The 1153433-nt window shown below is 35.9% G+C and overlaps 3 pseudogenes; 1 reads left to right on the top strand and 2 right to left on the bottom strand.

Annotated features, from left to right (window-relative positions):
- Positions 1-437721: 437721 nt before the first annotated feature.
- Positions 437722-438137, bottom strand: LOC116758702 (annotated as a pseudogene).
- A 110795-nt stretch (positions 438138-548932) lies between these two features.
- Positions 548933-550172, bottom strand: LOC116758641 (annotated as a pseudogene).
- Positions 550173-1121024: 570852 nt separating this feature from the next.
- LOC116758574 lies at positions 1121025-1121496 on the top strand (annotated as a pseudogene).
- Positions 1121497-1153433: the final 31937 nt, after the last annotated feature.

Here is a 1153433-nt window from a genome sequence, read left to right as displayed (position 1 = left end):
ATCCTAGAAATGGAAGTTACCTTAAACATCTCCATGTAGAGGACTACCTGCATTGTTGTTAAACTGGGAGTTTCTAGATATGGTCTCTCATTCAGAGATTTATGATGTATAACATCTATATTATGACATTTATTTAGCATACTTCTCAAAAGGAATATCAACCTCCATTTCCTAGACCACAACCCATACAAGTAAAAGACCTAATATTGACTCTGGTTACTCATTCCAATGACAAACACAACTGTATGAAGAATGACATTTTAAAACTGAAGTTGGGACCAGTAATGCCTTCATGAGAAGGTATTGTCAATGTTGCTGAATAAGAAATGAGGTGCATCTCAGATTAGATATTAATTTACTTAAAGATAACTGTCAAAAATAAATCAAATGTTTTATCATATACATAGGAAACATATAAGTAATCAATTTTTCAAGAAAATTGTATTTATATAGTTAGACACTTCCCCTGTGATTTCCAGGTACTTGTGGTTTTCATACAATGCATCTTTGCATGTCCTCTACCTGGAATGCTCTTCATGAACAATGAACCATGTTTACTTGGTGATATCTACTAATTATTAAAGATTCAGTTTACCTATCTATCTCTGAAGTTTTTTTTTTTTTTTTCTTACAATCCCATGCAGTCATTATGAATCGCTTTCTTCTCTGTGTCATCACTGTGCCTTGATCAACACTTTCTTATTGTCTGAGCCACAGAGTATTTATTTTAATTATTTCTTTATGTTCCTCCCCTCTCTGACTATGATATCCTTGTGGGAGGGACAATGTCAGATTCATTTTTTATTGTATTCTCAGCATAAAGCTGAGTACCTTGTACATTATGGTGACTCAATAAATACATAGAAAACTAATGAATATGGCCTAAACACCACACATATTAAATCAGTTTCAGTCTAAAATTCTACCCAGATAAACATAATAGACAAATTAAATGAATTTAGGCAGAGACAGAACATTTATAGATACCCTAGGACTGTAGAGGTATAGAGAGAAGAAAATGATAATACTCTATTCATAGACTAAAATAGTTTCTTAAATTGTCTCAATTATTTGTGCCCTCAGAAAGCTTTTCAGAATTTGGAGACTTAGTGTATGTTCTTTTTCGATCACTCTCCAGTAAGCAAGGCAATCACTGAGAAATTTCTTGAATCTATGACTGGTTAGGGATGCTCTTGAACTGAAAGAATTTGATTCACAAAAAGATTTGGTACCATGCATGGAATGCATATTCTAATCACTACCTGCTGTTTAAAAAAAAAAAAGTGGGCACTGATTATTTCAGAAAAAAGCACATTGACATTATGATAGTGAAATTAGAGTGGAATTATGGGTTTCTCTGCTTGGAAGTTTTTTTATTGCTTTTCTGAGAGGGGTGCACATACATATGCAGATCTTAACATATTCTTGATCTATAAGAACATGAGAAAATATCTTAATTATTAATCTGGGGTATAGTTTACCTTACTATGTCATATATTTTACAAATTTTACAAATATATGTTAAAATATGAAGAACAGTCATCCTTTCATTTGTTCACTTGATAAATATTTCTTTGAGTTAACTATAAGACATTGTGTTGGGTACTGTGGAAAATACAAAGATTTCCTAGATATACGCAACTTAGAAATACAAATAAAGTAAAATGGTAAGTAAAAAGAAAAAAGATTCCTATGATACAGTATTCTCCTTTGGCAACTGAGATATTTTATAATCTGTAGTCATGCTTAAGGCAGGGTATACAGTTTATCAATGATCCTTTTAGCTTTGTGAACATATGATAACTTAAATCAAAGTTGGACATCCTTCTTTCCCTCTTCAAAAAGCAAGACTATATTAAACAACATTTATGCATCAAATTTATTTGCCATACTTGAAAAATATCTGTAAATCTGAAAGTATATATACAGAAAGTACCATGAGAATAGAGAGCCAATTCTTAAAGATCATATTCTTTTCCATTATCATGCTTCTAAACTTGACTTTTAACAATTAGTATGGCCAGTAAATACCTGAGCCCCACAAATGGAAAGCTTAAACAGCAAGACCAAATGGCCAAATGCTCACCACCTGCTCATGCCCTCTTGCAATCAATCAAGCCTAACCTAACAAAATGAACAAATACAGTGATCCGTGATTAGTTAAGAATTGGACCAGTGTACGATTACCAGATGACATGGAGGTAATTCTGCCATCAATACTTGAAGAATGTTTAAGCAGACTGTAATTCTTTTTTTTCTCCTATGCTTCATCACGTTTAAGTAATACTTATCTGGTAGGTATTCAATATTATATCCAGAGGATGAGAAGATATGCAGTGGGGAGTGGGGATGGGTAGAGAGGCACAATCCTGTTGTTTTCAATCCATTGGACCAGAGTATGGTGAATATCTAGAGTGACCACATAATTTATTTCTAAAACTTGGTGCTTTTTGAGTAAAACAGGATGCTATTTTTAATTATACCAGACAATTGGTATAAACTGGGACTATCCAGGCGAACTGAGATGTATGATCAACCTATGACTATTCAGACATAACTAGACAATTTAAAATGAGTTAAGACAGATCAGAAAAGTTAGTTGTTGTACTTTCCTAGGGAGGGCTTATGGAAATGCTTTAAATACTTAAAATATTTAAGTTTAAATATTTTACTTTCAAAATCTTTGTAACAATAAAGAAGGTAAAAGAAGGGGCGTGAAGAGTCTTAGAACTCATAGAATTAAACATAGTGTTTAAAATAGTACAAAGAAAAGTACATTTAAGTAAAATAAAAGAAAAATGAATCTTTCTGTCTGGAAAACTTTCAGCCCTTGATGATTTGCTAACATTTTCAGAAAGTCTCCCAAGAATCCTGTAACTTTACTCTGAACTCCCCTATAAACTTAATTGTTATTGTTTATCTGTATTTTTACTAGACTGTGTTCCTTGAAAGACCCAATTTTGTTTTATCCATCATTAAACTTCACAGTTTCTGACCCAAAGTAGATATTCAATAAATATTTTTTACCAAACTTATTAATATTGATGACAAACTTAGAGAAACAGAATAAAACTTCTCTATTTGAATATTAAAACTCTCTATTAGGTCTTTGCCAGATTCTCTTTTCTTTTGAGTCTTATGTTTGTCTATTTTCAAAGATCCCTTTTCCACTAAAACCTGGAAAAAGAAGTTTATAAGAACTAAAAGTTCTATAAATGTTCACCACAGGATGCCTCTCCACTGTGACACAGGAAGAACTGGTTTGGAAATTGAATGTGGATGTGGCTCTGTGTAAAGCACCTATTTACTTTCAGAGGTGTTAGCTCAGTTGGTGAGAAGACAGCACTAATAAGGGTAAGGGTGCACGTTTTATTAGCTCTACACAGAGGAAAACTGCCCCAGAGTCACAGATGGTAGCTACAAGCTCAGGGAGTTCTCTTGGGTCACAGAATGCAGATTACTCAGTGCAACTTATTAACAGTTTGGAAAACAAGCAGCTGATGGTAGATCTAATATACAAAAGACAGCACGTTATTACTTTGCAGAGCGCTAAAACAAATCGAACCCATCAAACAACTGGAAACTTAGGAAGTGTACTTTTGTCATCTGTCCCTTTAGACCACAACTCTAAAATGGCCATACTTAGGGGAGGAAACTTAAATGCAAATTCTTAAAATATATCCAATTCATTACTGGAATCTCTGAGAGGGAGGAAGAGAGTATGGCCAGGTGGTATTGGTAATAGATTGTCAAAGGGGCAAAAATCAATCTGAAAATCATCGGTAGTGATCACATTAGGCTTTGTGGAGTGATAGATTCTGAAAATATTTGTGTATTGAAATAATGGTTTTCTTTGCAGAAGCGTGCTTTCCCACGCACAAACAGCATTCTATTGTATGTGGAGCTCTGCTTTTCCAATAAACATTGATTCATGGCTCACTACATAAATTAATGCCAGAAAAAGAAAGTAATTTAGAAATATTTTTGATACATTCTGTTAGATTCAGTTATGAGACATTCGATTAGAATGTTGTAAAACAGTCAAATGCACTGAAAGAAAATGTAATGAAGAAGGTAATGATGATATGTAATGACCATCTACAAGTCATTTGGCAATCATGAAATGATCATTATTAAGAGTGCTTCCACACATGGCAATGTTCTAATGTCATAGATGTTGCACATCTTGTGGTAAACCCATTTTTTAAATGAATGTACTCTGGGTAGGTTGATAAAAGAAGCCAATTATTTTGACTGTGGTCTCATAGAAGAATGGAATTCAGATCTCAGAAAGAGAAAACCTAGACAGGAAAAAAACTTTATACTAAACTCCTTTACAGAATAGTTCCCTTCTGGGTTCAGGTTTACTTCCTTCATCATTGGTATGTTATTTTGGGGACAGGTGCAACAAATATTTATCACGGCCTTCTCAAAAATGGAACTAGCAGGCATTCAATAAAGCAAGTTTCATATTAGAAGCCAGCATTCAAAAACAAAATGTTTATGTATTCAACTAAATAATGACATGATTAAACACCAATGAATATACTCTATGTTGTAAAACTCAGTGAGCCTATCAAGAACATTCTTCCAGGTATAGATAGGCTTGTTGACTTGCCATTCTTTCTATTTTTATGCTTTATAAATAACTTACCTGTCCTCATAACAGTGAAATAAGTACATGGACACACACACACACAGCCCTCTCACGATTGACTCTGCTTCTCCCGCAGGAGAATTCAGAGTTGGAGACTTAGGGGCTTAGTGGGAAGGGAGCAGAAGTGCTACTTCTCTTAGGATATTTTAGCCATGAGGAGATTCCTTTAGCAGACCAGGTCAAAGAGACCTAATGCTGTGCTATAAAACAGAACTTGCTATATCGCTGGTTCATATTGGAGTCTTGAATTTCTGTCTTTCCCGGATAGAACCAGCATGGCTCTCTGAACATTTTAAAATCACATAGGATATGTGGCAAAATGTCCCAGAATGCTGCTCTTTAGTACCTGTTTCCGAAGAAGATTCAGAGGTTAATATACCTAGAGTTTCCTCAGGAAATGTTGTCGTAGAGAGTGTAGTCAAAAGAAGAGCAGCCGATTTTAGTTGAAAGTCAGACATCTGGCGCACAGAATCGAACGAATCCTAGGAACACTGTTTAGAGATATGGCTATGCCCACTATAAAGATGAGATTCAGAAAGATTAAATATCTTGCGAAGACCACAGAGCTAGTTAGAGATGGAGAGGGATTTGAATCTCAGTCCATCCAAATCCAGAGTCTGAGCCAGAGAGATCTAGGTTAGAACTCTCCTATCACTCATTAGCTGTGTAAACTTGGACAGATTTCTTAACTTCAGTGAGGTAGGTCTCCATTCACATATCTTTAAAATGGAGAGAATGCTTACCTCCCAGGATTGTCCAAAGATTAAATAATTGAGACAGGATATGTTAAAATGCTGAGCACAGGGAGTCTTCCCTCTGTGATCTGCCTTGAAATAAGCACTCTGTTAAGGGCCTGAGTCCATAAGACTCCCTCCTCCCCCAGTGTTGGAGATATAGTGGGAGACAGAAGACAATAACTTATTATAGGATGGTTTTAGACATTTACCCCAATATGTGAAACAAATAAAAAGGGGATACTCTGTTTGACCGGTGTGGGTGTTTGTAAAGAGGGAACTGATCCACCCACTCAGCCTTTCCCAGCTGCCCCTGGGGGTCCTAGACCGGCTCCTTTGACCCTGGGGCCCTGAAAACAGTCATTAGGTGAGATGGTATCTGGGGGACTTTCAAACTAAAAACCTAGTTTCTACTGTAGGTACACAAATATCTGTAATAATAGGTACAAATATGATGACAACCATAATATATACGTCCATTCAGACAGGGAGAGATCACAGTTGCTTTTTTCATGGAAGAGGAAAGAAGAGGGTCAGTAATGGTGGTATCACAAAAAGGTGGCCTTTCACAGAATGGGTAAGATTTTAAGAGGCTGAGATCACCACTGAAGAGGAAGGAGAGGAATGACATGCATTTTAATGGGTATGTATCAGGAGGAAAGGCAAAATACGATAAGACAAAAGAAAAGGAAAAAAAAATACAGAGCATCTTTGAGACTTGTGAGTCATTCTGACTTAACTGGAGCTTCAAGTACAGATGGGTAGGAAGTAGGGGAGGTGAGACTGGAAACTGGAGGCAATAAAAGACATGGCTTTTGGAGTCAGACAGATGCGGGTCTGAGTTCCTGTTCTGACAAACACTAGTTGCGTGAACAGGGAAACTCATTTAACTTCTACAACCTCGGCGTCCTATTCTGGAAAATGGAGCTATTAATGCTACTACTACTACTGGGACTTCTCTGGCGGTCCAGTGGTTAAGACTTTGCCTTCCAATGCAGGGGGCTGTGGGTTCGATCCCTAGTCGGGGACCTAAGATCCCACACGCCTCGAGGCCAGAAAGCCAAAACAGAAAACAGAAGCAGTATTGTAACGAATTCAATAAAGACTTTAAAAATGGTCCACATCAAAAAAGATCTTAAAAAAAAAATACTACTACTACTAATAAAGGAGAATAGTAACACTTACTGAGCATTCACTCTGTGCCAAGCATGTTTCTAAGCACTTTAAAGGTGTTAACACAGTCTTCACAACAACCCTGTGATGTAGATCCAGTCATTGCCACAATTTTGCATATGAGGAGGCTGAGGTAAGAGAGGGTAACAAACCTGTCTAGCAAGTCACTTGTCACACAGTTAATAAGAAGGAGATTGGAATCCAGGCATTCTTGTTCTGGAATCTATCTCATTATTAGAAGTTTAGCCATCCACCACACAGAGTATGGTGAGAATTAAATGAGATAACTCTCATAATATGCCTGTGATGGGGTTTAGGACATGCTACCCCGAAATGTGACACCTTGGCATATTGAATGGATTAAGTAAGCTAAAGGAGCTTGAAAAAATGGCAGAAGCAGAGAGGTCAGAGTCCCCTCCCCCATGTCCTGTTCCTTTGAATAGGTCGAAAACCTTCATGTGAGAGGTGTCCTCCCTATGCCTAGAGGAAAGGCGCATCTTTATCACAGAAGACAAAGAGACACCAAGAAGAACCCTGCATTTAGGTTTTGCTAGGCTTCCCCTAGTTTACTACACTTATCTTAGTCTCATTAAACTATCACATTTTTACAGGACTACTCACTCTTCAAACTTAGGATAAATATACTCAGGTCTAACTGTTTCTTCGGGTCTTCATTTCTTTATGAAGGCTCCCATGTCATATAAAACTTATATTAAATAAACCTGTATGCTTTTCTTCTGTATCTGTCAGGTTAATATTCAGACCCAGCCAGGAACCTCAAGAAGGTCGAGGAAAATTTCTACCTCTGCTACACTCACGAAGTGTCAGGCACAGAGTAAGAGTATAACTGTATAAATCTTAGCCTGGAAAAGGAGAGAAAGAGAGTTTGAAGCCCAGACCCATGAAGGTTCTTGAATACCATACTTTGGAGTAGTTTTTGATGTTTCCTAGTTGGCAATTTTTAATTATATGTGGGGTTGCAATAGGCTTGTGGTGTGATCAGAAATGTGATTTAGAAAGCTTCAGCTTTTAGGATATACCAGCTTATAAACAGAATTGTGGACCGATTAGATTTTTATTTTAATAGTCATTAAATGGGCCCCCAAAAGGTGGTGGCAGTGGAGATGGAAAGGAGGAGACATAGAGGTAAAAGCTATTACAGACACTGAGATGGAGGGTGGAGCAAGCAAAAGATGACTCAAGGTTTCGGAGGCTGGGTGACTGGGAGAACGCTGCTGATGCCATTAATAGAAACACAGAAAGCAGGGAGAGAAGCTGGACTTTGAGGGAAAAAAATGATGATTGCATTCTTTACAGATTGAGTTTGAAGTGATGACACATCATGTAGGTGGAGATACACAGTAGACAATCAGCTTTGCAGGAACTCAGCTCCATATAACAAACAGTAGCATCTAAACTTTTATTCTTAGGATATCCTTTTTGATTAGACATGTTCAGCACATTCTCATTTTGTATATAAAAGTAAATATATATATGTGTGTTTATTTAGAAATTGCACACATGTCTGTACAGTATAAAAGATGCACATAGGGGCTTCCCTGGTGGCGCAGTGGTTGAGAGTCCGCCTGCCGATGCAGGGGACACGGGTTTGTGCCCCGATCTGGGAAGATCCCACGTGCCGCGGAGCGGCTGGGCCCGTGAGCCATGACCGCTGCGCCTGCGCGTCCGGAGCCTGTGCTCTGCAACGGGAGAGGCCACAGCAGTGAGAGGCCCACGTACCGAAAAAAAAAAAAAGATGCACATAGAAAATAATAATAGAAATATAGATTCCGGTTTTTTCCTATGCCCCCATGGATACTTTTGAGTACCCTCTGGTAGGCATGTATCCTATTTTGGAGACCACTGAAATATCTTAGATATTTCCTTCTCCAGTGTTGGGAAGGAACCTAAATGCATTTGCACTGAACAAAATGACCTTCTATTGCCTCTTTTCCTATGAATGAAAATCTCCCCTTTTCGGGAGTTCTTAACAGTGTGCACAGGAGGGAAAGGACTAAAGACTTCATTGTCCTACAAGTTCTCACATGTGTGCATAAAAGTCTGTGTATAAGGATGTTCAATGTAGCATTGTTGATAAAGGTGAAAATAACCTAAAAGTCCATAAGAAAAGAGAAAATAACACAAATTATGATACATCATTTTATGAAATAAAGAATTCAGTTAAACGTACACGTACTGAGGGGGGGAGGGACCTCCAAAACATATTGTCAAGTCAAAATATAAGTTGCAGTAGAGACAATGTCTTATGAGGGATTCCCCACGACCTATGAAGTAGTTTGAATAAACATATATATATATATATATATTTTTTTTTTTTTTTTTTTCTTTTCATTGAATGACACTGAATCTGAAGAAGCTATAGATCAAGCACTACTTTATAGGAATTACAGAGAACTAAGGAATATGCTGGATAACACCAAGGGAATGCAATCAATAAAATCCAAACTGAGGGGATTTATTTAGGACAAATGATTAAGTGATTCACTTTATTCAACAAATGAAAATAATTTAAAAAGTGAGAAAGAGCTGGAAGGGAACTATGATTAAAGAGACAAAATTTTCAAAACTGGCAAAACTAAGCTATTTAAGGATGTCCACTTGAGTAACAAATTATGCCCTCTGTATTGTTTATTCTTTCTATAGTGACGTGTTCATTTGTGTCATTAAATATAACATTAAAGAGAAAAAACAGAAACTATATATAGTGTGATTTGTTGGAATGGAAATTCTAGGTGTATGTTAGAATGAGAATCCCATTTATTAACAAAGCTAAAGATGGACTTACATTTATAAGGATATTATGTTCAGAGATACATAATTATATATCTTCAACTAGGAAACCATACAAATGTAGTTTATTTGCAGAATGAATAAAATGAGTTAGCCTTTAACTGCATTTTCTTTTTTTAATTTCATTTAATTTTATTTATTTATTATTTTTGGCTGCATTGGGTCTTAGTTGCAGCACGCGTGATCTCTGTTGCGGTGCACGGGCTTCTCTCTAGTTGTGGCATGTGGGTTTTCTCTCTCTGGTTGTAGTGCACAGGCTCCAGAGCGCATGGGCTCTGTAGTTGTGGCACACAGGCTCCAGAGCACATGGGCTCTGTAGTTTGGGGCATGTGGGCTCAGTAGTTGTGGCACGTGGGCTTAGTTGCCCTACGGCATGTGGGATCTTAGTTTCCCAACCAGGGATCGAACCCCTGTGCCCTGCATTGGAAGGTGGATTCTTTAGCACTAGACCACCAGGGAAGCCCCTAAATGTTTTTTCTCTAAGATTGCTAAACATTCTTGCCTTTTTTTCTGTTGGATTCTCAAATAGAAAAAGTAGTCTTTTGTTAATTGATATCTCTGATCTTTGGGCCTACATCTTAAGATACTTTAAGAAAATGGGTATTAGACATGTACAGGAAAGTTATTAACCACTGAGATGAAAATCTTCTGATTGATGGTAGGAGCATTCTGTTATTCAGACTGATGCCAAAATACGACAAACTGATGCCAAAATATAATGGACCTCTAGTTCTAAAAGCTGATTGAGCTCAAGAGTGGTGGAAACTTACAATTAAGGGAAAAATTAGTACTGTTTTTGTATTACTTATCCTCCGTATTTGCTTCAGATCTTTTTTTTTCCCACAGAATCACATGTTTATTTGGTTGCTTTGTGTAAGTTTGCAGAAAATTTTGCTACTGAAAGACCATTATAAACAAGAGCCATTGTTTTATTAAGCTTATCTGCCTGAAGATTATTTGATGTGTGGGTAAGAATTTGTGAATCTATTATCAAGGCTCTGTCCCAATCCACTTTTAGAAGCTCTTTTCAACATATTCTTGGTTTCATATTTAGATGCTAATAGAGATTATAGGAATTGTGTACATTTTTTTCTTCTAATTCTTGTAACCAGTAGAGAACTCTAAACTGAAATGAAGAAAACCCAGTGTACATCTTTCTTTTTCCACTACCAACAATTTCCAATCTATTTTGCAAATATAGGACAGCTGCTTTATTGAGCTAAAAAAAATACTACAAAATGTAATGATAGCACTTTGGACTCTATTCTGATCTCCCTTAAACTCCACACAGCTTGGATTTTTCTGTAATTTTAATGAAAATGTGGCATGGCACATCTCTCTCATTTAAATTATGCACCGTCAGTATTTCCTTCTTTGCAACTGAAGCACTTCTTGGGAAACTTGCCAGGTACAAGAGGGGAGGGTGAAAGCTGAAAATAGAAAATGGAGGTGGGGGAGGGGAAAGGAACTGGACTAAACAAACACACTCTTCATGCAGCCCTGTTTTTAAAGACTTGCAAATCACTGGGAAATAGGGTACAGAAGTTCAAGTAGGATTAAGGTAGCTTTAGCAAGCTTAAATGGGGCTAAACAGAGGTCAGAATAGGGCTACAAGTCAAACTTTAAAAACTCGTTTGATTTGTTAAAACCTAACACAAGAATTCATTCATTTTAATAGGGTATCAGAGTACCTCTTATTACTATTTAGCTACTTATGGCTTGATAGTCATGTGGAAAAGTCAATAATGTTTCTTCATACCAGTGACAATTTCTCAGTTAACGAAGCCCTCTTCCTTCACCTGCCATGCTCTTCTTTTGTTTTCCAAGCAAAGATCAATCATTCATTTATTTAACAAGTATTTGTTGAGAGCCAGAGTGAAGAACAAGACAGCTTACTATCGTCTATGTTACAACTCCATCTTTTGTAGAATTCACATATACACAGAAATGAAATTCCCTTGGGAAGAGGTGATTTAAAAAAAAAAAAAGAATAGGCACCATATTTATATAAGCGAGAAATAGCCATATAAATTTGGTACCATTTTATAAATCACTTTCACATTTAGTTCTCACTTTAGCCTGGCATGACAAGTATTACTATCTCCCTATTTTATGGATGAGGAAGGAGTTTCAGAAAGGTTAAGGAAATTGGTGCTCATCATCTTTCGGTTGCAGAGCTATGACTCAGAGTTGGGCCTTCTGACTGGGAATCAGTACTTTTCTCATTATGGTGCAGAGGTTGGGAATGCTAGCTCTGGAATCCAAACAATTTGGGTTTGACTCACAATCTGCTCCTTACCATGACCTTAGGCAAGTTGTGTTCTAAGCCTGTTTTATCTAAAATGGAAATCATGATAAAACCTCCCTCCAAGGGTTGTGGGAAGGTGTAAATATTATAAGACTTGTGCTTAGCACAAAGTCCAGACACAGAAAGGGTTAAGTAGGATAGATTAACCCATTCTTCAAGCAGGATCAGGAATCCCCTGTTACTTTTCTAACGGAACTCTTTAAAAACAAAGAAGTTCCAGTTGGTGGAGTAAAAAAAAGATGTTCTGGGAGAATAGAATGGAAATTAAACCTTAGTGCATCTTACTGTCAGGGCTAGTGCTGTGAGTAGGGAGTGTCAAAGGAAATCTAGGTCCTCAGCTCAAAAACACTTGTTTTGACATAATAAGATTCCTTTAGGATAAGTCAACAGATGTTTTAAAATGCAAATCTTTGGGGGTAGGAGGAACAAAGTGATAGCTTTCTGTGATAACCTGTTATAAATTCTTTTCCTCAAGTAATATCCTATTTGAGATCTTCTGCACAGCAAGAAGGAAGAAGGGGATTTTGGTGCACTTTAGGGTAGGGTGGGTCTAGAAGAGATAGGATTAGGTGAGAAGTAGAATACCTTTGGCCAGAATGGTGGAAGCCTGAGGGTGCTTGGGTGAGGAGAGGCAGAGCATTCTAAAAGAAGAGTCCGGAAAATGTGGGAAAATTCCAAAATCCCCTTCCTTTATTTTGTGATGTTGTTTGGAATTGATAACTGCCTGATGTCAATAAAAATCATCTCCCAGCTTGCCTTTGGCACTGCTGGCATGGTGCTGATGCCTGAACTGGTATACTTGGTTGGGGCAAACCCTGTAGTGTAGCACAGCAATCTGTTTCCAAGTGTCCAAAGGGTTGTGCAGGCAGATACTTGTCCAGTAGGCTGAGTCAGAACCCCTGGGAGGGCACAGCTTGTTTTCTCTCTGGAACCTGCTTGCATTCATTATTTAAATTGTACCTTTAAAGGTCTTCTCTGAAATATTTCCAGCTAGGGAAATCAGGAATGCCTCTTCCCCAGCAGCATACTGGGGCAGAGATCCCTGAACTGAGTCCAGAGTTCTGGGTTTGAATCCCAGCTGTGTCTCCTGTCTGGATTTCAGTTTCCTGATCTATAAAATGGAGGAGTCAGATTTGTTGGTCTGCGATTGTCATCCCCTGAGTTGGCATGATTCAGTCATTCTTTTTTTTTTTTTAATTTTTGAATTTTATTTATTTTTTTATATACAGCAGGTTCTTACTAGTCATTCTTGATATAAAGGTGGTTTTTAGTTCGGCTCTAATTTAGCAGCCACAGCCCCTCCGTTCTTATCTCACTGCTGGCTCTAGGATATAACAAACATTTGCTGTGAAATCTCTCTCTTTCAGTCTCTGTTTAGCAGCAGAAATCCCAAAATACTAACTTATTGACTGCTCCTATCATCTCTACATTAGGTTTCCTTTGCATTTCGCCATCCAGTGACCCACATCTAAACAGGTGGAGGTTGCATAAAAAGAAAAAAGGCAGAAAGTTAAGTCAGAGCTGAACTGTAGATCAATTGCCGCAATTTTACCCCAAAGCAGGGCTGTGCTTCTGGAAGGACTAAGATTTACTGGTTTCAACACATGAAGATGTAAAATGTGCTGTTATCACATCTCCACAGAATGTGTACTGGCACCAACCTGCGGAAACTGCATGGAATAGCAACTTCCTAGTTGCTTTGTCAGTCCTACTCTCCATTTTGTGAGTCCAGATTCCAGTGTGTTACCCAGGGATAGATGCTGTCTTGTTGGGAGCGAACCTTGAACCGTAGTCCATTATGACTGATATCGATATGACTGTATGGCTTAGATACCTGTATATTTAAATGAAATGGAACCTCATGATACTCAGAATTCTGCATTTAAACACAATGTAAACTTTCATTTATATATTCACTTAAGATACAGTCAGTAAGTACCTGCTAGGTGTGGTATACTGTAAAATGATCAAAGCAGATTACTTGCTGGAAGGAATCTGAATTTTAGACTCAGAAAGATTTTGTCTGAATTTAGCTGCTGGTACTAAGTTTACTTTGAACGTGATATTCAACTTCTCTGTGCTTCTACTTTCTCTTGGGAATAACAATGTATCTCAGAAGATCTTTGTGAGTATGAGTCTCAGGTATGTGTGGGTATTCAAAAATATTGTTTTATTAGTCTAGTTACTGAATAATAATTACAGCCCCCACTTTAGAACTGATGAAAGTGCTTTCACATATAGCACAGCATTTTAATCTCATACCACCCTCTGAGGCTGGTATGACATTTTACCTTCGTTTAGGAGATAAGAAAGCTGAAGTCCAGAGTGGTTGGACTCAGATATTTCTTCAAACTGATTCCTCGACCCAAAGTCCCTCCTCAGAGGAAGCATATTTACTAACCAATAAATAAATAAAGGAAGAGTCCTATCCATCCAAGAAAGGCCCTGCTGAACGCTCAATAAGTCTGTCTCCTTTCATAAGCGGGGAGGAAAATATTTCTGATTTGCAAATATACAACCATGCCTAGATGGGATGCCTGTAATACAAGTGAATTTCATTGCAGATTTTTAGTATCTCATCTTCCCTCCTCAGCCAACCACACTATCTTTCAAAAGAGTTTATTAATTTGCTACTTGAAGAATTCTCTGATGCTGAGATGATCTGCGAAGCAGTCAGCATAAACAAGGGTTTTCTAACCAGAATATCATGATTTTCCACACATCAATACTGTAAGTCATTCTTAGTGGATCGTGGCCAGAGTCTTTAATAATGTGATTTCTGGAGCTATGAAAGGCCCCTAGGCCGAGACATAATTCTCCTCCTATATAACTCTTTAAATTTCTCTGCAGTCTTTTATTCTGCAGTTAGAGATGAGGCTTGAAGTGTAAATATCCATAAAAATAGTAGTTAATTGACTTACTTTTGTACTAAGGCAAGCGATACCAGATTCTTTTCTAAGGTAACATTTACTGAAAAGGAAGGAAGGACACTGGCCAAACCACCATCAGGGTGTTGGGTGGGATAGAGACCAGAAACTGTGATGAGAAGGCCTAGCACAGAAAAGAATAAGTGAAGTCAAGGATGACATAACATTTTCACCCCTTAGATTGATTTAAGTTGTTTGGTAACATCAAATATTAGCTAGGTATGAGGTTTTTTCATGCTCTGCTGGTAGGAAGGATAAATTGGTACTGTGTCTTTGGAAAAATATGTTGGCAGTATATTAAAACTCAATATCTAATCAATGGGACATTGTACATACGACCAAAGAAACACGTTAGGTTGTCCAAAACATCATTCTCTATTAAAGGGGGAAAAACTGTCTAAATGCCCAGCTAAGAAAGAATAATTTCACAGGCTAGAGTACATTCATATCATGACATACTAGGTAGAAGCTGTAGAAAATGAAAACAATCAATGTATACCCATATGGAAAGATAGTTAATATGTGATGTGAAGTTAAAAAAAAATTATACCTCTTTCCCTTACTATGTATTTATATATCTTCATATATGTATGGAAATGCATCGAAAAATTCTGGAAGACATACTCAAAATGGATAATAGTGATGGCCTGAGATTGTGAGGTAGTAGATGAAAGAGATTTTAGAACTGTAATGTTGGAATTTTTTTCATTGGATGTATTAATGTATTTCAAAGGAGAAAGAATGCACTGCACATGTATTAATACCTAACTGACAAATACTCTGAAAATCAAAAGTGAATTATTGAATGTGAGAACTATTGTAAAATGTTTTAAACATAAGCTACCCCTTTCTTCTTTTTTTCAAATTAATTTATTTTATTTATTCATTATTTTTGGCTGTGTTGGGTCTTCCTTACCTTCCGCGGGCTTTCTCTAATAGCGGCGAGCCGGGGCTACTCTTCACTGTGGTGCACGGGCTTAGTTGCTCCACGGCACGTGGGATCTTCCCGGACCAGGGCTCGAACCCCTGTCCCCTGAATTGGCAGGTGGATTCTTAACCACTGCACCACCAGGGAAAGCCCCTACCCCTTTCTTCTTAAGCATGAAGAATTTCCTGAAGGTCACATTGCTCAGTAGAGTTTCAAATGGACTGCCATCTTTGACCTCCTGACTTCAGCTCTAGCACCCCTTCCACAGTTTTGAGCTTAGTCTCAGGACACCAGTGCATCTTTAGCAGCAGTGCTAAAAATCCTTGCTATGCAAAAATAAGGTGATAGTACTCTGACGAATATGGGATAAAGGGTTAGGGCAGGGACAACTGGTTGACTTTACCTGATTCAAAAGGACAAAAGACTGACTTTACCTGGTTCATATCCTACTTTGGTTCTGGTTAGAAGAGTCTATTTTATATCTTCCTTTTAAATTTTCAACTAGAAGTGTTGGAACTACTGGGAAGTATGGGAGAATAAGCCAAGAGAATGGCTCTCAAATGTGCTTTTTATGATTTTTTACACTTATAATAATACCAACTGAAGCTCTGATAGTGATAAAAGGAAAATGGCTTTGCAAACAAAATGTATTAAATTTTGTTTAATTATACAACTAAAGGACATTCAATTGTAGTTAATTGGCCAGATTAGGAGATCTGGGTTCTATCCCAGTTTGCCCCATGAAAGATGTGTGGAAAATCTGAATATATTATGGAAAGAATGATAACTTCTTACCTAGGTTGCTGGTAAAAATAAATATGATAAAATGTTTGATAATAGCTGCTGCACTGATAAAAGTACACAATAAATTCTTGTTGAACTGAACTCTATTGTACTATTCTTCAGTACTCTTATTTCAGAACTTTTGCAAATTAAAAGCAAAGAGGAAGATAAGATGCAGAGAGGGTAACAGAGAAGATGTAGCATACTTTGGAGAACTGATCTTAGAATTTTGGAACTTGTAGGAACTTAGATATATTTTTAGTTATCCCAACAGTCTCATTTTATAAATAAGGAAATTGAGAACCTGAGAGGTTAAATGACTTGTCTAAAATCACTCAGTAGGATAGAGTCAGGTCTTCACAGTTTCACTCAGCTAACTTTATTTTTCAGAAAGTTCAGTGATGGTTTCTTTTGAAGGGAAGAACACAGCCATTCTATCTGCTTCCCTAAAGGATGCCAGAAAACAATCAACTGTGGAACACTATGTAAAGGGAAGCTCAGTGAGTGAGAGAATTGTATTGTTTACCTCAACTATATGCTATCAACCTCTCAACCATTTGGTCATCAAATTGACCTGCTGCTATTGATACCAAGTTTGGGAGAGGGGTGTGTACCTGCCTCAAAGTCTCCTGGTGCAAAATATGGAAGAAGAAAAGTAAAAAACTAGGAAATAGGACTTTGGGCTGGTTAAGTGATGTCACCTAGCTTATTCTACCAACAGAAAACTGCTGTTTAGCTAAAAGAAAACATTTTCCAATTTTTCTCAGTAGGGTTGCCAGATGTTCTGTAACTGGAATGATGCAGTCCTATATTTTAGATGTCTGGTAAAACAAAGAATTAAATAAGAGAGAGCATGTAAAGGTTTAAAAAATTATTTAGACTTTATAAAAATTTGAATTAAAGATAGAGCATTGTTAGGCTTCCTCAGCCAACAAACTAGATATTCACTGGTTATACTGTATGTTGAATTTTAAATTAATATTTTTATAATTACTTCAGAAATGTGCATGATTCCTCTCTTAAATGCTGCCATAGAAAATATTTTCAATTTTCAGTATGTTGAATTATGTGTGGACTGACTATATAAAACGAATTCGAACTGAAATTTTGTTTTCTTCAAAATTCCAAGCAATTGTTTAAAAATAGTTGTTTCTAAGAAGGATATAAAATAAATCAACATTTCACAACCAATAAATACAAAATACCAGATGATATAAGCAATCATTTTTAAATATTAAATCTTTGTTCCCAATCCCCTTTGCCAAGTCCCCTATTTTTGAGGAGTACCTCTGGAATTCTATTTTTTAACATCAGTAGAAGCTCTTTCCAGTTTTTTTTTTTTTTCCCCAGCTGTGTTAAGTAGAAGAAAGGGTCCTTCGAACCAGACCAATTTGGTTTCAAATTCTTTCTCCACTACTTTCTAGCTTACTAGCTGTGGAACCCGGGTCAAATTATTTTACTTCTCAACTTTCTCTTCAGAAATTGAAAATTATAATTCCTACCTTGAAGGTTTTTTGAAGGTTAAAGGAAACAATCACTCCTTTACCATATAAGTATACAAACCCGTATGAAAAGCACTTAGCATGATGAACTGACTTGGAATGTGCTCAGGTTTTGGAATACCACCCTCTTCCTCGTGAGTCTGCACGGTGCTTCCCAATCTGTTTTTAAAAACTCCCAAAAGGATTTCAGGGTCAAGTAAGTTTGGGGGAGCTATATAAGTAGTCCCTCTCTTTGGTCTAAGAGAATGCACATTTGCATATTAAAGGTTCTAAGGAGGCATAATCTGATGTTTTTCAATTTTATTTGAGCACAGATTCTCTAAAGAACATAAATTAATGGTTCTAGGGAACACAGTTTGGGGAAAATTGGGCCAGAAAATGGGGAAGTATGGGTAATGGCTTTAAGGCTCCTGAGAACAGGGAAAAAGCTTCGAAGGAAAAAACAGGGACAGCTTGTGTAGCTGTCCATTCCCATTAGACTTTCCTCCCTTTTTCCAATTAGAGTATGGGTCCCTTAGAGGAAGGCTTTCAGACTTTCCCATCAAAGTACCCCTAAAGCAAGGGACACTGAACACTTATTTTATCATGAAATCCCATGAGAGTCTCCCATGTTACACCATAAGATACCTGTTTGTTTAAATATAAAAATTTTAATTACTGAGAAGTAAATGACAATAATTTCTTACACACACACACACACACACACACACACACACTTCTCTGATCAATTTTATGTTCTTGTAAGATGTATCAAATTTCATGCTTATTTGGTATACAAATGCAAACTCCCTGCCATAATACTGAGCAGGCATGGGAGGAGTACATATACTCCAGTATGAGAGGCAGGGCCTTGAGTCAGCCAGTCTACAAATATTGACTGTGTTCTCTAGAATGGGAACTGCTTTAGGGGCTGAGCAAGGAGGCAGAGAGGTTTTGTGCTTTTAAGGAATTCTCATAAGTTGTGTCCCATGAATGAGAAATTATTATTATTATTTTTTTTTGGTGGTATGCGGGCCTCTCACTGCCGTGGCCTCCCCTGCTGCAGAGCACAGGCTCCAGACGCGCAGGCCCAGCGTCCATGGCTCACAGGCCCAGTCGCTCCACGGCACGTGGGACCCTCCTTGACCGGGGCACAAAACCGCGTCCCCTGCATCGGCAGGCGGACTCCCAACCACTGCGCCACCAGGGAAGCCTCATGAGAAATTCTTACAGTCTGTGTCCCATGAAAGTGCGTGGGGGTCGGAGTGCTGACCATGAGGAGGGAAGCAGTGAGACAGCCAGTAAACTCATGCAATGATAATAAGGTCACTTTTAGCACTAACTGATGCTCTGAAGAAGCTGCAATAGTGATAGAGTGACTGGTGGAAGCTACTTGAACTAGAGGGTCAGGGAGGTTCTTTGAGGATGAAAATTCTGGCTGAAGCTCACTCCTAAGAAGGATGCCATACAAAGGGTTGTGCGAAGAACTTTCTAAGTTGAAGGCAGAACACTTACAAAAGCCCAGGGATGGGAAATGGCTTGGCAAGTGTCTTAGGATGGGTATTTCACAATAGACCCTGAAATAAGGGACAGGTACAGGTAGTTTATTTGGGAGGTCATCTCAGGAAACACCAGAGAGGAAATGGAGAAAGTGGACAAGGAGAGAGAAAAACCAAGAAAGGGTGTGTTATGAGAGGGCAACTGCTATAGATAAGAGGGACTTATTTCCCCTGGGGTGGAGCTGCTGAAAGAAACCACCTGGATCTCACCTCACAGTCATCCTAAACAGAGGGCTGGGAGGGGGCCATGTATCTGCCTTCTCCCAGAGCTCACTGGCTATTATCCTCAGGGTATTAACGCTCCTGCACTTTCAGGTTGTACCTGTGGAGGTCAAGCAAATTCCTGAAGAACTAAGAAAATCCTCAGGCAAATAAGAAGAGAAACCCAGATGCTAAAGACAGGAAAATGTCAGTATGCTGAAAACTCTTCAGGGGCAGGGAGGATAATGGCAGGGTATCAACAGTGCCTGTCTTCCATAGAATAGAAACTCAAAGCTAACTTGGTTGAAGCATAATAGGGGAAAAATGAAAAGATGAGTTCAGGGAGGTTGGCAGAAGCCAGATGATGTGTAACTTTGCCTATTTTAAGTCCATTTGCAGTGAGTAGCCACTGGAGGGTTTTAAGTGGGAAATGATCTGATCTGATCAAGCTTTAGAAAGATAGCTATGTGGATTTTCTTTTCTTTTTTTTTTTTTTTTGGTTGTTGTTATTTTGGGGTTTTGTTTGTTTGCTTTTTTTTTGTTTGTTTGTGGACAATTGCCTGCAAGAAGACAAGAGGCAGAAAGAGGGATAAAAAGGCTATTGCATAATAATAAAGAGATCATAGTCAATTAAGTTTAGTGGTAGATTATTAGTCTTCATCTTAATCTATAAGCAGTATTTGAGAAATACTGATCACTTTTTTTTTTGTTGTTTTGCGTCACGCGGGCCTCTCGCTGTTGTGGCCTCTCCCGTTGCGGAGCACAGGCTCCGGACGCACATGCTCAGCGGCCATGGCTCACGGGCCCAGCCGCTTCGCGGCATGTGGGATCTTCCCGGACCGGGGCACAAACCCGCGTCCCCTGAATCGGCAGGCGGACTCTCAACCACTGCGCCACCAGGGAAGCCCCTGATCACTTCTTTTTTGAAACACTTTCTTGGCTTGGCTTCAGAAGACCACTTCCTCTTGATGCTCCTATTACCTCTTTGGGACTCTTAGTCTCTGTTCTTGGAGTGCTCCAGAGCTCAGTTCTGGAACATTTTTCTCTCTTTACATACTTCTTAGGTGATCTCATGTAGTCTTACAGCTTTAAATAGGCACCCATTAGTCTTTCAGATGTGTATCTGTAGCCCAGACCTTTCTCTTGAACTCGAGTCATTTATGTCACTACAAGCTTCATTGTCTTTTGGGGGTCTGATTGACCTCTCAAAACTAAGATGTCAAAAACTGAACCCTTGGTTCCCCTGACCTCTGCAAATGGTGGTGGGGATTAAAAGGGTAGCAGTGGAGGTGATGAAAGTGATTGGTTCATGAAACATTTGGGAGGTAGAGCCAACAAGTCTTAATGATGCATTAGATGTGAGGATGAGTAGGAACCTAAGATGGCAAGTCAGTTTTGACCTGAATAACTGGAAAGGTGATAGTGATATATACTGAAACGGAAGGTATAGATTTGACAGAGAAAATCAGCGGTTCTGCTCTGACTATATTAAGTTTGATACGTGTGTTAGGCATTCAAATAGGGTATGTGAGGTAACTGAGCACTCCATCTAAAGCAGAGATTCCCTCACTCGCATCCATATTGAAAATGAGGATTTTACATAGATGTAGCCCAAATAAAAGCTCTCTGTTTCTCTCTGCATATTGGGACTACAGAGTTGAAGAACAGTGTCTAACCATTAAACACTTAGGAAAGAGTAGATGAGGATATGGACTGATAAACATACCTCTGCAGTGGATCCTAAAATATTCACAGGCAGGTTTAGCAGCTGAAAAACGTTAGGCAATCATTATCAAATAGATTTGGATATAAAAAACTGAAAACTATTATAGCCAAGTCCGTCCTTTTAAAATTCTCTGCTCAAATCCCTCCAGAGACTTCCATTTCACTTAGAATAAACGTCCTGACTATGTCTGACCTGGCTGTTTTTTTTTTTGGAGGTACGCAGGCCTCTCGCTGTTGTGGCCTTCTCCCGTTGCGGAGCACAGCTCCGGACGCGCAGGCTCAGCGGCCATGGCTCACAGGTCCAGCCGCTCCATGGCATGTGGGATCTTCCCGGGACCGGGGCACGAACCCTTGTCCCCTGCATCGGCAGGCAGACTCTCAACCACTGCACCACCAGGGAAGCCCGACCTGTGTTGTCTTTAACCTCTAGTCTCCTGAGCACCTACCCTCCTCTTCCCTTAACACATCACACTTGCACACTCAGCCCCGCCCACAGTGGCCTCTTTGCTCTACCTTAAACACCCCCAACTGTCCACTGGTAGCCTTTGCCCTTGTTCCTTCCCTCTGCCTGGAGCTTTCTTCCTCCCAGCTATGTGTTAGGCTTCTTTCCTAGCCTCATTCTGACCTTGCTCAAATGTTTCCTACACAAGGGACCCCTCCTTAGACCTCTTATGTGAATACCAGACTCTGTTGCTGTTTATCCTTTATTCTGTTTATACTTCTTCACAGTTTTTATCACTATTTCAGCTTAGTTTAAGTATTTATTTGCTTATTATCTGTCTCTCTTATTAGCATGTAGGTGTCAATAGGCCAGGAGCTTTACTTAGTCTGTTTTATTTAATGCTATATCCCTAGATCCTAGAACATTACCTGACATATAAGAGGTTCTTGGTAAGAATGTAATTGAATAAATGAACAAGTCCTTCTTTTTAAAATGTATATCATCAAATGTTTCTTATGTGGAAATTGAATGTGATAGAATGCCAGGTAAGAATATCTGATAGGCAGGAGAAACCTGTGATAAGCTATCTCAGAGGGAACAGTCTCAGAGCCTAGATTTAAAAATCTAGGCCCTCATTAGAGAACACAAATCAAAACTACAATGAGATATCATCTCACACCAGTCGGATGGCCACCATCAAAAAATCTAGAAACAATAAATGCTGGAGAGGGTGTGGAGAAAAGTGAACACTCTTGCACTGCTGGTGGGAATGTGAATTGTACAGCCACTATGGAGAACAGTATGGAGGTTCCTTAAAAAACTACAAATAGAACTACCATATGACCCGGCAATCCCACTACTGGGCATAAACCCTGAGAAAACCATAATTCAAAAAGAGTCATGTACCAAAATGTTTCATTGCATCTCTATTTACAACAGCCCAGAGATGGAAACAACCTAAGTGTCCATCATCGGATGAATGGATAAAGAAGATGTGGCACATATATACAATGGAATATTATTCAGCCATAAAAAAGAAACGAAATTGAGCTATTTGTAATGAGGTGGATGGACCTAGAGTCTGTCATACAGAGTGAAGTAAGTCAGAAAGAGAAAGACAAATACTGTATGCTAACACATATTTATGGAATTTAAGAAAAAAAATGTCATGAAGAACCTAGGGGTAAGACAGGAATAAAGACACAGACCTACTAGAGAATGGACTTGAGGATATGGGGAGGGGAAAGGGTGAGCTGTGACAAAGCGAGAGAGTGGCATGGACTATATACACTACCAAACGTAAGGTAGATAGCTAGTGGGAAGCAGCCGCATAGCACAGGGAGATCAGCTTGGTGCTTTGTGACCGCCTGGAGGGGTGGGATAGGGAGGGTGGGAGGGAGGGAGACGCAAGAGGGAAGAGATATGGGAACATATGTATATGTATAACTGATTCACTTTGTTATAAAGCAGAAACTAACACACCATTGTAAAGCAATTATACTCTAATAAAGATGTAAAAAAAAAAATCTAGGCCGACAGGCCCTACAATCAGCATCAAGGAAATCTCTCAAAATTTAGCATGTCCCCAGATATAGTGGGGAAAGAGCCATTTCCCAGTCATTCAGGGAAGAGCTCCAGTGTCCTGATTCAGGGCCGGGGGTTGGGAAGGAGGAAGTTAGAATGACAATAATCATATGGTATAAACTACTGAGACTGGATCTCAGGTAAAGTGGAACAATCAAGGACATAATGACAGAACTAGAGTATATATTAGACTAGTGTTTCTCAAACTTTTTATATATTAGAATTAACTGCGGGGGGCGCTTTTAAAAACTCTCTGTGATGAGGTTGTACCCTATACCAATGAAGTGACTCCAAGGTACAGACAAATTTGAGACTCAGTGTACTAGACATTGCTCTTCAAAGAGTGGTCCCCAGACTGGCAGCTCTGGCATTACCCACAACTTGTTAGAAATGCAGAATTACAGGCTCCATGACTACCTACCAATCAGAATCTGCATTTTAACGAGATCTGGGTGATATGTACACACACTGAAATTTGAGAAGCACTAATGTAGACTCCGAGGTAAGAGCTAGGCAGGAAGTAAAGTCATTAATCCTTAATTCCCTGAAGTGAATTAGAGAACCATAAATCCCCCTATGTTCACTATACTTTCTGATTTGGGTCAGAGTTAGATCAGAGCCTGGGAGCAGGGGTGGGTGTAGAGGGCATTGAAATGACGTACAGATGGCCTTACCTCTTGGGAGAGGTCCTTTAATGGAATAGGGAACCAGACAGGGTTTAAATCCAGTTTATGACAACTGGTAGGAGATAGGATTGGAATGGTAGGTTGGTTTCAACTGTAAATGAGCCACAAATAGTGATGGTGTTGGAGCAGGTGAATAACGTAATAAAATCTATATTTTGGATGCAGATTGACCAGGTAGAAATTCTTGATGCACTCCTGAGTAAAACAATAATGAGTTGAGAATAGTACAAGAATGAGAATAAGTGGAATTTTTTTCACTGTTCTTCAATATTAATGTTTGTCCACAAGTCAAAATTAGGTTGTATAGCTTATTATTTTAATCATCCAGACACTAAAAACATCACCTAAAATTAGGAGAACATGTAGAGTCCAACAGTAGATTAGAAATTGCTTTGCTTGGTTAGTTTTGTGAAGATCCTGCTAAATTCTTTTCTTCAGAAATGTAACTTTTTATTTCCACATCAATAGCATAGTTGACATTTTATTTTTTGCCATTTTTATCATTATTCTTACAATTGCAAACTTTAAAGTTGTAATACATTTTATGTATTGTAAGAAAGTATTAGTATATATGAAAATTTCTCTAGGCTGTTAATCAAGCCCACTATAGGCCTTTGCATTTATGTCACCTCATTTTAAATGCATGAGCTTGTTTCCTTGTGAAGAGTTAGGGAAATGTAGGAAAACTAAGAAGTGAAAGAAATTTGAGGACCATCCAAGGAATCTGATTTATGGTGGAAATGGCTCTCTTACCTATTACATAGTATTCTATCACATGTATTTTATGTTTTTAAAAATTGCAACTGGCCTTTGACCTACTAAACTACAATCTCTATGAGGTAAGGTGAAATCCCAGACACTGTTCCTGGCATGGAGTGGGTGATCAATAAGTATGTTTTGAATAAATGAATGTATGATCATCAGCTTTTAGTCTGGGAGGAATCTGGCTTGTCACTGCCCCTTTCTCTGGAGGGGGTTGCCCTTATCTGATGGGAGCTGCCTTTCCTGGAGAAAGCTGGGAGGTTAGGCTTCTGGAATCGCAGCTTTGCCTGCTTTCTCTGCACTGCTTATCCTGCTCATCTCCCTCCCTTATAGGTATCTCCCTAAAGCATTTTCAATATGTAATTTGCACAAGAAATCCTGTCTCAGACTCTACTCCTAGGAAATCTTACCTAAGATGTTATATTTGTATGTATAATTGTTAAATATTATATAAACGTACATGTGTATGTATATACATGTGTATGTATGTGTGTATGTACACGTGTATATACACACAAAAATTTCAAAAATTTTTATCCTGTCCTGTATTAAGAAGTACATTTTACCTTTTGATCTAGTATAAAATGTTAATAAAAATATATATACTTACACACATACCCATATTTATTTATTTAACAACAAGTGTCTGTCTATTGCCTATTATGTGCCAAGCACTGTTGTTCTCTGTTGTATTGGATGGGGAAACAGCAGTGATATAGAGCTTACGTTCATAATACAAAACTTAACTTTACCATGCGCTATGCAGTCTGATACATGGTATTCTATTCTAATATTTTCCTTTTACAATCTATTGTAGTCTATTTCTTTAAAAAAAATGCTGTTCATGACTCACTAAAATTGATTTAACAATCTGCATGAGAGTTGTAACCATCAGTTTGAAAATAGTGCCTTAGATAGTGTCAGATCTCATTTTATAAGGTATAGGGATTTTTTGTTAATACCTTCAGGCATTTAATATGATACAATATTTAATATCAAGGAAAAATATATAACTGGCATATGCATGGTAATATTATCTTATTCCTTGAAGGCTTATATGATTCAACCTTTATTTTTTATTAATATTTCTTTTCAAAATACCCTTTTCATCTTCTTCAACTAGAAGTCAGTAGATGAAGCTTTTGCCCTATGTCTAAACTGTCAAGGTCTCTAAGAGAAAATGTGCTTTAAAAGAAGTAGGAGTTAATGGCCATCTCTGCACTATAAATTCTATGTGGCAGATACTCTACTAGCTGGTAGATAAAAGGATGACTTTCTCCTTGGAAAACTCTAATGAGACTTGGGAATAATATACAATCTGTGATTCATGTACTATACTCTAAATGTAAGAGCTTTTAACAATCTTAAAACCTTATCTAAAAATAATCATATTATTTCTTGTTATTTCTTAGAGAAGTAAAGATATCTAATACAATTATACTCCAATAAAGATGTAAAAAAAAAAAAGGAAAAAAAACAAGTTATAAATATTTGTGAAGTAAACAACTTTAGTTTTTGAGCCTAAAAATCTTCATTTTCTTCTTGAGAAAAGGTTATGACATATGTTTGCCATTTGATTGACTTAGAAGTGAGGAAGTACTGTATTATCTACAAATATATTCTTTCTGGAGAGAAGCTTAGAAAGGTCAGGGCTGAAGCAGTTGCAAATGGTGGAAGGAAAGCATTCCACCCAAGCGTGACCTGGATTTAAATACTAATTCTACTGAAGGAATAGGTGGCATAGGGCTTGCTTATGAATTGCAACTTTCTTTCTGTAAAATATGGGGATAGTAATCCTAAACTTCTCAGACTTGTTGTGAGAAAAAAATGTCATAATACACTGAATATCTGACTTAATTATCACTCAGTAGACACTTAATAAATGCTCATTTATTTCAGTTAGACTTCATCAGGAGGGAACATTTAGTCTAGCCCGGTGAGAGAAGTCCATGAGGAAAATTGTCTGATTGTTTAATACAACCCATGGGACTTACACCGTTCAAACAAGAGCTCTGAGAGGGCTACATGTAGAGGCCAGTGATGATGTACTTACTCCCAGCATCTTCAAAACTCCACTTTGGAATTGCCCTCAGAATATATCTTACCTTATAGTCACATTTTATGATTGAGATTATTCAGTATTTACTCAGCTGGATCTCTAACCTGTCTCATCAGGCTTACACCTCCAAATGTAGTGGTTTAAAAGTCCAATTCGAACTTTGAAAGTTAAGCTATTTAAAAAACATGATTGCAGGACTTGAAAGCAACATTGAAAGAAAAACTCCCAAAGTGCTGTGATTCACAGCAACTAACATGATTGTTAAACTACTGGCCCGACTCGCCAAGAAGCCAATAAGATTACAAACTACTGACGGTGATTCTCACTGACCAGCCAAGGATAGCTTCCAGTTGCTCAGGATCAAACCACAGCTGTGGGCCAGATGCCAGGACTGTGGAATCTTGTGGTGCACTGAGACTGCAAGCTTAGAGTTTGAGGCTTGGGAGCTTGTGAAAATCTAGAGCTTCAAGGGATCTCCCAAGGCTCCGTTCCTTAGCTAAGATATACCTGATCTTATAGTTCTGATCTGGTTCAATGTTTCTGTCTTACTGTTTTAAGTATGCTGTTACGGGACTTCCTTGGTGGTCCAGTGGTAAGAAATCCACCTTCCAATGCAGGGGACGTGGGTTCAATCCCTGGTTGGGGAACTAAGATCCCACGTGCCATGGGACAGCTAAGCTTGAGCACCACAACCACTGAGTCACTCACCCCAATGACAGAGCCCGCGTGCCACAAACTACAGAGCCCACGCGCTCTGGAGCCCTTGCACCACAAACTGGAAGAGAGATAGAACCCCGTACGCCACTAACTAGAGAGGAGCCCGTGTCGCAACGAAAAATCCTGCACGCCTCAATGAAGACCCCGCGTCCCGCAACTAAGACCGGACGCAGCCAATAAAACAAATATTTTTTAAAAACAATAAATAAATAAATAGAATATGCCATTACTTCCCAGTGTCCTGCTTTACTCAGAAATGAGACAGTTCCACAATGATCACAGGAAAAGTTGTTTAACCTTTCTGATCCTCAGATTCCTCATATGGAAAATGGAAGTAATACAAGTACATTCCCAGTAAGGTTTGTTGTGAGATTATATAAGATAATGAAAAATAAAGTGTTAATGGGGCACTTGGCACACAAGTAAACTCTCAGTAATAATAATAATTTATTATTATTATTCATAATATCTGAATAATAGTGCAATCTACCTCTGTGCCCAGCTCAATGGCTAGGAAACCCAGCTGAATTAAAGCCTATCTCTCTTGGGTATACTTAAACGGGGGATGCTAGACAACTATTACCTGGGATAGGGAACCTTTTACAGGGTTCTAAAGTTCAGATTATGGGGTGAAGAGAAAAGCCACTGACGGCTCTGTGCTAGTTAGGATAGAATTTGATTTACCATTCAAGTGTGTTATTTTTTGTTAATGGTCATGTGCCTTTATAGTCACATTTGCTATGGATATATGGATTCCAGTTTTCATGACTTTCTGAACCCATTGCCCATTTCTATAATATAATAATAATAGTAATGAAGCACAACTAACATTTACTGAAAATTATTAAGGGTGCTGACAAAAAACCCATTTGATGTGGGCTGTGTATCTGATTTGACATCACTGTAATGAATAAAGTATCAAAGCAGAAAGAGCAGAGCTAGTCCTCGCCCCCCATCTTTAAACTCACTCTCTCCCACATACCCACCCGCCCAAGCCCTTCATTCTGTATTCGGAGTGTTTTAAGGCAGTCGTTAACTGTATAACTGCCATTTTCTCTTCCTACTGTAAGGTATAGGTATGAATGCTTTCACTTGCACCTCAGCAAATATTTATTAAATGCTTGCTCTGAAGCACTGGTCCAAAGGACTGAAGTAGAACAAACCTTCAGAGACCCGCTAGTCCAGAGGCCTTGTAATGTCTCACGGGTCCACTCCCCTGACCAGTTTCATTCTGTTACACGTTGAAGAATCTTTTTAACTAAATTTTCCATGTGTCAGTTTTTACATTTTTTTTTTTTTTTTGCTGTACGCGGGCCTCTCACTGTTGTGGCCTCTCCCGTTGCGGAGCACAGGCTCCGGATGCGCAGGCTCAGCGGCCATGGCTCACGGGCCCAGCCACTCCATGGCATGTGGGACTCCTCCTGGACTGGGGCACGACCTGTGTCCCCCTGCATCGGCAGGTGGACTTCTCAACCACTGAGCCACCAGGGAAGCCCAGTTTTTACATGTTTTAAATGATGATAACATTTGTCCTACTTATAGCTTATATGAAAAGTGTAGTAGGTCATTAAAGCAATGCCTTGGTCTTTGGTGATGTTAGTTGGGTCTTTAGTATTTACCAGTCAAGAGGTGACAAAGAGTGGAACACTTCTAGGGGAATACCACTAGAAAACCATACAAGAAGCCACTCATCATCACAGATGGGGCTTTGTGACAGAATGTTTAAGTCACTGTGTTTTTGAGTTCCTGTAGCCTAAACCCAATTTCAATCATTCAGGGGGTATGTCACTTGGGATAGTTATTGTGTCATAGTGGAAAAAATATAGCTGAGGATTGCTGCAGGGCTAGGCACTCTTCAAAGGCAAATGAAAGAATGAAAAACTACTCTCTGACACCTTTTTAAAACAAAGAACTTTTAACTATATATAGTCCACGGTTCAACTCAACGCAAGGCATGCCAATGTTTTCAAGTACGATTTGCTCTTAAGACGGTTACTGCCAGTTGGAAGTTATGGTTGCTGGTGAAGTCTGTGTTTTAATACACACTATTTATGTTGGTTGCTGTTTTTCAACTTTTTAGGTAACATACACCCCAAAAGAACGCAACTATAAAATAAAAAAGGGCCAAATTTTAAGACTTTGCTGGAAGCACATTGGGAATGTCTCTTATGAAGGGGTAAGACAGGTTAAGAATTGGCTTTTTGTAAAGAATAAAATGAGGCTCATCTTTCATGACATAGAATTGGCAGCTCTGTAGTTTCTTTCCGTAAATAAAATACCATTGATAGCTCTTCCAGTTCTTAAAGACTGGAGAAAACAGACAGCTTTACAGAAATGACAGAGTATCTAACACAGCCGTTCTTTATTCATTAACTCTAAGAAGGAAAACACTTGAAATAACCAGGAAGAAAAATACCTATTTTCCTCATCACCCAACATGTCAATTATTTCTCTTTTGTCAAATATTCTGTAACCAAGATCTATTTTTACAAATAGGTGCAAGATAATTTAGAGGAGAGGGAGGGAGGAGGAGGAGAGAGTGAGGAGGAAAAAAAGGAGGAAGGAAGGGAGGGAGGACTGCAAGAATGTGATGGGTCTCCCACCAGTATTTCTAGGCTCCTTTATATTGTCATTAGTTTTTCTCCTGATAAGCATCCTGCCTCATTCAGGCAATATATTACACTGAAAGAATCTTTTTCATTTAACTCTCCTCTGTCTCGATTTCTTTATCCTTTAAATTGATGATAATGTTTGTTCTGTCTCATAGTGAAGGTGTTAGGATTAATAGTATATTATAGATAAAAATGTTTTGACTCCCCAGAAGACATTCCTATTGTCGTCATTATCATCAAAAAAATACTCTGCATTTTCTTCTTATTGCTTCTTAGCTTCCCAACATCTAGCCAAAGTAGTAGCTTAATGATGGATATAAAATAATAGAGCTGCAAAAGAACTCAAGATTGTTGAATTCAACCTTCTTTTCTTTTATACAGAATTGGATATTGGGGCTTAGAGACATTAAATGACTTTTTAAGGTTACCATAATTCCCTGCTCAGTTTCCTCAACTATGAATGATTTTCAAGACTATGTTGTCAACTCTTCTCTTTATATGCTTATTTTCTTAGCAGCTTGAACTATTTAAACTTGAACTACAGTCTCTACTCTAAAATTTCTAAAATTGGCACCTCTATGTTTGGCAGGCATGTTCTTCAATCTCATACATTTATTTGTTTTTACAACGTGAACAATTAGATAACTGTACTAGTTTCCCAGAGCTGGCCTAACAAATATCACAAATTGCATGATCAAGTGCTTAAAACAACAGACATTTATTCTCTCATGGTTCTGTGTGAGAAGTCTGAAATCAAGATGTCAATGAGGGGGCCTTACTCTGAAGTCTCTGGGAAATAATCTTTCTTCTTCCTCTTAATAGAGTCTGGTTGCTGCTGGCAATCTTTGGCATTCCTTGGCTTGCAGCTCTGTTACTCCAATCTTTGATTCTGTCATCACATGGTCTACTCTCTCCGTGTAATTTCCATGTCTTCAAATCTCCCTCTCCATAGAAAGATACCAGTCACTGGAGTTAGGCCCACTCTAATCCAGTATGATGGGCCTCTCAACTTGATTAATCAATCTGCAAAGACCCTATTTCCAAATAAGACAGATCTCTTCACAGGTACCTGGGGTTAGAACCTCAACGTATCTTTTTAAAGGACACAAAACAACCACAACAAATAACCTACTCTCACAACAAAATCAAGATGGCTAAAATCAACCTCATTGGAGTCTTTGGAAATTGACTTCATTTCTGTCAATAGTATCACTAATCTGGAAGTGTTTAGGAAACAGATAATTTTAATTCTTCTATCACACTTATGCTCTAGATTCAATCTGCCATGAGGTTCTACTGTTTGTTCTTTTGAAGTATCTATCAACTTTCTTTATTGTCCATTGCCTCTGTGTCTGCCCTGGGCCAGGCCTTTAATTCCCAAGTTAGTTCTGTTGATTCCAGTCTCGCTCTTATATAGTCCCTTACTTCTCAAAATGTAGTCCAAGGAACAGGAGCATCAGTATAAGCTACAAGCTTGGTAGAAATAAGAATTTTGGCCCCATCCCAGACCTGATTGTGATTCTGAATTACAATCTGCATTTTAACATGATCACCAAGTGATACTCATTAAAGTCTGACAACCCTGAGGTGGTTCAGAGCAAAACTGATGCCCTTTCAAGGTATCCCAAAGCCTAACTTGTTGGAAAAAATTTTAAATCCCTTCCAATTCTAGCTTTATCCAGACCAATTAAATAAATTAAATCAAATATGTACAATGGGGTATTATATCAGAGATATTATAAAACTAATAATGATATCCAATATCATTAAATCGCTTGGGAAAAATGCTTGGTATATTGTTAATTCAAAAATGCTGGTTCTGAGACTTCCCTGGCAGTCCAGGGGTTAAGATTCCATGCTTCCATTGCAAGGGCCACAGGTTCGATCCCTGGTTGGGGGACTAAGATCCCACATGCTACGTGGAACAGCCAAAAAAAAAAAAAAAAAAAATGCTGGTTCTAAAAGATACATGGTGCCATATTTTGAGTATATATGTATATAAAAAGATCAGTGGAATGTTGGACAGTATTAACAGTGGTCATTTTTCGTGCTGTTGTTTTCGATGACTCTTCTCCAGTTATTATTTACTTCTTGTGATGAACATGTTACTAGTTCTGTAATAATAATAAAAAGTTATAATTAAAATTTTTTATCTATCTAAATTTGTGTCCCTCTACTTTATAAGATTCATTTGCATATTGGGAATGGGATGAGATTTAAAATGGTACTTGAAGAGGGAGAGGCTTTTGATTATGGTAGAACTACTCATTCTTGGAACTTACCAGCAAAAAATGTAAATGCACAGTAAACTACAATTAGTTGCAGAGGAAGAAGTGAGGGAGTCAAGCTGTGTCTTTGATCCAGATACCAGTGTAATTTTGTCCCTTCATTTGTTTAGGCTAAAGTCAGATTATTAATTTCCTATTGCTGCATAACAAATTATTGTAAACTTTGAGGCTTAAAACAGTACTGACATCGATTATCTCCCATGTCTGTAGATTATCTGTTGATTAAGTGTCCAGGTATGGCTTACTGGGGTCCTCTTCTTAGAGTCTCACAAGGCTGTAACCTGAGTGTTTGCTAGGCTGTGTTCTCATTTGGGGGCTCAACTAAAGAAGAATCTCCTTCCAACCTCACTTAGGTTATTGGAAACATTCATTTCCTTGCAGCTGTAAGACTAAGGGCCCTGGCCTCTCAGTAGCTGTTAGTGTGGTATCCTCAGACCTTAGATGCCACCTGCAGTTCCCTGCCACATGGCTTTTTCCATAGGGAGTTTATACCATGGCTGTTAGCTTCTTCCATGTTAGCAGGAAAATCTTTTTCTAGTCTGCTAAAACAGAATCTTTGGTAGGAGTGGCATGACATCAAGTTTACATATTCTATTTGCTAGTTGCTTTTCAGAACCCTGTGCACACGCAAGGGCAGAGACAGTTCATCAAATCAGGGCATGGAGATCCTAGAAAACCATCTTGGAATTCTGCTTACCACACAAATCAGAGCACACTGAGAATTCTCCAAGAAACAGTCAGACAAGAGCAAGAAACATGGGCTTTACCAGTGTCCCCTTCCTCTTCAGGCCTTGTAGGTAATAGCTACTCTACTAGATGGCGATAGAGAGGAAAGCTCTCTGGCCTTCAGAAAGCAGGGATACCCACAAAGGACACATCTATCTATGTATACAACAAAATCTACAGGACATAGGGTAAAAAGACATAGCGCCCTGCCCCACTTCTTTGGAGAATCTGATGTAAAAGTCTGCAGTACAACCTTGATATTTTTATTTTTTCAAACTTCCATTGTGGATTCTGATGAACTTCTCAGTACTTCCAAACATGTAGAAGGCTTCTCCCTTTCCGTTCACAGATTTTAAAGCCTATATAAGCCCTGCTCTGCTTCCATGTTCACATGAAACCTTTTCCAATTACCCCAGTGCACACTAATTTCTTCTTACCTTGAACTTATATACTTGAATATCTGCTTATAAAGTTCCACAGAGGTTAGTGAGTTTTTGAGTTCTCTTTCATATCTTTTGGATTTTTCTCCACAATGAAATTATTTCTACTTCAAAGACAGAGTTCTTGTCTCATATTAATGTAAAGCAGATTTCTGGGTATATCATAGGTATATAATTTTAGTTTCATTAATTGGTTAAACTCAGAAAATAGAGATGGGGCACAGGTACTTCATTTTCATAGCAGTACTTAACTTGGATTCAGAAAACTATTGTTTCCAAGGAACATAGACTAAGGAGGCAGTATATTATAGTAGGATGTGCCCAAACTTTAGATATTCACGTACAAACTACTTAATTTTGGGGGCCATGTTTGTGTATTTTTTGTACTAAAATTTACATGATATTTTTCTTTTAATTGAACCTTACTTGACTTCAACCTAAGCAATAATATCCATGAAACTATGTATTTCATATGGTAGTTATACATGTTACATTTTTCACTTTTGCATGAAAATACATTATAATAAAATAAAGTACTGTCCATGTACCACCCACAATTATTTCCTGTACTACCAAAATGGTGCTTATACAACTTGTTGGGAATTACTTCCATAGTGCAAAACATTTCTAGTCTCAGAAGCTGGCTCTACCTCTTTCAGACTTTGGTTTCTGAATCTTAGAGTACAGGACAAGGGTAAGAATAGTAACAGCTAATGTTTATTGTTAAGTACTACCTACCTGGTAAGTTCTAAGCATTTTATACATATTCGTTAATTAAATCTCCAAAACAATCCTATGTTATTATCTCCTTTTTTTCAGACAAAGAAGCTAAGGCATAGAGAAGCTATGTAACTTGCTTAAGGTCATACACCTGGTTAACTGAGGAGCAGGGATGCGCACCCAGAGAGTCTGACTTTAAAGTCAGTTTCCTTAACTACTTTCATACACTGCTACTGTGGTTTAATCTCATACGATGAAGATTAAATGCAAAAACAACAACCACCAAAAAGCCACAACACACACACACTCACCCCTCACCTAGCACCAGACCTAATTTATAGAAAGAATTCAATATAATTTAATGATCTTTCTATAAGATATATTGTATATTTTATTTAATCTTTTCATAGGGGTCACAAAATGGTGTTATATCAGTCTTTAAACCTCAGACTGGATAAGTATGAAGCTTTCTCATTGAGGCAACTAATAAAACTTCAGACAACTTTTCAGTGGGATTAGAGAGCAGAAGTGCATCTGATTTGAGGAATTTTACATTGATCCCTGACACAACAAAGGTGGTTTAAATTGACCTTCCTGAAAGTTTGCAGGTCATGAAGACCAATTAGTTGCTATGGTGTCAATAAGTGCAAATTGCTTTAGATTCTTGGTGAATAGGGAAATCTCCACTGGGTCAGTGCCCAGGGCAATGAGGTACTAAAGGCACTGCAGGTGGTTTGAAGGCAGACATTAAAAAAAAAAAAAGTCCACAACTGTGCTGGGCTTTGGCGGTCCACTCATAAATGGTGATGTGCTCGGGCAGCTTCTTTAGCCTGTAGAAGAAAATCAAGGTGCTGATCTCAGCCTACACATCACCGTGTGGTCTAGATTAATTTATTTTAGGGGATAATTGTTTCTTTAGACATGGTACAGCAAAAAGAAAAAAAAAGATTAGACAGAATTGCTTATTTTGTGGGACTTTTGATTTTTAGTAAAACATCAAGATATAACTAATTAATAATCCTTCTCTCCAGTCTTCATTTTAAAGGTCTTCATTTAAAGTTAACAGAAAAGAAAATATATAAATAAATGTCTAAGTTGAAATGTGGAAACCAAATATTCAACCTTCTTAAAAAACTAATTCAGAACTCAACTTAGACATGCCATTACGTTACAGTAATCATTAAAAAAAATTCTCCAAATTAATGATGTATATACTGTCACAATAAACAGAGTTAACTGAGATAATTAAAAGTATTTTTATTCAGTTAATAATATAAAGTGTCAGTCGAGAATGAATACTGTGAACTTCTGCAGATAGCGTAGAGCAGAACACCTTGTCTTTGTAAAAACATAACTATATCCAACAATTGCAACATGTTTTATTCATATGGTGTTTATGTCTGGATATGTCCAAGCTATTTGCTAGGTGAACAGTCACACTTGATAGATCCAGGAGGGAATTTCTTGGTACAATGACAAAAAGAGTTATTTTGTTTCTTGTGCTCCAACCTCAGACCAAGGGAAAAAAAAAAAAAAAAAACTGTCATAAAGATATGGTCACCTTTCTGCCTCTAAAAACTGTGCTTGTGCCTGGGGAAGGATTCTCAGAATGAAAAAAAAAAAAAAAATTGGTGACATTACAGGGGACACTTTCTGTTCTTCCCTTTGTAATAGTCAATCTTGTTTAGACAGTAGCCTCTGAGTGGACTGCGAACAGTGTATTAGGACTGATGGCAAGGGATTCAGGGGCAAGGGATGCACGAATCTGTTATATAGTGACCAAGATCTGATTTTTTCTACTAAAACTTCACTATTTAAGCTTTGTTTCTGGATGCTCTAATATAGTCAAATTTCTGTATGTCAAGTGCCATAATCCAAAATACTGATAATAAAAATAAAACACTTAATATACCTATTTAATGCTCTTTTACTCTCCCCTTCCCTATGCTGCAAAGACAAAGGTATACTCGTTATAATTAAAAGTGAAAACAATCAACATGGTGTTTAACAATAAAGCTTTTTGTTATGTAGCTGTAAAAATTCAGCAATTGAAAATAAAAGAGGACTCTAACCAAGGGGAAGCTCCATAACCAACTAAGGTTATGCCCTGGGGTTTTGCTCCTTCCACATTTCAAGGGTAACATTAGGTCACCATCAGAAATAAGAGTAGGTAGAATTTTTTTTGTTGTTCATTTTAGTTCCAATGACCCTGGCAAAGGGCTACGTACTGAAGTGTGTTTGTTTGTGGAGGTAACTCCATGGGGAATTTTTTAGCTTATGCTACAGGAATGGGGCTTGTAGTGAAAAATGCCACTTAAAGAAACATTGACAAAGCATCTGAGATCGGTTACCTTCCTTGTACAACTAAGAAGCCAAGTTTTCTTTTCTTGAAAAAGAAAAGGTTCTTGGTGTGAATTGTGTTCCCTCCATGGTTGTTCCCAGCTGGAGATCAAGTACTCAAAAGCAAAACAGGAAGTGAAAAACTAGGACTGTTACCAAAAGCCAAGGAAGAAAAGCTGCTCTGTTGGCAATCTGGGGTATTTGCAGTAGATAGCCCAAGTGGAGGATGTCTGTGAGTGGTGCTGCCTGCTCTTTCTAATAGTCACATAGACGGATGTTCAATGAACTTGCCCACAGAAGACAGTGCCTGACCTCTTTGAAAACTCAAATTGGATACTGAGTACATGGCCTCAGATGAAAGTGAAAGAGCCCACAGTGCCGAAGACTTGGAATTAGTAGCGTTATAAAATAGAGCACTTGAGGCAAATTGGCCTTACGGAGTAACCAGAAAAGAATAATTTGTCTGAAAACTCTATCCTCACAGAGCTGAACGTGAAGGGACAGGACCTGAAATGAGAAATTGAGCCCAAATAGGTAACCAGTAACCAGAAATAGCCAGACTTTGCAAAATTCCAAATACAGTAGATGAACTCAGATGACTGGTCCTGACTCTTGTTTCGGGCAACTGAGGCAGCTTCCCTGGGTCCTGTGTTTGCTGTCTGATGGAAAGGAGAGGGCAGCATCATGCTTTATTCTTCTTTTCCATAGCTCATTAAAACTCAGTTCCAAAAGTTTCTGGCAGAGAGCCTGTAGAAGTTGTCAACAGTGTGGCTGCCTCATATTTGGTGGTTTGGGATACGCCTGCAGCGGGTAGAAGGCCCCGGCTCCAAACGCTTCTAGGGAGGCCTCTGCAGGCATGGCACCAGTAAATAATGCTGACTCTGTTTTAGGCCTTGACTTTGGGCGGAAGTGGGGAAGTGTGAGCTATGGGTATGAAGTGAGATGATCTGCATATGCAAATCTGAAGCTGTCTGCTTTGAAAACTCTCAACTTCATCGGGTGAAGGCATGTTTACAATAGAACCACTCTCCGAGGTGCCATTTTGGATATGGGGAAAAAAATTAAGGTGCAAGAAACATAAGCTCTGGATTACTCCCCCCTAGTCATTCGTTCCAACTGGATTTTAGCTTCGTAAAGAGAGGGACCGGGGCTTCCCTGGTGGCACAGTGGTTGAGAGTCCGCCTGCCGATGCAGGGAACGCGGGTTCGTGCCCCGGTCTGGGAGGATCTCACGTGCCGCGGAGCGGCTGGGCCTGTGAGCCATGGCCGCTGGGCCTGCGCGTCCGGAGCCTGTGCTCCGCAACGGGAGAGGCCACAACAGTGAGAGGCCCAAGTACCGCAAAAAAAAAAAAAAAAAAAAAAAAAAAAAAGAGGGATCATTTATTTTTCAATCTTGATTTTTCAATTTTTTTTTGCAATCCCTAGAGAGCCAAACACTTAGATGGGGCCTCAAACAATGTTTGTTGAAGCGATGAATGGAAAGGCAAAACCTAAGAACCAAGATAAGATTTTACGTTTACTGTTTTTTGATTTACTGGTATCTGCTTTTAGAGTTGCCTCCTGCAATGGGAACAGCCTCTCCTCTTTTCTTACACATGCCATTCCAGTGTGCCCAGGAACCGAGCTTGAGTTCCTGAAGAACTGGAATGTAGGAGTAGAACTGGAGGTGGAATGGCAGGGGTGACCTGAATTCTTAAGAAAACATCTGTGACTAATTTATGCATTCCCAGATTTACATGGAAAATCTCTGGACTACTGGGGAGAGATCTGGCTTCTCTGTAAAGAAGAGAAGATTTTGATGCCATGAAATCTGGCTTCAGAAGTCCATCACCCTGCCATACTCACACACACACACACACACACACACACACACACACACACACACACTCCCCAATCACTATACTATAGAATGAAGAGATTCATTAGGTCTAACCATTAGAACATTTGCATTGAAGAGCACACTGAGAAAGAACCCATTGATTTACATGTACCTCATCAAGTAACATCTTTTTCGGACTCCATATATATGCTCTTGTTTGGAATTAAATCAAGATGGGCAAAGCTCACAGGCACAAGCTAGAGGGACCCTGCCTTGCCTAGTTTAAAATAAAATATTTTTCTATTTATCTTCTTCACAGATATGGACTAGAGTATACTAAGTAAGTTTCAAGGAGTTTAGAGGTGTTATGCCAGTAACAAACAGCATATTGAACTAGGTACAAGTGTTCAGGGAGGGAAGTGCCAGAGGCAGTGATGGGTCTGGTTTTATTTAGCGCATTTAATAATGATCTAGAAGAGGGAGAAAACACATTAAAATCACAGATTATACTAAATTGGCAGGTGGTGTAAACACAAATGAGGGCAAACAAAAGGATATAAAGAATTTAGCACAGAAATGAGATTCCGTCAGGAAAAAAATGCGCTTTCACATCTGTGCAAAGTATCTTAAATCAGCGATGGAAATTGTTTTAAAAGTCATTTAGCTCAGAAAATGTTCATAGACATTGCTCACATTATAAGTGCTAACCCCTCCCCACTCCTAGCTTGGTTTTATTCCTAGATTATACTGTTTATTCTTATCTTTTAAAACTACAAATCTGGTCAAGTCACATCTCTGCTTAAAATCTGAAAGGTTCTGAGTTTCCTACAGGATGCAGTCTAAGCTCCTTAGCCCTATATAGCAGACCCTTCCTTCACATTTTTTTGTCCGTCCTTTTTTGTCCCTTCCTTCACATATTTTTGTCCGTCTTCCCAGCCCCTTTCACACGTCTGTCTGTTCTGCGCTCCTCATGGCATCCAGGCAGAATTATTCGTAGCTCCGTGATTGCATCTCACCTTACTACTAACTGTACCATCTGCTCAGGGCTCCAGTCCTTTCTCTCCTCTGGGTTATCTCCATATGACCTTCAAGATTCAGTTCGGGCCTTGCCTCCATCACAAGCTTTCATGCACAGAAACCATCACCACCCCAGAGTTTGGTTTGGTGCCTTCCTTGGTACTGCCAGCCACCCACTACCCACTTCTAATATAACAAGTTGACAAAGAACTAGATTTATTGAGCACTTAACTATGTTCCAGACTCCGTGCTATGTGTTTTCATGCAATGCCTTTATGATTATCACAACAACCTTAGGAGGCAAGTATAATGATCTCAGTTCTATATATAAGGAAATTTCGTATTAGGTTAAGTAACTTGCCCAAGAGTACACAGTCAGTAAGTGGCAGAGCTGGATTCAAACTGCTCCCAGAGTCCATACTTTTAAAATGACACTATTATAGTAATGTGTTTCCCTATCTCCCTTACTTATATAAATTTCTTGAGGACAGGGACCATGTCTTCATCACCTAGCATTGACAGTACCTCACATGGTACACACAGCTGAATAATAATAAGTATAATTAATTTTTAATGAGTGCTAATTATGTGCTAGGCAATTTACATGTATTTTTGTATGCATTACTCACAAAACATTACAGAGTGGATAAAATCACTTTTAGTTTATAAAATCACTTTTAGTTCAAGAGTTGAGAAACATTTTCAAGATTATGTAGATCTGTCTCCAAAGCCTCGTTATTTTGTGACACCAGTCTCATCCCATCTGACAGAATATATGCATAAAGTATGTATAGGATTCCACAAAAAACAATTGCCAATGAAGCCCCACCCAAATACAGGAGAGACACTAAGTATATGCATAAATGTAAGCTCTCTGTTTATTTTTGTTAGGCCTGTTGATCTCTGCTTGAGCCCATTCCGATTCACTTTAAGCTGTAGTCTCATGAGTACTTTACTTTTGTGGTTAAATTGAACATATAGATCCATGTACTATTTTTGGCATCAAAGAGACTCGGCTTTTACTATTGTTACCTCTCAAGGTTTTCTTATTTAGAAGAATCAGCAAGACCCAGGCCCTGGATGATGCCCATGAGATACAAAGGAAGAAGTCATGTTGATCTAGATTGGAAAAGAAAACTCTCAATCCAGGGTCAGTCACTCTATTCCTCTGCATTTCAGTTTTCTCATGTAAACCAGATTCCCAAGTATTAGACTGTGGGCCAGCTGCATCACCAGGGAAGTATTTGATAAATATTGATTTCTGGGTCCCATTCACAGGGATTCAGATTCTGTAGGTTTTGGGCAAGTGTTTGTGAAAGTTCCCCAGGTGATTTTACTGCAGTGAATCTTTGTATAGCACTGGACTAAATGATTTGTAGCTAAGAGATAATGCCATTTATTATCCAGGCTCACTTCTTGGAGGCTCAGGAAAAAATATTTTGTTAAAATTGGTAATTTTTACATACCAAAGTCTTTTAAAATGAGGGCCTTGCATGTAGCAGGCTCAGTGAGTTGGCTTCATGTTTATTACATTCACAAATGAGGCCTGTGTTATTTGGAATGGGTTTTTTTTTAATAGTAATAAAAGGAATGGCTAACACCTCATAGTAGTTTTACTAAGCTTAATTTTTTTTTCACATATTGTATTCAGTATTCACTTTTACACATGAGAGAACTGAGGCTTCCAGATTGTCCAAAGTCATAGCCAGGAGCATAGCCAGAATTTGTTCTTATATCTTCTAAATCTGAAGGCCATGATATATTCAATTCCTCAATAACTATCTTGTAGCCTATGACTGGTACAGTAGGGCTTCTAGTCTTTATATGAAATGGAACTACATTTTTTTTCCACAAAGCTTTTCGATTCTTAAGATAAGAAGGATAGGATTTTCTACTGTAAGACAGTTGAAAGGAATGGATAGGGTAATGCTGCTGAAGACTTTAGTACGCCTCTAGCAATTTACACAAACTTTAAAATAATGTGCTAGGCTTGGTGGAAGAAACTGACTTGAAAATCACTGGTTTAAAATTTGTGGCCTTACAGGTAGATCCTGATCTACATGTTGAGGATCTCATTGTATGATATTGATTCCACTTCCCCATGCACTCCCCCAAAAGATCATATTTCCCCGAGTCCTCCCTATTTTAAAAAATGGTATCACAAGCAACCTAGTTGCACTAGCCCCAAGCTAAGGATTTGATTCCTTTTACCCTCAGTCTGCTTCTTAATTCTTATTCATCACTAGGTCCAATTGGCTCTATGTCCAAATATAGCCTAAAATTTTCCATTTTTCTCCTCCTTCCTCTCTCCATCTTCCCTAATCCACCTTAAATTAGACCCCTTATAATCTCTTTTATAAACTGCAATAGCCTACTAAGTGGTCTCACAGATTCTTCTCTTGCCCCCCTCTCCCCCTGTAATCCTTTCTCCTCACTCAGCAGAGAGATCTGTTTTAAAATGTAAATCCCATGTCACTCTCCTACTTAAAGCTCTGCAATGAATTCCCATTTCATTTGGAATAAAATCCAAACTCCATAAAGCCTTTGGCGATCGAGTTTCTCCTTGTCTCTCTCACCTCATCTCCTCTCATTCTGAATGATGTCTCACCACACTAGCCACACTGGACTTGTGTTGGCTCCTTGAAACTTAAACTTACTTATGCATCAGAACCTTTGCGACTTCTTTTTACCTCTGCAGGGAACGCACTGCCCAACATGTTCTCTTTTAAAATAAATAAATAAATAAATAAATTTATTTTTGGCTGTGTTGGGTCTTCGTTGCTGCACATGGGCTTTCCCTAGTTGCGGCGAGCAGGGTCTACTCTTCGTTGCGGTGCGCCAGCTTCTCACTGCAGTGGCTTCTCTTGTTGCACAGCGCAGGCACTAGGCACACGGGCTTCAGTAGTTGTGGCACGCGGGGCTCTAGAGCCAGGCTCAGTAGTTGTGGTGTACGGGCTTAGTTGCTACATGGCATGTGGGATTTTCCCGGACCAGGGACAGAACCCACGTCTCTGCATTGGCAGGCAGATTCTTAAACCACTGTGTCACCAGGGAAGTCCCACCCATGTTCTTAAGTCTAGGCTGCTCTCTTTCACTCAGATATTAGTTTGAATATCTTTAGATATCACCTGTCTTCCTCCTAGAGACCTTCTCAAATAAACTCCAAGTCACTAACCTGTTTGTTTTCTTTGTAGTACTCAGAGGGACTACACTGTAATTTACATAAAATGTATTAGAGTAGATTTTGAGATCCAAGGATAAGTTAGTTGAAGTTGCACCCCAGGTGCAGATAGCATTCTAATCAAGAATTCACTGTCCCTGAGGAGGGTGGGAGGCTGTTGTACAGAAAGGCCGCACTCCAGAGGGGGCTACTACTTCAGCTATCTTTATCTCTGATAAAGATGTTGTGCTAATTAGCATGGTAAGTGTCAAAAGTGGATTTTTATCAGTGAAATTGGCACCTCAGTAATTAGCACAATTAATGCTAGAAATGGACTCTCACTGGTAAAATTAAAGATGAATATGTCAAAAACATTTTGGTTGTGTCCCCCAATCTTGGCATGAACAAGGTTTAGAAAACTAGAAAACATTTTCTTCTTAGGATCGGAATACAAAGCTTGATCTTGAAATCTCCCAGGTCTAGCCACTGATTTTTTTTTTTTTTTTACCATCTTTTTTGGAGTATAATTGCTTTACAATGGTGTGTTAGTTTCTGCTTTATAACAAAGTGAATCAGTTATACATATACATATGTTCCCATATCTCTTCCCTCTTGCATCTCCCTCCCTCCCACCCTCCCTATCCCACTCCTCTAGGTGGTCACAAAGCATCGAGCTGATCTGCCTGTGTTATGCGGCTGCTTCCCACTAGCTATCTATTTTACGTTTGGTAGTGTATATATGTCCATGCCACTCTCTCACTTTGTCACAGCTTACCCTTCCCCCTCCCCATATCCTCAAGTCCATTCTCTAGTAGGTCTGTGTCTTTATTCCTGTCTTACCCCTAGGTTCTTCATGACATTTTTTTTCCCTTAAATTCCATATATATGTGTTAGCATACGGTATTTGTCTTTCTCTTTCTGACTTACTTCACTCTGTATGACAGACTCTAGGTCCATCCACCTCATTACAAATAGCTCAATTTCGTTTCTTTTTATGGCTGAGTAATATTCCATTGTATATATGTGCCACATCTTCTTTATCCATTCATCCGATGATGGACACATAGGTTGTTTCCATCTCTGGGCTACTGTAAATAGAGCTGCAATGAACATTGTGGTACATGACTCTTTTTGAATTATGGTTTTCTCAGGGTATATGCCCAGTAGTGGGATTGCTGGGTCATATGGTAGTTCTATTTGTAGTTCTTTAAGGAACCTCCATACTGTTCTCCATAGTGGCTGTACCAATTCACATTCCCACCAGCAGTGCAAGAGGGTTCGCTTTTCTCCACACCCTCTCCAGCATTTATTATTTCTAGATTTTTTGATGATGGCCATTCTGACTGGTGTGAGATGATAGCTCATTGTAGTTTTGAGTTGCATTTCCCTAATGATTAATGATGTTGAGCATTCTTTCATGTGTTTGTTGGCAGTCTGCATATCTTCTTTGGATAAATGTCTATTTAGGTCTTCTGCCCATTTTTGGATTGGGTTGTTTGTTTTTTTGTTATTGAGCTGCATGAGCTGCTTGTAAATTTTGGAGATTAATCCTTTGTCAGTTGCTTCATTTGCGAATATTTTTCTCCCATTCTGAGGGTTGTCTTTTGGTCTTGTTTATGGTTTTCCTTTGCTGTGCAAAAGCTTTGAAGTTTCATTAGGTCCCATTTGTTTATTTTTGTTTTTATTTCCATTTCTCTAGGAGGTGGGTCAAAAAGGATCTTGCTGTGATTTATGTCATAGAGTGTTCTGCCTATGTTTTCCTCTAACAGTTTGATAGTTCTGGCCTTACATTTAGGTCTTTAATCCATTTTGAGCTTATTTTTGTGTATGGTGTTAGGGAGTGATCTAATCTCATACTTTTACATGTATGTGTCCAGTTTTCCCAGCACCACTTATTGAAGTCGCTGTCCTTTCTCCGCTGTACATTCCTGCCTCCTTTATCAAAGATAAGGTGACCATATGTGCGTGGGTTTATCTCTGGGCTTTCTATCTTGTTCCATTGATCTATATTTCTATTTTTGTGCCAGTACCATACTGTCTTGATTACTGTAGCTTTGTAGTATAGTCTGAAGTCAGGGAGCCTGATTCCTCCAGCTCCATTTTTCGTTCTCAAGATTGCTTTAGCCACTGGTTTTGAAGACTTCTGATTGCCTAATGCTGACCATGAGGGCAGCAGAATCCTGACTCTGGAATACTGTCATATCCGTCTTGAGGGAAACATCATGTAAGATGTTGGTGGGAATATGTAACAGGAAAGAGAGGTGGCATGCCATCAAGCCACAGAACAGGTTTTATTAACTGTGGTATGCCTGTTTGCTAATAAATTTTATTTAGTAAAGACTTTATGTGTGGAATTAAGTACGAGACTTGCTTTCATTTATAACTTAACAGCAGAGTTGGAGAGGGAATAGCTCACCCTCACATATCTCAAAGCTTGTTATAGTAACTTATTTACAAAAAACAACCCACGACCTGTGCATACCAAATGAAGTTTGGTTTAGAAGAATTAGTAGATATAATTCACTTGCATATGTATTTGTTTACCTGTTTAGTACCCATCCCCCTACCCCCCATCCCATGTAAATCTCCCAAGAACAGGGGTCTTAGGTGATCTCTTCCCAGAGCCTTGACCAGAGCCTGGGACCAAGGAGGCACTATTTCAGTCATTCAATAGCTATTTTATTTTTCTGAAAAGAGAATAAAGGGAGGGGAAGAAAAAAAGGTAAAAATAATAGAACAGAGAAACAGGAATAAGGGAACTTGGAGAGAAGAATGAAGAATAGGTATATGGAGAGGAAGTCAACAGAGGAGTCCTTAGTCTTAAACAGGCAATGGCAAAAAGTAGTAGAGTTATGCTCTTTCTTGGAATACTGGCCCTGTGAGATGCTATGAAGAAAAACATATTTAGTGGTTAAATAAGATTGGTAAGGACTACAGAAACCTCTCCCTCACATACCCACAATGCACATGAGCATATTAAAGGCTCTGAGAGGCATTTTAGGGAACACCCCCCCCCCCAAATTCCTTGTTAATTTTGCTTTACCCAGAATTTCCCAAACTTATTTGAGCACGGGGCCCTTTTTTCTCTGTGACATTTATTAACAAGCTTTGAGAAAGGCTTTAGAAAAGCATAAGGGATGGTTAGGAAACTGACAAAGAAAATACCAGTGCTTTCGTTATCCTGTGAAGCTAGTTCTGGGGCAAGAGTCTAACCTTCCCTTCCTGTGCACCTCATGCATGGCAAGCATCTGCAACTGGGTTCCGAAGCAACCAGGGAAACAATGTTCCATCTACTTCTACCTTCTGACTCACCCTTCACCTAGAGAAGGAAGGTTGACTGAATGGCTGAACCTTCCTGAAGCAGGAATATTGAGAGATAACTAGGAGCAATCATGCACTGAAAATCGGATATGAACGAGCTACCCAGTGTAGCAGAAAAAAGTGAACCCATGAGAGTTGCCAGTACAATGAAACCCACTTACTACATCCTTTTAAAGATCAGCCTAATGCTCACACATGCTCAGTGCTTCCTTTCCTTGGCCCTAGGAGGAATATTAAGAAGGTGTTTCACTTTAGTAAGGTTCATGAGTTTATGGCCTTGAGAATGCCCTTGAGAATAAACTCTAGGGACTGAGAGAAAGGAAAAGAAAAGCTGCTTTTAATGGATTTTGTCTCTAACTCTTTTCAATAATACTGCAACTAAAACATTTGAATTAGTTAAATTTTCTAAACTCAGTAACTGCCAGAGAGAGACGACTATTTTCCTTTTATTATCTTTAGTTAACTAAAAATCAAATCATGTCAGAGAGTTAGGCAAATACATTTTGGGAGAGATTCCTAAAATATAAACACTCCAAAACGCATACAACTATATTGTTAATTGTTTGACTAACAGAAGGGATATATGAACCTTTGCAAAGGTAAAAAATAACAAAGGGAGCATGCTCTTTTTTACCCCTTGAACTTCACATGTGCTTTCTTTCAACTCAGAGTTCTTTGATCTCAGTTTTGCCATTTATCCTTCAGTCTTCAGTTTAGATGACATTTACTTTGGAAAGTGTTCCCTGAGCCACCTACTAGTCTAAAAGAACCTGATCAGGTGTTCTCATTGCAACTTCCTTTATCACCCTTGGTCATGTATTTAATTGCCCATTTACCACTAGATTATAAACTCTAAGATGACAGGGGTCACATGTATCTCATTTTGTTCATTGGTTAGTCCACAGAGTTTAATGAATTGTCTGGAAGGAAACAGATGCTTAATAATTGGTTGGTTAATACTGTTTCTTTTTCTTTTTTTCTTCTTTTTTTTTTTCTTTTGGCTGTGCGGCTTGTGGGGTCTTAGTTCCCCGACCAAAGATTGAACCCAGGCTCTTGACAGTGAAAGCCCGGATTCCTAACAACTGGACAGCTGGGGAATTCCCCAGTTAATATAGTTTTGGTTTAACTAGAATATAACCTACATTTTGATATGCAAAATTGCATTCAGGGAAACCTACATCAGCATAAATATTAACACCATGTTCACATATATTAGCAATCATAGTCACTCAGAGAAAGATATATTCCTGGGATTGGCTCTAGAGTAATTCAACCAGAATACAAAGAGAAGCTCAGCTTAAGAATTATGGACATTAGAAATTAAAGACTCAAGAGATGAAGTTTCTGAAGTAATTTTGAGTTTTGGAAGTTCATAGAAATGATTCACTTCACGAAAGGATTGCTTTTGGTTATTAAGTCAAAATTAGATGATTGAGAGACATTCCATTGTTTAAGATGTCTGATTCATCAAAATGTACCAGAGTTTGCTTTGAGGTTTTCTACACATGATTGTAGAGGTCAAGTACTTATGTGAAAGCCGCAGATGAATAAGCAAGTAGATGAAAGATAGGTTATACACACACAAAAACACACATACCCCCTGTCCCCCTTCCCCTCTGAAGCTGTGTTTCTTTAGACTTTCATTCGCATGTGTGTTTGCATGGCTATATTAGTGTATATGTGTGTGAGGGACAGGGATAAAAAGAAAGAAAGAGAGAGAGAAGGAAATAAAAAGAAAGAAAGAAAGAAAGAAAAAGAAAAAAGAAAGGAAGGAAGGAAGAAAATAAAGACATAGGATGAGAGCAAAGAATCAAGTTCATAGCCAAATTCTTGTGTTCCTGGTATAAATAAATTAATGAAACAGAAACAAACAGATCTTGGATTGATATAAGCTAAATTGAAGCCTGTGTGTGTGTATGTGCTTACGTGTGTGTGTGTTTGCGTGTGCTTATGTACGGGTCATTTCCTGGTAGTCTACTGTGTTCATTGGCCTTTATATGTTACATCAGGTGTCTATAATCTCCTCTCTACAAATAAAATAACACTAAAGCAATTTGCTGATGACCAATACTTGGTCACACATTACAGAAAGATAAAATGAAATGAAATAATTTGGAATTTTGAGTGTAATTGGTTGCAATGTGGCAAATAAATCTTTACTGGCCAATCATAATTATACAGAAAGGTTTCGACATAGCAAAAAACATAAAAATCAAAACCAAGGATGCACAGGGTAAGAATTTTGAAAGAGGAGTAGTCTCATATAGAATATGGATGACACTGGGACAGGAGAGGAGCAAAACTATATGTGGGAGAGAACAGAATCAAGGGAATAGGGGAGAATACAAATTTTTGAAAGTCAAGTCTCCGAATGCTCAGTTTGATTTCAGTACAAACTATCTTCACTTTATTCTAAATAAAGCTGCTTGAGCATGTGGAGAGGTACAAAAGAAGGAAGAGAAAGATAGAGGAGCTCACGACAAGCTATAAATCTTGATGCTTAAATTGAGTGGGGGGAGTTGAGACAGTACAGTACAGAACTTGTTAAAAAAAAAGTGACAAATGGTGTTTCCATTTGTGAAAGTCATTTACAATTGGCCATTAATAAAGGAGTTGGAAGAAGGGGAGCCTCTTGCAGAATTTCCAAAATTTCACTCATCAGATTTAGCCTATTTCATTTAATTCCACTTAACAGCTTAGAGTTGATGTTATTCAAATATGTATAAGGTCTCAAATGGAAAACATTTTGGTAATTTGCATGGCTATTTTCAAGACTGCAAAATCTAATCGTCACAGACAATAGAACCAGACTGTTGGCAATGGAAATAAGGGACAAAAATGACTGATGTAAATCAGCCCTTGAGAAGTTAGGTTTCTCCCAAGGTAATCCAAATCAGTGCAATGCCCTTGCTCACAAAGTTGATGTTCACAGAAGTAGCTAGAGAAACTCCAAGTCCCGCCTGGGGCCGTGGTCCACGCATCACGCACTCTCCCTATGGTGTTGTCCTTCCACAGTGAGGAAATAAACCTTTTCATCTTGATGAAGAATAGTCTCAACTTGTTTTATTACTTGGGGCTTAGTTTAAACTCCTTTTCCTTTAACTGTCTTTGGGGTGACTGTTAGATTCCTTGCTCTCTTGATAACCTGGAGATCCACTGGGTACTATAATTATTATAATTGTGGGCCATAACTGTCTTGTTTTGGGGCCAACTGCTCTTCTCACTTGAATAATAGAGTTTGTCAATGGGCACACATAAATCACAGACAGGATGGTTTTCCCTCTTCCTGACTTGACAAACAACAAGCACATTTAGAATTCAGCCTTGTAATTAAGCAGGGTCCAATCTCCACAGGCAGGGCTGATACAAAAGGATTTGCAGCCTGGGGGAAGGGCTCTTTGTGTTGACCTTGGATGGCAGGCATTATAGCATCTGAGGGAATTGCTGCCCCTACGCTGTCCTCATCTGTGACCCTAAATCATACACAAGGTTTATGTGGTTAGTAGGACACTGGGCACTAAATTTGGAGTGAAAAGACCTGAGGCTCAGTTTTATCTGTAAAATTTCCTATCTTGGCGGTTGAAATGAGGTTATATGCAAGTGCTTTGTTATCTACTTTAAGGAAGAACCAATTGGTGATAAAAATGAATACACTTTAGGGACCTCCCTGGTAGCACAGTGGTTAAGACTCTGCACACCCAATACAGGGGGCCTGGGTTCCATCTAGATCCCACATGCATACCTCAACTAAGAGTTCGCCTGCTGCGACTAAGGATCCCACCTGCTGCAACTAAGGAGCCTGCCTGCCGCAACTAAGACCCGGTGCAACCAAATAAATAAACAAGTAAATATTAGAAAAAAAAAAAAAGAAAACACTTTAAGTCTTCTTCAAAGTATGTGGGTGTGCGTTTATGTACTTGCCCTCTGTGTTGTGGATTATAACAGGGGTACTTTTTCATTGTTTCTCCCTCTTTCCCCTATCAAAGAACCTGGAGCTCTCCAATGCCCACTACACATGGCTCAGCTGACTCCTAATAAGCTATGTTCTCTACCTGAAGATGTTGCTGCCGCCACTCTCTCAGCATTGAAAGATGTGATTTGACTCATCACCTGGACCCTCAGAGAGGATCCCGTCAATAGGGTGATCAACTGTCTTGATTTGCCCAGGACTGTCCCAGTTTTAATGAAAAATTTCCATCCCCAACTCCCTTAGTCCTGGGCTTCATTGCTTTTCAGTTCTTCGTACTCACTCGGGAAAACTCAACTATGTGAGATGGTTTGCTCACAGTTGGCACTGTTACCTGTTGCTCTGACAATTTGCTTTGACCTTAGCTATTTATTTAATTCTGTTGGGATGCAACTTGTTCTTACCTTTGTGCTATGCTCTAAACCAGGAGTTTTCAAGCTGTATCTCACTGAACTCCACAAATAGTCCTGCATGGGAAGTGGAGCACAGAGAGCTTCAGTTCTCTTCCCACCATTACAACCAAAGTAGCTCCTCCACATTCTGTTTAAATATTGGGTTCTATGTAAGACTGACCACTAAAAAGATGAGCCATAGCCCTACCAAGTAACTAACTTTATTTAGACTTCAAGAAATGTCATACTGCATTTAAGAAAAGGGGAGGAGTAGGAATTGCCTTTGATAGAATAGCTTTTGCTTTTTCCTTTTCTTCTGTTGGGGATAAAAGTTGCTGTTTGTAGTAGTAGACTACTGACTAGTAGTCAAATACTGATAAATATAAAATATTTTCCCCAACTATCCTTTCTTCCTGAGCATCTTTCCCATTCTCTGATAGCACAAATTACCATATGTCCACATGCGAGCATTACTCAGAATGCTGGAGGTTGATTAATGGATGGGATTGTGAAATACAAGCAAACAATTGAAAAAGCATGCAGTTTCAATTTTTTTTCAGTATGTCAGACATGTATGGTGTCCCGTGGGTTGGCCTGGGCATTCACGTATAGACCTGGTGCTATTATAGGTTGTAGCCACAGTTTTTCGAAAACAAGTAATTATGTATTATAATGCACATATCATCACAGACACATTGTCTTTGGAAAGGACCAAACCTTGAGCTAGAACCTGTAAGGGAAGCAGGACAAAGTGCTGAGGTTAAAGAACATGGCCAATTGAGATTGATGAGAATTTCTTGGGTTTGGGTTATGAGAGGCCTAAATTTAGGTGAGGTTTGGAGAGAGGACATAAATATTTCAGGTAATAGGAAAATTGTTTTAATGAAAATTCAGAGAAGTAGGAATAGTCATTTGCAACATGAAAGAGCAAGAGTGATCTAGGGTTAAGTCTTTGATTCTATTTATTTTTCTACTCATTTATTAACCTCCAACCATCATGTGCTAATATGTTAATATCAGCCTTCCTCACTTTACCACCAACTATTCCTGCACTCTCTCATTCTGCTGGTTTCTGTCTGTTGGTCATTTTATTTTTAATCTCTCGAATTTACTGTTTTTTTAACTAAAAAAATTCACAAACTATATATTGAGAGATATTGGTTTGAAGCACACAAAAAAGGTAGGTCTTATTTAAATGTGTGGATTCTACATTAAAGTTAAAATTTAGGAAAAATGCCTTGCTGATGCTCTCAGCCTCTTCAGTCTTGTCACCCAGGCACTCTCTTTTCTCATAGCATCATCTCTTCAACTGTTTCCTCTTCCCTTTTCTCTCATTCTTCCTCTTTTTTTTTTTTTAAACCTAAATATAAATATAAATATAAATCTGGCCCTGATGCTCACTAAAGTGTTATATGGCTTTTTCCTTCCAGAGTGGAAACATAAACAGGACAGTGAGAAATAATTTCTAATATACGAGAGGGTCACTATTGTCATACACATTTGTGGAATGATGAGACACATCTGAGGGAATCTGTGAAGGACATTATTAACTGGCAGAGATTGGCCACATTCCCAGACGAAACTAGAATATTTTGGTGCCTTTCCTGGTGCTGCATTCTGTTAGTTCTTAAATTTTCTCTTTCATCTATTTTTTTTTCCCCTAGCAAACCTGAGGAGTTGTCCTGGACAGAAATAAAACGGCCTTTGTCAGGTTACCTTTCCCACAAGGACATGGGGAAAAAGGGTTGTATGTGAATGTGCTAATATGATTCTAAGTGCTTTCAAACCGTTCTGCTTAATTCTTTCTGTGGCATGTAATTCCTGAGGGACATGCACCAAATTGATAAGCTCAGTGCTAAAGTGAACTGTCTCATCTAATCCCCAGGAGCCTCTGACTGAAGTGTCAAAATACAATTGTGCACCAGCGGTATTGCTGTCCCGTAGAAGAAACACTTCAGCACACTATTGACACCATAAGCAAATTAAAAGACTCACTAAAGTTACTATTCTCGTATTATAACAACATCTCCTATAAATTATTAAAGCCCACACAATTTATTACCCATGTTAGGGGGGAGAAAAAAAGCAAGTTGAATCATAAGCCATGCTACTTAATGATTTATTTTTTTTGGTCTTCAATGTTTTGAGGTTTATAAATCATCCTGCTCAACTCTACACTGCACCAAGGAAAAAAGCAGTTGTTAGTCATGCCCTTCTCTCACCAATGATCACTTACGCACAAGGTGGAAGCATACTCATTATTTTAGCATCTATCAGCAGCCTCTGTGTTTCAGACTGGCTGTTCTTTTCATTACTATAATGCTTAAGCACGGCACTGAATGGTTATGATTTAAGGCATGAGATGACAGATCTAAGCCTTTTCAGAAATAAATATTAACCTCATTATTTAAGCAGGGAGACCAAACTGACTTGTTTTCTGTCTCAAGGCTTCTAAGAAAATCAAGATTTACTTAGAAATCTTGGGCTGTAAAGTCGGTCCACCAAGCTCCCCACTAGTCTATCTTGATTATATTTCATGATTTTAAACACTTATTTGTAAACAAACATATTTATTTGTAAACAAATAAACATATTTATTTGTAAACAAATAAACATATTTATTTGTAAACAAATAAACATATTTATTTGTTTAAACATTGTATTCTACTCCGAGTGGTATGTTTTATCTCTAGCTTTGCAATTGTGTGGGCTTTAATAATTTATAGGAGATGTTGTTATAATATGAGAATATTAACTTAATGAGTCTTTTAATTTGCTTGTGATGTCAGGTGTGTGCTGAAGTGTTTCTTCTACAGGACAGCAATACCGCTGGTGCACAATTGTATTTTGACACTTCAGTCAGAGGCTCCTGGGGACTAGATGAGACAGTTCACTTTAGCACTGACTTTTACCTCTAGCTTTGAATGACTGTTTCCTAATCTATTCAATGAGTATACTGTATTAAATAATCTCTAAATTATCTTCCAGATTTAAATTCTGGTAGTCATAGCATATAATTGCAAATCAGCAGTGATTTCCACTGCTCAGGTGGAGTTCTTGAGAACCCTGTGAATATTTGCCTAGGGCATCTCTCTGCCTTTGCCTTAAATTAGTTCTAAGAGGCCTGGGGTTGCTGGGCCTTTCTGCCCCTTTCTGTTTGTGCTGGCCATAGAGAAGGAGAAAGATTTCAAGAGGAGATTAGCTACTCTTAGAAAGAATAAGAAGTTAGCGATGGGTTAGAACCACCGAGAGTCTTTTAGAAATGATGGGCGAATGTTGTTAAAATTCTAAAAATATCTTCTGGGTTTAGTTTGTAACTCAAGGTCTCTGGTGACGATTTGGTCTGACTTCTTTGCTTGTTTATCCATGAACCTTAATGAGAAGCCTCTAGTTTTGGTACATTCCCACCCCAGACTGGAGTTCCCTGGAGTACAAACACTGATCTGTGCTCTGGAACAGTCACCAGCATGTCAGATTTTGAAAACAGTTTCACATTATATCACTGTCCTAAAGTTAGTGGTAAAATAAACACTCAAAAGTAAACTAAAATGGCATGTAAATACAAGTTGTTTTAATACAGTTTCTCTTGTAAAGGCATTTGATACTCATACTTCTTAGGAATTAAAATAATAGACATCAACAATGCATGGACTACACATTTAATTTGCTTTGCAGAAGTAAACAAACATGCCTGCATGTTTTATATGAAGTCACAAAACTTGGGAAATGTAGTTTGAACTTTTAAAATGTATTATTCTAGATCACATTTGATAAATTTGCATCAGTATCCCAGTCTCTGATGTCACCTGGATAGAATTCTGTTTTTTCTTTCACTGATATAAAACTTTAAGGACATCACTTAAACTTACTCAGTTTTCTCATCTGAAAAATGGAGACAGAAATCCTTAGTCATTTCATAGGGCTGATGTGTGACTAAAAAGAGATAATGTATTTGTGAAAGTTCATTTTTAAACAATCTATATAGGAAAAAAAGTTATTGTTTTGATTTTAACTAATCTGAATAATGACTAAACCCAATGGAACTGTCCATTTCTAATCTAAGTATAAATGTGGAGTTTCACTCATCTGCTATAAACACCTTTCTGAGATAACATTTACACTTTCCTCTCCCTGTTTGAAGAGATTATGTAGTTGGGGGGGGGGATGTAGGGTATAACTTTTACTTTCTACCTTCCAGAAACTATACCATGTTCCAGAAATCTTACAACACAGAGTGGCCAAGGCTGATAGTTTTACAACTTGCTTTCTGATTGAATTCTGCAAGCATTTATTGGGCTCCAACTATGTGCCAGGCCCTTGTACTAAGGATTTACTACACATAGGAAATGATTTTCCTGTGTAGGTATCTTTTCCCCCAAGTTTTTGAGTGTTGGGATGTGGTAAGGATGGGGTATACTTGGGAAAGTTAAGTTCAAGCATTTGGTGCCTGAGATTTTTGTACAATCAGACATTTGACTTATTGTAGAGTTGCAGGATAATACCCCATTGTGGAACAAAGGCTTCAGCAGGCTTTGCTAAAATGTAAGGTCCACTCTGCTGATTTGATAGAATCATTGAACCTTATGCTACCCAATATATACAATGGAATCCATAAGCACCCTCCTAAGAGGGGAGGCATTTAGATGAGATCTTTAAGACTTAGGTATTGTGTACCATGAATGAACATGAAAGGCTGGTTGGCATAAATAGCCATTCATTCTGTCCACAGCATTAATTGAAAACTCAGGGGTGCATAAAGCCCCATTCTCATTTATTGAGTAAGCCAAAAGAATACCTTCACATCTGTATGCAAATGTTTCACAACTGTGAAAACCCACTACTACTGATGAGTGAGTGACGCTGATGTGAAGAGGCTGTGAAGTGGTGATACATACACGTTGGCTGTGACTTTTCCACATAATCTTTGCTTAACCACTTGTGTATCATAATTTTCTGCAATATACATGTCCTTTAAATGTATTATGGCACTTGTAAATACTAAAGCTTGTTCCGGTGTCCTTGCCAAAATGTCTCCAATTGGACTGAAAACCTTGGCAATGTATCTTGGCAGGCTATTAGTATGTTTGCTACATAAAGGATCATGTGTTGATATTTCTTTGCATTCTATAAAAGCTTCAGGTTTTGAATAATTTTATTATATGTATAGGGTGAATAAATCTTCAGTTGCTGCTAAGACCTTTTCAAAGAATACTTTTTCGTGTTTTAGTACATTCTCTCCTCTCCCTCCTAACCTATACTTTGAGCACAAGTAATGCCATCGATTTTACTGTATCAGGCAATCTATGGAACCCTCAAGGGCCCAGTTACCTTCCTGGCCTTGCCTAGACTAGCTGTATGGCATTGGACTGATAAATCGCTAACCTTGCTGAGCTGTCCTGCCCCACCCACGTTCCCATAGCATTCGCCCCTGCACCCTCAACACCACCGATGCTGAACACCTGTGACTCTGGGACTTAGAACTTTTATTCTGGCTCCGATAATATGCTCAGTTTACAGATAAAGCAAGGGGGAAATATCCTAGAGTTGTTATCTCTAGAGGCCAACTTTAACCAAAGATGGATGGGGAGTTGGTAGATGAACACTCTTTTTTTGCCCCTTGGTTGGGCTAATACTAAGTTGTGTTCTACACCATCCTTCAGAGCTCCCCAGCAGGACTGAGTTCCTCTTGCCAAACTGGAAACTGTCTTGAAAATGCACTTTTTATTGGCTTTCTTCCATTCCCTGTCTCATTCTTCACTCCCTGACAGTGTTTCCTGGGATCAGCTCCCAAATAAATTACTTGCACTTGAATCCTTGTCTTAGAGTAAACTTCTGGGGGAACCCAATCAAAGCAGTTAAGTTTCTCATGTGTAAAATGGAAATGATAATACCTGCCTACCTCCCCACATGGCTACTGTAAGGATCAAAGGAGATATTGTATGTACAAATGCTTTGAAAATTCACAGGTTTTAACTATTGTTACTGCTGTTGCTTTTTTTTTTTCCGGTACGCGGGCCTCTCACTATTGTGGCCTCTCCCGTCGCGGAGCACAGGCTCCGGACGCGCAGGCTCAGTGGCCATGGCTCACAGGCCCAGCCGCTCTGCGGCATGTGGGATCTTCCTGGACCGGGGCACGAACCCGTGTCCCCTGCATTGGCAGGCGGACTCTCAACCACTGCACCACCAGGGAAGCCCGCTATTGTGTTTTTCAAACTTTAATTTATGTGTACAAAATATCTGCAAATATAATTCTTACCTGTGAGCTAAGGAGAAATATATCTGAAAGTTAGAATGTAAGATAGGAAGTTACCGACAAAGGGTAGAGAATTAGCACCACAGGATGAAGAGAACTTTTCAACTACTACTGTAATACCACCCAACACCCACATAACCCTCTCCCCAAAATGACACGTGTCAAAGACAAAGGATTAGAAAAGAGACAACTGGCTTTCTCTATTGTCATTTACATTTCTAGGGAAGAATATCTGTCCATCTTTTCTTTGGAAGGTGCCTTTTCATTATATTAAATTCACAGGGCAGGGACTGAATTTAAATTCTTGTTTTGTGGAGTGCTTTAAAACATTAATCATGTTATTCAAATATTCAGAAAGATAAGGCAAAACTATCTTACTGACCAAAAACAGCCAGGTGGGTCACAGACAGAAGGAAGAATTTAAATAGCAGCAGTTTTACATACAGTGTCTGCTCACCATCTAAAATGCAAGTTGCATATCGAGGCAGAGAATTAAACCTGTCTCTTACCCCCTAAATAAAAGCAGATGTGTGTGAAATTTTTCAGGAAAAAAAAAACCTGTCAAGCCAGAGGTTTTTGTTGTTTAATATACTTTTACCACCTAACTCAGAAAACTGTCTAAAAAAAAAAAAGAAGAGTAAAAATCTACGCATTCTGGAAGCAAAATGGGGGAGAAGATGAAAACTCAGATAAAGAACTGTGGTTGGTGATATATTTAATGGTCTAAAGAGATATGAAAGCAAGTGCCAAAGCAATACATTCATATCTCAGGTTCATGTAATTTTTTTTTTTTTTTTTTTGCGGTACGTGGGCCTCACACTGTTGTGGCCTCTCCCGTTGCAGAGCACAGCTCCGGACGCGCAGGCTCAGCAGCCATGGCTCACAGGCCCAGCCGCTCCACGGCATGTGGGATCTTCCCGGACCGGGGAACGAACCCGTGTCCCCTGCATCGGCAGGTGGACTCTCAACCACTGTGCCACCAGGGAAGCCCCTCATGTAATTTTATATTGTCAACTCAACAGGTTTTATTAACTGAATGAAGAGCTGAACACTTCACTTCAGTTTTTGTCACACTGCAATTTTCTTAGATATTAATCAATTGTGACCGCATTTGCCCCAGAACTGAATATACCACAGTGCATATTTAGTTTTAGCATGTGGTTGATTGCCATGTTGAAATTATGATATTTTGTAATTGTTAACAATTTTTGTGAAATTTTTTTTTCTATTTTTTTGTTTTTTTTTATACTGCAGGTTCTTATAGTCATCAATTTTATACACATCAGTGTATAAATGTCAATCCCCATTGCCCAATTCAGCACACCACCATCCCCAGCCCATCGCGGTTTTCCTCGCTTGGTGTCCATACGTTTGTGCTAATTTTTGTGAAATTTACCACACTTATAGCAGTTAGAGGGGTACGACTGCACAGACTGAGGTCTGTCATTAGAGTCTGTCATTAGGCCCTATCAAAATATTCTTGAGATGTTAAAAAAGGGATATTTTTTGAAATCTTACAGCTATCCAAATGCTTTTACTCCCATTTTTCCTGGGAGGTTACAGTTAAGAATTTTTCTCTGTATTTTTTCCCACAGAAGCTGTTGCTAATCTTCATTCATATACTGACTGACTCTCTTTGCGATCCTTGGTTCTTAAAAAGTTCTTATTACATTTCTCACTTTTAAACCACATTTGGGCAATCACTTTTTTTTTTTTCCTGCTCTCATAATGTAGCTGATGCTGCTAGGACAGCACTTGTCATCCTGGATTATAGATAGTCGCTGAAGTGGCTATCCCCTGCATTAGACTATGGGTTCCCTGAAGGCAGTAGCCACCATTTCATTTTTGCATTCTTAGCACCTGTCACTGTCCTTGGCATTTAGTCGGTGCTCAAAAAGTGTTTGGTGATTGAATCAAATAGACACAGTGCAGTGTTGATATTTAATGTGTTTGCTGGTTCATATGACACCAGTTGTTCCTTACTATATTCTACTTAAGTCCTATTAAAAGAATGAGTTGATTTATTTGTTTGTTTGTTTTAGAATGAGTTTTTAAACCAGAAAGGCATAATCATATTTGGGTTGAAAATAATTTAGTTCTCCGATTTATCTTTCAAAAGCTGTTTGTTGTTCAATGGCTTATTGATTTTAAATATTTTCTCTCTGAAGAGCAGGATTTCAAAAGATTTCCTTTTTTTTTTAAACAGATTTTTACATTGCCAAGGAAAAGGCATAGGAGGTAAGACAAATCTTTTACCGGGTAAGTGTGAAAATTCCTACTACTTTGTGATTTGTTCAATTCAAGCCACTGATTTTAAGTAGTAAAAGGAATTGAATACATGTTTTTAAAAATCCCAACTGTTGAAAATTTCTATAATATAATCTAAAATAAATATACCAACTTAGCTTTTCCTTATAAAAAGGAAACTGGTAGGTTTAAAAACCATCTGCAGAATAAATATTTATGGAGCAGAATGACAACTTGACTTATCCAAAGCAGTGGCATACATTTTCTTAGTTAATGTTTGATGAAGCACTTCCACTTACAATTCTTCTATGAACTAAAGAAGAGTTTCATTAACTATTTTTGAAAGATAATGAGGCCATGATCCCTTTCCAGATGTTTTACTCATAAAATAATTGTGCTCTTTCTTCCAAATCTCCCTAGTTGCTTGGTTCCTGTTTCCTTGTTTATTGAGCAGTGAGTTATAAAGGTGAAGAGAAGAAGCAGACTATGCGGATCAGCTATATCTCATGTGGGTCCAAGGTACAAATTCTTATTCCCTGAGCATTATTATAAATTCAAAAGTATTTTTATAAATCTAGAAGTTGGAAACTTGTAATTTCCTGGAGCACTGTGCATAAATATACAATAAACAATATTCTTTATGTGTGTCTATATACATAGTTGCAAATCTATGTATGGAAATATGTACAATATTATTATTATTTTTTTTTTTGCAGTACGCGGGTCTCTCACTGCTGTGGCCTCTCCCGCTGCGGAGCACAGGTTCCGGACGCGCAGGCCCAGCGGCCACGGCCCACGGGCCAAGCCGCTCCGCGGCATGTGGGATCTTCCCGGACCGGGGCACGAACCCGTGTCCCCTGCATCGGCAGGCGGACTCTCAACCACTGCGCCACCAGGGGAGCCCTGTACAATATTTTTGAACTCTCTAAAGGTTCTTGTTTATAGTCGGCCAAGCCAACAACATTCACAAAATTAAGGCACAATTTTACTTACCAAAGATTGGAGGCTCTTGAAGTTTTATTACTAAAAGATAATTATCTCAGATGTGGATAGAGAAAAAAAATTTTTTCACGGCTTTGCTTATAAGCATAGGTACACTTCCAACTCTTTTTCTACAGAAGGGACTCAAGAATATGGCTCTTTGCGGAATTTCCCTTGAGGTCTAGGAAAGAGGCTTGCATTTTTACTTGAAAGCAGACTAACCTAATTCTAGTTTCTAGCATTCTGAGATGCAGGACTAAGAGGAAATAGAATTCATAACACACAATACAATTAAGTGTATATTTAGAAAGGTGCGTTTAAATGTACCAGTAGATAAATGCAACAGCAACAATAATAATAATAAAGCTAACATTTACTAAGTGTATGTTATGTACTAAGTCCTGTTGTAAATACTTCTATGTATTAGTTCTTTTTCTTTCCCCACAGTGACCTTATGAGGTAGATGGTGGTATTAGCTCCATTTTACAGATAGGAAACTAAGACACAAAATTTTAGGTGACCTGCTGAAGTTCACACAGCTAATATGGGATAGAGTGGTATAGAATCTGAAGCAGTTGGGCTCTGTGATGACTGTTATTATACTATGTAATAGTGAGCACCAGATATGAGAACTTAGAACTATTTGTTTTTCCTCTTGGTACTGCCCATATTTTCCCAAACTGACATTCAGTTTCATCCACTTTGACCATGTTGGTTCTAGTTATGACAAATGGGCTAAGGAAAGTGATAATCAGCAACACCTATAAAGTACATAACAAAAACTAACAAATTATTTTGCATCCTTTTAGACATCATTAATATTCTTTGTATTTTAATGACCCCATTTCTACCCCTTAGAAATGAATGAAAATGCTTCCAGGCTACTAATAAAGGTTTAATTGGGGTAAAAGGGCTGCCCTAAGGGAGGAATAAGGAATAAGGAAGTACCCCTACCCCAGCTGCTGTGAGGGGTGGTCACTCACAGCTCACAGCTGCGCTCTTCTTCTGAGAAGAGAAGATGCTTTGCTTGGAATGTTCCCCCACCAGGGCAGCCAGCAGCCAATGGTTAACTGATACATAAGGAGAATAAAAGGTTGTGCTTCCAGCCCGCCCTTGTTCCAAGGGTGGACTGAACTATGGTGCTCCAGAGCTTCCCTTGGGACAGGCTCTCATAGTTTTCAGCTGAACATACATCTTTGCTTAACTTCTTCCCTTGCCCTTTTCAGTCTCCTTACTTCTACTTCTTCTAAGAGCATTCCCTCAATAAATCACGTTTATAAGAATCTTCTTCTTCTTAGGTTCTGTTTTTAGGAAACTCAGGCCAAGATGCATGGTCCTGGACGTGGTCCTAGGAAGCAGAGTCTAAGATGAGATTCTGGAGGTAGATGGCAATGAGGTCCCTGTGTCACTGGTGGTAGATATGGTATTGGTGTATTTCCAGCCCCTGGCATTCTGTAGCAGTGTGATTATTATGATCAGAGTTCAACAAAGGATGACCTGTGGGTCAAATCCAGTTCATTCCTTTTTGTAAATAAAATTTTATTGGAGCACGTTCATTTATGCATTGTGAGACAGAGCTGAGTATTTGAGACAGACACCGCATGACCTGCAAAGCCTAAAATATTTACTCTTAGGTCCTCTCCAGTAAATGTTTGCCAACTCTAGGCTAAAATTTTCATCCATGGTGGTAAACTGGCTTGACATATAGGTAGGAGGCAATGCCATAGTTAGTGCAATGTCTCCAGCTTTGAGAGGTATGGAGAAATTGGAACAATAAGAACTATGGATTTGGGTGACTGTTACTAAGTATCATTGATGCATTGAAGAGAGAAAAAGAGATGCTCTATTAGTTACTACTTCTGTGTAACAAATGATCACAAATTTAGCATCTTAAAACAAGACACATTATCTCCCTATTTCTATGGGTCAGGAGTTCAGGGATGGCTTACTGGGTCCTCTGCTATAGGGTCTTTTAAAAGGCTGTAATCAAGATGTCATCCAGGGCTGGAGTCTCACCCAAAGGCTTGACTGGGAAGATATCCACTTTCAAGTTCATGTGATTGTTAATAGGATTCAGTTCCTTGTGACCAGTTGGCTGCAGGCCATCCTCAGCTCCTTGCCACACAGGCCTCTCCAATATGGCAGACTAATTCATCCAAACTAGCAAGAGAGGGATTCTGCTATCAAGAATGAAGTGAAAACCTTATGTAGCTTAATCACAGAATGACATCCCATCACTTTTGCCATCTTCTGTTGGTTAAAAGCAAGTCAAAAGGCTGGCTCATACTCAAGAAAGTGGATGATACAATGGTATATATGCTACGAGGCAGGGCTTCCCGGGAGCCTTCTAAGAGCCTATCTGCCACACAGGCTCAGATCTATTACTCAGCATTTAAAGCAAACTGTGGGAGTCAGAAAGACTCATTAGCAGCATTTAAGGAGACACTCATCTCTTTTAGCTAGAAGGCAAACAGATTTGAAGATCCGTCTCCCATCATCATCGTAAAAGGGGCAGAACTTTAAAGAAGGCTAAATTCTCACCCTAGGCAAGTCTCCTAGGCCAAAGTCAGGGCCCTGGAAGAAAAAGAGTAGGATCCTGAGGATAGGAATATAGATAGATAGGAATATCTGGGTAGCTGAGAACCTTAAATCTGTATCTTCTCCCCAACACTTTTGGCTTGCAACGGTGGCTAGTAAGCCCCTTCCCTCTTACTGAAAAGGAGAGCCTCCTTGAAAACTATAAAGGAGTCTCAGATGAGGCAGGTTCATTACAAGACAATCCTCAGGATCTGTCTGTACTTTCCATTATGGGAGTCAGACTGATAATTGTGCTGTATCTCAGCATATCCTAACTAGGAAAGTAATGGCCTCTCCAGAGAGGAGATGAGTTTATATACTAATGAGTGCCAGGTGTTGGCTGATATGTATGTCCAAAGAGTATGACTGGGAGTGGACCCTGAGGGTCCTGGACCAAGGTGGCAGAATGTAAAGCTCTATGAACTGTTTACCAATATGGGGTTACTCTGTTGTGACAGAATTTAACACCCTAGCAAAGCCCTGGGTGATAGGTCTAACATAAGACTGGCATAGCTCCTGGTTGCTTGGAAAAGGCGATGGCCCACATGAAATGGAGTAGAGATCCCAGTCCTGTAGTAATGTAGTAAATGACTCACCCAGTGGTCATTTACCTAGTCCTTGAATGTATAATTGATTGGACCTATTAGAAGTTGGTAGACTTCTATCATTGTTTTCTTGATTGGCTATCGTATTAGCAAAAGCCAAGTGGAAGTCCTTGAAACTGTCTCCTCTGCCAAGTTAGTACATCAAAATCAAAGAAAAACTGCACAGAGTGGATGCACTCTCAGAGATTTAAAGGATGCAGGGGTGACGATCTCCATCATATCCCCATGTAAATTCACCAGTCTAGATGATACACAAACTAGATGAATCGACATGGATGACAATGGACTACTGTCAGTTTAACCACGTTGTAGTTTGAATAGCGGCTGCTGTGCTGTATTCGATATATGCACTAGGCAAGTGACCTGGATACAAGGTTTTGGTTATTATTCTGGCAAACGTGTTATTTTTAATACCCATTGAGAAGGAGGTTCAGAAGCAGTTTATATTCATATGGATGAACAACAGTGGTCATGTTCTTTTCTCAGTGTTATGTTAATTCTCCAGCTCAGGCAAAATATAGTCTGAAGGGACTGAGACTGTCTGGACATTCTGCAGAGCATCACACTTATATAGTCTATGAGTAACATCATGTTAATTGGACCAAGGAGCTCACTTTATGGCAAAGGAAGTATGTCAGTGGGCACATGACCATAGAGTTTACTGGTCCAACCACACTGACACAACTAAGGCACCAGCTTAGAGATGATAGTCTGTGAGGATGGGTACCATCTTTCAGGGCATTGTATTCACTCTCAACCACAGATACATGGTGCTCTGTCCCCAACAGGTAGAATACATGAGTTTAGGAATTAAGTGGTGGACATAAGACAGACTCTGCTCACCATCACTTCCAGTGATCCATCCTTGTAACTTTAGGTTTTGTGAGTCTAGAGGTCCTAGGTCCAATGAAGGGAAACTTCCACCAGGGGAGATAGTAAGGGTCTCAGTAAACTTAAAAGCTATTGCCAGATTACTTTGGGCTCCTTGTGCCAGCAGACTAGCTGGCACACACAAAAATATTACTCTATTGGTAGGGAAATTGACCTTATTATTGATGAAGGGGCAGCAGTGATGCTACATATCAGAGGGAGGGAGCAGTGTGCCATTCAGGTGATCTTTGGGACATATTTTGGTATTACCATGGCTTGTTTAACTGTAATGGGCAAGTACAGCAACCACAACCTGATTAGGGCATGGTAACCCGGTGCTCAGACACCTTAGAGAGGTTAATTTGGTTTACCCCTCCCCGCCCCCAGGCAATCTATTTAGACCTGCCGAAGTACTAGCTCATAAGGAGGAGCATCTAGAAGGATGCTGAAGGAAAGAGACGGTGACTATGTTATGGCCTAGGGACAAACCGCTGCAGGAGAAGCTGTAGTTTGTTCTGCTATCCTTTCTCTTATGCATTAGTCCAGAAAACACTATACTATACTAAAATACTATACTAACCAGAATCCTGAAGCAGCTGTGTCTGGAAAGAGAAAACTTAATGTAAGAAGCAAGTGGGTCTGAGCAGTGTAAGGGGTGGACTGCTGTGTTTCTCCCATCCACTGGTTGCTGTGAATATTTGGCTGCTAACAGCTCATGGCTACACCCTTCTCAAAGATTTGCCCTCAGTTGAATAGCGCCAACTCAGCAGAAAATTTCTCTCCCCGGAAATAAGAGATGTTAATCCTATGGTACAATTTATGTTCAAGATTTCCCCAAGGCACCGGGCTAAGCTAAAGCTAGTTTTCATCCAAGACTACATCCTTCTTGGCTGTCTTCTTCTGCCTACTATGCTTTTCTTGCTCTCCTTCTCCTAAGAGCATTCCCTTAATAAATCATTTTCGGAAGAACTGCAATCCTGGGCCCTGCTTCCAGGAATTCCGATTTAAGATACCATCTTCTACTATTAACTATACTGGAAAAATCTTTTATCTACCCGTACCATTCTGACCCAAACTTGATAGTATGCACATGAAAAGTTGCATAGATTGAGGTTTGCAATTAAAAAAAAAAAGTCCTAAAATTTCTCCTCAATTTATTACTATGGCAAAGGCTCTCATTCATTTTCAGTTCTTAACTTTACTATAACTGATGACCATTATTGTATTCTTGTTATTCTCCAAACCTTCTTCTCTACTGATGTCAACTATCTTTTAAAACAATTCTGATCATGTTACTCCCCTGCTTTAAACATTTTGGTGACCTTCCACTGTTTCCTGGATGAAGTCTCAACTAATTAGCATAACATACAAGGCTTTGTTTATTGGCCTGCAATTTGGAACTGAATTCTAGAAGACTTTTCCCCTTACATACAGCCTGCACACCATGTGCTACAGCCAGACTCAACAACTTATTCCCTGAATAAGACGTGCTCTGCTTTGAATCCACGCTATTCCTTCTGCCTGGGATTGCTCTTCCTCTATTTCGCTTGTAAATACCTGCTTATACTTTAAGACACAGTTTATTTATCAACTTTTCTGTGAAACTGTTATTGACCAACCCAGCACTTCTTTCCAAACTCCAGGAAGAATTAATAACTTCCTTCTCTGCGCTCTTCTACACCTGTGTTATGATGACTGTCATTTTTTTTTTTTTTTTGGTAATTGTTTATTAACATGTCTTTCTCCCTCACACAAATTTGAATTTTTCAAGGGTCCTGAGATTTGTTTTTGTATCCATAATAATTATCACATGGCGTAGCATAGTATTCTTAAAAAATGTATATATATATTTATATAAAAGTAAACATATATACACATTTTTAAAAAGAATACTATGCTAGGCCATGTGATAATTATTGTCACATGTATATATATATGTAATTGAGTGAAGAACTTGGCTTGTTCTTAGAGAGCTTCTCAGCCTGACATGTTGGCCTGTTCTATTCTAGTTCCTGCCTTCAATCCTTTTCCTCTTGTTGGAGACTTGTAAACGGAAGACAGTCTTTGGATAACTGTCTGCTCACCTAAATCAATTGACTGTCCACACCTTCATTCCATCATTGCATGAGTCTATATAACTTTACTTCCTATTCATCACACCAGTTCATGCTCCCTGTGATTTGTAACAAATAGGGGCAAAGAAATAAACGTCCAAGTGGCAATAGCAAGCCTGACATTTAGCTAGGAGACCTAAATGCAAGCCTACATTCTGTCTCTCCTTGAAAGTGAAAGTAAGCCAGGGAGAACTGAGAGAGAACTGCTTTAAAAGTAGCCAACTCGCACCTCCTTCATAACTACTCTGCATTGTAGTCACTCTGGAGGCCAGTTTAATTGGCCTCTGTTTCTGATTCATCTAGACATTCATATAAGCAGAAAGTAATGCTAAGTTTTCAGTTTTTCTTAAAAAAATATTTCTTTATATTTTTGAGAGTCTGGGTTGTGGATATAGCCTTAAGAATTTCAAATAAATATACTTTAAAAAATCCCCAGTATATTATTAGAACTTGTATTAGATCTTGGAATAAATCTGAAGGTAAAAATGATAATAAAAGACCCTTCATTCCAGGAAACTCAGTGGTTAATGTGGCATAAAGCCTGGTTATGAGAATCTGACCTGATAATATTCATTCCTTTCCTCCAGCCACATTTTCGGCCTCAGATCCTCCAGCACCCTCTAACTTCAAAGGAAACTCTGCATGAAGAGGGAGGGCATACAATAGAAGAACTTGTCCGATTATCCCCCTCTGTTTGGAAATGAGTAAAGATTATAGACATGTTTTCTTCTTTCTGTGCTTTGGATATATAATGTCAATTACCTGAAGCGAAACCCCCTACCCAGGCTAATGCATAGATTTGGATTATACCAAAATTGCATAAAATTGGAAACAAGATATTAATAATAATCCATAATGGTGTGACACAATGGAATACATGTTTATTTTCATTGGCTTTAGCTGGTACCACAGAAAAAGTAAATTAGTTTAGCAATTTAAATTTTATATTTATTATATTATACCCTGACCTTTCTTGCTCTTCCCTCACCACTTTATATTATGAATGAGGTAATTAAAAGGAGTCTACTTCTTTCCTGTTCTACTACAGCATGTTTACCCCTTTAAATGTGTTTGTGTGTTTGTGAATGTGTATGTGAGTGTGCATTGTTTATTTTAACCAATGTTTGAAAATAAAGTTGGAATGCTAAAGGCCAAAGGAATGAATTAGTCTGACTTGGTAATTAAAAGAACATACATGAAGTATTAACCAGGAACCACTGTTAGACTTTTCATTCTCAACCCAAAATGAAAAGGCAAGCATAATAATCCCGCGTCACCTCTGAAAATGATATCAGGAAATGTGTTCTCAGAGTCAGCTACTGGTCAAGACTTACATCAAGTTAAACAAAACAATGAAGGATCAGGGAATCTGGAAGGGCCAAAAGTTCAAAAAGGAGACCTTTAGCCCTTCTGCCTGCAATGCATAATAATACCTCCTGTTTGTATGATAGGTGCTTACCATTCCCTGAAAGCAAAAGCATTTATGACTTACATGCTAAGGACTAAGTGCTCTGGTCCCACTCTTCCTGTTCAGGATTATTTTCTACAGAAGTTAATACAATTTGAACTACCAAGTGAAAACAACAACAACAAACAATAATCCCCAGTGGACCAATCTACTTAAAGCTGTGTCTTACCAAGCTTCCAGAGTATTTGGGATTGTCTAAACTACAAAAGAATTAATGTCAACTATGGGTGAATCTTATCAAGGGTTGGCTTGCTCTTTTTTTCTTTTTTTTTTTGGCCGTGTTGTGCGGCTTATGGAATTTTAGTTCCCTGACCAGGGATTGAACCCAGGCCCACCGCAGCCAAAGTGCTGAGTCCTAACCACTGGATCTCCAGGGAATTCCCTGGCTTGCTGTTTAAATGTCTTTAATGAAGACTCCATTTCCCTTGTGAGAGTCTGTATTAGCCAACCAAAGCTGATAGCAATAACAATAGCTGGAGATTTGACTTCAAAAATGCTTTGGTTTGAGCTGTTTCTGCACACAAATATAGAAGATTGTAGATAAATAACATGAACATAGTTTTGTTATTACTAAAAATAGTTTAGAAATATATAAAAATGTAAAAAAGATTTTTATGAATTGAATGACATAGTAAGCCCCTAGCTTTAGTGGTTTGTCACTTTTTACCCAGCTTTTAGGCATGAGTTACCACTGCCCCAACAAAACAAAGCAAGAAACTTGAACGCAAACCTTTCAGCCAGGTGACTCCATAGTTTATAAGTGGCAATGAATGACATTTCCTCAGGAAAATCTTGGAAATGACCAATGTTGCACATTTTATTAACCTATGTTTAACCTGAAGCCTAGAGACTAGCTCCCCTCTCTTCCTGTCTTCAAAATTTCTGTTACCAACTGTACTATGTTGAAGTTTACATGACAGGCCATGTCAACACTTTTGTTTAGTTAGATGGAAGTGCATCATTTTTAAAGAAAAGCTCTATGGCCAAAAAATATAAACAGCTCTAACTTTGATTAATATAAATATTTAAAAAACAGAACATTCTGTTACAACTTACAAAAACAGTTCTGATGTAGCTGATGGGAAAGAAAAAGTGCTTTCATACATTAGACAAATCCAACAAAATGCAGCTGCAGAACAAAATTTTAAGTAAATATGAATTGTTTGTCTTTTCACAGGGCTACAGTATTTACTTAAATGGAGTTATTTTAGAACACTTTATGTTTCATTAGAAAAACAAAGTGTTTTTTTTTTTCCGTTTTATTTCTAAAGTATTTAAATTTCAAAGTCCCCTAATTTAAAGACACCATTAAAATTATTCCTCCTGCTCAGTTTAGGGTTTGCTAATAAGCCACTGGACAAGAGATGTGCGAAATGAATAGATGAAGAAAAACGTTGACAGCAAAAGCGAGGCCTGAAGGGTGAAGTTAGTTTATTTGGCCCTGTTTGTCACGAATGGCCCTGCAGCACATATAAAAGCAAATCCCTCTACCTTAGAAGATTAATTCTGAAGGAGGCACTCTTGGGTCAAAGTATACATAAGCGTGTGCCTAATCTCAGAGAAATCAGGCTATTTTTTCACAGCAATTAAGCAGAGGTCTGGGGTTTCACCCACAGCGTATTTAAACACAGGATACAATTAAATCCCAAAGTATTAATATCTTTGCTCTGCAAAATTGCCCAGGAAATAGATTTTGTCCTCTTTCAAATGAAAAGCAAGGCAAATTAAGAGAATAACTTGATTCTTAGCTTAGTTGCTTGAAATGAGAGCGTCATATTTTCTTCCAGTTGCAAATGTCGTATATACATAAAGACAGTTCTTACTTTACAATAGGGTAAGAGTTATATGCCTTCTGACTCCTTTAATCTAAATAAAGAATCTTAGAAGTTTGCATGAAAATGTATTGTTTTAAACTATAATTAAATTTCTTATTCAGCTTATGTGAAAAATCAACTCCTTATAAAAATCGAAGAACTATTGTTTACCACAAATAAAATGTCACAACTGAGCTTTGCAACATTATGTAAAGAAGTAAATGTAAATCTTAAGCAAGCAAGTGTGTGCAGAGGGATTGCTTTCTGTAGAGATTTTTCTTGAAATTATTTTATTCATATAACCATCTCAAGTCAAAATCTAATCTTCTAGAGAATATTACTGCTAGTTTAAAACACCGCTTCAAAAATGCTAAATATAAAAACAACAAAATAACTTTTATTTGTGCATCAATTCCCTAAAGGCAAAATGTTCATACTAAAAATTATATTTAATAAACCACCACCTTTATTCAGATCTTGGGAAAAAACCTTTCTCTATTAAAAAAAATCTGCCCATATTACAATTCTCTTTTGTTCACATATCAGATTAATATTCCGACTGATAAACCAAATTCTTTTTGGCTTTTGGGAGGAAAAGCAGTGGAGGGAAGTTGGTCTTGGAATAAGAAAGGTTAGAAATAGTTTTTCACTTACACAGCTGAATCAATAGTTATTTCATTCCTATAAGTGTTTCTAGAAAGATAGTTTTGGTATATGATCCAGTGAGAAATCTTATAACCTATGACACGTGGGCATGTTCTTAGAAATGAATAAAACTAAAAGAATGAAGCAAAGTAGAATGAATCAGATGTGGGATGGTATGCACGTGTATACTAACGTATTTTCCTCCCTAAAGCTCGACTGTTGCTTTTAGGAGGAGCTGAATACTTAACCACACTATAAATGGTCTGGGCACTTTTTGATGTGTGCTGGGCTTATGTGAGAAGGCATGCAATCCGAATTTTACGAAGGATTGTTTTACTAGGACCAATGACTTTAATAGTACTTCTTGCTGACATCACTGGCAAATTGGTCTACTCTGTAACCTTTAAAAGTGCAGCATATCCCAAAATGAGTTACTTATTAAACAAATGTTCTTTTTTTGAGTGCAACTGACCTTTAAATGACTATTTCTCAGCAACTGCAACAAAGAGAATCTCACCTGTCACCTTTACACTTTTGATGCTACAGTGAGTAGACCCATAACCTTTTCACAACACTTAACGTGCTGCACAACATGGAATTACAAACGCTAATGAATACTCTTTCTTTTAAAGGGAAGTCCTATTACTTTATTAAATTGTTGCAGTACACAGAAGCCATGGAAAAGTATAACAATAAATCATTATTTTGATCAATCTGCAACCATTTTAGAAAATATAACTCCAAAGCACCAGAGAGTAATTTACTGCTAAGGACAGTTTCTCCTGAAGTTTTCTCCCCTCAGCTTCCAAGGGGTGTACGTGTGTGTGTGTAGGGGGGGCATCACTTAAACAACTGTATTTGATTAGAAAAACACTGTCTTTAGGTTCAGGCACTTATAGAATATTTGTAGGCAATTTGAATTAAACCTACATGCAACCAGCATGCTACCCCTTTTCACTACCTGGAAGGAAGGCTTTTGAAACTCCAGAAGTATTGATGGAATATGTACATATATCCTGTCATGTTAGAGATTCTAAGATTCTGCTTTCCTCAGAAATAGACACATTTGTAAAGATGTAATGGGTATAATCAAGTCATGGTTTTCTTTAACTAAGTGAAGATGATAATTACAAATTTATTCTTCAGGAATCAAATCAAATCTCCACAAATCTGCAAGAGCTAATGTTCTCTGGGATCTCTTTATTAGTGCAAGGAGATCCATGTTACAAGTCCCAATGACTTTTCTTTTTTTTTTTTTTTTTTTTTTTTTCCAATGACTTTTCTTGAGCAAAGAAACTATTTACACCTTAATAGAGCTGCTGAATCTGATGAAGGTTTCATTAGTTAAATATTTTCCCTTTTACAGAAAAGCAATATTCCAATTTTGATAATTTTCAAGAAAAATTTCTTGATCTGAAGGATTCAAGCACTGGAGAAAGGTAGTATGTTCATAGTTACATGTGTTTTACTGTAACAATAAGATACAGGTACTGCTCATGTTTGAGAATAAACTTTTTTCTTGCCAATTTGACCTTATTTATAAAGTACTGTTTTGGAAAAGTGTTGAACTCTTAACATTGTAAAATATCAACTCTCCACAGAATAAAAAGGCATTTTTCACTTGTGTGTTCTCTCTTTCCTCTATTCCCACATCTCTTATAAAGTGAACATATTAGAATGAATTACAGAGAAATCTGAGAAATTTTTCCTAAACAATGAAAAATAACTGTTTTGAAATAATGTTCACTTACTGTTTTCTTTTCAGCTCTGACTTGGTAATATTTTGTAAAGCATGAGGGGCAGCCACAAGCCTTCACCAGAGAAATCAAAATTAATGTCCTTTGGAAATATTGGACTCTAAAAGAAAAGAATAGCAGAGATATGACTGATTTGGCTTCCTTTAGTTTAATTTACACAAAGGTAAATCAGTTATTTTATTGGCATGTAATCACAAAGAAAAATACACAGACTTAAGACTAAACTGACCCATTGTCAAGACTTCCAGGGTCTTATTCATTAATTATGGTGGCTACCCACAAACAACAGAAGAAAATCAACAATGCTAGATAAAATAATTACCAAGGGCTTCTATGTCTGTAAACTATTTAAATTCTTGAAATTGAATACTTATGATGAGTGATGCTCCTTTAATGTATACCATATTTCTGCCCGTTCTCATCTCTGACTGCATTCAAAAACCCCAGATGCTCCTGTCCTTTTTTCACACCCACCTTTCACTTGGCTTCATCACAACCCTCTCTGCTGACATAGTGCCTATTAGAAAACTGAACACCTAGTGTCACTTGCAGTTTCTCAAGTGCCCGCTCATCTTGTGATACCCATTTCCGTTCTTAACAATAGTTCAGTTTCAATATCCTTTCTGCCCTTTCACAGGCAGCCCCCATGAAACAGTTGTGAAGTTTACTTTGCACTTATCAATACAATGTAAACCAGCATGGGCTTACCTCCTTGGGGTTAGTGAACCCACGTTGTCTGTGAGCACAGACAACACTTTGGCCACAGATGTGACTGGTTAACTGTACAAGCAAGGAGGATAAATCCACATAACAATACTTCATTCACCAAGGAAATCTGCAGTGGATTACAGCTTCTCTATGGTTAAGTCTGGTCTTAATTTACTGCTTTTATTCAGTTTTCAACCACAAACGAGCCCCTTATGAGGCATTCACTATGCAGAATTGACAACTCTTTTTATCTACTTGAAAAATATTTTTGGATAATAATTTATGGTTACAAAATATTTTAAGCAGTTTGAATGGTTATATTATATTCTTTCAATGCTTAATGATGCAGTATCCCCTGTAAAAATGGAATGCCAGGCAATTTGGTAATTTTACATACAGTATTTATAACAACAGAACAATTTGGCCATATAGAAACACAAATTACAAAAAAAAACCCTCTACATTTCATAGGAATTTTTTAAAAGACATTTTTTTTAAAGCTCTTAAATTGTATCTTAGGAGAAAATCAGAGTTCAGAGCAGCATCTAAAGGCCACATATAAATGGGTGAAAACATAATTTTGGCAAGCACTATATTTTATTTATGGACTATTATGGACTATTTAAAATATCATATTTTGAACACCCTTCAGAAAGAAAAAAGCTGCAGCTCTCTCTGAGGACACAAGGGTGAGTTCATATCCTATTTATATTTTTATAAATAAAAAATTTCCTTTTTTATTTCCTTGTTGACCCATTGGTCTTTCAGTAGCATGTATATTCTGTAATGTATATTCTGAATTAATGCCATCTTTTAAAAAAATCCATCTGAAGGTGCTCATTATTATTAGACATAGAGTCTTTTCAAAAACTGATTGCTAGTAACTGGAAGTACTCTGAAAACACCAAGTAGGCTGAAAAACATCATATAACTTTAATAAGTGGCAAGTGCCTGTATCAGTTTGTCATTTAAATGCTCATGTTCTACTATTGCCAACCAGTGACCCTATAACTGGAAATGGGACCCATGTAAATGGAATGCATTTTATAAATGAAGACAATGGAAGCAGTGTGGTTGATGTTCTTTGAGATGATAGAGCTCCTTTTGCTTTGCTTTAGATTAATTTAAACCATCGGTACACAAAGCTTTATAACTTTCCTCTTGGCAGAACTTGAGCACTTTTAGACTCATTGATCCTAAGGGATTCTTCCCATTGCAGGATGAACTCCCTGAAGATAAACAAAAGAAAACATTCAGCTGAGATATTTGTCGTGTTTTCCTCATTAGTGGCTACACAATCTTGAGCAGGGAATGAGTGCTTAGGGAAAAGCAGCTATGGCATTAAGAAGAAAGGACATTGTTTTTACAAGGAGGAACACCTTATGGTTTTCTAAAACATCTCTCCTCAAGTGCCAAATGTAAATCATATTTTTAGAAAACCCAAATTATGTGTGCGCTTCAGGGGGAAAAACTACATAAACGTGTGATAGAAAAATAATGAACTGTATCACTTTGGTTAATTAAGCAATTATTGCTTCTTTATAGACTCAAACGCTGTTTGGTTTTCATCACAAAAACAGGTGGGGTTTGCTTTTTTGTTTATTGTTGTTGTTGGTTTGTAATTTTGCTTAAAAGAATTCTTTATGTTATCATTCTTGTCATTTTAGAACTTGCTATGTTCTGCCTCTAATCTGATAGCTAGGTTTCATTACCTTCCTAGATGTTCTAATGAAGGTGTAAAAGAAAAGGTTAGAAAGGTGATAAATTAGACAACACCAGCATCAGATTCAAACGCTACTTTACATAATTCTCAAATCATTTATATTAGAATAGTTTCATTAACATTATTACAGCTACTTTCTGTTGTTTATTGCGAACATATTAACATATAGATAAGAGCAACTTCTGTAATAGAATGTATAAGTTTGGAATTATGACAACAGCAGTGAACTAGCCTTGTTAGCACAGGCAAAAGTAGTTTCTAATCACCAGCTGTGGGTCAAGGAGCACAAGATTCCTAGGAAGATTCGGTGCATTCTTTCCAATCCACTTGGCACGTAGACGCCTAATGATTGTACATCACGTACATTACACCTTGTGTGCCCAGATGCTCGTGTTGCTTCTCCTTCCTCTTCCTGCCAAGCATTATATGTGAAGTTAGAGTGGGAGAGTCATTTAACAATGAATTTCCCCATGGTATAACCATTACAAAGCTATCCATGCTAAATAACTTGTTTTTTAAGTCACTGTGCAATTTCAAGGTTTTAATGGTCCTTCCTTAAAATATAATACCCTGTGTCATTTATTTCCGGAAGTGAAAGCTGGTGCCAGCCTTTGGAATTCATGTGAAACAAGTGGTTCAATATGTTTTGAAGAGAGAATGAAAACTTGATAAGCAATTAATCTACCCTGAATGCTTTCCTAATGGTTTGTGCCTTTTCTTACTGATTTTTTTAAAATCCGGATTTATTCAAAAGAAAATCAAAGAAAACATACATTCAAATCTTTCTATAGTGCATTTGTTAGAGAAACCCACACACAGTGAGGCAGGAAAGATTGAACACGTAAATAATTTTAAAATAATTTAAAAATAAAGGTGTTTTTGGTTGAATAGTAGCAACTTGAATTTTTTTCCCCTGTGCTTTGAAACTATGTGAGAAGGGAAAGATTTGAAACAGGAAACTGGGTGAATGAGCATAGAGAACAGGCTATTTTCCTAACGGGATAATCTTGCAAGTGACAACTGGCTGGGGAAGTGAAGTTGTCTTAGTCTGACTGATGATTCCCAGAGGCCCAGGCTTAAGAGTTAACACAGGCCAGAGACATCACTGAGACTCAAGACTCAGCCAGTGCATCCCCAGGGAGCCTGGCGAGAACACAGAGAAGACTTGCCAATAAAGTTATATTGTATGGGAGACACTGTATGGGCTAAGGAGACCCTTATTAGAGGACCACATGGAACATCCAGATTGAAGACCTGGGAGTCCAAGAGTAGAAGACACTGCATTTCAGTGGTTAGTGGCGTCAAGAGAACTAGAGCCTGGCACAAATTTATGCAGGACGCTAATAGCTACAGATGAAAACATCATGACTTTTCCAACTCAACAGAGATTATGTGTCTCTCCCTTGGTAGAGGGGTGCAGAACAGAAATTGCAAATCGGAAGATAAAGAAATCAATGAAAAGTTGGACTTACAAGAGTAGAATTAACAGGGCCAATAAAAAAGTCAGAGAGCTTTCTCTTGAGTAAATGCCAAGTGAGTCTTAGGAGCTTTTGCATGCTAGGATACTTCAAGAGACATTCCTTGTCGGGAAATGATAACCATGGCAGAAAGGAAAAGCATGGGATCCAACAAGATGATGTGTATGTCCAAGACTGGGACTGAGACTGAGATCATGCCTTCCTATTTCTTAGTGAGGAGGTTAAAGTACTTTATAGTATCATACTTATTACAAAGGAATGATAATTGCATATGTATACATATACTTATATGTATATACCTCAATTAATTCCTTGGTAGAACATATATTGCCTTCACCCAAATCGTTAAGAACAAAAACTCTAGTTGCCAAAGTCCCAAAGTGTAGAACACTGTCAGGTGCCAAGTAGAAACACTTGAAATGCGGGTGTGTCAAACTGAGGCACCCGGCAAAGAATGGCCTCAACTGAATCTGCTGTACATCTGTAACCCGGATGAGTACTACATGCCTATCATCTGAATGGGGTTAGTCTCTGATTGGCATATTGCCAAGTAACCCAATTTTAGAATAGCACAAATTTTAATTATATGTTTCATTTAACTGACACCTGTCCTTGGAGGCTGTCATTAAAATGTTACAAGCTATAATGTGGGAACTATTATTACCTATGATCTATAGACAGGCAAAAATAAATAAGAGAGAGAGAAAGAAAGGCTGAGAGCTTTAGAACAATGATAGATTTGGAAGACTAGAGATTACACTGGCGAAAGAGAGGGCTGTATCGCTTACCTAGAAAATTTGTAGAAAATGAAAACCCATATCACTGAATTTCTAGGGTGTTAAGTACGATTTTACTAAATATCCACCTCATCCATCATTTCATGTTGTGGGTATAGTATATCACTCTTTTCCTGAGTAAAGTGGGAAAAATGCCTCCTAAGTAAAATGCTTGACCTTGAAAAGGCACTAGTTTTAAAAATAAATTCTTTCGGGACTTCCCTGGTGGCGCAGTGGTTAAGAATCCGCCTGCTAATGCAGGGAACACGGGTTCAAGCCCTGGTACGGGAAGATCCCACATGCCGCGGAGCAACTAAGCTCATGCACCACAACTACTGAGCCTGCGCTCTAGAGCCTGCGAGCCACAGCTACTGAAGCCCATGCGCCTAGAGCCTGTGCTGTGCAACAAGAGAAAGCCCGTGCACAACAGTTAAGACCCAATGCAGCCAAAAATAAATAAATTAATTAATTTTAAAAAAATTCTTTCAATTTAAAAATCTCGTACTGGAGGAGCTTCAAGATGGCGGAAGGGTAACACGAGGAGATCACCTTCCTCCCCACCAATACATGAGAAATACAACTACATGTGGAACAACTCCTACAGAACACCTACTGAACGCTGTCAGAAGACCTCAGACCTCCCCAAAGTCAAGAAAATCCCCATGTACCCGGGTAGGGTAAAAGAAAAAACAGAGACAAAAGAATAGGGACGGGAGCTGCACCAGTGGGAGGGAGCTGTGAAGGAGGAAAGGATTCCACACACTAGGAAGCCCCTTCGCGGGCGGAGACTGCGGGTGGCAGAGCGTGGGAAATTTCGGAGCTATGGAGGAGAGCGCAGCCACAGGGGTGCGGAGGGCAAAGCGGAGAGATTCCCGCAAAGAGGATTGGTGCCGACTGGCACTCACCAGCCCGATAGGCTTGTCTGCTCACCCTCCGGTACGGCGGGGGCTGGGAGCTGAGGCGTGGGCTTAGGTCGGATCCCAGGGAGAGGACTGGGGTTGTCGGCGCGAACATAGCCTGAAGGGGTTAGTGCGCCACGGCTAGCCGGGAGGGAGTCCGGCAGAAAGTCTGGAGCTGCTGAAGACACAAGAGACTTTTTCTTGCCTCTTTGTTTCCTGGTGTGCGACGAGAGGGGATTCAGAGCGCCACTTAAAGGAGCTCCAGGGACGGGCGTGAGCCGCGGCAATCAGCGCGGACCCCAGAGACGGGCATGAGACGCTAGGCCTGTTGCTGCCACCACCAAGAAGCCTGTGTGTGAGCACAGGTCACTCTCCACACCTCCCCTCCCGGGAGCCAGTGCAGCCCGCCACTGCCACGGTCCTGCCATCCAGGGACAACTTACCCAGGAGAACACATGGCGCGCCTCAGGCTGGTGCAACGTCATGCCGGCCTCTGCCGCCGCAGGCCCGCCCCGCACTCCGTGCCCCTCTCTCCCCCCCCACCCCCGGCCTGAGTGAGCCAGAGCCCCCGCATCAGCGGCTGCTTTAACCCCGTCCTGTATGAGCGAAGAACAGACGCCCTCCGGCGACCTACATGCAGAGGCGGGTCCAAATCCAAAGCTGAACCCCGGGAGCTGTGCGAACAAAGAGAAAGGGAATCTCTCCCAGCAGCCTCAGAAGCAGCAGATTAAAGCTCCACAATCAACTTGATGTACCCCTGCATCTGAGGAATACCTGAATAGACAAAGAGTCATCCCAAATTGAGGAGGTGGACTTTGGGAGCAATGATATATTTTTCCCCCTTTTTCTCTTTTTGTGAGTGTGTGTGTGTGTATACTTCTGTGTGTGATTTTGTCTGTATAGCTTTGCTTTTACCATATCCTAGGGTTCTGTGTGTCTGTTTTTTTGGTTTTTTTTTTTTAGTATAGTTTTTAGCACTTGTTATCATTGGTGGATTTGTGGTTTTGGTTTGGTTGCTCTCTTCTTTCTTTTTTTTATTACTTAAAACAATTTTAATAATTATTTTTCATTTTAATAACTTTTTAATTTACTTTAATTTTATCTTCTTCTTTCTTTCCTTCTATTTTTTCTCTCTTGTATTCTGAGCCGTGTGGATGACAGGATCTTGGTGCTCCAGCCACACATCAGGGCTGTGCCACTGAGGTGGGAGAGCCAACTTCAGGACACTGGTCCACAAGAGACCTCCCAGCTCCACGTAATATCAAACGGCAAAAATCTCCCAGAGAGGGCTTCCCTGGTGGCGCAGTGGTTGAAAGTCCGCCTGCCGATGCAGGGGACACGGGTTCGTGCCCTGGTCCAGGAACATCCCACATGCCGGGGAGTGGCTGGGCCTGTGAGCCATGGCCACTGGGCCTGCGCATCCGGAGCCTGTGCTCCACAACGGGAGACACCACAACAGTGAGAGGCCCACATGCTGCAAAAAAAAAAAAAAAAAAAAAAAAATCTTCCAGAGATCTCCATCTCAACACAAAGACCCAGCTCCACTCAATGACCAGCAAGCTACAGTGCTGGACACCCTATGCCAAACAACTAGCAAGACAGGAACACAACCCCATGCATTAGCAAAGAGGCTGCCTAAAATCATAATAGGGCCACAGACACCCCAAAACACACCACCAGACGTGGACCTTCCCTCCAGAAAGACAAGATCCATCCTCATCCACCAGAACACAGGCACTGGTCCCCTCCACCAGGACACCTACACAACCCGCTGAACCAACCTTAGCCACAGGGGACAGACACCAAAAACAACGGGCACTACGAACCTGCAGCCTGTGAAAAGGAGACCCCAAACACAGTAAGTTAAGCAAAATGAGAAGACAGAGAAACACACAGCAGATGAAGGAGAAAGGCAAAAACCCACCAGACCTAACAAATGAAGAGGAAATAGGCAGTCTACCTGAAAAAGAATTCAGAATAATTATAGTAAAGATGATTCAAAATCTTGGAAATAGAACAGAGAAAATACAAGAAACATGTAACAAGGACCTAGAAGGACTAAAGAGCAAACAAACAGTGATGACCAACACAATAAATGAAATTAAAAATGCTCTAGAAGGGATCAATAGCAGAATAACTGAGGCAGAAGAACGTATAAGTGACCTGGAAGATAAAATAGTGGAAATAACTACCACAGAGCAGAATAAAGATAAAAGAATGAAAAGAATAGAGGACAGTCTCAGAGACCTCTGGGACAACATTAAACGCACCAACATTCGAATTATAGGGGTCTCAGAAGAAGAAGAGAAAAAGAAAGGGACTGAGAAAATATTTGAAGAGATTATAGTTGAAAACTTCCCTAATATGGGAAAGGAAATAGATAATCAAGTCCAGGAAGCACTGAGAGTCCGATACAGCATAAATCCAAGGAGAAACATGCCAAGACACATATTAGTCAAAATATCAAAAATGAAATACAAAGAAAAAATATTAAAAGCAGCAAGGGAAAAACAACAAATAACACACAAGAGAATCCCCATAAGGTCAAAAGCTGATCTTTCAGCAGAAACTCTACAAGCCAGAAGGAGTGGCAGGACATATTTAACGTGATGAAGGAGAAAAACCTACAACCAAGATTACTCTACCCAACAAGGATCTCATTCAGCTTTGACAGAGAAATTAAAACCTTTACAGACAAGCAAAAGCTAAAAGAATTCAGCACCACCAAACCAGCATTACAACAAGTGCTAGAGGAACTTCTCTAGGCAGGAAACACAAGAGAAGGAAAAGACCTACAATAACAAATGCAAAACAATTTAAAAAATGGTAATGGAAACATACATATCGATAATTACCTTAAATGTAAATGGATTAAATACTCCAACCAAAACACATAGACTGACTGAATGGATACAAAAACAAGACCCATATATATGCTGTCTACAAGAGACCCACTTCAGACCTAGGGACACATAGAGACTGAAAGCGAGGGGATGGAAAAAGATATTCCATGCAAATGGAAATCAAAAGAATGCTGGAGTAGCAATTCTCATATCAGACAAAATAGACTTTAAAAGAAAGACTATTACAAGAGATAAAGAAGGACACTACAAAATGATCAAGGGATCAATCCAAGAAGAAGATATAACAATTGTAAATATTTATGCACCCAACATAGGAGCACCTCAATATATAAGGCAAATACTAACAGCCATAAGAGGAGAAATCGACAGTAACACAATCATAGTAGGGGACTATAACACCCCACTTTCACCAATGGACAGATCATCCAAAATGAAAATAAATAAGGAAACACAAGCTTTAAATAATACATTAAACAAGATGGACTTAATTGATATTTTTAGGACATTCCATCCAAAAACAACAGAATACACATTCTTCTCAAGTGCTAATGGAACATTCTCCGGGATAGATCATATCTTGGGTCACAAACCAAGCCTTGGTAAATTTAAGAAAATTGAAATCGTATCAAGTATCTTTTCCAACCACAATGTTATGAGACTAGATATCAATTACAGGAAAAAATCTGTAAAATATACAAACACATGGAGGCTAAACAACACACTACTTAATAACCAAGAGATAACTGAGGAAACCAAAGAGGAAATAAAAAAATACCTAGAAACAAAGGACAATGAAAACACGATGACCCAAAACCTATGGGATGCAGCAAAAGCAGTTTAAGAGTGAAGTCTATAGCAATACAATCCTACGTTAAGAAACAGGAAACATCTTGAATAAAGAACCTAACCTTGCACCTAAAGCAATTAGAGAAAGAAGAACAAAAACCCCCAAAGTTAGCAGAAGGAAAGAAATCATAAAGATCAGATCAGAAATAAATGAAAAAGAAACGAAGGAAATGATAGCAAAGATCAATAAAATTAAAAGCTGGTTCTTTGAGAAGATAAACAAAATTGATAAACCATTAGTCAGACTCATCAAGAAAAAAAGGGCGAAGACTCAAATCAATAGAATTAGAAATGAAAAAAGAGAAGTAACAACTGACACTGCAGAAATACAAAAGATCATGAGAGATTACTACAAGCAACTCTATGCCAATAAAATGGACAACCTGGAAAAATGGACTAATTCTTAGAAATGCACAACCTTCTGAGACTGGACCAGGAAGAAATAGAAAATATGAACAGACCAATCACAAGCACTGAAATTGAAACTGTGATTAAAAATCTTCCAACAAACAAAAGCCCAGGACCAGATGGCTTCACAGGTGATTTCTATCAAACATTTAGAGAAGAGCTAACACCTATCCTTCTCAAACTCTTCCAAAATATAGCAGAGGGAGGAACACTCCCAAACTCATTCTACGAGGCCACCATCACCCTCATACCAAAACCAGACAAGGATGTCACAAAGAAAGAAAACTACAGGCCAATATCACTAATGAACATAGATGCAAAAATCCTCAACAAAATACTAGCAAACAGAATCCAACAGCACATTAAAAGGATTACACACCATGATCAAGTGGGGTTTCTTCCAGGAATGCAAGGATTCTTCAATATACGCAAATCAATCAATGTGATACACCATATTAACCAACTGAAGGAGAAAACCCATATAATCATCTCAATAGATGCAGAGAAAGCTTTCGACAAAATTCGCCACCCATTTCTGATAAAAACCCTCCAGAAAGTAGGCATAGAGGGAACTTTCCTCAACATAACGAAGGCCATATATGACAAACCCACAGCCAACGTCATCCTCAATGGTGAAAAACTGAAAGCATTTCCACTAAGATCAGGAACAAGAAAAGGTTGCCCACTCTCACCACTATTATTCAACATAGTTTTGGAAGTTTTAGCGACAGCAATCAGAGAAGAAAAAGAAATAAAAGGAATCCAAATCAGAACGGAAGAAGTAAAGCTGTCACTTTTCCACAGGACATGATACAATACATAGAGAATCCTAAAGAATCTACCAGAAAACTACTAGAGCTAATCAATGAATTTGGTAAAGTAGCAGTATACAAAATTAATGCACATAAATCTCTTGCATTCCTATTCACTAATGATGAAAAATCTGAAAGAGAAATTAAGAAAATTCCCATTTACCATTTCAACAAAAAGAATAAAATACCTAGGACTAAACCTACCTAAGGAGACAAAAGACCTGTATGCAGTAAATTATAAGACAATAATGAAAGAAATTAAAGATGATACAAATAGATGGAGATATATACCATGTTCTTGGATTGGAAGAATCAACATTGTGAAAGTGACTGTACTACCCAAAGCAATCTACAGACTCAGTGCAATCCCTATCAAACTACCACTGGTATTTTTCACAGAACTAGAACGAAAAATTTCACAATTTGTAGGGAAACACAAAAGACCCCGAATAGCCAAAGCAATCTTGAGAACAAAAAACGGAGCTGCAGGAATCAGGCTCCCTGACTTCAGACTATACTACAAAGCTACAGTAATCAAGACAGTATGGTACTGGCACAAAAACAGAAATATAGATCAATGGAATAGGATAGAAAGCCCAGAGGTAAACCCATGCACATATGGTCACCTTATCTTTGATAAAGGAGGCAAGAATATACAGTGGAGCAAAGACAGCCTCTTCAGTAAGTGGGGCTGAGAAAACAGGACAGCTAAATGTGAAAGAATAAAATTAGAACACTCCCTAACACCATACACAAAAATAAGCTCAAAGTGGATTAAAGACCTAAATGTAAGGCCAGAACTATCAAACTGTTAGAGGAAAACATAGGCAGAACACTCTATGACATAAATCACAGCAAGATCCTTTTTGACCCACCTCCTAGAGAAATGGAAATAAAAACAAAAATAAACAAATGGGACCTAATGAAACTTCAAAGCTTTTGCACAGCAAAGGAAACCATAAACAAGACCAAAAGACAACCCTCAGAATGGGAGAAAATATTCGCAAATGAAGCAACTGACAAAGGATTAATCTCCAAAATTTACAAGCAGCTCATGCAGCTCAATATTAAAAAAACAAACCACCCAATCCAAAAATGGGCAGAAGACCTAAATAGACATTTCTCCAAAGAAGATATACAGATTGCCAACAAACACATGAAAGGATGCTCAACATCACTAATCATTAGAGAAATGCAAATCAAAACCACAATGAGGTATCACCACACACTGGTCAGAATCACCATCATCAGAAGTCTACAAACAATAAATGCTGGAGAGGGTATGGAGAAAAGGGAACCCTCTTGCACTGTTAGTGGGCATGTAAACTGATACAGCCACTATGGAGAACAGTATGGAGGTTCCTTAAAAAACTACAAATAGAACTACCATACAACCACCCAGCAATCCCACTACTGGGCATATACCCTGAGAAAACAAGAATTCAAAAAGAGTCATGTAGGACTTCCCTGGTGGTGCAGTGGTTAAGAATCTGCCTGCCAATGCAGGGGACATGGGTTTGAGCCCTGGCCCGGGAAGATACCACATGCCGCGGAGCAACTAAGCCCGTGTGCTATAGCTACCGAGCCTGCGCTCTGGAGCCCGTAAGCCACAACTACTGAGCCCACGTGCCCCAACTACTGAAGCCCGCGTGCCTAGAGCCTGTGCTCCACAAGAAGAGATGTCACTGCAATGAGAAGCCTGCGCACCGCAACAAAGAGTAGCCCCCGCTCACTGCAACTAGAGAAAGCCTGTGAAGACCCAAGGCAGCCAAAAAAAAAAAAAAAAAAAAAAAAAAGCGTCATGTACCAAATTATTCATTGCAGCTCTATTTACAATAGCCAGGACATGGAAGCAACCTAAGTGTCCATCAACAGATGAATGGATAAAGAAGATTTGGCACATAATATACAATGGAATATTACTCAGCCATAAAAAGGAACAAAACTGAGTTATTTGTAGTGAGGTTGGATGGACCTAGAGACTGTCATACAGAATGAAGTAAGTCAGAAAGAGAAAAACAAATACCATATGCTAACATATATATATGGAATCTAAGGGGAAAAAAAGGTCATGAAGAACCTAGGGGCAAGATGAGAATAAAGACACAGACCTACTAGAGAATGGACTTGAGGATATGGGGAGGTGGAAGGGTAAGCTGGGACAAAGTGAGAGAGTGGCATGGACATATATACACTACCAAATGTAAACCAGACAGCTATTGGGAAGCAGCCACATAGCACAGGGAGATTAGCTCGGTGCTTTGTGACCACCTAGAGGGGTGGGATAGGGAGGGTAGGAGGGAGACGCAAGAGGGAGGGTATATGGGGATATAAGTATATGTATAACTGATTCACTTTGTTATAAAGCAGAAACTAACACACCATTGTAAAGCAATTATACTCCAATAAAGATGTTAAAAAAATAAAGAAAAAATAAAATAAAAATTCACACTATTTTAATAAAAATAAAAGTAAAATTTCACACTATTTGTCTACATTTAGTCTGCCCAAGAGGAAATGTGTGATGAGGTTAGGGGTTCACGTATAGATGAAGCAGGATCGATAATGGGTTGATCATCATTGAATCTGGATGGTGGGTATATGGGGGTTTCTTATACTATTGTTTATTTTAGTGTAAATTCAGAATTTTCCATAACAAGAAGTTAAAAGAAATTCAATTTAGAGAAGTCTTTAGATACTTGTACAAATTTATTTGGGCAAGTTAATTCGTTTTATACTGCACAATTGGGCCATAAACAGGAGAATGGAACATCTTACATTAATCACATTATATTACTATACTTATGTGAATAATCCCACTGTAACCACACCAAGTTCTCCTAAAAATGGAAAACCGAAAAATTTGTATATATTTTTCTAGTCCCTGCCTTCACAAGCAGTGTTTTGGGTTTTTTTTCGGTACGCGGGCCTCTCACTGTTGTGGCCTCTCCCGTTGCGGAGCACAGGCTTCAGACGCGCAGGCTCAGCGGCCATGGCTCACAGGCCCAGCCGCTCCGCGGCATGTGGGATCTTCCCGGACCGGGGCACGAACCCGTGTCCCCTGCATCGGCAGGCGGACTCAACCACTGCGTCACCAGGGAGGCCCCCACAAGCAGTGTTTTTATAAGAGCCCCAGCTTTCTATACTGAATGCCAAATATGCTTTCCGTTTAGATCAAATTTAGATTTAACTAAAATAATTAGCCCTCCATTCTAATTCTAATGGAAATGTAAGACTCTTTACTATTCGGTGATAGTAGCACTATTAGATACTGCCGCTAACAGTGTTTTTTATGAAATAATTAGAAGACTTTCTGTTGTAGATACATGCAGAATTTGTCCTAAACCAAAGCCAAAACAATAAAAACTACTGCCTTTTAACCTTTCCTTGAATTTAAATTAAAAATGTGTACTGGAACTGCACATTAATAAAGCCTGTTAAGCTTGGAAGAATATTTTACATTCATCTGTAGTTCATCAGACAGGTTCATGACCTCGGTAGAATTGCTCTAGCTCCTGCAGTTCTTAAGCTGGCAAGGGGGAGGACACAAAATATTATTTTATGATTAGAAAATTTTACTAGAATTGACAGAAACAAGGAAACACTCTGATATTGAGCATAGGCTCTGAAATTAGCACATATAAAACTAAAGATATTGAATGAATTGACTTTTATTCCTCTAGGTACCTTAAAAAGAAGTAACTAAGGAGAGCTAAATATAACACGGTGCTTTTAACTTTAATGTAGGGAATTTAAGGGTCAGACTCTACTTTGTGTCTGGAGGTACACACAAAGGGGGACCACATCATTGTTTCATAATTTTCTGAGTTATATAGTAATGAAAAATGTATATAATGATTTTCATTTAAAATATTTTTTTTTCTCACGAAATTCTATCTGTTTTGGAAGTATCTTAGTGATCATTTTTTTATCCAACCTTTCCCCAAATTTCCTGTTGAATGACACTGTATGAGAGTCATTAGCATTCAGGGTATTGCTGCTAGCCGAGGTCCCACTAAAGTGGTAAAGCAAGTTCAGTTGCATCTCCATCACTTGGTCTGAGAACATTCCATCCACAGAGCTGATTCATGCTACTTCTTTGGATCTGCTACTGGCAGCACAGTAAGGGATGCATGAAATAAGCACTCAGCAGTTGAATGCCCTTAAAGACCACTTGGGAACTTTATCTGGTGCCAAATAAAGTGACCTGGCAATGTCAGCTGTGGGAAGTATATTGTATTGGGCTCTGCAGTCTGTCCTGGTTGTCTATTCATTTCTGAGGAAATTTTCAGGTATTGAATTTTAATCCATGATGCCCAATTATAATTTGGGACCCTTTTACATTACAGACTGCGCTTCACCCCATTTGGCAATTAAGTCAGAGCTGCCTAATACATGATTTTAATTTCCAGAAAGCAGGTGCTTCCTTTGGTAAGTCACCAATCTCTGATTTTCCTTCCTTCTTTTGCTTAAACCATTTTCATTTTTATTTTCATACCTCTCCCTCCCCCCATCCCGCTTCTACAAGTATTCACTGCATGTTAGATGATTTTCCTACCTAAGCCCATATAAGGCTTCTTTTAAAAGTGCTTATACAGCTTCCCTGGTGGCGCAGTGGTTGAGAGTCCGCCAGCCGATGCAGGAGACACGAGTTCGTGTCTCAGTCCGGGATAAGCACTTTTTTTTTTTTTTTTTTGCGGTACGCGGGCCTCTCACTGTTGTGGCCTCTCCCATTGCGGAGCACAGCCTCCGGACGCGCAGGCTCAGCGGCCATGGCTCACGGGCCCAGCCGCTCCGTGGCATGTGGGATCTTCCCGGACCGGGGCACGAACCCGTGTCCCCTGCAACGGCAGGTGGACTCTCAACCACTGTGCCACCAGGGAAGCCCTACATTGCTTTTTAAAGTAATCTGAATAAAGGCTTGTTTACATTATCTAACACTTGCAATTATGAAGGGAGACTCCCCAGAAATAATTATTGTCTGCATTAACTTTGTCTCCTATTTTCATCAATTCGATGGAAGACTTCTCTAACAATGAAAAAATATATATTGTTGTTTGAATTTCTTTAAGGCTGTGTGTCTTCTCCAAACAGTACTTTGTTTTTTAAAATAAGTATTTGAGAGGGCACATTTGAAAAGCTCAAATATAAGGTGCCTGATTTGGAGACGAATATTGTGTAAGTCAAATCCTACCTAAAAAGAAGTTCCCTTCCATACACATGCACTAAGATGGTGGGGTTTTATCTTCGAAAACTACTTTGTGCAAGACTGAGCCATTACCAGAAGAGCCAGTAGGAAGAGACTGGGAAAGGAAATGTCAGTCTGTGCTGATGATGACAGCTTCTTTATCACTTCCATCACTGTGGATGAGCTGTCTACTTCACTTTTGCCATTCCCACACATGGATTATATAAAATACTGTTGAAATACTGTTATTATGATGGTCACAAGTATGGTTAAATTTAAACCTTTGGTCATAGACAGACCTAAGTCATTGGAAAGGGAAGTATTGGAGGGATGGAAGGAAAAAGGGGTGCTTAAGTTGGGGACCCAATTGAGCACTACCATCAATTGGCTTAATCCCTTCAGCCTTTTGCTGCTCTCTGCAGGCTGAGACCACAGATGACTGTTACCTAGCTGGACTCCCTGGAATACTGCTGCGTAATTAGCTGAGGATTAACAAAACCTCGTGGTCTTTAATGGGACCATGAGCAAATGTTTATTTTAAAAAGAGCAAAGCAACCAAACTCTGGATTTGAAAGATGCAAAATTGGAGAGCTTTGCAGAAACACTGTTGTCTAAGAAAAATTATTTAATATTTCACTTAAAGCATTAGCTCTCCTATAATATAATTCATATGATTTGATTAAAAAGTGCAAAATTGTATGTGGTAGTATTTCCCAAAATATGTTCCAAGAAACATCCATGTCCTGTTTCCTTAAAAAAAGCATACCCTCATCAAATACATTTCAAGACACTAAATCATATTTGCCCTCTGGGTGAGTTGCAATGCTTATTACTATATTATAGGCACTGAGAAGTCCTGCAATGAAAAAACAAACAAAAAAAAAGCTGTTTATGTTGAACCTAGCATTTTACAAAAAATTTGGCTATGAAACTTTTCCCTTTAAAACACTATTAATAATTTTCATTTTCTGGAACACAGTTATAAAGCAGTGTATTCCAGTATTAGTATTTATGATTTTGCTGTTGTTGCTTTTGTTTTGAAAAGTAGAAATAGCTGAAATGTACCGTAGGTATTGTCTTTGGGACCAGAATATTAACGTTTACTACAACTGATTAATGTGCAGTTTATTAAGTTGGATATGAACCTTATACCTTATGACACTGTTCATTTTTACCATGCCTGTTTGTTTATTTTTGTATTCCTCATCAGCCTCTAAGCAGATTAAGGGCAGGATCCATGCTTTGTTTTTCATTGTACCTCTGAGAGCTTGCATAGTGCATGGCACATTGTAAGCACTCAATAAATATTTGTTTGAATGAATGAATGAACACTTTAGTAGATATCTTTTTAAGATGTAGATATAGCCACACTATAACGTGGGTTTCAAAAAAACAACTTTTGACCTCAAAGTAAAAATAACAGAAATGAAGGTAAGAAAGACTAAATTGAACTGGTCTTTAATACCTTTGTCAGAGGCCAATAAATTCCTCATCGATTACTCTGTTGTCTGATGTGTCATTGCTCTTGTTTTCTGCTCTATTTAAAGTCAATGTTCATTCTATTCTATAATTTTCCAATTTGTTTTTAAGTCTTTATATCTTCAATTATCTTCCAGTAGCTATTTCTTACATGCCCTTTACTTTTTGTAGAATGACTTCTTAAAAGCAAAACTAACAGTGAATTTCATATATCACAGTATGTTCTGACAAACTTATTGAAGAGACAAGAAAAGGCAGTGAAGGCCTGCGGGTGAGAAGATTGTGATACAGAAGAGGTAAGATGTTTAATTCATTCAACAAATATTTATTGAGAACCTATTCTATGCTGGCCTAAGTGCATAAAGTCTAGATAATTCAAGGTCAGCTGAAAATATGAAATATTCATCAGACAGATATCAACAGAATTAAGAATTCTCAAAATTTCATCCCCCTTAAATCAGTTTATACTCTAGAATGACTTGATATTTTTAGAGCAATGATTTGATGGGTAATTTGTTTGTCTTATCTATTATGCTCTGTTTTTACAAAGGTTCATCTTTTCTATCTTGACAGTGCTGCCAACTTTCCCAAAATTGAACAATATTTTATAGGCCAGGACAAAACCACTTAATATGATTCTGTCACATAAAATTTAAAGTAATTTTAGTTACCTTAAATCAAAGTGATAACTGTTCAAAAGTCTACCCAAAGAATGGTTTTGACCAAGCGTTGATAAACTATGCCCTGTGGGCCAAATCTGATCTATCACATGTTTCTGTAAATAAAGTTTTATTGTAAGACAGATATGTCTATTCACTCACATATTGTCTGTGACTGCTTTCATGCTCCAACAGCAAAGTTGAACAGTTGCAACAGGGATTGTATGGCCTGCAAAGCTGAAAATACATTTACTACCTGGCTCTTTATAGAAGTAGCATAGATAACCTTTAGTAATTTGGATTAGAGCAAAATGGTAATTTGGGTGAGACAAAATGATGGATTACTAAAAAACCATTCAGCATCCCCTTTTGGATATAATTTTGTTCCAATATGATATGAGTATTATTCTGGAAATTCTTATGCAATACAATGTCCTCTGCATTAAAGATCTAAATCAGTAGCAGAAGGTATTCAGTTTCAGTGCTGTTCTTTTGTTCAATATCTGTAAGTATAGACCTGAAAAGCTGGAATGCCTAAGTTTTGTAGTTAACACACTCTAGTAGTTAACACACACTAACATGTGTAGTTAACACATGCTGGGAATATAGAGCTTGTCTTGGGCGGTAGTGTACTATAGCAGATATCATAGGCAGGCTCCAAGATGGTCTATTTCCTGATATTCACTTCCTTGTGTAATTCCATCCTACGCAGAATAGGGTTGACTTAGGATATAGCAGAAATTATGCAGTGTGACTTCTATAGGATATTGCAGAAATTATGCAGTGTGACTTCTGAGTCTAGGCCACAAAAGACATTGTGATTTCTGTTTTATTTTGAAAGAACCAGCTACTATATCAAGAGAACACTCAAGCAGCTCTTTGGAGAGGTCCAAGTAGCAAGGAACTGAGCCATCTGTCAACAGCTGAAGAGGAAATGAGGCATCCCACCAACACTTATGTGAGTGAGCCATCTTAGAAGCATACCCTCAAGCCCCAGTCAAGCCTTGAGATGACTGCAGCTCTTGCTGACATCCTGACTACAACCTCCTAAAAGACATGCATCTAGAACCACCCGGCTAAGTCACTTTTGAATTCCTGACCCTCAGAATCTATGAGATTATAAATGTTTACTGTTTTAGGCCACTACTTTTAGGGTTATTTGTTATGCAACAATAAATAATTGAACTGGTGTATGAGAGCATGGGATCTGAAGACATACAACTTGTGTTTAAACTTGTATCTACCACTTGCTAGATGTATGACCTTGGGGAGATTACTTAACTATGTTATTTAATTTTCTCATCTGCAAAAATGGGGATATAATTGCTCCAATCTCATAGAACTGTTGTGAGGAGTTCAATGAGATAATGAATGAAGACTTCCTGGCATGTAGTAATTGCTAAGTAAAGGTTAACAACTATTTGCTTTTAATTATTATGAGAACTAACTGCAAGTATCCACCTAAGAATTATTTCAAACCTTCTTTCTTTGGACAATTAAGTGAATACATCGTAGAATTAAAAAAAAAAAACAGAAAACTTTTATCCCATGTCCTAGAGTTTATATAATTTAGAACACCTAAAGTAAATGTGGTAGATCAGTACAGCAAGCAATTAAGAGAAGAGGCTATTGTTAAGACACCTGAAAACAAAATACATTACTACTGCATAACATTACATACAAACAGTAGAGGATAAAGACAAGGCTGCTAGCCCAAAACATGAGTAAAACAATACAAGCCACAAATTTTTTTTTTTTTTTTTTTTTTTTTTTTTTTTTAATTTATTTATTTATTGGCTGTCTTGGGTCTTCGTTGCGGTGCGCAGGCTTCTCATTGCGGTGGCCTCTCCCGTTGCGAAGCACGGTCTCTAGGCACTTGGGCTCCGTAGTTGTGGCTCGCGGGCTCCAGAGCGCAGGCTCAGCAGTTGTGGCGCACGGGCTCAGTTGCTCCGCGGCATGTGGGATCCTCCCGGACCAGGGCTCGAACCCGTGTGCCCTGCGTTGGCAGGCGGATTCCCAACCACTGCGCCACCAAGGAAGCCCCCAAGCCACAAATTTTAAAAAACGAAATGACAAATGCAATTTTTGGCCTAATTTGCTAAAGCCAAAACTATACATATCATTTTTTTGGTAAAAGATAAATAGCAAAATAATACTATTCTTTGCAGATTGTTTGAGTTATCTAACCCTTCTTTAATCCAAGGGATTATTGAACAAAACCAATGTTCATTCAAAAACACTTACGAAATCTGTTGTGGATTACCAATATCATCAGTTAAACCTGTTTCAAATTTATTGCTTTCATTCAGGTTAAATAATAAAAGGGTCCATTTGTCCCACCACATGTATATACACGAATTTAGCTTTCATCATTCTCTACAAGTTTAATCCAGTGATTTATGTTTTTTAACGCATATTTGGGGAATCTGTTGAAGAAACTCATCCAGACAGAAGAGCTAGGTGGGATTAATAGGATGTGTGCAGGATTTAAAGCTGGTTGATTCAGTTCAGAGAAAGTTAAAAAGAGAAAAAGATCATAACACTGTAACCCTCCTTGAGGTTCAAATCATTTTAATGACTTTAGCAAAAGGGAACAGGCCAAGGTCAAGAAAGTTCAGAGACAATGATCCCTGTTTCTAGAAATATATTACATGGAAGAAAAGCCATTGCTTCAACTTTTCTTTGTTAACAGTGGGATACACTACTATATTTTTCTTAGAGAAAAATCTGCCTTCTATTTAAGTCATCATATTAATGGTTAAACCTGAGGTTTCAGAATTCTTGATTTTCTTTGTGAAGGCTTGTATTTCACTTAACACCACAACCAGCAACAAAAACTAGGAAGAAATTGGACAGGCTGACTTTTTAATTTCTTTTAATGTTTTACAGCAAGGCAATATATTACTTTGAGATTTTGAGATAGCAAGTTCTCAGGTACAAAAGAATACTATGACTTATTATTGATGACTGCACACTTTTAAAAAAAATTTAGTTATTTAGATATTTATTTTTGGCTGTGTTGGGTCTTCGTTGCTGCGTGCAGGCTTTCTCTAGTTGCGGTGAGCGGGGGCTGCTCTTCATTGTGGTGCGCGGGCTTCTCGTTGCGGTGGCTTCTCTTGTTGCAGGGCACAGGCTCTTGGCGCACGGGCTTCAGTAGTTGTAGCTCGCAGCCTCGGTAGTTGTGGTTTGTGGGCTCTAGAGCGCAGGCTCACTAGTTGTGGTGCACGGGTTTAGTTGCTCCGTGGCATGTGGGATCTTCCCGGACCAGGACTTGAACCCGTGTCCCCTGCACTGGCTGGCAGATTCTTAACCACTGCGCCACCAGGGAAGTCCCGACTTTGCACACTTAAACATGTCCAGTTTAAGTCTCACAAGAACGAAATATTGGAATATGGAGAGGAAAAATCTTTTTTCCCTGCAGAGAGAAGCCCATTCCACTCTATCAGGTATTTTGTTTCAATGACATTCTAATCTTTACACACATTAAGAACTTCCTTTCATAATATTGTTTTGTTTAGTGTAAAGAGCATTTTAACAAATATGCTCTTTTCCATTAACTTCTTTCCAAACACAGAGGACAAATGGAGACTTGATAAGCATATCTTAGTGCTTCATTGAACCCAATATGTAATTCTAAGTATTTCTAAGCCTCATTTTGTTATAACTTCTATAATTTAATGGAACACATTGGGCCATGATGTATTTTATGTTCATTAACTTTTAAAGAAGAAGAGAAATGCTATCTAATTGTCAGCATTTTGAAAAGAATATCAAGTGCTCTACATATTTTCCTGATTATACTGGTGACATAGACCATACATAGGGACATGGCGAATGGGAAGTAGAATTCAATGCTGTCCAGTAGAACTTTGTGTGATGATGGGAAATGTATTATACCCGTGCTGTCCATAGCACAGCTACATGTGGCTACATATGGCTATTGAACACTTGAAATGTAGTTAATGCAACTGAGGTACTGAATTTTTAATTTTACTTATTTTAACTTGTTTACATTTAAATAGCCACATGTTGCTAGTGGCTATCATATTAACAGTGCAGAACTGGATAATATATAACAAGATTTTTAAAAAAGGACAACTAATTCTACAACAACTAATTACCCTAATTTTTAGCTCCTGACACTCTTATTCCCACATTGATAATGTCTAAAATGATCAATCTTTGGGTTATTTTTAAATGCTATAAACTTAAATTTGCTAGAGAATGTCTGCCCTTTGAAGTATTTTGCATATACAGACACAATGAGATTTATTTAACTCTTTTGAATAAAGTTGAGCTGCTCAGATGAAATTTAATTTAAATTTAGCTGTTTCAAATTTATGATTTATTAATATAACTGAATTTCTTCTTTGTTTCAACACCATGAATAGTTTGAAATTTCTTCAAACAAGTATCAAGAACTATTTTTAGAATAAATAAAATGCTATCAGATCATAATTTTCTACTTATATGAAAAAGTAAAGTATTTGCCTCAGGCAAAATATATCTGCAGATACTTAATATCATATTATTTTAAATGTTGTTTACATGATGACTTGAGTTCAAGTAAATTTGTGGAGTGAAAGAGCATAACAAATATATAAAATTTTCAATAGACTCCTGCATTTTCATAAGTGGCTGGGGTTTGACTTATTATGTTAATATACATTTTATCTTTATTAGTCCAGTTGTGAAATTCTTAAATCATCATTTTATCCTTTTCTAGGCTCTACCATGATTACTACAAGATTATGGGCTAGCCATTCAGATTTGGGATTTTTGTTTGTTTGATTCCACTTAAATGGGTAATGCCATTATTATCTGCTGTAAGTTATTTTAAATTTTTTTTTTTTTTTTTTTTTTTTTTGCGGTACGCGGGCCTCTCACTGTTGTGGCCTCTCCCGTTGCGGAGCACAGGCTATGGATGCGCAGGCTCAGCGTCCATAGCTCACGGGCCCAGCCGCTCCGCGGCATGTGGGATCTTCCCGGACTGGGGCACGAACCCGTGTCTCCTGCATCGGCAGGTGGACTCTCAACCACTGCGCCACCAGGGAAGCCCTGCTGTAAGTTATTTTAAAACTATTGATTGAACAAATCTAATTAGGATAACCTTATGACAACCAGTACATATTTGTGGGGATAGGAATATTTCCAAATTTCATGGAAGCACCCTGGAATTCCTTTTCCTCTCTAATTCTCTGTATGTAATATTCTTGTTTTGTTTTGTTTTGTTTGAATTTATATATGCTACCACGACCATGGAGCATGTAGTACTTCAGTACTCTAAATTCCTTATTCTTCTTTCTTAAATTTTGTTTTCCACAGATTAGCTCTACCCATGTACCTTATAAAGAACTGCAATATCTTAACTATTCCAGCCCCAAATCTATTCCGCACTGCCTGTCAATCACATCACCTTCCAAGGTACTTCACTGGACACAAATCAAGTTTGACTCAAGTCTACTTCTAATCAATAGATCCTTATAGATTGCTTTAGTATACCTAAATCACTTCCCAGAAAATATCTCGCCATCTCATTTCTAATGGGAAAACATTAGATGAGATTTCAATCTGGGCCACTAAAGAAGAAAGGCTAATGTACTCTTCTGGTCCACGGGGGGCCTAAACTCCACGTACTTCTTACATGAAATGGCAAAATGTTTTCTCTCAAGTCAGACACACACAATGGGAACATTTTAACTGGGAGCTGTGTGGAATGAAGGAAAACGGCTGAAGGAAGTGCACACTGCCAGATGGTTTCAACACCGCAGAAAGCTTATGCCTTTCAGTGTGGACAGGCAAGCAAGTTCTGAAATCACAAGTGCCTCTTTGAAATAAAACTGCCAGGAGATCTTTTTTTTTGTTCCCCCTTTCTTTAGTAAGTAAACAGCAAATGTGGCTACTAATGGTACTCTGAATGCCATAAAAACACAGTCCATTTATTACCCATAATCCAAAGATATTTATTCCTCCAATAAGACAGTTAAATAGTATGCTAAGCAGCTGTTCTTAACAATCTATCCTGTTATGTAGCTAAAGGGAGGACTGACAAAATTTGTAATTATATGTTGCACTTTGCAGTTAAAATACTCTCGATACAGGTCATCTTATTTAATCTGCATAGCTGCCCTGTGAGAGTTAGTGTGTCCTTGAACCACAGTCAGGAAACTGAGGTTCTGATCGGTGAGGAAGTTGCCTGTGTTCAAACAGCTGGCATCTCTAAGATGTATCTTTAAACATGGCCAGAAGATTCCAGAAGCTGCCTTCTTTCCATTATATTATACAAAAAAAAGTATTACTTAGGTCTACCATTTTATCAGAAGTTTTCTGATATTTTAAATGAAAATATAATTCTGAAAAGTAATGAATTTTGTTTTAGGTGACTCCCAGGCAGAATTGCACTGTTTCACAGGCCATGCTGCAGGTTGACCTGCTATACTCTGCCTAATGTTAAACTCTGCCTGAATAAGGATGGAGGCTACTGCAGGACATTCACTTCAGGGGTTTTGCTAAAACTAGATGTAGACTAGAGTCAACTGAGCTTGTAGTCCTCAATATCTTCGGAGAATACTTTCTTTTTTTTTTTTTGTGGTACGCGGGCCTCTTACTGTTGTGGCCTCTACCGTTGTGGAGCACAGGCTCTGGACGCGCAGGCTCAGTGGCCATGGCTCACAGGCCCAGCTGCTCCATGGCATGTGGGATCTTCCCGGACCGGGGCACGAACCCGTGTCTCCTGCATTGGCAGGCGTACTCTCAACCACTGTGCCACCAGGGAAGCCCAAGAATACTTTCTTGACTGTGATGGATACCTTCTAAGATGGCTCTTAGTGATTCCCCTCCTCCTGGCATTCATGTACAGTCCCCTTCCCTGGAGTATGGGATGAACCTAGTGACTTGCTTCATATGAATGAAATATGGCAAATGAGATGGTGTGTCACTTCTGAGATCAGGTTACAAAAAGCCTCTGGCTTCTGTCTTGCCCACCCTCTGTTGCTCTCTTGCTTGTTCATCCTGATGGATGCCCAGCTGCCATTCTCTGGGCTGCCCTGTAGAGAGGCCCACGTGGCAAGGAACAGAGGAAGTTTCCAGCCAATAGCTGGTGAGAAACTGAGGCCTTTAGTCCAACAACCCGCGAGGAACTGAATCTTGTCAATAGCCAGCTGAGTGAACTTGGGAGTGGCTCCTCTTCTAGTCTAACCTTGAGGTGACTGTGGCTCTGGTGGTCACCTTGACTGCAGTCCTGGGAGGACCTGATCCAGAGGACCCAGTTAAGCTGTGCCCCAATTCCTGACCCACAGAAACTGTGAGGTAAAATATTTGTTGCCTTAAACTGCTAAGTTTTGGGAGTAATTTGTTACACTGCATTATATAACTAATACATTGACTTAACAGAATTCCTTTTTCCTACTCTTTATGTATGCAATACCCCTCTCATATTCCAGAATTAATTCTGGAAAAGGATTTGACATCAGTAACTATGAAAACTGTACAGTGGATAAATTCATTGCTTTGGAGTTAGAAACATCTGGGCTGTGTCTGGATATGCCATTTACTAGGTCTGATACAATGAGGAAGTTATTTAATGTCTCTGATTCTCCCTTTATTCATCTGTGAAATGATCTACCTCATAGGTTTTTTTTTTTCTTTTTAGTGAGATCATGAAAACAAAACAAAAATGTTTAGTATCTAGTAGGCACTCAGAGAGTGTTAGCTATTTTTATGACAATTATTCCTTAATTTGAATTTTAGTCTATTAACTACATCTACCCATTTTGGTTTTACATTTCTAACATCCTTATTCTTATGGAAAGAATTAATAATCAGTCACATTTTGTAAATATCAATGAACGAATATAAGCCATCCCTTTGGATAGCAGGAGCCTAGGGAACACAAAGTGGGTGGGTGACTGCTTCCCTTATTTTGTTATTGCTTACTGACAATACATGGTCAGGTTAGGTGGTGGTGAAAAACTATATTATTTCCCATAGCTTAAACTCTGTGTTCTGCATTATAACTATGCATGTTTGGGTGTAACTGCAATATTTTTGCATATACAAATACTTGTACAGGAAGAAGAAATTTGGTACTAATATGTGATGTTCCTTTTTTGAGATTAAGCTTCTCATAGGCAGGATGGAGATTTATTAAATGAAATAGAGGGAATGTTAGCATTAGAGTTAGAAGACTTGAATTTTATTTTCTCTTTAGGTAGTAGATTCCTCATTGGAAAAAATAAAAGGGGGGTTTTAGCTGTAAAATTCTGTTATAGTTTCTCTGCACTGGAAGGCACCCCAGTATGTATAAAATAATGCCATGTATGTCACTAATAAGACAAACAAAACAAGTCAATTGTATATTGACCATTCTTTGAGCTTCTCTTTTCTTTATCTCCTCTCTTTCTTCCTCTTTTAGATAATGCTTTCCAAAAAAAAAAAAAAAAAGAGGCTGGTAATTAACTCCAAGTGATATTATTCTATTCCCTAAGTAATCAAAGAACTCCCATTAAAAATGGAAATAATAGTGAGCTGAATACAAGGAGAATGTCAAGGAAGAGCAATAAAAGCCATTCTAAAATATTTTGCAAGACACAAAAATAATCTAAGTGCATGATAATAAGTGGTGTGTAACGTCTTAAAGCAGAAGCCAAGTTACAATGATCTTCATTAGATGCCTCTCAAATCCTATGGGTGACATGAGCCCATTTCCTCTGTCACATTTCTGAAGAGATAATTGCAGGAAACACTGTAAACAGTTTAACATTCACAGGTCATATTGAGAAATGTTTATAGATATTGACAAATAAATACAGCGTATCACAGTGGAATCCACCTAACAATGAGTTCTGCAAATCAAAGGCAAAAAGTCAAGCTTTGCTATGGTAATGAAGGAATATAGAAATATTCAGGGCTTCCCTGGTGGCGCAGTGGTTGAGAGTCCGCCTGCCGATGCAGGGGACACGGGTTCGTGTCCCGGTCCGGGAAGATCCCACATGCCGCGGAGCGGCTGGGCCCGTGAGCCATGGCCGCTGAGCCTGCGCGTCCATAGCCTGTGCTCCGCAACGGGAGAGGCCACAACAGTGAGAGGCCCGCGTACCGCAAAAAAAAAAAAAAAAAAAAAAAAGAAATATTCATTAAATGAGCGAATGAGTGAATGAGTGAGTGAATGAATGAATAAATAAAATGCTTTCCAGAATTAGAGGTTTGTATGACATATTATATAAATATTATTAATGAAACAATTTTTCTTTTATAATATTTAAGTTAGAAACTCCTTGGATTTAGAAATTAAATAACAATCAACCCAAAATAGGAAAAGCAATTCTCTAAAGACTTTACTGGACAGACAGTAAATATAAAAAAATTTCCTACTATTCACAGAATGTTATCAAATGTTTTTATAAAAACTGAAAAATTCATGGAGTTTACAAAAAAAAATAGAATTAAATTTGCTAAAATCTTAAATAATAGAAATATCTACTAGGAAATAGCAACAAATAAACCAAGTCTCTATATAAATTATATTTCCCAGCTGACAATGTATAATTTAATATTTAGGGCTAAGTGGAAATCAATAAAATGTATTTACATTGATTGGACATAAGAAAAATTTAAATGTGGATATAAATAAAAGTTTGCATTAGAAAAGAAGGGTTGGGGCTTCCCTGCTGGCGCAGTGGTTAAGAATCTGCCTGCCAATGCAGGGGACATGGGTTCGAGCCCTGGTCTGGGAAGATCCCATATGCCGCGGAGCAACTGGGCCCGTGAGCCACAACTACTGAGCCTGCACGTCTGGAGCCTGTGCTCTGCAACGGGAGAGGCCGCGACAGTGAGAGGCCCGCGCACCGCGATGAAGAGTGGCCCCCGCTCGCCGCAACTGGATAAAGCCCTCGCAAAGAAACGAAGACCCAACACAGCCAAAAATAAATAAATAAATAAATAAATAAATAAATAATTTATCTCTTAAAAAAAAAGAAAAGAAGGGTTAATTTTTCAATATTTGTTAGTTACACTGAACACGTACATTAAACATACAGAGTCTGGGTGTAATTGTTTCCTAGTCTTTAAATGAAAATATGTGTGGGTGGAATAGATATATTTATATACACACACTTGAGAAATTATATACAGAACAAAGTTGCTAGTGTTTCTAATTGAATTACCTTTCCTATCTACTTAAGAGCCGCAAAAATTGTTTTAACTACTGTATATTTTATCTATGCACTTCCCTCCTAAATGGCCTCTTTTTTGTACAATTTGGTTTCCCCTTTCTACTCTTATTTCCCCATCTTCTATTTATTATTTATTAAATTGTACTTTACAGCTAAAAATACATATTGGTGATTGTGAATGATGATTAGATTCCTTAGAAAGCCATTTATGCACTTGTTCTTGTACCTTAAAAATTACGATGTTTAAATATTTTACCTTCTTAAAGAAAGATTTGAATCGGTTGTCTTTTTACATAAGAAATGCAAACTTATGTATTTTGTGATTTGCCCAAAAAGGCATAAAGTTTGGGCTGAACATAACAAAACAAAACAAAGCAAAATCTTGCTTTTCTAAGCTCAGGATGGTCTTTGCTCATATTAGAACTAGGCCAGGATAGAGAATGTTAATTGTTTCATGGAAATCCTATAACTAATGTAATATCCATGTAAAATGAAAAATTTTATTGGATTTAAACAGAAAGAAAAAAACAATGGCAAGCGAGAAGAGGATTAAAAAATGAGAAATCTTACAACCAATATTTATTTAGCACCTATTATGGGTCAGGTTCTGTTCCAGGTCCTTGGGTTATATTAGTGAAAAAAATGAACAGAAATCTCCGCTCTCTTGAGGCTTACTTTCTTGTGGGGGGAGGGGCACTTGGGTGAAGGGAGAGACAGTAAATAACAAACATAATAAATAAACTATAATATGTTAGAAGGTGATATGTGTGAAAGATAAGAGAAAATGTAGAGCAGGGTAAGGGAAGTTGACAGTGTGTAGAGGCAGGTGAGGGAAGGGGTGATGCAAGTGGTATTATATAGGGGAGAAATGATAGGTAAGTCTTGCTGAGAAAGTGACATTTGAGCAAACACTTGAAGAAACTAAGGAAATTATCCCAACAAATATCTGAAGAAAAAGCATTTGAGGGATAGGAAATAACTTCAATGAAAACCCTAAGGTTGCAGTGGGTCTGGTAAAATCAAGGGACATCAGGCAGGTAAATGTTGCTGGAGCAGAGGTAGCAAAGGGGAGTGAAGGGAGGTGGGTTGAAGGGGAATGGGCTTGGGAGTGGGGTGGTGGTGCAGTTCATTTACGGACTTGTAAGCCGTTGTGAAGACTCTGACTCCGACTCTGACTCCTGATTGGCCAATCCTTTGTCCTTGCCAGCACCTCCTCCCTCTCCTTCTTCACCACTGTCACCTTCATGTCCAAGGTATTTATTGAACACTTATCTTAATTTGAACGATAATAAGATTCTAAAGCTTTAGGAGTATATTTCCACAGTTTCCTTATTCTCATCAACTCTGTTCAACCCAAAGATATGTGTTGAATTCCTAACATGTGCAAAACTGTGTATTAGGCATATTTTAAAAAATAGAGACTATAGCAGTCTATTGGACGCTTACCGTAGAATATGATTCTCTAGACTTCTATTGAAGAGGTCAATACTAAGTGTTTTATATGTACTAAGTCGGTCCTCCCAGCAGCCCTGTAAAATGGATGTTATTATTTTTCCATTTTAAAGATAAGGAAAATGATGCACAGAAAGGTTAAATAACTCATCCAAAATACACAGACAGCAATAGAACTAAAACTTGAGCTCAGGTATTTTTGACTCCAGAGTCTGTGTTCTTGACCATTCACAATACTGCCTTCTCTTGCTATAATCCTCTACAATACTCATACTCTTTGAAATATTTTGTTTAGTCACTTGTTCATTCACCAAGTGTTTGTTAACATTCTACTATTTGCTCAGCCTTGTTAGGCATTGTAGAGATAGGGCAGCTGCAAGCCTCACACAAGTGTCTTTGTGTGAATTAGAAAAAGTTGTGTCTTCCTCATGGCACTTGACTTCCTTCTGTCTAAAAAGTACCGTAATATTCTGATCTTTGAGGAGCAAGATATTTAACTGCCATTGTTGCAAAACTGTCATAATAAATACACAAAATTGTATATAAGTCCAAAGGTAGAATAAATATGAAAGCCAAAATATTAAAGGTGTTTATGATATAAATAATGCCCCTAGATGTGATGCCTCTGTGAAATGCACAACCTGAAGTGATGTACATGATGCCCCTATATGAGCCAAATAAAAGACATAAACATTGCTCCTAGAGATGAAAAATTAACCACTCGTAGTAGGTTAGGAAACTCATTTCTTTTCTACAAGACCTTTTGGGGCTTTACTGATAGACTCTTTCAAGATCTTTTCGTATGAACTCAGATAACTCAGCAATGTTGAAAATTATTTGAACAGTAATAAGACACTAAAGTTTTGGAGTGTATTTCTGCCATGCTTTTGGGATTGTCTCTTATTCTTGTCAGTTCTGTTCAGTTAAAAAATACATGTTGAATTCTAAACAAGTGAAAAACGGTGACATAGTCATATTTAAAAAACATGGGCCATAGCCTACTGGGCACAGACCACATAACTGTGATGCACTAGAGCACTACTGAATTGTACATGGTACCAATTCTTCATAGTATTTATATCCTTCATGACTGACATTAATCAGTTATCTGCTTAAGAGAGTTTTTTTCTCTCATGAAGATCAGAGCATACCTATGCCATTAATTTTATATTAATTAGCACTTATCCTCAAGAGGTTTTAAAGTATGACTGGTTATTAATTCCAACTTCACAAATTACAAAAAAAAAGCAGGTTCACGGCTGCTAATGGTAGGGCCAGTTTCAAACGCAGGAATTTCTGACCCCAAAGTCCATCAGGCTAGGTTGCCTCTCCGCGTATGGTGGGAGGATGACTAAGCCCCCATACCTCTTGCAGGCTGATAGAAAAATTTGAGGTGAAGATTATAGAAGTAAGAGAGAGCACACGGCCAGAATGACAGCCTGGGAAGATCCCGCCCCAGCCAGATTCCAGCTTGCTTACGCCTACCCAGACTAGGCAAAACACCTATTGTTTAGCAGCCAACTCAATGGCTGAACGCTGAACTATAATTTTAAATGCATGGAATGGTCCCAGAAGTTGCTGCAAGGTTCATTATATCACTCTTCTTCTCCATCTGTACTTGCTTTTAGGCTTAGTTATAGTGCTTCTGAAAGGGTAATTTGAAGATATCAGGGGGGTATGAAATAATAACAACAAACACATATTTGTAGTTAATCAGGTGCCAGGTACTATTATAAGCACTTTATTATATTAACTCATTTAGGAAGTGAGAATCAGGCCTTTTTTTCCCCCTAAGAACAAATTTTAAGAGCCTAGGCCAAACTTGGAAATATACTGGAGTTGAAAGGCTGGGTAAAGTAATGAATATAAAGGAATCTTTGCATCTCAAACTCTCCAATGTGGCAATGTGACCCTGAAGGCATTGTCAATAAACCAGTGGGTGAGATGTTTCAGTCATAGGAATAAGTGAAACCATACTGATGAAAGGTGTTATAACTTCATATAATTCCTTCATTCAAATGGTCATTTATTTTTTACTTTTTCATGTAGTCTATAAATGACTAATTTGAGAAATAATCCATTGGGGGTGTTATCACAAAGAAAGTAAGACTTTCTTGTAGCTGATGAAAATATTTTTTTAAATTTATTTACTTTTTTTAGTTCTTTTCCTTCTTCTTAAAAAACAAAAAACAAAAAGAAAAAATACTGTCTATACTGTTTTACCTACCTTATTGTAAGCCTTAAGACAAGAGCTAAGATTAATAACTGAGTTTTTAGCGTTTACCCTTCTACTTTGCACATGGAAGATTTCATTCATTTATGGTTGATGATTCACTGATGGTTTTTGAGCACCGGTTTTTTGAGCACCTACTATGTGCCAGGCATTGGGTTAGGCAAGGAGGTATGATGGCAACTAACACACAGTCCCTACTGAAATTGTCATTGTACAGAGGAGCCAGACAATAAATAGGCAGTTTCACTAAATATAAAGACAATGAAGGGCAATATAAGGGTGTTCACTAAAACAGAAGTACTGAACTCAGACTAAGGTGATAAGCGAGGACTTCTCAGAGAAGGTGACAAATATTCTGAGATCATAAAGAAAATAATAGTTAAGAGGAGAAAGGGCAGGACAGGTAAAGGGAACCACAGGATCAAGGTCTTGGACCCAACAGCAAGAGCTCAGTCTGTTCTGGGTACTTTACATATTCCTTGTGTTTAGAAGGAGAGTGAGGTTTTGACTGGTGAGACTAGAGAAGTAAGCAGGAGACAGCTCAAAAAGGGAACTCTGACAACATTTGTTTTTGATGCTGATGAGGCCCTTGGTAAGTTCATGATTCCAGCTAGAATTCCTGTAGGTGTGGTTGAAAAGGTGTCCACACAGACAAGTCATTATGACAATCACCAACTGCCTCTCACAGAGGACAGAACAAAAGGCATCAGGGTGTTCTCATTACAAGTTAATCCAGGGAGCAGTGTAAAATGGGTGAAGAATTCAGGAGTCATCAGTGTCTGAATCTGTCTGCTATAATTGTCAGAGTATTAGAAGAAAGGTGGAATCTGGTCAGTAGGTGGGTATTTTTCATATTTTCCAAACTTGTTTGGATATCATCTATGTGACCTTTAGATAAATATAACCTGAATTTTATAAACTACCTACCCAGACCTAAGCAAAATAGCTTTTGTTCTATTTGCATTTTTGCAAATTAAGCATCATCTGAAGGTATATATCTCATTGCAAGCAGCTTTTGCTTCTCTCAACATTTCCTGGCTCTAAAAACATTTCTCCAATATGAGCTAGGTACTGAACTTTGAAGAAGGGTCCACTGTAATAACAGTAAAGTTTAATGGTGCATAACTTTGAGAGACTGACAAATTTCCAGCCAAAGTATTGATTCTTACAGAATTTATGAAGCACATGCTGTATTCTGTGTCATTATGGTCCATTTTTGGCTGAAAGAATCATGTAAAATAGATTTTTAAATGAGTGGTAATAGCCAGACGTAAAGAATGTATTGACGTGTGTCACGAAGTGTGAAATAGCATGCCGGATTAACGCATATAACAAATCAAAAACAACAGTACCCTCTACTACTGCAAATATAAATTTGCTTTTGCTTTTAATCATCCCTCCTATTTACTACTTTGCACATTTACAATTTCCTTTCTTATAGACCTCTTTTGAAGAACATTAAATATGTGTAAAATTTTTGCATAGTTGCATAGACTGCTTTGGGGAATACTAACAGTTCAGAAACTGGTTGCTTAAATTTGGCAAAGTAATTTGCTCTTATATGTAAATAATGTCCTTTGTAAATAATGCTAAAAGCTTATAATCTAATCTTTATTACATGCATATAAATGACATATTTAGTGGATTAATATTTAAATCTTTTTATGAAGTCAACAATTTTAAAGTACTACTGGAAATTGTTTGTTTTTCAGAAGCATAAAAATGTATTTTTCCTTTATGACTTCCAGCTAAGCTTTTTCTTTCTGTCCCCAAATGCTCTCATGGAAGACATCCTTGCATCTAACTTGTTTTGAAAAAGTATAGAATCTACGGCCAAACCACCCTGAACGCGCCCAATCTTGTTTGAAAAAGTATAGGATTTATTCCTCTGGTCCTCTGCTGCCTATTTTTGCCCTGTTCATCTTAATGCCTGCTATGAATTAGTTTCTCAAGAAACAATTGAAATGTAAGTCTTTTTTTCTCCCAGTCGACATTTTGTTTTGACACACTGGGGAAAAAGTGGCTTTCAAAAATAATAATTTAAACTTGGATTTTACTCTTCACTTTGGAATACATGTTTATTAAATGTATATCTCCCCCACAGAGTAATCAATACAGATTGTGTAGTACATTACAAGGAAACCATGTCTGAGGTTATTAGAAAAATTAAATGCCTTTAGTTTTGCTTACTTGAGCAATATGTGAAAATTAACAGTTTAAACCCTTCCAGGCATCTGACCAGACTTAGCCTTAGTCAGAACTCATGGTGTGACTAGGCTTTGTTTCTTCTTTCTTTTCCTCTTCTCCTCTTCCCTCCCCTCCCCTTTCCTTCTCTTCCCTTCCCTTCTCTTTTCTTCTCTTATTTTTTAACTTATCTGGTTGGTTAGCATTTACCTAGTGCACATCAAATTACCTGAAATCCTAATTTTATAGACTAACATTTATAGAGAGATATCCACATTGAGAGGGGAGACAGAGGGAAAAGGAAAATGAGTGGCTATGGCTTTCTCTGAAAAGTAGTTCAGTGTTTCCATCACATTCCAGAAACCTTTTTAGAGCTAGAAAGAGAGGTCACCCAGGTCTAACTGTGCTAGGGACCAACGAATCCCAGGCACAGATACATCCAGAAACCCTCACATCCAGAAACCCCAAGAGAATGTTAAATCCTTTTCAAACAACTGCTTTTCAACAATTTAGGAGTTTATCAGCCTAACAAACAAAAAGAACTTGGCAGGAAGAAAAAGGCTGAGACTCTCAATAGACTCTTCTAGGGCCTGGTAGAGCCTGAAGAACTCTTCAAGGTCTTAGTCAACAGTGAACAGAGGAGTTTAAACTAGCGCATTCATCTATACCACAAGCGAGAGACATTGGTCTTTACATAAATGTTTTTCCCAGGCTGAATGCAGACAAATTCAAATAAAATAGGCCAAGTCCTGGATGGAAGATTAGAACAACAGATCAGGGAACAGGAAAGTGAATCCCCCCCTCCAGTGCAGTATCTCATGAGCAGTCCCATTTACACCCTACTGTTCACCTGGGGGTGTTTCAATTCACGGTGTCTGTGTTCAGAGGTTTTACAACTTGAGATTTTTTTTTTAAGAACTTTCTTTTCTTTTTTTTAGATAGAGAATTTTAATTAAATTGACATATTTAAGACCAAAAAGACAAAGTGGACATTGTCAGTGTATCTTCAGCCCTTGCCTTAACAGGTGAATGAACACAACTTGAAACACAGGTGAATCTTGCCTGACCCGTCTTTCGTCCAAACAGAATATGGAGATTTGGCCCAGTCTTGTGCTTGCCTCCCTTTTCCACAGCATGGCACTGGGCACACTTCTGAACAAAAATCTTCTTGCCCTTCTCATCACCCATTTTTAAATCGTTCTTTCTCCGTGTACGACTAAGACGTTCCCGCTCGCAAGCCGAACGTCCCGGTCTCTAATCTAAGAACTTATAATTCACTGATGTGTTAGAAGAATGAAAGTTTTAGAAAGGTATGAATTTCAGAAGATTTTTTTTTAAAAAAAACATAGCTACACTCAAAGATATTTGAAATGCAGAGGCTGTTATTCAATTTGGACCTTCATTTCCTGATTTTTTTCAAATCAGACCCAGCTTTCTTTAGACACTATAGGCAGACTATACACATAGAACGTGTACGTAAATGTACATAATTGTAGCATTTGGTTGTGACAATCTAGTTTTACTAACACGGAGGATTTAATAGACGAAATGAGGAAATATGTCAATGTAATAGCATATTAGATTTTGCAAATGAGCTATTCCTAAGGCAACATGAATTGCTTGCTTTTATATTTCCACAATTGTTCGTTCATTTGACAACTAACATTCAGAATCCATCTTTGATCTTGGAGGATTCGTACAAATCAAAGTATAATAAATCCTTAGGAACTTAAAGTGACACTCAGACAAAAGATGTCTTCTGACAGTCTTTGGCCTGTTGCATATGCAGACCCACAATAAGACCTGAAGTCAGGCCTCGCTGCAGGCAGGCTTGGGAAGAGGGCAAACTTGTCTTCAGGGCTTTCAACATTGCTCTGGGCCACATTTCTCACCAAGCCTCAGGGACCCCAAATTCTAGTTACCATTTACTGAGGATTTATTTTGTGCCACACATTTACATGTATTATTTCTGATCCTTACATCAACTTTCAAGATCAGTATTTTATCCCTATTTCACAAATATGAAAATAAGGCTCAATAAGTCTAAGTACTTCTAAGGGGCAGGGCTGGGTTTCCACCCTGTGTCTGAATTCAAAGCCCCTCTCGAGCTCATGACATCACTGCGTCTCATCATGAGACCTGAGGCTTCCCTCTGGAGTTCACACCCAAACCTGTTCTTCCTGTTTTGACTCCAGATTCCCTTTGGCTTTCAGGCTTTGAAATATATGAAATAAATGAACTTTTTAAAAGGGGAAGGGCCAGGTGGAGGGAAGGCATGAATGGTTCTACTTCTATTAACTTTTATTATTAGAATTCTATTTACTTTCTGACAGGGACCTCTTGGAAATGATACTTTCACCCAGAGGAGTTGTAACAAGATAAATTGCAAGCAGCATGGGATACTGTTGATCAGGCAGACAGCATGACTGCCAATTTAGCGTGCTGTTAAGATTAGCCATTTGTGTTGGCTCGACAATGTTGTGAAAACTCCTGTTAGCTTCTTGGAACTACAAAGCGTGTGATGAGAAATTTTCCTTCTTTTGCTTTGTGACTATCTGCCATTTGATTTTCACTTTAAAATATAAATTGACAGCTCTTGGACTGGTAACAGAATTTTCCCATTGTGAATAAGTCCCTCCAAACACAATTAAAGACCCCTCTCTGAAATGTACTGTGTGACTTAGGCAAACCAGTTAACCTCCATAAACCTTCGAATATAAAATGGTCATCAAGGGGCTTCCCTGGTAGCGCAGTGGTTGAGAGTGCGCCTGCCGATGCAGAGGACACAGGTTCGTACCCCGGTCCGGGAAGATCCCACATGCCGCGGAGAGGCTGAGCCTGCGCGTCCGGAGCCTGTGCTATGCAATGGGAGAGGCCACAGCAGTGAGAGGCCCGCGTACCGCAAAGAAAAAAAAAAGGTCATCAAGAGGAGCAAACTGGGTTTTACAAAAGGGCTTTACACACTGTTAAATTTATACAAATGTAAGGGCATTCCTGGGCATCATTCTTCTTTTTTTTTTTTTTGCGGTACGCGGGCCTCTCACTGTTGTGGCCTCTCCTGTTGCAGAGCACAGGCTCCGGACACGCAGGCTCAGCGGCCATGGCTCACAGGCCCAGCCGCTCCGCGGCATGTGGGATCTTCCCGGACTGGGGCACAAACCCGCGTCTCCTGCATCGGCAGGTGTACTCTCAACCACTGCGCCACCAGCGAAGGGAAGCCCCTGGGTATCATTCTTAATCCAATTCATTCCTTCCTGAGAAGCAATCCTGCAAAATAAGGCATTGACCTGAGCCTTCCATCTGTGATCTCCTTTTGACCCCACCGTATAAAGGAAGAACTAAGACTCCTTTCAGTAATTTACCGCTGCTCTGCCAATTATCAATATGTCATGAGCTCTGAACATTTCTCCTTGGATTTCCTAATCCTGACTAAATGGTAAATCCTGGAGTTATTAGTTGGCAATGGCTCATTTATCAAATCCGTAGAAAGAAGCTTCTTTTTTGGAATATTTTTTCCTCTCCTATCATTTAGTAGTTTATCTTTTATAATCACTGATTGCTGTCTAGGCTGCCTACTTGAGAAAGAAAGCAGCAAGTAGCAGAACCATATGAGGAATGATAAATGAAGACATCTACTACTTTCTTCCCATTTGCCTCCTTACATTTGGGATAACAGGTACCTTTCATGCCCATTCATCTGATTCTTTCTCTAAAAGTACCTTAGTGCCCCCTGCAGGTTATATGAGTTTCTCCTTCCACAAACTTGTTTATACTTTTTTTTTTAACCCTCTCCTGAAACCCCCAGTGCTAGTTTCTTCTCAATGGCGCTAGTATCTAGAAAAAAGATTATGACCTTGAAATTCTTGAACACTTTCTGAACCTTCTGTTTCCTGAAATGTCACTCATTCATTCCAAAATGATTAATTGGCGTTATCAATCCTAGGTTTATCTTGCTTATTCTAAGTGCAGAATGTCCACTGACAAATCCTTTATCATCCAAGAATTTTGAGCTCAGGAAAGCCTTTCTCTTTTGAAACTATTTAGAGATTTGGAATAAAATTTTGAAGGAACTAATGCTGTATTTTAATCTAAATCCTTGGGGAAAAAAATTAAAATCCTGAGATATAATTAAGTCCGCAGATCAAAATGGAGGGTGAAAATATCTAGATATAAGTTCTGAGAGGCCAAATTTAAAAAGATGACTTTGTGAAATGGTAAGTGTTTAAACTACAAATCTATGTTTATTCAGCATCTGCATTTCTTCTTGCTAAGTAGTCTTAAAGCTACTTAGTATTTAATTGACATTTTACTCACTATTTTACTTGCTTCAAGTCTTTCATACTCAAGCTCTCCCAATTACAGCTTGTACACAAAAAATTACCTTAGCCTGATTTCCAAATGGCTAAATAGTTTGATGTAATTTCTATTAGAATTCAGTAATACTGATACTGCAGGTGCTGGAGAAGCTTTTTTCAATTGTCAATTATGACCCTTTAGTAGGTTGTAAAGTCAATTTAGTAGGTTGTGACAGCATTAAAAAAAAAAAAGAAAGAAAGGAATAGATTGCATGAAATATAAGAAAATGAGTGGAAATTAAATATTGTTATATGAAACTCTTGCTTTGTTATGTGCATATCTGGATTGTGACATAAATTGTATTTCTTCTGTGAGTTGTAGTCAAACTGAAAAAAACTATTCTAGCCTGCAGTAGATAAGAGCAAGAACTCCTTACCAGCTGTGTGAACCATTCTGAGCCTTGGTTTTCTTCTCTGAAAATAGGTGTAATAAGACTTTCATAATAGAGTTATTGTAAGAGTTAAGTAAAAAAAAATAAAATAATGTTGGTGCACAGAATCTGACGTAGTCAGAGACTAATGTTGTTATCTTAGTGGGAGTTATAATGAGAATTATTTGAAATCATATTTGAAATCATATTTGAATCATTTGAAATAATAAGTCAAAGTACTTACACTTCTCCTTTAAATTGAGTTCCCTTGCAAATCAAGTTTCCTTCTACCTCTTGAGCATATAGCCCCAGGGAAGAAGGTGTGCATTCCCAGGGTTAGAACAAAGAAGCCATTGATCAGTTTTGGATCTCATAAACTGACTCTTTTGAGACAGTAGTCATGAAATTTGGGTCGTTGGAAAGAAAAGGATTTTCTAAATTCCTTTATTTCTTCTTTAACGTATTGAGAAGCTGGCCAAAAAATACTAGAGTCTTAAAGGAGAGGAGAGTGGGACAGGTTAGGAAGAAGGCAGGACATGCCTGGCTTCTCAGCTCCTATTGGATTCTGGGTAGAAGAAGGTAGAAAGGTAAGTGAGCACTGCTCCAGTTTTTCTTCTCTACACTAATTCCTGGGGTAGGGAGGTGTTCAGTGGGAGAAGAGAATTGAAGAGATGTTCTAGAGAGGTTGGGGGGAATGCTGAGGAGAGTGGCTTTTGCCCTCCACAAGGATATTGGAAGCTATTGCCTTAGAACCTTCTGCTTAAACATGGAGGATGTTACAGCAAATTAAATTTAATGGCTTAACGGTTTTGCACACAGAGGTCTGAGTTTAAGCCCTTTAGAGTCTCCCTCAGCTCGTGTATGATATGACAGCTATCCAGAAGTTTTGGAGCATCCTGGTTCGGAATGAACCAGAAAGATCTGACTGAAAGTAGTTGAAGGACCTGCCTAGCAACTTTGCCAAAGGAGGTTGCCTAAGGGGAATGAAGCCACCCACTGTAGGCTAAATTCCCATTGAGGTCACAGTAACATGCCACGGAATACATTTTGTCATCAAAAGTAGAGATGAGGGCTTCCCTGGTGGCGCAGTGGTTGAGAGTCCGCCTGCCGATGCAGGGGACATGGGTTCGTGCCCCGGTCTGGGAAGATCCCACATGCCGTGGAGCGGCTGGGCCCGTGAGCCATGGCCGCTGAGCCTGTGTGTCTGAAGCCTGTGCTCCGCAACGGGAGAGGCCGCAACGGGAGAGGCTGCAACAGTGAGAGGCCCACCTACCGCAAAAAAAAAAAAAAGTGGAGATGAGGGCCCAATCAGTAAGTGTAAATGGTGCCCCAGAGCATTGTCAGAGTTAAGTAAAGATGAATGATTATCACCAAAGGCAGTTTCTAGCAATGGGGGCATCAGATTGCCCAGGGTAGGGACAAGTCACTGTAGGATGTCACCAGCTCTGGGAACAGACCAAACCAGGAGAGCTTAGAAAATATGTCATATACTCAAGAAGTCTACCTCCTATAAGATTACATACGCCTTATTCATCGTGTGTATATCCAGGTGGAGAGGGCAGAACTCTGGACAAGCATTTCCCTGACTCATCTAGGCAGAAACTGGGTTACATAAAGAGATGGACTGAATTACCAAATAACATTGAACCAACAATTTAAATTTAACTAAAATATGTTTTCTAAACTACCTGGTGGGTATGGGATTGTGAAGGAAGCCCAATTCTTAAATAAAGTAACCCCATTTCTTTCACATCTGAGCACAGTGTAAATACATTTGTGATGCTTCTGATTTTTCTTTATTATTGTGTCATATCATCACATCTATGGGAATTAAATTTTCCTAAGCCTTTATTTGTGCCAATCGTTGTATCATAGAGTATTTTGGGTAATAACTCCTTTGATACAAATTAACAGCTATCTAATTTAGATGCCTCTACCCCAAACCTCAACTATAGAAAACCAACCGCAAATGAATATGAAAGAAAAAAGGGAGAAGCCAGTCTCTGGGTTTCCAAATGAAATGCTGCCAAGCCCCCATGCAACCCACAGTCCTGAGCAGAAAAGTAAAGGTAAACATTTAAAATTTATATGGGACTTTTTTGATTAGATAGTTGAAATTTAACTGTAATTTTGTATCTTAACCTTGAGAGTTTTGTCCCTTCCCCACAGTTGTAGGGGAAGGTGGTAGATGGTGGTGGAGGGGATATAAATCGTTAAAATGAAACAGGAAAAGACATGGTAAAAAGGACCTTCTATTTTCAGGGGACTGATCTGTCCAGAGTGGTTTCTTCTCCCCACAAAACACTGGCAGGATAAATGGCTGCTGCCAGCATGTTGACAGAGGAGTGTAGAGGGCTCACCTATATCAAGGCCTACAAACCAGCATGTAGTGATGGTCAGGGCTGGGCCAGAAATGTGTCCTTGTCCATGCCACACGAAGTAAGATGGCATAGTGGAAAACATTGAAGTTAATTGATAACATGGGGGCTGGGACCTCTCACGTCAGTTAGATAAAATGGGCTCTACTCCTAGAATCATCATTTCTGAGAAGCGTGAACTTAGACAAATTACTTAATCTTTCTAACTTTAGGCTCCTGATCTGTAAAATAGGGATAAGAAATGCAGCTTCTCATAAAGTTGTTGGAATTTAAATGCGATAATTCATGTAAAACATACACCTCACTCTCTAGAATGGGTTCAGTGAAAGTCAGCCAGTTTTATTCTCTTATCCTTTTGGGAAGCTTTAGGCTTGAACCTCACTTCCTACGTGAAATTCAGTAAAATACTTAATCTTTTCTCTCTCTCGCTTTTTTTTTTTTTTTGGCCGCGCTGCATGGCTTGCAGGATCTTATTTCTCCAACCAGGGATTGAACCTGGGCTCCTGGCAGTGAAAGTGCCGAGTTCTAACCACTGGACTGCCAGGGAGTTCCCAAATACTTAATCTTTTGAACTGAAGTTCCCTCATTTGTAAAGTGGGATTAATTTACATTATATCAGAATATTTGGAGATCATAATCAGAATTATACGTCAAGCTTCTCTCTTTATCCTCTTCCTCCCTTTGACCCTTTTCTTGTGGTCAGTCTATGCATGGAGGCCAAAAAGATCTCAGAGGAGATGGGACAGGGATATCATTGAGCCTGTGTCTTTGCTGCATATGCAGACTCTTGGAGAACTAGTAGGTCTGAGATGTGAGTAGGTGACCAAAGAGAGAATAGATGAGAAATCGATGGAAAGAGCATCACAAGAAGGGAAATTAAGAGTTATTGCAGAATTAGAAATGAGAATCACACTGATGTCTGGGCCATTTGATACATCACTGTCAGAGATAACTTTCTTCAAATTCTAATTTTGCTTAAACCAATACAGTGGCTCACTACTGCTTCTCACAGAAAGTCTAATTGTATCGAAGGCCACCTCTGATAAGGTTCTGGCCTCCTCCCTGCATTATTGCCAGCCGTCCCCCCTACCATGTGCCCTTCCTAGTGGGAAAGGAGGCAAGGACATTAATGAGGAAGTTATTATTGAGATGGAGTTGGCATGGCTTGGCAACTTGGCAAGAAATTAATTTCAGGTGGAGGAAGGGGAGTGATAAAAATTAGAGAAAGGAAAGTCATAAATGACATTAAACTCTTTTTTTCTTAACACATGCTAAATTAATTCTGGCAGCAGTGAGTTCCAAAAGAATGCAAGTGTCCCCTGATAATATTTCCTAGATTCTAAGACATAACTGACTGTAACATACATCATTAACAGGAGAAAAGGAAACATATCATTTACAAGACACATCTTGACTTTTAAAAACATGTGAAAAACATTCCCTTTTTTTTCTTCATTCAACAAATATTTACTGAGAACCTAATATAAGCTAGGCCCTGTTCTAACAACTGGAGATGCAGCAAAGTAAAATAAAAGTTCCTGCCTTCCTGAAGCTCTCTTTCTAATGGAAGGAGTCAGAATATAAACATAATAAATTACATAATTATGTAGATGATAAATGCAATGGATAAAAGGTGACGCAAGATAAGGCGAACCAGGATTGCCAAACGGGTAAGGGTAGAGGTTGGCATTTTAAACAAGTTAGTGAGAGTAGGCACCACCGAGAAGTTGCCATTTGAGCAAATGACTTGAGGGAAGTGAGAGAACGAGACCCTTAAGGCAAGCAGAGAGGATAATCAGTGTAACTACATACCATGTACAGTAACACATGTTCCAGGGTTCTATAGTCACATGAAATGGGAAAATATAGTTCCACATACTGTATCCTTTTCTTGGAGGTCAAAATAAGAATTAGCATATTATTAAGGCATTGTGAAAACAAAATAAAATGTTTTTAACTTTATTCAACCCAGCATATCCCAAACTTGTTAGATAACATAAACTGCTGTTGATGGACATCTGCTAAGATCTTCAAGGACACCAGTTTTCTGTGAAACAATGGAAGAAATGTTGGATTAGGGGAATATGATTTCTTTAACCAGTATTATTTGCTGACATATCTACTGTAAAATTTGAATAATCCATTGCTGAATTACGAATATCCTTTATATTTCTTTTGAGCTTTGAGTGTTATCGTGTGGTTATTAACTAGGCACCCAACAGCAATAATGCCATGACTCTATTTATTGAATTGATAATCAAAAGAGTAGACCACTGTATTCTTGGATTTTATGCCTTTCCTAGGATTAGAAATGTTATACAAGTGTTATTGACCCTACTATTCAGAAAATGTATTGCAAATTAGGGCTGTTTACTTATTTTATTTTTTTATTGCTGTATAATTGACATACAACATTATATTAATTTCAGGTGTATAACATAATGACTTGATATTTGTACACTTGCAAAATGATCACCACAACAAGTCTAGTTAACATCTGTCCCCATATAAAGTTTCAGAATTTTTTTCTTGGGTACTTTTAGGATTTTCTCTCTTAGTAACTTTCAATTATTCAATACAGTGTTAGTAACTATGGTTGCCACACTGTACATTATAAATGTTTAAATTATATCCTTACTCTTGCACAGGTTTGAAAAGTTGGTGCTAGATGAGAACACTCTTTTACTCATGAGAACACCCCTTTATTCACCACGGAAGCAATGCATGCCGGCTGTAAAATGCCTCACCTAACAGCGAAAGAATGTTCAGAAGCATGCCCAGCTAATTGAAACTACAGGGGGCATTTAAGTAGGCAAAGTGTTATTACTCAGTTTAAATTGTGTCCAGGATATCAGAACTACCATTCCCTACTCTTGCAAAAGGCACTATGGGAATGGGAATGGCCACAAATGTTAGGCCTCTGACTTTTAAAAATTTTCCTTATCCCAGTTGCTCTTGACAAACTCAGAGGGCCAACCACATTACCATCCACAAGAACTGGGGTTATTGTTACAAATGTGAGAGTCAGGTAGTTTTTGAACTTGTGGTATTGAGTGCAAACCCTATGCCATGGGGCTATCACAAGAAGTTCTCCAATGTCAATATGTTTTGAAAATTTGCCTCAAAGTATATATATATATATTTAAATTTTATTTTATTTATTTATTTTTGGCTGCATTGGGTCTTTGTTGCTGCACACGGGCTTTCTCTAGTTGTGGTGAGTGGGGGCTACTCTTTGTTGTGGTGCGTGGGCTTCTCATTGCAGTGGCTTCTCTTGTTGTGGAGCATGGGCTTCGGTAGCTGTGGTACGAGGGCTTAGTTGCTCTGCGGCATGTGGAATCTTCCCAGACCAGGGCTCGAACCCGTGTCCCCTGCACTGGCAGGCAGATTCTTAACCACTGCGCCACTAGGGAAGCCCCTCAAAGTATAATTTAAGTAGCAAAAGTGTAGTTCTTCATCTAGGACTTTTAAGTCTGAGGCAAGTTACTCTCAGTTTATTCCAAGATATTTCTTTGAAAAGATATTCCTAATACAGTGCACTGGTTATTTTAAATGAGACAATTTGCTATATTTGGTCTAATTTTCTTATTTGAAATTAAATCAGTTTCTTATAATTTCTAGAAAGCAAATAGCCTATGTTGGCCATCTATGAGTTTGTCTATTATTTAGGCGGAAGTGTTCACAAAAGTGGATGTGTGAAGAGCTAGAACAAATAATCCTAAAATTGATATGGAACCACAGAAGACCTAGAATTGCTAAAGCAATCCTGAGGAAAAAGAACAAATCTGGAGGCATAATCCTTCCAGACTTTAGATAGTACTTCAAAGCTACAGTAATCAAAAAGTATGGTATTGACACAGAAACAGACAAGTGGATCAGTGGAACAGAATAGAGAGCCCAGAAATAAACCCACACCCCTCGGTTAATTAACCTTCAACAAAGGAGGCAAGAATATATAGTGGAGAAAAGACAGTCTCTTAGGCACGTGGTGTTGGGAAAGCTGGAAAGTCTCATGTAAATCAATGAAGTTAGAACACTCCCTCACACCATACACAAAAATAAACTCAGAATGGCTTAAAGGCTTAAATATAGTACAACCATAAAACTCCTTAGAAGAGAACATAAGCAAAACATTCTTGGACATAAATCCTAGTAATATTTTCTTAGATCAGTCTCTCAAGGCAAAATAAATAAAAGCAAAAATAAACAAATTGGACCTAATCAAACTTATAAGCTTTTGCACAGCAAAGGAATCCATAAACAAAATGAAAAGGCAACCTGTAAACTGGGAGAAACTATTTGCAAACTATGTGACTGACAAGGGCTTAATTTCCAAAATATATGGACAGCTCATACAACTCAATATCAAAAAAACAAACAACCCAATCACAAAATGGGCAGAAGACCTAAATAGACATTTCTCCAAAGAAGGCGTACAGATGGCCAACAGGCACATGGAAAGATGTTCAATGTTGCTAATTATTAGAGAAATGCAAATCAAAACTACAATGAGATATCACCTCACACTGGTCAGAATGGCCATCATCAAAATGTCTACAAATAATATATGCTAAAGAGAGTGTGGAGAAAAGGGAACCCTTCTACACTGTTGGTGGGAATGTAAGTTGGTGCAGCCACTATGGAAAACAGTATGGAAGTTCCTTAAAAAATTAAAAATAGAGTTACCATATGATCCAGCAATCCCATTCCTGGGCATATATCTGGAAGAGACAAGAACTCAATTCAAAAAGATACATGCACCCCAGCGTTCACAGCAGCACAATTTACAATAGCCAAGACATGGAAGCAACTTAAGTGTCCATTGACAGATGAATGAATAAAGAAGATGTGGTATATACATACAATGGAATATTACTCAGCCATAGAAAATAATGAAATATTGCCATTTACAGCAACATGGATGGACATAGAGATTATCATACTAAGTGAAATAAGTCAAACAGAGAAAGACAAATATTATATAATATCACTTATATGTGGAACCTAAAAAAATAATTCAAATCAACTTATGTACAAAAACGAAAACAGACTCACAGACATAGAAAACAAATTTATGGTTACCAAAGGGGAAAGGGGAGGGGGAGGGATAAATTAGGAGTATGGGATTAACAGATACACACCATATAAATAAAATAAATAAAAGTATTTACTGTAAAGCACAGGGAACTGTATTCAATATCTTATAATAACCTATAATGGAAAAGGATCTGAAGCTGAACATCTGAAACTAATACAATATTGTAAATCAACTACAGTTAAATTAAAAAAAAAAAAGTGAATCTGTGAAGAGGCCAGAGTTCAGGATCTTTGTTGGCAGTTGTGCGTGAGAGCTTAGATATGCTGGTAATGTCTAAATTGAGTGTTCTTTTAACCTTCCCACCAACTGCTACAATCTGGAATCTACCCCATGTCTAAGACCTGGCCTAAATTTTTCCTAAAGAAAAAGTATGTATGTGGAAAAGAATGAAATACCTATTTGAACGTTTTTCACATTCTGGTTACTGGCACAGGAAAATCAGGCTATGAATACAATAAGCACCAGCAATGATATAACGTAAAAATATTTTTATATTTCTACATATTTTCCCTGTTAACACAAAAAAATGACTTTTTATAAGGTGTCAGGGGAGGTTCTATGAAATTACTGATATGATTTTTTATTTGTTAATTGTTCCCCTAATAAATTATCAGTTCGCAGTGGGCAGGGACAATCATGTGTCTGCCATACGGGACATATGGTAGGACCTCAAAATGTGATTGGTTCTTGGTTCTGCAATATGACGTATAATTAATTAAACCTTTTAAACTGCACTTTGTAGATTTTTCTCTCTCTCTCTCTCTTATTGCCACCCCTCTGTCTTAATTGCTATCATTTCTCCATGGATTATTTTTCTCCTCTCTCTTTTATTTCCTTTCACCAAAAGCAGATATGACACTAAACTGAAAATTGATTCACATAATTCCCGCTTGAACCCCTTCAATGTCTTTTTTAAAATTTATTTATTTTTGGCTGCATTGGGTCTTTGTTGCTGCACGCAGGCTTTCTCTATTTGCGGTGAGCAAGGGCTACTCTTTGTTGCGGTGCACGGGCTTCTCATTGCGGTGGCTTCTCTTGTTGCAGAGCATGGGCTCTAGGCACGCGGGCTTCTGTAGCTGTAGCACGTGGGCTCAGTAATTGTGGCTCACAGGCTCTAAAGCACAGGCTCAGTAATTGTGGCACATGGGCTTAGCTGCTCTGCAGCATGTGGGATCTTCCTGGACCAGGGCTCGAACCAGTGTCCCCTGTATTGGCAGAAGGATTCTTAACTACTGCGCCACCAGGAAGGTCCCCCACTTCAGTGTCTTAACCTGTCCCTGAAAATAAACTGGTATACATCCAAATTCATTATCAGGGCCTATTAGTATCTGTATGATCTCGTCCCTGTTTATTTTTACACTCTCTTCTTGGGTCACTTTCCTTCTCCCTCGTCCCTCACTATTCTGCAGCCACCCTGGTCATGCCATCCACCCCATCCCACCCCCTCCCCGTCGTACAGCCTTTGCACAGGTTGTTCCCTCTGTCTGGAATGTTCTCCCCATCCCCACGATTTGCATAGCCAGCTCATTCTCCCCTAAAGGTCTCTGTTTAGGCTTTTGTGATCACCCTATCTAAACTTGGTCACCTCTGTTAGGCTCTTGTTTAGCCATGTATACATTTCTTTCATAGCACTTGCTATAAACTACAATTATTTTCTGTCTATTTATCTGTATAAGGGAAGAAATTGTGCCTATCTTGTTCACCATTAAATCTCCAGTGTCTAATTCAGTGTCTAGCATGTGATAAGTGCTCAATATGTATTTGTCTAAAAAAATTATGGCAAAGACATAAGTTTTTTTTCATTAAATTCTATGTTCTTAATGTACTTTGTAACACTGGAAGGACTTCTGAAAATAAAAATCAATCACAATGAATAGACTGAATAGACTGGGTAATTGTTAGGGAAAAAAAAGGCTTAAGGATTGAGTTTAGTCATAAGATCGACTTTATAGTATAATCTGGATTTTGGAAATTTGAAATAACCTATTAAGTTCTCCTTTTCTTGTTTTGCAGATGGAGAAACAGAATCATAGAAGTTAAATGACCTGCCTGGGATCTAGCAGCTCGTTAGCAGCACAGCCAGAATTAGAATTTCTAGTTTGGGGTTCATTTCACTATGCCACTTGTCTGGTAGAACGATATCTAATAGATGTTTGGAATTACCAACAATCTGTAGGTTTAGAATCTCAAAAATAAAAATATTAAATTCTGGAGAAAGAGATATAAGCAGAAGTTGTCTGTGTAGCTTTTGAGATTTTCCTTTAAAGGGAAAGATTATGCCTTTAAAAAATATCTTTTCCCTTTTCACTGTTGGAATATAGATATAGTAGCTAGAGCTAGAGCAGCCACGTTAGATGCATGAAATGAAAATATATTTGAGAATGGCAGAGCAAAAAGAAAGATGTACCCAAGGTCCCCAAATTATCAATCTGTACATATCAGTCCTGGAATGCTGAGGAAACCTTTTACATAAGAAGGAAATAAACATCTGGCCAATTTAGGGTTCCTTTATATAGCAGCTTAAACTCATAACAAGTACAAGATCTGGTACTGGTAAGTGGCATGTTGTCCTAAAAGAATCCTTGAATTATATCATTGAATCCTTGAATTATATCAGCACTGGGTGATGGGTGGCAATGATATAAATATTAATGGTTAGAAATCTGATGATCCTTCATTACACCATTGCAAACTATATGTTAAAATTGTTATCTGTGTTATGTTGGAAGTTAGACCAGGTGTCAACATACCTTGTAGCTCTAGAGCTATCTATATGAGTTGTACTGTCCCTGGGGGACATTTTGGAAATTTGTGGAGCTGTTTTGGTTGTTACAGTAACTAGAGGAGGGAATTGCATGGTCAGGGCCAGGGATGATAAATGTACCATAAAGTATAGGAAAGTCCCACACAACAAGAATTGATCCACATCCCATGACTTTCAAACATTCTGCTAGACATTTCTGTAGGTGAAAAACTTGCTTATAATTATCCAAGCCTAGAACCTAATTCTATTTCACATCCAACACAAAGTTTTTTAGGTTTATTTTGCACTGTTTTAACACACTTTCTTTCAGAAATGCAAAAGCTATATATATTGAGGGAAGCTTTTCTGTTGTTTTATTCCAAATTTTACTAAGAGTTGTATGTATACCATTTTAGAACATCACCCAAAATAATGCTGCCTCAACATAAACCAGGATCCTGGTATGAAGCTGTATTTGTGGCTATTATATTCACAGCGATTCTATGCGTAGGTGCAAGAATCTCACTACTTCATTATATCTTCTGGTATGGTTGTACCTGAACAAATACTACGAATCATTTCAGAAATGATGTGCAAAAATTTCAGATTATGCCCTCAAAAGAAAGAAGCATGCATTCCTCTACGCTTTTCTCTTTTCCTGCTAGGTAAAGGCAGAGATGATGGCTGGAGCTGGAGCAGCCACATTAGGTCAGGGGATGGAAGCCACAGTTGAAGATGGCAGAGCAATTAAATGGAGGGAACCTGCATCCCTGACACTGTGCAGCTGCCATACACAAGTGGTCCCATCATATAAACCCTATGTGAAAGAGTAAACTTTTATCTTGTTTGAGCCTCTGTGTTTCAGAATTTCTTTTTTATGATAGCTTAGTTAGATTCCTATATAATATAGATGTGAAGAGCAAAATATAAATAAAATCTAGCATAAGTCACAGAACTTCTTGTTAAATATCCAATCCTAAAAAACATTTTCAATGATAAATGAAAAAAGAAACAGCATGAATACAAAACCAACAATTTGAAAATGACATTTTATGTATTTAAAAAAAATCTTTCACTGTAACCAAGACTGAACTGGCATAAAACTGGCATAAAAAACTTGAGGATAGAATGAATAGTAGGTTCATTCCTAATAGGGATAAAATAATTTTAATTAGAAATAGTGTTCCTCAAAGACCCAAAACCTATGGGATATAGCAAAAGCAGTTCTAAGAGGGAAGTTTATAGCAATACAATCCTACCTCAAGAAACAGGAAACATCTCAAATAAACAACCTAACCTTACACCTAAAGCAATTAGAAAAAGAAGAACAAAAGAACTCCAAAGTTAGCAGAAGGAAAGAAATCATAAAGATCAGATCAGAAAAAATGAAAAAAAGGAGGAAATGATAGCAAAGATCAATAAAACTAAAAACTGGTTCTTTGAAAAGATAAATAAAATTGATAAACCATTAGTCAGACTCATCAAGAAAAAAGGGAGAAGACTCAAATCAATAGAATTAGAAATGAAAAAGGAGAAGTAACAACTGACTGCAGAAATACAAAGGATCATGAGAGACTACTACAAGCAACTCTATGCCAATAAAATGGACAACCTGGAAGAAATGGACAAATTCTTAGAAAAGTACAACCTTCCAAGACTGAATGAGGAACAAATAGAAAATTTGAACAGACCAATCACAAGCACTGAAATTGAAACTGTGATTAAAAATCTTCCAAAAATCAAAAGCCCAGGACCAGATGGCTTCACAGGTGAATTCCATCAAACATTTAGAGAAGAGCTAACACCTATCTTTCTCAAACTCTTCCAAAGTATAGCAGAGGGAGGAACACTCTCAAACTCATTCTACGAGGCCACCATCACCCTGATATCAAAACCAGACAAAGACATCACAAAAAAAGAAAACTATAGGCCAATATCACTGATGAACATAGATGCAAAAATCCTCAACAAAATAATAGCAAACAGAATCCAGCAGCATATTAAAAGGATCATACACCATGATCAAGCAGGGTTTATCCCAAGTGGAGAAAAGGCAGTCTCTTCAATAAGTGGTGCTGGGGAAACTGGACAGCTACATGTAAAAAGATTGAAATTAGAAGACTCCCTAACACCATACACAAAAATAAACTCAAAATGGATTAGAGACCTAAATGTAAGACTGGACACTATAAAACTCTTAGAGGAGAACACAGGAAGAACACTCTTTGACATAAATCACAGCAAGATCTTTATTGACCCACCTCCTAGAATAATGGAAATAAAAACAAAAATAAACAAATGGGACCTAATGAAACTTAAAAGCTTTTGCACAGCAAAGGAAACCATAAACAAGCCAAAAAGACAACCCTCAGAATGGGACAAAATATTTGCAAACGAATCAATGGACAAAGGATTAATCTCCAAAATATATAAACAGCTCATGTAGCTCAATATTAAAAAAAACAAACCACCCAATCCAAAAGTGGGCAGAAGACCTAAATAGACATTTCTCCAAAGAAGATATACAGATTGCCAACAAACACATGAAAGGATGCTCAACATCACTAATCATTAGAGAAATGCAAATCAAAACCATAATGAGATATCACCGCACACTGGTCAGAATGACCATCATCAAAAAATCTACAAACAATAAATGCTGGAGAGGGTGTGGAGAAAAGGGAACCCTCTTGCACTGTTGGTGGGGATGTATATTGATACAGCCACTATGGAGAACAGTATGGAGGTTCCTTAAAAAACTAAAAATAGAACTACCATATGCCCCAGCAATCCCACTACTGGGCATATACCCTGAGAAAACCATAATTCAAAAAGAGTCATGTACCACAATGTTCATTGCAGCACTATTTACAATAGCCAGGACATGGAAGCAACCTAAGTGTCCATCGACAGATGAATGGATAAAGAAGATGTGGCACATATATACGATGGAATATTAGCCATAAAAAGAAATGAAACTGAACTATTTGTAGTGAGGTGGATGGACCTAGAGTCTGTCATACAGAGTGAAGTCAGAAAGAGAAAAGCAAATACCGTATGCTAACACTCATATATGGAATCTAAAAAAAAAATTAAAAAAAAATGGTTCTGAAGAACCTAGGGGCAGGACAGGAATAAAGATCCAGACGTAGAGAATGGATTTTAGGACATGGGGAGGGGGAAGGGTAAGCTGGGACGAAGTGAGAGAGTAGCACTGACATATATACACTACCAAACGTAAAATAGATAGGTAGTGGGAAGCAGCTGCATAGCACAGGGAGATCAGCTCGGTGTTTTGTGACCACCTAGAAGGGTGGGATGGGGAGGGTGGGAGGGAGATGCAAGAGGGAGGGGATATGGGTGTATATGTGTACGTACAGCTGATTCACTTTGTTATAAAGCAGAAACTAACACACCATTGTAAAGCAATTATATATACTCCAATAAAGATGTTAAAAAGAAAATACATGAAGGACAAAAAAATAAAAGAAATAGTGTTACTGTGAGTTCCAGTTAAAATATGTAGTAAGGCACAGATATATGTATTCAAGGGAGATTCTCCACAAATTTAAAAACAGTAATTTGAAAACAGAATAAAAACAGTTCAAGAGATTTGATATTTTTTGTGTTTAACAAGTATTTTTCAAAAATAAAGGAGTTCTTTGTATTTAAAATGCACAGTGATCTTTTTATGGATAATTATCCTTCATTCATACAGTATTAGACTGTTGGAAAGTTTATGTTTTCACAGAATGACAGTTTCACAAGTATATTTTGATTTAAGGACCAAATGTATTTATGCAGTGCCTAGCTCAGTGTCTAGCATACAGTATGCTCTCACTAAACATTTGGCTATAATGGTGAATGATTATATTCCTGAATGGTGTATGATCGTATTGGCTCCCGTTTTATCAGTATATTGTGTTTATAGACCAGACCAATTAAAATATTCTAATGAGAGAACTCAAATAATTTTATCTATAAGTCTGATTGTGTCCATTATAAAAAGAAAGCAACAACCACAAGAAACAAAGGAAGAACTGAAAAAACTGGGATCACGGTAATCAAGTGAGTTTCTAAGAGTCAGAGACAATTCTGAAGATAAAGATGAGAATAGAAGTTAAGGCTGATGATTCCCCATTTCAATGCTTTGTTTTACCTGACCACACTTCCTCCCTCCTTAGAGAAAATCGATGCACAATGAAATTATCTGTACTCATCTCTGGTAAATAAATAGCAGAAATCTTTCTTGTTTCAAGACATCAATGTGAAACAATTGTTCATATGAAGAATTTGGTTTGTTTTTCTCCACGGCTCTTCAATTTTTCATTTTGCCAATTAAAAAAAAGTAAAATGTTTTCATAATGTGAGCAAACAGCAACTACAGGGAGGATGTACAAAATTTAAAAATTATTTAGAGGGAATTTCACTCAAATATATATTTGACACACATTATTCAGAAACAAAAAATGTTTGTACGTTTAGTCAAACTTGCAATTTCAAAAGGAATTGGAAGGAATTTAAAATGTAAAGGAGATGAGCAGAAAAGATAGCAATTTTCAGGTGGATATCTGTATTTAGCAGCTAAATGTATCAGCCTTAAATTGCATGTCTGAGATCCACATTTTTACATCTGTGCACATATCAAATTTGGGTAAATATATGTGCAGTTCAGAAATTTTACAAATTATGTCTGAAAGTACACTTAGAATACCCACGATGACATTTTTACATGTATAGAATGTTAGGCTTTTTCAGGGTGTTTTATACCCTGCCTCTCTAATTTGTATTTAGATTTCAAACCTGCTTTGCAGGAACCGTATCTAATTCAGTGTTCTCTGCACCACCGGGCATACTACTTGTACTAAATAACTGTTTATCATCATTGAGTGCCTGAAAGTAAACACAACACAATTTCATCTTCCAAAATTCTGCTATGCATTTATATGTTGCTTTTAAAATCACATAACCCCAAGTAAATCACTTAAACATGGTCTACTGTACAATTTTGGTCTCCTGTCCGTTTCTTCTCTCATTATTCTTCCAATGTTACTTTTATTTCTATATCCCCTTCATTTTTATTTTTAGATCAAACTATTTTTACTATAAATTCAATTCTTTGAAAAGATAAGAAGTTTTTGGTCTCTGATAAACCTTTACCATTCAGAGAAAATGCTGAAAGAAAGAAAGAGAAAAGAAAAAAGAAAGGAACTCACACACACACTCAACATACGCACAATAAAGAAGGGTCATATCATTCCAGAGCAAAATTCCAAAGATAGAGGCTTTCGGGGGGTTAGGGGAAGGTGGGTAAAAAAAAAAAAAAAAAAGGTAGAGGCTTTCAATTACGGAATGGTTAACAGAACTGTAATCTGAAAAAGATTGGAAAACAAAAGAGATATTTAAAATATTTTAAAATCACTCTCACATCTTCCTGTGTTGATTTCTTTCACTTCTTTCAAAGAAACTTGACAGCTCTTGGAAAACAAAACCCTTCAAATCTTCTTGAAGCTTACAGTCTCAGTCCTCAGAAAAGAATCCTTTCTACGTTGTACACACTTAGAGCAGACATGGACTAAAGTACTAAACAACAGTTCAGTAGCAGCCATCTCAAATCACTGAGATTCATCCAGAAATGCCAAAAAGCACAGAACCAGCAAGCCCACAATCAATGGGATAAAGAAAGAAGGGTGAGATGAAAAGGAAAGCTTCATAAATATATGCTTTTGTCATCAAAATTAAAAAAATCACAATTTTCAGCCAGTATCTGAATTAATAAAGACTTTTAAAAAATAACTTGCGTTTATTTCTGTAACCTTTGAAAAAACTTTAAAGAATTAGCTGTGTTTTTCTGCTTTTACCAGACACTGAAGATTCTCAGGCATAAGCCATGTAAAGTGTCTCCAAGATGGGACATGATTCTTAGAATCTTAGATTTACAGAAGTGGGGCCAGTGGGGTATGGTCAGAAACTCACTAAGTCAAGAATTAAAAGACTTTGCTAAGCATCTGCCTCAAACACTAATTAAGTTTAATTTGGATAAAGTATTTAGTCTCTAAGCCTCAGTTCCCTTATCTGAAAAATGGGAATAGTATTATTTGTCTTAGCTCAAAGTTGCTGTGTAGATCAAATGAGATAATGTATGTGAAAGTGCTTTGATGATGGTAAAGTGTGCTGCAGCTAAAAAGTATTATCTTCTAATACAGTTCTAATGGGCAGATAAGGTAAATGAAGCCCATTGTAATGTCCAGCAGGACCAGAAGTAGAACTTTGGTTTACCATAGTCTGTAAAAGGAGATTCTCTTCAGATTTTCGTGGTGAGGTTTTGCATGAAACACGCATAATCTGAAAGTAGCCCCATGTGTACCCCCTCTTTTCTGAATTCACGTGATGATTTTCTCTTATGCTAGGAAGGAGTCAAGAATCGAATGAGCAGTAATATTCTGCCTACTGACTGTGAAATTCCTGAAACAATAATTCCCAGCTGGTGTTCCTTAGACTCCGAGGATGAAATTAGGGTGGGAGGAGGGATTGGACATGGAGTTGTTCCCAGAAGAATGCACACCAACCTCTGTACTAAAATATTCTATACACATTTGTATTGCTTTGCTTCCAATGTATGTAGCTGCTATTAAGATTATTCAGATAAAATCCATCTGAAAGCATTATGGAATTCAGAGTTGCTTTCGGTATTTTGTAATTTTTAAAATGAAAAGATATTTAAGCATACATACAACTACTAGAAAAAGGACTTCTCAGACTTTAAAAATTTGGGAAATTTTGCCTAATCCATTTCTTCCAATTGTGAAGTGATATAATGAGTAGGTAAGGTGGGAAACAAATTCAGTATAACATATTTAATGGCAAAAGTATGTAAGAGCCCCTTTCCCCTCAAAAATATGTAAGAGTTAACTTTTCTTTAAAAGATAATTATGGGGCTTCCCTGGTGGCGCAGTGGTTGAGAGTCCACCTGCCGATGCAGGGGACACGGGTTCGTGCCCCGGTCCGGGAAGATCCCACATGCCACGGAGCGGCTGGGCCCATGAGCCATGGCCACTGAGCCTGCGCGTCTGGAGCCTGTGCTCCGCAACGGGAGAGGCCACAAAAGTGAGAGGTCTGCTTACCGCAGAAAAAAAAAAAAAAAAAAAAAAAAATTATGAAAATAATAAAATTCGAATCACACTTTACTTGGTGATTGTTACAATACAAATTATGCTTTTATTTATTGATTTTCATTGCTTTTTGGGGGTTTCCAGATAATAAGGATGACCACTAACTTGTTTTCTGAATTTGGTTTTTTGTTTAGCCAGAAAAATTTCCTTGGAATAATTTGGTGAGAAGGTAATCTCTTCAGGAAAAATCGTTATTCATAAAACTTTAGTACTCAGTTTTAGACTTATACTCAATAGATGCTGAGATTGTAGAAATTTTTAAAAAGAAAAGGTATGTTCTGAATTTGGTATGTAACTCTTGCAAATCAGTACCTCCAGGAATTCTAGCATGATAACTTGAAAAGTAAAAGTTATGACAGCCTTATTTAATGGGCTTCTGAATACTTATAACAAAATATCAGTTGTATATAATATTTTAAATATAAAAAGGGAAAAATGAGTACCAGAATCACTGCACTAATTAGTGATAATAATGCACATTTAAGCTTTTAATAATCCTGAAGTATAGTTATTATTATTTCCATTTGTAGATGAGGAAGTTGAAAATAGTGGACCAAAGCCATGGAGCTTGTAAGCGTCATAACTGGAATTCAATTCTAACTCAACCCGAAGTCTAGGATACAAACTTCAGTTATCTGGCATGATGAAATGGCAACAGGAAAATTCAAATATTTTTTTTTGTTCCAGCTGGAGCTAATGTACGGCTAGTGCTTCAGAGGTGTGTCCAGGTTTTGTGGGGTCTGAAACATAAAAATTTAAGAAATTAAAAAAAAAAATTGATAATAAGGCCCATGCAGGTGAGGGGTCCATTGACCTTCCAGGTAAATAAATCCATCTTGGATGTGGTTTCAGGAATCCAGCCAATACCTATCCCAGGTCCTCCACTGTAAACATGATTCTAGCCCTAACCTTAAATCAAGAATACCACTAGGCATTTGTGCTAGTATGTGCGCGTTTCCCGCTCTAACTTATTAAAAGATATTACAAAATCCCTTCCATAAAAATTGTTCATTAAGACATGGATTCCTAGCGGTAAATGTCATTGCTCTGAGCTGAGACCCATAGCTTCAGGATATGAGAGTTTGATTTTCTTCTTAAAATGAACACATTAGTTATTCAACGCTCTAATTATTTATTGCCTGCCTACTATTTGTTTAGTATGCTGCTAGTTTCTGGAGTATAGCAGAGAACCAGAGAAATAATTCCTAGCGTAACAAAGCTTCTAATTCTTGGAATTTCTATCAGTTACGTCACCTCTGTCAAATGCACAGCTTCAAAAACTTGGTGTAGGGCATGACTTTTTTCTCTGCCTCTCCACATATCCAATCTATTATGTTGATATTTTCCTGTGACATGTCTTTTGATTCATTTATAATTCCCCTTTTCTATTAACATGAGTCCTTTCTGCCTCAAACTTGAATTATTAGGATACCTTCTTTAAAGTTTCTTTCTTCTTTCAACAAATATTTATTGCATAACAGGTATGCATCAGATAGAGTGCTAGGTACTTATCTTTCTAAACTCTGTTCTTTTTCCTCTCCAGTCTATCACGTATACTAAAAATATTACTTTCCTCATGTCACACAGAGCCTCTAGGGGTTTTGTGCCAGAGTAATAAGATGGAACACGATGAAACTGAGTGTGATGAAGAAGATCACAGATACGTTTTGAGTCGATGCCCTCCTGAGAAAAGAGCAGTTTGCATTGCTCTGGAATAATGTGCTTCAGGGAACTCTACTCAATACTCTGTATTGGCCTCTATGGGAAAAGAATCTAAAAAAGAGTGGCTATATGTATAACTGATTCACTTTGCTGTACAACTGAAACTAACACAACATTGTAAATCGACTATACTCCAATAAAAATTTTTTAAAAAAATGAGGTGCTTGCCTGGATAGACTGCATTCTAGGTCTGTACTGGTATGAGGACTGAGCTGACACCTGGTAAATGGGAGAGGAGGGTTCATTCATCCTGAATTCCAGGGCTTGCCACTACTGGAAAATGATTGGTGATCAATAAATATTTATTAACTGATTGATTCCAGTATGTATTGAGTCACAACTCTGTTTCAGGCGTTCAGCCCTGTAGCCATCATCAGGCCCAGATTACACCTTCAGTGCTTTCCCCTTCATCACTCACTCTCATGCAATAGTCAAGCTGACCTCTCCAATGTCCTGGGCACATTATATCATTCCTTTCTGTGTAGTTGCTTATACAACTTCTCTTGTAAGCCCTATCTCTCTTCTTCATGCTCTAAAACAAAATTCATGATACCACAGGTGTTGTTCCTCAATAACATTTAGTCTTATGTCATCCATTAGTGACTTCCATATATGTAAGTCATGTATGGTCTAGTGGTGAAACTGCAGGCTTTGGGATCAGACTGGTGGGATTTTATTCCTGAATCTATTCACTGTCCTTGTTACACTGGGTCAGTTAGTTAACCAACATAACACCAAAGTTTCTGTGTAAGTAAATTGGACACAAACTGTAGTACTGGCCTCATAAATTTGTTGTGAGGATTAAGTAAGACAGTCTGTTTAATGTACCTGGGACATTCTGTGTGCTCAATACACATTGCTCTTAATATTCATCTTAATCAGTATCTTGAGGGTATCTATGTTATTGACTTACTTCCTCTCTATTTCCCATAGCACCTAGAGCAGACTGGACAAAGATAAGGATTCAATGCATACTTAATTGTGCCCAATATATATTGGACAGTTCATTGTAACAAACAATGCAATTATTCTCAGAAGAATGCCACAAGGCCCATCTGAAACATGCTGTTTATTCTTGTAACAATCCATTATTAGCACCAACTTTATCCCATTCTCCTGACCCCTCATCTTCATTCTTCATATTAAAAGTCACTAAATGCTCTGGATTCTTACTTTAGCATCTCTCCCAAATCTGTTCCTCCCTTGTTTCCACTGCCTTTCACCTCTACACCAGCTGCTTTGCTGCATATTGACCTCCCCTTGTGGGGCTGCAGCTCAAACTTCCTTCCTTGGAATGTATCCCCCCCCTTCACTGCCAGGTTAACTCCCTGATACAGCATTTTTCATCATGCCTTTCCTCCACTGCTCATTTACTTACCTAATAAAGTCCACACTCCTCCACTTGGTTTTTAAGGCTCATCATAAATCTCTTTTCACCTTTCCTGGTAACATTTAGATTTTACTTTTGGCTTTATGTGCTCTTAGTTTTGGTCTGGAAACCTTATTGACTGTCCTCTTAAAACACTCTTCTCATTTCCTCTCCAGAGTTTGGCTTCTGCTATTTTTTCCACTTACTATATCTTTTCCTATTCTCCTTGTCAATACAAATCCTGCCCATTCTTCAAGATGCTGTTAAAATTCTATTTTATTCATAAGGTTTTCCTTCTAGATCAGCTAACAATAAACGACTGAGCCTCTAATTCCGCAACAGACATTGACTGAGTGCTCACTTTATACCAGGCACTATACTAGGTGTTTAGATTTCCAGTATGAATAAGGGTTGGTTTCTATTCCAAAGAATTTAATTTGTCCCCTTTCTAATTCCTATAGCACTCATTGGATCACTTATTGTGGCACCCAACACATATTGCTTATTATATCCAACTAACACCACCTTGAGACGAGGAAACTGAGATTTAGGGAAGCTAATATGACTTGCTCAAGTTCATACAGCTGATAAATGATCTGCATTGTTTCTGAAGTTGCTAAATGGAGATAGATTCATGTAGGTACTTTTTTTTTTTTTTTGGTGATGTCAACAGTACTCAACAGATTAAATGCTCAATCTGAATTTACTGAATAAAGATATTCTGATTTTCATATATTGATTTTATTTTTTGCTTTTGCAATTTTTATAGCTAGAGGTGATTTAAAAAGGTCATTGGCTTTTGCATTTTTTTTTTTTTTTTCTGGTATGCGGGCCTCTCACTGTTGTGGCCTCTCCCGTTGCGGAGCACAGGCTCCGGATGCGCAGCCTCAGCGGCCATGGCTCACTGGCCCAGCCCCACCGCGGCATGTGGGATGTTCCCGGACCGGGGCACGAACCCGTGTCCCGTGCATCGGCAGGCGGACTCTCAACCACTGTGCCACCAGGGAAGCCCGGCCTTTGATCTTTAATACCACCAAAATATATCCATTAACCTGATAGCCAGAGAAATGTCGAAGCCAGAGGTGTCTCAAAATGGTCAATACAACACTTTCAAATAAAGTAAATATGTGCATTACAATGATACAAGTAGGTGTGCCTGTGTTAGCTCTGCCCTTGGGCAAACTTAAGCTAGAATTTTAATAACAAATAGACAAAAATATATGATTTAATTTTTATTTCCCAAATATGGAGACTTTGTATATTTGAAATAGACTTCCCTTTGGGCAATACTGACACAGGTAATGTCAAGGAGAGTGTATTTACATAAGCAGGAGCTGTTTTTGAAGGAAGGAAAATACAAACACTCCAGAAAAAAAAATCTTGAACATATACTCACTTTAGAGAAAAACCTCTATAGAAGGGAGGCTAACTGGGGCTTATAAAAGTTTAACGCAGAACGTTAAAAATTACATTTTTTTGCGCAAAGTAATTTTCCTTTGAAGATGCATATAACATTCTGTTTTTTCTTTCATCATATTTATTAATAAAAGCTTAAATTTATATAATGGCCATACATGTATATATAAGAAGTTTGCTACTTATAAAGCTATTATACCTAGATGAACTTGTTGTGCAACTTCCATGTGAAGGGCAGTACACCTATAAGGAAACAATCTACAGAACATAGTTAAAGTGCAAAATAGCTGACCAGGATTTTTATTATCATAACTTGTATCATTTCTGGACCACTGTAACTAGACATTAATTCCCGTAGGGTCAAAAGTTATTCTGCATTCCTGTGTGTTGCAAAGTTGTTCTCAATTATTAATAAAACAAGCAAATATTAAATGAGATGCACTAAATGATACAAAGAAACAAAATAAGCTTGCAAATCTGCTTAATTCTATTTATCCAGCTTTTCTGTAACTGTCTAAAAATGAGACAGAAAATTCTCTGTACTTTTAAACTGGGAAGATAACAGTGAGTGGCATCTCCATGGTCTCCTTCCTTTCAATAGGTGCCACTGATTGTGCATCAAGATGAGGATATATTTTTAATTGTTAGCACTCCACCTGCATTATGCTTATCCTCCTTTACCGTGCACCTCTCATCAACTTCACTGTCATTTAATGTCAACCCATGTTTTAGGAAAAAAATGTCAAGTAATTTGAAAGTCTCAAAGAAAATCATGGTAAGAGTTAGAATATCTGAGCCAGTGCTGTGCTGCGGAATGTCTAACCACTGGCTCTCCTCCTCCCCAACTCTAATTAAACCCTGATTTGTAGTGTTTGCGAATTTCCTTGGGGTAAATACTCCCACCAGTATTTCAAGCTACCAATGCAATGTCACTGAATGTAGAGTTGGGAAGATATTTTACAAACTATATCAGAAAGTACATTCAGGTTGTCCATTTTGACATTTTTACATGTGTAGAATGTTAGGCTCTTCTTGGGTGGTTTTTTTCACCCTGCCTCTCTGATTTGTATTTAGATTTCAAGCCTGCTTGTTTAAAGGGAGCTGGTTTCAACATGCCACTGAGCCACTCTCCCTTTAATTAGAAAGTAGGTGTCTGAAACTAATCATGCTTATAGGATACCACTGTTATTTACAAACTAAGATGCTTAAAGTTTGTTGTATTTCAATTTATTCTTTGAATATTAATACACTCAAAATATTCTAATTTAAAAGATACAAAAGGTGTGAGAAGTTTCTATCACCCCTGTATCCTAGCCACCAAGTTTTCTTCCCTGGAGATAAACAACTTTGTCAGTTTCCTGTGTATACATACAAAAATATTCTATGCAAATGTGTATATCCCATCCTCTCCTTTTAAAAACATAAATGGTAGCATACTTTACAAACTGTATTACGTCTTGTTTTTTGTTTGTCTTAAAATATATTGACAAATGTTTTATAGTGTTGATGTGGATCTATTTAGGTTATTTTCTGTCTTTTGCTTTTACATACACAGACACACACAAAGCTCCTATTATGGCATTACATGTAGGTGTGGTTTTGCACATGTATATGTATAGTCCTAGAAGTGTAATTTCTTTTTCAAAAGTTTTTTATGTTTGTATGCTTTCTTTGCTTTGCTTTGCTTTTGCCAAACTGTCTTCCATCGAAGTGGAGAGACTCAGTTTCTTCACTTTCATCAGTGCAGTGTATTATCACCTTTCAGATCTTTGTCAATCATACACATGAAAACAAAAATCTCTAGATGATACTGATTTATATTTCCCAGATTATGAGTGAGACTGACCACCTTTTGTTTATTTAAAAGTATTTACTTTTCTTTGAGATTTTTGTAGATTTCCTTCACCCGTGTTTTATTGGATAATTTTTTATCTTGATATATGTTGTGGATAGTTTATGGATCCAAATTATTTTTTTCCACATGATCATCTTACGTTTTCAATGTTTTTTATTAACTAATTAATGTCTTTTCTACATATTTGCTATGTCGTCTTCACATACTGAATTCTTCTATACTTTTGGAATTTCTGGACTTTTAAAACTATTCTTTTTATGTTTGTGCATGTTTGTGTGTATGTATGTACATACATGCATGCCGATATTATATGGTTTTAAATACTGAAGCTTTATAAGATGTTTTAATAACTGGAAGGTCTAGTTTACCCCTCATGACTTTTCTCATTAAGGTTTCCATGGCTCTATTTGATTGTTTATTTTTTCGTATGAATTTTAGCATCAGCTTATCTGTTTCCAAATATACTTGGATTGATATTTTACATAGGATCACACAATTTTTATAGGTGAACTTAGGATAACGGACAACTTTATGACGTGTGTCTTCTTGTTCAAGAACATTGTTTCTATCTATTCAAGTTATTTCTGTTCTATAGTAGCTTTTCAGATTTCTTCATATAGTGTTTGTTCACTTTTTTGGTTAAATTTATTTCCAGATTTTTTTTTCTGTTGGTATTAGAAAGCCAAACTTTTATTGTACTTCAATTTCTACTGAACCTTTGAATGTAAATAAATTACTAGAAATGAGCCATAGACTTCTTGTTGAATAAGAATAAGGTTTGTATATTGGACTGGAAAATGGATACAAACCAAACCAGAGTTAGTTTTATCATTCTTTTATATGATAAAGATAGCTCTCTATCAATTAAGAGGTAAAATATAGATTTTATCTATTTTAGCATAATTACATATTAGTTCACTGGCTTAAATCATTTCAAATGTTAAGTTTTTGTTCTTTTTTCCCTTAAAAAGTCAGCAAACAAACAAACAAAAAAAAAGTCAGCAAACAAGTAAATATAAAAACTGGCAATAAGTACAGCTTAAACTACATACACCTATAATTTTTGAAGATATACATCACAGGACAATCCTAGGATTCTATTCCTCCTTGACATGTGCTACTGGCCACTCCTTCTACCACTTAAGCAACCTCTGCACATGCCCTTACTGAACGGTGATGAAGCTCTCTTGAACTGACATCTTATATTCATAATGTTCCTCCAATAACATTTCTTCCTACCTCCTATCTCAACATACAACTTAATCACAATGAACCAGCAACACTTTTCCCAGATTTCTTGGTCCTTACCATTTCACCAGTTCTTAGCACTGATTTTATTAAATCAGTACATAATTTATTTTAAACAAAGTATGTATCTCGTTTAAATGACAGTGATAATGTCTTCTCAACACTGCCCACAGCAGACAGAGGTTAATACACACAGGGGAAGGACTACTAAATCATGCTGTGTGTTTTGTACACTCAGCCAAAAGAAAAGCAGAATTTAATTCCTCCACATCATTTTTTCCCATGTCTCAGTAGAATGACACCTTCCTCAATCACCTAACTAATGTGCGGAAAGAATGAAAACTCTTTGAGAAATCAGTGACTCAGAAAGTTACAAACCAAAAATTATGAAGCATCAAATGACATGCTATTTATCATTTTTCTTCTTCATAAAATCCACCACTTATAGACTCTGCTAGTGGCTATATATAAAAAGCTTCTCTGACTGCGTGGTTTAAAAATAGTAGATATATATGTGTAAGATATTTTTATCATAAAATTATTATTTGCTTATTCAAAAAGCCTTTAAAAATAGAGAAATGTAGGAACAAATCCCTGATTCATTCATGTTCCTAAATTCAATTACATCCTCTCGTTCAAATCTTTTGAAAGCATAATTTTACCCATACCTATCTATATACAATTTTATCCTGTATAACATAGTAAAAGCATTTTACTTTTTACAGTATATTTAAATTGTGAAAGAGTTTAAAGATAAAGTATAGAAAATAACACAACAGATTTCTCCCATCATTATATAATTTAATTAACTACTAGAGACAGTGGAATACAGCAGGAAGTACACGCCTTTGGAGTCAGACAGATGTGGGTTCATCTACTCTCTGTGTCTTCCTCTATATGTTCTTCACTTTTTCCCTACCAACTGAATTGCCGATTTTCAGCTCAGTGGATGACCTCCCAGAATGAAAGTAACATTTCCTTGCCTTCTTGCAGCTAGCAGTTCTATCCAATGTGACGTGGGTGAAATGGTGTATGAAACCTCCTAGCCTGAACTTAAAAGTGGAGGAATATTCTCTTCCTCACCCCTTTCTCTTTTCTGCTAGCTGGAATGCATGTATGAAGGCTGGAGTTCAAGCAACCATCTTGATCTCAGTAACAAGAGCACATTTCTGGAGCAATGGAAACCTGAAAAAGTTTTGGTCTCTGAGGACTTTGTGGAATGCCGTATTTGCTCCAGACTACCTATCATGGGCTTTTACGAGACAGACTTTTATCCGTGTTTAAGTCTTAGTTATGTTGGAGAAATTCTAAATCGCTCACAGCTTTATCTAATTCCAATTAATACAATTGCTTTCAGTACCAAATAATAGATGAACAGTGGTTTACACCAAAAGGATGTGTACTGTTTCCATAAAAAAACAAACAAACAGGGCTTCCCGGTGGCGCAGTGGTTGGGAGTCCGCCTGCCAATGCAGCGGACACGGGTTCGTGCCCCGGTCTGGGAAGATCCCACATGCTGCAGAGCGGCTGGGCCCGTGAGCCATGGCCGCTGGGCCTGCGCGTCAGGAGCCTGTGCTCCGCGGCGGGAGAGGCCACAACGGTGAGAGGCCCGTGTGCCGCATAAACAAAACAAAACAAACAAACAAACAAAAACCTTCAAAGGCTGGCAATCCCAGGGTGGCTTGGCAGCTTGCTGCAATTTTCATGTACCTAGATTATTTTTCTTGTTTACTTCATCATTCTCATTATTTTACTCTTATACCTTCATGATCCCCAAATGGCTGCTTCAGCCTCCAGCATCATCTACTTACATAAAAATGTTCAAAGGCAAGAAGAAAGGTTGCCGAAAAAGAAAAGAAAAGGAAAAAAAAAAGGTTGGAGGAATCTATTTAAAGAAGCCCCCAGCAAGTTATTCTTAAGTCTTGTTGACCAGAATTATACTGCATGCCCATCCATGGATTTAACTACTTACAAAGGAGATTGGGACTACTCTAATCAGTTTAGACTATTCTCAGTTCATCTCTTGGGGCTATGTACTTTTCTTCTCAAGCAAAATCAGGGCTCCATTAGCAATAAAGATTCAAGAATGGCCAAAGGATGAATCATGTGGTTACACCAGCCATATGACCTTGGTTTTGTGTCATTACTTATGTAATGGGGTGAAAATGGTGCCCAACTCTTTGGAAATCAAAAGAGATGTTATTTGAAAGGGGCTAATAAATGTAGTGTTTATACCGAATGCTCAATATATGGAAGTTATTATGACTATCATTATTTCTTTGAATTGATGTATCTTAGTTTACATAACTGATCCCATCTCAAAGATATTAGGTTATTTTTTGCTTTTTTTTTGGCTATTGTATATAACTCTAAAGTTAATATCCTTCTCTATACAACTTTTTTTTTCCCTCTCTCTGTTTAGGATTCTTTTCTTGGGTATACTCTTAAAAGTATAATTACTGGGTCATTCAATATTATTGGAATAGATTGTGGCCCTTCTGGGATAGTATGAAATTACATAGAAATCAGGAAGTCAAACACTCCTTATACCTTCCTAGGAAAGTATACTGGGCTGCACATAAAGGAAGACACAACTTTGGGGGATCATGAATATAAACAAACAGAATTAATCCTGAGATATGTTCATTTTGCCATGGTTCCAAACGTTTCTCTTCCGAATAGAAATCAGTGTGGCCTAATAGAAAGTTCATTAAACTTGTCTTCAGATTTCTGGGTTGAAATTTCTGCCTTGTCACTCTCTGTGTGACCTTGGGTATGACTCTCTGACTCCATTCCCTCATCTGTAAAATGGGGATTATAAACATGGCCTACCTACCTGAAACAAGTAAATAGATAGGGGAACACTTTGGAAATTGTAAAAGACTGTAGAGATATAGATGATTATTAGTATCTAATGAAAAGATCTGAGATAGAAAAAAAGGGAATGCTTTCAGTTCAATATAACAAATATTTCTGTGTTCCAGGCATAGTTCTTAGAACTTAAATTATATTACCTCATTTAATCTGCCTGGTAAACTGAGGAGATAAATACCATTAGTATGGCCATTTTACAGATGAAAAAACTGAGGCACAGAGAAGTTAAATACCTTGCCCACAGTCATTGTGGATTTGAACCCAGAAGTTTGGTTCCAAAATGCTGAGGCTGAACCACAATGCTATATAGTTTGTGTTGTGTTAAAAATGTTCAGATGAATGCCCCTTTCCTAAGACTTTAACGATAAAGCAGAAGACTTCCACCTGAGTGGCAGCCTGTGTAGTCAACATTCCCTATTCCTCTGCATAGTGAGTCCTCAGTGTAGCCACACTGGGCTTCACACAGTGTGAAACTTGAAGCAGGATCTAAAAGACATAGGTTGGGCTTTTTTTGTGGTTTCATGTGTTGAGATGTGTATCAATATAAAGGTCTATGTGTGATCAGACATTTTCGCTAGTATTGAGCTCTAAAGAGAACGTAGCAAGCAAGCTATTCCTAGGACAAATTGTGAAGAAGGTGATACCGTTTCTGATCTGCTTACCTACTGCTTTACAACAGCTCCTACCCCCTCTCAGTGTCTTCATGTTGCCCTTCCGCTCTTCATTTCCTCTCAGCCATTTCTATCCCTGCCTGGTTAGTACCTGTTGCTCAGGATTAAGCTCTCTATCCTCCCTAGCTAAAAACCTACTTTCAATTAACTTTCCCTTTAAAGGGACCTAATCAACGAACTTATTATTTAAGGTGTTAATAACAGAAATGAAGCAATGTGCTAGCTTTCTCTCCAAAGATAAATGCATTTTAACACAAAGGGGGTGGTGGCTTAGTTTGCTGATGATAAAATTTTAGGCATTAACAGAAACTGGTGGTGAGGAAGAATATTGGGGTGGGATTTGCAGCACTCTTCAACTCATGCCAACTGAGTCTAGTCTGTCTCAGACAGGAAGCAAGGAGGAGAAAGAGGTATGGTAAGAGAAGGGAAAAGGCATCTTTGGCAGGTAGACAATTATTCTGGTTTTCTTTAGGAAAGCAAGTGCCAGCTCTCCCAACCTCCCTTGCAGTGAGAAGTGGCAATGACCAATGAGATAGTCACTGTCTACGCTGAATTCCTCACGTGGGTGCTTTACCTCTCTCCTGGTCACTTTCTCCTTCTTTTCTGAAATGAAGACAAAGACTGAGGCAGCAACAGCAGCTGTATGTTGATGGGTGGAGGGAAAAGGCTAGGTTAATCCCAAGCAGCTTGATTCTGACATCTTTATGCCACTCATCAACACCAAAAAGGCACACCTCTGGGTGTGCCATTATGTAGGGATAAAAAATGTCCCTTATTTGTTTAAATTACTCTGTTTTGGTTACTTGTAGCAGAACACAATTCTTAATCAATATGACCTCTGGCTGGAATGGACTAAAGGCATTTAAAATGGCCTTCAATGAGTACCTTGAAACTTTCTTATCTAAATATGTCTGAAGTATTTACTATTTATTAAGCACCCACTGCACCACTGGCTATTTATACAATCGCATGACGATGATTATTATCAGTGTCTGACAGAGGACACTGAAGCTCAGACAGTCTGAGCCATTTGCTTAAAGTCGCACAGTGAATGAATGAAGGATTTGGTATAAACACTGGGTCTTTTGCTGAAGGGTATATATACATATATATTTCCACTCAGTTCTCCTGTCTTGTCTCCTAAGCAAGAACAGAGATTATGCTCCACATGGAAGTTGGTCAATGTTGAATTTATAAGAATTTTCATTTACTGAAAATATTTCTTAAATATTATTTTATCAAACTATTAGGGTTTATTATAAAAATGATCTGTATACATGGAAAATACATGGGGCTCATGGGTAGTCTTAAAATAGACCTTAAAATTCAGGTAATACTTTAGAGGGGTGATAAGGGTCTTGAATAAGATGCAGAAAAATAACAATGCAGGAAGAAAATAGAGGAATCTAAATATCAAGAAGAAGTGTTGGAATAACACGTGGGCTTAACCCCTTTGGACACTTCAGCCTACTTTTCTTTCATGGTCACTACCACATATATATCCCTAACCTTTCAGCCCTTTTGCAAAGGTGGGTGATTGGTCCTGACAAGGATCAGATAAGTCATGGAGACAGAGCCATACATCCATTGTCATTTTGAAAGGAAAAAAAAAAATGTAAAGTGCACGCTATTTTTGTAAATATGATTCAAAAGCCTAACGTTTTGACTAATCATTTCAGTTCTGGACACTTACCCTAAGGAAATAATTATTGACATGGGCAAAGAATTAAAGGAAAGATAATATTTGCAGTACTGTTTATGTAGACAATATACTGGGAACAACCTGAAAATTAAAAGTTTGAATTTATAAATTTGAATGGTTATATTGGAGCATTTGGATGATTAAATACTTCATTCCAACAGTAGAACGCCATGCAGCCATTTAAAATATAGCATAATCTTCTGTTGCTCTGTACTGCCAGTGAATAAGGTAGTATGTGCTGCATGATATCATTTTTTTGTAAAAAATATAATGCATGCATTTTTTTTTTTTTTTTTGCGGTACGCGGGCCTCTCACTGTTGTGGCCTCTCCTGTTGCGGAGCACAGGCTCCGGACGCGCAGGCTCAGCGGCCATGGCCCACGGGCCCAGCTGCTCCGCTCCATGTGGGATCTTCCCGGACCGGGGCACGAACCCGTGTCCCCTGCATGGGCAGGCGGACTTTCAACCACTGCGCCACCAGGGAAGCCCTGCATGCATTTTTATGTATAGAAAATACAATGGAGGGACATAGATATGACAAATGTAAATGACAGTTATGTTTGGGAAGAGGGGTTTCGGGAATTTTTTATTTTCTCCCGGTTACATACATTTTCTTATTTTACTACATTGAAATATTATTTTTCTACATATCATTTTTGTTCTAAAGAAGAAACATTGAAAGTAAAAATAGTGAAAACTATAAAAGAGGCTACATGTGCAAATCATACAACAAAGTAAATGGCCCACTCCTACACTGTCTGTAGACATTGCCATAAACAAATGCCAGAAGATTGTTAGTTATTTTGTGCTAACAGAAAACATTTTTTTTTTTTTTCTTGAGGTGCTTGGCTCCTTAGAAATACAATGCCTCTGTCTGAACAGATTCTGGTTGGAAGGCACCATTGTGTTCTAAGCAGAGGCAGAACCATATTATTAGCCATGAAAAAAGGGAAGTATTCATTTTATAGCCCCTTAAAATAGCATTAACAGTAACAAATGAAGATTCTCTTATACTACCTTCCCTAAGACACTAATGCTGCAATTTAAATTACTTATTTTCGCTCTTTCCTGTCCTTCTCTTGGTGTTATCTGTTTGCACACGGGCAGGAGATGAAGAGCTCAAGTGCCAATCAGAGACTGAACTGAGATTGTTGAAAGATGGAAAAAAATTAGATATAGGCTGTCACTGAACATATCTTTTGCATTAAATTATAAACAATATACTGTTAACATTTATATCAGTAAGGAGTACCAGAATTAAAAAAAAAAATGACCCTGCTTCTTTTCACTGTCCCATTTTCTCTTCACCATGTAAATGTCAAAAGTACATATCTAAGTATTCCATATTGCCAGGAATACGCATATATGCATGTACACAACATTGAAGAGATGGCAAGACAAATGCTTTATTAAATTTTATGCCTGATGCAGAATTTTAAGTTTATTGTTTTCAACCCAAATTTAATATCTTGGAGTTCTGGTACATATAAGCTTGACAAATCAACTTTCTGTTCTTGAGTTAAAGGAAAATAAAAAGCATTCAGAAAATTTCATAAACTTCAAATGTCAGTTGCAACACAAGATTCTCATACAACTCTAAGTAAATCTGAAACATGTGGATTGAAGTTTCCTAGCAATATTCTAGTGTTTGGAAGGAAAATCTGTGCAAAAATGTGTTGCGGGTTTTCTGAAACCCCAAAGTTGAAAAAACATTTTGATTTATTTAGATTTAGAAATGGGATAACCATTTTGCACCCCGGGAAACCTAATTAAGTACCAAATTAAGTTCAGCACTGCATACACAGGGACCTGAATGAGTGAATCCCCCTTTTTAGTTATATTAAAATGTTTGAATACATTGTAAGTATGGAATCTAATCAGTTAAGGAGCCAAGAGGTTTCTAACTACCCTATATAATCTCCATCAGCTTCCCCTCAAGTCACCTCTGATAAACATGCAATAAATAAACAGTAAGCAAACATAATATGTAAACCCAAACAACCATACCACCTAAGTAAAAATTGTGAGGTTGCTATACAAAATAAACCTCCAGACAAGTTTTCCCATCCTCCAGAAATTCTTGTGTTTCTACTAGTTAAGTATATGTAGAAACACTGATGGACCTCCCTGATCTTGTTTTGTTATTTTTGGCTCTTATTGCACACCTTTGTCCTTTAGTTTGATTTGACTGGACTACTTCCCAACCCTCATTCAATTTCCATTCAGGAACCCCTTGTTCCAGCAGTTCACACCTGTCTTTTACTCTGCTGGATTGGAGATTTACAGAAGATGACAGGAAGGAGGAGAAAATGGGCTAAAATACCTTTAGAGGAAGATTTCATTGCTATGGGCTACTATACCCTTATCAGACTATGGTTGCTATCTATTGGGTTGTCCCTCAAAAAACACTGATTTGCAACTGCATTTTAGGAACATTTCCTCTTCCAGGTTAGGAGTCTCTTCCAAATTAGAGATTAAATAAATGGAATTGGTTTAGTACTTCCTCTTCTTGCCTTTCTAAAAATGTAAAATCATTATATAGAAACACAGAAATAAAAAAGTGTAAGCTTTCTATTCAGGCAGTCTTTGAATTACTTTTTGGTTACTGGTTGTAAAAACTGGAGTAAGTACTTTAAATTCTGGAACTCATTTTCCTCTTTTGTAAATGTGGAGATACTAGTACCTCCCTCATTGTGCCATTTTAAGAATTAGTGAAACAGAATAAACAGTTTAACTGGCAAAGTGTTTTGTACATACTAAGAATTCAATTAATGTTACTTTCTCCTCCTCATTTCTTCTAATATCCTAATAACTACACTGCTTGGTATTTTGGTTCAAATCATCAAAGTATCAAAAACAAATAAAATAAAAATAAAATTTCAAAACCAGAACCCATTGTCTGTTATAAAATTCTCTAATTTTTGATGTCCAGGAATACAGAGATATTACGAAGCATCCCCTCCAAAACCATGACCAATTGTTTACGTTCATCCTCAACAAATTAAGAAAGTGTCAGGGAATATTTAGAAAATGAACAATCTCTCTCTTTTCCTTTCTAAAATCAGTAAGTATTAAAAAGAGAAAAAACATATAAATACAATTAGAAAACATTAAGGAACAAGATATCTTAATTTTTCACTCACTATATATAAAGAGTACATTTTTTCCAAGACCACAAAGACATTACAAAATTTAAAGATTCATGCTTTTTTCTCTATCAGGTATTAAACACTGATTTGAAAGATATATGCTATTAGCAGGCATTGGGGACTAGGTAAAAAAAAAAAATTAGCCAAGAGAAAGCAATGATTCTGATTAAGTAAATTCCATTGAACTCTTTCTAGTAAGCATTATTCAGGTCATGAATGCTAATTTGTCCTGCAGGGGGCTGTGGGTAATTACCCAGAAAAACTATCAGCTTTATTGAGTTGCTACGAAACAGATTTACTGAATGGTACACTGTAAAGGAAGACAACCTTGATATGTACTCACAGAAGAGTGTATTTTTTTCCCTACTGGGAAGATTTTAGAGCCTAGATAGAAATGATAATAAATGGCATTTTGCTTAGAAAAATAAAGCCACATTGGTGTCATTTCCTACTTAATAGTCAAATAAAATTCCTGACATGCAAAGACATGTATCTGAGTAGTGCCACCAAAATACTCGAACAATTTTAGCTTTCTGCATATTTAAAGTTGTGTAGAGTCAGAACCATCTCAAAAAATGAAGCAAATATGGCACATTGGCTGCATTCCAGCAACTACACAGAACTGCTGATGTTACTAAAATCTAGACAATTTAGTCCCATATGGGAATCCATACCACAATTATATTGTCCCTGCTCTGACACAGCCCTGATTTTGCCCTTCTTTAAGCCTGGCTTTTTATAATTTTAATTCCCTTCACCAATAAAGCAATTTGCATTCACATAGTCTGCCTGGCTAAGAAAGAAAGAAGAAGAAATCTGTTACATGACCTTGGTCTCTTTACAGTTGATTACAAGGAAACAAACTCTTCAACTCACCCATTCTCTCATCTTTTTTTAATTGATGTGGAAACATCACACTATAAACCATTGAAGACTACAAACAGCAGGCTGGAGGCTCACAAATTATAATGTAGATGTTTTTAAAATCACTTGGTTCCCTCATTTAGCATGATGAGGTAAAACCCATACTAAGTTCACACAGACATACATCATGAACAAACACCTACATATTAAAGAGATAGCATTCTCCTTTTAAAAAATGGAAAAAAGCTATTACAAAACGTTGAGATCTAAAAAGTGGTTTTTACAACTCCCCTTCCTTTCCTGAACTAACCTGAAAAATGTGCTTGCTTGATTCATTAAGGCCTATCCTGACACTTCATAAGTTTAACAAAAAGTAATCATTTCTAGGACATAGTTTTCTCTATAATTTGGCCCAAATAGTGTCAAATATTCACCTGAAATATATTTTCTTTTTGACTCACCTTGCCTGTCTGAGAACACAAAGTAGTACAGAAGAAACATGTAGAAAGTATAATCATATCATACAATTAAACTTGATGGAAAAAGTGAGATTATTAATTTAAAAAAAATCCTATATCATCTCCTTTTCCCTAAAAGAAAATAAAGGTGCAAGTTACCTGTAATTATTAACAGCAATACTTTTAGAGAACTGAAATATTAAAGAAGCAACCCTGAAGCTCCTTAATCATCTGTGTATTGAAAAGTCTGTGGTCTTCTTTAGTTGTGGTCTTATTTGAAAAGGGAGACAACATCCCTCATGTTACCAGTAGCATTTTGATTGCCTATGATTGCTTATTTCAGAAGGGTTTTATTCCAGGTTCAAAATGGTCTGGTGACAGTATCTGGCTGTAGCTGAGATATTTCATATTGTTTTAGATACAATATAAATTTTACCTTGAGGGGTAGGGAAGATTTTATTTATTAAAAAATTTTGTCCAAGATCAAGAAATATCTCCAGATAGTCTTTGTATACCATTCACATTTAGCACTAAGATACAGTTAAAATTTGAAGCTCTGATTGTATTCAGAGTTAATATGATTAAGCTTGCAGGGCATGCTCTTCATTTCCTTTCTTCTGAAAACTTGTGCGAACTTGTATATACTCACATATCAAACCAAGAAAGCTATTTTTTCCTTGTCAAATAGTTTTTTTAAAGGAGCCTGAAAAAGGCACTGACTATGAAAAAAGACAACCCAATAATGGAGAGTTCAAACTGTTCATGTGTACTAATAACGAAATACACCAAAGTATTTTTCATTCTTTCTACACCTTGACAATGACAAAAAGGAGCCAACATAAATTTCCCCCGCCAGGGGGTTAAAAGCAGCTCTCAGGTTCACTGTAACTGTAACCTATGTCTAATAACAGCCTTTCAGTAGAATTTTTTTAAAAAATCAATATTATTACCAATGCATATCTTCTCTTGTTCTAGCCTTGAGAATATAAAATTGTGTTATATCATGGCTCATTTTGAGGGAAAATGAGTACCATATGTATTTCATACATAGTATTAAAGAGTTTGGATGTGTTTGTCAGGTTAACACTTCTGGTTCTAGTAGGGAATTTTGTTTTTCAGCCCTCTTTTCATTACTCACCTAGGACCTAATTTACCATCATTACTCTGAAAAAATTCCCTCCAGTATTCAAAATTGGGCTGCTGGGGTACTTGCACGTTTCTGTCGAATCTGCTTTAAATGGGAGTATATGCACCTGAGAAATATTATTATATTCAGCTCTCACATGATCATTATCACTCCTAACACAACTAACACGAATGTTAGTTCAGTCTAATTTAGTTCATTAGCAGGATAACTCCTTTGATTTCTAAAGAGGCATCATGACACTTTAATCAGTGGGTAGTAACAGCCTGTTTATTACCATCATTCATTTAACTTTTTCTCCTAACAGTGGTGTTTGCTGGGTGAGAAGAAACTGAATATAGAACAAAGCTCCACAAACTTTTTTTTTTCTGGACTTGACTGTGTGCAGTGAAAAGACTCGAGGCTTCCTTCATCTGTTGCCCTGGAATTTCCTCTGTTGGGCAGAATTGCAAGGATTAAGAAAGCTGTCCTGAGCATGTATTTCACTAAATCCTCACATGCCATTCAGAGTGGCTGCTGCCTGAACAAGTTCCTCCTGTTTGCACACAAGAAATGGCTGGTGCCGACAATTCAATAGAGAGCTTGCTTGGCACAGCGATTCAGGGTGTTCGTTCAGCTTCGTGCCAGTTGTTAATCCATTTGCTTTACATAAAAGATGGAAAATAGGGCTTTGTTACTTGAACTAGTTCTTCAGGCTCTGTGTAAACGGGTTTTTTATCATTCACGTTTTCTTTTTTCTTTTTTTTTTTTTTAACAATTTCTAGCATCCTAATGCTTCTTGTTAGGAATTTGGTAATATGATTTCTACTACAAGGCAGGCAGGCACCAGGTTTACAGTACATTTATATGAACTGTCTGTCAAAATGCTGCATATTCCACCTCAGTTACAAAGCACGTATCTGAATAGGGCAGGTCAATACAATAGGTAGAGTGGTAAAAGGAATGTGCCAGAAGCAGTTTTTATGTCTGTACTACTATAGGCAGCATCATTTTTGCCATGTCACTTACATATTTTTTTTTCTAAGTGATTTTGCACGAAAGGAAGACAATACACCTTGAGCAGAACGAGGATTATATTGTCCCCAAGAGAATATGTGAAGGCAACCAGACCCTAAGATATGGTTAATGGGGTGTCAGAATTACTAGCAGACTTGTTGGCTTTGTGTGTTTTGTGCATTAATTTCCAATTCATTTTGGCAGTCAGGGTACTCCGTTACTCTAGATTTTAATTTTTCTGAAAGACAGGGATTTGATTCACAAAGAATGTGGCAGTGGTTGAAAGAAAGAAGGAAGCAAAGGGTGACTTGAAATGTGATTTCAGCATGAGAAGGGGGAAGAGGAGCTATGATACTGCATACATTAAAAGATGGATGGACTGCTCCATTAGTGGATCAGAAGTTTCTAGAATTGAGCCTAAAGAAAAAGGGCACAAGGATTGGGAGCATTTTGAGCTTAGTTGTTCAAACTAAGTCCTGAAAAATATTTAATATATATTCTTGGTGCGTATTTCACCTGCTAAAGGTTATGTCAGAGGTACATCTGGAAAATAAATGAAAGAACAGCATTTGTAACACTCTTTGTGAGATGGCAATACCCTCATTTGTGTTTTCCACTTTGCCTCTTGGTGTGCTCTGTATAAAGTTGTCGTGGGTGTACAACTCATGCACAGAGCCTCAGAGCAGTAGGGCCTGGCACTTGCTTTAATGCTCTACTGTCACAGGATTGAAATCCCTTTTTTTCCTCATAGGGCATGCTTTTCATGTATAGTGTAATCAGATTGATAGAATATGGCATCAGCCAGTGAATGTCTTGATCTTAAACAACTTACAAAAATAGATTTTTATTCCTTTCTTTAAACCTAATTTGATGCTATTAACCAATTCCATGATTTAAGTTGACTATTAATATCGGAATCGCTGATTTATCAGAATGTATTTCCTAATAATAAGATTTTCTTTTTAGTCTCTTTTGAACTTCATTTTTTCCCAGTTTTTTTTGAGATATAATTGACATAGAACACCGTATAAATTTAAGATGTACAATGTGGTCATTTGATACACACATATATTGGAAAATGATTACCACAAGAAGGTTAGTTAACACAACCATCACCTCATAATTACACTTTTTTTGTGGTGAGAAAATTTAAGACCTACTCTCTTAGCAATCTCTTTCAAGTATATAAAACAGTATTGTTAACTGTAGTCATCATGCTGAATATTAGATACCTACTGGGTTGGCCAAAAGGTTCGTTTGTTTTTTTTGGTAAGATGGCTCTAGTAGCACTTAGTTGTCTTTAACTTCATTCGAAACAATTTGTTAGGTTGTATGTGACGGCTGTCATATCAACGTGCATTTTAAAAAAGACATCAAAATTGGTGAATTTTTGTGTAGCCATTTTAATATTGAAGATGGAAGAAAAGAAGCAACATTTTCGGCCTACTATGCTCTATTATTTCAAGAAAGGTATAAACGCAACTGAAACACACACACACACAAAAAAAAAGATTTGTGCAGTGTATGGAGAAGGTGCTGTGACTGATTAAACATGTCAAAAGTGGTTTGCGAAGTTTGGTGCTGGAGATTTCTTGCTAGACAGTGCTCCACGGTCGGGTAGACCAGTTGAAGTTGATAGCAATAAGATCAAGACATTAACTGAGAACAGTCAACGCGTTATACCACACGGAAGATAGCCGACATACTCAACATATCCACATCAAGTGCTGAAAATCATTTGCACCAGCTTGGTTATGTTAATCGCCTTGATGTTTGGGTTCCACGTAAATTATGCGAAAAAAACTCCTTGACCGTATTTCCGCACGCGATTTTCTACTTAAATGTAATGAAAACATTCCATTTTTAAAACAAATTGTGGCGGGCCATGAATAGTGGATACTGTACAATAACATGGAACGTGGAGAAGAGAAAGTGGGGCAAGCGAAATGAACCACCACTAACCACACCAAAGGCTGGCCTTCATCCAAAGAAGATGATGTTGTGTATATGGTGGGATTGGAAGGGAATCCTCTATTATGAGCTCCTTCTGGAAAACCAAATTATTAATTTCAAGAAGTACTGCTCCCAACTAGACCAACTGAAAGCAGTACTCAACGAAAAGCATCCACAATGAGTCAACAGAAAACACATGATCTTCCACCAGGATAACACAAGACCGCATGTTTATTTGACCAGGCAAAAACTGTCACAGCTTGGCAGGGAAGTTCTGATTCATCCACCGTATTCACCAGACATTGCACCTTCGGATTTCCATTTATTTAGGTCTTTACAAAATTCTCTTAATGGAAAAAATTCAATTCCCTGGAAGACTATAAAAGGCACCTGGAACAGTTCTTTGCTCAAAAAGATAAAAAAAAGTTTTGGGAAGATGGAATTATGAAGTTGTCTGAAAAATGGCAGAAGGTAGTGGAACAAAAGGGTGAATACGTTGTTCAATAAAGTTCTTGGTGAAAATGAAAAATGTGTCTTTTATTTTTACTTCAAAACGGAAGGCAATTTTTGGCCAACGCAATATAACTTATTCATCTTATAAGTGGAAGTTTATACCCTTTGACCATCATTTCCCCATTTCCTCCACCTCCAGGCTCTGACAACAACCATTCTACTCTTTGTTACTATGGGTTTGGCTTTTGTTTTTAGATTCCACATATAAGTGAGATCACATAGTATATTCCTTTCTTTGCCTGACTTATTTCACTTAGCAAAACACCCTCAAGGTCCATCTATGTTGTAACAAATGACAGGGTTTCCTTTTTTTTCTTTTTTTTATGGCTGAGTAATATTCTATTATTCTTTATCCATGGACACTTAGGTCGTTTCCATGTCTTGGCTGTTATCAATAACACTGCAATGAATACAGGGGTGCAGAAATCACCTTGAGATAGTGATTTCCTTTTCTTTGGATATATACCCAGATGTAGAATTGCTGAGTCATATGGTAGCTCTATCTTTAATTTTTTGAGGAACCTCCTTACTGTTTTCTATAATGGCTGTACCAACTTACATTTCCGCCAACAGTACACAAGGGTTTCCTTTTTCCACATCCTTGTTAGCACTTGTTATCCCTTGTCTTTTTGATGATAGCCATTCTAACAAATGTGAGATAATATCTCATTGTGGTTTTACTTTGTATTTCCCTGATCATTAGTGATGTTGAGCATCTTTTCATGTACCTGTTGGCCATTTGTATATCTGCTTTGGAAGAATGTCTAGTCAGGTCCTCTGCCCATTCTTTAAATCAGATGATGATGATGATGATGATGATGATGATGATGATTTGCTATTGAGTTATATGAGTTCCTTATATATTTTGGATATTAACCCCTTCTCTGATATATGGTTTGCAAATATTTTCTCCCATTCTGCAAGTTGCCTCCTCATTCTGTGAATTGTTTCTTTTGCTGTGCAGAAGGTTTTTAGTTTGATGTATGAAATTCTTAATAATTTTATCTTTGAACTTGTATAAATAAGTCTGTGGGGACAATGGAATATGCACATACATGCAATGTACGTGTCTATTGTTTCTTGTGTCCTCGTTCACATAGAACTTTGGTGATGCCTCATGAGCACACAATTTTGATGGACCCATAATGTGTGGGAGTTCAGTGAGTCTCAAAGTGAGTACAACATAAGAATGTTATGTCTGTTATGAGGTGGTGGCGATGATTAAGACATAGAAGGAAACTAAAATATAGGGCAACACATAGCCTTTTTTCCTTTCATTCCTTCCTTACTCTTTAGTGAGGTAGAGAGTGATGATAGAATGTACATGTATCAAGAAGTGAAATGAGGGCTTCCCTGGTGGTGCAGTGGTAGGGAGTCCGCCTGCTGATGCAGGGGACACGGGTTCGTGCCCCGGTCCGGGAGGATCCCACATGCCGCGGAGCATCTGGGCCTGTGAGCCATGGCCGCTGAGCCTGCGCGTCCGGAGCCTGTGCTCCACAACGGGAGAGGCCACAACAGTGTGAGGCCCGCGCACCGCAAAAAAAAGTGAAATGAAAATAGTTGAGTTAGTTTCGTGTAGCATTTCCACTGTTCTGGTAAGAATAAAAAGCAAATACATATCCAAGTTATGGAATATGAATTGTGTAATTTCAGTGATTCTATGTGACTTAAATGTTCTTATATTTGCATTTCAAATGGGCATTGCGCAATATAAAATTGAATAAAATCCATGCTAATAATTAAAAATTTACTCTACTTAGGAATGACATTAAGTAGCAAATAAACACCAACACAAGTCAAGAGAAAGAGACCTTGGAAGAAAGGAAAAGAAAGCTGTATATTTCAGTACCATTATTTTGAACAACAGTCTCCATATTTTAATTTTGTATTGAACCCCACAAATATGTAGCTGGCTCTAAATGTAGGAAATATTTCTACCAGGGAAATAGAAAATGTGCTGTGTCTCCAGGTAGCATAAGGTAAACTTTCATGTTTCTAAATTATGTTATCTTTGAAGGAGTGTTATTCAATCTTGATTACAATAGTAAATGGAGCCCTTTCCTGTGGTATCAAGAATCAACTCAGGCAAACATGTCAGTCCCCTGTCATTGTTCTACTCAGCACAGCTCAGCAACATGATGGCTACCTCTCTGGTTATGAAAAATGATGTATTACCAGTTGCTTCCACGTGCTGCCTGCCTCCTGAGGAAGAAGATAAATGGCTGCCATATAATGTGCAATGGAGGACTTGAGAGTAACACACTTTCATAATATGTGGTCAACAAGGAGAGTGTCGTTTTATATTCTCACCAGCAATGTGCCAAGGGTTCTAATTTTTCCACATCCTCAACACCAATTTTTTTTTTTTGATAATAGCTATCCTAGTGGGAAAACTTACTTTATCTTTTATGTTTCATTAATATTTTTTCCTCTTTGTTCTGTGTAAAACTCTGGTGATATGATTACTAAGTGACATACTGAATTGAGATTATTTTCAGTCCCAGAATATATTATTCTTTCTTTCTCACCAGATCTATTAGGTTTTTCAAGAGAGCATAGTAATACTCTGTGTTTGTAATTGCAGATTATGTGTATATGAATGTATATGTATGTTACTATCATTCTATTTGTTTTTGGTATATTATCGATACGTACTGCCATAAGAATACTGAAAAAGGTAGGCTAAATATTCCTTTTGACATCTTATTTTTTACCGAAGTGATAGGCTTTTGTTTTGGGATTTGCTAGTGATGGAATCAATATATCTCTTTTTAACTTTTTGCACCGAGGTTCACATCATGTTGTACCGGCAATATGCTCCTATTAAATAAGACAAACAGGTGGCTCTATGTTTTGTGGTAATTTTAACAATTGGGTTCAAGTCCCATTCCCTCTTCTAAATTAAGTGCAAGGAGATCCATCACCCCGGCCAATAACTTCCATGGCAGGTTGTGTGGACCTCAACATATAGGCTCCAGTGATCATGTGCGTGAATCATAGCATTTATGCTGCCTCAGGCACTGGCATATGAAAGCACAGCCTAGACCCAGATGATTAAGCTGTAGCATAAAACAACACTTCAGTAGTCAGGAACATGACAGCCCACAATGGTTTATTGGACCGAAGAGTATAACATTGTAATTTACTTCTCTAATACATGTCATATTTTCTCTTATTGTTTCCCCTTATGGAATGAAATATGTAGGTAAGAGATTGCTGTACAAGCTTCATGTGTTATATCCCTCCAAAATTAGAGGATAACAAACTGTCTTTATTATCCTGTGCCTTTGGTCAGCTACCACAAATCACAGAAACCACTGCAGGTGAGCATCTAGTGGTTTAAAAAGTCAAGGCAAACTAAAAGACTTCATGTCTCTGCCTGAAGCTATTTTTGAACTACAGTACAGCTAGACACAATTATTATACTTCCTGGCCCTTCCTTCTTATTGTACCTTCCTAACCATTTTTTCTTTCTTATTGACAGGAAACCAGGATTTATAAAGTCTGGCTCAATGCAAATATTTAAAGACTTAATTTTTTCCCTCCCCCAAAACATAACAATATAAGTTGAATCGTGTTTTGGTGAGTTTATTTTTCTTTTTAAACTGGAATTCATGGCTGTTCTCCAACTGAAAACAGCACTAGTCACAGATAATTTAAAGAGAATAGCTTGCTTGTTTGTCAAGCAAACATGTGTAATCTGATGAAATTATTAATGTCACAGTGTTAACTCTCTTCTCATAAATACAGTTAACATTGCTGACACTGCAATTATGCTCAAATGTTCCGGCTCTTTGCTTATTCGCTCAATCTGTCAGTCCAGTACGGGGGAGACAAATTGCGGTGGGCACTTGACAATGCACAAAAGAGGTATAAACCTCTTCTGATTAAACCTTGATGAAAGATTAAATGGTTCTGAATGCTTGCCAGATTCTTATGATATGACATTTTTAACCAGTGGTAATAAAAAGTTCTATTCAATAGAGGTTTTTTTAGAAAAGCTGATAAAGATGACATATATACACATATATAAGATGTGCACAGGCATGTGCTAGAGTAAGAAAGAGCACGGTCACCTCTTAACCTTGGATTTAAACTTTGTAAACAATATCAATCATACTACTGACTAGATTTTTTTTAACATCTTTATTGGAGTATAATTGATTTACTACATTGCGTTAGTGTCTGCTGTATAATAAAGTGAATCAGCTATACACATACATATATCCCTATATATCCTTCCTCTTGCGTCTCCCTCCCACTCTCCCTATTCCACCCCTTTAGGTGGTCACAAAGCACCGAGCTGATCTCCCTGTGCTATGCAGCTGCTTCCCACTAGCTATTTTACATTTGGTAGTATTTATAAGTTCATGCCACTGTCTCACTTCGTCCCAGTCCCAGCTTACCCTTCCCTCTCCCCGTGTCCTCAAGTCCATTCTCTACATCTGCGTCTTTATTCCTGTCCTGCTCCTAGGTTCCTCAGAATATTTTTCTTTTTTTTTAATATTCCATATATATGTGTTAGCATACAGTATTTGTTTTTCTCTTTCTGACTTACTTCACTCTGTATGACAGACTCTAGGTCCATCCACCTCACTACAAATAGTTCAGTTTCATTTCTTTTTATGGCTGAGTAATATTCCATTGTATATATGTGCCACATCTTCTTTATCCATTCATCTGTCAATGGACACCTAGGTTGCTTCCATGCCCTGGCTATTGTAAATAGAGCTGCAATGAACATTGTGGTACATGACTCTTTTTGAATTATGGTTTTCTCAGGGTATATGCCCAGTAGTGGGATTGCTGGGTCGTATGGTAGTTCTAGTTTTAGTTTCTGGCTAGATTTCTGTAGTCGTTTTTTCTGAGAGGAAACAACACGTATTGAACATTACCAATATTATTGTCTTCTCTTGACTTCAATCTCCTAGTGAAAAAGCTGCTCACAGTATCCCATTCATAATGAGTGGTCCCTACTTTCATTTTGTAGAATTCTTATTAGAATTTTTGCCATATCTATTCTGTCAGCAGTCAAGGAGGAGTAAAGATTTAGTGTATGCATTAATCTTTTGATTGTTAAGCTTATTTCGCAGCTTTTCATTTTTGGCTTTAGAGCAAATAAAAATAGACCAGTTTATAATAATGGTTAACAATTACTTTAGTACTTACTATGCTCCAGTAGTGTTTCAGGCATTTTTAAATATACTTTAAATCGCTTAATTCTTATATGAAGTAACTCCTAGTATTTTTCTCCTTTTGTAGATGAGGAAACTGAGGCACAGAAAGGTTAAACGACCTTCTTAGAGTCACACAGCTAATAACAAGTGGAGTTAAAATTTGAATCTAGATATACTACAACACAAACTCATAATAAACTTGTAGATTAAGAACTTATAACTATTCTTACCTTCTTAGATTTACAGATTATCATAGAGTTGTTTTGTTCCTTAAGATTAGACCTATTCCTTCTCCTCAAATTTCCCACCTTGCATAGATAAAGAAATCCTTGACTAAACTTCATGAAATAATTAGAACATATATTTAAAAGTCTATAGTATGATGGACTGGTAATTATTTGTATTCATATTAAGAAGTACACTAAATTGAAAAGTTTCTTTAAATAAAAAACAAAGAATGCTCTTGCATTGCAGCACTCGAGTGCCTGGAGCAAATGCACCCATTAAACGTGAGAAATGGGGAACGCAGATGAGGGGACCCTGGCTACCCAGACCATTTTGTTGACTTAGTTGGAGCAGATAAATAGAAATAATAAAGAAAACTGCAGCTTTCTACACAGTGTTACTGCTAAAACCTTGCTGAAAATTCAGAAGGAACCTATACAATCGCTCCTGGCCCCAGCCCTTTTGTTCTCTTTACATTTGGTGAAAAAAATTGTGTAGTTGTGCTTTTCCTTTTCTACTATGTACAACACACTGAAAAACTTGTGTGAGGAAACATCATGCTAAGAGAATGCAGAGGGTTTTAAAAATAGTTAATAGAAGAAAAAAAACAATTACCAGGTAGAAAGGTGAGGACAAACAAAGCAAATTTGCCAAAGGAAAAAATAATGTTTTCTTTTTTAATTGTGTTAGTTGTTTCCTACTCTGAAAGTTCATTATATTTATTTGTCATCAGGGTAATTGATCTACACTTGTTGCTAAGTCTGTTGCTTGCCTTCTGATGAATGGATTCATTAAATTCATTTCTAATCTCTGTCTTCTAAATTCAATAAGCACTATAAAATTTCTTTCCTTGTATGGGAATTCTAAGGTCTTTTTTTTTCCTCAACAGCTTGAATTCCTGTATTCTGATTAAGATAGATGAAGTATTTGCATTCTATCCATATTCATAATCCTCTTTCAAAGTCAACCTAAAATAACACATTTGTTGCCCAGGCAGTCACAGGCAATGTGTTCGTATTGCTCTGTAGCTTTTTGTTTAGATGGATAAGGACCTATCCCTTTTCAAATTCAACAGAAGAGGTGGTCACTAGGTGAATTCAGGCTGTTAAGAAACCAGAGCAATCATTGTCTTTTGTCTGTGACAGAAACTGTAGTTAATGACCCCCCCTTTTTTGCTAAAGAAAAAAGAGATGTGCAGTTAACAGACATTTTATTAATAGTTTCTACCAACTTGCCACGCATAAAAGGCTTTATTGGTTGCAATGCCAGTGTAAGGAAAAAAGTTCTTTTTGATGAAATGTTCAAGATGGTTGTTTTATGGATGAAAAATGGAGGCAATCTGTCTACTGCCACTGAAAGTTTGGGTTTCAACAATAAAACTATTGTGACATTTCCCATTGTGTTATTTAACCATCTGCCTCCTACTGGTCCAATCAATGATAACCTTACCTAGGTCTTCTCTACTTAACAAGAAAACCGCCAATATTGTGTCTCATGGTTAATTTACTAGAGAGATTTATTATTTTTTTTTTGAGAGATTTATTATTGATAAAGGTGTTTGCATATTTGGTGACTGCTGTTCTTTCTATAAAAGGGAAATTCTTTATTCTCATATTTGAGGGTTAAATATGCAGCTTGACAAACAACAGTGGATGCTTGTATCCCCTCAATAACTAGAAATCTAGAAACTGTTCAAGGAAGCAATGAGAAATGTATGCAATGACAAAGTCTCATCAAAAGTGTAACACATGACTTTAAGTAAGCATCTGTTATGTTCCTGCTTAGCATTTAATGAAAAGCACATTTTCCAAAATGTTTTCTCAAAATGGGCATATTAAATCCATAGTTATCTGAATTAGAATTTTTCCCCTATTAAATGCAATTTTTTCTTTAAAGTAGATGCGTTGTTTCAATGATCTCTGCTCATCAGTTAAGAAGGGAAAAACACATTTTACCACATGGATTCACGATAAAGCAATGAAGGTGCTTTCTCATAGCTTACTTAATCCTCCATTACAAAGGGGTGAGAAGAAAAGGGATAGTCAATATTTTAATAAGTCTTCAGACTTTCTTGCAGCCCAAATGGAGTCTAAGAAATGTGAAACATGAGATACTAAAGAATTCTAATCATTGACAAACTTGCAAATATACCTGCTTTATTTTGCTTAGAGTAATCATCATTATTAATTTAAACAGCCCTCAGTATTTGCCTATATCTTTCACAAAGTTCAATCTTTAGAAGTCTCAAATAGCTCACATTTTGGAAGAAGGCAGGCAGCTGGAAATGTGCTCTTTGCACATTGATCTTCAAGCAGTCATTCATTTTCTCTGGGAATTTTTATGTAAGCTCCCTTATTGGGAATATGCTAATGACATCCGCCATGATTACTGATTTTCTTTGAATCATTATTCCTCTGTGGGCAAAGCAATCAGAAAGGGAGAACAGGAGATTTCCTTCTTGCTTGTGTGCCTTCTTCAACCATCTGCTCTCTCCTGATTTATTTGAATAAGATCTGTAGTTTTTAGATTCTTTACTACGACACTCTAAGGCATTTGATAGCTCAAAAGTAGTTAATCGTTATCTATGTCACAAATGTGGTTCTTGGTACATTCTAGCTGTAAACTTACCTACCCAGGGTTTACATGGGCAAATTAATTTTTTAAGTAAAAAATGGTAATGTGGGTTAGCTGCTTCATTATATGGAATGTGTCAGTTCTGAACACTTTTGCTATTAATGGCCTTGGGCACAGACGTTGCAAAAAAAAAAAAAAGTAACCAATGTATTAAAACAAAGTATTCCAAGAAAAGAATTGTGGATTCTCAATCTCCCAAGGTGAAGAAAAAAGTAAAACCGCAGAATGAGAGAGACAGAGAGAGAGACAGAGAGAGGCTATGTGTAAAAGGAAGTGTTGACATACCCTTTTTAGAGTAACATTTGTAGGCATTTTGACAAGCATCTTGGACTAAGAATCAAGACTTCTGAGTGCCAGCCCATACCCTGCCACCAAAATATGGTGTACTCTTAGAAAAGTTACTTGATTTCTCCCAGCTCCTGTTTCCTCTGTGGTGACAGGAAATGAATGTCATAGGTGATATTTAAGGTTTGCTCCACCAGCAAGATTGTGTGACTGTATTATTTATTCCACAAAACACATTGTAGATGATGGGAAAGTTACTTTATGGTTTGGTTTTAGCATGTGCATTTGATCTTGCCCAGGGAAAAGCCATTTCAAAATAACTATCTACCTTCAGAAAAGGGACTCAGAGCCTTCTGATTACACTTTTAAAAATGATGAGTACAGTCGAAATTTTAAAAATGGGACACCACATCTTGCTTCAGTTTACATGGAACAGATAAATTGCTAAGAATGTTGCTGATTGATAGAAGCAAGTCTTCCACTTCAGTGGGTAAGAATCAGCAAGATTCTGACACTCCTAGCAAGGCAGAGCTAACTTAATATGCAGAATTGGCATTTAGGCAAGAGAGTTTGCAAAACTTGAGGCTATTAGGTCAGTGAACATTGTCAAAACATGAAGGAGATGTGAGTTTGGGAATGTTGACACTCTTGGTATTCAGCTCATTTAAAAGTGAATAGACCTGTTAATGTAAAATTATTTCAGAGAGTGCCTGGATCTTGTCCTGCTCACCCAACAACTTCTCTTATTTCCTCCACGTTAAGAATCAGACTGAGAACAACCCAGCTGCCCCCATGTTTTAAAGAGTTATGGGATTTTTCAATAAGTATATAGCATCCACTGACCCAAACTTCTGATGATGAAACTGCTGGCTTGTGCTGTGAATGACCAGTGACCACTCCCTTCACCTTATAAATGTAATTCTTCTGATTCTGTGCATTTTCTCTGGCAACCATTACTGATTTGTGTCCTGGTTTCTGTTTGACAGTTCTGGCTTATTACAAACTGAGTGGCAAAGCCAAGACTTAAATAGAAATTACTTCACTGATGTGTTTCAGCTGACCAGAGACAAACTCACACCCAAAATAACCTCCACTCCCTTCCTTCCACATATCCCAACAAAGGGAAGAAACATACAGGCACTGTCTTCCTTTCTGATGTACTATACAAACAGAACACTTTTGAGAAAAAGGACTAAAAATAGGAGAGCACAAGTATATCTTAATATTTCATGAGCTAACTTTCAAGGGCCTGAAATTGAAGATAGGCAGGTAGCCAATGATATAGGAGAGAAATATTTATTGCAATCATTGGCCTATATTTGAAGAACAACAAATATTCTTTCACTAGGAGTTCAGCTTTTGTCTATTGTAATACACTGTCTTGTAATTGTGATGTGCTGGGCAACCTGATATTGCATCTGCTCAGCTGTCACGCTATTGCATTTCGTTTTTTAGGATTTTGTTTGTTTGCTCCATACATATATATTTCACAGATCTCCTTAAGATTGAACGACTCTGCCTCTTGTGATAGTTAGAGGTGTACAGCATTTAGATGAGGGTATTTCTCAATAGTACTAGGATTCTATATTTTTTTAAAAAAGGATTTTTTAGCTCCTTTTTTTCAGGTTTTATCTATTACTTACATATACTTTTTTTTTTCTAGATTAAAAAATATACATTATGTACTTGGTGTCAGAAGAGGTCATAATTCAAGTCATTTTATATTACTCACATACTCTTCTATTCCCTGAACATATGACTTTCCCGTTCTGTTTCTGGATGAGGAAAAAATCCAGAATGGAAGTATATTCATCAGTCCCTACATCAGCACATTTCCAATCGACGTCAGTAGTACACCCTGCATCAGCACATCAGAACAGTATCTGGACGGCAATATTAAATGCCTTACTGTTTAAAATGTTTTTCTGAGCTGAGAATATTGAACAGTATATCCAATTTTGAGGATGATTTTATTCATATGAAATCAGTTTTTCAAAGTTTAGAAATGAAGCATTTTTAGTTTAGGTTTAAATATTGCACAGTGATGATTTTCAAAGATTAGAAACACGTTTGTACTATAGCACATCTAGGCCCAAGTATTTCTCATTTACAATCCATTTTTTTTCCTAGCAATAATCTAAGTATTTCTAGGTTTTATTATATTTCTTATTCCCATGTGATATTGGTCAATAGACTGTCATTATCACAGTAAAGTTCTCTACATTTAACTGAATTTTGAACTTATGAAATATACACAAATCTACTTAAAAATTGATATTAAAAAAGTTAATAGAATTTAAAGTGGTCTTCACTTCTTTGGTCATTTTACAAAAATAGTTATGTAAAAATAACTTCTCATTTGTATGTTTAACATTTACCATTTGCTTTTCTTCTTTTATTTATTCAAACTATATATGCAAAGTCACAAGAGTTTTAAATATATTAGGTAAAGATAATCAAAATATTAGATTGGAAAAAGGATGAAAGAAATATCCCTGAAGATTGGCAGTTTTATTTTCTATTAGAAACAGACAAAACAGTTATAATTAATGCACACTCTTTACTAAAATATTTCACTGAATTGAATGCATTTTGTAAGTATTTGTAAGGCAAATGTACTTTAGACTGACATATATGTATATTTTTCTACATCTCCTCTTCAGCCTCCCCATTTTTCAAGTAAGTAAGAGGTTATCTGAATACTCGGATAACCTCTGCTTCAAACTTTAGAGTATAACCTTGAAATGGTTATGTGAGTTGACAGTATTATTGAATATACAACTTTAGCTCCTTTATACTTCATCAATATTGCCCATTTTCTAATATATCTTTAAATGTGTTTATATTGCTTGAAATTCAGGCATGACTAGGCCCTTTTTATATTTCTTTGTTTTCAGTTCATGCAATTAGCCTGTCTGGTACTTGTGTCTGGTCATCTCAACACTTCCTACTACATTTCTAAAGTCTTAGACACTTTCAAACAGGTACACATTTTGTTGAAGTTACTTTTTCCCTGTTGAATCAACAGTCACAAAATAGAACTAGAAATTAAAGTATTCAGACATTTAGAAATCTGCCAAACATGAGACAGATTTTCTAACTCGTATATCCAAAGCATGAGAAATGCATCTCCATGTACAGTCCGAATGAAAAAAAGGACAAGGGGGAAGACTTCTATAACTCTGGAAGCAAAAGATAAATTCAGAATCTGTGAGTTTTCTGGGAGAAAAAAAGACATAATGATTATAACTTGATATTCATTTTAAATAATTCACTTCTATTCATTAGCAGTATACATTTTATTTAAGTTTTATCCCTTTGTAGTAAATGTTCCTCATTAATCTATCAATAATTGGATTTGGCTTTTAAAATCTCAGAATGTGTATTTTTTTTTTTTTTTTTTTTTTTTTGTGATATGCGGGCCTCTCACTGCTGTGGCCTCTCCCGTTGCAGAGCACAGGCTCCAGATGCGCAGGCTCAGCGGCCATGGCTCACAGGCCCAGCCACTCCACGGCATGTGGGATCCTCCCGGACCGGGGCACGAACCCCTGTCCCCTGCATTGGCAGGCAGAGTCCCAACCACTGCGCCACCAGGGAAGTCCCCAGAATGTGTATATTTTTCTCTCGAATAGTTAATACTTATGACAAAAATGTTGATTTTTTTATGATTCCTTTTTGGACTGCCTTCAAAGACAACTTTTGAATCACACAAAAACATCAGATCTTTTCAACCAATGGGCAGTGTGTCAGGGGTTGAAATAGAAAGATGACAATAACTTGGTTCCTGATCTTGAAAATCAGCCTTATAAACAGATGATGTAGATAAGGTTCAGGAGGGTCAATGAGAAGGATGCACACACATGGGTTTTTGACCACGTGTACACTGTCTGACTTAATCCAACTCACTAAACATGGCTACAACTACCTTTTGCCTGGTTTCAAAACCAAACTCCTCTCAGAAATTACAATCTCCTCTTGCTGAGGATGTTCAAAGGAAAGATTTAGGCATGTTTTCACAAGAAAGTTAGCACTGTGGCTTGTATGTGGAAGGCATCAAAAAAATTGTTGAAGCCGTACATGCACACAAAGCATGAGGAAAGCGTTGTACATAAGGCGGAGGTGTTGGCTCCGTTGATGTCTAATCTCTTGTGGAGGTTAACTCTTGAGTCTTTACTTTTACGTGCTGATTGTCTTTGATCTTCAGTCCTTCACTTGATTCATCATTTATACATGATTCATTGATAGGTGAATCAGGCTGGACTGCTAATCAATGTTTACTTGAGTAGATCTGGTTCTCTCTTTCCCAAATGCTTGTTTAGTCTTCGTGGAGTCAGGGGCAGTGTTCATCAGCAAACTTCCTAATGCAGAAAGGTTCCACCACTCTTACCTGTTGATACTTTTGTGTACTCTACAGCAGTGCTAAGAGATTATTATTTCACTAGGATACTTGTGCTCATTGCTCTTGAGGCATCTTAGAAACACCTCTTTAAAAATAAAATATTGCATTTAAACCAAGCCACACAAGTACCATTTAAACATATAAAGGAACATTTTGATGTATATATTCTGCTTCAATAACAAATATACTTCAAAGTATACCATTTTAATATGTGACAGAAAACTTTTGTCACAAACATATTCCTAAAATCATCTGAAATCTTAAAACAGGAGAGACATGGAAACTCTAGGCTTTTAATTTGAGTTATTTTCCTTTTCAGACAACCTCTCTTATAGACCTTTACATTTTTCCCTCTGAATTCTTCTGATCTTGAAAATCCCCTTATGATTTTGAGTTCTTTTCTCAGTTTCTAACTATTGTACTCCACTGTAAACTTATTTTCATTCTTCAAGCGCTTAAAAAAAAAATGCCTTGCTTTTCTTCATTAGACTCAATTTCCCAGTCTAGCTGAACTAACAATGTTCTATCTAGGGGCATTTGAATATCATAGCTTGTCAGAGCACTCAAGGCATATATGGTATATTTATCATCCTATAAAGTTTTTAGTTTTTCTTCTGAATTGCCCTCTGAATCTGCTTTCTGGCTTAACTAATAAAATAAGACAAAAAAGGAGTAAAATGAAGACAAAACTAGATTTTCCAGATATTTTATGCACAGAATCCTTCATTTGCTTATACTAGCTTCACTCAGATTTCACTTACGGGAAGGGTATGTGAGATATGCAAACCTCCTAGTTTTTTTTTTTTAGTACAATGCATGGAAAGATGAAAAATTATTGTAACAATACATTTTCCTTTATAAAATGACGCTTTTTTTCCTTTTAAGAGGCTGTGCTTTATGCCAAGTCGTCCTGTTCATGAAGCAAAAAACTAAAATCCTACTTCCATTGTGTACAAGATAACCTGCTATACACTACTTGTAACTGAATCAAGACGGAACCGAATCATAGTTTAGAGAAGAAAACTAAAGGTGGCTCTTCCTGCTACTGGTTTTACTCAGCAGTAAAGAGAAATCCTTGCAAGTGTTGTTTACACAGTACAAAATCCTTGTAAAGTCGTAGTGGAACAAGTCTGGTATCTGACCCAGACTTTAGGGCTCCTTAAACACCTGTGGATTTATGGAGTTCAGATGTCTGCAAGGGTCTGTGTGGAAGTTCATTCAGAAACCTGGAGCCCAAATAAAATGATCTGTTGACATGGGCAAGCTGTTTTGTTTCTCTGTAGTCCAATCAGCCTTTTGAACTTTTAGGAAAGAAATTAAGATTTAAGAATGTACTCTTTAAATAATTAGATTTAACAACAAAAAATGTGGAAGTATTTTTTATTTCATTGTGTGATTTTGATCAATTGATCTTTGAATTTTATTCTTAAATTTAAATTTATAAAAGCCAGATCAATAGGGGATTTATTCCCCTACATTATGTGTGTATAAGTAGCCCCTAGCAGGTATACACACACATCTGGTGAGGGGAGCTGGCCCTTTTATACTGAAGACTTACACAATTTAAAACATGAAAATCTATACTCTTTGGAAACCTATACCCTTTAAAAATGATCAAATATAGCCACAAAGTTGTCTTAATTAACTCCATTACAATCGCTTTCATTTGGGGATTTGATTTAACCTTTTGAAAATCAAGACACCATGATTTAAAGAACATTTCAGTCTTATTTCAGAGAGCTTGAAATGAGCTTATTTTATAATTGTTAAACATGTGTCTTCCATTTCCATACGTCTATTAAAAGCTTTATGAAAGGAAATATGGTTGAAAACACCTTGTTTAAACTCAAACATCAAGTCACATCCAATGTAAAAAATACTCTTGTCAACATATCTCCTATTTTTATTCTCTAATCATTCTGTGACTGACAATATGTGTGGAGATGTGGGCAAGACTTCACAGTGTCTGGCTTCTTGATTCTGTTTACACATTGCTTTTTTTTTTTCTTTTGCTTCTGAAAAAGAATATATATTCCCATGCAGTTTTGGGTTTATGTAGTGTTATCACTGAAAGAATAAATTACCCTGAAGTACAAATAGCTGTTTATCAGATAATAATTTGGCTCATTTATGTACTCTTCTGCTCCCTCTTAAAAATTTACCCCAGGAATATTCTGTAATTTGTCAGTACACTTCTATGCTTCTAAAGGCACCAAGGTGCTTGAGCATTCATCTTGGCTGCTTCATATTCTTGACTGATTCGTCTATCTTGTTAGGATACACCAACCACGAATCTTTTTTTAAATGGGTTAAAAAAGATTCAATATGAAAGGCACTTATCACTCCTAACTTGAACTTAAAGGTCTAAAGAGTGTCTCATAGGAGGCTACATAAGACAGACATAGTTTTAGAAATGATCCTGTGATGTTCACGTTAGGTTTGGGTTTAGGTTTCCTAAAACAGCTCATGGAGAATTATTTTATTAGTGAGTCCACGTTTTGAGGATTATAGTTTTTTACCCCTTGTGATGTCACATGGTGGTCAACTTTGTAGAGTAAGTTTGAAGACAAACCAAATAAGAAAAATAACTCCCAAGGCTTGGGTATATTCATACATAAACATATTAGAGAAAGCAAGAGGAGTCAAGGAGGAACTCGTGACCAATTTAAATAAAAGTAGAGTGGTGTATAATAAGTCTCTGCATGCTTAATGTAAAATGTAAGGATGTGTATCATGCAGGTGTAAGGCTTAAATGATAATGTATAAGAAGGAATTATCTATATCACATCTATAAACAGAATCCTACCTAAGGTCTGCTCTGTTCATAAATACGAAGTAATGTTATATTCCTGCTGTGATATATTTGATCAATTTTATACTTATTATTATCCTACTAGCATAAAGCACTGATAGTGATAGAAACACAAGTTAAAAGCAAAGGGAAAAAACTCAGTGAATTCTTTCAATGTAAAGTGGACACAAGGCAATTAGTATATGTGGCTAATTCAGATATTTTGGCTTCGGCATCAGAATCATACAGACAAAACAAGGTACAAATGGCTATTTGCCTAATTTCTGTATAATAAATTATATGTGTGAGTTCAGGTAAAAAAGATAGTAATTATATATTTTTGAATTAAAAAATTTTCTCTAATGCACATGTTTTACTTGGGTAGCAAAAAAATAATACACATTTTTAAAGTGGATACTGAAATGAAGCCTCCACTAGCACTTTTCCAAGGGAAAACAATGCAGAAAGATACAATGCTTTATTTAAACTTTTTTGAGGCCACAAACTACATTCTATGTCAGAAATAACCAGTATGTTTCTACTAAAGACCAAATAATTGCTTAGTGCAGTCATAGCAGTGCTAAAATATCAAACACGTTGATATTTTAAAATAATATAAGCAGTTGGTATGTTGGATTTTTATTTTTCAAGGGAATATTTAACCTTGTATAGATAGAGACTTTTCAGGCTGAAACAGGGATTAGTGAGGTCTGTTAGGAGAAAAAGAGCTGTAGAAAGCAGAATTTGTGGACACAGTGTGTCTGGAAACATCAATGGAACACATAGATATGGGTGGAAAGGTCCCAAAGATTTGCTGGTAATTGGCTTGAAAAGATGCGAAGTGAATCTGGGTGAGATGGAGGGGAAGAAACAGGGAAGGACTAAATATTTAGGGAGGGTGGAAATAAGGAGTAGAAAAACAAGGAATCTACATAGGTGTAGCTACAAAGTAGTTGGATGTACTCTGCCGTTTTCAAAGTGTTTTCTGACCCTCTTTGAAAATAAGCCCATACCGTAAACGGGGCCAAAAGTGGGTTAGGGAACATTGTAATCTCATTTCACCTTATTTTGCTATGTGCCAGAGATCTCAGCAGGTAGGTCAATTAACTCCCATTAGTTAACTGAGAAGAAAATGAGGTTACCCAGATTAACAAAACACAACTCTTGGTTCTCCTCCAAAACAAGGGGAGGAAGGCTTCTGGCTGCCCATAGCTGGTCCAGCCCCAGGCAACTGTCCACTTGCCCAGGAGCTTCTGAGCTAAGGACCATAGCTCCTCCCTGCAATCTCACCAGAGACAGTGGAAACAACCTCAGAAGGATGACTAAAGCATTAAAAGTGATGTTGAATATTGCATTCTTCTAATTTCTTTTTCTTTTTATGGAATTAATGCATAAGCTTCATGGGGAAAAAATTTCCCATGTGATTTTACATCTGAGATAATTTGAAAAGGAACATTATTTTTCCTAAAGCTTGAATTCTGTGGAATTATTTCCCTGTTGACAGTTTATTGGGTTCCCTATTTCAAAAACTGCAATTAGCTCCTCTATTATTTTCACAAATAATTTCCCAATATCTACAGTTGTTTTTTTTTGTTTTTTTTTTCGGTACGCGGGCCTCTCACTGTCGTGGCTGCTCCCATTGCGGAGCACAGGCTCTGGACGCGCAGGCTCAGTGGCCATGGCTCACGGGCCCAGAGCTCTGTGGCACGTGGGATCTTCCCGGACTGGGGCACAAACCCGTGTCCCCTGCATTGGCAGGCGGACTCTCAACCACTGCACCACCAGGGAAGCCCTACAGTTATTTTTAATATGTTTAAAATAATTGTCAGTAGACACTGATAGAAATAACTGGGAAACATTTAATGAACAAATATTTTTAGTGTTACCCGAAGTTCAAATTAAATTTCTTTAGTTTGTATCTATTGTCAACATTATTGAGTAGTTTTACTGACAATGACTGGTTTTAACAAAAAGTAACACAGGGCTTCCCTGGTGGCACAGTGGTTGAGAGTCCGCCTGCCCATGCTAGGGACACGGGTTCGTGCCCCGGTCCGTGGCCGCTAAGCCTGCGCGTCCGGAGCCTGTGCTCCGCAACGGGAGAGGCCACAACAGTGAGAGGCCCGCGTACCGCCAAAAACAAACAAACAAACAAACAAAAACAACCACCACTAGATTAAGGTCTATCTTAAAAAAATAAAAACAAACGGAAACCCAAGCTGCATATAACACAGATGTACTACACCTATGGGAAACAAGCAAAAATCACACCCAAACATACAAGAAATGTTCTCTTCAATTCTGCAACACAGCATCAGATTTGTTCCATCATATTTTTCATACCTCTTCCTATTGAAACCACACAAGACAATGTTATAGCCAGAACTACATTATAGTGACAGATCATTTAGAAATGTTTGCAGCAGCCCTGGTAACTGCTTTTCAAAACAGAACACGTGACATGACCTAAAGCAGCTGAACCACTAAAATAAAGAAAACACACGTTTTTTTTTCCTATATCTAAAATGATAACTTTACCAAAGTTTTCCTGATGTTAGACTGTTTAATACACAGCACACTGATTATCCAATCTGCAGTATATTTATTCAATGTTCCTGTGCATCTCTTCAGTTTTTCACATGATTAGTAAGTAGACTACTGAATCTATTATCCAAATGAGGCAGTGCCGGGGAATATTATCCTGTCGCGAACTTTAGTAGTTTGTGTAGTCTAAATTTCTTCTCTACCCAAAGACTTCTACAACAGTTGTGAGTCTGAAGCCATTACTTTTCCAGGAAGCTTGTTTCTTTGCTCTATAACGCCACCTTTAAAGAAGTTCTTTTTTTTTTTTTTTTTTTTTTTTTTTTTTTTTTTTTTTTGCCGTACGTGGGCCTCTCACTGTTGTGGCCTCTCCCGCTGCGGAGCACAGGCTCTGGACGCGCAGGCTCAGTGGCCATGGCTCACGTGCCTAGCCGCTCCGCGGCATGTGGGATCTTCCCAGACCGGGGCACGAACCCGTGTCCCCTGCATCGGCAGGCAGACTCCCAACCTCTGCGCCACCAGGGAAGCCCTAAAGAAGTTCTTTAATAGACTGACTGAAATCTTATATTCACATAATCTCAATGCATTGTTCCAGTTCCACCCTCTGTAGAAACAGAATAAATCCACCTCTTCTTATACACCTCTCCTTCAGGTTGACATGAAAATGTTATTTTCTGTCAAAACAGTCAGATATCAGTAGTAATCCTCGCTCCATGACTTATTAGCCTAGTGTCCTTTTGGTCAAGTTACTTAACCTCTTAGTGCCTCCATTCCTCATTTGTAAAATGGGCATAATAATCCATCGTGGAGGGTTGTTGTGCTCATTATATGATATGACACATGTAAACTGTAGCGAAGTGCATGGTGGGTAGAGAGTATTGGTTCAAAAGTAGGTTGCCAGGAACTGTCAACCGATCTGGAAAACAGAAGGGAAAGTGGGTCTATAAACAGAGTAGATAAATTTTATTTTAGACAAGTTGAACTAAGGTATGTGTAGGACAACCATGGGTATTTCTACTGGGCAGCTTGAACACAAGGCCAACATTTAGGCAGTCTAGGTTAGGCAGGTAGATTTGGGCATCAGTCATATAAAAATACAGTTTGATCCATGGTTGTCATGAACATTTCTGAGGTCGAACATTTCTGAGGTCAAACATTTCGAATGAGAAAGCTGAGGACAGAATCTAAGAAAATATTGTCAGCGTAGGAGGGGCCAGATGAGGGGCTGGAGAAAGACGTAATATGACTACCAAAAATCCACAGGGTCTCTTACGTTAAAATAACATAATGTTACCTGAAAGATGTAATGAAAGATGTGTAATGATGCACTGCAAACTGGACGTTTAGCAAATCTTTAAGTAGGAACTTAGTGAGATTCCAATGGAATGGAATGGCATCCATTGTACGGAGTTGAGAGGTCAATGGAAGAAGAAAAACGGAAGGTTGCTGGGCACGCTATTCTTTCAATAAATTTGTCACACAAGAGAAGGAGGAAGGATCTTGGCATGAGGGGAGGGAGCATAGGCGGAGGCTTTCACTTTGGAAAGAAGGAAGGCTGTTGTTTCCATAGTAAATCCAATCCATCTTTTTCTCCTCTTTTTGAGCACTGGAAAAATATTTGCCTCATACCTAGATTCCTAGAATTTTGGGCACTCTCTACAATTCTTTTTTTTACTTAGAGTAGCCCATCAATCATGTATTCAAGTTCTCTCAGTGGTTTAAGGAATAATATGAAGACGTCAAAGATGTGAATTAGTCTGAAAGAGTCAAATGATCTTATTCTCCTCCTTTTCTTTTTCTTTTTTTGGGTATATGTTCTTTCCAAACCATGAATTTGTTTTAAATTTAAATATCTAGTGGGAAGAATATTCTACCAGTGGAAAAAATAAATTCAGAACTAGTTCCTCAATTTTGGCATAACTAGGATTCTCTGACATTGATGGTGACTCTTCGTCCTCTGAACACTCACTGGTTTTCTTGTTGTGGCAGAGAACTTTACCTTCTAGAATAGAAATGGAAATACATGGCTTCTGTGACCCTACTACCCCATTCCTGCACTATGATCATAACACTCTTTCCTACACAGATTGTAGTAGCCTTAAAATTTTTTTAAAGAACCTGCTCCAAATTTATTTTAAAGAAACTGCCACTATTAACTGAAGTTGACACTTGAATTGACGACAATTTCATATTCCTACACTTTGTTCCTTTTCTATCTATTTGATCTACTTGTCCCAATGTTTACCCTACTGCTTCCTTGTCTTTCGTACTTCTCTGCCCATCTCCCATAGATTGCTGTTTTTCTCCTTAAGGAAGATGAAATCATTTACAAAATTATTACTGGTTGCAGCATTCTTTTTTCACCATCCATGAAATGATGGAAATTAGATTAAAACTGGCCCCATTTTTATTTCAAGAAATGGAAAAACAGAGATTCCTAGTTCCCTTTCATAAAATATTCTAAAATATGCATAAATGTTTAAAAACTTTTTGAGAAAGATCTCATCTATTTAGCTTAAAGGCGAGTTGATACCTTTGAACAAAGATGTCAGGCAGCGAAGAAAGAGAAAGAGCTACTGGGACTTGGACCAAAGTAATGGAAACTGTGATGGTCAACCTGGGCTCAGGGGAGGGGCTGATTATCCACACTTCTTTTCAGCTAAGTTCACATGCCCAGATAAAAGAACCACTGCCATCTTATACTTTGAAATACAATAATCATGAATATGCTACGGGTATATTTTTATGCCTATGAGTATATTTTTCAAAAATGTTCAGGCATGAACTTTTTTTAACTATAAGTTTAACATTTTATTACATTTGTTGACTTTGAAGTACAAAAACTGATGTCAGTGACTTCTAGAACAGAAATAGAACACTGAAGCCTTATAAACCTAAAGAACTAATCATGTTGACTTTTAGGCCCTGAGTCCTCAGTGCAGAGATCACAAACCACCTAACAAGGTGTTTTGCTAGAGAAGGTTAGACTCCAAACTGGTGGCAACATATATCTCTGTCAAAGTTACAATCTTTCTCACTTTTACTCGAATCTACATAAAATAATGAAAAGTGTTCATCATACTCAAAACCCAATCTCCAACAAAATGACCAGTAATTGAAAAAACAAAGGTAATTGGCCATGAATGATGGAAGAAATTTTACTAAGGATCTTACTAACTGAACGATTTTCAATAACTCTAGAACACTGGAAATATTTGAAGCACCACAAGCTTTAACATGAGACTATTGGTAGGGAAAATTTAAAAGAGCTCTGGATAGTATAGAATCATGCAGTGATTTGACTATACTCTATAATTTCTAAAATGGACTGCATTTGCTGAACTGACCAGCAATCCCTCCCCTTGTCTACCAGCCACTTCATGCTTGTTAAATGACATAGGCATTGCTTTTCCTAACAGAAGAATCAAGTTTATTGAACATGCTAGACTCCATAGGTACAAAAGGAAGCACTTTCTCCTCCAATTACTGCTGCCTTCAATCTTACAGTGTCAGATTCATTTATTCATCCATTCAACCAATATTTATTGCATACCTACTATGTGCCAAGTACTGTTTTAGGCCCATTGGAGTATGCAAGTGGAAACAAAACAAAAACAGACAAAATGACTCTGGCTTCCTGGAGCTTAAGTTCTAATGGAGGAGGGCTTCCCTAGTGGCGCAGTGGTTGAGAGTCTGCCTGCCAATGCAGGGGACACAGGTTCATGCCCCAGTCTGGGAAGATCCCACATGCCGCGGAACGGCTGGGCCTGTGAGCCATGGACGCTGAGTCTGTGCGTCCGGAGCCTGTGCTCCACAGTGGGAGAGGCCACAACAGTGAGAGGCCCGTGTACCGCAAAAAAAAAAAAAAAAAAAAAATTCGAATGGAGGAGACAGACAATAAATGTAATAGATCTTTTAACGCCTCTGAACTTGGAAATATTCCATATATTTTCTGGTCTTTTTCATGTATTAGAAGTATCACTTTCAGCTATTAAAAAGTCCAGTTCTAGCCAAACCAGAATGTTCATGTTGCATACTATTCAAATCTTTCTTTTCTCCAGCTCAAGCCTGCTCACATTAGGAAACCTCCAATAGGGTGAGGGGAAGCGGTCTCTTCCTTCTGCCTCCTTGCTCTCCCTTCTCTTCTCCTCTAACTATAGCCTCTGACTTTCTCCATTTGCAAGAAACCCAGGTTAAGTTTTTCTAAGAGCTTTCTTCCAACTTCAGCTCCATGTACCAGGAGAGAAAGTTGCCTAAGTGTTTCTGCAACCCTACAAACATCTATATAGTGTGAGATGTCAGTCTCTCCTTTGGAGCTACACCTCAATCTGAACAAAGGGTTCTCTTTTGAAGTTCTTCTTTGCTTGGCTTGAGGTGGGGAGAAAGCACCATCCCTTGTTCAATGGAAGGAAGATGCCACAGTGCTACACTTGGCAGGCCTATATTTTTCCTTTACAAAGCATTCTTCACTCTCCAATTAGTTTGACAATATTAAGCTAGAAGTGGGTGATGGGATGAGGGTCATAGAACCATTTCTACTATCTGTTAGCAAGGGTCTCCTGGATAGTACAGTACTGTGCTGTCCAACAGAAATATAAAGCAAGCTGCCTACATAATTTAAAAGCTTCTTTTAGTCACATTTAAAAAGTCAAAAGAAAGAAGTAATATTTCATTCATCCAAATTAATCCAAAATTTTATTATTTCAATGCATAGTCAACACAAAATATTAATAAGATATTTTATATTCTTTTTTCATACCATGTCTTTGAAAACTGGTACACACTTACTGCACATCTCAGTTCAACTAGACACATTCCAAGTGCTCAACAGACTCATGTACCTGGTATCTACTCTAGAATGCACAGGGCTAGTCCCTCTCTTGAAAGTAAGGTAATGGTCACTTTTTATTCTCACTTTTTGGATCTTTACTGAAACTAGGGCAATTGGATAACTCAATTCAAAATTCTAAACCTACACAAATCTTTCTTGCATATCTCACCATTCCCTCTGCCACTTCTATCACCATTATCCCCTACCCTCCATGTCTGATTTGCTTACACTGATCCATCTAGGTCACATAACAGGCTCTGGAGTCCTAATCGTGAAGAGAATTTCCATAAAATAGTTGGGAAATTAATAAATGGGTCTTCAAATAGACCTTCCTGCTCTCAGTTTCCTTCCTACTCCCGCCAACTGTTTTTACTTTCTCTTTCTTCCTAAAGTATTTAATATGTTAAATCATAATCTTACGTAAAATATTGCCAACTTGAAGTGTGGATAGAGAATCAGGCAAAGAAAAACAGAATCTTCCTTTTTTTGTCGTAAAACTTCATTTTCTTTCCTAAAATTTCATTACAGTGCCATTTTGTTTAGAGTTGGGGGTTAGCAATGTAGGGTACTACCAGCGCACATAATGAGAGATATTTAGACTAAAGATTTCTTTTAGGCTAGTGGATTTTCCAAGTTCTCTTGTTAATGTTTTTGGCTAAAATGCATATATAGGCTATCTGACACATATTCAGAGAAAAAACATGTAAAGTTGGGATTGGGAAAAAATATATCCAATAACTCCCTCAGATATAGATAACATTTTTTTTATTTGATTTTTATTTGTTTTCTTTGAACTTCTATTTATATGTAGGTCATGATATGTCAAAGGAAAGGAGATTTAAATTATATTTCTTCATATCAGTATGGAGCTTCAAAAAGGAAGTTATTTGGTATTTCAGGGAAAAGTAATTTGAGGGTAAAATATTGAAGAATGAATGCTCAAGCCTTCTAACGCTAAGTTTTGACAAAAATTTACATTATCTTTAGCCAATAGCCAATATCCTGAAGTAAATGATTCCAGAAATACCTTAGATTATTTATTCTCTCAGAATTCCTATTCTAACAATGGGTAAGATGCTTAAAATTTTAAATTTGGTTTTATCCAGTTATGAATAATAAAGATCTCACTTATTAAATGAAATTTAAAATTTAGATTTTGTCCAGTTATGGATAATAAAGATCTCATTGTGCTTCTGCAAGTAAAATATGTGGAAAAATCCAATAAGGGCATTATATTAGGCCTATATAAACTTTTCTTAGCAATTTTAATTTGATTCTGGCTTAAAACTCTGTTTCTATTCAACAGCTGTTTACTGTTACATGAGGCGAATCATTTCAGTTTCTAGTGGCGTGAATTCCATAAATACTACAGTAAAACGCTCTGAAACCCTTAAATATTAAACTACCTTGCAAAGGGTATACATTACTTAATCATTAAATAGGATACTAATGAGTCTTTATTAAACCTTCTAGATAAACATTGTATTGACATCTAGTGGCTATAGAGGCTGATAACAGATATCCTATTTTGAAAGCACATGGAGCATTTTAATATGTTTTCCATTTAAAATTCACTTGAATGAAAAATGGGCAAAGTATACATATTATTGAATAATGCTAATTATTGATAAGAAAGTATAAAATCTCTTTGTATTGGTATGTTAAATGCTAGGGATGGATTTGGGGTGGTCTGAAAACAGAATCGTATCAGAATGCACGTAGCAGAATGCCCAAGGATTATAGGGAAAATACCTAGATACTTGGTAAAGGTTTACTAAGACATGTCGATAGCAATAGTGTCAACTGCCATTTACACAGTTCCTCCTACGTCCCAGCATTGCAATGTGCTTAACAGGTCTTATCTCATTTAGACCTCAAAATTTTCCTCCAGATGAGTTATGATTTACACCTGTATGTTACCAATGAAGAAAGAGACGATGAGAGGGTCAGTTACTTGCTGAGGGTTACACAACTAGCAAAAGTGAAGTCAGGATATGAAACAGGTCTGTCCTGTTCTTAAGTCCAAAGGCAGAGAAACCACTCTTCTCTCTATAATATACAAGTAACTCTATATGTTAATGACTTCATCTAAAATTAACAAATTAAAAATAATATGTCATTTCATTTTTCCAAAACTCACTTTGTGACATTTTTAAGTTTCCCTGTGATAACTGAATCTTGCTTTTTGATTCTTGAGCAATTATTCTTCTTGTATGCAATTATGAGCTTGTTTCTACATCTAAAACTTGACGTACATAATCATGTGACACATGTGTATTAAATAGTTTAGAAATATAATGCAGAAAGAAGTTGGGGTTCTTTCACTGGTGTGTGTGTGTGTGTGTGTGTATATATATATATATTCCTCCCCCCCACTGGTATATATTTGACTTTAAAAATGTGGGGTTATTTTTTTGTTTGTTTCTTTTCCTTTGAAAAGAAAAAAGACTTTGAAAAAAGTCTTACTTGAAAAATTACCATAGACAAGTGTCAATGGCAAGAAGTAAATTTACAAGGTAGAGTTGAGAAAGTACAAAGTGGTGACTTGGTAAATGAGAATGTAGAACTTGAAAGTAGGAGATGGAGACAAAAAAAAGAATAGGGAAGACAAGAAGTAGTTGAGTGTAAAATCTGATGAGAAGGGAAATAGTGAGTGGGAACACCAGTGGGCAGAAACAGGGATAATGATGGATTTTACAAAGCTCAGTTTATGTAGGAAACAGGCCTTTGAGGTGGAAGGCAAAAGGACATTCATTTCTTTTATAAAAATTTTCAAATAAGTCTGCAATTTGCATCATCTGAAAAAGAATAGAACACATACATAGATGTTTATAACTCTCAGTTCTGTGTCTTCCTTCCTGGCTCTATGGATGATCCTGACTCAGTGTTAGCTGTGTGAATCTGAATAAAATGAGTTAAGGAAAGGAGAAAGAAATAGGGTAAGGAACAAATGTGTTTCTAAGGCTTACAGTAATTCCTTGACATCTAAAGAGGCTCTTGGTCATCCATGTTGTGGAACAGCTCTACAAATAGCATCCCTTTGGTGCAAAAGCATTACCTATTGCTATCAATCCCAAGGCAGACTCTCATCCAGACCTATAATTCTGGGGTTATCTTGGGACTGAAGGAGCCCCTGGGAAAAGAGAATAGGGAGACAAATTGGATGGGATGCATTTAAGAAACACACTGTTGAGATGTTCATAACGAGCAAGGGAAATGACAAGAAGTCTGACAGTAGCATTTTGCACAGGAAAGCGATGAGCCTATTGGGAGGAGACAGATAGAAAACTAGAGTCTGAAACAGAGAAGTCCACTATAATAAGATAAAAAATTGCTAAGAGTCTTAACTTAGCTCTAGGATGAAGATTGAAGAAAGGAATAGAGCCAGCCTGTGGGTTTTTGGATAAAGGGAAAGAAGTAGCTAACACTGAAAAGGAAACTTTTTCATGCTTAAACTGGCAATAAGATACCAAAGATAGCTAAAGACAGGAAAGTGAATAAGAGCTGAAAACTCAGAGGGATAACAGTTCATCTGTAGTAATTTAGGGGATGAAAGAGTATAAAAGGAAAAATAAGAAAGAAGCTGAGAGTATATGAGAGGCTGTGAGTCTGGCAGAGGCACTGAGTATGGTGATGTGATCCTTCTCAGAAAAGATAGCAGATCAAGGAGCCTTGTGCCTGATATCAACTGTAAGATGGAGAAGCATTTCTTTTTTTCTTTTTTTTTTTTTTGCGGTACGCGGGCCTCTCACTGTTGTGGCCTCTCCTGTTGCGGAGCACAGGCTCCGGACGTGCAGGCTCAGCGGCCATGGCTCATGGGCCTAGCCGGTCCGCAGCATGTGGGATCTTCCTGGACAGGGGCACGAACCCGCGTCCCCTGCATCCTGCATCGGCAGGCGGACTCTCAACCACTGTGCCACCAGGGAAGCCCCCGGAGAAGCATTTCTTGTAACTATGTACAGGAGAGGACACTGGTGTCTTTTTAGACAAAGTTAGAGAAAACTGAGGGAGAAGGCATATACAGCCCTGTTTCCCAAATTTTGCTACACATTAGAATCTCTTGGAGGGCTTAGAAAAATCTCTTGATGCCTGAGTTACACCCCATACCAAGAAATCAGAATGTGTATGGTGGGAGCCAAGCCTGGGACTTTTTAAAAGATCCCCAGGTGATTCCAATTTGCTGTAAAGTGTGAGAACCGCTTACAGAGCATGCCTTGAAAATTTGAAGGGAAACTGAAGAGCAGATGGTGGGTCAAATGGTCAAAAAAGTAGGACAGAAATTGTCTCATGATATGGAAGCGTGGATTATTAATGACCCACATAAATCCTAACACTAGCCACTCACTGGATTGTACTTGTTTTCTTGACCTCTGACTTCCATGGAGGCTCCCTGACAGTCTATTTTTGTTATTGTGATACATTGGATTTTCTCTTACTATCTCAGTATATTAACATACTGAGCACACAAATTACAGAACTTTGTACATCAATTGAAAAATGAAAAATGCTCGGTTGATGAAAACTTGGCATAAATTAGTCACAACATATTCAAAAAATGCAGCTTGAAAGCTGAGCTACACACAGGATATGCATGAAAATCTGATGTGATTATTTCGTGCACAGGGTATTGGATTTATGCTGTCATCCTTTAAATATTAACAACTTACGAGTTATCGAAAATGCTTCTATTCAAGTTTGGGAGGTGGTTTCAGTCACATATTTTGCTCTGCTTTGGGTTTTTTTTTTTTAAAACACAGTTTGTGTGCATTGTTGTCACAGAAAACTTCTTTTCCCACAAGAAACCAACTCTTATCAAAGTACCGTGACAAATGATGGCATGCATCTTATTTTTATCCTTTGATTAGGCTTGTTTAATTCTGTATTATCTGCCTTAACTTTAACGCCAAACAAAAGTAAATTTTCAAGTATAATATGCTAAATTTATAATGGTGAATTTAAAACAAAATTACTTATAAGAAACCAACCTCAGCACCTAGGGACAAGGATGAACTATTAGCATAATTTATACCAGTAAAGATATTCTACCTTAATTATTTGTGGCCAATTATCAATTACTGGTCAATGCTAGAATCACTCACCATAATTATTTCCCTAAGGAATCTTCTCTGGATATAATGGAGAGCTTCATCATATTTCTTTTCTTACAAAAACAACACATCTTTTTTTTTCTTCAAGATTTTTAATCTAAGAGAAAAACAAATCTAAGCTTTTACTACCGAGGATTTCCCTAAGACTTTAAACCTTCGGGTCTTAAATATCTAAAGCAAAGAGCTGAATGTATGTATCCATGACCAGCTTGAGAAATTTCTAGAAAAGACACCTAAAATATTGCTATTTCGTCCTCTTATTTTTTTTGGTTAATTTCAGTTCTGAAAAAAACATTTTGAAATTGGAAAGATTAATTTATACTTCATAAGTTGACATTTTAAACATTAATTCCTTTCCTTACATATATAGTTCCTTTCTATTAAAATAGTTCTCAAAGCCTGCAAACACTATCCTTACATTTGAATTCCTAATGACTCCTCCTATTGTCTCACTTCTGTTTGAACCTGTCAATCAATGGTGAAAAGTGTTCATCACTCCCAGAAACCCCAATCTTGCTCACAAAAGTACCAGTCACTGAAAAAATAATACCGATTGGTCATGGATGGGCAGGAAATCTCACTAGGGATCTGAGTGCACAATGGAGTTTATTAAGTCCATTTTGCTCAAGTCCAGCTCTCCCTGCATGCAGGGTTTGGAACTTTAATTTCGAAGTCAGCTAAAACCAGCTAAGGTAACTTATATTCATTAGCCCAGCTCTGACTGAAGTGCTGTGAAATCTCTTGGCTAGTGCTTTTGGCTCTTGATAATAGCAGCAGCATTTATTTTTACTATTTTTCTCCCCTTCTTTCTAAAGAGCAGAAAGAGACTTAGTTGGATGCTAGTTGTTTTAAATTCTTAATTGGTCCATGTTCTTTTTCATCTGCTTATTATTTTCAAACTTCATTCTTTTAAATGACTAAACAGCCACATGAAAGATATTTCCCATTAATTCTCCCTATGCAGCAGTGCCCCCTCTCAAAGCCATGGCTGCATTTATTACGGAAAAGCAGTTATGATGTGTATATACAGCATGGGTCATAAAGTATTATAGCCTCAGGTCACAGAAAGGTATGAAGTTCAGCAGTCTGATTGTCCACATATGCAGAACACCAACAACTTTCTTCCAGTCTTGTTTTTTTAACTGCAGCTTATTTGCTTTCTGAGAGGTGGCAGCTGCAAAGGGCTGGTGTGAAGGAAAAAGAGGAAGACGGTACTATCATTAAAGAATAAACAGTAATTACCTTGTAGAAATCTCTAGAGTGATTGATTACCTCTGCAGCTTATAAGCACAGGCCTGGGAATATACAATAATTGATTTCTATTAGTCATGTGTGTTTTCCCTTTAACTTTCTGAAGAAGCAATGTAGTTTAATTGACTTTAATTTCAGATTATGTATTTTTACGACTTTTTCTAGAGTTGGCTAGGAATTAGAATGAACAGAGTTGCTGGCCCCATGAGCCATATTATCAATAGAAAGTAGGAAGATAAGGTGTGTTTGTGAGATATACATTATATGTACCTATCATTGGGTTGCTTTTGTCTTTTAATATAAGTAGTTATTAGATTTAGATGGGTTTAGAGGAATTCCAGGGTTTATCAAATTTGAGAGTGAGCAGTGTAGTTTTAGCAAGGTCTGGCAAAGACATAGTGGGGATGAAACCTCTTCAAGGCAAGCCTGACAGATAAGTGTGGGACAGTCCCTTGAATAGGGTCAAGCTGGGCACCATCAGACATCAAATTGTGCTGGCCCTGCTGTGATGCCACGGGTTCAGTCACATTCCTATGAAATTGCAGGGAACTGAATTTATTTAACCGACACCTTCAACTTATATTGATACTTTGGCATCGTGAAAATCAGACATGTTTTGGAATAACAGTATGCCTTTTGCTGCCTGGGAAATTGAGGCATGGATTGTCACATAGTGCATCCAGGAGAAAAAGAATCAAATTATATATAACCAGACCCTTGCCCTTGACAACACTGACAGTGGCTTAGGCTAGATAATATTTTGCCATTACGTGAAGCAGAGAAGATGGTATTCTCTGAAGCATCGTGCCTCTTGGCTTCCTGCAAATTACTTCTGGAATGCTTCTCTGACATTTTACACATTTTTGTACACTGTACTTTCATACATATAGGTATATGTCTATACCTATATATAGTACCTTTCCACATCAAGCCATAAATATTGGTTAATGGACCATTTTGCTTCTTTTTGAAAATGATTGCTGCCTTTTCAAATTCTTATTTCCATTGCTTAGCCCAGTCTGTGGCACAGTTTACATGACTGAAAATATGTGTTAGGAGTCTATAATGACTGATCTCTGAGATACTGATTATATCATTCATGCAGATGCTATGTCCATTCTGCTTTGTTTGGACAAAAGTGATTAGGATGCTATTTATTCTTTGGTACTATAAACAAAGCAATGTTACAAAATAACAGGAGACAGCAGAGCTAAAGGATACCTACAACATTTCTCTAATTTCAATATACTAAGGAAATGAAGATGGCTATAAAGAAATCTAAAACTCCCTAGGAACTGGTGTACCCATAATTGGGGGACCTAGAAAAGATTTTTAAGTTCTTAATATTACTGTGAACTATGATTCCGTGAAAAAAGCTACTAGATTAGCAAAAATCATGTTATTAGCATCTGCAGCTTAAAAGATTTAGGAGTTTTCCAAATGGAGAACCTATTTTCCTCCTTCTAAACATGGAGCACGATTATTTTAATGTAACAGGTATAAAAAAAGTGAGTTAATTTCTGTTATTTATATATTACCTTATACAAATAAAATCAAGTGCCAAATATCCAAATTATTAATTTCTGATATCTAATTTATACATTTCTCTAAAAATAATAGACTTTTTCAAAATTCAAACCTAAAGATCTTAGCTCAGTAAATTCTCAACAAGTTGACATTGCCGAATAGCTTTCTGTGGAAAGAATTATTGCTTTTATGTTGTGTAAAATATTTGTAACTCTAGGAAATCAGATTGCAGTATTTGAAGCTGTCACTTTAATAGTGAAGGATTTCACAAACAATACAGTGGATCTAAACAATGTAGCTGAAATATGTGACCACAGACATCAGGGTATCACTTGGACAATGCCACCAATAGCATGAGTGACACTTGACGGTGAAACAGTGGGCGACTGGTACTTAGTGGTCTTGCGCTTTGTCAAGTATTCCTTTTTCTTTTCTTTTCTCTCCCCAGTGGCTACTTGTCATTCTCGGAAGACTACAGACTTCCCTTCCCCTGGACCTTTTTGAACTCTGCTGTCTTTGAACATCATGGATATTGCAAAAGAAACTATTTACTAGGCAGTAATTATATGCCACCCCTCATGTAAAGGTAAATGATAATGAGGTATGTGCGAAGAATAGGCAGCTCTGTCAAAGGGGAAAAGAGCGGCTTTTAAAACTTAGAGCCATGCAAAATGCCTTATAGACTTGTTCTGGAGTAACTGTATCAATTAACCCTGCTAAAAGCTCTAACTCAGATGGGCACTGCACACAGCATGTCTACTAGTGTTTTATTATCAAGTCCATTATGATGAGTTCTTGTCCTAGACAAAGGGAGAACAGAAAAAGAATTCAGGCTGACAAATTAGACTTGAAATCAGTTTCATTTACATAACGACTGGAAGTTCATTAATAACAGAGTTTTAATTATTCATGCTCTTGTTTCACTAGATACAGCAGTTTTCCCCCTGCTGTGCGGGATGTCTGGATTAGCTAAAATGAACCTTAGCAAACTGATAGGCTGCCCAGATCCTCAGATGCTTTTCTATTTTCACACCACTAGAGATGGGGGTGGGGTAGGGGAGGATGGAGTGTGTGTACAGATTGGGGCTGGGTAAAGAGGAGAGGTAGGAAGGCGAAGAGGAAGGCATTAGAGAAAAAGAAAGGTAGCTGGCAGGATTCTTTTGGATTTACATTTTGCCTTTGCGGAAAAGAAAGAGAAGGAAAAAAGTCAACTGTTGTAAATTTATACTTCATGGGAGCTTCCACTTGAGATGATAATACTTTAAATATCAATCATTTCAAGATTTCCTGATGGGGCGTACTACTAATATGATGGTGTGCATGAGCAATTCTTTTCTTTCAGATATAGGAGCACTAATAGGGTTTATTTTGGTTTGTTTGCATTTTGAAAAAAAAAAAGGAAGGGAGAAGGAGAGAAGAAAAGAAACTTTTTTCCCTCTTTTGCATTATGTGGACAAATCTGAGAGACAGGTTTAAAGCCGGCTTCCTTACAACTCTCTTTAATAAGAGCAGTGGTGATATTTTCATTCTAACTAGTAATAAATAATGGCACTAAGAATACTTTGCTGCAAAGAATTTGAACTGTTTTCACACACATCAGTCTTCTCACTCAGCCTCAGCACTACCTCATGAAGTAAGTAGTTCAGGACCAATTGGACAGGGGATTATTGCATTTCTGGTTCATTTATTGTCTATATATTTTCCTGACTAATTTAGGTGACTGTCTCAAAAAAAGAGAATCCATGACAAATAAAAACAAGACTCAATTGTTCCCAACACCTTTAGAGTTCAGCCAGAGAGGGAACGAGGCCAGAGGAGAACCTCTCTTCATTTTGAAATCAGACAACAGCTGCAGGTTTGGGTTTCCAGGGCTGTCTTTGGAACAGCTTTGTAACAAAAATTCTTAGTTTGGGGAACCATCATTTACAACAAATAGTAGAAATATTTTAAAGAAAAAAAACTTAGTACAGAGAAATTATATTTAACAAAACCTGACCGAGTACCAAACACTTTGTCTAAGTCCTCCTGCTTGATTTAAATGACACAAAAATTATTATATCCATTTTACTGAGGAAGAAATTGAGCCTCAGAGAGACCAAGAGTTTAGCTAGTAAAGAAGGGGGTAAGATTCAAAATCTTGTCTGTCTGACACCAACTCTCCCCCTGCTATATACACATTTGAAGACAATGATTATTTATATTTTTTAGATAAAGTCTGTACAACTTGCTTTATTTTTCTATGTCAATTTTCTTTACCCTCCCACTGATAAATGATTTTCTACAAAATAAATACAACAGCCTGTTTTTTCAGAATGTGGATAGCTTTCTTAGATCTGGACTAACCAGAAAGTCATAAAAGTCAAATATTTAAACAGGTAATAATACAGGAGCAAGGTGCTAATATGAGCAAGTCCTATTTTGCGTAAGAGATAATTGAGTGAAAATTAGACAGACTACCTGATAACTTTAAGTCAAATGCCACATTTGTAGCTCACATACGAAAAAAATTAATCACCAGAAGCTGCCATCTCTCATTACTTTAAGTTTGCTTCTAAGTGGGCATTTTGTCAATGTACTGTGAAGAGCAATCACGGACTAATTAAGCTAACTTTTCTTCCCTTCCTTCATTCCTTCCTTTCTCCCTCCCTCCCTCCCTCCTTTCCTTTCTCTCTTTCTCTCTCTCTCTCTCTCTCTCTCTCTCTCTCTGTCTCTCTCTCTCTCGCTCCTTCCTCCCTCTCTCCCATTTTTCTTCCTTTTTGCTCTTTATTTTCTTTTTTTGTAGGGCTACCAGCTATTCATTTCTGCTTTGAGGAATTCATGTTTACTTGCTACTTTTAATTTTTATTTCATTCCTTCACTCGTGGGCAGATCCCTCTCCCAACCCTGTTTTGGCTTGTTTTATAAAGCTATCCTCATATGGGAAATTTGAATAATTAATTACTGCTTCATTGTGATCAGAAGCTCTCAACATGTTTACAATATTTTATCTTTTTACCTCTTTGAAGTATATATATAGATATTAAAGTACAAAGAGGTTACATGACAAGCCTAAAAACAAAGTGTTTTGAAAAGATAAAACAAGATAACTTTACTAGAGAGCTACTCCAAGCAACACACTGGATTTCATAGTAAAATGCAATAAATGGAAATAAATGGACAGTTAGAACTATGTACTGATGAAAATCAGAATCAGTGCAGGTGGCTGGGACATTATTGATACTCAGACATCTGAGATAGTACTTTCTCAAAAATTGTCTTAGCCAATCTAAAAATTAAGCCAAGAAGGACACTCTTCTAAATCTCTGACCAACGATTACTACAAAAATCTGCTATGTTTTTGAAAAAGATAATGAAAACCAAACTTTTTAAAAGACTGAAACAAGCTAATTTTTCAAAAAAGCTTTAACTGATCAATGGGTGATGTGTTTGTTCTGCTTTAAAAACATATTTTGTTCTATTTTCTGGGCTCCTTTAAAAACTTAGAAATATTGCCAAAGGACAAAGAAAACAATGGAAGGTTGTATGGGGAAAAGGAGGAGACAGAGGAGACATCTGGATTGCGTTTGATCTGGCAGCTCTCTCCCTGTCCGGTTAGGTGGATGCTGCCCTGGGCAAGCAGGAGGGGTCTGCCAGGGCTGATATTTGATTTCCAGGTGCAAGTATTCACTCATCTAAATCCTGACCATATGCTGTCATACATCTGCATAAGTACTGCTGTTTCCTTTTGAACTGGATATGAAACTGAGACATACAAGATAGATGGTCCTGAAGCGGTGAAAACTCCAGCAATTTTGCAGGGAAGATTTAGGCCATGAAAATGTTTCTTATAGCTTGAGTTCTGACATGTCTTTTGCCTAGTTAGAAGTGGCATCCAGAGGCAAATTGAGAGGAGTAAGGAGATCAAAATTTTCTAGTCTTGTTTCTGACCATTTTGCTTGTCACGTATAAAGTAAAAGGGGTAACTCTTCAAACTCTAGGGAGAGGCATATCCAATCTGTGGGGGGAGACATGTTAAATGCACAAATTCTGCTAAGTTTCAGTTATACAAGATAAAGAAGTTCTAGGAATCTACTGCGCAACAGTGCCTATAATTGACCATATTGTATTGTACACTTGCAAACATATTTTAAGGCTAGATCTCATGTAAATGTTCTTAGTACAATAAATAAAAACAAAATGAAACAAAAACATTTACTAACCATTGGTAAACTGCTATTTCGCAGGATGTTGCTATTTGCCAAACAGAACAGAAAGTCTATGTAGAATAATTATTGATTTAGTGCATTTGAGCATCATTGGTTTACTCATCTGATCTTGTTATTATATTGGGTCTTTGTAAGAATTCAAGATAATACAAGTAAAAGCATCATAGCTGCTTAAAGCATGGGAGTAATCGTTATTATCTGACTGAAAGTTAGGATGCCAGTTTTACCTATTAGGCTTTCAATTTGTAATTTGAAGTTACATAAATTCTGTAGTGGCAAATTAAAAGGCATGTGTGATTTACTCTCAAGAGTGGGACCAATGATTGCAAAGGTGACTCCAGCTATGGAATGATGCGGGGCCTCCATCTGGAGAATGCAGCAGGTATTCAAAGAGAATACTTTGAAAATATCAAAACTTTCATATTTCATCTCTGGGCCATTTTATATATAAACCCATTACTTAAAAAAATCTATTTGGCTGGAAATTTCTGTTAACTCTCACTTTTGTAGATTTTTGGTAGTTTTTATAATTATTAAAGAGAAATTTAAGGGAAAAAATTAAAATATATTTTTGTTAGTGGCATTTTACTATATTCCCATCCTTTGATTGTTAGTTATCATATATATTATGTTAATAAGTTAAAACTTAATTCCCTGACAGTGGTAAAGGATAGATAATACTATTAAAAAAAAAAGGAAAGAAAGAAAAAAAATTTTTTTAAAATAAAAATAAAAAAAGGAAAGAAACATTTTCAGAAATAATAGCTAGTTAGTATTGAATGTCTAACTTTTCTTCTAATGCATTAAGAGTAGAGACCTATTTTTTCTTTTAGCATTATTTTAACATTTTAAAAATAGAAAATGGAATTAACGTTCTTGTTCCATACTAACTGACTATTGAGGAAAAGTATTTTTTTCTATATTGAGGACTACAGAGACCTTTAATAGTTTCTGTTAGCAGGGAAAAAATAAAAGTAAAGGTTAAGAAAAAAAAAATGTCTCAGCACTTGGAAAATTATCCTTACTACAATATGTGGCATCTGAATTTGGTAGAATTTTTGTTCTCTTTCATGCCATAAGTTTTTCTTTTAACAGTTGGAAAATGAATTTAGCACTACATTGGGTGACTCCTTTGGTTGCTATTTAAAATATCCAAAGGGTAAATAAAATCTGAATCAGACTTACAATTCTGTGTGCTGCGTTTCAGTTTAGGTAATAGCATTATTAGGGAAAGAGGAAGAAAGGAAGGGAGAAGAGACAGGGGAGTGAAGTGGAGAAAAAGCTGTAGAAACTTAGAAAAAAGGCCAAAGATAGCAAGGAGGGAAAGATGAGGAAGAAAACAAAGGAGAATGAAAATAAAAGGCAAAAGGAAGAGGCCTGGAAGTGGGACGGTGGATCCTTTGAGAAAATGTAAAATCACATACTTAGTGGGAGGGCAACTCGAAAGGCAGATACACAGCAATGGAATAAAAACATCTGTGATGAAGCCACTTGAAAATGTTTTGCTCTCCTAGTTTTAAAGCTGTAACCTGTTTAGGAAAGAGGATGCAATAACACTACAAACTGAATTTCATCAATAAATGGGTAATTATGGGCCAGATACATGACTAAGTTCTGTGAAGCAACTAAATATGCAACAAGAATAATGATGAATAGAAAAAAATAATTTGTATAAGCATTTGCTGTTTCTTTAAATATCATATTCTAGGTAAATTATTTTAAATCCATACATATTGTAAATGTAACACTTTGAAGATAATCTCAGCAATAAATTCTAACAGTGCATTGATACTTAAATTAATTGCACAGATCCTTACATATTTATTTATTGCTTTGTTTATGAGATTATTACACCTCATTTTTTTTAAATGAGAAGCTTTGAAATTTGCATCTATAATTTCTGATAATTTTAAAATTATTTGAATCCAAAGATTCAAGTACCTAAATGCTAAACATCAAAAACTCACCATGACCTTTATAATATCTCACTATGGCCTCCATCCTTGATTCATCCCTTTGTCTTTACATTCTTTCTAAAGTCTTCATTTTAATTCCAAGTGTCTTAAAAATTCCAAATTCCCTTTAGTGTTTGATGCTACATCTAAAATGCTGAACTAGCATGTATGTTTAGGTCTTTGTTAAAAATAATTTGCCAAAAAGCTAGGATACATAAAAATTTTTTAAAAATTGTTCTCCCTTTTCCACTTTCTCTTAAATGACTTTTTCAAATACTACAAGGAGGGGAAAAAAAAACCCAAAAATACATGGCTTCCTCCTTTATCATCTTCTAATAGGTAACACACCTTTGGGGTACATGGATAATATACCCAATACTCAGCATTGCATGCACTGCCACATTTTATTCTTATAAGGAAAAAACTTTTAACTGTTGCCATTTTTCAGAGAGGCAGAAATCTACCAAGTGTCACGCAGCACAGTGTTGAAGATAGAATAGAATTCAGGTCTGGCCAATTCCAAAGCCCACATTCTGGGACTTCCCTCGGTGGTCCAGTGGTTAAGACTCCATGCTTCCACTGCAGGGGGCATGGGTTTGATCCCTGATCAGGGAACTAGAATCCCGCATGTCACGTGGTGTGGCCAAAGAATAAAAAAAAGAAAAACAGGAAAACCCCAAAACAACAACAACAACAACAACAAAAACAGAGCCCACATCCTTGCACATCCTGCCTTCTAGTTAGTTATCTACTTTCCACCTTCCATGCGTAGGCTTCTGCAAGTTAGGTTCTCTAGGGCAGGTACCAGGTTATACTCATCTGTGCTTTGATAGAGTGACTGGCCCAGAGTAGGTTCAAAAAAGTTTTGGAAAAGGATGAAGTCCAAGTTTCAACTTTATAATTAAATTACTCTTAAGCTTTGGAGAAAGTGACTGCTTCTCCTTTTTGGTTAGGTTTCTGATTACCTAAAACAGATCTGGATGTTCTGTGAATGGGGTTCTGGAAGGAAGGAAATTACAGTGTGATATACCTGATCATGTACTGGGCCTCCAGACTTGCTGGTCCTACACCAGCAGTCCTCAATTTGTTGTTTAATGTTATTTATACAAACAAGATGTTCACTCTGAGTTTCTGCAGAGGAATCCCTTCTACTGTTAAAATGAGAAATCATCAAATCCTAGGGTAGTACATGCTTTAAAATTATGGGGCCTTTCCCCCCCCCACCCCCAGTTTTGGTTCTAAAACATATTAAGCAAACCTGGCTTGGTGGGACCAAAAGTGATAGAAAAGGAAAGCAAGGAGCATTCCAGAGATGGAGGTCCCAGATGAAAGCTTTGCTCTTACTTTATGAATGTTTGTTAAGCAGTATTTTCAAGTTTGTAGTCCATTTATTGCGATGTTTTTGCATACTCTCACCAGGTGTTTTTCAACGAAGCACTAAACTTCCCCTTGTAGACTCAAAGAGGATACCTTCAGGTAGGTTTAATGTAGAAGATTAAGACTGCATTAAGAACAAGTCTTAAATGCTCTGCTACCAATTAGCCCTCTAGTATTTCTGTAAGCCTTGAATTTTTGATGCGATCAATGACACCAGTGGAGCCATCTTCTGTGGAGTGGTTATTAAAGATATAAAAATCAATACAAAGATGATACTTGGAAATCTATATCACAAGATAATGAATCACCATGAGAGCCAACTAAGAATGTCAGCAAACCAAACAGAAGTTTTGTGCATAACAAAGTGTTTCATGCTGGTAGAATTTAAGCTAAATTTTGCACGAGACAGAAGTCTTCAGTTTACACTTATGATATATTTGCATGACAGGGTTTTAATAAGATGAAGACACAAGTCCAACTATGCAAAGGGTTTCTAGTGCATTTGAAAAAAAAGTAAAAGAGAAAAAATGGAGAGTGAAGATAGAGATGTTCACAACTGAGCAAATAATAGCATGATTTAACTTTAATGACAAAATATCATCAAAACTTTCCCTGTCAGTAATCCTCATTCAATTTCTTTTAAATGAAATATTACTTGCCTGCACCTTAAGTCTGTTAAGTACTGATTGTTATTGGAGCTGTGTATTGGAGCTTCACAGAATAGTCCAAATTTAATTTGAACTGGGGATTGATTTCATTTCCTTCAAAGGAAGATTTTTTTTTCCTTTCAAAATTGAGCTGGTGCATGACTTTGCAAGTTCATTTTGGTTTTCTCCTTGACCCAATTGTAAGTGACAGGAGAACATTTATGTGTTTTGTCCTTAAGGGATATCACGATATTGCTAATGATGCCACAAATGACTAGGAGCTATTCTTTGGCTTTAGAGATATGGATTCCCTATGATCCCACATCATTCACTGCCAGAAAAAGCAAAAATAAGCAGGCTTGCTACAGTCGTCAGTCGGCTACACCACTGTATATTTATTAGATATTGAGTTTTATGCCTGAGATTTCCCAATTTACAACTACATAAATAAAGTTTTATAGTCAGAGATTAGATGAGGGTGTGTTTTTGTATATGCTGGGTGGTGCAAAAGTCATAAATGTTTCTATTTCCTACTTTCTCTAGGCACATATATGAGTCTCTCCTTGGAACTCTTAAGTGGAAGGTGTTCTGGAGGGACATGCTCATAATCACTTCACATCAAGTCCTTAATGGCAAAGTCTGGCTCTTCATTAATCAGTAAACTTACTGATTTAGAGATAGATGTCTTTGTTTTTCTTGGAATGTTTTTCATCTACTTCTCATCCTGGTGCCAACACATTTTTTTTAGAAAATGAAACAATGATTAGTTTATTTTATTGAATACTAAGTTTGGTTTTCTTGGTGTTTTCATTATATGTTTCAAAAGTTGACTTAATCACCTGTGAGTTGTTATGAAGTCAGTCAGGGTGGAATTCCCAGAGATTTTTTTTCTCCCAACATATCACATAACAATAAGAGAGCTACACACACCTTGTGTAGTTTTAACAAGTCTTTGCAGTTTCGACTTAATTTGTTTCCCTCTCCTTTATCCCCCAGGCTCCCAAAGCAAATGAACCATTCAGTAGCATAAAACAAGGGGAATTAGTTTAGACTTCAATAAAACACAGACCTCTAGCTGGCAGTATCTGCCCTGATGCAGTGCCTGCAGTTTAAAATATTGCGGTGTCTTGATTGTCCTGACACCTCACAATTGTCCTCTTGAACCCTCATTGCCTGGGGAACCTCAACACTCACAGCTGTTCAGTTCTCAGGCTCATCCTCAATGGTGCTGATATTTCATCTCCTTTATATTTATCTGTAAAATCTACACTACAGATGCATGAATATACTTAGCAGTTTTCCAATAGTTCTAGACTCAGGGGTTACCTTGGATAGTCTCTTTTAAGTAGTATGACAAAAAAAATTTGAGAGATGCTATTCTCATAGGCAAGAGGTTCATAGATAGCATTTGAGGAAACATATTTTTTTGTGGAAGAAAAGGTTTTTGCATCTCATCCAAGCTATGAAAACCTTTAGTCCTCATAAGTCAGTAGTCCTGTTTGCTTGGGAAATAGGTTTTGATGTCTTAAAAGATATTATTGATTCATTTACAAATAACTAATGATGATATGCTATGTGCTCAGTGCTGGGGATACATTTTGTATCAGGGAAACTGTGAGAAGGGTGTTTAGCAAGACTGTGAAGCTGTCCCTCTTAAGAGATCACGTTTTACAGTTTTTGGGGGAACAGTTGGTTAGTGTCTTTAAAAGTTTGGTTAGCAAACAAATTTAAACTGGGTAAGTGTCTAAACCTGTAGGAAATAATCAAACATTATTCTTAATAGGTGAAAGAAATGAGATGTATAGCAATTATCTAAGAGCAAATCCTTCCTAATGGGCTAAATGATAAAAAGCTGACCCCAGAATTGGGCAGGTAAATCATATGGAGAACGTTAAGGTTTCGGACAATGTATGTTTACCAGATAAAAACTGGTGGGGATTAAATAAGCTGGGGGGATAAAAAGGGTCGATATCTAAAAAAGGGCAAGCTGAACAAGAAAACTCCACCTTCCATACAGTTAAGATGGGCTCTTACAAAGGGGAGAAAACCCACAGAGGGCATTTATAATACCATGTGAACACAAATAGTTTTTAAAATCTATAATTTAATTTAGAAATCAAGAAGACAGATGTATTATTTTATAATGCCATGTCTTACATAATCTAGTATTAATGTATTTTTCTAGCTTCTATGAAATGAAAGAGTGGTTTTAATTAACAGGAAATTAACACAAGATGGAAGCCAAGAGAACAATTACCCAGGAGTTGCACATCAGACCATTATGGAGATTTATCTTTGCAAACAAGCCCAGAAATAGGAATACTTCTAAACTTTGATGAGTCAATGCTTCACCAGACCTCTAAATGGTCAACCTTCCTACTGGCTAGTTGACTCCTATGAATCAAGGGAATTGGGGGAATCCAAATCTTAGTGGGTCTGGTTTCAGGAGAAACAAAGCAGGATAAAAATATAGTAAGGCAGGGAGAGTTTAAGTTATAACAAAACTCAATATGTTTAAAAAAAGAATAGAAAGAAATATAACAAAATGTTAACAATGCTTTTCTCAGGGTGTTGGCATAAACAATTACTTTTTTTTCTTCTTTGCATGTTTTGATATTTATAAATTTTCTACAATAGCATTTCTACTTTAACCAGAAAAAAATAGATCAATGAAAAGTATAATCTAACAGTTAAAATTACTATTATTATATACAGAAGAATACATTTTACCACTGGTAATGCCTTTGGCTATAGAGGAATGATGATTCACACAGAAAGATGTTTTATACCTAGTTAACTGGAAAAGCTTTGGGCAAAATCAGAACTACGGATCCTAGAAGCTGAAAACAGTGAAGATTTGATTGACATGAGGAAGAAAAGGTAAGATGAATAGAAGGTCTTCCAGACAGTGAGAACAGTCTCTTAGAGTGTGTGAGAACATGATGAATGTGAAAACAAGGCAAAGTGAGCTTTATATGAAAGTGAATAATAAATAAGAGATTAGGAAGTAAACTGGCCTTGAATCTGAAAGTAAGAGCAATGACAAAATTCTGTATTTTTGACATCAAAATTAAGAAACTCTGTTGGGAAATAAGTTTATGGAATGAGTAAAATGAACCTTAGAGTCAGAATGATTTCTACTTTGGGGGCGGGGCTCTAAGTCATTAGCATTGGGTCTGTTTTATTAACACTATACTCTTCCTTTACTTCCAAGAAAAAGCACATTTAATGCTTTTACTCTTCATAATTCTCTTGCTTAGTGAAATATTCATTGATTTTTCTGAATCTGTAGCCCATCTGCTTGCAAAACACTCATTGACTTCATGGGACTAAATAATAAGTATTGGCTGATGTTAATGTACATACATGCAATAAAACTGTCAACTCAGTCATCTTCCTGGTATACCTGAGTATATAAGAAAACCATCATTAGTCAGGGAGGCTGCACTGTCTGAAAGGTGATGTACCTAATGGAAAGAGCATGGCCTTTGGCTTCAGAAAGTCAACAGTTCAAATCCTGGCCCTGTCACTTGTTACTTGTTAAATTTGATCAAATTAAAATTTTGAGCCTTATTTCCTTTTTTTAAGAATTTATTTATTTACTTTTGGCTGCATTGGGTCTTCATTGCTGCACGTGGGCTTTCTCTAGTTGCGGTGAGCAGGGGGCTACTCTTCATTGCAGTACGCGGGCTTCCCCTTGTGGTGGCTTCTTTTGTTGAGAAGCACGGGGTCTAGGTGTGCGGGCTTCTGTAGTTGTGGCACGCAGGCTCAGTAGTTGTGGCTCGTGGGCTCTAGAGCACAGGCTCAGTAGTTGTGGCGCATGGACTTAGTTGCTCTGTGGCATGTGAGATCTTCCCGGACCAGGGCTTGAACCCGTGTCCCCTGCATTGGCAGGCAGATTCTTAACCACTGCATCACCAGGGAAGCCTTGAGACTTATTTCTTTGACTTTAAACTGGGAACAATACATTTTCCTAATAAAAATTTTGTGAGGATTAAATGAAATATATGTTAGTTAAAGCATAAAGTGCCAGGCATACAACAAACTCTGAATAAATGGCAGCTATGATTAGCATTGTCTTCAGCTTACTCATGGTTTACTTTCCCAGCACAATGCAACTTAGAGTTCCAAGAACAAGATCTAATTTTAGTTTTCTTTGAATGAGTCAAGCTTTGGATTATTAATATGAGAATTATCTCATTTTTTGCTTAGATAGCAAATGGTTAGTTTACAGAACTAGATATGAAATAGACTCATCTTTTACATTCTCAAATCTTTCTCTGTCCAGGTCAATGATACTAGCTTTCTCTTTCACGTTGGGGCTGGTCAGAAACCCAAAGAAAGCAGTTGATGAACCTCAGAGACGCTGGATTTCTATTTCAGATAGATGGGATTACTCAGTAAGCTTTATACCCATGACCAACATTTGGGTCTTAAAGGCTTGAACTTAGCTACAATAGCTGTAGTTCTCCCTGAGGGAGATGAATTCTTTCCATCCAATCTGGAATCTTCACTGCTGCAATCTGAGGGGAGAGCCTCATATTCCAGCTAAGCTTGGGATTTTTGTGGTAGGTCTATTTGCACTTTCACTGGGCATAGAAGAGTGAAAGACTTGTTTGCTGGCAGTTACCCAGCTTTCATGGTGAGTTAACCAGTCCCATAAACTCCTCCTTGGCTTTGCTTTTAGTGGTCAAACAGCTTATTACATAGACCCTAGATAATATAAATATAGGACCACTGGTTATTTAGCCCAGAGAAGTACTACATATCCAAGCTGTATTCATTATTAAAACCCTATCTTGGATCCCACCTCTTCCATCATATCGTCTACAAAATTCATAATTTATAATACTGAGATGAGTACATGCATGTACTTTTTTTTCTGATGTTAATATTTATTTTGTATGTGTTGATTTTACCTCTATAAATAAACTTCAGAGAGTAGGGGCCATACTTTACACTCTCTTTATACTTTGTTGTGAACAGTTTTGGACATATTATAGACCCCCAATAAAATAAGTTAAATGATTTTTTTTTTTTTTTTTTTTTTGATTTTTTTTAAAAAGTTCTCCAAGGGCTTCCCTGGAGGTGCAGTGGTTGAGAATCTGCTTGCCAATGCAGAGGACATGGGTTCCAGCCCTGGTCTGGGAAGATCCCACATGCTGCGGAGCAACTGGGCCCGTGAGCCACAACTACTAAGCCTGCGCATCTGGAGCCTGTGCTCTGCAACGAGAGGCCATGACAGTGAGAGGCCCGCGCACCACAATGAAGAGTGGCCCCCGCTCACCGCAACTAGAGAAAGCCCTCGCACAGAAACAAAGACTCAACACAGCCAATAAATAAATAAATAAATTTATTAAAAAAAGAAAAAAAAAAGTTCTCCAAACATCTAGTTGGTGAGACTAAAAAGTAAATTTAGCGTATATTTTTCTGTGATTTTAAAGTTTCCAGTGAACGTGAAAAGGTTCCATTTTAAATTAAATTTTCATTCTTGAAATGATGGGATCAGTGGGGTAGAGTAGGCAGGTAGGTGTATGAAAAGACTGACAGCAGAATGTAGATTTGATGCATGTTAAGATTTGCTAAATATTTTTGTTACTTGAAAGTTTTTCCTAAAAATCAGCCTTTATTTTTGAGTCTTATTTATTTCTTCAAATTATATATCAAAAATTTTACTCAGATACATGTTAATTGATCAACCTCACTCAGAACATTCAGATGCAGATTTGGGGCTAGAACTCAAAACTGGGATACCAGCGATGTGTTTTTAACAATGATACTTTCCTGAAATGCTGGTTACAGAGAACAGACATTATCCATTCATGTTTCTTACATTACCACAGCAATCAAAGTTTATTTATAGCATAGAGACCCCAGAAAAATTAAACTGGAATATTTTAACATAAAACAATTTAAAATTTCTAAACTATTACACTGAAGCAACTGTCTTAATAGCTAATATTATCCCTTCAAACTATTACTTGTCTTACTTTCAATATTATAATTATGATATTATTCAGGATTATATTAAGATCTACTATATTTACTAGATATATTTTGAAAACAGGAACATGAAAGAAATGCACTGAAATTTGAGTAAGAATCATTATGGGGACTTGTATCTATTTTATTTATTTTTAAATTTGAAGATCTAATTAGCTTTATTAGGCAATTCATGAATCGGGCAATATCCCATGTAGCAACTAGAAGGGCACCCCCTAGTATCTATTGTTTTTATGAAAAATTTTCTCTTCCAATAAATAATCTACTGTTAATACCTACGCTTTAGAAGACACATCACTATGTCAACTTTGCCAAATTTTGCCTCTTTAAATGACTTTAACACTAAGTATCATTGTTGACTAAACATTATAATAGTGTGGTTAATTAAAACAAAATTCTAACTTCAGTTTAGGTCTTCTTATTAAAATTAATAGTCTCTAAATGGTTCAGCAGATAACTTGCTTAAACCTTATAATAGCATTTTCTTCATTTGGGTTATTAAAGTAAAAATATAGCCATAATCAATGATAATATTAGTAACAAATAACTAAATTAAGTAAAATAAACCATATCCCTATATATTTTTATCTTTAAAGTTATCTTTGGAAATAGGATAGTCATCAATTACATTTTGGAGGTGAGAAAACTAGGTCAGACAGCAGTTAAGGGCCACTTTTGGATTGAACCCAGGTTTTTGAGGGTTCTATAAACCATGCACTGGTGGTGTTTTCTTTTCTCTAATCTGTTACTTTTGGTCATGAAAGGAAAGAAGGGGATGGTAGATTTGAGAAATTGCTTTTGGTAATGGAGGAGGGGGAAATCCAGTGACTTGTTCTGACCAACAAGCACTATGGTTATGCTTCTTAGAAGGATGGATGCGAGTGGAAACGGACTATCGGCAAATCTACTGGAGAGATGAAGTCATTAGCCATATGTAGGCTCATTAAGCTCTAATGGTGATCATAATCTTCAGTGATTTGGAAGAATGGTGTCTCCATTCCCTTGAAAGGCTTTTTGTTTTGTAGGTTCCTTTTTATTCTGCTTCCTGAAACTCTATGCCAATTGATGTTTGCATGTTTCTGAAATGGCGATGAACCTTCTAATTGATTCTCCCACTACACGGTGCACTGAGCTGGCAGGCGCCCCGCTGTCAGGTCACTTTCACGTCACACCACCTAGGGCTGGCCAGGGAGCCATTCAAAGAGCAATGGGATGCCAATTATTCTCCTTCCTGGCATTTACATGAAAGGTATAATATATCTCCTTTAGGAGAAGGGCTGCTAAAAGGGAATTGGGAGTTTGGTTCCCTTAATAATTCCCATAACCACTGAGTTCCTGGACTAAAGGAAAATTGAGAAACTGAAACAAATAAAATGAGGAGGTAGAATAAAAGCATTTTAGTTAATCAGTAAACCTAGTGTTTAGTAGGTGTCACGCAATATTTTAAGTGCTTTACATCAACTCATTTGTTTATACCATGCCATAGCTTTTGGGAGTGAATACTATTATTTTTCCCACTTTGTAGATGAAAAAACTGAAGACCACAGTGTCATAGCTAATAAATGGCAGAACCACAATTTGAGTTTAGGTTTGATCTAAAGCCTAGGTTTTTAGTCATTCTGCTATAGATGATAACAAAGATCCTCTTGAGTCTACCTTAGTATAGAATCGATAGCTTCTAGGTCTATACAATTATTTAACAAGCAGCAAAGCAAATGATGGTTGTGATTCATAGAAACAGAAATATGAGGCCATCCTCTATAAATCCTTTTCTCCCACACATCCTCATTCGACACTACCTATGGTAGAAACAGCCTTCATGGGATGTTTTGTACATCTTCCTACTTCTATAGAGGAATGCATCCTAATAATTTCAAGTTTCATTTATGAAAATGACAGATCTAATTGCTCTCCAGTTGACTATGTGACTTGTGATGTCCTGGCATACTCCAGGGTAGGAGTGTCCTAAAATCATAAGGATACTGTTGAATGAAATTGAGGTAGGTAGCCAGCCTTAAGCAATATACAACAAATAGCCTGCCTCTGAAGAGAGGGAACTCACAGATGTACTGTATTCATCCCTCAGCACTCCCCAGGATTATGAGTCTACCCTCTACTAAAAGATTACACAGGATCATAACTTAGAAACTCACCACAGAGTAATAAAGGATAACACATTTACACAATGCTGGAATTCACACTATAATTAAATCCATTATGTCTTATTTTGAAATTAATCATTTACCTTATGAATCTATGTAGGCTCCATACTCTTCAGAACTAGTTGTGAGGTTCAGAGTAAGTGGTCTGTGACCTAGAAGGAAGACAAACAAATTCACGGTTCAAATTCAGCATGAAAAGAACATCAGTAGGATTGAAGAGGATCCACATGTGTGTTAAATACTGTTTTGAGTCGGATTCAAATTATAAAGACATTTACCAATTTGGAGGTTCAGAGAAGACAGAATTTAGATAACACAGAATATCAGTGTTTGTGCCCCTGTGCTTTAAATATCAGTTTAGACAAAAAAGTTAAAGAGTCTAAAATGATTCCTGGAACTGAACAGTGTAACTGAACCCAGGAGAGAGGAGCAGCCTGCCACCCACCTGGGGAAACGGGTTAATAAAAAGATCAATTGCACTCTTATCTTGTTAGTCATTAGACAGCCCATTGATACCACCTGCTTACTTTAAAAGTACAGGACCGCCATTGCAAAGCTGCCACATCACTTCGGAACCCCCTTTCTTTCTGCTCTAGTGATAGGAGGGAGAAGGCCAAACTCTGACCCTTAGAAGCTAAGCATCTGTTCCTCTGTTAAACGCAGATGTGATGGCAAATCAGAAAGCAAGTCTTTTCCCAGGGGAAGGGATAGTGCGTGGTTTCCTCTTCGACAAATATACCAGAATATGAGGAGTTTGTAAAGTTAATACTATTGTGAACTCAAGAAACATTTTTAATGTAAGAAATAAAATGGCAAAAAAAAAAAAAGGCTCAGAGGATTTTCTTTCTTCTTCTGTCTTGAGGTAATTATATCTCTCAGATCTGAACTGGCTATATATTTAAAATACACAGATTATACAAATTTTTACTTGCTTTAATGGTCTGGGAGAACCACTGCCTGTTTTTCAGTTGTCAATATTCTTTTCCAAAAGCATAAGGAAAGGTTTACCTGTTTTACTTTAGTATCAGTTGCCAATGATTAATGGTTCAAAAGAAACATTATACATTTCCTAAAGCAAAATAAGCACCTGCTTACCATGGTGGACAGGGAAGAAACTTTTTTTTTTTTCCGTTGGTAATAGGATCTTTTCCCCCAGCAGTTATTGTCTGGTTCTCTTAGCTTCTGCAAACTCCAGCTATAAATAGGCCTCCCAACTTTTTTTTTTTTACCCCCGATACTACACTTAGCTAGGCATCAGAGTGCCATGGGAGGAATCCAGACCATCTAACCTTTGTAATGCTTAAGGGTTTGTCTTGCCAATTTTTAAAATTCCTGGTTAACTAATAGACATGAGATTAACATAGAAATGGTGGACATTTGATTTTGTGAAATTTTGTGAAAGATGGATATTTTCATCTGTAATAAAAAGAAATTTCTTAGGATGGATTAACATTGGCTATCAAACTATGCCATCTTAAGAGGACAAAGGTAATTGAGTAATTGTTAATATTTGTAGTAATGAACATAGCTATTGGACTAATAACGAGGTCTCTACTTTTCTGACAGACATTTATATTTGAAAATGCAGGGTTTGAGGAATTTTCAATATTTTCTTGAGAGTTCAGGTACATGGTAAAAGTTTCAATGAATATCAAATATGACAATTTAGATGTTATAGAAATACAAATGAGTTCCTGTATGTGTCTTTTACAAACAGAACATACACATTAACTTTGTGAATAAACCTAATAAGGTCAGCATTAACCAAGTGTAGTCAAATGTACAAAAGAAGTTATTTTTGCTAAAGTTCGAGAATGCCTTATCAGAATGTGACTTGATAGTCACCTTTGAATACTTTTTCTTACTGTTGAATAAAAATTCCTCTCCTCTTTGAAGACAGTTACTCTTAGAGGAATATCTTCAAATTTTGAAGTCAGTTTCTCTGGTGAAATTTCCAAGTTCAAAATAATAGAATCTAAATAAACAAGTCAGATATTTGAGTAACTCATTCCTTATGCAGTGGTGGTATTGTCACCAGCAAAGCCCACTGGGGTCCCCGGGGAAAATATGATGGGAACTTCTTGATAAGGTCTAACCTCTCCTTTGGGCTTAGTCTAGTTTCACTTGCCTGTAGGGGTCCTTGCACAGAGGCCTTGCACCAAACACGTCGGATTAGAGTTCCCAGAGCAGAACTGCAGTGTGCAGCTCAGTGGTCCTCCCGCAGAAGCGCCAAGCACAACACTGTAACTGAAGATGGCGGCGGCAGGCCGTGCGCAGAGACGCTGCGCCTGGCCCTGCCCTCTGGAGCCTGAGAAACACAGCTCCGCCTGCCCCGCCCGTCCTACCAGAGCTCCGCCCCCTCCCGAGGATAGACCCGTATACAGCAGCCCGGCCCACGGCCTGTTAGAAAGAGTGTGTATCTAGAGCAGCAAGTTCGCACCTCTCCATTTTTTGATCAAAGCTAAAGCTTTCTTTGCTTCCAAATCGAACTCAGTCTTGGTCTATTGGCAGGAGCGACACCAGGCAGGAGGACTCTTGTTGGCCCTGACTGGATAGGGTGGGTAACAGTATCAGTATTAAGAAATGAAAGGTCAGAGGGCTTCCCTGGTGGTGCAGTGGTTGAGAGTCCGCCTGACGACGCAGGGGAACGGGGGTTGGTGCCCCGGTCCGGGAGGATCCCACATGCCGTGGAGCGGCTGGGCCCGTGAGCCATGGCCGCTGGGCCTGTGCGTCCGGAGCCTGTGCTCCGCAACGGGAGGGGCCCCAACAGTGAGAGGCCTGCGTACCGCAAAAAAAACAAAACAAAACACAAAAAAACTCTCACGGAGATGAAAGTAAGTAGCTGGAAATGTAAAATTAAAAATTAGGGGAGATACTAGAGCTAGAGATTTGGGTGTCCTTCCAATGGATGAGATAATTAAAGCTGTGGGATTGTCTATAATCATCAAAGGTAAGGGAGGAGGCGAGTCTCCATAGAAGTGGGCATCTAGGGAAGTGACATAATTAGGGGAACTGTAGCTAGAGTTAAAGCAAGTAGGAATAACATCAAACCGTTAAATACTGATGACTTTGTGATCAACACTGTTCTAAGCACTTTGCAGCGGGTAACTTACTTCATTTTCACAACCCCTAGAAAGTAGATTTTGTTATTAACCCTACTTCATAAAGAATGGAATTAGAGAGAGGTTGGTAAGGCCACACAGCTCATAGGTGGTAAAGATTCAAATCTAGAGAGCTTAGTTTCAGAGTCCCCTTCCTTAAACACTGTCTTGTAGCACCTCTCAGGTAGAATGAGTGATTTTGAAAAGAGGGTTGCTCTTATTAAAACAGAAACCCTACAGATTAAATTTAAGTGGTTAGGTTAGCAAAGAGGACATCTACAGGCATAGGGCCAAACTTGAGAATGATAGCAACATGCAGGTGAAAGGGGGTTTTGGTACTAAACAAATGACTACACGCAAAATAATGTTGTTACACTTTTGACAAGTGATTGGAAGGAAAGTTACAGGATTCAGTGGGAGTCTACAGCATGGGGTCCTAACCTATTTTATGCGAGGTACGGGGGTTGCTCTCAGGGAAGTCTACCTTGAGAAAGGGACATTTAAACTGAGACCTAAATCTGGGGTAGGAGTTAGCAGCACAAAGAAGGAAAAGGAAGGCACTCCAAATTCAAGGGCGCTTCAGCAGGAGGAACTTACAGGATTCCAGGAGTAAAGAAATTCAGGGCAAAGATAAGGAAAAAAAGGCCTTAAAGATTTTGAACTTTATCCTAAGAGTAATGGGAAGATATTGAAAGGTATTAAGCAGGAGAGAGATAAATTAAGGCACAGAGAGTTCAAGTAAACTGCCCAGTATCACAGCTACTAGTTGACTGAGCCAAGAAGAAATCCAGCTCATCCCAGTTCCAAGGTTCTTCCTCTCTCAAAACTATATCACTGTCCAGACTGGTCTGCAAAATGTTTATCAACCAGCTCTCTGGGGAAAATTGATGATTTGCAGCATTTTCTGATGTAAATGGTATAAATACCATTGCCGATTTCCAACTACTAACAGGAAGTTATGGAAGCAGAGTTGGGGAGGAATGCTCCATATCATACCATTTTATGGTATTTCTAAACATTCAGAGACAACAGACCAAAATATCCTCAAGAACACAAAAAAATAATACAATGTACTACAATAATTAGGAAGTGATGAGTTCTGTGCATTTATTACCTTTGTTTCTAATATAATGTATTTAATTCAAAATTTATACAATTAATTATTAATAGTGGCTTTCTGGGGAGACAAACAGCTTGCCAAATACCTGAAAATTTAATAATAAGATCTCCTGACTAGGTACAAGCTGACGCCAGCACACCACAGTTACCACCTCGAAGAGCCATTTGAGCCATTTCTTGGTATATTTTTTTTATTTTCCTGCTTTTGTTTTGGGAGATGATTCCTGGCATCTTAGATAAAAGCTCACTCATGTCTTTGCACTTATCTCATTGTGTGGATCATTGTGCATATCCAGTGAAAATAATTTTTTTTTTTTCCCAAACAGGCCAAGAGTAGAGGGAGAGTTTAGCTCCTGGGAGGCAGGGCTGTGCAATATCCTTCAAGGGGACACCTGGTGACAAATAGCAAACATTTCTGGCTGTCTGGCTGACCCCTCACCTTTGCTTCCAAATAGTTAGGAGAGCAAGTTTCTGATTTCAAATACAAATTTATAACTGTTAAACTGAAGCTAAACTTACAGTCCCTGTATCTATTACCATTCAGTCCTGTTATTGTCGTACAGCCCCCTCTTTAGGAAAACCATTGGGCCCTAAAATAAAATGTTCAGAAACATGTAGATGAAAAGCTCTCAGACTTTGGCAGTGTTACTTGAGTTGCTCTGGCCTCAGAAGGGACAATCATAATATTTTTCTGACTGTCTTCTCTTGATTTATGATTTGAATCTCCATAAATGATAATAGAGAGGGCAATTATCAAAGAGATGGAAAGGGCAATTATCATTAAATTGAAAACACGTCACACATTCAGCAGGATGAATGACGGAGCTAAAAACAGATTTTGTGGATCTTGCAACTGTTCCAAAAGAACTTAATGGAAGCAACCTCATCTCTCCCCACCTCCTCCAATTAACCAGATGACTTTGGGTATATTTTCCTTTTTTTTCCTTGGATGTTAACACAAGGCCTGTTAATCTAATCTGCCTGAATACTGACACTACTTATGATATGTAAATTTATGAGACTAAACCAGTTGCTGTTTGCCTAGTGTGAAAAAAAGTTTTTCTTTTTTTGTAAAAACAGTAGAGAAAAATTAGTTCTCTTGTTTGTACATTTGTGATTCCAGGAGACTGTAGATACCCGTCTCATCTGTTCTTAACCCTTGCAATGAATTTTTTAAAGTGAGGCAACATGGTATTTTCATTCATGAGGTTAAATAATAGACTGGACATTGAAATTCCCATAAAGGGCTTTGGTTTGGTTGGATAAATTGAACACATTATGATCCAATCTCTAGGCATTAGTTATCACTCCTACAAATATAGAAGTAACAGGTAAATGTTTATGATCCTTTCATGGAGAATTCTTACCATTTGGATTTACAATTTTAAGGAGTGAAATTATAGACATTCTTTGGAAGGGATAAGATGTGAAAGGAGAAAAAGAATTACTTTTATCAGCACATCTGAATAATAAAAATTACTGACATGAATGTCAATATCTGTCTATATGACGCTTTATATAATCTGATCAAATCATATTCTGATAGGAAACACAAAGGGTTTCCCCCTTTTACATTAAGTGCGGTCCACAGAGCAGATAAGCTCTTTGTAATATACAGATCATGAAGAAACTAAATATGGAGTGATGGAAATGCTCCAATGAATTTAATTTATATTTATTTCAACTGGCTTCTGCTTTCCCCATGCTGGTTCTTGACAGAGCCAATCACCTACCATTGGTTAATTCTTAATCAAATTAGGTTTGTTTACTTGAGAACAAAGAACCATGAGATGATCCCAGCACAAGTGGCTATACTCTTAGTAACAGTTCAGACATTATGGTAATAGACAAAAATGTAAGGAAACACAGTTCAAAAGAAAGAAGGAAACAACACTAATATTTACTAAACACCTATTATTTGTCAGATACATTAAATACATGTAACTTTAATGTTGCCACTGTCTGACATCAAACCTGTTAGTGAGTCTGGTATTCATATGTCCTCCCCAGCCCAAAGACAAATGAATTCAATTTTACTATGCTATACTCTGTGACTTCCACAGATACATTCTCCTTCACGCTGGAGCCCCGAGCTGTGTCTGCCATGTGCCCATTCTGGTGCTTTGTTGCTTGGAGAACAGAATATATGCTGTACTGTCTAGCTGCCAGGAATATACAACATTAGTGCTGAATATTTTCCTTTTAAAGACATATGATTCTCTATTGCATCATTCTTTTCTCTAGCTTTCAGCTTCCACATGTCCTAGAGCAGTCTTTCAATGTAAGAAATATTTGACAACTCCTAAACAAGAAAACAGACAAAATTTCTGTCCAATTTACCCAGTATGAATTTATATAAGTATGTGTGTGTGTAAGTATATGTGTGTATACCTATAAATTGCCCATCTTGAATTGATTACACATACAAATATCTGTGTTGAGGAAGTAAATTCTTAGGTTTATCATAATTCATCTTGGTCAATAAATTTATTTTGAAATACTAAGAGCTCTATAAAACAAGGTGAAATGTTTTTTCTTTAAAATTCCCCAAAGTTCTGAGTGCTCTGAATTTGTTGAACTCTCAGCAATCATCATCTGTTGATTAAGTAATTTACTTTTGGGTATCCTCAAGGAGGGGGTTGGAGCTGGGGGAATTCCCCTTGAATTCTAGGAAGTTGCTCTTTGGACATGATGTTTACTTCCTTTGATGTCACAATTTCTCTTGATAAATGTAAACATGTATTTTTAACATGGTTGTTAAAACTTATTCAATATTGTGTTTCAGTTCCTGTGCCAAATACTGGTGGAGTAGAAAGGTCAATTTATGGATCAATATGCTCACAGTTTGAATGTTGAGTTAGTAGAAAGTGAACTTAATATTATTTTAATATTTTTAATGTGCTTGAAACATAAGAAGTGTTTTTGGAAAATAAAAATCACAAAGCTATCCACTCTAGTATAAAGTATAACAAAATTCATGTCAATAAAGTTTCTGTATCATTATTATTTTTGGGGATTGGTAACTTTTTATCAATTATACCTAGTCTTTTTGTTGAAACCCTTTGTCAGCTATATATAATTTTCACAGAAATCCCATGAAGTATGCCTTGTTGTCTGATTTTACAACTCAGAGAAGTTAAAAAACTTTTCATGTCAGGCAGCAAGCAAACAGCAGAGTGGGGAGTTAGAGCCAGAGCTCTCAGGTTCTAAGGCCTGCGGATGGAAAAATGCAGTTTTCTAATTGTGCCAATTGTGGACAGCTATTCTAGAGGCAAAGTTGTCCTTGTTTGTGTATTTTGTACTTCCTAGGACAGTTTTAGTTAAGAACTGCTACAGATAAGAGATGATATTGATCTTAATTTTTAAAAATAAATCAGAATGTCAAACTCTGCTCATAATTCTTCCCCAGCCCCAAGTGAACTCCCGTTTGTCACAACCAAACACCTTAAATGTTTGTTTCCTCCAATTGTATATCCACTAGGCGTTCATTCACTTTTCATTCTTTCACTCAACAAATATTTATGGTACTTTCATTATATACCAGACATTTTTCTAGGCCCTGAAAAAACATGAAGTCCCTATGGTTGTGAAGTTTATACTTGGATGGGAGAGAGAGAAACTAAGCACATACATGCAAACGTAATTACAAGTAAGGTCAAATAATGATATATGCAATGAAGAAAAATAAAATGGGATAGGACTTAGAAAATAATAATAATTAACTTTTATTGAAAACAGTGTCAGACACTGGTCTAAGCACATTACGTGGATTAATTCATTTAATACTCACAAAACTCTAATTCATTTAATTCTCACAATTAATTGGTAGATATTGTATTTGTGGTGGATTGGAGTTGGAAGCAAATTATTAACTATTCCTCGAACTGAGAGGTGGACTTGAAGTCCTCTCCCTTTGAATCTGATCTGGCCTTAGTGACTTGCTTGATGAATAGAAAGAGGCAGAAGAGACAATAGCCTGGGTCTGAGCCTAGCAACTTCTGCCTTGTTCTCTCAGAGCCCTGCTCTGCCATGTAAGAAGTCAGACTAAGGCTTCCATGCTGTGACAAAGCCCAAGCCGCAAGGAGAGGCCAGGTGTAAATTGAGACCCATGAGAGTTCCCAGCCTGCGATCAGCATGGGGATGAAACAGCCCCTGAATCCTTCAAATGACTCCAGTTGCTATCTGATTGCACCAGGATGACAATCCCCAAGTGAGAACCACCTAATGGAGCCTAGTCCATCCACGGAAAAGTGAGATATAATAATAAATAGTTGTTTTGAACTACCGAGTTTTGGGGTGCTTTGTTATGCAGCAATGAATAATTGGAAAAATTATAATCTTCCTTTTATAGAAGAGTAACCAAGGGAAAGAAGTGTTAAGCAATTTTTTGGCCAAATGGTAGAATCTGAATTCAAACCCAGGAAGACTGACCCCCCAAGCACCATTTAAAATTCTACCCTTCACAGCCCTACCCTTAGACTGAGATCTGCATTCCCAGGGTACCCCGATGAAATTTGGTAGTTGCCCATTAGTTGACATTTCATTTTCTCCACTGAACCACAGTGGTTAAAACTCAGGGCACACTGCCATTGGAATATGATTGCCCAGCTGGTGTGCTTGTGCAAAGGAACTTTGTGGTGTCCTTTGCCCCAGAAGTATTATGTCGTCTGTGACCTTTTGTGGATTGGAATCTTAAGAAAATATAAGGAGGATATGGAGAAGATTGACCTTGTGCTAATCTATAATCCTTTCATTGTGCTGTAAAATTATGAGAATTATTCAAGTAAAAATAAGAAATTGCATGGTATTTTGATTAAAGAAAAGGAGCATGAGGTAATTTGGTTAAATTAAAGGGCAAATAATGGTCACCAAATCAAATTTCTTGGCATACAAATATGTCACATCCCTTGTCCAATACACAGAACTGATATTTGGATGGGAAAGGAATAAACGGATGTCTGTAGCACGATAGCATTAACCAGCTAGTCGCTAAGCCAGATGTTCCTTCCTCAGCAAGGAAGGACAGATAAAAGTACAATGTGCCAAGCATGTCCACACTACAAGTTTCCAAAGACGTTTTTCCTTAGGGTATTTACAGTTTAGTTTAGCTGTTTCCATTCTGAAGACTTTGTATACACAACAATAGAACAGCTCTTAATAGCTCAAAGGAAAGAACTTTATAGATGCTGCTGCAAATGTTCCCCCCTCAAGTGTTCCAGGGGAAACTCCTGGTACTCTTGAAACTTTCCTGTCAGACTATGACACAATCCAGTGCCTTTTCCAAGCAGGAAATATGATGTTCCAAAGACAACTTGACTTCCTGTTTGAAAATGGGGGTGGGAGGGTGAGGTGAGGGGACAAAACAGTCACGGTCTAAGTATACTTGATTCATAGACCCACTCACAAATACAAACAAGTTAATTTTGTTAAGAACACATGCTAACATTTCACTTCAGACAAAATCCCAATCATTTATTCTCCTCTGGAGTACTTCTTATGCATCCTTGAGTTTTTAGAAGTTCAAGTGCTGCATAAAAAATCAACATAATTACAGAAAGCAGTCCTCAAACAAGAATATCCTGTTTTGTTTCCTGCATACTCACTGGGGTGGCTCATCTGAATCCTTGACAACATCCAACTCCAAGAAGAAAACATCAAGACTGCTTACTGATCTTGATTTTTACATACAGCTCGTCAGCAGTAGGGCTGCTGTAAGCCAATGTGTAAGCTGACAATCACCCTATTGTTTACTTCCCCGTCAGAAAAGCGATGCTGCTCTTCTTTACCATGTATGGTCTCTATAATCCTAACAGTCATGTTCACTCAGTAGTAAGCCCAAATATATGTTTCCCAGAGGAGTTTAAAATACATAAGATAGATTAGCATCTCTGTGGCTTGATGCAATCTGTGACAGATTCAACAGTAATAAACATCTTCGAGTGTGGTCAGTATTAAATTATTTGCTGAAGACCAATTTTGTTCCTGAGGTAGAAAAGAAATTAGCAATAACTTTTGGGTAGTAAATACACTGGCTGAGAGAATATTACAACAGTCCTGAACCTCTTGCCCTCTCGGCATTTCATTCTGTGTTAAGAGAGGAAAAAAGCCCAATTGTGTGCTGATGAATTAGAAAACTTCATGGACATTCAAGAAATACACATGCCACTACAAATTAACCATTAACACCACAAGGTATTCATCCTTTCTGTCAGATTCTGTGGGAAGTATGCCTTATTAGCACTGAAGCCCAAAGAAGTAATATATCAGTCCACATTCACTTATCCTAAAAAAAAAAAAAAAAGGCAATCTCAGTTCTGGAAAAATAGTGTTTTTCTTCCCCTCCCGATTTCATTCCTAAAGCTGAAAATCACCAAATGAAGTCCCATTTCTTCTCGGCTTCCACTTTGCCTCTGTGTTTACCATGGGATGCGGTTTTGCATTTTAAATCAGTTCCATCATAACCCTTAAAGTGATCACAAGGCTGCTAATTCTTGGTCTCCAGTTTCCAGCCCTCCCCGACTTTGCAACTGAATTTGAATAGGACCAGAAGCCTCTCTGGGGGCCACATTTGTGGCCCTTGAGAAGCAGCCTCTCTACTGCTTTCAGCTGGGTTCCTGGCATGTTTCATGGGGATTTGTGGTGAGTGGCAGCTCTGGAATCACTTTTCATTCTGTCAGGTTGTGGTTAGGCTTAGTGTAGTTTCTTTGTTATACTGGCCACTACTAGTCAATTCCCTTGAAAATATCTGGTTTTCTCTTTTTCCCTTAAAGAAAAAAAAAAAAAAAGGCAGCTCCAGACTCCCTACCATTTCCCCCAAACAGAAACACATAACAAACACGATATCCCTTGGAAATTCTAGGGGGAGACCGAGAAGGGGGAGAGGACCAGATTGTTCTCAACATCCCAATTTAATTTTGATGTCAGACTATAAAAGATCTTGGGAGGGCCCAACTTCCCGTACCTGTTCTGCGGGGAATGCTGTTTTATTAAAGAATCAGGGACACATTTTACTACCACTTTTTCATGTTAAAACAAAATAAAATCAACAAACATAGCACAGTGTTTCTTTTCCTTTCCGAATAAACCTGGGAAATAAGAAGTAAGTACCAAAACTAGTAAAACAAATCAAACAAATGCTTAGAAGCGGGTTAAGGTGGGGTTCTCCACAGACACAGGGGGATTGGCACTTTCAGCACATATCCTCTTAAGCCAGGGCTGAACCACTTTATATTTCATGAATTAGTTTGGGGGGGAAAAAAGAGAACAACATAAGGGGGCCAACGTCTTATATTGCCAAGTTACGCTACTAAAAAAAAAAAATCCCAACTAACATTGAAATCTGAAATCATGTTAACATCAGTAGGGGGTAGGAGGAAGGAGGAAAGCCATAATCTTAGAATACAAGACAGGTTTTTCAAGAATGAAGAACTGGCAACTTGTACACCGACATGCCACAAAGGCCTTCAGAAACAGCCAGTTCCTGAAACAGGCCAAACCCCTTCCCACTGTACTGCCTTCACACCAACCGTTCCTCTGATTGGAAGTCTATTCCCTGGGACACTGGCAGAGCTCTCCACTCAGAGCCAACCATGAGGCGCAGGGTTTCTCTAACCACAGGGTTGAAAGTCCCTTTCCTAGACCCCATGCTGGCAAACCCTCTCTTTTCCCACTTGCATTCCTCTCCATTCCCATTCCTCTCCATTCCCTTACCAGTCTGTAATTTCTGTCCAGTACTCCTTACTACCTGACTATATGCTATTTGTTTGCTTGCTATTTATCTTCCCCATTAAAATATAAAATCTATGAGGTCATGGGTTTCATATCCTTTGTTCACTTCTTTTTCTCCACTACCCCAAACATTGCCTGGTACATGTGAGGTAGTCAATACAGGTTTGCTCCATTTGTATTTGTGTGTAATTGCATAGTCCTTATTTTTTTCATTTTATTGTGGACAAGGAAAAACGTCCACAGTGCCTGCGCTGTTTGGTATACGGAAACCACTGTTTTAAGAAAGAGACTGAAGAATCCCTCAGGCATAGATCAGGGCACAACCTAAAGAAGAAGACATTTGGTGCAGGCATTCTTTACTGCGTCCAATTTTGAATAGCAGGAGTGAGAGTTCCATTTCTTAGGACTGGCAACAAACTGATAACAGGCTGAGGTCTGGCCAGACTGCGTACTGATTTAAGAATAAGGAATATTTCTAATAACACAGACTTAGGCTGCATTTGTACCCTCTTCCTCCCTCCCGAAATTACTGTTATGTAGATTAGGTATGGCTCCTTAGTACCTCTTAAATTGTACATGCATTTTTTTAAAAAACAAGAGAATGTTTACCTACTATAAGAGTGCAAATACCTATTAGATTAAAAAAAGAAAAGAAAGTAAAGAAGCAGCAGCCTTCAGGTGAAAGCACAATTAACTATAATCTCTCACAATTATTCACTGCGAAGTAGTGGAACCGAGAAGTTAGGTCGCAGACAGATCTTAAAGCTGTATTTTTTTTTTTTTTTTTTTTTTTTTGCGGTACTCGGGCCTCTCACTGTTGGGGCGGAGCACAGGCTCCGGACGCGCAGGCTCAGCGGCCGTGGCTCACGGGCCCAGCCGCTCCGCGGCATGTGGGATCCTCCCGGACCGGGCACGAGCCCGCGTCCCCTGCATCAGCAGGCGGACTCTCAACCACTGCGCCACCAGGGAAGCCCCTTACACCTGGTTTTGAAATGCATTATGGATAGTTCACAAATACAGATAGTAGGTTTCAAAAGTGTGTTCCAAATTTTTGTGCCATTTGTGGTCCTGGGTAGGTGGCTCAGATTTTTTTCTGAAAAATATCTCTTAGAGGCGTGTGGTGCTCATTTTGGCACCGATTTTTTTCCTCTTAAAAAATAGAGAATGGGCTTCCCTGGTGGCGCAGTGGTTAAGGGTCCGTCTGCAAATGCAGGGGACATGGGTTCGTGCCCCAGTCCGGGAAGATCCCACATGCCATGGAGCGGCTGGGCCCGTGAGCCATGGCCGCTGAGCCTGCGCGTCCGTAGCCTGTGCTCTGCAACGGGAGAGGCCACAACAGTGAGAGGCCACAACAGTGAGAGGCCCACTTACCGCAAAAAAAAAAGAAAAGAAAATAGAGAATGAGCCCAAATGTACCTAATGCAAGTTTGCACAGACTTTTCTTTTTTAATTTGGGTCCGATATCTGCTCTAGCTGCAACACTTCTGAGTAGGAGTAACAGGTAGTATAAGACGGTATACAAATACGTGAGATCTGGCAGTTGGTGAAGAAAATGACAGTTTAGAGTACTTGTGTGTGTTTGTGTGATGTACATATATGGTAGGGTCCATGTATATTGGTTATTATAATGATGATGAAATTAATGGAAACTGTAAAAATGTAGATCACTTGAAGTTCCCTTCGTTTTCTCTTTCTGTCTTTCTCTCTCCCTCTGTCATTCTTTTATGCTACAGAATGGAATGGAGCTGGGGGAATCTAGAAAGCCTCTGCTGATTAATCCATCATACTTTGACAACTGAATTCCCAGAAACAGAGTATTAGACTTTCACACAAAGTGACGTTTTGACTGGAATCTTTCAAGGTCGAGCCTGTGAGGTTCGGAGAGGAGGACCACCCCATGGTGGGTCCTCAACTAATGGTAGCTTCTAGGGTAGTTTCTATTTATTGCCCTCATTAAGAAACCAAGGATTTCAATTTCCGACCAGCCAGTTCTACCATCTCAATACTATCTCAACCGTTATGTCAGAGAATGTTTCATAAGAAATAAAGACTGACAGCCGTCGTGTAGACTTTCACACTGAAGGGGCAGAATAAAAATGTTAAGTGGTTTTAAAAAAATCAGGAAAGTGAGATTTTGGGGCCATCACCCAGCCAATAAACTTGTCTTATTTTAGATTGTACATCATAAAGATTAAAAATAAAACCCAAGCTTAACTACATTGATATTTGAAATAAGAACATTCACTTACTTTTCGAAACTGCCCCAGCACAATGACAGAGGCAGTTATTTTTGGGAAAAGTGGATTGTGGACAGAGTAGCTGGCGAAAATGCTTGTAAGTATTCATGTTAGGACAAAAACCTTCCTGGCACTGAGAAATCTCAATTGGTTTTTCAGCTGCACTGTGGTTTATTGTGTGCTTTAAATCAGCTCTAAGACTACACTACATACCATTGTGTCTGTTAGAAAATCATTATGGTGCAATTAAAAGCAATGTTGTTTCACAGACAAACATGGAATTTTCCTCCGTGTCTGATGGCTGCGCACTTCCTTTGTGCCTCTTGTGATTTGTACACTTGTGATGGTCAAGAGATACAGCTGTCGGGAAAACACTCAACAGATGGCAGTTGCGAGGTGATGCTTCATCCTTTTTTGGATGCTCTCTGAAACCTGAGCGCGGGACTTCCTTAAATGCTGGTGTGCAACTGACTGTTTTGAAGAAACATGGGTCTGGAATGTTCAGTGACAAAATTCATCTTGCCCCAAGAATGAAGGGAAATTGAAATGTCCTTATGATATGAAATGTGCAATATAATAGAAAAATGTATTGTCCTTGGAAACTTTTTAACTATTCCAATTAAGAACGGCTATGACGAGAGCCTGAAGCATCGGTAGGTAGATAGATCTCTTTCTTCAGGAGGAGAGTGAGGCAAGATCAATCAGTTCTTTCATTTTTGTAAAGCTCTTTAAATATTGGCTTTATATATTTTTAAAAAAGAGCAATTTAACCTCGGCTTCAGTAATGACATGACTTGTTGAATGACATAGTCGCAGATGCAATTAATCTAAGTGGTTTAAGAATTAATTAAGTGGATTCTTTTTACATTTTAGGTAGCATTTTAACATGAAGCACTTAAGCTTCTATCTTTACTACTTATACAATACGTATGAGTGTATAACATTATTATGAGAATAAGAAAATAAGAGGAAGTTGATCGACAAAGATGCAGAACTATGTGCCGCACAATGCTTGTAGTTGTGCTAGATCGTTCAGTATTCAGAATCTGAGTTACTGATTCTGTATGACTGACATGTTTCTTCCTCTCAAGTTTATACAAACCCTTTCAGGTTCTAGAGTCTTATTTCTGCCCAGTGAACATTCTGAGCTATCTGGATGTATACATTTTAACACGATGACAAGACAGTGTTGAATAATAGGCATGTGTTCTGCTTCTGTGTTCTAGACAGTATTCTGAGCATACCTGCCTGCCGGCTCAATCCTCCCTCCAATGCTGCTAAATAATATCTGGCTATCTTTAGTTTGACCTGAATATGAGTATAGGCCTATAAAATCTCAAAAGCAGCCAACATGGGGATAACCATGTCCTATAGCATTAAGTTTAATTTTGTCAAAATTGTTGTCTTTTCTTTTTGCGTTACAAAATCATGTCCAGCAGTTCACAAAGACTTATATTTCTTCTCAAACATGACACTCTGACATTTTCTGTTTGTCTATTCATGTCCCAGAAGAGGTAACCACATGCTATATATGTTTTCTGTTAATATATTTGCAAGTTGGTCTTGCTGGTTGGTCTCAGAAAGATTTCTAGTGGATAAAACATGTGGAATGAAAAGCTGTAAAAAGAAGTCTTTTTAGTAAATGCATAGCAGGTCAGGGAACAGGGGCAGAGGTTGTAGGAAACATGATAAACTACATAGTATAGCTTTGAAACACATTGTATGTGTTTTGCAACAAAAACAACATTTCACTTATTCTAAAACTTTAATATATGCCAGGTATTATCATAAATATTTTACATCTTTTATTTTATTCTCACACATATGTGAAATCGGCGTTATTATTCCCATTATACTAATGAGAAAACTGTGGCACAGAGCTGATAAATAATTTGCATAAGGTCCTGCAATAAGATGGTCTTTCAGGTCCTTATAATTTCTTACAAGAGTATACTTGTTTCTTCCCTAAACAAAATACAATTCTGTGCACGTAAGATATTCCATGATATTCCTACTGGATGTAGGTGCTAATTAATAAAGCAATGAAAAAATAGATCTATTTTTATAATAAAATGTATCTATATAGCTTTTAATACGGTTTCTATAAAAAATTTTGATGGATATAAAAATGTGTGTTCTTTTGAAGGATTCAGACTTTTTTTTTCTTTGGCCACATCACACTACTTGCGGGATCTTAGCTCCCCAACCAGGGACTAAACTCTGGCCAGCGCAGTGAAAGCGTCGAGTCCTAACCACTAGATCACCAGGGAATGCCCAGATATTTTTATAAGTTGAGTATTGGTAATTTTCCCTCAAAATTTAATTTGTTTTCTGATTGATATAAAGACAATTTCATGACATCCTTCGATAGAAATTAAAATATAGTCCTTCCTTTCATCTGTTGAGTGAAATAAGTCTGTAAGTAAGATTACTGTACTAAGTAAATTTTAGAGACCCTCTTTCTATTGTCTGTAGAAGGTAATATGTTCCCAGTTGAACCAAGTGTGGGAATGACCTGACAGGACACATTTTCAAAATAAGTGTACCATAAAAATGATCGATAGAACATATTCTATGCAATTAAACTTTATGTTTTCTCCCCAGATTTTGAAAGTAGCAACCTCTGTTGTCTTACACCAAAGATAGATGTCTAATTGTATACCTAAAAGTGAATCCTAGATTTTCATTTGTCTTTTATTCCAGTACTATATAATCAGGGGAGGGGAAAAATATGTTAGTTGAGTTGCTCTACCGTTACCTCCAGTATCTTGCCACAATACTGGCTTCTAGTGTGACACTGGAATGAAAGCTCAAATACTTATGTGGACAAGACAAACCCACAGTGGAGCAAAGCACCATGAAAGCACATGCAGCAATGAAGACAAAGAAAGACCATTGTCTTATAGTAACTGTTTAAAGTTGTGAATATATTACTATGAATCTAAGCCATGATGAGAGTGGGATATTACAGTTATAATTGCTATTTGAGATTCTTCTCCTGCCTACTTCAAATAGATAAGAAGAGTCTAACTTTTTCAACAGTTCTGAAGCCTTATTTTATGGTATCCGTTATTGTACAATTTTAGATTTGAACCAGTATGAGCTTTATCTCTAGTTATGATGTTCACATCCCCATAAGTAAGAGGAGAATCAATAGTAAAAGGAAACCAGCAAATTGTAGTCTTTGCAATAAATCTAAGGTATTAGGCGGGCATAATTTAAACAGCTGTTTTTCTTTTCCTGAAGAATAAACACATAATAGGAGGGAAAATGAGGCTCTAAAGGGATTACACATTCCTAAATATTTTATAGCTGGGTTAAATGCAATGTTGTGCTTTAGTTCCACCACTGAATATTTGCTGATGATCATTTACTCACCAACTGAAAACCCAAAAGATGTCATTTGAGGTTTTTGGTGTGGTTTCAGCTTCAGATCTTCTGTCAGGGTTTCACTGTGTGATTGGAAAGAGCAACTCTTTGCATGTAAGAATACAGATGCGGATGATTTAAGCAGGGAAACGTACCATCGTGTTTTGACTCAGCTGATACTTAATGATTTACCATTTAATGTAGTTCATCTTTCATAACCCTGAGTTCAAACAGAAGCACCTGCTATTAGGGATGCAATAGTACTGAACTTCCCACCAATGACCTAGGAGAGCTTTTTTGTAGTTTTAGATACTGGACCCACCTGGCCTTTCCCTTAACCACGACAACTGAAGGAGAGAAACAGTTTACTTCCCATCAGTGGAGACCTGGACAGAATGTATAATTATGCCAGATAAAGATTTTCAAATCAAAACTCCTTGGGTTAACATCACTCTGCTGCATTGGAAGACAAAACAATGCACTTTATCTCATTGCCAAAACAACAATGAGAAAACTCAGAAAGCATATGAAAAATCATGCTGAGCTGAAATCAGTTATAAGGGTAGGTGTGTCCCTGGTTTCAAACTTGGAAGATAAACTCATTTTCTTATAATTTCAATTTGCTTTTATTAGTGTGGAAGCTTTTTGGTAAGGCATCTGAAAAGGCCTCCTCTCCCTGATTTTAGAAAATATCTAGGTAGGTAGAGATATAGATATTTAGATAGGTGGATGGATTGTTAGATAGAAAGATGATAGATAGATAGATAGATAAAGTATTTTTTAAAAAAAGCCTTTCAAAAAACTAATGCATGAGAGATAGACATCTAATGAGACTGAAGCCTTTTGGAAGAAGATCCAATATGCTGATGAGAATTATGGTATTAATATTATCAAATAGAATGGTTTAAATACATTTTTTCTCTCCAAAGCATTGTTTGATTTAATAATCTGTTTTCACTTTGGCATCATTGGTAAGCAGTTGAAAAAGCAGATTACAGGCTAGGTAGCTTCTCTTTTCTGTCTTTTTCCCCGCCTTGTTTGGGTAAAATTCAAACATCTGTAAATTAGGATTTACAAGGAAGGAAGAGGATTATAAACTTTCATTACAATTACAGGTTCACCAGACAAACTGTTGTCTAGTTATAACTGTATCTAATCCCCTGACTTACAGTAGAGAAAGAATATTTTTCTTTTCCAACAATATTCATAAAAGATAGTGAAGGCAATTAGACCTTCACTGTGAGATGTTTTCACTGTGAGAAACATACTTCAATGGTGTCCCCTCTGATGGAATTTCATGGACTCAGACTACTGTATGGGTCCCTTCTATCTCACTGAAGAATTTTTTGCTCATAAGTGAGAGTCAGGTCTTTCCTCTAGAGGTTTTCCTATTTAAAGTTGTTTTTTTTTTTCTTTTTTTAAGCTTTGCCCATGGTTCAAGAGCATTTGTATTTACCTCTATGCATTATTTGAAAATACTGTCCTAGAGATATTTATGCATTTTCCAAAGTTTGATGATGCTGATAATTTTGGGTTTGTCATTCAGCAAGTAAATACAGAATTTGCATAACATTTATAATTATGCCATTTAAAAAGATAAAAGAGATTTTCTGTATGAGGAAAAGGCTTTGCTGAAAAGGAAGCAGTCAAAAGTATAAAAGTGCGTTACGTTACACTTTACCATCATTGTAAAGTTGTTGATAGAAAGTTCCTTTGTCCTCTTTTGAGGTGAGTTCCACTGCCTGATCTGCTACTGGTGCAGTGCATAGGATTCCTGGATTCTCAGACTCATCATTATTTGTGGAGAAAACCTTTCAGTTTTTCATTTATTTGTAGCATTTAACAGACTCCATGTGAAGGAGTGGATACATTAATGTAGGGAATTGGGCCAAATTATCATGATTTCATTTAAAAAGGAATGATCAAAGTGTACATTTTATTTTCACTTGGAACTGTTTAGATAAGTTGCCATGAATTGGAAAGCAAGTGTAAATGTATCAGCCTCAACAAGTTAGAAAGTTTGATTTGGAATACTACCTAAATTCATCCTTTCAACCTGAATACAGACAGGTGTTTTATGAGATTTTTATTTCCCTATTTGCTCAATTCCAAGATTTATGAGAGTTCTAATTTGAACCATGGCAGAAATGCCACCACAGAAACAGTGGGGGGCTTTCTCCACAACATTTTATTATAATTGTTTCCAGGCCCCAGGGCATACTATCATGTGGAAGTATGTATTTTAAAATGGTGTTTCAAATTTATTTAGCCTTTTAAATTTTTAAAGTAAAAATCTATTCTTTTTTAGTTTGTTTTTAGAGGGGGAGTTATTCTGGTTCATTCTCTTTTGATTAGCTTTGGCATATTTCTTGGTTAGCTCTTGCTGGACACTACATTTTCACAAACAGCCAGAATAGATTTCAGTGTTCAGTGAGCTAGATTATTCATATTATATGAATGTGGTTAGAGCACTCAATGAAACTAAACATTTCACAATTGTCTATTATTATGAGCTGTTTCCAAGTGAGCTTCTTAAAATACATTTTAAAGGGGAAAAATAAAAGTAAATGTGATATTGTCATACAAAGAAAGTCTCTAAATAATGCCACATTTGACTCGAGGTGGATGTTAGGGTTAATATCAATGGAAATTTCCTAATGTAGCTTAGGGACCATTGACTTCTTAAAAAAAAAAAAAAATCACCAGATCACACAATGACAATATTCAAATTAGAAAAGGTTAAAAATGTATCGAATCTTTTTAAAGAAATGACCTATCAACCTTAGAAGTAAGAAAACTATGTCTGTAACTCAAATTATGAAATAACAAGCCAACATTTCTGTGAGAGAATGGTAGACTCTAACGCAACAAGTAGGGGCTAGTCACAGTTTTTCTATCTACCCTGTGACCTTAAATAATGTCACTGTTCACATCCCATGGCGTGATACCATAATACTAAAGGTCTTGTAGAGAAAAATAATCCACTCAAAGAGGTTGAAGTAAGGTATTATTGATATAGGAAGGAAAATAGATTCACTTCTCTTACTTACACGATTCTAAATCACAGGAAAAAGTCATACTGGGACCTAATGGAATATTTTAAGGGAAAACTAGATAAAAATAATAATAATAATAAAATTAAAGAAAAGCACCAAGTGGAAACTTCTGAATAATTTTGTAAAATAATAGTCAAAGTTAATGACTAAAAATCCATGGCTTTCATCTTAATGAATCACCATTTTAGAATCAAATAGTGGCAATTAAAGCATTTTTTTCTTATCATCAAAATGTGAGTTTTTAAAAAATCACATTTAACACTCCTCATTTATCCCTACACCTTTTAGAGGAACAACAACAACAAAAAATCCTACAATATTCCTCATGGTCACAACATGTAATGCACAACATGTAATGATAAAATGAAATTCAGGACAATTTAAATTGTATTTTATAGGAAAAAGAATAAGGAAATAAAAGAAGATGTTTGTTATACCTAGAATAAAACATGGCATGAAAAGAAAAATCTCTTTAATTCTTAAGGCAGTGATCCTTAGTGCATGTTCTGAGAACCACCTCCCTGAGAATTACCTGTGAAGCTTGTTAGAAATGCTGCTGATTCCTGGGCTCTCTGCCAGATCTACTGAGCCTGAATCCAGGGAAATGAAATTCAGAACCTGTTTTACTACATACATAGTCACAGATGCATCTTTAGTGTGGACAACTTTCAGAATTACCCTCTTAAAGGCAAATCTTTAGCCTATATGATGACTTAGAATTACTGGCCAAATCAGAGTAAACCAGTGGGGTGAGATTAACTCTGAAACACATGGAATAAAGAGAAGTTAAATATTTTCTGTTGCATTCTTGGGTTTGTAGATTATCTTCTACATGGTAGCTTTCATCCAATGTATATTAAATGAATAGATAAATGGAATTTCATCCATAACAGAGACAAATATCATTTAGATACAAAATATACATGTTAGAATAGGAGGTCACAATGAGGACTTTTCAAAGGAAACATTATTTTATCTACTATATGTATATGGTACTTGGAACATAGAAGATAAACAATTTAAGTTACAGAGAAGGTAACAAGGAAGGGGCAAGCTTAAAGATAATCATAAACTCTTTAGCAAGTCCCTAATATAAGAGAGAGAGATGAATTTGCTAGCCATTACTTTTATAAACTTTATATATATATATATATATATATATATATATATATTTTTTTTTTTTTTTTGCAGTATGAGGGCCTCTTACCGTTGTGGCCTCTCCCGTTGTGGAGCACAGGCTCTGGACGCGCAGGCCCAGCGGCCATGGCTCACTGGCCCAGCCGCTCCGCAGCACGTGGGATCTTCCCGGACCGGGGCACGAACCCGTGTCCCCTGCATCGGCACGCGGACTCTCAACCACTGCGCCAACAGGGAAGCCCCAAACTTTTGATATTTTTAAGTAGAACGATTGTTTAGGTTAAGCACATTACAGTTCTGTATTTAGGGATAAAATTATAACACTTAAAATCAAGAATATGAATGTTCTTACCCTTACATATTTGCTGAAGGTAAGATTACTTCCGTTTTAGCAACGAGAACAATGAGAAACTCATTTTTACATGTTTATGCATGTACTCACTCATTTGGCAAATATTTACTCATTGACCACTCTGTTTACAGTTAAATATAGGTATGGTATAGTTAAAATAAATATAGGTATAGGTATAGTTAAATATAGGTAAATAAGGTATGGTCCCTGACCATGGAAGCTGATAATTCAAAATATTGAGAGAAATGGCCTAATTATATTACAAACGGATAAGGGCAAATCTAGATCTATAAACACGTCGTGTCATATTTTGTGGATGATCAGTAGTATATCAGAGACTATATTTTTCTTTCATAAACCTCTCTCATGAGTCTGCATGGAGACCACATAATTTAACAGGTAAATACGTACTTGAAGGTGAAGGTCAAGGACTAGTTGCAGGAAAGATGCCTCCGTTGGTATTTCAGCGCAAGCCCAGAAGGAAGCATTTTCCTTTTAATCACAGATGGTTACCTACCAAAGTCAGATGCTCTGAGTTGGGTTATACTCATTGGGAGTATTTGTGAGCAAAAGGCATTAGCACTTACATCTAATTCTCTCTTTGTTGAAGCAAGCTGTCATAGGCTTAATAAACATGTACTCTATTGTTTATAGACCATCATTAAGAGCAGCGGTAATATTTCCCTTTCCCCTTCTATCTTTGTTAGGGACACCTCCTTCCCCATTATTGTTAAACTGGGTGTGTCTATATCCTGCTCCTTTTGTAATAATCTGTTTAACCTCTTTAATAGTTTTGTCTGTTTAATTAATGGACTAGCCCCTAACTACTGAGGCCACTTTTGTGTAATTTTAACAAAGAGATTATATAAACACACACACTGGTGTCTCTTAATTAGAAATATGATGGGTAGATGAAGGTATTTGGCAATAACTGAAATCAGCGAGTCATTAAAAATTCTTCCATGATACTACAAATTTGTTTGTAATAGCCTTCTAATTGCAGCATATAAACAAAGACAAATGTGGGTTAGACTATATATAAAAAGTATCCATCTTGTGTTTTCTGCTTAAGACAACTATAATTTCTACTGTTGGTACAGTTGAAATAAGGATAGAAAGCTATATCCCATGCCTTTGGCTGGCAAGCTTCTAATGTTCACGTGCCTTTTATGAAAGGTGGTCTTCCTTTATAAAATGTTTGTTGTCAGTTGGTAGCATTGTGTAGTCTAGGAGAAATCACAAGAGATGCAGGTGCCTTATGAATAACCAGATGGGAAACAGAAGATGATCAAACTTCCTCCTAGACCCTTTGAGTCAAGTAGGAATGACAAAAGATTTTCCTTTGAAATGGTGAGGAGAGTGAAACTGAATTTTAAAATGTCTTGTATACAAATGACGATGATGCCTTACATAAGCCTCTTTCTTAAAGACACAAAACCTGTTTTCTTGAGTTATCCCATCACCAAAATACAGCCGGAGTCTGCGATTAGACTCAGCAGCTGTTTAACAGGGCCAGAACCACTTATGAACTTCCAAAACTTTTCTTTCAAGCAAAATAATATCCTCCAAAATCACACTCTGAATTCATTCACCGCTGACTTAGAGGGAAGAGTGCCATCTATTGAATCCTGTCCTCTGTATTCACAGCACCTGATGGGTCCTTCCCAGGCACCCTTCCACCCACCTACCGGCACATCCTGTTTCCCTCAGAGAGCTGGATATAATAATGCTCTGAGGTGGTCTGAGGTTCACGTGTAAGTGTGCTCATATCACGCTCTATAATTTGAGGAAAACACATGAATTTTAATCAGTTTTTAAAACAACCAGGCCTCTCTTCTCATTTACTAGAATGGAAAAAATTCACTTTTATTACCTTAAAGATGCCAAACAGTGCCATTTTATTACTGTGGGAAGCTGGAAGTCATTTCCGAACTCTTTTGGCAAGGGTGCTATGTAGAGCATCCAATTCAGTCCTTTAAGTATCTTCTGAGAACCACCACACAATCTGTGATTTACTGTCTCCAGGAGTTAAAGGGACCCTTTCTACCCTGAAACTGAAGAAAGAAAGGTGAAATGTGTTTAAGAAGCGTCCCATGGGATTTGCAAGAATATGAGACAGTACAGAGTGAGCCAGATCTAAAGAATATTTTGATAACCCACAAACACTTTCCAACTTGTAATTTTCAATTTGGTTTTTAAAAGTTGTGTTGGTAGCCTTTAAAAATTGCGTTTTGTATATTGATAGGTCTTCAGGCCACTTTCACAAACTTCTTACATTTTGTGGCTTAGAGGCTCCATTCCCCCCGCCCCCTTGCTAAATAGGTTTGGTACACTTTTGCAGCAAACACAACATCATAGTTAAATATATGTATACTATGTTAATTTTTATACACATATATACATAAATATATACACATATACATAGTCCCATAATGTGCAGCACTTAAATTTTATAAACACGTATTTGACTAAGACAAATTAAAACAAGAGTCAAATGGAGAATTTGCATGTTTTCTATTTAACATACCAGAAGATGGCATGCCATTCAGTAGCAACCAACAACAATTTGAATTTACATATTCTTTAGCTGACTCAAATCTCTAGTATTTAGCACTATGTAAGCTGAGAGACTGCTATGGTTGTCAGTTAAAATATACTCACACATGTATATTTTGCTCCCAATTTTATTTTGTTTGGATATTTTGCCTGGCTAGTTTATATTGGAGGCAGAAACCCAGTAAGAGAGAAAAAAGATATTTAACCGCTAGTCAGAAAATATATTACACGTAGTGCCTGACAAATGGTGGGCTCTCTATAAATACATGATAGAATAATGAATGGATAAATTATACCACTGTGGAAAATAGTCTATTACATCACAAATGAGAAGCTGTCTGATAGTGTAAAAAAGTCTAGCGTGTGATTTTTCTTGACAAAAATCAGTGAACTACTGACTTTAAGTAAAAGGCCAATGTTTACTTGCTTTTATATTTTTAAGCTTTGACTAGTAATTGTCTAATGCAACTCTCAAAGGAGTGGATAATTTTTCTCTGGTTATAAACAACCCAAAATCTTTTATGGCAAAACGTCTCTTCAGTAATTACATTCTTAACAGAGTATTATATTCATAAATGGTATCACAAAAGCATCCATGATGGTAGCATGCAGTTTCCATGTCTTTTTTTAGGTGAAATTAATGTTTTCTTACAACGTTGTGGTTATTAATGAGGAAACCATTATTTTTCTTGTTCTGCCAGGTAGGTAAATATAATTTGATGTTTGGAGTAGCATACTATTAAGGTATTGGGAATATTATGTGTTCTGTTCCTTGTTAGGACCAGGATGATATATCTGTTCTGAAGTAGAAGATTCACACTTGGCAGTAAGTTTAAGATTTCATGCTGCTTTCATTGCTAAAACTAGTAGGGGTAACAGAGGCCAAATCTTCAAGTAGCACCTGCCAGGCAAACGGTGGACGGAAAGGAGGGCTTCAGCTGGGGAGTGTAATACAGTGCCTCTATCCAAAGGTATCCAGGATATACAATTTAGAGGAGTAAAATCAAAGCTTTGATGTATATATAACAAAAAAGTAGAGAAAATTTCCAAGAGCAAATTTATCACTAACTTGCGAGTCACCATCAATGTCTATTAAAGGGAAACAATAGAAGAAAGAATGGTATTTAAAGATAAAGTAGGAAAATGAGTCAGTTAAAAAAAGTATCTTTTTTTTTTTTTTTAATAAATATGTCCAAGAAGCTCTGTCCATTTAAAGCTAGCACATACACTGGACTGACTCATACATTTCCTATACGTATATGTCACTTAAATTCTTATATTTCCATCTTTCCACCCATCAACCAACCTTCATCCAGTCATCCATCTATACCAACAAAGTATTTACAAATAATTTTATTTTTTCATCCATTCATAAATCCAACCTGTTTTGGGTACCGGCTGCATGACAAGCACCATTACTAGTGATATAAAGACATAGAAAACAGAGTCCCTTCCCTTAGAGTTCAGTTGAAGAGAAAGTTAAGTATATCAATACTACACATTGTGATAGATGCTAGGATAGCACTACCCAATGAGGATAGAAGGGCTTCTAAATCAGACTGGTGGGTCTGGGAAGGCTAACATTAAAGTTGAATTTTAAAAGATAAGTAAGAAAAATTAGGTAGATGATGAAGAGGAAAGGAATTTTAGATAAAAGGCATGATGTATGCAGAATGTGTCCTTAATAACTGGTATTCTTTTATGTTCACAATATAGTCATTTAACAAAATTCTATCCCTTTACACATAACAGGACACAATGACTCAATTAAAAATGACCTGGGAAGGCAATAGAGTTTAGTGATTACATGTACTGGCTCTAGAACCAGACTTCTAAACCCTGGCTCTTCTCCTTTAGAGCAGATAACTTGGAGGAAATTACTCAACATCTCTCTGACTCAATTTTCCTTTATTCAAATTGGGGATAATATTATATCTCTTTTTTTAAAATTAAAATGTTATAGCTTACTTTCCATGTACAGTTATTACAAAATATTGGCTATATTCCCCATGTTGTGCAATATATCTTTGAGCCTATCTTGCACCCAATGGTTTGTATCTCTCCCTCCCACACTCCTATATTGTCCCTCACCCCCACTGGTAACCACTAGTTTGTTCTCTATATCTGTGAGTCTGCTTCTTTTTTGTTATATTCACTAGTTTGTTGTATTTTTTAAGATTCACATATGAGTCATATCACAGAGTATTTGTCTTTCTCTTTCTGACTTATTTCACTTAGCATAATGCCCTCCAGTCCATCCATGTTGCTGTAAATGGCCATTTTTTTTTTTATGGCTCAGTAGTATTCCATTGTAGATACATACCACATCTTTATCCGCTCATTTTTTGATAGTCACTTAGGTTGTTTCCATATCTTGGCAATTGTAAATAATGCTGCTATAAACATTGGCACGTATGTATCTTTTCAGATTAATTTTTTTTTTCATATATATACCCAGGAGTGGAATTGTTGGGTCATATGGTAGTTCTATTTTTAGGTTTTTGAGAAACTTCCATATTGTTTTCCACAGTGGTTGCACCAATTTACATTCCCACCAACAGTGTACAAGTATCCCCTTTTTTCTACATCATTGCCAACATTTGTTATTTGTGTTCTTTCTGAAGATAGCAAGAACAAATAATTTTAAAATTTGTATGGAAACACAAAAGATCCCAAATAGCCTAAACAATCTTGAGGAAGAAGAACAGAACTGGAGGAATCACAGTCCCTGACTTCAGACTATACTACAAAGCTACAGTAATCAAAACAGTATGGTACTGGCACAAAAATAGACACAGATCAATGGAACAGGATAGGGAGTTCAGAAATAAACCCACACACTTATGGTCAATTAATCTATGACTAAGGAGGCAAGAATGTACAATGGAGAAAAGACAGCCCCTTCAATAAGTGGTGCTGGGAAAACTGGACAGCTACATATAAAAGAATGAAATTAGAACATTCTCTAACACCAATAAACAAACAGAACCTAATTAAACTTAGAAGCTTTTGCACATCAAAGGAAACCACTGACAAAAGGAAAAGATAACCCCCTACTGAATGGGAGAAAATATTTGCAAATAATATTATATCTCATAGTGACTATTAAATTAATTTATACATGAAACAGTTATGTATATCTGGCATAAAATAATTTTTTAATATATGCTAGCTAGGATAATATATTTTCCTTTGTTAAAATTTACTTATTGATAAGAATAGTGATGATAATAATAAACAGGTTTAAGGGATGTATAAGAGCTATCAGAAACTGAGATTTACTACATTCAGAAGCTAAAGAGATTTAACCTTTTTTGAAACTTAAAACTGCTTGCCACAAGATAGAGAAGTCACTAGCGCTTCAGTTAGATGTCCTGAGCTCAGATTTTGTTGCTGTTACCTTCCAACTCTGAAGTCTTGGTCATGTAGCTTAATGCATGTGCCTCGGTTTTTTATCACTCATGGTGCTACTAATGACACCAACATATCCATCACGGGTGTCTGGGAGGATTAAATGGGATGACATGTATAAATTTGTTCCATCATCCAAAAAAAACCCTTTAAAATGCTTAGAAAATATGTAATGACTAATCTAAGGACTGTGAAAAATATCTTTCCCAAAATACTTCCTACACTTTGAGAGATAACATATAAATATTCTCATCTGCATTCACTACCTCTGGAAAACACTCTTGAATGTTATTGCTGACTCTGAACGGCTGCCTTTGTGTCTTTGCCAGAACTTGCTCTGGGTTGCAGATATTCATAGAATGCCCTTGGATAATGTGATAGGTTGAATTCGAATTACTCCTCCAATCGTTTTGGATGCAGTAGTAATGCTAACTAGAATGGTCATCTGGAGAATAAACTAAGCATGGCATTTTTAATAAAATCTTTCTTTTTTTACATTTATTTTATTATTTTATTTTTCTGCTGCATTGGATCTTTGTTGCTGCGCGCAGGCTTTTCTCTGGTTGTGGTGAGCGGGGGCCACTCTTCGTTATGGTGCACGGACTTCTCATTGCAGTGGCTTCTCTTGTTGTGGGGCATGGGCTCTAGGTGCAGTGGCTTCAGTAGTTGTGGCTCGCGGGCTCTAGAGCACAGGCTCAGCAGTTGTGGTGCATGGGCTCAGTTGCTCCGCGGCATGTAGGATCTTCCCAGACCAGGGCTCGAACCCGTATCCCCTGCACTGGCAGGAAGATTCTCAACAAGCGCACCACCAGGGAAGCTCAAAATCTCTTTCTTTTTTTTTTTCTTTAGAATAACACAAAAGCAGATCATATAATGAATGCTATTTGAGTAAATAAGCATTAAACATGCTAACATGTTAATGAATTTCCTGTAGATAGATATTATAGGCTTTAAAATACCACTAATCTCAGGTGGAATACAAATACAAAACAGCTTTTTAAAAAATCATAAATTATAGGAAGACAGATATTGCACTAGATCTTTTCTGGAATTACTTTTAATTGCAAATATTGCTTTAAGATTGAGAACCGAGCCTACCCAAGCATATACAGGTTAGCTTTAAATAAATTCAGCTTATACATCATGTTGCTAATACTATTAAGATCTTTGGTCTCACAAACATCTTTTCTGCTTTTTTCCACACATATCAATTACTTAATACTGTTACTTTTAAGGCCAGGGCACCTTAGTCTGCCTGAAGGAGTATGGAAGTTCCAGGCTACCATAGCTTCTATTTTATTAAATTTTTTCTTTCTTGCCTTCAACCTGATTTTTTCTGGGTCTGACCTAATTCCTTTGATGACTGGGGCTTGGAGGCCCGTGCTAATCTGCATCATGGATATGTGGAGGAAAAGTGGGACAAATGAAAGAAAAGTAAAGGAAGGAAAGATGGCACCTAGGCAAGAGTGCTCTTCAAAATCAAATAAGCATTTTGAAAGCAGGCCATTTTTGTTCTACCCCATCCTTTAAAGAGAACCCCAAATTCAATGCTTGGTCTCAAATACAAATCTCCCCTCCGCTCTAATTCTTTACTTTTTTTTTTTAAGCTACCTAGTAAAACATTTTATGGCGAGGACAAAAAAGACAATGGCAGAATGCTAATTATTAGCATCATGTGATAAATCCAATGTAAGAAAAATATCTGTTTGTGAAAAAAATAAGTCATGTTCTAAAAGTCATAATGAAAGAATATGTTTGTGCTGACTTTGATGTAGAGATCCTGCAATAGCCTAAGCTTTGTCACTAAGCTTTGGGACGTGCTGATGTTCAGAGCTTTTTAGACCTGTCCACTAACTTATTGTTCCTCTGAGTCTGTTCCCAGTTTTTTTCCCTTTGGGAAGCAGGTTCTTCTTACTGCTCAAATATGCATTCAACATCTTGTAGTCATTAATATCCCAGAGGCAGGGGGTAAAGGGGCAGCTTTTCAAAGTGTCTCTGCTCACTTGATTTTGGATTACTACTACAAATCCTGGAGAAGTGGGAAGGTGAAATTTATCCTTCCTCGGTAACAAATTACAGGTTTTCTTCTCTGAGATGTTAAGGAGTTGTGATTTTGTGTGGATTTACCAAAAAAGGGGTGTATTTGTCCATCTGTGATTTGATGAATGACGATTCACAAAGCCATCAGTACACCTGCTCCCATGAGAAGAGATATACTTTATCTAAAGCAAGAAAATGATCAGTAACAGTAATTGTTTTCAGCACAGTAGCATGTATTGGTTCAGGCATATTTTCACTTCACAGATGTTTAAAGTCACTCGGCACTCAGCCTTCAGACTTGTTATTCATTTGGCATCCAAATTCATGTTTCATAGCCATGCGGCTACCTAATGTGCCATAAATAGAAACAATCCTCTGAATTTCAGAGCTATACCCTGGGCCTGCCCTAACCTATGCAGCTGCCTAACCTACGCAACTCCTGTTTTTCAGGATATGTTTGCAGATTCAAAATACTTATTTTGGTCAGTTGCGTAAAACCATTTATTCCTCAGATATCTAGACCTGCTAGTCAATATAAATATGTGTTCTTTTGTATTTCTCTCCAGGGTGGTGGGTGTCTTCTTTATAATCTCCTTTTATTTGTACTTGTATTTGAATTGTGGATACACCAGTGAGCAGGAGAATGATCCTACCCTGGTACTTAGGAGAAAAGAAAAAGAACAGAGATTTGTAATCCAGATAATTCACAACCTGGAAAACTAACGGAGCCACAGTCCATAATGAATAGAATTTTAGAGAATATTAATTTAAGTCATTAGGAATGATCACTTTGTGTGTGTGTGCACGCATGTACGTATATTTAAACACAAGCCCATGGAATCAGCATTTTTTATACTGATGAACATTTTTTGCAGTTCAATCTGAACATTGTTCCTGGCAGAGCTGGGAATGCCATTTCAAAATAGCGTTAAGCCTCCCCATCATTTGCTACTTGATTCAAAGAAATAGAAAGTCATATAATGGTACAAGATGTTGCTACTTTATTTCATTGGCCCCTTCCACATAAACTAATGAATGTCTAAGGGCAGAAAATCCAGCTATAATTTAGGGCCTCAAACCATTCATTTTAGTTTTCCTTTAGCAGGGCTAGCTAAAACAATCTCATATTTAGTGGTTTATATTGTTCAATTTTGAACTACATTATAGTTTGAGTATTGGGCAGGTAAGAGATTAATTTGCCTTTGTAAAATTGCACACCCTTGGGGGCAGTAGTATTTTATGCACAGGTAAACAGGAATTTTTTATCAGCAAATCTATGGAGCTGACATTTTTATGCATTCTACTTTTTTTTTAAAGCATGAGTTTAAGCCCATGAACCGCAGATTCCCAGTTTTAAATTGCTTGTTGAACTCATCTTTCTGTTTAATGTTTATGTGGGTCATAAACCAACATTAGGTGTAAACTTTACATATATTTATGTATGTATATATATATATATATATGTGCTTTCCTCAGAGACAAAAAATTTTATTATCAAGTTGAGTAAGTGAATAATTTTTTTCTACTTTAATACATATGACCCATTTCATAAAGGATGAAATATATATAAATATACATATATAAATTTATATATATTATAAATATATATATATATATGTATCTTATTTTACTATAATAGTGAAATATATTTCACTATTGTGGCGAAATAAGAAGAAAACTATAAAAATGAACATTGTCATCATACAGTATATCTAGGACAGATTGCCTATTTTTTTTGCTATATTTTTGCAAAAATCAAAAATTATGATGAATATTGATTACACTGGCTTTGTATAAGGTTTACTCTATCCAAATTCCTTTACAAACAATTTTATTTTTATAAATTCTGATGAGCAGTATGTAGTGCTGAATTCCTCAAGCAAGCTACGCTGACCGCCTATGATAATGATCACAGCAATTACGAACACAATAGATGTACCTCGCCCCAAATGAGGTCTGAAGTCCTGATAAAAAGAAGACTGCGCCTCTTCCTTTTTCCTGTGTGTGACTTGTGTAGCAGCTTCTTTATCTATAACTAACAGGTCAAAATGCAAAGAGGCGATTTTGTAATATAATATAAAGAGAAACAGAAACCAAACCTCTTGCATTTCTACTGCTATGCTCACCCTTTTCTCAGATAATCTTGGCAGCTTTGCCTCTCTCTAATTTTGCTAACATCTCATAGATATAAAACTGTGCACCACCAACTCTCTGGCTCCTTCCCCTCCCATCTCTTTTCCTTCCCACTGTTTCATTACATTTTTTTATGTGCATACCATCAAGTCCTCTTGGACACATAATAAGATTTGTGCCAGACTATGTTTCTTGGCTTTAATGGTTAGTTAGCTTTCCAGAATACACATGCTGCTTTATACATGCTTTTATTACTGACATCATGAGAATGCATCTCTCCTATGTTTACAATTGGGTGTTCACCCTTAAATAAAAACAATGAGATCAGGTTGTTTAAGAGAATCTTTGAAAAGCAGAATAAAAACAGCTGTTATCTGCTTGAATCATTTCATTTTCTTTCATGATCTGAATGATAATTATGTGTAGCAGTGGGCAGTCTCCAGCTCTCATTATATGCCATACATCAGAGCCTCTTTCAGGTTGGAATTGGGACTCTGTCCTCCAGTTCCAACAGGATCGTTTCAACCTCATTTCTAACAGGTGTTGGTATTTGTGGGAGGGGTAAGGGGAGATAAAACACCTTTGCTTGTTCCAACTGAGCTCCAGATTCAGGAGGCTGCTTTTCATTGGCAATGTGGGTTTGAAAGTCAAACCAGGTCCTTTCTGAAATCTCTCTCACCAGGAATGAATTACAAATATTTCCACATGTCAAACCAGTGTACAATAGGGTGGTCCTTATTAATCAAAGCTCTCTTAAACCAAGTACAGATGGTAGCAATGAACTTCTCTTCCATGAAGATTTCTTGAAAAGGGAGGAAAATACATCTCACAGAAGTGCACATTTCTTCACGTGACACCAGACGAGGAATAAGGAGCTTACACCAAATGTAACCAAAACCAAACCCAACAAAACAATAATAAATAAATAAAAATGTAAAAATCCCAGTGTTTGGATCTCAACAATCCAAACCAGAAGGTAGATTGAGCTGATTTCCATTTCACACAGCCCTCATCACAAGCCATTTCTCAAGATTCCACAACATTTGCCTAGAGACTGACAAGCTTAAATTGGTCTTAACCTCTAGAGTCCCCTTTTCATATCACAGATGTTGCTGATTGGGGAGCAGAGTTTCTTTCCCCAAAGTCAGTGATTTTCAAGCTCTGGTGTCATCTGCCATGGAGAGTGTAACTCCTCTCAGACAACAATGTCATTTGTTATTTTTAATTAACAGAAAAATGTAGATAGGAATGGTTGAAATTGCATTGTATTCAAAACTTGAGAGTAAGGAGAGTCAGAGAAGCAATTCTATTTAAAGAACAGCCCAGAGGCTGGACCCATGGCTGCGTTTCTCTGACCCCAGCTGTATTATCTAAGCCTCTCGGGTAGCAAAAAACTGGGTTGGGGAATCTCCTGGGAACAAAGACTCCTTGGGATGTTCTGTATGACCAGGTGTTACTATTTAGGAAGAGTATATTTCAGATGTTTTAGCAAAATTGGCTCCACTTCTCCACTCAAGATTGGTGCTATTATGGTCTCCGGCAGTCCTTCAAGGTGAGGGATCAAAAGACACTAGGGTGTCACTCAGTTCACACCTTATCTCAAAACAGTGTTAAACCTAAATTGTATTTGAAAGGTGAAAATTCTGTTGTGAAGCCCTTAACACAGAAGGTCTGTGATTTCCACTGATAAAAAAAAATTCCATGATGTAAAAACTACCAGAGGCCTTTTCTCTCTAGCCTAAATCTTTTATACTGCAGCTGAGAGTGTATTTCCTTCTGGTCTGTGCTCTGTAAAAGTGAGCAATATTCAAAATTGTTTAATGTATGGGTAAAAATTTTTTAAAGTCTCATCTCAAACTTTTTCAAGATAATTACAGTAAAGATGGAAAATTTTTCTACTAATAGATTAAATGTGTTTATAACCTCAGATTAATTATAATCTTTTTCAAGATGACAAAAGTTTTATAGCATTTCATGAGGTAACAGTTGATTGGATTTTAAAAAGAAGTGAAATAAAAGTGTTATATATAGGGCTTCCCTGATGGCGCAGTGGTTGAGAGTCTGCCTGCCGATGCAGGGGACACAGGTTTGTGCCCTGGTCCGGGAAGATCCTACAGGCCGCGGAGCGGCTGGGCCCATAAGCCAGGGCTGCTGAGCCTGCGCGTCCGGAGCCTGTGCTCCACAATGGGAGAGGCCACAACAGTGAGAGGCCCGCATACCGCAAAAAAAAAAAAAAAAAAAAAAGTGTTATATATAAGAACAATTCCCTTATTGCCATAATCATGATTCCACAATGACTTTTTTTGGTGAGGGGAGGAGACTACCCAACTGATTTTTTTTAACTTATTGGAAAGTTGCAAAAGGCCTTGTGAAAACAGCCTCTAGTATTATTTTGAGAATGTGAGATATTTTGTTAAAGGTATATATATTACTTTACTTCAATACCTTGTACTATATTTCCGTATCCCAAAGAGTGTACTGAATGTGTAGAAATAGATTTGAATCCAGGTCTTGTCTTATTCAAAATAGATCATCCAATTCTAAGTTGACACAAAATCATGAGCAAGGACTTCCCTGGTGGCGCAGTGGTTGAGAGTCCGCCTGCCGATGCAGGGGACACAGGTTCATGCCCCGGTCCGGAAAGATCCCGCTTGTCGCGGAGCAGCTGGGCCCGTGAGCCATGGCCGCTGAGCCTGCACGTCCGGAGCCTGTGTTCTGCGACGGGAGAGGCCACAACCGTGAGAGGCCCGCGTACCGCAAAACAAAACAAAACATGGGCAAATGCCAAAAGAAGACTTCAGTCTTCCAATTTTCTTGTGGTGTTAAGTGATAATATCTCAGTGAAATTTAGTTTTGACTGTGCATGCTCCCCATCACAGACTGGGCATTCCTTAGAAAATATTTGTATATGCTTTTAGGCTTGTTACTGAACCATCATAAAGTTCAGGGCTATTTGTGTACTCTGTGGTATAAACTAACAAAGTAATGTCTATGCTGAGAAGACAGTGAATGATTTAGAACATGTATTGAAGTCTCAACACTATTGAAGAATGTCTGAAAATTGTCGTAGAATATTAACATGGACTTTTAGAATCTTTGCTAAAAGCCATGTTTACCTTCAATTCAGATATTACACAAGTCTATAAGTATTTTGTAGTAATCTTGGTTTGTCTACTAGTCTATTAGAATAAAATTAAAATAGGAAGATGTCACATATCTGTCCATTAGAGGGAATTAGTGAGAGTGCCCATGAGTGAGAAGAGAGAGTAGAGAGAGGATGATATTTTAGTGGAAGAGTCAGAGGAAGAAATGAAGGAAAAGGAAGAAGAGGTTTAATTCTCCACCTAGATAATAGTAGGTCCCAAAAGTTGCTTTAATTTGTGTAAAATCATAGATCTAGTAGGTGGTGGTAAAAGGGTTGATATTCTGTTGTCTGATTCTGGGGGCCATAAGCTTCACTGTGCTCTAGTGAGCTAACAGGACATGAGGTCTATCCATCAATTATTAACTACCAAATAAGATACTTTAATCAGATCTCCTGATAAAAACCAAAGACCTGGACTTCCTCTATCTACAATCTCTGTCATCTTAGGAAGGAGCCATAGATAAGTTACCAAAATACAAAAAGACATAAACTTCAAACATATATGTAAACTTTTTTTTTTTCTGGAAACATTTAATTTTAAGTCCAGTTTTTCTTTTCAAGAGTACCACTTATTGAACTCCTTGATGATAACATCACTTTTGATATGAGAACAGGAGGTATTATCATTAAAGAAAAGTGTCATGCAAATTCCATTAGATTCTTTATTTTCTATTGCTATTATTCTGGAATTAATTGCTTGTTACCAAGAACATCTCTTCCCAGATTCCTCTGAACAGATGAGACCTGTTGTTTAGATTTTCCCTCAACTGAATGAACCTTCTTATCTTATACACGTCACAATTTTTATTACACATTTTAAAAAATGGTTGAAAAATGAGTGCCACCTAGAAATGTATTCAGCATAGAGTGGGATAGTTAGTAAATATTTTTCAAATGAATACATGAAAGTCACTGGCCTTTGACAAGACTCTTTGGGGGTAGAGGTGATGACTAGATCACATAAAGACCGGTTGCATTCTGGGGACATGGTACAAGCTGTGTGAGTAGTCATGCTCTATGGACAACACCATTTCATGGAAAGATATGAAGAACAATACTGAGCAGCCTGAAGAAAATGGAGAAAACAAGAGCGACTTAAAAGAAAAAAAACTGAGTTATCATTTTGTTTCAAAGTGAGATAGGGAGTTTAAGAGGAAATATTTTACTTTTTACAGTAGTTTTTGTAGTTTCAGAGTCCCTTTCCGCAGTCTTATTAAAACAAGTTGGCTGTGGTTAGAACCTGTAGATTAGAACAATGTACACCAGAGGGTTGATGGCAGCAGTAATATCACCTTTATATGGTGGATTCTCTTGCTGTGTACCAAGGAATCATCACCCATTGACCCTTGAGTGCAGGAACCCGTATGTGATTAATCAAGGAAGCACTATCTTTGTTGAACTCTGGAGAAAAAATTCTGGACCCAGCAGGTGAATAACATATTAGGGAGCCTGGCAGGCAGAGTGGCATATTCCCTCCTGACCTCAATTTCCCAAAGACTCTGTGTAGTCTTGTTTGTGGATGACACACTCAATGGGAAAAGCACCAGGCTAAGAAAAACAGCGAGGATCCTACCATAACCCTATGGTATAGGGAGACAGTTGCCTTCTCATTTAGTTAAAAAAGGAGGCTAGATTTCACTGGTATTTGAGAAAGAAGAAGGATAGACTAATTTGATTACCTGTTTTGAAAAGAACTGTGTCATGTACTAAGTCTTTTGTTACGTGTTTGTATCTGTTTAGTTTACTACTATTGGAATTGCAACAACAACAACAAAAAAATCTGTTCTTAATCCTTTAGGGAGAAAGCCTGGTTATTTTATTATTTCTTCTCTATGGTTGAATGAGTGGTTATTTTCGAGGGGGGGATGTTTATAGAGATTTAAGCATAATATATATTTGAGTTTATTTTTATTTTAAATTTAAAAGTTAAAACTGGGACAAAATTATGTGGGTTTTATTCCCCTAAACAGACAATTCACTAATGCACAGTCAGTTTGAGCAGGTAGCTGAAAATGATGCTACTTAATTACTTCATGGACAACTAAGATGTTTCCTGAAGCTGGTTAAAAAAAAATTCTCAGAAATCACTCTCATAGGGCTTCCCTGGTGGCGCTGTGGTTGAGAGTCCGCCTGCCGATGCAGGGGACACGGGTTCGTGCCCCGGTCCAGGAATATCCCACATGCCGCGGAGCGGCTGGGCCCGTGAGCCATGGCCGCTGAGCCTGCGCGTCCGGAGCCTGTGCTCCCCAACAGGAGAGGCCACAACAGTGAGAGGCCCGCGTACCGAGAAATCACTCTCATAAAGACTCTCAAAATGAACAGGACAGTGGTATAAGCATAATAGGTGTTCAATTATTAACTGGCCAATTGATATATATCTATTAAAAGGGGTAGAATCGCTATTTATTGTCCTTATGCATCCAGTGGGTACAGGCTTCTTCAATTTTAAACTTTGGCTGAGTGATTGTATAAGCATTTTAAATGCTGGAGGCAGGTAACAGCATCGTCCTACCTCTTGAATCATATAGGCCTCCAATTGGTGTTTCCTCCTTACTGCTAAATTAAAACAGACGATAATTCTCAAGTAATTAAAAAAGTAGAAGCAACTTGCAGAATTCTCTTTTCTTACAAAACTTAAGCTGGAATAAGATTTCATTTAGAGAGCAATAAGAACAGAGACTAGTTAGCTAACAGGGGCTCACCTATGAAATCATTGGTGCTTAGTTTATGAATGTTCTTAAATTTCAAGAGAATGTCTTCCGTGAAATTCTACATATGTACAATGACTTTCCTGGGGCATGAAATTTTGTGTTGTATCTGAACTTTCAGCATATCCAGGGTTTTTTTTTTTTTTTTTTGCGGGGGGTACACGGGCTTCTCACTGTTGTGGCCTCTCCCGTTGCGGAGCAGTCTCCAGACGCGCACGCTCAGCGGCCATGGCTCACGGGCCCAGCCGCTCCGCGGCATGTGGGATCTTCCCAGACCGGGGCACGAACCCGTGTCCCCTGAATCGGCAGGTGGACTCTCAACCACTGTGCCACCACAGAAGCCCTGCATATCCAGATTTTAATCACTGATCTCCTTCCCACCCCAAAATGATAAAGATAACTAAAACTATTTAAATATTACTTGCTGAGAATTTCTGATTCATTAAAAATGTAACTGTTAATAGCATTTTAACCAATTTATCTCCTCTGTAATGAGAGACTAGGGAACTAGTTATATATATATATTTTTTTTTCTTCCTCTTTTCCTCTGTAATGTTAGATCTCCACTGGAAAGAAAAGGACAACAGCTGGAACTTATAACTATTTGGAAACATCAACATTGTTGAAATTTACACTCCCATGTGCAAATGTTATCAGACAATCAAAAAAATGTGTACAAACAATAAAAGAGGAAAGCAATGTTATCAAAGGAGCATGATTCAGTTGGATGGGGCACAAAAAGTTATACTTGTTCATTTTCAGAATAATATTATGAATCAATAAAATGAGATAGATTTGATTATAGCAAGATTTTGCAAAACAGTTTCTAACTCAGGGATATGCATGGTCTATACTAGATGGCTGACTTTATGAAACATAAGTGGTTTTCCCCCACCATATTGTATAAGCAAGAGAGGCTGAACTATAACATGAAACTGTGCCACTTGGCATACTTTCCCAGTGGATTTCAAGATTGTAGTCTAACATGTATCTCCTGAATACTTGGGCCTGGTCTCTTACTAATATGCTTCCAGCAGAGAGGTTGCACCAAGTCTTCCACTGCTAATTTATATCCTGCTTATCTAAGAGAGATTGGTTAATCCAAGTATGGCACTTTGGGATTTGGGATTAGACTCCTCTAATATAGATAGCATTTTTTTTCTTTTTTTGCGGTATGCGGGCCTCTCACTGTTGTGGCCTCTCCCGTTGCGGAGCACAGGCTCCGGTTGCACAGGGTCAGCGGCCGTGACTCACGGGCCTAGCCGCTCCGCGGCATGTGGGATCTTCCCGGACCAGGGCACGAACCCGTGTCTGCTGCATCGGCAGGCGGACTCTCAACCACTGCGCCACCAGGGAGGCCCTAGATAGATATATTTATTTGTCTAGATTTTTCCTCCCTGGGGCTTTATCTGCCAAGCTAGCTTCTTTGTTAGCATTAGCTTGCTCCTCCAGCATAATCTAGTAGACATTGGTAAAAATGGATGAGACTTTAGTATCCATAAAGACCCTAAGGCTACAAAATATCACGGGAGGGTAGGTATAAAACTTAAATATCTCAAATATCTTCAAAACCTCCTTCCTAAAATAAACTTTATTTTTATTCATTGCATCCAGGCAGGAAGTTTGTTTTTAAGTCCAGGGAATGTTTTTTTTTTTTTTTTGTCTAGGGGTGGGTTGTTGTGAAGGGCAAGATGTGTGTATTTTGTGCTTTAACACGTGGTTTAGAAATATCAGTACTCTCCAGATTTGAAAACAACCTCTAATTGTAGAGGTGTTGTGTAATGGTTGAAAGTATGCACAGTAGAATCAGACAGACCTGAATTCAAGGCTTGGCTCTGTATTTTGCAGGTATATGATTTTATGAGTTACCTCCTCCCCTGCATCATGCTTCTCATGAATATATTGGGGATAATGAGTGCTATGGAAATTAAATAAGATGATATATGTAAAGTGATTAGTATAGTAAAGAAAGCACTTATCTCAGTGGTCAGAATTTAGTAAATGGTAGCCATTATTTATATTATTATTATGTTAGATGCATCCCCAAACTTCACTGACAACAGTAAAATACTTGTTTCTCGATAGTCTCTATTTCTCCTTTCCAGAGAAAGTATCCAAACAGGCATCTTCTGGTCAGAGAGAAGTCACTAAATAGCATTCAGCGTGGATAGAAAGTGAAGTATGTGGTGAAACTGTCAAGCGTTAGTCTGACTTTTCCATAGACAGACTTCTGCAAGGATAAACCCTGATGCATTCAAAGGGCACATAAAGATAAATAAAGGAGCAGAGGATTTGATAGAGAAGTAAGAGTAGAAAGATAAATCCTCTTTTATTTTAGAAGAAAAGTTATGTGAGCCACAGATAGGAAATTATTGCAAAGTGCATGAAAACTGAAGCTTGTTTGCCAAATTCTCTGTTTTTTGTTGTTGCTTTTTTTTTCTTCTGCAGAAAACATTGAAGTTACTGAAAATGCCTGAAGAATGACTGCATACATTGGTAGAGAGAGCAGTGGCTCTAGTTCATCATTTTCAGTGTTTACATTAAAACAGCAAAATCACAGGGCAGCTCTTCTGTGATAGCGCTTGCTACATTGTACTGCAATTTATGTTAACATGACTGTCTCTCACGAGTGCTACAAGCACAGGACCAGATCTTACTCATGTATCACCAATTCTGAGCACAGAATCAGTGCTCAAACAACCAGTTTGCTGCATTAATGAATCAATTTCGGTGAGTCCCAGATAAGGGCATTCATTTATCTCATTTGTTAACAAATTTGATTGCCTGTTGGATACTTCAAAACAGCATATGCTAAACTAAAGCTTAAAAAAAATTCTAACTCAGTAGTTACCAAATGATGTTAACATGAGGATCTCCTTTAAGTGTCAAGAATTTTCATGAGCATTTGTACTCGAATTATCTTCTGATAGAGAAAATGCATGACCCAGCAGCTGCCAAAGCAGCTTCCACATCTATTCAAAACTGGTAGTATAACGGCTGTTTGTGGCAGCACCTCTGTTATAGCAGAACAACTGAAGGAAGGTTACGAAAACATAATAAATGTCCACCCATAGTGGATTGGTTAAATAAATTATTCTACACTCACATAATGAAATACTTCACAATACTAAAAAAGAAGCTGGTCGATCAATATGTACTGATATAGAAAAATGTCCAAGCTATATTAAGAGAGAACATCAGATTGCACCATGGAACATAAAGTATAATTCCCTTTGTGTACAAAAAGCTACACAAAAAATCTATTGGGAAGAATGTGGAAAAATTCTGGAAAAATGTACAATACCTTGAAATGACTGTGATAGGAAGGGGGCATTTATTTTTTCACATTAACACCTATTGTATTGTTTGAATTTTCCCCAGAAGAGCATGAATTATTTGTATTTTTTTTTTTTTTTTTTGCTGTACGCGGGCCTCTCACTGTTGTGGCCTCTCCTGTTGCGGAGCACAGGCTCCGGACGCGCAGGCTCAGCGGCCATGGCTCACGGGCCCAGCCGCTCCGTGGCATATGGGATCTTCCCGGACCGGGGCACGAACCCGTGTCCCCTGCATCGGCAGGCGGACTCTCAACCACTGCGCCACCAGGGAAGCCCGAATTATTTGTATTTTAAAAATCAAAATAGTGTATATATGTCAATCCCAATCTCCCAGTTCATACCACCTCCCCCTTTCCCCCCCTGGTATCCATACATTTATTTCTACTTTGTAATTAAGGTTGTCTATACCAATTTTTCAGATTCCACATATATGTTTGTTTTTTTCTTTCTGACTTACTTCACTCTGTATGACTGTCTCTAGGATTGACATATATACAATGTTGATACTATGTATAAAATAGATAACTAACTAGATGGAACCTACTGTATGGCACAGGGAACCCTACTCAATGCTCTGTAGTGACCTAAATGGGAAGGAAATCCCAAAAAGAGGGGATATATGAATACATATAGCTGATTCACTTTGCTGTACAGTAGAAACTAACACAACATTGTAAAGCAACTATACGCCAATAAAAATTAAAAAAAATAAAAATAGCATGTCTTTATATGAATTATCTGTCTTTCTATTATATATGCATACACACATGTGTGTGCATGTGTGTTTTTGTGTATGTGGTGTGTGTGTGATATTTTCCCCCCCTTTGCTTAACACCTATATGCTCTGCCAATGGCTGTTTGGTACATGCCTCCAGGTGAAAATCCTTTGCAATAATTCTGCAGTTCCCCCATCATTCTTTCATCACCATAATGAAAACCAGTCTTACAGTTTCATAAACCTTTTACTATTTTTCAGAAAACAAACAAACCAGCAGGTTTTCAACTGTTTGCTAGCTGCACTATTCATTACGATCAGGAAACATTACAGGAATCCCACTATTAGAATGGATAAAAGAAGAAATCTTCTGATTGATTTCAGAATGAAGTCTCAAAACTCCCCTCCTCCCTTGTTCTGTGACAGCCTAAAGTAGGAGTGAGGGGTAGAAGTGTGGAAGGGAAAAGCCACAGAACACTTAATGTTCCAGGGAGCCCAGTGCCACTACCTCAATCTGCGCTATTGGATCATTTGGTTGACTCAAGGTCAAACAAGCTACAGAAGTGAGATTAGAATTCAGTTTAGCAGACATGAAATTTTATGCATACAGTTTCTTTTTAACCTTATAGTAGCTCCATGTTGCAGAAAGTGCAGGAACCACACTTTGCCTGCCTTCACACTCACTTTCCCTGACAACTTCCATCCAGTACCAGGCAGAGTGCCTTGTATTTATAGATAACCAAAAACTATGCAGTTAATTAGTGATTGAATTAAATTGAATAGGTTAGATGACTTTCCCAAGATGACTCAGCAGGTAAAATGACACGTGGGATCAATCCCTGAAACCCCATTCCCAATTCAGACCTCCTACTATTATACCCTAATCATACTTTGCTTAAGTCATTTGTCACAAGGCATTTAACTTTAAATTCTATGTAATTTTAAATTCCTTTGTAGGTTATTGTTGATTTTTAAATTTCCTTTAAATTTAAGAAAAATAATAAGCTATTAGACAATGTCCCCCTTCATCTGCATCCCTACACTAATATCTATCTCAGCTCATTGTCTATTTTCTTCATAGTTCTTACCACAACTCAGAATGGCTTTGTCTTTTTACTTACTTCTTTTGAGTATGATTCTCTGACTAGAATGCAATCTCTATTAGGAAAAAAACCTTGTCCCTGTTATTTATAGGGTCTCTATTTTCAATAATGGCTACATTATTGAATGTTGAATGGTTCAAAAAAGGTTACATTATTCAGAGAAGTCTTGCTGAAAACAACAACAAAAATTCATATTAAAAAGCTTTTCTTAAAAGCATCTAAGAGGCGATCTAAGGTAGTAAGATCTACAGAATAAAATTGCAGAAAAACTGGCATTCTAGAAAAGCAAGTACAGTGTAGAGTACTTAAGTTGCCTTTGACCGAAGGGTATTTTGTATTCCATCAAATTAGACCTATAGCTTTGGTAGACTCGTCAAAGGTCTCCAACTAAGGGAGTGTAAAAGGACATCATATTTAAATTAAGCTGGATCCTCAAAAGGTCCCAATCCTCAATGGACAAGTGAATCAATAGTAACTATGAGTTTACCCTTCCATCTTGTGACATCACATCACAGAGCAGGTGAGAAAAGGAAGGAGAAAAACAACCTGTTTTAGAAAAGTTGTTGCTGATATTTTTTAGGGATTTGCAGCCTATACCATACACTACTTTGGGGGTACTGGGTTCTTCAATCTATGATCTTGATCTGTGATGGTTCTAGACAGTGCCACTAGGGGTCTGGCAGAAATTAACATGTATTCACCTGGAAGAAGGCACCTCCATGCTAGACGTCAAGGAATCCCCATGACTAAGTATATGAGGAAACAAAGAACTGTGAGTGAATACCAGGAGAAACATTCTTCAGAAAGGATAAGTCTACAGACCTCAGATACTGGAATTATCTGTCAGAGAGACGGAAACTACTACTGCCGCAATTAAGCAATTAAAAGGCAAGTTTGAAAATAGCTGCAGAGAACAAGAGCTATAAAAAGTGACATAGTAGGTTTGAAAAAATGCCACTTGAAAATTTTTTCAGAAAACTTCAAAAATCGAGATTAAAATCCAACAGACAGATTTAACGGGACATAAAACACCACTGATGTAGATCAGAAAAATTATTCAGAACAAAGCATAGAGAAATGAAGGAAAATACAGAGGAAAAGGTAAAGATATGTATCATAGAATGAACGATTTTAGTATATGTTAGATTTCCAGAGGGGAGTTGAGAGAGGATGAGACAGACATTACTTGGAGAGAAAAGAGCTGAGAAGTTTTCTCAATTGAATAAAGGTACTGATCCAAAGGCTTGAGACACCCCCTATTCCCAGGCAGGATAAATAAAGAAAGGCATACTACCTACATCACTGTGAAACTGCAGACTGCAAAAATCACAGTGCCTGGAATACAGCAGTTGGTTAACAAGTAACTTTGGATAAATGAACTAATTTGTACTTAACACTGAAGCCTTTGAGGTTAGATTGCCTTATTCAATCATATGACATAGGCTAGCTTACTTCAATTCTCCAAGCTTTAGGCTCCTCTTGTGTAAAAGAGGATAATAATAGTATTTACTTTATGATTGTAGAAAGGATTAAATAAGTACTTAAAGCATGTGACATAGTGCCTCACATGGAAAACATGTAATAAATGTAATCTTCCTTAAAGTTGTTATAATACAAAAAACAAAGTAACTATTTGCATGATTTAGCATTTATAAAAGAAAATTTTCTTTATTTTCTAAGTTTGTCTCTACAACAGACACACTTTGCTGGTATAATCTTCTTGTCTGTGATTTTGAATTATTTTAGAAAAAATATTGGTGACTAAAATATTCTACAGTGTTTGACACAGACTCAAAAAATGAATAATGATAACAATTAACATTGGTATATTATTTTACAAGTTCAAAGTGCTTTAATATACACCATTTCACGACTGACTTTCAACACTATCAGCTTCTGAAGAATGAGTAATTTCCTGTGGAATCTTAAATCACAAGCAAAACTAGCTGAAGTTAATTCTAAAAATAAGGATCAACTTCCATTAAAGTCAGAACCCTATTAAAATCAATTCAAAAAAAGCCATGACTGTCTAATATTGTGACACATTGCCTAACCACTCCTCAAGATAATGATAGAACATTGGTCTCAGTGGTCCTCATGCAATATAGATTGAATATTGATGGACAGCAGAGTCGAAAAGACAATATCAAGGACAGTAGAGATGAGAGGAGATTTAACAGGGTGCAATTTAAAAGTGTGCTTCTACTCATGAGAGTGGTAGCAACAGCCACATTTCCATAATGACCATTGATTCAACAAACATTTATTTAGCACCAACTGTTTGCACCATATTGGTCAAGGGTTTTTTAAACCTAGTATATACACAGCACACCATTTATTTTAATGTGCTTTTATTAGTTCAGTATAAATTATTTTGTAAGACCTGGTGACCGAAAGCAAAATGTACTAGCACAAAGACAATGTAAACTTCTAGGTTATTGCAGAGAAAATCATGGCCAATAACAGTACATTCATTTGGTCTTTGCTGGGGATTTGTTATCATGTGGTTACCAAATAGGAGAGGAAAAAGAAATAACCTGAGGATATTTTGGTGTACAATATGAAAAACACTGTGAGAGAAGACATTATGGAGACTAGCAAATAGAAGCAGTTCAGTTACCACCTTGCCACCCACCAAGGACTGCTTGTCACCTTTGAAATCAAGGCCAGAACAACTAAGCTAAATGAAATGGTTTCCTGCTTACTAGGTTTATTATATTAGGTCCCTTATAAAAGAGCCTGTGTCTGTTTTATTTCATTTAGATAGAAGAATAGTCAGACATGTCATTAGATTACCTTTGAATTTGACCTTGTACTTGTCATATTTTATGGTAAAGAATAGGACTTTTTTCAGGAAAAAAAAATAAAATTCTTTCAAGTCAGACATTGAAACCTAATAGATTGTACTATTTAAACAGAAAACAAATTAAGATCGCTCTGGAGCCGTTTTTTTTTTTTTTTTTTTTGTAATTAGCCACCAGTTCCTAAAGGACATTAGATAATTATAGAAACATACTGAGCTATGTGGTCTCAGACTTCAAGTTAACACTTCTTTTCCTGGTTTCTGATGACCCTTCATTTTCTTTAGCAATAATTTTGGGGACCATTCCCTTTTGCTTCTGAGTAAATCTTTGTATTTACTTAGCAGCAGCTCTAGATTAGAAAAGTAGAATTGTCTTCTTAGTTTTCTTCAACAGAACTGTCTTAACATAAATGTTGCAAGCCCTCTTTAGTTTTATCTTAGTTATTAATTAAATATAGAATGTTTTTCATTATTAACACATTATTAACTCATTTTCTAGTTATCCTAGTTAACAAACTTTCTCTAATACTAGAGCAGGCATTCCAGTATCATTGAATCACATCTAAGGATTTTTCCTTGCCACCCTTTCCAAAATAGTGTTTGATAGCCTTATGCATCAGGAAATATTTCTATGTGTTTTCTCTAAATCACTCTTGTGTTTATTCTTTCTCATTGACACTTCATCTTCCTTTTCCCTTCTATTTAATTTACTTATCAACCAACTGTTATGAATAGAGCAAATTTTCACCTTTCACAGATGTAGTACTACGACATCTTTTGAGCTCTCATTTCTATTTCAATTCAGGAAAATAAAGTCAGTTTAAAAACTATATTTTTATTCTAGGCTTATATTCACATGGCTTTATGATTTTCCAGTACTCACCCAAGCCCCCAAAGCTGTACCTCACTAAAGAAAAATAGTGGGTTTTAAATAAATTTATAAGACCATCACTTTTATATGGCCATATAATAAAAGAATATATGAAAATAGTATTGATAAAATTTAATACTGCTCTTCAGGTGTAGCAGAAGAACAAAGGGATGGAACACTATATCCCCCGTTTATATATTTATCACAAGATACCCAACTATAGGCAACATATGTAGAATTGACCACAACTTATTATCCTGTTGGACAACTGTAGAGATTATGGTAGCAATTGGGTTATGATGTTTAAAATAAATAGGAAAAAGATAAAGTCATGTTTATAATAAGCATTAGCAACTGATAGAGAAGATAATACATATCTGAAAATTATTTTAAAAACATCCTGTCCTTAAAGTGAGTGGATGTAATTAATAACTTGGTTGCTCCTTTTACCCTAATCTATTATGAGTTATATTATGAAGTAGCCTTTCTAAGTCACATTTTCAAACATGTTAGTTATCATTGACACATGGTCACATAATATTCTAAATGTTCAGCAGGTATGTGGACTGAATTATGTCCCCCTCAAATTCATATGTTGAAGCCCTAATCCTCAATGTAACTGTATTTGGAGATAGGGCCTTTGAAGAAGTAATTAATGTTAAATGAAGTCGTAAAGGTGAGGTCTTACTCCATTAGGACTGGTGTCCTTATAAGAAGAGGAACAGGGGGCTTCCCTGGTGGCGCAGTGGTTGAGAGTCCGCCTGCCGATGCAGGGGACACAGGTTCGTGCCCCGGTCCGGGAAGATCACACATGCCGCAGAGCAGCTAGGCCCGTGAGCCATGGCCGCTGAGCCTGCGCATCCGGAGCCTGTGCTCCGCAACGGGAGAGGCCACAACAGTGAGAGGCCCGCGTAACACAAGAAAAAAAAAAAAGAAAAGAAGAGGAACAGGCACCAGAGATCTCTCTCTTCCTACCACACAGAGGAAAAGCCGTGTGAGGAAACAGCCATCTGCAAGCCAGGAAAAGATGTCTCTCCAGAAACCAACCCTAGTGGTACTTTGATATTGGATTTTTAACTTTCAGAACTGTGAGAAAACAAATGTCTGTTGTTTAAGCCACCCAGTCTGTGGCATTTGTTATGACAACCCAAACAGGTTAATACAGAAGACATTCAAATATTTCAGATCACATATCAGTAAAATTAAAAAAAAACACGAAATGTATAGAATTATAGTGACAGTGATGGAAACAGTACATTCTGATTTCACAACTGTTATAAACTTGTTATTATATACTACTCAAACCAAGAAATGATTCATTATTTAAAGATTAATTTAAAATGCAAAAAATGATTAAACAGTAGGAAGAGGCACAGAGTGAAAAGTAAAAGTCTCCTTTCTTACCTCTTCAAACCTCCCCACACATTCTAGCCAGGAAGCTAATTTTAAGAGTTTCTTAAATATCTTTCTGGTAATATTCTAGTCATACACACACACACACACACACACACACACACACACACACGCCTCTACCATTTTTATGCAAAAAAGATTGTACTATACTTCAGCAACCTATTTTTTTTTTTTTTGGCCACACTGCGCAGCATGTGGGATCTTAGTTCCCCGACTGGGATTGAACCCATGCCCCCTGCAGTGGAAGCATGGAGTCTTAACCACTGGACCACCAGGGAAGTCCCCAGCAACCTACTTTTAATCAGCTAAAAACATATTTCCCAACATATAGACCTTTCCCATTTTTAAGGGCCACGTAACATTCCACTGTATGAGTATGAGTATACCCTAATTTATCTAACCAGTTCCCAACTGATAGGCATTTTGATAGTTTCTGTTTTCTGTGATAAACAAAGGTACAATGTATATTCTTGCATATATCTTTGCACATTTATAAAATAATTTTCACAGAAAAAAATCTTAGAAATAAAATTACTCAGTGAAAGAGTTTGTGCATTTTTGGTTTATTTTTAGTTTTGATAGACATTGTTATATTTCCCTTCAAAGATGTACCAAAGTACCTTCTCACAACAGAGTTTGCAAAGAGTCTGATTTCCTATGCTTTGGTTAAGACTAGGTGATATAAAGCCTTTAGATTTTTATAGAGTATACCTTATAGTTGTTTTAATTTGCATTTTTTTAATTATCAGAGAAGTTGATCACCTCTGACAAACTCTTCTCTGGAGCACTTGTTGTTAGATAATGAAGAACATATCACTTGTGGTTGTTCAAATAACTACACACACACACACACACACACACATACACACATTACCCCTCTCTCTTTATCTCTCTCTCCCATACTGCTATGGAACACTCAGAACCTCAAAACCTTTTTTTAGCAGCTGTGTCTTCACGTGAGATATTTCAATGGTACAGGATCAGGTCAATCACTTTGATCTACTACTGAAATCAAACCCTCTTGCACTGTTGGTGGGAATGTAAATTGATACAGCCACTGTGGAGAACAGTATGAAGGTTCCTTTAAAAAACTAAAACTAGAACTACCGTATGACCCAGCAATCCCACTATCCTGAGAAGACCATAATTTAATGACACATGCTCCCCCTTTTCATTGCTGTACTATTTACAATAGCCAGGACATGGAAGCAAACTAAGTATCCATCAGCAGACGAATGGATAAAGATGTGGTACATTTATACAATGGAATATTACTTAGCCATAAAAAGGAACTAAATTGGGTCATTTGTAGAGAAGTGGATGGACCTAGAGTCTGTCATACAGAGTGAAGTAAGTCAGAAAGAGAAAAACAAATATCGTACTTCAAAGCATATATGTGGAATCTAGAAAAATGGTACAGAGAAACCTATCTGCAGGGCAGGAATAGAGATGCAGATGTAGAGAACAGACGTGTGGATGCAGGGGCCAAGGGGGCTGGGATGAATTGGGAGACTGGGATTGGCATATATACATTACCATGTGTAAAACAGATAGCTAGTGGGAACCTGCTGTATAGCACAGGGAGCTCAGCTCGGTGCTCTGTGGTGACCTAGATGGGTGGGATGGGTGGAGGGAGGCCCAAGAGGGAGGGGAGGGCTTCCCTGGTGGCGCAGTGGTTGAGAGTCCGCCTGCCGATGCAGGGGACACGGGTTCGTGCCCCGGTCTGGGAAGATCCCACATGCCGCGGAGCGGCTGGGCCCGTGAGCCATGGCCGCTGGGCCTGCGCATCCGGAGCCTGTGCTCCACGACGGGAGAGGCCACAACAGTGAGAGGCCCGCGTACCGCAAAAAAAAAAAAAAAAAAAAAGAGGGAGGGGATATATGTACACATATAGCCGATTCACTTTGTTGTGCAGCAAAAACTAACACAACATTGTAAAGCAACTATACCCCAATTAAAAAAAAATCAAATCAAATCAAACTAAAAGAAATATTAAGAGTTGAGTTTTCAGTTTAAAATAACTCCAGAGGAATAAGCTCTTTCTAAGTATCTAAGCTTTTCTCCATTATGGTTCAATAGAGACAGCTGGAGTGATGGATGGAAAGAGCAGATGTTGTGTGAATGAGAAAAATATTGGAAACTTGAGGACTTGTCTTCACTGCTGTATGCGCAAAGCTTAGGACAGTGCCTGATTTGTTTTACATGCCCAAGACAGACAGGCTAAATGAATACATGAACAACTGTAAATGCTAAACATGTAAGTAAAGTAATTAAAAAGTTATCTTGAAGAAAGAATCCTGGAAATTTTCCTTGATAAATAGAAACATCCCTGAACATACATTAGTTAGGTTTCCTATGGAAACGTTCAAGTTTTGTAATCACCAGACTAACAGAATGGGATCTCCCAACACATTTAATAAAATTTTTCATATTTCCCATTACTCCCAGAAATTCTGGGATCTTAAGGTAAGAAGAGTTATATCAATCCAGTTGTTTCTTGATTTTTTTTAACCGTTTATTTTTGGCAGATTTCCAGCTCAGAAAATGGAATGATAGCCTTTAAATGAAATTTTATCTTTGATCAAAGTTATTTCCTGGTTTACCTCCTTTATTCACCTCTGCTTTTTTCCCAGTGCCTCATAATGTCTTTCAATCTTAAATAAAGTTGCTTTTTAAAGAGCAAATCATGTAGACAATGGCATGCAATTGAAAATAATTCACTTCTATCTCAGGCATGTGTGGGTCATCAGGCACACAATATGTCTAACAAGTGGTTAGCTCATAACAGCTACCCCTATTGTGTGTTAGTCTCTAACGGACATTCAGATTGTTATTATTTTAAGCTTAAATAGCAATAGAAGTCTTGATAATGATGGGATATTGAAAAATCACACACGCTGAGTCTGGGCAATTTTCAAATTTCAATCAGACAAAACCTGCATTATAGCTATGAATGCTGATGTGATTTGGTGTGAGAACTGAGGGATTGATAACTGTTGGCGAACAGCAGAATAACTCACCTGGGAAAATACCATATAATGATGACTATATATCATGGTATGCCATGGTATGCTGAGACTTATTTAGAACCTTAAAGCACAGAAGGGCTCAATTAGGCCAATACATGAGAAGAATATCTACAAAATTCTTTTATGTCAATAATTAGTGAAACACAGGAACAAATACTAAGGGAAAAAAACTAAACCACTGTTGGACAAAGAAATCATGACCAATGAAGGTCATGACCTTCCTTAGCACAAATCAGGCCAGACAACTTAATTGTTGTTTTTTATAGGATTACCAAATTGGTGGATAAAGGGACGTAAGTGGGGTTATAAGAGCAGGACTGTAGGGAAATGTTTGATGCAACCATCATTATTTGTTTACATTATTGGGTTATAAGTCCATTGTTGGAGCGTTTTGAAAAATAATTTACCACAACCACATGAGGTTTAATCTCAGGAAAGGAAGCATTTTTCAGTATTATAAAATTTATTCATAGAGAATAGCAAATTGATATATTTAAAGGAAATGATATGTTTATGTCAAAAGTTTCTGAAAAGGAGACAAAATTTCTGCAGACGTTCTTCATGAAAACACTAAAAGGAATAGAAGACTATTTCTGGGACATGATAAAGAGGCACTACTGTAAACCAAAAGCCTGTATTTAATGGTGAAACCTAGGAATAAGGTAAGGATCCTCATTACCATCATTAATTTTGTTTTTATTTGGGGATTTCTGATTACGCAATATATTATGAAACAAAATATAAGGTTTAATTACTGGGCAGTCATAATCCCCCCAAAGTTATATAAAATAAAAGTTTATGCATATGACTTATAATTGTGTTTATTATAAAGCTAGAAATATAACTAAAAGAAGAAAGCCTAGTCAAAACATCAATAAAAGATATCAGTAACCCAAGGTATTTGTAAAATGAAATCTCTAAATCTTATATAAAGTTACAAATATAGCTGCAATCTATTTAAGTAAAATATATAAAGAAAATTAAGAACCGTATTGAGATCTTTAAGGATAAAGCATGATTCTGGAAGAGATGATTGAACCTCATTTATTAAATGTGTAATATAATTCCCACACTTATTTATATGTTCAGGTAAATGAAACAAAATAGGAGTTTTAGGGAAAGTTAAAACTTTTTTTTCTAACATAACACTCAATAGGAAAGAAGGCAAGACTCAAAGTAAATTTGAAACAACTATACCATCACCACCACCACCACTACAGGACACGTTGTAAACTTATCATAAGTAAATCCATGAATTTGGTATAAAAATAGATAGCTGAATCAAAAAGAATAAATAGTCCAGAAATAATTGTCATTATTTATAAAAATGTATAATAAAGGCAGTGTAAATCATTACAATGGGGAAGAGGTGGCTTAGTCGAAAGGGGTATAGTTTAAAGACTTAGCCAATTGGAAAAGGCCATGTATTCCTCACCTTACATTTTATTGCAAACATTAAAATGAAAAAAGAAATACATTGTTAAGGTAGCAAAAATAGAAGTAAATAAAATAGATTTTTGGGGCTTCCCTGGTGGCACAATGGTTAAAAATCCGCCTGCCAATGCAGGGGGCACTGGTTCAATCCCTGGTCTGGGAAGATCCCACGTGCTGTGGAGCAACTAAGCCCGTGCACCACAACTACTGAGCCTGTGCTCTAGAGCCCGTGAGCCACAACTACTGAAGCCCACGAGCCACAACTACTGAGTCCGCATGTCACAACTACTGAAGCCTGCACGCTTAGAGCCGGTGCTCTGCAACAAGAGAAGCCGCTGAAATGAGAAGCCCATGCACCACAACGAAGAGCAGTCCCTGCTCGCTGCAACTAGAAGAAAGCCTTCACACAGCAACGAAGACCCAATGCAGCCAAAAAAAAAAAAAGTTTAAAATAGAGTTTTGGATAGAAAATAAATATGAATTCACAATTAAAAGGTAATCATAAAAATTCAGTACATTTAGTTTTATAAACATAAAAATACTTATAAAGGATACCTCACTATATTTAATAAAGGGTTAATATCTTTGTTATTAAAAAAACTTACAAATTCATAAGTACTGGGCACAGAACACGAACAGACAATTCACCAAAGAGGAAATACAACTAGTAAACAAACATATGGGAAAATGTTCAACTCATTAGTAGTCAAAGAAATGCAAATTCAACTTAGACTGGTGAAAAAAAAGTTATAGTTTGTTTTCATAGCTCAGTCTTCTGAAAAAAGGAGGGAGTAGAAGCAGTTTGAGTCTTGGGATTTCTGTTTGTTAGGGAACGTGTGAGATGTGAATTAGCAGGAGAAAACCATGTCACAGTGACCTGGGAGAAAGCTCTCCCCCAAGTTTTCCTGGGAACAAGTGGCTGGGTGGTAGTGGGGGTGTGTGAAAGGAGAGAAGCGTGGATGGAAGATTCTGGGAAAGATGATATTTTCTTTAGCTAAGTTGAAGTAAATTTTAATAAATAGGTAAGAGTGGTGTTAACAAATATGAAATACGGCATCATCTTTCAAAGATTACATCAGCAAAACACTGAAAAATTAAATAAAATATTGTAGTGGTGTGAACCTGGAATTTTACTACCTAAAATAACATTTATAATATTGCATTTAGGATGTTAACAAGCAGTTAGAGATGGTTAAAAGATTAGAGACTAATCTCAACCATTAAAATGCGTAAGGTTTAGTGAGTACTGTGTTTTGAGCATTGCAGAAAGCACTTTACATGGATTCTTTAATTTAGTTCTCACAATGAGGTATATGTTGTTATTGTTCTTATTATTACCTCACTTTTACGTAAGGAAAAATTGAGTCTCAGGGAGGTTAAGAGACTTGTAAAGCTTACATTGCTAATATACATTGTAGGGAGCTACAATTTGGACCTGGACATTCTGATGAGAAAATCTGCTCACAATGACTGCGTTATACATAACGTGAAACACCATGCCATGAGATTGTATGCACATTATAATTTTGACTCTAAAAAGTGCACAAAAATTCAAAACATTAAAATGCTGAGAGGTGGTGTTAAGGTGGTGGGATAGCTAATTCATCATTTTTCTCTTTTTGAAGTTTTTAAAAAGTAGGGCATGGCACTTTAAAGTAAGATATTTTTAAAATGAACTGTCAGGCAATTAAAAATATTTTAAAATAACATCACAAATTTGTATCACAAACAGGAAGTGCTAATGATCAACATGGACTTAGGATGATGGTGAGTGTCACAAAGTCCCCTTCAGGAATCTCAGAGGTTGTAAAAGACTCTGAGAATTTTCTAACCTAAACTGCTTCTGGGATAATACCTTTCCTGCTGTCTTAGTATAAGTACACACCAAACAGCATTCAGACAATATCAGGATATGACATGATTTTACTAAAATAGGTGCTAATATAAGATTTCACAACTTTTGATACTGACAAGAGCTAGAGCATGAGGAAAGTGCTGATGATAATAGCACCATTTACTGAGCATTTATGGCATGCCAGACAACATACTGAATACTTTTCTTGCATGTCAGTTCTCAGAGTAAACTTACAATATTATTATTATCTCTGTTTCATATATTTGCTGATGATTGATTTTTTCCTGAAGGCGTTATTTATCCCTTGGCTCCAGTTCGTTGTTTTTGATAAATGTAAGAAGTCATGAATTTATCTTCTTGACCAAACACTGTGCTACGGGTGTTGGCAACCCCTGCCTGAATGCACTGTGCCTCCAAAAGTCACAGCTCATGTTCAGTCTGGTTGGGTCTCATGAAGTGGCCAGCTAATTCCTGGGGTGTTCATCCTCTTCTGTCATGTAGGAGTAAAGTAAACCTCACACAAAATCACAAAGTATTGGGGGGTTGGGTAATTGATAGGAGATAGTGAAAGGAGAGAATGAGAGAAGGAGGTGGGAAAGGTAGGGAGGGAAGGGAGGAAAGGAGATAGAGTGGGGGAAGGAAGGGAGGGAGGGAGGGAGAGAGGAAGAAAAGGTGTGACTCTTATTAACAAAGTTATAACATACAATTCCATGAAATCACTACAAGCTTAGTCAACCAAGTCAGGCATTTTGGGAACAGTATAGTGTTTGGTCTGCCTCCATGAAGCAGGTTGGAAAAAATCCCAGAATTTCAGGCCATGAGGCAGTTTTTTCTTGGTTGGCAGTATTCTGCTGTTCCCGTTCTCAGCGCTGAAAAAGTGTGAAAGTAAAATTTACCCCACAGGCAGCTGGGAAAATGCCTAATGGTTCTCTGGAATAGGTTAGCAATAACCTAGTGTGTCCAGCTTTGGACTTCACAGTTTTGAACTGAACAAAATGGGATTTTCAAAACTTTGTAAACTGACTTCTGAAGGAAGGTTAAGGATATCTATATTATTCAGCCTAAGAAAAGGAAGAGAGAACAGGGCCAATGACAGTAATGGCAGGGGTCAATCCACTGAAAAGTGAAAGCTGGTATTTACCGCTGTCTTGGTAATGATGTTGTTGTTGTAGCATTAAAAATTGAATTAATTTATTTTATTGAACACAGTGAGCATAGGACCTAATACGGGTCTCTTTGTTCTAATTATCAGAGAGTCAAAGGATGTATTTTCTTGCTTTTAAAAATAGCATCAAGGATAGCATTTTGAAAAAAAAAGATCATTAAGTCCAAGTGATGAAGCAGAGCTGAAGTTATCCCTGAGGCCACCATTACATTATAGCATGAATCTAGTGCAAGCCTTCACAGAAGGAGGGGTCCCAAAATTTCATTTACTAAGGGATTGTTTTAAACAGTCAAGGAGTCCTCCAAGATAGGACACTTAGTAAATAATGTGAAACCATTTCAAGTACTGATATTCTTTTTTTTTTTTTTTTTTTGCAGTACACGGGCCTCTCACTTTTATGGCCTCTCCCGTTGCAGAGCACAGGCTCCGGACCTGCAGGCTCAGCGGCCATGGCTCACGGGCCCAGCCGCTCAGCGGCATGTGGGATCCTCTCGGACTGGGGCACGAACCCGCGTGCCCTGCATCGGCAGGCGGACTCTCAACCACTGCGCCACCAGGGAAGCCCCCTGATACTCTTGCAACATTCCACTTTAATATTCTCTAATCTCAGAACCAGTGGTAGAATGTTAGAAGCACCTAAAGGTGATCATATTTTCAATGTTTGTAAGCAGTGTCATGTTCTTTCCATTTGTATAAATTTCTGAAAACACAAATGTTCAGCTGATACTTGTTGCTACAGTTAGTTCATTTACAGCCTCTTAATTGATAAAATTCCTCTTTACACACATATATTATTATAGATGATCAGTTCTTGCTGCTGTTTGTTATCTCAAATACCTTTGAATAAAATCCAAAGCCCTTCATAATTTGGACCTGCTTAACCACTAGCTTCATCTTTTGGCCTTTCAATGGTAAACTCTGATAATTTATCTTCTAGCAAACACCTATTCATCCTTTAATTTTGAGCTTGAATGATCTCCTATATAAACACTTCTTTGATTCCCTGAGCCAGACTTAAGTGGTCGATGCTGTTGCCATTATATTTTGTATATACTTGTAAAGACAGATATCAAACTGAATCTGCTCACAGGTACTCACATCTCAATTGACTACAAGCCTCCTGAGGACAGAGATAATATCTTGTTATCTTTGTGGGCTGGGGACCTAGCATTATATCTGGAACAAAAACTCTATGATAACTGACCTCCCATGGAAATCCTAAAGCAGACAGACCACGACTGGTGGGCACGGTCTTCCACCCACCCCTGCTCTCAAGTGAAGGCTGACTAGAAAAAGGAGTATTCTCCACTCAGGAAGGGGGAGGCAAATGATGGGTCTCTATGTCTTCAGTACTCTCTCATATCATTTTTCTGCCTAAGGACCAATGAAATTGGTGCTGACTAATCAGGAAATGCCTGCTGTGCTGGAATTCTCAATAAATCCCAGGATCCTAAATAGATATGTTAGTCAGTATGTATGTAAGCTAGAATGGGCCATTACTATCACAGCTGGGACCTGCGCATGTGTGAACTGCATGCCAGGATCCCCAGGATTGGAGTGGATTAGGTGGGCAGGTTTGTCTGAGTCATTTCATTAGTATCCCAGCAAGGCAACTTTGCATTTTATGGGATTAAACATTTTTACCCTACTAACTGTGTTATGTTGGGGCTTTGTTGTGTGTTTTAATAAGTGTTTTTGAATCAAGAACTGGATAAAAGGATGGGATTAAGTACTCTGAATAGTTTCATTAATCTCAGTACCTTAAGGAATGGACCTATCATCCTACTTTTTCTGATACTATACTTCCTTTCTCCCTCTCTATGTATGTAGTATGTATATGTATATTATATATGTCTACTTATATGTATGACTATATATATTTGTATGTATATTCATGTATATTTAAAGGTGGTCATTGATGACTACTGCTGAATCTTTCTCATGCATGGTGTTACTGAATCTTAGGTTTATGTGATTAATCTTCGGACCTACTACGTTTTCACATTATCAAATTTATTAAGTATAATCTTTGCTTCAGTTTATTGCTTCAGATTATCTGGATATATCCAGATTCACATTCTGTCTCCTAAATCACTTGCTTTTTTTCCCCCCAGTTTTGAATCTTCTATGATTTTGATGGCCCACCCTCCATGTCACCATCCAAACTCTTGATGAAAACAAGCATTTGGGCTTCCCTGGTGGCGCAGTGGTTGAGAGTCTGCCTGCCGAGGTAGGGGACACGGGTTCGTGCCCCGGTCCAGGAAGGTCCCACATGCTGAGGAGCAGCTGGGCCCGTGAGCCATGGCCGCTGAGCCTGTGCGTCCGGAGCCTGTGTTCCTCAACGGGAGAGGCCACAACAGTGAGAGGCCCACGTACAGCAAAAAAGCAAACAAAAAAATCCCCCAAGCATTTGAAGTTAAGTAATGAGGTACCACATCTATGCCACACCACTAGAAATCGTCTTCAAGGCTGACATCAGTATATTCACTAGGTCTTCATTAATTAATCTATCTAATCTTTTAGACATGTAACTTATCTTTTTCGATGCTGTGCATGAGAAGCAAGGCCTTTCTGTGGTCCCACATACCTTATGCCTATTGTAGTTCCCTGACGTACTTTCTAATGACATTGCTAAGAAAAAATGCTGCAGTTTGTTTGTTCTTCATGAACCCCTAGGATTCTCTTGACTGCTGCTTTCCTTTCTACATTTTCACAACCCAACTCTTTAAGAATATGTTTGGAATCTTGCCAAGGATTTCTGTGGAGCCCATTTGTCTATCACTGAGGAAACTGAAGATCGAAACACTGTTTGCCATTTCCAGTTATAGGTTTTCAGCTCTCTCTATGGTCTTGCCTCCAGGCTCATCCTACTTAGGATTTTCAGAGGCCAGCATTTTGAGAAGTGGGATCAGGAGCAATTTATTCTTTCCTTCTTGAAAAACTAAACCAGGTACAATTATTTATTCATTTATTCAATGTTTTCAATATTTACTGAGCATTTTCTAAAAGGTTCTGTACAGAGGTAAGAGTCGGTTACTACCACTTAGGTATTTATCAGGTATTGGATATGACAGTGGTTCTCAAAGTTTGATCTCCTAATTAGCAGCATCAGTATCAAGTGGAAATTGTTAGAAAGGTAAATTTTGGGGGCTGCACCTCAGACTTACAGAGTCAGTAACTCTTGGAAGTTACGTTTCAGTAAGCCCCGTCCCCTTTTGTAATTATAGTGATGCACATTAAAGCTTGATAACTATTGGAATAAGACACATATGTAAGGAAATAACTATAGTGTTATATTACCCTTGCTGTCAACATACTTCTGGAGAATAGAGGAGTGACCAACCAAACTAATATGGAAGTACATCATAAATCTGTGTGCCTTAGTCATATGTACAGGTGGACAGGCATAGTTTGGTTTCACAGGTTCCCTGATGGAAAGAAAATATCTCTTTATGTGCTTGTTGATGTACATTATTTTAACAGAGGGCAAAATTTATTACTAAACCATCAGAAAATTTGTTACCGCTAAAATGTCTTTGAAATGAGATGGGGTAACAAACAACAAACCAATCAATTAATTAATTAATCAAAGAACCATAAGCATAGGAAGCTAAAAGCTGTTGTGGTAACATACTGAAATCTATGCAAAGTAAATCATAATCAGTGAGTCCAGCAACAGATAAGCTTTCCAGGTTGTACAGGTGCTTGTAAATGGAGGTGAATAGGGTACAAATGAGAAAAGCACAATTGGCTGCACTGATACTCCTCTCTTGTATCTGCCCTCTTTGAGCTCCTTACATAAGGTGAGTCTTTGGCCTTGCCCAACACCTCTATATCTTACAGGGACATAGTTCTGAGCTCTATGATGCACTAGCGTTCTTTGAATAGTTTATGAAGACTTTTGCTCACTTTTTATTCTAAACAGAGTTTGACTTTATTTATCTTTATTCTCAAATGATTCATTAATCGAAGTATTGTTGTAATGGATTTTCAGTTTTTTTTTTTTTTTTTAATTGATTGATGCAGAGAGTATAAGGTCTTACTGACATTGCAGATTTAAGGATGACCTACCATTTCACATGAACAACGAACAGGTTATTTGTTTCACACTGGTGTGTTATCTAAGGTCTTTATGCCACAGCTTACTACTGGGGGAAAAAAGAGACCTCAGTGTTCTAGGCCTCCTATGCTGACCCTTCTCACATGACTGCCCTTTAGCTATACATACACCAGATCTCCATTTCAGTACTTATTCCATTGTTCTTTGTTTATCTGTTTATATATGTGTAACCTCCATTAGAATTTGAGTATGCTGGGTTCTCTGTCCATTTCTATGTGTCCAGCAGTTAATACAATGCTTGAGAGATGATTTGTTCCATAAGTATTTAATGAATAAATGAATGAATGGTTGGATGATGTAGTGCATGATTTTTCTTGTTCAAAATCAAGTCATACTTTCTGAAAAATAACCTCTATATTTCCTAGTAAGCAATTGCAGTAGAAACTATCACAGAAACTTAAGGCTATACCTTTATACCATATTTCAGGTTACTTCTTGCTTTTGATAGAACATTTCACTTATAAAGAACAAAAGTGATTAATTATAGAATACATATTCTATTCTGTGCTAAATGCTTTACATTTCATCTCTCACTTTATATTCAAAACAAGCAAGTGTTTATAAGTGATAATATTGGTAGACATGTTTAATATATTTGATGGAAATATTAGTTTTGGAAATCTAGGTTTCATTCCGCAAACTCATCCTTTCCATTTATACTTTTCCTTCCCCATTGTCCTACTCACCAACTTTTAATCGTCTTTCTCCAGCTCTAGATTATTTTTCTGCCTTATGTTATTTTAACCTAACTTGGTATATAAAAGTAGAATTTGAGGAAATAGCTACCCCAATTTATGCAGAATACTAAGGTTTTAGCCCCCATAGTTGTGGTCCAAACAAACATAAAAGGGAGAGGTGGCTGGTTTTAGTGTCCTTGTTTAATGGTTCTGTGGGTGGTGGAGACCCTAAAGATGCTGCTTTTCCACTCAAGGCCAATATTAATGAAGTACAGAAAATGAAAACTTATTCTGCTTTTCGGTAACATCTGCTTCACTTGGCTACATATGGCCCAAATAGATCAATTTTTTAAAGCACTTTATTAGCATACTGAAAATTCCCATTAAACACTAGACTAGAGCTCACTAAGTCACGCACTATATTAAAAACTATCCTTATGAGACTTCATAGGATAGGCCTGATACATTTTTCTCATCTCTAACATCAATGATTCTATTATACTTAATATAACTCAATTCTTTTGGTAGTTCCAAATGAAAATTTACTTCATAATGTCAATTTTTTTTTAAAAGCACAAAGGGATAAAATCATATTTGATGAGGGATGAGATGATTTTAAGTGCTATAGGGTGTTCCTAAAAGAATTGGAAACATTCAAAATTTCTGAAGTACACTGCCCTTAGCATTCTAAGATAAATTTTAACTATCTTCAGAGCTTAATACCTGAAAATTTATTGAAGGGCAGAGCCTTCTGAGAATGAAACACACAAATATCTTTAGGATACCTATATTTAATTGTACAAATAATGTTGTGAATATAATAATTTTCATGTGGAAACAATAGCAATTATTTCAGTTTCTTTGATACACGATATGGTTTTAATGTATCACCTTGTTTAAATTTTTTTCTCAGATAAAGCAGACAAAAGCATTACGTCAGATAAAATTAAGATTATTTTCTGTCAACAACAAGCATTGTGCAATTTTGTGAAAGGCAAAAAAAAAAAAAAAAAAATCCCTCCATCAATGATTTAATAATTTTGGATTTTATAAAGTTTTATATATTTCCTTTAAAATTCTGGGTCAATGCCAAAGTTCAATTTCTACTATATCAGTTGTATTCCATAAAAAAGGTAAAAATCAATTAAAGTCATATATTATAGAAAAGCATGTAAATGTATGGAAACATTATTAAGTTAAAGCGTTTTTTTGTTTTTTCTGGCAGTTCTCCTCCAAACTGTGTCCAAATCATTTTGTTTCACTGTAGAATAAAGGAAGCTGTGTGTTTTCTTTTTTTGGCAGGTGGAGGCACAACTAATACAGAGAGGAACTTCTTTGGTAGTGTATGGGGTACTACAGAAACTGGCTAACTGATGACATCACCCTGTAAGGAAGAAACTCTCAAGGCCATTCCACTGGCTCTGTAAATCAGTACAAGCTGCTGTCCAGTTTGCAATACCTTGGAACCAAAAAGCTTAGAGATAATAAAAAATTAATAAATAAAAAATATCCAATCCCAATACCAAAGGTAGTCCTAGTGCTTCCTATAAGATTACAAGTGCTACATGAAAATTAATCCTCAAGTTCAATGATGCCTTGTTTTATGTGACTAGTTTTTCTGCCATGGCTTTTCTGAGCCAAAGGGTTTTTTTCATGTCCATAGGAAATATTAATTGGTTTAGTTTAGCTTTCCTTTGCTCATAGAAAAAAAAGTATACATGCCCTTTCAAATGAGCCAATCACTTCAGAATAAGGTCATCCATTCAGATGAAGCAAGATTGCTTTTAGAAGCAGAACAATAGCCCTGTATAGAGAGGCATGCATATTGCCAGAAGTAGACTGTATCTGAACGCTTTGTACAAAATCCTTTAACTCTAATTCAAACAAAAAACAACCCTGGTAATGTACATTGTGCCAAGTGGCTACTAGTCTCAGAAAACTAGTATGTGTGTGTGAGTGTGTGTGTGTGTACTTATACACACACATATATGTATTTTTAGGTATATGCAAATGTATAAGTATATATGTATATATATACAATATGTACACACACATTCTTTTTTGTCTCTGATATGTCTAATTTGACAGAAAAATAAACCTACCTTTCTATCACCATATTTTAGCTGTCATTTGTCAAAAATGCATGCAGTTAAACATATTGTAGCATCTGTTTAAAGGGGAAAATTTAGGAATTTTCCTTTGGTGAATCCTCAGAGAGTATTGTTTCAAGGTGAAAAAAATAGCCAAAATTGCAAATATATTAATGATAATTTTAATTCTGTTGCCAAATATTTTATATATTGAATCCCCAAATATATACTTATGCATTCTCTCTCTCTCTCTTTCTCTCCCCATTTCTTTTTTTCTCTCTATGTATCACTATCTCTATCTGTCTGTCTCTCTTTCACAAACACACACACACTCCTACAATATTAATTTCCTTCTATTACTCCTTTTCACTTTATTCAGATCACAGGCCAACCATTTATTATATATCTATATATGTATATAAGTGTGTGTGTGTATATATATATATATATATATATATAGTGTAACAATGAAAATATAGTGTAATATATATATAGTGTAATAATGAAAATATATGAGTCGGATTTTCTCAGAGGGAGGAGGGCATTTGTCTTGCAAGATATTTTATGGTGATAGGGAAAATTTTGTAAAAGAGTTATGCCTGAAAGGGGTAGAAAAGTGAGAATGAGCTTCCCAAGTTGGGCCTGTGATGTTCATGCATCAGGAAAGTGTATTCAGTGGGGTAAAGGGATGCAAAATAATGGTTGGGGGGAAAGTGGAGGCATAGAGATAGTGAACAGACTGCCAGCAGTTCAGTATACAGGAATGTAAAGTGTGAAGAAGAGACATTAAAAACAGATGTTGAAATCATTAGGGATCTAATGCTAAAGGTCTTTGTATGCCATTGATGTAATTTTGGCTTTATTTATACATGGCAGAGAGTCATTAAAAGATATTAAACAATGGGTTGACATCTCCAGATGTTCATTTAGATCAATCTCTCCAGCAGATGTACGGTGAATAGAAAGAAAGGGGGCAAGGAGAAATATTAAGGCCCTAACTATGGAAGTGGGCAACTGAGGTGGAGATAGCTAACCTTTTTGAGAGTTATTAAGGACACAAAACTACTAAGACTTGGTAAATGACAAGATACGGGAAAGGAAAAACAAGCTAAAGATTATTATCTGGCTTGTTCAAGTATATGGGAATTGGTGACGCCAAGATAAGAGATATATGAGGAAAAACAAGGTTGGCAAGAAGGATCGCTAGACATTTGAATTTGACTGTAAGATAATCAGTTGACATCATATGGCCCTAGAACTCAGGAGAAAATTAATGGTAGGAGAATGTATAAGTCGTAAGCATTCAGAAGGTGGTTAAGATCATCTCAGGAAAACATGTAGCATAGAAAGAGAATAGAGCTTAAGATAAACCACTTGGGGGTGAAACAACACATAAAGGTAGATAGGAGAAGAGGAGAGCTAGAAATAATCAAAGAAATAGAAGGAAGAAGAGAGTCTTATAGAATGCAATGGGTAGGAGGCTTTGAAAAATGATAGATTTGAAAAGAAGTAACTAAAGTTCATTAGAGAGTCTAAAAATATACATAAAGCTCAACTTTAAACATTAAGGCATTTTATATTATTTTATTTTAAAGGAAGGTTAGTTGAATCTACAGTCCAAGTGTGAAATTCAGGTTAATACAAAATATTTCTATGTTAAATCAGAGGCTAGAGAGTTTAAGAGACTGACAGAGAAATATTTTCTTGGTGTTTATTAAAGAGTATGTGATCCTGGGCTAGTGAAAAGCATAGTGACAGCAACAGTTAAGCAAGAAAACTAGTAGAAAACCTAGTATCTGTATAAAATAAGTTCTGCATTTAATTTTACAATCTTTTGTTTTATTACTCTCTGGCGACAGTGGTTTTGTAGGATTTCTGGTATGTTCCTATGAATATTTGTTCACTGAACCTGCTTCTTGAATAAATGTGATTTAAAAAAGAACAGATCCTGCAGAATTAGATTTATGGTTTCTTTGTCTGGAGCCATATTTATCATGTCCAGGTGAGTTCCCTAGTAAAGAGCTTATGAAGAGATGCGGATGTATGAGATTCCTTCTAACTGCATGACTTACTCTTAAACATTATTGTAGTAATCAGTTCATTTGTTTTTCAAAAGTGGGGAAACACAGGAAGTTTATGATTACTAAAAGAGCCAGTCTCTAAAGATTTTCATAAGAAAGGTGTGAGAATACCTGTTGAGAAGCAAAATAGGACCACTATTCAGAAGAGAAGGAAATTCACTGGAGTAGTAGAGAATGGAAAGAAACTATGCTGTGACAAAGCGCGAGAGAGGCATGGACATATATACACTACCAAACGTAAGGTAGATAGCTAGTGGGAAGCAGCTGCATAGCACAGGGAGATCAGCTCGGTGCTTTGTGACCACCTGGAGGGGTGGGATAGGGATGGTGGGAGGGAGGGAGACGCAAGAGGGAAGAGATATGGGAACATATGTTTATGTATAACTGATTCACTTTGTTATAAAGCAGAAACTAACACACCATTGTAAAGCAACTATACTCCAATAAAGATGTAAAAAAGTAAGGCAAATACTAACAGCCATAAAAGGGGAAATTGACAGTAACACATTCATAGTAGGGGACTTTAACACCCCACTTTCACCCATGGACAGATCATCCAAAATGAAAATAAATAAGGAAACACAAGCTTTAAATGATACATTAAACAAGATGGACTTAATTGATATTTATAGGACACTCCATCCAAAAACAACAGAATACACATTTTTCTCAAGTGCTCATGGAACATTCTCCAGGATAGATCATATCTTGGGTCACAAATCAAGCCTTGGTAAATTTAAGAAAATTGAAATTGTATCAAGTATCTTTTCTGACCACAACGCCATGAGACTAGATATCAATTACAGGAAAAGATCTGTAAAATATACAAACACATGGAGGCTAAACAATACACTACTTAATAATGAAGTGATCACTGAAGAAATCAAAGAGGAAATAAAAAAATACCTAGAAACAAATGACAATGGAGACACAACGACCCAAAACCTATGGGATGCAGCAAAAGCAGTTCTAAGGGGGAAGTTTATAGCAATACAAGCCCACCTTAAGAAGCAGGAAACATCTCGAATAAACAACCTAACCTTGCACCTCAAGCAATTAGAGAAAGAAGAACAAAAAAGCCCCAAAGCTAGCAGAAGGAAAGAAATCATAAAAATCAGATCAGAAATAAATGAAAAAGAAACGAAGGAAACGATAGCAAAGATCAATAAAACTAAAAGCTGGTTCTTTGAGAAGATAAACAAAATAGATAAACCACTAGCCAGACTCATCAAGAAAAAAAGGGAGAAGACTCAAATCAATAGAATTAGAAATGAGAAAGGAGAAATAACAACTGACACTGCAGAAATAAAAAAAATCATGAGAGATTACTACAAGCAACTCTATGCCAATAAAATGGACAATCTGGAAGAAATGGACAAATTCTTAGAAATGCACAACCTGCCAAGACTGAATCAGGAAGAAATAGAAAATATGAACAGACCAATCACAAGCACTGAAATTGAAACTGTGATTAAAAATCTTCCAACAAACAAAAGCCCAGGACCAGATGGCTTCACAGGTGAATTCTATCAAACGTTTAGAGAAGAGCTAACACCTATCCTTCTCGAACTCTTCCAAAATATAGCAGAGGGAGGAACACTCCCAAATTCCTTCTATGAGGCCACCATCACCTTGATACCAAAACCAGACAAGGATGTCACAAAGAAAGAAAACTACAGGTCAATATCACTGATGAACATAGATGCAAAAATCCTCAACAAAATACTAGCAAACAGAATCCAACAGCACATTAAAAGGATCATACACCATGATCAAGTGGGGTTTATTCCAGGAATGCAAGGATTCTTCAGTATACGCAAATCTATCAATGTGATAAACCATATTAACAAATTGAAGGAGAAAAACCATATGATCATTTCAATTGATGCAGAGAAAGCTTTCGACAAAATTCAACACCCATTTATGATAAAAACCCTCCAGAAAGTAGGCATAGAGGGAACTTTCCTCAACATAATAAAGACCATATATGACAAGCCCACAGCAAACATCATCCTCAATGGTGAAAAACTGAAAGCATTTCCACTAAGATCAGGAACAAGACAAGGTTGCCCACTCTCACCACTCTTATTCAACATAGTTTTGGAAGTTTTAGCCACAGCAATCAGAGAAGAAAAGGAAATAAAAGGAATCCAAATCGGAAAAGAAGAAGTAAAGCTGTCACTGTTTGCAGATGACATGATACTATACATAGAGAATCCTAAAGATGCTACCAGAAAACTACTAGAGCTAATCAATAAATTTGGTAAAGTAGCAGGATACAAAATTAATGCACAGAAATCTCTGGCATTCCTATATACTAATGATGAAAAATCTGAAAGTGAAATCAAGAAAACACTCCCATTTACCATTGCAACAAAAAGAATAAAATATCTAGGAATAAACCTACCTAAGGATACGAAAGACCTGTATGCAGAAAATTATAAGACACTGATGAAAGAAATTAAAGATGATACAAATAGATGGAGAGATATACCATGTTCTTGGATGGGAATAATCAACATTGTGAAAATGACTCTACTACCCAAAGCAATCTACAGATTCAATGCAATCCCTATCAAACTACCACTGGCATTTTTCACAGAACTAGAACAAAAAATTTCGCAATTTGTATGGAAACACAAAAGACCCCGAATAGCCAAAGCAATCTTGAGAACGAAAAAAGGAGCTGGAGGAATCAGGCTCCCTGACTTCAGACTATACTACAAAGCTACAGTAATCAAGACAGTATGGTACTGGCACAAAAACAGAAAGATAGATCAGTGGAACAGGATAGAAAGCCCAGAGATAAACCCACGCGCATATGGACACCTTATCTTTGATAAAGGAGGCAGGAATGTACAGTGGAGAAAGGACAGCCTCTTCAATAAATGGTGCTGGGAAAACTGGACAGGTACATGTAAAAGTATGAGATTAGATCACTCCCTAACACCATACACAAAAATAAGCTCAAAATGGATTAAAGACCTAAATGTAAGGCCAGAAACTACCAAACTCTTAGAGGGAAACATAGGAAGAACACTCTATGACATAAATCACAGCAAGATCCTTTCTGACCCACCTCCTAGAGTAATGGAAATAAAAACAAAAATAAACAAATGGGACCTAATGAAACTTCAAAGCTTTTGCACAGCAAAGGAAACCATAATCAAGACCAAAAGACAACCCTCAGAATGGGAGAAAACATTTGCAACTGAAGCAACTGACAAAGGATTAATCTCCAAAATTTACAAGCAGCTCATGCAGCTCAATAACAAAAAAACAAACAACCCCATCCAAAAATGGGCAGAAGACCTAAATAGACATTTCTCCAAAGAAGATATACAGAATGCCAACAAACACATGAAAGAATGCTCAACATCATTAATCATTAGAGAAATGCAAATCAAAACTACAATGAGATATCATCTCACACCAGTCAGAATGGCCATCATTAAAAAATCTAGAAACAATAAATGCTGGAGAGGGTGTGGAGAAAAGGGGACACTCTTGCACTGCTGGTGGGAATGTGAATTGGTTCAGCCACTATGGAGAACAGTATGGAGGTTCCTTAAAAAACTACAAATAGAATTACCACATGACACAGCAATCCCACTACTGGGCATATACCCTGAGAAAACCAAAATTCAAAAAGAGTCATGTACCAAAATGTTCATTGCAGCTCTATTTACAATAGCCCGGAGATGGAAAGAACCTAAGCGCCCATCATCGGACGAATGGATAAAGAAGATGTGGCACATATACACAATGGAATATTACTCAGCCTTAAAAAGAAATGAAATTGAGTTATTTGTAATGAGATGGATAGACCTAGAGTCTGTCATACAGAGTGAAGTAAGTCAGAAAGAAAAAGACAAATACCGTATGCTAACACATATATATGGAATTTAAGGAAAAAAAATGTCATGAAGAACCTAGGGATAAGACAGGAATAGAGGCGCAGACCTACTGGAGAACGGACTTGAGGATATGGGGAGGGGGAAGGGTGAGTTTTGACAGGGCGAGAGAGAGTCATGGACATATACACACTAACAAACGTAGTAAGGTAGATAGCTAGGGGGAAGCAGCCGCAAGGCACAGGGATATTAGCTCGGGGCTTTGGGACAGCCTGGAGGGGTGGGATGGGGAGAGTGGGAGGGAGGGAGATGCAAGAGGGAAGACACATGGGAGCATATGTATATGTATAGCTGATTCACTTTGTTATAAAGCAGAAACTAACACACTATTGTAAAGCAATTATACCCCAATAAAGATGTTAAAAAAAAAAAAAAAAAAGATGTAAAAAAAAAAAAGAAATAAATTATGATTCTTCAAGAACTGTGGGGAGTCACTTTCATATACATTAATAGACACAGTTAGCTTTTAAAACAATTCTTTGAGATAGTTTACCCCATTTGCCAATGAAGAAACCAAACCTTGGGAAAATCAGGCGATGTGTTGGAAATCAGATGATAATCAGTTAATCAGTGATAGAAGTGTCATTCAAAGTTAAAGGACCCAATGTCAGTGGTATGATTTAAAATCAAGCAGATTTCAAGTAAGGTTGAATTAAGTGCAAAAATTGAATCAGGGCAGTAAAATGTAGATGTTGTAATCATGCTATAGATATTACGGTCATCAAATGAAGATTCTCCATTATTGTTCCCAACCAATATTACTAGATAATTCAGTGTCATGAAGAGATTTGTTTTATGTCACAGAGCTGGATTCTCTCACTTCCTTTGACTTTCTTTAGTCTTGATAGAAATAAACATAACAGAAGTGGAGATAACCACTGTGATGTAAAGAGGGAGGGTGGCATATATAACAAATTGTTTATATCCAGTTTGAAGGTAGTGTAAGTTATTTATTATATATGGAAGGAAGTGCAAATAAAAATAGTGTTCATAAATTCCATTAATTACTTTTCCTATACTTGTTAACAACTTTTCACCTGTCTACTTTCTATGTCACCAGTCTGCTTTGGTTGCCATCTTGGTTCAGTGTGACTCACTGTCTAAACCACCACTTTATCTTCCAATTCATGATTTGCTGCCTCCCTCTGGCTTGACCCTGTTTGACTGAGCTCACACAGATGGACTTTCTGTTGAAATTTTTTACCCTTCTTGGTAGAATGTCTCAGTGGGAAGCCCAGTTAGTCTTGGTCCAGTGTACTTCCACCTGAGCTCCAGCATCAGGTGGATCAGTTGCCAGGTAGAATGGAGAAAAAAATAGAAGCAGATAAATGCAGGGAATAATTGGTTATCTCAATCCAAGTCTTAGATGAGTTACAGATGTAAAATATTTATTACCAGCATTCTATTGTTCCTAACTCTTCAAAGATATTACTGGTTGTGAAGAATTCTGGTGACTGATTACAAAACTACTGCTTAGAATTTATTTTAACCTTTTGAGAACTCAATTTTTTTTTTGCCACTTTTCATGTTAAAAAGTATTGGCTCTGAACAGCAGAGTTAAACATCCATATCTGCCAGTTTATTGTCCTGCACTTGGATCCATCACATTAAAAATGATCAATTTTCTATCTTTAGCATGTTTTGTATCTTTATTCTTTTGTGTCTCCACTTAGAGAGTGAATAAGTTCAATTTTGGTTTCAGAGAAGACCCATGAAGAACAACACTTGGAAAATGGAAATAGGTCAAAATACAAATGATGGGCTTCCGCTCTAGTTTAAATAAAAGAAGGCATGATCCTGGACCAAGGCAAAACCATAAAAAAATAAAAAGAGAAAATTTCAAGTCTCATTCTTTCTTTGTCCTACAGTCTGGCTTTCTGTTGGTTTTTAGAGTGGTGAGAGGTAAGGGGAAGAGTGAGAGGAAAAAGAAAGCTGAAATAAATAGATGATTTAAAACAAAAACAGAGCAGAAAAAAATAAAACAAAAACTTAGCAGAGATAATTGCTGAGGAATGACTTATGTCCTCTACAGATACAGAATGTAGAGATTATTCACCCTCATAAAGAAACAGAAGTCTGTCAATGACATTGAATGCTCTTAAGAAAGTCATTTGTAATGCAATTTAATTGAAGTTTATAATTTCATATTAGAATAGGAATGCATAATAAGGAGATATTTATAGAGGAGTCTGAGGAAAATAACATGGTATAAGTATTTGTAGGCTTCCATTATTAAACTTTTATTTCCTCAGTACGATATACAGGCATTAATATATCTTCCAATATGTATTTCAAAAAATCTCTTAACTTGGAAAGTAAAAGTTACTTCTCTGAAATGGGAAAAATAAAATGCAATTCTTCTACAACATGGTTGCTACACAGAGATAACATTTAAATGAGTTGTTAACTGGTTAGCAGTGTACCAGATGACTTTGTCATTTATTTCACCAAATGAACCAAAGGTTTAGGTCTAGGTTAACATAGCTTTGAGGTCTCTCTGGTGACTGCTCCTTAGTGAGAATTCTACCTCGTTGGTAGTCCTGCACTACACCCAGAGGGAGGGTAATTCTGCATTAGAACACATTTTTTTTTAATTGTCAAACTTTATGGAAAATTTGTTATGTATAGACATCTCTAGAGACAAAAATTATTCAGCTAGATTATCATAGGATTGACTCATTAATAGCCTAATTTGAATAATGACCAAATTACCCTTTAGCATGCTTGACTGTAGCAAGGGGATTATTGAAATATCACAGAGAGCCTCTTTTTCTAAGATTAAATCAAAGTTTCCTACTCTTGATATTTATGGCTGTCAGGAATACTATACATTATTAAATTTTGTCTTCTTATGTATATTTTTCTTCATGTCAATAATTATATCCAAATACTTAAATGATTTAGGACATTTATTTTGCTTAATAAATCTTTACTGGGACTTCCCTGATGGTGCAGTGGTTAAGAATCTGCCTGCCAATGCAGGGGACACGGGTTCAATCCCTCGTCTGGGAAGATCCCACATGCCGTGGAGCAACGAAGCCCATGCACCAAAACTATTGAGCCTGCGCTCTAGAGTCCGTGAGCCACAACTATTGAGCCTGCGTGTCACAACTACTGAAGCCCAGGCGCCTAGATCCCGTGCTCTGCAACAAGAGAAGCCACCACAATGAGAAGCCCACGCACCGCAACAAAGAGCAGCCCCCGCTTGCCGCAATGGAAAAAGGCCCATGCGCAGCAACGAAGATCCAATGCAGACAAAAATAAATAAATACATTTATTTAAAAAATATATTAAAAAAACTTTACCAATATATAAATACATACAGGAAGTATATACATGCTGATAAATGAAAGAAGAATTAATTACAATAAATACAATAAAGTAATATATATGTGTATTTGGAATAACCTAATAGGAAAAGTGGTGGGAAAGTCCTATAGGTTGATAATCCCATAACATAACAGGGTTACAATGATTAAAAAGCAGGAAACAACCTATATATTTAAGATGTTAGGATAGGTTAAGTAAATTTGGTATATCCACTTAAAGGAATATTACTTGATAATTTGAGAAGAGATTTTTAGTAACATGGAAAAGGTTTTATATTTCAATAAATTATAAGGAGATGTAACAAAATATTAGCCATATGTGATTTTTTTGAGTGATCAAAGGATACGCATTTTTCTCTCTCTTCTTTTAGTTAAAAAATAGTATGGACAAATGCAAGGAATATAAATTCTATGAGGGCAGGTACTTTTTAACCTCTACTGATCGCTATTTTATTCCCTGCAAAAAATGAAAAATATATTTTATATAATTTGAAATTAGTTTCCACTTAAAAAAATTTACAGCATAAATTTGGAGACCCTTATTTTCTGGGTTTGTGAAGAAGTTAGCATAATGATAAGAGGAAAATGTAATCTTATTTGATGGCTAAAGTTTGGTTGCATTCCTGATTCTAAGCTTCCTGATAGTCAAAAAAGCAAAATCAAAAAGGCAGCTGCAAAACTTATAAGATTATTCTTGAACATAATGAAAATAATTATTTGGGAAAAGCAAGGATTTACTCAGTTCTTAGTTTTGAAAAATCTTCTCATGTGATACTTCATAGAGAGAGGGGACACAAAGTGACATAATGAAAAAAATCATGCTCAAAAACGTTTCCTATATTAAATGTCAAGGTAAGATTCCTATGGCATTTTACTATAGGAATACTTAACGAAAACCTAGGACACCATACCAAAGTACTCTGGAGAAAGCAGTCCTGTGGAGGGCCGAAACAGTACCACTTAATGTTTAGCTTCTTGGGCTTCCTCAATCCAGACATAGTGTCTATTAAACCTTGAAGGAAGAATAGACTCTACATCATTAACTAAACAGAAACCAGGAGGACCGTGGGCTTTCCAGGAATGGAGGGCAGCAGTAATAGGGAATTTGGTTCTGAAAAAAAACCCCTGTGAACTCTACTAGAGCAGGGAATTATTGTAGGGGAGGCAGGAAAAAGTTCTAAAGCTAGGTAGAGGTCTTCATGGGGTTGTCTCTTAATAGGTGTCCTTTGAGGGCAGAAAAATCCTCAATTGCTTTGTGTTCATTCCAATGCCTTGCATGTAATAGGTGATTAATAAATGTTGATTCCATAAAAAATCAGGGAATAGAAAGTGTTTATACCTTTTGAACTTCTAAAGGAAGTTTCTATTTTACTCTCAGGTTCATGAAGTAGAAAATCAGATTGACAGGGCAGATTGCTCATTTTTCTTACTAAGAAAGTAGAAATTAATACTGATTTATTTATTCACTCAACAAACATTTATTGAGTGTCTCTAATGTACCAGTCTTTTTTGTGATACAATGATTTATAACATAGAGTCTTTGTCCTTAGGGAGCACATAACCACAGACTTCTTCAAGGCTTTGGGCCACCCTGTGTAGAATCAACGAAGTCCTTGGCAAGAACTCTGATATGATTTGCAATTTTAAAGTACTGAAAATAAGCCAAAAGTGCTAGCAGAGCCATCTTTTCTCAGCAAGAGTGTAGTCCAAACCCCAATCAGGCTAAATTTGCATATTACTGAGAGACTACTTTTGTAAAAAGCACATCAGAGTATCCCAAATGGCATCATAATATTTGCACTCAGCAGTCTTCAAAATGGCAGCTTAGAGACTTTGAAATCAATGGAGCTCCACTTAAAGGGAACAATACACACTCTGAAAACATAGCCCAGTGCATCATCTAATGAATGATCCCCCACAGAATAAAGATGCATTTGAGTTGTCATTGTGGTTTGTTGTCTTTCTTTCCTTTTACTATTTTTTTTTTAATAAAACTAAAGGGAAAACAAGATAAGGCAACTAACATTGTTTAACAGTGAAAAATTAGATCTTCCTTTTTTTTTTTTTTCTCTTTCTCTTGTCATTTGCATTCCTCTTTTATCCATACATTTACTATTCAATTTTTCCTTGTAGATATTAAGTAAGTTGACTTTCTCCTCAGGGTGCATTAAAATGTTTTTGGAATGCTTTGGGCAAAATATTTTTTCCTTACATTATATCTAGATTGAAGAGTGAATATGAAATATAAGGGATGCTAACTTGTTTTATTGGACACACTAGCTGTGTATTTTCTTTTTTGCCTTATTTGTTCCTTTGTTCCTTCCCTCTTTCCTTTCTTCTTTTCTTCTTCTTTCCTTTCCTTTTTTTTCTCTAATTAATTTTTATTGGAGTATAGTTGCTTTACAATGTTGTATTAGTTTTTACTGTACAGCAAAGTGTTTCCTTCCTTTTAATAAATACTTATAGATCACTTTCCTAGGTACTGGAAGTATAGTCATAAAAAAGATAGATATGATTTCTGTTCTCATGAAATTTGCATTTAACTTGGAATAGACAGAAAGTAAGCACATTTACAAAAAAATAGTAAGAATAATGCAGAAAATAAAACTGGATAAAATTATAAAGAATGATTTAGATGAGCAAGATACTACATCATATTTGTGGTTGGGAAAATTCTCTTTGATGAAATAATACTAAAACTGACAACTGTATGACACCTGAAAAGAAAACAAAGTTCCAAGCACAAGAAATAGCCAGTTCAAAGGCCCTGTTTGATTTGTTCAAGGAATAGTAAAATAGCTTTTGTGAGGGAAGCTAATAGAACAAAAGGAAATCATGGAAGGAGGGAAAGTGGGAGAACTAGAAAAAGAGTAGATGATACATAGTCTTGGAGGCCTTGTTGAATGTCAAGTTTTTATTCAAATAGAAAGTAATTAGAGAGTTTTTAAGTTAAGATGTGACACAATTTGATCATTACTATCAAATAATTACACTGGAAGCTGTGTTGAGAAAGGATTGTTACCCACTGTAGTAGTGAGGGATGGCTGTGAAGATAAATTCTGGATAAATTATTGAAGTAGAGCTAAAAGGACTTGCTGATGGATTTGGATGTTGGAAGGGTGAGGGAAACAGAGGAATATAGCAAGACATACATTTTTGGTTGGAGAAATTGAAGGCGCTTTCTCTCACTGAGTGTGGAAGACTATGAGAGAAACAGGTTGGGAGTAAGGGGATTTAGTGGGTAGATGAAAAGTTCTGCTTAGTATGTTCAGTCTGAGATTCCTATTAGATATTTAGGTAGAGATGACAAGTATGCAGTTGGATATACAATGCTGGAGCTCAGGGGCAAGATAAAGGCTGAAAATAAAAACCTTAATGACAAGCTCCATGAGGTGTGTTCTCATCCTTCCTCCCGTACACCACTTGGGGTGGTGATATACTTGCACTCTTTCTCATCTTCTTCCTCTTATGGTTAGTGTCAGAGGATTGCAGAAAACATTGGGAATACAGCTTAAAGCTTCATAACCAAACAAAGTAATTTGTACCTTCTAAAGACCATGACTTGATGAGTGTCATGTTTATTAGTGACTAGATTTAGCTATTCACACAGCAGAAATCACTTGTGAATTCCCCAAAGAGTTCCTTCTACACCTCCTGGGAACTTATACCCAGATCTCTGAGACATCCGTAATGTAGTGGAAAAAGAACGGGCAGAGCAATTATGAGTCTTCAGTAAACACTTAAACAAGATCCGGGAACAAATTTAGTCTAAAAGATGTAACTTCCTAACTCACCCTTTCTCCCACGTACACACATCTTATAAAAATACCTTCAGTTTATTAGGAATTTCATTTATGAATTAGTTCATATAGTAGAATAATCTGTATATAGAAATGGTATACGGAGCTCCTCTTTGAAAGTGTAACCAGAAATGTATTTTATTTTCTAAAGGTTCATCATTTTTCCCAGAGTGGAGGACACAAAATGAATAAATGAACGAATAAAATGTAAGATAGAAATGGCTATTATTGAAATATAGGATTTGAATCAAAACTTGAAGTTCCTTCTCATTTGAAGAACATAGATAACAAAAGATGGACTGGAACTATAGACTGTAAGCTCTCTGTGGACAGAGCCTTTCCTGTCTTGTTTATTGCTCTATCTCTAGTCAACCTTCTAGCACAGTGCATTACAATCACAAATGCTCAATAAATATATCAGGAATAAAGAAATCAAGAGTAAGTATTAAGCTAATACAACCTTTTTTTTTTTTAAAAAAAGATGTTGGGGGGGTAGGAAGTAATTAATTTATTTTTGGGTGTGTTGGGTCTTCGTTTCTGTGTGAGGGCTTTCTCTAGTTGTGGCAAGCAGGGGCCACTCTTCATCGTGGTGCGCGGGCCTCTCACTATCGCGGCCTCTCTTGTTGCGGAGCACAGGCTCCAGACGCGCAGGCTCAGTAGTTGTGGCTCACAGGCCCAGTTGCTCCGCGGCATGTGGGATCCTCCCAGACCAGGGCTCGAACCCGTGTCCCCTGGCAGACAGATTCTCAACCACTGCGCCACCAGGGAAGCCCAATACGCTATTTTTAAAGCCTACTTATTTGTTGTTTGTAGTTAAGAAACTATGCTTAAGCATGATCTGGCCTCCATTTGTATGTGTCGACTTCCCCCTGCCTCCCCACCCTTCCAGTTTGTTTTTCATCTTTTTGGGAGAACCAAAGGCCCCTCCACATCAGGGCTTTTAAATACACTATTTTCCTTTCCTTGAATTCTTTTCTCTCTTCCTGCTCCTCCATCCTCTTCCTCTAATTAATTCCTGCCCATTTTTCAGATTTCAGTATCACTTCTTCTGGGGCCTCTTCTTTTTTTTTTTCGGTATGCGGGCCTCTCACTGTTGTGGCCTCTCCCGTTGCGGAGCACAGGCTCCGGACGCGCAGGCTCAGCGGCCATGGTTCACGGGCCCAGCTGCTCCGCGGCATGTGGGATCTTCCCGGACCGGGGCATGAACCCATGTCCCCTGCATCGGCAGGTGTACTCTCAACCACTGCGCCACCAGGGAAGCCCTGTGATTATTATTTTTTTAATTATGTTGACAAGGGAATTAGAGATCTAATTTCCACACTTGGGATCTTCATTCTTCTCAGTAAAAATGGCTAATATTAAGTGACTTTTAGTTTAATATGTGTAATAACTTACAGGAAAATAATTGTTACCCAGCATTTGCTAATTTACTTTATTATTACCCATATTTCTATAATATTTTAATGTTTATCAAGCACTTTCCCTTATTTGATTTTCACAAGAGCATTCCGAGCTACCCAGTGATCAATACCCTCCTTTTGTAAATGAATGAATGAAGGCTTAAGGAGTTTAACTTCAGAGGCATAATAGTTTAGTGAAAAGGGCATGCATATTAGAGTTAGGCGAGCTGAGTTTGTATATGGATTTTATTAGTTACTAACTATAGGACCTTAGACAACTTACTCATTAACCCTCTGACACCGGCCCTCCACCATCCGCACCCACTTTCTCCTCCCAGCTTCATTTATTTCACCTGTAAAATCATGGTGGTATTATTGTTTGTCTCATACCATTGCCATACAGATTAAATAACAAGACATTTCTAAAATTAAAAAAAATTAATCAAAATGGTGCTAAGATTTTTTTAGCGAGTCCAGTAATTTTTAAAAATAACATCATGCTACATAAAAATAATTAAAGGGGTAAAATAAATTGAGTTATTTCATAACAAATTTGCTGGAAACTTTGAAAGAAACAGCTAGTAAAAGAGTAAAGATGGATGACTTTAGTAGACCTAGGGTTTAGCAAAACAGTCAACTGGATGTAAAGGAGCCTAGAATAAAAACTTAGGGGTTGGGGAGCCAGATGCTGTATTTTCAAGTGTAGGATGTTTACAACCTAAAAACTGAAGGGAGAGGGAATCTGGGAGCCTGATCACAAAATATTAGTCTTTCATTGCCTATGAATATAAATCAGGAGATAAATGATAAAGCAAAGCATGAACAATGACCAAAGACTCAGTGATCTTCCTTCAGAGTTTGTCTCTCCAGGCTGAAGAGAGGACAACCCAGGAAGGCAAGTCTTGCTTTGTTTCTGCTCTTTCTCATATGGTCTTTGGATGTGAGTAGCCATTATGTAGCATCTCTTGGACAGATGAGCTTTAAGTACTTAGTACCTTAGATGAAAGGAAATCTGTGACTCTTAATGGGCTTCAAAACAAACAAACAACAAAACCAAAAAACACCTCCTTAATGCTCCCTGAAGATAGACTGAAGTATCCCACTGAGAAGATGTTTAGAAGGCTTCTGTCAGAAGAGACTCCACCAACACTGAGAAAATAACCAGGCATTCCTTCACAAAGAATTGGATGTAACCTCTTACTTCTTTCTCCTTATTCTTTTTTGCTTGCTAAGTTTTGAAGCCCCGCTGCCTCAAAAAATCAGTCTCAAACTTAGTAATGTGCCCAAGGTCATAGAGTAAACAAAGGAGACAGAAGGTGAAAGCATGCCTAGCAAAATCCCATATTGTTTTCATTGATTCACACCCTTTTCTGATGTGATTTGAGAATATTTTCTTTTCCTCTTAAAAGGAGCTAGCATTTTGCAAGGTAGAACTTAAGCCTCAGTGAAATTTTAGGTTGAATTTAGCATGCTTAATTTTTAACACTCCTGTTAGAGATGACACCATTTCCCTTAGTTCATTTTAAATCTAATTGAGGAGAGCAATTGTATAAATATCAGGGGTGGGAATGAGGGAGGCATTTGAGAATTGTCCTTGAGTGCTATCTCAGGTCCTTTTTTTTCTACCCACTGGCAAATCATTACCCAATAGAATAATTGCCTGTCAGTGGTAAGCATTTGGCTAGGGTTCCTAAGCAAACAACGTGCGTATCCTACCCAAGATAAAAAGAATAATACCAGGAGGGGGAAAATATGTAAAGGTGGCAATAAGAAAATAATTTTGCACATGATGAGGGTCTCAGGTTGTTGTCGGTGTTGTCTGTATAAATGCAGAACAAAGGTCTAATCTAAGGGTTACAAACAGAGAGAGACAAGGTCGGGCCAAGAGGGAGTAGGTTGCCATTCATTGGGTAATGGCAGATAAAAAGCAGTCCTTGTTGCCCACAAAACACCTGTGAGAATTCAGAAGCTGCTGTGTGAGTGAGAGCAGGCAAAGCTGCCTGTCCAGAGTGAACCTGCTTCTAGTCACCTCTCTTCTCCCCGTGAAAGGTTCTACATGTTGCTGCCTGCAGTACACTTTCTGAGACAGGAATGCTTTCTTTCCCAAATGCCAGCCAACATTACACGTTCCTTTTATGGACAACTATACCCCTTCACTTCTATCTTATCCAACTAGGCACCTGAAGTATTACTTGGTAATTTACTTTTTGGGCCATACATCCAAACAAGTCTATAGATTACAAATATATATATATATATGGAAATATATAGCATCCCAAGTTTCAATTGAATAAAATTTGAAATGCATAAGACATGAAAGCTATGAAAATTGGGATTTATTAAAGCATAGAAAAGGTCTGTCTGCTGTAACAGTATGTAGCAAAGTACCTTACAGAGAGTCACTGTGAATGTCTGGCATGTATTTTTTTCCCTATACAGTTGTTCTTACTAAAATCTATATTTTATATCCTTTAGAATCTTTCTGAAAAAGATGAAGGGACAGTTCAGATATCTGCAATACAGTCATGGATTAAATGTTATTTAATATTGTTATTTTAACCAATTAAATCAGTCAGCAAACAATTACTAAGACCTGTCTGCTAAAAGGCATGAAGCTAGTTGACCTGAGGAATACAGAAGTACACACATGTCCCTGCAAAGCTTGCAGCCTGCTTTTAAAGTAAGAAGTAAGAATCCAGAAAGGGAATTGATTATATAAGGCAAAATAGAATAAATTCTAGGAAAGTGGCAGAGACAAATGTTGAATGAGTACAGGAGAAGGAGGTCTGTCTCTGGATGAGACTGATGAGGAAGGCTTTAAGTGTAAACGTAAGACCAGTGATGTGTTGGTTTCAAATAAGATTAGTGGGGAGGCCTTCTGGTAGAAGACGAGGTGATGAGAGGAAAGACAACAGTTATACTTCAACCCTTGTTCTTTCTTTCACTCAATCAGTGTTTATTGAGAACCTACTCTTTTTCTGGTAGTGTGTTAGGTGCAAAGAAATGCAACGGTTAAAAATATATGCAACTCTGGGCTTCCCTGTTGGCGCAGTGGTTGAGAGTCCACCTGCCGATGCAGGGGACACTGGTTCGTGCTCTGGTCCGGGAAGATCCCACATGCCACAGAGCGGCTGGGCCCATGAGCCATGGCAGCTGAGCCTGCGCGTCCGGAGCCTGTGCTCTGCAATGGGAGAGGCCACAACAGTGAGAGGCCTGCGTACCGCAAAAAAAAAAAAAAAAAAAATATATATATATATGCATCTCCTTGCATTTGAAGTATGGTAGGTTAGCATATGATTATGAGTTTAGCTCTGGGGGAAGAAGTGGAAACCTAATTTCATCATTGACTAACTAGTTAAGTGACCTTGAGCAAGTTCCTCTCTAAGATTTTTGTCCCCTATCAGTGAGATGAAACTTGTAATTGGAGTTTCCTTGTAGGATTATTTGGGGATGATTAAATGAAATAATGCATATAGAGCACTCACACAGTGCCTGGTTTATAGTAATTACCCAATAAATTTGAATCTAGTTCTGCCGCACTACAAAGTCTATGCTCTTCACCACTATGTTATTTTATGCCCACAATCCCACATTCTTCCATTCTATTACTCTCCCTTTCCAACCTTACAACTTTCCCAACACTCTTCAGATTCCTCATTCGATACCCATTAAATGCTACAATTCCCAGGGGTTCGTGTTAGACTCTCTTACTCCACATGTTTTATTCTGGGACATCCTCTCCTTTTTACTTGGTTTCAACTACCATCAGTTCACTGCTGGTTACCAACTACTAATCTGTAACTTTATCCAAGGCTTCTCTCAAGAGCTCCAGAGCGCAGCATCCTAGACATGTCCACACTATCATCCCAGAGCCACTTGAAATACATTATATTCACTCTTTTCTCTCTCTTGGGTTCTCTAATTTTCTGAAGACATTGCTCTCCAATGAGCCTCCAGGCATCAACGTTGGAATCAGTCTCGACTTTTCCTCATCTTTCCTTCTCCAATCAATCATCATATATTGTAAAATCTTCTTTACACATTTCTCTTCAAATTAATCCCCTCTCTCTACTATTCTTGCTGTTTCACTGATTAAAACTCCCATTATCTCAAAATTCTTTGCAGATGTGATGTGGAGCCCCCAAAATCTGCATCTTTATAGGCTCAGAGGCGATTGGAGGCCCAGTCGTCACAACCTGTATCCTAATCTTTGGTCCCTCTCCTTCCAAGCTTGACCCTCCACAATCTGTCCTTGATTTAGGTAACAAGCAAGTCTGACTGTGACATTCATCTGTTCAAAAACCTTCAAAGGCTCCCTAACATCTACAGAATAAAAAAACCCTGTTCGAACTGTTCATCATGCCATGCAAGACTCTTGGTGTTTTCATTTTTCCCTGGCAGTCCAGTCTCATTACTGCTTCTGGCAGTATAGATGATACCTAAGTGCAAGGGTCTGGCAGAGAGACTGCCCGGGTACAAATCCTGTCAAGTAAAGTGAAGTTAATAATAACACCCAGTTATCAGGTTCTTATGATGATTAATTGACTAACGTATATAAACATGTGGAATATTGCCCACTATGTAGTAAGCATTCATTACATGTTGGCTACCAACACTTCTAGCCTTCTTTGGAGCCCCAGCACTCGATCCATGTCCCATCCCTACTATCTCTGAGTATTTCTTTAATATTTGTTTTGTTTTTCTATCCCACTCCCTAACCTGACTTGTTTACCTGGCTAAATCCTTCATTTCCTATTTCTTAAACACTAATTTAAATGTTATCTCATTTTTGAAGCCTTTCTTGACTCCATCAATCAGATTTAAACACTCTTTCCTTTTACTTCCATTGCTACTGCTTTAATTCTACTAAGTTGTTTATACGTAGTATTTCTCCTTTTTACACTGAATGTGTCTAGAATATTAAAAGAAATGGCTATAAACTCAACAGGTGCATAAGATTCACCAAAAGAATTATATATATATATATATATATATATATGTATATATATATATATAACTTTCCTTTCTCACATGGCACATCTTAAACTGGGAGGAAGGACATGTGATACTAACATACAACACTATTTAACCACTATTGGCTTTAAGAATTTAAGGGAGAACTTTGAGGTATAACAAAATTTTCCAAAATTTCCAAGACTGTCTTGTTTGTCCAACCCCCACTGAGAGTTCTAGAATTCCCTAGAACCTCCAGAACTTGCACACTGACTAACCTATGGCTTAAACTATTCTTTACACCATCTCAGGCTGTTCAAACTCAAGTTTTCATAGCTAGAGTTTAAGCTTGTTGTGTAAAGTTATATTTCAACTAGAAGGGGTGGGGAAGAGATATAGAATATTACTTGCATGTATTTTGTTAGAATTTTGTATGATTCTAATTGATATGTTGCAGGTAAATAAACTGCAAGAAGATTTCAGAAGTTCAAATTCAGGTATAGTCCATCAGAATGTCCACTGGCATCTTGAGACTTTGTCAGATATTTGGGATGATGAAAATTCTGCTCTACTGCTAGCAACTTCGCACTGGCATCCAGGCATCCACGATGTGTCATCCTTCACATTGATAGCCAGGCTCAGTTAAGGAATGGAGATCAGTGTGGGTGATTGAAGGCAGCCAGAACCAAGTACCGATGGGTGCACCTAGTGAAGATATTTACTGTGACTCTTTGGTCTATGCAATCTATTGAGGCTGTGCCTTTGAGGTCAGAAGCCTTTGGAAAACATGTATGTATGCCTGTATGACATCTCTGCTGCCATTCTCTGGCTTTTGTGTTTTGGCTACCTGCCACTGAAATGAATGGCTTTCAAATTGCTTGAAAAGAGCAACGGCACTTTTGTATAATTTTAGAACAAGAGAGCCACTCTTAATCTTTTTAAACTGACTTAGACACTTGTCAGTTATTTGAAGGGATTTATAACTTTCTCACCTATGTAGTCATTCATGTTCTTAAAAAGCAAGTACAGTCAGCAACAGGAATATTTTTGGGGGCAGAAAATGTAAGCACTAAAAACACTGTTTAATTTGAACTTGATTGTGAGCACTGAGCACCTTCCCTCTAGGACTCAAACCTCCTTCCATCTACTTGTAGGTTCTACATTGCTGAGTAAAGGACATCAAGGACTTTTCCACAATTAATCTGAAATCATTTTTTTTTTTTTGGCTTTTGGTACATTTGCCAAATACTTTGTCCATTCAGTAGGATTTTTTCATTTGGTTTAATATATTCTGATTGCAATTTCTCATTGGAATTTAAAATTCATTTTTATTTATTATCCTCATAATACATATAAATGATTCAGGAATCAGGTGGACTTATTATCATCATAGGGCAGGGAGGAACTCCCTACATATTATCATATTTTTAAATGACAATATTTATAGCTCTGATACAGAAAAATAAAAAGCTTAAAGTTTTTAGTTTTTGTGTACTTTGGAAGTTACCAGCTGTTTTAGAAACATTTTTAGTGAAACAGAAAAGAAAGGAAAGGGTAAAAAAAAAAAAAAAACTCACACAAATAAATAAGAAACATCTGTTCTGGCAACTTGTATAAGTTCCAGACTCCTGCAAATTTAAACTACCAAGCATTAAACTTCTGAAAGTCGAGATTTGTAATGGAAATGCTAAGTGACCCTTAAAAGGCTTAAAGCGACGCTGTCAAATAATTTAGGGTCAAGTTTTGACCAAGTTTTAAATTGCCATAATCTGGTGGGAAATATGTTCCAGGTTTTAAATATTTTTATTTTTGTAACTTTCCATTGATTCATGAAAATTAATAAAAACATAACAGGCATTGCTTATTTAGAATCATCCCTTTGAATTTTAAGTCAATAAAAATGAGCAAGATTTTTCTTTTCATGATGAGAGATATGCTGATAGAAAAATCCACATTTTACTACAAAATCAACATGTAAGTCACATTGTCTAGTGCACATGTGCAAAAAAAATGCCTGCGTGTAAAAAAAAAAAAAACTAAGGTTTTTAAATTGCAATATGAAACAAAAAATTGTTAAATAACCTAACTTCGTTTTATTGTCATTAAATTTTGTCACTGAAAGATCTTACTCTGGTAGATTTTGCTTCTGTGCTTTCTTTATATTTCCATGCAATCTGGCCCTAAAATTCTGTTAATGTAGTTCAAACTATTCTATAGTTATGAAAGAAATTCATATTCAAATATTTTCATTTAGTTTCTCTTCAATATTTCATGTTATTACTCTGGCTTCTTCACCAACTTTCTTTAGATTCAAATCTTGGCAATTCTTTTTAAATTGCCTCCAAAATAATTTTGGGTACTTTGCACAGAAATCCTTGAGGATTCAGTTTAATCTTTGTTTACAGGACAAGAATATTTTACAAATATTTATTTGAGTCAGTCTCAAGCCTCTGCTTACTTTGTTCTTTGCAAATTTCTGGTAGTGATAAGCACATGTGTTATTGTTAGGACATTCTCAGGTAAGTGAATCACTGCCTCACTCAATACAACACAAACTGTGAGAAAGTGGTGTGTGGGATAGTTATGAATATGCACTAATGAAATCAAAGAGAATTCTTTGTTATTTAGTTCGGGTTTTTTTCCCTTAAAATTTTTCAACAGAGGTAAATGAACTTTTCAACAGAGGTAAATCTCAAAATAAGAGGAATGAAAGAAAGGTACATAATAAATTGTAAGGTTGCCAAAATATTTCACAGAATACCCAAATGGCATTTGTCGTAATTATTTTAAGTTTGATATGGGATAGGAAGGTGCAGGGGGAAAAGAAAAAGATAAAAGAGCATGAAAATAGAAGATTGTAAAGTGCTATCCTGACTAGGGAATGAGTATCTAAAGCATGTTTGAAGAAAATATATTTTGTTTGATTTTTTTCCACACCTTCCTATGAAGCATTATAAACTGGTCACTCTCAGAGGCAAGGTACAGAAATAGATAAATTTGTGGTCTGATCTGATATGGCAAATTGGCAATTCCTATTTTTTTTTTTTATATCTGTTTCCAGTCAAGCATGGACATGCTGAGAAAGAATGCTTGGATTTACTGAATGAATGAATGCTGATGTATGTGTGTACAACTCTTGCAATACACTTTTTTAAAAGGTCTTTTTTTTAAAAAAAAATCTATTTCTTTGGATTTTTGGAGAGATTGGTGCAAGGAATGTGTGTGTGAGAGAGAAAGAATAAGAGAAAGAAGGAAGCTTTTAAAGAGTTCTAAATCGACAGCACTAATACTGTTCCTACGTTCCTGCCACTCTTGTCATCACTTATTCTTAGCTCCTATCTTTCCTTCTCAGGTTAGCTTGTGTGCTAAGGTTCCCTGGCTCCTAGGCTAAAAAGAAATGAAAACAAACAAGGAAGTTTACACCACAAGACATGAATAGAAAGATCAGCTTGAGACTGAACACCATATAAACAAAGAAATTCCCTGATAAGAACAAGCACCCATCACTTAGCATTTGTTCAGCAGCACCTGACTACAAGCAGACATCTCTTTAGTGGCTGTGGAGTGAGGCCCTTAGAGGGTTCTGGTGCCAACATCTCTACCATGGTTAATGGCTTTGCTTGCATTGACTTAAGCCTGACCCTAGCTCTTGGGAGGCAATTTTGCTCAGGTGCCATGATTCTTTCCAAAAGAATCAATAGTTATGAATACACAATAAAACTTTTTCAATGAAGAAAAAAATATGGTTTAAAGTGTAATCAAAAATCAGTGTGACTGTTAGAATCTCAGAGTATTACTGCAGATTACTTCCACTGGTGCAGCAAAAGGTCATGCAGTTATATACTGTCTCTTAAAATCAGTGAGTGCATAATAGTTTTTGCTACTCTGAACAAGAATCATTAAACAAATTCATAAATCAATGAAGCATACAGATGCATTAGTTTAATTATCATTTTTGCTCAGTTGGTTTATATAATGTAATTGTTTACTGTTTCCCAGTATTACACTGGAAAGGCTTGGCTGAGCCACCTCATGTTTCATATTGTCCTAATTTTAAAACTTTTTTTTATTTTTTGATGACAGCAAGAAAGAGTAGTCTTTGAAAACAATTCAGTGTGAAGTTTTGTTGTTTTTGTCCTTGGGTATTTTTTTCCTTTTATTTTTTGCCATTTCTAAAATCTGGGTCTCAAACTCAAGAATGTGCATCTCAATTTATGTTTCTTTTAGTAGGGGTCAAGGAAATCATCTCAAGTTTTCAATAAAGTTGTCTTTGCTCTTCTCTCATCCCCATCCCAGTTGTAGACCTAACATCCTAATTGTATCTTTTATGGTCAGAAAAGTGGAACAGATATAAAAGGAAGGGGTGACTTTTAAGAAGTTAGATTCTGCATAGCACTAAAAACACTGCAATCGCAGGGAATGCTTTTGTCATGATCCTGTTTTAAAACATCAGGAGTAGCTGAATTAAATTAGTGATGTGTGTGTTTCATAGTGGTGGTAACACACATAGTGGAGAGTGTGTTTTAGAATCTTAGCTACGGGAGAAGCTAAGATCCATTAGTTCTTAGGACAATAATCCTCTTTGGTTCTGTGCTCTGCTCTCCAGGCCCACAGTGGAGGCGCCATCACCTCTATGGCTCTGCAGGGCAAGCTCATCCCTTAGTCTCTAGGATAAGAGTAGCAGCCTGGGTGATCTCTGAATGCTTTGGGGTAATTTTTCCCTTTTCTTAAAAAGTAGCACATGTTTGCAGCTGAAGAGTTCTATGGTCTGGTCCTATGTAATTCAAGATGTCCAACAGCTTCCCTTCCCTCTGTCCTGCTTTCTCTGTCACCTTTATTTGAAACCGGCAGTGACTCTGCTGGTATAATCTCTCCATTCCTGGCTTCTGCTGAGATGGCTGGCAAGTCCATGAGCTATACCCATGATCTCTTTATCAAATGGCTGTTCAGTCCTACACTTAGTGTTCTCTTCAACACTAAGTGAGAACATGAGAACAAATCAGAAAAGTGAGAAAAAGGAGAAAAGCTTTCTCATTTTTTTGCGGTATGGATAACGTGAGAATTTTCTAAATCTCCCAAGTTCTGGTTCCTTTTTTCTTAACAAGATCTTCTTCAATTCAACTTTTTTTTTTTTGCATTTTACTATAAGCAGTGAGAAGGATCCAGGCAGTATCTTAGAAATGTCCTCTGCTAAATATCCAATTTAATCGCTCTCAAGTTCTACCTTCCATAGAACATTAACACTCAATTCAGTCAATTTCTTTGCCACTTTATAACAAAGGTCAGCTTCCCAATAATCAATAATCTAGTTTCCAAAACTATTCCTCATTTCCATCTGAGACTTCACCAGAATGACCCTTAATGTCCCTTCTTCTACCAGAATTCTGTCACGATTATGTGTGTGTTCTCTAAGAAAATGGAGGCTTTCTCTTCAGGTACTAGCCAATTGGGTTTCTGGTGAGACCTCTTTTTCTGGCTTATAGATGACTGCCTTCTTCCAGTTTGCTCACAAATGGGGAATGAGAGACACACACACACACACACACACACACACACACACACACACACACACAGCTATCTCTTCCTCTTTTTTTTTTCTTCCTCTTATTAATGGCCACAGTTGTATTGGATTAGAACCTCTTATGACCTCATTCAACCTTAATTATCTCCATATATAATCACATTGGAGATCAGGGCTTCAACATATGAATTTAGGAGAACAAAATTCAGTCCATAACCGTTTCTGATGCTTCTGTAATTGAATCTGGAATGCGGAGTATGTAGAGTTTGAATAAAGATCCATCTTTGAGGTAAAGACGGTTTGCCAAATTGTTCCTTCTGATTATGAGATTATAATGCCACAAACGTGGAGTGAGTGTTTACATTAGTCAAAAGAATTATAACAATTGCAAAAAAATGTGACTATGACCTATTTATACATAAGTATGATGGATAACTTTCATTCTGCAAATATTTTGCAAGCCTGTGAAGGAAGAATTTTATTCCCAGGTAAGTATCCCTCACTCCATTCCCTTTTTCTTCCCTCCCCCACCCCAAGTATCTGTCATATTTCTCAGCATACAATTTAGCTTTGGATTAACAGACAATACTTTTATAAACTTGCTGTGGAAACTGTTATAGAAGAGCAAACTATTACTGTTGCTGTATTATATCTTGTCACAGAAAGTCAAATGTGAAACAATAGAGACTAGAAATATAAAACATTATTTATTCATAAAATTCAGAATCTAAGAGCAGATCCAACAAAAGCTTAAATCTTTTGAAATGGTACTTATGTAAGTGAATAGAATATATAATGAATATTCCAAACTTCATAATCTCAACTGAATATCTAGATTTTTACTAACAAAGTTTAGACTATGATTAAAAATTTTCCTAAGCATTATATTTTAAATCATTATATATAGAGTTTCTTCCTTTTTATCTTTTTCTCTCTCTTTCTCTCTCTTCCTTTCATTAAATAGTTCTAAATCTAGAATAGTTATGGCCAGTAGGCCAAAAGTAGTCCACCTAAATTTTCTAGGCACTGTACAGATTCTGTGGCATTAATATTTATAAAGAGAAAATTTTTCTCTCTATATATATTTCATTCTGGCATTAATAGATAATTTACTTATCACTTCTCTTTCTAATATATTGCAAAAATACTATTAGTCTTCCGATTACTTCCGGGAAATCATTTTGTGGGGATAGGAACAGACGGAACAATGTAATAGGCTGCATGGCTTTCAAAACATATTTGACCAGTGTGGTTCCTTTAAAACTATTGATAGAATACTGGCAGCTGTTATTGAGATGAAATAAACCACCTTGGATAAGAGCAGGAGAGATAGAGATAGAGAGAGAGAGGGAGAGAGAGAGAGATGGATGTCTCCTTTCCTTGGATGTGGCCTGGGTTCAGTGACTGACTTAGTCTGAACTACTGTAACAAAAACACCATAGACTGGGTGGCTTGTAAACAACAGAAATTCTGTTTTTCACCGTTCTGGAGGTTGAGAAGTCCAAGATCAAGGCACAGGGAGATTCAGTGTCTAATGAGGCAGAATTTCCTGGTTCATAGATGGCCATCTTCTCAACATAACCTCATGTGGTAGAAGGGACAAGGGAATTTCTTTTCTAAGGCTCTAGACTCCACTCTCTTGACCTAAGTACCTCCAAGGGCCTCACCTCCTAATACCGTTACACTGGGGGTTAAGGCTTCAGCATATGAATTTGGGGCCAACACAAACATTCAGTCAATCAATAGCAATGACCTACATCTAACCATTTTTTGAGAACAATGCTAGATTTAGATTTGTTTCTATAGAGAGAAGATGCTGTATGAGTTTTAAGGCTAGGTATGAAAAAGGTACAATTTCTTATCTGGTTCTTCCTCCTTTGGTCTGTTTACTCAGGACGAAGCCTGATGTCATGTTGAGCAGCCCCGTGGAGAGGCCTGCATGGCCAGGAACTGAGTCCTCTCGTCAGCAACCGGCACCAACTTCCCAGCCGTGTGAGTGAGCCATGTTGGAAGTTCAGCTCAATACTATGCTGGCAAATGTTTTTCTATTCTCTGAAAAAGTTTGTGTTTCTCTGTATCTACCTATGCACACACAAACACACACACACACACACACACACACACTAGTTTATTACAAAGAATTTATAGCATAAAATTTGCCAATAATAATAAAATATATAATATTCTTTATTATAAATTCCATATACCTATACTTCAGTGTGGCATCTTATTGCAAAATTCATTTCCAGTTTTTGTAATTTAAAACCAAAAATAGTGTCATAAAATCAGATTTTGAATAAATGCTTTAATACTAGTCAATTCAGCAAAGAATTCACTCATATTATTGATGTACAAGTGTAGTTTTGAGACGAGTACTGGTTGATAGCTTCGTTTACATTAACAAACAAGTGGAAAAACAATGTTGGAACTTCACTTATTCATCAACAGCATGAATAACTTCTCTAACAAATTGAAAAATACTTCCAAATACTAGAAATATATTTCCTCAGTTTTTTATGCTGCTAACAATGAGATAGCTACGGACACAACACACTTTTAAATATACACTGCATTATTAACATTTTCTGTATCACTTTCCTAAGTTTAGGCAATTAACAAAACAATAAATCAAGCCTCGATTTATAGGGTTTGCCCATATCTATTGTATAAATCTTCACACCATGACCAGTTTCAACCTAACAATTTAGGTCAGAGGATGTGGAGTTGGGAAGAGATATAGCACACAGTAGCACACAGCTCTAGAGTGTTTCCGCTACACAGACAAAAAGAGAAGTAATTAACCTCAAAAACATTAACTATAGTAAAACAGTAAAATTACTGAAAGTGACTAGTTTTCAGTATTACCTTTGATTTTAATACAATTTATGTATAGATAATTTAAAAAATAAGTTACTAAATATAATGTTTATATACTTGAATTTTTAATATACCTTTATTTAGCAGCTAGCTTGTAAAATTCCTGAAAATTTAAGAATCCTCTCTTGTCAGCCAGGTGAGCCAGCTCTCGCTCACCACTGTTGATGACTCTACCTGATATCTTGACTGCAACCTCATGAGAGACCCTGAGCCAACCACCTAGCTAAGCCACTCTCAGATTCCTGACCCATAAACACTGTGAGAGGTAAAAATGTTTATTGTTGTTTTAAGCCACTAAGTCTGGAGATAATTTATTATGCAGCAAATAGATAGATAATACACGTACAAACTTTATATTAGCCCCAAACTCTCAGTAAAAAATGAAAAACTAAATCATTTTTTCTTAAGAATAAAACAACAAGTCTTATAGGATAAAATAAAACATAAAACATAGTTTCATATTTTTGGGAAAATTTGACATGCAAGAAAAAATGATCTTTTTTAAACGAGAAAATGATTACAAATATCATTTAGCTGTCTGATGAGTACAGAGTGTTAAGGGAAAGAAAATCACTAATTACATGATCTGCACAGTGAATTAGGATGCTTAAAAAATAACGTTTTGTGTACAACAATTGCTTTATGATTTTTGAGGACTTAAAGGCTATTTGCTTATCTTTATTTTGAATTGTTCCAATTTTGCTTATTTGATTCAAATACTCTTTTTGTTTAAAATGTTCTATCAACCACAAATTCAAGGAGAAAATTTATGCTGTGTGACTAATATAGGCTAAAAATAGCAATCAAAAATATCAATACTTATTAAAGTTATAAGACAAAACATGTAACATAGTCCAGAAATTAATGTGGAGGTTACTTGGTAAATGCTGCCAATGAGGATTGAACAGCATTCTTTTGTGAATCAGACGATGCCTTATTTGAATATCTGGGTTTCTCAATATGGCAAACAGTTTCTTTTTCTCCCCTCTCCTGCAAGCTTCCACATCTCAAGCACACAAAATTGGATCAATCATAAATCACACAAATTGTAACTCGTGACTCATCCTCATTGTTGATTCACCTCTGACCCTCATTTTTAAATTTTTTTTTCTTTGTAAAGACCTCATCAACCTACCACCAAACCCCTACAACTAGACTATTGATAACAATTTACATTTTCTTATGCTTTTCTCCCCTACACTATCACATAACTATTTCCCACCTGAGGTGTTATGGACTGAATGTTTGTTTATTCATACCCTCAAAATTCATATGCTGAAGCCCTAACCTCCAGTGTGCAGGTTTTAGGAGGTGAGGCCTTTAGGAGGTAATTAGGTTTAAGTGAGTTCATGAGAATGGAGCCTCCGTGGTGGGATTAGTTCCTAATAAGAAGAGAAAGAGATACCAGAGCGCACTCTCTCCACCACATGAGGATACAGTGAGAAGGTGACGGTGTGGAAGCCAGAAAGAGGGCCTTTACCAAGACCCCAAACTGCCAGCCCCTTCATCTTTGACTTTCCAGCCTCCAGAACTGTATGAAATAAATGTCTGTTGTTTAAGCTACCAATTCTATGCTATTTTGTTATAGCAAACTGAGCTGGCTAAGACATGAGGAAACTCCAGTTCTGAATTTTATGTTAATCTTTAACTGGCTTTTAAAAAATATTTTATTATACACACTTATAAATAGATAATTTATTGTTATACAGATTGTATAATAATAATTATATAAGTGCACTTATTATTTGCTTTACATGTACACTAAAATTTTTATTAAAAAACATGACTTGCTTTTTCTTCTTTTTCTACTAAAATATCTATTAACATCTCTAGAAAAACACAGAGAACAATTTGAAAAACTCTGATGTGATAAAGAGCTGAGCTCAAATCTAATTTCCATAACTTACTAGCTGTCTGTCAGAAGAAAACCTGGCTAACATTTGTGGGCTTTGAATTTTTCATTTATAAGGTAGGGGACAATAATACTGACCTCACTAGGCTGTTATACAGATAAAATAATACGCTAAATGTAAAGAACTTAATACACAAATTAAGAACTGAATTTTTTTTTTAAGTTACTTAATGGAAAGTTAAAATTTGTTAGATTGCTTTATTATTATTATTTTTTTTACCCTGCTCAAGTGGTTGATCCAAGTAGATTTGAATTCCAGTGACATCAATTTAAAATTGTATCCAAATTGCCATATGGAAACTTTTTCCAGCTATCATTTATTGTAAAATGGTGAATTGACCTACAAAGTACAGTAAAGGCATAGCTTGATATCATTTAGTAGCATAGCTAAATTCAGACAAGGCCAATCAATTTCTTCCAAAATTATCATAAAATGAACATAAAATTGTCAAAGGCCATGTGATAAAATTGGAATACAGATCTAATTTGGTTTGATCAATCCCAGTGTAACTAATTTTTCAATATTTGTTGTAATTTCTGTGGGTTCTTAACATAAGATCTGAAACACATGGACATTTAAGTAACATTTTAAAATAGATTAACTAGAGTATTTATAATAAGGATATTACTAAGGGGAAAAATTCCTGCAGGAAATTTTGGTCGTTATTAAATGGTTGTCTATTCTTAAATACTTATACTCAGTTTATTCTAATTCCAGACCTGTAGCTGGGTCCAAAACAATCTTTGTTTTGTAAGCTTGATGTCCAGGAGCTCTGACTGTCACTAACTCAGAAAGTCCTGTTCCACTTACAGAGATAGCAACACACAACATTCACCACTACTTATCTCCTATTCTTTTCTCAGGAAATAACTGGTTTTCATGAGGTTTACTCTTCTTAAAGGAAAATTTAAAAAACTTAAAACTTGAATTTATATTTGTTTTAGTTCAAAAGTTGACCTAAAATAGATATAATTACTGACATTTACTGTAGGCATTGGTATAATTCTCCCTTAGTGTTGATGGGTTTTAGCAGATAGGTACATGATGGATACATAAACGTATAAAACTCTCAGTGAGCTACACAAACATGTTTTTATGGAAATGCAAAATCATCTAATAGTGTTATCACATGCAAGTAACATTAAGTATCATTCCCATTAAAATGCTTAAGAGGGCTTCCCTGGTGGCGCAGTGGTTGGGAGTCCGCCTGCCGATGCAGGGGACACGGGTTTGTGCCCCGGTCCGGGAGGATCCCGCATGCCGCGGAGTGGCTGGGCCCGTGAGCCATGGCCGCTCAGCCTGTGTGTCCAGAGCCTGTGCTCCGCAACGGGAGAGGCCCAAGTACAGCAAAAAAAAAAAAAAAAAAGCTTAAGAATCAGAATAAAGTAAACAGTAAACTGTTACTTCAACTTTGAAAATAAGGTGAGAAAACTGACTCTTAAGTGTTTAAATGCCAGGCGATAAAATAAAAGCATAAAAATAGGCCTATGTAAGAAACAAATCACAGTTTTCTACAAGGTAAATAGCCCAGCTGATAAATCATTTTTGTCCTGTCTGCCCTGTGTGAAGAGGCCAAAGAGATGACATATCTTTTTAAAAAAATTTAGAAGCTTTTCTCATTTAAACTATCTTTGCTGCTATATTTATTCTAGAAACTAAAATAGTTCCATGACCTTTCAAAACAACGTTTTTACTCCTAACAATCAATTTGAGTTTCCTTTTCAATATAACAGTTTAGTTTCATTTCCTCTACAGGCATAGGATTCAGCACAGTTTTAAGCCAGGCTGTATAATTTTGAAATGTCTTAAAGATTGCATTTTACCTCAACTCCATGTAATTTCAGGAATACATTATCAAAAAATTATTATCTTTTTCTCCACACATCGTAACCACCCATTACTTTAGAAAATGCAAACAGGTTTCAAATATATGACTGGGATGATGGTAAAAATAAAATTAAGCAGAACAGTATATGCTATGGACAACATGAAAAATGATCTTGTTTTAGAAGAGGTATCTCTATTAAGACCCTTAGGGTTTCATTTGAAAAGACTTTTGCTCTTTAAAAACTTCCCATGAGAGATGCTTGGGTGACTTGAATTTATTGGACTTCAACCTAAATAAGATTTGTTCTAGAATGAAGTTTGTATAGACCATCTCACACTAGAGCACACATTTCCTCTCCTTGTCTCCCTAGATAGGCCTCTAAACTCTAAAACACCACTGAGCAAACCACTTTCTTATCTGGCATGCCACAGACTTTTACCATCGATTTAATTTGGTCCTCACATTTTTATTGTCACAGAAGTGCTGCCAAACTGCCTCTTTTTTCTTACTTTTAATTTTAATCATAAATGAGTGTCAGAGATGGTTTTGGCCATAGATAATATGTGAATGCTTCTTGGAATGAGTAATTTCCTTTGACACTGCAATTTAATTCCCTTCCTATTCAGCCAGGACCATGGAAAGTCCAATCAGATGACCCTGCTACCCTAGTAGAGAGAAAAAATTGCTTCTGTACCAGAGCATTGATGTGGACTCATGACCCCGGACAAGCACAAGTTGGGTAAAGGATTTTGACTCTTCAAAAAGCAGAGGCTTAGATATTAGTGATAAGGTTAATGTGTCCTTCCATTGTTAATTATAATACATTGAAAAAGCATGAAAAAGGCAGAATAAAATATCAATCTTCTCACATTAGATCTATATTTTGAAATAAAAGAGTTACTAACATACTATTTGTTTGTGACAATGTCTTAAGATTACTTTCATTACAAAATGACAGAACACTAACACATAACTTCCCAGTAAAAAGCATCTTCTTATACAGTACTATTCAAAATATTTTCTTTGGATTTCTCATTTATTCATTTACTAAATGATTTTTTGAGCACATTTAATGGGATAACACTCTTCCAGGCATTGGGATACTGAAATGAATATAGCATAGTTCTTTTTGATAGACTCCTGGGGGAAGAGATACAGGTAAACGTAATTGTAACATGATGCAAATCACATGTCCTGCTCTCATACAGACTTGGATAAAACAATACAGAAGAAAGAACACATGAACCCAAAGCTGAATCAGAAGAATAACTTGGAGTTTGCAAATAAGAGAAAGGAAACAAAGGCATTCCAGACAGAATAATCTTTGTGTGTACAAAGATAAGGAGAAGGCAAACTCTAGGAGACATCAGTGCTGGTACTTTGTACTAGGAAATTGTGAGTACACAGGTGGGTCTCACCTAGAGTGGGAAGAATAGTAATTGAAACCCTGGGAACCACCATGAAATAAGTATTAGGTGAAGGACTAAAGGAACAAAAAAAAAGGAAAAAAAAGAAAAAATTCTTCAATATGGAAGAATCAGGAATACAGCAATTAAAATTTCAAGCTATATTTCTTTGCTAGGTACTGCAGTAGGAACTGGGACTCTGACTCTCAAGTTTTTTCAATAAAATAAGGACAAAAATACAAATATTATGATTATAATAAACATGTATATGGATATGGTACTTAAGAGCAAGGTATTTGGAATCAGATTGCCTGAGTTTGAATCCTGGCTTTCTCAGTTACCACTAACTAATGAATTCCAACCTTGAATTCCTCAATTATTGTTATGCTGCAATATTTTTTTTTTTTTTTTTAAGAATGTTTGCTGCTTGGTCAACTGTGCTTGAAGCCAAACAGTCAACATCTTCCCTGCTCTGAGGAGAGCCAAATTTGCAGAGAAATGAGCTCAGAGCTGGAGGGGCAGTTGGGCCTTCTGTTATGCTGCAACATTCTTTCTATGAAATAGAGGGCCTTCTCTATAGGGTTTCTGCAAAGATGGAACAAAATAATCCATGAAAAGGCACTAATGCTTGGCACATATTAATGCTCAACAAATATTAGTTATTATATACACACATATACATATACACAGGGAACATTGGGAACACCGAGTAGGGTACCTCTAAACCAGACTAAAGATTCAAGGGACTGAGTAAACCATGAACTGAGTTTTGTAGGATGAGTAGGAGTTAGTGCCACAGAGAAAATGGGGGAAGAGCATTCCATGCATTAAAATAGTGTAATGGGGTGGGAGAATAAGAAAAGAGTAAAACTCTCAAAACAAGGGGAAGAGGAGGGCATTATAATACCCAGAGTCCCAGAGGTCAAAAGCAGAGTTCAGTGAGCAGTGTGCCATATGGTTGTTAGAAACTTGGGCACTGGAGTCAAACTGTTTGGGTTCAATTTTTAGTTCTGCCATTTGGAGGTTGTCTGAATTTACTCAAGTGACATAATCTCTCTGTACCTCAATTTCCTCATCTGTATAAGAGAGATACCAATATTTGCTATAGGTGGAATAAAGAATTACTTAGGACATTATCTGGTACGTGGTGAATGCTATGAAATTGTTAACTATTGTTATTAAATTTCCAGGTTTATGGTAGAGTTAGCCTAAAGTAACATCTGCAGTTGTGAAGGAGCTTCTTGGTCCCCTGAGCATTCTTTACCCCTTCTTAGTTAAGAAGTCATTTAATTTCTATCACTGTGAACTCAAAGTTAGCCTTGACCCTTTACTATCAGTTAATATGCTAGTGCCTGGTCTACCTATACACTAGGAAAACATTATGCTAAGAGAAGTGTTAACTGTAATAAGTCAACACCACCTTCAGGGTAGATAATTTTTAAAATAATCATATCAATAAATATGTATATTATTTTTTCTAAAGAAGTTTATTGGAAAAAATGAAGAACTGAAATTTGAGAGTAAGATTTCACAGACCTGGGAACTCTGGCCCTATTTGGATATCCATCTACAAGTTATGTGACTGAAAACTTCAGCAGACTCACAAAATTCATCGTGCACATAATGGAATCCCAGATGACTAAGCCTGACCATTTGATACAGTCCAATGTTCTAAGAATCACCTTGAACAAAAGAAAACTCCAGTGTAGAAAATATATGGTAACTCTCATTAGCAATTTTTTGTTTGTTTGTTTTCTAGTTAATCCTGTAGACTAATGGAGATCTTAAAAGAAAGTACATCTGGACAGTGGAATAACTTGGTGATGAACTTGAAAGAAGACATAATTAGCAACCATAGAAACACAAGGACAACTCAGTTTCCTCCTGTTTAAAGCAAATGGTATTCTCTGAGGGATTTCAGAGTGCTAGAACGATACATGCGATGTTTATGAACTCTTTCCAGAGGAAGATCAGATCATCAAGATATCCCAAGTGTGGATGAATCGTCTCCTCACTCATGTGGGATTATGATATTAACAGAATAAACTTGTGCATTGATAGCCATAGATGTATAGACCCTCTGCACGTCACATTAACAGCCCTCAGTGACCTGGGCAGTGAGCACAAGAAAATTAACAAGGCAATGATCAGGTATTTCCAACTTGATCTTCAGATGGAAGATCAAGGAGATGGACACAATTAAATGGCTCTATCAAGATTTAGTCTCAACTTGTTCTATGTATGGCTATTATTCGAAGGTAGAAAACTTTCTAATCAGCATAAAGAGTGAAATGAGGGATTATAATGAGCTACTATGGAACTATTCCCTTTCCTAATACTTGATTATTATCAGTATATTTATAAAAAACAGCATGATTATGGCTTACACAAACAATTTTCAGAAATCCTGTCCTGAATGTTACAGGCCAAAAAGGGAGGTAAGGGACTTCCCTGGTGGTCCAGTAGTAAAGAATTCACCTTCTTAATGCAGGAGACGTGGGTTCGATCCGTGGTTGGAGAACTAGATCCCACATGCCATAGGGCAAATAAGCCCGTGCACCACAAATACTGAGCTCGTGTGGCTCACCAAGAGAGCCCACGTGCTGCAAACTACAGATCCCAGGTGCTCTAGAGCCTGAGCACCACAATTAGAGAGAGAAAACCTGCACACCACAACTAGAGAGGAGCCCACGTGCCACAACAAAGAACCTGAGCGACAACAAAAGATCCTGCATGCCACAACTAATACCTGATGCAGCCAAAAAAATAAAGAAAATAAATAAATAAACAAACAAATAAATAAAAGGGAGGTATAACAGGTCTGGAAGCAGCAGATTGGCATAACAGAGGAGAAACTCAGACAAGGCCACTGAACATTAATCAGGAGCAAAAGAAATGATAAAGTGAAGGTCATCACAATGGGACTATGATAATAATCTCTCCTTTCTCACAAACAGCCACATTTAAAGCAGCCTTGCGCTTAAAACAGGGACTTGCTGAGGAGAAGGAAGTGTTAGGAAATTTTAGGGTCTAGACTTCATTAATTTTACCATAAATGGAACTAAAAGTTTTCCACTAAACATTGTAAGAATTGATAAACCCCCTGAGGGAAAGGTGATATCTTGTTTTAAGATTACAGACCCATACAATCCTACCTCAAGAGACTTTTTCTTCCCTCTTCGTTTCCTGGTGCGCAAGGAGAGGGGATTAAGAGCGCTGCTTAAAGGAGCTCCAGAGATGGGCGCGAGCCGCGGCTAACAGCGCGGACCCCAGAGACTGGCATGAGACTCTAAGGCTGCTGCCGCCGCCACCAAGAAGCCTGTTTGCAAGCACAGGTCACTATCCACACCTCCCTCGCAGGAGCCTGTGCAGCCCGCCACTGCCAGGGTCCCGGGATCCAGTGACAACTTCCCCCGGAGAACGCACGGCGCGCCTCAGGCTGGTGCAACGTGATGCCGGCCTCTGCCGCCGCAGGCTCGCCCCGCACTCTGTGCCCCTCCCTCCTGCCGGCCTGAGTGAGCCAGAGTCACCGAATCAGCGGCTCCTTTAACCCCGTCCTGTCTGAGCGAAGAACAGACGCCCTCCTGTGACGTACACGCAGAGGCGGGGCCAAATCCAAAGCTGAGCCCCTGGGAGCTGTGAGAACAAAGAAGAGAAAGGGAAATCTCTCCCAGCAGCCTCAGAAGCAGCGATTAAAGCTCCACAATCAACTTGATGTACCCTGCATCTGTGGAATACATGAATAGACAACGAATCATCCCAAATTGAGGAGGTGGACTTTGAGAGCAAGATTTATGATTTTTTCCCCTTTTCCTCTTTTTGTGAGTGTGTATGTGTATGCTTCTGTGTGTGATTTTGTCTGTATAGCTTTGCTTCCACCATTTGTCCTAGGGTTCTATCCGTCCTTTTTTGTTGTTTGTTTGTTTTTTAATTTGTTTTTATTAATAATTACTTTTTATTTTAATAACTTTATTATATTTTATCTTACTTTATTTTATTTTACTTTATCTGCTTTCCTTTCTCTCCTTCCTTCCCTCCTTCCTCCCTCCCTCCCTCTTTTCTTTCTTTCCTTCTTTCCTTCTTTCTTTCTTTCTTTCTTTCTTTCTTTCTACTTCTACTAATTCCTTCTTTCTACTTTTTCTCCCTTTTATTCTGAGTGTGTGGATGAAAGGCTCTTGGTCCACAAGAAACCTCCCAGCTCCACATAATATCAAACGGCGAAAATCTCCCAGAGATCTCCATCTCAACACCAGCACCCAGCTTCACTAAACGACCACCAAGCTACAGTGCTGGACACCCTATGCCAAACAACTAGCAAGACAGGAACACAACCCCACCCATTAGCAGAGAGGCTGCCTAAAATCATACTAAGTCCACAGACACCCTCCACAGACACCCCAAAACACACCACCAGACGTGGACCTGCCCACCAGGAAGACAAGATCCAGCCTGATCCACCAGAACACAGACACTAGTCCCCTCCACCAGGAAGCCTACACAACCCACTGAACCAACCTTAGCCACTGGGGACAGACACCAAAAACAACGGGAACTACGAACCTGCAGCCTGCAAAAAGGAGACCCCAAACACAGTAAGATAAGCAAAATGAGAAGACAGAAAAACACACAGCAGATGAAGCAGCAAGATATAAACCCACCAGAGCTAACAAATGAAGAGGAAATAGGCAGACTACCAGAAAAAGAATTCAGAATAATGATAGTAAAGATGACCCAAAATCTTGGAAATAGAATAGACAAAATGCAAGATACATTTACTAAGGACCTAGAAAAACTAAAGATGAAACAAACAATGATGAACAACTCAATAAATGAAATTTAAAATACTCTGGGGGCTTCCCTGGTGGCGCAGTGGTTGAGAGTCCACCTGACGATGCAGGGGACACGGGTTCGTGCCCCAGTCCAGAAAGATCCCACATGCCGCGGAGCGGCTGGGCCCGTGAGCCATGGCCGCTGAGCCTGCGCGTCCGGAGCCTGTGCTCTGCAACGGGAAAGGCCACAAGAGTGAGAGGCCCGCGTATCGCCAAAAAAAAAAAAAAATACTCTAGATGGGATCAATAGCAGAATAACTGAGGCAGAAGAATGGATAAGTGACCTGGAAGATAAAATAGTGGAAATAACTACTGCAGAGCAGAATAAAGAAAAGAGAATGAAAAGAATTGAGGACAGTCTCAGAGACCTCTGGGACAACATTAAACGCAACAACATTCACATTATAGGGGTTCGAGAAGAAGATGAGAAAAAGAAAGGGACTGAAAATATTTGAAGAGATTATAGTTGAAAACTTCCCTAATATGGGAAAGGAAATAGTTAATCAAGTCCAGGAAGCACAGAGAGTTCCATACAGGATCAATCCAAGGAGAAATATGCCAAGACACATATTAATCAAGCTGTCAAAAATTAAATACAAGGAAAACGTATTAAAAGGAGCAAGGGAAAAACAACAACACACAAGGGAATCCCTATAAGGTTAACAGCTGATCTTTCAGCAGAAACTCTGCAAGCCAGAAGGGAGTGGCAGGACATATTTAAAGTGATAAAGGAGAAAAACCTGCAACCAAGACTACTCTACCCAGCAAGGATCTCATTCAGGTTTGAGGGAGAAATTAAAACCTTTACAGACAAGCGAAAGCTGAGAGAGTTCAGCATCACCAAACCAGCTTTACAACAAATACTAAAGGAACTTCTCTAGGCAAGAAACACAACAGAAGGAAAAGACCTACAATAACGAACCCAAAACAATTAAGAAAATGGGAATGGGAATAGGAACATACATATCGATAATTACCTTAAATGTAAATGGACTAAATGCTCCCACCAAAAGACACACATTGGCTGAATGGATACAAAAACAAGACCCATACATATGCTGTCTACAAGAGACCCACTTCAGACCTAGAGACACATACAGACTGAAAGTAAGGGGATGGAAAAAGATATTCCATGCAAGTGGAAACCAAAAGAAGCTGGAGTAGCAATTCTCATATCAGACAAAATAAACTTTAAAATAAAGACTATTACAAGAGACAAAGAAGGACACTACATAATAATCAAGGGATCAATCCAAGAAGAAGCTATAACAATTGTAAATATTTATGCACCCAACATAGGAACACCTCAATACATAAGGCAAATACTAACAGCCATAAAAGGGGAAATTGACAGTAACACATTCATTGTAGGGGACTTTAACACCCCACTTTCACCAATGGACAGATCATCCAAAATGAAAATAAATAAGGAAACACAAGCTTTAAATGATACATTAAACAAGATGGACTTAATTGACATTTTTAGGACATTCCATCCAAAAACAACAGAATACACATTTTTCTCAAGTGCTCATGGAACATTCTCCGGGATAGGTCATATCTTGGGTCACAAATCAAGCCTTGGTAAATTTTAGAAAATTGAAATTGTTTCAAGTATCTTTTCTGACCACCATGCTATGAGACTAGATATCAATTACAGGAAAAGGTCTGTAAAAAATACAAACACATGGAGGCTAAACAATACACTACTTAATAATGAAGTGATAACTGAAGAAATCAAAGAGGAAATATAAAAATACCTAGAAACAAATGACAATGGAGACACAACGACCCAAAACCTATGGGATGCAGCAAAAGCAGTCTCTAAGAGAGAAGTTTATAGCAATACAATCCTACCTTAAGAAACAGGAAACATCTCGAATAAACAACCTAACCTTGCACCTAAAGCAATTAGAGAAAGAAGAACAAAAAAACCCCAAAGTTAGCAGAAGGTAAGAAATCATACAGATCAGATCAGAAATAAATGAAAAAGAAATGAAGGAAACGACAGCAAAGATCAATAAAACTAAAAGTTGGTTCTTTGAGAAGATAAACAAAATTGATAAATCACTAGCCAGACTCATCAAGAAAAAAAGGGAGAGGACTCAAATCAATAGAATTAGAAATGAAAAAGGAGAAGTAACAACTGACACTGCAGAAATACAAAAGGTCATGCGAAATTAGTACAAGCAACTCTATGCCAGTAAAATGGACAACCTGGAAGAAATGGACAAATTCCTAGATATGTGCAACCTGCCAAGACTGAATCAGGAAGAAATAGAAAACATGAACAGACCAATCACAAGCACTGAAATTGAAACTGTGATTAAAAATCTTCCAACAAACAATAGCCCAGGACCAGATGGCTTCACAGGTGAATTCTACAAAACATGTAGAGAAGAGCTAACACCTATACTTCTCAAACTCTTCCAAAATACAACAGAGGGAGGAACACTCCCAAACTCATTCTACGATGCCACCATCACCTTGATAGCAAAACCAGACAAGGACGTCACAAAGAAAGAAAACTACAGGTCAATATCACTGATGAACATATATGCAAAAATCCTCAACAAAATACTAGCAAACAGAATCCAACAGCACATTAAAAGGATCATACACCATGATCAAGTGGGGTTTATTCCAGGAATGCAAGGATTCTTCAATATACGCAAATCAATCAACGTGATACACCATATTAACAAATTGAAGGAGAAAAACCATATGATCATCTCAATAGATGCAGAGAAAGCTTTCGACAAAATTCAACACCCATTTATGATAAAAACCCTCCAGAAAGTAGGCATAGAGGGAACTTTCCTCAACATAATAAAGGCCATATATGAGAAACCCGCAGCCAACATCGTCCTCAATGGTGAAAAACTGAAAGCATTTCCATTAAGATGAGGAACAAGACAAGATTGCCTACTCTCACCACTCTTATTCAACATAGTTTTGGAAGTTTTAGCCATAGCAATAAGAGAAGAAGAGGAAATAAAAGGATCCAAATCGGAAAAGAAGAAGTAAAGTCACTGTTTGCAGATGACATGATACTGTACATAGAGAATCCTAAAGATGCTACCAGAAAACTACTAGAGCTAATCAATGAATTTGGTAAAGTAGCAGGATACAAAATTAATGCACAGAAATCTCTGGCATTCCTATATACTAATGATGAAAAATCTGAAAGTGAAATCAAGAAAACACTCCCATTTACCATTGCAACAAAAAGAATAAAATATCTAGGAATAAACCTACCTAAGGAGAGAAAAGACCTGTATGCAGAAAATTATAAGACACTGATGAAAGAAATTAAAGATGATACAAATAGATGGAGAGATATACCATGTTCTTGGATTGGAAGAATCAACATTGTGAAAGTGACTCTACTACCCAAAGCAATCTACAGATTCAGTGCAATCCCTATCAGACTACCAGTGGCATTTTTCACAGAACTAGAACAAAAAATTTCACAATTTGTATGGAAACACAAAAGAACCCGAATAGCCAAAGCAATCTTGAGAAAGGAAAACTGAGTTGGAAGAATCAGACTCTCGGACTTCAGACTATACTACAAAGCTAAAGTAATCAAGGCAGTATGGTACTGGCACAAAAACTGAAATATAGAACAGTGGAGCAGGATAGAAAGCCCAGAGATAAACCCACGCACATGTGGTCACCTTATCTTTGACAAAGGAGGCAAGCATATACAATGGAGGGAAAACAGCCTCTTCAATAAGTGGTGCCTGGAAAGTTGGCCAGCTACATGTAAAAGAATGAAATTAGAACACTCCCTAACACCATACACAGAAATAAACTCAAGATGGATTAAAGACCTAAATGTAAGGCCAGACACCATAAAACTCTTAGAGGAAATCATAGGCAGAACACTTTTCAACATAAATCACAGCAAGATCCTTTTTGACCCTCCTCTTAGAGAAATGGAAATAAAAATAAGCAAATGGGATCTAATGAAACTTCATAGGTTTTTACAGCAAAGGAAACCATAAACAAGAGAAAAAGACAACTCTCAGAATGAGAGAAAATATTTGCACATGAAGCAACTGACAAAGGATTAATCTCTAAAATATACAAGCAGCTCATGCACCTCAATATCAAAAAAACAAAAAACCCAATGCAAAAATGGGCAGAAGACCTAGAAGGACATTTCTCCAAAGAAGATATATAGATTGCCAACAAACACATGAAAGGATGCTCAACATCACTAACCATTAGAGAAATGCAAATCAAAACTACCATGAGGTATCACCTCACACCAGTCAGAATGGCCATCATCAAAAAATCTAGAAACAATAAATGTTGGAGAAGGTGTGGAGAAAAGGGAACCCTCTTGCACTGTTGGTGGGAATGTAAATTGATACAGCCACTATGGAGAACAGTATGGAGGTTCCTTAAAATCTAAAACTAGAACTACCATATGACTCAGCAATCCCACTACTGGGAATATACCCTGAGAAAACCATAGTTCAAAAAGTGTCATGTACCACAGTGTTCATTGCAGCTCTATTTACAATAGCCAGGAAATGGAAATAACCTAAGTGTCCTTCAACAGATGAATGGATAAAAAAGATGTGGCATTATGTGCAATGGGATATTACTCATCCATAAAAAGAAACGAAATTGAGTTATTTGTAGTGAGGTGGATGGACTTAGAGTCTGTCATACAGAGTGAAGTAAGTCAGAAAGAGAAAAACAAATACCATATGCTAACACATATATATGGAATCTTAAAAAAAAATAAAAAAGGTTCTGAAGAACCTAGGGGCAGGACAGGAATAAAGATACAGATGTAGAGAATGGACTTGAGGATATGGGGAGGGTGAAGGGTAAGCTGGGACAAAGTGAGAGAGTGACACCGACATATATATACTACCAAATGTAGAAGAGATAGGTAGTGGGACGCAGCTGCATATCACAGGGAGATCATCTCAGTGCTTTGTGACCACCTAGAGGGGTGGGATAGAGAGGGTGGGAGGGAGACACAAGAAGGAGGGGATATGGGGATATATACATACGTATAGCTGATTCACTTTGTTATACAGTGGAAACTAACACAACATTGTAAAACAACTATACTCCAATAAAGATGCTAAATATATATATATATATATATATATAGTGGACCCAATGCTTGGTAAAGGAGTCTGGTTATTAGTAGGAGTTCATAAATGTAGAATAAAAGAAGGAAGGAAGGAATCTCAGATTCATTAAAACTGGGACAAATGGTGGAAGAAATGCACACATTGTATTTCTCCTTCCAAAACATGTTTTGAATGGGGGGAAATGGAGGTGGGAGGAATGTTTAGGAGCATTTGGGTTCATACATGCAAATTATGTTTAATCCTATATTTGTTTATGTGTACTACAGAAGGGTTGTTTAAGGTCTTTTGTGTATACAGATTTTATTTCTCACAGTAAATTGCTTTTTTTTTTTTTTCTGTCAACAAGACTCAGAGCTTTTGGCTTAGGGGTGCGGACTTGCTTATGTAGACTGCATTTTGATATTTTATGTGTGCAATCAGTTAGTGAATGAATACAATGTGGTGTACTGGAGCGACATTAGACTAAGAGAAATTGTGGGTTCAAGATCCAGCATGGCTTTATGATTTGAAATTACTTTCACATTCTGAGCTTTGCAATTTCATCCGCAAAATGGAGCAGGTTTTTCTGGGGTTTTGTGTGTGTGTAAGGATCAGGTGAAATGATTAACAAAAAGTTGTGTTTTTTTTTTTAATGCAAAAACATGTAAATGCTTAAGAAAACATATCTTTATCTTACTGTTATCACAGCATTCATCAGGCTTTGGATTCAAACCAATTTGGTTTCATATTTTGGCTCTTCCATATATGGGACATTGGGCAAATTATTTATTCTCCTCATTTCTAAAAGGAGGAATTTGTGATGGTTAGTCACAGGTGAGGAAGGCTCATCAGGGGTAATAGAATGCACTGTGGCCAAGGAATACGCTAAGCCCTTGGCATACTCCATTTAATCATCACTATAGAAGTCTTTCTTTTCCTTTTTCCTCGAAAACTTTCCCCTGCCCCTCAGCTTCCACTGTCTTCCACACAACTATCCTGTGAGAATTCTTACTGTCTCTGGCTGGCAACTAATCCCACTAAGGTGCTGACTGATAATCAATGTGTGATAATGACTGGAGACAGGTGAGCATCCATTTTTTTACAAGTGCCAATTCTGGGAAAATAAATGCGTTAATAGGCCATAAAAAAAAGAATACTGTAAAAATCACCTGAAATCCTAATACCTATTGATGGCCCCATTTAAATATTAACAAACTATTTTCTTTTTGTTTGTTTGTTTCTTTTATTAAGGTTTTTGGAGAAAAATATATACATGTAACTTCTCAGTGTATTGGCCAGAAAATCACAGTTGTAAAACTGGCATTTCTTTTATGCCACAAAAATAGTAATATCTGCATTATATTTGAGGAGGTTGCAACATGGAAATCATTTTCTAACCTTTCATCCTAAAATTAGAAATGTACTGAAAAGGAATAAAACCTGTATGGCAGAAAGACTGGTCATAATAATAGTAATATCTAATATTTTTGAGAATTTATGTTATAAACTGTAATTAGCACTTTATATGCATTATCTAATTGATGCTCACAAGGTTGCCAAGATCTGGGTATTGTTTGAAGAGATGAGGAAACCAAGACACAAGGAGGATGAACAACTTGCACAGGCTCATGCCGACAAGTGGTGGAGCCAGATCAAAACCTAGGCTGGCTGGCTTCAGAGCCTGTTCCATTAACCATATGATCCTCTGGGATTATTGCGAAAGGTCGCATACCTGCTGCTCCTTCAATCCTATCATGAAAACTGGATCTGGAAGCTGGGATTGTAAGCAAACTCATATCTAGGCCAAATTGGATGGGGTTATTAATAATATATTGGGTATCCTTCTAGTGACCTAAATCTAGTATAAGGGATTTACTTTTCATATTTTCATGTATAAGTAGAGATAGTGAAATCATGCTGTCATTTGGTTAAGTTGCCATAAAAATTTTACTTTATATTACTAAAAGGTATCTTTTACTGATATACTTTTATGAATATAAACCGATCTGACACCATAAGGTATTTACCCAAATTGATTGGCACAAAGACTATGAAAACTCTATATACTTATGGTTTTCCCCCAACTTCTACAAAAAATATGTCTTTCACTGATTAAATATACTGATAATAAAATGGGAGACTCTAGAATTGAAGGCAGAAATTATGTTGTCTAACAGGAAAAAAAATAAAGCCGTGAGGGTAAATATTCTAGAACCTTGAATGCATATATTTATTTTGACTTCTCCCATCTTAGTTCTAAATATAAAACCTACATTGTGATTTTGCACTTAAATGAAAGGCGTGAAGTTTGACAATTGTTTTCTTCTCATTTCAGCTGGAAAGCTACTACCATGACATCTCTAGCAATAAGCACCCTTGGGAATTGCAGAGTCCATTTGTCCCATCAGAACATCAGGTAGAACTTGGGCTCGTGGCAAGTATGTGTTGGTGTGTGCATGTGGCTGTAATATGGATTTACCTTGTGCCTAGGTCAACAGATATAACTCAACTGACATAAGTGACTTGACTAATTTTTTGTGTGTATTATTTTTTTTTTTTTTGCGGTACGCGGGCCTCTCACTGTTGTGGCCTCTCCCGTTGCGGAGCACAGGCTCCAGACGCGCAGGCTCAGCAGCCATGGCTCACGGGCCCAGCCGCTCGGGGGCATGTGGGATCCTCCCGGACGGGGGCGCGAACCAGTGTCCCCTGCATCGGCAGGCGGACTCTCAACCACTGTGCCACCAGGGAAGCCCTGTGTGTATTTTTTAAAGTTAAATACCCTGATTAACTTATATTCCAATCTGATGTCCAATCAATTGGTGAATTTACCTTAATTAAAATGTTCTCATATAATCTTCAGGGAAGTGATATGAGGTTTTTCATCATAATGCATACTAAGGACTCACAGTTTCAATATTTTTTATATTTAGTAAATGTCAATAAATCTATGGCATGTAAAAGGGCACTGCTAACATGGCAGCTATTTGAGTTCTATACTTTGTCAAATATATGTACCTCTTAATTCAATAATCCTTAAAGGCAATGCTCATTGTGGTTTCCCATTCAGGATACCTGACCTTTCCTTAATGTCAGACATCATTTTCCGCTAGCAAGGGAATAAAGTATATTATTTATATAAAGCTAATAATTATTTGGGGAAAATAAATATCACATGGAGGTAATAATGGTAAAAAGATGAGCACTTATTCATCTTTCTATCATGCCTGTGAACTTATATATCATTGTCCATATTTCTTCTGCTTGGATATCATGGTCCAAAATATTAAAAAAAATAACATACACACAAAGGGTCAAAATTTACCTAATCATTATTTCAGAGCCTAACTATTAGCACCAGTTAATTCCAGAACCATCCATTTTACTTGCAAATGTGAATTATCTCTTCAAGATCTATTGTCTTTAGCATTCCTGCATATTTCTTATTATTCAGGGCAGTTCCATACTATGTGATTTTTTTTTTTTAAGAAATTAAATGAGGTATGAGTATATGGAAAGTAAAGAGGTTTAAATGTCAAAAATCCTCCCCTTTTCAAATTGATGCTTGGTTTGACTTAGATGTAAAGTAAAATACTCATTATAATCAAATATTTATTGAGAGCATACAAGTTACCAGGCATTGTGCCAGGTGGTGTGGGGCTTGAAAGTAAGTTTAAGAAATGGTTCTCCCAATAAAGATGTTTAAAAAAAAGAAATGGTTCTAGCACTCATGAAGTGTATGGTTCAGTAAGGTATGTACTTATCAAACCAAATTAATCTATGTTGTTAGACTTTAAAATGTTAGTATCAACAGTTATTAATATGTGTTCTGAGTTCCTCAAAAACATCCTCTGAGCAACCCTTATGTGTTTTCTCGAATGCACGCAGCAGGTAACAATAATGCAGAACTTAAACACGTTTTTGCACTTCTACAAGGTGCAGATGTTACCCTCCGAAGGTGTGAAAGGGTTCTTTCCAGGACATGATTAGCATACACTTGTTGACTGATACATCTGCTGGCAGCTGGTAGTGGTGAGGATCAAGTATGCCATGTGCTAACAGCTTTTTTTTTTTTTTTTGCGTTACGCAGGCCTCTCACTATTGTGGCCTCTCCCGTTGGAGAGCACAGGCTCCGGACGCACAGGCTCAGCGGCCATGGCTCACGGGCCCAGCTGCTCCGCGGCATGTGCGATCTTCCCGGACTGGGGCACGAACCCGTGTCCCCTGCATCGGCAGATGAACTCTCAACCACTGCGCCACCAGGGAAGCCCTGCTAACAGCTTTTATGTGTTTAGATGATAATGGCATGGTATAATAGGAAAGATCCATTAATTTGACTAAATTTGAAAGATATCCCAGTTTAAAATTATAGTTTCTGACTTAAGGATATCTAAATTCTCTAGATAACTAACCCCTGGAGTGTACTTTAACTCTGATCAAGGAAAATATCTTAAATAGTTTTGGGTTGAATTTAGATAAATTAGAGTTGGAATTCTCTGCTTGTTCCCCTGCAGTAGAATATTTTCCAAGGAAAAGTGCACACTTGTTAATATAAAAATGCATGACCTCTCTTTTCCTTAATCGACTGTGACCTACAGATGTCACGAGCCAGGCAGTGTATCCCATGTATTTCACTCAGTGGCCTGTGACAATTTGAGAAATCTGTTTGAATTAATCCCCACTGGGTCAGTATTTGAGATTATCTTCTGACTCTATTTTTCTGTAAAACATCAGCATATTTCAGATATTTTTGTCATCCTCATCATGATGATGAGATGCTAAACATGGTCAGAAAAATTCATATTTTAATACTCTTTAATATTATGATGTTCTAGTTTATTAGCTTAGAAACTAAAAAGCTTCTTGGATGAGCAAAAATATCGTCATTTATTTAAGAGCAATTTAATCAAAATAACAATTTTCTATTTTACTTTGACTCAGATTAAAAACTGATCATCAGGAACATGAAGAGCAAAAGAAGAGAATTTGCCCTAGCACAGTTGTCAGATAACAAATAATCTGTAAAGATCAGAATTTCTAGAGCAATGTAATAATGTGCTGGTAACTACAATGTCTCAGGCGAAAAAGAATAGGAACATTTTACAGTGTGAACCTGACAATTTTTCTCTCTGATTCTCTTCAGCTTGGAAAAATAACAGTTGCTTAAACCACAAACGCCTATCACCTCAAAGTTTCAAAGTGGAAAATAAATAGGCACCTAAAAAACGGTTCGTGGTTTGGGCAGGTTTGATTAAATCAAATTACTTTAAAGTTGCCTTTTATATTTAGAACTTTCACTTCCAAAATATGATGCTGCTGAAGCAGGCATATGGGGCTAAAATATCTTAGCTAACAGAATCTCCATCTAGCTTTCGGAGGAGTATTTTGCATTAAATTTGAGGTTACAGGTCCTCCAAATAAGCCACCTTGGAAGCATATTTAAGGAGCAAATTTAAAGATTGTATAACAGAGACTATTAACTGCCCAGCTAATACACAGTATCCTCCTCTTCCTAAGTAACAGAATCCCTACATTATTGGGCACAGTGATGTGTCTATCTACAGATTACCTATCAGCGCCTTTTCAAACTAGGAGATACAAATATGAATCTTTTGGTGTGTGGTGGTGGTGGTGAGGTTCTGAGAAGAAGGCAATAGGATGATTCCACAGGCCCTTTTCCTCTTTCCTTCTCTAGTGCTTGGAAAAAGAACATAATGGTTAGAGCTTCAGTGCTATCTTGCAAACATAAGGCAACCTTAAAGAAGAGAAGCTAACATTCAGGTGGCAGAGCAGAAAGACAGCAGGAACTCATGGATGACTCATGACTATGCTGCTGCCATTCTGCTCCTGGGCAGACCACCTCCAGGCTGCTTCTGCATGAAAAAAGACATTAGCTGGTTTAAGCCACTGTTTACTGGGTTTTACACTGTAAGTAACCAAACCCTATCCTAATATAGATTGATAGATTCTCTATAGATCATGTAAAATATTCTTTACTAGCAAATAACAAAGGAAATGTAAATTTTATTTAAATAGTCCACCTAAAGGGCAGAAATATAAAATGATAATTAAGTACATCTGCACTTTCTGATGTTTTGAGTCAGTGCAGTGTCTAATAGTGTGTGTATGGGAAGGGAGGTTGTATTGTGTGGATATAGATATTGGAATAGAGGTGATTCTTACTCCTGGGTAGTTAGCCATGTTAAAGTATTAGAATATTGTTCTCTCCACTCTATCCAAGTGGAAAGATGTGATGTTTACCTTGGCTAACTACTAAATCATCTTTTTAAGGTATGCCTAACCAGTACAGTTTCAATATTATGAATTCATTTTACAATAGGTTTTCCAGGATATTATGAAAACATTTTTGCATAGAAATTATAGTTCACGGAAGTAGACATTATGAGGGGGAAGTAGAGATAGAAAAAAAGGAGACTTATTTATTGCTTTCAGTAAACTTCCAATCTAGTTCTGAGGCTTAATTTTTAGCTTTCTGTTAGGGATGATAGGTTGGCTTGACTTTTACATTTACAAAGGCCTGAGATTTAAGATAAAACCAGGTTTCATTTTCAGGGGGTAACAAAATTTGATGTTTCCTTTGTTTTTTACTGCTTGAATTTTTCTTAACATTTGAGTTCTGACTGCCTTCCAATGAAAAGTGTCAATTTACCCTTCTTTGGATTAAAATGATAGCCACCTAACACGAAGCCATTTCGGGTACGGTCTTCCCCTCTAAAGCTTACTGTGAGGATGTGTTGGTACTGAGTCTCTTCTGAAAAGGAAAAGGTTGGAAATTTGTGGTTTCCTATAAATGCTCCTTACTCTACTTTCAGTAAGAAGTAGTAGTCTTGTTCTTATCTGGGACACAACTTTCTAAAAGCCTTTTTGTTTTTTTTTTTATAGAGTCTGTAGATTGTTTCCCAAAAGTGATTTAGCCACCAAGGTACAGGGTCAGGTGGGGGCCATCAAACTGCTTCCCTGGGTTGTTCAAATCTAACACTGAGCACGATAATAGCTCAAGAAGCAGCTAATGGCCCTTGTCCACAGTCCTGAGGGCATGTACCAGGCTGACCCATACATTTTAACCAGTCTTTGTATCGATTCACAACTCTTTCAAAGTTTAAAACTGGGCTAAGTTGTATACAAGAGCAAAGTCATAGAACAATGATCATTTAACATACAGAGGGCATGACATTTGATTATATCTAAGCTTCTTCAAATGCCAGGAAGAATCTGAAGAAAGATATTTGATATTGACTTTTAAATGGTCCACATAGATAAAATTAATAAATCTTATTAAAGTTTATTTTAAGGATATTGATTTTAAAGGTGAAATGCACCCACAAAGAAAGTCCCACAATAAAGGCTAATGTGTAAATTCCTTTAAAATCCTAGTTACTGTAATTATATGGAGCATTTTACAAGCAACTTGGGACTTCTTTGGATAGATGGCTGAAATTTAATCATTTTCTGGCACAGACTGCTTTTCTTTCCCACCTCACATTTCCAAAGCATTATTTCTAGGGCAGACCTGTTCAGATAGTGAACCTTTATTATCACATTTGATCTGTCTTTGAGCACTTTCCAAAAGAAAGGCTTCCACAGATCTCCTAGAAGATAAAGGAACAGGATGATTTTTCTCAATAGCACATGTTCATCCTCCTGCCCCATTCCATTCTCAGCAAACTTAATTCAGCTCTACAGTCTGGATTTTATAATCATACGGAGTATTATGTATGAAATGCATAAAACATCGATGTGCTAATGCTGCCACCAGAGACTATCTGATAAAGAAGTAAGCATATCCCTTTGTACTCTTAGGGCATAAGTGTTTGCCCTGAACCTCTTTATAAAAACAACTCATTTCATTTCTAAGCATTTTGGGTTTTATTTGTATTAAGTAGCCTAGGTCTGCCAGTCTGCTGAAGGGAAATCTGAGTTTGATGTAGTTTTTTAGGCAAGGGTAACTGGAAAAATAATCACAAATGATGAATGTGAAAATTAAGCTACCTCTAGAGTTTATGTTTTACAAGTATGAAATCGATCAGTTAATCTCCCAGCTGATTTAAAACATATCTGATTATTTCTGATGGTTCAACATGTAATGGTCTGAAAGTCTTAATAGAATTCTTAGACTTACCTTTATTAAAACCTGAGGATCTGAAGATATAACTGTCTGGATTGATTACTATATTTCTGCTGTGGAGAAAAATAACAGCCCTGAGTGACTGCTTGCTGTTCACATCTTCATTAATGTGCTTAATATATTTCTGTCCCTAGAGAAAATTAATTTTTTACTTCTTTTGTATTGTAGTTTCACTTAAACTTAGATTCTTTGAACATAGTTGGATGGCAGTGTGACATCTGAGTCCCAGAGATCAATTGATAGTTGTTAAAGATCATGAAGAATGGTCCATTAAAACAGTTAGTATATGACAAATAACAACGTTTGTGTTTAGTGTAGAAATTTATCAACTAGACAGAGCACTTATTCCTGAGACCCGAATGAAAGTCTACTTGAACCAACTTATTAATCAGTCAGTGCCGTAGTCTTAACAGACTGTCTTATTAAAGAGCTCTAGATATATTAAAATTGAACTCTAATGTGATAGATACTGTCCCTGAACCAAAATCACAAAGCCCACAATTATTACTGAAGACTAAAATCTATGAAAAAGAAAAGTAAGCTTTTTTCTCCCTAGGACTGAGATGTTTTGCCTCAAATCTTTGCCCCTGATTACTTACAGTATAGTGCCTACCATGAAATGTCTGCCTATGTGGCCCATTCTTCTCCCACTCTCTGTTTAAGGCAGGATCATACACCAAGGTATCATGACAAACTTAAGGACACAGTGATCTCTCCACCTGCATGTATTTATATAGACCACACCGCAGAATCTTTAATTTATAAAGATTTTCAGGGAAAAAAATGAAGCACTACCAAGGGAAAAAAAAAGGAAAGATTGTTCTGGCTGGCAAGTGGTATTAATTCTCAGCAAGATGCTCTGAGCTTGGAAGGAATCATCACAGCTTTCCACACTCCCTGTGGAGTCTGTGAGGGTAGACATCCTTAAGAGCTGTGAGTCATGGGGTTGAGCACTCATGACAACTGCGTTGAATATCATCTCAAACGACAATGTCAACCAGTGAGTATTGATTGTCTGGAAGTGCTGGGTAGAGAAGGATGCTTGAGGCTAAGTTTAAGCACAGCAAGAAAGAAAGCCATAATAAATTAGTGACATCTGCACGAGGAGAGTTTAGGGTCATAATGGAAGAGAAGTCTCAGCTTTTAACCTCGGCAGCCCACTTCTGGCATGATGTTGACCTTTGCTTACCTGAGAGGGAAAGTGTGCACATTTCAGTAAACAACCAATAGTTGCTTGATGTGATCAGTAGCCCTTCTGGTAGAAAAGTGCCAGGTAATCAGCAATTAAATGGTTTACCAAATACCTGCGGTGACCTAGGTGAGAATCTTTTTTGATTTCTTCTTAAGGTTTTAACACTTGATATCTGGAATTAAGCACAATAGTACTGAAAGAGACCCAATTCCAGTCTTCCACAAAGTGCAGAAATCTTTTAAAAAACACCTGTAGACTTTGGTCTCTGCCAATATAGCTACTGTAAAGGGAAACATTCCCTTCTAAGGCAGTCTTCTTTTTCTTGGATAGTCTATTTCTTAAAAAGAGTTCTTTTGTGGACTGAGTTGAAATTGACCTGGTAAATTTGACATTGTGGTTGTGGATCTATTCTGTTGAAGAAAACAAAACAATTCTGCGCTCATTTCCGCCTGAAAATTCACCAAATATTCACCCAAATAATATAAAAACTCTCTTTACAGTTTTTGTTGTTGCTATTGTTGTTTAAACAACTCATCCTGCTTCTTAAACTTCTTGTGGCCAAAACAAGTCATTTGAACTTTTGCTTTAAAGTTTCTTCACCTCTTTCTCAGAATTCATCTAGTTATATCAGAAAATGGGGGTCTTGTTTGGCAACATATTTCATTCTCCAAAGCTACATTCAATCTATTATCAAATTCTCTTGATATTTCCTCTGAAATGCCTTTGAACCTCTTTTTTATTCAATCTCTACCCTCTCCACTTGAAGCCAAATGACCTTTAATCTCTTGCCTCTTCTACTGCAATTGCCTCTGAAGTAGATCCCCCATCACCTCTAGCCCCTTTCTAATACATGATCCAAACAATTTGTAAAAAAGCAAATCTACTTACCTTACTCTGTGCTTAAATTCTTCTGTAGCTTTTCCTGGCACTTAGAATAGGAGACTTAATGTTACTCTAAAGGGGCTACAACAATCTGGCTCCATTTTTTTTTCACACCGTTCTTTCTTATTCATATATATGCCCTAATCACCCTTTCTTCTTTCCATTCTTCAGTTTTACCAAGCTCTTTTCCACCTTAGGGGCCTTGATTATGAGACTGCATTTGCTATTATCACTACTTGGAATGAAGCCTGCCACCCCCCAACCTTTATTTGATTTAAAGGTTGCTTCTTCAGAGAGCCTCCCTTGACAATATGCTTCATCCCAATTAGATCAGATCTGTTTATTTTTTTTTATTGTAGTGTTCCCTTTCTTATCACTACTTATTATTAAACGTTTGTTTGTGTGATTATTTAAAGTCTTGTCTCCTCTTCTTGACTTTAAAGTCCATTAACAAAGGGATAAAAGATTAGTTTACTTTTCATTTTCTCTGTTTATCTAATACTAAGCACAGTGCTTGCCACTGGGTGTCAATAAATATTGGTTGAAAGATATCCATATCCATTACTGATTATATCTCCCCTTAGTCTTCTCTTTGTTAGGCCAAACACTTTGGTTCCTATACTATTGCTCATAGGACATAGTTTTTAAATCCCTCTCCAACTTGGCCACATATTTTTTGACACATTGTGGTTTTCAATGGTCTCCTTTAAATATAGAAGACTAATTGCAATATGCTAGATGTGACCTAATAATTAGAGAATTTAATGGGACTAGTCTTTTTTTTTTTTTTTTTTTGCAGTACACGGGCTTCTCACTGCTGTGGCCTCTCCCGTTGCGGAGCACAGGCTCCGGACGCGCAGGCTCAGCGGCCATGGCTCACAGGCCCAGCCGCTCTGCGGCATGTGGTATCTTCCCGGACCGGGGCACGAACCCGTGTTGCCTGCATCGGCATGCGGACTCTCAACCACTACGCCACCAGGGAAGCCCCGGGACTATTCTTTTCAATGTCTTTCTTACAATGTCTATTAATTTAGCCTAAGGTGGTGAGTATGTTTTTTTAGCAGCCGGATCTCACCATTGGTGCATATTAAATTTATGATTAACTAAAATCTATAAATCTTTTTCTTTCTAAGTTTCTTAGCTAGAGAGTTCCACTTAAAGTTGTGCATTTCATTTTTTTAATGATTTACAGAATTATCACTTATCTTGTATCAAGTTATATTTCTTATTGTCATATACGGTATTGATTATCATTTTCAGGTTTGTTTCATGTGTAATCTGGATAAGCATGTTTTCTTTGATCATGTGCAACAGAAAAAAGACAAGTACCAAAGACAGAATTCTGTGTTTTACCCCTTCCTCATCCTCAGGTAGGGGTCAGGATCCACACTACTTTGTTCATAATTATACATGTATATATACATATATATACACACTATATTACATTATACATATTATATATAATTATACATATTGTATAATATAATGCATATATAATATAATTCATATATGTTTTAATAAGCTTACTTAATAAGCTTTTAAACTATGTTGATAAAAAGGTAGTAGTCCGTCCAAATATAAAGTCAAAAGCATTTTATTTCCTTAGTTTTGAAACGAGTGTTGTGCTTCAATTATTTTAGTGTTAATTAAAAACAAAAAAGTTAAAATTGTTAAAGTCTAATAATAACCGTATCTTATGAACTTTAGCTATATATATTTACATAAAGATGAAAAGAATAATTCTGAAAACTTTGACCTAGAAGGCCTAGAAGACAAAATGGTAACTGGATCTTACTTTCCTCTTTAGTTATTGACTTATTCTAAGAAATAAAATTAATGGATGGAATACCAAAAAAACTTGTGATAATTTGACTCATGATTATTTTAGTCTTTATAGAACCATTCACTAGGAACATTCATTATTTAAATTCCATTCAGAAAAGCATTTGCTGGGCTCCATTTCTGTGACCAGCCTGGTAGAAATGTTACTCTCAAAGGCAGGTTGATACATTGGCCTGTTGGGATCTGTGGAGGAGAAATGGATGGAATTCTTCTAGCTTGATGAGAAATTTGCATATTTCACAGCTTCTTATCTATGAAGCACCCTATTTAAAAAATCTTGTTTCGTATTTATAATTATGTTGTTCTGGTGAGCCATGGCAGGATGTGGAGACGTAAAAAACATGCTGTTGGGTTTACCAAAGAAATTTAAGTCTGGAAACTGCTCTCAAAAGCTTTTTCAAACAAACTTGCAAACAACTTTATAAACTGGTGGGAGATAAAATGAATGTTATATGCAACAGAAGGATGGAAGTAGGAGAAAAAAAGAGAAGGTTAGAATAGTTAAGTACCTGAGTTATGCTCAATATTACGACTGCAGTAAAAAGAAAACGTGTCAGAGAATTTCTTTTGTAATTTTTTTTCTAATATAAATCTAATTTTATGTTATAGAAATGTTATTAGGTATATTTCCCAGATAATAAAAGAAACCCTGGATTGATAGTGCCCTACTACTGCTATCATTACTAAAATGGTTACCTCTGCAACTACTACTATGTTAGAATAGACACCATTTATTGAACTAACTTATGTGTCTATGGATACACAAAAATTATTTTTTAATATCATTTATTTTATCTATACAAAAACCATATGAAGGGCTTCCCTGGTGGCACAGTGGTTGAGAGTCTGCCTGCTGATGCAGGGGACACGGGTTCGTGCCCCGGTCTGGGAAGATCCCACATGCCGCGGAGCGGCTGGGCCCGTGAGCCATGGCCGCTGAGCCTGCGCTCCGCAACAGGAGAGGCCCAGCAGTGAGAGGCCCCATACCGCAAAAAACAACAACTACAACAACATATGAAGTAGGAATTAGTAAATGTCAGTATTCTGCCCATTTTACAGATGAACATGAGGCTTGGGGGGTTAAAAAACTTGCTTAAAGTCTCACAGCTTATAAATAGCAGAACCAGAAATGGAGTGTAAATCTTTCTGGTTCTAAAGATGCATTCTTAATTTTTAAACTCTATTGAAGTGAACTTTTTGTTTACCCAAATTAGCTTCTTACAATAACATTTATTAATCAAAGACTTGCCAGATTTTGACTTCATTCTTTCTCTTCGTGGAATAATAAAGGGTCATAGTATTGCCAAGATGCAGAGTAATCAATATTACTGTTGAAAGATGTAATAATTGATGTAAAAGGTAGTTCTGGACTCTCATGATTAATATCAATAAGTTAACTCATCACTTATTATATGTATAATTATATATATATATTAGATATATTTTCATAATTTGATACTATTGACCGTATTCATAACCCAAAACACAAATATCAAGAAACATAAAAGTAACAGTGATTTCATTAAAGGCATCCATGTTCTTTAGAGGTGGAGAGTGCAAATTTTATTGCAAATATGATTTTGGCAAATTAACTATAAACAGTCATTAGAGTCTGGAAAATTTAATGATGTAAATGTGAAAATATACTTCATTTAGGTATGTGTATATATTCATGATACTATCTTGGAGTGTCTTCATTAAAATGTATACCTTATTGAAAAAAAAATATATGTGTACATGCAATCATGCCATGTTTCATAAACACATGATTATATTTTAAACACATCCAGCTATACATATATAAATAAATATGCAAGCAGACCCCCTACTTACAAATGGTTGTGTTTCAAATTTTTTAAAAACAGTTACGCTTTTAAGTCAGTAACTACAATTTATATATTTAAACCATAATGCCTGAAGTAGTATCTTAAGTGCTATTTAAGCTAAAACCAAACACCCTGTACAGTATTGTTTCTAGAGGTAAACTTAATTTCATTTAACAACAAGTCTTAATAGGATAGTTATTGTCCCACAGACTATGCTAGATGTTAGCAATACAAAGTTCAATTCTCAGGAGATTAATAGTCTAGTACGGGATAGAGAAAAGCAAATCAATCATCTGAGTTCAGAGGGATACAGTGGTGTGGTAACACAAAGGTGTGCCATCATAATCAGATGAAAAACCAGTAGAACTTCCAGAAATGAGGTGATCAGTGCCCTGAGGGTTCTGAGGGATGAAGAGAAGTTAGCCAGACACAGATGAGAATGATGTGGAGTTGGGGTGTGGGGAGAAATGTACTATAGAGTTGAGACACATAATGAAGAATCTTCTCCCTTTTTCCTTTAAGAGAAGGTTTTTCATCCTTGGGGGCTATTGACAATCTTGGCAGGATAATTATTTGTTGTGGAAGCTGTTCTGTGCATTTAGCATCATTGCCTGACTTCTACCCACTAGATGTCAGTAGTACCAATACCTGCCCCCCTCTACCCGAACCCAAAATGTCTCCATATATTACCAATGTCCCCTGGAAAGCAAAATCATCTCTGAGAACTATTTCTGTAAGCAAAAAGAGAGAGAGAGAGAGAGCTACCTTTGGGTACTAGATTAATTTGCTAACTTCATGTTGAAAAAAAAAGGGCAAATCATATTTGCCTTCTCCCAAGTTGCTCCCTGGATGTCCTAAATTGGGGTAGATAAAAGATAGTTATGTGGATTTCTTATGTACTACCCAACTATCTGGGATCTAGTACTTACAATTTAGGGATTGCCTATTTATGTATATGAGTATAGGTACATACACACACACACACACACACACACACATTGCAGAGACATAAGTCAGAATACCTCTGATTTGGCCATGTTCACGATACTTAATGGTTATCTACCTTTCATTCCTATGTCTTGTCAGAAAAAACTTCATGAACTTATCAGGATAAAATATATGTCTTGTGGTAGAAATGAGTTGAATCAACTTTACAAACACCACGATACTGAATTCCAAGTCTCCTTAAAGGGGGAATATCTGGTTAGTGAAGTTTCATTATATTCCTCTTTAAAGAAAGAATAAGCTATGAAAATGGTAAAATATGGTTGACTTAAAATAAAATATATCCAACTTCAATCATTTTCTAAATCCAAAGATATTTTTAGATGAAAGCAAAGGAGGTCATTTCCAAATCATTTTGTGAAACTTAAGCCTACCCAGAGGAAAGGTAATTTTGTTTGATCCTGAACATCAAGTGAATTTGTTCACCAAACCATTTATTCCAAAAGCTAATTAAAATAATGTAAAATTGATCCAGTATAGGTTTAACAAAATTAACTAATTATAATCTGCTTAAACCATTTAACCTTTATAGTTCCCACAAAAAATGTTTGATTTTCTTTGGAAAAGTAAACAATGTGCTTTAAAAAGGAGGTGCCTCTTCATCTATCTTTCTTTTTCTTTTTTTCCTTGGTGGGCTATCCTATGCTAAGATGTCAGTATAGCAAATAGAGTTGATAAGCGATTAAGGGAAAAAAGTAAGATTTTCCCCTTAAGTCAAGAGCACATGTGAAAAGGAGGAGAAATATTATAAGATGAGGAAATCAGACTCTTTACTTTTTGGTAGTAACAGTGAGTTCTGTTACAGTAAGCATTGATATTAACACCTCAGTACTTAAACCTCTAAACAAAAATGAAAGGTATATCAATTATTCCTTCAGTATTCAGATTGATCTGTGGACAAAATAAATATATACTGCAACTTAGCATTTGTTTGTTTTCAACTTCTTTCCACTTATTCAAGTCGTTGTCAAGCATACCCTAAAAAGTTCAACAAATTGAAAAAGTCTAATTGTCTGCCACTGACTACATTTATTTTATACTTATCCATTCTAATCACAGACAGAAATACCGAGTAGATAGAGGTCAAGACTTGGAAAGGTTTTTAGGGGCTCTTAAGTGTCCGTGAGAGGTATAAAATGGTATGTAAAAGAAGAAACTTGCTGTGACAGCTCCATCCTTTAAAAAGAGTGGAAAAACTAGGAAACACCTTAGGGAAAAAATGGTAGAAGTAACCATGAGAGTTACTTCTAAGTAACGCTCATGAGAGTCCCCAGAGACTTTCTAATCCACATCTGTCTATTATTGATTCATTATAATTACTACTTTATTTTGGAGATAAAATTGTTATTTATGTCACTCCTAAAACCAAATGACATGATGAAAGACTCTTCCTGGTAAAAATATTAACAGAATTGACTGTCATTGCTACATAGAGACAAACAAGTTATACATTGGGGAAAACAAGATCTGTGAATTTTTTGGTAACAGTGAAGCAAGTCACCCATTATACCGAGGTTAATTTGTTAGCTCATGATTTCCACTTATCCAATGATATCGAATCATACGAACAAAACTCTACATCTAATCAGATTTTTTATTGAATTGTGACCTTTAATCCACCTTCTTCTTGATTATGAATGACAGTGACCTTTATCTAATTTAAAGCAGACACTCTGATGCAAAAATATGCAAACTACACATGTAAATTCTGAATCAAACTGAAGATGAGCATAATCTATTGGGGAGAAATTATTTCAGAAGACATTTATTTTAAGGCCGAATGAGGTATTTGAAAGTAAGTGAATTAGTCAGCATGTGAATTGTTGGTCGGGAGAGTTGCAAAGACCAAATGCTGTTTATATTTTCTCAGCTTCTATTTAGAAAAACGGAAATGTCAATATACATATCAATTTTTATTATTCTACTCAGCATTTTAGGGCATTCAGGAAATGATCACAATGTAATAAAGTCAGACAAAATTATTTTTCAGAGAGATTGGCAAACTGTGCCTGAGTATTTAATTCATTTTCATTTCGATTCATTTTCTGCTGCACGAAAATCTGGTAAAATTCAGCCATGGCATGTGTGGCATGTTGACTTCCTGATGATGTTTTATCTCATTAAGAGGAACTTCGTGCCCAACAGCAGCTGGCAGTCAGCAGTGTTTCTAGGATATATTTAGAAACTACTATCTCAAGGAAAAAAGTTAGAATAATAAAAGAAGCACGTTTGCATTGAGAATCGGATGAACATCCTATACCAGACCTCCCTTTCTTGATTCCCCTTCTTTGTACTGGCTCTTTCCTTTTTCTGTGGATTAATACAAATGGTTCTGAGCTGACATTACTGAGGGCAAATCCTGCTCTGGGCACAAACTAAAGCAGCCTACTCCTGTAATCCACTCTCCCCTTTCTCAAGCCGTTCCATTCTACACAGGGCTGTTAATGCAGACTGGACGTTGGTGCTTCTCAAAATATATTTTGTTTTCTATACGTGCAAAAACACCAAAGTATAGGTGTACCACATATGCCTAAAACACATGATCCACACATATGCCTAAATCACATGATCCACGTCTGCATTTTATTACATAGATACACATGCATATGGGTTTATATATGATGAAGATTATGTCACAGCAGGAGGCCATTGAGAGCATTTTGCTGTCAGAAACCCACCAATCTCTACCTGGCACGAGCACGTACTTTCTCGATTAACACCAGGGGGTTGTCAGATTGCTATATCTGAAATAAACAGATTTATCCTGACAGTTAATCAGCATTTTGCGCTGCCTAATACATGTTTATCTTCCACTATTGATATAATTACACTAAAAGTGCACTTAATATAATCTTTCATAGGAAATTAAACAGATTTTAATGATATACTTATAATGGATTGGGGACAGAGTTGAGGGAGAGAAATATCGATACTAGATGTTTTGGGAGAACACGTATATGAAGCAATGACGAGGCAATCAATGAACATTGGAAAAAATCAATGACAGTCTGTGTTTAAGAAATGCATTTACATAGCTTCCAAAGAAATCAGAAAAATCTTGCAAAGCTGTGAAATACCCTCCTGATTTTCTCATGCTTCTTTTCTTCTGATATGTACTCTGTGCTCACTTCACACATTAGAAAAAACTAAAAGAACTAAAAAAAAAAATTCTCTTGAATGGATTTTATGTTGGACTAATTCATAGACAACACTTCTAAAAGTTCTCATTCTGGCTTTTGAACTTGGGTATTGGGAACTCTCACAGTGGCCTGCACAAATCTTACTCGGAAGGAAATTCAACAAGGTCTGTAGTTAGCTCCTGTCACTAAAGTGCCTGGGAGTACAGACAGACATGCCATTTTAAGAGCCATAGAAATTAACACATGTTGGTCTTTAGGCATCAAGACTTAAGGATATTAAATCAGGATCTGGGAAGCAGAGGTAGTTGAAAATATTAATTTTAATCAAAATTATAAATATAACCCCTAGCATAAGAAACATCTTTCCTAAGAATTTGCTATTCACGGCTATAATCAGGCTCACTGCCACATGAGAAGACCTAAGAATTTTAAGTCTGACTATCCTCAAATACTAAGCTAACAGTTAGGATCAGTGCCCTGTTGTCCCTCAAATCTCTTTTCTTTTCTTAGCTACAAATTAAAATTAAGCCACGAAACATCTAAATACATATGTCTCTGAGCGGGATCCAGAGTTATGGAAATTTGATTTTGGACAGAAAACAAAATGATATGAGGAAATACTGTTAAATGTCTTCCATGATCTCAGCATTGTTTGGAGCATATAGGAGATATCATTTCCTTTTTTACTATAAAACTGAGAAGTGGGTATTTTTATTTCCAGAAACTCAGAGAGACTAAATAATATTCCCGTTAGCTGGGATTCCAGCCCAGGTCTGTCTAGCTGAAGCCAGTGTTCTTTCTGTTTCTTTACACTTCCTCTGTAAACTCAGTTCACGTGATTTTAAATGCCTTTGATTTTTGTCTTCCAATTAAGGATGCAGACTTTAAACCATGTCCTATATCTCTTGCATCAATTAGAAATAATGCCTCCATAGTCATCTGCAGGCTGCTCTGTCCCTCTCTGAATCCAACAAAATCTCAGTAGCCAGTATGCAATGGCTTTTCACTTGCTAATCAGGAGAATTTCACAAATCGTCTTTAACATCCCCGTGGCTAAGGACCAGAAATGAAGTGACTGTGAGCTGAGACAACAAAATATCTCTAGCAGAGGCCAGAGTACCCCAATGCGGAGGGGCAGCCGTAATTTTAGTGCCTTTACCCTGAATCCTCCGAGGAACTAAGAGATTTTTGTTTCTCCTGGATCTTGGCACCCAGAAGGGGATAGATGGGGAGCCCTGCTTCCTATGAAGGTGGTGAACCCCAAACTGCTTCTTCTGTTTTACTTCTGCCAGAAATGCTTCCTGAAGCCTATGTCTTATTCCACGCATCCCAGCCTTTTTCCAGGAGTGCGTTGGTTGACAATCGTACCTTTCAAGCTGCCTTCAAACCCACTCCTCCTACAGGCTCCATCTCTTTCCTGCTTAGGTGTCGATGTCTGCTGGGTAAGATTGGATTTACCAAACTCCTTTTAGAATTTGATTCATGGCTGTAAACTTCCTCTGTGGGATTTCTTACTGGACTGACTACTGTATAGTTTGCATTAAAAGCCACCTTATATCCTCTTTGCTTTCATCCTTATTTAGGATCCCAACCGCATTTAGTGTGTTCATTCCCAGGGATCCAAAGCTTTAGGCCAAAAAATAATTTCTCTTTGAAATTAATTACACTTTCTATTCCATTTATAGTGTATGAAGATTTAACGATAGAAGTTAAAAAGCTGTAAACTGTGGTTAATGAGAAATGCCAAGGTTTGAATTCTTTAACATCTTCTAAAACCCTCTCTCATCTCTCAAGATCTCTCTCCCTTCCCCATTCCTCCATCACCTGCCTTCTAAATTGCCCTATTTTCTCTATCTTTTTCATTCTCCTCCTGCTTAGATCTTTCACCTTAGTTCCTTCACTAGTTGCCTCTCTCTTTAACTTCTAAACATGAGAAATTATATATATATAATCTTATCTATTGAAATAATCTCTTTTTCTGTTGCTATTTTTAAAATTGAGCATGTATAAACTTTCATATTCTGTCCCAGCATAGGTCCAGTGTCCAGAATATAGCTAGGTCTTAAATGGATGTATGTCCCTCTCTTTGCCCTTGAAACAAATTTTTTTAAATATATAAACTAAGCTAACTAGATTTTTAAAAAATTCAATGAGTCATTCAAATATGAATCAAGAATACTCTCTGACCTTCACACTGAGTCAAGGTCTGTTAAGGACACAAACTAAGTATGATTTTTTACCTTTAGTTTACAAGCTACTTGAAATATAAGAATATAATCCATAAAACAAACAGGGAAATATAAGAAAACAACACGGTTAGAGGCTGACTTGTGTGGTGTAAACTGTAAGTGCTGTGAATATGCAGGGAAGAGGTCTCCATGACTGTGGGAAAGACACTTGATTAATATTTCTGGGAGAGGATTGATAGGAAAGTAACATATATAACAACATCCATAAACAAACAGACCAGACTTTCCAACCCTGGTTTAAGGGTTCTTACAAATTTTGGCTTTGCTTTCCAAACTTGGCTCTTAAAAGCTAGGGAAGATTTATTTTTGAGCCCAGATGTGTGAATAACTGTTCAGTCCAAACTGATTGCCAATATATTTAAGAATTGAGTTATCTGAATATTTTTTGCCTTTCTCACAAGCTTCCCAGAATGAGAACAATCTTTCGATTTTATTTTTAATTTCAGGAAATTAACATCTTTTAGATAGAAAATTCAGTTACACAGCTGACGCATTTAGCAATGAGGGACATGGCCTTCAATGGTTTTAGGTCATTTTTAAACTCCTTTGCATTTTTACATCAACACATAACTTATAACCACCATGTCCTGTTCTCTTCCCACCCCCCGTCCGACCTTTCCTTTTTTTCCAAGGTAAGTATATCAACCAAGTAATAGAGAAATCAAATCTGAAAGGAATGTCTCACAGGCTAAGGAACTCACTCAGCAAGAGATGATGGAAGGGTAAGCTCAAATTTAAATTAATTCCCAACCTTTCCTGTACCAATGGTCTATGTCTAACTTAGCTAATCCAGGCAAAACTGATATTTTAAAATAACTTTAAAGATAGGTTCGCAGGCTTTCTGCCTGCCAGCAGATAGAGGATCTGGATATATAGGGCAGTCCATCTGCTTGATACTTCAAATAAGATCTAAAAAGCATGCTGGTATCACAGAAAGGCATCATTTTTTTTTTTTTTTCATTTGTTACTGGAGAAATGTGTAACTTGCTCGGTTGCTACTGACCCCTGTTTCCCACATTTCTGCCACTTGATTATGTGTTAGTCCTGTTCAGATTTTTGTTTACACTGCATATTTGATAGTTGAAGGTCAAAGGAACACAGTCTCTAAATTAGGTTTCTATGAGTTCTGTGTATAATAGTTCATCTTCTTTCACAGGAGGGGTGGGGTGAGGAACAGCAGGAGAGAGTCCAAGTTATTCAGAATAAACGGACAGAACTAAAGCCACAAATGCTTCCCGGTATGGACCTGTTCTTGTTCATTTCTCCCTAGCGAGACAATACCTTCCGACACAAGAACAGATAGTTATCAGTTCAGTGTTTCAGAGTCTCACCATTTAAAAATGCATTTTCACTTCATTTGTGTTCTTTATCTGCTTTTGGAATGCGCTGGTATATTTCAACTGGGGAAATTTTCATTCATATGTGCCCATGGAAAGAAAGACAAGGAAAAGGGCTTCTTTTCACTACCCAGGAGATTTTGAAGAAAGATGACAAGACAGAAGAAGATATTTTTTCTGAAGGGAACAGTTGTTTGTATGAAAATTTTAATTGTTACCAGAACTTCAATGCAGTTGCAAGGAAAGGTAGTTAGATAAAGCCTCAGGTTAATTTCCATCATTACCAAGGACTTTACACCAGTGAAAAATTCCAAACATATAAAGAGATGTCAATCTTGTTCTTTAGACAGGGGGAAAAAAAAGAAGGTGTTGGGTGGGGGGATGGGGGGGTTAATGCTTCAAAGGCTGTCAGTAGACAAGCTAGTCAATTACAGATCTGATTTAGTTCTTAACTCCTTGAGGTAAAAGACTAATATTCTGCAAGAGTAACCATTTCTGGCATGTATTAAATGACAATACTTTTAAAAACTCTGCTCTGATGGTAATACAGATAGGAGTGAAGAGCTGTGAAGAGTTGAAAAATCAGAATCAGATATTTGAACCAAGAGTACAAATGGGTAAATAGTAATGTTTTTGCTGTGAGGTGGAGGGATGTCCTTATGTGTTTAGTTATCTGAGCTAATTAGCCAGGAAGGCATTATTGTGTGATGTTTCAAAGCCAGTTTCAAAGCAGATGGGTTCAAATCTCAGTTTTACTACAACTCTGTGGCCTTGGCTAAGTTATTTAACTTCTCTGTACCTCAGTGCCTTTATCTATGAAATGCGGGTGATGGTTCCATCGACCTCGTAGTGTTATACAGATTAAATTAAGACAGATGAGACAATTAGTATCTGCTGAGTTTTCACTTAATATTACATTTAATTCATACACAGCAATGAGTTTCAAGATTTAGAAAATAAATACGGTATGATACAATCCTTCCTGAGAAAATTTTCAAGTCTACAGATGATATAAGCATTGAATGTCTGCTGATGAAACACATTATTTTCCCTCAGGCAGGGTTGCAAGTTTCTTTGGCCCGACTGAACACTTCTGAAGTTACAGAGAACTTATTAACGCCCTCTATAGCATCCTTTTAAGATGATAATTTATCTTTTTAACTGTACTCAGTAACACCAGCAGAAAAGAGCCAGGTGGGAATAACAACATGGTGTTATATACAGCTACAAGGTTTACCAGTTCTATAGATTCTGCTGCAAGGCACACTAAAATGGAATAAAATGTAACTTATCTTGAACAGTTGCTTGAATGAGTTACTAGAGGAAGGGCAAGTTTACAGAGGAAGCAAAAGAAACCCAGGGGAGTTGAAGGCTGTGACAATTTTATTTAGGATGCACAGTAAAACCTAACTTAAGGCATACAAGTTAGGTCTTTGGAGAGTTTCCTAGGAGGTTTGCAAACAAATGTGAAAGTCTATAAAATATGTGCTTTTGAAATAACTCTGTGAAATGATGGTTGGAGACTCCATGGGGGAATGCCGTCATACCTATCAAATACTAGTAATTTGGTTGAAAAGAGAATGCCTCCTTGTTTGCATTTTCTCTGTCCCCAAAAGATCTCCCTAGCCACTTTTTATATCTATACTCAGCTTGACTGCTGACAGAGTATTACATGGCGTTCCTTTGTTCTGAAAGGGCATCCTTTAGTTTCACCCTAGTCTCAAGTTCACACAGCCAGGCAATCCCACGCACCTTTCCATCTGGTAAGGTTTTCCTGTGTCTGTTGCTTCTCTCAAAGTCATTTTAATTATGAAAGAATCACCCTCTACCATTAGTGGCCAATCCTTTTTCTTCTCCCCTGTAACTCTGAAGATGTGAATGGAATCCTCCAGTGACAGTGTCTGGGAAGAAGATATTCATGGGCAACTACATGATTAGAATAGATAAATTCAATTAGCCTTTCTTGGGAAGGCTCAGTTTACTTTATCACTCAATATTTCAAAGAGTTCTAAAGAAATTCTAATTACTGTATAAGAAATAAGTCAAATTCCTTTTCTCTCACTGTGAAGGGCTTTTATTACCCACTGCTGTAAAACATATATCTTTTTTTTTTTTCTGTTGCTACCCTAGCAGAGTAGCCTGCATACCAATAGGATCACTAAAATGCCACGAAGCAGAACATATTTATCTGTTAAATTCTATGTACAGTAACCTAACAAATTCCAAAGACAGAAAGATTGCCCTCTGTACAGTAACACTTGTGTAGATGTCTTCTTTATGCTAACAATGACAGGGCTTCATACCTTGTACTGTACTCAAAAATCAGAGTGCATTTTTTTTAAAACAGAAGACTCTGCATCAAAAAGAAAACTGCACATTTTTGGCACTGAGATATTTTATGTGGATAATAAATTTTTTCCCTTGAACTCCACTAACTACAAGTATCTACCTAGAAGATGAAATCTAAGATTTATGTCATCAGAACTATTCAGTATACCAGAGGATCTTTTTCTGTTCTTTTCAGGACTGTCAACTTTGTTTACTGTTTATGTTCAATTCTATACTATACAAGAGATTAAATAGTCTTGTCATAGCCACATGTCAAACCTTGTCAGAAAAATAAGGTAATAAATGTAAAATGATATTAATAAGGGGTGCTTTCAAAGACATATTAGGTTTATTGAAATCTAAATTGTAACTGGAATATAATTATATTTGTACTAATCAAAAAGAGATTTTTGCATAGACATTTAGTATGTTTTAAAATTGAAATGACTGAAAAATGATTAAAAAGTCATTACAAGTAACTTCAAGGAAACACATATGAAGTAATGTAAGCCCAGGAATTGCCTTCATAAATCAACATGTATATCGTCAAATCTTGTTAGCCTCTTACATGCATTTTTAATCCAAAGGTAAGCATTTGGCTATTGAAATCGGTCTTAAAAAATGATATCAAAAGGTGTTATACAAACATAAGATTTTTTTTGGCCTTGTTACATTAAACTTTTTTATAAAGCAATTTCAATCTCAAAACAATAAATAATAGCATATATAATGACAGTAACTGAATCCTAACTTCCACATAGCCTAGTAACAATCTATGAATTGTGAAGAATAAATCTATCTGACAAGCTTGTTAGCAATAAGGCCTTCAGCTTCTTGCTTTGCAGCAGAATGAAGTAAAATCTATCTTTTTCTTGCTGTTGTTAAAAACATTTCAACAGTTAGTTTTTTCACAGAAAATGCTGCAGGAAGGTTCCAGGTTAAAAAAAAAAAAAAAAAAAAGCACGGTTGAATTGTACACTTGGCTATTACTGGCCAGGATACATGATAAGTTAAAACATACTAAAATTATTTCTTTTAAGAAGGAAAACTTGATAGAGGTTTGTATTTCTATATTAGAGAGTGGACACTATCATCTTTCTGGCGTTGTAAAACTGAAACTGGCTGCAGGGAAAATAAACATTACAATTCCCCGGCACTTAAACAATTGTACCTATACGGTTAAGTAACAAAAGCGTGAGGCACCTGGAATCACAGCATTTGTGCCTAATGCCAGCAACAATATAAAGCATTCAAGTGACATTTGATAATGAGCAGACAGTGGAGGCATCACACACGTCTTTAGAAGAATCAGACTTCCTACCTTGAAAAGACAGATGGAGGTAAGTTCCTTTATAAAAAAAAAGTTGTAAGTAAAGCCAGGCAGCAGTTGCAGTAAATTGAGTCCTTTCAGTCACTGTATACATACAGCAATTCTGCAATAAGGGGAAAAATATAATGGGAGGAGCGGCTGTGAACGAGTGACCTCCTCAAGCTGAGTCCTCTCTGTGAACCAGGCATTGAAAGCCACTGCTCCTGATTTGCATGGATTATCTCCACTTGAACAGATACAGAGCAGATACATTTAAATTGAGCTGGCACAATGGCAAAGATATGGAAGAGTGAATGAATGAGGGGCAGCGCAAGAGAGGGAGAGAGAAAGAGAAACAGACACGCGATCGGAAAGCGTGCATGAGCTGGCGCCGGCAGAACTGCGTCTCCGAAGAGCTACAGCTCCCTCTTCATGTCACAGCTGTAAGATAAAAAAGGCTGTCATTAAGAACTGGTTAATCATAGGGAAAAATTTACTCAGATCAGCGGACGCTCCACCTGATCCGATTTTTATGAACATTTTATGACTGTTTTATCATCAGGATTTTAGACACTGAAAATCTTTTGATTAGTAGACAGGTAAACAAATTTGGATAAAACGCTGAGTTTTGAATGAGATCAGAGCTTTGACTCGACTGGAATATGTGTCAGTAAAGAAACCTAGATTTGGTTGTTAAACAGAATATTTATTTTGAAAGAAAATTAATACCTGTTAACTTTTAAAGAGCTAGTGGTATATACTGCAATATAAAAAGAAAATGGTATGTAAATATTTATTAATGATTAATTATCTGAAAGGATCCAAATGTACAACTAAGAAAAGAGGATTTTTTAAAATTTAAGTTGCTAATTGTTTCTTTTTTTTCCCCTTCATATTGTCTCTTGCTGGCATTTCAGAACAGAAGAAATCCGTTTTTTTATACAATACAGATGTACCTTAAAGTATACAATTGTTTGATTTCCCATTTAGCATCTTCAGAGCTTTATACATTCATATTCTCATTTTGGAACGAGAAAGAGGAGAAGGGAGCATATGATTGTAATTCTTGCCACTGGTCACTCAATAAGTCCGTGGCCTATCTCAGAAGAAAAGAATAACCCTCATTTAGCAAGTTAACATGAAGCCTGCCTTCTCTTTGTGTAAAGGTGTCTGTGGATACCCAAACAGCGAGGGAATTAGGTCAAATTCAAAGGAAAAATCAGTCAAACCAGCTGGTTGACTGAATTGATCATAGCTTTGGGGAAGCCAGTATTAACTTGGCATAAACCAAATGACATCAGTTAAATGTGTTTCAACAAATGACACTAAAACTCTCAGCAAAACCATGTGCGTGATATTTGCAGAAAGTAGTAAGGAGACCAGTTAGATTTTTGCTGCCGCTGGGAACCCACATCTTTCCTGTCAGGAAAGATAAAGAATTTAAACACAGGATACTTACAGGAACTTTGATTTGATGGACAGATACTTTAAAAGAAATCTCCAGGAATATGCCAACATATATTTCCATGCGATTTAGTGAAGATATGGAATTTCTGAAGTCTGCAGACTTAGTGACTATAACTGTGTTTAGGAAACAATTGCTTGAAAGTAAAAGGGTGAAGACAGTAGTTATTTTATGATTCTGACATCCAATAGTCTGATTGCTCTCTGAGTGGATGGGTGAGTTCTAAGGTTTCTGATATCAGTTTGGAAACAGCTTGTACACAGGTCAGATTTGGAATGTTACTGAGGTCTTAATGGTACTTTTCAGGTTGTAAACTCTTTGGAGTCAGGGACCATGTAATATTCTTTAAACTGTTTCCTCAAACATTTTGAAAGTGTTCTTTACATATTTTAGATGTTTCCTAAATGTTTGTAGAAAAGATATTGGAAATAATGGCAAAGCACATATTCTATCTACCAGTCGTTTCATGTAAAAATTAGATTCAGAAATTACAATCTCTTCTGTACCCACATGAAATAAAAGGAATGAAATATAATTTAAATGTCTTGTCGTATATAGGATCGTAATAACAATAGCAGCAGTGCTGGATTGTATATTGACATGTAAGCTTAATTAGGTACCTTCTTCATTATACCAGGGGGTACCTTCCAGAGATAAAAAGGTATGTTTAGGATTTGAGTAACAATTTTTCTGAGCACCAGTGCTGACTCGGACAATTACCAGCTTTGTGACCATGGGCAAATTACTTGTTTGTAAAATGGGGATAATAAAATAACCTTTATTATATTGTTGGTGTAAGGAATAAAGGAAAGGGCTTAGCATAGCACCTTGGTAAACACTTAATCAGTGTAACCTCTTGCTACAATTATTATAAATCTGTTTCCATTGAACTTGATTGCCTCTCTTTGAACTGGAAAGTGTTATTACAGTGTCTATTGGATGTAGAAAAAGGTGGACTTCTTTGTCTGTTCTTGGATTTTTCTGACCATTGTATGAGGAGGGCTTCTTCCTGGTCCCTGACAGCCAGAAGGGCTGGTGCCTCTACCTATTTATAAAAGACAGAGATAGAAATACTATTCTCAGGAGGGTTAGACAGTGTTGTAGCAGCAGATCCACCTGATGTACGGGAATAGGAAATGGCTTGTGTGGTATGACGTGAAGGGCACCCAGAAGCTCCTGGTCCAGAAATATCTTCCCATCTGTCCCTTCTTATTTCCTGAAATGCCACCATTAGGGGTTCATTTCTATGTTTTACTGGCTTCCCATTCTCTTTTTCAATGCACATACTACTGGCAGTATTAACACATCAACAAGTTTACACTTAGAGTAACACATGGATTCATAGTTGTTTTAATTATTCTATTAGAGACGCTTGCTTCTAGTAACTTGCTGAAGATCAGCAATGCCAAGGAAAAGCCAGATTTCAATGAAGATGCATAAGAGCCCACTTGGTATATAGGAGTGTGTGGGGATGAAATCCTAACGAGGATGGTGCTCTACCTGTGCTCGTGTGCACTTGGATGTGCCAGTATGTGAGAGACTCTGCACCAGGCACTCAGAGAGTAACGTGGAGGTGCTGGCCCCTGGTGCACTGGGATGAGGAACAAGGACTCATTTATTGGTTCAACAAAGTGGATTGAGTTTTGTTAGCAAAAACCTGGACTACATATATGAAAATAGACGGGGACTTCCCAGGTGGCACAGTGAATAAGACTCCGCGCCCCAATGAAGAGGGCCTGGGTTTGATCCTTGGTCAGGGAACCAGATCCCACATGCATGCTGCAACTAAGAGTTCGCATGCCACAACAAAGGAGCCCGTGAGACGCAACTAAGGAGCCCACCTGCTGCAACTAAGACCCAGTGCAACCAAATAAATATTAAAAAAAAAAAGAAAGAAAACAGATGATGCTTGATCTCATTTCTAGGGGAGATGATGGAAACAGGTATGTGAACAGGTTGATCCTAATATTAGATATCTGTACAAAGGAAAAGAACACAGAGGAAAAGCACAGTTGGAGTAATTAAGAAAGCCTTTATGAACTGGACAATGCTTGATATGACTCATGAAGGCACAGTGAGAGCTGTTCAGACAAGTAAGAGGTGCAAGAGGAGAGGTTACAGGTGTGTTCCAGGTTGAGTAAACATGGTACAGAGGCAGGGAGGCTTGAGAGAGACAACCAGCTGGGACAGCCTGCTCAGAGAACAGAGTGGAAGGATGAGGGGAAACGTGAGGGAAGAGCTGAGGACCAGGTCACAGAAAGGAGGCACAGACACAAGCACTACAGAGCCTTTGTACCTCTGGGCCTTAGTCTTGGACTTTCGTCCTTCCTCTTACTCTGTACACCTGGTACATGTGTTCACCTGGGTTCCCCAGCCCTGCAAACACACACATAAACAAATATTTAAGTGACAAGGAGAGCTGTCCTCAGTGAGAAAAGGGGGATATATTGCCAATTAGATTAGAGATTTAAGTCTTTGGGGAGTTGAAATATCCCCAAATTGTTTGTGAGAATCTGCCACCCCATTCCCTAACCTAAAGTGCTGTATGGCATACTGATATATGAATTAAACTTAATTGTGTTTGGAGACTTTGTGATGAAGCAAATCAGGGTAGAAATCACTGCTGGAGCCCTGGAACTCATTTAGCATATAAAAAATACAGCACTTTGAAATCCTTAGTGAGACAGATTACCAGCATTAATGCCATTAATACTAATGATGGTTAATAATTGGAAAATCATATTTATAAAAGCAATAACAATAACAGAGTCAAACCAGGTAGCAAACCTCCCAACTCTAATATAAAATGCTGTATTATAAGTTTCCCATTTTCTTCTATTGCTTGAATCTTGGCTATTTTGACATACTTATCCAGAAAATATTGAAGTTTCTATACTTAACCCAGGAATGACAAATTGCTTCTTGTAAATATTACACTTACAGTAAAATTCACTGTAAGGTAAATGGTTACATAGATATTGGACCCAGTAGTGGGAAATATATTTGAATTCTAATAAGGACTGGTTCAAGTCTAAAAACAGTTAATAACTGTCAATTTCCCATAAACACAATGACAAGTAAAACCTCCAAAAAGGGCACCCAAACCACAAATGATTACCAAATTATGCTGATTAACAAAATGACTGAATACAATAGGATTCTTTTAAATTATCTTTTGATTGTAGCACCCTCCCCGACCCCCATGGAGGTGGAAAGAGTGCAGTTTAGTTCAACGTTCAGCTCTTCCCCGAATATTTTAAAACTACTTAAACTTCTGTGGCAGTCAAGGAGGTGTGTCACGTAGATGTCTCTTCAAGAAAAATCTTGTGGTTCTGTAGCAAGGAGTGAAGTTAGCTGTCAGCCTCCAGCTATTAACACGTTTCATCGTTCACCTCCTTGGGCAGCCCTTAGACCATTAATAAGCATAATGGGGCTCTTAAGACTTTTCCACTTCTGCCCAGTGCAGGACTCCTTTGAGGCTTTCCCTGCCCAACCCAGCCTCCTCCATCCTTCGACTTTCATAGGCTTAGGTCCCTGATAAAACTCATAGATAAAACTTAGCAGACACAAGTTTCTAACCGTCAACAATACTTGACTCGGAAGCAACTTCTCTTTCTCCTTCAGTTTCCAAAAAACTGAACTCTTATTCTTCCTATATTCATAGCTCTTCACTATGCTTCTACTTTCCAGATATGCTTGTTCTTGGAACAGTAAAACATTCTTCAGAGACCTAACTTTCTCCAGGAGTTGCTCTCACTGAATTGCTTCTCAGATTACTACTTTGTTTCCACACCTCTAGTGTACTGAAAACATAGGCACACTACCAAACACAGAACTGAGTAGTCCAATAGACTTATTACACTAACTGCAACAGACAGACAAGCAGCACAAACAACATGTTGATGTACTTAGATCAATAAGGCTCTGGAAGACATTCAGGTTCAGTGTCGAAGGAGGTTCACATTAAAGAGAGTCTGAAGGATGTAAGAGACTCGAAAAGGAGCTTGCTGATAGGTAGTGTAAATTCTTTGTGATATATGGAGTAACAGAGAAAAATGAATGGGGCTTTAGGAATGAAGTCATTAGTAAAAATGATTCAGCACTGGGATTTTAAATTCAATTCTTACCTCTATCTCCAAGGTACTTATATGTTTTCACTGCAAAAAGGATAACAGCTTGCTGCTGTTTCCATTTATAAAACACTGGGAGTCTCCCAGACAATGGCATTGTTTAACAGTAGAGGCATATTGCCGTTAATGAATCCTTTGCATTTTAGATTCTGAAATGAAAATCAGTAAGGAAGAAAGGAATCTTTTTGAAAAGCTCTTGTTTCTGTAAGGCATTCCTAAATAAACTCATGTGACCTATGCAAAGAAGAAACTTACCTGAACTCTGAACCTTAAAGAAAAATGGGTCAACATAATACCTGGTATAACTAAAGAAGTAAGTGTATTGTTAACTTGTACATACAAAAATAACTGTTCCAAAAAATAACCTTAAAATAATTCATTGTTCTAGTTTTATATAAAGCCAATTATATAAAAATTGGCTATATATAGGCAATTAAACCTCTTAAAAAGTTATTTCAAGCATTTATAATGTTTAATTTTGGAAGTAATGCTTATCTTGACCATTTATTGTATATGGCCACATTAATTCAGATCTTTAATTTGAAACAATAATTTACTGCACCTGCAAACACAGGTCATAGATAACTGTGTGTATAAAGATTCTGATGCAGACTCAAGGGAGTGGAAGTAGACTAAGTGATCATGACATTTATAGAGAGTTGCATTATAGTTTGTCTACCAATTGACTCTCTCCTTCATTCATTCATACCTTCATTTCTTTAAAAGTATGTATTCAAAGTCTACTTTGGGATTAATAGTGAAGAAAGAGAGAGTTGTTTCCCTGCTTGTGGGGTAGCTAACAAGGAAGAGAAACACCCAAGTAGTCAATTATATTAAGTGATGCAACAGATTGCAAAAATTGCCACAATACTAAGTTCTCCAGTAGATGAATGGAGTCTATTTCCTCATCCCTTGATTCTGGACTGGTTTTATGACTTGTTTTGACCAATAGAGTTTAATGGAAGTGAATCTGTGCCTGTTCTGAACCTAGACTTAAGGAGACCTTGCAGCTTCTGCTCTCATACTCTTGGAACCCCTTGACTGCTATGTAAACAAGCTTAGGCCAGCCTGTGGAGATGAGAGACCCCATCGGAGAGACCCCAGTCATCTAATCCATTTCACCTGATGTCATTATGAACCAACCAGCCACTACTAACTCACTAGATAATTGCAGATGCATAAGCAAGTCCAGCCAAGATACACAGTCCATAGTCCAGAACAGTCAAGCTAAGCCAATTGTCATTCTGCAAAACCATGAGCTAAATACATCTTTTTAGATGTTTTATATCACTAACTTTTGAGGGGGTTTGCAAAAGCAAACTAAGACAAATGACAAAAAAATAAAACTATCATAGAGATAAACTTAGGGTACAGAGCATAGAGCCATGTTAATCCAATCTATTGAAGTTGAGGAAGACTTCTGGAAGGAAATGACGTCCTACCTGAGACCTGATGGAAGAGGAGTAACAACTAGCTAACGACCCTGATCCCAGCAGTATAGAAGCTTTAGAGGAAAGGAGACATTCCTACCATATATATCAATACTAGCTCACAGATATCAGGCCCCAAACCTTGGATTTATCCTTGACTCGACTCTTTCTTTTATACCTCACATAAAATCTTCTGTAAATTTTGTCATCTTTAAAGTATCTCTAGAATCTAACACTTCTCACCACCTCCATTTTTAATGTTTAGGTACTCAATTGAATTATTGCTCTGTGTCCTGTGGTCTCTTAGATTCTGCTGTGCAGTCTTTCTGTTTTTCTTATGGACTATTTTCACCACAGGAAATAGAATGAACCTGTGAAAATATAAGTCAGATCTTGCCACTCTACTCAAAACTCTATGTAATAGACTGAATAATAGCCGCCACAGAAAAATAGGTATACATGTTAACCTCCTAAAAGTGACTTTATTTGGAAAAAAAAAAAAGTCTTTGTAGATGTAATTAAGTTAAGGACTGCAAGGTGAGACCACTCTAGATTATGGGGATGGGCTGTAAATGCAATAACAGGTGTCCATATAAGAGATAGAGGAGGAGAAGACAGAGTGACAACAGAGGAGAAGGCCATGTGTACATGGAGACTAGAGTGATGTTGTCTGAAGCCAAGGAATGCCTAGAGCCACCCAAAGCAGGAAGAGGCAAGGAAAAATCTCCCTTAGAATCTCTGGAGGCAGCATAGCACTGCCCACACGTTTATTTTGGATTTTTGACCTCCAGAACTAAGGGAGAATAAATATCTGTTGTTTTAAGCCACTTAGTTTGTGGTAATTTGTTAAGACAGTCCTAGGAAGCAGTATACCTCCAATGCCTTCTTATCTCATTCAGAATAAAGCTTAACTGCAAAAGCCCTCACATGGACTTCAAGGTCCTACCTGGACTTCCCCCTACTCCTGACCCTTCTGACGTCATATTCTACACCTGCTCCCTTACTCTCTCCCCTTGAACCTCTGAGGTTTTCTCATTGTTCCTCCAACACAAAAGGCATGCACCCTCTTTAGGGCATTTGCATTTACCATTCCCTCTGCCTAGTGTGCCCTTCCCCTAAACATCCTACCTATGTGACTCTTTCACAATTTTTTCAAAATGTCTTTCAAGTAGAGTAGTGAAGACTTCTCTGATCACTATTAAAATTTCATACACTGCCCAACATCCCCCACCAGCCCAGCCCTATTCTCCTTCTCTGACTTACTTCTTTCTATGGCACTTAACCATCCTCTGACCTAACAGACATTGTATTTTTTCATTTATTTGTTAACTGTCTTCCCAACCAGAATGCAAACTTCATGACAGAGAGAGTTTCTACTTTTCCTTGTTTTTTTATACCCAGCATTTAGGAGAGATTCCCAGTAAATAATTGTTCAGTTTAATAAATGGTATGTTTATGACATAAGGAAAGTATTTATATGGAGAGTCTAGGAACTCCCAACTTCTGCTACTTCTAAGTAATGTTTCCAAATCTCTCCAGAATTCCCATTAGCTGTCGAATAGAATTCATGCTGCTAATTCTCTGGAGTAGAAGAGCATAGATCCTCTAATTTAATAGGACAATGACACTGTTATGTTATGGCAAGAAGATCATATACAATTTGTACTTTGAAGCCCCTTGGTTCTCACCTGTCACTTTACATTTGACTTCATACTAGGCTCTAGAACTCTGAGTGAAATAGTAATGAGGGAATAGCAGCAGTGCTAACAACAGGTAATGCAAGTTGAAATTTAGGGATTTAAAGAAGGTTTGGGGGGACCTTGAAGATGGCGGAAGAGTAAGACGCGGAGATCGCCTTCCTCCCCACGGATACACCAGAAATACATCCACACGTGGAACAACTCCTACAGAACTCCTACTGAAGGCTGGCAGAAGACCTCAGACCTCCCAAAAGGCAAGAAACTCCCCACGTAACTGGGTAGGGCAAAAGAAAAAACAGAGACAAAAGAATAAGGACGGCACCTGCACCAGTGGGAGGGAGCTGTGAAGGAGGAAAAGTTTCCACACACTAGGAAGCCCCTCCGCGGGCGGAGACTGCGGGAGGCAGAGGGGGGAGTATCGGGACCGCGGAGTAGTGCACAGCGACGGGTGCGGAGGGCAAAGCGGGGAGATTCCTGCACAGACGATCGGTGCTGACCGGCACTCACCAGCCCGAGTGGCTTGTCTGCTCACCCGCCGGGGCGGGCGGGGCTGCGAGCTGAGGCTCGGGTTTTGGTTTTGGACGGAGCTCAGGGAGAGGACTGGGGTTGGCGGCTTGAACATAGCCTGAAGGGGTTAGTGCACCACGACTAGCCGGGAGGGAGTTCGGGGAAAAGCCTGCACCGGCCGAAGAGGCAAGAGACTTTTTCTTCCCTCTTTGTTTCCTGGTGCGCGAGGAGAGGGGTTTAAGAGCGCTGCTTAAAGGAACTCCAGAGACGGGCGCGAGCCGCGGCTAAAAGCGCGAACCCCAGAGACGGGCGCGAGCCGCGGCTGAGGGCGCGAGCCCCCCGAGACGGGCGCGAGCCGCGGCTGAAAGCGCAAACCCCAGAGACGGGAGCGAGCCGCGGCTAAAACCGCGGACCCCAGAGACAGGCGGGAGACGCTAAGGCTGCTGCTGCCGCCACCAAGGGGCCTGTGTGCGAGCACAGGTCACTCTCCACACCCCTCTTCCGCGGAGCCTGTGCAGCCCGCCACTGCCAGGTTCCCGGGATCCAGGGACAACTTCCCCGGGAGTACGCACGGCGGGTCTCAGGCTGGTGCAACATCACGCCGGCCTCTGCCGCAACGTCACGCTGCCTCTGCAGCCGCAGGCCCTACCCGCACGTAGTGCCCCTCCTACCCCCATCCCCCAACCCCCGGCCTGAGTGAGCCGGAGGCCCCGAATCAGCGGCTCCTTTAACCCCGTCCTGTCTGAGCGAAAAAACAGACGCCCTCCAGCGACCTACACGCAGAGACAGGGCCAAATCCAAAGCTGAGCTCCTGTGAGCTGTGAGAACAAAGAAGAGAAAGGGAAATCTCTCCCAGCAGCCACAGAAGCAGCGGATTAAAGCTCCACAATCAACTTGATATACCCTGCATCTGTGGAATACCTGAATAGACAAGGAATGATCCCAAATTGAAGAGGTGGAATTTAGGAGCGAGATCTATGATTTTTTTCCCTTTTCCTCTTTTTGTGAATGTGTACGTGTATGCTTCTGTGTGAGATTCTGTCTGTATACTCTTGCTTCCACCATTTGTCCTAGGGCTCTATCCGTCCATGACTTTTTTTTAAAAATTCTTTTTCTTAATAATTAAGTTTAATTGTAATAACTTTATTATACTTTACCTTCGTTCTTTCTTTCCTTCCTTCCTTCCCTCCTTTAGACAACGAATCACCCCAAATTGAGGAGGTGGTCTCAGGGAGCAGGATTTATGATTTTTCCCCCTTTACCTCTTTTTGTGAAGGTGTATGTGTATGCTTCTGTGTAAGATTTTTTCTGTATAGCTTTGCTTCCAACATTTGTCCTAAGGTTCTATCCGTCCCTTTTTTTTTTTTTTCTAAATATTTTTTAATTCAATAACTATATTATACTTTATTTTATTTTTACTGTATCATCTTTCTTTCTGTCTTTTTTCCTTCTTTCCCTCTTTCCTTCCTTCCTCCCTCCCTCCCTCCCTCCCTCCTTTCTTTCCTTCTTTGCTTCTTTCTTCCTTCCTTCCTTTCCTCCTTTTCTTCTTTCTTTACTCATACTTCTACTAATTCTCCCTACTTTTTCTCCCTTTTATTCTGAGCTGTGTGGATGAAAGGCTCTTGGTGCTCCAGCCAGGAGTCAGGGCTCTGCCTCTGAGGTAGGAGAGCCAACTTCAGGACACTGGTCAACAAGAGACCTCCCAGCTCCACATAATATTAAACGGTGGAAATATCCCAGAGACCTCCATCTTAACACCAGCACCCAGCTTCACTCAACGACCAGCAAGCCACAGTGCTGGACAACCTATGCCAAACAACTAGCAAAAGAGGAACACAACCCCACCCATTAGCAGAGAGGCTGCCTAAAATCATAATAAGGCCACAGACACCCCAAAACACACCACCAGACGTGAACCTGCCCACTAGAGAGACAAGATCCAGCCTCATCCAGCACAACACAGGCACTAGTCCCCTCCACCAGGAAGCCTACACAACCCACTGAAACAACCTTAGCCACTGGAGACAGACATCAAAAACAATGGGAACTACGAAAGTGCAGCCTGCAAGAAGGAGACCCCAAACACAGTAAGATAAGCAAAATGAGAAGACAGAAAAACACACAGCAGATGAAGGAGCAAGATAAAAACCCACCAGACCTAACAAATGAAGAGGAAATAGGCAATCTACCTGAAAAAGAATTCAGAATAATGATAGTAAGGATGATCCGAAATCTTGGAAGTAGAATGGACAAAATGCAAGAAACAGTTAACAAGGACCTACAAGAACTAAAGATGAAACAAGCAACGATGAACAATGCAATAAATGAAATTAAAATCACTCTAGATAGGATCAATAGCAGAATAACTGAGGCAGAAGAACGGATAAGTGACCTGGAAGATAAAGTAGTGGAAATAACTACTGCAGAGCAGAATAAAGAAAAAAGAATGAAAAGAACTGAGGACAGTCTCAGAGACCTCTGGGACAACATGAAACGCACCAACATTCGAATTATAGGGGTTCCAGAAGAAGAAGAAAGAAAGAAAGGGACTGAGAAAATATTTGAAGAGATTATAGTTGAAAACTTCCCTAATATGGGAAAGGAAATAGTTAATCAAGTCCAGGAAGCACAGAGGGTCCCATACAGGATAAATACAAGGAGAAACACGCCAAGACACATATTAATCAAACTGTCAAAAATTAAATACAAAGAAAGCATATTAAAAGCAGCAAGGGAAAAACAACAAATAACACACAAGGGAATCCCCATAAGGTTAACAGCTGATCTCTCAGCAGAAACCCTACAAGCCAGAAGGGAGTGGCAGGACATACTGAAAGTGATGAAGGAGAATAGCCTGCAACCAAGACTACTCTACCCAGCAAGGATCTCATTCACATTTGATGGAGAAATTAAAACCTTTACAGACAAGCAAAAGCTGAGAGAGTTCAGCACCACCAAACCAGCTTTACAACAAATGCTAAAGGAACTTCTCTAGACACGAAACACAAGAGAAGGAAATGACCTATAGTAGCGAACCCAAAACAATATATAAAATGGAAATAGGAACATCCATATCGATAATTACCTTAAATGTAAATGGACTAAATGCTCCCACCAAAAGACACAGATTGGCTGAATGGATACAAAAACAAGACCCTTATATATGCTGTCTACAAGAGACCCACTTCAGAACTAGAGACACATACAGACTGAAAGTAAGGGGATGGAAAAAGATATTCCATGCAAATGGAAACCAAAAGAAAGCTGGAGTAGCAATTCTCATATCAGACAAAATAGACTTTAAAATAAGGACTATTAAAAGGGACAAAGAAGGACACTACATAATGATCAAGGGATCGATCCAAGAAGAAGATATAACAATTGTAAATATTTATGCACCCAACATAGGAGCACCTCAATACATAAGGCAAATACTAACAACCATAAAAGGGGAGATCAACAGTAACACATTCATAGTAGGGGACTTTAACACCCCACTTTCACCCATGGACAGATCATCCAAAATGAAAATAAATAAGGAAACACAAGCTTTAAATGATACATTAAACAAGATGGACTTAATTGATATTTATAGGACACTCCATCCAAAAACAACAGAATACACATTTTTCTCAAGTGCTCATGGAACATTCTCCAGGATAGATCATATCTTGGGTCACAAATCAAGCCTTGGTAAATTTAAGAAAACTGAAATTGTATCAAGTATCTTTTCCGACCACAACGCCATGAGACTAGATATCAATTACAGGAAAAGATCTTTAAAAAATACAAACACATGGAGGCTAAACAATACACTACTTAATAATGAAGTGATCACTGAAGAAATCAAAGAGGAAATAAAAAAATACCTAGAAACAAATGACAATGGAGACACAACGACCCAAAACCTATGGGATGCAGCAAAAGCAGTTCTAAGGGGGAAGTTTATAGCAATACAAGCCCACCTTAAGAAGCAGGAAACATCTCGAATAAACAACCTAACCTTGCACCTCAAGCAATTAGAGAAAGAAGAACAAAAAAACCCCAAAGCTAGCAGAAGGAAAGAAATCATAAAAGTCAGATCAGAAATAAATGAAAAAGAAATGAAGGAAGCAATAGCAAAGATCAATAAAACTAAAAGCTGGTTCTTTGAGAAGATAAACAAAATAGATAAACCACTAGCCAGACTCATCAAGAAAAAAAGGGAGAAGACTCAAATCAATAGAATTAGAAATGAAAAAGGAGAAGTAACAACTGACACTGCAGAAATAAAAAAAATCATGAGAGATTACTACAAGCAACTCTATGCCAATAAAATGGACAATCTGGAAGAAATGGACAAATTCTTAGAAATGCACAACCTGCCAAGACTGAATCAGGAAGAAATAGAAAATATGAACAGACCAATCACAAGCACTGAAATTGAAACTGTGATTAAAAACCTTCCAACAAACAAAAGCCCAGGACCAGATGGCTTCACAGGTGAATTCTATCAAACGTTTAGAGAAGAGCTAACACCTATCCTTCTCAAACTCTTCCAAAATATAGCAGAGGGAGGAACACTCCCAAATTCCTTCTACGAAGCCACCATCACCTTGATACCAAAACCAGACAAGGATGTCACAAAGAAAGAAAACTACAGGCCAATATCACTGATGAACATAGATGCAAAAATCCTCAACAAAATACTAGCAAACAGAATCCAACAGCACATTAAAAGGATCATACACCATGATCAAGTGGGGTTTATTCCAGGAATGCAAGGATTCTTCAATATACGCAAATCTATCAATGTGATAAACCATATTAACAAATTGAAGGAGAAAAACCATATGATCATCTCAATAGATGCAGAGAAAGCTTTCGACAAAATTCAACACCCATTTATGATAAAAACCCTCCAGAAAGTAGGCATAGAGGGAACTTTCCTAAACATAATAAAAGCCATATATGACAAGCCCACAGCAAACATCATCCTCAATGGTGAAAAACTGAAAGCATTTCCACTAAGATCAGGAACAAGACAAGGTTGCCCACTCTCACCACTCTTATTCAACATAGTTTTGGAAGTTTTAGCCACAGCAATCAGAGAAGAAAAGGAAATAAAAGGAATCCAAATCGGAAAAGAAGGAGTAAAGCTGTCACTGTTTGCAGATGACATGATACTATACATAGAGAATCCTAAAGATGCTACCAGAAAACTACTAGAGCTAATCAATGAATTTGGTAAAGTAGCAGGATACAAAATTAATGCACAGAAATCTCTGGCATTCCTATATACTAATGATGAAAAATCTGAAAGTGAAATCAAGAAAACACTCCCATTTACCATTGCAACAAAAAGAATAAAATATCTAGGAATAAACCTACCTAAGGATACGAAAGACCTGTATGCAGAAAATTATAAGACACTGATGAAAGAAATTAAAGATGATACAAATAGATGGAGAGATATACCATGTTCTTGGATGGGAAGAATCAGCATTGTGAAAATGACTCTACTACCCAAAGCAATCTACAGATTCAATGCAATCCCTATCAAACTACCACTGGCATTTTTCACAGAACTAGAACAAAAAATTTTGCAATTTGTATGGAAACACAAAAGACCCCGAATAGCCAAAGCAATCTTGAGAACGAAAAAAGGAGCTGGAGGAATAAGGCTCCCTGACTTCAGACTATATTACAAAGCAACAGTAATCAAGACAGTATGGTACTGGCACAAAAACAGAAAGATAGATCAGTGGAACAGGATAGGAAGCCCAGAGATAAACCCACGCACATATGGACACCTTATCTTTGATAAAGGAGGCAGGAATGTACAGTGGAGAAAGGACAGCCTCTTCAATAAATGGTGCTGGGAAAACTGGACAGGTACATGTAAAAGTATGAGATTAGATCACTCCCTAACACCATACACAAAAATAAGCTCAAAATGGATTAAAGACCTAAATGTAAGGCCAGAAACTATCAAACTCTTAGAAGAAAACATAGGAAGAACACTCTATGACATAAATCACAGCAAGATCCTTTCTGACCCACCTCCTAGAGTAATGGAAATAAAAACAAAAATAAACAAATGGGACCTAATGAAACTTCAAAGCTTTTGCACAGCAAAGGAAACCATAATCAAGACCAAAAGACAACCCTCAGAATGGGAGAAAACATTTGCAAATGAAGCAACTGACAAAGGATTAATCTCCAAAATTTACAAGCAGCTCATGCAGCTCAATAACAAAAAAACAAACAACCCCATCCAAAAATGGGCAGAAGACCTAAATAGACATTTCTCCAAAGAAGATATACAGAATGCCAACAAACTCATGAAAGAATGCTCAACATCATTAATCATTAGAGAAATGCAAATCAAAACTACAATGAGATATCATCTCACACCAGTCAGAATGGCCATCATTAAAAAATCTAGAAACAATAAATGCTGGAGAGGGTGTGGAGAAAAGGGGACACTCTTGCACTGCTGGTGGGAATGTGAATTGGTTCAGCCACTGTGGAGAACAGTATGGAGGTTCCTTAAAAAACTACAGATAGAATTACCATATGACCCAGCAATCCCACTACTTGGCATATACCCTGAGAAAACCAAAATTCAAAAAGAGTCATGTACCAAAATGTTCATTGCAGCTCTATTTACAATAGCCAGGACATGGAAACAACCTAAGCGCCCATCATCGGATGAATGGATAAAGAAGATGTGGCACATATACACAATGGAATATTACTCAGCCTTAAAAAGAAATGAAATTGAGCTATTTGTAATGAGATGGATAGACCTAGAGTCTGTCATACAGAGTGAAGTAAGTCAGAAAGAAAAAGACAAATACCGTATGCTAACACATATATATGGAATTTAAGGGAAAAAAAATGTCATGAAGAACCTAGGGGTAAGATAGGAATAAAGACGCAGACCTACTGGAGAACGGACTTGAGGGTATGGGGAGGGGGAGGGGTGAGTTTTGATAGGGCGAGAGAGAGTCATGGACATATACACACTAACAAACGTAGTAAGGTAGATAGCTGGGGGGAAGCAGCCGCAAGGCACAGGGATATTAGCTCGGTGCTTTGTGACAGCCTGGAAGGGTGGGATGGGGAGAGTGGGAGGGAGGGAGACGCAAGAGGGAAGACATATGGGAACATATGTATATGTATAGCTGATTCACTTTGTTATAAAGCAGAAACTAACACACCATTGTAAAGCAATTATACCCCAATAAAGATGTTTAAAAAAAAAAAAAAAAAAAAAAAAAAAAAAGACGCAGACCTACTGGAGAACGGACTTGAGGGTATGGGGAGGGGGAGGGGTGAGTTTTGACAGGGCGAGAGAGAGTCATGGACATATACACACTAACAAACGTAGTAAGGTAGATAGCTGGGGGGAAGCAGCCGCAAGGCACAGGGATATTAGCTCGGTGCTTTGTGACAGCCTGGAAGGGTGGGATGGGGAGAGTGGGAGGGAGGGAGACGCAAGAGGGAAGACATATGGGAACATGTGTGTATGTATAGCTGATTCACTTTGTTATAAAGCAGAAACTAACACACCATTGTAAAGCAATTATACCCCAATAAAGATGTTTAAAAAAAAAAAAGAAAAAAAAAAAAAAAAAAGAAGGTTTGAAGGCAACAGTATCAAAAGGTGTATACACATGTAAAGCAGTCTTGGGATGAGGGACAGAGAATATATGTCCTTTGCTGAATTTCTTTGATGGAATTTCAAAGAATCTAGGGCATATTTTTACAGATGGATAGCTTCTAAGCATCAATTACATATATACTTGGTCATATAAACACATATAGAATTTGCACTAATCTTGCCAGTCCATGCTTTCTACATAGGGGACTATGAACTTAAGTCCAATATATATATAAATGTATCAAGCAATATAAATAAAGTAATAAAGTGTCACATCTTTTGCACCATCCTTAGTCATCAGAGAGGGAAAAATGGATAAAACAGAAAGCTCCAGAATTTCCTGTTACCATATCTATGTTATCTGACTTTAGTAATTTTGCTTTCTTTGTGTTAACTCCAGATATGTTTGCCTAGCAACAAAAAGTGGGACAATACTTCTATCCTTTGAAAAGCAGTGGGAGAGCTGAAACGAAAATATAAGCAATCAGCAAGAACATAAATGAGAGGCAGTATTCCAGAGGTGGAATTAGTTGAACTAAACCAATGTCTAACATAGTCAAGGAGTTAACAATGTTGCAGTATGTTAATCAGGGTTGGAGTTTGGGTTTAATTCAGATAAAAATCCTCAACTTCTTATTCCTAGCATACCAGGACTGCCTAAACATCTTGGTCTGCAAAATTAGGCTGGGAATAGCACCCAAACAGGATTTCTGAAAAAATTTTGGGGACTTTCTTCTTTGACTAAGCCTTGAAATTCTGCAAGGATTGCAAGAACAGTCTTTTTTTTTTTTTTTTTTTTTTTTCTTTTTTCAATGTTTTGGCTAGAAGCTGGGAGTGAAATAACACGAGAAATGTTTATGTGTACTTGCAAAGTTACCTACACTGCTTCTTATATTAAAACAAGATTTGAATGGATTTTTAGCATTTTGCTCAAGACACAAACAATACAGAAGCAGACTTAACCATCTGCTTCATTTTGACGATAGAAGATAATAAATGGATAAGCATTTAAATGAAAATTCCAATATATCTAGAAATTGGTCATATATGGCAATATAAGAAATTCAGTGGTCAATAGGAGTAAAAAATGCATTTTAGCATTAAAAAAAATTCTGAAAAATTGCTTTCTTAGTACTTTGCACTAGCTGGATTTTATGTTATCTCTTCTATTCTTTTTTGTACCTACTAGAAAGCTGTCAGGGGACAGAATTTTTGTGTACCTAAATGAAATAATTTAGAAATATATGCAAATTAGTTATATAAGCTCAATGAAAAGTGATGAAAAAAGAGAAAAGTATATTTTATTTATTCAGGAACAATTTATTGAGCACTTTGATGCTGAGGGTACAGTAGACAAAACAGACCACGGAAGTTCCACTGTAATGGTCAAATGGGAGAGGCAAATGTTAAATAAGTAAACAAAGGCCACCTTTCTGTATCTCTCTCTCTCTCTCTCTCTCTCTCCCTCTATCTCAATTTATTACCGTTATCTATCTAATTGTGGGCCACATATGTTTTATGAGGGATACAAATTAGATAAATATAATGAGTGGAGGACCAGAAAATATTATAGAGAAAGGTCAAGGGAGATTTCAGATTTATGAAGAAAATAGAAGAGTATGAAAAAGTTACCATATGAGGAATGGGGAAAAACATTGCAGGGAGAGAAAGCATCATGTGCGATGCTTTTGCGTAGGAAAAATATTTGGCACATTTAGGAACAAAAGGAAAGCCGGGACTAGAACTTACGAGGTATAAATGGAGAGGTAAGAAAGCCAGAGCATTTGGGGACTCCAAGCAATGATAAGCATTCTGACTTTCTCCTAAGTATAATATGGAGACCTTGGAGGAGTTTGCATGTTGTCTCAGCATGGGGAAGAGGTAAGGTAGGGTGACTTCATCTAGTCTCCATATTGAGATCACTCCTGTCTGCTGTGGAGGTTGGCCTGGAGCAAGACCAAGAACAAGTGGCGAAACTAAGGGGGAGATCATTGACATAGTAGAGATGTAGCCTAAGGATGGCTTGGACTAAGATGGTAGTAATGGAAGTAAATAGGAATGGACGGATCTAAAATACAACCTGGATGTAGAAAAATAAAAGGACTTGGTGATGGGGATGAGAAAAAAGAAAGACTGGAGAAAGATTTCTAAGTTTCTGGCTTTAGTGGTAGGTAGATGGTCATGCCACTCACTGTCAGAGATGGCAAAGTTTAGGGGAAGAACTAGATTGGAAGGAAATGAAGAATTTGAACATGCTATGTTTGTGAGCCCATGATACCTCCAAGTGGAGATGATGGAAAGAGCATAGGCTGTTGGATATGTGTATAATGTGCTCAGAAAAGAGGCCTGGTCTAGGGATTTAAAAGAGGAAATGTTAAAATCAGGTATCTCCTCTGCTTAAACCCCCTCATTGGATTCTCATTGCTACAACATGTTATAGTTCGATGCCTTTAAGATGTTGTTAAAGCCCATCTACTACCTTACCTTTACAACATTACAGGCTTTGTGATACATGAGATTATTGTTTCCTGGATAGTAGTATGAGTTAAAATGTAAAGTGACAAGTGAAAAGTTAGAGGCTCAATTCAGCAAGATGGTTTCCACTTTGTATTCACACTTTATTTTTACCTTAATAATAACACAATAGATGAATCATCATTTATCTATCTATGGTGCTGTTTACTCTAGTAGAACATGCATTCATCAAGGACAAAATAATTCTTATTAATCTTGTTATACCCAAGGCCTAATATCCAGGGCCCAGAGTGTTTGACAGATACTATATGCTTAATAAGTCTAACTGCTAATGAATATTAAACAGAACGAATAAGAATTAAATTTGCTTGGGGAATTTTATAGATTCTATGAGTTCAATCCTGGAGTACTGTTGAGCCAGTGCTGACAATTCCATAAGAGGGTGAACTAAATGCGAAAATATGACAAATCTGATCTTCTTTGCAATGTTAAATTGGAGTATCTAGTATGTTCTTTGCTTGGTTATGAGTGTTCTGAACTCCCCTGCCATGCTTGATACCCAAGGAGGAAGCTGAAAGGAGGGGATGTTGTAAGGAAAAGAAACCTGAGGTCCTTTTTCTCTTGCATAACTTGACACTTATGCATGCCATTACCAGAACAAGTGGGTACCATCTTCTCTCCACTTCTACACATATTTGGGTTGCTCCTTGAAGAATATTTTCCTTCTTCAGTTCTGCCTTGGAAGTGAATTTTCAACTGATTTTATTTTTATAACAGTACATTTGGAGTCAGGGAGTACATTTTATCTTGTGCTGTGATTGGCCTCCCCATTCCCTAGGGATGGCCTTGTCTAGGCACAAGTTCCAGTTCCAGTTCTGCCTGGTTCTTCTTCAAGAGAACTTACAATGATCTCTAGAACCAACCTGGTCTCCAGGTGGCAACCAGACCAAGACTTCTGGAGGATCTAGTTTCCTAGGCCTCAACTAGTCTGATTGCTATAGCAAGTCCCAGAAGACTCAGAAGTTTTAGAACTGCTTTATAATTGAGAATGTGAACATGGTTATATCTGGGGAAAACAGGTGCATTGAAATAAAAAATGAAACATGAGAGTAGCAGCTTGAGCTTAAGTCTTAAGAGTGGTTTCTCATTGTGTAGTAAGAAGCAGAAATTCTAAGAGCCTGGAATGAGGGTCACAAATTCAAGTGCTGTCATGGGCCAAGTAAGTAAAGTGAATGAGTGAAGCAGGCCTGGTATTAGACAATAGAGCAAGTATAGTAAACCCCAGTCAGCTGGACAGCGCATGCCCTGCCTGACCCTACAACACACACAGTAATTAAAAAAGCAAAACATGAGAGAGTGAGCCTTTAGGAATGTACATTAGATCATGTTACTCCTTTGCTTAGGCCCTCCAATAGCTTTCCCTCTCTCCCAGAGTAGAATGCAAAGTTCTTTCATTGCCTGCTGAGGCCCTTCTTGACCTGGTACCTCCCTGACCATACCTCTTACCACCCTCTTCTGTTTCTAGCCATCCCAGCCCCTAGGCGCCCTCATGGTCCTTGAACACAACTAGCAGGTCCAAGTCTCAGGCCTTTGTACGTGTTGCATCCTGTGTTTGAAATGATCTTCCCTCTAACTGAACAGGCACTCCATCAGTTTGGCAGATCTCTACTCAAATGACACCTTGTTACAGATGCCGTCTCTGATAGCATGACAGCATTCTGCCTCCATCACTCCCTAACCCTCTTACTCTGTCTTATCTTTATAATATTTTTCACAAGAACACATTTTAATATTTCTGAAAACATTTAAAGTGAATATGCAGTATTACTTCAGTAGATTTTGTGTGTTTATTTATTATTATTATTATTTTTTAACCAGTGTATCTTAGTTTAATACTGCTTAGACATTTCAATGTATGTGTATAGTGAAGGAACTGAACTTTGTAGCGTTTAACACACAATTTTATTCTTTTTCTTAATTTCTCTTTCAGCATACTCTGTCGATTGTTTTCCCTGACACAATATAAACTTGTGAGCTTTTCTCCTTACATTCCAGGTCACTCTCTTTAAATAACACAAAATCTTGTTCCAGATTATAAAAGCTAGTTCAGTCTCATTCTCTGCTCTCATTTAAAAATGCAGAAGCACCAGTTTGGGCCTGACTCAGCTGAGTGAACTGCAATGAGGAAGAGGGTCATGGCTGGCTTCCTTAGTCTTTTCCTGTCTTACCATTTCATATCTCTCCTGCTCTTCCCCAAGTCAGAGTGAGGTAAGAAGTGATAGAGGTAATATTTGAAGGTGCCACTGCAAACTGGAGCAGGTACCTTCTGGGTGTGATAGATACCCAAATATTGACTATTTCATTTAGGGGGGAAGTTTCATGGATTCTTCAGAAACCCTCCTGCGGAAGGTCTCCTGCTGGACTATTCCTTAACTCTGACTGCATGCCTAAAATCACCCATCAGCTTTTGCTTTCAGTGACACAACTCCACTTTCTCCTTAGATCCCTCTCAAACTGACTCAAGACCAGCTACCCTCTGTGGGTCTACTTGACCCAAAGGAAAATTCCTTTATTCTTGCCCTTCACCACCCCTCCCCTACCTTGTCTGGTGGAAGAGCAGCTGTCTCTCTCTGAAGGCACTGCTCCTCTCCCTGCTGTGCTTAGCCAACCTCTTTCTTTGGACTTCTCCCTGTGCCGACTCTCAAACTCCAGGAGATATATGTAAGGCATTTTGAATAGCTGTCAAGAAGTTCCTTCATTTGATCCCACATACAACTATCTTCAAAGAAACCCTTTTTCTATCAATCTCCTGGCTTACTTTTATATACCCTCAAGGTATAGTTGCTAAACTAGTTTCACAACCTTTTAACATATCCTACATAGATGTTGTAGCATCTGTTGATCTTAGCCTTTGGAATCTTGGACAAAACTCTAAGAAAAAAGGGAATGCTATACTTAATATTCTACTACAAATATATTCAATGTATAATTTATATATTATATTTGCATAATATTAAAAAGGTAGGCTTTTTTTTGGTGTAGCAAAAGCCCTACAACTCAAAGAAATGCAAAATGGATCATTAATCCTTAAAAATATGCTATTAAATGAGTAGAATTATGTAAAATATAAATGTATATATATTTAAATGATGTTTATATATTTTATTTATATATTATTAAATACAACATATAGATTTAATAGTTTTTTTAACATGATGAAAGATCAATGGCAGTATCTGCTAATATATTTGAAACTTCATTATAGTGGGGGGCATTATTTTAGGGAAATAGTACAGTGGAATGAGTTTAAGGCAACTGAGACAAGATTAACTACAAATTGGCTCAACAATTTTGTCTATAATGGCACAGAATTTGAGAACAATATCAAAAAGAATAAAGAAGTCTTTACATTTTTGCAATAAATAACCTTTGCTTCCATCACCCATCCCCTTTAAAGATAAAGAGAAACAATTTTAGAAAGAATGATGGTGAAGCATTATGAAAGTAATGGAAAATGCTAGGGAACTATTTCTGTGTCTCCTTATACATCTTAACTTGCTGTTCCGGTGTCCTATATTTGCTTAAACAGTTAACTACTGCCAAACATAGTAGTAGTTGATTCTCTGGAAAAGAAAAACCTGATTGTACTGTGTGCTTGTGGAACATGGAACAAACAAATGCTGATGGACTCCCAGACAGTACGAAGGCCCTGCCCAGACTGAGCCACACGACTAGTGATGGAACCCTTGGAGAATGTTGCCTTTGAACAGTTAAAACTTGAATTTGCCCAACTTGGCAATGGAATTAAAATCCCTACCCTCAAATAAAACATAAGATAATAAAGTCTAAAAAACTGAAATGCACAAATAATATAAGCTGTAAGATAATACAGAATCAGAATTCTTCAGAAATTTCAGACTATCTGAATTTTATTCAGACTTTCTTCTTTTGCACATTTATGCAGACTTTCAGAAGAGGAGGTTGGGCATAAATTCCCCAATTTCTCATCCTTAGAGTAACAGTTTATCTAGCTGCTGAAGAGTGGGAAAAGGGACAAGCTCTGCTATCCAATAATTGGGGTTTTGTTTAAGGGACTGAAATATTATAATGGGCTGAAGCCATCAGTGACCTGTTCATTTGGAACAGATTTAAAATCTCACAATATGAAAATGATTCTAGAGGGAAGAAAAAGCACATGTATATTCACATATTATATAGATTATTAATAATAAGTAAATAAACCTTTTCCTATTGATCTTCAGTGTTCCTTGTAAATTGAAAAGTTGGAAATTACTGAAAAAAATGGAAATTTCACATTTACTTAGTTACTAAATAGTTAAATATCCTCTATTCAGAAAAACAAGTTTCTGAAATCAAAGTGAATTATCAAGCATTGAAATTAATATCTGAAGAAATGAAGACAAATATTACCTTTACTATAGTTCTCTCAATAGTTCTAACCAAAGTATTGTGTACTGTAAACCCATCTAGAGACACAGTGGGTGTTCATGAGAACCCAAAGACAGAGATCAATGAACCTTTAGACCTATGGGAATGGCAGCTCAGAGGTTGTAAGGAGAGAAGACCACTATCTCAGGACTACATAGTGAGGTCATTTCTGCTTCTATCTGCTTTATCTTTCTCTCTCTCTCTTTCTCCACCTCCCCACTCCCCATAGATTCCCAGAAGAGTCCAACAGAATTAAATTTTGGTCTGTCTTCATTTTACATATATGTGATAGGGGGAATTTAATTAGTCTCTCCAAATTTCAGACTTTTCATCATCATATGGGATAATAACACCATCTACCAACAGGTTTAATAGTGATCTGAGGTTTAAAATAGATAGTGGATGATGAACATTTAGCAGAGGTTCTGATGTAGAATAAATATTTAACATTTGTTAGCCATTACTACTTTTCCTTTTCCACCACTGACTTTGGCTATAACAGTTTATCCAGCCTTAGAGATTATATAACTTTTAAGCTTAATTCTCCACATCTAACCAATTCAGTGTCTTAGATGCTTAATTACAAATTCCCAAAAGAGGAAATTGATTGACTTAGGCCATAAAGTCACTACCATGCTTATGAACTGTCTTCCTGTCCATTGGTGCCCACCCATGGTTGAATCAGCTATGCCTGGGGGATAAAAAGAGAAAATATGGAATCTAGCGGTTTACTGTTCATATAGCAGGAGTTGTTGGTAAGGCCATTTACTTTAGGATACATGTGCAGGTTGAGGCAGTAATGGTAAAAGTCCCTAGCAAACTATGGTTCCCCATTTTACTGATATACTATAGATGTACTCTCAGTTTTGCCATATCATGTAGTTTAGGTCTACAAATCTAGTTTAAGGATTTTCAGAATTTTCATATTTCCACTATTCATATTTCCACTATTGGATGATTTCCATCTCTTCCCTTCCCTCTGATGACATGTATATAAACAGAGAAATAACTTGTCACTGTGACCAAATTGGTCAGTATTGTTTGTCACAGCAGGTCCTCACAATCAATCCAGAAGTGCCACAGTCCTGCTGCAATCAGGATTGATTATTATGAAAGCCAGCTGTGGCTCATCTATCTCATTGCAGATGGCCACAGCCTTTGATTCCATTGAGAAAAGTAATTTGTCACCAAAACCTCAAATGCCGCCTTCACAGTGTTTTATTTTCAAAGACATAGGGAGGATAAATGACCATATGGAACTAAATGTGGATTTGTCAAACCTGTTACTGAGAGTCTTTTCTGTGTTTCAAGTGGTGAAATGGTGGCTGTGAGTTCCCAGTTCTAAAGTTCCTTTGCATAAACAAATTTCAATGAACTCAACTGGACATAATTTGTGGTCCTTTGCCTTGTGCAGACCTGGCATGTCTGGTTTCAGCTTTAGAAATCCATGTAACTCCTTATGAAAAGACAAATGTATCACTCCAGCCATAATAATATAATCTAATAACATGTAGAACTTTTAACAAATGGTTTTATTGTTGTACTTATTGCTTCCCAGTTTTGATAAGCATTTAAGTTTCCATACAAAATTACTTTATTCATTTCAGTAATAAAGAAAGAAATAGATGAAATAGAAGTTTGATTTAAAAGTCTCTGTTTTGCTCCAGATAAGCTGGTAAAAAGACATTTGTTGAAGCTACTAAGGACCAATTTTCAAAAGCTCCCCGCTAATTTGAACCCCATCAAAGGAACACACATATGTGCACATATTTTTCAGTATAACTCAGGAAATATGAATAATTGAAGTGCTTTTATGCTCTAGATTTTCATTAAATATAAATTAAATACTCATCCCAGGCCTCAGTCTTGTTTCAGGTTTACTTTAGCAAAATAAATTAGAGAAATAATGGACCAAATAAAGTGTTTTATCAGGAAATCCTCTCAAACTGAGTAAAAAAAAAAAAAAAGTTTAGGAAAGGTAATGGATTTCTTAGATTCTTCTAAATGTATCTTTTAAATTATTTTTAAGGGTATATTATTTTAGTCATTCAAAGAAATGATCTTCACTACCTAAATGAAATCAGATTGCTATCTAGTGTAAGGAACTCCCAAAAGAACAAAAAGACATGTTTCCAGGGAAGAATTCAGGAAATCTTGCTTCATAAATTGCTGCTAAAACTTGAAAAAGAAAATATAAAAGAAAATAAATGGCAGTAGATGTTTGTGAAACAAACCAAGTACATTTTCAGCATGTCATTTGATAATTTATAAAGCGTATGTAAGTCACAAGTCATAATGCTAGGCAAAGTATATATGTTATGTTACTGTACTCATTCTACATTCTTATTTAAAAGAGCATATTATCAGCTTGGATTTTATGGATAAGCTGGAATGTAAGCCTTTAGGAAAGCTTAAGGAATTTATGTGGTTAGACACCCTTGGATTCTGAATACTTCTCTGACAATGTGCAGTCATCAGATACCTAGAGATTTGCTTTATTGTTTTGTCCTTCACCTACAAATAAAGAAGTGATGATGTTTGTCAGAAATTATAGCAGATGGAAGAGCAGCAAAGATCAATAGGTTAATATTTATAAACCACAAGTCAAATGATACAATGTCTGCAGAGGCATAAAATAAACATTATACTAATGATAGACTATTGATTATAAAAAAAATTACCTTGCTCCACGGTAAAAACTTTTATTTGTTCTGTAGGTTGTATGTATGTTAGTCCCAGATAGATATTAAGTAACAGTAATAATTATTGTTTAATAACCCCAAGACTGGTTTAAAGAGCAGAGGTTTCAATATACTTTCTACAGGGATTTTTCTTTTAATTACTGAAGTTATATACCTGAGACATGAAAAAATTAAAACCTTCCATAATGTTCTGTCAGATAAAGCAAAGCATATACTAAGATGGCATGATACACTCTTTTGTTTTAGTTTTTCATTTAGAAATCTTATAAATAAAAAATCACTTTGAAAATAATTTGTATTTTATCTAATATTTTTAACTTTTTCAAATGATTTCTGTTTCCTATATTTATATTTTATTTACTGCTTATGATAACCAAAGGAAACATGTGAATATATAGGAAGATCAGAGAGAAATTACTATTCCCCATTCTAATTGATGATATTAACATTCTTCTAGTCATTCAGATCATTACCTTCATTTTAATCTCCATTTTTTCTTCTTGCTCACTACCTTGAACAGATTGTCAGTCCTATATATCCCTACATCAAAATATCTTGTGCCCATCTGTTTCTTTATTCCCATAACAGCCTAGCTTAGGTCTCATTTCTTTTCATCTGTATCATTGTCATAATCTTCAAATTGGCCTTCCCGTCACTGGCTCTGCCCTTCTTAATCCAGTCTTCACTTTAAAGATCCACGTTTCTATTATCTCTGCTCAGAACCTTCCATGGTTCCTTACTGCACCTACACTGATTACAAATGTAGTAATATGATTTCCTTTTACAGTCCTAAATACTGGTTAAGTACACAAATTCTGGAATTGGATTGAACTGAGTTTTAATCCTACTTCTAACTCTTGCTCTTTGTATAACCTAGCAAATGTTACTTACGATCTTGGAGCTCATCATAGGGTTCGTGTGAGCTATAAATACCACAAATAATTGATTGATTAATTAGACAAATATTTATCAAAAGTCCGTTTTGTGCCAGGTATTGTTCTAAGACTGGTAATAAAGCAGTGAACAAGAGTTTCTAGGGAGATGGAAAATAAACAAATAGTAGACACACACAAACACAAAAATATTTTTAAAATAAACTTTTTATTTTAGATTTGTTTTAGATTTATAGAAAAATTATAAAGATAGTTCAGAGAACTTCCTCATACCCAGGTTTTTCTATTATTAATATCTTACATTAATATAAAATTATTAACCAAGTTCATAGTTTATTAAGATTTGCTTAGTTTTTACCTAATGTCGCAAGAAGATCCCATCCAATATACCGCATTACATGTCTCTTTAGGCAACTCTTGGCTGTGACATTTTTTCAGACATTCCTTATTTTTGATGACTTTGACAGTTATCTTTATGTTAGGTATAGAGAAGTATTATGAAGAGAAATATCCTAGATAAATGATTAAAGAATAAAGGGAGATATTATTTCAGATAGCATGGGCAGGCAAGTCATCTTTTTTTGCGGTACGCGGGCCTCTCACTGTTGTGGCCTCTCCTGTTGCGGAGCACAGGCTCCGGACGCGCAGGCTCAGCGGCCATGGCTCACGGGCCCAGCAGCTCCGTGGCATGTGGGATCTTCCCAGACAGGGGCGCGAGCCCGTGTCCCCTGCATCGGCAGGCAGACTCCCAACCACTGCACCACCAGGGAAGCCCTCAAGTCATCTTTTGGGGAGTGACAGTTGAACTGAAATTGCAATGTGTTAAGTGTTCAAGTGACAGAACTATCTATGGAAAGAAATTTCTAGACACAGGAAATGCCATTGTAGACACCCTGAAGTGGGGCTTTGGTAGATTGTATACATATATGTGTATCATACCCTGTCTTCAACAAAGGACTGAATGGAAGAAGAAGAAACATGAAGAAAATGGGTTGAGAGTAGAAGGAATCATTTTCAAGATTCCAAAAGCACAACACTGGTTTTAGGATCTGTGCTACTGTCAAAGATATCCTGGAACAACCATCTGTTCCTTGCACAATTCCTTGACTGTAGTGGGTGCTCAATAAACGCTAGTTGAAATAGATTCCTAATTTTATAGATGAGGACACAGGCACTGGTTAAGTGGCATTCTCAAGCTCATGGTGCCACTTGGAAGAGCTTGAGCTAGAAAAGAGCAGTGCTGATGCTTGGCCTGTGCTCTGTACTCAGAGCCATGCTGTCAGGAAGGTAAAGGGTTCCCTGTAGTCACAAATTTTCTTAGAAGATTCCTTTAGCAGAAACTTACTTGGGACCCTGTGGACCTTAGGAATTTCTTCATAAGTAAGTGACATAAAAAATAAAGATTATATTTGGCTATGAGAAAACTGAGATTAGGTCTGAATATACAGTTTGACCTGGAGAAGTAAGCCAATTATTTTCCTAAATTTCAATACACAATGTAAAAAGGACACATTGTAAGTGTATTTGGTAATGACCTGACTTTACACCAACTGAGAATGTCCCCCAAATTTCTGGCCTAATCTCCATGAACATCAACTAGTCATTGAGTGAGTGCCTGTGCTTAGTACCCTTCTAATACTAGGTGCTTCCTTCTAAAGCACTTTTAGTACTTAAATCAATTATTTAGATTATGATGGCTTTTTTTTTTTTTTTACCTGCCTCAGATAAATTATTTACAAGTAGAAGCCCATAACCTTATCAATAAATGCCTTGACAAAGTTCTTTACTGAGCATGGCCTGTCACAGCTAATCATAGGGCTGGTTATCACCTACACCTACAAATTGCTTTTGGATTGATTTCTTAATTTGTTCCTCACAACAGCTCTGAGGCAGCTTTTCCTATTACCTTTAGTTGTGGAGATGAGGAAACTGGGACAGCTTGTCTTACAAGTGGTTTACACAGGATTTGAACCCAGATATTCTGATGCCAAATTTTATCCTCTATAAAAAAATACTAAAATGAAATAACATATATTGGCACTTGGCAAATAGAATATATGTTTATTTATCAACAAACAAGCATATATAAACACACACACATATTGTGAGTCAACCCTGATCATCTTGGGGTTAAAAAAGAGAGGACTTGTGATACCTACTGCCTACAATAATATCTGGTCAAGGAACTTAGAAAAAAATGTCTACAAGGACATTACTCCTATTGGTTTTGTTTTCTAAAATCAGAGCGTGGTGGCTTATGTATAAGGGTTCTGGGATGGCACAAATGCAGCCCTCATTGGTGGAGGGATGTGGTGAAATAGCAAACAAGACAAAGTTTGGCTTCGACAGTATTATTTTACTCCCCACATCCCTCATTTATGACTCTTTATCTTTTTTTTTTGAATGTTCTTTGATTTTTAATTTATTTTTACTTTATTGATTTTTGGCTGCATTGGGTCTTTGTTGCTGTGTGCAGGCTTTCTCTAGTTGCAGTGAGCAGGGGCTACTCTTCGTTGCGGTGTGTGGGCTTCTCAATGCGGTGGCTTCTCTTGTTGCAGAGCACGGGCTCTAGGCATGTGGGCTTCAGTAGTTGTGGCTCATGGGCTCTAGAGCGCAGGCTCAGTAGTTGTGGCACACGGGCTTAGTTGCTCCGTGGCATGTGGGATCTTCCCAGACCAGGGCTCGAACCCACGTCCCCTGCATTGGCAGGCAGATTCTTAACCACTGCGCCACCAGGGAAGTCCCATAACTCTTTATCTTATCTTTAACCTCAGAGGCTCAAGGTCCTCAGATTCTTTTCCAGATGACTGATCTCATGAATCTTTCACTCAGCTCTACCCTGTAACCAGAATGCTTGAAATAGTTTGATCCTTTTATTTCCTCATTTCTCATCCCCCTTGGTGCTGCTGATCCTGGCAAAGTCTTAGGAAGAAAGTAAGCTCATGGACCAATCTAGGAATGACTGTTAATTTCCATTCTTTACCAAGTGACTTTCATTCTGAAGGGGATTCTTCTCTTCATTCATCCTTTCATTCACTCAATAATTATTTATTTATCAACCAGTTATGTACCAGGCATGGTGCTAATTTTTGTAGATAAACAGTGAAAAAGAAGACCTAGATCTAGGATTCATGATTTTTTTTTTCTACCAGCAACTACTTCTGTGACAAATTAAGTATAATTGTAATTAATGCAATGTTAAGCAAGATGGCAAGATGTTAATACCAATAACCTTTCTGAGTCTGGGGTGTTAGGAGAGGTTTCTTTTTTTTTTTTTTTTTTTTTTTTTTAAACATCTTTATTGGGGTATAATTGCTTTACAATGGTGTGTTAGTTTCTGATTTACAACAAAGTGAATCAGCTATACATATACATATGTTCCCATATGTCTTCCCTCTTGCGTCTCCCTCCCTCCCACTCTCCCCATCCCACCCTTCCAGGCTGTCACAAAGCACCGAGCTAATATCCCTGTGCCTTGCGGCTGCTTCCCCCCAGCTATCTACCTTACTACGTTTGTTAGTGTGTATATGTCCATGACTCTAGGAGAGGTTTCTTGACAAAACGATTTGTAAACTGAGATCTGAAGATACATAGAAGTTTGCAAGGTAAAACAAATATTGATTACACAATGAGAAAGTAGAGAAATAGACTAAAGATAAATCAGACCAAAGAAATTTCAAATATAAAACTGAGATTAATCTATAAATATAGTAGAAGATAGAAAGTGTCATAAGAAATATATAGCAAAGTTCAGTGATGGTTCAGAGGAAAAATGAAAATATTCCTAGTATGGAGGAATAAGAATAGAATTTGATGTGGGCTTTCAGAGATGGTATAGTGAATGCTGTGTTGTAGCACCCAAATCTTTCTTCATAATCAAGATACTCATTCCACAAGATCTTGTGAATATTGGGTGCTAAGAGCTAAGAGCTGTGTTCCTCTCCAGTGATTGTTTTTGACTGAAAGGAACATGTCTCTCCCAAACTTACACCTCCTTCCAGGGGAAGCCTTTAACCAGGAACTAGTTAGTGTGGCATCACAAAGATTTGGCTCCTTTGCCTTGATTGCCTTGATTGAGCTAAACTCCCAAGTATCATCTCAGTATCATAGCTTTCAGGTCATCACCGGCAATTATGTCGCATTTCGACTTCCCCCTTCTGCCCACTGCAGCTTTCCTTTCTCTGCCTTCACAATTGTTCTCAATAGCACTGCCCAAAAAACCTCTGCACACAAGTCTCTGATTTTCAGTGTCTGTTTCCAGGGAAACTAATTTGCATCAGTTGGTACTGAGAATGGTGCTAGGAAGCAGACCATAAAATGGAATTTTGGAGCTGGGCAGACCAGCTGGCCATGAGGATTCCATCACTGATGGTGACTGGAGCATGGATAGCTCTTGACATGCTATAGTAGAGCAATTGTTAAAACTTTCCTTTTTTAGCAGTGGTGAGTTGGATATAGTATAGGATATTGGTGCAAGGGACTGCACTAATAGGTGCAATCTCTCAAGTTTTGAGAGATTTGAGGGAAATTGTAATTATAAGTGTCATGGCTTGGATGGCTGCGTTGAGGGAATCTACACATTGGAGAAAGCCAGTGGAAGGCTGAGAGTAATCACGAATTACAAGCTAAGTGTGAAAGCCAGGGGGCCTCCTCATACAGTGTGAAAAATACTCTCATCTCCCGTGGTTTGAAGGCAGAAGAGTCTGAAGTCCAGTCCAGGGCTTAGTTATAAGAGTAACAAATCTCCAGAGGAAGTTGAATTCTCCATGTTAGCAAACTTGCTATGCCAAGAAGAAAAATGGGTTAAGGTTTTATGCTCTAAAATTCTTGAATATTTAGACTCTCTGAATTGTCTGGGACTACAGAAGTGGGCCACTGCTCCCAGTTAAAGGTTACTGCTTGATACTGAGCTCTCTGCTTTGCAAGACAGTATACATAACCTCTACATCTAACCCTACCTTATCTCCTGGTGCCGGACCAATAAATAAGTTCAAATCACAATAATAAATCCAGCAGATAAATGCTGAGCCTGCTAATTTGGGAAAATAACTATTACCCTGATAACAATGGGAATGGCAGGATCCCAAAAATAATAGGCACAATAGAAGCAAGAGAAGTTGTGATGCAAGATTGGAGTGGTAACTAGGATGTAGGGAGATGTTGACTTGCTGAGAGCAATGGAGATGATTAATAGAACATGTTTTTCTCTAGGTAAATGGGCATATATCAAGGATATTGTTTACATATGCCATTTTTATTTTTTATAAATTTATTTATTTTTTATTGATTTATTTTTGGCTGCGTTGGGTCTTCGTTGCTACATGCCGGCTTTCTCTAGTTGTGGCAAGCGAGGGCTACTCTTCATTGCGGTGCACGGGCTTCTCATTTTGGTGGCTTCTCTTGTTGTGGAGCATGAGCTCTAGGCGCGTGGGCTTCCGTAGTTGTGGCATGCAGGCTCAGTAGTTGTGGCTCACGGGCTTAGTTGCTCCGTGGCATGTGGGATCTTCCTGGACCAGAGATTTAACCGGTGTCTCCTGTACTGGCAGGAGGATTCTTAACCATTGCACCACCAGGGAAGTCCCTATGTCATTTTTTTAGAAAAAGAATTGATAACTAGGAGGACAAGGGAAACTGCCATAAATAAATCATATCCCTTGCTCAGTTTCTATAATTAAGCCTGTTTAAAGGTCTAGACTCATCACTGACTGAAGAAAAGGTCTCAGGAAGACCCTATAACACTACAGCAAGTAAATATAATAACTAACACACTAATTTTTTAAGTAAAGAACTCATGTCCTTGTACACTAGTAAAAGAAGATTACTCAGACATTTTGAGGACTGTTGGATAAAGTGTCTCAGTTAATCTTGCTATCCAGGGTACCTGTTAGAGTGGAGTATATGAGGCCCAAGAGGAGACATACTTGATATTTGGCAAAACCAACTACTGCACTGATTCCTTCACTCTATGGAATAAGAGCCATCACAGGAAAGGCCAAGCAGAAGTCTCTGAAACCTGTCCCTCAATGGCCTAACCCAAATTAGTTAATCAAAATAATTCTGGAAATAATGGCAGATACTGCTGCAACTATTAAAGACTTCAAGGATGCAAGGATGGTGGTCCCCATAATATCCTCCATTGAATTCTCCAGTCTAGTTTCTATGGAAACACAGACGAAGCCTAGAAGATGACAACAGACTTCTACAGAATCAACCAAGTAGTAACACCGATTGAAGCTGTTATGCCAAATGTGCTAGAAAGATCAACACGGCCTCAGGCACATGGTATATTACCGGTGAATTGGAGCGTGTACTCTTTTTCATCTCCATCAACAAGATGGACCAGAAGCAAATTGAATTCTCACAAGGTGAACAGAAGTATTTATTTACTATGTTGTTTCGTATCTTGTGCTCTCTATCAAAATATAATCAGAAGAGATCTAGACCACCTATACCTGCCAAATAATTTCACATTGGACTACTACACTGATGACATTATGTTCATCAGAGCAAGTGAGCAAAAAGCGGCAAGTACATTGAGGGCCGTAGTAAGTATGTGCGCTCTGAAGGATTAGAAATGAACCCTACAAAGATTCAGGAAACTGACTCATTGGTGACATTTTAGGGGTCCAGTGCATGCCAGCACATCTTTTCCAAAGTTAAGACAAATGGTTGCATCTCATATTCCTACCACTAAGAAATAAATATGGTATGTGGTAAGCTTCTTCAGGTCCTGGAGGCAGCATATTCCACGTTTAGAATTATTGCTCCAATCCATTTACTGAGTTACATGTAAAGCTGCCACATGCAAGGAATATGTTCCAGGCTGCATTTCAAGCAGTCTTGCCACTTAGGCTATACAATCTGGCCTTCCCTCTGGTATTAGGTATCTTGGTGGGTAAAACTCCAAAAGAGAATCATAATATAGACATGCAGCGATCTGGAGTCAGTCATGCCATCTGCAGCATAGAGTTATACACTATTCAGATAAACAACTCCTTGTGTGCTACTGACTGCTGGCAGACATGGAGAATGGGACCATGAAACATCAAATGTTCATGTGACCAGAGATTCCCATTGTGAGCTGGGTGCTGGCAGACTCGCTGAATTATAAGTTCAGGCAGGCCCAGGTATACTTCATATGATGGAAATAACTCATTTGGGATGGGGTATGAATAGAGCCATGGGGTACAACAGGCTTGAACAGGTTGCCCAGAACCACATGCCATCTATCATAGTTGCACTGTCACCTTTTCCTTAGGCTTACACGTATGACCACACGAGGGGGTGGCCTTTAGACCAGGTGATAGAAAAGAAAAATGGCTGATTCTGTTTCACAGTTGGGTTGGCTTGGAATGAGGGTACAAATGAAGGAGAGTTCCACTCAGAGATGATCCCAACAGTGTGTTAAAGGGAAATTCTCTCGTTTGGCACAGCTTTGGTCAGTGTCCCTAGTCAAGCACTCCATGCGGAAAGAACCCCAGCTAAGAATATATATTTGGGCTTGTGGACAGTGTCAAATGGCTCAGCTCATTGGTTAGGTGGCTTGAAAAGAGAAATGAGTATTCAGAATAGAGAAGAGAAATATGAATAGTCCTATGTGAGTGGCATAAAGTGAGGTGATCTCTGAAATGCATGTTAATTTCCACCAGAGAGCATTCACTATGGGAAAAGTTACTAATCAACCAAGTAGGCAGCATCAATCAGCTGGTTGACATCAGTCAGCCTTTTGTTAACAGCCACCCAAGTGCTGACAAAATGGGTTTATGAACAGAGTAGCCATGGTAGAAAAGATGGAGCTCCAGAATAGGTGCACCTACTTACCAAGACCAATCTAACTACTCTTGCTACTTAGAGTTCAGTATGTTGGCAACAGAAACCAATGATGATCCATTGATATGGCACCAGCCCTCGAGGGGATCAGCCACCAAATTAATGGCAAGCTGATTTCACAGAGTTCTTTTTACTCTGGAAGGGGCTGTGATGGATATTGTCTGAGATCATGATAGGCTCTTGGTATGGGTTTTCACTTCCAGCATCTGTGCCTCAGCCAGCACCAATACCTGAGAGTGTTTGATCCACCAACATAGAATCTTGCTTAACATTTTCTTGGCTCAATGAACCTACTTTACAGCAATAGAGGTGTGACAGTGGGCACATTGTTATGAGATACAATACACCTGTCCTATCATATACTGTACCATCCAGTGGTTGCTGGTTGAATAGTCTCTTGAAGGTACAACTGAGGTGGTAATTTGTTGATAATACCCAGTGTTGATAAGTATCATTCCATGGGATGCACTAGTCAATAAAATAAATGACCATTATAGGGTGCTATGTCCCCCAAAGATGAAATGCATGTCTGCGAAAGAGGGTGTAGAAATATAAGTGGCCTCACTTCATATTTTTTGCAGTGACCTACTTGGGAAGTTTGTACTTCCCACATCTGTAACTAGTCTCCATACGCCTAGAAATACTAAATCTTACAGGGGGATCAGGGGATATATCATGAGTTCCATTAAACTTTACGTGATGGATCCCACCCAGTCACATTTGATTATTTTTGCCAAGAGACCAACAGGCAAGGAGAACAATAGTGACCTTTGTAGGTTAACTCATTCTTATAATCAGGAGGAGGTAGGGCTGCTGTCACAGAGTGGGAGCAAAGAAGAATAGATTAGGCACCCAGGTGATCCACTGAAGCATTTCTTAGTACTCTCCTATACAACTTGGTGGTAAAAGGAAAAGGGAGCAACCATCGTCTGATAAATTTGTGGTGACCAGGGAACCAGACACCTCAAATATTAGGATCTAGTTCACTTACATGGTGACCTACTTAAACTAACAGAAGTACTGGACTGGGGGAGGATAATTTACAGCAGATTTTGGAAGAAGGAAAATGAGTATCAAATGTAGCCATGAGCTCTACTTTGTCACACTAACCTTCCTCTTGTAAGTTGTCCCAGTAAAAGAGCCCATCCAGAATTCTGGAGTTTTTCCTGGATAGGGTGAACCTGCTCTATGAAGCAAGTAGGTCTGAGTGGCACAAGGGGTCAGCTGAAGTGGATGTGTTGTGGTGCACTGGTCTGCTTTTAGGACCTGTTTGAGTCTTGGCTATTTACAGCTAGTTACATCCTTCTCTCTTACCTCTAGTTTAAGAAATCTTCCTTGCCAAAGGCTATGTCCAATTTGCAGGGCAGCCTGCATCCAGTGACTGGTATATACAGAGATACAAAGGCCTATCTGCTTTATCTAGGCTGGGGACCTCTCTAAAAGACCTTCCCAGTTTCCGAGTTCTCCGTAGGGTCAGTTGAGTCCACTGATCCAAGTGCAACTTCAACCTCTGCCTGTTTCCCTTGCTCTTTTTCAGGTATCATTCCAGAGAGCACACCCCAGTGAAACCCCTGTGTATACATTTCACAGTCCCAGAGTCAGTTTCTTAGGGAGCCCATCCTATGACAGGAGAAAAAGTATAAAGAGAGGATGTTTCCTTTAAGGAAACAGCTTGTATAAATTCACAGAGTTGATAAAATGATAGGTATGAGCACTAACTTACTGTTGTTAAAGTTTAAGAAGTATTGGGGAACACACATGGGAAGAGGGATAAAGCCAAATCATAAAAGACTTTGAATGTCAGGATGATTGTCTGAATGCCTAATTTAATGTACAATGTGGAATATTCATGGATTTTAGAGAAGGCAACGAAAATGATCTGAATTTGCTGTGGGAATATTGAACAGTGTGTAAAAGGCATTGACGTGGAGGGAGAGTTCACACTGAAGAACCATTTGAGGAATTACCTTCAGTGTCCTAAGGGAGAAATCATTGTTTTGGCAATGGTAGTGACAATGGAAATAGTGGGGAAAACTCTGATGCAAGACAGTGTGAAGGTAAGCAGACTTGGTATTTGATTTGATGTGAGGACAAGTGAGAATTGGCAAAATGCAATATTTCTGGAAGTTTGAGTAAAACGTTTTGAGGCCTTTATAGAACTCTTTAGAAGAACCAGGAAGTGCCAGTTGCCTGGGTTTCCCTGGAGATAATATTCTAAAAATCTTCAAAGGGCATGTGGAAGCTTTTTGTTCAGCAGTTCCCTACTATAATCCTCCCAGCTGACTACAGAAATGTTTCCTAATCTCTGTGCCCATTTTCTCCCTAGGTTCAGCCTGCTCCATTCATCCTATGGTTTTGTTCTTTTGGGGATTAGCTGGGACAAACTGTGACCAGGCCAAATAGCTGCTTCTCTATTCCACAAACTAGGGCATTATTGTATAGGTCCCCTTTAAGAGCAAAGTTTCTTAATGACCCTAAGCTTTGACTTAATTATTCTTATTATAGTATTACTTAAACACCTTTAAACATAAAAATACATATAAACTCTGTGTGCTTATCAGCTTTATAAAACCATGTATAAGAAAAAGCATTTTACAAGTAGAAGTCAATAAAAACTACAAAACTCATAAAATTTAAATTAAGATCATTAATTTAATGGACAGATGAAGTGACTTTGTGGAAATTAAATTGCTGCTCACAACCTAAATGACAATCAGGCTCCTTTGAGCTTGGAGCGCCAGTGCTATCTTGTCACTTATTATGACTTAATTCTCTCACCAGTTTCTATATCAAACTATAGAAAAATCTTTATCAGGATTTCAAATGACATTAGTTGGCCTTTATTGAGCAGGTACACTTCATTTATCTATGAAGCACACTTCTCATTAGCCTTAGACAATTATAGGGGTGCAGATTGATCCAGTGATATCCTGAACACAAATGTGTATCTGGGAGTCAAAAGTGAGTTATAGTACATGGTTAAAGAGTTGTCATCCAATGTCCACAGTATGATTCCTGACAAAATTTTAGACTATCAAACTAAACGTACATCTACTTTTTTAGGAGCTCAGGACTCAAGCAGAATTTTTTTTTTAATTAAGTTCCTTGGTCTACTGATGGACTGTAAACTGCTGCAGTGGTGTTAGGGTCTTCCTTTGTTCTTTTGGATCAGTGACAAGCAATTCTATAGGATTTCATCTCAATGTACAAAGCCCTGTTATAGGCAAAATACTATGTAATTTATTCAAGGTTCCATGATTTGGTGTTTATAAGCCAAAATTTGTATAGTCTTAGATTTGCTGGATTTCTTTCTTTACTAAATAGTCTCTGAAACACAGTGCCTGATGATTCTGAGAAGCTTCTAGAGATAAGTGGCACTTTCACCATCCTTAGGAAGGTTGCTTGCATGAATGTTGTGAAGCCTGTCTTGGGTTGGTGATGACTTTTTAACTATTATTCTTAGCTTTTAATTATAAGTTCCTTCTAGTTTAACTTCATCGTTATCCACTTTTTTGTGTATTGCTTATTTAATTCTATAGTGGGTAGCAAGGCACAATTTTATCACTAATTCTTTTGTCTTCTAATCTTATAACTTGACTCTAAGATAGGTATTGTGAATTATATATGAATCATCTAACCCTAACCTCTTCCAAATTTAATGGTACAGTGAATGACATTTCATTCCTATCATGGAGTAATATTTCCAGTGGGAATTAAGAACAGGAAATGTAAATGAGTTTCAGGGTCATTTGCCATGTTGAAATGAGAACTGCTCAAAATAGTTTGAGAGTTACCATTCTAATTAGCAGGAGAAAACAAACCAGATTGTTTGTCTTTGTTCCTGGTTCTCGGCTAGGAAAGTCACACCTAAAAATGTGTTGTTTAACTAAATTATCTTTATGTAAACTAGTTTTCATAGTTTACTGCTTAAAATCCTAAGAAAGAATGTGGAAAGGATCCTTAGTGTAATTCTAGCCATAATAGGTCAGGTTTGGTATAAAACTAGTACATGTTGGATCAAATCCAGATGGGTTTATTACCAAATGAACCAGAAGGATCTAATTATAACACTTGCACATAGAATATGTTCCATACAATGGATTTTAAGGATAACATAGTGAGAATGTAGTACAAATGAGAATGAGATGGATAGTTCTTTTGATGGATAAGGGATGTAGGTAGAATAGGTGATAGAACAAATGGTTTAGAGAACACAGATGAAGATGATATAGGGAACCTGAGTCTGGAGTTATTTTAGCACTGGCCTTTGGGTATAAAAGGCAAATGAAACAAAAACTAAAGTCTATGAAATTTAGGTGAATGTCAGAGTAGTTCCTGGTTGAAAACATTTGAAACTGTTATATTAAAATCTGTTCAATATGTTCAGCATTATTATTATTTTTATAACTAATTTTTTTTATACTGTTGAGTACTATAATAAACTAAACTTCTCAGAATTTTTTTCTGGCAGCTTTCTAGAATAGGGCCTTACATATTTTCTGTTATCTGGGTTGTTTAAGGCATTCAATTGTCTACTAATTTCCCTAGGTGTCTTAAGTACAAAAATATAAATTTAAGACAATAAGAAAAAGGCTTTTTTTTTTTTTTTTTCCGGTACGCGGGCCTCTCACTGTTGTGGCCTCTCCCGTTGGAGAGCACAGGCTCCGGACACGCAGGCTCAGCGGCCATGGCTCACGGGCCCAGCCACTCCGTGGCGTGTGGGATCTTCCCAGACCGGGGCGCGAGCCCGTGTCCCCTGCATCAGCAGGTGGACTCTCAACCACTGCGCCACCAGGGAAGCCCAAGGCTTATTTTTTAAAAATAAAGTTGCTAAGGGTTATGGGTAACCAAATAGAACTTTTTCATATAGTATTTCATTTCATATTTTCACTGCATTTCTTTATTATTTGCATAAAGGTCTTGCCTTTGGGATATATTGATATAATAGACTTTGTTAAGTACAAATCGATGGCAGTACTTTTGGAAGAAAGATTGGTGGTTAGTTGATGGTGGCAGTTCTAAAACCAGAAGCTCTGGTTTTTAAAATATGAATTTTAGTGCTCAGCTTTTTCTACAGAGTGAAAAAGGATGTGGATAGTACATATATAAATCTAACACTCTTCTTTGGGAAAACAGAAATTACCAAGATAGTCTGTTTATACAAATCTATTTCTGAGTCTAATTTCTTAAATTCTCTTAAAGTCACAACGGATGGGCTTCTCTTTCTCTAGTTGCTTATTTTTCTATCTAAATCTACATGTGCATAAAAATTACAAAGTGACTAGCTGGAGTTGCATTAAAATAGTTTTTTAACTTTGTGGCATCTTAAGCAAAACTTTACTTTTTTACTTTTGCCTCTACCTAAGAATATGCATCTGAAATGATGTTTTCTTAAATTTGTAATGGTTGTTATTTAGGCAAAAGCTTTCTGATAAATTCAGTGAATGAAACTCATACTCTGCTTTACCTCTCTGTGCTTTTTTCAAAGCAGCGCGGTAACAGCTATGTCTAGAATACTGAAATTCCAGGACAGCAGGACAAGTGAACGTGTAGATTTTAGATCTGGGAGCTGGACATGGTCTGGTTTCAGTACAGTTCTGTCTTCTCCAAGTTTGTATAATCCCCACATACTCCTTCATCCATGACTAGCTGTTCCCACACTCTTTTTGTCTCTGGAATTTTTTTCTGTTTATGCCCTGCCAACCATCTCTTCTATTGCTTGCCAACTATGTCCTCCCTTTGGTCTATTTTTCCACTAGGAGACATTTTCTGGTCTCTTTTAGTGGCTACATTAAAGGAGAGGAGACAATTTTGAACAAAAATGTATTTATACACTTTTTTTCCTGAAAATTAGAAAAATTTTAATCTCCCCCAGACTGAAATTTGTTCAGATAATGTCACATGTAGTATAACAAAGTCATATAGAACTCCATTATATTTGTGCATGTAAATAATTTTCCAGAACTTATCCAGGTCTTTTTTTTTTTTTTCTTTTTTTATGGTACGCAGGACTCTCCAGTTGTGGAGCACAAGCTCAGCGGCCATGGCTCATGGGCCCAGCCACTCCGCGGCATGTGGGATCTTCCCGGACTGGGGCACGAACCCGTGTCCCTGCATTGGCAGGCGGACTCTCAACCACTGCACCACCAGGGAAGACTTATCCAGGTCTTTTAAGAGTACAGTAATTCATTGATTGTGTCTACATAATGCCCAAACATCATCCTGGAAAATTCAGCCAAATCATTCAGTTGTTTGTTCCACAAGACACCAAACATTTGGATATTTGTTTAATTAGAAGATATCGAAGAACTGTTTCTTAATATCTGTATGAACGGGTATCACTAAATAATGATACAGTTTTTTTTAAGCTACTCTGGTTTCCAGTAGAGACAACTTTGTGGATGCTCTTTTAACACCTAGAGAGTAATCTATGTACTGTGAGCTCACTGCTGATATTTTTTCTATAATCAGGCTTATTCTAAGAAAAATGTTGGTTTCAGTTCATCACACAGGTTCATCTTTATTACATATGTCACACAATCAATAGGTCTTTATATATACATATATTATAAATTAACACAATTCATAGAATTCAGTTCTAACACAGAAATTTATTTTATCATGCAGTAATATATCAAAATAGTAACTGAAAATTTATTTTTATACTCATAAGATGTGCAAAATAAAGAATTTATACAGGAAGGGGCAGGGATAAAAGAAATATTTACCTAATATTATATTGGTGTGAATATAAGAACTCTTTATCAAGAAAAGTTACTATTTATCAACTATTTTTGTCAAATGAATATTTATTTATTGGTTTAATCAATTTTTAAATTTCATTTCTTCCTTCCTAACTTCCTAAGTATTTACACAATTCTTAACGTGAACAGGCATTTTGTACTAAATTTACATGGAAACATCTCCATGTTGCATTGTAAATGTTGTTTTTCTTTTGAATTTCTTTTTGATACTGTTTAAAAAATTTTCTAAACTTGTGTCTACACACACACACACACACACACACACAGAATTACACAGAATTTAAATCATGACCAACTCAACAATACTTTGGGGTAATTTAACTAGATTAATCTGCTATAATAATGGAATTTCTTGGTCACAATAAGTTAAATAATTTATTGTTTTTTTTCCCCTTAATCTATTTTAGCAAGTGTTTATTAAGCACCCATTTTGTACTTGAAACAATATGTGTACATAATAGCTGTTTGGGTTAACTACAAGGTTCAGTGCAGTCAAAGCAGTGATTTAAAAATACAGAAATGGCATTTATACTTTTTGTTTTTGTGATGTGGTTGTATTTCTTCACTCAACCTTATCCCTATGCTTTCTAAGGTAAAGTTTTATTTGTTGAATGTAATATAAAAATAATTATTGATTCATAGCTCTTATATGGATAACTCAAACACTATAATTGTGATTTAATAAAATTTCAAATAATTTGATAAACTAAAGTTCAGAAAACCTCAGACATAAAATTTCCATTCTTTACATAAAAGAAAATTATTTTGCTTGCATATAACATAACTAAATAGTTTAGAAATTTATATTACTTCCTTTACATACTTTTTTCTCTTTAGTTTCTATTCGTTGCCTGTATATGCATATCATAATATTTGATAGTCACTTTATTAAAATCTATACTAAATTGTTATAATGACTTCTATGTGAATTTATATTGCTTATTTCTTTAAAGAGTCAAACAATATTTATTAATTACCAGAAATAGAACTTTTGTAACTGTGTATAGTTTCTGCAATGTAATCAGATGTAACTATGACAAGTCTTTGAAAATAGAAGAAAACATTACATGGAATCTAGAATAGTAAAGATTGATTCACCAAACATTTATTCAAGTGCTAGATCTCTTTCTCCCTAGCACTAGACATCAAAATGTTTATAAATATTTATAAGTTTATAAATTTATACACACACGTATAAACACAAATACGGCCACATATGAGTACTTAAGATTTCAATTGTTTTTTCAATTGTTATTTCAATTGTTTAAAAAACAACAAAAACAAAATGGAAAAAGATCGTTCCAAAATGGTTGGATATTTACCTGAGGTAATTATTCTCATGCAAAATTTCTAGAAGAATATCACTAACAAAAAAGTTACTGGGGCCAATAACACTGAAAATGTTCCACTTTTTGTAGCAAAAATAAAGACACACATTTCTTAATGAAATAAGAAGGAGACAAGTAGTCTGAAACATCTAACCAAAGCAAATGGCTTAAATGAGCACATATTAATTAATAAAAATGAAATTAAGAATTTAAACACACACACACAAAATCACTATTAGTGATAAAGAAGAATATTACATGACTTTCTTTAGGACTTCAGTCAGAAAGAGTTTGAGCTTAGCTTCCCACTGTCACTGCTAAAGAGATTAGTGATGTAATTGTCATCTAATCTGATGTCCTTCTAAAAAAAAAAAAAAAGAGTGGAATTTGAAATGCAAATCAGAATTTATTGAATCTTTTATGACACAGTGGAAGAATGAAAGAACTCTGGTTTATAATGAGAAGAAAAGAATGATAGCTAGGTGAGACCAATGTTTTTTAGCAAAGTAACAAAACAATATAAGCCTTATGACCAGATTTTGGGTGGTTTCATTGTAATAGGTAAGCAGATCTTTTTAAACTATTATAAGACAATTACAAAATTAAAAAAATTATCTTCTAGGCATTTAAGCATTCAAATGGCTACCTTCCCTTCATCTAAGCCACTTACTTAATGGGTTCAAATGAAATTCACAGAGGAATCTTAAATACTTGAAAGTCCCATTGTTGACAATGAGAATTGCCTGTATACACATACTATGCCCAATAGTTGCAGCCCTTAACTGTGTCAATAATAGTGGACATATTTGTTTTAGCTTCAGGGACTTAAAGGAACCTGACAGACATATCCAAGAATTTATATTTATATTCTGTAATGTAACATCAAGTAATATTGCTTATTTCATAACCTGCATTATAGAGGGAAACTCTATATAATCCTGGGTCTAGTTGAACTCAATCCAAAGAATTTTAGTGTGCGAGAATGTGTTTTATAATGCAAAGGCAGATACGGAGCCACTGTTAAAGAAACATGAGTTATTGGTTTTAAACAAAAGAAAACAAAAATGACCAAGTTCCCTGTTGAAAGAACACGGTCACTGACTTGACCAGGAAAAATAAAGGATGTCATAAACAGTGGCTAGTTAACTCCTTGGAGTCTGTGCAGCATTAATTGTGATGTTTGTAAAGCATATATTACTTGTTAAATCTAGGCACAAGAAATACAGGAAGTGACTCCTTAAAACAACTGTCCTTTTTTTGTTTTGTGGATATAAAAGAGATCACCTTGGACTGGTGCTCAACTGACTCATGAAGAAAATATTAAATTTATAAAGATAAGACAGAAAGTGGAGATCATTTTGGGCAAGGGGTATAACACACGAAAAGTGAAAAGCTTGAATAACAATATTAGGTTACGATAATAATAATAACTGTAGCAAACATTTATTGATTACTTGCATGAGACTCTGTTCTAAGCACTTTACATCTACTACCTCAATTCATCATCAATCTTTCTTATAAATGAAGAAATGAGAGTCATAGAGAAGCATGTGACTTGCCAAGGGAGGAGCTGAAATCCAGACCCAAGTAATTTTGGAGCCAGTTTACTTTCTTGGTTGAAATGATCAGATGTAAAACTTGATGGTTATGGGAAAGAATCCACTTAGTGCTGATGACATATGGACATCTTACTTGGTTTTGCTAACTAGTGTCAGGTATGACATATTCTATTTTTATTTTTAATTTTTTTGTGGTACGCGGGCCTCTCACTGCCGTGGCCTCTCCCGTTGCGGAGCACAGGCTCCGAACGCGCAGGCTCAGCAACCATGGCTCACCGGCCCAGCCGCTCCGCGGCATGTGGGATCTTCCCAGACCGGGGCATGAACCCGTGTCCTCTAGCATCGGCAGGCGGACCTTCAACCACTGTGCCACCAGGAAAGCCCTGACATATTCTATTTTAAAATCAGATTATTGGGTTTCTCTATTTTCAACCATAGGAAATTTCAATTTCAGTGTTTGTAAAAATAAGTTACTGGTCTTATCCAAATGTGAACAGTACATGGCCAAAATGAAACATTAGTTTTTAGTAACTTTTAGTTTAATTGTCCTTTTTACTGATTTTCTTTACTGCCCCAAAGCAAATTCAATCGGTTAACTCAGAAAAAAAAAAAAAAAATCATGAAAGATAACGTTTAAAATGACCGATTGTTTGACTAGAAAAATGAAAAAAATCTCAATCTGTGAACACAGTCTAAATATGGAAAAACCATTAAACACTAAAACTTGGGGCAAACTTACAAGTTCTTTCTAAATTAACATCAAAATTAATATTACAAAGTCATTACAATATAGAGCTGGATATAAATGTAATTAATTGACATTAGAAATATCATACAATTTAATAGAATTATTTTGCCAATAGATTTTGAATTGAGACTTTGAAATATAAAATAAGTCATTTTGATAGATTTTTTCTGAGAATCCCAATAGACACTGTTAATATACATTATTTATGCTCAGCAATGTTTTTTATTATGTACATGTGCCCAAAGGCTTACACAATGGGCGAGGATTTTTTAAAATAAATGGAAAGAAAAAATAAATTAAATAAAATTAAAGCCATATGTTACTATTTTGGGGGGGGGGGTGGGAAGCCATATTTATGTGACTGTTGGCTACTCCATATGTTAAGCTTGGCTCTGGCTTCAAGTAATCTTATGAGTAAAGGCCTATTCCCTAAATAGTCTAGGGCAGTCTGTAGTGACATACAGAGAAGGCAATGGAAGGATATTCAAGTTCAGCAGTTCCTCAAGAATCTTAAACACAATGCATAGAGCCTTTGACATAGCTGTGAGGCATCCTGGTAATTTAAAGGGATGATTTCTCCTAAGTAGGTAAATTTAGAGGTGTTCAGTACAATATTAGACAGTTTAGATCATCAGACATGGGCTTTCTTGAGGCTTTTCACAACCCCAAACCTGAAAAAAATATGAACCAACCAGAATTCTCATCTTTTCCAAGAGACAGTCTGGAAACAGATCAGAAGAAACAATATATTTCTCTATCTACTTTTTCTCTTCATCATCAAATGTAAGGGAAGAAGGGAGATAAAAATGTCGGGAAAGCAATATGAAATTTGTTAAAAAAAATCTGCTATTATGGATTTACTTCCAATCATTCCTTGACTATATGATTATGTATTATGACAGTGTCATAATACCAATTTTTTGATGGAATGTCAGAAACATTTTACAAGTCTGTGGTTCCCTGAAAACTCAAGTGCTTTTATAACTCCATAAAGTTACTATAATAGGCTTTATTCTTTCTTTTAAATGACTGTCAGAGGGACCTACCATTATCTTGACACTTATATTTGAGAAACTTTTGCTGGAGCTCTTATATACCTTCATGGCAACATTCAATTTCTAAGCCCTTTTGCAGCTTCCTCTGTCTGCTTCTCATTATGTCTAACCAGCTGAACATTTTGTCTGTTTTGATCAGCAAGGTTAGAAGTGAGCTGAATTCTGAACATTTTTTGCACTGTTTTTCAGTTCTGCTTAAGAAATATTTACTGAAGCTCTGGACCCATAAAAATAAAGTGGATTTTGAGATTTTACTGTTGTAATTGAAGAGGAACTATTGCCCATTGTTACTATATCCAAAACATTTTAGAAGTACAAGCAGAGAAATATGTCTCTATCATCAGAATTTAATATGAAATCATGTTCTTCTGTCATACAGAAAATTTGTCATAGATTTTTATCTGCAATAAAAGCTATGTCAGTGGTGCCACATAATACATTTGTAAAGGTTGGAGATATTTTAACCCTCATCTGTGACCAGAATTATAATAGTAAGTAACCCACTGAAACACCAACGACAGATTGTTAAGAATCTAGAAATTTCCTGCAGACATAAATGCAAAAAGGAATCCACACATTGTAACACAGTGGGACCATTTTGAATAATGTTCTTGAAATGATACATTTATTACACAAGTAAAAAATATGTGATTACAAATTCCATCAATCTCATGTCCTTGTCATGGATTTGTGTTTTTAAAGTCCATAGAGATTATGCTGTTGTATTGGTTAAATTCTCACAAAAGCCTGTGAAAACATAACAGCCACATTACTTTAATGACTTCCTTTTTGAAATGTGTATTGTCTCAAAAATATAGGTTTTACTTCTCTAGATTTCAATTTCCAAAATTTATATAATTCTCTGTTTTTAATTCTGATAATTAGGGAAACAAATATAGAAGTAAATATTTGTAGCTGGATGGATTCCTTGGAAAATTAAAGCTGCTGCCATTCACTTTTGTAAAATTGTAATATCTCTTGTTTCCTTCCTATTTATATTTCCTGGTTTGACTTTACAGGCAGAATTTACTTTCTCCTTAATTGAACATTATATTTTTAAATTTAGAGCTGAATTTCAGAAGCTACGACTTTTCTATCAGGCAGTTCAGCAATTGCTGAGCAGCCACAAGACATACATTTCAGTCACGATAACCAAAATTGAATTATAAGAGAACTGCAATTCAGAACAAGCTAGAAAAATAAAGTACATTCTTAGATTTTCTTTTTCACTGCATGTACATAAGAAACAAATACTATTTGTACTTAAGAAAATCCAAATAAAACTTTTTTTTTTTTTTTTAAAAATAGCCCAGACAGTGGAATTGTCCCAGCAACTGGGTGCTTTGCTTAAGGTTCAGTCTGGCTACTGGTCATTTCATTCCGACGTTCAGAATATATTTTGAATACAAGATGATTTAATTTAGTTGGTTTAATCCACAGTTTCAACTTTTGCCTTTTCTTCTAAAACAAGTTTCATAAAAGCATCTGCAGAAGCCTTGTTTTGATTACCCTTTATCCTTCAGCCTTAGATCAGTATCAGTCTTTTCCCCTTGCTCATAATCCATTATAGAACATACTATAGATTTCTACAGCATGACCAAAACTCCACATTATGTTTGCAATTTTCCGTAAGATTTGTATAGTATAAAGTAAAAATGTTTGCTTTAAGAGACATCTGCTATAAATAAAAAGACAGTGTAAACTTTCAAGAGAGCTGCACAATTGCTGTAAAGTCTCAAAACATGAGCCTCCTAGAGCGGGTTCCAGCACTTTGTGATTTTCCAATGAGTTAATAGTGTTCACCTCAAGGTTCTTGAACTGCCTCCTACCCCAACTGCTGGTTCTCTCAACCTCCTTCCCAGCCCCTGAAATTGCAATGAAATTAGCCTGTAATGCTTTCAACGCCCCGGCAGATCAGCTTTCATTCTCTGGGAAACATGTGAATGGCATTAGAATACCCTTCCCACTCTCACAAAATATTTCCTCAGAATACTTTAGAAACTCAAACCAGTTACTTCAGATTCTGATAGTATGTTTCCTGAATAGCATCAGCCAGCTTGAAAGGGTCAGCCATCCTGGTCAGTGGTGCATATTGTTTAAGAAGTTCCCAGACCTACACATTAAAGCTCTGCCTCAGGAGAAATTTGTTAGGGAGAAGAAAGACAGACTGGCATTTCTTCTTCCAAATCTTCCTGTTAGCATTCTTTAAAAACAAGTAACAAAATTCTCATAATATGCTCTTTTTGAATGACAGAATTTTTTTTATGTTTCCTCAAGTGAAGATCTCCATAGTGGTCGTGGTCAGAAACTGAGTTGAAAAATCAGTGATAAGAATGACAATGATAGCCCCAATATCCACTGAATTTCAGAGGATAGCAGAGCCGCTTTATTAAAAACGGCCATTGAAGAATATTAAAAAAAAATTCATTTAAAAACTCTTCATGAATGCCATTTATATTTTTCAATACAGAAGGTGAAATCAGAGCATCAAATAGTACTTCACAATTTGAAATATAAAATTCTGTAGAATAACAGATATATTATATTCAAGCTTTGACCTTAATAAAGGCTTCAGGGTTTGATGAAGAAATATGTAAATTAAGACTCATTATTTTCCAGATAACAAGAAAGGCAGTAGCAACTCGTGTGAATATTTCTTCATTTATTTACTGCATATCTAGTATGAAAGTATTTTTCAGTATTTATAGAAATATATTTTAAATTGCTTTTTCATTATAATACCCCAAAGGCAAATTAGTTTATTGGAAAATCGATTTGCTATCAAATAAAATAGAGATAAGAGTTTAAAACATCTAAACCACTCAAATGGTAGAAATTTAGCTCACAAACACTACTGAATGTGTTACAATAGATTTGTATATGTATATATTTTAAACCTTCCCCTATTTTTTGTCCTCAAAATTGACTTTTTGTAGCAATGGAGGAAATGCTAGGCTGCCACTTTTTCAGACAGCAAGTGCTTAATGCACACAGAAATTACATAAATGGTTCTGACTATCAAAACCAATTGCCACATTTTTTTTTAACAAAATACTTCCCCCCTTATAAATGGTTTAATTTCCCCCTATCTCTTTGAGTCTTTTATCTTCTCCAATGTCCTACCCTGCAGTATGTGTGAAATTTTTTCAAAAGCTTTCTGATATTACCATAAATTACTGTGTAAGCAGAGCTATTGCTTATCTGTCAAGGGGGCTTTTTCCCCCCTTTCTTTAGCAATTTTCTCCATTTCTATATGTGTGAAAGGTTTTCCCTGCTCTTTCTTACCAAGGACTATACCTTAAAGTCTCTGACTTTTAGTAAGGGGATGTAGTAGAAACTTGTCCATAGAATAACCTCATGACACCACAAAAGGGCAAGAAAAGCATTTTAGTTCATCTGTTCTTCCTTTAACAAGTATTTGGGAAGAATAATTCCTATATGGTGGGACATATTCTTATGTTAAATATAGAAAATGTATTTCTTTACTGTGTTTAATGTATTTTTTTTACCCTTTTGTAGTTCATTTTGGTTGTTTATTTTTCATGCAATGACTATTTACTATTTTTCCAGTTATTTATTTTTAAATCTCTTACAATATGTTTCATTAGTGCAACACAGTAAATGTTAATCTTTTGATAGGAATTATTTTACGGGGCTTTATTGTACCTGGTTAGTCATAATTTTTGACAACCATGCAATTATCTTTTCTATTGTGAGTTTTCTTAAAAAATATTCAAGGTTAATTGGATGAATATTATACTTTGGAAAGAAGTTATGATGATATCTTATTATGGACTGTATAATCTGGAAAGAGGCTGAATATTAGGGTTGTTTTATTACTGCCACAGGCAGAGATGGAGTGAAAATTCTATTTTGGGCAGCACAGGGAAAAGGGCACTTTGAAGATCCAGACTTTAAGAAGAATTGCCATGATAACAGAATATCTAAAAATTACTTTAAAGAAGAAAACCGTAAAGCCCTAGATGATGTGCCTGGGGTCTCATCAGTCAGCTGGAATTCCCTGTTTTGCACGCAATGACTTGTCCTGCCATATCTCTAATTTTACGTAAATGCCACCTCAGGCATATTTCAAAAGCCTTTACAAAAATTAGACAACCCATCCTTCCCTTTTTAGCACACATCATGTATTAGCCTCACAAGTGGATTGAAAAGCAAAATAGGAAAATGTGTCTCTGAATCTATCCATAATGAGATCTATACAGTAGCAATAGAAAATGTTCATATTTACCAAAAGACTATGTATGTCAACAGTGGTCAGACTGCTTTCAAAGGCAACAGGAAAGTTAATAAACAATGACACAAGCAAACGCCTCAAACTATCAGGCTTCCTTCTTCAATGGTAATTTTCTTCCCAGCACAGCTACTACAAACAGATGCCTTCACTCTTTGACCACAAGGCATGGCCACCTCTGCACACTTGATAGGAAATATACTTAGGCCAGCATGTCTTGTTATACCTGTTCTTTAATCACTGTATTCCCCTTGTATATTTAATGCCTTTGGTGAGGGTAAAATTGAGAGTGCTTCTTCTGGAGATGATACATTCTGGGTTCCACCACTGATGCTCCCAAGAACTAGATGTATGAGCTATTATGAGCTTGGACAAGAGTCACATAACCTGGGTCAGTTTCCCCATCTTCAAGATGGAGATAATCATGGAAACTACATCAAAGTGATTTCATAAGGTTTTTAAAAATTTATATATTTATCTATTACCAAGTTACCAATGACATGTATTTATTTATTTAACTTAATAGACTTCATTGTGGGGGACATTTTTAGGTTTACAGAAAAATTTCACAGGAAGTATAGAGAATTTGAAGGTACTCCCTGCCCTGAAACTCCCTGATTATTAACATCTTGCATTAGTGTGGTATATATGTTATGATTGATAAACCAATATTGATACATTATTATTAACTAAAGTCCATGCTTTACAGTAGGATTCACTCTTTGTGTCATACAGTTCTATGGGTTTTGACAAATGCATAATGTCATTCATTCACCAGTAGAGTATCGTACAGAATAGCTTCACTGCTCTAAACTGTTCCCTGTGCTCCACCTATTTATCCCTCCCTCCCTCCCGCAAAGCCTTGATCCTTTTACTGTTCCCATAATTTTGCCTTTACCAGAAGGTCACATAGTTGGAATCATACATTATGTAGCCTTTTTAGACTTCCTTCTTTCCCTTAGCAACATATATTTAATAATTCTCCATGACTTTTCATGACTTGATAACTCATTTCTTTTTATTACTGAGTAATATTCCCTTTCATGGTTGTACTACAGTTTGTTTATTCATTCACCTATTGAAAGACATCTTGGTTGCTTCCAGTTTTTAGTTACTCTGACTAAAGCTGCTATAAACATTTGTGGGCAGGTTTTTGTGTGGATATGTTTTAAACTCATTTGGGTAAAAGCGCAATTGCTGGATCATATGGTAAGATTAGTTTTTTAAGAAAGTGCCAAACTGTCTTCCAAAGTGTCTGTACCTTTTTGCATTCCCACCAGCAATGAGTGGCAGTTCCTGTTGCTTCACATCCTTGCCAACATTTGCTGTTGTCATGTCAATGTTTTGGATTTTATCCATTCTTTTTTTTTTTTTTTTTTTTCGGTACGCGGGCCTCTCACTGCTGCGGCCTCTCCCGTTGCGGAGCACAGGCTCCGGACGCGCAGGCCCAGCGGCCATGGCTCACGAGCCCAGACGCTCCGCGGCACGTGGGACCCTCCCGGACTGGGGCACGAACCCGTGTCCCCTGCATCGGCAGGCGGGCTCCCAACCACTGCGCCAACAGGGAAGCCCTATCCATTCTTATAGATAGGTAAAAGTATCTCATTGTTGTTTAATATACTTATTTTTAAAACAAACATTTGTTAACTTTTATGTACCTGGCACTGTTCTAAGGACTGGGGCTACAGGAATGAATAAAACAGACAAAAAAGCCTTCTGTGGAACTTGTATTCTAGTGGGTAGAGGCTGGAAACAAGAAAAATAGTGGGTAAATGTATATAATATGTAGGATGCTGATAAGTATAGGGGGTGGGGACTACAGTTTTAAATTGTATGGTCAGAGGAGGTGTCACCCAGAAGATGACATTTTAACAAAGACCTAAAAGAGGAAAAGTAAGCAGTTTTGCAAACATCTGGGGGAAATGTTCCAGGCAGAGGGAATATCAAGTTCAAGGCTCAGGGGAAGAAGCATGCCTGGAAGGTTTAAGAAGTGGCACAGAAGCCAGTGTGAGCAAGGAGGAGATGATATCAGGGAAGTCCTGGGGGGTCACATTATGTAGGACCTAGTAGGACAGGGTAAGGGCTTTGACTGTTACACTAGGAGAGGTGGAAAGCCATCGAAGGGTTTTGAGCAGGAAAATGATATGGTACTATTTATTCTTTAAAGCATCATTGGGCAAGATATACTGAAAATAGGTTGTAGGGGTCAAGGGAAAGTAGCAGATAGACAAGGTTGGAAGCTACTGCAATAATCCTCAGGAGAGATGCTGCTGCTTGCATCAGGTTTGAAGAGAGTGGTTCCAAAGTGCTTGTAACATTGCCTGTCCCATGGTATTATAGCTATTATTATTTTTCTTATTATTTTTATCACTAACATAAAAATATAAAATATCTCTTTTTCCTACAACATGTTTCCAATTACTATGATATCATATTCTGATGTTAATTATTCAACTATTTTGGTAAAATTATTGTAACTATAGTTATGAATCAAAAAAAAAATCTAACCTCTTCTACTTTGAAGAGTTGAAAAAGTTCTTATTGGATTACAGTTTCATGATATTGCTAGGATATATCTTTTAAATATATTTCCCCTATTGGAATATATTTAGCTCATTTAAAATATAATTCAGTTTCAATTTGCAATCCTTTTAGCTAGCAAGTCAAAGTGTCACATGAAATAAAGGCAGAGGCTTGTTAAAGTTTCAGGCTCTTAAACTTTTTTTTTCTTCCCCAGGAGCAGCAAAATTAGGGGGAGGAGTGTGGTTACAATACTTGTCATTCAGAATTATGAATAGGGGCACTTTTGTTGGAGGTTCAGATCACTGAGAGTGGAACTGGGGAGATTGTAGGGAGATAGCTATTTTTTTTTAAACAAAAGATTAAATCTGGAATGCTAAACGTCCAGCTAGCTGTGAATGGGAGAAACTGAAATCAACCCTGCTATCCTTCTTCTTTCACCCTAGATTGGAATACGGTCACTGGGTCTCAGGCAGCCTACAGAACCATCAATTATACTACAAATGAGTAAGAATTCTAGAGAAACTCTCCAGCAATTTGCTACCTGAATGTGGCATTAGGCAGTTATCTAAATTCAGTCCAACAATGACCTAAGTGTAGATATAAATATAGATGTTCGGTCATTTAACAAATATTTACTGACATGCTCTATATATGAGGAACTCTTTTAGGAACTAGGTTTACAGAGATAAATAAAACAAAATGTCCCTGCCTCATAGAATTTACATTATAGTAGGGGAGACAGCTGATAAACATTTAAGCAATTGCATATATAATATCATGTTACATTGTGATAAAGACTAAGCAAAAAAACATGAAGCAGGGTAAAGGAGAGACAGACTGTGCATTTTGGATAGACTTTTTAGGGAAGAAATCTCTGAAGAAATGACATAAGGATGAGATACAAATGCAGCGAACATGCAAGCCATGTACCTATTCCTGGGGAAAGCATTCCAGGCAGAGAAAATTCCACGTGTGAAGTCTCTGAGGTGGGAAAATTTCTGGTTTGATGTAGGAAGGAGGCCACATCACTACCTACCCTGAGGGACAGAGGAGAGGAGGGGTAGGAGATGAGGCTGATTGGGAAGGATGCTGGGTTTCCACATCATGGGAAGCCACGGGTGGTTGAGAACATCAGAGTATTATGCTTTGATTCTCATTTTGAAAAGATCACTCTGTAGAGCAGGAAGAGTAGGGAAGAAGAGACAGAAAGAGAAGGTGTAATCAAGCACCCAGGGAAGACCAGGGCTTGGACTAACTTAGCAGTGATAAAATTTGAGATACATTTGTAGGTAGAGGTGACAGTATTTGCTCATGTGAGAGAAAAAAAGAAAAGAGATTTGGTGTGAATGGTGCTATTTTACCAAATGAAGAGTTGCGAGAGAGAAGTTGGGGTGCAAGGAAAAATTTTTCAAAGTGAGGAAAATACGCCACTTTCTTATGTTCTCCATAAAGCCCACAACACATCTGAGACACAAAAAACAATTTCCGTTGTTTAAAAAAGAGTATAACTTGAGACAAAAAAGGAGATGAACTATTTACCTTTACTCCCTTTGAGATGAACATAAATATTTTCTAAAACAGTGATTCTCAAAGAATATTCTGTGGCCCATTGGTGGTCTTTAAGCGACCTCCCAAAGAGCTCAAATGTACAGGTGATCCTTTACATCATTAATGAAAAATCAGGCTTTATTCCATAGACCTATCTTATCTTTATTTACAACTAAGAGGCTTTTGTTTTGTTTTATTTTACTAGTAACATATGATATTAACACTTGGTATTTATATACCAAAAATATCAAGTTGCTAGAGCTTCCTGCAGACTAATTCAGCTTTATACTCAGAAGTGTTGACAATGCTTGACAATGTTCCCTCAGTTTTAAGGGAGGACAATTTGTTATCGGTGAACCAGAAATGTCTAGATTTGGCCATTATTTTAATTGTTGTTATCTGTGTTTTTTAATTATAAATTAATTGTTGGTTTAGTTTAATCATTATCATTTTAGTTTCTTATGGGATGTTTCACTAAGCTTGCAGTGGGTAGTCATGTGCATTTGATCGAATAGTATTTTTAGATTGTAATATCCCCAAAGCATTGAATTCTAAAGTATTGCAATTTGAATATGAATCATCCATACCCTCTGTTGCTAAAACAGATGTCTACATAATTTCCCTCCTTCATCCCTTAACTTGCTTAGGCAATGACACATTATTGTTATCACTGAATTCATTTTCCACTGGAGGAAGTGATCAGGTAGGGTATGTGAATTATGGAGTCTTTGCTATGATCAAATACTTTAGTTGACAGTTTAGATCAAATAGTGCTACCTGTTGGTATACCCACAAATCTTTGTTTCTTCTAATTTCTCCTCTCTATCATGAAACACTTTAGTGATGAGTTTTATATTTTTTGTTCTCTTTTAAGTTTTCAGATATACAAGGAAAAGTGAATAGAAAGGACATTCAAAATTTGGGGAATTTTCCCTATGCTTCATTTAGAGTCAGACACGTCTGTAATTAAGTTCTGGCTGTACTAATAACTAGCTGTTTGATCCCTGACAAGTTACCTAACTTTATAGCCTCAGTTTTTTCAGTGTAAATTGGGATAATATTTTCTTGAGATGGAATATATGAGTTTTATTACAGGTCAGGCACTAAAGTGATTTCAAAAATATCAATAAGAAGGTGATAATAAAAATATTAGCCAATATTTAGAGAACCATTACTGGAATAATACATGATTTTAAAAATCATTCTGGTCAACTGTTAATAGAATGATTTCAGTGAGTTTGACAGATTTGACTTTGTTATCAAAAGTATGGCTTTTAGATGTAAAGATTGAGTGAAGAATTAATCTGATGTAAAAAAACACATTGTAGAATATCTTTCCATTATATAGGATAAACTAATTACAGAGACTCTTTTCATATGAGTGAATGTATTTATGGCTAAAGATGAAACTTTGCATCAAGAATATATCTAAGTGGAGGTCACCTTCAAGATGGCGGAAGAGTAAGACTTGGAGATCACCTTCCTCCCCACAAATACATCAGAAATACATCTACACATGGAACAACTCCTATATAACACCTACTGAATAATGGCAGAAGACCTCAGACCTCCTAAAAGGCAAGAAACTCCCCACATACCCAGGTAGGGCAAAAGAAAAAAGAATAAACAGAGACAAAAGGGTAGGGACGGGCCTGCACCAGTGGGAGGGAGCTGTGAAGGAGGAAAGGTTTCCACACACTAGGAAGCCCCTTAGTGGGCGGAGACTGTGGGTGGCGGAGGCGGGAAGCTTCGGAGCCACGGAGGAGAGCGCAGCAACTGGGATGCGGAGGGCAAAGCAGAGAGATTCCTGCACAGAAGATCGGTGCCGACCAGCACTCACCAGCCCGAGAGGCTTGTCTGCTCACCTGCCGGGGCAGGCGGGGCTGGAAGCTGAGGCTCGGATTTGGAGGTCGGATCCCAGGGAGAGGACTGAGGTTGATGGTGTGAACACAGTCTGAAGGGGCTAGTGTGCCACAGCTAGCTGGGAGGTAGTCTGGGAGAAAGTCTGGAGCTGCTGAGGAGACAAGAGATGACTTTTTCTTGCCTCTTTGTTTCCTGGTGAGCGAGGAGAGGAGATTCAGTGCACCACCTAAATGAGCTCCAGAGACAGGTGCGAGACGTGGCTATCAGCGCGGACCCCAGAGACGGGCATGAGATGCTAAGGCTGCTGGTCGCCACCAAGAAGCCTGTGTGCAAGCACAGGTCACTATCCACACCCCTCTCCTGGGAGCCTGTGCAGTCCGCCACTGCCAGGGTCCTGTGATCCAGGGACAACTTCCCCTGGAGAATACAAGGCACGCCTCAGGCTGGTGCAACATCACGCCGGCCTCTGCCACAACACGCTCGCCCCGCATCCGTACCCCTCCCTCCCCCCGGCCTGAGTGAGCCAGAGCCCCCGAATCAGCTGCTCTTTAACCCCGTCATGTCTGAGCGAAGAACAGATGCCCTCAGGTGACCTACATGCAGAGGAGGGGGCTAATCCAAAGCTGAACCCCAGGAGCTGTGAGAACAAAGAAGAGAAAGGGGAATTTCTCCCAGCAGCTTCAGGAGCAGTGGATTAAATATCCACAATCAATTTCATGCACCCTGCATCTCTGGAATACCTGAATAGACAACGAATCATCCCAAAATTGAGAGAGTGGACTTTGGAAGCAACGATATAAATTTTTCCTTTTTCTCTTTTTGTGACTGTGTATGTTTCTGTGTGTGATTGTGTCTGTATAGCTTTGCTTTTACCATTTGTCCTAGGGTTCTGTATCTCTGTTTGTTTGTTTTTTTTTTTAGTATAGTTTTTAGTGCTTGTTATCATTGGTGGATTTGTTCTTTGGTTTGGTTGCTGCCTTCTTTCTTTCTTATTTTTTATTATTTTTTTATAATTTTTAATAATTAAAAAAAATTTATTTTAATAACTTTATTTTATTTAATTTATTTTTCTTTCTGTCTTTTTTCTTTCTCCCTTTTATTCTGGGCCATGTGGATGACAAAGTCTTGGAGCTCCAGCCAGGTGTCAGGCGTGTGACTCTGAGGTGGGAGAGACAAGCCCAGGACCTTGGTCCACCAGAGACCTCCCAGCTCCACGTAATAACAAACGGCAAAAATCTCCCAGAAATCTCCATCTCAATGCCAAGACCCAGCTCCACTCAACGACCAGCAAGCTACAGTGCTGGACACCCTATGCCAAACAACCAGCAAGAAAGTAACACAACCTCACCCAATAGCAGAGAGGCTGCCTAAAATCATAATAAGGTCACAGACACCCCAAAACACACCTCCTGATGCGGACGTGCCACCCAGAAAGATAAGATCCAGCCTCATCCACCAAAACACAGGCAGCAGTCCCCTCCACCAGGAAGCCTACACAACCCACTGAACTAACCTTAGCCACTGGGGACAGACACCCAAAACAACAGGAACTACAAACCTGTAGCCTGCGAAAAGGAGACCCCAAACACAGTAAGTTAAGCAAAATGAGAAGACAGAGAAACACACAGCAGATGAAGGAGCAAGGTAAAAACCCACCAGACCAAACAAATGAAGAGGAAACAAGCAGTCTACCTAAAAAAAGAGTTCAGAGTAATGATAGTAAAAATGATCCAAAATCATGGAAATAGAATGGAGAAAGTATATTTTAAAAAAAGTTTAACAAGGACCTAGGAGAAAAAAAGACCAAACAAACAATAATGAACAACACAATAAATTAATTAAAAATTTTCTAGAAGGAATCAATAGCAGAATGACTGAGGCAGAAGAAAAGATAAGTGACCTAGAAGATAAAATAGTGGAAATAACTACTTGAGAGCAGAATAAAGAAAAAAACAATGAAAAGAATTAAGGACAGTCTCAGAGATTTCTGGGACAACATTAACCTCACCAACATTCAAATTATAGGGTCCCAGAAGAAGAAGAGAAAAAAAAAGGGACTGAGAAAATATTTGAAGACATTATAGTTGAAACCTTCCCTAATATGGGAAAGGAAATAGTTAATCAAGTCCAGGAAGCACAGAGAGTCTCATACAGGATAAATCCAAGGAGAAACATTCCAAGACACATTTTAATCAAACTATCAAAAATTAAATACAAAGAAAAAATATTAAAAGCAGCAGGGGAAAAACAACAAATAACATACAAGGGAATCCTCATAATGTTAACAGATGATATTTCAGCAGAAACTTTGCAAGCCAGAAGGGAGTGGAGGGACACATTTAAAGTGAAGAAAGGGAAAAACCTACAACCAAGATTACTCTACCCAGCAAGGATATCATTCAGATTTGATGGAGAAATTAAAAACTTTACAGAAAAGCAAAAGCTAACAGAATTCAGCACCACCAATCCAGCTTTACAACAAATGCTAAAGGAACTTCTCTAGGCAGGAAACACAAGAGAAGGAAAAAACCTACAATAACAAAACCAAAATATTAAGAAAATGGTAGTAGGAACATATATATCAATAATTACCTTAAATGTAAATGGATTAAATGCTCCAATTAAAAGAAATAGACTGGCTAAAAGGAAACAAAAACAAGACCCGTATATATGCTGTCTACAAGAGACCCACTTCACAACCAGGGACACATACAGACCGAAAGTGAGGGGATGGAAAAAGATATTTCGTGCAAATGGAAATCAAAAGAAAGCTTCAGTTGCAATTCTCATAACAGATAAAATAGACTTTAAAACAAAGAATATTACAAAAGACAAAGAAGGGCACTACCTCATGATCAAGGGATCAATCCAAGAAGAATATATAACTATTGTAAATATTTTTGCACACAAAATAGGAGCACCTCAATACATAAGGCAAATGCTAAGAGCCAAAAAAGGGGAAATCGACAGTAACACAATCATAGTAAGGGACTTTAACACCCCACTTTCACCAATGGACAGATCATCCACAATGAAAATAAATAAGTAGACACAAGCTTTAAATGATACATTAAACAAGATGGACTTAATTGATATTTATAGTACATTCCATCCAAAAACAAAGGTATACACTTTTTTCTCAAGTGCTCATGGAATATTGTCCAGGATAGTTTGTAATTTGGGTCACATATCAAGCCTTGGTAAATTTTAGAAAATTGAAATCACACCAAGTATCTTTTCTGACCACAACACTATGAGATTAGATATCAATCACAGGAAAAAAAATGTGTAAAAAATACAAACATATAGAGGCTAAACTATGCACTATGTAATAAACAAGAGATCACTGAAGAAATCAAAGAGGAAATCAAAAAATACCTAGAAACAAATGACAATGAAAACACGATGACCCAAAACCTATAGGATGCAGCAAAAGCAGTTCTAAGAGGGAATTGTATAGCAATACAATCCTACCTTAAGAAACAAAAAACATCTCAAATGAACAAGCTAACCTTACACTTAAAGCAATTAGTGAAAGTAGAACAAAAAAAAATCCCAAAGTTAGCAGAAGGAAAGAAATCATAAAATCAGATCAGAAATAAATGAAAAAGAAATGAAAGAAACAATAGCAAAGATCAATAAAACGAATTGCTAGTTCTTTGAGAAGATAAACAAAATTGATAAACCATTAGCCAGACTCATCAAGAAAAAAAGGGAGAAGACTCAAATCAATAGAATTAAAAATAAAAACGAAGTAACAATTGACACTGCAGAAATACAAAAGATCATATGAGATTACTACAAGCAAATATATGCTAATAAAATGGACAACCGGGAAGAAATGGACAAATTCTTAGAAAAGCACAACCTGGGCTTCCCTGGTGGCGCAGTGGTTGAGAGTCTGCCTGCCAATGCAGGGGACATGGGTTCAAGCCCTGGTCTGGGAAGATCCCACGTGCCACGGAGCAGCTGGGCCCGTGAGCTACAAATACTGAGCTCTGCGCGTCTGGAGCCTGTGCTCTGCAGCAAGAGAGGCCGCGACAGTGAGAGGCCCGCGCACCGCGATGAAGAGTGGCCCCCGCTTGCCACAACTAGAGAAGGCCCTCGCACAGAAACGAAGACCCAACACAGCCAAAAATAAATAAATGAATAAATAAATTTAAAAAAAAAAAAAAAAAAAGAAAGGCACAACCTTTGAGACTGAACCAGGAAGAAATAGAAAATATAAACAGACCAATCACAAGCACTGAAATTGAAACTGATAAAAATCTTCCAACAAACAAAAGCCAAGGACCAGATGGCTTCACAGGCAAATTCTATCAAACATTTAGAGAAGAGCTAACCCCTATCCTTCTTAAACTCTTCCAAAACATAGCAGAGGAAGGAACACTCCCAAACTCATTCTACGAGGCCACCATCACCCTGATACCAAACCAGACAAAGATGTCACAAAGAAAGAAAAATACAGGCCAATATCACTGATGAACATAGATGCAAAAATCCTCAACAAAATACTAGCAAACAGAATCCAACAGCACACTAAAAGGATCATACAACATGATCAAGTGGGGTTTATCCCTGGAATGCAAGGATTTTTCAATAAACGCAAATCAATCAATGTGATACACCATATTAACAATCTGAAGAATAAAAACCATATGATCATTTCAATAGATGCAGAAAAAGCATTTGAAAAAATTCAACACCATTTATGATAAAAACCCTTCAGAAAGTAGGCATAGAGGGAACTTACCTCAACATAATAAAGGCCATATATGACAAACCCACAGCCAACATCGTCCTCAATGGTGAAAAACTGAAACCATTTCCACTAAGATCAGGAACAAGACAAGGTTGCCCACTCTCACCACTATTATTCAACATAGTTTTGGAAGTTTTAGCCATAGCCATCAGAGAAGAAAAAGAAATAAAAAAATCCACATCGGAAAATAAGAAGTAAAGCTGTCAGTGTTTGCAGATAACATGATACTATACATAGAGAATCCTAAAGATGCTACCAGAAAACTACGAGAGCTAATCAATGAATTTGGTAAACTACCAGGATACAAAATTAATGCACAGAAATCTCTTGCATTCCTGTACACTAATTTTGAAAAATCTGAAAGAGAAATTAAGGAAACACTCCCATTTAGCTTTGCAACAACAAAAAAAAATAAGACACGTAGGAATAAACCTACCTAAAGAGACAAACGACCTGTATGCAGAAGACTGTAAGACACTGATGAAAGAAATTAAAGATGATAAAACAGATGGAGAGATATACCATATTCTTGGATTGGAAGAATCAACATTGTGTAAATGACTATACTACCCAAAGCAATTTACAAATTGAATGCAATCCTTATCAAACTACCAATGGCATTTTTCACAGAACTAGAACAAAAAAATTCACAATTTGTATGGAAATACAAAAGACCCCGAAGAACCAAAGCAATCTTGAGAAAGAAAAACGGAGCTGGAGGAATCAGGCTCCCTAACTTCAGACTATACTACAAATCTACCCTGATCAAGACAGTATGGTACTGGCACACACAGAAATATAGATTAATGGAATAGGATAGAAAACCCAGAGATAAACCAATGCACATGTGGTCACCTTATCTTTGACAAAAGAGGCAAGCATATACAATGGAGAAAAGAGAGCCTCTTCAATAACTGGTGCTGGGAAAGCTGGACAGTTACCTGTAAAAGAATGAAAGTAGAACACTCCCTAACACTATACACAAAAATAAACTCAAAGTGGATTAAAGACCTAAATGTAGTAAGGCCAGACACTATAAAACTCTTAGAGGAAAACATAGGCAGAACACTCTATGACACACAGGCAGAACACTCTATGACATAAATCACAGCAAGATCCTTTTTGCCCCACCTCCTAGAGAAAGGGAAATAAAAACATAAATAAACAAATATGACCTAATGAAACTCAAAAGGTTTTGCACAGTAAAGGAAAACATAAACAAGATGAAAAGACAACCCTCAGAATGGGAGAAAATATTTGCAAATGAAGCAGCTGACAAAGGATTAATCTCCAAAATTTACATGTGGCACATGCAGCTCAATATCAAAAAAACAAACAACCCAATCCAAAAATGGGCAGAAGACCTAAATAGACATTTCTCCAAAGAAGATATACAGATTGCCAACAAACACATGAAAGAATGCTCAACATCATTAATCATTAGAGAAATGCAATTCAAAACTGTAGTGAGATATCAGCTCACACCAGTCAGAATGGCCATCATCAAAAAATCTACAAACAATAAATGCTGGAGAGGGTGTGGAGAAAAGGGAACCCTCTTGCACTGTTGGTGGGAATGTAAATTGATAAAGCCACTATGGAGAGCAGTATGGAGGTTCCTTAAAAAACTAAAAATAGAACTACTGTATGACCCAGCAATCTCACTACTGGGCATTTACCCTGAGAAAACCATAATTCAAAAAGAGTCATGTTCATTGCAGCTCTATTTACAATAGCCAGGACATGGAAGCAACCTAACACCCTAAGTGCCCTTTGACAGATGAATGGATAAAGAAGATGTGGCACATATATACAATGGAATATTACTCAGCCATAAAAAGAAACGAAATTGAATTATTTGTAGTGAGATGGATGGACCTAGAGACTGTCATACAGAGTGAAGTAAGTCAGAAAGAGAAAAACAAATACCGTATGCTAACACATATATATGCAATCTCAAAAAAAAAATAAAAATAAAAAAGGTCATGAAGAACCTAAGGGCAGGACGGGAATAAAGACACAGAGGTAGAGAATGGACTTGAGGACACGGGGAGGGGGAAGGGTAAGCTGGGATGAAGTGAGAGAGTGGCATGGACATATATACACTACCAAACGTAAAACAGATAGCTAGTGGGAAGCAGTCGCATAGCACAGGGAGATCAGCTTGGTGCTTTCTGACCATCTAGAAGGGTGGGATAGGGAGAGTGGGAGGGAGACCCAATAGGGAGAGGATATGGGGATATATGTGTACATATAGCTGATTCACTTTGTTATAAAGCAGAAACTAACACACCATTGTAAAGCAATTATACTCCAATAAAGATGTTAAAAAAGATATATCTAAGTGGAGTAAAATCCATTCTCTTCTGGAGCTATAAATGGTTATGATTAAATGAATCTGTTAATATATCCTAAGTAGACATTGACTCAAATGGTTCTTTTCCCCTTAAGAAAAGAGACTAAAGTTAATTTTGACAGATCTGGCAATTATCTGATAACTGTCAGCTTATTTTGTTAAAAACTACCCAATAGCAAGAAACTTTGATTATCAGAAATCTTATCTGTAAAAAGCCATATAGTGGCACACTAAAGGGACAGTGATGATAACCTGAGAACCAAATTTTGCTCCAAGAAGAGAAGGACCGTCACCAGCAAAGCCCATTAACTATTCCCTGGGATTAAAAATAGAGAATCTGTGTAATAAAATAAAGTTTAACCTTTTTTTTTTCCCTTTGTGTTTAGTCTAGTTTGACTTGCACATAGTGTATATCATGCAGAGGCCTTGCACTTGGCCCTTCAGACCAGAGTCCCTTGTGTGAAACGGTGCGGACACCTCAGATTGGTGGGCTGTGGCAGCAGCATCGCGAGTGACCTCCTCAATCCAAGATGGTGGTGGCAGGCTGTGTGCAGAGATGCTGCACCCGTGCCGGGCACTGCCATCTGGAACCTGAGCAGTACGCCTGCGCCTGACCCACAAGAACTCCGCCTCCTCCTCGCGGAAAAGAACCCTACACAGCATCCCTGCCCACAGCCTGTCAGGGAGAGTATACTTTAGAGCGCGAGCTCGCACCTCTCCATTTTTGATGAAAGAATAAATCTCTCCTTTGCTTCTGAACCAAACTCCGTCTTGTTCTATTGGCACAAGTGATAGCGGGCAGAAGGAGCCTTGTTGGGGACTGACTCGGGAGGGTCCTTAATAGGTCAGTGAAGAAATTCAGGGCCAAAGTGAAAACATTCCCTGGCCAGATAGGTGGTGGTCTGCTAACCCTCATAACTAAGAAATGAGAATGGAGATTGTTTTCCCCTAAGTCTTGGTGTAGAAGACTGATTATTATTAACATTTGCACAAGACTTTTCACATTTTGTTAGGTGCTTATAACACAACAATGAATTTTAAAGCGGGACCAGGAGAGAAAAATGAGGTAAGAGGTCAAAGAAGGAAATGTCATTTCAGCGCTTTGACTCTTATTGCCAGGTACAGTTTTTCCCAACTCTCAGAGTCCTGTTAAGTCCTCTTGAGAAGGAAATTGGACCATGGCTTTCTCCTAACATCATTTATTCTTATTCTGTGCCTTAGATTGTCAAATACCCCAACTGCCTCCCCTCCCCCCATCCCCACCCCTGCCCAAATGGCTTAGTCACTAAGGTCAGTTTATAAGTAGTAATGGAATGGTGATAGGAAAGACCAGTGGTTGAAACTATACAGTTGTTTTACTAACTAGAAAGGCTGAAAATATGGGGAAGGTTTTTAATAAGACCCACAGTGCGAACTCAAATTTGTGCACAAGGGAATAAGCCTGTGTCAATGGTTGTCACTGTATCACATAGTGCTGTTCTTGTGTAAGGGCTCACATACTGTTAAGACATCACTCTCTGATGGTGAAAATTGGACAGCTATATAAAGTTAACATCCTATTTTAATGAGTCTAAAAGGTGCTCAAGGCGTTATAGAATTTCAATGAAAAAGGGAAGTCTTGGGGTTTTGAGAAATGATTCTATCAGGATCCAAGTCTAGGAGTTATGAGGCTAGTTGTAAAACACATTCCAAAAATCGTAAGCTGGAAGTTGTAGATGAAACCCAGCCCAAAGACAAAGAGATTGGGCTCTGATGGTAAGTTTTAAGACACGTGATCCCCAATGTGAAAGAGCCATTTTCTTTCTTCTGGCCCTTTGCTTCAGATCAGAAAACACGCAAGAGACTGCGGAGATTTGGTCCCCATAGCTGTGAGAAATGTAGTCACATTTATGGAAAGTCAGAGCAGTACTCGAATTGGTTGGTTTCATGATGCTCCCTGAACCCAAGTCTTAGCAGGTAAAGAGTTAGAAGATGGCCTTTATCCTGACTGTGGTGTTCCTGTGGAGTAAGAAAGGGTGTATCTAGAGCCCTGACAGTACATTCCTGAAATTCTGCCTGATTTCTGATCCCCCGATTCCTAACCTAGGGGATGCAAAATGTCTAGAAGGACACTGAGAGGATACTTAGGAAGCAGTTGAGTTTATATAGTTCCTTTTTGCTTGCTTTAATGAAAGTTTATTTTCTTTGACTTTTTCATAGAAAGTACTTTCATTACCCTTCATAGTCATGTTTTTGTATTCAGTATACCACTTGTTTCCTATGGTTTCTCTCTTGAAGAGACAACATAGCAGATAGCCTAAAATTATTTCCCTTACCTAGAGGCAGCTACCCCAGAACTAAACTCTGAATGAAGCACAAACATTTTTCCCAAATGAAGCGCAAAATTTTTCCCCAAAGTCATGAGATCATGAAGTCCTGAAAATGTGAAGGGTCTCATGATAATAAAGTCCCTCATTGAAAGAGGGGAGGGATGTCACCATTCTTATTGTGGATGGGAATCCCAATAAACGACAATAGAGAGGGCAAGATAGCAAAAAGGAGCCTGTGACATCTAATGTTTTCTTTTTTTGCGGTACGCGGGCCTCCCACTGTTGTGGCCTCTTCTGTTGCGGAGCACAGGCTCCGGACGCGCAGGCTCAGCAGTCATGGCTCACAGGCCCAGCCGCTCTGCGGCATGTGGGATCTTCCCGGACCGGGGCACGAACCTGTGTCCCCTGCATCGGCAGGCGGACTCTCAACCACTGTGCCACCAGGGAAGCCCTCTAATGTTTTTAAATATTTATAAATTAAGACTTTGAGGATTATCAGAATCAGATCAGTTTTGAACCATTTAAGCTAATGAAATTTCATCTAAGCCAAAGACGTGGTTAAGACACCCTTCAGAGCTAGAATGGCTACATTTAAATTCTTTATGCCATTTACTAGTTATGTGACCTCTGGCAAGTTATTTAATCACTCAGTTTCCTTATCAATAAAATGGAGACCACAATTGAATTAACCAAATTAGGTAGATTATATGAATCAATATATAGAAAGTTCTTAGAAAAGTGCCCGGTGTTTCACATTAGTGAATACTATGTAAGAGTTAACTTTATTATAATTGACTAGTTTCTAAGACCAGATCTTAAGTTCTACTAGGTCAGTTATCACCTGAATTACTAAAATGCCTCCCTGTCTAAGGTCAGCCTTCTGCAAAGTATGAGGAAATAGGGTCTAAATTGTAGGCTTAGTATGATGGTCTTATATATATATATATATGTATGTATATATAAAAATCCAAATAGGTACCCGTTACTATTTTTATCATTATTATTTTTTTGTAATCTCAATGCATGCTACTTAGTTTTTTTTTTTTTTTTTCTTTTAGCGATTTAAAAAGAATGACTAATTCTTCAGTACCATTTAATGAATTCACACATTTGCTTACTCTGGAAAGTATGCAATTGTGTTTACTAAAACATATGGATGTTTACTATAAATGCTTCATTCCTAGGATCTGCTTTCCCATGTGCATATCAGGCATAATGATAATATTTTAACCCTAGTAAAGTAATGCATGTTATATCAATGTGTATAATGTGCTTCACAAGATCATTTTCATCCTCACGTTAATTATTGGAGTAAAATGCAAATATTTAATTGAATGTAAAAATTGATCCTTTACATATTTATCTGCTTTCTCTACTCTCAGTATATTTAGTATGATTACTATGAGCATAATTTCAACTGACTTCTATGAAAAAGTTTTCACAGTTACCTGAAGTAAGAGCCTGCAGTCGTCATTATGGAAAGCCCCCAAAAGGAACTTGCAAAATCTTGGGAGGATTTCCTAAATCTTATGAAAAAAAGAAAGAAAGAAAGTAAAAGCAGATTTCTCCTCAAAAAGAAATTTGAAAATGCAGTAGTAAAAACCAAGGAGTTCTTAATCTACTGACATTTTAAACTCTTACTATACCTAGATTTTTCTTTCATTGTTCACTTTACGTTATTATGTATCTCATTTCAATAGTACTTAAAAATTGCTGCATATTCTTAAGCCACAAAAACAGATGAAAATTGAGATGTAAAATTTTTGTACTTTAAAAGTACTTGCAAAATGGTTTCTTTGAAGGGTCACACACCAACAAAGGATAAAATTAGTGCATTAAGAGAAGCTGGAATACAATATGGTGTGGCTCACCACTAGAAAATATGATTTTATTTCTATCAAAATGTATCTTGAAAACTTCACGGATTATACATCTCTTTTCAATGTATTGTTTAGAGGATAAAGGACAGAAATACTGATGAAAAATTAATGGGCCAAGACAGGTTTTGTGAAACCCAGATCTTGCTGTTAATATGTTCATAAATAATATGTGAATGTTACAGCCCAACAATCTTTTGCCCTATTCAGGATACTGTAAGCCAAAATATTTTACATAAAATGAATGTTTTTTTTTCTTGCCTTCTTTTTCTGTTTTGTTATCTTCAGGTTATACTGTGTTTTTGATATTATAGCAATTGGACTTTGCACCACTAAATGTAACTCTATAAAAGGGCCTCTGATACTGTACTTTGTTATATTTATGTTTTTAAAATATAAAAACAATATACCCTTGAGGGTAAACATAAACTCAGAATTGCATGATTTCAACTCATTTGCAATGTGACTTGTTTGACATTACATATAGTATAATTATATCACTCGTAAAACAGAATATTTACAATCCTTGTACTACCTCTACAATCTCAAGAATTTTAACGCTTGAATTTCATGACATCTTAAGAAAATATGTTGGCTTAATGGCCACCTAGCCTAACCTGGGATTTTCATGTAATTTTAAAAGTTCTGGGCAAAGACAAGAGAACAAAATTACTTAACTAGGAGTCATTAACATGTAATAACCTTATTGTTTTTTGATTTTGGAAGAGTGCCCTATGAAAACTTACCTATATATGAGAATGATCAGAGATGATCCTATAATATTATTTATAAACTTTATTACAATAATCTATATTAGCAATTTTCACCAAAAATATCTTTCACCAAAAAATTTTATCCTTGTATCCTCTTTTGGACCTCCTTCAATGGGTCATAGTTATTCTTGCATCCAATATCAAATTATACAGACACTTTCACACAAACACATTCATAAACAAAGCAAATTGAGAAATATGTCAAAGTTAATGTGGGTTATTGTATATTTTAAAAATGCCTGGGAATTCACTGGTGGTCCAGTGATTATGACTCAGAACTTTCACTGCTGAGGGCGTGGGTTCAATCCCTGGTCAGGAACTAAGATCCCACAAGCTGCAAGGTGCAGCCAAAAAAAAAAAAAAGCCTGAAAGATAAAACTAAAAAAAGAATTACTAATACAACTGTGGAAGATCTCACCGTGTTTTCCATGGACTCTCCTATCCATCAATATTCAGCGAAAGCTGAAAACAATCATTCCATAAAATCTTCTCAAAATCCAAAATATTCTGTTTCTTTCATGTGAACCTTAATAGTACTTACTGTCTCTTTTTTGTCTTCAGAAGATGAGTTCTACTTGTGTTGCTACCTAACTTGCTGCGTAGTTTTAGGCAAGCCACTTAACGTCTCTGAATTACTATTCCTTAATGTGAAAATTTGGATAAAAATATTGGTCTCTGTCTATCTCACAGGATTGTTGTGAAGACCAAATGAAGATTATATACACTAAAACATGTATATATAGTTTATATACACAGTATTTAGCTAGACACATAGCATTAGATGCAAATAATTTTTCATTCGTAGAAAGTAACCTATGACTCCTCACCTTTTTTTTTTTTTTCACGGGCCTCTCACTGTTGTGGCCTCTCCCGTTGCGGAGCACAGTCTCCGGGCGCGCAGGCTCAGCGGCCATGGCTCACGGGCCCAGCCGCTCTGTGGCATGTGGGATCTTCCTGGACCGGGGCACGAACCCGTATCCCCTGCATTGGCAGGCGGACTCTCAACCACTGCGCCACCAGGGAAGCCCGACTCCTCATCTTTTATAGACACTTACTTCTGTTTTATTTATTTATTCTGCAAACCTTTATTGAATATTCTCATTCTGAGTGATGAGTGTATGGTAGAGCTGTCCATAGGGAATGCTGCAGGTGAGATGTCTGGAAAGTAGAGGTATCTGGGTCTTACTTTCTGTGCCAGTCCTTGCTGTTGAACTGCCTGAGATTTAATCAGGTGCTGTAACAAGAGGCTGTGCAAGGTCCATACTAGGTGCTTGGGGGTGGGAGGGATGAAATTCAACCTCCTCTCTGTTGTGCCTCAGGCCATATGTTCTGGCAAGCAAGAGAGGTTCTGTATCTGCTTGGAGCTCGGGGTTCCTTTTTTCATTCTTCAAAAGCCAGAGCGTGAGATAACCCTGTGTCTCTTTCCTTGGGATCATCTCTATTGTCTTCAGGTGAAATAGGATTATTCTTAGCCCTGTAAGAAGTGCCAGATCCTTTTTTTAAAAAAAATAAATGTATTTATTTATTTTTGGCTGCGTTGGGTGTTTGTTGCTGGCTTTCTCTAGTTGTGGCTAGTGGGGGCTACTCTTCGTTGTAGTGCGCAGGCTTCTCATTGTGGTGGCTTCTCTTATTGCGGAGCATGGGCTTCAGTAGTTGTGGAATGTGGGCTCAGTAGTTGTGACTCACGGGCTCTAGGGCTCAGGCTCAGTAGTTGTGGCCCACGGGCTTAGTTGCTCCATGGCATGTGGCATCCTCCCGGACTAGGGCTTGAACCCATGTCCCCTGCATTGGCAGGCAGACTCCCAACCACTGCACAACCAGGGAAGCCCAGAAAACCCAGATTCTTCAAGACATGTTTTAGAGAGTCTTTCTCTAGGTCCTAACCATTTCTCAGACCACAATATAGGAAATTTGCCTGACCATATATTTCTAACATCCCCACAGATTCCACACATCTGAGAACTGCACCAGAGTCAAAACTCTGTCAACAGGGCATAGCACAGCACCTGGAGATGAGGTGACATGTCCTTCATCCTTTTGTGGACACTGACTTTCAGCTCTCGGGCTCAAAATATCACCCACATTTCAGAAACTTTCCTAACCCCATTTTTTCAGTTTCACTGTAAAATATTTGGGTTGAACTTCTCTGCCATTTATGCAAACTTCAACACAGAGTTCTGAAAGTGTGCTATTGATATGGCTTGGAAAGTTTTACATCTTGGATTGTACACAGAGAAAAGTTAAAATTCTAAATATGAATGTCCAGTTAAGCTACAAAGGATCTTTAACTATTGCCATATATTCTGTCCTTGAAAATCCTTATTTCCCATTCGTGCAAAATCATTACATAATCTAAGAATATAGAATTATTAAAGCATATAAATTCTAAAACTTGTGGCTTGTTTCTGGAAATAATTACATTGATTGAGGCACCGTGAATTTGAAGTAGAATGCTTTTGTGACTTGCTGCAGGAGAAAACTCTTAGGCTTCATAAATCTAAATTGAGTGACTGAGAAAAAAGAAAAGGTCTATAAAGCTATGAATACCTATTCTAGTAAAGGATGCAAAAATTTCAGTAAAGAAATAATTGGTAATCTTGAATTCAGTGACAGAAAATTATAATATGTCTCTTTTATGAAGTCTTTTGTGTGAAATATGGATGTGTTGAGGTTATAAAAAAACATGTTTACCAGCAGGAGCCTAAATCAACAGCTTTGAACATGATAGTTCAGAAATCAGCAGGGAGCCACTGTTCCTGAGATGGGCAACACTGACATTTATTTAATTTTTTACTTTCCCACTGTATCCATTTCATCTCTTGTCATGCACCTCTCTACCTTTGTCCTTGGTTAAGACAAACAGTCATAGCGTTAAATCTGTCTACTACAGTTAATTACTTCAGTTCTGGGCTGAAGCGTTTAGTTGCAGCCCCTTCTCTCTATGGGTTTTAAAAACACAGTTTAACATTAGTTTGTATGGTGGTTGATGTACATCTTCAAACCATATCAAGTGCTCCAAGGAATAATGAAATATTAATTTCGAGACAAAAAAGTAAGTGGCTTAAAGAAAAAGCTGTTGTCTATCCCATGAGTGGCTTTTAAGACACTGATATCTGTGCTTTGAACGTAAAAATTCTTAGCCATTCAAACCACAGGTAATGAGCCCTAAGTAACTGTCTACCCTCAACTGTGTAGCACACAGATCGAAACCACCAATCCTTTCTTTCTGTCAGAGCACAAATATGAAAAAAGCTTCCCTTTTCTTATCCACAGTCTTTTATTTTTTGACAATACTATGCCAATATAAAAGACCAGTTATTGTCTTATAAACAAGAAAACTGGAGAAAAGAGATACATCTAATGCTTAAAGAAATAGTAACAACCAAATATTCTGTGGTATGTATACATGTGGATTTGGTAATGCTTTTCCATACTTATTTCATTAAATACTTTACTTGTGAAAAGAAAACCCCAAATGCCAAATGGAAATCTTTTTCTCATTCATTCATACAATAAATATTTATAGAGCATTCTTTGTGAGTAAGGGTTGATACACAAATGATTTGCTCATCCAAAAATTTTAAAAAAAAATCATTAAAATAAAAATGGATAGAAATAAATTTTTGTTATAAGAAGTGACTTAAATACCACTGGTTCTCAATAAATATTGAGCAAGATAATAATTTCAAAAAGTAAAAAAGAAAAAAAATACCTTTTTTTTGGCTGTATGTTATTGGCCTTGAAATTAAAAGCTACATTCATAAGTGTTATACTAATTTGATGATGGCATCAGCTTTTTTTTTTAAGTATTTTTTTAAATAGATCTTTATTGGAGTATAATTGCTTCAGAATACTGTGGTAGTTTCTGTTGTACAACAAAGTGAATCAGCCATATGCATACATATGTCCCCATATCCCCTCCCTCTTGAGCCTCCCTCCCATCTTCCCCATGTAGGAGGATGGGAGGGAGGCTTAAGGTCGTTGCAAAGCACGGAGCTGATCTCCCTGTGCTATGCTGCTGCTTCCCACAAGCTAACTATTTTACATTTGGTAGTGTATATACTACTCTCGCTTCACCCCAGCCTCACCCTCCCCTCCCGTGTCCTCAAGACGATTCTCTATGTCTAGGTCTTTATTCCTGCCCTGCCATTATGTTCATCAGTCCCCCTTTTTTTTTTTTTTTTAGACTCCATATATATGTGTTAGCATACGGTATTTGTTTTTCTCTTTCTGACTTACTTCACTCTGTATGACAGACTCTAGGTCCATCCACCTCACTACAAATAACTCAATTTTGTTTCTTTTTATGGCTGAGTAATATTCCATTGTATATATGTACTACATCTCCTTTATCCATTCATCTGTCAATGGACATTTAGGTTGCTTCCATGTCCTGGCTATTATAAATAGTGCTGCAATGAACATTGTGGTACATGTCTCTTTTTAAATTATGGTTTTCTCAGGGTATATGCCCAGTAGTGGGATTGCTGGGTCATACAGTAGTTCTATTTTTAGTTTTTTAAGGAACCTCCATACTGTTCTTCATAGTGGCTGTATCAATTTACATTCCCACCAACAGTGCAGGAGGGTTCCCTTTTCACCACACCCTCTCCAGCATTTATCATTTCTAGATTTCTTGATAATGGCCATTCTGACCAGTGTGAGGTGATACATCATTGTAGTTTTGATCTGCATTTCTCTAATCATTAGTGATGTTGAGCATCTTTTCATGTGCCTCTTGGCCCTCTGTATGTCTTCTTTGGTGAAATGTCTACTTAGGTCTTCTGCCCACTTTTCAATTGAATTGTTTGTTTTTTTGATACTGAGCTTCATGAGCTGTTTGTATATTTTGGAGATTAATCCTTTGTCCATTGTTTCATTTGCAAATATTTTCTCCCATTCTGAGGGTTGCATAACAAAGGAAACCATAAACAAGGTATCAGCTTTTTTTTTTTTTTTTTTTTTTTTTTTTGTGGTATGCAGGCCTCTCACTGCTGTGGCCTCTCCCGCTGCGGAGCACAGGCTCCGGACGCGCAGGCTCAGCGGCCATGGCTCACGGGCCCAGCTGCTCCGCGGCATGTGGGATCTTCCCGGACCGGGGCACGAACCCGTGTCCCCTGCATCGGCAGGCGGACTCTCAACCACTGTGCCACCAGGGAAGCCCAAGGTATCAGTTTTTAATTTCACTACCAATTTTCCTGCAAAGTAGTAACTCTGAATGCTTAATTAACTCAAACAATAATTATTTGTAAATGGTTTGTGGAACTAGGGTAAGATGCGAAGGGGTATAGAGACAATGTATTGGGGGCAATTCTGATAAGGACTGACTGCAAGCTTTAGGACAATTCTTGAAGCCGAGAGATGCTGGTGGAAAAGCTGAGTAGGTACATGAACCAGCAACCTCTTAGAAAATCCTCAACACAACACTATAAGAACATGGTGGAGAAACATCATTTAAAGAGTAAGAGCTTAAAGGGATCCCTTTTCTCATCAATAATTTTATAAAATGTACATGGACCACATGGATTATATGCACACATTATGTTGAGGGACATGATGTCATGAGAATCTCTTCTGTTAACGTTCCCAGAACTCTGACAGAATCAATATTCATTGTCCTGGTTCATTAAAAAATACATTTGTCTCCAATATAATGAAAGCTTACAGAACCAAGGTTTTTAAGCCTCTCCTACTTAATATTAAAGACCTGGATGGCCAAATAAGATAGATATCTTACTGATTGATTCATGGGTTTATCAAGTACCTTCAGCAAACTGTACTTAATGCTCAGGATTGGTATGTTATTCATAACTAGAATTACTATTAGAAAGATCCACCGTTTGACTTCACAGACAAAGCATGTTTATAATATTATATAGCCTGAGAAAACCCAGGCTATTCACGAATATATGATTTCTCATCACCATCTCTTTCAGATGGTTTAGTCTGCTCTTAAGTCTATGCTCTTATTTTGTTGCTCTTCTACACTGGGGTTTGTTTAGCTTAAATGTTTATTTATTCTTAAGATGTTATGACAACCACGATTTTAATTTCTCTGTAGAGTTTCAATTTTTTTTTTTTTTTTTTTTTTTGCGGTACGTGGGCCTCTCACTGTTGTAGCCTCTCCCGTTGCAGAGCACAGGCTCTTGACACGCAGGCTCAGCAGCCATGGCTCACGGGCCCAGCCGCTCCGCGGCATGTGGGATCCTCCCGGACCGGGGCACGATCCCGCATCCCCTGCATCGGCAGGTGGACTCTCGACCGCTGCACCACCAGGGAAGTCCTAGAGTTTCAATCTTAATAGTCCCACTAGGAAGCCGATTGAGGAAGCAGGGCTTGAGTGTTGAATGATTACATCTGGAATTTTGTCCCACTACAGGTAGAAGCAACTGCAAATAGCAAAAGGAGGCGAAGTCTCAAAGAGAGCTGTACTGCATCCTCAGTATTAATCTCTGGTGAGACATTTGTCAATTTACATCTACAAACCAACTAGTGCTTCTATCGACACCTTCTCCAAGTTGCTACTTTTAGCATCCCTTCCTTCTGTGTCATGCACTGAACACAATATGTCCTCAGATACATTTAGTACCATGAATGTAGCAGCGCTCAAAATATTATTAGTCTCTTGGAATAATGCACCTCAGCAACACTTGAAACTGAGCTAAAAATGGGATTTCTTTTTTTATCCAGAGTGTCAATGATTTCAACACCTGAGAGTTGTCTCTTTTCATTAACAAATATAAAAGTAAATGGAAAGAAATGTACCAATCTGGTGTGCGACGTTGACATTGGAGGAAGCTGTGACTGTGTGAGGGTAGGAGGTCTAAAGGAACTCTCTGTATTTTCTGCTCAATTTTACTGTGATGCTAAAACTGCTCTAAAAATAGTCTTTAAAAAGGGGGAGGGAGTAATACTTCATTTATATAAATAAAGGTGACACATTTAATATATTATTTTAGAGATTTGGTTTCATGTTTCAGATTGATTTTATATTTGCCATCACTTACTGTTTAAGGTGCACTTATTAGTGAATTTAAGTCTTAAGCCAATCTTTTTCACCATTGTTTGCTGAATGCAGCTTTCTCTGAAGTTGTAATCACCATGCCGAAAATTGTAAGGATTTTATACATTATTTTTCAGCCTACACAGCTGAATGAATGAATGTAATAGGCAAGATTTTGAATTATAAAGATGTCAATGTAGAAATATAAGATTCTCGCTTTTGATATTTTTCTATATGTACTGTAATATGAAAAGGAAATGAATGGAAGAGAAAAAGTGTATGAGGAAGAAGGATACTAGAATAACTGAGAGATCAACCTTGTTGAAAAACATACTCAACATTGAAGACTGTGTTATTTTTCTGTTTCTTACATGTTCATAAATCTATCCTTATGTTTTATTCACTACTCAGTTAAAGACCTAATCTTTTTTTTCATATAGTGATCTAGAGGACACTAAATTTAAATCAGAAATGAGATGCAGTGGTAGAGCCTTAGAGTGTGTATAATGTTGAAAGCATATATGTAAATCAAACAATCTAACTCACTCATCAGAAAAAAAAAAAGGATCATGGGTATACTTGCGTTGCACTCACCAAATAAAGCACCTGCTTTGGTAGGAGTAAAAACTTGTACAGACAGAATCTTTCTAATCTCCATCTCACATATATTTTGCACGGAACACTCAGGATTTAGAAACCAGAAAACCAATTCACAATGCGAGACTTGGTGTTCAGAATGTTGAACAAAGAATTTGAACTGTTCATTACTCCACAAACAGAATTTTCAGAAGCCCAGACAGCCAAAGCCTGGCACTCTGTGCAGAATGATGTGCTTGGATCTGAGAGAAGAAATTCAACAGCACTGACACAGTCTGTCTTCATGTGATAGAGTCCTACATGACAAATGGATTTTTTTTTTCCCCAAAAAAAGGTTTAATTTATTTTCCCAAAATATAGACTTCTTTTACATCCTCTTAAAATATATAGCTTTTTTTTTTTACATCAGGTTTGTTTTTGTAGGGTAAGTGATTCAATCACTCAGGGACTCTGTCAGCAAAGGCTGTTTGAGGGATTCCTAAGTGCTAGAAGGTGCTAAGTTGCCTCTTCTGTAGCCCGGATTCACAGAGAAAATTAGATTCCCTGGCAAAGATATTAGCTCTACACAACTAAAGTGTAGGGCAATTCTCTCTTCTCCCTGGCTCCTTTTCAAATAGGTTAGCAATAAAAGTTGTGTACATGAAGAGAAAATTAAATGCCATCTAATTCAGACTGCACTGGGGTATTCAATAGATTGTGGGAGGGGCCAGATTTCCTTAATATTCACAATAATAGTGGAATGTTAGGAATAATTTAAAATATATATTAAGAAATAGACTTCTATAGATTTGAAACTGGCTGCCCATCACCAGGGAAGAGAACAAAGCATGGGGATGTTGATACACACACAAACTGAAATAGGAGACCCTAGTCAAAGACAGCAAACAAAACCACAAAGAAACAGGAAAAGGGATAAAGCGGGAATCAATATGTAACCATGCAAAAAGAAAAGTTTGGATTTAAGTCTAAGCTGCTAAACACTGGATGAGCAGGTTTATTGTTCTCTTGAAAAAGAAATCGCTACTTCAGCATTTAAAGTGAGAATATACTCAAGAAGGCCCCTTTAGGCTTTGGCTATTTTCACAGTATCCTATTAAAACGTACCATTGCATACTAATGAAAGTAAACATAGAGGAGGTGAAAGGGAAGTTGGGGAGATTGAGAGTGACAGAGAGAAGTAGAGAGAAGGAAAGAAGGATCAAGCCTCTCTTTCAAAAAGAATTTAGAGTTTCTAAAAAGCAGAGTTCTCAAACCACTGAAGAATTCACTGTTGGTTTTTTTTTTCCCTAATTTTTCTAAGAGTAGAATAGCCCTAGAAGAAATCTCCTAGTGACAGTTTAAATAGGAACTGAGATAGAAGTTTGGAGGAAAAGAGAATGGAAAACAACAAATGTAAAACAAAACCAAAATAAATATGCTAACTTAGTCAATCAAGGTGAGTTTGCGTGAATTATTCTAGCTTCTCTACAACAGTCAGTTTGTACCACTGCAGCTGCTTTTCTCAACTGCCGGTGGCATTAACTTTTAAAACTTTAATTTTCCAGTCAGATGCCAAGCATACCTGAGTTCACTTATGATGGGCATGATTAGCCATGCTTGTTAGGCATAGTAACCATGGGGTCTTTACTGCAATGAGGAATTAAACTTTAAAAAGTCATTCTGATTTACAACTATACAAATTCTCACAACGTGGTAATAAAGAGGCTACATGATGAAACCTGACAGGATGTTAAGCTTATTGCACAAGTGTGGACAGCTGAAGAGGCAAGAAATAATACAGTTGTCACTGGGCTGTTTCACCTCAACACGGAGCAAACAAAAAGAGCGTTGTTAATCAGTTCAACTCTTTGGCTGGATAATCCTAAACCAGTAATTGATAAATGGAAAAACCATACGACCTCAACTCTGTGATTCATAAAACACATGAATATTCATACCATCTCCTTTGGTCAAGAGGCATTCTACATGCTTCTGGGCAGGCTTTGAAAGAGGAATACAAATAGTTTCTTGCTCAGCAGTAAAATACTGCCTCCCCTTTCAGGCCTATTTTCTCCTATTAAAAGTGAAGTTTAGCAATATACAGAGGACAGTAAACACAGTAAATGAAGGTAAATGACAAATGGTTCCGTAGGAAGTGCTGTACTTTAGCTTTTTCATACTGCTGCATTTGGAAAAATATTAAATCCTTAAAGGAAACTGAAGACTTACACTACCAGAGAAATCGTGCTGGCAATATAACATATTCATCCTGGAAAAATGTACTCAAGCCCTGCATTTATGAGAATCATTTCTTTGCCACCCCACCAAATCTTAATATCTGAATTATTGATACTCTTTATACAAATAGTAGATTTTGGACAATATATAAAAATAATTTTCAGTATAATGTTAATATAAAATATTCTGCTTATTCTTAATAAAATCCGTTTTAAAAGTACATAAAAATAAAGTTTATGGTATTTGTATCAATTAATTTTATCTTTAAAAATGTATCTAAATTATAGTGAAATAAACTCAAGGCACATATCAACAGAAATTTGTGCACTAAGGCATATAATTTAATATGTTATAAATATGAGTATACTTTAAGCACATTTGTAGTTTTAGACATTGTGGGAAACCATTCATATAAAATGAAGAATTTGTTCACAGTTTTCTCTCTTGTAGAAACTGATTTTAATATGTGACTTTCCTTAAATCAGAGCACCTGTTGCTATACCTCATTTATGATATAAATATCATGGATTATTCCAGACTTCAAAGATAAAAGCAGAGGAAGAACCAAAATTTAAGGAAAATAGTGGTGTATTTTGTTATACAAAAATATCAAATAGTCAATATAAGGATACTCTTCAACATTATTTAGAATACTAGTAAAGGCTAACCAAAATGACCATTGCAAAATAAGGACTGATAAGATATACTCATGAATGGAATTCCAGGCAGCAATTAAAAGTCATAGCTTGAAGAGTAAGTAATGATATGTGCAAGGTCTCATGTTATAATATATTTATAAAAATGGGTTGGGGCTTCCCTGGTGGCGCAGTGGTTGAGAGTCTGCCTGCCAATGCAGGGGACACGGGTTTGGGCCCTGGTCTGGGAAGATCCCACATGCCGCGGAGCGGCTGGGCCCGTGAGCCACAATTACTGAGCCTGCGCGTCTGGAGCCTGTGCTCCGCAACGAGAGGCCGCGATAGTGAGAGGCCTGCGCACCGCGATGAAGGGTGGCCCCCGCTTGCCACAACTAGAGAAAGCCCACTCACAGAAACGAAGACCCAACACAGCCATAAATAAATAAGTAAATTAAAAAAAAAAAAAAAAAGGGTTAAAATGACTTATGCAGTGTGATCCTGATATATGTGTACGTATGTGTAATTAATCTATATTATCTATATATATAATTAATCTACATGTTTGGGGGGATTTTTCAATCCCCAGACTCTCCCCTGTAGTTTTTCTCAAACATATTAATTCTGCCAGATCACTCTGCTCCAGTCCTTAATTTCTGTTTAATAAGAGTTTGATTTTAAATTGTCCTTTTTTGTGTTAGTTTTGTTTCTCCAACTAAATCATATGCAATTTGAAGATAGGGAAAATTTATATATATAGTGTGTATGTGTGATTCTAACAATGTACTGCATGTAACAGAGTGTCAACATACTCTATTTGTGATTGTTCTTTGAATTTTCTATTATTTGGATTTTAATAAAATTTAAAAAGTAATTCTTCTGGCACAACCCATGGGGAGAAAAAATTTCTCCATCATGAATGACATCCTTTTTGTCTTCACACTCCATCAAAAAATAGAAAATTTTAAAGCAGTACAGTGATCCATTTTTTGTTTCACTGATAACTTTTCTACAAATTTTATTTTACATACAAAATGGAAATAACTTTTCCTAATAGGTAATTTAAGCTTTTGCATAAAATATAACCAACTTCGAGGAAGTAAAGTCTCTATTAATTCCTACTCTTCACACCATTATTTTGCTGTGTAATTTCTAGACTCTACTTAATTGTATGTAAACCTCCGCCACCCAACATTTTAATATGAAATTTTCAAACATACAGAAACGTTGAAAGTATACTACAGTAAACCACCCAAATACACATTACTTAGTTTCTACAATTAAATTTTACTATATTGTATCTTAAGCTTTTTAACATGTAAGAAAATCATGTGTCTTATTTCTTAATCATTAAATGACTTTCATTTTACTGGCATGCAAAGTATGTAATGAAAGGAATCTTAACACAAGAAGAGAAGTGTCATTTATATTTTTTCCTGGTTCTCTGAGGTCTTCAGACTAGGAGTGAGAAAGAGGCTTGAACTGGAACAGATTGAAAGCTTGACAGAAAGTGAAACGTGTGTCCTGTCTACTTAAGAAACCCCAAACCAAAAACAAAGAAGCAGAAAAACTTCATGTGTGTTAAATTTAAAATAGGTGGCAGCTGATTACTTTCCCGAGTTTGTTTCCATAAACGTTGCCAGCATCTACTGTTATCTTGCAGGTGCAGCCTGAGAGGATGGCTTGTAAGTGTTGCAAACTTTACATCCAGTTCTATCACCATCAGACCAAGAAGGAGTTAACAGTTTCTACAATTGCTTACTTACGCATTTGCTGCCACAGGTTTGTCTACAAATTGCATAACAAATCTCCAGACTCTAGGACAAACATTCTAGAATTCTGGAGTAAAGATTTATAGCCCCTAGTAAAGTCAATGACAGATAGTGTAAATATAGTGAGCAAAGAAATGGCAAACTTTAAAAAAGTCTTCCTATTTTAACACAGCACAGTGCTTTAAGTTTAAAATATCCATTCGATCCATTTTAATCAATAAAATGACGTTAATACAATACCCATCACAAACATATCTTGAGGTCAAAATGATATAACATTTAAAGCCTGTAATCTACTGACTGACTGTCATATAATAAATAGTCAATATATCACAGTATTTGCTACCTAGTGCTATTCTCCTTATTTTCAGAATTAAAGTGACAATTTGCTCTAATTATACTGTATTTCTAAAAAAATAGGTAACTATATGGATTATATATACAAATATAAACATATGTTTAAATTGTTTTATCAAAATATATAGGTATCCCTTCCAGTTAGACTATAAATATTCCATGAACTCTAAACTGTGTTTAGAAATAGTGTATATATTAGGATGGAATGTCACAAATTAGTTGTGCTTTGGGGAGAGAGAGAGGAAGGGAGACTCACATAGAAACACTTTATTCCTTCATTCAGCAATGAAAGTGGTTCAAATTCTAGCTACGAAGGCACTACATGTGGCAGGCTTATGAACAGTGTAAGATGCCACAGATGCAAGAATTTACCATGTTATCGTGAGAATTATATTCTACCTTTCAGAGTTACCAGGACCTAGTGAATTTAGGACAAGATCTTTAGAAGAAATTATATATATATGAAATACAAGAAATTATATATAAAAAATATATATATTTTCACACACTTTCAAGATCATAGTTCATTTATTACTTCAGATAAAAAGATAGTATATATATACATATTAGGGAACCCCATATATATATATATATATATATATATATATATGGGCTTACTTATGACTATGCACTTTAGTCCTATTTCACATTTTGATTCAAATACAGTCTTTTAACAATAACATTATTTTCTCTTTAACCAATTTCCCCTTTAACCATCACTCTGAATGATTGTTTTTAAATTAATAGTAATAAAGTATTTAAGAGGAAGCTTTAAATATTTTTGGTTTTAATTCTTTAACTTTTGTTAAGTTTGAAATTTCCTTATTCTTTCTGATTTAATTTGTTTAGGAGTGAACATGACCCCCTGGAGTTTGAGAAAATTACAAGGACTGTCCCAGAAATGCTTATGAACCAACTGAGATTGGTGTTTAACTTTTAGTGATGAGGATTTAAATATTTGCCCAAAGATTTAGGTACATAACTGGGAGAAAGCTATAATACTGAACTTTCAGACATTTACTTACTAAAATTATAAAAGACATTATTAACTGACATTTAATGTGAACAGCTCTGGGCAGATCCAGACTCAATCTATTTTTGTCCGTCAACACTTTGCTGACAGGTTTAATGGACACCTTTGTAAATTATTTTAACTGGTATTAACAATACCGATCCTTAAGCCCCCTCAAACCTTATCCCACAGATTGACTTCCAATGGATTAACTGAATTTAGCAGACAAGAGCTGCCAAATCATTAGCATTTCTTTACATTTCAGTTTTGGCTTTATGCTAATATGTCAATGTTTACTTTAAAACTAAACCCGATCTCTGCAAAATATTTTTAGTCCATGTGCCAATAACGTCTCACGCTATGGCACAGGTAATTATAAGTAATGGAAATCGGCAGTGATAAACTTGCTTTATAATAATCTCAGAGATGCTAGCAGTACGTGGAACACATGCTTTTTCAATCCATTATTAAAAACATCTGATACATCTGTGAGAACTGGCGTTCCCCCCCCCGCCCCCTCTAGTGTTCTGAGTACTCGGAACAGTTACAACTACAACATTTTGAGAGGCAGATTTTTTTTCTTTAAACACAAAACCATGAAGGAAGCTTTTACAGGAAGTAACAAATACTCCTAAATGACATTTCATTAAAAATGTGTTCCCTTGGAAAGTGGACAGAACTAAAAGCCATGATTTTACTTGGCAGAGAAAGTGGTACAGCAGGCAATGTGTGAAACTAAGGAGCATCAAAATCTACTTTGCCATGGATGTGAGCAGCATTCTAACCTAGAAAATAAAAAGGCAAAGGAATTTTACATGCGCTTTGATATCTTCTAAACTAAAATTTCAGTGGAATTCCCGTTTCAAGCAAAGAACAAACAGGAAATGCAGACAATTGTATAAACTATGTTAGTATAAAACTACCAGATACATTCTTGGTTTCATTTTTTAAATATCTTATGTCATAACAATAAAAACTAAGTGTTTCTTTTCTTTTTTTTAAGAAAAGTAAATTTGGTTATGCTGTATGCTAAATATGTCAATTTTCAACTCTGGATAAATCAATGACAGTATGTCAGTTTTTTCCTCGTATACCTTTTCCTTCATATTTCCCCCTTTCCTTTTCTTTTTATTTTCTTTTTTTCTGTTTTTTTTTTTGTGTTTTTTTTTTGCCAAATCAGATTTAGCTAAAGCGCCAGTGCATGTTAATTGTTCTGTGATTAATTGAAAAATAATAAGAAAATTTTAAAAGTTGTAAGCACAGTGGCCAAAATAATACTTTAGGTCATTCTTACCTAAGACATCTGCTTTTAGCTATTCTTACCCAAAGGACAAATGATTAATGAGTCGTTTCCTTCTCTTCTAGATAGAAGCATACGCAAATCATCTTTCCTCTTGCCCCCTTCTAGGTCCTAAAAAAGGAGATTAAAATTGTCATTGAAAAATCTTATGCCTGTGACAAGTTTTAACATATTCAATAAGAGTTTGCAAAGCAGAGTTAAAACTCTACTGGGAATGGCATTGCCAATTTGTTTTTCAAGGTTACTTTCTCTTCATCAAAAACTGTAAAATAATAATGAAGAAGAAACTGCTTCCCATTAAGGAAAGAATAAGATCACTCATCAGTTTTACTGCTCCCCTACTTGAACTTTCTCTTGGTTTGAAGGTAATGCTGCTGGCTCCTGTTTCTGTAAAAATTCTTTGCTTCACATTCCCTATAAACAGAAAAGAGCCATAATTATACCACATTTGATCCATATCAAAGCAAATGACCCATGTATCGATTTACATAAAGTAAAGCATATAAAACATTTTTGCTTTTCACCCTTACTTCACCACTTTCTAAGGAAAGTTTCCTTTTACATACTTCATTTGAATACAAAACGCTCCCGTTGAAATTTGTGATGTTAAACAAACCATACCAATCATTCAACTTTTTAATTAAGGATTCAGTGTTCCAACCCTTTGCTGACATTAAAATTCAGGTGCAGTCATTAATCTTTCTAAACGAATTCACCTGTGGCTAATACTGATGTATTTTCTATGAGGCTTGTCATGGGCTGCATGCTGCATGCATAGCCACTCCACAGTTAATTACACAGGGGATTATCGTTAGCGTCATAAAGATAAAGCCTTGCTAGCAGCATTCTAGAGAAGTTTCTTTTTCTTTCTCCCTCTTCCCCCTTTTTTTGGAGCAATGCCCTATTTCATTTTAACATCCAAATGGGTGTTTAAGAATAAACACATCGTGTTTACCTCAATGGCAGGCTGAAGATAGAAGTCAAGGAAAAAGAAGGTAGGCATGAAGGGATACCTAGTTTAGAGTTTTGTTATGACAAACTAATTTGTAAGATACAGCCCAAACCATAAAACGCTGAGAATAATATAAATAAAATGTACTTTTTCAGTTTTAGGCACCTTGGTTAAATATATAAAATAGATTTTTTCCCCTGAATTCGTGACTTGAATGGTAGCTCATATACCTACATTCAGAAAACCAAAAGAAAAAGATTTGCCAGTTTTAGTAAAAGACCATTTGAGATATGTAATGAGTAAAACTTACAGAAGAGTTCTTTTCAAAAAATATAAAGTAACTTTACAGTCTGAATTAACAACAATAAAAAAATAATCAAAAACAAAAGATAAACAAAAACCAGGACAGCAAGTTACATGTGTTTTACTTCAGCAATTTAGACCAATCATATATAGCAATTCTATGTACTTATACTTTGTTAGAAATAAAATCAGAATGATTTTTTATAGTCACACATTGAACTTTAAATACATACATTCTAGTTGCAATTGACTGATAATTTTCTTTGAACTTGTTATCCACAGTATAGTACTGAGTATAGTACATTCTCAGAAAATAGAGAAAAATGTGTAAATATAAAATACAGGGGAAATTAAGTGAAAATATAAGAGGTACATAAGCTTCAGTTAAAGACAACTTAAGATTACTTTAACCAACAACAATCTTAGTTAAAGAGTCTGAAATGCCATCCGATACATTACAGTAAGGGAGAAATTAGGACAAAAGAAACTTTAAAAAAGCCTAGCTGCCATCAAAAGAACAGAAAATGTAGGGTTTTTTTTTTTCCAATTTCTTTAATGTGGATTAAACATTTTAATTTTTAACAAAATATGGAAGAATAGAATTTTTATTATACCTTTTGATACCATTATATTTAGAAATATGAAGGAATTGTTCCTGTCAGAAATTTAGGTATTTCCAAAATCTAGGCAATTGCCTGTATTTAAAATTTTTATCTATGGTTGGCAGCAAGTAGATGCAGCCACATTGTTTTTTTTGTTTTGGATAATGAAATGAAATCTATTTTTAATCCACTAGGAGATGATCAATTTGACTGTTTTGCTTCACCAAAAAGCAGCTTCTTTTGTTTTGAGTAGACATGAACTGATTGCTAAACTTAAAAGATTAATTAATGATATTTCTCACAAAGTTTTCAATTTCTTCATATTAAAAATTTAAAATGCAAACACATGACATTCCTGGTTTTTTGATTTATCTACCCACTTGAAAACTATGATTATACTTTGCTTTTTTGTTTCTTAAGTTCTTATGTTTTTAAAGACATGTTTCTGTAAAAAATAGATCATGAGATTTAGGCATATGATTCGATTTAAATTGATTATAACAATAATGGAGTAATGCTGTGGTAGACACTGAGCCTCACAGTGGACAATCTTTTACTAGCATCACTGCCTTTGTCGTGAATGATCTGAAATGGAACAAAATATCTTTCATGGGCCAGATAGTTTGCATTTAAGAGTTTGGTCGCTAAAGTCCATCAGCAGAGTTTTCTCCCCCATGCCAATGTGATTGTGAACAACCAGGCCCTAGGACGTGATTGTGTTCCTTGTTCTTTTGATTAGGTGCATGGTGATAACTTAAATGGATTCTCTTCTATGACTTCCTTATGTTTCCTAATGTTTTACATTCATGTGTTCTGAAGAATGTCTGATGTTTTCTTTCTTAGTGCATAAAATGCTAACAAAGTTAAATTAATAATACAACCACTATGAAATACAAAAACTTTTTTAAGTAAGAATAAAATTATTTTTACCCGCTCAACTTTTCTTTAAAGCTTTCAAACTTGATGGGAAATTTTTTTGAGATTTCTGTTTAAGTTATATAAGTATATTCCAAAATATACTTTTAAAATCATGACTTTTCATATCATTCCTAATGTGGTAGGCATTTATACCTTTCAGATATTACTTCATACCAACTGCTTTTATCATTTTTTTTCATAAAAAGTTATCCTCAAAGCAATCTTCACAAAAAAGTCTTGCTTTTCATCCTCACAATTTAATATAAAAATTATTACTCTCTTGATGGACATTAAATTTGAATTAATCTGCAAAAGGAAATAGAGGGAGTATAAGAAGATAAGTGTGCTTGGATAATGAGGTTTTCAAATTTTGTGGTATTTACTATTTTCTTACCCCTGTTAGATTTAGTGCTGATTGTAACTATACCTTTAAAAACTTGGTTTTCTTCTTGCTTCAACTTAAGTGATTTAGAGTTATACAAACTTTATAATACCATGTATTATTTAAAAACATTTTTTTATTACTTTCAATACTTCCTACCCCCACGCTGTCTATTCAAAACTGCTTTCTGTGATCCTTTCTATGTACATTCTTCCCATCCCTCAAAACTAAAATACTGACTAAAAAGCAAGTTAGAATGTATAGCTGACAATTCTTTCATTTTTAATGTACTATTCTATACAAGATACATTGCAGCTCAACTAGTGTAAATATTATCCAGGAATGCATATGTAGGTTTCTGAAATTCTTAGGTAAAGCAGAATTAATAATTGGACTAATCAGGCTTAAACATATATTGACTTTTTTTATGTGTGTTATAATAATTGGAGCGTAAGATGGTGCTAAATTTTATGTGTTAGATGCAGTAGTAGTATCTTGGCAATTTAAAAAACTACATCTGTGGTCTCTGTCAGTTTAACAGATGATTGGAAAGACCTAAATCTGTGAACAGTTAACATGGTATTTTCTTGCCATAGATCTAGGTCAGTATATGTCATATTGGTCTATAATATTGCAAATCATCATACAGCTTTAAATAATCTCCTATGCATAAGATGGTCAATTTGACGCTCCTATGATTTGCTTGGAAATGTTGACAAATATCTGCTATAATGACAAAACTAACATTTTTAAAAACATTAGATTGCAATATTTATTCAAGTTTGGTTTGCATTTATTGTCAACAACTTTAACCTAAAGACCAGTAATATTAAATATACGTATATGTCAGAGTGTAGAAATGTGCTGTATGAATTCAGAACAAAGAAAAAATAAATGAGGTAAAATCTGTGTAACTAATACTTGAGGAGACTCAAATTTTTACTTCAATGTTTTAGAAAGTAAAATATTGATTTAAATATTCTTTTTTAGCAGAAATCATCTTATTTCTCAGTGTTCTTGATTAAATTAATAACAGGTAACTGAAACAACATGTGCCAGAAGAGAAATTGTGTATATTCACAATTTTTCATTTAAACCTCACGCCAATTACCTTAACTGAAGAAATAGAGAAGCTTCTTATTTTAAAAATCTCTTCCATTCATTGGGTTAGAATCAAGAATTACAATACCAAGTATAAATTCCAGGAACCTATTTTCAAGCAATATTTTAAGATGATTTTCAGGCCATGACCTTCCTTCCTCCCTCTCTCCCTTCCTTCCGTCCTTCCTTCCTTCCTTCCTTCCTCCCTCCCTCCTTCCCTCCCTCCCTCCCTCCCTCCTTCCTTCCCTCTCTCTTTCTTTTTCTTTCTTTCTTCTTCTTTTTTTTTTTTTTTTACAATTTCAGAAACTATACAAATCTCTAGTTTGAATTGGCTGCCAGTTATTAAAGTCAAAAACATTTAATACAAATTCAAACTCAGGTAGTGAAAACAATATCCTAACAGACAAAGACAAAGTTCAGCATTGTGAGTTAAGATTACCACTGATCTCACAGTATTTTCCTTAATCATAATGATCCTTTCTAGTTTTTGCTTGCTGTGCATACTCCTAATCTAATTCAGGATCTTGAATTTCCTTGTTCATCAATATCTCTACTCAAATGGAAAACATATTTCTTAGCCTCACTTTTGTACCTATGGAAGAAAAAGAACATTCCATCTACCTTTCATGCTGGTTGTGCACAGTAGACATATGCTGCACCCCTAATAGTCCCAGACCATGACTTTGGCTTTACTGCAGACAGCTTGCAAACCTACTGACAGGATACAGTATAAACACACCAGGCTTTATGGAATTAGTTGGTGCACTTGCAAGGTTAATGTAGCATCTGTGATGCAAATATGTGACCATTCTAATAGCTTTATTGGTAGACTGATGCCATTTCTCAGATCTGCTCTTGAGTTCCATTAAGCAGTTTCCTAGTCACCATTAACTTCAAGTATCATTTACGTAATAAATATATGAATCTATGGAAAGGAATACCAGAAGTGTAGCCCATTTACACACCACAGGATACTGTTGAATCACAGAAGCACCAATCACATTTAGAATATCCTGAACTGACAGCACATTCCAAAGCCTCACTTTGCATTTCTGGACACATGTTCAATTTCTGCTTACGAGTAAGCTGGTCACTGGGCTGATACATTTGTTATGAAAGGCTTCATTTTCCTCATTTAGGAGTTCAGCAACATGTCTTGCTGAGGATATTTATGTCATATGCTAACAAGCATGGAATAGACTCTGGAGTCAGGAACAAATTTCACACAGGACAAGCTTTCTTTTTTATCTGAGAGCACTAAGGCTGAGAGCCCAGCAGGATTCATCTAGTCCACAAAAGCTCTTCCATCTTGCACACAGTGTGTGCTTAGCCAGAACACCCACACATCGTGTTTTCTTACCAAATGACATTTTCTGGTTGCTCACTTCATATTTGTCACTTGTATACAAAGTGTAATGTCTAAAGAAAGCATGATCAGCTTGTGCATCACTAATCTCATTTGTGTAATAGATCTGAAGACATGCAACAAAAAAGTAACTGGTAAGCCACTACACATACACATGCCATGCTCAGCATGCACTCATTGAAATGTGAAATTCACTGGCTGCTAAGAAAGGCAGTGGTCAGCAGTGCCAATCTGACTTCTCACTCCCTGTTGCAAATGAAGAATAACTCCTCAGACCTAAATGAAAAGTGTGCTGACAGGCCTATCCACCTTAACACGCTGTCAAGCACAAGGGGGCAGGGTAATACCCACCAACCTTTCAAATCTGATTGAATATTTCTCTTTTTGGAGACAGGAGCAAAGGAGCTCTGTCTGTCCATTTAAAGTTTTCTTATTGTCATTTATTCTCCCTTTCATTAGACTATGACTCCTTAGACTTCAATTTGAGGTCTATGGAGACCCAGATTACATCATTACTGTTATGTGGTATGTTACACACTAATCATAACCATTACCACTTACAAGTCAACAGCTTCATTCAATTAGCTGCCTGACATGGATTTTTAAGTTAATTCATGGTGAAGGTCAGCAGTGGTCAGAGTGGCAGGTGCATTCTGCTACTCTTTGAATGCCAATTATCAGTCTTGGATAATTAGAGTGATTCTTAAATTCAAGTTAATTAGAGAGATCAAAACCTAAGATATGGAACTTATGTAACTGTCCAGTACTATAAAAAATCATATAGGATAGTCTATGTATTTAAATAAATACATATCCCTTAATTTATTCAAAATTAAAATCTATATCTTTACACTTAACTCTTTATTCTTATTACAAAAGAAAATGTGTATACCATGGATATAAGGGTATATATAATATCCTTAATATATATAATTGACTTCAATTGATAGGCAATAGTAATAAATCATAATATATGTTTTTGAAAGTACTGTTAATTATAATTTCAGATATTTTTCTGCATAAAGTTTGTAAACTAAATCACATTTATAGTTTAAGCTTCCCCCCACCCTTTCCAAAATTGTCTTTCTTGAAAAACTAGAGTCTATTTCTGATAATTAGAATTATATATAATATGCACTCCTCTGTGTTGTGCTTATCAGGAAGCTTGGTGCTAATTATGGTGTTCCTTTAAAGTATCTATATTAGCCATATCCTTAACATATTGCTTTCTTTCCTGATTCATTTACTTTGATTATTTTAGATCTTTTAGGTAAGTGATATCAATATATATTATATACCTAATAATTTCATGTTATAGATTATATATCTTTAACAATTATATGTATTTTTGAGACAGCTTACCTCCTGTCTCAAAAGCATATGTGTTTGTATTTGACTGAGCACACACACACACACACACACACACACACAGGCACACACATAGACATATATACTTAAATCATTTTAAGTGGATAAATACTATAAATCAGTCACTAACTTAAAACTGGTTACTTGGTGGACCCTCAAGATGGCAGAGGATTAAGACATGGAGACCACCTTCCTCCCCACAAATACATCAAAAATACATCTACACGTGGAACAACTCCTACAGAACACCTACTGAATGCTGGCAGAAGACCTCAGACTTCTCAAAAGGCAAGAAACTCCCCACGTACCTGGGTAGGGCAAAAGAGAAAAGAAAAAACAGAGACAAAAGAATAGGGACGGGACCTGCACAACTGGGAGAGAGCCGTGAAGGAGGAAAAGATTCCACACACTCCGAAGCCCCTTCACTGGTGGAGAAGTGGGGGGTGGTCGCGGTGGGGGAGCTTCAGAGCCACGGAGGAGAGCGCAGCAACAGGGGTGCAGAGGGCAAAGCAGAGAGATTCCCGCACAGAGGATCGGTGCCAACCAGCCCTCACCAGCCTGAGAAACTTCTCTGTTCACCCACTGGGGCAGGCGGGGGCTGGGAGCTGAGGCTCAGACTTCGGAGGACAGATCCCAGGGAGAGGACAGGGGTTGGCTGTGTGAACATAGCCTGAAGGGGCTAATGCTCCACAGCTAGTCGGGAGGGAGTCCGGGAAAAATTCTGGACCTGCCTAATAGGCAAGAGACCATTGTTTCGGGGTGTGTGAGGAGAGGGGATTCCTTCCCTGTCTGCCCACAGAAGGCAGAGCACTGCCTAAATGAGCTCCAGAGGCAGGCATGAGCCTCAGCTATCAGCTCGGATCCCAGGGACGGGCATGGAAAGCTAAAGCTGCTGCTGCAGCCAACAAGAATTCTGTGTGCAAGCGAGGTCACTATCCACAACCCCCCTGGGAGACTGTGAGCCTGCCACTGCCAGGGTCCCATGATCCAGGGACAACTACACCAGGAGAACACGCAGCATGCCTCAGGCTGTTGCAACATCATGCAGGCCTCTGCCGCCACAGGCTCACCCTGCATTCCAATTATAACTACCGTACCCCTCCCTCCCCCTGGCCTGAGTGACCCAGAGTACCCTAATCAGCCGCTGCTTTAATCCCATTCTGTCTGGGAAGGAACAGAAGCCTGAGGGCGACCTACATGCAGAGGTGGGGCCAAAACCAAAGCTGAACCCCAGGAGCTGTGCAAAAAGAAGAGAAAGGGATATTTCTCCATGCAGCCTCAGGAGCAGTGGATTAAATCCCCACAATCAACCTGAGGTACTCTGCATCTGTGGAACACATGAATAGACAACAAATCAACCCCAAATTGAGGTGGTGGCCCTTGGGAGCAACTGTAGACTTGGGGTTTGCTGTCTGCGACAGACTTGTTTCTGATTTTTATGTTTATCTTAGTGTAGTTTTTAGCACTTGTATCATTGGTGGATTTGTTTATTGGTTTGGCTACTCTCAGTTTTATTATTACTTTTTTATTTTAATAATTGTTATTTTCTTAAAAATTATTTATTTATTTATTTATCTTTCTCTTTTTCTCACTTTTCTTCTGAGACGTGTGGCTGACAGGGGTTTGGTTCTCCGGCCTGGTGTCAGACCTGAGCCTCTGAGGTGGGAGAGCCGACTTCAGGACATTGGACCACCAGAGACCTACCAACCCCACATAATATCAATCAGCAAGAGCTCTCCCATAGATCTTTGTCTCAATGCTAAGACTTAGCTCCACCCAACAGCCAGCAAGCTCCAGTGCTGGATGCCCCTTGACAAAATCTAACAAGACAGGAACATAACCCCACCAATTAGCAGAGAGCCTGCCTAAAATCATAGTAAGTTCACAGAAAACCCTGAAAAACATCACCAGATGCAACCATGCCCACCAGTCAGAAAAGATCCAGTCTCATCCACCAGAACACAGGCACCAGTCCCCTCCACCAGGAAGCCTACACAAGCCACTGAACCAACATTACCAACTGGGGGCAGATACCAAAAACAAAGGGAACTATGAACCGGAAGCCCGTGAAAGGAGACCACAAACAGAGTAAGTTAAGCAAAATGAGAAGACAGAGGAATACACAGCAGATGAAGGAGCAAGGTAAAATACCTCCAGACAAAAAAATGAAGAAGAAATAAGGAGTCTACCTAAAAAAGAATTCAGAGTAATGATACTAACGATGATCCAAAATCTTGGAAATAGAATGGAGAAAATACACGAAACGTGTAACAAGGATTAGAAGAACTTAAGAGCAAACAAACAATGATGAATAACACAATAAATGAAATGAAAATTCTCCAGAAGGAATCAATAGTAGAATAACTGAGGCAGAAGAACGGATAAGTGACCTGGAAGGTAAAATAGTGGAAATATCTGCCACAGAGCAGAATAAAGAATGAAAAGAATTGAGGACAGTCTCAGAGACTTCTGGGACAACATTAAACACACCAACAGTCGAATTATAGGGGTCCCAGAAGAAGAAGAGAAAAAGAAAGGGACTAAGAAAATATTTGAAGAGATTATATTTAAAAACTTTGCTAACATGGGAAAAGAAAGAGTCAATGAAGTGCAGGAAGCACAGACAGTCCTATACAGGATAAATCCAAGGAGAAACATGCCAAGACACATATTAATCAAGCTGTCAAAAATTAAATACAAAGAAAAAATATTAAAAGCAGCAAGGGAAAAACAACAGATAACAGACAAGGGAATCCCCATAAGGTTATCAGATGATCTTTCAGCAGAAACTCTGCAAGCCAGAAGGGAGTGGTAGGACATATGTAAAGTGATGAAAGGGAAAAACCTACAGCCAAGATTACTCTACCCAGCAAGGATGTCATTCAGATTCAATGGAGAAATTAAAAAATTTACAGAAAAGCGAAAGCTAAGAGAATTCAGCACCACAAATCCAGCTTTACAACAAATGCTAAAGAAACTTCTCTAGGCAGGAAACACAAGAGAAGGAAAAGACCTACAATAACAAACCCAAAGCAGTTAAGAAAATGGTAATAGGAACATACATATCAATAATTACCTTAAATGTAAATAGATTAAATGCTCCAACCAAAAGAAATAGACTGGCTGAATGGAAACAAAAACAAGATCCGTATATATGCTGTCTACAAGAGACCTACTTCAGACCTAGGGACACATACAGACTGAAAGTGAGGGCATGGAAAAAGATATTCCATGCAAATGTAAATCAAGAAAAGCTGGTGTTGCAATTTTCATAACAGACAAAATAGACTTTAACATAAAGAATATTACAAGAGACAAAGAAGGACACTACATAATGATCAAGGGATCAATCCAAGAAGAAGATATAACTATTGTAAATACTTATGCACCCAAAATAGGAACACCTCAATAGATAAGGTGCTACATAATGCTAACAGCCATAAAAGGGGAAATCGACAGTAACACAATCATAGTGAGGGACTTTAACACACCACTTTCACCAATGGACAGATCATACAAAATGAAAATAAATAAGGAAACACAAGCTTTAAATGATACATTAAACAAGATGGACTTAATTGATATTTATAGGACATTCCATCCCAAAACAAAAGAATACACTTTTTCCTCAAGTGTGCATAGAACATTGTCCAGGATAGATCATATCTTGGGTCACATATCAAGCCTTGGTAAATTTAAGAAAATTGAAATCATACCAAGTATCTTTTCTGACCACAATGCTATGAGACTAGATATCAATTACAGGAAAAAAATGTGTAAAAAATACAAACATACGGAGGCTAAACTATGCACTGTGTAATAAACAAGAAAGTGATTCAGTGATTTCTTCTCACTGAAGAAATCAAAGAGGAAATAAAAAAATACCTAGGAACAAATGACAATGAAAACACAATGACCCAAAGCCTATGGGATGCAGCAAAAGCAGTTCTAGGAGGGAATTTTATAGCAATACAATCCTACCTTAAGAAACAAGAAACATCTCAAATGAACAAGCTAACCTTACACTTAAAGCAATTAGTGAAAGTGGCACAAAAAAATACCAAAGTAAGCAGAAGGAAAGAAAACATAAAATCAGATCAGAAATAAATGAAAAAGAAATGAAGGAAATAATAGCAAAGATCAATAAAACTGAAAGCTCTTTCTTTGAGAAGATAAAGAACATTGATAAACCATTAACCAGACTCATCAAGAAAAAAAGAGAGAACACTCAAATTAATAGAATTAGAAATGAAAAAGGAGAAGTAACAACTGATAATGCAGAAATATAAAGGATCATGCGAGATCACTACAAGCAAATATATGCCAATAAAATGGACAACCTGGAAGAAATGGACAAATTCTTAGAAAAGCACAACCTTTGAGACTGAACCAGGAAGAAATAGAAAATGTAAACAGACCAGTCACTGGCACTGAAATTGAAACTGTGATTAAAAATCTTCCAACAAACAAAAGCCCAGGACCAGATTGCTTCACAGACGAATTCTATCAAACAATAGAGAAGAGCTAACACCTACCCCTCTTAAACTCTTCCAAAATATAGCAGAGAGAGGAATACTCCCAACCTCATTCTACAAGGCCACCATCACCCTGATACCAAAACCAGGCAAAGATGTCCCAAAACTAAAATTACAGGCTAAGATCACTGATGAACATAGGTGTAAAAATCTTCAACAACATACTAGCAAACGGAATCCAACAGCACATTAAAAAGATCATGATCATGATCTTGTGGGGTTTTTCAAGTGGGGTTTATCCCAGGAATGCAAGGATTCTTCAATGTACACAAATCAATAAATGTGATACACTATATTAACAAACTGAAGAATAAAAAGCATATTATCATCTGAATAGATGCAGAAAACACTTTCAAAAAAATTCAACAGCCATTTATGATAAAAAAAACCTCAGAAAGCAGGCATAGAGGGAACTTACATCAACATAATAAAGGCCATATATGACAAACCCACAGCCAACATTGTTCTGAATGGGGAAAAACTGAAACCATTTCCTCTAAAACCAGGAACAAGACAAGGCTGCCCACTCTCACCACTACTATTTAACATAGTTTTGGAAGTTTTATCCACAGCAATCAGAGAATTAAAAAAAATAAAATAAAATGATCCAAATCGAAAAATAAGTAAAACTGTCACTGTTTGCAGATGACATGATACTATACATAGAGAATCCTAAAGATGCTACCAGAAAACTACTAGAGCTAATCAATGAATTTGGTAAAGTAGCATGATACAAAATTAGTGCATAGAAATCTCTGGCATTCCTATACACTAATGATGAAATATCTGATAGAGAAATTAAGGAAACACTCCCTTTTATCATTGCAACAAATAGAATAAAATACCTAAGAATAAGCCTACCTAAGGATACAAAAGGCCTGTATACAGAAAACTATAAGACACTGATGAAAGAAATTAAAGATGATACAAACAGATGGAGAGATATACCATGTTCTTGGATTGGAAGAATCAACATTGTGAAAATAACTATACTATCCAAAGAAATCTACAGATTCAATGCAATCCATATGAAACCACCACTGGCATTTTTCACAGAACTAGGACAAAAAATTTTCCAATATGTATGGAAACACAAAAGACCCTAAATAGCCAAAGCAATCTTGAGAAAGAAAACGGAGCTGGGGGAATCAGGCTCCCTGACTTCAGACTATACTACAAAGCTACAGTAATCAAGACAGTATGGTACTGGCACAAAAGCAGAAATATAGATTAATCGATCTGGATTGAAAGCCCAGAGATAAAACCACGCTCATATGGTCACCTTATCTTTGACAACAGAGGCAAGAATATACAATGGAGAAAAGACAGCCTCTTCAATAAGTGGTGCTGGGAAAACTGGACAGCTACATGGAAAAGAATGAAATTAGAATACTCCCTAACACCATACACAAAAATAAACTCAAAATGGTTTAAAGACCTAAATATAAGGCCAGGCACCATAAAACTCCTAGAGGAGAACAAAGGAAGAACACACTTTTACATAAACCACAGCAAGATCCTTTTTGATCTACCTCTTAGAGAAATGGAAATAAAAACAAAAATAAACAAATGGGACCTAATGAAATTTAAAAGCTTTGGCACAGCAAAGGAAACCATAAACAAGGCAAAAAGACAACTCTCAGAATGGAAGAAAATATTTGCAAACGAAGCAACAGACAAAAGATTAATCTCCAAAATGTACAAGCAGCTCCTGCAGCTCAATATCAAAAAAACAAGCTACCCAATCCAAAAATGGGCAGAAGACGTAAATAGACATTTCTCCAAGAAGATATACCAATTGCTAATAAACACATGAAAGTATGCTCAGCATTACTAATCCTTAGAGAAATGAAAATCAAAACTACAATGAGCTATCACCACACACTGATCAGAATGGCCATCATCAAAAAATTTGCAAACATTAAATGCTGGAGAGGGTGTGGAGAAAAAGGAACCCTCTTGCACTGTTGGTGGGAATGTAAATTGATATAGCCACTATGGAGAACAGTGTGGAGGTTCCTTAAAAAACTAAAAGTAGAAGTATCATATGACCCAGCAATCCTACTACTGGGCATATATCCTGAGAAAACTATAATTCCAAAAAATCACATAACGTAATGTTCATTGCAGCACTATTTACCATTTTCAGGACATGCAAGCAACCTAAGTGTCCATTGACAGATGAATGGATTAATGAGATGTGGCACATATATTCAATGGAATATTGCCCAGTCATAAAAAGAAACAAAACTGGTGGTTGGACTAGAGTCTGTCAGAGAGAGTGAAGTAAGTCAGAAAGAGAAAAACAAATACCGTATGCTAACACATATATATGGAGTCTAAAAAAAGTGGTTCTGATGAACCTAGGGGCAGGACAGTAATAAAGATGCAGACGTAGAGAATGGACTTGAGGACACAGGGAGGGGGAAATATAAGCTGGGACGAATTGAGAGAGTAGCATTAACATATATACACTACTAAATGTAAAATAGATAGCTAGTGGGAAGCAGGTGCATTGCACAGGGAGATCAGCTTGGTGCTTTGTGACCACCTAGAGGGGTGGGATAGGGAGTGTGGGAGGGAGACACAAGAGGGAGGGCATATATGTTTACATATAGCTGATTCACTTTGTTACAGCAGAAACTGACACAACATTGTAAAGCAGTTATAATCCAATAAAGTTGTTTAAAAAAACTGTTTAGGGCTTCCCTGGTGGCGCAGTGGTTGAGAGTCCGCCTGCTGATGCAGGGGACACGGGTTCGTGCCCCGGTCTGGGAAGATCCCACATGCCGCGGAGCGGCTGGGCCCGTGAGCCATGGCCGCTGAGCCTGCGCGTCCGGAGCCTGTCCTCCGCAACGGGAGAGGCCACAACAGTGAGAGGCCCGCGTAACGCATAAAAAAAAAAAAAAAAAAAAAAAAAAAAAAAAAAAAAAAAAACTGTTTACTCACTGTAAATTTTTTGAATATTAATTATATCAACAGTATATTCTGTAGGCTGTTCCTATTGAGACTGTAAGACTCTGAATTCATAATTTAGAAAACATGCCTTGTGTCAGACAGTGGGCTGGCTAGGCAGTAGGCATAAATAGTGAATCAGACAGACTTGGTTCTACTCACCGTTGAAGTTAGAGTCAGGTGTGATGCCCAATATACCATCAATTCAAATAGAGTGTGATAAAAAATATGCTATGAAGGATGGCAGAATGATAACTGTATATTTAGTTGAGTTACATGTGCTCATGATATCATTCTCTCTATATTGATATATTTGGAGCAGATTAAGCTCAATTTTTTAAGGTAATGTCCTTCTTGTGGAGAAAGTGACTTATCAGCTTAGATGGAGCTTGGTAGATTCAGCCAAGAGAAGACACCTGTGAAGAAATGATTGTGGTGGGATACAGTAAACGGCCTCCTCAAACACTGCAAGTACTTGAGTATTTTCCCAACAATAACAGAATGTAGTTCAAGACAAAGTCATGAGACATGAGCCTGAAGAGGAAAGCAAAACCCAAATCACCAAGGCTTTTCAAAGTAAGTTTCTATTTTATTCTGAAAATACCTTGTCTAAGGCCAAAGTTTGTAAAGAACTCTGTTATAAGTAGTAATGTATTTTAGTAATAACATTTACATTTTCAAGGAGTTGAATCAATGCTTTGGGGACAATGTTTTATTTTTTTGTATGTGAATAAATAATTAGAGACTTTGAAAACATGATACATGAATATAAGAAGTTGAAGACACTTTATAAGAAGTCTGGACAGAGTTTCAACTGATTTTTCTAAATAGACATTTATACAATATTGTAGCCCTTAGTTTAGTAGAAAGAGTCATTGTACACTATAAAGTCATATCTCAGAGAAGTTTATGGAACTGTGGAGGTGGCATGAATGCTGACTGGGATAGTCAGTTTGTTGATAATTGAAAAGCCATATAAATGGTGTGAAAGTGCCTGTTCTGGAACAGTCTTCTATAGAGACAACTATAGCCTGACACATAGCCAACTGTTCAATAGGTCTTATTTGCTTGAATTTATACTAGACATAAATTAATACAGTCATGAAAGAACCAGATAAAAGGAATAAGCTATTAAGCTGACCAATACTTAGTTTGAGGAGTCCTTCAAGATTTTAGAATTTTATTTGTTGTTTATATCAGTCATTCCTACATTTTATTGATTCTTACATTTCCTTTGATTTATATTAACATTCTACAATCCTAAATCTCCTAAAACAGTTCATCTAAACAATGGTAATGAAAATCTAATGACATTAGTTAAAGGCATTAACTTTACAATTGTTACTTTACAGCCTCATTCCCAAAAGTTATGAAAAATACCTAGACATTTGGAGAAGTAAATTTGTATGCAACTCTTTTTTTTTTTTCCTAAGATCATTACTATCTGTAAGCACAGAACACTTCAGAAAATAACTGTAACAACTTGTAGAAGGTAATGATATACCGGGGAAACTATTGATTTTTAAAATTTATTTAGAAAGTAAGAGAAAAAAAATCTACTGTCTGGATTAAGTCAAAGACTCAGCATGAAAAGTTGGTAATCAGTCCTGATTTTCATGTCTTTTTCAATAAGAAAATAACATCCTATGTGTAATGGGACAGACACAAACACAGACATTTAGGTTCATAAATACCAGATGACTGCAGAAATGTGACTCTGAATGGATCACCTGGATTTACTTTTTCTTCTGAAAAGTAATGCTCTTTATTTATATTAATTGGATATCTCCTTCATTTGAAAGTATAAATTACCCATCAGATGTCAAGGACAATATGTCACTACTGTAGTATGGTGGGTGATTTTAAATAATTTGTTAGAGAACTTTTATCTTTTTACTTCTCTTGGAAGAAGTAGCATATAGTTTAATAATAATAGTTTGGAAATTATTCTTGTCTTTAGTTTTGAATGTAATGTGTTATTTTACCTAATTTTTAAAAGCTCATTGAAGTGTTAAATATTAGTATATTTAAAACACTATAACATACCATTTGAATAAAAGACAATATGCTCTAAGACACTGTGAAAGAAGATAAGTTATACTATCTTTGAGAAATAATATAGAAAAAGAAGATCTGAAGCAAAACTAGCGACTACTGTCTATAAAGGGAAGAACTTTTAACTCCTTCATTAATTAGCATCCTATTTTTGTGAGGTAATTTGTGGGCTTGTGATTGGCAATTTATGAGTGGAATTTGGGATCCAACTACAAAATATAAGATGCACAAAATTTAAATACAGTTTTGTTATATAGAAACTATGATAAATACAATAATTTATTCTAAGATACATGAAGAGAATATATTTGACCACAATAAAGGAAAAAAAAGAGATGAATAGAGTTTGCAATACAAACAGAATTCTAGTTAAATGTATTATTTTTCCCCTACTCAAAACACCAGCCCCTTTTGATTTTTACCAATAGTACATAATGTCTAGATTAAGTGAAAGACTTAACATGAAACCTAGATAATTATTCCTGGCTTTCATATCTTTGTCAATAAAAAAAGAGTGTCCTATATGGCAATGGGACATACACAAGTACAGATATTTAAGTTACAAATGTCTAATGGATGAAGACATTTGACTCTAAAGGATTGTATTGATTCTAAATATATGTTGATTTTTATTATGGAATGAAAGAAGAATTTATGGAAATGCAGAATTGACTTTTGGCTTTTCTAGAGAAAATATTATACACAGTAAAGTAATAGTGAATAACATTTCATAGATTTAAGAAAGGAAAAAATGTGTGTGTTAGTGGAATATATTACTCAGAATTATGATTTTAAATTTCATGGATAGTGATTTTCTTGGGAATTATTTTTTGATGTGTTTCATGGAAAGCAATTGTATTTAAACTTAGCTGCAAGAGGTCTGAATAACTTGAAATATTAGCACTGTTTCTAATTGATTTATTAAGAATTTTATGTTTTTAATAAGAAGCTTACTAAGAAATGTTAGTTGCTTGCTGCACTTCTAATACTTTTCTTTTTCAAGCCATATTTAAAGTTATATTGTATACAATCATGACATTCTACCTACAGATTTTTCTTTGCATATAGGTTCCAATGAAATTAAATATCCACATAAAATATTTATTCAATATGTACTTATTATATACTTACTACAAATGAGTTTCTGTGCTAGGTACTAGGATACAAGAATAAAGGTTTATAACTGATAAAGATTTTTTTATAACACATGTGACAATTCCCAAATAAAAAGGTATTTATTTAACTTTTTATTCACTTTTACAATTTTTTAATATGGCAAAAGTATATACAGCACTTAGAAATGAAAATCAGAAGATTCACTTATGATTTAATCCTATCTTTGAAATTCACCAGTGAAGGACACTAAATTAAAAAGTTAAGTGGAAGTTAAAAGAAGCTGTAATATTTTATGATGGCTAGGTATTAACTGAACAAACTTAATTCTGCAAACTATAACAGTGACATAAGGGTTACCAAAAGTAATCCCACAAAGATTAAATTTGCAGTGTTATGGAAAAGATCTTTCTCTTTTCCCACCAAACTGAAGATAATCTAAATGCACTTTGATTATTTTGCAAAGTATTCTAAAAATCTTTCTCTGACACTTGGAGATAAATATTGCCAGTATAGATGCCAAATGGCCAATTGTTTATTGTAATTAAAAAATTATAAGTGATAAAATCTTTTAAATTATGACCATTATATATAACTTTTTTTGAATTATGATACCTATATGTGATATTTATTATACATATACAAAAAGAATAAAAAGGTAACTCACAATTTAACAAAATGTGTATTTATTTTATTCTATATGCATTTATTATATAGTTAAAATATATAAATCAAACTATCTAGTGATAATATGTATTTATGCAAAGTATATATTTATTTGTATCATAAATAAATAACATGTATAGTATGAAATAACAGGAATGTGTATGTGTATGTTATGAAAGCAGCAATATACTTTTCAGAAATATAACAAATGATTTCATGAATTGCTTTGCACTGGTGTGTATGCTACATAACTAATTTACACTAATAATCCAGAACAATAAATGTGTTTAATATGATTCTTCAAATTTTATTTAATAAACTTAGATATAAAATTTGTTCTATATAGATACCAATGCATTAAATTTTAATATTTTTTAGCTACATGGAACATAATGTCTTCTACCATAATTATCTATGTATGTTTCACTTTTTTTTTTTGCATTTTTACTTTCAATTTTTTTTTAACATATTTATTGGAATATAATTCCTTTACAATGTTGTGTTAGTTTCTGTGTATAACAAAGTGAATCAGCTATACGTATACATATATCCCCATATACCCTCCCTCTTGCGTATCCCTCCCACCCTCCCTATCCTACCCTTCTAAGTAGTCACAAAGCACCAAACTGATCTCCCTGTGCTATGTAGCTGCTTCCCACTATCTATTTTACATTTGATATTGTATATATGTCCATCACACTCACTCACTTAGTCCCAGCTTACCATTCCCACCCACCTATGTCCTCAAGTCCATTCTCTATGTCTGCATCTTTATTCCTGTCCTGCCCCTAGGTTCATTAGAACAATTTATTTTTTTTAGATTCCATATATATGTGTTAGCATACAGTATTTGTTTTTCTCTTTCTGACTTATTTCACTCTGTATGAAAGACTCTAGGTCCATTCTCCTGAATACAAATGACTCATTTTCGTTTATTTTTATGGCTGAGTAATATTCTATTGTATATATGTGCCACCTCTTTATCTATTTATCTGTCAATGGACACTTAGGTTGCTTCCATATTCTGGCTATTGTAAATGGTGCTGCAATGAACACTGTGGTATGTAACTTTGAAATATGGTTTTCTCAGGATATATGCCCAGTTGTGGGATTGCTGGGTCATATGGTAGTTCTACTTTTAGTTGTTTAAGGACCCTCCATACTGTTCTCCACAGTGGCTGTATCAATTTACATTCCCACCAACAGTGCAAGAGGGTTCCCTTTTCTCCACACCATCTCCAGCATTTATTGTTTGTAGATATTTTGATGATGGCCACTCTGACTGGTGTGAGGTGATACCTCATTGTAGTTTCGATTTGCATTTCTCTAATGATTAGTGATGTTCAGCACACTTTCATGTGTTTGTTGGCAATCTGTATATCTTCTTTGGAGAAATGTCTTTTTCGGTCTTCTGCCAATTTTTGGATTGGGTTCTTTGGATTTTTGATATTGAGTTGCATGAGCCGCTTGTATAGTTTGGAGATTATCCTTTGTCAGTTGCTTCATTTGCAAATATTTTCTCTCATTCTGAGGGTTGTCTTTTTATTTTATTTATCGTTTCCTTTGCTGTGCAAAAGTTTTTAAGTTTCATTAGGTCCCATTTGTCTATTTTTGTTTTTACTTCCATTTCTCTAAGAGGTGGGTCAAAAATGATCTTGCTGTGATTTATGTCATACGGTTTTCTGCCTACATTTTCCTCTAAGAGTTTTATAGTGTCTGGCCTTACATTTAGGTCTTTCATCCATCTTGAGTTTATTTCTGTGTATGGTGTTAGGGAGTGTTTTAATTTCATTCTTTTCCATGTAGCTTCCCAGTTTTCCCAGCACCACTTATTGAAGAGGCTGTCTTTTCTCCATTGTATATTCTTGCCTCTGTTGTCAAAGATAAGGTGACCATATGTTTGTGGGTTTATCTCTGGGCTTTCTATCCTGTTCCATTGATCTATATTTCTGTTTTTGTACCAGTACCATACTGTCTTGATTACTGTACCTTTGTAGTATAGTCTGAAGTCAGGGAGTCTGATTCCTCCAGCTCCCTTTTTCTTTCTCAAGATTGCTTTGGCTATTTAGGGTCTTTTGTGTTTCCATACATATTGGATAATTTTTTTGTCCTAGTTCTGTGAAAAATGCCAGTGGTAGTTTCATGGGGATTGCATTGAATCTGTAAATTGCTTTGGGTAATATAGTCATTTTCACAATGTTGATTCTTCCAATCCAAGAACATGGTATATCTCTCCATCTGTTTGTATCATCTTTAATTTCTTTCATCAGTGTCTTATAGTTTTCTGCATACAGGCCTTTTGTCTCCTTAGGTAGGTTTATTCCTAGGTATTTTATTCTTTTTGTGGCAATGGTAAATGGGAGTGTTTCCTTAATTTGTCTTTCATATTTTTTGTTGCTAGTGTATAGGAATGCCAGAGATTTCTGTACATTAATTTTGTATCCTGCTAATTTATCAAATTCATTAATTAGCTCTAGTAGTTTTCTGGTAGCATCTTTAGGATTCTCTATGTATAGTATCATGTCATCTGCAGACAGTGACAGTTCTACTTCTTCCTTTCCAATTTAGATTCCTTTTATTTCTTCTTCTTCTCTGATTGCTGTGGCTAAAACTTCCAAAACTATGTTGAATAATAGTGGTGAGAGTGGACATCCTTGTCTCGTTCCTGATCTTAATGGAAATGGTTTCAATTTTTCTCCACTGAGAATGATGTTGGCTGTGGGTTTGTCATATATGACCTTTATTATGTTGAGGTAAGTTCCCTCTATGCCTACTTTCTGAGTTTTTTAATCACAAATGGTGTTGAATTTTGTTGAAAGTGTTTTCTGCATCTATTGAGAAGATCATATGGTTTTTACCCTTCAATTTGCGAATATGATGTATCACATTGATTGATTTAAATATATTAAAGAATCCTTGCATTCCTGGGATAAACCCCACTTGACCGTGGTGTATGATCCTTTTAATGTGCTGTTGGATTCCGTTTGCTAGTATTCTGTTGAAGATTTTTACATCTATATTCATCTTAGCCTATAGTTTTCTTTTTTTGTGACATCTTTCTCTGGTGTTGGTATCAGGGTGATGGTGGCCTCGTAGAATGAGTTTGGGAGTGTTCCTCCCTCTGTTATATATGTAAGAGTTTGAGAAGGATAGGTGTTGGTTCTTCTCTAAATGTTTGACAGAATTTGCCTGTGAAGGAACCTGGTCCTGGGCTTTTGTTTGTTGGAAGGGTTTTAATCACAGTTTCAATTTCATAGCTTGTGATTGGTCTGTTTATATTTTCTATTTCTTCCTGATTCAGATTCGGAAGGTTGTGCTTCTCTGAGAATTTGTCCATTTCTTCCAGATTGTGCACTTATTGGCATGTAGTTGCTTGTAGTAATCCCTCTATATTCTTTTCATTTCTGCAGTGTCCAGTTACTTTTCCTCTTTCATTTCTAATTCTGTTGATTTGAGTGTTCTCCCTTTTTTTCTTGATGAGTCTGGTTAATGGTTTATCAATTTTGTTTATCTTCTCAAGAAGCAGCTTTTAGTTTTATTGATCTTTGCTATTGTTTCCTTCATTTCTTTTTCATTTATTTCTGAGCTGATCATTATGATTTCTTTCCTTCTGCTAATTTTGGGGTGTTTTTGTTCTTCTTTCTCTAATTACTTTTGGTGTAAGGTTAAGTGGTTTGAAATTTCCTTGTTTCTTGAGGTAAGATTGTACTCCTATAAACTTCCCTCTTAGAACTGCTTTTGTTGCATCCTGTAGGTTTTTGGCTGTTGTGTTTTCATTGTCATCTGTTTCTAGATCTTTTTGATTTCCTCTTTGATTTCTTCAGTGATTTTTGGTTATTTAGTAGCGTATTGTTTAGCTACCATATGTTTGTTTCTTTTTTTTTTTTGGTATGCGGGCTTCTCACTGTTGTGGCCTTTCCCGTTGCGGAGCACAGGCTCTGGATGCGCAGGCTCAGCAGCCATGGCTCACGGGCCCAGCCACTCCGTGGCATGTGGGATCTTCCCAGACCGGGGCATGAACCCGTGTCCCCTGCATCAGCAGGCGGACTCTCAACCACTGCACCACCAGGGAAGCCCCCGTTTGTATTTTTTACACAGCGTTGTGGTCAGAAATGATACTTGGTACGATTTCAATTTTCTTAAATTTACCAAGGCTTGATTTGTGACCCAGGATATGATCTATCTTGGAGAATGTTCCATGAGTACTTGAGAAGAAATTATATTCTGTTGTTTTTGGATGAAATGTCTATAAATATCAATTAAGTCCATCTTGTTTAATGTGTCACTTAAAGCTTGTTTTTCCTTATTTATTTTCATTTTGCGTGATCTGTCCATTGGTAAAAGTGAGGAGTTAAAGTCCCCTAATATTATTGTGTTGCTGTGATTTCCCATTTTATGGCTGTTAGCATTTGCCTTATGTACTGAGGTGCTCCTATGTTGGGTGCATAAATATTTACAATTTTTATATCTTCTTCTTGGATTGATCCCTTGATCATTATGTAGTGTCCTTTTTGTCTCTTGTAATAGTCTTTATTTTAAAGTCTATTTTGTCTGATACGAGAATTGCTACTCCAGCTTTCTTTTGATTTTCATTTGCATGGAATATCTTTTTCCAACCCCTCACTTTCAGTCTGTATGTGTCCCTAGGTCTGAAGTGGGTCTCTTGTAGACAGCATATATACGGGTCTTGTTTTAGTATCCATTCAGCCAGTCTATGTCTTTTGGTTGGAGCATTTAATCTATTTACATTTAAGATAATTATTGATATGTATGTTCCTATTGCCATTTTTTTAATTGTTTTGTGTTTGTAGGTCTTTTCCTTCTCTTGTGTTTTCTGCCTAAAGTAGTTCCTTTTGCATTTGTTGTAAAGCTGGATTGATTGTGCTGGATTCTCTTAGCTTTTGCTTGTCTGTAGAGGTTTTTATTTCTCTGTCAAATCTGAATGAGCTCCTTGCTGGGTAGAGTAATTTTGTTGTAGCTTTTTCTCTTTCATCGCTTTAAATATGTCCTACCTTCCCTTCTGACTTTCAGAGTTTCTGCTGAAAGGTCAGCTGGTAACCTTATGGGGATTTCCTTGTATGTTTCTTGTTGCTTTTCCATTGCTGCTTTCAATATTTTTTCTTTGTATTTAAATTTTGATTGTTTCATTAATATGTGTCTTGGCATGTTTCTCCTTGGATTTATCCTGTATGGGCCTCTCTGTGCTTCTGGGACTTCATTGATTATATCCTTTCCCTTATTAGGGAATTTTTCAACTACAATATCTTCAAATATTTTCTCAGTCCCTTTCTTTTTCTTTCTTTCTTTCTTTTTTTTTTGGTGTTTTAAAACGTTTCAGTTTGTATTCCTAAGTATATTTTGTTGTCAATGGTCACATATATCAATGTGTCCATTTGGGTAATTTAACAATAAACCTGCAGATCACAATAACAACAGAAATATAGCTAACAAACATTTTTTAAAAAGCATTTTCGGGCTTCCCTGGTGGTGCAGTGGTTGAGAGTCCGCCTGCCGATGCAGGGGACACGGGTTCGTGTCCTGGTCCGGGAAGATCCCACATACCGTGGAGCGACTGGACCTGTGAGACATGGCCACTGAGCCTGCTAGTCCGGAGCCTGTGCTCTGCAACGGGGGTGGCCACAACAGTGAGAGGCCCGTGTACCGCAGAAAAAAAAAAAAAAAAAAAAAAAAGCATTTTCAAAGATATAATTTACATACCATAATATACCCCCATTTAAAATGCAAAATTCAGTGGATTTTGTACATTCACAAAGTTGTGCAACCATTGCCACTACCTAATTCTAGAACATTCCATCCCCCAAAAGGAAACCCTGTACTCAATGGCTACCCATCTCTCTCTGGCCTAGATAATGACTAACCTACTTTCAGTCTCTATGGATCTGCCCACTCTGGACAATTCCTGTAAGTGGAACTGTACAATATGGGGCCTTTCGTGACTGGCTTCTTTTACTTGGCAGTGTCCTCAAGGTTCAACCGCGTTGTAGTATCAGGATGGACCACATTTTGTTTATCCGTTCATGAGCTGATGGACACTGGGGTTGTTTCCACATAGTCACGTAGCTGTTGTGTCTATGCTGCTAGTATGAGTCTTTGCGTGGCTTACGCCTTCGTTTCTCTTGGATAGACACCCAAGAGGGGAGTGGCCAGCTCAGAGAGCAGCTCCGTCCATCACACTGAGCAGGCTGTGCCCAGGGCAGCCACACCGGTTCACGTTCCCACCAGCTGGATATGAGGTTCCATTTCCCCACATCCTCCCCAAACACGAAAAACTTCATTTTATTTTTAAAGTGACCCTCTTGCTACTGGAGAAAACTGAAATGCATTCATCTCAATTCAACACCAATCTTACAAACTGCAGGTAAGCAAAAACATTTACATCCAAAACCTTTCTCATAACTAAGAAAAAGCAGGATATGTTCCAGAACACCCATTTCCTTCTGTACTCTATCTCATTATTCTGTAGAATAAACAAACAGTATGGGGGAAAGGTGACTAAATATTTAAAAAATACATTCCTGAAACAAGTTATGGATCAGGCCCAATTAAACTGCAAAAAAGACCACTTCCCACTAGCTTCAGAGTTTTCCACTGCGAAATGCCTGACCCACTGGTCTCACTCCCCAAAACCCCAACTGGGCGCTCAGTGTGACCTGGAGGCACCTCCCCTCCTACTGTGACGTGACCCCCAGACGTCCCTGGAGAGGGCACACTGTCCTCGTCTGTCCAGGCACCTCCCGATGATGCTGACCTGCAGTACCACCACCAACTTTACTTCATGGTGTGTGTGCTTCTGGGGCTAAATTCTGGGAAGTACTTCAGCAGTGGGACCCCAAGCACCTGGACCCGAGCCTCTGTGGCCTCAACAGTGGATGCTGCTGCCTCCTGCCCTTGCTGCCATGGGGGCCTCTGGCTGGTCTTGACCGATGGCCAGGTTTCTGAACCACACGGTTTGTGGACAGTGCTAACTGGAAATGACTGCAGTACATATATGTGTATGCATGCGTGTTTGTCTCCATCATTTTACTCCAGAAATTCCAGAGATGGGCTGACGTCATTATGAAAAAGAAGTCTGCGGCTTAAGTTTAAATTTTCTGAAATAATGACACTTAAAATACCAAAGCCTTGGAAGACCTGTAACAATTTACTTTCTACAAGGTACTACACACGTATCTGCAACCCGAGGGCGGCTACGCTCCCGTTCCACTGGCACAGCACACACGGAGCCATTGCATGGCTGTCTAATTCAGACGAGCCGGACTCCCCCACTCGGCAGAAACCAGCAGCACAGAATTAGCACGGCCCAGAGGACACGCCCCCAGCACTCGCTGACCAGGGCCCCGAGTGTTCCTGTGCACCCTCTACCTTGGGTCACCTCAGGACAAGGGACAGGCTTGTTTGAGGCCACTTGTAGGATGGGGCTCCACCGCCCCCATGCCCCCACCCCCCGTGCAGGCAGCACGCAGCTCCTGTGAGCCTTGTCATGGCCGCTCTCTGCCCTCAGAGTCTCCCCCTTCCCCTGGCTTCACAGCAGTATTCTGGATCCAGGAGAAAGGAGTCTGGCCTCTGGAGCAGGGGGACTGTGAGTTACTAAAGAGATGAATATCGTATATTTTGTACCTTTAACCTGGACTCTGAATGGTATGGAATTTGATATTGGTGAAGGAGGAGTGGACAATGGTGTCACAACATCTTTCATGAAGAATCGGCAGGTGGGATGAGCCCTCACCTTCCTGTCACTGGGGTCCTTCACTTCACCCTCCTCCAGGTCATCATCATCGATCTCTCCATCGTCGATCTCTCCGTCGTTGTCCTCTTTTCTCGTTGGCGGCCTCCACGGGCTCCCTGTCCTCCATGCCGCAGACGCCCGCCTTCCCGTCCTTCCCCGGAGCCCCTTCTCTCCTCTCCTCATCATCCTCAGGCCCGGCCTTCTAGGTGTCGTCCTCCTGCATGGCGGGGGCGGGCTCCTTGGGGACCTCCTCATCGTAGTCTAACTCATGCTTGTCCAGGTCCCTGGTGACCGACGAGGCCTCGTCCCTCAGGTCGCTGGTGCAGTCTTCCTTCCCCAGGTACCCCTCAGCCTGCGGGGGCCTGGCCGGGCCTCCGCTTGGCTCCTGAGCCTCAGAGTCCCGGTCCTCCTCATCGGAGCGACTCTCCTCTTCCTCCTGGCTCAGTCCCGGGGCGACGTTCTCCTTGTCCTCCACATCAGAAGCCCTCCCCCCGCCCCATCCAGATCCTGCTCAGACCCACTTTCCCTCAGGATGTCATTGTCGGAGAGCCCCTGCTGCTCCCCTTCTTCATTCTCTGGAGAGCAAGGGTTCCAGTCAGGGCTCTCGGCCACATCCATCAGTATCCACGGTTCTCAGCACAAGGGCAGAGAAGGGGCCACGGCTTCGCAGGTGTCAGGGCAGAACAGAAAAGACATCCCTCAGCCCTTCCACTCCTCACAGGCTCCAGCCTGAGGCGCGATGCAGGCAGAACAAACGGGCTCCACTTCCCGAGGGGGCCGGCCATTGTGCGACGTCATCAGGCCGCAACGGTTGTCTGCGGGCCGGCGGGCTTCCCTCGCTTGCCACACCCTCTGTCCGCTTCCTTTGAGCCTCCGCGCAGCCGCCTCTGTGTGGCGGCGCCCCCACGGCGCACCTCTTTTTCTCTTCTTCTTCTGGGACTCTTATAATTCGAATGTTGGTGTGTTTAATGTTGTCTCAGAGGTCTCTGAGACTGTCCTCAATTCTTTACATTCTTTTTCCTTTATTCTGCTCTGAGTAGTTATTTCCACTATTTTATCTTCCAGGCCACTTATCCATTTTCCTGCCTCAGTTATTCTGCTAATGATTTCTTCTAGAGAATTTTTAATTTCATTTATTATATTGTTCATCATTGTTTGTTTGCTCTTTAGTTCTTCTAGGTCCTTGTTAAACGTTTCTTGTATCTTCTCCATTCTATTTCCAAGATTTTGTATCATCTTTACTATCATTACTCTGAATTCTTTTTCAGGAGACTGTCTATTTCCTCTTCATTTGTTTGGTCTGGTGTGTTTTTACTTTGCTCCTTCATCTGCTGGATATTTCTCTGTCTTCTCATTTTCCTTAACTTACTGTGTTTGCGGTCTCTGTTTTGCAGGCTGCATGTTTGTAGTTCCCGTTGTTTTTGGTGTCTGCTCCCAGTAGGTAAGGTTGGTTCAGTGGGTTGTGTAGGCTTCCTGGTGGAGGGGACTGTTGCCTGTGTTCTGGTGGATGAGGCTGGATTTTGTCTTTCTGGGTGGCAGGACCGCATCCGATGATGTGCTTTGGGATGTCTGTGAACTTATTAGGATTTTAGGCAGCCTCTCTGCTATTGGGTGGGTTGTGTTCCTGTCTTGCTAGTTGTGTGGCATGGGGTGTCCAGCACTAGAGCTTGCTGGTCTTTGAGTGGAGCTGGGTCTTAGCATTGAGATGGAAATCTCTGGGAGAGCCTTCACTGATTTATAGTACTTGGGACCGGGAGGTCTTTGGTGGTCCAATGTCCTGAACTCAGAGACTCAGGCCTGACTCCAGGCCGGAGCACCAAGACACTGTCAGCCACGTTGCATTAGTTGTGCCACCTGCATCTTCTCACTGAGCTTTAGCCGAGTCTGCAGGAAAAGCTTTGATAATTTTCTGGACCTGCCAGCCTTTCGTCCTGGAGTATTCAAGGTTCTCTCAGCCCATGGGTGCACTGCTGGGGAAGAGGGAGGCAGCCACTGACCGGATGCGGCATGGAGCCTGGAGCCAGGCAGGGAACGCACTCAAGCCCTGAACCCCTGGCTGTTTCACCTTTAGTAACAGTTTTCAACTTTGTAATATGTATTGTGCTTTCAGTTAAATTTTATAAAATATATTCATCTGACATTTGGGCCAGATTGTGTGACAAAAAGCAAATGCCATGCATTATAGAGAACACCTTCAATTTACTTTATAATAGTCTAATAGTTCGTTTACTATTATTTTTGATGTTCAAATAACTGTAGCAGAAAACCAGAAACATTGAAAAAGAAGTCTAATTTTTATTTGTTTAAATCTCAAAGGATCACATTTCACAAAAGAAAGTAAAGTCAAGTCCAGGGGCCTGGTATAAGGCTCTTAGCTCTAGCAATTACTTGTGTCCTCTTGGAAAAATGACTTCTTGCTGCCTCTTTTTTTCTCATTTGTAAAGTGGGAAGATTGTAATAGAACCCACTCAAAAGAATACAAAGAGGAGAAATTAAGTAATCCACAGCAAATGCTGGTAATTAGGAAACAATTGGTAAACATCAGCATTATTATCTGATGTTACGATTTTGAGTACACATACATGCTTTTCATTGTCATAGTTTCCTGTATGTGATTTTTTCCCTTCACCATGGTAATATTTTGTTCAAAGGCAAGAGGATGAACAATAGATATTCATTAGCCCACAGTTTGTCTGAAAATGATCATCTTGCATTTTTGGTACGAGTTGCTGAACTTGAATAGTACTAAAGATTAAAAAAATGATAAAATTGAGCATCCCTGGTGGCGCAGTGGTTGAGAGTCCGCCTGCCGATGCAGGGGACATGGGTTCGTGCCCCGGTCTGGGAAGATCCCACTTGCCGCGGAGCGGCTGGGCCGTGAGCCATGGCCACTGAGCTTGCACGTCTGGAGCCTGTGCTCCGCAACGGGAGAGGCCACAACTGTGAGAGGCCCGCGTACAGAAAAAAAAAAAAAAAAGATAAAATCCAATGAATATGCAGATTATACTAGATACTAGATGGACCAAAACATATTAGAAGGACAGAGCAACAAATTTGTTTTTCTCTTCTTTTAATTGTGCCCTATGAAGTTAAAATGTGTAACAAAGTAATTTTTTAATCTCTGAAAAGAATTATTTTATTCGCTGTTTATGACATACCAAAATTATTTAATTAACATGGAATTAGATAATTAAACATTTAATCTACATTTGGGAAATATAAGCAGAAAATGCCACTATAATTAAAAAACGTATTATGCATTTATATAAAATATTCTATATTCTTGATATATTACTAGGTAATTTTTGTTGTAAAATTAAACTATTGGTCCTTATCTTTAAAAGCATAGAAGCTCAGAGTGATACTGATGATACAAATATGTATGAACTTAGAAACAACTGAAAAAATAAGGCACTAATACCAGTGAAACAAAGTTCTTATTTGAAGTACACTCTGGTGGGATTAGACTTTATTTACTCTGAGAACTGTGATTGTATTACCTGCAGAACTGGGTGGGTGGGTATTATTGTACGCTTTGTATACTGGCAGGGTTCAAAAGTTCACAACTCTCTTTTTGCCAAGGGTTATGTCTGCCTGTTTGGATTTTCCTCTAACCTCCCTCTCCCCTCACCCTGCGCGTGCGTGCACCCACACACATACACATACCCCTCACTTGTAGTTTCTGTATAGCCCATTCTTTACTCATCTTCCCAGATCTGAACTTGGATCTTAACTTCTGGCACATAAATTAGCTGTGAACTCAGTCCAGTTATTGAAGCTCCATGAGCCTCAGTTAACTGGGTTCATTCACTCATTATGATAGTAACCAACTCACACAATTTTTTTGTCAAAGATATGAGTAGGTAAAATATTTAAGCTGATTTTATGAGTTTCACATCCTTGCTTTAAAATACTTCCATTAATCCAATGAACCTGTATATTCCTATAGAAAATGTTCAGGGAAAAAGGATTTCTGTGAAATCCCCCAAATGTGAGACTTTAAAATAATGTGTTTTATAAATGCATGTGTGTTATAAAATGCCTCCACCAGTGAAAAAATATTGCTTTGAAAGAAAACTCTGAAGCCAGTAAAGATTTGATTAGAGGCAACTTCTTTGGGAAACTACCTGGTTTGTAAAGGTGACATTAATTCTCTTCTTACTCTCAGGAATTTGACAATACTTAAATATCTTATTTCCTTTCTATTGCTCAGAACTCTCTTGACTCATCCTCTATATTTTTTCTTTGTCCTGTTATCCCACTAGACAACAAAGCCCCTTGCACCTGAAAATCCTTTCCCTTTGGATCTGCCAAATCAAGGCCTTCTGCAAATTCCCTTTTCATGTTGCTTCTCTGAAGTTTGCAATATGCACTAGACAGAACACTAGTTGAACAACAATAGGCACCCCAGGAATAGACTGATAAATAATAGATGGACAGATAGAGAGATGGTAAAAGCTATTGACTCTTTCCTTCCATAGTTAAAAAAGAGAAAAATGAGCAGGAAAGATGAACAGGGAATTGAATCAAAATTAGCCAAACTTTAAACCATTGAGCCTTTTCTTAAAATTCATTAATGCCCTTATAATAGCCAAGAAATATTTTTTGTTATTTGTAATAAATATATTAAATGAGGCTAACATTATTAAATGGATTAAGTTTCAACTGCTAAGCACAAAGAGCAACTTAATTAGATGTTAGTATTGAGTAGTAACTTAATTAGATGTTAGTATTTATCATATGTAAAGATCAATACCTCCAGATAAAATAGCTAATGTTTATATAGTGTTTACTATGTCCTAGGCAAACTAACAAACTCTACCTAGATTAACTTATTTAATTCCTACAGAAAAAACTATAAGCAATATACTGTTACTGAGGTTAAGGGAGGTTAGAGAGATTTGTAATAGGGTAAAGAACTGTCTGAATTTATTCAGTTTAGAGGTAGAAGGGTCCAGGTATGGTTGCTGATCACTTGATGCTTCCAGAGCCAATGCTCTAAGCCTTTATGCTCAAAGACCTAAACAACAAACAAAGCTGGAATAAACAGCAAAACATACTTTACAAAATAACTTCTGACTTGAGTGGCATTTTTTATGTTAGAACATGATTAGCCAAATATAATATTGTATTAAACTATTCCTGAATCAGATATTTTTTCCATGTCTAGCAAAGGTTTTAATACAAGATATTATCCTACTGGTATGCAGAAAATTTACAAAATCAATATATTTTGTATAGCCTGTTAATAGATATTTCAGCAGAGCATTTTGTCTCATGTATGTCCAGCAAAATTATTATACCTCTGAAAAAGAAGGCAAAGGTTTAAAAACATTTAATTAAGAAATATTGTTTAAAAATTGCCCTTAATTCCATGTATTTTCCTATTCATATGTTCATCTGAAAAATATTTACTTCTAGATTGTCAGTGCAAAAAGAGAAAGTGTTTTTTCACATTCATCTCTATATCTTTCTCCAGTACATTGTATTCTTATATAATTCAGATATGAAATAATTATTTTGTGGTTTCAATGTTTTAAAATATAGACATATCTACATTCATCCATGAAAAGTGACTTGTTTTTCTTTACATGTATGTAATTGGGGTAAAATTAAGTAGTGTTTTTATTTTACCTAAAGAACTTATTCAAGAAGTCATCTTTTGACAGATTATATGCTCATTTATTTATCCTCAAATTTCAGACTGTGTTTTGCAAACTGATTTTTTAAATAACACGTATTATTTTCTTTTCCTATACCACTAGGGAAAGCCATTCTTAACAAATAGAATTAGGATTGGTATTGCACCTACATATATATACACATATTACATTTAAGACTTTAATAATATTATAAGCCTAGGTTAAGACAAATTTCAATAGATGCTAACTATTAAAACTGAACTGCTCTGAGTTCAAATTTTCTATCAGGTGGAAGGAAAGTAAGAAGCTCAAAACAACATGTTCTAAGGAAGAATTTTGGAAATTTATCCTAAGGAAAAATAAATTTTATTTCTGTGACATGTACTCAGAAATTATTAGTACTATTGTGAAGATTTGAAAATAGTTTATCTAAAAGAACCAGAAAAGGAAGAACAAACTAAGCTGAAATTTAGCTGAAGGAAGTAATGAGATCAGACCAGAAACAAATGAGAGACCAAAATGACAACAGAAAAGGTCAATGAAACTGAATTGGTTTTTAGAAAAGAAAAACAAAATTGACAAATCTTTAGCAAAACTAACTCAGAAAAAATGAGTGATGACATAAACTAATAAAATAATTAACAAACAATGAGACATTACAACTGATACCACAGAGATACAGAGAATAATGAAACTACTATGAACAATTATGTGCCAACAAATCAGATAAATTAGGATAAATAGATAAATTTTTAGAAACACACAACTTACTAAGACTGAATCATGAAGTAATGGAAAATCTAAGCAGTCCAATAACAAGCCAGGAGATTGAACTGTAGTCAGAAATTCCCCAACAAATAAAAGCACAGGACCAGATGGCTTCACAGGTAAAATCTACAAAATATTCAAAGAAGAATTAATACCAGTCCTTCTCAAATTCTTCCAAAGAATTGAAGAGGAAGGAACACTTCCAAATTCATTTTACCAGGCCACCATTACCCTGATACAAAACCAGACAAGGACATTACAAGAAAGGAAAATTACAGGCCATGTCCTTGAAGAACATAGATGTAAAAATCCTGAACAAATATTTGCAAACCGAATTCAAGAGCACATTAAAAGAATTATACAACATGATCAAGTAGGATTCATTCCTGGGATGCCAGGATGATTCAACATATGTAAGTCAGTAAATGTAATACACCACATTCACAGAATGAAGAATAAAAATCATAAGATCATTTCAATAGGTGCAGAAAAAGCATTTAACAAAGAGCAACAACTTTTCATAATAAAAATTCTCAAATTATTGCATAACTTTAATATGTTGAGGGAATGTTCCTCAACATATTAAAGACCATATTTGACAAGTCCACAGTTAACATCATACTCTGATAAAAAGTTAAAGACTCCTATAAGAACAGGAACAACACAAGGAAGCCCAGTTCTTCTGTTTCTATAGCACTGTCTTTCCATTAACATAGCACTGAAATTTCTAGCCAGAGCAATTAGGCAAGTAAAAGAAACCAGCCATACAAATCAAAAAGGAAGAAGTACAGTTGTATCTGTTTGCAGATGATGTAATCTTATATTTATAAAGCCCTGAAGACTCCACCAAAAAACTGTTAGAATTAATAAATGAGTTCAGTAAATTTGCAGGATATAAAATCAACTACAGAAATCAGTTGTATTTCTATACACAAATAACAAATTATCTAAAAAAAAAATTAAGAAATTTCATTTACAATAATATCAAAAAACAATAAAATACTTAGGAATAAATTTAGTCAAGGAGGTGAAGACCTGCATACTGCAAACTATAAGGCATTGATGACAGAGATTGAAGAAAACACAAATAAATGGAAAGATATCTCATGTTCTTGGATTGGAAGAATTAATATTGTGAAAATGTTCATATCATCCAAAGCAAACTACAGATTGAACGCAATCCCTGTTAAAATTCCATGGCATTTTTCACAGAAATAGGAACATTATCTTAAAATATGTATGAAACCACAAAAATCCCTGAATAGCCAAAACAATCCTGAGAAAAAACAAAGCTGGAGTCATCAAGCTTCCTTATTACATGCTATATTACAAAGCTTTTATAATCAAAACAGTAGGGCAGCAGTTCCCCAACTTTTCTGACACCAGAGACCGGTTTCGTGGAAGAAAATTTTTCCACGGACTAGGGGAAGGAGATGGTTTCGGTATGATTCAAACACATTACATTTATTGTACACTTTATTTCTATTAATATTACATTGTAATATATAATGAAATAATTATACAGCTCACCATAAAGCAGAATCATTGGGAGGCCTGAGCTTGTTTTTCTGCAACTAAATGGTCCCATCTGGAGGTGGTAGGAGACAGTGACACTGACGTGTGCTGCTTATGTCTAGTCTACTCTGTAATCTCGTTTTGGTTGCTGTCACTGCAGAAAACTCTGCTTCACAAAGATAGGATATTGGAAATGGAAGTAGTCTTTTCATTGCTTTTGTGGCAATCTCAGGATATCCCACCTTGACTTTAATCCAGAACATATGGAGATTTGAAGTTGTCTCAAACATACTTTTTTTCTTTGCAGTATGTGGGCCTCTCACTGTTGTGGCCTCTCCCGTTGTGGAGCACAGGCTCCGGAGGCGCAGGCTCAACGGCCATGGGTGGGATCTTCCCGGACTGGGGCACGAACTCGTGTCTCCTGCATCGGCAGGTGGACTCTCAACCACTGCACCACCAGGGAAGTCCTCAAACACACTTTTAAGGCCACCATCACTTGCAGGCTCAAGCAGTTGATCCTCTTCTAGAATGGACAAAGTCTATTCACCTGGCTTATTCACAAATGGGTCATGGATCCATTCCTTCCCAGTTCGGAGGTCTTTGGTGGTTGGGAAGTAATGCTCAAACTCTTTTGAAAGTTGAGATCAGTGATCGTGCACCAGCTGGGAGAAAGAAGGCCCTGGCTCAGTCTCTTTCAAAATCTCTGCTAATGTTTGAAACATGTCAGAAATCCCAATGTTCACTCGTTGTCCCCATAATTCTAGTTTGGCTTTGATGCAGCCACTTCATATGCCAACTTGAACACAGTTGTTGTTCTCCCCTGATATGACAGATTAAGTTCACTGAGCAGGTTGAATATGTCACAAAAGTAAGCAAGTTTTGCAACCCATTCTGTGTCACTGAAATGTGCTGCCAGTCGTGACTGTTCTTCTAAAAGAAATCTCTGGAGCAGCTCTCATAACTCAGAAACTCTGGCCAGTGATCTACCTTTAGAAAGCCATCTCACTTCTGTGTCTAAGAGAAGACGTGTGTGCTCTGCGTCTGTCTCCTTAGAGAGCTGTGCAAACAGATGCGAGTTAAGGGCATGTACTTTAATGTGGTTGATAATTTTAATCACATCCTGCAAAACGTTGTTAAGTTCAGGTGACATTTCTTGGCTAGCCAGCATTTTCTATGGGTGACACAGCACATAGACTCACATTCAGAAGCAACCTCTTTGACCCCAGTAGTGAAACCAGAAAGCCATCCAGTCATGGCAGCCGTCCCGTCTGTGTGTATACCGACACAAAATGACCAATTCAGTTTTCCTGATATGTAATCATCCAAAGACTTGAATAGTTCTGCAGCTGTGGTGTTGGTTGGCAACAAAAGTGCACATAACATATCCTCACGCGCATCCTCCCGAAAAATATATCATACAAAAGCAAGCATTGTTGCCTTGTTGTCAACATCGGTAGACTTGTCAACCTGGATTGCGTACCATGGTGACTCATTAGTTCTCTCTAACAATTGTGTCTTAATATCCTCTGCTATTTCATCAGTTTGTCTAGTTATGGTGCTAGCCGAAAGAGGAACATGTGCCACCTTTTGAACTGCAGCCTTTCCTAAAAGTTCATGACAGATGTCCTTAGCAGCAGGCAGGATCAAACCTTCACCAATAGTAAAGGGCTTCTTAGCTTTAGCAATGCAGTTAGCTACCAAGAATGATGATCTCAGTGCAGACACATTTGATGAAGTGGTGACCTTCAGTAATTGCTTCTGTTCTTCATGTTCACAATTTTTTCTTTTGAAAAACTCCAAAGGCTTGTTTTGTAATGCAGGATGCTTGGTCTCCATGTGGTGAAGCAGTTTTGAAGATTTCATGGCTTCATTGGATAGCTAGTCATCACATATTATACAAAGAGGGCTTGGAGAATGTGAATCACCTGTTGTAATGAACCTGTAGTTTAAGTAGGACTCCTGGTATTTTCTTTTAAATGCAGCTTTCTTTTTGTTGGCAGTCTTAGAGTCTTCTGCTGTCTCATCATTGGGTCTTTCCCCCTTTTCAAAGAAGCTCTCCAGTGACGTTTGCTTTTTACTCATTTTGGCTAGAGTTAGCTTGTGAGCTTACCAAAACCGTGACTGAGACAAGTACGCAGTGCAGGAAAGAGGCACAGATGGAAGTGGTAAATAAAATAATGGGTGGGCCTCATTTGAACTAAAATAAGTGTCCAATTCTGACTTAAAGCCTGTGACCAGATGCAGCTTAATTGTCACTTGCCACTTGCTGATGGGTTTTGATATGAGTCTGCAAGCAATTGATTTATTATGGTCTTTGTGCAGTCAAACCTCTCTGCTAATGATAATCTGTATTTGCAGCCTCTCCCCAGCGCTAGCATCACCGCCTCCGCTCCACCTCAGATCATCAGGCATTAAGTTCTCATAAGGAGCGTGCAACATAGATCCCTCACATGTGCAGTTCACAGTAGGGTTTGAGCTGTGAGAATCCAATGCCACCGCTGATCTGACAGGAGGCAGAGCTCAGGCGGTAATGCCAGTGATGAGGAGCAGTTGCAAATACAGATGAAACTTCGCTCACTTGCCTGCCGCTCACTTCCTGCTGTGTGGCCTGGTTCTTAACAGATCACAGACCGATACCGGGGGTTGGGGACCCCTGCAGTATGGCACTGACATAAAAACAGGTGCATAGACCAGTGGAACAGAATAGACAGCCCAGACATAAACCCACACATATATGTTTAATTTTTGACAAGGATGTCAAGAATATAGAGTAGGGAAAGGATAGCCTCTTCAATAAATGTGTTCAGATAAATTGGATATCCACAATATCCAGAAGAATGAAAGTAGACCTCTATCTTACACCACTCAGAAAAATTAACTCAAAAAGAACCAAACACTTATATGTATGACCTGAAACTGAAACTCCTCAAAGAAAACACAGAAAAAAAGATCTTTGACCTTCATCTTGGCAATGATTTCTTGGATAAGACACAAAATCTTAGGCAACAAAAGCTAAAATAAACAGGTAGGACCACATCAAACTAAAGAGAAAGGAAGATCAAAGGAAAAAATCAAACTGCACATCAAAGGAAATAATCAGTAAACCGAAAAAGGGGGAAATATTTGCCAATTGATAATATAAAAAGAACTCATAAAATTCAACAGCAATAAAACAAGTAATCCAATTAAAATGCAGACAAAGAACATAAATAGACATTTTTCTAAAGAAGACATACAAATGACCAATAGGTACATGAAAAGGTACTCAACATCACTTATCATCAAGGAAATGCAAATCAAAACCATAATGAGATTTCACCTCACACCTGTTAGAATAGCTATTATAAAAAAGAGAAGAGATAAATGTTGGCATGGATGTGACACTTTATACACTTTGGATGGGAATGCAAACTGATACAGCCACTATGGAAAACAATATAGCAGTTTCTCAAAAAACTAAAAATTGAACTACCATATCATCCAGTATTCCTACTCCTGAGTATATATCCAAAGGAATTGAAATCAGTATTTTGAAGAGATATCCACACATCCATGTTCATTGACTCAGTACTCACAAAGTAAGATATAAAACAACCTAAATGTCCTTCAACCAATGAATGAGTGAATAAAGAATATGTGATATATATGCATATAATGTTATATATATATATATACATATATATATATACACACACACATGATGGAGTATATCTATCATCTCTCTCTATATGTGTGTGTATATATATATATATATATATATATATATATATATATATATATGATGAAATTTTATTCAGCCATAAAAAAGGAACTCCTGCTTTTCTGACATGGAAAGACCTGGATTGTGCTCAGTGAAGTAAGCCAGAGAAAGACAAATATGTATATCACTTACATGTAGAATCAAAGAAGAGAAAAAAGCCAGTTTTAGAGAAACAGAGAGTAAAATGTTGGTTGTCAGACGCTGGGAGGAGGAAGAATGGGGTGATTTAAGTCAATATGTACAGCATGATGACTGTAGTTAATAATATGCTTTTGTATACTTGAAAGTATACGAGTAGTTCCTAGGTATTCTCAACACACACACACACTCACTCACAGACACACACACACAAACACAAAGTTAACTATGTGAGGTGATGGATGTGTTAATTATCTTAGTCTTGGTAATTATTCCACAATGTATATGTACATCAAAACACCACACTGTACATTTCAAATACATACAATTATATTTGTCAATTTTTCTTCAATTAAGTTAAAAGAAATAATTCAATTAACTATTCATATCTGATTTGGGGAAAAAAGAGGAAGGCTTCACTGCTTTCTGTTTTCAAATTTTTCAATTGGTAATACAACTCCCCTACCTGACATACACACACACACATGCATACTTCAAAACATATTCCAAGTTGAAATCTGAAGATAATTGTGTATTGTAAAATAACTTATAATTTAGCAAAAAAACACAAGCAACTAGGATTCTCTCATGAATCTACCTGGCATGGGTGATATGCAAGAAATGTTATGCTTGTCAAATTCCACTGCAAAAGCACGCAGGTTCCCAATCTCTAAAGTCTCTTTTGGAGTCCTTAACCAAAGCTGAATTTCAGATATGAAGAATATTAGTTTCCAAAGGATATGCCCTGCTGATTCTTTCTCTGTTAATAGTATTAAATCATCTTTGAACAGAAACCCTTTAGAGTTTATCATAGGCTGGTAGCCCAAAGATACAGGTGACTTCTATTTGTGGTCATTCAGGTGGGGCACCTGAAGTCATTGATATACATATATTCCTATAATGCAATTTTGAAAGAAACAGTTATCTCTTTCCTTTTTTGTTCTTAATGTAAATATATCCTCTCCTTTTTTTTCTCCCCAGCCACTCTCTCCAATTCGGGGAGAAATCTTACGTACCCTGAAAACCAAAAAAAAAAAAAAAAAAAAAAAAAACCCAATCCCCCAAAACAAAAATAGGAAGCCAAAACCTAACCATTTTAAGGAAAAGAAATGCAAATTGAAGAAGAGCTTCTGAATGCTTTAACTTTCTTCCCGCCTTTCACAACCTCTATCATCAAACTGGATTGTCTGTGATGTAAAGAACTATTCGTGTTAGGCAGGTAGTTAATGTAATATGCTGTGATGGCGATGACTTCTACAGGAGCAGGAAGACACAGTCTAGCACTTCTATTTTGTAGTTAAGCAAGGCAGCCTTTGTATGTTGTTTGTTAAATACCTCCACTGCATACACCATTAGGTCAGTTGTTTACTTCCAAGTTATTTCAAGCTTCAAACCAGACTCAACCAAGAAAATATGTCAATCACTTGTATTTGTTTCCTTGAAAAAGGGAAAGAATCCAGACAAAAATGGCAATTTTACAAATTTGGTGACTAACCAATCATCAGATAGCTACAAAACCATTGGAGAAAATAAAATATAAAATTTGTATTCTTACTGGGAAAATACTTTAGCTTAAAGATAACTAAAATTAAAAGAAAATAATTTTTGAAATGTGGGATAATTAGCCAATGGCATTTTACGTGTGACTTTCTTAAACAGAAAATTTTAATTATTTTTGCTTCAGTCCATCAGGTACAGATAAAATAGGTAGACCAAAAAAAAAAAAAATTATTTTGGGTATCGAAGAGGGGGGTAAAGAAAATAAAAAATAGTTTTTCAACGTAACAAAAAAGGATGCATATGATATAAATTTAATTTAAAAAGTCTAAATTAAAAAATGTAGAATATTTTGCTCATTATTTTTCTAATTTATTTTACATTTCAAAATCAGCAACAATGAAATAATCTAGAATATTCTTTTTGTCAATAGTTGAAAGGAATTTTTTTTTTTTTTTTTTTGCCGTAAGCGGGCCTCTCACTGCCGCGACCTCTCCCATTGCGGAGCACAGGCTCCGGACACGCAGGCTCAGCGGTCATGGTTCACGGGCCCAGCCGCTCCACGGCATGTGGGATCTTCCCGGACCGGGGCATGAACCCATGTCCCCTGCATCGGCAGGCGGACTCTCAACCACTGTGCCACCAGGGAAGCCCCGAAAGGAATTTTTTAGTGGAGGAGAGTTTTCATATTTGAAGTGAGTAAAGCAAAAACAATATTGTTTCTTATTTTGGTTGAAAATGTTACAGAAGAAATTCATTGCCTCTTGGATTTAAGGAATCATCTGTATTGTAAGCAGAAAATAACTATTTTTTATTAACATCTTTATTGAGGTATAGTTGCTTTATACTGTTGTGTTAGTTGCTGCTGTATGACAAAGTGAATCAGCTATACGTATACGTATATCCGCATATACCCTCCCTCTTGCGTCTCCCTCCCACCCTCCCTATCCCACCCCTCTAGGTGGTCACAAAGCACCGAGCTGATCTCCCTGTGCTATATGGCTGCTCCACACTAGCTATTTTGCATTTGGTAGTGTATATATATTAGTGCCACTCTCTCACTTCATCCCAGCTTACCTTTCCCCCTCCCTGTGTCCTCAAGTCCATTCTCTACGTCTGCGTCTTTATTCCTGTCCTGCCGCTAAGTTCTTCAGAACTTTTTTTTTTTGTTAGTATATGGTATTTGTTTTACTCTTTCTGACCTACTTCACTCTGTATGACAGACTCAAGGTCCATCCACCTCACTAAAATAACTCAATTTCATTTCTTTTTATGACTGATTAATATTCCATTGTATATATGTGCCACATGTTCTTTATCCATTTGTTGATGGACACTTAGGTTCTTCCATGTCCTGGCTATTGTAAATAGTGCTGCAGTGAACTCTTACATGACTCTTTTTGAATTATGGTTTTCTCAGTGTGTATGCCCAAGAGTGGGATTCCTGGGTCACAAGGTAGTTCTATTTTTTTTTAAGGAACCTCCATACTGTTCTCCATAGTGGCTGTATCAATTTACACTCCCACCAACAGTGCAAGAAAGTTCTCTTCTCCACCTCCTCTCCAACATTTATTGTTTGTAGATGTTTTGATGATGGCGATTCTGACTGGTGTGAGGTGATACCTCATTGTAGTTTTGATTTGCATTTCTCTAAGGATTAGTGATGTTGAGCACACTTTCATGTGTTTGTTGGCAATCTGTATATCTTCTTTGGAGAAATGTCTATTTAGGTCTTCTGCTCAATTTTGGATTGGGTTGTTTCTTTTTTCTTTTTTTTTTTTTGATATTGAGCTCCATGAGCTGCTTGTATAGTTTGGAGAGTAATCCTTTGTCAGGTGCTTCATTTGCAAATATTTTCTCCCATTCTGAGGGTTGTCTTTTCATCTTGTTTATGGTTTCCTTTGTTGTGCAAAAGACCTTAAGTTTCATTAGGTCCCATTTGTTTATTTATGTTATTATTTCCATTTTTATAGGAGGTGGGTCAAAATGTATCTTGCTGTGATTTATGTCACATAATATTCTGCCTATATTTTCCTCTAAGAGTTTTATAGTGTCTGGTATTACATTTAGGTTTTTAATCCATTTTCAGTTTATTTTTGTGTATGGTGTTAGGGAGTGTTTTAATTTCATTCTTTTCCAGGTAGCTGTCCAGTTTTCCCAGCACCACTTATTGAAGAGGCTGTCTTTTCTTCATTGTATATTCTTGTCTCCTTTGTCAAAGATAAGGTGACCATATGTGCATGGGTTTATCTCTGGAATTTCTCTCCTGTTCTATAGACATATATTTCTGTTTTTGTGCCAGTACCATACTCTCTTGATTATTGTAGCTTTGTAGTATAGTCAGAAGTTAGGGAGCCTGATTCCTCCAGCTCCGTTTTTCTTTCTCAAGATTGCCTTGGCTATTCGGGGTCTTTTGTTTTTCCATACAAATTGTGAAAATTTTTGTTCTAGTTCTGGAAAAATGCCAGTGGTAGTTTGGTAGGGATTACATTGAATCTGTAGATTTCTTTGGGTAGTATAGTCATTTTCACAATGTTGATTCTTCCAAACCAAGAACATGGTATATGTCTCCATCTGTTTGTATCATCTTTAATTTCTTTCATCAGTGTCCTATAGTTTTTTGCATGCAGGTCTTTTGTCTCCTTAGGTAGGTTTATTCCTAGGTATTTTATTCTTTTTGTTGCAATGGTAAATGGGAGTGTTTCCTTAATTTCTCTTTCAGATTTTTCATCATTAGTGTATAAGAATGCAAGAGATTTCTGTGCATTAATTTTTTATCCTGCTATTTTACCAAATTCGTTGATTACCTCTAGTACTTTTCTGGTAGCATATTTCGGATTCTCTATGTATAGTATCATGTTATCTGCAAAGAGTTACAGTTTTAATTATTCTTTTCCAATTTGGATTCCTTTTACTTCTTTTTTGTCTCTGATTGCTGTGGCTAAAACCTCCAAATCTATGTTGAATAATAGTGGTGAGAGTGGCATCCTTCTCTTGTTCCTTATCATAGTGGAAATGGTTTCAGTTTTTCACCATTGAGAACAATGTTGTCTGTGTTTTTGTCATATATGGCCTTTATTATGTTGAGGTAAGTTCCCTCTATGCCTACTTTCTGGAGAGTTTTTATCATAAATGGGTGTTGAATTTTGTCAAAAACTTTTTCTGCATCTATTGAGAGGATCATATGTTTTTTCTCCTTCAATTTGTTAATATGGTGTATCACATTGATTGATTTGTTTATATTGAAGAATCCTTCCATTCCTGGAATAAATGCCACTTGATCATGGTGTACAATCCTCTTAATGTGCTCCTGGATTCTGTTTGCTTGTATTTTTTTGAGGCTTTCTGCACCTATGTTCATCAGTGATATTGGCTGTAGTTTTCCTTTTTTGTAATATCTTTATCTGGTTTTGGTATCAGGATGATGGAGGCCTCGTAGAATGAATTTGGGAATGTTTCTCCCTCTGCTGTATTTTGGAAGAGTTTGAAAAAGATAGGTGTTAGGTATTCTCTATTGTTTGTTAAAATTCTCCTGTGAAGCCATCTGGTCCTGGGCTTTATTTGTTGGAAGATTTTTAATCACAGTCTTAATTTCAGTGCTTGTGATTGGTCTATTTATATTTTCTATTTCTTCCTGGTTCAGTCTCAGAAGCTTGTGCTTTTTTAAGAATGTGTCCATTTCTTCCAGGTTGTCCACTCTATTGGCATAGAGTTGCTTCTAGTAATCTCTCATGATCCTTTGTATTTCTGCAGTGTCAGTTGTTACTTCTCCTTTTTCATTTCTAATTCTATTGATTTGAGTTTTCTCCCTTTTTTTCTTGATGAGTCTGGCTAATGGTTTATCAAGTTTGTTTATCTTCTCAGAGCACCACCTTTTAGTTTTATTGATCTTTGCTATAATTTCCTTCATTTTTAAAAAAGATATTTCTAATCTGATCTTTATGATTTCTTTTCTCTGCTAACTTTGGGAGTTTTTGCTCTTCTTTCTCTAATTGCTTTAAGTGGAAGGAAAGGTTGTTTGTTTGAGATTTTTCTTGTTTCTAGAGGTAGGATTGTGTTGCTAAAACTTTCATCTCAGAACTGCTTTTTCTGCATCCCATAAATTTTTGGTCATCGTGATTTCATCGTCATTTGTTTCTAGGTATTTTCTGATTTCCTCTTTGATTTCTTCAGTGATCTCTTGGTTTTTTAGTAGTGTATTGTTTAGCCTCCATGTCTTTGTATTTTTTTCCACTTTTTTCCTGTAATTGATATCTAGTCTCATTGCATTGTGGTTGGAAAAGTTACTTGATATGATTTTAGTTTTCTTAAATTTACCAATGCTTGATTTTTGACCCAAGATATGATCTATCTTAGAGAACGTTCCATAAGCACCTGAGAAGAAAGTGTATTCTGATATTTTTGGATGGAATGTCCTATTAATATCAGTTAAGTCCATCTTGTTTAAAGTGTCATTTAAGCTTGTGTTTCCTTATTTATTTTCATTTTCGATGATCTGTCCATTGGTGAAAGTGAGTTGTTAAAATCCCCTAATACTTTGTGTTACTGTTGATTTCACCTTTTATAGCTGTTAGAATTTACCTTATTCATTGAGGTGCTCCTATTTTGGGTGCATACATATTTACAATTTTTATATCTTCTTGGATTGATCCCTTGATCATTATGTGATGTCCTTTTTTGTCTGTTATAATAGTCTTTGTTTTAAAGTCTATTTTGTCTGATATGAGAACTGCTACTCCAGCTTTCTTTTGATCTCCATTTGCATGGATATATTTTACCATCCCCTCACTCACTCTCAGTCTGTATGTGTCCCTAGGTTGTAAGTGGGTCTCTTTAGACAGCATATATACAGGTCTGTTTTTTGTATCCATTCAGCCAGTCTATGTCTTTTTTTTTTTTTTGCGGTACGCTGGCCTCTCACTGTTGTGGCCTCTCCCATAGTGGAGCACAGGCTCCGGACGCGCAGGCTCAGCGGCCATGGCTCACAGGCCCAGCCACTCCGCGGCATGTGGGATCTTCCCGGACCGGGGCACGAACCCGTGTCCCTGCATCGGCAGGCGGACTCTCAACCACTGCACCACCAGGGAAGCACAGTCTATGTCTTTTGATTGGAGCATTTAATCCATTTATCTATTAAGGTAATTATCAATATGTATGTTTCTATTACCATTTCTTAATTGTTTTGAGTTTGTTATTGTAGGTCTTTTCCTTCTCTTATGTTTCTGCCTAGAGAAGTTCCTTTAGCATTTTTTTTTTTTTTTTTTTTTTTTTTTGCTGTACGCGGGCCTCTCACTGTTGTGGCCTCTCCCGTTGCAGAGCACAGGCTCTGGACACGCAGGCTCAGCGGCCATAGCTCACAGGACCAGCCACTCCGTGACATGTGGGATCTTCCTGGACCGGGGCACGAACCCGTGTCCCCTGCATCGGCAGGTGGACTCTCAACAACTGCGCCACCAGGGAAGCCCTAGCATTTGTTTTAAAGCTGGTTTGTTGGTGCTTAATTCTGTTAGCTTTTGCTTGTCTGTAAAGGTTTTAATTTCTCCATCGAATCTGAATGAGATCCTTGGTGGATAGACTTATCTTGGTTATAGGTTTTTCCCTTTCATCACTTTAGATATGTCCTGTCACTCCCTTCTGGCTTGCAGAATTTCTGCTGAAAGATCAGCTTGTAACATTATGGGGGATTCCTTTGTATATTATTTGTTGCTTTTCCTTGCTGCTTTTAATATTTTTTCTTTGTATTTAATTTTTGATAGTTTGATTAGTATGTGTCTTGGTGTGTTTCTCCTTGGATTTATCCTGTATGAGACTCTGCACTTCCTGCACTTGATTGACTATTTCCTTTCCCCTTTAGGGAAGTTTTTAACTACAATCTCTTCAAATATTTTCTTAGTCCCTTTCTTTTTCTCTTCTTCTTCTGGACCCCTATAATTCGAATGTTGGTGTGTTTAATGTTGTCCCAGAGGTCTCTGAGACTGTCTTCAATTCTTTTCATTCTTTAATCTTTATTCTGCTCTGCAGTAGTTATTTCCACTATTTTATCTTCCAGATCACTTATCTATTCTTCTGGCTCAGTTATTTTGCTATTGCTTCCTTCTAGATAATTTTTAATTTCATTTATTGTGCTTTTCATCATTGTTTGCTCTTTTGTTCTTCTAGGTCCTTGTTAAACATTTCTTGTATTTTCTCCATTTTACTTCATGATTTTGGATCATCTTTACTATCATTATTCTGAATTCTTTTTCAGGTAGACTCCCTATTTCCTCTTCATTTGTTAGGTCTGGTGAGTTTTTACTTTGCTCCTTCATCTGCTGTGTATTCTCTCTGTCTTCCTATTTTGCTTAACTTACTGTGTTTGAGGTGTCGTTTTCACAGGCTGCACGTTTGTAGTTCCCGTTGTTTTTGGTATCTGCCCCCAGTGGCTAAGGTTGTTTCAGTGCATTGTGTAGGCTTACTGGTGTAGGGGACTTGTGCCTGTGTTCTGGGGGATGAGGCTGGATCTTGTCTTTCTGGTTGGCAGGACTGCATACAATAATGTGTTTTGAGGTGTCTGTGAAGTTATTATGATTTTAGGCAGCCTCTCTGCTAATGGGTGGGTTTGTGTTCCTGTCTTGGTAGTTGTGTGACATGGGGTGTCCAGCACTAGAGCTTGCTGGTCTTTGAGTGGAGCTGGGTCTTAGCGTTTCAATGGAGATCTCTGAGAGAGCTCTTGCTGACTGATATTATGTGGGTCCAGGAGGCCTCCAGTGGTCTAATGTCCTGAACTCGACTCTCCCACCTCAGAGGCTTAGGCCTGACTTCCGGCTGGAGCACCAAGATCCTGTCAGCCACTTGGCATAAACAATTGACTGGTATCTTGGATTTTTCTTTGCTGGGTGATTTATCCAAGCCAGGCTCCCTTTGTCAGAAACATAGCAAACCAAAAACACTGAAGCATCCAAGGTTTGCAGCAAAGACATGGCTTATTCACAAGGCAGCCAAGGAGTAGACAGGAGAACAAATCTCAAATCTGGCTCCTCAAAGAGAAAGGACTGGGGTATTTATGGGATAAAGAATAACGTAACAGGGCTGTCTGAGGTGTAGGGAGCATGGAGATCATGGGCAAAAGTGATTGGGGAAAGGTGTGGTAGGTGTGCTAATCACCCGTTCAGCACAGGTGTCAAAATAACAATTTTGAAATGAAAATTTCTGCTGCTGTTCATATTATATCCTTAAATACACGATTTTTTAAAAAAAATTACTTTAGCCACTTAGACTAGCAAAAAATATATTAAGTGAAAATATAAATTAAGATTGAAAAAATCATATATGCATAAATAACTGGAGTTTAAATTCTGTCTGAGCTTTTTCTAGGTTTGTGTGACTCTGTGAATCTCAGTTTCATCTTTAACATGGAGAAAATATCCATTCTACAGGATAGTTGTATAGATTAAATGAGATTATTTTTATGTAAATGACCTAATTTGTTATCTGAGACATCTATAAATAGTAGCAATAGTAGTATATAAACAGGAAAGAACATCAGAATTACACAAATAATTCAGGTACACAGTTTACACCTGCAAGGGAAAAGAAAAGCAGCAAGATATAAAATAGCATAAGATTCTCCTCTTACTTTTCAGTCCTCCCCCTTCTTTTCTTCCTCTGTTTCCTCTTCTTTGTTTTTTATTTTGAATTTTATTTTATTTGTTTACTTTTTTTAAACAACAGGCTCTTATTAGTTATCTATTTTATACATATTAGTGTATATATGTCAATCCAAATGTCCCAATTCATCCCACCACCATCCTCTTCCTTGTTGAAAAAAAAAAAATTTCAAGGCAAATTTTTCTTAATGAACTTATTCTAGAAAGATTTGAATCAAGACATATACATTAAGACACTGGGAAAAGTATTTGTAAAATATTGTGTATTAAATTTCTATCTATGTGGAGTATGAGAAATGTTTAAGATGGTAGAATGTGGTACTACCTTGTCCCACTAGGAGTCAAAATGTTTTTGGAAGAGAAAATACCAGAAACAAGTTATACTCATTACAAGTAATAAACCTGAGAGATTAAAATAATTGATGAATAATTCCATATTATGAAGCCTTGCTAAGATGAAGTCATTATTTCTACAATTTTTGATTTTCAATTTCTACTTGACCTTTTGTTATATATGTGTTTTATTATATATGTACTCTTGTGTAATGAATCTCAAAAGAAACTTTGGTGCTAGTAGGGTAGAAATTACATGTAAAACCACACAAGTTATTTTGATTCATTTTTCCATCAATTACAGGCAAATCTTTGATTCATTACTGGTATTTAAAGATAGAGAGCTCTATGGTTTCTTTTTTAAAATTGGTTTAACAGATTTCTCAATATCTGATTTAAAAATAAGAAATAAAACCACATATTAATGTTATGATTTTTATATAGGTAGAGACTGTAAACCAAGTTTGAAAGTAATGTAAGTTTAACTTTGGGTCAGTTTAAAATTTTCCACTTATAGCTTATATCTGCAAAACTTTAAATAAAAGAGGTAATACACTTCACCTAAATAGAGATTATAAATAAATTATATAAATTATAAATAAAGTAATTTGGTTCTGAAATACATATTTGTCTCTTCTAATAAAATAAAAGGACTTCTTCCATCTCTTCTCTTCATTTTCTGTTTTGTACTCACAAAACAATATCTCTCATCTGAAAGCCTCAAGCTCCAATTATCAGTAATGAAACTGCAATCATTAGCAAACACATAAATATGGAACTATATTTCCATTTCTACCTTATGTCCAATCACATCAAAAATTAAATAATCTAAGACTTTTAGAGAGTGTGCAATGGTACTCAAAGAGTGAGTTATAGTCCACTTTCCCCATTTCTAATCTTAGCATTGGTAGTACTAACAAGACATCCATCCAGGTTCGCTGAACATTCTAAACAATGCACGTTGAGGCTTCAGTAAGTCAGCAAAGTTTCAAAGGTTGTACCATGTAAAAGTCAAGTAATTAAACACTGATTACTTACTGTTTTTTTAAAAAAGAAAAAAGGACGGCTGGGAAAAGTTGGATTTGGAAGGTCTAATTTCGCAGGGAAGATTTCAGTGAAAATTAAGCCTTTAACTATATTCTGCTTGCATTGATTTGAAAGAAAAGGATTAAAAGAAAGATTATAAAAGGCATTCAGTACTGTCTTTCTGCAGCAGAGCTTTGGGAGGTGACAAACAGCCACTGATAATTCATTCAGTCATCTTTTCCCCAAACAGCATTTAGATTCTCCTTCAAAATTTGGCTGCAACTCTTCTGTTTCATTATTCTTTCAAAACAAAAAACCTCCTCCCTTCTGCGCTCTTGGCTCCAGCTGAAATGTTTTAGCTTCCTAAAAACAGCTAATTTCTAATAAAGTTTGCAAACATGGCAAAGTCCATTTCACCTGATGCTGTTTTATTTCTCACACATAAAAAAAAGAGAGAGAGAACCAGTTATCAAGTTCTAAATTTGACCTATTTTCAACCCTACTGGTATTTAATGGTAGAAAACTTTATGATTACCTTTTTTAAATTGGCTTAATTTATTTCTTGATATTTGATTATAAAATAAGAAATAAACCACATTTTAGTATTGTGATTCTTACACAGGCAGAGACTGTTAAACAATTTTGAAAGTAGTATATGTTTAAATCTTTTCATTCAGGACAATTAGAATTCATATGCCATATATAAGACAGGTGCCAAAATTCTTTCTCTTGCTGAAAGTCATCTCAATTTTTATCATTCTTATGCCACTCTTCCTGTTACAGGAGGGCATTTATTTCCATTAAATGGATGAGATTAGGAATATTTAATCAAAATAGTTATGCTTCCTGTTAAAATTTACTTAATTTTTTTCTTGGAAATATCACCAACGATCTGTTTATAAGAACATATAAGATTATTTATTTTCTTATTGGTCTTAAATTGCCTGTGCTGAATTTATCAAATATTTTCTTGTTCAATTTTTCCTAAAAAAGCAGGTCTATTTTTACTGACAGAGAAAATCAGTTTGGATTATTATGCGTACTGAAACAAACATAAATATGTGAGCCTATTCATACCTACCTTGGAATAAATATTTCAGTAGGTTAGACACACTGCAGGAACTTTTTGTAGCAAGGATGAAGGAGCAAAGGAGAGTTGCAAATCATGTATGAGCTACTTAATAATTAAACATCTTTGAAGATGCTATTGATGAAAATGTTGTAGTTGAAAGGAAAAATTTGGTACATAAATAGGTAATAATAAAATGTGAAGCATTTTTATTTCAGACACCTTCACTGATAGTATTGCTTTATTTAAATTAGCTCTATTTTTATATGAGAAATGTTAAAAATAGTAGTGGAGTTAAAGAGGATTTTCATAGATATTGGCAGTCAAACTGAAATTTTTATAATTAAAAATAAGATCATAAATATGTATTTGGAAAATAGTATTTTTAAGTGCTAACATTTTTAATGACAAAAATATTTAAAATACTGTGCAGTGTAACTATTTTCATAAATCCAGCATTCACCCAATATTTCCATTTTCTTCCCTTGTGATAATCTTTTCTCATCCAGGTAAAGGAACTACTGTTCACTGGTGAAATCCTACCTGGGAGACAAATGGTTTTCCAGGAACATTTGTTGAGTGAGAAGAAAACCATGTTCTTTCGTAAAGAAAAAAGATGGTGTGAAAAGTGTATTAAAATGGTTTTTACAAAGAACCTGTACCAACAGGCCTTTTACTCTTTTATGGAGAACATTTGAGTCTAATTTCTGAACATTTCCAAAGATTGCGGATTTCACCATGGTCATGCAAAAGCGGAGTAAGATGTTGCTTCTGTGATGCACAGGAGTAGGAAAGTGAACATTAATATCCCTTATGAAGAAAGATAGCCATTGGATTTTACCAAGAAAAACAGTATGGTTGTAGGTGGATTCCTATTAAATAAAATTGCATTGGAAATTCTTTGCCTGAATGACTTTCAGAAAAATACTAAGATGAGCAATGTGGGTGGTATCTTTGCCACTTCTCTGGCAGAAATAATGGAATAACTACTAGGAGTCAGAAACACTTCACTTACGATCAGATCCTACTCTTATCTCCATTTTGACAGCCTCTCCTTCTACTTGTTAAAATAAAAATAGCAATCTCCAAATTTTTATACAGTTCAAAAAGACTGTGTCAAAATGAGGATATTTTCTTGGTTTATGTTCTCTAATACTTTTGATTCATCTATGAAAGCACAAAATCTCTTATTTTATTCTTGAAATTAACATTAACTAACTCGATAACATGACCCAATAATCCATAAGACACATGTATTTTGGAGGAACTTTTGCAATGTAAATAATAATAGTTTATTGAGTTACTAAAGTTTCTTTTAGAAAGCATACTTGCTGATAATTTCAGTCTTGCTAACTTGGTAAATATTAATCAAAAGCTAGAAAAACTCAAAAGCAAGCAACTTTGTCTTGATAAATTACAACTGCATTTTGCCAAGCCTGTTTCTTTGAATATGTAAAACTGTCACATACAGGAAAAACACAATCATTGACTTGATATTCATGTATACTATGTTTTCATCATCAAAATCTTTGTGAGAGCTAATTCATATCTAATGACACTAATATTTTCAATTGAAAATGTTTACATTCCTTTAAGTTTTTTTTTTTTTTTAACAACCAGCAAATAATATAACCTTAATAAATTTAAACACAAAGGTGTTCAAGTTACTCTGTAATCCAGGAATTTGGGAAGCAGAATAAATTTCTTAAAAGGTTTTTCATATTGAGATACAAAGGTATCAAACTCATAGTGATATTGAAATTGTATGTGCCATATTAGATCAAAGAGAAATTATTTTGTCTGAAAGAAACAGAAAATCTGGGCAGTAGTAGCTGAAACAAATACAGGTTTATTTTTCTCTCATGTCAAGAATCTCAAAATTGCTGCTATTGGTGAAGTAGCTAAATGTTATCAAAACCAACATTGGACTTTCTGTAGTGGTTCTTAGATAGAGGATCAAGTGTAGACATTAAGACTCTGTTAAAGGCTGGAAAAATAGGTGAGTGAGTAGGGGATAAAGGACTAGCAAATAGCCATCTGTCATTTTTAGCAGGAAAGCACATGTTTTCTGGGATGTCTGCTTATATCTCAGCATCCAGACTCCATTGTATTATTATCACTCTCTGTTGAGGAAGTTGGGGAAGGGTTTGGTTGTATTTTGCCTCTTTTAGCCTATAAAGTGAAGGCAAACAAGAGAGGAAAAGTTGAAATGGGTGTTGGGTTAGCTTCATATAGTACTTGCCCCATCTTTTTATTCTTTCCTTTTTTTAAAAAAAAAAATTATAAAATAGTGAAACATTGTGAAAACTTGGCAAATGGAATATGAAAAAAAATCTTGTTTCAATATCGTAACAGGGCCAATATCATTTTATTCTGTTTCTATATGCACATGTTTTAAAATCTGTTCTTGCTACAATGTGATGGACTCCTTTTCTTTTACAACGTTTCATAAGGCTTTTCAACATTTGAAAATAGTCTTTTTAATCAATATTTTTAGAGGTTCTTTAGTATGTAGATTTACCTGTTTTCCTAGTAATCTCATATTGCCAATACATGGTTTCTTTACATTTTTCATTTTCTGGTTGCTGTTGTTAACAACATTTCAATTTAAAGCATATTAGAGACTTTCTGAGGATTATTTTATAGACGTCAGTAGGCAAATATAGCACAGAGCCAGGGGAGGTGTAGTAGAACTGATGATGCAGGATGCACCTCAGTTAAAAACTGGGAAGGATTTCTGAAAAATAAAGGTTGTAAAACTTTGAAATATATTATCATGGAAGATAGAAATGTCATCTTTACAGAATATTCTCTAGAAAAGGGTCATATTGGATGATTTAATTTCTGTTCAGACTAAATTTGGAAGAATAAACTAGATGACCTCTCAAAGTTTCGTTAAAGCCTGTGGATCTATGCTCATGGTTCATTTATTTATGACTCTTGTTCATAAGTTATGAGTACCTTTTAGAGAAAGTGATTCCCTTATATCTGAGTTCTTAGAAGTCAATAATATAATGATTTAATACAGATTTTATGTTAAAAAATTGAGTTTTTTGATAATTCCTTTTGAGTTTTAAGTTAGAAAATAAACTATCATCTGTGTTTAAGCTTATAAAGCATTTATAAATGGAGAAGTAATAAAATATTATTAAGAATACATATTGAAATTAAACACAGTTCTTCCAAAATTACACACCAAAGGATTTCACTAACTTGAGAGTTACAAAAGAGAGGTCATGAATAGAATGTAACAACTTGATAGTATTTAAAATAATTCCTACTCTAAATAATAGGCTAGATGAAACCGTCAAATGGTATTAAGTGTAACCCAGTGGGAAGGTTTTCTATAATTCAGCTCTAAGATTAGATATAAATGGAGCTATTACCATGGAAACTATTTTTGAGGCTAATGAAAGTGTAACAAATATGGACTAAAAAATACTTACAAAACCTCTACCCAGACAGTAGATGTTCCCTTCTTAGTAAAAAAAGAAAAAGCCTTCAGACATATAGACTCCTTTGTTTAGAGAATAGTTGTTTTCAGCTGGTTTCTTCTTTTTTATTGGAATGTAAAGCTTCCCTTCAGGGTAAAAGTGAGATTGTTCTGATGCATAAAGGGGGGAAAGGGTTTAGAGATAGTGAAATTTGTGGAAAGCACACACTTTAAAATATAGTTTCTTTCCTACCTTAAGTGTAAACCATAGTTTATAAACAAGATCTATTGTTCCCTCCTTTCTTTTAAAACAGGCATGACTATAATACAGTACAGGTAATTTATAACTGCCCAGGAAAAAAAATCTTTTGTAGTTTTTTTTTTTTTTTTTTTTTTTCCCTGAAAGCCTCTCTGAAAATATTTTATATCATTTTTACTTTTGGAGTAAAATATATTTTATTTATGATGCCATTTAAAAAGCAGTGTTAATTTTAAAATACAGTTGTAAAAGGAGTCTAGGTGAGGATTTGCAATGGAAGGCATTTTTACAAGTACTTTGCAAAAACGTTGAACCTCAGTCCACTGGAATAATAATTCATACGTCTTCAGAAATGATACTAATCAAATATTGTTTTACAAAATGGAATGTAATATTCTGGCTAAGCAAGAGGAATAAAGGCAAAATATAATATAATTCGTTTCTGATTCATTAATAGACCATTTCTAAAAAGATAAGTGAATAGTCCACTGAGCAGTAGAAGTTTCTATCCTTCAATATTGCTGGTCTATTGGCAGGGTCACAGATATTAACATCCAGTCTCTCAAGCATTTTCATCAGCATCCCAGTATTTCTCTACTTTGATGTAAAAGTTTCCCAGCACCAAGCAGGTGGTGCCTGACCAGGCTAATTAAAGAAATATGCAGTATAGTTCATATTAAAACAATCCACTGGGCTGGCTTTTGTGGAGTATGAATGATCTCTGGGTTATCCAAGCACAATGGGTATAAGATACACAAAGATACTGACAGCACAACTTCAAGCCCTTTGACATTTGTACAAGCTGCCTTAAAATGATATCAGGTTGGTCAATCTGATGTACATACAATAAACAAAGATATGGAACTACTCATTTTTAGGTGATGATAATAGAGCAATGGGCCTGTATAGTGGCAGAAGCTACGTAATAATAAAAAAATTCTGGAAAGGAAGAAGACCTCAGGCTCTGGGTCATGTTTTCATACTACTTGCAAAAAATGCTAGAATCAGTGGCATCACATTCATTCACAGTTATTTATTTAGCACCTAGTATTCAGGTACTGTTCATTGGGAATGCAGTGGTGAGTAATATAAAATCTCTGCCTTCATGGGGCATACAATCTTCTGAAAGGAGATATAGTTAAGTGAAAATACATTATGTACTTTATACATTGGGAATTGAATAAAGACGTTATTATTTACTATTTTATTTAATCATAACAAACTTATAAGATTGTATTAGTTTGGTTGGTGTGCTCTAACAATGTACCAGAGACTGGTTCTTATAAACAACAGAAAGTTCTCAGAGTTCTGGAGGCTTCTAGGAGTCTTAGATCAATGTGCTGGCATGGTTGAGTTCTGGTGAGGCCCTCTTCCAGGTTACAGGCTGCCAACTTCTCTTTGAATTCTCACATGGCCAAAAGCAAAGAGCAGCAAGTTCTCTCCTGACTTTTATAAAGGCACTAATTCCATGTATGAGGGTTCCAGCCTCATGACCTCATCTAATCCAAGTCACCTGTCAAAGCCCCTCCCTCCTAATACCATTACATTGTGGGTAGGATTTCAACATATGAATTTTGGGGTACACAAACATTAAGTCCATAACAAAGATAACATTAATATTCATATTTTATAAATGGGTAAAATGAGACAGAGAGAATGGTTGCATAGTCAAAAATCTATGTAAAATACAGTTAGAATTTGAACTTGACTTTACATAACACTATAAGCACAACCAACCTCTATAGACTACCCCATCTACCTATCTATTTATCTATCTATCATCTATCTAATATTTTTGTCAATATTTTTTAAGAATATTTCTTTTTTTTTTTTTCTTTTGTGGTACACGGGCCTCTCACTGCTGTGGCCTCTCCTGTTGCGGAGCACAGGTTCTGGACGCGCAGGCTCAGCCACCATGGCTCATGGGCCCAGCCGCTCCGCGGCATGTGGGATCCTCCCAGACCGGAGCTGGAACCTGCGTCCCCTGCATCGGCAGGCAGACTCTCAACCACTGCACCACCAAGGAAGCCCCAAGAATATTTCTTTGCCTCTAATCGGAAAACATATAAACAGAAAATCACCATGTGATTAATAATTGCTACATTAATAACTTGAAGTATAAGTTGTTATACTTCTGATATAAAAGATGTATTCAGGAAGGGACCTTGACAATTACATGGATGAAAAATAAACTTCAATCTTTTAAAAGTAATTGCCAAATCAGATCTTCTATATAAAGATACTCTCCTATCTCATCTATTCAAGTATGTAGGTTTAGCAATCCTTCTCTAGCAACAAGTTTTCACTCTCGCTCGAATTTACCCATCATTATACAAACATAATGTTATTCCTACTATCTTAAAAAAAAAAAAAACTTTTCGTGACCTTCCTTGCTCCTCCAACTGTCATTTCTCTGCTGTTCTTCATAGATAAAATCCTTGTTATCTCTATTCCATGTCTTCATTCCAATCAGGATTCTCTTACCACTCCACCATAATTGTTCTCGCCAAGGTTGCCAATGACTGCCATGTTGCTAAATCCACGAGTCAATTCATGCTTCTGCTTGAGGACATCTGCTTTTGACTTTTCTTCCAACTTTGAACTGCCCCCCTCACTAGATATTAATACAGCTCACCACTTACTCCTTTTAGTCTTTCCTCCAATGTCACTTTCCCCATTAAGGTTTCCTTAACTGCCTTATTTAGTCTTCAACCCACCACAAACTCTATTCTTGCTCACTGTCTTACTTCTCTCTACAGCATTTATTACCGTCTATTGCTTAGTTTACATATATATTTTATTACTTAATCCAATCCTTAACAAAAAAAATAAGCTTCATGAGAACAAACATTTTATCTATCATGTTCACTGTTGTATCCCTAAGCCCTAGAACACTGCCTGCCATATACTAGTTGTTGAATGATTGAATAGAAAAGCAGATAATTACTAAGAATAGGTTAGGTGTTGTTCACTTTGCTAGGTGCTGCAATTACAAAGTCAACAAGATAGATGGGGTCTTCCTCTTCAAAATACCAATGATCTAGATTGGAAGAGAGGCATTAATTCACTCAATTTCTATACAACATAAAAAACGCTCTTAGAGATGTATAATAGGAACATGCAGGAGAAATACTGATCCAAAATTTGAGGCATCAAGGAAGGCAGTGATATCAAACCAAGGGAGAGACTGATATCAATTTGGGGACCTTAAAGACAAATAGAAGTTATCCCTTAGAAGTGAGTGGGGGAAAGGGTATAATTCAGGCAAAAAATGGGTTCAAATGAGAATGGTACATTTGAAGAACTTTAAAATTGAACCTTCCTGCACTGTTGGTGGATATGTAAATTGATACAATCACTACGGAAAACAGTATGGAGGTTCCTTAAAAAAATAAAAATAGAACTACCATATGACCCAGCTATCCCACTACTAGGCATATACCCTGAGAAAACCATAATTTAAAAAAAGACATGTACTACAATGTTCATTGCAGCACTATCTACAATAGCCAGGACATGGAACCAACCTAAATGTCCATTGACAGATGAATGGATAAAGAAGATGTAGCACATATATACAATGGAATATTACTCAGCCATAAAAAGAAACGAAACTGAGTTAATTGTAGTGAGGTGGATGGATCTAGAGTCTGTCATACAGAGTGAAATAAGTCAGAAAGAGAAAAACAAATACCAGTATGCTAACACATATATATGGAACCTAAAAAAATAAAAATAAAAATAAATGGTACTGATGAACTTAGTTGCAGGGCAAGAATAAAGAGGTAGGCATAGAGAATGGACTTGAGGATATGGGGTAGGAAGTCGAATCTGGGGTGAAGTGAGAGTAGCATCGACATATACACACTACCGCATGTAAAATAGTTGCCTGGTGGGAAGCAGCGGCATAGCACAGGGAGATCCGCTCTGTGCTTTGCGATGACCTAGAGGGGTGGGATAGGGAGGATGGGAGGGAGGCTCAAGAGGGAGGGGATATGGGGACACGTGCATGTATATGGCTGATTCACTTTGTTGTGCAACAGAAACTAACACAATATTGTGAAGCAATTATACTCCAATAAAGATCTATTAAAAAATAAAATTCAATTAAATCAAAGGAAAAAACAGTTCAGTATCCACTGGAGCACAGAGTATGAAATAAAAGCGATGAGAGATGAGTTGGAGATATACACTCATTAAGATTGGAGTCTCAAAAAATAGACTCCTTGAATTTGAAGGTGCACTGTGCCATTTACTCCTTATTACACTGAGGCAAGTTATTTGGTCTCTCTGGGCTTCAGTTTACTTATATGTGAAAGGGAGAAATCGTCTCTCAATTGGTGTTTTGAGCATTCAATGAGGTATGAATCTAAGGAATTTAACATAGAACCTAAATTGTTTATTGATAAACAATAAGTCATCAATAAATGCTAGCTGCTGCTGTCATTGTTGTTACTGTTCCACTTGTGAAATAAGCTGGGAAGAGCCCACTGTGATTCTTGCAGGGCAACTAGATACCTCATCCACTTCCTAAAACCTTTGAGACGTTATGTATTGCCAGTGTAATCATTTTATTTATTTTTTATCATTATTATTACAAGTGAATACTTTTCCTGTTTCCCAGAATTGTTTCTGTGACATTGAATAGAAAACTGATGTGCTAGCTTTGTGTCAGTTTAAGTAGAATTAAGGGGGGGGGGTGAGGAATTGTGCACTCTCTTAATTAAAGCACTTGCTGAAAACACAATTCATTTGATCTACAGAGACATATTTTTGGAGTATGTTTGTGATAAAACATACAACAAAACTCAGTAAATCACAGCTAATTAAAACAATACAAGCAATGAATATAATTGTAAATAAACGTATTTTATTCTTATATTTGAACATAATATTTTATTGAAATATGTATACTTTAAGTGGTTATCTGATGTTTGTTAAAATGAAGTTCTGAAATGGTATTACAATGGACCTCCCCCGCTTCCCCACCTACTAGCCTTTACCTGTTCTAGAAAAGAGACGATCTAAGTTTCAGTACATTTGAGAGCCTGAATCATTGGAATAATTACCTTAATTCTCTAGCAAAAGAAAAATATCTTAAAAGAAATCTTCTTTGATAGACATATGTCTGCATTTTTAAAAAGATATTCAGAAGAGATATTTAGTGTAACTATTGACTTTCACTGCATGACACAATATAGAGTGTTAAAGGCCCAAATCCTGGAGATGTAGGAACCTTATTGCACACTCTTTTCTGGTCACCTAGAAGGCAATCCTCACTTACTATTAATTAAATGCCAACTGTGTAAGTAATCAGCAATGAAAGTAAGCATCTATTTCTAAGAGGGTGAGAAGGGTTATTTTTAAGCTTCATTAAATCCATTGTGCTTTCTCTTGTTCATTTGTTGCATTGTCTGCTTTTGGCACAAAATTGTCAACAGGTGTAACAAAGTTTAAATGGATGCATACTGCCAACTGCTTCTAACTCTGGCATGAGAAAGGACCTCCTGGAAGAAGAGCTGCCTCCTGAAGCATTTTGTTAGCTCTCATTGGCTGCAACTCATGTCTAGTATAAGAGGCCAGCCAACCCATGAGTAGGCAACCTGCCATCTAAACAGATGGGCATGGGTTTGGCAGTCAAGAGGCCAAGAATATACAACAAATATAGGTATCAAGGCTTCATTTCCAACTGATATTGCTAAGAAGTCTGTTAGTCCTGATCTCATATAAGTTGTTGCGATGGGTTTAATTAGTTTTTTAAGACATAAATGACATTACTTATTCTAACAAGCATTTCAATACTTTTGATTTGATTGATCATTAAGACCTTATTAAGAAAAATGGAGAATTAAACAGGACAAAAAGCATTTTAAATAGAAACTAAATCTATAAAAATTATGTTCATATATTTTCATATGAGGAAGGTAAAAGTTTTATGACATCTTTATATTGTCCCTTTGGAGCACAACTATTCTGAGGTCAAGAAGAATTTTCAAGGTATTTTTGTGATGAAACATACAACAAAACTCAGTATATTATTGGCGATTAAAACAATAGAAATATTGCATAGTACTCTCTAAATAAAACTATGATGTAAGGGGCCTTGAAATTCTTACTCTTGTTACTTTTCTCTATGCTTAGTAAGTGCTCAGTAAATGCTTGTAGAATGAATGTGTAGTCAGTTTAATTCTTTAGTAATGTAACATTTGCTTATTTTGTTTCAAATAAGTTCAATGTAATACAATACTTAAGACATTAGACAAGAGTGAACTTGATTATAACTCTGACTACTCCGAGAGGGCTTTTAAAAAACTCACAGTCTAAATGTATGGATATTTGAATGAAATCTGTGCTGACTTAATAGTTGCATTTGGAAATTTTGTCAGTCTCAAAGATATCAGATTGACCTCATGTTTATTTCAAATATATGCAGATAGATACAGATATAATTATATCCATAGGTGAGTATACACATATATACATATGCTCTAGCTCTGTCCCCTGAGGTATACCCTAAGCAGTGACACCTACTAGTAATAAGCACAATGAAAGCCCAGATCTTGGTTTCTAAATACCATTTTCCAATAAAAAGAGATAGTATTCCTTGGACAAATGACTTAGTCTAGGGCTGGGGAAGGAAATAAATATGATCCTGGAGTAGTAAAGAAGAGCTTAAGGGAAAAAAAAGAATGGGATTATGTCAAAAAGGATATTAGAGCCAACCTAAAAGAGACTCCAATGGCCAAAACTGCAACATTTTGAGCAATAAAATGAATAATGATAGTATTGAGTTATAACATGAGGATAAAATTATATACTCATGAATTCATACTGATATAAATAAATGATTAATAAGTGAATAAAAAGTGGGAAAGGACTATCTCTTTTTCACAGAATTTCAAGTAATAAATGTATAAGGAATGAGGGAAATAGAAAATCACAATTTGAATACCAAATCTACTGATGAATACTAAAATTAGTGGGTAAAACTTTAAGGAGAAACAGGACATTTGCATAGACTCAAAGTATCTGCCCCAAATACTTATTAATTATTACAAATCGTTGATACTCCTTCCTTCAGGGGCCATGTGTGTATGTGTGTTTGTGGGAGGGGCTTAATTCCCCAGCCTTTGAGTATAGGCTGGACTTAGTAACTTGCTTCCGAAGAATAGAGTACGGAAAGTCAAAAATAACAGAGAAACCTGGCAGACACCATCTTAACCAAGTGACAAAGATTAACATCACCAGGAATAAGTCATGTTCATACATATATCCTGATACGGTGTGATGAAAAGGCCACTTCACATCTGTGATGCTCTCCTCCAAATCAATAAGCTCAGTTTAATCATGGGAAGACATCAGACAAACCAAAATAGAAGGATATTCTACAAGATTCCTGACCAGCACACTTTAGAAGTATCAAGCTAATGAAAAACAACAAAAGACTGAGAATTATCACTGATTCGGGGTTCCTTAGGAGGCATGATAGCAAAATACAGCATGGAATTTTGAATAGACCAGGACAGTAGTGGAAAAACTGGTGAAGCCTGAATAAAGTCTCTGGCTCTGATAACCATATTGTACTACTGTTAATTTTGTAGCTTCCAAAAGTGTCCCATGGTTATGTTAAGGTGTGAACATTAGTGGAAGGTGGGTAAAGGGTATACAGGGACTTTATTATCTTTGAACCTTTTTTGTAAATCTAAATTTATTTTAAAATTTAAAATGTTAGATTTTTAAAAATTAATAACAATTCACTCATTATTTGAGTAATCTGTTTCTTGGATTTAGAAACAGAATTAAATGTAATTACAAATTTATTTATATGATTTGTTGTTTTAAAACAAGAATTTTCTGTATTGTTAATTACATCATGGAATAAATTTAGAACACCTTGTTCTTGAATTCAAGTATTTATTTAAAGACATTATAATTAGGATTATCATATTCAGATCAAACTGTAATAATATAAATATGGTTGCTATATATTTTTTCATTCTTCAAGAACAACCAATTTTGCAGGCTTTGGTTTTACCCACAAATGGTTGCAAATTGTCATGTAAGGGTCCCTACTTACTTCCCTGAGTATAAATCCACAAAACCTGAAATGGATATCAAAAACTACTCTTGTAAAGTACTTACAAAATTAACCACAGAATACCTAACTAAAGTGGCATATCGTCTTACAGCTAATGAAAATTGCCTGATTTAAAAATATATATATATTTAAAATAGCATTCATGGTAAAATCATAAAATCCTCTCCAGGTCCCATCTGTGAGCTTACCTGGAACAGAACATCTAAAGAATGAGACATTGCTACAGATCACTTAAGAACTCACCTCTGACAAACCACTTCAGAAAACTCAACTTTCTTATATTCATTTAGAAATGAAAATTTATACTAGGTTTCTTGAATAGAGTGGGTTTGGCAATGATCACAAAAAATCTAGATATACTCTTAGTTCAAGTTTCTTTATTTCTATGCATCTTGGAAATTACAGAAAATGCTCAACAAAATTCCCCAATTCAAACTGCATTCAGAAAAAGCAAAACCACAAAAAGATTTGCTATAAGCTTTTAAACTAAGTTTTCTCCATTTCACTGCACTTCACCAAACTAGAAATATGGGGCAAGTGGGAGATTCAGCATACATTTGAATTCTGGGAATTGGGTTGACTAAGAGAGGAAGATCTAGAAGAAGGAAATTTCAGTGGTCTGATTTCAAACATCTTAGCTTAATATTTGGAGTCTTTCTTGTCCGACCCAAGTTTAGCTTTTAAGTCATTCAGGTCAGAAAGTATTTGATTGCAAGGAAAACAGGGCTGCTCAAACTAGCTCAAGCAAGGCTTTTTTTGGAGAGGTGAATTAATTTTAAGAACATAAGGACTCATGTGTGGGGAATATAGGCAGGATTGGAAAATAATGATTTAATAATAGTAATAGTTGACATTGCTTACCATGTTCCTGGTACTGTTCTAAGAACTTTCTGTGTATTATCTCATTTAATTCTCATAATAGCCCAAGGTAATTACTGTTTCTATTTCATCCTACTTTACAGGAAGGTTTAGTAACTTTCCCAATATCAACATGCTTTTTAGAGGAAAAGCTGGGATTGACTCCTCGTGGTCTAATCCCAGAAATCACATATTTAGACATTCTACCATATATTTCTCTATGTGTTTGGCTCCATTTAGATCTCTTCTGCTACTCCATAATAACTACAGTTTGTAGTTTGCCACAGAACTTATTTGCCACAGAACTTATTCTGATTTCATGATCTTGCTGTTTTTCTTCCTCGAGCTAAGTGACTCAGGTTCACAATGTTTCTGTTCCAAATTCTGGAGGAGATAATCTGGTTCATCCAGCCTGAATCAGGTATCTAGTGCTGGCCCAATTAGGTGAAGGAGGGAGAGGAAAGAATGGAAAAGGGCAGGTTTGGGTGACTTTATGCAAACATGCTAGACCTATCCTTTTAGATTCTAGATTCTTAGAAGAGGTACAAGAATTCAGATGCAATGGTAGCATCTTTCTTCACCTACCTTCTTATCCTTTCTTTTTATACCTGTTCTACAAATCCTTTGCAGTAATCAACCAGATACATTCATTAGTCTCTAAACACATTTAAGGCATTCTTCTATCAGTGCTTTTACTTGTCCTATATTTCTGGCCTAGAATTTAATCTGTCCTTATGATTCAACTCCTCTGATTATTATCAGTGCTTCAAGGTAAAAACCATGTAGTACTTCCCATCTCTGAACTCCTACAGACTTAGTCTTATCACATGCTTGGAGCTTTATCAGAGTCTCTCTTGCATTGTTATTTATGCTTTTATTAGTATGTCTTTTCTCCCCATCTATATCAGTTAATCAAGACATGTTTCTTGATATCACAATCTATGTATTTAAATTTGTATTATAACCACAACTGTAGCAATGTTGTACACTGACTGATGTACCTACTGATGAAAGAAAGAAAGAAAGAAAGAAAGAAAGAAAGAAAGAAAGAAAGAAAGAAAGAAAGAAAGAAAGATTTTAAAAGAATGATTGAAACAGAAATTGAAAGCTGTTGGACTGAGAGGAATATGGAGATATTTAAATGTTAAGTTTTCATTTTATTTTACAAGATTTTTATAATTCTTTATAGGAATTAGAATATAATTTAAATTCCTGATGAATAAAGGCTTTTTCCCTTTATTTCTCAAGCCTCATCTAGTTTCAGGTAAATGTTGGCTGTTGGTTAATATTTCAATGTCTGACCAACTCATGAATAAGCTTAAGTATTAATTTATTTTAAATGTTCTAATGCCAATTATAAACCTAGAAAAATTTTAACTTGAAATTATAATTTAAAACACAAGATATATCAATGATACATTTAAACTGGAATTATGTTCTAAACTATGGCTCTATTAGGTCAAAATTTCTTTAAAATTATAAACATTTAAAATATCATATTGACTTCATTATTTCCATTTTTGTTTGATATACCTCATTACTTCACTGGGTTAGAATACACTTATTGACTAATTTTTTAAAAAGCCATTTCAAATAGCTTGGATTTGTTTCCCTAATTCAATTTCTGGAAATTATTCTCTGTTGGTGACTGTCACCTGTCCCTGTATTGTATTTGCAGTAACTGTAGAGGTTTGAGGCAAAATATAGTTTTCCAGAGTTACAGCCATTTTGTTATTCAACAAAGATAAAAGCACCTGCTTTGTGTCATCCTTCCAGGTTTGGACCAGAACAAAACTGTCAAGTAAATGGTGTTTGACATTGCCAACCTTTGCACTTCTCTCTTTGTTATGAATTCACTACTCAGATCTCCAGTGTTTTGTCCCGATGTCCTTAACTCCACAATGCAGCACCTTCCCTCAACCATCTCTCCTTAAGAAGTGCTCTGGAGTTATTCTTCTTGGTTAGGCAACATATTTATTTTTTTCACAAGAAATTTCCAAAGATATAATACCTTATCCTAGTAAGGGTTTTCAGACTCTACACACCTCTACAAAGAGGAAGAAATGTATTTTACTTGGTGACCTAATAAGTATATGTGTGTATCTGAAATGAATGTTTTATGCAACAATTCTTACCCCTAAAACTGAAACAAAAATCACAGCTAATATTGAATATAATTTTATTAATAATGAAGGACAACGTTGTATTCTATTTCATTTTGTTAAACCACCAGTCAGAATCTACTAAATTTATTGTAAGACCTACTAAAAGGTCACAAATAGGAGTGACTTTATTGGAGGTTTTTTCTGGTACGGAAGTGGCTTTTACGCATTCTTCAAAGGATTTAAAGTAGGGGCCTGTGGCTCCGTAACATTCACCCACATTTCCTGGCATTTCTACTTTGTTGTAAGAGACGGTCTTCTGAGTATAACAGAGTTTGGACAAAAGTGAAATTGTCAGATGAGGGAAACATACATCCTTAAGGAGTCCTTTCATTCTTTTTCTATCATTTATACTCCACAGGATTCTTGGGGATTGCTTCACTGAGAAAGTCATCTGTATATCCAAATTTGGAAAAGTGATGAATATGCAATTTTGCCTCCAGATTCAGCTCTAGTCTCCCCCTTCTTCCAGTCAGATGAATATATGCTTACTGAGTGTCTCCCACCGGGTTTTCAAGTTAAGTAGGCATCATGACATTAAAGTTATTTTTTTCCATGCTCAAGAGGGTTGTATAACATCTAATGTGATCAGACTCCTTACTGAGTAATGAATATGGAAATTAGATAATCGAACTACAGTAAAAGGTTAAAATGAACTCTAAGAATTTAAATAAATGAAGCTGAAGGATGTGGATACATTTGTGTGCCTGTGAGTGAAAGTATGTGGTAATACTTGTTGCAGGTGACACATTTTCTTTTTTTGATCCAATAATTCTTAGAACAATTGTTTTGGCTGCTTGCAATTGAATACCTTTATGAATAGCTTCTCACATAACCACCCAATAAGTACTCTGGATTTGATGAAAAACATTTCTGCATTTCACTTAAAAATCTTAAGTAGTTATATTACTAATTTGGGGGAGAGGTTTGAGGGAATGTTTATTAAAACCAGGGAATAAAACAGGGGGCCCACTGAGATACTACATGCTCTATGATCAGGTTCTTTCAGTCTCAAATTCACTGAACCAAAAAGCCAGGTTTAGCCAAGTAGAAAGTGAATAACATTTATTGTCCTGCTGTGGGAACTTATCTCATCCTCTCCTTCTGTTCTTTAATTTTCAAGGCTTCTTGATTCCTTTTTATTTTGATTTTGTGCATATGGTCACCTCAGGTTATGGTTATATAAGTGAGAGACAGCTAGGTCAATATATAATATACTTGTCTTTTTTCATTACACAGTAACTTTCTTAAGGAGAAGAATTAAATCTTCTACTTCCTTCACAGTGATCTACAGCCCCTAGGGTTCTGTTCATAAATATGCTCAATAAATGCTGTTTATGTGTTGATCTGCTGCTCATAAATGGAATATTTTACAGATTCTCCCAAGAATAAGGGTTCAAGGAGGTCAAAACTGAATTAACCTTTCTATAAAACCATTCTAATAAACCCAACCTTGAACTCCAATTCAAATCAGATACTCAGGAGTGGAAGTCTCCTTGAAGTCATTATGCAAGACAACTAATCAAAGCTACTGTACTTAGACATCAAATATTTAATTCAGTATTTGTATCTAGTTGATAAGTTCAGAAAACTTAGACAATATTGATACATCACATTTAGGGACAGATTCAGAATTGTTTCCAAGTTGGCAGAAGGTATGGCATAGAAATTTCCATGCTCTGTATGTGCGTGTGTAAAGATTCTCACACACACACACACACACACACACACACGATGTGAGAGAGAGAGAGAGAGGAAGGGAGAGAGACCAGATTAATAGAATAGTTTAAAAAAAACCTATAAGCTATGCTTAGGGACACATTTTAACAGACTTCTAGATCATAGGACCTAAGCTCAATTTCTTATTTCTAGTGGAATAAAAATAAAATTTTATATCTCTCTGTCTCTAATATATTCTGCTCATGAGGAATATAAAAATTGTTAAATAAAACTTGAGACATTTTTTGGCATCCTCTTAATAACTAGGCTAAGCTCTCTTCTTCATTTAATTTATTTTTTTCTTTTCTTTTTCTTCTTTTGGTAACTGGGTAGCTATAAGACAGCCTTGCTAAGTTTAAAAGAAATAAAGAAAATAAAAAAAGAAGCATGCTATATCTTTTTACCTGAAAATACAGTAGACCCTCCCAGTATCTTACCTGGCAGGCAGTTGTGCTCTAAGGGCCTGGGCTAGAGGAATAGGAAGAGAACTCTGTCAGTGCTTCCTGAGGACAAAGGAGAAAGTCTCCAAGAAAAAGGCTTGGCTGCTCTCTTTATGTGAGTTCACTAGGGAAAGGGTGTCTCATTCTTTCAGTAAAAAATGAGAGAAATAGTTGTTCAGTTTACTCAGCAAAACAATAAAAATTTAAATAAAAATAATTGAATTAGAATACAAGCATGAAAATGGTGCTGATTCTCTTTATATTAATTCTATCTACCCATGGATTCGAGCCTGGAAATTGTTCCTTTAACCCATGTTTTTCTCTGTAGTTATGGTACATTACTGAGCTCTGCTTATTTTACCTTCAAAATGAATGTCTAATCTATAGCTTTTCTTTCCATTTCTACTGCCACTCTCCCTCCTAAGCTAAGCCATCACTATTCCTCATTTGAAATATAGCTGAATTGTATATCTTTCTACTTCCATTCTTGCTCTCTTTTAATCTATTATTAACATTAACAACCAGAGTGACCTTTGAAGAACCTCCACCAAATTGTGCCACATTCTTGTTTTCTCTTGCATTTGGAAGCAAGCAAATTAAAAGGCCGACAAGTCTTAATAAGACCTTTCATGATCTAGCTCCTATTCTCAAATTCATCTCATTCCACCTGTTGTTTCCTTCCAGCCACACCCATTATTTTCAGTTCCTTGGTTTCACCATGTCCTTAGTCCTTGCATGGGCTGGACTAACAGCATGCATTTCTTTCCTCTCCCTACAACTTTTCATTTGACTGAATCTTTATTTTTCAGATTTCAGCCTAATTTTTGCCTTCACAGAGAAATCTTTCTACATTACCCAGTCTAAACTAGGTCTTCCTTATGATTCTCTCCCACTGGGTTTTAGTCTTTTCTTCCTTCCACTTACAGAATTTGCAATTACGCATGTTTATTTGTTTACTTGCCTGCTTTATCAAACTGAATTCCACGAGCACCCAGATCTTGTCCCAGCATTATATCCAACAACCAGCTCAGGGTCTGAAGCCCAGTAGATACTTATACAATATCTGTTGAGTGAATTAACTAATTAGTTGCTGTATTAATAAACAATTCATTGAGTCATAAATTATAGCATATGGTCCAGATATAAATTTTTAAATCTCTTCAATTAAGAAATGTGAAAAGGACCTTAACCACTTTTATGAGATTGTTTAGATTACTTTCCTTCCAAGTATTAAAAATTGTCTTGTGGTCTTACTTATTAACCCTAAAATGATTTTTTGTCTTTCAAATACCAGTGCTCTGTCTTGCCTGATTTACAATGATCAGCAGTCTCCCCTTTATCATAATTGCAGGGAGGGTATTTTAAACTGCTTTTGAAGGGAAATCTCTTTCTGAAGATACTAAAGAGAAAAGCCATCCATTGTTGAGAGAGATGACTAGGCAACTGCCAATACAAAAATATTAAACTTCAATTCCTTCAGCCTCAGCAGCTTAGAACGTTGAGAGTAATCCAGTTTAACTCTATCATTCTCAGGATCCTACCTGGCTAGAGCTTGATAGAAGCAACTGTTTGGGCAATTTATTCATATTCTATCCAATTAGTGAGGCCTAGTATAAAATGTTAAATTCAAACTGACTGAATGATTCCCGAACCAGCATCTTTTCAATCTATGTAGTGGGAATCATTTAACAGCCAATTGTTGGCTGTTGATTTTCCCATCTTTCTGAACATATCCTTCCCCATTGTTTTGTCAGTTAATGGGACTTTCATTTACCAAATTGCTCAGGTCCAAATCTCAGGAGCTGTTTGTGATTCCTCTCTTTCTCTCATGGCTTACACACAATCCATCAGCAAGCACTTTGGGCTCAATATCAAAGCATTTCCTGAACTACACTACTTCTGATTTTTACTCTTAAACACTCAAATTCAAGTTACTATCATCTTTTATATGGACTATTGTAGTAGTTTTTTGACCTCCGTTTTAGTCTCATTTCCCTAAGGTCCATTTCCACAGAGCAACAAATGCATATTTAAAATACATAAACCCTACCATAGCACTCCTTTGCTTAAAACCATACAAAGACTTTCGATTCTTTGTTAGAATAAAATCCAATCTTCTTACCATGGTCTTCAAGGCCCTCCTAATCTGGCCTCCAACTAGCTCTTTGGCATCATTTCCTCCATGTATTGCACTTGCTCAATTTTCTTACAATCTCTCTTTTTCTCACACATGACAATTTTTCATTACATCTAAGCCTTTGCACCTGTGGTTCCCTACGTCGGGAACACATTTTTCCTAGATCTTTGCCTTCTAATTCATTCTCATTATTCAGATGTCAGACAATATTATCTCTTCAGGTTTGCCTTCCCTACTACCCTTTCTTAAGGATTCCCCCCTACCCAGTCACTTTCAAGCCCAATCTCACAATCTATTTTCTCTATGACAATGGTCACTATCTGAAATAATTTTATTTTCCATCTCACCTCCCCATTCCCACTCAAATAGGCACTCAACAATCTCAAGAATCCTCATTCCCCATTGTATCCCTAATCTGTAGAACAATAAAGGCACATGGTAGAACCTTAAATATTTGTTACAGCTTACTCAATGAATGAGATTTGTGAGTTTGTACTTCTTTGCTCTGTTAACTGGTGCTGGAAAATATGTTAAAAAGGAAAGCATGAAAAGAAGAGTTCATTCTTCAAATGACTCTTTCTACCTTTTCAACAATTAGAACCACAAAAAATGACAGGTCTTATAGACCTGACCCTTTTAAGGTTCACCTACAGCTAAAAGGGCATACTTCATTTTGTTTCTACCACATCTACATACTTAAACAACAGTTGGCAACAAGAGCAGAACTTCAAAAACAAAAGACAAGAATAGTTCCTTTTACATTTATTTCTCAACTTTTAGAATTGTTGATGATCTGTGTTTCTTTTCTTTGGAGAACAAATTCTTAAAGAGGATTTAATAATTAAAAAAAAACCATGAAGATAGATGCTAGTACTAAATACAATCACAGATCCTCTTCTAATCTCTGTCCTAAGGTTTATATTTCAAATTAATTACATATATGCTCAATGAAGGAAGACTGTTTGGTTTTTCTAGTTTAGATATATTCCCCTCCTCCAACCCCATCACCCCAGGAAAGGAACCAGTTCACACAACTGTTCTATGTTACTATAACTAAAGAGTTTGTATTTACCATAAAGAAGGAAGTCACTTTTGGTCAGTAAAGGAACTGTGAACAATGGTATATAGTTAAGCCTCACATCAAGATATGCTGTCCCCAAGGTTCTGAAAAGTTCATTTTTGAATGTTAAGGATCAAGGACACTATTGATCACAAACAAGACTGAAGAGTGCATACAAATATGACAGTTAACTTTTGTAAATATAAGAGATTAGGCTCGGGTAGACAAAACAGAGCAGAAAATTGATACTGACTAATGAATGCAGACAATATGGACATTGCAGTTTTTCTTAGAACATTTGATATCTTCAAAATCAAATTTTTCAAACTTCTTTGGCTAGGTTTTTGTCTTTGTGTCCAGAAAAGCATAACAATAATAGAATAATAAAAATAATTTTATTATCTGTTTGGAAGATAGTATATTTTCACATGCCTTTACTACCTTGGAGTAACAAAGCAAAGATACAGGAAAAGATGTATAGAACAAAACTTAAAATCCCCCAAAGAAGAAAAACTGAGGTGGATGATAGATTCATTTATTAAAATTGACTTCTTTTTTTTTAAGATTCCACACATAAGTGACATCATGCAGTATTTGTTCTCCGTCTGGATTATGCACTTAGCATAGTGCCCTCTGGGTTTGTTCACGTTATCATAAATGGCACAACTTCCAGAATTTTATTTGTCAATTATACCACAATAAAGCTGAAAAAAAAATTTTTTTAAAGACGGAAATAGACCTTACATTGCATTTTAAGGAAAAGGCTTTTAGTTAATAAGTAAACTCATGCTCACAAATCTGTTTTTTTATACATAACTGTTAATGTGTGTTTTTGCATATGAATCACAATATGCACATAGATAGATGGTCCTCATTGTAGAGCAACACAAAAGTTGAAAGCACAAATTACTGACCAGTACTCACTTCCCAACCGAATGACTAAAAGGCAGTGGAATTGTGAAGAGAAGCTTGTGAATTTTAGGTAAAATTTTTGAAATTGTTTAGGCCCTGGGTATGTGCTGATTCTCCTAGCTACCTAAATATCTTTAATGAATTCCACATGCCCTAGTCCCATTCCTGTGTAGAAAGCATATGGGATAGTTTCAAAGATGGTGAGGTGCAGCATCATTGAGGACACAGGTGAGTGATTCCTGAAAGCTGATCTATGGTTGAATGGAGACTGAGAAAGGAAGAAAATTTCAAAAGAATAAAAGAGTTTTAAAGTAGCTTTGTGGAGTCATTGAAGGAACAGCATCTGGAAGTGCCTCATTCCAAGGCTTTTGGCCTCTTCCATAAGCCTCACTTTCAGATAGTGACCATTGTCATAGAGAAAATAGATTGTGAGATTGGGCTTGTAGGAGGGAGATGCAAGAAGGAGGGGATATGGGGATATATGTATACGTATAGCTGATTCACTTTGTTTTAAAGCAGAAACTAACACACCATTGTAAAGTAATTATATTCCAATAAAGTTGTTTAAAAAATAATGCAGCATTATTCCAATAAAGTTGTTAAAAAATAATGTAGCATTGTGAAGACTGATGAGGATAACCAAATACATTAAATAATAAGTGTATTAGAATATGACCATAGAAACATAGTTGTTGAAAAGGCACTTGATCTGTAATCTGGATGCTGAGAGAATAACAGTCAAACTGAAACATCTTTAAATCTCCAAATTGAAGAGTCTGGACTCTATAGCTTGTTTGTCTACTATAATAAAAGTCCCATAAGTACTGACATAGGAAGTATGAAATCTTTTAAAAATATATATATAATGTGAATAACTTTTGCTATTTAGTTCTCATTTAATATAATATTTTAGAATATTAAAACTAATCCCTGTAGAAAGAGATTAGAGGTCAATTCAATGACCTGTGTACTATGTGACTTAGGCAGTAAGGGGAAAATCACAAAGTTCTAAAATATATACCAAAGAACTCAAGATCAAAATAGTATTTTGGACTTCTTTAATATATGATCACTCAGCCTGATATATTTCCTTACAAATAAATATAAGCATCTTTTAAAACACCAGTTCTATTCCACACATTTTAAGTTCCTTGAGGCAAGGACTGAGTCTTCACAGTTATATACCCAGTGGGAGAACAGTAGCTGGCACATAAAAGGAGGCTAATAAAAGTTGTGCTATTGAATGACTGAGTGTCTCTGAAACTCTAGGGAGAATATATTTTCTTTGTCTGTATATCTTTTGAGCTAACATTTGATTCCCTTATACCTGGAAGACTTCAGTGGATGCCTTTATGTTGATCATAGTCATTAGTAATGACGTATATTGCTAATAAGATATAATATGGCCAATTCTCTAAACAGTACCTTCTGAAAGAGGAACACTGTGTGACCTTGGACAATTCATTTAACCTCTCAATGACACAGAGTCTCCATCTGTGAAATGAGAATAATAGTACCTATCTTCTGCCTACTTCACAGGGATATTAAGTCCACACCTGAGATAATGGCTATATATCATTTAGAGCTCACTGGAGAAAAGAACTGTTTAATTACAATTGTTATTATTTCCTAGAGAGTGTTAATGATGATGGGAGAAGAAGAGATGTTATCCAAATTATATTCAAATGCATCTAGATAGGGGCAAAAAAAAAAAAGAAAAAAAAAAAAGAAAAAAGAAGCATAACTAAAATTCTTGCCAAGTAAAGCCAACTGAATTATTTCTGTTTTGGATTACAAAAATTATAACATTTTCTTCTGAAGAGGTAAAAAAAAGCTAACATAAAAAGGTGAGACTAAGAAATAGTTTTTTGTGTGATTTTTATCTGAACAGGATAAAGAATTAAAAAAAAGAAAAACAATCAGCAAAAAAGAAAAGTGTTAAGTTTTCTAGTTCACTTTTTAGAGACAAGTGCCTCTTGGTTTTATGTTTGTGGCTTATCCACTTTCTGTACTATCTAGGTTAAATCTGCACCCCTGGGCAGACCCCTTGTCTGCATCTTTCTGGGTCAAGTCCCTCTTTCTGTGCCCTCTCCCCGAGGGAGTTTTTATGTCAAGGAATGCAAACCAATTTTAATATTAGCCTAAGGTAAACATAATTAGAAGGGTACATTTTCTGCCAAAAGGGGGGAAGTCTACAATGCATTTCAAACTCAGATGTAATTATTTTAAAAACTTATGTCTTACGCTTCTCCAAAATATCATATCAAAGAAGCCCAGTGTTAGATATCATCCCTAAATGATTACCACTTGTCCAATGAGGAGAGTATCTTTGAAACAATATTTTAAAAGTAACTAAACCTGCATTTTTTTGCAAAATAGTCAACAAATCCCCTCCAAATTATCAACAAATTGCAACACCACAAATAAACATATAGAACTCCATAAATATTTAATATCAATAAAATGCATTCCAGGTAAATGAAGAAAATAAAGTAAAATAAAGATATATGGGGAAAAGGTAAATAGGGAGAATAATAATGGGGTAGTTTAATGAATAAGAATAGAATATTGGGCACTGAGAGTATAGGTGTGAGCTACTTGGAGCCAGGAACTGATTGCCTTTTTCATCATTATATTCCTCCAGCAAATAGAGGAAAGGCTCAGTAAATCACTGGAGAATGAAAAGTAGAATAGGATAGGCAAGGAACAGAGCAAGCCTGAAATCTAGACATTAAAAAAAAGTAAAAAGCTGACAGAAGGTAAAAGTTTTATGAGTAATGAAAACAAATTTAATTTTTGTAAAAATGTTTTCTTTTTCTTTGTTTGTTTTTAGTCCTATAGATAAACTTCAGGTCATTGCTATTTTTATGGTTATTTTCTAGATTTTTTTCTATTTTCTGGTGTTTTCTAGTCAAATTAGTTCTGTTGTGCTCTTCTGCAATTCACATTCTTGTATATGTTTTCAGTCTTGAAGTTTATGCCTAGGAAGGATGAACAATTTTCTAATTGGCAACAAAAGGGTCACCAATCCAGATGACAGTTGGGTTCCTAATAAGTGTCCTGCCAAAAAAGGGCAACTGGAGTCTTCACTTCCAGGCTAAGTGCCCTCCTCTGCCCACAGCCTTTTTGTGCCAGAGGATGTTAGACTGGCGGGTCATGAGAAGATGGGTATTCCCAAACAGAAAACCCACCGGACAACAAGAGTGAACAAACACCACACACATCTTAAAATGTTTCCATCCCATATTTTCTCCCATTGGTGTTGGTCTTCTCTTGTATGTAGCTTTCAAACATGGATCCCACTTATACCACTGGTTAATCTTAAAATACTTATAGTACAGATTTGACTTATTTCCCTTCACCCAAATTTGAGGAGCTCTCCTCTCACTTTCTCTACTGGCTTAGTGCCAAAGAACTTTCTAAGGCAACCTGAGAACAAAGAGAATACTAAGGAATAGTTTTATATTTTACTTTCAGAGCTCACAATTCACCTGTTTTCTAGACAAACTTGAGTGATTTAGAAATAATTTGGCCTAGTGCTCTTTTAAATCAATAGTTTTGATTAGGCGGGAAGATGGCGGAAGAGTAAGACGTGGAGATCGCCTTCCTCCTCACGGATACACCAGAAATACATCTACACGTGGAACAACTCCTACAGAACACCTACTGAAGGCTGGCAGAAGACCTCAGAGCTCCCAAAAGGCAAGAAACTCCCCACGTACCTGGGTAGGGCAAAAGAAAAAAGAAAAAACAGAGACAAAAGAATAAGGACGGCACCTGCACCAGTGGGAGGGAGCTGTGAAGGAGGAAAAGTTTCCACACACTAGGAAGCCCCTCCGCGGGCGGAGACTGCGGGAGGCAGAGGGGGGAGCTTCGGAACCGCGGAGTGGTGCACAGCGACGGGTGTGGAGGGCAAAGCGGGGAGATTCCTGCACAGACGATCGGTGCCGACCGGCACTCACCAACCCGAGAGGCTTGTCTGCTCACCCGCCGGGGCGGGCGGGGCTGCGAGCTGAGGCTCGGGTTTCGGTTTTGGACGGAGCGCAGGGAGAGGACTGGGGTTGTCGGCTTGAGCATAGCCTGAAGGGGTTGGTGTGCCACGACTAGCCGGGAGGGAGTTCGGGGAAAAGCCTGCACCGGCCGAAGAGGCAAGAGACTTCTTCTTCCCTCTTTGTTTCCTGGTGCGCGAGGAGAGGGGTTTAAGAGCGCTGCTTAAAGGAACTCCAGAGACGGGCGCGAGCCGCGGCTAAAAGCGCGAACCCCAGAGACGGGCGCGAGCCGCGGCTGAAACCGCGGAGCCCAGAGACGGGCGGGAGACGCTGGGGCTGCTGCTGCCGCCACCAGGCGGGCTGTGTGCGAGCACAGGTCACTCTCCGTGCCCCTCTTCCGCGGAGCCTGTGCAGGCCGCCACTGCCGGGTTCCCGGGATCCGGGGACAGCTTCCCCGGGAGTACGCATGGCGGGTCTCAGGCTGGTGCAGCGTCACGCCGGCCTCTGCCGCAGCGTCATGCCGCCTCTGCCGCCGCAGGCCCGCCCCGCACGCAGTGCCCCTCCTTCCCCCATCCCCCAACCCCCGGCCTGAGTGAGCCGGAGCTCCCGAATCAGCGGCTCCTTTAACCCCGTCCTGTCTGAGCAAAAAACAGACGCCCTCCAGCGATCTGCGTGCAGGGGCAGGGCCGGGTACAAAGCTGAGCTCCTGTGAGCTGTGAGAGCAGGGAGGTCTCTCCCGGCAGCCGCGGAGGCGGCGGATTGAAGCTCCACAATCAACTTGATGTGCCCTGCATTGTGGAATACCTGAATAGACAGGGAGTGATCCCAAATTGAAGAGGGGGAATTTAGGAGCGAGATCTGTGATTTTTTTCCCTTTTCCTCTTTTTGTGAATGTGTGCATGTATGCTTCTGTGTGAGATCTTGTCTGTATACTCTTGCTTCCACCATTTGTCCTAGGGCTCTATCCGTCCATGGTTTTTTTTTTAAAAAAAAAAAAAATTTTTTTTTAATAATTAATTTTAATTGTAATAACTTTATTGAACTTTACCTTCGTTCTTTCTTTCTTTCTTTCCTTCCCTCCTTCCCTCCTTTAGACAGCGAATCACCCCAGGTTGAGGGGGTGGTCTCTGGGAGCAGGATTTATGATTTTTCCCCCTTTGCCTCTCTTTGTGAACGTGTATGTGTATGCTTCTGTGTAAGATTTTCTCTGTATAGCTTTGCTCCCAACAGTTGTCCTAGGGCTCTATCCGTCCATGGTTTTTTAAAAAAAAATTTTTTTTCTTAATAATTAATTTTAATTGTAATAACTTTATTGTACTTTACCTTCGTTCTTTCTTTCTTTCTTTCCTTCCTTCCTTCCCTCCTTTAGACAGCGAATCACCCCAGGTTGAGGAGGTGGTCTCTGGGAGCAGGATTTATGATTTTTCCCCCTTTGCCTCTCTTTGTGAACGTGTATGTGTATGCTTCTGTGTAAGATTTTCTCTGTATAGCTTTGCTTCCAACATTTGTCCTAGGGCTCTATCCGTCCATGGTTTTTTTTTAAAAAAAATTTTTTTTTCTTAATAATTAATTTTAATTGTAATAACTTTATTGTACTTTACCTTCGTTCTTTCTTTCTTTCCTTCCTTCCTTCCCTCCTTTAGACAGCGAATCACCCCAGGTTGAGGAGGTGGTCTCTGGGAGCAGGATTTATGATTTTTCCCCCTTTGCCTCTCTTTGTGAACACGTATGTGTATGCTTCTGTGTAAGATTTTCTCTGTATAGCTTTGTTTCCAACATTTGTCCTAGGGTTCTATCTGTTCTTTTTTTTTTTTTTTTTTCTTTTCTTTCTTTCTAAATATTTTTTAGTACAATAACTATATTATACTTTATTTTATTTTTACTGTATCTTCTTGCTTTCTGTCTTTTTTCCTTCTTTCCCTCCTTCCTTCCTCCCTTCCTCCCTCCCTCCCTCCCTCCTTTCTTTCCTTCTTTGCTTCTTTCTTCCTTCCTTCCTTTCCTCCTTTCCTCCTTTCCTTCTTTCTTTCCTCAAACTTCTACTAATTCTCTACATTTTCTCCTTCTTTCCCTCCTACCTTCCTTCCTTCCTCCCTCCCTCCCTCCTTTCTTTCCTTCTTTGCTTCTTTCTTCCTTCCTTCCTTTCCTCCTTTCCTTCTCTCTTTCCTCAAACTTCTACTAATTCTCTCTACATTTTCTCCTTCTTTCCCTCCTTCTTTCCTTCCTTCCTCCCTCCCTCCCTCCCTCCCTCCTTTCTTTCCTTCTTTGCTTCTTTCATCCTTCCTTCCTTTCCTCCTTTCCCTCTTTCTTTCCTCATACTTCTACTAATTCTCTCTACATTTTCTCCTTCTTTCCCTCCTTCCTTCCTTCCTCCCTCCCTCCCTCCTTTCTTTCCTTCATTGCTTCTTTCTTCCTTCCTTTCCTCCTTTCCTTCTTTCTTTCCTCATACTTCTAATAATTCTCTCTACTTTTCCTCCCTTTTATTCTGAGCCGTGTGGATGAAAGGCTCTTGGTGCTCCAGCCCAGGAGGCAGGGCTCTGCCTCTGAGGTAGGAGAGCCAACTTCAGGACACTGATCAACAAGAGACCTCCCAGCTCCAAATAATATTAAACGGTGGAAATCTCCCAGAGACCTCCATCTTAACACCAGCACCCAGCTTCACTCAACGACCAGCAAGCCACAGTGCTGGAAAACCTATGCCAAACAACTAGCAAAACAGGAACACAACCCCACCCATTAGCAGAGAGGCTGCCTAAAATCATAGCAAGGCCACAGACACCCCAAAACACACCACCAGACGTGAACCTGCCCACTAGAGAGACAAGATCCAGCCTCATCCAGCACAACACAGGCACTAGTCCCCTCCACCAGGAAGCCTACACAACCCGCTGAAACAACCTTAGCCACTGGAGACAGACATCAAAAACAACGGGAACTACGAACGTGCAGCCTGCAAAAAGGAGACCCCAAACACAGTAAGATAAGCAAAATGAGAAGACAGAAAAACACACAGCAGATGAAGGAGCAAGATAAAAACCCACCAGACCTAACAAATGAAGAGGAAATAGGCAATCTACCTGAAAAAGAATTCAGAATAATGATAGTAAGGATGATCCGAAATCTTGGAAGTAGAATGGACAAAATGCAAGAAACAGTTAACAAGGACCTACAAGAACTAAAGATGAAACAAGCAACGATGAACAATGCAATAAATGAAATTAAAATCACTCTAGATAGGATCAATAGCAGAATAACTGAGGCAGAAGAACGGATAAGTGACCTGGAAGATAAAGTAGTGGAAATAACTACTGCAGAGCAGAATAAAGAAAAAAGAATGAAAAGAACTGAGGACAGTCTCAGAGACCTCTGGGACAACATGAAACGCACGAACATTCGAATTATAGGGGTTCCAGAAGAAGAAGAAAAAAAGAAAGGGACTGAGAAAATATTTGAAGAGATTATAGTTGAAAACTTCCCTAATATGGGAAAGGAAATAGTTAATCAAGTCCAGGAAGCACAGAGAGTCCGATACAGGATAAATACAAGGAGAAATACGCCAAGACACATATTAATCAAACTATCAAAAATTAAATACAAAGAAAGCATATTAAAAGCAGCAAGGGAAAAACAACAAATAACACACAAGGGAATCCCCATAAGGTTAACAGCTGATCTCTCAGCAGAAACCCTACAAGCCAGAAGGGAGTGGCAGGACATACTGAAAGTGATGAAGGAGAAAAACCTGCAACCAAGACTACTCTACCCAGCAAGGATCTCATTCAGATTTGATGGAGAAATTAAAACCTTTACAGACAAGCAAAAGCTGAGAGAGTTCAGCACCACCAAACCAGCTTTACAACAAATGCTAAAGGAACTTCTCTAGATAAGAAATGCAAAAGAAGGAAACGACCTATAATAACGAACCCAAAACAATATAGAAAATGGGAATAGGAACATACATATCGATAATTACCTTAAATGTAAATGGACTAAATGCTCCCACCAAAAGACACAGATTGGCTGAATGGATACAAAAACAAGACCCTTATATATGCTGTCTACAAGAGACCCACCTCAGACCTAGAGACACATACAGACTGAAAGTAAGGGGATGGAAAAAGATATTCCACGCAAATGGAAACCAAAAGAAAGCTGGAGTAGCAATTCTCATATCAGACAAAATAGACTTTAAAATAAGGACTATTAAAAGGGATAAAGAAGGACACTACATAATGATCAAGGGATCGATCCAAGAAGAAGATATAACAATTGTAAATATTTATGCACCCAACATAGGAGCACCTCAATACGTAAGGCAAATACTAACAGCCATAAAAGGGGAAATTGACCGTAACACATTCATAGTAGGGGACTTTAACACCCCACTTTCACCCATGGACAGATCATCCAAAATGAAAATAAATAAGGAAACACAAGCTTTAAATGATACATTAAACAAGATGGACTTAATTGATATTTATAGGACACTCCATCCAAAAACAACAGAATACACATTTTTCTCAAGTGCTCATGGAACATTCTCCAGGATAGATCATATCTTGGGTCACAAATCAAGCCTTGGTAAATTTAAGAAAATTGAAATTGTATCAAGTATCTTTTCTGACCACAACGCCATGAGACTAGATATCAATTACAGGAAAAGATCTTTAAAAAATACAAACACATGGAGGCTAAACAATACACTACTTAATAATGAAGTGATCACTGAAGAAATCAAAGAGGAAATAAAAAAATACCTAGAAACAAATGACAATGGAGACACAACGACCCAAAACCTATGGGATGCAGCAAAAGCAGTTCTAAGGGGGAAGTTTATAGCAATACAAGCCCACCTTAAGAAGCAGGAAACATCTCGAATAAACAACCTAACCTTGCACCTCAAGCAATTAGAGAAAGAAGAACAAAAAAGCCCCAAAGCTAGCAGAAGGAAAGAAATCATAAAAATCAGATCAGAAATAAATGAAAAAGAAACGAAGGAAACGATAGCAAAGATCAATAAAACTAAAAGCTGGTTCTTTGAGAAGAGAAACAAAATAGATAAACCACTAGCCAGACTCATCAAGAAAAAAAGGGAGAAGACTCAAATCAATAGAATTAGAAATGAGAAAGGAGAAATAACAACTGACACTGCAGAAATAAAAAAAATCATGAGAGATTACTACAAGCAACTCTATGCCAATAAAATGGACAATCTGGAAGAAATGGACAAATTCTTAGAAGTGCACAACCTGCCAAGACTGAATCAGGAAGAAATAGAAAATATGAACAGACCAATCACAAGCACTGAAATTGAAACTGTGATTAAAAATCTTCCAACAAACAAAAGCCCAGGACCAGATGGCTTCACAGGTGAATTCTATCAAACGTTTAGAGAAGAGCTAACACCTATCCTTCTCGAACTCTTCCAAAATATAGCAGAGGGAGGAACACTCCCAAATTCCTTCTACGAGGCCACCATCACCTTGATACCAAAACCAGACAAGGATGTCACAAAGAAAGAAAACTACAGGCCAATATCACTGATGAACATAGATGCAAAAATCCTCAACAAAATACTAGCAAACAGAATCCAACAGCACATTAAAAGGATCATACACCATGATCAAGTGGGGTTTATTCCAGGAATGCAAGGATTCTTCAATATACGCAAATCTATCAATGTGATAAACCATATTAACAAATTGAAGGAGAAAAACCATATGATCATCTCAATAGATGCAGAGAAAGCTTTTGACAAAATTCAACACCCATTTATGATAAAAACCCTCCAGAAAGTAGGCATAGAGGGAACTTTCCTCAACATAATAAAGGCCATATATGACAAGCCCACAGCAAACATCATCCTCAATGGTGAAAAACTGAAAGCATTTCCACTAAGATCAGGAACAAGACAAGGTTGCCCACTCTCACCACTCTTATTCAACATAGTTTTGGAAGTTTTAGCCACAGCAATCAGAGAAGAAAAGGAAATAAAAGGAATCCAAATCGGAAAAGAAGAAGTAAAGCTGTCTCTGTTTGCAGATGACATGATACTATACATAGAGAATCCTAATGATGCTACCAGAAAACTACTAGAGCTAATCAATGAATTTGGTAAAGTAGCAGGATACAAAATTAATGCACAGAAATCTCTGGCATTCCTATATACTAATGATGAAAAATCTGAAAGTGAAATCAAGAAAACACTCCCATTTACCATTGCAACAAAAAGAATAAAATATCTAGGAATAAACCTACCTAAGGATACGAAAGACCTGTATGCAGAAAATTATAAGACACTGATGAAAGAAATTAAAGATGATACAAATAGATGGAGAGATATACCATGTTCTTGGATGGGAATAATCAACATTGTGAAAATGACTCTACTACCCAAAGCAATCTACAGATTCAATGCAATCTCTATCAAACTACCACTGGCATTTTTCACAGAACTAGAACAAAAAATTTCGCAATTTGTATGGAAACACAAAAGACCCCGAATAGCCAAAGCAATCTTGAGAACGAAAAAAGGAGCTGGAGGAATCAGGCTCCCTGACTTCAGACTATACTACAAAGCAACAGTAATCAAGACAGTATGGTACTGGCACAAAAACAGAAAGATAGATCAGTGGAACAGGATAGAAAGCCCAGAGATAAACCCACGCACATATGGACACCTTATCTTTGATAAAGGAGGCAGGAATGTACAGTGGAGAAAGGAGGGCCTCTTCAATAAATGGTGCTGGGAAAACTGGACAGGTACATGTAAAAGTATGAGATTAGATCACTCCCTAACACCATACACAAAAATAAGCTCAAAATGGATTAAAGACCTAAATGTAAGGCCAGAAACTATCAAATCTTAGAGGAAAACATAGGAAGAACACTCTATGACATAAATCACAGCAAGGTCCTTTCTGACCCACCTCCTAGAGTAATGGAAATAAAAACAAAAATAAACAAATGGGACCTAATGAAACTTCAAAGCTTTTGCACAGCAAAGGAAACCATAATCAAGACCAAAAGACAACCCTCAGAATGGGAGAAAACATTTGCAAATGAAGCAACTGACAAAGGATTAATCTCCAAAATTTACAAGCAGCTCGTGCAGCTCAATAACAAAAAAACAAACAACCCCATCCAAAAATGGGCAGAAGACCTAAACAGACATTTCTCCAAAGAAGATATACAGAATGCCAACAAACACATGAAAGAATGCTCAACATCATTAATCATTAGAGAAATGCAAATCAAAACTACAATGAGATATCATCTCACACCAGTCAGAATGGCCATCATCAAAAAATCTAGAAACAATAAATGCTGGAGAGGGTGTGGAGAAAAGGGGACGCTCTTGCACTGCTGGTGGGAATGTGAATTGGTTCAGCCACTATGGAGAACAGTATGGAGGTTCCTTAAAAAACTACAAATAGAATTACCATATGACCCAGCAATCCCACTACTGGGCATATACCCTGAGAAAACCAAAATTCAAAAAGAGTCATGTACCAAAATGTTCATTGCAGCTCTATTTACAATAGCCCGGAGATGTAAAGAACCTAAGCGCCCATCATCGGACGAATGGATAAAGAAGATGTGGCACATATACACAATGGAATATTACTCAGCCTTAAAAAGAAATGAAATTGAGATATTTGTAATGAGATGGATAGACCTAGAGTCTGTCATACAGAGTGAAGTAAGTCAGAAAGAAAAAGACAAATACCGTATGCTAACACATATATGGAATTTAAGGGGAAAAAATGTCATGAAGAACCTAGGGATAAGACAGGAATAGAGGCGCAGACCTACTGGAGAACGGACTTGAGGATATGGGGAGGGGGAAGGGTGAGTTTTGACAGGGCGAGAGAGAGTCATGGACATATACACACTAACAAACGTAGTAAGGTAGATAGCTAGGGGGAAGCAGCCGCAAGGCACAGGGATATTAGCTCGGGGCTTTGGGACAGCCTGGAGGGGTGGGAGGGGGAGAGTGGGAGGGAGGGAGACGCAAGAGGGAAGACACAAGGGAGCACATGTATATGTATAGCTGATTCACTTTGTTATAAATCAGAAACTAACACACCATTGTAAAGCAATTATACCCCAATAAAGATGTTAAAAAATAAATAAAAAAAAATAGTTTTGATTAAAAAGAAAATCACCCATTTAAGAGAAGGGTTCGGGTATTTCAGTGACTTGAAGTAGTGAAGCTGGGATCTACAGTATCTCACGTTACAACTTTCTGAGAAATGAGCCCCCATGGGAAGCAGCACAGCTGCACTGCAGCTCTGGATCTCTGGGTGCTTCTTTGGGGACAGAGAGTAAATTGCATAAGCAATTTCTTGGGGGAACAAATGATCTCCACAACAAAAAAGTTAAAAAAACCCAGCAACTAAAAATAGGCATAGTCTCCAGTGTGAGAATTCGGTACTGGACCCTTTGACCTTACTCCTCTTACACAAATGGATCTGCGATATTAATGCGGGTTTTATGGATATTAGTCATGGAAAAGAAACCAAGCTACACAGTGAATTCAGGGAATAAGTTGCATATTTCTGTAAGCTTTGAAGACGAGCAAAGTTTGTCAGCAGGCAGATCTTGCCCATCTATGATTATTAATGGCTTTCAAGGTTTCAGAGGTCGAGAGTATATTGTCCCCAACACTTTATATTATTCTGTCTTTGTTTATATCTCCCAGGTAGACACACACTCCACTTTAAATGAGGAGCTCTTTCTAAGAGACAGCTGTAAAGGATTCTATTTATGCACACAGACTTGAAATAAGACATATCCTAACCTTTAATTATGAATTACTACATAAGTTTCAAGGAGTGTGAAAAGGGGTGGAAAAGCAATGAGAAAATCAGGGAGATTTTTTTTAAGATGACAAAATCTCGAGGTTGATTTAATAGGGACTCTTTGACTTTAAAAGTCGTATGCTGAAAGCTCTTGTAAAAAAAGATCGCACAGGTCACCCTGCCAAGGATAAACAATCATTCTTAAGTCCTTTGTTTCAGGCCACACTGAAACTTAATCCCCTAGGCGTTCCTGTCTGTCCATGCCTGCATGTGGTCTCACTGTTCCTCTAGTCCTGGTGCTTGCTTCCAAGCACAGAGCTCCTGACTGCAAGGCATTTGATTTCTGGTAATTAATCAGCTCATCATACACACTGTGTTTCTCCCCCAGGCCCAGCTCAAGTGAGTGATCCAAATCTGGCTTCAGGAAAAAAGAAAGCATTTATGCTCTGAGTGCACAGAATGAAACATTGATAAACAGTTCTTGGTAAAACATTGAATTCTAATGGTATTATTTTTCTTTTCAAGACATAAGTTGTCTCTAAAAAATACACATAGAAAAAACCAAAACAAAAAAACAAAAAATAAAAGTCAAACAAAAATATGTTTGATGCCCTATAAACAGAAAGCATTTTGTCCTGATAAAAAGAGCTATCAAGATTTGGTGGTGTTTGTGAGCTTGGTGCTGCAGCATTTTAAAGTGTTCGCTTAGAATATTAACGTGCGTTTTTTAAACACCTCGCCGTTTGAATCTTTATCCAGAGCACTTTATCTCAGAATATCTTGTTTGGCTTGTCTCTATAATGACCTAGTTACTACTAATTTTATCAGTTGTTGTGAACAATCTGAACTTGTATTAATAATTCTTCATGCCTAGAGATTTGGCAATTTTCATTCTTTTCAGTTACTTACTTGTCTGCCTCAACAGCCATTTGTAAAGAAACATTTTGTTATTAGAACTGGGAATACCCTCATATATTTGTCTTGCAGGTAATTTTGAGTCCTCTTGTTTTCTATAAATAAAGTAGTCCTGTAATGGGTTCCCTTTTCTTGTCAATTATTCTGCTTAAAACTGAGATTAATCAACCAATCAGTTGTCAAAAGCATTTCTGAATTGTCTGTATTTGATTTATAGAAGCTACGCATGAACTTTAAGCAGGGAAACATGGTGTATCAAAACTATAATAAACTTTAATGGTTTTGAAGGCAGCATGAATTTCAAGTAAAGCCAACCCACATAAGTTACTCCAAGTCTGATAATGTTACTCGTTGCCATGATGTAATAATCTTATTTTAAGGAATTATCTCTTCTAGACAGCATTACAATGATAGGTTTCATTACAGATTCTCAAGATTTTGTTTCCCAGGAAACTTGGCAAATCTGGAGACATTTTTGATTGTCACAACTGGGGAGGGGAAATACTACTGGCATCTAATAGGGAGAGGTCAGAAATACTTGTAAATATTCTACACTGCACAGGACAACACCCTAGAACAAACACCGCAGAACAAAGAATTATGAGGTCCAATATGTCAGTAGTGCTAAGATTAAGAAATTCTGGGTTACATATATATGTACATATTTATTTTTAATTTAAGTACAGGGATACAGAAAGTGTACACATCATAAATACACAACTTAAACAAATTTCACAAATTTAATACAACCATTTAAGTAACAGCAAGATCAAGTAAAACAAAATGACCAACACCCAGAAGCCCCTTCATGCTCCCTTCCAGCCCATAACCCCTCCAAAGGGGTTATCCTGATTTCTAAAGACATCCAAATGGAATCACAGAGTAAGTTACATATATATGTTACATAAACTCTATAGACACACTTCTCTCTTTCTATTTGATCCTAAGGGCCATTGAATCCTACAAATTGGAGATAGGATTTATTCTGACTCAGGGAAAATTTGAGTTTACAATGCATTTATTGAGGGTTGCTATTTATTATAACTTAAGTAGTGAAAGTAGTTACTTCCAATGTGTATCTGTTTACACACCTTCACCTTATCTCAATTAATGTTTGTTGGAATGATGGAAAGACCTACTCTCTGATCAGAGTCAGAACCTTTACCATGATGGAAAAGGGAGACGGAGATTCATAAAAGAAAGCAGACAGGGCTGGTAAATAAAATAAAATGAATAAATGTTCTTTGAGCTTTTGTTTTGTTTTACTTCAAACACACTTACCTACAAAGACAACCCTTGAAGCCACTAGTAAATGATGCAGACCCTTAGCCCCAACGGGAAAGTGCCTTTTACGTCATGTCTTGTGCCCTTGGGCTGTTTCCAATTTTTCCTGCTTTTTAGTTCTAAGCATACCATCCATATAAGTGAAATAACCACACTGGGCTAAAGCTTAAGTTAAATATCAAAATCACTGCATGCTGACCGTGAAAACTTACCCTTGCTGAACATTTGTGGGTTATCAGGATCAAAGAAGACCTCGATATTTATCAAAAAATTTAGCCCACCACGGTTTAGCCTTCATTAACCTGGTATGTATTTGAAGAATTCAATAGAGTTAATGCAGGCCAAGCCTGAACTGAAAGTTTTTTAACTTAGGAAAACACTTATGCTCTTAAAGGGATAGGTATCGGTTTTTAAATATTGAGAAAGGGCAGAATAACATAAGGTTCACACATGCTATTTGGTTGTCTGAACGTAATGAGTTCTCGGCAGGACGGAGTTATGCTTTGTACATGAAGAGACACAAGAACAAATCTGTCTTTTATATAATGCTTCTAATAATGATTTGAGGCACTATGGGAAATCATACTGAGTCTAGACAACACAATTTTTCTGGTTTAGACACAAAAAAAATTTAAATGAGGACAAGCTCAGTTGCAAAATCATGAGCTGTTATAGATATCAGGATAAGCAGAGAGACTCCTCCAATAAATTTCATGTACAAATATGTTTTCTACAGAGAAATCTGGATGATAGGGTGGTCTCTCCTCAGTTAGAGACAAAGAGAAGTTTATCTTAAAACAAAAAACCTACTCTTTTATAGCATCATTGCCTTGCTGCATGCAAAGTGGTTAGAAAGTCCATCATTTTATTTAAAAATTTCAATATTATGATCACTGGTGTGTTTATTGCCACTTACCATTTCAATGTATTTCTTACTTGGAAGCAGGGACATTTCATTCATTGTACCTGCTGGAGGACAGTGCTATTGGATTTAGGGGGGAAGTGGAGAAAGATCAAAAAGAAAAAAAAAAAATTGTTTGCATCAAAATGCTAAAGAGATTTTCCAGATGATTTCCTGGTTTAAGGAAAGTGCTCTGAATCAGAAAAGGACAGACAGAGACAGAGGAAGAAACTCACAAATTTAAATCAAGACTCTAAAACTTTCCAGGAAAATAATTAGCATAGCACCTGTTATTACATGATTTTACATATGCCATCTTACATAACATAGAGATAAAACATAATAAAATTTTTTTAAGAAAGCGTGTTTAGGAAAAATTCATTTGTTTTTGCAGACTTCATGTCTTTTATTAAATGTCCTTTATTTAGACAATTAAAATAGTGATTTGTCATTTTCCCCCTAGATATAGTTATAATTCAGTGCTGCATTGCTTTCAAGGTCAGTTTTCTCCTCTCTACCTCTAAGAAACCCTGCTTTGGTAATAGAGTTGCCCATGCATAATAAGTATGCAATGCTACAATTATTTGAAAATATCATAATTTCTGTAACTATAGAATCAAAGATCAAGGCACAGTTTTAATGTCTTCATACAAGTTACTCCTGTGTCTTTTCCATTGTGCGAGGTATTCCTTGCAAACTAAGGTATACATAGCTGCAAACATTCACAGGAATCCACTGGTGAGAGTTTGCATTTGTCTTAAAACAATGTTACTCTAAGTGTGGTCTGGGGATCACCTGCTTCAAATTCCTTAGGAAGCAATGGCTGTTTGTCAAGACACAGATCCATGGCCCCCACTGTAGTTCTATTAAATCAGAATATCTGAGGTTTGTGACTAACAAGATGCATTTGAATATATTTGTGAGTAATTCTTAGGTAAAACTTGAGCCTCACTGCTCTAGACAATGCTGATATGCTTATATCATCCTCAAAATTACAGTTTCTCCCAGGAAATGAGAAGCATTTAAAAAAAAATCTGTTTGGAAGGCATTCAGAGAGAAACAAATAGCTATGGTGTAAAATATCTAGGTGTGAAATCATTTCAGAAGTAAAATTTTGATGTTTTTTATGTTGTTGAAATTTTACTCTTAATGCATAAACAGATACCTGGATTTAAAAAAATAACTTTTTGTGCATATAGCTAAGCTGTCAATATCCATATAGTTAAGCTAACCTTGAAGTAGGGACTATCATTATCCATTTTACATTTGAGGAAACCTAGGCTCAGAGATGTTGTGACTTAGTCAAGCTTACACAGATACTAAATTGTGGAGCTGTCATTTACTCTAGTCAGTTTGATGCTACTTTACATAGTGTCTCATGTATTTTTAAAATTTAAATATTATAGGATATTAAAGCTGATTTTTACGTCAAAGTCAAAGCTGAAAAGGAAAGATGCTAGATAACTTGTCATTTCAACTCAGCTAGCATTACCAAAGTCTGATTGGCAAGAGTACTGGTATTTGAATTTCCTTTGAGTCTGGAACCATGGAAGGTTAACTGAGCTAAAGTAACGTTGCTGATATCTCACTTAAGATAGGTCACCTGCATTTTGGATGTGGATAGCCCATAGGAGTTTAGGAGTTGAAGAGTTGAACTTGAGCCTGAATCCGAGCCCAGTATTGAGGAAACTTCATGGGCTGCCCAAAGAGCACATTTGCTGCCCACGAAGGTCCACATTCAGACAGTGATGATACAGAAGGCATCAGTGCCAGCCAAAGAAAAAACAACACTCTTGCCCTGTTGCAAAACAAGATGTTTCCCTTCTTCCCCTCATCTTTCTCCCCTAACCCAACATCCAAAATGGAAGTGGAAGAGAGATGTGTAAAATAAAATGGATGCTTCTAGCTCTACTCACATTCCTCATGCCTGGAAGCTGTCTCTGTGGGGAGAGGAAGAATTCTACAAAGCTCTACAAAGATATATGACTGAAGTTTTAAACTAACTTGAACTGTGTTTTAATTGTCAAAAAGCACCCAGAGATCCGAGGACTGTCCTACTCTCATTAGGGGTTGAGGCATTGAAATTTAATACAGCATGACTAATAGCACTGATTGAGGAAAAAATATATTTATACTAATTAAGACCTCTCAATAAGCCGTTTATGTATACTACATATTGCAAGTAGAATTTCTTCATCAGAGTCCTCAAATTTATACTGAGAGTTCATGGTAAGGTCTAGTAAGGACCTCCAGATATTTCCTAAGGGCTAGAATACAGGAACGAGAGCTTGAGTGTATATGTGGGCATATTTAGGAACTCACAGTGGTGTGAAGAACCTGAAGACAGTACTTTGGCTTTAAAACTGGAACAAATATTTACAGATTTTCAAAAAATTAGACCATTTTTATTCCAGTCATCTTCTATCACATACACGTAGGCTTGCAAATAATTATTTACCTCAGAAGATGGGTCCTGGAACCAAAGCCTCTCTCTGGCAGAATTATTTCTTTTAGTCCAGCAATAAACTCTTTATTCCAAGCTAAGGGGTCAAGATCATAATCCATTTTGTGTTGTACAGCTAATAATCTTTATTCACTGGTAAGGTGAATGCAGAATTGACCACACAGAAGAGAAACCTGGCACCAATAGTTTGATTAATAACCAGAAATGAAGGCATCATAGCTTCAGAACCATCTGTTCTGCATGCTTCTCACATAACTCCTCTGTACTTCTGTCTATACCTGCTTGGCTCTCTAGAAGCTTTCTCCAAAAGCATAGGGTTGTTACAGTAAGAACATGAAGATGGGTGTACAAGTGGTGCCACATGAAACGGAAAACATAAAAAGAACACAGTGAATCATTTAGGCTTGGAGTGTGAACAGAGTACAGTTTATCTGTGTATTAATTCTGCTGCTTAATTCAGCTGCTAGTGAGAAGGTTTGTAACATACATGATGGTAGCCAACTAAAGTTTTAATACTCTAGGAAAAAATGATGGACTACTCTGTGAAAGGTGTAGAAAATAGAATGCTTGGTACAAAACCAGTTGAAGAGGCTCTGATTTATGTCACAGTGAATACTTTATATACATGTATGGCTAAACTGCAGTTTACATTGTATTCACAGCACAGAGCAGAGTTCCGGTATGAAGAATCAGCAGGCCACCTGTCTTTATTGAAAATGACACATTGGAATGTATCTGCAGTTGTTTGAATTGGGAGAGTGAGCCAAATTATTTTACCAGAAATTCTCTCTTGGGGACGGAATGTTTGCACGTGTATATTGTTACAGCACTCAGGGATTGATAGAACACTTCCCTATTGTTGGGGACCTGTCTCATCATTCAAGGAATGTGTCTGGCCAGCCATCCGGGACATCTCATCACTTCATGGAGGACTTATTCCAAAATGAAACAACAGGTCTGAGCGAGATCTTTACTCACCTCATTTCTTGCTATCTTAGTTTTCTTTGGTATTTTTCATCTAAGAAGTCAGTAGACAGAGTTGTTTACTGTAAGCTTTGATGGGAGAAAAGTTTTGACCTGAAGGCTGTTGGTCATCCACAATGTACTATCAAGATGCAAGTGCCAGGAGATAGAGCACAAGTGAGTCATGTACCGTCAAGAGACTCAGAATCATTCATCTATTAATTGGGGAGAAATGTAAATATTAATGGAGGTTTTTTGTGAGGTTATCATATAATTAAATACTGTGCACTTATTAAATATGAGGGCATAGGTCAAAAACAATTGCATAGAGATACATCATTATTTATGTATTCAGTAAACTTGGCAAGAGGTAGTGATGACCTTTGTAGACATTTTGGTGTGGCATATTTTTCTGAACATTTTCTGATGCAAGATGCAAAATTTTACTTCATTATAAAATGCATTTGATATTCTGTCGTTTTAAGAAATACTTCCTTCTACCAAGGGATCTACTAGGCTAGATTTCCATGGGCATATTTATTTAAAAGCAGTTATTCAACATAATCATAGAAGGTCACATGTGTCATACTTGGTGAAACAAGTTATCATCTAGCCAGTCTATGATTTGGTCTCTGATGCTCATCAAGGTATATTTGAGGCTCTTAGAGATGCTTGGCACAATTCACACTCCAAAAAGAATCCCAAGCATTCCTCATTTGCTTAAAATGCTCTTTTATAATTTAGTTACACCACAAATATATTTAAAATGGTTTTGAACTTGTTTATTTATAAACTCTTTATCTTTTAAAGGTGATGAAATTTTCAATGTCAGGAAGCCTGAAGTTTTCTACAGAACCTCCACAGAGCCCATCTCATACTGGACTCTTCTTTTCTTTCTTGCTGCAAGCTGGCAAGATTCCTTTTAGTCCATTTTCCTGTCTTTTCAATACTGCTGTAGCCACTCTATCTTCTGGGGTTTTGTTATCTACCAAGAAGGAAGGCAGAGGCTTGTGAAGTCTGGCCAGTTTTGACCCTTTATTTACTTACCTTTGACAGAATCACACAGATTTCTTTTGTTTTAAGGATTTTACTGCTAATTCCTCTGGTAAAAATATTGAAGAGATAAAAATAACAAATGTGGGAATGTGATGAAGGTTACAGACACTTAACAACGTTCTTACAGACTTATTCCCTTGGTGGTGGCTTCTTGACTCTCTTCTGAAGACAGGAATTGGAAACTTCCCTTTGAATCCAGTCCTGTAGTTTTATTTATAAGAGTGGGGTTAATCCAAATGTCACTTCTCCTCTGACCCATCTATGGAGCAGGTGTTGTGCAATCTTTTCTCCTTGAGGGTTCCTGGTTCACCATGGGAAAGACTTGAGGCAGATGCAAACTTTCAGGCGTTCCCCAATTAATCTGGCCTTTATTCACACAGGAGTTACACCTTTCAGACATTTTCTCACAATATGTTACATTTTACTGTCTAAAATCTTGATTCCTACCCATGCCACATAATGCAAGTTTGTTTTTTTTCAAACTTCCAGGTATGTTTCCTTGTTCTAGTGTTTCATATTTCAATCACAGTGTCTCTCAGTCTTAACTATTTTCATTTTTTCACATATAACTAAATCTATCTTCGTAATTTTTATTCTTCTTTTAAGAATAAGGCTTTCTTGGAGTGAGACTTCTAGAAATACAAAATGATTCAGTTTTAGTACAAGGTCAGATTTTTACATTTAGCAAGCCTGTACTTATCAGCCAATAAGTGCCAGGGACTCTTGTAGGCATTGGGGACACAGCTGTGAACGAAACAAAAGACCTTTGCCCTCATGAAGGTTACATTCTAGCGGGTGCAGACAGACAAAGAAATATAGCATATAGTGTGTTTAATGGGGACAAAAGCTATAGAGAATTTAAAGCATGGAACAAGTAGAAATTGCTGGCTTGTAAGGGAGTGTTTACAATTTTAAGTGGATAGCAGGGGAAACTTCACAGAAAAGAGATACTTGAATAAAGACTTAAAAAACGTTAGGGAGACAATTATGTGACTATCCAGAGGAACAAAAATTAAGAGCATCAGCAATCCAGCTGTCTAACAGATAGAAGGAAGAGTCACTGCAAAAATCCAGGAATGGGAACATGCCTGGCATATTGAGGAAGACCAAGAGGTTTAGTGAAGGTGGGTAGAGCAAGTGAGGGGGAGGAAAGCTGAATAAGTCAGAAGAATTAGAGAAATAATTCTCCCCTCACTCTGCTTACTGTTCTTCCTCATATACCCAGTGTTTTGTAGGATATTTTGACAATAGCAGATATAGTGCCATATTTTCAGATATATCTTCAAAGACATCTGTCCAGAGACTTCTTATTATTCAGTCTCTAGCTATCAAAAGTGTTATTTCTGGTTGAACCACTACAACAAGTTATAAAAATACTTAGACATTTGTCTAGTTCTTGAATTCTTTCTGGGAAGTCATACCATAAAACAACAACATAATAAAACAAACACAATAAAACAAAGAAAAAGGGCTTCCCTGGTGGCGCAGTGGTTGAGAGTCCGCCTGCCGATGCAGGGGACACGGGTTCGTGCCCCGGTCCGGGAGGATCCCACATGCCGCGGAGCGGCTGGGCCCGTGAGCCATGGCCGCTGAGCCTGCGCGTCCGGAGCCTGTGCTCCGCAACGGGAGAGGCCACAACAGTGAGAGGCCCGCGTACAGCAAAAATAAAAATAAAATAAAATAAAAAAAAAAAACAAAGAAAAAAAAAACCCACCTAAACCAAAAATGTTGGCAAATCAGCTAACAGACCTTTTGTGGAGAAGTAACTGTGTAGCAATAAGCTCCAGGGAGCTTAAAATATATGACACAGACACCTGGTACTAACAGCAACTCACCATGCTAGTGCATTCTCAGGGCTATAAAAGACAAAAACTTTAGTTCACATTCACCTTAGGAAGTTATTGCGATCAGAAATCTATTATTTCTAAGAAATAAAATCCAAATTCAACTGGCTTAAATAATAAAAAGGAATTTATTGGTTCACATACAGCTGAAAGGACTGGTGGATGGACTTCCAGGGGTGGCTTAATACAGACATTCATTGATAGCATCAAGTATTTTTTTTTGTTATAACTTTTTTTCCATCTGAACACTCAATACACTGGCATGTATTGTGTTGGTTTCATTCTAAGGTGAGCTGTCCTCAAGATAGAAATTTTTTTTCTGGAAGCTTTGAGGACTTCATATTCACATGATACCACCTAGTGTAAGAGAAACAATGTCTTTGTCCCAAAACTCTTAGCAAACTCCTGAGAATCAGTTTGATTGGTAGGATTAATTTATCTACCAATCTCTAAACAGTCATTGTAGCCAGAGGAATGCCATGTGAAGGAAGCCAGGAAATGATACCAAGTTGTCCTGAAGCTCATAAGCTAAGAGTTGAGGAGTAGGACATGGTTTTCCCAAACTAAACTGAGGGAATCGTGCCCGAAGGAAAATGAAGATTCCAGGAAGTAAGAAATACAAATGTCCCCATAGTGATGAAATACAGATAAATTGTGTTCTCGGGGCTTTGTACTGTCTGGTATATGGTAAGTGCTTATGTTGATTCACCTAATGAAGAAATGTTTACTGAATGAATAAACATTGCTGATTAAGAATATAAGTGACAAAAAAGGCATAATAATCCTTGCCTTTGTAAACTTTGTGGAAAATCAATGCTAAAATATGTATATTTCAGCTACACTATTTCCAAAGAGTGAACTTACCTCTCATTTTACCTTTAAAACTCTTAATAGAATAATCTGGAAGATAAAACATGAACCTGGTTTGGAATAGAATTAAAGGACTCTAAGAAGGAAGAAGAATTTCACATCCAGAGAAATGTGGTAAAGTTTAGCTAAATGTTCTTTGCATCTTAAAAAAAAAAGAACAACTTTTTATTGTCTTTTCCTCTAAGTCATAAGTCCAGTTAGTTACACTTTCAAGTAAAGTTTTCTCTTTTTATGCTTTGCACATTTCTAGATAGCTTATGCATGTTATATCATCTATTCTCACAAAAGTCTCACAAAGCAGTGTAGAGTAGAGGTTAAGAACCCAGACGTTGGAATCAGACTGCCTGGGTTCAAATCCTTGCCTCTTCACTTGCTAGCTTTGTGACCTGGGGCAGGCTATTTTATCCTCTGTGTCTAAAGGCCATCATCTGTACAATGGGGAGATAATGTTTACTTCTCAAATTTATTATAAGGAGTAACTGAGTTAAAATATGCACAGTACTAAAGAGCATGCCTGGAACATGGGAAGCATTCAATAAGCATTATCTCTTGTGATAATGCTGCTGCTTTTTTTCATATGTGGGAAATTGAGGCTGTTAACTCTTCTGCAGTCCCAAAGTTGGAATGTCCTAAAGCCATATTCGAATGCAGCTGTGTTGGATTTTGACTTCACAGCCTTTTGTATTATACCCTGACCCCTCTAACACTTGTGTTTTTACTGGCATGTACATACAACTCTATTAATATTAAATTCTCATCTAGGTCAAATCAGGACTTTGAGAAGTACCACAGGATCTTTGCACAGGGTTTAACACCCTATAAATACTGCTAATGTGTTCAGGAATATCCTGCAGGGAACCTTTGTTCCCGATTGGCTTTAGAAAAGCCACCAGCACTGGAAGGCCTACTTGAAAACGCACATCTTCACCTTAGGAGGACCAGGCACATTAGCCTTCCTCATAAATAACATGAGGCACATAGCTTTCTCATAAATAACATGCCACGAAGCAGTTTATCAGATCAATTGCTTGTTAAGGTAGGCAAATTGGAGGAGCATAGAGAATCAGATTAACAGGGCTTAAATAATAAAAGGAAATTTATTTTATTGGTTCACATATGACTAAAAGGACTGGAGAATTCAAGTTTTAGAGGTAGCTTAATACAGCAATTCAATTACGGCATCAAGGATCGTTTTTGTTGTAATTTTTTTTTCCAACTGAACACTTAACAGGGCAAGACTAGAAAAGGTATGGCATTGTATGTGACCAGAGACCATAATGGTCACCAGTTCTGGTTAAAGATGGTGCAGAGATAAGGGACAGTTTACATACAGGGCACCAAAACTTCTGCTGAGAGACCTCGAACTTCCTATAAAAGTGGGGATTCTTGCTCTTCTATCTATTGTGTGCACGAATAGTTGCAGATAAGGTCATAAAGAAAACTGTTTGTTTTAGAATGCAATGGCTGGAAGAAAACACACCAAAAAATGTCAACAGTGATGGGGTGGAATATTAGCTATTTAAAATTTTTCTCTCTTTTACATATTTTCTTTTGTAGTATAATTATTAAAACAAATTTGTGTTTAAGAAATACAGTAACATTGAACTTTCTACCCAACTTGAATTGGCTAGAATAAGTTTTAAAAATTTCAATTTAAGAATTCATGTGTATCTTTGTCTATGCTAAGTTGATGGTTTCTGGGGAGTTACATTGGCATGAAACTGCATGAAAAATGATGATATACACCAAGTAGAAACAGTTAAGAAACATAAGATGTATATTCAGTGGGGAGAGAGGACACACACACCAAAAGCACCAAACACATCACAAACATAAAAAAACAAAAATTCAACAACTCAGATACCTATGCACTTGCCAAAGCAACTAATTATGTCAATATACTGTGCCTATTATATAGAAAAAAAAATTTAGGGCAAGTTGAGTCATCTAACAGATAAAATGTAGCATATTAAAAACATTATTATACTTTCAGCCTTTTTTTTTTAACATCTTAATTGGAGTATAATTGCTTTACAATGGTGTGTTAGTTTCTGCTTTATAACAAAGTGAATCAGTTATACATATACATATGTTCCCATATCTCTTCCCTCTTGCATCTCCCTCCCTCCCACCCTCCCTATCCCACCCCTCTAGGTGGTCACAAACCACCGAGCTGATCTCCCTGTGCTATGCGGCTGCTTCCCACTAGCTATCTTTTTTACGTTTGGTAGTATATATATGTCCATGCCACTCTGTCACTTTGTCCCAGCTTATCCTTCCCCCTCCCAGTGTCCTCAAGTCCATTCTCTAGTAGGTCTGTGTCTTTATTCCTATCTTACCCCTAGCTTCTTCATGACCTTTTTTTTTTTTTCTTAGATTTCATATATATGTGTTAGCATACGGTATTTGTGTCTCTCTTTCTGACTTACTTCACTCTGTATGACAGACTCTAGGTCCATCCACCTCACTACAAATAACTCAATTTTGTTTCTTTTTATGGCTGAGTAATATTCCATTGTATATATGTGCCACATCTTCTTTATCCATTCATCTGTCGATGGACACTTAGGTTGCTTCCATGTCCTGGCTATTGTAAATAGAGCTGCAATGAACATTGTGGTACATGACTCTTTTTGAATTATGTTTTTCTCAGGGGATATGCCCAGTAGTGGGATTGCTGGTCTTAAGAGGGTTTTTTTTTGTTTGTTTTTTTGTTTTTTTTTACCAGAAGAAAAGGTTATTCTGTGTGTGTGTGTATACACCTGTGTTATCCAAAGCATATTTAACAACATGTCAGGAAACTGAGAGCTAATTATGTCATAGAGAACAATAGATTTCCCAATACTTGTGTTCTCACTCTCCAATAGTTATAAGGAAGTTTAAAGACAAAGACATGTTAAAAGATGCTTCTTGTGTGTACAATTGTCAGAGGAATTCTGCAATTTGTAAGATCTAGAACATTTTGCGGTAAATGATCCAAAAGGCGAAAATCATATTAGCCCGAACTCTCACTGTGCTAAGTGTGATCAAATTAAGCTGCATAACTAACCCAAAATAGCTAGCCAGGGAGATGAGCAACAGGGCAAAAAGTTAGAAAAGAATAAAGAATTTCCAGGACAAAAAAATATGACCTTTTGTCTTTGGAAGTAGGGCTCCTGCCAAAAAGGAGACTGCTTTTGAGTAGAATCTCATTCAGAGCACTGAGCCCCCTAAAATCCTTTTGTCAGCACTTTAGAGCTTTATACATTTTGTCTATAAAGAAAGAGCGGATGGAACATCTGAATGCTTTTCCAACACTATTCCAATATGTAAGAATTATTTTTACTTATTTTTATTTCGGAAATAATTAACATACTGGATAAAAATAATTTTAAAAAATGCTAAAGCAGATCACAATTTGGTTTAAACCTATTTTCCTTTGTCTTCGGCATTCAAAGATTTACAGTAATTCTATTTTTAATCCTCAGGAACTTTGGTCCTTGGAGCATTACTCTTGTACTTCTCATGCTCTAATGTCTCTTCAGTTTGTATAAATAAATCTTTCTCTAATGCAACTGAAAACAATGAAATCTAATGATATTTATAAATGCTGAGTATTTAGCCAGAGGATATGAAAAACCACAGAGGTTTATAAGAGGAGAAGTCTCACAGGTGCAGCTATGTATCCCAGGCCTTCTTATGGCCATTAGCACAAAATCTCAGGAGCTACTCTGGTTCTTTAGTTGCTGGCGCTCTCAGGAAATGGGGATCTCAGAACTTGCACAGAGGAAATGGGTTCCAGTCTGTGTCAACTCTAGCTCAGGTCTTACACTGAAGAAATTTTGGAAAACACGACTATAGATCTTATTTTGAGCCAAATTCCACTTTCTGTTTTATTCTTCAGATTAAATCAGAAGCATGAAACACCTTGAAATGGACTCTCTAAAACCTGAGCCACCTAAGCTGCCTTGGAACTGTACCAAACTATGAATGTTTTCTGCCACAGAGTAATATGAAAAAAACTCAGGTCTGAACTAGAGCCCTACAAGCTGTAAAACTGGTTTGGAATTTAGAGATATAGAACCCATTTTGTCTTGTCTGTATTGAAATGGTCTAGAAACTCTCCTTTGTCTTTTGCCCTGAGCCTGGGTTGTCATCATCACGCAACAAGGGTTGCTAGAATGACATGGGAGATAAATGCACTAAAATACACTAAAATGATAATGATATTCATGTCATTTAAAAATTTTGTTTTGTTTTCAGCCTGGTTAAAACTATGAAGCAAACAAGTAAGACAGGCAGATACACTTACTGTGAACTTGAGTCCTGAATCAATATTAAAAGCTTGCAACTCTCCTATCTATTCAATTCTCAGCTTTGTGTCTCTCCTTTGCATTGTTATAGCTTTATTTATTTAGTTAGTTGTTTACAGCTACTTTATCTTCAGATTTTTCTTATTCAAGACAAATTGTATTTAAATGTACTCAGCTAATCACTAAGTACACTTTATAGAAAAGAAAGCCCAGGCAGGCACATATGAGGTACTGACAGCAGAATAATCCAATCATTTATTGAAATGAATTAACCTAAATGTTTTTATGCATAAAAAGTTCAATAAGTTATAAATCTCAGAAGTTAGCCTGTGTTTATTAGAATTTTAAAAACCTTTTATCCCCTGCAAAATATTTCTATCTAAATCATGGTCATGACATTCCATTTAAAATAAAAGTCTGAAAAATCCCCACAATTTCCCCATTTGTAATCAGGAATACTGATTAACACAAGTTCAGTTTTCCATTACAGAGTAATACAGTGATAAGATAAAACTTCAATTTCAAGGTTGAAATAATACTGCTTAATTCTACTGTGTTTTCACCTTGAATTTTTGTTTTTAACTGGAGTAGTTATGTTCCAAGTAATTAAGATGCCGCAAGTCTCTTTGAAGCCCAGAGAAATCTAATCACTTGTACAAAAAAGGTTTTATTCCCATAAGTTAGCTGCTGGCAATTGCAGATGTTTTTGAACAACCTTATACTCCAGAGTTCCTCCAGACCTCTTGACTAAAGAACAGGATGAACTTTGCTTCTTAGTGTCATCCACAATTTTGTAAAAGAAAATTGATTCACTTTTAATTTCAACTAGATTTTAGACCCTTTCACCAAAGCACTACACAATACAGTGATTTTTATTGATTTTTCCATAGAAAGGCAAAGCTTTCTAAACATCAAGTTCCATTTCCTGTGCAAGAAAACAATCAAAATTTATAGTCATCACCACTTAGGCCTGTTGGCATAGCTAATTCTCCATTTACACTTTTCTTTCAAATCCTTCAGAAGACAAGTTGCAAAGCAGAGGTCCATGAGCAATTTTTCTTCTAACATTCTGCAGTGCCTACTTAATTTTTTTATTCAAGAATTAGGTTTCTTTATTTATTTTGGGCATAAAGCCAATATTTTGACCTTCTTGAATTTGTACAATGGAAGGATTTTCATCTGTGGCAAATTGATTGTACGAGTTACAAACCAAAAAGAGCAGAGAATGATTAGAAAGCAGTTTTACAGTTGGCACCTGAGGTGAGTTGAAACCAAGATGACAGTCAAATTTTACAGTATCTATGAGTATTTCTCACACCTTCCAGAAATAACTGAGGGATACTTTGAGGCAGATCTTGAAGACTGTCTTTTTTTGCAGGAGAGAATTGCCAGAGTCAACAGATTGTGAAACATAATCTTATATCAAAACAGATATTATTCTTATAAGCATTATTTACATTGTATTTATAGTCATGCTGTGACATTTGTCCTCTGGCCATGGCTTGATGCTATAGAGTTTGAAGAAATTTTGCTACTACCATTCAAAAACATGTACTAGTACATAGATTTGTATTTGACAGCTCAAGCAAATGGGAGGAGATCTGAAACCAAAGTATCTGAAACCTTGTGTGTATGAATATTTAATGTGCTATTGCAATGAATACATGACAAAATACTATCAGTAATTTAAAGATCTGATAAAACACTGATGAGCTCAAAAGTGAAATAGTTTGTTTTTGTGTTGTTTACGTACAATAACCCTCCGATGTGTCATTACAGTGATAAGCAAAAAAAAAAAAAAAAAAAAAAAAGTCAAGTCAAATTAAAAGCAGTTCTTTGATAAAAAGCAGTTCTTCTAAGCCCATAAAAAATTATAAAATTTTTAAAAATTGCAATATTTTTTATAGGTTAACTCTGATTATCTAAAATCTAAGGTAGCAGACAAAAGAAAAAACATAAGCTTGTCATGAAAATTCAGTCTCCTTTTGGAATGAAAGACTCTTCTGTTATCAGAATAGATCAATATGTAATGTATTTGTTGAATGCAAATATATGTGTTGATTGAATGCATGAGTGACTGAATGAATTAGATAACTTACTCATATTCCTATGAACATAATCTACACTATTCAAGCAAGGACAATTTTATTATTCTCAAATGGAAAATCAGAACAATGTTGTCCTGAAACTCCAAGTGGCTAGTCCCCTATGAAATGACTACTTATATAATATTGTGTTTATTCAACTTAATTGAACCCTACAGAAGCCTGTGGAAGCTTTCCTGATTTCTACATAAAGAATGTTGAAAGATTAAATTTGATGATTATTCTTTACTACTTCTATAGCGATAACCAAGGTGAAAATAAACCCCAGAATTCACCAACCCTAGAATCTGCAACATTTGACTATCCTTTGGCCTTCATTCTTACATGGATAGTTCAATTGGCTGCAGATTGAGTTCAGTTCAGTTCACAGGGCAGAAGGCAGAAGGGCCAACAACTGGCTGCTTGAACACTGTCTTGGAGACTTTCAGTAAATATTATCTTATAAAAGCGAATGAAGTAGAACACCAGCAAGAAAATAGAGGAGATGGTTGAAATTTACTTTAAAATTCTTAGTTCTTCTGATACCACAACAAAACTAAATCCACATTTTATCAGAAGAGCTTTGAGAATAACACTGAGAAAAAAAAAATTATTTTCAACTCTGATCTGTGCAAATGTTTGAAAACAATATTTCAAAGTATATTAGAACTATTAATTGCTCACCATACTATTGATCATTGGCTCTATAATTTTGGATTTGCTGGAAGGACAGATGAGCTGGCTATTTTGGATATGAGTCTGCTTTAGAGAACGGCCTTCACGAGAAGAGGAAGTATAGAGACTGCTTCTGTTGTTTTCTCCATGAATAGCTTTGCTTTGACGCTGGGAGGATGAAGAACAATCCTCAGACTATTGTTCTTCTGTATAATTAGAAATATCTTCCAGACTTTGACCATCATGACCATTAGGTTGTTGAGAGCAGCTGATTTACCAAATACCTCCTGAGTTGGCAAGGAAAGACTCACCCTGAGGTGAAGGTAAGTTAAGCGTAAATATTTAGCCTTTAAAATTTTGAACTGATTCCCTTCCAGGCTCAGGGTACATTATAGACATTGTGTCATTAACCCTAATATACCCCCCAATACAGCTCCAGTCAAAAAGAAACAGGGAAAAACTTCTTTCCTTCATTTATTATGTTCAAATTCTAATATCTCTGTCAGCTGGCCTACATAATTTTGATCATAAGTGCCAGAGAATAATTAACTGGATAGGTGGAAAATAGATTAAGTTAAGGGTTCACCAAGTTCCATGTCTATTATTGTTGAGGATTCCTTAACCACCAGTTTTCTACTTAAGCATTTTCATTGTGTTAAAAGCCTCCATGCTTTTTTAGTGGATAGCTATCATCTTCCAGGCCCGAGACATCACTATTTCAACCAGAAGAGAGTAAAACATTTCTGAACCAAAGAAACAGTGGAGACTCCCATGTAATGGATCCCTATTTATTTTTAAAGTAATCAATAATTGTTTGCAAGTAATTGCACAGTATAATCTGTAAGTAAGGTAAGGCTGAAAACACACATCTGAGTTAAGAGATGGTCTAATCTGTTCAAATTAGGGAACAAATTACAGATGATCCCTAGACGTCTAGTTTTGGTAAATCATCCTTGGCTGGCTTTGTACTATATATTTCAAAGGAAGAGTAAACTTCCTTGAACTACTGAATTACAATACTGATTGAAGTTAAGTACTGCATTTCTATAGAAATCAATGAAGCTAATCACACAAGTACAGTTAGTTCAGTGTTTCCCATTCAGCAATCTTGAAAATACTTGAATATCATAATTGGTCTGCAGCTGAGCACATTTTGGTTTTCAGATCTAAGGGGGATGAAGTATCCTCCTCAATTCATCAGGCACATGCGAATAATGAAAGATTTAAACCACAGAGTGTTGTTGTTTTTTGTTAAAGAGACTACTCTTGAAATGGTTGCAGAGGGCTAAATTCTCTTCTTCCTACTCTTTCTAAAATGAATAGTACTGAGCCCTACAAACATGCTAAGTATTTCCAAGCAAACAGTGCATGAAAAACTAAAGCCTTATCTTTCACAGAAAAAGAAATGTCTTTTATCAGTAAAAGGAATTTGGGAATAATAAGTAATGGTTTCAGAGGACATCATAGGTCAAGACGTAATGCTAAACAACCCAGCGTGTTCTCTGAAAGTAATAGTTATCTTATGAAGAAGGTATTATTGTTGTCTCTGTTTTGCAGGTGAGAAAACTGAGACTTAAGCCACCTATCTAACTGTACAGTCAGGGATGTCTCGATCCTATAAACTTGAGTTTAGATTTGTAATGCCTACTCTAATCTAGCCAAACCGAATTACCAGTTTGATAAGTGTTTTGTTTATAGGAGGGCAGGAAAGGTATATCTTTTCTGCAGCACTGCTTACGTGCAAAGCGTGGGCATAAAGTGTGGGACCCTGTTTGTTTTCTATTCCTATGCTATCGCTCTATGTACTGTGTAAATGTGGGAATTATAAAGAAATTATTACAGTTCTCAGAAAACACTTCCTTACAAGTTCTCAGTAGATTCTTCTTCTCATCCCATTTGTAATATACCTCTTTGACCACTTTCCATCTCCACGAACCCAATACAATTGAGCATGTGAGTTTTCTTTAAGACATCGCTGTTTCCATGAAGCTTTCCTCAACTTCCCCAACTGAGGTAGTTCTTCCTTCCTCTGAATGTCAATATCTCTACTTATGTCATGGTGGTTTTGTTTTCCTACTTGTAATAAACTATGCAATTTAACTTACTATTGGCTTTTAAGATTCTTACAGGAAATTTCTGTGGAGTCCCAGAGAATATAGTCTACAGACTCATAGGAATTTAATGAATATTTTAAAATTATTTCCATTTAACAATGCTTTATTAAAATTGAAAAGAAAGTAAAATTTCACTAATATATAAATGATTTAAAAAATGGTAGTCTTTACGGTAGTGCTTGCATTTTAAAGGAAAACTACAGTGGACATTTCTTCTTTGGCTTCGAAGTATGTATTTTTCTCTCTTGTGATCATGGCATCCAAATTTCCTTGGAGAAATCCCAATTTTCATTGATTATTCCTTTTGAGTGGAGCTCATTCCTATTGTTTTGGTCCCAAGGGTAGTGCATAATGCACAAATATGGTAATTGAGACTTTTTTTAAAATCCCTTTTGTCCTAATGATTAGATCAGAGATGAGCATGTGAAAAAACCAACGCCAATAGCACCCACTGAAACTTTTACTGTGGTTGCTAAAGCGGCAGATGGTCTTTAACCACTGGACTCAAATGTGGGAAGATGAGAAGCTGGGTTTTAACAGCCATCTTCCACCACACTTGAGAATTCAGCCAAGATATAAAATGGCAAAGCAGAGAGCTGCACTGAGTTATGTTGACATTGATGTGCTCCTGGATCTATCCTGTCTAAGGTCATACTTATGCCTGGGTGTTTTGGTTATGTCATCCAAGTTCTCTTTACAGCTCAGTGTAGCATAAGCCAATATATTGATTAAGGTTCGTTGCAGGAAATGGAAACCACAAGATATTTTAAGCAGAAAAAAATTTAAATAGTGAATTAAATGCTTATAAAATGATTGGAAATCCTAGAGAATTGATCCTCTAGGAAAAAAGACTTTCAGAACACAGAAGAATTGTCCTGACAGGGAATCTATAACCTAAGCTATAACCAGAGTTGGAGTTGAGAAGGGTTTCATTCACTTAAAGTCAAAAGATTCTTGATTAATATAGAAGACTCTGGTTAACTTAGGTGAATTTCTAAATGATGGAATTTCAAACAGTGTAACCCAGTGCAAACAATTCTGCAAAATAGAAAAAAAAATTCAGGAATTATCTGGCATTAGTATCCTAAAATACAGTATCAGACACATCATAAGTCCTTGAATAAATATTTGTTGAGATTGTTCATTGAAAGAGGATGTTCTTATTTCTATGAAATTTTCTTTTTCTCCAGTTATAAATTCAGATATTTCAAAGTTCTGAGTTTTTTTTACCAAATCTCCTAAGGCAAGAAATGTGATGTGTAGGTTAAACATCTAGTGTCATTTTTAAAGGTGTTGATTGGTCTATATCATTTTTGTCATACCTTTCCCAATATAACACCTTTTATACCTTAAAAAATTATAATTAGTATTGTTAAAATGTCCATACTACCCAAGGAAATCTATGGATTTAACGCAATCCCTCTCAAAGTACCCATGACATATTTCACAGAACTAGAATGAATAATCCTAAAAGTTATATACAGCCATGAAAGACCCTGAATAGCCAAAACAATGCTGAGAAAAAAGAACAAAGCTGGAGATATCATGCTCCCCGACTTAAGACTATACCACCAAGCTACTGTAAGCAAAACAGTATGGTATTGGCACAAAAATAGACACATAGATGAATGGAACAGAGTAGAGAGCTCAGAAATAAACCCTCACACCTATGGTCAATTAATCTATGACAAAAGAGGAAAGAACATACAATGGAAAAAAGGCAGTCTCTTCAATAAGTGGGAAAAATGACAGTCTCTTCAATAAGTGGGAAAACTGGACAGCTACATGTAAAAGAATGAAATTAATACATTTACAAAAATAAACTCAAAATGGACTAAAGACCTAAATTTAAGACCAGAAACCATAAAACTCCTAAAAGAAAACATAGGCAGGACACTCTTTGACATAAATTGTAGCTATATATATATGATCTGTCTCCTAAGGCAAAGGAAACTAAAGCAAAAATAAACAGATGGGACCTCATAAAACTTAAAAGCTTTTGCAGAGCAAAGGAAACCATCAACAAAACAATAGACAACTTAACCTACTGAATGGAAGAAAATATTTGCAAATGATATGATGGATAAGGGGTTAATATCCAAGATATATAAACAGCTCATACAACGCAATATCAAAAAGCAAACAACTTGATTAAAACATGAGCAGAAGGGCTTCCCTGGTGGCACAGTGGTTGAGAGTCTGCCTGCCGATGCAAGGACACATGTTCGTGCCCCGGTCCAGGAAGATCCCACATGCCACGGAGCGGCTGGGCCCGTGAGCCATGGCCGCTGAGCCTGTGCGTCCGGAGCCTGTGCTCTGCAACGGGAGAAGCCACAACAGTGAGAGGCCACATACAGCAAAAAAAAAAAAAAAAAAAAAAAAAAAAATGAACAGAAGACCTGAATAGACATTTTTCCAAAGGAGATGTAAACATCAGTGAGTCAGCAGAGAAATGCAAATCAAAACCACAGTGAGATATCACCTCACACCTGTCAGATGGCTATCATCAAAAAGTATACAAATAACAAATGTTGGTGAGGATGTGGAGAAAAGAATCCTAGTATACTGTTGGTGGGAAAGTAAACTGGTGAAGCCACTATGGGTAACAGTCGGGAAGTTCCTCAAGAAACTAAAAATAGAATTACCATATGATCCAGCAACTTCACTGCTGGGTATACAACCCAAGAAAATGAAAACACTAATTCAAAAAGATACATGCACACGAATAGTCATAGCAGCATTAGTTACAATAGCCAAGATATGGAAGCTACCTGAGTGTCCATCAACAAATGAATGGATAAAAAAGTTTTAAAAATAAAGATGGTTTTATTACATATATATTACTATGTATATATATATATATATATATATATGACTATTACTCAGCTATAAGAAAGAATGAAATTCTGCCATTTGCAAAAACATAGATGGACCTAGAGGGTATTATGCTTAGTGAAATATGTCAGACAGAGAAAGACAAATACTGTATGTTATCCTTTATATGTGGAATCTGAAAAATAAAACAAACAAATGAATATAATAAAACAGAAACAGACTCCCAGATATAAGGAATAAACTTGTGGTTACCAGTGAGGAGAGGTAAAGGGGGAGAGGCAAGATAGAGGTAGGGGATTAAGAGACACCAACTACTATGTATAAAATAAATAAGCTACAAGGATATATTGTACAGCACAGGGAATATAGCCAAAATTTTATAATAACTTTAACTGAAGTATAATCTATAAAAATATTGAATCACTATGTTGTATATCTGAAACTAATATAAATCGACTCTACCTCAATTTAAAAAACTTAGATGCCCATATGATTGCTGTACTTTTAGTAACATTAGGTTGAGAATGTACTATAATAAATACAAAGATAAGTGCAATAACCTTTTTATTCAAGTTTTAAAAAATAAGACATAACCAAAAAAAACCCCACAATAGATGATGTATACATTTTGTATGTAGAAACATACATAGAGAGAAAGAGTGTGAGCAAGAGAGAGATGTTTGAGACATTTTATTCAGTACAAGGACATCGTCTGGTACACACACAGCATGAAGGATAGAAATCATTAATATATTACTGATTACTGTAAAGGTGTCTCTACAGTATCTTACTTAACTGGATGAGTTAATAAAGTTTTTGAGGGTGTTGAGAAAATTTGGATGGAATCTAAATATTTGGTTCTTGGTACATGGTATTTCACAGAATATAAGACAATACCTTGTAGAAATATCACCCAATATATTTTGAGTAATTCTATATGCTCTACATTTACAAATATTTCACCAGTTGCATTATCTGCTCTAGATTTAAGACAAAAATAATTTATATATGAGATATTAATGGATATCTGTAAAAATGTTGAACTAACAAGCCTCACGAGTGAAAAATATTTTAGTTGAATGTAAAAGACTAAAGAAATGAGTAATAATGTGTCATTTATGGTTGGCTCATGCTTTTCCAGATAAAATTAACTGAAAAGCAACAGAAATACAGGAACCAGCTAAGAAAATGTAAACTGCCAAATAAAAGTTGATACCCTGGGATATTTCCTTAGTGAAATCTTAGAACTGCAATTAGATACCAATGAGGAACTATTTTCCCCACTCTCCTTGAAAATATATCTTAATATGACTGTAATTTGTTTAACCTCTTATTTTTCATACTATTATAATGTTATAAAATGAAAATACAAACCACTTCTGTCACTTATAATCATGTTTGATTAGTGAATAGACACAATCTGATATGACACTTCAACTTAAAGCTGCTTTTCACTGTTAATATTTTACTTTATAAAGTGGAAACAAACAACATTTTATTCATTAGAGGCTTATTTTCAATGGAAAGTAGAATAAGTGGAGCCATGAAACATGCATAAATATGAAAGTCACACTAGATAAATAGCATGCTAGAATCTGTGGAAATAAAATTTATGAGCAAGAGATTGCCTGAAGAATCTGAAGATTCCAGTAAGGTACCACTTAAGTGACTAAGTCTTTTACTTCTTCTCTCCTACAAATTATTTGAGTACCTCCACAGTGATGTTCATTGGTGGGGGAGATCATATTTCCCCTTGATATCACAGCAGATTGAAAAGGTTTATTTATTTATTCATTTTTCATAATCATAGTGAACATCTTCCATGTACAGACTCTTATATACACCCAAGATTCTTTGAGATACACGATTCAGTGTTACAGGCATGATAATTATGATGGGAAAAACATTTTTATTTATGTCATAGTGCAAACATAATTAAATTTGAAAAATGTGTGGGGTTTCAAGCATCTGTTAATAAGACTAATTGTTCCAACCTCAATTCTAAACCAATTGAAAAAAAAATAAGACAAAAGAGGAAGGAAAGTGGGAAACAAAAATATCTGCTTTATTATTAATATTACTTTTATTGGCCACTGTGGCTTCTAACGGGATATAGACCAGCTTCCTCATGTTAAACCTCAAAGCTCGGTAGAATTTCGAGCAGTCAAAAACTTCCACCATGAAAACAGGATCTTCACGGCTAAGTTGACTATTTGATCATAGCAATTGAGAACCCGTACTCTTTGTGGGTAGGTCTGCTCTTGAAAGAGAAGGAACAGGGCTTGGCTTAGCAGAACCAGTTTTCATTCCAAATGCTTCCATCTGATTAAGAACTCACATGTGAGGAGGAATAAAAGATAAAGTGGAGAGGCAAGGAATTTGCATAAGTAGGACTTGTTTCACATAAAACAAACAAACAAACAAAAACCACAGGCACACACAGAAAAACATTAGGATGAGGGGGAATGTTTCCTCTTAACAAAGGATACTAAAAAAATAGCCTACTAAAAATCTAAATAATCGTTTAATCTTCAAATAAGTAGGGTAAAAGTAGATGTATTTCCAGGATTGAATCTCACTTAAAAACAAACATAAACTTAAACCATTAATTCATGTAGTTAATACACCTTTATTGAGTGATAACTATGTGTTAGGCACTGTTGATACAAAAGCGAAATTCATGCTTTCTGCTTTCAAGGTATTTATAATCCAGTAGGAAGACAGACTTTCGAGCAAACCATGGAGTATAATGTTTTCAAAGTCAAAATATGTACAATATGAAGTTGAGACTTCAGAGGGGTAATTCCTTAGCCTGAATTGCAAAGTCATGGAAGACTTCTTATTGAAAGCAGTCCTGAGTTGAGATCTGAAAGGTAAGAAGAAATTTGCCAGTTGGATAAGTTAAGAAAAAGTATTTTACACATAAGAATCTGATGTTCAAAGCATTAATGCATGAGAGAGTCTCTTTGGGGGTGGTTGGGTAACTGCAAGTAGTTGGATTGTAAACTAAAGTTAATTAATATGAATATCAATAATATGAACCTTACTTTTGCTGGATAGTTTGCTAAGTGTTTTGTGTGGATCATTTCATTTCTCTCCATCACAACTCTAGGAATTAGTTAATATTTACTATCCTCATTTCACTGATGGGGAACTTGAAGCTTAAAGAAATTAGGTGTCCAAGGTTGGTGGTGGACCTGGGATTCATTCCCAAGTAGCTTGCCTCCAGAGCTGGGAAAGAAGCTATTGGGTTATTCTGCCTGTGAAATGGGGAATTATAAGAAGTGAGAGAAGACATGTAGATGGAGACTATACCCTAGAACTTTTAGGTCATGATTAGGGATTTAGACTTTATCCTGTAATCAACCTAGATATATTTGCTGTTATAATGGGCAAAATCTTTACAGAAGTTAGAAGCTTATCCTATGCAGGCATTTTTCTCTTACTAAACATTTATTTATAAATTAAAACAAAATAGAAACTTGCTCAAGTTAAAAAAGAAAAATAAACTGCAATTCTTACATGCTGCATTAATTGCACCTCTTAATGCAAATGACACCATCCAAGGATTCATTTAAAGATAATGCTATAATATTAGGCATTGTCTACATTCTTATTCTACGTAAACAAATACAAATTTTAATAGTCTTTAGTTAAAAAAACTCCCAAGTCACTTGATCAACCACATATTGTGCTAAATAATTAATTAATTATTAGTATTTATTGGGTAGCTAATATGTTTCAGACTGTTCTCGACAGGAGCTCTTTGTGGAGCTTACATTCTAGTGGAGCAATACAATACAATACATAAATACATAAAGCATGTAAGATGTCAAATGATAAGTGATATGGAGAAAATAAAGTGAATGGGGTAGATTGAGAAGGCTGGAGGGTTATCATTTTAAATATGGTGATCAGAGAATTCCTCATCAAGAAGGTATGATTTGAGCAAAGATCTGAAAGAAATGAGGGAGTGAACAATGTGAGGAACATTCTAGGCAAAAGGAACAGTCAGTGTGAAGGTCATATGGAAGATATGAGGAAGAGGAGCTGGGGTAATTGGTGTCAAGGAGTTCATAAAATCAATGCATGTTAATAATTAATTACAAGGTAGCATAAGAGGAAGTAAAATGTAGTAATCAACGCAGGGTCTGGTGTCCAGTTACCTTGGTTTGAATCCCAGTTCTTCTTCTTATCCATTGTTTTAGCTTAGACAAATCATTTAGCCTTTCTGCTTTATTATCTATAAAATGTGAGTAATAATACTACCAACCATGGTGTTGTTATGGGTTAGGCAGAACAGTGCCTGGCATATTATAAGTAGCCAGGAAATGCTAGTAGTTTAGAAGATAAAACTGCCATCATATGTTATAGTCAAAGAGGACTTTATTATGTCCAAAGTACTTTTTCAGACATGTTTTTATAGGATTTTGAAATTGAGTTATTGAAAGCAGTTAGTAAGCCCACTGTATGAATGAAGAAAAGGAGGACCAGGGGATTTAGTGACTCATTCAAGGTCATATTATTGCTATGTCTCGGACCTGGAACTAAAACCCAGTCCTTCATCCTAGCTTCCTAGATTTCTCTGTTTTCCACTCAAACACCCTCTCGCCAGTGGACTCCACTATCCTCAAGAGCTATGTGGATGTGGAAGAATTCTTTCAGAGCAAGTGGAATTTGGAAAGAATTAAGGCAGATGGAGAGGAAAGAGGAGGTCATTTCAAGCAAGGAGAAAGAAATTTGTATTCAAATAACTCATGAGATTTTTACTGGGGGCTGTGGAAATAGGGTCATGAGCTAACAGTGATTAGACCACTTTGAAGCCGAATTATATATAGATGTACAGGGAACCAGGCAAAAACCATAGGCAAGTTGAAGCCAGATGGTAGAGAACTTTAAGTGTCAAGCTAAGGCATTTGAACTTTATTTTTGGCATCGAGGAAACCGTTGATGGTTTTTGAAATAGAGGAGTGATATGGAAAAATGTGCATTTTTAGGAAGAAATCTGATAGAATAGGTAGGAGATAAGAAAGAAATAGAGAAATGGAGATCAATTCAGAGAATATTAGAAGTAGTCCACAGGAAAGATAAAATATTCGGAAAGTGCCATATAAGAATAAATTAATACAGCTAAAATTAAATTCATTTCAAAACAGAAGCCTATTCTGTTAAAGCAAAGCTACACTGTGTTTGGAAGTTTAGTTATTTCCAGGGGCCTCAGGTGGGATGCAAACACGCACTAGGCTCTTACTGGAACATTTTGCCTATGTGCTGTTCTGTGTTTCAGATGGTGACAGTTTGAGTGTGATATGTTGCACATGCTGCTTTGTAAACATATGAAGAAACATCAAATGCACGTGTCAGGCACTGCGTAGCTTAGAAGACAACTTCTTCCTTCTGCTTAGCAGCTGCAGTTAACACTGTGGAGTTTGGAATGCCCCCGGTATTTCTACCGTTTGCTGTAGTAGCAGCCGCAGGAAAGCACCATAGCAGCTGTTGTGTAATTCCCAAGGTGCATCTAAGGAATGTAAAGTTAGTTGATGGAAAGGGGGAAATGGTCTATTGGGAAGCAACGCATAGGTTAAGAGAGAACCAATAACAGAAGGCAATAATACCTGTGACATCCAAGACTTACCCATATCCCTCTCTCCCTCTGTTTTTTTTTTTAGTTTGCTAATAGTTTATAACAAAACAAACAAGCAAACAAAAAACAAAAGAATTACATATTTATGGCCAAGTTAGTAGACTCACCAGCTATTCCTGATAATTTTTTGGTACATGTGTCCTAGCACCAAATAATCAAATGAGGCATTGTTTATAACAGCAACTAGAGAAATAAATTATTACTGTACTCATTTTAAAAATACCTGTTAATTAGCTTGGAAAAAAAATGTATTTTTCAAGCCTGGAGCTATTCCTTGTCACGTTGGAATCTCATTAGTTCTCCTGAGCTAAGTGGGGTCTGACCTCCCAGAGCAGCCCGGGAGAACTCAGAGGCTTCTTCACGGTGTATGGGTGACCAGGTGCAGTCCTTGAGCTCTGTAACCATGAAGGACTCTGAATTGCTGAAGATACTGGCGTGGGCTCTTTCATTGTGAGATTCATTCTGAGGCAAATATCAGCCACAATTCTCTGTGCATGTTGTTTGTTACTTCCTAACACAATACGATCATTCCAATAGAGGCAGATAAATATTTTCTGTCTTGTCTGAGTTTCTTTTGAAGACAAAACTTGACTCAGGTTCATGGCAAGATATTCAGTTTCACCAGAAAGTGGATAGAGAGATTTTTTCCCATAATCAACTGATGAAATTTCAAAAGCTCAGGAGCCACTTCGCTCTCAGATTGAGAGTAAATGGTAGGGCAATGGAGGAATTATCTGGAACATGATTGTTGGATAATCCAATGGACAGATGTGAATTTTTCTGATAGGCTTTTGATATTTTAGGCAGTAAATTCATTTTTTGGAGTAGGGAGACTAAGAAAGAAGAGAGCATCTAGTGGACAGGAAGAAGAAGAGAGAGGGGAGATATAGCCAAAGAAAGAGATAAAGAGGAAACAAGTCCAGGAGACAAGAGGAGGTGAAAGAATAGAGGAGAGGAGGAGAGGAAAGGATTATTTCAGGTGGAAACACTGCTTAGTATCCTAGGTGAGCTGACACCTACCATTTCCTGTTCTCATAGTTTAAGTAGCCTCATGGCTTTCCTCTTATGATAATTAGTGAACAACAAACAGTCATCAAGGTTTATGCATTCTGGATAGCAGAAGTCATTTGGCACTTCCACTGGAGATGATTCAGAACTAGTGGAAAATGGCAGGTTAGAATGTTTTCAGTTACTTTGATGAATTATTTATAAATAAGGTAGAACACACAAGTCAAATGAAACTCTGCAGTATTTACTTCCATTCCTCTCATAAGTCTCTTCAGCGATTTCATGGGTATAAGACCTCTCCAAGTCATTAGAACATAACATCAAGATGCCTAAAAGAGAGCTCTGTAGGTGAAATGGTACTTCAGTCCAGTCCAGTCATTCATGGAGTTGCTGCAGTCAATGGAATTGTCCTCAGGATGACAGCCAGAGAACTTGCCTAGGTGAAGATAAATGCATTAGAAAACAAAAGAGGAATGCAGCTCAATGGGCAGTGAAAATCAATGAGAGCAAATTGGCCCATTTTTGCCTCACTGACTTGTACTGTCCATTAAGCCCTATTTGCTGGTTCATGGTTGTTCACTTCATTTACTTTCTAATCCTTCTTTTGCCAGCCTGGCACATCTCCAGGTTAGTGCAATCCTATTAATTGCCATCGCCTGCTACTGACTAACTGTGACACAGGCCTTATCACCTTGTTACAGGGATTGCGCATGAAATTTACACATGAAACCCAGCATGAGGCTGGCTTCTTTAGGATTGGTACTTAAATCATACATTATCTCACAGCTTCTTGGGAATGGAGATTTTCCATGTCCTCATACCTCCAAAGGAGCTGGGATTTGCTTTGGCTTGCTTGACTTTAACAATCTCATTACCACTGTGATCACTGCAGTACTTTAGACAAGAAAGTTGGAAAAGTGGAATATTCTATGATGGGACAGTTCTTAGAATTTTCTTTGCCTGTAGAATCCAGGCCACCTAAGCACTTGGTAAGGGCTTAGGGCTAAAGGCTGTGTTAGTGAATTTATTACACTGTGTTATAACCACTGGTTTGTATGTTTTTTGCTAAAGTGGGCCCTGCAGGGACAAGGAAGTTATGTATTTTTACATTTTGTTCCCAGGAGATAGCCCAGTGATAATTTGTTGATTCAGTACACCAAACAGCATTAATGGAGCAACTACCACAACCTGGCTCATTCTCAAGATAATACTACGGGGCTAAGTACTATTATTTCAATACTCTTGATAATGGAACTAAAGGTCAAAGAGGTTAAACTGCTTATCTGTGATTGGCAAAGCTAGAACGCAAGCTCAGGATGCCTGACCCTAAAGCACTTAGGTTTTTTTTCCTATGTCATACTAAAATGACTTAACAGACTTGATTTCGAAATGAGAACATGAGAAGTGAATCCCATACATCAAAACATCTTCTGGTAAACTGAAGAAAAATTACAAAGTTTTTGTCTTCATAAAATTGCTGAATATGTTGAAAAACACATATAAATCTTATTTTATATTTCATTTTTAATGAAGTATCTAACAATGCAAAATTGAAAAAAAAATCTGCTCTTTTGAGAACATTTTATTTTAATCCTTCTGTTTTTCCCCTTATATGATCTGACTGCTTATTCAAAGAGAAATCAGCTTGAGGCTGAACTTGGTATTTAGTAAGAAAATTTGATCTCTCAAAAAATATCTGGTGACTTTTATGAGAGAGTCAATGTATAACTTTAGTGCAAATGTATAATTTTGGTGTGCAAAATCTGTCCAAACATGAAAAAAAAATGTACTGGCTGTCTTTTTTTCAGTTCAAAACTTCACACATTATGAAAGGAACAAAGTGAGTATTTTGATTATTTAAGCTAAGAAATAAAGTCTTATTTTATAAGGGGCAGTCACTATTAGATGACTCTTTAGTTACTGAATAGTGATTGGGACTATTATTGCTGATCTTTTAGCTTCTGAGTCAAAATATAATTGACTGCAACATCACCTCCTCTTAAGGAATTACACAAAATGTTGGCTTTTCCTAAGCACTTATACATGTGTGTTTCACTCCGTGATCCCACACGTAGGCTCTGTATATATCTTCTCCAAACTCCACGTGATGAACTCCACATGGCTTCTTTTCCAGCCTTAGTATTTTTGATAGACTTCAATTTGTATAATTATTTTCTATCACCTCAGTTCCCCCTAAAGTTTCAACTGAATACATTCCTCTTCTTCACTTTGTGTCTCAAATTCCTGCGTAGTGTTGTTTCAGTGTTTGATAACTATTTTTATGTGACTTTATTTCTTAGCTTAAATAATCAAAACACTCACTTTGTTCCTTTCATAGTAAGTGTGAAGTTTTGAACTGAAAAAAAGACTCAGCCAGTACATTTTTTTCATGTTTGCCTAGATTTTGTGCTCCAAATTTATACACTTATAAATATATCCTTTTCTTTTGGTTTTCACCTTCCTGCAAACTCACTTTCTAACATATTGTCTTATTCATCATTCAACTCCACAGCAAATTCCCAACTGTTTTTGGGTTTTTTTGCATTTTTGAAAATGCAATTATTCTTCGTTTTAATTCTGTTTCTGGCTGCCTTGAGCTGGTTGTGCAAAGTTATGTAAGATGTCTCCACCTTTTTCTTTTTTTTTTTTTGGTGTCATGGTAAATATCAAACTTCCCAGAGGCAAGGTAACAGTTGGCAATGTTTATCCTGTCACCCACGATTTTCTGTCAGACTTCAACAATCATTTTCATTTTTGTAGCATGGAATTCAATTGAGAATTTTTGAACAACTTTCTTTTGCCTTTACAAAAATATCAGTTTTAGGTACTGAACCTGCACATACAAATCTCTGGTAATCTTTAGCACCTCTGCCTTTGAACAATTAGGAGCTTTGTGAGTCTGTGACTTCTCTCTTTGCTACATTTATCCACCTCTGGGTACTACATCCTTCCAACAGTGAGGGTATGAAGAGAGAGTAGGGACAAGTACCCTGTATAAATCAAACTTTACCTGCTTTGACCCTGAGTATTTATTTGCCCCTTTATTCAACAGAAAAATGTTGAGCACCTACTAATACAGCCTGTCCCCTGGGATTTCTTGGTAAACATTACTTTTTCAGATCACTGATATCTGATTTTTGGTAACTCATTATTTGGTCTAACCTCAGTTACCTCTGAACCAAACCTGAATTTGTGAAGGCTCTTTTCCTGATCTCAATTTTCCCTTAAGACTCTGGTTCTTATGTTCACATGGAAGAATGATTTTCATCTGAATATAATACAAAGGAAAAAATTTAATGATCTACATTATCTGATATACTGGTCTTAGTTTAGATAGCCCACTTTTGCAAGCACTATTGTAATCTGAAGTCACAATACATATATAATGTTTAAGCTAGATCAGGCATTATGAAATGAAATGGAAGCAGGTTCTGTTGCTAAGCAAATGCTGTACTATAGACCACAAAAACTTTCCCAATAAAATAAAATGAAAAGTTTGAATTCTACTAATTAAATTGTACATTAAGCTATAGTAATTCAGGCCTAAGTTCTGAATATATGATTTTGTGCTGTTTTAAACAAAAATATTCTAGTTAAGTGAGCAACTGGTAAACTGTGATATCAATATACAATAATAAGTATATTTAAATGGCCTAAGAAGAGATATAGGCATGATTTAAGTCTTTAAAATATAATATTTATAAGCAAACGCTTATAATTGTAATCTTTATATGCAGGATGGTCTCTAGAGATATATATGAGAAAATCATTATGAAAAGTAGATGCAGAGTCCGGGGGAAAGAGGAGGGTGGGATGAACTGGGAGATTGGGATTGACACATATACACTACTATATATAAAACAGGTAACTAACGAGAACCTATTCAATGCTCTGTGGTGACCTAAATGGGAAGGAAATCTAAAAAATGTGGGTATATTTATATGTATAACTGATTCACTTTGCTGTACAGCAGAAACTAACACAGCATTGTAAAGGAACTATACTCCAATAACAATTAATTAAAAAAAAATAGATGTAGAAAGTTCCTCAAAGGAAATATTATTATTCCCAGTATGTTTTAGTTCTCAAACATATGTTAAAATGAGAATAATGTTGTGGGAGTTGATTACAAAATAATTTATAAAAATCAATAATATTTAATTTTGATGTTGTAGCTAGAAGAATACTTACTGTTTATTTGATTTCATTTCAGATGACGTAGACACACAGAATATTAGAAAGAGAAATACAAAATAAGGGAATCTAATAAATTATATTCCTCTTATTGTTTTTGAGCAAATTAAGAAAATGGTGTTGGTGTGACCAGACCTGGATATTTTCACACACAAATTCCACTGTTTACTTAATTTTAATGTCAACATCAGAAATCTAATAGTTTAAGTAAGTGTATGACATCTAAACTTAGGGAGTTAAGAAGGTCTCACCCATATGGAAACTTGTGCAATAAGAAAATCTTGATATCACTTAACCAAAAATATTCTTACGTAAATACAAGGAAATGAAAGATAAAATTAAAATATAAAGACACTGCACTTTCAAGAGTTATTTACTTTTTGCAACTTTAAGATTAACAAAATTAAAAATTCTAAACACATGCCATTATAATTTTTATAAATGTGCTTATGAATACATTTACAGCTTTAATTACAACATACATAACACATAAACAGGTTGCTAAAAATTTTCTTGAGTTCAGTAAATTCAAGAATTAAAATTAAAGCTTAGATCTGTTACATAGTAATTAGTTTGGTTGAATTTAGATATTTTGTACATTGTAATCTTCAAGTAAGGAGTTTATATGTTTTAAAATTACTTTTTCAATAGTTGTTAATTGTATTTAGTGAATTTGTTGATTAAGGTTTTTTGGTATTTTTTTTTAAATGTGTGCATAAAAGAAACCATTTATGTAAAAACCCACAGTTCAGTATGCATGAGGAAGTTAGGACTAATGAACCATGATATTTTGTGACATTTCATTAATAAGATTTTTTTCTCTGTTCTTATATAGTTTTGGTATACTTAGCAATTTTCTGCCAAGTTATGATCAACTAGTGACTAATTTTCCCTATCATTTCTTTACTCAAGAAATGTGAAATGTCTTCGAGTTATAATCAGAAATGGACTTTGGGTGAGTTCCTTAACTATACTCTTAGTTTTTACATTATTGGGGGAGAAGCAGGACAAAAATATCCTGGACAAATTGGTCTAAATATTTTGAAACAATATCTTGTGGGATGACACTAAAATCTAAGGAGCCAAATACATACAATCTCCAATCAATCAAGAGGATTATAATCTACACTGTTTAAGAACCTACTTGACAATGTTGTAGCTAAAAAAAAATGATCTTAAGAACTTAAGTTCTTCAAATCTTGGAGATGTTAGTCAAAATTTGGATAATCTGTACTTAAAGTTATTGGGAACCATTAACAGCTATTTCATTTCATGAAATTACCTCTCAATCTTAATTTGTAGATGCTAACATTTCTTATTTTACTACAGTAGAATCAAACTACTGATTCTGAGGGTTCTTTTTTTCCACTTGTTTTCATATTTTCTAGTAGTGAATTTTATAATGCCTTGTTCAATATAAGCACTTGATGAAAATTTCACTAGTTCATCATGGTTGCATTGAAGAAGCAATTTTTCCTGTTTACTTCTCATTTTTAAAAGGAAATAATATGTTAAAAGTTGGTGTTGAGGAATGTATCAAGTACAGGATAATGCTAAAAGTTGAAATTCGTGTTTCCAGTGAATTTTTAGACAAACCCAAATTGAATAATGCAGGTTGCTGCACTTCTGACTGTGAGAATCAAATAATCTGGACCAGCCTTAATAATCCACCAGAACACACCTGTCTAGGTCCTGCAGATGGTTAGAGCACCCTAATAATGAAGCAGAGACCTGTTTTGATTGATCACTTCTGGTGCTCTATTAAATGTAAATGTGTTTTGAAGATCAGTTCTGCGTGTAATGGACTAGATGAACAAGAAAGACATTAAAGGTCTGTAGGTGGGAAGAGAAATGGTTAGAGGCAGAAAGGGAAAATAAAATGACATTTTCCTAGTACCTACTATGTGTCCATTCCTGCTCAGGACTTTTTTACATCTTCACATAATCTCCATTATAAAGAGAGGATATTGAAGCTCAGGGTTCAAGATGAAATAAAATAACAGAAGTAAAATGCCTAGATCATCCCTTCTGCTACTCATAATCATTCAAAAATTTTTACAGATTCATAAACCTGTGCTTCCTGAAGTGGAATCTGTTTAAGCCTTTAAGTCATTTTTTGCTAAATGCCAGTGATTTACACATATGTACTGTGTATTGCAATCAAAGAGTGACTTTCTAGAGGGCAGTATAGATTGTTAGAGTGGGAACTTGGCTTTTTGATTACATAGTGTAACCTTTTGTCTTTCGAGAAGCCATGAAGTCATGCAACAGGAAATTGCATGACTTTCTCAATCCTGGTATTAGCAAAGTCAGAATTACAAATTTGAACGTACCAATATCTATTCCTGTGACTTTACACTGGTCCACATTGCTACTAAATTGGAAGAGTGTAAGCTACTAGAAATTGAGAGCACATTTTCCTGGCATTAATTCTTTACTGTCAAAATATGCTCAATGCAAATGCGACATTTGATTACTATTTGGTTGACTCATTCATTCAATAAATATTTTTAAAACTCTTTTTATATAATAGATACTGTGTTGGAAAAATGGAAATTTAAAAAATGATGCCTGGTATTGGGGTTATATAATATTAGGTGAAATAGACAAGGAGAGAAATACTTATTAGAACGTGTGGGAAGAATGGCAGTGAAAGAGGATGTGTGAGCTAACGCAGAGAGACTGGGTTTAAATTTTAGTTCTGTGCATGTAACTGTATTCTTTGCACAAGTTACTCAGAAGACCTGGCTGGACTAGGATTAGTCATGTCACACTATGGGGAAGGTAATATAATCATCTCTACTTTATTGAGTAAGAATATGAAACATGGGCCATTAAATAACTTGCCCAAAGTCACAGCTAGTAAGTGGAAGAATCACGCTCTAGAAGGCACATTCTTAACTACCACATAGCATAAGTTCAGTTTGCAGCACATTGCATTTGATATCTTGTTATAGATATCCAGATATACTGAGATATAGAGAGCTAGAAATCTGTCTCTTAGGATAGATATATTATCTGGATATAGATTTGGAAGCATGAGTGTGGATGAGCTCTCACAAAAAACTGTCTAGAAGGTTACACTTTTGACTGAAATAAGACACACCAGAGGAAAAAAAATGGTGTCTTTAGTATTACAGATGACACCCATGGTAGGAGATGGAACAGCTCAGGGCGATAACCAAATGCAGAAGAATTGAACTTTAGCAATCAGGTTGAGATGGAAATGAAAAGGATGAAAAAAGTTAAATGGAACAATTTGAGAGGTAGGAAGAAAACCAGAAAAATGAATGTTTTAGAAGTCAATTCAGGAAAGAATATTGAGGAGTATACGGTGGTTGACTTGTTCAATATAGCCAAAAGCAATGAGGTCTAATATGAGGCCATTGGAATTTAATAATTAGTTGTCATTGGTAAGCTTTGGTGGAGTGGAAAAGACTGAAGTCAGATTGGTTGAAGAGTGAAAGGAAGTAAGTAGAGATATTAAATTGTGGTTCCCTGGAGGTCCAGTGGTTATAGGACTCGGCACTTTCACTGACTTGGGCCCGGGCTCGATCCCTGGTTGGGGAACTGAGACCCGCAAGTCACGAGGCACGGCCAAAAAAAAAGATATTAAATAAAAACACACTTGATTCACCTGTCTGGTACTTGTAACGTCACCCAGCAATGTTTTCATTGCTTATTTCGATATTAAGACAAAAACCTCATGTCAGCCTGGTAATGACCCCCAATGGGCATCGGCCTATTGTTGCTTATAGGTTCTAAGACTTGGGAAAGAGCCACCTGAGGTGGTTTAGAGTAGAAACCAAGATGGTCCACAGTTCTCTCATCTCAGTCCCTCTAAATATCCCAACAGAGAGTCGATGGAGATTGCTTTACTGGGTGGAGGGAGGTGCAGGCAACTCTGAGTTTGAATCTAGCCTTGTGACTTAAAACCTCTGTGGTCTTGGGGATGTTTCTTAAGCTAAGTCTCAGGCTTCTGACCTATAAAATGGAGGTAGTGATAGTGCTTATTTCACAAGTTGTTCAGATAATCAAACGAGCTATTGCAAGCAAAGTATTTATCATTGTGTCTCACATCATTAAGTGCTTAATTAATAGCAGCTGCTCTAATTATTTATTATTATTATCATCTGTACTTTCACTTAATTCCTTATGATTATGCATAGTGACTTGTCATCTGGGAAACTGACTGATTTCCTTCATGGATGTACAATAATTTAGCCGTAAATAGAGATCACTGTTGTCATCCAGCATAGACATACACACACACAGAGTTGCAGTAATGGAAAGAGCATGGGATTTGGAGTACGACAGATAAAATCTTGAGTCTGGTTACATTGCTTTCTAGCTGTTTCATCCCTGGAAAATGTCTTATCCTCCCTGGTATGTAATTTCCACATCTGTATAATTGGAAAAATAACACTCTTCTTATAGGACCATTATAAAAATTGTATGAAGCAACGTTTATTTGAAGGGTTTTGTACTGGCACTTATTAAGTTCAATACAAAGATACGTTTGCATTCATTTATCTTCAGGATTAAACATGAAAAATGGGATCTTAAGTCATTTCCTTTTTTTTTTTTTTCAGTTGACACTTTTTTGGTTGAAGATATTTTGTCCTTTCTATATATATATTTTTCCCTGTGAAAAGTCTCTCACTAGACCCAGGGGTCAATATCTGTAGAGAGCCAGACTGTCTCACGAAAATATATAAGTGCAAACAACAAAATCACTTTCAAGAAGCTTTTATGTTGGGCGTGGGAAAAGATAACAGCTCTAAATAGATGAGCCATGTGCTTACCATCAGTGTTGGCACTGCTACTGGGATCTCCTGGGATCTGGTGGATTCAACATGTTGTTACATATTGCTCTTATTCTCACACTGTTTAAACCAGAACAAAATTTCCACTTCGGTCTTTTAATAATCTCATTTACCTAGGGGAACAACTGCTGTATACCCAATGTGCTAGGTTCCCGTCAATAGTCTCATTTTATTGCTCTGGAACTTGATAGAATTTTAGTTTTAAATAAAATGGTTAGTAATTCCTCTGGTGTATTTGAGATTTTTAAAAGTATTTTTTTCAATCTAGTTTAATCTGTGTTTAATTTAATATATTAAGTCTTAATTTAATATTTTATAATTTGAACTAATATATTTTAAATGCATTACATCTTAATTTTATATATTCAATCACAGTTTAATAAAGTTTCCTTTTAACATCTTGATTAAAAGGACTGTTGCACAGTAGTCATTCTTTTCAATTAAACTCCAAGCACTGTTGTCTCAGTGGGCTTCAGTATTCCATCAAGAGCTAGAAGCTGAAGTCCAGACAAGGAGGAAGAACATCAGTAGAAAAATGTAGAAATATTATTGGCATATCTTTCTGACCCTAATGACATCTGTATTATTAAGAGCAATGCTAGTTGCTGTAACAGGCACATTCCGAAATTTCAGTGTCTTAAAACAATGGACATTATTTGCCTAATCTACCAAAATAGTGTTCCTGGTGCATATGTGGTTCTCCTCCAAATGGTGATTCCAGTACCCAATATTCCATCTTGTTGAGCTACCATTTTCAATATTTGTCACAAGATCTTCCAGAAGGTGAAGGAATGCTGAGGATCTCATGGGATGGGTTTTTATGAGCCAGATCTACAAATGGTACGTGTTATGTTTCTTCCTATTCAGCTGATCAGACATGACCACGCCTAACTCCAAGGGGTGACTGGGAGTGTAGTTGAGCTGTGTGCAAGGGAGAGAAAAGAAACAGGAAGTTCATATTTAAGATGCTATTATTTGTATCCCAAAGTACATATAATATTAATTAGATATTTTATTTCTAGAATCATTTCTTTGCACCTAGCATGAAATTTAATATCTCTGCAGAAGTTAAAAATCCCTGACTAAAAAAAAAAAAAAACACACTGTTTGAGAAATAAAGCCAACAAAGTACATGTGAAATGTTGTTATTACTTCTGTGTGTCTGAGAAACATAGCTGCTTCCCATCAGTAATCTCTGAGCACCAAGGTAAACAAACAGAAACAAGATGTAACCACCATACAAAATACTTTGAGGGAAATGTTCAAGGTTTTCTATGTTTGAATAACTATACTTTTGAAGGAATCAAACAGAAAGGTGTTCCAGCTTTTCAACCATTCAGTAGAGAGGCAAGTACTGATGGTTTGAAACAGAAAATACAGACATCTTAACCCACCCATCCCCCAAAAGATAGGGTATTGTGACACAGAACTATAGATTTTCATTATGAAAGGAGCATTGAAATTTTGCTAACGAGAATATTTTGAGTGATTTGTTAAGAGCTCATGATATATAGATGACAAGCGTGTGAAAAACTCTCAACATTATTAGTCACTAGTGAATTGCAAACTGAAACCACAATAAGATATCACTACACACCGTTTAGAATGGATAAAATTAAAAAGTCTGACCCTACTAAGTTCTGGTGAGGAAATGAACAAACTGGACATCTCATCCAATGCTAGTGAATGTAAAATGGCACAACCACTTTGGAAAAATATTGGGGAATTTATTAAAGAGTACACCTACCATATGATTCAGTTATCTTGTGCCAAAGTATTTTCTCAAGTGAAATAAAAGCATATGTCCACACAAAGACATGTGCATGAATGTTCACAGCAGCTTTATTTGTAATAGTCAAAAAATAGAAACAACCCAAATGTCCATCAACAGTGCCAACAACTGTGGTATACCATGCAATAGAATACTCCTTAAAAATAAAAAAGGAATAAATATTGATACATGCTACAACGTGGATGAATCTCAAAATAATTATGCCAAGTGAAAGAAGCCAGGCAAAAATAATGCATACTGTATGATTCCATTTATATACAATGAAAATACAAACTAATTTACAGTGACAGAAAGCAAATCACTTGTTGTCTGGGGATGGGAGAGGAAGGTTAGAATAAAGCATGACAAAAGGCTTCAGGATTCTTTTGGGAAAGTTACAGATATGTTTATCTTGATTGCGGTAACGGTGTATACATAAGTCAAATCTTATCAAATTGTATACTTTAAATATGAACAGTTTATTGCTTGTCAATTATACCTCAATAAAGATGTTTTTTTAAAAAGTAATATTTGATGTAAAGAATTCATCATATTCAGATATTCCTGTCAAAACTCATAACCAGAATTTAGGCCTAAATTGAAGGGCATTCTACAAAATAACAGATCTGTAATCTTTAAGAGTGTCAAAGTCCTAAAAGTCTAAGAAAGAGTGAAGAAATGTTGCTGAATGAAGGAGAGTAAAGAGAAATGACAATTATTTGCAACATAGATTCTGAACTGGATTTTTATAAGGCTTTATAAGTCATTATTGGAACAATTGGCAAAAGTTGACTGGGTCTGACTATTAAATCATAATAATGTATAAATATTAATTTCTTGATTTGATGGTGGTATTGTGGATGCATAGGATAATACCATGTTTGTAGGATATGAGGGAAGTAAAGAGAACATAGTAGGAGGTGATGGGACGTCAGGATGACAAATTACTCTCAAATGGTTGAGAATAACCATGTCTTTGTATATTTCTTTAAAGTTTGTTTAAATTTGTAATTATTTCAACAATAAAACATTTAAAACCATCTTTCAATAATAAGAAAACAAAACATTCAAATAAAAAAGGGCAAAAGACTTGGACAGATGCTTCACCAAAAATAATATATAGGTAGCAAATAGGCATACGACCAGATATTCAACATCATTAGTCATTAGGTAAATGGAAAGAAAATCCACATGGAAATATCAGAAAACACATATTAAAATGGAATCTGACAATGTCAAGTGTTTAGTGAGAAAGTACAGAAAGTAGAACTCCCATACAGTGCTTTTGAGAATATGATATAGTAAAACCACTTTGGAAAACAGTTTTGCAGTTTCTTAAAGAGTTAAGTATATACCCACCATATGATCTAGTCATTCCAATTGTAGGTATTTATACAAAATCAATGAAAATGTGTTCATACAAAGACTTGTACACAAAATCCATAGAAGATTTATTAGTAATATAAAAAACTGGAAACAATTCACATGTTCATCAACAGGTGATTGCATATGTGTATATGTATATATATATGTGTACATAGGATGTATTCAATTAATGGAATACTATTCAGCAATAAAAAGGAATCAACCACTGATACACACAATAACATGGATAAATCTCAAAATAATTATGCTTAGTGAAAGAAGTCAGACAAAAAAATGTACATACTTTTGTTTCTCTTTATGTAAAATTCTAGACAATGTGAACAAATCTATAGTGACAGAAATCATTCATTGTCTGAGGATGGGAGAGGGGAGAGCCAGAGGGAGGGATGAAAAAGGGGCACCAGGAAACTTTTGGGGATGATGGATACGTTCATTCTGTGATTGCGCTCATGGTTTCACTGGTGTTTATGTAAGTCAAGTTACATCAAATTGGACATTTTCAATATGTACATTTATTGTATGTAAATTTCACATCTCAGAAAAGCTGGTAAAGAAGGGAAGTCAGAAGAAAAAAGGCTTAGCTGGATGCTTGATAACTTTAAGAAGCAGTGAGCTCAAGCCAATATTCCTGGTGAGTGCCTGCCCTGTCCAGCTCACCGTTACCAGTTGAAGGTAGACATATCCGCCTAATAGAGAGTGAAGCTGAGATTATGGTTAATATTTTTTGGTGAAATCTGAGGAAGCTAACAGAATGCTTGGGAGTGGGCCAGTTGGATTCCCTTGAGCAAAGCCAAGGCACAACTCAGAAATATTTTTTCAATGTGCCCCACCTTCTAAATGAATGTGTATGTATAGTTTTGGATTCCTGGTGTGGAAGTATTTCATGAAGAAACAGAAGTCCAAGGATACCAGGAAAGTGCCAGATAAATGCAGTTCAGGAAATCTTAGAGACATGGCGAAACTAAATGCTTGGACTCTACTGGAATTAGGATATATGCTGGGGCAAGTCAGTTCATAGAGTTGCTGTTGTGCAAGTGTCCGCAAGGAGACTAATACCAGCACCAGCTTGTCTTCTAACTAATCAGAGTCAAAGGCAGAAATGCAATGTGCTGCTTTCCCTCTCTTTCCTCAGCTCAGCGGCCTTTTGTCTTCTAACCTTCCCTCAAGGACTGATTCCTCAGGCTGAGTTGATAGAAGAAACGGAATATCGGAAGCTCAATGGAGCAGTCCATAAAAAAACTTAAGGAAGGCCAGTTGTGAAGTGATGGTAACCATTCTGATGTTTATCAACACATTTCTGATTCCTCTTCCTTTAGGAGACTTGTAGAATTGTATTTCCTGCACCTGGCACAAACCCTCCCTCCCTGCCCTTTAGGGCCATGTGATTCCTTCTGACCAGTAAGTTGTGAGTGTGTCATTTCTGAGCTAGAACACTTTAATTGCCCCTTGCAAAGCTCTTTTCCCGTTAGCTCAGGAACTGACAGCGAGGGAAATGGTGGCTTCTCATTCAGTCTGATCCTATAATGATTAACGAGCAGGATACCCCTTGCCTGCTTTCAGTGGACATACAGCATTAGCAAGAATGAAGCTTATCTTGCTTGGAGACACTGAGATTTTAGAGTTTTTTGTTACCACTGCACAATCCTAGCTATCCTGGCTCATTGTTTCAAAAGAACTTGAATTTGGTAAGTTACAGACACTGATTTTCTTGCTTTAAGGTCCTCTGTGGTAAGACATGGACTGAAGTAGAAGTAATTGTTGCTAGAAGCAAATTGATCCCAAGTCCACAGTCAGCGTCTAGGATTTTCCCCATTAATTGGCTTAGAATATGGAAAATGACTTCCTTAATACAGGAAATGGTCCACAATTTTTCCAATATAATATTTGCATTGAATTCTACATATTCAGCCACAGAAATAATAAATCACTTTCTTCTATACCTAAAATTTGGTCAAGAAACATGTAGCAACAACGATGACGTGGGCTGCTAAACATTAAATGTGCAAAGTTTCCATGAACTGACATGAACTGAATTACCTGTGGCTAAATTTAAAACAAAGGTGGTACCTCCTAAAGAAGATAAAGTGAATGCTTGGTTATTTGGACTCAGTCTTAAGAATAAGGTAGCTGTCTTAAGATAAGAAGAAGACTGCTATGACAGTTGCCCAAGCAAATCACAGCACATCTTTTAAATTTTAGCAACACATCTTTTAAATTTTTGGCTCACCCAAATGTAGTAGTTAATTCTAAATACATGGAATATTTCATAAAGATACCCGAATTTTTTGATTTTATCCCTCACTGAGGCATGATATTACAAATGTTCCTTTCAATAATTTGATAGACTCAAGCTTTGAGCCAGAGAGAGCATCTGTTGGAAAACATGGTAATATTTTTCCTATTTATGGCTCTTTTCAGTCTAAACCACAACCTCATTTCTGTTGTGAACACCCATCCTTTGAAAGCACAGAAATCACAATAATGATATTTTGGAAAAAAGGAATTGTGGAAATCACTCAACACTTCCCAGCAATGGGAAATATTTCCCTCTATCCACTAAATCCAGAAACTTTTTTCATAAACAGTTCTATGGATTTGGCCCCCACCACGGCTCCTCCAAAGGAGGAGACTGAGACACCAAGCCAGAAATGAACTTAAAGAACACACATGAGTCACTGCATTTAGAGAGCATTTTAATACCAGGGAAGTTATTGACTGAACCAAAACCACTAAGTGTTCCACCTCAGAAAGATTAATAACTGACAACAAAAGTGATGTTCCAGAAATTAGACTAGACATGTATGATAAGGACAGAAAACTAAATAGAAGACCATGCATGTTTCTAATCCTCTTAATGTTGCTCAGCTACCAGCATCCAATAACTTGGGGAAAAAAAAATCAGAAAAAAATAGATTTTTTGCTTTTTCATAGCTTGAAAGAATTTCCACGTTTATGAAGTTCTCATCACTTACAGTTTAAGAACTTATAATAACTAAGCCAGAAAGAGACAAAACAAAATACTTCTGCCTATTATCTAAAATTATGGGATCATAGATATGCTTATGAATATCATTCATCTGGATATCAGGGTCTGGTAACTCTGAGTGCAATGACTACATGTCATGGTATCTTCACCAGAGGAGAATTCTGTACATTCCTCTACATAGGGGGTCAGAAGTGGAGCTCTGAATGTTTGCAGGAAGTATAAGTGACTTCATATCTTAGATAAAGGGGAAGAGAGACAAAGAAATAAGGGAGATACAAATTGTGAATGGCTAAGAAGAAGAGTGAGTGGCCAAAGAGTTTAGATGATGTCATATTTTTTCTATATGGAAATGTCTAAAGTCAGTGATCCAGGCTGTAAACTATTATGGTCTCTTAATTGATTCCCTGCTTTCACTCTTTTCTACCCTATCATCCACTACTTCATACCCTGACCCAAAATACTGACACCTTCTACAATCAACAACCAAAGTAATCTCCTAAAATTATATGTTATATCACATTATTTTTTAGCTGAAAACCGTCCAGTGACTCCCTACTAAAAATAAAACAGAACTGACCTTATAATACTCTAGGATACTGAAATTAATTTGACCCCTGGATATTGGGCCTTCCTCAATTTCTATTACTCTTTCCTTTGTTCATTAAGCTCCCATTACAATGACTTCTTTCCAATCCTGGAACACACCAAACTGGTCCTTTTTATGGACTGTTGTCCTTGATGGTTACTTGTAGCTGAGTTTTCCTCCAAATGTTCACAGTCATTATTTCGTCTTTCTCATAAAGGAGTTCTCAGTTCAAATCTTATCTCTTCAGAAAGAGCTCTCTACATGTTATATTCCCCCTAATCATTCTCTGTCACAGAAACATTTCTATATTTTTTTGTCATAATTATCACTATTTTAATTCTTATTTGTTTTGTTTTTTTTTTTTGCCTGTTTTAATCTGTCCTCACTCCAGGTCTAAAATAAATGCTCCATGACAGTACAAATCTGGATTGTCTTTTACCATTACCCAGCTCATAGGAAAGTGCCTCTCACACCATAGATACACAATAATTTTTTTGAATTAATCTAAACATCTTTTGTTCAAGTTGTGTTCAGGGAAAACTACTGAAATCTAGCTCAACATAAAATGAGTTGAGAAATTAATGAAACAGCAAACTAAGGAAATAGAACATTTCATTAGGGAAAAGTAATTGTCTTTCTTGTTTCAGCTTGGTTACATGTAGGAATTTCTGTTGCATGTTTTCCCCATTTGAGAATCAAAAAAATTAAATACACATACAATAAAACAAATTGGCAATTTTTTAAAACACTGCCTTTGTAGAGAGTGACAAGCTGAAAAAAAGGGTATTCTTATACTCACGCAGAATTATAACTCACATTTGTGAAGAGTTTTCACTCTGTGTTTTTCTAAGAAAGACTTACCAGCCTCATCATAAATGCCACTGATTCATTTAAGCCAATTGTATGTAATGATCATACTGGAAGCAGAAAACTTGAAGTTTGGGTATTAGTGAGGCCACAGTTGGAGTCTCATTTAATTTCATCTACAGCAAAACCTATTTGTCTGACCATTGGCGTGGCTCTTGAATTTTGGCCAACTGTGTATGAAAGGCATCTCCTTTCTCACAGAAAAGGGATCATGCCAAGGAAGGCAGACAAGTTTCTAGTGATCCATAACACTGACATAGACATCCTGCTGATAAATTAGTATGTTCTTGGACAAAAGTCAGAATTTGTGTTATTGTAAAGGCAAACACCTGTTACTTTACATAGTAGATATAGAGGTCTTAGAATACACATTTTGGAAATAATGCTGTCTTTTAAAAATATTAAAGAAGACAATTACTTACAAGAAAATTTTAGGGAATTCTTTCCTAAAAGAAATAGGTATTTTGTAAAATGGACAGGGTTGTTTAAATGATCCTTGACTGGATCAGGTTTGCTCAGAAATTAGGTGAGGTTGATTATACTGGAATCAGCGCCTGCAGCTTAACAAAAATGAGAAGAGCAGATAGCCTTAAAACATGATCTGTTAGAATCTTTTTAATGAGTAGATTCTATTACTGACATACATAAGTATGTGAAAATACACTTTGTTATAGATGTAATTTATGCTTATACATTCTAAAGTTTATTTTGACTTAGCATCGTGAGAGAGGGATAGAGAGGGTACCCAATCCCATGCCATATATTCAAAGGGCCCCACTTTGGCCCTCATCTGGCTATGTTCCTCCCCATAGGTGAGGGGTCCTAGGTTCCAAAGGTATGTGCTCATCCATAACCCACGTACTCCCTTCTAGATCATTCTACACATTCTGGGGTCCCTAAATTTCCAGCCCAAATGTCACTGAGATTGTTTCCAAGGCCTGTGTGAGTCTTCTTCCAAAGTCTGCCTTCCTAAAGGCAGAACAAGTGATTGCTGGTGAATTCCACCCTAGATATTGAGGATGTAGATAAACATGGAATGGCTGGCTGGAATATCCTGATGTATGGGTGTAAGATCTCTTTGAGTGTGACAGACAGCTGGAGGTGAAAAGAAAAAGCCCATCAAAGTGGGCCTGGATCCTGGGATTGGGCAGATTCATTCTACTCTGTCATGTTCTGATGAGGAACTAGCCTTCCCAGTTTTAATAAAGATTTGTTTGTCAAGGTGGAATGCTAGAGCATATTTTATACAATAGTTTCATAACATGTCATAACTTTTAAATACTTAGACATATGATATGGGAGCCTCCATGTGTATTCTTGGCTCAGGGCTTGCAAATGTTAGGAGGAGGTCTGTCAGAGTATTTACTATGTTCAGAACTGTATTAGAAACTGAGCTTTAAGAGTATTTGTATATCTGACATTAGGTTGCTGTGTATCTCCTCCCAGAGCTGGAAGTCTGCACTCTGGTGTATCTAGGCTGATGTAACTGAGGGCAGACTTAGTGTTCTGCTCACCTTTCCTTGGTATAGAGATACTTGTGGAAAGTGCATGTGGCTGCCTGAGAGGGAAATGGATATGCCAGAGAGTGACCTGGGGGCCCCAAAGAAGCCTGTGTGTTGGGATAGATTCCATTATTTAAAAATATTTACTGTTCCTCCTTGGTAGAACACTGTAGTTCTGCAACCATTGAAATCAGACTTGGCCCTGTGACTTCCTCTGGTCAATATGGAAGTAATATGAGCACTGCAGAATCTTTATGATCCATTATGTGGCTCCACGATCTCTCTACTACAAGATCAACTAAGTCCTTGATAGGAGCCACTCCTTCAGACTATCCTGTAATAAAGACTGACACTGAGTGGAACTGCTATGACCTTCAATGAATGTGCAACCCAAAGAAGAAATAAATCTTTGTTGTTATAAGTTATTGTGACTTGGGTATTATCTGTGACTGTTGCATAACTCAGCCAGCAATAAAGGTGGGTATAATGAAGACACACTATGTGAACTTCTTAACTGGAGGCCACAAGGATCACGGGTGTCAGCAGCAGACGCCAGTGCACAATGATGGGTATGAGATTAACATGTTATACAACAGCGGAGAACAGCAAGAAAAGAGGACAACATGTGGGCATGTGAACCAGACACCCCTGACCTGATTCCTGGACTATAATTGAGCATCAGAGATGAGCAACTGCAAAAGAAACAGGTGTAAAAACTTTAACTTTAACTGAGTCAAAATTCTGAACTGAATTCATTTTAAAACCAGATGTGACTGTTACCTTGAACTGGTAAGAAATTTGCCAATAGCTTGCTTAAAGGCTGCAGAGCTATGTAACTTTAATTTTTTAAGGAAATAAATACATTTTTGCAAATCCAACTTTGAGACTGCAAATTTGAACCCATTACAATAATAGTTTATAGGTAACCTTTCTGAGCTCTTAGAAGTCGCAACACCTAACGAAGAGGTTCTATCATCATCTCAGTTTTATCGAGGAGTAAAATGAGGTGCATGTGACTGTTCCTTTGCCCAGTCTCACAGCCCAAGCCCACAAGCCCAATAATATCATGTCTCCTACCTACCCATCATGTCTATGTCCTAATCTACTGAACTCTGAGCATAGCCTGTGCGAGGTCTAGCAGGAGGCATATAATGTCACTGCCATCCAGTTGGCTGAATTTTTCATGTGGGGATGCAAGATAGAGGTGGAGAGAGAACATAATAATCACCCCTTACATTTGTGTAATGCTTTCATCTTGTCTCATTTATAATAATGCACATTTATGAGGTAAGCAAGGTAGAGGTTACTGCTTACATTTGATAAATTAGGAAATACATTAAATAGCCTATTCAGAACCAACTACTTCTGCTAGGGGCTGAGGACCGGAGAACAGAACATGTTCCTAAGAATCACATAATTACCAAAGCTCCCAGTGATTTGAGAAAAGGGTCGTATTTTCTCTATTTTAAGATCACAAACAAAGATATTACAAGATTCACAGAACTAAGAGAGATTATGTAATTTCCATTTTATATAACAGTTAAAAATCCTATGAGGAAAGTGTGTGAACAACTCTGTAATAAATGTTTGACTGAAAAAATTTTATGAAATACTGAATCAAGGCTTGGAAGTAAGTAGGTTGGTATAGATTGAACAGGACCATTCTTGAGATGACTCCTGAATCTAACTGCTAGCCACCGCTCTCTAGAGCTTCAGATCTGCATTTCCAAAAGTTTTCCCCGTAATTCTACCTGGATACCTTGTCAGCCCTTCAAATAAATTCATCCCATCTTCTTCCCACAACCTGCTCCTGGTCCCGACTTCCTCGGTTCTGTAATATTAGCAGAATTCTCTCAGCTACACATTACAAGTGCCTCAGGGTTATCTTTAAATCTTCACAGCATTTAGGTACTTGTCTTTAGATTCTATCATTTCCATTTGTACAAAAAGCCATTTCTTTCTTTCCAATCTTACTGACACCAGACTAGTTCAAGCCTTCATTAATTCTCTTCTGGATCATTAAAATAATCTCTTGGCAGATCTGGACAGCTATAACTCCTTACTTTAGAAATGCATATTTATTATTACTGGGCTAATTATGTTTCTTACTACAACTGTAACACTACCATGCTCTTTTTCAAACCTAATCAGATTTCCATTGTTTGTGGAATTAAATATCAATTTTTGTTTCCAAATTTAAATTCAAGAATGGGAATAATACTTCTTTAACATAATGGTAAAGTCTCTTTTTCTGCACTGCATGTATTATCATCTCTAGTAAAAGTGAACTACTTAGTTTATAAGATGCCCTATACTTTCCACTTCTACTCCTTTTGTTCTTGCTTCTATAATTGGAAATCCTTTTTCCATGTCTACCATAAATTATTCCACCTTCATGAAGGTATCCCTGCTCGTCTCAGGAAGACTTAATATTATCTTCTGGTAATATGAGAGATTTACCTTCATAAGTCATTGCTGATACAATCACAATTGATATTATCCTCATATAATCATGATTGACACATAAGAAGTTTACTTTTAAATCAATCATGTGAAATTTAGCTATAAGCATAAATAGCATGCATTCTAACTTTGCTTTATCATTTAGGCCTAAAGCCCACATAATACTGTTAGGTCCTAGAGAAGAGAGGTTTTTTTTTCACCATTTTATTCTATGTAATATTTTATACCTAGATTTTATGTGAGAGACACTTAAAAACTATTTATTGAGGTGAATTAAAAAACATTAACCTAAAATTGTGGTATGATTTCTAACTGCCCCAGATATAATTGAAGCTATTATGTTACCCACTGCCAATAAAAACATGAAGTAAAGAGACTGGGACTACTGAGAAATAAAACTGCACTACTTCATTATTTTTAAAATATATATTCTGCATTAATAATGAAAAGACAATATTGATTTTGGATATAATCTTATAAGGAGGATGATTAAGAATTACAGAAACCTTTTGTTCTTGTTGGTTTCCTATGACTCTCATGAAAATTTGAAACTGTGTTTTATTATCCTCAAATCATTTATAGAGGCTTACATAAATTTTAAGGCTGGAGCCCTGCCCAGCATAGCACCAAGATCAAAGACTTATTTTCTAGTAAATTAGAATCCAAATCTTTATATCACAAGTTTACAAATTTATGGAAGTATTAGCCATGAAATAATCTGTCATCTAGTCATTAGGTTTCAACACTGAAAAACTTAAACTGGGTAAAAAATAAAGTTAATTAGGGTATCAGAAAATAGATCTATGAGTGACATTCCCATTACATTTAGACTTTGGGTATGTTTATAGAGTGAACTGTAACTGTCCACAGAGCTCTGTTTAAGAAAGCAGTGTATTCCTTAGGTTATATCTTAGTTCAAAAGTCACAATATTTAGTGAATATTTGTCAAAATTGATCAACGTTTAAAATGCACTTATACTACAACTGAAAGTAAAAAGATACTATGGGTATAAGTCAGCCATCAGAAGGATATAACTGATTGGGGATGAGAAGTAAGAGGCCTATGTAACACGGAGCTCCTGTAGGAAGAAAGATCAAAATTCAATGGCTGCACTGAGTACATAAAAGAGCAGGCAGGTCAGGGACAGTTCAAATAAGGACATGAGCTGAAGTCCATCCTGGGGAAGTGCTCTGTACAACACAGCACCAGTTACTGTACAGTGATTGTGGTGATTGTACTACGTGATAATCAGTGTTGCCTTCTGTAGTATTTAAATATTTTAATTCCTTCAAGAAATCCACTGAAAATTCTACAATTAGAAAATGTTCCATTAACACAAAACAGCCAAGAAACACTGCCTTAGTCACTTATGTAACTGCCGATAAAATATTTTATAATCAGATTTTAAATCATTGCAGAAAGAAGAGCCTGTAGACCTTATCTGGTTGGTTTTTCCGGTTTGCCTTTGGACATAAACTGCTAAGTATGCTTAAAGAAAAATTTGGTATAGACATAAAATCTTTAGATGTTCTTACTATTTGCTGAAATATTAAAATATTACAGTAAAATATTTTATTTTATTAGAAAAGGTGGTTTTGTGGAAATTGTAATTTTCAAATGCTTGCTCTATAATAAGAAATAAATGTGTTATTTAGCATTGTGCTAATTAGGATACACAAATTTTTTAACTGTTGAGATTATTAAAAAATAGTTGAGTGCTTCTTAGTGAAAACTATCTTAAAATTGTTTTCTGGTGTTAATAATTGTCTGTCAATAGAGAGTAAGACTTTGGAGATGCTGAGAGATAAGATACAGGGAACAGAGAGGGGGAGGTATATTTGGCTATTTGTATGTGGCAAAAATAAACATCGGTATATTTTTCTGTGAGGTATTTGTCCTCATCAGAAGAGTTAAAGCTGTTTCTAGGCTATGTTGATAAAAACACTAATTTAATTCAATACAGTACAATCTTGAATACAGAACTATATAACCACTTTAGTATAGGATCTTGGTGAAACTGAATACAAGTTGTTTTAATGCTCCTGAGGCAAACAACAGAATTCAAGGAGAATGATTCATTTACGTAAAAGTCCATAGTAACATAAAAATATAATGTCATTTAAAAGTTGAATACCAATGATACACATCCTTCAAACCCCATCTTCTCAGTAAAGACTTCCACCACTATATGGGTCCTCAAAGACTATATGAGATGAAAAATATTATTCTAAACCAAGATGTCAATAGTTGCAAGTAACTTCTTACTAATAACAAAAATCAGGAAAGCTTAAAAATGATATACTTTAAGAAGAAAAAAAATATTTGGGGAGATTCAAATTTATTTTTGTACTCATAATGCTCTCATTCACTAATATGTGGAGAACTTTATACATTTATGTATATATACATATATATATATACACACACACATATATATAAACTTAATGAATGTGAAAGTTTTAGTGAGTGAATTAGGAATTGTGTATCATCCACAATATTTACTCATTGGAATGTCCAGCCTGGTGAAATCACTGTGTTTCATGAAAAGAAGCTGAGAAATGTTGGTATAGACAGTTTTTGTTTATGAAGGTAAGCTATCTATTTTTCAACTAAACTGTAAATTCTTCCAGGGAAAGATCAATGACTTTGATTTATTTCAATATCAAGTATAATGTTAAGCACATAGCAGTCTTTTAAGAAACACAATAGAACCAGATCAGCTAATACAGTTACTTGTTAATTACTACTAGAATTACTACTTGTTAATTCTACTACTACTACTACTAGAAAAGCTGAATTACAAATAACTTATTTTACAAGCCTGAAGGGGAAAACATGGTTATATAAATACTGGAAAATAACAGGAGGTGCTAAAATCTGAGAAAAGTTTCTGGGACCTTATGAAAAAATTAGAAATGTAAATCTGATGAATAATTATAAAATGAAATTGGTAAATGTAAGTTGCCTGAAAAAAAGTTCCCAGAGAACATTTAGACTAAAAATTAGGCTTTATAAGTTGAGAGTAATGGTGATTATTTGCAATTATATATATACTTATCCAATATAATTAAAAAATACCTATTCATGTGATAAAACAGAAATTGATGGGCTGAAACTATATGAAGCAGCAGAGTATAGTCGTTAAGGACACAAATTCTAAAGCCCAATAGCCAGGGTGTGAAAACCAGTGCCACTTCCTATCTCTGTGACTATAGGGTAAGCTATGCTAAAACACTCCATCTCTTTGTGACTCATTTCTCCTCATTAGTAAAGTGGTGGTAGCAATCGTATTTAGCTCACTGATGTGTTGTGAGGTTCACATTAGTTGATAAATAGGAAAGCATATAGAAGAGAGCTAGGCACATAAGCTCTGTATAATGTTTGCTGTTATGAATACCATTTTGCGTCATTCTTCACTTAGCATTATACCAGTGACTGAAAGAAGTACTTAACAATTGGATACACATATGTGCACACACACACACACATTAACTATAGTGTTTTAATTAGGAGAAATGACATTATCAATGTAAAGTATACATTTTAAGATCTTATCTAAAAAGTCAATCCTAATAAGATATATATAGAGAGCATTGAGTTTTCTTTCACTTGATGCATAGTATGTGTGTCAAAATTTTGTAAGAAAATAAAATATTCATCTAGTGAATATCATTTGATTATTATTTTGACTATACATTTTTTAAAATTTTAGAGATATACTCTTCCTTAAAATGTGTTTTTGAAAATAACATTGGTCTATTTTCTTTTTACCTTAACAATCACCTTTTTTAATCAGTATGTGGTCTAACACATATATCTTTCTTTTTTTTAATTGATTTTTATTGGAGTATGGTCATGTTAGTTTCTGCTATGCAGCAAAGTGAATCAGTTATACGTATACATATATACACTCTTTCTTAGATTTCCTTTCCATTTAGGTCACCACAGAGCATTGAGTAGAGTTCCCTGTGCTATACAGTAGGTTCTCATTAGTTATCTATTTTATACACAGTAGTGTATATAACATACATCTTTCTTTTATTCCAAATCATCTCTGAGGGAAATTGATAATTGTTAACATATGTGTATGTGTGTTTATATTTACTTGAAAATATGCATTTTTACACATGTTACCTTAGGACAAACACCAAAATATTAGCATAGGTTAACTCTGAAAGAAGAGATTAAACATGATTTTTCCTGTTTTGGAGTTCTTTTGTGTTTTTCTTACATTCCAAAATACGTATTATAATCTTGGATTTCTTTCATAATATAAAAAAATGTTATGTTTTAGAAAATAGTAGTTGTCAAATCCATAGTTCATTCAGTCTAAGGTTTTCAGAAAACAGATATGGCTGCAAAGCTTGATCAACATCAAAGAGGAATACTTTCTCAAAGTCTTAATTTCATTTATTATGTTTTCTTTTATCATACACTTATTTAAACATATGGGAAATGATATATTTTTTGAGCCTTACTTCAAATTATTGGCAATGTCAATCTATGAAAAAGACAGGTATTTTTTTTCCCCCATGAAGTGAGATCGTTTTCAATCTGCCATAACATGTGCCCACACATATTCACTCTGAAAATGTAGTATTCAAGTTAAATCAGGGCAGATTATTCCTTTTTGACTTTTACAACTGTTATGCTGCTGCCAGAAGTCTTCTCAGCATTTGCTTTGAATTCTGTCTTCAGTGCATCTCTCACTGCTTTTGCACAGATCTGGGAGCACTCGAGGTAGCTGAGTCCAACCTGTCACCAATATGCCACCGTGATGTTGTGAGTGGAGTCCCTCCCACCGAATCGCAAAGATGAGGTCAGTGCCGGCTCAATGTGCAGCCTACCTTGGGAAATGATATTGTTAGCTTGCAGTAATACTTGAATATATAAAATAAAGGCTATAAAGCACTTGGGGAAATTTAATATGTTAATTTCATGTTATACTTTTTTATTGTTTAATATTAGTAATGAATTCCATTAGTTTCATAAGTATGCTGCCGATTGGGTCAAGAGATCTAGTTTGCTTGAAACTTAACTCACATTTTTACCCTTTATGTTTTCATATTCCAAGATTTGGTGATGTTACAGAAGATAGGTATTAGCCCCTCATAGACAATTTCCTTTTAGATGGAGAGTGCCCAATCCGTTTATTAATTGGCCCACTTGGCTGTTAATTCTCAGGGGGGCTGGAACTATGTTTTGTTCACTCTTATATACCTGTCAGTTGGTCCTGTGCAAGGCATTTAGCACTGACTTGATAGAATGGAAGTTTCTATGTGTTGGCTTTCTTGATGTTTGCCCACCAAAACCTGATCCGTCCAAAGTCATCCACATCTCAATTAATAACATCTCTATCCTGCTGTACTCTCTTGGGTTATAACCTGTGGATTTATCCTTAATTCCAATCTTTCCCCATATCCTATCCATCTCTATATCCAAAGTGTATTCAGAATCCAACTTCTCATTGCATTCACTATGATCTCAGACTTCTCCACTCATTTGGATTATTACAATAGCCTCATGACTTCCTGCTTCCATTCCTCTACACTTGAATTCTATTTACTCTAGTGCAGCCAGAATCATTTTCTTAAAATGGAAATTAGTCCACATCCTCCTTTTTCAAAATAATTAACAGCTCCTATTTCACTGAGTAAAAAGTCACTGGCACACAAAGTTCTACCCAATCTTGCCCTGAACCTCTCTGACTTTTCCAACTACTATTCTCCCCAACTCCCTACTCTCCAGCCATCTGGTCTCTTTGCTCTCAGTGAAGGCTGCAGGAGCCTTAGAAACTTTGCACTCTATCTAATATCCATAAGACTGAATCCCTCACCTCAAGATTTTACTCACCTGTCATTTTCTCATTGGGGCTTACCTTACCATCCTATTCAAAATTTCAACCTCCAACTCCTTGCTTGCCCCCTTGGCTCCCTTTTACTTGTTCAATTTTTTTTCCCTACAGAATTTATGACCTTCTAGAATACTGTATCTCTATATCTACCTATCTCTCATCTACCTATCTATCTCATTTAGTTAGCCTCAGTCTATTAAAATATAAACTTCAAATCAGGTTTTTCTTCCCCCCACCCCTCTGATTTATCTCAAGTGTCTAGTACAGTGACTGAAATATATTTGATGAATGAATGAATGAATTGTATTGTCTTGTGTAAAAGTATAAAGTGTTTGTTTCTGTTATTAAGGTGTAATTGCCACCTTATTTCATATATGCCAGTATTTTATTTTAGTGCAAGATGTCATTGACCTTATTTGTTTATTGAATATTTATGCAACCACACTGACTGTATCCTTTGCTTCATAATAAGGAATACACTGGTTAGGAGAATCAGAAGGATATGAATGTTGAGGCAAAGCTCATATAGTGGAAGCAGTAGTTGAATATATTATAAAATAGTTCTGATAGCAATGTGTTTAATAATCTAGTGACTGTCTAACTGATAAAATGTGATTCTAGGTTCTTAACACTTCATTGAAGGAAACTACTTTTAAGGTTAACAAATAGGACAAGAATTAGTGAAACTATTTAAAATTCATTTTTTGCAGGCTTGAAACACATAGTCTCTCACAAAAATAAACTGTTTTATCATTAAAGTTAATTTAATTTATAAATATAACCCTAAACAAGGTAAATATTCATAATGGTTGACCTGTATAAACAAGTAGACAAGTACATAAAATAATAAATGTATGTTTTTATATAAAGGGCACATTCATGTTAGATGGTGCTAACACATGCTTTTCCTGATTATAATGTAACAGAGATGTTAAATAGTCATGTTAACTAACTTTAACAAAAAGTATAGTGTAGGTATTATTCCATTTTCAGGTGAGGAAATTAAGGATTTCAGTCAATTCCCTAATGAACGAACAGGTGAAATCCGCATGCCCTTTGTTCCCTCTTTATTCTTTCACCAATATTTTTCAACAACTATCTTCTATTATCCATACCTTCCTCTTACAAGATCGTTTATTTCCATTTTCCATATTTTCTGATTTTTCAGCTGTAATTCCACTTCACCTGATGACTTCTGTCTTCACAGGACTTCAAAAAACGTATTTGTCTTCTTTGGTCCAAACCTTATCATGCTCTCTACAAATATAGCATTTAAAGCTAATAATTAACTGACACTGTGAATATAGAGTTTCTTTTTAAATTATAGTTTTACTGAAGTATAATTGATATGCATTAAAATGCACATATATAAAGCATTAGCATTAGCTGATAAATTTTGACATATGTGTATACATGTAAAACCACCACCACAATCACCATAATAACATATTCATCAACCTCAAAAATTTCTTTGTGCCCTCTGTTTCCTTTGTGCGTCCCCTTCCCTGTCCCCCTACCTAAGACAACCATTGATCTGTGACTGTAGAGTAATTTGCATTTTCTAGAACTTTATATAAATTGAATCAGGCAGTACTTATTCTCTTTTTTATTTTGGCCTCGTTCTTTATCTCAACATAATTACTGTGAGATTCATCTGGGCTGTCTCACATATCAATAGTTAATTCTATTTTATTGCTGAGTGTTGTTTCAGTGTACAGATACATGACAATTTGTTTTCCATTCACCTGTTGATGGACATTTAGTTGGTTTCAGTTTTTGGCTATTATAAATGAAGCTGCAGTGAACATTTATGTATAAGTCTTTGTGTAGACATATGTTTTCACTTTTCCAGTGAATACAGAGCCTGGGTCAGACCATTGGGTAGGTTTCAAGTTTTAAGAAACTGCTAAATTGTTTCCCCAAGTGTTTGTGCCATTTCATATTCCAACTATCAGTTCATGAAATTTCCAGTTGCATCACTTTTATGATCAGACTTTTTAATGTTAGCCATGCTAGTGGATGTACAGTGACATCTAAACGGTTTGCATTTACATTTCCCTAATGACAATGAGACTGATCATCTTTTCATGTGTTATTTACCAATTGTACATATTTTTTTTGTGAAGTTTCTGCTAACAATTTTGCTCATTGTGTTATTTTTATTGAAGAGTAGCATTCTTTATATATTCTAGTTGGAAATCTTACGTTGGGTATGTGTTTTGCAAACATTTTCTAGTCTTTGGCTTGTCTTTTCCTTTGGTTAAGAAGAAGAAGAAAAAAGATTAGAATGGAGAAAAATAAAGTACAGAATAGAAAAGCAATAGAGAAAAATCACCAAAGTAAAGTTTGGTTCTTCAAGCAATAAAATTGACAACATTTTAGCTAGGCTGACAATGAAAAATAGAAACAATGTAAACTAACTTAAATAAGAAATGAATGCAGGGACATTAGTACTGACCTTACAGAAATAAAAGGATTATGAGATAATACAATGAACAATTGTACACAAACAAATTAGTTAAACGAGGTGAAATGGACAAATTCCTAGATTATGCAAATTGAGGCTGAAATGCTAGAATTCTCTTGGTCTACTGCAGAGCAGGGTCAGTAAACTATGGCTCATGTGCTAAATTCAGCCCTCAGCCAGTTTCCAGTTTTTTCTTTTCGTTTTCTTTTATTTATTTTTTTTCAGCCATCAAGATAAGAATAGTTTTTAAACGTTTAGAGAATTTTAAAATAAATAAATAAGAATGCAAGACAGGCACTGTACTGGCCTGCAAAGCCCAACATATTTGCTCTCTGGCTCCTTACAGAAGATTTCATATCCAGCTATAGAGGAAACAGTCCGAAGGCTTTGGGATATATGAACTTTGGAGTGGACTTATTATGTGAATATTTTCATCTACCCCAAACCATGTTTTGCCAGGAGGAACCGGAGAACACTCCCTTACCAGAGTTTAAAAAAATAAAAAAGGAATTGGAGAAGGAAGCACCAGCATCCTTTAATAACCTTTGGGGGCTGTCTCCTAGAGGCCAGCTATAATGGTGGGAGATGCATCCTAAAGGGGAGGGACCATATGGTGGCCCTTATTTGGCAGAGACAAGAAGACAGAGGGATACAATAAGAACCTGGGTTTCTGACCCCCAGGATCTGTGGTGGTATCTAATTGATCACAGAGTTTATAGGAGTTAAGTGTGTGCCACATACTGTCTATTTTTGGTAGGCTGAAATATCTTTTGTTTTGTTGCTTTGAAAATGTTTCCAATTATTCTGAACCTTCACAAACACTGTCATCATATTATAAAATATTTGTCAATTTGATAGATACGAAATGGTTCTTCATTATTATTTTACTTTGCCTATTCCTAATTAGCAGTGTGATTGATGTTCTGTTTATTGACCATTAAATTTTCTGTTTCTGTGAATTGCCTGTTCATATTTTGAAGCTATTTTTTAAATGAACATTTTTCTTACCAATATACAGAAGTTTAAAAATTTATTTTGAGCAATGATATTCTATTTATTTGACAGGATCCAAATATTTCTCCCATTCCATTGCTCACCTCTTATTTTTGTGAAATTTTGTTCTTTTGAAATGTAGTCAAGTTTACTATTCTTCCCGTTTATTTACTTTTTTACCTCATTTTACTCATTTTATATTTTTGTATTGAAGAAGAAATTCTTCCATACATTCATGGCACAGAGATATTCTAGATTTCTTCTCATGTGTTTAATATTTCTTTCCCACATTTAATACTTTAATGTACTTGAAGTTATTTTTGTTTCTGTTTTGAGGGGAATAATTTCATTATTTTTAAATATGAAAAAAATTGCCCAACCATCTTTCCCTCAAAGATTTTTGATTGCCCATATAAGGTTCTATATATATTTGGCTCTGTTTCTTGACTCGATTTTGCCTCGTTTATTGTTTCTCTAACTCTATATAAATGTGACATTGTCTTAATTATTATAGCTTTATAAAAATATTCATATCAAGTAATGACAATCCTCCCTTTTGCATGTTTTACATATTCTTCATGGATATTCTTCACACTATATTGTATATGATTTTTAGGATCCATTTTTTAAGTTCCACAAAAAAACTTTTAGTAGATTTCTATTAGAACTACAGGGAATTTATAGATTAGTTTGGTAAAATTTAACATATCTTCAATATTATGTCTTCCCTTTCATAAATTAATATCTGGCATCTTTCTCTGTTCCAGATCTTAATAGAAATTCTACTAGAGTTTTCTATTAAATATGACATAGTCTGGTTTTGTGGTTAGAATAAACTCCTTTTATTCCTGTTTTTTTAACAGTTATTTTTCCCTCATTAATTAGTTAATATTTAAAATTTTTATGTAGATAAATTCTATGTTCTGTTTCTTTAAGGTAAATTGCATGAATACATTTATGAAGTTTAAATATTCTTTCATTTCTGGGATAAACCCCAGTGGTCAAGATTCAGTATTAACACTACTATTCTTTTTTAATTTATGACTTTATTTCCTATAAATCTAATCTAGGATTTTAGGCCTATATACATATGAGTGATTGGTTTATAATTTTAATATTTTTGTCCAGTTGAGTTTCAAGTTTATCATCACTTCCTTAAGTGGATTGATTTTCCTATTTTCTCTTTCTTTTGAAACACTTCTTATTCCTTGGAATTTGACAAAACTTTTTTTCAGGGCAATTTAAACTTTACTGTTGTTGAAAGTTAACTATTGATGTTTGATTACTAATATACTATCTTTAATGATTAATGATTTATACTGGTTTTCTAATTATTCTCTGTCAATTCTCAAATTCATGTCTCATACAAAATTTCTAGTTCATCCCTGTTTTCATTTTTAGCATAATTTAAATGCAATTTTTCTATGATACTGTATGTTTGTGGTTGTGTTTCTTCCTATATTCCTAATAGCATTATTTGTGCCTTCTCTCTATTTCATAAAATCAATTTTGCTAGCAGTTAATCTATTTTATGGTTCTTCCAAGAAACAAATTTGGTTTTATTCATAATCTCTATTTATCTCTGTTTTCTATTTTATTTAATTTCTGATGTTAGCTTTATTACTTATTCTTTCACCTTTCCATGGGTCAAATATATTGTATTTTTCCTAGACTTTGGAGTTGACCATATTTATTTTTAGGCTTTATTTTGGGGGGGGGGGATAGCAAACTAAATTTCCAATTTTCTTATATCATCTTAGCTTCACCTCATGAGTTTTAGTATATAATACACTCTGTGTTGCCCAGGTCTGAATATTTTACAATTTCCAGACATATGGCTTCTTTGTATTATCTTTTGATTATTGATTTCAAATGTAATTTTACTGTGGTCAGAAGATTCAAATGTAATTTTATTGTGGTCAGAAGATGTGGTGTTTATAATATTGATCTTGGAACTTTTTGAGACTTGTTTTGTGACCTACTAAGTGGTCAAATTTTGTAAATTTTTTTTTTTTTTTTTTTTTTTTTTGCAGTATGTGGGCCTCTCACTGTTGTTGCCTCTCCTGCTGCGGAGCACAGGCTCCGGACGCACAGGCTCAGCGGCCATGTTTCACGGGCCCAGCCGCTCTGCAGCATGTGGGATCTTCCCAGACCGGGGCATGAACTCGCGTCTCCTGCATCGGCAGGTGGACTCTCAACCACTGCGCCACCAGGGAAACCCTGTAAATATTTTATTAATGATTAAAATATCTGCTTGATGCATCAGTTTCTGATATAGGTTTGTTAAAATCTCCAAGTGTAGTGATGGATTTGTCAATATTTACTTTAAAATCACTAAGTTGTTATATTGTGTCTTTAAAGAATATCTTTTAATGAATATTCACATTCATGCTTGTTATTTGTCGCTGATGGATTGCTGTGGTTTTTAATATTTAACATCTCACTTTGTTTCTGATAGTGCCTTTACCCTAAAATTATGTTTTGTCTGATATGAACACTGCAGTGTAGACTAGCTTTTCTTTGATTAATATTTCCACCAGGAAGTTTTCCATCTCTTTATTTTCTGTGCTGCTGTGATGTAGGATATAACTTGATTAAACACACATGCACACAAACTAATCTCTGCATTTTTGTGTATAAATTTACTCTATATACATTTATTGTGGTTACTTAGTTCTATCATCTTAGTTCTTTTTAATTTGCTTCAGTGGGCTTTGTTTTCTCCTTTCTTTCCTTTGATTCTATTGCTAATACTTATTTTATTCTCATTTCCTTCTACTTTTTTAGAAAAATAATGACTCATTTTTAACATACATATTTATCTATATACAATTTTCATAAAATTGAAAACAGAAATGATTCTTCTCTTAACTTCCTTGTTATTATAATCTAGAAGAATATTCAAATAATTTTTGAATAAACTAAATTCATTTATTCCTATCAGTCAATGATATATTTAACAAAATATTTTACTGATAACTGAGCTCACTACTGTTTCATACATCCTAATTTTTTTTTTTTTTTTTTTTTTGCAGTACGCGGGCCCCTCACTGCTGTGGCCTCTCCTGTTGTGGAGCACAGGCTCCGGACGCGCAGGCTCAGCAGCCATGGCTCACGGGCCCAGCCGCTCCACGGCATGTGGGATCTTCCCAGACCGGGGCACGAACCCGTGTCCCCTGCATCGGCAGGCGGACTCTCAACCACTGCGCCACCAGGGAAGCCCCCATCCTAATTTTTAAAATCTAGATTTACTCTTTTTTTCCTTACTGCTTATATACAGTGGAGTAATATATTTTGTCAGCTATTAGAATTCTTCCATTAGTACTACTATTATTTATTTGGAGAAAATATGTATTATTTTTGATAGCTTTGAATTTATTTTTATTTACTAGTCAAAATTTGTCATGCCCTTTAATTTGAATCTGTTTTTCTATAGGTCTAAAAACATTTCAACCTTCATATTTCAAATATGACTCGTCTGTTATTCTATTTATTTTCTACTTCTAAACTTGCCATAAAATAATATCTACTGTTATTGGATGTTTAATATTTGCCAAATTTTTTCTAAGCATTTAAAATATTTCAACTCATTTAATCTCATGATAATAACCCTTTAAAATTTGAGCTATTATTTTCATTATTTTACACATAAAGAACCTGAGATAGTGATGCCTAAAACAGCTGAGACAACAGGAAGCAGAACTTAGCTCCTGATCTCTCATCTTAACTGTGAGTCTATTAGACTCATTGTAGAGTGTGTTACATTACTTTCTGTTGATTTCTACTTACTTTTCATATTTTTTAACTCTGCTACATTCTGTGTTTATTCCTTCATATTACCTTCCATTAACTTTCTCCTTAGCTGCATATATGTAGATTTTATTGAATTTTCTTTTAAATGTTTTTTAAATTCTTTTTCTCTCTAGATACAGTACGGATAATCTTGACCTATTTTAAAGTACACCGATCCTTCTACAATGTTTTACAACACACATGATGCCACATTGGAAGGAAATTTCTATGTGGTCTCACTGCACTTCTATTTTCTGTTTACCTCTGTTATTTTTTATCTCAACTATAAATATTCTAAATGACCTCTAAATGACCAAATATGAAAACATTAAAACATTAATCTTTCTGATGAATAGTTTATTTCATGCCACTTCCTTGTCCAAAACCTTCTAGTGATTTTCTATTATCCACCAAATTATTTATCAACTTTTTAGCCTTGTGTTAAATGTCCTGCACAGTCTGGTCCCAATTTATAGTATTCTGGATTATCTCCTATTATATATATTCATCATATGTTCCTTGAGCACTTACAAAATGTCAAGCATTATGCTAGGTACTGAGGAGGAAATGACACATAAGGTCAAATATAGTTTCTTCTCAAAAATGACATAAATTCTGGTGGTTGAACCACATATTAATATAATGATCACAATAAAAAAATTATAAAATTACAACTGTAATTTTAACAGAAGAGTTTCATGGTGCAATGAAATAATATATTATTTAATTATTATTATCTTGCAAATTGAAACTTTACTCATTAAAGAATAACTCTCCACTTACCTCTTCCTCGTCCCCTGACAACTATCATTCTACTTTCTGTCTCTATGAAGTTAACTACTCTAGGTATCTCATAAAAGTGGAATCATACCATATTTGTCCTTTTGACTGGCTTATTTCACTTAGCTAAATGTCTTCAAGATTCATCCATGTTGTTGCATGTTTCAGCATTTTCTTCCTTTTTAAAAATAAATAATATTCCATTATATCTATATTTTATGTACTCATTCATCTGTTGATGAACACTTGGGTTGCTTCCACTTTTTGACTATTGTGAATAATGCTGCTATGAACATGGGTGTATAAATATCTGTTATGGTCTCGGCTTTCAGTTCTTCAGGGTATAAACCCAGAAGTAAAATTGCTGGATCATGTGGTGATTTTATTTTTAATTTGTTGAAGAATTACCATATTGTTTACCATGGAAGTTGCACCATTTTACATTCTCACCAGCAATGCAAAAAGTCCCAATTTTTCTGCATCCTTGCTGCCATTGTTATTTTCTGTTTTTGTTTCATTTTGGTTTTTATAGAACAGTCATGCTAGTTTTGTAAAGTGACATCTCACCGTAGTTTTCATTTGCATTTTCCTGAGGATTAGTGATGTTGAACATCTTTTCATATGTTTACTGGCCATTAGTATATCTTCTTGGAGAAATAGCTATTTTAAGTTCTTTGCCCATTCTTAATCAGGTTGTTTGGTTTTCTTTGTTACTGAGTTGTAGTAATTTTTTTATGTATTAGAGATATTAACCCCTTTTCAGATATATTAGCTTCAAAGACTTTTCAAGTAACTTTCAAGGATAAAAAAATGTGTTTGGAGGATACCTTCAAGATGGCGGAGGAGTGAGATATGGAGATCACCTTCCCCCCTACAAAATATATCAGAAATACATCTACATGTGAAACAACTCCTAAAGGACACCTACTGAATGCTAGCAGAAGACCTCAGACTTCCCAAAAGGCAAGAAGCTCTCCACGTACCTGGGTAGGGCAAAAGAAGAAAGAAAAAAACAGAGACAAAAAAATAGGGATGAGACCTCTGAGAGGGAGATGTGAAGGAGAAAACATTTCTACACACTAGGAAACCACTTTGCGGGTGGAGACGAGGTTGGCAGGGGGGAAGCTTTGGAGCCAAGGAGGAGAGTGCAACAACAGGGGTACAGAGGGCAAAGCAGAGAGATTCCCACACAGAGGATCAGTGCAGACACCAAAAAAAATGGGAACTACGAACATGCAGCCTGTAAAACGGAGACTCCAAACACAGTAAGTTAAGCAAAATTAGAAGACAGAGAAACACACAGCATATGAAATAGCAAGCTAAAAACCCACCAGACAAAACAAATGAAGAAGACATAGGCAGGCTACCTGAAAAAGAATTCAGAGTAATGATAGTAAAGATGATCCAAAATCTTGGAAATAGAATGGAGAAAATACAAGAAACATTTAACAATGACCTAGAAGAACTAAAGAACAAACAAACAATGATGAAAAACACAATAAATGAAATTAAAAATTCTCTAGAAAGAATCAATAGAAGAATAACTGAGGCAGAAGAACGGATAAGTGACCAGGAAGATAAAATAGTGGAAATAACTACCACAGAGCAGAATAAAGAAAAAAAGAAAGAAAAGAGCTGAGGACAGTCTTAGAGACCTCTGACACAACATTAAATGCACCAACATTCGAATTATAGGGTCCCAGAAGAAGAAGAGGAAAGGAAAGGAATAAGAAAATATTTGAAAAGATTATAGTTAAATAGTTCCTTAAAATGGGAAAGGAAATAGTCAATCAAGTCCAGGAAGCACAGAGAGTCCCATGCAGCATAAGTCCAAGGAGAAACATGCCAAGATACATATAAATCAAACTAGCAAAAATAAAATAAAAAGAAAAAATATTTAAAGCAGCAAGGGAAAAACAACAAATAAAATAAAAAACCCATAAGGTTAAAAGCTGATCTTTCAGCAGAAACTCTGCAAGCCAGAAAGGAGTGACAGGACATATTTAAAGTGATGAAAGGAAAAAACCTACAAAGAAGATTACTCTATCCAGCAAGGATCTCATTCAGATTCGATGGAGAAATTAAAACCTTCACAGACAAGCAAAAGCTAAGAGAAATCAGCACCACCAAGCTAGCTTTACAACAAATGTTAAAGGAACTTCTTGAGGCAGGAAACACAAGAGAAGGAAAAGAACTACAATAGCAAACCCAGAACAATTAAGAAAATGGTAATAGGAACATACATATCAATAACTACCTTAAATGTAAATGGCTTAAATGCTCCAACCAAAAGACATAGCCTGGCTGAATGGATACATAAACAAGACCCATATATATGCTGCCTATGAGAGACTCACTTCAGAGCTAGGGACACATACAGACTGAAAGCAAGGGGATGGAAAAAATATTCCATGCAAATGGAAATCAAAAGCAAGCTGGAGTAGCAATTCTCATATAAGACAAAATAGACTTTAAAATAAAGACTATTAAAAGAGATGAAGGAAGACACTACATAATGATCAAGGGATGAATCCAAGAGGAGGTATAAAAATTGTAAATACTTATGTACCCAACATAAGAACACCTCAATACATAAGGCAAGTGCTAACAACCACAAAAGGGGAAACCAACCGTACTAAAATCATAGTAGGGGACTTTAACACCCCACTTTCACCAATGGACAGATCATCCAAAATGAAAATAAATAAGGAAACACAACTTTAAATAATACATTAAAGAAGATGGACTTAATTGATATTGATAGGACATTCCATCCAAAAACAACAGAATACACTTTCTTCTCAAGTGCTCATGGAACATTCTCCAGAATAGATCATATCTTGTGTCACAAATCAAGCCTTGATAAATATAAGAAAATTGAAATCATATCAAGTATCTTTTCTGACCAAAAAACTATGATACTACATATCAACTACAGGAAAAAATGTGTAAAAAATGCAAACACATGGAGGCTGAACAATACACTGCTAAATAACCAAGAGATCACTGATGAAATCAAAGAGGAAATTAAAAAAATACCTAGAAACAAATGACAATGAAAACACGATGACCCAAAACCTATGAGATGCAGCAAAAGCAGTTCTAAGAGGAAAGTTTATAGCAATAAAATCCTACCTCAAGAAGCAAGAAACATCTCCAATAAACAACCTAGCCTTACACCTAAAGCAATTAGAGAAAGAAGAACAAAAAACCCCCAAAGTTCACAGAAGGAAAGAAATCATAAAAATCAGACCAGAAATAAATGAAAAAGAAATGAAGGAAACAATAGCAAAGATCAATAAATTAAAAGGTGGTTCTTTGAGAAGATAAACAAAATTGATAAACCATTAGCCAGACTCATCAAGAAATAAAGGGAGAAGACTCAAATCAATAGAATTAGAAATGCAAAAGAAGAAGTAACAACTGACACTGCAGAAATACAAAGGATCATGAGAGATTACTACAAGCAAGTATATGCCAATAAAATGGACAATTTGGAAGAAATGCACATATTCCTAGAAAAGCAAAACCTTCCAAGACTGAACCAGGAAGAAACAGAAAATATAAACAGACCAATCACAAGCACTGAAATTGAAACTGTGATTAAAAATTATCCAACAAACAAAAACACAGGATAAGATGGCTTCACATGTGAATTCTATCAAACACTTAAGAGAAGAGATAACACCTACCCTTTTCAAACTCTTCCAAAATATAGCAGAGGGAAGAACACTCCCAAGCTCATTATATGAGGCCACCATCACCCTGATACCAAAACCAGACAAAGATGTCACAAAGAAAGAAAACTACAGGACAGCATCCCTGATGAACATAGATGCAAAAATCCTAAACAAAATACTAGCAAACAATCCAAGAGCACATTAAAAGGACCAGAAACCATGACCAAGTGAGGTTTATCCCAGAAGTGCAAGGATTCTTCAATACATGCAAATCAATCAATGTGATAAACCAAATTAACAAACTGAAGGAGAAAACCAAATGATCATCTCAATAGATGCAGAAAAATCTTTTGACAAAATTCAACACCATTTATGATTAAAAACCCTCCAGAATGTAGGCATAGAGGGAATATACCTCAACATAATAAAGGCCATATATGACAAACCCACAGCCAAGATTGTTCTCAATGGTGAAAAGCAGAAACTATTTTGTCTAAGATCAGGAAAAAGACGAGGTTGTCTACTCTCACCACTATTACTCAACATAGATTTGGAAGTTTTAACCACAGCCATCAGAGAAGAAAAAGAAATAAAAAAATCCAAATTGGAAAAGGAGAAGTAGAACTGTCACTGTTTGCAGATGACATGATTCTGTACATAGAGAGTCCTAAAGATGCTACCAGAAAACTATCAGAGTTAATCAATGAATTTGGTAAAGTAACATGATCCAAAATTAATGAACAGAAATCTCTTTCATTCCTATACACTAATGATGAAAACTCTGAAAGAGAAATTAAGGAAACACTCCCATTTACCATTGCAAGGAAAAGAATGAAATATCTAGGAATAAACCTACCTAAGGAAACAAAAGACCTGTATGCAGAAAACTATAAGACACTGATAAAAGTAATGAAAGATGATGCAAACAGATGGAGAGATAAACCATGTTATTGGATTGGAAGAATCAACATTGTGAAAATGACCATACTACCCAAAGCAACCTACAGATTCAATGCAATCCCTATGAAATTACTAATGACATTTTTCACAGGACTAGAAAAAAAAAAAATTCACAATTTGTATAGGAACACAAAAGACCCCAAATAGCTAAAGTAATCTTGACAAAGAAAAACGGAGCTGGAGGAATCAGGCTCCTGGACTTCAGACTATACTACAAAGCTAAAGTAATCAAGACAGTATGGTACTGGCACAAAAACAGAAATATCGATCAATGGAACAGGATAGAAATCACAGAGATAAACCCAACACATATAGTCACCTTATTTTTGATAAGGGAGGAAAGAATATACAATGGAGGAAAGACAGCCTCTTCAATATATGATGCTGGGAAAACTGGACAACTACATGTAAAAGATTGAAATTAGAACACTCCCTAACACCATACACAAAAATAAACTCAATATGGATGAAAGAGCTAAATGTAAGGCCAGACACTATAAACCTCTTATTGGAAAACATAGGCAGAACACTATATGACATAAATCACAGCAAGGTCCTTTTGGACCCTCTTCCTAGAGAAATGGCAATAAAAACAAAAATAAACAAATGGGACCTAATGAAACATAAAAGCTTTTGCACAGCAAAGGAAACCATAAATAAAACAAAAAGACAACCCTCAGAATGGGAGAAATTATTTGCAAATGAAGTAACTGGCAAAGGATTAATCTCAAAAATTTACAAGCAGCTCATGAAGCTCAATATCAATAAAACAAACAACCCAATCCAAAAATGGGCAGAAGACCTAAATAGACATTTCTCCAAAGAAGATATACAGATTGACAACAAATACATGAAAGACTGCTCAACTTCACTAATCATTAGAGAAATGCAAATCAAAACTACAATGAGGTATCACCTCCTACCTGTCAGAATGGCAATCCTCAAAAAATCTATAAATAATAAATGCTGGAGAGGGTGTGGAGAAAAGGGAACCCTCTTGCACTGTTGGTGGGAATGTAAATTGATACAGCCACTATAGAGAACAGTATGGAGGGTCCTTAAAATCTAAAAATAGCACTACCATAGGACTCAGCAATCCCACTACTGGGCATATACCCTGAGAAAACCATAATTCAAAAAGAGTCATGTACCACAATGTTCATTGCAGCTCTATTTACAATAGCCAGGACATAGACGCAACCTAAGTGTCCATCAACAGATGAATGGATAAAGAAGATGTGACACATATATACAATGGAATATTACTCAGCCATAAAAAGAAATGCAACTGAGTTATTTGTAGTGAGATGGATGGACCTAGAGACTGTCATACAGAGTGAAGTAAGTTAGAAAGAGAGAAACAAATACGATATGCTAACACATATATATATGGAATCAAAAAACAATGGTTTGAAGAACCTAGGGGCAGGACAGGAAGAAAGATGCAGATGTTGACAATGAACTTGAGGACATGGGGAGGGGGAAGGGTAAGCTGGAAGTGAGAGAGTGGCATTACATATATACAATACCTAATGTAAAATAGATAGCTAATGGTTAGCAGCTGCCTAGCACAGGGAGCTCAGCTCGGTGTTTTGTGACGACCTAGAGGGGTGGGATAGGTAGGGTAGGAGGGATATTCAAGAGGGAGGACATATGGGGATATATGTATACATATAGCTGATTCACTTTGTTATGAAGCAGTAACTAACACACCATTGTAAAGCAATTATACTCCAATAAAGATGTTAAAAAAATTATGTTTGTCTAATTCTACAGACACTTAATACACTAGAAAATCAAGTAAAATACCCAAGACACTCTAGGAAAGAAAGTGTCAGCCAAGGATTTTTAACCTGTCAAGATGCCTTCAAATACATAAGTATAGAAAAACCAGTACTAAATGTGAGAGAATTCAGAAAATATTGTTTCCACAAAAATGTCTTTAAGAATCTACCAATGTATTCGCCTCAGCCAGCCAAAGTATGTGGTGAGCACCGATTATGTTTGCTTGTACAATCAAGGTTAAAACAAATGTGAACATAGAATAAAAGAGAGAGGTAATGCTACCGGTTATTTCAAAGCAGAAATGATATATCTTATAAAAAATTTAAAATTAGTGGTAAAAATGGTAGGAAAGATGTTATACCGACGACATCATTTGTAAGACTCAGTAGTCATAGGACATAATTGCAAGCTGACAAATCATGTTCAAAAAAGTATAATTATATTTAATTGTAAAAAATTTTAAAAAATGTGAGTTAATACTTTCAGAGGAGTGCTATAAATTAATTAACACTTTTTTTTTTTTTTTTTATAAATTTATTTATTTTATTATTTATTTATTTATTTAGGCTGTGTTGGGTCTTTTGTTGCTGTGCACGGGCTTTCTCTAGTTGCGGTGAGCGGGGGCTACTCTTCGTTGCAGTGCACGGGCTTCTCATTGCGATGGCCTCTCTCGTTGCAGAGCACGGGCTCTAGGCACATGGGCTTCAGTAGCTGTGGCACACGGGCTCTAGAGCACAGGCTCAGTAGTTGTTGCGTACTGGCTTAGCTGCTCCGCAGCATGTGGGATCCTCCCAGACCAGGGCTTGAACCCGTGTCTCCTGGATCGGCAGGCGGACTCTCAACCACTGCGCCACCAGGGAAGCCCTAATTAACACTTTAATGTCCATTGTATGCTTATTTATATGGAAATCCAAAGACTGTGTTAATACTAGGAATACAGAGATTACAAGAAAAGAGAAAAAAATGTAGGCATTTAAGTAAAAACAACAAAATGTCATTTAGAATGTAAGTGGATTTAGTGGTAAAGCATAGTGAGGGAGAGAAAATAATCCTGAGGGCTTTCAATGGGGAGTTGGTAAAAGAATGGTGATGCTTTCTGAGTTAAGGAAGATTAACATAAAGGGAGAATTGAGAAGAAAAGTGAATATTTCTGCTTTTCTATGTTGATGTTGATTTAGCTGAATTAGCACCTGATCTTCTGGCTATGCCAATTCTGATTCCAAGTGACTCAGAGTAAGAATGCAGTACTCAATTGAAAGGACAAATTCAAGGGACAGATATCGATCAACTTTGTCTTCTGTTTACTCATGGAAAGAAACATCATAGAAAATTCTCAGGAAAATAAAGACAACTACAGGAAATCCAGAACAATGGGGTGCATGGTAGGTGTGGATAGAGTTAACAGATGTCAGAAGGGTAAAGCAAGGCTAATTAGGTGGAACTGAGTCTTTATACTTGTAATTCTGAAAAGTCTGTAGGAGGTTGGAGCTGCAAGGGGACTTCACATATCTATTAAGAAGTATAGATTCTCTCTTTTTTCAACACTAAAATAAAGAGTATATTCCAAAGGAGATATATCACAACACAGCAAGAAATGTTTTTAAGTTATGAGAATGAAATTAACCAAACTAATAATGTGTTGTAAAATAAGTATGAAGTAATATAAGGAAATATGGTTGAGGAAGGTAGAAATGAGAGTTGCGATTAACATTTACTCAAAATGAAGTGTGTATGACAAAACATTAAACAGGAATATGTATACATATAATTCTCAATATATAATATCAACTAAAACATGATGAGGAAGAACAGGGATATAATCTGCTTGCAGTGTTTTTATTAAATAAAAAAAGTGCATCCAGACTTACATGTGCATTTTGGGGGCTATTATAAAGGTAGACAAATTTAAAGAAGGTAAGTAGCTCTTTTATAAGACTAGGATAAAAAGGATTTTGAGAAAAGAGGAATAACAGAAGGATATAAACTACTGGCACAACAATGAGTAGCTATTCTTCCTATCTACTGAAAAAAAAAACAAAAGAAAATATGCTTACATTGTAGCGTAAGGGATTTAAATGTTGCATAAGGTAAAACTCCCTAACTAAAAAAGTTTTGAGATACTGGTTGGATATCTTTTTTAGTTTTGTTTTGAAAACTATTAAGTCAGATTCCCATTTGTGTTTTTAGTAATGTCAAAATTACGTAAGGTTGAACACTGTATAGGCTTGCTTGTCACATAACTAATATAAAGACTTCTTATGCCAAGAATGCTTACCAGCTTATCTATATCAATTTTACACAAGGGAGCAAATGATCTTTAATTGTATGAGGAGATTTTGGTTAACTACAGAGAATTTCCTGCTGGAGAGGAATGTTAAACCTCAAAATGAAATCCTATGGGACCAGGTAATAATGAGTAGAACACAGGGAGATGAAGTACAGCTGGACAATGATTTAGTAGGAATTTCACTGCTGAGCTTGTCAGCCAGGTGTGCCCAGAGAGTCTGGTTTGAACTCCAAGTACCACTGGAGCGGAGGGCCAAAGAGAGAGTGGAGCCTTGTGGTATTGAGGCTATTAGAGGAATGGTTTGGGGATCACTTCGAATCTTTCAAGCCCAGCTAGATTATCTTGAACCAGTCAAGGGCTAAAATGCTATTGTGCTCACTTTGTACAAATCTCCCTCCAAACCAGAAAGAACTTCTAGAATAGTGAGTGTGGAGTGAAAGATCCTCATGATTGACCTCACTATTACTTAAATGCTAGGTGCTTTTTTTAAAAAACAACTTTCATGTATTACCTTATTTAGTCATTATAAGGAATCCGATAAGGAAAGTGAAAAAGGTATTATTTCAATTTGCATTTTACAGAAGTTATTAAGACTTTGGATATTAGACCTTTACCCAAAATCTTGTAGCAAGTGAAGCAGGTCAGTCTTACTCTAGAGACCATATTTTTACAGATTCCCAATCATTATTCTATATATTGATTCAATTGCACTTTGAAAATGCAGCAGGCTTCAGTAAATATGGATTTAAACAAGACTAATCTCTTATACTATGTTAATTTACTTACTGAGTTGTTGATTTATTTAGAAAATTATAAATGTTTAGAAAAATGTGCTTTGTCATTAATAATTATATTTAGTTACTGATAAAATGTTTAATTTCTTTTTTATGTTATGCTAATTTCAGATTTTTAAAAACCTTATTAAAATGCATCTGTTATTTTCTGGAGTTGAAAGATAGTCATTCCCCCTTATGCGTGAGAAAATGGACTAATCCTCCTTTCTGATAATTTTTGAAGAAACTGTGCTCTGGTGGAAAAATAAATTTCAATCATATAAGATTTGCCTTTCAGTAACACATTTATGTCCTTTATTTGGCCTCCAGTAAAATATGATTACATTAGATCATATTGCTTTAGATATATACAAATTAGGCATATTGCACAATGGTTAGGAATTATTTTCCTAATGTTTAACAATAGCTTGAATTAATTGAAATCCTTTAGGGTATATGAGGCCAGAAGTATGTCATGTTCATGATATAGTAGGAAATAATTAGATCTGTAGTGAAGAGACATTCTCAATTAAATCTTTATGGGAAAATGATTCTGAAATTAGCTTTAAGGAAATTGAATGGAAGCATATCATAGGCAAAATATAATACTCATGCATAGTATTAACAAGAATATTTTTTATCTGAGCATGGAACTATGTTATCTCCCTTAGAGTTGGGATATAATTTGTGTGACATATTAGAGAAAGTTTGGTCTATATAAGATGAACTAAAACGAGCATGGAAAACATATTTTTGTCACAATAGGAAGTAACGTTTATAGCAACAGCCAAAGTCTTACAAAATCATATGTAAATCTTAATAGGAGAAACTACGAATGCAAGCTAGCTAATACCATAGAGTTCATATAAGACACAGACTGATACAGACAAAAATATTGAGGTATAATTGACGTACAGCAGTGTATAAGTTTACATGTACAGCAAAATGACTTTACTTACATATATTGTGAAATAAGTACCATAATCAACTTAGTTTACATCAGAAAAATCTTAATTGTTATATTCTAGACCTGTTTCCAAATCTCTCTGTTATTAAATTTATTTAGTTGATATACTGTTTGCTGGACCACATGGAAAATACTATATAAGATCTTATATTTCTAAATTGATAAAATTTATATAATAAATCTGCCTTGAATTCAACTGAAACAGGATAATTTTTTTTTTTTTTTTTTGCGGTATGCGGGCCTCTCACTGTTGTGGCCTCTCCCATTGCAGAGCACAGGCTCCGGACGCGCAGGCTCAGCGGCCATGGCTCACGGGCCTAGCCACTCCCTGGATCGGGGCACGAAGCCGCGTCGCCTGCATCGGCAGGCAGACTCTCAACCACTGCGCCACCAGGGAAGCCCAGGATAAATTTTTTTTAAGTCTGAAGGAAAGATATGTGTTTGAATACCCCAATTCTTGTTTTATTGCCTTATCTTGGAAGTTTTAATACAAAAAAATTTTTTTTCTTTTATTTCCAACAACGTTTAAATAATATTGTTTCAGAGTATAAAATGTTTATATAATTCTTGGTGTAATTGAAGCATTCTAGATTGGGTGATGGGGAAGGGTTTTTTTCCAATTTTATAAAAAAGGAAAAGATTCAGAGAGGCTAAATAACTGGCCAAATTCAAAAAGTCTGGTTGCTAGTTAGTGACACCTTTGCAACTAGAATTGAATTCCATACTTTTAATGTTAAGTTTCTAGTTTGTACATGGAACCAAAATGCTTCTAATGGGTAGCTGCTTACTTGTAATCATCCATCCTTGGACAAGTGTTCAGTGTACGATGAATAGAAACACCTTTTAAAAGTTAAATTTGAGGACATTTATTCTCATGTTGAGGTGCGGCTTTAAATGTTTTCCTGGATCATTATTGACATTCAATTATCTTGTGGAACGTTTGTGGCCTCCAGGTTTTTGTCATAATATTCCAATTATAATTTACATAGTGCTTCCAGTGGTTGGCAAGGAGACTTCAGTGTTATTCATATGTAGAATTTTAGTCCTCCATGAGTAAGCTATTATGTATAAAAAAAGCATTTTAAGCAAATTGAGTTTTTTGTGTAGAGCTTTAGCCCAAAAGGACTTCTCTGTACAAAAATCAAGGTCAATAGTTCTAAACAAAGATAAACTGAATCATGTCACTGCTTCAATTTTATAATAGCTTTAATGTAAGATAAATAATAAATGTGTTTTGGAATCTTTCTTGTTGGTTGTCCTAATTTCAATAACAATCAGTGTATATTTCATTACACCTCTTGCTGTTGACACCAGAACCTTAAGAAGAATTTACAATGGGGGAAGCACATGTCACCAAAGGCAATATACCTGACATGCCTTGTCATCTATTTAACCAAAACACTGGTAAAACTCAACTCTATTATGATAACTAAACTCTGATTTTATGGATGTCATGTGAAAGAATGAAAATGAACGAAGTAATTCCTGCTCCTATGGAGCAGTTGAGGACAATGTTTGGGTAGCTCTATGTTAATGCATTAAATTATGACTAATAGTATTTTTAATGTAGAAGTTGTACGATTTCCAAAGAGAAAGGGCTATTAGGGAATTTAAATGATCATTCTGACAATTCAAGCTTAAAATGCATATTTTTTCCAATAACAGAAACATTTGGGGAGAGAGTGACTGTTGTAAATAATTAGCTGGAAGAAGGAAAGGGAAGTAGCACTTGCTGGGTACCCTCTGTGACAAGACAGTGTACACCTATTATCCTGCACATTTATCAGACTAAGAAAACAAGTATTTTTAAACTCCTACTCTGCTAGATATTGGAGATTTAATGATGGGCAAGAAAGATATAGTTTATGCTACCATGGAGCTTACAGTTACCTTGCAATGGACATCTCAGTAGCCCAGTTTATGATTAAGAAAACAACGGCTCAGAGAAGTGAAATAGCAAGTTCAAAGTCACCCTTTTAGGAAGTGGCAACAGTAGGATACAAACCGAGTTCTGTCTTCAAAGCCTGACATGTTTCACGCCGTAGGGTCATGAACAAATTCATGTGACTAGCAAGTATGTGCTCAAGTATATAATAACAAACATGCCCATGTCTATTTACTTGGCAGATTCCTAGTCTTCTGGATTTCTAGGGGTTAAAAAAAAGCGTGGTTCATTTTTCAAATCTTGGCAGGTGCTTATGTCTGGGCCTGAGTACATTTCATTACATTTCACTGTCACATATAAAAGCTTTTTATAAAACTATAATTTGCACATATTTTTGAAAATTAATTTAATAAAGTATGCACTGAAAACAAAGATTAATTACTCCAGGTTTGTCAGCCAACACAACCGAAAGATGACTGTGGTTTTCTTTTTTAAAACAGTTGTTACTCAGACACAAATTATTATGAGTTTTTGGAAGCAGATAATTCCTAAATTCATATTAACTGCTTCATAAATCATAGGCCAACTGAAAAAATTAATGAAAACGCTCTGACATGTAGGTGTGTGTAAAAGTAGGCAAATCTGAGGCTAAAAATCTAATACAACTCTCAAGCTTTTTATTTCTTCAAAAATTAGTCAACTCTACCATTTATTCCATTAGGAAATAAATTTTTAGTAAGAAATAACTGAAATATTTAGTATTATTGCTCATAGAAAATTGTATAACTAACTCTCCCTTTTTTAAACTACTTTAAAAATATTTTTAGCATGTAGGTTATGTTGAATTTAGGTTTGAAAAATGAATGTTTTAAGGGTATTTGAGTGACACAATCTATACATATAGTCCCTGATCACTTCAACTGCAAAGATTAATTTCTTCCCTGCAGTACTTGATCCTGATCAACAAATTTGCACAGCTATTTATTGGCCTTTGTACCAGGAATTATTTCAAGCGCTTGGGACATATTAATGAACAAAACAGGAAAAAAAATACCTGCCCTCATAATACTTACTTACTCCTATTCTTCCCAGGTTTCTGAAAATTTACTATTTCCTGATTCCTTTCAATTACTCCTTAAATGCTTATGTTCTCTGAGGCTTTATGAACTTTCTTCCCTCCATATACTATTTCCTTGTGTAACATCCCTGGCTTCAACTATCTCCTATATGTTGCTCCAAAATCTGTACGTTCCTACCTTTGACCTTGCTCTTGTGTTCCAGTTCCATGAGTCCAAGTGCTTACACAAGTCCATCTGGAAATCTCATAGTCATTTCACACATAACCTGTCCTGAATGAAAGCACTACTTCCCTCAACTTCCCTTCAAAGGAAACTTTTTCTTTCCTTAGTGCCCCCTTTCTCCTCTATTAAGATCATCACTGACCAGGAACTCACCCAATGCAAATGTCTATAGCCTAAGTGATTAATAGCTCAGATTTCTAGACTCAGGCAGCCTGTGTTGCTACCCCAACTTTGTCAGTTACTAGCTTAGTAATACTGGCAATTGACTTAACCTATTGGAACCCTACTTTGCTTATCTGCAACTTGGGAATTAAGGGTGATTGGAAGATTGACGGAGGTGATGTGCGTACAGGTCCAGCACCTAGTAAGACCTAAATAAAAAGTAGCTTTTGGTATTAGTTTTCTTTTCAGTATCATACATTTATAACTACCACTACTCAGTCATTTCAGAGTGTGCTTGTGAAGTCCTTGGATGTTACAAAGCTTTGTGGGGCTTCTTTTGCTTGAATGGGTCTGAGCACGTGCTTCCAATTGCCCTCTCTGGTAACTTCAGCCAGAGCCCCCCGGATGTTGGGTGATTTATTTAATGTAGTTAAGTTTTGCATTTTGATTGAAATGGATTCTATTACTGAATACAGTTTTACAAACCAATGATGTGCTCCTAGGGATGCTCCTTTGTTATTCTATTCAAATCTACTTTTACAAATCATACACTTGAAGAGCCAAACTTTCCACTTGTCCCTGAAAGTTTCCTTAGTTCAATCCTTTAAGTATGTGATTTGGCTCAGAACCCTTATCCTGAAGGATGAATTCTCCTGAGAAAATGTCGTGAAAGATAGACATGCCATGGGATATAAAAGTGGTGACATTGATGGCTCTCCCTGGTACTGATCTTGTTAGATCAAGTTAGAGCCACGCCATTAATTATAAGGAGTCTTCCTTCATCTTTAATGCATTACACACATTTGCAAAGCAACTGGTCTTCAACTGCAAAACACACTAAAAAAAAAAACAAATAAAATTAAATTTAAAAAATAAAAATAAAACCGCCTGTGTGAAGAACCAGCCAAGAATAATAATTAGCTTTTTGACATATCAGTTTCTAATGAATGTGTTATTTATTTAGAAATGCTAGTGGCATGTCTATTAAATTAAAACCTCCAACTTTGTTTCTAGTATGCTTGTACTATCTCTCTTTGCAAAAATAGTATATACAAAGCCAAAACTTACATAGCATATTGAACATGAATTCATAGATAAGTTTAATAGTTGAAATGCCTTATAGACAATGAGTAACTGATGTCATATAAATATCAGGTACAAATTTCAATAGTAAAAATGTAAATGTGCAAAATTGAACTTTCATTGTTTTTCTATTACTCAACATAATTTATAACTTGAGCCCCTATTTTCAACTCATTCAAGTTTCCACCAAGTAAACCTAAAATTAGTGTTACTTAGTCACTTCTGGTTTTTACTTTCTCACTCTTCCTCAGATTACATCTATATTAGAAGGTCTGGGTGTAATCCACATGGTTCAGATGGGTTATGGATGGTGAAAATGCAGGTACTTTCCTGATGATGAGCAACTTTTGGCTTGTTCTAGACTTTGCAGAGATGTAAATTATGATGTCAGGTCTTTTTTTTTTTTTTTTTTTTTTTTGCGGTACGCGGGCCTCTCACTGTTGTGGCTTCTCCCGTTGCAGAGCACAGGCTCTGGACGCGCAGGCTCAGCGTCCATGGCTCACGGGCCCAGCCGCTCCGCGGCATGTGGGATCTTCCCGGACCGGGGCACGAACCCGTGTCCCCTGCATCGGCAGGCGGACTCTCAATCACTGCGCCACCAGGGAAGCCCTGATGTCAGGTCTTTGATCACTGGTTTCTTTTCCTAGAGCATCAACTTACTTCCATTCACAGTTGACTTTGGCTCTGGCTTCTATAATCCATACACTGACTGTGTCCCCCAGTCACCACAAAGAGGCTTTGTCTTGTCTGGCATCCCTCTCTCAGCTACTTTGGTCTCAGCTGGCTCTCTAACAGGCTTGTAAAACAGAAAAATTATAGATATTTTTCTGGAACGTGGAAAAATGTTTCAGGTCCTTTTTTCCTAGACATATTCCCTCTCATTTTCCATTTTTTCCAACAAATCATGATGGTACAGGGACTTTCTCTCTCTCTCTGACTCTCTTGCTTTTATTATTCCTCAGGTACAGAGAATTGAGTTTATTGTACCCTAGTCTGTGACATATGATCATTATTGGTCCATGCAAAACTTTTCTGTGTATTATTGATTTTTCTCTCTTATTTCTGATCCTCACTCCTATTTCTTCCCTTAGCAGTAACCCCATTAACTATTTGGCATGTATCCTTATTTATACATCTATCCTGGTAAGATATGTACTATATCCTTATGTATGTGTTTTTAATTAATATATATGGCATTATGCTATAAATCTCCTCCTGTATATATATATAATATATATATATATATATAAACTTTAAGTTTTAAGGTAAATCCATGTTGTTGTAGGAAAATCTAGTTTTCATTTCTATCTACCTCATAGGATATACCCACAACATTGTATTAGGCAGAACAAACTGATATTATAGTCAAAAATGGTCAAATATTAGCAATTTCATGTGTTTCAACTTAAACTTATCCATTCCCCTAGTGACAGACAACTAGGTTGTGGGCAATTTCCTGCAACCACAAGCAGCACATTGATTATCATGCCTCTGTATCTGGTATACATGCCCAGGAGTGAGACTGCTGGGTAGTGCTCACTTAATTGCACTAAGAGCTGCCAGATTGTTCTCCAACATGGCCGTAATACCAGGTGCCTTCTCTGGAAGTTGTAGTGCTATCTCAGACATCACCAGGATGGTAAGAAATAAATCCCCATTGCTTTTAGACCTCTCCAAACCCATTTGGTGTGTTTTCCCTTTCATCTAAACCAGGGCTCAGCCAAAAAGGAGGGTGCTTTGTTCTCTGTTGATGGAGGGAGGCATGTGGATTGGCAGCAATAACACAAAAAAGACCCTGGTTAATATTCCTAGATTATACCCCATTACATGGGCCTTCATTTAGAAGTCCTTCAGTTCTAATTGTCAAAATCCTTACTTGAATTATTTTAGTCAAAAAAAAAAAAAAAAAGGTTGAATGTCTAGACCAAAGAGAGCGTGGATGCATTTGGAACCAAAAACATTAGAGTCACAAAAGATAACAAGACTTTTCCTTCTCTAGTCCTTGTTATTTTCTGCCTGTCAGTTTAATTCTTTTACTGTAGACCAGCTTTTTCCATATACGGAAAAACACAGTGGTTGACAGTTTCTGAGTTTTATGCCACAAAATTTTTGCCACCTGAGAGAGATTACCTCTGTCACTCAGATTTATTTTGAAAAATCCTATGGGAATTCCCTGATATTCCTGGCTTGGATCAGCATTCATTTCTGGATCACTCAACTTTACAGGGTAGGTGTAGGGTTATGCACAAACATGTTAGTTTTGAGGGGGTCATGTGAATGGGGTAAGAAGTTCCAGGAGACAGGATAGGCAGGTTATTTGGCTCAATTAGATGCTTATGAGGAAGCAGCAGTGTAAGGGGTATGTCATGTGCCCTCCCATTGCTGGAGAAACACACACTAGCCATCATTCCTGGAATAACGATTCTGCCAATACATTTCTTTTGGTCTATGCTTCTCTTATTTCCCTTAACACAACTGTGGAGCTTCTTGGAGAAAGTTTTCTGTAATCTCTCCTAACACAGTATCAAAACCACTTCTGGCCAAAAAATGGACCTCTGTTTCTCTTGACCTTGCTGTTACACAAACCATTGTTAACAAGGAGATCTGTGGAAGCAGTTTATATCCCTGAGCTTTCCAGACAGTTAATACAATGGCTGTGCATGTCAGAAATGGTTCTGTTTAGGATATCAGAGGAGTATTCATTTTATAATCAACAGACGAACTTTTAAACGGGATAAAGCCTGTTAAGGCTGATGTAAAATGTACTTATCCCTAAGACAGATTTGGGAGGGACAGTGACTAGGAAGGTAAGGCAGGCATTGACTACACAGGTTTAACCCCTGCCTATAGTTAATAGCACAGGTGTAGAAAAGAATTGTATATTTTTCTGTATGTCTTTTTTTTCACTCTCTCAGGTTCTCTTTTTATGTGGCTCAGAATAACCTCCTGTGGCCAATTGTGGGTTGAAGATAATTAGCCTTTAATTATCACCAGTTACATTTTCACCTGTTCCACTTGCAAATTCCCAGAACTTCCAGTTTTCCAATTAGCGTGTACATCCTCCAACAAGCTAGTGTGGGAAACAGCCTTTCCCTTTGGGAAGTAACCCCTTCCCCAGTAACCTTTCAAGTTATATTTTACCTAGTATAAGCACACCCTTGAGAGGATCGACTTATTTTTATTTGCAGTATCTATCTGCAGAATCTCGGATCAAATGTGTGCTCTCAGTGCAGGAGCTGAATCCAGGTAGACTTTGGGAATACCATCTCTGGGGAGATCAGAATAATGAATATTACTCGAGAGAAGAACAGAAGAATTAAAATTCGCTCAAATGGGCAAAACCTTATTTGCAATCTAAAGAAGAATTTCTGTTTCTGTTTTCTTTCTTTTTTATTTTTGGTTGCATACGGATAAAAGTCAAATGCAAAACATTGGAGTGGGAAAAGAATTCTGACAGAATATTTTTTAATCTTCTATCAGGGGACTGAGACTTTATGTCGTTTGAGCAAGAGATAGAAAGGACTGAGGAAGGTGACTGTGACATAAGCTTGGAAGAAGTAAAATAAATATATATATCGGTGAAAAATCCCATAGAGTTAACAAGAACTTGTTAGAAATAAGCTGGCAAATTTAAAATAAAACATTCACTAATCCTCCAAAAGCATATTGCAAGGGAAAAAAGGAATAATTTACTTCACAGATCTTTTGAGGTTCTACATCTTTGTATCACATGGTGTCATATATCCAGATAGGAAAACTATAGAGAAACCTTTTGAAATGCTGTTCTGGGAATACAACCCCATTAGCATGCAAATCATTTATCAGGATGCAAATAATTTAACGATAATATGGCCGAGGTCCCCAGAGTGAATAATTTCCATTTCCATTACTGTGTATGATAAAAATACCCATAATATTTTCCTTGAAAATTACAGTCCTTATTTAGTACACTTTGATCTGTCTACAGATTTTGTTTCATTAATCTTCACTTTCAAGCAGGTAAATGAAAAGGTTATTTCACCAACTCACAAATGGAGAAATAGAAGACAAAGGGTCAGCCTGATCATAGAATGTGTTTAATATATATGGGTGTCCATGGTTTCTAAACTACTGTTTCAACTTGCTGTTCACTAGCTCTTCTTCATGTGAATTTTAATCAACTTGTCACACTTCGGTCCAACTGTAAGAAATTAAAACACATAGTTAATGTGTTATTTGGCCCAGTAGCAAATAATGTAGTTTTAAATTTTAATATAAATACAAAAACAAAGCTCACACCTTGCAGTATGCAAGTCATTGAGACAAGTATCTTGAGAAACTTTGCCTTAGGTGTTACATTCCTTTCGAAATGGCAGAATTTGCAAGTTGCGCAAAGCAAATTCAGTGACATGGTAGAATCCTCCAGTTTTCAGCATTTTTATTCCTAAATTATTATGAAGGAATGATATTAAAGAAAGAAGCAAGGGATGGGGGAATGAAAAGAACTAAAAGATAAGAATTGAATAACACCATTTTTTGCCAACTTGAGTTACTTGTTATGCTCATATCACCTATCAATCTCAAATGAGAGTAATTTGCCTGTGGAAGGCAATTAGGAAGTGAAGATAATGAGTTAATATAGACTTTTATTCCTTACATTTGAAAATACTGCAAAGGAGATTGCATTTTGCAGGTCTGATATATCTGTTTTCTATAGCACTTCCTACATGGATTATATGTATAGTTGATTCTTGAGCCCTGGGGTTAGGGGCTCTGACCTTCTTCACAGTGAAAAATCTGCCTATAATTTATAGCTGGCCCTCTGTATCCATGGTTCTTCCATATCCTTGGATTCAACTGATCATAGATCATGTAATATTGTAGTATTTATTATTGAAAAACAAATCACATATAAGTAAACCCATGTAGTTCCCTGTTGTTCAAGGGTCAACTGTACTTCATACAAGTACAAGTGAGAGTAGGTTTGCAGTTTACAATCACCCTGCATCATCGGTTGCTACTTTGGGCTTCATTAGATATAATACTTTCTCACAAACAGAACTAATCTTTTTCATATTGCTTCATATCCCATTGGTTGGGCTTCCTGAGGCATTTGCTTCCCAGAAGCTAATGACTTTGTTGCCCGGCACAATCTTTCTAGCCAGTCTTCAAAGGACTTGTTTCTGGGACTTCTTTGGAAAGGGTCCCATTTATCTCCTACTGATTCAGGAAATGCCTTGAAGTTCTGCAAGCAAACAGTGACCTTGGCAAGTACAGTCTTGTGTTTCTCTACATCTCCTGCTCCAAAGAAATTGACCTTCAGTTCATATTAAGTAACCAGTATGTAAACTTGAATGCTTCTGTGACAGACAGACTGTTATTTCCTGGAGTCATTAACTTGAGTGAGAGCAGGTTTGCAATTTACCATCACCCTGCATCATTGATTGCTACTTTGGATTTTATTACTTATCTAATACTTTTTCACAAACAGGACCAATCTTTCTCTGTTTCAGCTGGATAACTGGGTCATCTTATCCAGTTAACAGCAGCAAGAATTTAGCTTGGAAAAACAAAAAGACTTGGCTTCCGGCTTCTGATGTTGGCATAGGTCCATCTTCAAGAAAGAGGTTGGTCATTAAGCTTAAGTACAACAAACCAACATTGAAGGAACACCATTCACGTTGAATGGAGAGAGGATAGGGCCCCTGAGGTTGTACTGTATTAAGGTGACCCACACTGAAATTTAGCTGTGAAGGACAATGCTGGGTGTCCTGAAAGCTTTGCCCAGCCTTGAGATCAAAGAAAGAGCCCAGAGACAGTGACAGAGACATCAACTGTTTATTGGATAGAGGATCTTACATGTCTGAAGGAAAAGGTCCTGGAGGAACACCTCACCCTGTACAGAAGATGGCAGGCAGACCATAGCAGGAATCTTTGCTACCTGGCGGAGAAGGAGGCTACAATATATAGGGGAAATTGACATCAGGTTGCCTCATCAATTACCAGGGAAAGCAGCAGCTGAGACAGATCCCTCACAGCCCCTCAGGTTAATGACCATCACGAGGGTAGATGTTTTCCTATAATAAACTAACAGGTGGAGCCATTCTGGCCTAAGGAAAAGAAGAATCATTAGCTGGGGCAAGGGGCAAGAATGTTTACGTGAGTAGGGTGTAGGTGAAGCTGGAACTGGTCGGGCAGGAGATGCACAAAGAGCAAGAGAACAGCCATCTTCAGTGCCCTGACTATACAGACACAAACAGGGTAAGTAAGATTTATAGCACCTTTTGGAACTCTGTTGTTTTAATGAGAGAGTAATCCAGGAGGGAAATTAAGGAGAAGAAAAGACAGCAAAGTGAAAGAATAATTTCAGAATGGCAAATCCAACCATGAGATAGTAAATCCTTGAATGTGGGCTCATAGAAGACAAGAAATATTCTTTATATTTATACATTTCTGATCTGAAGCCTCTCCTGTGTGTCAGGTAAGCAAGAGATACTCATGAATATAATGTTATGATGAAATTCTAACCAGTGAATTAGCTTAGGGTAATAGTATATTTATAGTATTGTATTTTGATTTGCTATACTGGATCCCTGTCTCCCAGCAGCTGCTTTCACTTTTACATAGATGTGTATCTGTATGTATTTGTGTGAAATCCATCAAATACGAAGCTCCTCATTTGTTGTGATATATTGTTCATGTACAGAATAACAAGGAACAGTGTATTTTCTATTCTCATAGATTGAAATTGTTGGTTTATAGGGAGAGACGCATGAAAATGTGTCCAAAAATTGATAAGAACTATACTATAAATGATAGCAGCTACACTTTATTGCTCAACTATTATATGCCAGCTAGTGCACTTATTATTTACATTTATTATCTCTCTTTTCATCACAGCACTTGTAAAAGTTAGGGCTGTAGTTCCCAAATGGGGCATCAAGGCAAACTCACAAAAGTAATGGAGGTAATTCTTGAAGGAAATACAGTGACATCAGTTGGTCCCTGTACCAACCAGTATCTCAAGACAGTTCACAGTTTTGAATTAGATTGCTATAATGACATCATATGGTTCACTGACATCATATCATTGTGAAGCTAGATTCTCAGTTGTTACTATAATAAAAATAAAATACCACACAAAATTCCACATGGAACAGGAAATGATGGTGGCCATATTTATTATCTTTGCAATCAAACTTTTGATTACAAAGTTTGAGACGTTGTGCTACCCGCAATAGGTACTAAGTTGTTAGGATGTAAATATGCATTAAGTTTCGGTACTTAACTAGTTAAAAAACAGAACCTGTTAGATGTTGTTTTTGGCCTAAGGGTGCTGTGAAAAAATTAATAGGACACAAAGTGTGCCATGAATGAAGAGTATTTGTGTTATTATGTCAGTTAGGAATGCGTTGGCTACAAGTAACTGGATCTGAATTATGGTCATTAAACAATAAGAAGTTTTTTTGTCACATAACTTGAAGTCTGGGGGTAAGCAGTTCAGTGCTGTTGTAGCAGTTCGATAAATAATAAATGTCTCTTTCTGTCATTCCATTTCACCGTCTTCCTTAGCATGCCATCTCATGATCTCATGGTCAAAATATATCTGCTTCTGCCCAGGTATTGCATCCATGTTCAAGGCAAGAATGAAGGGGAGACTGGTGACATCTATCTCTAGGATAAGGGAAACAAAAGCTTTCCATGAGCTGCCAAGCAGATTTCCATTTGTATCTTATTGGCTAGGACTGTTTGCATAGCCACCCCTTGGGAAAAAATGGTCTGGGAAAAGGAGTAGTTAGCATTTCTAGCATCCTATAATGAAGACAGGTGAAAGGATTGGAAGGGATGTTTACTTAGCAACAGTGCCTGCCTAATTTAGATATTGTCAGCTCTAGGGTTATGGTGTCTTCTTTAGAAGGGGTTAATCTTACTAACTGGTTGAACTGGGGTTAAGTTCAAATTTCCCTGTTTCCTAAGTGTATGCTTTTCCAGTTATGGTTAGGTACCGCATCTACCTTCTTTTTAATTTCCCTTCCATATTGATCTCCTCTGCCTAAAATTCATAACCTGTTTTGGGGACACTCAAGAGTTCCATGGGGGTGAAGAAAGGGCTACTTTAGGTAAGAGCATAGGAGCTCTGAAAGCCAAGCAGAAGAATTTCAGTTTTCTAGAATGGTAAAGAGGAAGAGGTGATATTTTATGAAGTGAAGATTGGGGTGACAAAGTCAGCATACCAGAAAAGTCAGGCTGGCAACAGTTTGAATGTCGTCATAAATATGTGGACACCATTACACCATTTCTTAGAAACTCTCTCATGGCACACCCAATGTGCCTGGATTCCTCAAGTGCTTTGTTACTCTGCTGGCAGAAAAATAAGATTAATAGGATGAATTTTTCTTTCCTTTTCTCTGTCATTAGGCTACACAACATTTCTTGAAATGTCTTCTATGAATTAAAACCACATCGATAAAATGTTTCAGAGCTTGGGGCTTTTTCTTAATAGATACTTCTAACCTGGTTGCTCACAGACAAAGACGAGGTGGAAATGGAAAATGATTCTCTTCAGGTTCTTCCCATAAGAATCTGAGGCATAGTATTTGCAAGAAATGAGGGAGAAGAGAAACAGTTGAGACCTGTTAAAAGTGAAAACATTTATGCTCCTAACTTCTGAGCAATGTTTCATTCCAAATATAGTGACATTAGACTCGCATCAAGAGTAGGATGTGGAATTGTACTTGTTCAAGTATTTCATTTGACACAGCACCGAAGAGAATAATTTGCCAAGAAATGCTTCACTCTGTCTCTCTTGGTAAATGGAGAATTCATTATCAAAAAACAGCTGTACAAGAGATCTATTCACTTGGTTCCTGTTAGGAGTCTGCCCCAATTTTCTTTACATGTACCTCTTGCTCCAGGTTTGAAATTTAGTCATGAAAATTGGATAAACTATAAAAATTAGAAAAACAAAGATGCTTTTGTATCATATCCACAACTTGAAATGGCCGACATTTTTCCAGCAAAGAATTAAGGGTCTTGTGGCTTACGATTCTTGCTGCTCTAAGGAAAAACATTCAGACATCATGTGATAATGTAACATTATGTAAGTTTCCTATGCAGAGGAGAAATCCATTACTGTTAACCCTTCTGACTGATTAATAAATTATTGTTTATTAAATATTCCCCATGATTTTAGGTGGTGCTGTACAGTGATTGGTCAATTGATTACACTTATAAGATTGGTGAAACACTTATAAAAAAATACATTAAAGACAATGATATTTTAAAATGCACAACGTAGTGATTATACACATCCATGTTGCTTTGGAAAATGCAAATTCATTGCTTTCAAATTTATAATTGCTGACATTTTCTCTCACAGCATCATATTGCCCAGCAGCACCTAGCAGAACAGTTAATCACTCTTTTGTGTACACAAAAGCCCTATATACACACCTTGACAAAGAGCGGAGGATCTATGAGTAAAGATATTTCTTCTGTAAGAGACACAGGCCAATACTGCTTATACTCAGAATTGGTCATTTTGATAAGTGGCACAAGATGACACATGCTTCCTTCTATTTTAAGGACTGAAGGCAAGAACTGAAATAAAGACTATTCATAATATTAAATTATTTAAGTACTCACTACCTGGTTCAGAAAGCATATTAGGTATGAATGATTCTCCAAATTCATAAAACTTACAATTCATTAATTCAATTATTGTGTGTTTAGGTTAAGCCAAATATTGTGCAACTTGTTGAAAAGACTATATTGAAGAAGGTTGACACAATCTCTGTCCTGGGATTAGAGTACAGTAAAGGGAATGAAATGTGAAAATTATGAAAAGGTGAAGCATGGAGAAGTTGAGGAACATAAAAAGAGACAGCAACATAGTCTAGAAGGATTTGTGGAGGCAGTGAAATCTTTGAAAATGAAAATAGAAGTCTGAGTCAGGAATTAGCCAACTGAAGTGTGTGTGTCTAAGGTAGGAGAATGTGGGTAGAAGTGAGGAGAAAAGAGAGTGTATGCTGAGTAATGAACATGCTGATTGACAAGTTGAAAAGATTGGACAGAGAGGACATTAGTTGGCTTGTGAAATAATCCATTCTAGAGATGGATATGATCTACAGTATCGTGATAACTAGAAACATACTCTGATGAATTAGATATAAAAAGCAAGAGGAGGTCATTATTAGACCTTAGTTTATGACTCAACTAATTGAGTGGGGCTCATTAGTGAGACCAAAGACAAACAAAGAAAAGGTTGGAGAGTGGGTCAGATGGATCTGTTGATTTTTAGAAGCCTATAAGATATCTAAGTAGAAGGACATGTGTAGTAAGTTATATGTTTCTGGATCTCCGAAGAGATGTTTGGGCTGGATATGCACATTTGGGAGTTGTCAGCATATAGACCAGCTAGTATATGATGATCCCATATTACAGATGGCATCTTTCAGAGAGACTGTGTAGATTTACAAAAAGACAGGGCCTACTGGATAACTGTGATAAATGTGAACATTTAAAAGATCTAATAAGAAAGTGAAACATAGTAAGGAGACCAAGTTGCAGTAGTTAAAGAGATCCTTTTTCAGTGTCGTGAAATATAGCAGATAACTTTTTTTACAAAGGCCAGATTGTAAATATTTTAGGCTTTGTGAACCATCTGTCCTCTGTCCCAACTACTCAATTCTGCCACAGATTCTGAAAGCAGTCACGGACAATACATAGACAAATGAGTATTGCTCTGTTCCAATCAACCTTTATTTGCAAAAACAGGTGATGGACTAAATTTGACCTGTGGGCCATAGTTTGCCAACCCCTAGAATAAAGTGTCAGGCAGACAAAGAGAAGCGGTTATTTGAAGAAGAAGGGATTAGTCTATGTGCCAAATGATGTGGAGGGTTGAAGCAGGAGGAGGACTGAGGGGTGTCTGTAAAATGTAACATAAACTCGTCAGTGGTGATTTGGGTGAGAGTATACATTGTGTGGAGTTTTGGGGATGTTGCAGTTTCTGGAGGAGTGAATGGGGACGAGGAAGAGGAGGCAGCATGTAGATGAGAAATATATGAAGACATTTACAAGAGAGAAGTAGAATTGTAACTAGGGAAACCTGAAGTAGAGGAAGATTTTTATTTGTTTACTTTTTGTTTTTTAAGGTGAAAGAGGAGTTAGTATATTTAAATGCCATAGGGTAGAAGTCAGTAAAATGGGAAAGGGGATTCAGTTTTCTGATAAGACAGGAAGGGTGGGTATCTGATGCAGATATAGACAGATTATCTTTCAGCTCAAGTGAGGACACATCCTCATTTGTAATAGGAGGGATGGGAGAAAGGAAAGTTTGCATTTTCGTGATGAGATGTAGAGAGAGTTCCCTAGTACTGATTTCTATGGAGTACAAATCTATTCATCTGTCAAAGTCAGGGGGAAAATGATGGGCCCAAACATTTGAGGAGAGTAGAGAAGATTTAAATTGAAAAAGAAAGTGTGAAAGGAAAGTTTACAAGAGTCTGGAGACAATTGAATTAGAATTGGCATCAAACAGGTGGATTGTGTGATTCCCCACCTCCACATCCCTCAATCCTCAGCATCCCAGATACAGTTATGGATAAAAGGGACAGTTGGATTGAAATAGGGAGGGTTTTCTTCAAGCAGATGTGATAAAAAGTCCTGAGATGAGATGGAAGGGATGAAAGATATAGAAAAAGAATTTAAAAACGTTAAAGAGGTGGAACAAGGAATCTAGACAGCTAGATAGAGAAGAAGAAAGGATTGGTGGGTCATAAATTAGACACAACACACAGGCATATGTATTAGTAAGGTTATCATGGGAGGAGTACCTCACATCTAAGGTTTCAAAATAAATATATATACAATAGTTAAAACCAATAAAATTCTCTCTTAAATCTTTATCCAGAATGCTGACTCTATCTGCAATGGCTTTTCAAGACCATCCTTCACCAGTACTGTCCTATAAATGGTTGTGTGCATAATAGTTCATCAATTATATCATGAATACTAAGAATATGTCCTTGTTGGAATTTCTGCACATCAGGAGCAGAATTATTGAATTATTGGAGCAACAGGAGCCATGATAAGTAAAGGGAAAAATGGAAAGCCACATAATACGTTATTGAAGAAATAGGTAGAAAATATTCAGAAGTAGTTGTCACTACCTGTATGAATGCTGCAAAGCAATTGTTTATATTTTTGAAAGAGATAACATACCAACAATATAGTTATAAAGAATATATATAATACAAAAGACAAATATGTGTTTTGGGGGTAATCTGAGGGACTTTGGTCACTACTAGACAAAATTTATGAAAAATCAATATCTGAAATTTCAGAAAATTAAGCAATTTAGGTAAAAACACAAACAGATATAAATGTAAAAATATAGAAGAATATTTTTAAAGAAACTAATATTAAATCATTTGCTATATTTTTCCTAATAATGTCTACTTGAATTGTTCCCTTCCTTTATGGCAGTAACTGAGTCCTTTTTCTCATTTTAATTCACAGTATTGCATTGCCTTCTTGACTGTTTTAATGCCACATCTTGTAATTATTTGATTCCCAAGCCCTGAAAAAGTATTAGCACAGGGTTGAGAATGTCACTTCAAAGTGTTTAAAAGTCATTAACATTTGTGGCATTTCAGATTAAGAAAACTTTACACCAAATTAACTCTCTTCGAATCACACAAACAGGGAATTAACAAATTATATTCAATATGTATTTGCTATATATATATTTTTTCAAATTTTAAGAATGTTTTTCCTCTAGCCAGGAGAGAATTATGCTTTTATTGAATCCTCAGTTCACCTTAGCTCACTTTTTTTCTTTTCTTTTCACTCCTTTAAAATATTTAAGGTACAATTTAATTCTAAGTCACAAGAATTAAGAATAAGTTAATGGAAATTATTTGAGAACAGATAACCGAATCCTTTTAAAAATAGTTGATATGAACCCAAAACATTTAAATATGCAACATGAGTTTCCAGAAAGAATATCATTTCCATCAGGCATTTCACTTTTGAAACAATGTCAGGGGGAGCTTTAACAGTCCTGGTCATTTCTATGTAGATGATTGATATGGTGACTTAGTTCAGAACACAGGAAAGACAATTTACTGGCTGACAAAATGTCGAGTTATATATTTATATTTCCTCAGTATGAAAAGCAGCCCCATAGCACTTAGGGTTTCAGTTTATAGTTTATTAACCTGCTGTATTTCACATGAAAATATTTTCAATTACTGATTATTTGTGATAACACAGAGTCTTCTTTTAAGAACAAAGTTTAATTGCTTTTAACACAACTTCGTCACCTAGATGTTATTTAAAATACGAGCTTGTGTGTTAATTTGGAATATGGTCTGGTTTTTTTAATTATTTAAAGGACGATTGCAACCCCATGTTAACAGTTTACTTCTTTCCAACAAACCCTAAAAGCATAGTTATTTTCAATGAGTGCATGAGAAAGGCACATTAATGTTGAAAGTAATAATTAAACTGCCTTTAGTCTATCTACAAGCTCAGCCTCATTATAAATAAAGACAAACAAGTGCAACATAAAGAACATTTATTCCTTTTTAATGGACTTTTAAGTTAGTTTCTCAAATTGTTGATGAATGTAATAAAATTAAATTAAAAGAAATGTCAAGAAGAAAACGAATTTAAAAATTAACAAAGCCCACAATAAATTTGCAATTACATGTCCATTAAAGATTTTAAAGGGTGTTAATCTTGTCAAAAAGGAAAAAAAACCTGACACTATTGGAGCTTTAGCAGGAACAATTATTATCATTGCAAATTGCTTAAATTATTAAGCTGAGAATAATTCAGAAATATCATTAGCAGTCAAATTACTGAAAAAGCTTGTTTTCTTTCCCCCTTTGCTTAATTTAAACTTAATGTCTGCTTATTCTCACACAAGCAGAAAATGCTGATAAATAATTCCAGAGCATGCCTAAACATCTCCCTTCACAGCTAGCTTCTAATTTGATCTCTGGAGACCCTTCTTGGTAGCTGAATAAAATATTTTCATTTATTCTAGGAGAGCCTCCACCACCATACGTTTCTAATCTCGAGCTGCTTGATAATACCTCTAGATGAGGTCCTCAGCAAATCGTTAAAGTTGTTCAATAACGACGTTACAAAACACAGGAGACTTGCCGTTAGTGAAACAAAGAAGTTTTTCAAACGGGGGGAAAAAAACTTTAATAAGCCAACTTGAGTTTCTAGGGCAAGTTGAAGAGATTATTTAACATTTTTAACTTTCTGGCAGTCACAGTACAAGGACACTTGAAATTTATAGTGTCAGAATGTTTCACCAGTGCCATACTTTCAAGCTGCAGAGTTCCAGCCTGTGAGATCACTTTGCTGATAGAGCTTAGCATCTGCCAGGGTCCCCTCGCCGCGTCCACACCTCAGAATGTGCACAGAACCTCAGCTCTGGAAATATAAACCACTGAATTAAAAAGCTCTTTGTTTTTAATACAAATAAGTGTTTTCATGATCAGGTAATGGAAATTACTCAAACTGTCTGGATCCGTCAAGATGCAATTTGGTGAAAGGAAAGCAATTCATGATAAGCACTGATAATTTATGCCATATAAGACACATTGCCAATTATGAAGAAATGTTAGTAGAATGAAGCAACTTTCTAATATATTACGGGATCAGATTCCACACCAGGATGGGGATGGAATCTGACTGCCTGGGTGGGAGCAGACGCTGGGGAAGTTAATGGTTTTCAGTCTCAGGAGTGAGGGAAGAGGAGTGATTTGTGTCCATTGACAGTTTATCAATCTTGTTGTGTTATTGGATTATTGTATTTTTATATTAAAAAGAAAATCTTACTCTGTAAAAAGTTTGTAGAGGCCATTGTTCAGTGTCAAAGTTTTCTTGTACAGAGGCAAGTAGGAATAAACAAAAGTATACAGATAGAAACAGAGAAGGTATTCCCTATAAATCTTCAACTTTTCTACCCAAACTACTGGGGATATGCATTTTTCTTTAAAACAGTTTACACAATGGCAAAAAAAGTTTTAGTTAATTTTATTATAGTCCTTTCATGTTCACATGATTTCCTCTGCTACCAGAGTATGCTGTGCTCTTGAATTGCAGAATTAATTATATGTTTTTTTCCTTCACCAACTCTCTTATCATCATCTTAACCTTCACCTTCTTTTCTTAGTCTTGTCCCCTAACAACTTCCTTACTCTCCTTCTTCATGTGGAATACAATTTTCAGAGCATCGTAAAACATATTAGCAACAACGAGGTATAGAGAGGACCCTATTCCATGGCCAGCTCCTCTCACCACTGCAGTACATCCTTAGGAAGGCAAGAGGAGTGAACATAGCTCTATTCTCATGTGTGTACTCTGAAGTAATGTGGCAATGAGGCATTTAGAGCTATTGTTAGAACTACAGTAAGAGTTGCATTTACAGAGTATTCAAAACAACATATATTTAGACTAAAAAATGAGTCATGTGTAAGTATAAATGGGGAATTTGCACATTACCTTTAATAAACCTCAATCAAGTATATCTTTTCCTTTGTTCTACATGTGTATATTCTACAAGTACTTTCTATATGTTCTACATGTATACATGTATATATACATGTACTCTGTGTGTGTATGTATATAATATGCTAATTAATACCAATGGTACAGTTAATATTTGGAAAATATCTTTTAATACAAAAGAACTATGATTCCACAGCCCTTTAGGACCCAGAAGAGATGCAAATATTATGCTAGTTAATATTTGAATTACAAAGTGTTACTTTCTTTATGATTATTTTCTGGAGGTTCAATTATAAACCAGAAAATGATCACGGTTTCATTCGCATTATATATAAATTTTCTTTTCCCTACTGGTAAAGGTGTTTTCATGTATTTTGATTAAAAAATACCATGGAGAATCATTTGTAGGAACAGACATTAATTAAAAGAAAGTCTGTGTGTATGGAGGTGAGAGGAGGTGTGGACTGGCTTCGTGGATTTGTTGCATAGAGACAAGGGCCTCAAACACGTTGGGGGATCACGATCATGGCCATACTGCAAGTTAGGGGTTTAGAGATGTCGGCTCAGGAGTCACATTGCCTGGGGTTATGTGCAAATCTACCAACTACTACTAGCTGTGTGACCTTGGGAAAATTACTTAATCTCCCTTTATCTAAATTTCTTTATCTGGAAAATAGTGAGAGTTGTACTACTGCAATTTGTTGTATGAATTTACTTGAGGAAAAACACAAAAATACTTCCAGAGTACCTAAAGCATTGTAAACATGCAATCATAATTCATTGTTACAGTTATAATTATGGCATGAACATCAAGGTACAGAAAGATGGAGTCTATTTGTGATTGTATAATTTAAAAACACAATGTCACAGAATATTTTGTCATTTACCTACCAAAGTGTTCCAATCATACATCTAAAGCAATGTTTTCATACTTCTTTGATAGTCTTTGTATTTGTAGACTTTTGAAACTAAGGAATGACAAAATCTTAGTTTTTCAGAGCCTCTGCCCTGGGGTCAGACTGAGGCAAATGTGCATTCCAGCTCCATTACCTACCAGGCAGCATAACACAGTGGTTGAGTGCATGAGTCCTGACCCTACCACCTGCTGGAAATGTCTCTGTAAACTTGGGATAACAATACTTACCTCATAATCCTGCTACAAGGGTTATTACTTGGTATTTGTGAAGAGCTTAGAATAGCATCTAATACACAGTATGTTATGGGTTTGTTTTAAAAAGTTCCTATCAGTGTGACCGTGAGACTCTCTGAGCCTCAGCTTCCTGATCAGAATAATAATTCCTCTCTCATTGGTTTATGGGGAGGAATAAATGAAATAATATTCATACAACACTTGGCATATAGTGAGTGTATACTAAAAAAAAGGCCATCATTATTATTAATTCTCCCAATTCTCTATCATGATTTTTTCACCACTCCTCACACAAATCCTGTGAAGGGAGTCTCCTAACATGTTCTTCTGTTAAAGGTTTTTCCATTTCCAGAAATGTCTTCTTCTCTCTCCTCTGTGGAGAATCTATCCTTGCAGGACTAGCTTCGTTTCCATTCCCTTAAGATCCACCCTGACATAGTATCCCATCCTTAATATACTGCTCAAAAGGGCTGCACCTAACATTGGTGTTTGTCCATACTGACTCCCCCTGAGACACGGGAGTACAGTGGGGAGAACATAAGCTAGACCATCAGAAAACCTAAGCTTTAAGTCATCATGTACTAGGTGAACCACCCAGTTGGGAAAGATTCTTCTTATCTCTAAATCTCAGATTCGTCAAGCATAAAACCTATGTTCTTGGTTATCTGGGGCAATTGTCTATCCAATATATCACGTCTCAGGGCTGGTAACAAATTGGTTTGACCAAAGATGGAAGCAAGGTCCAAACAAAACCCAAATCAGTGGGTAGGGCCCAGGCTGCCTACGTCAAACATCAAAGTCTGTCAGACTTACAATAACACCACATGTTTGTACATTTGAGTTTACACATGACTTTAAAGAGATATGTAATATTCGTTTCCACATGGAAAACTGTGGCTCTGGAATGTTCAAAACGTCTACAAGATTACTCATCTGTTTATCAATCATTACTAGTTTTACTTTACCTTGCCACCTTACAACAGGCAAAAACCAATGTGACGGAGGGAGAAAGGCTGTCCTGGTATTTGGTCTAGGACAAAACAGGGCAAGTGCTAGGAATTAGATTTATTCCAGCATAAACTAAGCCACTTAATTTTGTTCTAAGTTTCGACTTGAACATGTTGTGTCACGTTTATCTTGAGCAGTAGAAGACCACTACATTGATTTACTGTACCCCAGGGGACAGCTTTGGGCATCATAAATAAGGTCTATTTTTTTTCTTAATGTTACCCTCCAACCTCCTCTGACCACTCTATGAAATGTTTGCCTGCCCTCCTCTTCTGTCATGTAACTGAGATTTTGTTTTCCTATCTGTCGACTAGCATTCTCATCAGCAATTCCATTCACTAGTCTCTAAGCATTATGGTAATTATTCAAAAAGATCTTTACAATTCTCTCCTTTGTTTTACTGCTGGAGGTACAGATGTCTGCCCCCACCCCCTCCCTGTTTGCTCCATAGTGCCAGATTCTAGACATTTCTACAGTAAGACTAAGCCGTAACATGTTGCAATGTATCACCGAGTTTAGATAATGGCAATCACGCTTTATTTTTCTTCAATAATCTATTATCCTTAATGTCATTGGTGATATTTACTATCGCTGAAAGACAGTAAGAATGATCACCTCTTGCCATGTGAGCAAATCAAAGCCACATCTTCCCTTTGTTTATTACCTGTAGTGACTCTATTTCTTCCCTTGCTGTGTGAATCATTTATATCTTTTTCCTTAGGTCTGGTGAGAAAACTCTGAATAAATCTCTATTAGGCTTTAGGCATTCAAAATTGTTTTAAAACGTTTCCCTAAGCTTGTCCTGTGGAATTTTAGCAAGTTTTAGAAAAATCATAAGCATTTATCTTTACTGTAAGACATATCAGTCTTATTATGCAAAAGCTCATCGTGATTCTTCCATCATTGTTGAGTATACAGTTTTTTCCCCAATGTTTACTACTATGTTTTCCTTTTTTTTTCACAGAAGCATCATAGGGCCCAATAGTCCAAACAGTATTAAACATATATATATATTATATACTTTTTAGCAAGAAACAAGCTCTTTAAAATTAAAGTTGACTGAAAATAGTAATCAATTTTATTCAACTATTAAATATTTGATAGATACTTTCTAAACAATACTCTGTGTCTAATTATCTTTATTTTGAATTCAGAAAATTGAGTAAATTGTTAAAGTCAATTAAATTTGTGATGCTAAAATTTGAAGCCAGCTCAATCTGGCTCCCATTTCATAGGTTCTCACTATGTCTGAGATTTGTAGCTGCTCTCCAGAGATTTGGGAGGCTCATTCCATAAGTTTTGGTCACAAGTCCATGGAGCACAAAAAAAATAAGCTCATAAGAACAAGGTATAGATAGGGGTGGCAAGGGAGACCAGCAGGGAAGTTATATTAGGAAAAGTTTCCTTACCAAATGAGAATCATGAGATCAGAGAGAGAGACTGAGAGAGGGAGAGAGATTCTGCTGACTTTTCAAATCTGTTACCTAAATTAGAGAATGTGTCACTTACTTTCCTTTGATTCAATTTTCCGGAGAATGTTAGTGTGAGTATAACTCTTGAGACCTTAGTATGGAGGGGAAAAATAGAAACCAGGGTTTCTAGCCCTGGTTCAGAGTATTCTGTAATTTGCCTATGCAAAAGAAAACTAATAGAAAATGGATATACAAATAAATATATCTATGTTCATTAGCCAACTTATGTTCACTCATATTAGCATTTTACTATATCTTTTAAATGATGATTTTAGCCTTTCACAATTTTTAAAATAATAGTTTAACATAAAATTATGATCTCTGTGGGAGATTTTTTGGAGTCCCTGGTAACTATTATGAATAATTATGTATATGGTTATCAGTGTCCCATAAGAAATCAGCAATACCATCTAAATATAACTAGAATGCAAACCCTCAGCCACCTTCATTATCCCACTTGCTAGATTAATCAACACTTTCCCCTAGCTCTGTAAATCAAACTAACTCACGTTCATAGACACTGTGGTGGGCACAATTCTGAGATGACCCTCAGATTCTGATCCCTTGGTGTACATGGCCTGTACAATCCCTTCCCCTTTTCTATGGGTAGGACTGTGACTATGATGGATTCCACTCCAGTGACTAGGTTGCAATATGGACAAAAGTAAAGTAATTTTGCAAATGGAATTGAGGTCTCAAATCACTGACTGTTAGTTAATCAAAATGGAAATTATGTGGGGTGGGCCTTACCTAATCAGGCGAGCCCTTGAAAGGAGCTGGACCTTCTTGAAAGGGGAGATTTAAAGCATGAGAGAGTCTCCTGCTGGCTTTGGAGAAGCAAAGAGCCATGGTTTGAACTGTGTATGGAGACAGCCAGGTGACAAGGGACAGTGTATGGCCTCTGGTTGTTGAGAGCAATACCTGGCTGACAACTAGCAGAGAAACGGTGACCTCAGTCGTATAATCACAAGAAAATGAGTTCTGTCAATCTCAGTGAGCTTGGAATCAGAGCCCTCTCTTGTAGGTACTGCAAATGAGAATGTAGTTGGCTAATGTCTTGACTTCAACTCTGTGAAACCCTAAGCAGAGGACCAAGTTGACCTGTCCCAGATTCTTGACCCATGAAACCTGTGAGATAACAAGTATATGGTGTTCTAATCTGCTAAATTTGTGGTAATTTCTTACACAGCAATGGAAAACTACAGCTACCAAACACTAGTGACTGGACTACATGATAGCAAATTTACACTATTGTTATCTCACCAATAGAACTGTATGAGTGAGAAGGGTCAGTTACAATTGTTTCTAAAGCCTTTCATCCTTTTCGTATTTTGTGTAAAAATCAATGAAATATTGGAGTATAAGTTAGAGAAGAGTGGTTTCTATTAAAACTATATAGACGATTTGGAACAAAACCTTGATTTTAGGAAAAACAACTTAAGGTAAAATCTTAGGTAAAAACTTTGAGGTAAAATTTAGGTTAAAATAAAATAATTTCTGTCAATTAGTTATAGGTAAGTCAGCTGTAAAGATTAGAATGGGAGAAAATACCCCAAATCTAAAAGAAATCTATAATAAGATTAGTTTCTGTATACCTTTGTCCCCTTTGCATTTTAAAGAGCTATAAGATAGACATAGATATTTAGATATGTAAACATATAAAAGATATATATTTTTATGTATCCCCATTTCAATCAATTTTATTTAATTAGCTGTATGAGTATAAGGGATTTTCCATATTTATTGAAATACAAGTAAGACAGTTGTTTTGTATTTGAAACTGGAGTTTCAGGACAGATATGCTCAGCTTCTAAAACTGGATAATCCACTTCAGGATAGCCATACAGTAGTGAATTGTGTAGTACTTATTACTAATAATAAACTAAGAAGTTTTTTAAATGACATGCTGTTTTGCATATTAGAATAGGTCACACATAAAATAACAATATATTTTTAAAAATTCAGTATACTCTCTTTAGTAGGAAAGAAAGTTTTTCCTTGCATATAACCCAAATGTGTGTCTTAATTTCAACAAAAGGACTCTATTAAATATGGGGATTTTACAAGCAAAATATATATTTCCCTATTTCTATCTATCTATCTATCTATCATCTATCATTTATCCATCTGTCTGTCCATCTATATAAAAAGATATATATGATCACCACACTCAAAAGAAAAAGTTTGAACAATTCAATCCTACATAAAATTACACCAATACATATACATACAATTCCCTCATTATATTCCAACTCATTTGTGTATTCTGAATTTGAGAATTTCTTCAAATCCTGGCTACAACCATAAATGGAAGGACAAAAGAAAATTATAAGATGACAGTCAGTACTAATTCTTAGAACTTCATTGAGTACTTATAATGAGGGAAGCATTTTACACACAATGGTTCTCAAAGTGTGGTCTGTAGACCAGCTTCACCTGATCACCTGGGAACTTATTAGAAATGCAAAATTTGGGAGCTCCACTTTAAACCTAATGAATCAGAAGCTCTGAGGGTAAGGCCTTGAAATCAGCTCCATAACAAGCTGTTTAGGTGATTCTGGGGCAACCTGAATCTTGAGAACAACTGCATTAATAATTCTCAAAATTACTCTGTAGGCTCCTTATTATTATTAATTTAATAGATGGGGACATGAAGCAGTGGTATGTAGCTATAACTGTCAGGGTCCAATCAGGGAAATAGGAATCTCTCCATGTATTTCAAAAAGAGGGAATTTAATAAAGGAAATTGATTACATAAATAATGGGAGAAGAAGCTACCCCCAACTCCGGAGTGATGCAGAGAGATGGTACCTTTATCTGGATCTGGGGCTGCCTTGCAGAACAAAAATAGGTCTGCACCTATGGGTGCCCAGTGAGTGACTGGCTGTCCAAATGGAGCCTTGAGGCATAAAATCTACCAGAGTCCACAAGAAGCAGAGAAATATCAGGCTCTTTCCTCTCAATTTGTCCTCTAGTCGTCCACAGTTCCTCCCACTGGCTGCACTTGCCCAGAAATCAGAAAGTAGAGGAGCCTAGGAAATGTAGTTTCCTGCTATAGAAAAGCAGAATAAGAGCAGAGCAGGAAATAGATCTGAGGGCCAATAGGCAAATGGCTCACACAAATGGTTATTTAATTCAGTTTTCCAAAGTGAGTTAGTAGATGGCCGAGTTGAAACTTTAAGCAGGGAGCCTACTCACCAGATTCTGGCTCTCTACCACCCTAAATGAAAACAGAAACTACTACCAATTCAGCAACAATGGAAAATACTCCAGAAGAATTCGTGGAAAGAACATGTTACACAGTTCAAATATTGAGATCCGGCTGGCATCGAGAAATACATAATTAATAGTTTTTACTAGATAAAGCCTGTATTTTAGATTTCCTTTATGTTTGGTCCAGTCATCTTGGTGTGTTTACAAAGAGGCAAGTAAGATAGAATTCCTGGGGTGGCCATAATTAACAGGAAAATGATCTGATCCTATGACAGTGGATGGTATGTGATGATAAATAGGGCATAGTCACCAAGATCTATATTTCTTCCACTTTGATTGATGCAATGTCTAGAGAAACATTTGTGGGTGTTAATTCTGATGAATGTGTGTTGCACTGTTAGCACACCTTTTAATTGTTAAGCTAATTAGCCTTGCTCTTCCTGAATTACTTTGTAAATGTGATTATCTGAGACCATGTTGAAACAGTTTGGGCCTGCAAGAGAACTGTTTTCTTGTACCGCTTAAAATAAACCTGGCTTGTTGAGCTATTGTTTTACCCATCCCTCTTGCTCTTTTTCAATTTAGAGAGAACTCTCAGAGGTAAACCACAGGAAGGCTCACACATGAAAATTCCCTGAGGTCAAAGCTAGTAGCTGTGCCAACTTGAAGACTCTAGGCATATGACAGCTCTTTGGTAGTTAGTTTTCACATTGCCTGCCAAATGGGAATTTGAGATAAGCAAGGCAAACATTGGGCTTCTTGCGGCTTTACTTGTGAAGGTGAAAAAATGAAGACGCTTCTAATTAACAACAAATGGTTTGTAACAACAGTTTGAATTCCAAGTCCTGTGGTTGGTAAAGCATACATATGGAAGTATAGTTAGGCTCAGTTGCCAACATTTACAATCCATTTCCTTTCTGCAATATTGGAATCCATATGGGTATTAGGGAGATACAATTATTGTCAAAGCAACTTCCATATTTATAGGACGAGATAGTTAAGCTTGGGCACCTTTTTAAGATGTATTCAGGCTTAGTTTCAAAGCCCATAATCCACTTAGTTAAGGCAGAATATTAATAGGTGAATGCCTCGAGGTGATTTATTTTCTCTCTTAAAATACGATAAAATTTACATGTTAAAATATCTTAAAGCAACTCAAGAATAAAAATTTTAGGTGTTCAAGGGAAGCAAATTTTAACATTAAAATAAAATTTTGGTAACAGTTTGACCAAAGGGAAAGAAACAATCCAGAGAAATGGAGATTTGCCTTTACGTCTCTATTACAATAAACACAGCACATGGATTTAAGTTAGCATGTAGCAACAGTAATTAAATTTATGAGTGTCCTTAGAGGTGAAGGTTTAAACTGTGAAATTCAGTTCTAAAAATTATTATAACTTTATATATATATGAAGTATGGGATGAACAGTAGTAACATTTTTGAAAAAAGCAGTATAAACAGGCCTTAATTTTTTTAGGGTTTTTTGGTGATATATATTTTTAAAATTTGTACTGTTTCATTACCCACTATAATTTTCAATACAACATATTATTTTCAAAAAGGCAAGATATTTCACAATAGGTAGATATTACTGAAATAATCTATATGGTTCTGCATTCATGTTAGTAAACATAACAAATGAACATACCTGTATTTATTTATCTTTGCTTTTCAAAAACTTCAGTCAGTAAGAATTTACAGTAGCCTCCATAATATGAATAAGCAAAAAAATACACTTAGTGGTTTGCACATGTTTTACAACTGAATTAAAATTTTTAAGTTTAAATTGTTATATTTGCAGAGATTTGTATTTTCTAATACTACTCAATTGCTAATAATTGAGAACAAAGGAAGACATCATAAACAATTATAACTTTATGGTTTTATTTGTTAAAATCTAATTTACTACTTTTGGTATACTACAATGAACATTAGCTATGTTATCCTTATCTCTGCAGTTAAATTTGGGGTAGAATATATAAAGACAAACTTTGATAACTATTACACTTTTATAATTGCTTCTTCTAGCCCATTGGGAATCATATTCTTTTGAGCCAGTTCAGAGTTTTGTGAATTCATTGCCATATTTAAAGTATATATTGAAATTTTGAATGGTAAACTCACAATTGATAATTAAGGAAAAAAATGGTGTGCCTATACCACAGGTAAGTTTCTCTGGGAGTGTATTCTGAGTTAAATATTGATGTGCAGGAGGTTTATTAGGATATGTTCTTGGAGTCCCCACCTATGGAAGTGTAGGGCGCGGCCGGATAGCCATTACGCATGCACTAAGTATGCCGCTAGGGCGTATGCACCTAATATGCTAATCAGGTTTTGAAGCAGTGGCCTATCCAAAGTCCGGCTTGCGAAATGCGATAAACCATACGGACGAATCAGGGACTTACACGAGTCCTTAAGCCCTTATATAAGCAGACAGGCTCGAGCGTACGGGGTCTTCCTTCCATCCGCCCGAAACCAAGCTGTACTCCAATAAAGTGTGATGCGAGAAGAATCTAGCGTGTGGTGATTCGTCATTCTGCTGGTCAGAAGCGGCTCGCCGCGGGAAGGAAAGGGAAGGAAGTAGGATTGGGCAGTAAGGAAGCTGGGCTGCAGTCTCAACAAAGGCCTCAGCTGACCCCATGCTGAGCTCTGAGATTAAGAGAGTTGGGGGAGGAACTGAGCCTTTATCTCCTCATATTGATTAGTCACTGGATATGGGCTGCCTAGGAAAGAGGGCATCATCTTCTGTGAGGCAACTTTCTTTAGACAAGGCAATAACAAAATGCCTACCGTTGAGGGCTGTCTGCTCAAAGCACTACATACAACTCAGGAAAACCATCTATTAGTCTTGAAGGGGAATTTGCCTGATGTATCATGCTGTCCACCACAGGCTTCTGTAAACTCTCTGTAGAGAAATTAAGGAAACAATCCCATTTACCATCACACCAAAAAGTATAAAATAAGTAGGAATAAACCTACCTAAGGAAGCAAAAGACTTGTACTCCAAAAACTGTAAGATGCTGATGAAAGAAATTGAAGATGGCACAAACAGATGGAAAGATATACCATGTTCTTGGATCAGAAGAATCAATACTGTTAAAATGATCATACTATCCAAGGCAATCTACAGGTTCAATGCAATCCCTATCAAATTACCAATAGCATTTTTCACAGAACTAGACCAAATTTTTTTTTTTTTTTAATTTGTGTAGAAACACAAAAGATCCTGAATAGCCAAAACAACCTTGGGAAAGAAGAACAGAGCTGGAGGAATCACTCCCTAACTTCAGACTATACTACAAAGTTGCAGTAATCAAAAGAGTATGGTACTGGCACAAAAACAGTTATATAGATCAATGCATCAGGATAGAAATCCCAGAAATCAACCTATGTACTTTTGGTCAATTAATCTATGACAAAGGAGGCAAGAATATATAATAAAGAAAGTCTCTTCAACAAGTAGTGCTGGGAAAAATGGGCAGCTACATGTAAAAGAATGAAATTAGAGCGTTTTCTCATACCATATACAAAAATAAACTCAAAATAGATTACAGACCTAAATATAAGACTGTATACTATAAAACTCTTAGAGGAAAACATAGGCAGAACACGTTTTGACATAAATCACAGCAATATTTTTTTGAATACATCTCCTAGAGTAATGAAAATAAAAACAAAAATAAACAAATGGGACCTAATTAGACTTAAAAGTTTTTGCACAGCAAAGGAAACCATAAACAAAACAAAAGACAGCTTACAGTCTTGGAGAAAATATTTGCAACCAATGTTTCCAACAAGAGATTAATTTCCATATTATACAAATAGCTCATACAGCTTAATATAAAAAATAAAAAAAAACTTATCAAAAAATGGGCAGAAGGGCTTCCCTGGTGGCGCAGTGGTTGAGAGTCCGCCTGCCGATGCAGGGGACATGGGTTCGTGCCCCAGTCCTGGAAGATCCCACATGCTGTGGAGTGTCTGGGCCCGTGAGCCATGGCCGCTGAGCCTGCGTGTCTGGAGCCTGTGCTCCACAACGGGAGAGGCCACAACAGTGAGAGGTCCACGTACAGCAAAAAAATAAAAAAAATTAAAAAATGGACAGAAGACCTAACCACTCATGTCTCCAAAGAAGACATGAAAAGATTCTCAATTTCACTAATTATTAGAGGTTCCTTATAAAACCAAAAATAGAGTTACTGTATGATCCTGCAATTGCATTCCTGGGCATATATCCAGAGAAAACTTTAATTTGAAAAGAAACATGCACCCAGTATTCATAAAAGCATTATTTAGTATAATAGCCAAGACATGGAAGCAACCCAAATGTACATTGACAGATGAATGGATAAAGAAGGTGTGGCACATATATACAATGGAATATTACTCAGCCACAAAAAAGAATGAAATAATACCATTTGCAGCAACATGGACAGACCTAGAGATTATCATACTAAGTGAAGTGAATCAGACAGAAAGACAAATGTAATAATGATATCACTTATATGTGGAATCTAAAAAAATGATATGTATGACCTTATTTACAAAACAGAAATATACTCACAGACATAGAAAACAAACTTATGGTTATCAAAGAAGGTAGCAGAAGGGCAGGGGGGAAAGATAATTTAGGAGTTTGAGATTAACATATACATACTACTATATGTAAAGTAGATAAACAGCAAGGACATACTGTACAGCACAGGGAAATATACTCAGCACCTTGTAATAACCTATAATGGAAAAGAATCTGAAAAAGAATATATATATATATATATATATATATATATATAAAACTGAATCACTTTGCTGTACACTTGAATCTAATATAACACTGTAAATTAGCTATACTTCAATAAAAAAAGCTTTCTGTAGGATTCATAAACAAAATGTAAAAGTATTGAAAGTCAACCTACAATTTTTTCACTACTTTTTTCATTCACCAAAAATTTATTGCTATATTTTCCATTCCTTAACTCAATACTTGGCACAGTAAGAACTCAATAAATATTTATTGAACGAATGTATGAATACGTAACGGTCACTTTGAAGGAGAGGAAGCACTTGTGCTGAGACTTGCTCAAAGAGGTATTAAGTGCTGTTTTCATTGCAACTAAAGTTTGTTTAAGAATTTATCTCAACCAATTTGCTTATTTCTACTCCTGTCTCCTCATTTGACTATGTACTTTAAGAAGGAAATAACTGTCTTTTCATGTTCATAATCACAGAATTTAGCAGTTTCTTGCTTACAGAAAACATGGAATAATATTTTTTGTATCAATGGAACGTTTAGGATGGTCCATGAATGTTGTGGCAAGTGATGTGAATTTTCTGTTAAAGACAGTGAAGGGATTGCCATTTAAAAAATAAATAACATGAAGAGTTTGAAGTTTGAGGAAATAGTATGGAAGATGGATTGGAAGACTGAATTACACTGAGCACAACTGGTAGGTTATTGCAAGAATTCAGACAGGAATGGGAAGTCTGAGATAAAGCAGGAGAAGTGAGGGTGGTGTGGGGTGGTCTTTGTCATTTCTTGGCAAAAGACTGGATATGTGTGTGAAGGAGGAGGATGTGGAACTAAAAATGGAGAGTGAATTATTAGTATGTGGTAGAATTAAACATCTTCATAAGAAAGGGGGAAACAGCACTTGATTAAAAAAATTTGGTGTTCATTACTTGGAACTGAAAGTGTTGTAACTTCTTGCCCCACTTTGCTCATCCACCAGTTCTTCAACCATAATTTGATAGGACACTTCCGGTCAAGCATTCTATTAGGCCAGAGTTTAAGAGCATTTTCAGTAAGGTTTAATGATCTAGCATTTTTGTTACGTTTTGACAAGAAGTAATTAACATTTATTTAATTATTGTTTTCTAAAATTTTAAAATACAAGAGTCACCACATTAGTGCCTCTGCTTTATAAGGCAGGTTGTTTCAGAGAATGATGTGATCAGCTTCCTACACAAACAAAAGTAGGTTATTTTGCTGTTCTTCTACCCTCCCTGCCACCCTTATTTCATTCTCTTTTTCTTCTAACCCTTCTTTCCTTCTGTTCCTACTTTTCTACTCCTTTCACCAAACAAGGAATTTGGGATTTGATATTCTTCTTTCCCTTCTCATTTGATATACAAATAGCATCATATTTTAGAGTAGATGAAGAAATGATGGTCTAGCAAGCAATGCTTGACAATGTATATTCACTTAGACATAATATGAGAAAACAGTGTATGATAACCAATACTAATAATGAGGAGGAGGAGGAGAAATCAAAATTTAACTTTCCATTTAAATCAAGCCTACATTTGTGTTATCCTAATTATTTGGTGCATTGCTATATATACCAATTTTTGGTGTACTAAGTTTTAGACTTTATTTCTACTAGTAAACGTAAATATACTCATGGAAAATGGGTTTAGGGTAAATTCAATGTTCACTGCTTTTGGCCCACTAATTCCTATATGAAAATATGGTTGTAAATAAAATATCTCACATTATATTCATTTGTATGTAACAAATGTATGTAAGTATGATGTTTCTGTGGTAGAAATCATTGAGCTAAAAATGACCCCTCTCAAATATTCATGAACTATTAAGCTGGGACTGAAATTTTGGCTCACAGGACATTCCAGATGTGATGAAGTAGTCATGTAGTGGAGTAAAAAATAAATACAAAAAAAAAATACAAAGTGGTATGTCAGGCTGGTTTGCTTGTTTGCTTAACCATCAAATTTTGAATACCCTTGAGTTGTTAAAATTATTTCACATGTCCTAGAAAATAAGACTTTAAATTCCCTCACTGTGTGTGTGTGTGTGTGTGTGTGTGTGTGTGTGATAACAAGGGTATGCAACAGCTCAGTGGTCTCAGTTACAGGCACTGAATAACACTGGGGTAGCCAAAAGGAGCTAGCAAATGGACACCGAATTGAAGTTACATGTTATCTGGATCTGAAATACGGTTTCACACGCACTGCTATAAATGCTAAAAATATGTTCTTTTTTTAAACTAAGCAACTTTCTTTTTTTTTTTTTTTTTTTTTTTTTTTTTTTTTTTCGGTACGCGGGCCTCCCACTGCTGTGGCCTCACCCGCTGTGGAGCACAGGCTCCGGACGCGCAGGCTCAGCGGCCATGGTTCACGGGCCCAGCCGCTCCGTGGCATGTGGGATCCTCCCAGACTGGGGCACGAACCAGCGTCCCCTGCATCGGCAGGCGGACTCTCAACCACTGCGCCACTAGGGAAGCCCTAAGCAACTTTCTAGTTTGTTTCTTCACCCATGGCTATATGGCTATACTTGAGCAAGGTATGACAAGTTGTAGGCCTTCTTATTTTTATTTTGTTTATTTTAAGCAAGATATTTTCTGAAGTAACAGTTTGTAGAAAACAAAATGTTATTTGCATGTACTTCTCATCTCTTTAAAGTCAAGTTATCAGAAGGCATTTCATGAAAGGGAAAGTTATACCATATTCAATCTGTCCATTTTCATATATGTCTTCTCTCTGATTTAGGATCAAAGAATCAGAAGCATAAGAATTCACATCACTGCAATCAATCATCTCTACCCACTTTAATTTAAAAAGTGAAAGAATTCTAAAACTTACCTATATTTGGTGTTTTAAATATAAATTTGATACATCCTGCCTAGCATTTAATTTTAAATATTGTTCAAATTACAAAAGTTAATATGAAAAATACATATGAAAAATTAAACTATTATTCAAATGTTCTTATAACAGTCATCTATAAATGGCTTGGCACACCTTTTTACTTTTATTATTACAGAAATGTTTTAGTAATAGTTTTCTAAAATAATATTTTAGCCAATAAGTGTAATGTTCAATATACTTATTGAATATTTTTATTAAAATAAACTTTTTGTAAATTCAGACATTGACAATCCTGATATCCATCTCTAAGAGTATTTAAAGGCAGGATAGTAATCTATATGTACATATACCATGAACATTTCAATATTTGTTTTTTTTTAAATTTTACTGAAGTATAGTTGATTTACAATGTTGTGTTAATTGCTGCTGTACTGCAAAGTGATTCAGTTATACACATGTATATACTTTTTCATATTCTTTTCCATTATGGTTTATCACAGGATATTAAATATAGTTCCCTGTGTTATAGAGTAGGACCTTCTTGTTTATCCATCCTATATATAATAGTTTGCACCTACTAATCCCAAACTCCCAATCCTTCCCTACCCCCATGCCCTTGGCAACCACAAATCTGTTCTCTATGTCTGTGACTCTGTTTCTGTTTTGTAGATATGTTCATTTGTGTAGTATTTTAGATTCCACATATAAGTGATATCATATGGTATTTGTCTTTTTCGTTCTGATTTACATCACTTGGTATGATAATCTGTAGGTCCATCCATGTTACTGCAAATGGCATTATTTCATTCTTTTTTATGGCTGAGTAATAGTCCATAGTGTGTATATACCACATCTTCTTTACCATTTCAACTGTTGATGGACATTTAGGTTGTTTCCATGTCTTAGCTATTGTATATAGTGCTGCTATGAACATAGGGGTGCATGTATCTTTTTGATTTGTAGTTTTGTCTGGATATATGCCCAGGAGAGGGATTGCTGGATCATATGGCAACTCTATTTAGTCCTTTGAGGAATCTCCATACTGTTTTCCATAGTGACTATACCAATTTACAATCCTGTCAACAGTGTGGGAGAGTTCGTTTTTCTCCAGACCCCCTTTAGCATTTGTTATTTGTAGACGTTTTAATAATGGCCATTCTGACTGGTGTGAGGTGGTACCTCACTGTAGTTTTGACTTGCATTTCTCTAATAATTAGCGATGATAAACACATTTTCATGTGCCTATTGGCCATCTATATGTCTTCTTTGGAGAAATATGTATTTAGGTCTTCTGTTGTATGAGCTATTTGTATATTTTGGACATTAATCCCTTGTTGATAGCATCATTTGCAAATATCTTCTCCCAGATCATAGGTTGTCTTTTTGTTTTGTTTTTGGCTTCCTTTGCTGTGTAAAACTTATAAGTTTGATTAGGTCCCATTTATTTTTGCTTTTATTTCTATTGCCATGGGAGACTGACCTAAGAAAACATTGCTACGATTTATGTCAGAGAATGTTTTGCCTATGTTTTCTTCTAGGAGTTTTATGGCGTTGTGACTTATATTTCAGTCTTTAAGCCATTTTGAGTTTATTTTTGTGTATGGTGTGAATGTGTACTCTTACTTCATTGATTTGGGTGAATATTTGTTTCTTTGTTCAAGTTGCTCCACTTATTCTTCTAACAGTTCATATTTACTTCCGATTTAAAATCTACTCTGTTCTCGCTGCTCCACTTTTCCATCCAAAGACTACCAATAATTTAAAAGTCAGCTCAAGTGCCACCTGAGCTTCCTTCCCCATTGTTTCAGGTTACATTTTATTTCCCATATCTAATTTTCAATACAGTTAGTATACATAACTTATTTTGGCCCTTAAAATTTATTACCTTAAGGTGCAATGATAATAATAATAGCTATAGCATACTCAGGTGCCACTATGGGTCACAAATTGAACTAGTTGCTCTCAAAAATGAATTCTAACAGCCCTGCAAAGTAAGAATTATTGTTCTCTGTTTTACAGATGAGAAAACTAAGTTTCAGAGAGTTAAGTGATTCTCCAAAGCTCACGTAATTAGTGAGAGTTAGAGCTGGTACTCATCACTGGCTCCAAAACCCATGTTCTTTCTATTAAAAGCTTAAAAAATCATGCATTTATCAACTTAAATAGACTGTAAGATACTGAAGTCCAGAAATCAGGTTTTAATTTAAAAAGTCTTTTAACTTCCTGGTACACAGCTATATTTACTTTAAGCTTAGAAATACTTGACTTTAAATGAACACAGTTAATTCTATCATTTTGCACAATTCAATTCATTATTAGTAGAAAAGTACTCAGAATGAAGTAGACGTAGTTTTATGGTTTCCCTTCATTAGCCCAATGATAACAATTTGGTGGTAGATTTTAAGATTCATGTTTCAAATTTTCCTTTGTGCTTTCAAGTGCTTTTTGATGTATAATGAATTCTTAATTATCTGCACCCATGGGAAAAAGTTCAGGTGAAAATAGTGGTGGACACATATAAAATAATTTATACTCATACTCTATTTTAATGGTATACATATGAATAAATACATTTAATATTCTGGTGATTTGCACTAGAACATAAGGCTGAATAAAACAACAAAATTAAAATGATAGGAAGCCTTCTTAGTTTTCTGTTTTTGATCTCAGGCTATGATGAAAATTAAAGATTCTCTTTGTTATATGCCTGCAGAACCAGTGTGGAGGTTCCATCTCAGTTCTTCTTGTAGCAGAGAATGGTTACATGTTTGGGAAAGACTTGCCCCCCCAATATCTGTGTCTATCTCTTCTTCCTTGGCACTTTGCTCAATTACATTTCATGCAGGTGAGGCCAAATGCCTACTTTTGGCCACTTCCAGTTCTGGTCTTTAAAACCTCCTACAAATTTTCACACTCTCTTTTCCTTGTCTTTAGGACTTAATGAATGGCCGATACACTAGATAGAAAAGAATAGACCCCTGAATGACTGTGTGAAGCAGAACACTTCCCAGCACTCCAACCTGCATTCATTGTCCACTAAGAAGTGAGCAACCAAAAGCTCAAAAACAAAACCCTTGTTATTAAGGGTTAGTTAGTCTTATTAATAAGACTAATAACTATTAAGACTAATAACCCTTGTTATTAAGTCTTAGGTTAATGAAACTTAAGGGATATTTGTTATTATAGTTAGTATACCTTGACTAATGAAAACTGAATGCAAAGTCACAGTAAACTGCATCTATGGATTAACAACAAATGTGTAAATAACATATTTTAGATACTAATTTTCAGTGAACAAAACATATTTATTACAAGTAGGTCAATGTTTACTGTCTGGAAATAATTACTATACATTTTACTAGCTAAGGGAAACTAAATAAAAAATTGATTTTACTTAATCCAAAAAGGAATTGGACTATGTAGGTACTAATGTAAGTACTGTCCAGTTTATCATTTCCATTTATCTATTTAAGAAATATTTCTTGAGAATCTACTATGTGCTACACATAGTTCTAAAGTACAGAGGGATGTCAGTAAGCCACATGGGTGACTATCCTTATCCTCATGGAGTTTACCTTTTAGTGGAGAGAGACAGGCCATAAACAACATAAAAAACAGTCAGTTCCTATTATAAGTGATTAAGTGCTATAGGGAAAAATGGATCCTTCTATAGGATTAAGAGCGTGGGGTGTGGCAGGGTGGAGGGGATGCACTTTTAATGGAGGTGGTTAGGGGCAGCTACAGTGAGAAGAAAACATTTTGAGTAAGACTTCAAGGAACTAAGGAGTGAGCACAGAACATTTAAGGAAACAGAGCAAAGAACCTAAGGGGGGAACATGTCTATTTGTTCAAGGCAAGCAAGAGAGTGTTACTTTTTAGATGATAGAGTTAGGGAGTGCTTTAGTTTGCTAGGGCTGCCATAACAAAATGCCACAGACTGGGTGGCTTTAAAAGCACACATTTATTTTCTCATATTTTGGACTCCAGAAGTCCAAAATCAAGGTGTGGGCTGGTTTAGATTCTTCTGAGAACTCTCTCCTTGGCTTGCACATGGCCCCCTTCTCACTGTGCCCTCCTGTGGTCATCTCTCAGTCTGAACTGTCTGTATCCTAATCTCCTCTTCTTACAAGGATACCAGTCATATTGGATTAGGGCCCACCCTAAGAACTCCACTTTAAGTTAATTACCTCTTTAAAGGTCCTATCTCCAAATGCAGTCACATTCTGAAGATATAGGAGTTAGGGCTTCAACATATGAGTTTGAGGGGGACACAGTTCAGACCACAACAGAGAAGTATTGTGTCCTGGCTCATGTAGGTCTCTAAAAAATTGGGCTTTTACTCACTGGAGTAAATTGAAGAGGCATTGGAGGCTTTGAGCAGAGGAGTGACATAACCTGATTTATGTCTTAACTCTCGCATGTGTTCAGGGCAGGGATAGAGAGAGGGACATGACTTAGGAAGCTATTGATGTAATCTGAGCAAGAGATTAGGCAGTTTTGACTCACCTATAAACTGCTCAGTATTGGTATATCTGAGCTAGGTACTAGTAAATAATTTTTCAAATTAAAAATCTTAATATTTGGCAAAAAAACAGAAAATGTATTTATTTTACAAATGGGGAAACTGAGACCTAGATTAAAATAGTTTTCTAAGTTTTCACAACTTCTTAATGGTAAAGTGACTCTTAGGTCAGTGATCTTTTCATTATCCTTCACATCAGTCTCAAATTCAAACATTTTGCAGAAAATTTTATGTTCAAGAATATTTGTCTCTTCTCCCAGATTCATGCGTGACTCATTCATTCCCTTCAGGTATCAATTCAAAGGCACCTTTATTTATTTATTTTTGTTTGTTTTTTGCGGTACGTGGGCCTCTCACTGCTGTGGCCTCTCCTGTTGGGGAGCACAGGCTCCGGACGCGCAGGCTCAGCGGCCATGGCTCACGGGCCCAGCCACTCCGCGGCACGTGGGATCTTCCCAGATTGGGGCACGAACCTGTGTCCCCTGCATCGGCAGGCGGACTCTCAACCACTGCGCCACCAGGGAAGCCCCAAAGGCACCTTTAGAGAAAAATTATCTGACCACTCCACATAAAACAGTAAACAATTCCCTCATCCCTGCCTGTCCTCATCCCCTTAACCTGCTATATTTTTCTCTGTACTGCTGAGATCATACATAATTTTAATTTTATTTCCTTGTTTATTGTCTAAATATCTCCTCTAGAATATAAGCTCTACAAAGTCAAGGACATTTTTAGTGATATATATGTGTGTATGTATATAAATGTATATATATATGTAAACATGCAATATACACATTTATACCTACATACATACACATTTTGTATATAATATATATTTAGTTATATATATATATATTTATATATATGTATGTGTATATATAAATGTGTATATATATATATACTATGTATATAAAATAATAACCAACATAAATATTTTATTTCGGTAGTACCGTCCAAGTTTAATTGTTCTCTTATTGAAGATGTAGATTTTTAGAGATAAAGTGCAGTATAGTTGAGTTTTGGAGTAGTGTTTTAAATTTCAAGTAATGTTTTGAGTGAAATTTTTAACACAATTATTTGACCAGCAGCTCTTTCTCTTCTTTTGGAAACAGACTCTTCTCATCCTTTTCTCCTTCCTACCCCAACTCCTCTGGGGAACTGCTATCATTCCCACCCTCCAGTCTAACCATTTGGTTCAAGGGGATCAGCCATATTCATACACTTTCCTCATCCCCTAGCTTCTTGGTTAAGAGATGACAGATCCAAGTTGGACTAGTCAGAGTCTTTCCAGTTTTTTAAAACTGAATATGAGAATTATTTTTTTTCCTATGATGAAAATAAAGGACACTACTTGGAAGAAGTTGGTTTGCATTAAGAAAAATGAGGCAGACGCTTAGAGATTCTGATATGAGAGTATCCTGGTGAGATTCAACTCCGTGACTCCAGTTGTATCCATATCCATGTCTTTTCTGCAGTTTGGTTGTTCTAACTGTCCTTGTATTCTGGAGCTAATAAAGTTTCCTCTTGCACCTTATTTTGCTTTAGGTTTTTATTATTAGCAAATACATGATTTCAGATTAATACACTATGGTAAATATCTATCAAAGTCCTAAGGAAGTTGTTATAATTCCTTGTTAATACAATTTGTAACATTCCTCATCATATCTAATAAGGAGATGTGGAAATACACATGAAAAAAATCATCCAGATTTACTTTTTTTTTCTTACTCTTAACACTTCTAGAAAGGATGTTGCTAATATCTTCTTCAAAGGACAGGAAAACAAAATATCCTTTTGGCATGAACCATCACACCTGTGTGCTCCTGGTAAGGATCAGGTGCTTGTCACCTTGGCTTACAACACATATTTGAACGAGAGTCCTAAAGAAGGGCTCAATTGGTAGAGATAGAACCTTTTTATGAATCTGACCTTTAAACTAGCATAGTGGGCAATAACCACTAACAGATCAAATATGAGAAATGTTACGTGTGGAATAAGCCCTGACAGGAAATATTTCATCAGCCTAAGCCCTTGAACAATCACAGACAGACCTTGGAGGCCATTCTGTAGGCACCCTTCTCCTTACACTCTGTGATAAGGATGATGGGTTGCTTCTTTTACCACCGCCCTCCTTAGCTCAATGTTCAGCCAAAAGGAGATCAAATTGACTCGTGTACCATAATTCTGAGAAAATTACCATTGCGAGGTGTCCCAGTTTCTTCATTATTGCTGTAGAGAAGGAGTCCTGATAGAGAAATAAACTTAATATCTTTAAGTACTCAGTCCTATATTTTTCTAGGCTATGTGTAGTGTTGTAATGGCATTGCATATTCTTTTAGCCAGAGGCATCTTCAGCCAGGTTCCCCAAACCTATTTTTCTACTTGTTAAGTACATCTCATAGCTTCAGGTTTAAGGTCACTGTAGAGCTGGCAACTGGAAGGCAGATAAAAATAGTTATTGGTGTGGTATGCACAGTTACTATTTTAATACTTTTCACTGACCACATTTTGACTTACAGCTCTGTTGCTTTCTTTTGATACAGCTTCCAATTAACCATTCTGGTTATGAAAGAATAGTGGTACGCCTACTAATATAATTTAACAAATGACACACTATATATGCAAAGACCCTTACTATTGGCAAAGTAGTTCCTCCAAATGTGTTTATTTCCTGACTCGTGACTGTAGCAGCTATAGATCTTGTTGTTGCTGAAATTAGAGATCCCATTATTGACACGTTCGGAAATGCCTTTAATATGGACCTTGTTTCTGAATTGTGGGAGGAAAATCATTGGATATTGCTCTGTCTGGGGCAATGATCCCTGAGCTCTTTTAGTGAACAATCCATCAGCATCCATGGTTCGGAGAGAAACATAAATCGTGTGCATCATATAGCACCCAATAAACGCTAACAAGTAATGATAAGAAACGTTGAAGTACAGGTTTGTAACTACAGGGAAATAAGACTGGGTACTAAAAGTGAAGAAAACATTTGAGTTTTCTTTGTAACAACTACTTCTGTCTTCTTACTTGAGAAGTTTTATTTCCTTTGCACTCTTGTACTTTCATCCTGATGACATGGCTATTATTTTATAGCAGTTAATTAATGAACTGCACACAAGTGACATGACACCACCTTGCCCAATTATCTCTAGCATCTATTTTTACAGTACAAAGCACTGCCGCTTTGTGAATTGTCTCCATTCATAAATTGGCTCAGGAGGCAGTTACTTTAATAGCCAAAACAATGCAACAGTAGTGCCCCACTGGTGACATAGAGTAATTGTAAATCACCATATGAGATATCATAAAGCTCACCATAAAAGCCTGGTGATATCATGTAATAAAAGAGCTCTTTTCTACTTAGTTAAGCAGCTATTGCTCAATTTACCATGTAATCTCATGGGCCCAAGGCTCATTAGCTCATCTCATCTAGGACGGGGTGTGGCATGAGGGTATGATGACCACCTAGAACCAATGAATCACCAAGGATTTCTTTTTTCTCTTTTTTAAATTTCCTTGGTGTGCTTTATTAAAAAAAAAAAAAAAAGGAAAGAAAAAATATGTTGCCAGGTTGTTTTATTTCAAATTCGTTCAATCAGCTTTATCTTCACACTGTTTTTTCTCTCTAATCCACCCTCTTCATTCTGGTCACCAGTATTCTTGGACTTCTAACACACTCACACCCACCATCTGTCTGTTAAATTTGAATGTCCACGTGACTACTTTGGTTTTCTTTGAGTTTGTCACAGTGGTCTCTGTTTAATTAAAACTCATCTTAAGTGTAAAATACTACCAATCTTGTGTCCAGAAGCAAAAATGTTAGTTTTGAGAAAACCATGGGTAAATTTTACAATTTATTTTTTGCATAAATAAAACTCACCATGGTGACAATATACTTTCCTGACATAAATACTGCAAAAATACAGGTATGCTCTGTCATTGATATATTTAATAGAATAGGTTAGAGTGTTCTTAAGGATGCTCATTCTGTAATTAGTAGTGCTAAGATTCCCAAATTTTGTCACCAAAAAGTATACAACCAGTAGTATTTAGTACAGTCTTTGTCATTTTTAACACAATTTTCAACTACATTTATATTTCTCCAGTAAAGTCATTTGTATAGGACTAAAATATTTCATATAAATCAGTAACATTATTCTTTATGAAGCAAAATCGTTTACAAAATAGGAAGTCTGGGATAAAATTTCATGCTATCTACCAGACTACTGATAAAAAAAAAAAATGCTACACATGTCCTATTGAGTTCAAAATGTGTATGTTCTCTGTTATTTACTCTTTTCTTATCATTTGTGAATATTTCCTCTACTATAGTTTTTTAAAATTTTGTTTATAATAGTTATTTGATGGATACTTATTAAGTAAGAGTCTTTTTCAAGCAAAAGTACCAAAATTTGCTTTTCTAAATACTATTTGCATTTACAAGCAGTCACTTTAGGAAACCATATATTCCAAAAATATTGCTGTGAATTTTTGAAACTCCTCTCTTGAACTTATCTTTAAAACAATTTTTAGGACACATAGGAAAGCCATGTCTCACTTTTATTTTAATTTTAAATCAAAACAAATATTAACGCTTAAATCCTTCAGATATTCATTAACTCCCAAGGGATTCTGGCTAATTCTAAAATCTAATCTATGGGCAAAAAACATCTGAAGATATATATGTAATGAGCCAAGGATTCTGATGGTCAATAAAAAGTGGCATTAAAATGACAACCACATTGGAATAAACTGATGGCTTTGTAAGATAAGATCTTTGAGGGATATAACAATTCTCTATTTCACTTCTAATACTTTAGTTAAAATTACTCAGAACCATTACTTTATGGCAATATCTTTAGTAACGATTTCACCGTGAATCACCGTTATATTTAAATTACTTGATTAAAGGAAACAAGTAAATGTGATACTACATTTGTATACGTTATATGCAAAATATCAAATACACCAAATATTAAAAAATATTCACACTTAAAATGTTATGGAATGTGTTTTATTTTCCGATATGACTTTAGGAACAAAAAGGCAAAACATGCACTACATGCTACATAATTTAACAAATAATTCTGAATCGATTGTATTGCACAAAAATATGATATTTTCTTACATACTAAATATGAGGTACCAAAAGTTTGTTCTTATGGTATAAGTTATTTAATTATAACATAAGTGGATATAGATGTGTGTATTTTAACTTGGTTGACCTTTAGTATCTAAACTTTTACATTAGATATACTAGAATGAACTGCTGGTGTTTTATGTGTTTCCCAGGAAATTTTTGGTGGCAGCAGATTCTAGCTTAAATTGCAATAATTTGCTGATTTATTATGCCAAAGCCACATCTAGTATTAATCTACTTGGCCAATACAAATGTCAGGAAAGATAAACACCTAATTTGATTAAACAAATTGACAACTGACTATTTATTGAAGGAGGATGGATTGAAGAAATAGGATCCATAAACACAGACATCATGTTCTGAATCTGATATAGATAAAATTCTGTGCCATGGTGTATTTTTATATAGCTCTTGGAAAAAATATTACAATGATTTGGCTATGGAATGTTGAGTGAAAGTCTTATAGCTATCAAGGATGGTGCAAATTATCTGTGATTTACACACTACTTGAGGTAGGATTAATATATTTGCTACTATCAGTCATACAAACAAAAGTGGGGTCACAAAGTAGGTCCTTATATCAGAATATCCATGTGAGTATATAGTTGTCAGAGTCTGAGACATTATTGGAGGTTTCAGCATATAGGTGATGAGCCCAGGCAGATTACAATTTTTAACACGTGTAGTAGAGATCTCCCATTTGCAGCAACATGGATGGACCTAGAGATTATCATACTAAGTGAAGTAAGTCAGACAGAGAGAGACAAATATCATATGATATCACTTATATGTGGAATCTTAAAAAATGGTACAAATGAACTTATTTACAAAACAGAAATAGACTCACAGACATAGAAAATAAACTTATAGTTACCAAAGGGGAAAAGGCAGGAGGGATAAACTAGGAATTTGGGATTAACAGATACACACTACTATATATAAAATAGATAAACAACAAAGATCTACTGTATAGCACAGGGAACTATATGTAATATCTTATAATAACCTATAATGGAAAAAATCTGAAAAAGAATATATATATACATTTTTTATATATGTACACACAATATATATATTACTGAATCACTTTGCTGTACACCTCAAACTAACACAACATTGTAAATCAACTATACTTCAGTTAAAAAAAAAAAGCCATCTCCACTAAGAATGCAGGATAGGAATACAGTAGAGGGAGCAAACTCACACTTATACAGCCCTGCTAGGTGGTTTATGTGCCTATCCTGTTGACTCCTCTCAAGAGCCCTCTGATTAGATTCATTCAACAGATATTTTCAAGAGGCATGCCAGGCAATATTCTAGCTCTTGGGAATTTAATAAGAACTTAAGCAGTCATTGTTCTCATGAGTTTATGTAAGGGTTTCTCAACCTTGGCACTATTGACATTTTGGGTCCAATAATTCTTTGTTACAGGATCTATCTTATGCATTTCTAGGTTGTTGAACAGCATCCTTGACCTCTACCCACTAGATGAAAGTAACGCGCCTGCAAGTTGGGACAACCAAAAAATGTCTTCGGATATTGCCAAATGTCTCCTAGGAGACCAAATTGCCCCCAAATTGAGAACCACTGATTTACATAATAGTGGAAGGAAGACAAGCAGGGAATCATTCAACAAATAAGTAATGCACTTTCAAATAGTGAGAAACACAATATTGGGCAGAGAGTCGCTGAGGATAGTGGTAGAGAGGATAAGAGGATTTGTACAGCATTTGCAACTTACTGGAAAGGTCTCTCAAAGTGGGAAGTCTTAAGAAAATACTGAATGATGTAAATATCTAAGAAAAGAAGTTAGAGCAGAAGAACAGCAAATGCAAAGGCCGTGGATATGCAAAACATTGGCCTAGAGAGGTTACTTCATTTGCCCAAGGTCATGTAAAACCAGGACATAAGGCAAATATGTCTGTCTCCTGATCCTGTGTTCTTTGCATGACCTTCTATCACTTCACTTTAAATCAAGACAACTGCAATTCAAATATCCTAGAGTAGAAATGTGGTGAGTTCTTCAGGTGGAGGAATGATCTGAATGCATAGCCAAAACACACTAGTGGCTGCATATGTTTAGAGGGTCTGGGAAGGGGAAAACGTTGTTGATATTAACAGAAGGATACAGTCAGAAAACATAAAATTTTCACAATAATAATAAGAACATTAATATGCAAAATATTAATATGATTATCCATGTCCCTTCCGCCCCTTCCTTCCTTCTTCACAATGTAAGCTATCAGAGACATAGTTTTTCCAAAGAATAAGTTTTACAAGAAACCACATTGGGTGGCATACCAATGAAAAATTAGAAAGAAAGTCTTTTTTTTTTCAGAAGATGTTGGGGGGTAGGAGTTTATTAATTAATTAATTTATTTTTGCTGTGTTGGGTCTTCGTTTCTGTGTGAGGGCTTTCTCTAGTTGTGGCAAGCGAGGACCATTCTTCATCGTGGTGCGTGGGCCTCTCACTATGGCGGCCTCTCACTGCAGAGCACAAGCTTCAGACGCGCAGGCTCAGTAGTTGTGGCTCACGGGCCTAGTTGCTCCGTGGCATGTGGGATCCTCCCAGACCAGGGCTCGAACCTGTGTCCCCTGCATTAGGAGGCAGATTCTCAACCACTGCGCCACCAGGGAAGCCCAGAAAGTCTTTTTATCTGATAATAATTCATCCTAAAATATAGTGTATCTCTGATACCATGAATTATAATTCATGCCAAAGAGATGCCAAAGAGATATTGCCTTTTATATTAGGTAATACTTGTTATGGATTTATGGTTTGTACATAATATTAAGTGGCCTGGACAGAGAGATTTCATTGAACTCTTGGGAAAGATTGTAACTTATATTTCCTGCTGACTTCTGTTTTCCATGGTTCCTTATTAAGATTTATGGAATATTTAGTCCTTGATTTTTTGATTATAATTGGCAGGTGTCCCTGAAGTTGTAAAGCAATTAGGAAGCCTGTAGTTATTTTCTTATAACAGCAGTGCTGGTGAACCTGATTTTTCTAGGGGGTTTATCATGCCCTATTTCTTCTTATTTATCATTCCAGATTGAATCCCTCAAGGATAGCATCCTAGCTGTGACCAGTACCTCAGGGCATAGATGAAGATAAGGAGCCTGAAGAATATACAAATAAGTTTATTGCACCTGAGATTTGACCATCAGTGGTAATGTCTAACACCTTTCAATATGAGCTTGTCTACATATTGTCACTAAAAGTAGAGGCCTCCTTGTTTTTAAAAGCATGACGAATTTCAACTCTGTTAATACTTGAGACCTTTATTTACACAGAGACCATAAAATGTTCCACAATTTAAAAGACTTTAAATTGTTTTTCCTAATTTATAGAGTAGAATTTTTCCTAATTTATAGAATAGAATTTTTAGACATCTGAAAGACAAAAAAAAAAAAATGTATTTCCATAACTAACTACAGAGTCCCTTTAAATCTTATTTTAATTCAGGAAGGCTTTTATATTTCTCAGGAAGATTATATACTTTTTAGGAGGGAAAAAGAGCTCAATTCATCTTTTACAGTATTTGTTATTTATATCAATATTTTAAACTGGGTAATAATATAATACATGCTAAGTATTCTTAATGATGCATTCATTTATTTTGTAAAAATATTTACTTCTCTGCCTCTGTATACCAGATACTGGATATATACTGCTGAAAAAAAACATATAGTCCCTTCTCTCAATCAGTTTATAGTCTAGGAGGGAACACTTTATTTATTTATTTATTTATTGAATAAATATTTGTTGTATCAGGCTAGCTTCTGTGTACAATGATAAAGAAGACACTCAAAGTCCTGAATTCAAAAAGTATATATTTAGTTGAGATGCATTAAAAAGTAAACAAATACATATGTAATATAATGAAGACAGATAAATCAAAGTAAGCAGATTATGACATGTGGCTTGAATTCTTCTACAGTTACTACCTTTTTGTAAGCTTAAATATTATAGAATAACTTTCATTCTAAAGAATAAATGGGAAGTATGGGAGTTAAAATAATTAGTCATGAATATTTTTTACTGCTAGACTGTGAAGAAATCAAAGTGATAGAGAAAATACAGGAGGCAGATATATGGGGTCAGATGAAACATTTTAAAGATGGAAGATTCTCTCAAACATGTTTGAATATAAATAAGGAGACAGGAAGGAGAGGAAAGCTGAAAATAAAACAGACAGAGGGTATTCCTAGAGGAGCCAGTCCTTGAGAATGCAAGAACTGACAGAGATCTCACACATGGGAAATTTTTTTCATCTGTTTATTCATTCATTTATTCATTTATTTAATTATTATACATTTTGCTCAACTATGTATTTGAAAGATATGAAAAAAAACCACGATCTCTACCAATGAAGAATTTATAATCTAAGATATATGACTAGAAAATAACTAATAATACATGAAAATATAAATTGTAATCACTATAGGAATTCAGAAGAAAACTCTCCATAGGCTGAAGTTTAATCCATATAAAGTGTTCCATATCTAAAGTCCCTGGCTTTTCACAGGCACTTGGTGAATGAGGAATATAGTTGTTTTTCTTGGAAGAAGCTGTACTTGATTTAGTCCTTGAAGAAGGTGAAGTTATAGAAATAAGAGGAAAGGGCAAAGGGTTTGCAGCATAGGATGAAATGCATGAGCACATGCAGAAGCAGCAATGGCATCTTCTATATTACATGTTACATGTTAAGTGTGTCCCTGAAAAAGATATGGTGGAGTCCTAACCCCTACATCAGACTGTGATCTGTTTGGAAACAGAGTCATTGCAGATGCAATTAGTTAAGAGCAAGTCATACTAGAGTGGGCCCTTAATCAAATATGACTGGTGTCCTTAAAATAAAAGGAGAAAAATATACACAGGGAGATGATATAGGCAGAGATTACAGTGATGCATCTCTAAGGCAAGAAACACCAAATATTGCCAGCAAACATGAGAATCTACAAAGGGGAAGAAAGGCTTCTTCTCTACAGGTTTCAGAGGGTTCATGAATGACCCTGCCATCACTTTCATTTCAGATTTTTAGCTTCCAGAACTCTGAGATAGTAATTTTTTGTTGTTTCCGCTACCCGGTTTGTGATACTTTGCTATGGCAGCCATAGGAAAATAATATACATGACAATTACTATAAATATAAGTATTACTTTAGTTGCATTTAAATTATGGTAGCTTTGTCTTTTAATATTTTTTGCATTTTATATTTCATATGGAAATATATTCTATTTAAATAACAGGAAGAAATTTTTGAAACTCTGTTAATTATGTCACATTTTATCCTAATTTTAAAAAGTATCCTTAAATTCAGTAATATTATTATGATAGGCTATATGATAGACTTTTAAAGCTATATTTATAATAAATATATTAAAATATTAAGAACCACTTACAACATAATAGTAAATGATAAGGGCATATATAAAAGTGTACATAACAATAGTATTTAATATATACACTCATACCTACATATATATACTTAATAGAAATGAGTGAATAGGGAGAACATGACTAGAAGAATCTATAGCAAAATAATGATAGCAATTATAGGTAAGTTTGTCTTTTATTCTTGAAAATAAATCTAGAATGATTTACACATTCTTGGGAATAAAAATCTTCTCATCCATTTAAAAACAAAAAGTTAGCTCTTATTTGTTTACTACCGTGATTGATGTTTGTATGCTAAAATTGAGCTGATTTAGTAAAGATGGTTAAATGTGCTTATTGCTTTTGACCTCGTGTATATCACACCCAGTAATACCTCACTTAGCATTAGCCTTCTGAGAAAAAGCAACAAAAACTCCTTTTTACTAAGTCAGTCTGAGTTCAGAAGTGTGGAAAGTATGGTGGGGATTCTGTATCCTCAGATGGATTCTGGGTCACCCAGCTACAGGGAGAGATGCAAGACAAGGCCATGGTCTGCTGAGATACCCAGGAGACAGCAATTTGCTATCTTATCCCTAGACATAGGGCTGTAGCTATATGCAAGTTGAGAAAGGTATGGGTGGTAGAACCCAACTCACATTGCAATGACTATGAAAGGCTCTTGCTTACTATATATATGGTGCTTTTCTATGTTATTTTTCCTACTTTTCTATGTTATCTCTTTTTCTGTTAATGAAGTTTCTGAGAATAGCATTGAACTGAAATGTGTGGTAAAACTCTAGATACAGCAAGGATAGACATTAAACAGTTAATTCCAGAATAAACAACATATTATTCCAGAATAAACAACATTTTAGCAAATTTCAGGTGAGGCCTCTCGATACCTAGATGGCTTAGTAACAGATTTTGGTTTAAATAATAAGTTACTACAACTTTAAAAGCAAACCAGAGTTAAAATGATTACAGCTCTGTGTTAAATTTAAAATGCATTCAAAGAATAATTGGGTTTTAGAACATGAAGGGACTGGAACTTTGAATTATCTAGTGAACTCTATTTTATATATAATATACTGGAGGCACAGAGAGGTAAAATAACTCCTTAAATTTCCTTAGAAAGTTTGTGTCAGATCCAGGATGGAACAAAGACCTTCTGACTCTCAGATGACGGGCTCTTTCCATTATATCATGCTCTGCTGTGATGAACTGTCAGAGATATTCAAGCACAGGCACAATGACTGTCAGTCAACCTGAACATAATCCACTAAGTTATGCTAATTCCCATAAAAACTAAGATGACACACAGCTGAAGGAATCCCCACTAGGATTTTGTTCATATAAATTTGCCCATTTATGGCAAATTTATCCTACTCTTTGGAATCATTTTGTTCTCTTATGCAATTCCTATTGTCATGAACCCAGAAATCTCTAGGATTAGAAGAAGACAAAATGAGGAAAAATGAAACAGAAATGAAAGGAGTGCTCTTTCCCACGTAAGCTAATATTTCTGCGATGAGTACCTATAATAAAGGAAACGGGAAGACAGGTGATGACATGCTCCGGCATCCAGTTAAGTTTCATCAATACTGGGTACTGAATGGAGAAAGGGCCTATTCGTTAACAGGTCAGAGGAAGAGGAAATTTGCATGTAGTGCTACAATTCTGGTAACAAGAGTTTTAGTATTCTCAAATAATTTAGCAAATGCAAGAAGATCATGGACCCAGTGAGGCTTTAAATGTAATCAAAACGTGAAAATAATCCACTGTTTTGAATATTCAATAACTTATTACTATTACTTTCAGTTTCAATTTGTTAAAAATGCTTTAAAATACTCAAAGAAGACAAAAATACTTGGTTCCTTGAGAAAAACGGGTTTTTTGCTTAATGAATGAAATGCCAAGGAAAGCTATTTGAAGGGGAGAAGCAGCTATCAAATTGCAGGCTGGAATGCCTGGATCTGTAAGGACTTTTGTTTAATAATCAGAAGGCCAAATTTAGGAGTGAAAGAAGAGAAGCAATTTGGGTAATCCCTTACAAAAAATGTTTTTTAGAGTTTTTTTCCCTCTTGGACAGGAGACTAAACGGGTTGTAGGAGCATATACTTCAAAGCCATCCTCCGAATTTCTGCCAGGGTTACTTTTTTCCTGAATATGTAAATTTCATTATCTCATGTCACCATTAAAATTCTTCTGTGACTCTCCATTCAAATTCAAAATAAAATTTAAAATAAGCAAGTCAAAAGGTACAAACTTCCAGTTATAGGATAAGTAAGTACTAGGGACATGATGTACAACATGATTAATATAATTAATATTTGTAATGTACATGTGTTATATATGAAAGTTGTTAACAGAGTAAATCCTAAAAGTTCTCATCACAAGGGAAACATTTTTTTTTCATTTTCTTTTCTTTTTGTATCTCTATGAGATGATGGGTGTTTAGTAAACTTATTGTGCTAATCATTTCATGATGTATGTTAAGTCAAATCAGTATACTGCACTCAAACTTATACAGTGCTGTATGTCAATTAGATCTCAATAAAATTGGAAGGAAAAAACTAAATTAAAAACATTTAAAATTTTAGAACTGCCTGACTCTATCCACCATCCAAGATTTCTCTCCCACGGCTAGAAGCCATTTGGGTTTTATACACATTAGACTTTCTGTCACCCTTATAGGCAAAACACTCTCATACTTCAGTGCCTGGACTCACACAGCTTTCCTCTGCCAGGCATCTCCAGCTGTCTTTTTCTGCCTAGTGGCCTTTCTTTCTTTCTTTCTTTGGCCACACCACTCAGCTTGCAGGATTTTAGTTCTCAGACCAGGGATTGAACCCAGGCCCTGGCAGTGAAAGCGCTAAGTCCTAGCCACTGGACCACTAGGGAATTCCCCCTTGACCCTCTTTTAAAGCCCAATTCAGTTGTCTACTGTGGAACCTTCCCTAAGTCTCTCTGAAAAGTTTTGCTTACTCTGTGCATATGTAGCATTTATACATGACACTATGGATAGATCCTATGACAACGGACTTCAGTTATATGCATGTGAGCATAGAGTTTATGTGTTAGTCATCTTTCTATCTCCAGCACCAACTCAAGTGCTTGACACATAATATGTGATCAATGGATGCTTTAAGAATGTATAGGTTAAAGAATGCACACGCTTGTTGAAGCCCAACCCAAACACAGGAAAATATGTGTTTGGGTTGGGCTTCAACACATCTTTGTGTTGTGTGTTTATCTCACAGACCTTTGTAGATAGATGAGTGCTATTAATCTAAAAGCAACACCAAAGGGAACTTTAAAAGCAAAAAGAAATCACACCTGAAGGGAATACAATAAAAATAGAAACAGCTTCCTAACATCTTTGTCTTAAGCGTTATTCCATGTATAGAGTAGGATTATGGGCTGACAGTATGCATTTGAGCCTCAGGACTTTTAAAAATAAGGATATTTCCAAAGGCAATTGTCATTGCCTTTTGGCCCTTATGCTTCTCTTTCACCCCAACAGGGCTCTGACCTTCCCTAGATTAACTGGTCCACATCACTGTTTTCTAAAGATGCTCTACTTGTGGGGAAAAGTAGGTAACTCAAGTGAAGTGATCCTTCAGAAATGGATAGCATGATTAGACCCAATATCCAAAAGTCTTTCTACCACACAGCAAATAGAATTGTTTTGCTCTGGTGAGTACCTAAAATGCTGCAATTAAGTGAAATGCAGTCATTTATATACATTTTGCTTCAAGTAACAGAATATCCATCTAAAATCTCTTTAAGAAATAGCAATTTATTTATCTCATATATGAAAGAGCTCAAAAGTAAGAAAACATTGGTTTAGCTATTCAAAGATGCCAAAGGCCAAGGCTGTCCTCTACTTTCTCTTTTCTGTCTCCTGAGCGTTGGCTTTTCACCTTGGTCTGTTTGCTTTATTATCTTAAGAAGCTCTTTCAGGTATTATGACTTTGAAAAGCAGAAAACTGGAATCATCATTTGTCTATGATGGAAATAAAGTCCGATTACTGTTCCCAGCCACATTAACAAACAGCATTGCCCTCGTCAACTGGCAGCTTCCACTATTACAGACATAAACTTTGACAGACATATGGAATATTTTACAAATTTAATTAATTTCCATTATGGCTGTTGAAGCAAAACAAGACACAGAAATCTGAACTTTTCATACACCATCTAATTTGAGGCCTTAAAAAGATGATGATAAATAATTTTTCATAAGTTAATTTTTCAAACATGAAAGACAATGGGGATAATTATAGGGACTGGAGAGGATTTAAATTTTTAAAAGAAGCTGAAATTATTGTATGGACAGACATTTACAAAACAAAAGCTAGGTCTCAACTGCTTCTGTTATTATGATAAAAGTAAAAGTAACTTTGCTTTAATAAGATTTTCTAAAAATTGATTAATCACTTTGTTTAAAATTTTCCAAAATATTCTCAAGATGAAAATCTAAAGCCACGAATTATAGTGAATTAAAATAAATCCACAAAAGATATTCAATGAATTGTCCTTAAATTTTTAAAATTTGTTTTCTTTGCCTATTTTTAAGGGAAGTGTCTGGGAAGACTAACCCAGACTGGAGAAAAGATCTTTTAAATACCCTCAGTGTAATTATAAGACCTCACTTTTCTCCTTCCTCTTTACTCTAAGAAGGCATGTTTGTTTTTTTCTTCCTACAGAGACAAGACTTAAAGTAACTGCTGTTCACAGCTTGAAAGCACAAGACCTTTACTACTTAATTCTTTCCTCCCTCGAGGTGGCCTCTTGCTTTAATAAATTGAGGGTTTAACCCTAATGTTTTTTTTTAAACTTTTTTTATTTTATTTGGTTCAAGGGTAAAGGGTAGAAAGGCAAAACGCAACAGGCTATATTATTTCATCGTTATGTACTAAATTTACCATCATAAACATATAATGCACTAATAAGTTATTCTATTTCTCATAAGCAAAATCATAAAAAGGAGATAATAGTAAATATCTTGGAGTATATGTTAGTTCTAAACATTTTTAACATTACTCATTAAGAAAGTGAAAAAGTATATTTTTATAATGGTAAATCCTCAGGCATTTTAAAATCAAAACATGAAGTCTATGACCCTTCACTTGCATCTGGAATGGGCTTAGTAATTTGTTTGTAACTCTAGGAATGCTACAGAAATGATGCTGGATGGTTTTCAGGGCAAGATTGGGGAAAAGTCATGCAACCTCTGCTTGGTCCTCTTGGGTTGCTCACTCTGGGTAAAGCCAGCTACCATATAAGAAGTTCAACTACCTAGAAACTACCATGCTAGAGTGGTAGCATGGGGGCACTGTGGCCAGCATCAACTGTAGCCAGGTGAGTCTGCCATCTCTACCTCCAGCACAGTCAAGCCTTCAGATGACTGTAGCCCCAAACAAGAGCTGACTTGTCAATGCATAAGGGACTTGAAGCAAGAACTATCTGGCCAATTCCTTCATGAATTTCTGACTCATATCTCAGGAACCCATTCAAATACCTGCCATAAGCCACTACTTTTAGAGTAATTCAGCAACAATGCTATTAGGAATTTTAGTTAAAATTATTTGAAATCAGTTTTATAAGAAGGAAAAATTGTAGAGCAAATTTGTTCAAAATACATGCCTTTCAGGAAACAGAGACAGTTTACACAGGCTCTAATTTAGTCTTTACTTTTACTTTGGCTTATGTTTTTTGGGGGAAGAAGTATCTACACCTGATTTGTTCTTTTTGATGTACGGGGGGATTTAAGTTATCAAAGTCATTGTAATCTAGTCATAAGAAAGGATATTTTCTGCTTTCTTGACTATTTTCTATGTGAGGTAAGACAGGGCCAAACATTAATATGAACTCCCATTAAGAGATTCTTCTATTATTTTAAAGTAAATTTATATAACTTATTTTTGAAATTTCTAATAATTTTTCTAACTTCAGATGCAGTTAGACAAGACACAAAATTGAGACTAAGTATCAGCAAACAAATGAAAGTGATGAAACTTCTTCTCAGAACTTAAAAGATTATGAAAAGCTTTAGTCACTGGTCATAGGAAGAAAGGAAAGGAAAGATTTGTAGGTAGTTGGAAAGGGAGAGATCAGAATTAAGGATCTCCAGTTAGAGCCACCATATTCTCCAGGAAATAAATGGGAATATATAGAGAAAGGTACATTATGATCAATAAACATATATACATGTAGGCATTCAATAAATATTAGTTTAAGTTGTCAGTGATTGAAGAGATCTCTGAAAAGGAGAGAAACATTTGGAAATATCTTTTTTTTTTTCCTTCTAAGCATCACTCTTTTCTTGCTTTCTCTTTGTCTCTCTGAACCCCCTTGTGAATCTTTGTGAATTCTTTTTTCTACCTGCTCTTTCCAGTTTTTTCCTCCCTCTTCTCCCTATGTGTTTTTGTTTAATTCTTTTTCTCTCATATAACAAAAAGTCTGGGTCTTAAGACTGGAGCAACATTTCTGTAATATCTTCAGAAATGACTCAGGCTCCTTCCATCTTCCTGTTCTACCATCCTTAGCATTTGACTTTCAGCCTCATGGTCATAAGATGGCACTTCACTTAGAGACTTGATTGTATCACTGTTTCTATTAGGAGGAAGGTGGAAGGTGAAATATGTGAAGAAAGCTGTCTGCTCAGTTAAATCTCTTGCAAAAGCATTCTTAAATCCCATCCAGAAGACTCTTGTTTATAGAATTTGGCCATAAGGATAACCACAGCTACAAGAGAGTCTTAGCAAGTAAGTAATAGCATCTGGACACAAAATCATCCTTTCCAAATTAGAGCTGTAGAGGTTAAGAAAAAGATGAAAAAAAAAATATAGGCAGGAAAAGAACAGCTTCTCCTTTATCCTCCAAGATGGAAATCTGAGTCATCTGCAAAATTTCAATCTCCTTTAAATTACTCTTTGGAACTCTTCTTCAGAACACCAATTACTCAACAGTTTTTATCAATCCCCCATCAAATCTGCCATTCTCTATTTTTTTTTCATTGTACTGCTATAGTAGATTGAATGGTAGCCTCCCAAAAGATATGTCCACATTCTAATTCCTGAAACCTATTAATTTTGCCATATTTGAAAAAAGAGTTTGCAGATGTAATTAAGTTAAGGATGCTGAGATGAAGAGATCATCCTGGATTATCCAGGTAAGTCCTAAATCCAACAATCCAGGTATCTTTATAAGAGATACACAGGGGAAATTTGAAAGATGGAAGAGTAGAAGGTCATGTGGAGATGAAGGCAGAGACTGGAGTGATGTGGCCACAGCCAAGGAAAGCCAGCAGCTACAAGAAGGTGGAAGAGGCAAGGAACAAAATCTCCTGCAGAATCTCTAGAGGGAGCAGCCCTGCCAATACCTCTGGTCTTTAACTTCTGGCCTCCAGAATTGTGAGATAATAAATTTCTGTCATTTTAAGCCACCAAGTCTATGGTAATTTATTACAGAAGCTTCAGGAAATTAATATAACTACCCTAATTTGTATCATTTTTTTTGGCCTAGATTGTAGCAACATTGCAAAATTGTCTCCCTCCCCCCATTCTTGCCCTAGTCCCATCATTGCAGTCACTAGGTTAGTCTTCTTATAATACACATTTGATTATTACTTCGTGTTAAAACCTTTAAATTGCTTCCTATTGACTACAGGCTAACATTTAAATTCCTTTATAGGTCATACAAGTACCTTTACAATGAAGTCCCTCTCTATCCATACAAATTTAGCTCCTTACACTGTTAACTTGAAACATACATAGTTTCCTGCAGTACTATGAATTCCCCTGCTATATACCATGATTTAATTTCTCTGTATGCATCCTTTCATCTGCCCAGAACACTAGATTTCCCTATTCAGTAAGATTCTTCTTTTTGTGTGCCAATAAGTGCTTATTCTATGATCCCATGGTACATAATGTCATAATTTTTTAAGCTCAGTTTAAACATGAGAAGTCTTTGTAATTTTCACTTTAGGGAGTAGCAGCTGTATAATAAGTACTTAACAAAAATTTTGTCAAATAATAAAGAAGTGATGTATATTGTGGTCATTAGAATTGGGGGTTACTGAGAATGCGGATCCATGGAAAAGCGAGGAAAGGCCATTGGCTTCAGCTAAAAGTAAATGACTAGACACCTTAGGGATAGTGATTTTGGTAAAGATTTAAGTGCTGATGGCTGATTGCTGGAAATTAAAAAAATAGGTGTTTAGGAAGTAAATAGAGTAACTATAGATTCTGAGTTCCAGAAATCTGGCCACAGAAAAAAGGAAAGTTATATGTGTCTAGCATTTTAATTAGCTTCTGATATTATATTCATTTTTAAAAAGAGTTTGCATTGTGATTTATGGTTCTGGACATGTGTTGTTACTGCTGCTGTTTTTTTCTGCCTGATTATCTATTCCTCCTACCTTTGCTAAGAGCATCCTGCTTTTGTTTAGAAGAATTGCCTCTCCCTCATTTTATAGAGTCTTAATGAGACTGGAAATCAAGCTGTCTTTCTTCTTCTTCTTCTTTTTTTTTGCAGTACGTGGGCCTCTCACTGTTGTGGCCTCTCCCGTTGCGGAGCACAGGCTCTGGATGTGCAGGCTCAGCGGCCATGGCTCACGGGTCCAGCTGCTCTGCGGCACGTGGAATCTTCCCGGACCGGGGCACGAACCAGTGTCCCCTGCATCGTCAGGCGGACTCTCAACCACTGCGCCACCAGGGAAGCCCCAAGCTGTCTTGACTTATACTAATTGAGGTATGGTACGTGGCCCAATCTTGGCCAATAGATTCTCATTGTTGGTACTTTGACTCCTGAAACAATCAATAGAGAAAATGGCCTAAGTATATTCATATCAATGGAGAGCCTAGATGAGATAGCTGAGTGGTTCCTGACACATACACCCTCACAGTTGACCTTTTTCCTGACTTTTTTTCACAACCTGGTTTATCTTTCCATTGATTCTTGGAACTACCTGTTATTCTTCCAACAAGTTTTCCTGCTTATGCCAGCCATAGTCAATTTCTATAACTTGCATCCAAAGAACCAAACTGCCCTAACTTATTTAGCCAAAATTTGTATTGATATTAATGGATGGGAAACAACCTTAAAGAAGGAAGAAAGGAAATTCTTTAGTGGAGAGAAAAGCTAGCATTTGCATGATGGCTACTATTCTTATCATACTACTCAATGGCTCATCTTAAGAAAGAAAAATTTTCCCTTTTCTTGGAGAAATTTAAAGAGTGAGTTTAAAAAATCATTTCAGACGTCTTTGTAAAAAGTTAAAATGTCACAGATTCAAGATTATTCAAATTTACACAGAGAAGTACTTAGAGGAGATCAACTAGATAAAAACTGTGATGTTTGTCATTTCTAATTCCAGTAATTAAGTGCTGCTCTTGTTCTACTTGAAAAGGCCTCTGTGGAATTATATTAATGGCATAATGGAGAGTCAAAGAAAAAAATCAAAACTATTATGAAAAAGAATGGTATTAAAAAATTCATGAGCTGGAAACTTCAGAAAAGGAGAGTGTTTATGGTGATAGATGATCAGGATTACTGGAATCATACGTGGTCTTTTGTCCAGAATGACATGCCACCTCCTATATTCCTAAAATCTATAAAATGCATTAGAAACATTCTCATCAGGAAGATGACAGTTGAGTGCTTTAATTTAAGTTCTTCCATTACAATCCCACCATTTAATTCTTATTTCTTCCCCAAAAGATGATTGCTTAATCTCAGTTATAAGATGATTAGTTTTGAGACAGTTAATGTGAGCATTATGGCTAAATAGTGTTAATACTTTATCATTTTTTGAAATGAGAAAAGTATCCTGCTTAGGCTTTAGAGATGTGATCCTAAGAATGGCAGTTATTATTTGTCTGTATTACCCTGATTTGTCTGTGTTCTGCTCAGATATCAACATTCTGACTAGCGACTCTGTTCAGTCCTTTGTGACAGAGACATGTAGAAATGGAAGGCAGGAAAGTCTAGAGGGATTCAAAGAAAGAGAATTTGGAAGAACTGAATTAGAGCCCTAGGAAATCAAGTAATTGTATGACCTTAATCAAAATACTTACCTTTGTTATTTCTCAGTTTCTTTATCTCTGAAATGGAGATTATTTTACCTAATCTTCTTATCTCATAGAATTGCTGGGAGGAAAAGAAATAAAGTATGAGAAAAATTTTAACGAAAAAAAAAAATTCTGTGTAAACGTAAAATACAGTATTAATTGAGTCACATATCACACTATTATAATAACTTAGGTTAGTGTGCTCCTCCACAAATAATAAAGCACGTGAATTTGTTAGAAATCATAAATTAGATAAAAATTAAAAACAAAAATGTATTCAAAAGCAATCAATGTGATACTTATAGAACTTGAAAAGCTATTATGTACACATACCCTCAAAGAAAAGTGAAACGCATCCATCTTGCACATCCTGGCTAATTCTTTTTTAAAAGAAATTTTAAATTTTAAAAACAAAATTAAAGAAAAAGAATTTCTAGAAATATTGGTAACAATATGTAATAAGATGTTTATCCTTTTTAGATTTTACTATGAAATTTTCCTTGTGTCTATAGCCCATGTTACCATTGGCTTTTACTCCTTCCACATACAATCCATTTCTCATAGTCATAGTGCAGATGCTCTCGTGTGAAACCCAGAGTCATCCAACCCAGCTATGTGGCATTTTCTATTCCTGTTCTATAGCAAGTTGTAATACAGAAGGTGCCATATGATCTTTTTTTAAGTGTATATTTATTAAGATATACCAATGCATTAAAAAAATTCATGTGGTAGGTTAAGTTGGCTGATACTGACTGTTTACAAAATATGGTCTGTTTTTTAATAATTAAATTTTAATTGAGCCATGTAGAGCATAAAAGATAACTGTGTATGTGTTGTCTACTTGAATAATATTTCAAGGTACATCTTTTCATTTTACTGCTTTTATTGATACTGTTACAGTTTGTGATTTCCCCACAGCTGTTTTTATTTCGTGAAAATCATTCATCCCATGAGCATGACTATAGCTCTAAGCATTTTATAATAAATTGTTATGATCATTAAACACATGTAGTTAAGGACTTCTTCGCATCTATTTCCTTGTTCTTCATTTTAATTTTTCATCATCTTTATTAATTTTATATATCAAATATAATTTTTAACCCCCCCAATTAACAAGCTACATATGGTCTGTCTGTGCACTGAGAACTATCTTCCCACATTGTTTCCACACACCGTGCACATCCCCTCCTGGTACAGATTTCCCAGCAGCACACGGCTCGCTTTCTGCTCATGTTGCTGATTGCCTCCCATTCCTGCCATATACTGTGGTCCGTGGTGATTTCCCATCCTCCTGTTACATCTTCTTTTCTGGTCTCCCAAATAGTGTTCCAATTACTTCTCCTCCTCTGTAACTCCCCTGATCATCTCTTCACCTTGCTTCTGCTGTCTTTTTGATGTAATGCCTGTGATTGTCATAAGATGCTCACTTTCACAATTGGCCCTGGTTATTATTCATTCATTCATTATTCACTCAATCCACAAGCATCTCTTTAGGGCCTACTCACTATCAACATGGTACTAGGGACTGAGGTTACAAAGATGAACATGACGGGCTTCCCTGGTGGCGCAGTGGTTGAAAGTCCGCCTGCCGATGCAGGGGACACGGGTTCGTGCCCCGGTCCGGGAAGATCCCACATGCTGCGGAGAGGCTGGGCCCGTGAGCCATGGCCGCTGAGCCTGCGCGTCCGGAGCCTGTGCTCCACAACGGGAGAGGCCACAGCAGTGAGAGGCCCGCATACCGCAAAAAAAAAAAAAAAAAGATGAACATGACACAGTCACTTCCTTCAAGGAATTTCCAGTTGTGCTCTAGAAGGGAAACATCAGAATTTTAAAGCCTGAAACAATGGTCTTCATTTAAAATATTCTGAACCCCAAACAAAATTTGCTTTGGAAAATATCTCTTATGAGATTCATCTTCATTTCATGAATTCCTAAGTGACATACAGCTTGCTCTGGTGAGAGGCAAAACTTCATGAAACTTCAGTTCAAGGCTATTGACTGCTTATATGTAACAATCTGTGAGTACATACTAACTTCTTTCACTTTTGCGTTGTATGTTGAACCTCTGGAAAAATCAGTTCTTCATAAATAATGCAAATGATAATCAAATTTTTACAGGAAATAAACCACTATAGTGTGTACTATATTTGTGTCAGTAATTTGCAAAATTAATTCTTGGCTTTATCTGACACAAGATTGTGAAGCTGCATAAGATTCAGATATTTTTTTAAAAAAGCTTACACAATTTCTTGTGCCAGGTGTCCCACAGGACAGCATTTCTGAGGTAATTACAGAAGAAGCTAGACCCCAGGAATTATAAAGGTGTGTAGACTCAGCCCAATATAAACAAAATATAAAATCTAGACTAAACAACAAAATCCACAAACAATAACAATAGCAAATTTGCTGTGAATTTTCAGAAGGTTTTGGGGGAATTTTCCCTTTTTCTGAATCAATTTACCTTTATAAAAATAAAATTTTAATAGAAAAAATTAAAATTCTATTTCATAGATTGTATTTTACATGCAGTGATCCCAGAGACCCTATAAAGTATACACATAGAGCCAGTATTCAGTAAGTGGAACAATGTCACTCAAAGTCTGAGTAAGATTCCTACTTATAATTGTTTCTTAAAAAGGTCAGATGGGAAACATTTTCCATGATATTAATGAGGAAATTCTATCCTTGTTGGGACAAGAGGGTGGAAGGGTGAGGGGAGAGGAATTCTGTATATTGTAAATGGCTAATTAAGCTGGAGAGAAGTCAAATTATAAAGATCTGACAGAAATGCCACTGCAATAGACCTCATAATATAACAAGGAGCTAAAAAATTACTGCAAATGTAGACAGCAGTAATAGAAACAAAGTGTCCAAAACAAGGAGACTAAGAATACCCATGAACTGTGCTGTATGTTATTAAGTTTTGGCTGCCACAATTTTCTGATAGACTTTGAGTAACTAAATGCATCCAGGGAAAGAAAGCCAGAATGGCATAGTCTGAGAAACTCATCTCTTAAAGGAGCAAAGAATTGTTAGCTTGGTAAAGAAAACATCATAAGAGGATTTCAAGAGCTGTCTTAAAATATTTAAAGGAGTATAATCTGTAAGAGGGCAGACCTATGATTTTTTTTTTTTCCCCCAAAGGGTAAAAAAAATGAAGCCCATTGAAAGTTTTACTGAGGCAGATTTCAGTTCACTATTTTTTTTTCAATTAAAAAAAGAAAAAGAAAAAAAAAGATATTTATTATGTGAATATCTTTCTCTCTCATGAAAGTCAGAAGTTTTTTTAAAATTTTCGATTACATATACACAAATACGGTTTTCTATAAATGAATCGATGTGATCATACTAGAGTTGTTTCTAGTGCAGTGTTTTCAATTTTTCTTTCTCTATATTGCTTGGTTTTCTCCTTTTCCCTCCTTCTCTCATTGTTATCCATGTTAAACACCTAGGATATTTATCTTTCTTCATTTCTCTTCATGCTTATACAATTATATGTAAACATCTCTCCATATATAAACATGCGGCAGGGAATGCATTTTTGTTTTATAAGGGTAAGATCATATTTTACAAACTTTTCTGAACCCTCCTTTTCTCATGCAACAATAACTCATGGAAATCCCTTTCTTTTTTGTTTACTGGAAACATTATATTACATGGGATGAATGTTCCATAATTTATTCACCATTGCCCTATTGACACACATTCATTTTCTTCCAGATTTTACCCAGTTACTGGTGTTAGAAATATCCTTGAGCATATATTCTTAAATCCTGATGCTTTTCCTTTGAACAGTCTCAGAAGTAACATTTGTTAAGTCAAGGGATATATGTATTTTTAATTTTTAATAGCTATTTCTAGTTTATTTAAAAAAAGAAACTATAACAATCCACATTTCCATCAGCAAAGTATGAGAATATTCTTTTCCCCATATGCCCGGCAGGAGTGGATGTCACTCATAAAGTTCTGACATTCTGTTACTTATAAGGCTATCTATCACCTTGTTGCTTTAATTTGCATTTCCTCAGGCTCTAGTGAGTTTGAGCATCTCCATTCTTTCACAAATTGCCTCTGAATATCCTTTGTCCATTTTTCCATGGAGTGTTTATCTCCTTGTCAATCCGTAACAGTTCTTTTTGTGTTAACCCTTTGCTCATCCTTTACGTTACGTGTAGTTTTCCAAATCTATTTTTCATTTATAGACTTTTTTTTTGAACATCTGTATTGGAGTATAATTGATTTACAATGGTGTGTTAGTTTCTGCTTTATAACAAAGTGAATCAGCTGTACGTACATATATATCCCCATATACCCTCCCTCTTGTGTCTCCCTCCCACCCTCCCCATCCCACCCTTCTAGGTGGTCACAAAGCACCGAGCTGATGTCCCTGTGCCATGCAGCTGCTTCCCACTAGCTATCTATTTTACAGTTGGTAGTGTATATATGTCCATGCCACTCTCTCATTTCGTCCCAGCTTACCCTTCCCTCTCCTTGTGTCCTTAACTCCACTCTCTATGTCTGTACCTTTACTCCTGTCCTGCCCCTAGGTTCTTCTGAACGATTTTTCTTTTTGTTTTTCTTTAGATTCCATATATATGTGTTAGCATACAGTATTTGTTTTTCTCTTTCTGACTTACTTCACTCTGTATGACAGACACTAGGTCCATCCACTTCACTACAAATAACTCAATTTCGTTTCTTTTTAAGGCTGGATAATATTCCATTGTATATATGTGCCACATATTCTTTATCCATTCATCTGTCAATGGACACTTAGGTTGCTTCCATGTCCTGGCTATTGTAAATAGAGATGCAATGAACATAGTGGTACATGACTCTTTTTGAATTACGGTTTTCTCAGGGTCTATGCCCAGTAGTGGGATTGCTGGGTCATATAGTAGTTCTATTTTTAGTTTTTTAAGGAACCTCTATATTGTTCTCCATAGTGGCTGTATCAATTTACATACCCACCAACTGTGCAAGAGGGTTCCCTTTTCTCCACACCCTCTCCAGCATTTATTGTTTATAGATATTTTGATGATGGCCATTCTGACTGGTGTGAGGTGATACCTCATTGTAGCTTTGATTTGCATTTCTCTAATGATTAGAGATGTGGAGCATCCTTTCCTTTCATGTGTTTGTTGGCCATCTGTATATCTTCTTTGGAGAAATGTCGATTTAGGTCTTCTGCCCAATTTTGGATTGGGTTGTTTTTTTGATATAGAGCTGCATGAGCTGCTTTTAAATTTTGGAGATTAATCCTTTGCCAGTTGCTTCATTTGCAAATATTTTCTCCCATTTGGAGAGTTGTCTTTTCATCTTGTTTATGGTTTCCTTTGCTGTGTGAAAGCTTTGAAGTTTCATTAGGTCCAATTTATTTATTTTTGTTTTTATTTCCATTTCTCTAGGAGGTGGGTCAAAAAGGACCTTGCTGTGATTTATGTCATGGAGTGTTCTGCCTATATTTTCTTCTAAAAGTTTTATAGTGTCTGGCCTTACATTTAGGTCTCTAATCCATTTTGAGTTTACTTTTGTGTATGGTGTTAGGGAGTGTTCTAATTTCATTCTTTTCCATATAGCTATCCAGTTTTCCCAGCACCACTTACTGAAGAGGTTGTCTTTTCTCCATTGTATATGCTTGCCTCCTTTGTCAAATATAAGGTGACCATATGTGTTGGGCTTATCTCTGGGCTTCTATCCTGCTCCACTGATCTATATTTCTATTTTTCTGTCAGTACCATACTATCTTGATTGCTGTAGCTTTGTAGTATAGTCTGAAGTCCAGGAGCCTGATTCCTCCAGCTCCCTTTTTCTTTCTCAAGATTGCTTTGGCTATTTGGGGTCTTCTGTGTTTCCATACAGATTGTGAAATTTTTTGTTCTAGTTCCTATGAAAAATGCCATTGGTAATTTGATACGGATTGCAGTGAATCTGTAGATTGCTTTGTGTAGTATAGTCATTTTCACACTGTTGATTCATCCAATCCAGGAACATGGTATATCTCTCCATCTTTTCTATCATCTTTAATTTCTTTCATCAGTTTCTTATAGTTTTCTGCATACATGTCTTTTGTCTCCTTAGGTAGGTTTATTCCTAGGTATTTCATTCTTTTTCTTGCAGTGGTAAATGGGAGTGTTTCCTTAATTTCTCTTTTAGATTTTTCATCATTGGTGTAGAGAAATGCAAGAGATTTCTGTGCATTAGTTTTGTATGCTGCTACTTTACAAAATTCATTGATTGGATCTAGTAGTTTTCTGGTAGCATCTTTAGGATTCTCTATGTATAGTATCATGTCATCTGCAAACAAACAGTGACAGCTTTACTTCTTCTTTTCTGATTTGGATTCTTTTTATTTCATTTTTGCTCTGATTGCTGTGGCTATAACTTCCAAAACTATGTTGAATAATAGTGGTGAGAGTGGACAACCTTGTCCTGTTCCTGGTCTTAGAAGAAATGGTTTCAGTTTTTCACCATTGAGAATGATGTTGGCTGTGGGATTTTCATATATGACCTTTATTAAGTTGAGATACATTCCCTCTATGCCTATTTTCTTTCTCTGATTGCTGTGGCTAAACTTCCAAAACTATGTTGAATAATAGTGGTGAGGGCTTCCCTGATGTGCAGTGGTTGAGAGTCCACCTGCCAATGCAGGGGACATGGGTTTGTGCCCTGAACCAGGAAGATCCCACATGCCGCAGAGCAGCTGAGCCCATGAGCCATGGCCACTGAGCTTGTGCTTCCGGAGCCTGTGCTCCGCAACAGGAGAGGCCACAACAGTGAGAGAGGCCTGCGTACTGAAAAAAAAAAAAAAAAAAAATAGTGACGGGAATGGACAACTTTGTCCTGTTCCTGGTCTTAGAGGAAATGGTTTCAATTTTTCACCATTGAGAACAATGTTGGCTGTGGGATTTTCACATATATCCTCTATTAAGTTGAGGTACATTCCCTCTATGCCTACTTTCTGGAGGCTTTTTATCATAAATAGGTGGTGAATTTTGTCAAAAGATGTTCTGCATCTATTGAGATGATCATATGTTTTTTATCCTTCAGTTGGTTAATATGGTTTATTACACTGATTGATTTGCATATTTTGAAGAATCCTTGCATTCCTGGGATAAACCCCACTTGGTCGTGGTGTATGATCCTTTTAATATGCTGTTGGATTCTGTTTGCTAGTATATTGTTGAGGATTTTTGCATCTATGTTCATCAGTGATATTGGTCTGTCATTTTGCTTCTTTGTGACACCTTTGTCTGGTTTTGGTATCAGGGTGATGGTGGCCTTGTAGAATGTGTTTGGGAGCATTCTTCACTCTGTTATATTTTGGAAGAGTTAGAGAAGGATAGGTGCTAGCTCTTCTCTAAATGTTTGATAGAATTCACCTGTGAAGCCATCTGGTCCTGGGCTTTTGTTTGATGGAAGATTTTTAATCACAGTCTCAATTTCAGTGCTTGTGATTGGTATGTTTATATTTCCTATTTCTTCCTGGTTCAGTCTCAGAAGGTTGTGCTTTTCTAGGAATTTGTCCATTTCTTCCAGGTTGTCCATTTTATTGGCATATAGTTGCTTGTAGTAATCTCGCATGATCCTTTGTATTTCTACAGTGTCAGTTGTTACTTCTCCTTTTTCATCTTTAATTCTATTGATTTGAGTCTACTCCCTTTTTTTCTTGATGAGTCTGGCTAATGGTTTATCAATTTTGTTTATCTTCTCAAAGAACCAGCTTTTAGTTCTATTGATCTTTGCTACTGTCTCCTTCATTTCTTTTTCAATTACTTCTGATCTGAGATTTATGATCTCTTTCCTTCTGCTAACTTTGGGGATTTTTGTTCTTCTTTCTCTAATTTCTTTAGGTGTAAGCTTAGGTTGTTTACTGGAGATGTTTCTTGTTTCTTGAAGTAGGAATGCATTGCTAAAAACTTTCCTCATAGAACTGCTTTTGCTGCATCCCATAGGTATTGGGTCACCATGTTTTCATTGTCATTTTTTTCTAGGTATTTTTTGATTTCCTCTTTGATTTCTTCAGTGATCTCTTGGTTATATAGTAGTGTATTATTTAGCCTCCATGTGTTTGTATATTTCACAGATTTTTTCCTGTAATTGATATCTAGTCTCATAGTGTTGGGGTCAGAAAAGATACTTGATACAATCTCAATTTTATTAAATTTATCAAGGCTTGACTTGTGACCCAAGATATGATCTAACCTGGAGAATCTTCCATGAGCACTTAAGAATAAAGTGTATTGTGTTGTTTTTGGATGGAATATCCTATCAATATCAATTAAGTCCATCTTCTTTAATGTATCATTTAAAGTTTCTGTTTCCTTATTTATTTTCAGTTTGGATGATCTGTCCATTGGTGAAAGTGGGGTGTTAAGTCCCCTACTATGATTTTGGTCTGGTCGATTTCCCCTTTTATGGTTGTTAGCATTTGCCTTATGTATTGAGGTGTTCTTATGTTGGATGCATAAGTATTTACAATTGTTATATCTTCTTGGATTGATCCCTTGATCATTATGTAGTATCTTTCTTCATCTCTTTTGATAGTCTTTATTTTATAGTCTATTTTGTCTTATATGAGAATTGCTACTCCAGCTTGCTTTTGATTTCCATTTGCATGGAATATTTTTTCTATCCCCTCACTTTCAGTCTGTATGTGTCCTTAGCTCTGAAGTCAGTCTCTTGTAGACAGCATTTATATAGGTCTTGTTTATGTATCCATTCAGCCAGCCTATGTCATTTGGTTGGAGCATTTAATCCATTTACATTTAAGGTAGTTATTGATATGTATGTTCCTATTACCATTTTCTTAATTGTTCTGGGTTTGCTATTGTAGTTCTTTTCCTTCTCTTGTGTTTCTTGCCTAGAGAAGTTCCTTTAGCATTTCTTGTAAAGCTAGTTTGGTGGTGTTAAATTCTCTTAGCTTTGGTTGTCTGTAAAGATTTTAATTTCTCTGTCAAATCTGAATGAGATCCTTGCTGGGTAGAGTAATCTTGGTTGTAGGTTTTTCCCTTTCATCACTTTAAATATGTTCTGCCACTTCCTTCTGGCTTGCAGAGTTTCTGCTAAAAGGTTAGTTGGTAAACTTATGGGATTCCCTTGTATGTTATTTGTTGCTTTTCCCTTGCTGCTTTTAATATTTTTTCTTTGTATGTAATTTTTTGGTAGTTTGATTAATATGTGTCTTGGCATGTTTCTCCTTGGATTTATCCTGTATGGAACTCTGTACTTCCTGGACTTGATTGACTATTTCCTTTCCCCTATTAGGGAAGTTTTCAACTGTAATATCTTCAAATATTTTCTCAGTCCCTTTCTTTTTCTCTTCTTATTCTGGGATCCCTACAATTCTTATGTTGGTGTGTTTAATGTTGTCCCAGAGGTCTCTGAGACTGTCCTCAATTCTTTTCATTATTTTTTCTTTATTCTGCTCTGTGGTAGTTATTTCCACTATTCTACCTTCCAGATCACTTATCCGTTCTTCTGCCTCAGTTATTCTGCTATTATTTCTTTCTAGAGGATTTTTAATTTCATTTACTGTGTTGTTCATCATTGTTTGTTTGTTCTTTAGTTCTTCTAGGTCCTTGTTAAATGTTTCTTGTATTTTCTCCATTCTATTTCCAAGATTTTGGATCATCTTTACTATCATTACTCTGAATTCTTTTTCAGGTAGACTGCCTATTTCCTCTTCATTTGCTTGGTTTAGTGGGTTTTTACCTTGCTCCTTCATCTGCTCTGTGTTTCTGTCTTCTCATTTTGCTTACACCCTGTGTTTGGTGTCTCCTTTTTGCATGCTGCAGTTACATATTTCCCATTGTTTTTGGTGTCTGCCCCCAGTGGCTAAGGTTGGTCAGTAGGTTGTGTAGACTTCCTGGTGGAGGGGACTGGTGTCTATGTTCTGGTGGATGAGGCTGGATCTTGTCTTTCTGGTGGGCTGGACTGTGTCCGATGGTGTGTTTTGAGGTGTCTGTGACCTTATTATTATTTTAGGCAGTCTCTCTGCTAATGGGTGGGGTTGTGTTCTTGTCTTGCTTTTTGTTTGGCATAGGGTGTCCAACACTATAGCTGATTGGTTGTTGTAGCTGACTGGACCTGGGTCTTAGCCTTGTGATGGAGATCTCTGGGAGAGCTTTCACAGTTTGATATTATGTGGAGCCGGGAGGGTCTGGTGGACCAATGTCCTGAACTCGGCTCTCCCACCTCAGAGGCACAGGCCTGACAGCTGGCGGGAGCATGAATACCCTGTCAGCCACATGGCTCAGAAGAAAAGGGAGATAAAAAGGAAAAAAGAAAATAAAAAGAAAAGAAAATTATTAAAATAAAAAATAAAAAATAAATAAAAAGTAATAAGGAAAAAAGAAAGAAAGAAAGAAAGAAGAGAGCAACCAAACCAAAAAACAAATCCACCAATAATAACAAGCACTAAAATATATACTAAAAAAAGAAAAAAGAAAAAAAGAAAAATGGACAGACAGAGCCCTAGGCCAAATGGTAAAAGCAAAGCTATACAGACAACATCACACAAAGAAGCATACACATACACACTCACAATAAGAGAAAAAGGAAAAAGAAAATATATATCTATTAAAAAAAAGGAAGAGCGCAACCAAATCAATAAACAAATCTACCAATGATAATAAACTCTAATTATTAAACTAAGATAAACATAAAACCTGAAAAAAATTACATGCAGAAAGCAAACCCCAAATCTACAGTTGCTCCCAAAGTCCGCTGCCTCAATTTGGGATGATTCGTTGTCTATTCATGTATTCCACAGATGCAGGGTACATCAAGTTGATTGTGGAGATTTAATCCACTGCTTCTGAGGCTGCTGGGAGAGACTTCCCTTTCTCTTCTTTGTTCGCACAGTTCCCGGGGTTCAGTTTTGGATTTGGCCCCGCCTGTACATTTAGGTCGCCTGAGGATGTCTGTTTTCTGCTCAGACAGGACAGGGTTAAAGGAGCGGCTGCTTAGGGGGCTCTGGCTCACTCAGACCCCAGGGAGGGAGGGGTATGGGATGCGGGGCAAGCCTGCAGCGGCAGAGGCTAGCATGATGTTGCAACAGCCTGAGGCGCGCCGTGTGTTCTCCCGGGGAAGTTGTCCCTGGATCATGGGACCCTGGCAGTGGCGGGCTGCATAGGCTCCCGGGAGAGGAGGTATGGATAGTGACCTGTGCTTGTACACAGGTTTCTTGGTGGCTACAGCAGTAGCCTTAGAGTCTCATGCCTGTCTCTGGTGTACCTGCTGATAGCCATGGCTCATGCCTGTCTCTGGAGATCATTTAGGCAGTGCTCTCACGCACCCCAAAACAGTGGTTTCTTCCTCTTAGGCAGGTCCAGACCTTTTCCCGGACTCCCTCCCGGCTAGCTGTGGCACACTAACCCCCTCAGGCTGTGTTCATGCCGCCAACCCCAGTCCTCTCCCTGGTATCTGACCTCCGAACCCCAAGCCTCAGCTCCCAGCCCCCACCCGCCCTGCTGGGTGAGCAGACAAGCCTCTTGGGCTGGTAAGTGCTGGTCAGCACCGATCCTCTGTGTGGGAATCTCTCCACTTTGCCCTCTGCACCCTTGTTGCTGCGTTCTCCTCTGTGGCTCCATAGCTTCCCCCCAGCCATCCCCATATCCGCCCGTGAAGGGGCTTCCTAGTGTGTGGAAACATTTTCTCCTTCACAGCTCCCTCCCAAAGGTACGGGTCCCATTCCTATTCTTTTATCTCTGTATTTTCTTTTTTCTTTTGCCCTACCCATGTACCTGGGGAGTTTCTTGCCTTTTGGGAAGTCTGAGGTCTTCTGACAGCATTTGGTAGGTGTTCTGTAGGAGTTGTTCCACATGTAAATGTATTTCTGATGTATTTGTGGGGAGAAAGGTGATCTCCATGTCTTATTCCTCGACCATCTTGAAGGTCTCCTCAGTTCACTATTAAGAAGATTCTACTGTTAGAGCCATCAACAGAATCTCTGGAAGCAGATCCTGTTACAGCAGGCTCCACTGGCTCCTGGGGACATTGCCAGGTTGGGCCTGAATGCTCAAAACCAAGGCAAACACTGACATATGAGGCTGTATTAAGTAGATTATTATCTGTCTGGCTATGATGGAGAAGGCCAAAGAATTTGGGCAAGGTAGTAAATAACTGCTAAAAGCTTTGGTTAACGGACATGTGACAGTTTATTTTTTTTAACTTAGGAAACCTTTTCCTGTTTCTTTCCTCTTTGCAATTAGATAAATTCTGCACATTTGAAGTTTTCTACTTGGGGTACCTATATTAAGCAGTTAGAAATAAACCTATGTGATAACTTTTCTTGTATACTGCTAATGTATTTAACATAAAAAGTTTCCATGAGACTATCAATTAATCAATCAACCAACAATGGAGTCAAGTAAGTAGGCATTAAGCCTCTCCATCTATGTAATCAAGTTCCTGCCTTTGAGAAATTTATAATCTTATTGCAGAAAAATCTTAAATTCATAAAGCAATTAGATGTCATTATAAGATGTTAAACTGTTTAGACTAGACTAGTGGTTTCTCCTGTTTGTTGTTTGCTTTTAAGAATCTCATGCACATTTGGGTTGTTTCCATGTCCTGGCTATTGCAGATAGTGCTGCAACGACCATTGGGGTACATGCGTCTTTTTGAATTATGGTTTTCTCAGGGTCTATGTCCAGTAGTGGAATTGCTGGGTCGTATGGTAGTTCTATTTTTAGCTTTTTAAGGACCCTCCATACTGTTCTCCATAGTGGCTGTATCAACTTACATTCCCACCAACAGTGCAAGAGGGTTCCCTTTTCTCCACACCCTCTCCAGCATTTACTGTTTGTAGATGTTTTGGAGCTTAGGATTGACATATATACATGACCGTGTGTAAAATAGATAGCTAGTGGGAACCTGCTGTATAGCACAGGATGCTTAGCTCAGTGCCCTGCGATGACCTAGATGGGAGGGATGGCGGTGGGGCAGGGGATGGGAGGGAGGTCCAAGAGGCAGGGGATATATGTATACATATAGCTGATTCACTTCACTGTACGGCAGAAACTAATACAACGTTGTAAAGCGACTATACTCCAATTAAATAAATAAATAGATAAATAAGTAAAAATAAAATAAAAAAATTAATAAAAAAGAATCGCATGCAGAAATGCTTTCAAGACTGGGTTTCCCAGAAGCAGACACTGAGTGTTGAGAGGAAGTTTGGTGGGCAGTGTATTCATGAAGGGCTCACGACCCCAATGAAAGAGAGTGAGGAAGCAAACCTTGGCAAAAGAAGGAAGTCTGCATTGCAGGCTAGACCAAGCCTTCCCTATATCCACCAGGAGCTGTAGTTGATAAGGTCTATCAAAATTATCCAGCAGTGGGTGACATGGTGTGGTCTTTATACCTCTGCCTTGAATAGCCATCAGATATACTCTTAGGAGGGATATATCTTTAGCCAAGGTAGCTCTTTGCAACTGAGGCAAACCTTGAAACCTTGATCTAGACCTGTGTCTCACAAAGAAGTCAATAAATAAACTGATAAAATTGAAGCTTCTTTCCTGAAAGCTGGGGTAAAATATCTAGAACCTCACCCTGACAACTATGAAGATCATTCAGTAAAACCCAGAATCCCATAGAGCATAGTGGCAGAATAATATTAGCTAATAGTTTTATAGTGGATAAGCACCGCACACTCTTCTAAGTATTTTACATGCATAACTCTTTCAATCCTCCCATTAATTGTGCAACATACATACTACTCACTCCATTTTAAGATAAGGAAACGGGCACAGAGAGGTTAAGTAATCTGCCCAAGGTCACCCAGACCTTTTGGCTCCAGAGTCTATACTTGAAACCACTACACGCTACTCTTCATATATGTCTTACACTCTGCTGTGGGAGTCCTGAACTGTGAATGTTCATAGACAACACAATCTGTTTCTTCTTAATGAGCTTTCAGCTGGACCATATTCCTTTGCCTTCTTTGCTGTTAGGTACAGCAACTGAGTTCTTACCAATTGAATGTGAGCAGAATTGAGCTGCAATTTCCAAGTATGACCAATAAGAATATATCCCTCACAGTCATGCATTTCTTCTTCCAAATGATTAGAATAGAGACTTCCCCCCACCCGCCCCACCAAACAACCTTGAAATTCATGTATAGAAGAACATGGTTCAGAACAGCTAAACCAACACAACTAATACTGAGTGAGAAATATGTTTCTCTTATATTTAGGTCATTATATATGTTTCATTTTCTTGATTCTGCCATCTAGCCTACCCTTAGATATTCTTCCCACTCAGAGAGTTTTAAAATATCTCCAATATCATTTTTATACGCAGAAAATGCTCCTCACTTACAGGTCAGGACAGAGGTTCTTCCTTTGCCACGCTGACTTATCACTAACACTTACTCTTTGGTGAGGAAAGACTCCAAATTAGCATCGGTGAATATATGTATTATTGTAGTTCATGTGGCTAAGCATGTGTTTGGTTGATATAAAACATCAGACTCTGTGAAGAGGATCAGACTCAAATCTGGCATAAATTTTGGGGTAGGGGTTGGAGGGGATCTGTGGGGTGGTAGGGTGCAGAGATAAAATGAAATATGCCCAGCAGCTCTGACGATGTTTCAAACTGTCCCAGACAGCTGACCACAGGATTCATGCTGGTTACCCTGAGGGCTGTGGTGAGAGAGGTATAAAGGTATAAAGGTATCACCGTGGTGAGCTCTACCAAGCTCAGCCTACCACGGGTTCGTGCCCCGGTCCGGGAGGTTCCCACATGCTGCTGAGCGGCTGGGCCCGTGAGCCATGGCCGCTGAGCCTGAGCGTCCAGAGTCCGTGCTCCGCATCGGGAGAGGCCACAACAGTGAGAGGCCCGCGTACTGCAAAAAAAAAACAAAAAAAAATATTTTTTGAGTTCCCACTCTGTGCCAGGACTATTCTGGGCACTGGAGATATGGCGGTGAATGAAGCAGAATAAAATCCCTGACTTTCAGTTCTGTTCGGAACTGAAATCTGGGTGGGTCGTATAATGGTGACAACTGTTATTCTTAGACCACTAAATAAGGTGGAATTTTCCTTACCTAATATGTAGAAGTTCAGAATAGGTAAAAACAAGAATGAAGCAAATGATTAAATGCATCTTTGGGGAATGCTCTGCGTTACAGCAGTTTTAGTTATTCACCCTGGAGCTAAGTGGCAATCTGGAACCACTGAGAAGCATACTTACAGATTCAAAGCTTTATTATGCTTCAGAAGGCAGATTTGAAAGAAATATGATAAATAAAATTTAAGAAAGAGCTGAGATATACAAAGAGAAAAGTACATACAGGTATTTCGAAAAAATAATGCCTTTACTAATTGGCTTGAAACAGAAAACAGGCAAAACATATTAAGGAGAGAAATAGCATTTAAAGAACAGATTGTTATGTATGTTACAAATGACTTGTAGAAATTCTAATGAAAACATTGTAAAACAGATTACTACATAATTTATAATAGGAGAATATTTTCAAATATACACAGATACACAGATTAAACTTCAAACATGTGGTACAATTCACCAATTTGTTTTTTTTATAATATAACAATTAGCATGACTCGTAAATTGTATCTGTAAATATTACTTGTGTTGAGTATCACTGTAAGATCAAACTCCTCACAAGTGGAAATCGTGCCAACCCAATGGAGTAGTTAAAGATACACATGGCCCATGTATGTTTCTGATTCACTTCACACATTCACAAACTTGATTCTTCACACTTTGCTCTACGAATAAACCTAACTCAAAGGGAAATGAGTAGATGAATTTTTATGCCTTCTCCTTAGGCATGCTGTAACTGACACAAGGGAAGGCAAATGGCTTTTTTTAAGAAGGGTTCATTTCTATTCTGAGCTATTGTACTCCAACCTGATTGCACTTGTTTAATTTAGCTTTACCTAAATTTGAAATTAATAATTAGTTCCTGGATCATTCCTCCTGCACCAATAAAACAACTCTCCCTGAAACGTCTTGTTAAAACATGAAAACTACTGATCAAATGGAATGCTTTGTTCCTTGCTACCTTTGCTGGCCTACAAATAACTCCTAATAAAACGGGAAGTAGTGAGTGTTTGTGCAACATTTCTCACTCAAATTGAATTTACTCTTCTTTAATTTGGTCTGGAGAAAACAATAGTGATGGGAATTCTATAGAGACAGATTAATTCAGAGGTCAAACAATAACAAAATAGGGAAGAGAAGTTAATGAATCTTTACTATGTGAGGCAATGCACAGAAGGTCCTGGAGAATCCATAAACTTAGTGAGAAAATCATGACTAGTTTGTTAATGACACAAGGGCTTTGAAATTGAATTTATCTTGTATATTCAGCTGTTTGGGAAGTATATCATTTATAATACATTTTTGTTATTAATATTTTCCATTCCATGGACTCTCTTGACAAACTACATACTTTTTCACCACATTAATTTTAAATTTAAAATGAACATCTGGTAACTGCATTTATTCATCCGATTCTTAACCATCCTACTCTCTGATTTTCTTCTTTTGCCTTTCCAAGTAGCCAAAGGGGACTTGAATTTGGGTACTGAAGGTTTAAAGTCATCAAATGCCTATTGTTCAGATTAGAAAGATGATAGCTCCTTTCTTTAATCACTCAATCACTCAATCATTCAATCAACATGTGTTCTGCTGAACATAATTTTAGTCCAAAGACAACTTGCTTATCTTATTCCAGTCTCAAGTGGCCTTCCTTTGTTCTCCCAGACCATTGCTCATTGTTTTGTTTTGAGTTCACCCAAAAGCAGAGGCTGAGACAAAGCTTGATGCAGGTAGTTTGTTTCTGAAGAGAGAAGGAAAAAGAGAGTGGGACCTGGAAGAAAGAAAAATTTATGTAAGTGTGCATTATTGAGAGTGCCACAGCAAGCACCAGGAACTTAATTCTCTTGGAATCTCTGAGAAACATGAAGAATGTTTCCCAGAGTTGTCCATTTGAAGGATGGAAGCTGGCTTCCATTATTCACTGCCTTCCTTCCCTCATTGGTTGAGAGTTGCCCCTAGGAGAATTAACTCCCCTAAATGTTCAAGCAGAGGCTTCCATTGTGATGGAGAAGTTCCTAAGGCAAAAAGCAGAAAGATGGAGGCCAGGAGCTTAAGGCGGATCCCTGCCAAGGCAATGTGAGTCTGAGCTCATGTGGAAACTTCTGCATAAATGAGGGTGAATTTAGAAGTGGGCTCAAGGGATGTGAAGATGAGGTATCAGGGGAGTCAGCTACATTCTTCAATGTACCACATCATTTATTTCTTAAGTGCAATTGTCCATCTCTTTCACTAGACTGAGATTTATTAAGGGTGAGGTCCCTAGTTCCTTCCTCAGTGCCAAGAAGTGTGCCTGGTTTATAGCAGAGTTCCCCAATTCTTCTTAAATAATAAGTGAAATAATACTTCCCTATCCCACTGTACAATGGAACTTACTGTGTATATAGCATTACTTCTTTGAGAACTAAAATGAAATTCATGTTTACCTAATTACGGTATGTTATTCATATATACACATTCATTTATTTATGTATTATGGTATAAGAGACCAGTCTCAAAGAAAAATCTAAGCTACACACCTACTTAAATTATCTATTGATTCATGACAAACCACTCCAAACTTAGTGGATTAAACCACAATAATGTATGATTTTCACAATTCTATGGGTTGCCTGCACAGTTATTTTGATTCATGTGGTGTTTTCTGGGATGCTGGGCTGACTGGAAGTTCCAAAAATGCTCCCATCCACATGGTCAACAGTTGGGGTGAGCTTCTGAGGGAGAGCTCAGTTGGGTCTGTTAGCTGGAAGCTTCACTTTTCTCCACTTGGACCTCTGCACTTAGCTTTTGGGTTTCCTGACAGAATGGTGACTGGTTTCTGAGAAAGGGTGTTCCAAACAGACACTTAAGGCCTGGCCTTGAGCACTATGCAGCATCGCTTTCTTCACATACTGTTGGTTAAAATAGTTCACAGGGCAAGTCTGAATTCAAACAAAGGGGAAATCAACTATACATCTTTATAGAAGAATGGCAAAATCTCACTGCAAAAGAACACACAGGGTGAGAGATATTGTTGTGACCGTCTTTGGAAACATAATCACTGTAACCAGTGTGTACCTGGATGTATTCAGTCATATTTATATTAAATGGAAAGACACTTGAGAGCAGAGCCCATATCCAATTCATCATTTTATCCCTAGAAATGAACACAAGATATGACAGGTACTGGTACATAATATATGCTTGTTGAACAGATATTTGGAAGTTAAGAAACAAAAACATGCCAAAAAATGATTCTTTGACTGTGAAGACATTGGGATGGAAAATAGCCCTCCCATTAGGTATCGATTTCTAGATCTGCAATTCTCTGATAAGGATCGGTTTTCAAGGACCAGGTCTGGCCCTACCAGGCAATACACTAGAGAAGAAAGGAAATCACCTTGTCAGAAAAGAGTTTTAAAAAGGAAAACTTGAACCAGGAATGTGGGTTGGGGATGAGAAGAGAAGACCATTCATAATTCCTCCTCAGATCTTCCTCCTTTGGTTTATGTGGAGGGGAGGGGAAAGGGAACTATGGACAGGAGTCAGGAAGAGAGGTCAGGAACCAGGAAACAAGAAAGAAAGACTGATGTGTTTAGTTTGAAAACTTAAGGGCTCTACAGTGGTGTTCCTCTAGAACATAGCATTCCCAAGCCCATCATTAGTTTCTCATTTGGGAATAGCAAGAAAGTGTCAAAGCTGGAGGGAGAGTGAGAGCACTACATCTGAGACTCCCAGAACCAGTAAAATGATCACACAAGCTCCACAGATAAGCCTTTTCTCAATGATGTAAGAAGACGTTTTGGGTTCTCACGGAAAAAAATTGTTATGACACTTTAGAAGGGTCCACAAAATATACCCCAGATGAACCACAATGCTTACTACTGTGGTGGCTAACTTTCCACTTGTTTCCTTCCTTTCTGCCATTGAACATTTCTGAGGGACAAAAATATCTTGTGACTTAATGTAGATTTATTTATTTAAGGCATGAATATTAAAGACTGCCTTTCTGAAGCTCATCTATTTTACATCTATAAAGATCTCTACTGCACTTAGTAGAGAGTATCAACAACTTACTAGAGAGTATCACAGTAAGCACATAGGTGGCTCTAAGCAAAATCTATGCAATTTTTGGAAAACTCGATTTATCTCCAAATTTTTAATCATATTGGAAGATATAACAGTACCAAAGTGATAATAAAAGTGTTAACCATTTGAAAAATTGCAAGTGACAGAAAGTCTTGAGATATGTTGCTTTTTAAAGTGTATTGACCTCTTTTGAAGAAACAATATATTTATTAATACACCTAAAACAGATACTGCTCTCTGCACATTAGTCATTTGCAAGTTTTTCGGTTGCTTGTTTTTAGTACCTTAAACTTGTTCTTTCTCAATTTTGTCACAAAGCTTAAATCACAGCTTTATTGCTTTGCTGCAGTTGAATTGTTCTTTTAGGGTAAGATTTTCCCTTACCAACAGCCCTCTGTGTTTCTTCATTAGTCCCCTCTCTGGATGATCCAGGGTGGCCTTAGCTATGTCATGGATTAGGTAATAATAACTTAATAGGTAAATCACCTATCATTTGCCTTTAAACAATAACTTAACCCAAAGGCTCTAGATGTGAATCAGTTTATGGACAAACTATGGCATCTTTCAATCTACACTATATCAATACCTATCTAATCTGCATAAGGAAGGCATGTTGTAGAGTGATACAATAAGTTAGGGTTTGATGGGCAAAACTTAGTGACTTTTCAGTACACTTGCCAACCTCTCCAAGATTCAGATTTTATGAAGATATGAAGATAATAAAAGCACTAAAATCATAGAGTTTTTGTACCGATTTTAAAAACCATATAGATAAAGGATTTGATAGAACTCTAGGCATAGTGAAAGTTTTAAAATATGAGCTATTAATATTGTTATTATTATGTCAAACAGTGGCTCAGAGCATGGTTCTTTCTAGATAATCTTTGAAAAATTGAAATACTTCACTTCAAATGTAATGTAAGTTTTAATTTGATCAATTTCTGGATAGCTCCCTATGACAAGAGATTTACTTCAACTTAGTTTCAGTTTCCTCGTCTTTAAAGTGTTAAAATAATACCTCATAAGGCTATTTTAAGAAATAATGAATACAATATAATAAAATATTTAATCTAGCACTTGAGCACACAAACAATGGAAATAATTACTCGTTGTTATGTAGATGTTGCCATTATCAGTGAGTAATATAGGATTCAGACAAATTTAGGACTTTTGGATTATTACTGTTTAAGAATTCTAGTATTTTCTTAAAAGTGTTCAGGTACATGAAAGAAATTATTAAATTTTAAAATAAAAAAATACAACTTGGATAGTCATAACTCACTTATGTTGTTTCCTTAAATGAAAAGAAAGATAAACTAACAATTATTAATAGTAGTCAAAAAGAACAATTAAAGCAAAATCTAGTTCGTCAATTGTCATTTCCTTCACCACCAGCAAAATTTTGAGCCTTATCCCCTTTCTGTCCCTATAGGAAAAAAATAAAAAATAGAGATAGTGTGTGTATGTGTGTGTGTGTGTGTGTGTGTGTGTGTGTGTGTGTGATATTTTAAGTCAGACAATTTATTTTCAAGTCCTTGAGAGAAGGATACAGTATTGGTTTCTTTATTGGAATATCTGAAGTGCGACCTTAAAAAAGCCCCCTAACAAAACAAAGGATATGGAAGGCATGGTTGATTTTCTTGCTCAGCACACTAAAAGTCATGTATAAAACAGAGGAGGCACTCTACCCCAAAAATAATCTTGCTTTGTTCTCAACCTCTTCCTTAAACACCTCCCCCCACCACACACACACTAACTCATCAGTGTTAGCAGATATTGTACTTTATTTCTATTTGCTGTATTTTCAATATTGTGCTAGGCTTTCTTCTTAGCTCCTTTAAGAATTTTTCCCCAGAATTTTGGGACCAGCATTTTAGCAGCAAGTTAACTTCAGTTAACTTCAAAAATAAAAAGTTGAAAAGGAGCTTTAAGATGCCTTTAATTATTTTATAATGGCCTGTGTTAAAATGTTTTCACCTGGGATCATATTTAACCCTCACCACAGGATAAGAACTTAGGCTCCATATAAGATTCATTTTAAAGGTGAATTTAGTGAGGCTCAGAGAATTGGAACCACGTGCCAATGGTCTTTCATCTGAGAAGGGGTAATGCTGGCATACAAATATAGGTTTGGTTATCTTCAGAGTTTTTGGAATTTTGCACTGTGTGTTCATGATTTTAGGGAATTCTGTTTCAAAGATTTGCTTATTTAAAAAGAAGAAAACAAAAATATAAAAATATTGCCCAAGACTTATTAGCGACTGAAATTCTCTTGTTCAAGAATATTAAAGAAAACCTTCTCAGGTACACCTTTATAAATTGGATTTAATCCCAAAGCATGTTGTTTCAGAACAGGCTGTTAAATTCGAAAAGCTGAGACAATGGAGATAATTCATTCAAATACCATAGCCAGCGGTAACCCAGAAATGATGAAAGGCCTTTAATTAAAAAGCAAAAAAACAGAACCTGAATTTCTATTTTAAAAAATGGGATTTTAATTTTGTCCAAATAGTGTAATATTGTGATTGAAACATTTTTTACCTAATTGTAAATCTATCTTCAGACAAATCCTCTCCAAATCCAAATGGCTCCTAAATCCATCTCCCCTTCACTAAGAGCACCAGAGAGCCAATTACGGGAAAGGGTAGGGAAGCCATCCTGTTAATGTGTCCCAAGGTTTTGCTGAGAATGTACCATCCCTACAAAAGGGATTGGCTTCTTCAGATACTTTTCTTAAGTGGCATGTTGTTGTCTTAATTTTCACATGTCCTTCATTAGGACGTTTGCTTTATTTATGTGAGTCATCTGTGTGTTTGCACTGGCTTCTAGTTAGTGCCTAAGTGCCAGATGGTTGCATTGAAATATTGATTTTTAACCCATAAAGTCCTGTATGGTTTGGGTATTGTCTGCCTTCATTAATATTATTTCCTAGAAGCTGACATGAACTAGAGAGAGCTGTTTACTTTTCCTAGATTATCTATCTATCTATTTATCCATCTATCTATCCATCCATCTATCTAATCTATATACCCTATGGGCAGGAGCAGATCCAGGTCTTGTGGGACCTGAAGCTTATGCAATCTGTGGGACCCTCTTTAAAAAATATATAATTACAATAAAATTTATACATAAAATTGTAAATGAAATCATGAAAAACTATACATTTTTAAAAGCCTAACCATAAACATCAAAAAATCCAGAGAAATAGAAATTATTTTATTCATAAACTACTGGAAACATTTCTGTTATATATTTTGCTACATTTTTTCCTGATATTTGGCTGCCTATTCTTTGATTACCCCTTCACGTGACTACATTTTATATTATTATTTACCTTAGAAATAATAGTAAGATAATTCAATCTTTTCTCAGATAACCCAGTCTTTTGTTGATTGAAATGTTTTATTATTGATAGTTTTAGAAAAGTTTATTTCAGCTTCATACCTTATTACTGGTAATTTTAAATACATTATTAGAATTATTATCAAATTTGGAAAAAATATCCCTCAAGATCCTCTTATATATGAGCTGTAAGGTATTTCATTTCAAAGGTTCTTATTCAGTAACTAATGTTAAATAGTTTTTGAAGCAAACTCATTGATTGTTAGCTACTTCCTGCTGATATCAAATGCCATAGGATACTTTCACACAGCTCTCCAAACCTCTGACCTTGCACTATCAGTCACAATCCCAGAGGGGCAGCAGTGGGTGTTCTGAAGCCATTCCTGCATCTGGGTGGATAGTTAGCAATCCCTGAACTATATACAGAAGTGACTGCAAACCACCAAACCAAACTAAACAGATTCATACCTCTACCTCACTTTAGTTATGCCTGTGCCACACAAAAGCCACCAGGCAAGAGATGAAACATGACTAAGAGGATATTGGAGTGTAAGAGTATACCAAATATATTAAATTGTGGTTAAATAGCACTTTTGTCATTTTCTAAAACTATGTATAATGGTGTGAACACACTGTTAAAGCCCATGCAAGGGCCTTGGAAGTATATGACTCAAATGAGGGTCCATCTCTGCCTAGGGAATCCATGATCAGAAAGCCACTTCAAAAATACTATTCCCCCTATTAATGTAATCAATCCTACATTCAGACATAGATTCAGGCTACTTCAGACTTAGATAAATCTTGAGATTTTACTTAAATTTTGAGTAAAATAGCTGTTTCCACTTACATTTTTTACAGTATATTGTATCTAAGGAAAAAAAAGTGGCCTGGAAGAGGCAAAGGGCTGTGGAAAAATCAACTGGCTATACAAACTTTGCGGTGATATTTTCTATACTTTTGGTCTTATCTGGGTACTTGTGTGAACAAATTTGATTAATTTCAGTAGAGTCCAGACTAGAAGAATTTATAAGGATTGAGTAGTAGAATTTATAATGGATCAGCCAATACTCTCTGCTACTAGACATTTAAAATAGAAAATTAAGAGCCCATTCTCATTTATTGGTATGGTCCTAGATAGTAGTGTCATCTACACATAATTGTTGCTAAGTTAAAAATGTGAATTGATCTTATTTGTTTGTTTTGTTTTTAGTGCCTCTTTGAATGAAAGCTAGACATTTTGTGTATTAAATATGAATTTTCCATCCCTTGCCTTATCGTTGTTGGGGAAGGAAATATCTGTAAAGGAAAAAGAGAAAAAAACAAAGCAAAACTGGATACATCAATGTGCTGTCCTAAAATAACAATTGCAGCCTAAATCATATCCATTTCTACCTGAAGTTAGAATTCTTGAGAGCAGGATAAATAAGGATTCCCAGAATATTTCAGACGACAGCTGGCAAGAGTCAAGAAAGATGTGAAAAATCATGAACCCAGGTTGATAGTAGTGCAGAGAAATGTGACAGCAGTAAGACACCAGGCTGGCTGGATGGCTAAAGGTTCAGGTAGCCAAGGTGCAAAGCAAGGCCAGAAAGACTGTGTAAAAATTGAGATCACCAACCCATTATCCTGCTCCAAGTGGGGCTTGTTTCAGGATGAGGGGGCTCCCTGAGGAGGCCTGGTTGTCCCAACTTGGTGGTCTTAGAAGAAAAACACTCTTGAGGCAGTAATGCTAAAAAATCATAACAAAAAGTGTTTGGAAGCACAGGACTTTGGTTAATGAAGAAATGGAAAATTGAGTCTTGTGGAGATAAATGCTGGCAGCACCAATCACAAAATACAGCAGAGTGAAAAGAAAAGCCTTCTGTTTTCCTGATTAAATTAAGACGAGTGTCTCCTGGTACCATCATCCTGCACAAACAAATATGTAAATCCACACAGAATAGAGAAATGATAAATAAAGAACAGTAGAGATAGTTACTTCAGAGGCCTGCTAGGTTAGAAATTGACCTTAAGTGTGTAGAGGGGGAAAATGCTAAATAAATAAATACTTAAGTAATAGGCTGTTGAATAGGCTTTTCCCATTTAAAGCACTGAGGCATTTCCCTTCCCCTGTCTTTGGAGGTGGGAATGGAGGTGCTCCTACACAAATCAAACCAGGGAGGAAGCTAGGAACCACTTGGAAGACAGTAAACTGCTTACCAGAAAGGAAGATTGATATTTACTCCAGTGGGATGCTTTTTCTGCTTCAGAAACTCATGGGCCTTTCTCATGCTGCTACCAGAGGAAAGCATGATGAAGGAGATCTTGCAAAAGTTGATCTTTGTCTAAGTTAGGGGTCTATAGGGACAGTCCTTGACTCTTTCTTTAACAGGTTAAAGGAAAAGCCCTGTCTGACATTGCCTCTGAAGACAGTGGGCCCCAGGATTTGGTGGGTCAGGGTTCCTATGGGTCAGAATGGTCAGTTCAGAAAGCAATCAAGCCTAGCCTTCTTGAAAGGACCACATTAAAGAGTATAGCTACAAAGGTGACTCATCCTAGAAAAAAAGGGGTTATTATTATAGGAGCAGGAATTAAGGGCTCGGTCTGTAGAAGTCAGCTGAATAGGAATTGGCTCTATTGGAGAATTGCTGAGCTAAGTTTTCCCAGAAGGAGAATAATCTACAGGGGTGGCTTGTCAGAGAAGTAACATATTTTAGTACCTGCCACACAGTTGGGAGCAAACTCAGATCACAGCAGCACCAGTCAAAAAGATCTTGCCATTTCCCTCACTTTCAGTCTTCCCATCTTCCTTTCCATCCTTAGAAGATGCAGGAATTCACCCTTTGCCCCTTATCCAATGCTGATATATGGAATTTGAGATTCAGGTCTAAACTCAGGGAAAAGGAAAAGCTTTAAACTAGATGTGAAAGAAAAACTCTGATTCAATCTGATGGGACTTCTGATATCTGAAAATGCTGCTCATCCAATACTTGAAAGCTAGGAGATTTACCCAAGATTCATCCAGTGGGTAAGAAATAAGATGTAGTAGGAAAGCAGTTGTAGGAGAAAAACAAAGAGGAGGGAGTCTATTTTATCTTCTCCAAATAAATCAGATGATATAAATAATTCAAATAGACGATAACCTAATTTTTCTCTTGAATCAACTGCCCACTAATCTCTACTACCTCCTCTGGTGGAAGGTGAGACCATATACAGAAGACAGGAACACAAACTACTCTAAGAAATGAAAAGAAATGTTGGTGGGATAGGTGGAAACAATAGAAAGGAATGAGAAGATGAGTAGAAATTAGTATTTGCAGGAATAGCGAACACTTTGGTGTCACTCTTTTGATGGGGGTGGTGAAAATATTTTGCATGCAGGGGGAATGTGAATAATCTGTGACTAGAGGACAAATTGTTACTGCACAAGTCCCTTTGCAATGTGACATTCCTGAACCTCCATTAAGGAACAGGATTTAGTAGGTAAATTTTGGCCAATACAATATTTACAAATGTAAAGAAAGCAAAGTTTAAAACACTTGCACTTTGGGGTTTGTCTTGCTTTGGCTCTTTTGAGACTGCCATGTGAAGAAGCCTGGACATGTTTATTGGAATAGGAGAAAACAAATGGCCCTATTGTGCCTACAGCCCCAGGCTAGTGGCTAGACACTAGACTAGACATGTGAGTGAGGGGATCTTAGATCATTCAATTCCAATTGAGCTGCCAGATCATGGCAGCCACATGAGTGATCTCAGGTGACACCAACAGAAGAATTTTTCAGTTGAGCCCAGCCCAAATTGCTGACTTGTGCAATTGTGAGCAAATAAAATTGTTGCTTTAAGCCATGAGGGTTTTTTTTTTTTTCCACAGCAAACGATATCTGAAAGAATTAGCATATATTTATCTCATAGAATTGTTTACTGTTCTGTTTAATTTCTGTCTTTCAGCAAGTTGTAAGTCAAAAAACCTCAATGCTTTGAGATCAGTGTATATGCAACCAATCATTTCAGTTATAATACTTACCCACAGATTTTACTGGGTTGACTCTTCCACTGAGTTGAGTCCTCTTAATTCCACTGAGTCTTCTAGTAGAGACATACAATGGACACGGGAAATTTTCCTTCTTTAAGAATGGAGTCCACTGGTATACAAATGGTGCATATATAGAAACTCTGCTGAGGTGAGCCAGAGAAACAAGAGTATTTCAAAAGTTACCTATGATAAACTAAAAAAAACAACAAAAAAAGAGAAAAGTTAATTTGTAGGGGGGTTGATGACAATTCTTACAAGTTTTATAAATAACAATCCTTGAAAGAACACAGCTTAAAAAAATGAAGAAATTCTTTCCAGACGCAACAGTAAAGCATTTTCTGAGGTCATTGATTTGTGCACATATAATGATTCAGGAGGATGGTGGGAACTAAAATTTTGAAACATACCCTGGTGGTGTAGTTGTCTGCATTTTGGCCTCTCTTGAGGAAATCGCCATTCTGATCACAGACAATCTTCTTTAAGTTAAACATTTCACTCTCTTGGGTGTTTGTTGCTAATGGAGACAGAAGTACCAGTCTCATCTGGATTCAATACATTTCCCACACATATTCATCAAGTACACTATTTTCTCAGCAGAAGTTAAATTTTAACAGTTTTTTTTTGTGACTTTTGACACATTATCACTTACAAGGGACCTTCCTTCAGGAGACTGTACAGAGAGACCTTGTACAAAATTTGGCTGTGTCTGGTTCACAAATAGATAAACAGATGTCATTTATAGATTTTTTGCTAACAACAACCAAATGACATCATGCACATCATGTGTTTGTCACAACAAAGTTTCTCTTGTTTTCTTCTCTTTTCTAACCAAGTTGTATTTGACATGACCATGTATCAGAATGCTTCTGCTGCCTCCTCACTTTCTGTCAATAAATACATATGTTTAAATACTCTGGGACACATGTGCCCTTCACAAAGCAAAGCAACATTTAGAGAGGATTAGTAAGCCTCTGAGATGCTATACTTCCCCCACATCTCTACCTTACAATTTGTTTTTTTGAGCTTTAATACATGAACTCCCTTGACAGGAATGATGAGGACAGTAAGAGTTGACAGATTAAAGCAGGATAATTGGGAGGTGGTGTAGACTTTATTGTTGAAAGTTAAAATGATATAGTAAAAAGAAAATGGGCTTTGGAACCAAACCTGGATTTGAATCTGTATGTGGGTTTCCTTTCTACACTGAGTTCAATAGATGATTCAAGCAAATGACTTAGTCTCTTTGATCCCCCTTTTTTCACCTAGATAATAAAGGGGGGGCACCTACCTTGAAAGTTTGATCATGAGGATTAAATTCTATAACAAAGAAAATGCACCTCTGGCATTTAGTATATGATCAGGAAATGTAAATTACCTTTACTACTTTGAAAGCATACAGTATTGCTTCTTGGCCTTTTGGCTAAGATCAAGTGAATGCAAAGAGTCGCTTAATATTAAAAAAATAACAATATGAGAAATTATTTTCATTCTCTCTATAAGCACAAATGATACAACTCTAAGAAAATATTCACCAATGATTACTGTTAATTTACAATGTCACATCTCCATTTGTCTTTTTGCATAACCTGCATGTTCTGCCAATATTTAAGCCATAAGCCATCCTGAATATTTCACAGTGGCCTGAATGTGTTTGGGCCAGAGTTAGGCCTACTGTGCAGCATGCTTTTTCTACACTGTGCAAAAAAAACAGGGAATAAGCCAACACACATGCAGAAAGTTTGCTACATGGCAAGGGCTAAACTAGGAGCGTCCACATTTCTAACCTCATTTAATCCTCATAACAACAGTGGGAGGCCCATGTTAACCCACATTTACAGTTGAGGACAATGCCGTTCTGAGAGGTTCAACAACTTGCTCATTATCACACAGAACCTATTTTAAAATCCAGATAGTGTCTAAATTTTTCTTTTGTTCACAGAAGCATGGTATGATTAACAAAGCTTCCAATAAACAAATTATTCTTGGAGATTAACACTTTCTATCTTGCAGTGCCATGATATGTTAGATTTTGAAATAATTTTAGAAATTGTCTATATTACTTTATCATTTTTGAGTTGTAATAAATGAGACAATTGATAGGTACTAGCTCAGGATTATATCAGGGCTAGAGCTCAAGTGTCAAAAATCCCAGAAAAAAGTAGAAGGAAAACAAAGCACATGGTATAATTTTTCACCTACTTTAATTTTAGTCTCCGTTTTACAGAGAAGAACCTCTGTAATACTTTGAGCCCTTTTGAATTATAGAATCACAGAATGCTAAATATGGTATGATGGAATTTGAGTGGTCATTTAATCTAAGCGCTCACATCTTTCAGATCTGGAAAAAGGAGTTCCAGTAAGGAAAAGTCACTTGTTTATATCACCAGCTAGAAGTAACAGTATCATGGATATAAATAATACCTTTTAATTTCTAGTCCTTTGCTACTTAAATTATACTCTCCTATCCCTTTCATTAAGCCCTGATATTCGGCCTATAAGACAAAGACTTCATGGTAACTGAAGTCCAGCACATCAAAGCATTTTTTTCAACTAAACAAACTCTGACAGTCCTTGAAGGAAAAATTCAAAGTTGATAAAAAGCTGGAAGGTGTCCTTTATGTTTATATCTTTCACTGTATTAGTTCAAGCATGCTAGGCCAAAGTAATAGATCAAGATGTATAATAATTCAAATACCGTAGAAATATATATTTTTTTCATTTAACATTCCAGGATGTTCATATCTTTCCAATTGTCCAAGATGGATGACAAAGTGGTAGATAATGGATGTCAAGGAGGGACTCAGTTCCATGTCAAGGATCTGAGTTAACAGCATCTCTCCCATTTTTAACACAGAGCTACCATGGTCACCACAGAGCTTATGTCCACCCAATTCAGCCAGGGCAGAAAGCACATAAGATGTCATTATGGGAAAAGCATGGCAGTGGAATTCATTACCTTCTTGCTTTCCAGCATCTAGAATTGTCACATGACCACATCTTCAAACAAGGCAGGAAAACATCATCTAACTGTGTTCCTGAACATGAGAAAACAGATTTGGGTGAATATTTATTACACTTCTGTAGGGCATTAAGATCCATTTTTTCGGATCCAAGTATGTTTCTTTTTTTCTGAATATATATTTTCTGAATCTTTGTGGGTCTTGTAGTATGTGACTTGCTCTGCTTAAGGATGTCTTTCTCAATATATGTTTAAATATTTTTCAGGATATTGTACTTCTCTCAGCATATATATGTACTGTTTTTTCTCCGTGCCTATCTTAATATGTGAACATGGCTCCTTCTGACATATATATATATATATATATATATATATACACTTTCTTCAATTCGGAAAATAGGTTTTGCTAAATACAGGAAGCTGTAGGGATTAAATGATTGTCAAACAGTAACTGAATCTCTAATAAGACCTAACCGCCATTCGTGGACTGTTGAAGCATATCACAGATTGCTTTCCTACATTTGTTGAATTTTAAGCATTATAAAACCTGTCTTTTGCTAATAAGAACCTATCAGTGCAGCTCATTTGCATAATGAAGCTAAATATGCAGTTAATTTGCACATATAAAAATGTATTAAAAAAACATTTTCCCTTGCACACTGGGGGGGCTGTTAAGTTGCACAAATAAGAAACTTTAACTCAAAGACAACCAGAAAAGCCCATGGATATACAACCAGGACTAATTGGTATTTGGTTTATAGCTACATGCTGACAACGATTAAGCTAATTATAATACGCATGGTGCTAAATTGCTATCTTTTTCATACATTTTCTTAAACAGCAAGAACTCCAGAGAGGTTCTGGTTCAAAGTCTAGTTATTCTAAACAAGAATAGCGTTGAGATCATTTTTACAGTTAAACAATTAACATGCTTCAGCACAATTAATGTAATATTCAGAAAAAACATTACATTTTATAATAAGGAAATCAAGTAAAGACATATTTAGTTGGGTAAACACTAATGAAGTGTCCAAATGTTTTTGTCATATTTTGAACCTGAAAAATTGAGGTGTCAGTAATGAATTCTAAGGTAACGTTTTGAGAGAAGACAAGAGAAAATTTGTTCTGGAAGGAATAGGGTCAGTATGTATTGACCATATAACAGAAAAATAGGAATCGATGCCAAGGACCTTTCATTCTTTCAAAGAGAGTTGGACCAAAATAGAGATAGTGGTAGAAGAAGATTGCAAATTAAAACATTATGTTGCAACACAGATAATAATTGTCCTTTGAGCTCCAGAGAGTAAAGCTAAACACCACCAAGACCCTTGTAAACTTTCAACCTGTAAGTAGTTCATTCCAAAGTCATTAATGAATCCATTCCATAATGTTCTATTATTTAGATTTATTGAAACCATATGTGAGTTCTAATCTATTCTAACTACTGAAATTTACCAGGAACGGAAAAGGAAGAATTTTCTCTATAACCCTTTTTGGGATGAAATGTTTTTCAGTAATTGAGTTGCTAGCTTTACCATATAGTAACTTCCCTCTAATAAATATCCAGAACTGGGTGTTTTCTCTTTCCTATAACTGTCTGAGCATAAAAACTTTAGTTATGCAAATGATTATTGTGAATAAATGACTTTATTGATATCGGGGTTACAGAGTACAAATGAAAGGGGCTGGGACTTCACTGGCAGTCCAGTGGTTAGGACTTCACCTTCCAATGCAGGGGGTGTGGGTTCGATCCCTGGTCGGGGAGCTAAGTTCCCGCATGGCTCTCGGCCAAAAAACCAAAACATAAAACAGAAGCAATATGGTAACAAATCAATAAAGACTCTAAAAATTGTCCACATCAAAAAAAAAATTCTTTAAAAAAAATAAATAAAGTAATTGAAAGGGGCTATAAAATTCAGTTGTGGAGAAAGATTCAAAGAATTTATAAATTGCACAGCCTTTCACTGACTCCTGACATGTTTTCTCAGACCCCAAGTGATCATTTATTTGATGACAAAGAAATTCAGAATTTTAGGAAAGATGTGTAAAAGGATTAAATTAGGCATGATAGAGAGTTCCCTGTTTCCCCAACCTTCTACCCTTACTTTCTTCCATTTTTCCCCTTCCTTCTCTGCCCTCTGTCCTCCCCCTCTCCCCCTTTTTAAGTTTTTGCTACTGTCTGCCTCTTGAAGATTGACCACCCAACAAAACACAAGGCTTACAAAGAATGGCTCTCAGAAGAAGTATGCTGGCAGTTATTGGGATGGAATTGTACCAGTGTTCCTAAGAAAGAGGCAGGAAGAAACAGAATTATCTCCAGCTGCTGTAACCACAATTTTGGGAGTAGTTGAAGACAAAAAGTGTAACCTGAGCCAAGCCACAAGGACACGCACTGCTGTCTTCCCCAGACCCTATAAAACTCCACTTTTACTTCAACTTGGAGAGTTACCTAGTCTTCATGTGTTCCCTCATGCACATTAACTGAATAAAGTCTTTATCTTCTCTTTGATGCCCCTAAATCATTTTCTTTAGACAGATGTTTGGGCCAGGAGGAGATGGCATGTTTTTTCATTTTTGTTTTTTTTTCCTTTCCTTTGACCCTTGCCTACTTTATATAAGCCTTGGGGCCCTGCAAACTTGTTTGGTTAGCATGTTTGACTTAAGAGTTAGTTTTAAGTTTATATGTGCTTACAATTATCAAGTTATGAATGTTGAAACTATTGAACAGTAATTTACCTATGGCATATTATCAATAAGGTTATGAGAATTAGCTTATTGTTTCTCTAATGTTACTTGAGTAGTAATTATTTATTAAAAATTCAAAACTGCAATAATATCATCAGAAAGAAAAATCTAGAATAAAGAAAACACATAAATGACTTTTACGTCATGAGTAAAACAAAAAACAAAAGTAACTCAGTTCATTTATAAATGAATCTGTGTAAAATATGTGGAAAAATATAGAAATAAATTTAGGAAGCAGTAACATTTTAGCACCACCTGTACTGCTTGGAAAAGTAAAGAGAAACAAGAGTTAAGGAAAAGGACTTGAGAAAATTTTATTTTGCACACAAAGTTCCATACAGTTTAGGAATGTTTAGTGAGCATCATCAGTGGTTACCAGGTGAAACGTATTTAGTGACACTTAGTGTCTCTTTCATCCTACAAGTTATGGACAAATCAAAACCCAAAACTCACAAGAGCAAACTCTGTATCACACACAGATAATGACATAATCATTAATATTTAATATACTTAAGTTTGTCCACAGGTAGGCATTGCACTTTGGAACACACTAGAAATGATTAATTGTATAATCCCCATTTGAGGGATGATATAATTGAGAGAAAGGGGATAGTAAGTGGCTTGCACAAATTCTGCAATTAGTCTGCAGGGGAATTAGTACTAGAAGTCAGATTTTGTGACAATTACAGACATACGATTCAGCTCTTGTAGATAAATATAGTATGAAACCAGATAGCCTCAACAACCAAGAAATTTTTAAAAAATTATGTAACGTCCTGACTATCATAGTTTTGATATTTAAATCTAGTACAAGCATCAGGACATAAAGGATTTATGGTCTGCAAAGAAAACAACCAGACTGGATATATGCTCAGTGAAATTTACTACATTTGGCAAATTATCAGGAGGAAATAGTCCCTCTACTTAACATAAGCTTTGTGTGCTATCTGCTGGTATTACTGAGAATATGGTCTGGCAAAATATACTACTATTATTATAGATGAAAATCATGTGAGTATAGTCTACTTTCTTTTTCTATTCAACCACTTGTATTATGTTGCAGAGCGCCATAGAGAGCTACTAATAGAAGAGCCCTATTTGGCTGTGTGTTTAGATGACATGCTAGTCAAAGGTATATCTGAGTTGGAACACCTGGCAAACTAGAGGAGATTCTAAAGCATCCTTCTAAGGCATATTTACATCTCAGAACAAAAATTGTGAGCTTCAGGTCCCCAGAATGTATTCTTTGGGCAGCTGAATCATTTCTATTGCAATTTGCTTAAGCAAAATTAAATTAAACCTCAAAATTTTAATGGTGGTAGAGGTGAAAAAGAGAGATGAAGAAATAATTACAATTAATGTTTTAAATTTACTTAGGCAAACATTTTTACTTGATCTTTTAGCAACACATATTAGTACAGCTTAGGCATCTTGTAGAAATATTCTACTGGAAGAGGCTACAGTGAATTAAATAAGGTCCTCAAATTGCCTATATTCATGGCAAAATCTTTTCATTTATATTACTCTATGCTCCAATTTATAGGTATACTCGAAGCAGAAAATTAAAATTCGTCTTAGACAATTAGACAAATTGAACACAATGTTTTTGTGTTCTTAATAATGAACTAAGGCACTTATTTTAAGGATCTAAAAAAATTCTTGTAAGTAATTCTGAACAGACAGCATTTAGGAAAACTAGGTTCTAGTTTAAACTAGATTGGAAGTTTGCAGGTGACCTCATGCAAGTGTAAAATTTATTGACAGGACTTACACGGCTAGTAGGAAAAAGGCAAAGTAGCCCTGGAAGTTTCAAATATCTGAGATTTCTCATTGTTTATGTATTTTCTAGACTTGGTGGGAGAGATTGATAATCCTTCCATACTTTTTCTATCAGTGAGGACAATTGGGTATAAAGTATTGAATTCCCTCCCCTTCTATATTAACCAGTAGAGCACACACTAAAAGCTAATATATCTCTTTTATGATTCATGTAGGCCCATTGGGGTGGGGCAGGATTCAAATGCTTCTCCTCTCACTAACTGGGAGCCATTGACTTGAAGAGCAGACAGACCTCTTGCCAAGTGGAAAAAAAAAATGTTTTCCTTTTCTCAGTATAGTTGGAAGGTAAGTTAATATCTATCCTGACAGATGTGCTTACTTTAATAGTCCCATTTGTTAAAACAAGTAGAAGACCAGAGTTGCACTGGTGAGAATTTTAATCAGGAAATGCTAATTGTAAGCCTTACTTCCTTCATCCATGGGGCTGATGTCCATAGTCAAACTTCATTGGGTAGTGATGGATATCATTATCATTTAAGCAAACTTGAGCCTACAGGACATTGACATGGTGTAATGTATGTGGGTACTACTACTACTAAAAATAATAACAAACATTGTGCTTATTTCATGACAGACACTCTTCAGGCATTTGTATATAACAGTTTGCTTAATCTTCACAACCATCTAATGATAGAGGTACTACTACTATACTCATTTCAAAGATAAAGAAATGTGAGCAGAGAGGTTAAATTAACTTGCCAATGGCCTCAGAGTGGTAAAGCCAGGAAATTCAGGTAAGCAGTTAGGAGCCTGAGTCTATGCTCTTAACACTCTGCTATGTAAAAATATAATAATGGTGATGAATAGGAGTGAGATTTGGAGGGAAAGATCTGAAGCAAGAGGTTCTTTGAGAAGGTACATGCACATAAAAAGGTGAAGAGACTAAAGATTAGAGGAGGTACCCATGGAAGGCTTCCTTTTTTATGGAAGTCCTCAGTATTTAGACTCCTTCCATATTTAGACTCACAAAAAGTCAAGATGTTATGAATTTTTGGTAGAATTTCAAGATTTTCCAGCTTATATGGAAACTCCCTTTTGAAATTATCTTAACCTTCAGTAAATAAATGCACATGCGCATCAAAATCTTGTATGGTGGCCTTGGGGAAACAAAAAGGACAGTACATTGTACTCTATATCCTCCCCAAATCAGGCCAGTGGGATAGCACCCCATCATGTGGACCATGACATGAGTTTCTGCTGGTCATGGAGAGTAGCAAACAACAGCTCACTGCAAAGCTAGATCTGGAATAGAATAGCAACATTAATGAAAAAGCAACAGGAAATGACAACATCAAATCTTTCCTTTTTTCCCAAAGATTAGGGGAACAGAGGGAGCTCTGGGCTATGCATATTAGGGAAATGTGTTACATAATATTTTTGTTAATTAAACCACAAATACTAGGCACTAGTAAGTGAGCTCATCCTGCATTTTTGGTATTTTTAGGGGTTCTGGTAAATAAGGGGAATAGACATGCTCTCTAAAATTCATTAACTATGTACATTTATTAAAAATTTCCAGATACATTTTTATAGAATTCATTAATTTTTTTACTGTAAGTTAAATGTAGATAATCCTGTATATACCCTACCTACTTCACAGAGTTGAATTTAGTTTAGTTTCATTCAGTTTTGCTTTGTTCAGAATAAAATGAGATGCTATAAATGCTAGAGCACATAAATGTAAGTATACTATAAATGACAGTGAGCTGGCAATACTTCAGAGATCATTTTATTGTTCTTCATTGGTAAGCTTTGATATACCAAACTCAAACATAAACACAAGAAGATTTTTTACTTTGAATCAAAGTTATTTTTGATGTAAGAAACAGAATATTACTTTAGCTTGTCCTCAATAAGATCCATGCATAGGAAGGGAACTAGGTTATCTCATAGAGCACAACAAGGGATAGTCTTCATAAGAGACAGAACTAGGAACAAAAAAACTCCAAGAACAAAGTCAGGTCTCTTCTCTCTTCAAAGTTTCTTTGCTGTCTGCTTCATCTCTTTTTTTGAAGCAAGCTTTGTAATACATGGCTAGCCCTAGTGTGTACCAGGTCCTTCCATCAGATGACCAATGTAAGCTGAACAATTAATTTTACATTTAATTATAAATGTACAGGAAAGATTATTTGGTTGGCCCGAATTGGTGGAGGTATTATCCCTTGGTCAATCAAATGTGATGGGTGGGAAGGTGGGAGTTGGGCATTATATAAGGTCATATTGGAGAAACTTGATGTAGAAGGACCATCCCTGAGTGGCAGCATTCAAAAAAAACATGGGGTACGCCACAGATTGAGCAAGCATTCTGAACAATAACAATGAAACCTAGAAATTATTTCTGAAAAAAAATCTTTCTCTCTTTACACACACACACTCACACACACACACACACACACACTCATAAACACATATGGTATTGGTGAGCAGGGGTGGGGTCAATTACATTAGACTACGTAAATTTTTCTTTTTACTACCTGACTATATATGCTCCCTTGAAACCAGGAGTTAGACATCTATTAATGTAGCCTCAGTTTATAGCTGCATTTAAAATAATAATAACAGTGGCCTATGGTAGATTAAAAATTTGTTCATCAAATATTCACTCTGTTCCTCTTCATTTCCATGATAGGAACACATATCCTATCCCACTGATGTTGGGCTTGTCTGTGACTTGTTTTACAGTGGGATATTAGCAGACAACATATGAGCAGGGGCTTGGTATATGCTTATGGAGGTGGGCTTGTGCTCCTGCTTTTGACAGTGAGGAGTTTCTACTTTGGTACCTATGATTCAAGGTGATGAGAGACATAAAGATTTGGACCCAACCCACAGCTTGAAATCAAGCCCAGAGGAGCCCAGCAAAGATTGGCCAAACCCAGCTATGCTACAAGCGTGTGAGGAAGAAATAAATGTTTGTTATTGAATGCTACTGAAATTGTGTGATGTTTGTTAGTCAGTGAAAAAATTACTGATACACAGCCTACTTACCATATACTAGGCATATTATTTCATTTCACTGATTACCCACCTTACACTGTGGGCTCATATTAACTTTGTACTAAGTTAAAAGCCTATTGAATACTTTAAACTCATCTGCTTTAAATGTGTTATTATGTGCATTATCACTATGCCTCTTTTTTTCTCTCTTTTTAGGTTGACTAAAAGTCATTCTGAGTTCAAATTCTTGTTATGTCCAAGAAAGGGTTTACTATATTTGTAGTTGAAATGCATTCAATCCTAATTCGGAATTAATTACCTATTAATTATCTATCCATATCTCTATTTCAAACACTGAAAATTTTAAACAATTATGGGTAAGGTTTGTAAATAATAGAAAAATGTTAGGTAGAGGGAACTTTTAAACACTTTTTCTGTGGTTCTTTCTCTACTTACTGCTTCCTGGCTCATGACTTTCTTTGATGGTTAACCTAGATTTGTCTGGTAGTCAAAGATGTACTGACCTTCAGAGGTAGAACAACTGATTCACCACTTTTATGTTTTACAGTAATTTTTAAAATGCCTTTCTAAGGAAAATAACTTCAAAATCAGCTGTATCAAAGAAAATAATTTCACGGGGAGATTTTACAAATAATACATTACATCTCAAATTGGTGCAGCATAACTAAATAAATTTAGGTTATACTGGATTTTTGCTTAGTGGAGAGATCATTTAAAGCACTATCTAGGGTAATTTTAGTAATATTTTATTTCAGGAATTTTTGTATTTAAACAAGGAGAGTAACAATAAGGATTAGTGATTTTTCACAAAGACATGCTTCTCTAACAGGCACAATGAGTTTTCTCTACACCTTACCTGCAATCCTCTTGAACTTGATGTTTAGAAATCCTTGAAGAAAATCACTTGTGTTGGGCATTCAAAAAAATAATATGAATTTCCTTATTAAAGAAGATTTGACCTAATTTTTAAATTTAAGTGTGAGCCTAAAGGTAGAAGAAGTCAGTATAGGGAGAAAAAAAAATAAAAAGTGCTTTGCAATTAAGTATTATTGATAGTGCACACATTCTTTTCTAAATGCATTCAAGAGAAACAATGATATTTTCATTTATTCATTTACATGCTCACCCAATCACACATAAAGCCATACAGATATATGTGTCTGAAAGATCAATTCTTAACATCTATGTCTTTCCAACAGTATCTGACTATTAGGGAACTACAACTCCCGTGTAGTTGCTGGGGAAGCAATGACAGAACTCAAGCCAGGAATCAATTAAACTAAGGAGACTCTTCCATATCTTTGTTTTCTGGGAAGAGAACAGGTGTTTAATAATTTACATAAATTATGCAAAATCTAAAGCATTTACAGTAACTAGACACTTAGCAACAGACATGAATGAAGAGGTAAATTGGCTGATGATGTTCTATTATATCAGTGCCTGCTAGAACTGCTATTGTTATGGGTCTGTCAGCATTTCCATTATAAACACTATTTTTCAAGTTTTATATTTCAGTCCTAAAATCTACCTTAATGTTGTGTGTGTGTGTGTGTGTGTGTGTGTGTTTAGGACCATAGTAGACATGGTCCTGGCCTGGTAATATATTTTATTTGTAAACTAAATATTTTGTATGTGTGAAAAATTCTTTGAATTATATTTAAATTTTGGAAACCAGTTAGTAACTGAATTTAAACTCTTTTGTTTAACTAATACTCAGAAATGACTCCAATTGAAGAATATGCTTTAAAGATTATTTAAATTCTGCAGCATAAATTTGAATCTTTGGATAATGTTGCATGAACTGCACTGGAGACTTTATCTTCTTAAAACAGTATAGTTGATAATTTCAATCAATAAAGAGGTTTTTTTTAGAATTTTCTATGTGCTTTGTCATATGCTAAATTCAGTAAGGAATACAAAGAATAAAACTACAGTATCTGCCTAAAATAAGCAGTCACCGTAGTTGGGAAATAAAATATAGACCATTCTAACAATAAACGAAAATGATAGCTGTTTATATAACTACATTTTATGCTGATACAACAATAGAATGTTGAATTATTTGTCGTAGTAGAATGAACTGCTTCAGTATAGGTTTTTTCCACCCTTGTAAATAAGTAAGTTGGCCAATACAAGAACTTTTAAAGCTCAAATTCACAACTAATATGCTGCTGAATTCTTGCCAGATATGTGGGAGCCTTAAAAATCCCTGGATAAATAAGCCTTTAGGAATAAGACACTTTTTGTTCCCTGATATGATACTGAAGAGTTTTAAAATTCCCTTAACTTTACATGTTTTAGAGAAGGAAAACCTATCCCATGTGTCCTGGGAATTTTAAACTCATTTAACAAAGATAAAACCCTAGTGAAATTCAACTCTTCAGCTGCTCTCTACCTGTCCCTGTGCAGCCAAGCAGAGCTAGAGTAAAACACACAACCCTCATGACTAGTCTCAGCCAGGCATCACAAAATGCATCCCGAGTCTCTTAATTTTCCCGCTCTCAGGACTGTTTCCCGGTTCTTTTTTCCAGCCTCAACACCTCCTCCCTCATCCTCACTCTCAAGAAGAAGCTTGCTTCCTTCCCTCTTCCGTGAGAGACTTCAAGCATTCAGATAATGACGGCTACCCACAGCTAACCTCCTACAAAGCCTCTGCACTTACAACACACTCTGCTTTCCTACTTGGTTCTGGAAATGAATAACATTATATCTACTTAAACCAATCCCCTCCCCGTGTACACTAGCTTCAGCCCCCCTCACACCTTCTCAAAGAAATAGCTCCAGCAAGTCTCCGTTCTAGCTCCTGCATCATCTTATTTTTCATACTCTGCTGGAAATCACCATTACAATATACACATAAAGTTATTTCAGCCATAAAAAAATCAAAGCCTCTTTCTTCATCTCTCATCTACCACCAGCTACTTTTACAGGAACGCTCAAGGATTGTCTCAAGTTACTGCTATGCAGTCCCCTTTTCCTGTTCTCTATATTATCTATTAAATGTGACTGAATATGTCTTTAGCATACACTACTCCAACAAAATTGCCCTCAGTCCTGCCACTATGGCCTTTTAGCTGCCAAGTCCAATAGCCAAATTTTAATACTAACTGGAACTCTCAGGGGCCTTTGATCCAGCTGATCATTCCCTCCTTATTCTTTTTTCTTTTTTCATGAAAAGGCATTTTATTTTAAATACAGCAGTGTTCCTCCTTCTTGATACACTTTCTCCATTTGATTTTCAGTATACCACACTCTCTGGGAGTTCCTCCTACTTCAATTTTTGTCATCATTTTTAATTCTTCTTTTTCTTAACCTCTCTTGCCCAGTCTTATCCAGTCTTCAGGTAAGATCTATATGTGAATGATGCATAAATTATATCTCCAGCCCAGACTTCTGTTCTAAACCCCAGACTCATGTATCTAACTGCCTACTTGATTTCTCCATCCAGTTGTCTAAGACAATGCATATTCATCATGTGCAGAATGAAATTCCTGACCATCTTCTAATATTTAGAATTCTCACAGCCTTTCTCATTTCAGTTGATGGTAATTCTTTCCTCTACTTGTCTAGAGAGAAAGTTGTGAAATCATATTTGATTCCTTGTTTCTCTCATACCACACACACACACACAAATCCATTTCACTCTATTTTCAAAATGTATCCATAATCTGACAACTTTTAACCACCACTACATTTCAACTGCTATCACTGTGGGTCGAGCCATCACTAATTCTTACCTGGATTACTGCAATAGCCTCTGACCTGGCTTCTGTGTTTGCTCACTTAAATCAATTCCCAGCACACAGCCAGACAGATTTTTTTTTAAAATGTAAGTCAGATGATGCCATCCTTCTGCTTGAGACACTGAATATATTCTCACTTGATATAAAGCAGGGCCAAAGTCTTTAAAATGGCCTGTGAGATCCCACATGTCTGCCCCTCTCAGTCATCTCCTTTCACTCTCCCTCTTTTTCACTCTTCTCCAGCCATGCCCGCCTCCTTCTGGTTCTTGGAAAATGCTAGCCGTTCATGGCAGTGGGCCCTTTGCACTAACTATTCTACATTTCGGAACGCTCTCCCACTGAGTTATTTTCATTGCTCACATTTTCATCTCCTTTGAACTTTTGTTGAAATCTCACTATTTTAATGGGGCCTATCTGACACCTAATTAATACTACAACCTGGCGCCTACCTCCTAGCATTCTTGATCCCCTACTTTACTTTTTCTCTGAACATAGAACTTATCATCTTTTAATATATTTATTATAACATTTATTTTGGTTATTAGGGCTTTGTCTCCTCCAACAGAATGTAAGCTCTGTGAGGATGAAGGTCTTTATAATATTTACTGATGCATTCCAAGTTCCAGATATAGTATTAGGTCATGTTATAAATAGCAAATAGATATTTGTTTCAATAAATTATGGAATTAAAAATGACATTGGGACAGAGAGTGTCTGTGTTTGGAATCACACATCATGAGAATCAAGTAGCCTAGAAATACCGAAAAGCACCCTCCTTATTGCAGAGAAAGCTTGCCTAAGAATAGTGCCCACGTGGTAGAAAGTTAAAACAGGAGACATGGGCTTCCCTGGCGGCGCAGTGGTTGAGAGTCTGCCTGCCGATGCAGGGGACATGGGTTCGTGCCCCGGTCCGGGAGGATCCCACATGCCGCGGAGCGGCTGGGCCCGTGAGCCATGGCCGCTGAGCCTGCGCGTTCGGAGCCTGTGCTCCGCGGCGGGAGGCCACAACAGTGAGAGGCCCGCATAATGAAAAAAAAAAAAAAAAAACCCTAAAAACAGGAGACATACTTCCAAGAGCATCAGGTGAGCACAGCCACGTAGCTGTACCCAAAGCCAGCAATCTCCTGGGTAACATGAGGGAAGTGAAACTAACAACTTGTCTTTGTCTTCCTTTTCTTCTCCTTCTTCCTCCTTCTCTTTCTCTTTCTCCTTCTCCTTCTCCTTCTCATTCTCTCTTTCCTCATCCTGCTTCTCTTCCTCTTTCTTATTTTAGTCTGAGATACATTTGTCACTGCTGTTAAAAGGTAATTTTCAAAAAAAGTAAAATCATGACCAGCCCAGAAATATAAAGATGAACATGAATAAAAGATCTTATTTAACTCATTAATAAGAAAGCTGAAGAGACATTACAACCTACTCAAAGGTGAATCCAAAGAACAAACACATTTATAGATCAGGAATATTAAAATGAATGTGTAAATTGAGGCAAAACTAGCTTCTTCCACAGTGGATGAGGGAAGTGAATTGAACCTGTGAGACAGAATTTGCCTGTGCACAGCCAAGAATTATTTTGCATTTCTATCATTTAACTACAATTTAGAGTTTTAAATAGCTCTCATATAATCTAATAATCCAGTGGAGTGTTTTGCAGAGAATGTAATTTTCCATGGACACCCAAATTTTCCCTATACTTCCAAAAATACCTTGGAATATCTGTCACACTGATAAAATAGATTAATTTTACATTAAATAACATGGATTAACACTTGTATAAGTTTTCTATTGCTGCTGTAACAAATCAGCACAAATTTAATGACTTAACACAAATTTAGTATTGTATAGCTCCAGAGGTCACAATTCCAAAGTGAGTCTCACTGGACTAAAATCAAGATTTGTCAGAGTGGTGTTCTGTTCTGGAGGTCCTAGGGGAACATGACCTTTCCAGATTATAGAAACTGCCTGCACTCCTTGGCTTGTGGCAACCTCATCTGTCCTCAAAACTAGCATGATAGCATCTTCAAATCTCTCTCTGACTCTGACCTCCTCTCCAGCCTCTCTCTTCCACTTTAAAGGACCTCTGTAATTACACTGGGCACAGACAGATAACTCTGGATCTTACTTTAAGGTCATTTGATTAGCAACATTAAGTCCATATGCTACCTTAATTCTTCTTTGCTGTGCAATATATTACAAATTCTGGGGATTAGGGAATGAACATCTTTGAGGGCCATTATTCTGCCTACCATAATACTAAATTAGAAATATTGAATCTTTACAGATCTTATCTAGTTACGATCAGAAATACTACTGTTCATTATAATCATATATAACTTTATGCTCTTCAAAATTAATCCCTAAACGAGAAAAGAAATGCACAGATTAGGTTATTTATTTACAAACAAAACTTAAGGCATCTCCAGTGCCCTCATATTTGTGTTCATAAAATGCAGGTATGCAATTTTGCTTCTGATTTAAGGAAAAACTCCCTTCACTTGCACCCTTGAAATATGCACATAAAAGTTCATTGCAAAACAATAATAATTTAAGATATCTTCTCCTCTTTATCTTCAAAAATAAAAATGCTCTAATTCTTTAAATCCCTAGCCCAACCCTTTGGACTGAAACAAAATAAACCACTTTTGTAGCTGAAATTTTCATGTAATATGTCCCATTTCTCTTGTCTAATGATGGTAACATTATGTCCACACAAGCTCTCCTTGGCAGTTTTAGGAATCTTCTCAAGGTTACTTGAAACAAGCTATGTGAATTGGATGCACTTTTGTTATCTAACAAGCTTCAAGGATTAACAAACACCAGTCAATTAGTTCCATAATAGGTAGAATAAAGACCCAGGATACTTGAAACAATTTTTTTTTTTTTTTCCTGTGCACTTACCTCATGAAAGGAGAAAATATGATAATTTTCCCTAATTCCAAAGCTGCCCTTCAGGTAGAGTTTGGGCTAGCAGAGCAGTTTTTTCCTCAAAACCTAACAGTGTCCGTAATGGAGATTTTTGATACCCTTCAGAATTTTTTGACTGTCCAAAATCCTAATTGCAGGCCCTAAAGTAAATTGTGGTCTACATGCTCTCTACTACTTTTACCTGTGCTTACCTCTGCAGCTGAAAGTCCCTCCAAGGCTTTAAAAACAAGTGAAAAGTAGGTAGAAGTAAAAAAAAAAAGCAAGGGGGCTTCCCTGGTGGCACAGTAGTTGCGAGTCCGCCTGCCGATGCAGAAGACACAGGTTCGTGCCCCAGTCCGGGAAGATCCCACATGCCGCGGAGCGGCTGGGCCCGTGAGCCATGGCCGCTGAGCCTGCGCGTCTGGAGCCTGTGCTCCGCAGCGGGAGAGGCCACAACAGTGAGAGGCCCGCGTACCACAAAAAAAAAAAAGCAAAATCTGTGATTGATCACCATCAGTCCTTTGTCTTATGTACCTTTTAAAAATACAGTTTTAATAAATTTTTTGTCTGAAGCCAGAGAATATTATCTCTTTACCTTAAAGATCAGGAATGAAACATGAAGATATTATGTACTTTGTTTCTGCTAAAGCTTTAGGGCTTCTTCCCTAAATTTCCAAGACAGCAAAAACACTTCTTGGGAAACCCATTTGGAATCCAAATAGATTTTTTTCCTTCTTCCTCCAGAATGAAACATTATTTTGATGACATTATAAGTACATTAAGTAAAAAAGAGACATATATATGTATATGTGTGTGTGTGTGTATATATACATATATATATATATGTATATATGTATGTATCAGTAAGAAAATAATGTAAATGCAGGAGAAGAAAACTTCATTTAACAATATTGCCTTTATAGCAAAGTGGTCAGGAAACTTGGAATTACCTTATATCCATTAGTGCATTAACATTGTCTTCTTATTTCTTTTTCCCCTTATTGGTTTCATTATGAAGAATTCTATCAACAGAGCTGCTGTAGGAATTGAAGAGGAGGATAAGAATTTCAAACTGTAGTTAATAAGTCAACATCAATATTTCAGTCTTCTCAAGTCCTTTCTGGAATAAGGCAGGATATAAATAAATGGTTAATGATTAAAAAAACACACACACAAAACAACACCTCTATTTTCTTGAGTAAGGAAGAGTGGCAGTGAGAGCAAACGTCAACTTATTGAAGGCCCTTGCCCAGGAAAAGAGAAATAAGTGAGACTATTTATGTTATTTTATAGCATTCTCAAGGATGTACCATTCCCAATCTACTGGCTTATTCTCTATCTTTGTCCAAACTGACTTAGGTTTTTCTACACCTATATTTTGTATCTGGCTTCCATTCCTTTTATCTCCCTACCTTCTGTAATTGCATTTTTTTTTTTTTTTTTTTTTTTTTTTTTTTTTTGTACGCGGGCCTCTCACTGCTGTGGCCTCTCCCGTTGCGGAGCACAGGCTCTGGATGCGCAGGCTCAGCGGCCATGGCCTACAGGCCCAGCCGCTCCGCGGCATGTGGGATCCTTCCAGACCGGGGCACGAACCCGCGTCCCCTGCATCGGCAGGCGGACTCTCAACCACTGCGCCACCAGGGAAGCCCAACTGCATTTTTTTTCAAGGGCCAATTCAAATTCTGCCTCCTCTCTAAAGTCTCCCCAACTGTGTGAGTTTGGGTTTCCTTTGAAGCTGAACCTGGGATACGAACTGAATGTATGAGACATATTTGGGAAGTCGTCCCACGAAGCATGGGTAGGCAAGTGAGAAAGGAAAGGGCGTGAGTTCATGCAGGATATGTTAATGATCAGGTACCTGTGTAGGCAACTGAAGCGCCATGCGTCTGGGCCATCTGAGAGATTGCAGAGAGCATGCCTCAGAGTTGCTCCACCTGGGGACGAGGAAGCTAAACCATAACCCCTCACTCATACCTGCCATTAGCTGAGGGCTGCTAGGCAATAGGGAGAAGATCATTAATTCCCTAGCCCCACCTAGGGAAGCAGTTCCAATTGCTACAATGGCAGTCCAGCTGCATACAGTAGGGAGCTATGGGGGAGAGGGTGTGGGAGTGGAGGCGAAGCATGATTCCTGAGAAAATATGGGCAGCACTATGACTATGTGATATGCCAACCAATGTCCCTAATTATTTGCAACTATGTCTGGGATTTGCATTATAGAAAGGCATACACACAGCTACATATACTCTTCTAATCTCTCCCCCTAGTAAAGCCAAGACAGCATAGCAGTAATGTCCAGAGCATGGCTTTATGGTCAGGTTGTTTGGCTGCAAAAGCCTGTCCAAAATGCTGTGTTACTTCGAGCTGGTTGTTTAAACACTTTGAGTCTTGGATTACCCATCCTTTCTGTAAAGCCTGAATGGTACTATTTTATTTCCAGGCATTGGGTTGATTATATGAAAATTATGCAAAAAAAACTTGGTAAAAAGTATACGTATGGCAAAGGCAAATAGCTTTCCTTTGACCTCTTTCTTATTCTTCATAGCCTCTTGGTTTTCTCAAAAGTTTATTGTGTCATGCACAGCCACAGAAGAAAACATGTATTTCAAGTCATTTAAGCAATGTATTTCTCTGTTTCTCTTCTCCAAATGACTCACTTTTCTATCACTCTCTCTCAACACCTTGTTTGTAATTTTCTTCTCTCCAATCAAGTGGAAACATTTAGAAGAATCTAACCTTAAAGGTATAATGGAATAAGGTTTTTAAAAATTCTACTCCCTCTTTTTACTCCATTCCTAATTCCTCTACACAGCACAAGTTGAATATCACCCACAAAGGGAACCAGAGAGTAAAAGGATTGGAAAAAATAAACTCTCGGCCCTGGGTTTGGAAGTCTTTCTAGGTCTTTCTCTGAGTATGGCTTCTTTGAACTCTCACTGTACCAATGTGGTAGGATAGCTTGGGGGTTTTCTTAGAGGCCCTAACGTACTTAGCAAGTAGGATCCTCATGAAAGACTCCAGGGACCTCGCTGTTTGTTTTCCTGGCAGTCTGTTAATTCTGTGAAAGCAGGGGCATGTTGGTTCAGTCGACTATGGTTTCTCTAGAACATTTTGCTTAGCATGTGATTTTTGAATTAATGAATTTGGGATCTAAGTATATATCCTATGACTTGTCAAAACTGTGAGACGTTGAGAAAATTTCCAAAATCTTCATTTGTAAAGTGAGATTATGGTACCTACCTTGAAAATTTATTGCAAAACTCTAAGGGGATAGTGCAAAATGCCTGGCATAATACACAATAGCAAGTTTGTGATAAACATTAGTTTCTTTCCTACACAGCTCTTAAGGCTGCTTCTAAAATAAGTAATGATATCGTTTTTTAAAAGTCACTTAAAATGTGGGAGAAACAAGAGCATCCCTGTAGGTGTGGAAGTGTTTTTGTTTGTTCCTTAAAACCTCCCGTGTTCTCTGCTGAATTTTAGTATAAAAAACCAGAAATGGGGCTTCCCTGGTGGCACAGTGGTTGAGAGTCCGCCTGCCGATGCAGAGGACACGGGTTCGTGCCCAGGACCAGGAAGATCCCACATGCCGCGGAGAGGTTGGGCCCGTGAGCCATGGCCGCTGAGCCTGCGCGTCCGGAGCCTGTGCTCCTCAACGGGAGAGGCCACAACAGTGAGAGGCCCGCGTACCGCAAAAAAAAAAAAAAAAAAACCAGAAATGTCTGAGTGGAAGCACCATATGCTCTGCTGGCTTTTATTTTATTTTTCAAAAGATATCTCTTATCACATTAGTGCAAAGCCCATTTAAAAATGCTGCACAGAGCCTTTTTCAGTCTATAATGAATTGTTCAAAAAACATTTAAATGAGCTATTAAAGACAGAAGTTTGTTGAGTTGAATAAAAGCTATCCTCGGACATGTAGTTTCAACTGAGAAAAGTCTACATGGAAGTGTTTACTGGTAAATGTTTGATTATCCCCACCTGATGTGTCTCACCCCACGGTCACCACAGGGTAGATTATATAATATACATTGGTTTTGAAAACATGTAATCCATTCTCCTTTGTTCCAGTGCTGTATTCTGTGCTGACACATTCAGCTAAAACCCTGTCTGATACATCAAGCTCTTTATTTTGGCATACATGATCGTCTGGGAAAGGAAAAATGACATTAGTGTCTCCTTTTTTTTGCTCACTTAGATACCTTTTAGAGTAATCTCTTTTCAGTAATGGACAAATAACTTTAAATATATATGTGTGTGTGTGACACATGTTTTATGTCTTTGATATCTATCCCAGGGAATATCCAACTATTAAAATGGTGTGCTGTATTTTCTCCTAAGGAATGAGGTGTTTGTCCTTATTTATAATACTATCTGATTGCTATCATTCCTAAATGTTTCTCACTTATGTTTGCTTTCCACATCCAAACCTGGGCAAAACTCTGCCTTTTACCAAACTCGTGTTACCCAAACAATACTTTTTTGTAGGGACTTAGCAATTCAAGTTGTTCCTTGACTTATATTAAAGTAAAGGTTTAATATTGTAGAATACGTAGAGTAGAATCAATTAAATTGCTGCTCAGTCAGTCAAAATACATTTGAGCATGTCATTAATTGTTCAAGACTGTGGTAGTATTGTTTAGTTTGGCATCTCAAGCCAATTGGAAAAGTTATAGACATGGCTGTCAGAGATAGGATTCAGCCTTACTCAATGATATTACAGACATGATAAAAAATAATAAATTGTATACATAATAACAACAACAATCTCAAATTAGTTGAATTGAGTAATGATCTTGGAAATAAAGTTTATTTGTTTGGAGCCTCCAGCAAGAGGACTCATCCTCTCATATAGCCTCACTTTAAGAATGAATGATCTTTATCTGGAAATTGATTGAGAATTGCAACTTTAGTAGGACACACATGAAGTGATGAAGAAGAAAAAGGATGCCTATGGAGTCGGCCGGATGAGCTATATCAACCATGGTGATCAGTGGTACTAAGATGTCATGGTGGATCATTTTCACTTCTGGAATTTATTGCAAGCGTGAGCAATTGAACTGGGAAGGGAACAAAGCTCTATTTACAGTTGATCAGCAAGGAGAGGGAAAGCGTCTCATGCTTGCTATTTTTACACAGTAAACTTTGCCAAATTCATCTCCTCTATCTGCTTTGGAAGTACAGAAACGCATGATGGCCTATCCATGGGTTATTCTCTTTAGAATACCTAATTTCTTTTCGAAAAGGAAGTTTATATATAAAGCACATTGCTTTTGAGATTGATGGAGATGAGGGCTGCTTGTATTATTTATTTTGTTACTGGATTTTATGATATTCTATTCTCTTTCTCCTGACAGTGTGTTAACCTGTATATCCTTCTTATTAGATATAAAGTTAATTTGAGGATAAGCACTTTATCAATTATTTTCTTTGTGTTTTCCTTCCTCCTTTTCCCAGTTCCCCAAATTAGTAAAGTACTCTATATAGAGTAGATTCACATAATGTTGTTCACTGTACAAATCTATTCTGTTTGGATAGACATAATTTTACAAGTTTGAAATTGTCCAATAACACTTACAAAGGTCCTCACTTTCACAATCACTGGTGTATCCACCAACCAAGACATGCTTATTTTAAACATTAAGAAGTCTTTCTTGCTTGATGAGTGTAATTGTGATGTGCTGAAGGTTTTAGTTTGGGCATGTAGCATCCATTTGTCTAAGAATCCTCTTTTCCAGTATGACTTTTTTAGAATATGTTACATCCCATAGTTATTCACTGCATTCCTTTAGTCCATAGTCCCTTTAGACTTCATATTACATACGTTATGAGCATTTGTGCAATAAGACCTTTTGCTTAAATACCATATCAGACATTTCTGGCATAATCAAGCATGTCACAAATGACTTTACATGAGTTCCTGTAATTGTACTTTTTGTATAGTTCCTAGCTACAGAGTGCATATTTTATGTGAACTTTCTGCAAATACATGAAGAGCTTCAAATCCCTAAGTTTTCCCTTTAGAAAGAGGTTTTGTCAATATTCATTCAAGTTGGAAGAGAGAGTATATGAACAGATGGCTGTGGAAAACAGAACTTTGCAGTTGGGAAGCAGCGTACAGGTACTAGTGAATATGACATTTGGTGTTCCATAATTGTCTTGAAAATTAATTTTAAGTCAGCTTTCAAAATCCTAATAAAGAGCAACTCATATATTATTCATTTCTTTATTTCGAGGGCTAATGTTCAGCGTGTTAAGTACAATATATGCTGGAAGAAGGTAAAGGAAATGTGATTTTCAATTAAACATATAAAGTGTGTTTGAAAACTGCTGGTGTGACCTTAGTTATATTTCTAAGATCACTGAATAACTTTTGCAGCACCCTGAGATTTTTAGCCCCAAGGATTACTTAGAATTAAAAGAGAATATAAAGTTAGAGAATGTAAGGAAACTATCTTTAAAGTTTTAATTTTATATTTTAGCAGACTCTGGTTGAATATTTGAAGGTAATTAGTTGGTCAGATGCCAGAAGTGGTAAATATTTTATACTTGCTCATGGAAACAGGTAGCTGGAATGTCAAATTTGTACACAGCATCAGGAAGCAGGCAATTATCATCTATGCTAATGTATAGATGGCTGCCTCCATGGTTTGCAGGTAATCAGACCTTTCCTGAAGAGTTCAGCACATATTTCTATATCTATTTATTTATTTATTTATTTATTTATTTATTTATTTTTTTAAGAACTGATGCTTGGGGAATGGTAGTGTTATGACAGGAGGGGTGGTTTGCCACAGTATTATTCCTTTCGGTTACCAGTTTTGATTATCTTAGTGGTATTGCAAACAGACCATTCTTTACATGAATAGAAACTTTCCTAACTAAAACATTCCAGATTATATCCATTTTTTCAAGAGATGATAATTATGTAGAGCAAAGAAATTAGAAAATGAGAAATAGCTCCATGAATATAGACATTTCAGCACAGACATGAGCTATTTTCATGGCACTCATTAATATCATATGGATATATCTGTGTGTGTGTGTGTGTGTGCACATTTGCCTTTTTAAAAAATATTTATTTTATTTATTTAATTATTTTTATTTGACTGTGTCGGGTCTTAGTTTTGGCACGTGGTCTCTTTGTTGCAGTGCTCACGTTCCTCTCTAGTTGTGGTGTGCAGGTTTTCTCTCTCTAGTTGTGGCACACGGCCTCTCTTGTTGAGGTGTGCAAGCTCAGTAGTTGTGGTGTGCGGGCTCAGTTGCTCCGCGGCATATGGGATCTTAGTTCTCTGACCAGGGATAGAATCCACGTCCCCTGCATTGGAAAGTGGATTCTTTACCACTGGACCACCAGGGAAGTCGCTGCATTTGTCTTTAAAACAGATTTGAATTTTGAGGGGACTTACTTTGTAATTGTGATCCTGTAGTGTATATGTTTTCTGCCCTGAGAATATCTCTTTTAGGGACTCAGAGAGAATTGTATATTAAACAGAAGGATATTTCATGATGAGAGTGACATGGAATATTGGTATCCAGCAGATCTATGCTGAATCCTTTCTCTAGCACCTACCAGTTGTGACATTTTATAACCATTTATGGAACCTCTGTAATGCTGAGGCGTGAAATGGGTTTAACAAGAACAGTAACCTCACAGTGTCGTTGTAAGAATTCAGTACTGCATATAGCATGGTTAATACATTTCACCTATTTTTATACTTTTTTAAAATTTATTTATTTTTTATAAAACTCCCCTCCTTAGGAAGTTCATTGTTATGGGAGGAGATTCCAGCAAACCTCAGTAATAATCCCTTAGATTTTAAAGTTAAAGCTTGAAGACATGGATGAACTGTAGGAAAGTCAGCAATAAACTTTGCCTGCTATAGATCAATTCAAAAGGGCTCAGAAGGAAAAGAATGTGGTCAGGCTGTTTTTCTTTTTTTTTTACATCTTTATTGGAGTATAATTGCAATACAATGGTGTGTTAGTTTCTGCTTCATAACAAAATGAATCAGTTATACATATACATATGTTCCCATATCCCTTCCCTCTTGCATCTCCCTCCCTCTCACCCTCCCTACCCCACCCCTCCAAGCGGTCACAAAGCACCGAGCTGATCTCCTTGTGCTATGTGGCTGCTACCCACTAGCTACCTACCTTACATTTGGTAGTGTATATATGTCCATGCCTCTTTCTGGCTTTCTCACAGCTTACCCTTCCCGCTCCCCATATCCTCAAGTCCATTCTCTAGTAGGTCTGTGTCTTTATTCCTGTCTTACCCCTAGGTTCTTCATGACTTTTTTTTTTTTTTCTTAAATTCCATATGTATGTGTTAGCACACGGTATTTGTCTTTCTCTTTCTGACTTACTTCACTCTGTATGACAGACTCTAGGTCTATCCACCTCATTACAAATAGCTCAATTTCGTTTATTTTTATGGCTGAGTAATATTCCATTGTATATATGTGCCACATCTTCTTTACCCATTCATCTGATGATGGACACATAGGTTGTTTCCATCTCTGGGCTATTGTAAATAGAGCTGCAATGAACATTTTGGTACATGACTCTTTTTGAATTATGGCTTTCTCAGGGTATATGCCCAGTAGTAGGATTGCTGGGTCATATGGTAGTTCTATTTATAGATTTTTAAGGAACCTCCATACTGTTCTCCATAGTGGCTGTACCAATTCACAGTCCCACCAGCAATGCAAGAGTGTTCCCTTTTCTACACACCCTCTCCAGCACTTACTGTTTCTAAATTTTTTGATGATGGCCATTCTGACTGGTGTGAGATGATATCTCATTGTAGTTTTGATTTGCATTTCTTTAATGATTAATGATGTTGAGCATTCGTTCATGTATTTGTTGGCAGTCTGTATATCTTCTTTGGAGAAATGTCCATTTAGGGATTCTGCCCATTTTGGGATTGTGTTGCTTGTTTTTTTTGTTATTGAGCTGCTTGTAAATTTTGGAGATTAATCCTTTGTCAGTTGCTTCATTTGCAAATATTTTCTCCCATTCTGAGGGTTGTCTTTCTGTCTTGTTTATGGTTTCCTTTGCTGTGCAAAAGTTTTGAAGTTTCATTAGGTCCCATTTGTTTATTTTTGTTTTTATTTCCATTTCTCTAGGGAGTGGGGCAAAAAGGACCTTGCTGTGATTTATGTCATAGAGTGTTCTGCCTATGTTTTCCTCTAAGAGTTTGAAAGTTTCTGGCCTTACATTTAGGTCTTTAATCTATTTTGAGCTAATTTTTGTGTTTATCAAAGATAAGGTGGCCATATGTGCATGGGTTTATCTCTGGGCTTTCTATCCTGTTCCATTGATCTATCTTTCTGATTTTGTGCCAGTACCATACTGTCTTGATTACTGTAGCTTTGTTGTATAGTCTGAAGTCAGGGAGCCTGATTCCTCCAGCTCTGTTTTTCATTCTCAAGATTGTTTTGGCTATTCAGGGTCTTTTGTGTTTCCATACAAATTGTAAAACTTTTTGTTCTAGTTCTGTGAAAAATGCCAGTGGTAGTTTGATAGGGATTGCACTGAATATGTAGATTGCTTTGGGTAGTAGAATCATTTTCACAATGTTGATTCTTCCAATGCAAGAACACGGTATATCTCTCCATCTATTTGTATCATCTTTAATTTCTTTCATCAGTGTCTTATAATTTTCTGCATACAGGTCTTTTGTCTCCTTAGGTAGGTTTATTCATATATATTTTATTCTTTTTGTTGCAATGGTAAGTGGGAGTGTTTTCTTGATTTCACTTTCAGATTTTTCATCATTAGTGTATAGGAATGCCAGAGATTTCTGTGCATTAATTTTGTATCCTGCTACTTTACCAAATTCATTGATTAGCTCTAGTAGTTTTCTGGTAGCATCTTTAGGATTCTCTATGTATAGTATCATGTCATCTGCAAACAGTGACAGCTTTACTTCTTCTTTTCCGATTTGGATTACTTTCATTTCCTTTTCTTCTCTGATTGCTGTGGCTAAAACTTCGAAAACTATGTAGACTAAGAGTGGTGAGAGTGGGCAACCTTGTCTTGTTCCTGATCTTAGTGATATGGTTTCAGTTTTTCACCATCGAGGACGATGTTGGCTGTGGGTGTGTCATATATGGCCTTTATTAAGTTCACGAAAGTTCCCTCTATGCCTACTTTCTGCAAGGTTTTTATCATAAATGAGTGTTGAATTTTGTCAAAAGCTTTCTCTGCATCTATTGAGATGATCATATGGTTTTCTCCTTCAAATTGTTAATATGGTGTATCACATTGATTGATTTGCGTATATTGAAGAATCCTTGCATTCCTGGAATAAACCCCACTTGATCATGGTGTATGATCCTTTCAGTGTGCTGTTGGATTCTGTTTGCTAGTATTTTGTTGAGGATTTTTGCATATATGTTCATCAGTGATATTGGCCTGTAGTTTTCTTTGTGACATCCTTGTCTGGTTTTGGTATAAAGGTGATGGTGGCCTCGTAGAATGAGTTTGGGAGTGTTCCTCCCTCTGCTATATTTTGGAAGAGTATGAGAAAGATAGGTGTTAGCTCCTCTAAATGTTTGATAGAATTCACCTGTGCAGCCGTCTTGTCCTGGGCTTTTGTTTGTTGGAAGATTTTTAATCACAGTTTGAATTTCAGTGCTTGTGATTGGTCTGTTCATATTTTCTATTTCTTCCTGATTCAGACTTTGCACGTTGTGCATTTCTAAGAATTTGTCCATTTCTTCCAGGTTGTCCATTTTATTGGCATAGAGTTGCTTGTAGTAATCTCTCATGATCCTTTGTATTTCTGCAGTGTCACTTGTTTACTTCTCCTTTTTCATTTCTAATTCTATTGATTTGAGTCTTCTCCCTTTTTTTCTTGATGAGTCTGGCTAATAGTTTATCAATTTTGTTTATCTTCTCAAAGAACCAGCTTTTAGTTATATTGATCTTTGCTATTGTTACCTTCATTTCTTTTTCATTTATTTCTGATCTGATTTTTATGATTTCTTTCCTTCTGCTAACTTTGGGGTTTTTTTGTTCTTCTTTCTCTAATTGCTTTAGGTGCAAGGTTAGGTTGTTTATTCGAGATGTTTCCTGTTCCTTAAGGTAGGATTGTATTGTTATAAGCTTCCCTCTTAGAACTGCTTTTGCTGCATCCCATAGGTTTTGGGTCATCGTGTCTCCATTGTCATTTGTTTCCAGGTATTTTTTGGTTTCCTCTTTGATTTCTTCAGTGATCACTTCGTTATTAAGTAGTGTATTGTTTAGCCTCCATGTGTTTGTATTTTTCACAGATCTTTTGCTGTAATTGATATCTAGTCTCATAGCATTGTGGTTGGAAAAGATACTTGATACAATTTCAATTTTCTTAAATTTACCAAGGCTTGATTTGTGGCCCAGGATATGATCTATCCTGGAGAATGTTCCATGAGCACTTGAGAAAAATGTGTATTCTGTTGTTTTTGGATGGAATGTCCTATAAATATCAATTAACTCCATCTTGTTTACTGTATCATGTAAAGCTTGTGTTTCCTTATTTATTTTCATTTTGGATGATCTGTTCATTGGTGAAAGTGGGGTGCTAAAGTCCCCTACTATGATTACTGTTAATGTCGATTTCCCCTTTTATGGCTGTTAGTATTTGCCTTATGTATTGAGGTGCTCCTATGTTGGGTGCATAAATATTTACAATTGTTATGTCTTCTTCTTGGATCGATACCTTGATCATTATGTAGTGTCCTTGTTTGTCTCTTCTAATAGTCTTTATTTTAAAGTCTATTTTGTCTGATATGTGAATTCCTACTCCAGCTTTCTTTTGGTTTCCATTTGCATGGAATACCTTTTTCCGTCCCCTTACTTTCAGTCTGTATGTGTCTCTAGGTATGAATTGGGTCTCTTGTAGACAGCATATGTATGGGTCTTGTTTTTGTATCCATTCAGCCAATCTGTGTCTTTTGGTGGGAGCATTTTGTCCATTTACATTTAAGGTAATTATCGATATGTATGTTCTTATTCCCATTTTCTTAATTGTTTTGGGTTTGTTATTGTAGGTCTTTTCCTTCTCTTGTGTTTCCTGCCTAGAAAAGTTCCTTTAGTATTTGTTGTAAAGCTGCTTTGGTGGTGCTGAACTCTCTCAGCTTTTGCTTGTCTGTACAGGTTTTAATTTCTCCATCAAATCTGAATGAGATCCTTGCTGGGTAGAGTAATCTTGGTTGTTGTGTTTTCTCCTTCATCACTTTAAATATCTCCTGCCAGTCCCTTCTGGCTTGCAGAGTTTCTGCTGAAAGATCAGTGGTTAACCTTATGGGGATTCCCTTGTGTGTTATTTGTTGTTTTTCCCTTGCTGCTTTTAATACGTTTTCTTTGTATTTAATTTTTGACAGTTTGATTAATATGTGTCTTGGCATGTTTCTCCTTGGATTTTTTTTTTTCTTTTTTTTTTTTTTTTGCGGTATGCGGGCCTCTCACCGCTGTGGCCTCTCCCGTTGCGGAGCACAGGCTCCGGACGCGCAGGCTCAGCGGCCATGGCTCACGGGCCCAGCCACCTCCGCGGCATGTGGGATCCTCCCGGACCGGGGCACGAACCCGCGTCCCCTGCATCGGCAGGCGGACTCTCAACCACTGCGCCACCAGGGAAGCCCTCTCCTTGGATTTATCCTGTATTGGACTCTCTGTGCTTCCTGGACTTGATTAACTATTTCCTTTCCCATATTAGGGAAGTTTTCAATGATAATCTCTTCAAATATTTTCTCAGTGCCTTTCTTTCTCTTCTTCTTCTGGAACCCCTACAATTCTTATGTTGGTGCATTTAATGTTGTCCCAGAGGTCTCTGAGACTGTCCTCAGTTCTTTTTATTCTTTTTTCTTTATTCTGCTCTACAGTAGTTATTTCCACCATTTTATCTTCCAGGTCACTTATCCGTTCTTCTGCCCCAGTTATTCTGCTATTCATCCCACCTAGAGTATTTTTAATTTCATTTATTGTGTTGTTTATCGTTGCTTGTTTCATCTTTAGTTCTAGGTCCTTGTTAACTATTTCTTCCATTTTGTCTATTCTATTTCCAAGATTTTGGATCACATTTACTATCATTATTCTGAATTCTTTTTCAGGTAGACTGCCTATTTCCTCTTTATTTGTTAGGTCTTGTGGGTTTTTATCTTGCTCTTTCAACTGCTGTGTGTTTTTCTGTCTTCTCATTTTGCTTATCTTACTGTGTTTCGGGTCTCCTTTTTGCAGGCTGCAGGTTCGTAGTTCCCATTGTTTTTGGTGTCTGTCCCCAGTGGCTAAGGTTGGTTCATTGGGTTGTGTAGGCTTCCTGGTGGAGGGGACTAGTGCCTGTGTTCTGGTGGATGAGGCTGGATCTTGTCTTTCTGGTGGGCAAGTCCACGTCTGTTGGTGCGTTTTGGTGTGTCTGTGGACTTATTATGATTTTAGGCAGCCTCTGTGCTAATAGGTGGGGTTGTGTTCCTGTCTTGCTAGTTGTTTGGCATAGGGTGTCCAGCACTGTAGCTTGCTGGTCGTTGAGTGAAGCTGGCTGCTGGTATTGAGATGGAGATCTGTGGGAGATTTTCACCATTTGATATGTGGAGCTGGGAGGTCTCTTATGGACCAGTTTCCTGAAGTTGTCTCTCCCACCTCAGAGGCACAGCACTGACTCCTGGATGCAGCACCAAGAGCCTTTCATCCACATGGCTCAGAATAAAAGGGAGAAAAAGTAGAAAGAAATAATTAGTAGAAGTAGAAGGAAAGAGAGAAAGAAAGGAAAGAAAGAAAGGAGGGAGGGAGGGAGGAAGGAGGGAAGGAAGGAAAAAAAGAAAGAAAGAAGATAAAGTAAAATAAAGTAAGATAAAATAAAGTTATTAAAATAAAAAATAATTATTAAGAAAAAAATTGAAAACAACAACAAAAAAAAAAAACGGACAGATAGAACCCTAGGACAAATGATGGAAGCAAAGCTAAACAGACAAAATCTCACACAGAAGCATATACATACACACTCACAAAAAGAGGAAAAGGGGAAAAAATCATAAATCTTGCTCTCAAAGTCTACCTCCTCAATTTGGGATGATTCGTTGTCTATTCATATATTCCACAGATGCGGGGCACATCAAGTTGATTGTGAAGCTGTAATCCACTGCTTCTGAGGCTGCTGGGAGAGATTTCCCTTTCTCTTCTTTGTTCTCACAGCTCCGAGGGGCTCAGCTTTGGATTTGGCCCCGCCTCTGCGTGTAGGTCGTTGGAGGGCGTTTGTTCTTTGCTCAAACAGGACGAGGTTAAAGGCGCAGGGGACTCTGGCTCACTCAGTCCGGGGAGAGGGAGGGGCACAGAGTGCGGGGCGAGCCTGCGACAGCAGAGGCCACCATGCCGTTGCACCAGTCTGAGGTGCGCTGTGCGTTCTTCTGGGGGTGTTGTCCCTGGATCCCGGGACCCTGGCAGTGGTAGGCTGCACAGGCTCCCATGAGGGGAGGTGTGGATAGTGACCTGTGCTTGCACACAGGCTTCTTGGTGGCAGCAGCAGCGACCTTAGTGTCTCATGCTCATCTCTGGGGTCTGCGCTTTTAGCCGCAGCTCACGCCCGTCTCAGGAGCTCCTTTAAGCAGCGTGCTTAATCCCCTCTCCTCGCGCACCAGGAAACAGAGGGAAGAAAAGTCTCTTTCCTCTTCGGCAGGTCCACACTTTTCCCTGGACTCCTTCCCGGCTAGCCGTGGCACACTAACCCCCTTCAGGCTGTGTTCATGCCGCCAACCCCAGTCCTCTCCCTGTGCTCCGACCGAAGCCGAGCCTCAGCTCCCAGCCCCACCTGCCCTGGCGGGTGAGCAGACGAGTCTCTCGGGATGGTGAGTGCCCATCGGCACTGATCGTCTGTGCAGGAATCTCTCTGCTTTGCCCTCCGCACCCCTGTTGCTATGCTCTCCTCCGCGGCTCTGAAGCTTTCCCCTTCCACCACCCACAGTCTCCGCCCGCGATGGGTCTCCTAGTGTGTGGAAACTTTTCCTTCTTCATGGCTCCCTCCCACTGGTGCAGGTCCCATCCTTATTCTTTTTTTTTTTTTTTTTTTTTTTTTTTGCGGTACGCGGGCCTCTCACTGTTGTGGCCTCTCCCGTTGCAGAGCAACAGGCTCCGGACGCGCAGGCTCAGTGGCCATGGCTCACGGGCCCAGCCGCTCCGCGGCATGTGGGATCCTCCCACACCGGGGCACGAACCCGTGTCCCCTGCATCGGCAGGCGGACTCTCAACCACTGCGCCACCAGGGAAGCCCCCCATCCTTATTCTTTTGTCTCTGTTTATTCTTTTTTCTTTTGCCCTACCTAGGTACATGGGGAGTTTCTTGCCTTTTGAGAGGTCTGAGGTCTTCTGCCAGCGTTCAGTAGGTGTTCTGTAGGAGTTGTTCCACGTGTAGATGTATTTCTGGTGTATCTGTGGGGAGGAAGGTGATCTCCACGTCTTACTCTTCCGCCATCTTCCCGGAAGCCTCTATTGTTATACTTTTATGTATCAGAAGGGACACACATACGTGTCATTGAAATGTTAAAATGAAGGAACTTGGGCTTCCCTGGTGGCACAGTGGTTGGGAGTCTGCCTGCCGATGCAGGGGATGTGGGTTCGTGCCCCGGTCTGGGAGGATCCCACATGCCGTGGAGCGGCTGGGCCCGTGGGCCATGGCCGCTGAGCCTGCGCGTCCGGAGCCTGTGCTCCGCAACGGAAGAGGCCACAGCGGTGAGAGGCCCGTGTACTGCAAAAAAACAACAACAACAAAAAAATGAAGGAACTTAATTTTGATCAGCAGATTTTAATGAAAGGCTTAATGTGCATAAGGTTTTGTGATCAGCAATAAAATAACACATTTTTTTAATATGGCAGAATTATTGTAGAGCTGTGACAACTTTATTGGAGTCTCACAATATTCCTGAAATGAGAAGGCTAAGGAAAGTCAAAACTTGCCTAAGATCATGCAACCTGTTCCTGGCAGTTCAAGGACGGGAATGTAGTCTCTGATCACCACTCTAGGAGTCTTTTTACTATGCTCTGTTACCTCGCAATGAAAGTTGATTCTCTGCTTCTAACTGAAAGTAAAAATTCTTCTACATTCTCCCCATTGTCTAAAAATTATCTATCTTGATCATTCAGTCCACTGCAATAAACAGATTAACTGTTTATAATGACATCTTACTAGTTTGACTCCTTCCTATTGTTTCCCTCAAATTAAAGGCTAAACTTCACATGGGAAAAATCGTGTGTGATATAATTTAATTAAAGGAGACAGGAATTTATTAGATACTCTGTGAAAAAAAATGGCATGGTACATTGTTGGTAAACTTGCATTCATGTGTAACCCCTAGGTTGAACCCCTCATGTCTGGGAAGAGAAGCAGGTCTCTTCTATCACCAGGAAGAAATCAGTGTCCCTATTAGTTGATTACATGCACACATGGAGTTCAAAGGCTGTTGCAAAAACTTTTCTTTATATTTCAAGCCAGAGTACAGCATAGTTGTGATGAGTGTCTACAAGAACTACCGCAATGATGTTCTTCCTTCTCCCCTCATCACTCCAAGTTTCCTTCCCTTTTTCTCTAACTCTTTTTCCTCTTCAGGGTCCTGCTTCCATCCCAGAAGCACACAGGTATTTCATCTTCTGATGATGATGGCAATAAGTGACCAAGAACTTACAGATTTTTTCAAAGAGGTCTATCTAATAGTCAAGCAAACATTTTTCTTATAAGTTTGATGGCCATAGTGATGGCATCTTAATCCATGAGCATACTATTAAAGATGGAAAATTAAGTCTTTTTTAGGAAGTAACTTTTGAAGAATTTAAGAAGGGCTAAAAAGTTGTTACACTTGAATCATGGCTCTGTCACTATGAGTTGTGTGACTGTAGCAAGTTACACAATCCCTTTGAGTCTCAGTTCTTTATCTACAAAATGGAGATAATAATAGGGCCTAGTTCTTGTGGTTGATGGGAGTGTTATATAAGTTAATACATGTAAGACTCATAAGATATTGCCTCGTGCTTAAGAAATGCTTGATGTAGCAGTATTATTAATAGTATGTCTTTTAAATTGGCATATTTTACTATAAACTTACTCAGTACCATGTTGAGAAGGAAAGAAAAGAATGATGGAAAAGAGCAACCTAGCCTGTACATACATAAAACCATACACTAATTGATTAATTAAATGATTAAACACAGTTTTTTCTTTATTCAGAAATATTTCCAAGTTTTGAATTCCTTCTCAGCCATGACTCTCAATATCACACACAGGCACCCATACAACAAACTGCAGAGTCCCTGCAGTTGTAGATGAGAATATGCATTTTCTATTACTTTTCTTTTGTTTCCTATTTTTTTTTTTACTTTTTACTATTTTATCACACACAATTAAAAAGAATATAAAGAATTGCCATCATAGTGCTGTAGGATTGCAACTGATAGAATAACTAATTTTATTTCATTACATGAACACATTTGAATCTTGACCTTAAAGGATGAGTAGGAATTTGTCAGTTAGGTTGGAAAGGAAATTTCAAGCTGAGAGATGAAAACAGGATAAGGGAAGCCACAGGGATATGAAATACTTGTATTATAGAATGGATTCCACTAAATCATTGTATGTGTATTTTTTGGTTTGAGTTGTCTGGAAATACTCTGAAGCTGAGAGCTGCATACTGAAGTTTATTGGAGAGTACTTTCAGAAGAGATATCTATAAGGAAGTGGGGAATGCAGGATTGGGTGGAAAAAAGAATTGACCCTCAAAGCAATTATAACTGAGTCCTCAACCCATCTGGAGCGGGTACAGCCTTCAGAGTTGTCCCTAATTGAGAGAAGAGGACCAGATATTTATGTCCCTGTATCAGCAATCTTAGCTGGGGGCTGTCTTTGGAAGGGTTAACCATTGATAAGACATCTTCTAAGCCTGCAGCAGGGATCTTATGAGCCATACTCTCTCTGTCACAACTATTTCACTCTGCTGATATACTGTAAAAGCAACTATAGACAATATATATGTGAAACATTGCCAACACCTATGTGTGTCTTTTCTGGATGCCAATTCCATTCCTACAACTAAAGGTACCATTATCTATATTTTATGTGTACTTTTCTTTTCTTTGTAGTTTTACCATATATATATATATATATATATATACACACACACACACACATATATGTATACATACATATATTTTATATACTAATATATACTTTTTTTTTTTTTACTTTAGAAAATGTAATCTGATACAGTTTGAATTGTGTTCTCACTAAAATCTGTATGTTGAAGTACTAACCCCTAATACTTCAGAATATGATGTTATTTGGAGATGGGGTCTTTGCAGAGGTAATCAAGTTAAAATGAAGTTATAAGGCTGTGTCTCAATCCAACATGACTAGTGTCTTTATAAGAAGAGGAATCCTGGAGACATATCAAGATGGCAGAGTAGGAAGACTTGGAACTAACCTTTCTCGATGAACACATAAAAAATGCATCTATATGTGGAATACTTTTCACTGAAAACTAACTGGAAACTGGAAGAAAGACCCCTGTATAACAAAGGTTATCAGAAAGATCCACACAGAACTGGGTAGATGGTTCAGAGAAATGGAAGACTATCCTGTGCTCTTGGGTTTGAAGAATTAATATTAAAATGGCCATACTACCCAAAGTAATCTACAGATTTAATGGAATCTCTATCAAAATACCCATGACATTTTTCACTAAACTATAACAAATAATCCTAAAATTTATATGGAACCAAAAAAGACCGCAAATTGCCAAAGCAATCTTGAGAAAAAACTAAGCAAAACAAAACAAAGCTGGATGCATCATGCTCCCTGACTTCATATTATACTACAAAGCTACAGTCATCAAAACAGCATGGTGCTGGCACAAAAACAGACACATAGATCAACGGAACAGAATAGAGAACCCAGAAATAAACCCACACATCTATGATCAATTAATCTACAACAAAGGGGGCATGAATATAAATGGAGGATAGTCTCTTCAATTAGTGGTGCTGGGAAAACCAGACAGCTACATGTAAAAGAATGAAAGTAGAACAAATTTTCTCACACCATATACAAAAATAAACTGGAAATGGATTACAGACCTAAATGTAAGACCAGAAACCATAAAATTCCTAGAAGAAAATATAGGCAGAACACTATTTGACATAAATTATAGCAATATTTTTTGGATCTGTCTCCTAAGGCAAAATAAAAGCAAAAGTAAACAAATAGGACCTAATTAAACTTAAAAGCTTTGCACAGCAAAGGAAACTATCAACAACATCAAGACAACCTACTGATTGGGAGAAAATATCTACAAATAATATGATGGGTAAGGGGTTAATATCCAAAATTTATGAACAGCTCCTACAACTCAAGATCAAAATTTAAAAATGAGTAGTAGACCTGAATAGACATTTTTCCTAAGATGACACATAGGTGGGTAATTGACACATGAAAAGATACTCAACATTACTAATTACTAGAGAAATACAAATCAAACCACAATGAGTTATAACTTCACATCTGTCAGAGTGGTAATATAAAAAGTCTATAAATAAAAAATGTTGATGAGGATGTGGAGAAAAGAGAACCCTTATACACTGCTGGTAGGAATGTAAATTGGTGCAGACACTATGGAAAACAGTATGGATGTTCCTCAAAAAGTTGAAAGTAGAACTACTTTATGGACCAGTAGTTCCACTGCTGGGTATATATTCCCCCAAAATGAATATACTAACTTGAAAAGATACATTCACCCCAGTGTTCATAGTTTAGGTATTTTTTACAGCAGTCCCCCACTTCTTGGTACCAAAATCTGTATTAGTTTACAAGGATCGTCATAATAAAGTACTGCGGACTGTGTGATTTAAACAGAAATTTATTTTCTCACAGCTCTAGAGGCTAGAAGTCTAAAATCAAGTGTCAGCAGAAGTGTCTTTTAACACTTGGTTTCTTGGCTCGTGGATGTCTGACTTCTTTTATCTTCACTTGGTCTTCCCACTGTACCTATGTCCTAATCTCTTCTTATAAGGACAGTTATACTGGATGAAGGCCCATCCTAGTGACATATTTTAACTTAATTACCTCTTTAAAGACACTATATGCAAATAGTCACTTTATGAGGTACAGGGTGTTGGGATTTCAACATACGGATTTGGGGGGAGGGGCACAATTCAGCCCAGAGCACCATCCATGAACCAAATTCAGAGATTTTCCTCTTTAGTTAATCATCAGGATTCCCCATATGGCTGTCAGCTGGGAGAGGTTTACTCAACCAAAACACTAACTGCTTTAGTTGGGCATTTTAACTCTCTTTGAAGTTCAGCTACTCTAACTATTAAGTCCTGGACTTGATCCTCAGTTTCTCCAACCCTACCAAGACAGTTGATGAGAACTTCCTTGTGTGCAATGCACTGTACCACCTACCACTCTTGAGGGAGTTTCCATTGCCAGTTGGGCAGTGAATGAGCTAGCCTCAAATCCTAACTTCTCGGCTACTTTCTCAGACCATTCCTAACACCAGTTGTTACAGTTTGATTTCCCCAGAAGGCACATGCTGAGATGGAACTTAGGGTATGCAATGCTTTTAGGGACTAACACCTGTAAAGGAAAGGGGATTGAAGCAGGATTGGGCAAAGAAAGAAGCTGAGCTGAAGTATAGGCCTGACAGTGTCTTGGCAAATCTGGAAGGCATGTCTGGAGCAAGTACATAAGGCTTAAGTGGCCAGGCCTTTGAGCTCTGCCTCACCCACTAACTGGGTGTGGATAGGAACTGCTACCCTGGAAAGGGAGCGGCTTGGCTTGATGAGCTCTCTGCAGCTGAAGCTTATAATGAAGGAGCCGGAAGCTGGAGGCTGTTTGCTGAGTCACTGGATGCTTCTGGGCGGCAGATCCTCCTTTGGAAGGTCTTGGCAGCAGATATCCAAGTCCAGCAAAGGTATGTGTTTTCTGAGGGTACACCTCAAAATAGACTTTCTGGGAGAGACAATATGTGTACCTTTTAACTTCAGCCCATAATGCCAAACTGTTTTCCAAAGCGGTTGTTCTACTTACAGCTTTAAGGGAGTTTTTAGCTGCTTCATTTTTATGTTAACACTTGGTATTGTCTGTTGTGTTCATCTTAGCTTCTTTGGTGGGTCTGTAATGGTGTTATAATTTGATATGAATTGTGTTTCACTAATTATTAATAAAGCTATGCTCTATTTCATATGTTTATCAGCCACTTGGATGGATAAACTCTTGGTGAAGTGGCTGTTTAAGGATTTTGTCCATTTTTTAAAAAAAAAATGTCATGTATTCTGTTTGAAAGCCCTTCATCAGTTGTATATGTTGCATTTTTTTTTTAACTCGAGCATTTAATAGTATATTTTGATGAGGGAAGTTTTAATGTTTATGTAGACCAATTTATTAGTCTTTTCCTTTATAGATAAAGCTTTTTGTGTTTTTTTAAGAAAGCTTTTCACTATGCTAGCATCATAAATATATACTCCTAGATTATCTACTAAAAGCATTTTGTTTTGCTGTAAACCTTTAACTCACATAGAATTAATTTTTGTGTATGATGTGAGTGAGGTAGGGGAGGGTTCCTAAAGATTATTTTACATATGGAGCTATTTTTTATCTCAGGCTAATTAACTGAAAAGACTATAGGTAATTTCTCTACTATTTTACAGTGCAACTTCTATCGTTTAGAAAGGCTAGGTTTTCCTATAGCATCAAATAATCCCCAAGTCCTAGTAGCGGTAAACCACAAAGTTTAGTCCTCATTTATGGCTGGGCTCTGGCTTTATGCTACAACCTCTATCTGGAACATTGCTAGTCTTGTGGTAGAAGGGAGAGGCGGTGAAGCACGCATAGGCTTTTAAAGCTTTTGGCCTGGTATGATACTAACTTCTTGTATTTCATTGCCCAAAGCTAGTACATGGCCAGCAGTTCAACAATTTTGTGTACATATTATCTTCCTACAGGGAGGGCCAGCATATTTTAGTGAATACTCATGCATTCTGTTACCAAATTTGTCGTGCACCCCTACTTGGGCCCTAGCCTGGCCGAAGCCCCCTAACCCTGTGGGCAGGGTTTCTTTTCCTAGCTTGGGTTCCCACAGCCAATAAAGAAACCTATACTGAGATAGAAACAACACAAGTTTATTCAATGATTAGAGAATGGAGAAGTGGGAACTTGGTTCCGAAACCCAGCTTCACATTGGGCGAGGGTCAGGGGATGGGGGAGATTAAGGCAAGATTTTAAAGGTAAGGTTTAAGGGGGGGAGGCATAGGTAATGGTTTTATGGGAAAAGGTGGTGTTCTTCCTGGAATTGGGGTGCCACCTCTTTTCTGCCCTCGTATGGTCCTTTGGCATCTGGGTCAGAAGCGGGTTGAACTGTCATGGTGGGATGGCCGAGATCTTACTGTTATAATGAGATGGTAATGACCTGCAGAGCAACCTTTGTCCCACTTTTTGAGCTGAACCAGCATGCTCTGGTTTTCTTGTGGTTAGATTCTCTTGTTCCTGTGATGTAAACACAGCCAGAGGATATGGTTAGTTTTGTTTTTCTGCAAGTTTACCCAGAGAGAGGGGCAATGGTGTGGTTCTGGGGCAATAACCTTGGTAAAACGTTCTATCACACACCTTTGCAATAAAACAAGTATCTATCTGTGGACCTTACAGCATATTTATTATTTTCCATGTAATCCTTGCACCAATATCACACTGTCCTCATTACCAGAACTTTATAAGTTTCCATGATCAGTACAGTGGGCTTCTCACCTTGTTCTTCAAGAATATCTTGTCTATCCTTGACCTTTTGCATTTGTATATTTTAATTTTATCAGTTTCACAGGACAAAATTTTGGATTTTGATTGGAATTTTAATGGCTCTATTCCCTTATGAAGTGAAATTATTCATTGTTCTGTCTGGGTAAAATAATGAAAAGTTATTACATTCAAAACATATGTTATCACATTCAAAACATATATTATGTAGTAGTGAATAAATAGGACAGTATCCTAAGTACTGGGATTTACAATTGACATGGGATTCTGTTTGTCTTGGTGATCAGGGGATTGAGGGAAGATTGTAAGAGTTTGTCAAATAAGTTAAGAACACAGGGTTTGATGGCAGAATATAGCAAATTATTCATTAGAGTCCAACAAATATTATTGACCATGTACGCAAATCACTTTGCAAGGTGTTGTAGAAGTATCAGAGTTGAATTCTAAACTCTAGAAGGAACCTAATATAAAGTACAAAGTGATAAATGCCTTGAAGAAGCAACAGATGCCATTCTAAAAGAAAAGAGTGGGAACTATTGCTTCCTGCTATTGAAATCAAAGAAAGCATAATGGAGAAACAAGGATTTGATGAAGCCCCTGAAGTAAAATGAAGAAATGGGTGAAAGGGTATTCAAGGCTTTGTGCAATAATGATGCATCATCACTCTTTCCCATGGATTCACAGAGCTTCTTTCGGGAGTTCTGTACTAAATAGTCTGGCCCTTTAAATTTTGGAATTTATTTTTATTTAAAGGGAAAAGTATAACTGTTGCATTTATTATAATGAGAACAAGTTCATAAAAGTGTATATAATTAGGCATTTAAAATTTTTTTCACTGAATTTAAAACCACACATTCAGAGAAAACCCATTACAAGTGAATTATGAGTTTAAAATTTTTTTGCAGAGCCTTTTTATTTTATTTACTTTTTGTTTTGGGAATTAATTGCAAAATCTTATATTAATAGAACATTAAGACAAGCTTTCTAAATGTATAAGTCAAAATTTTCCAAGTTATGTTTCCCTTAGTAACTATAACTAATCTTTGTGTAAATAATAAAATAACATTAATATGATATACCTGTGTGAAAAATGAATATAAAAGCTGATTTATAGTCATTGTATAATAAACATGATTGCATTTTTAAAGTCTGCTGTTTTTAAAGTCATGACTTGAAATTTGAATGACTTTTTGGGAAATTTGAGAGTGGATTTTCATATGTAAATCACTTTACTTAACCTACTTAAAAATCACCTGTTTATTTCAATCTCACTTCAAAGATTTCATGTGTTTTCAAAATTTAATATATTATTGAATATCTAAACAATTATTTGCTTGTTTATCTGAACATAATTTTGGGGAGAATGAAATCAGTTTTTGCATTGGTCATAATGTTAAGCATTTGGGACAATATATGAGATGCATCTGTGGATAGCTCGCTTTGTAACATAGGTATTAAAAACATCTCGAATCAAAACCAGAGCTATCTGCACTTAGATAGCAGGTTGAATCAGTCTTTGATAATATTGTAGACCTAGTTCCCACATACACTACTTGGATTGCTTTGGTTTTACAGCCATGCTTTGCACAGCTATCCTGGTCAAATACTTTACCAATGTTTGCCATTGATTTTAAAAGGAACTATCAAAAGACTGTAGTAAGTTTAGTAAAAAAAAAATATTATTATGAATAAGCAAAACCCAACGTAAAGTACGTGGTCTAATGCAAGTTATCAATAGAAACATTTTTACACACAATTTATTATTAATGAAAAATATTAGTAAAGCTAGAAATTGGGGGTACACACAAAGAAAGTATCCATCATGCTAAAAGACTTGTGAAGCAATAATTCTTTGCTCAAAAAAAAAATTAATCTTGGCTTTCTTGTCCTCTGTGTTCTTACCTGGTTTGGTATTGTTTATCTTTTTTTTTTTTTTTTTTTTTTTTTTAAACTCCTTTCGGTTACTTCCATTTCTACTTTTACCATTAAATAGGATTATAGATATAGGTTTTCCATAGATGCCCTTAGGTTGAGGATGTACTTTTTATTTGTAATTTGTTGAGAATTTAAATCATGAATGAATGTTAGACTTTTAAAAATGCTTTTTCTTCGTCTATTGAGATGATTGAATGATTTTGTCTTTTATTCTATTAGCATGGTATATTAAATTGATTTTCAGATACTAAACAAATCTTGTGTCCTAGAGATAAATTCCACTGGGTCAGAGTGTATAATCTTTTTTTATATGTTACTACAATCTATTTTGCTAAGAATATACTTTGATGTCAATATTCATGAAGAATATTGATGTCTAGTGTTCTTATTATTTGGCTGGCTTTTGGTATCAGGGCAATACTGAATTCATGGATTTGGAAAGTGTCACCTCCTCTATTTTTTTGGAAGAGTTTATGAAGGATTGGTATCATTTCTTCTTTAACTGTTTGACAGAATTGCTTGGTTAAGCCACTTGGCCCTGAGCTTTTCTTTGTGAGAAGATTTGTAATTAATAATTCAATATCATTATTTATTTTAAGTGTATTCAGGCTTCTGCTTAAGTCAGTTTTGGTAAATTGTATCTTTAAAGAACTATATGTAGTTCATTGAAGTTGTCTAATCTGACAAAGTTGTTCCTGACATCCTTTAAAATCCTTTTAATTTCTCTAAGTTGTGTTATAATGTCTCCTCTTTCATTGCCAATTTTTTTTCCTTTTTTTTCTTGGTCTGTCTAGCAAAATGTTTGTCAGATTTTTTGATAGTTAAAAAAATATTGGTATTATTAATTTCCTCAATTGCTTTTCTGTTTTCTATTTCACTGATTTCCACACTAATATTTATTATTTTCTTCTGTTTGCTTTAGTTTAATATTCTTCTTTTTTTAGGTTTTTTAAGCAGATTATTATGTTATTGGGTTTATTCTTGAGATGTAATTCACATAACAACATTTACTACTTTAAGGTATATAAATCAGTGGATTTTAGCACATTCACTATAATATGTAACTATCAGTGCTATCTAATTCCAGAACATTTCTATCATCCCAAAATAAGCACCAAATCTATTAGCAGTCAGTCCCAATTCCCTTCTCTACACAGTCCCTGGAAAATCACTAATCTTCTTTCTATCTCTATGGATTTTCCTATTGTGCACATTTCATATAAATGGAATTATACAGTATGTGGCCTTTTGTGTCCGACTTTTTTCATTTAGCATAACATTTTCAAGGTTTGTTCATGTTGTCACAGGTATCTGTACTTCATTCCTTTGTATGGCTGAATAATATTCCACTGTATAGATATATCACATTTTGTTTATCCATCTATCATTTGATGGACATTTGGGTTGTTTCTACCATTCCACTGTTGTGAATATTGCTGCTTAAACATTTGTGTTAAAGTTTTAGTGTAAACATATTATCAGTTCTCTTGGGTAAATGTCTAGGAGTGGAATTGCTAGGTTATGTGTTAGCTCTCTGTTTAAATTTTTGAGGAACTGAGAAACTGTTTTCACAGTAACACATTACTGATTTTTGATTTTTTTTTCTTTTATAGACATTACATATATCAACTAAGTACTGCTTTAATTGCATATCGTAATTGATACATTGTGTTTTTTATTTTCAGTCAGTTTGAGAAACTTTCTAATTTATCTTTTTATTTTTTCATTTATAAATGTTTTGTTTAATTTCTTAGCACTTGTGAATATCCTCAATTTTTCTGTTTTTTTACCTAATGTGTTCACATTATAGTTTAAGTATATACTTTGTATGATTTCAATCCTTCTATATTTATTTGGACTTGTTTTATGGCCTAACATATTGCTTACCTTGAGATGTTTATGTGTGCTTGGAAAGATGTGTATTTTATTGTTGGGTGAAGTGTTCAATAGATATTGGTTAGGTCCAATTAATTGATAATGTCATTCAAGTCTTCTATATCTTTGACAGTTTTCTTTCTAGCTGTTCTATCAGTTGTTGAGAATGAATATTGAAGTGTCCATCTATTCTTATAAATTGTCTATTTCTCTCTTAAATTCAGTTTTTTCTTCATGCATTTTGGGGTTGCATTGTCAGATGTGTATATATTTAATTGTTGTATTCCTGATTAATCTTTCTATTGTCTCTAGAAACAATTTTGTCTTGAAATCTATATGTCTGATATTAGTATAGTCATTCCAAATCTCTTGTAGTTATTGTTTGCATGACATACTTTTTTTGTCCCTTTTCTTTCAGCCTATTTATGTCACTGAATCTGAAGAGTGTCTCTTGTAGATTTCATATAATTGCTTATCTTATCCAGTCTGACAATCTGTCTTTTTTGGAAGATTTAATCCATTCACATTTATAGTAATTATTGATATGATTATGTCTGTTATTTGCCTTCTATATGTTTCTTTCTTTTTTGTTCTGTTCTTTTACTACTTTGTTATGTGTTAAATAGAAATTTTCTAGTATAACATTTAAATTTCTTTTTTGGTTATCTTACTAAACATACTTTCTTAGTGGTTTCTGTAGGGATCACAATATGAATCTTATTTTTCACATTCTGTTTTAGATTAATACTTTATCAATTTAATTAATGAAGTTTAATTCCAGTAAAATATAAAACTATACTCCAACATAGCTTATTCTCTCCTTTCCTTTATGATGGCCTTGTCATATACATTACATTTTTATATTTAGAGACCGAAAATGCCATTTGTAAAATAATTGTTTTACATAATTTAAAAAATTTAAGAGAAATAAAACATATATTGCCTTTTATATTAACTGCATAGTTACCTTTACCAGTGTTTTTCAAAAAAATGTTTCTTTGTGTTAATTCATGTTACTATGTGATACTGTTTTCTTTCAGCCTGAAGGAATTTCATTATTTTTTTTTTCATAGGGCAGGTCTACTAGCAAGAAATTATCTTAGTCTTTGTATATCTTGGAATGAGTTATTTCACTTCCATTTTTAAAGAATAGTCTTGCTCAATATGGAATTCTTAGTTTACAGACTTTTGTTTTGTTTTTCTTTTAGTCCGTGGAATATGTCATCACAGCACTTTCTGGTCTCTACGTTTTTTCCTAAAGAAATGTCAGCTGTTGATCTCATTGCAGTTCCTCTCTATGTGATCAATTATTTTCCTTTTTCAGCTTTCAAGATTTTCTTTTTGTTTTTGACTTTGTACAGTGTGATTTCATATGTGTGGTATGGATCTTTTTAAATTTATCCAACCTGGAGTTTGTTGAGCTTTCGGATAAGTAAATTTTCATCAAATCTAAGACGTTTTTGGACCTCATTTTTTCAGATATTCTTTCTGGCCCTTTTGGTCTTTTCCTTACATGACTCTCATTTTTCACATATTGATGTGTTTGCTGGCCTTGCACAGGTTTTTAAGGCTCTGTGTTTTATTTGTATTTTTTTTTCTGTTTTACAGATTAAATACTTTCTACTGACCTATTTTAAAATTCAATTTCCTCTTCCACCTCACCTATGCTCTTGAATCTCTGTAGTGATTTTTTTTAAAATTTTTGATTATTATGCTTTTCAGCTGAAGACTTTCCAATTAGTTCTTATAATTTCTACTTCTATGGGCATTCTCTATTTGATGTGTCATTGTCATCATGGTTTTCTTTAGTTCTTTAAACATATTTATAGTAGCTGCTTTGGAGTCTCCTAAGTTAAACATCCTATTCAGAGACAGTTTCTATTGACTGTTATTTCTTTGTCTTGTGCATGTATCACACTTTCCTGTTTCTTTGTATGTCTCCCATTTTTGACTGCAATCTTGGAAACTACATTGTAGCAAATCTAGATCAGATAGCCCCTTTTCTCAGGGGTTGTTGATATTTTATTTTCTTTTTAAATTTTTTGTTTAGTTACTTGTATGGACTACTTGTGTAGAGTCTTTCTTTTCCTCAGACTGTGGCCACTGATGTCTCTGCTCATGTTTTTCTTTTATTTCTAAGCTTGACACCCTAGAGATGAATCAACATAGCTCAGTGATTGACAATGATTGGTCAGATAAATCTTGAGTCTATAAATCTTCCATCCTTTGACAGTGAATTGTGTGTGGATTAGGATATGCATTCAGAGTTTAGGTAGTTTACAAGTGTGCCCTAGCTTTTACTTTCTGCTAGGCTTTCTCATGTCTTCTCTCCCTAGCAGGTCTAACATGTAGTCATAGACAAAAGACAACTAGGCACCTCCCTGTGTACGTACTCTTGGGTATATGTACAGCCTTCCAGACCATAAAGATGTGTGAATGTATATCAAGACTCAATATAGTTGTCTTACTTTCTGGATATAACTACTGAATTTCTGGCTAGTATGCCGTTCTGTTGCTTGACACAAATGGTATTGAAACCTCTGACTATTGTGATGTTGGTTTCCCTTGAATTTTTCCACTGGGAGTACTATTGTTTCAACAACCCCTGGGGATGGGCTTTGCTCCAAATCAAGACAGTGCCCTCTGGCAGCAGAGGTGTTTTCACAGCTTGCCTTATTCTGGTTAAACAACTGAACTGATGGAGCAGGAGGTGCAATTTCACCTGGGCTGGGATAGGAGCAATTTCAGGCTAAAACAGCCCAAAGTTACATTGTTTTTATCTGCATTTCAGTAGCTTTTCTCGAATTAAAGTTTCCAATCTGGTGTATGCCCTTGGTTGATTTCCAGAGAACTGAAATTGTTCTTGACAATTTTGTCCAATTTTATCAACACACTTTGTGGAGAGAATTTGCTGAGCTTCTCACTCCACTATTCCGAGAATCCTGTTTCTGTATCATTTTTTGACCAGAAAAAGTAAAACATCCCCAAAAGCTCATTGTAACTTCTCATTGTACATTATTGGACAAAACTGTGTCACATGCTCTTTCTTGGTGCAAGGTAAACTGGAAGGGTGGTGGGGTAAGTAATTAGCTTTGGCAGGTCCTATAGTAAAGACTGACAAGTGAGAAAATGTATATTTGGAGATGGATTTGTGGTTAGACAAACAATAATGCCTGTCATACCCATTCAACTATTAATACCATAAGTAGGAAGTTTAAGTATTCTTTCTAACACTTTTATAGCACCATTCCAAAGGCAATTGGAAATTAATTTCATTAGGACTCAAGTTCAAAGTTCATAAAACAGTCTAGTTTTTCCGTAAAACATACAGACTATGATGTTGAACTGCATGGGTTTTATACTACGTTTACCATGTACTAGTGTTATAACATTGGGCAAGTAACATAACCTCTGTATTCTTCAGTTTCTCCATATGTCAAATTTGGATAATAATTATTCTTTCTTCAAGAGTTGTAGTAAGGATTAAGTGCCTATAAAGCACTTTTCCCAGTATCTGGCTCACAGCTGGTGTTTAACAAATACTAGCTTCCTGTGCTCAGAGGGCACTTTCTAGGAAACCCAATTCAACATAATATGGAACTCTTCCTTTGTTCCCTTTGAGTATCTTCCAATGATAAAACTGGAAGAAAGAATGCTTTAATTCTATGTCAGCCATAGAGTTCTCTAAGGACTGGCTATATAGCCTATTCTATATAAAGAAATACATGGTTTTTATGTATGGCATTGAAATGAGGCAAGCTACCAACTGATGTTGCAGCTAAAGCTCTCTTTCCTTCTGGGATTGAGTCATTGAACCAATAACTATGATTTGGTAATGAAGGACGACAACATTGTGTGAGAGTTGGAGAGATCATAGTGGATTATTTATTATTTGGGCTATAAGATGAGGAAAAATAAAGTACTGACAGATGTTAGTTACTATATGTGTATATACATACATACATACATACATATATATCTATATATATATGTTGCATACATTTCTTATGGTGACCAAATACTAAATAGAGTTCTGATATTACAAAATGACAGTTCACTTATGGATAACTGGAAAGGAAATGAAAAAAAATGAGATCCTGTGAATATACTGAGAGTAACTTGTAGTCAGAAAAATAAATCAGCATGTAGATATAGATGCCAGAATGCAATTTCATTTTCAGTCAGCCAAAAGTAATTGATAAAATTAGTTATAGTGAGAACAAATGTATTTTAAAGTTAATAACCTTAATAACCTTTGTATTCATGATGAATTAATAATCATTGGAGATATCTATAAGTAATTATAAAAGTATCTTTTATAATAACATGTAGCAAAAGTTTTAGAAATGAAAAAGATATATAGTGGAATGGTGCAGTTGAGAAATTTATCACAAGGAACCAGAACTTTTGTGATGAATCAGGAGTAGAAATAAAGTTACTACCAGTATAGCTTCCTGGAAGGGTTATTAATTTCATCTATCATGTAGAGGATTCGTAGGGAGGGTAAGGCAATTAGAACTAAAATGATGGCTGGGGCTTCCCTGGTGGCACAGTGGTTGAGAAGTCTGCCTGCCTATACAGGGGACACGGGTTCGTGCCCCGATCCGGGAGGATCCCACGTGCCGTGGAGCGGCTGGGCCCGTGGGCCGTGGCCGCTGGGCCTGCACGTCCGGAGCCTGTGCTCCACGACGGGAGAGGCCACAACAGTGAGAGGCCCACGTACCGCAAAAACTAAATAAATAAATAAATAAAAAGAATAAAAAAATAAATAAAATGATGGCTGGAAGGATGGTTCAAATGGGCTCTACCTGTTGGTAGAAGCAATGGGAACCATCTTCTGTTATGAATACTACAGTTACCACAGTTCTTACCAAATTTTCCACCCACTGCTTATTATATCATTATTTCTTCAGAGAAGCAATGGCTGACTAGAGCATTGTTGATGATAGAGACAGTGCGAATAAATTTGCTCTGTTAAGTGGTGAGGGTGGGATGGGGGCTGGTGTAATGTGTGCATGCTGACTAGCTCTCAGTGGGATGACAGTGAGGGTGTTGTTACAGCTGGTCTCCTCTGAAATTTAGGTCACTCTTAGGGCTCTGTATCTTTTTCATTTGCTGAATTTCATTCCAGAAAATTGCTGACCTTTCCATTGTTTCTTTCTTACCTCTTAATAGGTGAACTATAACTGCCCTGTTTTCTGATTATCTGAAACTAAGATTAGGACAGGTACCTAATAAATTCTCAAACTCTGTACTAGCACTGTGTAGCCATATGGCAATTTCAGAAAAGCTAGTCAAAACCTATGAGAGGTAAAAATGTCCAGACTTTTCAGCAAAATTCATTTAAAGGAAAAGTCCTTAATAAGACACTCATCAGTTGTGTCATGTTGCTGCAGTTCCATTGTGTATATGTGGCAAAGGTGTAATTCTTTCTTAGACAAGTTGAGTGGGAAATTGAGAAAGGTCCAATTCACTCCTAGGTGACCCTTTAAGACTTAAAGGTGTTACACGGAAGCTATAAAGAAAAACCAAAGAGATGACAACTGAGGTTGAAGTTACAGATTGAAATAGGAAGAATAGAAATAATGAGAAAGGCTGAGGCAAAGAATTTTTAGATGTTAAGACAGTATTACACTGCAAGCACAAGATGTGCTGTTCAATAAATGCCTTCTTCCAAAGCATCTTGTATTGCTCTGAAATTGAGTCTGGTATTAAGACCTCTGCAGGTAGGAGTACTCAGGGATTGGAGAATTCATCTGCAAATTTCTGCTACCCTGTGAATTCTGTATAGGTTATATTATTTCATGATTTGAACCTGAGATAAAGGATGGATTAAAGAGTCTCTGCATATATCATGCACAGTAAGACAACAGTGCACTAAGGGCCAGCAGAACATGGTGATTGTCAGAATCTGGAGGCTGTTTGAATTGAACTTCAGCTCCAGCATTTACTAGAGATGTGATCTGTGGATAAGTTACTTTGTGTCTCTCTGCTTCAGTGGCTCCATGATTCATTTAGGAATAATGATAGTACAGTAGGGTCATCCTGGGATGTGTTTCATCTCTAGTCCCACATTAAAAAAAAAAAAAATAACCCTAGCAAAGGGCTCTAATTTTTTCAGTAGACAGGAAACAAATTTACTACTGTCAGGAATATGAAATAGATTCGATTTGGATCAAGTGTCTACATCTAGATTAATCAACTAAGTAATGGTACGGTCTATAAATGCATGGCAACTCTAAATCAAATTCCAAGGTTGGGATGGGGGAATATTCTCCCTAATATTTGGGGTGCTGATTCTCTTATTAGACAGACAAAATAATGAGTTTCTCCTCCAAGGCTTTGGTATGATTATCTGAATGTTGTAAAGAAATGTGTATTCCCTCTGCATCAAATTCCTTATGTGAACCTGGGCATTTGAGTGGTTTAAGAGTCACAGTCAGTAGCATCCTTCATCTTAAGCCTGTCATTCTCTTTATTCGGCACCATTTGTTTCCTTTTACTTTGCTTATTAGAAATACAATTACAAAATGAATTTGGGAATGAAATAATCACTTTTTTCAAGTAAATTGTTCTATTAACTCTCTCAACACAATAGGATAATGTTTGGTATAGATCTGTATTCACCACAACAAAATTAGTTACTATTTTTAATGAATTAAATGTTCATCTTTTACAGATTCAACATAAATAATCCAGTTGCCATATTTTTTTCACAATGATTTTTAATAAACCACACCTCAGAGTGCATCACCATAAAACTGGTTGTATTTCCCCACAGACACGGTGTTATAATTGAGAGATAAGCTATTGATCAAAGACTTATGATCAAAAGTATGTCATAAAAGCAATTATAGTTCATAAACTGCTATTTTAAAGTATTTATCTTTCCAATAATCCAATTTTTATGAGGCAGGCCTTATCTGAACTCACTGAATATTCAAGAGACTGAAATATATATATTTATATATATTTACCACATACAACTGTAGTAAATTGTATCACAATTCTGACTTAAAACCAATATACCATATATAATATATGTAGATTTTGCTTAAATTAAATGTTATTTTATCATAATTCTAATAAATTAACTCTTCAGATATTTACTGGGTGACTGTTAAGTGTCGGGCAGTTTTTAAGCAACCTGAGATAATAAAATGCAAAACATCATTCCTATATTCCCTGTCCTAGAGGAACTCAGAGACAAATATACAGGCAAAAGTAGAATTCAAAGACAAGATATCAGCCATGATGGGAGCTATACAGTTTATGTGTAAAGATATATACGTGCATGTATAAATGCAAAATGTATACTTTTATACACAAACACAAGTGTATTTTTTTTTTTTGTGGAGGGGAAGTCAGTGTCTTTGAACAAGTTTATCAGTGAAGTTTTATCTACTCTTTTTCTCCCAGTACTTTCATGGTTAATAAAGACATTTAAATATCTCACTGACTTAAGAAATGTCTCACAGTTTTTCAACTTTCTTGTCATTTTGTTCACAGCTTTCATGGCTCTTACTGCTCAACAAAAAGTCATAAAAGTAATTGTTCCATCTTTAGCACGAGCATATAATAAGATAGCCAGCATTTTTCTGATAGCATGGCTAATGCAAACCAAACACTGAATACTTTTGAGCCTTTGTGAGCTAGGGAATTAGGGATGAAAAGATAAAAAGGGGCACCTAAGATTGGTATTAATTTAAAAAATGATGACATAAATGGAACAGAGAAAATGTGAGCCTCTATGTTCATTTATCTCTAAAAGGGTTAAATTTGTAAATAGATAATTTATAGAAAATTTTATTTCCATGGCTCACGACAGTATCATACCTGGGTTTTGGGTAATCAGATCAAAACATAAATGTCCACAGATGGGCCTTATAGGAGGAAATGATAATTATAATTGCTATATTGTTAAATTATAGCAGAATAGGCTATCACTTTGAATTAGAAACACAGTATTGACATCAGCTAAATTTTGAATTGTATGCATTTTTAAAAATTATAAATTTCTGTATTGTGAGTTCAATAATCAAATTATTTTGCACAGATGATTTTATGCATGGATAGATACATTTCAGATAATTGAACACAATAGAATGTAAGCAGAAGGCTGTAGGTGACCACTCAGTGCATAGGCCAGCACTCATAGGAACTAGAGGACAGTTATGTTTCCAGTTTGTCCATTTGGTGTTTAAAAACAGTATTGCCAGGAGTGATGTTGGATGAGTTTTTAAAATAGTAAGAAATAATTTAGTTAAGCTGGACATGGTGTGTAGATTGTAAAAAGCAATATTCAGATTAGCTAACAGATTATCATCTCTGCAGAAACAATTTTGCCTCTAAAATTTGATAATATTATGATTCATGCTGGTAGAAAAATCTTTCTCACTATTCATTCAACAAGCTTTCATTGAGTGCTTACTATATGCCAAGGAACTGTACTCCTCATTGGAGATGAAAAGCCATCATTCTTTAACGACTTTACATTTATTACAGTGGAATATATAATATATTTTTAAATGTATATTTATTGTTATCTTTCATGAATTCCCCTAGGCAATTGGATTTGTGGAAATCTCCTGTACCACTTTACTTCTTCATGTGACTCGTCCTGACTGTCACTACTTTCTCTCACACTACTGGGAAGTTCTTGACAAGTATTTCTATACAAGCTTATAGTAAACATTTAAGAGTTCTTTTTTCAAGAAAAAAGTATCTTAGAGTAGATATTTTGTTTTTCCCATTCTTCACTGGATATGCATGGGCAAAACTTTGGAAAAGGCTGGGCAGGCACTTTCAGCTCTATCTTGGGCTAATGTATCTCTGGATCCTCTGTTGGCAGTGGTACCACCTCCAACAGCTCGGGCCAAAATTGTTCTATTTTCTTTTTTTCCAGAAGAACAGAGGCCTCCCAGAAACCTGCTTGGCATATTCTCTTTTCAATGTGCACATAGCAGGAATCCACTCTAATTTTGTCAGGGAGAGAGGAACTGAGTCAAATCATGTATATCAGCCTATTTTTTCCTTCTTGATATAACTTTTTGTTTCTTGGCTAGAGAGTAGTTCTCCCACTGGGTCCTCCAATGGCCATGATCTTTCAGGTCATCATAATAGCATACTTCTACCTGCCATATTAAATCTCTAATTTTTAAACTTCTAGCAACAAATTTGCAGGGCAGCACATCAAACTTTGGTGAGCATGAGAATGATTTGGAGAGCTTATTAAAGCACCAAGTCCTAAGTTCTCCCTGACGGAGACTTTGATTCAGTACACTGGAGATGAATTGGATTTCTAACATCCTCCCAGGTCATGTTTGTCCATGTACCATACCTTCATCAGAACTGTTTAGAGTGATTATGTTATACAGGCATACCTTGGAGATACTGTAGTCTATTAAGTTTGCAACAGCATTATGTCTAAAAAATGTATGTACCTTAATTAAAAACTTTATTGCTAAAAATACTATCACCTGTGCCTTTAGTGAGTCATAGTAGGAACATCAAAGATCCGTGATCACAGATCAACATAACAAATATAATAATAATGCAAAACTTTGAAATATTGCAGGAATTATCAAAATGTGACACAGAGATATGAAGAGAGTAAATGCTGTTGGAAAAATGCTGCCAATAGGCTTGTTCAATTCAGGGTTGCCACAAACCTTCAATTAATGAAAAATGCAGTATCTGGGACGCACAATAAAGTGAAGTGTAATAAAATAAAGTGTGCTGTTATAGAAATATTTAGTGGGTCCCAATAAGAAATGATCAATGTTACCTAGTGCTTTCAGAAAGCAGTCAAAAAAAAAAGCACCTCCTTCAGCAAAGTCATGCACAGTGATGAGCAATTTTTCGGGCACATGATATATAAAAGTGGACACGTCCAAGAAAAGGGATTTCCAGGAGGTTAAGCAGAGTAAACATGGGTATGAAGGGGATATAAAAACAAACAAAAAAAACAAGAAAAGGGTGTGTGGCTGGAGGGTAGAACGTATGGGAATAAAGGTGGCAGGAGAGTGGGGGAAGATAAGGCCAGAACAGAAGGCAAGGGCCAGGTCATCAATGATGTTCTGTTATAATATAAATAGTTCTTTAGGTAATATGTAAGCAATAATATAATATAAGCATTACGTTTTAGAAAGGTTATTTGGCAGTAGTATACAAGATGAACCAAATTGGTCCAAGACTGGTTGCAGAAGAACACTTAGATGAAAATGATTGCAGTAATCCAGGTGGGTGATAATGAGGCCTTCAGCTAAGGTAGTAAGCAGCAGTGGAGAGTGATAAACTGGACAAGAAAATTATGAAGGTGATTAATTAGATGCAAACAGTTTTGTATCGAATGTCTCCTTGGTCCTAAAAAGAATATTGGAATAATTCATTGAGATGACAAGATAATGATTGCAGGGGAAATAACAGGTTTGATGGCAAGTAGGGAGGCGAAGCTGTGTTGATGAGTTCTGTTTTGGAGATGGGGAGTCTGAGCTTCCTGGGCCCATACAGGTCTAGACCTCAGTAGAGCAGCCTGAGCTGGAGATATAAATTTTGGAATTATCGTATAATTATCATATAGCTGTCTTTGGAATAATGGAATTAAATGAGAATCTTATGAAAGCTTGTGGAATATATTGGTTTCTTAGGAGAGAAAATCTAAGGCACATTAATAGTTTTAAAGAATAGGCTGAGAAAGAGAATCTTACCATGGATATTGAGAAGGTTTAAAAAGATAAAAGGAGAACTAAGTCAGCAGTGTCACTAAGCCAAAGAAAGAAGCTCAGAGATGTCAAATAGCTCAGAGATGCAAATGACTCAGACACCAAATACTATGGATACTGAAAGGAGTCTACTGGATTTAGCAATTAGGAGATCATTGGTGCCTGGGGAGAGTTCTTTCAGGGAAGTGATGAATAGGGAAACCTTATTTGAATAATTAAAAACTTATTAGGGCTTCCCTGGTGGCACAGTGGTTAAGAATCTGCCTGCCAATGCAGGGGACACAGGTTTGAGCCCTGGTCTGGGAAGATCCCACATGCCCTGGAGCAACTAAGCCCGTGAGCCACAACTACTGAGCCTGCGCGTCTGGAGCCTGTGCTCTGCAACGGGAGAGGTCGCGACAGTGAGAGGCCCGCACACCGCGATGAAGAGTAGACCCTGCTCGCGGCAACTGGAGAAAGCCCTCACACAGAAATGAAGACCCAACACAGACAAAATAAATAAATAAATAAAAATTTAATAGAAGGTAAGGAATCTGTCATAGAGTACAATCCTTTTCTCTAGGACAGAGCTGGATTTCTTCCTAAGCAAAGAAAGCAGAGGGTGTGTTTCTTTGATTAAATAATACCTTGGATCAGCACAATAACCTATAAATTGATACCTGTAGATAACTAAGATTAGGGACCAATCAGAGGTCAACAAAAGGACACCATGAGCCTGATGTAGGAGGTTCATAGGAAGGACTAAATCATGAAGGAGGAGGGGATGGATGTCAGGGAGATGGAGAGGAACCCCCAGTAAGTAATGACTACTTCTCAAGCTATTCCAAACACATCCAGCTAAAAATATGTGATCAAAGCTTCTGAGAACCCTGTCTCAGAAGCCTAGTTTTGCAACCAAAACTTGGCAATTAGTATTTGAAAACCACATTAATTGTCTAAAAAACCACCCACAGGCACTTTGACATTTATTATACATCAGAGAATACACAACCTTGATCTGAACCGAAATGAAGGGGAAACATAAGACATTTGCAATAATTTCAATCAAGTTTCTCCAAACATCAGACTACTGAGTGATATTGCCAAACCCGATATCCAGTGCATTTAAAAACATCACTGTTTCTCATTTTATATGCACATGTTCATGTTTCCCTGTGAAGAAACCAGTGTTCTTAATTGTTTAAAATGGCTTTACTTCACTCTCCTTTGCATCTTACAATATTTAAACTAAATTTTATAGTTTTTTAAGAGTTATCCTTTATGAAATATAATGGATAAGGAAAGTAACTTTAGTAACTGCCTTGACATTGAGCATAGCTCTGAGAAATGGGTAATGGCGAATCCTTCAAGGGAAATAGATTAAAGACCCAGTGAGAAAAGGAGAGTGAAAAAAGCATATCCTTATTGAGGAATATTATATCCTCATTGAGGATATAATTATTATATCTTTACTGAGGGGGAAAACAGAATACAGAGAAAATCGCCTAACTAGCTTTAATGGGCTGGCCAACAATTCATCACCTCCATTACCCACAGCAATGTCCCTTAAACTGGGTTCCTCAGATTATTAGTAGTCTTTCAAGGGGTAATAGATGTTCCTTAAAAAAAGGATGCTACCTAATATAACCCCTGCATATTAGTATGCTAGGTCTGCAGTAACAAAGTACCACAAACAAGGTAGCTTAAACAACTAAAACTTACTGTCTCATAGTTCTGGATGCTTGAAGTCTAAGCAGGGTTGGCAAGCGTTGGCTCCTTTTGAGGCCTCTCTCCTTGTCTTGTGGGTGACTGCCTTCTCCTTTTGTGTTCACATTATCTTCCCTCCTCCTTTTTTATTCACATTATCTTCCCTCCTTATATGTCTGAGACAAATTTCCTCCTCGTATTAGAACACCAGTCATATTGAATCAGGGTCCAACCTAATGACCTCCTTGTAACTTAATTACCCCTATAAAGACCCTGTCTCCAGAATATGGTCACATTTTGAGACACTGGTTATTAGGACTTCAACAGATGAATTTTTTGAGTGGACAAAATTTATCCCATAACACCATGTACTAAGTATCCATTGCCGCATAACAATGTTTCGACAAACTTTGAGACTTAAAGCAATACACATTGATTATCTCACAGTTTCTGTGGATCAGGAATCTGGGCATAGTTCAGCTGGGTCTCCTACAAAACTGCAATCAAGGTATCACTCAGGACTGTGATATCATCTCAAGGCTCTCCCGGGGAAGGATCTGCTTCCAAGTGGTTGTCAGAATTCAGGCCCTATGGCTTGTTGTATGGAGGGACTCAGTTTCTTCCTGGCTGTCTCCAGGGCCCATTTTCAAAACTTGCCACATGAGTCTTCCTAACGTGGTCAACTGGCTTTATCAAAACCAACAGGAGACAATGTCCCCTAGCAAGACTTATGCTACAGTCTTATGTAGAGTAAACATACAAGTCACATCCCATCACCTTTGTTATGTTTTATTGGTTAGAAGCAAGTGACATGCCCTGCCTACACTCAAGAAGAGGGAATTACACAAGGATATGAATACCTTGAGGAGGTGGGGATCCTGGGGGCCACCTTAGATTCTTTCTACCACAACTCTCCCTTAGAGAGTTACAATGGTATAGACACATTAAAGACTCTGAGAACATCATATGGGAATACCCTATTAGGCCATTAGGCAAAATATACTCCTTATCTCAGCATATAAGACCTTTAATAATTTGCTTCGAACCTACTTCTTTAGGATGATGTCATTATATATCCTTTATATACCACATAACTCAGTACATCGTATAACTCACTCTTCCCTAGATTTTTCCATTTGAACTTTACTAATTTTCCTTTCTGAATTTTTCACGTTCTTCAAGGCTTATTGCAAAATTCACTAGCCCAATGAACATTTTCTTGAATATTTCCAGCTGGATTCATATGTTCATTTATTTCTTCATTCAACAAATATTTGAGAATAAAAGATGCTAGGTGTGGAACTTATAGCAGTGAAGTAATTTACCTTCTAAAAAAGAGATTGGCATAAAGAATCAAACAATTATATAACTGCAGTTAGAGATATGTGATATGCAGGAAAAAAAAATAATAAATGGAGTGCTCTCATAGAGAAAAATAATAGGAACCTAACTTGTGAGGGTGCATGGTCAGAAAAGACCCAGAGGAAGTGACTCTGAGTCTTCAGCTGAAGATGAGGGAAAAGCAAGAATTGCTTTTCTGACTGGAATGATGATCATTCCAGTCAGAGTAGAGCCTGTGCAGAGGTCCTGACTTGGGACAGAGCTTGCAATTCAGGGAAATGAAGTAAGGCAGATACAGCTGGAATGTAATGAAGGTGCAGTAAGGTGAAAAGGTTGGCAGGGCCCAGATGGTTACAGGCCTTGAAGGCCACTTAACAGTTTTCTTTTAATGCTAAGTAAGTGCAGTGAACAACCAGTAAAAGTCTTTAGGCAGGAAAACGACACTATCAGATTTATGGTTTCAAAATACCACTCATGTTGTTCTATGCAAATGGACTGTTCTCTGCGAATGGACTGAATATGGATAAAGAAGCAGAGATTAATTAACATAAAGCTTTTAGTGTATATCTAGAAATTAGTTGATAGCAGCATGGACAAGACTGGAAGTCAGTAAATTATGGCCTGTGGATACAAACCTGCTTTGTATGACCCATAAGCTAGTATGGTTTTTATATTTTTTAAGGTTGTGAAAAATAAAGAATATGTGACAGAGGCTGTATGTAGCCCACAAAGCCTAAAGTATTTACTATGTGGACTTTTACAAAACAGCTTGCTGACCCCTGATCTAGACAAATAATAACCGTGGAAATGTAGAGAAGTAAAGGATTTAAGATTTATTATCTGGATGGACAAAATTTGATGATGGATTAGATGTGGGTGTGAAGAAGGAAATTTAAAGTAAAATGTTTAAGTTCTGACTTGAGCAACTGAGCCAATGGAAATAACGTATAAAACATAAAAGACTAAAGGGGAGTGATTTGTGGGGAAGGAAAATGAAGAGTTCTGTTTTGGGTACTGTGGTACATAACAGGTCCTGTCTCTGTGTGCAGGGATACAGACACATGTCTCTTGTGACATTTGGGAAAGTTTTCTGCTTTATAAATTCTGCCTTCCCAAGGTAGAAACCAAACAGTATCCTTCCCAGCTTTCTTTGCAACATGGTGTTATGTCCATGCATCACATAAGCTCACATGAGAGGCTGATTGACTTTTGAGGTTCCATTCTGCTAGCGGAAGTTACTAGCTTCCAGCTATTGGGGTGGGGTCAGTGATGGCAACATCATCTTCCTGGGTTAGGACATTCAGTGCTGTTGGCCAGCTGTGGAAAACAGGTTGTGGCAGTCACGCAAACAGTAGCTTCCAGAGTGTAATAACAGCAATGACTGCAGTAGTTTTCTCAGTAGGCCAGCTCTGTTTTGTGGTTCTCATTATTTTCCCTAGAAATTTAGTCTTAAACCTGGTATTCCAGCCATCCCAACCGTTCTGTGAGCTTCTCAATATCCTTTTTGAAATTCCTTTTTGATTTTTCAGCCAGAATCAGTTTCTGTTGCTTGCATCTAAGAACATGACTGATAAAAGACATTTAATTTGATACGCCTGTGGGATATTCAAGTGAAGACATTAAATAGAGAGTTAGCTATACAAGTCTGAAACTCAGAGGAGAAGTCTTGGCTGGAAAAAGAAATCTGGGAATTGTTGGACTATAAGTGTTATTTAAAACTACAGGAATGTATAAGATTGTTTAGGAATAGTGTGTAAAATAGACTGAAAACAAAACAAATTCAACATAATAGAAATTGGGTTGAGAGGGAAGCTTAATTTTTCATCTTTCTGAGAGCCCATAGTATTTTATACCTACAGTACTTAATAGATTCTCTCATATTATAGCTATTTGTTTACCTGTATGAAAATAATTTACCTGATTTGAGTTCCTTGAGGGAAATGGCTGTGTAGTTTTCTTCATTGTTTCTTCCAGTAGAAGACACAATGCTTTCTGTGGAATAAGCACTCATATATTTTTCCCACTTGAAATTAAATTTTCAATCTTTGATTCCCTTCTCAGGGTTTTTAAGTATATATTTAAGAGCAAACTAATTTTGAAACAATTGCTTTCTATGTCCTGGGTTATCTTTGGTCTGTTGCAAGAAACTTCATTTTTTTTCTTTTTTTAATCATTGTTTTTTTCCCTTTAGGCATTTTCTTGACCATAGGATGGGCAATTATTTGACTGTTTTTGGTTTTTTGGGTTTTTTTCTTCTCACAATGCTCTATAAAGGGCTTAACTGGGAAATCTTCAACTCTTAATTTTCTGTCATATGCATATGGAATCTTCTCTGTTCTAGAAAGATGCCAGAAATGAATTTTTTAAGGTATAAAATATCTTAAACTGATGCTTATTTCATCACTTTTACCTCAATTTTTACCTCCATTTTAAACAGTCATATAAACTAAGCTTAATGCCATTCATGTTTATTTAAAATTATTATTGAAAACTGTATATCAGTTTTTTTGCAGGATAGTAGGTTGATGTACTTAGGTATAATATTGGAAAAATTGGATTCTTTTGTTTAGTTCACTTCGTATTTGTGATACTTCATACCTGTGTCAGAAAGCTGTCTTAAGTATTAATTTACTTAAAATCAATTACATAACTACTAAGAACCAGGTACTATGCATTTTTAGGAATACAGAGATAAATAAGAGAAGGCTCACAAAGAGTCAATGTAAATAGCACAAAGAGAAGGTATTTTTAATTTCTGTGACTTATCCTGATTTCCTCTCTAACAGTCCTATTTACGAAATATATTTTATAAAGGCTCAATTGTGTATCCTTTGTTTGAAATGAATTTATACATTGAAAAAAGTTTCTTTCATGAAACTCCATCACATTGTTCTATAAGAGAGTGATTTTCTGCTGAGTTTCTGCAAGACACTGTAAAATATGCGGTTCACTTTTTTTTTTTTTTTTTTTTTTTTTGGGGTACGCTGGCCTCTCACTGTTGTGGCCTCTCCCGTTGCGGAGCACAGGCTCCGGACGTGCAGGCTCAGCGGCCATGGCTCACGGGCTCAGCCGCTCCGCGGCATGTGGGATCTTCCCGGACCGGGGCACAAACCCGTATCCCCTGCATCGGCAGGCGGACTCTCAACCACTGCGCCACCAGGGAAGCCCGCGGTTCACTTTTGACACCCAAATTAATTGCCATTGCTAGGTCCTGACCCTACTCACAGTTTTCTGAACACTTGGCACTTTGTGGCCCTTCTGCTATCAAACTGGGGAGTCCAGTTAAGCCTTGTCTGCTAAATCCTTTTGTCTGCTATGCTTACATGTTGTCAAATGACTTTTATATTCATTGTCTCACGTGTTACTGGTAAAACCTGTAAAAGTTAGGCCAGGCAGGCACTATTATCTCAATTAACAGTCTCAAGGTAACATGGCTAGTAAGTTGCTTTGCTGAGAATAGAATTATGATCTTCAGCTTCAGATTTTCATTCCTTATCCTTTTCCCTCTATAATCAAGAAACTAAATAAAGCAAAGAAGATAAATGTGCCAAGGGATTGATAACTATTGATGATTTCAGTTGTGATATACAAACCAGAGATTGTAGGCTAGAAACTTTCTCTGAAGTTTTAGAATTTCTGGACATGAAGTTTGGATCATTTGTTAATGTATATTTACTGTAATTATCTTTTCATATAGTATACATATACCTAATTATTATTGGATCAAAAGCATTATTGGGAAATAAAAGCACACATTGAAATTTTGAGAGCACTGGAGACCAATCCAGAAAACATATTTGTGAAGGGGTACCCTCTACTATTGGAGAGATACAACTATGCAAACAGTATTCTTCTTGTGTATTTAATTATAGAAGTATATAGGGTAAAGCACAGACCTGACAAGTGATTTGTCTGCTTAAAATCCTTAGATGGCTCCTACTGTCTTTTTAGATACACTTAAAGATACTACAAATTGTCAGTTGAATCAATACTTGTGGCTGACTACAGTGAGTTGAGAATATGTGCAGTGGGGAAGAGGTTGGCCTGCTCTCAGTGTGACATGTCACATACTCTATTGAGAATCACTGCTCTGCCAGATAGTATTCAGACTCCTCCCCAGAGCCGTCCTGACTGATATCGCCTGGTCCATACTGTCGCTTCAGCCTCGTGTTCTGCCTTTCCCCTTCAAGGTCTTTATGCTCTAGCCATAACTGACTACGCTTTCCTGAATTTATGGCTCAAATGAACCTCAGCCACCTCTATTACACCAAGACTCAACCGCTACCACCTGTGTGAAGTCCTGCCTGACTTCTCTCTCCCAGAATCCTGAAAATTTATGTCTCCTTCTCCTGTACCCCTAAAATCTTGCACAATGCTTAAAAGAAAGTAGATGTGCCTGTATATATTCTATGAATAAATGAACAAATGTATTTGACTAAAGTCAGAATGCTAGTTAATGTCGGCTGGAAAAAAAAAAAAAAACTAGTTAGAGAGTTCTTTATTTTGTCCCTGCTTATGCCTCTCATTGCTAGAGTAAGAGATTCTGGCTGATGGCAGACCACATTAATTTAAATTTTTGCATTTCATACCAAATAGCCAAGGTCATGAAATAGCCTGGTGATAGGGGTTGGGGGGAATGTGCTTGTTAACACTCTTATTTTGGGGAATAAACATTTCCTAACCTCTATACACTATTTAGAAGATAATGATTCATTGCTTGGAAGTTTCCCTTGTTTACATATTAACTCCCAACATTCCACCCCAAAGAATCAGATGGACCACATTGTGACTGTCTATTCAGTAGCTGCTCACGTGAACCATTTACCATGTCTAAGTCCCAATCTTGTCTTCTAGGTTCAAAACACAATTAACTTCTTGCTCTTTGGGGAGAGCAGATAAATAAATAAATAAACCTGTTCCCTATATAATTATGCTACCCGAAGAGTCAGACTCCTCTACCCTTTACACATAAGTCAACTGGAATAATTATTAGTAATAATGCTTTGATAATATTTTAATGCCTTTCCCTCAGGAGATCAAATTGCTTTACACACATTATCTCATTAATCCCTACTCCAATTTTGTGAGATAGAAAGAAGCGGGCTCTTTTTTATGCTTCTATTAAAGTGTTATTCTTGCTCTCAGATGTTCATTGCATAGTATACTAACCCATATCAGTATGGAATTTTATTAAGTAACACAAGGTTAAGTCTTTACAAAAGAGGCCTGAGTCAACAGGGAGCGCATTGCATCTCTGTTTTAGCCAAGGTCTTCTCCATATGAATGAACTGTCAGAATAATTCATTGTTCTTTCGGGTTAACAAATGGCATTCTCCTGTTTACTGATGAGTGGTGAACACACAAAGTTTGCTCAGTCATAGCAATGAAAACTAGATCCTGTGGTCAGCAGAGTTAATTTTTTTTTCTAACTGCTTTACTGTACTACCCTAACACTGTCACTTTGATGCTAAGAATGTAAATGAAAGGGTACAAAATCTAAGCTGTTGGAATCTTCTAAATCAATAGCAAACATTATTTGAATGTTACACCAAACAGCTGTAATACTAGTGTAACTTTTCAGCCCTGGGGCTATTAAGCTTAAAGAATGACAGTTCTAAGCCAAAACAGTATTTTGAAAGGCATTTCACTGTTAGTTTGTTTCAAAAAATAATTCTTACTCTGATGAAACTTAATACAAATTGATGAAAGAATTAAACTCTCATCTGTAATGGAGAAACCAAGGACAGACATACTGTTGCGATATTTTTGTTTTCTTCTGGACCAAAAAAGAATTATATTTAGCTAGAGGCAAGTTAAAAACAACAACAACAACATGATTTCAGAACATTTTAGGGATAATAAAGTAACGTTGCTTGAATATGGTTTCAGCCAAAGGTTAGGTAAAATATAATACGGACAAGCCTCTCAACATGGAGTCTGTTTCTCAGCATTGTAACTCTATAGGAAAGCTTCCCAAAGTCTCTCATTCTGCTCCAAGCAATCTTTGACTCCATGGGTAATTAATTCTTTTCACTGAAATATGCTGTTCAAGTCCTGCCATATTTTGTTGCCTACATCTAGAACTCCTGGAGTGTAACAGAGAATAAGGCGATGTCCCAATGGTGAGAGCCACTCTTCAAAGATAAATATCTCCTCTGTCTTACGTTTTGTTTAAATTGGAAAAGAACAGTCTAGCAAAGCCTGTACAGTGTCAGTGTTTAAGATCAAGTTGTTATGCTATTTACAAAAAAAAAAAAAAAAAAGGTGGGGGAAGAAAAACCATACATAGCAGAAACTATGAACCTTATGTGACTGCCTCCTATTTTACCAACTGATTTAAAATCTTCATAAAAGCATGTATTTTTAGAACTTGGAAGCTTAAAACAAATTGTAAGTAGATTGTATTGAACTCACGGAATATGAAGTCTTTAATGGAAATATCATCTGACTCTAAAATCCTACATCATAAGTATGTGAAGTTTAACACATGGTAGGCTTTTAAAAAATCTAAGGTTTCATAGGAAAAGAATATGGAAATACAAATTATGACCTGTTAAAATTTTATTAGTGGACCATTTTCATTTATAGTCTCCTGATACTTTTCAGATCCCTCTATACATTTTTCCTATAATTAATTATATTTTATAACTGTCTTAAAAGTTCAATCGGATATTCATTTTTCCTTTGCTTTTAAAAATTCCATCTTTCTAACTAATGGTTTTTATGCTAACTTTCTGTGTAGTTTTATTTTAATAAATGGAAATTATTTCCAGATTAGGTATAGCCAACGCTTCATCAGGAGTTTGTTGTAAATTATACTGGTTAAGGGCATCATAAGCTTGGAGGACTCAGGTAAGCTACAAACCACTCTATGCCTCAGTCTTCTCATGTGTACAATGGGGATAATAACCGTGCTTATGTCATAGAGCTGTTGTAGGAATTAAATGAGTTCATCTTAGGCAGGTGCTCTGTGCTTGACACATTTTAAGACCCATATGTGTTCGGTTTATTTGTAGCATTATCATCACCATTTTTCAAGCTTTCTCTTTTGTAACTGGCCTCTATCTATTTAGTTTAGACTTTATTTTTGAAACAATCTACCTAGCTCTTTAAATGAATATTTGTAGTAGAGTGAGCACTGGACTGGGAGTCCGGAAAAATATGTTTTCTTTACTAGTCCTGAATATGTCACTTAATTGTTATGTTTGCTTGGGAAGTTTGTTTTGTCACTTCAGGTTTTTAATTTTCTTACTTAAAAGAAAATTAGGGTGCTAACCTATATTAATAAACTCAAGTAATCTACAAATCAACCTGTAAGTTAAAAATCAAATAAAGGGCCAACATAGTCAGTGGCCAAGTCTTTATTTTATCAAGGAAGCACATTATAAAAAGAACCACAGTATACTATCCCTAGGATTTCATTAAAAAGAAATTTTTCACACCACGAAAAAGCAAGAAAGACATAATCTTAAGGAGGAGTCTTTTTTATTAAATAAATTTAACTTTATGAAAAACTCATGTGATGGAGTAATAGAATGGAAATATTTTAGTATCAGTTTCAGCTGAGGACAATCGATGCCACGTTACAAGTTGAGTTATGAGATCACCATGAAGGATTTGCAGAAGAAATTATGGAGACCAGTTTTGTGAATATAAACAATCTCAACCACTTTGCAAATATAAAAATATTAAAAGTGGAGATAAGGGGATTTTTGGAAAATGCTATGCTGTTAAGTCCCATCCCACTTCCTTGTGGGAGGTTTTTGAGACTGTGTGGTGTCTGACCCCTATTTCAAATATTGGGAAAAATACTCAACTGAGCCATTCAGAGTTTGAAATGTGTACCCTGGACCTTGGGAGACAATGTACTGCCAACTGTGAATGCATGAACCATCAAAAAAACAGGACAAGAGTGAGATGCCCTACTTGGGCCATACGCATCCCTCAAAAAGTAAAGTGTAAGGCTTTCCCATGGACCAGATACAGGCTATATACACTAGCACACTTATGAAAAAGAACCAACATAGAGCCATCCTAAGTCCTATCCAGGAGACTGCCTATGATTCCAACATCATGGAGTAAGTAATGTAAGAGGCTAAGGAAAGAACGAAAGGAGCCAGAAGTGATAATTTGCCCTCATCCAGGGAAATGCCGGCAAAAACTTGTTAGGGATGGGAATGTCTCAGCTAATTTATGACTGTTCTCCATTAAATAAAGAGGTCAGTTTAGACGTCTGGCTGGCCCAGAGAACATGATTCCAATCAGTAGATCATAGCAGATTTAGCAAGAAAGAACTTTTCTTCCCTTTCCTCTTTTCCTCCTCCTCCCAATAGGAACTAGAAAATATCAGTGAGCAAAATGGTGGAAGAACAAGGTAGGGGCTAGGGGAAGAAAATGCCAATCACACTCTCCTCCCTCAGTGCAAGTGCCTAGCATGAGTCAGGCCTTAGATGTTAAGGGTAAGAGGACCCCTCTTTGAATCGCATGTAAAGTTTTTATTGTTACAAGTATAGATAAGTTATTGGATAACGATTATTTCACTAACTGAGAGTAAGCAGAAAATCATGGAACTTACCCTAAATTTAATCTGTAGGCTAGAAAAGGATCAAGACCCAAAGAGTAAGTGTTAAAAGAATACGAGTTAGAAATAAAATGGCTGAAAATATCTTGCAAGTCATGCTTTTCAATATAACTCTTGCAATTACTGCAATGCTGTCATTGGTTGGTTATTTTATTATTATTATTATTATTTTAGATTGTGCTGGCAGTTCTCACAGTTGAATATTAGTGAACTAGGGAACCAGTTGACTAGATAAGATTTGTGATCTCTTCACCAGACATATATACAGGAGAAAATATGGAACACGTATTGTAAATTTTAATTCATCTTTCAAGACACTAAGCTATCTCTGCTTAGTCTTTTATTAGATAGCAAGATAGTAACAATAGTACAAATAATTTCTATTGAGAAACATAAATAGAATAACATCTAATCTGTATATCAATATACAAATATATATAATCTAGCTAGAGTATTAGAAAACATTTATACAACTCACTTTGGTGTTTATTCGCAAGTTCTCCTAAAATTATGGGTGTCATTAGAGAAATCATTTTAATTTTGCATGACAGGGGAGGAGGAGACAGTTTAGAGTAAGGAAGCTGTGCTTACCCCTGAGGAGTTCTTTGGTTAGCCTAAGAATTAGCAGAGGAAATTGACATTAGTTAGATAACTACTACATCCCTGGAGGTATGCCAAGTGCTTTACACATGAAACATGAGGTAATCCTCACAAGGAACTCTGGGAATGAGAATTCTTAACCTGATTAATAAAATAAGTGAGGAAATGAATGCTAATCTATTTAAGTTAACATTCCCAAGTTCTTAGAGTTCTAAGTGGCAAAACTAGAATTTTTAAATCACCTTTAACCTAATCGGAAGTCTACTCCCTTTTTACTATACCCTCTGGAAACTTCCATATATTTCTTTCTTTATAAAAGGTTAAATTGGATGTTGGAAAGTTTTCTTCATTATATAAACCGTTTCATCCAATTGAAGCACTGGTTTCATGACATTTTATTCTAGCATTCTGACCTCTAGTTTTAGACCTTCCAGAGATCTTGAGTCCTTTATACTTACTAACAGGTATTTAAACAATAATTGTGAAAAAAAATAAGTGTGTGTACCTATGTTTAAACTAAATTATTAGATTACATACCTTTTAAGGCAGTGACCACATCATCTCAAGGCCTAGCACAGTGTCTGGAACTTAGTAGATACTCCATAAATATTTCTTAATTTTAGAAATAAATAGTGAGCAATGCCTCCATCCATTCACTCACCTAACACATGTTTACTAAGTACCTACTAAATTCCAAGCACTGGGGATTCCATCAATGGAGAGCGAGCTAAAGATGATTCCTGCCAAGTGGATTTTTGTGGTCTAGTAAGGAAGAATTAGGGTTAAGCAAAAATAATAAAGGATGGTATATGCTCACAGTGGAGAGATTTTGAGTGCTGTGGGAACACCTGGCAGGGTTCTCTAGCATGGTCTGTGTGCTTATGGGGGGAGGAGAGTGGGATGTGGTCAGGGTTGTTTTCTTCTGAGGTTTGAATGTAATATAGACTAAGACAGCATTATCATTGTGTGGGGTGGGCCAGCTGGCCCTGGAATGGAGAGCAGGACCTTGAGCCTGTGGCTTTCTGCAGCAGACCCTGAGGCTGCTGACAGCTGGAGGCTATCTTCCACCCTCATTCCCAGCAGCCCATCTTAAAGAAGGATCCCAGAAACTAGACACACTAGTTGTCACTAGCAACAACACTACTGGAGCCTACATACCGTTCTGTGAATGAAAGAAACATTGCACTTAAATAATGAATTTCAGAATTCTTTCAATTTGTTGAATCAAAATTCTAATATTTACTGTATTCACTTTCTTTCCTGGTATTTCTAGTTCTGGTACAGAGACATGTCTCTATAAAAGTCATTTCCAAAAAATCATAACTAACAAGAATCAAAAACAAGAATGTGTTTTTCATGTCTATCACTACCTGTGATGACATATGAAGTATTTACAGTGAACAAATATCCAAAAAAAAATTAGCGTTTTATTTCACTTATTTTGCTTATTCCCTCCCCAAGATCCCTTCCCATTCTTCTTCCCTTCACTTTTTTTCTTTTCTTTTGTCCCTTTCCTTCCTTCCTTTCTTCTCTCCCACACCCATTGTATCAATAATTCTATTTTGATTAGTTTCCAAGTTCTACAATTTCTTTTAGTTTATTTTCTCACAGAAAGAGATATCACAATGCCTCATTTTTGTTCCTAAGTTATGTTGGTTCTCAGTAAAATTCTATTTGTGTTATAATTTTCTTTGTCTCCTGTTAAAGTTTGTCGTGGTTCTGCTTCAACTGACCTTGGGGCTTCTAGTAACTGAATTTGTTGCAAGGTTCCCTTCAGCAGCAGCAGTAATTTTTTTTTTTTTTTGGCCCAAAAATAAACCAAAGAAAGATTATGTACACAGAAATTAACAGACAGCTTTTGGAGACCAAATTGTTTTCTGTGTTGTACTGGTTTTTTTGGAAAGTTCAGGGTAAATTATTCAAGGTTGCTTTCTACTTGGATCTAACTTTTTTTAATGTAGTCAAGATTTTTAGTAAATTTTTCTATAAACAGTGTCCAAAAAATGTATTTTTAAAGGCTCTATTTGGATGTATGGTTTTGATTGGATTGCATAGATTAAATCTAGAAACTATATTTTAGGGTAGAAATGTCGTGAAAGCGATTGCGTTACCCCCAGAGGCTAAATATTTTTTTATAAAACTTGCAAGCTGAAAGTAAATTTCAAGCACATCCTTACCCCAATTTCAATACTCTTCGCTGAAAACATAATATTTAGTGTATTTCTTTTGCAAATCATACCTATGGGACCCAATTTATAAATATTTTTCTTTAAAAATTAAATCATGGAAATTAAAAAAAAAAAATCAAAAGGAAAGGTATAAAACCCCTTTCTCCCAAAAGAGCTTCAAAAGTTTACTCCTTGAAACATTGGACTACAGAAACATTTGCATTTAGTAATCTGAATTATTTATAGAGAACTGCAACCTCTCATCCCTGTTTAGCAGTTTATTTTAAATCTATAAGATTTACAAAACAAAAGTAAGAGAAGCATGTGTTGAGCAATAAATTAATACTGCTAGTGAGTTTCTGTATTCTTTTAACATTACACTATTTTCATCATTTTTGACACAAAGATGTGTTTTGCAAGGACGGAATAGCACATTTTGAAATGACTAGTTAAGCAGTGGGTGAAAAACTGGTAACAAAAAGAAGAGAAATGGTTTAGACTTCCATTATACTTAAGGTCACATACAGGTCACATTTAACACCGATTACATTTTCATATATTTTAATAAAATCTGTATAGGAAATTCAAGTAACGGTTGTGGAAAGAATTTGATCTAAAGGAGCAAAACTAAGTGTCACTTTAACATTAACCTTCTAGTGATAAATAAGCAAACAGAAGAAAAAAAAAATGTCTCCTCCAAATCCAAAAGCAGAAATACTTGCTCCCTAGCTACTGACATGAGAGAAATATTTGATAGTGGTGGCCTTGTAACAAGATATCCTGGGCTTGGCATTACACCAAGGGTTGTAAATTAAAAACCAATGCATGTATTTTATTTAGGAACGCTCAGAGTAGTTGGGGAGAAAGAGTTACTTATAAGGTTGTCTTGTTCTTGAAATTTTTTGAAAATCTTCTGGCAGGAATTGACGTTGTACTGATCACTACTCATTTCTTCTCTTCTTTCTGTTCATACTTTCTCAGAGAGAGGGTGTCTACTTCTTTAACACTTTGCTATCATTCTTGGAATAAAATGCTGGTCTGGGTCTTACTTGGAAAGCTGCCTCCTATCCTCATGCTTATTTAAGACACATATTGCATCTCGATCTATAATATCTTAGCATGCCAGGAAGAGTATACTGGCAACTTCAAACACAAATTCAAGTTTCAAAGATGAAGTGGCTCACATTTTACTTAGACATACCATTAAGAATCAGCTGCCCCCCCATCCCCGCCCCCATGGGTGCTATTCTGCTTATTTCTCTAATTTACACAACTGTTTTCTTTTTCATCTTGTAAAATGTAAAGTAATTCAGAAGAGGTTCTGAGTGAACAGCAGAAAGTCTGCAGCCCAACGTCATGAGTCAGTATGTAATAATTTGCCTGAATCTATAGATAGACCATTATGGGACTTGTTAAGGTTTATGTCAGGTCTCTACAATAATTATTGGAGGCCTAATTCAGACCAGCTTTCCTCCACAAAATTAAATAAAGGGGTACTGGATATACCATGCATCGGAGGGATTAGTCAGTTCTCTTTGCACAGCAGTGACCTTTGTATCCCCTCTATTAATGAGTGGGAAAGATTTAACTGCACTGCACATACCCTTGTATTTTTCGGCCATTATTTAAAACATGTCAAAATGAGTTCAGTAACTCTTCATTCATTTTTAACCTCACCTGTTCCTCAATCAAGCATTTCTAGCCCCACCTTTTCTTTCTTTCTTTCTTTTTTTAATCAAACCCAGAACTACTTGGAGTTTGTATCATGCATAATTCTGTAGGAGTCTTGGAACTGAGTGCCACTTGAAGTTCTGTAAAAAGACTATACCCCTTGTCAACTAGGAAGTGAATATATACACTGATGCTTGCCATGGAGGTCACACTGTGTCGAGTATTTTGTGATTTAATTGCACACTGAATATACGCTTGAATCTGTGATTAAAAAAAAAAAAAAAGACGGAGGCAGACTTGATGAGGTAATCTTTTACTCTCCACATCATATTTCACTTAAGTGGTAGTCAACATGCCACCCTAATTGGCAGTCAAATCAGAACTCTGTTGACTGTAGCTAAATACATATTGCCTAATTGTATAATTCCCATAATTCATGCAAAATTCAAGGTATGAATGCACTTCCTAAGGATGGAATTGCTGAGCATAAATCAATGATTTGTTCGATCTTAAAAAGTTCATGTATTCATTGGCTTGTGACTTCATAGGCCAGTTAATTACTAGATTTCAGAGTTAATTAGGTTAATGGACATATAAGCACTAGAACAGATATGGAACCCCTTATTTTTTTATTGACGAATAATTGACTTACAATATTACATTAGTTTCAGGTGTACAACAGTGATTCGGTATTTTATACGTGATGAAGTGGTCACCACTATAAGCTTAGTTACCATCTGTTACCATACAAAGTTATTATAATATTACTGACTATATTCTCTATGCTGTATATTACATCCCTGTGATATATTTATTTTTTAACTGGAAGTTTGTACCTCTTAATCCCCTTCACTTATTTCACCCATCCTCCCACTCCCATCTCTGGCAACCACTAGTTTCTTCTCGGTATCTATGAATCTTTTGTTTTATTATATTTGTCTTTTTGTTTTTTAGATTCCACACATAAGTGAAATTATATGGTATTTGTCTTTCTCTGTCTGACATTTCGTTTAGCATAATACCCTCTAGGCCTATGCATGTTTTCACAAATGGCAAGATGTCATTCTTTTTTATGACTAAGTAATATTCCATTGTGTATATATGTGTGTGTGTGCATGTGTGTGTGTGTCTGTATACATACAACTTTATTCACTCATCTGTCGATAGGCACTTAGGTTGCTTCTACATCTTGGCTATTGGAAATAAAGCTGCAATGAACAACAGGGTACATTTATCTCTTTGAATTAGTGTTTTCAGTTTTTTCAGATAAATACTCAGTAGTAGAATTGCTGAACTGTATGGTAGTTCTATTTTTACTTTTTTGAGGAACCTCCATACTGTTTCCATAGTGGCTATACCAATTTAAATTCTCACCAACAGTGTACCAGGGTTCCCTTTTCTTTACATTCATGCCAACACCTGTTATTTTTTGTCTTTTTGCTAATAGCCATTCTGACAGATGTGAGGTGATATCTTATTGTGGTTTTGATTTGCATTTCCCTGATGATTAGTGATTTTGAGCATCTTTTCATGTGCCTGTTGGACATCTGTATGTTTTTGTAAAAATATCTATTCAGTCCTCTGCCCACGTTTTTTTTTTTTTTCATTTAAAACCAATTTATGAAAATACAGATGCTTCATTTCAAATTCAAAATAATGTTACATGGTATCCAAAATGCAAGAAAATTCCTTAGTATAAGCCAAACTGCAATATGATAAGCTAAATTTGCTTCTTACTTCTATATGCCTTTTGAGTACAGTCCTTATTTTAAAGCATAATCCTATAGAAACAATTGGATATAAGGTTAATAATGTATTTACAAGAATTCTTTTTTAGCCATTTGAAATATATTTAATTTACAATGTTGTGTTAATTTCAGGTATACAACAAAGTGATTCAGTTATATATATATATATAAAATGTGTGCATCTATGTGTGTGTATATATACACACATATATGTGTACACATACATATATTTTCAGTTTCTTTTCCATTATAGGTTATTACAAGATATTGAATATAGTTTCCTGTGCTATACAGTAGGTCCTTGTTGTGTACCTATTTTATATATAGTAGTGTGTATATATTAATCCCAAACTCTTAATTTATCTCTCCCCTCCACCCTGCTATCCCCTTTGGTAACCATAAGTTTGTTTTCTATGTCTATTTGTCTACTTTTGTTTTGTAAATAAATTCATTTGTATCATTCTTTTACATTCCCCATATAAGTGATATATAATATGTCTTTATCTGACTTCACTTAATATGATAATCTCTAGGTCCATCCATGTTGCTGCAAATGACATTATTTCATTCTTTTTTTATGGTGAGTAATATTCCATTGTGTATATATATTCAACATCTTATTTATCCATTTATCTGTTGATGTACATTTAGGTTGCTGCCATGTCTTGGCTATTGTAAACAGCGCCGCTAAGAACATTGGGGTGTATGTATCTTTTTGAATTAGAATTTTCTCCAGATATATGACTAGGAGTGGGATCCCTGGATCATATGGTTAACAGTATTTTTAGTTTTTTAAGCAACATTCGTACTGTTCTCCATAGTGGCTACACCAATTTACATTCCCACTAACAGTGCAGAAAGGTTCCTTTCTCTCCACACCTGCTCCAGCATTTATTATTTGTAGACTTTTTAATGATGGCCATTCTGACTGGTGTGAGGTGCCACCTCATTGTAATTTTGAACCTCATTGTAGTTTTGATTTGCGTTTCTCTAATAATTAGTGCTATTGTGAATCTTTTCATGTGCCTCTTGACCATCTGTATGTCTTCTTTGGAGAAATGTGTATTTAGGTCTTCTGCCCATTTTTTGATTTGCTTTTCCTTTTTTTTTGTGCTATTAAGCTATATGAGCTGTTTGTGTGTTTTGGAAATTAATCCCTTATCAGTAACATTGTTTGTAAATGCTTTCCCCCAGTCCATGAGCTGTCTTTTCATTTTGTTTATTGTTTCCTTTGTTGTGCAAAAGCTTTTGAGTTTAATTAGGTCCCATTTGTTTGTTTTTGTTTTTATTTATTTTACTCTAGGAGATAGATCTGAAAAAAACATTGCTGTAATTTATGTCAAAGTGTGCTCTGCCTATGTTTTTCTCTAGGAGTTTTATAGTAGCTGGTCTTACATTTAGGTCTCTAATCCAATCTAATTTTGAGTTTATTTTTGTGTACAGTGTTAGGGAGTGTTCTAATTTCATTCTTTTACATGTAGAGGTCCAGTTTTCCCAGCACCACTTATTAAAGAGGCTATCTTTTCTCCATTGTATATTCTTGCCTCCTTTGTCATAGATTAGGCAACCATAGGTGCGTGGGTTTCTCTCTGGGCTTTCTATCCTTTTCTGTTGATCTATATGTCTGTCTGTGCACCAGTACCATACTGTTTTGATTACTGTAGCTTTGCAGTATAGTCTGAAATCAGGGCACATGATTCTTCCAGTTCTGTTCTTCTTTCTCAAATTGTTTTTTTGCTATTCAGTGTCTTTTTGTGGTTCTATACTAATTTTAAAATGTTTTGTTATAGTTCTGTGAAAAATGCCACTGGTAATTTGATGGGGATTGCATTGAATCTGTAGATTGCCTTGGGTAGTATGGTCATTTTTAACAACATTGATTCTTCCAATTCAAAAACACAGTATATCTTTCCATCTTTTTGTGTCATCTTCAGTTTCTTTCATCAGCTTCTCAAAGTTTTTGGAGCACAGGTCTTTTGCCTCCTTAGATAGGTTTTTTCCTACTTATTTTATTCTTTTTGATGCAATGGTAAATATGATCGTTTCCTTAATTTCTCTTTCTGATATTTCATTGTTAGTATATAGAAATGCAACAGATTTCTGTATATTAATTTTGTATCCAACAACTTTACTAAATTAATTGATCCCTAGTAGTTTTCAGGTAGCATCTTTAGGATTTTCTATGTGTAGCATCATATCATCTGCAAACAATGACAGTTTTTCTTCTTTTCCAGTTTGGATTCCTTTTATTTCTTTTTTTCTCTGATTGCTGTAGTTAGGACTTCCAAAAACTGTGTTGAATAAAATGGTGAGAGTGGGCATCCTTGTCTTTCCTGATCTTAGAGGAAATGCTTTCAGCTTTTCACCATTGAGTATGATGTTAGCTGTGGGTTTGTCATATATGGACTTTATTATGTTGAGGCCTGTTCTCTCTGTATTCACTTTCTGGAGAGTTTTCATCATAAATGGATGCTGAATTTTATCAAAAGCTTTCTCTTCATCTATTGAGATGATCATATGGTTTTTATTCTTCAATTTGTTAATGTGGATATCACATTGATTGATTTGTGGATATTGAAAACTCCTTGTGTCCCTGGGATAAATCCCACTTGATTATCCTTTTAGTGTATTGTTGGAGTTGGTTTGCTAGTATTTTGTTGAGGATATTTGTGTCTATGTTCATCAGTGATATTGGCCTATAATTTTCTTTTTTTATGATACCTTTGTTTGGTTTTGGTATCACAGTGGTGGTGGCCTCATTGAATGAGTTTGAAAGGGTTTCTTCCTCTGTAATTTTTTGCAACAGTTTCAGAAGGGTAAGTGTTAACTCTTCTCTAAATTTTTGGTAGAATTCACCTGTGAAGTCATCTGGTCTCAGACTTTTGTTTGTTGGGAGTTTTGTGATTACTGATTCTATTTAAGTACTGGTTATTTGTCTGATTATATTTTCTATTTCTTCCTGCTTTAGTCTTGGGAGGTTGTACCTTTGTAAGAGTTTGTCCATTCCTTCTAAGTTGTCCACTTTGTTGGTGTGTAGTTGTTCATAGTTGTCTCTTATGATCATTTGTATTTCTGTGGTGTCAGTTGTAACTTCTCCTTTTTCATTTCTAAATTTATTGATTTGGGTCCTCTCCCTTTTCTTCTTGATTAATCTGGCTAAAGGTTTATCAATTTTGTTTATCTTTTCAAAGAACCAGTTTTTAGTTTCATTGATCTTTTCTATTGTTTTTTAGTCTCTATTTCACTTATTTCTGATTTGATCTTTATGATTTCCTTCTAGTAATTCTGGGTTTTGTTTGTTCTTCTTTCTTTGGTTGATTTAGTTATCAGGATAGGTTTTTAATTTGAGATTTTTCTTGTTTCTTGAAGTAAGCTTATATCACTATAAACGTCCCTCTTAGAACTGCTTTTGCTCTGTCCCATTGATTTTAGATTCATTTTCATTTGTCTCTAGGTATTTTATGATTTCCTCTTTGACTTTTTCAGTAAGCCATTGTGTGTTTAGTAGGATATTGCTTAGCCTCCACATGTTTGTGGTTTTTGAGATTTTTTTACAAAATTACCAATTTATAATTACTAATTACAAAAATTACCAACTGCAAAAGACACCCATTATGTCTGTATATCCTTACATAGTTGGTGGGAAGAAAGATGTACTGAGTTTCTCTTGTATGTCATGTTTTATGTTTTCCTCTGGAGATAAAAAGACAGATCATGAGATCACATTCTAGCGAAGATGGACAGAGATGGAGGAAGCTTATTAATTCAAATAAAATGTGGTATCCATTAAAAACTGGTTATGTACAAATGCTAGGAAAGGGCTGAATTCAGTTACACATGAACAGTGTTTTGAACATGAGTCAAATAGTCTGGAAGAAAGAATTGAACATCTAGTAATAATGAACAATAGGAGCAAAAGCACATTGTGATAAAAAAGCATGTTGTAATGTATTATTGCCTGAGTGTGACTCATAAAGGGAAGTGTAGGAAGGTGTGGCAAGAGTCAGAAGGGCCAAGTAGAGGTTAGATCTCAGAAGGTCTTGGATGTCAAGTTTAGGAACTTAGATTTTGCCTTATGACTGTGGGGAAGAAAGCAGGGGAACAATATATGATTTTAGATATATCACTTAATACCACAGTATTAATGTTGGATTTTGGGAGTGAGAGACTAGAGAATGTCAAGATAGTGAATATACTCTTATTAAATGTATTCGCTTGTAAGATACAAAGTCTAGTTTAGATAATTGGGGTTTGACAAGGGTTCACATGTAAAAACAGGAACTGTAATAGATGCTCTGGTAGACCTTAGTGTCAAGAATTCATAGAAATACCTCACTAGCGATGTAACTCAACTTTTCTGCAGTGTCATATTCAATATGCATCTCAGTGTATCTAATCTTGGTTTCAGAGATTTTATCACCTGTTTCTTGTTTTGTTTTATTATCCTCTGCTTCATGCTTTCTCTGTGCTTGTCACATTAGCCTACTCATAACTTCAGGTTAGTAATAGTCCATCCTGTCCTCTAGGTTATTTCTACATTGGTAATCTTTTAGTTTCTGCTCCTCTGGCTTACTGGCTGATTCTCTTCATATTCTACAATTTCTTCATTTTGGTAATCCCGTAATCTGGATGACCCAGTTTGACCTTGGGTCTTCACATTAGACTCCTTAAAAATGTGTTTTTTTTCCTTAGGTTGTATATTCCCACCAAGTCCAATGAAATAGGGTTATATATATCCCTACATAGAGCTGCCCCATTATAAGGACAGTTTCCCTTAGAAAAAGTGATGAATATGATAAATATTATAATTATCACCTCTGGAATATGTTGTACTAATGTAAGTAGTAAAGATAATATCAGGGAAGTGGTAATGATAATGTAGTCAAGACCTATTTAGAAGACAAATTTCTAAGTCTTTAGTTGGTTTTATGATGAGAGAAAAAGAAGACTCCACAGATTCCAGTGATTCTAAATGGCTTGACTTATGTGATAATAGGCAAACAATTGAGATGGGAAAGATGGAGGAAAAGCAGTTTTCTGAGTCAGCATGGGGAAATCACGAGTAGAGTTTTGAACACAGTAAACTTTTTTGTTATCTGTGGGGCATACAGTTATATGTATGAAGTTAAAATTCTTCCATGAGTTAAGTCCTAAAAAGAGAGATTTGGTTGTATAAACAGACCAGATAGACTATTGCTTAAACTAGGAGTGTGAATGATATTGCCATTGGAGAAGAAAAGATGTATATTTTTAAGGCAATAACATTGAAAAGGCAGGCAGAGAGGGAATACAATACTGAACCTAGAAAGAACCATTAGATTTGTTAAAAACAACAAAAAAACCAAGAAGAGCATAGTTTCAGCAAAACCTAAATAGTGTTAAGAAGATTACTCAACACTATCAAAGAAGCAGAAAGACAAGTCAGATAACTGACAAGTGTCTATTTTACTTAGCAATTAGATGCCCTTGGTGTGTTAGCAGGAAGAGTTTGAGAGCTATGTCGGGGCCAGAGTAAGATTCTTTTTGGTTGATGAGTAGGTGGATGGTGAAGGTATAAGAACTTAAATCTGGACTACTCTTCTGAGATTCTTGATGGGAAAGAATGAGCACAATAATTAGATAGGAACGTTCCATCAAGGCATATTATTTTTTTATTTTTTTGGGTGAGAGAAATTTGGACAAGTTTATAGGCTGAGAGGAAAGATCCAGATGCTGAGTACAATGCAAATGATCAAACTAGGATACAAAAGGAGAAAGTGTGAAACCTAGTAAGGTTTGGGGGAAAGAAAGGGTCACAGAGCAGAGAAAGAGGGAGAGCCAATATGAGAAGGTATTATCAGTTTGGCTATACAATGGGTGAAAAATTCCTTGATTCTCTGCAAGAGTGTGAGAAGCTGTATGAGATGCATCTTAGGACCAAATGTGAGTATTTGTCAGTCCACTTATAAGGTCCAGAGGTAAGTGCTTTGCCCAGGAGGAGCTGGTCATTGCAGCCACTGCTGGAAGGAGGAACAGATAAACTCAAACATCTGAAGTCATGCATTACAGAGTTTAGGAAAAAAGTAAGACAGGGAGTTTTAGATGTTAACTTTTTAATGACAGTTGTCATACAGCCTCAAATCTTTCTAATTTCTAAGAATAATAATAAGAAACAACAATAAGTTTCTTGTTGAAAGCAAAATAAATATTCTCCAGTGTTTGTTGGACTACCTAGTAGTCCAATAGGGTTACTACCTATCATGGTTACTACTAGTAACCTTGTCAAAAGGAAATGCTATTAATTTAGTTTGACTTAACTCCTCTCCATGTCCCTTATTCTTAATGACCTCTTTACTTTGTTAGTATCTGCAAACCATTTGCTTAATAACTTCATCACATTGCTTTTCCACAAAAACATAGTCATTATAGTTGTTCATAGTTTTCAGAATCCTCTATTCCCCCTTGTTTTGAAGAATTGAACATCTGTCTTTCTATATTGTTTTTGATGTTATTCTCTACGATTCCAAGGTTCTCTGCAGTAGTTCTGGTAACTCTTGCTAATTCTAAGTCTCCTGGAAGTTTTCTGTATCTGAAAAATAAACTAATTGAAAATCATTTGGTACTTTCTTCTGATCTTCCTGTGTATCCTGGGGTCCAGTGTCTCCTTAAGCATCTCTGTGAACTATGTATTACAAAATAAATGATAGCAGCTGAATTAAACATACCATGTCTTCTTAGCTTCTAAATTAGTTTTTTACCTTTGTAGTTCTTATGAAAAATGTATTAATTTTCTTGGACTAAAATATATGCTTTCAAACTAAAATTATACCCTTGAAGGCTATTGTAATTAATACATATTAGTCATATATGTTAATGCAAATTTATTAGTGAAAAGTATAAATAAGGAATAATGTTAAAGCAATTCGATTTAGTCTTATTATGAGCATTATCTTGTTCTGGTCAGTTTTCTTAAGGGTCCTCCAAGAGCTATAATTTAAATGATTATTTTGCAATGCTGACTCTAATATTCTAAACCAACTAAGTTGTCTATGTGGGATCTGTTCTCTTTTCTGAGACGGTAAATAAGCACAGATTTCTTTTCATGATCAGCTATATTTAAAGAGAGTGGATTCATTCAGGCACACTGTAGAAGATGCTAAGCAATGTAATTTAAATGAAAGGAGGGGGAAGAGGGGTTATGATAAAATATTTTGTATTGTGGTCCAACTGTCATTGTCTGACCAAATCTGTGATGGGTGTTGAAGTATATCCATCTATCTCCTCTTTGAGAAGAGACTAGGACCACTTTAGGACCAATGGATTGCTGAGAAGTAAGTTTTAAAAAGTGCATCTTGGTGCACAGAGGATACAAATTAGAATAAGTTTGTAAATGATGTTTCAAGTTTAAATTCCTATTCCAGAGCAGGCTCTGCAGTCAGCATGTTTTATAATATAAGCATTTAGGTACTAGCCAGTTTAGATTTATTACTCATCCCATTGTCTGCTGCAAATACTGAGAGAATTGATGAAGCTATTTTATTAGCAGTGCTACGTATTGAGTGCTCTTCCGAAGCCTCCTTTTATCACATTTTCAAAATCATTCTCTAATTTAACAACGATATTAAGAGAGCTCTTTTATTCAGTCCAATTACGTGGAAGCACACTCATTTTTCTAAGGGGTTAATCTTTAAGGATGAAGCAGATTATCAGCTTTGAACCAATTTAAGTAGAATCTCCAGAAACAAAGCCAGGACAAATAATTATTGGCAGTTCACAGAAGGCATTCTATGCCCACTGCTCTGCTGGATTCCCTTAAAGTCAGCTTTCTTGTCTTAATGGGAAACACCTGTGGTCCAGAACGTAAGAAGACAAATCAAACTAACTGTGCTTTGAGACACTCAAACTAAATTATGGAAATAAAAATCTCGTCGTAGCATTGCCAATGTCCCTCTTTCCCTTGAAACAGATATTAAAGGGAGGCTGTTTTGAAAGTATTCATTTCCCTGAGGCATTTCAGAGCTCTAAACATTGTCAATGAACATATCAGCCGGAAGACAGGTCCCCCAGACCCCACAGCCGTTATTTCAGTGGCTCATTACATCATTTTAAAAGAGCAAGCTTGTAGAAATAAATGCAAATTCATTTCATCTCAAACTTGGAAAATCATTAGTATATCAAAGAGACATAGAAGGTACTTTCTTTTACTTATCCCAGACAAGTTGTTTTACATAATGTGACTTTTTTTCCCCAAAGGACAAGTTTACTTATTTACTTTTGAAATGGCTAGAGAAGCATTCGAGTCGGAGGTGTGATCTGATGGAAAAGGGATGATGTCTGCAAGATACCTTACAATAAATGTGATCAAAATCAAAAAATTCTGTATTAAATAGAAACTCCAAGGATGAAAAGGAGATCTTTGAAAAAACTACATGCAGAACAACAAGGAAAGAAGAGGTTTGTTTATTAGGGTAGAAGTGATGTTATCATTAGCCAGAAGGTAAAGTTGCTATCTTGCTTTCATCTTTTTCCAGAAGAGAAATAGCCTTCAAATTGGACATTGTATAACACAATTTTTTTCAGAGCAAGGACATTTTTCTGAGTCTAACATTTGCAAGATACTATTGTAGAAAGGAATAGTGGGCACTGTAACTTGACTACCTTTCTGAGTAGGAACGAGAAAGAGTAAAGAGAAGGGAACATCATACATAAAGCAAGGTTTACGAACTCAAATGCCCATGGAGGAAGGGGGTGAGGGTGGCTGTTTTGCAACATAAATTAAGTCATCCAGGTGTTTGGAAAACCCTTTCTCCCAGTTTTTTTCTCTGAATCATAGTACCATACTGCTATTATCCTCTTGCTTTTGAGAGGTATATTGGCACCTAACTCTGTAATACATAAAGCAACAGATAGTAAATGGCAATGATGAGCATACAGACTCAGCCTTTAAAAAAATAAAAATAAAAAGTATATTTGGGTATCATGGCAAACTGGAGAATATGTTCTTTGTCTGATAGAGGCAGTTCAGGTACTTATCACCACTTAAATATGTGGCCCAGGATCTGCCCTGTCTTCCATCCTTGCAAGAGAAACTGGAAATCCAGATTTAATGCGGAATCTCATACTTTTAAAAATATTATCATTTGTTTTTTTAAATACATATTTTGATGAAGATAAATATTTAAGTGTATTTGTTTATTTGTATGTTTGTTTATATCACAGAATAGGTCAACACTGAGCACACCAAATAACATCTCTGTGGACCAGATAATTTCTACAGGCATTTGTCACCACTGGGTTTGTACAACTAAAGGGCACGGGGGATATTCTGAAATAAAGGCTGCCTATTGACCTGGCTCCAAAGATCTGACAACTATCCACTTGGAAAATTTCTAGAATGCCTGGATAATGAAGACTTGCTCCTTAAGTAGTACAAAGAAATACAATAGTTGGATTAATAAGAAGCCTAATTCTTCCCCCTTTTCCTGAATTTGTTCAGCTTTTACATAATCACTTAAACCTATTCAGTAAAGAATAATTTAAATATTATTGGGGATCTAGTGTGCTTCCACGTTGGAGAAAGGCAAATGAGACAGGATGTAGAATATGGTACAACCTCTGTCCTTGGTCATGAAAAGGCATTAGCAGTAACCACTTGGTAGACTTCTAAGCTCTAAGGAGTATAATTTGAACGATGGCTCAGCTGAAGATACATCTTTTCTTAGATTTTCCACTCTCAAGAATATATCTGGGGAGAAATAAGATACCACATGGTAGAATTGCTCTCAAGAACACTATCAGATCTCACTGTTCATACTACTCTGAGATGCTTATGTGCATCTCCTTTGGTCCTCTGAATGGTTAAAGCCATCCATAGCATGGCTTAACATGGCTTAATAAATTGCTTCCAATGACACTGCAAGGAACTGACATCCATATATCCCTTAGTGTTACTGATACATCAACCCAACAGGATCATTCCTGGTAAATATATTACCTTTTAAAATTGTATACTGGATAATGCAAAATAACATCAAAAGAGGTAGCATATATGCCAATAAAATGGACAACCTGGAAGAAATGGACAAATTCTTAGAAAAGCACAACCTCCCGAGACTGAACCAGGAAGAGATAGAAAATATAAACAGACCAATCACAAGCACTGAAATTGAAACTGTGATTAAAAATCTTCCAACAAACAAAAGCCAATGACCAGATGGCTTCACAGGTGAATTCTATCAAACATTTAGAAAGGAGCTAACACCTATCCTTCTCAAACTCTTCCAAAATATAGCAGAGGGAGGAACACTCCCAAACTCATTCTATGAGGTCACCATCACCTTGATACCAAAACCAGACAAACATGTCACAAAGAAAGAAAACTACAGGCCAATATCACTGATGAACATAGATGCAAAAATCCTCAACAAAATACTAGCAAAGTGAATCCAACAGCACATTAAAAGGATCATACACCATGAAAAAGTGGGATTTATCCCAGGAATGCAAGGATTCTTCAATATATGCAAATCAATCAATGTGATAAACCATATTAACAAACTGAAGGAGAAAAAACATATGATCATCTCAATAGACGCAGAAAAAGCTTTTGACAAAATTCAATACCCATTTATAATAAAAACCCTCCAGAAAGTAGGCATAGAGGGAACTTACCTCAATGTAAAAAAGGCCATATATGACAAACCCACAGCCAACATCGTTCTCAAAGGGGAAAAACTGAAATAATTTCCACTAAGATCAGGAACAAGACAAGGATGTCCACTCTCACCACTATTATTCAACATAGGTTTGGAAGTTTTAGCCACAGCAATCAGAGAAGAAAAAGAAATAAAAGGAATTGAAATTGGAAAAGAAGTACAGCTGTCACTGTTTGAAGATGACATGATACTATACATAAAGAATCCTAAAGATGCTACCAGAAAACTACGAGAGCTAATCAATGAATTTGGTAAAGTAGCAGGATACAAAATTAATGCACAGAAATCTCTTGCATTCCTATACACTAATGATGAAAAATCTGAAAGAGAAATTAAGGAAACACTCCCATTTACCATTGCAAGAAAAAGAATAAAATACCTAGGAATAAACCTACCTAAAGAGACAAAAGACCTGTATGCAGAAACCTGTAAGACACTGATGAGAAATTAAAGACGATACAAACTGATGGAGAGAGATACCATGTTCTTGGATTGGAAGAATCAACATTGTGAAAATGGCTACACTACCCAAAGCAGTCGACAGATTCAGTGCAATCCCTATCAAACTACCACTGACATTTTTCACAGAACTAGAACAAAAAATTTCACAATTTGTATGGAAACACAAAAGACCCCGAATAGCCAAAGCAATCTTCAGAAAGAAAAAGGAAGCTGGAAGAATCAGACTATACTACAAAGCTACAGTAATCAAGACAGTATGGTGCTGGCACAAAAACAGAAATATAGATAAATGGAACAGGATAGAAAGCCCAGAGATAAACCCACGAATATATGGTCACCTTATTTTTGATAAAGGAGGCAAGCATAAACTGTGAAGAAAAGACAGCCTCTTCAATAAGTGGTGCTGGGAAAACTGGACTACATGTAAAAGAATGAAATTAGAACACTCCCTAACACCACACACAAAAATAAACTCAAAATGGCTTAAAGACCTAAATGTAAGGCCAGACACTATCAAACTCTTAGAGGAAAACATAGGCAGAGCACTCTATGACATAAATCACAGCAAGATCCTTTTTGCCCCACTCCCTAGAGGAATGGAAATAAAAACAAAATAAATAAATGAGACCTAATGAAACTTCAAAGTTTTTGCACAGCAAAGGAAACCATAAACAAGACAAAAAGGCAAGTCTCCCAATGGGAGAAAATATTTGCAGGTGAAGTAACTGACAAAGGATTAATCTCCAAAATTTACAAGCAGCCCATGCAGCACAATATCAAAAAAAACAACCCAATCCAAAAATGGGCAGAAGACCTAAATAGACATTTCTCCAAAGAAGATATACAGGTTGCCACAAACACATGAAAGTATGCTCAACATCACTAATCATTAGAGAAAAACAAATCAAAACTACAGTGAGGTCTCATCTCACACCAGTCAGAATGGCCAACATCAAAAAATCTACAAACAGTAAATGCTGGAGAGGATGTGGAGTAAAGGGCACCCTCTTGCACTGTTGGTGGGAAAGTAAATTGATACAGCCACTATGGAGAACAATATGGAGGTTCCTTAAAAAACTAAAAATAGAACTGCCATACGACCCAGCAATCCCACTACGGGGCATATGCCCTGAAAAAACCATAATTCAAAAAGTCATGTACCACAATGTTTGTTGCAGCTCTATTTACAATAGCCAGGAGATGGAAGCAACCTAAGTGTTCATCGACAGATGAATGGATAAAGAAGATGTGGCACATATATACAATGGAATATTACTCAGCCATAAAAAGAAACAAAATTGAGTTATTTGTAGTGAGGTGGATGGACCTAGAGACTGTCATACAGAGTGAAGTAAGTCAGAAAGAGAAAAATACCGTATGCTAACACATATATATGGAATCTAAACATAAATAAATAAATAATGGTTCTGAAGAATCTAGGGTCAGGAGAAGAATAAAGACACAGATGTAGAGAAGGGACTTGAGGACACAGGGAGGGGGAAGGGTAAACTGGGACGAAGTGAGAGAGTGGCTTGGACATATATACACTACCAAATGTAAAATAGATTGCTAGTGGGAAGGAGCCACATAGCACAGAGAGATCTGCTCGGTGCTTTGTGACCACCTAGAGGGGTGGGATAAGGAGACGCAAGAAAGAGGGCATATGGGGATATATGTATACGTATAGCTGATTCACTTTGTTATACAGCGGAAATTAACACAACAATGTAAAGCAATTATACTCCAGTAAAGATGTAAAAAAAAAAAAAAAAGTCTCAAAGTATAAATAAAAAAAGTAACAGTAATCCCATTTATGGTGACCAACACTAGGTATTATCCATATTTTAAATATTTTCCAATTTATGCATTAAAAAATGGCATTTCATTTTTAAAAAACTTCCAGTGAGGTTGAGCATTTTTTTCCATATAAAATTGATTATTACAGACAGCTTGTAAGAATTAAAAAATAATATAGTGACCACTAGGAATCAATGAATCCTCCCTTAAGTTTTGTGATAAGATTACTAATTTACAAAATCAAGAAAATGAACAATGTTTCCCTGCATTTAACAGTGTTTTGCAGTATCTATGTTCACTTTAATGGTAATGGTATGTGATTTGAATGATAACATATTTCACTGAATAGGCAGCTGTTAGTGAAAAACAAACAACCCATATCCTAGTGATCATTAGAGCTACGCAAAATAACAATACTGATAATTTGGCATTTTTATTACACAGTGTGAGAGAAAGTGTTCAATGTTTATTTTAAAATATTTTTAAGATATTCAACACGTTTTCCGTATAAAAAGTAAGCATTAAAATATAATGTAAAACAATAAATATTAAATAGTGCATCCTCCTTTAAAATAATTTTAGCATATAATTAACAGAAACTAAAGTATTATTAAAAAGAAACTAAACCCTTTATAAACAGAAAATTTAAGTAGCCATGAAAAATTGAAAAAAAATTAAATATTTTTAACCTTATTTTAAAAGTCTTTTTCATTTCACTAAGTGCATCTATGGTATTATCATTGAATCCCAAGTATACTTTTGTGTAAATTTTTGATGCTGCAGATAAATTGTTTCCAAATCTATTCTTGCCTGGGGAATGTTGAAGGGATATTTATAAGCTAACACCAAATAGTTTCTACTGATTTCTTTATCTTCAAATAATCCCATCTTTTATTTGATACACTGAAAACTCTTTTTGAAAAAGGCTTTTGCTTTTTTTGGCAGGAATGGATGTGTACTGTAGGTGTGGTTTCAAAGAAACCATTTCTAGTTTGTTCCAGCCTTCTTTAGTGTCATGATGTATATGTGAAAATTCTGATGCAGAGCTACCTGTGTCATTTTCAAGACTGTCATGTTCATATTTCACTTGTTTAGGTAGCTTTGAAACATAGTAAAAACTATACTTGGCACATAAACTGCTTTGTTTGTCATTTTCTTCCTCTTCTTGAGGATTTTGAGGTATAGAATAACTCCTCTACTCAATAAAAAAAGAATAATGCAGTGTATAAATCTCTAACAATGTCTTAGAGATTCTTAGGATTTTAAAAAATCAATTTTTTTACACTTGTATCTACAAATATCATCTTCAGTGCTTTTGAGTAGCTGGATTCTCTACTGGTAGGTGGGTGTTACACTGGACAGAATCCTTAATTGTTGTGAGAATGCTTTGTCCTGTCCTGGTGAACATTAAAAGAACATCAGGCTTTTATATAAGAACATTGAATTCTGCTGTTAAAAGTTGTGATGACCCAAGCCTGGGAAAGAGAGCAAATATATTTACTGTTTCTTTTTTTTTGAATTTAATTTATTTTTTTATACAGCAGGTTCTTATTAGTTATCCATTTTATACATATTAGTGTATATATGTCAGTCCCTATCTCCCAATTCATCACACCACCACCCTCCCCCCGCTGCTTTCCCCCTTGGTGTCCATACATTTGTTCTCTACATCTGTGTCTCAGTTTCTGCCCTGCAAACCAGGTCATCTGTACCATTTTTCTAGGTTCCACATATATGCATTAATATACGATACTTGTTTTTCTCTTTCTGACTTACTTCACTCTGTATGACAGTTTCTGAAATGAGATTCAATGCAATCTGTCTAGGTTAGACTTTAAATCCCAAACCAAAGGGAAACAGGATAAGCTTAGCTGTAAATAATCACTTGAGTTTAAAAATTAGTTTCATGAATGCATAATGGTGTCATCAATTGACATTAAAAATACCGAGAGATACAAATGGATAAAACTAATCCAACAACTATTTAGTTACTGGAATATCATGGCCAATTGTAAAGAATCCCTTTGTATTTTTCACTGATCAGATTACATCACTTTGTTTTATGTTGTAATTGCTGACCCAAAATACACCAGACTGGCAACTTCCTGGACAGCCAGTCTATGAGATGTGTTAAAAATCCATCCTTTGGAAATAGCCAGAAATATGGTTCTAGTTAACTCTGGTTTGCACCAGCAACTGCTAACATAACTGTCAAAGAGGAAAATGATACAGTGCCAGAGCATGTAAGACATCTCTTATTTGAATCTGAACATGTGACAGGAAAAAATAAATATTTATAATCTCCCATTGCTTTCTAAGACTGGTGAGTTGTACTAACTCTGGTCTTTTGTTTGAGCATTCACCCACAGAATCATCATCTTCATCCTAATGGTCTCTGGCACTCTTAAAAACAGTAGTGGGGTGCAGTGTAGGGTATTGGAAATTGAAGCAAAACAGAACTAAATTAGTTTGACAAAAAAAAGGGAGAGGGATTTGGGAGGTAGGAGGTATGAATGAAAAATCAGAGGTAGAGAAAGACAGGCATTAGCTTAGAAAGTTGAGTAAAGTAGGAGAGAGAGAGGAAAACTGGTTTCAGCAAGGCCGAGACAAGACTTGTCTGGGCAACTGCGAGGGAAATACTGTGATGTGTTCAGGTTATATTCTTTTTCATTTCAACAAATCTTTGAATCATTAAACACCACTCTTTAGTGAGTGGAGGTTACTTTGGGGAGAACTCAAAGAAAAGGGCAAGGGGACCACTGACATGATTTCCAAATATCAAGAAAAATGATATATAACTTATACTAATTAATAATGTTTCTCCCTATCTCACAAAGTAAATATTAGCCAATACTTTTAAAATATCAGAGAGATGACAAATAATAGGTGTGCCTGGAGCAACTTGTTCTGATGGTGACACGGCAACAGGTAGAATATTGATAAGCTAAAGCACTCTTAAAAGAAGGCTACCCCACTAGTAGAGGGTCTTAAAATCATGATAGGTAAGGGAATGAAGCAAAACACTTCCTGGTCTGAGGTTAAAAACTGGAAGCTTTATATTCAGGGAAAGCACAGGTTCCGTGCTGGCTTTGTGTCACCTTGAATATCTATAGAAGACAGAACTGGGGCCAGTGGAGGTCAGTGGTGGGAAAGTGAGACTGGTTTTAATATAAGAAAGAACTTTCTATTGGGATGTGGCCAACAATAGAAGTTACTTTGGGAGATCACTGAAATCATTCAGGTAAATATTGGGTATTGATTCCTTGATTGTTATATTAGACCCATCTGGCCCACAGAGCCTCATGGTACAGTTAGAATCCTATGTTTATAATCTTTAGTTTTCCTTTCATCAAATAGTGAATTTGATCAATTCCTTCAAACTGTGGTTCAATTAAGAGAAAATAAATCATGCATTATTGGGTTCTATAAAGGAAAAAAATTCTTATGTGTCAACCAGTTATCTTAGCACCATTTTGATAATGAAGCATTTCCAATATTTAATTGCTTACATGATTTGAACACATAACTCATAACAAAATAGAAATGAAATATGATCTAATTAACTATTCACCAGCAAGCATAACCAAGAAGAAGGAACCAAAAATTTTATTTTGAAATATAACTTCAGAGTTTTGAAGATCAAGTTTATTCTTAGAAAGGATGTGAGGGAAAAATAGCATGAGAGAAAGTAAGAGATAAAGAGGAGAGAGGAAAGAGAAGAAGGGGAAAGGAGAGGGAAGAGAGAAAGAGAGAAAGGAAGAGGATGGGGCAGAGTCAAGTGTGAATATGTGTTCAACTTCTCACTCCAATGCCTTTCAGCAGGAGGACTGGAAGAGCAGTGAGAAAAAAAAAAACAGATTTATTTTTTAAACATGTGCAATTATGGAGAAAAGACCACGACATGCCAAAATGTTGACAAAAAGCAGCCCCAAAATTCTGGCTAGGAGGATTATGAAACTCCAAAAATACACCAGACTGTGAGAACTACCACCTACATTTGCAATGTTTTACAAGTTAAAAATGTCACAGCGCATAAAAATAGCTTTTTCACCCCTGCGGACTGGTGGTTTAACTTGAGAAGCAGATTGCTGCTGTAGTTTGAATAGCCTGAATATTCATTCATAGCGTGGAAACAAAATGAAAAATGGCTTTCATCAGACTTTCCTTGTGTCCAGGAAACATATTTAGTCTCCTGTTTCCCTCAGTCTTTTTAGGGAGAAAAAAAAAGAAAAAAAAAAAAAAAAAGGGAAATATGTCTGTTTTCAGAAGTGATTGTAATCAATCCTCTCAAATCCAAAGTAATTGTGTCAGTTTTTATCATGATTACCTAAAGGTCTTTTCATGTTTTCTGTTTCGTTTCTTTCTTTCTTTTCTTTTTTTTTTTTTTTAACTAAGCTGGCTAGGAAAAGTAAAATATGAAACAATGTCACACAATTTCTTAAGAATAGACTGATTCCTAAAATGTACTGTGAAACCTGAACGGGCTTACTTTAAAGGGTTTAGTTTTTCTGTGTTCAGCACAGTAGCTCACTGTTGAAAATCTTCCAGCTTTGATCACTTATCCACAAACAAAAAGGGCTCTCTTCCAATCTCCTTGCATTCTCTCTTCAGAGGGCTCACACTTTCTCTTGTGGATCTTCTGCTTCACAGTCCTGGGGCATTAGTAAACACCAAAGGTGTCCCAAACATATGGCTAACCACAAGGTTTCCATGTGGGGTCTGGCTTTGAGTGTATCTGATGATTACACATTTCAAATACAAACCCAGCTGGTGATTCACTGAGCCTAGCAGGTTTCCATTTGGCTCCAAATGGTCTGGGAATGGATTTTCTTGTTTGAGGATTACCCATTTCTGTAATGGCCCAGTTTCTGTTCCTTTGACCCTTTGTCACCTCCAGATCCTGGGGACCAAACTGCAATGACAGTTCATTCCACTGTTTAGGAGCTGCAGCAGCCCAGCCAAGGCCAGGTGGGCCTGCAGGGGCAGGTGAAAATGACACATTATTAGAAACAGAAACATGTTTTTAAATAGCCTTATATGTTCAATGTGCCACTGAAGGTTTTTATTTCCTTCTTGAACTTTTTTTTTTTAACTTGTAGTTTTCCTTTTAACCCTGATGTTGGTTCACATAATCATAAAATTATTGATAGTGGAGAGTTGAAGGACTCATTTTTTATTTTGCATTTTATCAGAGGGAAAAGCTAAGAAACCCTTTGAAGTCTGTAAAACATCTGGGGTCCCATAAATGTTTCCACACAGTGTAACCTGGTAACAAGTTATCTTTCTTTATCCCTCTTTTTTTCTCCCTATCAAAACAGATGCCCTAAGAGTAGATTGTGTCCCTCTTATTTGCCTCATAGACCTTTCTAATTTTAATACATAGACCCTATTACAATTGTAATTATTAGGTGTGCAATAATAAGCAGGGGTTATCTGTTTAAAATTTGTCTTCTTCACTGAGCAACACTTTAAGTGGGCTGGGATGGTGTCAGTTGTGTCTTATGTGTATTAGTTGTTAGCAGCATCCTGGTTATGTTGAAAGCACTCAATGAGTATTTGATGAATGAAAAAATGATTGAATATATGAATGAATGAATAAAAACTTCAGTAACCTTTTCCTTAACTTTCTAAATTATGACAAGGCATATTTTCAAGTGACTTTCTGGATCAATTCAATAAATCTCTCTTACTTAACATAACTCTGTTGGGCAATCCACATTGGAAAATCAAGAGACCTCAGATCTTGCTCCTCTCTGAGTTCCTTCTTTTCCTTTAACTTTGGTAGCTCTGAGCAAGCACAAAAAAAGGGAAAACTGAAAGGAAATGGAAGTGGCAATTAGGAGAAGAGCCTCAGGGTTTGGAGAGAGGAAAGTGAGCAGAGGTGGCTTTCAAGGTTGAAAAGTCAGGCTTGGCTTTAAAGAAGTTGGAACTGGTTGAAGCGTAGACCTTTAAATCTCCCCATTTTCAACAGAAGTCTCCTCTCTGTGGGACTTTTCCTTTCTACAAAGCTCTCTATCTAAACCTTCAGCCTCAATAATTGTCTGGGTACCTTCCTAAAAAAGCAATTCATCCTCTGGGTTATTGTTCCCACCTTCAAAACATCTCTGCTCTGTGTCTGAATACCGAAAGGCCTTACTCTTTCTAGAAGGCCTAGAGAGCATAGAGAAAAGAACTTAGGCTCTAGAATCTGAGCATCTGGATTTGAGTCTCTGCTTATTGGTAATTACCTCATTTTTCTTGCCTCCCTTTTCACATCTGAATGCCCACCCAGTCCACTTTTTTTTTTTTTTTTTGGTGGAGATAAGGTACTGAAATACTTCATAAATCTCTATACAAATCTGTTTTTCCTCCTCCTCCTAATAAGTCACTTGATAAATAAATATGCCCTAAAATATTGCTGGATGGCTATGCTTTATTCCATCCACAATCTTCTAAGGCTTAAAAGCTTTGCCAAGTTATTTTTAACAAAAAACAACAAAAGCAGCTGTTTACTAAGTGCCAGCTGTGGCTAGGTGATTGAAATAGCATTAACTAAATTTGAATAATTGTTTTCTATTTTATAAATTTGGAAACTGAAACTAGTAGGTCATGTGGCTGCATTTCAAACCTAGATCTGAGTATAAACATCATCTTCTTAAATCCCCATCCAAAATGAAATCTCACTATTTTTTTTAAGAAATTCATTGGTTTGAAAATTTTAGATACTTTAACAGTCTTGTGGGGTAAAACAGTAAAAGACATATAAGTCTTGTGGACAGGCTTCCAAAATGTTTTTAACCTTAGAATTGTATTTAAAAAACTGCACATATGAACAAAATTTGCATATAATTTCATGGGCTTTATGAACTGCTTTAAGCCAATCCATGGATTTTTGGCTTAATAACCCTTGCATTAAGGTATTCTGAGCCCCATGACATAAAATTCCTTTATATTATGCAGCTAGCTTGAGGCTCCCAGGTCAGATGGAAGGCAGCTCATTGCGGCTCATGTACAGCTAACCAGGATTTTTCATCAGCAGTACTGTTGACATTTTGAAGCTGTATGATTCTTTGTTGAGTCTGTTTTCTGCACTGTAAGTTACCAGCATCCATGTCCCCTCCACCCACTAGATGCCAGTAATTACTGACCCTCTCTTGTAAGACTATAGATGTCTCCAGAGTTGCCTAATTTCTCCTGGGGGAAAAATCTCCCCCAGTTGAAAACCACTGAACTTAAACCTGGGTATCAAGGCAGTATGATTAATCAGGAATCACCCACCATTGACATTTGGAGTTTCTGGATTTATGAATGTTTCTGTTTACTGAACCTTTAAGGCTTAACTTGCCAGAGGTGTAGGTCCTTGGAACTGCCAATTTGATTAGTTTTATTTTTCTCTCCAGTGGCAGACTAGGTAAGGACAAGTGAGGGCTTAGGTGCAACCATGCTCACAACTACTTCCAACTAACATTTCACCATTCAGAGATCCATTTTAGTTAGCAAACTCATTTTTAGAATGTAACTCCCTCCCCAGGGGAAGATTAAACCATATTGCACCTAACTATGATTTTCCTAACTAGGCCTTGAAAAAAATTTTGTCTTTGAAAGCACTAGTTTTAGTTTAAACCATGAAGGTAAAAGTTAGATGTGTTGTATTCTAGAACCTAAGGTCTTTGTGTATCTGATGCGATGGGATGTGGAAGGCCACTGAAGTGGACATCGCTGATTTTGCAATTGTGCGTAGTATACTGCCTAAAGGAATGACTGATAGGAGGATAGTAGTGATTAGTTCCAGCATCTCTGTCCCCCTCCACCCCGCCTCTGCTTTCTATTCCTTCTAATTAGAGAAGGCAGGGGTGCCGTGGGCAGGGGAGAATGGGAGTGTGTAGCAGAAATAACTAAACATGTTGTATGAATTAATCTCATTTACTTCTTACCTCAAAACTTGAAGTAAAATTCTCATTTTGCAGTTGAGAACACAGAGTCTTAGAGATGTTAAAGAACCAGACTAATTTCAAACATTCATTCATCATTAGAATCAGGATCTGAGCTGAGGTCTGATGCCGTAGCTCCTGCTTTTCTCCTTGTTTCCTCTCTCTCCTTCCCTATTCTTGTCCCTCCTTTTCTCTCTCCATTTTTCCCCTCTCCTCTTCCTTTTCCACCTCTTCTTCCTCCTCCTTTTGTTCCTTCCTTGGCAGTCTTTTTTTTTTTTTTTTTTTTTTGCGATACGCGGGCCTCTCACTGTTGTGGCCTCTCCCGTTGTGGAGCATAGGCTCCGGACGCGCAGGATCAGCAGCCATGGCTCACGGGCCCAGCCGCTCCGTGGCATGTGGGATCTTCCCGGACCGGGGCATGAACCCGTGTCCCCTGCATCGGTAGGCAGACTCTCAACCACTGCGCCACCAGGGAAGCCCCCTTGGTAGTCTTTTTGAAGGTAATATTTGATAAATAAAAATACAAATTTATATATAAAATATAATAAAGCCCCACGAACCACTACTCAATAATTAAGGCATTGTCAAGGTAATCGTTACTACTTTCCTTTTTCTACCTCTCCTCTAGAGATGCTATTGTTTTAATTTAGTGCTTATCATTGCCTTGCCTTAAAATATATATTTTTTTAATATATCAAAACCAGCTAGAAACCTTGGGCAGAAACTATTCAAACACATAGGTAGGTTAAATAGAATCACCAACTTTTTAAAGTGAAATTTGTTCAGCCCTAAATTTCGCATCCTCAAGCATGTACCAGAAAATGTCATACAATATGATATCATTTTTTTTTAAAGTTCACAAATAAGAAAACTCGATATTGTGTTCCTAGGAGTCATCCAGGCTTAACATGCAGCTAAAGGTCATTTCATTGTTACTCCTCTAAAACACACTGGCCTTTGAATATGCCATGTTAATTTTTCCAATCCATGAGCATTTGTGTGTATGTTTCTTGGCTCAAGAAATCTGCATCTAGGTATATTTTCTAGTGTGCAGAGCATCGAACTAGAAGTAGTATTGATGGGTTACAGAGTATGAGAACGTGCAACTCTACATGATGCTGCCAAACTGTTTTCCACGAGAACTTTTCAAATTTATACTCCCACCAAGGATGTCTAAGACTCTGTATCGATGTGCATCCTCTCCTCCATTTAATGTTTCATACACTTTGCCAATATAGTGGGTGTGCAGTGGTATCTCATGATGCTCTTAGTTTGGATTTTTCTGATTACAAATGAAGCTGAAGATCTTTTCATACACTTATTTGCCATTTGAGATCACTTTTCTGTGAAAACACTGCCAATAGTTCCAGCCATTGATACTTTTATTCTTTTTCCTTATTGATTAGTAAAATATTTTGGATTGTAATACTTTGTCTGATTTATATTTTACAAATATCTTATCCCAGTATGTGGCTTGTCTTCAGTTTTCAGTAGTGGCCATGAATTCTGCTTCTCATACTACATCTTACCTTCTCAGGAAGAACAGCACTTTTGTTCAAATTCATCATGTCTAATTGTTTTTCTCTATCCTTAACAATTTTAGAGCACTGATTAGTGTATTTCTATTTGGGTTTTTTTCTTACCTTCATTTGTACTCAGTTATAATCTATAGTAAGTACAGAAATGATTTCACTTTATCAAGGAGTTGGAAACAAAGATGAGCTGGAAATATGTGCATTTCAGGGAATGAAAATTAGGAGGTGGGGGCCAGAGTCCTTGGTTTATAGAGCCAGATGGTAACAACTGGACAGTTAATTTTTAGAGGCAAGACCAGGTGTAGGAGGTAGAAATTGCTCTCTTTTGTCAAATGCAATATACAATAGGTAAGTTGTTTGCTCCTGGTTCTATAACTCCTTGTTTCAGAGACCAAGTCAACTGGATTTATCTCCTTCAAATCTATGTTTAACTCCCCCCACAGTGTTGGAATTCTAATAATTCAAAATTGATTAGAGTTAGTAAACAAAATCCCCAGGTAACCAGTTTTTGTGGCCTTTGCTTATTTACTTCCAAATGCCAAGCCTGAGATGAGTCTGTTTAATTTACACCTTAGGAATAGGAGCTTTACTTGGGGCTTGAAGAATTCCACTTAAATGGAATTCCACTGAAATGTGTGAGTGACATCTGAGAAGGAAAGAAGAAGCAATATTTTATAATCCTAACCAGACAGAAGACTTGGGCTATAGCTACTGTTTATTGAAGAAGTGGAGGCACATATGTCTTCCTTGAAATTTGAAAAAGTGTCTGTTCTGGCCAACTTTTCCTGTTATTTCAGATTAGGATAGGAATACTTTAATTGACTGGGTAAAATAAAAGTGATTATAGTTATTTACATGCCTGCTTAACATTTATCTAATAACCATGTAGCAGAAAAATGAGTTTTACATATTGTTAAACATGCATCAAATTATCTTCTTGTCTGTTTCATTTGGTTATGATATTAACGTGTGAGCAGTATATTTGGGTTTTAGATGAGCCCAGTGATATGGGTGAATGGCCCACAGGCAGTGCAGCAGGGTAAAAAAAAAAAAAAAAAAAATATATATATATATATGTATATATCAGATTTGGGGAGAAAATGTTAAACTGCAAGGTCAAGAAGAACTGGATTGCAAACCAGTCTGTAACAATCTCCAGCTTTGTGAGTAGAGACAACTTAGTCTTTTGAGTCACTTCCATAGTGTTTAAAATGGGTCTAGCATGTAGCTTCCAGTGGTGCTGTGGAGCTAAGGAGAGATTTGTATGTAAAGTATGACATCAAGTAGATGTTCCTTATTTTTAAACTAAATATTTAGGTTCTGTTAAGGTTTTTTCCTTCATTAAATAAAGCAGTAACCATCTAATTCTCCTGCCCTGATTATGAGAATGAGGCATTTTTCAGGTGAACTTGTAGACCCTTTTGAAGCCAGGATAGGATTATAGCTCTTTAAGATGTAAAGTAACACTTTTTTTCTTTCACTAATCTCTGTGGGAAAGATTACTGAGAGTGTGTGCTGAGGAAAAAGAAAGCATTTTTTAATAGATCCTTTAAGGTTTACAGAAATGACTGATGATTGTTTAATTGCTGAATCTTAGAGAATTAGCTAGAATATAATGCAATCAATCATTTAACCAACATTTGTTGAAATACCATGGGAAGAGCATGGGCTTTAGAATCAGATAGGACTGGGTTTGAATCCTGGCTCTGTTATTTTCTGTTTGTTCAAACTTGAACATATTATTTTACCCTTTGAGGGTAAAATACATTTCCTTGTTTATGACAGGGAACCTACTGGGAATTTTAAAAATAATGCATGTGAAAGTCATAGTATAAAACTTGAAAAAATGTAGGCTCTTGATTATATGGTAGATATCATGAGAATAATAATGATGGTAATTGGTTAAATGTGGAAGTATAATATCACAAAGATAAATAAAAGACAAGTTTTCCTCAAGCAATTCAAGATATTATTCTGGTAAAGAAATAGTCAAAGTATAATTGGAGATGTGCTAGAATAAGCCTATCTATCTATGTACAGAATGTTGTAAATTCATGGAGGAGAGAGTTATAAACTGATGAATTCGGTATAAAATAATGGTAATTTGATGGACAGAAGAAAGTAAAAATATTATTGGCAGTGGAATTACATTTTTAAAGGCAGTAAGGCAAGGAATGGTAGGAATGGTAACTATAGGAAACAGCAAGCCACATAATATGGTTTTGCATACTCTAACATTTTACCCTCAAAATTTAGTATATGTAAAATTACATGGAATAATTCTTAGGAATGCAGTTATCCATGCATATATACATCCATCCATCCATTTATAGTCTTCTAAACCTAGGTTTATCTCATTCAGTCTAATATGAAAAAATAATTGGTATTTCAGTAATCATATATATACTAAGAAAGGACTGGAATAAACTTTATTTTATTAAAAGTAGTATTAATTCCTTTCTTTACAGAGGAGCCATAATCGTCATTTTGAGTGATTTTGTGATATTCTAATACATACAAGTATATGGAGGGCAACTAGGAGAAGGTGAAGTCCCCCTGGTTAATCATTCTCTCCTATTTATTTGTTCGTTTTTAACATATAACTCCTCATTTGTATTTCTTCTTCTTTACCTCTCATCTTTCCTCCTTTTAAGGAAGCGTTATATTTACTACACTGATGCTTCTACACAGAGAAATGCTTTCACTAGCATTTCATTTCTATGGGTCATTCCCTTTTGAAATGCAAATATAACTGCAAATGGTCATACATTAAAGATTCATTACTAATTCATACCTAGGGTGGAGGAATTTATAAAATCCTTTTCTGTAGGCTATCCAGATAAAGCAGCTCCCTACATGTGGTGTGTTAAGGACCAAGAGAAAAAAAAAAAAAAGGTAAAAGAGGGTCTAGAGTTGCTCTTTGTCAAGGAAGGGGTGACAATTCTGCTAGTCCTCTGTATAGGGTTCTAGTGTGATTACCACTAGAAACCATGATGGGCATTAAACATATTAAAAATATACCAACCTTCCTAGTTAGGGAAAAGCAAATTGAAATAATAGCATGCATTTTATAAAAATAAAGCAAAAACACATCAGATAAGAAAAGTTAGCAGTATTAATATATTTCCAGAGCTGTTTAGAGGAGCATTAGAAATGCTTGCTTAAATAGAGCTCGTGGGAATGTAGTGTAGGGGAGAAAAATTCTTCCTTTACACTTTTTGGTTCACTTGGTTGGACTATTAATTAAATTGACATAAAACAGAGTAACAGGAGAAAAACAAATTTAATTACATATGTACGGGAGTCTCATAAGAATATGAGGCCCGAGGTCAAGTGGGGCAATTGAGGCTTATATGCTATTCTGAGATAAGGAATGGAATGGGGGCCTGGGGCTTCAAAGGGGAAGAAAGTAATTCACAGGACAATGAGAAGAGCAGATGTTTAATAGTTAGATGTTTGCCCTGCCATACAGATAGGTCATTCAGATAAAAATAATCTCTGGTAATAGGTTTCTTTCTCTGAGTCAGGTCCCCTCTCTAAATTCTTTAAGGCAGTTAATGGAAAAGATAAAAGTTTTTGAGTCTGTTAGGTCTTGATTGCTTTCAGCTCAAGATAATCTACATGCCAAGTGGAATATTTGGGGGTCATGATTCTGCTCCCCTTCAGCAGAATGCTGCAAGCATTTTAGAAAGTAACTTACTAACATCTATTAAAATTTAAGTATGAACACATTTGTGAAACATCACCCCTACATTTAGGAGCTGTTAATGAAAATATAAATCACAAATATAGAAGATTATATATGTGAAGGTATTTAATACATTATTGTTTCTGTTGGCTCCCAATCTAGAAGCATGTTGGGAGTCTATTGATAGGAAGTGAGTAAAAAGTTAACAGTTGGGCTTCCCTGGTGGCGCAGTGGTTGAGAGTCCGCCTGCCGATGCAGGGGACACGGGTCTGTGCAGCGGCCCAGGAAGATCCCACATGCCACGGAGCGGCTGGGCCGGTGAGCCGTGGCTGCTGAGCCTGCCCGTCCGGAGCCTGTGCTCTGCAACAGGAGAGGCCACAACAGTGAGAGGCCAACGTACCACAAAAAAAAAAAAAAAAAAAAAAAAGTTAACAGTACATGTCCGTGAAGAAATATTAGTCACCTATTAAAAGGATGAGTTGGATCTACATGTATTGACCCAAAGGAATGTCTGTGACATAACTGAAAAGAGCAAGATGTGGAGTTCAGGATATAGAATGTTGTGATCTTTAGATAAACAAGTTCTGGAGAGATAGCTACTAAGCTCTCATAACTTTGGTTACTTCAGAGTAGTGGGGTTGAGAGTATGTCTGTGTACTATTAGTATTTTTACACAATTGTATATTGCTAAGGTTGATATGAAAAAGTGTAACATAGTATAATACAGAGGATGAGTTTTGGTAAGGAAGGTGAAACCTACTGATGATAGAGTTCAGGATAGCCTGTTACAGATGACACATATATGAAGACTTTAGACTCAACTGCATGTCAAAAGTTGGCAATTTAATTTGGCACGATCAATATTTGTTGGCGCCCAGAACTAGAAATACATTTTTGACTAGTTTCTTACAATATTTACTTTTCTTTAAAATTAAAGCCTTTCTTACAAAAACAGGGTTTTTTTGCCAAGAAATTTGAAATTTCCAACAGAAATTCCAGGAAGCTAGAAGTCTCTGGGTAATGTATGAGTCACAGGGAAGGAATCTATCACTATCTGGACAAAGCTTTTCTCTAAAAACATAAGCAGGGCAATAGGTCATGGGCAGTCGATTACTTTATTTGTAATGACATAAGTAAATATTAACAGGACTTCTCTCTTCAGAATAATTGATGACTAGTTAAAAAGAAATAATTATACATTTATCATTCAGAGCTTTAAGGGGTCGAGTTTACTCTCTCCTTTTATTCTTTCACCGTGCCTTTCTCAGAGGTAGATCTTATAGAAAAGGTTTTCTGGGAACTCAAGAAAGTGAGAGGCTTCCTAATAAGGAGTCACATTTTATATTCAGGGAAGAGAAAGATACTGTGCACTGAGAAATTCTCATTTTTATCATTTAATTTAATAGTTAACACTTAAATCAGAATCCTTTCCCACAAAAATCTCGATATTAATTTAATCACATTAATTTTTCTTGTTCATCATGTCACACTTTTTCACTCATTTGTATATTCCATTCAGCATATATTTGTGGATCACCATACCTAGGAAAAGGTATTTGGAATAAAATAAAGGACAATAAGTCCCTGTCCTCATGGAACTTGCCTTTTCTCAAAATGCTTATCCAACTAATCTATTTATATATCACGTGGCATCTGCATTCAGACTCAATGACATGACTTCACTATATTGTTTCCCTCTAGCTGATATTTTACAGTATTGAACATAATTTTTAATCTGGAATTTTCATGTATTTAATAATGCCTCATTTAATCATTTTATCTGCCTATTTTCTTTTTAAATTCCTGTTTGCTAATGAAGAAACTGAAGCATTGATGGGTTAAGCATCATTCATTTATTACTTCATTTGAATTATGAGTGCTTACTAAGGCACTGGGCTTGACAGTGGGATAATAATTCAATGTAAAAGTTATAGCCCACTAGGGGAGGACAGAAAAGGAAACCAGGAGTTAGATGCTATGATAGAGACAGGGCCAGCTTCATGCATATGCACCCTGTGCAGTCCCACGAGGCCATGTGCTCAGAAGACCCTGTGCTTGGTTTAATATTCTGTTCTCACTGTCTGGAAATTCTTAATTTTATTTTCAAACTTGTATTTTTTATGTGAAGTGTATTAGAACAATGGAGGATGCATGTGAGTATAGGAGATACATGCAATATGCATGTCTGCTGTCATTTCTTGCCTCTCCATTGGCATGTAGCATTTATGATGCCCTGAGCACAGAATCCTGTGGTGGGTCTATTATGCATGAGAGTTCAAGACTCAGAGTACAAGATAACTGTGTCACATCATGACTAAGTAAGTAAGCACGCACACCTAGAGTCCTGCAAAGCCACAGGAACTTGCCTCAGACACAGAAAGGACATCATCTTAGAATGATGTTCTAAGAAACACGAATGATTAAGGGACCTTATCATATTCTTTTTCTCCTGTTACTTCCCTGTATTAGCCAACCACTTGCTTGAGTGTGATGACAAAGAAGTGAAGAGAAAGTAGGGCAACTCATAATTCCTTCCTCTGTCAGTCCTTCCTTACTCATCAGTAAGATGGAGGTAGAGAATATTAGAAGAATTTGTGTGTACCAAAAAGTATAATAAAACAGATTTGTGCAGTGTTTCCATTGTTAAGAACAAAATACACAAGCATGTATAAGCTATAAAATACAAAATGTAATTTCAGTGATTCTACATATGAGTTAAATGCTCCTATATTTTCATTTAAAACTGGCATAGTACAACATAAAGTAGGGTAAAATTTATGCTAATAATTTAAATATTTATATTAAAAATTAGAATGACAAGTAGCAAATTTAAAAAAAAAATGACAAGTCTAGAGAGAAAGCATGAAGTAAAGAAAAAAGTCTTGTGTTTTTCTGTCTTTAGTGACAATTTTTTCCTGTTTTGAATGATGGGTCCCACAGTTTTATATTTTACTGGGTCCCACAAGTTATATAACTAGATTTGGATAGAGGAGTAGAAGGTTTAAATTTTCCTGATGACACTCAGCCAGAGCAGCAGAGCTAGTATTCAAGTCTAGACCTATCTAATTTTAATGCCTTAACCACTATAATATAGTATACATAAGCTTAGCCATGCTGTTACAATGATAATGGATCAGAATGAGGAGGCAGAGAAGAAAGTGGGTCATAGATCATGAAGGAAGATACCTATTTTTCCCCCTTGACAACACTGGTACAAAGCTAACCCTAGATAAATGACGTTAGAGACTTCACTTTCACCAATTTACATGTGACTGTTCTAACTGGCTCTGCGGCAAGAAAGAGATCTTTGGGGCTTCCCTGGTGGCGCAGTGGTTGAGAGTCCGCCTGCCAATGCAGGGGACACGGGTTCGTGCCCCGGTCCGGGAAGATCCCACATGCCGCGGAGCGGCTGGGCCCGTGAGCCATGGCTGCTGAGCCTGCGCGTCCGGAGCCTGTGCTCCGCAACGGGAGAGGCCACAACAGTGAGAGGCCCGCGTACCGCAAAAAAAAAAAAAAGAAAGAGATCTTTGCATAAAAGTACACTTGTTTGTCAAACTGTATCTTACAGGCCATCTTCTCACTCTGTTTGCAAAGAAATCAGGTTCTGGAAGATAACTATAGTTTATACTCTGGATGGATCATCTGTTAATAATCCCCTTATAATAATATATAATATTCCATAAATATATTTATAGAAAACAAATGTATAAAGAAATATTAATAAAGGAAACTTCAAACAGTGGTTTGAACACAAGATATGGAATCTGGAATTCATATGAAAAGTCAGAGAAGAAAGAAAAGGATGCCATTCCAAATGTAACTAGAAGGAAAGTTTAAGTGGCATATAGTTTACTGAAGTGGAATTAAATCAGAATAGAGAGTACGTCTTAGTATTCTGTGTTGTTGTTTTGTTTTGTTTTGTTTTTTTAATAGCAACAGGGTTTTTCTTTAATCTCCCCAAATGGTAGCATATTAAAAAGAACAACAGCCCCCATACCATCCTAGATACTATCTCAACATAATCCCCTGGGTACACAACTTCTAGATATTAAAGTTGTGCAACTTTTGACAAGTCTAATTACATTTTATTAATAAAATAAATAAATACTTAAATATTAAATAAATAAAATAAATAAAATGAATAAAATGAAATAAAATACATATTATTAGTTTTAAGAAGCTAAGGTACATGATACGGAATTTGAAATACTCAATGTATACCTGGGTTATTTTCATATTAATTATTTTTCAAAGAGAATTAACCACTCAGGTAAAGAATACAAAGAAAGCTATATATAGTTAGGAATGAAAATAGAAAATGTATGTAATATCATTTTACTTCTTGAATGGCTGAAAGATTTAAAAATGGTTTGTGGTCTTCCCTGGTGGCGCAGTGGTTGAGAGTCCACCTGCCGATGCAGGGGAAACGGGTTCGTGCCCCGGTCCAGGAAGAGCCCACCTGCCGTGGAGCGGCTAGGCCCGTGAGCCATGGCCGCTGAGCCTGCGCATCCGGAGCCTGTGCTCCGCAACGGGAGAGGCCACAACAGTGAGAGGCCAGCGTACCGCAAAAAGAATAAATAAATAAATAAAATAAATAAAAATAAAAAAGCTAATCTTAAAAAAAAAAAAAAAAAAAATGGTGTGTGCACTGAATTAGGAAGCAAAACACCAAATCCCGAAACTTTGCTTTTTAAAGTCATTTATTTTAAATAGGTATATTAGATTGGTAGATCAGAGGGAAGCTAGAGATTTAGTAATATCTCACATATTGTTTCCTAAATATGACAGAGAAGTATGAGCTTGTTAATAAAACAAATGGTTGATTTAGTAAGTGCTTAAACTGTACTCCCAGGGGACTGATGAATAAATAGATGTCAACCATTAGAACGTCAGTGGTGTGCCAAGACTGCTGTCTGCAGACACTGCTGACATGCTACTGAGCAGTTTTAGTATATGACAGTCAAGGCTGAAAGAGATCTCAACAGGCTGAAAGAATGGAATTAAATTAATGAGATAAAGTCCTAGAGGGATAATTGTAAAGTCTGGTGACTTGGTTCAAAATATTTATTGTGTAAGTATAGGATAGAAAAAAAAAAAATGTTCCACATTGTCATACTTAGTGGCTTCACTGAGTGGGAGCCTAATATTTGTCAACAGTGAGTTGTTATGCCAAAAAAAGCAATCCAATCAGAGGCTTCATTAATAGTAGGGAGCCTAAAACAAGAGAGGGAATTATCCCAGATCAAAGAACAGTGGGGCTGAGTACACCAGTCACATTACATGGGGAGCATTATACTAAAAACATGTCAAATAAACATTTGAAGAAAATGGGAACATTTTGTCTGTAGAAAGATAGATATTGGGGCTGCATTATAGCTGCCTTAGATATTTAAAGGGATCATGTATGGAAAATAGATAAAATTTGACCCAAGTAGGTATATGACTTCTGAAAGGAAGTCAGAGAGAAGCCATTTTTGATCCAATAAAAGGAACACATTAATTGGAACTCTTAAAAAGCAGACTAGCCACTTTTCCAGGCAGTGAATCTACTTGCACTGAAAGTATATAAGAAGGTAGTGGAAATTCAAGTTACCATTGTAAAAGAGTCTTTCACCAAGTGACCGATTGAACTAGATAACCTCTCAGCTTCCTTCCAAGTTGCAACATTATCTCAAGAATCAAATTAAGACCAGGAGTTAGGCACCATGCATGTGAATACACAGCTAATATGGCGGTAGCTTTGCCATAATACAAGTTTTATTACCTAAATATACCATTCAGATATGCCTTTTTTTCCTGCTGTGGTACCTATAAGGTATTATTTACTGTCTGCCATGTATTTTAACTATGAAATATCTATTTGAGAAATATTTTACAAAACTGAATTCACAATAAAAATCTTCTTTACAAAATAATTGAAACATATATACAGACATTATGATTATGTTTAAACTGTGTTTCCTTTTCAGATATTAGTATCATTTCTCCTTTTTTGTAGTCCTGACATTATTTTACACCATAAAAATATATCTTCTGATTAATATTTTAAAAGTCTACGTACAATTTGGGAAAATACTAATAAAATAAAGTGCCTTTTCCTACTTTTTTTCTCTTCAGAGTTTGTTAGTGTGCTATGATATTAGACTCTGGTATAAATGCTAAAGCTGACTGGATTTAATCAAAGACCTTTTGTTATTTTCATCTCTTAAAAAACCTCACCAAACAGATATGGTCAAAGATTAGGCAGGCAAGTTTATCTGTTATGTTCCAGCATCTTTTGCACAGAAAGCTGTATGCTTTAAAAATCAAACAGAGTAGAAAACAAGAATATGATTTATCTTAGTATAAATGTAATTTTGATTTGTAGTATCCAATATTGGAAACTAAAAATCACAGATGTATTGTCATATTGGACCAAATTATAAGGTAAACTTTAATTTTATAAGGTAAATGGGGATGCTAAATCCATCCTCTCTCCAGAGCTCATGCACCAGCTCCAGGCAGATATTTGAAAGCTGGCACTAATCCAGGAACAAAAAAGCAAAGCAAAACAAACCAAAAAACAAAAAGTTTATGAAATGGAGTCTATACTATACTTGCTGCTTTATAATTGTAAACCTTAGTAATACATGTGCCTATGTGTGATTACTAAGTTTCATTTTTCTCAGATGACGAGTTACAAGAAATATCTATGCAAGACAGTTAACTCTTTCCAACAGAGGCAGGATATCGAGGCAGCTAGTGGAAGGAAAGCATTTGGCTTGAGGCCTAGTGCTATTGGTAAACCACAATTTCTTGCACTGCCACTATAATTTAAATTAAGTAGAAGCCAGGCTTATAAACTCACATTATGACCCAAAGTTTATGGCCCTTTTATATCTCCTGGGTTCTGATCACAATGAAACTTTCTCCATCTGAAGCAATTTAATACAGACATTCCTTTGGCAGACTGTAAAACATGAGTTTTCAATCAACCTTTGGGTGCATATTGTGTGTCCAGTTGGAAAATGGAAAAAAGAAACAATGACAACATAAGCATGGAAACATGTGTTGTACTCCTATAAAACAGATTTGCACATGAAAAACTACTAAGAAATCTTCCTAGCCCAATTTTTGTTTTTCTCTTCAGAAGGCAGATGAGCAAAGTTTCAGCTGAACATCTTAGTTTGTAAAGGAGCAGCATTAAAAGCTCAACAATTAGGGCTTCCCTGGTGGCGTAGTGGTTGAGAATCTGCCTGCTAATGCAGGGGACACGGGTTCGAGCCCTGGTCTGGGAGGATCCCACACGCCGCGGAGCAACTAGGCCCGTGAGCCACAACTACTGAGCCTGCACGTCTGGAGACTGTGCTCTGCAACAAGAGAGGCCGTGATAGTGAGGGGCCCGCCCACTGCGATGAAGAGTGGTGCTCGCTTGCCACAACTAGAGGAAGCCCTCGCACAGAAACAAAGACCCAACACAGCAAAAATTAATTAATTAATTAATAAACTCCTACCCCCAACATCTAAAAAAAAAAAAAGCTCAACAATTAGAAATGTTCTAGTGCTCAGTCATTTTATATACTGTCTTCCTCTCAGCCCCAACAAAAGTTTCTCTTTGCAAGTGGAAAATTCCTCTCTTGCTTGTGAGCATAAATCTAAGTAATAACCCGTGAACATTTGGGTTGAATGAAAAACAAGAAAATAGCAAAGTTTTCACCTCATAATTTTATTATAATAGGTAAGCTAAAAATATGTTTAAGAGATGTTTTAAGAGACTTGTGCCTTTACAATTTTACAGGGAAAAGCAGACTGTTGAAAATAAGTTGCTAAGATATGGTGGAGACAGGTGTAGGGTTTGAGCAGAAAGAATTTGACTAAAAAGAAATGTATGTGTTTTATATTTATTGTGTAAACACCTAGAAATATGAATTCATGTTGAAACCCTTGGAAATCTAAGGCATTAAATGTAATGGCTAGTTGGTTTTAGAGTGGTCATATGATAATGCCACCATCAGTTACAGCTTTTCAAATGACATATTTCAAATGACTTGTAACCGCTATAGAGGGAATGGAATTGCCAGTCAATTCAACTTCCTCCCACCAATTCTTTCCTTATTCTTCTCAAAGTCAGAATGTATGGGGACAGATTGTATTTGCATGGGTCATAAAGATAACAAATTAATCTGAAGCTGAAACTGGGATGCAAAGGCAACAATTATAGTGATTGGAGTACTCATCTGAATCTCAGAGCTTGGGATATTTTTTAAGTGAAGAGTCAATTACTGCAGAAAAAAAATTAAAAATGAAGTATTTAATATTGAAAGAAAGGAACCCAACTAAGTTTGTTTAAAGACAACAACAAAAACACCTTAGGCTAGTAACAAATGAACAATGTATCCATTGCCCAGATCAAGAGAAGGTTAACTGATGATGTACAGATAAACTGAGTTCCATTCTGAATTTGGCCTGCTAAATATATTTGTAATCTCTTTGTTCCATTTGTCTTCCAATGTAGCTGCACTGTCACTAATAGCCTTTGTATACTTTGAGTTGAATAGAATGTGTTTGTAGCTGCACTCAGTGATGCTAGACCCAAACCCAAGGAGACTGATGGAGAGCTCTTGCAGAATGGCCTTGAGTAGAGTGCCCCATTGTGAAACCATTCAGGACTGAGTTATGGCATATTGCTAATATGCCAGCATGGCTCTGGTATTTGTAATTTCAGCTGTATTTAAATAAAAAATAATCTTTTTCATTTCTCTTAAGTAAAAACAAAGCAAAATACCTCATACATTTCTGTTTTCTCAACTTTCTGGAAGAGGAAAATAGGTAGGAAAAAGCAGTAGGTATAGCTAAATGAAAAGCTCCATGAGTTAGGTTTAATGAGCATTTGCCCACAGTGTGTAAGATCTGTAGTATTGTCACTTTAAAAACCCAAGTTATTATACTTGAACATTGTTAGTCTGCGATGTACTTGAGCCTCTTTCCTTAGTTCACCAAATCTTCCTATTAAATAACTTACTCTACATCCTGTCAATTAAAATTGACAGGCTGGTAGCTAAATATTGAAAATGAATCCTAATTTTCCAACTGTATTGCATGTGTATACTGATTTTCTTTTTAACAAGAAACATTTCCATTTTCACAGTTTATCTTACTGAGAAATTATACAAATCCTTTGAAGTTCAAGGTAATTAGCCTTTGCTTTTTCCAGAAAAACTACTGTGATGAAAAATTATAATTTTTCTCATAATGATGTTCCTAAAAGTACTTTTCTGCAGTGTTCCCAACTGACGCTTAATGTTGTGTTTCATGATAAAATATATGAACTGTTGCAGTTTCATAAAATAATTAGGTTGAACAATATCCACAGCACTCAAAACTGATTTACAAGAAAATGTCTACTCTTTCTATCTTCAAGTTACCCAAGAAAGAAATATCTTAGCACTGGAATTCAATTTGGAAACACAATGGAAAAGCAAAATAAAATTGAAAAATAACAGTCAATAGACTTTTTTTCTCCCAGTATGCGTGTTTCCCAAAAGTACCACTTGGGAAACTGTATAATTTCAGTAGTGTTTTCCAGAGGGAGAGACAGATTTTTTTCCTTCCAGGTTGGTGCAACTACTATTAGTTTTATGGGTTATTGAAAAGTGGCAGGCACTCAAATTAACAAATGGATATGGGCTTCTAGTGTGGACATTACCTCCTGAAATTTAATCTAACTTAATCTAATTTGCACCAAATAAATGCCTTGAGATATTTGTTGTATTGGAATGGCAGATGTTAATAAAATAACATCCACAGTAGTAAGCAGAGGACATAAATTGTCTGGAAAAATGGTCATCATAGGGAGGACACCTATAGGTCTGACATAGTCTTAGGATCATGGGACATGCATCACTGGGCCAACATTTGCCCTATTCTCTACCATATTGAAGCCCGTTGGCCAGTAGTTAATTCTACATTTTAAAGTGATCAATATGATGATAAGTTACATGGTGCAGGTAATGTTTTAATTATACTGACGGGGCTATTTTTTTCTTCCATGATCTATTTTCCTTCAAATCGTGCCTAAGAGGAAGGAGAAAAGAGAAATAAATAAAGAGGGATTCCCAGAGAAAGATGACTTCTGTGAGACAGAGTAAATTATAGGATAATTGCTTCCTAGATGTTTTGTTTGTCATATTTGTAACATTTTTGTTAGCTGAGTGCTTTTTTGTAATTTATTCATAAAGATTAAAATAATATTTAGTCTTCTAGCAACAAAAGAAATATAAACTCTAGGAAATTTAGAATGAAGAAAGTATAGAGATGCAAATCAATGACAGTATATAAACAATATTTTGTAGTCTATAATAAAAATAAGTCTAGATTTAGTTCACTTTATGTGAGGCATTTTGCTAAACAGCTTAAAAGCTATATCACTTTTTCCTAGGAAAGTTTTTAGGCAGATACTGCTTTTATTCCCAAGAGATAAAAGTGTTAACATTATAGAATAAAACTTTACCAACTTTTCTCAGTGCATGTCAATTTATACACATATATAATCACACTCAAATTTTATTTTATCGCAATTGGTATGCTTTTTATGTTTTGTAACTTTCCAAAACAAATTATAAACATTTTCCCATGTTATTAGCTATTTTTACAGTATAACTTCTAGTGTTTGACATTTTCTTGAATGCCAATTTTTTAAAACTAATCCCTATTATTTGACACTAACTTTTTTCCTCTGATAAATAGAACCATAAGTTATATAATTATATCTGGATTCATAAACATATACATTTCAGTATTAAACTTTCTACCAGGAGAGTTTGGGAATACTTTAAACTACATGGCATATTACTTTGAGATACTGGACAAAAAAATTGTGTGGTACATTTGACTCTAATTCTTTCTACCAGAAAATTTCTTTTGATTAACTTATAAATGATTTTCAAATTTTTTACACTATTGGACCATATTTTGAAGTTAGTCATTTTGAAAAATATTTTTCCAGAGAGCTACTTTATCTAACTTTAAAATTTTATTAGCTTCAATTATGCTGTAAAATACTGCATTTGTTTTAAAACTTCTGTGTCTAGCCTCTTATTTCCAATTTTGTGAGCTTTAGCAATATCATTTTTCATTAGGTTTGGTAAAGTAGCATTTATTACATTGATGATTTAAGAAAAAAAAGCAGTTTTTAATTCCTTTAACAATTTTGTTGTTTTCCTGATTTCCGGTGCCTGTGGACAAATGGGGAAAAAAAAAAAAATTATTGAATTTCAGTGACTAGTGGGAAATGTTACCTGTTTATAGTAAGGGAGGGCAACCATTAGTAATTATGTGACCAATGGTAGTTATTGCAGAGCTGACCAGAATTATCACCTGGGTCCTTTGTTGAGGGAAATAGACAATATGGCTACACCTGGATATCTTAGCTCATTCACCCTATCTGTAAGGGGATTAGAATCAACTCTTATTATGTAATTAATAGCCTTAAAGATAAACATTAGGTGTTCTGTTGCTGTACGTTTTACTGAGAATTTTAATAACAGTTTCTAATCAAGAAATCCAATTAGGCCTTAGCTAATTGTGAATTTAGCTTAGCTAGTTAATTGATTAACTTACTCATCAAACATTTTTTGAATGTTTTCTATGTACCACATATTGAGGCTTTTGTCAGGAACACAAATGAAGAAAATGTAATCTTTGCTTTCAAGAAGCTTACAGTCCAGTGGAGAGGGCAGGCATAGGTATTTACAATGTAACAAAGAGTTACAATTGGAATATATTACAAAGTGCTGTGGAAGCATGAAAAATATTCCATTTCTTAAAGAAGTCACAGAGGAGTTCATAAAAGTAGTGAAACAATTTATATGAGGAACCATTCAGCAGCTACAAGCTTGCATGCAGCACTTAAAGAAGAGGCAAAGTTACAGAGACTCTAAAAATCTGGTTGTGCATGCAGACTGTACTGTAAGATATAATAGAATTTATACTTGGAATGACATACAAGGGGCCAGATTCCAACATTTGGACTTTATCACATGGGTAAAGGTAAGATAGAAGAGACTTAGTCATTACCAGAAACTTTAGATTCTTATCCAGAATGATGAGTCTACAGTCAGGAACTCTGTCTGCCTTTGTTCATTGTCACATTCCACTAGAAAAAAGAGTGTTTGGCACATATTGGGCATGTAATACATAAATGTTGACTGAATGAATTGAGTTCAATTAAGGACCATTATCTAAGCACAAAATAATCACAATATATGTGAGAGCAATTTGTAATATCTGATGATATGTTTCAATGCTGAAATAAATACACTGGGAGGAACCAATATCCTTTGGTTTTAGAATAATTCCCATAAATTTAATTATATTCACAATCCACATCATATCATAATTATTCTTTTTCAAGTGAATCAATAAAAGGCTTTGAAGAATTCATTACACTACACATTAGAGTGGCCTTATAAAGAGCTTTTAAAGTATTGACTAATGCTTCAATATGAACTAGTAAGCTACAAACAATGCTCTCACTGCACAGATAAATAGGAATATGGTAATGAAGATCTTGGAAGTTAAAGTTAACAACAAATACATTTTTTATATGGCGTTGCTAATTCTTTTTTTTTTCGGTTCTGGAATCCCAAATAATTAGAAAAGCAATGTGACCATCTTTATCTTGCGTATCTGTTTCTCTGCTTGTATGAGAAAGATTAAAAAAAGGATAATTGGAGAAATTTAAGTCAGATTTACTTAGGTAATCAACCTTTTAGCATATGTATATGGATCAATTCTCTTAATTGGTGATATAGTAAGATAATAGGGTACATCAGAATGAGGTTTATAATGGGACTGAAAAGTCTAAAATTTCAACTGAATCATATAAATAGGGGGAGGCTATAGTTGGGGTTGTATATATGTTTTTGGTAACTAAATTCTTTGAAAAATAATGCACAGTAAATGTTGAATGAATCATTTATTTAAATGTTGCATTACAGAGAGATCATCATTCCTCGATCCATTTTGTACAAGTGAAAATATATCGTGTCTCAGCATATTTTTAGATGTGTTTTATGAAGCAGGGAGTAAGGGGGGGGAATGTGGGTGGCATGAAAGAAACAGAGTGCCTACATGGAGATCAGTTTGTTTGCTTTAATTAGGTGGTGGGGAGAATTATTTTATTTTAAATTTAATAAGGAGTTAGGAAGTTATTTTGAAATTTATCCTTACCCCAGTCCCCAGATCATTAGCCTTCAGTATGCTTTACAAAACCACACAGATTTATAGCTCATAAATTATATTTCCTTTCAGATTTATTGTAAAATGTTTTTTAATCCTAAAGAGAAAAGTAAGATGATATGTGTTTTAAATAAAATAAAAATTTGTCTTTAGTCTAACTTGCAGGTTAGTAATTTAGGAGACTATAAAAATGTGCATAGCTGTGGTTTGCATGAGCAAACCAATCTGTTTCCTGAGTAGATATTCGACCGTTCAAACTGAAGCTCAGTGCGTTAAATAATGTTTGGAAAAGTCCCCCTGGTTATTCGAAAACCATGTTTAGATTCAAACTTAAGATTTTGTGACCAAGAGAAGGAGATCACCATAAACTCATCTCATCTGTCAAATAGATAATACACAAGAGGATTCTGGTAGTATAAGAGTGAGGATTTGGAAACTGGCTGCCAAAGGTGATAAGAACTAAAGCAGATTTGGAGAAATTTAAATATGGCTTAATTTAACATTTAAAGTCATTAGTGAAGTGCAAGCGTACTGATATGCTGTAAAAATAGAGAAGGGAGGTTCTGAATACTTTGTGTGCTTTTTTGTAGGTTATTTCTGAGTGAAGCTCATACTACATTGTTGCATGTAAACTACAAATTTGCAAAGAGCCATACCAGTACAAATGGGATTTGGCCAATGTTTTGACGTTTAAAAATCCCAATTAAGATAACTAATTAAATAGCAGTATAATATCTCAAGCACACCAGCAGTAACTTGAGTCATTGCCATATGAGAATATACATTGTAACTAAAAGTAATATTAAACCTGAGGTGAGAAATTTGAACAAAAAGACAACAGAAGCTGATTATATAATCAGATGCAAGTGTACGATGTAATAAGTCATGGTATTTTTTCATGAAATATGTGCCTCCTTTACACAAACCCACAGACAAAGGGATTAAAATGTTGTGTTCATTCTGAGTTATTTAAATCACAGAATCTTAGAGCTAGGAATTGCCACCAGGGATCAGCTAATCTCGTATTCTGGCTGTCTTATGGGACAGATAGTTGCCAATTCCTTTCTTACATTTCTCCTGGGATGAAGACTCAAGCAATCATACCATTCATTGTTTTATCATTCTTATAGCTACTAATGTACTCATTATTTCCAAATCACACTTATCCTAAATTTGTTATCCAGTTTAAGAAGTGAATAGATGCACTTTCAATTATGAGTCTCTGTATGAAAGTTATTTCAAAGACAAGGTAAATAAATATCACTCAAATTGAAAAAAATGAAAGCAAAAATAATAATTCCCTTTACTCTGGAACTTTAGAGTCAAATAGATCTCTTAATTTGTACACATTAGATTTGTGTATGTTAATAAAAATTACATGTATGACAAAAGGAAATAGAAAAATAATGTAGTCTAATAATAATAGCTAATATTTATAAAAACAAGATTCCAGACACTATTTTAACCACCTTAGATAAACTACCTCATTTCATCCTAGGACAAAGATACTATTATTAAATTATATACTGGTAAAGATATCATGACAGATTTAAATTGCTCAAATCACCACATGTATTGTAGTAAGCATTAGAGCCAAATTTCTAATCTAGCCTCTCTAAGTCCAGAGCTCCTGCTTTGACCACCCAAATCTACTAATACCTCCAGCACAGCAAGCTCAAGGGGCTTGGGGAGGAATCAATTAGGTTATCCCTATTAAGTGCACAGGGAAAATCCTCTTACATAATAACTGTTCCATAAATATTGTAAGATTATGATAATGATGTGATGATGAGAGTTTGTGATCCCTTATGAATTCCATTTTTGGAGCGTGAATATGATGTAAAAACTAGAGATCTCAAGAGTATATATTTGGTTACATTTGGCAATAAGTTTTGGTTTAATTTTTTTCTTCCATCACTGTGTAAAACTCTCTCCCATTTGCTAATGAGTCAACATTTATGGAGTGTCTATATTATGTGTAAAGTATGCTCACAGAAAATGCTTTGCCTTAGAGAAGCTTATATTTGGCTTGATAAATCAGAATATTCTACTGCATGAAAGCTTGAGTCCTTTAAAATCAACATAAAACAATTGCAAATTAATTTAGTGCCAACTTCACATACATAATAATAATTCATATTTGTATTGCTTGCCTAGCATGCCAAGATGCCCGTCAAGATAGCAATGCCAGCCCTGCTTAGGTTCCTTATAATAATCACCTACCACAATGATGCTTTCGAGACTTCAGAGAAATGAAAATACTAAATTTAAATACTTTGAGATTGCTGTTCTAAATGGAAACAGGAACAATCAGTCTTCAAATATTTACACACATATCTACTTAAAAACACCATGTTGGATTATAGATTATAAGCACTATAGAAGAAACGCCTCAGTAAATTGTGAGAAAACAATGAGCGTTACTTTGGCATTGACCCTGAAAAACTTTACAGAGAAATGACAAATTCCTGTTTTGCTAAAGGTAGAGCAGGGGAATTTTTCCTGAAACGGTTTGCTGATCTTTACTCCCAACTGGGAATGTGAATTACAGTTAAGGGTTTCTGTAACTGAGTTTAATCCCTCACTAGAGGTTGTTTTCTGGGGTGTTTTTTTTTTAACTTCACTTCAAGCAGAGGATCTATTAATCCTTCCCCTAATGGGACAGATTTTATTTGGCTCTGGGATGCATACAAAACAAGCTCTGGCATAACACTTTCCTTACCTTTGTTCACACTTTGATGGAAGAAGATAAATTCCTAGGTAATAAAGTTTTCATAATCTGAAGCAAATCTAATGTCTTATTTCAGTGTTCGAAGTTTCTGGATGTTTTGGAAGATCCCATTGACTCCCCAGAAACCTCACAAAATCTCTAAATAACTTTTGGCTTTAGGTCCATAATCTGAAGTCTGGCCTTTCTGAGCTGTTTTAGAGATGATATACACTGACCTTTGGGATTCAAAATAATTAGCTTTAATCCCATCCCATGTGCATGAGAACCCTGTGCTCTTCCTAATATCTCTGGGGATTCTCATGGAGAGGGTTGTCTCATATTTTTCCAGATCTCTCTCTCTTTGACTTCCTCTATCTGCTGAAATATTACAGTTATAGATCAACCAGTCATAGAGAATATTCTATGCCATTTTCTCATTGTTTGGCCTAAACAATGAATACAGTCATTAATTTATTCCCCAAATGTCATTCACACAAGAAATGTGTGTGTCTCACACACAGTGGCTTGAGGTGATAAAATTTATAGCATAGCACTATATAGCGTAAAAGTAAATACAGAAGATTAGATATTCCCTTTCACAAAGCTCTTTAATCTTTCTGCCAATGAGCCTCTGGACCTCCCTGCCTTTCTGTTTCTCAGATTATGTGTTGGTTAATTTTACATGTCAATTTGGCTAGGCTCTGGGGCTCAGTTCTTTGGTCAAACACTAGTCCAGATGTAGCTGTGGAAGGTATTTTGTAAATGTAATTAATACTTAGAATCAGTTGTTTTTAAGTAAAGGTTACTACTTTTGAAAATGTGGGTGGGCCACATTCAATCAGATAAGAAATTTAAAGAGCAAAAGTGAGGTTTTCTGAAGAAGAGGGAATTCTGCTTCAGGACTGTAGCTTAGGTGTCTTGCCTGAGTTTCTAGCCTGCTGACCTGCCCTATGGATTTTAGGTTCAAACCTGCCAATTCAACTCTCACCTGATGTTTTCAAGCCTATAGATTTTGGACTTGCCAGCCCTATAATCATAGGATCTAATTCCTTAAAATACATTTTCCTTTATGTGTATACTTATGTTCTATTTTTTCTTATTCTCTGTTGTACTCTAACCAATAATCCTCCCTTCTACAACTCATTCCCCATAACTCATTTTTCTTACTTTTCAGTGTAGTATAAAATGGTGTTCTAATTCCTACTCTGCTCTTTGCCTACTCTTGCATATCAAAACACTCACTATTGGGCTTCCCTGGTGGTGCAGTGGTTGAGAGTCCGCCTGCCGATGCAGGGGACACGGGTTCGTGCCCCGGTCCGGGAAGATCCCACATGCTGCGGAGTGGCTGGGCCCGTGAGCCATGGCCACTGAGCCTGCGCGTCCAGAGCCTGTGCTCCGCAACGAGAGAGGCCACAGCAGTGAGAGGCCCGCGTACCGCAAAAAAAAACAAAAACAAAAAACAAACAAACAAAAACCACTCATTATTGTTTTCTGTTTGCCAATGAACCATTAACTGCAGGATCCAAAAAGTTTAGTGACGTAGAGTAGCTGGCAGAGACTTTGGTCTTTCATCTTTCTCTTCTTTGTGCCTTACCAATCTCTGTGAGCTCTCAGTAGGAACTTGTTCATCTATGACTTGAATTATGCCACCTCCCTCAAAGGTGAATGTATCAACAGTTTAATTTGAATTTAAATAATATTTTATCTCTATTGCATAGTTAAATACCTTCCTATAAATTTTTTTAAATAAAATAACTAAGCCCAGTATCTTCTGCCCTCATCCTGATTTCTGATTTCTCACTTCTTTAAAAACAAGATTTGTCATTACTTAGAAAAGTTGATTGATATTAGTGAAAAAAAACATAGGTTTTGGAATAAGGTAGATATGGCTCAAATCTAATTCTCTCGTTTGAAATCTTAGGAATGTTACTTAACTCCTATATAGTTTTTTTCTGTGTATTCCCCAAATGAGAATAGTAATGATAGATTTATAGAATTTTTAAAAGCATTAAGTAAAATAACATGTACAGTACCTTGCTCATTTTCTATCACTAAGGAGATAACAGATTTTAATGTTTTGTTTCCTTAAGAAAATATTGTGATATGGGAAAAGAGTTGTAGAAAAAAGAGATTTTTCTTTCCTGGACACAATTTTTTAATTATGAAAATTTCATAAATATACGAAGTAAACAGAATAGTATATCTAAACAATGTACCCATAACACAGCTTAAACAGTTACCAATATTCAGACATTCTTGTTTTATCTCTACTTCCCTCCACTTACTCTCCACTGGCCACATGCTCGAAGATGATGATGATGATGATGATGACAGTGATGATGATCTAGGTAAAATGTACATCCACTGAAAAGCACAAATATTAGGTTTACAGTTCTGACAAATGAATAAACCCATATGATCCACATTCTGAGTTGACTGAGAACACTTCCCAGAGTTCCTTCCTTTTCCTTACCAATCAATCTCCAGTCTTTACTCACCTCCACACACCCAGCCTGGAAACCAGTTTTCTCTCACTGTTTTAAACCTTAGACTATTCTTGCTTGTTGTAGAATTTCATATATGAATATTCATGTACAAGTTATTTTTAGACATATATTATCATTTTTCTTAGCTAAATATCTAAGAGTAAAATTTCTGGGTCAAAGGATAAGTGAATGTTTTAACGCTGTAAAAAAAATTAATAATACATTTTGCAAAGTGACTGTAACATTTTACATTCCCAGTAGCAATACATGAGAGATACGGTTGCTCCATAATTTTGCCAACATTTTATATTTTCAAAAATTTCATTTTAAATGTTCTTGTGTTTTGTGGTATCTCATTTGGTATTAACATGAAATTTCCTAATGACTGACAAAGTTGAGGACGTTTTTTATGTGCTTACTGGCCATTCATATATCTTCCTTGTGGAGTGTTTTTTTCAACTTTTTTGCCTGTTTAAAAAATATGTATTATTGGTCTTTTTATAATTGAGTTATGAGTCCTTTATATATTCTCAACTTAAGTCCTTTGTTAGATATATACTTTGTGGATATTTTCTTCCTGTCACTTGCCTATTTATATCCATAATGATTTCTTTGAGTAGACTATATAAATTTTAATGGAATCTAACTTGTTTTTATTATGTTAAGAACATTTAATATGAGATCTACCCTCTTAAAAATTCTTAAATGTACAGTATATATTATTAACTATAGAAACTATGTTTTATAGCAGATCTCTAGAATTTATTCATCTTGCACAAATGAATATTTATACCCATTGAATAGCAACTCCCCATTTCCCCTTTGCACCAGCCCCTGTCAAACACTGTTCTATCTCTGATTCTTTGAGTTTAACAGTTTTAGATACCTCATTTAAGTGTAGTCAGGCAGTATTTGTCCTTTTGTGACTGATTTATTCCACTTAGTATAATATCCTCAGTGTTCATCCATGTTGTCCTATGTTACAGGATTTCCTTTTCTTTAAAGCTTAGTGGCATTCCACTATATGTATATGTACCACATTAATTTAACCATTCATCCTACTGTGGACATTTAGGTGTTTTTCCACATCTTGGCTACTGTGAATAGTGCTTCAAGGAACACAGGAGTACTAACACATCTTTGAGATTCTGATTTTAATCTTTGGATAAATGTCCAGAAGTGGGATTGATAGATCATATGGTAGTTATATTTTTTAATTTTTTGAGGAACTTCCATACTGTTATTCAGTGACTGCACCATTTTGCATTCCCACCAATAGTGTACAAAGGTTCCAGTTTCTCTACATTCTCACCAACACTTGTCTTTTACTTTTCTGGTAATAGCTATCTTAACAGCTGTGAGGTGATATATTATTGTGGTTTTGTTTTCCATTTGCCTGATGATTAGTGAGTTAAAACATTTTTTCATATACCTGTTAGCTATTTCTATGTCTTTTTTGAAGAAATGTCTATTCAAGTCCTCTGCTCAATTTTAAATTGTTATTATTTTTTGCTATTGAATTGTAGGAGTTTTTAATATATTTCAGAAGTTAATCCCTTAACAGATATATATGGTTTATAAATATTTTCCCCCATTCTGTAGGTTTCTTTTTCACTCTGTTGATTATTTATAAAAAGAAGAAATGTTTTAGTTGACATAGTCCTACTTTTTCATTTCCCCTTTTATTGCCTGTGCTTCTGCTGTCATATCCATGAAATCATTGCCAAACCCAATGTTATAAAGATTTACCGGTATGTTCCCTCTAGGAGTTTTACAGTTTCATGCCTTACCTTCAAGTTTTTAATCAATATTAAGTTGATTTCTGTATGGTCTAAGATACGTTTCTTGTGACAGTTTTTGACATAAAGTTTATTTTGTCTGATACACGTATGGTCACTCCTGCTTTTTTTTGGTTACCATCTGCATTGAACATCATTTTTCATTCCTTTACTTTCTACTATGTGTGTCCTTTTATCTAAAGTGAGGCTGTTGTAGACAGCATATAGTTGGATCTTGGTTTTGTGTTTTTGTTTTGTTTTTTAATCCGCAGAGCCAGCTACCATGTGCCTTAATCAATTTACAGTTACATCTATTTATATTGTGTATCCACTAACATATTTTTGAGTTATATTTCTCATAATGTGTCTTCTGACTTTTATACTTAAATTATAAATGATTTACCTACCACCATACAGTAACATGATATTTCGTATATGTCTATGTATTTACCTTTACCAATGAGTTTTACACTTTTATATATTATTGTGTTGCTGTTTGGCATCCCTTCACTTCAACTCAAAGAACTCCCTTTAGAATTTCTTTCAAGGCAGGTTCAGCTTTTGTTTGGGAAAGTTTTTAATCTCTCCTTCATTTTTTGAAAGACAGGCTTGCCAGAAATAGCATTTTTGTTTGGCAGACTTTTTCTTTCAGCACTTGAATATATCATTTCCACTCCCTTTTGGCCTGCAAGGTTTCTGCTGAAGAGTCTACTGACGGTTTTATGAGGTTTCTTTTGTATGTGACAAATTACCTTTCTCTTGCTACTTTCAAAATTCTTTGTCTTTGGTTTCCAAAAATGTGATTGTAATGAATTCTGTAAGGATTCTCTGAGTTCATTTTATTTGTGATCCTTTGAACTTCCTAGGTGTAGTGTCTATTTTCTTTCCCTGATTTGGGGAATTTTCAGCCTTTTTTTTTTAAAAAAATAAAATTTCTGGTCCTTTCTCTCTCTCTTATCCTTCTTGGACTACCATAATGTGTATATTGTTCTTTTTGATAGTGTTTCATACGTCCTTCAAACTTTCTTTTTTCTTTTCATTTTTTTTTCTTTTTGCTCTTCTAATTGGATAATTTCAGATGAGCTGCTTCCAAGTTTGCTGATTCTTTCTTCTGCTTGATCTAGTCTGATGTTGAACCCCTCTATTGAGATTTTTAGTTAATATATTCTTCAGCTCCAAGATTTCTGTTGGTTCTTTTAAAAATTTTCTCTATCTTGTTGAAATTCTCACTGTATTTATGCATTGTTCTCCTAAGCTCATTAAGCATTTTTAATAGTGATTATTTTGAATTCTCTATCAGGTAATTCACATACAGTCAACCCTTTAAAAATACATGGGTTCAGGGCACTAACCCTTCGTGCAGTCAAAAATCCATGCATGGTCGATTCTGTGTATATGCAATTTCTCTGTATCCAGGGTTCCTCCACTTCCTCAATTCTGCATTCATGGATTAAACCAAGTGATGAATGTGTAGTACTGTAGTATTTACTATTGAAAAAAATCACGTATAAGTGGAACCAGGCATTTCAAACCTATGTTGTTCAAGGGCCAACTGTATTTGTTTCATTAGGGTCACTTTCTAGAGTTTTGTCTCATTCCTTTGTTTGGATCATATTTCAGTTTCTTATTTTTCCTTGAGTCTTTGCATTGGTATCTATACATTAGAAGAAATTGCCACCTCTCTCAATCTTCATGGGTTGATGAGGGTCATGTTCTGTATAAGACCAATCAGCTGAGCCAGAAATTCTGTGGGTCTTTCAAACCTTCATGCAAGTCCAAATTGCTGTGTTTGTTTGAAGTAGCCCTCAGGTATGTAGGGTATGCTGGGTTCTGTCATCACTTTGTGACAAGTATGACAGAGCTATTTGATCAAGCAGCACCTGGAGAAGATGAAAGTTTGGATGCATAGTCAAACTCTTTCGCTCTGAAGGGAGAAGCTAGATGATGTTTTTTTCACCCATTAGCTCTATAATTGACCTGGAGGAGTGGTTGTAGCTAGTGCCTCTGTGCTAATTCAAACCACCATCTTTATTCTCAGTGGCCCTCAGCCTTCTAGAATATGTTAAGTTCTGTCAGTGCTTTGAGACAAATCCAGTCAGTCCCTCAGGTAGCCCTCAGATAAGTTGAAATTTTTGATGTGTGTGTTCCAACTCTTTTCCTCCCCATGGAGAAACCAGGAGCTAGATGTTTCCTCTCAATTTTATGGTGCTATACCCCTGTGGATTATGATGAGAGGGTGTCTCAAAGTTACTAACCAATTTTGAATTGGCTGGCTTTGCACTTGCCCAGGGTTCGGAGACTTCTCAACTTGTTTCTCAACTTCTCATAGAGGGAATTGATCTGTGTATTGTTGTAAATCGGTATGTCCATGGGAAGGAGGAAATTACAGATATGACTATTTCACCATTTTGCTGACATTACCCAATCCAGCTGTTTTCTTTATGGTCATTGTTTTTTGTGTCTGTCTAAGAAATCTTTGTCTACCCTCAGGTTGTGAAGAAATTCTCCTGTACTTTTTTATAAAAGCATTTTAGTTTGAGATTTTATATTTAGATTTATGATACATTTCACAAAAAATGTTGAGTGTCGTAGAAGTAGGTATAGATGCTCATCTTTTCTTCTTATAGATATACAGTTATAGCAGCTTCATTTGTTGAAAATGTTTCTTCTCTTAATTAATTGTAAAGCTCTTTGAAAATAAAATGGCTGCTTATATGTCAGACAAGTTTTGTTCATTATTTCATTTATTTGTCTATCCTACCTCACACTGCCTGAATTATTTTTTTTTTTCTCTTTTTTTTTTTTTTTTTTTTTTTTTTTTTTTTTTTTTTTTTGCGGTATGCGGGCCTCTCACTGTTGTGGCCTCTCCCATGGCGGAGCACAGGCTCCGGACACGCAGGCTCAGCGGCCACGGCCCATGGGACCAGCCGCTCCGCGGCATGTGGGATCTTCCCAGACCGGGACACGAACCCGTGTCCCCTGCATCGGCAGGCGGACTCTCAACCACTGTGCCACCAGGGAAGCCCCACACTGCCTGAATTATTGTAATTTTGGGTAAGTTATTAAATGAGTGTATTAGTTTTCTATTGCTGTATAACAAATTACTACACACATAGAGATCTGAAACTATGGCCATGATTATTTCACAGTTCCGCAGATCAGAAATACAGATACTACATGGCTAAGTTCTCTACTCACGTTCCCACAGGCTGAGATCAAGGTGTAAGATGGCTGAATTCTCAAATAGATCTTGCAATCCTCTTCCAAGTTAACTGAGTTTATTGACAGAATTCAGTTGCTTGCGGTTGTATGACTGAGGATCCATTTTCTAGCTGGATGTTAGGGGCCAATCTCAGTTCCCAGAGGCCATCCACTTTCCTTGACATATGGCTCCTCCATCTTCAAAGCCAGCAGTGGAAATTTCCTTTGAGTTGAATTCCTCTTATGTTTTAAATATCTGATTTCCTCTGTTTCTGATGTCTAGACTTAGATTTATAGGACTCACGTCTTTAGGTCATGGCCACACAGATAATCTCCCTTTCTAAAAGTCAACTTATAATATAACATATATCAATCACTAGAGTAAAATCTATCATAGTTACAATCACAGAGTGTGTACCTCAGGGGATCGTGAAGGCCATCTTAGAATTCTGCCTAACTCAGTCAGCTACTGAAAGCTCTTCCTGCACCAGCTTACTCTTTGTTTTAAAGATTATTTTGGCTATTTGTATTTTCATAAATACTTTTAGAAACAGCTTGCCAATTTTTATTAAACAAAAAAATTGATAAGCTGATGCTGTTGAATTGAATCTGTAGATCACTTTGAGGAGAATTAATATCTTAATGATATTTAGTCTTCCAATCCATGAACTTGGCATACCAATCCCTCAGCAATAATTTTTATTTTTTTTAGTTTTCAGTGTAGAAGTTTTAAATGCCTTTTAAAATTTTATTCCTAAATATTTGCTTTTTGATGCTACTATAAAATATTATTTTTCAATTGCTGCTATTTTATAAAATGAGATTTCTGTATATTAACATTTTTTGGAGAGCTTGCTAATTTTGTTATTTTTAGAAGTATTATTTGATTCTTTAGGAGTTCACATATAAACAATTATGCTGTGTGAATAGAAGAGACTGCCATTTTTCTTTGAAATTTTAATGTCCTATTTACTCACTTTAGGCTTTGTCGCACTGGCTAGGGCATCCAGTCATATACAATGAAAGGGATGAAAATAAGCATTCTTACCTTATTCTAGATCTCAGGAGGAAAGTATTCAATCCTTACCACTAAGTATAATGTTAAATATAGGTTGTTTATATATGTTCTGTATTAGATTGGGGAAATTCCTTTTCATATCTTGTTTGATGAGAAATATTTTAAAAATTATTGGTGTTAAATTATTTCAACTTTTGCTATATCAAGATTATCATGTGTTGTTTTCTCCTTTATTTTGTTAATGTGGTATATTACATTTGTTGGCATTTTTGAACATTAAGCCAGTCTTGCATTCTGAGGATAAATTGCATATTGTTCAAATGCAATATGCTTTTTGTATATTGCTAGATTCAATTTGTTAATATTTTGTTGAGGATTTCTACATCCATGTCCATGAGGGATATCTATAACTTTCTTTTTATTTTTTGTAATACCTGTGAAGTTTTGGTATCAGGGCTTCCTAAAATAGAATTATCATTGTTTCCTTTTCTCTATTCTCTGAAAGAGTTTTTCCTAAAATGTTTGATAGAATTCACCTGTAAACCCAACTGGTCCTGGTATTTTTGGTGAGAAGGGGATAAGTATTTTTTTAATAACAAATGTAATTGCTTTGATAGATACAGTTATAAAATAATTTAATCTTGTGTCAATTTTTGTAAGTTGTGATTTTCAAGGAATTTGTCCATTTCATCTAAGGTCCAATTTATTGTCATAAGTTTGCTCAGAATATTTCTTTATTATCCTTTTTTTTTCTATAGTACAGGTAGTGACACCTCCTTAGGTGTACAAAAACTGGTAGTTTGTATTTTTTTCTCTCTACATCAGTCTTTTTTATTGATTTATCAGTTTTATTAATTTTTAAAATGCACTTCTAAGAGAGGGATAGTAAAACCTTCAACTCTGAAAGTTATTTACATAATGTTCCTCTTGTTTCTTAGTCTTTACTGTGTTTATCTTGAAGCTGAGTTATGCATACACATTTATAATTATTATGTCTTTCTGATATATTGACAGCCATCATTAAGAGCTGACCTTTTTGGTGATAATATTCTTTATCATCTTATTTTTATGACGATTTCTTAAGCTTACTTGTAGGCTTACCCTTTTTTTTTTTTTTTTTGCGGTACACGGGCCTCTCACTGTTGTGGCCTCTCCCGTTGCGGAGCACAGGCTCCGGACGTGCAGGCTCGGCGGCCACGGCTCACGGGCCCAGCCGCTCTGCAGCATGTGGGATCTTCCCGGACCGGGGCACGAACCCGTGTCCCCTGCATCGGCAGGCGGACTCTCAACCACTGCACCACCAGGGAAGCCCTAGGCTTACCCTTTTGCTTACTCTTTTGCATAATTTATTTTTTGCTATCCTTTTACTTTTAATCTATTTGTGTGTTTATATTAAAATGTTTTTCTTGTAGCCAGCAAATAGTTGACTCTTACAGTTTTATTCAGTCTGACAATCTTGCTTTTTCTGTCAAGACTGAAAATCTTTGTCATTTTAATTAGTGTTTTATAATAGGCAATTTATACTTAATACATTTATTGATATGATTGTATTTAGGTCTGAGATTTTTTTTTTTTCCTATTATGTCATGAGTTTTTTTGTTCCTTTGCTTCTCTTTTCCTACCTTCTTTTAGGTTATCTAATATTTCCTTTTTAAATTTTTATTTTTAATTATTAGCTATGTATCTTTGTATTATTTCTGCAGGTTGCTCTAGGTATTAAAATATGCAACTTAATTTTATCACAATCTACTTAGAGTTAATATTGAAATACAGGAATGTTGCATCATTACAATTCTATCCTCCTAATTTTTTGGTGTTATCATCATAACGTTGTCATTTCTTTTCAGTGTGAAAATATTTATTTTCCTTAGACAGCTATCTTCTGGCTTCATTGTCTCTTTTGAGAAGTCATTGTTGTTTGTATTATTTTTTCCATATATTTAATGTGTGACTTTAGTCTTGTTACTTTAAAGAGCATCATTTTGCTTTTGGATTTCAGCAGTTAGACTATAATTTATTTGGGTATGGTGTTCTTATTATTTATCTTGCTTGGGTTTTGTTGAGCTTTTGGTTATATTAGTTAATGCTTTTCCAAATTTGGCATAATTTGGGCCATTTTTTTCTTCCAATCTCCCCCTCTCTTACTAGGACTCTATTTATACAGCTGTTAGATGACCAGATATTGTCCCATAGCTCCTTCAAATTCTATTCATTTTTCTTTAATCTTTTTTTAATCTCTATTCCTTAGATTGGATAATTGCTACTGATATATTTGCAAATTCACTAACTCCTTCGGCTATTTCTAATCTTCTGTTAAGCCCATAGAGTAATTTCAAAATTTTTATAGTATTGTACTTTTTAGTTCTGGAATTTTTTTGAGATATAATTGATATATATTAGTTTCATATGTACAAGATTCAATATTTGTAAATATTGTGTAACGATTATCACAATAAGTCTAGTTAACATCCATCACCATACATAATTACAAACATTTTTCTTGTGATGAGAACTTTTAAGACCTACTCTCTTAGCAACTTTAAAATATGTAATAAAATAACTATAGAATTTCTGTTTCATTCATTTTTATGATTTCCATTTTTCTTGTGTGATTATCATTCATTGTACATAATTTTTCTATGAGTTTGAATATATTTATTGTAGCTTTTTGAAAATCTTTGCTTGTGCAATATGTAGGTCCTTTTAGGGAGGTTTTCTATTGAGTGCTTTTAAAAGAAATATGGTATTATTTTCCCTTTGTGCATATCTGATTAGTTTTTATTGTATTCTTGACATCATGAATGAGTCATTGTAGACCTTCAGCCTACTGAAGCAGTAGTAGTCTACTAGTTTAGTTTGAATGGACTCAAACTCTATAACCATTCTCCTCTGAATATACAACAGCTTAAATCTGTGCTAATTTATCTCAGCTTTGAACTGATGCTTTATTTTATTTTCCATGCCCCTGAAATTTTTGTTATAAATTAATAACTTAGTGATTTGTCAAAGATTTGTGTAGATTTTATATATAGATGTTGGGGCTAACGACTTCTGCTGATCCCTTACTTCATAGATATACTCCTAACTTTCTGGTTGCTCTGCCATCTCAACCTCTCCCTTATAGGACTCTAAGTTGTTAAGGCTGCAGCATTCTGCTCTTGGAGCCAAGTGAAGATTAAGCTTGACCCCAGGCAAAAGGCTGAAAACTCTCACATTTTACAAGTTGCTAATAGTCTTTCAATAGTAAAATCCTCTCCAGGTTCTAAATGTTTTTGGTCAGTCTCCACTGCCATCTAATAAGTATTTTTTACTATTTTGTTCAGATTTTATAAATCATTAGAAGGGGTTAGTCTGACTAACTTATTTAAATATAACTTGAAGAAGGAAGCTAAATTAAGTGCTTTTTAAAGTTACTTTAGAAAATTACCTCAAAGAGCAAATATTTTATTGTAATTTTTACATGTAAAACTAAGACTTTAGGACTATTACAGTAGGTTATTTTAATGTTACTATTCTGGGTAGTTCAAAGAGTACAATGTTATGCTGGAATAACTTGGACTCAGGTTGTGAGGCTGGAAAGAAAGGGTGACTTCCTTAGAACACGGCTCACATGTAACTCGAGTGCAGCTGCCTGCAGTCCCTTAGTGCCTCCTCTCTTTCAAATAAGGGGCCAAGCCTGTAAAAATGTGCTTTAATTTCACTCATAGAGAAGGTAGACTTTTTGAAGCGGAGGTTAAAAAATTCACAGAGTCTGTTATGAAAGAGCAAGTGATATGTTTGTACTCCCTGTATCTGGGATAAGTACTCCCAGGATCTGAAGAGAAGCTGAAGATTTTAAGAGCCTGGGTCTGCCCCTAGAGAGAGGTCAGGGAAACCATCATTCAACCAACGTTTGAGTATTACATGTATGGTGGTCAGAATATGGTGGAGTCTGGAAATGAAAAAAAAAAAAAAAAAATTAAACATACTTCCAAAATATATAGTTTAGGTAGGCATAGAAATAGCATTTATTATACCATATAGAAATAATCTATGTTGAGGTATTAGCTGGATGCTATTTGAGAACAGAGGATGAGCACCTAACCTAGTGTGTGTGGTTAATAAAGGATTTGAGGTAATATCTAAGCTGTGTCTTGAAGGAAGTATGAGATATTATGGGTGATAAATAGGAAAAGAAATATTTTGATTGTGGAAGTATCCTCTGGGAAGGTATAGTGGTGTGAAACCTCTGGAGAATAGAAAGACTTTCAGGATAGTAGATGATAAAGCAGGAAGGAGGTAGTGATGAGAGATAAGAAAGTAGAGACCTTAGAGGTCCTTTCTCCCATACTAAGGAGTTTGAACTTTTCTTAAGGACTCTGGGGATTTATCAAAGTGACTTGATCAGATTTGACTTTTATAAAGATCACTCTGCTTGCTGAGTAGGACATAGATTAGAGGGTAAAAGGATTGCAGAAAAAGAGATTGGTTTATAGGTGTTTTCTGTAACTCAGGCAAGATAGGATTAGCAAGAAAGGATGAGCCCTGGTCTAAATAAGTTGTGGTGCGACTGGGCAGGAGATGGATTTTTGAGATATTGCATATAAATAATAGACATGTGGAAAATTGGGAGAGAGGAGATACAAAGTGTTTATACAAAGCCATGGGGTAATTGAAATTAACTGCATTGCCCAACCTAAGCTTTAACTTTAAATTATCTTTCACATGAAAAATGTAGTATCTTCAGTTGTCTTCATTCATAGCTGACATACTCTGACAACACCTAATAACTTATTTTTGTCCTTAGTGTCTAAAGAGGGGATCTGAGAATCAGACACACACACATATATATGCATATACTTTTATGTGAGTATATACATACATATATATGTAATATGTATGCTACTGTGGTAGTGTGGTACATTTTGGTGTGGGAGTTACAAGGAAGGACCTGGCTCCAATATAAAGTACAATTTACACAAGGAAAAATTAGCAAATACTATTTTGCTGTCCTTTGTGGAGTAGATTCAATGGAATGAGTAAGGAAATGGGAAGTACTGAGAGGTAGATTCTAAGCAGGTGACATTAATTTATAGAACTCAGTTCTTACATCCCTAAAGTAATGAAGTTAGACTAGATGTTTAAGACTAACTCCTGCTTTAAAAGTTTTTCTAAGGGTTTCCTGAATAAATGGATTTATTGATGCCACCACCCCCCTAAATACCAGAAGGGCAAATATTTCTGCTAATATCATATATATAAATCAACATGAGGGCTTCCCTGGTGGCGCAGTTGTTGAGAGTCCGCCTGCCGATGCAGGGGACACGGGTTCGTGCCCCGGTCGGAGAAGATCCCACATGCCGTGGAGCAGCTGGTCCCGTGAGCCATGGCCGCTGAGCCTGTGCGTCCGAAGCCTGTGCTCCGCAATGGGAGAGGCCACAACAGTGAGAGGCCCGCGTAAAAAAAAAATACACAAAAAATCAACATGATATGTCATTATGTCAAAAATATATACTTATATACAAAATGAACATAATTTAGATAAAGGACAAGGATTTTCATAGTTAACCTGAGCTATAGAACAATGTTTTAGTGCATATTGATCAGTCTGTCCATTCTTTAGCATTCACTTAAAATTCTTTTATAAGGTAATTTGAAGCACTCGATTTTAAGTATAAAAATTCTTGCATTCTTGACTTTAAACAATAACAGAAATAAATGCATAAGGCCTGTGTAAACTAGAAACACACATCAAGTGACAAAATGCAAATCAACTATGTACTCATTAAATGGTATAAATAGTAATACTATATAAGACCCCTTGTATAATTTTGTAAGGGGAAAATCAATAATATATAATCAAATATAGAGTACTATATTTAGGTAATTTTATTAGTTTTCAGATTTCAAAATCTTAGTCCTACGTCCACGTATATATGCATAGGATTAAATTAAATGTGAATGTGTGCTGTAACTACAACATACGAGATGATTCCACATAATGCAAGTTAAAACAGGAAAACAATAATTAGACATTCACAGAAAAACCAAAAAAAGTAAAAAAATAAAAATTGGATAGCAATGTAGTTTCAATTAAGAAAGTAGGAATTTGAGTCCTAGTTCAATCTCTTACTAGTTTAGATAACCTTAGAGAAACCATTTCATCTTTCTGGGATTTATTCCCATCTATAAAATGAGGATAGCATATCTATCTCTAAAGTTTCTTACAGAGATTTAATTATATAATTTACAGAAAAATGTTGCATTACACACGACTTTCATTGCAGTGAACATAAAATGGCTCAAAATCTAAATAAAGTTTGTAATTACAACTATCTGGAAGGTACAAGAGATTAAATGATTCTAGTGGGCTCGAGTTCATGCTGTCTAATCAGGAATCTACCTTTAATCTCTATGTCTTCCTGTTTTTTTTTCTTTTCTTTTTTTCTCTTTTGGCTTCATTCTCTGCCAGCCTCTCCCCATAAAGTGGCAGAGGGAGATATCCCTGATTAGTTCTACATTAAAACATTTTTTATAGCTAAAATGGCTAATGAAAATAAAATGCTGTTTTCCCCAATAATGTCAGCAGGTTCTTGGAGCTAACTTCCTTGTTTGAGCTAGGGTCAGGTGCCATTTACTGACTCATGTGATTGGTTGAACAGATCAACTCATGTGCTGAGAATGGATAAGAATGGTCTGTTGGTAATAATACTGCACTTTTAAGACTTCCTTCCTACTAAAGAGAGTGTAATTAAAGATTAAGTTGCTATTCTTTGAAACCCATCACTGAATTTGACCAAGGCTATACCTCTCATGGGCTGCTCCTAGTTAGTGACTAAGTGTGGTGGGGATACCATGACAAACTCGTTCCTAAGAAGGACATGCCTGCTGGGTTGGCTAAGGATGGCTTAAGGACTCTCCTATAGCTTTGTTAAATCTACCAGTACACAGCCAACTATGACACTTATACTAAACATTTTCTCCCCCTTTTCTTCACTCTGTGTTCAAACTTGCATAACAATCTGGTGCCTCACCCTGTTATTCCTTGCTCCATCCCTATTTGCTTTCACACAGACATTTACCCTAGTAAAAATCCTAGTACAGTTATTTGTGTTTTGGCATCTGTTTATCAGAATACTTAGACTTACATGGGTGGTTGCAGAATGGAAGAGAGTTGGGAAAGAGTAAGGATGCATTTCATGTTAAGGGAGTATCTATTCTGGGAAGGCAAAAACAATAGATGCTATTGCCAACAAGGGTATTCTAATCTAGAAAATAGTCAGTGATAGGGATTTTTGAGTCTTACTCTTTATATTTATGTAAGAGTAACCCAGTCTAAAGTTATGATCAGCAGTGTGTGGAACTCAATACTTAAAATATTAAATTTTATATAAGTATATATACTTACTGAATTACTGCCTAGTAGAATGATTTTAATTAGTATTTAAGAGAATTTTTGGTCTGCCCTTGAATGATAACTACCATCTTCTATCTCTGAATGAGTCTAATATTATTGTAAAGATCTTCAGTGATCACTGAGTGCATTGGTTCTCAAACCAGAGAGAACCTGAGAACTACCTGAGAATTTTCCAGAGTCAAGACCATATCTAGAACTACTGAGTCAAATTTCTCAGGGAAAGGCTGGCTATGTGTATTTAAAAAATTTTCCCCATGCAATTCCAATACATAATTCTGGTGAACATCTCCTGGCCAAATGAACATCTTAATGTTCTCGGTGAAGAAAGAAAGAACTCAAGAATTTTAAAGTGACTTGCCCAAGAGTATGTATCTTTGAGATGGTTACTCTAGAAGTGACAATCTGTTATCTCCTGAATTCCCATTTGCTGCTCTTCTTTCTTCTAAATTGTTAACACAGCTCTTAATTCATGCCTCATCTTGTGTTCCTCTTATTACTTGTTCTCTTCCCTCCTGAATCACTGGTCTGCTTTCTATTTTGCACATTCTATAAATATCTATCTGCTTAGGGCCTTTGAAGCTGCTGTTTTCTACTATGTGGAACAAACTTTATCCTCTTCTTTTTACAAAATAAATGAACTTTATATTACTGACTATTCCAGACTCCAGCTAATTTTGTGTTGGTGGGAAACTTTGATCTAATTATACAGCTTTTTAATGAACAACATCATTACAACTACAAAAGAACACTTGTTTTACTTCTCAGCTCTCCCTGCCCCACTTTCCTCCCTCCCCAGAAAATTAGAACTAGATCAGATAAGTATCTATCTGAGAACACTTTTCAAAGATCTTAAAATAAGAAGAAACCACACCTATTTAACAGTTGGGTGTATATGTATATATAAGTTTTGTTGTTCTACTTTTTATTTTTCTATTTATTTTCCTTCTTCTCAAAGACAGAGATGGAATGACTGACCTAGACCAGTGTTACTCAGAGTATGGTCTCCAGGCAGCATCAGCACTACCTGGTGAATCGTTAGAAATTAAAAGCTTTGGATCCCATCTTTGGCTTATGAAATCAGAATTTCCAAAACTGAGAACAAAGAATCTCTGTTTAAGCAGCTTTCAGATGATTCTTGTGCACATCAAAGCTTGATAAGCACTGGTTTGGATTGTGTTAAAAAAATAAAGCTGGATATTTGTTAAAGGCAGTAAGACAGATTTTATTCAGCACTACTGCATCAGGAAAGAGAGACTTCAGTGTCACCTGAGCTTAACTCAAATGACTGGATATTTTGAAGGAAGTATGAGGGAGAATGAGAGAAGTAGAATAATTACAAAATATGAGGAAATGGGTTGGTCAATGTGATTAAGCCATGTGGGCTTGCTAATTTATACTTATTTGAAGAAGCATATCTTTAGGACAGGAGATAGTTTTACAAATTGGAACAAGATGCCCAACAAAGTTAGGCCCTTACCCTTCCACAGTTCTAAGAGGTAAGAGAGCAAAAGCTATCTCACTGGAGTTTTGCATTTCAAAGAGATGGCTCCCAGATGCTTAAGGAGACAGTTCTGGATGGAAGAAGATTTACATCTCAGAGGGGCAGAGAAAGTATTTATAATTGTAAGCTTTCTAAAGGATCTTCTCCAAGAAGAGGCTTAGGAATCTACTGTCAGGTTTTGGCTGAAACAATAAGTTCCTTTGGCGATTTTTAGCTGTCCTAGGCAAGGTTCATCTAGGGAGATAGCCTTGAGCTGATAGAAACTGTGCTAGTGTTCCTTCAATTCTCCTAGAGTGGACGATGGACAAAATCATTTGTTCTGAGAGTTGCATTTCTTATAGAGCAAGGTTGAGGCCCAGTTGAGAATAAGGTTTAGAGGAGCCTGACTAGAGTTTCGATCAAGGAGGGTGTTTTGTCTTTTGTGTTCTTAGGGTGCAGATTTCATAATTTAAATAGCTTGAAGGTGGCAGACTTCTGCAAAATTTACAATAACTTATTAAACTGCTACCTAAAGGAGTCTGAACTTGGTTTGGTATGCTCTCTCTTCTCATTTTGAAACTCCCTCTTTGTCTTTTCTTTCCTCTGCAAACTACTTATTCTTCTGATTTTCAAAGGATCCCACCAGACAGAGTATTTTTAAGGCATTTTTAATATTTACCTCTTTTCCTCACCAGTCTAATCATTCTGTCTTTTCTTAAAGATTGGATTTGATGTATGATCAAAAGGTTTTCATGAGTTAACACTGAGGCTTATTCTTCCTAAGGTGTGGAGTGAGGGATTGAGGAGAATAATATTTAAAATAAAAAATTTGTTTAAAAAACTCTAATGACACAAATAAAATGACTTGAGAAAATGGAGCCACTAGCTGAGTAGTTTCACACATGTTGCTTAACATCACCGAAATCTTTAACCATTTAAAACAAGGTATTTCCAAAATGTGTCTTCAACTGTAGTTTTAAACTGTAAAATTAAGCTTTCAGCTCAGGTGTTCAAGTCTCATTCCTTCTTGAATCTGATGGAACAAGCAAGTAAATATTAACACATGGAAAAAATCTAAAACATTCTTAAAAAAACAAAGAAAGTCATACTCAATTGACCAGATATTTTGAGACATTTGTGTAGGATATAGGGAGACAAAATTAGATTGAGAGAATTAGCTACAGCTTTATTCATTATATGCAAAGGATGGGGTTCACCTGTTTAGTAACATCTTAGAATTTCACGACCAACCAGTGGAGAATTTCCAAGTGAGACAGAGAGTAGCCTGGAGTTTAAAAAAAGAGAGCTCTTCTGGAAAATTCTCTCTCTCTTCCTCCCTCTCTTTCTCTCTCTCTCTCTCTCTCTCTCACTCTCACTCTCTCATAATTTCATGAACCAGACTTCTACAAACACATAAAACTTCTAACATATCCTCTCAACAAGATTTTAAAGGATGTGGTATTTATTGAAAGAAATAATATGCAATCTAGAAAGATGACTTGATTAAAAACATGTTTTTTTTAAAAAAAAACAACTTCATGGAAGCAGTGAACAAGCAACTGCATACTTCAAACAACTGAATCAATAAATTATATCAGCTCAATAATTCTCCCAGAATGCAAGGAAGTGATTAATATAAAATGGACATGATGACAAAAAAATCAAAGACATGAAAGACTGACTCAGGAATCCTAAGAATATATAATAATATTTCTAGGAAACAATAGTACATATAGAAGTGAAATATGAAAAAAATGTAATAAAAATATGAATTAAAGTAATAAGAAAAAATAATAACTCTTTTTAAGTTTGCATCCTTTAAGAGAACCATGAAAAATGAGTAAAAGGAGACCTACATGTAAGCATACCCTGGTGAAATGTAGATAGCTAGTGGGAAGCAGCCTCATAGCACAGGGAGATCAGCTCGGTGGTTTGTGGCCACCTAGAGGGGTGGGATAGGGAGGGTGGGAGGGAGGGAGACTTAAGAGGGAAGAGATATGGGAACATATGTATATGTGTAACTGATTCACTTTGTTATAAAGCAGAAACTAACATACCATTATAAAGCAATTATACTCCGATAAAGATGTTAAAAAAAAAGAAGTGTAAAAATTTTAAACTAAAAGAATAAAACATTTAATATGGAAGAAGACATAAACACATAATTTATTTTTAAAACAGACAACCTACAATTTTTTATTAAAACAGACAACCTACAAATATAAAAACTATGGTGGCATCATGTTTATTTTCACACAAATCTATTTGAAGACAATAGTGAAAAATACCTTTGGATTAGGGGAAAACATGATTATCAAAAAAGTATTAACTGGACCAAACAATCATTTATGCAAAAAGATAATAGAATTACATCTTCAGAGATATAAGGACTTAAGGAATTTATATTCCACAATCTTTTTTTTTTTTTTAAATTTTGGATAATTTGGAGAAGAGATTTAGTTGTCTGAACTCACATATAGGGAAGATGTACTTAAATGGGTTTGAGAAATGTATGCAGTAATACTTGGATTTAGTACCTAATTTAACTGTAGTCATAATGATTATGAAATCAAATGCAAATATAAAATATTTATTGAAAGGGATAAAAAAAAAACCCTGAATATAATAATTACAAAATGTATATCTTCATAAGTTATCCAAAGAAAATTTAGATATAGAGTGGGTAGGCAATGGGATTCAAAAGTTTTAAGAGATAGATAAAATCTCCTCTTTCATAGGTTGTATGTATACATGTGTATACACACACATGCACATATTTCATTTTTACAATTGGTAGAAGAATGTAAGTCCATAAATATATGGCATATGTTCTTGAAGAGGTGCTGGTGATACTGCCTAGTGTTTTGAAGGCTTTGATGGCCCTCTCTACTCTCACAGATCTTGGTCACAACATTCCTAGATTCTTGCTCCAACCTCAAATTCATCTGGTCTGCAGATATTCTCAGTGAATATACAGCTTCTTAGTTTGTGTCTTACCTATATTGTCAGAACCAACTTGGAGAGTCAAAGATGGTAAAACTGACATTTATTGTACACAACTAAAAGTAACTCATTCATTTCTAAACTACCTTTTAATGACATTAGGTTGATTGGAAAGTTTTTCTAGACTATACTTTGAGAAACAAAGACCACTGAGAATTTCCTGTAAACATGTTCAGGTATGAACTATCTCAATTATCTGCATTTCAAAGGGAAGCGTGGGAGATGGAAGGACAAAAACCTACCTTATCTGTGTCCCATACTTTCCTTTTTTCTGTCTCCTCCTCCCCTCAGACACTTTTCTTGTAATTGTAAGGATCCATCTCCTTTCTTTTCCTGTATGTTGGGTGATAGGAACTTTTCTACCTGTGACTTTTGAAACTTTCCTCCTCTTCTTGGGCAATAAGCCTCAATAAACTTAATAGTAGCTGGGTAAAAAGGTTTTTGAGGAAATAAAAATTACATTAATCAATGTTTTCAAAATGTTATTTCCATTATATTGTTTTAAAGACCATAAGTAAATTCCTCCAAATTCAGTTGAACAAAATCACTATAAATAAAAATGATATTATAAAGTTCCCTTTACTAAAGGTTCAAAGAGAAAATTATCTTGATATATGTTGAAAGAGCACGCAATTATATTCAGCACATAATAATATGTATTTTAAATCAACAGCCATCCTTTATTGGTAAAACAATAGAAACACATCAAATTCAGAAGTAGAATAACATACCTGGCATAAGAACAACAGTCTAAAATTGTTATAAAAGTGCTCAACAATGCAATTAGATAAGGAAATATTTTAAAAATTAAAAATATTAGAACAGAGGTAGCATTATAATATTTTTTATTATTCCTCTGAGAAAACACATCAGAATCAATTGAAAAACTGTTACAGAAGTATGGTAATTCAGTAAGTTATCTAACTAAAAAGCAAACATGCAAATCATTAGCTATCCCATATAGAGATAATTATTGCTAGCTTGAACTTATAATAGAAAAATAGATCATTTTCTATAGAGATAACAATTATCTTAAACCTAGGATTAACTTTAGTCAGAAATATAAAACTGTATGATGGAACCTTTTGACTGGGGACATAAAAGGAAGACTTAAACAAATGGGGATATCTATAAAATATACTATATTTCAAGGAAGTGCTCAGAGTTAAAATATTCTGCAAGCTAAAAATAGAGAATAGAGGATTAGGAGCTAACTTTTGCTAGGGTAAATGAGGAAAGATTTCTTAAAGGAACTAATGCTTGCATTGAAACTTAAAAAATGTTTTCCATGTATAGAGGATAGAAGAATATCGAAAAGAAGAAACCACTTACAAAGTGCAAAATTACCTTAAAGAGCATGTAGTGTTCAGGAAATAATAATTAGCTGGCTATGGATAAAACATATACTAGTGAGAGGAGAAATGTGGGAACTAAGCATTTTGTATTTATCTTTTTGTGGGGAAAAGAACATACAAAGGACAAGGGCCATGAAAATACAATACTATTCAATTTTTCAAGGCCTTTGGTTAATTACGAGGTATTAAGTATTAAATAGTAAGCATGTAACATATGGTAGAATTGTCTGAAGAAATCCAATTTAAAGTATACATTATAGAATCTTTTAGGTGAAACTACTTGTAATTAAAACCTATGTCTTTCTCATTTATAAAATACTTATAATTTATTGTACATAAGCAATGTCAAAGTTAAATATTGATTAAATTTTGCATTCCTTTACTGTTTTCTGGGGGAACTTTATAAAATATTTTACATAATATTCCACATTATTTCTCAGTAACAAAAAGTTGAATTCAATGCTAAAGTTAAAAATTTCCAGAATTACACCTGACAATTAAGACATTGTTAGCCTGTTTAAATTAGTAACAAGTATAAAGCCTCTCAAAAAGTTAATTAAAAAATATTTGCTCTGTATATGTGGCAAAATTCATTTTAAAATATCTGCTTTCTCTACAGTTAGTAACATAATGAGAGACAGTTAAAATTAAAAAGTGTTAGGTAAATAACAAATCTCTTTAGCAAATAAATCTTGAGTTACTGATATTTAATATTTTTATAAAATAAATTCTGTAGAAATTGCTTTATAGAAGAGAGACACAATATAATAAGCTAGCTGTACTGTAATACTTTTGAAATGCCTGAAAACAAGGGCAAAGCATATCGTTACAGGATTAATATGTCTGACCATAGAAAGGAGGATGTTTATGAATCCATTATATGTATCCTCTAAATTGTTGAGAAAAATATTAAAATATTTTCAGATTTTTTAATTGAATTGATAAGTAAGATATTTGTATTTCTCCCTGTTGAGTCAGAAAAAGCAAATGTCACATGAAAAAATGTAAACACAGGTAAAGATCTATAGTCAAATATAATGCACACAGATATTTACAAAGATGTAATGTATTCCTTTTTAAAATAAAATTCCAATAATTTCACTGGAACTCTTGATCTCCTTCCATCCCACTTGATGAAAGTCGTGCATCTAATTATTCTGTCTCTCTTTGTCAACTTTCTATGCTATTTGGTTTTCTTCTACATTGCATTCAAGTATATTTTAGTACTTTCATGCTATTTTAGAACAATTGGTAAATTCTGGCAACTCTTTTCCCTTACTCCCCAAATTTGACCACTACAAATATTTAAATGATTTGGCCTACTTCTTATGATTATTTTTCCCAGATTATGATTAATAGGCTATAATGAATAAGTAGTCATTTCTCCTCTGTGATTGTATGTGCCTTAGTGAATAGAGTAGAGCTACTCTTCCCTTTCACATAACATTCAATTCAGGGAAATACAAAATACGATGAATTCTAACCTATACTCCATGAGAGGAAATTTTCATCGAATTTTCTGGTAATTCCATGTAGACACAGAATACCTTTTTTCTTCTGCATTTATGAGCAGTATAATTCATGTGCTTGTGAAAATATTCTTGATTCCTAGTTCTCCCCCTGAAGCCTTCCATCTCATTTAAAAAATTTTAGTTATTTAAGGGTATTGCAGAATTAAAAAATAATTTCAAATTGAGCTTTTGTTCAAATAAACTATCAGTTTCTACAGTTGTGTCTTATTAATTTTTCTAAACCCAGGACCTAACATAGTTCCTGATGTAATTAGGAGGTTAACATTTGTGAATAAATGAAAGACACATAAATATTTGAACAATGGCCATAAAATCAAACTGACAAAGTGTAAGTTCTTGAAATGTTAAAAATTTGATCTGAACATAAACTTCTACCCATTTTCTACATTCTGTTTTAGACCATTTTTCTTTCTTCTTTTTTGTTCTCTCTCTCTCTCTCTCTTTTTTTTTTTTTTTTTTGTTCATAGCTGCTATCTATGAGCATCCATTTTGTATTCATGGAGATTTGTAGAATTCACAAAGCCATATTGCTCGTAGAAGCACAGCTACCATTAGTGACTAATTCTAGTGCCTTATAATTTAGATAATAAGAAAATTATTCATTAGAGCTATACTAAATCCCACAGTTCAGAGAGTAAGAATGAGTGACTTAATCATCAGAAACATTAGATTTGAGCTCCAGTTCTGAAAACTAGCCATGGGATTTTTGAGTAAATCCTTTGATCTCTTTGAACATTGGTTTCTAAATCTCTAAAATGGGAACAATACCTGTTACATTTCAGTGATATCCAAATGATGATGCACATGCAAATCAGTAAAACAAATATCAAGATATTTAAGGCTTCTGAAATTTAAGTGTCCTCTCACAGCAACTGAGTCATATCGGTTTCCAGATCTTGACCATATCTTTCCACATATCTCTTATTTTGTTCCATTTCTTCCCATCCCTGCTACCATGATCACACTGATTATTTCAGGCCTTCATCCTATCTTGTTTGCATCACTATACTATTCAATCCATACTGCTCCATTTATGGAATTTTCCCTCCTCATACAACTGTTACCCTGCCTGTTGCCTCCTCTAAATTCTTCAGTAACCTTATGGATAACATAGGTTGACTTCCCCAGCTTCCGTTTATACCTGCTTCCAACCTTCCTTCTAATCTTCCTTCTACCTTGCTTGCTGCCACCATAAAGACTATAAAAGTTAAGTACACATAGCAGAAATGTACTGGGAAGGTGTTGGGAAAGCTTTTGCCTTCCTCAGGAAGGAAAAGGGAAGAGAGCTGGCACTGCTACCATTTTTCCTCTTCCTGCTTATTTCTCTGTTGAACAAATACTTGGAGCCTCCACGGATTTCTTAGGTCATGAGGAAAACCAAGAGAAAACAGGGCCTGGTATCTGCTACAGATAAATTGTAGAACCAATGCCAGCAGCCGTACTACCTCTGGATTTTTTATTGGGTAAAAATAATAGGCCCTGATTTGTTGAAGTAGGGCATTTGATTGTTCCTTCTAATTTTAATTGATAATATTCTTTACTGCCTCCAGGATAAAATTCAAGCATTTTTGTTTGATGTGCAAAATCTTTTATGAATGTGTCCTATATATCTTTCTAGATTCCTAAGCTACGTCATACATGCTAAAATTGTTACATAAGTCCAGGTTCTTGAACATACCTCTGCCTTTAAAAGTGTGCATTCTAGGATATCCCTGGTGGCACAGTGGTTGAGAGTCCGCCTGCCGATGCAGGGGACACGGGTTCGTGCCCCGGTCCAGGAAGATCCCACATGCCGTGGAGCAGCTGGGCCCGTGAGCCATGGTCGCTGAGCCTGTGCGTCCAGAGCCTGTGCTCTGCAACGGGAGAGGCCACAACAGTGAGAGGCCCGCATACCGAAAAAAAGAAAAAAAAAAAAATTCTAGCAAATGTTTTTTTTTTCCTTTGGCAGATTGTCTTTCTTTTCTCAGATGCCAATTATTCATCATCAAGATTTTGGTCAGATATTTTATTCTTTAGGAACTAGTTGCATTGTAGAGGCTTTATGTGAGGGTACTCTCATGAAACAGACCTGAAAGAAAATGAGAAAAGCAAAATTGAGTGGAAAGAGAAACTGTCCCTCAAAATAGTTGTAACTGAGTCTTCAGCCAATCAGATGAGGAGTTATAAACCTGGGATATTCTTCAGAGTTGTCCCAAATGGAGGCCAGGAGACCAGATTTTGGATCCCACATAACCTTGGGTAAAAGAGTTGTGTGTATCTGAGGGAACTTCTCTTTGATCGAGGCAGTTGTGAATGATGCTTTAGCTGCCACATACCCTAGCAGTTAGGAATTGAATGTGTTGGACTTGAGGGCAAAGTACCCACTACTTTGCTTCTCTGACACAGATGTGCTGTTCAATGTAAAAGGTGACTTATTGGTTTCCTTTCACTGGATTGTGAGCTTGATGGAAGAGGTCATTTCTCATATTTCATTACACTCTTTGCTCCCAACACAAAGCCACATGTGAGGAAGACACACTAGTTGAATTAAAATATTGTACTAGAAAAGTGCACAAGATTATAATTTTGTGGAAGAAATTTTAACATTTTAGGGATGAATGAAGAAGAATAAATAATAATAATGAATAAAGATAAAATATTTCTCAATATTCTAATGTAAAATAAATCTCATTTTCATAAAAAAATCAGTGGTACTACAGATAGTTTTAATGAGTAGTTCATCAATATGGTTAAAAGAGATATATTAATAATTTATTACATTGGAACTACTTATATTTTTAGTGAAGTTATTACATCACATATCTATAATGGTAACCATCCTAAACCAAATTAAACTGTGGTAATAATGCTCTACAATTACCATCTCTGTTTGGAAAATAAATATAATTTTAAAAGGAAATATTAGAAAATTCTTGATATATTAATTGAGTTGATTTATTTTGATTTAATTGGTATATTCATTGTTTTTGTCTGCAAATACCAAATTATTTGACAGTAGATTAAACAACAAAAAAAGGTTTATTTCTATTCAGTAAGAAGTCACCACAAGGACTGCAGAGAAGCTCAACAATATTATCATATTCCCAGGTGCCTTCTATCCTGTACCTGATCAATCTTAGCAATTATTTTATCACCCTATGCTGCTGCAACTCCCAGTATCATGTCCACATTTAAGGATATAATAAGGGAGACTGGAGGTGGTAAAAGATTTCTCTCTATTTTATTAGAAAAATGAAGTTTTTCCCACAGCTCCCCAACATACTTCAACTATTACTTCTACCAGGTTTCTGTTTACATCTCACTGGCTGGGTCTAGGTACAAGGGAGAATGACAAGATGAGTAATGTTTTTTTTTCTAGTATCTATATAGAGAGGTAACTAACAATGGAAGAGGGGTTGGTGATGGACATTGGTCTACTCAACAAACAGGATCTACCATACTTGGAGAACTGCTATTTGCATGGATCCAATGATGAGTTTTTCTAAAAGCAGTGGAGAAAAGAGGTTGGTTTGAAAAGACTAAAAGCAACTAGGAGGCTGGAATAATTTTGTGTTTACCTCTGTATTCCCATTGTCTATCGCTGTGCCTTGCATTTAAGAGACAATAAATGTTCGATGAATTAATTATTGATAATCATATTCTTTTAAATGTTCACTATAGATGTTACAGATGTATATGTTACTGATAACTTTTATATTATATTTCATATGAGAGCCTAGATGTAAGTATAAAATCACTTCAACTGTACAATTAGAGATTCAATTTAATGCTCCAAAGAGAAATTTAGCAGCATACATTTAAGAAAGTCGATATTTAGAAATTGAATTTTAAAAAAGAATGAAATAAATGTTGAAGACTAGTAATCTGCTTTATGAATGTCATGGTATTTGTTAAAATTCCACATAAGTATTTCAGTAGTGGAGTGACAGTTCACCAAATGAATTAGAACACCATATAATTATCCTTAAGTAATGCAAACGAAGATCCCATATGACTAGTGATAGTGGCATATAATGATAGTGTCATCTCTCCATTTAGGGTACAACATGCCATCAGAGAAGATGAGATGAATCCTAAATGGATGGGTAATGCTCCATACTACAAATTTAACAGATTATGACATCAGGCTGATACCCAATCCATCTGTTAGCTCTCAGGACAGAGGACATATTGTTACGGTGATTAGGCCAGGTGGTACTTCATTTGATATCACAGCTGTGCTAAACTTCCATGCAGAAACCTAAAACCATGTGAAACAGTCCTTGTTTGGGGTCACACTGAAAAGAAAGAGCAGCAGCTGGGGTATATTCTTAACAAGTTATGTAAAGAGATTCTTTAGTTGAAATTAAAAATAAAAACTTTTGCAATATGTTATGTGGAATGAAGATTTAAAGTCTGGGTTCTGCTGTTTGCTTCCAGATTATTATATGGTATAATTTTTGAATTTCTGATCAATTCATTCAGCCATGCAAAGCCAAAGGCAGTTATGGTATATGTAGAATCTGCTATTCAACAAAATATTGAAATGATTCATATATAGAATGTAGTTTAGTTCTGGGGCACAGTATGTTCTTAATAAATGTTAGCTATTAGTTTCATTCTTAAGTGTTGTGAATTTCTAATTTCCGAGTCTCCTGTCCACACCCTGTCCCATGCTTAGTTATTTAATTTAGCCTTCCTGAAAATAGCTGTGTCAAACATATTCATATGCGTATGGCTATACATGCACATATGAAATCAAGAAACCTCTACAGTTAGAATTTTCCTTCTGATTCAGAGGTAGAATGAGGCCACTATTGCTTTGATAAGGTGGATCACAGATTAATAGCAACCATAGTTTATCCAAAAGTTACCTTTGTGTGAATTTTTAACAGGGTATTCCCTGCAGAGATATGAAGCTCCATGGGTCCCAGGCTTGAAGACGGAAGTTTGGGCTGAATTTCGGCATTCCTTTATCTTCCTGGATGAGAGTCTTAGACAGGGCCCAACCCGTATTACCTTATTCAATGCTACTGGCTAATGGAACAAGCTGCCCGCCTGAAGCAAATACCAAAACAAGAAAGCCAGAAATCAGTGGTAATGTTTTCATAGTAAAATTTACTCATGCTTTGTAAGGGATATGGGAGGTTAGAAGTGCCAAACTGATAGAAAATTAGTTTGACTGGTTTATTTACGTAGACATGTTAATTGTGAAGGGATGCCATGGCCTCTTCCACTTCAGGCCTATATCCTGAAAGAGCTTTTGCCTGCAAATTCAATCATATCATATTTAGTAAAGAACATCTTTATTAGATTATTTTAAAGATGAGAAAGAAAAGGGCCAGATGCCTCACAAAGCAGTATGGCTTACCCCATAATTTATTATATAAGACTTTCTTTGTACTATTTAAAAGTAATCCTGAAGATCTAAAACATGTAATAAATAGTAATTTTGCTGAAACGCTTCAGAACTGGTCGAGACCAGTCAAGCATCCACAGTGCCATACAGTTTCTTTGTATATTACTCTAATATATGTGGAATAATTCTCATAAGATATTGAAAACAAAAACAGGAGCTTTCTTTGGGTGTATGATGGGGTGGGGGGATGGGGGAGGAAGGGGGGAGAGACAGAGATTGTTTCAATAAAAAGTGAATTCAAAATGCTAGTGATATAAGTAAGAAGTGAAGTACTTCCAAAAGTGATGTTTCTAAGTGTTAAGAAAAAGTATCCAAAAAGTTAAATAAGGTATTAGCATGACTGCATATCTTTCAGTGTCATACGGGAACACTATCTAACAGAGCTTTCCAATGATTATTTCTCAGGAGATTGTGCCTTGTTTTGATGTTCTATTGATTAGAAGCTAGATTTTGTTATATTTTATGCTAACTTATGGGTTTTGTCTAGGAGAAATGCAAATGATCCCTACCATGGATAGACCTAGATACTAATGTTTACTGTTGTATTGCCCTGTAGGACATTAACCTGTTTAATTTAGCAAACTTCTTTGAGCATGACATTCCTCCTCATTAATTATTTACATCTCTCTGTCTCTTAACACTCATTGAATTGGCTTTACCATCTTGCAGTTCCTTCATGAATGAATTGAATAAATATTTGGCATATATTTATTCTCTATTTGAGAGTCACATTTTAAACTTTTTGAAAATTATGCTTTGACACTAAGAATGTCCTTTGTGAAAAAAAATGAACACCTCTCCCTGCTTCATGATCCTATATATCAATGTTGAACATAACATTATAAATTTAATATATTACATTATCAATGATTAACTTTAAAATAGTGAATTACTAGCATTTCCTTAAACGGCACTTAAATCTATTATTAGGTATTTCAAATATGTGAAGTATGCAAAATTTTAACATTTGCGTTTTTCCCCCAAATCTTTACAGTCTTCTTGAAATAAAGTCCATTTCTGTTCTCCACTGGATTAGATGACAGTATGATATCTTTGAAATGTACATGTTAATGTATTTTGTAGGGAGAATTAATTCAGAATAAATAGATCTACACCAGTATAGACTTCATGCTCCAAACCAGGAGAATTAAAAGGATTTTGTTCACTGACAAGAAGCTGAAGCAATTTTATTGTAAAACTTATAAAGTAACATTTTCTAATTTGATTTGAATATTAAATCTCATGGGAATATAGCATGTATTTTGCTATGTCTACAAGTGATATTTTTTAAATGAAGTTCTGAAATGTCATCTGCACTTTTTAAATTCTCATTAATAGCTTTTGAAATCCTATTCCAGTGTATTATTCCTGAAAAGAAAATTAAAAGGAATTTGTTCTTAGTTAGAAAAAATAATCACCTTCAATAATGTCTTTTTTTTTTTTTTTTTTTCTTTTTTTGCGGTACCCGGGCCTCTCATTGCTGTGGCCTCTCCTGCTGTGTAGCACAGGCCGCGCAGGCTCAGCGGCCACGGCCCATGGGCCCAGCCGCTCCGTGGCATGTGGGATCCTCCCGGACCGGGGCTCGAACCCGTGTCCCCTTCATCGGCAGGTGGACTCTCAAGCACTGCGCCACCAGGGAAGCCCTCAGTAATGTCTTTTAGCCTATACTTAGAATCATTAAAAACCTAGAGGTGTCAGTAATTATTGTTAGTAACACTTTACTCTGCTTTATGGAGCATATTCCCTGTAATAGTGGTATTTATAAGTTAGAGAATTAACAGAATTCTTGATAAAATCAACTCCCTACTATGTGTGAGAAATACTGAAAGAAGTCTTCAGAGGAGTCAGAGCTCGTAGTGACCTGCCAGGCCATTGTCTGAGGGACTTCTTGAAAAAAGTGAGATATGAGCTTGGCCTTGAAAGATCATGAGGATTTGAATGGTCACAATGTTGAAAGAGGACATTTTAAAGTTGGAAAAAAAGTAGTAGCAGGAGTATGTATGACTGTGTTAGAGAAAAAAGTGAGCAGACAAAATTGCTTAAAATTAAATGTTTATGTAGGAGAGAAATGGCCAATATACTTCATTTTGAATGTGAGCTCCAAGACATTGCTGATAGTTACCTCAACTACTTGTGTTCAGAAGGGCTCTGAGATTAGATTCAGGCTCTAAAGGAAAGAGAGTTGTGATTTCTGAAGAACACCTACCATTATCACAGGAACTGGGTTCTAGGGTGAGGGAGTTGGTGATGAGGAGAGCCATGGTACCAAGTTTCCATGTTTTGGTTAGTCATGTGGAAGTCAGACTGTCAGTCTCCCATCTACAGAGAAAGTTAAAGACAGCAGCTCTGGGATAACTTCAAACTCAGTTTCCCCATTTCTATTTGTTCTACATTGGATAATAACAAAATGTCAGCAAAACTATTGAGTCAAATTCCATTCATACTTCTTAGCTTACTGTTAATTTTCCTCTAGCTTTTTGAAACAGTGAGCAATTTTAAATGCTGTACACAGACTTTCTCTTCTCAAGCTCTAAGTCAGATTGTTAATGTGACATAGAACACTGAAGTTACACAGAAATATCCTAAGGGCTTTTCATTTGTAGAAACATGGATCTGCAACAAGGAATGGTGTCTTAAGGGACCAAAAAGAAAGTCGTATAGAGCAGTGACTTTTATAGTTCAAAAAAAAATATTAATGGACAAATACTGAGGCCCTGACTTTGAGATAGGCATAATTATATTGTAGGAAAAACTTCCCTAAAATTATTTGACATATTTCCCTAGTAATTAAATGCTCCAGTAAATATATAAAAATGACCATTTCTTAGAAGGGCTCTAAAGCATCATATTTATTTATTTTATTGGTATATCAGCCTCATAGGTTATCATTAGCGTTGCTAATACTGCTTATCAGATTTCAAGTAAAACCCACTATATCTTCTCATTGTAACAAATTTGACGTTTATAAAAAAAGTGGGAAAGAAATTTCTGCCTTTTGCTTTTGTTACAGTAGAAAGTAGGCTTTTTTTAATTGACAAAAGTTAAATTTATCAATATAAAAATTCATATCTAATTAGATCTTTAGATAAACATATTTTTAACAATAATTGAATTTCTACTGTGCATGGAAAATTTAATACTCATTCAAAAAATAATCTCTGCAGTTTCTTTTATAGAACCAGGCCTAGAATAAATTTAAAATTTTAAAAGATCCCTTATCTTTACAGTTAAGGAGTGCTGGAAATAAAATTTGATTTTAACAAAGAATAATAATTGCAATAACATTAATAAATGAAACTTACTCTACTACTCTAATGTCACTGTAGTAAGGATATATACACCCTCATAAGTACAAACACACGTGCAATACATATATATCTCTACGTATTTCCTCACTGAGAAATGGGTCATGCTCTGCATATTTGACTGCAACTTGCTTTTTAAAGTTAGCAATATATCAAAGGCGTGTTTCAAGGTTAGTATTTATAGATCTATCTCATTAATTTTAATGGGCACATACTGTCTATTTATTGATGTACCTTTGTTTATTTAGACATTCCCCAAATGATAGACATTTGCCTTGTCTCTCATTCTTTGCCATGGCAATCAGTGCTGCAGTGAACATTTTCTGTGTGCCTCTTTGATATGTGATGGTTTATAATAGAAACTAGAGGAGACATTTCTGGATTCAGCAATTACAACCCAATTTTCCTCAATGGAAAGGCCATTTTAACCAAAACAACATGACAGAACTCATTTCCCCACACATTTGCCAACAATGGATACTATCAAGCTTTTAAAATTCATTAAGTCTGATAAAAAAATATTGTTTGAATTTGCCTTTCTCTGAATATTAGAGAGGTGGATACATATATATATACACACACACATACATATATATATAATGTTTACCCACATTCTCTTAATTCTCTTTCACTTTCTAACAATATGTCTGTGGTCACATAGCAGTGTTAAAATATTCTCTAAGACCTTATCTACTAAAAACAAATATATATATATATTCAATTTTATATTAATATTTAGAGTTTGATTTTATACATTTAGTTTAAATACCTCTGAGGAAAATTTTCTGTATACTTCAAAAATGGATAGTCACTGCCATAATAATTTTTGAAATGCCAACTTTATGATTCCTAAATTCAATGGTACTTTTTCCTCTGTTCTATTCTAATTCTATTGTATTCTACTGTATTCTATTCTAGTCTACCCTATTTTGTTCAATTCTATTCTCCAGTACTAAAATGATTTTATAGTGTGTTATTAAACAGATACAATAAGACCTTCTTCATATTCTTCTTTTTAAATATTTTTACTGCAGTCTCATTATTTCATATTCCTGACAATTTTATCACCAGCTTGTCAAAACTGAAAAGTATTCCTTTAGAGTTTTCTTTGGGATTACATTGAATTAGTAGATTATTTCAGTAACCTGTTATCTTTCTAAAATCATGTCTTCTCTTCCAAAAATATGTTTCTCCCTTATACAGATTGGTTTTTTTTTTTTGGCCTTGCCACACTGCTTACAGGGATCTTAATTCCCCAGCCAGGGATTGAACCTGGGCCCACGGCAGTGGAAGTTCATACTCTTAACCACTGGAACTCCAGGGAACTCCCTATCTAAATTTTACAGATTTCTTCATTTGGTCCTGTATGATTTTATTGGATTAAACTCTAGATATTTTACATTTTTGTTTTCTATTTTGTATTAAATCTCGTTTGTGCTTATGGGATAGTAGCTATAACAGGAAGCACACCTGTGTTGTTCCTAAGTTTATAGGAATGCTTTTAATGTTTTATTCTTAATAATTTTACTTCATGTTCTATAAAACTTCCTTTAAAAATAGGTTTTCTTCTATTGTTCTTTTGTAGATGTGTATATGTGTGTGTATGTATTGACACACATGCATCTATATATATATGGAAAAGGCATGTGTTAGTATTTTTTAATTTAAAATGATTTTTAATTTATCAACACATTAAAAACCCACTTTATTGAGGTTTGATTGACCAATGCTTTTTAAATATATATATATATATATATATATATATATATATATTCTTTAAAAGGTCATACTATGTTACACATTTAAATTTGCATCAAAACTTTTAATTTTGAGCCCACCTTCTGTGTTGTGAGATGAGTTATATTTGGTCATGATCAGTAGTACTATACTATTTTAGTAGTGCTACTGTAGTTAATCTTCTAATATTTTAAATCTTTAATTGTATGATTATATATGAAGGCTATCTATATTTTATATTTGTATGTAATATATATTTTTTTAAATCCAATGTTGATGTTGGTATTACAACTTTGAACCAGGCATTGGAAATTTTTGCTTTTTTCTTATGCTCTTAATGAGTGTTTCATATATTTGAGTCCATTTTAGTGAATTTGCATTTTTCTATTAAACTTCCATTTAATTTGGATTTTTCAAATTTATATGTATTAAGCAGTATTTAATATAGCTTTAATTTTATTCAAGCCCCCTTTTGTTCACTGTTTTGTTAAGCACTACCTTATGTCTTTACTAATCCCTTCTTTCTACTTCTTTGGGTTAATTTAGCTATTCTTGTTATAACTTCTTGTATGAAAAGCTTATTTTGATATTTTCAGTTTTTCTTGTTTCCTAAACAATGCACTTATGATTACACAGTTGCCTCTGAGAAATATTCTGGTTACACTGATGAGTTTTGATATGAGTCTTCTAATTTTCAGTAATTTCTAAATAGGGTATAATTTCTATTTCCATTTTCTCTTTGATCTAAGAGTTATTTTCTGGTTTCCAAATGTATTCAATTCTTATTTTACATTTTTCCCCTTTTGTCAACATCTATTATATTCCTATTCAAAGAGTGCTGTCTCTATGATTTCTAGGTAGAATTTACTGAGGATTTTTTCTCCTGCAACATGGTTAAATTTATTTTTATAATTTTCTTTTTTTGTGTGTGATATCTTTGTCTGGTTTTGGTATCAGGATGATGGTGGCCTTATAGAATGAGTTTGGAAGTATTCCTTTCTCTGCAACTTTTTGGAATAGTTTCAGAAGTATAGGTGCTAACTCTTCTATAAATGTTCGATTGAATTTGCCTGTGAAGCCATCAGGTCCTGGACTTTTGTTTTTTGGGAGTTTTTTAAATCTCAGTTTCAATTTTGGTACTTGTGATTGGTCTGTTCATATTTTCTATGTATTCCTGGCTTAGTCTTGGGAGATTGTACCTTTCCAAGAATTTGTCCATTTCTTCCATGTTGTCCGTTTTATTGGCATATAGTTTCTTGTAGTAGTCTCTTACGATCCTTTGTATTTCTGTGGTGTCCGTTGTAACTTCTCCTTTTTCATTTCTAATTTTATTGATTTGAGTCCTCTCCCTTTTTTTCTTGATGAGTCTGGCTAAAGGCTTGTCAATTTTGTTTATCTTTTCAAAGAACCAGCTTTTAGTTTCATTGATCTTTTCTATTGTTTTCTTCATTTCTATTTCATTTATTTCTGCTCTGACCTTTATGATTTCTTTCCTTCTGCTAACTTTAGGTTTTCTTTGTCCTTTCTTTAGTTGCTTTAGGTGTAAATTTAGGTTGTTTATTGGTGATTTTTCTTGTTTCATGAGGTAAGATTGTATTGCTGTATTCTTCCCTCTTAGAAATGCTTTTCCTGTGCCCCATAGGTTTTGGATTGTTGTGCTTCCATTTTCATTTGTCTCTAGGTATTTGTGTTTGGAATAAAGTCTGTATATCTTTAGCTATATGACATATACCAAGTTAATTATATTTTAGTATTCTTACATCTTTCAACCTAATTTTTTATTCCAGTCAGATGTTTGTTAGGGTCTTCCACCATGATTGTGGATTTGTTAATTCCTTCTAAAATGTTTTTTTTTTTTTTTTTTTTTGCGGTACGCGGGCCTCTCACTGTTGTGGCCTCTCCCGTTGCAGAGCACAGGCTCCAGATGCGCAGGCTCAGTGGCCATGGCTCACGGGCCTAGCTGCTCTGTGGCATGTGGGATCTTCCTGGACCGGGGTACGAACCCATGTCCCCTGCATCGGCAGGCGGACTCTCAACCGCTGCCCCACCAGGGAAGACCTAACATGTATATTTTTATTTTACTTCTTCAGTCCCTTCTTGTAATAGGTGTACACATTTACATTCTTCACCTTGGGGCCTTGCACTTACTCCCAGTCAAGTATGTGGAGTATATATCCCTGGCCATGTGACTTGCTTTTGTCATGGACTATATTAGGGGATGGGCACAAACAAAGGCAGTAAAAATACTTGTATTATTTGGCTTGGAATCCTGTACTTCTGCTCTCTGACTGAGAATAGCATGCCCCAGATGACTACAGAGATGTCAGGCCTCCAGAGGCTGCATAGATCCTTATCAAGAAATATAAAAGTTGTTGAAAGTCCCTGATATCTTGAGTTTTATTTTATGCAGCATAAGTGCAGCAGAAATATGACTAAAATCAAAACTCATTACAGGATTAGATTGCTAATATAATGAGAACTAAAAATAACGGCATTGGCTTTGGGTAGGAGTGACAGACGGTGATGAAACTGTTATGGGAGGATGAAGAACTGGCCAACTTTGCTACACAATGGTGAAACAAGTGGAGTTTAAAACTATCACTTAGGATAATCTGGAAGGCAGAAAATAAACCTAACTCATTTGTAGTGTTGGACAAAGAGATTTCATGATAGAATATTGCTAACATAGGTGATTGCTTTGAAGTGCATTTTAAAAGGTGCTTCAAAAAATGGGTTGTGCTCATGGCACATGAAGTTGCTTGGGATCAAATATATAGTTTTTAAAATATATAAAATAAATTTTTAACAGAGCTCTATTACCATTCTGGATTAAATGAGATTGTGACTTTCAAAGATTGAAAAAGACATCTGCCCCCCAACATTGGCCAGGCAGAAAGCAGGCTAGGAAAACTCCTCTATTTTCAAGATGTACATAGTCTGCCTTGTTCTTTTCAGATGTGGCCAGGGAAGGATGATGATAAACAATGTTGCAAAGAAACAGAATGGAGACCTATACCCATGGAGGACTAGACCTATTTAAAGAAGCATTCCCTACCCCAGATTAAGGGGTTCTGGAAATATTTGCTCAGCAAGATTTCTGAATTGTTATGAACTACTTACTTTTGTGTGCCTCCAATTTTCTCCTCCTTTTTAATTTTTTTTTTAGCTTGTCCCTATTTCATCATTGTATATTGAATATATGGAGGGCAGATTATTCATTTATTTTAGTTCATAGTTTTCTGAAGAGGAACCACATTTGAACCTGACTTAGACCATGAGGTCTTAGATACTGAGCCAGGTGCTGTGATTTGATAGTCTTCTGGGCTATCTCTGCATGAAAAGGGGGTATACTTTGGGAATGAAAGTTAACTGTGAAAAAAATATGCCTTACTGGTCATAGATCCAGAGTTTTACAGTACTTTTATCTGTATACATAGAAAGTTCCGTTAGACAGTGAAATACAGTAAAGGTCTTTGACCTATCTCAAATAATGTATATTTAATTCTTCTTAAGCCTAAGTCATATTTCAGTGCACTGAAATATATTGCAGAAATGTTAACTGAAGATGATTATTAAATGACAAACATTTGTAAAGTGAAAGAACAGGATGAAATTTAATAACATGTTCCTGTAAAGACAGTAAACTGAAGAAAAACTTAATAAAATTGGAAGTACATATTTTTGCCTAATGGGAATTATATGAACATTGGATCCATGGGAAGATGATTCCATTACAAACACAAAAGACCTCTTTATTACCCGCCTATGGAGACTGGTGACCAGACATACTAGAAAGTAAAAGTATTTTTTTTTAAATCAAGAAAATCTTAAAAATTGAGAATTGTTACCTTATCACATTACAAAAAAACTACTTCTTTAGGCCTAAGACAATTATTTATTATTTACAGGGATGCTGTCTACCTTCATCACTTTGTTTCTTTGTCATATTTTTTTTTCATATAAGTACTTACTATTGTACTGCCATTTATTTAAAAGCAAATTCTCAAAGACTTGTAGAATAATCACAATGAGAAAAGTGTTGAACAATTTTATGAGGCAATAATACAATTCTCTTACTGCAAAACTATAACCAGCCTTCAGCCTTATAGTTTATCCACGCAGGAACCAGATTATTGCCTCATAAAACAGCTCAGTGCTCCTATTATGGTTTAAATATAATTGTGTTTAAAGACCTTGTTGATTCCATTTAGCAAAATTAGTTTTTATCTTATTTCATCATAACAATGGCTTCTAATAACCTTGATGATATTTTAATGTGTGCCCAATTATATTTTCAAGAATAGTTTTTTTAAGTAAAATTTCTACTAGAAAATTTCCAGTCTTTCTTAGTAGACTGTTTTAATTCACCATCTTTTTTCTCCTGAGATAATTTCACTTAATGAGAAGTTTATTATTTCTTTATTTAGACTAATAAAATAAAAAGCAAAAAGTTAACTAATTTTTCTTTATTACATACTCATCAGCAATGATAAGTTGGATTTCAATGATGTGCATTCAGTGTTATTCACTCTAATGTTAGGCAATTTGGGATGTGAATCCAGGTTTTAGTACTTTTAAGATGTGTGACCATGGTTGTTACTTAATATTCTAAGATTGTTTCTTGGTTTATTATAAAATGGGAATATTGTAACAAAAATAGAGCTGTCTCATAGGAAATTTAATGAGAATTAGATGACCTAAGTGTTCAATTAATAATTTTTCTTATGTGTATTAGTTTTACGTTATTTTATATGTAAAAAGTTATTATAGAGCTCATACATGCATATAAAAGGAAGGTTTTAGGTAAAGAAAATCAGAAGAAATCTGTTCAAAAGATATTTTTGGAACAATTAAGAATTACAGGCTGTGGAACAAGAATACAAAAAATAAATCATCTTCATAGGATAAATTTCACATTTTTTTTCTAACTAGAAAAGGGGTAATTTGAGACTGAGTCAGAAATCACAGCAGAGTACAGAGATGAGTGGATGTCCTCTCATATCCCTTAACCAACTTGTTGATAATCTAATTGTTGAGGCCCAGAGAATTTAGTTTCTATCAAATATTACCATTAATTGTAGAGCACTGTTTTCATTTGTAAAGATTATTCTTTTTCAATATAGCAACAGCTTTGGATTTTATGAATGGCTGTTTGTTGCTGCTCCTCTCTCTTGTGAACTGTGAAATTCTCTCTGGGCACTAATTCAGTGATTGCCCATCCCTTTCTTTACTTGATAATCATAACTGTAACTCATGTGATTCAGATTTTTTTCGTACTCGAGTACATTTTATTAAGTCAAATTTAAATACAGAAAATCATGTAAGTTCTATTTTTTTCCACAGGAGATTATATATCATTTAGGAACCAGTCTTTAATTTCCTTTAAAGTGAAAATTGTAGATTTTGCTAACTTAACAGAAATTATCCACCTAGTGCTATGTGAAGTAACCATTTGAACTCATAAGCACAAGAAACATTAATTATCAATTTACCTTATATATCAAAGGCATGTTGGAGTGTTGTACAGTCTAATAAATTTAGTGCAATTCATAAATGTTTTTAAAAAATTCTAGCACATGGTAGTTATTGGGTTAGGAACACAAAGTATAAAAGGTCTTGTTAGTTTTGTCCTTTTCAATAACATTGATTTTCAATTATATTTAAGAACTTAGTCACTAAATATTAATTTGGCTTAATTTTTCCCCAAATTTTTTAAGAGCATACTTCTGGAAGATAATTTATAAGTGAGCACAATTATCATCTACTTTCTAACCTGTGGAAAGTTGGGAGAGGAGAAGAATTAGTGGTCATGACTATCAACAGTGAAGCAGAAAGGAAATAGAAAATAGGTTCTCTTACCCCCAGGAAAACATATGGTAGCTTCTCTAACCAATTGTGTACCATTTTCATAACATTTTGATGACAACAAAGGAGAGACCAGAGTGAAATCTGCTTACTTCATTATGTTACACATTCCTCTTAGGGACTAGCACTACTAAGATTCTGAGGTTTCATGTATTAACATTTTCTTGGTCCCTTGAAAAATGACATCAGTAAAATTCACAGAACTCATTGCCATCTCTTTCATAAGGGTATTGTGAAAATGCCCATTAACATTTATAGAGTGCTTTGAGCTCCTACAAAGAAAGACATTACCTAAGAACAAAGTAAATAAATTTAAAAGCAATATTTAAATAAATGTAAATGAATCAAACACATATGCATTAAAATGTAAATACAAGTATGAAATTAAGCAATTAAGTACTTGGCTAGCCCTACGTTTTAACTTTTGTGACATGGAAACTTTTTTTTTTTTTTTTTTTTTTGGTGGTACGCGGGCCTCTCACTGTTGTGGCCTCTCCCGTTGCGGAGCACAGGCTCCGGACGCGCAGGCTCAGCGGCCATGGCTCACGGGCCTAGCTGCTCCGCGGCATGTGGGATCTTCCCGGACCGGGGCACGAACCCGCGTCCCCTGCATCGGCAGGCGGACTCTCAACCACTGCGCCACCAGGGAAGCCCTGGAAACATTTTAAATGTGGTTTGATAGATTTTATAAACCTGTGTAAACAAGTTTGCCAATCCTTGATACTATAAATAAGTATGTGTATTCAAAGGAATTCTTCACATTTCTAATAATCTCACAAATTTTCAAGAGAAACTCATAATGTTAGAAATATTTATCTCAAATAAAGAAATTATTTTGTTTTTATTAAATATTGATTGCAAAGATAAGTCATTTTCTGTCCATCAACTGATATTTGTTTACAGATAATAGTGGTCTTTATTACACCTATTAGACATGTAGCAAATATTTATTGAATATGTTTTTGTAGTATGAATGTTGAAATAAGAAATTACAGGTTGGCTCAAATATCAGTGGAGTCAATGTCTAGCCATGGAACCTCAAACATGACTTTTAATGGGCCTCAGAAGACTGAAAACTTATACGAACACATAGTGATTACATAGTCTTGGCAGAATCCATCGTTAATGAGTCTTATGCAGACACAATTTATGTAATAAAATAAAAGATAAATTGTATTGTATCCCTTATTTCTCCTCTGAACACTGCTCAAAATCATTTCAGTATATTTGAAAAATACAGCTTTGAAAATTCATATTCCTGCTCTGAATTCACAAAAATCAGTTTGATTCTAGATAATGTATGTCATTTTGGCTACTTCAAATTTGCAGGGTCTTTACTCTTAAAGCCATTAAATTGTCAAGTTTAGTACATTGTCTTTGAAAACATTCACATAAAAGAGAGTTTTATAAGCAATAATTATCACTTATGATAAAGGTGGGAAATAAAATCATTAAGTACTAACCATGTGTCAAGCCCTATGCTTTCTGGATATTATCTTATTAAATCATAGCCACCATCTAGTGAAGATATTACTGCCATTTCACAAAAGGGAAAATTAAGTCTCTGACAGTTTGAATAACTTGCTTAAGATTACATACATAGCAAATAGGAGACAGACCTAGAATTCAAACCCAGATCTGTATGGCTTCAAATCCAATGCTATTCTCCTTATATTCTACTTCCTACGATGATAATCCATTTTCATAGTTGTCATGACTGCGGAGATTCTCCTAGAAGTTAATACTTTGGTTGTAGCTAAAGAAATTGTGTCTATTGGCTTTCTACCACAAAGAATCCACTTCTATATGCTAACTGATTAACCTGTTGGAAAGTAGGAGTGATTTAATTTCAGTTTGACAGGTAAACTGATTTAGCCCAACTCCACGTAGAGTTTTTCCTGATTTAGGGAGGCCTGAACTTTATACTAGGCTTGTTTATTTCTTTGGACTATATTAGAAAAAATAGAAGGGATGAGAGAGAACACCTAAGAAATCCACAAAATATTTACATCAGTGGTAGATAACATCTTTAAGAGCAAAATAGCTCTCAGGATGAAAAAAAAAAAGGCAAAAACTGTGTTTTTTCTAGTAGACCCTGGGAAGACATGGGTGTTCATCCCACTCCACCTGCAAGGTGAAATCAAAGATGAAAATAAGTCTTCAGTAATACACAACTAAAGCAATCTTTAATTAGGTGGTGATTTCAGGATGAGGAATGAAGAAATACACATAAAACTGTATTGGCTAAATCTTCTGTTCACTTGTGAACCACTTTTGCATGAAATGTTTTCATTTAATCACCTCATGCCATCTTCTCCCATGGTGTTGGGGGGAAAGGCCAAGGAAGAGTTTACGTGATTAGAAAAGTAGTGTCCCTTTTGTTGTGCATATAGTATGTTTCATACTTTGCTAAATATACGTACATGCTATTTACTGTTTCAGCAGTTCAGTCAATTTTTGTATCCTCGATTTACCAAAGAGAAAATAGTTTCTGAAATTAATATACCTATAGTTAATCAACTAGAAAGTGTCAAAACCTGGATTTCAGCCCTGTTAGGTTTGATTCCCAAGCTGTGCTCTTGACTTCTAAAGTAAGTCTAATTTAAATAAAAGTTTCTAACCTAGGATTTAATTTAAAGTGGCAAAGCAGTATTCTAGTCAAGCCAAATAGGAATTTAGATTTAAAGGCCAAAAAACCCCCCAAGTTAAAACAAACAAACAAGAAAACAGTGTTATATGCCCTGTGGCAAGTATCTCTTAGAATCTGTGAGATGGTAAATAGCAGGTTAGAATTCAAGGACTCATATATGCTGACTTTTTGTATTATGATATTACTGACATTATCATTATTCCTAATGTAAATGAGAAAACTGAGGCCCAGAAATTTCTCATCACCCATCTGCTATAATTTGGGACTTCAGCAACAATCTTTCTCTTTTCATTTTCTTTGATAACAACACAATATTTATGACTCGATATTTATCCCATCCCACCCACTTCTGATTGGGAAAAGAGTGTTAGCTGTCAACTTCCTTTCTCTTCTGTCTTTATAATCAAGCAAAGAATCAATTTTCAACTGTTAAGACAAATGAAAGAATGTTAGAAGTTTCTATTGAAACTTCAGTAGTCTTTCACAGTATGACTCAAATTCATGAAAGCATAACAATGTGTGTGTTATGGCTTGTTCTTCATTATTTTCTATTAACTTTCTTTACTTTGGTCTTTTTATTTCTTCCCAGCGATAGGCTCAAACTGAATAAGAAATATTGAACAAATAGATGAACATGTGTCTATATAAAATGTATAGACTGTTGTATATTAGAAGAGAGCTGACACGGGGGGAAATTATTTTAAAATTATCCCAGGTAGTCTTTAGCTAAGAATGGGGATTTCAGAAGCTACTTGAAATATCAAATAGAGATATCATAAATGACAAATAATGAAGACATTGCATTTTAAATGTGAAAATCTGAGTAGAGGCAGAAAAATCTGTATATTAAGAAAAGTTCTAGGCAAGAGTAAAGGTTAAGAGAGCAAAAAAGAAAATTCAGATGGTAGAGAAACCCTTAGTGCAGGACTTTGAAACAGTAATTTATAATGAAAAATCATACCTCAACAGGAATGATCCAATTAAACCAGTAGCCAAGAAAGACCTGAGGAGCATTACTACTTACTGTTAATCAGATGCTAGACTGATTGCAGTCATAAATACTAAATATCAACTTGGTTAAGGACACATTTTTACTTATTCAAGAATCAGAGGAGCAGGAATCACTCTTTCTTTCATTCGTTAAACAATGTTTGAGTGTTCCTTTGTGCCAGGAATTGCTCTAAGTGCTGGGGATATAGCAGTGAACAGAACAGAAGGAAATCTTGGTCCTCAGGCAGGAAGCCCTATACTAAGTCTGAAACCCATAGAGGGGTGGAACCGCTGTCAAAGCATATTGGTTGGACTATTTCTTAGTTCTTCCTAGGCCCATCTAATAAATGTGTCCTTAATTCTTAAATCTGTTCTTCTAAAATCAATTCTTCTAATCTTTTCATAAAAAATCAAGGTTTTGTTTTTGTTTTTTGAGATTTTTTCAAGCAACTACAGGTCTATTCTGAGTCTATTTATACTACCTAATATCAAACCACATCATAATACCTGACCTGAATCCTATAGATCAGAACAAATGGCCATTCTAGAAGGCAAATAAACCCAATGAATAGTAAAGTTGTAATTATTCATAAATCGTAAATTCTTATAATTTTCTCACATTCAAAGGCAATGTTTTTTTTGAAAAACAATAATAGGTATTCTCTGCAGTTTCTTGGTTTTCTATTTTAAGGCACTGTGTCCTGTGAAATGTGATGTTTTGTGAACTTGCGCTGGATGTAGCTTTCTGAAAAGGCCAAGGAGAAATTCTAAACTCTTTTTTGTCATATATTCTTGTTCCCATCAGTGACCTCTTCACTGAGGAGAGAGAGAGAGAGGAAGGAAGAAAGAAAATGAGGTTTTCTCTGATGACAAGTCAATTTAAGAGAACACTCTGATCAATGACTGTGCTGGGCAAAAGCAAGAGGTTTCTGGTTTCTTTTAAGGGAAAAAATGCCAACACATCCTTGATGGCTTGTAGTCTTTGAAAGTGGGGATACATGTTCTCAGTAAGGCATAGGAAAGTTAAGCTTGATTTTTGCATAAGGACTTCGTTTGTGGAGCATAAAAATATCCCCAGTTAATGGCCAGGAGAGAGGAAGTGAAGCTTAAAAATTACATTTTAAAAATTCATTAGAAAAGACATAGTAAATGAACATTATCTTACTAGACAAAAGTTGACTTCAATTAACAGCTAAAACATTTTAAAAAATACACATGTCATTATGTCTTTATTGAACCAATGAGAGGATTAATGTTGAAAATTATTGCTAGATTATAAGATTTATAAACCTGTTGCCTCTCCCTAGGTAAGAAACCTCAACATGAAGGATATTTGAATATGAGCTTCTTTTGATACAAAATACCAAGAAGAAAGGGTAACTTTTTAATTCTATTTCATGCAGGAAACAAAATTGCCTATTAGATTTAACATAGTGAGTGGTGTGCAAGCACATCAAGTAGTGACGGTCATGTCTCTATCAGTGACAACTTCTTGTAGAACTGAAATTGTTTACTCCGAGAAATATGGCTACATTAATGATTTCCTACTTCCCTTATCTAGCATGCAATGAGGTCATGTTTTCCTTTGTTCACAATGTTTTACAATCAGCTAAATGAATAATAGTAATAATTTGCTTTAATATAGTACTTCCCATCAAAGTATTTTAAAGTGCTTTTGTGAAGAATTAAAGTGTTACAGGGTCCAGTGATGTATATGCTGTGTTATTATTCACATTGCAAAGGGAAGATATAGAGAACTTAAGTGGCTCTTCCCAGATCTATGGAAAAATCAGTCAAAGATTCATGAATTAATTGTAGGAATCCTGGCTCCTAGTTCATTGATCCAAAGCTGGACCTCCTATTTATTAGATAGACATATTTATCTTTAAAAGCTAACCAGAAACATACATTTCTTACAGCTCTATTTCAGCTTAGTAATGAATAATAAAAAAGGATTGTCAGGGTGGGGCAGGGTTGAAGTGCTATATTTGTAAAAAGTTTTACTATTTTTTTCCAAATATACTTGGAAAAAAACAAGATCTTTCGTGTCTATATCACTTTCTCAATTTATTTGTTTATAATCTGCTTTGTTTGTAATAGAATTTGCCTGTCAATGAACAAAAGGGTAATCATTCTTTTTCCTATCTAAAAAGTTAAATTTAGATGAAAAAAGATGAATAAACAAGGAACTTCTTGCTAAAAAGGAAAAAAAATAGGATTTTTTTTTTGCCATTGTTGCATTTAAGAATAAAATTAAAGTTTCACCTGTGAACATTTCGCTTGAAAGGAAACAGTTGCTAAGTTGCTAAGGGCCTCATATAAATATTGATATCTGTGGATTTCCATACATATGCAGACACACACACACACACACACACACACACACACACACTTTTCATTGGTGCCTTATATCAAAATGGTTTTTTTGGAATATTTACTCTACTCAGATACTTTAGGTGCATTTTTTTTTTTTTTTTTTTTTTTTTTTTTTTTATGCGTTACGCGGGCCTCTCACTGTTGTGGCCTCTCCCGTTGCGGAGGACAGGCTCCGGACGCGCAGGCCCAGCGGCCATGGCCCACGGGCCCAGCCGCTCCGCGGCACGCGGGATCCTCCCAGACCGGGGCACGAACCCGTGTCCCCTGCATCGGCAGGCGGACTCCCAACCACTGCGCCACCAGGGAAGCCCAAGGTGCATATTAATCTTTACTTACAAGATGAATACTTCACCTTGTACAATATATTTTATTAAACATAGAAAACTTTGAAAACTACAAGACACTTGCATTTTCTGAGAGTAATCTGAATATCAAGTCTAAGTAATATCTCATGCTGTGCTAAACATCTGTTCAGGACATACCCTTATTGGTATAAATGTTGAAAACTCAAAGGCCATGATTCAGCATTTGTGCTCCTTGATATTTACCCAAAGGAGTTGAAAGCTTATGTCCACATAAAAACCTCCATGCAGATGTTTATAGCATCTTTATCCGTAATTGCTAAAACTGAGAAGTAACCAAAATGTTCTTCAGTAGGTGACTAGATAAATTGTGCTTCATCCAGACAATGGAATATTATTTAACTTTAAAAAGAAATGATCTGTCAAACTGTGAAAAGACATGGAGGAAAAACTCAAATGTATTTTACTAAGTGAAAGAAGCCAAGCTGAAAAGGCTACATACTGTATGATTCCAACTACATGGCAGTGTGGAAAAGATGGAACTATGGAGAAAAAAAAAAAAAAAAAAAATCAGTGGTTGCCAGCAGTGAGGTGGGGAGAGATAAATGGGTAGAGCACAGAGGATTTTTAGAGCAGTGAAAACACTCCATAAGGTATTATAATGATGGCTATATGTCATTATATATTTGTCCAAACTCATAGCATGTACAACGCAAAGAGTGAACCTTAACGTAAAGTGTGGACTTTGGGTGACTATGATGTGTCAGTGTTGGTTCATTCTTGGTCACAAATGTACCATTCTGGTAAGTGATGTTGATAATGGGGAGGTTACACCTGTGTAGGAACATGGAGCAGATGGACCATCTATGTACCTTCCTCTCAATTGTGTCATAAACCCAAAACTGATCTTAAAAAAATAGTCTTAATGCCCCCCCCCACAAAGGGCCCAAGTGGTTCTTTTATATTTTTGATATTTTTCTGTGTGGGACATCCAAAACAAGTATCCCAGACTGCCTGAGGTGAGTCTAACTATACCTCTTCAGGGATATTTTTTTCTTCCTATGATGAACTCTGTTCAGTATATTTATGACAGGTCTGAAGCAAACTGTACTCAACAGCTCAATCACTTGGTAAATCATTTATATTTATTTCTAAACAATAGGGAGGCTGGTAGAAATATCTGGATTCTGCGTAAGTGTTTTTGACGCCTTTCCTCAAATACTTTCCTTCTACAACACTCCCTAATTTAATCTAAGCATTTATTTTCTGCCTATTATGTGAGGTATAACAGGGAGATACAAAGATAAATAGCACCTAGTTCCTGCCCCAAATAATCTAAAGCTTGGGCACAAAGAGCATCTAAGATACAAGGTGAAAAGTTGCATACCATGATATCGAGTATCAGTCATACTCAGTATGGAGAGTCAAGGATAAAATCATAAAGCAAATGCCATCTGGAAGATCTCTATGGGTATTCAGTACAGATTGAAAAATATAAACCAATGCATAAATAAGACATTTAAACAAAGATATACAAGTAAAAATTACTGATTAAGACATGTTTACAACTATTGCATTCATTCAAAAATATTTATTTGGTGTCTATATGTCAAATACTATTCTAGGATATTAGAGGGAATGACAGGCATGTCCATTAGGATGCATGTATTGATAGTTTTGAAGAGGTGGGGGGATGGATATTATAAAAGTTTCTCTGCCATTTCAGTGGTAACCAGTGAAATGAAGGCAATGTACAGGGTGTTGTGATTGTGTCTGACAAGGACAGCTAAGCTAATATGGAGAACTATGGAGATCTTCACTGAGAATGCCACATTTAAGCTGAGATGAGAGAGATGAATAGAAGTTTGAAAGTCTTGTGGAAAGAAGGAGCATTGTGCTTTGTAAGTTCAAAGGAGGCCAAAGCCCAAGAGTGTTATTAACCTGGAGAGGGAGAAGAGCTGATGGATCCAGAGAGGAGGGGGGATAAGGAGCCAGACCATGTGATGCCTTAGTAAACTTGCTATTTTCTCTAGTCTTTCTGAAAAAAAAATGGGAAACAAGTGAAAAGTTTTAATCAGTATAACAATATGATCAAATTTCAGGTCTTTTTAAAGATGACCCTGGCTGCTCTTTGAGGATGGATTAGAAGGACTAAGAATGGATGCGGGAGGACATTTCAGAGACTCTGTCAGTTGTACAGGGGAGAGATGATGGTGGCTTGCATTAGATTCCTAGTGACATCATTTCTGGGCTATCACCCATCTTTCATATCAGTTTCCAAAACAAAAGAAAACATACTTGTTTCATAACAAATGAAGTTTCTTGAAGAGATCTAAATAGAAATCCTATGCATATATTAGCCAACTGTGTAGTCAGTGTGTATTGATTGTGGGTTGTAGAGTGTTCTGCCTGTCTGTGTGTTTTTATAATGGTGCAGGTAGTGCCTAAAGATTCATGAATTGATTCCCAAAGAGTCAGATAATGATCTTACACCCTAAAGAGGAAGATGATATTAATATATCACCATGACCTGTGAACATTTTCAGGAAGATGAATCTTTCAAAGCTTTTTAAATTAAATAATGTATTCCTTTTGTATTTCTAATGCTGGGAATAAAGCTTTGACTTTAAACCTAGAGTGTGTGTGTGTGTGTGTGTGTGTGTGTGTGTGTGTGTGTGTAAACTTAAAAACACATGTCTCTTATTTCACACCTCAAAACATATATAAATTATAGGTAATGTGCTTCCAATTTTAGTTATTTAATATAATTTCTTCTGGAGGATTATTTAAGAATGTAATAGAATATCTTTTGAATAAAAATGGTATTCTATTTTTTATGAGAAATTCTTGTGTTTAAAACAAATTTGAGATTGTTATAAATTTCTCACTCTTAGTTTACCAAACAACATTACAATTGAGTAGAAAACAGTTTAACTGTGGCAATAGTATGAATCAACTTAACACTTTCCCTCCCCTCCGTTCATCTTGGAATGAGATAATGAGGCAAGACTATGCTAGTAGAGATATCACTTTTAGCCGAATAATTCATCTGTGAATAGCCCCAGTTTGCAAAAATTACAGCCTCATTTAAGCATTATTTATGGTTAGTGTGAGGTTAAAACTCTGGCAGTATTTCACAGTGCATGGAGAAAAACTATTCATGGCAGCATATTTACGCATTTTATAGAAGTGGATCAAGACGATTCACCTTTATAAAGCTAATTGAACCTATTGAATAATATTACTAAATTAGTCTTTAGGTCAATTAATATTTTTTTTTAATTAGGTGAATGTTGTCTATTAAATCAAATAATCTCTAAAACTATCTAATCCATCTCCTATCTGTTAATGGAGTTTTCCAATGTAGCCCTGACACCTATATTCTATTTTAAAACATAAGCATAGAAAATTATTACATAAGTAAATCTTACAATGCAATCTCTCTTTCCAGTTCCAAATGTCATCCTATCTGTGTGTCATTTTCATGCAAATAATATGCTGTACTTGATGGTAGGTAATTACTTATAGCAACAACTATGGAGGTTAAAAACAAAGTGCTTAGGGCTTCCCTGGTGGCGCAGTGGCTGAGAATCTGCCTGCTAATGCAGGGGACACGGTTTCAAGCCCTGGTCTGGGAGGATCCCACATGCCGTGGAGCAACTAGGCCCGTGAGCCACAACTACTGAGCCTGTGCGTCTGGAGCCTGTGCTCCACAAGAAGAGAGGTCGCGATAGTGAGAAGCCCATGCACCATGATGAAGAGTGGTCCCCGCTTGCCACAACTAGAGAAAGGCTTCGCACAGAAATGAAGATGCAACACAGCAAAATTAAATAAATTAATTAATAAACTCCTACCTCCAACATCAAAAAAAAAAAAAGTTCTTAGTCAAACATGAAACATACAGAATTAGGTACATGAAACATTATGTATGCAAATTAAAAACAGGCTCATTTAAGTTTGAATTAAATTGTGAAATATACAGAAAAATTCCTAAAATATTGTCCTTCACTCATCTATCTCCCTAGAGTCTCATTCATCACAGTATGGTAGCTGCCCTTGGTCATTCTTTCTCCTTTCACTGATTAAAATAAAAACAAAACCAGAAACCAAACATGTGCACAAAACAACTGTGATGATGTATAATCCACTGAAGAAATTAAACAGACAAATAAACCATAAACAAACAGCAAATAAATGTTCTGCTGCCTAAGATTTAGAATAGTAACATCTTGGGGATCATTTGTTTGCAAAAAAAACTAATCAGATTAATTTAAGTAGAAAAATATTTGTTCCTACCTGTTGACAGCCTTGGAATTCTATATTAAGAGGTTGGATTTTCTTCTGAAGGTTAAAATCGTCAGCAAGTATTATAAGCAGGAGAATGATGGTATGAGTGGTGCTTCAGTTTTTTCTAAATTTAATAAATGGTTGTAATTGGTTTTGTAATCATACAAATAATAAATATTGATTGTAGATAAAAATACAATTCAGAAAAAAATAGAGAAGAAAAATAGGAAAGAAAGAACACTGTAGTTAGGCATTGTTTGCCTTATTGCTCTGAAACCCTTGGGTAGGTTCAGTGGAACACTGGAAAAATAAAATGCATACTATACATTGCCATGCAGCAAGAATTTTCTTGGAGGTTCTATGATGGATCCCTGAGCACCGACATTGTCACTGCTCCTCACTTCCAGACAGACCATCACTTCAGTGAGGGGTAAAGGGAAGCACTGAGGGCCATGTACACTCTCTTATATTCTTGGTCTTAAAGATGGTCTTTGGATCACTTTTCTGCTACTTTGGCAAAGGTGGAAAGTGAGAGCAGCTTGAGTCATCATTGCTGCCACTTCTTGATCTGATCTCATTTGAGGATCAGCTGAGCTCTAGGACTCAAAGTCTAACCCTTAGCTTAGGTGAATTTGAAGAATTGTGCTCTGGATCTGATTTGTATTAGGGTTCTTCAGAAAAAAAGTAACATGCATATGTATTTATGTGAAATATTTATATATAAGTATATACATATGTGTGTGTGTGTATATATATATATATATATATATATATATATATGAGAAAGAGAGAGGTTTGTTATAAGATACTGGCTCTGGTGATTATGGAGGCTGAGAAGTCCCAGATCTACTGTCAGCTGGCTGGAGACCCAGGAGAACTAATGGTATATTTCCAGTTCCAGTCTGAAGGGCTGAGAACCAAAAAAAATGATGGCATGGTTTCAGTCAGAAGGTGGACAAGCTGTAGACCCAGGAAGAGCTGATGTTTCAATTTGAGTCTGAAGGCAAACAAAAGCTGATGGTCTAGTTCGAAGATAGGCAGGAGGGATTCTCTCTTATTTGGGGGAGGGTCAGCCTTTTTGTTCTATTCAGACCCTTAGGTGATTAGATTAGGCCCATGCATATTAGGGAGGACAATCTACTTTAACAGTTTACTGACTTAAATGTTAACCTCATCCCCAAACACCCAGAATAATGTGTGGCCAGATATGTGGGTACCCCATGGCCCAGTCAAGTTGACACATAAAATTAACCACCACACTGGTTTTCTTGCGTGAGTGTAGACTTAATTCCTGATACTGCCCTTATTTTACACATGGTCAATGATATACTCTCCTTTGATCTTTCCCACTGACATATAAACATATTTTAATGTTTACCCCATCTTGGAAAAATCCTTCTGTGATCCCACATTTCCCTCATGCTGTTGTACTATTTCTCTGCTTCTGTAAAAGTTTGGAAAGTATTGTCCTTATTAACTTTATTTGTGCTCTCACTCCCATTTTTGTCTTTACCTTCCATAATCAGTCTTTTCTTTGACATTATACTCTTATGATCACTATCAACTTGCAATCAAACTTTTTAGTTCTTCATCCTTTCATAACTTCTCAGGAGCCTTCGATGTGGTTGACCTCTGTCTCAGTATCATTTTCTTCTCTTGGCTTCCTTGCCATCTCACTCTCCCTGTTTTCTCCTTCAGTGTTAGTTGCTACCTCACAGTTATTTGCCTCTTCTTCCTCTGTCAGACTTCTCAATTTTGAAAGTGATTCAGGGTTTAGTTCCCAATCTTCTTATTTTTCTATCTATCCTCTTTTTGAGGTCTCGAGTGAGCTTATGCAGACCACTGGCTTTATATACCATTTAATCACCAATTATTAGCACCACTACTTTATTATGCTCTTGCCTTAGGATGTTTGCCAAATTTCTCTGTGCTTCAGTGTATTCATCTGTATATTCAAAATAATGGTAACTAACTGACAGTTTTTGTAAGGATTGAATGGATTCATATGTGCAAATACTTAAAACTGTGCCTGGTAAAAGTAAGCACAAAATGACATGTACAATCATCCCTCGGTATCCTTGGGGGATTGGTTCCAGGACTTGCTACAGTTACCAACGTCCATGTATGCTCAAGTTCTATAGTCAGCCCTCCTTACCCACAAATTCTGCATCTGCTAATTCAGTAGACTGTGGATCTTAAACATAGCACAGGATCTGTGGTTAGTGGAATCCATGGACGTGGAACCTGCAGATAAGGAGGGCTGACTGTATATGCATGTGTATGTGTCTGTGTATTCATTCACTTCTAGTAACATAAACCTCAGCGGTTAGTTAGTAGGTTGGTTGGTTGGTTGGTTTGTCCTGTTATTCAAATTCTTCAGTGGATCCTTTCTCCTTTCCTTCCAATTGGGTACAATTATACATTGACATTGATAAGCAGTACACTGTCATGAAAAAGAACACACTCTGGAATCAAACATCATAAGTTCCAAGCAAATATTCACAATCAATAATAAGCTTTGTGACCTTGGGCAAGTGACTTAAGATTTCTGAGCCTCAGTTGCCTCTTCTATGTAAAGGGGATTAAAATAATAGCAATACCTATTTTATAGAGTGATGAGAATTCAATTGCTTAAAATATGTAAAGCACTTAGAACAGTGTCCGTAATGGAATAAATACAATGGTGAGATATTTCATGATTATATGTGATAAATTATACATGCTTATATTTTTCACTAATGAAGGTGTTTGTGGCTATCCTATTTTCCCATTGGATTATAAACTTGTTGAATACCAAGCCATTATCACTGACTGTTATTACTCAGAATCTTTACCACAGTTATGTATATAGTTGATATAAATAACCTTAGTAATTCTTCCTAATGAATAATCTTGCCAGTAAGATCTTTTATATATATATATATATACACACACACACACACACATATACACACATATGTGTGTATGTATATATCTTTTATTTTAGTATACGAATTCTGTATGACTTGTCATTATAGAAATATCTTATAAATGAAAGTTTACAATTAAAAGACAACTAATGTCTCTGAGTATAGTGACTAAGTTCATGAATTAGGATTCTTTTAAAATTTCTATAAAGAATACATCTATGACATAAAATATAATTGTATAAAGATAAATTGGTCATAAAATTAGGACAAAAAGTTGATGAGTGTGTTTGTCAGACAGGAAATAAAAACAAGATTATGAAATCAGTGTGTACTAAATGTTTTCAAACTCTTATTCTGACTACTTTAATGAATGTGAACAGAATAACAATTACTGTGGCATGCAAACCAGATTCTTTCTCATGTCATTTCTAATTTTTCTTTGCTACCATAGAGATTAATTCTAGCTTGCTTTAAAGCCCTGACCTAAGTTCAATTGTAATTTATGTCCAAAGAGGTATTAGAAATTTTGCAATTAGAGGACTGTTTCTATTCCTACTTCTCAATTAAGAGAATGTTTAGTTTTAACTAAATGGTTTTAATGCCTCTCAATAAAAAAATAAATTTTGTTTCAATCTCTTCTTTGTCAATATTTATGTAAATAATAAAGGGTTAGGATATGTTAGAATTTTCTCATTAAAAATGATTATCTTCTACAGCATGAGTATAATCACAGCCTTAACTATGTTATACACTCAGTGTGTTTCATAAAAACATTTTAGAAAGTTTCTTGCAATTAATAATAGTAAATATACGAGTAAAGTTACCTCTTTTATTCCAAGTGTATATAGAAATATGTATAGTTTTTGAAAGGCACACTGTGTGTAGGGTTCTGTGATAAATATCATGGCTAGAGCTGAAGGTGGACTTATGAAGATAGTAAATGAAGTTAAATATATCAATATTTTATATATATGTAATCTATTTTATATATAAATATCAAGACAAGTATTTATTCATCAGATACTATGTACAAGACACTTAATTCAAGCTCTGCTTGTTCTCACATTGCTTTTAGGATGACCAACAAATATTTTCAGAATGACAAATATACTTCAGTTACTGTTCTAAGTACTGCGGTTATTCAAGATAAAATCCCTACCGTCAGGGTGCTTATGTCCAGGAGTGGTGTAGGTGGACAGTAAATACATACATACAGAAAGCTGAAATAAATGATTCAGGTATGATAAACAATATTAAGGTAAAATGGTTTTATACCCTTGAGAGGGACTGTGTGTATGTGAAAGAGTGCTTTACATTAAGCAGCCAGGAAGTCTTTGTGCCTTAGAGCTTTTTGACGATCCCTGTGAAGAGTGTTCTAAGAAAACGTATAGGTACAAGTGCTCTGAGACTGGAATGCAGAGGGTGTATTCCCCAGACAGAAAGAGCAGTGTGCCTGGGGCAAGTAAAGAAGGTAGAGAATAGGGGAGATGACTTTGAGTGAAGTCCAGATCATGTAGAGTCCTGAGTGCCTTGGCAAGAAGTTAGATTTTATTTTCTTGCAGTTCAAACCTATTGGTAGTAATCTGGTTACATTTAAAGATTAGAAATACAAGTCTGGATGCTGGATGGATGATAGGAGAGCAAGAGTGGGAAGCAGGGAGATGGCAAATTATTTGGCAGTTGATGTAAAGAGGCTCAGAGATGATAATGAATTAGACTAAGGTAATACTTATGAAGTGGTGGCCGGATTTAGAATATATATTCTGAGGGACCTTCCTTATGGATAAGATGGGAGAGAGTAAAAGAGGGAGTCATGCATGAATATTTGGTTTTGTTTGTTGGTTTTCATCTGAGAAACTGAGCTTATGCTGCTGTTTGAAAATGGGAAAGCCAAATATCTGGGCAGGATATAATAAATGGTTCTGTTTTGGCTGCGTTCAGTTTGAGATGTCTATAGATCCTATAGTAAAGATAGCCAAAAGGAAATTAATACATGAATGAGGAGGTGAAGGAAGAAGGCAAAACTGGAGAGAGAAATGTAGTTGTCATCATATGGAATGCATGTAAAGTCACGGGAGTAAATGAAATAACCTAGGGAGAAAAAAGGGGCTAGACAAGAGAAGAAAAGTAAAAATGAAGACCTTGAGTATCCAAAATTTGGTGGTCTATAAAAGAGGGAGAACCAGCAAAAAATACTGTGAAGAAGAGGCTAGAGGGATAAGAGATAAACCAAGAGATTGAGAGACTAAACAAATCTAGAAAAGAAAATATTTTGAGAAGAAATGGGTGGTAAATCTCACCAAGTGATATGTAAGGTTGAGTCATATTGGCCTTGGTATGACAGAGTCCGTGGTGATATCAATTAGAACCTTGGGGAGGAAAAGCCTAATTGGAAGTGGTTAAGAGAGTACTGAAGGTTTAGGATATGGAAACAATGAGTAGAGGCAGATCTGAGAAGTATGGCTCTGAAGAAGAACAGAAAAATGGCTAGTAAGGGGACATAAATTCATTCATTTATTTCACTTAAAAAGTAAAACAGGAAAGCTCTTTGGCCGCAGCAGCTGTCAGAGTATTATCTTCAGGATTGGTTCAGGTAATCTAGATGGATGGGTAAATCCCATTTTCTGCATATACTATTCTTTCCTATACTTGTAACTACAAACTTGGTGAAAAACGATGACCTTCTCAGATGAGTAGATCCTTTCTTCAGTCTAAGGCATTTGAATAACTGCGTTTTCTTGCTCAAAGTTGTAGACAAGTACAGAGTTCATACTACATACCAATAACTACACTATGTTTTGGAGAGTCTAAAGTAAAAAGATACAGCCTTGGTCATTAAGGACTTCACAGCCTAATTAATCCTCATTAATTATGAGTGTCTTATTTTGGGGTTGTACAATTTAGTGCCATATCAATTGTGTTACCACCTCTGTGGGGAAATATGTCATTTGTTCTAGGTAGATAAAAATGAATTCACTGTCATAGTTACTTTGGAATTAAAATGTAAAAAGTCCATCAAAAATAACTTTCATATTTGACCCTTCTGGAGAAAAATATAAAGAACAAAAGCATCTGCACTGTGTGTTAGTTGGCAAGTCTCCTTGTCTGGCACTTTCCAAATTGTTTTAACAATGTTTGGCAAGAATCTATCACAAATTATGGATGATTATAATTTTGCGGCATGTGAAAGCAGATGGAGAAAATGAATTGACAGAGAGAATGTTTCTTCCTAGGAAACTAAATGGTAATAATAATTATCTTTAAAGAAAGCAAAAAAAAAGTAAGAATTACCCACTGACTTTCTGATATATATTTCAGAACTTATTGAAAAAAGCCTTCAACTTATACAAAAATGGAAACTGATAAAGAGAAAAATATATACCAAAAATTACTCTAGAAGGATAGACAGTATACAAACAAACAGGTATTCTGACTTCTATAAAAGCCTAATTGTTTCATTAAAATGTCTGCTTGCTAAGGAAAATAATTAATTAAATTGACAGTTAATTGAAGAAAGAACACATAATTGATAGTGGCTTATTTTACTTAGAGGTAAAATTTCTGTGCTCCTAACAAATGAGATCATTTTTCAATATTTTTTTTTAACTCATGAGCAATCATATGGAAAATCATGGTAACTTTATAAAACAGCCACATTTTAGAAGTAAACTGAAAATAAGCAAGTTATTATTTTAAAGTAATTCATAATGGTACTTTGTGGTTTATAACAATGCACTTCTGAAGAGAACTGAGATCTAGAGTCAGAATACCTGGGTTCAAATCCTGGACCACGCAATCCTTGCGAATGATTTATCACCTCTATCACTTTAGTCTCCTTTGCCTTCACAATACTACATCCAGGACCCAAGCACTTTTCACCACCTCCACCACTTCAGCCCTGGTCTACGTTGCCATCATCTCTCACCTGAATTATTGAAATAACCACCTAACTGGTTTCCTTGATTTGAATCTTGCTCCCTGAGACAATTCTGAAAATGGCAATCAGAGAGATCCTGTTAAATGTAAGTCAGACCCTGAAGCTCTTTTATTTAGATCCTCTTGGGCTTCTCCTGGTCTTTAACATCCATTTCCACTCTATCCTCCTCTCTTATGCCTCTGACCTCATTGTTTGCACTTTCCCCCTTGCTCCTGTTTCTCCACACAAGCTGGTCTCCTTGCTGTTCTGTGGACACACTAGGCAGGCTGCAGTCTCTAGCTCTTTCTACTTGCTGCCGCCCTCTGCTTGCAGCCCCTTCTACCAGACATCTTCATGACTTGTTCCTTCACTATATATATATATATATATATATATAAAGGATTAATTGTCATCTGCATACTTTAGTTATTTGTACTGTTTATTGTTTGTCCTTCTTTACTAGAAAGTAAGATCCGGGATGACAGAGATTTCCACATCTATTGTTTAGTGACATGACTCAAAATTGGAGCCACAAACATTTTTAAGTGAATTAATAAATTGTAGTTATTATTATCGTGTTTGAGAATTCATGTTCTGGTTGTTGCCTCAGACATTCAGTGGCAGGGAAATCACTTAATATTGCCTTACTTATAAAATGAGGCTTAAAACTCCAACTTCACTAGGCTTTTATGGGGATTAATAATACAAAGTAAAAATATCTACCTTACAGGGTACTATGAGAGTTAAATAGAGCATTTACATGAAAAGTACTTAGCACATTGCTTGGCAGATAAAAGGCGATGAATTAATGTTAATAGAATTTGCATCTGAATGAAGAAATAATGTTATGCAAATCCAGACATCATTTATTTGGACACTGATTTTGTATTTAGGAAAACAAAATTATGTGGATTATTTTTCATGGGGAATTTCGTAAAGCATAGAATCTTACTCAATTATGTATTTGTTCCTAAACTCCTTATTCATACACATTTAGATGGTTTCTATTTTTTACTCATAAAATATATATCTCAGAGTATGCATGAGCATTTTGCCAATGTCTCATGCCCATAGACCATCAAGGAACACTCCTATGGTCAAAGAGAGTTGGACTGATTGTGTATTTCTGTGAAGGAGGTGGAGATCACACTCCATGGGAATGGTGGCACATCTCAGTAAGAGGGTATTGGAAGGGACTTACAGGTTTGGGGCTCCTGTTAGGTAATTTTAGGGAAGTAGTTAAGAAAGTAGGACTTGAGGTTGGGTGCCTTCAGGAAGCAGAGATAATTCTGTGATGGAGCATCTTAAGTTTTATCTAGAGAGTGGGAAGAAAGAAGTGGGGCTAAAATTGCAATTGGAAAAGTAGCAGTAATCACTGATGTTAATTGAGGGTGGGGGGATGTTGGTAATTGTTGTGTATGGTTTGTACAACAATCTTGTTTGTGCCCAGCCATGACTACTGAGTGCCTTATTTATGTTCCACTTCATCATGGTCACATAGTGACCTTGTCTGGTGTTGGTGACCTGTGAGATTATATACATGCAACAGGAGTACACCATGACCTCCCCTGGAGTACTGCGGTTAGAGCCTAGCTACACCTAGGCTTGATTGCTAGAGCCAGACCAGCTCCCAACTGTCATGGACTACTTCTCCCTTTCTCAGGCTTTGTACACATGTGCATATATATTGAAACTTGGTTTTGATGATTTCAACTTTTTTTTTATGATGTACTAAGCCATGCAAATTTAGATGACTAGTTCTTAAGATATATAATTCTTGGGGAAAAGATGTCAGCATAATTTTATATCCAAATTAATCGTAATGGATATATGATACAGTTTTGGCAGAAACTGATACTCAGCCTTTCTTAGGTAAATAGTTATAAATATCCAAATATAGCCTAATTAAATAATATTTTAGAACAAACAAGATTTGCCAGACTTATCTGTAATGTACGGATCATTTTTTAAGAATGCATTATCACAGTTAAGAATAACATTTGTAATAAAAGTAAAAAGAAAGAAAAATTGCAATGCAAAAACATTCTTGTAATTTAATCATGAAGAAACATCCAATTTCCTCAAGTGCCCTTTAAATATTATTGTATCTTACATAAGTTCACACCACTCATTTCTTGGTTATCTGCTAGGAGATTTGCATTTAAAAGTTATTATTTATGAATATCCCACTTACTAAAAAAAAAAAAAAAAAAAACTTATGCCAGTTCATTTAAATGTTAGTCAGCTGTTGCTACCTAAGATAGTAGCTATTACACTAAAATCTTTCGGCATTGTGTTTTTAAATCTTATTGGATTAGGTCATTATCAGGATTAGTAGCTCTCACATTATATAGATGTAGACAGATAAATGGATAAAATGATTATAGGTAACTCATAGATTTTTAGCTCTGAGTGATCATCAAGTCAAAGCCCTTTCTTGGTGAGGAAAATGAGACAAATAGACAGACATTAAATTACACTCTAAGACATGCAGAGCTGAAATAAGGAACTGGAGTTTTTGACTTCAGAGTCAAGGCTTTTCCATGTGACACATGTCTTATCTCTGGGTTAAGTTGAAAAACCTTCTGTGGATTTATCTTTCTGATCTAGCAATTCACATAAATTCAACATTTATTATTTGGGGGACCCAGGAAGAAGAGTGAATCAAGCTGTCAAGCTCCTTTTATTTTACCACATTTTGCTGTCTGAAAAAAAGCATACCTGATCGCAAAATGCTCCAATAAAAGTATACATAGGTGACTTCCTATTGTGTGGTATGGAATGAAAGCTTCAAAAATGATGAACACTGCTGTTGATAACCCTCAAACAGTCTGTGTTTTTGTTTGTTTGTTTGTTTGGCAAATTATCTAATTCTAACTCAAATGGGCACCTAAATCAAGAATTTTGGAGGCTCACCAATCTCTGATAACAACTACTGCTGTTTTAAGTTAGAACCCTCTAAATGAGTCGTTGAATATATAGTTTACTCTTTGTGGAGCACATATATACTTAATAGCTAAGGAACCTATAGTCTATGAAATACAATTCCACAGCATGTTTCATTGTTTTATAAGGTTGGTCTTGGGGGAATAACTGAAAGTGGATTTCGACTAAAAAACACTGTCTTTAAAGTTCTATTTCATGCTACAAATTACTTTTTAACTAGAATTCTTCCAACAAATCAGTAAGAAAACAAACAAAATTCTGATGCATTTCACCATAATTTTAAAAGCTTTGTCATCTCTTTTTCTTTTAACAAGTCTTTTCTTTTTTACAAGAGCTTTTAGACTCATAAATTTAGTTAGAAATTTTGTGTGTTTTCCCCAAATCCCCTTCTTTAAAATCCCACATACTAGTCCATGGGCATGTGTGATACACTTTGCTAAATGAAACACTCAATTATAGGACTGTGTTTGCAATGTGCCAGTTAATGTTTTCGCATGGGTGAGGCCATCCTTACGACACCTCATTAAAAGAAAAGCCAGCCTCTTCCAGAAGACCTAATTTATTGTACACTGGGGGTTTGTGCTTAAAAATGGTCTCCTACTGTATGTAAATTGTTCTAATGCTTGTAGAGTACCCAAATACTAGAGGTTTGGTATCCTCTGGAAATAAAGATGCAAATCACAAAACAATAAATTCTAGGTTTGTAACAAACACCCAGAAGAAAACTTCAACAAATCATAACTGTCAGTGAGATAGATGATGAAAGTTTTTGTCATGCAAAGGAATACTAATCATTTTGCTTTTGCAACCATTTCTTTCCCTCACTTCTCTCATATTCTCTCTCTCTCTCCTCTTTGGTTTCAGGCACGTCATCAACCTTAATGATAAAATCCTTCCACAAAAATAATTCTTAAGCCTCAGGAACAATCACCTCTTTGGCACCCTGAGAGAATATTTCACAAACATCATCAATCTCCTTCTGATCATGATTTACAACCTTTCTTTGTGGCCGATGCCCCAGCAACATCGCACTGGGATTTTCCTCCACTTTGCCCTCTAAACACATAGCAACATAACTGTGTGCTACTGCCAGTTTGGAAACACATGCTTGACAAAGAAATCAAGTACAAGCTACAGATATTAGGCTGCAAAAACACTTTCCAGAGCAGCTGTGTATTAATGCTTGGACTCCAGAAAAGTGGAGAGGGAGATAGCTATTTCTCTGTAGGTTCTGAAGCCAGTATTTTCTGTTCCACATGTCAATTGTCAATGGCATTCAGAAAGCCAAGTAATGATAACTTCAGGACATGAAATTTGAATTTTTCAAAAAAAAAATAAAGTTAGTGAAAAAATTTGTATGGGTATATATTTATCCTAGCCAAACGTGTATCTCAAGAATAGTTAACAGTTGTCTGATAAATGCCATCTTTCTGGATGTTTTCCTTGAAACTCAGGAAAGGAGTCTGTACCACAGATGAATTCATTTAGTATATGCCTAAACCCACTCTTACTCTGTGTGCTCAGTAAAACAGATGCACATACATTATTAATTGTTAATGAACTTGCAATCATCATCAAGGGCAGAAAAACTATACCCCCATCAGGAAAGCACACAAACATGATTACTTGAAAACATAGGCAGATCTTAAGATGTCCATATTGAGTGAAATGGTAGGTACTGACAGGTCTAGCAATATTTATGAAGGAAGCTTGGCAAAGCAAAATGTTTACAATAACCAAGTGATGCAAACCAGAGGACTTTGTGAATCTGGGTGCTTGACAGAAGAGTCAGAATTCTTATTCTCCCTCTCCAACCCCTCCAAAGAATGTGTATGTATACAAAGTGGGAGGGAGAGAATGCAGTAATGACATATAACTTTGGTCTTGACAGGAAGTCTTAGATTTTTTTTTTTTAATAGTTGGATTACATTATAAGAAGTGATTGTTCACAAACCCAATCACTCAGGTGGTCTGGTGAAGAATAATCAGATCATAGGAGAGCATCTATATTAGGAAAAACAAATTCATGTTAATTACATAAGCAAAGGGGTTCACATTTTCATTTTCCTCTTGTCTTGAGTTTTTGTATGCTCTGTGGTATGGGCTGGGGTATTTTCAGTTTTAAGTATCAAGTTGCTGAATCCAAACCAACTATAGGTTTGGAAGATTCACTCTCTCCTACACTACTGGTAGGATTTTAAATTGAAAAACTTTGAAAGACTACATAGAAATAGTTTTACACTGCCTTAAAAATATCCACATACTTTGACAGAGTAATTTCACCATTCTGAATTTATCCCAAGGACATAATCTGAAATTCATATATTGATTTCCGTAGAGAGATACCCTGTGTTATAACTAAGTAGTGGAGACAAATAACTCAATGATAAGAACAGTTAACTAAGTTATAGTGTATACATATGTTGGGATAATATAAAGTCATTAAATTATATATATGTAATATATTCAATTATATATTACATAGTGGGAAATGCATGTTATGTTAGGTAATAAAAAGCTACCCCAACTTTTCATAAAATGTAGTCTTTATTAGAAAAATACACACTTTAAAAGATATGGAAAGAAAACAAATTGAAATGTTAATAAGATTTCTCTCAGGATGAGATTATGGATGATCCTCAGTTACTTATCTTTTACTCTTCTATATGTTTTATTTATGAAATGACAAAGACTCTTTTTAGAATTGGTAGTTAGGAGAAAATATAGTGTGTTCACCAAACTATTTCTCTGGGATCAGAACGAGACTACATTTCCTAGCCCGCATGCGTCAAGTGAAGGATTATGTTTCTGGTTCTCATCAATGGCAGGTAGACAGAAATCATGTGTCACTCCTGTCCAAGGCTGTCAAGTGTGGGTGTGCCTTTTCCATGCACATGCTCTTTTGTCTTCTAGACTGGAAGTGAAAGATTCCAGGACAGTAGAGCAGCCTATATCCCTTAGCTACCACCTGGATAAAGCGCTAAGCAAGTAGGCCATGTCATTCTTATTACTATTGAGATTTTCAAGTTTGTTACTTCAGCCTAGCCTAGCAATTATCAGCTATTTCACTGAGATACAAGTGACTTGCTAGCTTTCTTTACTTAATGATAAGAGTCCGGGATATATAAGTAATGCACAATAGGAGGGTGTAAGATATTGCTGCTTTTATGTGTCCTGATTTTTTAATGTAAGTTTGTTTAAAGCTGTAAACAAATGTTGTGGTTTGGGGATTCTTAGCCTGGTTGTTTACCTCCTTACATTGGGAGCAGCAGGCTTCCAGATTTTATATTCAGGGAAAAAATACATACAGAAATATGACAAATATGTAGATATTACTGCTGCAAGATGCTTTCTTCATTTCGGGAAAAAAATGTTCACAATTGCATGCTTTTACACAGACTATTCCTTCAGCCTGTAATTTCTCCTTCTCTACGTGACAAATGCCTAACCATTCTTTACAATCAAACTCAAATGCCTTGCCTCAAAAGCCTTGTTCAACCCAGTCCCCAATGTGTATAGACATCATTCTACATAAGCTCTAAGTTCAGCAATAATGATTTTTAAAATTCTTATGTTCCCAAGTTTTAGCAAAGAGCCTAGCATAATATAAATGATAATTGAATTTGATATTGTTTCCAATACGTTTCATTTGTAATGTCTTGTGTTTATTAATTCCACTGTAGCAAGTGACAGAAACATGAGTATTTCACGTTACGTGTTCCTCCTACCTAACTTAGCTAAAATAAAGATCCCTTACCTTGGGTACTTTTGATTTTGCAATTTTAATATAGTAATTCTAACTTTTTCTTTTGGTACTGAAGTTTCTTTTAAAAGAAGCTAGTGGGAAAGTTTAGAATCTCTAGGAGCCTCAGACGTAAGAAAATTCTGCTGTCATTCAAAAGCTTTTTTCCACGGGCCTTCATTCTGTAATTACGACAAAGACTGGAGAAAGAGCAGGTAGTTGAGAAAGTCCTCCTCGGTGGTAGACAGGCACAAAACCCTTCTCACTTCTCCAGACTCTTGCTCATATGAGGCAAAACTGTTTGCCTCTGAGAGAAGAGAATACTTACCTGTCCCCAAGACAACCACAACCATTGTGCCAAGTATCTTAGTCGAGCTACTATAACAAGATACCATTGACTAGGCAGCTTAAAAGTAGACATTTATTTCTCAGAGCTCTGGAGGCTGGGAAGCCTGAGATCAGGGTGCCTGCACGGTCAGGTTCTGTTAGAAGCCTTTTCTGACATGCACATGGCTGCCTTCTTCCTGTATCCTCACTTAACTGAGAGAGAACACTCGCCTGACTTCTTCTCTTCTTTAAAAGGGCACTAATCTCATCATGCAGGTTCTACCCTCATGACCTCATGTAAACCAAATTACTTCCACAAAGCTCCACTGTCTAATATCATCACATTAGGGGTCAGGACTTCAATATGTGAATTTGGCTGGAGGTGAGGATGTAATCTTTCAGTTCATAACACCAAGTAATGTTGATAATAGTCTGGTATTGTGAAAGAGGAGGACAACTTCCTTCCACTGGTCCCAGGCAAAGGTATTCTGCTGTGGAAAGAGGAATGGAAGCCAAAGCTGTCAGTTCCTAGGGAAGGGGCATGAAACCCACTTAGGTACAGGATCTTGCACTGATATAAAGCGGATGTTTACCACTACTGAGGGAAGGGTGAGAATTTCCATTCTCTACTACCCAAGACCATCCTAGACACAAGGCAAAGTTTTGCTACTAAGGCTGGGAGAGAAACAGGAATGTTGAGATAGTCACATCTTTAAATACCAGGTTCGCAGGACCTGCCTAAGACTGGGGTTAAGATAATGAAGATCCTCCCACCCATCCCCCTCCATAAACCTCACATGGAGTAACATGCAATAGTGGTCTCCAGCTGCAGAAATGTAGCAGCTTGGAGAAAGAGCCCTCTCGGTGGTGCAGGTGTTCAGGGCCTCAAGCAGAGTGGAAGAGAAACACTGAGAAACCCGTCCAGCACACGAAGTCCCACACTAAGCACAGGAGAGCAGCAGCCCGCCGCCACTGCCTGAAGAAATAGACTGTTTCCCTTCCCTTTACAACCCACCACACACACACTAACAGCCAGGTCGAATAAGTGTGCCCATCTCCAGGCATCACTGCAACTTACCTCAGTCTCTAGTTATGCTCCCACAAAATGTTCAGCATTGAAAAAATATGAGACTCACAAAAATGTAAGAGAAAACAACATATTATCGAGATTAAGCAGTTCATGATCAAGACTTTTAAACCATCCAAATGTTGGGTTAGGGACTTTAAAATAACTGTAATTAATATTTGAAGGATCTAAAAGTTGTATGGCATACATAACATAATACAAATATAATTTAAATCAAGTTTTTAAAACTGAAAAATATATATTTGGATTAAGAAATGGATAGATTAATTTGTCAAAAATGGTTCTTTTAAAATTGTCATCCAAATTCCTCTTAGGGAGACAACGTGTTATTTTGGAAATTATTTCATTAAGGTAATTGCGATTGGGTAAAAATATAATGTCTTGAGTTAGCAGGAGAAAAAATATCAAAATAGATAGGTAAATTGTTCTTTGTTTAAAACAATCAGGCATTTAGGCATGGAAAATACGTAAAAGGAAAGAGAAACAAAGGAATATCCAGAAACGTGGCAGTATCTGCCGAATGAGAGTGTCTAGTGCTTACCTACCTCTAAGGTAAAAATCATTCTGTTACCATGTGACACTCTCTCCTCTCTCTCCTCACAAATTTCTAGTATAGTTGACTCAAACACAACAGCTTTGTGTGATGTTGGAATGACATAAGAGGAGAAACAAAGAAATAGTAGGAAGAGGCGTATTTGAGAAAAAGATAAATTTAGCAGAATCAGGAAAAAGTCTTTAGCAATATCCGAGGGAATTCACAGAATTCTGGAGTATGGCTTTGTACAGTCTACAGAGCATGGAATGGAGGTCCAGGCCAGTCTTTTTGATATTAAGTCAGAGAGACCCCTAACTAATGTCTAAGTTACATGACTTTGCGTGGAAAAAAGATAAATAATGAACAATATATATTTGCATTGTGTTATTTTAAAATGTACATTGAAAGAATTTTTACTAATTCCATAATTATCAGTTTTTTACACTCATGGAAAGAAACGAAACGTTACCACAAAGCAACACTACGGAGCTGTCCTTGGCACTCCTCCGGCACATGGCTGCTCAGGATAGTATCATGAAGGCTCAGGAAAGAGAGTGAGGGAGTGTGGGAGAGAGTAGTGATGAGGGGCACCATGTCTCCATTTTCTGTGCATTTTTAGGGCCGAGGAGAATATAACTTTAGGATGGATTCCACTGGAGAAAAAAATGATAATGTTTTATCCAGAATATATTGTTATAGAAAGAGTACTTTCTTTTAATGGCTTTTGCCACATGCTCTCTTTTTGTGAAAGGAATCGAGGGTATTAGTCAAGGGTTAATCAAGGGTATGATATGTGTTTATGTTAAACTCTTACACTACTGGTTATCTTGAGTGAGTATGAAACTTTCCTTCTTTACTTGTGGTTTCGTATTACTTTTATTGTTACAATAGAAATGTATTACTTTCATATTCAGAAGTCATAGAAAATAGTAAATTTGTTTTTAAACATTGTTATTGTAGTGTAAATGCCTTACAATGGTGTGTTAGTTTCTACTGCATAACAAAGTGAATCAGCTGTACATATACATATATCCCCATATCCACTCTGTCTTGCGTCTCCCTCCCAACCTCCCTATCCCACCCCTCTAGGTGGTCACAAAGCACTGAGCTGATCTCCCTGTGCTATGCAGCTGCTTCCCACCAGCTATCTGTCTTACATTTGGTAGTGTTTATATGTCAAATAGACATTTTTAGTCTTATTACAAATTAGTTATTTGTACTGTTAATGTTTTTATCTTTTCCCAAACAATTCTTATCAGTACTTGATTTTCCTTTATATAAGCTATAAAATAATTATCATTATATGACATAAACAATTTTGTGTTCTTCTAGTTTTCATATGTCTATGCAATATGTTTTTCTGTTACATGTTCTTCATAGATATGATGTTTAATAACTTCAAAATATTTTGATTAGCAAATGCACTATATATAACTATTCTATTGTTAGGCCATTAAGAAATTTTTTTCCTTCTACTTTTTCTCTGTAATGAACAGTGTATTCTTAGTTAATCTATTCTGGTTGTATGGAACAGAAACCAGATTGACTTAGCTTATGCAAAGGGAAAAAGAAAAAAAAAGGTATGTACCCCTGACAATTTAAGGAAAAGCTGAACAAAGTTTTCAGTTGAGTTTGAGACTGGGACAGTTCGGAAGGTCACCAAAGGAAATGGTTTTTATGTTCTCTCTTCCACTAAGTTACTGACATAAATTCTTCTCCCAACATTCAACCTCCATGTCCTTCAGTTCAAATTTCAAGAGGGAAAAAATCTGGTTGCCTTGATTTGTGCCAGGTGTCTCCCTAACTCTAATCAGCAATATACAAACATGGCAGCCAGCAAAAGATGCCCCCTTGTGAAACTGGACCAATAGTTCTAAGAAAAGGACTGTACAGATACCCCAATGACTGTCTCTAAGAATGTGATGAACATTTTGGGCATAGAGCTTTTTTTTGATTTAGGATTATTTCCTTTAAGTAAATTTCCAGATATAGATTTTCTCTGTAAAAGGATATAAATCTTTGATGATTCTTTTAAAGATTGATATCTTTATTTCCCTTTCTATTGCTCTCTCTCTAAACAACTTCCTCTGCTGATCTCATCTCAACCAATGCCTTCAACTACCACTTATAAGTAAATAATTTTCCAGCCAATATCTAGACCTCCAATCCTACTTGGGAGCTCCAGCCTCATATATCCAAGCTGCTGTTTACTTAAAATCTTGCAGAGAAAGTCTCATTGCCACTTCCAAACCACCAGAACTTCAATTAAACTCATAATGCTTCAACCCAAACCTAATTCTTTTTCTCTATTACCTACATTAAAATGATAATGAAAATCTTCAGTGGTTCTCCAGAGTGTTAAGATAAATTCCTTCTCCTGCCTAGGTTCAGGCCCCAAAGTCTGTTTTTCTCATAAAATTATATGTTATCCTCCCTCCTACTACCACCACATAGAGGTGTGTCTTACTGCGCTCCAGCCATGAAAGGTCAAGCTTTCATTTCTCTTTCGTTCTCTCTGCAATGCCATTCTTTATCTCTTTGACTAAACAACTTCAAGTCAGCTTAAATGTTAACTCCTCAAAAATTTTTCCTAACTCATTAATTTATTGTTCTACTCTCTGCTCCTGTAGTGCCTGTGTATAATTTTATCATGGTGTTTGTTGAACGAAACAATTGTTGGTATACACGGATCTATTTCCGTATAGTGATCTCTACTGGGATAGAGAGTACTTGGTACTATACTGTATATAGTACAAAATCTGCTGTGAGAGACCAGAGTTTGAACCAGAGACTAAGCAATATAGATAATACAACACTGTCTAACCAGTACAAAGATATTACCTTAGAATTTGAAGAAGAAAGACAGAAACAGGTTATGAGAAAATGGCTGAAACGCCATCCTGCCAGGGTGTAGTGCCAGTGAAAAAGGAAACTTTTACTTTGGCATTAATTACAATTATTTGAAATATCAATATAGTTTTTCCCCACTTTGAGAATTTAAGGGAGACTACCTTCACCCCATAAGCAACCTCCTCCTTCTGATATTACTTTACTTATAGTAAAGAGACTGGCCAACTATATCAGATCTAAACAAATTCCTGAGGCAAGTCAATATGGATCCTGAACTAAGCCTCACCATCTATGTTAAGCTTGTAAATCAATCTGCAGTGTTGGCAGCCAACAATAAAAATGGACTCTGGCTAAACTAAACAAAAAGGAATAGGGGAAAAAAGAGGAAAGGATACTTGGGACTCAGAAAAATTGTAGGAGGCAAATGTTCACATTTGAGTACCACTAATATTTCAGGGAGCTCTAGAAGGTTACTAAACAGAAAAAAAACAGCTACTGAGTACTCTGTTAGTTAAGACCCAGATATTCTAAGGTAAAAAGATACAAACTGTACAATGATTTTCCAGCCCAGCAGAAATCTTAGAAGGTACATCAGTGGGGACAGGCAGGCTCCCATTTCACCTAAATCAAGTGTGATTTTAGGAAAAAAAAAAAAATCCTGTCAGTGGTCAGCTAGTAAAGTCTATACACAATAAATGTAGAGTGGAACAAATTAATTTCTTTTAAATTAATAATTGAAGACCCTGTAAGATTTATAGTTTCTATATTGCTCTGATCATTAAGTGATTGTATATATAACTAGAGAGAGAGAGAGTTTTGTGGTAGCTCAGGGTGATGAGAAATAAGTTACTAATTCTACTTACAAGAGGGAGAAGTCAAAGAAACCTTCACTTTTAAGGTTGTGGCTTGTGCTTTTGAGAAGGAATCAGACTTTCCAACAAGGTGGGTTTGGGAAAGGGCATTCAGGGCAGTGATAACAGCTCATACAAAAGCATGTGGACACCTAAGCTCCAATCACCCTAAAGACCCTGAAGGTTGCATTTTGTCTCCATTGAATAGATTGTGTCAGGAAGAAGTAGTCCCAGCTCCGGACAGAAAACCAGCAGGGCAGCCTGTGAAAGCTATGAGTGTTAAAGAATTTGACTTGACCCTGTAGGTTGTTGTTAAAAGCTTACAAGGAAATGAGTTAGAAGATCAAATTTGTAATTCAGAAAGGTCACTCTAGCATCAATGAAGCCAACGGGGACAAGGAGTAGATAATGGGAGGGAGCTGAGATGAGGGTAACTGTCAGCCAAGATATCTTGGAAAAACAACTGAAAATAATTTTAAATATTGTAATGTAGAAAGTGCTAGAATGCAAGCATGACATAAAACATGGAAGCTGAGTGGCAATGAAAATAAGTCATGTCCTTTACTAAAACATTTAAAAAATTTCAAGCAACCAAATATATGAAGCATTCTTAACTCATGTTATGCTTCATTAATGCTTGCTCAGAGTGTATTCATAGCATAATCACTCAATTTCTTTTTAGAGATTAAACCAATTCTTCCGTATTGGAGTAACAATTCTAGATATTATTAATATCATAACAAGCCTAAGGCTAGTTAGTTTTCCAGTTAACAGAATACCCAGGGTCAAATTTTGATAAACACAATATTTTAAGGTAATAAAGAACTATAAACATTTCATTTTCTTCAGCAAGTATAAGTTCCCATAATTAATATGTTACACTATAACTCTACAATGTATATTATATCTCAGGAACTGCTGTTTTGGTTCATATGCTACCTCTTTCATCAGAAAAGCCAACTGTAGGCATTTGATGTGAAAACCTGATATCTAAATGCTGAGTTTGTCTAAATGCTGAGTTTGTCTAACATCTGTCAAGTGCAAGATCATTCCTACAATTGATGCTAACGATGTAACGATGTTAGTGCTTCCAAAATTACAGAATAAAGCTTTACTATTTTTTCTCAAAATGGACTGCTAAACTGTTATTTGGTCTCATGAAGCCAATACAACAATTTAATCTTTAATAATTTTGTAAAATCCAAAAACCCTTGATTTTTCTCTATCTCTCAACCATCGCTGGCTGTGTATTTTAACAGTTAAGTCTTCTTTTACATCATATCCTCCTCTTCATTGATACTGAAATAATATACTGTTTTGTCTTCCTTTTCTTTCTTACATACACAAAAAATTAGTTTTTTCCCCACTTATTGAAAAACTGGATATGGTAGTCACAAGGACAGTTACTAGGACTGACAATGGTGCAGCTTCCTCAGCACGACTGTACTCATATTGTACCTAGAAATATACCGTGAAACTATAATCCCCTCTTCCTGAAGTCCAACAAGAAAGATAAATAAATGTCTTATTGTGATCAACACATCCAATGAAACAGCAACTATGTGTTTACTATCTATTCCAAGTTTAGAACTTTATAGTTTGTCCAGAAATCTTCAGTTAAGAGACTACAAGGGCATAATCCCTATTCCTGTGGAGATTACAAAATGGATGAGCAGGGAACACACACACACACACACACACACACACACACACACACACACAAATGTAGCTAAAATTTATAATGAATCTTAAAGTGAGCACAACTATTATAAATACCATAAGAATTTGAAGAAGCCAGAGATTATAAACAATGTGGAATAAATTATTCAAAGAATGGCATGTGAATACGCAGAAAAATAATAGCAAAATAAAACTAGTATAAAATTTGTATTAATTCATTTTATTAAGTATGAGATGCTGGATGAGAATATCAGGCAATATGGAAGAACTGGCCTATGTGGAAATGTAATTTCAGCCCAGTATTTCACTTTTTTTCATTATATACTGGTGGAAAATTTGGGGAGGATGAGGACATAAATAGACCTAGTAACTAGCTAAACAAAATATCCATAAGATGCTTATGATGATTTAGCAGCAACATAGAAGGTTTCTAGTGATTTACCATGAACAAGGAAAAATAATAATGATAAATAAATAATACACTGGATCATTTGAAGCATCTGGGGAAAATTTCAAACTTACCTTCTAATGGACTTCAGATGAACAATTTCGGACCTGGGTACATGTTATATTACTCCGGAGGACTTGTCTATGTCACCATTTTTCATTAATGTAACTGATGAATATTCAGGGGGCATTTTCATCAAGTTTGTAACTGACACATATATCAAAGGGATGTCATAACCAGGATTCAAAAACAAATCATAGCAGGCTCTATTTTATTTTACAAGCCCCTAATTTTGTTATTACGTTCAACTAACACAAAATTGCATACGAATGAGGCATTATATACATGTCAAATTGTTTTAAAAGGTTTTTAAACACTTGTTTTTAATTTCTGTATTTATCTTGCAGTAAGTTAGCACATTGTTTTAGGGAATTATATTTCTGTTTATATTTTCTATGAGTAATAAAGCACCCTATGGACATTAGTAGGTTATTAATTCTTAATTACTGTATGTGGTGCCAAGGCCTTTTTTTGTTCGTATTTTTTTTTCCAACCTGTATTTTATAAGGTGAAATTGAACAGGAGTGAATCAATACCCTACAAAGGTAGCCTAAAGTCAATTATACAAGTACATGATGAAAGAAACATCTTGGCAGTTTCTGTAAAAATTATGAGGATTGACATTATAATAAGATTAACATGCCATGTGAGTCAGTAAGAAATCAATAATCAAATAGAAGTTTGAAAGTTTCCTTGTATAATTTTCACTGTAGTATTCTGTTTGGTTCTGTGTACTTTAAAGAGAAAGAAACAAAGTCCCATTGAGGGGAAAGAATCTGGGCTATTACAGAATTGAAAAGAGTTCCTGAATTTTGTATTGATAGAATAAAATACATGCATGGATCTAGGGGAAAAATGAGGCTAGAGACTAGAAGCCAGATCGTAGTTGTAAAGTCAGAAGAAGCCAACAAAGATTTTAACCTAAAAGAATATCATGATTCATTTTTAATTATTTTAGAACAATTACTTGTGCAAGCAGTGGGCAGAAAGCTTACAAGTAGAGGAACCAGCCTGCAGTCTGTGGGAGATGATGGAGAAAGTGACAATGGGGAAGGACAGGAGGAGACAAATCTGAGAAAGAAAAAGGCAAAACCTATAGGATTTGGGGACTGATTAGATATCGAGTGAGAGTTACACTGAATTTTCCCTTTCTCCCAGGAAGAAAAACAGAAAAAGATGTTAATGGACAACTCCCAGAGGAGGCAATACAATAGCTATTAATTGAACTTATTTATTATTTTTAACCTGATTCTTATAAATAAGATGAAAATTAAAATAAGAGACCAATTTTGTCAGCTATGAGAGTTCAAGTACTGGATTCTGATCAAACCTTAAGTTGCAGGTGACAGTATAAAGGTAGGAAATGGGAAATGTCTGGGCCGATCAGGGAACATGACTGCTTTACATTACTTATAAAAGGTATACAACAGCACTGGCTATATCTACCACCAAAGATTTGTTTAGCACATGTCAAGCTTAACTGCAATGCTGGAGAGCCAGCCTCATCTAGATACAGACTGACTTGAAAGTATAATGTTATTGAACAGGGGAAAATAATAATAATAAATAAATAATACACTGGATCATTTGAAGCGTCTGGGGAAAATTTCAAGCTTACCTTCTAATGGACTTCAGATGAACAATTTCGAACTGGGTACATGTTATATTACTCCGGAGGACAGACAGCTTTCAGTGGTAGAGTATCTCTAGCCTCAGATTCAGGAAACTTTTACAGATGCTGACTCTTTGACCCCATTTCCTAAAAATGATAATCATAGATGCCAAGCTGGTGTGGGGAGATGAGCATTCATGTCCATGCAGTATGGAAAATTGGTTACAATGATTACAATAGAAGAACGATTACAATAAAATACTATGCACCTAAGATGTATACAAAAGCAAATTGCCAGAGTATATATAAATATACATTTATTTTTAAATATTTGAATATAATACATTGAGGTATTAACAATGTTTATCCCTAGGCAATAGGCTTATAGATGTTTCAAATTTTTAATTAAAAAATTTTCCATAACAATAAGAATTCATCCTTTATATAATTGAGAAAAAAATAACATTTTAAAATTTCAGATAGATCAAGCTTTATTACCTTAGACCATAATTCCCTGTTTAACCAAGTAAGTTTGCCCTTTCCAATTTTTAAAGCTTGTTTCTGAATAGAGAAGACAGAGTCAAAAGGATTTGGTAAGTTTAGTCTTAATTTGTCATTTGTTAATATTGCAGAATCAGCCCACAGTAATAAGTCCTCTCTCTTAGTAACTGCAGTGATGGCTAGTGAAAAAGAGAAAAATCGCTGGAGAGAAATCATCCTGATTTTGTATCATTTGTTGATTTACATGCTGTAAATGCTCCCATTATAGCTGATACCAAACTGATGTCAAACTGCCAACATTTTAGCATCCATCTTGCAAATTATATGATACTTAACAATTGGCCCTCCCCAGGCAGCACAAGCTCACTCCAACTCTTCACGAACAGATGCCCAGACAAGTTTGTTGAGTTAAATGGGTAAGGTTTTTGTTGCCTTCTTTCTGTCAAAAGATTTGTTCCTATGGACTTAATTTTCCTTATGCAAGCATTACTATTTTATGTCATTTTCTAAGATTTTTTTTCAGTTATGTACCCTCTCTTTCAACCTTTTGGACATATATGTTTATTTTTATCCATTTAAGTTAGATTCTTTAAGGAGATGACACGTCTTTATTTTTCCACAGGTTTATTTATGGATATACTGTCAAAATCAATTTTTAGCCTCCTATCATTCTCTCCTTTTAAAATCATTTGTTATAAGATTATGCTTAACTATTTTATAATTAAAAAATCTATTTATCTAAAGTTTAAGGTACATTAAAGTACATTCTACCTGTTCCAGTATTGATTTATTACTTTTATTAAAAATTATCTCTTTTATTTGGGGCTATTTTATACTCTATGTTGAGTGGTTACATTCCCCAGGTTACTTCTTTGCCATCAAGTGTTTTTTACTTTTTGGTCAGTTTTACACCAGAGGAATGTTCCACTTGTCCTTTGAATTTTTCACCTTCATTTTGAATGTTTTCCACTGAATACACTTATCCTTTCTAATCATTTGATGCCTATTACCTTCTTCATGATTATTTAAAAGACACTGGTTCATTAAGCACACTCATCATTCCTTAGTGCTCATGGAATCAAGTCTTGTAAAGCTGCTTAATATAAATGATTTTCAAAATTTCCCATACCTGCCCCCAAGGAAAAGAACAATTGCATTTTTTACATTTTTTACATTCTTCATTATTTCTCAATTGTTTACATTTCTTTTCTTCATTTTTTTCTGTTGAAATCTGATGAAAGGAAGGAATTCAATAACTCACATGTGTTATAGCACCATTAATTTTATTCCTCTACTTATAGAGGATCTATTTTTCTCTATTCTATTTGCCTTTCACTGTATATATTTGTAAAAACCATTTAATTTTAATTAACTTCTTTAGCTATAATTATCTCATTTATTTATTTTTGGTCGTCATCTTTTCAATCTTCATCCTGTGAGGATTAACTGAAAAATTACTTTGTTTTTCCCCTTCATTTCAGAACATAATCTTCTTACTATTAGTTTTAAAAGGCAATCACTCCAGCTATATTGAAATTGGCATGTTATAAAAGTAATTATTTTAAAGAATAACCAAGAAGTAATAGCCCATGATATCTGTGCTCAAAGTTACATGTAAAGTGTTTTTTTTATTATCTGTATAAAGGGAACAGAGGATAAAAGTGGGGGAGAGTTGAACTTGCTTAGAATTTCAGGTTCTTCTTGTCTTGAGCAGAAATTGCCCTTGAATACTTCTCCCTGCAAGAATATGAGCTTTGAATTTATTTTTAGAAAGATTGCCAATCCTTTAAAATTACAATTTACTCAAATTTACAAAAATAATCTCTACATCCAATGGTTAAAAGTGATATGTCCCTTGAAGAAATCTTCCGTTTTCCACGTCACTGGGAGATAGTTTTCCATAGGTATCTCCTCTTTCTACATATCTTGCAAACAAAAGCACAGATAGCCCTTTGTTCTGGACTGTCTTTTCAAGGGTGTTTATATAAAGAAAAGCTTTATATGCTATAGATAGTATCTTCTTCTGGAGCAAAGGAAGGGCAGCATACTACTGTCCCTTATAAAAGATTTGGGTTCTCCATGCTTAGTATTTTTCTCCTGTAATGAAACCCACTGCATGTGTCATAATACTGATCCATCTTTGCATCACAAAAATGCTGTTAATCGTATTACTTCTATTGCAGTGAATATTGAAAGGTCTTGTGTCTCTGACCTAGGAATCTTGTGTTTTTCACCAGCATCCATGAAACTATAACAAATTAACTTTGTAATTCACAAGTAGGGTAAAATACCAGACCCATTACAATTCGTCACACAAATAGTAAACCATCATTGGCTTTGGAATCAAAGAGTTGTATCAAAAGTTCTAAACTTCCTAAAATCATCTGATTACTTCCTGACCACTCTGTTCCTATTCCGTGAATAACCCAGGTTTTAACCATGAAGAGTAAAGAAAAATACGTAATAAAAACTAATTGCAGTATGCATTGTTGCTAAACAGCAGCAAGGTGATCAGGTAAATGCTGGCCTGAGAACCACAGAAATAAATGATTGAAAAGTCTCAGCTGTGTAACTCTAGGAATTAAAATGGATATGAATAAACCCATAGCAATTCATAAATCAAAAATGAGGTTATTCCTTTGACCTAAGATGCAGAGCTGTTTACAAGGCTAAGAAATATTACTATACATCTGTAGATGGGAAGGATACTGTGATCAGAACTGAGACAAGATAGAGCTTTTGTGTGATTTTAAAAAGCGCTGCCCACCTGGGCCCAGGCAGCACACTAGTTTGGAGAGCTGATAATGCCTTTCTGAAGGGCTGGAGCAGTGTTCTAGGGCTCAAGATTTGTGAGCTTTGTGAGTGGAACTTGGTGATTTCAGAATTTAATACAATCCCCCAGCAGAACATTTTAGGGAAGATCACAAAAGCCCATCATCTCAAGCAGCAGCCATGTATTTCATTTTATGTGTACCTGTGACATTAATAAGAATAGCTACTATTTATTTAATGTATTCTGTGTGCCAGGTAGTGTGCTAAATACTTTAAATGAATTATCTAATGTTATTATCAAAAGAACTATATGAAACAACTCTTGTTATTAACCTCATATTGCAGATGAAGGAAATAAGCTTTAGAATAATGATTTAGAGTGTAACAAAGGCAGGACTCAAAACTCAGGCCTGAGTCCAAAACCATACATTTAACCATTATACTCTGTTTCCTTTAGTATCTTTATCTTTGTACTTGAAAGAAAAAGATGATATCCAGACTAGCTTTTTCACGACCTTTCTTTCTTTCCCTATCTCCCACTGGCAAGCTTCTCTTCAATTAATTAATACTCATAATGTAGTTCTTCATGTTGCAATGTGATAATTTAGAAATCAAATGTCAAGAGTTTAACTTCCCTGTTAATCCTTTTGTATCATGCTGTTTACTTTGTGATGCCTTTATTCTCCTGGGAAAAGAAAGAAAAAAGACAAAAACTTGGCTCTTTCTGAAATGTAACAGGCTTAACATTTTTCATACTTTCATTTGATGTGCTATAGCCACCTAGTATTTTGGAAATATATCTTCTTTACATAAATTCTAATATTCTTAACTTTATGGTGTATTTTGTCAATTTTTTTCTATGTAAAGCATTCCTGACTTTTTATAAGCTAACCAAATTGTTTCAATCAGGTCTTTCGATTTTCTATTCTTATGTCTAGAGCAACATATCTTTCTGAATTCTCTTCCTCCCAGAATTCAGTAAAAGCTCATTAAGTTTTTGGTCTCTCGAATAAAGAATTAATAATAACTTGGAAATTGAATAGGCTCAAATGATTTATATTTTAATGTTCTGGCACATGTCATGGGTGCAACTTGGTTCTCCTAAATCCACTGAGTTTTTCTTTATTCTTTCTATTTACATCCACTTTCTCCTGTGAAAGAGAATGAGGTCATCTTTTGAGGGAGTTTGCCCAAAGTAGCTCCTTCTGCAGCTAAGGAGAATTCAGCTTCTGAAGAACAAACCAAGCCTAGATAGATATAAGGGATGAAGCTCTGCCTTGGGAGTCTCAAGGCACGCATCTTTTTATATTTGTCAACAGTCAGCCTTGTTCTTTTCTTTGTAAAAAGAATCAGCTTTTCTTTTGGCATTACGTCTTGTCAGCTCCAAAAGAAAAACAATGTGTATAAATTATTAGGACATTGTGATTAATGGACTTCACTTAAAAATGCATCTGAAAAAAACCTTTAGAATAATGAGCTCCTGACTGAAACTTGTGTATCTCTAGTGACTGATTCATATTCCAAATAATACATTTTTCATTCTTCTAATTAATTTTTGGATCTTTGCTAAGTATGGACTATGGGAAAATTCAGGAATAAAATTCTATGGGAAAATTTTTCATCAAACAAAAAAATCGGGCTTCCCTGGTGGCACAGTGGTTGAGAGTCCGCCTGCCGATGCAGGGGACACGGGTTCATGCCCCGGTCCGGGAAGATCCCACATGCCACAGAGAGGCTGGGCCTGTGAGCCATGGCCGCTGAGCCTGCGCATCTAGATCCTGTGCTCCACAACGGGAGAGGCCACAACAGTGAGAGGCCCACGTACAGCAAACAAACAAACAAACAAAAACAAAACAAAATAACAAAAAAGTCAAGCACTTATATCTATTGCTGTCATAGCATAAAATATGATGGTAAAATAAGCCATGATTTTTATTACATGCATTTGCATTCTTGTTATCCTTGAAAGTTTAAGTTTTACTTATAATGATTGCTTTCAATACTGTTTCATCAGATTCTTAGTATGTTCTCATTCAGTGCAACTTGCCATGATATATAAAAATAAGGCATTATATAAACATTAGTAAAATATGAAATTCTAATAATAATACAATTAAGTCATCATACTCAAGATATTTACTATTGCATCAAATTCCATTGTCTACATATCTTAATAAAATTACCCTGTTTTATGAGAAAGATGTATAGAAAATAAGTCTCAAAAGATTTTCATGGGTAAAGGATACCAAAATTTGATTCACATTTCTTAATTTTAAGAGGCATAATGATCTCTAATGGTACAAGAAACCAAAAATACACATTATTGCCATGGAGTTAAAGAATCTTCCACTTGTGACAGCAACCAACTTAACGAGCCAATTCTAGCAATAATTGAGTTTCTGTGATTTTCTTTTAATTTCACTACCTGATGATACCTGAGAGCTGTAGACTTTATTTCAGAATTCCATTAGGAACCATTATGAGATCCTATTTCCTGGGGTTTTAAAATCTAATTGTCAGTCAATGTGTTACAGTAAGCCTAGCTTTCTGTTTGATTCTCATGGCTGTACGTGGTGGGAAAAAAACAAAAGAAGTATGTTCCATCATCCTGTCAAGGAGGTTTCTTAACAAATTACCTTTCCCCTCAAAAGAAAACACAGAGAGACTTTTTTGTTGCTTTAACAATTCTCATAGTTCATATCTTCTTTTCTAAGCTATTAAAGGGAACAAAAACTGAAAACCCATAGAGCACAGACATCCTGACAACTGATGTCCTTAAGATTTATGAAGAAAGTTAAGTATTTAATAACTATATAAGAGTAAGCTATGCTTCTTAAGGATATTTTAGATCTGTTCATAAGCCTCTGCCTTACCTAAGAATAAAAGTACCCCACATAGATTCCATTTGACCTGCAAGAACATTTGACTTAAAGTTTGAAAATTGATTATTTCCTTTTCCTTTAGTAATTTTGTAATGAAAGATGTTCTCTGCATCAATTAATTTCATAAGATTTCATAACTGTTTTCTAGTTCTAGCATATTGCTGGATTTTTTTTAACATTTTTTGAACCTCACATCTTCAACACAGTCAAATTAATGTTGTGTATCCATAAGTCTCACCAGTGTTATAACTCCAGAGTGAAAAATCTAAAGCTAGGGGAAGATTAAATTGCATATTAAATTAGCTGAATTTGTGGTAAACCCTGGGGGGATGCACTTAGACTAGAATTACTTCACATCAAAATCATTTTGACAAAAACAAAAATGTATCTGCGGCTTGGTTCAAGGTGTAGATTGTAGATTTGTTACTGCTTTTCCATTCTGTGGAGGAATACTCCTCCAATTGTTTTAAATAAAAGCCCTTCAAAGTTCACAGAAAGAACAAACTGCTGTTTGAACATTAAGACAGCATGATTTCTTATATTTCTTATTGGTCTAAGGAAGAAGACCCGAAGGCACATCTGTCTTCCTTCGAAATTGTAATAATCTTGGTCATTTGCTTTTACCTTGAATTGGGGAAAGTAGTTTACAGTGGTCTCAAGTTGATCTGTAAAAACACCCTGAAGTGGCCCTGTTCCAGGTCAAGGACTTGTTGTGCATGTCTGTCCTGCCTTCCATGTATGCAACAGTCTTGCTGTGATTTTCCAGGTTTCACTAAATACATTAGATTATGTAAATGTGAGTTCAACATTCAGATCCCCCTCAGTCTGTCACAGACCATCCTGATCTATAGTTCCATCATTCCCCTCTAGCAACAGTAGCAGAGAAGCACATAAAAACAAGATAGCATGTGCATTCTGCTCAAGAGCTTGTCGTAACAGAGGACCTTCAGCCCCTCCCTTGCTGCATTTCCCATTTATCTACAGATTTCTAAAACCATTAAACAGTTCAGACCAGTTAAGTTTTTCCTAACGAAAGTCAAAATAAGTGCAAAAAAAAGTTATATCATCAATAAAGCAGCCCTTTGGAGAGGGGAAATCTGGAGTGAAAACATTGCCAGAGAAACTGAAAATAAATCTGCAAACTCCATTAACTCCTCGGAATTAGGGATGACATTTAGTCATTGAAAAAAGTGTTAATTTATATCAATTACATCATTTCTCAACAATGAGTTGTGCTAAACACTGTATTTAGTATTATACATTTTTTCCCATTAACTGTTAATACATAAAATAGTCAAAGAAGAGGACATGAACTTCTCCGATTTACAAATTAAAAGCAACATTGCCAGAGATTTTCAAGGTCACCTAGTTAGTAAGAAACAAAGACAGCTTTTAAACTCAGATCTTCATGACTAAAGTCTACTTGCTATACTCCATAGTCCATTAAAACCCATAGTCTTAAGTCAGTGAGTAACATGTAAGTTCTTGAGAAGGAAAATCAGAAGTTTAGGTTACATTATGTGGTTTTCTTCTGATTTTAATGCATCTCTGCTTACAGCTTTTCATTGGCTTCTTTGATTCCAAAGGCATTGATAAATGCTTAACCGCAAGTGTTTTATTCTGTATACTTTGCTGAACTCACTCTACTTTGGGCTGATGCCTTTGAAATATAAATAAAGTATAAATAGAATCGAAATATGCCATGAGTTCCTGCTACACAAACAAAGATTTAGAGCATCAGCATATCACATTATAAGAAAAACCAGACATGAATATCAGATCAGATACTGTCCTTTAGAAGACAGAAGGCAAATAGATGTTTAGCCACCATTTTTCTTCAGTTATTAGGCCAAACAGAGGAACTCACAATAAGATGATACATTTACATTAACACTTGTCAGCTATGTTTGCAAATGTAATCTATTTTGAGGTAGAGAGTATACACATAACTTTATCCAGGGTTAGTTTGTCATTCAGCAGTTATTTATTAATATGTTGCCCAGGAACTTCCCTGGCAGTTCAGTGGTTAAGGCTCCATGTTTCCACTGCAGGGGCTGTGGGTTCAAACACTGGTTGGGGAGCTAAGACCTGCATGCTGCATGGTGCAGCCAAAAAAAAAAAAAGTGTTGACAAGATAATTCATCGTCCAAGCTGGGATACTTTAAGAATGAGTAGGGCTGTTCATGATATTCTGGAAATAAAAGATATAAATGAGAATATGCCAGGAAAATTGTGGTATGTAGTCATTCTGTTTTTGAAATGTCTACTTTACATTTAAGATTGTTTCAGGCACTATGGAAGGACATAAGGAAATTAGCAGATAACCTCAAAAGTTAGCAGTATGGATAGAGAAATAAAATTTACCTATGGTACCTCTAGAAGATAATACAAAAGAATATGTAATTAACTGCTAAATATAAGGTACTTTCTGTTAGTGCTATAGTAATTTCAGTAAAGGAAAGTTTCTTGTGGGAAGGCTTCAAGCAGAAAAAATGAACTTTGCAGAATTTAGGAATCAGGACTATTATACAAAAAGCTAAAATCTAAATAGCATTGATTGCCAACTTTCAACCTCTTTTCTACCTGCATTGCTCTGTTAATAATTCCCTGGTAAACAAAAAGATGATGAACAGATTAAAAAAGGTGAAGATTATAGAAAAATCCTGCATTATTATCCATGCATGAAACTACCTTGTACCTAAATTAGAGAGCAGATTAATATCTTTCAACATCATGTCATGACTCTAAATAAATTTATTAAAATGTTTCTTTTTGTATTTAGTCAATTTGCCCTTCTGTAGAAGAATTGCATCAAAAACCTATTGCTACAACATGGTGCTAACAAATTATCCCAAAACTTAGTTCTTGCAACAAGAATAGGTTCCCACTGGTACAAGTCTCTTGGTGGACAATGGTTCAGCTGATCTAGATCTGACTTGGCTGGGCAGCTCTGCTCCAGACTGTGTATTGACGAGACTTGGATCCAGGCAGTGGTTTAGTGCACTATTATTCCATTTTGCTTGTTTTGGAACCCAAGCAAAAGGAGCAGCATCTACCATAGGCATATTACTTTTAAAATAAAGTCTTAGAGCACAAGCATAAACAGAACCATGTGGGCATATTTAAGGCCTCTACATGTGTTACATCCACTAAAACTGCACTGGCAAAAGCCAATTGTTTTGTCATGCCCAGCATCACTGGGGCGGGGAAATATGTTCCACCTACAACTTTAAACAGTTTTTATATTTGGAGGAAAATAAAAAAACAATGCAGGGCTTCCCTGGTGGCGCAGTGGTTGAGAGTCCGCCTGCCGATGTGGGGGACGCGGGTTCGTGCCCCGGTCCGGGAGGATCCCACATGCCGCGGAGCGGCTGGGCCCGTGGGCCATGGCCGCTGAGCCTGCGCATCCGGAGCCTGTGCTCCGCAACGGGAGAGGCCACGACAGTGAGAGGCCCGCGTACCGCAAAAAAAAAAAAAAAAAAAAAAAAAAAAAAAAAACAATGCATATTATCTTTATCATATTGGAGATCCAAGTCAAGATCTGCGGAAACAAATTTATGTTTAAATAAATAATTATTATTTATTCACTGAAAAAATTTTCTTTGAAGATCTATTCTATGATAGACATGTTACTAGCACAGAGTATAAGAAATAAGACATACAGCTTCCTCTGGAGCAGCCTAGAGTCTATATCAGAGGACAGTGTATGAGCAAATACAAACTTGTGATACAAGTTTAACTTAGCTATAGTGACATTGATAATGTTATGTACAACTGCAGAACTACAGAGGGATTACTGGGGGGCCTGACGCTTTCTAGAACTAAAGTGAAGGAGTTAATGGCGATTTTGAGTACAGGTTAATATAAAGCAGGCTCCAGGACAATATCTAAAGACCCTCTTTCCTGCCTTCTTTTCAAGTACTGTGTTGGAACCATATGAGAACTGCTTAATTGTTCAATATTGCAATTTTCAGAGTTACTTTTTAAATATGTCTTTATTGTTCTGAATAAATAATTTGCCCAGTATCCAACAGTTATTTAGGATAGGAATTATAGATTTCATAAAAATACTTTTACATAAAGTGGCTGAGTAATTTAGGACACTGGTTGTCAAAGTTGAGTGTGCTTAAAAATCACCGAGGGTAGCTTGTTAAAGTAAAGTGCCAGGTCTACATTCCAAATATTCTGATAGAGTATTATAGGGTGAGGGCTGGGAAATTACATTGTTAAAAATCATCTTCTCTGTATCCAATACCCAGGTAATTCTGAGGGGAAAATAATGTGTTTATAATGTGAATACAGTGGGCCCTCTGTATCCACAGGTTTCCCATCCAGAGATGTGGAGGGCTGACTGTACTACAGCATTTTATATAAAGGACTTGATCATCTGCAGATTTTGGTATATGCGGGATCCTGGAATCAATCCTGAGCAGATATCAAGCGACAGCTGTACATTACTTTATTCTAAGTTATCAGTGTGGATAACTGCAGTGGATTTACTTTGCAAAATTCTGATTTTTTGTTATCTTAATGATTTAGAATCAGATATTCAGTTTTGTTAATAGAGGTGCAGTTTCACAGGGGCCATGAGGTCCCATTAAAGGTTAAGTGAAAGGAAAAAAAATGGCTAAATGACTTTGCTCAGAGCAGGACAAAGAGTTAAAGAGAAGTCACAGCATATGTGTAACTTCTGCTCATTTTTAAATATATATGATTAATTAAAAGAAATACAATTAAAATACATAAGCACAAGCTAAAAAAATTGGACAAAATAAATTTTAAATATAAAATATTTAAAAGAGTAAAAGTAGTAAAAGTAATATAAATTTTATATAAGATAAAATAATTAAGAATAAGAGAATATGAAACAACAAAAAATAAAACTGAACACCACAAGTTAAGTCTTAAATTGGTAAAAATTTTAGGAAGGTAATTAGGTAAAAGTTATATGTAAACCTAAGGCTAAAGAAAGGAAAGACAAAAGAAAGAATATAGTACCTAGAAAAGACATAGTAAATTCAGAATTTTTAGATACAGTGAAATTGATAAAACAATTATATATTTTTTAAAAATAGTCTATTTTGTCTTATATATAAGTATTGCTATTCCAGCTTTCATTTGATTTCCATTTGCATGTAATACTTTTTTCCATCCCCTCACTTTCAGTCTGTATGTGTGTCTAGATCTGAAATGGGTCTCCTGTCAACAGCATCTATACAGGTCTTGTTTTTGTCTTTTGGTTGGAGCTTTTACTCCATTTAAATTTAAGGTGATTATTGATATGTGTGTTCTTATTGCCATTTTGTTAAATTATTTTGGATTTGTTGTTGTAGGTCTTGTTTCCCCTTTCTTCTTTTGTTCTCTTCTCTTGTGATTGATATCTATCTTTAGTGTTATCTTTGGATTCCTTTTTCTTTTTTGTGTGTACATCTATTAAAGATTTTTGGTTTGCAGTTACTGTAAGGTTTTGGTATAGGAGTCTATATATATATATATATATATATATATATATGATTGTTTTAGGTTGCTGATCTCTTCAAAAGAATGTTAAATACCCTATATTTGTACTCTCCTCCCCTCACTAGTTTTGATATCATATTTTATATCTAATTGTTTTATGCATTCCTTAACTGTTTATTGTGTATACAGATGATTTTACTACTTTTGTCTTTTAACTTCCCTACACAGTGGAATATTACTCAGCCACAAAAAATAATGAAATAATGCTGTATGCAGCAACATGGATGGACCTAGAGCTTATCATATTAAGTGAAATCAGAGAAAGACAAATATCATATGATAATGCTATAGGTGGAAACTTAAAAAATGATACAAATGAACTTATTTACAAAACAGAAATAGATCCACAGACATAGAAAATAAACTCATGGTTACCAAAGGAGAAATGGGGGGAGGGATAAATTAGGAGTTTGGGATTAAAATATACACACTATTATATATAAAATAGATAACCGGGCTTCCCTGGTGGCGCAGTGGTTGAGAGTCTGCCTGCTGATGCAGGGGACACAGGTTCGTGCTCCGGTCCGGGAAGATCCCACATGCCGTGGAGTGGCTGGGCCTGTGAGCCATGGCTGCTGAGCCTGCGCGTCTGGAGCCTGTGCTCCGCAATGGGAGAGGCCACAAGAGTGAGAGGCCTGCGTACCACCAAAAAAAAAAAAAAAAAAGATAACCATCAAGGATCTACTGTATAGTACAGGCAAGTATACTTAATATCTTGTAATAACCTATAATGGAAAATAATCTAAAAAGGAATATATATCTACACACACACACACACACACACACACACCGAATCACATTGCTGTACACCCTAAACTAACACAACATTGTACATCAACTATATTTCAATAAAAATTGAAAAAGAAACAGAATTACAAAGAGATTACAAGAACATAATGGTAAAAGTAGCTAAAATAATAAAGGAAAATAAGGAAAAAGATGAAGGCAAAAGAAAAAATAAAGTGAGGAAAAAGTAAAAGCTAAAGAGGGTACTAATAATAAATATAAGACATAACATTTGTACAAAGCCAAAATGGCCTTATGTACCAGCTGCAGAAGCTTGAAAACTTATTCAGTTTTAGGGCCAATGTTTGGAGTCAGGGTCAGGAGTCAGAAAGAAAAACTCTTGGCTTTTTTCTTTTCTCTCACACTCCTGATAACTAGCCTACTAAATTTTCTGTACAGAAAGGCCAAAATCAAATACTTAGCAGGTCACATTTTTTAACTTCTGCAGCAACACCTCACATGCCCTTCCACCAGTGAGAAGCATGACCATTTAAGAAAGTTGCTTTGCTTTATGTGTGAAACACCTCCACTTGTTGACAAGAGTGGGAGAATAGTCCTTTCCTCTGCTTCAGGGATAACTTACTTATACCCCACTTATTATGTAGGATTTATTTGCATCTAAAAAAAGTCTTTTTGATTATCAGGAAATAGTCATAAAATTTTGGGCAAAAACCCTAAATATTATTGACAATAAAATATTTTATCTTTTTATGTGCCTATTGGCCATCTACATATCTTCTTTGGGAAAATGCCTACTCAGGCCTTTTGTGGGTCATTTTTTACGTGGGTCATTTTTTGATCCTGAATTGTATGAGCTGTTTATATATTTTGGATATTAACCTCTTATCAGTAATATCATTTGCAAATATGTTCTTCCATTCAATATGTTGTCTTTTCATTTTCTCAGTGGTTTCCTTCACTGTGCTAGAGCTTTTAAGTTAAATTAGATACCATTTGTTTATTTTTGCTCTGTTTCCTTTGCCTTAAAAGGCAGATCAAAAAAAAAAAAGAAATGTTGCTACAATTTATGTCAAAGAGTGTTCTGCTTATGTTTTCTTCCAGGACTTATATGGTTTCCAATCTTATATTTAGGTCTTTAAGCCATTTTGAATTTATTTTTGCATATGGTGTTAGACACTGTTCTAATTTCATTCTGTTACATGTATCAATAGCTGTCCAGTTTCTCCAACACCACTTATTGAAGAGACTGTCTTTTCTCATTATGTAGTCTTGCCACCTTTGTCTTAGATTAATTGACCACAGGTGTATGAGTTTATTTCTGGGCTCTCTATTCTGTTCCAGTGACCTGTGTGTCTGTTTTTGTGCCAGTACCATGCTGTTTTGATTACTGTAGGTTTGTAGTATAGCCTGAAGTCTGGGAGTGTGATACCTCCAGTTCTGTTCTTTTTTCTTCGGATGCTTTGGCTATTTGAGGTCTCTAGTGGTTCCTTATAAATTTTAGGATTATTTCTTCTAGTTCTGTGAAAAATGCCATGGTAGCTTGATAGGGATTGCATTGAATCTGTAGATTGCTTTGGGCAGTATGGACATTTTAAGAGTATTAATCCTTCCAAGAACACAGAATATCTTTCCATTTCTTGGTATCATCTTCAGTTTCTGTCATCAGTGTTTTATAGTTCTCTGAGTATAGGTTTTTCTGTTCCTTGGTTAAGTTTATTCCTAGGTATTTTAATTTTTTGATGTTATTATTATTATTATTATTTTGTGGTACACTGGCCTGTCACTGTTGTGGCCTCTCCCGTTGAGGAGCACAGGCTCCAGACGTGCAGGCTCAGCAGCCATGGCTCACGGGCCCAGCCGCTCTGTGGCATGTGGGATTTTCCCGGACCGGAGCATGAACCCGCATCCCCTGCATCGGCAGATGGACTCTCAACCACTGCGCCACCAGGGAAGCCCTTGATGTTATTTTAAGCAGGATAGTTTTCTTTCTGATGGTTCATTATTAGTGTATAGAAAAACAGCAGATTTCTGTATATTAATATTGTATCCTGCAACTTTAGCAAATTCATTTATTCTGATAGTTTTTCGGTGGAGACTTTAGGGTTTTCTATATATAGTATCATGTCATCTGCAAATTGTGACAGTTTTTTGCTTTACTTCCAATTTGAATGCATTTTATTTATTTTCCTTGTCTGATTACTGTGGTTAGAACTTCCAATGCTACATTAAATAGAAGTCACAAGAGTGAACATCCTTGTCTTATTCCTGGTTTTAGAAGAAAGGCTTTCAGCATTCACCATTGAGTATGATGTTATCTGTGGGTTTGTCATAAATGGCCTTTACTACATTAACTTCTCTCTAAACCAATTTTGATAAGAGTTTTTTATCATGAATGGATGTTGAAATTTGTCAAATGCTTACTTTGCATCTATTGCAATGATCATGTGATTTTTATCTTTCATTTTGTTAATGTGGTGCATCACATTGATTGATTTACCGATATGAAACCATCCTGGCATCCTTGGAATAAATTCCACTTGATCATGGTGTATGATCCTTTTTTTTCTTTAATATTGTTTAATTCTATTTGCTAGTATATTGTTGAGGATTTTTTGCATCTATGTTCATCAGAGATACTGGTCTGTAGTTTTCTTTTTTGCCTTGTAATTTTCTTTTTTTTGTAGTGTAATTTTCTGGTTTTGGTATCAGGGTAATGGTGGCCTCCTGGAATAAAGCTGGGAGTGTTTCCTCCTCTTCAACTTTTTGAAATAGTTTGAGAAGGATAGGCATTAACTCTTCTTTATATGTTTTGTGGAATACATATACGTTGTATTCCATAACTTATGAAGTTGTCTGGTCCTGGACTGTTGTTTTCTGGGAATTTTTTAAATTATAAATTCAATTTTACTACTCATGACCAGTCTGTTCAGATTGTATATTTCTTCATCATTCAGTCTTGGAGGCTTGTATGTTTCTAGGAATTTGCCCATTTCTTCAGTTCATCCAATTAGTTGGGCTATAACTGTTAATATTCTCTTATATATCTGTGATTGGTTGTTATTTCTCCTCTTTCATATTTTATTGATTTGGGTCCTCTCTCTTTTTTTCTTGATGAGCCTGGGTAAAGCTTCTCAACATTTTTTAACTTTTTAAAAATCCAGCTCTTGGTTTCATTGATTTTTTTATTGTTTCTTTTGTCTCTATTTTATTCATTTCCTTTCTGATCTTTTTTTTTTTAAATTGAAGTATAGCTGATATACAATATTAGTTTCAGATGTACAGCATAATGATTCAAAAATTTTATAGATTATACTTCATTTAGAGTTATTAAAAATAATGGCTATATTTCCCTATGCTGTATAATATATCCTTGTTGTTTATCTATTTTATACATAGTAGTTTGTTAGTCTTAATCCCATACCCCTATCTTGCCCCTCCCATCTTCCCTCTTCCTACTGGTAACCACTAATTTGTTTTCTATATCTGTGAAGCTATTTCTGTTTTGTTATATATATTTATTTTATGTTTTTAGATTCCACTTATAAGTGATAGCATATAGTATTTGTCTTTTTCTATCTGGCATTTCATTCAGCATAATGCCCTCTAGTTTCATCTGTATTGTCACAAATGGCAAGATTTCCTACCTTGCTATGGCTGAATGATATTCTATTATATATAAATATATATATATATATATATATACACATATTTACTTTATCCATTCACTCATCCATAAACACTTAGATTGCTTCCACATCTTGGCTATTATAAATGATGCTTCAGTGAACATGGGGGTGCATATATCTTTTAAGTTAGTGTTTTCATTTCCTTCAGATAAATATCCAGAAATGTAATTGCTGGATCATATGTTAGCTCTATTTTTTAGTTTTTTGAGGTACCTCCATACTCTTTTCCATAGTGGCTGTACTAATTTACCTTGTCACTATCAGTGTACAGGGGTTCCCTTTTCTCTGCATCCCTGTCAACATTTGCTATTTGTAGAGTATTTGATTTTAACCATTCTGACACTTGTGAGGTGATATCTCATTGTGGCATTGACTTTCAATTGCCTAATGATTAGTCATGTCGAGCTTCTTTTAATGTGCCTGTTAGCCATCCTTAGCCTTCTTTAAAAAGTGTCTTTTCTGGTCTTTTTCCCATCCTCTCTGGTCTTTATTATTTCTTTCTTTCTGCTGACTTTTTTTTTTTCTTTTTATATTTCCTTTAGATGGAAGGTTAGGTTATTTATTGACATTTTTCTTGGTTCTTGAGGTAGGCCTGTATTGCTATATACTTCCCTCTTAGAACTGCTTTTGCTGTATCCCATAGCTTTTGGAAATTTTTTTTTTTTTAAATTTGCCTTATTTTCTGATTTCCTCTTTGATTTCTTCATTGACCCATTGGTTATTTTAGTAGCATGTTGTTTAGTTGCCACATGTTTTTCCCATTTTTCTTCTTGTAATTGATTCCTAATTTCATATCATTGTTGGAAAAAATATTTTATATAATTTGTATCCTCTTAAATTTGTTAGGACTTGTTTTGTGGCCTAGCTTGTTATCCTAAAGAACATTCCATGTGTACTTGAAAAGAATGTGTATTCTGCTGTTTTAGGATGGAATGTCCTTTAGGGATCTATCAAGTCCAGTTGGTCTAATGTGTCATTTAAGACCACTGTTTCATTATTGATTTTCTGTCTAGATGATCTGTCTATTTTGTTTTCTTTTTAACTGATTTATTTTATTTATTTATTTTTGGCTGTGTTGGGTCTTTGTTGCTGTGCATGGACTTCCTCTAGTTGGGGTGAGTAAGGGCTACTCTTCGTTGCAGTGTGCGGGCTTCTCATTGCAGTGACTTCTCTTGTTGCAGAGCATGGGCTTTAGATTCCCGGGCTTCAGGAGTTGTGGCTCGCGGGCTCTGGAGTGCAGGCTCAGTAGTTGTGGCACACAGGCTTAGTTGCTCTGTGGCATGTGGGATCTTCCTGGGCCAGGGCTCGAACCTGAGTCCCCTGCATTGGCAGGTGGATTCTTAACCACTGCTCCACCAGGGAAGCCCTGATCTGTCTACTGATGTACAATGGGTGTTAAATTCCTATATTATTTTTGTATTATTGTCAATTTCTCCCTTTATGTCTGTTAATATTTGCTTTATATATTTAGGGCTCCTGTATTAGGTATATATATGCTAATGAGTCTTGTATCCTCTTCAGGTATTGATCTCTCTATCATTATATAATGCCCTTATTTGTCTTTTGTTATGGACTTTGTTTCAGTCTATTTTTTTGATATGAGTATTGCTACCTCAGCTTTCTTGTAATTTTCATTTGCATGAAATGTTTTTTCCATCCCCTCACTTTCAGTCTGTGTGTATTTTTAGCTATGAAGTGAGTCTCTTGTAAGCAGCATATAGATGGATCTTTTTTAGTGCAGTCACCCTATGTCTTTTTATTGGAGCATTTACTTCATTGACAATTTAAAGTGAGTAACTGGTATGTATTTAATGCCATTTTGTTATTTGTTTTCTGGTTGTTTTTCTAGTTCTTTTTTTCTTTTTCAGTTTCTTCTCTTGTGTTTTAATAATTTTCTTTAGTAGTATGCTTGTGTTTTCTAGCTCTAGTTTTTGTATATCTATTGCGGGTTCTTGATTTGTAGCTACCATAGGGTTTGTATATGTTCATCTATTACTATGTCTACATATGTTGAACTGGTAGTCACTTAAGTTCAAACACATTCTAAAATATCTACATTTTGGTTTTTTACTCTCCTCCCTGTTTTGTGTTTTTGATATTACATTTTACATCTTCATGTTTATCCCTTAGCTGTTTATTGTAGTTATAATTGATTTTACAATTTCATGTCTTTTAATCTTCCTGCCAGCTTATTTAAGTGTTGACCCACAGTCTTTACTATATATTTGCCTTTCCTAGTGTGCTTTTTAATTTCCTACAGGTATTTCCTTCTTTTTGTACATTAAAAATTATTTTTTATCAAAATTAATGATTCCTATGCAACAATGGTCATCATAGACAAGCAACATATATGAAGAGAGATTAGAAAACCTATTTCTTTCTTTTTTTTTCAAGCTACTAATGGGTTTTTCTTTGTTTGTTTTTTGCTGTTTTTTTTAAATGGCAGGTTCTCATTAGTTATCTGGTTTATACATAGTAGTGTATATATGTCAATCCCAATCTCCCAATTCATCCAACCCCCCCTTTCCCGTCTTGGTGTCCACACATTTTTTCCCTACATCTGTGTCTTTATTTCTGCTTTGCAAATAGTTTCATCTGTACCATTTTTCTAGATTTCACATATATGCATTAATATACAATATTTACTTTTCTCTTTCTGACTTACTTCACTCTGTATGACAGTCTCTAGGTCCATCTACATCTCTACAAATGACTCAATTTCATTCCTTTTAATGGCTGAGTAATATTCCATTGTATATATGTATCACATCTTCTTTATCCATTCATCTGTTGATGGACATTTAGGCTGCTTCCATGTCCTGGCTATTGTAAATAGTGCTGCAATGAACATTGGTGTGCATGTATCTTTTTGAATTATGGCTTTCTCAGGGTATATGGCCAGTAGTTGGATTGCTGGGTCATATGATAGTTCTATTTTTAGTTTTTATAAGAAATCTCCATAGTGTTCTCCATAGTGGCTGTATCAATTTACATTCCCACCAACAGTGCAAGAGGGTTCCCTTTTCTCCACACCCTCTCCAGCATTTATTTGTTTATAGATTTTTTGATGGTGGCCATTCTGATGGATGTGAGGTGATACCTCATTGTAGTTTTGATTTGCATTTCTCTGATAATTAGTGATGTTTAGCATCTTTTCACGTGCCTCTTGGCCATCTGTATGTTTTTCTTGGAGAAACGTGTATTCAGGTCTTCTGCCCATTTTTTGACTGGGGCTTTTTTTTTTTTTTTTTTTTTGATATTGAGCTGCATGAGCTGTTTCCACTTAGAGAAGACACTTTAACTTTTATTTTAGGGTCAGTTTAGTATTGATTAACTCTTATTTTTACTTGTCTGAGAAGTTCTTTATCTCTCCTATTCAAAATGACAGTCTTGCTGGGTAGAGTATCCTAGGTTTTAGGTTTTCCCCTTTTAGCTTTTTAAGTATATCATTCTACTCCCTTTTGGCCTACAAAGTTTCTGCAGAAAAATCAGCTGATAGTCTTATGAGGGTTCCTTTGTATATAACACTTTTTCTATTACTGCCTTTAGAATTCTCTCTTTAAATTTTTCCATTTTAATTATGATATATCTTCGAGTTCATCTTGTTTGGGACCTTCTTTGTTTCCTGTACCTGAATATCTGTTTCCTTCTTCAAATTCAGGAAGTTTTCACCATAATTTCATCAGATACATATTTTTTACCCCTTTACCCCTTTCTCTCTTTCTTCTCCTTCTGGGACCCCAGTATTGTGAATGTTGGTATGCATGTAAATAGTTGCTTGAGAGGTTCCTTAAACTGTTGTCATTTTTAAAATTAGCTTCTCTTTTTGCTCTTCTGATTGGGTGATTTGAATTTTTCTATCGTGCAGACCATGTATATGTTCTTCTGTATCACATAGTCTGCTCTTAATTCCTTCTAGTGTGTTTTTTATTTTACTTATTGTGCTCTTCAGCTCTGATTTTTTTTTTTTTATATTTTCTAGAACCCTGTTGAAATTCTCACTGTATTCTTCTATTCTTTTCCCTAATTCAGTTAGCAGTTTTATTGCTAATGCTCTCAAGTCAATCTGGTAAATTATCTCTGTTTCACTAATTGATTTTTTCAGTGTTTTTTTTCTTGTTCTTTCATTTGAAATAACTTTGTCTGTCTTCTCATTTTGCTTAACTTTCTGTCTCTGTGAAATTAGGTGAAATAATTACCTATCCAGGTCTTGATGTTGTGTCCTTATGTGCAAGTGTCCTTATGTGAAAGTGTCCCTACACAATCTGTGTCTGCCCAGTGACTTTGGTGGGAGAGCTGTGTCTGATGTGAGCATGACTCATGTCTTCCCCTAGGATGTGCTGGTAGCTAACACCTTGGTAGGAGGTGGAGCTGTAGGTGGATGTGGCTACAGCCAGAGCCAGGTGTGAGCCGCAGAGCAAGAGGGGCTGGATCAGTGCTCAGCATGGGGTGGGTCATGTGTTGGGTGGTCTCAGCTCCAGAGTTCTGGACTGCTTCTGATTTGCTGTCCCCATGACTGCCAAAAATCACTGACCTTACCTTGTTCAGATGCTGTGCTGGGTCTGAGCCAGCTCTATCCACCACAATCATGCATTTTCCTCAGTTTTGGCAGCCTTCACCCTAGTGTGGAGCTGTGCCATGGAGCAAGTGGGCCTAAGTGGGTAGTCAGCTTGGGCTGGGGAGCACACTGGAGCAGTCACAGGGAACTAGCTGGAGTCCCAGGCACTTTCAATCTGCTCCCTTCCCTTTTCTAAAGTAAGTAAGAGGGGCTTCCCTGGTGGCGCAGTGGTTGAGAGTCTGCCTGCCGATGCAGGGGACACGGGTTCGTGCCCCAGTCCGGGAAGATCCCACATGCCGCGGAGCGGCTAGGAGCGGCTAGGCCAGTGAGCCATGGCCACTGAGCGTGCGCGTCCGGAGCCTGTGCTCCGCGATGGGAGAGGCCGCAACAGCGAGAGGATCGAGTACCGCAAAAAAAAAAAAAAAAAAAAAAAAAAAAAAAAAAATAAAGTAAGTAAGAGTGTGTGTGTTCTTCATGAGTGGAGTCTAGGTTTCTTACAGCTCTGCTGTCAGTCCCATTGGTTTTGAAACCAGCTAAGGGGATTCATCCTCCCAGTGTCAGACCCCAGGCTGGGATATCCAATATGTGGTTTGAACAACCCACCCTTCAGGGAGGATCTCCAGGCCCATATGATCCCCTCTTATTCTGTATCCCTTCCAAAGACACAGGGCCCGACCTAATTCTTTTCCCTTCCTACCCAATCCTGTGTGGATCTTTACTATAGTCTTAATTATATAAGAGTATTTTTTCCAGTCTCAAGTTTATTTTCAGTGAGAATTTCTCCACAGGTAGATGTATTTTTGATGTGTTTGTAAGGGGAGGTCATCTCTGTGTTCTCCTACTCCACCATCTTGATCTTGAGCTATCTACTGCAGCTTTATAGAGATAAGTGACTTCTCTCCTATTTAATTATCAGTCCTTTGGAAATTTATATATATTTAAAATGTATTATAAATATAAATATATAAAACACATATATATTATATATCTTCTGGACTTCGAATTTTGAGAGTTTAGGTTTGAGTCTTAGTTCTTGCAGTTACTACTAATGAACATTATTGAACTGTTGCAAGATTTAATGAAATCACACTGGTAAAATGCAAATATTAATATAATGCTTGGAAGATGATCAATAAACATAAATAATGATTATCAGTGTCATTAGTAATATAAATATGATACAAGGTATAAACATATCTCATCAACATAAAGAAAGTGAAGTATACATTATATATATTTAGATGTCATAATAGTCTAGTCCCCAAATTAAAAAAAAACAAAAACAAATAACTCCCATAATGAACCCATTATCCTTTGAATACACATTTGTTTAAATATGTAGATTTCACTTTTTATATCTGAAATATAATTTGAAACATTGACTCAAAGTGCAATAGTTCATTTCATTATAATCCTTCTACTTATTATATTTTTATTTTAATATAATCTCAGTACTATAAAATGCCCTTCTCACAATCTCCCAAGCTAATCAGTGTTCAGAAAGATGCACCCACCATTATTAATCAACAAAAGATTCTGTCAATCTCAGCTCTCAAATGTTAAATTATATTCTCTCCATCAAGCCACAAAGTCCGTTTTGGTATTAAAACATCTTTAATCTCATCATGGTATATTGCATAGTCCACTCCTTTAAGTTATTAATCTCATTATATAACCTCCCTGCCCAAGTCACTACTTCAAAAGGACTTCCCTATTGCTATCATTGTAAAGACCAAAGGAAAAGAAGATAGCTCTTTCCAAAGCTCAAAAGGGAAGGAAGTGATTTCTTTATTATACTTTATTATGTCCTTTTAAAAATCTTATCATATATTAGCAGTAATATTCATGACACTGGAGTACACTTACAATAGTCAGCTCTTATGGTTATCAAAAAGCTTCACTTTAGCATTTAATCAACTTTAAAAGCCATTTATTGCTTTGGATATTCCCAGCACAATGAACATTATCCATAAGCATTTGTTTTTTCATAGGGAAGCAAGATGGCATAGAAATGGAACATAACTCTGGGAGGGACTTATTTGATTTTTAAAAGGGCATTTTAATTTCCATAATAGCTTCTCCAAAGAGGCCTGCTGAGCAGCCTTTAATCTATCAAGTTTAGGAAAATCTTAAAAGCATTGTCTTGCTTTCTGTAGTTAGGGCTCCTTTCAGGAAATGAGCAGATACCTTGGTGTAGACTCAAGTAAAAAAGCATGTGAAAGGCTGAGTTATGTAGTTGTAGTAGAATTTTCTTCCTTGTATGGTGGATATTGGGACACAGAAAGGTCTCCAAAATCTAAAGTATCCCTTTCTGGGGTGATAATACCACTGTTCTTTCTAATGGAATAGCTTCTTAGAAGCATTTTCATTGAACCTGGATTAAGAGATTTGAATTTCTGAAAGAAAAGGAAGCCCTTCTTCCATCTCATCCCACAAAACATTATCTCTGAGGGCCTTGAAGAGCGATTAAGTTTTTGTTATCTTCTCATTACTGTTACTATACTATTATTAGCCTGGCATAAGTAGGGGTTCAATCAATGTTTCTGATAAAATAAAACCTATTCATCAGCCTGGTGCTAATAGCACTGAAGGAAAATGATTCTCTGCTCTGCTCTCTAAGCAACTCAACCAAAAATCCAAAGGGTATTTTTGTTTTGTTTTGTTTTTTCTTTGCTTTGCTTTTTGTTTTGTTTTTGTATTTGTCATATGTGACATATAGAAGGCATTTGACACTTGATTAAATCTGTAATCTCTTATTTTCTCTGTTCTCCTACATTTGTGATCACTAATTACCTACTTAACTCATTATTTTTTGTCCTTCTGAAATCTGTTTTGTGGATGTACCATGCTCAGACTCTCAAAACCAAAAACAAATCAAGAAAAAATTCTGTTTTGTGGATGTACCATGTTTTGTGGATGTACCATGCTCAGACCCTGTTTTGTGGATGTACCATGCTCAGACCCTCAAGAGCAAAAACAAATCAAGAAAAAAATTCTTCTTTTCTTTCTCTATATTCTTCAACTAAGGCTTCTATGACTGAGCTTCCATCTGACATCTTACCATTTTTTGAACTTTATGCTGGAAATTCCTACAAAAGTACCCCATTAGCACTTCACACACAACATTAAACATGCTCATACACAGGCACTTTTTTGTATGTATGTTTGTCTCTTTGGTTATATCATATAGTCCTTGAGAGAAGGGACAATATCTCTTATTCCATTTATTCCACTACAGTTGCTCATTATTTTAACATTATGGATGCTGTATAAAGACTTGTGATGAGCTAACTCACTCATACCACTTCTGTGATTTGCTTTTTGTTTCTTTTTTTGTTTTGTTTTTTATTTACATCTTTATTGGAGTATAATTGCTTTACAATTGTGTGTTACTTTCTGCTTTATAACAAAGTGAATCAGTTATACGTATACATATATTCCCATATCTCTTTCCTCTTGCATCTCCCTCCCTCCCACCCTCCCTATCCTACCCCTCTAGGTGGTCACAAAGCACCGAGCTGATCTCCCAGTGCTATGTGGCTGCTTCCTACTAGCTATCTATTTTACGTTTGGTAGTGTATATATGTCCATGCCACTCTTTCACTTTGTCACAGCTTACCCTTCCCCCACCCCATATCCTCAAGTCCATTCTCTAGGAGGTCTGTGTCTTTATTCCTGTCTTATCTCTAGGTTCTTCATGACATTCTATTTTCCCTTAAATCCCATATATATGTGTTAGCATACGGTATTTGTCTTTCTCTTTCTGACTTACTTCTCTCTGTATGACAGACTCTAGGTCCATCCACCTCATTACAAATAGCTCAATTTTGTTTCTTTTTATGGCTGAGTAATATTCCATTGTATATATGTGCCACATCTTCTTTATCCATTCATCTGATGATAGACACTTAGGTTGTTTCCATCTCCTGGCTATTGTAAATAGAGCTGCAATGAACATTTTGGTACATGACTCTTTTTGAATTATGGTTTTCTCAGGGTATATGCCCAGTAGTGGGATTGCTGGGTCATATGGTAGTTCTACTTGTAGTTTTTTAAGGGACCTTCATACTGTTCTCCATAAAGGCGGTACCAATTCACATTCCCACCAGCAGTGCAAGAGTGTTCCCTTTCCTCCACACCCTCTCCAGCATTTATTGTTTCTAAATTTTTTGATGATGGCCATTCTGACTGGTGTGAGATGATATCTCATTGTAGTTTTGATTTACATTTCTCTAATGATTAATGATGTTGAGCATTCTTTCATGTGTTTGTTGGCAGTCTGCGTTTCTTCTTTGGAGAAATGTCTATTTAGGTCTTCGGCTCATTTTTGGATTGGGTTGTTTGCTTTTTGTTATTGAGCTGCACGAGCTGCTTGTAAATTCTGGTGATTAATCCTTTGTCAGTTGCTTCATTTGCAAATATTTTCTCCCATTCTGAGGGTTGTCTTTTGGTCTTGTTTATGGTTTTCTTTGCTATGCAAAAGCTTTGAAGTTTCATTAGGTCCCATTTGTTTATTTTTGTTTTTATTTCCATTTCTCTAGTAAGTGGGTCAAAAAGAATCTTGCTGTGATTTATGTCATAGAGTGTTCTGCCAATGTTTTCCTCTAAGAGTTTGACAGTTTCTGGCCTTACATTTAGGTCTTTAATCCATTTTGAGCTTATTTTCATGTATGGTGTTAGGAAGTGATCTAATCTCATACTTTTACATGTACCTGTCCAGTTTTCCCAGCACCACTTATTGAAGAGGCTGTCATTTCTCCACTGTACATTCCTGCCTCTTTTATCAAAGATAAGGTGACTATATGCTCATGGGTTTATCTCTGGGCTTTCTATCCTGTTCCATTGATATATCTTTCAGTTTTTTGCCAGTACCATACTGTCTTGATTGCTGTAGCTTTATAGTATAGTCTGAAGTCAGGGAGCCTGATTCCTCCAGCTCCATTTTTCGTTCTCAGGATTGCTTTGGCTATTCGGGGTCTTTTGTGTTTCCATACAAATTGTGAATTTTATTGTTCCAGTTCTGTGAAAAATGCCAGTGGTAGTTTGATAGGGATTGCATTGAATCTGTAGATCGCTTTGGGTAGTAGAGTCATTTTCACAATGTTGGTTCTTCCAATCCAAGAACATGGTATATCTCTCCATCTTTTTGTGTCATCTTTAATTTCTTTCATCAGTTTCTTATAACTTTCTTCATAGAGGTTTTTAGTTTCCTTAGGTAGGTTTATTCCTAGATATTTTATTCTTTTTGTTGCAGTGGTAAATGGGAGTGTTTTCTTGATTTCACTTTCAGATTTTTCATCATTAGTGTATAGGAATGCCAGAGAGTTTTGTGCATTAATTTTGTATCCTGCTACTTTACCAAATTTATTGATTAGCTCTAGTAGTTTTCTGGTAGCAGCTTTAGGATTCTCTGTGTATAGTACCATGTAATCTGCAAACAGTGACACCTTTACTTCTTCTTTTCCTATTTGGATTCTTTTTTTTTTTCTTTTCTTCTCTGATTGCTGTGGCTAAAACTTCCAAAACTATGTTAAATAAGAGTGGTAGGGCTTCCTGGGTGGCATAGTGGTTGAGAGTCTGCCTGCCGATGCAGGGGACACAGGTTTGTGCCCTGGTCCGGGAGGATCCCGCATGCTGCAGAGCAGCTGGGCCCGTGAGCACATGGCCGCTGAGCCTGCGCGTCTGGAGCCTGTGCTCCACAATGGCAGAGGCCACAGCAGTGAGAGGCCCACATGACGCAAAAAAAAAAAAAAAAAAGAGAGTGGTGAGAGTGGGCAGCCTTGTCTTGTTCCTGATCTTAGTGGAAATGGTTTCAGTTTTTCACCATTGAGGACGAAGCTGGCTGTGAGTTTCTCATATATGGCCTTTATTATGTTGAGGAAATTTCCCTCTATGCCTACTTTCTGCAGAGTTTTTATCATAAATGGGTGTTGAATTTTGTCAAAAGCTTTCTCTGCATCTATTGAGATGACCGTATGGTTTTTCTCCTTCAATTTGTTAATATGGTGTATCACATTGATTGATTTGCGTATATTGAAGAATACTTGCATTCCTGGAATAAACCCCCCTTGATCATGATGTATGATTCTTTTAATGTGCTGTCAGATTCTGTTTGCTAGTATTTTGTTGAGGATTTTTGCATCTATGTTCATCAGTGATATTAACCTGTAGTTTTCTTTCTTTGTGACATCCTTGTCTGGTTTTGCTATCAGGTTGATGGTGGTCTCGTAGAATGAGTTTGGGAGTGTTCCTCCCTGTGCTATGTTTTGGAAGAGTTTGAGAAAGATAGGTGTTAGCTCTTCTCTAAATGTTTGATAGAATTCGCCTGTGAAGCCATCTGGTCCTGGGCTTTTGTTTGTTGGAAGATTTTTAATCACAGTTTGAATTTCAGTGCTTGTGATTGGTCTGTTCATATTTTCTATTTCTTCCTGATTCAGTCTTCGCAGATTGTGCATTTCTAAGAATTTGTCCATTTCTTCCAGGTTGTCCATTTTATTGGTATAGAGTTGCTTGTAGTAATCTCTCATGATCCTTTGTATTTCTGCAGTGTCAGGTGTTACTTCCCCTTTTTCATTTCTAATTCTATTGATTTGAGTCTCCTCCTTTTTTTCTTGATGAGTCTGGCTAATGGTTTATCAATTTTGTTTATCTTCTCAAAGAACCAGCTTTTAGTTTTATTGATCTTTGCTATCATTTCCTTCATTTCTTTTTCATTTATTTCTGACCTGATTTTTATGATTTCTTTCCTTCTGTTAACTTTGGCGTTTTTTTGTTCTTCTTTCTCTAATTGCTTTAGGTGCAAGGTTAGGTTGTTTATTTGAGATGTTTCCTGTTTCTTAAAGTAGGATTGTATTGCTATAAACTTCCCTCTTAGAACTGCTTTTGCTGCATCCCATAGGTTTTGGGTCATCATGTCTCCATTGTCATTTGTTTCTAGGTATTTTTTAATTTCCTCTTTGATTTCTTCAGTGATCACTACGTTATTAAGTAGTGTATTGTTTAGCCTCCATGTGTTTGTATTTTTTACAAATCTTTTCCTGTAATTGATATCTAGTCTCATAGCCTTGTGATCAAAAAAGATACTTTATACAATTTCAGTTTTCTTAAATTTACCAAGGCTTGATTTGTGATCCAAGATATGATCTATCCTGAAGAATGTTCCATGAGCTCTTGAGGAAAATGTGTATTCCGTTGTTTTTGGTTGGAATGTACTATAAATATCAATTAAGTCCATCTTGTTTAATGTATCATTTAAAGCTTGTGTTTCCTTACTTATTTTCATTTAGGATGATCTTTCCAGTGGTGAAAGTGGGGTATTAAAGTCCCATACTATCAATGTGTTACTGTCGATTTCCCCTTTTATGGCTGTTAGTATTTGCCTTATGTTTTGAGGTGCTCCTATGTTGTGTCCATAAATATTTACAATTGCTATATCTTCTTGGATTGATCCCTTGCTCATTATGTAGTGTCCTCCTTTGTCTCTTTTAATAGTCTTTATTTTAAAGTCTATTTTGTCTGATATGAGAATTGCTACTCCAGCTTTCTTCTGGTTTCCATTTGCAAGGAATATCTTTTTCCATCCCCTTACTTTCAGTCTGTACGTGTCTCTAGGTCTGAAGTGGGTCTCTTGTAGACAGCATATATATGCGTCTTGTTTTTGTATCCATTCTGCCAGTCTGTATCTTTTGGTGGGAGCATTTAAACCATTTACATTTAAGGTAATTATTGATATGTATGTTCCTATTCCCATTTTCTTAATTATTTTGGGTTTGTTATTGTAAGTCTTTTCCTTCTCTTGTGTTTCTTGCCTAGAGAAGATCCTTTAGTATTTGTTGTAAAGCTGGTTTGGTGGTGCTGAACTCTCTCAGCTTTTGCTTGTCCATAAAGGTTTTAATTTCTCCATCAAATCTGAATGAGATCCTTGCTGGGTAGAGTAATCATGGTTGTAGGTTTTTCTCCTTCATCATTTTAAATATGTCCTGCCAGTCCCTACTGGCTTGCAGAGTTTCTGCTGAAAGATCAGTGGTTAACCTTATGGGGATTCCCTTGTGTGTTATTTGTTGTTTTTCCCTTGCTGCTTTTAATATGTTTTCTTTGTATTTAATTTTTGACAGTTTGATTAATATGTGTCTTGGCATGTTTCTCCTTGGATTTTTCCTGTATGGGACTCTCTGTGCTTCCTGGACTTGATTAACTATTTCCTTTCCCATATTAGGGAAGTTTTCAACTATAATCTTTTCAAATATTTTCTTAGTTCCTTTCTTTTTCTCTTCTGCTTCTGGAACCCCTATAATTCGAATGTTGGTGCATTTAATTTTGTCCCAGCGGTCTCTGAGACTGTCCTCAGTTCTTTTCACTCTTTTTTCTTTATTCTGCTGTGCAGTAGTTATTTCCACTATTTTATCTTCCAGGTTACTTATCCGTTCTTCTGCCTCAGTTATTCTGCTATTGATCCCTTCTAGAGTAATTTTAATTTCATTTATTTTGTTGTTCATCGTTGCTTGTTTCATCTTTAGGTCTTCTATGTCCTTGTTAAATGTTTCTTGCATTTTCTCTATTCTATTTCCAAGATTTTGGATCATCTTTACTATCATTATTTGGAATTCTTTTTCAGGTAGACTGCCTCTTTGCTCTTCATTTGTTAGGTCTGGTGGGTTTTTATCTTGCTCCTTCATCTGCTGTGTTTTTTTTGGTCTTCTCATTTTGCTTATCTTACTGTGTTTGGGGTCTCCTTTTTGCAGGCTGCAGGTTCGTAGTTCCCGTTGTTTTTGGTGTCTGTCCCAGTGGCTAAAATTTGTTCAGTGGGTTGTGTATGCTTCCTGGTGGAGGGGAGTAGTGCCTGTGTTCTGGTGGATGAGGCTGGATCTTGTCTTTCTTGTGGGCAGGTCCACATCTGGTGGTGTGTTTTGGGGTGTCTGTGGACTTATTATGGTTTTAGGCAGCCTCTCTTCTAATGGGTGGGGTTGTGTTCCTGTCTTGCTAGTTGTTTGGCATAGGGTGACCAGCATTGTAGCTTGCTGGTCGTTGAGTGAAGCTGGGTGTTGGTGTTGAGATGGAGATCTCTGAGAGATTATCACCATTTGATATTACATGGAGCTGGGAGGTCTCTTGTGGACCACTGTCCTGAAGTAGGCTCTCCCACCTCAGAAGCACAGCACTGACTCCTGGCTGTAGCACCAAGAGCCTTTCATCCACATGGCTCAGAATAAAAGGGAGAAAAAGTAGAAAGAAAGAAAGAGGATAAAAGAAAATAAAATAAAGTTATTAAAATAAAAAAATAATAATTATTAAGAAAAAAAATTAAAACAAAACAAAACAAAAAGAAAATGGACAGATAGACCCCTAGGACAAGTGGTGAAAGCAAAGCTATACAGCAAAATCTCACACAGAAGCAAACACATACACACTCACAAAAAGAGGAAAAGGGGAAAAAATAATAAATCTTGCTCTCAAAGTCCACCTCCTCAATTTGGGAAGATTCGTTGTCTATTCAGGTATTCCACAGATGCAGGGTACATCAAGTTGATTGTGGAGCTTTAATCCTCTGCTCAGAGAGATTTCCCTTTCTCTTTGTTCTCACAGCTCCCAGGGGCTCAGCTTTTGATTTGGCCCCACCTCTGCGTGTAGGTCACCAGAGGGTGTCTGTTTTTCGCTCAGAGAGGACGAGGTTAAAGGAGCCGCTGATTCGGGGGCTCTGGCTCACTCAGGCCGTGGGGAGGGAGGGGTATGGATTGCAGGGTGAGCCTGCAGCAGCAGAGGCCGGAATGATGTTGCACCAGCCTGAGGTGTGCCGTGCGTTCTCCCGGGGAAGTTGTCCCTGGATCCCGGGACCCTGGCTGTGACGGGCTGCACAGGCTCCCCGGAAGGGAGGTGTGGAGCGTGACCTGTGCTCACGCAGGCTTCTTGGTGGCGGCAGCAGCAGCCTTAGCGTCTTATGCCCATCTCTGGGGTCCGGGTTTTAACTGCGGCTCGCGCCCGTCTCTGGAGCTCCTTTAAGCAGTGCTCTTAATCCCCTCTCCTCCTGCACCAGGAAACAAAGAGGGAAGAAAAAGTCTCTTGCCTCATCGGCAGGTCCAGACTTTTCCCCGGACTCCCTCCTGGCTAGCCCTGGTGCACTAACCCGTTCAGGCTGTGTTCACGCCACCAGTCTTCTCCTTGCGCTCGGACCGAAGCCTGAGCCTCAGCACCTAGCTCCACCAGCCCCGGCGGGTGAGCAGAGAAGCCTCTCGGGCTGGTGAGTGCTGGTCAGCACAGATCCTCTGTGCGGGAATCTCCCCGCTTTGCCCTCCACACCCCTGTTGCTGTGCTCTCCTCTACGGCTCCGAAGATTTCCCCCTCCACCACCTGCAGTCTCCACCTGCGAAGGGGCTCCTAGCGTGTGGAAACCTTTCCTCCTTCACGGCTCCCTCCCACTGGTGCAGGTCGCATCCCTATTCTTTTGTCTCTGTGTATTCTTTTTTCTTTTACCCTACCCAGGTACGTGGGGAGTTTCTTGCTTTTTGGGAGGTCTGAGGTCTTCTGCCAGTGTTCAGTAGGTGTTCTGTAAGAGTTGTTCCATGTGTAGATGTATTTCTGATGTATCTGTGGGGAGGAAGGTGATCTCCGCATCTTACTCTTCCGCCATCTTCCCCTAGATCTTTTGTTTTTTATTTATTTTGTTTTACAGTGATCTGTGTCAATATCTTCTAAGAAGAGCTAATGCTGAGAAATATACACATAGCTACCAAATAACCAAACTTCATTACAATATGCTTGGCAGCATGCTAAGTGATTTACATATATTATCTTATTAAGTATCACAACAGGGTGACAGCACAGTCACTCTGGTAATTTTTTATTGCCTGTAGTAGAGCTGAAGAAGCGGAGACTTGGAACGATTAAGCAACTTGTTCAAGGTCACACAGCAAATGAGCAGTAGAGTCAAGGGTGAAATCCAGGTCTGGCTGACTCCAGAATTTTATGTCCTGGCAACGTCTCAAACAGAAAGCAAGGCTTCAGAGGAAAGAGAGTCAGTATCAAGGCCTGGTAAATGCATTGGTATCAGACCTGAAGGGAACATGTCAAATGGGATAATAATCTTCAGGGAACATGGACAATGTATTTATGAGAACTGATAAAAGATGAAGAGAGGGTTTTCCCCATATGTTAGCATTGATATGATCCAAGTGTCTTGCCTTCACTGGAAGATAGGTGCATCAGAAATGACCAAGGCTAAATTTCTCCAGCACCGTGGAGAGGATATTCAGAGTCAAAGTTAATATAATTTAGAAAAAATACAGACATGCATTATTTTTACATATACAGTTAAATTTGGAAGGATGAAGTTTTTATATTTTCCCCTTATGTATTTAAGCTTTATATTATAAAAAATGTTAATTTCATGTAGTCTCTAAATTTATAGAAAAGTAATGCAAAATTGGCATTTGTGTTAAAATTTTCAATTTAAAATAAAAAAAAATAATACTTTCTTCTTCATGTCTTATCATTTTGTTGTTCTGGCACAGAGAGTGACAAGCAAAGGTCAGAAGCTGTGATCTACAAAGTAGGTAGACATGCAAGCATTAACCTCATTTAAATTTGAGTGATCTGGTGGTTGGATTTCCCAACAGTAAAGTGGCACCTAAAATTGATCAACTTCAGTGTCATCAACAGATGTCCCTAAACCATTAGCAACTAATGGATTGTTTAAAGGACCTTAATAGCTCATTTGTCTAGTCAAAACCCCATCAATTCAACCTTTGCAAACCATACTTACCTGTCTTTAGAAAATTGAGTCCATCGTCCTTTAGTTTTGAAATGACATGTAATTCAAATCAATTAAGGCAAAAAGACCAATTATTTGGTGAATTTGTGACAACCAAAATGTTTTGAATAGATGATAAAAATGATAGCTACAGAACTGCAGGCTATTTACTGATGAATCAGGTAGAGGAAATAAAGAAGGAGATGTATGTAATCAACATAAGTGTTAGCTCCCAAAAGGTTTTTAAGTAAGACATGTAATTTTGTAAGACATGGCCCAACTGTTTCCAAGGTAGTTGTAAAGCCATTCTTTCAATGGCTCCCAGTGGTTTTTAATAATGAAATCTATATTTAAAGTCTTCTATCTTTTCTATACCTCTTGAAAGTGTTCTTGGCTTAAAAGTTCTCTGTTGTGTCTTACTGTTAAACACTTTTATTTCTCCTTTTTCTTATCTTCCAATAGTCTTGGTTATAAACTGCAATTTGTTCTATAACTGAAACATAACAACTTTTATTTATAAAATTTGTTCTTAGAAAAAATGAGAGGCATTTTCCCTTCATGTGTCTATATTGTCTATAGTGATACATCTGATCCAAATGATGGTTAGATAAATGCACACAGCTATGCAAAATTTCAGTGTGAAAATTTTCAAAAGGCTACAGTCATGGTATGTTAATGCACTTTTCATTGTCATATTGTCACTGAAAATGTAGTTATATACAGTCAGTTACTAATAATGGCTTTACCATCACTCAAAAAACAGTCACATGAATGCAACTATGTGGTGAGGAAGCATATTTGGACATGTAAAATACTGCAACTACATATTATATTCTTGCAGTTTTTACTCTATAATAAATATTCTTAATTTTATTCATACTGACTTCATTTAACATGTTTTGTTGGGAAAAAAAAAACACAAGCTTTTTACTTGGAAATAAATTTCCTTTCATAAAATAGAGGTAAGTGAACGATGTTCTATATTTGATTTAATACAGCCAAATTATTGAAATTTTAATTTAATTGCACTATTTTTTAGAGGACACTAATTTAAATTGGGGTGTGTCTGAAAATGCCTTGTTAAATGAAAGGTTCTTCTCCCCATTTAAAAAAAAAAATTAAAGGGCAATTTAGACACAGTAAAAGTAACCTTTTTGGTGTGCAATTATACAAGTTTTGGCAAATGCATATGGTTATGCAACATCATTAAGATAAAGATAGAGAACACCTTCATTAAATCAGAAATATTTTTCTGGAGGCACGTTGTAAGTAACCCCTACCTTCATCCTCATCCTCTAGCAACACTGATCTGTTATCTTTTTCTACAGTGTAGACTTTTTCAGATGGCATTATTAATGGAATTATTCAGTATGTAGCATTTGGAGTTTGACACTGCAGAATGCACTATGGAATCATCCGTGTTGTGTATGCCAGCAGTTTTCTCCTCTTTATTGCCAAGTAGAATTTCATTTTATAGATATACCATGGGTCATTCAACCATTCCTCAGAAGAGGGACATTTGGGTTTCCAGGTTGGGGCAGTTATGAATAAAGCTGCTCTAAATATTTGCATAAAGATTTTTGTGAGAACATGTTTTAATTTTACTAGGGTAAATACCCACGTGTAGGATTATTGGGTTATGTGGTAAACATATGTTTAATTTTGTAAGACATGGCCCAACTGTTTCCAAGGTAGTTGTAAAATTTGTCATTTTATACAAGTACTGTTTGAGAGCTCCAGTAGCTTTGCCTCTTTGCCAGCTCTTGGTATTGTCAGACTGGTCTGTTGTGGTATCTAGTTGTAGTTTTAATTTACATTTCTCCAATGGGTAGTGATGTTGGACATCTTTTCACATGCTGATTTACAGTTTTTTTATGGAATAGTGTTTAAATATTTATCTATTTATGTTTTAGTTGTTAATTTTTATATTGAGCTTTGGAAGTTTTTAAATATATTCTAGATATACATATTTTATGTGATATGTGCTTGAAATTATTTCCTCTCAGTCTGTCACATTTAATTCTCTTAGTAGTGTCTTTCAAGGAGTAAATTCCTTAATTTTGATGAAATTCAATTTATTAGTTTGTTTTCTTTTATGATTCAACCTTTTGGTGTTGTGTCTATATAATTTCACCTAACCCAATCTCATAAAGATTTTCTTCCAGATGCTTTGTAGTTTTAATTATTACATTTAGGTCTGTGATTGATTCTGAATTAATTTTTTATATGGTATGAAGTAGGAATACAATTCACTTTATTGTCTATGAATGTAAACTTGTTTCATCATCATTTATTGAAAATACCATTCTTTTTCATTGAATTGTCATTATACTTTTGTCAAACATCAACTCACCATGTATGTGTGGACTTATTTCTAAATTCTCAATTCTGTTCCATTGATCTATGTGTCCATCCTTTCTCCAATAACATACTACCTTGATTTCTGCAGCTTTATAATGAGTCCTGAATTCATGTAGTGTGTATCCTCCAACTTTACTCTTCTTTTTGAGTTATTCTAGCTCCTATGAATTTTCATAAATATTTTAGAATCAACTTGTTAATTTCTATACACACACACACACACACACACACAACTCTGCTTGAATTTGGATTGGAATTTGAATTGGATTGAAATTTAATCTTTAGAAGAGTTTAAGGAGAATTATGTAATTTGAAGCTCTGTTTTTAGATGCATATCCATTTAACATTGTTATCATGTCCTTGTAGAATGACATATTTATAATTATTCAATTTTCCTAAGTATAATTTGCAATATCCCTTATTCTGAAATCTACATTGTCTGATATCAATATAGCTACCCCAGATATTTTGGAAAGTGTTTGTGTCTTTCTACTTTAAGTGTTTTGTTTTAATTTTTAGAGAGCTTAGAGTTGGCTTAGAGTTGGCTCTTGCCTTATTTTGTTATTCAGTTGAACAATCTGTCTTTTAAAATAAGTGTGTGTTTAGACCATTTACATTTACTTTTGCTAATATGATTAAAGTCTATATTTTGATTTTTTTTCTAATTTTTTCATATGCTTTTGCTTCTCTTTCACTCTTTTATTGCCATTTTTTGGATTAATTATTATTTTTTACAAATCCATCTTATCTCACTTGTGACTTATTATATATACATATTTTTTAAAATGTGGTTGTTATCCTAGACTTCCCAATATGCCTCTCTAATCCCAGTTTATCTTCAAATAATACTGTACCACTTCATGTATAGTGAAAGTATCTTACAACAGTTTCTCTCCCTCATCCATTGTGCTATTTTATCACATATTTTACTCCTACATATGCTATAAACACATAGTACATTGCTACTATTTTTGTTTAAATCAGTCATTTTTCTATTAGAGCAATTATAAGAAGAAAAAAATAAAGTATATATTCATCTTTATTATTCCACTCTCAACATTATCAATTTCTTTGTGTAGATAAGTTTTTTAATAAAGTTTATTATATTTTTTATGACTGAACAACTTCCTTTAAAAGTTATTGTATTTAAGTCTTCAAGTAAAGAGCTCTCTGCTTTTCTGTGTCTGAAGAAAAAAAGAAGTCTTTATTGCTCCTTCATTTATGATAGGTATCTTCTCTGAGTACAGAATTCTGGGTTGACTTTCTTAAGCATAATCAAGATTGTACTTTGTTGTATTCACTGACAGAAATTCTGGTGCAAATTTTACCTTTGTTTACCTGTATGCAATATGTTATATTATCTGGCTGCGTTCAAAATGTTCTCTTTGTCTTAGATTTTCAACTGCTTGAGTAACTTATAACTAGTTTGTTTTTGTTTTAATTGCCTTGCTTGATGTTATGCAAGCTTCTTGAAACTGCCTTTTTAATTTTTCATTAACTTTAGAAACTTCTTATGCACTGTCATCTTTGAATACTTCTTCTGCCTCATTTTTTCACTTTTCTCCTCTTATAGATCTACTAGCATGTATGTTAGATTTATATTTTCCCACAGTCCTTGGCTTCACTATGCTCTGTTCTGTTTTAAATTTAATCTTTTATTTTTTCATCTTTGCATTTCAGTTTGGGCAGTTTCTATTGATCTATCTTCAATTCACTGATTCTTTCTTTATATGTATCATCTACTGATGGGACCACTGAAAACATTCTTTACCAGTGTTAATGTGTATTTCATTTCTAGCATTTCCATTATGTTCTTTTTTTATATAGTTTACCATATGATCATGCATGTTGTCTGCCATTTCCACTACAGCCTTTGATTTATTAACCAAATTTGTTTTAAACTCCCTGTCTGATAGTTCCAACAGCTCTCTCATTTCTGAATCTGGTTTTGTTGATTGCTTTGTCTCTTCACCCTGTGTTGTTTTTTTTGGTTCCTTGTGTGTCTTGTAATTTGGGGATGAAATCCAGACATCTTATATAGAATAGCAGAAAATTAGGTAAGTAATATTCATGCTTGGAAATGTACATACCCTCTTTTTTCTGTTTTTAATTTCAAAGTTTGAGTCAGTTTAGTTAAGGGTTTAGCTAGATTTGATTTGTTGCTATGCCTGCCTTCAGTGTACCACAGGTTACAAATGCCTCTGAGTTACCTGTGTTTAGGTTGGGGTTGATCTTCCAGAGAGTTTTCCTATTGTTTGTTCCACCCTTAGTTTTAGGTCTTCCCATTACACCTATCTTTAGAGAAGATTTCTCTCTCTTGATTTTCCCCCAGGATTAGACTGCTGTTACTCTTTACATAACCCTTCCTATGTTGGTAGTGGATGGTGGAGTGGATAATCTCTTCTGCTATGGTCCTATCTCAGTCTTAGGCAGGAGTTATATCCCTGGTTCTCAAGGATGGGAGACTTCTCAGTGATCCTATCTCTCTTCCAGCAGTAGAGGGACTCCTATGGTCTCAGCTCAGAATATATTCCTACCCTTACCTAAGAAGTAGGGGTTGCTTTTTGTTGCTGTTCTTCCTCCATTAGCTGTAATGGGTTTTGGTCTATGGCCTGAGGGTGATGGTGTTTGTTATGCTTTAGACTTTTGTTCTGTGGGACATATAAGGAAGAAGAATCCCAGTGAGGATTTGTGTCTTTTCCACAGTAACTATTTTTTCTCGTCCTCTAGGCTTGCATCATAAATAAGGCTTTGTCTAGACTCTTGTCCTCTATTAGTCTTTCTTGAGAACATATAGTGAATCCTGTGGAAAAGAGCCTTTAAGAAGATGTCAGTTCCTCTTGTGATTTTAACATCCCAAGTTTCTATACATGTGAGATATCACACTCAACTTTTAGCCATTTATTTAAAATTTCAGCTGAATGTTTCCTCTAGCTTGTATGGCATTTGGGCCTGTTACAGGAAAGCCAGTAATCCCATTCACTTTTCCCTTGGAGATTCCTGTTTTTCAAAATTTAAGTTATTTGATCGTCAGGAAGTATCATGTACCTGATGTAGTCAATAAAATACATGATCTTAAAAATAATTAACCAGTTGTTGGTGGTATTTTGGTTAGTGTTATAGTGGGAATCCCTAAACCAAAGCCAATAGCGACAATTTAATGAATCTGGTAATTACAAGTAATATCTGAGTTAGAAATATGAATGAAGTAACGTAAGTATGTCAAGACAGTTAGAAAGATTGTGTAATTTTATTTGATTTGTTTATTTGGTGTTATGTTTTTAGTGTATGTGTTTCTGTGTGCACATGTGAAAGAGTACATGAGTATCTATGTGTGAAATACTGTGTATAATGTGGAAAGTATTTGATGGACTTATGAAATCAGAAAATGATGATATGCTTCTATTATAAAAGAGAGGCACCCCAATGACTCCCTTTCATCTGACCTAACAAGGCTTCTAGTTTACATACCAGGACAGTAATTTTTTATAGATATAAAAAAATGTGGTTTCAGTATATCAAACATTGAATATTTGTGGTTGGTGGAGTGGGAAATCTCTGCTGTTGTGGTCCTGAGACCATAAGAGTCCCTCTACTGCTAGAGGAGAGATAGATTATTGAGAAGTCTCCCATCCCTGAGAACCAGGGGCATAACACCTGCCTAAGACTGAGGTAGGTAGTCCATAGGAACATGAAATTATGTGAATTTTAAATAAAAATCATTATGAAAATTCTAATCTCATTATTCATAATGCAGTATATACTGATATGTTTATGGTCTCTGTGTTTTGAATATTGTGGGTTTTTTCCCCTCCTTCTTTCAAAAGAAAGTTAATTTGCTTGTTCAGAGAAATTCAGTATAAAATTTCTATTAGAGAAATATGCATAACATTTTCTAAAATGGGTCTTTGCTTTAAATATTTAATAATATTTTTAAAGCTTGCAAAATTGAATAAGTTAATGCATTTCTGTCATAAAAGTGAAAGATTATGTATTCTGAGTATGTTGAAAAGACTGATGACAGGAATAATTTGGGGCACACATGTTGGGCCTGCTTTTTTGCCATGGGTGGTTCTAATAAAAATTACTTAAATCTGAAACTTCTGGTTTTTATTCCAGAAATGGAAATATCAGAATTAAATAGCTTGTACTCTCTCTCTCTCTCATGTTATATAATACAAGATGTGTATAATGGGGCACAGCTTGGATTGGAATTTTGTCTATTAATAAAAACAAAACCTTATTATTCAAAGAAAAACTATGTACAATAGCATAAAAGAGAAATATATTACACAATGAAAATTAGGGACCCTGCGATGAAATAAAATAAAATAAAACCTCTCCTTTTAGATTTGGAAAAAATTAAAAAAATTTTTGTTGAAGTTTAATCCACATCCAAAAAAGATCACGTATCATGAACATACAGCTTGATGAAATTTCTAGCTAAATAGCCTTGCCTAATTGCTCTGAGATAAAATCCTAAAACAAAACAAACAAAAAAATAACCCAGATCATTACCAATAATACTACAGAGGCTTCTGTTTCCTTCCAGTCACTATACCTATGGGAGTAGCCTCTACCCTGACTTCTAACAGCATAGATTAATTTTGTATGTCTTTGTACTATATCTGAATGTCATCTTGTGTATATTTTTCTTCCTGACTTATTTTGCTCAATATTATATGTTTGAAATTTATCCATGTTGTTCTATGTAGTTGAGAATTATCCATTCTCATTGTAGAAGTATGGCACTTCATTTTGTGAATATAGCACACTTTATCCAATGACAGAAATCTGGGTAATTGTCAGTTTGGTGGTTTATGATAAGTGCTGCAATGAACATTCTCATACATATCTTTGGCAAACATATGCACATTATATTAGGTATAAATCTAGGAGTAGAATTGTTGGGTCATCAGGTATGCAAATTTTTAGCTTTGGTAGATTCTGCCTTGCAGACTTACAAAGTGGTTTTACTAATTGCTACTCCCACCACCAGGTTATGAGAGTTTCAGGTACCCCAAACACTTGCTAATACTTTATATTTTCCATCATTTTACTTTAATTATTATGGTGTGTGTTTTATGGTATCACGATGTGATTTTAATCTGCATTTTCTGATACACAATCACAATGCAGATGAATATATTTACTTATATTTATTGGTAATTTGGATATCCTCTTTTGTGAAATGTCCCCATAAATCTTTTGTCCATCTATTGGATAAATCCTGTTTTTCTTAATAATTTGTTAGAGAACTTGATATGTTCTAGAAACTAGTCCTTTGCCAGTAATATTTATAGTGAAGATCTTCTCTTATTCTGTGACATTTTTCCATGTTATAAAGGTGACTTCTGATAAACAGAAGTTCTTAAATTTAAGATCAGTTATCATTTTTCTTTTCTTTAATGATTAGCACTTTTTGAGTTTCATTTGAGAATCTTGTCTATTAACCTCATAAAAATTTTATTCTGGGGCTTCCCTGGTGGCGCAGTGGTTGAGAGTCCGCCTGCCGATGCAGGGGACACGGGTTCGTGCCCCGGTCTGGGAAGATCCCACATGCCGCGGAGCGGCTGGGCCCGTGAGCCATAGCCGCTGAGCCTGCGCGTCCGGAGCCTGTGCTCCGCAACGGGAGAGGCCACAACAGTGAGAGGCCCGCGTACTGCAAAAAAAAAAAAAAAAAAAAAAATTTATTCTGTTGATCTCCTTAAAAGCTTTATTAATCTACTTTTCATATTTATATCTGCTATTGATCTTTTACTAATTTTTCGTTATGTAAGAGATAGAAATCCAGATACATTTTTCTCATATAATGTACCCAGCACCATTTATTGAAAAGATCATTCATATCTTAAAGCACCAGTGCCACCTTTGTTGTAAATCAGTTGAGCATTTATGTGTGGGTTTATTTTTTAACTCTCTATTCTATTTAAATGATAAACTTGTCTATTGTTGCATCAGTATCACATTGTCTAAATCACAGTAATTTTATCTTAGATATTGATAAATGGAGTAAGTTTTTCAGTTTTTCTTACTTCTTCAAGATTGCTTTGACTATTTTTAGCTCTTTTCATTACCATATGAGTTTGAGAACCTGGTTATCTATTTACACACACACACATGCATATTCACCCTTGCTGGCATTTTAATTGGAACTACACTAAGTCTATAGATTAATTTGGGAAGAATTGACATTTTTATACTTTGAATTTCCAATCCACGTACAAGTATACCTACTCATTTATTTATTGCTTTTTAAAATTTCTCTCATACTCTTTTGGAGTTTTTAGTCTAGAAGTATTGCACATCATTTGTCAGATTTATTTAAGCATTTGACATATTTTACTGTTTCTGTAGTTAACTTTATTTTTAAATTTCAATGTTACTTATATTGCTAATATGTAGAAATACAATTTATTTGTCTGTTGACTCTGCATACGGTCTCCTTGCTAAAGCATTTATTAATTCTAAAAGTTTTTTGGTAGATTCTTCTGAATTTTCGATGTAAACAATCATGCTTTCAGATAATACTAGTTTCATTCATTTTATCTAACCATTATACTGTTTCTGTCTCCTTTGTTCCTAGGCTTTATTGTACTGGATAGTTAGATAATGAATAAAATTTTGAATAGAAGTGAGGATACTTGCGTCCTTGTCTCATTCCCAATTCTAGGGAGAAAGTTCACAATAATAATTTGATTATTGCATTTGTGTTTTCTGTAATCTCCCTTTTTCTTAATATTTTTACTCAATCAGGGCACATTTAAATGTTTACTGGATTTATTAGTTCAAAGGTGAAAAGAGGGAAGGAAGAGCAAATCAGGAGAAAATTGACAAAGGAATTATAGTGCTTTCTTTCACTAGTTCTTATTCTGCCTGTCTAGATAATATAAATCTTTAAGGAAAACAAGGAAGCAGAAAAAAAGATTCAAAGATGAGAAGAATTCTGAGGCGTCACTGACATCCTCTCAGAACTGTGGTTGTAGGGAGTGTAAAAAAAGACTTGATTCTGTGACTTCCCCACAGCTAAAACACTTTATTTTTGAAATGACATCAATGATTGTTATTAAAAATAACAATGAAGAAGTTTAAGGTACCGCAAAGAGATGCCATCCTTTAATTAGTCTGTTATAGGGCGGGATCATTCTCTCAAACCAATATGAGGTTGCTTCAGTACATCATTAAGTTTAGGGAGTAGCAAAAAGCCACAGGTGAGGATCAAGCACTAACTTAGGGTAAGATCTAAGAATAATACACAAATTTTGTCCCTGGGCACAGTTGCAAATTGTATTTTAGAAAACTCATCTCATGTAGTAGGAGGTAGTGTGGCAGATCTTACAGAAAAAGTTATATTAGATTTTAAGTAGTTAATATATTCTTGCCCATCTAGTCTTTATGGACTAGATGATATTAAGGATATTTGGGATATAGAGTTTAGACCAATTTTCCCATTTTCATTATATTGACTTTATTTCATTTATTAATAAAACTCCTTTTGGCAGAATTTGGATACTGACTCTAGCCTTTTAAACTGTAACAACTCTAAAGTATAACCCGGCCAAAGATTCTCCTGAAAACAGGTTTATAGTAAGAAATATTTGCTGGCATAAGAGGGAAATGTTGAAAGAAACAAAAACTACAGCTCTAGGTATATTATGTGTCAAACAATATTACAGGCTCCACCAAAAACATAGAGAGGAAATCAGTTATGTTTTCTTCCTTCATGTTGTCCTTTGTGTGTGTGTGTGTGTGTGTGTATACACATATGCAGTTGTCATAAAGTGCAATGCCAACTAGTGGAAAAATAGAGTAATAATGGAGATCGTAACAGGGACAACTAACACAGTCAAGAGCTGGGGTATAGGAAACAGTTATCTAGTTAATAACTTGATTCATTTTTCTTCTAATATGTATATTGTGGGACTAGTATATGCTAGGCAAAATGAAAACAGTGATGAAAAAATTAAACATGGTTCTTGTGGTTACAAAACCTAGAATCTGGTCTTTTGGGTGAGGGGAAACTAGACAAGCAATCACAAAAATAAATACATACTTTCAAAATGTATAAAATTATAAAGTGAAGGTGGAAGGTGCTTTACGAAAATGTAATAGGGGACCTTACCTAATCTTTGGGTCAGAAAAGGCTTTCCTAAGAAACTTTAAAGTTGAGATCAGAAGGATGTGTAAGAGTTAACTAAATAAAGAATAGTGGCAAGAATATCCTCAGCATAGACAAAGCACCTGAAGGTGCTAAAGGCAAAGAAGGACATGTTATTCAGAAGGTCATTGTGGTTGGAGCTAAGGAGGAGGGAAGCAGGAGATGAGGCTGCAAACTGGGAAAGGACAAGGTTAAGGTTATGTAAGACATGTCAATAAACTTGAACTTTACACTAAGAAATATGATAAGGTCTTTAAGCGTTTGGCAAAGAAATAATCAGAAAAAAATATTAATATATGTACCAGATTCCCAACACAACCTACTGATAACTGTAGGAAACTAAAGTTTTTCATATTAGTTCATGGGTGAATCTGCTTCATTGGAATTTTGCAGCTTGATCTTAAAGAAAAGCAGTGTACCCAGTTCTTCCATTTAGAATTTTTATGCTACTATTTGTGGTAAACAAAACAAAACAAAACAAAAAAAAACAGCAAAAATGAGGTATTTACCAGAAGTTCAATTATGCCTTCAAGGCCATATTGTAAGGACATTTTCTATCCTCCTCAATTTTTGTCCCTTGTGCTGGTTTTTCTCTCTATAAAAGTGCATGGCTGAGTAAAATAAGAATTAAGGCTGAAAATTTAATCACAACATTTTTGAGTCAAAATGAAAGTCTTAAGAGGAATTTGAATTTCGAGAAATTTCTTTGGCTCTATTAGGTGCTTCCTGTAAGCAGATGCAATCTGCCAGACAAATGAGGTGTACCGTAGCATGAAAAGGGAGGAAAGAACCTAAGTCTAATACTGATATTTATTGTTACTCACACTGGTATTGCTTGAATTCTTGAGCTTTAGACTTTATAAAGTAGTTATTCATTCATTTGGTTATTCATTCAATATTTATTTAGTGCCTACTGTGTGAAGATGTTTGGGACACATCAGTAAACAAATCAGACAAATATCTCAGTCCTCATGCAATTTACATATAAGAAGAGGGAGATGGGTAATAAACAATAAACATTATAAGTAAATGCAAGAACATTAAAGAATGTTAAATAACATACAGTATATAGTATAATGGAAAATGGTAAGTGCTATGGAATAAAGAGGAAAAAAAACAGTAAAGTGAACTGAGAGTATTAAGTGAGAAGGGTGGGGAAGGTAGACTAAAATAAGATAAAGTCAAAAGGTAATGAGGATCCATCTTATGCAGGGCCCTCTAAGCAATTATAAGGACTTTGGGTTTTACTCTCAGTGAAATGAGAAGCCATTGGAGAGATGTTTATACAAAATACTGGCTGCAGTGTTGATAAAAGCCTTTAGAAGACTAAGGGTAAAGACAAGGAGAACTCTACAGTCACCCAGGTAAGAGCTGATGATGTACTGCTCTCCCTCCCCCAACTAGCTACTACCACATTTATTTTCTCCTTGTTACAGGAAAACACTATATGATTTTAATACTGTTCCCAGAAACTCTCCTACTGTTATCTCCATCTCCACTTAAGTCTGGTTTTTACCCTGAAGCCGCTCTTGTTAACGTCAATAATGACACAACCTGTTAAATCCAAAGGTTAAATTTCAGTCATTTTCATTTTCCCATCAGCAATAGCTGACATAGTTGGTTACTCAATCCTTCTGAAATAGTTTATTTTAACTTTGATGGAGGAATACTGTGCACTGTTGGTTTTCTAACTTCCTCTGTGGTCATTCTTAGAATGCCAACAAAGGAAAAAAAAAAAAAAAACACTGATTGTCTTGGATACCAATTGCAATGTTCAGGTAGAACTTTTAAAAAGGCAGTTTGGAGAGTGTCTTATCTCCTAAAGACATAGGATCAAGCTCAGGGCCTAATCGCAACCTAAGTAGAATTACAGAGCAAATTAAGTGTGCAATTCTACCATATCTCTATGCTAAGAAATGGTTATGGTTGTAAAAGAGTGGGAGGTTGGGATATGGGATGGGCATATTAGGGAAGAAAACAGGTAAAGGTGAGAAATTTGAATTCCCTAATACACCTGGAATTTCTTGTTAATAAAAGAAAGTCCCTCTCATTCATGCTCTCCAGACTTTTACTGATACTACTTGCCAGGATTCTACAGCTCTTTCCTTCTAGATTAGTATTTGCACTTCTCCATAAAAGAAGTGCAATAAAAGAATTGGGAGTTAGGCCTGAGAAAATTGGCATTCCATTGAAACACAACTTGCTCCAGCTTATGTAGAGAGCAGTTTAAGGTTGTTAGGCCAAGCAGCATGAAATGTAAAATCAGTATGGGTTGAATTTACTGAAATGAATGTATTCACTCAGCGTTTATGATTTGTGTTGATTTAAGTGCTGTAAGTGAATATGAGTAGTATTCTAAGATGATGATTTAAAGGCAGGCCTATGGTCAATGAAATTGAGATGTTGGAATTTGTAAGTCCTACTGAATAGGAAAGGTGCCCAAAGGTTCAGAGAATGTTGGAATGAATGTGCTATGTGGAATCTACTTAATCGACTCCTAGTTTCTACTCTAGGGTCTCAGGGGGAACATACTTTTCCCCAAGCCCTCTTCAAAACTCTGTAAATATCCTTTAGGAAGCTGGAGATAATGATGGGAGGTACTGTTATGAAACTGGACTCCTCAGTTTCCATGGCAGTAGTGGAATACTGATATGCTGAAGTAGTAGAGAGGCTTACCTGTTAGCAAAAATTAGGGACAATTACTATAATAAACTTCAGAGAGAGGTCATAATCAGAGCACTGTCCCAAATAGAAATATAGATGGTTGATCATAGGATCTCTAGGAATAATTTAGGTGGAGAAGCTATTAAGATACCTTTTGAAAATTATAATGGGAAAATTCTAGGTTTAGTGAGCAGAAACCTTATTCAAATTGCTGTAGTGGGTTTATATTCTCTTACTCAAGTTCTAGATCTAAGACATTTCACAGAATTCAAGATATAGGTATCTCCCACTGTCTGAAAGTTTGCATTAGACCACTTCATTTTTACAATAGACCTACATTGGAAAAGTAACAGATTTTTTGTTAAAAACAAAAATCTTCTTTGGATTTATTTCAGTTAGCAAAAACAGATACAAATGTAGGTCTTTTAAAAAGTGAAGTGGCATCATGCAAACTTTCAGAAAGTGGGAAATACTTTTCCCTTTGTGCCATTTCAGCTCACAAAATGTTTCACAAAAATGCTCTACTTCAGGATAGCTGGGGAAACCAGTTTGTGTTTATGGAGAAAGCCATCTCTCTTCGAGGAAACATTCTTCAATGCAGCCACATGGTAATCATCCCCACATTTTCTCCCAGAGACATGCAGCAATTCATGAAAGTGACTGTGCACAGGACAAAGAATAAAACTCTGTCTTTAAGTTTTGTGGACACTGACACCAGATTGATACTAACCTCTAATGACTTGAAACACACTGGACAGATTTGGGGTTTATAGAGGTCAGAAGACAAACAGAATCTTGGTTGAAGTAAAACTCATTGTGATTATTTTCCAAGTTCCAGAATAAATAGTGAAAATAGCTATATTTAATACATACCAAAATACCCACATTAGTTCCTCTGTTGGTGAAGTGTGCATTATCTTGGTGGAAATGACCCAGTGGAAGCTACTGGAATATCTCACTTCCCCCAAATATACTAAAAGCAATACTGCTTTCCTAGGGAAATTTTGGAGATTAGTGCCATCATCAAAATTTGAAAAAAAAAAACAGGAGTAATAATTCCTACTTCATTCACATCTATCTCTCCTGTCTGGCGAACACAAAAGTCAGATAGATGGGTCTTGGAGTATGACTGGGTTTTTCAAATTTAAGGAGTCATGCCAAAAGAGCTACAGTTCAGGTGTTTTATCCAATTACTGGCGCTAAAATACCGCTTTAGGTATAGAATTTTTTTTTTTCTTATTTTTACCAGCAAATGTAATCAGAAGCCATTTACACCTACCTGGCAAGGAAAGCAATATATTTTTACTGTCCAACCTGAGGATTATTTCTGATCTGTTCTCTATCATAATAGACCAGAGGGACCTTGATTTTCTGGCCATCCTATAGACCATTACATTTGGCTATTATATTGAGGATGCTATACTAACTGGACATATCAGGTAGGAAGTAGCATGAACCCTAATTACCTTAGTAAAACATGTAATTGCTAGAGGATGGGAGATAAACTCCAAAAACTATCTGTCAAATCAGGTGTCAATTGTATCTCAGTGAAGCTGGGGAAAACAGTAAGGTGCCAACTGACATTCTCAAAAAAAAAAAAAAAGGCCTCTGAAAAGTGAGAGAAAAGTTGCAGAGCCATTTACAGTCCACAAGGAAAGTGACACATGATGAAACTCTAGGTGTTGGAGATAATACACATCACATCTATTTGTGCAGCTTCAACTTTTTAGCTAAATAATTCAGAAGACAGTTTTAAATTGGGAACAAAGAAATAAAGGTTCTGTACTACCTCAAGGCTGTAGTACAAGCATCCCTGCACTTAGACCTCCTACCCAGAAAACTTAATAATACAGAAAATGTCTGTGGCAGTTGAAAATGCTGAGTGGAACTCCTGGCAAACTCCAATGGTAGATTCTATTATGGCAAAAAGTATTCTCCATTAGGAAAATAGATTTTAGATTTCTACTAGGATCTGATAGTGTCTAAACACTTGACCATGGGCACCATAAAACTATCTGATTTGAAATCATAACTATTTCAAATCACAACTATATGATTTGAAATTCCCATTTTGAAATGGTTGCTATTTAATCAAAAGAATCCAAAAAATGGATGTGCACTACAGCATCCCATGCTAAGTCAAGAACGTCTGAATAGTATAATTGCATGACTGACTGCTCAGATTCCCATGAGCCCATGAGCAGTGGGAGTCTATCAAGTGCCACAGCCTTTCTCCGGAGGGAGCCTACCTAAAAACAATACTGAAGAAAAATTATTCCTCCTGATAAGTGACAGAATATTGGTTGTCCAAGCCAAACTGAAGGAGACAAGTCCAAGGTACACTGAGTTATGTGCAATGACTAATGTATTGGCTAGAAAAATGGAAGAATGATGACAAGGAGGTCTGAATCATGGATATGTGAATGAGCTTTTCTGAATGGGTGGAGTGTGAAGATATTCTCATGGAAATATCCTCACTGAATGTCTACTGCAAAGCATCTTTTCAGTAATTTGATAGACAATATGATCCTTCCTCTAGATGCCAGTCAGCTTTCTCCCCTTGCCATCTGGTGGAAGTGTGGAGACTTTCTCTCATGAAGGAGACAACCATTTGTCCTTGTATAAATAGATATATTTTCACATGTCATACACTTTACCTTAACAAATTTTTTTCAATGCCACCGTATATAGTCTTAGAAAATGATTTTGGTATTGTCATGGTATTTACACATTGGAGATATGGGGATGTATGTATATGTATGGCTGATTCACTTTGTTATGAAGCAGAAACTAACACACCATTGTAAAGCAATTATACTCCAATAAGGAAGTTAAAAAAAAAAAGTCATTTTGTAGCAAACTGCAGTACAGCAATGGCTCATGCCCACAAAATTTATGGGTTCTACCACATGTCTTACTCCATATAGCATTTAGCTATGTAGAACATTGGAATGGCCTGCTGAAGTGTGGGTTAGAATAGCAGTTGGGAGATAATGCCCTGCAAAGCTAGGGAGCTTTCCTATAGTGTGTAGCATACATATGAAACAGGAGGCCAAGAGGTGGTGCCTTCTTTCTCAGAGTCAGAATTCACTAGTCTAGGAATCAATGGATAGAGGCAAAATGGGACTCATCTTGCTATTATACCTACTAACTATATTAAGGAGTGCTATGTACTGAATTGTGTGCCACTCTTTCTCTCAAATTCATATACTGAAGTCCAAACCTTCAATATGACTGAATTTAGAGATAGGGCTTTTAGGAGGTAATTAAGGCTAAGTGAAGTCATAATGGTGAGGTGCAAATATGTTAGGATTGGTGGTCTTGTAAGAAGAGGAAGAAATCTTTCTCTCTCCTCCCTCCCTGTGCATGTACCATGGAAAGGCCATGCAAGCACACAGCTAGAAGGCAGCCTTCTGCAAGCCAGGATGAGAGCCCTCACTAGAACATGAGTATGCTGGCAGCCTATGCTATGCAATCTCTGTGCCTATTTATGTTGTATATTCTGAAATTTCCTTTTCTCTTTTTTCTTGAAGAAAGCTTGTCATTTGGAATAGGTTCAAGTATAGCCTTTTCTAGGAAACCTTCCCTGACTCTCTAGGTTACTCTTGCTACTCCTCTTTTGTATTTTAATTTTATTTGGTATATATCATTGTCATTGTCCTAAATATATTATATTGTAACCACCAGTCTATGAAGCTCTCTCTTTCCTGAGGCTGGTGACCAAGTTTTATTCATACTTATATCCTAAGCCACAAACACAGTAGCTGACATTTGGTAGGTTCTCAATAATACTTGGGAAATCAAAGTGTCAATAAGTGAACAGAAGGGAAAGGATGAAGTATGATTTTAGGAAGTACAGCTGTTGGAAGGCATGAGAAATTGAGACTCCTGGTTTCAGGGACTCTCAGTATATTGGGATGAGAGGTCTCAGGGTACTGATAAGTGCAAAGGCAGCTGTTCAAAAAAGATGTTGAAAACAAATCTCTCAAATTCTGTTTTGTCTATACATACGTTCTAATGCAAAGGCTTTGCTGCAATGGACGATTCAATATATTCATTAGTAGAAAGTTAGCAGAACTAAGAGAATGGGACTATATCTTTAAGAAATAATATCCTAGAAATGCCAGTATAGACTCAACACACATTCCTCAGCTGTACCTCTTCCAGGTATTTCTGAGCCAAGAGCAAAACTGTTTTTCAAGGCCTACTCACAGATTTATGTGCCCTAGCTAAATGTTGAAGGAAGTTTAAAACTGAGCAATTAAGTACTCAAGAGAAATTCTTATAAACATTTTAAAGACACTTACTGGCTGAGTTGTCCCTGTTTCTGTTAAACTCCTGATCTGATCTCTTTCCATGCAAAGTGGAGGGTAACTCTGACAGTTAACTACTTATTTTTTGGAAGGTAGATACAGTGAGTTATCTTGATTTATATTTAAGGAACAAGTCAAATTCTGTCCTATAGACTTGTCTTCTGAAAAATTAAGAGAAATAAATTTATAGCAAAGGTGTTTTTCCTCAAAAATGGTTTGACAATGATGATCTAATTCAAGAAAAACATAAAATAGTAGAATTTAGAAAAAAAATCTGAAATAGAACATATGCATTCTAAAAAAATGCATATCTTAAAACCTAGCATATAGGTGACATTTAATAAGTATTTGTTGACTGAGTAAATCTTGGATTAAATGAAGTGAAATTGAAAACTAATGGAAATATTGCTATTAACAGAAACCAGAGGCTTTCCTCTTACCCTGCTTTCTCAGCTATCCATAGCACACATGATGATACTACTGTGCTACAGGTAAACAGGCTGACAAGCCATTACTGTAATCAGCTATGAAAAGGTCATTTGCATATACCTCCCGTATTTTTAGGCACTTCCTCTGGGTACTGTATTCAGGCCTGGCATCTCTTTCATCTGATGTGCTGAATTGACTTTGTTTTTGGATTGGCATCTTCTCGAGAATTTTTCCTACACTTTGCTTTGAAGTAAACATACTGTTGTGAGAAATACGGTGAGAAATATTCCTTGGGAAGCATTAATTTTCTACTTACCGTATTCCCAAGGATGATGAATCATTATTTGTCTTCAATTTTGGCAACCATCTATAATCGGGTAAGCAATATTGTACCTGCAGACAACTCAGCATGCATGTATAACATTTCTTTGAAAACAAACAGACCACCACAACAAAATTCCAGCAGGTCAACCAAATTCTTACATTGGAAAAGTAACTGATCTGTTGTCAGCACTATACATGGGCTATTCCAGCCTTACAACTATTGGTGACTTACAATTAAGAAAAAAGTTGTGCAGTATGCAGATGCTTGAGATACCAGTTTACCTCCTTTTTTGGGGTTGGATGTTGGTTGTTTAATCCTCTGGGTTCTTTTTTTTTTTTTGCCTTCCTGAGAATTTCTGTTGTTACTTCACATTTGCAAAATTAAGAACTAGGGTAGCAGATTTTTTTTTTTTTGAAAGGTAGTAAAAACACACTTTGATTTTTATGTTAGACAAAGCTGTTTAAAATATGTAATTGACATATGGGTCAGCAAAGGAAGATGTGCATTTTATTCACATTTTCACTGAATTCTTGAAAATCAGGATGCCAGGTAAAATGTTTTATTTCCATGTAAATAAGGTAGTTGTTACTCCTTTCTAACTTTTCCTCCATCAAAATCAGGCCTCAACAGGTCTGATGATGAAACGGAATGAACCAGCTGACAAGTGAAGTAGAATTTTAAACATGTCCCACATTTGTCTCTTTAACCTTCTCTTCTCTACAGTCTACTTCATTGCAAATTTCAAAATAGCCATTTGAAACACTTTTTGAACTTTCAATTTCAAAAGTGTTTGTAAAATGCCTTGTAAATAAATATATTTACTCTATATACTTTTGTATATGTACAGGGAGCAAAAAGAATACAGAGGAAATAAATGGAATAAGGAAAAATATATTTGCTAACTATATGGAATGTTCAATTTTTGAATAGGAAAATGGCATTTTTAAAAACTTTTGTCAATAAGAAGAGGTGTGGACAATCCCTTAAATGTTCTGATCAAAATGTCATAATTGTTGAGTCTAAAATTATTTTATGTGCTATTAAAAGCACTGCTGATTAAACTATGCTTTCTCATAGCTTATAATTTTTTTTTTTTTTTTTTTGCGGTACATGGGCCTCTCACTGTTGTGGCCTCTCCCATTGCGGAGCACAGGCTCCGGACGCGCAGGCTCAGCGGCCATGGCTCACGGGTCCAGCCGCTCTGCGGCATGTGGGATCCTCCTGGACCGGGTCACAAACCCGTGTCCCCTGCATCGGCAGGCGGACTCTCAACCACTATGCCACGAGGGAAGCCCTATAACTTTTATTATTATTCTGAAAGAGCTCTTTTAGACTTATGTAGACAGAGATTTTTATCTTATGTCAAAATAGTGTATACAGGTTAAAAAAATAAACAAAATAAATTGGTTAAGCTATTCCTAAAATTTCCTCATATTTAGAATCTGTCATTCCCAAATCACTTTTAGGCTCATAGTCACAAGTTTTTGTGTTTCCACATAATACAGTCTTTTGTGTGTTTCTTAAAAAATGTCTCCAGTATTCTTAGGATTTTCTCCTAACCTACTGATGACCATTCTGTAAGTTTTGAGGCACATGCATAAGTAAGGACAGCTACGTCATGCCAGTCACCTGCTTTACAGCACTTGTTAGATACATACTGATTTTAGAGATGTTGAAAGGTGAAGAAAAGGAACTCATAATCAACTAGATTATAGTAGAAACAAAAGAGTATTTGATCTGTCCTGCAATATAAAATAACCAGTTATAGCAAGGTCAACTCCATTATCCCAGCCATTCTAGAAATATATTCTCAAAATTTAGAGAAAGAGAAAAGCAATTCAAAGTAGAAAATGAAACATTGTGTGACTGAAGGTAATTAATATCTGATGGTGGAAGTTTGGGAAAATAAAGTGAAATACTCAACTCTTCTTTTAGCAGTCATGGGTTGGACTTTTAAGAATACTTTCCCATTGATTATTTCATGATCCTATGCATCCAATTTGTAATTCTATAGATGTCACTCTAAAAATCTCTACTTATCTTAATCAAAATACTAAATTGATCATGTTACAGCTAATTCATTACAGTTGCTTAATTAAATCCCAACTCATAAATAATAATGTTTAAGAAAAGAATAAATTGTATAAAATATTGTCATTGAATATTCTTTATAATGATCTGAAATCATGTTAAAGATCTTTTAACTTTTATTTTTTAATCCTAAAACTTGGCTGCAACATTTTTTCTAATAATCCAAAGCATATTCAATTGGATTTGGTTTTTTCTTACACCAAGAATTGCATATACTCTCATAAAGATAAGACATGACATGACCATTCATCTTATTAAATGGTTTGTGAGGATCTGAAAGAACATCTCTCCACAAAAAAAGTTCCTATTATCATGCTTAATGTTTAATACTTATATCTAAATTGTGAGCAAGTGTTCAGTTTTTCAAAATTTAAAAGTCAATTTAATTGTATTAGAAGACATACATCATACTGTGACACTATTATGTCTTCATTTGTGTTGTTTCCAAATGTTTATTTAAAAACACAATCTGTATCACTCTGAATTAAATTACGATAGTTATACCATCGGTTTTAATTTTGCAGAGAAAATGCAAATATAAAACATTTCTCTTTGCTGTAGTCTAGATTACATAAAATGTTATCATGCTTCAGACTTTGTTCAGGAAATAGCCTTCAGATGCATAAAACTAAATAAGCAACAAGAAATTGCACAAAGAAAAGAGAGGCATTGTTCACATAGATCTGAAGAAAGAGAGAAGAGAATAGGCAGATTCTGATTGATGTTCTAGAAACACCAGAAAGTTTCATGCTTGAAAATTGGTTTTTAAAATGCCATGTGTCTGCCAACAATATGTGAAAACTAATGATACCTCTGCTGAGCATTTCTTGATCAGATATGGGGTTTCAGACTTGAACTTAACTGTGGGCCAAGGTTAGCTACTCTGTCCAAATTCTTAGTTTTTTCTTGAAGGAAGTGGCTTAAAGTCTCTTAGATAAAATGAAAATCATGAAACCATTTAAATTTAGAAATGTAAAAAATGTCTTTATTGAATTCTATTTCCTTTCAAGAGTAGATTTTATAATGAAAGGACAAACATTCCATACACAAAATTAATACCTAGCCGTCCTCATTTTCTTATGAAGAAAAACTGTGTTATTAAGGGAAGAAAAAGACTGTAATATTATGGAAAACACTCATCTGACAGCAAATTAACATCACAGTTATAGAGTTTTAAGGTTGCAAATCACTCTGAATTACATTTAGGCAATACACTAAATAGAAAGTTTAAAATTAATTTTTCCAAAGAGGCAACTCTGTCGGTTGTTTAAAGGTAGTTTAAAAAGATCATTTATTCCTTCAGCAACACTCAAATTAAGAATCCCATGGGACATTCAAACACTGGTTTATTCTATGGCTTAAACTATTTTTTATTTGCTTCAGAAAAAACAGAAAACATTTGGTCACCCTTCTCGGTATAAAAGAGGAAGAGTGAAATTCTCATTTGACAGAGCGACTACTATAAACTAAATATGTTTGCTAACAGGATCTCACTTAAACTACTAAGTGATACATGTCACACACACAGACACACACACATATATACACAAACATATGTGAAGGGAATTAAGGTTGCAGATAGAATTAAGGTTGCTAATCAGTAGACCTTAAAATAGGGACATTATTCTGGAGTATCTAGTTGGACCCAGTGTAACTCCATGGACCCTTAAACATAAAAGAGGAAAGAAGAGTGGATCAGGGATGAAAGAACAAGGAGGAGCAAGTCAAAGCATGAGAGAAGGACTCAACCCACTATTGCTGGCTCTCATTAGAAAGGGAACCATAAGCCCAGAATTGCAGATGGCCTCTATAAGCCAATTAAGGCCCTCAGCTGTGAGCCAGCGAGGAAAGGAGGATCTCAGTCCTACCATGGCAAAGAACTGAATTTTGCTAACAACTTGAGTGAGCAAAGAAATGGATCCTCCCCAGCGAGACCCTGGAAAGAAACGCTACCCTGCCCATATGGTAAATTAATATTAACATATTAATATAGGTTAACATCTATAAACATATTTTATATAATTATATTTAATGCTATTCTATATATATTTATTTCAGACGTTTAGAATTAAATAAAGCAAATGTTAAGAAAAATTTGGGCTTCCCTGGTGGCGCAGTGGTTGAGAGTCTGCCTGCCGATGCAGGGGACACGGGTTCGTGCCCTGGTCCGGGAAGATCCCACATGCCGTGGAGTGGCTGGGCCCGTGAACCATGACCACTAATCCTGCGCGTCCAGAGCCTGTGCTCCACAAAGGGAGAGGCCACAGCAGTGAGAGGCCCGTGTACCGCAAAAGAAAAAAAAAAAAAAAGAAAAAGAAAACCTTAATATGTTACCTTGGGGCTGAAATCAACATTTGAAATGTTTCACAGCAAAGTGGAGGTGGTGGTTGTGGACACTGACACTTACAGATAGCTACTGAGGATGAAGTAAAATCAGTAAATATATAGGAGAAACCTGGAATATCATCACTATTTAAAAAATATTAGACTAAACTTATATTTAAGAACATTTAAATGCATGAGATTTAGTGTGCTGTTTTTGTTCTTCTGAAAAATAACATAGAAGTGACTTTTCTTTAAAAAAAGCATAGTTAAAGTAAACTAGGTATAAATCTAAATATGAGATGAATATATAGCTTACAGGACAAATAGCCAAAATGGAATTTATCAAACTGAAGCAAGAATCTGTATGTAGCAATTAGGGTTTTACAATCATATATTTAACCTTTACCAGCTTTATGGCTGTATAATTAACAGACGTATAATAGATTGTACATATACAAGTATACAATTTGACAAGTTTTGGTGTAAGTACATACTCAGGAAACATTTAGAAAATTAGGATAAGATCCAAAAGTCTCCTTGTACCTGTGTAATCCTTTCATTTCACTCTTCTCTCCATCCCACCCCATCCCACCCCATCCCATCCCATCCCATCCCATCCCATCCCATTCCCAGGCAGCCACTTGTCTGCTTTCTGCCTCCATAGATTTGTCTGTACTTACTAAAACTTTATATATATGGAATCATAAAGTATGTACCCGTTTTGGGGGACTTCTTTCACTCAGTATAATTATAATTATTTTGACTCATCCATGTCCTAGTGTATATCATTCATTCATTTCTTTTTATTGCTGAGAGTACTCTATCGCATAAAAATAACACAATTATGTTATAGGCATATCAATAGGAATGACTTCTGTTGATGGAAATTTGGGTTGTTTCCCATCTTTGTCTATTACAGGTAAAGCCATGATCCTTCATGTTTGTTATGTACGTACACTTTCATCTCCCTTGGATAATTCCTGGAAGTGAAATGTCTGAATCATCTGATAGATGTAGGTTTACATGTTTAAGAAACTGCCAAACTCTTTTTCAAAGTGATTATACTTTACATTTGTACCAGCTTTCTGAGAGGTATAGTTCTTCCATATCCTCACCAATGTTTGGTATGGCCAGTCTTTAATTTTAGTTATCTTTCTGTTTATCTTTAGCGAAGGGTCTGTTCATATCTTTTGCCCATTTATATCTGGCTATTTTCTTGTTGAGCATCAAAAGTTCTTTTTATATTCTGGAGATGAGTCCTGTGTCAAATACATGATTTTCAAATGTTTTCTCCCAGTCTGTGGCTTTTCTTTTCATTCTCTTTAATATTGATTCTTGATAAAGTAATGTTTTCAACTTTGATGAACTCCAATTTATTATCTGTTTTCTTTTGTGAAATGTTCTTTCAATATCATATCTAAGAAATATTTGCCTATGTCTCCTATGATTTATTTTAGAAGTTTTATGGTATTAAGTTTTGCATATAAGTCTATAATCCATTTTAAGTTTTTCATATGATGCAAGGTAGTGATCAAAGTTATTTTCTTTTTTTTAAACATTAGAACATCTACTTTTGAGAGCATTGTCATTTCTCTACTGAACTGTCTTTGCATTTGTGTTCAAAATAAGTTTTCTATATATGTGTGGTCTATTTTGCACACTCCATTATATTCCATTGGTCTAACGTAAGCTAATACAATGTTGTTTTTTGTTTTGTTTTTTACCTTTATAATGAGTCTTGAAATCAGGTTGTGTTAGTTTCCTCACTTTGTTCCTCTTTTCAAAGTTGTTTGGAGTTTTCTAGCTCATTTGAATTTACATATGAGCCCCAGCATCAGCTTGTCAAGTTTAACAAAACAAAACAAAAACTGCTATGCTTTTCATTGGTATCACATTCAGTTAACTTCAGGAGAATTGACACCTTAATAATAGTGAGTCTTCTGGCTCATAAAAACATTACTTATTTAGGCCTTCCTAATTTCTCTCAATAATGTTTGGAAAGTTTCAGATCTTGCACATATTTTGTCACATTTTTGCCTAAATATTTTACATATTTTTGATGCTAATGCAAATGGTCTTTTTAAAAATTAATTTTGATTATTTCTAACTTGTAGAAATACAACTGATTTTTATATGGATCTTGTATGCTGTAGCCCTGATAAACTCATTTATTATTTTTGTTAGCTTTTTGCAGATTCTGTTAAATTTGAGTATGTTATCTTTGGTTAAGAAAATCTTTACTTCTTTTTCAGTCTGGATGCATTTTTTTTCCTTGCCATATTGCACAGAGTAAAACATCATGAACAATACTGAATAGAGGTGGTGAGACTAGGAATCCTTGTTTTATTCCTGATCATAGGGGGAAAGCATTTTATCTTTCACCATTAAGTATAGTGTTAACTGTAGGTTTTCTGTAGATACTTTTTATCAGGTTTGGGCAATTATCCTATATTCCTAGTTTACTGTGAGTTTTTATCAGGAATATATGTTAGATTTTGTTAGATGCTTTCCCTGCATCTATTGAGATGAACATATTGTTTAAAATTTTAGTTTGTTAGTAGGTGAGTAGTATTGATTTTTTAATGTTAAATGCATCTCGTATACCTGGGATAAATTCTACTTAGTTATGATGGATTATCCCTTTTATGTGTCATATTTACTTTGCTAATATTTTGTTTAGAATTTTTCCATTTTTGTTTATGTAATACAGTGTTATAGACAGTTTTTTGAGAGGAAGTTTTTAAAATTTATATCTTTCAAGGAATTTGGCCATTTCATTTAAGTTTTAAAATTTACTGGCATAAAGATTTTTAAAATAATATTATTTTAGTGGCCTTTTACTATCTATATAATTTGTAGTGATAGCATCTCTCTCAATCTAGATCTTGGTAACTTGTGTCTTCCTTTTTTATTCTTGGTCAATCTCGTTGAAGATTTGTTTTTTTTTTTTTTTTTTTTAATCTTTTTAAAAACCAGTTTGGTTTCATTGAGTTTTCTCTCCTGTTTATTTCTTTGATTTTTCTCTCTGATTTTTCTTTTTAATACTTTCTTCTGTTTACTTTTATTTTAATTTGCTCTTATTTTCCTAGTTTTTGTGATAGTAATTGAGGTAATTAACTTGACACATTTATTCTTTACTAATAGAACTGAATGCTGTAAATCCACTCCTCACAAGGTAGAGCTTTATCAGTACCTTTCAAATTCTGATATACACTATTTTCATTTTAATTCCATTTAAAATATTTTTTTTTTATTTTTTCCTTTAAATCCTTCTTTGACCCATGAGTTACATTCATTTATATAGATAAATGAATGTAAATTTTCTATCTGAGATAATTTTTCTTTTCCCTGAAGGACTTTATTCCATTTTTCTTGTAGTGTTAATTGGATGGCGATGAATTACTTCAGTCTTTGTATGTTGAAAAGTCATTATTTTGCCTTCATTTTTTTGAAACGTTTTTGCTTTCTATAAATTATAGGTTGAAATATTTTTCTTTTCATATTTTAAAGATATTTCTGTACTGTTCTGTCACATGAATTGTTTCAACAGGAAAATAAATCTGCTCTCATCCTTATCTTTGTTCTTCTGTAGGCAATATATTCCCTCTCCCTCTCCAATTTTTTAAGATTTTCTCCTTAACACTGGATTTGACCAGTTAGACTATTGTATACATTAGTGTGGTTTTCTTCATGTCCTCTGTGTGTGTGTGTGTGTGTGTGTGTGTGTGTGTGTGTGTGTGTACTTGAGATTCATTGGTCTTCTTGGATCTGTGGGTTGACAATTTTTAAATCAATTTTGGAATACATTTAACTAGTATTTCTTCATCTTCCTCCTTTCAGAGTTTCCAATTACACAAATATTAGGCTATTCAAGATCATTCCATAGTTGCTGACCCTCTTTTCATTTTTTTAATAATTTATTTTTTCTATGGGTTCCATTTTGGATAGTTTCTATTTTAATATCTTCAAGCTTACTAATCTTTTTCTATGCAATGTTTAATCTGTCATTAATTTCATTCAGTGTATTTTTCCATTCAGATATTAAATTTTTTACTTATAGAAGTTTAATTTAGTACTTTAAAAATATATTCCATTTCTCTACACTTATTTTCAACCTCTTCAACCTATATCTATGTATGAAATACAGTTAATCCTTGAAAACTATGGGGCTTAGTCTGTATATAATTTATAGTCTGACCACCATATCCACAGTTCCTCCACATCTTCAGATTCAACCAACCACCAACCCTGTGTATTTACTATTAAAAAATATTGGCATATAAGTGCACCTGCACAGTTCAAACCCTCATTTTTCAAGGGTCAACTGTGTTTATAACGACTCTGTTCATTTCCTTGTCTACTAATTCTAAAAACTGTGTCTGTTCTGGATTATATTTGATTTTTTTCCCCCTCATTATAGGAGTGTCATATTTTCCTGTGTTGCATGACTGGTAATGTTTCATTGGATCTTAGTCATAGTAAATTGTATCTTTTTGGGTGCTGTATATTTTTGAATTTCTATATTCTTGAGTTTTGTTCTAGAATTTAGATAAATTAATTGGAAATTGATCCTTTTGGATCTTGCTACAAAGATTTCCTAGTTGGTATGAAACGTGCATTCCTAGAGCTAATTATGTCCACTACAGAATATTCTGTGCTCACATTACTGGGTACTCTGTACAATTCCCTATAAATTAGGTTTTCCAGTGTGCCTAGTGGAGACAGGCATGACTCTAGATGGCCAGTGTGAGCACTGGGCACTGTTCCATTTAATCCTTTTGGACTGTTTTTCTCCAAACTTGTATCATTTCCTCACATAGATGCGATGACCAGTACTCTGCTGAATTCACAAGGGGCACCTTCTGCTGTTCTCTGGCATTCTCCCTCTCTGAAACTCTCTCCCCTTGGTACACAGTCCTGTTGTTTTTAGCCACTTTTGGTATTTCCAGGCTCTCAGCTCCATTTATATAACTCAGGGAGCCTGCCAGACTCTTCCTGAGGTTTTCCTCCTTGTGCAATGACCTGGAAATTCTCTCAAGGCAATAAGCTGGGAAACTATAGGACTCATTTCACTTATCCCATTTCTCTGGGATCACTGTCTTGAATTGCCTGATAAACCGTAGTTTTATGTATTTTTTCTTGATTTGTGTTTGTTTCAGACAGGAGAATACCTAATATTCTATCTTGACTAGAAAGAGATATCTGAATTAATTTTACAACCTCTACTGTTTGGATGATTTAATTCTACTTCATCATAGAATTCACCTATGTGCTGAATTTTTCACAAGGGAGAGAAGTTTCATAGTTTTCACGTTTGTTTATATATAAGTCATCATACTGAAGATGGATTCCTTAAGGACCCATGACTTACTCTTTTGTTTTTTTATCCCTGGAATCTAGCAAAATGCCTAGCATATAGTAGATTTTGATTGATGGGCCTATATGAATAGAAGACAAAATGAAAGAATGTAAAGGAGAAAATAAAGAGTTTGGTGTTGAATTTCCATCTCTTCTGTACTGAATTGCTTATGTCCCACCAAAATTCATATGTTGAAGCCCCAAAGCCCTAATGTGGCTGTATTTGGAGATGGAGTCCTTACGGAAGTAATGAAGGATAAATGAGGTCATTTTAGGGTGGTGTACTAATCCAGTAGGATTAGTGTCCTTATAAGAAGAAACACCAGACAGTTTGCTCTCTCTCCCTTTCCACATGCACACACAAAAAGGCATGTGACCACACAGTGAGAATGTGGTCATCTACAAGCCAGAAAAAAACCCCTCACCAGACGGTGACCATACTAGCACTTTGATCTCAGACTTCCAGCCTCCAGAAGTATGAGAAAATAAATTTCTGTTCTTTAAGCCACCCAATCTATGGTATTTTGTTATGGCAGCCTGAGCACACAAATATACCATCTAAACTTGGGAAATATTGAAAAAAAATGAAAAAAATATTGATAAAAATACCAATGGGAATCAGTTAAATGATTGAGTGTCTTCATAAGTCCTATTTAATAACTAAAATTTATGAAAACTCAATTCTCCAAAACAGAAGTTTTTTATATGTGCCTCTTTTAATAGTCACCTCTTCTTATTTTAATTAAATCACATTAGAGAAGAATATAGTCTAATTTTTATTTAAAAGGAACTTTCCATAAAATGACACAATCAGTCCCAGAATAGTAGCTTTTTACATTAAACTCACTTCCAGTTGGCATTTCTGAATTTCTGGAACCATGTATCAGAAATGATGTGAAAGAACCTAATGCTGGATGATAACCAACAGATGGAAGTTTTTGCTGTTTTGACCCCAGGTGAAGATAGTTTGCTGTGTACTTCTTAATTATATTTAAAATTTTTTATTTGAACATTAACAAGGACACATATCTTAAGAAAAAAGTCAGTTATTAAATTGATAATGTTTGAACCTGACTCTTGTTTTGCTGCTTTATTATTTTTTTTAAGACCATCTAGTATCAGTTTTGTTTTAAATAGACCATAAGAAATGTGTGGACCCTCTGCTGGAGTTGCATTAGAGCCCTGGGACTGAAACAAACTTTAAGAAGTCCTCTGGCATATCCTACTATTCATATTTTAAAAATTAACTACATTAAGAAAGAATTAGTATTAATACTACCCAACACCTTTGTGTGTATACTTCTTTTGAGTTTACAAAGCACTGAGAGTTTGTAAAGCTCCATAAAATCAATCTTCACTGTAATTCTCAGATATATATGGCAAGTAATGGCTTCATTTTACAAACAGGAGAACAGTAACTGGAAGAGGATAAATGATCTATCTCTGGCCTCCCCATTAAAAAGTGGTAAGGTCAGGTTATAACTCAGACCATGCTCAGATTTCTGCTCTGGTCTTAGGCCTATATCATGGACAGCCTAATTAATTAACAATTAATTACCAATTGTTGTACAGTTGTTCAGTACAGATAGGTTGTACAGTTGCAAATCCAGATTCATAGTCTACTCTGAAAGAAACCTATTTACTACTTTCCATCTGACGTTAACAACATCACCCAAATTAAGTTTGATAATATTTAAAATATTATTTTTGAATCAGAAAGGCAGAATTTTCTTCTTAGAATATTACAACTGTGGTCTCACATAGATAGAGGATTGCCAGGAATAGCTCCTCATGACTGATGTGGTAAAGTTTCAAAAAGCTTTAAAATACCTTTGATAGTAATAGAAATTATAGTATTGTAAAGGAACTTTATTTCAGGAAGTTTTCTAAAAGAAATACCATTAGCAATGGACAAATATAACAAATGGTTAATGATCCAAATTGGAGACGATGGAAGGAGTAATGAGGTATCCTAGAGGAATCTTCTTTTACTTATTAGTTTAAGGAGGATACAGGCTTCAAATTGGGTTCTTGGCAGGGAGGAAGAGAGAGAAATCCTCTTTAATTCCCATGATGCTATTGTGACACTGAATACTGTTTCTCAATTACAACAAAATGCAATATATCAAAGCAATGTAGTATGTGGCTTAAAGTAGATGGAAGAATTGTCTAATTCAGAAAAAAATCTGCTTAAAATTTCTTGTCACTCTTTTCTCCCCTGTCCCATTATATCTTCACACAGTGAAGGTGCTGAGTTACATTATAATTTCATTTGAGTTCAGATTATCATTCTGGGACACTAGTTACAAATAAGAGCCATATTTTAGATGGCATGAGAAAAACACAGCGTGGCACCTTATAACTGTCAGCCCAAACGGAAGTTTCCCATTTTTCCCTTGATCAGTACTGGTTGGAACACCGTCTGGCACATGGCTAACACTGAACAACTGGTAGTGATTATTGTTATTACCCAGTCTTCCTAAATGAGATTTTGTCAGTTCAGCACTTCACAAAATTTCTTTAACTAATCTGCAGTTCCTTGATTTTGTGGAACCTTCAACTTCATATACCCTGGAAAAGACTCTTTTTCAGAACTCGATCAAGGCACATGGTTACTAGAAAAATGTCATTCTAGCAGCCAAGTAGAAAGATTTATAACACAGTTGACTCGTAAAGCTTAGGGACAATTTACAGAAGACTTGCTAGGCTAGAAAGGATTACTGGCCAAATCTTAAAGCTCTGTCCAACATTGTTTCTCTGAACACTTTAGAGATTTTATTATTCAAACTTATTTACTATTTAGCACATGACTACATATCACAAAATTATAAAATATCTGAGACTCTACATTTTCTGACAAAAACATAATATTGTTTAAAATAATTCCTCTAAAAATAAGTTCTCTCTAATTCACGTAGTGTGCATACAGGAAATGAGGTATCTAGGCTCTCAATACATTATGTTTGATGGGATCTTAATTCAGCGTTTCCCATATTGGCATGGATAGTATGAAAACGGTGTTCTGTGTTCAAATTAATTTGATAATGGCTTTTAAACAAGCAAAACAAGTTTCTTTACTCCAGAATTTCTTAGAACCTGGGCTGTATGAGTACATATTATAAATCTCCTAGAGGAGTATGCAACATTTGCTGAACACATTTGCCTGTGGAATATACACTTCAGGCACATTTAGTAGCATGTCCTTAAGAAACAACGGTTGAGGATCTACTGTTTTAGCAAGCAGTCATATTTTTGTGACCTTTCATAAGTGAATCATAGTTCAAATATGGAAACATACAATCTATGAATCACTGTTAATTAGGATACAACTCAGAGGGAAATACATTTTATTATTTCTCAATTATTAGATTATATTATTAGACCTCAAAGGATCTATAAAAACTTATAAATAGATTTATTAGGTTTTAGTTTTCCATGGAAAAGCCATAAAATTGCAGGTTAATATTTTACATTACCTAGTGTATTTAATAATTTACAAAATATAAACCACATTTTGTTTTTAAAATTATTAAATAAATAGGGTTTGATATATTTAATATATCTTTTATTTTGGGAAGAAAACCTGAATTATGGATGAGGTACAGAATGAAAATGCAGAATAAAGAAATTAAAATAATACATTATGATGGCAGAGTCAACATCCACCATGTTTCTTGCTCACCTGTAAAAGTTCTTAAAATAAACAATGAGGAATTTAATTGTCCAGGAAAAAAGGAAAAATAATATAAAATGAAGGAGGACCTTGTTGACTAAAACTGAACTTGTATCAGTATGAGCAGGGCTTTTTTACATGCAGGGTGAAGTACAATCCTCATCATACATTTACCACTGGAAAGACTAGTATTAAGGGACTGGCTTTGGGTAGATGTTTCAAAGTCTAAAAAGACATTAAGAGGTTGATGTTGAAGAATTCATAGATTAAATTTTTGAAAATAAGATCTCATAACGAAAGCTTGAGAAGTCAGAGTTAATTAACTTTGGGAACTTTGAATGAGGGTAGACAACTATTTTCAGAATGATTCGGACTCAATCATTCTAAACGATAAGGAACTAAGTATATAACCATCACTAACACTGGAAGAAAAATATAGCTTGGGAACATTCTTGGTATTTTAGATAGAAAAGAGGAGCATGAACTATTTACTACAAACCTGTGATGTAGTTGGCAATTATTTATTATTGAAATTCTATACTATCCTTTTTTTGAAAAAATGCATAAATATATTTACACACATAAACATATGCATATATGTAATATATAAGTATTGAATATATATATTCAATAGAAAATTAAAATCTTCAGATGTGAGTTGCTACCTTAACATTAATTAGGAGTCTGCACAAGTGAGAATAATCTAATTTATGGACAACTCAAGCAACCCAAGGTTTTAATGCTCAGTTTAACAGTGGAAAATTAGACGAAGCAGAGAAAGAGAAGAATTATGATAAAAAGTAACAACAGCAGCAATGACCAACTTTAAAGTGTGCTTTGCAGTACAGGGCAGTGAAATTGTATGAGTTTAGAATTAGGTTTGATTTCTAATTTTACTTTATTCATTTATTCACTTATTAGTAGTCATTTTAAAAGGACTAATAATCTCTATGAATAATTTCATATACAAAATGTGGAGAGTAATACATATATACTTCATAGGATTATTAGAAGAATTAGATATCCTGTAGATAAAATATCTGGCTAATTAGTATCACTGTTTATTGATAATCTACTATGTGTTTCAAAATTAATTTCATGAAGTTAATTGAGACTCAGAAAAATTGAGGTACAAATAACAAGAGAAATGCCTGAGATCTGAATCCAGCTCTCCTGACTTCTAATTCAGTACCCTGTTTACTACACCAGAGCAGCTTCTCTTTATTTTTTATAGTTCATCATAGTTTCACATTTCCTTTGTTTAGAATTTTTCATTTTTTAACCTTATTATATTTTTATGTATTATCTTTATTCATAAATTATAAGCTTTTAAAAGCTCATCCATATTTATCTCTCTCATTTTATTGCAAAGATGATTTAAATATCATAGATGTTCCAAAATGTCTATTGAATGAATAAAATAATGGATTAGAAAAGAATTGACTACAATAATTAAATTCCCTTTCAATGGATCCAATAACCCAACTAATTCTGAATTCTTCCTTAGTGAATGCTACACTGATGTGAGCTTGCAGAAATTAAAATCATTATAAATATCTCAACTTTACGTTTTGGCAAAAACCACTTAGATATGTACTCATAATGCTAATTTGAACTTTACATTTAATGCTTCTTTATTCCCATTGATACTAGCACTAATTTTCCACAGTACTTGAAAGTTTAAAACTATTGTAATTGTAGAAAAAAATTCACAGAAAAAAAAATTCAGTCCCACATTTTTAGCAGGCTCTCATGCAGTTAGTTAATAAAATGCTGAAAAATATACCAAGCAACATTTTGGAACAAAATAAAAAAAAAAATTCCTCTATGGACACATATTGCACATTTAAAATCTTAATTGAGATGTGTAAAGTTAATCATTAAATTGCAATAGGAAGACAGAGTCTTCTCTGGTTAACAAATAGATTAGATTTCTAAAGGAGTTATGTGTGTATGTGTATATATATATATATGAATATCATATATACAAAGGGTATTATAATGTGGTTGGTATTATGCTAGAAAAGATAGATTATAAATTTCAAATAATATTTTAAGAAACAAACATTAAAATCTTGGAGAACTATTTTAAAGAAGGGAAAGGAAATGAGAAGTTTGCTTCTGATTTTGTCAGAGTTACAAAATCCAAGGAAAGGAATTGGGCTCAATCATTTCTCTAACCTACAATCGAAGGCTAATGGGAAACAGCTGAGTGATGATTACTGTGAAGAGATGACACCAAATGAAATGGAGACATCTGAAAGTACTCAAGTTCACACCACTAAATGGTGGCATATGTAAATTCTATTGTAGTCTTTGAAAGCTTATGATTAAGTGCTCAAACAGCACAGTAGCAAATCTTTTCCTCTCCTACAGTCCATGTTGAAATCTTCATGCTAATTAGTATTAGGGGCAAATGTCACATATGGATTTAAGTGGAAATTTCTGAAGGATATAAAATACAGATTCTGTATTTGATTGAAAATTGTTAAAGAGAAGCACAAGGAAAAAAATCACCCTGTGTGGAGATTGTTAAGACAAAATCAATAGCTCTTTGGGAGACCTTATTAATTTAGTTTTATCCAGGTTCATGTATAACACCTAACATTTTTGTGAAACTGCAGTCCTAACAATACAGAGCCGGTCAGAATATAGAGATGAAATATCACACTGGGAGACCAGGGAATGTTAAGATATGGTTATAACCAATCTCTAACTAAGGGAGCTGACCAACGTATAATCAGTTTTTCCTTTAGCTGCCTTTATTATTCTTACATATCCCTATTTACTTTTAAGTACAGAAAGTGTCCAGTAATTGTTCTGTTTTTAGCTAGTACTTTTGATTTTTGGCAGAAATATCAAGCCATAGGAGCTCATGCAATGTATTGTCAAAAACCCATGACCATCAGAATAAATGAGATTATTTAATCTATATACACGTTTTATTGTATATTCAATAAAACACTCTATGTTAGGGATTGTGTGGATCTAAAAGAATTATAATATGAGATCTGTTACTGTAAAATGCTTGTAATTTAAGTGGGTATATAAGATAAAATGAATCTTCCATCTACCAGCTGTAGCCAATAAGTACATAAGTAATCTTATGTATTCATTCCTCCCATTCAATCACAAAGTCCTCTTGGCGTGGTCTTTAAAATTTATTTCAAATCTTTCCATATCTTTGCCAGCACTACACTCTAAGTTTCCATTATTCTCTCCAGGAATAATGTCAGAGCTTTCTAAAAGATAACTATGTTGACTGTCCAGCCCCCTCTTTCTTACTTCCCTCTTCCACTTAATTTGTCCTATAAAAACAGGAAGAGTAAAATTTTCAAGATAAATTCTCTCCCTACTGAAACTCTACCCCTGATTTTCCACCAAACTTGGAATAAATCCAAACTCATAGCCATGGCCTTTATGGCTTTAAATGAATTCACCTCTCCCTATCTATTCAAACTTACCTCCTACCACTTTCACTTTCTCCCATTGTATGGTCCATATAAACCTTCCTTCTGGTTCTGAATACAGTGTATTTATAATTTCTCTAGGATCTTTATATTAGCTATGTGATTTAACTAGAATGTGCTTCTCTTGATGAGTACTTGGCTGTCTGCTTCATATGATGTATGTCTCAGCTTAAACATTTTCTCCTTTGGTAAGCTGTATTATTTAAATAGTGCTGTATAAAAAATTATACCATCAATTAATTACTTAAACATTTATTATATCGCAGTTGTTATGGATCAGAAATGACTTAGAGTGGCTTAATTGAGTTATCTGGCTTAGGGTCTCTCACAAGTTATGGTCAAGATATCAGCCAGAGCTACAGCTTGACTAGGGGAGGATTCACTTCCATGCTCACTCCTGTGGCTGTTGGAAGGCCTCAGGTATGCACTGGTTATTGACCAGAGACATTAGTTTCTCATCAAATGGGTCTCTTCATAGGGCTTTGTAAAACATGGCAGCTAGTCTCCCTCAGATCGAGCCAGCAAAAGAGGAAGAGCCCTCTCTTCCAGCCCAAGATGGGAGTCATAGTCTTCTTTTTGGCAAAATCTTGGAGAAATGACATTTTAACACTTTTACTTAATTCTATTTATTAGAATCTACTCAAAAGTCTAACCCACACTCAAGGAGAAGGTTTTATGCAAGAGTGTAAACACCAACAAGTGAGGATCATTTGGGGCAATATCTGTCTACATCAGTTTGTCCTAAGACCCTCAATAATTCATGTTTTTCCCATATGCAAAATACACTACAACCCAAGGTTTCCAAAAGTCTATCACAACAAGAGCTTAAAATTCAGAATCGTTTTTGTTTAAGTCTGGTGTAGATGTGTATGAGGCTCCTCAAGAGTAGCTACTTGAGTACAGCTATTTGAGTGTGGTTCCCCTTGATCTGTAGAATTATGAAACTAAAGAGACAATACATGCTCTCCCTCCACACACATTCAAAATACTGTGGTGGGACAGGCAAAGTATAACTATTGCAAACATTCATCTTCAAGAATGAGTCACAAAGAAGTCACTGGTCTGTAGCAATTCTGAAATCCATTCAGGTAAATGTTGAAAATTCCTTAATCAGTTTTCAAATCTTGAAAAAAAAAATTAGATGTACAGCTCTACACTCTGAGGTCTTGATTCTACTCTCTGATTATTCTTTCTTTTTCATGAAAGACATCATGTGCTTTCAGATTAGTAGCTTACTCAGCCTACTTCCTGCCAGTAGAATTGTGGGGGTTCAACTACCTCTTTCCTTTTATACTATTACTCTGTCTCCTTCACTCTATGGTAGTAGTACTTCTACTAATATAATTCTTTCAAAAACTTTGTGGGCCACCTATGAATCTCATTGACATTTACTCAAAAGCTGCATCTACAGAACTCTCCTAGACACCCCTCCTTAACAAAGAGTTCTCCTGAGATGATTCCTGGACAATGCCTGTAAACTTTTTAAAGATCTTATTGCTTAACGGAGAGAATCTGTGAGACACATCTTTGATCTCTCTAGGGACTTTTTGTGTGATTGATTAGTACACTGAGACAAAACCTTTGGGCTTTTGTAGGTCTTAACAAAAGTTTCACAGTCACGTCATCAGCTTCTTCAGACCATGTTTTTCAAGCAATACCCTGGATTTGATGTTTTCTCAGACATTTATTTATTTTTATCATCATATGCTATGTGGAGAGACTAAGAATGTTCGAAAGCATCAAGCCATGGCTGGTTTTGTTTACCAGTCCTCCCTCTATTTAACTCCCTCATCTTGCATTTTACTTTAAGCAACAAAAAGAAACCACATAGCGTTTTCAACACTTTGTTTTGAAATCCCCTTAGCTATAACACCTAGTTCTTTGGGAACATGTTCTACGTTCCATATAACTTTCCACAGCAATGCTGCTAAATATTCTGCCAATATTACCTGAGTTTTCTATAAGATTTTCTTCACTTTTGTGTCAGTCCTCACCTGCAGCATCCTCAGAGACCAAAGTTCTATGAACAGTGTGTTCAAGATGTTTTAAGCTTTCATTAAAAGTTTCCTCAAAACTCACTGCCCAATCCAAAACTCCTTCCAAATTTTTGATATTTGTTATGGAAGCGTTTCAATTCCAAGCACCCAAATATGAATTTGTTGGCTATTACTGTGTAACCAACATGAAAGCATGTAACATCTTAGAACAAGAAATAATTCTTACCTCTGGTTTCTGTGGATCAGGAATTCAGGTGTAGCTAACTAGGTGACTCTGACTCAGTGTCTCTCACGTCATAATCAAAATGTCAGACAGAACAGCAGTCATCCTTGTGTTTGATTAGAAGAGGAATCCCTTACAAGCTCACACATGTGGCTGTTGTCAGTTGTCAGATCCTCACAGGTTGTTGGCCAGACTCTACTTCTATGCCATGTATGCTTTCCAGAGAGCGAGACCAAAAGAGAGGCACAGTCTTTTTGTAACCTAATCTCAAAAGTGATATTCCATCAATTTTGTATTCTTTATTAGAAGTGAGTCAATAAGTTCAGTCCACATTCAAAGGGGGGTATTTATAATGGTACAAAGACCAGAAGGTGGGGATCATTGGGGGATATCTGAGAGGTTACTCACTGCAGAGGTCACTTCTGATGATCCTCTATAAAGTAACCACTCAGTCACTCCTTGTGTCATCCAATATTAATTCTCTGCATTCTACTTTTTATCTGATACCTTTGGGTTTTTATTTATGTCTGCCCTCATCTCAATGTCACAAATTAGAGCACAGGCCTAGGCTGAGAAAACAGACAGAAGAAAGTTAATGCAAAACTTTATAAAGTATGTCAAGGGGGAATGACATGATCAGATCTGCATTTTAGACTCAGAAAAGTGAGGCTAAAACAAGTCCAATGTAGCATAGAGTCAAAGTCTACTCATCAAATACGAGAAATGTTTGGCATAAAAGATAGGAATTAATTCATCTTTCATGAATGTAGCTATCCACATTTTAGAAGGCTTAGAGTTAGAAGAAAAAATTAAATTGAGCAAATAATATGAGAGAGGTTTGGAGAAGAAAATGTCTATTCAGAAACTGTAGAATTTGACAGGAGCACGGAGAATACTGAGAGAACAAGATGATTATATACAAAACTGAGACATCTTAATAGGTAATTGGGATGAATGTTTGAAAAAAAATAATTAGCTCATCTGTTTATAGCCACCCTACTAAATTGTCTTTAATTATGGATTGGAGCTTTATTGCCTTGGGTTGGAGGTCCTTCTTAATAATGGCAAAGGCTCAAGGACAGATCCAGGAAATGAAGCAGGTTGGGGGGTTTATCCAGTGTGGTCTACATTAAATAATTGTATCAGAGACAGTTTTGGGGATATTAGGACAAGACTCTCATATAAAATAAGAAGAGAAGGAAGTAGATTATTCAGAGTAACTTTAAAGTACCTTAAGAATATTAGAAAATATGGCCAGATAAACATCTTGAAATCTATGGAAAGGGAGCTAGCCTTTTTGCAGAGCTCTCAGTATCATCCAAGTGGAGCCCAAGCTGTCTAGAAGGGGTTTTCAACAACTCAACATTCCCTTAATTTGTTCATATTAAGAGCTCAACACACATTTTGTTAAATAGAATTAGGTTGTGATTCTAGTTCTGTAATGGACTCCTCAATATGACTGAAACAATCCTGCTTGGTACTTATAATTTAGTCTGGCATGTGATGTGGCATATAAGATTAATGTTATTATTTGTACTCAACATCTGGGGGAAAAGTGGGCCATTTCAAATTATCCTATAGGCTGCTTTTTGAGTCAAATTACTAGAATAAATGATAGTTCTTTCTTTTCTCTCTAGCCCACAATACTTCTAGCTCATAAAATCATTATAATGATTTTGCATGAGAAATTGATAATATTATAAAAGTTATGCTTTTATAATGATACTGTAAATTGCTTCAGACCCAACTGAAAAAAGTTTTTTTTTAATTTATAGAGTTAAAAAAAATCAAAACAGATGGCTTTTGCAATACTTGTCACCCTTTGTTTACCACATATCATTTATAACATGGCAGAATTAAAAATTCATTCAAATAATATATGTTAAGTGAACAAAATGTACAATAAATGAATGAAGCATGTATCTATTTTTAGTGGTGATATTTTTGGACAGAAAATTAATATTTCATTCAGGCCTTAGAGGTGTTAATATTTTAAATACTGATTAAATTTATATGTATATGTTTATAACAAGTGTTCCATTGAGCAAGAATATTCCATCTTCTTGGTTTAGAATTTGTAGAAACAAAAAAATATGTATACATGCTGTATTTTAAAAAAGGTTATTTAAGTGGGCTAAAATAGGCTAACAAATAATTTAAGATTTAGACTCCATGGGAAGTATAGTTGACTAAGGAAAAAATAAAAAGCAATAATACCCTGAGATATATGTGTTAAAAATGTGAACAACAAGCAAAAGCTTATACCAAAAAACTGTTTTTCAGACCTAGGTATTTTATAGAGATAAGAGGCTCCCCACCCCCAAAATTGTAGAAAATAATTTGATATACTTTTTCTAAGCATTATTAAAATTATCTAAAAATTTTTAAGATAATTTTTAGAACAAGGGTAGATACAGGTACCCCCTGCTTTTCAAAAATTTGCTGCATGCCACTTAGCTTTTATGAAAGACTTACATTCGTACCTGTTTTTTTCTAATCAAAGGAAAAATCCAAAGAGGATTTTCCCTTTTATGCACAAAGGCAAAAATTGAAAATAGTGTTCAGGGTTTGTTTTGCAGTGAGCTGTTATAGAGGCAGCATGCAGCTAGAGTAGCACCACAAAACTCCTTCCCCAGGAACTACACTTAGCATCTCAGTGATCAAGCGGCCATAGATTTGAACTGTGTCTGTGAGCATCTGTGCTTTATCTTGGTTTCTTTTGTGCATCCATTAGCAAGATGTGCCCTAAGGTAATTGCTTCTTTGCCTTATGCCATGTCAACCTACAAAAGGTTTAATAGGAATGCTCTATTTTTGGATGGGGAGGAAAACCTGATGTACTTCATTACACTTCAATCAAGCAGATACAATTATAATTATATCCACATTGGTAAATACTATGTAATTGAAAGTTGCCAACACATTCATTATTACTGTGTCTTTGCTTATATATATATATATATTTTAAAGCACAATATATTGGTCAAGAGCATGCCATATGAATATATATGCTTAATTTCTCCACTCTGTTCTGAATTGTGTTATCATTCTATTGCTCACAGAAACTTTCTCTTTTATATATAGGTTTTCAAACTTAGAGCTATAATAAATCTAAAGAAATAACATCAACCAAAACCACTTTGTGCTGCTTTTCTGTGTAATTCATTTTTTGAGTTCCAAATAAAACTTGAACATTGTAACATCACTGACAAGATTTGGACAAAGACCCCAATGGGTACTTTTCTCTCCCAGCTAAAGGAATAGTCAGTGATCTTTGCTGACACTTCACTATCCTGGATTACTTCCCTCCAAACCACCTATAAATACTACTCCTTCTGAAGGCCCCCAGTCTGAAAGTTTAGCTGGGGCTTTTTTCACTTTTATAATGAATTTATAGAGGATGTGTTGACATGATCTTACCAAAAACTCTGTTGTAGCAAGGAAGAAGTTAGGAAGAAAAAAATGAATTTCTTTGTTCAAAACAGAAAAAATCCGATGGTTTTACAAACTGCAGTAACTAAATAATATGTCATTGATTTCAGTGTGAATAATAAAGGTATTCAGGGACTGTTCTCCTCATATGAGGTTTCAGTTTCCAATATCTAGCAATCTGGATACTTGCCATGGTAATAATCACTTCATGTGTGTCACAAACCACTTCAAAGTAAAGAAACAGTATAATGGAAAATACTTTCAAGAGCAGTTCATGAAACTGAATAACTGGAACGTACATTTATATCTTATAACAGCAAATATCATGTTTGTTCTTAACATTACAATTGCAGTGGACTCAACCCTTCCAGTTTAAACAAGTCTTCTCTAATTTATAATGAATATCACTCTCACTACAATGTATTAGCCTCCACCATGACCATTTGTTGAGCTGTCACTCAAGTAAAGTGGAAAGTTTTGAAATTACCCATGAAATGCATTTTGATAGTTTATATAAAAGAGAATCATATTGTTTATTACAGAAGTCTTAAGCCAAATGCTTTAAAGCATTAATTTTATAATTTTTTTTTCTGGAAACAATTTTTCAGTTTAGAGTCTATCCTGACTTGAAATACTCCAGAGACAACAATGCTATCATTTTCTTTAAAGAACTTTTTCAATGTTTATACTGTCAATAAAATTAAAACCCTGCTAATATCTAACCAGTAATTCATTAGTTTTATCCCTTTTCACATACTCAATGATGGCATGATCACAAATGTTAGTAAAATAAGCAAAGCTATTGCTTTAATTATTTTAAAGCTATTCTAAAGCTGTTGCTTTAGAATGCTTATTTTATTTTAAGCTTATTTTATTTAAAGCTATTCTAAAGCTATTGCTTTAGAATGCTTATGCTTACTTTAAAGGTATTCTAAAGCTATTGCTCTAACAAATAACAATATGGTCAAAATAATTGCAAGAATGTACTTGATTATATATGCTTATATATAAGTGAAATAAATGACAACAATGATTCAAGGGACAGGAGAGAGCCATTAGGATTATTTTGTTATTATAAGGTACTCACACTACCTGTGAAGTGGCACAGTGTTATTTGAAAGTGGACTTGAATTAGTGTAAATGTACATTGCAAACTCTAGGTTGATCATTAAAAAAATGTTTGAAAAGAAGTATAAACTATATGTTAAGCAAGGAAAAAAAAAGAATCATGATAAATGCTAAATTAAAACCATGACAGGCAAAAAAAAGTGTATAAGAATAGGAACAAAGAACAAGAGTAACAAATAGAAAACAATACCAAACCTGGTAAACATTAATCCAACTGTATCAATAATCACTTTGTATGTCAATTGTCTAAGTGCACCAATTAAAAGACAGAGATTGATAAAGCAGCTCAAAAAACAGACCCAACTATGTATTGTCTACAAGGAACCCTTCTTAAATGTAAAGACATGTGTAGATTAAAAGTAAATGATTGAGAAAAATATACCATGATATACTAATCAAAAGAAAGCAGGAGTAGCCACTTTAATTTCAGACAGAATAGGCTTTAAATCAAAGAAAGTTATCAGGGAAAAAGAGGAACATTGTATAATCATAAAGGGGTCAGTCCTCCAAAGGACCTGACAATTTTTTTCTATTTTTTTAAAGACATGAAAATTATTTATGTGTATGTATTTAATAAGAGAGCATCAAAATGCATGAGGAAAAACCTGGTAGAACTGAGAGGAGAAGAATCCACTATCATACCTGGAGACTTCAACAACTTCTTTCAGAAATAGATGGATCCAACAGGGAGAAAGTTAGTAAGGACATAGTTGAACTCAACCACACTATCAATCAACTCAATACAATGGATATACACAGAATAGTTTATCCCACAACAGCAGAATACACTTTCTTGTGAAGCTCACAGAGAACATTCACCAAGATAGACCACATTATGGGACGTAAAACATACCTTAACAAATTTAAAGTAATAAAAGTTATGCAATGGCTACTCTAGGACCACAATGGAATTAAACTAGAAATTGACAACAGAAGATAACTGGAAAATCCCCAAATACATGGAGATTAAAAAACGTACTTCTAAATAGCACATGGGTCAAAGAAGAACTTTCAAGAGAAAGTTAAATATATTTTGAACTAAATGAAAAAACACAACTTTTCAGAATTTTTGGGATGCACCAAAAGCAGTTCTTAGAAGGAAATTTATAGCACTGAATGTATTTATTAGAAAAAAAGAAATCTCTAAACTCAGTAATATAAGCTTTAACCTTAGGAAACTAGAAAAAGAAGAGCAAATTAAATCCAAAGTAAGTGAAAGAAAAGAAATAAAAATCAGAACATAAATCAGTGAATTGAAAACAGAAAATCAGTAGAGAAAATCAATAAATCAAATCTGGTTCTTTGAAAAGAGCAATAAAATGAATAAGTGTTTGGCATGACTGACTAAGAAAAAAAAGAGAACACAAATTAATAATATGAGAAATAAAAGAGGAGACATCACTACAGATTCTATGAACATTAAAAGATAGTAAGAGAATACAACTAACAACTCTATGCTCATAGATTTGATAATTTATCTAAAATGAGCCAATTCCTTGAAAGACAATCTGCCAAAACACACACAAGATGAAAAAGACAAGCTGAGTAAGACTATATCTATTAAATAAGTTGAATCAATAGTTAATAACCTTCCAAAACAGCACCAGGCACAGATTAGATCACAGAGACATTCTATCAAACCTTTAAGGAAGAAGTTATATCAATTGTCTAAAATCTCTTTCAGAATATAGAAGCTGAGGGAATATATCCTGACTCATTTTATGAGCTCAGCATGACCCTAGTATCAAACCCAGGCATACATTACAAGAAAACTATAGATCAATGTCTCTCATGAACATAAATGCAAAAATCCTCAATGAAATATTATCAAATTGAATCCAATAGTATATAAACATAATTATACACCATGATCAAGTGGAAATTATCCCAGATATGCAAGGTTAACATCTGAGAGTCAATTAATGTAATCCATCACATCAGTATACTAAAAAAAATTAATGATTATATCAATAGATGCAGAAAAAACATTTGACAAAACCCAACACACATTTATGTTAAAAAAAAAAACTCTCAGTAAAATAGGAATAGACGGAAACTTCCTCAATTTGATAATGCATATCTATTGAATACAAAAAGCCTACTTCTAACATTGTCCTTCATGGGGAAAAATGACAAGCTTTTCCAGTAAGATCAGGAACAAGGCAAGGATGTCCACTTTCACCCCTGCTTTTGGATATTGTACTGAAAGTCCTAGCTAAATGTAATAAGACAAGAAGAGGAAATAAAAGTACACTGATTGGGAAGAAATAAATAAAACTGTCTTTGTTTGCATGTGGCATGATTGTCTACATAGAAACTCTGACAGATTGACAGAAAACAAACAATAACCCTCCTGGAACTAATAAGTGATTATAGCAAGGTTGCATGACAGAGGGTTAATATATAAAATTAAGTTGCTTTCCTATATACTAGCAATTAACAAGTGAAATTTAAAATTAAAATTACAATAATATTTGCATTAGAACCTGCCCAATAAAATATTTAGTTATAAATCTAGCAAAATATGTAAATGATCTGTGTAAGGAAAACTACAAATCTACAATAAATGAAATCAAGAACTAAATATCGATAAATGGAGAGATATTTCATGTTCATAGCTGGAACTACTCAAGGTTGTAAAAATGTCAGCTCTTCCCAACTTCTTCTATAGATTTAATGCAATCCCAGCAAGTTATCTGGAAGATACTGACAGACTAATTATAAAATTTATGTGGAAAGGAAAAAGACCCAGAATAGTCAATCTAATATTGAAAGATAAGAACAAAATTGGAGGTCTGATACTACCTGACTTCCAGGCTTAGTACAAAGCAACAGTAGTGCCACAAGAGTGTGGTATTGGCAAAATAATAGACAGACAGATTAATGGAACAGAATAGATAGTCTAGAAATAGACCTGCATAAATATAGTCAACCAATCTTTGACAAATGAGCAAAAAGGCATTACAACGGATAGTCTTTTCAACAAATGGTGCTAGAAAATCTGGAAATCCACATGCAAAAACAACAACAAAAGCAACAATAACAAATAAACCACTAAGGACTAAGGAATCTTGACATACACCTTACTCCCATCACAAGAATTAACTTAAAATGAATCACAGACCTACATGTAAAACACAAAACTATAAAACTCCCTAAAGATAACATAGGAAAAAATCTAAATGACATTTTTGGATACAATATCAAAGGCACAATCCATGAAAGAAAAACTTGACAAGCTGGACTTCATTAAAATTATAAATTTCTGCTCTAAGAAAGCCATTGTCAAGAGAATGGAAAAGACAAGCCACAGATTGGGAGAAAATATTTGCAAAAGACACATCTGATAAAGGACTGCTAACCAAAATATACAGAAAGCTCTTAAAAGTCAATAAGAAACCAAACAACCCAATTAAAAAAAAAAAAATGAGCCAAAGACCTTAACGGATATTTCACCAAAGATGATGTACAGATGACAAATAAGCATATGAAAAGATGCTCCATATCATATGTCATCAGAGAAATGCAAATTAAAACAACAATGAAATACCACCACACATCTATTAGAATGGCCCAAATCCAGAACACTGACAGCACCGAATGCTTGTGAAAATGTGCAATAACAGTCTCATTCATTGCTGGTGGGATTGCAAAATGGTACAGCTACTTTGGAAGACAGTTTGTTGGTTTCTTACAAAACGAAACATTCTTTTTTCATATGATCTAGCAATTGCAATTCTTGGTATTTACCCAAAGGGGTTGAAAACATATGTCCACACAAAAACCTGGCCATGGATGTTTATTGCAACTTTATTCATAATTGCTAAAACTTGGAAGCAACCAAGATGTCCTTCAGAAGGGTAATGAATAAATAAAATGTGGTATATTCAGACAATGGATAGTATTTCATGTTAAGAGAAAATGAGTTATCAAGTCACTAAAAGACAGGTAATAAACATGCATATTACTAAGTGAAAGAAACAAATCTGAAAATGTACATACTGTATGATTTCATCTGTATAACAATCTGTAAAGGATGAACTATGGAGATAGTAAAAAAAAATCAGTGGTTATCAAGGGGTTAATTGGGGTGGGGAGGGATGAGTAGGCAGAGCACAGAGGGTTTATAGGGCAGTGAAAATATTCTGTCTGATACTATAATGGTGGACACATGTCATTATAAATTCACCTAAACCCATTAGAACATACAGCACCAAGAGTGAACCCTAATGTAAACTATGGAGTTTGGGTAATAAACATGTGTCAATGTAAGTTTATAAATTGTAACAAATGCACCACTTTGGTGGTGGATGTTGATAATAGGAAAAGCTATGCATATGTCAGGGCAGGAGGTACATATAATATCTGTGTACCATCCTTTTGATTTTGACCTAAACCTGCTCTAAACAACTGTCTGCAAAACAACTGTGTGGTTTTATTAATTCATTTAGCAAATATTTAATTTTTTCAAAAATTCATGATGTTCTAAGATCCATGCCAGGGCTGATGTTACAATGACATATGCAAGATCCAAAAAAATTCTAGTCCTAATGGAAAGACAGACTTAATTTCTGCTCTGATGACATAGAATGGTTCAGGTGGTCTCTGTGGTTTTCTTGAGCTCTTAAATTCCAAGTTACTTTTCTTGTTTTAAAACTGTGTTAGGCTTGCTCTCTGTCTACAGCTTTTGGCAGCATTAGAATGTTTAATGCAGCTGATATTTCTTATAAATAACTACTGCCACTAATAGTATCAATGGGAGTAGGGACTATTTTTTCTTGCTTTAGAAAAGTTTCCTCAGTAATCATATTTATGTAACATATCTTGATATTCTTGAGTTTTATAGTCAGTATTGTAGATTTTTGAAAACAGAGTTATAAGTGGCTATCTTTCAGTGGTTGTATAAGAGACAAATATCTGGTATGAGTTTCAGTGGCTAGAAGTAACACCAATCAAAAAGAAATGTGGCTATTTCTCTCCTGTCTAGTTGAAAATTTATTGGTTATGAGCTTTATCAATAAAATAATTTATTGGACAAAAATTATTTTCCTTGTAAAGCAGGTATATACTCTGAACTACGAATTGTTCCCTAAGTGTTCCTAAAGGAAATTAGCTCTTTATTTTAATTTTGATCAAAGTTATTTTACATATCCCATTTAGTACTATTTGTGCTATATAATGCTGTAAAACTTGAAGCCTTAGTTACAAAAAAATGCTAAAAGTATAAAATAGTTTTTGACAAAATAATAAAAAAAGGCCTCTGGCCTAGGTTCTATTTCTATATGACTATTCATAATCCCTGACAGACGTAAAGTTTTGTGGACCCTAAAATATGTTCATTGTCTCTTAATTTCAAAGGTAATTAACCATAATAACAACATTTGTGATCATTTTCATTGCAGTTGTATAATAGCTTTTCTTTGAAAAATTGGGACGGATATTGTTATACATGTTAACAGTAGAATCCTTCTGGGATTAAACAATTTAAAAGGTAAACACCTCAACTTCAGCAAATTCCTTATAGATTTACATTAGACCAAATTAATAATTTTAATTGAAAAAAATTAAAGCATTTCTTCCAAGAGCTTATAAGCAAATTTATTATTTATAAAGCTATTCATTCTTGCAAATGATAAAACTAAAGATTGTTACTATATTGTATGATTCATATCAACAGTCATTGAGCACTGGTCTTAAGGCAGATATTCAGCACAATTCAGCGGGAAATACAGGAACAAGATTCTAAATGTATAATTAGCAAAAGAAATCTTCTAACTATCAAAGTATTAAATAAGACCAAAGGTGGTAGAAGCTTAGTTATACCAAGGAAAGGACTAAAGTGAAGGTAAATGTTTAGAAAAATAAGATTGAGATGAATCTTAAAGGAGTCAGGATAGCTATCATAAAATGTGATGTTTTATAATTTGAAAAAAGGCAATATATTTCTGATGCATTTGATAGAAATCAAGTAAATAAGACTGTAACTTCTTATAAAGTTGAGATTTTCATTCAAGTCATTGTAGACCATGTTATAATCCATGATTTACGATGTATCCTCAGATCCAGTTGATTTTTGCCTGGGATATGTGATATTTTTCCCTGTGATATGTCCAGCTGATTTTTGCCTGTGATATATCCTCAGATCCAGTTGATTTTTGCCTGTGATTCTGTTCATTCTGCCAACTATCTACACAATACTTATCCAAAATATTGCAGTAGCCTTCACTTGAGTTTCTACTTCCCTTTCATGCCAAGTCAAGCAAACCTATGTAATACAGTGTTGCATTATGGCCTTTTTTATGCCACATTGTGGCTTTATGCCCTGTCTCATTATTGGTTAGCTCTGTGATATTGGGCAAATTGCTTAAAAGTCTCTGCAAACTGAGGATTAAAGGTATCATATCTTTCATACGATTCTAAATATGAAGTGCAACAATGCAAGTAGAGTGCTTAGTCCTGGCATGTAATAACCAATGATTTATTCACTATTATTACTATATGCTAGAAAAATGAGAAGATATTAGACACATTTGAGTCTGTGCTATTCTTTGGAATATCTGATCACAGAATCCTAGATAGAGTGATATAAAGAAGAGGCCTAGTTATAATCCCAGTAAAAAAGCTGATGTAATATTTCAGGCAAAGGTAATCGTTTTGTCTCAGGTTGCCATAACAAAATACCATAGAAAGAGCGGCTTAAACAGCGGACATTTAGTTACTCATAGTTCTGGAGGCCAGAAGTCTGAGAGGGGAGTACCAATATAGTTGGTTTCCATAGAGATCGCTCTTCCTGGCTTGTAGGTGATTTCCATCTTGCTATGTGCTCACATGACCTCTTCTCTTTTTTTCACCCCTCACTGAGAAGGAGACTACTCTAAAGTCTCTTCTTATATTGGATCATGGCCCCCTACGTATGATCCCATTTAACCTTATCTACCTTCTTATGGACCCCTGGGCCCCATATCCAAATATGGTCACATCGGGATAGGTCTTCAACATATGAATTTTAGGGGGGCACAATTCATTCAATAGCATTAATAAAGTCCTAAAATAAAATTTTGGCAGTGGGAATGAGATTAGAAGATGAATGGAAAAAGTGACTTAATTTTGTCAAAGGTAGAATTTAACATCTATCTGGCAAAGGGAATGAAGATATCAATCAAGGTGAAGATGACTTCAGGACTGTGACTGGAAGAGTGTGATTCACTAACAGAAATTAAAATGGAAGAGAAGTAATTTGGCATTAGGAGGGTGATGGTTTTAATTGTCATTTTCCAGAAGGCAGTTAAAAACTCAGCCACTAATTCTTGTATATACTGATCCCTGACCATGAGCATTCTACTGGGGCCTTAAAAATAAATGGTGAATAAGAGATGGTCCTGTCTTCATAGTCTAGTGAACTGCTGGACGAGAACTTAGTGGAAAAGTCAGGGGTAGAGTTTGTGACTCATACACATTGAGATGTTAGTGGAAATTATACGTTTGGCAAAGAACCAGGATAAAATATGGAGAATGATTTGTTTAATTGTTCCAAATTGTTCTAAGCATTACTCTTCTACAGTAATTTTTGCTGCACAAAAACTGCATATGTGTATAAGTAAAACTTTTCTAAAAATAAAATGTTTTTAAGAAAAATAAATTTGAAACATCTGTATCTGAAGGTCGATATAGACAATTTAACCCTAGTGAATTGAAACAAAAATCAAAGTTGTAATTAAAATTTGTCTATAAAGGATGATGATGACTGTCACATGCTTCAGGTATGTTGTGTGTTGTATGACTATTAAATACCTGGTTAAACACAAATCCAGTAAATATTCTGCTACTTCTTGTCCACATGTAGTTTATATATTCTTCATGTTTTTCCCATAAAGGTGAAATTTGCTAGAGAAACTCCTGCCACAGACATGAAACAGCATAAAGTTCTCCAGAGTGATCCTAGGAAGTCTTTATTAGTTCTTTACACAAAGTGGCAGACACGCAAAGCAATTCATGAATACCATGCTTTTTACTTAGTTTTCCAGTAAAAATTCTTTGTGACCCAGGGTGAAAGTGGAAGGTAATTTGGGATTTACAGAAAGGGAAGAGAGAACTCAGGGAGAACAAGTCATAACTTTTATTTAAAATGAAGTTGTCAGTGGGGAAGAGAGTGGGGGGCTAGTTTGCACAGCTGCAAAAGCCACTGTGAGAAAGTTTCTAGCAACTTAATAAACATACTGTCTTCATTCAGTTTAATGAAAATTAGAGAATGGTTAGAAAACACTCCTTCCCTTATTCTCTTCATCTTAAAATGAATGGATTAATAGAAGAAAGTAGGAACACATCACCATTCAAGTGTCTGTGAGAATTTTCTTTTTGTCAAGAAGGAAAATTATAGACAATCCTCCTTGCCATCCTCTTCACACAAACAATGAAGAGAGAAAATATTAGGTGTACATTGTTTGCTTCTAATGCTTTATAACCTAGGAGTTTTGATAGTTTAATGATTTTATTAATGACTTTATTTTGTACTAACTTCAAAATTTATGATTTCCATTTCAGTAAGTTCTTTTGGATACCAAGGGGTATTGTTGTTAACAGGAAATTCAAGCAAAACATTTCGGAACATTAAAAAATCTTTTCCAGGTATCTTGCCCATAAATAGGCATGGCCAGTTCCAAATGGTCTCAGTCCTGTTTTATGTGTGTGTATGTTTCAAATAATGAAAGGGTTTTCTGACAACTTAAAATACATGTACTATATATTAAAAGATAAAAGGTCATGTTACTCTGAATACTCCAGATCTGTGCTGTCCAACACATTAACCACTAGTCATAGGTGGCTATTTTTATATAAAATAACATTTTTAACAGTTAAAAATTCAGTTCTTCATTTGTGCTAACTAAATTTCATGTTCTTACTAGCCATACAAGTCTAGTGACTACCGCGTGGGACAGCACAGAATTACAAATCATTTTCATCATCACAGAGAGTTATATGAAATAGTCCTGTGATGGTCTACTTTATTTTAGACAAAGGTCCTACCCTCCATGAACTTACTGCCTAATGGGGAGAACTAGATTAGCTAATTAAAATGTTTATTCAAAATTTCAAGACAGGCCAAGTGCTAGAAATATAGCATCAATCAAGAAAGGCAAGTTATCTGCTGTAGCAGGGTTTAAGTTCTCATATTTAATATTTTTCTAAATATCAGCCTCTTCTAGAAATCATTTTTTCATTAGGACTCAGCATATTAATTTTAACCTTGTTGACCTATGAGCTTGGTGCATAGGACTCTCCATCATCACACCTTAAAGGGTGTTGTTCTAAAGGTAACCAAAGAGCATGTCCAGATAATCATCAAGCTACAGGTCTTGTGACAGACTTTGTCCTCTGTCTCCAAACCGCTATGTCAAATTCATTCATAAGTCAGATATGAAAACAAGGAGAAAGATTAAGTGATCCACAAGCTGTGACCAGCTGGACACTCTGCACTCTGTATCCTGTTTATTATGCCACTAATAAAGTATTATTAGTATTGGATGACTATAAAGCTCCAAATAATTGAGGGCAGAGGCATTGCTCTGAAGTAAACTTGGACTGGGTGGACAGGAGGATGTTAACATGCTGCAACACAGCTATACACAGTCCCGAACTTGACAGCAGTAGACAGATTCACCTGGCACGTAACAAGACAACATCAGGTGACTCTGTTTGAGGTAAGGCTCCATTCAGCCAGAGAGATGAAGAGACTAAGCCACAAAATATGACGAGTCTTAAATATGAGTGTCCCTGGCCAAACCTGTATCTATTGGCACAAGGGTTACACGTCACTCCGGGGGTTTAGTCCCACTTTTACATATGCATCATGATACTGTCAATGACATTTAGAGACAAATTATGAACACTTGAAAGAGTGTACTTCATCAAGGGTTTGGTGGAATCACTTTCCTTGTCCTTTAATAACATTTATTTTACAAATTGCAGAAATAATATGAAACATTATAAAGGCTAATAATCAGGTTTTAATTCTATCCATTTGCTGCTTTTTCTTTGGGTCAGGGTCCATGTGTGAATGGAATTTACACAAGTATCTGAATCTTTATCATGATTCCAAGAGTACTCCACCCACAGGAAACTATTAACCATTTGTGCATGCCCCATGCTGTTTACATCTCCAAACTTTTACTTACCATCCCTTTCTGGAATGTCCTTTACTCATGCGATATATTTATTCATTCTTTCTGATCAAAATCAAGTACCAACTCCTCTTTCATTCATTCATTCTAATAATGTTTATTGGATAGTCACAATGTTTTAAGTACATTTCTAAGCTTATGGAAACAGCAGTGAAAATAAGAAACAAGTCCTTGCCCTCATGAAGCTTACTGCCTTTGGAAGAGGCAATAAAAATATAAAAGTAAATAGATAATTTTAAAGGAAAGGCTGTGTTACATGAAGAAAACTAATGCAGGAAAGAGAATATGAGTGGATTTTCTTAGGTAGGTGGTCCGGAAAGCATCTATGGGGAAGGGATAGTTCAGAAAATGTTCAATGCAATGGAGTGAATCATGTGACATCTATGAGAAGAGTTTGCCTGGCAAGGGTAACAGCAAGAGTAAAACATCTAGGTCAGCACAAAAAGACAAGAGTAGTAAAAACAGAAGGAATGAGGAGGACAGAAGTGGGAGATGAGTGCAGAGAGTGAGACAGAAGCCAGAAGCAGGGCATTGTAAGGTCATGGCACTGGGTTTAAACTTTGTATGACTGGAAGCCAATGAAAATTTTAAGACAAGAAGTGATATAATCTTGTTTTAAGATTGAGAAAGGTCACTTGGCTCCCAAGTGGGAGATAGATTAAAGGGTCAGGAATGGAAGCCAGGAGGCCAGTTGAGAGATTGAGTAGGTACATGAAAGATGATGGAGGCTTAAACTAAAGTGAGAAGAGTGAATGTTATGGAAACTAACCAAATTCAGGATAAAATTAAAAGTTAGAGGCTATAGTACTTGCTAATATATTGGATATGGAATGTAAGGAAGAGATAGGAGCAAAAGACAAATTTTTAGCCTGAGCCACAGGATGAATGCATTTGACTAAGGTAGGAGCAGGTTGTGTGTGGAGAGGTCATATATCAAGAGTTGTGTTTTGACCATAATAATCTTGAGATGCCTACTAGACATATCGGTGGAAATGTCAGGTAGGTAGTTGGATACATGTATTTGGAGATTGGTAGTCATTAGTGCATTGATGACCCTTAAAAGCTGAGAGACTGCTTGATAGTAGCTTGAGAGAGAGTATAGGCAGAGAAGAGGGGGCTTCAAGGACTAAATCACATTGGCAAGAAAAGGAGCTGGCAAAGAAGTAATCACTCCGTCCAATGAGTTATCAAAAGTAACTATAGGTCTATAGTATAGGAGCCAGTCACATTGTACTATGGTTATTTTTATTCCTTATTTCCTCCTTAATAGGTTTCTTATTTATTTTTATATTAGGAAATGTCCCTCCCTAAGCATATCATGCAGTAAACAATAAATATTTGCAAAATAAATATATGCCTGAATAAACTTTTGTGACTTGGCCGAGAAAATTTTCAAAACATATTTATTGGAAAATAAATATGATACAAAGCAACACTTAAATCTCCTATTATTGGAAGACACTGATAATATATTCCTTTGTAAATCAAACATTTGATTGCTCTTCTCTAAATTCCCTATAATTATTATTGACACCTCAACTATGTTGCAATTTATTTTTACCTCATTGCTTTCATATGTATAACTCCTTCATATTAGGAGTTATAAATAAATAAGATTACTTATTACTTTTCTTTCTTTTAGAGACCAAACACCTTTTCTATCATCAGGTTTATTTCTATCACTGACCATGCCCTCTCCATGCATTGCAAATGCAGATTAGTTTCCACAAGGATGCGCAGTCACTGTCTATTGGCTCAATGGACCAAATTTTAAGTTATCCACAGCCAAATAAGCTAAACACTATAGACATAGGGTATACAGGCTCTCTGATAGCACACTTATGCCTGCAGGCAGGTATCTGCAAATGATTGGCTTCAGGTGTTTACCTGCAGGATCTCATTGAAAGTCAATGCAAATGAGGCCATTTTCCCTAGCAGAAGACATTAACCTGCAGGAACCTTGTAGGCACAGGTGTATTTTGGGCCCATAACTGTGTACTTTTTAAACATATGTATAACATTATACATTAATCATAAATACTAGATCAATAGTGCAAGGAATACTCAATAAAGTAGGTGAAAGAGGAGGTGTGTCAATGAGCAGAATGATACAATTAGAAGGGTTTTGTCTGCCTCCCTCCCTTGTATGTTTCATCTCCACCACCATTCCAGCTCTCATTCTGCCATGACTGTAGGAAACAATAATCTTAAGGCAGGTTGATAAATGGAAAATATAAGTAAACCAAATACAACTTACTTATTGCATTGTTTTTGAAATATAAGAAATTAATTAAATTTAAGCTAAGCTACATAGTGTTCAAAAGCATGTTCATATTCCTGAATTATACCAGGGTTCAATGCTAAAGGTTAACAATTCTACAAGGTCACATTGAGCTACAAATCTGGGTAGCAATTGAAAGGCCATTCTACGTTTTCTGCTTTTTAAATTGTTAGCGATTTTAGATATACTTTATTAGTAAAAGCGTTAAACTCACCTCCTTATCTAACTAACCAGCTCATGGTGAGCTTTTCCTGACCAAGGATCCCTTCAGTGCTTTCACAGTATGCACTTTATCATTGTATACATGCTCAAATGTTGCCTTAGGAACCAACCATTTCACATCTATAAGATTTTTTTTTTCCCTCTCCACTTACATTATAACTTTCGTTAAACTAGGAAGCATATTCTCTATTTTCTGTTCATCTTTTCACCTCTGCCTCCACAACATGCATTCTTATTAAATTGAATTATATAGAAAAATTCTCAAACTGTTTCTTTGTTCATTGAAGTTTAATATATGTGATATTCTTGAGATTCAAGACAGTACTGGAGGGGGTTGAAGAGAAGTTACAGTGCTTTATGCGTATTATGTGGCACACACATTAAAACATACATTTGACATTTGCAAGGGATTTAGACTGCTATAATTTCATATGCAGGTGGGTGCTTAATAAATAATCTTTGGTGATAAGCCAAGAATATGCTGTATATAGGATTTTGAACATACGCTCCATGATATTAATGATAAAACATATGTTTAAAAACATTTCCATCCAAGCCTGGGACATATTGCCTCCATCCTGTATTGAACATCTCCTCCAAAAAGGCCTCCTCATCTTCAAATTAAAACGTTTTAAAATCTAGGAATGTTCCCCTGCTCTAGTTCTTTTTCCCACTTGCCAATAGTATAACCTTCAAAAATATAAGTCTGTGCCTGTCTTACTTAAAAACTTTCCAAATCTATATAACATGGCCTCTAGGATCCTTCACACATTTATAGTCTGATCCTAATTTATTCTGCTTGTCTTGTTTTTCACTATTATCTCCACCCACCCCATTATGCAACTATATTGTTCACTGTTCTCCGAACACATCACCAAGTCTCACACCTCCATGCTCTTTTTAGTACTATTTAATCAGCCTGGAATGTGTTTTCTAACCTTCTCTTCTTGATGAGCTTGACTCAGGCCCTCGTTCCCTTTTTAGGAAGTTTTCTCCTCTGAGAGTTCTTCCCCAGTTTCCTGACCCTTCTCTGCCCTTCCTACTTCATCCACCAGCTAATTGCTCCAAGTTGGCTACTCTTATTCGTGCTCTCACACACTCCTTGTCTTATCTTTATTGAGTGTGGGATATAGCACAGGTGACACGGATAGCCATGTCTAAGCCACATTCTTTAGGAGATCCTTCACAACTACTCTGCTCATTTTGGAGACACAGTTTACTTATTTTTTGGTAAATAGCTTTTAAATGTCAGAAATAACGTTTTTGTAAGAAGAATATAAACACTGAAGTTGTACACAATAAATATATGGAGAAACTATGTAGAGAGAGTAGATAACTATTCAATTGCCTCAGTTCCCTGATTCAGAAGTAAACACTTTAAACAGCCTGATGTAAGTTCTTTTTTTTTCTCTGCGTATCTTCTCATATATATATAGTCAGCTAGTCTTTTTTTTTTTTTTTAAAGAAAATACTGTCTTTTCAATATGCAGCTTGATTTTATTCAATTGTGATCCTCTTTGTGTATCAAAACAGCCTTATACCTTTATATCTTATACCATTTACCTTAAACTTTTAATGCCTGCATGGGTAGTCATAAATTACTCATTTGTTATTTTTATTGGGATTTAGGCTGTTCCAGTTGTTTGTTATAGCCAACAATACTACAGTGTGTTTTCTTGGATTTATGCCTTTCCCCATTTGTGCACCAAGAACTAAGGTCTATCTTATTCAGCTTTCTATCCATAAGAGTAACAAGAGATTCATTAATCCAGAAAAAATTAGTGTGAAGAAGGGAATAGCACAGACTGATTAAACACATACTATGAAACACAAAAAGTACATCCATGGCTTCTTTATTCAATCATGATAATACACCTAGCAAACCATAAATATAAGTAGCAAAATTCTTGTATTATTTTCTTTTTATTAACCCTTCAGATATTTTAATTATTTTTTAAATATATCTTTACTGGAGTATAATTGCCTCACAATGCTGTGTTAGCTTCTATTGTACAACAAAGTGAACCAGCCATAGGCATACATATATCCCCTTATCCCCTCCCTCGCACCCTCCTTATCCCACCCTTCTAGGTGGTCACAAAGCACCAAGCTGAGCCCCCTGTGCTATGCAGCTGCTTCCCACTAGCTATCTATTTTATATTTGGTAGTGTATATATGTCAATGCTTCTCTCACTTCGCCCCAGCTTCCCCCTCTCACCCTCCTCCCCCGCCATGTCCTCAAGTCCATTCTCTATGTCTGCGTCTTTATTTCTGCCCAGCCACTAGGTTCATCAGTACCATTCCCCTTCACTTAAGCTTTGAAATGCTTAGCCAGTGTGGCTCAAGAAACTGTCTTTGACTTGATCTGATTTAGAGCATTTCTTTTCCTTAATAATCAAGTCTCCTTTTTTTTCTTTTTTTAAACCCTATGAGGTACTTATTCTATAGCCATCTAAGCTAGAGAAGTCTGTTTTTTTTGTTTTTTTTTTTTGTTTTTTTTTTTTTTTGTATTGGGATTTTTAAAACTAATCAGAGATTGTTCCCAGTTTCTGCATCATTACTGCTCAGGGGTTAAATACTGAATTTCCAGTCACTGTATAAAACAGGAGCTACTTTCCTTCAATATAGTGTAAAATACCAATTTCTTTTCATAGGATCATGAAGGTGCTGTTACCATTTGCAGGGCTCTGAGGCATTTCACCTTCTTTTTTTTTTTTTGAGCTGTCTTTATGTCTTTGACAAATTGTATATTTGGATGGGCAGCTACTTATAATTTATTTTTCTGCTGTTATTTGCCACTCGTCAGCCAGAGAAAGTCATGCTGCTTTTCGGAAAGAAGATCTCTCAGAGTAGGGATGGTCCATTAGGCAGATCCTTGTGAAGAAGCACTATTCTGCACCTCTCTGGGCACAGCAGCCTCTGTTTTTACTATTTAACTATTTTCTACCACCATGTGGATGCCATAATAACATGTGTTGACATGATATTGTGTCTATTTGTACATGTCTTGCTTCCCAGCAAGAATGTGAGCTACTTGTAAGAAGGGCAAATTCATCTTTTTTGCCCTTTTTTGGGCAGAATATTTTACTCAAATGAGTTGTTCAATGAATTCTGCTGAAAGAATTAATGTGTATATAAAGTTTCTCCTTATTAAAGATGAAATTATAAAGACAGTACATTTTTATGTTATTTAAAGATATTGATCAGATTGATTCAGTAGAAGTTGTATATATTATTTGGAAAGAGAATTTTTATTCTCAAATATGACATTGAAAGCTTTTTATAAAGGCTTAAACCTTTTCTTTTGAGTATAGTGCTTTTAAAAATAAGGAAGAGAAGTAAGCTCTGGAAAAACTTCTTGCTAAGAAGCATTAAAATTCAAGGGCTATTGTTTAACCTCTTGCACAGAATAGAGATTTTTTTTTTTTTTTCTGAAAAAAGAAAGGTACATGAAAGAAAAGTTACAGGGCATCTAATATTTGGCAAAAATAATGCTTATTTGGACAAAGGAGATTGCTTGTGCTTCAACTTGAGGAATAATTTTCCCTCATCATAATTAGAGCTTATTCTTTACAGTTATTTTGTTCATCTTTATCTTAGAAGGCAAATTAGGAGGTAGCTAGAAGGGACAATCTACAATCTTGTCACAAACAGCTGTTCACCCGTGTTTTCCGTGAATACGTTGACCATCTGACGATGGAATGAAACTGTAATGGAGGCAGCAAACTACAGGGACTGTTCAAACCCTTCATTTTCATTTGTGCTAGTTGCTTCTACCATACTTCTGCAAATAATTCTATTTCTCTGTAGGAACAATTTTGACTGTCATTGCTCCTCACAGATTTCTTTAAATGGGCTCTTTGAAAAATCTGGCTGGAAATGATTCCTAAAACCATATATACAGTGCCTTAACCTCAGAGCCTGGCTGTACTATTGTCTCTTTTGAGAGTAGGACCTAGGGAATGCAGTTTCCCCTGAATTTAGTCTCCTGTGTAAGCTTAAGGGTAATCCATGTTTTGCTTTCTAGAATATACTTTGTGGTCACTGTAGTAGCTGCTACTGCAAAAGAATTCTGTACATATCTGCTGACCTTTGCAGGTATATTCTCTGATCACTTTGTGTATTTTAACATTCTCTATTAGATATGTATGTGACTACCCTGGTTTTGCACAATCACGCATTAACTTACTCTCACAATCGTTTGATGTATGCTTTCTCAGTCTCATTTTTCAGGTAAGTGAACTGTAAAAATGGAAACATCAGCCTCTGGGTCACTTAGGAAATATTAGTTGTGAGTTTCTATTTATGATTTGTTGTCCAGAGGACTATTAATGTTATATATATATATATATATATATATATATATATTTATTTATTTATTTATTTATTTATTTATTTATTTATTTTGAGTTCTTTCCTCACCATACTAATTGGAAGTAAAGTTCAGCTAGAATCATCCGGGCCTGCTGAAAGACATGTAGCCCACTGAAGTTCATAATCCTATATGTCAGGCATTTTATACTGGTCTGTGCATTTACAAAGTGTTTTTCTTCCCTTGTCTCCTTCCATACTGGAAAATGAGCAAGTGTAGTATACTCATTACATAGTATTAGGTTTAAAACTATCTAACACATTGGGATAATACCAAATGATTTTAGCCTTTAATGTGTTGTATAAGTATGCAGGAATATTTGAAATATTAACTTTACTGAAACATTTTTTTTCCTGACTGAAAGTATTCAACTAGAAGTCGTGAAACCCCATGGAATTATACCAAACTGGTACTAGACATCCAGTTGTCAATTATAGTTGACATATTAATCCATCTCTCACTTGGCTATGTTTTGGTAAGTCAACTGCATTGTGCTAATCAAAAGCCTATAGGATGGAATTGGATAACAGTTTTGTAAAAGGGGGAGAATGAGGAGAAAATGAATAAATTCATATCCAGCTTAGCATTGAAGTAGAAAATTCTAAATAAGTCTACAAGTTAGCTGTCAATTGATATGCACTATACTCAGAATGAAGCAGTCTCCAAAGATACTAGCTGATTTAAATGAATATAATTTTCAAAGAATTTGAAAATATAGTAGAAGCGTATTTCTTATGATCAGACATTTCAATCTATGGGCAGTCTTAGTATGTCATAAAAAACAATAATAAAAGTAGACTGCACCTGAATTCATTAGGATGGCCATTCTGAACCTGTTTAGTAGTTCTAAGTTAACCCCAAACTCCACTTAATATTTACTAGTAAATGACATTTGGAAATCTAATTCCTAGCCAGTTTTTATTTTCTGGTTTTTGGTATATATCTAGAGGATGACGAACACTTTTCAGGTCATTATTAATACAAAACATATTTATTAATTCTAATCAACAATTTAGTAGTGTTTTCATTACCTCTGCCTCCGTAACTCTCCAAAGAGATGCATTGGGTGGATTTATTAAGTTAGTATATTTTTACAACTTATTTGATTTGAAGTGATAGAACATTCAAATTATTAAGTTTAATATATGCAAATGATTGAAGTGAGAAATATTTTTTTCTACTTTTCCAGGTCTGATATTTTGAGGGAAAAAAGGAAGCTTCCTTCTTATTCATTTTCTAAGTAGTCTTGAAATATTTGGCTAAGTTAAAATAATAAATAAAAAATCACAAAATATTTTATCTCTGGTAATAACTCATAGTTAGGAATGAATTTGGAATAAATATGAAAACACATAAGAACAGGAGACCTTGACACACTAGTAGGAATTCACAACTGCAATTGTTCCTCACAAAGGTACTTTAAACTTGTTTAGTTTTGGAATCTAAATTTTACATGAGTATTTTTTATTCATATGACAGAAAACAGTTTAACTTATAATTATATCTAATCAGGAGACATTTAGCCATTTTATTTTTACAGATGTGTTTTCCAGGATGATTATATATAGTCTACCAGTATGTCTATAAATATTAAAAAAAAAAGAAAAAGAAAAAGAAAAATTGAAATAGTCAGCTCCCTGGTGACTTATAAGCTATATTTGTCACCATGTAATAACAACATTTATCTATGTTGCAATCTCATATGTCACTTCCAATCTCTAATTTTTTTTTTGTAAATTGTTAATAACATCTGGATTTTACGCATGGGAAGAAAAGGAAAATATTGAGTGAATGGAGTGTCTCTCCAAACTATATCTACTAAAATGAACATATATTGCTCAAATTCTAAGAATGCTGCCTTGAATTGAATGTTATGGTCCAATAAAATTATTGATAAATTCTAGAATAAAGTTTAAAAATTGCATACTTATACTTGCAGCATGTGAAATCTCTGTGTTTGTAGATATAGAATTTGTGGATTTCGATGTGACGTTTAGGAAAATCTTTTCAACAGCAAAGTAATGGTGGATGGAAGCAGTATAGTTCATTAACAGGAAGTTCTTCAAGACCCCAGGGAGGGGATGGCTAAAGCCAATTCTGTGTGGGTAGTAGAATCTCTTAAAGACGTAGCTACAAAGCTAATGTGAACTTAGTAAGAGATGCCAAAGGCTGTATTATCATCTTACAAATAAACACATATCTTTCAGCATACTAATATTATACAGTAAGCAAATAATTCACAATTTAGATAGATAAAAAGAAATACACGTAAGCTTCTCTCATATGTGAAAGGAAATTAAACAAATCTTGTTGGTAAATTCTTTGTATCTATGCAGAAGACTATAATTTATTCCCTTGTTTGAGATAAAGCATTAATATCAATCCAAATCACTGAGAACAGTACAGTTTTCAACAGGAATTTTGGATTAAAATTATCCAAAGATTAAAATTATCATAAAGATAATTCCGTATTCAGCAGTGCATCTGAAGTGTCTGGAATGATTGCCTTAAATGCTTGCGTAGTAGCTGTGTCTTAACTTCTTAATATAAAATGTCTTGCAATATGTAGACTCCGAAAATATGTCCAGTCCAAAATAAAATTCTACTAAGTTCTTTTGTTCTTTCCACCATATAACTTTAAATCGTTTCTTAGATATGATTGACAGCTTGATTTCCAATTTCACAGATTTCAGATGGAAATCAAATTCTTTCTTGTTGAGCCATGTATTTTGCATGAGCTTATTTATTTAATTTGTTATACAATTTTCCTACTGCTGGAACACATATTCAGCAGGATTTTATCTGTTTGTCTATTTTTAGTATTGCTTTTTTTTTTGGTCTCAACCACTAATACCTAATGATTGGACAACTAGCACCATTGTCATGTTCTAGAAAGTTTGTTATAACTTCAGACAGTAATTTTTTTTAAAGACAAAATCAGTAAAGAGAATGCTGAGAGTGAGATGGGAGGGCATCCAAACATTAACAGAAAAATCAAATAAAATGAGTGCCATTGGACAGTTATAGCACATAGTATAAAAACTTTAAACTATTGACTTTCAATTATCCACACTTCATTTCTTAGGAAAGAGAAGAAAACAGAGGTCCAGCAGTTAAGAAGGCAAGTCATGTGATTTACAGAGCTGAATCCGTTTCAAAATTTTCAGACTACTCAGTGCTTGCCGAACCTGGTGATTGCCAGTCTAGTTAAAACAAAATGATCAAGAACCAAGACTGTGCTTCCTATGCTTCTTATCTCAGAGGATTTGGGGGTTTTCTTTGTACATTTTGCCCTTGCTAATCTCAAGATGTTGGCTGTCTAAACTTTGTTCAGTTACAAACCTAATTTTTAAATCACCTCCTTAAAGGCAAAATCAGTGCTAAATAAGGATTTTTAACAAAACCTTAGTTAAAATGAAATTTATATTAATTCACAAAGGATGTTCTATGAGGTTTTACCTTTCAGCTACTTCAGCATAGTGATTAAATTAAGTAACACAAAAAATAAATAGAAGCATTTTCATAAAGCCATCGATCAAACTAAAAACCTAGCTCCCACTGTACTGTGAAAATCAAATTGTATTCCTGCTAATTTGCTTTGTTCTTATTTATTCAGTGGCTATGTAGTCAAATTCAGGCCTCTTTATTATATCATTAATTATTTATAAATGAACACTGTTACAGTAACCTTTTGCAACATCCAACTAAAATGTCTAAGCAAAGATGTATTCTGGGACTAAATTGACAAAGAGATGGTGAAGGTATTGCTGAATCAGCTAAACATGCCATATTGCTTAGAGTAAGCATTTAGGTTTCACACACACAAAAATCTAGTTTTCTTTTCCCAAGTTACTGTCAGTTTTTTTAAATGGCATGTTAAACCGCTGCTTCTGCTCTTTCATAAATGTTTATTTGAAAATGATTGAGTACTGTCAATTAAAATCATTCAGAAAAAGGGTTTACCTATGAAAGATGGTATGTTGTTATGTTAATTAGTACCTAACATTTGAAGGTCTTATAATATATGTTTAAAGATTTGCTGCTGACAGATGATCATTGTAATGAATGCGTCTGAGACTGCATAGATTTTAGGAGAGCAAATTAACTATGGTCATAAAAGCAGGCTTAGATTTCTGCCTGTTTTGACCTTTTTCACTGAGATAACCACTAGATAAGGCTAACCTGGAATTTCTTTATTATACTGAGCTTCAATATACCTCCAAAGTATGGGCTATTTCCAATTGTTTCCCACTGATTTCCTTTACAGCTTTTCTTCTTCCAATCTCTTTCTCTCTCAGTTCTAATTCTTAGGCATGTCCTAAGCATTCTCTTTTCCCTCCTGGCTATTTCCTTCTCTTCTTTATCCCTCCCAAATTTCCACAGTTGTATTCTCATTCAGCAGATCAGGTAAGCATGAAAGGAAAACTACCCTGCTCTTCATTGTTTCTGCCCCTTCATACTCTGTCAAATTTAGTAATAAACACGAAATTTACTGCATTTTCTATCAGGACATTTTTTTCCTATGTTTAACATTTTAATACTTCATTTAAGTTCCTGGCATTTTAATTCCACTTGCTTCACAAAGTGCACATTAATTATATTTTATTTTAAGACATTTGACTGATACATCACATCTATAGGCAAATATAGGATTATAACAATTTTTAAAATTAGAGAAACCACTGACTTTGTTTGAGGTATGTCAAATCTATGATACATAGCAATAGTAGGTGTCCTATTGAGATTGTTTGTTATATCAGATTCATCTTCCTATCATTTTAAGGTATAAATAGCCTTCTAAAATATTAAAAATATTCACAAGAAAGTTATTTTAGAAACTGAGAAAAAGTAGAAAATATATAAAGAAACAGAAAAGTGATCTTTCATAATAAACTAGTATCTCTTTGTACAATACTTTTCAGTCTTTCCTTTACATATTTTTTGTATCACAAGGTAATCCTGGAATGCAGGTTACTATCCTGCCTTTAAAAAAAAACAAAACAACTATTCATGTAGCTTTATATCACAAGCACTTTCTAATGACACTGCATGTAGTAATTAGAATATAGACTCTGAAGCCCGTCTTCCTAGGTTTCACTCCTGGCTTTGCCGGTTACTAGCTATAAGTAAAGTATTCAATTTCTGCCATATAATTAGTGTTGTATAAGAATAAGCTATTATTCTTTATAAATATTTTAGACCATTTAGTATTTTATCAGAAGTTATAATATATTTTATTAATGCTTTTCACAATATTTAACAGGTGATATTTAGTTTTTGCTATTATATATAAAGTGGCAAAGCACATCTTTGGAAGGTGTCTTTTTATTTAAAATTTCTGCTTGTTGCCTATTTTTTTAAAGTGGAGTATAGTTGATTTACAATACTGTGTTAGTTTCAGGTATACAACAAAGTAATTCAGTTATACATATATATGTATATATATATGTGTATATATAGATACACATGTTTGTGTGTATATATATATATATATATATATATATATATATATATATACACTTTTTCAGATTCTTTTCCCTTATAGGTTATTACAAAATACTGAGCAGAGTTCCCTGTGCTACACAGTAGGCCCTTTTTGGTTACCTATTTTATAAATAATAATGTGTATATGTTAGTCTCAAACTCCTAATTTACCCCTCACATCCCCTATGGTAACCATAAGTTTATTTTTTATGTCTGTGGATCTATTTCTGTTTTGTGTGTAAGTTGACTTGTATCATTTTTTAAGATTCCATGTATAATATTTGTCTTTCTCTGGCTTACTTCACTTAGTATGATAATTTCTAGGTCCATCTGTGTTGCTGCAAACAGCATTGTTTCATTCTTTTTTACGGCTGAGTAATATTCCATTGCATGCATATACCACATCTTCTTTATCCATTCATCTGTCAATGGACATTTAGGTTGTTTTCATGTCCTGGCTATTGTAAATAGTGCTGCATTGAACATTGGGGTGCATGTGTCTTTTCAAATTATGCTTTTTTCTGGATATACGCCCAGGAGTGGGATTGGAGGATCATATTATAGCTCTGTTTTAGTTTTTTAAGGAACCTCCATACTGTTCTCCACAGTGGCTGTACCAATTTACCTTCCCACCAACAGTGTAGGAAGGTTTCTTTTTCTCCACACCCTCTCCAGCATTTATTATTTGAAGACTTTTTTTTTTTTTTTTTTTTTTTGCGGTACATGAGCCTCTCACTGTTGTGGCCTCTTCCGTTGCGGAGCACAGGCTCCAGACGCGCAGGCTCAGTGGCCACGGCTCACGGGCCCAGCCACTCCACGGCATGTGGGATCTTCCCAGACCGGGGCACGAACCCGTGTACCCTGCATCGGCAGGCAGACTCTCAACCACTGTGCCACCAGGGAAGCCCTATTTGAGGACTTTTTGATGATGGTCATTCTGACTGGTGTGAGGTGATACCTCGTTGTAGTTCTGATTTGTGTTTCTTTAATAATTAGCCATGTTGAGCATCTTTTCATGTACCTTTTGGCCATCTGTATGTCTTCTTTGAAGAAATGTCTATTTAGGTCTTCAGCCTATTTTTTGATTGTTTCTTTTTTTGATATTGAGTTGTGTATGTTGTTTGTATATTTTGGATATTAGCGCCTTGTTTGTTGCATCATTTGCAAATATTTTCTCCCATTCCATGGGTTGTCTTTTCATTTTGTTGGTTTTCTTTGCTGTGCAGAAGCTTTTAAGTTTAATTAGATCTCATTTGTTTATTTTTGTTTTTATTTTCATTACTCTAGGAGACTGATCCAAAAAGATATTGCTGTGATTTATGTCAAAGAGTGTTCTTATGTTTTCCTCTAGGAGTTTTATAGTATCCAGTTTTACATTTAGGTCTTTAACCCATTTTGAGTTTATTTTTGTGTATGGTGTTAGAGAATGTTCTAATTTCATTCTTTTACATGTAACTGTCCAGTTTTCCCAGCACTTCTTATTGAAGAGACTGTCTTTTCTCCATTGTATATTCTTGCCTCCTTTGTTGTAGGTTAATTGACCATAGGTGTGTGGGTTTATTTCTGGGCTTTCTATCCTGTTCCATTGATCTATATTTCTGTTTTTGTTTCTTGTTTCCTTGAGGAGAGATTCATAGTTGTGAAATCATTGGATCAATAGGAATTACTATTTAAATGCTCCTGCTACATATTGGCAAATTGATTTCCATAGTGTCACCATATTATTCTCAAGCCATCTATAAAGCAGTCAGACTCACTACATCTGTGTCACATGTTGTCCTTTTGAAGGTAGTGCTCCTTTCTGTCTCTGTATTGACATATGTTGTGCTTCTTAGATTTAGAAAAGGTTTTCATTTCTGGAAATGATAAGCAATAGTGTGTCATGTACAGTGTACCACGTGCTGGTCTTGCATCTGGAACTTCCCTGGTGTACCAGTATTTCTATCTAGAATATATACAAAAAAAAAAAAAGATTTTGACAGTTTTGCATTTTTTTACAGGAACAAAAAAGTCATATTTCTACATCAGAACTACTTAGAGGTATACTGCCCAATGATTCTACCCAAATACCTATATTACAATTACATAGGTAATGGTTAACAATTCTTAGTTGGCAAACTTCTAGAGTCTTCTCCCTTATAAACCATTAGTTGACTTTACTCAACACTACTCAGGATTCTCTTATTGTACCCTTGTTGTACTGTGTGTTTTTTTGTTTTGTTTTGTGGTAAGTCAGGTTCCTATGATCAAACCTCCAGCCTCTCTATCAGCATGTGAACTCCCCAAAGACAGACATAAAATCACCTTTATTTCACATAAAAATATGTTAAGGAAAAATTAAAATGTACAAGTGTCTACAAGTAATTACGGAGTAATATTATAATTTTTTCTCAGTACACACTGAAACATACTGATGAGTGAATTGATTGAATTGATTGTAGAATTGAATTGATTCAAGACTTATCTGAAGATTTGACAGGCAACTGGAACTAGAGAAACATTAAGGCCTCTAAAGTATGCCTTGACCTCAGGTTTAAATGGCTAAGGAGTTCTTTCTCTTAATTTACTCCTCTGATTTCACCCTCCAGGGTTTGAGTGATTGTTTCTTCTTTGAACAATAAAACAAACCAAAAAAATCTTGCAGAAGTGTAGACAAAGGATGGATTAGAGAGTTCTAAAAATTAACTTGGTTATAATTTCTTTAGTTTTAGCTTGTAAAGTAACTTTCTAGAAATAAGTTGCCTCTAATGAAGTTCTATATTCCTCAAAATGTTTGTTGCTCTCAGTAAATCTTCATGTAGAAAATTCATGTTTTAAAGTGGCCTTGTAATCATAAACCAAATGCTATTATTAGCTTTAGAAATTCTTAATGTTCAGAGAATTTTTTTCATAGAAGATTATAAAAAGTCTTAAAGTATAATTCACTCTTTAAAATAAATTAATTTGCTATTTTAGGTTATCTGACATCACTGAATAACATGAATTGTGTAATCTTACTTTATAAAGAAACTGAACAAAAGGTTTAGAGAAAGCTACTATACAAAAGCTGTAGGATAGTATTTCCTGTACAGTGGAGCCAGTGGGGCAGGACAAAATGTAGCAGGACCTGGTTGATGAAAGAATGGAGTAGGTTGTGTATATATTGGGCTTATTTACATCAGAGAATATTGCATTCAGTAGTCTGACTTCCTTAATTCCAAGAATAGTACCATATATAGTGAGCTGTGGAAATACATATTTACAATAAAAAATCATTTTTAGTGTTAAGAAGTATTACTTCTTTTTGTTCTACATTTCCTCACAGAAGGCAGTTTCCAGGTCCCCAGCTTCACTTGTGGGTGGACACTTGATCTGCTCAGAGAAGAAAGGCATCTATGTGGTTCTCAGAGGTTCTCAGTTTATGGTTCCCTTGGTGTTCCAATATTATTTCATGATGAAATAAATACCTAACAGTTTCATTTACTAAGTAGTTAGGCCCAAACAACTTAATAAGCATTTGAAAAAAAAGTCATATATAGAAATCAGAAGAAAAATTATTTATTTTATTTCTAAATACAATTACATAAGTGAGATGACTATGCCTGCTGTATACCATACACTTAGTGTAATCTCATCTGATACCACGATCTTAATTTCCTGTGACACATTGTTTTTGCTTGAGACTTTCTTTTTATCACAATTGCCAACTCCCAGTTTTGCAAAAATATGACACCATCAAAAGGAAAATAACCTAATGTTAAAACTGTGAACTATATCAAGCTAGCAGTTTGCATGGTATTCAACATATACTGCGTGGAAGGATACTTCAAAAATTTTAAATATTTCACCAAGGTTCTGTGAGTTTCTTGCAGTGTTCCAGGACAACTTAGTGCCAAGTTTATAATCTATGGCACTATACTTTATGGACTGATCTTCAAGTCACACTATCCATGTCTGAGTCCCTCTCATATAGAAAGAGAATTTTCAGGAATTGACATTTTTATTTAGATACTTCCAACTATGGCTGAGAGGGAAAAAAAAAAAGTCATACAGCCTTGTCATTGCAATTTGACTCTAGCACATATTTCTGACTCTCACTTTCTCATCTGTTTAAGAGAGAGAAGGAGGCAAAAATACTGACTTGTGGGGTTAGTACAATTTCTCAAGTAAAGAGTAGATCCATTTTTATTCCTTCTCTCTGACATTAATAGTCATAAAACCATAAGCAATCACATTGCCTCTGTGGACTTAAATTTCCTCATGGATAAAATGAGGGGATTGTGCTAGGTAGTCTCTGAGGAAAGTTCCAGCTCTAAAATTCTTTGTTTCCATGACACTAAGTCTATAGGCGATTTCTTTGACTCTGTTTCCTCAGCACAAAGTACCTTGCTAGTATTCTGTTGGTATTGGAGTTTACTCGTAATTAAAACTACACACACAAAACTGATGGGTATCACCGTATCTTATTTCTTGATATGCTTGTTTTCAATTATTTTCCTTTCTTTGCAATCTCTTTGATTGAAATTATATCACAGGCAGCAGTTTTTTTTTTTTTTTTAATCTTTTGAACTGCTTTACACACAAAAAATCCCATCAAAATCTTCAGTAGTAAAGTCAGCAGTGTGAAACTGTGATTTTCTTTCACACTAAGTTATGTAGATCAAATTTCTTTTAGAAAAAAAGGATTTCACCATCTATTATTAATTCATACATGAATATACCATCAGACATAACTTAGTCATTATTTTTTTTCTTATATTTTCATTGGAATGCTTAAAAAGGAACAAATAAACATAATCTCAGTCTATTCCATCAAACAAGGAGCAGGAGGATGGGTTATAACAAATCAAAATCTCTAACCCCACCAAAACTGGAAGAAGAGAATTTATGTTTTGACGAGTGTCTGTTACCCCTTGAAAAATACTATGACTTCTGGAAGTTTGTGAAAACGTGTTGAGCAATTTAGAATGAGGAACATGTTTAAGAGGAAAGTATGCTCATACAAATTTTAAATTAAACATTCTTAAAAATATACCTTAAGTTTTCCAAACCTTATCAGGTAGTGGATAAAAAAGTCTAAATTAACAGAAATAATCCAAGTGGTTCTGACTGCCTTTAAAATCTTGCCCAGTGTTGGGATTCCCTGGTGGCACAGTGGTTGAGAGTCCGCCTGCCAATGCAGGGGACACGGGTGCGTGCCCCGGTCCGGGAAGATCCCACATGCCGCGGAGCGGCTGGGCCCGTGAGCCATGGCCGCTGAGCCTGCGCGTCCGGAGCTTGTCCTCCGCAACGGGAGAGGCCACAACAGTGAGAGGCCCGCGTACCGCAAAAAAAAAAAAAAAAGGAAAATCTTGCCCAGTGTGTGTAAAAGTCCTCAAGAGCATCTCAGTGATCTAAACATTACTCTTCTCATTCTAATTAACTACTATTCTCTCCATTACCTTTCAACGTTTTAGAAACTACTTGGATGCGGCTCCTAATTGTTGGAAAGATTGCTGGTGCTGCTGTGACAAACCACAATGGGGGACTGGAATTGCTTAGAATGCCTGTCAGATGCCATCTTTAGTTTCGAAGTACCTGACTCAAAAATCTTCATTTGTAGCCTTGGCTTCACTTTTGAATTCAAGACTTTAAAAATCTATTGGGACATCTCTGGATAGACCTCATGTAGGTATTTCCAGTGCAGCAAATCAGAACAGAACTCAACAGATTTTCTATCTGATCTGCTTTGCCCCTGTGTTTCCAATTGCAGTCACTGGTCTCATTATGTCTCCAGGAATTCAGTTTAGAAAATATGAAGCCATTTTGAGTATAACTTTTTAAAATCAACTTTCATATTCAGTAGGAGACCAAGCTCTGTTGATTTTACTCTATGATGTCTATGAAGTCTATCTGTCTTTCTTCATTCTTTATAGTATTGCCTTGATTACATTCCCTTCTATGGCAATAACCTCCTGGTCTTCTACATATTCTTCCCTTGCTCACATTTAATCTAATCTATACACTAGCTCCACAGTTTTCTTCCTGTAACTGAGATCTGTCAGTCTTCGTTGCCTACAAAAAACAAAACAAATTAACCTCTAAACTCCGTTTGCACTTAATTATCAGTGCTATCTGATCCCCAGCTTACTTTTCTAGACTGATTCCCTGAGGTCTCCCTTTCACACTCTAGGTTTTCCAGTCATGGACAAACTCAGTGTTCATCTGTATTTGACAGACTCTTTGCCCAAGCACTGGATTCCAGTTCCTCAATCTCAAACGCTGAGGAATGCTTCCTTACCACCTTAAATTCTTTGTTAAAATTATGCAGTTTTCTCTATTTAAGGCTCAATGTTTATGGAATCTTATCCAATACCAAATAGAATTAATCCCTTTTCTTTAAGTTCCTGTAGCATTTATTGGGTTGGCCAAAAATTTGTTCAGGTTTTTCTGTAACATCTTAATGGAAAACACCCAAACGGAATTTTTGGCCACCCCAATAATTTTTCCTTCCATTATTTTAGAGTGTGATGAATCATAGTGACTGACTCTCCTATAAGAGTGTGAGTTCCTTGAGCAAAGGTCACATCATCTTCCTCTTTGTACTAATATGTAGTTTTGCATGGGGCAGGTGCAGAATAAATAGTTTGTTACACTGAAGTTAATTAAATTGTATATTGACCAGAAAGAATTATTGTAAGGGCTGAGTGATTTAGTCAAGAAATTTATTTCTCCACTCCAAAGATCAGAGTGGAGAAATAAATTTCCCAGTTCCCCAAACCACAGTGCCTCTGATATGAGCAGCTAAGGTGCCACTGCCATTGTAAGAAAGCAATGAATCTGGAGGCTGTAAACTGTAGAACCTCACTGTCTTGCTCCAGTGGGGGGTGCTGCACACAACATTACAGGGAGTCATCTAATTAGGATCCTTGATGCCTCTGCTACAAACCTTATCATCAAAATGGATGCATCATGTTCTGCACCTCTTGCCACATAACTCAGCTCCAAATCTAAGACATAAAATGCATGTGTCAGAAACTAAATTACACCAGAACTCTAGATGTTCAGAGACCTGAAAATGGGGTTTTTCATTTTCCAGCCTTTGCAGTGCAAGATAGCACAGTAAAGAGTGTTTGGAGCCAAGGTTGTCTGAGCCAAGATTTTCTCCTATAGGTACTTTCTATCCATAATACTCTTCATCCTAAATCTAAGTTTCAGTTTCAAAGCAACAGCAACTGGAACCACAGTGTGATCCCAGCTAACATGATGCAACTATCACTCTATAAATGAAAATGACTCCTATCAAGCCTTCTTCCCATCTCTGTGTGATCATTTCTCCACTAATTCAGTCATAGCCATGTCTTGTTATCTTGTAAACCAAGGATAAAATTATAAAATTAACCACGACCCACACTGGATATAAAATTGTAGGAGAAAGGAAGAGATGGAGGAAAAAAGTAGAGTAAGTTAACATCACAGAAGAAGGAAGAATATGTGGTTACCTACTGAAACCCTCATTTATATCTGGTAGAGATGACATGCTTGGTATTTTTAATTTCCTTCCTCTACCTTCAAGTCCATGTTTTATTTGCTTCTCATCCACAGCCTCACAAGAGTCTTTATTTTGTGGCAGCTCAAACATTCACATCAGAAGGTCTGGACTCTCAGCAGTCTTGCCTATGTTGAGGTGCTACGGTTTTTCCATTAAATTTTTAGCAGTGGATATGGCAGTTCTTTCAGGCACATCAGACATGCACTGAGTTCAAATCTTTTCTGTGTCCTAATGTACAACAGCCATCCTCTTTCCCCTGATTAATGAGGATCAATCACCACAGTAACAGCAAACTTCTTTTGTGCCTATTGATTAAATGTCATGAGAAGATAGAATGGCCAGGTGGCAGGCTCAACTCTGAGTCCAGTAGAGCTACCACTGTGTCTCCTGGTGGAAGAGTTTCTTCTTTGGGGACTAAGATCTCTAAAGTGGGAGAGGTCAAGTTCACAGGGATTAGAAACAACTTTTTGTAAATCGGTCATAAAGTGGAAAGAGTGCCGCTCCTACCCTTGCTTCCCAGACACATTATTCCATCTGTGGCAAAAACACCACTTTACTGGTTGTTAGTTAAGAAGATTATGCATGTACATACATCACCAAATCCTATCAGGTTATTTTTCAGTTGGTGCCGTTACTGAGTAGTAAATATGGTGGTCTTTTCTAAGGCTCACTCTATCTGGATGATGGAGCACCTGGTAAGATTATTGAATACTGTGATCACTATCCCTTTGCTCCAATTCTTTTACTGTAAAGTGGGATCCTTGGTAAGAAGCAATAGTATGTGGGATATATTAGACTGAAGAAGGCATCCAGTATGTTTACGGATATTGTTTGAAGCGTCACTGTGGGCAAGAAAGACAAATCTATATGCAGAATGAGTGTGTGTTTCAACACGAGTAATTACTACTTATTCTGTTATCAAAGGGGTACAACATAGGCAACATTTTGCCAGGCAGCAGGCAGTTTTTCCCAGTTATGGTGTCATGTTAGAGCTCAGCATGATTTGCTTTCTGCTAGTAAACAGAGCACTGAGGCTAGGAAATATAACATTTTTTTCCAGATGTCCATGCGGACAGCTAGAAATCAGGAATTCTATTACTAAGGAAGATGTCAGGAAGCAACTTGTAGGCTTTGCCACACACAAATGATGCAGATATAAACCTAATCTGTTTAAACTAAAATTACTTTTAATAATAAAACTGAAATTTATAAAGCAGTATAAATTAAATGCTGACATAACTTTATTGAGCAATGGTGCTAGGTTATTGGAGTTTCACCATAGTCCATAAAGCTTGTTTTAATATAGGCATTTAAAGGGCTAAGAGATTTTTAAAGATATTTCCTATGATCAGAGGATTAGAACTAGAAAACAAGTCCAATGCTTTTCCGAACTCTACCACTGTTTCTTAAACAGAGATACTACTTGATTTATTATGTGGTTGGATTGAGTGGCTAAAATTTATTGACTATTTACAATGTGCAGGGTACTGTTGTACCAACTACAAGGTTAAAATATTATATAGTTTCTCATTTCATTTTCTTACTAACCATGTGAAATACATATGTCATTATCCCCATTTTGTAGTTGACAAAATTGAGGCTTAAAGAGTTTAAATAATTTACCCAAGATCACATAGCTAATAAGCAGGATTCAACTTCAAGGCCATAAGACATGAGCACATACTGCTAAATACACACAGTGCTGCCTTTGGAAGTAAGATAAATGGGAACCAGGTAACAGCTTAGACACTGTCATAATTTGTTTCAGCAGTTAAGAAAACGTAAATCAAGGATGTTACCATAAAGAATGCCTATTTTACATGAAGAGTTGTATACACAATATAAAAAATAGTTTAAACAAAAAACTCAACATAATTTATATCCTACAAAAATTTTGAAGCGTGAATATCAATAAGCTCCTTTTAAATTTAATTTGTTACTATGGAAATGAGCATCATGCATCATGCGTATCGTCACCCTAAAGATGAAAGGCATTCAACTTTATATAAACATATCTTTATAAAAGTCTTTTTAATAGCCATTTCATGACCTAGATTTATGCTCCACAAACAATTGAAAACTGACATTTAAATCAGACACGTGATGAGAATTACGATTTGTTTTTACATAATTCAACATCATTTCTATAAAAGAAAAGTTTAAATATTCTGACTTATTTTAGGGGTTTTTAAATGATTAAGAAAATCTTCAAGTATCTTATTGTGATCTAAATGTAGAAAAAAACTCACGTACAATACAGATCAGAGCAAATATTTCATTCAAAGGAAAAAAAAAGTCAGTGTAACAGCACTCTGAGACTAGCAAAATGCTTAGTTTCTTGGAATGTGTTTGACAGTAAGATTTTTTAAAAGATCTAAGAGTCTGACCTTTCTCCCCCCACAACTAAGTAGACTTTTAAAAATGAGTACATCTGGTTTATGTTCCTAAACCTCTGGCCTTTAAAAGCTTTGTTCCCAATTCACACAAAATACCATTCAGGATTGCTTGACATAGTGACCCTTCCCTGTAGGTGGTTAGGCGAATAAAGTGATTAAATAGAATCAGTTATTTAACATGTATGTAGCAAGTTAACATTTGCATCCTGAAAGGATTAGTAAACAGTTACCGTTCATGGACACATCTTAAGTGATTTTAATTTTTTTGAGCTCTAATTATAAAATATTGTTTTTCAACAACCAAATTTGTCTTTTTTTTTGTAAATAGTTACACTGGCACTCTTATCTTATAATTTAGAACAAAGCACATAGTGTTAAAAACTGAAGGTTTTTTGTTTCATTTCAAAGCTCCAATGCTGTCACTGGAAAAAAAAAAAAAAAAATAGCCCCTGAAAGGGTACTCAGGAGGGATCCATAAATCCAGTTGGCTGTTCAACATTTAACAAACTCTTTGGTACTCAACTGAGTTAAACATTAAATGGTGCATTGGCAAGGAAGATTTCATTTCTATGAGGTCCACTAATAAATTGCTCTGAGTTATTTGTGTAGAGTGTAATTTCTTCTGACTGTGCTTTCCATTTGCCTTGAGGACATACCAGTTTAAAAATGTTCAGCACACTACACCATGCATAACAGGTAATCTGCCTAATTAAGTCCTATAAGGATGTTCTAAGTAAAATGCTGAAGAGCTCTGGTAACCTCTGCTTCACCCTCCCCATGCACCAGAGCTTCTGAGATTGAGAAACCCCAGCCATTAACTCAAGTGTTTACACTTGAAACTCAAATTCTACTTTGCCAGAATGGCTCATTTCACATTTTACAAATCTGTTTTCTCATTTGTAGGCAGAAAGAATCTGTCAATTTTTTATATTATAAGTCTCAACTTGTTCTGATAGCAAATGATCTAACTCATAACTGCAATTCATATTGCAAAAATCACACTGTGACTGGGACTGCTGTATTCAGAGACCTAATAATATTTACATCCATATTTTGAGAGCATTCATTTGGTATGTTTCAATAAATTATTAATTATGACCAATAATAAAATATTATTTTGCTCAGATGCACAGCAATAGGAAAGATGCCCAAGAGAAATTTATCTGACAGCTTAAAGCAAAATGGCCAAAATCCACTCATAGGTTACTCATCCAAAGCAGCATGAAGTATACTTGCCCATCAAATGCACTCAGTGAATGTTCTTCTCAACTTGTCAATGTTTTATCAAGAGAATAAAAGCCAAACTTTAGGACTCAGATAAAGAAACCTCAATTTAGTGATTAAAAATAAATTAAGATAGGTAAATAATAAGCTTTTTTAGAAAGCTCCTCAACTGTACTAGAAATTGATAACAGTGATTCTTGTTTAACTAACATCAATAGGGCTAGAATCATATTACATAACCAAAGTGTATATTATATTTTATTTAATTTATTTCTATTGGCACAAAATACTACCTCCTTTTTTTTTTAACATCTTTATTGGAGTATAATTGCTTTATAATGTTGTGTTATTTTCTGCTTTATAATAAAGTGAATCAGCTATACATATACATATATCCCCATATCTCCTCCCTCTGGCATCTCCCTCCCACCCTCCCTATCTCACCCCTCTAGGTGGTCACAAAGCACCAAGCTGATCTCCCTGTGCTATGTGGCTGCTTCCCAGTAGTTATCTATTTTACATTTGGTAGTGTATATACATCCATGCCACTTGGACCACTCTCACTTTGACCCAGCTTACCCTTCCCCCTCCCCGTGTCCTCAAGTCCATTCTCTATGTCTGCATCTTATTCCTGTACCATACTCCCTTATAATCATCTTTTGATCTACTCAGTAAAATCCTAAAAGAGAAACTTCATACTAATCACTGACTCATTTTTTTTTTCTTTTACTGCACACATTAGACTGATTGCCAAATCAATCCTACTTATTTATTCTACATACATCTTTCAAGTTTGTCCCTTCTTTATCTTTAGATAGATGGCTTAAAACCTGGCTGTTTCAGGAACTTTTTTTTTCTCAACTGTACTACTAGATCAGTAATAAACCCTCCAGTCTGTTGGCTGACAGCTGTCTTAGAGATATTTCAGATAGCAAGTAAGATACCAGCTAGTTACTGGTAGACTCCTCAGGCCACTTCAGTTGAGTTGCCAGTGTCTAATGACTCGCCATTAGTTTCCCAGGCCCAGAAAGAATTGTAAACACCTAGAGACCATGCACCCCAGAAAGCGCTGATGTGAATCAGCTAAACATACACATACCTGATTCTATGCCCAAATAATTAGAGGCAGACTTTGTAGTCTGGAAGAGCTGGATTTAATTTCTTGCTGTGTAAGAACCTTGGGGGAAGTTAGTTCGTTCTTAGGCCTCAGTTTCTTCATCTGAAGTAATAATACTTATCATGTAGGTCTATCCAGAAGATTGAGAAAATATCTGCGGGATGTTTACTGCCCCAGACACATGGACTTAGACAGTGTTAACAAAGAGTAGTTATTATAGTTAGATCAACTCAAAGTCTAGAATCAACCTTTATGTCAAAAAAGTTCTCTCTTGTTATGGCTTAGATTATACTTGCCATTATACCATTTTCAAACTTCTACAAACCACACATGATCTACAAGTCTGTACTTCAAAAAGGTATGCTAGATTTTCTACTATCTCTAACTACTGCTCTTAATTTTACTTTTCTCCTTCATTTCAATAATCTTATATAAAAATCTTAGAACAGAAATCAGAGACTGTAAATTGATGTTGGGCTTTTATTTAACCTTAGAAAAAAATTTGAAATTATTTGCCATTTTAAAATAAAGTGTGAGTTCTCTCATAAATATCTGATTTTGGCCTTCTCTTTAAAAATCCAGTTAGGTAGTATTGGGCTTACGTTAGTTCATGGCAAAAATCAACTGAATCTGGGTAATGGCTTCCCTCTTTTAGCAGTTTATCTATCATAATTCAAACTGCTTCCCACATTTCTGTTACCTGTGTGTCCCTTACAGGCATTAAACCTTGTGTTCTCTGCCTCAGAATCTTGTCCTAAGGCTAAATTGTAAGTCTAAAATTGCTTGTGTACTAGGTTTTAGTTTTCTGTTTTCCTCCTTATTTTGAAAAGAAATTCCACTATTACTTTACTCAGTCTCATCTAGACATGAAACTTTTACAACTAACCTCTCTTAACTTCCCATTAAGTACTTTTATTTTAGCCTCTATGTCATATATGTGTGTGTGTGTATATATATATATATATATATATATACACACACACACACACACACATATATATTCTTAGCTTCTAAAATTCAATTAAAAATACATTAAGTGATGGCTATGTAATATGTGAATATTATGATCACATAAAAGGTGATGCAATTTAAAGCAAGACGAATACAACACAGGGCCTGGTCTTAACAGGGATGAAGGCAAGTTTGCAGTAAAATTTTAATACAAGGCTAAACGTGATGTGTTATAACAGTGATGCCAACAAGAACACTTGAAACACAGAGGAAAAACCTCATGGTAGCATTGAGGAAGGTACCTGGAGACAGTGACATTTGAGTCAGGCCTTGAAAAGTGGCATTAATTTGGAGAATAGGAAATAAAGGGACTGGCAGGGCAAAGGGAATAGCTGATAAAAGTATGGAAAGTCCCACATGCAAAAATAGAGTGTTATTTTGGAGATCAAGATGTGATGAGGAAGCACGTGGAGGATCGTGGAAGATAATTATACTAAGAATATTTCAGACTTCCCTGATGGTGCAGTGGTTAAGAATCTGCCTGCCAGTGCAGGGGACACAAGTTTGAGCCCTGGTCCAGGAAGATCCCACATGCCGCGGAACAACTAAGCCCTTGTTCCGCAACTACTGAGCCTGCACTCTAGAGCCTGTGAGCCACAACTGCAGAAGCCAGTGTGCCCAGAGCCAGTGCTCCGCAACAAAGAGAAGTCTCCACAATGAGAAGCCCATGCACTGTAACGAAGAGTAGTAGCCCCGCTCAGCGCAACTAGAGAAAGCCCACGTGCAGCAAAGAAGACCCAGTGCAGCCAATAAATGAATGAATGAATGATTTAAAAAAAAAAAAAAAAGACGAAGAAGATTTCAACCAGAAAGTCCATTTGCTTGACTGCTAGTCAGAAGAGGACTTGATTTTGAAGGCAACACGTAGCCGTTACTCAGGAAGGTTTTGGAACAAAACAGTCACTTGACATCAGTTTCATTCTAATTTCTACAAGCATAAGGTACCAATGAACAGGACAAAGGTAACTGAACCTGTCCAGTACAAATTTCCACTGATTTTAGGAACAAGCCGCTACCACCCAGCATTGGCAAGTTGGCCATCCCTCTCTAGCTGTGAGAAACTGGAAAAGGTAAAAACTGTGTCATGTCAGGGGCAGGCATAATATTAAATGTTGTTTTTCAGTTTTGTTCTGTAATTTGTAAGATCTGTAGTGAGAATTCATTCTAATGTCCATGCTGGACATGAGTGCCTCACAGTGCAGTTACAGATTAGATGGCCAGTTATCACGTGCTACAAAAGAGCGGACAGGGCTCTTCAACAAACCCTTTCCAAACCTGATCACTTGTCTTCTATTTTTACTTTTAATTATCTGACTTCCAATTCATCCTGTTTACAAAAACTTTTAAAATGTTGCAAAAATGGATTAATGTGCATCCCTCTTTGTTATGTAAAAAACATCTCCTTTTTCAAGATCACAGAAAATATAATTATTCATACATTTTATCTCTCTGGCATTAGAATTTGCAGGCTCAATGTTACTAATAAATATTACACTAAAAGTAAACAGACTTCCTTTACTTTCAAGGTTACTATAAGAGTTTTTCTCCAACTTGATACGAACAAGTAATACTAGCATAACTGGGTTTTGTTGCTTTTTTAAGTGAAAAAGACTAAAGAGTAAAACTGGGAAGTGAGACATTCTAAAAGTGGCTCATATGTGTAACTCCAGATATCTTTGTTATCTTTGACTTACATCTACTTTTTTTACTTCTAATATCAGAAAGTAAAATAATTTTTTAGTTTTTATAATACATATTTTAAAATTATTTGAAAAATAATTACATGCCCTTGATATCTTTGCTTAATGTCATCCTTAAAATCCATGTGTTAGTTCCGCTTTACATGTGAGATTATTTTATAAGTCTTCATGATTGAGAGCTTAAAGAAATTCACCTTATATCAACATTTTAGGAGAAAAGTGAGGATACCTTTATAGTTCAAAATATTAAGATATTCGGCCTTCTTCATTCTAATCCCCACCATTGACCAATGAGGGTTAACATAACTTCATCCACAAAAATACCTATGGCACAGGGCTTCCCTGGTGGCGCAGTGGTTGAGAGTCCACCTGCCGATGCAGGGAACACGGGTTCGTGCCCCAGTCCGGGAAGATCCCACATGCCGCGGAGTGGCTGGGCCCGTGAACCATGGCGGCTGAGCCTGCACGTCCAGAGCCTGTGCTCCACAATGGGAGAGGCCACAACAGTGAGAGGCCCACGTACCGCAAAAAAAACCAAAAAAAAAACTATGGCACAGTTAAAGCTATCATAATTATGGAAAGAGTTAATTAAATCAAATTAGAATTCAGGATATACTGAAAATTAGTGTAACTCAATAATTACTCAGCTATGGGGCATCCGTGAAGGGCATGCTTTTTTGTCCTATTATATAGCCACTCCATAAAATATATATGCACCCCAGGACATAATGAATTTTTTTCTATCTGGAAAGTAGTCACTATTCTTTATTGAGAACTGTGGACACCTCAGTTATCTGGGTTGCTTAAGTTTATAATCCTTGTCTCTTACTTTGCTCCTTCACCTTGCTAGATGAGTTTTTGTTTGGTTATCTGCTCTTTGCAAATAGTCACTATCTTTGGTTTCTACATTAATAGCAAGACACAATCATTCTTTAACACATATTACCCTATAACCATTGTATTTTAAATATCACAAACATTTGGGCCCACTAGAATATTAATTTCAGGAAAGAGAGTCATAATCTCTCTTGGTCACTGCCGTGTCTCCAGCATTTTAACTGGGTTTTTTGATACCACTCCAGCAAAAGAAGTGAACATGTTGCCTCATTTCTTTCATACGTGTATGAAAGTCCAGGTTCTTTAATTAGCCTCCAGTGATACCTCAGATCTTTTATGACTTAACACTAGAGGAGGGATTTGTGTACCTTGTTACAGCATGGAGGGTGTGGAAGTCACATCTTACCACTCAGCCTTTGTCAGCATGGTTATGGATGGGACAATATTTTTTCTGAAATGTTTGGAACTAAGTGGTCTAGAAAGTGGTCTATTATCTTGCTGGACTGCCCATTTCTTGGACACCTGGATGGAGCATAATTTTGTTGTTGTTGCTTTTTTCCTTTGTTATTTTTTTTGGTCTGCACCCAATGGCATGTCTAGGTTGCTAGCTTCTGCTCTAAGTCTGGCATATATGAAGCAAGAAGAAAACAGAGCAAACTCATCACTGCATTGTTTCTTGGGTCCCAGGTTCCCTAGCCAGCCTCCTACCTTCTGTCTACTCTTCAAAGTTGTCCTACATTTGTTTTACATGTAATGATCCTGGCTTAGAATTATACTTAGAAGAAGGATGGAAAAAAGTATGTCTACTCCATTTTTCAAACACTTGGGAAGTAAACAATATACTTCTAAACAACCCATGGGTCAAAGAAAAAATATTGAAAATAAAAAATACATTAAGACATGAATAAACTTACCTGAGTAACTGACAGAGTGATAGGTGAGACATCTGAATCTACCAATAGTCTAAGATTTAGGTCTGCAACCAAGAGATGCTGTTTCTGGAAAGACTACTGAAAACTACCTCTGTCTGATAGTCATTGCCAAAATGTGACCACTGATGGAAATTATAGCCAACAGAAATCACCACAGAGAGCTGTGAGTTGAACACAGAATAGAGGAGGATATAATAACTTATCCCTTAAAAAATGTTCCCATTGTTTCTTGGATAACCAGAAAAGGATAGCCATTGTTGTTTTTTTGTATGTGTTTTACTAAAGAGAAAGCATATAAGCTTGGCAGTGTTGCAGGCTCAATATTAAATACAATACTTGATAGTGTTGAAGACCTAGAATTCATTCAGTAGTCTAAATGCCTACACATTAAAAGATTAAAATATGATTTATACTCAGGTTGTGTATTGATCAAAGGTATGTAAAATTAAATAGTCTTTTACACCCCCAGAACTTTTAGGCAGTACGTTTTAAGTTAAAATTGTATTTTTTTTGTTTTAAAATTAATTCATGAATTCTAACTTCCCTTCGCAATGTATAGATTATTGTATAAGAAATTCTATTCTCAACTGATATACCTTTGAGCTTCCTTTCCTACAGATTCACATATTACAAAAAGAGTCTACTATGCTCCAGGTTCCAGCAATGTCCTGAACTGCTTTTGACAAAAACTGCCTGCCCAAAGTCCTGCAGCACTGCAACAACCCTAAGTAGCTCTTTATATACTTTCTGTACCAAATCACCCTTTCCCCAGCCATAACTCTTTGGACCAAGAATAGAGATTGATTAAATAAAATATTTGATGCTTCATGACTTCTAAACTAGCAGGAGATAAGGTTTAATTGCTTGAGAATACAATTTTCTGGATGATATAGTAATAGACAATTGTCAATATATTAAGCTGCTATTGGATTTCAGGAACCATTGCTGTGGCCTGTTGACACTATTCACTGTTCAACTTTCTCTCTCTGGGAAGGTCTAAACCCCAGAGCTGATGGTCAGGGAAGGGCAATGACTACTTGGGTCACTACAACCCCAGGACAAAAGGAAGAAAAGCCTCTGCCTATTCTCCCTGTCTATAGTTTCTTCCATGCAACTAAATAGATAGATAAAGCAAACAGAATTATAATGACATGAATTATCAGATTTATAGACCTGTCTAGAGCCAGTCAGATAAGCAAGATTTTTGCAATATCTCCAGAGCTGTCAAGTATGTATACCTATATATTTATGCAAGACTCAAAAACATGCCTTTATGTCCCTCTTTAACTATACCTGTCTTCCCTCTTAGTACCTCTCTTGAGAAGTTCAGTATCAACTCTGGTAGCCCACAGTGCTGATTACTTCCATACCAAAATTTGGTTTATATCTAGTATAATCATAGCATTATAATATAGGAGATTGAAGTATGTCCTGGGTCATCTTGTTTGGCACTTGCTTATTTACTACTTCCTTATTGCTAACCCTAAAGCTACCTGACTTTATTTTCAAATATATGCAAATAATATCATACTGTTTATGAATAGAGAAGATTTTTACTTTCTTTTATATTTTTAGGAGAGCACTTGAAATTAAATTGGCTTATTTTTGTCTTTCATTGCCTTTGTACTGTTGCTTTTTTTTTTTTTTTTTTTTTTTTTTGCGTTACACGGGCCTCTCACTGTTGTGGCCTCTCCCATTGCGGAGCAGAGGCTCCGGACGCGCAGGCTCAGCAGCCACGGCTCACGGGCCCAGCTGCTCCGTGGCATGTGGGATCTTCCCGGACCGGGGCACGAACCCATGTCCCCTGTATCGGCAGGCGGACTCTCAACCACTGCGCCACCAGGGAAGCCCTGTACTGTTGCTTTTATTTCAGTTTTACACCTGTTCTCCTTCAAAAGTTATCTACTAATTTTTCTGATGCTATTTAGATATCAACATACTAATATATTTTATTGTCAACCTTATTCTCTATCAGTGGTATTAAGGAGTCCATTCAATATATATATAAAAGCAATAGGTATGTTATGGAAGGAAAATTTAAGACCATTTGTTTAGCTTTCCCTTCCATCCAAATATCCTGATGAAAGCTCCTGCAATATGGAAATTCTAGAGATCTTTGCCATAAAACTTCATTACTTGAGGTAACCTAAGTTAGGCCTTTGTTTCTTGCATCCAAAAGTGCTTAACTTATGCAATTCTTAATGCCATAAAGATACACCCATCCTCTTCTGTTAGGACTATACTATTCTCTTTATGAAACTAGTAGACTTGCTGTGAACGATTCTAGAAGTAAAATTCTCCCTTCAGTCATTAATAATACCTACATTTTTATAAGTACAAGACTAATGTTTGCCTTTAGAATTTCTAGTACTTCGCTGATACTAGAATGATTCACGTTGTTTCTTACTGAATTATATCATCAAAACATTCATATAATCTATGTCTTTGAAATACTCAAATATTTATTCTCGAAATATGGCTGGATATTATTTCAGGGTATTAATTTACGTTTAATTCTTCCATCTTCATTTTTTTCTTTTTTCTTTCTCTCTACTAAGACAGTTAGTTGGCTCTGTGCTTCATAGCCTTAGATGAGGAGAGATATGTAATGACCTTCAATGTAGTGGTAACCTATAATATGTCCTGGAATTTGTTTGCTAATAATCTTACTATATGTAAAAAGACAGGTTCTGAGAAAAAAGATGTCTTGGGAGAAGCAGAAAAGATAAAAGTGTGTCCATAAGGCTCAGAAGACATTCCCTTATCTATGGAAAAGAGAGAGATGTATAGACTCTGGAAAGTCAGGAAATGGGGTCCTATTTTCTGACAGTGTCCTGGTGGAGGCAGGGAGACCCCAGAGAGGTAAAGTTCCAGAAGGCATCTCTGGATATAGTAACAGAGGCATCAAAAATTCTGCCTCACATATGATCACCATATCCCAAGTGACACCATACGGAGTCAACAAATCTCCCAGGCCTGATAGACAAGGACACAGAATAAATGGAAGATCTTTGCAGTCAAGTTTATAGAGTATTGATTGATGGATGGAGCAATTACCTCACCCCACCCAACTACATGAACCCAGTGTAAGATTCCAGAATCTTGAACATGATATCAAGTTGAGGATTGTGTAGAAGTTCCAACAGTGACTAAGATTACATTTGTTCTAATTTAATGGGATTTAGGTTAGATAGCAGAGCTCAAGTTAATTTAAAAAATTAAAAAAATACATTTCCCACATATTTTTTTTTGAGTTTTTATGCAAATTATCAGAGATCAGTCACATTCATACCACAAAGTAAAGCTCTACTTTAAAATATATTACACTATTTAGATTTTTTTGATACACAATTTAATCATATTTTTGATGGGGAGAGTAGAAAGTATTTAAAATCCCTATGTTCACATACTCTCTTTTATCCATGCTAACAGGAATATTATCATTTTAAAGATGACAAACAAATGTTAAGCCAAGAGTATGGTTTTGTTATATGTATGTATTAATGCAAAACCCAGAATTAAGGCCTAAAGTTATGAATTGATTTTTTAAAAATGAGATTTTAAGAAAGATCTCATTATATTCTACTTAGAATGTCTAGAGATTTCAAGGACCATCTTAGATTCCACAGCCTTTCCCAGATTTCAAAGTTTCAACAGTTTATAGTCTCCTGTATTCCTTTCCTCTCATGAGACAAAATGCTTTGGAGAAATGACCTTCTAATGTGGTAAATTGAGATCTAACTACTAATTACCAATTGTTATTGCAATTCTTGACCTGATCTCTAGAGCTGGAAATCAAATCCTGTCTCTGGAGTGTAACCAGATCTAATAGGCAGCTTCTGAGTTGACATAGAGAGAGTGTATTAGCAATTGAGTGACTTTTAAAGTGTTACTTTAATGTACAGCATTGAGTGTAATGTGTTTTGAAGCTCAAACTAGGTGAATATACTTTTCTTTTCACTGATAGTAGTTGAGTACAGAATTTCTCTATTCCTTTATTTAGAGTGAAGAAGCATATTAGTGAAAAAAAAATAAGAAAGTCCCCTATTGGTACATTTTTAATAGCTTCAAGCTGTTAACTGTTACATTGTCTCTAGGTGTGGGGTGGCACATGTTTGGTTAACTGATTAGCACAGACCCTCTTTTGACATATAGACATTTTTCTGTTACTTGTATCTGCCATGAAAATGTATTTCCAAGCAATTAAGCCTTAACTCCTGCTGGTTTGGAAGCCATGAACCTTCAAATTCCCATTCAGATTATTCAACACCTACCACTAGTGGAAAAAAAAAAAAATACAACTTCATTAGTAAAAGCCACAAAGAAATCTACTGTTAAGTTTTTAAAGTTTCTTTAACATGGGAAAAATGCAAAAGTGTTCAGATTGTAAATTAGCCACACAACTCCAAAATGACCTCACTTTCTTTTTTCATAACTCTAAGGATTTACTTTATGAGGTCTTAAGTTTAACAACATACTTCAAGACGAATGTGGATAGCAAAATAAATATATGAAAGGTTATATGTAAGGAGCAGGGAGAAAACCAGGGCAAAGGAAGTAGTTTGTAATGACAAAACTGTGTAGTTTCAACTTTTTTCAAGGTTCTATAAGAACTAGATATCTACTTGGCAATTCTAAAATTAGAACAATTGTATACTGCACAAATAGATATAGTATTTGCCAACCAGTTCCCTTTAAGTATATGGACAATTTCTTTTTCCCTTTCTCATTTTCTCAGAAGTTTGTTAAACCCCATGGAGACATCTGTACATGAATCTGCTTTCTTATCTCTAGAAAGAATAGAACAGGAGGGTAACGTGAGCTGGGAATGGATAGAAGTTCTCATAAGTAATAATTTTGCAAAGTATTGGGGAATATTATAGAGATATGTTTTATTCCAGAGAATTGTATTCTTGTTTTCAGTGCCTTATGAATCAACGTCTTCTAATATTCCATAAGCAGATTTACCTCTACAAAGTTAGTGTTGTATTTTGAAAACATATGTGATAATGTTGGATGAACTGAACTTCACAGCATGTCAGTGGGAACTGAAGCATGTAACTTTACCAAATAGTTGATAGTGAAATGCTCTGTTAGTGATTTCACTTATATTTTCTGTTCATATTATACTCCTTGAAAGTAATTTCTTATTTTCATTCCACATATTAAAAGGTTTCTATTTTTAAAGGAAGTCAAATCATTATAATGTAAAACCCTGCATAGGTAAATGTAAAACCCTGCATAGGTAGATGACCTACTCTGTTTTGCAGATTTTGTTTTTTGTTTTGTTTTGTTTTGTTTTTTTAATGCTTTAAAAGCTCTGCAGTACTGTGAAACATTCTCTCAATTAGGTTTGAACTTTGAGTTGTTAGTCTTTTATTTTCACAATAAAGACATGTTATCATGTCTTTAGCTCTTTACATGGAAGTTTTAGGTACACAACCAAATTATCTTGAGAACTTCCTGAAAAGATCTTTCAAGGGTAAGAAAGGAGAATGAGCCAAGTAGAAGACCTATAATTCCAATGTAAAAATACAACATTGGAATTATGTCTGGAGAAGAAATCTCTATTTTAAATGTACTTTCTCAATTGATTATCACAAATTATATTTATGATAACATCATGGAAATGATCCTTGCTGGTGAATTAATTATTCATTATCAGCATTGATCATAGCAGACTTAGAAAGTAGCCAAAATTGGTCATCTGTTGTCCCATCCTTGCTTTTATCCATGCCCTTTTAAATGTTTTGTAAAACTTTTTATTGAAACCTACCGAAAATTCTCTGTAGAACTTAAAAATAGCAAAAAAGTCAGGACTCCTCTTCAGGAACTTAGAGTCTTATCAGGGAGATAAAACAAGTTTACTAAATTTTAAATAATAGCCCATCAATGAGTAAAACATGTGCCAAACAGGTAGTAGAAATAGTAAAGACTTAAGAGAGACCTCATTTGTACATCAACTGTTGGAGTAAAGCTTCACAGAGAAAGTGGGATTTGAATTGGGTATTAGATGACGGTTTGAATTGCCCTGAGAATGACTAATTCTCAGTATGTGTGAGGAAGGCAACAAGGGGTAAATGAATTATTTGAGATTCATTGTTATTTTTGGATTGGCCAAAAAGTTATTTCCGTAATATTTACGGAAAACCCCGAACGAACTTTTTGACCAACCCAATAGTAATGAATCAGAAGTTCACTGAAGCCTGATTGTGGAGGCCACTGAGTATCAGTTTAAAGTCTTTGATTATTTTCCTTATAAACAAAGAGGAATATTTAACTGAGTCTGAAGAGTGACCTGACAAATATTTTGCCTCACAAAATTAATCTTCCAGAGAAGTTTGAAGGGAAGGAGGAAAGTCTATGAAAGTATTCTAAGTATGAGGTAATAAGGCTCTGAATTAGGAGAATGGAAAAGAAGAGATATTGGAAGAGGCCTTATCTGAGAAGAGTCTGTAAGACTCCGTTATTGATTCTATACATGAATTAGAGAAACTAGCCAACATGAATCTGAGTTTGTTATTCTGAGAACAATAATAACCTTAGAGATATAAAGACATTTTTTTTTTAACCTTCTAACAAATATTTATTAAGCATCTACTATGTTGTAAGGCCGTGGACAGACAAAAAGGTATAAAAACCAGGTGAGGGATCCTCCAGGCTCTCTCTTACTGACAGGCTAGAGCAGCTGTTTGCAAACTTAACTAGTTTTTGAAGCATAAGAATCCTTTCTGCAAAATCAGCCTTAGGTAGAGGCTCAGTCTGTCTGACGAAAGCTGAGCTGCTCTGGTGGAAGCCTCAGAGGTATTGCTATGACAACCCAGGGTCTAGATCCAAATGCAGCAATGGTTTTCAACCTTGGTTGACCATCAGAATCCTTTGTCCATCTTTTAGAAGTCTTGACACCCTGGTCACATCCCAAGTGAACATCTGGATCTCTAAGGGTTGTGTTTGAAGATCTGTATAATTCCAATCCAGCCAAGGTTGGGAGCCATTGATCTGGAAATACCTCTTTGGAACCTCAAGGTTCTGTGGAAAGTAATTTGGGAATCAGTAAAGACATTTTTTTTTATAATAGGGTGTTCCTTTTGAGGTGCTGGAAATGTACATTTTGATCTGAGTTGTGTTTGTATAGGTAAATGTCTAAGCAAAAATTCATCAAGCTACACCCTTAAGGTTTGTGTATTTTACCATATGTAAATAGTAAAAAATATACAGAGAAAATGGTTTATTAAAAAGTCAGAAAGTTAATTAATAAAAATAATCTTCTAAATTTTATATTTGAAGTATTTGTCTTCATTTTAATTTTACAATTTGTAATTTCTTTTCCCATTTGTAATAAATATTCACTTTAAATCTAAATCAAAGAAGATGTATCATAGGTATAAAATTCCAAAGGGAAGTGTCAAACCTCTGCTTGCATATATTCAGAGAAAATCTGTGAAAACCACTACTATGACTCTTGGACATTTCAGCTTGACCAAGGATGTGAAAGGGAGAATACATAAAGGATAAAAATACTTTTGAAAGTTTTTATAGAGAGAGCATTTGTCATTCTGTAAATCTCTATTCCTCACTCCAAATTGGGAGGGAGGCAGGTACCTATTTTTATGCAAAATTAATTAGAAAATTGGCAAAAAAAAGAATAAACATTTCATTGAAGAGGATATACAACTGGCAAATAAGCACACAGAAAGTTGTTCAACATCATTAGTCATTAAGTAAATGCAAATTAAAACCGGAATAAGATTTTACTACATACTCTTAAGAAATAGGAAACAAAAGAAGGAAGCACCAAAGGGTACTAAGAAAGAGTAACTAGTAAAAAGTGACCTGTAGGGCTTCCCTGGTGGTGCAGTTGTTGAGAGTCCTCCTGCCGATGCAGGGAACACAGGTTCGTGCCTGGGTCCGGGAAGATCCTGCATGCCGCAGAGCTGCTGGGCCCGTGAGCCATGGCCGCTGAGCCTGCGCATCCGGAGCCTGTGCTCCACAACGGGAGAGGCCACACAGTGAGAGGCCAGTGTACGAAAAAAAAAAAAAAAAAAGAGTGACCTGTAGCCATAGGAAGAAAGTACATTAATGACATCAACTGTATGGAATGCTGTCCACAGGTCATGGAAGATAAGAACTGAGAGTTAACCAGTAGATATGACTTGCTTCTGTATCACACTGCCCAGTTATGCCTCAACACATTACAGCACAGTGCAGCACTCCTAACTACATCGGTCATCAGAAAGAATCTCTATATTATGGAATTATTGAGAGGTAAAAATTGTGGTGTTCTAGTTTAATATTATGATTTATAACTGAAATATGTGTTTGATCTTTGACCCCATTTCTGTCACAGGGCTTCTAAAATCTTTGGAATTGCCTAAGCGATGAGTGATAAAGTTGTCTTTGGTTATGTTAATAAGGTGACTATTATAATGACGGGAGCTGGTTGCTTGTGAGGGGAGCCAACCATGTGACTAGAGGGTTGGAACTATCAGTCCTACTCCTGACCTTCAGGGAGGGGAGAGGGGCTGGAGATTGAGTTCAGTCATCAATGGACAATGATTTAAACAATCATGCCTATGAAATGAGGCCTCCATAAAACTCCACAAGGATGGGGTTCCAGGAGTTTTCGGGTTGGTGAACACATGGAGGTTCAGGGAGAATGGTACACCCAGAGAGGGCATGGAATCTCAGTACACTTTCCCCATTCCTTGCTCTATATATCTCTTCCTTTGGCTGTTCCTGAATTACATACTTTTATAATTAACCGGTAATCTAGTAAGTAGAATGTTTTTATGAGTCTTGTGAACTGCCCTGGCAAATTAATCAAACCCAAGGAGGTCATGGGAATTTCTGATCTATAGCCAGTTGCTCAGAAGCACATGTGACAACCTGGGCTTCTAACTGGTGTCTAGGGAGTCTTGTGGGACTAAGTCCTTAATCTGTAGACTCTGGTGCTGTCTCTGGGTAGGTAACATCAGAATTAAATTGAACTATAGGACACCCAGTTGGTATCCAAGAATTATGTGGTGATGTAGGAAAACCTACCCCACACACACATGGGAAACAGGCCCCAGAACTTTTATCCAGTATCCCAGGAGGTGCAACCTAACAACTGACTCTCTGGGGAAAAAAGTCCTAATATGTAACATTCACTGATTCCTTGGTGAATACCATCATCATGATCTTTCAAGCTACCAAGATAATGTCATTAAATATAGAGTTGGGAAGAGATGTGCCTTGGCTCTAGCACACCAACCCCAGGACACAATGTAGAAATATGTGAAAACTCAGTCCTTGAGTATGCTATTAAAAACAACCAAACTCATAAAAGTGCTAACAAAAGATCAAAATGAAAAAAAAAATTAATTACATGGGACTGAGTGAACTGATGAGGATGATTATATTTTTTGTGACTTTCTGTTTGAATAAAAAACAAAACAAAAAAAACAAACCCAAACTATTATGTATAAAATAAGCTACAAGGATATATTGTAGAACACAGGGAATATAACCGATATTTTATAATAACTATCAGTGGAGTATAACCTTTAAAAATTGTGAATCACTATATTGCACACCTGTAACTTATATACTATTGTACATCAACTATACTTCAATTAAAAAAAAAAAGACAGCACATTAGTTTAGCAAAAGTTCAAGGTATTGCTTTCCATTGTCTTCTCAAAGAGTAGGTGTGTGTCAAACCTATTGAAAAATATTTTCATTTCATAATGAGAGGAACATTACCAGTATTCATACGCTGGATGTGATAGCAAATGATGCTCCATTCCTTAATAATTATATGTGCTTTTATACATATATACGTGTGTGTATATGAATATGTATAACAGATATACATATATATGTATATATATATATTAATTCAAAACTGCTATTTTCATATGTATACCTGCAGGAAGTAATAGTTTTCTGTTGGTAAGGTTTATTTCTATGCAGTTTTATTGTCTGTCTTTTAGAAAGCAAAATTCTACCATTATTACTATAGCAATAAAAACAGGTGAGTAAAAATAGATACCCTTTTATTTTAAGAAAGTCATCATGAATTTGCACTTAGAATCTCAGTAAAAAGTAATCTGTAAGGAAAATTTCACAACCTCTTTCTATAGGTCATGTCTCTTTTGGAAAGTCATTACAATAGTACCAACTGTCACATGGAAATAGGTTTGAAAAATTGAACATAACAATATAACAACAAAAAATATTGCACAACTGGTTTTGTATACTTTGTTCAGTTTCTGTACATTGCTTGGAAGTCCCTTATAGTCTCAATCATTCCTGACCCTCTTTGGAAAATCAAAAGCTAAAAATTGGGTACGAAGTGAAGGAAGTGTGACCTAGGTATTCTCAACTCAGCTCTCTTAAAACTATCTTAGGTTACAATTTGTGGAAACAAGTAATCATATAGTTTCTTTTTTTTTTTTTTAATTATTTATTTATTTATTTAATTTATTTATTTATGGATGGCTGTGTTGAGTCTTCGTTTCTGTGTGACGGCTTTCTCTAGTTGCAGCGAGCAGGGGCCACTCTTCATCGCGGTGCGTGGGCCTCTCACTGTCGCGGCCTCTCTTGTTGTGGAGCACAGGCTCCAGATGCGCAGGCTCAGTAGTTGTGGCTCACAGGTCCAGTTGCTCCGTGGCATGTGGGATCTTCCCAGACCAGGGCTCGAACCTGTGTCCCCTGCATTGGCAGGCAGAGTCTCAACCACTGCGCCACCAGGGAAGCCCCATATAGTTTCTTGATTGGCTTTAATTATGAAAAACCAGTGTGACTGGTAAAGCAGCAATTTAACTTGAACTTTAAAAATTCAAGCCCCAAATATATATCTTTTCAAAGTTTTGCTATAACCTAGGGAGGCAGAATAATTTACCATGTACTAAGAGGAAAAGAAAAAAATTAAAAACTCTCTCTAAGACTGTATGAGATAAAAGGAATATATGCTTATCACTCATGGTTTTGGAAGGAGATAGAAAAAAGAAGAAGGAGATGATGATGACAATGACATGACAAATTTTTCCAATATTCATTCCTACAATGTTTCCATTTTAACGTTTCATCAGCAAGAGTCACTTTTGGTACTCAGAATTTGGAAAGTAAAATATTTTGTCATAAAATTGATTATTTCTTTCTCCTTACATTTATGTGTGGTGCTGAGAAGTTTCTGAACTTCCTGGCAATCCTATTAAGCATTTTAGATATTCTAGTAAAATTCGGAAATGCTAACGTTTCTGATAATAAAGCAAGTTTGAGTTAAATAGGAACCAGCTGAAACTATTTCAAAATTTTCTTTTGGTCCATAATGCTTTGTTTTCAAGCGCCATGCACACACTGCTTTTTTTTTTTTCTATGAATATTTTAATTTCCTTTCTTTTCTAGAATGAGCTGTACAATGGAATTTACCTTATAGGCTTTGGTGAGAAATAGCTAATGAAGTAAGACAGTACAGTGCTATGCAACTGCTTAATAGTAATATTTTTCTTATTAAGACATTTATATTGAATTCTCTTTAATGTTCAGGGATCCTTGCCTCCTGTCCAACTACTCCACACTCTTCTCATTACTTTCTAGAGCAACCCAGTGAGATTTTAAAGTGGTGGCTGTTACTATTTTATTTTAGTAATGGGAGAAACTGAGGCAAAATGAGTATAAATGTATCACACAGCATGTCAGTTGCAGGCCATGGAACAAAGCCAACGTTTTTAATTTTCCTGCCAAAAGCATACCTTAGGAAACTGAAGAAATTACTTTGTGTCAAGAAAAAAAATCTGTTTTTTTTTTTTTTTTAAATCATATGGTCAGTTTGTACAGTATCACAATTGCCTAGTGTTAAGAGGCCTGACTAGTGTTTCTGAAAAATGTCTATAAAGTTTATTTATTGCTAATAATAATACATTTATTATTTACCAATTGTGTAGAGAAATTCTAATGCTTTGATGTAGAGTACTACAAAAAAACAGATGATGAGGAAAAGCATATATAGATTGAGCACAGTATCTTGAATTACTTAATCATTACATCTCAACCTATAAATTATCACTTTGTAAAAGAGTAGCATTATTTTTCCCCACCTCTCTCAGACACACACACACTCACACCCAATCCCTTTGCTCAAAAGCACTTTAAAATTTTAATTATTACTTAATTCTTATAGATAATCAGAAAGACATTGTCACCAATTGATCAACAGATAGCAGTAGATAAACCTAACATAGTTTCTATTTAAGTGCAAAATATGTCTGAAATGTACAGTTTAGGTTTAATGCTATATGTGACAGTCTTTCTGCAGATTAATCTTAAGGAGATGTTAACAAAGCATTGTGGACTATTCATTGAATAGAAGTTGCCTTGTCATGCTGGCCATTAACAACATATGTCTGATAAAAGAGTTCACTTAAAATCTTTTTTTAGAAAGTTAAATTCATCTGTATTTTTCATATTTTCCAGGGCTGAAGGCCCAAAAGCCCCATAATTGGTAAATGTATAGACTTCAGAAATTTATTGTGGAAACTCTCCAACAATAAACATATGAAATCCTTTCCAATTTGATTCTACTTTATTTATGCAAAACATTATTGTTTCTCTAAAACCTCCTGGTTTCATTTCCTCCTTCTTGAAAACCAGTTATGCTTCATTTAATCAGTATTATTGAAACATTGTTACTCTATTACTTATTTTGTTATGGAACTCTGTTTCTGGTATTTCAAATAATTGTGTTTCTTATAAGCTTAGCATTTCAAATTTTATCAAATATTTTATTATCTATTAACTTGGTAACATGATAGGATACATTATTGTAGTAGAAATTTTAGTATTATTTATACAAACGTGGGTTGCATTTCCTTAGTTTTTAATGCTACCGTCAGATACTAATTCTTGTTGAAATTTCACATTCACTTTGAATTATTTTTGTTTACTTGTTTAAAAATTAGAACTCATTTCACTTATTTGCACATCTTTATTTCACTGACTTTTTTTCATGCCATGGTAATTTTTCTTTTTCTTTTGGTTAAAAAGCACACACACACACACACACACACACATACACACACACACACACACACACATAATATGAGATCTACCCTGTTAACACATTTTAAACCTACAATACAGTATTGTCAACAATCAGCACAATATTGTACAATAGCTCTCTAGAATAGTGGTCGCCAACCTTTTTGACACCAGGGACCAGTTTCTTGGAAGACAATTTTTCCACGGACGGAGGGGTTGGGGGGATGGTCCAGGAGGTAATGCGAGTGATGGGGAGCTATGTGGAGTGGCAGAGGAAGCTTTACTCCCTCACCAGCTGCTCACCTCCTGCTGTGCGACCTGGTTCCTAACAGGCCGAGGACTCTTACTGGTCCGCATCCTGGCAGTTGGGGATCCCTGCTCTAGAACACTCTCATCTTGCATGTCTGAAATAGCAACTCCTCATTTCCTCTTCTCCCCTAATGGTTGCCATCTTGTCTCCTCTATTTCTGTTTCTTTTATTGTCATTTTCTTAGCCTCCCCATGGCCTTTTTATCCTTCAGTCTTCCAATATTTGTACACCACTCCTTGTTTGTTTGACATAGTTAAGAAGGCAGTGTAATCATGTAGTACACTATCTGTAAATATTAATGCATAACTGTTCAGAGTATCCTCAGGTACTGGCATCCCCTCTTACGCTCCAATTCCCTAATCCCTATTACTGTCACCATCATTCTAAGAAGTCCTGTTTCTCTTGGATAATTTTATGAAGATGAAACTCAATGAGTGAGAACAGGAATCAGAAGAGCTGAAAATCTGTGAGTTGGCACTGAAAAGAGCAGTTGAGAACCATAAATTTAGAAACAGCAGGAAAATGGATCAGGAGCATCAAGAGCCACTGCAGATTTGACAAAAGGTGGAACTTTAAAGATTTTTAGAAAGATTTTTGAAATGGAAGTTGAAAATATTTTGCAATGTAAAACGAATCAACTCCTCTGAAATTTTTCAAGGGAGGGAAATCAAGATTAAAATTGCTTCTATTTCATTTTGGTTGATAAAATATTGTTTTTTGAATCTGAATAGTTATGTATATTTTGGGGGACAATTGTCTGGGATTTTACACATAAGGTAATTTACTATGCATCCAACATGTATACATGAACCAGAAACATTTTCACAATGATCACCAAACTGTTATTAAACAAAGAGTGCAAGTTGATAAAAAACAAACAAACAAAATGACCATAAAGTTTGTTGCAATATGACAGCATTGTCAGAGGAAATTTCAGAAACTTCTCTGAATTATCCTTTTGGAGGACAAAGAGTTAATCAGGAATGAATGGTACAAAAAGATAACTAAACATAAAAACCTTACTAAATTAAGGAAATGTAATACAATCCCTCACTGATTTGTAAAATGGGCTTTAATTGTAACCCATCTTCAGTGGACTCTTGTTTTCATAAAAGGTAGACTCCTCATCGATGTAAATAGATCAAAGTTAAGTGCTTCTGCCCCACATCCCTTCCTAGAAAGCTGATACCTTGAGTACTGAGGTGCTGTTGTAGGATTACTAACTAACTTCAACCCGAAGAAGTTTATGCTGTCAGAAGATTAAGAAGGAAAGAAGTGAGGGGAAGAAAAAATAATCAAAAGTCAGTACCCGGGCCCTGAACATTTATACATGTTTCACCTCTGTCTCATAAACACACACACACACACACACACATTTGGCAGAATTCATTCAATTGTCCAGTTATTGAATCTGTACAACTAAACTCTTACATCTTTCCCTTCTGTTCTTAAATTACCTTTATTGATACATGTGATAAGCCTTGTAAATCACTTACTCTTTATCTATTAACAGCTTCTTCCTTGCTAACAAGATTCCACTACTGTTGTACTGTTGTATACATTATGCTCATGTCTAGGTAAAATGGACTGCACCAAAGCTGACAATCATGTTTCCAATTCCTCAACTTCCCTGGCTATTTGATCACGTATCTCTAAAAGGGGGTAAGAGCATATTTTTCTAGGAAGCTCTTTGCTAATAAAATGGATGGTTGCTGTTGGCATTGCCCATCTCTATGTATTCCTGTATTAAATGCAAATATGATGATGTGATGCCTGGGACTGTAGCACTTATCTTGCAACCACAAGGTGACAAACATGGGGAAAGCCAATGAGTTAATGATGGTCAAGTGGATTGATAAAAAGAACCTGGTTCCCTTATCGTAAACCCATTACATATGTAGCCTCCATCTAGGCCACCATATGGTCTCTGTGGACAAGGGTCATGAGAAATGAATATGAAAATAAAGTTCATGCTCATTGCCTTATCAAGATTAATAAATCCTTTCTTTGTGAGCTAGAGTCTTGTATTTTCTGCCAGCATCCAGAAAACTGTGGCAGACTAACTCATGAAAGTAGGGTAAAATAATAGATGCTTCAGAGTTCTTGGCAATAGTACTATGCTTTAAAGTTTTCTTTCGTTGCTATGTGTACATTTAATCCATTATTTCTGTTGTTGCATACTAGTTCATGTAATATTGTATGAACAAATTTGTTTATGCTCCTTTGTGGATTTGTGAGAAAGTAATTGTTTGTGTGGGGAGTGTTATAAACCCAAGAGCAGGACAACTATAAGTGTCCTGTATATACTTAATTTGTGTCCTAGGACCAGATTGCTCTCCAGAAGGATTGCATCAGTGTGTACACCCACCAGCAACTTATGTATATGTCACCTTCAGCATTAGGCATTATTTGGTTTTCTATATTTTGTCAATGTAACAATCATAAAGTTATACATCATTTTAGCTCTAATTTGTATTTCTCTTATTACTAATGATTTTGAGCATCTTTTTTTTTCTTCTTAGCTTTTGAGATTGCCTCTATAAATTGCCTGGACATATTCCTTGTTTTTTTTTTGTTTTTTGCAAACCCTAAATAACCACACTTTCATACTCTGCTAGAAACTACACTAAAGTTTATACTTCCCTGAATATGGCCTCACATTTAATAATTCTGTAGAATATACTTGACCCATTTCACCCTTTGTACCCGTTACCTTTTGCAATGTAAGTGTCACCCTTAACCTAGGCAAATTAGTAGTATTATTGTTTTGGTACTGCAGTATCTCATTAGGTTGTACAAATCTACGTTTGGGTGTGATTATTAGCTCCTAATAACAGGAACTGTTCCTTATTCATAGAAAAAAAGAGCTGCAAATGGCTTTAAGGTGATAAGGAGGGATATTCTGCAACAACTTCTTAGATTGAATCGCAGCTTTCCTTTTGGTTAGGAGATACCTGTAGTAGCAGCTATTACTTCTTGAAAGAAGAACTTGAAAACCAGATAGAAATATGATTCTTTTAAGCCATTCCCTTTTACTTACATATGGAATACCCTTGCCATAGCAGAGACTCTGATCTTTTTTCTTTTTTTTTAAACATCTTTATTGGAGTATAATTGCTTTACAATGGTGTGTTAGTTTCTGCTTTATAACAAAGTGGATCAGCTATACATATACAGATATCCCCATATCTCTTCCCTCTTGCATCTCCCTTCCACCCTCCCTATCCTACCCTTCTAGGTGGTCACAAAGCACTGAGCTGATCACCCTGTGTTCTGTGACTGCTGCCCACTAGCTATCTATTTTACATTTGGTAGTGTATATAAGTCCACGTCACTCTCTCACTCGTCCCAGCTTACTCTTCTCCCTCCCCGTGTCCTCAAGTCCATTCTCTGCATCTGCATCTTTATTCCTGTCCTGCCCCTAGGTTTTTTAGAACAACTTTTTTTTCTTTTTTTTTTTTAGATTCCATATATATGTGTTAGCATACAGTATTTGTTTTTTTCTTTCTGACTTACTTCACTCTGTATAACAGACTCTAGGTCCATCCACCTCACTACAAATAACTCAATTTTGTTTCTTTTTATGGCTGAGTAATATTCCATTGTATATATGTGCCACATCTTCTTTATCCATTCATCTGTTGATAGACACTTAGGTTGCTTCCATGTCCTGGCTATTGTAAATAGGGCTGCAATGAACATTATGATACATGACTCTTCTTGAATTATTTTTTTCTCAGGGTATATGCCCAGTAGTGGGATTTCTGGGTCATATGGTAGTTCTATTTTTAGTTTTTTAAGGAACCTCCATACTGTTCTCCATAGTGGCTGTATCAATTTACATTCCTGCCAACAGTGCGAGAGGGTTCCCTTTTCTCCACACTTTCTCCAGCATTTATTGTTTCTAGATTTTTTGATGATGGCCATTCTGACTGGTGTGAGATGATATCTCATTGTAGTTTGATTTGCATTTCTCTAATGATTAATGATGTTGAGCATCCTTTCATGCATTTGTTGGCAATCTGTATAACTTTTTTGAAGAAATATCTATTTAGGTCTTCTGCCCATTTTTGGATTGGGTTGTTTGTTTTTTTGATATTGAGCTGCATGAGCTGCTTGTAGATTTTGGAGATTAATCCTTTGTCAGTTGCTTCATTTGCAAATATTTTCACCCATTCTGAGGGTTGTCTTTTGGTCTTCTTTATGGTTTCGTTTGCTGTGCAAAAGCTTTTATGTTTCATTAGGTCCCATTTGTTTATTTTTGTTTTTATTTCTATTTCTCTAGGGGGTAGGTCAAAAAGAATCTTGCTGTGATTTATGTCATAGAGTGTTCTGCCTATGTTTTCCTCTATGAGTTTTATAGTGTCTGGCCTTACATTTAGGTCTTTAATCCATTTTGAGTTTATTTTTGCATATGGTGTTAGGAACTATTCTAATTTCATTCTTTTACATGTAGCTGTCCAGGTTTCCCAGCACCACTTATTGAAGAGGCTGTCTTTTCTCCATTGTATATTCTTGCCTCCTTTATCAAAAATAAGGTGACCATATGTGTATGGGTTTACCTCTGGGCTTCTATCCTGTTCCATTGATCTATATTTCTCTTTTTGTGCCAGTACCATACTGTCTTGATTAATGCAGCTTTGTAGTATAGAGACTCTGGTCTTTTAATAGGAAAAAATTAACAATGAGCAATGAGGACTTTCCTAGTATTATTTGTTGGAGCTACTTCGAGAACTTCTCAGTCAAGGATATGCCTCCTTCACCTTTGTTCATTCTGTTGCCACATTGTTTGGCATTGGAATGAATTGTTAAACAAATAAAATGATATGTTATTCTCAAGATTTTTACTTCTTAGTTACAACCTTGTAGCAATTCTCTCAAAAGCAATGAGGTCTGAAGGGTAGATTGTACTGTGAACATACTTCTGTGGAGTTGCTTTTTTGTTTATAGAAGTTACTGGAATATTAAAGGTAAGCAAGGTTAAATACCAGAGCCTAGTGTTGATTTCTCTAAATCAGGATGTTTTGAAGGGAGCTGAGTCCCTCTTCTACTCTTTTCTTTGAATCAAACTTGCACATTTATGCATTGAAAGCCATGTTTCCCTTTATCTATCGGTGTGCATAGTAGTGCATAGTATCTATCGGTGTGCATAGTAGTTGAATTAAAAGATGTGAGATGAGGAAAAAAAGAAGGAGAATTGCAGTTGAAGCACATAGAGAAGACAGTGTGCAGAGAAGCTGGGTATTCTGGTTGGGAATGTTGAGAAGACTAGAGAGAATAAGGTAGGTGAAATGATTTATATATTTTTCCCAGGGTTCAGGGTATATGTATAAGAGTGGTAGAAGATACATTTAGACTATGACTTTAGGGCAGTATTATGGACAACTAAAAATAATGTAGGACCTGGAGAATAAGTGCAAGATTTTGATCAGGAGAGCGATTTAACAAGAATTATATTTGAGAATCTCTCTTTGGCAAATTTATGTAGAGTAAATCAGGAAGCAAGGAGACCTTTTGGCAGATAGTGGTAGTTGTCCAGCTGGGAGGGCTGAAGTAGTGATGGAACTGAGAATGGAAATAAAGGCATGACAGATGCTTTGGAATTTGGAAATACTCAGATAAAAGCAAAAAGAGAAAGAGAGGAATTTATGATGACTTCTAGGTTTTAAGTCTGGGTTGCTGAGAATATGGTGGCTCTATAAAAATAGAATCATACAGAACTATTTTTATAAGTAAACGTTTAAGTCCTATTTAGTATCAACAATATTTATTCAGATAAAATATCAATATAGATGCTTATCTGGCTTTTAAAGACAAGGATAATGAGTAAATAGAATGGTTCAGCTTGGTTTACATATTAGATAAACATTTGCTTACAATTGATAATCTGTGAGAAAGGGTAAGTTTGTTGAGGAAAATGATAGAGAAAAAGAAAAACTCTTTGGGATATGGCCTTATTTAACGAGGAAAATGTCTCTTTACCCCATCTTTTGATAGAGGCATAATCTTATAAAGCCCTATGTGACTGAACACTAATGAAAAGTTGTATTTACCACTGACAAATATTTTACTGGTCAAATTCAGTGAGATTTCATTGGAGGATACTTTAATCATAGAAACTAAATAGTGAGACTTCTTTAGAGTAAGAGATATTACACATCATTTTTTTGCATGAGAAAAATCAAATTATCGGCTTAGATTTGAAACAAATTTGAACAATCAAAAAACTGGAATAATCAAAACTGTAAATTGATCTCTCCCTTTATTTTTGGAAACTTGGTAAACTTACATGAGGTAGTAGTTGTGTGTGTAGTAGGGAGTGGTTTACTTAGCACTTATAGAAGAATATGTTATTCAGCAGTCTGATGTCTTTTTATCTAGGGCTAGTCATCTGAAATGCAGTTTCACAAAGAATAAGGCCATTTGGCACTCAGAGTGACTATTCCAAGACCAATTGCAGAAACTGATTTTACTAATTTAATCAACACATGCATTCTAATTAAACAGTATATCCCAATTACCTTTAGAGACAAAAGGCAGTAATTTGCAGAATTTTGTTCTTAGAAATACCACCTGCCTAAATTGTTGAAATTTCAGATTTACAGTATAAATATTATTCTTTGATCCAGAAATTTTTAGTGGTAAGTCAGAGTGGTACCCATAATTCTACACTTTTAGTGTGCATCCCTGGGTGATTCTGATACAGGTTTTATATAGAAAACACTGACTTAAGAGCATGAAGACAAATAAGGCTCAGTCCCTGTCTCTAGTACCTAATGTAGAGAGCAAACTATAAACATTATAAATGTGATTCTTTAGAAAGAGGTACATAGAAGTATGTGAATGGTATGAGTAGAAATATACACATTCTATAGCAGTAAAAGTAAAAAGAGAACATTACCAATTATATTCAGTGTAATGACAGAAGTGACTCATATGTTTATCTTTTATGTGTATATCTACCATGATGACCAAAGTGAAAGGTGTTCTAAACAAAGTGAGCAGCATCTGTTAATCTTTTTTAACAGATTAAAAACCGATTGCATGTCTTTAATCTGAGTTGTGGTAAAAGATGAGAGGCGTCCTTTTTAGAAGTTTGGATTCATGCCATATGCATGGGAAGTAATTGAAGGATTGGAGGCAAAGTAGTGGTATTATCAGAGCTGTATTTCAGAAAGTTCACTGGCATCAGAGTGGAGGAAGAAAGTTAAGTGACTTGCGTAAGCACTGAGGTAATCTAGACAAGAAGCCATTGTAGTTTGAAAATACTCGAATGCTACTGTTCAGTCCTTGCTAAGAATCAACGTAAGGTCATTAAAACCTCTATGTCTACTAAATGATAAGATAACAGATAATTTGCCTTAAGAATTTTCATTAGGGAAATGCTTTTCAAACTTATTTAAAGATTTGTCTTCAATTCAACATAGTTTTGGAAGTCCTAGCCACGGCAATCAGAGAAGAAAAAGAAAGAAAAGGAATACAAATTGGAAAAGAAGTACAACTGTCACTGTTTGCAGATGACATGATACTATACATAGAGAATCCTAAAAATGCCACCAGAAAACTACTAGAACTAATCAGTGAATTTGGTAAAGTTGCAGGATACAAAATTAATGCACAGAAATCTCTTGCATTCTTATACATTAACAATGAAAGATCAGAAAGAGAAATTAAGGAAACAATCCCATTCACCACTGTAACAGAAAGAATAAAATGCCTAGGAATAAACCTACCTAAGGAGGTAAAAGATCTGTATTCAGAAAACTATAAGACACTGATGAAAGAAATCAAAGATGACACAAACAGATGGAGAGATATATACCATTCTCTTGGATTGGAAGAATCAATATTGTGAAAATGATTATACTACCCAAAACAATATACAGATTCAATGCAATCCCTATCAGATTACCAGTGGCATTTTTTCCAGAACTAGAATAAAAAAAAAATCTTAAAATTTGTATGGAGACACAAAAGACCCCGAATAACAAAAGTCTTAAGGGAAAAAAACAGAGCTGGAGGAATCAGACTCCATGACTTCAGACTATGCTACAGTAGTCAAGACAATATGGTACTGGCACAAAAACAGAAATATAGATCAATGGAACAGGATAGAAAACCCAGAGAAAAATCCATGCACCTATGGTCAACTAATCTATGACAAAAGAGGCAAGGATATACAATGGAGAAAAGACAGTCTCTTCAATAAGTGGTGCTGGGAAAACTGGACAGCTACATGTAAAAGAATGAAATTAGAACACTCCCTCACACCATATACAAAAATAAACTCAAAATAGATTAGAGGTCTAAATGTAAGACCAGACACTATAAAATCCTTAGAGGAAAACATAGGAAGAACACTCTTTGACATAAATCAAAGCAAAATCTTTTTTAATCACCTCCTAGAGTAATGGAAATAAAAACAAAAATAAAGAAATGGGACCTAATGAAACTTAAAAGCTTTTTCACAGCAAAGGAAATTACAAACAAGATGAAAAGACAACCCTTTTCGGAATGGGAGGAAATATTTGCAAGTGAATCAACAGACAAAGGATTAATATCCAAAATATATAAACAGCTCATGCAGCTCAATATTAAAAAAAACAAGCAACCAAATTAAAAAAATGGGCAGAAGACCTAAATAGACATTTCTCCAAAGACATACAGATGGCTGAGAAGCACATGAAGAGTTGCTCAACATCCCTAATTATCAGAGAAATGGAAATCAAAACTACAATGAGGTACCACCTCACACCAGTTAGAATGGGCATCAACAGAAAATCTACAAACAACAAATGCTGGAGAGGGTGTGGAGATAAGGGAACCCTCTTGCACTGTTGATGGGAATGTAAACTGATACAGCCACTATGGAGAACAGTATGGAGGTTCCTTAAAAAACTAAAAATAGAAAACTACCATGTGAGCCAGCAATCTCACTATTGGGCATACACCCTGAGAAAACCATAATTCAAAAAGAGACATACACCACAATGTTCATTGCAGCACTATCTACAATAGCCAGGTATTGGAAGCAACCTAAATGCCCATCGACAGACAAATGGATAAAGAAGATGTGGGACATATGTACACTGGAATATTACTCAGCCATAAAAATGAACGAAATTGGTATATTTTTAGAGATGTGGATGGATCTAGAGGCTGTCATACATAGTGAAGTAAGTCAGAAAGAGAAAAACAAATATCGTATATTAACGCATATATGTGGAACCTAGAAAAGTGGTACAGATGAACCAGTTTGCAAGGCAGAAATAGAGACACAGATGTAGAGAACAAACTTATGGACACAAAGGGGGGAAAGAGGCGGGGGTGGGACGGGTAAGGTGTTGGGATGAATTGGGAGATTGGGATTAATGTGTATATTCTAATATGTATAAAATAGGTAGCTAATAAGAACGTGCTGTATAAAAAATAAATAAGATAAAATTAAAAGAAAAAAAAAAGGTTTGTTTTCAAGCAACAACTTTTTCCAATAAAACCTTACCCAGAACCATAAAAGTTAAAACAGAGAACAATGGAGCTGTTCTACCTCTAGCGGGTGCGATAGGAGGGAAAGACTCCTTCCCTTTGGACTTTTCTTCTCTTCACTCACCTCCTGACATGACTTTTTTTGGAAAGTTTGTGAAATCTTAGTGTTGTGAATTAGCTTGAAAATAACTAGATGAGAGCATTCTGTAGGCATGGTAATGTTTTATTATTTAGATTATAAATTAAGATGACCACAGCAGCATCATTTTAAGAATGAAATCTTAAAGCTGTGTATAAGGAAAACCTGTTCTTACAGATTTCATATATATGGGCTATATGTACTCCATATAAGTTTTAAGGTTGATAAAAAAGTCAAAAGTAGAGTATTGTTAACAGTTTTCATGGAATTAAACATTACAATTTTTAAACCAACTCATTTTTACATTTAAAAATGGACTGAATTGTGAATATTCTGTGTATTTCCATGTCTTTATTGTATTTAATAAATATGGATTCCACTAGCTCCAGTATCAGAAACAAATCACTACTATTCTCTTTTAAGCTTTAAGCCTCAGTTTTTTTTGTCTTTCTGTGTAGCACTTTACAATAATAGCCTAATCATTCTCAACTCCTTTGGTATTTATTGCAAAGACATTAATTCTGATGGGCTCATTTAGTATTAATGTGGATGTCATAAATACTTCAGTAGGAATAGGATTTCTACTGGAATTCAGCATTAATTAGGCAGGTCATTACTTCAAAGTGTTACTCTTTCCTTTTACAACAGTTGCACTTCAGCATACTCCTTCCTGCAAAGTACATCAAGACCCTTTCTGTTAGAAGGGGCACTTCCAAGTGCTTGAATCTATTGAGACAAAGTTGTAGAAGTGAACAGGATACAATAGACAAGGTGTGGTAATTACTAAACAACTGATTAATAGAAAGCTGATGTTTTAATTGAGCTTCTATGAGCCCTACAATAGCTTCAATTGAATAAAGGACTTGATTGCACTTTACATTTCTCTGGAGCATAAAGAAACCATAGCACTAAATAAAAGGTTCAAATAAGTCCTTCAGTTTTTCACGGGAAAATAAAATAGGCATCTAAAACCATAGCAGTTGTATTAATCAACTGGTGTATTAATCAGGCACTATCTTGGATTAGAAATACTTGTATATTCATAACTGAAGGTATTTTTTTAATGCTAAAAATATGCTTTTGAAGTTTTGGTACTTGTCTGAAGAAATATACATTTCTTAACCTTACTGTGATTTTATGGCATTATTCTAACATGCTTTTCAGTATCTTAGAATAGTTTTTATGTACATCCAAGGTGCCATGGTCAACGTATTATTCACTAAAATAACCAGGAATTTAAGTGTCTTAACCCTATTACTAGGCTTTCTAACACATTAAATACATTTATGAAAAGGATTAACTTGATAATATAGAAAAGTATTTGATACTTTTATAAGTGGGAGGGAAAATTCACTTTTTCTTCCAGTGACCTCTCAGTAACTAATTCTGTAAGCATTATGGCATTGTAGCAAGTGACATTTTTAAAATTCTGGGGCTTCCCTGGTGGCACAGTGGTTGAGAGTCTGCCTGCCGATGCAGGGGACATGGGTTTGTGCCCCAGTCCGGGAAGATCCCACATGCCGCCGAGCAGCTAGGCCCGTGAGCCATGGCTGCTGAACCTGCGCATCTGGAGCCTGTGCTCCGCAACGGGAGATGCCACAACAGTGAGAGGCCTGCCTACCGCAAAAAAAAAAAAAAAAAAAAAAAAAAAAAAAAAAAATTCTGAATTTTATTAAAAGCAAGGGTCACTTTTTTACTCTTCTCTAAGAATGTCATTTCAATTTCTAACTTAACTATAAGGATTACAGCTTTAGTTTAAAAATAATTACAAATATTCACTTCATAAAATCATTTGCTTCAGACCCACTTTTCAAGTTTTCTATGACCTATCATTGTCCAACATTAAAGAAACTCATCAATTCTAACAAGTGTTAATTATTCCTCTTTTGCTACAAAAATATCAAACAAATTTCTAAATGAACTGAAGTAAGGCTAGATAATAAAAAGAAGCAGGGTTAAATAGTAAAAAATGAAGTGAAAACATATATTTCCAATATCAGAAGAGAAAATGAGAATATCACTACAGATTTTACAGACATTAAAATAAAATGAGTGAATGGATCTAGAGATTGTCAAACAGCGTGAAATAAGTCAAAAAGAGAAAAACAAATATCGTATATTAACACATATATGTGGAACCTAGAAAAGGCATAGATACTGGTTTGCAGGGCAGAAATAGAGACACAGATGTAGAGAACAAATGTATGGGCACCAAGGGGGGAAAGTGGCTGGGTGGTGGTGGCGGTGGGATGAATTGGGAGATTGGGATTAGCATATATACACTAATATGTATAAAATGGATAACTAATAAGAACCTGCTGTATACAAAATAAATAAAATAAAATTCAAAAATATAAAATAAAAAAATAAAATTATATTATGAACAGTTTTAGAAATTTAGGTATTTATATGAACAGATTCACAATAATGAATTTGATAATTTGTATAAAGTGGATAAATTCTTTGAAAATACATCTTACTAAAAGCTAAAATAATAAGAACACATTGAAATAGTTTATTAAAAATTGTGTATCTATTATTAGACACCAACAACAATTCCAGGAACAGCTGTCTTCCCTAATAAAAGCCTTCAAAAAGTTAAGGGTTAAATAACCAGCTTGACACGTATGTTTCTGTATAACAGGAAAAGTGTGAAAACTTTTCAGCTTATATTATGAGACAAATACCAGGCTAACATAAAAACATTATAAGAATAGAAAATTATAGAACAATATCTCATGTAAAATTCTACACAAAACATTAGCAAATTGAATCCAGTAATGGAGAAAAATAAAAATATATAAAACCAAGTGGAGGGGCTTCCCTGGTGGCGCAGTGGTTGAGAGTCCGCCTGCCGATTCAGAGGACGTGGGTTCATGCCCCGGTCTGGGAAGATCCCACATGCCGTGGAGTGGCTGGGCTCGTGAGCCATGGCCATTGAGCCTGCGCATCCGGAGCCTGTGCTCCGCAAGGGGAGAGGCCACAACAGTGAGAGGCCCACATACCAAAAAAAAAAAAAAAAAAAAAAAGTGGAGTTTCATCCAAGCATATACAAATGATTTAACATTCAAATGCACTTAATATTAATATACCACGTTAATGAAATAAAAGAAAAAAACATTTAATCACCTTGATAAACATAGATAAAGTATTTGATAAAATGTAGAACCCATTTATGAAAATATCTCTTAGCAAACTAGGGACAGAATGAAACTTGTTAACCTGGTGATCAATATCAGCATATACTTATAGCCCAAAACTTTCTGAATAATTATTTCTTCTTAATCTGGATATCTGCTATCACCACTCCTACTCAACCTTATACTCACAATCCTAACTAGTGCAATTAGGCAAGAAAAGGAATAAATGTTTTTAATGGGAAAAAAATATTGTTCAGAGATGGCTTGATTATGTGTGTAAAAAATATCAAAATAGAGAAAGTCTACTGGATTTATTAAGTAACTATTAAGAACACTGACCAATATTAAAATAGCATATTTATACAACTGCAATAAATAGAAAATTAAATGTTAAAACGATATCACTTACAGTAGAATTAAAATCCTTCAACTACCAAGAAATGAATCTAACAAAATATGTGCAAAGCTTCTACACTGAAAATTGAAAATTATTTAAAAAAACTAAATAACAAAATGCATGAAGAAATACACAATACATATGAATTGAAAGACTCAATACAGTAAAGATGAAAAGTAAAATTTATCTATCAAATTAATGGTATGATAGATCATATTAACCTATCGATTCAGTGCAGTCCCAGAGGATGGAGTAACAAGTCACGAGGATTTTTCCCCAGATGTTGAAACCTAACACCCAGTTGGATTTCAGAATTGCTATGAACCAATTAATGTTTTCTTTTTTTCACTTTCTCTTTTAAATAAAAAAGCCTATAACTGTAAACCTATGCCTATCTCGGCATTGTGTTTTGGAAATGAGATTGTTTCTTGGTTCGTAGGTTCATAGATGGAGAAAAATTTTGCCCCAGTGTCTTTCCTCAGAGATTCACAAATACCTTATTTACATGATGACATTTGGGACTTTTGAGCTAATGAGATTTAAGTGAGATTTGGGGTTACGAGTTAATGCTGTAATACATTAAGATATTGAGTATATTGAAGTGGGGTTAATTTATTTTTCATCTGGGACATGATGAAATCTTTGTGGGCCAGAAGGTAGACAATGGTATGCAGAATAATGTCCCTCACCAAAGCAGTCTACATTCTAAGTCCCGAAACTTTGAATACATTATCCCACATGGCAAAAGAGACTGCTGATATGATTAAATTAAGGAAGTTAAGATGGGAAAATTATGTCTAGGTAGACCCAATGTAGTTACAAATGTTCTTAGAGAAACAGGAGTGTCAGAGTGAGACCTGGAAAAAAAGAAGGAAACAGATTCTTCCCAAGAGCTTTTGGAAGGAACTCAGCCCTGCTGACACATTGATTTTTGTCCGCTAAGACCTATTACAGATTTTTGATTTCCAGAATTCTAAGTTAATCAATATTTTATTTTATTTTTTATTGTGGTAAAAAACACATAAGATTTTCTCTCAACAAATTTTTAACTATATAGTATTGTAATGATAAGCACAATGTTGTATAACAGATGTCTATGACTTCATTGTGCTTCATAATTGAAACTTTATGACCATTGAAGAGAAACATCCCATTTCCTCTTTCCCCAGCTTCTAAAATCTACCTTTGTACTTTCTGCTTCTATGAGCTTGACTAATTTAGATACCTCATGTGAGTGGAATCATGTAGTGTTTGTCCTAATGTCCTAACTGGCTTATTTCATTCAGCATAATGTGCTCAGTGTTCATCCATGTTGTTGCATATGACAGTATTTCTTTTCTTAAGGTAAAGAGTATTCCATCATGTGTGTATACCACATTTTCTTCATCTATTCATCTGCTGATGTAAACATTTGGGTTGCTTCCACACTCTGGCTGTTATGAATAGTGTTACAATGAACATGGAGTACAAACATCTCTTCAAGATTCCAATTTTGTTTTGGATAAATATTCAGAAGTGTAATTCCTGGAATGACTGTATGTTAGTCCTATTTTTAAATTTTTTAATGAAATTCCATACTGTTTTCCATAGCAGCTGCACCATTTTACATTTCCACCAACAGTATACAAGATTTCTAATTTGTCAACATTCTTGCAGACACTTGTTATTTTCTGCTTTGTTTTTATTTTTTAAATAATGGCATAATAACAGGTATGAAGTACTATGTCATTGTGGTTTTGATTGGCATTTTCCTGGTGATTAGTGATATTGGGCATCTTTTCATAAACCTGTTGGCCATTTATATATCTTCAGAAAAATGTTTATTTAGGTATTTTGCCTATTTTTAATTGGATTATTATTATATTGTTATTGAGTTGTATGAGTTTTATATATATTTTGGATATTAAGCACTTATCAGATACTTGCGGTGCAAAATTTTCTCCCATTCAATAATTTACCTTTTAATTTTGTTGATATTTCTTTTGCTCTGCAGAGGCATTTAAATTTGATGCAGTTCTATATATTTATTTTTTGTTGCTTTTGCTTTTGGCATCAAACCCCCAAGGTCATCATCAAGACCAATGTCAAGGAGCGCACCCCCTACATTTCCTTCTATGAGTCTTACAATGTCAGGTCTTATGTTCAAGACTTCAATCCATTTAGAGCTGATTTTTGTGTATGATGTAAGATAGTCACCTTGTTTCATTCTTTTGTATATGGCTATCCATTTTTCCAGCACAATTTATTGAAGAGACTGTCCTTTCCTCATTGTATATACTTGGCTCTTTAATCAAAAAATAATTACTCATATACGCATAGGCTTATTTCTGGTCTCTCTATTCTGTTCTATTAATCTAGGTGTCTGTTTTTAAGGCAATATCATACTATTTTGATGATTATAGCTTTGTAATGTAGTTTGACATCAGGAAATGTGATGCCTCCAACTTTGTTCTTCTTTCTCAAGATTGTTTTGGTTATTTGGACGTTGTGGTTTCATACAAATTTTGGGGGAGTTTATTCTCTTTCTGTGAAAAATGACATTGGCATTTTGATAGGAATTTCATTGAATCTGTAGACCACTTTGGATAATATGGATATTTTTACAACATTAATTCTTCCAGTCCATGAGTATAGAATATCTTTCCACTTATTTGTTTCTTCAATTTCTTTCATCAGTGTTTTGCAGTTTTCAGTGTAGACATCTTTCTCCTCTGTGGTTAAATTTATTCCTAGATATCATTTTTTTTCTTTATGATGCTATTATAAATGGGATTGTTTCCTTCGTTTCTCTATCTGGTAGTTTGGTATTAATATATAGAAACACAACTGATTTTTGTATATTGATTTTGTATCCTGCAACTTTTCTGAATTTGTTTATTAATCTAAGAGGTGTTTGGTGGAGTCTTTAGGGTTTTCTGTGTATACTAGTATGTTATCTGAAAATAGAGACAATTTTGTTTCTTCCTTTTCAGTTTGGATGTGTTTTCTTTATTTTTCTTGCCTACTTGCTCTGGCTATGACTTCCAACTTCTATATTGAATAACAGTAGCAGGAGTGGACAACCTTGTCTTGTTACTGATCTTAAAGGAAAGTTTCAGCTTTTCACTGTTGACTCTGATGTCAGCTGTGGGCTTGTCATATATGGCCTTTATTTTGTTGGGGCATATTCTTTATATACCTAGTTTGCTAAGAATTTTCATTATGAAATGATGTTGAATTTTGTCAGATGTTTTTTCTTCATTTATTTAGATAATCATATGATTTTTATTCTTCATTTTGTTAATTTGGTGAATCACATTGATTAAGTTGCAGATGTTGAAACATCCTTGCCTCACTGGAATAATTCCCACTGCATCATCTTGTATGATCTTTACAATGTACAGTAGAATTTGGTCTGCTAATATTTTGTTGAGGATTTCTGCGTCTATTTTCATTAGGGATATTGGCCTATAATATTCTTTCCTGGTAGTGTCCTTGTCTACTTTTTGTTTAAGCATAATTCTGGTTTTACAAAATGAGTTAGAAGTGTCCTCTTCAATTTTTTGGAAGATTTTGACAAGGATTGATAGTAATTCTTCTTTAAATATTTGGTAAAATTTACCAGTAAATTCCATCTGGTTCTAGACTTTTGTTTGTTGGTATGTTTTTGTTACTGATACAATCTCCTAATTAGGAATTGGTCTGTTTTGATTTTTAATTTACTCATGATTCAGTCTTGGTTAAAAACACACAGTTTCTATGAATTTATTTTTTCTAGGTTGTCCAATTTATTGGCATATAATTGTTCATTCTAGTCTCTTATGATACTTTGTATTTCTGTGGTATTAGTTATAATGTCTCCTCTGTCATTTCTCATTTTATTTATTTGGGTCATTCTCTTTTTCTCTTGGTGAATCTAGCTAAAAATGTGTTTAGTTATTTAATTTAAAGACATGTTTTTTAGTTTTGTTGATTTTTTAAAAATCGTCTTTTTAGACTCTATCTTGTTTATTTCCACTCTGATTATTATTGTTTCCTTCCTTCTGCTAATCTTAGGCTTACTTTGTATTTCCTTTCTAGTTCCTTGAAGTGTAAATTTAGGTTATTTGAGACGTTTCATTTTTCTTAATATAATCATTTACCACTAAAATTTCTCTCTTGGAACTGCTTTTGCTGCTTACATAAAAAATCTTAGGCTTATAACAGTTTATTTTAAGCTAATAGTTACTTAACTTTAAATGCATACAAAAGCTCAATCATTTTATACAACCCCTCCTCAAATTTTATACTTTTGATGTCAAAATTCACTCTTTTTGCCTTGTATATTCATTAAAAAAATTGTTGTCATAGTTATTTTTAATACTTTTGTCTTTTAATCTTTAATACTTATAACTCTAGAGTTATAAGTCGTTTAACCAGCGAAACTACAATATTAGGGTATTCTGAATTTAACTGTATATAATACCTTTACCAGTGAGCTGTGTGCTTTCATATGTTTTTCTGTTACTAATTAGTGTTCTTTCATTAAAACTTGAAGAACTCCCTTTAGCATTTCTTAAGGTCAGCCTAGTGGTGATAAATTCCTTCATCTTTTGTTTGTCTGCAGAATTCTTTATCTCTCCTTCAGTTCTGAAGGACAAATTTGTTGGGTAGGGTATTCTTGATTGGAAGTTTTTTTTTTCTTTCAGCACTTTCAATATATCATTCCACTCTCTTGTATCCTGTAAAATTTTTCTTAAAACATCTGTCATACTCTTATGAGAGTTCCTTTGTATATAACAAGTTGCTTTTTTCTTGCTGCTTTTATCACTTAAACTATCATCACTCTTTTTCATTATTTTTGCCCCTCTAATTGGATATATTCCACTGCTGTGTCTCGAGTTCATTGATCCTTTCTTCTACTTGGTCTAGTCTGTTGTTGAATACCTCTTTGAATTTTTCAGTCGAGTTTTTATATTCTTCAGCTCTGTTATTTCTTTTTGGTAATTTTTTAATGGTTTCTATCTCTTTGTTGAAATTCTCACTTTGTTCATGCATTGTTCTCCTGTCCTCAGTGAGGATAATTATAACTGTTATTGTGAACTCTCTATCAGGTAAAACACTTGTCTCCTTTTTATTAGGATTTGTTTCTGGAGATTTATCTTGTGTTTTGTTTGGAAACATATTCCTCTGTTTCTTCATTTTCCTTGTCTTTCTTTGTTGATTTCTGCACATTAAATGAAACAGTCGCCTCTCTCAGTCTTGAGAGACTGATCTTGTGCAAATAGTTTCATCTGTACCATTTTTCTAGATTCCACATATATGCATTAATATACAATATATGTTTTTCTCTTTCTGACTTACTTCATGCTGTATGTCAGTCTCTAGGTCCATCCATGTCTCTGCAAATGGCAAAATTTTGTTTCTTCTTATGGCCGAACAATTTTCTATTGTACATATGTACCATACCTTCTGTATCCATTCCTCTGTTGATGGACATTTAGGTTGGTTCTATGTCCTGACTATTGACTATTGCAATGAACACTGGGGCGCATGTATTTTTTGAATTATGGTTTCCTCCAGGTATAGGCCCAGGAGTGAGGTCGCTGGGTCATATGGTAGTTCTATTTTTAGTTGTTAAGGAACCTATGTACTCTTCTCCATAGTGTCTGTATCAATTTACATTCCCACAAAGAGTGTAAGAGAGTCCCCTTTTCTCCACACCTTCTCCAGCATTTATTGTTTGCAGATTTCTTTATGATGGCTATTCTGACTGGTGTGAGGTGATACCTCATTGTAGTTTTCATTTTCATGTCTCTAATGATTAATGATGTTGAGCATTCTTTCATGTGTTTGTTGGTAATCTTTATATCTTCTCTGGAGAAATGTCTGTTTAGATCTTCTGCCCATTTTTGGATTGGGTTGTTTGTTTTTTTGATATTGAGCTACATGAGCTGCTTGTAAATTTTAGAGATTAATCCTTTGTCAGTTGCTTCATTTGCAAATATTTTCACCCATTCTGAGGGTTGTCTTTTGGTCTTATTTATGGTTTCCTTTGCTGTGCAAAAGCTTTGGAGTTTCATTAGGTTCCATTTGTTTGTTTTTATTTCCGTTTCTCTAGGAGGTGGATCAAAAAGGATCTTGCTGTGATTTATGTTGTAGAGTGTTCTGCCTATGTTTTCCTCTAAGAGTTTATAGTGTCTGGCCTTACATTTAGGTCTTTAATCCATTTTGAGTTTATCTTTTTGTATGGTGTTAGGGAGTGTTTTAATTTCATTCTTTTACATGTAGTTGTCCAGTTTTCCCAGCACAACTTATTGAAGAGGCTCTCTTTTCTCCATTGTATATTCTTGCCTCCTTTATCAAAAATAAGGTGACCATATGTGCATGGATTTATCTCTGGGCTTTCTATCCTGTTCCATTGATATATATTTCTGTTTTTGTGCCAGTACCATAGTGTCTTGATTACTGTAGGTTTCTAGTGTAGTCTGAAGTCAGGGAGCCTGATTCCTCCAGCTCCGTTTTTCTTTCTCATGATTGCTTTGGCTATTCAGGGTCTTTTGTGTTTTCATACAAATTGTAGAATATTTTCTTCTAATTCTGTGAAAAATGGCATTGGTAATTTGATAGGGATTGCTTTGAATGTGTAGATTGCTTTGGGTAATATAGTCATTTTCACAATATTGATTCTTCCAATCCAAAAACATGGTATATCTCTCCATCTGTTCCTGGTGTCTTTGATTTCTTTCATCAGTGTCTTATAGTTTTCTGAATAAAGGTCTCTTGCCTCCTTAGGTAGGTTTATTCCGAGGTATTTTATTCTTTTTGTTGCAGTGGTAAAAGGCAGTGTTTCCTTAATTTCTCTTTCAGATTTTTCATTGTTAGTGTATAGGAATGCAAAAGGTTTCTATGTATTAATTTTGTGTCCTGCAATTTTACCCAATTCATTAATTAGCTCTAGTAGTTTTCTGGTGTCCTCTTTAGGGGTTTCTAGTATCATGTCATCTTCAAGCAATGACAGTTTTCCTTCTTCTTTTCCAATTTGGGTTCCTTTTATTTCTTTTTCTTCTCTGATTGCCATGGTTAGGACTTCCAAAACTATGTGTTATAATAGTGGTGAGACTGAACATCCTTGTCTTGTTTGTGATCTTAGAGGAAATGTTTTCCGTTTTTCACCATTAAGAATGGTGTTTGCTGTGGGTTTGTCATGTATGGACTTTATTATGTTGTTGTAGGTTCTCTCTATCCCCACATTCTGGATAGTTTTTATCATGAATGGGTATTGAATTTTGTCAAAAGCATCCTCTGCATCTGCTGAGATGATCATACAGTTTTTATTCTTCAGTTTGTTAGTATGTTATATCACAGTGATTGATTGTGTATATTGAAGAATCCTTACAGCCCTGGGATAAATCCCACTTGGTCATGATGTATGATCCTTTTAATGTGTTGTTGAGTTGTGTTTGCTAGTGTTTTATTGAGGATTTTTGTGTCTATATTGATCAGTGATATTGGTCTATAGCTTTCTTTTTTTTGTGATATCTTTGTCTGGTTTTGGTATCACGGTGATGGTGGCCTCATAGAATGAGCTTGGGAGTGTTCCTCCCTCTGCAGGTTTTTGGAAGACTTAAGAAGGATGGGTGTTAGCTGTTCTATAAATGTTTGATAGAATTCACCCGTGAAGCCATCTGGTCCTGGGCTTTTGTTTTTTGGAAGATTTTTAGTCATGGTTTTTATTTCAGTACTTGTGATTTTTCTGTTAATATTTTCTATTTCTTTCTGGTTCAGTCTTGGAAGGTTGAACATTTGTAAGAATTTGTCCGTTTCTTCCAGGTTGCCCATTTTATTGGCATATAGTTGCTTGTAGCAGTATCTTATGATCCTTTGTATTTCTGTGGTATCAGCTGTAATTTCTTCTTTTTCATTTCTTATTGTATTCATTTGAGTTCTCTTCAGTTTTTTCTTGTTGAGCCTGGCTAGAGGTTTATTTATTTTGTTCATCTACTCAAAGAGGCAGCTTTTAGTTTCATTGATTTTTGCTATTGTTTTCTTCATCTCTATACCATTTATTTATGCTCTGATTTTTATGATTTCTTTCCTTCTACTAGCATTGGGGATTTCCCTTTTTTTGGTCTTCTTTCTCTAGTTGCTTTAAGTTGAAGGTTAGGTTGTTTATTTGAGATTTTTCTTGTTTTTTTTGAGGTAGGATTTTATTGTTATAAAGTTCCCTCTTAGAACTTCTTTTGCTGCATCCCATAGGTTTGGGGTCATTGTGTTTTCATTGTCATTTGTTTTTAGTTATTTTTTGATGTCTTCAGTGATTTCTTGGTTATTTAGTAGCATATTGTTTAGCCCCTATGTGTTTGTGTTTCTTACAGTATTTTTTTTTTTCCCCACCTGTAATTGATGTCTAATCTCATAGAGTTGTGGTTGGAAAAAAAAGTCCTTGATACAATTTCAGTTTTCTTAAATTTACTGAGGCTTGATTTTTGACCTAAGATGTGATCTATCCTGGAGAATGTTCCATATATACTTGAGAAGAAAGTGTATTCTGCTGCTTTTAGATGGAATGTCCTATAAATATTAATTAAGTCTATCTGGTCTAAGGTATCATTTAAATCTTGTGTTTCCTTATTAATTTTCTGTCTGGGTGATCTCTCCATTGGTGTAAGTAGGGTGTTAGAGTCCTCCACTATTATTGTGTTACTGTTGATTTCCCATTTTATGGTTGTTAGTATTTGCTTTATGTATTGAGGTGCTCCTATGCTGGGTGCATAAATATTTACAGTTCTTATATCTTCTTGAATTGATTCCCTGATCATTATGTAGTGTCCTTCCTTGTCTCTTGTAGCAGACTTTAATTTAAAGTCTATTTTGTCTGATATGATTTTCCAGCTTTCTTTTGATTTCCATTTGCATGGAATATATTTTTCTACCCCCTCACTTTCAGTCTGTATGTGTCCCTAGGTCTGAAATGGGTCTCTTGTAGACAGCATATATATGGGTCTTGTTTTTGTATCCATTTAGCCAGTCTGTGCCTTTTGGTTGGAACATTTAATCCACTTACATTTAAGGTAATTATTGATTTGTATGTTCCTGTTACCATTTTCTTAATTGTTTTGGGTTTTTTTTTTTTTTTTTTTTTGGTAGGTGTTTTTCTTCTCTTGCATTTCCCACCTAGATAAGTTCCTTTAGCATTTGTTGTAAAGCTGGTTTGGTGGTGCCAAATTCTCTTAGCTTTTGCTTGTCTGTAAAGCTTTTGATTTCTCTGTCAAATCTGAATTATATACTTACTGGACACAGTAATCTTGGTTGTAGTTTTTTCCTTTGCATCACTTTAAATATATTCTGCCACTCCCTTCTGGCCTGCAGAGTTTCTGCTGAAAAATCAGCTGATAACCTTATGGGGCTTCCCTTATGTGTTATTTGTTGCTTTTCCCTTGCTGCTTTTAATATTTTTTCTTTATTTAATTTTTATTAGTTTGATTAATATGTGTCTCTGAGTGTTTCTCCTTGGGTTTATCTTGTATGAGACTGTCTGTGCTTTCTGGACTTGAGTGGCTATTTCCTTTCCCATGTTAGGGAAGTTTTTGTATATATTCTCTTCAAATATTTTCTCAGACCCTTTCCCTTTCTCTTCTTCTTCTGGGACCCCTATAATTTGAATGTTCATGTGTTTAATGTTGTCTCAGATGTCTCTGAGACTTTCCTCATTTCTTTTCATTCTTTTTTCTTTATTCTGCTCCTTGGCAGTTATTTACACCATTCTGTCTTCCAGCTAAGTTCTTCTGCTTCAGTTATTCTGCTATTGATTCCTTCTAGTGCATTTTTTACATCAGTTATTGGGTCGTTCATCACTGTGTGTTTGTTCTTTAGTTCTTCTAGGTCCTTGTTAAACTTTTCTTGTGTTTACTCAATCCGTGCCTGCATTTTATTGACTTCGCCAAAAAGTTCATTCAGGTTTTCCCATACCATCTTATGGAAAAACCCAAATGAACTTTTGAGCAAGCCCAATATTTCTGAGATTTTGGATCATCTTTACTATCATTACTCTGAATTCTTTTTCATGTAGATTGCCTATTTCCTATTCACTTATTTGGTCTTGTAGGTTTTTACCTTGCTCCTTTGTCTGTAACATATTTCTCTGTCATCTCACTTTTGTTGATGGTTGGAGCTGTGTTCCTGTCTTGCTTGTTGTTTGGCCTGAGACATCCAGCACACAAGCTTTCAGGCAGTTGGTGGAGCAGGGTCTTAGTGCCAAGATGAGGACCTCTGAAAGAGCTCACACCAATTAATATTCCCTTGGGCCTGAAGTTCCATTGTAGCTCAGTGGCTTGGACTTGGTGTTCCCACCACAGGAGCTCAGGCCTGACCCCCATCCTGGGAACCAAGACCCTGCAAGCTGGGCAGTGCAGCAAAAAAAAAAAAAAAAAAAAACTAAAACAAAAAACGAGACACACAAAACCCAAGACAAATAAAAACAAAACTGAACAAATACAAACACATAAACAACAACAAAAAGAAAACAGAGGAATAAAACCCAAACAAATAATGAAAACAAATCCAGGTAAACAACATAAAACAACAACAACAGTGACAAAACAAACAAGGGAAGCAAAAAACAAGAGAACATACAAACAAGAGAGCCCAAAAACCAAAATTAATAATAAAAACAAAACTAACTTAAACAGAAAACAAAAATGAAGCAAAAAAAAAAAAATACTAAAAGAAAAACATGAATTCTTAGAGCCTTCCCCTTTTCTCTGACATAGAAGTCAACATCACATGTGGAGGCACCCACTCCATCATCCTGAGTTCCTTAGATGTGGGATGTAGCAGTTTTCAGGGAAATACAAATTAAAATCAGAATGTGATATACTTTCATGAGAATGGTTAAAAGTAAAAGATGAAAAATACCAAGTATAAATGAGGAATTAGGAACTTGTACAGTACTAGTGGGCTAGTGGGATTTGAAATGTTATAATTACTTCAGAAGCCTCTTTGGCAGTATCTATTAAAACTGAAAGTATATCTATCCTGTGACTCAACAATTCCACTCCATGGTATATGTACCACAAAATTGCATTCATATGTTCTCCCAAAGACATATATTGAAATCTTCATGCCTGCATTATTTCCATAAAATATTCTTTAATCTTGAAGATGGCATGTCTTAGATAAAACCTGCTCCTTACTGTGAGACTCAACATTAATAAAAAGTGAAGACCAGCATCCAAACATGATGGATATAATATGAGAAGCACATTGTTGTCATAAGTTGTTCCTATTTGGAGTTTTGTTTGTTACCACAATCTAATCTGATAAATATATTACCGGTAATAATAATAGTAGCATTACTCTTTATTATTATTACAATTATTATTGTGTTGTGAGTATTTGTAATCGTGGGTTGTCTAAAGGAAGAAAATCAAAAGGAAGTATTAAGTGGTGGTTTCACTAATTGAAGAAGCTCACTTGTTTTCTAGGATGATCAACAATTAGAAAGCATCTACTAAGGGAAACTGTTGATGCTTGATATTTAGAAGACAGTTAAATCTAAGCTTTGGTTATAATCTCTTGTTAAATATAAAGTACAAATCAAATCCCAGTGTAATCTTATATATTTGTGATTGTGCATATCTAGAGAACTCATTTATTCTTAAAAATGTTTTTCTTTTATAGAAATACATAATCAAATATTCAGATAGCATTAAAATAAATTTTATGTATGAACAGAATGAGAAGGGGTTAATAATGCTTAGTGATATCTCTTTCTTTCAGGAGTCTTTAGTAATTGGGGTATATAAAGAGGTTTTTAATTATCAATATATATTTAATTATTAATATTGATCATTGCTGAATAATTTAAGTAAGTCTTACAAATTCTGTAGAACTGTCAGGATAAGCTTCAGGCAGCTCTAAGAAAAGAGATATTACAAATTAGCTCTTGATGAGAGTGTGACATTAAATTTCATGAAATTAGAAAAAAATAAAATCACAGATTAAGAAATTTTAGAAGGCAGAAAATCATTCATCTGAGCATAATGTAGTAGAATGCAAAATCAGTAGTAAAAGTATAAACAAGTCAACCACTTAATTTTTTTAAAAATGCTTTCAAACAATTACTGATTTAACAGAAAAATCAAAGTTGCAAATATAGAATATGTGAACAACAAATTTACAAGAAGCTCACTTATCTTAAAAGTTTTCTAATATGTATTGCTCAGAGAGGCAAAGGCATAAATTATTAGCATAAAACTTGCCATATTATGCATTCCAGTTTCTTTTCAATATCACCTGTGTTCATATTTTTATTCTTGGATTTCTGCCTAGCCTTTTCACATTTGGAACTGTTTAAGAAGGAAGAATGTTAATGGGATAAGCTTGTTAAATAGTACAAGGTTATTTTTGCATAGGCTTTTGCTGGATTGCTGTTCATAACATCCTTCTCAAAATTTTGTAAGTTGAAAGAAACAATAATGAATTTCATTTTCTGAGGAACTGAATGATTCTGTTTTAACAAAATATGTGCTATATAGTTTTGATAGTAGATACCTCTTGTACATACACATTGAATATGTATGTAATAAAGTGTATGATATTTTCTTAAATTATCTTAAGTCTGCAGTTCCTTTTCCTTTTTATTGGTAAGATCTATCCATTTCACAGCCAAAATTATGGGGAAATAGCAAATAAAAGAGTGAGAGAAAAACTATACAGAGTTAATGTTTATTTATTTATTTATTTTTTTATCTCTTGCAAATATTTGAGCTTGCTATAAAGATCAAGGAGTGTGCCAGGGATCTCTGAGACAAGGGTGTATCTTAACCTTGGAAATGAGCTGTAAGCTGCAACTTGAACTTAGCACCTATCTCCGTCAATTACCTCTGCTCTTCTCCTTTCTTCCTTTCTCCATCCCTCCCTCCCTCTCTCTCTCCCCTTTTTTCTTTCTTCCTTTCTTTCTGCCTTTTTTTCTCTCTCTCTTTCTTTCTTTCTCTTCCTTCTTTCCTTCCTTCCTTCCTTCCTTCCTTCCTTCCTTCCTTCCTTCCTTCCTTCTTTCCTTCCTTCCTTTCTTTCCTTCCTTCCTTTCTTTCCTTCTTTCTTTCTTTCTTTCTTTCTTTCTTTCTTTCTTTCTTTCTTTCTTTCTTTTTTTCTGACTTTATTATTTTTTTGACAGTAGTTTTAGGTTCACAACAAAATTAAGAGAAAGGTAGAGAGATTTCCCATATACTCCCTGCCCCACACATACATAGACTCCATCTTTATCAACATCACTCACCAGAATGTTACATTTGTTACCAGGAAGACCTTACATTGATGCATCATAAAAACCCAGAGCCTATAGTTTACATTAGGTTTCACTCTTGGTGTTATATATTTTGTGGGGTTTAAACAAATGTATAATGATATGTATCAATCACTATAATACAATATATCATATCATACATCAATATCATATCAGAGTGTTTTCACTGCCCTAAAAATCCTCTATCTCTGTCTATTCATCCCTTCCCATCTCCTCCCTGGAAATTACTGATCTTTTTATTGGCTTTTGTCTTTTCCAGAATTTCATATGGTTGGAATCATACAGTATGTAGCCTTTTCAGATTGGCTTTTTTCCACTTAGTAATATGCACTTAGTTTCTTCCATGTCTTTTCATGGCTTGATAGCTCAGGTTTTTGAGCACTGAATAAGATTTCATTGTCTGGAGGTATCACAGTTTATTTTCCATTCACCTACTAAAGGACATCGTGGTAACTTCCAAGTTTTGGAAATTATAAATAAAGCTGCTGTAAACATCTCTGTGCAGTTTTTTGTGTGGACATACATTTTCAGCTTCTTTGGGTAAATATCAAGGAGTGTGATTGCTGGATCTATGGTAAGAATATGTCCAGTTTTATAAGAAATTGTTTTCCAAAATATCTGTACCATTTTGCATTCCCATCAGCAATAAATGATAATTTCTCTTCCTCTACATCTTCACCAGTATTTGGTGTTGTCAGTGTTCTGGATTTTGGCCATTCTAATAGGTGTGCAATGATGTCTCATTATTTTAATTTGCATTACATGTGGAACATCTTATTTGTTATCTTTGTATCACCTTGGTGAGGTGTCTGTGAAGTTCCTTGGCTCATTTTTAAATTGAGTTGTTTATTTTCTTTTTGTTTTAAGAGTTCTTTCTATAGCTTGAATAACAACTCTTTATTAGGCATGTCTTTGGCAAATATTTTCTTCCAGTCTGTGGCTTGTCCTCTCATTCTTTTGACATTGTTTCTCACAAAGCAGAAAATTTTAATTTAAATGAAGTCCAACTTACCAATTATTTTCTTCATAGATTGTGTCTTTGAAATTTTATCTAAAAAAGTCATCAACATACTCATGATCATCTAGGATTTCTTCTGCTCTCTCCTAGGAGTTTTAAAGTTTTGCATTTCACATTTAGGTCTATGATCTATTTTGATTTAATTTTTATTAAGGACTTAAAGTCAGTGTCTAGATTCATTTATTTTGTGTGGATATATTCAGTTGTTCCACACCATTTGTTGAAAAGCCCATATTTCTTCCATTGTTTTATCTTTGCTTCTTTGTCAAAGATCTGTTGACTCTGTGAGAGGTTATTTATGGTCTCTCTATTCTGTTCTATTGATCTATTTGTCTATACCTTTGCTAATACCTTTGACTTGTTTACTCTAGCTCAATAGTAAGTCTTGAAGTCAGGTAGAATCCAGTTTATCAACTTTGTTCTTTTCCTTCAATAGTATGTTGGCTATTTTGGGTCCATTGCCTTTCTATACAAACTTTAGAATCAGTTTGTTGATATCCACAAAATAACCTGCTGGGATTTTCATATTTTTAACTAAATACAGATTTCATTATGTTGTCCCTGAAAACGCTTCTTCAAACTCCTCTCAGATTTGGGCTAATGGGAGAGACACAGCCTTAACTGAAAACTGCTGTTGGCCCACATTTGGTTCTTCTGTTTTCTAAAACAAAAGTTATAGAGAACTTGAGCATGTACTCCTTTGTTATCAAGAAGCTTGTATCAAAATGAGAAGAGTAGCAACATGTGGGATTTCTTTAAATTAATTATTTTTATAAGAAGAAATAAAACTATCATGTTTATATATTTGTCACCTGCATTAATAGATATTAACTTGTTTTAATTATTTTATTCATTAGGTTTAAAAAAATAAAATCACATATTAATCAAGTAAAATATAAATAATGAAATCTAATTAAGAGCAATTTCAAGGGTTAGTAAGTTTGTTTTTTCAAAAAGTTTAATAGAGTACTGGAAAAAAAAATGGTACTGATGAACCTAGTGGCAGGGCAGGAATAAAGACGTAGACATAGAGAATGGACTTGAGGACACAGTGGGGGAGGGGGTGTGAAGTGAGAGTAGCATCGACATATACACACTACCAAATGTAAAATAGTTAGCTAGTGGGAAGCCGCAGCATAGCACAGGGAGATCAGCTGGGTGCTTTGCGATGACCTAGAGGGGTGGAATTGGGAGGATGGGAGGGAGGCTAAAGAGGAAGCGGATATAGGGATGCATGTATGCATATGGCTGATTCACTTTGTTGTGCGACAGAGGCTAGCGCAGTATTGTGAAGCAGTTATATTCCAATAAAGATATATTAAAAAAGAATAGAGTACTGGAGAAATCTCACAAATTCTTATGGGACAAATGGTGGCATTTAGGAGATTAATAACCATTGTCTACTTTTGTAACTAATGCCATGTAAAAATGACACCTAGAAAGCATTTTCTGAACTCCACAGAGAAGCATATGCTAAATGTTGGACAGTACCTATCTGCCCATCTGTCTCTGCCAAATGGCATCTTTAGAGGCCTTGACTTGCTCCAGAAAGCCCACTGTTCAGCTGCTGAATGTTCAACTGAGAATGTTTGTAAAGTTGTTGACCTAAAATCCATTTATTAGAACAAATCCCTGAAGAATTATGAGGTTTTTGTATATTTAGTTGTAATTTTTTTTAACTGTAGGAAATAATAGAGACTGATGTAACATACACCTAGATATTTATCATCCAGAATTAACAAATGATATTTTTGCTTCAGAAGTAGTAGTTAAAAAAAAAAAAACCTCTTAGAGAAGTAAAGACATTTTAAATATCCCCTTCCTATTTCTATTTCCCATCAAATCTTCCTTTACAGACAAAACAATTATAAATTTGCTGTGTTCTTCCTGCTCATGTTTTTGTTTCACTACATATCTATTAATCACAATATATAACATTACTTAATGAGTTTTTAAACCTGTTCACAAATGGTATCATACTGAATTATCTAGGAGAGATCCATGATCACATCCCTTGTTTAATGGAGTGAATCTTTGTGACATACATTGAAGACCCACAGGTTTCTTCAGAATTGTATACCAGCAGAAACCATGCCAAGTTGAGGTAACAGGACCAAAGAAGACATAAAATAAGTAAAAGGTATTGGATTCCCAAAACTCTAGTGTCAAGAAACAAGCTAATGAAACTACTTAGCTGAAAAATCTGCTACTTTTTTATTAACAACAAAAAGGAAGGTGATTAGAGACCAGAGCCTTGAGCCAGAGGGCAGAGATGCAAGCTGTAGAGAATTATCCCTAGGTCTTGAAACCTAATGGAATTTGTGTGCCTGAATTACAAAATAGCTTGAGAATAGTGTCTCATTTTCCCTTCCATTTTTTCCTATTTTGAGTTGATACATTAACCTTTATTCTGTGCCTGTCCTACCATTGCATTTTGTCAGCATATAACATGTTTCTTTAGTCTCACAGGTCCACAGATGGAGATGAATTGTGTCCTGGGATGGATTATACCAAGACTCACCAATACCAAATGTGGATGATTTAGATGATGAGATTTTGGTCTTTTAAGATGATGAAATGCCATTGAGATTATTGGACATTTAGTTGATGCTGTAATGGGTTGGGGACCTTGGGATGGGGATAATTATATGTGAGATGGATGAGAACATTTGAGGGTCAGAGGTTGGACTCTATGATAGGCAATATAATGGCCTCATGGATGTCTGTGCCTTATTCATCAGAACCTGTGAGAATGTTACCATAAATAGCAAAACAGATTTTGTAGTTCTGATTAAGGTTAAGGACTTTGAGATGGTGAGATTGTCCTGGATTATTTAGGTACGCATGATATAATTGCACAAGTTAATTGGAAAACAATTCCTGGCTGTAGTCAGAGAGATGCAATGACAGCAGCCAAAGAGTGAATCAAGATGGTAGTGTGAGAAGGATTCCACATCTTGTCACTGGTTCTGAGATGTGAGGGTTATGTGCAAAGACCAGAGAGAGGACCATAGGAGCTAATGGCAGCCCCCAGGCTGATAGGCAGCAAGAAAATAAACACCTCAGTCCTATAAACACATGAAACTGAATTTTGCCAATACCTAAATGTTTAAGCAAAAGATTATCCCCTAGAGCCTACCAGAAGGCAGAAAGCCCTAACACCATGTTGATCTTAGCCTGATGAGACATATGTCAGATTCCTGATGTAGAGAACTAAAACATAATAAATTTATCTTGTTTAAGCCATTAAGTTTGTGGTAATTTTTTACGGCATAATAGAAAACCAAACTAACTCAGTATTATATTTTTTGATCTATCTAGGTCTACATTCCCAAATAAAGTCTATTCATTTTAATTGATGTGTTATATTTTAACATACAAATAAATCATACTTTATCCATTTCTGTCTTGATGGATATTTATACTGTTTCCAGCTTTTCTCTGTAACAAACAATGTAGGAATAAACAAAACATTCTTCTTTATATCTGTTAGTAGTCAGTGTAAAAGTTTCTAGACTACATCTATGAAATAAATGGATCATTAATTATGCACATTTTAAACTTTATTTGATATTTCCAATGCATTCTAGAGTTTTTATACCAATTTTAACTCATGGTGATTATTGACGTGTTTGATCTCTCCCCTATTCTTTTCCTACTTTTTGCTGAGTTGATCCAATTTTCATTTCCCTCACTTCACTCTATCCACCTTTTGAATTTTTGCATTTGATTTCCAGTGATTTAGGGTTACTCATAAATTTTAACGTGCATGCTGATTTAATAAAATCTCTTTATTTTTACCCTATATTCTTATAGGATAATACAAGGACATTACATCACTGTAAATTTGCTTTCCCATGCTATTTTCCCTGTAATGTAATTTTAGCTTCATTTTGATTCTAAGCATCCCATTGGTCAGTATTATGATTTTTTTAGTTAATTCTCATTAATTGTGCCAGCATTTTATAATTTATTTGTTAATCACTAATTGTTGCATAAACTTATTTTCTTTTGCATTCAACTACCTTATTCCTAAAGTACATCCTTTAGTTATTCTCTAAGGGATGCCCTGCAAATAGTTCATTTGAAATTGACATCTCTTTTACCTCAGAACTTTAAAGGTATTATCCACTATCTTCTGGCTTTTATTTTTCCTAATGAGAAGTCTACCATAATTCTAATTATTGTTTTTCTATATAAAATCTTTACTATTTTTTGGTACATTTTTAAAGTTTGTGAAGTCTTGCAAGTTTGCCATTATGAATTAGTGGAATGTTTTTGACCTTTTTAATTCTGATCAGGACTTGAATGGCTTCTTCATTCTAAGAATTCATTTATTTCTTTAACTCTGAAAAGAAAATGGCTCTCTATCATCATCACTTGAAACTCTGTTTTTTTACCATTGTTTGCACTTTCTCCTTATGAAATGCCTATTAACATTGCAGGAACTTCCCATTATATATATCATGTTCAATTTACTTTTCATATTTTACATCTCTTTATTTTTTCTCATTACATTCTAGGTGATTTCCTCAGATCTATATTTAAATTCTTCAGTACTCTTCTCAGCTGCTCTATTATACTCAACACTGCCATTGTATTCATTTTTGTTTTTATAATGTATTTCTATTATTCTAAATTTACTTCTATTATTTATTTCTAGAGTTTCTTTTTTTATTAGATTGCCCTATTCCTTTTTTATACTGATCTTATATTGAGCAAGTGGCTTCTGTTACCTATTATGAGGAGGAGAAATCTGAGCACTTCTGCCGATTGATCTTGGTATCAGTCACCAAGAAAACACAACAGAGTCTGTATGGAATTACACTTTATTCACATAGCGAAGAAATGGAACAAGGCTGGCTTCAGTGATGTGTGTCAGCAGGTCCCTCCAGCAGGTCCCATGGCCAGTAGGTGCCTCCTGGCAGCTGATTCAGGACAGTGGCCTGCATGCGTCCCACTTGTGTAGCATCAGAAGGACCTACCTCTCCTCCACAGGGAACTGATATGGTAGTGAGGTTGGCCAGGTGCCATAAAACACACATGCTTAAGCAAGGTAAAGGAGTACATGTTGAGTCTGAAATAGGATATTCCTACACAAGGTGACAAGCCCAGTACAGGCTGTAAGGACACTATTTCTTGGAAGGAAATTTTCCACTCTGATGGGGTCAAGATGTGGTTGAAAAACTATGCACTTGATACTGCCTTTCTTAACTTCTTATATTGTCTATTCCTTCTTTTTCCTCTTTGATAATTTTAAATGCACTTCTCTGAATGTAGCTCAATCAAGACTAGTTTATTTCCTCTTGTGGTTTATAAAATGTCAGTGTTAAGTTCACTTGCCATGGCATTTGTTTTCCATAGATTCCTGTGTTGTGGACTTGTCTCTGTGAGGTATGTTTGTAGGTGACTCTGCCTAGGACCCTGTTTTTTTCACTGGTTTCAAACTTGATTTTAATTTCTTAACTTTAGATTTCTGAATCATGCTTGCAGAGTAATGTATGTCCCACACATATGAGTAATAATTGGCTGAATTTCTATGATTTTTATCACCAGGTCCTAGGTGGATGGAAAATTTCCTCACAGCTTCCAAAGGCTTGCGTATAGAGCTTGTAACCTGAAACCATTCTAGAAATGAATGTGAAAGCCTGAGACACACATTAAGGTTTATATCTGATTCATATATTTCAGATGTATTCCCTGTTTGTTCTTCTAATTTTGGATTTCCCTTTTATTTCTGGAACTTTGTATTTCCCTTTCTTTAAGTTTAGTTATGTATTTAATCCATTATTTCTATGCACTGAGCTTGAAGTCAAGCCTTTCTGAGTCAGATTGGCCCATTATATTCTTTACCTTAAAGAAATATCTTTAATATATATCAGTGGTAAAATATAGTACGCCACCAATTGTGATCTGGTTTTTCATATTTTCTTGTTTTTCTCTTGTAGACAATGATAAAACAGAAGAGACTATATGTTTTATAAAATAGGTTGTTATTTGTTCACCCGTTTCAAATTGTTTATTTAGAAGAGAAGCTGATTCTGGCATCTCATCACCCTGAATTGCTGGTGCTCAATCTAGGCAGTTGTGTCACATGGCAGCAAAACAAAAATGTTGGTACTGCTGTTGTTATTCATTAACTGTGATGCGGTATTTTGGTCTGGAATATAGCCAACTATCCCCACGTAGAACATCTCATGTGCATGATCATGGGGAAGAAATGACTAGTTCCAGGAACAAATATGAAATGACTATAAGATTTATGGAAGTAAAGGAGAGTGGAACAAATAATAATTTTAGATAGCCATGTAAATCATGTCTACTAGGCTATCACAGGGTTAAAATAAATAGAAAATAGTTTTCCTCTGATTTTGCCTCCTGTGCATATTGCAGGACTTCCAACCATTTCTCCCCAGCTATTTTATAGATTTCTTATGGGGTGACTTACAATGTGCCATTGAACTGTTCCCTTTGATGGTCTCATGGCTTCTAGCATTTCTGTCTGCTCCGTTTTTGGTTTGGCTATGATGCTGTCTCCTTATGCTACTGGTACAAAAATCACTAGTGCCATTAAAGCCCACCAAAGGAACAAAATTCACCTGACACAGAATATCCCCTCCTGCTTTTCTGCTATTCCCGATGCAGGCGAGTCCAGCTTCCAACATAGCCTCTAAAATCTATTATGTGCTCTAACATACTCCAATAGTATCCTGTTGATAGAAAATAATGGAAAAAAAAAAAACAAAACACTTTTCAAAAGCTTCTATCAACAACAGGAATAATACAACTAATATTTGTTATGAACTTCATATATAAGTGCTGGATATATTAGTGCATTACTTGTATTATCACGTCCAAACAGAGCTGATGTAGGCACTATTACTACCTGGTTTGCATCTAAAGAAAGATAAACATAAAAATTTTGAAGAGCTTTCCCAAATTCTCTCAGCCAGTAACTAGGAAATTCTAGATTGAAAATCACATCTGCCTGAAAGCAGACCTAAAACTCTTAAACAGTATACCATTTTAGATACTTTAAAAAACATTTTTTGAAAACTTATTTGTGCCTGCCACTGTGCTAATGTTTTATGCACTGTATTGCATTTTTTGCTTTGGTAGCAAACCAAAAAAATCAAGTCTATTTTTGTTATAATCCTAATTTAGAGATCCAACTAAACTTCAGAGACATTAAGTAAATTACCCTTCATAACATACAGTTAGTAGCAAGAGTGATTTAAATCAAAGTCTGTCAGGTGCTTGTAGTCTTAACCATTACTTTGTTATATTTTCTCCAAAATAATACTGTTGAATTCCCAATGATTTGCTGAATTTAGAATAAATTATTCACTTTATCATTTGTGTTTTATTTCAGATTCTCTTTCCAAGATGAAAGTGGGAACATTGGTGTTACATTTAGAACCTATCTTCCTTGTCTATAGTTATCTTAAATTATTGAACTAAAATTTTTATCCTTGATAAATTTTCCAAAGAATAAAGTATTTCTGTCAGAAATTAATGTAAAATGGATTCCCACTGTGCTGAGCATCAAAATTCAGGGATGACCACAGTTTGAGTTCAGTCTTGGAACCCTAGGGAAAGATAACATAAAGTTATTTTTTTGAGCATAATTATTGAGCATAAAAAGAGAAGTTGAATGTGTACATTGAGAGATTTCTTAACTTCATAGCAAAAACATTGAAGGTATTTCATATACTTTGTTTTCCTTCTGAAGCAATAGAACTTTTCTTAATGTCATTATATTTGTGACTTTATATAACAGCTCAGACTGTCATGTCATCTGTTCGTGTTCAGTTCAGTTGGCTTAAACTCTAAGAAAGAAATTGGGAGAAGCTAATTTTCTTCTATGATTTGATATAAGCATATAAAAATAGAAAATAATAATCTGAAGAAATGTTGATTTGAAATGGATTTTATTATTAGTGCTGTTTTTCACCTATATCAATACATATGTTGTCCAAAAAATGCAAAAGGAAGTTTACTAAGTCAAAGGACTCCCAGTAACATTGATACTAAGTCCAAAGTATTATTTCTCAAATGTAATTAAAACCAAGTGACAGTTCAAGATTTTTTAATTTTTCTGCACTACTCTACAATAAAGCACCAAAAAAATTCCTGGAGGAAGTTATAAATGTTTCCAACAAACAAAATGAAGAGAAACATTAGTCAGTTTCAAGCCTCATTTACTCAATAATGGGGAGTAACAATGTCATAAATCACTGACTACCTTTTAAGTCATCTGATCTTTCATGCCATGGGCCTTTCAATAATCTTTCTTCTTAACTAAAATTGAAATATTTGAAAAATAAGTACTTTTAAGAGCCCAAGAACATGTAATAAGAACAATACATTAGATTAGTGAAGAGTTCTAATAAACAATCCAAGGCAGTTGGTGGCTGCAGGTCATAAATGTCACTTATTAATGATAACTTGATAAAACCATCTTTATAAAGAAAAATCTGAGAGAAATGCATATTTAATAACCCATGTGTGCTGCAGTACCTTAAAAGATAATTTCAGTATTTCCAAAATGAAATACACCTTCATTTTGACTAAACAATGTACCACCATTGCTTAGCTAATTAACTACATTTGCTTCACATTGTATCTTAAGGATCTGTTCTAATATTCTGGATGGAAACAAGACATTTTAATGGACGTGTAAGATTATGAACAATTGTTTATACTTCAAACTTAAACCATGTAAAGAGAGAACATATTTTGAATAGTACAACCCTATTTAAATTCCGGATTTGAAATTGTAAATCATATGCAATTTATTTAAAGCTTAGATTCATTCCTCATTTTAAAATGTTACTTCCTTTTATTAATGGGAAGCACTATTTAAAAGCCAAAGGCATTTCTAACAGAAAATGGCATGTCTGCATAAATCACAAATAACGCTAAGCACTTTACATGTTAAGTCTACCAGAAATGTAAAATAATTACATACAAGTACTATTTAATGAACATTATACATTTGAACTATTGATACTTTTGAAAACTTTGATAATGCTATATCATTGTATGCCTCAGTATTGATTATGAGTTAAAAAAATGCTTGCAGTCATTGCTTGAGTTATTGAAAATACATCAACACATTCACATATTTTTCAGTTTAAATATAAACATAATATGTATATCTCTTTCATATATAATTCTTGGTTACAATTTTTTCCCTTCACTGTAATCGTAGAGACTCTCATTTTCTTACTGGTTTTGTTACCCATAATATATTCCCCAGTGTGGGGTTTACAAATGTAGAAAAGTATGAAATTTGGCTCCTTTGAAGATGTCACAGAAGTAATATCTTTCATAGCAAAAGGAAGCTTTAGACTTTCTGAATGTCTTTGGCAGAGTCTATAGCAATGGGTTTTATACTTTGGTAACATTGAATTCAGAGAACAAATGACTGCTTTTGTAGGAAATGTTCACCTATCCTTTTCTTCTGTCTTCTGAGGATGGAGTGAAAAAAAGAAATACTATAGAAACTAACCTCTCTGGTCTTTGTTGAATGTAGATACAGTTGTTTTTTTTTTTTTTTTTTTTTCCTTCTGTATAACCAGTTTTCTCAATGCAAGATCTAAAAATATAGATTGCTTAAAAATTGTTTCAATCCTTATTTTTTGAAATTATCATAAAGATTTAAAAGTGCCTTTTTAAATATAGATTACATAAAACTCACTCTCTAATATAGCAAGCCATTTACAATTATCCTGATGCAATAGAAAATATAAATTGGCAGGTAAATTATTATTTTACAAAACAAATATCTTTATATTAACATCAAATTTTTCTTATTAGACTTGTGAAACATAACATTGCTAGAAGAATAAGTGTTTAACAACAATTAACATCAAGGGCCTAATTAGAGTTTTAATTTGAAAACTAAAATGTGCATTCACACTTGTAGTGTATTTACTCTAATAGTGAGTGTCGCAGAAAATAAATTGAATAGGATTTTTTTTTAATTAATGAAAATAAATTGCTTTTGTTATATGCCTACTCATGTAGTTGATAAATTAGAAAATAAGGGTTGAATATGTCATTTTTACCCATTTATCATCATTATCACCATCAACTTCATCATCATCAACCAAAGCAAAACAATTCCCTTTGGAGAATTTGTTTAGTTATTATGTATAAGAGAAATGTTCAAGTGCCTTTTTAAGTAGATAATTTGGAGTTTAAATTCCTACTCTGCCTCTTGGACTATGTGAATAAGTTGGGCAATCTACCGAGTTTCTCTTTTTACTTTGGATGAGATGTTTAAAACATTGCCTAATATATAATGAGCAATTAATAAATACTATCATTATTACTTTGACTATTATTATTAATAATATATTTTGTTCCAAAAATAGCTCTATAAGACAGGTACTATAACTATCTCCTTTTTATAAAGAAACTGGTTAAAAAATTATCTTAGGTGATATATCTAGAAAGAAATAAGGTAGGAATATAAACACAGGTAGTCAGTCAACTCCAGAGCCCAAGCTACCTAAAGGTACTACCTAAATGTAAAACTAATACTATTTTATCTCTCTTAGTGGACACTAAGCTCACTCCAAACAGGATTGATATATGAAAAATGAAATATTGCCAACAAATATGTGTTGGATAAACAGCTTATCATAAAGCATATTGTGTGTTCAAATGCAATGCAAACATACAAGAATATCTGATTAAAATGAAGAAGTAAATTTAGTTGAAACAAAATGAAGTCAATTAATTAAGCAAATTTATAAAGTAAATCTGATTAAAATATATTTTGAGAAGAAAAATGCTCCTGATTCCAATCTTAGTTTTTCTTTCTTTTTTTATATCTAAAACGTATAAAAGAAACAATGTAAGATATGACAAGAAAGTCTTGTTTATGTCTAAGAGAATTTAGCTATAAACAAATCTAACCACCAATGAAAAGCAGAAGCCACTGGAGGGAAATAAATCTCCTATCATCATCTGCAGAAATAGCAATGAACATTTCTATCAGACGATGAATAATAAATATTTTAGCCTGAGTTGTAGAGGAAACTAAATAAAGGGATAACAATCAGGAACATTCACTCTCAGAAAGAATTGCAGTCTAGTCCTGTAAAAGATTAAAACAAAACAAAATTTAAAAGCAAATCTACTAGCTAACATTAAAGCATAACTGAGATTAACTTAGTGATAGACAAGAGATAAAATCCTGGATTGTCCATGGCAAATTCTGGAGAGGAACTTGGCCACATGAATTGGGAATATAGTTTTAAGGCACATAAGGCTGTACTTTATTGGTCCATTCATACATGTCTAAGGTACATTCTAAGGTAAAAGGCTACAGACTACTACCTAAAATATTTTTAAATGGAATCATTTCACAGGACTAAAAAGTTAATATAATTAGTCTCATATATTCTGAGCCAAAATAAACCTTAAAAAAAGAAAAATGAAAATAAATTTAAAATTAATTTATTCTCAGAATTCCCTGGTGGTCCAGTCATTAGGACTCTGTGTTTCCAATTTTGGGGTCACAGGTTCGATCCCTGGTTGGGGAACTAAGATCCCACAAGCTGCTTGGTGCAGCCAAGAAATAAAATTAAGTAGCTCTCCAACTGATTGAAGTAAAATTTCTCTAGTTATACAAATTAATCCCTAAGGAATAAATCCAAATCAGTTAAGAAAGATACTGCATGAGGATTAGTAAAGAATATTTGATATTAATTAGTAAAGAATTTGATATATATTAGTAAATAAATCTTGATATTACGCATTTGCATTAAATGTCAATTTTACAGAAAAGTCTCTACTAAGGATCTAATTGCACTCAATTAAAAAATACTTTCATTTTAAAGCCACACAGGATATTTAAGTAAAGAAAAGAAAAGCAAAGACAATAAAAAAACACAGCTTGATAGAGAAGGGAAAAAAATGGTAGTTAGAACACTTGAGTGTGCACATAAAATAAATGGTTCATTATAACACTTCACAAAATATGATTGATATTTATACCATTGGGGAGTATCTGATCAAAGTAAATGCATTCCAAAATTATTGGTGAATACAGAGTAAGCAGTGTATCTGTTGGATTGCCGAGTGGATGAAGTACAGGGTAGTTTTGAACCCAATGATATTCTGCCCTGAAGACTTTGATTAAATTATGTGGCTCTCTACCCAATATTCTGGATGTTTCTTCAGCAGTCTCTACAGTAGACAGAATCAACTTTCTTCTCACAAAACATTGGTACATCTTGCTGACCAGGCTCCATCTGATGATCACTACACATACGTTCAAATAGAATTCAGATACAGATGGATAATTTAGTCAGTTCTCAGTATAAAGGTCATTAACAGGATATTAGCAAGACATTCACAGGAGAGAGGGAGAGAGAGAGACTAAGAGAAAGACAAAAAAAGGCATAGCCAGAGGGGATGGCAGCTGAGAAGAGGAGGAGGGAGAGATTACATACATCATAAATGGCTACATGAAGCCACAGTATTGCTTAGAGTCTATCCCCCATGTTTTGTGTGCTAGAATTCATTAACGTATAGCTTCAGTCAGTGTATAAAGTGCTGTATCCATAAATACAGCTTTTGTTTTAGAACATTTTAATTTTAGTGTCTTTTCCTGAGAGAAATAATAGAAATTTTAGCCAAATTCCTTTTAGTCAGTCATCATTTTGAAACATTCTCAAATACATTCAGGGAAGAATTAGAGTTTTAAATGAGCTCTAACCTATTCTCTCCCTCTAATATTACAATATACCTAGGCAAAAAATCCTTACATGTCTATTGCATACTGCATATTGCTCTAGGCCAAGAGATTCTACATCACCTGACTCTTGAAATTCTGTACTTAATAATTCTTTGGGAAGATTTTTCTTTTTCCCCATAATAAAATATAAATCCCTTTATTTTTCTATTACACAAAGTTTCTTCTTTTTCATTATTCAACTATGTGATTTAATTACAAAGATTCACCCAGTCAACAGTCTCTGTTTGCTTAGTATATTTAATGTTGTAATAATTATTACAATAACAACAATGATGGCAGCAATACCTGTATTAGTTTCCTACTGCTGCTATAACAAATTACCACAAAGTTAGTGACTTAAAGCAAAAAGAATATACATTTATTATCTTACAGTTCTGGTGGTTGGAAGTCCTAAAAACAATGTGTCAACAAGGCTTCACTACTTCTGGAGGCTCTAGGGGAGAATCTGTTTCCTTGCCATACCCAATGTGATAGTATTTGGAGGTGAGGCCTTTGGGAGGTTATTTTGGAGATAACTGGTCAGCTCTACCCCCATGAATGGGATTATTACCCTTAAAAAAGAAGTCCCAGAGAGCTCTCTTGGCAGTTCCAGAATGTAAGAACGCATTGAGAAGACAGCTGTCTGTGGACCCAGAAACAAGTCCTCACAAGACACTGATTCTGCCAGTGCCTTGACCTTGGACTTCCCAGCCTCTACAACTGTGATAAATTTCTCTTGTTTATAAACCACCCAGTCTAAGGTATTTTTGTTTGCTAGCCTGATTGGACTAAGACACACACCTAATCATATACCCAAATATAACCAGGAAGCTCAAAACTTCTTTGATTCCAATACATTTTAATTATGTCTGGGATGTTTTGCGATCACTCATTGGAGTTTCAGTGCCAGATACACAGATAACAAGTTAATTCCTTACAAACTCTTTGACATGTTCACAATCTGGTTGCAGATGAACACAGAAATATAAACAATGGCGAAGAAAGCCTTGTGTGATTAATGTTATAATATCACTCATTCTCCCTGAGTTAAATGTTTGGATACTTTCTCTTCTCTTATGAGGTAAAAATAATGAGGCAGGTTTAAAATGGTTCAAAGGAGAGATAAATCACTGGGAGTCTTACAAAAGAAGTGGCATTTGAACTAAACCTTAGATGATTTTAGTTATTAAAATTAGCAGAGGAAAAGCTGTGGAAATTCTCTAAAAGCAAGAAAAGGGGAGGGATCTATGTTTGAGAAATGGAAAGTAGTCCTTTGTGGATCCATCATAAACCATGTAAAGGGTCAAGTTGGAAATATGGGAGAAACAGTATTGGAAACAGATCACAGAGGACTTAAAAACCAGGCAAGTTGGCTTTAGCTTTCTTCCCTAGATGATGAGGAGCCATTGAGAATTTTGAGCAGGCTAGTGACGTGATTAGGTATGGGTTTTGGTGTGATTCAATTGACATATATATGCAGAATGAATGAAGTGTGTTTGAGTGATAGCAAAGACATTTGAAAGACTTATTTGATTAGACTGACACATATTACATGTATTAATTGTTCCTTTTGGAACAATTAAGAGATTGTTAATCTTAATTGGAGATCTGGAACACTCAGTCTCCAGATAGTCACAAGACTGGCTCTCTAAATGGCTCCCAATTTCTAGTGAATTGTCACCTCCTCAGAGAGGCTGTTCCTGACTCTTTCTTTCTCTGAGACATTCCATCAATCTTACCTTCTTTATTCTTCTTCTTAGCACTTACCACTGTTTCATTATGCATCTAACTTGCTTAATTTGTTTTTCATACTAGAATCCAAGTTCTAAGAGGACAGTGACTTTGTCTATCTTGTTTACCACAGCACCTAAAAAAGCTTCTGACACATAGGAAACAACCCATTTTTATTAAAATGTATAAACAACTTGAAGACTAAGAATACAAATCAAGGCAATAGTGTCATTGACAGAAAACAGGACACCAAAAATACCTATTATACTAGAAAGTATTAAAAATACTCACAATTACTCCCTGTCCTCACTGTCTAGACCATTTTAGGAGATCTATATAAATATATTCAAATGCATTTGAAGGTAATCTCAAAATTTAATGACACCTAGCTTTCAAACTTATCCCTAGCTGAGCCTACATACTTTCATCTTAGTTCACCAGGCTTGAATTATTTAACTTCTTGGTCCTTAATCTAATCTGGCACTTTCATCCTCATTTGGCTTTCATCGTGATTCTTAGTTGGAATTTAGATTTAAAAGGGCATGATGTGAGTTTCTTGTTCCAAGTTTTGTTCCCCAGAAACCTCTTTCTAGTCTCTAGATAATCCTCCAAGGGTAGGGGTAATTCAGGCTGAAATTCAATGAACTATCAGTCTTCAGATTCAAGGAAGAGTACAGTGATATTGGTGTCATTTCCCTCCCCCATCAAATATTTCAATGTTCAGCCTCCATTCAAAACTATTTAAATACTACCCACCATAAATAGAATATGGCCAACTTAGATTTAAGATGAAAATGCACCTTTTAAACGTAAATCACATTAAAAAATAACACTACCCATTTAGATTTCAGGGTCAGATTCAGTTTAAAATAAGAAATAAAAGTCCATGTCAGAAACCAGAAAGTTAAACTATGTTATATGAAGCACTATGTATTGAAATATTCCTGTTTGTACACTATGCTAATATAAATTTAATCAATATATTCAAAATATGTAATCTATACTGCTTTTCACAGTTTTTTATTGTCACTGTAGAGAAATTGGTAGCATCTTTTTTTCCAATGTAGCTTTGAAGCATGATCATAGCTACATATAATGATCAAAATTGCAGACTTACCCTAATTACTTTGTTTTATTCATGGTCTTAAATCTCAAGGCAGATTTTGTGCTTTGAGAAAATAAATACAAGCTATTAGGCTCACAAGATTCATTTATTTTGACATAAAAATAAAATGAAATAATTTTTAGTCAACTAATATGTTAGTTTCCATGATACAGTTTAGGATTAGAAGTAATAAAAACAAAAGAACTATCTAGATAAGGAATATTCATTAATATGATGAAAACTTAATACAACTTCTTTTCTATTGCTCAAAACTGTATTTACTATAAATTTGAGTTTCCAGTACTGTAAAATGCCTGTGATATCTGTAAAACTTATTAGACAAGGAGGGAATTTTATCTGAAGAAAGCATCCTCATCTTTTGCATATCCTGCAAATCCAAAACTAAGAGATGAGAAAGGGTTTAAGCAATAAGCCCAGGTTTTGAAGCATACATTTTCTTTTCTGCTATTTAAAAATATCTATGTACAAAAGAGGTCAAGAAAGCTTGTAGCCTTAATAGCTTTTCTTTCTCATGAACAGCTAAACCTTAACGGATCATTCCATTATTGGATAATTTCTTCTTTTGAAATCTTCCAAACACTTTCAGAGTAAAATGGCTGATTTGTTTCTGACTTAACCCTTCTGGTGAAATATGGGTTTTAGCACCTGTGACATAACTACAGCCTTTTCATGTTTTCTTTAAATTTTCCTAAATAAAATATATTTTTAGTTGGATACCTTAGCATTCTGAATATAGCTTAATGTAGCCCTGCCTTTCATTTAATGTAATAACTGTCATATAGCCATCATCTCTCTTACTAATACCTGTCTTACTATAGTTTATTATAGGAATCAATTAATTCTAGTCACTACCTGATTTATATGTGGGAGCTTAAAACAGAATGAGAAAGAAAATGTAATTATTTTCTGTAAAAAGAAAACAAACTAATCACTCATTATACTAAAAATTATTTGTTTAGTGTCTTTCTTCTTCCCTGGACTATAAAATTCTTGATAACCATATTATTTACTTTTTACACCCTTATCTCCAGTGCATAGCACAAAGAATGACATATAATTGTTACATATTAAATGCTATTTAACCAAGCCTAAGAGTCACAAATTATAGAAAATTGTTTGAAAGTAATGGAAAAGTTTAGTATGAAGAGGAAAAACCTAATGGTTTTCATGATTTTTTAAAAATGTTTCAAATTTATTTATCAAAATCACTATTATTATCATTAACCCTATGGAGCTGGCCTGACTTTCTATTTTACAGAAGAGGAAACTGGGATTTAAAGAGGATATGAAGGGCTTCCCTGGTAGTGCAGTGGTTGAGAGTCCGCCTGCCGATGCAGGGGACATAGGTTCGTGCCCCGGTCTGGGAAGATCCCACATGCCGCGGAGTGGCTGGGCCCGTGAGCCATGGCTGCTGAGCCTGCATGTCCGGAGCCTGTGCTCCACAATGGGAGAGGCCACAACAGTGAGAGGCCTGCATAACGCAAAACAAACAAACAAAACAAAAAAACAAAAAAAAAAGAGGATATGAAATTTTCTGGAGTTTATAAAAACTAGTAGATAGGTGTTGATGGGTCTGGATTATATACCTAGGTCTTCCTCCAAAGTGCAGAGTCTTTACTACTATACTGCTTCTACTGCTACATAGATGAGTAAGTAAAACAGAGTTGATCGTAGTCCAGTGTATAGAATGGGAAACCACTGAGTGCCTCTGTCTATATTAACACTAAATCAACTTTTTTTTTTCTTTTACCATATTTCTAGGCAGATTTCTTTATTTCTTTGTTTATGATCTATTTTCACCAACCAAACTCCTCAAGAGTAAGAAACTTGGGTGTCTTTTTAACCACTACATGTTGTCCCTAAAAGTAGACTAAACATGGGCTTGGCCAAAAAGTTCCTTCGGTTTTTAAGTAAACGTAAAAGACATATTTTTCATTTTCACCAAGAACTTTATTGAACAACCTATTCACTGTTTTGTTCCAATATCCTCTGCCATTTTTCAGGAAACTTCGTATAATTCCATCTTCCCCAAACTCTTTGTCTTTTTGAGCAAAGAACCATTCCAGGTGCCTTTTATAGCCTTCCAGGGAATGGAAATTTTTTCCACTAAGAGAATTTTGTAAAGACCGAAGTAAATGGAAATCCAAAGGTGCAATGTCTGGTGAATATAGCAGATGAATCAGAATTTCCCAGCCAAGCTGTAACAGTTTTTGCCTGGTCATCAAAGAAACATGTGGTCTTACATTATCCTGATGGAAGATTATGCATTTTCTGTTGACTAATTCTGGATGATTTTTGTCGAGTGCTGCTTTCAGTTGGTCTAATTGGGAACAGTACTTGTTGGAATTAATCATTTCGTTTTCCAGAAGGAGCTCATCATAGAGGACTCCCTCCCAATCCCACCATATACACAACATCACCTTCTTTGGATGAAGACCGGCCTTTGGTGTGGTTGGTGGTGGTTCGTTTCACTTGCCCCACAATCTCTTCTGCTCCACATTATTGTACAATATCCACTTTTCATCACCCATCACAATTTGTTTTCAAAACAGAACATTTTCATTATGTTTAAGTAGAGAATTTCACGTGGAAATATGGTCAAGGAAGTTTTTTCGCTTAACTTATGTGGAACCCAAACATCAAAGCGATTAACATAACCAAGCTGGTGCAAACAATTTTCAACACTTGATTTGGATATTTTTAGTATGTCGGCTATCTCCTGAGTGGTATAACACTGATTGTTCTCAATTAATGTCTCCATTTGATCGCTATCAACTTCAACTGGTCTACCCAATTTTGGAGCATAGTCCAGTGAGAAATCTCCAGAACGAAAATTCGCAGACCACTTTTGACACATTTGATCAGTCACAGCACCTTCTCCATACACTGCACAAACTTTTTTTGTGTTTCAGTTGCATTTTTACCTTTCTTGAAATAATAAAGCACGATATGCCAAAAATGTTGCTTTTTTTCTTCCATCTTCAATATTAAAAATCTACACAAAAATTCACCAATTTTGATAAATGTTTTTTAAATGCATGCTGCTAGGACAGTTGTCACTATACAATCTAACAAAATTGCTTCAGATGGAGTTAAAGACAACTAAGTGCTACTAGAGTCATACTACAGAAAAAAATGAATGAGATTTTTGGCCAACCCATTATTATTCATCTTAGTTACTTTGGGCTGCTATAACACAATACCACAGAGTAGGTGGCTTACAAAACAACAGAAATTTATTTCTCACAGTTTGGGAGGATGGCAAGTCCAAAATCATGACACCAGCATGGCTGGGGTCCGGTGCTACAGACTGTGGACTTCTCACTGGGTCCTCACATGGTGGAAAGGCTAGGGAGCTCTGCGTGGTCTCTTTTACATAGGCAGTATTCCCAATCATGAATGTTTGACCCTCATGACCTAATCACTAATAAGTACCATTACCTTGAGGGTTAGCTTTCAACATATGAATTTTGAAAAGGCACAACATTCAAACCATAGCAATATTGTACAGGAACTGTACCCAGGAAGAGCTCAACAAATCTTTATTAAATAATGAATGTGTGGTAATTCAAGGAATGAGTGTCACTAATGATTAAGTTTACTTCTGAATTAAGATAGAAATATTATTACGATATTACCTCTTAGCTATTGATCCAAAATGAAGTGTGATATTTTACAGTTAGGAAAGAGCGCTAATACAAAAATATTTTTAACATCTTTAATATTTAAAAGGCCAAACAAATGCTAGTGGTTTAGTTATGAGGAAGCTCTCTGTGGCACAATGAATTCAACAAGTAAAGAAGGCAAAAAATCCAGGTTCAAAGTAGAATTCAAACATGTATTAGTTGTGTGACTTGTGATAAATCACTTAATCCCATCTCTAAATGGCAATAATAATAGTCTCTGACTCCTAGGTTTGTTGTAAGATGAATATGTTACTAGAAAATAAAGTCCTTAACTCAGTGCTTAGCATATAATCATCTAAAAGAATTGTTGTTATTGTTTGAGAGTAAACTCTAGCTTTCAATAATTTTTTAAAACCCTGTTTCAAAATCAAAAGATAATTCACATATTCAGTAACATGATTTTAGCCTCCTTTATAGCTAAAAGTTTTAAGAGAGTGATTTTCACTTTTTGGTTAATTCTTCATATTGGGTAATGCTAAATAAATGAAAACTGTTCCAATTATAACTTTGATTTTAATAGTAGTAATGTGGATTTATAATTGCATCAAACTGCTAAGTCAAATAATAGAAAACAACATTATTGCTGTTTTTAGACATGTTTATTATATCTCATTTTGCTAAGATTTGCCTTCAGACTTCTACTTACCTGTGCATAATATAGCTTTGCAAAGTTACCTAGCATACAAAAAAAAAAAAAAAAGAAAGAAAAAAACTTTATAAGAAGAAAACAAACAAAACTTTATTTATTTAAGCCATTTGTTTTATGTATTAACAAACGTATCAAAACTATCTGAGTAAGATTCATTCTAACTAAAGCAACCTAAGACATTAACATACGTGACTTGTTTCAAGGATCTAGAAATGAGTCAATTACATTAGTGGTTTAAGCATATTTGTTCACTGTATACTTTTATTGGATTATGAAGAAGAAAGATCATTGATTTAATTTCAGAAACTATTTATTTTCTAATTCATTCATATTAAATATACAGATTTCAAAATAGTTTTTGTTAATTTTATACAAATTTTTTCTTTACAATCTTATTTTTTAATATACTGTTCTAAATGTGTCCAAACTTACTAACAAGAAAAAAAATTAGACTGTACTAATTCATCACCACTGGCACAGCTGGTCCTTTACTGATATTTATGCAGAACTAACCAATGGCCCAATGAACACTTTAAAGAATTCAATAGTTTTTCAAATCTTAATAGGTACTTATCATTGGAAAGATTTGTCTTATTGAATACTTTTGATAATTTTGTTTTCCCTATGGTCTCACTATCAGTTCACTTGGAAGTGTAGAGGTCTTAAACTTCCTTATCATATTCTTGTCAATAGGAGAAAAACAGAGAGCTTCAAAAACTTTTGGTTCTATGTATTTCTGCCAATCAAGGTAATCCAGGAGATAAATGGAACAATAAGAAAAGACCCTATTCCTTTGTTCACCACTAATTCATCACAGTTTTCATGGCTGGATCTCAACTGAAGCAACACAGATTTGACCTTTAAGTCTTAGCTAGGCTGTGTTTGATCATATCTCCCTCAGGTATAACTTCATTGAATTCAGTACTTCCATTGCCCTTTTTCCATAATTTGACTTTGATTTATCTTTTAACTATCAGCAGTCAACATTAACACACTAAGCCATGGGTGTGAAAATCAAGTGATGTGCTTTATCAGGCCTGTAATCATATATATATATCCATTCAATACCATTCTATTAACTTTGAAGCAAAAATACAATTTGATTTTATTGATTTAACAACAGAACAAATTTGCACAATTAGTTATCTCTTGTTATAACTACTTTAGTTGCCTTGGGATTTTGAGACTGAGGTACTTTTACAGGCAGAAAATATAAAGCCATTAATGAGGTCAAAATACAGCAGTGATTCAGGTACAATATTCAGTTATTCTTATGATTTCACATGAAACATTTCTATTGATGTATTTCTTTTTTCCCCTTCAACAGACATTGGGTGAATTATAAAACTTCACTGAAAGTTAATTCAAGGAGGTTTACTAAACAGTAAAAACTTAAATCCTTAAGGATCATTTTTTTTCCCTAATAATTGTTTCTTTTAAACTGATATAAACCTACCTGACCCTCCAGTAATTTTTTACTTCTAACCAACTGGAAGTTAATGAACCATGAATTACACTGGGGAAGAGAATTGGCTTTTTACAAGGAGCTGGAATGTGTTGAATGTGGTGAGAGAACATTAACAAGTCTGTCAATTAGCCTGGAAGGTATTTGTTGGATTTTATGTGTTTTGTTTCCTTGCTCAATATATCAAATGAATTCCCTTCATTTTGTTTAATATATTTCTAATAACAGTAACCAAACAGCCTTTTTCTCAATCTATAATTTGTCTTTCATAACAGTCTGCTCAGAAGTTGCAGAGACCTAAGCACAAACTTTTCAGACTCACAGTGTGATTGTCCTACTTCCTGACTCTCAGTACAGTAATTTTTGAGGAAGAGTTAGTTACTTATTCTTAAATTCCTTACCAGTTTATGCACATAACTAATTTTCATTTGAGCCAGTATTCTAACCAAACCATTTAACAAACCTCAGGTGGAGACAGATATTACAGCATTTCCTCAAACTTTCAAAGGCATATTACTGATAACTCTATCCTAATATCTAATAAGAGTATCCACTCATTAGTGACATGGTAGATTATTAGTATTTATGACTTTCATAGTCTTTGCTTGTTTGTTTTACATCTTTATTGGCATATAATTGCTTTACAATGGTGTGTTAATTTCTGCTTTATAACAAAGTGAATCAGTTATACATATACATATGTTCCCATATCTCTTCCCTCTTGCGTCTCCCTCCCTCCCACCCTCCCCCTTTCATAGTCTTAAAAAGTTTTCCCAAGTGCATAGGGAAGATAATCTATTTACTCATACTATCCATTATTTCTTAACCGAATGTTTTTCAAACCTTGGTAAACCTGAGAGCCTAAATTCAAAACAAACATAAACAAAGAAAATAAGCTTAGAAAAAAATGAAAAGAAAGAAAGGAAAGGAAAGATCTATTACTAAAATGAAAGAGGACCTTCATTTTAACTTTTCTCGGTACACGGGCCTCTCACTGTTTTGGCCTCTCCCGTTGCAGAGCACAGGCGCAGGCTCAGCGACCATGGCTCATGGGCCCAGCTTCTCTGCAGCATATGGGATCCTCCCAGACAGGGGCACGAACCCATGCCCCCTGTATCGGCAGGCAGACTCTCAACCACTGAGCCACCAGGGAAGCCCTCATTTTAACTTTTTTAACTTTTCAGGGCTCAAGAATTCAAAACAAAAATAATCACTATATAAATTATGAACTAGCACGTAAAAATTTATTATCCCATCTTTGCAGAATTATAATTTGAAGTATCAATATTACTGTTTTTTACCATAGATAAACATAATTTTAAGGAGAATTGTGATTATTAACTTTTATTAAAATCACCTAAATGATTAATTAAAAATAAAAACACCTAAGGTAATTGTAAGAGAACTTGGTCTTAATTTTCTAAACATCCAATTCATCATTCACTATTATAACACCCAGAGGATTGCACATTTTAATACTTGAACCAGTTGGGAACATTATACAGAAAACAATTTATTGGCCAAATGGATACTTATTAAGGCACAGAGACATGTGTGCTATATGTAGTAATAATGATTTTAGAAAGGAAGTGTTTTTTGTTTTGTTTTGTTTTTTACTATAAAGTATTCCACTAGTAAATAGAACAGAGAACAATAAAATAAAATATAGGTATTGAATACATCTGTAAAGAATCCTTTAAATGCTATGTATTCTTCTATCAGTGTTGTGAGAACTCCATTTATTGTAATACAGTAATTTAAAAAATTCTATAGAAATATGCTTCATTTCATTGAAGACTTTAAAAATAATTGCCTGAAAGAGCAATGCTACTGCTGAGCTTAAAACTTAGTAATTAATATTTTTTTGAATCTAAACTGATGTTGTTTGGATTGGTGGAATATTTTGTTTGCCTACAATATTTGCTACATAATTCATGGCATATGACATTTCAATTAATAAATAATAAATTACTTTCAAAACATAAACAAATATTTCCTTTTCTATTCCATTTTTCTGCAAGTAGACAAAATGTCAGCAAATAAGTTATTCTCAAAATAAGATGTTCGTATGATGATAGATCATACAGTTAAACTGAAGGAGCAAAATTCAGGCTTCAAATACTCAGAAACCCAACTTTCCTACTATGTTTTTCAATATTACATTCTAGAAATAGTAAACAGTGAATTTCCTCACATATTAGAAAATACTTAATGGCTGTACTGTCTCATAATGAGATTGAAATTATAAACAGCAAATATCTTGGGCTCCTCCCTCTCTCTCATTCCAGTATATCAGCTATCTATTTTTAAAATAATGCTGGTGAAAAGAAACGCATAAAATCTCAGGAGTAAACAATGTCTATTCATTTTTTCCTCAGAAGCCAGTGGGTGGTCTGAGAGGTTCTGTTTCTCTGGGTAATTGATCTTCTACAGGCTCACACATGTGACTACGAGCAGGTGACAGTTCTGCTAGGAGCTGGCTATGTAAGGTGGCCTCAACTGGAGCTACTCAACTCTGCTCTAGATATTTCTTATCTTCCAGTAAGGTAGCTCTGGCCTGTTTCCATGGTGGTAGCTTTGTTCCAAGAAAGAAAGTGGAAGTGAGAAAGCATTTCTCAAGTCTGCACTTGTGGCAAGTTTGCTACTATCACAGTGGGCAAAAAAAGTCATATGGCTAATCCCAGAGTTAGTTTGGAAAAATAGACACCACCTCTTGAGGAAAGTAGCTGCAATGCCAAATTGTAAAGAGCTTAGATATTTGTATAGATAGAGTGGTGCTGGAATTTTTGCCAACAATCCATTACACTCTACATCTAGTTTGTTATCAGTTCCCTCTGAATACAAAACCATATGGTCCATGTTGTTCTTCCTGACCTGTTTCTAATATTACTACCCTAATGTAAAATCATGTTAACACTTACCTGAAATATGATACTGATCGTGTAACTAGATTTCATCACTCCTAAGTTTTGCTCCTCCTCAATATTTCCTACATACATTTCAGGTATTTCAAGACTTTGTTTGTTTGCTTGTTTTTTGTTTTGCTTATCTTTTCTACCATGTTTAATGACACTTATTAGAGCATAGGGTTGTGATGCACTCTTCTTTATATCTTCTATAGTTTTTGTAAATATTGTCCAATATGTTGTCCACAAAATACACTTAATTGTTTTCAGTTAGGAAAATAGATGAATGAATGAATGAAAGGAAAATAAATCACAAAATAATCAAATCTAAAATCTCAACCTCAAATATTTTCAGATATAATTATTTCTTAGGATCCCTATGAATTCAGATCCCCTTTCCAAACCCTTAGAAGTATGACTTTACTCATCTTAACTTATATGTCTTATTGGCTGTTACTAGATGACAATTTTGTAACATTCTAAAACTTTCTAGGTATAGTTATGCTGCCTCCTTTCTGCATTATTATGATCTCTTACATCTATGAAATGCACTGGGGTATTTATACTAGAGGCTACAGTGTGTTTCATGTTACATTCGAGTTTGTAGAAGGTATAGTCCTGAGACAATTCTTACAGCAATGAAGAAGTAACATTAAAACAAATGCTCAATTCCCTCTTTGATTGATTGATATAATAATTATTGTTCCAGATCCTCTCAGTATGTAAATCATCCTTGAGAAGTAAATTAGTCCTTTGTGAAGTTTCATAATAACTCCTTAAAGTATATACTTCATGAAATTATTGTTTTAATGAACTAATTGATACCAGTGTGGCTTAAAGATTTTTATGATGTTTCCCAAAGGCTTACTACATCAGCTAATAATCCATTTATTGGTATTTTCTGACTCATTGCAGGTTTTGAATGCATAGTTTGTGTCAGAGAATCCATGGAAGACAAATTTGTCCTCATAATACCTACATCATGGTGGTCAGACACCAATAGTGTTAAAGTAATCCGACAAGGAGGCCAGTAGACCGAGGTAGCTCTAATGCCTTTGTAGTCTATATAAGCCAACTGAAACCTAAGCCAGAGTCAATTCCTATAAATGCCTCAAGGATAAGAAGAACAACCAATTACAGACACCCAACTAAGCTTTCCCGAGTAATGCAACTACTTAAGCCAATCAAATATATATGTATATATACATATATATATATATATTTTTTTTCTTTATTTCTATGTTTTTCCTATAAAAACCTTGTTCCTAACGCCTTTCAGTAGAGCACTCCTAATCACTTCTGGTTTGGTATTGCCCAACTGGAATTGATTTTTGCTCAGATAAACTCTCAAAATTTGTAATATGCCTTGGTTTATCTTTTAACAGTGGAATAACCATATAATTTATCCAAACCAGGACACTCTTGAGATTAAAAGGACTGCTATTAATACCTATAACAGAAAATACAGGACTATTCTAGGAAAATGAGACAAATGGTCACCACAAATATCAGCAACCCATTATAATATGATTCCCATATAAACTACAATGTGTGTATTTAGATGGGGGGTATTTGGAGAGAGACCCTGAAATCTTGTAGTATTAAAGAAAATGAAAAGCCAGAGAGTACTTAAAGTAGTAGAGACAGATTCCATTCAAGAACTGTTGTAATAGGGGAAAAGAGATCTCAGTGTTGAATTGGGCTCAATTCTGAATATGGCAAGGACAGGTATGATTTATAGCCAAGGAGTAGGATATGGGGTCAATAGATGGGAAATTACTAAGCAGAGACATCAAGGAAAGGTAGAGGAATTACTTCTAAACTGACCTAACAGGATTCTTGCAGAAGGCAGGCCAGAGTGATTAGATGCCAATGGTGGAAGATGAAGATTTGATCAGATATTGAGAGGGATAAGATATCAAGGTGGAGGAGTCTCTCTAAAGTGACTTATGCAGGATTCTTGCTAAAACTGAGCTAAGCAGGTCAACAAAAGTTAGGGGACCAAGGTATTGAGGTCTAATTGAGAAAAAGGCTCAGAGGAGCCTTACTAAAATGTGGTCAAGGAGAGAGTCTTTATCAGTGCACACACTTTTGCCATCCTCATGAAAGGTATTGGTAGATCTTGAAGACTAGAATATGGGCATAGAACAAAAAAGAGGAATGGGATATTCAGGGTTGCAGCGTAAGTGACTAGTTACTATTTCTTCCTACTTTTCTTCCTGTCTTCCTTTCTTCCTTTCCTCCTTCCTTCCTTCCTTCTTTCCTTCCTTCTTTCCTTTCTTTCTTCCAAAATTATTTATTAAGCAGGCTATGAGGGATATAATAATAACAAATATGCAATTAGTTCCTGTCCTTAAAGAATTCACATTTGGTTAGATTTAAAATTATGCAATTGAAATTTACTTACTTTTAAAACTACCTTTACAAAGAACTACAAAATAATAGTAGATCTGATAGGAACCTGAACTCTTAGTCTTGGGAGGGACTTAATCAGAAAACTATTTTCTGAGGAAGTGAGGTTTACACTGTTATCTGTCAGATAATTAGAATTCAGATACTGAAAAGAAGGGGAAAAAGATTTTTAGCCAAAGGCCTCAGACAAAGCTACTGGTATGAAATAAAAAAAAAAACAATCAAATAAACATAAAAAAAATGATCAGAATGACTAGAAATGATAGATAAGAGGATATTTAGAAATGAGGAAATGAGGAAAGGGTTCAGATCATTGAAAGCAATTTAAGTAATTTTAAGGCTTTTCATTTGATACCAAGATCATGGTAAATTAGAGTAAGATGAGATAAATCTCAATATTATGATGACTTAACACACAGTTAAACAGTACTTTTCTTTGATATCAGAATTCTGTGTGTGGTGTAGGTGTTGAGGCATTATGTTGGGAGAGAGGATAAGGGGAGGTAGGAGTTCTGCTTCATGAAGTTATTCAAGGACCCAGGCTCCATATCTCTTCCACATTGCACTCATAGCTCCAAATGTTGGCATAAATGCCCAGCAACCAAGTGAGGGACAGGAGAGTGCATGGAGGTTTGTGCAGGACATTTTACAGGCCAGTGTATACTTTTGCCTCACTCCATTGATCAAAACTCAATTACACGACTCTACCTAACTGAAGAAGAGGTTAAGAACTGCAGTTTGGCTGCGCTTACAGTGTGTAGGAGAAAAATAAAATGACTTTGATGGGCACGTACCATTCTTTGTGAGGACTGAAACCATGTATTCATACATTCAACCTGGACACTAAGAACAGAATCCATACCTACTGTTCACATTAACATGAGTTTGATATACCACTATATTTACTAATATTTCTTCATTGGTCCAGGAGTTTACTTAGCAAATAATTTGCTTTTTAATTATAGACACTTTCTGAAAGATACATCAACTCTTCAACGGAAAGCATTAAGAGACAGTTGTGCCCTAAGATTCTTTGAAAAATCCTCTTTGCTATTTCTACCAATCCCGTACTGTTTTAATGTGATCCTTACCAATTTCCAACGAATTATCTGCATGAAAAATTCATCTTAAACGAAACTTTCTATTCTGAATTAATTCTGACCTTATCTTTCCTCTTCTAGGGTACTGTAATAGCTTTAAAGAGATAGTGTTCTCTCCCTTACTGCAGTAAAAAATAAAATCTGCCTTGTGTTATCGGTAGTTTGTGTTGGTGATATTTGGAGTAGCTAGCATTCAACATTTGTTAAATTAAAACATTTATTTATCTGTTTATGTTATAGAAGGATGTGCTCTGATTTGTGTTTGCCTAAAAGTCTTTGTGATATAGTTTATTTTTTTTAGAATTTTACTAAAATTTACACGATTTTGTAGCCTGTAGTAGCTATAAATACATAAATGACCAAACTCTAGTAGATTAAAACAAAATCCTGGGGAATTATATCCAGCAAGATGATTTATAGTGCCAAACAAGTGGTCTTGTAGAATCAAAACATTTCTAAGTTGTAGGGGGAGAGAGAATATTTTCAGATTATGCTAAACCTGGCAAATCCTCCCATTTCATAAAAGCTCAATGTGGACAAGTAAAGCCATTTTATAACTCAGGTCAATTTCAGAACTGAGATAGAACTGACAAGTGAAACAAACCAAACAAGCAAAAACCCAGAGACACAGCATAAACAGACAGAATCCATTCCCTGAGCCCGTTTCCCTAAGAAATTACCACTTGAATTAGGAATTATGCAGGGTACCTACTGAAGAACAATAAGCTATTTAACAAAGCTGCATAGATCTCTGTGGTAGGTGTACAATAGGGAAACATAAGGCTATATAAACAGCACTGCTGATAACTCTATGTCAAATTCCCAACTTTAAGCAAAGGTAGAGCTTGAAGCTGATATTACTTTGCAGGTATTTCTTCAAAGAACTGACCTTTCTAATACAAATCATTGAAAGCAAGCATATTGACAATTATTTAGATCCAACTATATGCTGTCTACAGGAGACTCACTTTAGATCTAAGGGCACACATAGGTTGAAAGTGAAATGAAATGCAAAGATATTTCACGTGAATAGTAGCCAAAACAGAACAGGAGTGGCTATACTAATGTGAGACAAAATAGACTTTAATTCAAAACTGTTCCAAGAGACAAGGACATTAAATAATGACAAAAGGGTCACTTAACCAAGAAGATATATTTATATGGATATATATGCACCAAAGTCAGAGCTCTAAATAAGTAAAGCCAACATTGATAAATCGAAGGGAGAAATGGGCAAATCTATAATAATAGTAGAAGATTTCAATATCCCAATTTAAATAATGGATAGAACAACCAGACAGATGATCAGTAAGGAACAGAACACTTAACATTAGACCAATTGAAAGTGCATATAAAATATATCCCACCCAATAACAGCAGAATATGCGTTCCTCTCACATGCACATGTAGCATTCTACAGGATAGAACACATATTAAGCCTCAAAACAAGTCTTAATAAATTTAATGAGATTAAAATCATACACAGTGTCTTTTCCAATCATAATGGAAACTAGGAATCAATAGCTAAAGGAAAACTAGAAAATTGACAAATACGTGGAAATTAAACAAAATGCTGATAACTCTATGTCAAATTCTCAATTTTAAGCAAGTTATTTAACTCATAGGTCAAAGAAGAAATCACAAGGGAAATTAGAAAATATCTTGAGACAAATGAACATAAAAACATAACATACCAAAACTTATGGGTTACAGTGAAAATAATGCCAAAGGGAAATTTGTAGCTGTAACCACTCACATAAAAAAGAAGAAAGACCTCAAATCAACAACCTTACTTTACAGCTTAGGGAACTAGAAAAATAACAAACTAAATCCAAAGCTAGCTGAGGAAGGAAATAAGATTAGAGCAGAGATAAATGAAATAGAATAAGAAAATGGAGAAAATCAGTGAAACCAAGAGTAGGTGTTTGGAAAAGACCAATAAAATTAACAAACTTAAGCTAAATGAACATTATATATACCCTGTTGTTTGGGATATAATATTTGGAAGTATCACACTTCTCCAAAAACACACATTTGCAGTTGGTTCTATGAGTCTAACAGAATTTTTATCATCTTTTTCTTATAATTATTAGCCTCTACACATTTAAATATTTTCCTAATATAAAGAAGTATTTTTATTCTTGATGATTTAATTGGTGATTAAATTTGGACCCAAATCACCTAGTAAATTTCAAGCTAATAAATAGTGAAGTAAAAGGACTTACTAAGCTTGCATTTCATATGAAAACAGGACATGAAGCAAAAACTTAGTATAGCTATTACTTTGGGGGGAAATGATTGGTCCAAGGAAATTGAAGTGAGGCACTGAAGAAAGGGAGATAGGGAAAAGAGTAAAACCTGGTTACTGTTGAGGACAACTGGAGCTCAATCCTGCTAAGACCTTCTAAGAAAATGTGTAGAACACACTTCAGAATTTTCCCACCAGTCTATGAAAAGGTTGGGGTATTTATCCAGAGTTCCTGTGCTCCATAAGTTGGGGGTTGCCCTGAGGAGCATTAACTTTCCCCACACTTTTTGTTGTACCTACTTATGATTAATTAAGTGACCTACTGCTGCTTTGAGGAGAGAGAACTAACATATGCCAAGGTGTGTGCTTGATTGTTTGATAAAGGACATTGGCAAGGATGCATTGGAATTGTCCACTACAAGGTGACAACCAGGATGTAGCATTGTGTGCCAAAATAGCCGCTAAAGCCCATCCTTTGTACCATTCAGATCTACGCCTGCTATATATAATTCTACTCTATCACTATCCCTGGTGGATAGTTATAATGTCAGAAAATTTAAAGAAAAACTTTATTTTCTTTAATAAGAAAGTTCGCAAATATACTTCAAATTAATTTAAAATCCATGTTGATATTGAAAATTCAGACTTATAGCAGTAAAACGTGTAAATTTCCTCAAAGATATTTCTAAAATAAAAGTCTCATCATTCTATTACAGTATTATATAAGGTGATATGTTTCTTTAATAAAGGCCCTGAAAGTGATGACATAGCTTTGGCAAATTTTTAATTAAAGCTTTAAGATGACATAGAAATTTGGCAGATTAAAAAGAGAAAATTAATTTATTTGTTAACTGTATTTGTTGTGTGGGTAGAATTAATTATAACTTCAGTCAAAATATTTACCTCACTTTTGACCTGCCTCATCAGAAAAAGATGGATAAGCTAAACCTAATATAATATTCCAAATGTCTCACTTTCAAGGAATAGAGATTTCATGGCACATAAAAACAGATTTTAAAACATTTTATAGTATGCATAAAATTGTATTATTATTCAATATTAATTTGAATTTGTTAATTTCTTATTTATACTTCACCTACATCACAAACTGATTTGAAGAAACTACTGAACTGAGAATTGTTTGTAAACATAGAATGGCTTTTTTCATTGATGTTTCAGTTTCACGTGTTTGACACCAACTGAAATAATGCCATCTCAGCATCAAGCATTAAGTTTTGTAGGATATCTCCCTTTTCTTTCACTATATATTGTAACTTTAAATATTTGCAAATAAAATTCAGAAAAAAGCAATGTAATGGTTGAGCAGAATTTTCTAATAATGTAACAAAAGGAGCTGAGAGTAAGGTTTTTCTTTCTTCACTGAGTAAATCTGTATCTTCGCAGGAGAAAAGTAGGTGAGGCCAATATTTTCTGAATTACATCTCCAAATGAATAACAAATGAGAAAACAATAACAGGAATCAAAACAGCAAAAACAAAAACAAACCACCTGGGAAATAAAAATAATTCTTCTTGGGCTTCCCTGGTGGCACAGTGATTGAGAGTCCGCCTGCGGATGCAGGGGACATGGGTTCGTGCCCCAATCCGGGAGATCCCACATGCCGCGGAGCAGCTGGGCCCATGAGCCATGGCCTCTGAGCCTGCGCGTCCGGAGCCTGTGCTCCGCAACGGGAGAGGCCACAATGGGAGAGGCCACAGCAGTGACAGGCCCGCTTACTGCAAGGAAAAAAAAAAAAAAATTCTTGTTATTAAGTCAAAGAAAAATAGAAAATTATTAATATATTCAGATAATGAGTACACATATCAAAATAAATTGAGTGAAACCAAAGGTATATTAGAGAAATATTTATAATGTCAAATGTTTATGGAAAAATCTAAAGAAAATAATCTAATAATTAGGTACATTTTACTTTGAAAACCCAAAAAAGATAAATAATAAATTAAAAAGATGAAATAATACATTATAAAAAGCAAAAATTCCATTTTATCAAATGCAAAATTTACATATTTGGTATTTGAAGAAACAAATACAAAATGTAAGATGATATCAAAAGAGAAAATATAGAATATGACTACTGATGAAGATGATAGAACAATAGACTGTTATTAAATATATGACAATTAAAATATACATTTTGAGTAATATCTTTAAAATCTTGAAATAATTATTTTATTGCTCAATGTTAATTGAACCAAGAGGTAAAATGATTGAATAATGTGTTCAAAAGTTGATAAGTTTTTTCAAAAAGCTAACCCCTAAATAGATGTTGGCCTCAGGTAGTTTCATAAGCAAGTTTGTTAAGAAACCAATTACAAACATGTAAATATCATCCTTCTTAGTTTTTAAATCCTAGACAATTAATATAAATAACTGATAGAAATTTAAGGATGCCCCCAGTACTAATTTTATTTGACTTTCTTCATTAAATTAAAAAGAATGAAATATAAGATATGAAATAGGATTTTACTAGAAGGACCAAGAAAGTTATTTTTTTTAATATTTATAAATAATAATATTAAGCACAACATCTAGTTAAAAATAAAATGATCAGAAAGATACTTTAATACATTGTTAGTGAGATGATAAATTAACACTATTCTGTAAACTAATTTTAAAATGTTATCAACAAGCTTAAATCACACATATCTTTTGAACTAGCCATTAGTCTTCCAGTAATTTATACTAATGAAATGATAAGGCAAATGTGCTAAAATTTATGGACTCGCATGCTTATTATAGCTTGGTGTCTAATAGCAAAATGGGGCAAATATATTAAATGTCTAACCATGATACATTAATAATGTGGAACATGATATAATTTTATATGTATTCTTCAGTTTAGGTTTCATTTAATAGCTGTAGAAATGGAATTATATATATTTTGTATACCAAGTGGTATACGCTACACCAAAGGATTTATAATATACTAATTACACTGTTTGGAAGCATGTACACCAAAATCTTAAATATGGCTGTCTCCTGTTGGATCATTTTTTTTTTTTCTTCCATTTTTTTTAGTGTATTTCAATAAGTAAAAGGAAAAATGACAGAAGAAAGAAACTACTTTTTATTATGAGGGAGAGGAAAACAGAAACCAGTGTGGCTATAATCCTCACAAATGATGCAGCATGGAGCATGGTGGAATATTAGGGTAATGATACAAAGGCCAATACTTCTTCAACATAAATACCATTCATTGAATAAACTCACATCAGCCACCATTTTGCATGATTCAATAAAAGCAAACTTCTTATTTGAAAATACAGTTATATTAATATGTGACCTTTGAAAATTGCCAGGTAGAAATGTTAAATGTTCTCTACAGTTAGTGCCAAGCAACTATATATGAAAATGATTTTATTATGGTATAGAACAATCATGAGACACAGACAAGGTCAATGAAAAATCCTAAATAAGAACAGGAGAGAAACTTTTCCCATAGTTTTACTTGTATAGTTGATGAGCATGATTTGGAAATCAATATTACACTAATATAACAACAGTATTATAGATTTTTGCCTTTGTAGTTATTCTTTACTTATCTATTTAGTTTTAAAGAGTTTTCATTCTGTATTAGGATTTCCACTCTCTCAATAGTTTTGTTTTTATTATCAAGTTCCAAAAATAGATCTTTGATTGCAGCCAATGTTATTTTATGCAGGCCTAGATGGAGGCTGCTACATCTAATTGGCTATTTGATGTTCATTTGATAATAATTTGTAATAAATATTTTCATGCACCTAGTATGGGCCATTTATGTTCCCATAGCAGTCAACGTGCCCCAAAAATAAACTCATGATCTTCCCATACAAATTCAGTCCTCTTCCTTTTGGGACCTGTACATCTAGTTGTAAAATCAAGAAACATTTCCAGGTACCGTATACCATTATCCCCAAGTCATATGTAATCCATCACTAAGTCCTGTCCCTTTGCCACTTAAATTGTTTTTGGATTCATCTACCTTTCTCCAATGCCAGAGTCACTGTCATTGTACCAGTCCAACTCTCCATCATTTCTCTTCTGGACTACCACAGTATCTTCCTATTTGTTTTCCCTTCTTTCACTGTTGCTTTTCTCTCAGATATTTCTTACATCTTCCTTATAGTCAAAAGAAAGATACAATCATGGTACTCTATCTTGTCTCCACTTAAAATTCTAGAATGCTTTTTCTTATCAGAAAAATATGAAAATCTTAACAAAGACCTTCATAAAATCATTATTTTCTCCAGATTCATCTCACTTTACTCATTACCTCCTTGTCTGTGCTCCAGGCCTATTTTCTTGTTTCTGGAAAGTATCATGCCCCTTTTGGTAATCCCTGGGATCAACTCCCATAGTACCTTGTACTTTTACTTCCTAACACTTACCAAATTGTATATTGATACATTTTAATATAATTAATCTAAAATATTTATCTTTCATAGAGCAATACAATATGTGGCTTTTTTTGTTTGGTTTCTTTCATTTAGCATAATGTTTTCAATGTCTATCCAAGTTTTAGTATGTATAAATACTTCATTCCTATTTATGGCTAAATAATATTTCATTGTATAAATATACCACATTTTGTTTATTCTTTCATCAACTGGTGGACAGTGTGGGTTGTTTCTAATTTGGGGCAATTATGAATAATCCTGTACAAACAACTGTGTACCTTTGTGTTTATTTTTATATTTCTTTTGGGTTCCTATCTAAAAGTAGAATTTCTGGGTCATATAATAACTCAGTTTTTCATTTTTTGAGGAATTGCCAATCTGTTTTCCAAAGTAGCTACACCATTTACATTCCCATCAGCAACACTGGAGTGTTCCAATACTCCACATCCTTGGCATCATCCTTGTCTTTTTTATTATAGTCACTCCAGTGGGTGTGAAGTTGTAGCTCCCTGTAATTTTGATTTGCAATTCACTAAGGAATAATAGCGAGATCTTTCCAGATGTTAATTGGCCATTTGTATATCATCTTTGGAAAAATATCTATTCTAACCCTTTTCTTATTTTTCAGTTGAGCTATTTATCTTTTTATTATTGAGTTGTAAGAGTTCTTCCTATATTCTCAATACTAGTCCTTTATCAGACATATAATTTACAAATATTTTCTTCCATTCCATGAGTCATTTTTTTTTTCATTTTTTTCCTTGATAGTAACCCCTGAAACACAAAAGGTTTAATTTTGATCAAGTACAATTTATCTGTTTTTTTTTAAATCTTTGCATTGTATGCACTTTTGGTGGTATATCTAAGAAACCAGTGTTTAAAGTTGCAGAGATTTATGCCTATGTTATCTTCTAAGAGTTTTATAGTTTTAGCTCTTACATTTAAGGATTTAATCTATTTTAAGTTAATGTTTTTGAGTGAAGTAAATTTTCTGCTTAATTCTTTTGCATGTAGATATCCAGTTATTCCAGGATCATTTGTTGAAAAGACTATTTTTCCCCATTGTCTTGGCATCCTTGTTGAAAATCTATTGACCATAAGTGAGGGTTTATTTCTGGACTCTCAATTCTATTCCATTGTTACATATGTCAATATTCTTGTTTATCTTATGCCAATACCACAATGTCTACATTACTATAGATTTGTAATACTTTTGGGAATCAGAAAGTGTGAATCCTTGAACTTTATTTTCCTTCAAGTACTTTTTGGCTAGTCTGGGTCCCTTGCATTTCCATATGAATGTTATAATTAGTTTTCCAATTCCTGCAAAATAGCAGTTGAGATTTTGATGAAGATCATGTTGAATCTGTACATCATCTGGGGGAGTATTAAAATCTTAATAATAGTAAGTCTTACAATTTATGAACACAGGGTGTCTTTCAATTCCTTTAAGTTTTAATTCCTTTCAATGATATTTTGTAATTTTCAGTGTGTAAAACTTGTACTTCTTTTGTGAAAGTTATTCCTAATTATTTTATTCTATTTAATACAGTTATAAATGGAATTGTTTTTTTCTTAATTTGGTCTTTGATTATTCATTGCTGGTGTATTAGAAATACAATTGATTTCTGTGTATTTATTTTGTACCCTAGAACCTTGCTGAGCTAGTGTATTAGCTCTCATAGTTTTTTGGTGGCTTTCTGAGTATTTTAAATTCACAAGATCATGTCATGTACAAATAGAGGTAACTGTACTTCTTCCTTTCCTTTTATATATTTTTCTTGCCTGACTTCCCCTGTTAAGGCCTCCAGCACGATGTTGAATAGAAGTGGTAAGAGTATATATCCTTGCTTTGTTCCTTACCTCAGGGGAAAAGTTTCAGTCTTCACCATTAATATGATGGTATCTCTGGGTTTTTATACATGACTTTATCAAGTTAAAGAAGTTCCTTTCTATTCCTAAGTTTGTTGAGTGTTTTTATATATTCCTGCATTGCCTCTCCCCTTCTTTATTCTATTATTTGCATAAACTACACCTTTATACATCATGTTTATCAATCCATAATTATAATGATTCTTTTATGCAGTTGTCTTTTAAATCATATATTTGAAAGAGTTTAAAACAAATAATAATACACTTATACCGTCTTGTACCCATGTAGTTACATTTATTAGTGCTCTTAATTTCTTCATGTGAATTAGATTTACTGTTTAGTGGTCTTTTATTTTATCCTTAAGGATTCCCTTTAATAGTTTTCATAGGGTAGGTCTGCTAGTGATAAACACTGTTTTTATTTAGAAATATCTTCATTTCTCTTTCATTTCTTTAAATTAATTTATTTTATTTATTTTTATTTTTGGCTGTGTTGGGTCTTTCTTGATGTGTGCAGGCTTTCCTCTAGTTGTGGTGAACAGGGGTTACTCTTCGTTGCAGTGCATGGGCTTCTCATTGGGTGGCTTCTCTTGTTGCAAAGCACAGGCTCTAGGCGCACGGGCTTCAGTAGTTGTGACACTCGGGCTCAGTAGTTGTGGCTCGTGGGCTCTAGAGCAGAGACTCAGTAGTTGTGGCGCATGGGCTTAGTTGCTCCGCAGCATGTGGGATCTTCCTGAACCAGGGCTTGAACCCATGTCCCCCGCATTGACAGGTGGAATCTCAACCACTGCACCACCAGGGAAGCCCTCTCTTTCATTTTTGATGGAGAGTTTTGCTGGATATTCTATTCTTGGTTGAATAGTCTTTTTCTTTCAGCATTTTGAATATTACATCCCACTGACTTCTGGCTTATTTTGTTTCTGATTAGAAATCAGCTGTTAACTTATTTGTGATCCCTTCTATGTGATGAGTTGCATCTCTCTTGCTGCATTCAAGATTCAACATTTGTCTTTTGCTTTTGACAGCTTGATTATGATGTGTCTAGATGTGGATCTCTGAGTTTATCCTCATTTACTGAGCTTCTTGGATTTTTAGATTAACGTTTTTCATCATATTTGGACAAAAATTTGGCTAGTATTTCTTCAAACACATTTTCTGCTTCTTTCTCTTTTCTTTCTTTCTGGGACTCCCATTTTGTGTACCTTGGTATGCTTGATGTTGTTATTCCACTGTTCCCATTCACACAACTCATAACAGTGGTTCTTAACTTTTGTTGAATCACCAACATTTTTGGGACTCTAATAGATATTACCCTCTTAATATGCCAAACATTACATTTCCTCATACTCGTGAATCAATTACTAGCTAATAATAATGATGACAATAGTAATAATAATAATAAGCATTTACTATGTATTTACTATATGTTAGTCATTTTTTAACACTTTACATATATTCAGTCATTTAATTTCTTATCAGTCATCTTCAAGTTGATATAACTAGGCACAAAGAGGTTAAGCAACTTAATGAAAGAAGTCTGGAAGCCAGTATATCTCAAAAATACTTATTGAATGAACAAAATTCCAGAAAATTTACATAGAATGTAAAGGTGTTAGAGATCTCCTGAAGCCTGTTAGGGGACCAAAGATTAAGCAGCACTGAATTATAAAATTCTATTTTACCAAAGATTTCTATCATTTTTGCTTGATATTAAACAGAGAGTTAGGTAGCAGATGAATAATTTAATGAACACATTTTATGTTAATGTGTGCCAGAAAATAAGTTTTTAGTGAGGTACTAATATGTGTCAGGTACTGTTATGTTCTAGGCATCAAGCAGTGAATAAAACAGACATGTTGATGAAAACATATTGCGTATTATTGAACTTTCAAGGTCACTCCACGTGTTAATGATAGAATGAGAATTTGAACTAAGATATATGTGATTCAACATGTCTTGTTGCTCTACTTTGCTGCACTTACTATCTTAACCATTCCTTGAATTAATGATTACATGAATAATGCCCCATGTCAATATCCATCTGTAGGTATAGAAATGAAGTTACATCTACAATGACAGAAGTAAATTAAATGTTTTGTAATTAAACTGTTAAGTACACTTTAAAAGACATTCTTAATTCCTTTAAATAAAGAGATAGACTCTGTAGTGGTAATAAGATTTAACTCACCTAATTATAACTCTAGACCAGAGTCCAGCAAAACCTGGACTGATTCCATCTGCTCTCAATACTTCCCATACCATTCCTCACTCTTTCTGTTGCTTCAAACATAATTCAAGAATGTTGTTCCAAAACTATACTGTGATTTTGTACACTAACTTAAAGTGGTTAATAATGTTTCCTTATGCTGACAGTTCAGAATAGAACATGGGCAAAGAAAGTGAGAAAAAATTGAATACCTACTTTTTCAAATTTTCCATGTGTTTTTTTATTTTAATTTAAAATTTTCCTTTTCATTTATTTTCTCATTTTACCTGTTTTGTTGGATTAGCTGAGAAACACTCCTAATTTTTATCTTAATTCCCTTGACTCTATAAATTTTGGGTTTATCAACTTCTGTGCTATTCAAAGAATGTTGCAGTTAGTTATGTTGCATTGTACTAGTTTAAAAAAATCTTAACTTCAGAACTCTTGACATTTATTTCAAGGAAACATTATAGTTTAGAAACTACAATAGCAAATCACCTACTGTAGACATCAAGTTCCACAGGACATTGAGATCACACTTTACATATTACAGCTAGGAGCAATGTGGTATTTGTATTTATTTCTATTAAATGCTGGAACATATTTCTTTGTCTTTCCTGAAAAATGTAATTTATTTTGGCAATTTTCTAATTTCATGGAAGAACTTACTTTACGTTTTGATTTTTTTTTTTTTAATGTTTTTTTCAAGGAACTCCTGTTAGCTAATCCAGAGGATGAACGGGGTAAATAGGAACTTTTGCATATTGTGCAATTTCATTTAAATTCCATTAGAAATGTGTTAATAAATATTTTACAATTCTCTTTCATGGAAATAAATAAATTATTTTCAATTGCTTCACAGCATAGTAACAGTTATTCATACTTGACACGAGATATACTTTAAAAGCAGTCCTTTGTCTTGATAAATATTAAAGCCTGCATTTATAATTAACAACTATTTTTAGATTACTATTGTAACGACTTGGGATAGATATTAACAAGATAACAACTGCCTGTAGTGAAAAAATTAATATTTGCTTTCATTTTAAAGACTGCAGTATTGAGCTCAGAAGTACTTTTGTTCCATATCGTCTCCTCAACACAAGCTTAATTATGGCATTACACAATAAATTTAATTGCACACTGTTTATCACCATATGTGAGTAGTGGAGAGGTTTTATTAGGAAAATGTCACCATTTTCCTAGACTGTTACTGATTTAATAATCAAGTTGAACTGCTGCATCATAATAATCATACAACACATAAAAAGCTATGCCACTGTAATAACGTTGATGTCTTAACGAATTAGTCTGCCATCCGTCTCATATAGCACCATTATATTTCAATAATATTCTAGTTACATATTAGTAAGTATATTTTACTTTAAGTAAATGTGATCATAAAAACTTATTATGTTAGTTATTAAGACATCCAAGGTTTTATTCCATGCTTAGTCCTTATGTAGAGATTGACTGACACTGTTGACATCCTATAGGGTTAATGATGACCAATGACTATCACATTAATAATTCACAATTTTAATAACAAGAATATCTTTTAAGTTCTCATAGATATGCAATAATATGGACAGTGTCTGTGACTTAATACTTTAGAATTTGAGAACTGACAAACTCAACACTTGCTGATATAACCCTCTGTGGTTTAAGTGTTATTGGATTGGCAGATTTTTGCCACCAATCCTCTCTCCATTTGCACATAATTAATTAGTAATAAGTGTGGAAATTGTATTACGACCTAGTTATATATCTCTGTGGACATCTGTGTATTTAGAGAAAATGACTGTTCTAGATAGAATGCATGAAACTAATTTCAAATGCCATTCAGATGGTGCTTTTCAGTTTATAAATGTACTTCTGGGTGAGATGTATCTCACTGGAACCTTTTAAACCTGTTGTCCCTGAACATGCTTTCAGTATTATGGGACATATTGACATTTTGAACATTTAGCTTAATGTCTTTGGATGTGAACTATCACCCCTGATGAGATTATTATTGATCTAAACAGCATCTAAAACTACTTGGATGTTTGGAAAAATCATGTATCTTTTGTTTACTTTTTCTACTTTAATATGTATTGAGCTTATTGGAAGCCTCTAAACTACATACCTTAAGTAAAATTCTAGACTTATGATATTTGATGCTTCCAGGTAAATTAACTGACTAAATTTGTGAGCACAGGTGGTACACTTTCTCATTATTTGTGGAACACATTTTTAGTAAATTTGTCTGATGGATTCTCAAACATGGACACATAGGAAGGAAACTGAAACATTTGTCACTGAAATATTTAAAAAGCTGTATTTTGTATAAAGGTTGTTAGAGCTATGACTGTATATATGTAGGTGATTTAAAATGTATTATATGTAAATTAATAAAGTGCTATGATTTAATTTAAAGATGATTTCAATGGACTTCTTCCTATGGAGAGGTAGCTTATGCCAAAATCCTGTGGAGAAGGAGGGATTAAAACAATGTAAGTAAACAAAAACTTATTTTCATTTTCCTATCAGCCGTTGCCTGGATTATTATGCACAGAAAGGCCCCTGCATCGTATGAACTATATTCATTTTATTAAATCTCTATTTCTTATGACAGGAGTATACTCTGTTTCTTTCCTTTGTACTCATTGCAAAATATTTCAGGAATTACATCCTCTGCTGTAGTATCTAGCCTTCTGCAAGATATTCCAATTTCCTGGGTCACCCTATGAAAAGCGTACTGAGAGAGATCTATTTACTATTGTTAGTTTTTTTTTTTTCTGAAAAGAGAATTTTACTAAATGTCAACATAAAGACATTCTGAGAAAAATCAAGAGGAGCTATTCTTAATGAAACTATTGCTTAGCAGTAAATACTGACCAAAAGATGATCAACACATTTATTTTTTATGGTACACTCAATTTCAGCATTCACCCATTGTCCATTCATTTAAAAGGTATATATTGAGCATTTACAAGTGTTAGTTTTTGTGGTTATTGCTGGGGATATAGAGAGAAGATGTTCCTGCTCTCTTAGAGCTCTCAGGCTGTCACGGCATTGGATATTAAACCAATCCTAAACTTCCTAAAGATTTAATTACAATTGTGATATGTGCTGGGAACCTCACATAGAAGGCACTATAAAAACATGCAAAAGGGAAACTTGACAGATCTGTGTGGAGAATTCAGAAAAAGACCTCTCTGAAAAAGTCACATTTAAACTGAGATTTGATGAATAGTGGTCATTCAGGCAAAGAGAATAAGGAGATTGAGTGTTCTAGGAACAGCAAACAGAAGTCTTGTCAAACCCTCTTCCTCCACCTATCAGGAAGAAGCACAGCATATTAAAAGTATAACAATTACTTTATGAACTGGTTAAACTTATACACGAAGATTTTATAATAGTTGTACATGCATATTGTAATGATGTATAACTTATTCATCTTAGAAATAACTGGATTCAAAGAGTATCTTCAAAGAAACATATTTCCTATACAAACATATATTCAATTGTGGGACCATAAATATGTATTGCTTTAAAATTCCATTGCAAGTTTCAAGCAGTATGACTCGTAAATACATCTACTATCAGAAAAAGAAAGAAACAAAGAAAAAAACACACTTACTCCCTGCTTCATGGGTTCATGGTATGCCATTTAAGATAGAGTAGAATGAACACTTGACAGAAAGTTAGAAAATGCAGGATCTAGTTGCAGTTTTCCTGGGACCACCCTGAACCTCAGTTTCCTTGTGTAAAATAGGGGATAATACTATCTTATAGTGACACTGTGAGGGTAAAGTTTGATGATGTTATTCATTTTGAAAACCGATATAAACTATATAAATGCAATGTTTTATTATTTTTCCTGAGCATTCCATGCATATTTGAACTTATCTTTGATCAAATATGTTCTCTTTATTGGAATGTTTTCAACATGTTCTTTTTTTTTTTCTTCCCCAAAGGCCAAATTCAAATCCCATCACTTCTTTGAGGTTTGTTCCCACTAGAAAAGAAGTTATTTATTTCTCCCACCTCTAATCTCCTTTAGCACTTATGAGTTATTTGGTGACTGGCATTTATTGACTTGTATAGTTATTTTAATGTGCATTTCAAAGGCATAGCATTTTGATGTTGAAAGGGAAATTCAAGTTCATTTGGTCCTCCAGATCTCAGAGATTGGGTTCTCCTCTGAATGATTTCAACCCACTTGTCAAATCAATTTTGCTTGAACAGATCTACTGACAGATAGCTTGGTACCTTTTGATTAAGTATATTTTACTTCTTGACATCTCCAAGAGAAAGTTATTCTGTAAATTTAGAATAAATATGTCCACTTGCTTTCATGCCTAGCAACTATTTCCTGATATTCTCTACCAGCTCCTTCTTTTTTCCTGGCAAAGTCAGCTTTCAAGTATCTTAGATGTATTCATCACTGTTTTCTCAAGATATTCTAGGATATATATATATATTATATATATATATATATAATATATATATACACACATATATATCTTAAAATGAATATTCAGAACTACATGTATTTTTCAACTATAAAAAAACACCTGCCTTTTATTTTAAATATTATAATTCTGGCATTGCAGCCAAAAACCCCATTATCCTTTGATAGTCATATTAAGTTGAGCTTACTTTATATTCAGTCCCCATGTCTCATTCACATGTGATTCTGCTAAATCATATATGCTTTTCATAGATTACTATAATGTATTTTTAAAATATAATTTCCAGGAAGCTAACACACATCCTGTTAGTTCTGGTAGTAGACACTAGATAGTAAACCAGCAAACTAAAAGAGAAAAAAAAAAATATATATATATATATATATATATATATATATATAATTTTCTTAAACATACTTCAATCACCATATAATGAGAAGCCTATTTGCTTTCTCATCTAACTCCATTACATAATAAAATTCGTAGCAAATAGGTGCTCGTTGAACTTTAAGGAAGATATGACGAGGATGAGGATGATTTCCTTATGTGTACTTTTTGTTCATATACATGCATATGGATACATGTGTGAATATTTGCATTTTCATTGTCAAAATGAATAGAATTGTGGACTAAATAATGACGTGCTCAAGAACATCTTTTATACATATATGTAAAGATACATTTAGTACAATTTTATAATATTGATAAATAATAAAGCATGCCCCACTACTCTGTAAGAGTTGTATAAACAGACATACCTTCATTTTTCATTCTGTAAATGGCAAGGGGCACATCCTTATTTGAGTTACTAATAGGAACTGAAAGATTCTACCATTCTGTGAAGCCCTTAAATTTTCTTATTTGTAAATAAGAAAATAGAATAACATAATAGAATAACATAACCTGAGTATAGTATAGTTATCTGAATATATTGGCCATGCTTCCTTCGTTCTAATCTTGTTTACTTTTCTCACTGTAAATAGCACTGAGATCTATGTTATTTGTCATGTGTTTCTGTTAGCCCTATGTTTTTACCTTTCTCTCTTCCAAGTCAGCAAAGAACAAAACAGGTTAAAAAATGTAACACTGTTTCATATTATTATAAAGTTGAACAAATCTAGTACATTTCTGCTATTTCTTCTCTATTAAACAATCAGTTTCCTATCTTGGTAATAGACTCGTGTAAATAACATGAGTGTGCAATGACATTTTCTGTGCTGGCATATTTCCTAAGTTGTGTATCATATTCAGAACATGAGGAGTAAGTCATATTTTGAAAGCTAAACAATGCATTCTTCTGCACTTTAAAAAAAATCTGAAAATTATAACAGCTGTTTTAGTCAACATTTGGTTACAGAGAGCAAAATCTGCTCTACTTTAAAGAGAAAGGTAACAAAACCAAACACAAGAACTTGACCACCAAGGAAACTGCTGCCTGAGCTATGATTAGCAAAATGCACAATCAGAAAGCAGAGCACAGAATCTGCAAACTGCAACTATTCTGTTACTTCAGATTTACACATTTCTGTCACAATTTCCATCAGCAAAATGGACATCTTTTCCCCTCTCTTTTTTCCTATGAATCTTAAAATCTTACCCCCAGGATCCTACTTGTAAGGGAAACAGAGCAACATATTCTTTTTTAAGCTTTCCAGTTTCTTTAACACAAGAAAACACACCAGAAGGGGACTGGAGTGGATGTTAAGCAGGCAGATCTATCATATACATCAATCACATCAAAATTTATCTTCAAACTCCCATGTTAACTGATCATTGAAAATAACACTGTATGTTAAGACAAATCCATAATAATTTAAGTCTAGATTATTAAAGTGTTCACAACTCCCAAACTGATTTATTTCTAAACTACTATTCCTGTTTCTCTCCCCTATAGCAGGAGAGAAAGTGAGTAGCCTGGAGGAGCCCATTCCAGACACAATGAATAGCAATGGCACACAACTTATGCCTGAATTAAAGAAAAAAAAAATTAAGTAGAGGAAGTAAGTCAATAGCACTGGCGAAGAGTGAGCAAGTGTGAAATTTGAAGGAAGTAAAATCAGAAAAGTAATGAAGAACTAGATTAGGTAACACCTTGTCTTTGGGAAGAATTTGCCTTTTACTTGAGGATAGGAAAACGTAAGTTACGGAGCAAAGAAGGGACATGATCTACCTTATGCTTAACTAGATCACTTGACTTCCGTGTTGAGAATAGACAGCAAGAAATGAATCAAGATCAGAATAAGACAACTAGTTAGCAGACAATTGTAATCCTGGAGAGAGATGATGGTTGAATGGATCAGATTGGTGTCAATGAAAGTGGTAAAAAGTGACTGGATTCTTCATATATTGTAATGTTACAGTCAACAGGATTTGCTGATGAACTAGATGTGGGGTGTGAGAAAAAGAAGGGATTCCAAAACTTTTGAGTAACTGGAAGAACGATGTTGCTATTGATTGAAATTAGCAAGTGTCTCCCTCTATTTGGGCTGCTATAACAAAGTACCATAGACTAGATGACTTATAAACAACAGAAGCTTATTTCTCATAGTACTAGAGGCTGAAAGTTTGACATCAGAGCTCCATCATGATTTGTTTCTAGTGGGAATTCTCTCCTAGGTTTTAGATTACCCACTTTTTGTTGTATCCTCAATGGTGAAAACAATCTTGCTAGCTCTCTGGCCTCTGTTTATGAAGACACTAATCCTATTCATGAGGTCTCCACTCTCATGATGTAATTAGCTCCCAAAGGTCCCACCTTCCAATACCATCACATTAGGATTAGGATTTCAACATATGAATTTGGGGGGCACAAAATTCACTCCTCAACATCAATGTTACAAAAATAGCAATTTTTGATGATAGGAATATTAAGAATTCAATTTTTGATTGAACTCTAGGGAAGTCTGAAAAGAAACTGTTTCAAGGAGGACAAGTCTGTCATAAAATGTTGTACTTAGGTAAAAGGAATGTGGCTGAGAAATAGCCATTAGATTTATAAACATAGAGTACATTGATGACTTTGAGAATAATAATTTCAGTGGAGCATTTGGGAGTGAAAACCTGATTGGTATAGATTAAATAAAGAAAAGGAAGGGAGGAATTTAGGATGAACATAGACAACAATTTTAAAAAGTTTTACGGTAAAGCGAATAAAAGTAGTATCGCAGTAGTTGGAGAAAAAAAGTGGCATATGAGATTGTTTGTTTTTATTTTTATTTAGACTAGGGAAGAATCAGCATTGTTGTTTGCCAGTAAGAATTAGTTTATTTTGCAAGTCAATTACATGAAATGTTGAGAATGATTTACAAAAGCTTTGTGATTCTTAGAAGGGGGAAAATAAAGATAGACTGTATATACATATCCATAAATACTAGTACCATTTAATTCTTTTGCCATGCAGAAACAGGAGGCTCCTATGGGATGTAAAATGCAACTTGATCTACCAGTTACTGAAAGAATAAAACTAATTAAGAATTGGAAAAAATAAATATCCTTGCTACATGAACCACATTTGACTTAAATTTGGCACTGTAAGAAATAGGATCAAAGTGGATAGGATTACAAGTGTGTTAGATGTCAAGAAAGCAAGTTATTGTGAATCAGAAGTAATATGAGATAGAAATTCTATTAGTAAAGAAGACAGGTATAGCCTAGAATAATCCTATTAATTAAACCATAGCAGATTATATTTCCTTTGAAAAAGGAAAAAAAAGGATTTGAAGATCGCATAACTTTATGAGATGCTGCTCAGTAACTGGAAGTAACAGAAAGTCAGTGGTAGGAAGGAAAATCTGTAGAAGGAACCAGTTAAAAATGGGTAGTTAGGGCTTCCCTGGTGGTGCAGTGGTTGAGTCCGCTGCCGATGCAGGGGACGGGAGTTCGTGCCCCTGTCCGGGAGGATCCCACATGCCGCGGAGCGGCTAGGCCCGTGAGCCATGGCCGCTGAGCCTGCGCGTCAGGAGCCTGTGCTCCGCAACGGGAGAGGCCGCGACAGTGAGAGGCCCGCATACCGAAAAAAAAAAAAAAGCGTAGTTAAAGTTTGCAAGGACAAGTCTGAAGGTTTCTAAAATAATTATGGGTTAATCTTAGCAAAGGAATTTAAGAAAATAACATGTGCTCTTATCAATTTATATTGAGAGAAGATAATAAAGATAAAATAGTTTTTGTGATGAATGTTTAAGGACATAAAATTTTTCATAACTTGAAAATGATTGACAGTACATTTTTATAAAGCTTTTTTTTATCTGAAAGAAAATGAAGAGGAGAATATGGTATAATAAGGCAAAATGAAGATTGTATAGAAATAGCTATTGTATAAAAGGGAACATAAAGAATGTAAGGGATATTTAATAATTTAGATACTTTAAAGAGTTCTTTTTAAAAGAAAATGTCAGTAGCTTAAATTGGTTACTTAATACAATGTCAAGTAGACAACCTCCATCTCTAAATAGGTGTCTGACTCAGGCAATGTACTCAATTTGCAGTCCTATTTTCTTACCTATAAAGTGGAGATTAAAATAGCATTTACCTCTTGGACTTTGTGATGTTTCAATGAGTTAGCGTATATAAAGTGTTTAGAATAGTCAGTGGCACTTAGGGAGCCTTGATAAATGTTAAACATCATCATCACTATTATCGCTATTCTAAATTATTACTTTATAACTGTGCAGAATCTAACACTTTGAATATTGATTCTGCATTCTATGTCATGTACAGCCAGGTTTAATTTAACAGCTATTTATTGTTTACCTCCATTGTTTGATACTCTGCCCTAACTTTTGGGATAATAAGAGTGAGCAGGATAGACACTATCTTACTCTCTTCAGGAGAGTCTGGCTGGGGACGTATGCAATTTAAGTGAGTTGAAGTGGAAAAAACAAATGCCCCAAGAGAGTCAAGTGTGGATAAAAATGCCTTAAGAAGAGATCTTTTCAAGAAGGAATTTCAGAGGTTTGGCATGGTATTGGTAAAGCTAAAGAAACTTTCATTAAGAGGTAGAAGTCTCAGTTACTGTCTGCTTCTTTGTAAAGCTAAGGAAATTTCATTAAGAGGTAGAAGGCTCAGTTATTTTTTGCTTCTTGTTTTCTTTTGTTTTGTTTTGTTTTTGCGGTATGTGGGCCTCTCACTGTTGTGGCCTCTCCCGTTGGTGGAGCACAAGCTCTGGACGCACAGGCTCCACAGCCATGGCTCACTGACCCAGCAGCTCCACGGCATGTGGTATCTTCCCAGACCGGGGCACGATCCCATGTCCCCTGCATTGGCAGGCGGACTCTCAACCACTGCGCCACCAGGGAAACCTTATTGTTTCCTTCTTAATCCAAAAAAAAGCATAATTTGAAAAAGGGGCCGGAGGGTAATAAATTATGATAGGAAAAAGAATGTGCTATGGAAGAACCTAATAGAAACCAAGAAAATATTCTAAGAAGAGACAATGGAGTATGAGAGACCCCAGAGGAAAAAAACAAGAAAACGACATTCCTTTAATTAAATGTCTTGTAGACCTATCATAAGAATACTGCACTAAAATACATTCTTTAAAACCAGTGACATATTAAGGACGTGGAAAGGTTGATTAATAAGACTAGAGAACTTAAGTAGATAAACACACGGATTGAATACCTGTTATTCAAGCTGCATTTGATGAAAACAGGGAACAATTTAAAAGATAAAGAAATATTGAAATAAAAATGGTAAGTTGCTATCTAGAATAGCACAATAATGTTTTATCCCAATATATTTTTAAAAAGTCCAATATTATTAGGATTACTATATGAAATTATTGTTAAAAAAAAGTTTTCTCTCTTCACTCCCCACTCTCACCACATCATCAAATAAAGTGCCATGTGTGGTCCTAAGCTGAAGAAATGACAAAGAAAAGTAGATGAATCAACACATGAAACTCAGAGAGGTCTTGGACATAAGTATGGTAGAAACTGAAAAAGATATACAGGTATATCCCATTTTAAGAGAAAGCTCTTTACCCTGACCAGTTCTGTCAGTCAACACAAGCTTTATTTTGGAGAGCTTTTTTTTCTCCCCATTCCTTCTCCTCCATCCATGAGGAGAATGGGACTAATGTACTTGTAAACCTCAAAGTTACCTGAAAGATAATTTCAATATTGAAAAAAAAAAATCTACAGATAATCTGTAGTCTATTTTAAAATACTCTTAAAAACAAACAAACAAACAAAAAACCTGGCAAATATCTAAATATATTATGTCAAATAAATGTGCACTTAAGATACTATTGTTGAAGTCCTTCCTGTTAACCTCCTGGTGTTTAGAAAACATTAAACTGTTAACTCCCTTTCCAGCAGGATTTGCCTATGAATTTTATTAGTATATAACATTATATTAGTTTCAGATGTACAACATAATAATTTGATATTCGTATATACTCCAAAGGGGCCACTACAGTAAATTTAGTTGCTAACTGCCACCATATATTTGCCCCTTTTCACCCTTTCGCTTGAGAAGTTTTAACTGGGGCCAAACCTCCAGAAGTCTTCCTCCCTCAACTAAATTCTTATTTTGTTTTTTGACATCTTTATTGGAATATAATTGCTTTACAATGGTGTGTTACTTGCTGCTGTATAACAAAGTGAATCAGCTATATGTACACATATATCCCCATATCCCCTCACTCTTAAGCCTGCCTGCCACCTTCCCTATCCCACCCCTCTAGGTTGTCACAAAGCATCGAGCTGATCTCCCTGTGCTATGCAGCAGCTTCCGACTAGGTATCTATTTTACATTTGGCAGTATATATATGTCAATGCTACTCTTTCACTTCATCACAGCTTCCCCTTCCTCCCTGTGTCCTCAAGTCCATTCTCTACATGTATGTCTTTATTCCTGCCCTGCCACTAGATTCATCAGTACTGCTTTTTAGATTCCATATATATGCATTAGAATATAGTATTTGTTTTTCTCTTTCTGACTTACTTCACTTTATATGACAGAATCTAGGTCCATCCACCTCATTACAAATAACTCAGTTTCGTTCCTTTTTATGGCTGAGTAATATTCCATTGTATATATGTGCCACATCTTCTTTATTTATTCATCTGTCAGTGGACACTTAGGTTTCTTCCATATCCTGGCTATTGTAAATAGCACTGCAATGAATATTGTGGTGCATGTCTCCTTTTGAATTATGGTTTTCTCATGGTATATGCCCAGTAGTGGGATTGCTGGGTCATATGGTAATTTTCTATTTTTAGTTTTTTCAGAAACCTCCATACTGTTCTCCATAGTGGCTGTATCAATTTACATTCCTACCAACAGTGCAGGAGGGTTCCCTTTTCTCCACACCCTCTCCAGCACTTATTGTTTGTAGATTTTTTGATGATGGCCATTCTGAATGGTGTGAGGTGATACCTCATTGTGGTTTTGATTTGCATTTCTCTAATTATTAGTGATGTTGTGCATCTTTCCATATGTTTGTTGGCAATCTGTATATCTTCTCTGGAGAAATGTCTACTTAGGTCTTCCACCCAGGTTTGGTTTGGGTTGTTGGTTTTTTTGATATTGAGCATCATGAGCTGCTTGTATATTTTGGAGGTTAATCCTTTGTCAGTTGCTTCAGTTGCAAATATTTTCTCCCATTCTGAGAGTTGTCTTTTCATCTTGTTTATGGTTTCCTTTGCTGTGAAAAAGCTTTTAAGTTTCATTAGGTCCCATTTGTTTATTTTTGGTTTTATTTCCATTTCTCTAGGAGGTGGTTCAAAAAGGATCTTGCTGTGATTTATGGCATAGAGTGTTCTACCTCTATTTTCCTCTAAGAGTTTGATAGTGTTTCGCCTTACATTTAGGTTTTTAATCCCTTTTGAGTTTATTTTTTGTGTATGGTGTTAGCGAGTGTTCTAATTTCATTCTTTTACATGTACCTGTCCAGTTTTCCCAGCACCACTTTTGAAGAGGCTGTCTTTTCTCCACTGTATATTCTTGCCTCTTTTATCAAAAATAAGGTGACCATATGTGTGTGGGTTTATCTCTGGGCTTTCTATCCTGTTCCATTGATCTATATTTCTGTTTTTGTGCCAGTATCATACTGTCTTGTTTACTGTAGCTTTGTAGTGTTGTCTGTAGTCAGGGAGCCTGATTCCTCCAACTCCGTTTTTCTTTCTCAAGATTGCTTTGGCTATTTGGGGTCTTTGTGATTTTTGTTATTGTTAGTTTTCTGTGTCTATGTGAAACTAGTTCTCAGCTTGATGATATGGCAGCTGTTTTAGCTGTAACTTTCATCTCTTGAGTTCAAGTAAATAGAACATTTAAACACTTGTGACTAAAGCTGTGTGTGTGTGTGTGTGTGTGTGTGTATAGAGCAAGAGTGAGAGTTCAATCTAGGTGTTAACCCTAGGGTCTTGGAAAGGTTCCCATTTGAGTAATTGAATTTTTATGAACTCACTTCTTCTTGCAAGTATTCTCCATTTAATGCAGTACACCAGTCTGAATCATTTCCAGCTGTTAAGGTGTTGCTACATTTCTCCCTATGGTGACTACATTTCATCAATGAATTAAATATGAATGAAATGAATTAAATCATTTTTATTTTCATAAATTTGCTTTGGAACCCTCCCTTATTTTAAAACAGACACTAGAAAATAAAAGAGAGATGATAGCAACATCGGTAGAAGAAATCAAGATGTTTGCAGGATTCCTGTTGTTTAAAAATATTTTTATTTCAGTATCACCCTTATTTCTGTTTTTCTATTTTTATTCTACAAAATAATGGAAGTAAATGGTTTTACTCTTTTATTAGATGATCCATTTAGAGAGTCTGGGAAGCAATAGAACTGGTTTTAAAAAAAAAAAAAACAAAATGTAGTAGGAGATAGATATGGCTGTTTGTTTTTGTCTCTGAATAGTGGCTGGTGACAACACAGATGTTAAATAAGAAATATTACAGGGATTAATTCATAGTGTTCTAGTTTGCATCCAAGGTCATGTGCAGTGCAAACAATAACTTACAGCCAGGCAGTCTGTAATGGCAATTAAGGACCACCTAGGGTAGGGGTGAAGCTGAAGTTGGCTCCAACCCTAGGAGGTCTGCAGTCACTTCAGTGTACCTCCTTGGAATGCCTTCTTGTTCATATAAATTAAACAAAAGTGAATTTTCTCCCCATTAGTGAACAAACAATCTGTGGCTCAGATGATGCAGCCTAAGCATTTCTTCCTTTAGAATTGCAAGTGAACCTCCACTAAACAGCAATTAGCATTTTAATAGTATTAATAACATTCATGATTTTAACAATCTGAAGCTTTCTGCTTTTTATTGATGTCTTTTGTTGCAATTTTGTCTAATAGTGTGCCCAGGGTAGCAAAACATAACCAATTAGAACTTTTGCCAAACAGCGAGGAAACTGGATAGTTTCAATGCTACTCAACTAAACATAAAAATGGTTGTATGAAAATAACATTTCCAGCCAGTAAGACTAGACGGTATATTAGAAATATTAGGTTGGGCAGTCCCCTTACATTACTCTTCTGCATCAAAAATAAAGATACTTGCTCGATGTTGCATAACTAGTGGCAGATTAGAAAAATTAAGGCTGGCAGTCTCATAGAGAGTCCCTTGAAGCCTGAACTCTGTACTCTTTACAGAAAATATAAATATACAGAAAATTGGGTAGTTTTAGTTTAATACCAGGGTGCACTATTTGTCAGGGAACACTCCCTAAATGTAAACTTAATTAGGTGTCCTTATTATATATTCTTTTAACACCTTGCATTTTTCTTTCAATTAGCTCAGTATACCTATTCCTCTAATAATAACGAAGTAACTAGCACTCATTGAGGACTTAACTATGTGTAGACTTTAAATAAAAACTTTATGTGATTCATCTCTTTTAATCTTTACAAAGAACAATATTCTGGGATCTATTATTATCTTTCTTTTGTTTTTTTTATTTTTTTTTACAGACACACAAACTTAGGGAGTTTATGTGTCCAAGGTCAAAAGGTAGTAAATAATAGAGCAATGGGCTTCCCTGGTGGCGCAGTGGTTGAGAGTCTGCCTGCCGATGCAGGAGACATGAGTCTGTGCCCCAGTCCTTGAGGATCCCACATGCCGCGGAGCGGCTGGGCCCGTGATCCATGGCCGCTGAGCCTGCGTGTCCGGAGCCTGTGCTCCACAACGGGAGAGACCACAACAGTGAGAGGCCCGTGTACCGCAAAAAAAGGATTCAAAGCCAGGTCCCCTGCCTCCCGAGTACATGTCTTATGTTATATTGCCTTCCTTGTGTGATTTTTTGGGAGGGATGGGAAGGTACTGGTTTTATTTTGTTTTTGAAAAACTTCTGCCTCAGTGACTAGACTCTAAGATCTATGAAAGTAAGAATTGTTTCTATTTACTTCACTCCTTTATCTCTAAATTAGCATGGTGTTTGTTACATAGAAAGTGATTGATTTTATCTTTTTTGAAGGAATATATGCGTATGGGTAGATGTGTTCTGCCTAACCAGATTGTCATATGACTATTGTTTACTTGCTTAGTGTGATTTAGGCCCTTTGTATTCCTGATTCCTAAAGAAGGCATACAGAAATTTGAGCAATTTTTGGTACTCCATCGTCTTGCTAATGTTAATTTTCCTCTGGGTTTGTCTGTTTATATATATGAATAATGTTATATCCTTTATTGTTTCCAAAAAGGAATTTAAGTGGTCACACTCTTTGGTAGTCTTTCTCTTTCATGCTGGTGCAGGCACGTGCGTTTGATGGAAAGGAAATAGGAGTTATGGGGAATGATTTTGGAGAACTTTAGTGTTGCTCTTACCCAAATATGAAAATATATGAATATATATATTTTTATATATATAAACATGATGAGATAGCCAGATGAGAAACAGAGTCAAATAATTTGTCTAAGAAAGTTCAGGAACTAGAGGAATGGATGATTAATTGTGGAAAGCAAGGACCTCCCAAATGGCAGAATACATTCTTACAACTTTATACCCTTTGACCACTATTCTTCTCAGATTTAAGCTTGATAATCACCTGGACATCTTGCTAAAACATAAATTCTAGGGTCCATACACCAAAGGTTCTGATCCAATCTGTGGTGGGAGTTGGGGATTTACATTTCTAACAAGTTCCCAGTTGATGCTGCAAGACCACACTTTAAGTAGTACTGAACTGGAGTATATTAGAGCAATTGTAAGTCAGAAATCAGGAGAGGAGTCATAGTAATGCTTCTGATTTTCTGCCACCTGGTGCCTCAACTAGATCAAATGTCTAGTGCTGGATGCCAGTCAAGCAGTGTGGTACTCTTGTATGTCTCCCCTGAAGGGAAATGTAGAACAGTTAAAAAAAAAAATTCATCTTGCTCCTATTCTTTCCCCTGACTCTGAATTCAGACACCTATATATGCCCTCATGGAATATGACTCAGTCATGATATCATGATTTTCCCTCATAACAGTAATACTCTGGTTTCCTTCTTCTTAGATTGATATTCCACAGTGGTGGTAAAGAGTGTAGTTGCAGAAGTAAAATGCCTGGGATCAAACCCACCTCTGCTCTTTTCTAGCTTTCTAGATTTTCAGTGTTGGGAAAGTTGCTTAATCTCTCTTTTCTTCAATAATAAGATAGGGAGAAAAACAGTATCTATTTCATGATGCTGTGAATACACATTAAGCATGAAACACATGTATTAATTATAATCTTAGCAAATGACTATTTAATCTTTTTATTCAATTTTTTACTCATGGTGGTTGATCTTGCTAAACTGTTAACTCAGCCAACTATGACCACCTCCTTGATTTTCCAGGCTTTCTCTTATTTTTTTTTTTTTTTTTTTTTTTTTTTTTTTTTTTTTTTTTTGCGGTATATGGGCCTCTCACTGTTGTGGCCTCTCCCGTTGCGGAGCACAGGCTCCGGACGCGCAGGCTCAGTGGCCATGGCTCACGGGCCCAGCCGCTCCGCGGCATGTGGGATCTTCCCGGATCGGGATACGAACCCGTGTCCCCTGCATCGGCAGGCGGACTCCCAACCACTGCGCCACCAGGGAAGCCCTCTCTTATTTTTGCCTTTGTAAATTATATTATTGGGAACTTCAGGAAGAGATGACATTTCAGTCCATGGCCAGGTACATGTTTTGTACTTGAGTTGTGAAAATTCTAATTTGGTCCCTCACTGACCATAACTCATAGTCCAAAAATTCAAATTAAAACAAAAGCAAACAGAAGTGATGTCACTCCATGTTGATTCAATCTTTGTAAGGGAAAAAAAGAGAATTTGTTCCTATAATTTCCTTAGTGTAAAAATATCACAGCCTTTACTTCTTTGCATTGGTACTATTGATTATTTGAATCCTCCACCTGACAGTGTAAAAAACACTATGATTCCTTGATCTTTGCATTCTAAGTCATAACACAGAATTTGGCCCAATGCAGGTACTAACTCTCTGTTTACTGAATCAAACCAAACTCCTTCCTTGAAAGTCAACTTGTATTTTAATACTATTTTAACACGGGATTTGAACACCCCCAAACTTCAAGTAAAACTTCATGGGAAGGAAATGATTAATTCTCTCTTAGGTTCAAATTTCCCATGTTTTATGTGAAAACTTAAGTGGCATATTGATTAAAAATATTAAAATATTGAGCTATTTACTTTATTATGAATATCAAATCAAAAATAATTTTGTTGCTCATCCAGGTTTTGACACATGCTTTCCTTTTTCCTTTTGTGATCCACTAAGATCTCCTTAATGAGCTCAATGCATACATTTTTGTTGTCATATGAAGTACTAGACATTCTAAGTTTACATACTTTACATCTAACTTTTGCTAGCTAGGGAGCTAATTAGCAGTTACTTCTTGTTGTGAATAAACTGCCCCATAAGATATAAGAACGCCCCAATTCACAAGTTCACATTCTTCTACGAGGTAACTTTAGTCATCTAAGTCAATTATAGCATGTTAACATTTCTTTGCTTCTGAAGATTATTTTTCCAATTATGGAGTTGTAACTGTTTAAGTCATGACCAAAATGCAGGCTATATCAATCAGGTCTGTCTGAAAAGACAGGGTTAAAATAGTTTCAAATGAGATGAAAGCTATCAAGGGAAATACCTCACAGTTATTTTGACTGCTATAGCATCAATATTCACAATAATATCTGGAAGTGATGAAAAAATAACAGTAATGAAATTATTCTTTTTTATTAGATTAATGTAATGATTGAAGGAATATAAGATTGACAGTCCAGACATCTAAAGTATTCTTTTTAAAGAACAGATACCATATTCATAGCAGATAGGTAAAATTCTCTTTACAATACATCTCAGTCTTTTTAAGAGTGAAGTGATAAGGAGGATGCTGATCTTGGGATAGTGTTGTTGCATATTAATATGAGTACTCACAAAATTACAGATAATAAATGTGGAAAGTATCATAGATTCAGACCTAAGCATGGTCCAAACATATTAGTACCTGCATTCTGAATTAATCCTTCACATTTCTAGAGGGTCATAAATGTGACCCATTTCAACTGTAGACTTATAAACAATATAAAATAAAACTCAAAATTTCAGTCTTAGACAGAAAAGAGATGGGGTGGAGGGGAAACTTGATTACATTTATCTAGCAATGTGGACAGGTGAAAAATCCCCTGAGCTACCCAGGATAGCAGTTTGACTAGTGTGACTCTAAAACTTCAAGTAATGTTGGAATTAACTCAAACTTTTTTTTAAATTATGCATCAGAGAATATGACTCATCTAATAAAATTGTATTTATAACACAATTGAAATATTACTCTTTAAATAAAAAAAACAGATTTAGGATGTGGTTATTATTTTTTGTTATTCTTGGAATATTGAATACTGCTTCACTAAAAGCAATTTAAATTTTACAAAAGCATGCCACACCTGATATTCACATCTGTTACATGTTCCACAATTAGTTGGTGTTCTACCTGAGATTTTATTAACTTTGAGTGTTGCTCTTTATATTTTTATGTTTTGCACCTTTTATTTTTATTGTATTTATTTGCTAAAGTATATTTGATTTACAATATTATATTAGTTTCAGGTGTATGACAGAGTGATTCAATACTTCTGTAGATTATATTCCATATAAAGTTATTATAAAGTATTGGCTGTATTCCCTGTACTGTACATCACTGAGGGGTAAGGAAAGGGACAAGATAGGTAAAGGAGATCAAGAGGTACAAACTACTAGGTATAAAATACATATTTGTTTTGAATTTACAGCATTCACAGACTAGTGCTGAGTGCTTTGGAGAGTGCTTAAGAAATACTGTAAAATGACATCCCTATGACAAACACTGCCATTTTTACTTGAAACTGCAACTCTAGATTGCTCTTTAAGTAGTTTTAGTTCATGTTCCAAACAAATAATGCCTTTAAGAAAATGAAGACCAAATATCTTACTCCTTTGAAAAGGTACCTAGAGGGCTTCCCTGGTGGCGCAGTGGTTGAGAGTCCGCCTGCCAATGCAGGGGACACGGGTTCGTGCCCTGGTCTGGGAAGATCCCACATGCAGCGGAGCGGATGGGCCCGTGAGCCATGGCCGCTGGGCCTGCACGTCCGGAGCCTGTGCTCCGCAACGGGAGAGACCACAACAGTGAGAGGCCCGTGTACCGCAAAAAAAAAAAAAAAAAAAAAAGTACCTAAAAATAGGAACTCCACATATAGTTGTATTGATCAGGTCAGGGAACTTGGCCCAAGTAGCAAATCTGTTACTTTGCAAGGGGAAAAAGGTAGGATTTTACATCGTACTTGTGATGCCTATGAAAATTAATGTTCTATTCTAGGACCTGTGTGGTTGTATGTGATTGTAAAGCCAATCAAGAGATAAGGCAATAATTTAGGGTTATTTCTTTCTGAAAAAGAAATCATTCTCTGTTGTTGCTTTCTGCAGTTTTCCTACAGTGAAACTATCTCTTGGACTTTTTATTGGGCAGATAATCTATGATTCCTATATATAATATATATTTTAAAATTATAATTCCCAGTTTCTAGCACAAGGAGGGAAGGCTCAAAACCTGAATAAGTATGATGTTCTCCTGTTAAAGCCCCAGTGTGGTGAAAGTCTGATGTCTGTTCTAATTGGCTGGTGTCAGCACTCAACCAATTGTTAAATATTTAGAAAATCATCCTTATAATACAACCATGGGAATTCCTAAGCAGAACAAGGAGGCAACAGCATTTCTCTTGTTAAGGAGTACTATGTCAAAAAGAAAAGGAAAGTTAAAAGTTATCCCTAAGGATAATTCACACGGCCCTGGAATTGACATGAAACAGAGTGATGGTGGTTAGTACTCCAGCAAGGCCTGGTTTCTGCCCTGAGTTAATCTACATCATACGTGTGCAAAATCTGCATCGCTCAGATGTAAAGCAACTGACAAGAAACCTAAAGAGTAAGAACATGGAAAATGGAAGGTCTTTTCAGATTCGTATTTGTCAAGACCATTGCACTGGTGATAATGAAGCCGGTTTGTTGACAGATCCATCACATAATTACATCACTAATGTAGATTTTTTGTTATTAAAAATTAGTCCAGAAGGACCGAACACTAACTGAAAACTTCTTGAATCGCTTGAAGAGTCATACATTTGATATGAGCTTTATCAAAGATCAAGACGTATGTAATAAAATCATTACACATTCAATTCATCCAAAATCTCTTCTATTTTAGCCTTTTACGTTTTACAAAATGAAGAAGTTATTAAAATATTTAGTTTTCTGTAATATATTTCTATCCATACTTTAAGTATCTATTAAAATGGATAAGCTCAAAAGTGCTCGAATCTCAGTATATTAAGCAATATATTATGTAAATTTAAGAGTAAACATTTTTCTTTCATGATTATAAAGATGATTTGAGATAATAATATTGATACATGTTTGTCATTGAAAAGGAATTATAAGCTGTGGTCAGAAGCATATCATACAAGTTTCTACTGGTCCCAGATAAATATTACTCAGATGTTACTAACTGAAGAGGAAAACATTTCTCTTGCCTGATTTTTTTAACAGTCTTGAAGTACAGTAACTATTGTTTTACTTGTGGTATAGGGCTAAAAAAATTATTGGAATTCTAATCAACATCTGCTACTCTTATTTTTTTAATGCCTTATTTTTTTAGTTTCTTTGTTGATCTAGTGGGAATTTAAAAAAACACCAGGCACATAGTGGCAACAAGTAAATTATTTATTGTTTAGAAAGAGCTTTGAATTATTATGAACACTTAGGAATTAGGACTTATTACTAAACTGGCTTTCACTAAGTAAATGTAAGAGATAAATATTGAGTCACAATTGGACTCAATACTAAACTATTTTTTTCAGCATGAAAGAATATATTTCTCTATTATTTTGATCAAAGTATTGTTTTAATAATGGTCTTTTTATCCTTGTCTCATTTGAGCTTTGACATAAAGGCATCTATTTTAAAATTCTTCAGTTGGAATTATATTATTTTTCAAGTGAGAAAAAAATGATGATAATATTCACATACAGACAAAATCATTAGCAAGCAATCGTGGTACATATTTTGCCAATATTAGAGCTAAGAGCCATAGTTGCTTAAATCTGAACAAGCCTTTCCAATCTATGTTCTCTTATGGTGATTAAAGAGTAGAATTTTTAGAAGCAGACAGATCACAGAAAGAAATATCAAAAGGTAAGGCTGATGTCAAATCAATGCCTATGTTTAGTTGATTCTTGCTATATTTGGTTTGAGCACTGATTTAATCTAGAAAGTGCTGAGCTCACTATGAGCTCCAAACGATGTGCTTTTTATGTAATGATATGTTTGATAATAAAGTAGAACACAACCTATCAAAATGCATAATAAAATACCATCAAGATAAATATAAATAAAAACTGTCAGTATTTAAAAAGAGGGTAGAAAAATCACTGGGTTTTTTTCTATGTTTTCTGTAGAGTGTGCTTATTACTGAGGAGTCTGGCAACATCTTCTTTTAAAAAAATATCCTCATGTCTCTCTTGTCTTCCTTCTTAGCTCTCAAATCTATATTTTATATTGTTTTTATCACATTTTAGATCCCTGGGATATTTTGGATCCTTTAGTAGATTAATCTTATAAAGGAGGAAACATGTTTATTTGTTCTAGATTTCATTGCAAACCATCCTCATGCTATGGAAAGTATTTCAGCCAGTCCCTGTCTCACTTTCAAGCACAAATATTGTATATTGGTTGGATTTTGATCTACAATAATGAGAGTTTTCAGTTAACTCTTAGCTCATGAACAAGTATGAAGAGTTCACTATTTCATGGTGAAGGTACTAAGAACACAGATAGGTCACCTATTTCAGTAACTATTTCTATAGAAAAAATCACCTTGTAGGTCTTACACCTCCTACTTAAGTAAAGATTCTTTAGAGACCCATCTGCTTTTGTTTTTTGAACATCTCTATCACCTGAAATTGATTCTGTGGCACCCAGAAGAAAAATGAGAAAAAAATATATATATACATATATATACACTCATAGTTGGGAAATTAGAGTTTGTAACTCTAATAATAATGCTTGGGTAACCCATTTAAAACAATGTTTATCTCCTTTCCCTTCTGTAGAGGGAATTCAATAACATAAGAACTAATTTTTAACATAGAATTGAATTTTTTTTTTCGTAATTCACTAATACTCATTTTCAAGCTTTAACAGATGTAACAACCTGTATTTTGATACATTTTATACTTTCCTGAAAAGGGCATTTATGTGAGTGAATTTTGTGCCCTGGGCAACTAAAACTAAATCTTATCATAATTAGCCTTAATTTAATGATTCCGTGTGAATACTCTGTTTGGGTTAGCTCACTACGAACGAAAATAGACAGATAGCCAAATAGACAGACAGACATCTCTATATTTCTGTCAGATTTCTATTTAATATGCAAAATGATTTTACTTGCATAGGTCAGAATATCCTGCATTCTAAAGCTGAGGTAGAAAAATCCTCCCAATTTTAAGGATAGTTCCTACCCCTTTACTGAATACTTATATTCATTCCAAAACAAGACTCTAATGTGTGTGTAATAATTAGTATTAGGTGAAGTTCCATTTTGGTGCAGACTTTGCATTACCCAAGACTCTTGTAGTTAAACTATGCAAATGAAAACTTCTCAGGTATAGTAAGTACATCAGAAGTTCACAGAAAACAACCTATTATGAAGTAAAAGGCCGTTGCAACATCTTCTTCAAGGTAATGGAAAAAACAAAATTCTATTAAAACAAGGCATGGTTTTGGCTCCCACGGTTGTAAATCCACAACCCTGCGACTTGGGAACCCTGTGAGTCTAATGATGAGTCTGGATGCCAGATCATATCCCTTCTATGACACTTTCATATTCCTCTCAAACAAGTTGCCCTTTCAAAGTTTAAAACTAAGTGCAATGATTAGGAAAAGTCATATTCACAGAGAATGGTCATGAATCAACATCAAAGTATGTGACATTCGGAGCAGATTATAGAAGTTAGATCATTGTTGAACCTGGTAGATGATAAAAGAGGAATTGAGAAAGAAAAATAAAGCAGTCTTGTCTGAAGTATTTTTACATAATCTTTTAGCAGCACAATGAATTTGTGATTCATGGAATTTAGCAAAAAAGCAGAGACTTTATGACAAACTCAACTCTGATAATAAAATTAAAACACTGGATTTAATAAGCTACAAGATTTAAACATTTTCTATGCTATTAGTTAAATATACAGAAGTGTACCAAGAAGTCATGAAGTAGTCTCCATTAATCAAATGTTCTAGAACATGATAATGAACTGAAATGTGGAAAAATAAATTGGTTGGAAATTAACAAAAATTCCTTTATTAATGTTTTCCCTGAATGGATAAAACCTACAATTTGTTGCTGAACCCCTCTATGGCAATACACCTATATTTACAAACCAACTGTTTTTCATGCATGTAAAATAAATAAGACAATGCCAGCTACAGAGGTAATTAGAGTTGCAGGTAATTTTTTATCATATCAAGACTTGCCTCCAGTATGTGTAAAAAGAGCAGGGATTATTTATTCCCACTTGATCACCAGTCAACATTTGCCTTCTTCATTTCAGAGACTGTTATCAAGATACATAAAAATTGAAGGCCATATTCTTCTAAAGCACAGCACTGATCTACTCTTTAGACCAACATTGTAGCTGCCCATCTCTGACTTATTATTGCCCTGAGCTATGTACTGCTGTCTTCCAGTGCTATATTTCTTGAAAATTTGACATAGAAATCTGTGACACAAACTGTCAGCTTGGTGTGGAAAAAAATCTCAAGTTCTCTTATTAATATTAAACTTCTGGGGGAAAATGTGTGACTGAAACAAGCATTTCTTTTAGGATGAAGGAATTCATATATTACTATTGACATGATAATTGAAATCACATTCAGCAAAATGAATATGAAGAAATTATACCCATGCATTCTAAAAGAAGGGACAGAGATGGGTCCGAAGAAGGAAAAGCATCTTATCAAAAAATATGCAAGCATTCAGACATCCTTATCAAAATGATGAAACAATGAAAAGGAAAGTTATTGTGACCATCTATTATTGTTTTTAATGAGCATCAAAGGGATTGTGATAAAGAAAAATTATTCAGTCATTGCAACAGAATATAGCTGAATAGGTACATCTTTTTATGACAGTGCAGGCAAGAATAATTTGGATGTAAATCATGTCTTTTTCCCCACTTTATAATGGACTTTTTACACAAAATTTGGGAATGTGGAGAGACAGAAAGTCAGGTACTCGATTCTGCCTTCCCCTCTAAGGAGCCCTTATGCAAAACTTTTAGTGATTTCAGAGGACAATAAAAATTGTGGACACTGTAAGGTCTGCTCTTGGGAGCTAAAGAAAAATGGGACTCCCCTCTGCCTCTTTTTTTTTTTTCATGTGACATAAAAACTACAGGCAATTTTCATTTCTCTACCTCAACTCAAAGATATTTCTTTGAAGTCAATATTGTTGTAGTTATTTATTTATTTGTTTTTCTTTAATGTACCAGGATTTTTTCTTCTGCTTTTCCCTTTGGATATATTCTGTTCGTTTGTTTTATTTTGGAAAGAATACATCTGAGTGCAAAAGAAAATGAAACCTTAGTCTTGTTACACACTGATGAAAGGAATTAAGTTTTTCTATGTTGTCATATCGTCATTGCTATAAAAAATAAAATCAAGGCAAAATTATCTTCCAAAGCCAACTCTTTTGATAGTAACTAATATTTAAACAGCACTTTAAGGTTAGCAAAACATTAATGTACATTGTTTCCCATGATCACCATAATAACAATGTGATAAGAACAGTATTTTTTTTTTAATTAATTAATTTATGTTTTGTCTGTGTTGGGTCTTCGTTTCTGTGCGAGGGCTTTCTCTAGTTGCGGCAAGCGGGGGCCACTCTTCATCGCGCTGCGTGGGTCTCTCACTGTTGCAGCCTCTCTTGTTGCGGAGCACAGGCTCCAGACACGCAGGCTCAGTAGTTGTGGCTTACGGGCCTAGTTGCTCCGTGGCATGTGGGATCTTCCCAGACCAGGGCGCGAACCTGTGTCCCCTGCATCGACAGGCAGATTCTCAACCACTGCGCCACCAGGTAAGCCCAAGAACAGTATTTTATTGTCACTTTAAAGATAAGAAAATTGAATTTGAGAGATATACATTAACTTGCTAAGCGTCATGTACCTAGTAGGAAGCAGAACGTGTGTCTTAAACACAAAATGTTTTAATTTAAATCCTGGGTTCCTTCTACTATATCACATAACCTCAGTTAAGTTTTTATATCATAGCAGATTTTTTAAAGTTTGGTTGCTTTTCAATATTTTTCTAGGGTCTAGTAAGCCTAGTAATTACCTAAAAGGATCAGTATTCCTTTCATAATTTATATATATATATATATATATATATATATATATATATATATATATAATGTTTTGAGAATTGAGGGGAACACAAATTCAGTATGTAAAGAATTAGCTGGGTTATTTATTCAGTGTACAATCCTGGTCCTAACCTCCTAACAATTCTGATTCAGTACATCTAAGTGAAACTCTATCATCTATGTTTTAAATAAAGAACTACATTTGAAAACAAACCCTGTTGTAATCAACTAATAACTCGATGTATAGGTCCATACCCAAATTTTGAATCTACAGAAAACATATTTTCGTTTCATTTTTTCTTTTATTTTCTTTTTTCATATCTTTTTTTATTTTCTTCTCTTTCCTTTTTTTGTTTTCTGTCTAACAAATTGATGTTCTCCAATTGTGCTACCTCTATTACCTGTTTAAAAAACGATTTTAGATTGCTCAAAGGTGTAGGTGTAAAACAAATGTAAATATGACCAAGATTCTTGTAGAAGTTAATTATTTTATGGGTTACTTAGTTACTTCCTGACTGAAAATGGATACAAGGTAAGCAGATGGCAGCAGTCTAGAGTGTGGTAACCCAGGTTCAAATATTCTCCATTATTGCTATCTGGCTGAATTTTTAAACCTTCTGTTCCTCAATTTACTCATCTGTAAAGTTGGAATAATAGCATTTTATGTGACAGAGATTTTATGAATATTAAATAAGGTTTTTGTTAACCTTTATCTAATGCATAACACTGTTCCCAGATATGGAGAATGCTCACTAAAAGTAGCTATTATTGTTGTTTTTAGTTTTTACTGTAGTTGTTGTTATTATTATTATTTCACTGATTTTATTATTAGAGAAAAAAATATATGCTCCCACTGACCATCTGTTTCTGATTTTTGGAACATTTCCTACGAACAGTTAAATGAATTAATTTTCAGAATAGAGTTACTTGATATGACTATCAGTCTTTGAGAATGATGGCCAAAGGCAAAGATTTTCCTTTCATACAATTACTATTGACATATCCTTCCTAGTTTGATACATGATTCATTGTATATTGAGTCATCCCTGAGCCACCATATGTTTTTATGTTATTTGATGATTTTTTTTATTTTTTGTGGTTATTGATTCTGTTGTTTAGCAAGTTATATAAGTTCTTTGTGTTATATATGTCTGTATAATTTCAACATTTGAAGTGTGGTTAGTACTTAATGATAGGGAAGGAAATTATCTAAAATATTATATATGAAATTCTCAGATATATTTTCTCAAAGCACAGTAGAATTTCACTTTTACGTGGTAACCTCAGTCAATGAATGTGCAAGTATCCAGTGGTTACATTAAAATGTCATTCATTAATGTAAAAGTGTTGACATTTACAGGTGTCAGATAGGCAGGCAGATGATAATTTTAAGAATTACATGTCTTTCTGAGAATTTTGTTTTCTTGATCTTTATGAAACTAAACTATCATATGTAATATTAAATTTGAGCTACCTCTTTTGACCTTAGAGTGCATACAATAAGAATTATAATCTCCTCTGCATGTTTATTTACTAGGTCAATTTTTTTAGGCATTTAAGCATGTATTCACTTATTTAAAATTTTAAAAATTCTAAGAAGTATAAACCTGTCTGATTTGAGTATAAGTACTATGAGAACCTTTAGAGGAAATGTAAATGAAGCATTAGAAAAGGAGCTAAAGGAAAGAAGACTGATAACACTGAAAAAAGAAAGAAAAAATATTATAAATAAAAAGCAATGAAATGCCATAAAAATGAGAGAAATAAGTATATTAGATTACAGAAATCTGCTTATTTTATTCTCCAGGTATTTGCACTTGCCATTGCATGTACCTAAATTGTTTTTCATCTAGGTAAATTTATGATTTGCTTCTTTTTAATTACAATCTCACCTTAGATGTTGCTATTAAAGAGACTTTCCTGACCCATGCCACTAGTAGCAAAACAAATCCCCAGCCAGTAGCTATCTCATTATTTTTCTCTGATATTCTGAAAATACCTTCCTTATTAAATATAAGCAACTCGAGGACTGATTACTTTACCACCAGTCAACCTGGAAGAACACAGCATGTATATATATATATATATATATATATATATATATATATATATATATATATATATACATGCTATACATGTATATATATATACATGCTATCCAATAATATTTAATCATGACATATAACAATTGTCTATAGTCTTAATAGTTTACATAGATTTTCTCTCTTAATTCCCGAACCATCCTATGAAGGGAATAGGACCGTAGGACAGTGTATCCTTGTAATGTGTCAACTTGGCTAGGCTGAATCCCAGAACTCCCTTCCATGTATGTTTCCTGTCAATGGGAGACCACAGAGAGATTCTTGGGCAATATTTAGAGAACAGAAGTGAAGTAGAAGCCATTTAGTAACTCAAACCCTGTTGCTTATCTGAGGACTTATCAACTCTATGGTATAGGGGAGCAGAGAGTCTGTAACCACTCTACCTCCCCTAGTTGCTATACCACTGTGTGCTTAGCACCGGAAGGAAGGGTACCAGGTTCTTTTGAGCATGAATACCATCAGGATAAGAGGTCCAGCTCGTACTTGTGGATTTAAGTTTGTTCTTACTCCCTGTATTTTATAGCCATCTTCCCTTCCTGACTGCCTATTCTGCAGATTGGAAGCTACAGAATCAGCTATGAAGACAACAACCTTACATACACTTTTAAACCAGCGTTCATTATTGAGTAAGCTCAAACCCCATAACATATCAATTTATCCATCACCTGTTTATCTATCTATTTATGGAATCCATCCATCTACATCATATACCTCTTAGTTGTTCTGCTTTTTGGATTGAACACTGACTAATACAATCACCATATAATACCTAAGGAAACTGTGGCACCCAGTTTAGTAAAGATCTGCCTCAAGGGCATATGGTGACCCAAGAAAGACTAGTAGTTAAGTAATAGGTTATAGATAGCTTAAAAGATTTTAGTGATAAGTTTATCTGCAGCTGTTTTTTTATCTACTTTCTTTGCCTTATGATAGAATGGGGGTGTAAGTGGAGTGAGAGGGGTGATCAGCCCTTTTTTGACAGATAGTTTATGAATAATGGCTTAAGTTCTCAATTTCTATTTTTACTACCTTTATTAAAACTTCTACTAAATACATATATGAATCATGCAATATACTTCAAAGACAATGATTTCAAAAGGTATGAGCTCCTAGGCAGGGTTATATAAATAAAGGCTTAAGAAAAAAAAATCCATTTTATTAGCTTTTTCAGACTAAATGTTGGATTTTGTTGCTCTCCTACATTGTATTGTTTAATTTTTCCCACTAATCACTCTAACCTCAATTCTAGTTTCATCATGTATATTTTTTTACTTGCAACTTCTTGATTTGATTTTTTAAAATTATATTTATTTAACAAACACTTGTATAGTACACATTATGTGCCATGCACTGTTCTCACAACTTTGCAAATATTAATTTATAAAATATTCTTAACAACTTTACAAGGTAGGCACCATTGTTTTCTCTATTTTACATATAAAGAAACTGAGACACAGAAAATTTAAATAACTTGTCTGAGATCATTCAACTGTAAGCTGTCAAACTGGGATTTGAACTCAGAGTCTGGCTCAGGAGTTCATAACTTTCCTAATATTATAATTTAAAGCTATAGTTTCTCTTCAAATTTCTACTTTATAGAAGGGAACAGGATATAATGATGTTTAGAGACCTAAGGGAGTGAGGAAGAGGTTAATATGGAGGTAGGGGGGAAGACCATTCTAGACAGAGAATACTAAGTGTAAATAAAGCTTGAGGAGGGGACTTTGCTTGACCTTCTTTGGAAGTTTGGGGGAGATCGAGCAAGATAGTTTGTATCAGAATGAGGGGGATAGAAATGGTAAAAGATAAAGTTCACAGAGGTAGAAAGGAACCAGATCATATAGGCCCTTACAGATAGGGTGACACATATTCTAGTTGCCCAAACACCCCATTTTCATGCCTGTTAACCTGGCATAGTTATTAATAGTTCTCATTTCACTGAAACAGTTGTCCAAGTTTGGACTATAAATCATAGAGTCACCTTTCTTATAGGTCATTTAAAAGACTTTCTTTTTAATCTAATGAGATGAAAATTCACTCTTGTTGTTCTGTTGATAATAAAATGTAGGGGGATCATGAAAAGATAGATACCAACTAAAAGCAGTATTGCAGGTGACAGAAGTGATGGTAACCTGGGCCAAGGTAGTTGTGAATGTGTTAAGCAGTGATGAGATTCTGTGTGTATTCTGAAGGCCGAGAAAGTGGATTTGCTGATGGATTAGATGCTGGGTATGTGAGAAAGGTAAATCAAGAACAATTGCAATATTTAGGCTGGAGCAACTAAAAGTGTGAAGCTGCTATTTAATAAAGAAGGAAAAACTGAGGGAGGAACTGGATCAGGGGAGGAGTAATAATTCAATTTAGATGTGTAAAATTTAAGATATTTAAGAGATATCCAAGGGTTGACGTTGAGTTAGATGTAGTACTCTAGAGTTCATGAGAGAGGCCTAGGTTAGGTTTTATATTTGGAAGTTAGCAGGTTAGAGATGATATTTAAAGTCCCAATGTGGAATAACTTCACATAGAGAGTGTTAATAGTGTGAATTAACTCTCAACACTTATATTTTCTAAGCAAGTGGGTAGTTGATGCCAGAGATATCTAGACAGATAGTTTAGATATTCCCATTAATATTGGGGTCTAAGAGATTAGAGATTAGGATTGATGGGGAATAGGGGGAGTTCTGGTACAGAAGGCAGAAAGGTAGTGTCAAGATCAACTTGTTAAGCACTGCAGGAAACCTTTGCAGATGCCCACAGATTGTGTTGGATGATACTTGGTTTTCTCACACTTTGCCTATTTCTATCACTAAATTTGTACATTATAATTATTTGTCTCCCTTTCCAAAATTTCAGCTCCTTTGTGTCATGAACTGTGATTTATTTTTCTTCGTAGACCCATGAGAGACATACAGTAAATCTCATTTATGAGAGCAAATATTTAATTATCTTTTAACCTATAAAACAACAATTTCATATAATCTGACCTAATAGATCACTAGTAGTTGAACAATAAAATGAATGAATTGGAGGGAAAGACAGAAACTCAATTATTAAAGTAGGTCCCAAGGTATTCAGACCTGTTGTTATCAATGGGCCCTGGGACAAAATAAGTGTTTACTTACTGGTTAGGATGTAAAAACATCTGTTTTGATGATGGTACATTTAAAAACTTCTTAAAATTCTGGAAATTTCAAGTTTTGTTCAGAATTGGCTCTAGCATAAGGGTGGGGAGGAATTGACAAGTTTAAGGGAAGAAGTCCAATAGCTAAGGGATGAAAGAGCAATAAGATAAACAAATTATATACCCTATACTTTCTAAACTTACATAATTTACATTTAGATATGATGAGAATACTCAGTAAATAACATTTAAAAACAAATTTATTAAATTCATACAATTATAAGTAATTTATTAAGATACATTTTTAAATGTTTACTTTTGGTAAAAATATAACAGTTAAATAGCAAGTAGGACTAACATCCTTGTCCACTATGAGAAGAAAATCATTTTTGCCTTCAAATACCACTCATAGATTATGTCAACACATAGTATAAATCAGAAAAGTTTGAAAACTCCATAGGCATTTTTCAAAAAATTTATGTATATAGTTAACATGTAAAATAATTTCTTGTGTATTTTATTAATATGTTATTGAAACTATTTTTCTCATGTATTATTATCTTTTTAACTTATTGCCTAGGATATTATTTGGGGGGTCTGGTATGGATTGAATGTGAATGTCCCCTCTAAAATTCATAAGTGAAATCCTAACCCCCAAGGGGATGATTTTAGGAAGTGGGGCCTTTGGGAGGTGATTAGGTCATGAAGGTGGAGCCCTCATGAATGGGATCAGTGCTCTTATGAAAGAGACCACAGAGAGCTCCCTCATCCCTTCCCACCATGTCAGGTAACAGAAAAAAGACAGCTGTCTAAGAAGCAGGTTCTCAACAGACACTGAATCTGCTGGCACCTTGATCTTGGGCTTTCCAGCTTCCAGAACTGTAAGAAATAAATTTCTGTTGTTTATAAGCCACCCAGGCCTGCTATTTTGTTATAGCGTCCCAGACTAAGACAAGTGTCTACCTCCCAAATTTTCAAATATTCTTTTAATATACTGATTTTCCCAGCTTACCAAATAGTGACATAAAAAATATATCCTTTGCACTGAGAGCTAAATGAAGAGTCCTTAAAAAACTTATGAGAGTACTTCTAGAAAAGCATAATATATGTGTGCATAAGAATTCTATTTAGCATTTATTTATTATTTTTTTTAAATGTTAGTAACAGGAAATCCTGAAACTGGAATATATTAGCCTTTATTTAAGCTACTGCATATTATATCATTGAAATCTAAGTTACTGTTTTATGTTTTTTTTACATCTTTATTGGAGTATAATTGCTTTACAATGGTGTGTTAGTTTCTGCTTTATAACAAAGTGAATCAGTTATACATATACATATGTTCCTATATCTCTTCCCTCTTGCATCTCCCTCCCTCCCACCCTCCCTATCCCACCCCTCCAGGCGGTCACAAAGCACCGAGCTGATCTCCCTGTGCTATGCGGCTGATTCCCACTAGCTATCTACCTTACATTTGATAACGTATATATGTCCATGTCTCTCTCTTGCTTTGTCACAGCTTACCCTTCCCCCTGCCCATATCCTCAAGTCCATTCTCTAGTAGGTCTGTGTCTTGATTCCTGTCTTACCCCTAGGTTCTTCATGACATCTTTTTCCCTTAAATTCCATATATATGTGTTAGCATACGGTATTTGTCTTTCTCTTTCTGACTTACTTCACTCTGTATGACAGACTCTAGGTCTATCCACCTCATTACAAATAGTTCAATTTCATTTCTTTTTATGTCTGAGTAATATTCCATTGTATATATGTGCCACATCTTCTTTATCTATTCATCCGATGATGGACACTTAGGTTGTTTCCATCTCTGGACTATTGTAAATAGAGTTGCAATGAATATTTTGGTACATGACTCTTTTTGAATTATGGTTTTCTCAGGGTATATGCCCAGTAGTGGGATTGCTGGGTCATATGGTAGTTCTATTTGTAGTTCTTTAAGGAACCTCCATACTGTTCTCCACAGTGGCTGTATCAATTTACATTCCCACCAACAGTGCAAGAGGGTTCCTTTTTCTCCACAGCCTCTCCAGCATTTATTGTTTGTAGATTTTTTGATGATGGCCATTCTGACTGGTGTGAGATGATATCTCATTGTAGTTTTGATTTGCATTTCTCTAATGATTAATGATGTTGAGCATTCTTTCTCATTTATGTTTTATACACATAATATTTCAGAAAATATGACATGAAGTTATTTAAAATACATAATAACCTTGAAAAAGAAAAGAAGCTTAGAAAAAAATTTAATTGACCTCATGAAGATCAGTCTGACTAAATCTTCTATAGAGTAAAAGATCCATCAAATTGCATAAATTAAAAAGAAATAATAGACAATCCATTTTGACTTTCATTTTTGTCTTGCATAACTTAATTTGCTTAACACTAAACAGAGAAATAACAGGTTTTGATAATGTTAATATTAAGGCGTGATCACCTTAAGTGGTTTTTCATGTCCATTATAGTTCTTAACATATTACAGGTAACCTAAAGGGGCATGACTCATACATTTATTCCTTTTACAAATATTTCTTGAATTCTTATGTAAGAGAATGAGTCTCAATTAAAAAGTGAGTCCTCCAAGTTTAGGTGGAGAATTAGGTGTTCTCTTACATTGATTTCCACTGCAGCAGAGGGCAAACTGTTCTCCCTTAACATCTAGCCAACAACAAAAAGAAAACTAAAACCCCACCAAAATCCATCTTTTTCCGGAAGTTCCTGCCCTCAATGAGTGTATATTCCAGTTCTAAAGTTATCACACACACTAGCAGTTGGTGTATGAGAGGAATTGGTAGTGCCAAAATAGAGATACATACACATCACTGAAGCACGGAACTGACCAAGTTAGTTCTGTTTGTGGTCTGTAGAATGGTAAGAATATGGATAAAGGAAATAGGTTTGGGGAGGAGGTGGTGTTGAATTGTGCTTAAAATATGAGTGGGGTTTTATAGGGATAGCTATAAAATGGTGCTCATTCCTGGCAGTGGAAATATCTTGACCAAATACTTGGAGATGGGACCACGTGGGGCATCTTTGGAGAACTTCAGTAAGTTCAATATAAGTCATGGGTAGGGTACATGATGAGTATAGTGGAAGGTAAGGCTTGCAAAAATCATCTGTGAATCTTGAATATCACTATAGGTAAAGTGCATCTTATCTTGTAAAGATAGGGAGTAAGTTTGGTATTTCTTCACATTAAGAAGAGTTACTGAAGTCAAATATATCTTCAGAGGAAGAAAAGTTATGTCAGCCTTTCGGTATGGAAAGAAAAAAAGCACATTTACAATATTGAACACTTTACTCTGGACCCAGAATTTAACATACGTTGCCTCACTTAATCCTCACATTTTATGAGGCAAGGGATATAATGTCCATTTTATACATGAAAATACTGACTCCAAGAGAGGTTATGGAACTTGCCTTTGTAACAGTACCTGTGTTGATATTTAAACCTAATTCCTAACCCTGGCTGCTCATTAGAATCATCTAGAGAACTTCTTAATAAGTATTTAAAAATACTGATACCTAGACCCATTCTAAGAGACTATAGTTTAATTGACCAGTCATCTAGAACATAGTTTCTCACAGAGATAAGGTTAAAACTCATTGATTTTCTTAATTAAAGGAGTTGTCATGAACAAAAATAGAGTTATTCAATAATGCTGAGTAAAGAGTGACAGAGCTTAGAATTAAAAAGAAAAGACAAAACTTTGACAAAATACTTAGAAGATTGTTTCTTAAGTCCCCTCAAATATACATTCTTCATAAAAATCAAACAAATTTCTAACTGAAAATATTTGTACTGGAAAATATGTGGACACACAGATATATACAGCTGATCCTCATTATTCACGGATTCTGTATTTGCAAATTTGTCTACTTGCTAAAATTTATTTTTAATCATAAAATCAATGCCTATTATGTTTTTGCAATCATTCACAGATATATGCAGAATGGGGGCAAAAATTTAAGTTGTTCGACATGCACATCCCCAGCTTAGATCCAGTCCCACCTTAGGTCAAACAGGGTTATGGTCTGCCTTCTTGTTTCAGCTCTCAACTGTAAACAAGTGTCCTTTTGGCCTTTTAGTGATTTCTCTGTTTAAAATGGCCCTGTAGCGTAGTGCTGAAGGGTTGTGCAGTGTTTCCAAAGCACAAGAAAGCTCTGACGTGCCTTATAGAGAAAATATGTGTGTTAGCTAAGTATTGTTCAGACCTGAATTACAGATCTGTTGGCTTTGAGTTCATTGTTAATGAGTCAGTAATATATATATTAAATAAGGTGTTTTTAAACAGCAACACACATAAAACAAGGGTATGTGTTGATTGGTTGACAAAAATGTTGTGACCAAAGGCTGACAGGAAGCTAACCCTGCATTTTCCCCTAAGGGCTAACTCAGTATTCCTAGCATAAAACAATACCAAGAATAACAGGAACCAACTGTATATATAGTCATAAGTGACACAAAATTTTTCAAAAAACCCTAAAAGTGATCATTGTCATTTTATTTACTTATTAGTTCAATGAATAGTTGTTGAATATTTACTATGTACTGGCAGTGCACTTGGCTGAAGAGTTAGTGCTAGGTGAGATAGAATCAGTTTCTGCACTCACAGTTTATTCATTCATTCATCTCTTAGGAGTCACTGCCACAAACAAATCAATGGTTATCTATGTGCTCCGATAGACAATAAGGCAAACATTCTGCCTACTTAGGGTCATATCTACCCAGTTTACATACCTCTCTCTAGAATCTGTCTGCCTTACTGACCCAGCCTCTGGCTTAGAGAAGAGCCCCAGGCCATGCTTCTATCAATTTACATAAACACCACAGCCTTCCCCAGGCAGAGGGTTGGCCTCTTCTGCACTACATTGATGATGCAAGTCCCACCTGACACTCAGGAGCTCTGTCCCAGCCTTCACCAATTTCAGACTTGGAATGTGTGGGTGGGAAAAGGTCCAGTTGCTGCCACTTACAGGGCAGAGCAAACAAACACCAGCGAGTCAAAGCGAACTCTGACCAATGAGAGCAAAGGGTCAGGAAGAGGAGAGTGAATAAACTTCTCTCCTTCCTCTTTGACTCTAAAAAAGGAATGATCCCAGACACACCACTTGTACAAGTCCTTTCTGGGAGATCCTCCACAAGATTGAGAACCAGTTATGTTTTCTTGTGGAGTTGTAGCCAGCTCAATAATTACCAATTTGTATTGATTTTCTTTCCTTCTCTGCTCATTTTCTTTGTATGTTGCTGGCATTACACTTTCTAGTAAAACCGTAGTATGTAAGCTTTGTCTTAGGCTCTGTTTTCTGGAGAACCTGGGCAAGACCTAGTTAATTCAAATTATAACTTGATCTAGTTCACCCCGTGTATAATGGATTCATTTCTCCCTTTCTTACTAAGTTTCATTCTTCCTTCCTCTTATTCACTAAATATGTAGAAAATACTTGGGGTAATACAAGGGGAGAAACAAACTTCACTATGCTCCCAGGTGGATATTTCCTGTGTCTCTGTTTCTTCATACTTTAAATGAGGATTACAGAACCAACCTTTTACCAGTGTTGTTAGAATTAATTGTGGTAACGCATTTACAATGCTTGGCAAAGTGGTGTTATGAACAGTATTTATTATTGTTGTTATTATTCTGTTGTTGTCATCATCATTATCATAACTTAAATTTACTGGGTATATTGTTTGATTGATTGCCAGATGGATTCTCTAGGAAGCAACTAAGATAGTTTACTTCATAATACAATGCTGAGATCCAGACTGGAAAGATATCTATAAGAATAATAATGAAAGAAATGTAGAATCACTTAATAGAAAAGGATGGGAGCTATTTTTTAAAAATATTTTCTAATTACTCTATAGGGGCTAGTGATTATTTAGAGGCTAGTAGTTTCTATTTTCACTAAGCTTATAAATAATACATGCCAATAGGTTTAAACAAGAACATGTGTAGTTTACTCTAGAGAAAAGAGAAAAATATTAAATCTTTAACAAATTAAAATTTAGGCTTCAGTATTCACCTTAGGATGTCTTTTAAAAATAATTGGTTACTCTTGGCTGAGAAGGTTTTGACTAAGTATAACACTTTAGGACAGGACAATGAAATAGTTCCCAGAGGTTCCTACTCAAACATTTGACTTTAGATACACTGAAATTTGTATTTAAGTATTGTGCATTTGTCATATATAGACATTATATGAAAGATGAAGCAACTGAGTAATTATGGAATAGTCAAATTATATCATTCCCCGTGTATCTGAGAACCAGATTCTCAATATAGAAGGAAGAAAACACACATAATATAAAACAGGTTAAATAAAATTACATAGCCAAGAATTATAATTAGATATCAATATAAATGGGGTATTTTCCCTTCCTGTCTGTAATCTATCTGCTGAAAACTCCTAGAAAAAATGGCCAACCAGTAACAATGACTATACTTCATACCCTGATTATGATGCTGAAATGTCATTTTTCTGTTAAAAGAATGAAGTCAGGATATCTTAGAGAATAGTTCAGTCCAGGTCTAGGACAAGAAAATGCAAGATAAGCCTGGAACCAATCTTGTTATCATGATAAGTAAGAATATCAAAGACTAATAAATTCATGTACAAAGGTTTCTATTTTTCCCAAATGAGGCAATCTGACTTTCAAGAAAGTAAAGTATTTTAATAGATAGACACTGTTAACCAGTTTAAATCCATGAGTTCAGATTTGGTTATTATATAATTTTTTAATTAATACTCTTACAAATTACCCCAAAATTTAACAACTTAAACCAGCAATATTTTTTATCTCACAGTTTCAGGGCTTTATTGGGACAGGATGTGATCTCAAATTCACTCATGTGGCTGTTGATAGACCTTGGGTCCCTACCGGCTATTGGCTGAAGACCTGAGGTCTTTGCCACAATGTCTCTCCATAGGGCAGCTGACAACGTGGCATCTTGGCTTCTGTCAGAGCTAGTGAGAGAGAGAGCAAGACAATATGAGACTGTTTTGTTTTGATCAGCAGTTGCCAAGATAATAGCAGGTCAATGAACTGAAACACTTTCAAACACCATAAAATTTAGAGAATTAATGAATTTGTAACTAAGAGTTCACATAAAAGAACTTTTTTGTGTGTTTACTTTGTGTCACTTCTATGTCAAACTTTATTCTTTTAAATATATACCAAGCCAGACAAATACCATTTGAATTTGTTTATGATCACTATAAACAAATGTGTAGCCAAGTGAGGCATCTGGCGAAGTCTTCAAATGTTAATCTCAACATTTTAACAAAACACATTTTGATATTTTTTATTGTTGTTACAATCTTTGTTGTAGTGATGAACTGAAGTTATGCCCTTTCCCTTCCATATAATCTTTGACTCAAGAAAGAGGAAGGGTAATTAATGCTTGGTATAGTCTGGGAAATGCTATCAGCTTTTAACAGACTTATTAAAGTATGTTTGGGTTTTAAAAGCATACTGTGTGTTTTAACCGGCTGTCTATTGAAACTCTCATGAGTTCATGAGGTCACATAAACATAAGAGGATGTAAATACTCTGTGAGAATCAAAGTGAAGAAATTGAAGAAGATCAAAGTGATCTAGTTTACAGCTTTCATGGAATGTGAGGCTAGATTTTGAATTCTTACCCTGATGATACTAACCATATACTTTGTAGACCAATGCATGAGTGGTGGTATATTTTTGAAAATGCTTTTAACTTATTGAAGTACAGGTCTACTTCATTTTTCCTAAACTGAAATTAAAAAAGACTTAAAACTGGAACAAACTAGGAATATTGGATAAACTGGAAACTTCAAATAGAGTTCAAAAGTCTTTGGGGGGAGTGGTGTTGAGAAATAACAGAGTAGATTCTTTTGACTTTTATTTCACAATTGGGCACAGATACATTTTTTCCACAAAAGCGATAGATTGTAGTTGTTAAATCAATATTAACTATGGAATTTTTAGTGGACAGGATATTTGAAAGGTTATACATTTCTTGTGAGAATTAGAAATATTTCTAAAAGAAACCCAAACACTCCCAAAGTCAGGATGTTACTTTTAAAAAATTAAAGACTTTAATAAACAGGGACTTTTCACATGCACCACAGTGAACAGAGTGGACATAAGGACACATAGTGAACACAGTGAACATGAAGATATGTGATTGGCTGGAATGCCCATTTACTGACCTCTCATCATTTTTTCTGTACTTCCCTAACTCAGGTTATACCTTGTTTTCAGAGGATTTCAGGTATTAGGAGTAGCTTCTCCCATTTAAAATTCCTACTTAGAGCTCTGCTAGCATGCTCACTGTATTGCTTTCTTACAATATATTCTCAGAGTTGAAAAAATAAATAAAGAGTACTTTGTAGTGGAAGGAATCATTTCAAGAGAAAGAATGCATTTGGCTTCATCAATTTGATGGAATCACTTTAGTGATCCTCCAATACATCTTATCTTCTAATACCTGTTCCCTCCTTCTTCCATCACAATAATTTTCTTTTTTTCCTTTTTAAAAATATTTGGCAGTTTGCAGTGAGATATATGCAAGTACCTATGTTCTTAACTGGGAGTGTTTTAAGTGAGGATATTCTGGGGCAGCTTCCAGAAAGCTTCCTTAAGAGTCAGCTGGCCTATGCACTTTGCCCTTTTTCCTTTGTCTCTCTCTTTCTATGTGATGCCTGCATAACTACCAGCTTGGACCATGGGGAGGAAGTACACACCCTGAAGATGATAAAGGTATGGGTGGGAAGGAACCCTAAGTTCCTGAAGACTTTTTTCAATAGAGCTACCATACAAGTTTCAGACTATCAAGCCCATAGCCTGAGAGAAATACATTTCTATCTCACTTAAGCCAATGCCTTTTTTGCAGAGGAGTCAGGAGGTTGGAGTGGGGGGAGGAGGACAGGCATTTCTTTCTCCAACTGAACATAATTCTAATCAATAAGCAGCACCACCATCAGATTTTTCTATCAGTACTTGGATTCACGACTATATTTAGCCTTTAGCTTGGGGTTCCCATTCTAGGCCAAATGCCATTTAAAATATATCAAGAAATTATAGAACTTACCATATGTAAACAATTTGGTACATAGGATAGCAAATTGATCTTTATGAAAATAAAAGTGATTCGATAGGCAGTCATCTGTATTCTTCACACCAAGACAGCAGCCTGAGGAAAGTGGCTTTGGGACTTTATAAAAAAATACATTTAGTTTTAAATCTTCAACTCCTCATCCCCTCTCCCCCTGTTCTTCCTATCAACTAAAAAGACATGAAAATCATGTTAACCTTGCTAATAAGTGTGGCATTTACCAGAATGCTTTCTCCCTTCATTTTTACCTATATTAACCTTGTCTAAGGAGGATGACAAATATTAAAATCAGCATTCAGAACTTCTCACCTGGCACAAAATTGCTGGCCTCAGGCTGAAGTGTAGAGCTGTTTTTGGCAAAAATGTGGAGTGTCTATTTTTGTATATAAGTTATACGTATCCTTCCAAGTAATGTCCTTTAGAATCGAATGACCTTTATTGATTCTCTTGTGTCACTTGATAGTATGCCTAAGCTGAATTCCAAAGGCCATGCAATAATTTTTAAAAAGCAGTGAACGATAGAAGCATAGCCTAAAATCCAATACCAAATGTGAATCATCTTTTTCACGGATTCAATTTAGGTCTCATTTTCTCAGAAAGCATGTTCCATAGGAAAACATTTTCTCCTTCAAGATGGAGGCCCGGTAGGACATTTTATAGAGAGCTGGTGTCAGATTCTCTACAGAGCTTGATGTTTGAACCAGAGCAAAGTAGCCCCCACTAGGCTCACAAACACCCCACCACTTCCCCTGAGGCATATCTGGCTGAGAGTCAGCTGCTGCTGACACTGTGTGCTGGGGTCTGGTCCTGCGGCTCCTGGGATGAAACAAGCAGGTGAGATCGATGTGAAAGAGCAACCGTTGGGTGGAAGCACAGGGAGAGGTTGTCCTTTTCATATTTTTATATGAAGCATTTCTGTGACCTAAGGGAAAAAAAAAAAAAAAACAACAACATAGATTGGGTAGGATATTACAGCAAGGAGTATTGATGATGTTAGAGTTGATTTTTCCTTTCATCTTTTATTTTAAATTTGACACTGTCTGCTTAGGTATTTGTAAAATGACTCTCTCTGAACAAACCTGAGTAGATGCGCTGAACAGTTAAAGGAAATATGGGTGAAATAATGTCCCAGCTTTTACTAGGATGTTTAAGTAGTTTTCAACAGGGAAATTATTCTATCATTGAGATACATCTTTCTCTGTGCTGTTGCGTTTTCTGAAGAAAATGTGTAATTTATAGCAAGTTTTAATGACTATTTTCAGTGATCTACTTTTCAGAAGAATTATGGTTTAGGCAAAAGGGAAAGATCCTACTTAATCTTTTTCTAATGTATCCTGTGCTCTCCTGGGGTGTTCTTATAAGATCTGAGATACACATTGTAAAGCAATTATACCCCAATAAAGATGTTTAAAAAAAAAAAAAATGGAAGTAGGCAGGTGGAAAAAAAAAAAAAAAAGATCTGAGATACAATTTCATTCATCTTCAAAACAGATTGAAGAACTGTCTCTTGCCAGCCAATGCGTCCTGTTACCATATCGGAGAAAGTCTGCTAGAGACTACAAGCTATTTTTCAATCTACTCCCAATTTGATGACCATATTTCTTTGAAGGAAAATTATTTTGAGGGAGAATTCATGGAATATCTGAAGAAAAATTAAGGAAGAGTAGGCCACGATTGAGAATGAGATGAGTAAACTATAGAATAACAGGATTTTGGTTTTTCTCAAAAGAAGAAAACTCACAATAGTTACCTTTTCCTTCCCTAACTTTGTCAGTTCTCCTCCACTTTTCCTTCAAATCCCTTACCTTTCAGTTCTGAACACACATGTTCCTTCAGGCCAGTGCTCAATTCCCTTACCTGTTTTGACAAGAAATGCATACTGCAGTCACACGCCAGAGGCCATGGTTATACATAAAGTCCCAGGTCAATAAAGATCACCTACATTTCTTATGAGCCTTTTCATCTTCCTTTCCTCCTGTGTGGGCAAGGCCAGCTGAAAGGGAAAGATAGAAATGTCAAGGGGCCTGGCTGCCAAAGTCTTAAAGCAACCCCCCACTCCCACCAAATAATTTGATGGCCCTTAAACTTTTGTGACCTTACTTTAGGAAAAATGGCCTTTTCTCTTCTATTTCTCATCAAAAGATATTCCTCTCTCTTTCAAAATAAAGTTAAAGCCTTGACTCTCTTCCTTGATGATATACAGTAAAGTAAGAAAAGATTAGTAGGTTTTCTTTAAAACTGTCCTTTAAAAGGAACAAGGGAAATGATCTACACTGTACTTTAGTTTAACATATTTGTCATATGTTAAACATATGTCTGTGAGTTCATACATGTTTCTTGAAGGTAATAAAGATGGGGTTTGTAAATTAAATTTACTTTGGGAAATTTTAGGTACCTTTTCTAATGTAATTATGCATTACCAGTATTTACATGGTCACTTTCTTCTATAAGTGACCATATGCATGACTTGAGATTATGACTGGAAAAATTGACCCCAGTTAGGTGGAAGGTAAAGGTTCTATCGAACTGGAGAGGAAAAGGGAAATAGAATGTTCAAGAAGATATTCCTTTCGAGGACAATTAGGACATATTGAGTGAGATAAAGATGTAATAGTCATTAATAAATTAAATATTAAAACAGTTTAAAAATGCAGGTTTGAGTTTTTCACTTGTGAAATAGATATGCATGTGTATAATAGTGAATATGTGTGAAACCAATTATAAGCTAGGACTCTGACCTATGGACTTGCAAGTGAAATTTGTCTTAGCAAATTTAATGAATGAAAAATTAAGAAAGCTTAAAATCCCTGCCCATGGTTCCATAATTATAAAAGCTTATAAGCATTAGGATATGAATTAGTATTTTGTCCTCCTTATAACCTACATTTATTCATTCAGTCTTAATTGAAGAGCTACCTTTAGGCTCCCTAGTTACATAAAAATTAAATCTATAGAATGTGAATAAAATTACACAAGAATAAAACAATGATTGGATAAGTTATTGTTTTCACACACATGGAGAGACTTTTTGGGAACTTCAGTCATTACTTGTGATATTTGCTTAATTTTATGAGGCTTATACTTCAGTAAGTTATTCTGCTTCCATGGTAGTGCCTCACACTCTGCAGAGGACATTTATTACTATACAGGTTACTTATTTGTATTAATTATCTTAGCTTGTCACCTAATACAATGCACCGCATGGATTCAGAAAGAGAGAAAGATTTGAGTTGGAAAAAGCTTTGGTTTTCTTAAAGATTCCTTTTCTCATATCATATTTTAGGGGTTTTACCACAAAATGTTTACATTTGATCCTGTGTAACAATTCCTTAAGAATGGATTTAGTCGTGATTTAATAAAAGATGATTCTTCCTCATAGAAGAGTGTTTTAAAATAGTATAACAATTTATTTCCAAAACTTGAAATCATTGACCCTTCAGTGAAAGGAAAATAGGTAGTTTTATGATTAACATGTTCTTGGAAATAATTAAATGCGTATTCACTAAGCCTAGGAGTATGGCTTAGAAAATAGCAAGCTGTTTCAAACTTCTTGTCACTTGATTCATCTTCAGACTTTCCTTATAGCGGTGCTTTAAAAATCATGATAGAAAAGTCTATTTATTCATGCCCTATATCAAGGTGTTTTTGCAGTGCTGGAATCTTTATTTTAAATTGAATTTTATAATTATATTCATAATTGATCTCACTTTGCCATACTTAGTGTTGACTGCTTCCCTTTGAATCAAGACAGATTAAAAATAGACACATTTTTTTTTTAAAGTACAAAGGGTCATGCTTAATTTCAAACCACAAGCTGTCAAAAGCCTGGTATTCTCCTAGCCCAGTCATTTTATACTTGATAAGTAAACCCACTTGAGGAATGTTTATATGCCCTGATGCTTTTGGACAAGTTCACTGACAGAACACATTCTTTGAAGAAATATATCACAACTGTTTATCTCCCTGAGTGTTACCCTAAACCCTGTCAGTGCTAATGATATCAGGACATGGATTAAATAAATCCTTTTGAGAGGGACTATGGGTATTTCTGCATTCAAATCACAAATATAGGCATTTTGGCTGTGAAAGCAGGCAACAGATATTTCAACGTGTACAGCATTCTGTGCATATGAAAAGCTTTAATAGAGAAGTGCTCCAGAGATACACTGCTGTCACTCTTGGGTTTAACATACAACGGCTGCTTTCCATAAACAGGACAGAAAAAAGAAAGAAAGAAAGAAAGAAAGGTACACTTCTGCACAGATTACACGTGTACATCACAGTTCTGTCACAGTAAAGTAGAAAAAAATAATACTTATTTATAAAGTGGTGAATATAGAATATAGAGGTGTAATGCTGGTTTCCTAAGTGATAGTAGTGACTGCAAACTGTGGGTCCCTCCCATCTTCCTTTTTCTCACACCATACATACTGGTTTTACTTTTCTATTAATGGAGTCAAGAGATTAAAATCTGTACGAATCATCCTGTGACTTCTAAATTTATTATCTTTATTTTCAGCACAATGACATCTTTACCTTTCTTTCAGTGAAAATTATTTTTCAAGAAACTGCCATTTTTCAACATTGTTTTTCTGTATGCAAGTCATAATTTATTTTAAAACAATTCCAAATAAATATTTTGCAACAAAAGATCATGTCTTAAAAATCATTTACATGTATTTTGTACCAAGTCTTTTGTGATAGTGATTCTTAGGTTAAGACCTATTTAGTTTTATTTAGTTTTAATTTAGTGTATTTATTTAATTAGCAGAAATGATTATTGTATGTTCATAGGTGGCAATATAGCATCAAACCTTATTATGTTTAATGTGTAGATTAAATCTGAGAAGTAATTGAAAGTGTTTTACTCCTAAACAACAAATAAACTTGCTTTTATTTCTAATAGCTTTTAATATGAAAATATCTTCTGACTTTTTACTTTTTTTTTTCAATTAAATATGACACATAGGACAAATTCTTACAGTTGTTATTTTTACTCTGGAATAAGTTGATTTATTGCACTAGAAACCCTTTTTTAAAAACCATAGAAAATATGTATTTACCTAACTATTTTCTAGGTCACCACATACTTACTTGTGTTTTAATCTAAATGAATAAATTTGTTTGGTTTTTTTTTGTTTTTTTTTTTTCTTTTCTAACTACAAAGTCAGGTATTCTATTGTTGATTTATTATTGACTTTTCAGAGAAACATTTTTAAAAATTATTTTTATTGCCTATTTAAATTATTGTGAAAAATACAGTTTTTTTAAAGTCCAGGAAAACGTGTAACATCCTAATAATTTGAGAATTAATCTCACAATTCAGTGATATTGTAAAACTTGAAATTATTCAGCTGCTGACAGCAATTTTGTTAGTTGTGAAGTTTTAATCAGAAAACAACTGAATGAAAAAATTCAAAATCAAATAATGGAAATAATGATGCTTCTCTTTAAACTTCTTTTTTATGTCTGATCTTCTTAAACATAATATGAATGAAGCCCTTCCTTACGTACTATTTCATAACTTCCACTAAGTAAAAAACCTAGATACCTTTAGAATCAATTAACCCTTTATATATAATATTATGAATAATCTTTAAGGATGAAATGATCCTGCAGAAAAGTTGAAGAGTGGTTCAATGTAAAATATTTCAAAAAATGTATTTTAGATGTGTAAGTAAAACAGGTACATGACATTATAATTGCAACTGTAATGTACTATTGTCGACCTCTTCTTAACAGTTTCTATCAGCATTTATAAAATGGACTGAAAAAATTCACTACAGACAACTGCCTAACAGCCTATTAAACCAGAGCTGCTCCATTACTGTAACTGACTCTGACATGGCACAGACTGTGCAGGGCTTCAGTGGAAAAAGGAATTTCAAAAACAAACAGTATTTTTTATTTATTTATTTATTTTTTGGTATTCATACTATTCAGAACTAAGTTCTGAACAGATGAAAAGAAACTTTAACAAAAAGCAGATTTCTTTCTGATTGCCAGCTTCAGCCCAGACCATGTTAGCTTCAAATAGACGGTAGAGTTGATAAACTACAGTTTAAAAGGTCGGTGCGGGACCACTTGCTGAGGGCTATGTTTTTTATCCTATAGACTATCCAAACCCCACTAGAGTTTAAATGTTTCATTTTAGAAGAAATAAAAATTCTGTGTTGTTAAATTGAAAGTAAATCAATGAAAAACATTTAGAAGAAAAAAGTAACTAAAGTGTATCAGTATATATTTCTTTTATTAGAAATTAACATCTTCGGCTTCACTTGTTTTTACCTTAACAGACACCTGTAATATGCCTTTTACTCTAATATCCAGTATACTTATTTTTATGTATTGTTATTTATTTGTATTTATAATATGTATATATAAATGACTACTACATGCAAACATAAAATAATAAACAGTACTGTATATATAGACACACATATTTGTTATTACATATCATTTAACTCTGGTTTGGATCTAACTTAAATTCTAGGCATTACCACAAGTTTCTAATAGTCTATTTCTGTTCTACTTATTGCATTTGATGCCATTCTCAGGAAGGATCTTTAAAGACTATTTTAAATACTGGCTTCTATCTTAAGTAATTCATTTCATGGAGTATAGCATAATGAAAGTAAACCTTTAAAAGTAACCCTTTTACTAAATTTTATTTTAAAGAATTCAGTTTTCATTAATTAAATCCAGAATTTAATATGTAATTATTACTATTTAGTATGTTAAAATATTTGTTATCATTATTTTTTCTCACCGAAATTTTGAAAAGATCACATTTTATTGAATCAAAATTCAAATGAAATATAAAAGCAAAGAATAATTTTGTATTTGTATTTTTGTAATGTCTATATAGTTGATATTATTTTAATTGAATGCTCTTTTAACAGTCATTTTGTATTTTCATTTATTTGTTATGATAAGATAGTCACCAATACTGATTTTCATACAGGATTTATTTTTTAAAAATCCTAAATAAATATGGTAGTATTAGTATATTTACCATGAAATCAGATAAGAAATAAGATTAGTTGGCTACACTAGCAAGTCTAAATGATTCCTGATAAACCTTCTCAAATGACTAGCAAGTATAAAATATCCTGATGTACTTCCAAAAGTCACAACACAAGCTAAAATTTGATTAACTTTCTCTGAAATTCTACACTCAGAGTTTTATTTACAATAAACCAAACCAAACAAACAAACTCGCACTGTTTTCACTGCATCCTTGATATTTTCAATTTATCTCTGAATAAGTCTTTGAGTCTTCTAATATTTGTTATTTCGGTTTAATCCAGGATAAATCTATGAGACAGAAGGACTTGATTCATAAATATGATGACTTAATGTGCAGTTGTTCACACTTACAGATTTCTGAATAGATGGCATGTTTATTGTGTCTGGAACACAAATGTTCTAAATTAGAGTATTATAATAATAAATAATCTCCTGCTCTCTTTTTCAAAAAGTAAGCATTGGTTATAGATGTGTCAATGAAGCTTTCTAATCACAGAAAAGCTGCTTAACTATAACCAATTTTCTTCCAATTCTGATACATTATTGTAGCTTCAAGATGGACAATACATATAAAATACTACTGAGATAATTAACCAAAAATATTTTATGGTACCAAGTCTGTTTACTTTTGGCGATTTGGATTTTATCTTCCATGTGGCATCTGCTTGTTAGGGGACCAACTCTTCTTGAGTAGGCTTCTGTGCAATTTGGCAGATTTTAAACTGTCCAAATAAAAATATTCCAGAACAAATGTGAGAGAACTTCTTACCCTTAATTGTGAATTAGTATCGTTGTTACACAATAGAATTAAGATTTCCCTTTCTTAACTTAAAGTTCTATCCTTTTGCTATCTCTGCAATTTATAATCATTGTTTTCCGTGTCAATATTTGTATATGATGAACTATTCTGAAAGTAGTTATGCATCCATGAATTACTTTCTCAGAATATGTCGTTCATATTATATAAAGCAACTCAAGATCATAGATTTTTTAAAATTTCCATGTCACAATGTCTTGAATTTTTCAAGACTTTGACTTAGATTCTAACTTAACAATTGCCATAGGTTACAGGTAACATAAGAATCTGAGATGGGAAAAGTCTTGACATAACAGTACATTTCTGCATTTATGTTAATGATTACTCATGGAAATTATATAAGGATATTTAAATGAATGCACCCAGTGCATTTGAGTGCCATATCATCCATTGTAATGAATATGCATTGATTCAAAGGTTTGAACAATCACATTATTCCCTTTCCCTCATTTTTCATGTGAAAGGCAATGAAACTTTGAAAATAACATTAATGCAATGTCATGACTGACTATTTACACGAAAAAAAGTCAGGAAAATCATTATCTCATTTGTCTAGAGCTATAGCTTGGCAACATAGTATGTATCTTGAAGAATAAAACCGCCAAAAAACCATAAGATATTCCTAAGTAAAACAACTGTTCATTTTATTTTCCTTGCTAAACATTTTTAAAGAGGAAAAAACAAAGTAATCTCAAATCATTGACAAGCTAATATTAACAGTGAGCAAACCAAATGAAAAGTCCTTAAATTATTCTAGTCAATTCAATAAAGCTTTGCCCAAGGCATGTAAAAATATGGATGGTCGAAAACTAAGATAATAAGCCACATGGGCAAGGAGAAAATAATTGTATTCTGATGACCCACCTGGTCTCTCAAAGTGAACTATTTGTATTTGATATTTAGCAAAGATTGCTAGGAATTTTCCCATGACCATTCAATATTTCTAAACTGAGTCCATACTTACTCAAAGTTAGCACAATGAATTACACAAAGAATGGAAACATTCTCAAATTTTTCTGTTTAGCTAATTATCCCCCTTCTTCTTCGACATAATTCAGAGTGACACCAAATAATCCCAGTTCCTCATAAGTAGATATTTCTCTTTGTAACCTGAATTTCTTCAGAAAAGAGAAAAAGGAATAAATTCTAATTTTTGTGACCTTAGGTGAACATTTTATCTCAAATTATATTTGATTACTTTTTCTTCCTAGATAAATTTAATGCCCAGGAAACCATTGTATGAGAAAGAATGAAATCAGAATATTGAACAACTTTGATTCTAGTGAAGTTATAATAATGCACTGTGAAAAGTGGCAGTATAAATAAACCCTGGGGACTCAGAAAGACTGTCTTGAACTTAAGCCAACACAATTTTGCTATACTCTTAGAGATAAGTTTTTCTGTATACAGATAGCCAAGGCAGGAGTATGTGACAAAAGTAATGGAGATAGAAACATTTGATCATAGTATTTTGAGAAAATAGAAAAGGGGTTATTGAGGATTTGAAATAAGAAAAGATAGGTGAAATGGATGAAGTAGGATAAGGTCAGTACATGCTCTGAACACATGGGTTCTATGATCAAAAAGTCTCTGTATTAAAAGTTATTTCATTTCTCTTAGGGAATAGCAATATGTAGTACATTTTAGGTCCTGAGAACTTTTTCAGTAATGTAATACAGTTAACTTTATTTAATTATTGTATTCCACATTGCTTGACATTGAAAACCTTTATTTAAGAAATAGCTAATATTGTATTAGGATATTTTATTGTCCAGAATATATTTTGGAAAAAAAATAATCATAAAATTAAAAGTACAATTACCATTATTAGCAAACTACATAAGTCAGGATGGTTGAACTATAGAATGATTAGAACAAGAATTGTGGGAGAAGAACCTAGAGAAGTTAGTTCAATAAAAGGTCTTGAATATCATTGCTAATGCTTTCATACATTATCCATAGACTGTGAGGCTATAAGAAGTTGTTAAGGGATTTTTAACATGCATCTGATATGATCATATCTACATTTTAGAAATATCCCTGAAATGAGTATTTAGAATATAACTGGGGGAACAGAAATTAGAACTGATAACACTGAAGCTAGAGAAAACAGTAAAAAAAAAACACTGCAAAAAGAAGAGAAAAATAAAAGCCTAAAATGTTGCTATGGAGATGGGGCTAAAATGAGACAAATAGAATTAGGAGATAGTAAAGGAATAGAATTAATAGGATTAGGTGGCCAAATTGAATGTAGAAGTTGAGTGAAATTTAGAAATCTGTGATAAATCCCAAATCATCACAGAAAAGTCAGGTGGAATGGCAGCCTAGAGAACCAGGGGAGAGTGGTGGTGAATTTTTTAAATTGTTTTTGTGATGACTTTATAACCTAAGTCTTCTTGACTGAAACTTCTTGACCAAAGACATTGGAAAACTTGATAGACAAGTTAAGGTCTCTAGTGCATTGTTAGGTAAAGATTATAATAGAGGAGCATACTGCATCCCAGTTGTGGCTTAGTAAGAGAATTCAAACTCCTTCTAGTTCCATTATGGGAATGAATGAGTTTCTTTCATGATACAGCCTTGTGCCCAACTCTCTAGTTTTATTTGTGAAGTTGGGCTCCTAGATGGATTATTCATGTGAGAAAGTGTCAAAACATGAAGCTTGATAAAAATCTCTGAGTATGAATAGATTTTGTTACACATTGAGAAGTTAATGTTAAGTAAGTTTACTTCTAAGGATTGGTGCTTTTTACTGGACCAAAAGGAATGAAAAAGCTGGATACTGACTTGGGTACTATGAAGCTTCCTTGCACTGGTTTCAGAGAAAATGTTAATAAAACATTTTTAAACTTTAAACAGATATCCATATATTTATATCTATGTCTGTAAATCTGGATGAAAACATGATCCGCAAGTAATAGCTGGTACAAATTACTCTTTTATACATATAGGGCCTAATGATATGTACATATAAGAATAACAGAAAATAAAAATAAACACACTGATTAAAAGAAAAGAAAAAGTGTTCACCTTGTCCATGAAATAGTGTTTTGCATTACTAAGAACAGTTTCCTGGCTTATACTTCTTATACTTGAGAAATAACAAGTCTTTCATGTCATAAATAGAAAATAACTGAGAAATTCAAAACTTAATTACTCATTGTGTTTTTTTTTCACTTTATTATTATTATTTTTTTTGTGTGTGTGTGTTAGTTTCTGCTTTATAACAAAGTGAATCAGTTATACATATACATATGTATAGATGTCTTCCCTCTTGCATCTCCCTCCCTCCCACTCTCCCTATCCCACCCCTCCAGGCTGTCACAAAGCACCGAGCTAATATCCCTGTGCCATGCGGCTGCTTCCCACTAGCTATCTACCTTACTACGTTTGTTAGTGTGTATATGTCCATGACTCTCTCGCCCTGTCAAAGCTCACCCTTCCCCCTACGCATATCCTCAAGTCCGTTCTCCAGTAGGTCTGCGTCTTTATTCCTGTCTTACCCCTAGGTTCTTCATGACATTTTTTTTTTCTTAAATTCCATATATATGTGTTTTTCTTTCTGACTTACTTCACTCTGTATGACAGACTCTAGGTCTATCCATCTCATTACAAATAGCTCAATTTCGTTTCTTTTTAAGGCTGAGTAATATTCCATTGTATATATGTGCCACATCTTCTTTATCCATTCATCTGATGATGGGCACTTAGGTTGTTTCCATCTCCGGGCTATTGTAAATAGAGCTGCAATGAACATTTTGGTACATGACTCTTTTTGAATTTTGGTTTTCTCAGGGTATATGCCAAGTAGTGGGATTGCTGGGTCATATGGTAATTCTATTTGTAGTTTTTTAAGGAACCTCCATACTGTTCTCCATAGTGGCTGAACCAATTCACATTCCCACCAGCAGTGCAAGAGTGTCCCCTTTTCTCCACACCCTCTCCAGCATTTATTGTTTCTAGATTTTTTGATGATGGCCATTCTGACTGGTGTGAGATGATATCTCATTGTAGTTTTGATTTGCATTTCTCTAATGATTAATGATGTTGAGCATTCTTTCATGTGTTTGTTGGCATTCTGTATATCTTCTTTGGAGAAATGTCTATTTAGGTCTTCTGCCCATTTTTGGATGGGGTTGTTTGTTTTCTTGTTATTGAGCTGCATGAGCTGCTTGTAAATTTTGGAGATTAATCCTTTGTCAGTTGCTTCATTTGCAAATATTTTCTCCCATTCTGAGGGTTTTCTTTTGGTTTGGTTTATGGTTTCCTTTGCTGTGCAAAAGCTTTGAAGTTTCATTAGGTCCCGTTTGTTTATTTTTGTTTTTCTTTCCATTACTCTAGGAGGTGGGTCAGAAAGGATCTTGCTGTGATTTATGTCATGGAGTGTTCTGCCTATGTTTTCCTCTAAGAGTTTGATAGTTTCTGGCCTTACATTTAGGTCTTTAATCCATTTTGAGCTTATTTTTGTGTATGGTGTTAGGGAGTGATCTAATCTCATACTTTTACATGTACCTGTCCAGTTTTCCCAGCACCATTTATTGAAAAGGCTGTCCTTTCTCCACTGTACATTCCTGCCTCCTTTATCAAAGATAAGGTGTCCATATGTGTGTGGGTTTATCTCTGGGCTTTCTATCCTGTTCCATTGATCTATCTTGCTGTTTTTGTACCAGTACCATACTGTCTTGATTACTGTAGCTTTGTAGTATAGTCTGAAGTCAGGGAGCCTGATTCCTCCAGCTCCTTTTTTCGTTCTCAAGATTGCTTTGGCTATTCGGGGTCTTTTGTGTTTCCATACAAATTGCGAAAATTTTTGTTCTAGTTCTGTGAAAAATGCCAGTGGTAGTTTGATAGGGATTGCATTGAATCTGTAGATTGCTTTGGGTAGTAGAGTCATTTTCACAATGTTGATTCTTCCCATCCAAGAACATGGTATATCTCTCCATCTATTTGTATCATCTTTAATTTCTTTCATCAGTGTCTTATAATTTTCTGCATACAGGTCTTTTGTCTCCTTAGGTAGGTTTATTCCTAGATATTTTATTCTTTTTGTTGCAATGGTAAATGGGAGTGTTTTCTTGATTTCACTTTCAGATTTTTCATCACTAGTATATAGGAATGCCAGAGATTTCTGTGCATTAATTTTGTATCCTGCTACTTTACCAAATTCATTGATTAGCTCTAGTAGTTTTCTGGTAGCATCTTTAGGATTCTCTATATATAGTATCATGTCATCTGCAAACAGTGACACCTTTACTTCTTCTTTTCCAATTTGGATTCCTTTTATTTCCTTTTCTTCTCTGATTGCTGTGGCTAAAACTTCCAAAACTATGTTGAATAAGAGTGGTGAGAGTGGGCAACCTTGTCTTGTTCCTGATCTTAGTGGAAATGCTTTCAGTTTTTCACCATTGAGGATGATGTTTGCCGTGGGCTTGTCATATATGGCCTTTATTATGTTGAGGAAAGTTCCCTCTATGCCTACTTACTGCAGGGTTTTTATCATAAATGGGTGTTGAATTTTGTCGAAAGCTTTCTCTGCATCTATTGAGATGAATATATGGTTTTTCTCCTTCAATTTGTTAACATGGTTTATCACATTGATAGATTTGCATATATTGAAGAATCCTTGCATTCCTGGAATAAACCCCACTTGATCATGGTGTATGATCCTTTTAACATGCTGTTGGATTCTGTTTGCTAGTATTTTGTTGAGGATTTTTGCATCTATGTTCATCAGTGATATTGGCCTGTAGTTTTCTTTCTTTGTGACATCCTTGTCTGGTTTTGGTAGCAAGGTGATGGAGGCCTCGTAGAAGGAATTTGGGAGCGTTCCTCCCTCTGCTATATTTTGGAAGAGTTTGACAAGGATAGGTGTTAGCTCTTCTCTAAACGTTTGATAGAATTCACCTGTGAAGCCATCAGGTCCTGAACTTTTGATTTTTGGAAGATTTTTAATCACAGTTTCAATTTCAGTGCTTGTGATTGGTCTGTTCATATTTTCTATTTCTTCCTGATTCAGTCTTGGCAGGTTGTGCATTTCTATGAATTTGTCCATTTCTTCCAGATTGTCCATTTTATTGGCATAGAGTTGCTTGTAGTAATCTCTCATGATTTTTTTTTATTTCTGCAGTGTCAGTTGTTACTTCTCCTTTTTCATTTCTAATTCTTTTGATATGAGTCTTCTCCCTTTTTTTCTTGATGAGTCTGGCTAGTGGTTTATCTATTTTGTTTATCTTCTCAAAGAACCAGCTTTTAGTTTTATTGATTTTGCTATTGTTTCCTTCATTTCTTTTTCATTTATTTCTGATCTGATTTTTATGAAATTTCCTTCTGCTAGCTTTGGGGTTTTTTTGTTCTTCTTTCTCCAATTGCTTGAGGTGCAAGGTTAGGTTGTTTATTCGAGATGTTTCCTGCTTCTTAAGGTGGGCTTGTATTGCTATAAACTTCCCCCTTAGAACTGCTTTTGCTGCATCCCATAGGTTTTGGGTCGTTGTGTCTCCATTGTCATTTGTTTCTAGGTATTTTTTTATTTCCTCTTTGATTCCTTCAGTGATCACTTCATTATTAAGTAGTGTATTGTTTAGCCTCCATGTGTTTGTGTTTTTTACAGATCTTTTCCTGTAATTGATATCTAGTCTCTTGGCGTTGTGGTCGGAAAAGATACTTGATACAATATCAATTTTCTTAAATTTACCATGGCTTGATTTGTGACCCAAGATATGATCTATCCTGGAGAATCTTCCATGAGCACTTGAGAAAAATGTGTATTCTGTTGTTTTTGGATGGAGTGTCCTATAAATATCAATTAAGTCCATCTTGTTTAATGTATCATTTAAAGCTTGTGTTTCCTTATTTATTTTCATTTTGGATGATCTGTCCATGGGTGAAAGTGGGGTGTTAAAGTCCCCTACAAGAATGTGTTACTGTCGATCTCCCCTTTTATGGCTGTTAGTATTTACCTTATGTATTGAGGTGCTCCTATGTTGGGTACATAAATATTTACAATTGTTATATCTTCTTCTTGGATCGATCCCTTGATCATTATGTAGTGTCCTTCTTTGTCTCTTTTAATAGTCCTTATTTTAAAGTCTATTTTGTCTGATATGAGAATTGCTACTCCAGCTTTCTCTTGGTTTCCATTTGCATGGAATATCTTTTTCTATCCCCTTACTTTCAGTCTGTATGTGTCTCTAGTTCTGAAGTGGGTCTCTTGTAGACAGCATATATAAGAGTCTTGTTTTTGTATCCATTCAGCCAATCTGTATCTTTTGGTGGGAGCATTTAATCCATTTACATTTAAGGTAATTATCGATATGTATGTTCCTATTCCCATTTTCTAAATTGTTTTGGGTTCGTTATTACAGGTCTTTTCCTTCTCTTGTGTATCTTGTCTAGAGAAGTTCCTTTAGCATTTGTTGTAAAGCTGGTTTGGTGGTGCTGAACTCTCTCAGCTTTTGCTTGTCTCTAAAGGTTTTAATTTCTCCATCAAATCTGAATGAGATCCTTGCTGGGTAGAGTAGTCTTGGTTGCAGGTTTTTCTCCTTCATCACTTTCAGTATGTCCTACCATTCCCTTCTGGCTTGTAGGGTTTCTGCTGAGAGATCAGCTGTTAACCTTATGGGGATTCCCTTGCGTGTTATTTGTTGTTTTTCCCTTGCTGCTTTTAATATGCTTTCTTTGTATTTAATTTTTGACAGTTTGATTAATATGTGTCTTGGCATATTTCTCCTTGTATTTATCCTGTATGGGACTCTCTGTGCTTCCTGGACTTGATTAACTATTTCCTTTCCCATATTAGGGAAGTTTTCAACTATAATCTCTTCAATTATTTTCTCAGTCCCTTTCTTTTTCTCTTCTTCTTCTGGAACCCTTATAATTTGAATGTTGGTGCGTTTAATGTTGTCCCAGAGGTCTCTGAGACTGTCCTCAGTTCTTTTCATTCTTTTTTCTTTATTCTGCTCTGCAGTAGTTATTTCCACTGTTTTATCTTCCAGGTCACTTATCCGTTCTTCTGCCTCAGTTATTCTATTATTGATCCCATCTAGAGTACTTTTAATTTCATTTATTGTGTTGTTCATCATTGCTTGTTTCATCTTTATTTCTTCTAGGTCCTTGTTAACTGTTTCTTGCATTTTGTCCATTCTATTTCCAAGATTTCAGATCATCCTTACTATCATTATTCTGGATTCTTTTTCAGGTAGACTGCCTATTTCCTCTTCATTTGTTAGGTCTGGTGTATTTTTATCTCAATCCTCTGTGCGGGAATCTCCCTGCTTTGCCCTCCGCACCCAACGCTGTGCACTCCTCCGCAGTCCCGAAGCTCCCCCCTCTGCCTCCCGCAGTCTCTGCCCATGAAGGGGCTTCCTAGTGTGTGGAAACTTTTCCTCCTTCACAGCTCCCTCCCACTGGTGCAGGTGCCATCCTTATTCTTTTGTCTCTGTTTTTTCTTTTTTTCTTTTTCTCTATCCAGGTACATGGGGAGTTTCTTGCCTTTTGGGACGTCTGAGATCTTCTGCCAGCCTTCAGTAGGTGTTCTGTAGGAGTTGTTCCACGTGTAGATGTATACCTGGTGTATCCGTGGAGAAGAAGGCGATCTCTGTGTCTTACTCTTCTGCCATCTTCAAGGTCCCCCCCCATTGTGGTTTTAATTTGCTTACTTACATTGGCATAAAAGCTTTGAAGCATATTGCATTCAAAAGAATACTATTGTATTAGTTTCCTAAGGCTGCCATAACAAAGCACTATTAACTTAGTGGCTTAAAAGAACAAAAATTTATTTTTTTATAGTTCTGGAGTTAGAAGTACAAAATTAAATTATTGGCAGTGTCATGATCTCTGTGAAGGCTCTAGAGAAGAGTTGTTCCTTGTCTCTTCCTAACTTCTTGTAGTTTCTTGAATTTTAGACACATTTCTCCACCTTTTCCTCCATGGTTACATAACATTATTTCTGTGTGTATCTGTGTCAAAGTACAAAGTTCCCTCTTATAAAGACACCAATCACTAGATTAGGGCCCACACTAATCTAGGATGACCTCATTTTAACTTGATTACATATGTAAAAAAACTATTTCCAAATAATTTCACATTCGCCAACACCAGGGGTTAAAACTTCAATGTGTTTTTGGAGATGACCCAACACAATTCGATCTACAACAATCATAATGCTTTAAGAATTTTTCAATCTAATAATTAGCCAAGAAATGGTGGACATCACAATTAGGTTGAATATGTTATCTGAATAGCAAATTGGTTCAAATGCATTTACATCACAGTTCTTTGGAAGTTCAGGTGCCTTACTTTTTTAAGTGAAATTCTTATTAGATAATTTTAGGTTAATATTTTTGAATCTTTATAAATATTAAAGTTATTTAAAAAATAATGCAGAGAGGTCTGGTGTATACTTTATGCAGTTTCCCCCAGGGGCAACGTCCTGCAAACTATCACAGCCAGGATATTGACATTGATATAATCCACTAATCTTATTCAGCTTTCCCTAGTTTTATTTGTACTCTCGTGTGTCTACTTAGTTCTACACAATTTTATAACATGGGTCTGTTTGTGTATCTATCACCATAGTCAAGATACAGAACAGCTCTATCACCACAAGTATCCTTTATGTTACCCTTTTATGATCATACCCCTTCTTTTCTGCTCCCACTTCACCCCAACCCCGGCAATGAATTAATCAGTTCTCCATTTCTAAAATGTCATTTTAAGAATTTATGTAAGTGAAATATATAGTATGGAACATTTTGAGACTGGCTTTTTTTTTTTTTTTTTCCGGTACGTGGGTCTCTCACTGCTGTGGCCTCTCCCGTTGCAGAGCACAGGCTCCGGACGTGCAGGCCCAGTGGCCATGGCTCATGGGCCCAGCTGCTCCACGGCATGTGGGATCTTCCCAGACCGGGACACGAACCCATGTCCCCTACATCGGCAGGAGGACTCCCAACCACTGAGCCACCAGGGAAGCCCAAGACTGGCTTTTTTACTCAGCATAATTCCCTACAGATTCATCCAAGTTGTTGCTTATTACCAATAGTTCATTCATTTTTATTGCTAAGAAGCATTCCATGGTACACATGCATCAGTTCATTTAACCATTCCAGTGGTTCTATTTCTAAGAGTAGAAGTTTATTTTAATTACTGTTTAGATAGAAATAACTTTCCTGAGTTCATTCCAAATATTTCCAGCTTTCTTTTCCAAAGCTCTTAGGTCATTTTGTTTTAGAGTTTTGTGTAAGAGTTTTGTATTAGTTTTGTACTGGTACTCAGGAATTTTTGTGATGAATTTTAGTGAGGACAATTTGTAGATTGTTAATCCATAGAAGATGGAGGAGCAGACATTTGTATATTGATCATTCAGTTCCCTTTTCCTTCCCTCTTCCCATTCTTCCAATGAATTATTAAGTGTCAGGTGTACAATGTTAAACCTTATTTCCCCCTTTAAAATCCAAGATAGGGGATATGTGTTTATACAAAAGATGTTTATAGTATTTGTTATATGTATGAGAACAGAGTATATTAGTTAATATAATATGAAAAATTACCTCTTTATGTAGAACTTTAAAAAATGGTAATCATCTTAATCAGTGTTTTACCAAATGCAAAAAAAGTGGAGCTTACATAATTAAAATCAGGAAAGTAACCAAGTTGTTTTGTCAAAAATGATTCTCCAATGCCAACTTGTTACATCTTGTTCTTTTCTCTCTTTCACATTATTTTTGACATCAAACCTGATCTTCTCTTTAAGGGAAGATAAAAGAGGAAGTTATAATTTATTGAGTTGATTCTGTGTCAGGGACTTTACCTTCATTGTTGTCCCAGTTGACTTTCACAAAATCTCTATAAGAAAATAATTATGTGTTTATTTTTACAGATGTTAAAATGTAAGTTCAGAACAGGTATAGAACATAAATATGATTAAGACTCCAGATTTTGAAGTTACACATATCTGGATTCAAACTTAATTGTGCTACTACTACTGACTATTAGAAGATATGCAAGTTACATAAACCCTCTTGAACTCCAATTTTCTCATATGTATTGCAGGGCTAACAAAACCTATCTATAAAATTTTTCATAAATATGTTAATCAATGTATATAAAGTATACTTAAGATATTGCCTGGAGTGAGCTCAGTTTCTGGAAAATAAAATAATTATTTTAAAACATTAATATTTTAAATTAAATTAAAATTGAGTAATAATATTTAAGAGATAATAGCTGGAAATTACAGAGAACTTCAAACGTAGGTGTAGATGTCAATTAGACCGAGCTAGGTTTTGTTTCTGTAACAAATCACTCTATATCTCTAGCTAGAAATAACAAAGAATCATTTCCTACTGTTGCTGTTTGTCCATCTTGGGTCATCAGGTGTTTCCTGCTCATTTAAGTCAGTTAGACACATAATTTAATGGTGCTACAGCATTTTGAATGTTGCCAGGCACTATACTAGAGAAAAAATAAAACGTTCTTATGAAGTATCCATTGTCTCTTAAGACTGTCTACAAATGACTCATCACTGTTGTTCCTATTTCATGGGTAAAATCAAATTACGTGACCACATGTGAAATCAAGGGACAGAGAAATGCCATGTTTTCATGTATGCACAATGTGAAAGAACACTGGTAGTTTTATTAACAGTCCTAATACCCTTTTCCATTATACTGTAATAATTCCAAATTTTTTATCTTCCTTTCTTTTTTCAACCTATTGACAAAAGAAAGATTTGGAAAATTACTAATTCTTATATGGAACATTTTGTGGACACTAAAAATGATGGGAAAGATAATTGAAAGGAATTAAAAAGCATTTTTCCTTCCTTAGTTCCACAAATATATCTATATGTTCATTCCTAAAACCAACATTGAGCCTCTAAATGTGTTGGGCATTCACTAGAACACTTGTCATTCTCTTTTTGTAAGTCAGTGAAGATATTATTCATTGTATCACCCAGGCAGAAAAAAAGATGAAAACTGCAATCCAATTCCCAGTGAAACACTGGCAGAAAAACAAACAACAACAAAAACCCAAAACATAAAAGAAAATGTTGTTATACTTAGCCAACTCAATTGATGTGAAATGAAATGAAAAAGAAACAAAAAAATCTCTCACTGTTGTCTAAGCTGTTCAGCATTTGAAAATGGATACATCCTTGTCAGGCTACCTAACAATAAAACAGAGTTTGTAAGTAGAATCTTAGTGAAAACTCTGCAACTGAGAACTAATTCATGTGTTGGCAGAACTGTCAACTAAGACTTTTTTTTTTCAATCAGTGGAAAATGAATGACGGTAGATTTTAGAGATATATAAATACAATTTGGTGTCACACGTACTCATATAAATATCCTTTATCTCACACCTTTGAGAAACTAATAAAAGTTGTTGCTTTAATTTGCCACTTATACTCGATAAATGGAGATAAAATGTGCTCATATAAAATAATTCATTATTTTATTTAAATATATAATATACAACCTAGTTACAGCAACTAGTATAAGAATGTACATAAAATAAGAAATCTATTCAGACCACACAGGCTGTGCTTGATTACTGTACCTCAAAGGACTTAAATAGAAGATATAAATTCTTGATTGGCAAATGTGTTGAAAATGAGGAAGAGAAGATGAAGCATGAGGGGCTGGCAGTTAATAGCAGAGATTTTCTCTTGCTGGCTGAATGTTTTAGGTTCCAGCACACAATCACTAACAAATGCAGAAAGGTCCTGAGGATACAACTAAGACCACTCTCAACTGTCCTTCTAACCACAAGAAATTATTCAGTGATTACTTCTAGCCTTTCACTTTAGATATATTTTTAATCGTTCCCAAAATTCTATGAAATATTAATATCCCAAGTATAAGGGAGAAGAACCTTACTCAGAGAAGTTAAGCAACTTATTCAAGATGTAAAATGAGTAGCAATTTGAGTTCTCACATCATGTTAACTTACGTGACAAAAAGGATTTTGAACGTGTGATTAGGCTAAGGGTCTTGAGATGGACGATTATTATTCTGGCAGGCTAATGTAGGACACAAGTGTCCTTATAAGAGTAAAGGGAAAAGGTCGAAGAGAAGGCAGGGTGTGGCAATAGAAGCAGAGGTTGTAATGATAAGCTTTGCAAATCATAGAAAGGGTCTTGAGATATGAATCGCAGTTGACCCCTGGAAGCTGGAAACAGATTCTCTTCTGAGTTCCCACAGAAGGAACTCAACTTTTCTGACACCTAGATTTTAGCCCTTACTTTGCCCTCCATATATAATACCTTGGTTTTGTTTTAAGCCACTAGGCTTGTTGTAATTTATTATATTAATAATAGGAAACAGGCTCGGACCTTCAAGATGGTGGAGTGAGACTTGGAGATCACTTTCCTCCCCACAAATACATCAGAAATACATCTACATGTGTAACAACTCCTACAGAACACCTACTGAACACTGGCAGAAGACCTCAGACCTCCCAAAAGGCAAGAAACTCCCCACATACCCAGGTAGAGCAAAAGAAAAAAAAAAGAGACAAAAGAATAGGAAAATGACCTGAACCAGTGGGAGGGAGCAGTGAAGGAGGAAAGGTTTCCACACACTAGAAGCCCCTTCGTGGGCAGAGACTGTGGGTGGTGGAGTGGGGAGCTTCAGGGATGCGGAGGAGAGCATAGCAACAGGGGTGCAGAGGGCAAAGCAGAGAGATTCCCGCACAGAGGACCGGTGCTGACCGGCACTCACCAGCCCGAAAGGCTTGTTTGCTCACCTGCCGGGGTGGACGGGACTGGGAGCTGAGGCTCAGGCTTCGGAGGTAGGATCTCAGGGAGAGGACTGGGGTTGGCTGCGTGAACACAGCCTGAAGGGGGCTAGTGCGCCACAGCTAACCAGGAGGGAGTCCAGGAGAAAGTCTGGACCTGCCGAAGACGCAAGAGACCATTGTTTCCAGGTGCGCGAGGAGAGGGGATTCAGTGCACCATCTAAATGAGCTCCAGAGAAGGGCTCAAGTCACGGCTATCAGCACGGACCCCAGAGACGGGCATGAGATGTTAAGATTGCTGCTGCCGCCACCAAGAAGCCAGTGTGCGAGCACAGGCCACTGTCCACACCTCCCCTCCCAGGAACTTGTGCAGTCCGCCACTGCCAGGCCTGTGATCCACGGACAACTTCCCCGGGGAGAACGCATGGCACACCTCAGGCTGGTGCAATGTCTCTCCAGCCTCCGCTGCTACAGGCTCACCCCGCATCCATACCCCTCCCTCCCCTCAGCCTGAGTGAGCCAGAGCCCCCGAATCAGCTGCTACTTTAACCCCATCCTGTCTGGGTGAAGAACAGACGCCCTCAGGTGACCTACACGCAGAGGCAGGGCCAAATCCATAGCTGAACCCCGGGAGCTGTGTGAACAAAGAAGAGAAAGGGAAATCCTTGGTAAATTTAAGAAAATTGAAATCCTATCAAGTATCTTTTCGAACCACAACACTATGAGACAATATATCAATTACAGGAAAATATCTTTAAAGCATACAAATACATGGAGGCTAAACAATACACTACTTAATAACCAAGAGATCACTGAAGAAATCAAAGAGGAAATCAAAAAATACCTAGCAACAAATGACAGTGAAAACACGACGGCCCAAAACCTATGGGATGTAGCAAAAGCAGTTCTAAGAGATAAGTTTATGAAAACAATCCTATGTCAAGAAACAAGAAACATCTCAAATAAACAACCTAACCTTGCACCTAAAGCAAATAGAGAAAGAAGAATAACCCCTCCCCCCAAAGTTAGCAGAAGGCAAGAAATCATAAAGATCAGATCAGAAATAAATGAAAAAGATATGTGGAAGGGGGGGACCTTGAAGATGGCGGAAGAGTAAGACGCGGAGATCGCCTTCCTCCCCACGGATACACCAGAAATACATCCACACGTGGAGCAACTCCTACAGAACTCCTACTGAAGGCTGGCAGAAGACCTCAGACCTCCCAAAAGGCAAGAAACTCCCCACGTAACTGGGTAGGGCAAAAGAAAAAACAGAGACAAAAGAATAAGGACGGCACCTGCACCAGTGGGAGGGAGCTGTGAAGGAGGAAAAGTTTCCACACACTAGGAAGCCCCTCCGCGGGCGGAGACTGCGGGAGGCAGAGGGGGGAGTATCGGGACCGCGGAGTAGTGCACAGCGACGGGTGCGGAGGGCAAAGCGGGGAGATTCCTGCACAGACGATCGGTGCTGACCGGCACTCACCAGCCCGAGTGGCTTGTCTGCTCACCCGCCGGGGCGGGCGGGGCTGCGAGCTGAGGCTCGGGTTTTGGTTTTGGACGGAGCTCAGGGAGAGGACTGGGGTTGGCGGCTTGAACATAGCCTGAAGGGGTTAGTGCACCACGACTAGCCGGGAGGGAGTTCGGGGAAAAGCCTGCACCGGCCGAAGAGGCAAGAGACTTTTTCTTCCCTCTTTGTTTCCTGGTGCGCGAGGAGAGGGGTTTAAGAGCGCTGCTTAAAGGAACTCCAGAGACGGGCGCGAGCCGCGGCTAAAAGCGCGAACCCCAGAGACGGGCGCGAGCCGCGGCTGAGGGCGCGAGCCCCCGAGACGGGCGCGAGCCGCGGCTGAAAGCGCAAACCCCAGAGACGGGCGCGAGCCGCGGCTAAAACCGCGGACCCCAGAGACGGGCGGGAGACGCTAAGGCTGCTGCTGCCGCCACCAAGGGGCCTGTGTGCGAGCACAGGTCACTCTCCACACCCCTCTTCCGCGGAGCCTGTGCAGCCCGCCACTGCCAGGTTCCTGGGATCCAGGGACAACTTCCCCGGGAGTACGCACGGCGGGTCTCAGGCTGGTGCAACATCACGCCGGCCTCTGCCGCAACGTCACGCTGCCTCTGCAGCCGCAGGCCCGCCCCGCACGTAGTGCCCCTCCTACCCCCATCCCCCAACCCCCGGCCTGAGTGAGCCGGAGGCCCCGAATCAGCGGCTCCTTTAACCCCGTCCTGTCTGAGCGAAAAAACAGACGCCCTCCAGCGACCTACACGCAGAGGCAGGGCCAAATCCAAAGCTGAGCTCCTGTGAGCTGTGAGAACAGAGAAGAGAAAGGGAAATCTCTCCCAGCAGCCACAGAAGCAGCGGATTAAAGCTCCACAATCAACTTGATATACCCTGCATCTGTGGAATACCTGAATAGACAAGGAATGATCCCAAATTGAAGAGGTGGAATTTAGGAGCGAGCTCTATGATTTTTTTCCCTTTTCCTCTTTTTGTGAATGTGTACGTGTATGCTTCTGTGTGAGATCCTGTCTGTATACTCTTGCTTCCACCATTTGTCCTAGGGCTCTATCCGTCCATGACTTTTTTTAAAAAATTCTTTTTCTTAATAATTAAGTTTAATTGTAATAACTTTATTATACTTTACCTTCGTTCTTTCTTTCTTTCCTTCCTTCCTTCCCTCCTTTAGACAACGAATCACCCCAAATTGAGGAGGTGGTCTCAGGGAGCAGGATTTATGATTTTTCCCCCTTTACCTCTTTTTGTGAAGGTGTATGTGTATGCTTCTGTGTAAGATTTTCTCTGTATAGCTTTGCTTCCAACATTTGTCCTAAGGTTCTATCCGTCCCTTTTTTTTTTTTTTTTCTAAATATTTTTAATTCAATAACTATATTATACTTTATTTTATTTTTACTGTATCATCTTTCTTTCTGTCTTTTTTCCTTCTTTCCCTCCTTCCTTCCTTCCTCCCTCCCTCCCTCCCTCCCTCCTTTCTTTCCTTCTTTGCTTCTTTCTTCCTTCCTTCCTTTCCTCCTTTCCTTCTTTCTTTACTCATACTTCTACTAATTCTCCCTACTTTTTCTCCCTTTTATTCTGAGCTGTGTGGATGAAAGGCTCTTGGTGCTCCAGCCAGGAGTCAGGGCTCTGCCTCTGAGGTAGGAGAGCCAACTTCAGGACACTGGTCAACAAGAGACCTCCCAGCTCCACATAATATTAAACGGTGGAAATATCCCAGAGACCTCCATCTTAACACCAGCACCCAGCTTCACTCAACGACCAGCAAGCCACAGTGCTGGACAACCTATGCCAAACAACTAGCAAAACAGGAACACAACCCCACCCATTAGCAGAGAGGCTGCCTAAAACCATAATAAGGCCACAGACACCCCAAAACACACCACCAGACGTGAACCTGCCCACTAGAGAGACAAGATCCAGCCTCATCCAGCACAACACAGGCACTAGTCCCCTCCACCAGGAAGCCTACACAACCCACTGAAACAACCTTAGCCACTGGAGACAGACATCAAAAACAACGGGAACTACGAACCTGCAGCCTGCAAAAAGGAGACCCCAAACACAGTAAGATAAGCAAAATGAGAAGACAGAAAAACACACAGCAGATAAAGGAGCAAGATAAAAACCCACCAGACCTAACAAATGAAGAGGAAATAGGCAATCTACCTGAAAAAGAATTCAGAATAATGATAGTAAGGATGATCCGAAATCTTGGAAGTAGAATGGACAAAATGCAAGAAACAGTTAACAAGGACCTACAAGAACTAAAGATGAAACAAGCAACGATGAACAATGCAATAAATGAAATTAAAATCACTCTAGATAGGATCAATAGCAGAATAACAGAGGCAGAAGAACGGATAAGTGACCTGGAAGATAAAGTAGTGGAAATAACTACTGCAGAGCAGAATAAAGAAAAAAGAATGAAAAGAACTGAGGACAGTCTCAGAGACCTCTGGGACAACATGAAACGCACCAACATTCGAATTATAGGGGTTCCAGAAGAAGAAGAAAGAAAGAAAGGGACTGAGAAAATATTTGAAGAGATTATAGTTGAAAACTTTCCTAATATGGGAAAGAAAATAGTTAATCAAGTCCAGGAAGCACAGAGGGTCCCATACAGGATAAATACAAGGAGAAACACGCCAAGACACATATTAATCAAACTGTCAAAAATTAAATACAAAGAAAGCATATTAAAAGCAGCAAGGGAAAAACAACAAATAACACACAAGGGAATCCCCATAAGGTTAACAGCTGATCTCTCAGCAGAAACCCTACAAGCCAGAAGGGAGTGGCAGGACATACTGAAAGTGATGAAGGAGAATAGCCTGAAACCAAGACTACTCTACCCAGCAAGGATCTCATTCACATTTGATGGAGAAATTAAAACCTTTACAGACAAGCAAAAGCTGAGAGAGTTCAGCACCACCAAACCAGCTTTACAACAAATGCTAAAGGAACTTCTCTAGACACGAAACACAAGAGAAGGAAATGACCTATAGTAGCGAACCCAAAACAATATATAAAATGGAAATAGGAACATACATATCAATAATTACCTTAAATGTAAATGGACTAAATGCTCCCACCAAAAGACACAGATTGGCTGAATGGATACAAAAACAAGACCCTTATATATGCTGTCTACAAGAGACCCACTTCAGAACTAGAGACACATACAGACTGAAAGTAAGGGGATGGAAAAAGATATTCCATGCAAATGGAAACCAAAAGAAAGCTGGAGTAGCAATTCTCATATCAGACAAAATAGACTTTAAAATAAGGACTATTAAAAGGGATAAAGAAGGACACTACATAATGATCAAGGGATCGATCCAAGAAGAAGATATAACAATTGTAAATATTTATGCACCCAACATAGGAGCACCTCAATACGTAAGGCAAATACTAACAGCCATAAAAGGGGAAATTGACCGTAACACATTCATAGTAGGGGACTTTAACACCCCACTTTCACCCATGGACAGATCATCCAAAATGAAAATAAATAAGGAAACACAAGCTTTAAATGATACATTAAACAAGATGGACTTAATTGATATTTATAGGACACTCCATCCAAAAACAACAGAATACACATTTTTCTCAAGTGCTCATGGAACATTCTCCAGGATAGATCATATCTTGGGTCACAAATCAAGCCTTGGTAAATTTAAGAAAATTGAAATTGTATCAAGTATCTTTTCTGACCACAACGCCATGAGACTAGATATCAATTACAGGAAAAGATCTTTAAAAAATACAAACACATGGAGGCTAAACAATACACTACTTAATAATGAAGTGATCACTGAAGAAATCAAAGAGGAAATAAAAAAATACCTAGAAACAAATGACAATGGAGACACAACGACCCAAAACCTATGGGATGCAGCAAAAGCAGTTCTAAGGGGGAAGTTTATAGCAATACAAGCCCACCTTAAGAAGCAGGAAACATCTCGAATAAACAACCTAACCTTGCACCTCAAGCAATTAGAGAAAGAAGAACAAAAAAGCCCCAAAGCTAGCAGAAGGAAAGAAATCATAAAAATCAGATCAGAAATAAATGAAAAAGAAACGAAGGAAACGATAGCAAAGATCAATAAAACTAAAAGCTGGTTCTTTGAGAAGAGAAACAAAATAGATAAACCACTAGCCAGACTCATCAAGAAAAAAAGGGAGAAGACTCAAATCAATAGAATTAGAAATGAGAAAGGAGAAATAACAACTGACACTGCAGAAATAAAAAAAATCATGAGAGATTACTACAAGCAACTCTATGCCAATAAAATGGACAATCTGGAAGAAATGGACAAATTCTTAGAAGTGCACAACCTGCCAAGACTGAATCAGGAAGAAATAGAAAATATGAACAGACCAATCACAAGCACTGAAATTGAAACTGTGATTAAAAATCTTCCAACAAACAAAAGCCCAGGACCAGATGGCTTCACAGGTGAATTCTATCAAACGTTTAGAGAAGAGCTAACACCTATCCTTCTCAAACTCTTCCAAAATATAGCAGAGGGAGGAACACTCCCAAATTCCTTCTACGAAGCCACCATCACCTTGATACCAAAACCAGACAAGGATGTCACAAAGAAAGAAAACTACAGGCCAATATCACTGATGAACATAGATGCAAAAATCCTCAACAAAATACTAGCAAACAGAATCCAACAGCACATTAAAAGGATCATACACCATGATCAAGTGGGGTTTATTCCAGGAATGCAAGGATTCTTCAATATACGCAAATCTATCAATGTGATAAACCATATTAACAAATTGAAGGAGAAAAACCATATGATCATCTCAATAGATGCAGAGAAAGCTTTCGACAAAATTCAACACCCATTTATGATAAAAACCCTCCAGAAAGTAGGCATAGAGGGAACTTTCCTAAACATAATAAAAGCCATATATGACAAGCCCACAGCAAACATCATCCTCAATGGTGAAAAACTGAAAGCATTTCCACTAAGATCAGGAACAAGACAAGGTTGCCCACTCTCACCACTCTTATTCAACATAGTTTTGGAAGTTTTAGCCACAGCAATCAGAGAAGAAAAGGAAATAAAAGGAATCCAAATCGGAAAAGAAGAAGTAAAGCTGTCACTGTTTGCAGATGACATGATACTATACATAGAGAATCCTAAAGATGCTACCAGAAAACTACTAGAGCTAATCAATGAATTTGGTAAAGTAGCAGGATACAAAATTAATGCACAGAAATCTCTGGCATTCCTATATACTAATGATGAAAAATCTGAAAGTGAAATCAAGAAAACACTCCCATTTACCATTGCAACAAAAAGAATAAAATATCTAGGAATAAACCTACCTAAGGATACGAAAGACCTGTATGCAGAAAATTATAAGACACTGATGAAAGAAATTAAAGATGATACAAATAGATGGAGAGATATACCATGTTCTTGGATGGGAAGAATCAACATTGTGAAAATGACTCTACTACCCAAAGCAATCTACAGATTCAATGCAATCCCTATCAAACTACCACTGGCATTTTTCACAGAACTAGAACAAAAAATTTCGCAATTTGTATGGAAACACAAAAGACCCCGAATAGCCAAAGCAATCTTGAGAACGAAAAAAGGAGCTGGAGGAATAAGGCTCCCTGACTTCAGACTATATTACAAAGCAACAGTAATCAAGACAGTATGGTACTGGCACAAAAACAGAAAGATAGATCAGTGGAAGAGGATAGAAAGCCCAGAGATAAACCCACGCACATATGGACACCTTATCTTTGATAAAGGAGGCAGGAATGTACAGTGGAGAAAGGACAGCCTCTTCAATAAATGGTGCTGGGAAAACTGGACAGGTACATGTAAAAGTATGAGATTAGATCACTCCCTAACACCATACACAAAAATAAGCTCAAAATGGATTAAAGACCTAAATGTAAGGCCAGAAACTATCAAACTCTTAGAAGAAAACATAGGAAGAACACTCTATGACATAAATCACAGCAAGATCCTTTCTGACCCACCTCCTAGAGTAATGGAAATAAAAACAAAAATAAACAAATGGGACCTAATGAAACTTCAAAGCTTTTGCACAGCAAAGGAAACCATAACCAAGACCAAAAGACAACCCTCAGAATGGGAGAAAACATTTGCAAATGAAGCAACTGACAAAGGATTAATCTCCAAAATTTACAAGCAGCTCATGCAGCTCAATAACAAAAAAACAAACAACCCCATCCAAAAATGGGCAGAAGACCTAAATAGACATTTCTCCAAAGAAGATATACAGAATGCCAACAAACACATGAAAGAATGCTCAACATCATTAATCATTAGAGAAATGCAAATCAAAACTACAATGAGATATCATCTCACACCAGTCAGAATGGCCATCATCAAAAAATCTAGAAACAATAAATGCTGGAGAGGGTGTGGAGAAAAGGGGACACTCTTGCACTGCTGGTGGGAATGTGAATTGGTTCAGCCACTGTGGAGAACAGTATGGAGGTTCCTTAAAAAACTACAAATAGAATTACCATATGACCCAGCAATCCCACTACTTGGCATATACCCTGAGAAAACCAAAATTCAAAAAGAGTCATGTACCAAAACGTTCATTGCAGCTCTATTTACAATAGCCAGGACATGGAAACAACCTAAGCGCCCATCATCGGATGAATGGATAAAGAAGATGTGGCACATATACACAATGGAATATTACTCAGCCTTAAAAAGAAATGAAATTGAGCTATTTGTAATGAGATGGATAGACCTAGAGTCTGTCATACAGAGTGAAGTAAGTCAGAAAGAAAAAGACAAATACCGTATGCTAACACATATATATGGAATTTAAGGGAAAACAATGTCATGAGGAACCTAGGGGTAAGATAGGAATAAAGACGCAGACCTACTGGAGAACGGACTTGAGGGTATGGGGAGGGGGAGGGGTGAGTTTTGACAGGGCGAGAGAGAGTCATGGACATATACACACTAACAAACGTAGTAAGGTAGATAGCTGGGGGGAAGCAGCCGCAAGGCACAGGGATATTAGCTCGGTGCTTTGTGACAGCCTGGAAGGGTGGGATGGGGAGAGTGGGAGGGAGGGAGACGCAAGAGGGAAGACATATGGGAACATATGTATATGTATAGCTGATTCATTTTGTTATAAAGCAGAAACTAACACACCATTGTAAAGCAATTATACCCCAATAAAGATGTTTAAAAAAAAAAAAAAAAAAAAGAAATAAATGAAAAAGAAATGAAGGAAGTGAAAGCAAAGATCCATAAAACTAATAGCTGGTTCTTTGAGAAGATAAACAAAATTGATAGAACATTAGCCAGACTCAAGAAAAAAAGGGAGAAGACTCAACTCAGTAGAATTAGAAATGAAAAAGGAGAAGTAACAACTGACACTGCAGAAATACAAAGGATCATGAGAGATTACTACAAGCAACTATATACCAATAAAATGGACAACCTGGAAGAAATGGACATTCCTAGAAAATCACAACCTTCTGAGACTGAACTAGGAAGAAATAGGAAATATAAACAGATCAATGACAAGGACTGAAATTGAAACTGTGATTAAATATCTTCCAACAAACAAAATCCCAGGACCAGATGGCTTCACAGGCGAATTCTATCAAACATTTAAAGAAGAGCTAACACCTATTCTTCTCAGACTCTTCCAAAATATATCAGAGGAAGCAACACTCCCAAACTCATTCTATGAGGTGACCATCACCCTGATACCAGAACCAGACAAAGATGTCACAAAGAAAGAAAACTACAGGCCAATATCACTGATGAACATAGATGCAAAACTCCTCAACACAATACTAGCAAACAGAATCCAACAGCACATTAAAAGGATAATACATCATAAGCAAGTGGGGTTTATCCCAGGAATGCAAGGATTCTTCAGTATACTCAAATCTGTCAATGTGATAAACCATATTAAGAAATTGAAGGAGAAAAACCATATGATCATCTCAATAGATGCAGAAAAAGCTTTTGACAAAATTCAGCGCCCATTTATGATAAAAACCCTCCAGAACATAGGCATAGAGGGAACTTACCTCAACATAATAAAGGCCATATGTGACAAACCCACCTCCCACATTGTTCTCAATGGTGAAAAATTGAAAACTTTTCCTCTAAGATCAGGAGCAAGACAAGGTTGTCCACTCTCACCACTCTTATTCAACATAGTTTTGGAAGTTTTAGCCACAGCAATCAAAGAAGAAAAAGAAATAAAAGGAGCCTAAATCAGAAAAGAAGAAATAAGTCTGTCACTGTTTTCAGATGACATACTACTGTACATAGAGAATGCTAAAGATGCTACCAGAAAACTACTAGAGGTAATCAATGAATTTGGTAAAGTAGCAGGATACAAAATTAACGCACAGATATCTCTTGCATTTTTATACACTAATGATGAAACATCTGAAAGAGAAATTAAGGAAACACTCCCATTTACCATTGCAACAAAAAGAGTAAAATAACTAGGCATAAACCTACCTAAGGAGACAAAAGACCTCTATACAGAAAACTGTAAGACACTGATGAAATAAATTAAAGAGGATACAAAAAGATGGAGAGATATACCATGCCCTTGGATTGGAAGAATCAACATTGTGAAAATGAATATACTACCCAAAGCAATCTACGAATTCAATGCAATCCCTATTAAATTACTATTGACATTTTTTACAGAACTAGAACAAAAACTTCACAATTTGTATGGAAACACAAAAGACCCCAAATAGCCAAAGCAATCTTGAGAAAGAAAAATAGAGCTGGAAGAATCAGGTTCCCAGACTTCACACTATACTACAAAGCTACAGAAATCAAGACAGTATGTTACTAGCACAAAAACAGAAATATAGATCAATGGAACAGGATAGAAAGCCCAGAAATAAACCCATGCACATATGGTCAACTTATTTTTGATAAAGGAGGCAAGAGTATACAATGGAGAAAAGACAGCCTCTTCAGTAAGTGGTGCTGGGAAAACTGGACAGCTACATGTAAAAGAATGAAATAAGAACACTCCCTAACACATACACAATAATAAATTCAAAATGGACTAAAGACTTCAATGTATGGCCAGACACTTTAAACCTCTTAGAGGAAAACATAGGCAGAACACTCCATGACATAAATCACAGCAAGATTCTTTTTGACCCACCTCCTAGAGTAATGGAAATAAAACCAAAAATAAACAAATGGGACCTAATGAAACTTAAAAGCTTTTGCACAGCAAAGGAAACCAAAACAAGATCAAAATACAGCCCTCAGAATGAGAGAAAATATTTGCAAATGAAGCAACTGACAAAGGATTAATCTCCAAAATTTACAAGCAGCTCATGCAGCTCAATATCAAAAAGAAAAAAAAAAAACCCAACCCATTCCAAAAATGGGCAGAAGACCTAAACAGGCATTTCTCCAAAGAAGATATACAGATTGCCAATAAACACGTGAAAGAATGCTTAACTTCAGTAATATTAGAGAAATGCAAATCAAAACTACAATGAAGTATCACCTCACACCAGTCAGAATGGCCATCATAAACAAATCTACAAACAATAAATTCTGGAGAGGGTGTGGAGAAAAGGGAACCCTCCTGCACTGTTGGTGGGAATGTTAATTGGTACAACCACTATGGAGAACAGTATGGAGGTTCCTTAAAAAAACTACAAATAGAACTACCATATGACCCAGCAATCCCACTACTGGGCATATACTCTGAGAAAACCATAATTCAAAAACTCATGTACCACAATGTTCATTGCAGCTCTATTTATAATAGTCAGGACATGGAAGCAACCTTAGTGTCCATTATCAGATGAATGGATAGAGAAGATGTGGCACATATATACAATGGAACATTACTTAGCCATAAAAAGAAATACAACTGAGTTATTTGTAGTGAGGTGGGTGGACCTAGAGTGTGTCATACAGAGTGAAGTAAGTCAGAAAGAGAAAAACAAATACCATACGCTAACACATATATATGGAATATATATATATATATATATATATATATATATATATATATATATATATATATGATTCTGAAGAACCCAGTGGCAGGACAGCAATAAAACCTCAGAGGTACAGAATGGACATGAGGACATGGGGAGGGGGAAAGGTAAGCTCGGACAAAGTGAGAGAGAGGCATGGGCATATATACACTACCAAATGTAAAATAGATCGCTAGTGGGAAGCCACTGCATATAACAGGGAGATCAGCTCAGTGCTTTGTGACCACCTAGAGGGGAGGAATAGGGAGGGTGGGAGGGATATGTGAGAGGGAGGAGACATCTTGATGCATGTATATGTAGAGCTGATTCACTTTGTTAGAAAGCAGAAACTAACACACCATTGTGGAGCAATTATACTCCAATAAAGATGTTTTAAAATTAATAATAATAGGAAACTAATACACATAGCTCATCACTATCTCGGTTGATCACTTAAGCCTTAAGTGAATGTCCTCCATCCTCAAAGTGGTCCTTATAAATAAAAATGGCGTGTGACAGTGAGGTCTAGATTCAGAAGCATGGTCTTGTGGAGTAAGAAAAAAGTCCTTGTAGATATAATATGAATCTTTACTTGAACCTGGCTTATCTACTTTTTCGTGTCTGTCCCTTCACCGACCTGAAATATTTAGATGTCATGGGAAAGAAAAGGATGCTTGATAAAACTAAAAGAAGATTGTAGCTGTGAGTCCCAGTTCTTCCACCCTTATAACTATCTAAAAAAAAAAAAAAAAAAAAAAAAAACCCTAAATCCTGAAGAATTGATACTTAAAGTATCATCTAGAGATTGGATCAACAGTGAAGAATCTTCTACGAGAAAAGATGACCAAGATTCCCTAGGGGGCACTAGAGACATGTATCAAACCAATATAACTACATAGATTACATTTGTACATCAATGCAGAGTTTAATGGAATTTTAAGAGTTTTCATTGTCATTTTACACATATTTTAAAGTTCATTTTAATAAATAACCTTTATAGTGGTATGGTAGTTATTATTTGAACAAAGACACATCATAATTCAGTGACATGTTTAAGTTCACATATCTACTATGTGGTGGAGATGAGATTGAAATTTGGGATTGCTTGATTCCAAAGTCCTTATTCTTAACCACTAATGGGAAAAGAGCCTAGCCATTTGACTGTAATGTCTACAGAGACATGTCTTTTTAACGTTCAACAACAAAAATGCCTAGGGTTCTTCTGCACTTCTACAAAAGAAAACCATGAAAAGGGGAAATCTGATAATCAAAGGAAAGTTTCAGTCCATGGCTTTTCAAACTCTCTGATGGAAAGAATCAGGTGTTTGTTTCTTTGTTTTAGTTTCTTTTGTTTTTCCAATTTGTTGCAAGATCAATACTTTGTACAACACTGTAAAATTAAATTACTTTCAAATTTTGGACTGACATCATTATTGACTTGTTTAAAAAAATATTGATGACTGATACTAATTTGTAGACCACATTTTACATAGCACTGTTTTATACAACACGGTGATCCATATAGTGTATTTTCAGAGTGTATTTGTGTAACGCAAATTAACAGGTGTCCCATATGGAAGAACTGTTGTCTGATGTACATTCAAAGACACTCCATTCTGATGCTAAAATCCTTGCAGAAATGTATAGATATTTATAAGCTACTCTGGGGAGAAGGAGGAATGATTGATCAGAATTACACAGAGAAAGTTTTCTAAAACTTCTGTTCGGATTTTTGTCCTACCCTTCAATTATTCTTACTTACAGAAGCAGTTAAAAGAGCCTTGTCTCTCTGTCCATGCCACACTCCCATTATAAATAACCTTTACATCACTCTGCCCCAGTCTTCCCACTGGTTGACCATATCAGACCAGTGTTGTACAGCCTAAAAATTTGGCTCATTTCTCTATTCCTCAGTTTCCTAATCTAAAAATAAAGAGGGGGGAGGGCATAATGACTGTGTCTACCTCATAAGAATATCATAAACATTAATATATACTATATTTGGCATAAGACAAATGCTATGTAACTCTTAGGTAATATTATTTTTTCTCATAAAGGGAAGCCCAACTCATTTCCTGTGAAGTATAGTTCATTTTATTTAAAGTGGGTTTTTAAAAAATCTTGTTTTTTTAATCCAGTCTTAAAATCTGTCTTTTAATTGGAGCTGTTTAGACCAGTTACCTTAATATAATTATTGATATGGTTGAGTTTAAATCTACCATATTGCTCTTCTTTTTTACTAATTATCTGTTTTTTTTTTTTTTTTTTCCTTTTTGTATACCTTCTTTGTGATTGAGTATTTTTATGAATCCCTTTTATCTACTATGCTGGTTTATAAGCCATAACTCTTTCTTATGGTATTTCAGTGGGTTTACAACTTAAACCTGCCATAACATACTTTCAAGTTATATTATAAAATTTAATATATAGTATAAGAGTTCTATGATAGTATACTTCTATTTCTTCCTCCCGAATTTTGTTATTATTGTCATGCAGTTTACTTTTTCATATGTTAAAAAACACATGATACATTGTAATTATTTTTGCTTTAAATAACCAATAATTCTTTAAAGATATTATAAATGCTAATAAAAAAACTTTTATGCTTATCTTTATAGTTATCATTCTAAAGTTTTGTCAGTTCAGGTGGTATCTCCATGGTATCCTCTTCCATCTTCTTGATGGACTTCCTTTAGAATTTCTTGTAGCGTTGGTCTGCTGGTGATAAATTATTTCAGACGTTGTATGCATAAAAACTCTTCATTTTGCTTTAGTTTTTGAAAGATATTATTGCTGGGTATCAAAATGTAGAGTAATAGTAATTTTTGTTCAGTACTTTAAAGAGGCTGCTCTGCTATCTTTGGGTTATCATTTTCTGAAGAGAAATCTGTCATTGTTATTTTTGTTCCTTTGTACAAAATGTCTTTTTCTCTGGCTATTTTTATGACTTTCTTTTTGTTATTGGCATTTTGATTATTCTGTACCTTAATGTACTAGGGTTTATTGAGCTTCTTTAATATGTGATTTATAGTGTTCATCAAATTTGGAAAAAATCAGGTATTCTTCTTCAAATAATTTTCTGACCCACCCACTCTCCTTTATGAAATATAATTACACATATATTCAGACATTTAAAGTTGTCTCAAAACTTACATTTTTCATTTATTCATTCCCTTTTCTCTGTATATTTTATTATAAATAGTTTTTGTTGCTGTGTTTTCAAGTTCTCTTTATTTCTTCTGCAATGTCTAATCTGCTGTCATGTAAAGTATTTGTCACAAGACAGGTGCTATGTAACTGCTATGGGTAGAGGATAGAAATTTCAATAATTCTATTGAAATATTATTCGTATCTCAGACACTGTAGTTTTCAACTCTAAAATTTCAACTTGGGTCTCTTTTATATCATCTGTGTCTCCAGGTAGCTTTCTGAATATATGGAATGCAAGTATAATAACTGCTTTAATGCCCTTTTCTGCTAATTTTAATACCTGTGTTTGGGTTTCCATCTACTGATTTATCTCTTCAGTAAGTGTTCTATTTTCCTGCTTCTTTTCATGCCTGGAAATGTTGTGTATGTTACCAGACTTTGAGAATTTCACCTTGTTGAGTACTGGGTGTTTTTGAAGTCCTACAAACATTTTGAACTTTGTTTGGCAATACATTTAAATTGTTTAGAAACTTTTGATCCTTCAAGGCTTGCTTTTAATCTTTGTTATACAAAGACAGAACAGCATTTAGTCTAGGTATAATTTGTCCCACTATTGCGGCAAAACCATTCTGATTATTCTGCATAATGTTCCTTTGTCACTTAAGAAGTTTTCCATTCTGCCTGTTATAACCAGCCATCTCACACACTGTGAGAATTCAGAAGATTGTTTGCTCTAAACCTTTCCATTGTTTATTCAGGGTTTGGGTATTTATCCTCTCACAGATATGCTGACCAGTATACAAAGCTTAAGACATGAGAGCTTTTCTCTGCTGTCTCTGAAGTTCTTTCTCTGAAGAGTTCTTTCCTCTCTGGTACCCTACTCTGGAAACTCTAGCTCCTTGTCCTCCCCGAATAACAATTTTCTTCATCTCAGAGAAAGTATTTAGTTCCCTAGGTCCCCCTCCTTGAGCCACAGACAGGAAACTCTCTCCAGCCGGAAAGCTGGGCACTCATAAAGCTCACCTCTTTTGTTTCCCATCTCTTGTGGATTACTGTCCTTTGTTGCCTGATAGCTGGTATCTTCAATGTTTTGTTTTGTTTTGTTTCTTCTTAATATATTCTGTCCATTTTTTTAGTTAGTTCAGTCATGAAGGTAAATCTGACCCCTATTATTCTATCTCTGCTGAAGCAACAGTTCCATTGGCTATAATTTTATCTTATTGCTCTTCTGGAAATTTCTTATATATATGATTTTCCACTGTATTATATTAGATAAACAAAATAAATTAAAAGAAGTATTGAAATTTCTATCCTCTACCCATAGACCTTGCAAAAATACAAAACCTATTTAATCAGAATTTGACAAGTTAAGAGCAAGTTTAATATTCTTAGAAATCCATCAGTATCTTCAGGCTATAGTTTGTGGCTTAGTGGTTGGATCTTAGTGACCAAAGCCTTAAGTAAGGCTAAATAATAACTTAAGTAAGAATGAATAAAAGTTCTTATTTTTTGAAATATTCCCTATGTAGTAATGTTCGCACAACAAGATACCTGAACTGTGATATCAAAATACCTTTTAAAAAATATGACCACTTTCTTACCAATAAGTTATGAACATTTTCAATCTCCATGAAAATGGTCAACAAAAAATTCCACACTATACAACATAATAGTTTCTAGCCACATGTGACTATTGAGTACTTGAAAAGAGGCTAGTGGAACTAAGGAACTAGATTTTTAATTTTATTTTGTATTTATTTTAATTTTAAAACTAAAATATTTAAAAATATGATTGGAATCATTTGAGCTTGTTAATCTAATTGTTCATGTGTAAATTTTATGAACTCTGTATACACATTAATATTTTTGATAAAAATTTAGTCCAAATTGAGATGTACGGGCTTCCCTGGTGGCGCAGTGTTTGAGAGTCTGCCTGCCGATGCAGGGGACACGGGTTCGTGCCCCAGTCCGGGAAGATCCCACATGCCGTGGAGTGGCTGGGCCCGTGAGCCATGGCCACTGAGCCTGCGCGTCCGGAGCCTGTGCCCCGCAACGGGAGAGGCCACAACAGTGAGAGGCTCACGTACCGCAAAAAAAAAAAAAAAGAGAAACAAATTGAGATGTACTATAAGTGTTAAATAGACACTATATTTTAAAAACTTTATAGGAAAAAAAACCTAAAATTTTCCTTAATAATTTTTATATTGATTACAAGCTTAAATAATAATTTTTTGAATATATTGGGTTAAGTAAATATATTTTATTTTTTTACTTCTTTTTAATGTAGCTACTGGAAAATATAAAATTACATAGAAACCTCATATTTCTATTGGATTAGTGCTTATTTAATGATTATGTTTTGATATATATATTAACTAATTTATTAAGAAATACTTTGAGAAGTCAGCATGATTCTGTAATTGACAATTACCTAAGATAATTTAAACTATCACAGACTCTCCAATACAAGAGAAGTCCTACATACTAAAATTTTTACTAGAATTGCAGATCTGAAACCTGTCATTGAATTTTGTTACTTAGGCATGCATTTTTAAATGATGAATCAATCACCATAAATCAAAGAATTGAAAAAATGAGACAATCAGTCTGTCTTTTGGAAAACAGAGAGGAAGAAGGGCCAAAGTGTCAAGGCTCTAGACATTGCTAACCAGCAGTTTAATGTTCAACTATTTATTCAGACTGTGAGTCCTTAGAGAATTTAACTAGGTGATAAACTCCTTTCTATGTTAATTTCATAAACATGAAAACAAATATATCAACAAATATATATTGAGTACCACTATGTGAAGAACATATTAAAAATGTATGGTTAGGGAAGTATGATTTAAACAAAACAGTTTGTGAACAAATGTGCATTAAATATGATAGAGATTCCTTGAAACATAATGAGATAGCCCTGAATTTGACTTTTGGGAAATGTGTTAAGGTAAAAACTAAGCTACTTTATTTAACAAAGTAAAAGATATATAAGTTTATTTCCCTTTCAAGTACTGCCTGGTCTATTTAGTGACCTAGGCTAATTCTATATTTCTGTATGATTTCCTAGGGTTTTGATTTTGTCTTCATGGTTAAATTTAGATTGCTGCAGTATCCATATGCTGATTTATGGGAAGAAGGGGAAATAAATCCCAGGCAATCAATTTACTTTTAAACAAGTCATATGGAAGGTGTACATATTAGTTCTGCTCATATACCATGATTGAGAATTTAGTGACATGGCCACACAAGTTACAAGTGAGGCTGGAAAATGTATTCTCAGGTGGTCAGTTATGTGTCCAGCTAAAATTTTTCTGTTGTCCAATAGTGGGAATAATGAGGTCTATTAAAGATAGAGAACCCTTGTTCTGATCGATTATCTAAGAGTATGGACATATATGTTCTAGTGTATGTACAATGTTGATAACAATATTATGTAAGAATGCAGAATGCCCACAGAGAGTAAATCATTGTCAAATGTATGTATATAACATGGCAAAATTTTAATACCAAGTGTAGATTTCCTAGTTGTGTAATCTCTGCTTGAATTGCTTAAGAAAGGTATAGTTTGTTGTGGGCAAGGTAATCTGAAGGGAAGGCCAGAATTTTCAAAAATTCTGATCCTATTCAATCTGCTTGCCTTATCTTTTTTCATTATACTACAACTTTAGAAGCCTTTGAAGAAATGGGAGAATGAGTTTTGAAGAACAATTTGCAAATTTTATTTCTAATTCCATTATTTCATAGTTGTTTGACTTTAAGTGAATTTCTTAGTTTCTCTGAGCTTCACTCTTTACCATATGTAAAAATGTAAGAATAGAACGTATTTCCAATAATTTTCTGAAGATTAAGTGAGAAAATACATATGGAACTACCATATTCTAATGTGGTTAGCATTCTGTATTTGTCAGGTGGATGAATAAATCAAGAAAAGTGACGATCTGTAGTTCGGTTTATGTTGTGTATTATTATAACCATAGTATATTTTGTGTAAAGAACTTCAATAAGGAGTTTTTGGAAGAGATCATACCATATGTCTTGCAAGACATGATAGGATTTTGGACTTTATCTTTGGAGCCACTGAAGAGTTTAAAGGAGGGAAATGATAGGATTAAATTTTCATATTTTACAAAGATTATTTTACTGCTATGTATAGAGAAATCAAAAGATATTTTGAGCTAAATTAAAATGAAAATACAACTTGTTGAAATTTGTGGGATGTAGCATAAAAACAATGTTTAAAGGGAAATTTATAGCAACAATCACATATATTAGAAAAGAAGAAAGATCTAAAATCAATAATCTAAATTTGTACCACATGAAACTAGAAAAAGAAAAGCATATTAAATCCAAAAGAAGCAGAAGAAAGGAAATAATAAGTAGAGCAGAAATCAATGAAATTGAAAATAGGAAACCATTAGAAAAAAAAAAAAATCAGTGAAACCAAAACCTGGGTCTTTGAAAAGATCAATAGAATCTATAATTCTCTAGCCAAGTTAACTAAGAAGAAAAGATAGAGGACAAAGATTACTAACACTGGAAATCAGAGAAAATCACTACAAATCCCATGGAAATTAAAAGGTTAATAAGGACATACTAAGAAAAACTCTATGCCCACAAAATTTGATGACCTAGATGAAATGGACCAATTACTAGAAGATACAATTTGCCAAAACTCACACTGGAAGAAATAGATGATATGAGTAGGACTATATCTGTTAAACAAATTGAATCAATAACTGACAACCTTCCAAAACAGAAAAGACTAGGCCCAGACAGGTTCACTGGTAAAGTCTACAAAACATTTAAAGAAGAAATTATATCAGTTCTCTAGAGTCTCTTATAGAGAAAGAAGGACACATTTATTACCTTTATAGGACTTCCTAATTCATTCTGTGAGGCCAGCATGACCTAATACCAAAATCACACAAAGACATTACAAGAAAAGAAACTTTAGACCAATATCTCTTATGAATATGAATATTGATGCAAAAATCCTCAACAAAATAGTAGCAAATCAAATCCAACAATGTATGAAGAGAATTTTACATGATGACAAAGTGGGATTTGTCCCAGGTAAGCAAGACTCATTTAACATTTGAAAATCAATTAATGTAATCTATCATCATCAATAGGCTATAAAGAAAAACTATATTATCAATAGGTGAAGAAAACGTACCCATTCATAATAAAAACTCTCAATAAACTTGGAATAGAGGGGAACTTCCTTAAGTTGATAATGAATATCCACAAAAAGACCTATAGCTAACATCATACTTAATGGTGAGAAACTTGAAGCTTTCCCACTAAAATCAGGAACAAGGCAAGGGTGTCGCCTCTCACCATTCCTTTTCAACATTGTGTTGGAAGTTCTAGCTAATGTAATAAGACATGAAAAAGAAATAAAAGGTATACAGATTGGGAAAGCAGAAGTAAAACTGCCTTTTTAAATATAGATGAAATAATCATCTATGCAGGAAATCTGAAAGTATTACCAAAAAAATATCCTGGGGGGCTTCCCTGGTGGCACAGTGGTTGAGAGTCCACCTGCTGATGCAGGGGACACAGGTTCATGCCCCGGTCTGGGAAGATCCCACATGCAGTGGAGCATCTGGGCCTGTGAACCATGGCCACTGGGCCTGTGCGTCCGGAGCCTGTGCTCTGCAATGGGAGAGGCCACAACAGTGAGAGACCTGTGTATTGCCAAAAAAAAAAAGAAAAAGAAAAATCTGGGACTAATAAGTGATTGTAGCAAGATTTCAGGATACAAGGTTAACATAGAAAAGTCAAATTGCTTTTCTATATACTAGCAATAAACACGTAGAATTTGAAATTTAAAATGAAATGACATTTACATTATCACCCCCCAAAAATGAAATACTGTACTTGGGTATAAATCTAACAAAATATGTACAAGGTCTATATGAGGAAAACTACAAAACACTGATGAATGAAATCAAATAACTAAATAACTGGAGGAATATTTCATGTTCATGGATAGAAAGACAATATTGTCAAGATGTAATTTCTTCCCAAATTGATTTATTGATTCAATAAAATACTAATAATAATCCTAACAAGTTATTTTGTGAATACAGACAAACCGATTCTAAAATTTATTTGGAGAGGCAAAAGAACCAGAATAGCCAACACAACACAGAAGGAGAAGAACAAAGTTGGAGGATTTACACTACTCAACTTTAAGACTTACTATGAAGCTACAGTAATCAAGACAGTGTGGTATTGAGGAAAAAATAGATCAATGTAGCTGAATAGAAAGCTCAGAAATAGACCAATATTCATTTAGTCATCAGATCTTTGGCAAAGGAGCAAAGGCAATACAATGGAACAAAGATGAGATTCTCAACAATTTTTGGGGGGACAACTGTATATCCACATGCAAAAAAAATGAATCTAGACACAGACCTTACACTCTTCACCAAAAGTACTTCAAAATAGCTCATAGACCTAAATGTAAAAGTCACAACTTTAAAACCCCTAGAATATAACATAAAAGAAAATCTAGATGACCTTGACTGTGGCTATGACTTTTTAGATATAAGAGTAAAGGCACAGTCCACGAGAGAACAAACTCGATAAGCTGAACTTCATTAAAATCTCTGCTTTACAAAATACAATGTCAAGAGAATAAGAACACAAGACACAGACTAGAAGAAAATATTGCAAAAGATACATCTGCTAAAGACTGTTATCCAAAAAATACAAGAACTTAATTATGAGAAAATCCAGTTAAGAAATGAGCCAAAGATCTTAACAGACATCTCACCAAGGAAGATCTGCAGGTAGCAAAAATGCATTTGAAAAGATGTTCCACGTGATATGTCATCAGGAAAAGGCAAATTAAAACAACACTGAGACACGACTGCATACATATTAGAATGGCCAAAATCTGGAACAGTGACAGCATTAAATGCTGGTGAAGATGTGGAGCAATAGGAACTCTCTTACATTGCTGGGGGAAATGCAAACTGGCACAGCCACTTTGGAAGACAGTTTCTGATTTCTTAAAAAACTAAACACATTCTTACCAAATGATCTAGCAATCACACTCTTTTGTATTTACCCAAAGAAGCTGAAAACATGTCTACACGAAAACCTGCACCTGGATGTTTATAGAAGCTTTATTCATAATTGCCTAAACTTGGAACAGCGAAGATGTCCTTCAGTACATGAATGAAAAATAAACTGTGTTACATCCAGACAATGGAAAATTATTCAGCACTCAAAAGAAATGAGCTATTAAGCCATGGAAAAACATGAAGAAAACTTAAATGTATATTACTAAGTGAAAAAGCCAATCTGAAAATGTTACATAATGTATGATTTCAATTACATGATATGCTGGAAAAGGCAAAACTGAGGAGACGGTAAAAAGATCTGTAGTTGCCAGGGGTTGGATGTCATAAATTTGTCTGTACTTATAGAGTGTACTACATCAAGAGTAAACTGTAAACTATGGACTCCAGGTGATGACGATGTGTTGATATAGGTTCATTAGCTGTAACACATGTACCACTCTGGTGGAGGATGTTGGAGAAGGCTATTTATATGTAAGTTCAGAATGTATATGGGAAATATCTGTACCTTCCTTTCAGTTTTACTATGCATCTAAAACTACTCAAAGAATTGTCTTAAAACACACACACAGGCTTCACTAGTGGCGCAGTGTTTGAAAGTCCGCCTGCCGATGCAGGGGACACAGGTTCGTGCCCCGGTCTGGGAAGATCCCACATGCCGCAGAGCGGCTGGGCCCGTGAGCCATGGCCACTGAGCCTGCACATCTGGAGCCTGTGCTCCGCAACGGAAGAGGCCACAGTGGTGAGAGGCCCGCATACCGCAAACACACACACACACACACACACACACACACACAAGCCGTATGATTGTACTTATAAAAGGTTCAAAACTATTCCTTGGCATTACAGAATGATATTGGTTACCTTTAGTGCAGAGAACTGAGACAGTGGTTGGGAAGGGACAAGAGATATCTTCTTTAGTACAAGTCACATTGTATTTCTTGACCTTGATGATAGTCTCCTGAGTTTTTTTCATTTTGTGATGATTCATGGGGCTTTACTCCATGATATTTATACTTCAATTTTTTTTAATGAAAAAACAAAGAAGTAAGTAATCCAGAGTCCCTGTTCCCATTTTACTCTCTCCAAGTAGGAACTATTGTTTAACTCCTATTCTTGATTATAACCTAAATTTAGGCTTTAAATTTAGAGTATGGCTAAACAGAGTAGAAAGTTAAGAGTGAGAGATCCATGCTGAAATCAAGGTCACAGGATATGAAAGAATATAAATGAAGTAAATGATTGTTATCTTGGGCCAAAATCCAATATATACATATGAAAATGTACTTATTTTAATTTCCAGGGATCCTGGAAAATGTGGCAGTATAGGCAGTTTAAAGTATACAGGATATTACTTATCACGTTTACATTCCCACTACAATAATTTTTATTGGGGAACATGGGTTTATATAATTTCTTTTGGAAAAAGAGTTCAGTTGTAATCAGAGAAAATAATGTTAGTATTCATTTGAATGTGTGAACATTTAATATTGACCATACAAAATTTTCAGTGGGGACTTAAAATGTGATATATGAGGGAGTTTAAGTACAATACATTTAATAACATGAACATTTGCTGTTTTACTAGCAAGAACTAAGTTTTCCTCATATATACAACACACTTAGCAGTGTTAATGTTCTTTTCCTATGGCTACAAATAATCTTCAGAAAAACTTTGTAAAATTCCTCATCGTAGTCAATCTAGTGCTGAAACTTATGTAGTTAAGTATGGCTATGTGCCTTTTAATGACTCATTTCATGGGAAAATAATCATTCTCTTAAACTTCCTGGACAAAGTACAAAATCTCCTCTGTGGGAGAGAGAAAGAAATCTATGCAAGACTTATTATGTTAAAGGAGGTGAATAAAGGGACCCTTGGCAATTTTCACCTCTGAAGAAGATGTCTGTTTATTGTTTGACATTTTCTTGACAGTCAGTTATTGAGATATAATGTGGAAACTTGGCAAAAGATGCATAGAATATTTTTTCTAAATTGTTGTTTATTGAACTTCACACTTTGTGTCAAACAGCTGGAGGCTAGGGGAAGGATATGAAGCCTTAAAGAAGACAGGCTCTGATGTGACTTTGCCTTTGCCTCTATCAAATAGCAAAATAATGAATTATTATGGGTAATAGAGGACAATAATGGTTATTGAAAGAAGGAAGATTCCTTTTACCTGGTCTACAAGAACTTTAATTCTGAAAAGCCTTTGCCATGTACAGAAAGAAGTCCTATGGAAATTCAAATCACAGAACCTGATCACATTTGATAAAATACAGTTCTAAGACATGTCTAAAGGGTCAAGCATAAATGGAGATTCTAAATATTTATTTAAGAATCTCTCATTTTCCCACAATTTCTCCTAGTTTATTATATGTCTAGGATGTCCTTAAAGCTCTCATTAGGGCCACGAGCAGTTAGCCACTATGGTCAACTATAGACCATGTATGTATATAACCTATGTAGCAGGAAATCAAAAGCATTTGTTGTTACTTAAGTCCCCTTTCCAACCTTTGCCATCATTTTAATTTTCTAACTTTATTTGCTGTCGTGATTCTAACCTAGTGCATTATATTTTTGTAGTTATCTTTTTAAACAATAGACAAAACTTATGCAAGCTGGATTTTAGCTTGTAGGTAAGGAAACTGAAGATCATATGTCACATATTTGGATTATAAGTGATGCAGTTGGAGAAAACATTATTTGAGTCAAAGTCCATCTGATTCCAGAACAAATGTTTATCCAGTACTTCACTACTTGACTCCCACACCATTCTCCTTCAGGAAATTTTTAAAAAGATTAAGAAACCAAAAAACCTCTTACCGACTGCTAAAACTGCATATCAGTTACGTTATTTTGTGACCACTGGCATCTAAATGTGACATGGCTAATCTTAGGAGTACCATCCAAGTTGTGGAATGGGTTAAACTAAGTGTTTTGGGTGGTCACAAACTCATTATTAAGTTTATACACTAGAAACAAATAGATTGGCTGGACTTTGAGAACAGTGATGCAAGATGGCAGCCCCTACAAGTTCAAGAATAGAAGCCCCTCATGTTGGAAGAATTCAAAGAATACCAGAAAACAGTAGGAGATGGCACAGTTAGCTGGGGTCTAGAAGATGACACACATGACACAAAATGGACAGGGATGCTAATTCGGCCTCCAAGAAAAATTTATGAAAACTGAATATTCAGCATAAAATAGAATGTGGACCTAAATACTCAGAAGCACCTTCCCTTTGTGAGATTTATAACAATAATATGAATGGAGTTAATAGTTCTAATGGAGTGATGAACTCAAGAGCCATATCTGCTAGCAAAATGGCAGAATTCCTATAGCATCAAAGTTGTCCTATAAGAGCTTTGGCACCTAAGAATGTTGAAAGAACATATGAAACTCCCTCAGCTACACAAGCACCCCTCCCCCTCTATTCTATTTAAACTGATTTCATTTCACAGCAGTAAATCTTCTAGATATGTCTTGTAGACCTTAAAGTTGTAGAAAGGAAACTCACATTCAAAGCAATTTATCTTAAGATCCTATAAGTGATACTAACTTTTTGTTCATTTGAAATATATAAATTGTGCTATAACATGTAATCCTGTCAAGTGTAACCATTAATCCATTTAGTTGAACTTTTGGATTAAGAAAATAGATTTAAATTGATTTCCATTAGAACCAGTAGGTCATATCTAACTCAACTGAGAAAAGAGACATCACACAATCACTTTGTTGCTGATTATATGGTCTGGGGTCTCTGTGTTTTCTCCCATCACCTCCTCCTGCATCCCCTGCCTCTTTTCCTCTCCAGGTTGGGTGGTTTTTTAGATGTTAAAATTTCAGGTCACAACCTGTGGGACTATTGTTGGGTGTATGAAGGTTCCTCTCTGTACCCCTGGTTTCTTTTATCTTTTCTTTTTTTTTTAAGTCTTAAATTATGCCTACCTTCCCAATTATAGGTCTTTTCACCACTGTCCTCCATTACTCTTGGTGGAAGTATATATTGTACTCCCTATGCTGCCCTCTGAAATTGGCCTTTGATGAGAAATTCAGGAATTTTCCCATATCATCTTTCCCACACATTAAATAAGGAGTGCTACTTTTTCTTTCCTTCTCCTCAAGTTCCTTTTTGTACTGTCACCACCCAGAACTTTTCTTGATACTTCCTAGCTTTGAGTAGAAGCCATCAGGTAAGGTTGGAAAGAGTCTCTGACCTCCCTCATTTAGTTTTGGAACCACATTTAATTACTCCTCATCAGCCCCTGGGAAATGAGTATTAGGTCCTTAGCCCTGCCACTCTCTGCTGTCATCATTAGTTGATACTTTTTTTTTTTTTTTTTAGCTCAGGCTTTGATATAATGAAAAAAATCATCACCAATGTTATTCAGGTGTGCCAGCTCTTAAAGTCTTTGGTGGTTAAACTTGGATAAACCACATGAATACACTTGTTAACATGAACAATCCCTCTGAATAAATTTTATTTTCCTGTAATTGCTTTTGCTTTTGAAAATTGTAGAAGTTTTACATTTTTAAGTTTTAAATTCTTCTTAAATTATGAAGTTTTAAATAACAGGTCTCTCATTTGGTCATCTTTGCAATTCATTTGTATCTAGTTTGGAATCTGACAACTGAAATGGAAAGAACCTTGAATTCAGTGCATGTTCTGTTTGTCATTATTCTCACCAGGGATTAAGAAAGAACCCAGTATGCATGACAGATTCCTGAAACTGGAGGGCTTGACTTCCTGGTAAATTGCTGCCACTCTCTTAGCCTCTCCATGTGTTCACTAACCCAGAAGTCTCTGAACCCTGCCCTTTTGGCTTTTATGGAGCCTTCATTAAATTGGCATGATTGATTAAATCATTGGTATTTTGTTATTAAGTCAATCTCCAGCTCCTTTTCCCTGTGGGTAAAGGGGCAGTGGAGTTTGAATTGAAAGTTACAACCCTCTAATCATATGGTTCTCCTGGCAGCCAGTCCAACATTTAGGGACTTTCCAAAAGTCACTTCTTTAATATAAAGTCAGGTGTGGTTGAAAGGGTCTTGTGAATAATAAGAGACACATTTATTGCTCTTATCACTTAGGAAATTCCAAAGGTTTTAGAAGTTCTCAGTCAGGAACTGGTATAAAGATGAAATATAGATTTCTTTATCATAAATCACAATATCATAACAATACTAGCTTTGTGCCAGGTTTATAATTTCTGTCAATCATTTATGATCAGATTCTTAAAATCAGAAATCCTCTACTTAGTGTTTAACTTTATGAATACTTGAAAATGAGTTTTTTCATATAGGTGACTTTTGAACTTCTAGAAAACATATACTAGTTAAATAATTTGAAACGTAGGTATAGTTTCTTTTTTTCTCTTTTTGTGTTTGGCATTCTAAATATACCAAAATAAAATAATCCAGGAGATATTCAAGATGATGGAGGAGTGGGTGGATGTGGAGCTCATGCCTCTCCACAGATGTATCAGGAATACATCTATAGATGTAACAGTTCTCACAGAACACTGGCTGAAAACTAGCAGAAGACCTTGGACACCAGAAAGGACTATAAAGATCCCTTCATAACTGGAAGGGAAGCATTTGAGGCTGTCAGAAGAGGGTGAAGCAGCAGATCTGGGACAGACGGGACAGAGTGAGAAATACACAGATGGTCTTCACCACAGCCCTACATGCCCCAGACAGGGACGTGTGTTCACAGGCTACCCCTCCAAAAGCAGAGACAGTGAGAGGACGTGTGTGCACTGGTCCACATGGGGAAGCAGTAGGAATGGAGCCCGGCACCACCTCCTGGTTCTCCCTCCAGGGAAACCAGGAAAACAAGAACTAGCAAGAGCTTGACAAATGTCTAGCTTTGAATTGGAGACCATTCACCTGCCTATTGCTTCATTTTGGAAAATTCACTGAAAATAAGTAAGAAAAAAAAAAATACCTGAAAGAAAGAAAACAAAGAACAAAATACCCCAGAATTCCTAAAGAACAGATCCTGGAACTCTGGCTGTGTGTCAGGCCTGAGCCTTTGAGGTAGGAGAGCCAAATTCAGAACATTGGTCCACCAGGGACCTCCTGGCCCCACATAATATCAAATGGCGTAATGACTCCCAGAGATCTCCATCTCAATGCTAAGACCCAGGTCCACTCAATGACTAGCAAGCTACAGTGCAGGACACTCTATGCCAGACAACTAGAAAGACAGGAACACAAACTCACCCATTAGCAGAGAGCCTGCCTAAAATCATAATAAGTTCACAGACACCACAAAACACACTACTGGATGTGGTCCTGCCCACTGAAAGACAATAACCAGCCTCATCCACCGAACACAGGCACCAGTCCCCTCCAGCAGGAAGCCTACACAACCCACTGAACCAAGTTACCCACTAGGGGCAGACACCAAAAACAAAGGGAACTATGAACCTGTAGCCTGCAAAACAGAGACCCAAAACATGGTAAGTTAAGCAAAATGAAAAGACAGAGAAATATACAGCAGATAAAGGAACAAGGTAAAAACCCACTAGACCAAATGAAGAGGAAATAGACAGTCTACCTGAAAAAGAATTCAGAATAATGATAGTAAAGATGATCCAAAATCTTGGAAATAGAATAGAGAAAATAAAAGAAACGTTTAACAGGGACCTAGAAGAACTAAAGAGCAAATGAACAATGATGAATAACACAATAAACAAAATCAAAAATTCTCTATTAGGAATCAATAGCAGAATAACTGAGGCAGAAGAATGGATAAATGACCTGGAAGATAAATAGTGGAAATAAATACTACTATATTCGAATTATAGGGTTCTCAGAAGAGGAAGATTAAAAAAAGGGGACTGATAAAATATTTGAAGAGATTATAGTTGAAAACTTCCCTAATATGGATAAAGAAATGGTTAAGTCCAGGAAGCTCAGAGAGTCCCATACAGGAAAAATCCAAAGAGAAACACACAAAGACACAAATTATTCAAACTATCAAAAATTAAAATACAAAGAAAAAATATTAAAAGGAGCAAGGGAAAAACAACAAATAACATATAGTGAAATCTCCATAAGGTTAACAGCTGATGTTTCAGCAGAAACTCGGTAAGCCAGAAGGAAGTGGCAGGACATATTGAAAGTGATGAAAGGGAAAAACCTACCACCAAGATAACTCTACCCAGCAAGGATCTCATTCAGATTTAATGGAGAAATTAAAACCTTTACAGGCAAGCAAAAGTTAAGAGAATTCAGCACCACCAAACCAGCTTTACAGCAAATGCTAAAGGAATTTCTCTAGGCAGGAAACACAAGAGAAGGAAAAGACCTACAATAATAAACCCAAGACAATTAAGAAAATGGTATAGGAACATACATATTGATAACTACCTAAAATGTAAATGGATTAAATGTTCCAACCAAATGACAGAGACTGGCTGAATGGATACAAAAACAAGACCCATACATATGCTGTCTACAAGAGAACCACTTCAGACCTAGGGACACATACAGACTGAAAGTGAGGGGATGGAAAAAGATATTCCATGCAAATGGAAATCAAAAGAAAGCTGCAGGAGCAATTCTTGTATCAGACAAAATAGACTTTAAAATAAAGACCATTACAAGAGGGCTTCCCTGGTGGCGCAGTGGTTGAGAATCCGCCTGCCGATGCAGGGGACACGGGTTCGTGCCCCGGTCCGGGGAGATCCCACATGCCGCGGAGCGGCTGGGCCCGTGAGCCATGCCGCTGGGCCTGCGCGTCCGGAGCCTGTGCTCCGCAGCGGGAGAGGCCACAGCAGTGAGAGGCCCGCGTACCGCAAAAAAAAAAAAAAAAAAAAGACCATTACAAGAGACAAAGAAGAGCACTACATAATGATCAAGGGATCAACCCAAGGAGAAGATATAAAAATTTAAAATATTTATGCACCCAACATAGGAGCACCTCAGTACATAAGGCAAATGCTAACAGCCATAAAAGGGGAAATCAACAGTAACACAATCATAGTAGGGGTCTTTAACACCCCACTTTCACCAATGGACAGATCAACCAAAATGAAAATAAATAAGGAAACACAAACTTTAAATGATACATTAAACAAGATAGACTTACTCAATATTTATAGGACATTCCATCCAAAAACAGCAGATTACACTTTCTTCTCAAGTGTTCATAGAACATTCTCCAGAATAATGATGTCTTGGATCACAAATCAAACCTTGGTAAATTTAAGAGAATTGAAATCATATCAAGAAACTTTTCTGATCACAAAGCTATGACACTAGATATCAATTACAGGAAAAAATCTGTAAAAAGTACAAACACATGGAGGCTAAACAATACACTACAAAATAACCAAGAGATCACTGAGGAAATCAAAGAGGAAATCAAAAAATACCTAGAAACAAACGACAATGAAAACACGATGACCCAAAACCTATGGGATGCAGCAAAAGCAGTTCTAAGAGGGAAGTTCAGAGAAATACAACCCTACCTCAAGAAACAAGAAACATCTCAAATAAACAACCTAACCTTACACCTAAAGCAATTAGTGAAAGAAGAACCAAAAATCCCCAAAGTTAGCAGGAGGAACGAAGTCATAAAGATCAGATCAGAAATAAATGAAAAATAAATGAAGGAAATGATAGCAAAGATCCATAAAACTAAAAGCTGGTTCTTTGAGAAGATAAACAAAATAGATAAACCACTAGCCAGACTCATCAAGAAAAAAAGGGAGAAGACTCAAATCAATAGAATTAGAAATGAAAAAGGAGAAGTAACAACTGACACTGCAGAAATAGAAAGGATCGTGAGAGATTACTGCAAGCAACTATATGCCAATAAAATGGAAAACCTGGAAGAAATGGACACATTCTTAGAAAATCACAGAAACAGAAAATATAAACACACCAATCACAAGCACTGAAATTGAAACTGATTAAAAATCCTCCAACAAACAAAAGCTCAGGACCAGATGGCTTCACAGATGAATTCTATCAAACATGTAGAGAAGAGCTAACACCTATCCTTCTCAAGCTCTTCCAAGATATAGCAGAGGGAGGAACACCCCCAAACTCATTCTATGAGGCCACTCATCACCCTGATACCCAAACCAGACAAAGATGCCACAAAAAAAGGAAACTAGAGGCCAGTATCACTGATGAACATGGATGCAAAAATCCTCAACAAAACACTAGGAAACAGAATCCAACAGTGCATTAAAAGGATCATACACCATGATCAAGTGGGGTTTATCCCAGGAATGCAAGGATTCTTCGGTATACTCAAATCTGTCAATGTGATAAACCATATTCAGAAATTGAAGGAGAAAAACCATATGATCATCTCAATAGATGCAGAAAAAGCTTTTGACAAAATTCAACACCCATTTATGATAAAAACCCTCCAGAACATAGGCATAGAGGGAACTTACCTCAACATAATAAAGGCCATATGTGACAAACCCACCTCCCACATGGTTCTCAATGGTGAAAAATTGAAACCTTTCCTCTAAGATCAGGAGCAAGACAAGGTTGTCCACTCTCACCACTCTTATTCAACATAGTTTTGGAAGTTTTAGCCTCAGCAATCAGTGAAGAATAAGAAATAAAAGGAATCCAAATCAGAAAAGAAGTAAATTGTCACTGTTTGCAGATGACATAATACCATACATAGAGAATCCTAAAGATGTTACCAGAAAGCTACTAGAGCTAATCAATGAATTTGGTAAAGTTGCAGGATACAAATTTAATGCACAGAAGTCTCTTGCATTTGTATACACTAATGATGAAAAATCTGAAAGAGAAATCAAGGAAACACTCTCATTTACCATTGCAACAAAAAGAGTAAAATACCTAGGCATAAACCTACCTAAGGAGACAAAAGACCTCTATACAGAAAACTGTAAGACACTGATGAATGCAAAAAAAGAGGATTCAAACAGATGGAGAGATATACCATGTTCTTGTATTGGAATAATCAACTTTGTGAAAATGACTATAATACTACCCAAAGCAATCTACAAATTAAATGGAATCCCTACCAAACTACCAATGGCATTTTTCACAGAACTAGAACAAAAAAGTTCATGATCTGTATGGAAACACAAAAGACACTGAATAGCCAAAGCAATGTTGAGAATGAAAAATGGAGCTGGAGGAATCAGGCTCCCAGAATCTTTACTATACTACAAAGCTATAGAAATCAAGACAGTATGGTACTGGCACAAAAACAGAAATATAGATCAATGGAACAGGATAGAAAGCCCAGAGATAAACCCACGCACATATGGTCACCTTAACTTTGATAAAGGAAGCAAGAATATACAACGGAGAAAAGACAGCCTCTTGAATAAGTGGTCCTGGGAAAACTGGACAGCTACATGTAAAAGAATGAAATTAGAACACTCGCTAACACCATACACAAACGTAAACTCAAAAGGAATTAAAGACCTAAATGAAAGGCAAGAGACTATAAAACTCTTAGAGGAAAACATAGGCAGAACACTCTATGACATATATCACAGCAAGATCCTTTTTGACCGACCTCCTAGAGAAATGGAAATAAAAACAAAAATAAACCAATGGGACCTAATGAAACTTAAAAGCTTTTGCACAGCAAAGGAAACCATAAACAAGATGAAACCACAACTCTCAGAATGAGTGAAAATATTTGCAAGTGAAGCAACTGACAAAGGATTAAGCTCCAAAATATACAAACAGCTCATGCAGCTCAATATCAAAAAGAAAAAAAACAACCCAGTCCAAAAATGGACAGAAGACTTAAACAGACATTTCTTCAAAGAAGATATACAGATTGCCAACAAACATATGAAAGGATGTTCAATATCACTAATCATTAGAGAAATGCAAATCAAAACTACAATGAGGTATCACCTCACACCAGTCAGAATGACCATCATGAAAAAAATCTACAAACTATAAATGCTGGAGAGGGTGTGGAGAAAAGGGAACCCTCTAGCATTGTTGGTGGGAACGTAAATTGATACAGCCACTATGGAGAACAGTATGGAGGTTCCTCAAAAAACTAAAAATAGAACTATCATATTACCCAACAATCCCACTACTGGGCACGTACCCTGAGAAAACCATAATTCAAAAAGTGTCACGTACCACAATGTTCATTCCATCTCAATTTACAATAGCCAGGACATGGAAGTAACCTAAGTGTCCATCAACAGATGAATGGAATAAGATGTGGCTCGTATATACAATGGAATATTACTCAGCCATAAAAAGAAAGGAAATTGAGTTATTTGTAGTGAGGTGGATGGACCTAGAGTCTGTCATACAAAGTGAAGTAAGTCAGAAGGAGAAAAACAAATACAGTATGCTAACACATATATATGGTATCAAAAAAAGAAAAATATTTCTGAAGAACCTACAGGCAGGACAGGAATAAAGATGCAGATGTAGAGAATGGACTTGAGGATGTGGGATGGGGGAAGTGTAAGCTGGGACGGAGTGAGAGCGTGGCATGTACATATATACACTACCAAATGTAAAATAGGTAGCTAGTGGGAAGCCGCTGCATAGCACAGGGAGATCAGCTCAGTGCTTTGTGACTACATAGATGGGTGGGATAGGGAGTGGGGGAGGGAGACACAATAGGGAGGAGACATGGGGGTGCATGTATATGTATAGCTGATTCACTTTGTTATACAGCAGAAATTAACACACCATTGTAAAGCAGTTATACTCCAATAAAGATGTTAAAAACATAATAATCCATAAATTTTATGCTAAATGATTTTTTCAAATGACAGAAATAATACAATTTAGTAATAATGTCCTTTATTCAAGGGAAAATAATTCATGGGTTTGGGGATACAACACCTCACAAGCAGTGGGTCGCTTCCCAAGGGATTTGGGGTAAGAGTCAGTTTACAAATCTTTAGAATAGGCAACTTGGAAATAGGGCCTGATTGGCTAGGAGGTCTGGGATTTTCTTATAATGCTGGTAGGTCCTATTTTCTAGGGTAAAATGAGCTAGCTACAGTCAGTTTGGAGGACTGTGATTGGTTGTATGTAGTTTCCTTGCCAGTGTGGCATTTCTAGTAAGTGCTGGAAGACTTATTGTAGAGTTGTGACATGGGCTGGGCCACTGGGGCAGCCTCCTTTTTGTGGGTTCTGATGCACAAATTACCTTCATCAGTATTGCACTGTTCTAACAGGCCTTATGGAACCTCCAATACACCAGTGAATGCTGAAAGTGCTCAAATACGTGGTGGTTCCACATTGCCAGTTCTACTGCATGGTGGTCTTCAGAATGCCTAATGAGAATGGCAAGCCAAACTTTTCCAAGAGAGACTATAAGAGAAATAGAACGATTTTGGGGTTATTTCTAGAAAAGTTTTCTACTATCTTTCAACTGAGTTCCTGAGTAACTATATAATGAAAGAAGCTATATGCTTATTTTACTTGCAGAGAGAAAGGCGGATCAGTGGTTTAGGCAGGCTAATGTCAGATAATTCAGTATTTTTATTTTGTAGATGTTGTAGTAGCAAATAAACTAAGGCACAAATATGGTCAAGAACATTTTGAGGGTCCACATGGATAAAATAGTCTGTATTATGTATAAAATGTAGGCAAGGATAAAGTAGAAAGAAATATTAAGGGGTCCCCTTTGTTAGTTGACAAAAGCATAGAAATAAATTATGCAAAATATACTTTTGACCATGTCATAGATAAGTAGTTACAGCAAGGATAATCAAAAAATATTATTAATATTAATGTATATTTGCATAAGCTTTTACTTATAGAGACTAAAATACTGTTTGGCAATGAGAGTTTTGATCATTTTAATAAAAAATAAGAACTTATAGCATAAGCAATCCAGTTTGTAAAAATAATGAATTACAGTATCTTCAAATATATCAACAAATATTCAACTGATTGTCCAAACCCAATATTTAATATTTCTGGAATTTCTATGGAAATTCTTGACTCTTTAAATGAAAACAAAATTTAAGTCTTGAGCACAACTGAGATGCAAGAAAATTGCAATTTGGTGGTAGCGTTTCAAAAGATTCCTGAAGTTGTGGAAAATAGAAACAAAATGAGTTCTGGGAATGTGCCCCAACTAGCTATAAATAAGTATTTGCATTTTTCACATTTTGATCTACAGAAGTTTTCTCGTCCTTCTTCTCAGCCAGAGCACACTTTATAGCTTCTTGTATTTTATACTGACTCTGAGTAGTTTATTCTGGTGAATTTACACTTAAAAAAAATACATATGCTTTACTACTGGTTTTTCCAGACCAATTAATCAACAAAATTCAAGTCAGAGAGGGACTATTGGTTATCTAAATAAGGAGATAAATTTTAAAACTTTGAAAAAATTTTTGCATGCCTGAAGGAATTCTCCTTCAGAACATCTATCATTTCACAAATCTATTCAGATAGGAGACATTTAACGACACTGACAATCAGTCCTCCTCGAAGCGGACTATAGGGCTTTACTTTCTTGTCAGAACCAATCAATGGACTTTAGAACAAAAACTCAGCAGTAGTGAAACTGAGAAAAAGGAAAAGGGGAATTTCATGGTCCAGGATGCATTTCAACAAGCTTAAACTCTAAGTGACAGATGAGGAATTTAAGCTGCTCCGTATAATTCTACAAATGAGGTGTGTGAGAGAAGTTTTCATTAAAATGAGTCTCACTTTACACAGGCTTGTGAGTGTTCCTGATCGTGTTCTCTGACTCTCATTAAAGGACCTGCAAAGTGTAAAGCTTCTCCAACACAGTTTTTCATTCTCACTTTCTATATGTTTATATATATGTGGTATATGAATTTCACCAGCAAAACATCTTGAAAGAGTATTTGAACTGAAAATTATATTCATAACATGAATTAAACAAGAGTTCTGTTTGATCTTTCCTTGAGAGAAATGCATTTACATTTTCAAATGTGATCATTTATTAAAGTGCCATAGTTTGTGTCAGACATGGCAGAAAAGATCATGCTTTCTAGCTGGGGTGCAGGCTTTGGCTACAGGTGAATGGATTCACAAATGAGTCTTGGGGTACATTTTTGTTATTCAGTGAATCTTTTAATTCCTTGTAAATGTTATGATTATTAGAATCATGCTTTTGATGAATATCTCTAGGGCTTATAATGAAATAAATGCAAATCAGTATTTAGAAAGTCTGGATTAATACTATCATCATGTTGCTTTAATTATTTTAAATGGGATATCCATAATCAAATTCCTCATTGTGGCTTTTTTATTCTTACTATTTTCAACATATTTGTATTACTCTTTGTCAATATGCATATATGTATGCCCAAGCTATTTTTACAACAGGAAAATACATTTAATGTCTGGGTATTTAAATTTCATGAAAGATAAGAAGACTTATTAAGAGAAAACCTAAACCTAAAAGACTTAATAGTATCATTAGAAAATTGGTTTTTATTATGATAAATTAATAAAGTTTGTTGTTTCATTTTTACATTTGAAATAATTACTCTTGTATAGCTATTTTTATATAAATGAACGCTACATGCCTTTTTAAAATTCAGTTTATATAACAGAAAACTAAATGACACTGAGATTGCCATGACTTACCTTGGTGACTTCTACAAGCTGAAAGTTTTAGTCATATGATCTATGTTTAATAATTTAACACATTAATAATATTTTAGATGTGGATTGTTGAACATAAGCATGCAGATTATTTAAATGAATAATTAATTTTTATTCACCTTGCCAGAAGACAGAACATGCATTTAATTGCCTGATATGAAAAATGTAAGAAAGATCAGTAAAACAGTAATATAAAAAAAAAGTTTAAAATAAAATATGTACATCTCTTACTTTTTGGGCCACAAATAATAATAATTGGCTTGTCATTTGATATTATATAAAAAAAGTATTGGACAATTTCACCTTATTTTTCAGTTGGAAAAGGTTGAGTCTATATTGAGCAACATATTCAAAATGTACATTTTAATTTGGATCTATTTTTAAATTCTGAATATGTTAAATAACATTATGAATATTTTACATAATGAGATTAACACTGTGCCTAGAATGAACACCTGATGAATAAATATCTTTTTTGTGTTTTTCTTCTGTGTTGATTGCCAAAAAAACACTAGGGAAAACTACTGTTTGGGCAGGTTGGGACACTGACCCCACCAATAGGCAGTCAGGATGTGGCTGTGAGTAACACTCTGAATATTGCAGAAATGAATATTTTAATATTAATATGTGAAGAAGGGTGAAATTTATGGTGGAACTAGTCTAAAATACACAATCCAGATTTCCATATACTGGGTGTTCATGTTCTCTTACCCTATTTGGAGTAAATCAGCAACTAGGGAACAGTGTATTACACTCACACTCACACACACACACATACACACAGCTTTGCTGTAACTATATTCTAGAGACTCATACAGGGTGAGTTATAATGATTTACTTTTGCAAACTAATATTCTTTGACTATGGTTCACATGCTGAATTCTACTCTATAGCAAATACTGTTTAAGGACCCTCTGGTGTATTTAGAGTACTTAATGCAGCAGGCAGTGATTGGTGAGCATTGATGCTAGAACAGCTACTCCTGAGAATTTGCAAATCAAGCTGTAGCATTTCCCTTAATGTCTATTTTCAGTGTCCATTTTCACCCACCTTTTCCTTTTTTTTCCCTTCATGCTCTTTTTCCACTCTCATCTTTTTAGCTTTCAGCACCCCAATTGTGGGTGAGGGCATAATCAAGACTAAAGAATATTACTGCCATTTGGACAATTTCCTTTCCTTGCCTGTCCTACACCTCACCACACCTAACTTGTCCTGTCCCATTTCCAATGTCTTATGTACCTATGCTTTGATTTAATTTGTCCCAATTCTGAAGACACACTATAAATAAAGAAAACTCTGTCCTTCCACAGTAGGCTGTAATTTAAAGGAAGAGAGGAATATGCAATATAAGACCTTTATTGTATGTGTGGAAGTGGGGATAAATTCCTTCACATTACTGGGCTGAAATTATCCCTGTAACTTCATCTGCAATTTTCTCTGATTGGGGAGAATTATTTCTGTCTTGTTCAGTTCAGCTACAGGCAAACAGGCAAATTTAATTTCAGGAACTGAAATTTGAGAACATTGGAATGTTTCAGGTACTAACCTCTACATTTTAATGTCTTGTGAATTAACAGTATATTTAAGTAAAGTGAATAGAACCAACAACACTCATTAAAAAAAAAAGGGAGTAAATGGCTATCTTTACATAGTTTAATTAACTCATACTAGGCATCCTTTTTTTTTTTTCCTAAAAATACACAATTTATTGCCCTTTCTTTTAAGAGTAAAAGCCCTGATTTATTTTCTCTCTCAATAATACACACATTTTTATGGAAGAAAACATAAAGAAAAACTCCACATAAAAACTCTATAACCAGATGGACTGTTACAGAGTTTTTCCCAAGTCCAATCCAAGTCTCAAACTCCCTTGAAGCTCTCACAACAATATGTCAGGTAACATCTGAGATAGCTCTTTGAGATACTTACTGCCTGGAAACTTTTCCACTTAGGATTTACACACAAGTACACCAGAGTAGTTCTCATTTTTAGGAACCTCATGAAAAATAAGAAATAGAAGTGTTTTTTGGTTAATATATATTTGGTTTAATTAAAGAGAGAAATCAGATGTCATGATGAGAGGTACTGTTGAGTGTTACAGTCAGATCTTTGGGTGATATTTTTATTTTAAACAAATACGCAAACTCTGAGTCAGAGAGCCAGAAGCTTCTGAGTTCTGATCCCAGAGCTGTCATTAGTTTCCTCTGCTCTAATGGATATGTCATTTGAGCCCTGTCTGCCTCCATCTTCTTATCAGTAATACCAGAATAAGACTGTAGTACTGACCTCAGAGGGGTAAAATAACAAGTATTTTAGCTTAAGAAATATACATTTTAAGTGTCTGGAAAAATTGTCTGTATTTTAAATATATATACTAGAGAAATAGGTTGGGTATATTCATCATTTAAAAAAAAAAGTTTTATTGTACTTACTGCAAAAGAAAAGGTATGTATTTTGTGAGCTAAAGCAGAAGTTAAACATTTTCTTTCTTTGTGTTTCTTGGCTTCCAACACAAAGACTTTGGAATGCAAACTGACTTCTACATTATTAGATGATTTCTGATATTTGTGAGGTTTTCATTCTGTAAAATAAATTGCTGCTATCCTTCTCAAATGATTCCCTATAATAGTAAGATTTTGTGCCTGAATTGAAGTGGGGGAGTGATAGTGTTAAAACATCTATATAAATGCAAAACAAGTAAATAATTTTAACAAGGTTAATATAACCAATAAGAAAGAAAACAGTAGACAACACTTCAAACTGTTAATTGCATAAGGGGCCTCAAACTTCATTAGGCTATCCCACTTTCTCTTGTCAAATGGTATTGGTCCTTTAGAAATTTATCTTATCCAATATCTGCTACAATAACTCCTCTTAGGGATTATGAGAATTCAAGCTGTTTCTCCTGTGGCATTCACTCCTTTATAGCTTAGAGCCAAAGTGAATTAATACTTCCCACACAAAGAAAATATCAAATTTCAAACAACACAAATTTAGTGTTTATATAGTCATATAAAACAATCTTTGAGTTAAAAGATATTTTGTGTGTTTAAATAATCTCTTGCTTAAATCAAACATTTAACCCTTAAACTGCCTTGTCTGAAACCTTAGGTCTATATTTGGTAAAGGAATATTTTAATACTTTTTTTTCTTCATATAACTCATGGATGAATCAAATGCCTTTGCAATTTGAATTTGGTCTCTTAACTGCAGTGAACTAAGACATGAAAGCTCCTTTGTATATAAAGGAGAATAAACACAGCATATTGATTGAGTTGGATAAGGTTTTAAGGATTATCTGAATTGTCTGTGGTTGTATAAATTCACTATTTTTGCGAGATGATGTTAAATATATACACAAAATGTACATATTAGTATTTATGCATTTTAACATAAAGTGTAAATTAACAACAGAAATTGTTAAACATAGGGAGATTGGCTTGTTGACTCCTTTTAGTCTTAGCACCAGATATTTTATGACATTATTAATTATGTATAATAATTTTGTTGAATGAATAATTTTGGATTATGTGTATCAGTTAATACTGGAAGGTTTAAACTACATATAGATACAATATGTGTTCCATAAAACAGAGGATGAGCCACATTGATAATTCAAAAGCCTAAGATATATTTTAAAAAAATTATGTTCAGGAATAATTTCAACCTCCAAAAATTTAAACTTCTTCCATAGGGGAATATAGTTACTTTATTTTATTTATTTATTTATTTAAAACATCTTTATTGGAGTATAATTGCTTTACAATGGTGTGTTAGTTTCTGCTTTATAAAAAAGTGAATCACCTATACATATACATATATCCCCATATCTCCTCCTTCTTGCGTCTCCCTCAAACCCTCCCTATCCCACCCCTCTAGGTAGTCACAAAGCTCTGAGCTGATCTCCCTGTGCTATGCGGCTGCTTCCCACTAGCTATCTATTTTGCATTTAGTAGTGTATATATGTCCATGCCACTCTCTCACTTTGTCCCAGCTTACTGTTCCCATCCCCATGTCCTCAAGTCCACTCTCTACATCTGTGTCTTTATTCCTGTCCTGGCCCTAGGTTCTTCATAACTTTTTTTTTTTTTTTTTAGTTTCCATATACATGTGTTAGCATATGGTATTTGTTTCTTTCTGACTTACTTCACTCTGTCTGATACACTGTATGTTCATCCACCTCACTACAAATAACTCAATTTTGTTTCTTTTTATGACTAAGTAATATTCCATTTTATATATGTGCCAGAATTTTATCCATTCATCTGTCGATGGACACTTAGGTTGCTTCCATGTCTTGACTATTGTAAATAGAGCTACAATGAACATTGTGGTACCTGACTATTTTTGAGTTATGGTTTTCTCAGGGTATATGCCCAGTAGTGGGATTGCTGGGTCATATGGTAGTTCTATTTGTAGTTTTTTAAGGAACCTCCATACTGTTCTCCATAGTGACTGTATCAATTTACATTCCCACCAACAGTGCTAGAGGGTTCCCTTTTCTCCACACCCTCTCCAGCATTTATTGTTTGTAGATTTTTTGATGATGGCCATTCTGACTGGTGTGAGGTGATACCTCATTGTAGTTTTGATTTGCATTTCTCTAATGATTAGTGATATTGAGCAGCCTTTCATGTGTTAGTTGGCAATCTGTATATCTTCTTTGGAGAAATGTCAATTTAGGTCTTCTGCCCGTTTTTGGATTGAGTTGTTTGTTTTTTTTTGGTATTGAGCTGCATGAGCTGCTTGTAAATTTTGGAGCTTAATCCTTTGTCAGTTTCTTCATTTGCAAATATTTTCTCCCATTCTGAGGTTTGTCTTTTTGTAAGTGGTGCTGGGAAAACTGGGCAGGTACATGTAAAAGAATCAGATCAGAACACTCCCTAACACCATACACAAAAATAAACTCAAAATGGATTAAAGACCTAAATGTAAGGCCAGACACTATAAAACTCTTAGAAGAACACACAGACATTACACTCTATGACATAAATCACAGCAAGATACTTTTTGACCTACCTCTTAGAGAAATGGAAATAAAAACAAAAATAAACAAATGGGACCTAATGCAACTTAAAAGCTTTTGCACAGCAAAGGAAAGATATTGGCTTTTTAACAGAGCAAAGCAAAGTGCAAAATAGGTAGGGTCAGAAACCTTTAAATCTTAATCTCTACTTTGTTACTTACTTCTACTTACTGTGTGGCCTCAGGCAAGGCGCTAAACCTTTCATTTTATTCAGTTTTGGGATAATATTACTTACTTTATATAGCTATTGTTTGTATTCAGTAAACAATGATTGCAAAGCTCTTTGAAGACTGTAAAATATACTATAAATACTGAGCTAAATTCTTTCATTCAGTATCTTCCATTGGGTTATAGACACAGAATTCCATACATATGGTGAAAACTGTGTGAAGAGTAACTGATAATGAGACTTTGGGAGAATTTTTGGTGGGCAGAATGTTATGCAATTAAGAAGGTGTTGTTTATCCTGTTTATCAGAGGTAATTCTTAGTTGCTGAGGCAAGCCATGGGACTTCTAAAAATCAATAAATGGGTACAAAATCCAGTTTAAATATTGTATTTTATAATAAAGAACTATATTCCATATATATTGTAGAATGAATTGAAAATATATTTAACAATTATATTCATCAGCTGGCTGATAAATTAGGATTACATTCAGTTGTGAGTTACAGATAAACCCGAATTCGAGTATCTTAAATAAAATAAATTACGTAATGATTATTACCTGTAGGTCATGAGTCCCTGGCTGGTATGGACCACCGTAGTGTCCAATGCAGTTCTTCTCTTTTATTGTTTTCCCATCTTCAACATGTGGCTTCCAGAGCATAGTCAGAAATGATATATCCAGTTCTAGTCACAATCTTCCCTTTCCAGAGAGGAAGAAAAAGAAAAGGATAGTGAAGAACAAAGGGCATATACCAGCATAATCTTTCAGAAATCTTACAGAAGCTACTCTATGACTCCCATTGAACAGTGCTTGGCCACATAACTGTACTTAGCTACACAGGAAGCTGGAAATATATTTTTTCTAAATGCCACGTGTCAAACTACAAATTCTATTGTTCTGAAAGGAGAAAATAGATATTGTGGTACAACAAACAACCCTGTGGTACAGCCTTTATTAACAGACAATTTCAGATTGTTAAAACACATAGCCATATCTCAAGATGTAAATAGCTACAGAATATCTATAAAAGGAAAGAAATTGCAGAGAGAGATTTTTTAGTATAGGGCTAAATGTGTCTCACCTGTTAAATCAAATAAATATACTATTAATTAATTAATTATATGTAATTAAATAATAAAACTGGTTTGTTTAGTCTTACTGAATCACTTGCCCAAAAGAGAACTATGTATGTTCGTAGAGACATGAAAATAGGAATTTAGGTCAGATAATTACTAAAAAGGGAATCATAATTTAAATCCACTAGAATGATTATAATTGGATAGTTTAGTTGAGCAGGATTTGAGGTTCTTGAGGATAAAGTAGATGTATAATTCTTACATCAGGAAACTAGCTGAGACAGGTTGCATGGATCTGGATCACACTCTAGACTTTAGCATCTTGCCTTGGAAATATGCTGCTTAGTGTGTTAAGGAGATTAACTGATTAGAGACAGTTCATGGGACAATGAAAATTTTATTGCCTCCTCTGGGAATAGAGCTCAAAAAAGAGCTCTTACTGAAGTTAAGAAAATCTAGGACTAGAGAAAAAAAGTAATATATTGTTTAACTACTACCTTTCATACGTGCTGGGCACCCCTTCATGTGTTGCTCATTTATTCATGACAACACATTGTGAGATAGAATAATATTTTTCAGCTAAATATTTGGAAATACAGAAAGTTTAAATTATTTGATTAAAATCTGACAGCATGTCAAATTACAAACCCAGCATTAAAAGCCAGATACACTGGACTCTCAAGTAAGTTCTCCTTCTATTACCATGAAACATCCCCAAAGAGATCCAGTAATGTCACTTTTTATTTGAAGACACCTTGTAGATGTCAATAAATAGCATACATATTTTACAGATTGAAATAAAAATATTCTAAGTTCATGCTTATAATTAATTATCCATATATCATTAGTTAACATAGTGGTTCACGAATAATCCATTTCTTTTGCCAAAAGGATTTGATTATTTTAGTGTTTGATTTAGGCCTAATAGAATAGTTCACTAAAGGTGAAATAAAAGTAATAACAAGCACTGGTTAAAATATTCACACTACATCATACAATAATCAATGACATATACATTTTTATTTTAAAAATTATAAAATATTGATTTGAAAAAATATTTATATTCAGGTTTGGGGAAAGTACCTCAAAAAGGCCTTAAAAATGCCATTAGTGGGAGGCCAAATTGATACTCTTTTAGAAAAGAATATTAGCAATGTAGAAAGAGTGTTAAAAATTTCCCTACCCTTTGATCATGCTCTTTGAATTGTCTTCTAGGAAACTACTATGTAACATATAATTGGAGATTAGGGCACAGATTTATGTGCAAGAATGTGCATTGTAGAAGTACTCAAATTAGTAAATTGGATCAAAGTTAAATATTCCAAAAAGGGAAAGTACTGCCTAAACCATAGCATAGTTATATTTTAGGATATGGTATTATTGAAATTATGCTATAATATTATTAGATAACATGGTGAAATGTAGCACAGTGAACCGAGAGCAGGGCCAGGTCTTCTAAAAAATCTGGGGGCTCTTTTTACAAAGCCAACAATTCACAAGGATTTTATACCAGAAGATGGGTTTTCTAGGTCATATTGCTATACTTTAAACAAAGGAAGAATGATTAAGAAACAAATCTTTTTCTCCCCTTCAGAAAATCTGGATATTCAGATTAGAAGGCTTTAAAATAACCTAGTGATTTTTTTCACCTGAAAACAATTTGGCTACTGTAATATTTATTCTGTGTATAATTGTTACTATTATAAGGATTGTGTCAAAAGTTTGGAATTTAGAAAAACATAGCTTCTACATTTTGTAGTTGATATCTTTTCACAAGAACTTGACCACATAAATGCATCTTTCCCTGTGCCTCGGTTTCCAAGTTACAAGACAAAGACATCAATGATAAACTACCTCCCAGGGATGTTTCTGAGCATGAGTTAATGTTTGTAAAGCCTCCACAGAGAGCAGAGGATGAATAATGAAATAGACTCTCAAAGTAGTATTAGCGCTCTCATCTTTCTCATTAGTTTCTAAGAGGCTTCATGCCAACTGTTAGCATTTCAGCTGCCAGAATGAGGGGTTCCTATTTTAATTTCGTCTGGAAGAGTGAGAGTTCCTTGAACATCTGGAGTTCACCTCAGCTTAATTCCAATAATGTTTCTATGGAATCAGGTATGCGAAGTGTGATGGCCAGTATCACAAAGGAATTCATATCTAATTTTAGGCCTGCTGTTTCAATTTCTAATTTAGCTTACATTTTAAACCTATTAGGAAAAGCAGTATCTAAGTAACATATCTGAGATTTATTTGAAGTTTTTATGTGAGAAAATTTTGCTTTAAATTAAATTACATTAAAACCATGTCTATGGGGAGTGGGCAAACAGAATGGGATTAGGATGATTTTGGCCAGCTCTTTTCACCTTATTTTTTTATATTATGTCTTGTCATGGCCAAGACATGAAAAAATAAACATAAATAAAAATAAATAATTCATTCTTTCACTTTTAAAAATATATATATTGGAGGTGCTTATTGGGTGTCAAATGGTGCTAGCAATACAGCAGAATTCAAAGCCAGTGAAAAGCCTGCCTCCGTGGAGGATATATTTTGTAGCACCTATAAGACCCAGAATGATTGGACCATATTTTTAAAGCTTCCCTATGCCTGTCACACTGCCTGTCAGTAGTAGGCACTTGGCGCGAGTTTGATGAAAGAAAAAGTGAATGAGTGACTCAGGCACATCGTGGTTGTGTAGACACAGCAAAGAATTTCATTTGCATTAACTAATTTCTGGGGAGTTATTGGCACTGGATGATATGGGCTAATCAGAATTAAATAAATATTTAATCAACTTTACAAGGTAGCTGTTGTTGTTTTTAAGATTACTGTACCTCTGCCAATGGAATAAATGTTAGACACATACATATAGAATGATGAGCATAGCTGAAGTTTTCTCAGGATTCAGGAAATTAATTTTCATGAGTCATAACTAAGGAAGATGAGAGGGAATAAAATGGAATCAAATCACATTATATTCTTTCAAATAATATAGACAATGGTCAGAGTTTCTATGACTCACATTGTTCTTCAGTGCAGAGCAGTAGAAATGGTATCTGATTTCTAGGGTTAAGTCAAGGACAGTGCTGTCCAAGAGAACTTTCTGCAATGATGGTAGTGTTATAATAGCTCTGCTGGACAATATGTTAGCCACAGGCCACATGCAGCTATTGAGCACTTGAAATGTAGCTAGTGCAAATGAAAAACTAAATGTTTAACTTTAATTAATTTAAATAGTCATATGTGGTTAGTGGCTTCCATATTGGGCAATGCAGCTCTAGTAGAAAAAACAATGAGTAACAACTCAAAGAATTATTTTGCTAAAATTCTTACATGACAGTTGGAGAACATGTATCGGATTATGGTGGCAACAACTTTGGAAGTGATGAATCATAACCTGGCAGCTGGGAGCTGGGAAGGTGGAGAGCAGGGAGCAGTACAGCCACAGTCTGTGGTTAAAGCTCCAACTAAGGAAAGAGACAGACCTGGGTTTAAATTCTGATTTCAAAACTTCTAGCAGTGAGACTTTGGTCAAATAAACATAGCCACATTCAACTGTGAGGCAAGGATAATAATATTCACACCCGTATCATAAGGTTATCATGAGAATTAAACATGATAAAGCAGGGATAGCACCTGATATTCTGTCAGTGTGTAATATGTGATTGCAATTATTATGAGTATACTATTATTAACCAATCTGAAGTGTTCTCAGGTGATATGTATATAAAGGGAATAGCATGATTAAATGACCTGTTTAATATATGATATTAAATGACTTGCTCTGACATTCATTCTGGCTGGATAATCATTGCCCTCTGCTACTTCTCCCAGTAAAAATGTATTTCATCAAGTCTTGACTAAAATAACTTACACTGAAAGTTTACTTGAAAACAGTAGAGAAAATGCAATCCCTCTTATGCTTGGAGGTGGGGAGAGTAATGTCCATGTGCTACTTTGTGGTGCTTTGCTCATATTCTTACCATGCCCTTCAGGATACATTATTTAGGATATTTGGATGGTTAACTTCTGTATCATTTTTCCTCCTATTTTGTAAACAAGGAAATCCAAGCTCAGAGAGTTTTTCATTCCAGAATTATTACTACTTTGGCTGGATAATTAGCCCCTTGAGGACAGAATATAATCCAGAGATTTGATATTCTGGTTCTTGAAGATGGAATGCTCTAGTTTGTCCTAGTGTTGGTGATGCTGTAGTCACTCTATAACTTACAAGATGAGTGGTTTAGGCAATGCCAGGTCTGCATGTTTACCAGGTAGCCAGTGGGGCCAGTGGATGACATTGGCCAGTGTGCCCCATATAGTCTATATTCTATGAGTGAGTTACCTTAGAGCCAAGGGTTGTGAAATAAATTCAGTTGTTTGTGACCAGCATTTTACAAATGAAATATGATATAATAAACAGGAGACCCCATCACACAAATATTTTTCACAAGCCTTTTATTTTCATTAATAAGCATACATATATGTGCATGTATGTGAGTCTGTACTAAGCCATGATGTATAAAGTAATTTTTATTTGGGTCACAATTAAAAAAGTTTGAAGGCTTACTCTTGGTGAAGCTATATCCCAAAATGTATTTTTAGGAGATATGTGGCCAAAGAGAGGGTGCAGTCTCAGATAATTATGTGGAGGGTAATATAAAAGGGTAGATGGTATTTAAGGGCAGTACAATATTGTATGCTGCACGGAGGTTCAGAGATTAAAATGATAACTTAAGAATGAGAAAAGAAAATTAGATATAAATCATGATGGATAAGAAGGAAAGAGGAAAGGAAGACATAAAGTCATTTGGTCAGTATAGTAACAAAGAGAAGATTGCCAGTAACGTTTGCAAACCTTTGCAGCATACTAACTGGACTGAAATTTTTAATGAGAAAAATCTGAGTTTCTTCAGAAGTAGATATATTATTTTGCTTCCTAGTACCAGGAGTTCTCTTCCCACCTCCCCAGCTTTACCTCTCCCCTCCTACCCCACATCTTCTGGGAACTGTTCCACATCCTGTACAGATACCTCACTCCCAAGGAAGCTGCTGTTTTCCTCTGTGACCTCCCCCAAACCCCTCGACTGATGCAGAGTTGGGCATATGACTAAACCTAGTGGAATTTTTTAATTGAAACTGAGAAACGGTTACTCTTCAGTGATGGATTTCCCAAGATGTAAAAACAATGTTTTCTGACATATTTGGGCAGCTGTTCTGTAGAAAGAGAATGAATCTGACACCCAGAGAGAAACAAATATGAGAATTAGTGATGGAGCCCTGGTGAATTTAGTTCATGGTCTCCACTTGTTCCTGAGGCCCAGCTGTACCTCTACCTTTCTCGAGAGTTCAGCGTCTAATCCTTCAGTGTTCTGAGATCCAGTAAAACCCTTTTCAAATCTAAAGTGAGAGGAGGTACTATTACTTGACTAATACAATTGTTATAAGACGTCCCTCTAACAAGTTCAGAAGAGAGAAGACATTCTAAGACACTTGAAGAGAGTGGCAAAAATCATCAGAGTAAGACACACAGAAACAAGAAGGAAGTGCAGAAGCAACAGGACTAGACTAAGTCATCAATACTGGAGTGGGAATAATTGGTGATTAAAATGAGAAACAAATCTGAGGAGGCATTTTATTTACTTTGCTTTAAATATGTGAAAAAATAGTTATGTGTGCGTGACACATAAATCTAAGTTAAGTATTTAATAAAACCATCGTTCATAATGCTGTGGCTGAGGATACTGTGTGTTTACCAAATTCTGTTTCCTTTGTCTGCCTATCTTGGTCCTTATGCATTTTGGAGTTGTCATACCACTGAGTTCTGACCTATGGAATAGGTTCTTGGTGATGTGTGCAACTTAGAATCCTGGCCCTTAGAAATCTCCCTCAAGTGATTCTCACTCTTTCTTTCCACCCATTAACTGAACATAGATAATAATGAATATGGACTATGATGATGGAGAGGAGGAGAGAGCCACAATATTAAAAGAACCACATGGAAGGCTGCCCAAGCAGGAACAACTGCTTGGACTAGGGCATGGACTAAGGTACACCTAGTGTCAACTTACTGACTTAGGAGAGGAGGGGTTTCTTTTCCAGAAATCAGTGGTAGTTTAAAGAATACAATGTTGTTCAATTATTTTAAAATTATTCATTTGTACATGATGTTAAAAGATTAAACATTAGTAAATGGTTAGGTTAGCAATAGCTGAATGACTAGATCTTACCGGTTAGCAAGGGGCTGACAATAGATAACATACGTAAATTAACTGTGTTTACATCACTGCCTCTGTTTGCTCAACCTCAGCCGACTAAAAAGAATAGCCTTATTCTTAAATGGCTGCAGAAAAAACTTGTCTAATATTTTTCCATATCTGCAAGGAATTTCTGAATATACTGCACACTTGTAACATGATTCCATTGATTCTAGTACATCATGTTATTGGCAAACAGAGGTACCTAAGGAATAGATACAGTTTGATAGTCCAACCATCAATGACTATGTGAGAGCTGCTGAGAATTTCAAGGTTATTCTTAAACAGATATGAGCATGTCCTGAGAGCTTTGTGCTTCTTAGTGAAATTATCTTCAGAGGTGATCTTTGAAGAATAAAAGAATCTTAATTTCTAAATGCATCTATAAAGTGTTCTTTGATTTCTCCTTGTTGGAAAAAAAAAGGCAGTCTCTCTACTACTCTCAAATTTATTTTATTCATTATAGTGGCTGAACTTTAAGACAATCTGCTAAAGAAAATGAATAATTTAGGAAGTGTATTTGGGCACCCATATATTTTATTGTAGAAATAAAATGTTGTAGAGGTTTAATAGAGATGGGAAAGCCATAATTTGCCTCATACTTAGACCACTGATGCTTGCATGAGGATTGATGTCAACTGACAGAATAGAATTATTTGCTTTGTTTTGTGTGTCTTAGACAAAAGCAGGCTTTTCTATAAATTCAGCTAATTTTCTCAATTTTCTTTAAGTTCAGTAACCAATCTTTGTCTCTTTATTGTCCTTTGCCAACCCTAAACCCTATATTATACCAAATGCCAAACAGTGGATTTCATTCATGTTATCTCTGGAATTGTATCTTCTTTAACTGTTAGGTCTACTAAATTACATTAAGCTGAATCTCCATGGTCTGCACATTTCTCTCTGTTTTATCAGTAATTGGTAATACCAAATCATCTTCTCACAATATAAATCAATGTTTTAACAATTTGAATTTTGTACATATTAATTACTTTACTTGGGAGGCTGGTATTGCATAGCAGTATTGCAAAGTGTAGTTATAAAGTCAGATTGGCTGGTTTCAAACCAGCTATGTCCTACTTGGACAAGCTACTTAGCCACTTTGGGCCTCAGTTCCTTTATCTGTAAAATGGGAATACTAATAGTGCTACCTCATAAAGGTATTGTGAGGCTAATATGAACAAATGCATACTATGTGCTTAGAACAGTACCTGAATAGACCCTGATGCTTGGTGGTGTTTTTGTGGTTATTTCTGTTGATGTAACTAGGTATGATATATCATATTGGGTGGTGTAGGTGGGAAAAAGGGATAAGATAAATTTCTGTCCTTAACTACTTTGAATTGCAGTAGAGAAATATATGTTTACAAAGATGATTATTATATAATATAATACAGGTTTATATATAGTGCTTTAAGAGTTTCAAAAAGGAAGTAACTTACTATTTGGGGATGTCAGAAATTTTACAGGGAGTTGCATTTGGTTTGGGCTTAAAGAATAAGAAGCATGCTAGATAAAGATAGGAAAGTATTGCAGTCATAGAAAACAATGGGCAAAGCACAGAACAGTAAAGCATCGTTCATGTTCAGGAAATAAAAAGGAATTCATTAATTCAAAAGTAGTTCAGCAGTTAACTGAGGTTAGAGCAGTGGTTCTGGATGAGTAGCAATTTTGTTTCTCCCCAAGGAACATACGGCAATGTCTGGAGACATGTTTTATTTTCATGACAGAGAGCTGCTACTGGTATTTAGTTGTGTAAAGCCAGGTGTGCTGCTAACATCCCCATGCACAGGACAAGTCCCCACAACAAAGAATTATCTGGCCCAGAACATCAGTAGTGCTGGAAGTGAGAAGCACTGGGCTAGAGAATCAGGCAGGTGGGGGGAGGGGTGGACTCTACAGATAGGATTTTGGGCTGGGATCCACTTCAAAAAAGCCTAATATGTAATTATATAGATGCTACATTATTATGATGGCTATCTGGCCTCTGGTCCATCAACTTCCTGATGTTCCAGAACATTTATCATTTGATAATTGATATATTAACAATCGATGATCAACTTTATTTAGAATGTCTTCACTCTTGCTGGGAAAACTCCACACTTCCTTCAGAGATCTGCTTTCCTTAATCATTGAAACCAGCCTTATCATCATTTTAGGTAAAATTTCTGTCTTCAGAAGTGCCAGTTCATGTTCCCCGTCAGGCCTTAGAATATATTTGAAAAGCACTTTCTCTGTTAAACATTTCCCTCCCTCATAATCATTTCCATCTGTGTTTGTAGTGGGCTCCTTCCCTACCCACCTTCCCCCAGCAGATGCTCCCTAGACTCTGTGGTATTCGATTTCCTTGATTCCTGTTAGTCTTGGAAAAACAAAAGACGTAGAATCTTTTTCATATACTTTTGTTTGTCTTTTTAGGTAATCAAGGCACAAAGAGAAAAACAGAGAGGAAGGAAGAGATGTTCAAGGATCAGAGTAAACAATCCCTTTGAAGGCTTTAGCTTTTTAGTAAAAATGTTTCTCTAACAGCATACTGCTAGATGACTAAAGGAATTCAGGAAAGTTTAGATAAGAGGGACAACAAAACAACATCATTTGCTGCTTTTCCAGAAGAAAATCAAAGTGTTGCTGAGGGTCTTCTACTTCCTGCTGATTTTGTTTTATAAAAATATGTATTGATTTCTTCTACCTCAGAGATTCATAAATATTATTAAAAATGAATGGCAGGTCTGATTTAAATTAAATGTCAGGTGGCTAATAGGTTTCATAATACTTTAAAAAAATTTAATGACATTCTTACTTGATTTTGTATTAGAGGCATGCAAAGCATCAAATACCAAAATCTACAATAATATGTGCTAAATGAATGCATGAATAATGAAGCTTTTGCTTTCTGAAAATAAAAAGGATATCTGTATTTGTTATGGCTTTTTCCCAAGCCACACAGGCTAAATAACACCAAGTTTCTACTCATTAGATAAGACAGAAACCTCACCTTTGACTTCTTTGCTCCTATTTTTGTCTTTTAAGCAGGATAATCACATGAGCAATATCAAGTTCCTTGATGATTTGGAAAACACTGCCTGATATCAGGAAGTAAAAGGTGGGGTGAGGGGTGGCATTTTATTTTAGTCTATTATTATATAATCTCTTTGGGGTGAATGTCAACCTTTCAAAATGCCACATTGTATAAGACTGAAAAATCCCTTTTATTGGCCCCAAATGGCTTGTCATATGTTTTAAAGATCTAGTAAAGATGTTTTTTATGTATGTAAAGATAGTTTCTTTTCTACTCTTTTCTTTTTCCCAAGTGACTGTTCACTGGCCACAACCACTTAGACATTATACATTTCCAAATGTTTTATCCTCAAACACTTGATTACTCTAAATAAAACCTCTGCACTGAATCACCCCCACTTGAAAGGCATTCAATTGACCAGAAGGAAGAAGGGAGGATGTTCTGAAACCACTACTCCAGGAACTTGACTAGTTTATTACAGGTAGACAATTTGTGTTATTTTCTCTCTTTGTGGAGTTCACCCCATGCTGCTCCTCACAATCCAAAGTAGCACTTTCATTTTTTCTGATAGCGTTCCCTGTGGATGCTGAAACACTCTGCCACCTCCATTTTACTGATGTGTGGATTTCGCCCCCCTGTGAATTACCTCTGCTGGATTTTCTTTTGCTTTTTTTTTTTTTTTTCAGGCTCCTGCTGACAAAACTTGCAGACAGCAATGTACATCCTTAACAGACAGAGCACCATGCTCCCAGCAGGGCAACCCAGGTGTTCACAGCTCACACACATTGTTGATCAAGAGTTCCATGGAGAAAGCTGTCTGTGAGCCAGAGGCAGAGGGTGAAAAATCTTTGAGGGTTCTCAGAGGACCCAACCCCTCACCGCTACCTATTTTTTTTTTCAAAGTAGGAAAGAGAGCATAAAGTCCAAGATTTTGTATGTAAAGACCTATTTCAGACCTAGTCTGAAACAATTTATATTGTAGGAACAAGCATTAAGTATTGAAATAAATTAAATTTATACTTAGTAGAGTGTAAATTTGAGCTCATACTTGATTGCATCCCTGTTCTATCATTCATTCACTTAACAAGTACTTTTGTATCCCTGCCATCTCTCAGGAGCTGTCCTACACCTAAACTATATTTAAAATCTGTCCTGTTACTTCTATTTTTAAACATGTTGATTTTTTTCCCCCGTTACTATAAACATCCCTAGAAAAAAATATATAATTATCACATGTCATATTTGTTGTGTCATGGCATCTATCAGGTAACATTGAGCTCTGACTTTTTCAGCAGGAATTTTCAAATCACGAGTTCTACATAAGATTGTAGTGTAGAATAGACTCACTATAAATATACATCACCCACTGTGTCTTATTTTAGTATCACATCAACACAAAAGTCTATATAAATAGTTCAGATATTATCTGATGGACCTTACAGAAACAGAACTGACTCATTGTATTGTGTCCAAATATTGTTTGTATGGATTTATTTGAAGATACTTGCATTTTTAAGCAAAGAATAATACACTTATGTTGGCAAAAATTATGATTGCAATTTATTATCTTCTACTTTCTTTTTAAAGCTTAGTTCAAACGCTGGGATTGATTTTCATTACAAAATGTTTTATATGGCTTATGTTTATCATAATAGGCCAATTATTAAGCCTATTAATAGGCCAATTATTATTATTATTAATTGGGGAAAAGAAAAACAGATAAAACAGATCTTTGCTATGATATTTCTTTAAAAAGAGCTATTTAAACCTTTTTTTAAAATTTCAAATGGGAATCTGGAAAATCTACTAATAATACAGTGAAAGAAGCAGATTACAATACAATAAGTCAATGCAGAATAGTCTGATATTGCAGAATGAACTCAGACAGACTTTGATTTTGAAATCACATAGAATTGTTAGAGTACAAATCCCAGTTCTAGAAATTATTAAATCCATTGCTTTATTCTTTCAGAATACCTTTCCTTGTTTTTCATGTACATTTAATATATCTCCTGCCAGGTTGTGTGAGGTTTAAACGAGATATCAGAGATGAAATGAACAAGCCACAGGTTCAGCCATACTATAGGAGCTAGAAAACATTACTTTTCATGACCTTATTTAAGAAATTAAAGTATCATCTTTACACACTTTTTTGTACTTTTTATTTATTTAATTGCTCCTCTTTCCTAATCAACTCTAAATTTTGTGATGATCTTTCTCATAAGTCTTGTATAGGAGGGACAGAAGGTATTGTTCTTATTTTCATAGATGAAGAAAAACAAAGGTGAAGAAAGTGACTTCTTCAAGACTATACAGCCACAACTGACACTCAAATTCTAGTTACTTAACAGCTATTTCTCCAACATTTTCTGAATTTAATTTTGTGAAATTGAAATGATCTGAATCATTTGTACCTTTAATCACCCTCCAAATTTTGTGACTTTTAAATATTGGATCATTGATTCAAGGATGACTGAACACATGTCTAACTGCTTAATTTACTTATATCACCTTAACGAATGTGAATTACAACTCAGTCAATTTAGTCTCTGTGATTGACACTGATGATAAAATTGTATCTCAAACAAAATAAGTTAGTTCTTTTCCATTTGTTAGGAACAATTACAGCCTTTGTGTGAAAGAACATATCCTTCAACAATGGAGGAAAACAAAGAGTTTACATCTTTATGGATCCGATCAGAGATGGCAAAAATGTTTCATCTGTATTAACTCTAAACTTTAACTGTGGTTTTGTTACCAGCTGGGAAGCATTTATGCTAGATATTATGCTAGGTACTGGGAGACAGTAGTAGTAAAATGGCCCTATCATTCTATTTAGTAAACACAGGAATAATCATGATTGTAAATTGCGTTATTCATTCCCTCAAATGGCTGAAAGATCATGACATGGCATACATGATAGCTAAAATATGACTTAGGCTAAACTCAGTACAAAAAAAAAAATGTTTACTTTTAAAGTAAATTTATGAATTCAATACAACTCCATTTTAATAAGATACATTCTGATAATGTGTTATATCACACTGATTAATTTGAGGATATTGAAAAGTGCTTGCATCTTTGGGATAAAGCCCACTTGATCATGGTGTATGATCCTTTTAATGTATTTTTGGATTTGGTTTGTTAGTATTTTGTTGGGGATTTTTGTATCTATGCTCATCAGTGATATTGGCCTGTAAATTTCTTTTTTTATGGTATATTTGTCTGGTTTTGGTATCAGGGTGATGGTGGCCTCATAGAATGAGTTTGGAAATGTTCTTTCTTCTGCAAATTTTTGGAATAGTTTCAGAAGGATAGGTGTTAAATCTTCTATAAATGTTTGATAGAATTCACCTGTGAAGCCATCATGTCCTGGACTTTGGTTTGCTGAGAGTTCTTAATCACAGATTCAATTTCAGTACTTGTAATTGGTGTGTTCATATTTTCTAATTCTTCCTGGTTCAGTCTTGAGAGATTGTACCATTCTAAGAATTTGCCAGTTTCTTCTAGGTTGCCATTTTATTGGCATATAGTTGTTTTTATTAATATTTCTGTGGTGTCTGTTGTAACTTATCCTTTTTCATTTCTAATTTTATTGATTTGGGTCATCTCCCTTTTTTTTTTTTTTTTGATGAATCAGGCTAAAGTTTTATCAATTTTGTTTATCTTTTCAAAAACTAGATTTTAGTTTCATTGATCTTTTCTATTGCTTTCTTAGTCCCTACTCAGAATGGCCATCATTAAAATGTCTACAAATAATAAATGCCAGAGAGGGCGTGGAGAAAAAGGAACCCTCCTACACTGTTGCTGGGAATGTAAATTGCTGCAGCCACTATGGAGAACAGTATGGAGGTTTCTTAAAAAACTAAAAAATAGAGCTACCATATGATCCTGCAATCCCACTCCTGGGCATATATCTGGAGAAAACCATAATTCAAAAACATATGTGCACCTCCATGTTCATTGTAGCACTATTTACAATAGCCAAGACATGGAAGCAACCTAAATGTCCATCAACAGATGAGTGGGTAAAGAAGATGTGGTGTATATATACAATGGAATATTACTCTGCCATAAAAAATAATGAAATAATACCATTTGCAGCAACATGAATGGACCTAGAGATTATCATACTAAGTGAAGTAAGCCAGACAGTGAAAGACAAATAGCATATGATATCACTTATATGTGGAATCTAAAAAAAAAATACAAATGAACTCATATACAAAACAGAAATAGACCCACAGACATAGAAAACATACTTATGGTTACAAAAGGGGAAGGGGGGGGGATAAATTAGGAGTTTGGGATTAACATACACACACTATATATAAAATAGATAACCAACAAGTGTCTACTATATAGTACAGGGAACTATACTCAATATTTTTAATAACCTATAAAAGAAAAGAATCTGAAAAAGAATATATATACATATATATGCATGTATAACTGAATCACTTTGCTATACACTTGAAACTAATACAACATTGTAAATCAATTATACTTCAATTAAAAAATAAAATTAAATGAAAAAAAAACTAAAACACTCAAACAGAAGATACATTCTTCAGCTAACTCATTGCAAAATAAGAAAATGTCCCTTTAATCTACTTAAAAAGATAAATTGTCTTGCAAGTCATTTGCATTCAAGGGGAACTTTAAGTCCTATACAGAAGCATTGAAGAATATTTCAAACAGGTAGCAATATTTAGCCAAGAGATTTTACCTACAGATGGTTCTTTCTTGAAGGATTAATTAATAGATTGAACAATAAAGAGCTTAACACTAAAGCAATATAGAATAACATAAAACTAGGTTGAATTCTCAGATGTGAGACTCCTGTGGTTAACTACCTTTAGCATCAACCTGGAATTACTTTAAGAAGATGTCATTATTGCCCACTGCTTTGGCACTGAGGGTGGGAGTCGGGTAGTCTGAATCACAGTAGTATCGAAATGGAAAGTAGGACTATTATTACATTAACACTTCTTGAATTGTATGCGGTTTGTATCCTTCACATTGAGAAGAATCATGTCAAATTAGAAGAGTTCAGAGAGATTGTGAATGTATGTGACATAATTGAGGGAATCAGAGATTATTTAACACTGAGTTAAAAAAAAACAAACAAACAACAACTTTGGTTAGAGATGACAGTTTAATTCAAACATTTAAAGAGCTATCATGAGAAAGGAGCAAATGTTCTGAGTACTTCCAAAAGACAATGAGTAAACATCTAAACAAGGTAGATTTGAGGTCAAAATAAGGCCCAACTTTTAGATTAGAT

The sequence above is a fragment of the Phocoena sinus genome, chromosome 1 (genome assembly GCF_008692025.1).
Source record: "Phocoena sinus isolate mPhoSin1 chromosome 1, mPhoSin1.pri, whole genome shotgun sequence".
Taxonomy (NCBI): domain Eukaryota; kingdom Metazoa; phylum Chordata; class Mammalia; order Artiodactyla; family Phocoenidae; genus Phocoena; species Phocoena sinus.
This window is presented reverse-complemented; position numbering and strand designations above follow the sequence as displayed.